The 1,065,315-nt window shown below is 40.3% G+C and overlaps 2 protein-coding genes and 3 long non-coding RNA genes across 10 annotated transcripts; 3 read left to right on the forward strand and 2 right to left on the reverse strand.

Annotated features, from left to right (window-relative positions):
- Window positions 1-26,351: 26,351 nt before the first annotated feature.
- On the forward strand, window positions 26,352-943,960 carry TENM4 (teneurin transmembrane protein 4). Of its 4 annotated transcripts, XM_085066138.1 has the most exons (36): window positions 26,352-26,418; window positions 210,513-210,600; window positions 343,958-344,117; window positions 442,241-442,383; window positions 547,638-547,735; window positions 598,680-598,968; window positions 603,377-603,646; window positions 682,580-682,789; window positions 730,480-730,732; window positions 735,662-735,760; window positions 737,838-738,073; window positions 760,261-760,431; window positions 765,172-765,386; window positions 770,666-770,876; window positions 789,195-789,296; window positions 794,389-794,583; window positions 798,781-798,981; window positions 816,267-816,452; window positions 823,077-823,103; window positions 830,109-830,255; window positions 845,078-845,294; window positions 859,301-859,420; window positions 866,518-866,779; window positions 872,463-872,730; window positions 874,753-874,896; window positions 875,898-876,147; window positions 878,623-878,643; window positions 884,897-885,129; window positions 894,058-894,212; window positions 897,280-898,157; window positions 909,155-909,327; window positions 912,825-913,060; window positions 919,308-919,604; window positions 920,824-922,438; window positions 928,217-928,359; window positions 936,273-943,960. In XM_085066138.1, exons 6-36 carry the CDS (start codon window positions 598,746-598,748, stop codon window positions 937,029-937,031), a joined length of 8,517 nt encoding a protein of 2,838 aa, XP_084922264.1. In that variant the 5' UTR covers window positions 26,352-26,418; window positions 210,513-210,600; window positions 343,958-344,117; window positions 442,241-442,383; window positions 547,638-547,735; window positions 598,680-598,745; the 3' UTR covers window positions 937,032-943,960. The 4 variants fall into 4 exon arrangements, with proteins under 4 accessions (XP_084922264.1, XP_084922284.1, XP_084922274.1 ...); XM_085066158.1 differs by lacking the exons at window positions 26,352-26,418; window positions 210,513-210,600; window positions 343,958-344,117; window positions 682,580-682,789 and adding an exon at window positions 350,975-351,876; XM_085066148.1 differs by lacking the exons at window positions 26,352-26,418; window positions 210,513-210,600; window positions 343,958-344,117; window positions 823,077-823,103; window positions 878,623-878,643 and adding an exon at window positions 350,975-351,876.
- On the reverse strand, window positions 342,858-346,581 carry LOC146445036 (uncharacterized). 2 transcript variants are annotated; one of them, XR_014853423.1, is made up of 4 exons: window positions 346,251-346,581; window positions 346,016-346,062; window positions 344,820-344,861; window positions 342,858-343,175 (listed from the first exon to the last, which is right to left on the reverse strand). It is a non-coding gene; the product is annotated as an uncharacterized LOC146445036 (long non-coding RNA). The 2 variants fall into 2 exon arrangements; XR_014853420.1 differs by having other exon boundaries at window positions 346,199-346,581.
- LOC146445037 (uncharacterized) lies at window positions 393,377-396,543 on the forward strand. Its single transcript, XR_014853418.1, has 3 exons — window positions 393,377-394,588; window positions 394,864-394,988; window positions 395,270-396,543. It is a non-coding gene; the product is annotated as an uncharacterized LOC146445037 (long non-coding RNA).
- A 5,694-nt stretch (window positions 943,961-949,654) lies between the features above and the next one.
- LOC146445038 (uncharacterized) lies at window positions 949,655-950,354 on the reverse strand. The gene is made up of 3 exons (XR_014851132.1): window positions 950,206-950,354; window positions 949,964-950,095; window positions 949,655-949,741 (listed from the first exon to the last, which is right to left on the reverse strand). It is a non-coding gene; the product is annotated as an uncharacterized LOC146445038 (long non-coding RNA).
- A 55,218-nt stretch (window positions 950,355-1,005,572) lies between these two features.
- On the forward strand, window positions 1,005,573-1,054,962 carry NARS2 (asparaginyl-tRNA synthetase 2, mitochondrial). 2 transcript variants are annotated; one of them, XM_085066264.1, is made up of 15 exons: window positions 1,005,573-1,005,793; window positions 1,008,872-1,008,981; window positions 1,009,868-1,009,988; window positions 1,010,675-1,010,815; window positions 1,012,837-1,012,914; window positions 1,014,074-1,014,154; window positions 1,021,714-1,021,814; window positions 1,035,216-1,035,348; window positions 1,041,660-1,041,758; window positions 1,042,192-1,042,229; window positions 1,043,976-1,044,042; window positions 1,045,528-1,045,665; window positions 1,046,710-1,046,807; window positions 1,048,426-1,048,452; window positions 1,054,235-1,054,962. In XM_085066264.1, exons 1-15 carry the CDS (start codon window positions 1,005,671-1,005,673, stop codon window positions 1,054,377-1,054,379), a joined length of 1,500 nt encoding a protein of 499 aa, XP_084922390.1. In that variant the 5' UTR covers window positions 1,005,573-1,005,670; the 3' UTR covers window positions 1,054,380-1,054,962. The 2 variants fall into 2 exon arrangements, with proteins under 2 accessions (XP_084922390.1, XP_084922400.1); XM_085066274.1 differs by lacking the exon at window positions 1,012,837-1,012,914 and having other exon boundaries at window positions 1,005,575-1,005,793.
- Window positions 1,054,963-1,065,315: the final 10,353 nt, after the last annotated feature.

Genomic DNA, 1,065,315 nt, shown 5'->3' on the forward strand with positions numbered 1-1,065,315 from the left:
TCTTAAGGGAACTGTCCTGAGAAATGAAGACTAAGCCACAGAGGCAAAAAACCCACCAAAAGCATTTGAATGTCAAACAACCTGAGTTAAATCTTAAACAGAAGCTTCGGGAAGGGAAGTCTCATTTTAGTATAAGCCCAGTCCAAATCTTTCTACCTGATCAGGGTCATATGGAAAGAAAAAACAACTGTCAGCAGTGAGTTTAGTGGTGGAGAGAAGTGCTATGAAACAACAGCCTGTAGCTCTTTCCAAGTCACAACATGCACAACATGGAAACTGAGTTTGTTTCTGGTGTAATTGAGCTCATCTCTCTTGTTTTCTTCTCTGTTTTCCTCTCACTCATCTGTAACACTTTTAGGTATGTATCATTTCATCTTCTACAGATCCTGAGTTGTTCTGAAAAATCTTTGTCACGCCTCTCACATACCACACCATCTACCTCAATTTTTCACCTCTTGTGCTTTTGATTGGCCACATACCCCACTCTTTTCACATTTTCCCTTTTTTCCCCTCAGTTTTCAAACTTCCAGGCTCTCATTTCTGTTAATGTTGGATTAAGCTGCATATAAATCACACATTCAGTTACTGAGTAAAGTGTTCTTTCCAGTTCCCTGTCTGGCAATGATGCAAATAGATCATTTGGGGGTCTCTGGCATTACCAAGTGCAGCTTGAGAGGTACAGATGCTGTTTTGCCTTTTGGTTTATTTTGGGCTCACTGGGATTTTCACTTAGGAAGGAACCACAGTGGCAGGCTACCTCTGAACCCCTGTGCAGAAAGCCAGGGAAGAGGTCTGGACCTTTACTTCTGTCACTGCAAGTCTGTTAGCTTTCTCCCAGGCTCTCTGCTGTGCTCCAATTAACTCTACACAAGAAAAGTCTCACCTGGAGTGAGCTACTCCTGGGCAGGGTGGACTCAAACCACACGGAATTGTTTGGTCCCAGGGCACCTATTGTTCAGCAATACAAGTTGTGATCTCAAAATACTAGTTAGGCCAGAATTTTGCTTTAGCTGTATCACTTACTCTTCTGATCCAATCTCCTGATCTCAGAAACCCTGGGTTTTGGGTCAGATATGGCTCCTTATTCTAAACTGAATAATACATGATTTTATTTCTACAAAATATGAAGATATGATCCTACTTCTTAGTGTTATAAGACACCACACCAGTTTCTTAATCAGTTTTCTTCATTCATTTATAACCAAAAAAAAAAAAAAACCACATAGGTAATTGCCTAAGCATGAATAGTATCCTTAGTGTCCTAAACAAAATATAATGTGGGTCACATCCAGAAGGTATATGTGTGTACTTCAGTAATGAAAAAAGAAATATGCAGGTGAGATGTTAGGATGTATTTCTGGTCTAGAACAAATGTGTTGTTTGTGCATCTATGTGACTTTTGAAGCATCCCAAAGGTAAGAAATTATGACACTTAAATGACAAAATTTTAATTCAAGGAGGAGGCAGAAAGATTGTAATTTGCTCTGGAATTTTTCTCTCTTTTGAATTTTGACATTATTTTTATTCATGATATATTTTTAATTATATATTTTAATAATTTTATTCATCACATATACTGTATATTCATCATATATATCATGTTCCTAATTGGTCTGACTCATACATATGAGATATCTTATGTGTATATCTTATACACATATGAGATATCTTATGTATCTGTGCATGTGCTTGTGAGAAAAGAAGAGAAAAAGACACTAGAGTTAACAGTTTTCTTTTAACAAAGTTTAGATTCCTACGTCACATACTGTGACTGTCAATTTAAGAGGATATAACAGCTGGAGAAAACAAAAAAATGGTTAAAGAAATGATAAATATTTTGTTTTTCTTGAATGCAGAGAAGAGCTATGGCCTAACTCTGTATATATATGCCAGCTTTGGAATACTATTTAGTTTTCACCTGACCCAAAGCATTATATAATTTTAATAAAATATTGGATTACTAAGTATCAAGAAAAGATTCCAAGGTTTAACCACATAGGTGTCAAAGTATCTCAGATTTCTTTTTTTAATGTTTTTGCATTAATTCCTCCTTTCCCTTATGACAGTCTAAGCCAGAAATTATTCTGTTGGAATCAGCAGAGTTAAAATTCATGTAGGACTAAGAACAACACTGGGAAAACAAATTGCACTTGAAGTTCAGGCTTGTTTATGTCTGGACTTTTCACTTTTCCTATCATAATAGAGAAATCTGAGCCTCTGAGCCAGAGTTGAATTTCCACTATGTTTCAGATGGGAAAGGAGAGCCGCACTGGGAATATTGTCCAAACCCATGATTAGTTTTTTAAAAAAACAACGCAGACAGAAAACAGATGTTAACGGCTGTGAGAGAAAAGTGATTGGCAGAGAAGAGAAACTCAAAAATTGATGCTTTAGCATAAAGTGCCTTTAAGTGGAAATAGCAATACCGCAGTGAGGGAGGGAAACTATCTTAAAATGTAAGGCATAGTTCAAGGGCAGCATTCAGGCTGTACTTCCAAGCAGGGACTTTCTGTATTTTGAGGATATTTTGCATATGCTGCACGTAGCTAATAATGTGCTGAAATGTCAGACTTGCGTTTCATCCACCTTCTTGTTACCTGCACTTGCCTTTGGATGGCGAAGGACAACATAGAATTACCATAGAAATATCTCACTTATCTTGCAAGCTATTTGTCAAACAAATTTTCCTTTAGGGAAAAAGCTGTTTTAGTGATTATTAGTTCCCTTAAAGGAGGTATCATTTCCCCTCTGAATCCTGTATTCATAGTTTAATGAAGTTACGACAGCCATTCCCATCTAAGATGCCTCACATGCCAAATTTTATCTCTGTCTCTGCAGAGATTTAACACCAGTCATTCTTTACAGGGTAGTTTTGCATTTTCCTCCAGCCCCTCCAGTGCTGAAGGATGCAGTGATTGATGTGGTGGGATAACCCCAAAAACTGCAAATCAGGAGGAAAGCAAGGAAAGATATAGCAGTGCAGCGAGGTGCGATACAAACCAGCCAAGCAGGGCTTTGCTTCTGCTGCATCATCACTGAGAAAAATGACACTGTAAATGAAATTGAGAGACCTAAAGAAAATTAATGGAATTTTGGGGTTGGAATTGTTGGGGTTTTTTACTTCTATACTAACTAGGTCTAACATTATTTGGAAGAAGCAGAAAACACTTAAGTAAAGCAACATTAATTTCTGTTTGCTGTGGTAATGAAGAATCTGGATTAGTAAAGCATGCTTAAAACTAAGCACAGCCTTAAACTGCTCTGGGTTTTGCTCCTAAACAATAGACACTGAAAGTCTGAAACAGCATACAAAACCACCTCCCTCACAGGTGCCTTCACTAGAGACAACAGCTCCACAAGCAGTCTGAAGAGGCTGTGTGGAAAACAGCACTTTTGAACATTTACCTTATATCCACACCCATTGTGCCAGAGTGGTGGAATTCTAATTTTTCTGCAGGACTGTAGCTCATTTTCTACAAAGTGCAGGAGAGGGCACAGCAATAGAGCTTGTATTTGCTATATGATCTATATTGTATATATTTTTCTGAAGGAAATTGCAAGGCTGATCTCATCCCTCTTAAATAATATGGGTAAACAAAATAAGTCTTCATAATACATTTTTAAAACAATCAAAAGAGAATGTTTGTTCCTAAATTCTGTATCAGATTCTATGAGTGATAGTTTCTATATTCTGCTCTGCAGTGCAGTGCTGGAAGCTGCTTATTTGCACTGAGAAATGGCTTTTCAGCCCTCCTTGGTAGATGGCTGCTTTGAAGAAGTGGGCAGAAGATACTGTAGGTAGTACAATATGAGTGATCTAAGAAGTGGGAGGATTCCCCCATCTTATTGATAATGGATTTGGATGAACACTTATTCCCATGGCCTGTGAATGAACCAACACTTTCCATTATTACCACAATGTCCTGAAACTTTGAAGAGTAACAGCCTGATGTACGACACAAATTAAAAATACACGAAGAAGTAGTTATTTCAATTGTACTGTTCCTGGTTGTGGCTAATTACTGGTACTCTGAGAGCTGAGAGTAAAAGAAATTAAATTTTCTGCTTGCAGTTGTAAAGCCAGTAGAATTTTGGGTAGGAGAAAAAAAAAATTATCGGTGAGTCAATTTAAGCATGAACATATGAAGATCCTCATTAAAATGGAAACAGGGGAACATAGTGCCAGAAGTATAAAACAAAACCTGTTCCACACTTTATTATTGCTTAGCATCCAGCTGATCATGCCTTCTTATCAGTGTGAATTTTCTTGCAATGTTTAGATATTTAAAATTCCATTTTGTCTAATTTTTGGGCTCACTATTGCTACACGGCAAGTTGCCAAAGTGAGTTTAAGTTTTTTTTTCCTCCATATATACACATATACACACACTGCTGTATCCTCCCACCAGTGTTGACCAGCTCCTTGTAAATATCCTGATTTATCCTGCTGCAAACTGGCCACCTGTGCTTTCCTAACCAGGGAAATCTTAATTCCAGCAGAGACCTGAAGTATGTTGAGCAGATTTAAACAAAGGACATAGTGATGGAAAGAGCTCACAGAAAGTACATAAGCTGCAAGTTCTGCTGTCACTGTGTTTACCTGAAGTTTGTTTTCACGTTTCTGTCAAATTGTTTTCTTCTGCTGTCTTTTTGGGGAAAAATTTTCATCAATTTCTGCTGCCCACTCCATTCCTGTCTCTAGCCTGGTTCCAGTGTTGCTGGTGCAGCAGTCTGGGGACACACAGTGAGCTGCATCAGGGAGCTGCTGTGGCTGCAGAGTAAGTGATGCTGAGAGCAGCAGCCATAGCACCAGAGGGAGCCCTGGCTGCTTTGAGTGCAGCTTCCTGATGGTCTATTTTGCATGTTTGCCTCCCAAGTGTATGCTCATCAATCTCCTTCACTGGCATTTTAGAGACAAATCTCTCTGTAGTTCCCTCAGACAGGACAGGATGAGGACAGCGTTTGTACGCATTTCATTGTAATTTGGGCTCTCTAAAATGGAGTATTTTGACTGAAATTTTGCCAGCTCTACACTGTTTTCTTTTAGGAATTTGTCTCATCTTTGGGTGTATGTTGAGGCAACTGATTATGTGAATGAGGTTAAATCATGGGTTTATCAGGAAACTAGTGTTGAATTATAATTGTAGTTGAACTATTGTTGCAGAACCACTATTATTTCTGATAGATATTGTAGTCCCTAAATATAAACTGTACATTGCCCTTTCTACTGCAGTGTTTGGTGGTCTGAAGCTTTAGAGCTCTTTTTTCCTTTTTAATTTTCCTAAATAACACATTTTTTAATAGAAAACTTCATGCTTTTTGCTGCTTTTTGTTGGGGAAGTCAACCAAGCAATCTTGGTTCCTTGGTCTTCACTCACATTATTTCACATTCCATTTTAGCATCATTTTCTCATGAGGAATTCAGGAATTCAGGAATTTTGGCCCCCAAACAAGAAAGGTAATGAGAAACATGAAGGTTTTTAAGGCTGAGGCTCAAAGGGATCCAGACATCAGGGAACTGGGGCAGAACAAGAAAGCTTTGACTACTCCTGCAAGTTCTTGATGGCACAACTAGAAAAGGTTTCATGCTTCTGGGTGGGGTTGGAGATGCTCAGAAGTGAGCAGGGAGCTGCTTCAGGCTGTTCAAGGAAAAATCTTGCTGCCTTTGATGTTTTGCTCTGAAAAAAGCTCAGGAAAGTTAGAGCTGAGGGCAAAGACTGTGCACAGATGGAGAAGTACACTGGCAAGTGCAAAGGTTTCATTTTCACTGTACTGGAGTGCTTAGAGTTTTCCACTTCAAAATATGTTTGAGTTTTTGTGGTGGTTTTGGTTTTTAGGTTTTTGTTTAGTTTTGGGGTGTTTTTTTTGTTTTTGTTTTTTGTTGTTGTTAGTTTGGTTTGGTTTGGGGTTTTTTTGGTCATTTCTCCAGTTTTACTTTTTATCTCAATATGCAGTGAGAAAAGGATAAAATCAGAGTGGAGAATTACATCCACTCTTTATTTAATGAAACATTCTTACTCTCATTGAAAGTGTTCCTACAATGGAATTCAAGAAGGTTTTGAACCATTTAGCCTTTCAAAAAACAAAAGTCCAAATCACAGAGCTCTTGCTTTGCTTTCCCTTTTACACTCACATCAAAAGGGAATCTGATTCTTCCTCCCTTTGCATCCTAACTGTGTGCCAGCCTTTGTAGCAGCTTCAGACTGATTACAGCATTTTCTTGCCCTTTCTGTATGGTCTTTGTCCCTTTGTCAAGTTTTGATAGTTAATTTATACCAAGCTCTTAGCTACTCTCCTAAAGAATATTTTTGATTACCTGAGCATGTGAATTATTCCCACTCTATACAGTGGATTTCAAAAGAAAAAAAAAAACAAAACAAAAAAACCCCAAAAACCCCAAACTCCAAGAATTTCAAAGCAACATTTTTTTAATGTCATTTTATTATTTGATATTTTTCTTTATTGTGGAAAGAATTAATTGTTTCTTTTTGTTTGCTTCTTCACTTTCTGGTCCTATTTTCTTGTTCATATGGCTTGTAAATAGTTTTTAGCCTATTTTTAGTACAGTGCCTAATTGTTTACTGAACATGATTGCCTCCTGTTATTGCTTCTAGATTCCAATTTTGACTGTAGAGATTGTGCTCTCTCCTTTTTGCCTTTTAACACCTCTCAGTGTTATGACAGTAGATTTTTCACTAAAAGTCAATTTTTTTTCACATTTCAACATCTCTTCCCAGTGCACTTTAACATCAAACTCTGGTCAATGAATATCTAAAATCTGATTCTGTTTTCTCCTTTCATCCTGAACTGTCTTGGTCCTTACACTTCCCATGCCCTAACTCCTCTTCTGCACATTCTCTGCCATGCACCTCACTTGGAATCACGGAAAATGCTCTAAAGAGCCCCAAGTTCTCAAAACAATATGTTGCTTGACTGTTTTAACTTACCTCAACTTCTGTTTCCATCAACTGAACCACAAGCAGTATAATATGGCTTTTTCTGAATAGACCATTAAAGTCAATTGATGAGCAAACATCGTTCATACACTGATATATTACTTAAACTATTCTCTAAAAAACAAAGGCATTTTTGCATTGCCACAATAACTATTGCTTTCCTGTAGTCCAAGGGTTGCTCCCATATCTGTATTGGAGATGTAGCATTGGTTCAAGTGACTATAACAGCTTTATTTTATTTTCTGAGAACTAGCATTGCATTAATTCATGTTTCTTTTATAGCTGTCAGGAAGAGAATATGCTATTAATCTATTGATTTAGTCGGAAAGCAATATCTTCTCTTTGATTATTAATTACTTTTGAAAAGGGAAATAAATTTTCATTATTCAGCTCCGTTACTGAAAAGCAGTTTAGAAATCATTACTCAAAATTTCCAGAGTGAAAAATTCTAATGGAAAGAAGTTCAAGCAAATTTCTGGAGAATTCTCCAATCAGAAAATTGGAGTAATACTGCAGATTAATTTTAAAAAAACATGTCTTTAGCTGGTAGGTAAATACACTTGTAAACTACATTTAGGAAGAGCACCTGCTGAGGTAGTAGAAAGGCTTGAAGGAAGGGAATGTGTGTGACAGCTACAGCAACAAGGGTCAAAAGGGCTGACCAAGATATCAAATCAGGTATCAGGTCAGCCCTGTGTCTGCTGCCAGTGACAGAGTGACCTCAGCAGGTGGGAGAAAAGAAGGAGATGGAAATATTGGTGCCAGGCTTCCTCTCTGCAAGTTGTGCATGTGGTTTGATGGAAAATAATTGCAGCTCTGTTTCATTACAATCACTAAAATCATCCCATATGTCCACTGGTGGTGGTGTATTGTCCTCTGCCTCTTGGTTTTCTGCGTTTTCCTTGCCTGTCTCTTGGGAAGAGACATCCTTTCTCCTGTGCTCAGTTTCTGATGTAGTCTGCTGTTACAGGTTTCACATGGTGGAGATCAGATAATTGTATTTTTCAACCCAGCAGACCACCTACCGAAAAATTCTCTTTGAAGGGGTCGTGCATCTTCTCCTATTTTACCTAAGATATGTGTATTAAAGGTACATTTAACCAAACTGATAGAAGTAAGCAGCAGAAGACCAAGAAGACAAAATCAAAATTAATAATTACAGCAACTTCTCCAGTTATGGCAGTTCCCCCCAGCTGTGAGACAGCTTGCTCTAATCACAGGAAGACCATGAGTCCCAATCCACACTCCAGCAGAGGGAAGGGAGCATGAACCTTACCAATCTAAGAGTGAATCTTTTGGTGTCTAATAAGTCATGAACATCAAATGAAGATTTTTCCACTGTCAGTGCATTAGGCAAACCTCTTCCATGAGGATTCCCTGAAGGGCAGCAAGGCAAGCTCACATGGCAGCAGATCGATGAGTTTTTTGGAAAACAGACCTACCACAAGATTAAATCCCCAAGAAATCAAATCTTTGTGAGCTCTGCTGTTCACAGAGACAAATCTTGAAAATACTGTATGAAAGGTGTAAAATTTAAAACTTCTCCAAGTTTGGAATGCCCTGCTGGCTGGAAGAAAAGAAAAAGACCACGGAAGAGTGAACATCTGTCTACCTCAATCTGCTGTGCTTCCTATTCTTACGGTGTATCACAGCACTGACTTTATCTCCCTCTGGGACAAATCTTTAAAGAAAGACTTTCCCACAAGAAAATAGTGAGGAAATCCCACAACCCTGGCACATACTATGAAAATGGAAGGGCTGGGAATTGACCTGGGTCTATCAAGCTCAGGTCCTACACTTTCCAAGGCAAATTCAAAATGGCATATAATAATTTTTTGGGAGAACAAAGTTGGCAACTGCATTTGGATTGGGAATTTTTTTGTTGTATGTTTTTTCCTCCTGTGTGTGTGCTTTTTATCTATATGCAGCATTTCTGTCCTTTTGTTGAAATCATTCCCAGAAACATATTTCCAGAAAATACATGAGTGATGGTGATTTATGACATGGGTGCTTTAAATTCACACTGGTAATCACCTAAAATAGAAAACATAGCATCATAGCACATAGTATGTGTACAGTTTCAGTCATTTTGTGAACAGTGTGTCATGGGATGGTCAAAAACACACAGACTTGTCTGCCAGCTTTTGGGATGTCTGCGTTGAATGCTTTCCAAATATATAATAATGAAATAGGAGAGAATATCGATTTCTGCTGAAATGAGCCTCATTTAGGGCCTTCTCCAACAGAGTCTACTCAGGTGAATAAATACAAATATGTACTAGAATGCTGTGTGTTCCCAGACTCAGAGAGTAAAAGAATGGCATCTCTATGAGACGTCATCTCTTATCAGCTGAATTCTGCAATCTGCTGTTCTGTCCTACTCTAAAGGACACAAAATTTACCTTGGTGTCAGCTGAGAGTCTCCACCATTAATCACAAAGGAGAGACAAGTTAGGGTAGCACATCTTGTGACAACATGTTGGGTCAGGTAACAAGTGACAGAGTGAGAAGAAATGACCTCAGATATTGTCATAGAAGATTTATATTATATTGAGAAAAATTTCTTCCCTGAGAGGGTGGTCAGGCATTGGAACAAGCTGCCCAGGGAAGTGGTGGTTTCACCACCCCAGGAAGTGTTCAAAAGGTGTGTGGAAATGGTACTTGGGGATGCAGTTTATTGGTGAACATGTTTAACAGTTGGACATGATGATCCTAAAGGTCTTTTTCAATAGAAATGATTCTAGGATTCTATGATCTGAGAGACAGATGATTTAATTAGGGTTTTTTTTGAGGGGAAAACAGGCTGGTAAACAGATCTATTTGCCAAGATCAGATCACAAAGTGATCAGATCTCAAGGTAATCACAACAAGTGAAAAATGTTGATGTACAGAGTCTCAAATGTGCTAGACTCTGTAATTCTAAGAAAAATAGCAAAGAAAACAGGAAAATCCTTTGGCAAACATTTGTATGCCTCACTAAGATACGGAGGAGTGAAGGGAGTAGATAAAGGAGCTGCACTGGTAAAATTGTAAGATTATACAGAAGACGCAGTACTCCTTCCTTCCTTTCCAGTCCCCTTCAGATGCTTCAAAAATGGTAGATGAACTAAGGCAAGAAAAAAAGTAGTAAAACTGACAGCAATTTCAACTGATTACCTATGCAGACAACCTAAAGTGAGACTCAATCCAAAATTGCTGCTGAGATTTTACAGTAATGAAAGAGAGTGTGCAAAAAAAGACTGAGATGATGAGAATAAAGACTTATGGCATCTCTCTGTCTCCTACCATAACCTGCCAAAGCCAAGCAATCTTCCAGGTTAAAACATACTCTATTATGATATTTGCATTGATTTTCATATTAATTCGTGATGCCACCTGGCTAATGTGCCATGGTAGTCTCCATTACCTTAATCTTTGTGCATTTAAAAAATTTGCATTTAACCATTATAATACTGTTCTGAGGTAAAGACAGTCTTATCTGACAGAGTATCCATCTGCTGAACAGAGAGTGAACTGCAGCACAAAGGAGCAGACTCCTAAATCTTCTAAGATGCTAGCACACTCATTATGCACTGAAATGGAGATCCAGTCCTAAGTTAGATGCTCTAGGTTAAGTAAAAAAATCTATCTCACTATGGGATGAGATTGACCTTGCCACACTCTAAATATCAGGTATCCAAAGTAAGCTAGTTGTCTACAGCCTCTTCTTTTTCTCTTTTCATTTATTTTATAATTTAGGATAATTCAACCATACACTGAAAAGACAAAAATATGGGCATAGTTGCTCTAAAAAGCCACATTTCCAGAGAAACTTGGAGATTTGCAGTGGGAAAAAGCTTTTATCAGTTGAGCATTCAAGGAATTTAATCCTGTCCTCCTCTCAAACAGCTTTTTTTTTTTCCTTTTCTTTTTTTTTTTGTCATCTTCTGCTACAAAGTCAGTTACTTTTAAGGAAACAGCAGGGTCAGTCCAAGTAACTATATCTCTGGGCAGCATCCAACAATTTCTCTTTTACTGGTCAATAGCATTGTTTCATTGTTTTCATTTGGCTTCGGATGATATTTTTTGTCTCTGGGATGGGTGTAGTGGTTCCTGTTCTGGTTTAATTGTAAGTGCCTCAGGTTAACACTGGTGCTGTGATAATATTTTATCACCCAAGTCTATCTGCCTTTCACATTAAACTGACATATATTTGAATTCTGTATTCTTACTTAACTTCAGCTTTTGTTCAAATGTTCAGCAGATAAACAGTTGTTCTTTTCTCTCAAATGCGGGCTTTTTTCCAATGATAAACTAAAGCAGTGTCTGCTTGTCTCCTAGTGTGGCTTTGGATTCAGCTAAACACTTCCAGGCATCTGTTATGTATCTACACTATAGACAAGTGTCTACCTGTATGCTAGGTATCTAGGTATTTATAATTTCAGTAAATGAAGAGAGAGTCATTACAACGAACAGGATAAAACTCAGGTGTCTAAGTGCGGGAATCATTATAATTTTAGATATTGAAATCATCTACCTGTCACAGGTACATGGGAGATCTCCTCCTTTCTGGAATGGCTGCTCAAGATCAGGTGGGATAGCCCAGGACATCTCCAATGCCACTGGCTGCCTAAATCACAGCACATAAATTGACTGCCAGGATATGCAGGGTGTTATCTTGTTCACTCAGTTTGGACTGAGCTTTAGGAGATGCATGCTGACTCCATAGAGTGTATTGTCTTGATCTCTGGAGAATGTGGGTTTGACACCTTTTCTTCATCTGAAACTAGATGGTCTTTAAAGTCCCTTCCAACCTATATAAATTCTACAGAAATGCTTTGTGTGAACACCTAACCTGTGACATCTGATATCTCCAGTTTCCAGAGTGGCATGAGTTCTTTTGACTTAAACAAAACCAAATAGAAATATGCAGTGTGCCTTTTTCACTACCTTAGCTGCATAAACATGCAGAAGTGCCTATTTCAACATGATAAGTTTCTATAGAATAAAAATGAAGTCTGGAAAGCCCCTGTACATTTGATTTCTAGAGGAAGCATGATCAGTAGGATGGAAAATCCCAGTCACTTGCAGCACACTTTAGAGTATGCTGTCTAAATATTTTCTAGGCAAAAAAAGACCTAAAAAATCAATACATTCTGATTCTATCCATAGGTTGTGCTATCAGCCAAGAGCAAATACTAACCTTCAGAACCATAGACAATATTTTTAAAATTTATTTGCTCCCCAGTTAGATCTCATTGACCAGTTGTTTCCTGTTGCCTTCTCTCTCACTGAAGAGATGACCTTAACAGCAGATCCTAAAATTAAGAATACAATGGGTGTAATTAAATCACAAAATCACAGAGTGGCTTGGGTTGAAAGAGACCTTAAAAATCATCTAGTTCCAGCCTCTCTGCCATGGACAGGGACACCTTCCACTAGACCAAGCTGCTCAAAGCCCTGTTCAACCTGGCCTTGAACAAAACTATGGGAGGAATATCCACAACTTCTCTAATTAAGTGACACTTCTGTAACTCTTTTATTATTTTGTTCAATCAAAACCCATTTTGGGTCCTGGAGAGAGGTGAGAGGAGTGATGAAGTGCATTAAATGCATAGCTGGAAGCCATCTGTTGAGATCACAATTTGCCAGTCCTTGTTATGTTTTCCTGTTCGCCAACTACTTCTGAAACCACTTCAGCTGATCTCAGACCCTGGGAAGGCTTATTGAGGTGGGAGATGAGCCCAGAACATGCATAGGCATATACAAAGTCCTTTTGAATAGAACAGTGAACAACAATCATGAGATTTGAGATTGGACCAGATTTTACATCAGAAACTAGAAAAGAGGGAATGCACTGACTTTCTGTGAAAGTCAGTGGAAACCATGATGCTAGCTTTAACCTACAAAGAGTCAGACAGGTCAAGAGTAGCTATAAATCATCTCTTCTTGTGTCATGACAAACTTGAAGGAAGAATTCAGGCTAGAACTTCCACAGTGTGAAAAAAACAGAACAGATTCTCTATGATTTATTTCAGCCGGATTATTTTCTTTTCTAGTCTGTACTTGTTAACTTCCTAGATACCTCTTTCACCTTTCTTTTTTCCTTTGATCTTTTAAGGCTATGGAGGCTTTGTTAATTTTTTTTTTTTTTTTTTTTTTTTATTTCAGGAGTAGATGATTATAACTCAACACAGATGCTGGTAATTTTAATCTACGGTATTTGTACGAATGTTTTCCTCCAGCTGTGCAAAAGACTCCCCAGCACTGTTAGGTAAACCCAGAGCTTGTCTCTATCAGAAATCATTTGCCCTCTTTCCATCACGGGCTCTATACAGCAGGATTGAGGAGCCCAGGAAGAGTCAGGCAGAGGACAGGACTTTAGATGAAGCCACAAAGTGACAAAGCAGTGTGACACAAAGCACAAAAAAATAGAGGAGGAGAAAATCCTCTCCCTCTATTCTGCAAAGACACACATATCCCTGCTGCAAAGTTTGCTTCTTCAAGTAAATATACTGACTTTTACATCACCTTGCCACCCCACCTGTCCCTCTTGATGTCTCTCTGCTCATATGTTCCATGCTTTCAAAATCCTATGTTGTGAGCCCTCTGAGGAGGCATCTGTTGTTGTGTCGCTTGCTCACACAGAGACTTGCACAGTGGGGCTTTAAAGCATGGCTCTAGTTTCTAGGCACTAAGAGATTAATAATAAACAATATTAAAAGCTGTAGCAGCTGCAATAAAACATGCATTTATAGGGGTTAGCTTGATGCATAGCTAACAAATCATTTAAGCTTTTAAATATATATATATAAATAAATAGCAACAATAAATAAGATGAAACTGCAGCTGGGAGAGAACTCTTATGGCTGTTAATTTTTTTTCCCCACTTATCTTCCTTCTGCATAAGGGATAAGAATAGGTTTGCATTGCAAATTCCAGGCAGTTGATCTCTTCTCAATGACAGTTTTGCTATAATTCTCCTAATTTCAAGCTCCCATTTAAAAAGGTAACAGTTAATGGCATCCAGGCCATTTTTGCAGTCATCGGCAGCTGACTCAGTTGATTCATTTCCACAGATTTAAGTTGTTCCGTGCGTAGTCAATCCCCCTGGAAAAAGGCTGCTTCCCCATATCAAATGGCTTCTGCAGGCTCCAAATCCTGATTTTAAAATAAGCATAAAAGCTAAGGTTTTTAGGGGCCATGTCATCACTCCAGCCCAGCTCTCAGGAGGGAGTTATATGCCATTTGCAAAATCTTCTCTTCAGGAGTTTTCATGATGGTTGTTACATCAGAAACACATGAATATACAAAAATAAGATCTGGGATAGCTGCTTTTTTTGAAAATCACATGTGTATTGGTCATCAAATAATTTTGAGCTAAGGAATGATAACATCCAAAGGGCTGACCTCTGATAAGTAAAAAATATAGTTGTGACTCACTAATTTGATATGATAAACCACTGGCCAATGTTACTCATAATAGTTCTCCCAATATGTTCCTTGCTATTTTTATAAGTGTTAGTCAACAGGAATTTCCTCTGCGAGAATCAAGAAATACTACTGTGTATAACATATTTACATTTTAAAGACTGTGTTCGGTCAGCCTAGTATCACTATACATCTGTTGAGTTTGTTCAAATTCCAAAAATGGCAAGCAGACATTATGAAATCAGTGTAATCCCTAAAAGAGCTGAGACTGTTTAGTCTAGAGACCAAAAGACTGAAGGAAAACAGGATAATCATCTCCAAATATGCAGAAAAGAACTTCAAAGAGAAAAGGAATGAAACATTCTCTTTGTCCTCATTGAATAAATTTAGAAGCAAAGGCTTCAACTGCATCACAGAGCTCTGTCTGAAACTGGTGGGAGAACTTTCTTACAGGAAAGCAAAACACCAGACTAAGTTCCTTAGGAGGCTGCAGTATCTTCTCCAGAGAGTTTTACAAAAAAGCCCAAAACATAGACCAGGAAGGGTTTTATGCACCTTCTCTGTAAGCTATCAAAGCATGTATTGGCATTCCTTTTTTTTTTTTTAACAGTATTTTCTACTGATCTGTACTTTTCCAGGTTTTTCCATGAACATTTTTTCCACTCTGTTTCAAACTACCAGTAGAGCTGAGAAATTTAGGATGAAATTTCTTCTGTAGAAGTACATTTTTGCTAAACTTTCTGCAGATAGATGCTTCATCTTGAGACGTCTGGTCCAGACCAAAAGTCAGTTTTTGTTTTGTAAATAACCTATTTACAGAAATTACAGCAGTTCAGCCTTTAGGTATCCTGAAAATAACCCAACAATAACCCCAAATGAGTAATGTTGAGTAAGAAGCTATATTTGTACCGAGGAGAAGAAAAATATAACCACAATTCTTATATGGCTTCTGTTGCTTCTGCTGTTGTTGCTTCACAAGACTGTTGCACTTCTGTACACTTGCTGTCTACCCTTATTTTTAAATATATAAAATTCACATGTTAGAGCTTAGAGACAAAAGTGGTAAGAAGTGTTGCAGACAGCTGGACTTTATGGTGCCCATAATATTTCTTGCTAGAATCAGAATCTTGCTGTTTGCAACAATGCCAGGCAACTTCCCCATGCTGCTGTTGTGATGCCCATGCTGACTCCTGCTGAAACTACATTGTTGGCAAATGATTTGGCTGCAAGAAGGGAAGACAACCTGACCTCTGAGAATGAAAACCCCAGGACGTTTCTGTCAAGATATTTTAGACACACGTGCAGCTCTAAGCTCTCAGAAATTTCTCCTGCTATTCTTCCTTAAATTTCAGCTTCTCAGGTCTCTGCAAATAAGGGTGGTCTCACGTGACAGCCCTTTTAAAGAAAATTTGCTTAAGTAGAATCATTTGCATTTTAAAGAAGGGTGTAGGAGGTAGCAATTAAAGAAGAAATTCTTAGTTAAATGTGTTCCTTTTCACAATGTCTTAAACACTTCTTCCTAATATCTAACTTTTGTTTTACCATTCCTCCCTCCCATTTGACTCAAAAATAAATAAACTCAGATATATTTCCTTGGCCTTATAATTGTTCAGGTTAAATTGTGAGGCTTTATATTGTGGCAAATACAACAAGAATAAAACAAAACCAAAGTTAAATTACAAGTCCGTGTCTTTATTGTTCTGTGCCTCTGCCTAGCCGTTTATTTTTCATCCCTGTTTTCTGTATTGCAATGACCTTGCTTTGGGAACTGTGTCATGCTCCTGTTGCAATCTCATGGCACTCTGACTCTGGTTGTGGCATCTAAGTAGGTAATAAACCTGAGTGGACACTGGTAAACATTTTTCTAGGAGGGAGTTTCAGGATTTTTAATTTAAATTTTCTTTTAAAATTAGCATATTCAAATGGTAACAGCTATAAGGGAAAATTAAAATTTACCCAGTACATTTAATACAAAGAAATTTTTGATAAAACATTTATGGTTTCTTGTAGTATTTGAAATTAAGATAAACCACCCCTCAAAATTAGACTTGAAAAGCACATACTGTAAGTTAAAATCACCCCAAAACAACAACCAGCTTAGCCTGTTTGGGAGTCTCAAAAGTGTCATTTAATGTGAGTTTTTTGATCTCAACGTGGGGTTATGTGGTAAGCAATACTATGAGAAGCAACCACAATGTATTTCAGGGTATGAAACTGCCAACATTGCTGAGACATTCTTAGCTGCATCCAGCTCAATATGTGTTGGATAATTCACAGGAACAAATGTTTTGCAACTCCTTCAAGTATTCAGAATTTTAAATTATGAACTATCATCAAAAAATGGACTACTTTTCTCATAATAAGAGAGTACTTTGCTTTATTCTGCAGTAAGTCATGCTTGGACTATTTGAATTCTGTTGTGTTTAACAAGATTCAGACAATTCATTTTCTCTCAAGATGATGGAATGGATACAATGCCATTTACGGTTGTAATTCTCTTTCATAATTTTGCTCTAGCAATTTTTTTTAGTAGAATGCTTATTGAAAATGGAACCATTAAATGTAATGTAAACATTTTTGAATTGAGATGTTAACATTTAAAAATTGCCTCATTTCTCTTTAATGTGTTTTGCTGTTTTTCTTGCCTAATTATCATTCTTTTCAATATTTATGTTAACATGACCTTTCTCTGACTGAACGGCTTTAACTGCTTCTCAAGTACTTATAGCATCATGATTTTTAAATTAAATTATGTTGTTGCAGAAGAGATTGCAATGCAGCCCACAGAATAGCAGGGAAAGGAACAAATTTCTCTTAGTCCCAGAATATGAAAGTAGTCACAGTGTTTATTAGTTCACCCTTCCAATCAGTGCAACTGTACCAGAGGAAGTATGACTTTGTTTCTTGTTCATGATTAGAAACATTCCAGTAAATTTAATGCTGGTCAAAATTGTCAGATTGACTAGCTGTGAAAGATTGTTTAATGTTGTAAAATGTTTATTACTTTTATTTATTATGCCTTCATCCTGCTGACAGAATTAAGGTTACACCACAGGTTCTGTTTGCCCATGGGAAAAGATCACAGGAACACAGGCAGAAAGATTTGGCTCCACATCTTGAATTTTCAGGTCAATGTTATTACTCAGCCAAAACCTACTCTTTTGAAATCTGTGAGGTCTAAGGCTACAGCATGTGCAATAATAAGCAAATGCAGAATTTTCTTGTAAACACTGTGAGATGTTTACTTTGATTTTCTGCATATCTTTCAGCCTATGTGTTCTGTTTGTCTAGAATTTAAGAGTAAAGACCAGACTATCAACTCAGTTTCACCATGAAACCTGTTATTTTATTACCCAGCTTATTACCCAAAAGCAATTTATTTGCTTTTTCAGAGCTGTGTCAAGGCTGGCCTGCTCCATTGCTTAGTGTATTCACTGTGTAAGTGTCTTTCTTTGATGTTGTATTCCTAGTTTTTTCCTCCATCCAGTTCTTCTCAATCCTTACACTGTTCTCCATTTAGAGATGACAATGAGTAAGAACATGATGATCTGAAAGATGTGAATGACACACATCAAGGGAGAAAGAGGGAACAAAATAAATCACTGAAAATAAAACCAAAAGAGATGCAGATATTTAATATTTAACTTCTTAACATTGAAAGACTTGAAGAAAATTAAAGACAAAATAAGACTGAAGGAAAATAATGGATGCTAAAAGACTGCCTAAAAATGGGACATTGAAAAAAAGCCCAAAAACAGAAATAGCTCATAAACTGTAGCAAAAGGAAAGTAAGCTGTATCTGAGTGATTAATTACCAAAATTTGGATGTACACATGTCACTCTTTAATTTCACTTGACATAGAAATGCCAAATTGAAATCAAAGAACTGGCAGCTAACAGTCAATAAGTTCATATAACTTAGTCCCCGAGCATCCCACAGAACAAAACCTAATCCAGAAGAATGCTGAGTCTTCAAGGTTTTCAGTCCTCAGGGGTTGAGCAATGGGGTATGATCTGACACTATTTTGTGCAGAGCCTGCTTCTCTGAGCTCCTCGGTGGAGTTAAGGAGGAGGGTTTTTTCCCTTGTACACAAAATGGATATAGTCTGCTTCTGATTGAATATTTTTTCTTTTTTTTGAGAAGGTAGAGACTAATAGAGGGAACTGTTTGCAAGGTCGAGCATAAGACAGAGAGGCCAGTATCTTAAGACAAGTTGCTGCAGATGCATGGTGTGCCTGGATATTCCAGAATATGAGGACAAGAAAAGTATAACATTCCTAGAATCATAAATTGTTAAGGTTGGAAAAACTTACGATCATCAAGTCCAACCACCAAACTAGCACTACCACCATGTTCAACATTAACCATATCCCAAAGTTCCCTATGCACTCTTTTTTTGAACACTTCCAGGGATGGTGGACCACGCAACCTCCCTGGGAAGGCTATTCCAAAGCCTAAAACTCTAAAACTGCTTTCCATGAAGACATTTTTTATATGTCCAATCTAAACCTCCTCTGGTACAACTTGAGACCATTTCCTCTCACCCTTTTTTTTTTTTTTTTTAACACTGAGTGAATTTTTCTTGGCCAACAAGTCTCTGACACACTTGTTTCAGTAGCACTAATGCAGTTTCTCCAACCCACCATCCTTCCTTCCTGGACTTCAGGCTTGGCCAGGAAAACTTTAACACTTGGCGTTCACAGAGGATGTTCTAAAGGTTGGCAAGACAGGAGAGTTCCACCTGGGAGGTGTTCAACTGGAGTTAAACAAGGCAGGGTCACTGCCAAGAGCTTTGGAAAAACAGCACAAAGAGAGGCGAAGGGAGAAAACAGAGAGAGAAAGAGAGAATGAAACATCGTTTTTTGGTTATTTTTTTTTTGGTGGGGAAAGATGTCAAACTGTCATGTTAGTCTCTGCTGAGGTTCTGAGCGTGAAGAGTTGCCAGGGTAACAGTTGTGCCAAGCCTCAGCACTTATGTATTTTTTCCATTGATAATTGCTAATGTGAACAAGTGCTGGCTTGCACTTTACACCTGCCTGGCTTGTAAGTCTGCTTTAATTGGATGTGCCAAGATTGAGGAAAAAGTAATCTGCCCTTTCAAGACAAGTGACAGGTAGATGAAGTGTTGCTTAGGCCTTTACTGTAACAATTTTGCTGACAAAATTACTATGAATTGTCTTCCCTCAGTGCACATATTCCGCCTTTGTTTATGGAATCGAGAGTTTAAGCTTCAAGGTTCAGTATAAGTAATTATGCCATAAAGTTTTTGGGGAATATCTTGGAGCTGCCTGGTGAAATTCTACTTTTACCCCCGGAGTTCAGAGAGTTTCATTTTATGTGCATATATGAAAAAAGTTTTTCAAAGTGATGGAGAAAAATTAGAAAAATCTCTAAAATATTACCATCAATAAATATATATGTATGTACATAAAATTGTCAAGAACAAAAACAAAAAGCTTCTAGGGGAAAACCCCAGAGATTGAATAGGGACAAGTTTTTAAAAAAAACAAACCCAGAAGTGATATGGAACTTTCGAGTAATCAGTTTTTGAATGTTCTGTTCAAGATATTCTGAAGCCTAATAGAGAACAGCAGCCTCTCAAAACTCTTTAGGAAGTAAGTTCCACTGAAAAAAATCAGGCTGAAAGCCAGGGAACCCAGGGATTGCATAATGTTTTTTCCAGGACCACCTCTTTCTTAATTATATTGTCTGCATCCATATTTTGTGCTACCCTGCAAAATTCTTACAAGGTCTAATCCACTACTAAGCTGCACAAGATTGCTCCAAAAGGTATAGAAAAGCTATTATAGGGCTTCTTTTTTTGTTCTTTTTCTTCATTTTTCTTTTTCCCTGGTCATAAGGAGATTGCAGTGTTTCTATGCTTTTTAGTTGCTTTTCAGAGCTGAGTCAAGCCTGGCCTGCTCCATTGCTTAGTGTATTCACTGTGTATAACTGTCTTTCTCTGATGTTGATTTCCTAGTGCACTTAAATGAAGTTTCCTGAAACCAATATGCCAGAGCAAATTAGTATATGAATAATACATACTGCTTATTTTAGCACCTTTCATCAGAAGACCTCAAAGAACAGCATGAAGGAGAGCAGGGAGATTGACTTACACCATTCCATGAAGGGAGAAGCAAACACACAGTGATGTTGTTCTCCTTGCCTAAAACTGCACCATCAGTAAGGGCAGAAATAGGGGAAAACCATCCTACTTGACCAAAAAAGATCCTAAAATTTAGACAGCATCAGATATATCGGTAATTCTGGTTGCACAACCTGTCTTCATTCTGAGTAGTGTCAAAGGTTTCATAGGCATCTGTTTGCTCCCGTGGGACTGATTGAGGATTAAAAGGTTGCAGTGTAAGGCAGAGCACAGCTAGTTAGTCCAACCCACCAAGCTGCTTGGCAAGATAGAGTATTAAAAGTGAAATTAGTGAAATCCCAAACCTACACCATAAAGCACTATGAACGCTAGATAGGCATTTCATGTCCAGAAACATAGTGTACTCAGAGGAATGCTATTTCTGTTAAGATATTCAGGTTAAAAGCATAAAAGAAGGAAGCTGCTGAAACTGCCCAGGAGAGCAGGGGATTTTAAACACCTTATTTAGGATTCTTTTAATCCGTGTTTTCAGTGATATTCATTTACTTATGTGATTCCCCCATGAGATAGACTCATGGGGCTAAATTCTCTCACATACTTCTGCTTGGTCACAGTGTCATAGAGATGAGAGAATTTGGAAGTACACAGAAGTAAGTGAGAGTGCCATGTGGTTACCACAGTTGATAAGCCCCAACTGTTATGAAGCATTAGCTGGATGAGCTTTTATTAGGAGCTGCTGCACATCGAAGTGTATAATTTCATGCTATGGGTTAGTAATGCTGATCAAAGTTTAGGAGTTCATCAGAGTTTACCCTATCACACTTTCCAATATCATCAGAAAGAAATTTGATTCACTTTTCAGTGAAAAAATTGACCTAGATTTTCAGCTTCACCATGGAGATGCTTATAGAAGCATCTGTAATGGAGTTTTTCCACAATGATTGTGGCTGAACTGGAGCAGCAAAAGTATTATGTAGTGGAGAGCTGCAGTGTGATAGCAAATGTTGCTCTAATGATGAAGAAAAATAAATTGTTGAAGAAAGTTTACTAAACAGGTGATTTTAATTTGTGCAACAACCAGATAAAAAGTTATGATCTTTTAAAATCTGCATTATGAGCAAAATCATACTGGATATTTTAGAGTGGTCAATTTTAATTTTATGTCATAATCTATCAGTCTTAAAACATCATAGCAAAGGTAACAGAAGAATAGATGGGCTCTGACTTTACAGCTTAGAAAGGGAAAGTTGATACCTGAAGATATATGATCCATTCAGAGTTCCAAACAGAATCAGGAGAAAAAACACTCGAAAGCTGGCCAGGAAAATGTACTTCTTGGAAGAACTGTAGCTGCCTGGGACTGATATTTGCCATTTATCCAACATCATAATGCAAAAAATGGTATCTTGGCCTGTATCAAGAATAGTGTGGCCAGCATGAGCAAGGAAGTGATAGTCTTGTTACCTTTGGCACTGTGAGGCTGTAGCTCAAATACTAGTTAAGTTTTCCTCACTTCAGAAGGGACATTGAGGTGCTGGAGTGTGTCCAGAGAAGGGCAACAAATCTGGTGAAGGGTCCAGAAAACATGTCTTATGAGGAGAAGCTCAGAGAGCTGAGTTTCTATTGCCTGGGGAAGGGGAGGCTCAGGGGGGACCCCATTGCTCTCTACATTCCCAGAAAGCAGGGTGTAGTGATGTGGAGTTCATCTCTTCTGCCATATTTTAAGTGGAAAGATGAGAGGAAATGGCCTTAAGTTGCACCAGGAGTGTTTCACACTAGTTAAAAAAAAAAAATTAACTGAAAGAGTTGTTAGGTGTTGGGATGAGGGCAGTGGTGGGGCCACTAACTCTGAAAGTGTTCCAAAGGTTTATGGATGTGGGACTTGGGGATTTGGGCTAGGGATGACTATGGTGGTGTTGGGTTTGCAGCTGGACTAGATGATCTTGGAAGATCTCTGCCAACCTTGATTCTTTCTGTGTTCAAGGCCAGGTTGGATGGGACTTCGAGCAATCTGGTTTATTGCAACATGTCTCTGCTTATGGCAGAGGATTGGAACTAGGTATTATTTAATGTTCCTTCCAACTCAAGATGTTCTATGATTCTTTGGTAAGGAGACGAGATTATACGCCTGTTGACATGTTAAGTCACAAAGTCAAGGAAGTTTATCAGCTGGGGTTGCAGCCATAGTGAGCAATATGGGGCAGATATTTACTGGCTTCTCTGCAGAGCTGGAGTTTCTGTTTTGGACCAAGAGCTCATGGCAGGCACGGTTTGTAAATTAATTACAAGATTCAATTGTTGAAAAAGTAGGGTCTGGAGTCATGGAAAAGGATCTTCAAATGAAAACTTCAGTCACACAGTATGAAACCTAACACATTTGTTTCTTCCTTTTTTTTCACGAGCATATGTTACAGGGTTCATGAGATTGGGCAGGTACTGCAGTCTATATTGAGTGATCTCCCTGTGATAGTCCTTTAATCAACCACCCTTTGATTTATTATTTGTAAAACTCGGTATAAGGTAGAGCAATTCATACATTTCCCTGTTGAAAAATTGAAGTCAAAGACATCAGCAATGTTACTTCTTAATGCCCTACAAGTTTACCTGGGTACCTGGGTGAAAGGCAAGGAATGAACAATGTCCAGTTTGCTTAGTCCATTCTCCCTGTGATTTCCCTGGTTATCACTCCTCACCACAAAACAAAAAGCCTCAGCTGGAAAAGGTGGGATCAGAAGTAGAAGCAAGGTGGCTAGAAGGATATCAGAAGCAGGGTGTAGGTGTTTGAAACTTTTCAGTGTAATTAAATTCAGCACCATAAATAACCTATTTTTCCTCCCATGAGGACAGGATTGTTCTAGCATGCTTTTAATACATATATGTATGTATGTATATGTATATATATATATATGTATATTTATATGTATAATTAATATTTCATCTCTCCTTTAACTCTGATATACTCTGTGAATAAAATGTCTTTCAAGGACTGTCTTGTTCAAGGAAGGACATTGCTACTGGTAAAACAAGTTTAAGCAGGAATATGCAAAATTGTTATATTTATTTGTTCGGGGTTTTTTTACGCTGCTGCTCTGATAGAATTCTTTTCTCATATTAATTTTCATCTTCCCCTTCTCCAAACCCAAGTCAAGAATTTGCTTTTACTCTGAATTAAAGAGCAGCATTTCCCCTCAAGTGCTCAATTGCAAGTGGCCATATAACTATTGCTAGACTTTAGAGCTTTTTACTCGTTAGCATTAAACTGGTGCCCAGCCATGTAGTCCCTGCAGTGTGAGAAGTAGCTAAGGTCAACTTTTAAGAACAAATCAAAAGAGAAAAGCACCACCAGTGTAGCAGAAATTAGAGAGAAGAAAATAGAATGGGAGCAAATAAAGAAGGAAATCCTGCTAGATTTCAGAAGTCATTATCATCCAATTTTTTCATTTATATTAGTGCAAGTTAGAGTACTTTCACTGAAACCCATGATGAAAAAAATACCCAACTTTTTTCTTTAGGTACAAACTTCAGTTACACTGGCTTAAAATAATACAGCTTTCTCTTAGCTATGCCCAACTAACTGCCAGTATGTCTCCTTGTAGCCATTCTGAATTCAAAGTCAGGCTATTTAAGCTAATACATCTTCTCCTTGATTTAAAGTTTTACATTAACCTGCAAGGCAGGGAGAGCTGAAAATCATGCAAACAATAATTCACAGAACTCAACTGATAAACTGTAACTCATTAAATCATTATAATCCTATCACATTCGTTAGCGTGGGTTTTATCCTTGCTCTTGTCTAGAATTTGTGAAAGGGCAAGTTAAAAAATACATTTTCCTGATTTCCACACTATTAATCTGAGAGAGAAGCAAACACTTGACATTGTCATGATTTATATAAGTAAAATTTTGATCAGATAAATATGCAGATTACAAGAGGGAAATAAATTAACAGTTTTTCTGTAGAAGAAAACTGTTTTTCCAGACACATTTTCTTTCTGGTTCGTCTTTTTTACATTCATCACCTTAGCTATCAAAGGCAAAGGCAGCACGTAGGCTTGCCTCTCTAAGTGTGAAGGACAATCCACAAAACTTAAGTGACAAATATTGTCCCTGTAAATTGCAGCCACTGTTTTTTTCCAGACAGTTTGCCTGGGGTTTTTTTGCTTTTTTTCACTGTCACTGCTGGGTGTCAATAGTCTGCTGCTTAAAGCTCAACAGCTGGGATACAGGAACAGAACAAGCTGGAGCCAACTATTTGCAGAAATCTGTACCTGTGAATTTATTTTGTGACTAGAGTTACTGTGGCAGTGGTGACTGAGCTTAAACTATTGAAAGGGCTTGGTCACTTTTAGATAAGCACTAAAGTAGTTGATTCACCATCTCTGGACATGTTAAAAAACCATGTTAAAAAACCATGTGGATAGGACACTTGAGGATATATATGGTTTAGTGGTGAACATGGCAGTGCTGCTAGGTCAATTGTTGGACTTTATGAACTTTGAGGTCCTGTCCATTCACACTGATCCTATGATTTCAAAGCTCAGGCAGTGGGATGGTTACATTTGAGGCCAAGACTCACATCAGATTTGAGTTCAGAGTGAACAGCATCAAAATCTTTTATTTCTACCTCAAATGACAGCAGGGTTGTGATCAGATTACCTAATATCATTTCTAGAGCTTCTTAGGAACTAAATGTTCTTATAATTTTGACTCCCCATACAGCCAAAACTAGAGGACCTGATACTGCTCTGACAATTTCAGAGAAAACAGGAAATGCTCTTCTGCTCCACAAAAGAAAAAATGGTCAGTGTGTTCAATGCAGTTAGCCAGAATATAGAAAGAAGACAAGAGCAAATGGCCTCAAGTTGTGCAAGGGGAGATTTAAATTACATATTAGAAAAATTTATTCCCTGAAAAGGCTGTCAGGCATTGGAACAGGCTGTCCAGGGAAGCAATGGAGTCTCCATCCCCAAAGATGTTTAAAAGATGTCTTGATGTAGCACTTGGGGACATGATCTAGTGGTGGGCTTGGCAGTGATGGGTTATCAGTTGGACTTCACAACCCAAAAAGCTTTTTGCAACCTAAAAGGTTCTGTTTCTATGATTCTATGAATCTGTCCTGTTCCTGTATCAAGACCATCTCCTATGGTGTTTTAAGAGTCTGTGGAAATGATATCAGAAGGGTCCTGACTTGAAGTTAAATGTTTTGGTTTTACGTTACCATTGTGTATTACCTTCTAAAATGTATATATGTATCTTTCTGTATACATGTACATGTCTGAGTGTGTGTTGAATGTTAAGTATTACAGCCTTAAGTGGATGGAGTATCTTTGCTGGCCTAGTGGGATACAGGATGGATAACAAAGGTGAACAGTGGTATTATAAGATAGATGTTTTGATGCAATTAGATATACCTGGACAAGTTTTTTCCTTTTGGATATATTTATCAGTAATTCTATGTTTAGGTGCAGGAATGGAGGGTCAGTGACCTTACTACAGATAAAAATATAATTTTTTTTTAATAGTGTAATGTATTGTGATTAAAATAAAAATGTGTATCCCATGGATAACAGCTCAGAAAATCTCCTGTACAAACCCATCATACATAAAGATGGTGACTTTCTAAAAGCTGTTCGAAGAAGCGACACAAGAAGTGCCTTCAGTTCTATTGTTTTGTCTTAGTTTAACACTCATTAAATGTTTCACAATACAATGATCTCCTCATAATAAATATAATTAAACTTCCTTTCCTTTGGCACTAAACAGGACTTCATAATTACTTTCTAATTCCATAACAATACAAGACAAACTTACTTTCTGAAATTGTATGTCTTTTTTCCAATTTCTTTTTTCTTCTTTATTTTTTTGGTAGGATGGACGCATTTCTTTTCTTGGGAAAAAAAAGATGTTCTCTGCTTCTGGGACATTGGTGAAAATCTGTAATTAAGGTAAGAGACATAACTTCAGATTTTCTACAATTTTGCAGTCTTGCAACCTCTCATGGCTTGAGTAGAGGTGACTGAAATTCTCTTTCTGTGCATCTTCTTTATTTATATTTCATTTAGAAACTCAAGTTACTTTGTTGCATTTTTAATGACATAAAGATTTCATTGTTACAGCAGCTTATTTAGCTAAACCTGTACCTGTGGGGTTTTTTGGTTTGTTGTTAGAGATGCCATCACAGATTTAAATTTTACCAGCCTGCAGGGATAGATTGCATTTCTAAAGAAAATAATTCTTTTTGTAAAGTAATTCGCCCTGCAGGAATTTTAAGGCCTGAGGATCTAAATCTGGTTTTGGAATACTCTATAGTTAGCATAAAATTTGAAAAACAGCTTTATAAGCTAAAACCCCTCACTCCCACTCAAAGAAAGTAAGATTTACGCGATTTGCAAGCTTTTCATCACTCCACCCCTAAACAACTAATTTAAGGATTGATCTCTAGGCCACATCATTTTCCATTGAGGTTCATTTTCTAGTATAGCTTGGATTAGAATAGGTAATGTTGATGTATTGAGATAAAATTACACACTTCTTTCTAGAGGGAGGGATTAACAAACAAAGTTGCAGCATTTTAAAGGAGTGGAGTACACAAACACTAACACAACCCAGTGGGAGCAGATCTGGCTATCTCTTGTAAGGGCTTTCTCAAATCCTTGCTCTAAGCAGCACTGTGAATCAAATCAAATGATTAAATCAAAGATAAACACAGGAATGATGGGAGGCCAGTTCTCAGAAACAGATGGATTTACCAACCTCTTACGCTCTGTGTGGTGGGATTACGACCAGCAGTAGGTACAGCATGGAGCTATTCTGGCAGCCTGCTCAGCCTTCTGTAAAACTCAGCACATCTATAGTTCGCAGTGCACTGGTTGGAGAAAACTGATGCAGGAGTGCTTTTTCCTTTATATCATTCACTTATTTGCTGATCAGAAAAAACTGTTGGTTTTTAAGCAATTATAGAAATGAAACTCTGTTCAGGTGTCCTAAAGAAACTTCTTAAGGATTGCAGGTACACAAAATAACAAAAAATCAGAGGTATTTACTGAACAAAATACAGATATGGAGGTATGTAAAATGTGACCAATTCTTGACAGATTATTTCTGTCATATAATAGACTTGTCTGTTTTCAAGCAAATCTTGTAGATTTAATCTTTTTACAATTGAATTAATGAGAGGTGAGTTTTGCTGGCTGTTGTTGTCTGGGATCACCTTCTCTGCATGGTGTTGACATTGTTATAACAATATCCAGTCACAACTTCAGTAAGGGTTTGGCTACAGGATAAAGCAATGATGCTTCTGTGATAGTTTGGTCAAGAAGTCTGTCATCATTATTCAGTTATAATCTATGAGGAAAATACCTATGGTTATATATGTGCAAATATGTTTATATATGAACAATACTATTGAATAGTATAGAACAACAATACTATAGAACACCCTCTATGCATTCTATGGGTTATAATCAGTATTAAAAGGGTGGTTGATTCTTGACAGAAAGTTGCAACTGATTAGTTTCTTTTTTATTTAGTTGCAAATTAAATCCTCAGTGTTGTAGTCCTATGCCCTAGTCATACCCTTTGAAGTTTCTATGACAACTGCCAAAACCATTCAGCAAAAGCCACATTTTTTCCTAAAAATACTTTTAAAAAATCAAGCACTATTTTCTGAGTTAAACCAAAACTGCAGTTTCTTTACCCACTGTCATCAAGAATGCATTTTGCTGTTATATTATGTTCATTTATTTAGTTGTGTTGGTCACATTTCATTATGTCTTGAAATGTGAGTTAGCTTGATTAATGCAAATTGACAGATTATATCCAAGATCTAACCCAAGCCTCCCAACAGTTGTTAGCAGATGCTGAGAATCTTTTGCTCTCACTCAACTTCAAAGCATATGTCTGTATTTCAGATGATGTTTCCATATTCCTGTGTGAGAAAACAAACTATCATTTCTTGCTGAAATAGAGCCACAGCTCCGAATTATCAGTTCTTAGCAGCCTGGTGATATCTGGTAATTTACTTGTAATGTGTGAAACTGGAAATGTGGTTTTGAGTGTAAATATATCAAAGCAACATTCTGACTGAATTTGAAGTTCTTTGTATAATCTTGACACCAGTTTACACCTATCAGCTTATAGGACTTGTATTACTAAAATTAAACACAAATTTATATCCACTGCTTCTAAAACATATCACTTTATGTCTTTCAAGTAGCATACCAGTAACTCCTGACTGTTTCTGTTGGCAGAAGTTTGAGTGGAAAATTGCTATTATGAAAAAGAGAGAAGGCCCATAGAGTTTGCAAACTCATATTTAGCAGGACCTACAGTGAAAAATTATGAAAAGTGCAAGAACAGAACAACATATTATTTTAATTGTGGGACAAAAGTTGGAACAATTACATTTTTGCAAAAACAATACCCTTGTTTTTAGCTGTGGGAGCTAGCGAAATATCAGAGATTTTTAAGATGTTGCTGTCAAAGAGTGGTTAGAAAGCAAACTTGTAAAATTGATGTAACCTCCAGGGTTTGAGCATAGTTCTCTGCCTGCCCAATTGAAATAGCACAGAGCAGAATCATGCAAACTTCAGCTGATTATTTTCCTAAACCCAGAACTTAAGTTAGACCTTCCTTAAGAAATAAATTGCTGTTGAATATGGAACAGAATCAGAATGATGAAACTAAAATAAGGCATGATTCCTAAAATAAAAGCAATTTCAGACTTTAAATGAAACCTTATTTTATTCTGGTAGAGACTGTTCAGAGGATTTCTGGTGATTAGAAGGCATTCAGCCATGAATGGAAGGAAGGTATTGACGCCTCAATATGTTTTATTGCCAGGCTTCTAAAGACTCTGAATCCTAACTGTAATGGTGAATGATGACACTCTCTGTGTTTTGTTAGAGGGAGGCAAGGGAAAAACAACACTGCCTTTGTCAGATGGATCCCACTCAGATGTCAGCAAATACAGTATGCATGCAAACATATAACCTGATGTTTTCTAAAATTCAAATCATGAAGTAAAGCCTAGTTGTAGCATCAAACATCCAGTCTGTTTGAGACTGTTTGATGGAAAATATCTGGAACTTTATTGGTGAAAATAAAGTCATAAACTCCTGCCTGTGAAAGGAACGTGAATCTCTTAATCCTCTTCCTTCTTTAAATAATAGCAAAAAAAAAAAAAGAAAAAAAAAATAAAGTAATAACACCAAAAATGTGCTTTCTCATTGAACAGAAGCAAATAATTTTACATGTAACTGGTGGAGAATCTCAGGATATTTTACTGAAGTATGTATCCTCCAGGTACTGTCAGAGGAACAGAAGTGTCCTCTTCTGGGAATGCATTGTTGAAATATATCTGTCACTGGATGCCATCTGGTCCTTCACAAAACAAACCATGCTGCATTTCTAGACGTTTCTATTCATAGTTCTTCCTGAGAAGGTAGCTGCTGACAGAATGGGACAATATGCAGGTGGGAAGGAAGATATTGGAAGCACAGATTATTCAAGGATAGCTTTCTCTACAGGTAATATCCTGTAGTTCTGTGAGTTACATTACCCTAAAACATAGCCTGTTTGATATTTGGAGTCCAGTGACAATAAAAGCCATGTCTTCATAATGTCGTCTGACTCAGGCAAAGTTGAATTTCAGCTTTAAAACAAGAGAACTTGCTAGAAGATGCTGGGAGTCTCCCCTGGATGCACTCCTCATGTTAGGACAAGCAACATTTGTGGTCCTTGTACCCTGTGAAATTAAGCAGATACTTTTTCAAAGCCTTTTCCAAAGGCTACTCATGATCCAAGGGGAATGGGCAGGGTATGGCATCATGGTCCTTCCCATCCTGGGCTACCATGGTGGCTGTGGATTCTGATAATGCTGTGATGACTTAGCAAAAAGGAGTTGATGCAACTGTTTTCTGTGAGAAAGTACACTTTATCTGAAACCCAGAATCTTGGGAAAAAAAATCTTATTTATTTTGGCATCCAATTATTTTAGTCATTAAAAGGGGGAATTTAATTTTCTTGGAATTAAAATGTATACAGTAATTAACAAAACATAAATAAAACAAGTTGTTTTGGCAAAAGAAGGTAGTTCATCTGAAGTTGAGGTGCTCTCAACATTCTTTCTGTAACAGTTTCATAATTTTCTACTTCTGGTCAAAATTAAGAAAAAAATATAATGAATCTCTTTGAGCAGAATTTGTTCTCCATTCAACTTCATTCAACAATAGTTTTAAAAGTTCAGATTTGCTTTTTCTGTGTTGGTCACAAGTGTGTCTCTCGCCAGTTAAGGCATCAGGGCACCCTAGAGGATGACCAGCTTTGGAAAACTGGTTTCTGAATGACTGGAAGCCAGACTTCACCCAATCATTTTGACCATGGAGCAACCCAGTCTAGTGGAAGGTATCCCTGTCCATGGCATGGGGGTTGCAAGGTCCCTTTCAGATCACACCATTCTATGATTCCATGGTTTTGTAAGAAGAAAGTGCTTTCTCTGGACTCTTTCTGAATTGACAAGATTGAGAGTTCAGGCCTTCAAAATGTTAAGATATCTGACTGTATGCCAGACAGTCATTTCAGAAAAACATTGAGGCAGACAATCCAGCCAATGCCTTTTTCAGCAATCCTTCAAGCAAAACATCGTGAGGGAGTCTAAGTTATCCCCTTGCTGAACAAGGAGGGACTAGTGAAATGCAGTGTAGGAGAAGGCAGCCAGCTTCCAAATAGGATAAGAATTGAGTCTGAAGTTTTATGACAGAGAGGTTTTATGTTTTTCTTTTTTTAGATTTTTTTAGTGCATTTTTGTCTCTATTTTTTATATCATTTGGTTGGCTGTTATCAGAAATTATGATTTCAGCTATCACAGGGCAATGAACTAGCTACAGTACTTTTACAACAAAACTAAACCAAGACATTGCCCCAGAAAACCAACATTGTTTATGAGTGATGTGACAAAACCAGAGATTGTGTCATAGCAACTAACACATCACAATTATGGATGAATGGTTTGTTTATCAGCCTCACCATAATGGGTCTACCATTATTTCTTTCACTACTAAACATCTACATTATGATTTTCTGACAGTATCTAGAGCTGGACTTTGTGAATCAGTTAGTACTTTCTAGCTTTCCACATTCCTTATACACCAGTGGCATTAGAAGTTTTATATATATATATATATATATACACACAGACATATATATAAAAACCTGCCTGAGTTATGTTAATTGGTATTTTGTAGTAGATACATCTCATGCATCAAACCATGGCATATATACAATGTCATTGTCTCCCTTGTGTTTTTTATGAATTTTCGTATAGATGAGACACATGATTTTATTATACCCTGATGTACTGTATTCTCATTTCTTCCATTGTTGCATATACAATTCAAAAGCCTTCTTAATATACTTCCCAATGGAATTTTTGTTGTGCTTTCTTTTCATAGAGTTTGTTCATGCCCTGTTTATTTCTAATGATAGCTTCAGACATGTTTTTGTACAGTTAAGTAGGTAAGGAGAATTACAGTATCAGATCAATATCTGGAACCAAATTCATTATGTGTATGTCCCCCCAAAATAAATCAAAAATAAAGAGAGAAATAGCTAAAGAAAACAGATCTTTTGCCACATTTATACTTCGTCAAGTCAATAAAGTTCATGAAATAAGGTATTTTGAGAAAGATCCTGAGTTTAGCATGTAAAATCAGCTACTTCTAGTGCCTACACATCCTATTTTCCTGACAAGAAATTGGGTATTTTTGTGATGTGGTTTTGTGATATGGTTGTTGGGCAAATAATATAAATTCTTGTGCCTGCATTCCAGCAGCATACCAATCTAACAGATATTTAATGGATATTGCTACTTCTGCTTGGCAAATGAAGCCCTGTTTGATAGAATTTCAATTTTGGTAAAAAGTTATAAAAGAATACTGAACCTCCTGCTATGAAACAGAAAGTGTTTAAAGGTGGCTAATGTTATTACCGCTGGATAGAAAATCAGGTTTCTAAACTCTTTATTTTCTTGTGTCTGTGTGATGTGACAGGAGAAGGTGATGACTGCTGTTAAAGGGAGACATCAGTTACAGTGCTGTTCATAAATGTAGTTTGTTCAGCAATAATGTCTTATCTCTCTGCTTTTTCCTTTCTTCAAAAGACAGCTTCTTCAAGACTTTCTGATTTTCAGATTTCTTTCTTCTTTAAAGTACTTACATGAGAGGGCCTATAACATTGCTCTGACAGATGGAGCATTTCAGGGGGGCTTGCTTACTCCAAAGCAAGATATTCCAAAGGGATCTTCAAGATAGTTAAAAGTACAAGCTCATCTTGAGAGTGGGCTTAAGCATTTAAAATAATGCTGTTTTTTCACTTTATTCTTATGAAAATTTTAGCTGGAAACCCTGGCTAAAATAATTAAAAATGCATGGGAGTTCCCACTGAGTTTTCTCCCTCAGATTATTTTGCATTTTCATGGAGTATTTCTATTAAAACCTAAATATGTCATTACCTTGCAAAAAGTGCACCATGAGTTAGTTCCACTGTGTATCCATGCTGATGTGTTGTACATTGGTCTACACCGGATGCTCACTGCTGCTGGAGATGTATTTAGTTTTCAAGAAAAAATCTCACAATTTGCAAATCTGAGCTTCTATTAAATAACCATTTAAATCTATTTACACAGATGAGATAATCCATTTGAGCAAGCTGGTGCTTAACTTCATAGGATTTTTTTATTCATCTAGTAAAAATATTTTTCAGGGTTTTGTAACTATATTATTTTATTTGTGAATTTCCTATACAAATACCTACTTGAAGAGTTCTCCCTTAATTTTGGCTTCTTCAGTTTTTTCAAAGAAAGTGTTAAAAAAGTGTTGCATTAGTTATAATTAACTAAGATTATGCATCACAATTACACTGTTTACTTTGTGTCCCAAAATGTGTAAATAAATTCTATTGTTATATATTATCTCTATATAATATATATAATAGAAATACTTGACAGGGAAGAATTTGGGCCAAATCACATTCTGTCAAGTGACCTCCAGGCAGTACTGGGAAGTGAGCACAGCAAAGAATGGTTCCCAGGATGCAGTTTGGGTGCAGGAGGCTGACTGGGTTTGTTGGTGATGCAGAGCACTGTTTCATGCCCAGGCTGACTCTGGGCACTTTCAGGTTGCATTCAGGTATGGATGTTCCTGGCCCTGGGGTTCCTGCTCACTGATTGCTGCTTTGGCAAATAACAGAGACCTTTGGGGTTAACCAGCACATGCCCCCAGAGCTCTGTGTTGCAACTTCTCTAATCAGCCTGTGTGCTAAGGTAGAAGCACAACATCATTACCTTCTGAACACTCTGCCTTGAATTGCTTTGTCTGCTGTTTTGGAAAGAGGACCCAGTTTAGGGTCTGCCACAGCCATGGCAAAAGCTTCCTTACTGTGATCAGAACAAGCTTTATTGCTCCACAGAAATGAAAAAAATATATATATATTGGGCCCAAAACATTGAATGAACCACTAGTTGCATGAATAAAACATGGACTTGCATTAAAACTGCTTCTTAGTTGTTCCAACATTTTACCAAGATTCTAAAGCCACCTTGTAGGTTTTATTATTTGCTCAAGGGCCAGCATGCTCTAAAGGGTTCTTTTTTCTTTTCTCTTTTCCCTTTTCTGTGTGACAACTATTATGTCTATCAAGAAAAATAGCTTAGAAGAGTTTGTTTCCTCTGTAGTACAAGCTGCTTTCCCTTCCTGATGCAGCTGTCCATCATTCCCTGTAACTGGGTAACGGGAGGTCACATGAGACTGGATGACTCTGTCACTTCCACTACTTCTCTAAAATTACTTGAGTATTATTCCTGTTGTGTATTTATTACATTTCATTAGAATATTTTTGCCTTAAGGTTTCAGTCTTCCCTCTTTTGCTTTATCAGCCCAAGTGATATGTATTTTTTATGAGCTCTGTGTTATGAGAAATAATGCATAATGTATAACGTAAAACCTTCTAGGATTCGTGTTTAACTCACTACAACTTTTGCATGATGTCTACCTATTACATGCAAATGTTATTAAACATTCTTCAGTGAAGGAAATTGGAAAACTGTACACTCCCTACTTGTTAATTTGAAAGAACTTTGTCACAAAAATAAATTTGGTGTGATGTCAAAATTTGTGTAACTAACCCATTCATAAATAACTGTGCAAATCCAGTTTAGCAACCTACTGCAAAGCAAAACCACTGCGCAATTATGCTTCAATTACAAGTTAATTACATAGATATAACAGCATCTGAATTTTACTTATACTGTCTTTTTTCAAATTATACTAATTAATCTTGCAGTTTCTAGGTTTTACCTGATGTAACAATAACTCCCATGACCTGGTTAAGCAGAATTCTTCTTTTACATTTACCTTTATGGAAATCGTACATAAAATGCTGACTTAGGATCATTCACTAGCAATCCTAAACTGAGAATTCTTTCAAGAAAATTTGTAAACAGTGCTTAACTGGAAATAAATATATATACAATATATATATATTTATTTCTAATTTTAAAATTTGGCCCTATAATTGTAAGATAGCAGATCTTGTGTTAAGAAGCTTTCTGGTGCAATATTTCAGACTTTTTCTCCTTTTTGGGTTCAAAACTAAGGTTTGTTTTCATCTTTCCTAACTTTCCTAACATTCCTAGATACCTAGGATGGATAAATTGCTTTTCCTTCTTAATTTTCTGTAGAAGGAACAGCTTGACTAGCTTAAACTGATGTGTGCCTTTAAGGGCTTGTTTTCCTGATGTCTGCTGACTTCCTAAGCTGGTGAATGACACAGCCAGGTTTCCCTCTGCATCTGCCTCTGTGTCCTTCTCCACAATAGCTATCAGCACCCATGAGTCAAGTAGTCTAACAAACAAAAGTACACAAAAAAATACAAATGTACAACGGCTGTGAAGCAGCACTGGCTTTTCAAATTCCCAGCACATACTCTCTTAAGTTTAGGATTTTAAACTGATGATATGATAACATAATTTGATATTTACTACTTTAATAAAAATACAAAACATTGGCCTTTATTTAAAAAGATGTGTCTAAACTTGTTTGGAAGCATTTTGTTTTCAGATCTATAGGCACAAGAAAAAGGGAAGCCTAATGTCCTGTTATCAGAAAGATTCATTCTTATGCTTCTTGTTATTATTCCACAAAACTGCTAAATGCTGTACATAAAACAAGCCTTGTCTAAAATATGTTTATGTTTAAAAGTGCATCAAATGATACATGTGCATATGAGCATAGCTGAACGTGAAGTAATCCTGATTAATGTGTTAAGCAGCATTTTCAGAATAAGCCTCACCTAAATGTTACCTTTATTATTATCAAAACCAGATCTTCAGTAGATATTTTAAAGTCGTGTTTTGTGCTTTGTTGTCATGGGTTTTCTTTTTATAAAAGTAGCTTAAGGTCTCTCTGTTAAAAACCTATATCTCTCAAGGGGGTCAGTGGGCAGGGTGTAAGATTTGAGAGGTTTTAAACCTGTGTGTTGCCAGGAGCATCTGAAAGTCTAATCATGACATTCTTTCATTTCATGAGTCTATTTGTTCACACATAATCAGTGATGTAATTTTAAATTATCAGATTAGGACATTCTGCCTCAGGAACAGACAGCAATTCAAAGAATTGCAGATACAGTAATACCAGCAACAAGGATCAGTGATTTCCTATTCCTCATTATGACAAAATTCAATTTAAAGTTAGCACATTTTATCATAAAAAATGAAATTAAAAAATCCTGATATGTGAGCTTCACATCCATACATCTCCTGTGCTACCAAGAAAGCAAACAAAAAAAATGGCACAAATGAGAAAACAGTAATTTTATGAAGATGGGGAAGAAAACTGTACTATGTATTTATGTTATAGCAGCACATTCATTACATTTTTTAGATATCTGTATATGCTGCTGTTTTCTCAGTGCCCATCATGTTGTTAACTAACCATGAAATAATGTCATACCAGAAGCGAATGTTTGTTCTTAAACCTTTATTCACCCATATCAATAAATCTGAGAAACAGTTTTCCTGTGGAGAATAGTACACTGAAGAATAAATGGGTTCATGTGTTAATTTTTTTCTCTCTCCTTGAGTTTCTATTTAATAGATATCTCTTTTTCTTCTAGGGTAAGCACATGGGATCTGACTAAAAATATTTTTATTTCTCTGTTCACTGGAAACGCCAATGATTATTCCCATGTGCGTTACAAACATTTGGAATAATGATATTCATTACATACACACATAAGTTTGAATTCAGGTGACTAAACTGCTGGTATAGCCTTTTAAACACATCAAAACTGTGTTTATGTTAGGACAGAAAAGGGGCTGTTTAACTGACAAAAAAATATCTCAGTATAAATTTATAATTAACAAATTTAAGCTGGTAATTAAAAGATGATGTCTAACCCTTAGAAGGGTGAGGTTCCAAAGCTGTAGTGTCATCACTGGGTGAAATTAAATCGAGTTCAATATATTTCTGAAAAACATCAGAAGTAGGTTGTGCTTTTGATAGTGGGAGGGTGAAGTCAATGAGGCAGGAGTTGTCCTCTCTATCTCAGCAAGGTCAAAAGCGACAACCCTTTGCATTAGAAGCAAGGAGCAATGATTCAGGAAAATAGCTAACAGTTTAACTCTGATTGCAAAAAATGTTGTAGTAAAAATGGTTCATGAGAAGAATGCTGGATACATCTAAATCTGCCAACTGGAGTAAATAGATTTGTGGAAGGGGAGAAAATGCTGATGGAGGAACAACAATGTGATTAGCTCAACCACACCAGGAAAGGAACAATTCAGGGAGGGAGGTTTTTGTTTCGGCTTTATCATTTTTTCTCCTCAGGTAAATTCCCTCAAGTTTCTTGTTTTGTTAGCATTTCATGTCTAACCCATGTAATATAAACCCATTACACTCTTGTCTTGTTTTCTGACGCAGAGATGATTTTAGAAACAGGTACAGGCTGATTCAAAGACCTCTGAAGGCAAAGGACAAACTTGCATTAATCTTTGGCAAAATCACCCTCCTTATGGTTACTGCTCTTGCAACATAAGATGAATAGTGCACGGACAGATATTTTCATTTAAACAGGGCTAGTTTTTAGTGAACTTGCTGCAATTTGAAGTCAAACACTCTATGTATTCTTATATCTACACATTCATGTTTCCCATATGTTTAAACAATTGAAAAGTGTAATTAGGGAATATCACTAAGCTTGCAGTTCTGATATCCTCATCTTCTGATTCAGCAAAACAGGAAGAAGTAATTGTAAAAATTGTCATTTTGTCATATCTGTCACTGCCATAGCTGCATGTTTCAGATCACAGCAAATTTGCCCATCAGTGTGCACATAGTAAATTACTTCTCTTCATAGACCATTGTGTATTTCCTGTAAGTATCCCTGGAAAACATTTCCTAGCTATAGGTTTTGAATTAATCAATCAACTTTTGTTTTTATAGCACCATTCTGGAAAATCCACTCATAGTACTTTCAGTAATAGAGATAAGAAAAACAAATCCATACTCTCCTCTTCAGTCCAAAGCATCTATCTTCCTGACTATGTTCACTTAAGATATTTCAGCTGTGGAAGTCCCAACAGCTTTATGCTTTTAAAAACTCTTTACCTACAAAACAAATAGACATAGCAAAACAATAAAATTGTGCCAGTCACAAAAGAAAATAGGAAGCAAATGAGTCGTTGATTTAACCATACAAATCATGTCTTAATTTAAGAATTTGGGAAAATTAGAAAATATTTTGAAGTCACTTCCGCAGGCTACAGTGTGGCTGCTGAAGGGCAGCTGTGGGATTATTCTGTTACTCATAGATGTCAACAATGTGGGTGTCTGCAGCTGAGCTAGGATTTTTTCAAGGTCATGAACAATAAAAGGGTTTCTTATGGCTCCAGCCAACTCACTTGTTCAGAGCTGATGACTCATGGCCTTCAAGTGTCTGTTTCTCTCAACCATTAAAGGTGTTGAGCATGATTAGCTCTGGTGCAGACATCTACAGAAACCTCACCTGTTTACTAAATGAGTTTTGGCATGAGCTATAGCCTGACAGCATAGTGAAGCTTCAGTTTAGCAGTGAAAGAGGAGAGAAATCTAGTAAGAAACCCAGCAAATCCCACATCAAACCTGCACAACAAGATGTTGGTGTCATGAGCTTGTGTTTAATAGTGGTGTGTAATGCCATTAGAGTTTTGGAAGAAAATAATGCCATGAATGATGAAGCAGATGCTGTATTTACCAATTTAGGTAATATTTTGTCATTTTTTTAGAAAAACTCAAATTTCAATACAATTATTATTCCCAAATATATAAGTAAGCTGGAAACTTGCACAAAGTCCACACAGGTGCCTAAATGCATTCAAAAACTAGTTCCACAGTGAAATAAAGCACTAAATGGATTGGATGTAAACTACATGCCAGGTTTTATCAGATGGCTCATTGACCCCTATTCCTGCAAGTCATCCAGAGAAAATTATATTAGCACTTCAGGCACATGTTGAGAGCAGAGCTAGAGCACCTGCCAAAGCACAGGTACAACTGGGCAGCTACAGAAATATGCAGGAGGAGAAAATTAAGGAGTTTCTCATATGCACAGTACTCAAAGGGAGGAACATTTTGGGGTCCAGCTTGGAGTTCAAAACCTTGAACAACTGGAGAGGAAGACTTCTTACATATAAAGTGAATTTTCTGCTTCTGTTCATCACATTGCCTTCTTGGCTGTTTTGTGAAACTTATTCCTGTCCTACGTTGTGCCTAATTTCTGTCCCAAGCACCTTGCACCTTGTTGTTTTGTGTTCACTGTATTTTATTTTGCAGACTTCCCTTGTGCCAATTCATTTGGGGGGCTCTTGATCCATCTGCCTTTCCCTCTGTGGATTAGCAAATTTACAGAGGATAATTCAGTTGCATCATTCATACATGTGCAACATACATTTTTGCAGGTAAAATAATATCCTACAGAATAAGTGTTTCTATTCTGAACGTAATTGAAAAGTGGTCTTTATTAGTGAAAAAATCAGAATTACAAGGTCACTTATCTCTTGCTGTCAGGATGCATGTATGCCTTTATTTGCACATTTGCTGACAAGCTCTTTCTTCCTCTGGCAGGCATAAAACTTACTCTTTTCATCTGTTCTCAAGGTAAATGCAAGTCCTATGCAAACAAGGGCCTGTTGAAACAGCCTTTCTCCCACACCGTGCTCTCCTGACCTGAGTTTGCTCATTCAGTAACAGTGATATTCCAGTCATGTAACTCTACCTAAAAAATTAATCATCTAGTGCTATCAGTTAAGCCACCTATGGTCTTCTAACAATACAGGGATTTTCAGACTGTGAAAGGTGCCTTCCTTCCTTTGTGAAAAGTAGCACAGACCCAAGGTGGACATGTCTCTGTAATTTTTTCTTTCCTAGGTTAGCTCGAGGGCATCAATGATAGAGCAATCAGAGATTGTGAAGTCACTGTGCTGCACACTCTCTCTCAAAACCTCGAAAACCAAAGTCTCAGCTAGTCAGGCCCAAAGAGAAGAGGGCAAGCTCCTTCCTGACCCTTGTGGAGTCTGAGCATCATAGAGCTTGCCAGTTCCAAAATCCTACCTTTTCACTTTCTCCAACACTCCCAAGAACATTGGCTTCTCTCATCATTTCCCTGTGACAATTTCTTTAACAGGAGCAACAAGTAAGAATAATGATGGGTTGGTGGCAGAGGAAGGAAAGAAGATTATAATGTGAGCAAAACTCACTCTGTTTCCAAACAAAAACTCTTTGTGTGGCTACAATAGGAACTATATTGAGGACTCCTATAAAGGCTAAAGTAATCTCTTGACTCAGGAAAATAAAATAAAGCCTTCAGAGATCAATAAACTGTAGAATTTGTTTTCAATCATTCATATGCATATTCAGAAACTCCAAGTTATGTGGAAAAACAGAGATTGCAAAGATGCCACTATTTTAGTATGTGTGCAGCAAACTACCAAATACCTGCACAGATTTAGGTGCACTCTAGTTACTCCTATCACGATGAAGAAAGAACCCATTTACTTAGGACCAAGAGTGGTGGGTTGACCTTGGCCAGGTGCCCATCAAAGCTGCTCTATGCCTCCCCTCTTCAGCTGGACAGGGAAGAAAAAATATTCTGAAAGGTTTGTGGTTAACATAAGGACAGGAAGAGATGACTCACCAATTGCCATCATGGATGAAACAGACTGGACCTTGGGGAAATTAATTTCTTGCCAATCAAATCAGAGAAGGTAATAAGAAAAACAACCAAAACAACTCCCCCCACCCATCCCATCTCCCTGGGCTCAACTTCATTTACAATTTTCTTTACCTCCTCCCCCTCAGCAATGCAGGAGGGTGGGGAATCAGAGCTGTGGCCAGTTCATCACACATTTTCTCTGATTGCCCTTCCTCATCAGGGGGCAGAATTGTCACATTATTCCCCTGCTCCAGAGTGAGGTCTCTCTCACAGGAGACATTTCTCTGCAAACTTCTCCACTGTGAGATCCTCCCCTTGGGCTACAGTTCTTCACTAACTGCTCCAACATGGGTTCCTTCTGTGGGATGCAGTACCTCAGGAACAAAAGGCTCCAGCATGGGTTTCTGACAGGCTCACAGGTCCTGCCATCAAACCTGCTTAGCATGGCTCTGGTGAAGAGAGAGCTAGAAGTACCAGGAGCCTGCTTCAGCACTGTCTTCCCAAGGGGTCACAGCCTCCTTCAGGCTGCCCCTGCTCCAACGTGGGGTCCTCCAGGGGCTGCAGTCTGATATTTGCCCTACTGTGGATCTCTGTGAGCTGCAAAGGAACAGTTTGGGTCACTATGGTCGAAACCACAGGCTGAAGGGGAATCTCTGCTCCAGTACCTGGAGAACTTCCCCCCCCTCTTTCTTCTCTGACATTCAGGTCTGCAGAACTGTTTCTCTCATATATTCTCATTCCTCTCTTTGGCTTCAGTTTTGTCCAATTTTTTACCCCATTTTCTTACCCTTCTTAAATATGTTATCTCAGAGGTGCTACCATCATTGCTATGGACTCAGCCTTAGCCAGAAATGGGTCCATCTTTGGAGCTGGATGTCATTTGCTCTGTCTCACGTGGGGGAAACTTCTAACAACTTCTCACAGAAGCCAACACCTGTAGATCCCCAGCCACCAAAACCTTGCCACACAAACTCAACAGAGCAATATAAAGGGTATGACAGCCTTATTGTGTAGCAAAATAACTTGTCATTTCAAGTACATTTTATTGACAAGAGAGAATTTTGGGTTAATTACCTGATTTCTCAAAGCTCTTAGCTATCCACTTTCCAGCCAGTCAGTATTGAACATTTGGTGATCTCTGATTTCTTACAGACTTGTTCTGCCATTTGGGTTGCTAGCCACTTACTGATGATTGCCCTGGGAATGCCCTGACTTTCAGAACAGCAGTGTGTTTCCTACTGCTTAAGGTTGTCAATAAATTTAACACATCTAGCAAGAAAAACACATCCTTGTTCATCAGACACAGGGAACAGGAGGACATCATCAGATTGCCAGTATGGGATTTAATAGGCTGGATTGCCCTGAAATGCACTGCTGTTTCATACCTCTAGCCTTGACCTCATGGAAAGCTCATCAGTGAAATGCTCCACAGTACTTCAACAGAATTTTTGAGTTTGACCAGACTTTATATTACAGAGGCAGCAAAAACTTTGCTTAGAAGCTGCATGTTAATTATTTGGCTTTGATGAAACATCAGTTCTTTGACAACTTTTTTACATATATTGTAACTACATCTCAAGGTCTTACTGTTATAGAGTCATAAGATAATTAAGGTTGGAAAAGACCCTTAAGATGGAGTTCAACCATTAACCAAGCACTGTCAAATCCACCACTAAACCATGTCCGTAAGCATCACATCTACATGTTTTTGAACACTTCCAGGGACAGTGGTTACACCACTTATCTGGGCACTTGTTCCAGTGCTTCACCATCCTTTCAGAAGATATTTCTTTTCTAATATCCAGTCTAAACCTCCCCTGTTGAAACTTGAGGCTATTTCCTGTTATCCTATTGCTTGTTACATGTGAGAAGACACTGCCCCACACCTGGTTAAAACCTGATTCCAGGTAGTTGTAGAAAGCAATAAGGTACCTCTTGAGTCAGCATTTCTCCAAAATATACACCCTCAGTTCCCTAGGGTAATCCTTACAGGTGCAGGGAATAGTCATATCTATAAAAATATATGTGTGCACACACATGATGTTGAAAATGTATGCCTTCTATTTGTCCTGCATCTTGAGGTGAGAGGAAAGACCAAGGCAAAAATCCCAATTTCCCTTGAGAACCCAGTCCTGATCTTCTCCAGGAGAAATTGCTTAGTCCTGATGCTCTCAGCTTCGTGTAGCTTCATCATACATGAGGACCTTATGCCCAAGGTTGTAGACACCTTTTCCTGCTCTTTCCCATGGGGGACTTAGCTGCCAACAAGGAATACTGTAGTCTGGTTTCTGGCAATTGAAATCAAGCCCAAAAATTGTAACTATTTAAGCCAGTTGTTGCTTAGCTTTTCTTAAGTGTTCAGTGTAGCATATAAACAATGATCAGAGAATCATTAATAAATAAAATGGATTAAATAAGAAAGAGAAGGAGGAGACTATGGAGGATAGTTAGTAAATAAACAGAAGGATAAGGAGCTTTAAACTGTTCTCAGTCTATTGGGATTCATCACTGGCTCCTCTAAGGTTGATTTACTTATCTTCAGTCTTTTCCCATTTATCTGGTTATTTTTATTACCACCAAAAAAGCCAGAAGTTCTATTTCCAGATTGTACATACTGACTTTTGAGGAGGGAGTTTAAAATTCATTACAGGCATAAAAACAAATCAAATTGACAGAATGTTCAAATATACTGTGCTGCCCAGATTTATAATTGAAAAACCCTCTGCTGCATGAAATGAGTGAAACAGAGCAGATGAACCAGCAGACAAGCAGGAGACCAGAATTAAACAAATTTGTATAAATAAATCCCACTTATTTATCAGATACCAGGAATTCATTTTCTCTGTGTTTGGCCTTTCTGTCAGATAATGTGAGCAAATATTGGTTGGGATTGGAGGGCAGAGGGCACCCAGGTTGTTTTTCTATTTTCTATTAATTTACTTTCAGGTAGATAATGGCAAAGGCCTGTGTGAAGTTTTGGGAAGAAAAGAAAGAATGAAAGGATGTGTCTAATCATGATTCATAATGCTGCAGGCTCAGTTCTCCTTTGGGATGTTCTAAATCCTCTTTTTGGGAGCGTGGTTTGCTTTTCAGGTACAGACTACCTGATGCAAAGTAGATGTCTGCCTTTGCCTAAACATCACTGTAAACACTGCCAGAGGGTTTTGGTTGGGAAAGTATTTACCTGGATATTGAACATTAGTTATATATCCAATTGTAGCACAGTTTAGCAAAACTTCTAAATACTAGCTTAGTTTTGATCACATAATTAAAGGTACATTCTTTTCTGATGAGGAGTCAAGGGTTAAGTGTTTAGTATTGCTGTCTCTTTAATATGATATCTGAAACTCTTGGACAGAGATCTTCCCAAAGTCCTAAAAATCTCTTCAATAATAAATATGAGAAAAACAGTTGAGCTGGCCAAACTGGGTGATTATCCTTGGTATTTATGTATGTCGTGGTGGCAATATTTAGGAAGAGGACTTGATTGGTAGCAGGAAGCCAGCCTTAGTGTTCAGGCAGTGGTCCATGTAATTGTGAGCCATTTCTCATTGAATTTAATACAACTTCACGCCAGCTGAAAACCAAGCAATGCCAAGCCACTATGACCAAAAGCCAATAGCTACAGCTAAGTCCCACAGTACCTGGGGAATCTTACCAGGGAATTCTACCCTGTTAGTAGCATGATTGAACTAATACCACCTTAGGATCAACCACTAAAATAAAGAAAGGAAGGTGGTTTATGGGGTTTTCTGTTTATTTTCCTCCTAAAAGTATTTTGCCCAGACATTTTTCTGGGGATCCAAATAATTTGTCATTTTTCCTTACAATACCCACCAGTTTTTAGAGCAGTGGGAGTCAAATTTTATGAGCTTGGCAACAGATTACTGGATGAGAACATCTCTGGAAGGTGGTTAAAAATATGAAAGAAATCTAATTAAAGCCTGTTTCTGAGCTCTTGCTTCTTTTACTCAGTGTAGTAAAAGCATTTGTGAGAACAACCCATGAACAGTTATGTCTGTCTGCTGAAAGATGTTATTGCATAGGCAAATTGGACATTAAAAATGTGGATAAGCCTTCAAGTTGAAAAGTTTTCTTTGTCTTTTATGAATTGATGATACACCAAGTGGTGTGCAGTGGCAACTTTTATTTGGTGGTGTTTAGCCATCAGAGGTAGCTTTGACATAAATATTTAAATGCCAGAGGTAACCGCATTTAATTTTTTTCATTTGCCCTGGTCACCTTACCAGGAAGATTACAAAAGTACCACTGCTTAGTTTACTGAGTTGCAATCATTCTATTCTGACCATTTTAGAAATAAAAATGCTACCTACCAGTGGCCAGAAGAGTCTTTTTTTTATTCCTCTTATGCAGCAGCACACGTAAGAGAAAACCTCAAGGTCAACTTGGATAAATATCCAAAAGCTCAAAGGCTTATCCAGACCTAAAGAGTCTGCAAAACAAATCAGAAGTTTTGTGATTTCTAGTGGATGCCCTCCTTAAAAATCAGAAAATGAAAGTTCAATGTACCTTACAAAATAATTTGGAACTTTTGTACATTTTTATTCTTAAATTTGGGTATAGTTTTAAAGGAGAAAATTTTCATGCCCATAAATCTTTGTAACAATCCAAAATTGAAAGCTTATACAGGAACAGAAGGTATTTTTTGCTTCTGAGTTTGGTTTCTCAAGGGATACATGCACAGTGGTAATAACCTCAGAGAGGCCTCAAAGCTTTCTGCTATTAAAGGGTTAAATTTTGTGTTATACTGAGGCAGAAATGGATGTTGAGGGTGAAAGAAGGAGGGATAAATGTTTAAACCTTTTAAAATCTGGTATTATTTTCCTACTTGTAAAAGGCTTGTTTAATAACCCAGGAAAATGCAACTTTTCCTCTGTAGATTCAGTCTCACTCAACAAATCTTAGCAGAGGATGGGACCTGAGGAAGTTCCACATTGTCATTAACTGTGAGTCCCTGGGTGCCTTTCTCTAGTTCATCTCTCTACTCAACTTTTATAAATTATCTGTTTGGGAAAATACTTAATTGCCCATCTCCCAAGAGTTCCATGAGAACTATTTAATTAGTCTGCAAGGTGTTCTTGAAACTATTCATTTATTTCATTTTATTTATATTATGTCTGATTAATAGGAGCTAGAAGTGCAAACTCTGTTCAAAGTCATTGGAATTATGCTGGGTTTTCTTCTTTCTTTCTTTTTTTTTTTTTTTTGTTTCATTTCCAGCAGGCTGGGCAAAAAGGCACACAGTGACTAAGGAGCTCAGACTTTGGATGTAGCACCTTTTAATACTTGTCAGTGTCTGCTTCAAGTCCCTAGTCAACCATTCCCATGACTAAATGACAGAACAGGTCTATTTCCCAGTTCCAGAGCTAGATGATGATGATGGTAATTTCATTATATTTTCTCCATCGCTTTCAACTTATCCTTTTAATTAAAATGTAAAGGAATGACAGATTCCCCCCTGCTCCCTCTAAGACTTTACTGAAAGTTCAACATCCCAAGTGGGACTTGAACTCACATTATCACAGAGCAAAAGTTCAAAGCACTAAAACAGGAACCATTAATGTGTCAAGCAAGTAAGATAGCACTTACTAGGATCAATTTTCCACTTAGGCAGCCTTTGCCCAATTGTGCTAACTCCCACTGAATCTATACCCACTAATGGATCAAAGCTGAGAGGCTAGGAATTCTTAAATCATTAATTCCCAAAGCTCATTAATATAATATTACAGTTGCACCCACTAGCGTTGTCAGGAGAGGTAGGTGTTTACAGGTTTGTTTTAATACAGGTGGCTTCAGGTTTTCTTGTTTTTGTGGGGGGAGGATTTTTGAGCCAGTATGAAAGCTTAGTATCTTGGTACTTCAAATTGACTTGCAGGTTGGGTAATAATTATTTATGCAATAAATTTGCATGAGTGTTCAGTGAAATGCTAAGCTACTACAGCAGTAGTAAAAACAAGGACAAGAAGGTGTGATATTCAGCAGCGAAAAGACTTTTTCTCATTGTCCTGTGTTCTGTTAGGCTACCACTGTAACTTCTGGATGAAGACAACCATCACAACTCAGTTATGAATTTGTCTTTCTACTCCCACCCAGCTAAGCAAAATCTTCAGAATGTAGGAACATGTTATAGCTTCCATTTGTTGTTTGAAAACTAATATTAACATTATAAATATTGAAGAAAATGCTCGGTGAATGGCATGAGAACAATGAAAATAATAACATTGAATTTATCAAGGTGTTTGAAAACAGTAACAATAGAAGACACCTCTCAATTGTTCTTTTCTATCTTGCCTTTCATTGTTCGGTTTTAAGAGTTGGGTCTAATGTATATTCTCTCAGTTCCTTCTCTGTAATATCCTAAGCCTTAAAATTCATTCATTGATGCAATTTAGTTGGAAGAAAATCAATGATTCAATGGAGGTACAACAGCATCATCAGCAGATTTCTAGATAAGGACTGTAAATCTCCCTGCTCCACCTATCCTCTTGAAGCACCTACCACTGACTGGAGTGATAGACTCCACAATGCTGCAGTGTTGACAGTGTATTACAGCAGAATCTTTCAGATTTTGACATTATCCAGCAGATGAATTGACCCCAAAGTGTCACGTAGAAATAAAGGTGTGCAAGCTGTACAACCTATGCATGTAGAGCCTATGCTGCACAGTAAATAAAGGTAATTTTGCTATTGATTAGGTGTTCTTTTTCTTTAAAGACTTGATTAAGAAAACCTAACAAACCACCCTTTTTTTCGGAAAGGTTTTTAGTTTTGAGACAGTAGTCCCTGTTGTGTGGAAAATCAGTGATTCCAAGCAGAAATCTATACATAAAACACATTTAGTTTTGTAATAGCTACATACTTCTAGACTGTGAAATGCACAGAATCTCAAATTGCAAAATAGCTGCCTTTCAAAAATTGGGTACTGAAGTAACCTCTGCACAAAAGCTTCTCTTTGTATATTAAAATACAAGATACACATTGTTACACACTATAAAATGAATTGCCTTGCCATGAAAAATAGGAAAAGCTTGAAAAAAAAGTGTAAGAAACTCTCTGAGCAGAACTACATTACTGAAAATGTCTTTGGGAGTAATATGGATTATAGAGCAAACATTAGGAAACCACAGTGATGTTACTCAGTCCTGCTTGGATGTACAGGGGAGACAGTATGATTTAATTATTCACATAATAGTTAAAAATACCCTGATAGGTATGAACTTGATGTTCTGTAAACAACTGACAGAATAATAGAAGTGAGGATTTGATCTGCATGCATTGCAATTTAATATCTCTCTATGCAATAATTCATAACATTCAGAGGTTAACTAAAGAGAACCTAACATCCTTCTGTTGTCAAGGTTGAGTTGATTTCTCATTATAAGCCATATTCTAACAATCCCACAAATATAATCAGTTGTAGGGGAAGCTGGTAGCAATCAGTACATTTAGGCTGCCTAATGCATTTCATTATGAGGTATTACAGTGACTGTTTTTTTCCTCTGAGAAGCAGTAAGGCCATTGTCAATTAACTGTCACATTGACATTTTTTACACGATCACAGGGGATGCCTGTGTCATTTAGTGCATTGAGACAAAGAATTTGGTTTGCAAGGGAAACTATTAAAAGCTGTTCAGTTTTTCAGCCTCAAGGTTACATTTTTGTAACCTTTCTTATTTCCCCGTAAGTAACATTTAATGCCCACCTTTCTAATATCTATTATTCTTTTCTATAAAAACGGCAGAGATTTTTTTTCCTTCAAACCCAAAAGGCTGCCTCTTTCATGACATTCTCCACTTTTCTGATACTACTCATTGTTCTCTTCTTACCTTTTGACATTTTTTCAAAACTGTGTAATAAAAAATGTCAAAGGAAATTTAAATCACAAAATCCATAAAGTTCTCTGTGAAAAGTCAAACTGAGAATCTAGTGGTGACTGTGTCAATTCACGACATTATTTTCTCTGCAACAGATGCTGAATTGACAACTGAAAAATATCAGAACTCTGTTTAAATCCTCTCTATATGCCCTGTTTGATGTTCATAGGTGATGAGCAGTATTGCAGGCAAAATACATTCAAGACAAGCCAGGATTGAGTCTTTTTCATGTCTTCATGGATGGCAGTCAGGGTTGGGCTTTTCACATGCCTCAAGAATATTTGCTCAGTTTAGGAATGGACTGAGTGAATGGTTAATTTGAAGGAAAAAGTGCACTGAAATACACCCACTGATGACTTCATAGAATCATAGAGTTGTTTGAGTTGGAAGGGACCCTATAGTTCATCTGGTTCCAGACCCCTTCCATGGGTAGAGGCTACTTCCACTAGACCAGGTTGCTCAGAGCCCCATCCAGCCTGGCCTTGAGTGCTTCCAGGGATGGGACATCCACAACTCCCCCGGGCAGCCCTCTGTTGGTGTGCCAAGCACACGAAAGCACAGACCATCTCAAGTCACTCTGGCTAGGGCATTAAACACTGCAGAACAGGACTCTTAGCTGCGTCATCGTATGCATTTAATGATCAATAAATGCTCTTAGTATGCACAGCAACATTTTTTATACCATTTTGCATTATGTGGCCTTTCTGCCTTTTATGAAAGAACTTCCACACAAAAAATGGTTCAATATTGTTATGAAGTAGAATCAGATGTTCATATAACAAAAGAACCCATATTTGTATATACATTTTAAATTTTATTCCAGTCTATCAGCAAGTATATTTTTTTCCATTTTCTGGCAGCATACTAATAAAACCAGTTTGTTTCAGATAAAGAAGCCTATCACCCTCAAGCTAGGGAGATTTTGTCTTTCTTTTTGTTTCAAGAAATGTCCTGGAGATAATCATCATAAAATTAAAGTTAGTACAGGTGTGTTTGTAGAGCAGGGGTAGCGGTGGAACCTAATTAAAAAAATATGCCTGTAGGTTTTTTATCTGTAAAATATTCCTGTAACATATACCACAAAGCTTAACAGTGTAATGATAGGAAGATGTGGAGACTGATAGGAAATTGGGTCTGAGGTTCACAGATGCTACACTGCCAAGTTTTATCATTACTCATTGCATATTTATAGGAAACTTGACCAACATCCAAGACACTTTTTCTGTATGCAAATAGAGTATAACAGTCCATATCTGAAAAGATTAATCTCTTTTGTCAGAAATTATTGTCTTAAAGTTTGATTAAGTCATTTCAGATGGAGCTTCTGAATGTCAGTGTCCCCTTTATGACACATACCTAATAAATACAAGACAATGATCACAAAGCATAACCAAGCAGGCTCAGGGTTAAATGTGTCCAATCCTTTAAAAACAGGGATTGCATCAAGATTATTCAATTTATACTTACTGTGGAAAACTAAGAAAATTAATGTAGTTTAAACCATTCAAAACATCTTTAAAAACCTCACGCTTTTTTTATTTATTGACAGCTGAAGCTGGGAAAGTCGATATCAAGGCAACTGGACACAGACTCAAATGAAAATGTCTGTCACAGTGCTTCATCCAGACTATAGATACTGCAAATGAGTCTTTTCTCATACACCCCACTGCAAACTCCAGAGCTGTGACTGGTAGCAGAGTTAGTCAAATATCAAGTTAGGCTCAGCAATGATCAGATACTGTATTGTGGTAGGAAAGCAGCTGGGGTTAAAATTAAAAACTTGCATTTGTGGGCAATTTGTTCTGTCTATGTGTGGAAGGCAAATCTTTTTTTGCAGAATCACAGAATCAGTTAAGTTGGAAAAGACCTCTGAGATCATCAAGTCCAACCTTTGACTGAACACCACCACATCAACTAGCCCATGTCACTGAGTGCCACGTCCAGTGGTTTCTTGACCACCTTCAAGGATGCTGATTCTACCACCTCCCAGATCCCTCAGGTGGTCCTCACCAGACTTGTGCTCCAGACTTTTCCCCAGCTCTGTTGCCCTTCTCTGGGCATGGTCCAGCACCTCAATGTCTTGGTTTGAGAAGCCTACAACTGGACACAAGATCCAAGGTCTGGCCTCACCAGCACTGAGCACAGGGGGACAATCCTGTCGTGGTCCTGCTGGTCACACTATTGCTGATAGGGGACAGGATGTCATTGGCCTTCTTGGCCACCTGGGTACTCTTCTGGGTCATGCTCAGCTGCTGTTCACCAGCATCCCCAGGTCCTTTTCCACTGGACAGCATTGCAGCCACTCTGCCCCCAGCCCGTGGTGCTGTTGCAATTCAAAGGCAGTACACAGCACTTTTCCTTGTTGAAACTCATCCAGGTGGCCTTGGCCCATGGATCTGTCTACAGAGCCTTCCTGCCCTCCAGCAGATCAACACTTCCATCCAGCCTGGTGATATTGGCAAACTTACCGAGGGAACACTTGATCCTCTCATCCAGATCACAAATAAAGATATTAAAAAGGATTGTTCCCAACACTGATCCCTAGGGGACAATACTAGTGACTGACACCAGCTGGATGTGGCACCATTCAACCATCATTTTCTAGGCCTGACCATCCAGCCAGTTTTTAACCCAGTGAAAAGGGCACCTGTCCAAGCTGTGGGCTGCCAACTCTTCCAGGAGGATGCTGTGGGAGACAGCATAAAAGGCTTTGCTGAAGTCCAGGCAGACAACTGCCTTTCCCTCATCCACTAGATGGGTCACCCAGTCATAAAAGATCAGGTTGGTCAGGCAGGACCTCCCTTTTCTAAACTCATGCTGGCTGGACCTGATACACCTGTTGCTGTGTGTGTGCCATGTGATCACATACAAGATGATTTTCCTTGGAAAATTTTTAAAAACATTATATTAAAGTTCATCCAAGACATATTTTTTTCTTATGATGTTATGATGCATTAAGACCTGAATCCTGCTCAAACAGGTGTCTAATATGAGACAGCACAGCTAGAAATTTGGCTATCTCAGGCTGTATATAATGAGGGAAACAAGGGGTCTCATAGTTTGTGCAGTCTGTGGTGCCCAGGAAAAGTTTCATCTCATTTATCTGCAGAGGTTTTCAGTGCAGAAACTGAAATGAAATGTCCTCAGTCCTCTATAGAGGGAAAAATAATCTCTGCAGGGCACCATTCATCTAACTTGGTGCAGATGTGCAGAGAGAGATGAACCATGAACCAAATTTTTTTGTTTCTCTCCAGAGACTAAAGAAGGACTCCTGGATAGCTAGCTTGGATGTCAAATTCTCCATTGTAAATGTCAGATTTAGATGAGATGATTTTTATCACAGTTTTCAGAAATTTTACATATAGAACTAGTTTTTTATTGCATTAATATAAAGTAACGGAATAAAAAATGTTAAGAAAAAAATTGGATTTCAGTGGGTTTCATGTTTCTTCTTTTTGTAAGGAAAGCTTTCCACAAGTGTGCATTACTAAAAGCAAATTATGGAAAACTGTTACAACTTGAGGGAATATATAAAATATTTACCATTTAGATGGCAGATATGTTTCCAACAAAATTGTTTGCATATTTCCAGCACAGTTGAAGGGGAAAGCCTAGTAGAGATCATTCTAACTTTTTTGTTTATATCACAGCACTTGAGCAACCTCCCCAGTGTCTTCCCTTTTCATTTATGTGACACCTGCTTGTAGTTTCTTGCTAAAATTTTGTCACTACAATTTGTTGTCTCAAATGTTCTTTTTATCACATTCTGCTTCTCTATCCATTTACAAACCACACCTCAAAATAGTTCTTCACTTGTTATCTCTTGTCCTTTTGCTCTTTCTTTTCAATTGCTATAATTTGGATCTCTAAGGTGTATGTTGTGACTTCGAAAAGCCTTTCAAGACATAAATTGTATGAAAAATATTCTAATACATGGAACATAATGACAGTTTTGTATAGTATTACTGTTAATAATTAACTTTTATATACTTCTGAGCTTTCTGGATTTTTTTCTAGATTGGCAGAACAGTATCAGGTTCAAGTTGTTCATTGATTACTTTTCTCATAGGAACAGAAAAAGGATCTACCAGAGACAGACAACCTCTGTTTTCTAGACATGTTTTATAGTTGAGAATTTAATACCTTTGAAGAGATGAAAAGTTGCATTTTTATGTAATCAGAAGTAATCAGTTTCTCTTGAAGGTGTTGGATACAAGAACAAAAAGGTTTGCCAAAATTCTTAGCTACTGGACAGAATAAATCCTGTGCCTTAGCTGCTTGGTGTGCTACCATTCACAGGAAGGGAGGGCAAGTGGCAATGCAAAAGCTCAAGCCAATTTTTGGGATGCTTTATGACTAAATTTAGAGATGAACACAAATCTACAGAAAGCCTAAACTAGGCACCCTCTCCCTCCTGTGTCTCTGTCTTGTTTATCTGTAAATTTAAAGTCCTCATAGTACCCTTAGGATGACATTTACATGCTATGTAAATGAATTCCCTGGAAGGGTTCCAAGACTGAGCAGACCATGCATGGTAGAAAGAAACCCCAGATGCAAAGCTGACCTGAGGCATTCAGCCCACACAGTGCATCCTAGCAAGAGTTGGAGGAAACAACTGAGGAATGGGGAATCTGAATGTAGAGAGCACTTGGAAAATCTCACTGTATTGCTGCCAGAAGCCAACTGACTCACTGAGCATTGTCTCAGCTCTCCATACACACAGTGGTTTCACATGCCTTTGAAGGATTTTGCAGAAGGTCTGAGGAGCCAGCGAAGCATGAAAGGAGAGAGCTTCTCACTTCTTCAGGGAAGAAGCCACAGCTGTGTGCCATGCAAAGTGTGCTAGCTTGGCTTATAACAGGATAGCAGGAAATACAGAAGCTCTCAAAAGGGTAGAGGAGACAACACACAGAATGTATAATGTCTTTATTGTCCATAGAGCTCATTTGTAAGGAAGAGATCAGGTACTACAATTCTAGTTCAGCTAAAATGACATTATTTTATACATCAACTTGGTGTTAGATTATTGCTTTCTGTCAGTATCTAAAGCGTAGAACTGATGTAATTTTAGTGATTGGGAGTGCTGTGCTATATCCTCCCTTAGCAAATGCAGTGGGCTTCTTTTATGCAGCTTAAAAGCTGACAGCATCAGAAAGGCCTGGTTGTGTCCTTGTTGGGAAAAGCTGCAAAACACTGATGGTGGAATGAGAGAAAATAATTTTTTTAAAATCTTTTTTTTGCTGTTGTTTTTTCTCTTAAAAAGTTCTGAGGAAAATGCATTAAACACTTGTCTTTCAATGTCCTTTACATTTGTTCTCAATCTAATTTAAGCAATTAAACAAAAGCAAAACAATTAAGGGAAGGAGGAAGAAGAGTTAAATCTGGTAATGAAAAGAAAGCAAAATATAATAATTCACAGAAGCACTAAACATGGACAGCAGAAGTTATGCCACCCTATGCAGGTTTCCCTTTCGTGGATTCTTTGCTTGGAAGGTCGAGCTTATTCAGCTCTGAGTAGAAGCATTAGAAAGGATATTTCTCTACTGCTTCATGGCTCCATGAAATTTAAAAAAATTAATATTTTTAAACGTTGCTTCATAGGTGTTGAACTCACTTGGAAATCAGCAAGATTGCTCGATACAATTTAAAGATTTGGCAGACGGTCATGCAAACATGCAGACAAGTAGACAAGAACATGTAAGCACATACATATCCCATTAGGATTGCATAAGATTCAGGATTAAAATCAGGATTAAAAAAGGCTGATGCCAAACATGTTAAATTTTTTTTGCTGATGTAATCCTGTTCCAATGACAAAGAATTAATTATTTACAGTCAGAAATGAGTATGAAAATCCATGGAAATCACAGTACAGTGAGAGCTTTCATGAGGTTCTTTTTTTCCTTTTTCTTTTTTCTTTTATTTTTTCCCTGAAAGCAAGGTTTTATGCTGAATACATGATTATAGGATATTTGAAAGAAAAGATCTGAAATGGAAGATTTGCCCTTATCTGTTGAGAAATAAAAGACATATAAAAGAACTGAAATGCCAGAGAATCAATTGGATTGAGCTCCTAGATAGTGCTGTAAGGCCTAATAGCAGGGGATTGCGAGAGACCAATGTGACAGGAAAGGCAGGAGAAAGAAATACTATATTATTAGATAAGGGAGACAGGTAAGATTAGGATTATGCATGATTTTAGTCTCCCTAATAATTACGGAGAAAATTTTGGGATACTGGCTTCTGGCATGTGGAATGACAGACACTACAAATTAATATTTTCTGAAGCAATATACCAGGGACTCTGCTAACAATAATGTATTTCTAGCCTTGGTGCTATTCCATCTCCAAGATATTAATAGGCACATATGAACTACTCAACTATTTAACTTAGTGTAAGAAATGTAAAATATGGGGCATTTCCTGAAAATTGTTACCAGAATTTCAGCAGATTCTGAATAATAAAGTGATATTTTAGGAAAGAATTACATGGGAGGGTATGTCAGTATGATTTGCTCCTGGAAGGGAAAGACACATAAATTCTTCTTAATGTGCTTTCAGTCACAGCAGAAGAGCCTTTCCACAGCCAAAATTCCTGAGTGCCTTTCGCCTTGTGTTGCATTTCTCAGTTTCTGGATCCTTTGATGCATCTCAAATGTTACAATTTTAACTTCTTACACATTTTAACTTGCTCCAGAGATGAATCTGGGTCAGCACAGGGTAAGAGCTGAGCATGAGATCAAAGAGCCAGAAAGCACCTCAGTATGCCCATGGTCCAATCCCCTAATAAAGAGAGTCATATAGAACAGGACACACAAAGCTGTGTATAATTGTTTTCTGGATGTCTCAAAGGACAATTTTTCTGTTGTACTGGTTGACCTCCATCGCAGTTGACCTCCACAATAGTAAAAAAGTTCTGGAACCAAACATGGTCATCCAAAGGAAAGACACAGAGCTGAGTCAGGGGGGAAAACCAGCTATAATGTAAATAATCCTTAACAAACTACAATGAGAACAGTATAGGAAAATGAGACTACTAAAGGGGGGAAAAAGTACCAGATCCAAGCTGAAATGAAAAATGAAAAATGAGTTCCAGAAAATGCCAATATTTTGGGGAAATTTTGAAAACTTAGTACAGGAAATGAGCCAAAAACCTGTGTAAGGGTTTCATAACAGGCTATGTACATGTACAGCCTACAGCACAACAGCCTACAGCAAGTCATTTATTTATGCCACAAACAAGTACTTCTCATCTATTCATTCTTTTCTTATTTTTTTGAAGCAGTGGGAACTTACATCATCTTATGTGTCACATGAAGACAAAAAAAAATTAAATGCTTTATCTCTGCTAATTGGTATCAAATGGTAATCTAATTGTTTGTTAGTTCTTATTTGTTAGTGTAATGTCTGATTTCTGTGAACTTTCACATCAAACTTTAAAGAGCTGATAATGCTTAATTCTATTAAGCATTTGTTTACTGTACTTCATGCTTGTTCCTCACATAGGAATATACTTTTCATCCAGCACCCTCTCCTAGAATAGAAATGTTTTCTCTTCCCAAATACACAACAGCTTGTTGTCCACCAGGGTCCCCAAGTCCTTTCCCTGCAGAGCTGCTTTCCAGCAGATCAGACCCAGCTTATGCTGCTCTGTGGGGTTATTCCTCCCCAGGTGCAGCACCCTGCATTTGCCTTTGCTGTATTTCAGAAGGTTCCTCTCTGCCCATCTCTCCAACCCGTTGAGGTCCTTCTGAAGGGCTGCTCAGCCCTCTGGGGCATCAGCCACTTCTCACTGCAGTGAACTTGCTGCAGAGGCCTCTGCCCTTTATCCAAGTCATTGATGGATAAGTTATATGATACTGGGCTCAGTATTGAACCTTGGGGGACATATCACAAAGAGAAAAATCCATTCCACCCACTTTCTAGGGCTATCTAATTGCAAAGGTGTCTAAATTTGATGCAGAAATCCTCTTTCAACATTCTAGTTTATTGTGAAATTATCCCAAGTGCTCCAAAATTCCTACTTTCTGCCTGCAGGGCTATTGCAACTTCATGTTGGGTGGGAAAATACTTTTCCAACCCCCAGTCCAATGGGGTTATTATGTGATGCATATGTGTTTTATCAGGCAGCATCTGAACAAGTCAGTTGCTCAGCCCAGAAGTGGCAGAATTGTTTTCTAGACATTACCTCACTTGTTGTGACTACTTCATACCCCACTTGTATCATGGAAGATTGCCCAGATGAGGGTTTTCCAAGAAATTGATCTGAGATCTAGTGTCAATGGTGCAGGTATTCCAGTCTTTCTTCACTCCAGTCACCCTGCCTATGCAACCATTTAGAAAAGCTACTGAGAATATCTCTACCACATTTTGGAATTCTATTGCATTTGAGCCTCTTCTGGTCATTTGAAGCCAAAATATGGTATAAAGCATGTACACACTCCTGTACACTCCTGCACTACAATACAAAAATTTCCCTTTTAAAGCACTCACAGCTATGAGTAGTCACACTTAGTAGCCCTTTGACTCCCTCAGAAAGATGTGGTTTATACACATAGCACATGGCAGCATAATATTTTATTTTTCAAGAAACGATAGGTGTAGATTTGCTTCAGAGTATCTTGCTTGAAACAAAGAAGCTGGAATTGAAGGTGGAATAAAACAGCGGAGGCTTGATGGACATAGGGGATTTTGTAAAAAGGACTGTGTCAAATGGGGGCAGTGGTTACCCTAAGGGATTATTCTAAGGTGTTGTTCCTCTGACTATTTTATCATCTGTGAATCATAAAGGATCTGAACACCACTAATCCCAAAAATAAAACTTGAAATTAATTTTAAAATCATCACATAAATATAGTTGTATGTGAAATTTGCAAAACATTGGGACTTTTTATGTTTGCTAACTCCCCTTCCTCACTCTACCGTCATTACAAAATTATATGAGTCCATTCTAACAAACAATACTAATAATTAGGGAGAAAAAGCATTGTGCAATGTACATTGCCCTTCTATCTAGTGCAATGCAGCATAATTCTCAGTGCTTGAATTCCCTTATTGCCTGTGCATGCTGGAAATAATTGTTTCCAGAAAATAGACTAGAAATTGGAAGAGGTCAAATCTTCGCTTATTGTTGAGATATCAATGTAATATTTTAGGATATTTGCACTCTATGTGCTATACATATTTACAATAAAATGCTGAGATTAGTTTAAGAAATATTCCTCTTTGCATAGGCACTCCTGCTACAATCATCATATATACAAATAAGTGCATATCTACTTTTCTTTATATCTACCTGTATCTCTATATACTTTGGTGCTTCTTTTAGGACATAGTAGCTTTCATACATTGCTTTTTCTATCTTGTTTGTCATGTTTTACATAGGTGAATGGAAAAAACCCAAATCATTGGGGTAAAACAGAAAAAGGAAAATGTAAAACAAGAAAACGTGAAAAAGTAGATGAAAAATAATGAAACCCATAGGATGACCAGCAGTATGACAGTAATGCCAGCCAGGAGTTGCACTGAAATAGCTTGAACTTGCAACAATCATGCCTCAATATTAATTGACACATACCAAAACAATGAAAAGAAATTATTCTTAAAGAAAAGTGATTCCATGACTGCAGGAAAATATAACACCCTTGCTTTGAACAAATTCCTTCCCTTGATTCTCCCCATTTCTTGTTTCTGTTTTAACATTGTCTTATTCTAAGTTTTTCAATTTAAAATAATTATTTGTTGAACTTGAAAACAGTGACATACATGCTGCATTTCAGCCAGGCTATTGAGGGCAAAGAATGTTACCTATGATAAGATGTTTGCAGTGCTGTTGAATTCTGATAGATTAACATTTACCTGTGAAAGGAATTATTTATCATGATTCACTAGTACATTTTTTTTCCCTATAGATTATTCAACAGTGCTTTGACTGGCGCAATTTTAAGTAATTTTTGTGACAATCCCTGTGATAATCCTTGTGACAGGACAGCTATTATATCTGTTAATAGAGAAGATGCTACTGACTCACCAGTGGATATATTCTCTCTTATTCAATCAAAATGGGAATAAAGAAAAACCTCCCATATTAAGTTCAAGCCTCTAAAGCCTCAGCTTACTTAACATCACTAGGGAAGTGTCCTTTTGCTTTAACAATATAAGAACACTGTACCTGCTTTTCCCGTTATGGTATACATCATTCTCAATAGCTCATTTTCAGTGTGACATCCTCATTCATATACTTCTTACTTTAGTTCCCTTAATTATTAATTTTTTTTTAAAATTATGCTCATCACAATCTCTCTGGGTGCCCATGTAAATTATTAAGAACAATGAGTAATGGATGACTGATGTAAAACTAAATTGAAAGAGACTCAGCTGCACAATACAATGCAGCCCTTGCCCAATGCCCTGCTTCTCCCCTAAGGCAAAAGCCTCAATCAAGGGTTTTGCAATGTGCCCAGAGGGTCAATGGGTTTAGTCTATACTGACCTTTACAGGGAAAACGTCAAAAAAAGCATAACTTCCAAGTAAATTGTTCTCAGCCATTGTGATGTCAAAATTCCTATATGAAATGTGGAAATAATTTCACCTATGTTTATGTTCCCAAAGCAGAGGTGTCTCCAGAGAAGGTAGGTTTCTAAGTTCCCATTATGGCAACTGCAGGTGTAGTCAGTTGACTCCAGAGAGCAGTTTCTCTCTTCATAAATTAACATGCATTTCTCAAATTGGTTGCTTAAATATGGGCCCCTGATGGTCCCTAGGCTATTCAGGCATCTAGCGAGGTAAGAGCCATGATGCTGAACTTACAGGAGACATTGCTTTCCTGGGCTTGCAGCTGGAGGTCAGATGGGACACCTCATCTCAAACAATATCTCAAATGGTGTCTTTGCCTGTGATAAGGTGACCGAATCAAGCCCCTGCTGGTAGTTCAGCTGACTTGATTTCACCTCTGACTGAAATGTAGGACAATAAATTAGGGCTTAGGAATGGCTTAAGAGATGAGTTCCACCTTTACATTTAAAACAAATGCAGTCACATTTAAACTTGTCCTGAAGTGACTGGCAGCAATAGTCCTATGCCACTGACAATATGGAAAGAAATATATTTACAACTTCTTGAAAATATATTAAATCAAAGTGGTAATGAATAGGTATCTCTCATTACTCTATTTTTAGCCTGTAATAAATATAATGCATGTAAGTTTTCCATTTTAAAATTCTGTGGTTTATGCTTGAAAATCTATTTCATATTTAAAAAATAGATATAATATTTTTCCTATGATGAATTACATACAATTCACAGCCAGTGAATTGCATTCTGCTTCTCCTGCAGTTGTTGACTTGTCAGCAGCAACCTTTAGTTGTTAATGTCTTTTAAAATTAATTTCCAGCAACATGTATCTTCATTAATTTATTGTAGTGTCCTTGGTCAAAAGCCTGAATATCAATTTTTTAATAAAAACCTGCAAATTACAGAACTAATAAGGAGTAATGTTAACTATCTTGACTTCAACATTTCTGCATAGTTTCTCTTCTTGGTGACCTTCCCTTTTCCAACAAGACCATCAGACTTCTTTCCAGAGTTCCACAAATGCATTGCACAAATCTTCTGCTTTGTTGCACTTATTACTGCAGTATTCAGTTGTTTCTAAAGAGAAAAAGCAATTGGAAGATTATTTTCATTCTGATATCTTATCACTTCTAAGAGTAGATCATCTTCTGTACAGCCACTGGCTGATGAATGGCTTCAAGCCAAGAAAAACATACATTCTGACTTTCTGTCTTTCCAGAAACCTGAGAAAATTGCAGTACTGTTACAGTCTACAGTGTCCTTACCTTTCTATCACTGCCTGAAGAGATTCATGCAAGGAGATATTCTTGTCTAGCTGTCGCTCAAAAAGACATCAGCAACAGAAATAGGTTCACGTCCTGTGGTTTGATTTTGTTCATTAATATCTTCACAAAAACTGATGCCTAAAAAGTGGCAGAGGCAGTGTCATGGATTGATAGAGTTTAGATACATGTAGATGGGAACTCCAATAATCATTTTATCTCTCCATGACTCCAGGGTAGAGTCAAACCAACATCAGCTGATACATTTCTGTCCCTCTTTTGAAAACCTAAGTGAAAGGAATTCCATTGCCATTCTTGGATATTCCAGTGTTTAATTATTCCTATCATTATAAAGATTTCTTCCTACTATCTGACCTAGATCTCCTCCACCACAGTTTACCCCACCACAACTATTGCCTCCCCAATAGGTACATAGAAATTTTTTTTTATCTCTTTCTGTGTGGAGCCTTTAAAACACTTGAAGATCATTAGCATATCTTCATAGGAATTTTCATTACATAGGCTCAACTATCTTTTGGAGACTTTCTTTCTAAGTCAAGGTTTTTATTCCTTTAACTTGGTTTTCTCTTCTGGATCCTATCTAAATGCTTTAGAATTTCCCTGGAACACAGTGCTCACAAATTGATATTGCGGAGCAGTGCAACTTTAGGACAGTTGACTGGAACTGAAAGTTGTTTCATGTCATTTAGCTATATAAATCCTGCTTATGAATTTGGTATGAAATTACTTTTTGATATGTTTGTGTCTTTGTGTGCGTAAGACAGAATATTATTGTAATTAACAGTCTTATTCTCCTGTTCCTTTTCTGGTGAGCTGCTCTCTACTCAAACTCTTTCCACTCCATATTTGGGTATGTGGTGTCCAAATTAAAAAAATTTGGTTGATGGTTGATGGTAGATGCTTGAAACCCAAAACTCTGGAAGAAGTTGAAAAACCAAAACAAAGTGATTTCCTGTAACATGTATTTGAGAGGTAAAGAAGGCAAATACTCTTACCAAACTGCATATGAATAATGAATAGGTCTTTATCTTCAATACTTTCAAAAACTTTTCCTTTTCAAAAAATGAAAGAAGTTTTATACCTTTTTTTCTTATTTGTCTGATGGATTTCTGTGACATTACCATTGTATTATGTTCTTCCAAGTTTTCCTGTGATTTTTTTTTAATATCCAACATGCATTCATAGTTATAATGTGTATAATCAATGTGATAACCAGTAGATTACAACTCCTTTCAGTGAATATTTTCTTTTGTCTTTCCTTGATTTTTAATGCACATCAAGCAAAATACATGTATAAAAAGATAGGATTTCATAGAAATACACAGCAATAAAGAAGCTCTTACATTCTCTCAGGCAAGTTCATCAGTGTTCTTTTTAAACTAATAAAAATCCATTTTAAAACAGTTCTCTCTTCTTCATGTTCCTAGAAGAAGAACTTTTAAAAAACTGTTGGCAACTATTTCAATAATATCAGAATAAAATTACTAAAACTGTAACTACTTAATGCTTGGGAATCTTAGTTTTCTCTCCCCATCATGTTTGCATATTAAACTGGGAGAAAATAAATTGCAAAAATTCTAGGAGTTTTAGAGGTCAATGTCAGTCTTCAAATTTGAGGTGGCTTAAGTGTCACAATACTCTAATGATGATACATGCAATTTTTACTGGGTGTAATTAATCTTACCATGAATGTGTAAAGCTGCCAATATTGCCTACTGAAGAACAGGTAGAGGAAGGCACTTCAAGTCTCAAGTCCACAGGCTTCAATGTTTGAGTAGTGTGTTTCAGAGAAAATTTATGTTTTGAATTGCTATTTAGAAATTATTTTGGGTTTGGTTTTTCCCCCCCATTGGAAGACCCAGCATTCCAACTCCAGCTGTATTTTTCTTTATTTTCTCTAATACCACATCTTTGTGAGAAGTTGATGACTACAGAGTTAAATAAGTAGATTTTTTACTCTAGTTTTGCTGAAAGAAATCTTAAGTCTGATATTCCTGTGTCAACAGGCAGACACAAAGAATGCAATTTCTTTTGAATTTCTTTGTTTTTCCTTTTCTTTTAATAGTGGGCATTGACAGTACCAAAGGAGAAGTAGTTAAAGATAGGCCATAAACACTTATGTAGTCTTTAGATACCATGAATGGCCAATACCAATGTGGATAAATAAAAGTAATTTGAAGGGCCTTTGGCCAGCCCTTCCAGGGAGGTGAATTATAAATACTAGTGTGGTACACCGTATGAAAGCCTTTATTTTACTGTTAATGGCTGGAATGAAATCTTACAATGTATATTTCTTCCTGGTAAATAAGTTACTTGACCTCAGCTACCATAAATGTAATTTTTAAAAAAGTAGGTTATCAACTAACCACAATTATTGAGAGGAATTTCAGAGTTAGTAAATATTACTTCTTCAAATAGCATAGTAAAAGCTGCCTTGATTAAGGGTGAAATTTGCCCCCTGAAGATCTGAAGGCATCCCATTTAAATCCTCCAAATGGAAGTGAAGTGGTGAACTTCACTCCAAGTACACATTTTAAATGTTCTTCTTTACATAAAACCTTTAGTTCATAAAATTTTATTTTTAAAATTATTAGTGATGTTCAGAGCAGCACATTTTCCATTGTGTCTAAATATTATTTTCAAGCTTATATCTCCAATGGATTTTGTTAATAAAGAAAATAATAGAGCCTCAGGAAATGGTGTTGTGACTGTAATAGACTTGGTTCAGTAAAGCTTCTGCTGTTAATTAAGAAACTTTCATCTTTGAAGTGCAGTATAAAAAAATTCTTATTAACAAAGGTATGTTAGGTCAGCAATAAAGTAGATTTCCCTTTGAACATTATATCTAATCAATCCAGAGAGAATTAACACAATTATATTTTATCAGAAACATGTAGAGGAAAGGATCAACAAGGGGGATGGAGTGTGACTTTGGTATTAATTACAAAACTGTTTTAGGAAATAATCAATCCTTTGTTAATCAGGTCAGGTATATGAAATGACAAAGAAATTATTTATCAAGCCACAAGGGTGAAAGTCATAGACAAGGGATTATAGTGATAAATCTCTGAATTGTAGAGCAATCATATGGGCTTTTCTTTGCATTTTAGGTTGTATATCTAATTGTATTCTCTTCCAAATATCCCTAATTAACTTAGAAGGGAAACATTAAATGCTATGAACCATAAGAGACACATGAATTAAACCATTTCATTTTTCAGTGTTCCAGTTAGACTCTTGGAACACATTATTATTATTTTTTCAGTCTTAATTTCTGAATGTATTTGACTTGATTAGATGGAAAGAATACGTTTAGTCTCTTCAGTTGTTCTTATAATAAATCCAAACTGCTTTATTGAAACAAAAGCCACCTGAAAACTTACTGTAAAACACATTAAAAACCCCCATTATTCTTACATAGAACACCATCATTTCTAAATTTGACAAGTTCCCTAGAACCTACTCTTCCCAAAATTCACTTCAAGTAAATTGTGAAATAGGAAATAAATCTCAATATAACTAGATCTGTGGGAATAACTAAGCAGCAAATTAGGCACCATTCCTATAGTCCAGTTACAAGAATGTCTGAGAGAGGACCTGTTTTTCTATTCTCTATTGTATTACATCATAATATTTAGCTCATAACTTCTCATGGTTATTTAAACTTCTTTGAAAAATATTCAAGAGCTGTCAGAAGCACTACTTCTTTTTCCTACTTATTTCTTCTTATTTCCTACTTATTTCATTCTCTGACTGTTGTTTTTTAGTTAATGCTTGGAACATTCATCAAAATCTCTGCATGGGTCTGAGAGGTGAAGTCCAAGAGCTAATTCATTTCTTTTTCCATTTTTTTACAGATCTTACAACTTCAAAACTGTCCACATCTTTTGAAATTTGTGTGTCATTCCTAGTCTATATGAACTGCTGCTTGTTTCACTCTCTGACATGCGGTTACTCAGTATCCAAAATTTCTATTACAGTACAGCCCAGAAACCGGACATGTTGTACTCCCTACCAAACACACATGGAGTGAGACGTTTTGTTTCATGGAGTTTGTGTCCCTCAAACAAAAAAAAACAGCAGCTATGACCCCAGTGCTTCAGGACATGTTAATGGTTGGACTCGATGATTTTAGCCATCTTTGCCAATCCTAATGAGTCTACGATTCTGTGATTCCATGGTTTTGTGGTGACTAAAGTGAGCCTGTGCATTTAATCTGTTATGCACAATGGAAATTTGTATGACCAGCCAAGCAAGAAGGAGGATGTTGACAGATGGAGAGTGTATGAAATCAAAGTTCTGTTGGTTTAGTGGGCGTGGTGGTATTTGGTTGAAAATCTGACTTGATGATCTTGAAGGCCTTTTTCAGCCTTAATAATTCTATGATTTTATGACTGTTGATCAAAGACCTTTTTCCTAGGAATCTTCAAATTAAAAATATTGCCTTCAAACCATTTGTTCTTCCCAGGTCAGTTGTTTGATCCTCGTGTTAAGATCCATCACAATGTTAATTGCCATTGGCAAGACACCTCCAAGGTTACCAGTTTTAGTGCAGCTTTTAACTACCACCTGGTGGAAGAAAAAAGATATACTATTCCTCTCCTGCGGAGAAGAAAACAAAACAAAAAACCAAAAAAAAACCCAAACAAACAAAACCAAACAAACAAAACCAACAAAAATAAAACCAAGAAAACCCCTTTTTTTCTTCTTTATTCTCTTTTGGCTGTAATTGTTCAACACTGTCCATTTTTTCATTTTTCCAGACACTACTTTCATTAATGAAATACCTTTCCATTTAAAACCTTTTCTCTCATCTCCACTCTTTCAGAGATCTATCTCTGAGATGTTACTGTCTTGCCTGTTGCAAGCATTTGCTGGATTTCTTGAATCTATCTCCAAGTGTCAGCTGCACAATGCCAATGCCAATTGGCACCCAGACAGTATTCACAGTCAAGCCAAAGTCTTAACAGCTAAACATGCTTTTCCTTTATCCAGGTTCTCCCAACATCATCTCTTACTATATTCTGACATATTGTTCATAGAAAGGAAGGCTGATTCTGAATGCTAGAAATAGCCTCTGCAAGCTATACCTGATGTTAACTGAGTACATTTCCATTATTCAAATATACCTGCCTTTTTTCTCCCTCAAGACCTTCATTCACCAAAATGTCTCCAGGCTATTTTTGTCAAGGTTTGAAAAATGGCTTAGTGTGATTTTTTTGATGCAAGTTAATACAGTGATAAGCACAGTAAAGTCTCCAGGAATAGGAAATCATTAATTTACTTCAGAAAATAAGACTTCAGTGATGAATAAGCCCATAAGGATTCTATAGTTTTAAGCAGCTTCAGTGACAGTGAATATCTAAACTGGCTAAAAGAAGACTAAAACATGTTACTAAACCTGCAATTATTTTGTACAGTTAATCAGTAAATAAACTTTAGAATGGAGGGTGCTTGGCAAGGTTGTTTGGTATTAGAGTTTGCTAAAATGGATGACCCCACAATTATAGAAGAAGACGTTTCTGAGAGGAGTGCAGAATAAAGTTTTAGGCAAAATAAGTCATTTTGGACTGTCATCACAATGTAGGCAGTATCTTAAGTCACATTCCAGTTCCATATGTATTAATAAACTGATCAAGCCCTGTTAATGGAAGTATTCATGATGAAATGATTCAAGGTACTGTGATATTTCTGGCCTGGAGTTCAGCCCACAGCTCCAGCCTCTGTTACACCAGAAGCAAGACAAAGGCAATCTTTTCCCTCATCCTTAGTGATGTTCCATTTTGCCTATTTTGCTTGAAGCAATTTTCCCAAATCTACCAATCATTTTTAAATCCTATCTCAGTTAATTTATTCATAAAACCCTATTTCAACTGAGAAGAGTTTGCTGAGGCAAATAACTGATGCAATATCCTGAATCCACTAAGAATCCAGATTAATACACTGTGAGCATGACTCTGATATTGAAAGAGATCCTTAGAAAACTGCCAAGTCCTTTTCATTATTTGAGACTTTTATTGTCAAAACCAAGATATGTGTTGAAGTGCTCTTCAGCCAGAAATTGTGAAGAGCACATTTGTAGCATTGTTTGAGGAATGGCAATGTGTGAAGCAGGGGTATTAGTGGTTTCTAGACAGGGGAAAACTTATAAATGGTCAAATGGCTACTTCTTATCACAACCTCAGGTTATCTACCAATAAGTGACTTTTTGCAAAGGTATGCAGAGATAGGAAAAAGGGGAAATGGCTTCAAACTGAAAGAGACTAGGTTTTATTAGCTATTAGGAAGGAATTATTTATGGTGAGGATGCTAAGAGAAGAGGTTGCCAAGAGAAGTAGTCCCCAGAAGTGTTCAAGACTAGGTTGGATAGGACTTTGATCAGCCAGGTTTGGTGGAATATTCCCCTGCCCATGGTAGAGGGTTGGAACCAGATGAGCTTCAAGGTCCCTTCCAGCCCAAACCATTTGAAGATCCTATGATATCCACATGACATGTTTAAGAAAGAAAATTTAAAACATCCCTTGCTAAACTGGCGTGATTCCTCAATTTTACTTTCAAGTTGCAGTTACATTTCTGGTGGAAACATATTCCTTCTGCATTTTTGGAACCAACGGTAAGAGCCATGAAATTATTTGGCTCCAGTCCCAGTTTAGGGGCCAGAGATGAAGAAGGATTTGGAAAATTTATTTCTACTCTCTCTCTCTCTCTGTGAACAAATTTATCTGATGAATGAAATAAAAGAGTTATGTAGAAAAATTTAAATTATATCATACTTTGGTAGCTGGGGTAATATTAGGCTCGTGCAATGAATAGAATTAGATTTTTTAAATTCTTCTATGAGTCTTAACATTTGAATTTTAAAACTTATATTCCATGCAGATCAGCAAGGTGGCATTTCTGTGATACTTATTTAAAAAAAGAGAAAATCAGCAGTATTTATCCTTGTTCTACAAGTCATATTATTCTGGACAGATCAAGATTCTGTGCTTAGTTATCTGAGGCCAAAACATACACCTGAAGGAGAATGATAAATCCTCCAGGATTTTCATTTACACAGAACTGGTAATCTCCTTGGTGTCAGGAGGAGATTGGAATTGCAGGTACAGGATGATGTGCACTAATACTGCTCTTCTGCACAAAAGCTCAGCCTGAATGGTCTCCTCAGGAACACTACTATCCCTTGAAACTCAAGAATGGCACAAAAATCAAAGAACTTAATGGTTCTGGCAGTTAAAAAGAGCATTAAACTCTACATAGATGTTAACACTGCTTATACATGCCATGAGTGCATTGCTCATAGGGCCTCACACACAGCAAGGCAGATTTTTTCAGTTTCCTCTTAAAAAGCATTTTATTTGTACAGGTAAAGGTCCTCCATGGAGAATGATACATCTTCCCAGCAGCCTGTTTTACAGGATGAAAAGATTAATTCATTCTTCTCTAGAAAACAAAAAATGGAAGGTAAATAACTGTGCCAGTAAATGAGAACCAGTCTGCCCAATGGGGACATTCCCTTGTGCACTATGAATTTCCCTGATGATCAATAAAATATGCAATTTACTTGGTTTGAAGATTGTCTGGAGACAGATGGCTACAGAAACCCCCTATCCAGCTTTTCTTATCCCTCTTTATTTCCCATGGTATGTCCAGAGGAGCAACATGAAAGAATTGAAATTAATCCTGACATTTGGGGTTTTTTAACACACCGTTAAAAACCACTTTAGAATATAAAACTGAGGTGGAAGCCCCCAGACTAAAAGTTAGAATTTCAGTGGTAGGTTTATTAACAAAGAGTTGTTTGGCAATTAATTAATTGCAGCAATGATATTCTGCATTGGAAATCACTCATATCTTAAACAGAGGGAATCAAAGGAACAGGAACACTGAAATGTCTTGGCCAAGATACAAAGAATAAAATGTAGTCAGGCAAACTGTAATACATAACAGATTGTGTGAACCTTGTTTCATGAATGAATCAGAACCATGACATCCTTTTGGAGATAACCTACTGGCTCTAAGATGGTGAATTTAGTCCTGTTGCTCTTCACAGCTTAATGTCAACCTTACAAAAAAGCTCCGACAATTTAAAAAATAACACGGAAATCACTTGTAAACATGAAACAGGATCCAGAGCTAACAGTGTAATGGAAAAATCCTATTTCCATTGCTGCCAGTGATATTTGGTTGAAAGTTCTTTAAGGGATCTTTGCAAAATAGTAATGTAGACTGCTGCCTTAAATAGTTCAAAATTATTTCCTCCAGAGCCAATCTAATGAGGTTAAAGTACAAAATACTCACAAAAGAAAAAGAAATCAGCATGGTTTTTGTACAAAAATGTGCAGTTTGCCTCTTCCTTGTCAACCCAAAAATGGACGTTTTGAACATGATATTATTTCATTAAGACTGCAGAGAATATGCACAAATACAACTATAGCTTTTGTTGTTGCCAGAGTTTGCCCAGGACAATTGGGCTAAAGTTTGGCTTCCTGAATCATGATTGTTGGTTAAGATTCAAGAGAAATACAAAAATTCACTTGCTTACTACGTCTCTTTTTTTTTTTTTTTGAGGCTTCCGAAAGCAGTTATTTTTACTGTTAAATGGCATGATTTTGATGTAAAATGATTCAATTTTTAGATTGTGAAACTTGGGCAATGACTGTCACCCTGACACCATTAAAATCAGATCCCAGCCAGAACAGGGGCCTTAACTTAGGTGGTTCTGTGGTCTCTTTTCTTTGTGCCTACTCACACCTAGTCCAGGAGAATTCTAGGCTGCTGGTGTACCACACTGATGGGATGGCCTGAGCCACCTCCAGAGACAGGACTGCAGCCATACACCAAATCGTTTAGCTGGCTAACTTTTCACTTTGGGTTCACCCAGAGTTCGTCACATATACACTTGTTTGAGACACACCTTAGAACATCTGCATTGTGGTGCACTGCATGGCTCACCGTGCTTATTCCATTAATATTTGCTTGGGGCCATCCCACATTTCATGCCATTCACTAACATCTCTATAATGAGAGTCTCTGGGTCTTTGAGAGAAACTCAATGACTTGCAATTTAACGAAGGAGTGACCTTGTGACCCAATGACTTTAGATACTGTGGAGTGATTAGGAAATTATTCTGAATATTAAATTTTTGCATATTCTCCATACTATAAAATTAATAGCATTCATAGCAACAGAGATAGAAAATTATCATAAATGTACATATTTAAATGACTAGTCTACATTTCATGCCTTTATAACAGTTAGTATAGAGTCAATACAGAATGAATTAGAAGCCAAGAGCAGGCAAAGCCCTGCAAGATTGCTTCCAAGACACTCTGGCACTAACGCTTTCTTCTTAATCATTATTTCACTTTTGCTGCAATGTTAATTATGCAAATTAATATATTCAGAAAGCAGGGAGTCCTTCTGCAAAACAAAGATAAGATTGAGGCTGTTTTCTTCTTTTCAGATGAGGTCTACAGCTTAAGAACAAGGTACCTTTACCATTTATACAAGGGAATTCACACCTTTTTTTTTTTTGTGTTACACTGTAAACAATTCTATCTGAATCATTAATAGCAGAGGAAAAAGAATCTTAAGACTGAATAATTGGAAAGGCTGGCAATGACAGAGAAATTGAAAGGCAAATTGAAGAGAGCGTGTACAGAAGTGGACAAAAAGGATGATGAAAGAAAATAACCTGATTTTTCATTTGGATAACTGAGAGAGGCTGTCAAACATTTTCACCTCCAGGGCTCTTTTTGAATTAGCACTGGTTTGACAGTTGCTGCTGTGAGGTGCCTCAGGATTAAAAGTGTGGAGAATAAAGATGTCATTCTGACTCCAAGAGAAGATGACATTCAGTAGATTTGTATTGGATTGCATCTTTATCACAGTAAAAAGCATGTCTCACTTGTTCTAGTAAATGTCTTGCTTGCTTTTCATTTTCCGGACACCAAAAAATGCAGACTGACAGTCTGATTAGCTCTCATAACTTCCATTAATGAGTCTTCATTCAATCACATTTTAAGGGACATTTATTCTTTAAGATCGAGGTTATAAAGGACAAGGCAATAATGTTATACCAATTATTTTCTTTTTTCAGCTGCCCCTATGAAATACAGAAATTACTATGTAATTCAGCCAAAATGAGAAAATATTTATCAGAGTCATCACTGAATGTAAATGTTGTCTCCCATGAGAGTTCCACCTGTAATTGAACCATTTGGAAAGCAGCATGGGTAGTTATATTTTCCACGTCTGTTCAATTCACATTTATAAATAAATCTGAGAATTCATTAAAACAGAAAAAAAATAGCACTGATAGATTATTTTAGGAACTACTCCTAATGCTTCACTTAAAAAAATATAAAGCAATGTCCTCCCCTGGGAAAAATGAATCAACTTGTAGGGAAATCTCTACACCAGAAGTCATCCTTTGTAAAAATATAGATATGATAACAACTGCAAAAGAATAATGCTTGAAGAGATTTTGAAAAAAAAGAAAATACTATGAATATTAGGCCAGGCTATATTTGAAAATATTAAATAACAGGATAACATATTCAGTGCTTTTTAAATGTAAAATTTTTCATATGTTCAATACTTTGCAGCTGAAAATAGCATCATCTTCAGTGGCTAGACCCTTTAGGTATCATGGCATCCTCATGTTTTCTGAGCTTCTCTCTTCCCCTCCACCACCCCATAGTTAGGATTCAATTTTAGTATGCATAAAATATTAGTAAACTAGGAGACTCTTTAAATTAGGTGTTTTAATTAAGTGGCATCTAGATGTTGGTAAATAAAGAGTCTTAAAACATGATGAATATGCAGTTCAGAGGCAGAAGTACCAACAGAATTTATATCTACTGCACTGTTAGTCTTAAAACCTACACTTAACAGTGTCCTTTCTGTGTTACCAAATTGGAATAGAAATCCAAGTAGATTAAACAAACCAGACTAAAACAACAATGACAAAAACCAACCACCCTCCCCCCACCAACCATAAAAAACACTACCCTGAACTCACGAAACTTTATGGAAGATGTGTATTTTTATTCTTTTCCCAACCTCACCGAGATAATTATTCTTCTTCATGATGCCTTTTGCAGGAAGAAATCATATTCCCTATTCAGGCTGTACTTAACCTGATGAAATGAGACAAGCATTTTAGTCTCCTTTGGTAAAAATAATCTGTTCTTTTTCTTAAACCATTCTATTTTCCCTAAATTTACTTTCTGACTTCTACTGAAAATGTGTTTCTTAATTCTACTTAAGTTCCACATTTGCCTTTTTCTTGTTGGTCTTATAGTGACATTTTTCAGACATCCTGTGATGAACCAACATCTTCTTCCTGTGCCATTTCTGAGCAAAAATCCCCTAGCTCAGCTGAGAAATTTTAATTACTTTTTCAGGACTATTTGATGTCCTAAATTTCTTACAATTCTATTCTTTTCCTCCTTTTGATCTAATAATAATAATTCTGTCATGAAATTTAGATTTTTTTTCTGCTCTGCTGTCCTTTGAATCATCAGCAAATTCTGCAAACTCACATTTAACCTCTGTATCCAAATCATTAGGAAACCTTCATAAGGCTCTTATACAGATCAGTTCTTGGGAGCCTTTCCTGTTTTCTGTCTTCTATTCTGTTTATCAAGTCCTTTGTCTACCTTTAATTTATTTTTTTACTGATCCTGTTTTTTTCCAGTTTCTGCATTAATGATCCATATGACAGTTTATGAGGTACATCACTGAAGCCTCAATTAAATCTATTGCATTTCCTTTGTTAAGAAAAACATGCATCTTGCAATGGACAGATCAGATTAAATATTTTGACATTTATTACCTTACCTATCAATTTTCTAATATTATCCGGGTATTCTACAGTTGTCATATGTTCACAAAGTCAAGGTGAAATGCAGAGTTTAATTTTAACTTCTTGGAGAGAGACAACTAGACATGGCCAAAAAACTTTCACTAAAAATATGTTAGCATGTCAAATACAGCTGAAATTAGAGTAAAGCTCCCTCTAACACTTCATTATATTGGTTTAATAATTTCATTTAGATACTTTATTATTTTAATATTTCTTCATTTACATAATATTCACCTTGAAACAAAAATATTTCAAAATTAAAGAATGTTTTTTCTCCAAAAATCAAAAAGTCAGATTATATCATTTTAAAAGTGTTTTCTCTATACAATACCATACAATACACTTTTGTCCAAGTTGATGTCATTTCAAATTTAAAAAAAAAACTGAATTGGTTTTGTCTGAATAGCACTGAATGACACAAAACTATTTGCATGGAATTTTTCCAGCCAGATCTTTAATTACCATCCTTAATTTCCCGTGCTGGAGTTATAACTTTAATTAATTTTATAAATGGAATTTTATATTAAAATTCAAATCATGCTGTGAACATGACCACATGTGGACTGGTCACCTCTGGAACCTGCAGTCTGCAGGGAGAGACAAATAATGGGGACACTACAGTCTCAGCTGTCCCTGAGCATCTCACTGACCAAGGACAACAGTTTGATGCGTGATAATAATTTTACAGAGCACAGAGCTGAGTAGAAGGATATGAATTCTGAAACGGGGGAGAGCCACAAAGAAATGTGATCCATCTGCTTTACCTTGCAACTGAGGAACAAAGCCCATAGTTGCTGTTTGCACTGAACATTTGCTTCATTTCTATGGGCATGAGAGGCCTCATTTACACACCCCTTCTACTGGAAAAACAGACTCAAATCCCAGTCTCACTGGGATGGGAAAAACCAGAAAGGGAAGAAAAAGATTCCCTCTGGTATGTATAGCTAATCTATTGCCATAACTAATTTTTCTGTGATTCTCTAAGGAAGTAAATTAGTAAAATTCCCTTCGCTTGTAATATTTAGCATTTTCCTTCCTGTGAAAACTTACCTTCAGTGAAAATCTGCTGATTTATAACAAGTTCTTCATGTTTTAAAATGCTTGATTTTTGTGAAGAACACTGATCTTTTGAAATGTAGACTTTCAGGCAACATCTTATGAAAGCAAAATAGAAGAGTTTCTGCCACTGAGACATGTTTCCTTTTATTTTCTCCTTTTACTGAGCTTTATCTACATGACATGCACAGCAAGAGTACAACACTGCTTTAGCAAATGAAGAATCTAACTCCTAGTAAATCATCTTTCTTCTTACAACTGCAGAAATCACTTCCATGACAAAGAACGTATGAGATATTGAATGATATGCCTTTATTCTCTCCCACAGTTTTATTTTATCTTTCATCTCATATAATTACATTCTTTTCTATGAGGCTTTCTCTGGCTCTGTGTACAGTAATCTCATAGTAAAAAAAAAAAAAAAGGCATATCCTCCCATAGACTGAATTTGAATGACAGCTGATCTTGACTGCAGAACAGAGTCATTAAATTTAGAATGTATTTCAGGTAGGCAAGTTTGATTAATATCAAACAAAGCCCATTTAATGCTACACCCTTTTCAGAATGGACTGGCACATATAATAATTATATGAAATGGCTTTAATTTCTAACACCTCTTCCATACCACTTTCATTTCCATAAGATTGACAGGATAAGAATACTTAATGCCCAAACAAGAAATTCAAATACTCAGAACCATCAAACTTTTAGTATTTTCTCAGCATAACTCCATAATTGAAACAAAAATTGTTTCCTACATAATTTCCTCCATTGTGTTCCTTTCAGTATGGAAAAGAACAAAACAAAAAAACCCAAAGTCTTCTTTAAAGCTGTACATTTCTTAGTCCTTCCACTGAGTTATTAGTCTAAAAGATACCAAAACCATGTATTGGAGATGCAAAACTCCATCCAGACAGAAGTATTTTAAGATGAAATTTGTTTGCATATTTCTTTTATTCATATTTATTCAACTATCTCTTGCAGTGATGAATAACAAATGCGTATATACATAACAAATCTCCATATGTCAAAGAGATGTCAACACATGGAAAAAATGTATTATTCTATGCTACACTATAAATGGCTATCTGAAACGGAGCATGTTATTTAGTTTCCCTCTTATTTAGCATTCCAAACTGTAGGCAGCATCCCTTGAGTTGACTAAGATGGCCCAGAAATGCTGCATTGTAAAAAAAGGAAGCCACACATTTTGATGATTGCTCCTGCTACTGCATGCTCAGAAACAAAGGCCTGCTTCAAAAGATTTATTATTTAAAAAAAAAAAAAACTTATGGATTTTCCAAACATTTTTTTCCAGAGGTAATTGTCACATTGCAAGTCACTAAGGGGTATTATTGACTCTCTATGCATTTAACAGTCCTTGTTCTTGTCATAAATTCTGCTGGCCTGAAGGATGCTTCTCCTGGAGTTTGGTTTCCTGTATGTTGCCTTGAAAAAATCTCTCCATCTTCTTGGTGATCTCTTTACTTGCTCAGAATACTTTCCAACATATTGGAGGTGGAGGGCAGAATAATAAAAATAGACTAAAAGGAAATGGGGCAAAATAAATTAGGGGAGTCTGGGAATGACTCTTGTTCTAGCTCAAGTGTTCCAAAACATTCTCCAGCACAACATTTTGGCTGTGTGCTGAACTAATGTCTATGCCATGCAGGACAAAAAGGGATTTTTAAACCTTTTAAGAAAGAGGAAACACCATGGACATTCCACACTTATCATCTCCCATGTTCATTCATTCTTACTTGCTAAAAGAAACAAAACTCACTTTTAACTTCCACACATTCCTCTCTGTTCTTTGGGGGATAAATAGGAGATGTTCTCACTGGCAAGTGCGAGAAAAACTGAGCTGGGTTAAACTTAATTGCTGTGACATGAATGGGTTATTTCCATCTCTGGATGTCCAGAATTATTTATTAATTGCATCCTTTTAAGGAATTATCTTCTTGATATCTGTCTGAATTAAGCTATGTGTTATGTAAGAATTCTCGACAGATGCCTAACTGTGGAGCAGAGTGTGTACTCTGGTTTAATTATATGGGAGTAAGGATATTATAAGTAATATATTAATTGGAATAAATAATGCTGCTAATACATGGAAACTTCTTGCTTTCTGCAGTGATTGATCTTACTTTGGTGTCAGGTGTCTCCTTCTCAGCATAAATTTGAAGTATACTTGCTGAAGATGTACTCTGTTCTGTGATTTAGCTGTAGTGTTCCTTGCACACCAAAGTTAGATGACATGGCTGGCTCTTGTATATGAGTACTACATGCCAAAAAGTAAGAAAAAAATAGCTGTATTTTCACTCTGGACACAAAAAATTACATTCCTGCTTGATTAAAAAAGGGGGTTGACAATCAGACGTGTCATCTCTCCCAACACTCATAAGGTTAAAGTTTGAAAGGTTGGGAAGATTAGAAAAGGACAAAGAATCCCAAGCTTCATTTTTTTCTCCATCCCTTTCTGACCTCTGATTCTTTGCAAAGCAGTACAACACTTCAGAAATTAGTAGTTGTGGAATAACATCTTATGGTCATTTTGATTGTTTTAAAATTATCTATCACTGAAAATCAAAATTAGAAATACAACCCAATATTTACTGGCATCCTAAACATAACCTTCATATTTATTCACACCATACACCTGAAGCAGTACTGATCAAGACATATTGAAATCTCTTTGGCTTCAAAATCTGAAATAAAAATTTTTTCTTTAATTAAGTATTGAAGAAATGAGATTAGAGGGGAATATCTTTATTTTTCTCATCAGATCATTTTATATAATAATCCAGCATTTCTCCTCCAACAGTTTTCAGTGTATTGGCCTCCAAAATGTTTATGTGTTTTAAAAATAACTACACAGAGATTGATTTTTCATATTCTTTTATTCACTTTCTTTACTCTTAGAAAATTCCTTCAAATTTAAACAGTTTGAAAAGATCTTTCAATCTTCAGTAGCATTCCCTCAAGATCCTCCATTTTGAGGATAAACATTCAGGTCCATGGTTTTTGCTTTTTGTTTGATACCTTTTACAGTGAAGGAATGAAAACACAGCATGGTAAAAACTTTTCCTGAAAAGCTCGTTTGTGTCAGCACATACCCAGAAAATACACTTATTTATTTTATATATTATTTATATATTTATATTTTAGTTTTAGATTTTGTTTGTTTTTTCCACCTCATCTGCTCCAAAAATGAAGTGTACATTTCTAAAACTTTTTATGGATGTATTTATTGTAACATATGTGCTGGTCTGGGACAGGCAGTTTTGATTAAAGTTGGCCCTTTTTTGGCATTGTTAAGAATTCTTCCATATTCCAATACAAATCAAGAGTTGCATTAAGCATCTCATTTCTGTCACTTGTGTTCAAGGAAAGGTATGCTGTAAAGGTTAGTGAATTTGTCCTCTTGGGTCCTGTTCCTGCCAAATGAAATCTGAATTCTGTTATGCAGTGTTTTTCACACACTTTACTTGGAAAAAAATGCTGAGCCCACAGTCTCTTTCATGAATAAACTTCATTGAACTGCATTAATTCATTAAACACACAGAAACACTGTTGGAACTAACCCTGGCGTTGAAGGGAAGAGCCCAGGTGACTTAATAAATCATCCCCTGTTCATCACCTTTGACATGTGGCAAGCTGCATTCCAGAATTGGCTTCACCTCTGTTACTGGAATTCTGAGCAGAGGTGCTGCCTCTGCCACGTTGTATATTACTTGTTCCTCATTAACAAGACCATTAAAATAAAAGAGGGAGGTAGGTTTAAATAAGAAGGAAAACTACCTTTCTTATTTCTTCTCTCATGGTCATCGCCCTGACTCAAGTGTATCTGTTTCTGCCTTCTTAACTTGTGAGAAATTATCTAGTTATTTGTAGTTGGACAGGATTTTGTGCTCATATCATCCCCTTAACAGGGATCTAGGTTTCTTCAGTGACTCTTCTTCATCTGAACAGCACACTTTTGGCTTAAAAAATCTTTGGGGCAATGGAAACAGTCTGTGTGTGTGGCAGTAATCATAAAATGGTACCTATGTCCTTATTGAGATTGAAGGTGATCTCAAGTAAAAGCTAATTGTGGGACTACTCTGGACTAATGTTATCATTCCACAATCCTGTGATTTCCAAAATGAAGCATTGGAGCTTCTTTCCATTCCATTCTCTCTTCTCTTGCCCTTTTATTTCAAATGTGCAAATTCTCCTTCCCTAGCCCATTACTTTCAGAGAAACAGGCAGGAGGGAACACCCCTGTAAATCTGCTCCCCATCCATGGTTGAGAAATTTCTGACATGTTCAGGAATTTTATTACCATATAAATCCCTTAGTTGCGTGGAAAAACAAGGTGACAAATGTATCAGCTCTTTCCAGTGCATCATGTAGAACAGCATCCCTGCAGTTAAAAACCCTACCCACAAAACAAGGTTTTTCCACGGGTCTTAAAGGATATCTCCTGGCCGAAGCTAGTCTCTGTATAACTGAGGAGTAATTTCTGAATTCATCTATGAACCTGATTGGAAGAAAATCTAAATCGGCATATTGGAGCATCATAGAATTGCTAAGGTTGGAAAAGACCTTTAGATCATCAAGTCCAACCTTCAGCTGAGCCCCACGATCATGTTCACAAACCATGTCTTCAAGTGCTGCATCCACATGCTTTTTGACTACTTCCACAGATGGTGACTCCACAGCTTCCCTGGGCAGCCTGTTCCAATGCTTTACAACCCTTTCTGTGAAGAAATTTTTCTTAATATCTAACTAGTTGGGCCCTGAGAAGCCATGAGGCCATTTCCGCTCATCCTGTCACTTTGTGCCTGAGAGGAGACGCTGAAATCCCCATCACTACAGCCTCCTTTCAGGCAGCTGTAGAAGGCAATGGGTTGGCTCCTGAGCCTCCTTTTCTCCAGGCTAAACACCCCCAGCTGCCTCAGCTGCTCCTCACCAGACTTGTGCTCCAGACATTTCCCCAGCTCCAGTGCCCTTTTCTGGACACACTCCAACACCTCAATGTCCTTGTAACAAGGGGCCCAAAAGTGAGCACAGGACTCAAGGTGCAGCCTCACCAGTGCCAAGTACAGGCAGAATGATCACTGCCCAGGGCTGTTGTGACCCAAGTGCAGGACCTGGCATTTGCCCCTGTTGAACCTCACTCAATTGCCCTTGTCCTAGCAATCCAGCCAGTCCAGATCTCTTTTTAGGGTCTTCCTGTGCTTCAGCAGATCAACATTCAGGTCCAGCTTGGTGTCACCTGTGAAGTGGCTTAGGGTGCACTTGGTCCCCTCATCCAGGTCACCCATGACGATGTTAAACAGAGCTGCCCAAACACTGAGCCACTCGAGACCAGCCAGCAATTGGAATCAGCTCCACCCACCACTACTCTCTGGGCCCAGCCATCCAACCAGTTTTTTACTTAGAAAAGAGTACATCCATCCACACTATGGGAAGTCAGTTTCTCCAGGGAAATGCTGACCAATGATGAACATACTCCTTGAAATAACTCAGCTATTATTTGCCAATGAAGAACCTAGTTACTAAAGGATAGGCCAATATTGCTATGTGAGGTTAAATAATAGGGAAATTCTGTTAAGAAACCAAGGAAGGTACAAACAAGTACATTTTTATATTTTCACTTTTATTTTTAATAATTATTTTAAATCTTCTAAAACAGGTCTAGCAAATGAAAGTGAAATGACAGAAGTTGGAAAGAAATTCAAAAGTGTGAAAATAATGATTTCCATTACATGAATCCTTTCTCTGGCCCACATTACCTTGTGGAATCTACAGATATTTTTGTCAGTGCAAAAGTGGAGAATAATGAGCACTGATGTGAGGACAGACATATGACCCAGAAAAAGAAGGAAGGGAACCTCTTAAACTTACTTTCTTATATGAAAAAATTACACTGGTGAACTAGTCACTGGGCATGAAACAGTCTCAGAAATACTGTGTACATATCAGTTGGCAACTTACTAAATTCTTATCTGTACCCACCCAGCATTATGAAGAATTTGTGTACGTGTCTTTCTCATTATATGCATCTACTCCTTGAGAAAGTCAAGGAAGGAGGGAAAGAGTTCTTAATTATGACAATTAGAGCAGAATTTCAAAATTGAAAATATTTCATTTCTATGACATGAGGTCAATAATCCTATTAGTTGTTAATGCATTTGTATTCTCCAGGCAATCACACTGGTAGCATTATACCTGCACATTCAGAGTACTGGACTAGCACTGCTTGATAAGTGCATTGAGTCTCCATTGTAATGGTGATTTACTTGTGGAATGGAATTACTTTTATTCTGTAAACAGTAGATAAAGCTCCATCCAGTTTTTACTGATGCACTGCTTTTGCATGGGGCTCCAGCTCAGCAAGAAGGGGTCATGAAGATACTTCATGGGGAGAGGGACGGAGAATAATGGACAGAGAGAATATGTCTGCTAAAAGTCAAAGTTATGCAGCAAATGCATCATTGGGAACAACTCCTGAGTTTTGCAATACTTCTGCTATCACATCTAGTGTTAAAGTGAAAATCTTTAGGTTCTTTTGTAGTTCTCTTGTGGGTTGTGTCTGGGACAATATAAGGATGTTCATTTGATGTTCATACAGTGTCCTAAAGTTTGTAAGCCTGAACACTTTGGATTTTTCCAGCTATGTTACTTTGCCCGAAAGCAAACAAAATCAAAAAATAGCCTCTAAACCATGAGCTTTTTCCTGCTCATACTCATTCTGGACTCTCTGTAAAGAGAAGACAAAAACACACCAGAGATATTTTTGCTTCTAATGGTTGAAATAGTATAGTTGGTTGTATGTCGGGGTGTATTATAGATAATTCCACTAGTTCTCCATATTTTGACTGTTTTGAGGTCCTTTGAAAAAGTATTTCCTTCATGCTTGGCTAGTGAGGCTATTATTTTCCACCAAGAAGCTGAGTTTTTGTTACTTATATTACATCAGTACACTGTAAGGGGGAGACATCAGTAGGCAAGGAAGAGGCCCATGATATCGTGATGTCTCTTCCTACATCATATCATTAGACTTGAGCTAAATATTGCTTTGAGCAAATGCTACAGATTTCATTTTTCTTTACTTATCAGAGGGCAAAGTAAAGAGTAGAAGAATAACTTCAATATAGCAACATGCTTGCAAGAAAGGATGTGTGGAGAGGAGAGGCACCATCCATTAATTTTCTTCTTAAAACATAAAAAAAATCCCACCAATATTTCCAACACTTATTCTTTCTCTGAAAGTAGAAGCATGAAAGGCTGTTTAGGGAGACTATGCAAGTCTAACCCTTAAATGCAGGTGACTTCTTCCAAAGTCATTGTATTCGGAATGTTAGAGGGTACATACCTCCATATTCCATATTCCCTTTCATAACTGTTAAAACCTTTCTGTTGTCCATGTCACTAAAAAGAAAAAAACAAAATGAAACAACACCCTCCCCTCGAACAAAAACCCAAAACCAAAGCAAAAAAACCCTCAAAACCAATAAACGAAACCAAATCAAACAAAACAAAAAAACAAAAACAAACAAACAAACACCACAAAAACCTCTGGATGGAAGGGAGGCCTGGATCTAGCAAAACTTATTCTCAGATCATGAATGCTGCTAAAGCTAAATCAGGTCAGCAGTTATTGTTTAACAAGATATGGAAAATAATCATCCCCACCTTCCTCTATCTCTCTACTTTCTGTACTCCAGGGCCTTAATCACACTCGTCACTCTTGGCTACCTCTGTTTTTGTGACATGTTTCTTGAATTTGAGAGGTCCAAGACTGAGCACCCTTCCACATGTAACTTCATCTGCCCTGGTGAGAATTACATCCACTCTGTCTCTTGGCTGTGCTCCTCATACTTTACACAAATATGGACCATGCCTTCTTCACAGTGAGAGTGCTCCTGGCTCCTGCTAAACACAGCACCCCCCCACAGTGCCCAGGTCCTTTTCAGCAGAACTCCTACTTCAGTCTGTCTGTCAACAGCTGCAATGATAAACGGTTTTATTCTGCTCATGTGCAGGACACAGCTCCTCTCCTTGCCAAACTTCATGAAGTTTCTGCTCATTCAACCTTACAGTTCATCAAAGTCCCACTAGACTAAGGCTTTTTTATTTGTTTTGTCAGTCACTCAATAGTGTAGTATTGACTTTGCTCATTTAATGTCTAATTTGTCTCGTCTAATTTGTCTGCCTAATTTCTCTAATCCTTTTTGAATCTCCTGATACTCTGTGTCTCTACAATCTCCTCTGGCACTAAGCTCCAGCATGTTATTTCTTCACTCATATTGTTTCTACTTTCAAAAAACCCCAGAAATTTTAATATTCATAGCAAAGTCTGAACCCTTCTAGGGACTGTGAGCATTTGTAATGTTACAACATATACTGCAGTTTCCTCAAAATCTATTTATCTTTGTTTTTTTCACTATGATGCAGTAGATGATTGCCATTAACATTTGAGTTCCATGGGGACATGGTTCTCCAAATATGAACTGTTCAGCTCTACTGCTTGTCTTTCGTCATTAAGTCCCTAATTCAACATAACACCTAAGCAGATCCATCAGCACGTTCATGGCATGTTTTCTTGAATAATGATGATGTATGCACTGCTGAGTTAGTATCTAAATGGAGAAAGTGCTCTTTTTTGCTTTTTTTAAAAATTTTCTCTGTGTGCACAATGAAAAAATATTGCAACACGTGCACATCTTGTGTCACTGCATGGTCAAATATCCCAACTATGGGAACACACGTCTGTTAAATACGAAAATTGAGGACAGGGAAGAGTGTCAGTGCAGCCAAATACATCCCTTCTTTGCTAGAGAGAGAGAGAGCATGAAAATCACTATGCTCTACTAGAATATAAAACACAGAATTTTTTTATTTTATTTTATTTCTTTTCAGAGGGACAGAAATTGTTCAGAGGAACCTCTACACCATGAGGAAGAGAGGATGCATTGTGTCACTTACCCAAGTTGTCAGTGAGGATGTAATTTCAAAATCAAGTGATTTACCAGGGAAGGAAAATATAAGGAGTCCGAAAACTTTCTAAAATGAGTTTTATTCTCCAGATTCTATCAGAAGTGTTTCTGTATGGTAGAAGTAGGTTTTCCATAAATACTGTCTAATCTGATTGTTTTTTTCCTTTAAGAGTGCTCATGAATTCTAATTTGATAATAGACAATGCAGGTAAAAAAAAGGCACAAATCATGACAAAGAAATTAGCTGAAGGGGAAAAGAAAGATGGGAGCCAGTGGGACATTGACTTCACTGTGGTATCCCAATATTGCCTTTTTAAATAAACCAGAAAGGGCAAATGCTTCTCATATTTGAATCCCTGACATCCTTGGAGGGTTCTGAGATGTCAGCATGGATGCAAGTGCAAAGAATGGAAGTAAAACAAACACATATTTAATTGTGTTTAATATCTAAACCTGTTCTTCTCACAGTGATAAACCACTCAGGTAAATAAAGTATCTAAAATAAAATGCGCACAGATAATTTAAAATCTGTTTTAAAATATACGTTTAAATTTCCATCAATTAATGGGACATGACAGGCCTCTGTGGGTACCTTTTCCAGTGTTTCTACCTTCCCAGAGAAAAGATATTCCCTTCTGCATTACCCTCTTTTCTTCTGAATGCTTCTGAGAAGGATCCATACACATCTTCTCTAAACACATCCACTAGGTAGCTGAAGACCACAATAAGATTTCACTTCAATTTCTCTCTTTTAGGCTGTACAAAAGCAATTCTTTCAGCGACTGATTGCTTATACATCACACATTCTTGAGCCTTGGACTATCTTCATAGATCTACTGCTGGACTTGCATCCGCCTGTGAATATCTGTGCAGAGCTGAGCACAGTACTGTACAGGTTCTCTTGCCAGTTTGGGTCAATATCAGGAAGAACACAGAGAATTAAAACCACAGTAAAATCTGTGCAAGTCCTTTTATTGAAAACAGACACATGTCATGAATATCCATGAACCATATCAGAATATATTTAAATGCATCTTTCAGTTAGCAATGTATTTAATAGATTTTTAAATTGAGACCTTGATTAGTAATTTTAATTTTTAACCACAGAAAGAGTCAGAAATTAAGCTAGTAGATCTCAGTGTTTATTAAATTTAAATGATTGAATCTTTACTTGCTTTTAACCTAAGGAAACAAAAAAGCAGGTTATAAAAATGAAGCCACCTGAAATATATTTGGTTTACATTTTCTTACTTCATTTTCTCCATGCAAAGTCAAAAGTGCATTAAAAAGTAATATTATGCTGAGCTCACAAATATGCAAACGCCTCTAGATATCTTGTCTCAATAAAGTTTATAGAATGCATTCCCAAAGGTCTGACAACAAAACAGAATAAATCGCAAGGCTCATAAAAAGATAATGCATGCCATTTTTTTGCTTACATAAACACAAACAAATGCAGCAAGAGGCAGGAGTGACTCTGAGAGGCCTCTTCCCTTCAAACTAATTTCTCTTATCATCACATACATTTGTAATGAATTATCACTACCTAAGGCAAAAATAAATAGAAGATTTTGTGAAGCACATGGACATTTGAAAAAAAAAAATCTGCATTCTTGCAAATTCTATGGGAAATAATCTTTGCTTTCTTTCCTCAGTTCAGATTTGCTGCTGAGGATCATATCCTTTGGGGACCCCACTCTACAAAAGAAAGAGAAACAAAAGTAACAGAAAAAATTGCCCAGTGTTACCATAAAGCAGAAAATCCCAGCAAAGTCCATTGTTAATTTATAAAGAAACAAAAATACATAGAATGATGTTACATATTCATAGCACAAATATCCCAGGCAAACCCTTTCCTTCATCATAAATTGAGGAAGTTGCTTTCCTCTTCTGTGAGCAGGACCTTTATTCTAAAATGAGAGATGTCAGGGTATAATCCTGGTCAAAAATGAATCTTGAAAAACACTTATATAACATTTCAGCCTCATTAGCTGAGTGACAGAGGTCTGACAGGAATTTTTAGTGTGGGGTTATAATCTACCTGGCTACAGATCTATACTTTTCATGTACAAACATTTTTAAATTGTAAATGGAGTTAATTCCTGTTGGTGGCTGATCTCAAGTGGTGTTCTCCAGGGCTCAGTATTTAGGCCAGCCTCGTTTATATCTTCATGGATGACCTGGAGGAGGGGATCAAGTACACGCTTAATATGTTTGCAGATGATACCAAGTTAGACAGGAATGTTCAGTTAATGGCTGGGTTCAATGATCTTAAGGGTCTTTCCCAAATTAAATTATCCTATTTCACAATTCTATGGAAATAACCACTTCACCTTATATACAAATATTAACTATGAATCTTTGAGACACACAGAAGTCAAAGAAATTGCCTGAGACTACAATGAATTCAATATTTTAGTCACCATTCAGAGTGGTTCCATGGTCATCATCCAAAAGTCAAACTTGCTATGCCATTATTCCTGGAGACAAAACCAAAGAGATCTAAGTTTTATTTATTTTCACTTGAGCCTCAAGTATAAATGTCATGACTACAAATCTCAGGTGAACATAATAAAAAATCTATTAATTTTTGCATACCTTAAAAATTATAATTAGCATCAAACATATCAAATTAAAACAAGTGGTTTAGGACTACTGCATGTTTGCTATTGCCTTTCCTTGAGTATAAATACTGCTGATACTTAATTTAAAATCTTTTCTCTCAATCTGTGCTAACAAATTCATAAATCAAATGTGTATCTTTGCTGTTTTTTATTATCTCATTTTTCATTTATACCGTGATTTGAGGTTCTATAGCCATAATTGGATGCCAAAAAGAGGGTCTATTTTTGGTCCATCCTTAAAGTTATAGAGCACTATATTCTAAAATTATAGAGCACACTTACATTAGCTAAGAATAAGGGGGGGAGAAAATTGTCAAAAAAGAGTGAAGAGAGAAAGTAAAAAAAATTCCATTCCATGAATCATTGTGTCACAGATTAATGTAGGCAGCACTGTCAGAACTAGTTAGACCTAGATTATATGCAAGGTTTCTCCTATCACTATTTTTCATAACTTTGCTGATATTAACTATGAATTTTCATGGCATGGACCATATCACTAGTATTTTTATATTTACTATTGTGTTTGTAGCTGTATTCATCAAGTCCTGAATTGATGGTGTGGGGTTTTTGTTATTTTGGTAGTTTTTTTTCTTAACAATATACTTCTGAGAAATAAGACTGTCTCCAGAATGCTTTTCAATATCTTGCAATATGGCTGGTGCGTTATGATTCTTCCATTCACATTGTAATAAACTGCTGCAAAAGCAAAGTCAATGTCAGCCCATTTTGCAGAGTTCCTGCCTAATAAGAATAAGTACTCTTGGACATGCAACTTCCATTATCATCAGTAATGGAACAATTACAATGTAAATCAATGTGATGTTTCAGAGTATGGATAATTTGCATATTATATGTGAGTTTAAACTTCCTGAAGGTATTTAAAATTGAACTGTAAATGAAGGGAAGGATATTTGGTATGGCAAGCTGAGGTTCTTTCAGTAGCTGGATTACAAGCAAGAAACCTTATAATTCAATTTTTAAAACCTCAAGGTATCCTATAACGAAGTGTGTCTCATACATCTATACATAAATATTGATATGACTTGCAAACATGTGTAGATGGAAAGAGATGTCTATTTTTTTCTCCTTTTTAATTCCTATCCTTCTGTATAGCAATGATGATGGTGTTCATTTAAATCTTTCCACTGACTTTGGGTTTGTGGTTCATGTTCCCTAATATTATTACCTTAGTCCTGTAGCACCAGAAATTCTCATGGGATCCCTGTTCAGTTATTAGCAGGGCCCAGGAGCCTCTGTGTTGGATGGATTCAGTTTGGAGTGACTGTGGGCTGAAAGATCTACAACCAGTAGAATAAAGTTGTCTGTACATCCTGGTTGAACTGATTTAACTCTCTCATACAGTTGAAGCCCTTCAGCCATTCAAGTGACAATTTGTTAGTATAAATGTGCCTGTACCAAAATGACCCTTCCCTTACAAAGAATGTAAGATACACCATTAGAAAGTACTTCTGTACTTCCACAAGCTTCCTGTTTTAGAGGGTGCATCAAAATTCAGGGGTTGTCACTCAAAAATCATACTCATCAAAAACTAAGTTATACTCAAACCAACTGTGTAAGAGGAGTGAGCTGAGATAAGATTTTGGTCTCTGCATAAGAAACAAAAGTTACTAATTTGGGTTGAGGCTGAACTCTGGGGACATTTAAATTGTTCCTGCAGTCCAAAATCCTGAATCTCTCTTTCTCCTAAGAATTTAGCTCCAAATAATGGATTTCCTTCACAAACCCACACAAAATCCAAGCAAGACAGACTGTCTCATGGTCACCTCTCTGCTCACAGTCTCTTCATCTTAAACATTTAAATGTTATTGTGTCTGGGGACCAAATTAATAGAGAAGGCTCAACAAGGAATGTGCAAGACAACACAATCAAGTGTTACAACATGTCTTTAGCCCAACTGCGGCATGAACACTTCCCTCAAGAGACCACACACCAAGTAATAACAAAGATCATATAATAATAGAGGAGGAAAAGCCTTGGATTCATTTCTTCAATTAATTTTATAAGACAACAGGTGGCTGTATTAGAATTCTCTAAATACTTTTCCTTCATTGTTCTCCTTTTGGGGTTTATTATTCCTGTCCCTTCCCTAAAGGACACTCAGTCCACAGCTGATGAGGAACATGGGCATCCGCTGAGGGACAGGAGCAGCCTGATTATTTTCCCTGCTCTGTGTTACAATTACTTTTCTCTTTCTAGGCTCATACACATTTAGGACCATGCCTCCCATTGACTGATTACTGGCAGGTTTGATTATAAAAATAGCACTCTGCAATTCAACTGAGTTGCAGGCAACAATGAAGGATTTGCTGGAGATATATTCTTTCTTTGCAGTCCCATTTATCAATGTACAGTTTCTCACTTGCCATTTATCATCTGCTTTTCTGTGCTTCCCTCGACATCTGGAGGATTTGTAGTCTGCTAAGTGGAGCAAGGCCTTGTCTTGAATACCTTACCATCCCTGTCTAGGCAGCATACTCCTGATTTTTCCTCAGTTTAACTTTTCTTTAAATAAACTTGACAGGTTCAATATATCCTCTCTGCAAAGAATATATTGAGAGGAGTAGTAAGCGACAGAGAACAAACTAAAAAGCTACAGCCAAAGGAAAAAATAGTGAGACAGAGAGAAATGCACCTCTAATGCATGTATGAATTTATAATAAAAAGCAGTAGTGATAATTGCATGTCTTTTAACTTGAGAGGACCATAAAGCAGTGTGATGGAGTGTACGCATGGGTGCCAGGTGGAAAGCAGGTCTTCCGTTCTGCAAGTACAATCAGGATGTAGAGATGTGGGACGTAAAGAAGCTTCTTGTTCTCATTAGTTATGAAATCTGGTGTATTTGAAAAGTCTACAGGATATCTAAATATCTCACTGCCTTACAGATGTTCCAGTACTGAGTACCTAAGGAATAAGGAGGATAGGAAAATAAAAAAGGAAATTTGTGGGGAAAAAAGCAGCAAAATAATAACAAAAGAACTCTTTCAAAGAAATTGAGTTAATGAATCAGTTATAAATTTGGAATCTCTTTGTTTTGATACTGACCTTTCAAAGTTTATTTTATTTTCATTTCCAAATGTCAAAACAGGGCATTTTGACAATTTCAAAGCACAATACATTTTCTTCAAAATTGAAATGTGGTATTTTTCACAACTGGTCCCTTTCTGCAAATGGTTTCACTTTTGAAGAAAGTTATTATTTTCAGGGTTGAGGAGGCAAAACAAAACACAAATGATTTCTGGAAGATTATGATACTCTTTACCAATAAAGCACATGCTTGACCAAATAGGGGCTGCCTGTCCAGTTCCAGAAAGGAAAAGGTCGTAGCCCATGTGAGTTTGAGCTTTATCTGGCTGCTCAGCCTAAATAGCATCTTAAGCAGGAAGGGCATGATGAGCTGGGAACTGCTCTGCCCTGTGTCCAGCACCTGGACTAGCCAAATCCCTGACCTGGCCACCAGGTGGAGGAATTATACAGAAGAAAATGTTTTCCCTCTGCAACAGCTACCGTGTGCATTGACATTTATATGAACGACTTCAGCATCTGCTGTCAACGAACCAAAAGTTGGCTGATGTCTGATGGTTTGCCTTGAACTTGAGTCATCATGGAAAGGCTGTCTGGTGCTGCTGGCTAAAGGGTTGGGATGAGACTTAGGAGTGGTGAGCTCACTCTGTGGCTGCTGCAAACTAAGATTGGTATTGGGAGAGCATCTTCGGACAGTTTCTCAGGATTTGCTGTGTTGCTGGTTCTGCATCTGAGCTCAGCAGGGTTTTCACAGTCAGGTTCATGTAGCTAAACCACACCAAGGAATGAGCTGACTCCCTATGAGGCAGTATGGTCCTCTTGTATCACAGCTCCTTCTCTATTTGTTTGGCATCTCCAGACTTCATGTGATACTTGTCACAAATGTTTTCAGGTAGCTCAGCCATTTACCATTGGAACTCATCCCCTTTGTGTAGTCCTGTGCCCAAAAAAATTCTCACACACTGGAGTATGTGAGCAGCAACATCAAGCTCATGGATGGTACCTAGGAATTACTGAGTCTTTTTGCAGTTAACAGGCTTTAACTAAAGCATCTGCCTTGCTTGTTAGCTGCTTTCTTCTCTCAATTTCCCTATAAAAGTCAAAAGCAGATAATATTTTGAGATCTCTGTCCATCACTCAGCCTCTCTATTTTGAGTTTTATGATACTGACTGTCACAGCAGTATCTGATCTGATTGCACACCAAATTAGTAAAATCCAGTGTCGCAATGGACTGTGAGGAGGAACAACATGACAGGGCAGAGTTTTAAATGGTGTCGCTAATGACAACTCCACCCAAACTGATAGAATGTGATGATTTTCACCAGCATCCAAGATTTCCATCCCCCCAAAATTAACTCCCACATCTGTTCACCCCATTATCATCTCTTCAGAGAGTTCATATACCTTCTCAATATATGCATTATGCTAAAATTTTTATATGTATTTAAAAGTACAAGGAAATTCTTTCAAAATATTCTAAGGAGGCAGAAGTACTCAATTAAAAAGCAGGAAAAACTCTAATAGCAACAGAAAAAACAGTAGTAGTTCAAGTAAAAGAATTTTTTGCCTTTATAATAACACATTTGTCAGTCTCTTAAATGGAGTTTCAATTGATGGACTGTGGATTAGTCTCAAAGCAACTGGCAAGGCTGTCTTTGAAATATTGCCACTCATGGGTTCGGATAAGAAAATTAGCAAAAGACAAATAAAATAAACATAAATAGTTTTAGTGGAAAGCTTTCTGTGAGCTGCTTCTGTCTTTCTTAATCAACTAAGAATAGGCTGTGATTACAGTAATCATTATGCAATTAATCACTATAATTACTTTTTATTGGAATAAGAGTTTAAAAAGCAACTAACATATTTTCTGTTCTTGCTTGACTGGAAGACATTAAGTGCTTGTCAAGAAGTTGCTAAAATTATGTCTTAGCAATTTTTTTTCTTTTTGTCATCTTATTATGATTTTTTTTTTAATGTAAAAGTAACAGTGCAAGTTTATGCACATTCTATACACAGAAAATATTCCCTCAAAACAGGGATGTGCAGTTCTCCAATGGTAATAGGATGCAATTCTTTGTCTACTTGGCATGCCACATGTTTCTATACAGAGTGTACTTACATATAGGTTTCTATAGTATGGTCATGATTATACATGGGCTTGCAGCAATGAAAAAATCAAACCATGAGTAAATGAACAATCTAAACCCACTTATCATTGCAAATTTGAAGTTTTGCTGTTCCTGGACTTCTCTCTTTGGGACTTGGAAAACAGCTCTTAGCATCTGAAGGATGGGCTATGTGTTTATAGCTAAGATCAGCCAGGGGACTCAGACCTCGCAAATACTTCTCACCTCAAGTTTTGATGTAATAAAAGCAAGAGTTTGCTTCACAGAGGATTACAGTTGGGAACATTTTATACATATATGCCTATTTCTGTCGTGAGGCTATAGTGGGAGGTGTAAGGGCTGAGTTGGGCTTCTATTTGGTGTTCTTCCTTTACCTCTTCTCTCTTGGGAGCTCCTCACTGTCAATCTCCTACTCTTTTCTGCCACATCTCCCTCAGTCCCCACAAATCTCTCTGGAGAGTCACCAGAAACACCATCTCATCCAGCCCAACATCCTTCCTACTCTACAATTTCCTATCTCACAGCCCAGGATATTTTCACTATTTCAAATCTGTTTAGTAAGATTTTCCTTACAGAGTCTTTGCACAGCTGTGGAGAGATACAATCCTTTCTCTCTACTTACACTGCTGTTTTACTACATCTTGGCTCTTAACTTGTCCCAGACAGCTATGTGCCCACTGAGGAAACTGCTTTGCTCTATTAAATACAGCCAGGACAATACAGTGCATACACTGAATTGTGAAATTAAGAAAACTTTCTCAAGTAGGCAACCAGCAAGCAGTGCATGGCTGAATCCACTGATAAGCAGTTTAAAACTAGACCTGCCTGGACAATGTAAAGGTTTCCAAAATGCTGAGGTGTTCTCCTAAGTCATTTTATGTAGGTTTCAACAATTATCCCTGGACCCCAAACTTCTGGGTCACATGCTGCCTTACTAGGCAAGCAAGCCATCAGGGCTAGGACTGATTTCCAACACTGATTCTACCCAATAATTTTAAAATATGGAAGAAGTAAAGATGTAGAAAGTATTTCACTCCAACACTTACTTATAAAAAATTTTATCTCAAAGTTTGGTGTAGAGCATGGATTTAGTTACTGAGAAATTACCTTATTTATAATCACTTTCACCCCACACACCTTTCAGAGATGGATCAACAGTGGCTATTTTTGTTTCCCTGGGCAGAAGGCAAAAATGTTTTTTAAAATGTTGATTATCTCCAGGGATTGGACTCTGACAATCTACTACTAACAGGCAAACTCAGTGACATGACTGTTAAATAGAAATTCCTCCCCATGCCTCACCTTTCCAAACAACTCTCTGACTGGCAGACGAAGAGAAATGCTCTTAAACAACAGCTCCTGCCAGTGTGGGACCCTGCTGGTACCTTTCAACAAATGTGTGAACCAACATAACTTGAGTTTGCCCTGCAGCAGAATTTTGCAGGCGATTGCTGGAACATTTAGGCAGCTAGGAGACTTCAACTCGGAGCAAAGATACTTGTGCAAACATCGACACATTCTTACAGAACATTTTTATTTGAACAGATTAATATTTTCTGACCTCTGGAAAATTTATGATTCTCCTAAGGCAAGTAAAAATGCTTTGTCTACACTAGGGTTTTAATAGACAAAAATTAACATGTCCTAATGGCAGAGCTTTTCTCCGTGGATGTCTGTGACACGGTGATATAAGAGCTTTGGGTAAAGATATGTCAATAACTTCTCCTTGTTTTTTCATCCATTTGTTAAGAATTTTTTGTCATAGAATCATACAATTTCTTGAGTTGAATGGGACCCAGGGGGATCATCAAGCCCAACTCCTGCACTGGACATCCCCAAGAGTCACACCATGTGCCTGAGAGCATTTTCCAAATGCTTCTGGAATTCTGTCAGGCTGGTGCTGTGACCACTGCCCTCGGGAGCTGTTCCAGTGCCCAACCACCCTCTGGGTGAAGAATCTTCTCCAAATATCCAACTTAAACCTCCTCTGACACAACTTCATGTGCTCCCTAGGGGAATACTGTTACAAAGTTCATTACTGAGGTTTGAAGAGTGCTTGTTTGTTTTGATGAGTGAAGACAGCTGAGCAATTTAGTGTCTAATTAATCATATACACTGTGGGGTTTGAGGCTATTTTGAACTCTTTGCTTGTTTCTTTTAAAATAAACATAACTTGACTTTTTCTCTTTTAATCCCAAACTAAAATAAATGTCTCTGGATGGCTACTTCTTTATCATCTGTGTTAATAAAATATTTCATGAATTCACAAAGAATTTAAATAGCTCTAAAACTAATTTTTTCAATAACATTTTTGGCTGGACATGTGGGTCAGTTTTAGCCAAGTATGATGACTAATTTCCTACTCTAGGCTTGAAGCTGTTTCCTAAGCATTTGCAAGGACACAGAGTTCCTGGGACATTTGATACGTAAAAAGAAAATGTGTCTCCATTTTGTTTTCTGCTAATTATACTGGCAAATTTTAAAATTAGTTATATTGGTAGGGGGGTATTTTTGATAGTCCTTGATATCAGTTTCCTTATCATATGCAATTTCTCTTAGAAAAAAAAATAGTAGGAAGTTTAGGTCCACTCAAATTGTCACTAAGCTTGTTCAAGTTTTATATAACATTATTATCTGAGTTTTACAATCAGGGCAGGAAGTTTTACGTCTCCACATTACTATAACTTATATTTGGGTGAACTGAGCAAAACAGCACATGCTGGTTTCACTGAAACTAACAGAAAGACTTCCTCTTGGCTGCACTAGCAACAAGGCTTTTGGCACATAGGTTTTAAAGTTTAGTGTGTCAGCACTGCGGCGCAAAAGCAACACAGATTTGCCCAGTTTGGGGTTTTATCACAGCCTGTCCCTGAGGCAGGCTCACCCCCCTCACCCCCCACTGCTGGGCACCTGCAGCCTTACAAAGGCTCACACAGAAAACAAATGAGCTTGTTCTGCTGCAATGGGAACAGTGTCCTGTTCTCAGGGCAAAGCAGGGAACACTTGTCCCCACTGCACCCCCTTAGGAAGCTCTTTGTCACCCAATGCCTCCTACTGAGGGTGGAAGCTGCTGCTGTAGTGAATTTAGAGTCAAAGATCACATTTTCCATTGAAAGTACAGCTGATATGCCTAGCCAGCAGGGAAGTGTCAGTTCTCTTTCTCTCTCTGTTTTGTGTTTCATGAGACCAAAGATTTACTACTCCAATGGAGTAAAATTTGAGAATTTATCTTCATTGTTACAAAGCAAGAATGTATTTTGCCTTTGAGCCATGTAGGTGAGCACCTGTTCCCTTTGAGTTTTGGCTTTGAACCAATGGTGAAATTCATAATACTCTCAGTCAAAAAGCATCCAGCTCCACCTGGTTTGGACATAAAACCCAGAAGCCTGTCTCAGGTTAAGCTAAACCAGATTTAATTTAAGTGTTCGAAGGCTTTTGTTTTCCTTTTGGTGAGTTTGTGTTGATCGGTAACAAAACCCAGTCCCACTAAGTTTGCATGACTTCTGGCTGCCCTAAGGGGATTTTTCAAAGGTGAAGTAATAATACTTTTCTGATCTCAAGTATGTCTTCAAAAAAAAAAAAAAAAACAAGGGAAAAAGGTTTCTGTCTCTTTTTTTCCTTCCTTTTTTTTTTGTAAATTTCTGGTGACTTAATTAATCCTTGCAAAGCACCAAAGTAAACCAAGTCCTTTAAAAATGCTTTGTGATGTGGTTCAGCCTTTGTAAGCTGAATTTAGGGACAGAATTAGCATGTCTGGAAATTACAGACACAAGTCCCTGCACACCAACAAGATAAGAGGAAATATGTGATATTGTCTTTGGCTGCAGCCTCTCCCACAAATATTCACCCTGCATTTTTGAAGGTGTTCTGTAGCATTTTCTTTCTGCTCCATTGACACCTGCTGATGAAAGGGAGCTCCGAGTGACGATCTCAGATTTCTTTAGATCAGAACAAAACTGACAGTCTTTCAGACTAGGGCAGAGCAAATACAGCTTTTCTGCCAAGCTGGGCCATGCAGAAGGATGTCTTTGACAAAAAGAACTAGGAAAAATAGAGGGAAATTAGGAAGGCCTGAGCATGGCCTGTTTGCAGTGCTATAAAGTCACTAAAACCTTGAAGGTGCCTAAAATACTTGATATTCATGCCACTATATCAAAAGGTTTGGACCTCCATTAAGTATTAAAATTTGTCATTTTAAATTGCTTTTTTTGCCAGCACTAGCAATATAGATATTGAAATTTCCTCAGAAAGTGCTTATCTCATCAAGAGTAAAATTATAGTATGTGAAATACTAATTACAGTATTGTGAAGAAAGGTGAACTTTCTGGTGACATTTTATCTATTAGTTGAATGCTAATTTTCTCCTTTCTTAAAGCACAAGATGCCACAGATTGTGGTTTCAGTTACTTTCTCATCAGAGTCAATTTTAAAAATATGTATATAAAAAAGGATTTTTCAAAATCTGCTTGAAAATCCATGATCCCACAGAAGCAGCTGAGTTTTGATCATACCTGAATCAGAGTTCGTCAGTATGCGCTGAGAAATTCTTCATGATGGCTACCCAGTGGAATAATATAAGAAATTCATCCTAGAGTTATGGAGAACCATGCTACTGGAAAAAACAGTGTTTTCTTTTGTTTTCTTTTGCTTTAATTTTTTATTCTATTTTTTTATTTTATAATTTAATTTAATTTTGTATTTTATTTTTAAATACATATTACAAAGTTCTGTTGTAAGAGAGTAGCGAATTTTTTTATTCTTATTTTGGTGGTTTACTTCTATTTTCAGGGAATGATCTGATTTAGGTGACATACAAACTTTCTTTAACCTTTGCTAAGATCAAGTACCGTCCTCCTTAGAAACGTGATTATCATTGGCTGACATCTTCATTTAAATATTTGTCTTGTTTTCTCTGTGTTCGAATAAAATCAGTTGAAAGGAAATCTACAGTACTTTTGATTTCAGAACTTTTTCTCATTTTTCATTTCTTTAGTGCAATTTTTCTTTGCTCTGTGTTTGTTCTTTGTCAAAGGCTGTCAGTCTGATCTCATGAAATGTCATACTGGGACTATAAAATATTCAATAAGTTTGTATAAGTTTTGGATATCTGAGGAAAGCCATTTCATTATGTCTCAGTTGTACACAGTTCAGTTATGATGTGCTTTGGTCAGGATGAAAATAACATTTTTTAAAAGTCTCCATAAATATTTTATCTGACAAATTTATCTTCTCTTTCCATCTAAATAATAGTATCTTCAAATAGATGAGTTTGCTTACCTTTTTTTCACTTATATTTGGAGATTTTTTTTCTTTTCTGTGCACAAAGGCAAGCCTCAAATATCCTGTGCTCACTGTGTTAAACTCCAGCTAGATGCCCAAAAGAGATTTATTAAATCAGTCCCAAGGTTTTGCTTTCATGGTTGACAGCAAAAAGGCACAATCTATTCAACCACAAATACATTTGCATGAGTGTTCATCACAATGGTTCCACTTGCAATTTTAACATTCTTTTTTGGTAAATATTTGACCACTCGTTCCACATGGAATGCAAACAGAAATGTGCAGACAGGAAAAATGAGAATAAATGCATTGGTAAACCACATCTTTTTCACACTGAAATTTTTTTTCTTTTCTTGCACATATCCTGATATTTTCAGAAAGCTTTTAGCCTCTGTTTTTAAATTACACTGTTGTCCAAAATTTTACTCGGTGGTCAGTCATTCCTGGAGTTGAGTAGGCAAATAATTTGGGTACAGATCTCCTGCTTGTGGAATTTATTTCACTGCATATTCCATGAGTGGTAGAGTTCACTTGCTTTTGATCAGAAAAGGACTGTTCGGTGTGGCTTTCAACTGGGCTAATTATCTACTGCCAAGGGACATAGTAGCACACAGAATTGGAATAAGAAACCATCCATTGATTTGGATTTTTGTCAGTGAGTGAGGATAGTTAAACCATTTATTTTAGTGGCTATAATGAGGGGTGCTTGCTTTTATCTGTCCACTTATTTCAAAGCTATGGCCAGTTATGTATGAGGAGAACACAATCAAGTAAGGAACACCTATAAAAGGCGATTTATAAGGCTTGTTCCTGCAAACCTGACATATTACTTTCTTACTGATTTCAGTGGGTGGGCTGTGCCTGTCCCAGCTACAAGACTCAACCTGTGGATAAATCAAGTGTCGTAAATCCTTTGTCTGAGGAAGAAAAGTAGGAATCATACGCTATGTGAATGAGCTGCAAGCTGCTAATCATCATTCCACTGTAGCTCATTTCCACTTTTAGCACCTATTATGTAAAAAGGGAATATACTTCACTAAAACACGAGTTTCATAGATAGGAGTGGGAGTATAAAGAGTGGTGATCATCAACCCCTCGTCTTCCCAAGGTTTTACCACACCACCATCCTCCAAGTGGCTGCACTGGCATTATGATCATGATTAGCTCCCTCTGATTGATGTCAGGCAGGTGAAGTAGATTCTTGTGCTGCAAGAGGGCCTCCTGCTAAATACAGAACCACTTCTAATAGCTCTGTAAATCAAGTGCACGAAGATAATAGTTTTTATCTACAGATCTGGAGGTTGTTTATGGCAGGTGAAGCACTCAAAAATACACATCGTCTTATTTCTCAGAGAAACATGTGGCCAACAGTTAAATACTAATGAAGTACTTTCCCAGAATCCATTTGCTGTAAAGAAATGGCTATCTCAAGCAATAAATACAGACCTTGAATTCTTCACCAGCTAAGCAGAGGGTTTTCAGAGAAGATACATATTAAAGGAACAAGGAATATTCACTGTTGTTGTAATGAATGATCACTTTGTATATGCATAAGTAAAAAAGCAATACTATTGACTCTCACATTTATGCCTTTCTGCTGAAATTTGAACCTGCAGACAACTCAGTAGGTGATGTTTTCATGCATCAGATAGGCTTTTATCCAGATATTGAACATATTACTATCACACAATTTGTCTTACTGCGACTTTGAATTGTGTCCATCTGCACATATTTAAAATGAAACATGGTCAATTGATTAAGTGGAGGAGAGATTGATTTTTAGACTAAAATTTGATGACAACAAGCAATTTGACTTTCAAAAATTTGAACCTCAGATATTCTTGACATCCCTGACATTATGAAATCCTTATTTTTGAAGTATAAACCCTTCAATGTTTACATGAGTTGTTAAAGAAAAGGTTTTCTTCGATCATGTTTTGCTTCCTTCATTTATCCTGTTTCTCTGGTCTCCTGGATGTCTTTGGGCAGTGAGATCTCACTGTGGCATGTGTGTGGCATGTAGTGACTTAGGAATGGTATTCCTCAATTTAGTGGTCCCACCAAAACACCTCAGATCAGGTACTGCTCTCTCACTGCTTCCCTCCTGCTGTGGCCATTGGAGAGGAGAATTGGAGGCAGGAAAAGGTAAAGATCATGGGTTGAGATAAGGACAATTTACTAGAAACAGCAATGAAATAAGAAAGCGAACAGTGACAGTGACACTAAAAACTGAGTGTACAGGAGAAGCAAATGATGCACAATTGCTCCAAATGCAGAACTTGGCACTGCCTGAGCCCATTCTCTGGCAAACCCTAAAGAAAATGACCCCTTGACCACTGTGTCCCTTCCACAGGGCGAGAGGTTGTATTGGATAACCACAGGCTCCTGGCACAGACCCTCGCGGCTGGTGCAAAAGTTAACCCTGGCATGGCCAGAACCACAACACATTGTTTGGAGGGATTGGTGACTGCTCTTCCAAATATGATTTTGTTTTTAAAAACCTGCCTTAGCAGGACAGTTTCCTAAAAAGGAAAAAGTCTTCCTATTTCTGTTTGCTTTCCATTCCTACTCAACACATGGAGTATTTTGGAAAATGTTGTTTTCTTTATTTTGACAATTGTCTTTGGAAAACAATTGTAAAGGAAATGAAAAACTGCTAAATATTATTTTGTGAAAAAATATTATCTGCAGAAATAAAAGATGAACTGATGTTTTCAGACATTAATATATCACCTGATGATCCTTCCTCCTTACCTGCTATCAATACTTCCAAGATGTCTCCTTTTTTCAATGAAAATTTATTTTCCGCAGATCAAGGAATTCTGAAGGCTTTTTTTTTATTGTTTCCTTAGAGATTATGAATTTTTGCTCTTACCAAAGACTTTTATTAACAGGCAAGTTCATTAAGAAACATAATTTTGTGAATATTATAGTAAGAATTATCTCTGCGTGGCACTCTAGATGCACATGTGAAAAGCTGTAAAAAACTAAAAAGCATGCATATCTATAATTGTTGTGAGTTTGTGGTAAGACCCATGTATTTTGAAAGAGAAAGTTCACTTTCAAAAGAGAGCACCTATTATCTGTCCAGTACAAAAACACCATAAAAGAAAATTCCTTGCTCAAAAAAGTGTAAAGATAATAGAATTGAAAGTACAAAGGAGAAAAGAGAGGGGCTAGACAAATAATCTTTCAAATGTTCAGATTATATTTTTATTTTTAAATGTGAATAAATGGCCAGTTTTTATAGAAATCCTCCTGTATTATGAGGGTTGTACAAGACAGTGTAAAAGTGCTTTGATCCCCAGAGAACAAATATTCAGGGCAATAGGAGAAATTTTTTCTGTCTGGGTCTCTGAAAGAGTCAGATTTCATGAAGGTTAAGTCTCTGAGGTATTAGAAAGCATTTTGTGGTCAAGTTTCCCAAAATAAGGTTTTTGTTGTCTAACTGCATTTTTCAAGGCTTCAGGTATGTTGCGTGCAGAACACACAAGGGCATGCAGTGACAGGACAAGAGGGAATGGCTTCAAACTGAAAGAGGATAGGTTTAGATTGCATATTAGGAAGAAAATCGTTATTGTGAGGGTGGTGAGGCACTGGCACGGGTTGCCCAGAGAAGCTGTGGATGCTCCATCCCTGGAAGTGTCCAAGGCCAGGTTGGATGTGGCTCTGAGAAACCTGATCTGGTGGAAGGTGTTGCTGTCCATGGGACTGGGGTTGAATCTAGATGATTTTTCAGGTCTCTTTCAAACCACACCATACCATGATTCTGTGAACATTAAGATATACACAGACTGCATTGCTGACCTAAAACCATCATCCAAAACATCCACAGGTTGTAAACATATGACAAAAGAGAAAAGCACTGTTTTGGTAGACTGTGTTTCACTGTGTAAAATCCACACAGCAACACATTGTAATTTGAGGATAACACCTGGATCACCAGCTAATGCCATGCTCGTGCAGATGAGTGCTGGCCTGAGCACTCCAGGAATGATTATTCACTCAGAGCTGCATTAGGAAAAAACTCTTGCAAGCAGGTAAATGAGATGTTTGACACCTTGGGAAAACAAGAGAGAAGTGAGAGAACCTGGCAGGATAATATTCAGTGGAGGATTTACAAAGCAACATACCACTAATTCATGAGACAAAACAATCCTGGACTGTGCAGGATTCAGGAAGCCAAGCATGTGCTCTCTCTTAGCTCTGAATAAGCAATTTAAGTGTGAGCCTAACTCTTAGCTGCAGACCCATTTACCTCAGTGGGAGTATTTGTCTTCTTAAAAGTAAGCATATGCTAAATATCTTGTACAATTGGGACATATTTACATCTTTAAGTAGGAGAAGCAGCATGGGTGATGGAGTAAGTAATTTCTGTATCTCAGGCAGAGATATACATAAAATAAAAAATATGAAGAACAAATGAGTAAGTGGTGTATTAGAGTGGTAAGTGTTTGCCTGTAAATTGTTAACAAACTTGAGCCATTAACATGAATTCACATTTCCAAAAAGGCAGTGTGGAGAGTTACTGTTAATGCATGTCATAAACATCTCTAATTATCAACAGTCATAAATGCCCTCAATGTTAAAACATCAACCCACAAAAAAAATGTACAAAATAACTCCGTGACTATGCATGTATAATTTTCTCATGTCTCACTGTTTGGGGTGATTTTCTTCCTGTGATCCCTGCTCAGCAGGTTTGTGTGTGCTTGTCCAAGTTCAGGGGTGGTGGGAGAGAGAAAAAAACACAGTGAGGAAGTTCCTTGCAACATTGCATTTCTGCCCATGCTGTGCATACACAGGGCCCATTATGGCTCCTTCTCCTGGACATACTGATGCTGCCATAACACCTCCTTCTGCCATGCCCTCTGGGGAACAAAAGGTAGAAACAAAGGAGTTTGTGAGGCCAAGGTAGCTGGGCAACAGTGAAGTTCATACAATTAGCCCAAGTCATAGAGAAGCACCTACTCAATTGATATAAAGTGTCTTCTATATGCCTCGGATCCTACTCATCCCACATGTCAAACAACCCTACTGAAAGACTTCTGACAGCACAAGAAATTGCACTTTAGCCCATCTTTCTGAGATGGACCTGTATTTTCAAGCAGCTTGTGACTTTTATGCTCTTGAAGCACCAAAGGGGCTTGCTTCATCCAGATACATTTTAAAAAATTAGGTAGTGCTCGGTCTTACTTGGGCAGCTGAAGAGAAGGATTCAGTAGCCATTTCCACTAGTCAAACTCTTCCCAGCCCTCTGCCCTCATATAAATCTGAGTTACAAGGGTTTGAACTCAGCCTCTCAAGCAGAAAGATTGAATGAGCAGAGCATGCTGAGTTTAGATAGAGGCACAAGGCAGCAGATCCCAGTAAGGACTAAATCTCTCAGCATAGTCACGTTCCTGCTCCAGTAAATTTGACCCATATTCAATTATTTATGAGCAAACAGGCTCATGCCTACAGATAATAGGAGAAAGTGAGTATAAGTGAGTCTTTGTGGACACATGTGCAGTTCATTCTCTGCATGTAGATTTTCAGTTGTAATTTAATAAGATTTTTGTGAATATTTGGCCTATCAACTTTGAAAAGTAATTTTTTATTTAAGTTTGCCTTGTTCAAATATGGTGCTGTTAGTTCTTCCTTCCACTGCATCACAGAGAAGTCACTGATAAAATTTATATTCATCAGTTTTTAGTCTTAAGGAACTGGAAGAAAAATTAAGTACATGTTGGAACATTTTCCTATACATAAGCACTGAAAATCCATCTGTTCCAATTCTTTCCCATTTCTTGAATTCTCATAGCACAAGCAATTTCTCTGTGTGCAAGCACACAACTGGACAAGGCAACCAGGAACAATGATACCAAATGTAGAGGTTTTGTGTGTACTTTATCTCTGCATCCCACAAATATTCTGTGACTAAACCATGCACAAATGCACATATGTAATTGTCTTTATTTCTTTGTGACATTTATAACGTTTTGTAACTAACACGCTAAATAGTGCAGAAAGGAAAGAATGAAAAAAAGAAGATACCAGGTAAATAACAGATTCTTTTTTTCTAGATGCTGAAGTATTAGGAATTTCTTTATTTTAAACACTTTCTCATTGACTGAATATGGAGCACAGACAGACATATAAAAAAAGAGTTGCACCAAAAAGCATTCTGAATCTACCACTTTGGTGTAGCACTCATCACCATGTTATTGGAGTGCCATGCCTGCACACATCCTCAGCAAAGGCACAAACAGGTAGTGCAAGAATTATCCTGCAGGAAAACCTTTCTACTCAAACCGTTGTCTGAGCGAATGTAAAAAAAGATGCCTTTGAGTTTCTGGGTGGTAATAGAAGTGCCAGAATCAATTATCTCTGAGAGCTCTCGGGCAGTAGGAGCAGGCATGTCTGACAAGGCAAGGGCCACTTGCCATGCCATTAATTGAGTCTGAGATATGTAACACAGACAACAGCTCCCTGTGATTGCAGGATCCACTTGTCCTCTGGTCCTTTCAGGGGCAAGCCCATTACTAGAGATGAAGAACCAGGAATTACATACCCAGATTGGATATTCCATATATACAAGGCAAGTTAGGAGTATCTTGGGTCACTTCTATTTACTAACATTGTGCTTGAACATGCACTTGGGATAGAAGATGAGAGGGAAGTGACAGGTCATGGGGTAGAGCTGCTGCAGCTGCTGTGAAATAGCAGAGATAAGTGTGATGAGCCCATTTTGAGGACTGCTGTATATAACCACCCCAAGTATGCCAAGAAAATCATCTGCTCACTGAAGAATTCGTAAACTGCTTGCTAATATCATCTGGGCAGGGGAGGGTGCCTTTGACTTCTGCTGGCTTTCCTGAGCAGAGATTTCCTTCACTAGCTCCTGACATCAGATATGGTACCCAAGAACCCTAAGAATTTCTGTCCTAACTCATACACTTCCCAGGACTTGAATTGTTGTGTTTGGTGGGTTTGGTTTTTGGTTTTGTTTGGTTTTGGGTTTTTTTAATATAAATTTCCATATTAATGAAGTCTTATGATATAACAAATTTAAACAATAGAAGGAGAAAAAATTCTATTTACTGTTATATGAATAGACTAATGAGGTCTTTTATCAAGCTTGGATCTCTTTTCCCTTCTCCTCATTTTATTAACTGATGTTCAAATAAAATGAATTTGCCTGATGACTCAGAATACTCAGATCTGACAAATTAACAGCCAAATTGTTTTGGTGCAGTATTTCAGTGATTATCAAGAGGACTGTTAGTCACTGATGAACTTGCTCAAGAAAGATGATAAACCCTCTTGTCAATCATTTCACCAACAGTTGAAGCAACATAGAAAACAATCCTGCCTCGGGCACCTCAGCACAGCTTTGGGGATGGAGAGGCTGCTTTTGTTTTGCTGTTGTACCTGATCCACCTCAGACCTGTTGAAGAAATGTGTGTAAGCACCCACATCAGTGGGACTGATCTTTTAGCATCTGGTTGTTCTGCAAAACTGTGACTTCCAAGAGTGTGAAAAAACCTTTCAATTTCTGTTGGAATCCTATGGAAATCAAAAACTGCCACCAAAATACACCTGAGGACACATTTATACCCATTGTAAATATAGATTGGTTGTTAAAGAAAATTTATTCCCTGAAAGGATTGTCAAGCACTGTAACAGGCTGTTCAGGACAGCTGTGGAGTCGCCAACCCTGGAGGTATACAAAAGATGTGTAGTTGTGGAAAATGGGGACATGGTTAAGTGGTGGCCTTGGCAGGGCTGAGTTAACAGCTGGACTCAATGATCTCAGGGATTTGTTTCAACCTAAATGATTCTCAGACTCCATGATTCTATTCTATATAAAATGAATTTAAAATAAAAAAGAAAGAGAACCTGTCCTTCATCAAGTACCAACTGTGTAAGAAACCACCCTATAGCAAACAGACACAGTACATCTCACTCCTTTGTTTCGTTGGTCACCTTCTCTCTACTACACTATAGACTACAGAGCTGAGGCAGGGAGGCACCAAAACTCGCCAAAGAGGTGGCTAAACTGAATGGAAATAGCTTTAGATCTAGAACAAGTAACAGCTGATTTTATTCAGATTTTTGGGGTTTTTTAACAACAGTGGAGAGGCGAAAAGGGTCCATCAGAAGGCTGGCACCTTGAATTCAGTACTTTTGTAAAACAGGCGGAATTAATGCCAAAAGCTTCAATTTCAGGTGCATGCTTTGGCCAATTCAAGAATGGGGAGTCTGCTTCATTCTCCTCAGACTGGATCTTATCCAATGAGGAAGGCAAAGGCCAAGGGACAGAACCCCAGTTAGACAGGGAGGGAGTTAAAGAGGGGACAATTTATCGTGCTGGTGTACTTTATCCTTGCCACTGCATGTGAGAGTAAAAAAGTTGCTCAGGGCCAACAAGTATTAGAAAGAGCTCCACTATGGTAAACACTGTTAATTCTCCCCAGATTACAGAGGTAGTGGCCAGGCTGAATTAATCTCATGACGTTAAAATTTCTACAGTGTCTCAAGTCTAAGTCATAATATCAGATTATATCGTAGCTAAACAAAGTTTCAGGCAGAAGTTGGTTTTCAGAGACTTTCCATTTTACTGCAACAAAAAAAAAATCTCTGTTATAACACAGATTATATTTTCAGAATTGGGGGAAAAAGGGAGGGGCAGGTGGTTTGACTGCTGAGTTTAATAAAGATCTTATGCATCTGCAGTAACCTTCCAAGTGACCCTTAGTTAAACTAGTTTCAAAACTACACAAAAAAATAGAGAAACACAGTGTTCTGATAACTGCTGTAGTGTTCTCTTATTACTTTTATTGTTTATTTAATGGTTAGTTACAGAAGTGAATCAAGATTACAGCTTTCAGTGCCAGATGCTTTATATGTATAAGGTTGTATGCACTGCTCTATCATCTGACATTAAATTTGAAACTGTAATTTGGCTAAACATCAAACATTTTTAGGATGAAGGTCCACAGACCCTGTGCTTAAAGAAACCTAAATCTGATTCTGTAACCCCATCCAAGCATGTCAGCTATTGCTAAAATCTTGTATAAATAAGATAATATCTAACATGTTCTCCATCTGTGTGAAACATCTATAGCCCCTTCCTGTATCCTTAATGTCTTTTCTGACTTTCCATCAAGTTTATCAGAAGATCTGGTTGTCAATTATTCTTTGCTGCTGGATATTTTTTGCTTGAGAAATCTCTTAAGGGAACTGGTGACATTATGTGATGTACAGTGTCCTGGCCTGTCCTGAAATTATTGTGTTCATTGCACAGACATTGCAGAGCTACCCTATGAAATGCTCAATTCAACATGGCTCAAAGTGCATGGTAACTTTAGTGAGTTCTACGCTCACTGAATTCCTTTCCTTTTGGAAATCAGAAATGTAAGCAGATATGCAGGATTCTTTAATGCTTTTTTTTCTGAGACTAGCACTCATACAAGGGTGTTTTATTGGGATATTTTTTATATTAGTTAGTGTATTAGGCCCCCTTTGTTGACAATTTTATTTCTACTGATGACTCTTATATCTAAAACTACAAGTTATGTGAGGTTTTATTTTTAAAAATTACCTCAACCCTCCTATTTTCTTTGCAAGTTAAGCACATTCTGAAGTGTTTCAAGAATCTTCTTGTTCTTAAATGTCAAGTCAGAGTTGAGAATGGATTTTAACTCTCTGGACAAAAAATTATCTTCATTATTTATGGCATAGAAGAGATCAGAGACATTTGAGAAATTTTGATGTACGTATGAAAAATAATGGTTCTTGGATGGACACATAAAGACTTAATGTTTGTTAAGAGTACTGTACCCTAAAAGGGAAAAAATCCCAAACCAAACTAAAATAACCCAACCAAACAAAAACAAACCACTCAGCAAACAACGCAAATCCAATGAGTTTGTTTTCCAAACTGTCAATGGAATTTAAAATATGTCAAATTAGTTTGAAAATTTCAATGTATTTACAAGTATTTTTTTCATAAATGTCTTTTCCATCTAGTTTTATAGAATTCCATTGATGAAACTCTTTGCTGAAAAGCTAAAAGTCCTTAGAGTTATTGAACATGGAAAGTTATCTTAGGGGCAGTATTATTGAAAAAAAGTCTCAGAGTGTAAGATTCAAATATACATATATATACATACACTTATTTAAAACTAGCAACTTTTGCAATACGTAGCCTAACTCTCCCTTTGATCATGAACTTCTTAGTACTGCTACTTAAGCTACAGGTACTTAAGCAAAATATTTCTATTTTTCTGAAACTGCTGTGATCATGTTGAGATACCAATCAGCTAATGAAGTCAATGAAGACATGCAAATGAATTCTGATTTAGCTCCTGGTATCTGTATCTGGTGTGTCCCATCACATTACCATTTCCTTTACCTACAGCATTAATATGATATGACAACTCTTAATATCAGCTGAGGTGACACAATGCAATATGACAACAATGTAAAAGAATACACTGCTAAAAGACTGTGTTTTACTCTTCATTTCCAAAAGGCTCTACGTGAGCTAAAATAAACCAAAGTGATGAGATGCCAGTTTGCCACAACTGCTGTGAATGCCTAGAAACAATGCTGTCTACTGTCTTACCAATTTGTTTTCAGGAAGTTGAGATTAAATGCTGCATTTCAAGAGTTACGTAACCTAATTTATGCATTAGCTTCATATAGCTCCTGTGTAACTTGAACACTTAAAATTCATTAGAAGCTTAACTTAGAGGGATTTTCTTGAGCTTGAGTGTATGGGCAAAGGTTGCTTGACTGGGGCACTTTGTTTATTCAAAGTTTCTCGATCAACAGACATCATTTCTGTTCAGCTTTTGACTGTCAGGTACAGAGTTGGTTTGCACTTTCTACCTCCATGAAAAACCTCCCTTCCATTATTTTGTCATGAAATGGGGTTACACAAGGGGATTGGTTTCCATCCCAGAGCTACAATACACTACCACATGACCTCTTGGACTTTTCTTGTTGCCCCAACTAAAACTGGTAAGCACAAAAATTAAAGTTATAATGTGCATGAATGAGGGCTGCCTGATATATATACATACTTCTGTATGTCCATCCCACTTGTTCTCTAGGGTGTTTTGGAAGAATAGGTTGTCTTTCTCAGGACAATAAGGTAGACCTCACTGAGAGCAGGAGCACCTTTAGATCTGAGCTTATTCTATTGAATTGCCTTGCAGCACAGACAGACAGACATGCATAGCCTTGCAGTGAAGCATGGGTTTAAATAACAAAGGGTTTTGAAAAACTGCTTGAGCTCGATTCGCTTAAAGTTGCAACAAAATATCTACCACACATTACAGCTCTTTGCCATGAGCTTGAAAGGATAACTGGCTCTCCTCAGGACTAATGTATGTACTGGAACAAACCTCTGTTTTTTCCGCATTATAAAATCTTTGTTTCCTCTTGGAAGCACAAGAGTTTGACCTCTCCAGTAAATAGGATTAAAGTTCTTACAACCTTGCAGGCATTTGCTAGTTCTTGCTCACAGCATCCTACTAGGAAGATAAGAAATTGCTGTTGCTTCATTTTATATCCTGGTAAAAAACTGGAGCAAAGAAAAGCCGAGGTATTTACCAAGGCTTTTGTCTATATCTCACCTAACACTGAGGACTCGGGACAGCAGGTGCTGAAGTTATGTGATTACATTGTGCTTGAAGTAATTACAGGAAAACATTCCCTTTAAAAGACCAAAAGTGCTGAAGAACTTTTCTTCTTAAATATGAATGGTTATATTAATATTTTGAATATTAATTCCATTGTATTATTTCTAAATGGGAACATATTTTATGAACTGCTAAGAAAATCTAAAGTTTAACCTTGGAGAATAAACCTCATAAATGTGTATTGTCTTTCAGTACTTTGAGCAGTGCTCAAGCTGCTAAATATTAGAAGCAGTGTTAAAATTTTTCTGCCATTGCACACTAGCAGAAAATCTCTCTTGTATTTTCTACTAGGAAATTTACAGATTTTGCTTTTTTCCTGAAAGGTTAGTTCATTTTCTGCAAATATTCATAGAAACTTGCTCTTCTGCTCTGATATTGGGAAAGCATACCCCTCACTGCTGTCTGCTAACACTGGTTCTTGATTCTGGTCTAATTCCCTTCATCAGTGAGATTATTCCCTCTTGCCATTTGCTAGAACCTGAATATGGCATCAAACACTTGATGGGAAACATGAGGTTGTGGAGCGAATATGACAGCTTATGTCCTGGTTTCTGCTGGGACAGAGTTAATCTTCACCCTAGGTAGCTGGTATGGTGCTGTAGGGTTTGGATTTAGTATGAAAAATGTGTTGATAGCACATGGATATTTTAGTTTTCACTAAGTTGTGCTAACCCCAAGTGCAGCTTCCAATGCATGGATACACAAGAAGCTGTGAGGGAGCATGAGCAGCACAGCTGACCCAGAGTGGTCAAAGGGATATTCCACACCATAGAACATCATGGTCACTATATGAACTGGGGGAAGTTGGCCAATTGCTGCTGTGGGATGACCTGGGCATTGGTCAGTGGCTGGTGAGCAATGATATTGTGCATTCCTTGTCTGTCTTGGGTTTTGGTTCTCTCTTTTGTTTTTTCCCTGTTTGTTGTTATAATCATCATTATTTTGTTGTTTCAATAATACATTGCTATTATTAGTATTTTTATTTTTTATTCAAATTTTAAACATTTCTTACCGGAATTCACACATTTTACCTATTTTTCCAATTCTCCCCATCCTCCAGGAGTGGGGTAGAGATAGTGGCTGCCATCTGGAGTTACGTAGCTGTTGTCTGAAGTTAAACCATGACAACATGAAATGAGAAATAATTCAGAATCTTCCTTTCTCTTGTGATATGGAACAGCTTTTTCTCCCTGTCAGATGCTTCACATCTGTCATAGAATATTTGATACCCCTGCATCCATCACATACTGTGTCTTAGATCAAATGCCAAGCAGTTCACATCATTTCAATTCATCACAAAGCCAAATATGTGTCTGCATTGGGACCAGGAAATATAAGCTAACAACTCCAACTAAATATAGAGAAGTCATTGACTCTTCTGTTGGTTTGTGCTCCAGGAGCAGGCAGAGGCTTCCCAAGTTTCTCCAAGTGGAAATCTTTCAAAGGAAATTTAACCCAGCTATAGAAAAATCCTGTGGTCATGTGAGGATGTTTTCACCTTTTCTTTCACTTACTGTTTCCTTTGAGTTTGATTGTAGCTCAGGTAGCTCTGGGACAAACAATAGGTTTCCTTCTAAGTTTTTCTGAAATTCCATATTGGTGGGATTCCCTGGAATGTCTGAATCTGCATTTTGGATAGGCAAGGTAGGTTTACACTATGACCACTTTTTTAAGCATTCCATACTGTTATTATTTTTGTTTGAATTCAATAGTCACTGGCAGGAGAAGATAAGAAATTAGCATCTATAGTCAGATGAAATTAGGACAATAATATTTTAAAGGGCAATAATGTTAAAGTAAAGGGTCAGAGTTTTGAAATAAGCTGGGGTACAGCAAATGCTCCATAATCTTAATGTGAAAGGAGGTTCCAATCTTCTTCTCTCCAACAAAGAGAATGGAGGATCTATGGTCCTTTGACCTTGAGGCGATTACATGGAGTTGATTGGAAGGTTTACATCACACAAAGCCAGATATTATTTATTAATAATAAATTAATAAGGAAGGAGATGGCACAATGAGCAGGGAGGGCACTTGTATTCAAACAATTTCTTTTATTTTATGTACTCTCTAAATTCCTCTGTTTCTAAACCTCACTGTTCTACTATGTTTTTCAAAGAAAGCAAAGAAATTCAGATTAGAGTACCAAAGTCTTTGTGGTGGTTTCCAAATGCTCTTTTTAAGGAAAATACATGGCAGATCTTCCTGTCTTCCTCAGGAATCTGTGTGACTTAAGGTCTTGCTATCCTGTACTTTAACACTCTTTAGTCTCAGGCATGAAGATCTGCACTTATATAGGTAATGTGGGCCTGGAGATGGGGCACTTGGATTCAGCCTGTTTAATCTGGTGAGTTTTAAATCAGTCTCAACATAAAAAAAAAAAAACAAAAAAACAGCAGTACAGAACCCTCAGAACTCAATGATTGTTAGGTGTTTTCAAGTGGTCTGAAAAATGTGAAGTATGTAAATACCAGTGTTATTACCAAAGTCTCGTGTTTATATCTCATTGTTTGTACAGCCAAAGGCTCATAGGCTTTTAAAATTGCCATTCCTGCACAAGGTCATTCTTTCAACACATCATCTAATTTTATCCATATGAAAGTTAATCATTGAAGGTAATTATCTACAGCCAACACAGAGAATGTAGCACCTCCACAGGCAATCCATCCTACACATTCCAGATATCTATTCTTGAAAGGAGCTAATTGCTTAGTACTGATGCCAGTATCTCTTCATTAAAATCATGGGAAATTTAAGCAATCTGGTTATTTAAACTGCCCACATTTTTTATAACTAAAGTTGAGCAAAATAAATGGCATTTGAGACAATTTGTCTTCCAAGGAGAGACTGAGACTTATGTGAGGTCTAGTGATTAGCAAAAGTCCTTAGCATCCTCTGTGGAATTTTCCTTGTGGAAAACCATGTCCATTTGAGCCATTGAGGGTACAAGCTTCAGAGGGAGCTTTGTCAAAAATAGCCTTCAGAACCTACAAGGAGGGAGGGACGGATTCATGCATGAATACATGGATGCTAAAGGCTTTTATAAACTGAAACAACTAATTGAGTCTGGAGCCTTTGAGGGTTTAATGGTAATAACACCCAGAAATAGCACAGTAATTTGAACACGCCAAATTTTGGAGGTTTCTTTGATGTGTGGTAGAAAGTAATTTGAATCAGCATGAGAGTCTGAATCAAACAACGTAAGCCCTACCATAACCCGCTGGGGCTGGCATTCTTCTGGCTCGATAAAAGGTTTCTCAAGGCATTAAGTAAAGTCCATGGGGGGTGGGAACATAAACACAAACAGAAGCCACTGAAATGTAAACTCCAGTTTTCCCTTCTGTCTCATCTTTCTTCCTTCTCCCCAGAATGGATTTGTCATGAGGTTCATAACATAATGTGTGTTAAAAAAAAAATATATATATATATATACATATATATATATATACACACACACACACATATATATATATGTATATATATATGCACACACATATATATGTACTGGACGTCTAGCAAAGTTTCTGGAGTGGAGCACTTGTTAAGGTAATTTTTCACCTACATATGACAAGCTTGGACACAAATATTTTACAATAGGAACAATCTCCTATCTTAACACCACTGTTTTGGTCATGTCAGTGTAACTCAGGTTCAGCATCCTCTGACAAAGCAAAGGTTGCAGCTCATCCCTGGCAGGTTGGAGCTGAGGTAGAGGGGAGTTCATCCATCCCCATGCACAGACCCGGCATGTTCATCCGGATCAACTTGTGCCATTGCCAAGAGGCATCTTTGGGGTTGTTCTTCTTCCCAGAAGTGCAGCTTTTGTCACATAAAATGTTGAGTCGTATCAGCTGCAGCTGCCACTCCACACACAAAGATGATAGCTCAAGTGGAAAGCTTTAGCTGCTGAACACAGCATCAGAACAGCTCGGCTTTAAAGCCTTGAGATTATTTAGAGCCACTGTGTTTAGAGCCTTTAGGGAAAGAATACCAGACAAGTTAGATCACTATGAAAAATGATCACTAGGGACTGCAATACATAATAAGGTATATAAATAAATGTCACACAAAACTGCCGTAGAAAAATAAAAAACAAAGCTTGCAACGTTCTTCCACATAATGGCTTTATGGAAACATTACAATATTACACAAAGCTCAGAGTACAATATGAACCCCTGTAGACTCTGAAATGTGGTAAGCTGTAGGGTACAGGAACCCACAGAGCAGCAAAAGCAAAGGTTTAATGGTATTTCAAATGTTATGACTATACAGAAGGAGAAATCTGCTATCTAATCTTTTTCAGAATTCTTTGTGCAATGCAGAATAAGCAGGAACTCTGATGCTGTCCTCTAAATCCAGCTGTGGCCAAGCAAATGCTGGTAAGGGCAGCAGTCAAGGGAAATAGTTTGCAAAGGCAGGGCTTAGGATATCATCGAGGTCTGCACAGCTCTTGTTTCTCAGTGCACTTCTTGTTGCAGTGCATCACTGGCATCTGCATAAGTTTCCATTTTGAGTGACCCTACCCTTGTGAAACAAATAAATTTTGCTTCCAAAGGCAGAAAGATTGAAAGACTTGAATGGTCAGACTCCATGACATTTGCCTTGAACTGAAAGTCACTTCACTTCCACGGGAGTTTCCTGGAAACCTAAAGGAAAAGAATTTGGTTACTAAAGTATGATAGGGTACATCTAGGTTAAAAGAAGTCACTGCAAGGTTTAGAAGGATTATAAAATTGCTCAAGCTTCTGTGGAGTGTCATCAACTGGAATTCAGACAGCACTTATGTAAGGAAAATAATTTAACTATGAATATTAACTTCTACTGGACAGGTCTGCCTACTTTGCCCTGTAACACCTGGGTTTTTCTCAGTATGAATCAGATGGGAAAATAGGAGAGGGTTTATCTCATGAAAGTGTCATGGACATGCATTTAATGTGCTAAAATTTACTTTCAACATAGTTGTCCTTTTACAGCTGACAGATAACCAAAAATATTCTTGGTTTAGCTTACATGGCCTTCTGATTTTTTTTTTTTGCTGCACATCTTTGAAAATTTAGTCTTCAATACACATATCTCAAGGCTGATGAAAGAAAATTCATACTAATGAAAACTATTCAACAAGTAGGAAAAAGAAAACAAAACAAGGAAGTTAAAACACATCTTTTAAAAAACATTTATTTAATTTCCTTGAAACAAACCTTTGTCTGTCATAAGTCATCTTATTAGCCAGCTGTTTTGTTAACTGAAATATTGATCAAGCCTGTCACACTTTCTTTGTCTGTCAGGAACAAGAGAAGGTGCTGACCCTTTCAGGAAATTGTAGTGACAGGTCTGTAATTTGATAATCACTTGTTCGGGAAAGATTTCACTTTGCTCCCTGATGTAAATTCAGGCTACTTAGTTTCCTTTGATTTTTTTTTTAAGTGTCAAGCTTAGCCTTCTGAAAACTTCAGAGTTAGACAAAGGAACATAATATGTGTTGCTTTTTCAGAATAGTCTATATAGATTTTTTTCTCTCTTTATTTGAGGTGACTGTGCTTATTGATGAGAGGCTATTTATCTTTTTTCTCCAATTTCTCATCATCTGAGAAGAATGCCTACAGAAAAATCCTGTCACATTGCTTTTTTTCAGACTGGAACTATAACTTGGTATCCATTTCCGACTGTCTTTTTTACTGTTGGATCTCAAAGGGTCATGGAATCATACAGTGGTTTGAGTTGGATGAGATAGATATTAAAGGTCATCTAGTTCAAACTTCTCTGCCATGGGCATGAACACTTTCCACCAAACCAGGCTACTCAATGAGTTTTTTAACCTGCCCTTGAACACTTCCAGGGATAAGGCATTCACATCTTATCTGGACAACATGTTTCTGTGTCTCAGCACCCTCAAAGTGAAGAATTTCTTCCCAATAGTTATTCTAAACCTTCCCTTTTCCACTTTGAGTCCAGTCCCCCTTGTCCTATCACTACATGCCTTTGTAAATAATCTTCCCATCACAAGGGGCTGGTTTTTGGAATTGGGCATTTCCCATCTTGAAGTGACAAGGCAACTGAAAAAACACTTCCCATGGGTGTTTTTAGATACCATGAGGCCCTGATTCAGGTTCCTTTTCTCAAGTACTTTAAGATAACCAAATCACCTGTTTCTTCATCTTTTCTGCCTGCACCTGGAAATTCTGGGGAATAGAGCAGTGCATCCTGCAGAGTAGAAACCTTCTCTCCCAAATTTTTGAGTAGTCAAATAACTAAGTTAGGCAATCTTTCTGTAATTATTTTGTACCATTAAATGTTCTATCCATCAGAATTTAATTGTTGTAATTAACAAAAGAAGTATTCTTCCTCTTCTCTCCATGTCACTGAAATGATCTTCTGCATGCCATTACTTGGCATCATTAACGGAATTGAAGAGTGTGTGTCTTCATTTGATGAACAAGGCTGTCACCTTCCCTGGATTTTTCTTTCTTTTTAGTATGATCAAAAGTAGTAAAATATTTTTCCCCACAGCTAAACTACAGCAGTCATGTTCAGAGGTTACACATACCTGAACAGCTACTTCTGCAACAAACTTCATTTTCCTCTCAGATGAGCTACATTTAAAGCAATTGGCTAAAAAGAGATTTGATTTTGAGGCATGTTATAATATAACACTGAAGGGGATATTAGTTTGCCATACTACTGTTTGGTGTCTGAACATGAGTAATATATGACTTCTCTTCAAGGGAAATTTTCAAAACTGTGTCAGGGAACATTTTTCCCAAATCCTGCCACATCTGTGGAGGTTCATTTTTTTACAATCCTATGTCAATCTTGAGATGCTGCTGCTTTTCACTTAGGTTGTTTAAGCCTGGAGTTCCAAGTTGGTAACTAATGAGTTGATTCTGCCTTCAGATGGATTATCTGAGACCCATTTTGCCTTCAGAGGTTAAGCACAGGGCCAAATAATTCCCTCCTAAAATAAGGTGAAATGTAAAATCCATTTTACTTGAATTCACGCCATGAAAACTTGGGTTTGTAGGCCAAGATGAGGTTTCTTCTATATGTATTCAATAGAGAGAAACTATCTAGGAAAACATCCAAACCTGAGTATTCACAATAATGAATGTGACTGGACCTGAGGATGTCTCTGTTTTCCTACTGACTATAGGCAGGGCCTGAATCGGGATCAGACATAGAATCACACATAATAAACTGACTTGGAAGGGGCCTATCAGGATCACTGAGTCCAACACCTTGCCCTGCAGAGCACCATCCCCAAGAGTCACACCATATGCCCAAGAGCATTGTCCAAATGCTTCTTGAACTCTGTCAGGCTTGGTGCTGTGACCACTGCCCTGGGGAGCTGTTCCAGTGCCCAACCACCCTCTGGGTGAAGAACCTTTTCCTAATATCAACCTAAACCTCTCCTGACACAACTTCAGGCCATACCCTCAGCTTCTGTCACTGGTCATGACAGAGAAGAGATCAGTGCCTGCCCCTGTTCCCCTCATGAGGAGTTTTTAGACTGCAATGAGGATACCCTCAGTCTCCTGGATCATGCCTAACTTTAGAGACCTAACCTTGATGGCATAAGTCCCAAACCTATTGGCAAATATTTCCTTATCCAATTCAAGGGACATCAAAACAGCATTTTTCGCATCTAGAAAGTATCTGTAATTCCATGACAACCTCCTCTGCCAGAACTGTGGATTGACATCTTGTCTGTCTGTCTGACATAAACCCCATTGCAGGAGTTTGTTATTGCCTCTGTAGTATCCTCAAAAGCAGCTTAAAACTCCTTTCATTCACACTGAAGAAAAGCAGGTGTAATTCAGTGAACCAAGAAATAACTCTTTGTGCAAGAACAGAATTATGTCTTTTTTAAAACAAGCAACAACTATGACAGGAGTATCAGGCATGTCGTGTATACATCCTCTTAAAGACAGGAAAGAAAAGGTTAAGGAGAAAAGGAAAAAGCAGAAGAAGCATGTGAGGAAGGAGTTGACCAAGAATATTACCTGCGTGTTTCAGTAACTGTTGCTTTTTAATTTCATTTTTCAGTTAGGTAAAATAGTGTTCTGGTTGTACCATTTTTGAGCTTATTGCATAAGAACATTAAGGAGTTAATGGTTTTATTAAAACATCCAAAAATATAGAGGATGCTGCTAACAGCTAGAACTGGCAAGGCTTGCTGAACTTGATATTTTTTAAGGTGATGCAATGTGATGATGTCCTGACTCATCTGTTGTAGTTACTAGACTGCTCCTATTAGTATTGCATTCACTCTTCCCCTGTGTCAGGGGAATATTTTCCTTCTCCTTTATGTTAGATAAACTTCACTTGGTTACACTTTTTGTGTAGTTTTATTCGTGGATGTGGCCCCAACAACAGATACTAATTTTGCAACCCAGGTTTTACATATGAGACACCCCTCGCATTACTACTACTTCAGCTCCTCTTAAATATTTTTTAAGTAAAAGCCCATTTTCTTCTGAGAACAGCCTGATGCCTCAATACTGTGGTTCTGAGGAGTTTTATCAACCATAGGTGGTGCTGTGCTGTAATTCTTTGATTATTTTTTTAAGTAGCTAAAAGAGGCATAGAGGCCAGCAAGAAAGAATCAGTGGTTACAGTTTTCAGAAAAAACAATAAAATAAAAATAAAAATGGATGGGATTAGTTCCAAACAAACTCAGTGGGTGTTCCACTGTACTTCTGAATTCTCAACTTCTTTTACTCTCTTTCTATTTATATATTTATAAACTTCTGTGTGTTTCTTTTCCACTACCTCTGGCTGTACTTTTCATTCTGGTACTTACTGGGCAGCCCATTTGGTGGATATCTCACAGCTTGACACCTTAATTTACTTTGTTTATGTGCAGAAAAGCATCATCATAGAAGCTTCTATTTGGATTTAACTTTATCAGTGCCTATCTTTTTGTCGACCTGTACTTATTATCCTTCACTCAATACATGCTTCTGAAGTTCCACTGGAGACAAACTTGAAATCATGAAATGGAATATTGATCCAGAATCTGGTCTGAATGTCTCCTGCTAGGAGGCCAAGGTGATTTACCAAACAAAAAGTGCAGCCACGTACCTGAGTCCTTTGACACTGGTACTTGTCTGTGTGATGTTGAGCTAGAAACGTCCTGGGAAAGCCATTTCTGAGAGGCTTTCTGTTTTGGATTAGCTGAAAGGGTCTAGAAGCATCCTGTCATATAGTACCACTTCGAAAATTACTGCAACTGGTATAAGTAAGAATTTTAAAAATAAAAATGTTCTTTTTTTTCATTACTCCCCCATCTGCAGGTTCTCTTTAGATTCGACTTTTGTCTCAAGATTAGTTCATTATTGGCCCTTAAAACCAATAATTTCTCTGTGTGTTGCAGAGAAAGAAAACCTTGCTCAATTAACGTGGTTTAAATCAAATCAGTATTAAGGAGGTATCTCAATTAATTAATGACACATCATTATCTCACAATCAGTGAACTGTACAGTCAGGATCAATTCAGCAATAACACAAACAAACCACAGCACCTGACACTTGCAAAATGCTAACAAATGCTCATATTTTTTGAGACATCCTCCTGTAACTATTCCCCAAAAGTTTTAATCACACCCATGCAGACAGAGAGTTATAGAGCTATAGAAAGATGGAATTGTTTAGGATGAAAATACCTTTAAGATTATTAAGTCAAACCATTAACCCACTAAACCATGTCCCTAAGCGCCACAGCTACATGTCTTTTAAACACCTTCATGGGTGGTGACTCCATCAGCTTCCCTGGGTTGAGTGCACACCCTTTCTCCCAGGATGTGCTAGTTACAAGCACACATCCCTCTTTGCAGAGCTGTTTTCCCCTTTTTCAAATCCTTCCTGTAGATGTGTGGGTATCATTGTGGGTACCTGCAGCAACTTTAATTCCCACCTGTGTGCATTGACATACACACACACCAGCTGCAAGGCTCTCCTTGCTGTCCCTGCACTGTGAGGTAGGAATAAAACCTGATGCCCTTACCTTTCAATTTTTTGTTGGGTTGTATGCAGCATTCTTGCAAACATCTGTGCACACTAGTTGACTCTTCCACCACTGCATGTTGCAGCACAGTGCACGTCCTTGGGAATCCTGCTAGGAGCTCAGCTAGGCTGTTTTGTGGCAGTGAGCAGCACATGATCTTTACTGATCAGTTATTTATTTTTCCATCCTTTGTTAGGTATAATCAAAGAAAATATACAGCACTTTATTAATAATTCCCTGAAACTCCCTCCAGATATCATCCTGTGAGACCTCAGTTTACAGAGAATGTCTTGATTTAATAAAAAGGAAAAAAATCTTTAAAAAAACATATTTTTTTTAACATGAGAATTTATTAATTCCTTTTTTCCTTTGCTTCCTGCTTGGCTATGTATCTTCATCCATTTTCATCTTGTAAACAAAAGAAAAGGTCCAAGCATTTTTTTTAAAGGAAGAGCTTAGTAAACACCAACTGGACTTCAGAGAAATTTTATTTTGATTTTTAAATATTCATTCTGGACATCCCTGCAAATGTCATGGACTACAATGATACTCATGTTCTTTTGGCTTAAAATAAAATGCACTGATCTGAAAAACAAAAATTATGTGATTGGTAGTCTAGTGAGCAGAGTCTATATTTTACTTCTGTTGTCTTTGTTGTGGTTACCATCATTAGAATATATGAGTGCTTAGCAGCTAGTTGATGGACAAAGTTCTCTTCCAGTTAAGATACTTTTATGTGGAGATAACTGTCACAAATTCAATTCTGTTTATTATGGAAGATTTAATCAAGCCAGGAAATCTCTTGATGCAGTTGGTCAAGAAGTAGTTCAATCCAGTGCTGATGTTTTCTGGAAGCAAAATCCACGTGTTCATCTCCATTGAAAGGATTTTATTTTCTGCCTGTTCTATAACTTATGCTTAAATAGTTAGAAATTATTCCAGCAGTTGCTGAGACACCTAGAAGGTGAATCTCTAAGGTATTTGAAGGCTTATGTATGAATTGCTTTGAAGAGCAGAGTTCACTGACAGCCAAGGGAGCAACAGATATGTTTATGGCTCATCTTGATACATGGGGGAGGTCAGTAACCAGCTGAGACTGTGCATTATTTTCTTCTATTCAGCAATATATGCAATGAAAAACAGCAGTGCAGTGCAGAGAAGAAAAATGCACATGTCACCGTAACTACACTCCTCTGTGGAAAAGTGAAGAAAAGATTCTTAGGTGCTGGAAGAATAAGAAGGTAGGATGAGTAATATGATACTTACAGGAAGGTGTGTGTTGCAACTGTAACAAAGTGTTTGTGCTACAGAAAAAGTTTTTAAAAGACATCACCTGCAGATATAAACCTGAGCAGGAGCATGTGCACAGTCTGATGTACAAGAGATCTGTTTGGAATGTCTAGAAATTGAGAAACTTCCAATAAAACAAGAGACCACTTTATGATTGAGCTGTATATATACACTGTATGGGAAAATATCAGAGAAGAACAACCAGAACAACAGGTTACAATGGTCATAAACTGGACATAGCTGTAGTTGAAATAGCAACTATGAAGAAAACCCAAATACTAGAAAAATTCTAGACCCAGACAAGTAGGGGAGAAATGACCTCTGAGCCAATTTCAAGATGTAGATTATGTTCAGAAAAGAGATATCATGAATGAAAGTGTACAAAAAACTGGATGAGTGACCAAAGAGATTTCTCTCTGTGATGAATCCCTAAATTTTTCTTCCAAATTTACACTGAATGGAAGCCAAACCTTTGATCTGATGATCTCTTGCTAGCAACTTTCTCTAAAGGAAGACATTGTGGAGGAGAGATTCATATCAGTCCCTCATGTGTGACAGCCTTCAGAGAAGAGCACTTGCTTTCCTTGTATTCTTTGGGATCTGCTGGCATCAAAAATGTATGAATTATCAGACTCACAGGTGCACACTCTCTTCCTGCCCACTTTGCATTTCCAGGCACTAGATATCAAACAAGACATGTAAAAACATAAGCAGTGGACTGGAGAAAAATATGAGGGAAGAATCTAAGGATCTGAAGTCCAACCTTTTATCTCAGTCTTCTGACAATTTTGGGTCATACTAAGATGTGCAGACTGTTAGAAACTCACAATCCCAAGTCTTCCACTTCTTTTCACATACATTTTTGTAGTGCACTCTTTTCTGTTGAGCTGGGAGTTATTTTCCTTAGTTTCAAATGTCTTTTTTAGCACTTAACTCAAGCTACTCCTCTTTTCCTCTCAGTCCTGATTCTAAGATTATGTTCCAAAATTTATATGCAATTGCCAGCCAATTACCTTTACTCGTTATAAACCTTTTTCCAACCCACTTTCCTTCATCTCTTGTTTTTATTCTCTATTGAGACAGAGATCATGTCTTTTTCATCATATCTGAAGAGAACCTCTACAAAGATAGAACACTATATAAATAATCATCCGTGAGGAATAAAAGGTGAAGTAAAATTCCCCAAAATAATTCTACATTTTAGTGCAAATTGGGGTCATCTCAGCTTTTTCAGTCACCTAGAAAAACCTATCCTGCATGGAACTTTGTGGAGAAAAAGAAGGAAAAACAGGCATAAGGTTACTTCTTTCAAACACAAAGTTTCAGATTCTGCTTATTGCTATGTTCACTGCCTTTCTTCCTTGGCAGTGTCATAGCATATTTACCTGCCTAGGTGCTTGTTTGTCTAATAGAATACCACAGTAGATCTAGGAACTTCTTTCCCCCACATTTATGTGATAAATATTTATATATGGATTAAAAATGAAATCTCTAAATCACACAAAGCATGTAGAAATAATTCTTGATCTGTTTATGCAGCCAGCCAGCATATTGCTAATAACATAATCACATTGAACAGCACCTCTGAACCTCCAAAAAGTTCAGTTTATGGAACAGAAAGCGTGCTAATAGATTGTTTTTCTCACAGATTCATTCAATATAGAACAAAGAAATACACAATGAAGAATTCCTTCTTTAGGGACTGAAGTATTCTACATATCTAGAAAATCTACTTTAGTGATCCAGCTTATAAAAAGATGGGACTTTTGTAGGTCCTGGGTTTTTTTTAGCATCTTAGGTTTTCAGTGTTTCTCTGAATTTTTATTATTGAAGAAGAATTGTATTTAACTTTTGCTTTGAGGTTTTTTTAAGTTACATCTGCTTATACCAACATTTCTCAAATATTCAGCAAAAAACTGTTTTCAGTCATGAGCCATCAGATTTACATGACTACATAGTTTTCATATAAATTGATAGGTATTATCAAGCATACCCTCTATTCTTTCCATTAGGGACAATATAATGTTGGGTTTTTTTTCCTTCTATATAAAGGATATGAATAATTTCTGAAAAATACTCCCTGTTCCAAAAATTCCAAGTTTTGGAAACCCTCATTAGGGAAAATATTTTAATTTTTCCTTGAAGTCTTCCTCCAAGCACCTCTGATACTCACACTGCAGCATCAGTTTACAGACACTATGGAAACAAGACCTAAACTATTCTGTGATGATCTATTCTACAAGAGTTGCCAGCAGAATCCAACATAGAAATCAAAGGAATATTACTGTTACTTTCCCTATTTCACATGGTATTCCTTGTTAAGAATTTAGTAGAACACAATCCTTGTGTTTATCAACAACAGTATCTAGTTTTGAACAGTTATTAAAATGTAGAATTTTCCTCAAACATATCATCTGCCACTCTAATAAAGCTATTCCAGTCTCTTGGCTGACATCTCAAAAGATATGCACAAATAAATTCAATGGAAGAATCCCAGGTTTATTATTCCTAATTTTAGGCCAAGTTTAAAGAAAAAACATGCTATTAGTTTTACTTAAAAAAGGGCCACTCAGAAAAGCTGAAAATAACTATTTTTTTCTTTTTCTTTTTTATTATTCTTATTACCATTTTTATTATTATTATTATTGATCAGAAAGAAATGCAGGGGGAGAAAAGGCACAGAGCATAACTATGGTGGTCTTAAGTTCGCTTAAAATTCTCTGCCAGGAATCCTCTGCCATTTCTCAGCTCTTCTTAAAGGACAGTGCAAACCCAATCACTCACTCCCAATGTTTCAAGACCCTGATCTCTCCAGAGCCACACAATTGCTGAGCTGTCCCAGGTTCACAGCAAGCCAAGTCAGCCCTTCAGACTCTTGAAGCTCACTGGTCTCTCCATAGACCAGTGTTTGTGAAATGTTCAGTTTAATAACAGTGACCCATCATGTGCCATTATGGCGTCTTATCCCCCAGGAAAATGCAAATACACAAGTCCCACATAGGGGGGAAGGGAGTTTGAAAGGTAGGGCTACTGAGAAATGTAACATAATTGAATACCCTTTAAAAGACAAAACTCCTTATAACATTACTTAGGCAGTAATTTTTATTCAAATAATGTCAGTAACATTATTTAAAATCCTTTTAGATAAGAACACCCACCCCCGCACTCATCTCTTCACCAACTGACACCTGTCAAGAAGGAACTGTGGGGGGAAGGACTGCTTTTTAAAAGGAATTTGAATAATGTTAATCCATTGCTCAAAAATATTTGGCAGACACTTTTCTTCCTAACATCTCTCTTCTTTGACCCACATGTGCTTATGCAATAGTCTTGAAGAAGAACCAGGAAAATATCTAATACTTCAGCTGGAGATAAAAATTTCGTTTTATTTTGAAAGAAAGAGAACTAGTGGTAAAATAATGTTAAATTATTTAACTTTTCCTGAAAAAAATAAAACTGCATGAATAATACAATACATTATAGATTGCAAAAAAACTGCATTTAGAATCACAGAATGATAGAATTGATTATATTGGGAAAGATTTTTAAGATCATCAAGTACAAGCATTAATTCAGTAATGCAAAGTCTACCACTAAGCCATACCCGTGCCATACATTCATGTCTTTGAAATCTTTGAGTACATTTGGGGATTTGAGATCAACTGTAACATACAGGCAGACATTACATGACATTCTAGACTCTGTCCTGACGTGCTACCTGTGTTGCCTAAGTTACAATGTACCTCTGTTGGTCTCAGTGTGTTTGGCAACAGCCACACCACGTTCAGCTCCTGGCTTTGTCCACAGTGGAAGCTGCCAACAGAGCAGCAGTGTGCCAGGTGTGTGGGTTTGTGATGTAGAAAAGAAGGGATTGCATTTGTACTGCTTTCCTTTCTCATTGCCCTCTTTTATGAAAATGAATATATGAGTAGCCATTTCCTATTCCATCAATCTCTGCCAGCACACTGAAGTATCAAAATTGTAATGACTCATGCAGTCTGGGAAAGATAAAGTGAACATATACTACTTTGACTTTATCACTGCTCTGTAATTCAATTGCCTATGCTTTTTTCATTCTCTTTGGTTTTGACCTTCCTGATCTCATAGAAATATAAGCTAACATTGTCCAAGTGCAGGTGTCTGAAGTTCTTTTAGTCAGAAAAGATAAGGAAGCTGCTATTCAGTACTTCTGAGTGACCAGAATGGTTTAATGTTCCAGTGATTACAATCCCTGGTGGTGAATAAAGCCTTCTGGGCTTGAATCTGTGCAAGCACTTAGAACAAGGTGGTCCCTGTCCCTTGGTAGAGAAAAAGGACAAAACTGAAGGGAAATGTTTGATAAACATTTCGACTTTGGGTCTCGACACATAAGAATTTTGTCACACAAAGGAGCTGCCACCACACAAGACTTAAGTGGGATTATCTCCTCAACTATTTCACTGTAGGATTCCCACAAAAGCAAATGAGAAGACAGGGCATATTTACAGGGAGGCTGATCTTAAGGTGCCCTATATTCCTAAGGTTGTTCCAGTGAGCAGCCCTGTTTCTGTACAGAAATTGCAAGAGGATACTAAAGATATCACTGTAGATACCAGAATCTGCTCCGCAGCCATTTGAAAGTTAGGTAAGATAAACTTCTCTCATGGACATCAGCAACTTCCTGGTAGCTCTCCAAGGATATGTACTTACACCACTACAAAGGTGCATAATTCAAGAACAATTATACTGCTGAAGGATCTGTGACATTGTACTCCAAAGCAGACATAGATATGTGCAGAACAGGAAGCTCAGAATGCTGCAAATCTTTCCATGGTGCTTGATTATGAAAGGGAAAAATGTTTAAACCGATAACAGGTAGATAGCACAGTACGAAAATTTGAACTGCTTTGTATCACTTCTCTCAAAGAGATAAAATTGATTTTGTCATCATTAATTGAAGCAAAACCCAAGGAAAAAGACTGGAAACCACTGGAGTAGGACAACCTTTTTACAGTGGAATCAATTAAATACATGCTGCTCTCTTAAAATGCACCACTTCATTTTAAGGAGCTTAAGGTATGAATAACAAGGCCATAAAATGTTAATAACTATAATAACTGTAGCTTCTATGATATTTTTTAACTGTGCGGAACTGTAATGTGACAAGTAACAATAAAAAGAACTTGCAGAAATTACTCGGGTTAGGAAAGGTTGAGAGATTTTACTGAGAAAGCTCTGCTCTTTCACCTCCTTGACCTTGACTGAATAAAGGTCCAGGCAACTGGAGTGACCAGGTAGTTTTTCAAGCCATGCCTTAGGAATAGCTATCTTATTTATTTTGTTACTGCTGTTTATGTTACTGTAATGCCTAGAGGCCTCGTCATGAGCTATTGTGCTAAGCACTGAAAAATACAGATTTAAATGACAGTCTCTGTCTCTCAGAGCTTGTATGTAAAGTGTAAGGCAAGAGAAAACAGCCTCATGCAAAGAGACAGGACAATACAAGGAAACATTTTCTTTCTTGGTCAGCCTGATAAGCACTGGCCAATTTCTTGAAGGTTTTTCTCCTTTTTCAGCAAGCTCAGTGGTAAAGGATTTGCAAGAAAGTAGAGCTTTGTGGAAGATTTTGGAAAGATCCTGTCAGACAAAGGGGCTGTCTGCTAGGAGTTCCAAAAATGTCTTTTATATTTCTGGAAGGGGTCTGAAGGAGAGAGGACAGTGAGCTGAAGATCTGAGCCTATCCAGAATGACAAAGGTCCTTTGGAGGATATATGGTAAGACCAGAGCCAAGCAAATTTGGACCCATCAGAGTCAATGAAGGGCAAAAAAAATCTTCAGATATACTACAAATGGATAGCAAGCCAAGGAGAACAGGATGTGGCATTCAAGCCAGTCCATGGAAGCTTGAAAAATGTTCAGCATTCCTTCTCTGCTCTGCTGCCTGTGAGCACATATCTGATAGGAGCGAAAGGCATCTTTGGAAACATCATCATTGCTTCAGTAAAAGTCATATAAAACACAGGAGACTCATTCTGCCTTTGAGAATTACCTGCCCAACACAAGGGAGAAGCACCTGAAAAGTTCATCCAAATTTATGTGCAAACTTTCAGGGGTTGTTGAAATTTACAGATCAATTAAGGTGAGGAGCTCGACCTGCAGGTCCCCAGGTCCAGCCTGGAGCAAGTCTGGGCCTGTGTCCCCAATAGGCACAATCTTGGTCACATGAAACAGCACATTCTGGCAGATTCAGTGTTTAGATGAACAGCGCCAATGGCCTCATGCTGTTCTCTGGCATGTGGAAAGTCCATTAGCTGGAAAAAATCTTTATGTATAGATATATACAATGTGGATGCATTCAGTATGTGGACTCAGTCTGCCTAGAAGCTGCCACTGGATCACCAGTTTCCCACTTGCCACACACACACAGAGAAACTGTGACTTCAGTCAGCTCCCAAACACTACAGTCTCTTCAGCAGTTGGCCTGTAGCCCCAGTCCCTCCTGTAGCCACGTCGTGGAATCATAGAATCATGGAATTATAGAATGGCTTGGCTTGGGAGGAACCTTCCTTTGGTTCCAACCCCATTGCCACAGGACACCTTCCACTATCCCAGGTTGCTCCAAGCCCCATCCAAGCCAGCCTTGAACACTTGCAGGGATGGGGCACCCACAGCTCCTCTGGACAAACTGTGCCAGGTCCCATCACACTCAGCAGTCACTCCCAGTTACACACACACCCCACCAGCTTATGACCACTTCACCCTACTCACCAGTTAGCCTGGCTTGGGATTTATGGGTGTTGGCACACTGCCATGTGCACTTGCATTGGTTCCTGGTGCTAAACACACAAAGCTCCAAAATCAGCAGATGTTTCTGATGTTCTGACGATGCTGTGCCTTGTTCTGCTTAGGCATGCTACAAATCAGTTCTTACATCCACCTTTGCAGAGGCAATCCTAGAAAAGCTAACCATTGATGTGTTCATTCTTCTTGTCAATGAAAACCTAAATTACCTATTGTGACAAAATTGCAATTTTTGCCTGAGAAACTGACGCAGGAGAGAGTAACTGGTGTTTGCTGCTTTTCCTCAGAAGCACCAAGGCTGCCTCTCCCTTCAGGAAAAAGAAAAAAAAGCACAGAAGGGTCTAACAATGCAATCATCTTCTCTTCAGAGAACACAAGGTGAGGAGTCAAAATACTTCTTGCACCACCAATTTTTGAAATGCTGAGTTGTTGTCACAGTTTGTGAGGCACAACTTTTCAAAGGAAGAGGGCAATGGCATTGAAAACTTCCAGAGAAAGGGCAACCACAGCTTTTTCAGGCAACCTCTGACAGTGCCTCAATACCCTGACCCTAAATTTAGTGTAGGACAGAACTTGCACCAGTCCCTCTAAATGACCTTTAGAATCATGGGAACATGAAATTTGGAAAAGTCCTCCAAGATCATTGAGTCCAATCTTTGCCCAAAGACCACAATATCAACTAAATCACAGCACTAAGTACCACGTCTAGGCATTTCTTGAACACTTAACACTTTACAGGTTTTGCAGCTTAGAGCATGGGCAGAGGTTGCCCACAGCCGTGCTACCTCACCATGGGGATTAGCCAGTATTTATTGAAAGCACTGGGACAGTATTTTTATGCAGAATACAGTCAGATAAAACTCATATCTCGACTGTTTTTGTCCATGTATCTTTCAAAGATTTTTAATCTGTCACAAATGACTGCATGCTAAATGTCTAGGCAGATAGATGAGTTACATGTCAACTCAAAGAGAAGCAATCACCTCTTTCTGTAAGAATTTGTTTGCATGGGAGATTGCAGGAAATTAATTCCAAATTAATTTTTAATGGTTTAACGAAGCAATGTAAATACACATTATTAGGAAATCAATGTGTATATGAATTAGCTTACTTAAATCACTTTACATTCATATAGTTATGTAATTTGAAAAAGTTTTCTTTTTTTTTGATGTAGAGATGAGGCCCAAGCATTTTGGAAGTGACAGATCTCTTTGGAATGATCAAAAGCCGTGCTCCAAAATATTAAGAATAGATGTGGTCAGAGACATTTCCATTGAAAATTCCAGTCTGTATGTAAACACAAAAATTCCAAAAAGTTGCTTTGGGATAAAAAATCTAAATACAGAAAAATTTCAGTTCTCAATAAAAATTTTCTCATTTGAGGCTGTAACCCCATAAAATAAAGTGTGTATTTTTTTTCCCATATATTTACATGCTAAGAATTTATACAGTAAAAGACTTTCAATTATAAAGAAAATATGGTCATTCTTAAGACTTTTCAAGCCACATAATTCATATATCAGAATAAAATTTTTTGGAAGACAAAACTCAATCTTTTTACAGTCATTCTGCCATCTCTAATGTTCCTGGGAGTACTTAAGTCAATGGCTCTGAACATTTAGGGGAGATTTCAGCACCAATTCTAAGATCTGTACCTAGATGTGTTGCAGTATTCAAGCAACATTGCCTCCAGGCTTCTGCTTTTTCTTTTATCAGTGATGTGCTAATTGCAGAACCAAGTGAAAAGGACACATTTACTTACACTGTGCTGAAATTCCCATCAGGCAAAGGATGGCTCAAGGGATATGAATCCACATCTTCCCACTCTGAATCCAGAGCTTTACTCTGGGAAAGGGAAGTTACAAAAAATCCAGCAAACTATTTACTAAATGTATTTTTGAAATCTTCATCTCAAATTTTGGTGTCGGGTGACAGCCGTAGGAGGGGCAGTTCTCACCTCTGAAAACACATGGGGAAATAAAACAAAGGGGTGAAATTGAGCTTGCAAATCTGACACCAAATGATGATGAAAAGGAAATAAGAGGACTCCTGATCCTCTTTATCATCAGACAAATCTAGCTGTTATGGTAGTCTCAAGTCAGTTGGGACACTCAAGACCCTGTAGTGTATTAAGGAACAATTCCATCTGCAAGTTAAGTTTTTGTGGAGGGAAGAATTCACATTTGAGGCAGACACTCAGAGTGCAGGTGTTTGCACCTTCCTGGTGATGGTGGGCTCATTTCACAGAACTTGGACCCTCCAAGGGTGCAATTCAACTCATCACACACATCCAGAAAAGGTCAGATCAATCACAGCAAAGAAATATCTCTCTCCAGAGACCAAAAAATGAACTTCAGTGACCAGCTAAGGTGGCAGACACACCACAGATGGATACAGATGACAGCAGTCTCAGTCTTTCATCTTCAAACACCCAAAACAAATTGTTCACTATATCTGAAGTACAATTTTATAATTTTTTTACAGAGCTTTCTATCTTCCTATAGAAATGAACACTCTGCAATTGTGGTCTGTAAAACATCTCATTAACCTCCAAGGGTAGTGATTTCTTATTCAGTAGTAATTAGGTGAGTTGATACTGTGGAAAAGTTACAGATGGACATTTAGCAGTTCTGCAGTGGGTACAAAAATTTGAACAAGGAAATGTTTCCAGTTTCTGATCAGGATGGATTTAGGACAGACCAAATAATAAGTCTCATGCTTCAGGGCCATCTATGCAAACTTTGCTTAGCACAGGCGAGCTGTTACTAAGTACCAACTAAAATTAAATCATTTGCCATTATTATTTAGTTATTAATGGCTCTGTATCCAAACTACCTCCACACTGCTGATGTCATTACTTGTTAATCCACTCATGCCACTGTTCTGCTCATAAATTAAAATACCATGCAATAGCTTGTGGTTGCACCTTGCACTATTAGCTACATAGCCTATGAGGGGTACAGACAAAAGTCTCTAAAAATACTACATGTTGAATCTGTGGGTTATATCTATAGATTATTCTTTTAAAGGATCATCTTTTGCACATGGTAAAAGTGGAAAAATCCCACTCTGATGTAACAATTATGTCATTAGGGCATATAGGGATAGGACTAGGGGGAATGACTTCAGACTGAAAGAGGGTAAATTTAGATTAGGTATTAGGAAGAAATTATTCACTGTGAGGGTGGTGAGGGGCGGGAACAGGTTGTCCAAAGATATGGCTATCACATCGCTGGAAGTGTTCAAGGCCAGGTTGGATAGCACTGTGAGCAATCTGGTCTAGTGGAAGGTGTCCCTGTCTGTGGCAAGAGGATAGGAACTAGATGATCTTTAAGGTCACTTCCAACCCAAACCATTCTATAATTCTGTAAATGGAATTTCTGTACATATGTAGGTCAACTGCACAGAACCTGTGCTGTAATTCTGCTGTAATATTAATTATTTAGCCATGCTATGTATTGAAAAAAAGGGAAAAGTTGCTACTTTACATTGGCCCATTACCAAAACCTAATTAATCATGTTGTGAAATGAAGATGAATTTTCTACAGAAAAATTCGATTTTACTTGGATTTATATATTCACAGAGAACAATTTTATAAAAAAACCTCTTTAATGGCAGCAACAAAGTCTTTAATTCAACTACCAGCACTCTATCAATTAATGGCTTATTGTTCTTCCTGCTGTCCTCAGACAGTGCAGGTGTCTTAATGCTTACCAGGCACACTCTGTAGTTGCCACCAATTTCAGAAAAGTTCTAGTCAGCCATTTAATCAATTTTCATAGGTGTAGGTTTTAATATCAATGAAGCACTCCTGTCTTCTTACTTTATTCTCTATTATGTTTCGGAAAAAAAAAAATTTTGCTTGGGACGTATTTTTTTCTGGAATTATTGAGATGTATTCCCCAGATACATTGAAAGGATTGAGAGAAAGGGGAGTGATGAGAATGAACATATTTAATTGCAGGAAAAGAAAGGCAGGAATTTTTTCTGAAATGCACAAACTCAAGAATGAATGAAGACGTCCAGCATTCTTTCTTTCAAAGAGTCTTCACTCTGAGAAGAAGAAATGCATGATGTAGCCTCAGAAATCCAATCTTATTTTTTTAAGTGAACTTTGGTGAAACTAAGCCTGAATTCACAGAACTTCACTGTTGGCATTGCCTACAGCATTTACTTTGGTAATATCATCACCAGGACTCCCTAGAGAGGAAAAATTAATTCTTAAACACACTCACTCACCTCCTGGCAGAGTGTCTCCTTCCATAAATAATATATTTCATCCATTATTTTCCAGATGTGATTATTGACAACAAAAGAAAAAGAAATCTTGTATCTTTTTGGTATCAAATACGTTCCAAAAAACTGTGTTACTTCTTGTGCTAAAGAGAGTTTTGCAGCTAGCCAAAACTGGTGCAGACTTTGAGGCATGCCTAATAAATCATTTTGCATCTTTCTCACCCATGTCCCATTGGATGGGTTTCTGCTGCTTAAACTTAGTTGTCCAGTATAGTAGAAGATTCCTGGGATACCCCATTTGGTTTTGAGTTGCTGTTCCAGAAGTTGCTCAGTCATATCTACCAGCTCCATGGGAATGTTTTGGATAACCTGGCATGTCTAAAGCATCACTTCAGTATTTAGGCAATTGAATTCTTTCCCCTCTTCCAATCCAGCTCTTTAACAGCATCCTTATCAACAAGAAAATTTATGAACTGAATGATGAGAAGTGTAAATTCACACAGGGTGGGAAGAAAAAAAGCTAAGATGTAATAATCTCAATATTTATATACAAACCATGAAGCCTGGGCAGCTTCAGCCCCTCTGTCTCCCTCCAGGCTGTTTCAGAGTTTGGAGCACACCCCATGAATATGAAAAGAAATTATATCTTTCTAATTATTCTTATACAATTCCTCCATGTGACATTAAACTGAGTGCTGTTGCTGGTGCCTTTCCTTTTGAGGAAAGGCTTGAAATTATACAAAATAAAATATGATAAGGATTTTGTACCACCATACAAGCAACTTCCAGTTCTACTTTACTTGTCACATAAAATTCACTCTCACTTTTGCTCTTGTCTGTGTCTGATTGTTCATGTGCAAAGATTCTGAGACAGGCATTTGAGATTTTTCTTGAACTTATTTGTATGCTGGGTCCACAGAAATGCAGGCTTTCAGAGCATCCTCAGTGATTTCTTTAACAGCAGGGGTCAAACCAAGGAATTCTGTCCTTGTAAGTATTATAGTACCTGCAATACCCCAAAAGTATTATCACATGCTTTGGACCTCAGACAGAGATGAAGAAAATACAGTTGTCCTCTCCCCGCATGTAATGGGCTCTATTTGGAGCATACTTGTCCCAAACAACACATAGATGTCCATAAGAAATGCATTAGGTGGCATTTTGTGGCCTCTGATGGATAGAAAATCTACCCTGATAACAACAAATTTCACAACTTCTTCTGGTTGAGGCATATCCATTGTGTTCAAATTTGGACAAACGACCAAACTGTCTCTCACAATACAGTGCTGATAGACTTTGCTCCTGTGGTAAGAGATTTCTTGGTGTAGGAGAGTCATTACTGCCAAATATCTTAGTCCAGAAAATCAAACTTCTAAAATTTTCATTTTGTTCCAGTACATGAGACAATATAGGGCACCTTAAGAAAGATTTCTAATCTTTATTTTATTTTATATGCATGCGCGCTTGTAAATTATTTGCACTTAATACTTCCATAGCACTTTCATTTTTAATGAATGCCTTGTAAAATAAACCACTGGGGTTTATACATACACCTTCTTCTCTACAAATCACTGGACTATTCAAAATATGGAGGTAGAATATACAACTGGAGAAGTCCTTCCTGCCTTACAAACTGAGAAATGAAAATACATAGAGGTGGTCACACCTCTGGACATGTTCCGCAATAGCAATTTCTAAAAATGTGTTAACACGCAGGAAAAAAACATGAAAATGACCAAGAAAGTAAAAACCAGAGGCCAAAACTCTTTTTATTCAACCATAATCAGCTGGGTAGAGCAAATACGGGGAGAGAAAATGCTGTATCCATGTTATTTGATCATGGAGAGAAGGGCAGGATTTGGTTACCTGCACTACCTGCAATAGGCATTGGGTGATATGTCAGCTGTGCAGCACATCCCAGCTGGACTCCAGCCCCTCTTCTATGGGGCTCAGGGTTCCTTGTGTCATGTCTTTCATGTAGAGAGCATCCATATGATGCATGGGAGGCATCCTTTCCCCAGCACCCTGCTGGGATTCCCTGCAGCCCAGGAAGAGAGGCAGTGAATGCTGGGATCAGCGTTCAGCATCTGTTATGTCCTTTCACTGAATGTGGTTGAGAAGCAGAAGATGAGGATGCTGCATTCCAGACTGGTGCAAGGTTATTTCTTCCAGGAGAGCAACAGAGCAGGTTGGGGCAAACCAGGAGAGAAATGGGCTGCTGCATGCACAGGGAGCCACTGGGGCAAATGCAGAACCAGGGGTCAGAATGATGAAGAGAACAAGAAGACTCTTAACCCAGAGCTTGTAGAAGGAATCTGGGAAGAAAGGGACCTCTCTATGGGACAGATCAACAGAGAGGGGATTTGTTTCAAATTCTTTTGCATTTTACTAAATTAATTCTGTGGCTTCTCTGTTTCACAGAGTTTAAGGATCACCTTTATATTCTTATAAAAGTTAAGTCTAGCTTTGTCAAGCCTCTTTGGTGTTTTTGGGGCCCTCTGTTTAAGAAGGAGGTGTTGACAGGTCCAGCTTTAAGCCTTGGCTGACTCTGGGACTCATCAAAGACACTTCCCAGACCCATAGAGAAAATTACCCCATGAAGCAGGAGGCCATAAAGCCACTATAAATATCTCCATTTGCCACACACTTTTTCTTCTCTCTGCCTCCCCTTCCTTTTCTTGTCAGCTCTTGATCTCCTTTACCTTCCTAGTGCTGCTTCTGCTGTACCCTAAGAAGTCAGGTTTTCCTGGGAATGAAGATACAAGCAATAAAGTCCCTATCATATTTATTCTATAGCCTACCTCACAGTCTTACTCCTCTCTGAGATAAGATGAATGATTACATAAAGGGAGGGGTTGTTTCCAGTGAGTCTCTCGGGAGCCACGGATATTCCTGAACCAATCTGGGGTGGTTGCTATAGAGAATCATTAACCCGTCATTACAGAATAAATAACACAAGAGTCAGGAGAAGGTCATACCAATCCTGTCTCTTTTTGTAAACTATCTTTAAAGTGTCTGGTCAATGTCACATCTCACCTGCTCACCTACACAGCCGTTTGCATTTCTGCTCTATCTGCTTATCCTGCAGTGCAGTAAATCTGCGAAGCAATGCCATCCCTATCATGCAGCTGTAGTGTTGCCCTGTACCCTACTGCCTGCCCAGACAGCTCTTCTCTGTAAGAAAAGTCTTCATTATTTCTACTGAAGGAGTTTAAATTTAAAGAAGAATAATGTTATCATTACTATTTAAATTCTTTATTACCTCCTTTTTAATACAAACAGATGGGAACTGGTTACAGAGCTAAGGCAATTTCAAGAGGATATTTAGCCACACAAAACACACATTTGCAATAAAAAATAACTTTTCTTCCATTCTTGATCACTGCAATTTCCTTTCTGATTTTCCAAGCTATTGTCCTGTTTGTGTTACAGCATTTCATAACTAATATCACTGTCAAAGTTGCAAAATGCTTGCATTTACAATTATCTCTCCTGGCAGATGTACCTGAAACAGATGCAAACTGTTCCTCAAAAGAACTAAATAACTTGGTCTTTACCCTTTATTTACACAGGGGAATTGGCTTTCACCAGCCTTTTCTGGCAAAAAGCTTATTTTATCCTTTTCTTTCAAAGGTCATATTTGTATGAAACTAAAGTAGTCCCTTAGGACAAGGAGGAACAGAAGTTCCTGCCTGTCTAAACCTGGTCATTGAATAGGAATATCAGTCCATGAAGCTGGTGTAGTCTGGAAACCTGATCAGTTTGACCAGCAAAAGGCTACATTTAATTACAACTGGACCAAGTATAGCAGTTGGGCTGGGGAGCAAAATTTCACTGCTATTTATAAAACACCCCAAATATGATGTGCAGTGTATTGTGCATCTGCCTAATGTCAAATGACCTCCACTCTATGGAAGCTTCCTTCTTTGTTGCCCTGCAGATAATTGCAGATAAACAGGTTGTACAGGGAATGGGTTTTTTGAGGTTAGAGAGAGATTTGGGAGTGGGGAGTGATAATTTGTGAGGGACTTAGACTGTTCACAAGATTCACAGTTCGAGGGAATTGATAATGGTTGGACTCAATGTTTGGTCTTTTTCAACATATATGGTTCTGTGATTCTATTCTATGAATAACCAGAGTCAAAAACCTGAAGAGGAAAACCTTTAAAATTTCCAGAGATTGATGTTTACTGCAATTCTTTTAGTTATTTTGCCATCCAACTGGAATTCTATTTCAGAAATTAATGATTTCAAAATAGTGATGGCATTTGAAATGGAGGAGCAATGTTAAAATGAACAGTATAACTTTCAGTTAATTCCGAAGTTTTTTATTGGCCTGAATGCTATTTTCAAAACAAATGCATATTACTGGGTAAGAAAGCGTGCATTTTGGTTTGGCCCAAAAAGAATACATAGTGAGTTTATATATATGCACATAAATTTTATATCTGTATAATATTTATTCATTTATTTATTTATATCTGGGAATCAAGATTTATAGTCTCTCATGTCTAGGCTGTGAGGTAATTCAAATGTCATGAGCACATGAGATGGGGGGAGGGAGTTTGGAATCCAGTTCAAGTGTGTCAGCTTTGGGAAGGCACGAGCTCCAGTCAGAACAATGCCTGGTCCTAACCTCTGGATGTACACATATCTGCAGAGCCAACTTGTTGAATCCATCACAACAATGCTTCCATTTATCCCTTTGATGGGGAATTGTCATTGAAATGGATACTTTGACTAAATAGTTATGTACAGCTGGTAACTAATGCATGGTTGTCTGTAGCAGCCTGAACAACGGTTAATGGAGCTTTATTTCTTTTCATGGAGCTCCATTGTGTTCAGCTCTATTGTCCTATATTATCTACTAGGATTATTTTAAATACTTTTGACACTTTTTGTTAAAAGAAAAACACATCTGCTAGTCCTTGAGACCTAAAGATTTCTCCTTTCCTGGACTGCTGGATGTAAGGCTGCTGCTTTTTCCATTTTGGGGTCCATCCATGAGCAGGACTGAATGTGTAACCCCATGCACCCACTGTGTGTGCAGAGATCAACACAAACAGGGAACTGGACCTTTAACAACACCTGCACAAACAGAAGCAGTGTGATGTCACATGGACTTCAATAGCATTGATGGCCCTGTCCTGTGCTTTCCTCTCCAGCTGGTCAGGCTTCAAGTTTATTCCCACTTCATATTGCCCTGCTTTTCTATTTTAGCATGCTGGCTCTTTCTCTGCTTTTGTCTCTTCACAGATAAACAATCTGCGCCTAATTGTTTCTCTCTACTGGCCCCAGTTTTGTCAAATCTGAACTTGGATATTGTATTTCTGGTGAAGTTGCTCATGTAATCTCGGCCCTAACCAGCCTTACTACTGCTGCTGTGTCTGCACTATGTGTAGCTCTGCTCCCCAGAAATTCCTGAGCACATTTGTCTGTGTATTTGTGGGTTTTGGCTGCATCTCACCTCACTCCTCCTTGAACACCCACGGAATCCATCCATCCATCCCTACAAGCTTTGGCCAGAGTCTCACAGAGTAATTAGTTACATCCCCTGATTTCTTGTCTCATGTCCAGTGGCTTTTCTCTTGCTCAACATTAGGGCAGAGCTTAATCACCTGGCTTGCATACCTTAACAACTTCTTGTCTCTAAGTTTTTATCACCCATTTTTAAGGCTCGAGCCAAACCTACCAACCTCAAAATATACCTTTCATGAGCCTGGGATGAAATCTTTATTGCTACTGCCTAACTTTGAAAGATAATTGGGAACCTTTTAGAAGAGCAGAGTGAGCAATTTTTTGCCACCATCTGGGGACAAATAATTTTCTCTGATCAGTAGAAGTAACCTTCCACATGAACCAACTCTAGTAATTGGGAATCAGATACCAAGTCCATCTGCTTAATGTGTTGATTCTTTGGTTTGACCATCTGGCACTCAGGTAGAGATGGATTAAAAGCATGATCTTTACACTAAAATTGATTCCCCTTGGGCTGAATTCCCCAGGTAACTGTAGTATCATTATTATCCCATTTCCCATGCTTTTTACTTTCAGAAACTTAACTTAGAAATTTAAATTTAAAGCTGTTTAAGTTATATTTGTGTTTGTTACACTTGTGTTTAATTTCTAACCAGAAATCAGCAGGAAGTGCTTCTTTCTGACATTCCCCACCTCTTAAAATCAATGCAAGATTGCAATGGATGATGTCAAGATATCAGGAGCTCTCCAAAAGTCAGAACTAATGGAACTAACATTTTATATTCTCTGGGCTGATTTCTTTGTAGTTGACATTACTGTATCTGTAAGGGTTCTACATATTTAACTCATTAATTCAGACATAAGGATACTACCTAATTAAGTGCACGGAATAGTCCCAGAGGGTCTTTAGAAAAATGTTTGCATTCAGGACTCCCATTTTATAAACTGCTATTCATTAAAAATAATTTAAATTAGTTTTCTTTTGGGTAAGGATAGTATTTCCAGCATCTATATTTGGCTGAGGTCAGAATCTATTTCTGGTGTTCACAAGAAAAATTGGAAAAGACAGTGCATCGGGTGAACACTGATATATTGATTTAATTTTTTAATCTCTTGGCATTACTGACATTACACAGTCCTGTGTTTTCTAAGTGCAGTCCCCTTTGCCCTTTTGCCCTCCAAAATTGGTAATGTATTTTTTAACATATTAACTAGAAGAGAAGAACCACATCATTAAAAGCAAAGTCATTTTTTCTCTATTGTGAAATGTTATGCTCTGACATTTCTGACAATTTCCTCTTCAAACGAAGTTGCAAATGCATTTCGTTGCCTGTATATGTATCAGGTTCCATGATTTTGTAATTATTGGAATCTTGCCATAAAAATAAAAGCCCATAAAACAATTAGGAAGTACACAAGCTAATAATAAATATTAGATTTTTAAATGGACTTTCATTAAATTATTCTTATCTGATTATAAATGTTCAAAGTAACTTTTTAGGAGTCAGCTTTTTCCTAGATATGGCTGTTCATGACAAAAAGAAATAAAAATGTGTCATCTTCTGTTTATTATCAAGGACTAAGTACTGCAGAGGAAGAATTTTCTGTCTCTGAAGAAAAATTTTAACATGCACAAAAATCAAAAGCCTTAAAAAGCAATAAAAAGTCCTTTGCAGACTTTTGGTAAAACAAAAGTTTAATTAAACAGTGACAAAGGTGTGGTAGGTTCTGGAGTCCTGATATTTAGTACTAAAGCATGGATATCTTGCTTACAGAGAAAGGGTTTTGATGCATCCAAGAGAATACAGATGGGAAGAGATCAAATTTGAGATTGAGAGCTGTGCAGCTTGTCCAGACTGGGATAAATCAATCTCAGTTAGCTTGTGTTTCAAGTCTAGACAAAGCCCCTGTGGAAGGCAGTAGGGGGTGAAAGAAAGCTCAGCTAGATGACCCAAAGTAGGAATGTCAGCTTTTGTACAGAATGTAGCAATAAAGATGGGTTGAAAAACAGAAAAAGAAAATACTGAAAAATTAACAGCAAGTGGCTTGTGGAAAGTCCAAATATTATTCAATTCTGCAGTGTAAACATTGGGCATTTGCAATCATCTGAATTAGCCTGAATTCAACCAGAAGTGCTGCTTATGTCCTACCTTTACCAATGAATTACAGCATATGGTGTAAATCTAGAGAAGTCCAGCTGAACTCTACGGACAGTCTGGAGTTTGAATTGATAATGAAAGATGTTTAAGAATAAAGTCAACCCAGCTTTTACCAACTCAGACACAGCCTGCACAGAGATTTTGCTGGGGAGGCTCAGCTGAGCAGATGTGTTTGAGTGGTAGATCGCTAGGCATGGGTGCTCACAAGCCTCACATGCTTCAGCAGAATTAGGACACTGTCTGTTCCTCATTGGTTTTGTTACTCTGACATGTTGTGCTTTGAAGAGCACCATCCCAGTTGTCCATGGCTCTTCAGACTTCTGCAGAGCTCAACAAACTCCTATTAGTTTGAGATCCTTTTTGCAGGAGGCAAATGTGGGGTTTCACAATGAATCCTGAAAAAAGTTTCGTTTGAGAGTAGATAACTCTCCCTCCAACCTTCAAAAACATTTCTGAGCAGAAAGGAAATAATAATGACAACCACAGACATGCCATAATAAGCAGGTTTATGTGCTTACCTGTGGCTTGGTTTCTTTTCTCTCCTATGTGTTCCCAGGTAGTAGGTCTGAGAATGGCCAGGATGGCCAGTCACAGCATCCCCATGCAGCAAAGGCTTCATCTGCAAACACGCAACCAGAATTTCTGAGGTTTTTGGAGACAAGTTGTCCAACTCATTGAACTCTTAAACACTCACCAAAAAAAAAAAAAAAAAAAAGGTCTATAAAATAAATGAGCCTTTCAGTATACATGATGGGGTAATGAACTGTCAAGATTTATCTGTGCATCTTTACAGAGAACTGTGTAACTCAGAATTTTACTATTCCCAAGGATACCATTGCCCCAAATTTGGGCCACCAAAAACTTTATGTTGTACCACACCATGCTTTCATAAAACTTTCCCTCTCAAGAGATATGATGACTTAGTTCTCCAGATCCTGTAAATCCACTCTGGCTCATTTAATTCAGTGGAACATATGAAAACTGCCTGAAACCAACACTTAAAACATGAGTGTACACTTTTAAATGCATAACAAAAATTCCCTGCATATTAATTCACTTCCCCAAGGCCTCCCTCCTAGACCAATGTTCCTAAACAGAATTCATTATTTGCCAAATATTTCACAGATCTACACAGACTAACTGTTGCGGTTCACATTTTAAGATGGATGATTATGACCATGTTTTAACTTTTAAGTATGTGTGTACTACAAGACTTGCACTTCTTCTTCCAGTAGAGAAAAAGAAGAAAAGTGCTAAGTATGTAAATGAAGAGCATTTTTTTAAAGCAGACCTCTTCCCCTTTCAATAAAAAAAATTGGACTTTTTAATAAAGATTACCATTTTAATGTAACTCCTAAAGAAAACTACTTTTTAAAAAGTAACAAAACAAGCCAACTCTTCTTAATAATCCCAACAATCCTATTCATGTTCTCAGATGAAAAAATAAAGGCTGCTAATTTTTATCACGATGTTCATTTTGTAATCAAAATTCTCACAGAGATGCTGCCATGTTTGTGAAATGTGGGCCTCATTGTATTAAGATAAAGGAGTTTCCTATTCATACCACAGATTGCTTGTCTTTTGAGATATATTTTGTAGTCCATTTAGTCCATTTCCATAGCATGAAAAGAATGGAGAATTGTAATTAAGTGCAGTAGCGTATACAACGCTATAATCATAATTGCTAGAATTATATTCACAATTTTCCTCACATGTTTTGCAGATGCATTCTCTTTTATTTACATGCCATGTAGTTCATATTCCCATTTTGTAGAAGTTGCCATCAATTTGTTGCCACGTGTTTTATGTGTCACCATGGTTGTTTTCCCTCCTCCTTTGTGGAGGAGAACAAGGGTCTGATTCACTAGAAATGTCCTATGGATTTTGTTGTTTCTCCTCTTCTCCAAGCCCCAAGGGAGACCATCCACTCTGCATCTGGTTTGTCATTTGCTCAGCTATGTACTGAATTATCCACTTAAAATACTGTATCAATTGTGCACTCAGCCCATCACCCTGAAAGTTCAAAAAGTGCGAAGTACTTTTCTCTGGGAACAAACTGTAAAATGTATTTGAGAACAGAGATTTTATTAATTGCTAGTGACATTTGTAGGCCTCCCATTGAAATTTTCCAGAGTGTTGTAAATGGCATAATTTGTACCAATTTATAATGTAAAATGAAGGTCTCCATCCGGCTTTAGTATTAGTTAGTGAGTCCTAGGTGGGACTTTTGTTGTTCATAGTTCATAATATATCAGGATTTTTTTACTTCTCTTGCAAAAATTATGGCAAATTAGAAATGATTACACACTCTGAAATATGGGCTTGGTTGTTAGTACTAGCTGCTCACCTTCTTGAAGGAGACAAAGATCAGACTTCAGCATCTGTGAAATGATGGAGGGAAGAAGTGCAATAGGCCCAGTGAAGCATCAGATGATATTGGACTTGATGGTCTTGGAGGTCTTTTCCAACAACAATTTTTTGATGTTTCTATGATTAATATCTCACACTGGCACTAGACCTAGACTAAAAATCTGGCTCTGTCATGCCTCCAGAGAACTGGAAAGTTTCCACCAGCTGGTCAAGACCTTTGGTTAGATCACAGGAAATGAAGAGAATACATAGACCTTTCTGTACTGGTTCTCTGCACTCCCTCCTTCCCACCCAGTACATCAAGTGCTCTGCATATTCTTTGCACGTTTTATTTTCCTCCTTTTTTTTTAAATATATTTGCAGACTTTCTCTGCCAAGAAATGTGACATCGTCTGGATAGCCTCTTGCATCCAGAATAAAATCTTCAAATATATCAGTGGTTACTGTTTTGAGACTTTTTTAATGCATCACGTTTACTAGTTTCTTAGTACTTAAAATATCTTGCACAAAAAATGTGACAAGTGTATCCAGTGACTGCCTTCTCCCCTGGTCCCTGCATGGCTGATGATGTAATTCCATTTTAACATCTTCTTTTTATCATCTCAAAGTCCTCTGAAAAAAAGAAATCAAAGGTTACATGTGAATCCTTTAATGGACACATACCAGTCTTATTTTCGCTTCCCCAAGGCTTTTGTTCAAAGTTAGTCAGGAGTTTAAAACATTGCACGTTTTCTTGCTCTGTTTTTCATTTAAACTTTTGACTGGAAGACATTTCCTTAGGTACACCTTTTATTCCCTTGAGAAATAATTTGTCAAATTCAGAGCAAAATAGGGGTTTTGTAGTGCTATTTTGTCCTTCAGGAATGCATTCATGTTCCATGTTTATATTCTTTATTTATAGTGGTTAAATGCATAAAATATTAACATTGAAATAAGATCCTTGAGGGACAGTGAATTGAAAGAGCAGTTTGGGATAGAGAGAGGGAAAGCATCCAAGACGAGATATTTGATTTATTTTGTTATTACAACAGCTGTAACACAGCAAACATTTTACAAGGAGCCACAGTGGGTTTGTGTTGAAGTTTGCAGAGTTCATAACAGAAGATAAGCAGACCTGGTGTTCACCAGCACTGTGTGCTTCAAACACATAACACAAAGAGAGCGTGTGGATGGGTTTCCTGGAAAAGATCCTTGTGGGATCCTGAGGTCTGAGACTTGCTTCTCTTGGTCATTTTGAGTCCAGCTATGGACATGGCTCGGTGATATGCAATTGCAGCCCAGAAAGCTGACCATCAGAAGCAGCATTACCAGCAAGACTGGGGGAGCTGCTACTGCACCTCCCCTCTGCTCTTGTGAGATCCCACCTGCAGTGCTGCATCCAACCCTGGAGCCCTTAGCACAAGAAGGATGTGGGACTGTGGAATCCTAGAGGATGGCCACAATGATGATCAGAGGACTGAAGTACCTCTCCTAGGGAGACAGGCTAAGAGATTTGAGTTCATCCTGGAGAGGGAAAGCTTCAGGAATATCTTAAAACCCCTTCCAGTATCTAAAAGGGGTTACAGGAGAGCTGGAGATGGGCTTTTGTCAAGCATATGCAGTGATTGGACAAGGGGGAATGGCTTTAACCTGAAAGAGAGTAGGTTTAGATTAGGAATTAGGAAGAAATTCTTCATTGTGAGGGTGGTGAGGCACTGAAACAGGTTGCTCAGGGAAGCAAGGCCAGGTTGGATGGAGCTCTGAAGAAGCTGGTCTAGTGGAAGTGGAAGGTGTGCCTGCCCAAGGCAGGAGGATTGTAACAAGAGGTCTTCAGTGTCCCTTCCACATCAAACCATTATATGATCAGATATTTCTATGAACTGTGCCTTCAAATCTCAGTGTCTCTTAGGACTGCATGGTAGAAAGGACAGCATGTGTTGAGATATGAACTTTGAACCAGTCAAAATAATTTGCCGTCATACAAGGAGCGGAGCTGGATGCCCGAGGCAGGATAGTGCTATTTCTTGTTTCCATATCAGCAGTCTCAGCTTCTCATTCTTTGGTCTTAGCCCTCAACTCCGTCCTCTAAAGCAGGAAAACATTTTCATGCACATTTTATAAATAACGATACTCAAGGCAAGAAATGAAATTCAGTTCCTGCCTAGAGCCTCGAGGAAATTAGAACAAAAGCCAGTTTGCAATTCTTGACTCCAAGTCTTACCCACAGGTCACCTCACCCCCCACCTTAACAGGCTAGAAACCACATGGGGGTTCTGCACTGCCAGTGCCATCCTTATGCTCCTTCCTCTGAATTTTCTGCAATGGAAACCATGATAAGGCATCCATTATAGCAGCTTGGAATTCACCCTATTTAAAAAACATTTTCTTCTGCGTCTGTGTTTGCTTTACAGATGAAACAGCAATTTATGTGTGACAATTTTCAGCATCACAATGCTGCTCCTTTAAAGGTTGAAGGTAAACTTTTCTGAAATTACCCAGGTATTTTGTGCTGCCAGTGCAAGCTTGTGTCTAATTTGCTCTGTTATCCACACAGAAAAGTCTGTCTGGCAGAAAGCCTTGTTTCTGTACAGGTTTTTGGGTTTTGTTTAGTTTGGGTTTTTTTAATTACAGAATCTGAGTGAAGCCAATCATGAGACTACACTAAATAAAAAGGTTCTTCTGCTGCATTCAGCACTCAGTCGAAACAAAGAGGAAAAAAGCTGCATTTTCTCTGTGAAAATTCACTAATCTATTTTTGTGCCATGGTACAGGACTGTAAACAAAATAATTTCATAGTATCCATTTCATTTATCAATGCTGAGAAATTTCAAAGCTAAACCTTGAAGCTTTGGTTCTGCTTCATTGATTCAACCTGTATTTTGACATGACATCAAGCAAAAAAAAAATCCACTTTTAACTGGCAGCGTGTGGAGAGGTTGTCTAATGGAGAGAGGTCTGACCTGGGCTTCAGAGGATCTGTATTCATTTTCCCTTTCACCTACAGGCTTGATGTGATTTCATCTAACAAATATACTAAAAGATAACACAAAAGTAGGAAAATACAGAGAGTTCATAGACTCAACAGAATTTGTAAGTGATACATAGATGGCTCCCAACAGACTGGCAAAACACATTTTTTAAATAAAAAAATACCCTCTCCAAGGGTGTTTAAGACTAACAGCCAGACTTAGTCTCCAATAGAAATCTTCTCATTTCATTTTCACTCTCAGACTTCATCTGGGATTAGAAAAAAATTGCCTTGTATTACTTGAAGCTTGGATTCTCACAACTGCCAGGAATTTCACTATCTGCTGGATTTTAGCAGTCTTTGGAGGTTTGGATATGCTCCACAGGAGAGGCTCAGTTCTTGGAAGCTTATCTGAAAATCACTGATTATTTGGAAACATAGTGAGCAAGACAGACCTTCATGAGATGTCTAATAATTCCTACTGGCTCTGGGCACTCTTTCATTTTTTGTGACACCAGCCCACAAGTGCATGCCAAGAAACGATCAAAACACATTCCTGAAAGTTACATGTAACTTAAAACAAGTAATTTAAAAGTTATGTGATTCTTTGAAGAGCCAAGCAGCCTGTTTGGGTGTCTCATCATTCCCTGGGCTGATGTGATGCAGCTCATCCTCTGCTGAATGGAGGGAAAATATGATCATGGTGATTCAGTGATGTGTTGGGGAAACCTAAGAGAGTTCAGAGTTAGATAAGGAGAAAAAAACCTTAAGAGAAGCATCTCTGCTCTTGCTGTTATCCCTTATTTTAGTGACAGAACTCTGAAATCCTAGAGTATGCTGAGTTGGAAGTGACCCACAAGGACCACTGAAGTCCACCTCCTGGCCCTGCACAAGACACTCCCAAGAGTCACACAGTGTGCCTGGCAGTGTTGTCCAAATTTTTCTTGAAGAGCTGAAAAGCTGCCTGCTTTTCTGTTCCTTCCTCTTTCTTTACATTATGAGGGAGTGCATTAATGGCCCTTAAGCAAAAGAACAGTTCATGATCAGCAGGTGATAGTTATAAATTTAAAAAGAGGAAATCCCAAAAGACTAAACGCTGCCCAATGGTACTATGTCTTCCTGCTATAAGGGGAAAATTAAAAATCCCACTGTCACCCTTGCCAGGGGAAACAGCAGAAATTCCTCCTGTAGTGCTGTGGGTGACAAGCTTTGTCAAGATCATGCAGAAGCTGATGAGGATGTCCTCTGGCTTCCCTGGGCTGTGGATTAAGAGTGCTAGTTAATAACAGAGGAGGACAGAGATTCAGCCTTACATGCTGTTCGTGGCATGAACCACAATGTAAGGATTAGAAAAACGCCTGTGCTTTCTCCAACCTGCTAACACTGAGCTGTGGTGTTCCTCTGCACCTACAGGGATGCTATGTTCACATCACATCCAGTAAAACCGTCATCCTAATCTACACCTAATCTAGGTGAGAAAAAAATTGCACATAGGGAAGGAAAGTTTAATGAGGAAGGCCAAGGGAGAAGGAAGTTTAACAAGGAGAAAAGGTATCCAACACAAGAGTTATACAACAACAGCAACTGCACAGAAGAAAGGTAGTAAACCCAGAAGAAAATACTTAGAAAATATTTCTACTTATTAAACCGTCTAGATTACAACTCAGAAGTTTGGTTTTTTTTAATTTCATTGGATGTAACTAAAGTTTCCAATCCTGCAGGTTGGAATCATGTAGGTTTTAATACTATGTCAAGGAATGAGATTTTGCTTTGTTTTCATATTAATGTAATTTTGAAAATCTAGTAAACTACAGGTGAAAATCCTACCTAAAATCATAATTATAATAAGATTACTACAATCAGACATGCAATAGTTAAATGCATGAGAAACCTTAAATCATCCTATTCTTTTCTCATATGCTACTCTGCACTGGAATACAGCTGGAGTTCATTAATATTTTTGAAGCATTTCAAATGACAGAAAATCCCATATGGAAATGAACAGAAAAGTTTGGCTAGATAGTGTTCAGAAAAAAAAAAAACACAAAATAAATAAAACAGAACAAAACACAAACAAAAACAAAGGCAAAAAACCCCACAACCCCACCCCCCAAAGAAAAGAAAAAAGACAGAACAACCATGCAAAACCAAACTAAAAAAGACCTACACACTGTAAAAGAACAAGAAAACAACATTCTTTATCTTTGTATTTCTGGGCCAAGTGAGATCAGGTCATTCATAAGAATACAAGAATATGATCAAATAAGATAAATAAATATGTATACAAGCACATATATTTTTATGTTTACTTAAGGGGACATAAGTAACTAAAATTCTCTGGAGAGCTTGACCTTCTGTTTGGTGATATTATTCTTTCAGTGGAGCTTGGGATGCAGAAGGGTGAGAGCATCTCTGTGACCATTTCTATGTGTATTGCAGGTAGTTCCAAAGATCATCATTGTAAGATTTAAAAGGTAGTAATTACTTTCCTTTGCTATTTAGGACATATAAACTATTTCAACAAGGGGGATTTATTTCCATGGCAGTCCCTTATGTCAGTTTCGGTGTGAGGAGACAGATGCAACAGCTCAGCCTTGTGCTAAAATCAAACTGAGGCTTGTCTCCCTCTGTTATCTCAGTGTAATGACATGATGATCCATCAAACATAAAAATAAAATAAAAAAAGAAAACTGTATTTCCTATTTCTAGGTCCACTTCATTTTCATAATTACAGGCAACCAGCTTTTCAGGTGTAAAAGAACTAAATAGTGAAGGACTTTGTTCTCTATGTACAATCCAATTTTCTAAGGATAGAGTTAAAGAATGTTACCAAAACACACTATATAAATTTTTATCAGTGTCCTCTTTACTACAGATTAATCCAAATGCATATATTTAAAAAATGCAAATGATGCCTTCATATGCAATACAGAAACCTCCCCCGAGAAAATTGTCTTTTTTGTAACATTTCTTCCCATGAGGTCAAAATGAGAAAATGGGGCATCCATGACAGATGTTTCCTGTAATGCCGAATTTTGTGTTATGAAGGCACTCAGCCTCTACAGAATAGATCTGTGACCTGAACACTTGGAAAACAGGGCTGGTCTTCTTTCAAAAGGTGTTTCTGATTAATGTTGACAGATCACTGCAGAGCTGATGATCGATTAGTTAATGTTTGTACAGTACTTTGGAGATGTAAAACTCTCTAAGTACAGAGCATTGCTGTTATTATGAGTACACTTCAAGATCCTTAGGTAACTGTTGGGAGTACAGCAGACACGATTTTAATCTATTAATAGCCCTTTATAAGTGCAGTTGTTCCAAGACTGCCAAAATATCACTATTGTAGTGTAATTCTTTCTTCTTTTCTTTTCTTTTTCCAGATAGCATGGGTGTCATGAATGTTAATAGCAAGGAACCAAAATTGCTCCTGTCATCTTCTTCCCATTTTTATACATACCGTATATGAAAGAGTCTGTTTCCTTTAAATGACAGGAGAGAATCACATCCCCCTAAGACTCCAAGCCTCTGCATAAGGTCTTTAATTTGGGATTTGAGTGCCAGATAATTAGTAGTTGAGGTAGAATCACACTGTTTTGTGAGTCCCATGGCCCAATTAGTAAATCAGATTGTAAAAGGTTACTAGAAGGGGCCTTTAATCTTACCAGCATTTTACTGTTATTGCATGAGGCAGACAGAGCATCCTGTATCAGGGACAGGAGAAAGGAGAAATTTAGTGTCATAGCAAATAATCTGCTGATGTAAATTGGTACAGCTCCTTATTTACAGCAGCTCAGAACTTGGCTCTTGGTCCTATAGACACTCTACATAGTGTCTGCAAATGGGTCTCCAGTAGCCACTAAGTGGCTACTCCTCAGTGAAGGCATGCATGTCTCCTGATGTAACGCAAAAAACAATAATCCCAAAATCAGAAATAGCAAGCTGTTCAAACAAAAGAAGTCAGTGTAAATTCAATTAAGGCCAGGGAAGACAGAGCAAGTAAACAATTAGGACAATAAAAATATATTTTTGAGTTGTTCCCTTGTATCTGCACATGCAGACATGCACAATGACACTCTCACACCATCAAATGTGTACCAGTGTTGGTAACTCCTGAGAGAGGCTTTGTCAAAGAGATGAATTCAGAGACAGGGTGGAGCTGCAGGTAAAGTCATGTATCACACAGCTGACCTAACCTTTGCTTTGTCCAACCTGCCCTGACAAAAACACTGCACCTGAAATGGAGGCAGAGGGAGCTGGAGGGATTTTCTGTCAGTCTGCACTGCTGGACAGAATGACACTGTCAGAATTGCCCAGGGTGTCACCCAGGATGGAGAGAGTGGGAGCAGTGTGGGTCAGGAGAGGGACACCTCAGCAGTGCTGTGTTCCAGTTGTGCAAGAGATGGGAGGGGAGAGGACAGGCTGGCAGGGGAGCCCAGCAGCCTTTACCCAGTGCATCACTGAATGTTGGGCAGCTACTGAATCTCAGTTCTGCTTGAGATCCTTCCCCAAAACAAAGGTAACAACTCTGCAAAATGCTGCATGAATGTGAAGTGGTGGCAATACCAATTCTGTTTACAGAAATATTTGTTCCTCTCTGTGTTACAGAAGTCTGCTATTAATCTCCAGATCTCATTTAGTTTTGCTCAGCGCTGTCCACACAATTACCAGTTCTCATTATGAAAATAATTGCTGCCTGTATCACTGTGTTTTTGTTTGATAATATATTTCATGTTCAGAAGGGCCTATTAAAATTATCTAGCCTGACCTCCCACACAAGGCAAGCATTATATTCTCACTGAGACATTCTTACAACAACTCTCACAGTGGAGCTGTTCAAAATACCAGCATATATTCACTGGCCACTGTACCAGACACAAAACAAGGGATCACCTCTTCCCTGAAGAATTTATAATTTCACTGGATCCTGCAGTGGGGGTGAGAAGGAAGAAATGTGGCCGTCCTTAAGATTATTAATAGAATATGTGGAAAGCTCAGAGAATGAATCTAACTCCCACTGTATTTATTGTTTTCCCTCCAAAGCTATCCTTTTTGTGATGAATAAAAGAAAAACTTCCTTTGTTATGGTAATTTTCCAACACCTCTTTTTTCAATTGGTGTGATTTTTAAAATAATATTAAATTTATTTCCTGAGATAGGAGTCCTCTTCCCAACCACTTTGGTCCTTAAGAACCTCTACATTGGTATTACAAGATTTCTGCCTCTGCCATGGTGTGATATTTCTTGATATTACACAGCACCCATCACTGTCACAGCCAGCAAAGCAGCCTCATGAAGATGGAAAGCCTACCATGTTAATTTTCAGAGCTGTGCTCTCAACCTGCTGCACGGGGCATTAGCCTCACAGCTCCCATTAACCCCCACAGTGTTGAGTCAAGAACCAAGTGCATAAAGGATGTCAGGCATTATGCACAGGCAGTAATCAGATTTGCTGGTCACTTAGCCCTATCTGCACTTAAAAATGTGTGTTTGGAATAAAAATATTGGATAGCAGCAAAGCTGAAATGCTTGACAGCAGGGGTTGTTTTTTCAGACCATCTAAAATACACTTTAGATGCGAACATACAGGGAAAATTGTCCCAGATTGCTAATGCAGTGTTGGAATTTAAGTAGACTTTTACCCAAGCAGACATTGGTACTGTCAGGGCAATTAAGCTTTTCAGGGTGGCTTTCCTGCATGTGTGGAGTTATTTATATGATTGTTTGCACTGTCCCCAGGCCACAGTCTCTCTTGAGCCTCCATTGTGCTGAGTACTGGATAAGTCCAAACAACCAGACAGTCCTTGCCCTGTTGAGCTTTCAGTCTGCAAAATGACATCCTAACTCCTCAGCTTGGTGTCACAGTTCAAGAAAAAGCACTCTGGCTGGAGGGGAAAGAGCTGATACTGCAGGAGTTGTTTTGCCTTCCCCCTTTCATGGAGGAACATAACACACAACAACAGCTGCCTCTTTCCTCTTCACCCCTTGCTCCTACTGTCAAATCCTTCTTGCTGCCGTGGCATCTGACAACCAAACCTTTCCTTCACCCTCACCTTGGATTTCTTTTTTCACAGAAGCACATTATTAGCAACATAAATTATGGCCTGAGAATGGTGTCACTGAGCACACAGGATTAAAATCGCATGCTTTAAAATAAAAATGTCACTCAGACAGGTGTACATAGGCAGGTCTGGGGAGTATTTTTAACAAGTATGAGATTTCTTTTAACATAGACCTTTGGAAGGGAAAAGTATTTGCAAATTCATTTCAAGTTCGATTAAGTAAGACATTTGTAAGAATATTTTTTCTAGCTGTTCCTACATTTGTTTAAAAGAAATATGTGCTGAAAAAAGAAAGATATATGGATATACTAATTAATAAATGTTACTGTAATAAAATAGAGCATTGAAACTGAATTAATGAAATATATTAAGCTTGCCCAAAACAAAGCAAAATATTAGAGAGAAAAATACAGATGGAAAATAACATTCTTTATGCTCTCCTCTCATCTTAGCTTCTTGATTTCTTTTAATAACCAAGCCTCAGAATTGTAGCAGTTATGCAGCCCTGTTTATTACTTGAATTTTAGGGCCAGCTTTATTTAAATGTCATGGGAAAAGAGTTCCAGGGAAAGGTCACTTGTATTTGAAATTGTCTAGACAGAAATTCCCAATACCAAAACAAAATTACAGAGGGGGTTAGGTCTGAGGTCAGCTTTGGGTTCCTCTTCAGCAATTCAAACACCATGGACTTGTGCATTTAGATTTTTTTTCACATTTAGATTTGCAAATGCAACAGACAGAAGGAGTTTTTTAGGTTATTTCAGGCTCACGGAGAGGTTGAAATGCTTATTTCTTATCTGGTTTTGAAAGTACTGCACATGTTATAATCAGAGCTGTGATAAAAGTGGAGGTCTCCTTCCCTTCCAACTAGCATGGCATCTCTGTTAGCCCTTTATTAGCTGTGAAGTTTACATGAAAAATTTGCATTGTCCGAGGGCCATGTGGAAACTTCAAAGCTCAAGAGACAGTACATGGGAAGCAGAAATATTTGTAAATCCCTTTTTAGGAGTGACACCACTAGTGGTTGCATGTCACTCTGCTTTCTAAGTTCCTCACCTTTCTTTTCCCAGCACTTAGATGCAAAACTCACAAACTAAACTAATCCCTTCTTAAATAGCGTAAGAAAGCTCAGTTCTAGCATTTCCTTTCATTTCTTGTGTTTCCTTGATAATCCAAAAGAGACGTGCCAGAGTTTTTGTGTGGTGAAGGGCTGACCCCAGGCAGCAGGGGTACAAATTTCCTTTTTATTAGATTTTTACTTTAATTTGCACATGCACATACTGGAATAGATCACAAAGAGGCAGGAAGAGCTTTCTGGGCTCATCTGAGGGCTCTGCCAAGCTCTGCAGGGTGTCACCTCTGGGTTGTCTCAGCAGCCCTTGTTAGATTATTTCTGCTAAGCACTTTGCAGCGTTTAGCTCTCACTTAGAGCCTGGAATTATTTGTCCCTTAGCTTGTACCTGAAGATCCAGCCTTATTTTTAAGTGCATTATTTTTCCCCAGATCTATTGTTTGCTGCTGGCACAGGCAAGTTCCAAAGGCAGCACACCAGAATGACAAAAAATTGCAGGCACTTCTTCACTGAGGTATGAATGTCGAGCATTCAGCTCTCTGCAGCTTACTCTCTTATAGTATTCCTTCAAAAAATATAAGGAACGCAAGTTTTGCTGAAGAACAGGTCTATTTTCTGTATCAGAAATATGTGTCACACCAATATTAAAGTGGAATAGCAGATCGCTTGGTTACAGCTAGTGTCCTTCAGCTTACCATCATGAAAAAAGAATTCTTGGTAGGACAGAGGGCCCCTAAGGCTGTGCAAAAGCAGTCGTAAACATTAGTCTTAGATGAGAATAGCAGAGAAATTCCAGACAAACATTCTGGCTAAGATCAGACCACACATGTATTTTCTGATAGTGCAAGAGTCTCTCTGAGAAGCTGTGATTACAAGATTACAGCTGGATATTGCTGACAGCATCTTTGGCTTTTTTTCTTCCTTCTACAATCATTGCTAAATATGAACAAAAATCTTCTCTATTGTCCATAATTTAAGGCATATGAAATGGGAATATAACACATTAAGCAAAAAACCACAATGCCTGTAAGGTTAGGAATCTCTGTTCCAGTAATGTGCCGTTTATTTGCTCCATCTACAACAACCCTCCTGCTCCAGCTCAGAAGCCTTCCTCTATTTTCCCCGTGTTTCTCAACATTTACACCGAAAAGTTCCAGCTGACCACTGAACACCCCAGTGACCTGAGTCACTGGTAGTCCATGCAATGATTCTACAGGCATGGCAGCAAAGGCTGAGGACTGACAACTCTCCATGACTGTTCTTCCTGTGGTCTAAGCTAGCCCAGGAACTGTTCAAATACCTTTGGAAAAGACCTGAACCTACCCCATGGCATTTTGGGGTTTTTTGTGGGTTTTTTGTTTTTCGTTTGTTTGGTTTTTTTTTAATACAGACTCACATGAATGTCTCATCACTTTTAACACAGGTTTCTGGGCAGTGCTAAACAAAGGAAAATTCCACTAACATGCAATTATCTTCACTGAAAAAAAAAAAAATCAAGAGCTGAAATGCTCTCTTTTGTAAGATCTTTAGAAAATTTACCTTTGTGGATTATAATAAAATGGATAGGCAATATCTTTGAAAGCTGAGTTTGCCTTTAGGGAAGAATTAGACAATCTAAAAATTCCTCTCTGAAATGTCTCTTTTGTTGAGCAATTGAAGCTGCCATAATTAAGGAGTGTTTTGTTCTGCCACAGGTTTGTTTACATTTGAGAAAATGCAATAGAACAATTAAAATTTAATAATATGGTAAACAAGATCTGAATAATTTATTCACAGCAAATAAAATGAATGTTGATAATCACTTTTTTTTGAGACTAGAAGAAAACACTGACTTCTAAGACTGTATAGAAATTTTGTTCTTATGTTTGGAACAAAATTTGATTGGATCTGTCATCAAAGAAGAAAATACAAGTATTTTTACTTAGGGACAGAAGTACTGTAAAGAATGAGCTAATTTGAAATAAGATAAACTTGAGTAGTATAGAAATTATGAAACATCAAATGCTGATTTTGAAGTACCACATGCCAACTTTTCCCTAAAAATAGATTTATATATGTGTTTTCAGTTGTGTAGTTATGCATTTCTTTATACTTTTACAATGGAAATAATAGAGAAGCTATTTTTTTGCTATTAACAGTAATGGAATCTGTACCAGTACCTTCAATAGTGCATGACCAAGATTATTATTATTATCACCATTTGTTACACCAGTACCTATAAACTCTAGATAAATAAATAGATCAGAATCACATTGTAGTTATGTATAAAGGCTTGCAAGTTAACAGAATACTTTGTTATACAGATTCTGGAAAACCTTTCTTCCCACAATATGTACTTAGGTTTTTTTCTCTGAAATAAATTGAAGTAAGTCAAATGGTGCATCTTCCATTCGGAAAATATTTTCTATCTTATAATTAGTTACTAATACAGTCAGTAAAGAAAGCATTCTTTATTTTCCTCCAAATATACTGGTTTTAAATATAGAGGAATATTCTAAATACAGAGAAAGAGTTCCATGTGATTTGCAGTTCAAATTAGTGCACTCAGAAACAATACTCATGGTTCATAGGTGGTTTGCTTAACTCTGGGTTCAGATAATTCCTGACCGAAAAACAGGAAAGAAAATATTATGGGTCATTTTTAAAATAAAATACCACCAGAGTGCCTTGCTGAAAAGCAATAGGAACAATCCTTGTCAATATTGCCTAATCCTGCCTTCAACATCCAGTAGCCCAATGCTCTAAATTTAAAGCATAGCCCTGGGTTTGAGAGGATGTCTAGTCCAAGAGAGTAGAATTACTGCTGCAACACTAGGGAATGCAACAGAAACAATGACTAAACCCATAAAATGCAGATTCAAAACCATATGTAGACCATTTGAGGTTTAATGTCTCCTGCCACTGATGGAGAATGTGAAGCAATGTAGAACCAGGTCCTGTGTCATGGCTGGACTGAAGTGAAAAGCAGCTTTCAAACAGCATAGCAGAACCCCAAGAAACTTAAAAAATAGCTCAGTGCACACAGCATCTTTTAATTGAAGGGCTCAGACTGTGTCCAATACAACCTGAATGTTGTATTATTTATTTTTGTGGATTCAAATGTAGTAATTAGAAAAACTGAGGCCAGTAACACTATTCCAAGTTAACAATAAAAACAATGTGTCTCAAATTTCAGGATTATTTTCTGTCCTTGTAACAGGCCACAATACTATGTGACATCCAGAGCAACTTACAGAGTTATTCATGTAAATATTCATGTATATAGGCAGTCTTGTTTTTTCCATGTCCTGTGTCTTTTCCTTTTCTGCCCTGTCACAGTTCTCTCATCTGGTATTAATCTGGAGAGTAAAAGAAAAAAGATAACCTTCTCATGTCTTCTGATTACCCAACTGCAAAAAGATTAATATTGAATATTTTGGTGCAATCTTTCTCTTTTTAGTCTGAAAAATGAAATCTAGAGCTTGCATCTGCAAAAACCTCCTCAGTGTGCTACTGGGGCAACGTATGGAAATGGTATGAAGGATAAAGATACCAGGGCAGATCTCAGAAAACTTGAATGAAACTCCAAGCTACTGAAAATCTGAAGTCTGCGAGTTTCCTCTGGTATGTGCTGAACCAGATCTCCACCACTGTTGCAGTAAATGAAAAGAACCTTTGACATAAAATGGCATAAATTATATATTTATGGCAAATGATACTCAACTGGTTCAATGTGTCCAGAGAAGAGTGAAAACAGAGTATTTTTTTTGCTTTGATTGGGGAAAATGGGCTAAAGATTAATTCTCCACCAGTACAAATAAAGTAGTTTGAAGACCAGATATGAAATGGGGCGAGCAAGGGGGTCTTCATTCCACCATTCCTCTGGGCATGGTGTGCACTCAGTGCAGCTAGGTAGGAAAAATATGCTGTGAGCCTGTATGTGCTTGTAGCACAGACGTGATGTTGACATGCCAGGATGGAAGAGATACTTGCTGTGGTTACCAGAAAAAATAACTTTAAAATTTGAAAACATAAATTTGGTCTTCAGGCCTAATAAAATGCATAGTAAAAAAGCATTTCTGAAGTCTCCAAAACCTTAAAGTAGCCAAGACAGTAGCTGGAATGAATGCACAGGAGTAGCCAGTTTGTGTTTCGCTGCAAAATCCGTGGCTTAACATACAGTACCAACTTTGATAATATTAGACATGTAGTGTTAACTGCCTGAGACTGCTAATGCTCATTAACTAATCTAGAGGTTTTTTATTAATTGCTGTAAAGTCTATAAATGAAAAGATCCAGTCATCCATTAAGTGTACAGCACAAATCATTTTTACCTGCAGATTGTGTCTTTTGCAAAGCAAGAAGTCATATGTACCAGTAATAAACAGCAAAAACCCAACAAAAGCTCGCTAAGAACGTAGTTGTCTTGGCAGGTTTTATTCTTCCTCATCCTTCATCACTAACTCTTGTACTTTATTCTACAAAAGTTTCCCATTTTTAGCTCTTTGTTATCAGTGAGCAAAAATGCCTTCTACAGATGAACAGATATATTTTTTTCTCCATCTGTTGAGGCATTTTCTTTGCTGTGCTCTGGAAATTTGCCAAAAGGGAAGGAGATAACACTTCTGAACACAGGATGGATGGCAGACATAAATCCGATGAAAAGATGGACTACGGCAGCTGACTGATGATTTCACAAAGGCTGTTTTGTTGATTCTCACTGAACCTGCGGTTTTCTTCTTCAATTTGTGTCAGTGAGAACAAGGATGTTCAAATCACTCAATGGAAGAAGTGCAGGGTATTTTTTAATTATGTGACTTCTGTCCTTCTTGGATATTTGGCACTCCAATTTAATGAAGCCAGACCTTACCACTACAGGTGGGAATTCACTGGGGAAGTACAAAAGTGCTACACAAGGTGTCTGCCTATACTTCCTAGCAATAGCCAATTGTAGCTTCACTTTTCACTGTTTTTAAATTACATAGTTGAAGAACAAGATATCGAGAGAAATGGTCTTTGAAAGCAGCTCAATATTTATCGGTTTTGGTGGCCTTTGAAAAAACTAAAAAACTTGCCTCATTCAGGGTCACTTGCAAGGCTGAAGTTTTTGTTCATCAATTACCTTGCTATAAGATATAGGAATATTGGAAGACATATTGATGATTTCAGCCTATGTAATATTTTTCATGGAATGTTTGGATTATCTCTTCCAAATCAGTCAGGGTGTACATCACCAAACCCAAACTGGTGACTGAGTCTTTCACCTAAAATATCCATTCCAGCAGCAAAACTCTTTTGGCCCAAGAGAGGGTTTGATATCTGCATCAGTGTTAGTTATTATGCCTCTGATTTAAAGAGCAAACACAGGTACTAATCCAGCATGATGGGATTCATTGTGTGGTGGCTACTATGGCTGGATTATGCTCTTTGATTTACTGACCTGAGGATAAATCCACCTCCTAATGCCTAGTGGGAGTCAATGGAAAGGCTCCCACTCTATCAGAGGTTTATGGATTAGGTCCCTCCCACACAATCAGAAGTAGCTCCTTCTCAGAGAAAAAGAAAAGAGAAGAAAACAAGCTCTAAAGCCAGTTAAGGATGCTCCTCACTTTTTTCTGAGGGCTGCTTTAGGCATTGTATTGAACAAGTATATACAAACAGCCTCTCAGCCTCTTGTGAATTACAATTGTTATATGCTTCTTTTGAAATAGACTTGGCTCTTTGCCCTAAATAACACAGAAGATTCTTTTTTCTTTTCTTTTTCTTTTCTTTTTTTTTTTTTTTTTTGTACGATTTTCCATTAAATTACTAGCAGAAAATTAAGTTTAAACACTGGCTTTCTTCCCTAGGGAAAAGAGTGATCTATTCTTGTCTAGGTTGGTATGTCTCAGTCAGACTTTTTTTCCTCCCATTTATATTATGTTTAAACAAGCTTCATTTTTTTTTTAATGTGCTTAGCTTGGACAAATAAATATCTCTAACCCTTACTTAGCAATTTATGAGAAGAGGACCTTCTTTTACTATCCATTTACAAGTGTTCAGTGATGCTACTTAGCCTTTTGCAGTTATCTTCGCCCTCTATGGTCCTGTTAATGTACAATATTGAAAGGACTCCCTATTGGACTTCCTACTTTACATGTGTTTTTTCAACAGAGATCATACAACCAAACAGCAGAATGACAACAGGAATACACATTAGTCTAACTAGGACAAAAACAACGATTTACCAGCACAAACTGTAAACTGAAGTCCTCTTCTAGTAGGTACATGGAGTTGCATTGACAGCCCTTTTACATTTTGTTTATGACAACACTGCAAATGTAACATTGCAACCTGAAGAAGATGGCTCCTTCTTCCTAGCAGTTCCCACTTCATTTCAGTAGCTACAGTGACTGCAGTTGTTTGACCAATGTCAAACTGGCTCCTAAGAAGGGCAAGGACAAGTATCACAGAATCACAGAACCATAGAAATAGAATGGCCAGGGGTAGAAAAAGCCTTAAAGATCATTTAGTTCTGATCCCTCTGCCATAGGCAGGGACACCTTCCAATAGACCAAGTTGTTCAGAGCTCCATCCAATCTGATCTTGAACACTTCTAAGGTTGGGGCATACACAGCTTCTCTGGGCAAGCTGTTCTGGTGCCTTACTACCCTCACAGTATCAAATTTCTTACTACCTACCTACCTACCAAACCTACCCTCTTTCAGTTTGAAGTCTTTCCCCCTTGTCCTGTAACTACATGCTCTAAATATCCCCATAACAGATGTCACATTCTCCTCCCAGATATGCCAGGAAGTTCCTATTCTGTGCAGCCTTTATTCTCCCAGCGCCATTATTGACTGCATCAGGTCTCATCCTGTTGAAGGCTGGTTTAGATGATCCCACAAGGTCATCTCCACAGACCCATATCCTTCCTTATTTTAGAGGCTGGCTATTTTTACCTGTTATACTTACATGGCCTTCAATATTCTTTATATTTTCACTATGAGCTTTGCAATATTTTCAAGTATTTCTTCCATATAAATAGCTCCAGATTATCTCCCAGAAGAAAGTGGGGATGAAAGAAGAGCAGACATGGGAATTAGAGAAATGGAACCCAAACCTTAGAAATCTACTGCTTGAAGGAAATGTATACATCAAGCAAAAGAGCAGGCATGATTTATTTTTTCTTTCTTTTCTTTTCTTTTCTTTTTTTTTTTTTGGTAGGGCCTGTGATAGAACATATACACTGTGGGAATTTGTTCAAAAATTTCTCAGTGTGGTATACCTTCAATAGGACAAAAAGCAGGTAGTTCAGTGAAAAAAACACCTAAAAAAACCCCACCAGTGTTTATACACTTTTCTCACAGTAAGTACAAGAAATTTGTAACAAATTTTGATGGTACATGTGCCCTGGGATATGTCAAGTCTCTGCTTTGCTTGTAACTCATGAACTGCTGCCTGGTCTTCGGCTTTACCTAACTTCAGATAGACGATTTAGACAAATAATCTCCTTGAAAGTGTCAAAAACACCTTTATACGAAGCAAATACATTTCTAGTTTCCCCTTCCTTCCTTCCTTCCTTCCTTCCTTCCTTCCTTCCTTCCTTCCTTCCTTCCTTCCTTCCTTCCTTCCTTCCTTCCTTCTTTCCTTCCTTCCTTCCTTCTTTCCTTCTTTCCTTCTTTCCTTCTTTCCTTCTTTCCTTCTTTCCTTCTTTCCTTCTTAATAGAACTTTGCTGGGGGGGAAAAAAACAAAACAAACCAAACCAAATGAGAAGAAACCCCTCCTGCCCCCCCACAAATCAGCTAAAATCAGGGAGGAATTGGGTCAGAAAAACAGCTTTTAGCAGTTCTTTAACACAAGAGAAAGTCTTGGTGTTATCACTTGGGGTATAAACAATCCCTTCAAGAAATTGTATTAGAATCCACAAAAATAGCCACCAGCAACAGTCTGTGTTTAAGGTTAGTTTGAGCCTTAAATATGAAAAAAAGCATATGCTAATATTAACTTAAGCTCTTTAATAACAGATTTTTCTCTCATGAGATGTGTTCTTTCAAAACATGAAGTGAATCTGCCCTTTTATGGTGGGGTTCAACCACTGGAAAAAGAAAAACAGACAGCAGGTAAAAACATCCATGAAAGCTCTTCAATAATTGCTCTTTCAACTTGATCAACCCATAATAGGCTTAAGTTTTTAATGGAAATTCTTATAAGAAATCCTTCCTTCCTTAAAAGAAGTTCTTACATAGGAAATCACTAAGCTAGTTTCTGATACTCTGATGCAGTAGTGAATTTGTTAGTGTTTTGACTCCAATTTAAAACAATCATTTTGTTTCAATCAATGTATCATCCACTCCTGATTTAGATAGATACAACAGTACAATGACCTCAGCAATCGAGAAGAAGTAAATTTAATGAGAAAATTGTTTCTGGACTGTCTAGTGGAGGAAGCAGTGTCTGATTTTCCTGGCCCCTCCAAGCACATAAGTTTCAGTCTGGCCAGGAAGAACTGATCTTGGGCAGATCTGGGAGTAGCAGTACCATAAGCTAAACTTCACTATGTAAGACTGAGGCAGTCTTCATTACTGAGGCAGTGTGCATTTATTTGAACCAAATCAAGAGTTACAAAGGGGTATGAAGATTTATTGTAGTGAGAAGTTTGCAGAGACTTGAATATGGCTGAGTCCTCAATGACACAGCAGTTGTAGTGCCATTCTGAACTGGGACGCTGTGGCTGGAGGTAGGTTAGATAACTGAGGTAGGGGAATGCATTTTATGTCACCATCCAGCCTAATTACTGGATTATCAAAGGAGTTTTCTATTAAGGATTTAAAGATGGGTTGCTTTTCAAGTCACTTCTTGCCCCAGGACTCCTGTGGTCACTCCATTCTTCAAGGTTTGGCATTTTCTTCCCAGAAGTTGCTTCTCCAAAAGTAAGACTTATCCTACCTTCTCTGCAAGCTGTAATCAGCACCAGGTCAAAGCAATTAATTCTCTTCAAAGAGTTGTAGCCGCACAGACCCATATGGCTGCTTCCCATGTGACTCTCTAAGCTAATTAAACTTGACTTTATTTTGCCCTCTTCCACTTTCCTCTACCTGAGGAATCAGTTCTCCAATGCCTCAAACTCAACACCCATGTTCAACCCCTTTGAAGCCAACTTCTTGCCACTAGGAAGTTTTCCTATGTATTCAACTTAATTCTTCCATATATTTAATTCAATTACATCGTTTTAATTGTGTGATTTTACATCTCCTTAGGCAGTAGGTTTTGGCACAGGTACAAGTTTATAGCTGAGTAGATTTAAAGGGACTTCTGTGACCATCTTAGTAGAGAAAAAGTCTATATTTATTAATGCCACATTGAGGAGCTGGGTTTAGGGCAGAGAAACCAGGGCAGTTTTCCAGGATCTTAGATGCTGGGTCAGCAGGCCAAGCTATATAGCAAAGGGAATTATCCAATCTAGAAACAACTTCTGCTAGGGGCAATCACATTTCTATTGCAGTTATTTGTATGGCTTTGAGCTGAAAGAGGGTAGATGTTCAAGGTATAATAGGAAGAAAACCTTTACTCTGAGGGTGGTGGAGCCCTGGAACAGGTTTGCCAAGAAAAGCTTTGGATGTGCCATCCTTGGTAATGTTCACTGCCAGGCTGGATGGGGCTCTGAGAAACCTGGTCTGGTGGGAAGGGGTCCCTGCCCATGGCAGGTGGGTTGAAATGAGATGGTTCTTTAGGTCCCTTCCAAAACAAAGCATTTTGTAATTCTATGAAATTTATTAAATTTGTGTTTGATATACAGTAGTTTAGAAAGCAAAGCTAGAAAAATATTTTATTCCATCCTCATGCTGCGGGATTGATCCCTATACTGTATTTTTCCTGTTCTTTGTGCATTTTAGTTTTAAATGCCATGGTGAAAGGTCACAATACAAGAGATTTTTTAGAATATGAAGTTTTCCCTTAGGTAAGTTTAACAAAAAAAAGTGACAATCCCACTCTCTGTGTGACTTCCTCCTCACATAATTTCTCAGAGTCAGTTCTTTGATGTTTACAGATTACACATTTTCTAGAATAGACTTGGGTCTAAAAAATGCAGATTTGATTCATCAGTGGATACAGGAACTTAAAAAAATTTTCAGGCAGAGAAAAGTTTTGTTTGATCTGTCACATGACCTTTTATTTCAAGCTCTGTTTACCCTTCATTAAAATCTCTCTCAAAAATGGAACTGAATTTTGGCAAGAAACATTTTTTGAACTGGAAAGTCAAAACATGTTGCTTTAGTGTTGAAAAAGTAAAGTAAAAAATATAATTTTTTTAGCTTTTTACCCTGGATGAGGTTAGGTTGTACCAGAAATGCGTAAGTAAATTTGGTCATGTTCTGATCATTCTGAATCTACATCCTTCAGCAAAAAGTATTGCCTGCCACTTCTGTGGGTAACTTTTAGGTTATAATTCACTCATATTATAATTTTAGAGGAGTTGGTAATAAATTTTGAATATAAGCCATTCCTTGAAGCACTATCCATCCTATATTCAGAAATATTTGCCACAGGAGACAGATCCAATAGGATCAATGGTTTGGTTTTGCCACTTCTCCCTATCTATTCATGCAAAGCTCCTTCTTCCCCTCTGCCACTACCCCCACACGCACAAAAAAAATCTGTAAATAAAATCATAGAATGGTTTTCATTGAAAGGGACCTTACAGATCATCCAGTTCCAAACCCCCTGCCATAGGCAGGGACACCTTCTCTCTAGATGAGGTTGCTCAGAACTCCATCCAGCCTGGCCTTGAACACTTCCAGGCAGCCACAGCTCCTCTGACCAGCATATCCATCTATTTCTTTCTGTAATAAAGACAGGGAAAAGTAAAATATACTGGTTTTATACAGGGTATGAAATAGTTAAAATTCTGAAGCCAAGATGATCATTTGAATCCCAGTATACCTCCCATTTAATCCATCTGCTGAAGAGGGATGCAATATCGTCAGTCATCAAGCAGGAGGATTTTAGCTATGCCCATAAAAATACTTGCATGAGTTCCCTTAGCTAAATGTTAATTAAAACACAGGCTTTGCAAGAAGTGGCCTGGGAACCCCAGCAGTTTTTCCCTAGCTCTGCTATGTCAGGATTCTTTGTACACGAGGTACTGAAAAAGGTTTTCTGTGCCGTAGAGCCACAGGGTAAGTTGTCTGTAGACATGACTGCCATTTTATCTGCGCCACAGAGAGCTTGTCCAAAATCTTTTCTTTCTACTTCGGGTTCCCCATGCACAAAACTTCTCTGATAGCCTCTGCCTGCTTGCCAAAGAGCACTGGCTGTGAGGCCTAATTAGGAGAAGTGTAAAGTCTTCTTGAAATCCTTGGGCAAACAATAGATAAAAATAAAATAATTGAGTTTATACACAGCAAAAATACTGTTTTAGACAACTCCACAGGGAACTTCCTGAGTAAAACTGGTTAACTATTTTCCTGAAGCTGACAAAATATGAACTGCTATGTATACTCTATATAAAGCAGCAAACCACCAAATAATCTTAAGGGAATGAATGACAGAATTATTAAGGTTGGAAAAGAGCTCCAAGATCATCAAGTCCAGCCTTTGGCCAAATACCATCACGCCCATTAAGGCATATCAAAAAGTGCCATGTCTACTTATTTTTTTAACATTTTCAGGGATGGTGACTCCACCACTTCCCTGGGGAGCAGGTTCTGAAGGTTTACCACACTTTCAGTGAAAAAAAATTTCTTAATTGGTGCCGGAAAGCATCTAACTGGAAACACTCAGTAAGTATGGTCATGTTTTGTTCATGACTTTACATGAATTTTTATTTTTTCTCTTTATCATTGGAAGAATCCAGAAAGAAGAAAATTTCCTTAGAAGTATCTGTAATAGGTTTAATTCACTTTCATTTAACGAGTTAACTAGGTGATTTCAAATCGAATGCTTTCAGGGTATGCATGTGCTAGCTGGCAGTTTTCCTCCTTTATAGTCTCCCGTATAGACAGAATTATAGAATCCATTATGTATACAGTAGGATAAAAACACTGTGAAAACAACCTTTAAGTCTAAAAGGCGGAGTATTTCCTAACCCCACCACTATTTTAAAAATTGCTTCCAAAACCTTCGAGTCACTCAAAGCCCTATTTACAAAAGTGTATCCAACCTTATTAAAAATGTACACAGTTAATTATGCCATGCATAATTTACATAACAGAATAGTGTCACCACAGCAGATCAAGCCAAATTAGTGTAAAGAAACAGTACCAAACCTTCTGGCTTAATGAGTTTTACTCATGACAAGAACAAGTGCTAAGTCTTCCTTCTGCCTTGCCCTGGTGTATATAATTGACCATAACATTGCATGGTTAATTATTTGAACATTTAATCTCAACATGAAAAAATACAGAATGCATTACCACTTTCTTTTGTCAACAGTTTTTATAATTAATATAGAGGGATTAAAATAACTGATTATAGCTTACATTGCCATAGAGCTGTTGATACAAACTGTGAGATCATTAGTTTGAGTCACACAAGTCCCTTCATATTCAACTCTGTTTTATGATTCTTAGTATGTTCTGGCAGCTCACACGTCTTTTTACACGGAGCAAAACTTCCCCTTTCCTGTTTTTAGCTAATTTGACACGTGCAGTACTTCATTTCATATCCCCATAATGTGCAAGCCGAATGTGTGTCCTGGGAGAAAAATTTTCTGTCTTAGGTTTAGGAGACTATGAGTTGAAACCTTATAGGGTTTTCTTTATTTCATATTCTGTGTGCCTGATTCCCTCTTACTATAATATGGATGGCTACATTCACAACACGTAATTATCTTTATTGCCTATAAACAGACTGTATTTGACTTGAACATTTCAGCTTTTTTTTTTGTCTGGCAAAGAAACAAAACCTATAGTAAATTAAGTCTGATTTCCATGAAGCTCTGTGTACATTTAAAGCTCAGTATGTGTTTTGTGTGAAGTCTATAATCCTTGCATAAAATGTTTAATTAACCTCTTTCAGAACATTTGTAATATGTTTCCATTGAATTCATGAGACTGTGTGGGCACACACTGCTGGCTAATTTTGCAAGAATATGTTTGCTTCCACGTCCCAAAATGTTGCGTGTAACCTAGTGGATGATCCTAGATATGTATTATGTCATTGCTAATCTTATTATTTGCATTTACACCAAAAAGATCTGTGTATTTTTTCCCTTTTTTCTATTTTTCTTCTATTTTTTTCTTCACAATTATTCAGCCTAGGGAGTTGAAGTGTCTGGTTTGCCGTTGGGGCTTTTTTTGTGCAATACAATGGTTAACAATGTAAAGCACTTGTACTGTTACCAGACTGAAAGTTTCTTCTGATTTATAGAATCATAGAGACATTTAGGTTGGAAAAGACCTCTAAAATCATTGAGTATAGCCATAAGGCTAAACTTTTAATGGCTATCCTTGCTGTGCCTCAATGGCCAGCTCACAGCCAGCATAACTTGGAAGAGCTTTTTTATGATTTTTTGACTCTATTATTCTTTGATTCTATGTTCTTGGTTCTTGACGATTCCAGAGGTAAGAGACATCATGTGTAGCTGGAGCAAAGACAAAAATGCCTTTTTCTTTCCCACCCTTGTGGATTTTTGTGCTAAGTGGAAGAACTTCCTAGAAGGATATTTATAGAGGAAAATGCCTATTTGTGTATTAAGTGTGGGTGATCAGGAAGACAAAGATTAAGCATATGAAGAGGGGAACAGACGTCATGAAGGAGTGCTGTGTTCAGGTTAAGCCATGTTGACTGGGTACAAGGAAAGTAGGGAAAGAAGTGATTCACACGGTATGACTAAAGAGAGGCTTCATAAAGCAGTGGACAATTTCCAACTGAAACACAAAACTAGGTCCATGTTTGGGCCTTTTTATAAAATTTATTGCTGCAGGGCTTCCCCGCCACCAGGAAGTCATAAACTCATAAAACTCTAAATCTTAGTGATTACCTCTACTTGTTGAAGGGGTGAGGAGACAAGTAGAGTGGAAAAGAGAAAACCAGTGCACAAACTTGTAGAAAACAGTTAGGAGAGGGAGAGAAATTATAAGAGACAGAAATTTAATTGATCAGGATCATGTATCAGCTTTTTAAGCATAATGTTTGGCCTGTATTATTCTTCTCTGGGAAGGACTTCCTTAGCCTTTGGATAAGATCTCAAACTGAGAGCATGAGGTATTGACACTGAGCTGCAAGGAAAGGTCTTTGTATTACGGATAGCTTCCAAAATAACTGACAGTGACACTGTCCTTTAGATTGGCTGCAGGATAACTCTCAGGTCAGCATTTTCAGGGGAAGATGGAGACAAGCAGTTGTGTATCTGCTTTGACCTCTCTATAAGAGAGAGAGACAAGATGTGTTGCTAAGGACTAAGGTTACCAGTAAAGTGCAATGGTGCAAAGGCACCATTGGCAGCTATTCCCAGTATGGGTTTTTCATGTCCTTTGCACAGGAGAAAGTTTAAAATGGCTGTGTGGGAAAGTAAATCTTGACAGCACGTGCCCTGGGAGGTTGTGAGTAGTGAAGAGCCTTTTGTGAATTACATTGACCTTAATGTCTCGTTTTAAGGAGATGATTATAGGTGTGACTCCAGATATGTTATCACACAGATAATGGAGTCCACTGGCTCTTACACATGGAATAGGGATAACCTATTTTATTGCTAATAGACTATTAAAAAACCATAAAAACAAGCAAAAACATTCTTATGATCGCAAACAGCTACAGAGGAAGCAGCTGACCACTGCTCAGTGGTCACCAGGGTAACAACATGCTGCTGTTTTTTACAATTTATTAAAACAGGTGAAAGAGGAGAGGAGTGGAGAGGAGAGGAGAGGAGAGGAGAGGAGAGGAGAGGAGAGGAGAGGAGAGGAGAGGAGAGGAGAGAAAAAAAAAAAGGGTTGTTATGCCAGCATTTTTTGAGACATTTCATCAAGAGCAATATTGGATGCCCTATGGGCACCTTCTTTCAATCCCGGAAGGCTCCAGGCTCACTTTATATTATTTAGTCTCCACCAATGTTCAGATTATGGGATAGTCTTTACCAGATTTTATCCTGTTATCAGGAAGTTATTTCTCATTACATTTCCTTAGCCTGCTACACACCTGTTAGTATAACTTTTTAATCTTTTTAATATATTAATATAATATATAATATCTATATAATATATAATACCTATAAATACTGATATAATACAGAGTATGTATACATGTATAGGAATTTCTTTTTTCTTAAATCCTTATAACCATGTGGACCTTCCCTGACTTCTGCTGCCATGAGCAGCAGTGGGGAGCACTGCTGCAGCACTAGCACTGGGTTTAGACCTGAGATGTTGCCTCCCTTCCCCGCGCTTGCAATCTGCCAAAGGAAATATCCTGATAATACTTGAAAAAGGCCTCGTCTGGAACCACGTGCAGATTTTTGATTGCTGGTTCTGAGTACAAGGGAAAACAGGAGAGGTTTATGCAGCTGAATGAGCAGCAGTGATAAGAGAAATTCAGGAAGAAAAATGGCTTGTTCCTGGAAAGCCAAGCAACATCTGAGGCTGAAAACAGATCACTGGTATGAGACTCTCAGTGAGCAGAGAGAAACAACTGACAATAACTACCTGGAAGCTACCTGCTGTCCCTAACTGCTATTACACTCTTCCATGTCAATTTGACACAGAATAACCTTTAGCTGCAGCAGTCTGCACAAATATGGTAGTGGCATGAAAAAGATACTGGTTGGGTGTCTGAATGGGAGCAACAGAAACAGAGCTCATTTGTGCATTTTCTGAAGCCTGGTCCAAACAGCAGTGTAATGTAAGGACTCTCTGCAACTTGATCAGGCTCTTCTTTTTGAAGAAAAATGAACAAATGGTCACAGGAGATGGATGATGTGAGCCTTCTACTGATGATACCCTCACCCCACCTATTGCTTGCTCATAAAGCCTCAGCCAAGTGCTCTGACCACAGGAATGAGCTCTTCAACCATCCGTGAGCATCTGCAGGATGGTGTTTGCCTGTGCATTTCAGCACTTCAGAGCCCAGAGCACATACTTAATATTTGGCTTGAGAGACAGAGTGCTGTTACCTTTCCTGCATTGGGGTTGACAGCTGCATCTATAAAACTGCCCAGACAACTGATTCAGTGAGGTGATTTAATCATCATCTGGGGACACAGTCAGCAGCAGGCAGGGACAATTCATGCAGAGGCCTTGAGCAACCCTTTAGAAAGACAGATGAACCCCAGAGCCTCAATGAAACTGCCTGAATCTGGTCCACCTTGGAAAACCCCTAAAAACTTTCTAACCCTTTGCTTGTGAGCTTTGAACCAGCAATTCTGTTTGGGTCGGGTGGCCCAGAGTCTTCTGAAGAAATAAGGACATTTTTCCTTCCTTCCTTCCTTCCTTCCTTCCTTCCTTCCTTCCTTCCTTCCTTCCTTCCTTCCTTCCTTCCTTCCTTCCTTCCTTCCTTCCTTCCTTCCTCCTTTCCTTTCCTTTCCTTTCCTTTCCTTTCCTTTCCTTTCCTTTCCTTTCCTTTCCTTTCCTTTCCTTTCCTTTCCTTTCCTTTCCTTTCCTTTCCTTTCCTTTCCTTTCCTTTCCTTACCTTTCCTTTCCTTTCCTTTCCTTTCCTTTCCTTTCCTTTCCTTTCCTTTCCTTTCCTTTCCTTTCCTTTCCTTTCCTTTCCTTTCCTTTCCTTTCCTTGGAAATATCTCATAGAATCATAGAAACTCTTGGGTTGGAAGGAAGCTTTAAAATCCTTTATTTTCACCCCTCCCTACCATGGGCAGCAACACCTTCCACTAGACCGGGTTGCTCAAAGCCCCATCCAACCTGGCCTTGAACAATGTCAGGGATGGAACATCCACAGCTTCTCTGGGCAACCTGTGCCATGCCTCACCAGGCTCTGAGTAAAGAATTTTTTCCTAATGTCTAATCCAAATCTACCCTTTTAGTTTAAAACTGATTTCCTTTGTCCTCTCTCATCTTTATGCACTCATGATTCTGTTATATTGCAAAGAATCATGGAGTTTTTGATGCAGGTTTTGCAGGTAGTGGCTAAAACACAAGAAACCTCATCAAATGAATATCACATAAAATGAAAAAAGAAAACTGGCAGAAAATCTATAGAAGTGACATACCAAACCCTACAAATTCAGTAAGGAATTTAGGGTTTAGTCATAAGGAAAGTGCAATGAAGGCAGGACATTAAAATTCAGTAAACTGAATATTGCAATGAGTGTCACATGAAACAGGAAACTATTATTTTGATGTGAAAATACATTTGATCTAGAGAGCACATTGGTGTTATGCTTAGTTTTTGTTTGTGATGCATCTGATCTGAATCATGTGTTATTGGTATTACAACAGTCCATCCTGACTGGACGATATGGTAGCTGGCAGCACACAGAGCTGACATTTCTTATCTAAAAGGCACTTGAGTTCACTTCATTATGTCCAGACCTCTGGTAGTTAGCAAACAAACCCTCACTCTGAGGCACCAGATGATGCTTGCATTGCTATGACTCTTCAGCTTCATTGCAGCTATCCAGAAAGCAATCCCTGTGATCTGATAAGGCTTGTGTTTTAGCACCTATTTTACCTTTGTTTCTCCTCAAAATGCAAGCAATTGAGACATTCCTCGAACCCTGGTTTTGTATCAATGATGAGCACCTAGCATTTTGATTATGGAGGTGAAAAGTGAAAGAGATGCAGGGAGGGTCCCAGAGACCACCACACTAAAGCTTAGCTGGAGAAATGAGGGGTGATAACCAAAGTCCCAGCAGGGAGCTCAGGAAGGATGCTTAGGGATCCTGCTCAGACTGCAAGCCAGAGTCAAAAGGCTTTGGAAAGTCCCAGTTGCCCAAAGCAATAATCTTAGGAGCCATAAGGAAAACCCCAAATGCAGTATTTCAAACCGAATTTGGCCTGCCTTCCCCCAAGGATGGATTACTAGTAGCTAGTCTTTACATAGCTTTTGAAATGGAAGTGCTTTTCTTCTTATAAAATGAATCATATCTGTGCCCAAACTTTCAGTTACTGACCTGCTCACACACAAGGTTGTGAGTATTGTATGGAAAATGACACTATGAAAAGCCAGTGTCCATAAAGGAGACAGAGGAGTTGTGCAATTTTATTCAAATAAAGGGAGAGAGTCCATTCAGTCCATTCAGGCATGTACCCACGGGATTTTCTCTCTCAGCGTTTCAGAGGATGCAGCCTCCTTTTATCCTGAACTCCCAGCCACATGTTGCCCTCTTCCTTTCCCAATTGCCTGAAGTACTAGGAAGGTGCAGCCTTCCTGAATTGCCTACCACATATTTCCCCTTGAACCTGTAGTTTTCCCCCAAAGTTCAGAAACTCAGGCTTGTGTGGACCCACTTGTCTGTTTCATGCTCTGTAACAAACTTGCTGCTTACCGTTAACAGTGATATTAAGACCCATTTCAAAGATGTTAACAGCCATACCCTCACCCGTGGAATTGTTTGTAAAGACATTAGCACATATCTTTCCTCTCATGATGAGACAGAGTTGAAGCAGAGAGCCTGCTTTATCTTGTCCAGCTTCCTTCTATGTATCATAATTATTTATGAATTTATTAATTTATTTATCTATATTTTTGAAAATACCCTGATGAATAGAAAGGTACATATTTGAGTTTTCTGTTGAATCATTATTTCCATCTCCCTTACAACTCTATTCAAAACCTGCATTTATTTTTCCCAATATAGCATTCCCATGTCTTGCCCATATGCCTGCCCATGGCAGTCCAGGCACCACTGCTTGTGCAGTCTGTGGTTGACCACGCAAGATATTCCTGTGCACAATAGAGGCTCTGCAAAATTATCTCAGTCTTTCCATGTTTTTTGTTCCTTGTCACTGGCTTCTGCTCACAGCTCCTCTGGTTTCATGACTGCCAAAACAGCATAGGTCCAGATTTTGGTTGCTATGTCTCTTCCTGTTCTTTAGTTCAAGTAGAAAGAGTTTTGGAAGGATTTGTTAAATACAACTTATCTTTTTTGCTCCAATGCGCATAACAGATAATCCATCAAACACCAGACATAGATTGTGTTACTGACACCCACAAGCTCATATTTCTCTATAGCCATTTTCCTTGAAAAGGAGCACAGCCACACTGAATAGAGATGTTTAATAATTTTCAATAAATGATTTCATATTCCTTCCTATGTCACAGAAGCTTTCACACATCTCACCTGGCTTGTGATTTAAAAGCACAGTCTAAGCAAACTTTAACTTTTTGACTTGGATATAAAAAATATAAGACTCATGAAAGAGCAAGGCTTGGTAGGTTATGTTTTCAGAGATCTACAATACAGGCTACAAGCATAAAACAAGGAATGGCACAGGGAAGGGAAAATACATTGAAAAATATCTTAGCACATAAAAAAGAAATAAGGAAGAAAACTCAGGAATGAAAAGCAAGCAGAGATAATGTGGTATAAGGATACACAGCCTGTGAAATACATTGCCAGAAAAATAGCTTTGAAAGCGGGGATAAAGCTGGGGCCCCGGGGTGGGGGGCATGCCTTAGCCACCATCTAAATGAGTACTGGGACAAGACTGATCTGTGTGCACACCTCCCTTCTTTTTGGATACAAAACTTCTGCTTTACGGTGTAATTTAAGCCTTAGCTGTGAGAATAAAGGGAGTTTTATAGTCAGAGACTTCTGATATTTTTTCTCAAAAGCAGCGTGTGTCCAGTATTGCCAGAGACTGCATTCTGGATATAATGAGCCACTGGTTTGACCTAGAGCAGAAATTTCTTTGTACCAAAAGTGATGTATTTATGTATGACTTCATAATTATTCCTCTTGCTCACGCTGCAGATCCTGCCTTTGTTTTGACTGTGCTTGATAAGGTATGCATACAGCCAGGCTTGTCCCAGCTAGTGGCTCCTCTCACCAGATAACAACATGAGGAATTTCAACACAGTTAGAAAAAAGAGAGTAATATTTTCAGAGAATCATAGAATCATAGAATGATTTGGGTTGAAAGGGATCTTAAAGCTCATCTAGCTCCAGCCCCACTGCCCTCCATGGGCAGGAATGCCACCCACTGGACAAGGTTTCTCAAAACCCCGTCCAACCTGGCCTTGAACACTTCCAGGGACGGGGCATCCACAGCTTCTCTGAGCAACCTGTTCCTTACCCTTACCCTCTGAATAAGGAACTTCTTTCTAACATCTAGCCTAACTCTCCCCTCTTCCAGTTCAAAACCTTTCCTCCTTGCTTTATCACTATTTTCTCATGCAAAAATCACCCTCAATCTTTTTGTATGCTCCCTTTGGTTACTGAAAGGTCACAATGAGTTCTCCCATAAATGCAGAAGTATAGCCAGTTCAAGACTCCTTTCAGACTAATATTTAGTTGTGTCTTTCACAATCTAAGTTGTTTGCCACAGAAATTAGATGGCACCTGACAAGACATCTGCTGGTTGCTATAAACTTTTCAGGACCAGAGGATCAAATCACTGGGAGGCTTGTCAAGTGTCAGCAGACAATTGATGCTTTGGCTTAGAAGTTTATTTGGTGCTGCTCCTTCATTGTAAGCAAAATGAAGAGTCTTCTGTCAACATTTCATTATTTTATTCAGTGGTTGGCTCTAAAGTAGTGCACTTACCCCCAAATGTTGATACTTTTGCACTTTAGGTGACAATTTGCTGTAAAATTATTTTTAATCTTTTTGTGGATCTTGTGGTATGTAAATACACTGTTCTGCGCCAACACTGGATTAGAGCTTAGGTCATTAACAAACAAATGCCCATGTGTTTGACTAACACTCTTTAAATTTTTGTCCCTTACCTTATTTGTCCCTCTGGAAAGTAAGAGCATTCAGTGTGTATTTGTGTTGAAAGTGTGTGCAGCACAAATGGTGTACCCCAGCATTCAAAAGTAAACTGTGGCCAGATTTCAAGAGTGTTTCTAACAGATGAGAGAGTGAAATGAGGAAAATAAAGGAAGGTTAAAAAAAGAGACATAACCATAATAAAGGCAGATAATAATCATAAATGAAATTATGATTATGATTATGATTTTATCAAAAATCTATGATAAAGAGATTTTGATATATATTTTTAAATAATTTTTTAAAAGACTACTGCAGTTTCAATGAATTTCTTATTTAAGGGAATTGGTATTTTGACAGTAATCAGGCTGGTAGAAACAGATTTTGATATATTGCTGGATATTTGAATTTAATATGATATTTCACAAATTCACAGAATCATAGAATGAATTTGAATTGGAAGGAATCTTAAAGATCATGTGTTCCCAACCTTTCTGCCATGGGCAGGGACACCATCTACTAGACCATATTAATCTAAGTCATTGCCCAAAAGCCTCTGTATTTGCCCAAAAGCCAGCATTTACCCAAAATAAATTTTTGTGCCTAACATGATGGGTGTTTACAGAACCTGCAAAATTAATAGAAGACAAGGTCCTTTTCTTGAAGGGTTTATGGTCCCTGGGTCTGCAGAGCCCAGAGCACATATTCCAGCAGCAGATAGCTTTCAACCTGTCCAGCGGAATTACCTAGGACCCCATGATGCTATCTTTAAATAGATTTTTTCATAATTTAAAGCCTGAGTTAGAGTAGCAGGTCAGATACTGTTGTGGCCCTATTAAAAAAAAAATTGAGAAAAAACCCCCAAATAATTAAAAATCAACCAATCAAACAACAACAACAAAACCCACAGCAAACCCACAAAAGTTAAAAGTTACAGAATTACCAGCTACAGCTGCCAAAACCCACTAGCAAAATAAGGTTAATCCCTGAGTTCAGAGTGACAGGTTAAATTTCAGGACAAACAAGCCCCCCCGTGTTCTTTGGCCCAAACTGCCCCCCCTGCAATGATGCTCAGAATAAACATTCCCAGCAAAGCTAAGTGCACGTTCCCTGCCTGTGCTAAGTCGGTGGAGCTGCCAGGCAGGCATGAACAGATTCAGCAGAGCCTGGAAAATGGACACCATCGTGGTGATGGCTCAGTGTCTGAACAAAGAATTTTCCATTTAAAAGTTAGCCTTTTCATATTGATTTCAGCAGATTTAAGGAATAAAGCAGGTGAGCTTGGTAGAGGAGAATGAAGGACTTTCGAATATATTCTGTTGCCAAGTCTCAGCCAAGACACCTTATTGCCTTATGCCGCTGTTTACGTGCAAAGGGCACAGGCAGTGGAAAACACAGACAGTGACAGCTTTTTTACTTGTTTTGCACCTTTTTTAAGTATCTCCACACAGCCAAGGAAACAAGTAGCAACGCTCACATACTGAATTTGTCCACTCATTTCACAGTGATTCATCTTTGAAAAAATAAGGGATTTACAAAAGGTAATTGACTCCATGTCTGCAAATGCCCACACCTCTGCTTTATGGCAAGAGAGACTGTTGACCTATTAGAGTGTGGCAATTAATGGGCCTGCAGAAAGGGGAGATTGTGCATTATAAACACACGTGCGTGCAGCAGTGTGTGGAGCTCAGGATATAAATTTGTTTCACAGTGTTCTAAAGCATCATGATGTGAAAACAGTTTACCTATCTGAAAGTTTCACCTCCATTTCTCTCACAATTTCTGTAAAATTGTTGTGATTTGACACAGGCCCCCACAACAGCTGCTCACTTGCTCTCCCCTGCCACAGCTGGGCAGAGGAGGGGGGGGGAAAAAAGAAAAAAATGTTTTAACAAAGGGGTGATGAGATGAGATAAGGACTGGGAGGAAACACTCCAAGGGCAAAACAGGCTCAGCTTAGAGTTACAAAGTGAATTCATTACTAACAGAATCAGAGGAGGATACTGAGAGGTAAAATAAAAAGAATAAAATAAAAATATAAAAATAAAATTAAAGATGCCATTCTTCCCCCCAACCCCTCCCTCCTTCCCACCAATAGTGCAGGGAAATTGGGTGGGGGGTGTTTGGTCAGTTCATCACTGAAATCTTCCTGTGCTCAGAGAAAGGAGTCCTTCCCCTGCTATGCCCTCCCTGGGGTCCCTCCCAGGGGAGACAGCTCTCTGTGAACTTTTCTGACATGGGTTGCACTCTCACGAGCAGCAGTTCTCCAAAACTCCTCCCACAGGCAGTCTTCCCAAAACTGCTATGGCGTGGGTCACTCATCCACGGGGTGCAAACCTCCATGGCCAGGTGGTTCCATCTTGGGAGCAAGGCCTCTCTCTCCACCAGGTCTCCCACTGGATCACAGCCTCCTCCAGACATCCACCCACTCTGGTGTGGGCACCATGGTCTTCACCACGGCCTGCAGAGGAAATTCAGCTCTGGCTCCTCGAGCACCTCCTCGCCCTCCTTCTCCATTGACCTTGGTGTTTCCATGTTGTTTTCCCTCACATGTTCTCATCTCCTCCTCTTCTCTGGCTAGAAACAACTGTGTGCGCATTTGTTTTGATTTCTTCTTAAATCTGTTATCACAGAGGAGTTACCACCATCTCTAATTGGCCCAGGCTTGGCCAGCAGCATGTCCATCTTCAGAGCCATCAGGGATTGGCTCTGCTGGACATGGTGAAAGCTTCCAGCAGCTTCTCACAGAAGACATCTCTGTAGCCCCCTGGTACCCAAAACCAGGCCAAGCAAAACCAACACAAGATTTCAATCTATTCCCGCGTGCAGTAAAGCTCAGCTACTTGACAGAGCGATAGGTGTGCTGGGAAGCTTTGATGATACTGAAGTTTGTCAGTGGCAGTGGATCAGAAGAGCAGCCCAGCCCCTGTTGCCTGATGTGCCCAGAGACCATTGGGCACAGAAGGTGCAGGAAATGGGGTGGCTCAGGGAGTCAGCTCACTGTTTTTTAAGCTGTCTTTGGCATGTGTTAAAGCAGCCTGGGGACTGTTTTAAACAACTCCAGTTGGGAATAAGCCAAATGCAGCAATATTCTGGCCAAGTCCCGGCACTCTCCTTTCTCCAGGGCCAGTCAGGATTGATGGTATATTAGCAGGGTTCATTGACTGCATGCCAGCAAGGGATGTTATAATGCCAAGAGAAATCTCAGCTGGTGAGATCTGAAGAACTTCCAGGCTTTAAGCATTGCTATATGAAGTTTATCTGAAAAACAAGTCCTGAAAGTGCGAGGTTCTGGATATCATTTTAAAAATGAGAAAAAGATGGCAGAAGCAAAAGAGAGCAAAGGGAAAGCACTAGGAAAGTTCAGTAATAATAAGAATTGACACTTGGAAAAAATAGAATAATTTATGTTAGAAAAGACCTCTAAGACCATTGAATCCAACTGGTAACCCAACACTTCCAAGCCCACCACTAAACTATGTCCCCAGGGAGCACATCTACATATCTTTTAAATACCTTCAGTGAGGGTGACTCAACCACTTCCCTGGGCAGCCTCTTCCAATGTCTGACAATCCTTTTGCTGAAGAAAATTTTCCCAATATCCAGTCTAAACATAACTTGAGGCCATTTCCTCTTGTGCTATCACTCGTTATTTGTGAGAAGAGACCGACACCCACTTGGCTACAGCCTCCTTTCAAGTAGAACAATAAGGTCTGCCTTGAGCCTCCTTTTTACCAGGCTAAACACCCCGGCTCCCTGAGCTACTCCTTACCAGACATGTGTTCCAGACCCTTCACCACCACAAGAGCTTGTAAAAGAGTTATGAAGCTACTTTGGAGTAGCACTGGCTAGGAAAGAAGACCAGTAAGGCCATCCAACAGCCAACCAAGGCACAGAAGAAAATACTGAACAGCTAAGCCTGCCCAGGTTCTGCAGGTCCCCATAATCTATTTGCTACTCTCTGGTGTTATGCTTAAAACTAGATCCTCTCCCTAAATCAACCTCCAACCAGATAATTTGAAGACAGAGAAGTTAATGCCTTGGAGATTGGCTTTTCCAATCTCAGGATTTAACAATGTTCTGGCAGAATGCAGAAAAGGATGTCCAGGCTCAATGGTCAGGTTCCTAATCTGCTTTGGATTTTGCAGTATGTCCACTCCTAGAAATCTCAATTCCTTCCTTGTTTCTGTTCCCATCCTTAGTCTTTTTATTGGAGAGCTATTATGTCACCCTGCCCCTGAACCAATAAATACCTGACTAGTAGCCACTCCAATGATGTTAGTGACCAGTTTATCTGTGTCTTGCCCAAATAACTATAAAGAGGAAGAAGGGGAAAGGGTATTTTGTATATGTTGCAGTCATATCCCATATCTACCTTCATCTTGTTAAGCAAATAAACTGGTTTAGTTCCTTCTCATAACAAATGTTCTCTTCTTTGCACCTGTGTCTGTCTTTAGGAAATAAAAGATTTCAGCAGCTAAATTAACCATAATCTATCTTTGCAGCTACTGCTGTACTGATAGGTTACTAATATCTGAGCACTTGTAGCCTTGGAGTAGTTGACTCTTATGCAGTATTCCTGGTTTTAATTTGGCAGATTTCATTGTTTGAACTTTTTTCTGTAGTTTAGTACATCTCTCCTTACCATGTTTATTATTACTGTTGTTGTTGTTATTATTATTATTTCAAAAGCTCACTCCTCTTAACAACCCTTGATTAATCAGGACAGAGAGATGGCACTTACAGGAGCTGGTGTTCCAGCTCTTCCTGGCACTCCAGCTCTTCCTGGCAATGCCACTACTGAACAGAGGGTAGTTGTTTTAAAAATCTGCAGCATGAAAAAGTAAGGGCTTAGAATCACTTTGGCATGTTACATCATCTAAAGGGCTTCTTCAAGGAACAGATTTTTAACGACTGTGCTAATTAACATTGCCAACTGGCATTAGAGGTAAATAATTTCATTCAATTCTGGATGAGAGGGGCCTTTTAAGACTACCTTCCAATGAAAATTATCATTATAATTGGTATTGTTTCTTATATTTTTTTGCCATTAACACACCTCTTTTCCTGACGCCAGGCAACATCTCAAATAGATGTCCATTCCTTTACCACATTCTGGTTTAATTATCACTTTCTTTCTGCCTGTGCTCAGTGGGAGTTAAACCAGGACCTGGTTGAGCCCTGGAGGATTTAGTAGCTTTGTGATAATTCACTGAATAGTTTCTGGGACCCTGGTGCAAATTGAAACCTGTGCCTCTGGGGAAAGACATCTCTGAGAGGCCATCAGGCTCCTTGGATAATGCAGGAAGCCAAACTTCAGCTTTATGTCAGAGGATTATTCTCACATTTTTGAGGTTTCATTTTCAAGTTCTGTGCTCCATTTTTTCATTTTCTTCATGTGTTGTTTGTCACTGAGTGAGACCAACTTCTAAGCTAGAAGCCAGATCTTGAGTTGGTCTGCATGTCTGACTGATACACTCTATGTTTTATTAGACCTGTCCTAATAATTCTGCACAAACCAGACCCTGAAAGGAATCACCATAACCTAAAAAATGTCCTCCTGCATGTTCCTCCTGTCCATTTTCCCTTGTAAATACATCACTAACAGTGTCTCATTAGTTTCTCCTGCAAAGGTGTTCAATAGTGTTTTAAAACTCCAAATAATCAACTTCATTGCCTATTCTTATAATGACTCAGTCTCCCAAACTTCCACTCTGAGTCAATGCAGTTCCATGTACTGGTATTTTGTAATTCTCCAGTATTTTAAATTTTTGTGCAGGAACACATATGGTCTTCTCTTCATATTTTATTCATAGATGGTAATCCGACTATAACTGGTCAGAAACTCTTAGGAATTTAGTGGGTACTGTTGTCCCTAAAAGCTCATGCACTTTCTCTGTTTGCTTGACCCATATCTGGCAGGCAATTGTGGGATTTTATGGCACAGCAGTGAACTACCCTTTCAACATATCAATGCTACGTGACAAAGTGACGCTGAGGAATACTTTAATAAATACCAGTCTTGTGGTTTTCATAATCTTTATCCCTTAATCAGAATTGTTTTTACACGTAATTGTCTGGGTCAGACAGCTTTCCTCGAAAAGATGAAACACTGGCAGTAAAATAGCTACTGCTCTGTCTTCCTAGAAATGCTGGTTGAAGGAGACCTTTGGAGGTCATTGGTTGAACTTCCCACCCAGACTGGGACCACCACCAACACCAGATCAAGTCAACTGTGACTGTAGGCAAATCTCGAAAAACTACGAGGACTGAGATTCCATATCCACCCTGGGTAACTCCTTTTTTTTTACCCACCCCTTTCAAAAAGTTGCAGACTGCTATGGAATGTCTCTTTTTTCAGACTAAACAAGCTCAGCTCTCTCAAACTCTGCTCATAAGTCACTTGCCCTGTCCAGTTATAATCTTGGCAGCTGTCTGCAGCATCCCCTCCAATTTCATCCCTTGAATTAGAGACATCCAAAACTGGACCCATTATTCCAAGTGTGGCCACACTGGTAGTAAGTAAAGGAAGATACTTGTTTCTTTTATTTTGTTGTCCTAGTGGAACAGTTTTGTTGTATCCTAAAATGCAGTGTATGCAAAGACACTGATTCATGCTCAGCCTTGTGTTCACAACCACCCATTAAGGCCTTTTTCAGCATCCTTCATTCACATCTTTTTAATTGTGCCTATTGTGATCATGCAACAGCTCAGTTATTTGACTTATTACTTGATTTTTTGGTCTTACGGAGTGAAATGTGATAACTTCTGCTTTGTTAAGGATGTTGCTTTCCTTAGCCTTCTCTTTTTTTTTTTCCTCATAATCTCAGTTCTCTTCTCGACACTCCTTTATCTGCTCTTGCATAGCATTAAACAAAGCCATCAATCTTCAGATTCAAGGATATTCATGACTTACCATCTATTAACAGACAGTCTCTTAATTGCCAGCTAGAGAAGTCTAGCCTTAGCACTTTCTTGCAATGCTTTCAAAAAGGCACCTTGGTGCTTTCCACCTGGTGCTTTGTAGGAATGGAAAGATTTTGTTGCAAAGCTCTGTGAAATTGTACAATGAATATTTCTATGTGTATATGCAACCACCTATAAAGATATAAATATTTTTAATATAGTAGCAATCTCAGATCAATTGCACCGTTAGCTCATAAAATGTCTGTGATGCCTCTTGAGGATGTCATATTAGAAATTTTGCGTAGTTCTGGGTCTCGCTCCTTGGTAGGTCCCTCTCTGTCTCTCTCCTCTTTGGTTTCTGATTTCATCCTGAGATGATAAGCACTGTAGTCAGAAACTGATTTTTTTTCTGTGTATATTTAGACATGGACTAATACAATTTAACCTGCTGCTTGAGCAGGTGTCCAGTCATTATCATCATAATAATGGTAATGACAATAATAAGCCTAAACAAGGCTAATTTTAGCAGACACCTGATCTCAGCTTTCTGAAAATTAGTGATTCAATATTCTTAATATCTAGCTTATAGTCTGTCTGGTTTTGCTTTATCACATGTAAAACAGGGATAAAGTACTTATCTACTTCCCTGTAAAGTAAATATGTTAAATGATGCTTTTATATACCATAGTGACAAATTCTTATAACTAAGAATCCAAATGAGATAGTCTTTTCACATCAAGAAATATAGGCTAGTCCTTTCCTCTGTACGTTAAGGGAGAAAACTGAACTGCTTCCAACTCTAAAGAAGCTGGCCTCAGGATGTTAAAACTTGCACCCTGCTCAGGGAAATTAAAAGAAGAAAAACCAACATAAAGCCTTCCAGACAGAAAAATGCAGATTTTTATTTATATTCTGCAAGCAATTTGTAAATGTGTGATTTCCTATCACATTTCCTTGCCTGCTTTCAGAAGAAAGTGGTTGGACTCCATTAACTTAGAGTTCTTTTCCAACCTTAATGATTCCATGATTCTATAAAAGTCATGCATTTTTTCAGTGCAAAAGTCCAACACACTGTTTTTTAAGTCACAGTCTTTAAGTAAGAACAATGTTATATCTCCTATCAATTTTTTTAATTACAAAAAGCTGTATTTTTTAAAGAATAAAATAAAAATTCCAGCTCTAAACTCTCCCCTAGCTCTGATCGATAGACTGAATCTACTTGGTAGATGAGTTGACTGAGACTGTAACGATATCCCGATTTCACTTTCATTGACATAAAGTGAAAGTGACTCCATTAGAATCAATTGAGTTACATCAGCATAAACCACCTTTAAGAGATGTAGGATTTGGGCTCAGAAAGACCTTACTTGCCACTAAATTAGAAGCTGATGAAAAATCAGGATTGCAGTCAAGGAACCCATTCTCACAGGTTATTACTTTAACAGCTGATCCACAACAGAACACTTCAGGTCTATTTCTTATCCTATTATTATGAAGTAGACATATCTAAGCACCTGCCTCCTGTGTAAAGATAATTTCTTCTCAATCACACTGTCTAAAGTCCCCATCTACTGTCTTGTTGTATACACCTGTTTCACAGATTTTCGCTCTTAAACCACAATCAAAGGACAGAAATGTTCTTTAGTCTTACACAGCAAGGAACATTTGAGAAAACAGAAGCACAATGACATGTTTTTACATGCCCAGGAAGCAAGAGGTGATGTTAAAAAGTTTTGGAAAGCTAAAAATGAGCAGTGTAAAGTGTAAAAAAGCAGTTTTAACTGCCAGTTTAACATCAGTGGCCATATTGTATGATTTACTATAATGATAAACTAGTTCAGCAGTGATATTTGAAGGTTTGAAAGGATAAAGTTATAATTTGGAAAGAACAGCTGTTAAGTTCTTGTTTCCAAACTGCCCACTGTCACCCATAGTAGGAGCTGAGGACAGGAGGGCTGGTGGCTCCTGGGGGGGGAGAAGACAGAGGCATCCTCTCTGAGCATAGCACTCTCACCAGCCAGGGCTCATCCCAACAACCTCAGCCAGTGTCAGATGCAGCCCAGTGATGTCCTGGCAACATTCCTAAGCCCTGAAAATAAGTTGTTGATACCCCAGTTGCCTGTCAGGAGCACATCTTGGACTGTACTTGACCATCCTGAGGCTGTTCTGTGCAGGGACAGGGGTCAGACTCAGTGATCCTGGTGTGTCCTTTCCAACTCAGGATACTCTATAATTCTATGAGCAATGTCCAGTTGTTGCCTGGGATAAGAAACATGCTGAGAACAGAAAAGATCATTGCATGTCCAGGTTCAAGCCTGGATGTGGTAGAACAGCTGTACACATGCAGCCATGATGTTTGCTGCCAGTCAGGTATGGGCTTAGAGTGGAGCTTGCCTAGGGGACCTTCAGCACCTGCAAGGATGGTGGCAGCTCTGTCACAGGCTCAGCTCTGGACCACTCGAATTCACCCTTTCCAGTATCAGTCCTGTCAAGGTAGTGCTCACCATGGGCAGATGGTCTTGAGGTTGGATCAGGGTAGCAAATAAAGTCCTGGCGTTGGCTCCATCTGTGAACTCATCCTGTGTGTTGCTCTATCCCAAAAGTTAGGGCATCCCTAAAAAGGGGAAGATCTTTCTGATGTCTTCTCCAACATTTGCATTGTCATGAATGACTAGTGTGAATGTGTAGCCTGAGGGCAACCAATGCCCTGGTGTATTTGAGAAGCAATGACTTTGGTATTTTAGAAAATGCAACTGCATGTGCAGTTGCAACTGCAAAGCAATGTTGGCATGCTTAATAAGCTTCTTCATTTAAAGATTATTTTTCAAATTATTATGATTATTTTGCTTTTGTAAAAAACTGGTACTATTATCTGGCTAGCCCAGAACTTGTACAGAAATAAATCTCCAAAGATCATTTTTATGATTGGCAGAAAAGCTTGAAGTGCACTAGCAGTAATTTAGCAGCACCTGTGTTAAACATTTTTCAGACAAATGAGGTATTACATGAAATACCCAGAACTGTGGGACAGAATTCTTCTTTGTTAAAAACTAAATAGTGTGCTCTTCTTTGCAGTGTATTCCTGTGTATACCTGTGGTTAAGGAGGTTGGCACCTGTTGATGTGCTCCTTCTTCCCTGCTCTAGAAAACTACATTAACTTCTTTAGGACTCCACAAGAAGCTGTAGGATCTCATCCCTAAATGCAGTATTTTCCCCTCTGAAGGCAGGGTCTGAAGTCTAACTGAAGCAGCTACACCATATTTCAAGGGAGCTCTTAAACTGCCTCCCGGTAATCACAGCAGATATTCTGCCATGTAGCCCTCTTCATCCTTCCTAAAAAGGTAATAGCCATCCACAAAAAAAATCATTTGGAGTTTTGAGGAGCTTTAAAATACTACATTCCACACTGAATCTGTATTATTTCTTCTCATATGGCTTCAAGGTTTATATGCATTTAAAACAACCTTTGTCCTTTGCAAGGAACCTATTTTTGCCAGTAATTCACTCCACTACTCTGACCTTATTTGCTGATGGCATAATTTGTCTTGCAACCCTACATAAATACACTACATCAATAACATTTTCTCAAGGCTATTTTTCCCTGAACCACACAAGAGCAAATTGGTTATTTTTCTTTTCAGCAAAGAAACAGACAACATATAACTTTCCTTGTAAGGCTCTAATGTAAAGCAGGCATGCAGACAAGGTTTGTTTTGTTTTTATTGCTATATTTAAGATGAAGACAAGGTGGTAAACTAGAGCTAAAGTTCAAGGATTTTTAAAATCTACATTTGAACGTGACCTTTTCCTTTCTTTCTCAGTTTGCACAGAGGAATAATTTCCAAAGTAGCGTGGGAAGGAACAATTAAAGTTAAATGTTAATTTTCAAAAATGAAACCCAGCTTGCTTTCCAGTTTCTGAATTGCCCCTGGAATACAATTCAGGCTCAGCCTCCTGGGGAAAGGCCTTGGAACAAACCACTGGTGTAGCAAACAAGAAGGAGAATAATAACTTGTGAAATCAGACTGGTCTTTCTAAATAATCGAGGTTTTAGGTAGCAGTTTTCTTCTTCAAAGCTGTTTTTGCTATAATTTCTTTTATTGTAGACTGTGGATTCCTACAAAAGGGTCAGGATCTGTATCCCAGGCGGCAAGAGCAGAAGACATTGGAGTCAGTGTTTCTGTATAGTAAGGGGAACCAGATGACAGTTTTCTGTGTAAAATCACCAGCTTCATCATCTTTCTTCTTCAGTGTTGAGGTCTGTACCGCAAACTACCAACTGAATGTGCCATACAGCCCTTGCCACTTTAATATTCTTGGTTTAAAAGTTCTTGGCTTAGACAGAGCTTCCTCCCAGTGTGAGCACAGGACATCAGGACCAGAGATGCTCAAATTTCACACCATTCAAGCTGAGAACATCTCTCATGCAAATCTACCATGCTCTCAGCTTGATGTGTACTTCCATGTGTGCAGCATCTGTAAGATCAAGTCATGCCTGTGATCTACTGCCTGTGGCTGAGAGACCTCAGCCTCAAGGTAGCCATAATATCTTGAGCGTACATAAGCTGTAAACTTCAGTCTTTAATAAAAGTTCAAACGATTTTTTGTGTTCACAATGAGAGGCAATATTCCAAATCACATCTGGAAGCACCAGCTATTTCTCCATATCAATAAACACCATTCATAGATTTTGGTGGGCTTTAGGGAACACTCCAGTTTTATTACAAGTTCAAACCCTAGGAGCACCATGCACCAGTTCCTACCCAAAGTGCAATAGTCAGAGCTGAAGAAAAGTGTGTGGCATCCTGTGGAACAAACATCCTGTTCTGGCTTTACAGTTTCTAAGAACAAAAACTTCATCATGGAATTTTGAAAGTGATTCCGCAGATTAATCATCTCCCTTTAATTCTCTTTTTTCTTCCTGCCGAATTTAAGTCATAGAGTCATAGAATGGTTTGGGTTGGAAGGGCCCTTAAAAATCACATTGTTCCAACCATGGGCAGGGATATCATCCACTAGAGCAGTTTGCTCAAAGCCTATCCAGCCTAGTGCTGAACGCTGCCAGGGATGAGGCATCCACAGCTTCTCTGGGCAACTTGTGCCTCATCACCCTCACACTAAAGAATTTCTCCCTAACGTCAGCTCTAAACATTCCCTCAGTCAGTTTAAAGCCATTGCTGTTGAGGAGCACACTCGGTGCAGCTATCTCGGTGAGCAGCTGAGGGGAAGGAGCCAGGAGGCCACGGACAGCCGAGCCTTGGCATCGCACAGGGACACACCAGGGCCCATCCAGGCCACAGAGCGCTCCTGACTTTCCCGCACTCGGCCTGTGAGGGGAAACAACCCGGGGAACCTTTGTCGGGGGTCGCTCCTCAGAGGCACCAGCTTGGGCTGTTTCTGTGTTACTGCACCGTGAACAAATGGCTTTACAGAGCCAGACATCGGAGAGTGCCATGGGAAATCCGGGATGGAGCTGGCCAGGAAATCTCGGGTGAGGGTGGGGTGTTGGGGGAGTCAAGCTGCGACCCTTTGGGTCACCAGAGCTGCTGCAGTGAAAGGCCTCCGTCCCAGCAGGGACAGTCCCCGGCACAGGGAGGGCAACTGCAGCACCCTGTGAATGCTCAGACCGGGAAATTTCCTTCACAATTACTTGCTCAATCCCTACGTGCCAGTCATCTTGGCTTCCCCAATGCCAGTATTGTTTTGCTGTAATGCTCTACACTGAAAAGACTTCTGTTGAATTTCTGTGGCCCACAAGGTTACTCAGAGACCATCAGTGACCGAGCAGTTTTCTCCTTGCAAAGATGCAATACCTTCCATCTGCCAGGACACCACACTGCCATCCAGGTTTTAGTTACTCCCCCTGTTCTGCTCTGAATTCTCTGCAGGTTTTTAGCATCCCTCAATGCATTAATAGCAGAAATGGATGGATTATTCCATGAACGGTTTCATTATTGTTAAATGCAGATGTATTATGATCTCACAACTCCTACTTGCTATCCCATATTTCTATCCATTATTTCTTTTTACTGCAGTGTCACTTGGGATCTCATTATTAGTTGATTATCCACCATGGCCCTATGTACTTTCCAGCATCACTATTTCCCAGGTTAGAAAACCCATATCATTATTGTAGCTTGCACTCTCTTTTCCTATATACATTGTCCTTGGCCATATTGAAATAGATACTGCTTCACTGAAACCAAAATCTAAAATTTTTCATTAGCTACTCCCACCCCTCTTCTGTCACGAAGAGATTTTTTTCAGCACTACTATAATTATCCCAGTCATTCTTAAAATTTCCAAATAACATAGAACAAGAGAGTCCTCCGATAAACTGAAAGGAAACACAGATGTTTAGATACAGTTCCATATTAGTAATGATATTTTCATATTCATAGGTAAAACAGTTTTTAATATTATGTGAATATTTTTATTGGTTTTGTAGCTTTTGTCATTTGAATTCATGAAACAGGATCTGTCATGATGTCAAATGTTTTGCAGAAATGCAATACATTACATCAACAATATTTCTCTACCATTTAAACTCATCAAAATCAACATCTAAGTATAATGACAAAATGCTTTTACTATAACACATGCTAACTAATTGCTTGTTTGGAGTTGTAGGCTTTTAATAAATTATTTATTAGTTCAGTTCTGTATCTGCTATTCACTTTCTTTGTATAGGTTTACTGCGATAGAGTATTTTTTTCTGTTTGGATTTACATCTTTCCCTTTATAAGGAAAGGGCAGTAATTAAAAAAAATTCTCCGATTCCAAGTGATATTTCATACGTAATTTCCAAACTAATTTGTCATTTATATAAAATCACTACTGTTTTTAAATAATTCTTAAAATAATTCTAAATATACTTAACCCAGGTATTCTAGCCATCCTGTGAGAAAAAGTGTTTTCTTTTGCTTATTCATTGTTTTCTCATGGAAAAAAAATTTAAAACCTAGCTGCATAAATTAACTCTGAAAAATTACTCTTAAAATGAAAATGAAACATTAAAAGAAGAGAAAACCCAAGAAAAACAAATTCTAAATTATGTAAGATTTTAATATGAGATGTTTGTATCTAGCAAAAAATTTGTTCTTTTGAAAATGTATTTTCTACATGAAAACAGTGATTACTTTCAGAATCCTAAATGCACAAATATTTCATCCATATTCATACCCCATATACCGAATCTAACTATTGTCAATGCTAGAGGAGTATCAAAAAGAGGAAAGAATGTTTATTAGAGAATTGATCACATTTTAAATAAATTTGACATTTCTATGCAATTTCACAAAAAAAAAAAAGAATAGGACATCCAGTCATGCTAGCATCTTGACCCTTTACGTCATTATGAATTCCCTGTCCAAATACTGAGATGCTCTATTCTTTCCAATAAGATCTGTTGGGAAACCAAGAATTCTATTTGTTTCCTCAGGAAGCAGGGACTGTTGATTAAACACCTCTGTTTCCCACTCAAGAAATGAGTTAAGAATTTTGGCAATTTTTTTCAAAACCAATGTTTCTCTTCAAAAGCAGTGCAGTGAGAGTGGAATTAATTAAATACAACTGCATGTAACTCCTCTAAGTGTGCCTCCATCTGAGATCATTGCCCTGGCTCCCATTTCTAGTCGATGAAGGTCCTTTCAGGGCACAACTCATCTGGTTGAGTTCAGATGTCTGTTTTAGGAGAGATAAATTGCACTTGAGCAGTGTCTGCTTTTCTCACTGAAGGGAAAGGCTGTCTGGGGTTACTGGCTTAAATGGAGCTTTATCCACTGCACATATCTCACATTAGGGAAGGTGTTGTAGCAGATGCCTGTGGCTACATGTAGTGCTATTTTTCTGGATCTCCTGAGCCTGGGAAGGTCTCTCTGGTCTATGGCAGAAGAAAGGGCAAGCTTACCTAAGGAAATCCACTAAGAGTTTAATTCAAATGGAAAAACAGTGTTTCTTGTTAATTGTCTCTAAGGGTGCCTGTGTCATAAATATATTTGTTGGGTGGGGGAGACCATGAGGATATTCATTACCCTTAAAACCCCTTTGTATTGCTCAGCTGTTGAAAGGAGATATAGTGCAAATAGAAATTGGCCTTAAGACAGAGAAGCAGCTGATTTAGACCAAGCCATCTCCCTGCAGCAAGTATTTCCTAAAGAATATTAAAAGGCAGTAATTGTGTTGTAAGGCTGTGGAAGGTTTCTCATTGCAGAAAAGTATTACAGGTGAATCAAGTGCCTGGAAGTTAAAAGTAAGCAAATTCAAAGTAGAAAGAAATAAAGTATATTTAACATGGAATTAAATTTATAATTCTAACAATTCTATGCCCAAATTGGATTTAAAGGTTATACTCCAGTATAATGAGAAGTGACTCAATGAAGATATTACTAGATTGATTTCTCTGCATGTTTATGCAGATTATAGTGGGTGACCATACAATGATGTCTTTCTTATGCAAAGTCCTATTCTTACAGAAGTCATTGACAGAAGTCCATGGTGTTCATTAGGAGAAGAATTACAGTGATAGTCTCTATTATGCTATACCTAAATACTGTGTAATATCTGGTTTCTCAGTCTCCGTGAGTTTTTAAAGAGTGCATATCATTTATAGATTGCTTATTTTCTATTTTTGAGCTAATGCTGTATGCTGATACCTGAAGAGGGTGTTAAAATGTGAATACATAGAAATTGTTAATATCACAGAAGATCAGTTGAAGGGAAAAATAGGAATTACTGAGTAGTATACACTGCTTATTGCAATCAGCATACTTACAGCATTGTATAAAATGGAACTGACTGCTTATAATCTAAACAAATTAAAGTTCATCATTTAATCTTTTGTTCGTTTACTGAATGCACCAGTTGCTGAAGCGCACACTTCTGGAATAACCTGAGACCTATGTTCATAATTAAAAAAACCAGTATAATTTCTGTGACTTTTTTGAATATCTACCATTTTGGATGAAGAGGGAATTAGGACACATTAGCATACAGCAAAGCATGTGTTTTTTTTCTGCCTGTCATGTTGATTGGTATTTGTCTTCAAACCCACATGGAGATGGCTTCACTTTTTGAAAAGAACAGAAATATTTTCCATTATATTAAAAATCATCAGGTGTCCAGAGCTGCACTAAATAGTCAGTTTTAAAAATGTCTGTGAGGAACAGATTTGGAAAAGAAAAAAGAAAAAGGAGCAAAGGATTTCTTATGTTTTTTACCTAAGTTTATATGCATACCTACATATACCTATTTATATCTATATCTGTATATATGTACTTATATATATATATATGTGTGTGTGTGCATATATATATATATATATATGTATTTGAAATTCTACCAGAAAGGAAATCTCTGAATCAAGACAGAATAACAATAAGCCCCATTCATTTTAGTAAAGGCAGCTAGTTTATTTTCATGTATGCATGGAAAGTATCTCCTCTTTAGCACAGTATTCATTATACCATTTGAACAGACTTTTCTAAGTCCTTCATTATACCATATATTTCCAGCCTTCTTCATGGAGGAGATTGGGGGGAGAAAAAAAAACCCTCCACAGCCCTCTTGTTGTGTATTTTGTTCATAATACCATTTGAACAGACTTTTTCCAAGTTGTGCACACTTATGTGTGTTTCAAGCTTTCCTACTGATGGCAAGAAAAACAGCAATTTTTACCTTGGTTTTCAAAGTAGTGGGGGGTTGTCCTTGAAATGCGGGCTCAACTCCTCTCTTTCTTTGTTTATGGATTATTGTTCCACATGGGAGCAATTTTAACAAGTCCTGATTGGACTGTAATCCAGAAAGAATTAAACCATGACTTCTACCCTGACTTTTGCAACATTAAGAAAAAGAATAGTGAACTCAAAATAGCCAATCTGTTTTTCAATTGACTGTATTTTTAACAGATTAATTCCTTTTTGTTCTGCCATGGGAAAAGTCATGCTGAAAAGCTACTGAGTTTGCGTGCTGAGAGGACTGACACAGGGTTCTCTGGTGATAACTGATGGGCAATATCAGCAAAGAGACAAAGGGGAATTATAAAATAAATAAAAAGATAAATCAGTGCAAAACCAGTTGCATGAAATCCAAGATTTTAAATGTGGGTTAATCCCACTCCTGTCAAAACATCAGAGGGTCATTGAAGGGATAATTGGAAGGGACTGTGGAAGCCACCTCCAAGCTCAGAGGGGACGAGGGCCAGCACTGGAGCAGGGCAGCCAGGGCTTTGTTTAACCATGTACTTCAGACATGAGCAAATATTCTGAGGCCCAGGATGGTATGACTGCCTTCTTTACTCTGCTCAATTACACATAGAAGCCCTTGTTACTAACATTTACCAGGTTGTGCTAAGTACTAATGCATTTTTTTAAAGCGGAGGGGAAAAAAAGGAAAAAACTCTCCCCAGTGGTCACTTCCAACCATAAAAAATCTGTGATCCTAAAAAAGAAAAAAGGAAAGAACTACTGAATTTCTAGAATTTCCAAGTAATAGGTATTCAACTCATCTGTTTTATTAATCTCTGCATTATGCTGGGGAGTGAGAAGAATTTAGATCCTATTTGGCACTCCATTAGTAATGATTATATTTTTTTGCTGCATAATGGTTTATAAACTTTATTGCTATCTAGGTGTTTTAAGTCAATGTCATCTATCCAGCTATGAAATGATGAGGTGTACTGCATAGAATCTTTTCCAAATTTGAGTTAATTACTGTGTAATAAGGATCTGAAATATGACATTTTAAGTTATTTAGAATGGTCTCAGCAATAACCAACAGTATGTTCTTTCAGAACCCACTTATTAGACTGCTTTCCCTAAAATCTAAGACATAAAGTTAAGCTCTTCTGAGATATGTGCTCGATCCAATGCAACTAATAATGGGAGATCTTAGAAGTGGTTGAAACTGTAATGGAGTGCTAAAGCGCATAATGTGAACAGAGTATTTCAGAGTTCATTTTGAGAGGAACTCCTCCTCGTAAAACCTTACATATATGCAGAACTGCTCCTATCCCTTTGCCTTTTCCCTCCAATCATAAAACTGAGACTGCACAACTTGGAATCCACTTTTACAGTTTTTAAAATATTTTAACAAGGAATAGCGGAGCTAATTGAATTTGCAATAATGGTGGGGTTTGCATGAATGCAAAAATGTTCTACTATGACTGATGAAAATCCCATTTTATTACTGATTAGTGGTCTGTGGGAATAATTTATTGATTTTCTTTTGAAACTCCTGGTATGCCCGGTGCAGAGTAGAGTGTGTGGATATTTTACCAGCAGGTCTAATTTTCTTGGTAGATGACTCAGAGAGAAATGCTAGCTGTGTGGTACAAGTCAACTGTGGAAAAATACAGTCAAAGAACATTTTAAGAACCCCAGCTGAAGCAAAAGTGGCTATCATGGGACCTGTGAAACGCACTGTGGCTATGTTTATTGATACAATTAACATCTGACTTCTAAGACAATTCAGTGAGCCACAGATACAACTTGTGCAAAAAAACCTGCTCCTTCAGTAAGTTGCAAATCCTGTGAGACCATCATTCCATCAGCCAGGGCTCCTCTTTTTAACAGCCTTCCCAGCAATCAGCTGCAAGAAACCTGAAAGATGTATTATGATGCTACATATTAATTTAACAGGTTGCTTAATAATCTGTAAATAAACAAAGTTATCAAGCTAATTAGCATTCAGGGAAAAATTATGCTGCTTGAATCTCTGAAGTTTTGAAACTGGTTAAAATTGCCTCAAAGAAAAATAAGTACATTCAAACGATTGTGAATATTGTACTAGGAGGTAGTCCAGCAATACAGAAAGTCAAAACCCAGGGTTAACTGATTAACCTAAGTCTTATGCAACAATCTTAAAAAAAACTACACAAAAAAACAACCAAACAAACAAACCAAAAAACAAACAAACAAAAAAAAAGCCAAAAGGGCTCAATTTTTCTAAATTTGTTAGGAAATCAGAGCTACAGAGAGAACTCTGGTGGATATTTTTTAAACATCTCTGGTCTCTGTCATCGATGGTTAGCACCAATGTAAGCCAGCACAGTAGTTTCTGAAAATTCCTTCAAATTCAGACATATATAGTTAGCTGCTCTTATACCCTGATAACATCTGCCTCCACTTGCTCTTCTAGATCCTTACAGGTGTAAATGCATAGAATTGCAACTGAGATGTCTGACATGTCAATATCTATGTCAGAGGGTCTTGGGTTTCTGACCCTCCCTTGTTAGCTAAGTATAATAGCACTGTTGTTATCTTCTCCAGTCTCACCAACACCTACAATTCAAAGGGTTTTGAGGCTCCAAGGTATTGGTAAGTAAGCACAGAGAATAGATAAAAAATGAATATAAACAGTGAAGTTGTTTATAAAGTACAGAGTAATCTCTAAATAGTCTATGTAAACTTTTCTTGAGAAATGCAAAATATTTTATTACACTTATGTATGACTTGTCACTTTCCGTAGCCACACAGAAACTGAGTTCGAATTTCGCACTTAACTAAAAAAAAAAGACCACTGTAATAATTTTCTGCACTAATATTTGGACATAAAATAATTGAAAAGTAGTAATTTCTTGTTTTATGCAGTTATCAGGTACTAAGAAAGGATGTACCACTGAAAGTGGGTGGTAGGCATGGTGAGAAAGCACAGGAGCAGGAAGAGCAAAGGGAACTTAGAGCTTCTGGAGAGAGGTACTCTCACTTAAGGGCTAAGAGTTTTGGAATTCCTTTCTTGCATTGAGTAGCAGTGTAATAATACTAAAAAACTGTTCGAGCAGTGCAATCTCTCTTGGATTTCTTATATGGGATATTTACTTTCTTAGTGTTGTCTGTGGGCAGACAGTGCTACCTCCATGCTCTTCATTCTGTGCTCTTGGGTGTCTCCTGGGATCTCTGCACTCCTCCTAAAGCCCCTGTGAAAGGCAATTAAAAAGCAAGCCTATTTACACTAGACTTATCTTTACTCTAAGGTGACCCACATCTCTGCTGGAAAAATGAGCAAGGTACTGAAAACTGAAAGATGTGGAAGATCATACCTCTGGAGAAAAGGGAGCCATCAATAACCTTCCCATTTATTTTCTTACTTAAACACTTTCTTACCCTCTAGACACCAGTTAGTTGCATTATGATCTGGATCATGTTCCTGCTAGGTTCTTATTTATTTTTATTAATGATGGCTTAGGATGCTCTTCTCAGTCAGGCATTCAAAACAGACTGATGAAGGAAGCTTAAGGAGTTTCATCCTGACCCTATTCTGACAAACAACTCCTTTGCTATTCCACATTCATGTATGTGTTTTAGGTCCCTGTTGGCAATCTGTGAGGGACATAACCTACAGGACTCCTGGCTTTACTTCAGAGGTGCCTTGATCAGTCCCTGGTTGTAACGTGATAATTGTTGCAGTGGTTCATCTCCCTTCCCCTTCCCCTTCCCCTTCCCCTTCCCCTTCCCCTTCCCCTTCCCCTTCCCCTTCCCCTTCCCCTTCCCCTTCCCCTTCCCTTCCCTTTTGCTATTTTATGCAAATTACATTGTCCCAAGAGTACATATTTCAGGAAGGAGGACTGCATTTGCAGAGATACACCATAGATTAAATATAATATACAGCAAAAAAAGAAAAAAAAAAAAGGTAAATTATTTCTTTTTAATACTTCACAAATTTTTCAATTCGTTGTTGTATATGTCTTCCCAAAGTGACTACACTCCTAATGTTACCTTGATTGCTTAAATCAAACTATACTCAGTAAACAGGACTAGTTCTGATGTTTCTTTCTGCCTGTCTCACACGAGGAGTCTGAAGAGATTTGTCCTGTTACCTGAAGTCAATTAAATTATATTTCTTCACAATTCCTAAGGGAAAGCAAATCTAGTGGAACTTCTCAGATTATAACTTGATTTCTGTGAGACATCCTTGGGGAGACATTCCTTGAGGTGTCTGAATTACACTGTCCAAGGCGCTCACCATGCTCCACACTGCCGATCAGATCTCACACCTTGTCAAACACCAGTGATGCCCAGAGAGATGAGAATTAACCCATCAGAACTTAGAAGTGCCATTGACAAGACTCTGACTCCTCCAGCCTGCAAGCAGATGTGAAGGGAGGGGTGAAAGCATGCAGCAAACTCTTTGCAAAGAGTTCAAGAACTCTTTTTTCATGCAACATTAACTCCCCAAAATCATATGTAAAGGCCCAGACTATTCTTTACCTTGAAATTTGTTGTCCTTCAGAGAAATCTGTATCACTTAAGAAACATCAATATAGCAAAACAAATCACCTTTCATTTAACACTTGTGCCTTCTCACCTTAGCATGATTCCCAGTCATGAAACAGACACCAGCCTTGCAGTAGTTAGAATGTTCAAGAGTATTTTGAAAAAATTAAAAAATTTAAAAGTGTGCTTTTAATAAGCCTGGACATCAAAAAGAAACACACAGATATGTTTAGGGATACAGGCAGTGGAATCTGTTTTCTGACAGACTGCCATAAGCATCAAGTGCCATCACTTCTGTTGAGCTGAGTCTCTAATTTAGGCTGCTGCTTTTGGGATTGCATCCCTCCAGAAAAGCTGTATCACAGAATTTAAAAGTAGAGGCTTATACACAGTCTGTTTTAAAGCAGTAATAGTGGATCAATCTAGGACTTCATTTCAGCATTTCAAAAACATACACACTGGCAGTGCCTAAATGGCACAGCAGAATGCAAAGCTGGTAGTAGAGCAGATGCTTCTTACCCTTCAGCTATGCTTCTTTAAATTTTATTAGAACAAAATAAGCTCAGCTAAAAATACATGTTAATATGTCTGCATTAGTTAACAGCCTGGTAGGAATTCTAATTATTACTGAGTTTATCATGGAGTACTACAGCATGCCCTTTCTTTAAATTTCTAGAGACCACTTAGGCTGCAGATTGTTAGCTGTATAAATATTTGTTGGTATTTAAGATGCATAATTCATTTGTTTCCCCCAAAAAGCTGTGTAGCCTTTTTTGAAATACTGTTCAAATGATGCTATTTTATTGAAAACTATGCCACTTAGCCAGTTAGGGTTCTTACAAGAGATGAAGAGTTGTGAATTTAGGTAGATGAAGGTAGGTGAATAGGGTATAAAAATAGGATAGATGAAGAGCTGTGAATTTGGAGAAGGTTCTGATAATCCTTTTTAAAATTATTCTTCAATATTCACTTAAGTGTTGTGACTTTATATTTTTAACCCAACTTCTTGTAAAAGACAAGACACAGGATTTGTAATTGATTAAACTGTGTAAAAGTATCAGTTGCAATGATTGTTCATCCAGAGTTTTTCCTCATAAGACACAGTGCAAGTCTTTGTATTCTCACTTTTTCCTGTGAAGGTGGTAAATGGATTCAGTGAGCTATTTTTGATCAGGATTAGATCAGGAACAAATAAATCATCCAAATTTCCAGCTAATTGACAAGGCAGGCACTCTTTGGCTTGTGTAGATCAACACATTTCACAGAAACAATATGGCTATTAGCTACTGTTGCCTTATAAATAATATTTAAATTAAAAGTCATACACAAATTAACATAACTTCAAATCACTCTTGATATCTCTTTCACCCAATACTTGAAGAGTTTTCCTTTTTATTTCAGTCTGGATTTACCATTCTGTACTCAATTTATAAAGATTAATTCAAAATACCATGCATATGTTGATTTTGATTTTATTCTAGCCCTATCACCCCTTTGACTAGCGCTACTACCCTATTCTCCTAATCATTACATTTGTTGCTGAGTTGCAATCTTCACTTAGATCTGAGTCACTGTGCCCATGCCAGAATCAGCTGGTTCTCTCATGGGGCTCTCTGTGGGTTAGCTTTCTCTCTTGTGGCTGGAAATGTGTAAGATAAAGCTTGTGGAGAGAAAAAAAATACCCGCCCCCCAAACCCCCTCAAAGCTCCCCAGGATTTGTTCATGTACAGTAGCCTGTATTGTATTTCAATATACTGCTTTGAAATAAATGTTGCCTGCCAGAAATCTGAGTCTTTATTGTAGAAATAATAGTCTAGCTCTGACTTCTTTGCTTATTTGTTATATTATCATGTGTTCACTCTCTGATCACTGCCCTCAGTGGCCCTTTCTAGCTCAAAAATTATATTTTCATGTCTTTTCCATTTTGTCTGGAAAAATATCAAATAATGACCTTTCAAAAAAAATATATTTTAGCATATGTGTCCTCTGCAAACAAAAACCTTGCAAAAGAACACAAACCAAAATGGAAAAACATTCCCCCAAACTGTGTAGAATTCTTGCTTATCAGCTCTTGGAGACTACTGAGCTTTCTTCCCTCTTGTGTGAAGTTTCACTAACTCTTTCTTGCTCCTTATCAGTAAAATATGGACCTGGTGACTTGCTCCTTTTATGATAAATCAGAAAATTCACCAAAGACAGAAATGGAATGTGACATTAAGTAGGGATGAATTACCAAAGGGAGGGAGAGAAGAAAAAATATCACCAAATATTCCTCTAATGAAACTTGTCATATCCTAATGAAAGGAGTTGAAGGAATTTCTCATTAAAAACTGTTTCCTCTATGAATGCACATGTGAACTTTTATTTGGGGGCAAAACCTTCTCTTCTGGATCCCAATTTTTATACTCAATTTTTAATTGCACTGTGTTCAGACTCCTTACTATGATTCACCATCACTTACTTGTTAGTTCTCTTATTCTCCTGTTCAGTTTTAATTCTCCCCTCACAGAAATATTTATTCACTTGACCAGTTGTTAGCTAATATTTTTGTCACATTGCTGAGCTCTTCCATTTTCCTTCCTAATTTTTCTTGTTTGGCTTTTCTTTTCCTTCTAGTCATCTGCAAAGTTCAAATTTTTCTCTGTTTAGTAGTTTAATGCACCAAGATTTTCAGAGTAGACATCTAAATTTAATAAAGATACTGGTCTGGAGTAGCTAACTGCATTTTGATTCAAATGATAAAATAATATTACAAAAAAGGAGAGGTAGGAGGGAGGATTATTTTTTGTAGCTTTGGATATCTTTAATTTATGTGAGTTTCAATGAAACAAAGTAATATTTTCTTCCCTAAATAATTTTAGATGCATTTTTAGTAAAATACTATGTGCTGGTTTATTACTATGTGGACATGATCGCCTAATTATAAATGCAAATGAAAGTTTACAACTTGGGAATCAAGTCTTCCTCAGACAGTTCTCAATGAATAGAAATTTTACATACATATTTATGGTAAAATTTTTCTCTAAGTGCTTATTCCCTTTTGTTCTATGAGAACCTGGATATAAAATCAACAGAGATGTTACATTACACTTTCTTGCCTCTTGGCATTTTCCAGTAAAATCTGAGTTGACCTTACTTTAATACAGTACAAAAGTATGTGCTTGTCAAAGAAATGTGACTACTAATAGTTTCTCTCAAATTACAGCCTATGTAGTATTTTGCCCTCATGTAAAACAGTTGTGTACTGTTTTGTGTAATATGTAGAAAAAAAAGAATTTAAGAAACTTGAATATTTTATGTATGCACATATAGATATAGATATATAAGTTCCCAGTAAGAGCCTCCAATCTGCCTTCAGAAAAGGTCAGCTGAACGATTTTTGCTTTATTTTTCTAACACACGAGCAATTTCATAGAGTGGTGAGATAACAGGGCTTCATGCATTCTGCTCTCAATAGATTGTGTTTCCCCTGATACAGCAGTGGGCTGAGTATGGTAAAGCCACTTTCAAAACTCAGGCCAGACCCTCTTTGCATTACATCATTCCACATGGGCACATCCTCTCAGGCAGCTCTGGTTTCTGGGTGTCTGCACTGCTTTCCTCAGTTGGGTGAGCATCACACATTGGGAAGATCCCAGAGGTAGTCCAACAGGAATACAGGACTGCAGGGTATTCACACAGTGAAGGCAGCTGTATTTACCAAGCCCATGGTCCAGTAAATGTGATCATTTTACCTGACAGTCTTACAAAAATTCTTTCATGCATGTCAGTGAACTGCAGAGCTCAAACCATTAAGATAGACGCAACCTGAGACAGTTGATAAAGTTGTTGGGCTGTCAATATCAGCCACATAACCACCTTGCCCTAGATGGAGGTGTGACCGGCCCTAAGAAAGTCAAAAGAAAATGTATTTTAGCTGTTGATCAGAACTTAATTTCTCTTGAAAATCCATATTAGTGCCTAAGTTATTAAGACTTATACCTTGTCCTTTCTTCATGAAATGGATTCCTAATAGGATTAATAGAAATATAAGGACTGGAATCTGGGAGAAACACACTGGAGAGGAGAATAATGCTTCCCATCTAGCCTGGAAACAAAACACAACTAAAGCCCACGCAATCAAAGAGATTTATATTCATGCATCTTCATAGTAAGCAGAATGAACCCTCAGTTAGCAGAGACTGTGATGTGATTTTGCACACTGTTCCTCAGCCAGGAATGATTTCCACAGAATAATGATTTTTCCTGTAGGTAGCAGATGGACCTTGCAATTGTGATTTTTTCCTGCTCCTCCACCACCTCCTTTATTGCCTGTTAATCCTAATGGAAGTTTCTACTCTTTGAAATCCAGCCTTAATAGCTTTGAGTTATCTATGACATGTTTACATATAGCACCTTTTTCTTAAGGTGCAGCTGCTGCTAGAAAGCAAAATATTTTTTAATAAACAAGGAAAGGAAAGAACAGGATAGATTATGCCATCCCACATACCAGTGATGTCCCTGCTTAGGTGTTGAGTAGATCACTAATCTCACACTGAATATTGCAAAAATTGAGATTTAGAAAAGATAAGCAACATGGAAAAACTCAACTAAAAAAGTAGAATTTCCTCTATAGAAAAAATACCACTGAGCACTAAAATGAAAGAAAACTAACAGCCATTTGAATGTTTAATGGGAGACCGGGTAATCAGATTGGATATCTAAAAGAAAACTTGTTTGTGAGATAAGCAGAATTCTCTTATCAAGATATTGAGCTGCATTTATTACCTACAAGAATATGAAGAAATAACAGCTAGATCAGAAGAAGAATTTGTGAAAAAAAAAAATATAGCATTGTTTTTTTAGGCTTTAAGCACTAAAATATGATTTTATAGACTGATTCAAGAAGAATTAGTCTGGAGAGATCTCTGGAGACCATTTTGTCCAATCTGCTCCTCTAAGCAGGGCCAACTTAAGCCAGATTTCTTGGAATCTTTTCCACTTGGATTTGTAATTAAGAGATAGAGATTGCACAATCTCTTCGTGCCACCTTATCCAATGTTTTATTACCTTTCTTATGAATGTTTCTCCTGATGTTTAATCAGAATTTCCCATGCTGCGTTTTGGCCTTTACCATTTTTTGTTCTGTCCTTTATTTCCATGTCTGTTTTCATCCACATTATACTCTCTGATTAGACAGTTATAAACAACAGTAAGGTCTCCCTTCACCTTTCTGTTCTCCAGATCAAGGAAATACATTTCTTGCAGTATCTCACAACCAGATCCCAACCTGTGTTATTGTATGGGATAATTCCATCTCAATTCCAGGACTGTGCATTTTCTTTGAGGTGAACATCATGAAATTCCTCTGAATCCATATCTCCAGCTTTTTGAGTATCCTCCTAAAGGCAAACCCTATCCTGAATTTGTTGAATGTTCCCCACACCAATTTGGTTTCACCCAAAACCTTGCTGAGGTGCACTCTGTCCCACTGCCCAGACCTATAGCACCAACTTTCAGCAGAGTTTTCTTCAGGACTGGTTCCTGAGAAACACCGCTAGCAATAAGCAGACTTTTGGACTTCATTCTGTTGATCACAGCTCTTTGACCCTACAACACTGATTAGTATGAGGCATTATGTATCCTTCTGTTGCATCTGGTGCTGGCCAGATCTACAGAAGTCTCTGAACACAAGAGCATTAACCAGCGACCCAGTATGACCTTCTAAGAAATACCTCTCTGTGGGTCTTTAGTTTTAGTGAAGTATTCAATAGACTTTGATCTTTGGAAAGAAATATTTCCCAATCATAGAATGTGCAGAACTATTAAAACAAGTCAAATAAAATGCTAGATAAAAAACATTCTGGTCTCCTTTGTTTATTTCAAGCTACAGTTGGTGTTTAGATTCTTCTTGCAGAATTCTGTGAAACTTATTTTCACTGGGAAGATTCAATTTCTGAGAATCTTTTTTCTTTTGTTTTTATTCAAAACACTACAACCAGTCCCTGTCACAATTAAGTTAGTGTGATTTGCTGCTCTGTCCGTGCTTGCTGTTGTACTACTGTGCTGCTAGCTCTTGACAAATCAAAGACCAGGGTATGAGCATTGCAAATCAGATTTGGAAAGTGTTTACTTCAGGGAAATTTGTACAGTTAGTATAGTATATTACGTTCTAAGCAATGATTCACTCACTGTTCTCAACACGACAGAAAATGAAACTAAGGGCAATATTTTGATATGGTACCATAAAAATACAAACCTTCTAAAGAAAAAATAATGGACTTTATCCTTTCATGTAAGAAATAAAAAGACTGGTTGGCCATTTTGTGACTCTCTCTAATAGTATATACATATACTATATATATATATACACAGCAGCAAGTAGAACATAAGCTCAAGTATTCTAGTGTCATAATGGAGCAGGTATTTCTTCCCATAGTATCTGATGCACAATCGCATCAGGTGCGATTTTTGGTATTTGGGGGTTGGTTGTGAGCTTTTTTTTTCTTTTTTTTATTCTAAGTAAGCAGATTGCTAGTATTGAAGTGAATTCAAATTTGCTCACCATCGTTGGCACGAATTCTTTTCCTGCCATAAAAGTTATGCTTCAGTTTCTTTTAGTAATATTTGTTGCTGTTTTTTATTAGCATGCCTAGGATAGTGGGAGTAGAAATTATAAAAAGTCTTAGCTGGAGTGTCAAATAAGGAAGCTTCTACATTGAGAACAGCTTTTCCAAGCTGCAGGCCAGATGGTAGCTTTGGGACTCAGAAGCTGAGAGAAGTAGCTGGAGCTGTGTCAAGAGAAATAGTTAAAAAAATAGAAGAGAAAGGAAGTAAGAGAGATTGTCAAGTCAAATCAGCACAAGTAACTATTTGTGCTACCCTTTTCATGTCTGAATGAATAGATGTATTACTCACATTATAACCTAGAAAACAAATCTAAAGAAAGGATGAGGAACAAGGCGAAAATACAGAATATTTGTGTAACCTTATACAAACATAATTCATTCTATTCACCTGTGGGATATTGTCAACCCATGATGTCATAAAACAACTTTTGAAATTTCCATCAAGTTGGAGGCAGAGATTGAAGCTGCTACCTATCCAAACCTGTGGGTTAGGTACTACATGGATACCAAAATGCCAAGACAGCAGGATGCATTGAAAAAAGCCAGTGTCTTCTGCCTGTGGACCTGGAAACCCCATACCCTGATGTGACTGCTCCAGTCTGCAATCTGCACTGTACCACCCCGACTCTGGACCAAGGCAGGGGCTGGTGTAATTCTAGCTTCATGTTTCAGAGCCATCTCAAAACATACTGAAGGATAATAACGTGCTAAAATGAAAATACCTTCCAGATTTTGGAAGTTTTCTCTTTCTTTCAGACCTGAAATTTCAACGCCACCCATAAAAGTTAACCAGGACTGCTCAGAATGAAGTTTCTTGCCCAGATGTGCGACATTAATAGTAGAGTGATAGGTTTTCTATCGTTGGCAGCAGCTAACAGGAGTCAAACTATGACTGCTGTTATTGTTCTGTGCTATCACAAAGGAAAAAGATATATTTATTCCCTCATTTTTTACAGAGAGTGCCACAAAATACTGAGATATATCCATTTTTATATATATATATATATATACACACACACACACAAAATAAAAACTTTACAGTCCAAGTCAGATCGATCCGAATCAGATGTATAGCAAACACTTTTAGTAGCAGGCATTCAGGCATTGAAAGCTAGGGGTAGCCCATAGCTGAACAACACTCAAAGTGGAATGTGTTGCTGCTGCCATGAATTGATCTCAAAACTAGTGACAACTATTTTTCATTCTTAAAACATGTTGTTGCCGGAGGAGACATTCCAGAATAACAAGTTCTACAACAATTTATGGATTGAGAGAGAAATGGAGTCTAGAGGGTTTATTGAAGTTACCTGTAGGTCTTAGCTAGTTGTTTAACACTGAGCTTCTGCCTAAGTTTGTGAGGTAAAACGGGTTTACACAGGTAAGTTTTTTATATATTTTACTTGCTTTGGATAACAAGAGAGGATAATTTACAGATTAAAGGAGTTGGATTCTTTTCATATATAGATGTGTCAAACCTTTAATATTTAGACAATATGTTTCCTATGTATAAAACCAGAAGGAGAAATTCCCTTATTAACAGAAGACTGAGTATGACTAGCTGGAAGAGAGCCACAGAATGGATTTTATGAGCAGGATTTTTAAAATTTTTTTGAGAGAGCCTAACTGCTTCCATTCTCAAAAGACAAGAACTAGTGCATTTTGGAACATTCAGAAAACAAACTGTTAGGCTTGGAAGGCAGAAAGAGAGGAAGAATTTCACAGCTGAAGAATGTAAAATCATGCCTCTCTTTTCTGAAATGTACTGTGGGCTGAGAAATTCCTTGTATACACTGACAAGGTGTTTAAAGAAAGAACTACCATTCTTGAATATTGGGTTTATGATGTGCTGGAGAGGTTGTGAAAGTCTTTAAAGAACATACTGGTATATTTGCTACCTAATAACTTCAACAAGCAGTTAATGCCTTTTGAGGAGATATAGTTAAAATTCCCAAGCAATTTATTTTATAATGGAGTTTAAGAGGTGGTTTCATCATGATCTACAAGCACTTAAGTGAGGAAAGCCATCTGATGGTAATGACTTTTTAATTTACTGGAAAGTCAGAATGAGTTTCAGTGGGTAGAAGCTGATGCTAGATAAACCCTGGCTAGAACCAAGGTTTCACATGCTAAGTAAAGCTAATTATGCATTGGAAAAGCCTTCTTGGATTCATGATGGATTCCTCACCACCCGAAATCTAAAAGTTGAGCCTGGATATCCTTTACTGGTGATTGTTCAAGCAGAAACCATAATCTTGATACAGGAATTAGTGAATGAAGTTCTTTGTTATGTGCTTGTCCAGAGATCAGAGAGTTTTTTTACTGACCCGCTCTGACTTTAAATCCACAAAGACCAGGCAAATGTTGATTTTTTTTTTTTATATTATTCGCAAACTCCACAAATGTATGCACATAATTGGATTGAAACAACAGTTTTGTGTAAGTACACCAATGTAAGACAAAGAGCATCAGACAAAAGAAGTGACACATTTCTACCCTCCTCAGCTTGCTTTCCAAAACAGGTTTCATGGTGGTTATCTGGAACACTGGAATGAGGTCTGTTCTTGCAATGACTCTCCAGACTATAACAGAGATATATAAACCTTCACAATACAGCGGATGAATGGTGGAAATAATCAACATTTATTTTCCACCCCCAATTCATATATTGCTGAGTTTATTCCTGGACGCTGGTGCAGTGAGTTAGATTGCCATGTTCCCTTTTTCCAACCGAGGCAAAAAATGTTGTGATTGGATACTGTTCTTGTTACAAAGCCAGGATCAGTAACTAGTGTTTTCTTTTTTTTTTCCCTAATGTAGCAAATCTTAAAAAAAATAAAAGAATTAAAATACTCATGAGATTGGTGTTGGAAATGCTGGAGAAATATATAGTCTCAAACTAAAGACTGAATCAATGGCATTAGAAATCAGAAGTTTTCCTTGTTTTTTATTTGAAGTGTTTGGGTGAAAGACTAAAAGAGTTGTTAGGTCATTTCTTCATATGAAAATATTCATCAGAATCCAATCTAATCTTTCTATTTAAGGATAAAATACAACATTTTTTTTAATTTTAGCTCAATTGATACATTAAAATTCTGCCCATTTAATTTTCTCACTCCTGATTTCTCTCAGAAAGCATAGAGAGTTTAGATACTTGTCAGCACATAGTAAAAAAGCAATCTTTAGGCTCATTCTCTTGATAGAGGAACTGATACATCCAACTCAGTTTTTACAGATGCTGTATAAAATTTTGAAGGACTTAACCTCTCTTAACAATCGAATGCTAATTAAGGGTATTGATTCCACTTAATGAGTTGCAAACACTTTTATAAAGGTCAGACCTGAAGTGGGTTATGTAGAAATGTATAGAACTTTCAATATTTTTATTTCATTGCTATTTAAGTATGCACCTGAAGAACATCTGATGAAATGTTAGAGAGCAATGAATAACATTAATGTTTTGCAGCTACATAAATGAGTCGGATTAGAGCTGACAAGTGTTCTGTGTTATTTGGCCACCATTTCACATTGTACATTCTCAGCTTTTCAATTTTTGTTAAAAGAGCTTGAGCTGGAGAGCCTGGGCACATTAGTGGTTTCCCTTCTCCAGCAGTAACTGCAAGCAGACTGTAGGAGGAAAGGATGAACTGAACATGCAAATTATAAAATTTCAAAATCAAAATCAAATTTGATTTTAGTATCAAACCATCTTCAGGTGAAGGGATTTCCTGAATCTCTGTAGTTTAGTTGCTATCTAGTAAATCACAAAAGATGTTTTTCCAAATGCTTTTTCAAGGACCATTTTTCTTATTTCTTGAAGGTATAACAATCTTTTGAAGAAATAATTTTATTTTGTCTTATGTAGGTTTGTATGTAAAACAACATTTCTTGAAAATATATACAATTGTGGACAGTTTAAGTGCAAAACAACAGAATGCATAAGGAGTAAAAAGAGCTCACATGTGTTTAAAAGGGTTGAACCACCAAGGTTGTGAAAAACATGGAGAGGAAAAATCTCTCTGGGAATTAAAGATGGGAAAGTACTGACTGAAAATATTTATTAGGAATCTTGACATATATGTCCTACTTAAAAGTATATCTTTTTCTGGCCCATTATGAGACCTCTCAAAAAAACTGTCAAAGATCAAGTCCCCTAAGGATCTATTCATCAGAATCATTATTAAATATGACAAGAAAAATGAATTTAATTTATTTAGCAATATATTTTTATCAAGCACTCAGTTGCAGTGAGCTCTAGCTCCTTTCTTTTCCTAAATATTATGAGAAAATTCAACTTCAGTGACATATTACTGTATGTTCAGCATGGCAGCTGATACTGGGAAATGCCTCATGTTCATTTTGGAAGTTTGGACAATAGCAGAGGTAGGGTTTTCATGTCTGATTTTAAACTTCTACTATCTGAGCTAGTTAACCAAACTCCAGTTATAATCAAAGATGAGAAACAATGGGTTTAGGGTGAAAAACATGTCATCTCAAAGAAGAGATCTAAAAGAGACAGATGTCTTGTACTGTAGCAGTGCTGTTCACTCTTCCTGACTGGAAAGGGAGCCTAGGGTGACTGGCTCAGATGCAGATGTCTAACTTAGGTGTGATGAATCTCTCTCTAGGGTTTCTCCTGTCCCTGCTTGTTAACTGTAGAAACAATCCTTCTTCAGACTGAAAACTTTGGAAATAAATCTTGTAGGAGGATAAAAATCCTCATGGCTTTAAAGTATTATAAAACTTTTGCCATTTCAAGCATTTGTGAGCAGTGATTAAAGAATCTTTGAGCTGGAAGCTGCACCACTGTATACTTTTGCACTGTTGCCCTACTCAAGTGTCTTGAGCTCTTTCTCATGTCTTGGATACAATCTCATTTTGTACTAACATTTTTTTCTTCATTTCTCACTTTCAGTGCTTGGGCTGTTAAGAAATGAAAATATGCTCAGAGACAGATGTAAAATTGCGGAGCTTTTCTCAGATCACTTCAGTTCAGTTTCCACTGTGTTCATAGGCATCCTTCTCCTTCTACTGATATTTTCAAATAGTTAAAATCAAAATCTTCGTGCTGCCATTTCTTCTAAGCTAGAATTTGGCCTCTTGGACTAATTTTAATGCAAAAATGAACCACAGATTTATCTACAGAAATATAATCCAGAAAGTAGGAACAATACTAATAATAAGCAATATTATTACAAAATGTGAGATTCTGGATTTCATTTTGTAAATATGTAGCACATAAGATAAGAAGCTTGCTTTCCTTCTCTTTGCAGCATGACTGACAGATTTCTAACTATTGTAAACCAGAAACTAGCTGCCACCAAATACATTTTATGAATGAATTGGTGGTAACTGACACTAGTGGTGCCAGTTAGCAGTACAGAAATGAATCATTCCAGCGACCAGATACATCACCACATGCAGTTTGTCAGTCTCTCTCTTTCCATCAAATCTGTATAGCATTCACAAGAATATCTGAGCTGCTGACAAGGAGCTCAAGACTTTCTGTTTAAAGGAGGGATGAATCCTGGAAAGGAATACATGATTCTTCACATTACTAGATAACAGCCTTTGAGCTGCCTTAACAAAGCTGGCTTCATGAGCATTTTACCATGTCCTGTTGAATCTCCTAGGAGAAAATCTATTTTTATATAAAGAAATAACAACAATACAGTAAAGGGATTTTGCAGAGTACAAGTGTGTTGCTCTTCACCCTTCCAAAGATCATTCTTATTTGGATATCCATGTGGATGTGTGAATGCAAGTGCTTGATTTGTAGAGCTGTCCAGTCCCCTTTTTTTTCTATAGTTTGCATCACTTATGAAACTTATGAAACTTATCATAGAACTTATTTTCCATGTGGTGTTAACTCAAGGAGCATCATCCTTAACCTGGCTTTTGCTCAGACATAGTGGTCTCTACATGTGGACTGCCTAGACAAGCAGGTGGAGCATGGTTTGACATTTCAGTGTAAGGATGCTGAAGAAGGTGCTGCAGTGATGGTTCAAGGGCTGAGTGTTGCTTGATGCAGCTCCTCTGCTGTTAAAGTGGTATTTTACAAAATAATTGCAATAACTTGGTAGGAATGGATGCTACTCTGAAAAATCAGTGAAAATGTCAGCAAGAGACCAATGTTATGCTGTCTGTATGTTTGAAGTAGACGTTTATTTGCAAGAGAATTTACTGATGATTAGTCATAAAAAGACACTCTTTGGAGGACAGTCAGAAAAACTATCAAAAGTTAGTCTTCTAATCTGGATCACTCTCTGGAGGATCCCTTCCCTGAACTGACTATAATGGAAGCCTGGGGAAATTAGTCTTAGGTTGTCCATGACTTAAGTTAGCCTTTGTGAATATCCCTCGGTGAGATATATCAAAGTAATATGTGTAAATGCCTATTATAGTCTTTAAACTGACTGCTCATTCACATCACACTTAAAGTAATACATAGGCAAAATGGATGTAAATATAAATTAGTTTTGAAGTACATAGAGTTCTAACATTCCCTTTGTCAGCCACAAAATCTGAAGAGGAATCAAAGTGCGGGTGACCTGGGTCCCTGAGGTAACTTGAATGACAATAGATAGTTATGCAGAAAAAGAGAATTCAAGGCCAGATTTTCATTTCATCACATAACTTCTTTCATGCTGTGCTACTAGTCTATCTTCCTTTTATCTATCTGCTGTGTGTGTGATATAATAGCAAAATGGATTGGACAAATTAGGAGTCTGAGAAGGTGCAGCAGAATCCTACGTGTGTATATATATATACAAACACTCATTGATTTGCCATGTAGGTATTCTACAGCCTCTTAATTTCATTTGAGATTTTGGTACAAGCCAGAATGTCACTCATTTTTACATAAACATTGCAGAAAGGAAAATGAGAACTGACATCTTCAGCAAGCAGACCTGATCTATCATGTATCAGCTTTATCTCCAATATTGCTCAAAGGTATATTAGCTCAACTTTTGTCATAGAAGAGATCCCTCCAGCTTACTGAAGGGCAGTGGCCACACATTTTGCCTTGCCCTGTCCTGCTTACAATATTGTTTCCTGATTTTTAATTGTACTTCTCTTATTAGTGACTGTAAATATCTGGAAGTGTTATACGTTGCAACAGCACCTGTAAATCCTGAGCCACCTTTATGCCTGAGATTGTTCACCCTAACCTGGATAATCATGAGGACCTTTTATGTCTTTAAAACTGACTATAAATTATAGCACCGCTGTCAAAGACAGCACAGGCAGCAAATCCAACATGCTCCTCCGAATTAAGGATCTCTGGGAAAGACTTTCACCAAATTGCAAACTCAGCATAACCAGGAATGTCACCGTACATTGAGGCAGTAGATTGATCCACAATGTCTTATTTATTTGATATGCAGCATCTTCAACATACAGTTTCTTCCACAAGGTTGTTCAGATTTTTATTTGGGGGAGGGTGGGGTTGAACAACTTTTTTGCTTTGATTTGGTTTAGTTTGATTTATTTTGGGGGGTTTATTTATTGGGGCTTTTTTCTCTGGGCTCGGGAAGGAGAAATACGGTCTGTGTATCATCAGAAAAGGCAGGTCAGTCCCTGTTCAATAAATGCTTAAAATATGAAAAAAAAGAGTGCCTTTTTAGCATGCATCATCACTGGCTCCTGGTGCAAAGGAAGTGTGTTGCTTTTCTTTGTCTTCTACGCTCAGTTTTTTATTAAATAAAGGCTTTGAAAGGTGAGGAAACCATCTCTTTTAGTTTAAGTTAATAATTGATGTGGATGTGAAAATTTGATGTTGATGCCTGAGGATGTCCTCACTATATGACATGCCTTGGCCTTCAGCAAGCTGCCTTGCCAAAAGGATAATTTCCTATTGGTCCCATCTTGTATCTGCAACTTCTGTGAGTTTACTTGATACTCTAAAATCTCTCAGTTGATTCTAAGTGTTTTTATTGAGACAAATTTGAGTCAAGCTCTCCAAGTGGGATTTAGTTTATGTTGGTCAGTCGCCTAAATTCAGTTTTCTGGTACCATTTGACTCACCTAACTGTATCCAGAATATTCTCAGAAGGCCTACAGACTTCTGGAATAGCATCTGGAAGCCAAGCAGAATATATTTGGATATCTCATATCTGCCTACGACTCGGCATCTGGATCCCTCCTCTGCTCACTGCCGTCATGTGATTCTGAATATCTATTTTACTCTCCCTGAACCAGACATTTAGGGCATGATACAGAGGTCTGAACAAGAGAGTGTTCTGCCTTTCCAGAGGTATTGCATATAAATCCAGGCCATTTACGTGGTGCTGAGTGATATAATGCAAGATCTCTGAGATGTGCCCTTTAGGAATTGACATAATCTTTACAATCTGAAGGTGAGATGCATTACCCTGTGGTGTAAGTGGCAGAGGCCATTTGTTGTGTATCTGGCAGAGGCCAGTATCCAGTGGCAACTAGGCTGAGTCTTCACTGGCAAGCCAGCTGAACTGCCTTTTAGACTCTCTGAAGTCACACATTGTTGACTTTCTAATTTAAGAAAAATCTCCACAGAATTTACATTGCCTGACTCTAAATTAACTTCCATTCAAAATCACATTTCCAAGTAGTCACTTATCATAGCAAACCATAGAATAGAACCATAGAACCATACAGAATCAGAATGGTTTGGGTTAAAAGAGACCTTGAAGGTCATGTAGTTCCAGCCTACCCACTGTGCTTCTTTTAGCAATGATATCACAATGCAGACCTATCTATCCTTCTTCCCGGTCCTGCTCTACCTTCTGTTCTTGTCCAAACAGCAAAATAAGACATCTTCAGTACTGCATTGTAAATCCTGAGAATTCAGTGCAAGATAATCAATAAACAAGTTCCACAAAACAAATTTTTAGGTTTCTTATATTGCTGCAACAATTGAAATTCATGGCAAAGCAGGATTTTATTGCTTAGTTATGACTCAAAAATCACTTTTGCCCCATCAGATTCCAGTTGGCTACACTGGTTTTTACTTTAGGCTGTTGGTACAAATCTCCACTTTCTCTGAAGGCCAGGCGTACTATTTTAGGAGGGTGGATTTGTATTCTTTTGTGAGTGATTGTCATAGATAATGGAAAATGGCAACTGGTTTTGTTCTCAGTGGGATGTGTCTGTAAGTAATTATTAAGAAAGACTAGAACTTTGTATGGCTGATTGTCTCTTCTTTTAAAACTATAAATAAAAACTGAGAGCAATTAGGGCTAAAGGACAATCTGGATGTAATTTGTGTTCAATGCCTATCACAGCAGGGCTCTAATTCAAATGGTGTTATATGCCATGATATGATATTTCCACAGTTCTCTGATTTCCAGATTTGAGCCTGAAAAAGCTCAAATGCCATAAAAAGTAGTTTCTAACAAAGTGGATTTATGGAAATATTTGAATTGCATGAATCTTTCTTTTTTTTCCAGTATGTGGCACAGGTTCCCACATGCAAGACTTTCCCAATGCTCTGGCAAACATGTTTTTGACACATCTTCATCCAAAGTACAATCCTATCTACTATAAGACTGGCCTAACTACAAAATAAATAATAAATATGAGGTCTAAGGGACAGAAGTAATGTGTTCAGAAGTTAATTCTTTTGAAAAAAAGCTTTTAGAATGGCAAGAAAAGTAGAATATAAAGAGGTAGAACACCCTTCAGCAACAGTGGAAAACTAACAAGGATTATTTATCATAAATAAAAGACATTCAAAATGCCATGGCAAAGCACAATAGCTCTAGTTGTGCAGGGACTGGGGTTACTCAATTATGCAATTCATATTGGAAACAAATGGTATCTTATAATGCTCATGACATGTTAAATACTCAGTTCTGAACTGCAAAATGCCTGAAGTTTTTTAATTAGAAATGCAGCTGTGTCAATTAGATGCAGCATATAGTACTTACACTTTCTAGTAGTACAACTGGGGAAAAAGAACCTGCAAAAATAAGATTGTGTGAAAATTAAACCATCTGATAACTTGTGTGCATGTGTGGCCTGCAATTTATCTTCAATTTAAAAGGTAGAATAAAAAACCAAAACAAACCAATCCAAAACCTTTAAGGCATTCTTTCATGTTTAACTACTCTGCTATCATTTTCTTTATTCACTCAGCATTCAGATTACTTAATACTCTTCATAGCTTGCTTAGGTAATTTTTATATAAACATATAAACCAAACAATAACATTTCAAGGTTGTTTGATCTGTTATTTTGATCCAGTAATGAAACCCTTCATTTAGATCTTTCTTCAAACTCTCACTTTCTCACCAGAAATGCAAAACACTTTCAATAGGTCATTTGGGATTGCCAAAACTTGTGTTTGCTTTGTTTGTTGTGTAAGAATTTCTGCAAACAACAGAAGCAGGTCAATTAGTACAGCTACCTCAGAGAGCTTCAGGTGTTTTAACATACAGGATAAGGTATATGCCTAATGTCCCATTTTTTCCCCATAAGGCCTGTCTCCAGTTATTGCCGTGACTCCTGTTCCTCAGTGTCACCAAGTGTGCACTCTGTGATGCTGTGTTACAGTCTAGGATTGTGTACATAAATGACAACAGCATGGAGGAGCTGCAGCCATCATCATAAAAAACCCCAAAAGACAAACAAACCAAATGATATAAAAATTATTCTGCTTAGGACTTGTCTTGACGAGTGGCACAGATGTCACATTAGACATGTCAGTCTGCTTATCCAGAGAAGGGCAGGAGAGGTGCTGAAGGGTCTGGAGTACAAGTGTTGTGAAGAGGGCTGACAGAGCTGGGGCTGTTTAGTCTGGAGTAAAGGAGGCTCAGAGGGCCTTCTCACTCTCTAGAAATACTTGAAAGAAGGCTGCAATGAAGTGGGGGTTGATGTCCCAAGTAACAAGCAATAAGAGAAGAGGAATTGGCCCCAGGTAGTGCCAGGGGAGGTTTAGATTGGATATTAAGAACATTTCTTCCCCAGAAGGGTTTATATATCATTGGCCAGATTTCTGCTTTCTTCAGATCTTCTAACTGAGTACTCTGACAGCTGTAGTGTCTCTCCAATTTTATTCCGGAAAGGGACAGCGGAAAAAAACACATATACTTATCTTCCTTACTACTGACTGGATGGTGATGCTGCTCAGATCTGCCAATGGTGATGATCTGACGCAGGGCTGCTATGCTGTCTCTAATTTATTTTGGCCATCTGCTTTTCCTCCTTCTAATTGGTGCATGTTAAGAGAGAAAATATTCTTAAAGAGCATTTAAGATGAGGATGCTCCTGGACTCGCTAAAAGCAGATTGAAATGTAATATTTGTTTTTCATTGGGCAGATCAGGCTGTATCTCAGCAACCATTTCATATTTGGCAAGACTATTCCTTTTACTTAAAGTGGTTACATGTACTAAGGTTGTTATTGGTATGAAGGATGCATTAGTAAAAGTGAGAAAAGTTCTTTTTTAGCAGGTTCTGCACGCTTGTAAAATATTTATGTTGTAGCCTGCATATACTGCAGTTTCCTTGTAAACATTGAGCCTTATGTATCTTACTAATGCTCAGGAGATGAAAAGTGTGTTCAAATAGGGACCCTGAACAGGGATTTGTGTGCTCTGATCCTTCACTCTGAAACAACAGCCTTAAGGTTTGTCCATTGACTTCTCTCATCATCTCAGGGGATACCTTGAGAAATGTGTCTGAAGTCTAATCTGCAATACTTTTCTGGCCCTAACACCATGCATTTGTTCAGGGAGAGTTAATTTTATTAAAACCTGAACTCTCACCTGAGAAAACTTCACAACCATGAAGAAGTCTGCCTTCTTGAGCCACTGCCACTTTGCAGATTGCAGGAGTGTGACACCTAAACATTGTCAAAATAAAAATAGACAATGTAATTCTTGTTTCCCCTACTCTTTCTGGCTGGGATTCATGTTTTCTAAGTTAACCAGCTGGTGATGCAGGCTGAACTGACCATCTAAACAGCCTGTGTGAACAGAGGAGCATCCACGGAGGTGACTTGATTTGCTCTCAGAGGTGCTTCATTTTACCAGGTTCAGAGGAGAGTCTAATAACTAGTTTAGACTAAGCTTTAAGGAGGTAAAACAAAGCAAAATTAATTATACTTTCATTTTCAAACAATTTTTTTTTCTAGTGAGACTGCCATTGCATTTTCAAGCATCACCAGAGAAATGTCTTCATTTAGGTAGATAAGTACAATTTAGTTTTTATCCATTTTGTATCAGGAATATGCTTTTCATAATATGGATTAATCAACCTTTTTTGATGAAGTAAAACCTACCTACCTGTCAGTATTTTGCTGTATTGTTTTCAAATGTCATTTTCCCCAATAGTAATCTTGGTAAAATGCCTTGTAATAATAGCTACACTCTCCGAGTAGATATGGTATGAAATTTCAGTAGCTTACAGTATTTCTCACTGACAGCATACTTGCATTTCTTATTTACAATATTCCTCAAAGAATTATGGTTTGTTTTGTCTTTATCATTTTACAGGACACCGGTAATAGTATATGGATTCTGTTGGAGATAGTGTATCGTACAAGTATTGGATGAAATATTTACCTAGAAAACAGCCTTGCTGGTAAGTTGTTTCTTCTTCTTCTTCTCTGTTGTGTGTATTCTTTCTTCTCTTTTGCCACATTTCAGGTCCAGCAATGTGAAGGAAGGTTTATATCCTGGTCAATTAGATATTTACTAGGAAAACAAACAAAAGAGAAAATCACAAATTAAATAATATGTTTCAAATAGTTGCAGTTCCATTTCCCTTTCCCAAATAGCTTCACTATTACTATATCATATTTCTTCCCTCCCTAAGAGAAATATTTTTAGTTTCCACTTCATGCCATTGTGTATCATGAGGCTTTGTAGGTTGTTTTATCCACAAGTACGCTCTAATCAGAAATGTCCAAAGTTCAATTTCACAGGATAATGTGAGTATCATAAATCTTCTCATAATTTTTAAATTTTTTTTATTGTTATTGTTTTTTTTATTTTTTAATTTTTGGATTGTTCTGGTTTTATTCACTGTAGGTATTGTGCTTTTGGTTTGGTTTTTATGCTAAAGAGTGTTTGTGGGGCTACAAACAGTGCAGTTTTTGTTTGTCTCTGATTAACATATGTCAGATTTTAAAGGTATTTGAATAGAGAATATCAGGAAAACCGCCCATTGAAAATACAAGTTTTGAGGTCACTAGCCAATGCCACCCAAGCATTAGTCCTAATGGTACCTCTGGTTTATTTTATGATGTTGAGAGAATAATTTCTGAAGGGGAGGAACTGTGTTTCTGTGAGGGGACACAGTAATGCATGTACAATAGTATATGAACTGAATTACTCTTCTTTACATAATTGGAGAGCTCACTAGGTAGCTGTTAATGACTAAACTCCATTAGGCCTGATAAAACCTATTTCTTCTTAAAATCTTACCAGAAATTAATATTATAAAATACAACTTTTTGTTTCTAATGGAGTTGCTTTAACTCTTGCATTTCCAATACTGTCTGCAATGCTGATTGCTACTTCCATCCATTGGGTGTAAAACCTGCACTTGAAATGCTGTTAGTGCTGGGATTTTGTATCAAAAATGTGGAAAAGAGACCAAAGGTGAAATCACCAGGTTTGAGTTGCTAGGTTGCTGTATAAAGATACATGTTCTAGAGACTGATGAAACACAAAGGACATTTTATTTGTTGTTAGCTGCAGTGACTGAAATACTTGACACTTTGAAATGCCTCGAGTTGAAAACAAATAGGTCGTCTCTGGAATAGGTCTTTATCAGGAAGAAAGAGAAATATCTGGGAAAAGTGTTAGTGCTTTATTTTCACATAGTACCTGCATATGTACCAGGAGGAGGTAATCAAAATCTCTCCTGGCAGAAGGGGGATTATTTCTACAGATAGTGCTCAAAACTTAAGTGGACAAATTCTAAAGCCGCCTCAACCTGTTGGACTTGGTTTTGAAATAAGGGCAGACTAGACATCCAGAGGTCCCTTCAAACCTAACTTATTCTAAGGTTCTGTGCAGTTAGGTGAGAAGTATGCTGAACAGAAAACTGTTTTATGATATACACACACCGAGGTACTTTACTTAATCTTCAAGGGAAATTACATGACTTAATATTCAATGGATGAGAGCGACTGAACTCTAAAGATGCTGGGGGAAGATGGGGAGCCAGAAAAAGAAGTGGGATTTCTTTAGTAAGGTTAGGATCCAACTGCGGGAGATAATTAGGTACCTAATGCCATAGATGTGCACATAATTTGTCCTGTGGTTTTAAGATTTTCTTTTAAATGCTTTTGTTTTAGAGTATGACTTGGTCTCAGAAGTCTGTGTGATCACTGACTGCTTTGATCACTGGAGGGCACAGATTTTACATGCTGAGCAAAACTTAAGCTCACTTGGGGAATCGTGACTGATTTTACAGTGGGGAACTCTGTCCAGTCTCCCTAGCAGGGGGCCATAAAACACCACAGGGGAATATGAGTGGAGAATACTACGTTTCTGTGAAAAGGAAAAATGTCATTTTGCAGCGTGGATAAAAGTACAGCCTGCAAAATGCAAAATAAACCACCTGCTCTGCTCTGTTCAGTATTGGTAAAACCTCAGGGATATCCATGATAGGACATGTAAAAAAAATCTATGGACCAGCTGGACGTAGACCTCTGAGTAGAAACAAGAATGAGTGTGAGAGGTACGAGCAAGAATGAAAAGAAAGGTGGAATTGCTTGAGTGGATTTACAGTGATGAGTTTCAAATAGGCTTTTAAAAAAAGAAATAAATGCTTTATTCCCTCCATTAAATTCATACTGGAGAGAAAAATGTTAGGAAATTAAACTGAAGTCAATTCAGAGCAGGTAGCAGCAGAGAGCTTAGGCAGATTGGGAAAATATAGTGCTGGAATACACTGCTTGGTTGTATTGTGGAGGGCTTACAGAACAGGGTGAAGAATCTTCAGTTAGATATCCATGGTCTCTTCCAGCCCGAACTTGTCTCTGAATACACTGTGCCTTAATCCAGAGTAAAAACTACCAGATGCTCTTTCTCGAGGAAAGAGTTGTGTATAAAGTGGTGGGGGCAAGGGAGGCTGTGCATAAACTCACCTCTCTGCTGTACATTATAGTGGCCAATTAATACAACCTTCACCAGGTAAAATCTGTGTTGTCTATCTCAGGAGTAAACAGCATCAACTTGAGCTTGGTGGAAACTGAATCCCTGACAGGAGACTCATTTACAGTCATCTCAAACTGCAGTCTCAATGTGTTTAAAAACAAAAAGACAATCTCTGGTTGACCTGTTTTTAAAATGGTGTGGCTTAGATACCCTACCTGAAATCAACAGTCCTTATATTCCATACATTATCATATCACATTGACAAATCTACTGATTTAGGTTGTAGTTGATGCTTTCAGCAGCAACCATTGCCATATTGGGGATCTGGAGGCTTCTAAACACACCACAAAATAGCTGTGAGGGACACACACAGCAACTGTACCACATGCATGGGTCTCATATCATTTGGGATGCACAAGAAATTAGCACTGTGGCTGGAAGTGAAATTATGATGAACTCAATAGATAATTACAAGAAGTAACAGCTCTGTTTGCAAACACTAGGAATCATAATCCTTTTAGCAAATAATCATGCTGTTTATATGCCTTACAATTAGGTGTATGAATTGGCAGATGACACACTTCTCTGTATATCTCAACTGTAAAGAAATATAAGCAGTTGTAACAGTCCTTTTCTGTGTAACTGGTAGAATCTGAACTCTTTTGAAAAGGGCTCTCTAAAACTGAGCTCCAGCTTTTCATATTTTGTGCTCTTTATCTGCACTTCACCAGCTTGTATAATACCCATTAGAACTGCGGCTGTCGAATCACCTTTTAATTTTCTGCTTCTCATGCCATAACATACTCACAAATTTGGGTGTTGACTCTTCTGCTGGATTGTTTGAATAAAAAAATCAATTTAAGATAAAAACAAGTGTTCTTTTTGTGCGCAAAAATTTCTGGCCTTAATACCCTTGATACTCATCCAGCACAGGTGCTCTACTATGTAATTATTGGAAACAGCTTGAAATAAAACACAGAAATAGGACTGGCAACCTTGAAAATATTGTCATTGCATTAGGTAAAGGCAGTTGCAAGATTGCACATGTATCATGATCCAGTCTTTCATTCTCTGATGACCAAAAATGTAGCAGTAGTACTGAAAAGGACAATAAAATTGGTAATATCTACTAAAAAACCTTTTCCTGAGTTGCAAATTATTGTAGAGTCAAGTCAGAAGTAGAGATTCACTCTACAGAAATCACAGGCAGCCACACCCAAAAGAATTCTAGGACTGAATTCATTGAGCAAAAATGTTTTTGTCATTTCCATTTACTTATGGGTTAAATAACAATAAATATTGAACAGAGAGGCTCCAGCTGCAGCTGGACTATTTTCAGTAAAGAGTTAAATACAACCCACATCAGAGTCTGGGATCTCTCTCCAATACTTGAATACTGTAAGCTGGTTCCCATTTTATAGGAGACTCCAGGTCAAGGAGAAGTAATTAATCTTGCTTTTGATGGAGAAAAACTTGTCATTTATCCCTGGGAATGTTTAAAAATGCACTTTTAATTTAGAAAAGTTACACTGATCATCACAGCTTCTTTTCTGACATATATGGACATTCTCTGTCTGTTGATGAACAGACTCTTTCTCCAGTCCCAAATCACCGATAGAAGTCAATTTTTATGTGAAAATTTGTTTGGAGTTTAACTCTTTGCAGCTCTCTGCAGAACTGCTGCATTTTTTTTTAAGATCTTTTGAGACCCCACGTTGAGTACTGCATCCAGTCCAGGGATTCCCAGCACAGGAAGGATGTTGACCTGTCGGAGCAATTCCAGAGGAGGGCCACCAAGATGATTAGATGAAAGGCTGAGAGGATTGTTCAGCCTGGAAAAGAGAAGGCTCCAGGATGACTTAGTTCTGGCCTTTCAGTACCCAAAGGGAGCCTACAAGAAAGATGGAGAAGGACTTTTTACAAAAGCATGTAGAGACAGGACAAGAGGGAATGGATTCAAAAAGAAAGAGGGCAGGTTTGGATTAGACATCTGGAAGAAATTCTTTCCTGTGAGTGTAGTGAGGCACTGGCCCAGGTTGTCCAGAGAAGCTGTGGATGCCACACCCTGGAAGTGTTCAAGGTCAGGCTGGGTGGATCTTTGAGCAACCTGGTCTAGTGGAAAGTGTCCCTGCCCATGGCAGGGGAGCTGGAACAAGATGATCTTTAAAGGCCCCTTCCAGCCCAGGCCATTCTATGGTTCTGTGATTCTAAATGGTGTTCAGGTAGATAAGGTGGCAGTATCAGTGCTGGGTTCAAAACTGGGCAGTAATATGGATCAGTAATATAGTTTCACCTTTTTTTCCAAAGAAATGATTCTTGTACCTTCTGCCTTTTACCAGCTTCCTGGTTAATCGCAAAAATCCAGATCATGAAAGAGTTTTCATTCAACTAGGAGAAAATTTGGCTTTTTTATATTTTGGTGGAAAATATTTTGCGAAGTGGCAGTGAAGTTAACTGTTCTCGGATGTATGTTATTTACTAAAATTCTGAATTTTCGTTAGTCTTGTTAGACTTGTTAGACTTGTTAGCGTAAGATCATGGGTGTATGGTACAGTTCCAGAACGCTTCCTTTTTTGAAGGTGGGTTTTAATTTGTGTTTGTGTCTTCTTCAAAAGAAATAGTTCATTCTGCAGAAAGCAATACAACCATTAACCAAATATCTTCCAATAGAGTTTGGAAAGTTACATGTAAGGTGATAGCCTGTAAATTTCTCACTTCAAAACAAAGGGGTCAGTTTTTGCCAGAGTTGCAAGAAATTGGAGCATTATTTAAAGGAGAAGTGAAATAAGACAGGTTTTGGGTGTCTGCTAAGTGTTTTGCCTGTTTCAAACCTGTGGGAAGAAAAAGTAACCGAAGGAGAAGTGGTTGTATTACACAGTGGTTCACACCCATGCAAATGTTTAGAAGAAACTCTGACTCCTCAGAATTCATGCAAGACCATGTTGATCTAAATACTACCATTGTGTGGAACATAGTCTACAGTTTGGTGATCTGAGAAGCAGAAGATTTCAGTCAATGCACATGCCTTCTCCATCTCCTCCTGGAGATTCTCTATCCAGGATGAGGGGGAGGGAACAAAACAAAACAGAAACCGACTTAAGATTAGATTTGATCCTCCCGGGAAAAGACATATATTCTAAAATGGTGGACTTAATACAGAAAGTCAGAAAAATGTGCAGAAACTAAGAAAAGAGAGTAAAGTGGATTAGTGGTGTGCTGTTTTCATGTGTTATTCCAGAAGTCTGTAGGCATTAGGTGAGATTTTAGGTTAGCTCATAAGCAAGGATGGCTCAATCTCACAAGACATGTGCTTCTGAAATTAAAAAGCCAACAACTGCATGATTGCACAGATAGCAATCTTCATTTAATAGAGATCCATGATACAAAGAGATATGTGACTTAAAATCTTCTAGGGAGCACGAAGCAATTAATAGTTGGAACTTTTTATAGCACCTTTTATCAAAGGATCTCAAAACACTTTACTGGCTTTAATTAGGCCTCACACTATGCAATATCTGCCTGGAATAGAGAAATGTTATTTTTTAATTCTGCATATAGAGGAACATGAGACACAGAGGTTAAATGACTTGACAATGATCATGTAAAAGCAAATAGTAATGATAGGAATAAATCCCAAATCTCCTGCCTTCCAGTCCCATGTTCTAGCCATTAGCCAAGTTTCTTTCCTTTGCATTAAACTGAAGGCTTTTTCTTATCTGTTCAGTAACATGTGTGATTTTGACTGCAGAATCAAAGCCCAAGCAATTAGAAAGACTTTCACCCCTTCCAAAAAGAAGAAAAAAATTGAAAAAATCAGTAAAAAGCTCTTTCTGCTCTCAGGTAGAGGAGAAACACTTACTGTTTACAGCGTTGAGAGCTGTGAAAGATATGAAAGAGCAGACTCCAGAGGTAAACACGTTGTCTTTGGAGATAATGAATAATGGTTTGTGTTTCTGCCTAAGAGGAAGAATAGGTTGGGTTGGGCATTTTTTTGCAAATAACATAAAATGTTAAGAATGAAGCCTTCAGTATACTCAGGAATTCAGCATCAGAAAAAAAATCGGTCTTAAGGCTGTGAAGGAGATAATCTCCCGGGGAAACATAATAAGGAATCATCTCACCCAGGTATAGCCCCTGAAGCTGGGAAGTGTTGCATAGGAGACACAGGAATCTCTACCCTTGCAAGCTCTTTATTGCTAGAGTTCTTGGCAAGAAGCAGGGGGAAAGAAGGTCAATATGCTTAAATTAGCAGATAATAGAGATAATTCTGTTGTGGTGTCTCTAACAGCAACTTGACTGAGGATATTGGATAGATAATATGATTTGTTTCTTGTAGTATAAGGTACATTTTGAAAAAGGTAGGAAAAGGGAAATAAGCAAAATAACTAGGCTAACACTAGGAGCCTGAATAAAATCAGTATTACTCTCACAGCAACCTAATTTAAAGAGCCTGAATTTTATATTTCTAGAATTGGTTACTTGTCAGATGCTGGTAATTGTTATTGGTATGAGAGACAGGACTCAGTTCAAGCCTTTCATAGGGAAAATCAGGTGGTTCATGAAAACTTGATTCATTTGCCTTACTAGAGACGTCTCTATGCTTATCTTTACATCAAAGCCTAGAAATGTGAATCCACTGGATTTTTCCTGGTAATTGACTCTCACTAATTTCACCATCATAAGCCACACTGAACACTAGAGCTGGCCAACCAGTGCAAATACTTTTTACCATTTTTCAGCACTGCAAGATCTTGAGAAGTTTATGTATCATGGGAAGAAATGGTCAATCAAATAATGAGTTTAGAATAAATAATGAAACACTTGCATTGTTTGAAGTGCCCACCATCCAAGTGATCCCGTGAACAATTATAGTCAGGTTATAGCAATGTTTCCCAGGCAAAACAAGCCAGCACATTCTCGTTTCAGAGGTGATACTATGAATTAATTCACAAGTGTTTGTTACCACAGGTTATTTGCCAAATGTTCTTTGGTAATAAGCTAAAATACCAAAGGTACAGGTTAGGAAATTAGAAACTGCTTGCATTGCACTTAGACAGAGGAAAAGATGGCACTGAAGTGCTTTCACTGTTCACACTTCACAAAATCTGCCACACATAGACTTGACTTTTAAATAAATAACCAGTCTTTGCAGTTCTCATCATGGATTCTAAAGAGGCAGATGCAGCCATTGCAAATGATTTTGCTCTGTGTTACATTTGTCAAAAGCTGTCAGAATGTAGTAAAAAGGTGTTTATACAGAGTAATATGCTGCTTGAACTCCTGTTTGTCTCCTCGGCTGGAGATTTTAGATTGCTGATTCGTAAGAAAGAAAGAGTTCCAAATGGGCCTGTTATTTTCTGGCATTACTAATTTATATATGGTTCATTTCTACGTATTTACATGTCTGCAAATTACAGTCAACACTCAAGCCTGAAAGAGGAAGCGAATCAGATAGGAAAAGACCAATCTGCTTCACACTGAGCTATAGTTGAGTAGTTACTACTCATCTGCTATAGTTGTGTAGTTAGATAGTAGGAGCTGTGTTCAAAACAATCATTATTTTACCCATAATTTTGCATGCCTTTAACCATGTCTAGAATAGTTTTGTATAAAAATGAAGTTTGTGTCAAGGTTGGAGAGAAAGGGGAAGATTTGAGCATATGCTAAACCAACGAGGTTTACGAAAAATTTTCATTCACACACACAAAACTTTGATTCTGCTGTCTTTTAGATTGTGTCTCTGTTCCATTCATAAAGCTTACCTGACCATAAGAAAGAAAAATCAAAACCAAATCAAGGCTTTTTGGTTCTATATAATGCAGAAATTTAAGGTGCACATTTCAAAAACCAGTATATTACAGTACTTTCATGTGTATCAGGAAATACTGCATTTATCTGGAAAACAGATTAAAAAGTTACATCCTGCTGGTGAACAGGTACATGTTGGTCCTGTTGCTGACTAAATGAATACTATAGCTAACAAAATATTGCAAGTTTAATTAACTCTAGTTTTGTGTGAATATTATTAGCTGAAAATTATTTAAGAGTACCATGAAGTAGTGGCAGGTAAACATGGAAAGAAGAAAGCAATTGTCAGGAAGAGAGTTCTTACTATTATTTTGACAAGCTGGTTTAGTTACATTCATGAATATGCTAAATAAGGAATGAACTGGTGACAGAAAATGATACCTTCAAGATCATATATGAACCAGTCTTCATTAATGTGAAAAGTCTTAAATATGTACCAATGCTGGAAACCAGTCTTTCTTATGTTTTATGGGATGAAGTATAAGAATAAAGATTCAAAAAAAATTACTAGGAGCTGAACCTGCTAACACTGAACCTGCTAAATTTTTCTCTTTTAAAATTTGGAGCACAGGGAGAAAATTGCATTTGTCTTTTGATAACCTCCAAAGACACTACTCGCCTGTCCTAATTTATCTGAGAAAACCTTGACCATAGTGCAGGGGCAGAAAGGTCTCACAAGTCCCTGAATTGCAAATTACTAGAGATTAGTAGTTAACTGGGGGATGAGTTCGAAATATTGGATGGATCTGTTCTATTTTTATACCTCCATTCTAACTGTGGTATGATGAACACTCATTCTCCACTGGAAAAATTAAGACTGTCTTCCATTTGAAACACTCACCATTCTCTTCATTTCCTTTGCCATGAATAGAAATTGGCCAAGATCATATTCTCCAAAACTTTCAATTTATAAGTAAATTTCAGAGAGAGAATGCTTTTCATTTGCATTGCTTGTCTTTCTCTGTTGTTTTCATTTTCATTGGAATAATGACAGTTTTAGTAGCAGTAGTACTAATAGAATCAGTACTAGTAGCAGCAGCAGTAGTAGTAATAGAAGTAATATTTTATTTTAATTCAGTTATTAATCAGTTCTTCTCTCAGTACATGAGTTTTCCTATCTTTACCCTTTGAATTCTCTTTCCCCTCTTTTACTGGGGTGGGGAGTGAGCAAGTGGCTGTGTGGTGTTTAGTGGCTGGCTGGGCTTAAGCCAAAACAGTTCTTTTTGACACCCAGTGTGAGTCTCAAGGATTTGATTTAATAACAAATTGACCAAAGTGTATTAGCAGGGATTTATACCTGTTAACAGTTTTGGGTCACAATATTGATTCTTCTGTTCTTGATGTTATTTTATCTGATCTGTAGGCTGTCCTTTTCTTGCTGTACATGTTAAAAGACGGTGTTGGCTTTTGCAGTTTGCCGTGCTCTGTAGTGATTAGTGATGTTTTGCTGGGAATATTTGTTATTAAAACACTGACCTTGAGTTTAATCTGGTATTTGGACCATGTACTGTAGGTACCATTTCATGGAGACAACTAACAATTATGTCTTTTCCTCATTTGTTGGGTTTTAATGGTTTTTTGGGGTTTTTTTGTGAAAGAAATACAGCAGGACATCTTTGCTACCTTCTTGTATGAATGCCACAATAACTTCTCAGTATCTGGAACAACCTTGGATAGTTAGAATGCTTCTACTGGTATTTCTCAGGAATATTGTTTTGGTTTTGCCGAAGGTTAACAAGCAATTTAGGGTAGCACAAAATGTGGGACAATATGGACCTGGAGCCTCTGGCAGAAAATGCCTGGGGAAATTGAAGGTCAGCTGGTAGGGTTTTCATCCAGGGATAAAAGGGATCTGAAGGCTGTTTGCTATTTTTCTTTTCATCACAATTTTTTATTTATTCTTATTCTTATTATTCAATTATTAAACTTTTCTTGTATCAACCCATGAGTTTTCTCACTTTTGGCCTTTGAATCCCCTTTTCCTTGTCCTGCTGCAGTGAGGAGTGAATGTGTGCAGTGCTTAGTTGCAGACAAGATGGCTGTGCCGTGCTTAGTTGCAGACCAGAGTTATACCACAAAATTCATATATACAATAAACCTCCAGAAAGACTGCAAATTAATCTTTACAAAACACATCCATGTTTTATATTTTGTCTTCTATCATTGTAATAATGTGGGCCTTTTCAATTTCCCATGTAGCTAAACTACACTACTTTGTGCAGTGATTGCATTTGAATAAATTGTTTTTAAGGTTGATAGTATTTTTTTGCCATTACTCTTGGTCCTCTGACAGAGGATGATGAATAACATTGTTAAAGGGAATTTCATGATGAACAACCTCTTCACAGTTTCTGTTATTTTTTCTTATCTTTAATGGGCGTGTTGCTGTTCATAATTTAGCTCTGTATAGGGATGGGACCTGGATACATAAACTTCATTCCTACCATCCTTTGAGAAAGAAGTGAGTATACATCTAGGGAACAAAATTAAGTGTGATCTACAGACTGGAGGGCATAGGCAGCAGGACCAAAAATGATATTGTAGATGAAGCCAATGTAACTGAACACAAGAGCCCGCCTTCAAGATGGCCACTGCTGAGTTAAAATGATTTCTCTAAAAATGTGAAACTCATACAATTCAATACAATCTTCCTCCAGCTTGGACTGTTCTAATTTCACTGGGATCATCAAAGCAAATTTTGGCAAGTTCTAATCTCTTGCAAACTCTTGCTGAATGTTCAGTTAAATCTGTCATTAGGGAATCATTAACACATAATGATTATTGTATTGTTGTGAAGAGGCATCAATTCTAGTATCAATTTAAGTTTTCACACATTCACACTCCAAAGCAGGAGCAAGCAGTTATTCAAAGGATTTATATGTACATTTCCATGCTTCTAAAATAATGGGATTTAGTTTTGCTTTATTTTTTTATGCCAAAGTCCAGAACTTTTATTAAGCCAAACGCTCAAATGCAATTATGCTCCCAGTTCCAACTGAAGGACTTGAAATCTTAGTTCCAGAGAGGGCTCTGTAGTCCCTTCAGTGGGTAGTAGATCACGTACAATTGACAGAAGTGGTGGGCTGAAAGCAATTCCATTGTAGGAAATTAGAGTTAATAAAGCTTAAAACTCCTCTATCCTTTATAGAAGTTGGACTGGACAGTTAAGGAACTACTAATGCACATCTTCCTGATGTACCTCTGCTTCATTTTTCTGCAATGAATATCAATGAAATAGAAATATGATGGGATGATAATTTCCTGAGGACTGAACAGGATGACCCCAAAGCTTTAAGAACTTCACAGTTTGCTACCAAACCTATGACATCCACATACAGTAATCGTCCCAGGTTTCTGTTAGTCTTAGTCATAATTTATTCATTTCTTATTTTCTTGAGCATGATAGAAAGATGTCTTGGGGTCTGAAACCACAGTTTCCCAAGGGAAAACATACCACACCAGTTGAGACAAGAACAGGTATGGGAAGAACAGATTTCCAGCACCTAAAAGGGGCATATAAGAAGGAAGCCCAGAGAGGGACTTTTGGCAAGGGCAAGCAGTGACAGGACAGAAGGGAATGGCTTTAAGCTGAAAGAGGGTAGATTTAGATTAGATATCAGGAAGAAATTCTTTACTGTGATGATGCTGAAGCACTGGCACTGGTTGCCCAGAGAAGTTAAGGGTTCCTCATTCTTGGAAATATTCAAGGCCAAGCTGGATACGGCTCTGAACATCCTGATCTAGTGGAAGAAATCTTTGTCCATGGCAGGGGGGATGGAACTAGACAATCTGTAAAGTCCCTTCCAAGCAAAACCATCCTGTGATTCTATGATTCTATAAAAATTGTCAAATGTTATTGGGTAAATAATTACAATATGCAGCACAGAAACCCACTAGCAATAAATTAAATCTAAAAAGTCACTTATAATGCAGTCTGTGTGAACACCTTAACCAAAAGGTAAAGCAGTCCTTTCTGGTGGTATAACTGTATGATACAGCATTTTCCTCTTTGTCATGTGTTCACTGAACATATCAGCTCATTTAGCTCAATAAAAACTCTCTGTTTATTCATTCCTTTGAAGCTTCAGTAGCACATTCAGCTGTAACATGTGTTTGAAACCCGATGAAAGTACAAGGCATTCTTGATAGAAGTAAAAGCATGATTAAAGAGGTTATACAGTAACTGTCAGTCACATTTTGTAGAGCCATTATTCTGTTTCAGACCTCTGTTTAAGAGGCCTATCTCATTACTGAAATATACATAGCTATAATTATCTGAGAAAACAAAAAAGCAGTTGTTTTGTCTTTTGACTCTAATTTGTGTGTGCGTGTGTGTGTGTATGCACATGCTTGAACACCTGTTTGTCCCTCCCTGTGTCCACTTTTCTTCCTAAGAATGTGGTTGGAACTGCTGATCTCTAGACAAACCAAACCAGTCCTAGACATGAAATAAATTCTACCAAAAACTTGTCATTAAATCAGAATTATATGACCATTTGTTGTACATTTTGGTTATTCCAGATCATGGTTGCAATAAGGAAAAAATTTAAAAATCTCAACAACTCAAGTAAATATTTCTTAAATAATGGAACAATAAAAAAAATGTGGAAAGGCTATTCAGTGTGGGTATATCCTTGAACTGCCACCCTTTGATGCGAAGCTGTACATCTGTGGATGCTGCCTTAGGAAAGGGTAAGGGTCAAACCTTAGCTACAGTGTCTGCAAAAGCTGCACACAAAATCTTGTCTATTTAAACAAAGGCTGTTAACAAGAAATCTCTATTTTAGTACCTTTTGTTGTTCAAACTGACTTGGATTCTACCAAAAGTAGGGCAGAAGGGCTGCTTTGCTCTCTCTGTAGAAGAAAACACGTCTAGAATACTGAATGTATCTATCTGCATTTCTCTGAGAGAGAGGACTGCAGAGGGAAAAGAAGTCATATTTTACATACAAATCTCATACAAATTTCAGACCTCCACAAAGAGTAGCTCAAGATGGCAACAGTCTGTAAAAGTCTTATAGCTAAGAAGTCAGAGCCACTTGCAGGGCAAAGTGAAAGGGAGAATTTCACAGTTACCCTGGTGAATAACACTCTGAGAGGAAACTTCCTTTCTCAGCAACTCAAATGTGAATTATTCAAATCACAACATAACAAATCACAGAACTGATGTTGTTGTTTTTGATGTTATTGTGAGGAGCCTCTGGAGACAGCATAATCCAACCCTCCTGCTCAGAGCAGTTTGTTCAGGGGCTGTCCATTCCAGGTTGGAATATAGCCAAGCAAGGACCCCCCACAACTTCTCTATGCAACTTGTTTCAGTGTTCAGCCATTGTCAAAATAAAAATACAGTTTTCTAGCATTTAAATGGAATTGTGTGTATTTCAGGTTCTGAAATTTCTCCTCCTTGAGTAGGAGCAAATGAGATCACAGCTTCATATTCTTTACTTCTCTCCTTGCCCCAGCCTGGTATTTTTACAGATTTCTAAGATTCCTCTGAGCCCCCCTTCATCTCCAGGCTGGAAAGTCCCAGCTTTCTCAGCCTCTCCTCATACATTGTGTTGTTCACTATCTCAGGTCTTTTGCTGGCCTTGCTCCAGTATGTCCTTGTCTCTCTTGTGCTGTGGGGCCCAGACCTGATGGGCGCTCAAGATGTGGCCTCAGCAGTGCTGAGCAGAGGGGAAGGATGACCCGTCTCGATCTGCTGGTGAGACTTCTGCTGTTGTCAAGAGACTGGAAGGGCATACAACTATCTCTCTTCAAGCTTAGCATCCTCTCTGACTACCCAGGTATTTTTCTGCAGACCTACTTTCCAGATCATTGGTCCCAGACTGCTCTGGTGCATAAGGATAATCATCTTCAGGAGCCTGATTAGACATTTCCCTCTGATGAACTTTGTGAGATTCCTGTCAGCTATTTCCCTCAGCCTGTCCAGGTCCCTCTGGATATCCTGCTATCCCTCTGGATAGCAGGACAATCCTCTGATGTAACGGAAATTCTTTAGAGTTTTGTATTACCTGGAAATTTTCTAAGGGCAAGATCTGCCTCACCCAGATCATTAATACAGATGTTGAATACTGCCAGTCATTAATACAGATGTTGAATACTGCTGGTACCCATACCTACACCTGGAACACACCAGTAGTGACCAGCCTCCAACCAGACTGTGTCTCTGACTTCAGCCCCCTGAGCCTGGCCATTCAGGGTTTTGATTCCTTCCAATGTCCACTTACTTAGACTGTACTTCATTAACTTTTCCATGAGGTTTTTAATGGGTTATGCTACCAAAAATCAAGAGAAACTCCAATCACTGTTCTCACTCACTGAGCCAATCATCATGTTGTGAAAAAATATCAATCTGGTTAAATAGGATTTCACTTTCACAAGTTGGTGTAGACCACCCCCAATACCCTTAACCTGGAAATGGAAGCCAATTACCTCAGGTATTCCTCCCTACCAACCTACGGAAGTGATCTCCTAAGTAATGGCAGTTCCTCAACTCTGGAAGCTAAGAGTATGAATTTTATGACCTAGGATATGAATACTTGATGTGGTGTGTAAAATCCTGAAAGCCACTACCCATGTTTAAATACTAGTGTCTTGCTTTGGAGGCAATGTATTTAACATCAAAGAGAAGGCAAGATCTATAAAATGAATTCAAAAACTGGCAATTATCATGATCACAGACAAGTGGAGATAATGAAACAAGTTGTGTTTCAGTTTGGACCTGAGATTGCTTCGTTTGGGGTACATCAGATAAATTATTCAGAATGTAAATCAAATGACTTTTTCTTGTTAAAAATAAATGAAAAATATACTAATATTTAGTCAATTTGGACTGAGTTTAAAAACCATTGTGATTCATGGGAGGATTTAATTTATCAAGATTTTTGTGAAGGACTGAAGAGAAACCATTGTGATTCATGGGAGGATTTAATTTATCAAGATTTTTGTGAAGGACTGAAGAGAAACCATTACTTAAAGCAGTGAAGATGAGTTTAGTGTAAGTACTAAGGTGGGTAAGTAACAGGCTGCTGGGAGAGTTATAAAAGCTGTGTTGGAAAAGGAGCTATAGACTGAGAGGAAAGATATTCATGGAGTAGGTTGTTAGGGGGGTGTTTTCATTTCATGAATAAATTGACTGCAAGACTGGTCAGCAGGCAGAATATTGTACAGGGAAATGGGATCATTTTGAGGATGGGAAAAAAGAAAAGAGAGGACAATTGATAGTAAAAATTGAGATTCAGACCTTTAGGATGTTGGAACATAAAGTCAACTTTAAACTAGATGTGTTTATCTGTAAGGGATAAGGAGACTTCTGTTTCTGCCAGTCAATCACAGGACAACCTTCAGTACAATGTGTAATATGACCATGAAAAACTTCAAATGTAATTCTATAGTCACATGAAAGAAAGTACTAACACCAACTTCATTTGAAAATAGTAACATATTTGCAACAGGTATTCCTCTTCTAGAACTTTTTCACAGTTCTCGGGACATTCATATTTAATAATTACCAATGCAATTGGAACTGAAGAAGAAATGGCTATGCAAACAATACATGAAAACATTAGTTAGATTCATGGGAACAGATCTTCCTGGAAGTTCTGCTAAGGCACATGAAGAACAGGAAGGTTAATTTGAGACAGCCAATGTAACTTCACCAGGGACAAGTCTAGCCTGACCAACCTGGTGGCATTCTGCACTGGAGTGACTGCACCAGTGGACAAGGGAAGAGCTGTGGCTGTCATCTACCTGGACTTCTGTAAAGTCTTTGACAAGGTACCACAACATTGTTCTCTCTAAATTGGAGAGAGAGGGATTTGATGGGTGGACTTCTCAGTGGATAATGAATTGGTTGGATGGTCACATCCAGAGGGTTGCGGTCAATGGCTCAACATCTATATGGAGATTAGTGACAAGTGGTGTCCCCTAGGAGTCTGTGCTGGGCCCAGTAATGTTTAATATCTCCATCACTGCTGTAGACTGTGAGATGAAGTGCACCCTCAGCAAGTTTGCAAATGACATGCAGCTGAGTTGCGTGTTCCATGTACGATATTCTGCCTGCTGACCAGTCTTGCAATCAATTTATTCATGAAATGAAAACACCCCCCTAACTACCTTCTCCATGAATATCTTTACTCTCAGTCTGTAGCTGCTTTTCCAACACAGCTTTTAAAACTCTCCCAGAAGCCTGTTACTTGCCCACCTTGGAGAAAAGACTGCTCTGGGAGTGCCTGTCAGTACTTAAAGGGTGTTTATTAGAAAAAAATGGAGACAGACTTTTTAGCAAGGCCTTGTGTGATAGTAGAAGGGGAAAAGGTTAAACTACAAAAGGGTTGGCTTAGCCTAAATGTAAGGAAGAAGTTTCTACAATGAAGGCGTTGAGGCACTGGAACAAGTTGCCCAGGGAGGTAGTAGATGTCCCATTTTTGGAAACATTCCAGGTCAGGACTGGGCTCTGAGCAATCTCAGAAGGTGGAATGTGTCCCAGCTTATTGCAGGAGGGGTTCGACTAGATGACATTTAAACATCCCTTCCAACAATACCATTCTATGATTCTGTGATATCACCAACTGTTTTATCTAAGATGTCTGAGCAATTTACAAAAGGAATTATAGAGAAGCCTAAAAGAACAGAAAAAAAATTATAATCCAGTCATTTCTTATGCTTTTGAGGAGAATTGATCAAATACTTCACTGAAGATAATGTTACTTTCAGCAGTTCCCTGAAGATTTTGGTATCCCTCTTGTAAGATGTCCTGTCAGTTCATCTAAGGAATACAGCATGACTGGATCATTCACTAAACTCACACAATAATTCTTGTGAGATAAAAATATTTACAAAGATTTTAGTAGTTGTTATCAATGTTGCTTTACTGTCTCCACGATCTCTTACAGTTTTGAGCTCTGGCTATGATTTTGGGATTCAGCAGAAGTATGGTTGACTCCCTGGGTTTTCGGGCTTCTTTTTCTACCCCTGATACATTGTGATAAGAGCTCATGGCACAACAGATACAGGAAAGAGAGGAGCTGGAGAAAAGAACTGGGGGCAGGTTATAATAATTTTTCATTAAAAAGACAGGTCTATACCTCTGATCCATGTTAAGAAAAGTCCTAACTGTCTTATGTTTGCAGTGAAAGAGATCATTCCTGAAGAGTTTATTGGTTTGTATCAGTGGACAGTCAGGCAGCAAAGCTCTGTTAGATCACGCATTAATCTCTTTGATAATGTGGCATTGTTCCCTAATGTGCAGTTATTCACCTTTTGTTCAGTCTGCTTTTAAATGTCAAGAAATGGGGTTTATATTATTCCCCTTTGGAGATTACTCCACAGATTAATAGGTCTCAGTCTCTTTCTTCATCTTCTTTTCCCACTTCTCCTCTCAATACTCAGCCATTATTTTCCATTTCTCGGTTTTATCCAATAACTCATAGCCATATCCAGTATTACACTGAATTAATTCTTACCTTTTTTTCTTTTTTTTTAAACTAAAACCTTTCAAATAGCTTCAGGCAGCTATCATTTTTGTCTCCACGTCTCTAGGCATGTTACTATTCTTAAAAACCAGTGAATAGAACAGGAATTAAAAGGAGACATTTAGTGACTACAGATCTCTGGTATTAGGTAATTTTTTTATGTTATACATGTAAACTAGTGTTGTAAACAAGAGATAGCTTATGCAAAAAGTGAGAATAGAGATAATGAATTGCTTACAAAGGTGATTTATACAGTAACAAAATGAAAAATTGTATTTTGCAAATCTTCTGCATAAAATTTGCACTCATTCCATGGAAAAGAGTTAATGACTCTCACCAATTGTGTCCTGACTTAATCAGCACACACGGCCTCAAGTGAAAACTTCCTGAACTTTTACCCCTTCTCTTACTCCCCAGTAATTATAACATTTAAATTGCTTTGCTTCAAATCTACTGTTGTCACAAATTTCTTATTCCCCTGAAAAGAAATTAAAATCATTCAGTCTTAGTACATAAAATTCAAAATTAAGCAAGCAGAAAAAACAAGCTACTACAATTCTCCCTAAAATGCAAACAGTTTCTAAATACTCTGCACACATATTGCAGTAAATCCTAACCTGCTTTTCTTTCAAATACAGAATGGGATGTATCATTGTAATCAATGGGAAAGTGTTCATTTTGCTTGTTTGGTGAGGATAAGTGTATGATATATATTATCTGATAAGAATACAATACCTACCTCTGCCTTTTGCCACTACCTCTTCTTTTTTTCTACAGAAATCCCTGCCAATACTCAGGGACTCAGGTGTTATAAACCTTTAACAGGAAGGCCATATTACAGTCTTTTTTTAAGGAAACCTAGTATTCTTGAGTTGTTTTTCTTAACAGTCTTCTGTGGAAAGATGACCAGAGGTGACAAAAGAGCAGAACCAGTGTCTATCTGTGTATATATTTATACACAAATATAGATGTGCATGTGCTTGTGCATGCATATATATACATATATATAATGTAATATAGTATGCAATTTTAAAGTCTGATTCTGTTGATTGTATAGGCTAAATCAGCCTCCTCATTAAATCAATTTCAAAGGGAAATGAATATATTTAAAGAATGAGACATGTCTAGCATTTCTCTTGATGAGCTAAATCCATTTTAAGTGTACTAAAGTCATCAGAGTTACTGTGGGGATGCAGTCATCTCGGTGTTTGCATAGGATTATGAATGTACAGGGCATTTGTTAAGTATTGTTCCAACTAATTACACTCACTACTTTTCACTTGCAAATGCTGGCATACTGAGCTGTGCTCCAGCTCTCAGAGATAATGCTGCCATTGGCTTGGACTCTGCTTCTGTGAATATATGTGCAGTAAGAGTGAAGGATGTAAGCAAAATATATTTTTAGGGACTGAAACAAGCTTTGAACACTAGATTTTGAGGAATGTATATACCAGGAGCAGCATTATCTTACCCCACCAAATTCTTATTCAAGCTCGTAGGGAGGCAAGAGCCTTTTGACCTTTATATGCTTGTCTTTTCTACTGCTTTATAGAATCATAGAAGGTTTTGTGTTGGAAGTGACCTTAAAGGTCATCCAGTTCCAACACCCCCTGCCATGGGCAGGGACACCTTCTGCTAGACCAGGTTTCTCTAAGCCCCATCCAACCTGGCCTCAAACACTGCCAGGGATGGGCCATTCACAATTTGTCTGGGCAGCCTGTGCCAGTGTCTCACCACCCTCATAGTAAAGGATTTCTTCCTAATATGCAACCTAAATATAATCTTCTTTAGTTTAAAGTGATTACCCCTTTTCCTTTCACTGCGTCCTGCACAAAAGTCCCTCTCCAGCACCCTTGTAGGCCCTTTAGGTACTGGAAGGTCCTGTTTGATGTTCCAAGAGCCTTCAGTTTTCCAGGTTGCGCAGCTCTGATTCAGTCTTTCCTCACAGGAGAGGTGTTTCATCCCTATAGTAATGTCTTTACTTCTCTTAACTTCATATTATCATGCCTGTATTTTGGTGAAGGATGAGCGATGGTCGTGGTTTGTCAGCTGTTACATGCTAGGCAGTTTATGAAAATGGGTGTGAGATCTACCAACATTTGCACGTGGATAAAAGTTCCTGGAAAAATCAAGTTTGGTTTCGTGTATTTGGTCTTGGTATCTTTTTCTTGCAAAATCACATTTAGCCTGGGAAAACTGCACAATATCCTGAACAAGGATAACACAGTAGTCAATAACTGAGACATGCTTTGCAGAAATTCTGGTACCATTTAGGAGCAATGTGCCCTAACATCTGAAGGGAGGATTCAGCGTTCAGTATAAGTAGTACTTTGTCCAGTATTGCAAAAAATCAGAAACAGTGTCTGCCTGCCTCCCTATTGAGCTTACAGTTTCAAGGTCAGAGGTATGACCGAGAGAGCAAGAAAAGCATTATGTAAATATTTTTTGTCTAGATTAGTGGATGTGGCTCCTATGTTTAAGTAGCAGTTTAAATGGTTTGTATTAGGAGAAAAAAACAAACAAACCCAAAGTAGAGACAATTCAGTCAATTGCTGATTTCATTTTTATGCAGTTTAAAAGCATTTTAGTGTGGTTACCTAGAAGAATAAGTTTTATTGTATGTCCATGCTCATACTGCCCACACCCTCAACCCCACCAGGCTAATTCCAAACCCAGTGATCAATCTAGACTGGATCTACAGAGAAAGAGAAATAGATACTGAGTCTCAAGTTTCAGTGGCTGGGTATAGAAAGGAAAGTTTAAGAGGGTTCTTATTAAAGAAAAGCTCTGGGATGACTTCAGTGAATGTGTGTTGCATGTCCAGTGTGGACATCCATCTACAAACAGCATCTGCTTCCTGCCCCAGCAGTGGCAGGGGAAGGCAGTTTTGATAAGGATGAGAAGACACCAAGGACTCTATAAGGAACTCAAACTCCATGTCCTACAATACCTGAGAGTTGCTGGGCAAACGTTCATAGGAACACATGCTACACTAGTCTTGTTGTTCTCTGAGACACTTGCATAAATCATCCCACAGGAGTTAGCACATGAGAAGAGCCCAAAATCTTCATGGCTAGGATCTGATTCTCAAAAGAAAAAAAAAAAAAAAGCAAAAGGTGATTTATCATGACAATATTCAAAGTATTAAACTGGGGAATGTAGTTAAGAGTTTCTTGAGATAGCACAACAAAAAGAAATGTCAGCTACTGAGGCTTATAGGGAATGATGCAAGGGAACTATCTTGTTCTAATCTCATTTTTATTTCACGCATGCAAATCAAAAGCTTTCTCTGATATTGTTTCTCACTGCATTTTCATTTGGAAGCTAAGGAAACATAGGGTCGATGAATAGATTCTAAAGTGAGGAAAAACTTGACTGGATCACCAGAATCAAAGAATGGAGATCATTGTGCAGTTGGCTGACAGCAATGAGCAGAGCATCCCACTGTTCAATACTGTGTCCCATACTGTTCAACACCTCCCATCAAAGACCTTGACAATTATCTAGTGTACCTTTAGCAAATTTTAAGGTGATGATGACCTTGGAGAGAGGTTAAAAGCAAATGTCAGAACTTCCAGACGGTGTGGCCTAGACAAACTTGAGGAATAATGTAACAAAGACATTATTGGATTCAGCAAGAAAAAGTGGAAAGTTCTATGCATATGGCAGAGTAGTCCTAAGCATCCGGACAGGGCGGCAAGAGTCTGACACAGTAATAGCCCCACTGAGAAGGGCTTGGTGATTGCAATGGTCTCCAAGGTGGAATATGAGACATTGAATATGTTTTCACCAGAAAATGGAAATACTGCATATTGAAAAGTATGGCCAGCAGATCTAAGTAAACTCCCATTCTCTTCCCAGCACTGCTGAGATTTCACAGAGATTGGTACTTGGTCCAACTCAAAAAGTAGTGTGGAGAGGGGTTGTGAGGTTCAGCAGCAGCCAAGGGCATGTGGCTGGTCCACAGACAACAATACTTGGTCTTATTTAGTCCAGAAAATAGAGTCAAACAAGTGAATCTAACACCTGCCAAGAGCTGCATGGAAGGGAGTTTCAGAGAAGATCGACCCAGACTCTTCCTGTAAGTGAAAGATGGCGAAACGAAGTATAATGGAATAACAGCCACACACCGTGGCTTAACAGGTTCAGATCAGATATTAGTTTAAGAAAAATTGCTTGGAAGGTAGTACAGAACTGGAACAAGTTACCCACACAGTTCTGTGAAATGTCTATCTTTGGAAGTCTTTAGGACTTTACTAGATAAAGTCACAGGGTGTGCCACGCCTAGTCACAGGGACACTGTCACTCTTGCAGGAATGTGAGCTCAGAAGTCTCCTCCAGATATCCTTTCTATTAATCTGTTGGTGTATGAATCTGAGGTCATGTTTCTCCTGTGAAGACGGTGATTCTCAGCAGAAAAATTGGCCAAGCCAATAGTTCCTGTTAAGATGAAATTTTCCTGCTTTGAAATTAGATCCTTTACATTTTTAATGCATATAAATTATGTCATATCTTTGGGTGAGGAAATGAAAGGGAATCACAAAGCTTGGTTTAAATATTTGGAAATCCTACCTGTGAATATATTGGAGCATAAAGTACCTCATCTAAGGTGCAAATTGGAAATGAAAATGGTAGAGTCTTAATTAAGGAAAGAGTAGAACAGTACTTGAAGAATAGGATCATAAGTCCTTAAAAAAAAAAAAATAGTGCACCTCTGACCTGTTCAGATTCCTTGAAAAAGTTAATAAAACAGTACATAAAGGTGACTCAGTGGACATAACTTACTTTCATACTTCCTCATAAGGAACTCTCAGAGAGAATAAATCTCCACAGGGTAGGAGCATGATCTTGCAGTGGATTAGAAATCACTTAGGTGAAATAAAACAAAATGAATGGTTGTGAAGTGAAGGATTCTTCTGTCTCAGTCATGCTGGATCAGTTTCATAAGCCCAGGTGATGTGAGAAATGCAACAAGACCGAGAGTGAAATATAAACATATAGCACTAGGCTGTCTTGAGGAGAGAATCATATGATACCCTCAAAAATATAAATGCATTAACACTCGTCATCTATACTGCAGTAGCCTCTAGTAGCCTTTACTGTTGTTACCTTGCTGAGTTAGCATTTACACAATGCAATGCAAAGAAAGTGTTTTCTACAAGTAGCTATCTCCAAAAGCAGTGGCTTCGTGTCATTAGGTGAAACTCAGCACTAGCAAACATGGTCAACATTCATTGAGATGAAAATGGAATGCCGAGGCAGGTCTAATAAAGTTAACTTTGAACTTGTCTTCAATTCTGCATTCTCCTCTGTTTTAATTTTATCTGTTCTTGTCCCTTCTGCTTTCTTCTTCTTTAGGATGTCAACATCTGCAGATTTCCCCCAGTGCTTCTCTCTTCCTTGACTTTATTTTTCAAGGTGCTAAGTAGTTCCATGGACTTCAATGTGTAAGTCCTTCTTTCTGTTTTGTTGTCATTCATCATTCCTGAAGATCAAGCACTTCTTTCTTCTGTGATCTTTTACTTCTTTATTTCTGTCATCCTGTACACAAAGACCTAAGTCACACTCAGCTTTGCTTTGATTTCATCTTTTCAGCCTTAAATACAGCTTAATAACCTGCCTGGTTCTACAGCCATTGGCTTCCTGTATAAGTAGAGAAGCCACTTGCCGAGGAATTTTAAAATTTATTTACTGCTCTTTCCTGTTTATTATAGTTGCAAGACACTTTCTCTTCACATTTCTCCTTCTCGCATCTCTCCTCTTTTCCTTTATTATGTAAAGTTTCAGAGGTCCAGGTGAACTTTAGATAACTCTTAATGCAAATGAAGTAGCAACCCAATCTTTCTGCAGAGGTTAACTACTTTGAAAAGTCAATGAAAGCTAACACATACCTCTGAAAACTTTCATTTTCACTAGGCATCTCCCTCATTTCATTTTCTGGAGAGTTTTCCATTTGTGTACTGAAGGTACACTGCTGTGAAAACCTTGCTGTAAATTTGTACCTGCACAAGCACGATAAAGACAAGGGAAAATCTGCCTGTGTTTACCTGGAGCTTTCGATTTTGCCAGTGATGGTACACACAGCTCTTTTGATGGGGAAAAAAATTGTCCTTCCAGAAAGACTAAAGGTGTAAACTTGCAATCCCAAGACCTCAGTTTGCATCCATGGCAGAAAAATGCCCATGTTACACCATTTGGCACTTTCCTCAATACCTAATTAACATGAAAAAAATAACACTGAATTATCCCTGGTTTTGAAGAATCTTATTTCAAGAGGACAGAAGGAAGTAAGGCACTTACCCTTAAATGCAGTATGGAAATTATAAATTTAAACCATCTATGAAGTAAGAGGAGTAATTTAGGCCAATTCCTGAGTAAGGTTAAGTAAAGTCACAAGCAAAGAGAGGGTGACATTTACTAATTGAAAAAAAACCTCATGGAAGTTCTATCAGGATGAATTCATTTGAGTGTTCCTTCTTCCTTTTTTTTTCTGGTAAGAGTTTTAAACATCAATAAAAATACAATTTAAGTTGTAGGGACAGTTTAAATTAAGTGAACCCAGATGAAATTGGGAATCAAATTTGGCTTCTCACAGTGAGTCTGCTTACCCAGATAGACGTTTATCCCTTTGTGCAGACAAAAAATAAATCTCTTTAGCTGATAGGTGTTTATAATGATAGCCAAGACAGGGCAGTCCTAGGTAAAAGTGTAAATTGGTTGTGGAATTTTTTATTTCATATAAGCTTCTTTTCTCCTTTTTTTTACCCCCAAAAATGAAAATACAAAGGAAGCATAAATTACGTATATCTCAGCAGAGGAACATTCAAGATAGAGAGCTTAACTTTGTCACGTGAAAAATCTTACAAATATTTTAACATTCACAGGCTGAAGAGGAAAATTTTTATATTGCTTGTAGCATTGTTGCGACAAATCAGGAAGTTAAGAAGGTTTTCTGTTTGTTCACAATCAAGGAAACTTGGTGAAAAAAATGAACAACTCTTTGTAGCAAGGTACTGCTACCTGACACCTCTTTTCAGTGTAGGATGATAGAGCTGTTTCACAAGAGACTCCCTGACTGACATTTGAGTGGGTGCAATATAAAAAAAGCCTTGCTTTTATCTTATGGGTTGCTGTGTTGTGACAGACTTTGGATGTCTTCACCTCAGAAAGTATCTGGGGAAGGAGATAGCTTGTTATGCCTCTGGCCTCAAACTCAAGTCAAGATCCAATTCTGCTGTTCAGCATGTCATTCCCACCACTTTAATCTTCAATATTCCATGGGATTTAGCTGCATAATTTTAATTTGGATTCATAAGTCTCAGTGGAAACAGAATTTATTTTTTTTTAGATTCCTGGGTCTATCAATTGTTTTAATACTTACAAACTTAACTACTCCATCTGGCAAGATGATTTGAAGTGCCCCTGATGTCATCTGAAGTGAAATTCTGGAATTCAATGAAATTTAGGAGCTACCTTGAGTTACTTTGCAAGCAGTTCTTTATTCAACAGTTTGTCTAAACATCTGATGTACAGGTAGTACAACAGTGTTCTTCAGTGTTCAACAGTGTTCTTCAGCCACTGCAAACTGAAAGCACCAAGCTTTCCAGTGATTCAGACACAAAAATTAGCAATGCTTAGTAGAACAAGTCATTACTGTCACCATCATTAGTGCCAGTAGTGGTAGAAGTGTGAGATCAAGAAAAAGAGGTTTTTCTCATACTTTTCATTATGGCTTAGGGATTTCCCTTGCAAAAAAATTCTCAGGACCTCCCAGTCAAAAAGGGAGCATTAATTTTAAATAGGTTAGAGATAAAACTGAGTTTGGACTGATGTGGGAAGAGGGACACCTTCTATTTTTGCTGTTTAATCTGTACTACAGTGCAATCAGAAATGCAATAAGTCAAATAAAAGAAGACAAGATTAAGCACAGCTTTGCATCCCAAAGAGAGGAAATACTTACCTGAGAAATGTCTGTCCTAAGGTGCTGAATCTGCACTCAGAATAGCTTGTATGTTTTACCTTGAGGAGTTACTGGATGAAATCCAGAATTTGTATATTTAGCATGTTGCCAAAAAAGTCCTTACCACAATCCAGAAACTAAAAATGCCCTTGCCTCAAGCTGTATCTCTCTCATATCTGTATGGTTCACAATCAGCTACAAAATCTTTTTTTAGACATAATGGAACACAGTAACTGGAGCCTGAAATCTCTAAGCCCCTCATCTGCCTGAAGGCCTGAAGTCAACTTTTCAAGACAGAGCGTGACCTTCATTCTCAATAGACATTTACGCAGCATCTCTCATAGCAGTGGCAATTGTTCACCGTGGCATTTACTGCAGAGCAAGTACAGAAGAGAATCTACCCCGTGCACAGAAAAAGGCCTTCACTCACATTTCCAGCCTTCCCATTTCATGGAATGGAGCACAAGCAGGGTGAACAACAGTGCTCAAATCAGTAAGGACATAACACCCACTGTTGTCGCAATTCAAACAGCCACAGGACAATCTGTTTTAAATTAGCACAAGACAGATTTATAGTAAGTCTAAAAGGCAGTGACTGACTTATGGAAACAGCCTCAAGCCAGCTTTAAGACAATCCAGGCTTCAGGGTAGCAGTGGCACCATGAAGCCTACTGTGAGTAACCATCAGAGTTGTCTTGAGCAGACTTCCCAGTCTGTGTTTTCATGGGGTCCCAACTGCTATGTCTGGAAGGTAATTCAGCAAATTAGTTCTAGCCTTTCTCAGCTAGTTATAATCTAGGCTTTCTGAGCTGCACTGCACATTAAAAAACTAAGGATTCTCCCAGAAATCCTTTAGCCAACTTAATCAAGAGAAAAGTGCAACTAAGAAACCTTTCCACCAGGTGGCAGGTAGTGTCAGACACTGGGATGATCTCAGCATCAGGCATTGTTATTTTAACATCCATTTTCAACTTGAAGAAGATTTTTGTTGTGGTTTTAAATTGTGATATCTAGATTTGAACTGAAAATGGCTTCTACAAGGGGGTATTGACCCAAGCTGGTTATGACCTTGTGGCTGTAAAAACTGACTTGTGGGTGTGACAAGAAACTTACAGCTATGAAGGAATACAGTCCTCTAGTTTAGTATTTGATCAAAATGTTCCTTTCATTACCCCTGTTTAACCCTTGTGTCTGATTCTTGCATTCTAATCAGTGTAGAGTCTGATTATTGTATGACAGCAAGAGGGTGGCTATAAGGTCATGGGGATAGCAGTGATGGTGCTTATGGATTGGAAATGGATGTTCTTTGTCAGTAGCTTGGCATTACTCTGTAAAATGAGTGTACGAGAAATTAAGAGAGATTATAAATGACTGAATTGCAATTGGCATATGAGTAAGGGTTTTGGCAACAGCAGGGGGGTGATGGGATAAAGATAACTTCTGGCAGCACTCCAGAGAAAGCTCTATGCGTGGAAACAGGCTGAAAAGCTGTGAGAGGAAAGAAAATAACCTCAGAGTCAAGGGCAAATCTTGGAATTTCCATCCCTGAAAGCAAAGTGAAGAATGACAATCACAGAGCCAGAGACAAGGGAAAGCAGTAACTCTTATTCCATACTGTGCCTCCAGGCTTTGAAGGATTCAGTAGGAAAATGTTATGGTGTAGCCAAGAGATGACAGAGCTGAGACAGGCAGATAAATGGGAAACTAAAGGATAAAAAAGTCAAGGAAGACATAGAAAAGGCTGTCATCTAAGGAAAAATGGTGGCCTATAAAAGCCAACTATGGCCAGAAGCTTGTAAGATATTTTCATGGAATTTTCAGGATATATTATCTGGAGTCTTTTCAAGAGTTCATTTGAATACCAAACTTATATCTTAATATTTCACATTTTTATGAAGGCTTAATTATGACAAAAATCTCACAATCATTATGTGTAATAGTTACCAAAATTCAGTTGGAAACTTTTTTTTTTTTTGCATATTTTACAGTTAAGCAAAAAGTTGTCATTGTCAAGACATTCCTGGCTGTAACCAGGTTCATTTATCAGACTTTAAGACAGAGAGCTATCAGTTCTGCTCAAAAGAAGAAAAGATAATTCTACATAAACATTACAAAGGATTCTTATCTTCAAAAAGCTTTGTTGCAATGATTTAATGTTTACAAACACCCGTAAAGAGAGAAACTGAGTCAGAGATAGCTCAGAGGTTAGAAAGGTATTGGTGTTTTGTGGAAAATTTAAGTCTGTAATTCTCAGTGTCTTGGACAGAGATCAGTAGATAACACCTGGTTCATGCAGAAGAAAATCCTAAAAGGATATAGAAATCCATGTAGATAGCTGGTTTGGAGCTAATAGAAGACATGCTTGCAAAAAGGATCTAATGTCTTACATGGGGGAGTGATCATGATAGCCATGTGTATAACAACAATCTTGTAATGGAGAAAAATTCTCAGGCACTGCATTTCATCTGTCCTGGGATACAACAGTTAGACTGGGATCTAAGCATGGTCTTGTTCCCCAAACTGTTTCTGGGCGTGGTTCAGGATTTATTATGCATCTGGGACCACAGGCAGGTTGCATACAGCTATTCTCTTCACAAAGGGAAGGGCTTCATAATAACATGGACTGTTATGTTCCAGTTGGGGTGTGAACCAAGGATCACTCTTGGACAGACACTGATGATTTTTGAATTCCAGCTGTGGCAGTGCAATGACAATTAGGATTAAATATCTATATATTTATATATATATATATATATATATATATATATATATATATATATATATATATAACATATATATATATTGTGTGTGTGTGTGTGTGTGTGTATATAAATTATATATATACTATAATAATAAACTAACTTTCCTCTCTTCTTGAAACTACCTAGTTTTATCAGGAGCTACTGTTGTGTATTTATGCACATCTCTCCCTTTCCTGAACAAGTCTTCCTGCTTCCCTTATGGGGGACACCTGAGAAGAGCCACCCATTTTTCCCATTTTGTTCTCCAAAGATTCTCTGCTAATTTCCATCACTAGAACCACAATAAGAGACAACTCCCTGCAGATCACCATTCAGTATCCTTTGACTTAACAAAGTGATGAACACATTTTTTTCTGTTTGTCCAGATGTAGTCTGTTGACCCTTGTTTTCCTCATCTATAAAAAGAAACATGTTCACAGCTCTAGAGTGTAATCAAAATACCTTTTTCTTTTTTTGCTATGAAATGACCCACCTTCACAACCAACTACCCAAAAAAAAAAAAAACGCGGTCATTATGGTCTTACATATTCCTTTAAGAAGCGGTTAATAAGTAGAGTACAACCTGCAAAAATCCCCTCTCCACAAAACCCCGCTCCAAATAGAGCTGCCAGAAGCTCCTGCACAGGAGTTCACACTTTTTTTCTGTCTCACACTTCCAGCTCCTCCATTCGCTCTTGCACCCAGCCTTGTCATTCTTGGTAGACCTGGTTTCTCCTCTGTCACCTGGAGCAACCACTCTGCATTCTGCTGTCTTGTAGATTCAGCAGCAGGCTTCAAATCTTTGTTTATGCCTCAGTTCTCTCTCTCCTGCTCCGCCTTGCTTATTTATGATTGAAGCGTGTGATTGTATTATTTACAGAAAGTCTGTAAAACGCTTGTGGAAACATTTTCCTGGACAGAATATCTGAACCAAATAATTGCATTCTAAGTACTTCTCAGATTCCTTGTGGGAATGGAAATAAGCATAAATAAGCAAATTACCTTATCTTCTTATTTCCTTACCTTTGTAATCTTAGACAGGAAACAACGAAGCCAAGTTATGTCTGACTGCAAAACCAAAGGTCACACACCTCTAAATATTAACCATGTTTTTGCCAGGAACATTTCTGTGGTATTGAACGAGACACTCAAACCTGATACCCAAAGTTCATAATCAAATGATACTATGATGATTTTCTGCCTCAGAGGACTGAGTCCAAACCACTGAGATGAGTGGCAACATGTCTAAGTTAAACCTTATTGGAGAAATACTGTGTGGCGGTTGTCAATAATAAGGCAGGCTATGAATTTACTCTTGAATATAGCTGTGAACCCCCCTCACACACATCATTTTAGGATCAAAATATAAAGACAGCAGTATTTACAAAAGGTCATTAGCTCCAGAGCAAAGTACCTACAGGGAAACAGAATGGAAGGGGAAATGTCAGAAGGAAAACAGCAAGGAAGTGATGAGCATGGGTCAGTTAAATGAGGAGGAAGGATAGAAATGTTACTTCAAGACACTGTGAGTAGCACAGCCTGTGAAAGTACCTCTGTGACATAACAATTCCCTGTGAGATGCACGATAACAGACTGTAATACTCTGAATCTTGCTGGCAGATGCAATACCCTGTTAGGGAGAGAATCCAGCATAAGTTGTCCATCAAATTTACTGTATCTGTGCAAGATTAAATTCTACAAGAAATGAAGGGGAATGCTAGGAGTGGGTGGTTGCAAATGTACCACTGAGCATGTAAAAGGCAGGTTCAGTCTCTGTGAATGCCACTTTCTTAATCTGTTAAAGTGACGTTGGCATGTCAGCACGTTAAAGCAGGGGCAAAGAAGCACACTTTTTATCTTCGTCTTTTTAAAAATTCAGTGGCCCTGGCACTGTCATTTCTTCCTGCAAATAAAAGCCCTCCCCAACTCATTTGCTGTTCCTTGTGTAGTGTGTGTGGCAGAGGGAGTAGCTGGCCCTTGGAAATGATAAAACCATCCTTGCCAAAAATCCCTATTGAGCTGCTGGTCAAAGTCTAATTCTTTTGTTTTCAAAAAAATTGTCAAGTGCAGCTGAGCCATTTCCTCTATAAAAATGAGTTATCTTGCAAAAGACCTCCCTTTTGTCATTATTCTCATATATAAAGTTAGATTTGTTTATAAATGAGTTTACATGATGTATATTCTACCACAACTGTCTGTATTATTTCTAGGTGCAGTTATTAATGCAGAGCATAAAAAAAAGCAGGGGTTTATTTTTGTATCACAGAGAGTTTCTTCAGGAAAAACACATAAACCTGTTCTTGCAAATTTAGCCATTTCTTATAAAGAAGCCATATTTCTAATACATCTGTTATCACTACTGAAATAAAAAAGATTTAAGTATTACTTATAATTTCCGGAGGTTGATTTTACACTGGAAATATGAATATGCAGTGTCATCTACTTGGTTAGTAATAAAGATGGCATAATTATAAGTAAATATGCTCTCCATTGTGTCCAGGAAACACAATTTTAAAAAAAACAAAAACAACAAAACAAAACCAGAAAAACAACAAAAAAACCCCAACTAATATTCTTAAAAGTGACTGCTGATTTGAACTGCTGATTTGAATGCAACTTGGTATTAAAGTTCAAGAAAAATCTCTCAAAATCCTGAATGACCTTTTTTTTATCTAAAAAATAATAATCAGATAATGCCAGGCTTTATAAAGCATGTGTTCTCACTGTGGTTGCTGAAATGAATTGCTATTAAAAATAAAAGGCACATCAGATTTCCAGCTGTACCCGTGTGTGAAACCAGTGTCTTTGTAGCTAGTCATCACACATAGAAAAATAAATACAACCACCTCCCAACCTCAAAAAATACTGAAAGGGTGAAAAGACAATGGTATTTTGTATCCAATTGTACCCAATTGTGTACCCCAAGTATCATTGCCTACTGAATACAGTATCAAAATGCATGTGTAATTTATTACTGTGATCCCCCCCATATGCACATACTAGAGATTGAGGTGGTTGAAGGTGACTTTAATCTCATTCCTTTTTGAAGGCACGACCCTGCTGGTATCCTAAAAACTTTCTGAGACTGAGGAAAGCTACAAAGTACAGTGTTGGGTGTTGGTAATTCATATTTTGTTGCATGTTATCAGTCAAATGATAGAAAAAAGGGAATTTGAGTGCTTTTATGGCTCCTCTAAACTGAACACTATGCTAGCAACATTTCTTATTATCATGATATAAGCTGGGCAATCAAATTTTTGAGCACACTTCTCTTAATCTTTTTTTTCTGGTCACGGTGAAGCATTTCTTTTACACAGATACTTTTATGTTATATAAATATCCACTTACCATCACACTGAACCAAGTTTCCCTGTCCCAAAAAGGGTCATTCTGAAGGAATTTTGTCTTAGTTATTTGCATACCTATTTGTCATTGAGGAACTGAGCCCTAAAATAACAAATAAAAGTGAGCGAATGGAACACAGGATGAAAGAGACATTAAAAAATAGTGTGTGATGCCTGCTGTACTTACAGTTCTGTGAAAATAATCTTACACACCTGCTAGTCATTTTCTACAAGTATCATCATGGAAAGATCCTAAATTTGTACAAACACCTGAATTAATAAAGCTTCATACATCAAGTGCTTGGATATCTTGATCTCATCATCAGTGTTGGTGAAGAAACGCAGGTCCCAGAAGTGAAGAAAGCTGACAAATAATAAGTTGGAGTAATATTCCTATGCCACCAGACCAAAATCTTACCTCAAAGCACAAGATCAAATAACCTAATAGCACATGGTACACTAGGATACCTTTCCACAGCTGTCAACACAACCCATTTTTGCAGACTGGGCTTTTAGCTCCAGTCACTGCTAAGTCTATTTGCCATGAGGGCATCTGTCACTCTGAAGTCCCATGGATGCCTCAGTCGTGACAAGATACTAGATTGGTGTTAATCATGAGGCAAAGGCAGCAACTGAGGGAGAAGTGGAGGCCACATCAATCATATGCATAGATAACCTGCTGAATACAAATGGATGCAAAACAACTCTTAAATTCTCCCCCATGCACTGTGTGCAGTAAAAAAAATTCCCTACCCATCTACCTGTAATGATGAGACCAAAACACCTCTCTTCAGTAGTGCATTCAGCACCTTCTGTAAGTCTTTCCACACAGTTGTATTAAGATGGACTCGTGTTATGCTTCAGTGATGTATTATTCTGCACAAATATTTCAATAAAATAAAAGCTGACACTAATAGAAATTCTGGTAGTTACTGACAAGCACCTGCAACACATCAAAAGGAGATAAAACATGAAATCAGCATGCACCTCAAATGCTTAAGAAGATATGCAAATGTCAGAAAAGCTACAATCAGAGCCATTGCAAAATCACAAGCAGCAGGATGAAAGAACAGGGTTTGTAATCTAGTCATCATGCAATGATTTTCTTCCTGCTGCAAAGCTTGCTAATTACAAATCTATCAATTATGATGCTTGAAAAGCCCTACCTCCTACTCAATGAACATTTTCAGAGGCCAAATGTCACTCTTATCTCCTAGAAGGATAAAGAAAATCTTTGTTGTAGTTTGCAAGTTTAATGCCACTCACCTTTTTTGGTATCCTTATAGGATAAGGGGGATGTGATAGGACAAAGGGTAATGTCTTCAAATTGAAAGAGGGTAGATTCAGATTAGATATTAGGAAGAAAATCTTTACTGTGAGCGTGGTGAGGAACTGGCACAGGCTGACACTGGCACTGACCAGAGATGCTGTGGCTACCCCATTCCTGGGAGTGTTCAAGGCCAGGTTGGATGGGGCTTTGAGCAACCTGGTCTAGTGGAAGGTGTCCCTGCCCATGGCTGGGGGGTTCAAACTAAATGATCTTTATTTATAAATTCCTTCCAACTCAAAGCAAAGTTCTACAATAGGGAAAAGGAGTTCCTTCAATACAGGACTTTGACCTCTGTCTGCAATTTGCACTCCCATGAGCTCTTTCCATAGATTTAATCTAGTTTCATAATCTCTCTGGGAGAACTCCTGAGCCTGGAGAGATTAATGGCAACCTCACTGCTTTAGTTCCCAGCCTGAAGTAAGGAGATGGCACACGAGGGTATTGTAAAATGAAATTTGGGCTGCACATGTACCTTAATTAACAGATGCAGAGCTCCACCGCAGAAATTGCTGCATTTAGTCTTAAGTGAAAACGTTCTTGTATATGTTGCATAGCTCATAAAGTGTTTTGGGGCTTGGGAAGTAAAAGTTAGCATGAATCAATGCATTTTTATTGTGGGATACAGCCAAAATTACATACTTCCACTCAGAGTCTGGAATAAGGGAAACATTTTGTAGGGTCATTACTTAATTCTCTTGTTAAGACTGTGTTTGCTCGCTTGTAGCATTGTATACATGGGATGCTTTGGCAAAGATGATCACTATTTTATTCCCCTTTGTCGAGAACCCCATCATCACTTGAGCATCCTTAGATCCAGCAAGCAGATGTCCTCTTCCCATGAGCTGAGCATAGAGGTTTGACAGATTATAGTAAACATCCATTCAGTATGTGCATGGGAACCTTTCTGATAGATGGATGAAGAAAATGGGTAATGCTTATTCAAAAGAGGCAGGAAACAGCAATTCTGCAAAGCACTGTTGAGACTCCTTGATTATTCCTCCAGCAAGCATACAGTTTACAGCACGATTTTACTAATGATTCTCTGTCTAATTATTGTCTGTGGTAAAATAATTTGGTTTATTTGTAACACTGAGGTCAGGAAGAATTCTCTAAACCTGCAGTCCTTCTGAGTGAACTTTATTAAAGAGGAAAAGGAAATACTTTAAAATATCTATTTAAGTAACTCAGTGTCAGCCACTTTGCATTCAAGTGTTTACTGCCTAACAATTTTTTCCTTGGCTTGACTTTACCTATGCTCTAGAATGGCCCTATAAAAGGGCTTATTGACTATGTCACGGATTTTTTTTCCTTTTTAAGTTATTTTAACTTGGCCAATGCACATTGGATTTTGCTGAGGTATAGCAAACGTAAATGCTCCCACTTCGTCTGTGATGCCCTCCCCAGTGTTTGTGCATGTGTTTTTGTGTGCGTGAGTAACACAGAGGAAAAAAGCCAAAACTGTAGTTTCTCCTTCACATACACAACACCCTTCTCCTCAGCTGTCCTCTGCTTTTGACATATTGCTGGGACAATTCCAAGGAGGCTTGTTTTCTTGTTTTGCATTTAAGTAGGATTTTCAGCCAAAGACTTCACGACACTTACACATAAGGTGTGTAAGAGTATGGTGCCTCATTTCTAACATGACAAATAAGCCAAGGTGAAACACACTAAAGTATACTTCCACAAGAAAATGTAGCAAGTCAGAGACAGAAGATGGGGATAGGAGAGTATTTTCCCCTAACTGTAATTAGGAATAGAAGAAATGTCATTTCTTACAGGGGAAGATGGATTCAAATCCTTTGATTCTTATCATTGCAGGCTTGGAGGAAGAAGGCTAATTATCTTTCCAAATTAATAAAAAACTGGTATCTGAAGTATACTCTTTCCTTGCTATGTGCTATATACTCATTTAATAACTTCTGAAGTCCTTGGCAGCTCTTTCCTAGACTTCAGTCAGATCAGGCACTTGCTATCAATGAGAGGATTTACAATTAATGTCTAGTGTGGATAAAGTAGGACATCCATAATTACTCCTTCTTGTTACAAGTCATTTGCTGTTTTAACCTTTTGATTCAAGGGTGCTGAAGAATGCAGGCTGGTCCTCAAAAATCAATCTTGACTTAGAATTTCATAATCCATTTCTACTCTGGGAAGGATGTGCCTGAAATCATATAAAGCCGTTCCAAAGGAAAATGAATATGACCCTTTCTTGCACTCCTAATTTTGCTTTTATCTAAAGCAGGGGAAATATCTTTTCTTCGGTTTTGAGTTGTAGTTTTGGGTTTTTTTCTGTAAACTATTTTTCACAAAAAGGAAAAAGGGCTGAACGTTGAAAATATCATACCTTGCTATATACCTGATAAAAGCATACAAAATTCAGTTTGCATCACACATGTAAGGATGAAGAAAAGGATCTCTAGCAGCAACACATAATTACAGGGTAGGATGTCAAATACAACTTGCCATCAAAATTACCAGCCAGCAGACCCTTGATGCCTAAACCAGAAATTAAATCAACCCCAAACAAGTTTCCTAATAAAAAACACCATTGTTTTCCCACTCTAAATCTCATTAATGGATCTTCAGTATTTTAAGTTGACTAGATACAGAATTTTCAACCTACTCATCTGATAAAAGCCAAAAGAAAAAATAGATCTTTTTGCATGACCAAAGTAAAATCTCATTTAGTTTCTCCTAATTATAATAATTTGGACAACAGCCATACTCAAGAATTTCTCTTTCCTCTGGGATACATTGGTCTCTAGTCAGCAAATGTAGAATTGAACTGCTTTGTTCTTTTTATATGTAAATCTATACTTGGAAAATCATCAGTTAATTTTAGTCTGTTTGGGTTGACATGATCTCTGTACCAAAAGCTATATTTGTACTCTAGTTTGGCTTCCCCTTGTCTATCAGAGAACAGATATACATATATATGTATATATATATATAAATGTTTCTATTTTAAATGTATATGTGTATGTTTAACTCAATACTAACTAGTTTTCTCTAGGGTTTAGAGATTCCCACCACACACAATTCATGGACAAAATACTTTTAAATGGGGATTTCATTTAGTAGCTCTCCAATCTCACCACATCAGCATTAAAACACTCCATTGTTTATAGCTGAGTCCATGTAATCAACAATCCTATTATGTTTCACTCCCTGTTAAATATAACAGATAAACCTCGCCAAATAAGGAAATTTTGAGTTGTATTGATTACAGGAGGGTCTGGATTTGGCTCAAATACACGTATGTAAATCCTGGATAAACCGTTGCAGCTAAGTCCTTTGTTCTCTGGTAGTATACAATAAACAAAAACCCTCTCCTTACCACCTCAAAATTTTGAGGTCTACCTTTAGAACTTTAGAAATAATTTAGCCACCATCCACTCTCTGAATCTCATTGTTATCATAAGTATTTCTGTGAAATCAGGCTTTTGTAATTTAATTATTTTTTTATATCAAAATCTTCACAGATTTCTATCTTTATCTTCTCTAAAGAGATTACAAAACCCCAATATAAATAGAAATGAAACAAAACACTTAGATTTTGGAACTGAACTTGATTCATTATCAGTAGTATTTATGTCCTTTTGAAAAAAGAAAACTCTCTGAGAGTTCATATCAAATGTTCATAGTGTCTCTGAGTTGCTTATCAATTCTATAGTCATTCTTCTTTCTAATACCCAAAACGCCAACACTGGGAAAGCGTTCCTGTGGGTTTTTAAATACTATTGTCTCTTGCATTTTGCCTCCCAATAGTCAACCTTTTTGAGAAATTTGGGGAAGAACTGACTGCTAAAGAGGTGACTGGTGTCATTGCAGGAAACTCTTGAGTATTTTGTGAGTCACAGCAAAAACAGAGGAAAGAGTTTGATTAGGCTGGGTAGTTATATTGGGTTTTTCATTCAATGTGTTTCAGTTTCCTCTTCAGTCTCCAACAGATCAGTTGCAGCATTCTTTGGCAAAACATATCACTTTAAAGACATAATGCTGAGAATAATGGTTGCAATGAAATGTAAGCTCAACTGATGACCACAGTTCAGATATAATGACAAACTGATATCTCAGCTGCGCATCTTCTGAACACTGACAAATCTTTTTAATCTCATGAAATCCAAGTCACCTTATAAAAATATACCCAGAATGTAGAATTCTACATGGGTTTGACATGAAGCATGTTTGACAAAACAAGCTTTCTTATGTTCTATTTCAAAACTAAAAACAGAGGGGAAGGATCGCCCACCCATGCAGATTAAAACCCTGAAAATTATTCAGTCTGCTCCTCAAACCAGAAATTTTTGAGCTGTTTAAAATCAGCCCTTGGAGATGATTGATTCAATGTAATGAAACCAAATAGTTAGATAAAATTATCAACCCCGAAAAAGTCTCTACTATGCACTTAAGGCAGCCTTTTCTAACTTTAATGTGTTTTGTTAGGTACTGCACAATGTCTTCATTACCATAAACAGAGAATTAAAAAATTGCTACTAAATAAATTCACTGGTAGAGGTAGCCAGCACCTACAGGATACAGATTTCTTGATTTCAGTATTCCAATTATATAAAAATTTACTCTAGACTAATCCTGTCACTGGAAACTGAAGGGAGATGCTACCACATAGATCACAGAATGGTTGAATTTGATAGGGACCACTAGAGGTTGTTTTGTCTGATCCTTAAAATGAAACATATTTGGGGTGTTATAGTACTCTTTCAGGAATATAAACAAGTATTTTGGTTGAATTCCATACCAAGAGTGCATAACCTTTAAATAATCCCATTTGTGATTGTTAGCTTTTGTAGCTTCCTCCTTTTTACCTTGTAACTCACAGCATCTGTCACAAAGAATTACAATATTTACATATGTGGCATGGAATTTTGTTCTGTCAATCTGAAGTAGGGTTACCTGGTCTTCTCGTAATAAAATAAAGGATAGCACACTGAAATCAGATGTAGACCCAGGCATTTGCTGCAGATAATTGATTCCCTCGTCTTCCCTTTTGAGGGGCAGCCATAGGACATCACAGAAGAGGAGACAAGGAGAGAAAAGAAAATAATATGTTTTCCTTCAGCATTTTAGTGCTCTTTGTACATTTTTTTTAAAGATGGTTCATGTATACATACTGTAATATATACATATTGAGTAGCTGGCCCATGAATAGCAGCAGTGAATAGCATTTTGTGTATTCCAGATACATGAGACAGGGAGAGATTCATTGATTGAGTCTCTGTATTTTAAGTGTTACTATATTTACTAGATAACAAATTAGAGATTTGTTAGACAGCAGGCTAAGTAGCTGTCTGTGAACCATGTATTTATTATGCATGGCTCTTTCAGAGTCATTAGAAGTTGAAAAGAAAGACTCGCTAAGATGTGAAGGGGAATTCAGCTTGGAGCTGCTTGGGGACCACAGTGATGTGTCTAAGTAACAGAGTTAATAATAGTCCCCAGGTTACAATTCTGGGTCTTAAATATGAACTTTTCAGAGATATTTGCAAGCACTAGTATTACTATATAAATGGACAGACCACAGCACAGAGAGTCTTAACAAAGTTCTCATCAGTATTTTCTACGTCAGTACTGTTGGAAAAATCAGAGAACACAGTAAATCTGATTTCCATTTCTTTTACTCACCTGCTAGATAGTACATTATATCCACTGTTTGAAACTTCCTGAATGGAATGGAACGGTGTCTAGACACAAAACTATAGACCATTTCATTTCCTTCCCTTTCCATTTTCATATAACAGGGAGTTTCATTTCCTGTCTTGAGCAATGTTGGGGTCCTGCTGGCATTGGTGATGCTCGGCTCCAAAGATGGCAGCTAGCTACAGGCATACAATGATGCTGCTACAAAGGTTAGGGAGATGTAAGAAAGGATATTGTGAGTCCTACAGTTGAAGCAATTCAAGCAAAACAACAGATCACAGTGAGCAAGAGAATATATTAGTCATGCTTTATGTCTAGCTTGTTTTGCTAACCAGAAGTCATCAAGTATCTGATTTAGTGGATCACTTGGAGGCTAGATCAGCTGGTATTACCACTGACTGAAAGTTTTATATAGATAGATCTTATTGTTGGTCTTGTCCTTCTTGTAAATTAAGTTATTGTATTTAGAAGGCGCCAGATCAAATACTTGGACTTCAGGGTCAATATCTTAGAAGAAATGATAAATTTAAGAAAAATGAGAAGATTGTGATGAATCCTTTCACTGTTCTCTGACCCACACTAATTCTAATTTAAAAAATCTTCATTACATGCCAAATTAGGAATGCTTCTATTAGCTTAGAACAAATGTCCCTCTTTCTCAGCATCCTGGCTCTGAGAGTGGCCTGGAGCAGATGCCTGGGGAAGGTATAGCAAAGCAAGCTGATACTCTCTCTAGGACACTCTGCCAGGCTCCAGCTCTTCACGGGAGATTTTATTTCCCTGTGGATGACTTTGTCAGATTTGGAAGCTAAATTTGCTGATTCAAGTGTAAAATGGGGATTTTAAAGTTAAAGGCAAATCTAGCTGTGGAATATCTATAGAAGTCTCTGGAATACTGCTGCTCCAGTAAAAGCCACCAATTTCTATTGGAATCAATTTGATTTATGTATGACTCTCTGAAGGCAGAATATGCCCCTGTCAAATTTCTCATCAATATATACAAGTAGGTGTTTTTCCAGAAAAACAACTTCTTTATTTCTCTGGGATCATAGAATCATAGAACCACTTAGGTGGGAAAAGACCTCTAAGATCATCAAGTCCAACTGTTAATTGCCAAGCCCACCAGTAAACCATACCAATCTACACATCTTTTAAATACCTCCAGGCATGGTGACTCCACTACATGCCTGGGCAGCCTCTTGTAATGTTTCTGAGTCAGGATGTCACTGGCCTTCTAGGCCACCTGGGCACACTGCTGGCTCATGTTCAGCTGTTTTCAAACTGCACTCTCAAGTCCTTTATCACCAGGCAGCTTTCCAGCCACTGAGGCCCCAGCCTGTAGCACTGCCTGAGTTTGTTGTGACCCAAGGGCAGGACTCAGCATTTGGCCTGATTGAACCTCACACCACTGGCCTTGACCCATTGATCCAGCCTGTCCAGATCCCTCTGCTGAGCCTTCCTGCCCCCCAGCAGATCAGCACTTTCACCTAACTTGGAGTCATCTGCTCCCCTTCCCCCCCACCCCGCCTCCATTTCCCCTCCTTTGGTTTAATGCACAGATATTGTTCCCTTAGTCTATGGACTACCCCTGGATAATGTCCATAAAATGACCACAAAATATCTGTTGATTTGGTTTAAGCTTTTCCGGAACACTGTTATATTAAAAACCTTTTCAGTGGCATCTGTGGGATTAATAAAATCTGTCGTCTGCAAAGATCTTGCTTTCATCACAGGTGATAAAATGTAGAGTATTTTCTATTATGCATGTATTGTATTTAGCTCAAGGTACAGAGGACATTTTTAAAATAAAGCTTAAATGAAAGAATTGCTTCAGCCGTCAATGAAATGTGCTTTTAGGGGTGAAACACAACAGCTGTTTAACATCACAAAGCAATATCATTGAATAATTTAGTTCACAAATTTGAGAAGAAAGGAATATTTATTCAAGGAAAGCTCCAGATGGAACTTGGGAAGGCAGATTGTCATTCTAAGATGGTGTTACAATTTTAACCAAAAAACCACCCCAGTAATTCCTGCAATACTTTTGCTCTTTCACAATGTTCTGCAAAACGCTAGATAGCAACAAGATTTTGCCCGTTACAAAATATATCACTATAACTCTGCCATTATAAGACTAGGCATTACTGTCTCCATTTCACAAGACTCACAATTTATATCGGAGGACGTGGGAATACAAGATTAAATACAATGGATCAGATACTTAATCTATTCAAGGCAATTTTTTTTCTGCAGCATTAGCAAGTATCAGATGTTTTCATAGCTAATACTAGGCAGTAAAAGTACCAGCAATATATAATCTGCAAATATGAAATAGACTATTAACCCAATTTAATCCTAATTCTCACCAGTTAGTTATTGACTTAAATCTAGTGTGTATCAGTTTTCTAGGATAAATCTCTCTAATGCTACTTTGAATATTTTAATAAACAGCAAAATATTGCAGGACTATGAATGTTTGCAGCCATTGAGCATATTATACATAATTTATTTATTTTTTTTTAGATATTGCTGATGACCTTGTAGATATGTGCAGCATAGGTTGATGAGAACTTCAGTAGGCAATTTCCTTGTATGCAGAATAGGATCCTAGTAGGGTATGCTTCAGTTTGATAAGTCTAAAATGGACCTTTATTGTGTCTGAAATTTGAATTGAAACATGCTCTGGAAAGTTTGATTTTATATTGGGTCATCAGTTTATGAGACCAGTTTTAGACCACTAAGAGCTTCAGCTGGTCATACGCAATTGTGCTGCTCTGACAGGAAAGTGCATCTCTTTATTTCCCAAACTTGTAGTAGTGAAGTCAATCACCAGAAAGTTATTTAAATAGAAGTCTTAAAAACCTTAAGGCATAGAAAGTTATTGTACCTTACAGATACAAGAGATGACAGTAGCAAAAGAGCTGTAAATCAGACAGAGGAAAAGAAAATTTTAGAAAAAAAAGGCATGTAAATTTTCTGAGGTAGTGACCAAAGAAATTCCCTGAAAATTTTTATAGAATTCCAAGTATATCTGGATAAGGAAAAGGAAGTGGAGAGGGAAAGAAGTTCAAAGTCCAGGAAAGATGAAACGAAAATGGAAATGTAGCCTGTCTATTTGGGAAAGTGCAGTTAAGGATATGTTACAGAAATTCTTGTGCTGTTTTGAAATCCTGACTTTTAAATCTGACTTTTGAAACTGGTCCTTACAAAATGCACTTGAGATCTTTTCTGTTATGCAGTGCTGCACCTCATTACAATGAATTGATTTGGAATCCTCTGAGTTCCTTGAGGTCCTCCCTTCTTTAACGTTGTTGTGAGATGTGTTGGGCTTTTGGGGCATTCCACTTCAACCTGTTACAAGTGCAGTTGGAACTTCTGAGGGACTTTGTAAGATCAGGGTCTTAATCTCTGCAAGATCCAAGGCATTTGTAAAACATGCTTTCAGGAGAAAGGTCCCTCAGTAAATAATAAAAGTAAAGTTAGATTTTTGAGGACAGCTAACACACAATGTTAAGTGCTGATATGACCACTTATTTTCTGCTACATTAGCAGAGAGGGCAACTTGTGACACAGATTGGTCTGACATGATACAACAGTTCCTGAAAGGTACTTCATGCCCCAAAGAGCTTACAGTCCAAGGTAAGCAGCTACCAGTGAGTACAACAGCTGGGGAAGCAGAAGGTAGCAGTGAAATCATAATCAGTGAGATAAACTGATGAGTCATAGCTCATCAGCTCATAATCCAAAATATAAGTTGTTATCTAACACTGTCACTATGAGACAATTCATAATGTATGCTCTGCATTGTGCTTAAACTCTTGCAAATATGGACAGTTTTGGGCTGTGTGGAATTTTCATCTATTCCTAAAAAAGGTCTTAAATGCTCTCTCAAGACACAACAGTGATAGGAGGAAGCTATGGTGGCCCAGACCATTTTGTCTTTAAAGGACTGCAGCTATCACTTGGCTTTATCATCAGAACAGAGCATGACACACTCTTACCAACTAATTGCAAGAGGTGATCTGATGTATTCAGCACTCTTTTGAAGTTTCTGAGAGCTCCCCCCAGAGAGATCACACCAGTTGGTTCTGGACTACTGCTAACAAGTTATAACGTGAAAAAAAAATCCATATCCCAGTAGAGGTATTATGGCTTCAGAGATAACTAGGAAAGATCAAACCAAATCCTTTCTGTAGGGAACTTAATACAGCTGCCAAGGAGGTGTATCCTGTACCACAAACTCTTAAACTGCCAAATACATGTATCATAGAATGATAGAATGGTTTGGGTTGGATGGAATCTTAAAGACCATCTAGTTCCAAGCCCCTGCCATGAGCAGGGACATCCAGACACCCAGTAGTTGGCAAAGCTGTGAAAGAGGGCCCAGAGATACTGCTTAGATGGGTGCTGAACTGTCAGAGGTGATGAGATGCCACTGGAAATGCTCCAATTCCCCAGCATTTTTGTGATATGGTAACTGCAGGAACCTGAACTGAAACTGTCTAGAAATATGGTAACTGACAGAAATACACAAAATTCTTAGGCTGTAAACATTGGCTGCTAGGAATCACTTGCTATAGTAAATGCAATTTAAAAGGTTTTGTTTTTCCAAATTGAGTTTGCTGGCATCTAAGTCAGCTATTGACTATGAAAATGTGCTTCAGAAGTGAAAAGGATGCGTCATACACTATATAAATATGAAATATTTTCAAAGGATTTTAAAAAGAATGTGAGCATACTTAAACAAACCTCATAAAAACGAAGCTGAAGAGTCAGTATTGCAGTTTTTTTTATTGGTCTCTGATAAGAGATTGGATTATGCATGGAACAAAACCACTTAGAAACTGCTATAGGAGACTGAGTTAATTTTCCAAGAAAAAGAGGTGACTCAGTTCAGAATGAAGCATATGGAGGTTATTGGTGATAACAGAATAAATATGGACGAGAATTCATAATGCTGAGAGATGGAATATCATGGAAAATGTAGAGAAAAACAAGAATACTACATGGAGTAAATGTTGCAGACCAGCACAAACTAAGAAAATGTCAGATATTTTGTAAAATGGAATGAGCTGCTTTTGCTGCTTTTCAAAAGTTTCAAGCCATTATTTCACCACCTTTGTATCTGTCTCTGGATAGCACAGTGTTAAGGAAGTGCCCTGTAAGGGAGTAGAGAGAATTGTGACATGATTTGGATCAACTACCAAATGTGAAATGGAACATTCAAAATTTTTAAGATGGATACTAATAACAGAAGCCATTCTGTTGATAGAAGCATTCTGGAATATTCAGTAGAAGAACTAGAGATGTTAGAAGGGTAAACAAGCCAAATGTGAGGGAAGGCTTGTATTCCTTGAAGGAATATAAGTCTCAGCTGTACATGTAAATAAAAATAGAAAAGATGCAATGTGTAATAGGACTAGCATAGAGCAAAATAAGTTTGGGTTGAAAATGCATCTTACTGATGTTCTTAATAAAATAACCTTTGTTGAAGAAGAGAATTGAGAAGAGCTTTAAAAGGTGTATTGCTGGGAATAGATAGGCTGTTAGCACAATAACCATTGCTTTAACAGCCTGTAACATCCCCATGCTGTGTGGAGAGCTGTCCTTACATAAAAAGGAGTTAAAAGTGGAGATTCATAGGCTTGATTGCAGTAAGAATTGCAGGACAAGGCTGAAAATCTGCACCTATCATTTTAGAGAGAGGGAAACCTGTGTCTCACTAAAAGAGTTAAATTAATATTAAAAATATTACACCTGTGTCGGAGGTGTTACCTTTAGGAGGACTCTTGGTGGTTGCTCTTAGTAAAAAAGTTTTCATGTCTGTAAATTCAGCAATCTCTATGGGACACATGCTTTCACCAAAATGACATTTGAGTTTTCTGAGGTTCTCAAGGTATTTTTCTTTAAAACATTTGATCTTAGGAAAGATTGCAGTTTATCATCCAGGGCTCCAAGGTACTTTGGCATGAGTCAGACAGAAGAACAGAAGGCATAGGCAATATATCTTCATATATTGATGGTCACCACTTCTACAACAGCCCTATAGACAAAGAGGAAACACACACAGTCCTTGAAGTACGTTATAACAGACATTCACAGATAATCTGAAAGCTTTTGGTCAGCAATCTAGCATGTATATCTACTTATCACACTGGATACCCCTTAGATTTTGACAAAAGTCCAAAATTAAAGGTTCATCAGCTATGAGGTACTGACATGATACAAAACTAAGCTGCCTATGAAAACCTCCTAAGATAATCTTCTCAGGATGAAGACATTAGCCTATTTTCTTCATTATAGAAAGTCTCAAATCCTGTGTGTCAATACCAAGAAATAAAAAAGGAGTCATTGGCCTTGTTTTATGAAAGTAAATGTGTTCTCAAGTCTTGCTAAACAGGCTGGAAACACAGGCTGTATTGTAATAAAGACCCTGACAGAGCAGAAGAAAGTGTTAATGAGAAGGAAAGGTATCCTAAATTTGCTTATAGAAGAAAGAAGTTATTCTCAACTAACTGTCAGAGGAATTGAACCCGGAAGTTCCCACACCAAAGCAGAAGACTAAAGTGTGATTCTGCCAGATGTGATGCACTTCAAAAAGTTAAGCCTCCCACTCAGACAAGTCAGCAGGCACTATTCTGTGCAGTGTGACCTGCAGGTCACCTTCTGTTGGAGCAGTCCTGTCACTGCATGGCTTCATCCTCTCAGTGTGTCCATCCTGCAGCAGGTTAGAAGCTGCTGGAGATCTGCACTAGCACCATTCACTGTGCACTGAGATGGAAAGAGCTAGGATCTAGAAACTCTGTTTTGAACTGTCTTTATCTATTTGGTGAGAGGTTGGAGGAGAGAGACAGGATGAAACCACATTTTGTTGCTTTCTAACTAAAACACCAAAAGAGTGAGGCCAGTTGGGGCTCTCAGAGTGTGACTCAGAGTAGTTCCTGAACAGAGCTCCCAATTCCTCTGCCCCATGAAGTCAGCTTTCTCCCACAGGGAAGCAGCTGTATGGGCATGTGGTGGCCAGGAACAAAGCTGCCATCTCCTGACAGCTTGATTGCCTGTGAGGAAGCATGGTGCCTCACGCATGGGCTTTGAACTGCTGGGCAGCCAGCCCATGACCTAACACCTCCCATTCCTCTTGTGATGTGTAAAGGCAACTATTACTGCAGTAATGATCCAAACAGACGATGCTGGGAGCTTTACATGAGCAGGGAAAAAATTGGATCAGGGAACAGGGCAGCAAAATCTTCCTGTGGCATTCACCTCTTATACTCCTTGCTCATTCTCTCTTTTGCTACATTTCAAGGCAAGACCTGAGTCTTGGTGTACAGAGTATCATCTCAGGAGGCAGTGCTGAGGCATAGCTGTTAAAAAGATTGAGTCCTGCAAAGATTTTCCAACATTACAGTAGTGTAGGAACTGTCAGGTATGGCCACACACAGATTGCACCGCACAAAGCTAGATCATCTTTTCTTCCCAGGCCATAGAAACTGTCTTTCCCTAATTCTCTGATTCATTTTCCAGTCTCATATCCTAAGTTTTAGTCAGCTTTTTCACCCATGGTCCCTTGCTGTTTTAATTAACTCCATTCATTTCCTTAACCAGATGAGACTTATATTTTGGACCCATAGCAAAGCTAAGCTTTTTGACCTACCACATTTTTCTTAGAAGTAAACTAGTCTTCTAGTTTTTTAAGGGTTATGGTACTAGGCAAAAATATCATTTCAACCAGTAAAATATAAAATGTCTCTAGACCACAGAGCTGAATACAGTAAATCAAACCCACAAACCACAAGGAACCTGATACATCCTTTCGATCCAAAAGGAGTAACTTTAAGATTGATGTTTCTATGCTGTCCCTGGAGCAACTATTTTCCTGGGATTTTCCTGAAAAGATTACAAAAATAGTGGGGAAACAGTAAAGTACATTTCTCAGTGTTGTAGTGTGTAATCCTTCAAGTGCTCTTGTTAGGAATTTGTTCAGCCATTACAAGTCCTTCCCACCCATGCAGGAAAAGGAAGACTCATATACAAAATGTATAAATAAAACAGAAAACAAACAAACAAAACCCAACTGAGACCCAAAACCGTTTCTATCACAAATCTGTATGTCTCCCACCATGACTAAATCAGTTCCTGTCCTCATTTTCAAAGGCAAAACAAGAGGTCTGTGGTTAGGGAGGGTAATTGGATCAGTTTCCCTAAAACAGAATTCAGAGAAAACAAGCAGATGGCTAACTCTTACACAGGGAAGTAGATTATTACTTCTTGATCCTGTGTATATGATCCATCTTCTTCCTTCTCCCACCACTGCTCAGCTCAACTTCTTCCATTTGAGCCCTTCATTTTGTGCAATGCCTGAAATTAGACTCTGCTTTAATAAGGCCATGTCTTACTGAATGAAGCATCTGGTATGTTGAGATCAGTTGAAATGCTCTTGAATATATGAGATGTTCAGATATTATCCAAATGCTCTGGAGTTCACACAGCATTATAGCTACAACGAAATGCAAAACGGATATGACAATTCACGCCTGACATTCAGCCTGGGATATCTTGGTGTCCATCTTTCAAAAGAAAATAGAGCAGCAACCCATCATCTCAATTCTGGATTCTTGCAAATGTAAAATAGCCCCCATCCTCCTTTTTTCTTTCCAAAGTTTTGGCCAGTGTTTTACATTTTGTATGCAGTTTAGTGCAGCTGCAGTAAAAGAGGTCTAATATGTTGGCTTGTCTGAATAGGGCTTGGTTATATATAACCATGGACATTGTGCTAGCAAAGGGTTTCTTGATTGCGTGAAGAATGGAGTGGCTAAAGAACAGAACGTTTAAATAATAGGTACCAAAAAATGACTCAAAAGCAATGATGAACATACCATAGCTTTTATGTGTGAGGAGGGAGTAATGTTGAGCCTGTTCTCTTTTAGGGGCTGTGATATCATGGCAAAACTATTTAGACCAGAATGAGAAATGTTTGGAAAAAAAGCTACATAATAGATGTGTGTTGTAATTCTAGAGAGAAATGAGAGGAGATATCTTTATATTGTGTTAATTCCTCTTCTAAAAGCTGCAGAAATTTTGTCATTGATCTTAGTGGAATGGAATATGATGGTGGGAAAAAGAAAGCTGTGGATTGCTTTTAAGGAGGTATTGTTTTACAGGAGCAGTGAATAAACAAGACATCCGTTATAAGGATTTTAAGTCAGTTTTTATTGTCTAGGAATAGCCAAGAATCTTAGTGCTTATAAAGGAGCTCTTCACTGCCTGAGCTTCCCTCCTTCCTGCTTGACTGCTTAACTCCATACAAGAGCCAGAACAAGACTCAGGCAGTGCTAAGCCACATTTGAAATCCCTGATTCATTTTTTTCAGTGGGTTGAGATAGTTGTGCAGAGGCCTTTTTCAGGCTTTAATGAATAGGAAATAACTTTCACTCTATTTGAAGAGAAAGGATGTTGACCTGCTTATTACATTAAAAAAACCACACAAAAATGCCATCCATATATATTTTTGCATATATATATGTACCTTATGTCCTAGTTTTGAGCCTGGAGCTTTACCTTGGTGAATTCTACTGGAATGATGTCCCTGTGTTTCAAAGTTAGGATCTAGACAAGTCTCAGTGTATCCTCATATTTCATAGATACATACTTCCCTTGCAGACATCTGGTGTGTGACTCAGCTCCAGCTTAAAACAAATATACTTGCATTACTGCTTGGAGCAGTGTGTTGCTGCTTGTGTGTGCATCAGAGGCTTCATTCAGCTCCCCATGTAGAGATCTCAGACTCTGTGTAACACCCTTTAGGGTCTAATCAGGCTTCCAGCTGTTCCTCTAGGAGACACCACTCTACTACGATGTCTGTGTCATGTCCACCAATATTTGGTGCACACTTTGGTGTACACACTAGGACATGTCAAATGGCACAAGAAAGCTTGAGCAACCTAAATCAGTTCTACATCTTCAACGAGTACAGTAAGCTTAAGTTCCTGGTACAGCAGTAAAAACCTACAGCCAAGCATCCTATTCTGGACTGAATTTTAGTCCTGAATTCTTTTTTTGTGTCCAAAGTTGTGCTTGTAGGTCAGGTCTGAATTCAAGGAGGGCACATACAAGCCCAGACATCATAGCTCTGGCTAACAGATATTATCAGGATATCACTACAGGGAAATTGAAAGTTGACAGATGCTTCTTTACTCTTTGCTCTTCAGTCAAGTGTGAGCATCACAGGCAGATGCCTGAATTCACAGAGCCAGTTACTAAGGAGTGGGAAGTTGAAGGGGCAGGACAATTATCAAGTAAAAATTATCCAGCATTTAGTAATAAATACATGACTTTCCATTCTTTTTTAAGAGACAGACATGACTTTTACCCCAAAAAAACATAAATCTTCGGGTTTCTTCCACGAATTGGAAATCTTCTGACAAGTTGTAATGCAGCTGGTGAATGTGGTTTTGGTTACAAAACTAAACAGGGTTGTTTAAGGGTTGTTTTACATGTCAGGAGCCCTTGTTTTACTTTGCAGAGGGGTTTGTGTCAGTAGGAACTTAAAATATTCCCTGTCTACTCAGTGAAGCATGTTATCCCCTCAGTTGAGCCAAAACCACTCTGGGGCTGCTCTAAGTGGGAACACAACCATGCTTCTCATTTAGTGGCAAACAAAAAAATTTTAAAAAGCCAAGTGCTTTTCAGTGGTGTGTTTTCTAAAAGCAGGATCATTTATCCATCCCAATTACCATCACATCTAGTGATGTATAGAAGTGCTTTACCATAGTACAGAAACTCAGAGGGGTAGCACAGCTGGGATGAAGCAAGGTTGTAATTTTTTGCCATGAAATCCTTTATAGGATGAAGCCATGACTTAATGTGGAAGTTGCATGAGATATTGCCTTCAGGATCCTTGCCATAAATAGGTTAAGACATTTCTATGCCCTCACACCCTTCCAGCTTCCACCTCCTCCCTTCATTGCTGCTTATCCCTCTCCCTCGCTACTCCTTCTGCTGAGAGCTGCACCAGGGGAGCCCCATAAACCACATTCCTCACATGACCCAGCCTAAAAGTAAACTTCCTCTACCCAGGACGTTTTACTGAATAAGTTTCCAGACAGGTTATGTCATCTATAAGAATGATCATATGGGATCAAACCACCTGTCCCTCTAGCCCTGCATGCTGTCTCTGGCAAAAGACAGTAGAAAACAGCTCAGGAACCTCCTGCTCAAGGAAAAATAGCACTCATTTTCCCTACCAGTACGTAAAGCACAGCTGTGGGAATGGCAAAACACAGTCTATAGATGGAAGCAGGATAATGCAGAGAGGGGGGAAAACCCACCACTCTCTGTATCACACCTTTAACTAGTTGGCCAGTTAGGACATACTTAACTCACAGAAAAGAGTTTTGTAAGCTGTTTACTACAGCTAATATTTATTCCAAGTTAGTTTTTTTATTTAAAAAAATATTTTGTTTCTAATCCTTTGGATTGTGAAAATTATAAACATCCACATATCTTTCCCTTCAGCTGGACTAGAGCCTACAGACTAAATCATATTTTCTGCAAAAATTCTAGCCAAAATTCCTGCAGATTTTTTAGCCAAATGTGTTTCCCTACTTGAAAAAATCTTTAAAACATTTATATGTGGGAATTGCATCATTCTTTGAGTCATTACAACCAATTTTCTTGAAAAATTTTAACAATTTTCAACAACCTTGACTTTGAGCACCACTTGTTTCTGCCTGTTAGAGCAGAAGTTGCAGAACAGAAACAGGAATACAGTTTTGAAGATAACTTCTCCTCAAGGTCATGGGTCAAAGAAGAAGCCAGAGCAATGTGAATGTTATTAAATCTTCTGTACTGCAAGCAGTCTTCTAAATATGTATATATATACACACAGTCTGGCTGTAACCTGAGTATATTATCATTCATTACCCACCCATTGGGGACCTTTGGGATAGTCTCAGAGAAAAGAAGAACAAGAATTGTAATAAGACTTCACGACTATGATGCCGGGAGAACAGCACAAGCCTTGCTGAAAGTGCAAATAACAATTAGCTCTTCAATCTCCAGGGAGCCAGGGGGTAAAACTGATGGAACATCTGAGAAATGCTTCCTGAAGAGATAAAATAACTCAAAAACCTTAAGGAAATTTGCAAGACTGAGATATTTATTTTGCTGGTTCTGGTTTTAGAAACTAAGAGGAAAGGTTACATTCAGATCCCTGCTTGAACATTTTATTAATTTAAGCCGCTAGCATTTTTTTTTAAAGGCAACACTGTTCAAGGTCAAAATTTTGAATCCTTGGTTTTGTCTGTTAATCCTTCCACAAACATCCTCTGTAAGGCAAACAGAAAAGGGAAGAAAATATACAACAAAGCAAATACTTTTTCAGCTTTGAAAAGTGAAGTCCTGCCATTGAAAATCAGTGACTCCACAAAAAAATATTTCTAATGTGATTTGTCAAAAACATGTAATACTTTGATTCAACACCAGCAATTATCATCTAGATAGATGCTACCTCAAAAAGTAGCTTTTAAATGCTGTTCTGAGACACACTTCAGATGCATTTCCATCTCTGCCATTGCATGAAACTCTATGTAAAAATTAACACCATTCTCTTTGCCACAATGGGAGTTCCACATACTGCAAGGAGCAATCCAGATGGAAAGGGGTCTTATTGTCTCTCCAGAGCAAGAGTTCAAAGTGTGATATCTGGAATTCATTTCCTACTGAAGGGAGCAAATTCATGGCACTGAAAATTACTGGCATGGAAAATTAAAAAGAAATGCACTTAAAAAAATCAAGACAGTAGATAATAGAAAACACTGAAAAATACATTGTTAAGAAGAGGCATGAATATAGATAAGCAGGCATCACTAACTGACACCTCAAAATCATGTAAGAATGTTATCATTTTTCTTCTGGTGATAGATACTGAACACCAGAGTAACAAGGCTCTCTTGCTCTGTTTACCCTGCATATTGCAACTAATACATTTCCTAAGCACAGGGAAGTATGCATTTGTTCAATAAAGACCATAAGTACCAGTGAGAGACATTAAGAGTTAATCTTCTGAAATGTAAAGCAGCACAGGGACAGCACCTGTTACTGAACTAGCTAACATTTTCTTTCATAGCTTTTCATCATCACGTGTTTGAAACATTTCTGTTTTCACTTGCTTTTTCCTATGCTTGGCATTTGCCTTAAGTGCTTATAGATGTAGATTTGAACAGATTGGTAGCAACAAGAGGATGATATGGTCTGCACTTAGTGTTTTCTTCCAGGCTAAGGATTTTTATCAGCAGCGTGAATTTTGAAATTTAACTTTGTGAGGTGAACTTCAGTATCATTTTGCCAGCATATTAACCAGCATTTTACAAAGTGTTTCATTATGAAACTTGAAAAATTAAAGCCATGACAGGGAGGAGATGGGAAGAAAGGAAGAGGCATAAGAACAAAGAATTATCTAGATAAATTAGTTCACCTACATCAAAGAAAAAAAATAAAATAAAAATAAAGGATGTAAAGCATATTTACTTATCATATAAGTGAAAAATTACCTACAATATCAATTTTATTTACCTGATGTCTTCCTCCATTAAAAGTCACAATAACATAGCTCAGGTAATGCAGTTATCTCCTGCTGTAAATAAAAATAAATACTCCCTTTTTCCAGTCTTGCCATGCTGGCCAGTGTTGACTATTTAAATGCTGAGTGCAGTTTTCCTGCTGTTTGGTAGAAACAAATACCTCTTAAGCACTTAGCCGTGTGTGTCAAGATTCAGTCTAGAATTGATTTCCTTACAACTATGTTATAAAATCCAGCAAATAACATTTTCTGGAAGACATGTTGACAGGTCCTTGACTAGATAGTGCTATTGAATGCCAATATAATTAGCTGGGCAGACCGCACAAATTATGCAGACTGCAATTCATTTTTGGCACTGCCCGTTTTATCAGACCTTACTAATTTTGTGCTTGTCCCTTCTGTCTTCTCAGCTGAAGGCTAATATTGCAGATACCTGGACTTACACAGCCAATAAGTCTGATTGTCATGAGGTGACATGAAGTCCATTCAGAAAAATGCCATACACAGTGCCACAGTAATTGCTACTTTTGATAAGGCCTTGCAATGATAGGACATGGGGGGATGACTTTAAGCTGAAGGAGGGAAAATTCAATTACGTGTTCGGAGGAGATTCTTTCCTGTGAGAGTGGTGAGGTGCTGGCACAGGCTGCCCAGAGAAGCTGTGGATGCCCCATCCCTGGAAGTGTTCAAAGCCAGGCTGGATGGGGCTTTGAGCTACCTGTCTAGTGGAAGGTGTCCCTGCCCACGGCAGTGGGGGTAGATCTAGATGGTCTTTAAGGTTCATTATAGCCCAAATCATTCTAGGATTCTACGAAATTATCCTAATATTTCTTTTTCCTATCAGTGTTTTCAAACTCCTGCTATTTTTGGAGGGACTGGATTATTGGTATCCACTGGTTTTGCTTTGCTGATTTTTCTCCTTATGAGTGACTCTAGCATAACAATAAGGAATATTTTTGCAGCCAGTCAAATTCCCTTCCAGATTCAGAGAAATTCAAGCAGAAGACATTTCTTAATTAAGGCGTTAATTGTGGGTTATTCAACTTGTAGAAAATAGACGAACCTGAAAGCAGCAAATATGATATCTACTGAAACAGAGAAGGTACTCATCAAGGGAAATACAGACTTGCGTAAGAGACTTGATAACTCCTGAACTTTTTTGATGTCCTATTTCAATAATTCTACACTCTAAATAATTGCTTCTACGTCCTAAATGATTACTTCTGAGGCACAAAGAGAAAAAGTATTTTGTAGCTTCAGAAACTTCGGAACTCAGAAACTTTTTCACTCAAAGGGTGTTTGGGCACTAGAAGAGGCTCCCCAGGTAAGTGGACTCCAACCCTGATGTTCAAGAGTTCAATAAGTGTTTAGATAATGCTCTCAGGCACATGGTGTGATTCTCGGGGCTGTCCTGTGCAGGGCCAGGAGTTGGACTCAATGACCCTCATGGGTCTCTTCCAACTCAGGATATTCTATGATTCTAAATATGGCTGGAATAAAACAAAGAATAAAAATAGTTTCCCTAAGAATTTTTTTTGCTATCATAAAGTGGTGGGGCTTTTTTCTGCATCATTCTGGCAATTGGGTAAAAATGTGATGCCAAAAAATCAAAATAAAAAAGGGCTACGGGAGAGATGCAGGGGAGTTGATTTATCTGGCTTACTGAAATAAGAGACAGGAGCAATATTCCTCTTATTTAATCTTGCAACCTTCCCTGTCTAATTTCTTCACCAGCCAAACCCTTTGACTTTGTTCTTTTATCTGTGGTTATCTGTATTTGCCTGGGAGGGTATTAAAGGCACAGAATGCAATTTTGGATTCTCTGTGTATTCTGTAAACCCCTAAGAACCCTAAAACCTACATGCAAGGCTTTGCTTACACAATTGTAACTACACCATTACTCAAAAATGTCGTGGTTTGACCCTGGCCCAATGCCAGACACCTAGGACAATTGTGTATGTGGGCTTCATCAAACCACTTTGCAAAGCAAAACAATTCTGTTTTCAGTTATTGTAGCCATGATGTTCTGTTAACTCCTCTGGAAATGCAGCATGGACTATAAAAAAAGAGCATTAACTTTCTTATAGAAATTTAAGCTTCCCTGTAGAAATCTTTCTTGAAATATGCAATCTTTATTAAATTCCTTTGACCAAGTTAAAATTGCACAGAAAGGACCTCAGTCATTAAGTTTTTCATGTAAAGGGGATTATTCCATCTCTTTGTCTTAAAGTCTTCTGTCTTAATTTTGTCTTAAACCCTTCTAAAGATTTCTATTTGTTCCAGTCCTATTAAATTTTAAGGGACTCTTTTCTTTTGTGACAGAATGAGCTGTACAGGCAGTTAGCTGTTCATTGTGCAAATTTTCTTCTGTGGAAATGTTGCTCAGTAGGACACCACTTTCTGAAGTCTGTTTCGTTCATTTCACACTGCTCCCCAAAAAGCCTCACATTAGTAAGGTTCAACAAGTACTTCCCGTTCTCCTCTCTTCATGGCTGATCACATCCAAATTTGCATCATTACACATTGTCTTTCTCTTATTTACACAGGAGTGAGGCACCGAACTGCAGGGTTAATGAATCCTGATTAACTTTGTCTTCACTGATTTGGAAGGAAATGTCTAATAATGGTATTTCTTTTTTTTCTCTTTTTTTTTTTACCTCTCCATGTAACTAGTATAATTGAGTAGGGGACAATTTAGACCTGATCTTTTGATATGCATTTGTAGGTCCCAAATTCTGAATAAAACCCAAAGAATGGTCATGTTACTTTCATTATGTTTTCCTGAAATATCTTTGCAGTGTTCTCAGTAAATTCTTCCACACACCTGATTTATTTTTTTAATTTTTGAGAAAACATTGCAGACTTCAAAATTTTTGGCTGCATCTGGACTAAATGGATTAGGCATGACTCTTTTTGGCCAGTAAACATCACTTTAATCAGCAACAGTGGTTATGAAATAAACCAGTTATTTAATAAAAAGGGGTGTTTGTAAGGAGGGTGAAAGCTGTGTGGGAAGATTAAATCCAGGAATGTCATCTGTGCATTTCAAAATTATTCTGATCTTGAAGCTGAATCTCTTGACAGTCCACCCAGACAATACCTATCCTCCCATGAAGATTTAACTGTGTTTACGACCCTCTGAATCTCCAGTATATATGCTTTGAGTGTTCAAAAAAATGAACTGGTGTTCATGGCAGGGGCTTGGAACTAGGTGATCCATCTTTAAGGTCTCTCCAGCCCAAACCATTCTATGATTCCATGATTCTGAATTTGCCTCCTTCATGTACCAAGGTGATTTTCCATTTAGGAAAAAAAAACAACAAACCCAAAACCAAACAAACAAAAATCCAAACTATTAAATATCTTCTTATGATATACAGTGACCTTTAGCTATAGAAAGTGTGGCACTGACCTGCAGAAAAGTTAGGTAGAAGTAAGCCTGCATGGTGTCAGAAACATGTATATTCAACTAGTTAGGAGATTGTGAAGACCAGAAATCCTGCTTTGGTTTAATTAAATCAATTTGAAACTAAGCCAGCTAGTGCAAGGCGGATGCATTTTTTTTAACCCTTGGTTGAATTGCTTTGGCAAAGGTAAGCAAAAGCCTCAAGTAAGCAAAGCAGAGGATAATGATAGTTAATTTGGTTGACATGCTTCTATATTAGAAGCTCATGCTGCCTGTACCACAATCACCCATAAAAAATAAAAATATAAGGGTAGGGCCATGACACTGGCAAACCATTTCTGTTTAGCCAGTTTTCTGTTATCCCTTTTCCTTTATGGTTTCTGCTGGAGATGTGACGCATGGGTTTTGCTGCTGGAAGGAGCAGTTAGATCACAGGCTGTGGACTCACAGCTCTGCAGCTGCATGAGCATGGCTTAACAAATTATCCCTGACTCTGAGCCACTGGCACAGTTCTGGGGCATGGTCATGGCCCAGCCTAAAACTGACGTAATGCACGGAAGCTTAAACTTCCCTGAAAGACTTTTAAGCTAAGTTCTGTTACCTTGCAATTGGGACAGATTAGGAGCAAGCACATGGGCAGTTACCTTCCAAAAATACCTCTCATCCAAGAGATAGTAGCCTATTAGGCTCCCATAACTCCTCAATGTTCCAAAGCCATAAGTCTTGCCTCCTTTATAGCTTAAGCCATAAAATTTCAACGAGTTGCTCTGGTGTTGGACCTGCAGTAATCTCTGTGGGGCAGGAAGCAGCATCTCAGCTGCAGCGCTGAGCTCGGTGTCACTGCATCCCGCACTCTAATGAGCTCATTCAGAACATCGTGATGTAAGCCAGACAGTGTCTACGAGTTAGGGGGGAGTTTTATTCTGGCATGTCAGGAAAAAGCCTGCTGTAGTCACGTTGCATGTCAGCCTCTCCTTCCTTCAGTCTGCTTTGTAGGAGTCTCTGAAAAGATGAGCTTAACTGAGACAAGTTTGGCACAGACATAATGGATCAACTTAATTTTTTTCATGAGATTCATGCAAATAAACAGCTATGTAATGGAGTGCTGCCTCAAAAATTCCCCTGCTGAGAGGAAAACTGTGCTTTTAGGTCAACTGTGTATTAGAAACTAGAAAATCCACTTGGGAGAATAAGTTGAAAATTATCTGATAGGGAAAGACTTGCATCTTATTACTTCTCAGTGAATATATGGAATCTTATCTCATGCTTGAGATAGCACAAAAATACAAGTGAAACTTCGGTAATAGTCAAACCTTCACAATATGTTTTTCCAAATTAGATTGCTTAATAAGTAGCATGCTGGCAGGTATCACATTAGGGCTTGGGGTTTTTTTGCTGTCTCTCCCTGACCTAACTTAGATGTCACAGTGGCATCAATAGCAGTGAGAGTGCAAGTCACACATACAGTGCATATTGGGAGTGGCAATGCAAAGAGTTTGAAATGCCTGCATCACTTGGACCACAGTCTTGCTGCATGAAGTCAAACAGAATTTCCAGATTTCTTGGCAAAATTTTGGTTACCAGTGATGATATCGAGCCTGAGCTGCAGCCCCACTGCATCATAGTCTTGCCTATGCCTGGCTGTTAAAGCTGAATAAGTTGTTCCCAGTCAGAGTGCCACATTTTCTCTGACTTTGCAAAGCTCCATTTCCAGAGTGCTGCCTGGTAATGAATTTGTCATTCACCACAAATGCTGGAAACAACCCCCAATAAAGCAACCAGCCTCAACAATTACAGAAACATGAAACATAAGTAGGGAGTACAGAATTTGGCTAGACAGTATCCTAGAAAAAAAGTCTGTATATGTAATGTTCTTAGAGGTGCATTATTTTTTCCCTCAGTGAAATACATATGTATTTTCACCTCTAGAAGTTTTCCAGGCCAGGTTGAATATAGCTTTGAGAAACCTGGTCTAGTGGAAGGTGTCCCTGCCCATGGCAGGTGGGATGGAATGAGCTGATCTTTTGGGTCCTTTCCAACTCAAGCTATTCCATGACTCTATGATTCCTAATGCATGTATTAATTTCAAAAGATTGATACACTGGAATTCTGTATACTTTATTAATTTTATTTTGAATAATGGAAAAATTCTTTTCTGTATTGTTTAGTGTTTTAATATTATGAGCTGGAATTACAAGTGTCTCTGCATGTGACCTCTGAAGCAGGTATGATGACTGCTATAGGAGATTTGAGCAGTTGCTTATTCTTTAGCTCTTTGCACTATTTTCAGATGCAGGGTTAAAATATGGCTGTTTGGAAGGGAAGCATATGGCTTTGAGGAGAGCTGATCCTACAGATAGGAGCATAAGGTCAGCTGGAAAGTGCTTCAAGGAGCCTTCAAAATTCAAGTTACTTTAAGTAGGTGGTTCTTATTGTATTTGTTAACCTCAAGGGGCAATTTGTTGTGGAATGCAACTGAAATCAGTAGCCTATAATAAGAAAAGTGTGTTTAACAAACAGGATGAATTTGAGAAATGGGTGGGGCTCTATATAACCTTCAGGCACCCTCCATGTGAGTGGAAGGAAGGTAAAACATCCAAGTGCACATGTAGATTTACTAGCATCGGCTTAGTCCAAATCTGTAGAGCAAAGGAAAAAACAACTTTCATGTGTTTCATGTGTCTCCAAAATGCACTAAGTGTACAACCTACTGAAGGAGTGGAGGGAAACTGCCTCGTGTACTTGGTGATTTTGATATTTTGCTCTTTAAAGCCTGTTTAAGCACCTTTCCAAATGCTGAGGAAGAATCCACCAGGCACCATTAGAATGAGAAAAACCTTCTGGGGTTGATGGTGTCAAGTTTTGCGTGTCACATCTGCTTCCAGGCCTATGGTAGTTATTTTTAGATTGATCTAGAGAAGTCCCTTCTGTAACAAATTGTTTCATTCAGTATTCACGGAAGGGTAGCAGTTGCTGCTGGCTTTCACAGCACGAAGGACAAAGTCTTGTATTTAGATGGTGATGTCAGCAGATGTGAGGTTTATAGCTTTCTTGAGATTTGCTGCCAATCTGAGTCCTGTCTATGAGAAAGTCTTTTTACTACTCGTTTTCCTTCTCCTTTTCTAACAGCCATACTGTGTCCCAGTATGTAAAAGGTCATCAAATGGGCTGAGCAAATGTATTTAAACAGAATTTTCAGTAAACTGGATACAGTTTTGAAGATGGTCTTAGTCTCTAGATCACTCTTGTCAGTGGCAATGTGCATCTGCCTCCTTCCTTGATATTTATAACAGATTTATGGCCAGTACATTAATGAGTACAATAATTATCAAGAAGACTATTAAGAAACACTGTTTCAACAAAGGAGAAATTGAGACAGCTGGAGGAGGCACATTTCTCCAAGGGTTCAGGGATATTTGAATTTCAGAGAGCAAAGGGTCTTGTCCTAAATACTGTAACAGCAAGAAAACTAGATGCTGTTGAGATTGCCTTGGCCTGGTCAGAAGATAATTCAAACAAAAGAAAACATACTTCCAAAAATATCATTTATTACATCAAAAAGCAAATCTTGCAGACACATGGTGACCTAAAGGAATGCACCTTACAGGTGCAGTTTCTGAGTCTTTGAGGTTTCCTCAACTTTCTGCTCAGTACTGTAAGCTACTGTCCACACAGGGACTTCCCATTTCATCCTGAGATGCCAAAACTTAGCTTTCCACAATAAGCAGATTTATGAAACCTACTTATACTCTCTTTCCATGAGAGGCCAGATTTGGTACATGTCACGCTTCTATCTGCACTTAAAAAATGTCCACTGCAGGGGGGTTGGAATACATCCCTGGCAGTGTTCAAAACCAGGTTGGATGGGGCTTTGAACAACCTGGTCGAGCGGAAGGTGTCCTGCCCATGAAAGGGGGGTTGAACTAGATGAAGGTCCCTTCCAACCCAAACCATTCTGAGATTTTATGACTTTATGGCACACTGGAAAGAAAATGAAGGCTCATCTTTACAGCCTTGCAACTATCAGCTGTTCTGGAATAAGCATCAGAAGTGTGGGGATCTTGAAGTCAGGTCTTTACATCATGTGGAATCAAACCTGCAGCAGGAGCAGGTCAGACTCCGACTTTTGTACTTCAAGTGACTAGATGGGTAAGGAAGGGATTTGAAGCAGTGAGAATGGGTAGCCTGTGGGCAGGTGATGGAGAAATAAGGCAGGTCAGGACATTTAAAGACTTATTTTCATTCGGTCTGGAGTTTCCCCCTGTACCACACAGATCACATCCATAACAGCGAGGGCTTAGAATTCATTTTCAATGTGCCTTTTGGAAGCTGAGTTTACTGAGTAAACTTGTCTGAACCTTTCGAGGAAGAGACAGTGGGCATACAGAAATGGAAAGGACCAGAGCTGTGAAATGAGTCACTGCCATGTCCTCAGGAAACTCTCCAGTAAGAGCTGCTCCATAACCTGGCACGCTAATGAAGCTCTTAGGTAGAAACTGAAGGGCTTTTAATGTGTTTTATAGCTGCACATGCTCGTTTCCAACAAAAATAAACTTTGCAAGTCTTTTTCCCAAAGATCATAGGATACAGAGATGACTCGTGGTTTGACTGTGTATTTACCCATTCCCCTGCCCTTTTAATTGCAGAACAAGCCTGGGCAGGCACTGAGGGGAAAGAATGATCTTCACATTCTTCATTACTCACTTGTAGCTTCACCTCCTGTGAGTTATGACTCATTTTCTTACTCCTGGGACATCTCTCATATAAACTGATCATATAATAATTCACTGGAGGGGTGAAAAATTAACTTGTCTTCTTAATACACAAGTTAAGAAAATAGGCTAATATTTCATTTCCCTAGAAGAAACCAGTGTAATAGGAGCATGCTGGTCATACTCCAGAGTAACCCAAGTGAAAATACACCTCAGCCAGACTGAGGGACTGGTGATAGAAAACTAGGCTGTTTGGTGCATGCTCATGACTTACATCAATATTTATTTTTTACCCTATTTGATTTCTTCCTCCTGTTTTTTCACCCTAGTTTTAGAAGTGACTTGGCTGTGGCTGCACTGTAAACTGAAGCCTCTTTCCAAGTATGTGTGTATGGAAAATGTAGTTGTTTGGCACTGAAAAGGTCCCACAAGAGACATCGTTTCTGCAGTGGAGACAGGTGCTCCATATTCCTTTTATTTTTCCTTTCTGTAATGTCTTGCATCATTCACCATGGGAGGGAGATATTCAATTGACCTGCTGTTGGTTTAGAATGACAAATTAATTTCATGTCAGCCTCGAAACAGCCTGTTAACAGGAATCACCTGGGACCACCTCAGCCAGCATGGAAGAGACATTTAACTCTTGACAGACAGGCAAAAGTTTATGAATCACCTTGCTGAGCTACCCGAGCCCCATGGCTCCATGCTCCACATTGTCAGGGAATACACCTGGTGACAGAACTCAGCCTTACCAAAACTTTAGATTAGCTTCTGAGCTGATATTTTCCACAAAGGGGAAATTCAAGAATGGGGCTTTATTGTGGATGCATATAGCCTTGTCTCTTCCTATTTATTATACACTCTCCCTGGCAAGATTACATACAGCAAGAAGAGTCTTGCTGCTTCACACTGAAGATTGCTGTGACAGAGGAGCACCAGTCACCAGCACAAACCCATTAAGTTTTCATTAGACCCCCTTGCCCTCTTTTTCATCTTTCTTGTCTCCTGCCTTCTCCACTGTCTTTTATATTCTCACTTACTCCTACCTGGTAACGCTTCATTGCTCTCAAGCCACTGCAAGTACCTCACTTCACCTTTGTCGTAGCAATCAGTTTGTTGTCCATTTCAAACCACTTTCACAGGCAATGACCACTGGAGGTTATGGTCTGTCACGTCAAACCCTAACTGCTGGGCTAGCTTGAAAGGTAAATGAGTGTAATAATGAGATGATGTTGGAAGAAGTTTGTGCCTTTGTTTACACATATAGAAAATACAGGTAAAAGTAGTATTTTTACAAAAAAATTAAAAGTTGCCCTGATTTTTTTTTAATAGAAGTGTAGAAATTCTTATACAAAATAAATTATCATAGAATGGTTTGGGTTGGAAGGGACCTTCAAAATCACCTCATTCCAACCCTTCGGCCATGGGCAGGGACACCTTCTACTAACACAGATTGCTCAGAGCTCCATCCAACCTGGCCTTGAACAGTTTCAGGGATGGGGCATCCACAGCTTCTCTGGGACAACCTGTGCTAGTGCCTGACAAACAAACAATTACACAACAAATTTTATACCAAACAATACAGGCTCTTCTTTCTTTCATTTAAATATATAAGTGATACGATTGACCTATAAAGCAATGTCCTGGGAGGTCCCAAAGAGCCTTCCACAGACTTTGGCCACATTGTACTGTACAGACACAACAAAAGTCATGGTGGCTGGGAAAGGTGCATAGCCATGTGTCCAACCCTTGTCCTGGGGTTTATTGTATCACAGCCATTGGATGGTGTGTGTGGTGCACACACCTCTCCTGGGTAGAGCACAACAGCTGTTTGTCAACGCACAGCAACAATAAACTGTCATCAAGGAACAAACAGGAGGAAAGCCTCAGCCAGCTCACACTGCAAGGGAAATGTAGGTCAGTGGAATATCATTACTGAAATTGCAACAAATCTGGAGCACCAGGGCTAATAAAACTCTTCCTTTGTGAGTGCTCCATCATCATTAGTGACCACAAGTTTTCATGCCACTGTGTTCTGCCTCTGTACTGAGAAGTTGCCTTTCAACACTGCAAGGGCACAGTTCAATACTGGGTTGCATCATCTGGTCCATTTCAAATTTATTTACCAAATTACAGCTTTCTTCAACCCTCTGGCTGTCTTCCATGCATGTGCTGCCCGGACCTGAGCCTTCTTAGCTGTCTGTTATCTAACAGGATCACAGCCCTGCTAGAAATGACCTATATTTGGCTTGTTCTCTAGCATTTAATTTTGAGCAGTAAAAGCTAATTTTCTTTTGTGCTGAAAGAACATATGGGTTCATTGTGAGGGAAAAGAATTGTTTGAGTGCTCTATTGAAGTTGGATATTTTTAGGTGCATGTAAGATCAAAGCTCTGATATCTCTTGGTGCAGTATTACATGTACCAATATGTAACAGCAAAAGAATCTTTTTCCAAGTCTCCATTCAGAGCATTTTCATTACATTATAAAGCTGCCTTTGACATTTTTGTGTCATATACAGCTCTTTAATGCAGCATTAGCTGATGTGAAGTGTGCCAAGCCCATTTAAGCACAGAATGTGTAGATATGAAATGAAAAAGTTTTATCGAGATAGCAAACTTCAAGGTTTCCAGAGGCTGAGCATAGGTAAACCTTATTAAAACATGATAACTGTTGGAATAGAGTTCAGACTTTTTCAAGCAGTTTTTGGTAAAACTTGTTTCTCAGAATTCTGAAATACTGGTTAAGGGTATTTCACACATTAATTTGTTCTGTCTGCTTCAAGTCCTGGCTTCAAGTCAACAGAAATGCATCCAAGCTGTCAAGTTTACATCTAGGCTTTGCCAGAGTGTGAAGTTGTTTATATCTAGAGTTCTGGAGCCAGCTGACATCTAGACACTTAGGAAAATTAATTCAAATTAATTGGAGGTGTGAACTTAGAGCATCGCAGTTCAAGCATCTTAAAACCCCATGTGGAAACTCTTATTCAGATGTAAAGAGTCCTCAGTTCTGAATATAATCTTCCTCTGAGATGAGCTATATCTAAATTCACAACTAAGATCTAGTATCATCTTTTAAAGCAGAAACTGTTGACAAGAAAATTTCACAGGTGCACCAAATAAGTGATAAACAAACTACTTCAGATTTAGGACTGGTTTGGTTGTCGTAAAGTCATAAAAAACAAGGCAGCCTTCATCCCATCAAGGAGCTTTCAGCTACTTCAAGAGAGATAAAGGTCATGTTTTATGACTCATTAATGGTCATACTCTTAATATAAAATTATCTGAAATAGCTTTGTTTTGTGTCTAACAGATCTGAAATCAATTGATTTTCAGTAACAAGTTGGGTATTTTTCCATCTAATTCGCTAAAAGATATTAAACTATAATAAGCAAATAACACTGTCATTCTTTTAGTTATTCAGTTGCAACTGCTATTTCTCTTATATCGCAGTCTAGGCTGACTAGTTTATCGCCAATTTTGTTGTTTCCTCATGTCTTAAACACCTGAAGTGGATCTTTTTCTGCTTTGAACATTTAGATTGTACAGTGAGCACACAGATAACCATTACCTTCTTGGGAAATAATTAGCTTAGCTCTTGTAAAGGGAAATTCTGTCTTACTATGTGCTGCAGTTTACCATGAAGTTGCAAGCACCTCAATGAAAAAGGATAGACTGGTCATCGTGTATACAGATTTTGAAAAAAAATGATAAAGCCTACCTTTGTTTAGTCTTTATGTCAAATAATATTAAAGAAAGTAAGTTGCTATGGGAATAAAGAAAATAATTTCTGACAAGTAAGAAAAGGATAAGTAGCAAAGGCTTATTAGTTGCTATTCAGGATGGAGAATATTCAGCACTAGGATACCCCAGGACTGCTGTCAGTTTTATTTGATATTGTCATCCTTACCCTTGAGGAAGCAGAAAACAGTGAAATATTTATGATTACAAATTATATTAAGCTCTATCAGGTAGTCAGAGTCTTTATAACCTAACAAAACTCAGCAAAGATGCTGAAAGCTAGCTGATGAGTTCCTATATAAAATGAATACAAGGCAATGAATGAATGTAGAGAAAATACTCTGAAGCACAGAAACATGATGCTGAACTTGGAAAAGACAATTACAAGGAGATGTTGGAGTCACTATGGATGTTTTCCTGAAACAATAATTTCAGCTGGTAATGAGACCCAAAAAGGTCAATAACATCGTCTCTGTCATCAGAAGAGGACAGAAGATAAGACACAGTGCATTATATCACTGCTTTATAAAACTGGTGTGAACATTGTGGATACGACATTCAGATCTCTTTTCCCTGGTGAAAGGTACCCTTCCCCAAGAAGGGTACAGTGGAAGTAGACCAGAAACAGAAAAGGGCATCTAAAATGATCAGGGAATCAAGGGGCTGCTTGAAGTCATGAAGACAGTGGGTAAAGTGAATTTAGAAGTACTGTCATTTAGCAGCACAGGAGCTGGTGGGACACCTAACCAGAGCATGAAGAAGATGGGTTTAGCATGGATACAAGCCCTTCTTGAGCTTCTGAGCAGGAAATTACAGCCACTTTCTTAATGAGTGGTCATGAAGGCATGTAACATCAGGGGAATCAAAAAGGGACTGAACAAATTGGCATGAAGTCCCTGAACAGATATGAAGCAGAAATATACCTAAATAAACCTAAATGTACTTCCCTAACACAGCCGTTGCAGGTACCTGGGGAACATAGGAGAAATGAACTGCCAGGAGTGGCCAAGCTTGTGTGCTCTCATTATTCATCACCTGTCACTCCTGAAGCTTCCTCATAAAAGGCATTTTAAAAAATTGCCATCAGAGTATTAAAAGCAGTAGGTATAATTACATGCCTGTGGAGTACCTACTTGTACAAGAGAAGATTGCTGGCTCCTTACCTGTACCAGCACACAACATGCCTAGATACCTTATGAATTGCAAGTGTGGACAATAACAAAATCTCACTCTGACACTGCCTTCTTCTTCCTACCCTGGAAATCCTCCAGTGTTGTCTTTCCTTGTATATCCTCCTCAGCACGAGATTACACTTCTCTCACTGTCCTCTAGCCTTATGAAGGTGCTTAGCAGGAGGCAAAATATAACAAAAATGTGTTTAAAAACCCCCAAACAAGAAGAGTTCTGACAGACTTGGTAATCACAACCTTCCCCTGCAAAAAAAATTTGTCCCTTTCCATTATTTCTCATTTTCCATGTGTATCCTGTTTCCATTCTTTACTAACATTTTTATCAAACTGACCAGTACAATTTTATAATCTGTTTTTTTACAATACCTCCTCTGAAAAAAAGCGTTTTTTCCTTCTCTTTTGGCTTCCTGTTTCTGTACTAGGGACTCTGTTTTGGGTGAAAAAATAATTACTCAATATAATTAATAGTTTAACAATTTCATACTTCAGTTCTTCTGGAACTCTTGGGTGAATACCATCTGGTCCTGGTGCAAAACTGTTAATTTTATTGATTTCCTCTAAAATTTTCTACTGATAGTCTAATTCAAAACAGATATTCAAATTCACCTCTTTTTAAGGAAAGTTTCTGGTGTGGTAATCTCCCTTGACATATCAATAATGATCATGGTGAAGATTTCTTTATTTCTATAGGCCAATGCTCTCTGTATGATGTTCTTATTTCTTGATCATCTCAGACTTGGAATCTCTCTGGCATGCTGGGAAAAAAAGTTTTCATTTTCATGGTTTTACCAATGTATGCTTGATTTTTTTTTCTCCCTTTGTCCTGCTGTACCATACTTTTATATTTAACTAGTTCTTTTCTGTTTCCCTTTTTTGGTAGGTTTCATTCTGCTTTCTGAGGATTATCTTTTCAGTTCAAATAGGGGTTTTCACCTTAGTTGTTTTACCACATTATCTTTGGCGTTTTGGCCTTTTTTCTTTTCTTTTTTTCTTAATCTTTGTATTCTTTTTGATAGGTTAGCCCTTTCACAACAGCCTCTACTATTCACCCCCAACCATGATGTGAGAGGACAAAAAATCCCACATCCAAAATAGTGTCTGTGGTTTGACACAGATACATATAAAAAGCTCCCAATTTCAAACAGAACTCATAGGCTGTACAGAAATTCCCTGCTGAGATTTTAAAATGTTTCTTACACTTGCCTTACTATGGAAATCATCTTCTTCCAAGGACCAAAATTAAACAGTAATAGGTTCCCTTTTTAGTTGTTTAGATATTTGATGGAGGTGCTGTTTCTATAAATACACACTGCAATTGCCTAAAATTGATTCCATTGCTCATTTAACACTAATTTTCACTGAGTGCAGGGCTTAAAATGCTAGCACATGCCGTGTTCACCTGGGTCAATTTTAAGAATAACTTGATCTGCTAGATTTTCTTCCTTTTTAATTCAGCTCTCCTGATGTAGGTTGAAACCTGTCCTTGAACATGTGTATGGCTCCCATTAATATCAATGGGAGCCATGTGTGTGCACTGAAGGACTAAATACTGAATTTACCCCCTAAGCACTTCCCCCATAATGACTGAGTGTCCTATTAAAATGTCATTCTTTAATTACCATTTTTAGCACAAACTTTTTATTTTAATATAGTCTAACTGATGCTACAACTAATTCTTTGAAGTAAGTGTCACTGCATCCAAATAGAAAATTTCATTAGTATTTACTGGTGTTTTCTGCAATCAAACTGCTTTACAAATATTTACTTACTTTTTCACATTGTATTTTTTTGGACCACAGTGTTGCAGCTAGGTGCACATTTCCCAATTTTATATTCTAATACTTGCCTGAAGCTAGTGCTCCAGAAGTATAGCAGAATACATAATTTTACATTGCCTGTAACTTTTTCCTGATTGAACTTCATTTCGCCTCTTTGTGTTTTGCAGAGCTCCGCCACAGCCACATCTGTGTTTTCATTCTGAATTGGATTCCTTCACAATCATAGACACTGCTTGCAATTAAACGCATAGAACCTGCTGCTTTAATTGAGTTCAGTCCAATTTGTCACTTCAAACTTCAGAAAAATTATGTGGAAGGAAAGATTTACTTACCAGTTTGATTGAGCTAAAGCTGATGGAAAACCTTTTGATCACTCAACCATTAAACACATTTCAGGGTTGTGCCAAGCTAATTGCTTGAGCTTGCTGAAGTTTATTTGTATTTAAAACAATCTACGTTTATATTTTCCAGGGCTGTGCAAACCATTATCTTTTCAGACGCTTGTGTTTCCTTACTGAAGAGTTTTGAGGGTCTGATTCTACTCTTAAACACCCAAGATCAAGCAAAATTCTCTCCCTTTTGGGAAAACAAGGGGGGAAATGGTGCAGTAGCAGGTGCCAACCCAAATTTGTATGTCCATCTGTTAACTGGTGCAATCAGAAAGTGACAGAGCCACAGCAATGTTTATTCATTACAGAGAACATGCTTCTGGTTCTGACAATAAATCTAAGGGTGCCTCAGCAGCTGAAGTGTAGACATGCCCTTTGGGATCCTGCTGGACCCGGGTGGAAGCATCCACTGGGAGCACAGCTGGAAATTACCAATAACAAGGCCTCCAGCTTTAGGGGGTCATGATCAGTAATGTTGCTGCCTTGTTTCTAAGAAATATAGTGGGTTTTTTTAATTCCTCTATTCCTGAATCAAACCAGGAACTGCAAATTGGTTTTGCTTTGGTCTCATTACTCGAAGTAAAGGAAAAGCCTATGTTAAATTCAAAGTGCAGGGCAAACAGTCTTCATCTTTAAGACGTCATTACAGGTCATGAAATGCCATTTTAGGGATATTTTGTTCAACAGCATAAAAAATATTCATGTTATCAGGCCAGTTCCTTCAAAGATACTCACAAAATAAGATTTTAATACTTAAACTGTGTAGAACTTGCAAGCAGATTGGATCTCTGAGCATTACAGAAATACATATGATAATCTTCCAAGCTGAGATATGGAGGTGTGAAATATATATGCAAGAGATGGAAGTGGAGGGGACAGTCATTACTATTCCTCATAATTCCATTAGATATATTTCTGAAAATAAGGACTAGAAACTACGGTCACTTACCTAAACTGCAAGGTGGAGATCCAGTCTGCTTTGTATGTAGTAGTGGGCTACAAATCTTAAGGTATTATGACAAACTCTCACTGGAATCCTTTAGAATAAGTTATCCCATTAGAAAAAATGATTTGCACATTCAGAATTTGAGAGAATCATTGGTCAAGTAACATAGGAAGTATAAATTCTGTTCTCTTCTTAATCAGGTTTGCGTGGTTTTTAGCTGATCACTGAATTTCTCTGCCATACACCCTTCTTATTCAAAGAAGGGAAATACACCGATTTATTGCTTTGGAAGTTAGTTCATAAGGTATCAACAGGTCATGGAAAGTTTCTCAGGTATAATATTTCAGGTATCTTGATATTGTATGAGGTGTTTCAGATTGGTTAAGTAAGAACTTTCCATCACAAAATTCATTTCCCCTGTAAAACTGACAGCAATGACACAGATCAGAACTCTGAAGTTCAAAAGGAGATGTGGTGTTGGCCTGCTTCACTTGAAAAGTGATTTGCTCTCTAGTAAAAATAGCCCGTCTCATTGTCTTCTTGCTTCACAGATGCTATGAAAGCACTCTGATAGATACATCAGATCTCAATAATTCAGCAACTGAACTGGCAATCCTCCCCATGACCCTTAAAAATTCAGCATAAAGATATCATGTAAAAAGAAAAATAATTCTTGACAATGACATTTCTGTGACTCCCTTCTCCTTCCTTGAAGTATGAAGGCGTTTCATTTGAATTGCAAGTAGTCACCCTTTGGCTTGAATATTCTCCAGAGCAATGCTTTCTCTTCAAGGATCATTGTAGTGGAACAGGCTGAGAGAAGCAGCACAGAAACACCCATTTTATTCAGAGTTCTTAAATTTGTTAGAAAATTTACAATAGTTTCTAGATTGACCTGCATACCCAAAGGTCTGTGCAGACATTTCCTTTAATTTGCTTTTATGTACGCAAAAGAATGAAAAAAACAAGAATGAATTTTGTATATTGTTTCAGGCTGTCATTTACACTGTGTTCTCAGTAAGGTTTCCTTTATATTATTTTAGATAGTGGTATTTATATTTATAGTCTTGATTTCCTGGGCATGATCTCTTAGGATTCACTTGACCTAGAACATACCTCTTAGAAGTGAGGTTTTGAGCATTTAACTGCTATTGCATAGGTTGAATAAATTACCCTGAGCAGAATAAAAAGACCAAATGTGAGTTCCAAAGGCAATTGTGTTTTGAACCCAGGGAAGCATCTGGTAAAGTGTTTTTAACAATCTTTGCATTTTAACTAAATAAGTAAGTGTTTACAAGGCACAAGAGAAGGAAAATAAAAATCTGGCTGCATCCCAGATTAGCAGCCAGCTCAAATTGGTGAAGACAAAATAAAAATATCTTTCAGCCTCTTATAGTATTTTTTGCATTCTTCTGAATATTTCACAGTCTCAAAACTGTCCTTGTCACAATTTCTCAACATTTTCCTCGGGTCTTGTCTGCTTGTCTTTATTTTCTCTTGTCCTTTATATAAAATATATATCAACACACTAGCAAAAAACTTGTTTTGCTACACTACTAGAGCATTTATATGCATTTACATGTCTGGCCTAGCATAATTTAGCTTTAGAATCTCCTTGGTACATCTCTGTTGCTAGCCAGTCCAGCAAGCCTGTTTTGGTGGAAGAGTTGGTATCTCATGTACTCAGAGCATATCCAGATAATTCAACGGTAAAAATGTCGATCTGTCTGCTCAATAATGCTACTCTTACCATTGTAATTATACCTTGCACTTAGGAAGGCTGCCACAAGATACTTGAGTAAAATGATAGTTCAATAGGGCAAGGGGGGAGTTACCTCAAACTGAAAGAGAGTAGGTTTAGGATACTAGGAAGAAATTAATTTCTGTGAGGGTGATGAGCTGCCTCTTGCCAGTGCGTGTTTTACTGTCATTTGAAGAATAATAGTGTGGCCTGGAGGAGGAGGGGAAAGGATGCACCACCACACTGCCCCATCCATGGAAGTGTTCAAGGCCAGGTTGGATGGGGCTTGGAGCAACCTGGTCTGGTGGAATGTGTCCCTGCCCATGGCAGGGGGGTTTGAACTAGATGGTCTTTAAGATCCCTTCCAACCCAAACCATTCTAGGTTTCTATGACTCTGTGATAAAATATCAGCTGAGCAATATGGAGACAAAGTGGTAAGACCAATGAGTTTACTGGCACGTCAGACAAGGATCATGCACTGTAGGGTTCTCTGTCTCTAAGCAGAAAGACCTTCTTATGGATGATCTTGCTTGAAGAGCAGAAACTGACATTGGGATGTGACTGGCTAATGTTTTCCAGCAGTAAATGTACCTCAAAGCTAAGTAAAATAAGTCTGTATCTACACAGCCCCTACTACATGAGTACAAAGGAGCCCATTCCTCACTGTATTTTGTTTTTATTAGGTATTATAGGTTTATTTGTGTGTCTCTGTGTGTATACGAGGAGATATTTCATTGTACACTGAAGTGGAAGGAAGAGTCCTTTGTTTGGTATTGTTGTGTTTTTATTAATGTAACGAGCCTCTCTATTGCAGAGTGCTATCTCCTGTGATATGATAGACACTTTCCTATACAAAGAAAAAGAAAATACAGGATAAGAGAGACAGACTAGAGATCTGATATGAAGAATTAGATCAGTTTTCCAGCGAATTGAACAGATACATGGGCACGTGTGTGTGAATAATTTTATGCAGGAGTGGTCATGGCTGCTTTAGCATAAGTGTCCTAGAACATGCTCTTCCTTGCTTTCAAGTTTAAGAAGAAAAAATTTAAAATTATCAGCTGTACCCATAACTGAGCCTGCACTGGTACAGTTTCCCATTTCCTGGTCTCCTTAGAGAACGAAGGCAGCTTTCACAGGAGCTTTCCTACCAGTCAGAGAAGCTCCATGACCACATCAGTAAGTGTTCATAAGTTTTTGTGGAGTCTGCACCTCAGACAGACTTCAGTGCATCCCATACATCTCTGGGTGGAGAGCAAGGACTTGAATGCAAGCTCCTAATAATTTCCTTCTTACAGTTCCTTCCATCTGCTGGAAAAGCAGTTTTAGTGACTTCTAGGCATTTTTTTCTTGGAGATTCTATGACACAGACAACTGTAACACTAGATGGAGATTTCAAGATAACAGTCTTTCAAAATAAAACCTGACACTAATCCTAAAGATAGGTTTGCAGAAAAGTAAAATCCTGACTTCCTCCCACTACTGCCTTAAAACCATTAATCTACCGTAGAACATGTAGTTCATGCTCTCCATAGTCTATACAATCTTGTCTGCTGAAAATTCACCAAATACTTAAATTACACTAGGGATGAAAGTTCCAACAGAACAGGAGATATAGAGGAAAAGAAGGTGAAGTCAGCAGTAACATCATGTGTCTTGTCTCCTTGGGATTTTGTGGGCTAGTGACATTCACATTTTGGTTCCATTAATTTTTGTGTATACATATACTAATTTATATGTTTATGCAGAGGAATTTGATGTGTATAATTATATATTAGATGAAGTAATGAAAGGCTCAATTCCTCAGCACAATTAAAGCTGCAAAGCTTTTTCATGATCCACCCAAGAACAACAGGAATAGGGTTAAACACTGGGCTACACCTGTGACTTTCTTGCAGCCATTCTGAAATGCCTGTTAACCTTGTCTGTTAATTCACATTTTAAAATTTCTGTATGGAAGTGTTTCTGAAACAGCATAATTTAGATTTTCTATTTAGCTTCCTCGGAGGGGAGGTTGACTGCTTATATTTGCTTCCCAAATTATTCTTTTTCATAAGAAGGCCGTGGGCAGTCAGAGCACATAATGGGAGTTGTGTAACGGGAGTTATGAGGGCTAAAAAGCACCTCTAAACAAATTATACCTTTAAAAACCCACAGAAAAAAAGAACCCAAACAACAAAGAAACAAAAGCCGTTAGTCTCATTAATTTCACAGCATTCCTGAAATAACTGACAGTAGCAAAGGGACCCAGCACTGATGAAGTATTGCCCTGATAAGGAGCCTAAAAGGCATGTTGCAGAGAGACATGGAAAATTAATTTATCACTTTCTTCTTTGCAAGAAGTGTGAAGCTGCACTCCTTGCACCTGTGGCTAATTACTAAAGCCCTAAATTGAGGTTACGAGGAGAAATAAGGAAAAATATGCCCAAGAGAAGAGTCTGGACTGCAGAAAAGAGAGGAGGGATGCATGGATGGATGGATGGATGGATGGGATAGATAGATAGATAGATAGATGATAGATAGATAGATAGATAGATAGATAGATAGATAGATAGATAGATAGATAGATATAGATAGATAGATAGATATAGATAGATAGATAGATGATAGATAGATAGATATAGATAGATAGCTAGATAGATGATAGATAGATAGATAGATAGATAGATAAGATACATAGATGATAGACAATGACAATTCTAGGAAAATACATGTATTGAAATCTTGGCCCTTGTGAAATGTGTCATGTTTAAATAAAAAGGTTTTGATAGTGAGGGGCTGCAGGGGTGGATTCCAGGGAAGACAGAAGCTCCCTTTTCATGTGGCTCCAAGATGGACTTGTGACCCTTCAAAGCTGAGCAAATGAGAAATGTTGGTGGTGGCCCTGGGATAACATATGGAAGAAAGGGCTAAAAATTCTATCCAGTGAGAGATGGGGATGAGAAAAACATGAAACAGCCCTGCAGATACCAAGGTCAGTGAAGGAGAGGGAGGAAGTGCTCCAGGCTCCAAAGCTGAGATTCCTCTGCTGATGCCCATGATGAAGACCAGAGTGAGGCAGCTGTGTCCCTGCAGCCCATGGAGGTCCATGGTGGAGCAGAGATCCATCTGCAGCCCATGGAGGTCCATGGTGAAACAGGCTTCTGGCAGGACCTGTGGCTTGTGGAGAGGAGCCCAGCAGGATCAAGTTTTCTTGAAGGATCATTGACCTGTGAGAGGCCAACCCACATGTGAGCTGTCTATTCCTTAAGGATGGCAGCCCATGGGAAAAAACACTCTGAAGCAGTCCTTGAAGCCAATGGGAGGAACCCACCTTGGAGAGGCTGATGCAGAACTGGCTTTGTCCTGTGGGAGGGACACTATGCTGGAGCAGGGGAACAGCATGAGGAAGGAGGACCAGCAGAGATGCAACTCCCATCCCTCCCCCTGCACTGCTAATGGAGGAAACAGTGGAAAAATCATGAGGGAAGTTGAGCCTGGGAGGAAGGGAGGAGTAGCTAGATGGGGGTTTTAGATTTGTTTTTTTGATCACCATCCTATTTTGGTATTAATTATCAAGAAATTAAATTTTTTTCCCCAACACAAGTGTTTTTTGCATGTGAAGGTATATGGTGAGAAATCTCCTTTTCTGTATCTCAACCCATGAGTTTTTACCGTATTTTCTCCCATCTCGCTGAGGAAAAGTGAGAGGGCATCATGGTGGGTTCATGGTGGTAAACCCTGATCAATCCACAACACAATGTCAATTGTGTCAGAGGCCTTGTCTTAGTGGACAGGGAAGAAACAGTATTTTGGCATAAAAGAGATAAATTGTCTCTTTCAGTTGACTCACCAGAAAAATCAGGCCGGTAGAAGGCCCCCACCACCCTACCTCTCTGAAGACAGACTCCAAGGAGACAGATCTGTGCACCCTTAGTCCCTGCTTCCCACATACACAAAGTGATCACAAAGAAGGTCTGCACTGCTGCACACCAAGACTGCGTCCTACAAGCAGACTTGCAGCTCTGGAAGGGTTATTGCTTCCTACTTTTGCCTGGAGTCTGGGTATGTTTGAAGACTTTTTTTGTAGTTCCTGCCTTGCAGCAGGTGTCATGGATAGAGCCAAGGCTGAGAGCATTCCAGAAGGATTGCACAATTTGTTGAAATTTGAATTTCACTGAAAGACCATTTTGCCCATAACCAGCAGTAGATGCTGGCTGCTGAGGGAAAAGCAAAAGGACAAGACAAGCATGGAGCTGTCTTTTCTCCAGCTACTGATGATCTGCAGCTCAGGAAATGCCAGAGCCAGAGCAGGTTCCTGTACGTCTAGGAATCATCAAGGTTCCCTTTACAGTCAACAGAAATAATTAGGCTTTTCTAAGACCTAATTATCTCACCATAAGGCAGCTATTTGAAATCAGTCAAATTAATCATTCCCTAGGAGGACTTATTTCTTTCCTGTGACTGTAAGGAGGAGAAGGTGAAAACGAGTTTGCATGTAGATGTCGGCCGTGGAGATGAGTGAAAGTTAGGGGAGATGACTCCCAGTGCTGTAGGTGTGCAGGGAGCAGGGTAAAGATAAACCTTCTTGGAATCCAAAATGTTCAAAACAGAGCAGAGCTTGCAGTATAATGATTTCCAATTGCCTCCCTACACAGGTGCAAAAAGTCAAAAAATATCTCAAAACCATCCTTGCCCTGAGCATACCAGAGAAAAACTGGTAAAAATAGGTATGTATTGTCTATGGAAAATATATAAAATATCTCTTTCAGTAAAGTAGGTGGGGAATGAATGGCAAATTGGCAGAGTACCCTGTGAAGAGTACACAACTGTGCTATTCCTTGAACTTGCATGGGGGGCATGACAGAGATCTGTGTTTCATAATTCATCTGAGACTTTGTCTGCACTCATGGCAGAGAAGAGATCAGACATCTTCAAACTCTGCTGTTCCATTAGTAGTTCCTCTGATCAGCACTAGTTTCCCTGCACTCCCTCCCTCTTTTGCTCTGTGTACTTCATGAGAATTAAAGAGCAAAATTCCCTCTTCCTTAGCTCTGAGCTGCAGGAGGGCTCACTTTCCCAACCAAAGGATGCACAGTATGGGGGTATGCTCTGCTGATCTTCTCTTTTTGAATGGCTTTTGAAAGCTGATGATGTGATTTGAGCAGAATTTCGCTCTAGGACTTTTTCAGGGTCTGCTGTCTGGTGAGTTTTGTATTTGGGTGATTTGAAAACAAATATTTGGAGCTAGGTGGCTTGTTGCAGAGAAAAATGTTGATATAAATGAGGAAAAAGAGCAATTATTTTAAAGTTTGCTTTCTCTCCTGTGGCTAATTCACCCAATTATACGCTGATGACTGTTTGCTGGGTTCAGGAAATGGGTCAATGAAAGGTTTCCTACAGGCATGAAGAAAAACTTGCACTTACTTTAGATAAAGAAAAACAAGCAAAAACCATAAAGTTCCGCCAGCAAATTGTCAACATAGGGAAGTCCAGACAGTTCAGCATTGCTGTCCTCCAGAGATCTCACTTGTAAAATAAGCCCTTGAAGTTTGAAGCTATCCTTTAATTGTGTGTTTGAAAATGCCTAAAACTCTGGATTCCCAACCCACACATGAACTTTTAGGTAGGTGCAATGTGGGAATATTTTGATAACAAATTAAGTATCTGCATTCTTGTTGGACAGTGTAAGTGGGATTCAATTAACTGAAGTGAGACTTTTGTTTGCCTTCAGCTTTGACTGGCAAAGCAAGACTAACTTGATTAGTCCAGAGGCAAATGCCATACTGGGGTGTGTGAATAGGACAAGTGGCTTTGAGTTGAATGCTTGTTCATATTTTCTTGGCTTCATTCAAACCTAAAAAATCCAAGGCAGTAAGAAAGAACAAAAAAAAGAATATTTCTCTGGCATGATTTAAAACACTTGGCGAGTTTTCAAGTGAATGCAACAATAATTCAAGCCCATAAGAGCTGAACAGAGAAGGAACTAAATGTGAAGAGGCTGAGAAACACACTCCCTCACCATGATTTCAGCTGCCACCTTTGCTCCCCTCTATACCAACTCTCACTCTGCAGTCTCAAAGGTCATTCACAAGTTTGTCTCAAATCTGTTCACCTCTGTGAAAGTTATGTGTACAGAATTAAACTCTTGTAGTTCGTTGAAGCACACCAAGGTGAAGATAATTGTAATTGTACATAATTAACTTATTTTTCCCTCTTCCTTAGTAGTTGAGATTATGGATGTTATTTCCACAGTTTGCAGTAATGAGGCCTGAACTCTCACTTTTTTTAAAAAATAAGCTATAATAAGGCAGTTACTAGATGGCTGGAAAAAAAATGTTCTAGATATCTGTGTCTCTGCAGATAATTCCACCTTGGAATGGAGGAGGGAGGTTTCTTCTCCACAACTACGCTCTGCAGGCTAGACCCAGGTAGATCCAACTTGATCACAATAAAGCATCATAGAAATGGGTAGTTCAAGCATGTGAATTTACTTAAAGTTACTGAAATCTACTGCATACACCTCAATGTGTCAAGAAGTCATAACAAAATCCCATAGCTGATGCAAAAATATAACTAAGAGAAGGAACCATTGAAGATGTTGATCTGAGTTGCATCATCATTTTGGGGTCCATCTAGAGTAGGTCTGTTGGAATAGAGCAAAGCACAGACATATTTATTGCTTCTAAGAGTAGGCACACTATGCATCAGTGTGCTTGTCTCTTGCAATTCAATCACCATTGCTATTGCAGGGTACCTGTTCCAGGGCAACAGAAGCTGTGGGAAGTGTTCCACTGAGCTCAGTGACTGGCCAGTTTAGATAGCATGGGTCCTTCCTGGTCCTCCTCAAGGTCTTTTTAGTAAAAACAAGATCATTAAACACTTTATTTGACATTTATTACTTTTAAATATTCATAAGAAATTGAATATTAAGGACACACCTCCTGCAGAATTCAGGCCTGACTGAACCTCTTGTATGCATGTGAAAGCTAAGGTAAGAGCACCAGGCAGAGTTGTGCTGTGTTTCGTGCAGATTCTTTTTGTTACTAGAAGAAATTAACTTCCTGTCTTCTGGAAGAGCTGATGGGGAAGCTGGAATTGCATCCTTCCCTAATGAGATCACCTTGTGGTATCCAGCTAGGAGATCTGTCTGACCAAAGGAGTTAGTTTAAGCACTACTAAACCCACTGCATACTTTGCTGTGTTGTTGGTGGGTATCCAATGCACAAGGGTCTTTTGGGCAGCACAGAACCTAAACCACAATATAGTCTGGAATCTGGGCATAGGAAGTTAGATAAAAAGCCTAAGGCTCCCACAGTTTATTCTGGCAAATGAATAGCTGGAATACAAATGTTGCATAAAGCCTAATTTGCCTTCCACCCATCCCCAAGGAAGCTACGCCAAATGCCATGATGAAAAGAGGATGGAATCAAGGAATCAAGATGTTGAAATTATCTCTCTGGCTTTATTGCAACATTTCCCATGTGATTGTATTCTTCTTCTCTGTTTTCTTATTATCACTCTTTTAGTGCTCTCATATTATCTAACTAATTAGGAAGTATTTTTCCTTCATTGTAAAACCAGCACTCACATGCCCAATAGCTTTTTCATTGCAATAGGTAAAAAAAAAAGAATATTTAGAAAAAAGTAAGAAATAATATCACCTTTTTTTTTCTCTGATGAGCAGTAGACTATTTAAATGAGAGGGATGATATTCTCAAAATTAGGAAATATAAGTTCTAAGCAGCGGAGAAAAGGATGTGTGCATACTAGAGTAGGGATGTAAACTGAAAACTTTTAATCCTGAAAGCTGAATCTAACAGCAGAAGTCAAAAAATATTATACTTTAGAAGTTGTTTGCCATAATCAGATTATGGGATTCTCTGTGAGATTTCAAAACCTTTTCAAAGCACTTCTGCGAATGAATTTCCAGAGAATGTTGGTAGGGTGGGTTTTACAGGCAGCTATTTTGTTTTACCACATAATTATATGTAATTTGTCTAAATATTTTTTAATTGTTTATATTCTTAACATATTGCAGTTTGCACATTCCTTTTTCAGTGTTTTCCCATTCATCCTTTAAATAGGACGGAAAAAGTCATGTCTGGGTTCCTCTCGTAGATAAACTCCTTTTACACATGATAACTTAATTCCCTTGGCTTAAAACACTTCAAGTTACAAACCATGTACATTCTTCAGGGAACACATACACACCCACGTGCAGACTATATCAGATGCAATTATTACTTTAAAATAATCCTGTAATTTTTCCTGAGCAATGACAGATTTTTATTTTTTAAAAAAAACCAACAAAACCAAACAAAACTGTTCCCAGGAAATATTTTGATAAGAGCTTTAAGTTGATTACTTTTTATATCCGGTGTCCTGTTTGGCTGATAAGCCCCCAGTCTCCATCCTTTCACATTGTTTTATCTTTCTGTGCTGAGCCCATCTACTCAATGTCATCTTACAGTTGCCAGCGTGGCAGTGGCAGCAGAGGGGGAGCAGAGAAGAAACATGAGGGTGGCACAGTCCAGCACCAAGCCAGAGATCAGGGGTCAGTCTGCCCACACAGATAACTGCTACACTCTCAGGAATTAAATTTGTTAATCTTTGGAATGCTGTTCATCTTTCATTAATCATATAAGCTATAACAGAGACTTTGATCTAAGTGCAGTGCAGCCAGAAACCTGATGCTTCTTTTGCCTCTGATCTATGAATTTGAGTTGTCAAGAGGAATGCCCTCCCCCCTTCTCTTAAACCTGTCTGCTAACAGTATCCTACTCTATTTGCAAAGAAGTGGGATGATTTCATGGCTAAGTCACTGTGCTGGTGTTTCAGCAGCCTGGATTTGGTGCACAGCCCTTGGCAATTGCTGTCTGCCACTATCAGCAGCAAGGTGATTCTGTTGATTGACAGTAGTCTATTCACTGCTGAGCTCTGCTGGACAGTATCTGAAGTGCTCTGTTTGATAGAGTCGCCTCCATCAACTTGGCTCTGACAAAAGCATGCTATTCCCAAAAGAGGATTGAGTCCTGTGCTGGGTTACATCAATTCCAAAATGCACGGCTTCCTTAGTGCACAGTTGGAATTGTTTGCTGGTCTGTATTTTGTAAATATATGATATGAAAGCGCTGTGAAATTAAATCACAGGATCTCAAACACCACTGGCACTCTAAAATACAGTCATTATACTGTTATGAATTGATGTGGGTTATTGACACAATCAAAATGCAGTTAAATTGGACAGCTAGTATAAAAGAGAAAAAAAAAAAAAAGGGAAAAAAAAAAGCAACCAAACTCATTCTGTGTTCACCTATGCCACAAAATCCCTGCAGATGCTATCTTGGTACAGCTTCACTGCCTTCTGAGCAACTCAAAACTTCTGTCAAGGGATCACACACCCTGCTCCCCAAAAAGTGGTCACAGCACCAAGCGTGACAGAGTTCAAGAAGCATTTGGACAGTGCTCTCAGGTACATGGTGTGACTCTGGGGGCTCTCCTGTGCTGGGTCAGAGCCTGGACTCGATGATCCTTGTGGGTTCCCTCCAACAGAGGATATTCTATCATTCTGTAATTCTGTGATTCCAGCCCCATCACTGATTCTGCTTTTATGAAATGTGCAGTTCATAATGCATAGGGAAGGATGAGAGGGTCAAGAAGATGAAGTGATAGGAGATGGAGAGAAGGCAGCATAGAAATTTGAGGAAGAGGAAAAGTAGTACAGAGATGTGTGACAACACCAAATGAATTGAGCTGGTGCCTTTCAACACAGATGCTGAGATGAAAATTGTCTGACACTGACTCAACTCATCAACTTCTGACCCATAGGATGCTCCACTCCTGCTTGTGCACTGTCTGCCATCTTTATGAACCTTCAGCCTTTTCTCCTGTTCCAGAGGCAGACTCCCCAGCATGAGAAAGAGTTTGCTACATGAATATACCTTTAGCACAAATTTATTGAGTCAATTATCACCACCTCCCTCTGAAGTAAAGATGAACTGTGAGATGCTACTTGCACTTTGCTAACTGAAAAACCAGACATACTCTGTAATTTGCCCAGACTCACACAATTAACAAAGAATTAAATCCTCTGTATTCCAAACCGTCCCACTTAACTGTGAGCTATTCTTATCAAAGGTTTTTGCTCCTATCTTTTCTATATAAATAGAAGTGCTGTTCCTCTAGGAAGACTGAATCTTGATATTTAATTCCATATTTTGAACTATCTTCTTTAAAGAATCACTTCTTTGACCATATTCAGCAGCTATAATAAATAGAGGCCCTTGATAGAACACTGGTTCACAGAAAATATATATATATATGCAGTCTCTTACATTTTCAAGTAATATAATCAATATTAATTGTTGTACTGTAAAGTAGGATTTATTCTTCACTGTGAATGGAATGGAATGGAATATGAGTTTCACTAAATCTTCTCTATTTCAGTACAATACAACAAAAGCCAAATTAAACTACAGCTTTGAGAATTTCTGCAGATGGTATAAAAGGAATATGTAAGAACTTAGAAAAAAAGTCTGTTTCAAAGGTGTCAAAACATAATTCAGCATGTTTAGTGTGCCCTTGTAGAATGACAGATAAAGAGAAAATATAATCAATTAATTCATGAGACAGAATTGGGATCATCAGGTTTACACTTGGCTCTGACAATGTTTCTCTGAGTGACTCCTGGTGAAACCAGTTAGTTTCCCCATGACCCAGTTTCCCAGCCATAAAACAAGGAGCAGTTGTGTGCCTACAACCCAGCAGTTGTGAAGTTCATTTCTACAAAAAGCTTGGATAAATGCAGAGGAATAAGAGTCCTTTAAGGCTGGCAGTGAGCTTTTTGCAGTTTGCCTGAATCAAGGAGAGACAAGATGATGTGAAGAACAGAGGTGTTGAAAATCCTTTTTGAGGGCTGATTCCATTCTGCTTTGTATGTTTATAGCACCTTCAAATTTGGAAGAATCTAAGGGATAAGTTGATTTTTTAAAAAAATGTCTGTAGTATATTTGTTAGTTGAGAAAAAAACTTTCCAAATGTTCAGATGTACTGACTTAGTACTTCTTTCACTGAATCAGCAGCCTAAACTCATGTGATTGGAATATGCTTATTTCTCATCTCAATTCTCTTTGGGATGCTGCCTTACAGTCTTCCTCATGTAATCATTCACCATGAAATTATTCATCTTTTATGAAGTTAAGGTAAAACCCAAGATGGGAAACTAGGAGTTGCTGTAATAAAGAAATGTGAAAAGACAAAGAAAGGGAGAGAAATGAACAAAAAAATAGAAGAAAAGCACAGAGAGAAAGATGAAAAGTAAAAAAGTTGTGATTTTGGAGGTGAAAATGATTTTGAAAAATGGGGTAATTGACAAGATATGTTTGGAATTCAATTGGATAATGATTTACCTTTTGTCTTTACACAAGGCTTTCATTGGCAACAGGGGATGACTGACTCTCAGTGGCAGCATGGTTAGTGCCAATGTTATGTCACCTTGGTTCACTTACCCCAGCCCAGAAATGTTATTCACACTTCCCCAAAAAACAGTTTAAAATTGCTGACAAATGATAATAAGTACTATGAACCAATGAAATTCATGAAATGCCACCAGTTTCCTCTTTAGAAGGACGAGGTCCTGAATAAAATAATGAAAACTATGGCTGGGAAAAAAAATCTCATAGATTGATGGGATCATAGAATGGTTTGGGTTGGAAGGCATTTAAAGACCATCTCTATTCAGTCTTCAACCCTGCCACGGGCAGAAACATCTTCCATTGGACCAGATTGCTCAAAACCCCATCCTTGAAATCTCAAATGGGAACATTTTGGAAATATAAAAGGCATCAATTTAGCTTGAGATCTGTATCATCCAGAAATCAGGGCAATGCATCTGAATATATTAATCTATTCCTTTTATTTACAGTATCTTATTAATCTCTCTTCTGTATTTACATATGCGAGAGAAAAAAATCAAACCATTTTAATTTTGGAGTATAGTAGGCATGGTTTTATTATAATTTTTGGTTTGAATCAAAAGTCTTTTTTTTCTTTCTGAATTTTCCAGTTGCCCTCTTTGCGTACCACCTAGGCAGCTCTCATGTAATTTTCAACTTCAGAAAGGGAAGAGATAGTAGTCTCTTCATGGAAATGAAAGTCAGTAAAGCTTAAATCCCTTCCTGCAGCAGCCTCCTTGTTAGACAGTGGGAAATTCACTCAGTCTCTCTCCTGGTACATTATAACATGTTAGATGATCAGAGGTGAAGCCTAGGCAGTTCCATCCAGAAAAGATTCAGGTGCCTAATACCTTGCACTGAATTTTAGTGCTGACATCCCTTTGAGCCATTCAGGAATCAAATCAAATGACAAACTATTGACACTGCACAGAGCAGAGTGGCACAGAGACACCTGACTTGGAAAACTGCATGGAATCTGAGGTTTCTTGGACTGTTTCAACACTGTGGCCCACCCACAAGAATAAGTCTATTTCATGTTATTGCAGCTAGGAATGCATCCATATGACTCATGGAGAACAGAAACTGGAATGAGGGCTACTCACCCCCACAAGGTTCTCATGTCCCTGAGTCACATCTTTACATCTGGCCATCTGAAACTTCATTATATAGCATCCTGGAGAGCCATAGAATCAGAGAATTCCTGAGCTGAAAGGGACCCACGAGGATCATTGATTTCAACTCCTGTCCTTGCACAGGACAACCCCAAAAATCACACCATGTAGTTTCTTGCTGCCTGCTGGTGTACCTTCAGCAGGGAGATGTAGCACACCCTAGTCTGTATTCAGGGCACCCTACAGATCTGTGAACTGTGTTTTCAACATGGGAAGTCATTTAACCCAAATTTCCCACTTGCTGAGCCAGGCTGAAGTTGGACATCACCCTTGCTTATCCACTTGTCCGCAGCCAAAGAAATAACTGAGGTGTTAAAGTGCTGGAGACAGTTTTGGCATCAAATTTCAGTCTCATCTTGGCCAAGGCCAGCAGTGGTATGTCCAAGAGGCAGGAATTGAAATCTTACAGCAGACTTTCTTTTTGGCTCATGCAGGCCTCTTCTGGCCCAAAGCTGTGAATTTTATTATTATGAACTGAATTATGCCTGGCATCAGTCAAGACTCTTTTTTTTCCTGTAAGACTTTTAAGATAGATAGAATCTTTGAAAAGGCAATAGCCAGAAAATAGCTCATTTAGTTGTTAGTTCTTCTTTAAAAACATGTATTATTAGTGGTACTTGGTTTTATTATGCTGTTTATTTTTTTACGTCAGTCCAATTAGTCACTGAGTGAAAATACTGAATGAAGCATAAAACCAGAGGAATTCTGCTGGAAAACAAGAGTGTATTAAATGCAGGGGGGGAAATAGAGACAAAAGTTGGTCCTTCCATGTGTTGGATACAATCCAGAATTATTGTTGGAAGGAGAATGGGTCACTTCCTTTAAGCTTAATGACACTGGAGCTAGAGAAGGGTCTGACTAAACATGGTGATGTGGCAAGCTGTGCTGTTGGAGACTGAGTGAACACAAAGCCAAAGCAAAGCTCTGGGAGGCCATCTTAGAAAAATCCAGAGATTAAGAAAATTATTGTCAGGAAAGAAGTACTGTCATTACGTTACTCTTGAAAGCTGGATCAGACAGGGAGATGGGATATGTGTTCCTCTTATATCAATGTATTTAAAGGGATTACAGTTTTGAGCTGTGGCTGAATTCAGTCTTGTCCTCTAACACAAATGTGCCGACTTGTGGAAGCTAAACTGAAATGGCAGCAGGCTTGTTATTAACTTAAATGAGTAAAAAGTTTTCATGATACTGCCCTTAAAAGAGCATGGAATATAAAGGAACACACGGTGAAGATTTGCTCTGAGCTGGGTTGGAGTGGGCAGCACTAATCTGTGTTTAAGTGCTGAGTTAGGGGCATTCACTGATCAGCTCTGTTGCATGACTCTCAGGAGGCTGAATCCGATCTCAGCTGGTTAATAGCCACCTTAAAATTGGAGTTTGGGCCACTGTAAAATGCTCTTCATTGCTTACCTCTAGCAAGACAAATGATGCTTCCTTTTCTGGATTTGCAAGTGATTTTAGATGACGAGAAGTGTCTGAGGCTGACAGAACCGAGACTTTTTGCATCAAGATTCATCTGGCAGAAGGTGAAGGCAGGCTGGACAGGAAGTGTAAAGAAAATAGGGATTATTTGGATGCACTATTTGCAAAATTAGTATACAGAATACTGCTTCTTATGACACAAAATGATGGCCTCTATGGAGTATTTTTTGGAGTGTGGTCCTATTTTACCCCATTTGTCCTCACATACTAACATGAATATACCATGTGAGATACCAGAATTCTTCAATGGATTTTATGATAAATGAAAGTATTTCTCTCTCCAGCCTCTTTTGAGAATATTTTAATATAAGTTAAATATTCCTAGGAAGAAGTATACCTTTAATTAAGTCAGGATCTGGCCATGAGTTTGAAAATTGAATTATTTTAAAATATTGGCATGCAACAGATATAATTGAAGTGTTAACATATTTACATGGGGTTGTGGGTTCTCGTGTTATTACATCTTTCAGTAAACACTCCTTATACTAGGAACCACATTTACCAAACAATTGTTTATTTTGATTTCTCAAACAAAAATAATTAATAAATGTCACCAGATTTTATCAGGGCCAAAGAGGAAAATCACCCTCTTTGGGTATCCAAGCCTGACCTGTGAATGTTGAGCCATCCAAGTTCATCAGTGTTTTGAAAATATAACCTTGTGTAATGCAAGTCAGAGTTTTAAATTCCCACTTTTTATCACTCACTAAATTGCATCCTTTGTAGGAGAGACAGAATGTAGCAAGGCTAAAGCTAAACTCTTCCACACTCTTCAAACATTGTGAGATAGAATTAAACTGAAATCAGTAGTTGGTTCATTGAACCACACGAAGACATTCAGCCTTGGGGGATTTTTTTCTTCCCTGACTGTAGCCACATGAAATTTAAGTATCTTATCTAGTCAGAGGAGATAGAGAGAGAAATGTAACTCCATACAGGACAGTATCTCAGGCTGGACAGAACTGGTTGTCTGTATGTAGCTATCTCTCTCCATTAGCCAGTTAGGATTAGATTATTTCTCTGATAAGTATTTCTAAAGACTTTGGATCTGTTGACTTGAGATGCTGCTGGGAGAATAACATAAACTACCAGGCATAAGATTTGCCTCCCCTAACTTTAGATATCTGTAGTGTAGGTAACAGTGTGTAAGCTGGTTGACTGGATCTCTCCAGAGTGAGTCGAGAAAATCAAGACAAGATTAATCTAATGCATTTCAAAAGTTTGTTTTTAAGATTAAGTGATTCTGCTTCTGGAGATGTGTTTCCTCCACAGGAAGTCAGAGAAGTACAAAAGAAGCTCATGTTGGCTAACTCAGATGAAGATATCTATACATTGTGGGTGTGTTCAGACAAATGATCCTCCTCTGTAGCAATATTTATATTCTTTAGATAACAGACTACAATAACCTCCCTCCTTTTAAATGCAGAATTTAAATAACTTGTAAACTATTTTGGTAGTTCAATAAAGCTGTTATCCCTTGTGTAAATGTATTACCACATAATTTTAAATTTGTGGTATTTGTTCAATAGATTGTAACATATCCTTGTACTTTTAACCTGTGTCTATACTGAAGTACATGTAAGTACACAGTGCCCAACACACAAGCCCAGCTGTGATTTAACATGCAAAAAATGTGAATTGTGCATGCCACCAGTTTGTAAAATGCAATTTAATCAGGGCATTATTTAGCAATGAGAAGTATTTTGAACACCTGTAGCCAGGGTCTTGGAGACATTTCTTCATTGCTTTCGTGCTGGTCTGAATGAAGAGAGAGTCGTGGTACTTGTACATGGCACAAAGTACAGAACAGGGAAACATTAGATGGTATCTTAATTCAGAATTGCTTTTTCCTGCTACTGTCCCAAGCACCAGAGGTAAATCAAATATCTAGAATATTTATATAAAATCATGTCTAGTTGTTCTGCTTGACAAAGTGGCCATGTAAACCAAGGCATTTGCTTTCGCCAGCATAACAACAGTGGAAAGCTGTTTTCAGTGTAGTCTATAGAAAACCACTTTGGGGTGAACTTCTTGCTCCACAAAAGTGATCTAACCATTGCTGAGGTCAACGAGGCCACGTTTTCACCTCCTTTATCTCTTTGCTTGTCCTTGCAAGTGGAGGACCCTAAATGAGTATGTTAATTAATGTTTGCTTAGGGCTTTGGAGAGGCTGTGCACCTCCAAAGGGCTCATTAACAGTGGCAAACAGCAGAGCTGTGTCCTCACTCCTCAGTCCCTGGCAGCACAGCTTCTCTCCCTTCTTGTCCATCAGCTGTAGTCTTTCCACCACCACCTGGGTCACCTGAGTGATTCAGCAGTAGTACTTCCATCTAATAAAATTCATTCTCCCGCGGCAGATATTAATCAAAATCCTCCTGCCATCCTTATTTCAAACTTCAAATACATTTTAATCTGGTTTTTCTTCTTAATGCAGTAGTGGGAAGAAGGGATAAGATTAAAGGGAAAACCCAAATTATGTGGAAAAGTAGCACAAGCAAATAAAATTCTGTGACAGGGGGATAATAATTATGGTAGTAAAACATATTTCTAGATGAACTTCAATTTTAAGTGTTAGACCTGGGCATTAATAGAGCCCTCTGCAGCCATGTTCCTGAATCCTGAGAGCAAGGCTGTTTGCAGGGAGTTCTCAGGAAGCCCTTGGCTGGAGCAAGGCTAGTGAGAGCTGTACAGTGTTCCAGCATTTTCCACAGCACCCCCATCTCTTCTGATACCGCAAAGGGTCTCATCGGGTATTTGAGTGAAAAGTGCTAGGACAGAGGTGACAGAGTAAAAGGGAAAGAAGGAGTGAAAGAGCTTGCCAAGCTCAAGGGAGTATATAAATGTATTTTAAAGCTCTGGAACACTCAATAATTAATCCTGCACAAAGTCTTACTTTATATCTTTTCTTTTTTTTTTTTTCCTGTAGAAAGAACAATAAAATGAAGGCTTTAGAATTCCCTTCCCACCAGTAAACTCAGTCACTAAAGCATAAAAGAGTTTGTTTTAAACCTTGACATACCTAAAGTTATCTGTCACTTATTCACATGTCATAGAATCACAGAATGGTTTGGGTTGGAGTGGGCCCCACGGACCATTTATTTCCAATTCTCTGCCATGGGCAGGGACACCTTCCACCAGACCAGGTTGCTCAAAGCCCCATCCAACCTGGCCTTGAACACCTCCAGGGATGGAGCTGCCACAGCTTTTCTGGGCAGCCTGTGCCAGTGCCTCACCACCCTCACAGGGAAGAATTCTTCCTAATATCCAACCTGAACCTGCACTCTTTCTTTTTAAAGCCATTTCCCCTTATCTTATTATTCCATGCCTTTGTCAAAAGTCCCTCTCTTGCTCTCTTGTATATCTCCTGCTTCTCTTTTGAGCCTTTTCTTAACCCATAAAAAGAGACCAACTTGCCTCCTACTTTTTGTTTTCCCTCACATTGTGCTGTGCAGGTTTTAATCAGAATTTCTGGAGCGATCCCAAACACCACTTGTCCTTGTTTCCCCGTGCAGTTCAACCTCCTGCAGGGGCTCTTGCTTTTAGCCACACATGCAGCAGGTGATATCTGTATCAGCCTTTTTTGCTGGTGAACTGCCTGGGTTGTCTTATTTTCTGTTCTCTGTTCTTGAGCTTTGTCCTCTTCATCTGACTACGAGGTGATAAGGCTGCAGGATGTGTCTTAATGCAGCTGCTCTCAAGGCAGATCCAGACAAGCCAATGTGGTTATGTGACACTGGGAAGTTTGTCAGACGTGATGCAGCAGCGAGATAGTGGCATTCAGTGTCCCTGGGCTGGCACTGGCTCCTCTTCTGTGAGTCCATGCTGGCTATCAGGAAATGCAGGCTGGGGAATTTAGTTTGTTTCATAGAGATTTGCCTCGTGCTGAAATATAGCCATGTCTTCCCAGGAAACACCTCTGAATTTGCCTTCTATGTTGTTTCTCAGTAGCGTGCTTGCACACATTTGTATCTGCAGAAAAAGTTGCTGATATTTTAATCAAAAATACAGATAAAGGAGCAGTTCTGTGGAATGTCAGCGCTCCCTCCCAAAAATAAGCTCCTCTTAACATCACTGTTTATCGTTTCCTTTACACTAGGAAAATGCCCTGAATTGGGTCCCTCTTATGTTCAGCAATGAGAATAAAACACAACTCTTGACCTGAAAAAAAGAAGATTTTTGCAGGCTGAATAACTAAAAGGCAAAAGAGGCAGAAATGAGCAGAAAAAGGAACGTTTTCAAATGTCATGTTAGATTTACAACGCTGGTATGTCTCATTCTTGCTCAGTCTTTGTTGAATCTGCCTTTCTTTTGTTTGTCCAGGGGTATATTCTATTGTGTGTACTTGGCTGATCCAGGGTTTGGATGGAAGACTGAAATCCATGGAGTTATTTTAAAACACAAATTCATGATGGTTAATGGAAAAGGAGAACTGGTCTTCAGTTATTACTCAATTTCATTCTCGAGATGGCCCTGTTGTATGGCTGTGTCAGTGTCACATTTGCAAAATAAAAGGCTCTGCATCTGAAGTGGTTTAAATATAATAATGCTCAAAGAAAATTTTATAAAGACCAAAACAAAACAAAAAACACAAACCAGAATAAAACAACGTAGATAAAATTGAGTAAGAATAAATAAAATTAAATAAATATAAAATAAATAAAATCAATACAGAACTGCCTATTATTGCTACTCAACACTCAGAGCAGGAGTTACCATTCTTCTCTTCCATCTCAAATTAGCCTGTATCAATATAGACATAATGATATTCAGTATTCCATTAGAAATACTAAAACAAAGACCTTTTTATTTTACTCACACAGCATGAATTTATACATAAAGATTGTTAATAACTGAAGAAGTTTTTTCCTTTTAGTGATATTAGCACTGAATATAATCATTAACTTCATTTTCAGGAATGGAAAAATAAGTTGAGGATAAGCTGATGCGTTGGTTCATTCAGAACTAAGCATATCATAATGGTATTTTTTATTACCTGAAATGTTACCTTAGCTGATTTTTCTGGAAGATCCTTTAGGGTAATGATCCTGGATTTTACTGGGTTTACACTCTTTCACTCACCTTCCCAACTATAAAACATCTCTAATGACTCTTAGAGGCTTTTTGTAAAGTATTTGGGTATTTAATGATGAAAAGCTCTAATAAACAAAGGGGTAATGGGAACAGAACACAGGGCTTAAATTCAAAGAATTTCAGAGAAAAAAGAACGAAAAACATTGCCATTGATTGCTTTTCAACTAGTCCTTCAGGAAATATATGCAGTGTGAAAAAATTTAAATTGCTGAGTTGAAAATTCCACCTTATTAAATATGATTATGTAAGATTCAGAGTACAGATATTTTGGAGTTTTTTGAATTGGGGTTTTTCCTCACATTGACAGCATGGTCAGCCCTGTAAAATGTGCGGCATTGGTCAAAAATTCTTCTCTACACCATATAATGATGTAATTAATGTTGCAAGTAGTATCTTGACTCCACTAAATATTCAGGACAGAAAAATAAGAAACTGACAAAAATAAGGAGAGCCGGAATAATGTGTAATGCTTGCTTTTACTAAGCTTTTCAGGGATTAGGAATTGTCATTATAGCTGTGTCTTATTCTGAGTACATTGACTGTGCTGAATAAATAATAAAATAATTAAAAAGACCAAGCACCTAAAAAATGAAGGAGAGCCGAAATAATGATGAAAGAAAAGGGGAGATTGTTTTGTAATTAAGTTATATTTATTACCTCTTGGGATTTTTGATCTTTTAGGGGTTTTCTATATGCAAAGTGAAGTGGAAATCTTTGATGTAGGACACCAAAGAATGATTTTCCTAGTCCTCTGTATTCAGCTGAGTGAATGAGCTAAATCAATGTGTGAATGTTTGTCAAATTACATTTGCACCTAAAGAGAGAGAAAGTTCATCATGTTTGAGAGAGAGAAGAGTGCAGACTCCAAAACATGATGGAAAAAGGAAGAATTATGTTCTACTCTGCTTCATACCCAGGCTTTATCACTGCACGATCTGAGTGCTTTCCAGTAGAGCATTAAGCACTATGACTAACAACTGTCACATCAAGAACTGTTCTCCCTGTCACTTATTCCATCACCACTCCCCTTGAAAAATGGGAGCTCTTGATGTGCAGGAGACAGTTTAATTTTGGTGGGTTTGGGGACAGGGTGTTGTGAGTCTTTCTTTTCCTTTCTTCCTTTCTCTTTCTTTCTTTCTTTCTTTCTTTCTTTCTTTCTTTCTTTCTTTCTTTCTTTCTTTCTTTCTTTCTTTCCTTCCTTCCTTCCTTCCTTCCTTCCTTCCTTCCTTCCTTCCTTCCTTCCTTCCTTCCTTCCTTCCTTCCTTCCTTCCTTCCTTCCTTCCTTCCCAGAGAGCTCTCTGCTTAGGATGGAAGCAGACTAAGGTCTGTAGTAGTCCTGCAGAAGTTTGTTAAATTCTCATACATTCATCAGATCCTAAAGGTAAAAGGTTTCTCTGTGGACTTTGAGGGAAAATGACAGATTTTGAGCCTGATCCAGAACTCTACAGGGCAGGGCTAACTACAGATTGCATCAGAGAAGTGTTGCAATCCTGAGTATCCTATTGGGAAGGTTGTGCATGGAATCTGGGGAGACTGCAAGGATGGGTCCAAACTTTGAGGTTCATACTCAGTCCTAAAGTCCCATACCATTGAGGAGATTTGCTGCAGAAGGAACAGACTGAGGATTTCACAATTTGGCATTGCTAAAAATAACACTGATAAAACTTGAAGGTTTGTAGATATTGATTCTGTTATACTCTGTTCTCCACAGGTGACAGTGCTGATGTTGATTTGAACTGCATTGGCATTCATGAATTTGTTCCTCATTTTAACACTCAGATAATTGGGAGCAGGACCAGGACATCTGGGTTTTAGATTTTCCCTGAAATGTGGTTGCTGGGACTTGTGTTGTTGGTTTTTAAATGAGAATGAAATATATTCAATCAGACTGTAAAAGATATAATTATAAATTCCAGTGATTTTTAACTTTCTTTTATTTCAGAATTATTAACATCTTGAGTTGGAGATATTCCCCTCTAAGAGATATCACCTGTTTGCATTTCACTTGATTTCTCTCAGTTTCCTTTTGCAGAGCTGTTAAAGCTTTTCTATAGATCCCGTTGTGGTTTGTGGATTGGTTTTGAAAATCAGTTAACTGCCTAAAATAAGGTTTGTTCAAAGATTTCACAGAAAAGGGATTCACTGTGATGATTCAATTGAAATTTTTGCTTTTTTTTTTAATTTTTAATTTGTATCTCCAAAATGATGACTTCATGTGAAGACCTAACTTTCAGATATGTATACAAGGAAATTTGAAAATATGACCCCAGTGTAGCCTTTTAATATCTTGTTGATATTTTCAGGAGAGTAATTAGTGATTTTAGAATATTCAGAGTTTTAGAATATTACAAATACTGCAGGCATCCCAGTTATATGGAGGAGGATGCAGATTCCCCTCTCCTGTTCCAAGACTGTCAGGAGGGTTTGTGAATGAGAAAGGCAGAAAGAGCAGGTGACTGTATTGGCACAGAAAGAGGCACATGTTGGAGGCAGCCAGGACCCCAGGGTATATCCTCTGGTCCTCCAACTCCTTCCAGGCTGTGTGACTTAACTCAGTATTGCTGATAGCAGGTTTAAAATGTGTTACAGTGAAGAAAGGAAAATTAATTGACATACTGAATGATGAAAACTCAAACTGAACTGGTGGAGAGAAGAGGGCTATATAGTGAGCTGGCAGAGAGTAGGCTAGAGAAGCACATAATTATTTCTCATTGGACATTTTGGTTGGAGGGGGAAAGGTGGCTACACCAGCTGGCAGCTTTTTGTGATTTAGTCCCAGCTGGTTCTTCTAGTGAGGCTCCCAAAGAGACTAGAAAGCTGGCCCTGCTCACTTGAAACTGTTGTGAGTTGGCTGATATGCTCAAAGTCAAAAGAGGCTGTTCAGAAAGCAAAATTTTGGAGGCTAACACAGGAAATTTTAATAACTTCCACGCTAAATCTCATGGCTTTGGCAGCTCAGCTTGTCAGTTCTGGAGTTCTTGAGATTGGTATTCTTCCTGCCCTGGAAAAGCTTAAATACATACTCACTGCTGCACACTGAATAAAGCCCTACAAATATTATACCATGTATAGGCTTAATAAAGTCTGTGAGTCTTTACAGAAATTCTGTCCTACACTACAACATCTTTAACAGAGGTGCCAAAAGTTCAAATGAGATAATTTATTTATATGTTTATATTGACAGAAAACTGAAGGCAGTGGGGAAGCATTTTAAATTATATTTTTCCACTATTTCAGTTGTTACACTGTCCCAGTCCATGGCAAAGGTGTTGATCCTAGATGATTTTTAAGACCCTTTCCAATCCAAACCATCCTAAGATTTTGTGATTCTGTGATTGTTTTTTATGTAGAATTTTTCTATCCATGGTTGTGTTCAGTTCTTGTGATATCAACGTGGTGAAAGCAGTGCTCATTCTCCTTTGAAAAAGTAGTAACCATGTTTCATTGCCTGTGTGGTTACCACTCAACAGGCACCTTTTCAGTTTGTCTCCTGTCACTTCCACTTCACTTTTAGTTCCCCTTAGCTCTGTCCAAGCTGCTGCAAATAAAACCATCACTATTTCTGCCTGGTACTGGCTATCCCCTTTCTTCTCCCTCCTTTATTCACCTTCATAATCATCTGCAGGATCTGGTTGCTTTGGACTGATTTGAAGCACATTGTTTGTGAGCCCACACAACCCTCCCTGGCAGCATCTCACTTCAGCTCAGGTTATTTCATGTGTGCTGTCTCTTGCATCTTGTTTCACTCATCTCAGAGCAAGCTTCAAGCATTGCATCTCCCTCTCCTCTTTCATTTGTTTGCTCTCAGGTTTGCTGCTCCTCAGAAGCAGTCATCTTCCCTTAGCAACCCTTCATAAGATACAGTTGATGTGGTGATAATTCACCAGTTCAAAAGGTGAATATATTATAATAGATATCTATTATATTGCATTATTAATAATAAGAAATAAAAACCAGAGTGTGTAATTATATATTTATATATTATAAATATTATAAATTGAAGATTAAAAAATACTAAGAATAGCAGCATAATTAAATCAAACCTGTGATCTCTCATTTCTCTTACCCTATCCTCTCCAAGAACCACTGAGCTCTGTTCCTTCATGGCAAGGCAGAACTCTGTTAGAACAATAGCAGTGGGCATGGGGGAGATGCTGCAGGAGGACAATCTAAAACACAGTGTCAAGCCCTAAGATCTGGAATTTGGAAACTGATCCATAAGGACACTCCTTTTTACATCCTAGGAAAATTCTGAGAGTGCCTTCTCACTTCAAGAGCCCAAATTCCTGTTGAATAAGAGTCATTGCTTGTCCATCTGTTTGCTTTTTTTTAATTAGTAAGACTGACAAGAAGCTGCCTGCCACATTTTTTGTTGAATTCATTCTATTTATCATGGGTTGGCTGCAAAGCAACTCCCTGCTTCAGTCAGATGGAGAGACCTGGCAGATGGGACATCTTTCAAGTCGTTTTTACATGTGTCTGTGAGTATATGTGGCCAGAATAACCTTCACTGTGTCACTTTTATTTAAACACTTTTTTTTTCCACCTTTGACTGTAATATATTGAAAATAATACAACTTAAAAATATTCTGCAAATACAAACTCATTTTCATAGCCTTGATGCCTTTTAAATATGTCATCAAAGTTTATTTTGCTAGCAATAAAACCACAAAATGTGATAATTTATGGAAGCAGCAGTGTCAGTGTATGAAATTAAGGAATACGTGGTGAATGGTATCAACAAGAGAACCGAGTCGTAGGAAACATCCCAATTTTTATTATTTGGAACCCTGTCAGGCTCTGCCCTAAGGCTCTGACACAGCAGCTGTAGCTACTCAGTAATGCTGAGAATGGCCAGTCTGCCCAGAGGCTTTCCTTTTAGATTCCTCTCTATTGGTAGATTTTTTCCTTTATGCAAGATGTTTTTTGCAGTGAAGTTTCCCACTTGACTCTACCAAGTTTTGTGTCCTTGGTGAGGAACACAGGGTGGTTTACAATTGTGATCCTTCCCCATCCTCCTTTAGTGACTGTCTAGACTTCTTTAAATTACACACAGTCCTTCTAGGCAGCTGGCAGAAGGATCCTTTGCATACCTACAAAATACATGAACGGTGTAGACATGTGCACATCTACTCACAGGGCAACAGCAGGCTTGCACATACATGTTCAATAAAAAGGAATAAACATAGTAATTACTTGTAAAATATATAGCAGGTATTGAAGCAGAACACCTTTTCCATTCAGAGCCAGCTGTAAAAAATGCAAGCCCCATTCACTTTATTTGACTGAGCAGAAAGCTGATAGGTCATCTTTTTTTTCTGAACTGCAGATGTAGGTAAAAGTCACAGATAAAGATTGTATCACCTTGAGTTGCTGGGAGGAATCTGGTTGCAACTGACCTGGAAATATCAGGGTGATTTGTCCACTGGAAAGTCAAAATCTTTTGTGCTCTTTTCACCTTGTAAAATAATACAATATTTCATTTCAATATGGTGGCTTATGGCTGAAAGAAAAAAAAGCGTTAGCATATCTCTTTATTCTTAAAAGTATTTCCAATGGATCTACTCAAAGCCTATTCACAGTATCTGAAACTCCTGTAGCAGCTTCTATATACAAAATGTCAGCCCTTTTTTTGCTATGCAGTTCTTAAAAGATATTCATCACTGTCAAATCTGGTTTAAACAAATCAAAACAAGGAAACATAAATCTAATCAAATGAATTAATGAGGATAAACTAAAGTGGATAAGGACATTTTGAATAATATACCTATTATGCCATATCAAAATAATTTATTCATACTTGGAGAGTTGTATAAGTTTTTGTCTGAACATTTTCCTTCTATCCAACAAGAAAAAATGTTCATACATTACTACTTGTAAACCTTGGTTTTGTCACAATGGATGAATGGAGCAACCAATTATTTTAACATTACTAATAATCAGATATAGGTAAAAAAAATTAAATTGTATATGTGTACACACATATATATACACACTTGTACATAGACATATACATACATAAGATAAATATTTTGGGTTTTGTCTTCCAAAAAACAGCGGAGAAAAAGAAAAAAAAGGTTTTACATGAAATGTTTCTGATAACATTGAAAACTCTATGACTGCAAATATCCAAAATTGTTGAGAGTAGCTATGTTCATTGAAGAAAATTTTAACCACTTTGACATTAAGTGAAGGACTTAGCAGGTCCTCACATCACCCATCTGTGGGGAGTCTGCAGTGGGGGAACAAGGAGCTGGGGAGACTCAGCTGGGGCAGCTGACTCCAGCTAGCTAAAGAGATGTGATAATAGGCTTCCCAGGGAAGTGATGGAGCAATCATCCCTGGAGGGACTTAAAAGACATGTAGATGTGGCACTTGGGGACACAGTTTGGTGGTGGGCTTGGCAGTGCTGGTTAACCATTGGACTCAATGATCTGAACAGTCCTTTCCAACCTAAACAATTACATGATTCTAAAACTGGATTTGTTTGGAGTATCTCAGCCTGTAAGAATGATGGTATTACAAAACTGACATAACCTTTGTGCTTTCAAAAGTTCATTCTGTAAATGTAGCTTGAGATTCACTTTCTTCAAGACTACAAAAACAAGCTGAATGTAGCACATAATTAACATATTTCTAATCACCACTTTTTAGAGACTAAAGATGAAAATTGTATTATTTGAAAATGTGTTATCTGCTACGGTTAAACAATACATTTTCAAGATTTATTAATCTTCGTCAATGTTAAATGGATGATGATTAAAAAAGTCAGCATCAACACATCAGGCAGTTTTCTGAATAGATGTGTTTTCCCAGTGTGGGCTGAATCATTAAGTATAAACTGCTCTGTATCCAAGTAGAAGAAAAAGGATGGGAACTGTAATTTTTACCGATGCAAAACACTCGTGAATGAGAATGAGAATCAGTATGATCCTCTGCTCTCACTCCCCAACAAGGCAGTGTGGAGACATGGGGCAGTCATCCACCATGTGGGGAGTGGGAGAGCTGAGCATCTCTTCCCTAAGCCTTTGTGACACGGGAGACCTCCAGCCCAGGCCCTGGGACAGGAAACTGCCACTGCACACTGACAGCAAAGGTGGGGCTGGAATGAAGCACAAGTCCCTTGGCTTTTGCCCAATGCAGAAGTCTCTCACCTACTGCAGGAGAGCCAGGGACAGACCAGGGACAGCTATTTTCTTGGATTATTAGCTGGATGTGTCTGGAGGGCTGGGGTCACAGACTTGGAGAAAATCCACAGTCTAGTGTTGGGGAATGGATGGGCTGCCAGAGCTTCAGCAGCAGGAAGGACACACTCAGAGCCTCCCTGCTGCATCCTTCAGTGACATAACTGTCCACAGGGAACCTCACGCTCCGGTAGACCTCTCCTTCAAATTTGTGTTATCCTGTAGCACAGCAGTAACCTCTGTGTTAATTCCATAACCTCTGCCTGTGTTTTGCTTTTCAAATGGGTGTGCTGTAGCTCAATCTTGAATTAAAGAGTTTAACTGATGAAGGGCTACCGTGAAATCTAGATACATTCTTTGAGGACCTATCCATGCTAATAGTTTAATCTAAATTTATCTAGTTTCTGCTCCCAAACATAGCCAGGTACAATTTGTTTGGTTTTATTTGTTCAAAAGACGTTCTTTACAACTTCCTGAAAGGAGGTTCAAGTGAGGTGGGGGTCAGTTTCTTGTTCCAATTAACAAGCAATAGGACAAGAGGAAATATCCTCAATTTGTGGCAGGGGAGGTTTAGATTGGGTATTAGGGGAAAACTTTTTCACCAACAGGTTTCTCAAGCACTGGAACAAGTCTGCCAAAGGAAGTGGTAAAGTTGCCATCCCTGGAGGTAATTTAAATGATATGTATATGTGGCACTTGGGGACATTTTAGAGGTGGGCTTGGCACTTGGCAGTGATGGTAAAGTGGGTGAACTTGGTGATCTTAAAGGTCTTTTGCAATTTAAATATTTCTATGATTCTATGAAATTAAATATCAACTTACAGTCAGAAAGCTCTTTCTTCTCTCAATGCATATAACCTATGACTATGTCAGCTCTGCATTGTCTAGCAGTTAACTAAACAGATTGGGAAACTCTGATTCCCCCTTAAAGGTATATTTCTCTACCCTAGACTATCCTTTTAAGCTAATTTCCAATATCTTTCTTAATTAATATCATTTTTGGAACTGTGATTGCTGGATACAGTCTGGGAAAAAAATCTCACAAGTTCTATCAACTTAATGACTAAGCATACAAAGATTTTATTTGCATTCTTTGTTATAGCAACTCATAGTTTTTACTATTTTTTTCCAGTTGGTTATCCACAAAGAAGCTTTAGATCTTTGTGGCCATAGCCTCTCCCTGCCTTTTAAGTATTGTTTGTATGTCTGGTTTCTATGTGCAGGACTTTGTGTTTGTCTGAATTAAAACACACTTTTTATTAAATGAATAGCTCTTAACAAAATACTTACAAGAGTCAGGATACCTGAGACCCTTCCTTTCTCGTAGTCTGCTGATTTTTATCCCTAATGAACCTGAGTGGGAGATGACTTTTAATGGTTTTTAGTAACTGCTTAAATTCATTTCACTATGTTCAAATGAATGCTAAACTTCATTTCCTCTCCCAAAGATGAGGTAATCAGGCTGTCAAGTCTACAACTTGGTTTGATGGTAGATAGCCTTGACTATTATTAATGCAAATAGTCTAATATCCCTCTGAGCTACAACCAACCTGCATGAAAAGAAACCTTCGCTGGCTATAAGGTCAGGAAAGCAAACTGAGCTGGCCTCCTCATTGTTAATTTGGAAGAAAGAAAAAAAAACAAACAAAAAGCCAACACAAAAAAGACTTGCAGCTTGCCATAAATTTCTCATTTGCACTGTTTGAATGCTGAATTTCTTTTTATTTTACGAAAGCATAAGTGTGATCTATTAAAACTCCACTCAAACTTCCTTTGAAACATATTTATATTTGAGGAAGGCTTTTTTTCACAATAAAAATATCATCCAGAAGAAACATAGTTTTATACATTCAACAAATTTAGAGGGTGATATGGTTAACAGATTTTACTACCACAGGTCTTGCCAAGGGCTGTACATTTTCTCCCTGATTATGTGATTTCCTCTTTGTTCACCACACTCCAGTCCATTCTTCCTTCTGGCCTCTCCATAGCCCATTTCTCACACTGCTGGGGCTGCTGTGAGAGCTCCCATTTTAGGCAATATAAAGCCTGTCACAAGCCATGTGCTCAATACTTTCCTGCTCTATGGAGTAGCTCTTCATGCTGGCACCTGAGTCTACAGGGATGTCAGGATTTTTTTCTCCTCAGTGCATCTAGTTTCTGCACAGCTAGTGTTTTCAGAAGCAAATCCCATCTTTGCTCACTCTGCAGTCAGTCCTTGCCCTCAGGGACAGAGTAATATACTTAGGATGATGCACCAGAGTTTCCAGAAGACCAGGACAGACACTATGTTGTCTTCTCCTACCTATTGTGGGGCAGAAGATTTCACCAGCACACACATTACATTTTTCTGGGAGTGCTTGAATAACTTTTGACTGATGCTGTGATGGATCCAGTAGGACATGTAGGCAATGCAGAGTGGGGTTCAAGACTTTGCAATTTGAGAGAGTCACACCTAGAGAAGACCACACCAGGCTTGGAGTAAAGAGGATGGTGTGTCACTGGCGTAAAGTTGGGAAAAAGTCTGTATTTTTTGGCTAACATGAAACAGAGAGAGGTCTAAAGCAGCTCTGCTAACTTGGTGTGGAGTCTGTTACCTTAGCAGACTCTTAATTGCTTAATCATTGCTCCTTGCCTGGGGACTGCTTCCATGCAAATCAAACAGATGGATGCTTTGGAATCTGTCTGGAGACAGCTACCTCTTTTTTTTTTTTCTATAAAATATTGTTTGAAGACTCTTGCAATTTATTTTTCATTTCTCGCTTACTACTTTCTCATGCCTCACTGTTTTTCTCTTCCTCATGCATTCTGCTTCACATCTGGAAAGAGCTGCTTGAATACATCACACGCATTATTCCAGCACCTCCACAAAGAACAAACGGAAGGAGAACTGCTAAAAGGGGGAGGATGCACACAACATGAGCTCAACATATTCCTATATAGTAATTAAGGCTATTAAAATGTTTCTGTATCCAACACCAACATTCCATATCATTTCTAACAGCTTCAGAGTCAGAAGATAATTTGAGGCTTTACTTACAGATGGCCAGAGAACATCAGTTTCTCAAGGCCGAAATGCCTTATTGCCATCAACATGGTTTCGCTTGCTCTCAGTGTTTTTCTGAACTGTATAAATAAGGATCAATGCTGAGAAAAGTTGTGTATCTTCAGTAGTCATTGACTCTTTTTGAACCAAGAGCCCTTAGGTCATTGCAGGATCCAGTTACTCACTGATCATTAAACTGATAACAACTGTCTCTTTATAGAATTGGTGATTTTTCTTGTAGTGCTGACCCTCCAGTCAAAAACCCCAAAACTAATAACAACCAGAAAACAAACACCAAAAAAAACCCAAAACCCAAACTAGGGAAAAATAAGGATAATTAATCTCAATGGAAAGAAATATTGAACTAGATTTGCTTCTTGTGAGTCCTCATTATTCATAATTTAAATATTTGGATAGGAGTACATAAACAATGGATAATAGGAAGACAAAAGATGAGAAATGTTGAGGCATTTTTTCACTGAACAGGTCAGAAGATTAGATACTGTGCATATTACTGTTCAATAGATATTAAATTCAATTCCATACATAAAAACCAGAATTTCCCTTAATAGACAATAAAACATAAGCCTCTAAAATGTCATCTGAAGTATATATATACATATATATATATATATATATATATACACATATATATATTTGGGATCTTATAAAAAAGTCTTCCTTCTTTTTTTCCCTGAATCCAGTAGCAGGGTGTAGCCCCTGGTAGGGCCTAGTTACAGTATGGTTTTGCTCTGAAGGTTTGATGGGGAAAGAATTGGGAAAGAGGTCTCTGGTTTTGTAAACTTCTTGCCTTGGACAGACTCAGGTCAGAGGGTTTTGACATGTGAAATAAAGATAAAAAACTGGAATCTTGGACTTCCAGAATCAACTGAAATATTTTCAAAGCTTTATCCAGGTTCATCTCCTAGGACTAGGAAATCTCAGTTTCCAGTCTAGTCAACTCCTAATACTTCTTCCATGAGAAAAGTTATTTAAAACTACAAAAAGCATATTGTCTTATATTGGATTGATCCACCCATTTTCTCTTCATCATTTACTTGTTATAAACTATGATATTTTAGAAATGCTCACTTTTATTTTCTCCCTTCTAATTCAGTATTATTTCTACACTGTGCAGTGGCTAAATATTCCTTTTCCTCCTCTTTTTTTGCACATTTTGAGCATTTGCCATTGATTAGCATATCTTTGCCCTTCATCAAGGTCCCAATGAAACATCTACAAAACTGCAAAACCTCCCATAAAAGTCACCAAGGGCCAACTTAGTGCCATAGTCATCACTTTCCCAAGCTATTCAGAAGTTGTTTCCTCACAGATCAGTTCTCCTGCTTGTTTAATCGTTTGAGCTGATGCCTCTGAAATGCCTCCAGCTCTTTGTTATGTCACCAGCACTAGGCACAAAGAAGAGTTTGTAACCACCTGGCATGGAAACATGGTGGTGATTCTTTTCATGCACTCTGGAATAAAGTCTTAATGGGGTTTTTGGAGGCTTGGGTTTTGTTTGATTTTATCCCCCTTTATATATCAATTGTAAATTTATTTTTAATGTACAGGCTAGAAATGAGCAAGTGACACAAGCACATTTTCAGCAGCTGTAACCTGCCATCTAAGGTGATGATATTTCATTCCAGTGTTAGTTGTTTCCCTTCAAATTGTCACTTGAGCTGCTGGATTAGAACTGCAGGTTGCCCTCAGCTCTCTGGTCATCATTTTGAGAACCTGGCTGAGGCATTTCACAGGGTGAAGATCACCACTTTCTGCCCTATGGTGATGCTTGTATCTGCTTGTCTGGTTTCTCATAGATATTTGACCCACTCTTTGACCTAGGTGACTAGTACAGATCATGTCTGAAATAAATACTTCATAAATTTTAAGGCCAGAAGGGAACATTATGCTCATCCAACCTGACATCCTACAAGCAAAAGGCCATGGAGTTTGACAAGTAGCTCCCATCTTCCAGTTTAGCTAAAATATGTATTTTAGAAAGTCTTGTATCACAGATTTGCAGTAGATAGGAAGTCTGCCTTATCTCCAGATAAGTTATCCCAATGACTAATTGCTCTAACTGTACCCCCAAAAAAATGAAAATTAAAAAATTATGCAGCATATCCACAGTCAATTAATCCAGCGTTAGACTCCGGCCATTAGATCTTGTTGTTACTTGATCTATTAGATTGCTATAATAAATCTTTTACCCATGTAAGCAACTGCACTTGCGAAGAAAATGACAAACTCAGAGGCTTAGATATATTGTCTACAGATGTTTGTTAAGGAACAAAAACAAGATTTAAGCTGAGGGAAAAAAAGTAAATATTAACTTGTTGATCTGTTTGTGGAAAATGCATTTTCCCCATAAGACTGTTAAAAAGATTGGATAAATTGCTCATCATAAATAATTGGAGAAGACTGACTAATGGACCAAATTGCCTCTGGCATTTCTGTCTTCCTTCTCCTTTTGGAAGATACTACTTCAGAACTTTGGGGGACTATTTTTGGTGCTTTCTTATTTCGTTGGGTTTTTTTTTGGCCCCAGAAAATTTAATTTGATTCCAGGATGACTTTCCAATGAAAGTGTTTTTATTCCGAAAAGAAATTGTGAAAGAGAAAAAGCAAACAAGTGTTAATTTCTGTTCACATGAGCTAATGTCATCAGTGATAAGTAAATTGGAATAGAAAGTAATTCATAAGTACAGCAGGGGTCTGGTTTTCCATCACTGTAGAATGTAATTAAAATGGAGCTTCCATAGATATCAATCTGGAGTAATCAGAACGTTCCATCTGTTACTGCATCCATCTTGACTGGTTCCAGAGCTGTGGGATCTAGCTTCTTCCAAGACAACTGTTTCTTGACTCCAGCAAGCTGCCCAAGCAGTGGCCATTTCAGTTCAAATGCAGGTTACACAAAAATTACCATTTACCTTGAAGTGGATTGTCAGGGAAGGCCTTTTCTGCAATAAATGGGTTGAGTTTGTGCTGAGTGTGTTTTCTCACAGTATACAGTTTTGTAGTTTGTTCTAACTCTATTAAGACCCTCGTGTTTTGGCACAGAGCAGAACTGTCAGCCTCCAAACTCCATGCCAGCATCCTGTGCACAGTCTGCCAAAAGGCAAATGATTGCTTGAAGACCAGCAAAGTGATGCAGAGGCTGATCCAATTTTGTGATTCCTTTGTGCAGGAGGGAGGATTGCTTTGGGTTCTCATTTGTAGTCACTCAAACCCATGCCTTACAGCCCTGGGTGGAAACATAAATATGTGCTCCACTAATCAGAATGGCTAATTAGTTGTGAGCCTCCATCCATTTGTGCACTGGGCAAAGAGGGCAAGAGTGAGCAGCCTGTCCTTAAGACCCCAGAACAGCACTTAAAATAGCAGGACACAAACCCATCCAGAACTCAGGGACAGGCTTGAGGATTGCTGCAGAGCCTGGTGGCACAGAAGCCATCAAAAGCATTTACAGAACATAAAAACTCAGGTCTGGTGCTGTAATAAGATTAGGTGTCTGTAGTTTAGACATACCTGCAACGAGTCATTAACAATCCTTAGATAAAGCAGCGTTAATTTGATCCCATCATGTTTGCCACCTTTCACCAGACCATGCAATTAGCATGGGATGAAGCACCTGGAAAGAATCTTTGATGAAAGCCTTATGAAAATTCTTAATGGGTGGGATTTAAACCAAATGGATTATAAGCCTTTATTAACAGCTCACCTGTAAATCCTGATAATTTTCCTTTCTGTGAGTTTCCACTGTAATATTTGCACACCCTGATTATAAATTTTGAGGAAATAGCTTATAACTGTGGTTAAAATGCAGCATTAAAGCAGTTAAACAGTTTCCTTATTAGCATTGGAACTATAGACAAAACGTATTATACTTGGCTAATAAATTTATTTTTTATGTAATGGAAATGCCATCAAAGCATAGTTAATCTGAATTGAATTAGATTATAATTGGAGCTCTTGTGCACAAGGAATGAAAATGATTCTTTATTGTTGCAAACTGACAATGCAGCATTTGTTACTCCCTTCTCACTGGCCTTCTTAGTGGCAGCTGTAATATTAGTGTGAGCATCTCGTAAGCTGTGCATGCAATATTACTGTGTCTCCAACCATGGAGCTCAGCAGAAAGGCAGAGGAAAATGGATTGCTCTGGATGCAATTCATTACACCTGAACCCCATTCACGTAGAGGTAAATGTATTTGAGAAACAGTCCTGTGCATAAGCATGCTCAGGCTTTTTTGTCCTCACTTCTGGCTGCATGTTCTAGCGTGGGTGGTGTGAATCTGGAGTTCTCAGGTCTCAGAGTATGAGTTAAAATCCTCTTTAACAATGTTAAAGAAAAAAATATCATGACAGCCAGGTGAAGTCCTTTGTGACCCTGTGACAGACTTTTTGTACCTGAAGTGAGTCTGTAAGAAAAATGGGCACAAAGGTTTTAGCAGGGCCCATTGCATTAGTACGAGGGCTAGTCTCAAGAGGGCAGATTTTAGGTTAGATAAAAGGAAGACATTTTTTACAAAGAAGGTGGTAGTGCACTGGCACAGGTTACCCAGAGTGGTGGTAGATATCCCATCCCTGGAAATGCTCAAGGTCAGGCTGGAGAAGGCAACCTGATCTAATTGAAGATTTCCCTGCTCATTGCAGAGGGGTTGGACTATTTGTATTTTAAAGGTCCCAAGGTTCTAAAGGCTGAGAGTTGAATACTGTAGCCCAGGGTTTACCCATATCCATCCACCCACTGTCTGCTCACCCAAATAGCTGGAGTGATTTCCCAAGACACTCTATGTGAAACTTACCTCTCTAGTGAACACAGCAGGATAAAGGGACCCTCATGTCAGGAGTTCTGTGTCTTTCCATTATCTGCAGGACATCAGGAAAGTATTCACACACAATTGTAATGTGCACAGATCCACTCTCACACTGCTGCACGGGTAGGTTCACTGCAGAGAGGGGATGGAGTGAGGGCAGGATGTGCAGTGCCCTGCTGACAGGGAATTTTTTGCATGTGTGGGTGGTGAGGACAGGTATGTGTGTGTGCCATCAGCCACATGGCCTGCAGTCCTGTGTGCACTCTGGTCCCTGCTTCAGGAGGGGAACTGGTGGCAGCAGTAGCAAAGCAAATAGCAAAGGGTAGATGACATCCCTCAGGCAACAAGCACTCCTTCCACAATGTCATTTAGGCACATCATCCGGCAACAATGTTAGGGTTGCTATGCCTAGTGACTCTTACCCTGTTGATAACATAACTCTTCCTCTAGTGTGGGTATGAGGTCTGGCAAAAGCGAAAAGAGCTGCAAGAGTGATTCTCTTTTTTCCTTCTTTTCTTTTTCTCTTGTTTCCCCGTGCTAAACGAAAACAAATGAGCAAAATGCACTTCACCCACTCATAAAACCAATCGGTGCTGTAAACAAAGAGAAAGCAGGATATTAATGAAGTATAACTCAGCTGAGAGCAAAGGGAGCATCCCCTGTAAGTCTGTCTGATTTGTGTCATCTATCCCAAATTTACAATGTGGTAATTTCTTGTCGCTTATAAACCATTAAAATTTGCAGCACAGTAAGCAGCTAATGTAATTTTGCCTGCAAGTGGTATAATATCTTGGATCCGCAGGGAGACCGCCGTACTCGTGTCTTATCATTGCCTTCTGTGGTAGGTAAAAGTGCCCAGTGCTACTGGGCTTAGGCCCAGTGTGAGTTAGTTGAAGTTCATTACTGACAACCTGGGGCTCAGTTCCACTTATCTGCAAGTTCTCATTTAGCTTGAATCATGACAGTATCAGAGCATCTTCCAGAAAAACACGTTAAGCAATCAGATTAGTACTCAGCACATCTGGTTTTATCTCTCTTCTCTCTTTGTCTCCCTAACAGTAGCACTGAGCAAAGAGGCACTTTGCAGAGAAAGATGACATTGCTACCAAAAAACAGAATGCATCCCAAGCCAGCCTGGGCAAATGCTATTAATGTTTCAAAGTCAAACACTGAAAAACATAGAAAACCCAAAATGAGGGTTGCCTGTGAAATGTTTATTGTCTCTTTTATTTAGTGTTCATTAAATACACAAGTTTTGTTGGTAGGGATTTTTTTTACCCCTTATTTCATGCAGCACCATAGGTGGAGAGTGATTAGCTGTTTTTATCTTTATTATTTTAATCTTTATATGTGTATATAATTATAACAAAGGTATTGTGCATGTATATATAACTTTCACCTTTTTGTGGCTATTAGACTTTCATTAGAATTTCATTTACCTATGTTCTTTTTCGAGGTGTTCAGCAATTTTTCCTATTGTCCTTGAGGAAAGTTAATTAACTGGTATTTATTTCCTTCTGTAAAGTAAGGGAGAGGCATTAGCTCCCATTTTCCCTTGCAGGACTAGTGTTTCAAAGCATAATACCATATTATAGGGTTCAGATTCATCCTTTCTACCTTTGTCAGGCCCTGTTTGGTCTTGCCATCACCAATCCCAACCCTACCAGATTCCTCTTTCAGTTTTCTGCTTTCCTTTGTTCTGGTTTGGCTTTTTCCCATTTTACATTTCAGCCTTACAGTTTTGATGGTGTCATGGGGTCAAGATCAATATAGTTCCTGACTCCAACCTGGAGTAATTGAGGATAATTATTACAACAGAAAGTCTGGCTTTACCCTGCAGATCTATTTTAGAAACACTTAGCCAATTTATCCCATGTCATGTTGGAAGCATACAAAGGAACAAAAACTGGACAATGACAGAAAAAGTAAGATTAAAACAAGGGTCAAATCCTCCTTTTCCTGCTAAGGACAAAAAAGGTTGCATGGACTTTAACTGAAGCAGAATGGACCTATGGAAAACTGTACCATGCAAATAGTATCCCCAGTTTGCTCATGTATCCACAAGCTGCACTGCTGCCCAAAGCAAGAGGATGGCTCAAAAACTTATGAAAACAAGTGCTCCACATGTCACCCTCCCATTCACAGCAGTTGTCCTGTGGCTGCATCTCTGGGCATAGGGCTTCAAACTACTCAGCTGGAAAGTCTGTGCTGACAGAGATAATTTAAATGTTCCCAAAAACCTTTAAAGCTCAATTAGGTCTCTAAAATATATTTCAAATCCTTCCTGTTTCAAATATTTGGAGTAAAAGAATCCTAAGAAAACCTGGGTGGTCACTCTGCAGCATGTGAGAAGAAGGGTGTGCTTCATGCTGTACATTTGTTTTGCTCCTCAGAGATAAATTAACACTAACAGAAAAGAAACCAATCCACTTCAACCTTAGTTTGGTCCACTAAAAAGCTAGGCATTGTTTCTGGGAATGGCTGAGCCCTAGTTTGGTCCTGGCCACAACCATAAACAGTGTCTGTGCCTGGAAGAAGCTTTGGCAGGAAGCTTCAACTTAGTGCTGGTCCTGCCCCTGGGACCTCCTGCAGCACAGAGTTTACCCATCCAATGCATCCTTCTGACAGAATATGTTTAACCTCCTGAGGGATATGGGTCAGATAGAACTGGTCATGTGGTAGCAGCCCTGCACCTGCAGTCATGTGGGGTTGCACCAAAAAGGATGTTAAAATGGAGTTGATCAGCAAGCATGAGCAAAACAAGTCTCATACATCCCTTTGATAGCTAGTGAGGGTGGGAAGGTCTCAAACCTCAAACGTCTCTGTGGCCTTCACTTCTCAGTGTCTCCATTTAACCGCCCACACACACTCATACTGTCTGTCTTGTCTAATTTAGAGTGTAAATTCTTCAGGGCAGGGACTGTCTCTCACTGTTTGTTTGCATGGTGAGGTCCTGATCCTGATTGGCAGCTCTGAGTACACTACAAATCTATTTTAATATAACCCCAAATTGTAAATTCTGTATCTCTGAGCCTTAGGGAACATGGGACTATATTCAGGGATAGCAGAAGCTCTGAAAAAATACTGAAAGGTCATTGCAGACAGTGTACTGAATATGAACTGTGAATGTGGAGCTGATGGCTAAGAGACAAGGCTAATTTTGCTCTTGGTCAAATTTGAACAGGACAATGGAGGCATCACTAATCATGTGTTATCTTACTGAGGGAAGCAGGGGCTGACCAGAGTCTCCATTTCTCATGTCTATCCCTCCAAAAAGTTGTTGAGAAAATACAAAGGATATCAGAAAGAGATGAAAATTATTTAAAGGCTGGAAACTTCACCAAACTTCAGTTGCTTAAATGAGGCATCCAAGTGAGAGTCATATTTGCCCTAGAATAGTTAAATAGATACTGAGAGGGACAGACACCTTCAGGGCATATTTACATTTGAAGTTAGCTAAACTGTCTTCTGGAGGAGCCTCCACTGATTAAACAGGGGTGCTCAGGCAAGTAGGTACAGGTAGTTGCCTGAGTTTTGTACCATCAATCTTCCCACCCCAAGAAAGAATAATTTTGACACTGAGTGTATTTAGCTCATGGAAAGAGGATAAAGAGAAGACTTGCTGACACTGTAAGCACCTACACAGGAAGACAGCTTTCAATAGGATAGGGCTCTTTCATCCCTCAGACAAAGGTATAACCATTTCCACTAACTGGAACTCAAAGCCAGACAGATTCAAACTAAAGATAAGGTGCAAATTTTAGCAGGAAGTGTAATGAACCTTGGGAATAATTTACAAGGGAGGTGTTATATTTTCATTACTTGAAGGCTCTAAATCAAGATGTGGTGTCTCTCTAAAAGGTATGCTGTATCTTAGCCATCAGTCATGAAGTTAAAGAAATTGCTAGGTGATATGTAGGTTACATTGGATGGTCATAAAAGCACTGCCTAGCAATAAAATGCACTAATCTAAACAATGATACTAAATATTCCATCATAACAAATTGTTTTTGCATATTCTGTACCAGCTCAGTGTTATTCAGTTAAAATTGCCTGCACTTTTATTGTCTGATACAAGTGGACAAAGTGCATGGCTGCCTCAGCACCCCAAAAACAGGTATATATTCATGCATCCCTACAGACTGTTTACAGCCCAATCCATCATCTCCTGAACTCGACATTTCTCAGTGGGAAGGCTATAATATTGTCCATTCATATATATATATGCATACAGACATTCATACATACATACATAAGGGATGCCTTATGGAGGTTTTTAAGAAGCACATTTAGCCTCCTGAGAATGTTTCTTCAGAATTGAGGTCCCTCTGATCTGGAGAAATCACCTGTTTCACTGAGATGCTGTAATTCATATGGATTGCACTCTCCACTCTTGATGGACCCTATGAAGGAAAATAGCTTAAAAAGGGAAAGACTAAAGGTGAGGAACATGGTTTGCTGAGCTTTTTTTAGTTGATATGGCTAAAGGAACCATAAGAATTATTTGCCATATTTTCCCCTTCTACTGTTGCAATAATAGCTGTAAATGGTTTTCATTGTCCAGTGTCATGGTTTAACCCCAGCTAGCAACCCAGCCTGACTCATCTCCTCACTCACTCCCCAGCAGTAAGATGGGGAAGAGAAGTAGAAGGGCAAAACTGGGAAAATCCATGGGTTGAGACAAAGGCAGCTTCATAGGGAAAGAAAAATCTGTGTACACAAGCAAAATCAGCCAAGGAATTCATTCCCCACTTCCAATGGGCAGATAGGTCTTCAGCCACCCCCAGAACAGCAGGGCTCCATCATATGTAAAGTGACTTGGAAAGACAAACACCATAATTCCAGATGTCCCTTCTTCCTTCCTTCCCCAGCTCCATATGCTGAGCATGGTGCCGTATGGGCTGGGATATCCCTTGGGTCATTTGGGGTCACCTGTCCTGGCTGTGTCCCCTCCCAACTCCCTGTGCCCCCCAGCCCCCAAGCTGGTGGGGTGGGGTGAGGAGCAGAAAAGGCCTCAGCTCTGTGAGCCCTGCTCAGAAACAATAAAACCATACCTGTGATATCAAGAGTTTTTCCAGCACAAATCCAAAACAGCTCCATACCAGCTATTTTGAAGTAAATTAACTCCATCCAAGGCAAAAGCAGTACACCCAGCTGCTTGCAGACAAAGCTGAAATGTCCACTGGAGTTAAGACAAGTTGGTGTTTACTCTGGAGGGAACCTGTTCTGGGTGGATTGCATGGTGTGCTGCTCAGCACTGAGGCTGTCAAATTACATTTGTGTGTGATATGAGGGACTAAACTTCATTTTGCTATGCATGCAGGACAGCTGTCAATCATACATGCCTGAAAGGTGTGCAAGGTGTTCAGATAGGAGGAAGACAGTGCCAGCTACGAAATGAGAACAAGATTTCAAGTGCCAGGATACTCTGAATATTCATTACTGCAGTTTTGGATTTGGTTTTGTTTTTTAAGAAAATTATGAATTTGAGGAAAATTGAGCAAATAATTGCTGTCTGTGACAGCTGCAATTAATGTGCTAATAAGGGAAGGTCTCTGAAGCTCTTCTTTTCCAGTAACTAAGAAATTTCAGATACTTACCCCACTGCTGCATGTTGTCGGTGATCATTCTGTAGGAAAAATAGTTATTTGAGGAGCATAAATACTCTGAAAGTGAAAAGTAAACCACAAAGAAAAGTTTCCTGGCAATGCCTATTATTAATCCAGAAGGACATTACGGGAAGGAAGTTCATGTGGTTGATTCACTAATCTGAATACCAGGAGACATGGATTTCATCATAGCTTCTTAATCATATCCTTCTCACCTTGGTGAGCCAAATCAACCTCTTGTTGCCCTCAGTTCCTGTGTATAGCACTTGTTTTCCTCTACCCTGTTCTGCCCTCTCTGTAGTCTAAGTTCAGTTGTGCTGCATATCATTGCTATGAGACTGTATATTACCCAGGCCTCTTCAATCTCAGGTGTTGCACATCACATTTATGAAAAATTATAGGAAAGAGTGCTGCCATCCATGCAAATGGAAACTTAAACTCTTCAACTAGCAGAAAATGTGCTTCAGCTTACAATCTTGGAAAGGAAAAAGCTTCTCTCCATGGAGAGAGTGAAAACAATTAGCAGTCACCATCATTTTCATCTCTATATCACAAAAGTACTTTGTGAAGGCTGATAAGTACCATTAACCCCATTTTACAGATGGGTGGGAAACAGCATCATGCAGCTGCAAAGTGAGTTGCTCAAGGCCACAGAGTAACTCAGCAGAAGTTATGCAAATAGAAAACAGGTCTCCTGATGCCAAGCCTTATTCCTTGGCCCACACAGATTCTACACAGGAGACCTGACCTAATTCCAACATCCATGAAAGTGGCATCTTCCTTTGCAACAAGCCTAAGCAGGTATATGGAACGGATGAACGATTCCGCTTCTCCAGTGCTCACCATTCTTGTGCAATAATTGCTCTGCAGACATTTTTGTGAGCTTGATGAATGTTTTATTTACATGGAAATGTCTCAGCTAACACCCACAGTAAACACAAGGCTGTAGTCAAAACGTTAGTGCATTTATTATCACATAGAGTGGGCTGAAAGATGTGCCCATGTCTGCTGTGAGCAGCTTTGTGCTATTAGCACTGTGGTGCTTCACTGTCAGAAGGGGAGACAAGCCATTCACTTTCCCCTGATGGTGGCCATGATTTAAGGGCTCCCAACCCCTGAGGCTGCTTATTTCTCTACTGTACATTTGGAACCAATTCTAAATTATGTTTGCAAGTAGGACTCTGGGGAGGATGCCCATTGGTCAGGGTGATGCACAGTAAATCAGGTATCTGGGTTTGGCAGTGATTTGAAAGTGTTGCAAATACCTGGTGTGCACGTTCCTGACACAGGCTTTGCTCTGCCAGGGACCCATTATGATCATTACAATGGTGGGCAGGGAGCTGAGAGGCTGTTTCTAGTCCTGGGTTTGCTGTCACGTTTTTATAAATCATACATGGTTGGACCCACCCTGCTTAACTTCAGGGGGTTCACTGAAGAGCCTGATTTCATAGTCTCAGGGCTCTTCTGCAATTGATGGATCCATAAGATCTCAGTCTCCCATTGGACCTGTGTGTTTATGTTGACTGACCAAAAAAAAAAAAAATCCCATTCCACTCATAGTTAATCTGCTGCTTACAGCTAATTGATTTGGTGCACTTCCAGTTTTCAATGTTTTACTTTTTGACTGAAGAGTGTAAGATTACCAGGTCTCTCTCATTAAATGTAAGGATCATCAACCAGTTTCACAAGCTGAATACTCACAAACTAGGGTCACTGGGACTATAATCTTTGGGGGACTCCTCTGTGTTTTGCATACGTTAAATGGATATAATGATGTTACACCTAAATCAGTGGAGACCAGCAGCACAAAGTGAATGCTGCCTTACTGATCTATTTGTTCTACCCCAGATTTTATAGCGTGATTCATATTAGCAACATTTTTGTAGGATACCAGTGAGGCCAATAGTAGCTTATTTAATGATGACCAATGCCACATGCTTGAGGTGACCAAAGGACACTCAAAGTGTTTAGGATTAAAGGCATAGTGATTTCTTGCATTGCAAAATGCCAGCAAGAAATGGATGCACAGAAAGCTGCTGCCAAAATACAAGTCCATGATGGATGGAAAGTGCAATGGAAATACTAAGTAAAATATTATCATTTGTTATTACTGCCACAGTGTAATGTGGCCATTTTTTATAGCTGAATATGTCATTTTTTAAAATTCTTTTGGCTCATTGCAGCTTTGAGGAAGCTATAGCTGATCTGCTGGCTGTGAATCTGTGTCTGTGTATGTACAAGTCTGTGTATGTACAAGTACAGGTACTGATTTGCATGAAAGAATGCAATGGAAGCCTTTTTATATTTAATGTAGGAGATAAAGAGGGAGGCTGCTTTGTCAGCAGTCTGAAGTCTTCTGGAATTTGGCTATTCAAGTCAATTTGTAAACATATTATCCAAGACACAAAAACCCCAAAACCATTCACAAATAAAGTATTACCTTGTCTTTTGGTAGCCTGAGGTGGGGATAAGATGTGGGGATGGTCTAACATGATTTGGAAAAATTCCCTATTAATGAGAAATCATCTATATGACTCATTTATATTCTGTCTGACTTTCATTTGTGGATTATTTTTTCCACTGACTAATACCTTTCTGTCTCACTCATTCTTATTTTAACGCTTTTAACACACCCAGTAACTGTGCTGATAATTCAGAAAATATCATCCTTTACAAAATTTTAGTGCTTAAGAATATCTTAGTACTTCAATAGCGCAATATTTGAGTAATACAGTTTACCTCAGTATCAAAATGTACCGCCCCAGACTTTGCTTACCAGTTATAAATGTGTGTGCTATGGATGCACTTAAATTTGCCAGAAACAGGAGAGTGTGTACATAAAGGGACAAAGGGGAGATGAAAAGGAAACCGCTGGGTCAATCTTCGGAACATTTTAAATGGTTATACACTAATGTAAGCTGTATGGGGAATAAGCCAGAGGAACTGGGAATCTTAATACATAATTAGAATTATGTCTTAATTGGCTTAGCAGAGGTTTGCTAGGCTAATTTATGTGACTGGAATATTGATGTGAAAAGGTGTGGCTTGTCCAGAGAGGACAGTGGAAAAGAGAGAAGGTGTGGTTTATGGATCAAGGACATATTATTGGCTCTAAGAGACAGAATTCAGTGTGGGACTTGCTGAAACCATCTTGCTAAAATAGAAAGGAAGCCAACAGAGTGATGGGATGGGCTGGTCTAAACAACCATCAAATAGGCAAGGGAGACAAATGCCTTGAATATTTCTAACCTCCTGGGTTGTTGTCTGTGGGGCACATTGACACCAAACTACAGTTGGAACAGAAATGCTGCAAGAGTAGCAAATTCCTGGGTTGCTCTGGAAGCTGCCTTTTATCTCCAAAAATTGGAATGGTTGATGAGAAAAAAAAGTGTTTGTAGGTTCTCTCCTGACCAATGGCTATGAATTAGTTGGGAAAATAAAGTAAAAAGACACAGAGAAGGGGATGAATACCCTGGTTCCTTTGAAGATAGAGATTATCAAATTATCATGTGGAAGGTGTAGGAAGGTTAATAAGAGGTTGTCTGATGCATGATCATCTTCATGCTATGAAATTTAGGAAACAATGAGAAAGGCAATGGAAGGTAGGTCAAATCAGTGGGAAATAATATAACTACAAGCACACAGAGACAAAGAAAGGACAAAATGTTATGCAAAGGATTTACATCAATATAAAAGCATATCGGGTAAGTGCATTAGTAATAAGAAGAAGAGGAAGGGAAGAGCACGAAGAAACAACCCTGCAAAACATGTTTATTTTTAACTTCAATCAGTTAATTTGTTCACCATGCGGTCCTGCAAACTGTCATACTGGCACAAGTGAGCAGTAATGCAAGGGAAAGAGGGATGGCAAAGGGAAAGGAGGAGGGGTAAGCTGCCTTAAGCAGTTTTGTCACTAAAAGAAATGTAAATGCAGGACCAATACTCAGTGGACAAAGAAAGAAGATAACTGATGATGGGGCTGAAGCATTCAATGACTTTTTGCTTTATTCTTCCCTAGAAAGATTAACTGTGATTGGATGACTAATAAAATTAATACCAGGGTTAAAAGAGTGAGAAACCAATAGTGAAACAAGGAAGGTATTGGTAAGCAATTGTTTGGATTAGTTAGATGTTTTCAAATCAGCAGATTATATCATATAATATTTAAAAAATAAATTGTTTTGGTAAGAGTTGTCTTTGATAATTTGGGGCCATGATAAAACCCCAGTATCAGCCCTCTTCCTGGACTTCTGTAAGCCTCTGAGACTTCAGCCTTTTAACAAACCTGGGCTTTAAATGAGGCTACAATAGAAGTAGATATGCTAAAAGAATTTCCTGTTTCTGAAAAGAGGTTCCACATGACAGTTGGCAGTGGTCAGTTTTTGGTCTGATTCTGTTCAGTGTTTCACATAGGACTGCAAGGATAAAATAAACACCATTTCTTAGTACTGTAGATCACACCTGACAAGGAGAGCTTGCAAACAGGCAGAAACAGTGCTGTGTTTGTAGAATTCAAAATCAGCTTTTTAGATACTCTGAAGATACTTCTGCCAATCTGTGTCTGAATAACAGCAAGTTTGGACCTAAACTTGCTACTCTATCCCAGAGCTTACTGTACCCCTCTGCTCTGGTGAGATCCCACCTGGAATGTTGCATCCAGCACTGGGGCACCCAACACCAGTGGGATATGGACCTGCTGGAGCAAGTCCAGAGGATGCCACAAAGGTGCTCAGAGGGCTGGAACACCTATGGGGATAGGCTGAGAGAGTTAAGTTGTGCAGCCTGGAGAAAAGGTTCTGGGGAGACCTTAGAGCACCTTCCAAGACTTGGAGGGCATTCATAAGAAGATGAGGACAAATGTTTTAGCGGGGCCTGCAGCAATCAGAAAAGCTGTAGTGGTTTTAATCTAAAGGAATTAGATTAGGGAAGAAATACTTTGCTGTGAAGGTGGTGAAACACCCTGGCACAGGCTGCCCAGGTAGGTGGTAGATGTCCCATCTCTGAGATCAAACATTCTATATTACACTGTATTTTCACCTGTTCATATCCAAGCCTTTTACAAAAGAGACAAGTATTACTGAGTATGGACAGAACAGAGTACCCTGCCAAACAAGCAAAACTGGATTAAAGTAGCATGCACCAAAATGCAAGTCCCTTAAATCCTCAAGTACTTGAATACACCCCTGCTTCTGCCAGGATAAAATATCTCTCAGAATAATTGCTTGTTGGATTTATCTCAGGGAGGAAAGGCTCATCTAGCACATCCTGAGTCTGCAAAACTGCCTAAAAGTGGTGTGTGTTTTCTGCTACATGCTGCTTTCAGGAGGATCCCTGAATAATGTCCAAACTATCCTTCATGAGATACTTGGCAAATATGATTCCAAACCTGACAAGAAGCCAAAAATTAAGATTTTTTTTTCTTCTTTTTTTCTTCTTTTTCCTTTTTTTTCCAACATGCTGTGCTCTGCTGCTGCGCTCTGGTGATTTGAGCCAAATGACTTGATCTGTTTTTTGATGATAAAGTTTGCCTAGCTCTCTAAGTAGCTATAGAGTGGGGGATGCTGGGAGAGGGGAGGGAGCGATTGTAAAGGTGAATAGCTCTGCATTGCACAGCAGCCAAGCCTAGTTGGAATTCACAGTCATTGAGCTAGGCAGTACGGGAGTCACCTGGCAAGTGCATTATGGCGTGGAGTCCTTTTTGTCCGAAAGCACATATGCCCCCATTCACAGCCCGTTAACAGGCAGGCGGCCACAGCCTGCCTGTCACGAAGCAGTGTGAATTCAACCTTCCTCAAGCCAACCTGGCTTGCCAACACCTATGCAAATGGCATTCCTGAAAGGCCATTGCCTCTCTGTGCCCATACACAGTCCAGCTGTCCAGCCTGAAAAAGCCAAAACTTTTTCAAGGAGAATATTTACATCTGCAAGAGTAACCACAGAGGCTCTCGCTGAGGCTAATGGAAAAGGATAAACTGTTGAAAGTGAGGGGATACCCACTGAAAGGCAATTACAGCTGGAATGGTCTATTCCTCATGTGTACACCTGTGATATCTCTGTATATTTGTGTGTGATATCTCTTATTGTGATGAAATGAGGAGGAGGAAGAGATAGATATCTATGAATCTACTTACCTGCAATAGAAGATTAGGAGCAGAAGGACCTGGCAAATTGCCAAACAATTGATCCTCAGGTGATTTCTAGCCCAGTTTTACCAAAGGCTTCCATAAAGCAAAAAAATTTTTAGTCTGAGTTAATTTGCACATATCTGAGATAGCTTTGACTCTCTAAACCATATAACTATTGGCCCTGTTTAAAGCTCTGCTTTCGACGTAGCTGTTGCAGAAGCAGAGTAACACACTGCTCCTGTGAGACTGCTGAAAATCCCAGAAGCTGGCAGCTTTCACAGAACACTGCAAGACTTCTGTTGGGTTTTTTCTGAAGTTTTGGCCTATGATTAATTGGTTTAATTTTTCTTAGTAAAGTTCAATTTCTGCTTTACAGGCACCATTAGTATTTGAGTGTCTGCTTCTGTGGTGATGGATGCCAGGTAGAGTTGGGTGGGTTTGGAAATGGTTTTCCTGTCCCTACAAAACTGTTCAGGTTTAAAAAAAATAAATTGAACTAAAGTCAAACTGAACTATCTGAAGAAGTGGAGGGAAGGGAAGAAGGGAGGGGAAAGAACATGTATGTGCTATGCCATCAGTAATTACTTGGTTCAGAAAAGCCACTTTGGACAACAGGATCCTCCTAGGTCTCCCGGAGGCATGTCTCTCTCCCTCACCTTCAGGTGCCCAAGCTCTTTGTGTGAATAAATGCATGTTTATTGGAGTAAAGTCTTCAGTGCGCAGATTTCTTACATCCCAAGTTAGATTTTAATCATGGGACTAAGGAGCTTGTCTTTTTTCTGGCCAAATGAGTATTTCATTATTTATACAGCTGCAAGAGGACCTTGCTGGTCATCAAATAGCCAGGGTTTTTTGAGTGAGTGACTTTCTGCTTCACAACCACATCGCTGCAGCCAGAAAGCTTTTTTTCACAAAAGTTTAGGCTGAAGCTGATATGTCTTTTCTGTTACTGGCACTAGTTTCAGCAAACTAATATTTTCACATGAAAGACAGAAAAGCAGATTTCATTAAAAATTGCAGGCCAGCAGTTTTGCTAAGCAGCTGGTCCCATACAAATCCATGGCCACCACAGTTTTGATAGTCAACGTGTTAAAATGTGGATTATCTGGAAGTACAATGAACATACACAGAGCTCCCATTACCCAAATCTAGCTGCCCTGAGGCACTTGAGAATTGCTGATCTAGAAAAACCTGAAGTGGATTGTATGTGGCAGGCCTCTGGCTTGGCCTAGCCATCTCTGTGAGCTAAATCCTCTTCACAGAAGAGAAGAGCATTTCCACTTTAATTGAGAAAAGTAATTTGAGATTATCACATCCCATAAATGTCTAGAATCCTCAAGTGGCAAGATGGCCGGGTAAAAATATGTTTTATTTTGAGTACATTGTTGTGCTTCAGTGATAAAATGCTAAAAATGCAGGATGGCAGAAATTTCAAGGGGAGTTTTCAGAAAGGAGAGCTGAGGGCTGCTATTCACACCAGTTCTTGTTTCTGTCCAAAACCACGTGATCTGAACTGAGTGCTCATTATTTATCTATTTATTTACTCCTCATGGGATTCTCAAAGCTTTTATTTTCACAAGAAGATTGACTTAGCACAGTTGACTGCAAAGTTTTGATTGCAGAGCCTTTGCATTGCATTAGCACCTAGAGACATCAGTTGAGATCAGGACCGTATGTGCATACGAGGCTATAGTGACAGGCAAGGCTTGTCTGATGAGCTAATGATTTATTTCAGCCAAAAATGCAAGAACATGTTTTGATACTACTTTTTAAGGTGAGGAAAGAGCAGGCCCGAGGTCACACAGAAAGCCATCATGATAGACAGAAACCAAATCAAGGTTTCTGTACTTAACTTAAGAGATAATTATTTTTTTTTCATTTCTGACTCATCCATGAGCAGAAAAACATAGATAGAAAACCACAAATTGTTAAATCCCTTCCTTTCCCTTCCCTTCCCTTCCCTTCCCTTCCCTTCCCTTCCCTTCCCTTCCCTTCCCTTCCCTTCCCTTCCCTTTAAAAACAATGTCACTTTTTTTGCTGTGTCTTTTTTCCACTGGCAAAATTACATTTGAGAAAGAACATAAAACACATACAAAATATTTGTGGCTTTATTAAAATTATCTCAGATGGTCTTAAGGCTATATTTTCTCAGGACATGTTGATAAGGAAAAAATAGCAGCCACTTAATTTGATTAAAAATAATTAGATTCAGAAGTGTAAACATGTTTCAAATCATGAGGTGTAGGAAGACCTAAGCACTCTGGTTTAAAATACCAATAGCTGTGCAAATTAGAGAGCCTTTCGTGGGGTTCATTGAGTCCTTAATCACACAAACTCCCAGGGTTTTAAGAGCCATTCAGTCTGGGAAAACAAAGCTGAGTTTGAAGAACAGAGATTTCCCTGTTAAACATCTCTAAACTCTCTTTACTTCATAAAGAGAAGGTCACCAAACCAAATCAGGAGATAGAGACTAGGGCACAAGGTTATGCCCAAGGAGTTTAAGGAATTTTAAGATAGCTGCTGTGAAGAAAATATGCAAAAAATCCAGGGAAAATCAGCTGCTACCTAGACTTTTAGAACAAGTTGAGCAAGTCCAGGCAAGGAAAGAGTCAAGGAATAAAGTTTTTGCTGCTGACATCACTGAGAGGCAGAATTCTATATTATGGCTCCTGATGTTTATTCGCTTTTCGTCCAAGTCTCAGGTCCATTGGAGATGTTTTGTGGAAGGGAGCTCTCATCTGCTTCAAGGAGAGGAAGGGGCTAACAGAATGAGGCTGAGCAAGAGGATGGATTCTGAGCTTGAGGAGAGATGGTGCAGGAGCAAACCTAGTTAAAGGAAAAAGCTGGGCATGGCCAGTATCTGTGCTGGAGGAGCCTCTAGGCAATAAAGGAATTGACCCAAGGGATATGACAGGACCTGGGGATGGGCAGCTGAGAGCACACAAGACAAATGTGTGGATCCAAGGGCTCACACGATGGGTATCAGGAGCAGTGACTTTAATCTTCAGAAGTCTAGTGAGCCTGCAAGTGATGTTTGTGTCCCTTACCCTTTCTGCCCCTCCACCCATGCAGGGATGGTTTCTCAGTTGACAGGACCTGCTGCCTGTAACAGGGATGGGTCAAGGATCCAATAAGTCAGGCCATGAAAGCTATCCCAAGAGGTTTTCCAGGGTTTGTACCTTTATTCCTAATCCTGCTTCATGGCAAAGCCACACCTTTACTAAAGACCCCATTGAGTACAGTGACTTTGAGGTTACAGGCAAAAAAATATTCCTGGACCCACCACAGACTTAGTCTAGGACCTTGAGAAGTCTCCTGATCTCTTCATGCCTCCATTGACCAAAGGTGATGTCATGAAGTAGAATTAATGAATAGATATCAATTCTCCTGAGATCCTGAGAGTACAAACTGGGTGAGAGTCTAGTTTGCACTCTCGGTTCCTGAAGCTTTATGCAGTTGCTCTGTCTATCCACCTGTTTATCACTTCCCTTACTAAAACCTGAAGTAATTTTTGAATTGTCATGTTGAACAAGAACTAGATATCGCCAAGAAAATATAGTGAGGTACTGATACATTTCATGAAAACTAATGAGAAAGTGGGAGGAAAAGACTGAAATTAATACCCTCCAAATATGGGAGCAACCCTTGGTCGGATAAGGTGTGATGGGACTTTTCTCTGCATGGTCTGACCCTGCTCAATCAGCCTATACATAGTGACCACCAGTTATCACACGGATATTTTGGGACCAGTCACAGCATGCACTGCCTGCCTTTTGCCAGCTGGTAATTGCTAGAGTTAGAAGAAAGCCTGGAGGCATGGAGGGTACCAGGGGAAAATTATTATCTACAGGATATCTGCAGGCTTTGGAAGTGGGAGCTGAGATCACAGGGGAAAAAAGAAGGCAAAAGAAAAGTATTTGGGGCTGCTGTGGTGGAGGGGGGCTATAGATAGAGCAGAAGAGAAACTCCAAGTTTTGCAGCCTTTGCCAGCTCCCCACTTGCAGAAATATGTGTTATTTTTTCTTGGAACATCTGTTTACTATTTTAAATGTCTGATTTCATTTTATTTATTTATTTATTTGTTATTCCTCTCAATTTACCAAATGACAGGAAACAAAATAGAAATGCGAAACAAATTTTTTTGTGACAACCAACATTTATTTCTGAAAACACTCATTAATAAGAAAAGCCTCAGAAAGACATTTCAAAAATGTGTGTTTAATTCAAGAGCCAAAAATACAGGAATAAAATCAGCTTAATCTTTGATACTGACATTCTACAGACAGCCTTGAAAACCTGTTCTAGGATAAATCTGAAAAACTCAATAGCTGCCTGAAATTTTTCAAGGAATCAAGCCATTGTAGTCATGGGATCAGGTACTGCTCCTGCTTTGACAAGGAAAGATTTGGGATGTCAAACATGTTGCATGCTGCAATGCATATCACATGCTCAAGTGATGTTCAGTCACTAAGGAAAGGTATTAGCCAGCAGCTTTATAACTCTTTACCTCCCTCAGTACAGTGATCAAAAAAGACCAGCACTGATACTGTCTTCAAGTAAGTCTACTGGTCTCTGGATAAGAAGCATTTGGTATGAAAGTTGAACAGCACAAGAGATGAGGCTAGATAGTGGGTAGTGGTTGGATGCAAAGGTTTAGTTTTCATGAACATAAATGGTGTTTTTGTCCAAGACCACAAGCGGAAAAGAATGTGTGTGTGTCTGGTCTTATTAATATTTTTCAATTCTTATTAGTAAATGTATGACTGAATTCTTCATGTGTATAATTATCACATGCCAGATCTGGCAGAGAGGGGATAACAAGTCAGAACTACCAAACCAACTGAGATGCTAGGAAACCTACTATGATGATCAGATATCACAGATTAAATTGAATTTGGATCATCTAAACACCTATGAAAAACTGGGTCTTCGATCCTTTGTTCACACTCCTTTGTTCATTGCCTGATTCTAAGACTATTCCTACTATCTCTCAGCTTTTTTCCTTTTTCACTCAAATTTTCCCAGGCTTTCCTGACCAAGAAAATTTCTCTAAGAATGTTACCAAAAGAACAGAGACCTTCAGAGAGGTCCTGTCTCTCGAAATTCTCTTCTTCAAACATTTTAACTTCCTCCACCTGTCCAGGAAAACACACTCACTTCTAAAATACCCAATATCCTGGTCAAGAACAGCCTCTGCCTTCGTGATCATGACTCAGTTAAGATCTACACAAGCCCTCTATTTGCATGGGCAAGTGCAAGGGCAGCTTTTTTGCACAGATATTTCCATTCAGCCGTGCCAAGCAATTCAGCACAGCCATGCCCTGGAGGGATCTACATAGGAACGTTTGTGTCATCGGGTCTTTCACATCTAAAAGCGTTTCTATGCAGGAGAAAAGCTGAGGTGCACTGTTGGACAGTCTGGAGGAGTTTCCTCTCACAGTGCTTATATGCTCTTTCTTTTGAAGAGACAGCTCCCAGGACTATCATTCTAAGAAATTTTCAACATAGTAATTAAAAGAAAAATAGGGAAAACCAGTAAATCAGCTACAAATACAATCCAATTAGGCAAATTCGACTGTTTAAAGTTGACCCATGAGTTTGTCTTGAAAATCCTGTGTGCATAGAATATATGTGTATATACATGTGCATTTGTGTACGTACGTGTGCATATCTCTGCACAAATATATAGAAGTTCTCGGGAGTTTATACAGTATTTTCATATTATCTAGTTTTATCTAGTTTTACTTTTGTATATTTAAGCTGAGTTTTTTAAGTTCATGAATCCAAAGACACTCTCAGAAGTATCTGCATATGAACTTGAGCCAAGTCCTAAGGGAGACTTGCGTGGCATTTGCACACCCTGTTGACATTTAGAACAAAAGTCAAGCCCTGAAAACATAACAAAATTATGGGTTAGCTCTCTTTTTGGTGCCTGCATAAATTAGCAAGACTGTCATCCTTGTCATTTAACACTATGGCTGCACCGGCGTAGAAATTCACATTAACAGCACTGACCCATTGGTCACTGAACCTTGAGAACAGGGAATAGATTTTGCAATGGGCTGCAGTGACTTTCCTTTAGAAATCTTAGCAGAGCTGCTGCAACTACCATGCATTATGGACTTTTCAACCAGGAATCAGTGGTAATGGAGAGATAGAAAAATGGGTGGACTCTTCTCCTGTGTAGGAGCACGTATTTGCCCTTAATTTTACTAGTGGCCCAAAACCTCTAGACCTCTACTAAATGAAGACCTCTCTAGAGGTCTAGACCTCTACTAAATGAAGAATGCAGTTTTCTAGCAACCCTAACCCTGATATAATATTTAATACGTATATTCCTGATTTTAGTGGCCAAAGAGAGTTGAGGCAAAGCCACTTGCCTTGTTAGCAGTATTTCCTTCTTTCTGGAGCTATCTAAATTCAGTATGGACTATCTGGCAAGCTTTGAAAGCATTCTAGCCTAAATAGGGGAGCCTGAGATTTTCAACATCCTTGGTTTAAAAATGTCCTTTTGAAAGGGTTTGGCTCCAGCCCCTTTAGTTGTCCAAATTATATTTATAGTCACACTTGGCATCTACCTGACACAGATCTCAAGGCAGTTTTACAAATCACTGCCCTCCTCAGTTTACAAAGAAGAAGACTTGAGTGCTCAATAGCAGACTCCTGGTCTGAAGAGTTATGCTCTGAACCACTGTGTCTCTGCAGCATTAGAAACTATATGGTTTGGAACAAACTAAACAAAGCTATCTTGATTCAGTATGAATACTACTGTGGTAGGTCTAAAGAAAAAAAAAGAAGTATAAATACAAATGCAAGCTACTGATCCTATGGTTATATCGTCGCCAAGGACATTTTAATGCTATATATAGAGAAAGTGTATATTTGGTATTAAGGGGATGAGTGTATTTTATCTTCGGTCAATGCATAAAGCTGTCTGAGTGTAATAATAACTCTCAGCTGGGTCTACCTCTGCATAGACTGCTTACAAATCACTGCAAACATTTGTACAGAGCAAGACACAAGACACTGATGAATAGAAAAAAGCTGGAGAGAGAGCCCTGTCCTTCACAGGGACACTCTGAAGAGACCCTTACTCGTATTATTATGTAAAACTAAAATCCACAGGAATGGTGAAGTAATATTTAGCTCCATAATATTTACTGTAGCTTGAGGTCTGACAGAGCTTTATAAAGCTGATGGTCAAATGCTGCAGCTCTTCTGAAAACACAGTGGGAAAACATTTTGTATTAAATATTTTAACAAAATTAGCTTTCTTTCTAGCACAGGACAGCATGGACCTATGAAAGGTTCAGAAAATATATATTATTTAACTTTTCTGGATGAGGAAAACTGAGGTTCAGCAGTGCATTGTCTAAGGGCTCAAACTTCACTGTGTCACTCTCTGTTCAGACCCCTGTGAGAGCTGCAGAAAGAGGCCATGGAGGCTGGAGCACCACTCAGACTGTGCATTAACAGTTACAGACCAGAGCAGCTCTCACTTTTTCAGTAAATCACACATGCTATCTAATTTTGTATTGCACTTTTACAAAAACACATTACATATCTTTGGGTCTGTTGTTGTTGTTGTTTCTTTTGATTTATTTATTATTTTATTTTATTTTCAACCTAGGAAAAAATAGCATCTTTGCAAACAAAATTAAGGTCAGTGTTGCCTTCCTCATCAGCTTCATGTCCCCATTCTTTTTCCAGCAGGCTGATAGACTGGCTGTAGCCTTGCCAAACCACTCTGTCCTCTGCCAAATGTGACAATCCCTGGAAAGCTCTTGGTCCAGGTCTTGGTTTGCCTCAGGTCTCTGCCTCCATCACTGTCCTTGCTCAGGCTCACCCTACTGCACGCAGTTCCTCTAAAGAGAGGGAAGAGTGTTTTCTTTTTCACTCCCTTTGCAGAGGAAGTCACCTTCAAACTGTACTCCCTTTTGGATTTTTTTTATATGTCTGGTTTTTTGCTCTGGTCAAAGGAGAGTGGCACTGATAGAGAATGCTTGAAAAGGTAGGATGGAAATTGTTTTAAAAGTCAGTTAGAGAAATTTATATTTAACATTGTATCCAGTACCATACCCTACCTGTAGGGACATTCATTGCCAGATTACCGCATACAGTTGGAGATAATCAGGAATATTATACAGAGATCAAATGCTACTGGAAATAAAGCCAGTATGCTCATTCATTTAGTTATCTTTCCTTGCTTGAAGTAAGTCAGAATTTCCTTATCAGAAGGCAAAAAGACAGAAGAAAATATTTGGCTTCCTATTCATTTAGAGAGCAGTCATTTTAATGTACATCTTAAAACATTCTGGTTACATTTTTCTCTTTCTTTTTACTTTTTCCCTTTATATTTTTCCTTTATATTTTCCTTTTTTCTTTTCCAATTCCTTCTCTTTTTTCTTTATTGTTTTCCTTTTTCCTTTCTATTTTTTTCTCCTCTTTTCTTTCTTCTTTCTTGTTTATTTATTTCTTTTTTTCATTTGTTTGGTTGTTTGTTTTCAAATGTGTATAAACAAGTGCCTATAGAGGTTGCCATTGATTTGATACAAAACTGGAAATTTAATTTTTCTCACTTCAAAGAGATTAAAATCTCAAAGGCTTGAGTGGCCACTACAGACTAACCTCAGTTCTGTAATTTCTTTACCTTCTGTGCAGTTGTACATGGGATAAATTTAGTAATTATTTTCCAATGGGAGCTAATAGCCCATATTTTCTGTTTTACACGACTGTCATGAAATTTCTCAAAATTCAAGTGTGAGGCATTGAACTGGAGGGTCAGTACTTAGAAAGATCATTATGTACTTCTCTAATTTTTCCACTTATATTTGATGACTTCTGTACAACAGCTCCTGTCTGTGTCAGAGATCTTTACGAAGAATTCTGCCTTGATGTCTAGGAATATCTTGATATACCATGGTTTTAGTCTCCCTCAGCTGTCTTTTTCCATAATCATTACAAGACCTGTCCTACTAGTTTAACCTTCTAGTCACTGTAGAAATGCTGAAATGCTAAAATGCTATAAACAGATTGGGGTGCTCAATAGCACCTATCTGATGCAAAGTTAAATGCCAATGTAGATGCACACATGTGAGATACAGAAAACTTGATTTCTTTTTACTTACACCTTCATTTGCCTGCTTATTTAACAAAAATAAGCTCCTGTTTGCAGCAAGCATCTCTGTGGACATAGATGGGGGTCATCATTGAATCTGTGAGGCACTTGCCATCCCTTTCCCCTTAAAAACAAATAAATAACTCATGAAATGATGGAGCCTCTCCATGTTTACTCACTCTCTATTTTTCTTACAAAAGAGGCATTTGTTGATTTTTTTGCTGAGGCTGGATTTACTACTAAGATTCAATATGAATCACAGATTAAACTTTGTTTCAACAATGGTGTGGCTAACGGTGAGTGAGGAGGTAGTATGGTCTACCATGCCATTGTGACTGCAGGAAAGCTAGGAGTAATACACATCCTTTACAAAATCAGTTTATCTGAGGGAAATGGTAGACAAACAAGAACATTTCTTGCACAAGACATGAACTTGACTTCTTTTTTTCATGTTCTAACGGACAATATCCTTGTAATAAATATAGTGCTTTCTTCTTGAACTTTAAATTGTGTAACATGTTTTTGTCTTCCTGTAGTGGCACTCTAATATCTTAATAGGTTAAAGTGTATTGATGGTAAAGAGCTACTAGATTGTGATTTCTCTTGTTAGAGCTCTCGTGAGAGGGTGGTGACAAGGCTGAGTAAAAGATGGCAGAGTATCAAAACCCTCTGATGCTGCTGGCCAGCCCTGGCTCTCCAGGACTTTCAGATGACCTGTACTCCTAAGGCATTCTGTGGTCTTGCAGGAGTGGTGGTCACAAAAAAGAATCCCAGAATGTTTTGGGTTGAAAGGGACCATAAAGATCACCTGGTTCCATCCCCTGGCATGGGCAGGGAACCTTCCCCTAGACCAGGTTGCTCCAAGCTCCATCCAACTTGGCCTTGTTGGGACTGGTCCAGCTGGGGCTGGCCCCACAAGGCCACTGAAGAAGGTCATTAGAATATATCTAAGGACAAATATAACCTATTAAACATTAGGAAATGTTCTGCATACACAAGAGAGAAAAAAAAAATCCATTTCCATCTGAGCTATCCATTCCTGCAGCCTATAGCTGACCTTGGCCATAAAACCACTGATGTTTACAATCTATAAATTAGGGATTAGATGGGGAGACCTATCAGTTACACAGTATCATACAAAGTACTTTAATGCCTGAAGATGATGCAAGAGGTGAACAGGAGAGACAGCTTGCAGACAGATTCTTTTTCTCCCCACTAATTCGTTCAGTCCCCCACATTCCCTTAATTTATCTTGCCCAAGCTCCAAAACAAACTCCATCAGTGCATGGTTTATATGGACACCAGTACATTAAACAGCCCCAAAGCACTCCCTAACTGGTGCTGCAGGGTGTTGGAGGTGGGGGAGGCTGTGCGTGGCTGTGCAAAGCTGTGAGCAATCAGACAGTTCATTCTTCTTTCAAGAAGTGTTACATGTCCAGGCTGTGGTATTCTGTCTCTTTTCAAAACGTGTCAGCTTAAACAATCTCTGCAGTACACGTCCCTTTCCTCTCATCCTGTTTTTTCTCGGCGCTGGAAGTGCTGCTGTGTTCCACCCCCCAGTCAGCACTGAGACTTCTGTATAAATGAAACTTACTGAAAGGATTTGTGGCCACTTCATTATCACTGCTGTGCCAGATGATAGGGGTTGGAGCACTTTTAGTACCTACAGAAATATTGTGGGATGGAGGGAGGCAGGTAACAGTGTGAGCTGCCTCCAGCAGAGGGAAGTGGTACACACAAGCTTCCCAGTGTGCTCCATCCTGCCGCTGTGCAGAGCAGACAGCAGAAATGTCAGCTCTGGTGTTTTCAGAACTGAAATTTCTCCCCCGCCCCGGCCCTGCCTCATCCTCCTTGCCAACACAAATGCCTAATTTAATCCCCTTTTGTTGCGTTGATTTTACCCTCGATTTCCCCTTGATAAAGAAAGGTGTCTCCCATCCAAAACTCAGGAACCTCCCCCCTGCAATGAGACTTACATAAGACATTGGATTTTGAATCTCAGAGTAAGTGCTGGGAAATAGAGGTGCACCTAGGGCTCCAAAAGCAGTTTTGGTTTTAAGTTCCAGAGGCTCTTTTAAACCAGGGCTGCCTTTTCTCAGAAACTTATCAGCAGATATGGCAGAGGAACTTGTCTTGGGATTGTGCAGGTGGTCCCAGTGCTGCCCACAAGTGAATCCCCACACAGTTGCACACTCAGATCCCTGCACACCAACACACAGCTGGAGGCAGTTTCCAGTCTTCTTTTGTTTGTCACACTCACATCTTTCCATCACAGAGTCCCTTTTTGGACAAACACACAGACACACACCCCTACACAAGCTGAAAAATAATGCACTCACATCTCATATGGAAGAAATCGTTTGACCACTTCTCCTTGACAGTTATTCACTTCTAAGATATATTTTACTCTTCTCTCATCTTCTATGCCTTTGGAAAGAGCAGAACCCTGCTGGAGATTAATTCATGGGGAAGATAATGTCCTTTACCTACACTTCCTTGAACTGCCTTAATAGTGTTTGCAAAGCAACCAGATGACTTTGTCTCATCCTCACCTCATCTAGAGCTGCAGGGAGGCAAGTTTTGCCTCCAGCTTTCAACCTTTTGATGCTGGGATTTTCCATGCTGAGATACAGTAGGTGGGTAACAAGAAGATCCTATTAAAGTGAAATGAAGTAGCAAAAGGATTGTCATCTGAGGAAATAAGAAACATATAGTACCTATCCATCCTTCTCTGCATTCCTTCCTGCTCACTATGAGAAAGAAAGAAGGGGAAAAAAAAGGTAGTGAAGGGGGAAGAGCAGCACAGAGCAATAGCAGCAGTGATAATGTCTTGATTTTATATGTAGAAAATTAATCACTACTGCTAAAGACACAGCTGCTTTAATTAAGAGGCTGCTGCAATATCATCGCAACAACTAGCAACCCACATGTTAGATTACAACAGGTTGAGCCAGTGCACGCTCCCCTGTGCCACACTCAGGAAAAAATAAATCAAATGTCTGTACCTGAGACTCCTTCATTTCCCACGCAGAGATCTCCTTTAATGCAGGCTTTTCATGGTACCTTTCTTTGCCAAGAAGGGGCTGACAATGGCTTATTTACCTGCTTACCTGTCCTTGAGCTCTGTGGCTTTTCTTTGAATAAATTAAGCTGGCTGTTTCAAGTGATGCTTTCAGCCTCTCGAGTCTGGATCTAATTCTCAGAAGAGTTTTTGCTTAAAACCTGTTTTTCAAGTTTTCAACCAAGTATTGACTGTCAGCAAGATGCAGCTCTCTGAAAAGACCCTGGTGCCTGTGGGTAAGGAAAAATATCCTATGTGGCTACCTTACCTGCTTTTAGGCTTCCTATAAATGTATGATAGACTAAAAGGAGAATGAGGGCTTGCTAAAACAAGCCCTTGTCTTTTTTCAGTTAATTGCTTTGCTGGTTTGCTGTTGACTCTGGGACCAGATTTTCAGCTGCTGAGAGTTTCTTTAAATCCACTGCTAGGAGATAGGTTTATTTTTTAATGCTGTAATAGCATTTTTAATATTCCTGAGTGGATATACACATTAGATTTGCTTTGTGGGACTGATTCTGTCTTACAGGAAATGATGATAAATACTTGAAAAACTCTCATCATTAGGAAGTTTGATTTTAGTCTCGAAAGCAGATGAAAATCTTTATTTCAATTTTTGGCAAAGGGAGCTTTTGTCATGTGTTTTCTATGATCTCAGCAGCAACAAAATTTCAGGGGCCAAACGCTCATTTGTATGAGCTGACTTATCTCTGAGGCAAGGAATTTTATGGTTCATCAGAAGAGCTGTCTGTTGTCATGGACATGGGGTGATTTTTTTTTCCCCTTGGGTGCCTAGGAGAAGAAATGAAAAAGAAACCAGCGAGACATAGAAAAACATGCCCAAATATGCAAAAAAGATGCCTTTTCTTTTTAATACACTGTAAAAAGTTCTAAAGATTATGTCCCAGGCATATTAAAACAGACCATGTATTATATCTGGCACACAGCTAGAGTAAAGTGTTGTTTCTCTGTTGTTTGGCTTTTTCCCTATGCATTACCACTGTATTCAAGCATACTGTGTTTTTGCACATGCATGTTCCTGTGGAGCAGTGAGAGAGGAAAGCAGAAGGATGGCAGAGAACAAAAAAACAGAGGTCCTTTTCAATGCTGGAGTTGTGATCAGGACCAGGGTTCAATACATGCCAGCAGAGTTCTCAGCAATGCTCAGGGCAGAAGTAAAGAGAAATATGCAAGTTCAGGCCCTTCTTTGGAACTATTGGCTCACTATTTACTACTGTGAGTAGCTAGAACTCATTGTAGACCATGCTGGGCTCTTCAGAGCAATTCACTTGAAAATGGTCTGCAACTAGAGATCTACATGTTTCAATCTGAATAAATTTGGGATAATTCTGTTGCAAGTCTGATGCACCTGAAATCAGAATTTGGACCCAAATAGGATAGTTGTTATTAAATTATTATTATCATCACTGCTATTATCTCTGTGTAAACAAAATACCACATACCATGACGAAAGTGCTGCTTTTATCTCTCTTTGTAATGCTCCAAATCCTGTAATCTAATTGTTACACATCCTTGCTCAAAAGAAAGGCTCAAATATTAGCTTAAGGTTGTAATAGTAATTAGCACTGCAGAAGCTTAAGCTATCTGCATAGATCACAGGGTTTGCTTACCACAGACTTTATCAGTAGGTTAGCTCGGGCACCTTATCATCTGACACTAGGAATCCTGAATTCAGCTGATTTTTAGGAGTCTGTCTGCTCTGAATGTTTGTGCTTTATCTCTTATTCTGTGGTTGAACATGCATCAAACACAGAAAGGAATGTAGGGGCTGAGGGAGCAGGGGAATGGGGGAAACCAAGTGTTCTGGCAGTGAAATGGTTCTAAATAATGCCAAGAAGTACTTGAAAGAGGAGCAACAGTGGGAGCTGTTTAACTGCTGGTAGAACCAAGCCAGAAGCAGGGCTTCATTCTCCACTGACAGACCAAGGGTAGTAACTCACACCAGAACATGGCATCTGTCAGCTGAGGTGAGCAGAGCAACTCTGCTGCCATGTACACCATGGAAATTTCAGCACCAGAGATTTGGAGACTGGATGCTCTGCCTTTGACACTGTGGTAAATTTACTGTTTGCTTTTACTGTGAGCATTTTGAATTGAACTTTTGAAATGTAATCCAGTTTGTCTTCTGGTGCCTCTGTTTATTAGCTGTGGAATGGGAATAATAAGCCTCATTCCATAAGCTGTTTTCTGCTTGTGTCCTCTTTTTTTGCTCTTTCCTTAATTTTAAACATCTGAAACAAGGGATAGGATTATAAGGACTTTTACTTTTAACAGACTGGTTGTTTTTAAGCTCTGAAGATAAAAGAGAAGGAAAGTCCTCACTCAAGAAATTAAGTTGAGCCCTGTCCTTCAAGACAGGATGAGCAACCAAGTCACTCCATTAGCATCTTAAATCATATATCACTCCCCACAAAATCACAACCCCCAACCCTTCTTTTCTTCTCCTCTTCAATAACACCATTTTCTCTTTGACCTCAGCCCTTGGCATGTCTTCTTTTCCATTTTTTGTCAATCCCTGTGCACACCTACCCTCTCCACAAAGGACTCCTCTCTTCTGCTGGCTGGCCAGGTGCATTGTGTGAAGATCCAAGAAGTCACTCACAGGTAGCTGAGCTGGCTGGTTTGCCTGTACTGACTGGCCAGCTGGCAGCCCGAGCCAAGCAATTAGCTAACGAGCTTATACTATAGCCTTTCACTCACATGAGCTGTGCTTTGTCGTTGTCTCACACTCCACTGATTTTCATAATATATGTGGGATATTTATATCTTTTCAGCTTTTACCTCTCTAGAGAATGGGTTGAAATTAGCCACCAGGTTCAGAATACATTGCTGGGCACAGGATTGACAGATGGAGAGCCAGATGGACAGACAGCACTCCTATAAAAGCCTGATTTCCTTAGGAAAAGAGGCCGTTGGGTCTAAGCACTACTAGTATGAGGTTATAGGATGGGTGGGGGGGATTATAATTCTCATTAACAGATGTCATGTGTCAGACACTCCTGCAGAGAGATGCAGAGGAAGAGTAGGTGAAATACCTTATTTTGCTTTGCAGGTGTGAGTTTAAGACCTGTTCTGCCTCAGGTAAATTCACAGCAGACTGGCATAGCTACACATTCAAAAGGGAAAGGGAAAGGAAGGCAGATTTGTCACTAGCTCCATTAGCCCTTTGTGCATTGTCATTTAAAGGCATTCATGTGGCTTTTCTTAATCCAACCCAATAGGCTCATGAAAGCTTTTCTGATAGTTTTCTCTATCCAGCCCAATAGGATAAATTAAATAGCATATTAAGATTGTATTCCCTCATCCTGAAAATGACTTGAACCCATCCTCTGACCCAGTTCCACTCTGAAAATGGCTAAATCAGGCAAGATCAAGTCTAACAGGCTACATAGTCTGTATCTGGGGATTTCAAATAAGAAAAGAGACCAGACAGTTTTAAATATACTGTTTACTGATTCCTAAAATCCACCACTTAACATCACTTTCTAAATCTGTAGTCACTAAATATGAAAATGCTACTGCAAAAATTCATAGAATCACAGAATGCCTTGGATTGGAGGGGACCTTAAAGATCACCTAGTTCCAACCTCAATTCCATGGGCAGGGTGTTCCACCTCTGGAACCCTTCTCTGGGTGTTTAGTAGTAATGGTGTGCAGTAGCAGCTCAGGTTTTGGACTGGTCCCTGTTAGACTCATGGCTGAGTAACAATCTGTAGGATCAACCACTTGTTTTATTTAGCCATTTTATTATATGGTAATTTTTGTAGCATCTTTCCTTTGTAACATCCTCTACCCCGCAGTCAGCTACCACAAGAAGTGGGGAACGTAAAGGAAGTTTTGGTGAAATGCCTTAATTGAGAGGATTATCATATGCAGAGTTGATATGATATGAGAATAAAATCTGGCTCCAGAGGTTGTGGAATTCCCACCAGGAAAGTGGTTGGAAACCTTTGGTTGAACCCAATTTCCTGCTTGAAGAACTGTTGCTCAGCAAGCAGGCTTTGAGTTGTCCTCACTCCTGTGTCCATCTGAAGTCTGGATGTTGGGTTGTGGATGCTCACAGCAACATGGGGCAGTCCTGAAATGGAGAGAGTAAAAAGTGTCAGAAAGAAATGTCAATCACTGCATTTTAGAAAGAAATTGTGTTGCTCACAATTTTATTTAAATTTGTAGGAAAGCTATGAAAACTTCTCATGCTTTTGATGCTGTGCATAATGTTATCATAGCCAAGGGTATCCAGTACAATAAAATAAGCACAGATGCTGCTGCAGCTTTTCAGAACAACTTTCACTCCACACTTTCCAGTAATACGATGCGCCTTCAAGTACTGAAAGCTTTGTAATCAATCCTTTTACTTTTCTTTCACTACAAAAGTTCCTCTTAAAAGAACACCAGATCCAATCTTCAAAAATATTTGCTGACTTCTGGAGCATGTTCTCATGCCTCTGAGTTTGAAGTTACTGTAGAAAATTTACTTATGTAGGATGGCAATCCAAATAATCTTATTTTATCTGAAAGTATATAAAGGTCGTATCAAAATTTCATTGGAGCTCTGTCCAAGGAAAAAGAAGTTGCTTGCTTATGAAATTCTCTTAGAAATGAATTTAACATCTGGTCCTGCAAATGTACATGATTGTTTCTTTGTGACCCCTTGCAATGAATAAAGTCAAGAGATGGGAGTAGAGATGTGCAGGATTAGATCCTTACTTTATGCAGTTTTTTTTTCCTCCCGCATTTCAATGATAAAAGACCAATTTCTGCCCTTGCTTAACCTCCAGCAACCCCACTGATTTCCTTGTTCATTCCAGATTGTAATGAATGACTTTACACACTGAAGCCCTTTTATTCTTTCTCTTCCAGATTGAGTGTCTCAGCCCAGACAATGGGCCCCTGCCTCCAGGAGTGTGCGACTGAAATAAATCCACTGACTTGAGCAGCCCCACTGCATTGCAACTGAGAGCCAAAGCTGGTCTCCAACACACAAACTTCCATGGAGCATAAGCCAGGGAAGAGCACACAGGTAAGCAGCATTTTTAACTCCTTAGCATGGCTTGTGTTTGTATCAGCCCTGACTCATGGTTTATACACATAGAGTATGTATTAAATATCACTGAACTTGCACTTCGTGTGTCTATTTGAGATAATTGTGGCTATTGTAGTGCTGGTGGGACTTGCAGTCTTTAATGCACTTATCCTCACAACATCTGATAAAGTGAGGAAGTATTTTTATCTGTGTATTACACAGAGGAAACTGAAGCCCAGACAATTTTTTTGCTACACCAGGGAACTGAATCTGGATTTTCCAAGCTGAAAGCTAGCACTCAGTCTGTTGGTCTGACTCGAAATAAGCAGCACAAATAGGCACAGAGAATAGAGCTTCTTGTAAATTGGGGATGCTGAACTACTTCATTGTGATACAGCAGACATGATAAATTGCGACTGTTAAATAAAGTGTTAGGGAATTGCTACGTAGCTACAGAGAGGCCACGCTGTTATTAGGGATGCAAAAGGCATATATTTCAGCTTATTCTTCCATATCCATATTGACTCTGAAGTGCAAACAATAATACAAACTAGATTTTGCCAGTAAACTAACACAATTTATCTGGAGGACAGAGCAAAAAGTGGGAGCAGAGCTCGATTCCTCCCTGCTTGTGAGTGGTGACGTGTCAGCTGATGGAGGCAGCCCAGGCAGGGGACAGGGAATGTTGATGCTACTTACTGCTCTGGTGAGGATTCAGTGAGACAGGCTCAGGGTTGAGTCCTAAAAAATTAACAAGGATTGGAAATGTATATCAGAACCAGTCATTGTACTCCCATCTGCTATATCAATACCACAAGATCACCTTTTTTCTCTCTTATCATACAATAACATGAGTACTTTTCCATCTCAGCAGTCAATGGTTGGTTCAGTGCATGAAAAGGAGATGCCAGAAGTGAAGGTACTGGGGAAGTGGGGGCTTTATTCTGCTGGCTCGGAGGTTGTTGTCTAAAAGGGAAACAAGGAGTCTCTAGACCTGTTATTTTAGTGAGACCAGGGCTCTCTGTGATTGAAATAACTGGTTTTTTGTTGCCCAACACCATCTAGCATGTGAATGGGGCTATTATTATGAATTTTGATGTTGCACAAGCGTAAATCTGGAGTGAGTCACAAAGTTAGTCTAGATAAGTAGCCTTATTGGAGAATTAAGAAATATCCCACATGTGTCTAAACCAGAAGATTTCATCAGGAAAAAGTCTTCTTCATTATGAGGTTATGGCTTGAATATGGTTGCAGATTGGCCTTCTAAGTTTTATTTGATATTGTTTGATATGCTCCAGTATTTCATTGTAATTTAATGGCAATTCCTATTCACACAGCTATTCTAAATAGGTTCTTATATGTACCCATTACCTTGGTAGCCAGGTTTCTATATCAAATCCTGAACATTTCATTATTATTAAAAATATAAAAGCCATCTATTCCATCCATTTTGTACAGTGAGGTGAACAAAATTGGATGTGAAGTCACAGTGTAGTAATAGGGTAATTATTTTTTGGAGGTTCTTCTAATATACTTATGGTCAATTGTATTGAAGATGTATTATATTACAGTTGTTCGTGGCTGTTTTATCATGTGCTGTGAATTGAGAAATATTCTATCCTACCCCTGGATTAAAAAACCCATGCTTTAAATTTTTAGAGAGGAAAATATATCTTCGAAAAGTTGTAATTTGATCCTCTGAGCAATTTATGCCATTCTTGACATGATCTACACCTTCTTGATGAAGATCTTTCTTCTTCCTAAGACACACCAGTGGAATTTCTGGAGATAAGAGAGACCTCATTCTACTTCATTAGACTGAATGAACCAGCATCTCATTTGAAGTTCACTTGTATGGTATATACAGTACGTTTATACAATCCCAGAGCACTAACTTCAAGAACAAGTGTCTTCCATGGAAGTGGCCTCCTGAAATGTTTTTCTTAGTTAAAAAAAAAAAAAAAAAAAGAAAGAAAGAAAGAAAAAGGACATATTTACATAGTTAAAATATAAATAAGGCACAGGGAAAAAGAAAATAAGAGGCTTAGGGAAAGGAGAATAGAGACCTATATGCTTACAGGACCTTCCACCTAATTGCCTATAAATAATTGTGTTGTGCATATTACCCACATCAGAGCATGGTCTATAAGCCTGCATGTCAGCTGCAGAGCTCAGCTGCTGTTTGTAAATGGTATTAACTGTGCTCTTGATTTTCCTGTGCTTAACTGTATATAGTTTTGTTTTATTGGCACTGTACTGTAAGCATATTCTGCACTATGCAAATATAAGAGCTGAGAAGCATATGGGCCGAATCCTGCAACATTCACTCAGGCAAATGTCCAATTCATTTGATGGGAGCTTTTCCTGAGTAAGCAGTAGAAGCACAATCTCAGCTCCATTGTATGCCTCGGCAGGTTTTCAGGTATGACAGCAGACACTGGGGCTTTGCAAGGAAGGAAAGGAAAGGAAAGGAAAGGAAAGGAAAGGAAAGGAAAGGAAAGGAAAGGAAAGGAAAGGAAAGGAAAGGAGGGGAAAGGACAGGAAAGGAAAGGAAAGGAAAGGAAAGGAAAGGAAAGGAAAGGAAAGGAAAGGAAGGAAAGGAAAGGAAAGGAAAGGAAAGGAAAGGAAAGGAAAGGAAAGGAAAGGAAAGGAAAGGAAAGGAAAGGAAAGGAAAGGAAAGGAAAGGAAAGGAAAGGAAAGGAAAGGAAAGGTATAGGACCCAGTAGTGTGGGTAAATGCTCAGTTCTGTTCTCCTCAAGATTTAAGGTTCACTGAGATGCTACAAAAGGCACATTCAGTATAGAATGACCCTTGCCAGCCTTTAGCATCCTGTTAAAAATCAGCTGATGAAACGAAAGACCCTTAAAAGAGGAAAGAGCCTTCAGGACAAGAGGAAAGGGCCTCAAGTTGTGCTAGGGGAGGTTTAGACTAGATATTAGAAAAAATTTCTTCACTGAAAAGTGATCATATATGGGAACAGGTTGCCCAGGGAAGGGGTTGAATCACCATCCCTGAAAGTGTTCAAAAGACTTGTGGATGTGGCACCTGGGGACATGGTTTACTGGTGGACTTGACAGTGCTGGGTTAACTGTTGGTCTTTTCCAACCTTAATGATCCTAATTCAATGCATTATAACATTTCTCCCTCCTCAATCTGGAATTTCATCTCTTGGTGCCAGTAGTAGTCTCTCTAGTCAATGCAGACAGATTTGAGCTGCAGGAGTTCATGGAGTGAGGAGAAAGAGGAGGGAAATCCTGCTTTTGATAAAGAGCACCAGTGATTTCTGCTCCACCACCTTGCTCAAGAGGTTTGTCAGAGAGACATAACTCAAAGTGGGAGCTTCAGGATTCAGCGCTGCATCCAGCTCTGGTTCAGCCCTACCATCTATCATACAGGAATGGGGTTTCACCCTTAACTGTGTAGGTGGCTAAAAGATCTGTCCCATTTCTCATCTCTGTATATTACCTGGCCCATGCTGCAGTGACAAACAATGTGTTGTGGACTTCAGGTCCAAGTCCTACAAAAGCTCACACAGGTGTTTTTCTTCATTGACTCCAATTTTGTCCACACTGCCCCTCACAGCTTGATATGTATCAGAGAAGCTGGATTTCTTCAATCTAGCTACCATGGGAACCAGTGCAGCACTGATGCTGTGGCACACATTTCAGCATGATCCCCACACGGACCCTGGTTACCCACTTGGGGCTGCTAGAGTGTGTTGATCACTGCTCTCTGCACTCTTAGTGCTAATGCCATCCCTAATAGCTATACTAACATTTGCAGTGGTACCCTTATCTTTCTTTCTACTGCAGCCATTTCTTTCAGCAGTGCCTGATCGGAAACTTAAGCTGGAGCCCTTACTCCTGTTCCTCATCCTCATCCTCACACACCTTTAAAACAAAATGGCTAATTCAAACAGAGGCTTAAAGGTCAAACACTCCAGACCTGGTTTTGCAAACAATTTTGTACATGGCGTTTCCCCTTGTATTAAAAAAAAAAAAAAAGAAAAAAAGAAAAAAAGAAAAAAAGAAAATATATTCTCATCAGGAAATGTTGCCAAAAAGGGTTTAATTACAGAAATCATTTTGCACCCTATGGAGAAAGCATGAAGAATGGCATATTTCCACATTTGAATTGCACATTCATCAAGAAAAGAGTGATTTCCCCTTAAGAATGTTCTGGAGGAGTAGAAAAGAGCATTGAACCCCGGGGTGTGTATTTTATAGTCTCTAAAAGCAAATGGTTTCACTTCCATTGATTAAAATATATGAGTTTTTCCCTCTGGATTATTCCCCTGGATGCAGAAAAAAAAAATTTAAAATCTTTAGTAGCAGCTGTCAAGCAGTGCAGCCCCTTAGGAGACATCTCCCCTAGGTAAAGTGCTCACCAAACCAACTGCTGCTGAACTTGGCCAGCAAGAAGCCTTTGACCACCAGATGTTGCTACTCTTCTTGCTTGATGAATGGGGACTTTACAAAAAGTGTTTCCATTGTTTCATTGGACCAAATATCAACATGGAAACACAAGCTGGCATTAGGACCACTAAGTGCTAGTTGGAGAGGCAGCTCCAGGACTTGCTGTCCTTGCTCTCCTGGCACACAAGGTCTAACAGGCTTGTGCATTAGTCTTGTCACTCACCTTCTTGTCCCACAGATGTGGCCTCTTTACAAACTCTTCATAAACACTGCGTGGAGGAGAACTTGACTCAATAGTCACTGTACCCAAGGGGCAAAGTGCAAAGTTGCTGGGGTGCAGGACACAGGCACAACGTGGCTGATACTTTGAATGTACATCTTCATAAAATATGCTCCAAATTGGTATGCAGCACACTTCTGTGACCACAGCAATTCACTGTGAATTGAAGCAGAAGGGGGATTTTCCTAAGCAAAGTCGCTTTTTCCCATTAAATTACTATTGTTCTTTTTTTTCCAGGAGCATTATTGTCTAGTTCAGTTAACAGAGAAAGGCCAATTACACAAACAGTGCTGGCCTGTTAAACTTGAATTTACCAGCCAGAATTCAAACAAACAACATTCTACTTCCCACCTGGGTTTACTGATTTTCTCTTAATAATGTCACTTGAGTTAAAAAAAATAAATAAATAAATAGCTGGAGCAAATGGGCAGATCAAATGAGTGTTTCAAAACTGCAGGAAAGTAACACAAACTGTAAGAGCACTATGAACAAGAAAAAGAAAAAGTTATGTGTAATTGGAAGAGAAGATGTTCCATTTCCTTTCTAAAATCAAATGCAAACTGCTCATGTGACTGATTTAGTATTGAACAAGAGAGGAAAAATTGCTTCTTGGCATTTAAATGGAAATGTTTCTTGTTCCGAAATTTTGGAAGCTTGCATACTGTATGATTTTTGAAAGGCTTATACAATTACCATTGAATTTGGATGAGGTCTATTCCTAACAATATATATATTTCTCAGTTAAACTTTTTCCTTCCTGAGACCTAAATTACCTTTGTCTAGAGTCTAGATTCCTGATGTAGAATATATTCCAGAGGTAATAAGGCCAATGCAAATAGATTTCATTTTTAATATGTATGACTGAAAAAAACAGTGAACAGCAGCAGCTATTTTGCAAAGCAGACCTTTATGTTGAGGACTCTGCTGTTTTAAGATGATGTTCTGATTTGCTGTGTGCCTTTTTAGTCTGACTTCTGGGTTTGGAATAAAACACATATCTTACCTCTTGCTTTCCACAAAGGCCTGAAATTTTAGGACAGGAGAAAAAGGCAGAGCACAGCAGACTTGCACCTGGCTGATTTAAAGGTATGCCACGAAGAGGATGATTCCCATGTAGCTCAAAGCACTGCATGAAGTACTGCAGTCCATTATGTTCAGCACTCCTCTTACAATGCAGTTTTAGGGCTGAATCCAGTGCGACTCCAAGATTTGTGATGTCAACACAAGCATGTAGAGACTGTTGCTGAAAAGTTTTGTAAGAGTAAATTTTGAGCAAGGATTTGAAAGATAAAAATGTGATCATTTGGTGAATGAGAAAATGATAGGCTGAGTGTAAATGGCAGTGAGTGATATATCCTGACAGGGATAAGTTATCGAGGACTTGCCCAAGGTCAGGCAGTGAAGCAGTAGCAGGGCCTAACACTTAGTAATACCACAACCCTTTCTTACTTCAGACCATATGGAATAGCAGCATTAAGTAGCCTTAATTTCTTGTCACTACTGTTTAAATAAAAATTTTAAAAACAGAAAAAGCCAAAACAACCCCCCCCCAAATATTTAAAAGGCAGAAACTGGTTGCATTGATCTTCCTCCTCAAGAAGAACTAACCTTAAATCTTGTCGGCCTTCTTTCTGAGAATTTGATTTTAATTATCAAACAGCACAATTATGTTAAAAAAAAATTAAAAATAGTAATAGTAACTGATAATGATAGTGATGTCATCCCCTGACACCACTGTGAATGATGCTCCCTGACCTCAAAAGAAAGACATTATGCAAGCTGCCTAACTAGAGGCATTAGGAGAAACACAGGTTTCCCCCTCCTCATGATGTGTGCTGAAACTGGAGCCCACCTGACCCCAAGAAGACAGGAAGGTTCACCAAGGCCAGGACATGAAGGAACCACCTGAGGCAGATCTCCATTCTCTTCTTGTCTTTGTCCTGATCCCCATTCCATTCTCATGCCGAAACCAATGTCATTCCAACTCCCCCCCATGCCTATTCCATGTCTATGCCCAACCCATGCCTATCGTGTACCCAAGCACATCCTCTCCTGTCCCTATTACCTTCTAATTTTTATGGCCAGACTTAATCCATCTCATATCTGTCCATGCCCATATCATGCCCATCCCCTCATCATAGCCCTGTCCATCTCCTCTCCATGTCATGACCATGCCCATCCCTTCCCCATTCCCAGGTTATATCCACACCTGCTCTATGCCCATGCTCTCCCCAATGCCTACATGCATGCCCAAATCCCCTTCCTGCCCACACCATGCCCGTGCCCTTCTCCCAATGCCCATGCCATGCCTATGTCTGTGTCCTCCCCTGATCCATGCCTATGCCAGGACTGCATCGTGCCTCTGCCTGTGTCTATTCCCATGTCATGCCAATGTCTATATTCCCCCCATGCCATGCCCGTGTCTATGTACATGCCTGCCCCATGTCTACCCTATAATCGTGTCATGACCATGCCCACGTCTATATTTTCCTGTGCCCCACGTCCACGCCATGCCCGTGTCTGTGCCCTCCCCGGCCCCACGCCTATGCCATGTCCATACCCATGCCACCCCACGCCCGTTCCCACCCCATGCCCCTTTGCATCCGCAGGCCGTGTCCGAGCTGTTCCCACGCCGCTGGGGTGGGCAGCCGCCAGCCGCATGTGCGCCTGTCATTCCAGCCGGGAGCGCCGGCTCCTGCCTCCCATTCATGTAACCTGTGTGTGTCTCTCTTTCTCTCTGTGTGTAACAGCGAGAGGGAGAGAGCGAGCGAGGCACAGAGAGAGGGAGGAGGAGGGGGGAAGCTTTAAATAAAGCCTTTGGATTGCAGCTGCTTATTTTGGGCAGTCCTACCAGGACGATTCCTGTCAGGAAAGAAGCTGGACCAGTCGTTGTTTTTTTTGTCTTTTTTTTTTTAATTTATTTTGGTTTTGATTTTTGGGGGTGGCAGCGGTGTATCTCTGAGCTGCCTGCGGAGATGAGCTCCGGTGCCTGCCTGTAGTTTCCACTTTGGGATCGCTGGACGCAGAAGTGGCATTTCGGTGGGGGGAAGCTGCAGACATGGTAAGCTTCGCTTTTTCCTCTGAAAAGTGTATTTATGCCATAGACTCTCCTCAATTTTCCCTTCCCCCTTCCCTCTTCCCACCAAACAGCCAGGCACACAGGCTGGGGCTGGGGAGAAGCTCCCTGAATCCCTGGTTTTCCCTCCCCAGCATCCATCCTTCCCTTCTGCCCAGCTCCCTGCCCTCCCCTCGCACAGTTTGCAGCAATTCGGAGGGAGGCAAAGATGCTGCGGGAAGCTCCGGGCTGGGGCGGGGGTGATCCGGCACCCCCAGGCTGCCAAAGCCTTGCTTCAGGGTATGTTTGGAGTGGATTCTCCCACCCAACCTTCCCCCTCCCCGACCCTTCCCTCTGCACCCCGAGCGGTGCGGCTGTGCTGGGGGAAGGCAGCAGTGCAGATTGGGAGGCACTGGAGCAAGGATGCAGCTTTAAGATCAATCGGTGTTATTTATGTAATAGTAAAAGCAGGGAGGAGAGGGGGGAGGAAAAAAATAGAATAAGAAAGAAGTGCGTTGGTATTTCTCAGCTCACAAGGCTCCTTTGGCTGTGTCTGAACCCCCCATACTCATGTCCTGCTGCAGGGTGGTGCGTGGTGGGAGTGTGTGTGTGTATGTTTACATTTGGATCTGTGCTAGAATCGGGGATGAGGATGGGGTCTCCCATTTTCCAGGGAAAGGTGGGTTTGCCTCCAACAAAAAGCAGAAAAAAAGAAATGCGCTTGACTGCAAGTTGAGTGACAAGTCTGTTTCTTAGGCATTAAATGTTAAAGCCCTGCTTCCAGCCATGCCCTGCCAGGATTAAAAGCTCGCCCAGATAGTGAGGTGTTGGAGAAGAGATGCTGGAGTGCCTGGAAGAAATGCAGTGGTTCATGCTCCTGCTCGTATTCTCAGCAATTTGCATTCTCAAATACAAATTTGGGTTGTTGAACCTAAAACCAGTCTGCTACCAAAGGGCATTTATTTCCTGGGAGTTGTGTTGATTGAAAATATAGGGTAAAAAATCTGGGACATTTTAATTCGAAACAAGTAGTAGTTAAGGAACGACAAATCTTTAAAAAATAATAATTAGCCCCCCCCAAACTCTTAAAGTATTCACAAGGCAGTATCTATTTACTTTCTTAGCATGACCATGCTTGGAAATTCACGATGGTTACAACCATGTAAGCACATGATTTGAAAACAAAAAAAAAAAAAAAAAGCCAAACCCAAAAACCCTATTTATGCCACTGCCTTGTTTTATGGGATACACAGTCTGAAGTACATTTTTCATACAGCCAAAACAGAGATGACTAAATGCTCATTGAATAGATAGGCAAGACCTTTCTGCATCTTGAATGCATTTACCCATGTTTTTTCCTGGAAAGTTCAAATTCTTTTATGATATAAAAATAATAAATAAAACGAGGCAAAACACCAAACTCCTGAATCGAACTAAAAATTAGTCTCTCTGCCTCAGCCCTATCTTCCTCCTTAACTTTTTGCAGTGAAACCTCACCTTGAATTTACAGCTGCATCTTTTTCTTTTCTTTCCCTGAGACAAGTCCCAGGTGAAGAAAGGGCCATAAAATGAGAAAATGAGAGCAAATCTTTGAAGTTGGAAGTTGTCTGTGTGTTTTTTATAGGTAAACTTCTGCTGTAGCCTGGCAAGTTGTTAGTGTGCTGCTCCCTGCTCTGGGGCGCCGGAGTTGGGCAGGGGAACTTGGCAGCTCCCAGCCTATCCCAATCCCATTTCTTTCTGCTTCGCTGACCCTAATAAAATTGCCTACTAGTAGGATAGCCCCTCCCCTCCCTTGGAAAGTGCTCTGCTCCCAACATGTGCACCATATGTGCCTGCAACACCCAAGGCTTAGCATATACACACCTATGCTATGGCAGCAGTCCGCTCATGCCACCCGCACTGTGGCTCTGGCAGGAGCTGGATTGGCCGTCGGGAACCCCAGGATCTCCCCTGGTAGCTGGGGGAGGCTGGGGCTGAGCCAGTGATTTGTATTTAATTTATTTCATTGGCCTCTTCAGAGCCAGGCGCCTCCCACTTAGTGCCTCTGCCTGTAGCACTTTTATAGGCTTGGGTGGAAAAAACAAGGAATATGTGTGTGTGTGTATATATATTTAGTGCGGGGGGGGAGCATAAAGGGAGGAAGACGCGTCTCTTGCACTGTTTTGCAGCGAGGCAAGACTTCACAGCAGCTCGCTCGGCTCTGCCTGTGTTCCAAGGCTGTAGGAATTCGCACATTTGTGGCCATTGCGAGCTGCCCTTCCTTGTGAAATTCCCAGCTCCCAGACTCTGCCACGCTGCTGGATCGGTCCTTGCTGGAGCGGGGTGGTTTGTGGCCGGGAGAATTCTTTGCTGCCATGATCCCTTGAGATTGCAATCCCCAAATCAGCGTGTGGCCAAAGAAAATGAGGGTCTGTGCTAGTTTGCAGCAGGTCTGGGGGCAGGGAGGGGACCGTGAGGTCACGGTGTGCAGCCAGGCATTCCCAAGGTACCTGAAAATGTAACCTGTGCTGCTCTTCCCTTGAGAGCAGGAGCACTGCTCTGCACCCATCGCCCTGGCAAGGGGTCTGCACACTCAGCTGGGGCAGGGGAGGAGAGGAGGTGCCTTTGCAGACAACCTGTTTCACTTTTTTTCCCCTTTTTCCCCCCTCAAAAAAATCATCAAGATTGGGAATTACTACCACTGCACTGAGATGCACTGTATCTTTTCAGGGACTCTGCCTCTGTGCCTTATCCTCCTTTCCCATCCATACGTGCATGAATCTATACACTTCTTCACAGGGGGGGGGTTTCAATTAATCTGTTATTTAGGTGTGTGAACTTGAGGAGAAATGTCATGTTTGGTGAAGAAAGAGGGTCTTTAATATGGAAAAATGTTCTCAGGTTGTTCTTTGGCAAGGAAAGGGGTAAAAGGCAAAACGAGATGCAGAAGTTAACTTAGTAGTTTCCTTTTCTTATTAGGAAGGGGTCCTGGTTTAGAAAGGCTTTTCTGGGGAGAAATTGTCTTCTCTTATTTTAAAGTATAGGGAAAAATTACGGAGAGATGGGGGTAAAGCTGATCATCTGGTTTTGGTTGGGGAGCAGGGAGAGATAGTCCCTCCTACCCCCCAATTTATTTTACTGCATGGATGGAAAAAAAGAGACAACTCTCTGATTTCAGTGGGTCTGGGGAAAGAGTGAGATTTGGGCTGAGAAGACTGCAGTTTTAAGCCCATGTAGCTTAATTATTTTCCTTGACTCATTTAAAATAGATGCTTTCCTTTTGTTTTGGTGAGCAGATAGTACACTGGCAAGGGAAAATGTTCTCTTTTGTTTTACAAAGTGAATTTTTTAAAAATTTGATTTTATTTGATTGGTTTCGTGGAGTGCATAATAACTAAATGTTATTTCATTCTGTCTATAACATGTACACTATTCCAATTAAGAGCCTGCTCTGATTATTTTTAACCTGGTAGTTTGCCATTTTTCTGCTCAGGAGAATAAAACATTGAGTTCTTGCACTTTAAAATAGCTGAGATGCTTAAGCAGAACTACCTTTTCCCTGGGAAAGTCATTTCCAGTTCTGTCGAGTTCCCGCTTCAATGGTTCATTTTCTGACAGAATCACATCTTTGCAAGGAGCAGAACTATGATCTTATGTAACTTGATGTTTCCAGATCAAAAGTTACAAATATTGCAGTAATACCACGAAGAGAGAGATTTGACAGGAGGAATGTTGCGTGGCATATTTATTATTAGGATTTCAAATCAAGGCAGTTTTAAAAATTTATGGAGGGGAAAAGCAGAATTAAAAAAGATGAATAAACAAAAACTTGCTAGTTTGATATCTTTAACATCACTTTTCCCTTTTATCTTACCTCTGTCGGCAGTTGAGTTTTTATTTTTTCTTTTTTTAAAGCAAACTCCTCTGTTTAAGAAATGTGTAATTGTAATTTCAAGAGGTGAAGTAGCTTGAAACTTGCCCTCTTTCGGATTTGATTCAAAGAAATGAAGCTCTGTAAATCAATGTCAATTCAGATTTAAAGACTGGCTGTTACCTGTCCTGTTACAAGGTCTATCAGCATAGCTTATGGTAACTAAAAGCTAAAATACTCTGTTTCTGCTTTGAACTGACAGATTGGTGTTGCTGGTTACTTTGACAGAGTAGCTTGCACCACTTGACAGTGAATTGGGTATTCATGGATCCTTGACCGATATGTTCCAGAGAAAAAAGTCTTATAATGTAACATTTTTTTAAGCATAAATATATATGTGTATTTCCTCTTTGTTCTAGATTAAAAGGAAAAAGAATCATGGAGAAATTTAGATCTTAGCTATCTCAACATAACATGAGGAGTAGGGCTGTAGGGTGGCTATAAGACATAGTAGTCAGGACTAAATGTAGAATTTGCATTCTTCTGTGCTGTTCCACCCTTGCTTCATTTGATAGGTAAATAATTTTGTTAGAAATGTACAATTTTTTTGCCAGCTGTTCTACATCGCTCTCCCTGGAGCATCTGTAAAGACAGGGTTGAAATGTGAATAGGAGGGCACATTTCCTTGTCTGTGCGCAGTGACAAACACTTCTTACTGAAAGTTCAAATTTCTTGGAAAGTTTGAGCCCTACACACAAAAATCCTTTTGCTTTTATACCAAATTGCTGGGAATGAAGCTGTTTGAGCTGTAGGGAGATTCAAACTTCATCGCATGCTGTCCTGCTGGGTATCAGCAGAGGTGATCTTTTGAATGTGAAGATGTCCGTGAAAGCAGGCAGATTTCTTCCAGTGTGTTGGCAGCCAGAAGGAGTAAAGCACATTATGAAATGGAATAGGGCTGATAAGTTTCCTTTTCCAAGTAAGAGTTGCTTTCTAGGATGTGACACAATCCTTGTTCTTCTATTAACTGGGGGGAAGAAGAAAGAAGAGAGGAGTTGTTGATGGTCGATTTAGGTGGAGGAGCTCACTGAACTGCATTCATCAGTTCATTAAAATGGGGATGGTTCAGTGAGATTTCGCAGATATCTCCACATTTTAGAGGAGTAGCATTTGCTGTGGTCTAGGATAACCACTGCAGTCCAGAAAGCTGCTCCACTCCTGTAATCACCACTAGGGCACTGGTGGCAGATATGAGATGTGCTACCCTGGTAGCAACAGCAAACATGAAAGCAGGAGATGTCTCACTGCCCATTGATTTAGGGTTTAGGTGATTATTCAGTTTTCTCTTTAAGCATTGAGCAGAAGCTGTATCACTTGCCTGCACATGTGTTTGCACACACTGAGCCTTCAAAGTATTCTGGAGATTGATTAGTTTTACAGTCAAAAGTTTGAACACAGAAGATTAAATCCTCTTTTACAGTTTTAGTCCAACCCTGCATCATGTGCACAATAAGGGCTCGCAGGCTTTGTTGTCTCCCCCCTCAAACTCCAATAAGTGTACGGAAAATCTTGAAATTGCTTTAAAAAATCCAGTCTAGGCCTGTTCTTTCTGGAGAAAATCTGGTCTATTAATAAAATTAATTTTGGTCTTCTATATCAGGAGTTGGCCCCAGTGAACCTTGTGGATCCCTTCCAATTTAGGATATTCTATGATTCTATGATATCATGCCGCATGGAGGATAAGAGTAGCCAGGATTCATTTCCTGCACAGGAGCATCTCCAAGTACTGTCTGTTCACCTAAGACCTGGAGGCCAGAAATTCATAAACCATCTCTTCATCTGTGTCACCTGGACTTAAATGACCCAATCTTATACATGAATTGAACTCCCAAATTTTGTAAGGGAAAGTTTTCAATATTCTGATAATTCCTTTTGAACTGCCTCTGTGTCTTTGGATGCTGAAAACCATTTCATCCTTACTTCTGTAACATAAAGGAGAATAGGAAGGGAGAGTTTGGTTAGTCAAAAAGCTTTTAGAAGTGGCTGCCAGAAGTGGTTGGAAAAACTGACAGAGCTTGAGAGACACTGGGATTTGCTTTCTGCCTGTTGATACAAACAGCATTTGGTGGTTGGGCTGTGGGCAGCACGGATCCTGTCAGTCCGGAACAAGCGAATGCTGCTATTTCTAGAAAATTACCCTTTATGCAGCTGGGTTCAAGGTGTGATCAGCTTTTTGGCACAGAGTTTTGTTCTAGAAAGCAGAGATCAGTCTCATGAGTCAACTGGCCGATGTGCTCCTGCAGACAGAGCCATGATCAGGGATTACTTACGGTGTTTCCTTATGGTGGTGCTAAAACTATGCAAAGTTCACAGAGCCTTTAATTGCTGCTGTGGATGTTTGACACTTGAGCAGATCAGACTCTGAGCTGTCAGGATGATCATCCAGAGGCTGCAACACACTCTGACACAATTATGAAATGCTGGGTTGAAGGGACTTGCCCAGCATTGCCCACAGTCTTGGGGCATCATTTGGCTGCCTGAATCCAAAACACATTTTCCCTCATTTCTCAGTGCTCTGCTGAGTCACTGCAAACCTTCCAGCACTGCAACAGGTGAGACAGGGATTGTAAACCTCCTCTTCTTCTCCTCATTCTCATTGCTTCCTCTCCTGGCTGGCTTGGATGAAACACTGTCTTGTGAATAATGACTGTTTCGTTATTCAGACACCCGATTAAGGCAACATTCATTGTGTTTTTCACTTAAATTATGAGTCTCCAACATATATTTTTAAATCATATTATTGGTCCGTTAGTCTACTTTTTGTTTCTTTTTTTTTGTTTTATTATGTCTTCCAAGAGCTAGTAGATTTGTGATATTGTCTCATTTTGGTCTCTCTATGTGTCAATGGCTTAGTTTAACAGAGCACTCTGCTCCTCTAAACAGATCCCTCAGTCCATCCCGCTCAGTCTGTTCCTCTCCTCATGTCTCTCCAGCTGCCTCATCCAGCTCCTTTTTGCAATCCCATTTTCATCCCTCTAACCCCTGCTCTCCAAGTCTCTCATCCCAACCTTATTGAGCTCCTACCAGCCCGAGATCATGTCAAGAACCAGAGAGCATCTCTGATTGCAGTTCTGATACTTGGATGCAGACCTGGCACTTCCCATAGCATAAAACACCTTGTTTAGTCATACGCAGGTAGAAATGTAAGTGAGGGAAGCTGGCAAATATGTACAAATGTGCCCCGGGGCACGTAGCAACAGTGTTTTTATCAAAGATGTCTAAACTTGGCTGAATTCACACAGATACACAAAAAATTCATTAGAAGAAAAACAGTTCTCTCCCAGGCAGATTTCTAGTCCTTCCTCTAAAGTCCTGAAAATCCCAGAGGAGGTTTTAGAGAGGAAGCAAAAGCCCTTTTTTTTGTTTTTTTTTTTTGGTGCGTAAAACAACATATTTTTCCCTAGCCTTGTTCTCAGAATCTGCTGAACTGTTTTGACTGAAATTTTCCAAAAAACTTCAGCCTGAGGCAGACAGCTGGCATGGAAATTTTCAGGCCAAACAATTTGCTTAGTATAGTTATAAGAAACTGTGTATGCTGTTTTATTATTAAAGCTGCCTCGCTCTTCCCATAATTGACAGCACTACCAACTTTGCCTTTCCCTAATAAACAGAGAACTAGAGATTGTGTTACAAACTAATTTCGTATTTGTGTGTTTTATAGATTTTTTTTTTATATTGGAATTTTATTATAAAACTGACACATGCATTTCAGCATATGTTAGCAGATGATGAAATCTCAAGCTTCCTGGAAACCAAAGTGAATACAAGTAATGAGAATCCCACAAAGTCACATCAAAGTGATACAGCATTGCAGGATTTGTAGGATGTGATTAAATCCAAAGAAATCTCAGGAGATCTTGCACTGACAGACCAATCACACAAATTCTCATGTATCCCACCCTCAGGTTCAGTGTCCTGCTGACAGGAATTCTTACTTAGTATAGCAACACTCTATTGTAACAGCAATTGTTATGGCTAATCAGAGCAAAAAAAGCCAACACAAAACAAACAAGGGAAATAAAAACAAATGGAAACTGAGAAAACTGAAAGAACAGATAATTGCATTTTGATGTGACCAGCTTTTTTCTTTTATCATCACAGGTGACTTCTCAGGCTGCAGTTTCACATCAGAGCCAACCTCAGGACCCATTGGCATGGAAGGAGAGGGGTCCTGCTCACCCCCTCTTCTCCCACCCCAATGTCCTCTCTCCCCATCTCCTGTCCTTCTGTCCTTTGATTCCTTCAGAATATGTCTGATGATTTATGCCTTTTTGACAAGGGCATGTAGTGGTAGGACAAGGGGTAATGGTTTAAGCTAAGAGAGGGCAGATTTAGATTAAATATTAGGAAGAAATTCTTTACTGTGAGAATAGTGAGGCACAGACACAGGTTGCTCAGAGAAGCTGTGGATGCTCCATTCCTGGAAGTGTTCCAGGCCAGTCTGGATGGGGCTTTGAGCAGCCTGGTCTAGTGAGAGGTGTGTCTGCACATGGCAGAGAGGGCTGGGACTGGATGACCTTTAAGGTTCCTTCCAATCCAACCCATTCTGTGATTCTACAATTTAATTTTTCAACCCAGGACAAAACAAGCTCCATCTTTTGCTTGGGGTTTTGGGTTTTTTTCAGATGACTTAGTGACTTACATCAAGTCAATTATAGCAGAAGTATTTGTCAAGAAGGGAGAAAGAAGGGAGTACAAACAGCTTTGTGGAGGTGATGAGGTTTTAGGCTAATCCCTTGACCCAGGCATTTTCTCTGGATTGCCAACTATTTACAGCAGTTTTATTGCACTGATATGAAGTCTAATTTTATTCGTGTTAAAATACTGAGTGCACTTTTCCATTACAGTCTTCTGTCTTCATGACAGTCTTTTGAACCATCCTGCTTAGGAGACCTTGAAGCAGTTGTCCTCTAACAATTTGCTGGATTCTTTTTGAACCCAGGATATAGTTGTGATTGCCACAAGAAAAAGTTTCAAAATTTAAAATCATGCAGTGAGTGAATAAGCCTTCCTGTTTTTCTGCTTTAACCTCTCAAATTGGTAATTTCATTAGATGACTCTTACTTTGTGGGTTATACAGCAGAATATATTCCTTCTACTCTTTGGTTTTGTTTTTCTATTCCAAGCTGAAAATCCCTGCCCTACTTTATCTATTCTGCAAGCCTTTCCATATTCCTGATAATCTTTGCAGCTTTCTCCTCTGTATTTATTATTTCTACTCTGTATTTTAGAGATGGGTAGACCCAAAATATATGTGCCATTAGGACAGAAATAAATGTTACCTAATAAAACATCATTGCTTATTATATTTAGTCTGGAGAAAAGGAGGCTCAGGGGGGACCTCATCGCTGAAAGGAGGGTGTAGCCTGGTGGGCACCAGTCTCTTCTCCCAAGTTGCAAGACAAGAGCAAATTGCCTCAAGTGACACCTGGAGAAGATTAGATTGGGTATTAGGAAACATTTATTCACAGAAAGGGGGGGCAGGCATCGGAACAGGCTGCCGAGGGAGTGGTGGAATCACCATGCCTGAAAGTGTTCAATAAGTGTGTGGATGTGGTGCTTAGGGACATGGTTTACTGGTGGGCCTGGCAGTGCTGGGTTAAGGATTAGGCACAATGATCTTACAGGTCTTTTCCAACATAAATGGTTCTATGATTTTTCTCCTTTCATTTTCTATTTTTTCTGGAAGGTGTCTCAAAATTTTCCCTGCACATTTAACTGGCATGAGCAGAGAGCCAGTATTTGTAGAGGGCATCCCATGGAGATTCCTCAGCCAACTTTCTGTGTGGCACCAGTTAATTTAGAGCCCACATTGTGTATGCATTGTTAGAATTGTTTTTCCCTTTATGCATTACTTTGCTTTTATTGATACTGAATTTCATCTGATGTTTTTATCACCCAGCTTGTTATTCAGTACTGTGAAAGTAGGTTGTAGTGTAATGGTTGGAGGCTTCGTGAGAGAACCAGAAAGCCCAGCAATGAAACAGGCTCTCATTTTGACTTTTATTCTTGTCCTGGGGATAATCTGAACAAAAATATAACCAACAAAATACCCTTTATATAAAGTAAGAACAACCAGCCCGCCTGTCTTGTGACATCTGACTGTGAAGTTGTCTGTTGCTCAAATGTTTTAGCTTCTCATCATCAGCATCTAACAGAGTCTTTTTTCTTACACTTCTTTCTAGCGAGTGTTTGCTCTTCCCCAAAGCAGCAAATTATGCCCTTGCTTCCTCCACACTGGAGCACCAGAATCCTGATACCAAGGGACAACTTAACGATCCTCTTCTCACAGCCTGACATGTTTCCCCTGTACCTCCATCTCCTTTCTATCCTAAAATCCTTCTTGTTCCATGATGCCCCGCAAAGACATCTGGGATTTGGAAACTTTTGCTACTCTCTTAGTTTTGCTTTTATCGCACAAGAAAGTGTGAGCAGACAAAGCCACCTGCCTGTCACTTAGAGCCCTGTTTGCTGGTGAGCATTTGGGTCTACCTGAACAGGGCTTTCTTTAGGGCTTAGCTTTTATGGTTTATTATTGTTGCTGCTGTTCACAATCTTATTTGGGATTGGAGGGATGCACAAATGACTCGTATAGAAGCTACAAACCATTGCTTGCAGCCCTGCATACACCCCATAAGCTTTAAAATGTCATCTGTTTGTGGCTTTCTGCGCCGAACGCTGCTGATCACAGGCTCTGGAGAGAAACGTTATTGTACACCTGCATCACTTTGTTTTGTATTCTTTTATACCTTCTGCATAATTAATGTTTTGTTGAATTTTATGTATTTATTTATTTTGGCTGATGTCTTCTCCAGAGATTATCAGACACAGAAGGCATATAGTTGAGAAGATGGTAACAGAGAAGAAGAGGATATCAGAAGCTGATACTAGGGAAGAAAAGTGGATCTTTTAGGGGATGAGAAAATAGGGGAGCACTAGGAAGAGGGGGACCTCTGCCAGCTCTTTCATCACCAGAGCTGGATTCCTGCAGACGGTGCTCTATTGTGCTCTGTGCACTGAAGACTCTTTGATTCTTTTTTCCCATTGTTTCTCTCCTCCCCCCTCAATTTCAGAGCGTGGAAGACTAAAAAGTCTGCAACATCTCTGCTGTGCAAGAAATACATAAATCAATAAAATCAGGATACCCAGCCCCAGCAAAGCTGCCCAATCTAATGTGTGCACATGGGGGCATATATTCTTCGTATGTCAATACTCCTGTTTGTTTCTCTCTCCTTCTCTCTGCTCAGATGAAAACACCTGGAGTTAATTTCACACAGACTATGTGGTAGCTCACCTTGCCCTCATGTTTCCTTATTAAGGAATTTCATTAAGGCCGTTTTTTTTAAATGTGCACTGCTTTGGCAGACTGGGTGTTTGGAAGTGGACACTCTCCACAACAAAGATTTTTTGGAGATAGCAAAAGCCAATCACATTCAATCTTGTTTCAATCCCCAAAGCACCACAACGCTTTAACCTAAACCAGGGCCAGATCCAAGAATCATTACTGTTAATTCAAAGGCTCCTGTTGGTTTTAATGGTCTCTGGATCAGGCTTTTTTACTCCTGCTGTGGAACAGTGCTGGCTTCCCCAGTGCAGAAGCACAAAATGGCCATGAAAATTGAAGGCTGGTTTGGAAATGGATGTCATTTCCACTGCTGGACTAATTGAGTATATGAGGCTGGGAGTGGGATAGGTTTGAGGTTTTCTTGATGTTTCCAAGTAAGTCAAAGTTCCTATAATGAAAACATGTAGAGTGGTGTTTTGTAACTATTTTTATACCTACATCAGACTTGATGTTAGTGGCTTTGAATTATTTAATGTTTTTCTTCCTCAGCTGTCATCTCCAGTGAGTTCCCATTGCAGAGCTGCAGGAGTTGTTGTGTAAGGAACAATGCAGGAGCCTGGCATTGGCTGCTGGGGAGGTTGATGTTGCCTGGTTTTGTTTTGTTTCATGTCTTTAATCCTATTTTATCCTTTTTCTTGCTGGTGAGAGGGACATCAGGCCAAGGTATTAAATCATACTGACCGGCGTGGGCTGAAAATGTACTACATGCCAGCTAAAGACAAAAATGGGGAGTTTTCTGCTTAAACCACTGAGCGCTAATGTCTGTCACATAGGAAGAGCCAACTATTTAACATTCAGTCTATTCAAAAAACATTATTATGTCCCAATGGTAATTTAAAACCACATCTGTTAGAACCATATGTGGGGAAAGTTTACCTTTATTTTTTTTTAGCCTTTTTTTTTAAGTCCCAGGTTACCCTGTTTATAGGGTTATCTTCAATGTGGGCCTCCTTCAAAATTTCAGACTGACAGCCATGAAATGCCTGTAACAAAAGAACTAAATGAATTGAACTCTTGTCTTTTTTCCTTTGTAATTAATGTGTGGGCTTTTAGTGGATATCTGTAAGTAGACATCCAGCTTTGAAAGGAAACCTATATATTGGGATCATGCCTCATGCTTCTGTTGTCTATAACCTGATATTTGTTTTTTCATCTGAGTTATTGGATATTTCACAGTTTTTTTTTTCCTTGCAGTTATTCCAGCTTTCTATTAACAATTCATGTGACCTTTGAAAACATCTCTTTTTGGCAGTGAGACCCTCTAATTTTTACTTTGTGGAATTGCCATTGGATTATTCTGTCCTTAAAAACCGAAGATATAGATTTGTTTTCAAAGCATCTCATCCTTGTTATCTGACCAGCCCTAACTGGCATAAACCTGAAATCCTTAAACCTAAGCAGTGCTAATAGCATATCTGACATGGCAAGTGGAAGTTGGCTCCATGGAACACTCAGGTCAAAATATCTGCTACAGGTCCCTCATTATGTGGTGGAGAAAGGGCTCAGTGTCACCTCTACATCGAATGCAACACACTTTGCCATGTCTTTGTGTACCTGCTCATCCCAGCTCAATGCAAGCACCTCAGTGAATTGCTTTGACAGGTGGTAATTGGGGGCAAACAGACTTCAAGCACAGAAGTTAAAGGAGCTCTTTATTCCTACTCCCTGTTACTTGCTCCCTTTTTCTTCAACTGAGAAGAGTTGAAGAAAACCCCAACAAAAATAAATTCCCAAGAGGTTAGCAAGCACTGACTCTCTCTCTGTGCTTGGTGAGGTGGTGTGGTAGGGAACATTTCTGTTATGCTGCCCCTCTTCTCTGAATTCCGGTTTTGCTTGGTGATGGCAGGAAGAGCTGTGCTTTGCTTGTGGTGGTCAGGCTGGAACACCAAATACTGATGTTCAAGCTGTGATCCCCTGTGGGTTACTAAAATTGTGTGTGTTACGTGATGAATTTAGAACTCTCCAGGCCTCAAGCTACCATTCCAAATATCCCCTCTCAGCAAACAACAAATAACTGCTCTTCTGAGATTTTTCTGTAAGTGACAAAAGCTTAGCCTTTTCTAGAATCCCACAGAAATCTCAGCCCTTCCTTGAAGTAATGGATTTTCCCATTAAGTGCCTCCACATCTCTTAGCAGCATCAAGCTTTCTACTGTTTGTCCTTCACAAATAGGCCAAGTACCTCAACAAGAAATAATCAAAAAGTAAATAGATAAGCATACAAGTACTCATAAAGCCACCATTCACGAGTTTCATCTTTCCAGTGGCATTCACAGCATGGCATATTGTGCATCCCCCTCCAGCTGTGTTTCAAGCACTGAACAATGAATTTCTCAGCTAAACAGGATCCCAAAATAGTGACCCCGATGTACAGAGCACCTGACAAACCAAGAGTTAAATACGCAGCTATAAATAGCATGCCTACTTTGATGGGAGGCATTGTATTGTAATTTTAGCACTAATTAAAGTTTGGTTGTAGGCATGAAATATCTCAGTCTTTCAGAAACATGTGTAAATATCCAAAATTAAGCTGGTTTTTGTTGTCTGAGTGTTTTGGCAGAGTTGCGCTGTTGCATATGAAGTTTTACGAGCAGCAATATAATAAAGATGGGTTTGCATGTCAATGAGCAGCATTTTTTGATTCATTTTGGGTTAATCAAGTGCTGGAGTTAAATTGGAATGTGTTAATTTGTTCTTGGTTTAAAATGAGACTCCACTGTGTCCTGCAGTGAGTTTGATGCTCAAAAGGTTTTGTGGGGTTGATTGCTTCCAGATAAATGGGAAAGTAGCTATGCTGAAAAAACCCACTTTAATTTGAATGATGTGCATGGAAAATGTGGGGGGAAAATGAAGAAAGCTACAAGAGAAACAACACATTTTTATGTTTTTGGCACAGCTCACTTCATATTCCTACTCCCTGTCCTTGTGTGATCCCCGAGCACTTGATGGATGAGAAAGATAATTGTTGATCATTTCATGAAGCTCTGCCAGTAACACATACCAAATATAATTAAACCTTCAATTTTATGCTTTTAAATACATTTTCTCACCAAATATAGCAATTAACCACTTTCTGTCAGAGCAGGAGGAGGCAAGGTGTTTTGGGTTCTATTTCCTAGCTCCACTTAGTGTGAAATGTGGGAGTTTCATTTTCAAAACAATTCCACATTCCTGTTAGTTCATTTCACCTTTGAGGTTCCATGAGAGTCATTCTGGAACTTCAGGAAAATTGCCACAAATGATGTTTTTGCTTGTTAAGCTGCTTTGCATGGTCGAGTTGGATCAATTCCAGTAATTCCTTGTCTCACTAGGTAAATCACTGCAAGATTCTTGCAGCTGGGACAATGAACAAGGCAAGTTTAATGTCATTCATCTCTAATTTTTAACCCTTTGCCTATGGTGTAGATTTCAGGCTAATTCCATGGAGAAAGTATTTTTTTAATTTCTGTTGTCAAGCTGATTAATTTTGTCCAAGGTTATTGTTCTTTTGTGTATAATACAGACAAAATATTTGATTGTGATCAACTTTGATGCAGCCATGAGGCTCAAAAGGATAGACATTTCTCTAGTAAGTGAGAATACCCAAGAAGGTATCATTTTGGGTGACAGCTCTCAAACAGATGAATCACGTTTAAGGGAAAACAAGGGAAATGGCAGATTGATATTGACTGTTAACTCCTGATGGACACTTCGAGCACAGCCTGTCCATGGCAGTCGGTCTGTGACTGTCCAGAGCCCAGTTCCACTGGGATATGCAGCACAATGCCTTTTGCTCTGTCCTTGAGCATGAGGGCATGCTCCATTAGCTGACACTTGTTTTTACAGCATATGTGCCAGACAGCTTGGGCAGGAGCTGACCAAACCCCAGTCTTGCAGGTCATGTCCCACAGGGCAAGTTAGATTATTCCCTTTTCTGTTACTCTTTCTTGGTCAATATAGAGACGTTAATTAAAGGACATACTCCCCAGGATGCCTTTTCCAGATCCTGGGTGAACTTTAAATTTGAAACATGAATATGAAACAATTCCAGATGTCCTGATGTAGTTACACTGACTAGTTACTGAGAAGACACTTTGACCAGAGTGTTTAAAGGAGGGGACATCAGACACATTCTGATCTGTGTGCAGGTCTCTTTTGTGACCCAGGACAACTCATTTGTCTTTTTGTGTCAATTTATCTGTCCATAGAAAAAGTTTTCTAAGAACTTCCTAGTTATTTCCTCTTTGCCACATCATTTTGGAGTCCTGAAAGCTCTGTCTCATTCTCCCTTCCCTTAATATATCACTGCAGTGTCCTGGCAGCATTCATTTTAGGCTACAGAAATTCAGTCCATCATTCTTTGGACAAAATTACTGAATGGGAATCACATTTAAAGTCAAACTGTGAAGTAGAAAGTTAGTTGACCTGTCTTTTGGGACATTTGGTTTTATTAGGTTCCCACATGTGTTTACTTTGATCCCTTCAATGTTATCCTAGAAGACGATTCCAGGCCAGATTGTAAAAATGTCAGTTTCTTCAAATATATGAACAAAATCCTTTCTAAATTTGTCAGATCTTTTGAATTACAAGTCCAGTGTTCTGTATGAGACAGAATTGTTGCTTTCACTTTGAAAAGATTAGCAATTTAGCTGTCAGGAGCTCACAGGATCCAGCACTGTCTGTAGCAGGCTGTGTGCAGAATAGGCGCACTCCCAAACTTACATTGTCCCAAATATCATATATAGAAATTATCTGAATTATACCAAAAGAGCTGAATCCTGTGCCTCTCTTGCAATAAGTATGTATTTCCTTTCTGCAGATCCCATATTCATCAGAGACTGATAATTTCAGAGAATGCACTTGAGCTGGAGAGTGTCTTGTCCTTACCCCATGTGCAGTCCTGCATTCATCTCTGGGGCCCTCAGCACAGGAAATTCATGAACCTACCTGTTGGAGCAGCTCCAAAGGAGGCCACAAAAATGTTCAGAGGGCTGGAGCACCTCTGCTATGATGACAGGATGAGAGAAATGGTGTTTTTCAGCCTGGAGAAGACAAGGCTTAAGGGAATCCTTATTGCAACATTTCAATACGTAAAAGGAGCTTGTAAGAAAAATGAGGACAGACTTATTAATTGGGCCTCTAGCAATAGGACAAGGAGTAATGGTTTTAAACTAAAAGAGGGTAAATTTAGATAAGGTGGAAGGAAGGAATTTTTTTACAATGAAGGTGGTGAAACACTGACACAGGTAGTCCACAGAAGTCATAGATCTCCCCATAGATCCCTCATCCCTGAAAACATTCAAAGTCAGGCTGGATGGAGCTCTGAACAACCTGTTCTAGTTGAAGATGTTCCTGCTCATTGCAGGTGAGTTGGTCTAGATGAGAGTTAAATGTCCCCTTAAATCCAAACCATTCTATGACTCTTTCTTCTTCTAGGGAAGGGGCAGGGGGGGAAGGTTAAGGGGGAAGGGGGGAAGAAAAGCAGATCTGGGGACAAAATCCCTCCAAGTTACTGCCCTTGGTGATCGAATTTTTTACTTTCTCATCTCATGCACAGTCTTAAAAGAGGAATAATGCTTCGAAACTATCTCAGATGCAACATTAGCAGAGTATTGGGTGACAACCCCATTAAATCAGTTTAGATATAGTCTCCTCATATAGGAAGTTGATAGGTGGTAACAGTATAGTTAATTTTCCTGCTTGTTTTATCAGCAATGACTCAGTGTTTTCTACCCCTGAAAACTGGGGTGGAGACAGAAAATGCCAAAGGCAGCAGACTAGTTGGCATGCAAATAGAGAAAAGAGCTGCATTCCTGGATGAAAGCAAGCTCCTTTGTCGCCTTAATTTTTCCTCATTAGTTTTACAAAAGAACCATGTAAAGAACAAAATCAAAACATACAGTTATCTTGACTGTTCGGTCAAGTACCACTTATGTCCAGGCTGCTTTCTGCCTGTCTGAATGAAGGTGTTGGGAGAAGTTCGTGACTGGGAGGTGGAGAAAGTCTCCTCGAGTCTAAAAGTTCTCTAACTTGTGACTGGTTGGAACAACAGATGTATTAAAGCCACACAAATCAGAAAACTTATAAAAGTTTCTAATAAAAGGGCCATAAAGGGTGAGTCAGATTAATAAAAAGGAAAAGATCAGATGTTCAAACTGAAACAGACAGAAACATCAGGAAAGGAAGATCCAAAATAAGCTGATGAAGCCAAAATATTTTCAAACCTTCATAACAATTATGTTAGTTTAGACATCATTCTGGGGGGCTACCCAGAGGAGAGAAAAAGAGTAGGAAAATATTTTTTAGGAAGATTAACACAGGAAACCTCCATCTTCTCTTACAAGCTGCAGTGGGAGATACTGTGACGAAGGCAGATAACAAAACTCTCTGAGGCAAGGATGCCAAAATTTTTCCCAGCATCTGTCAAGTGAACATCTATTCAGTAAGCCTGTCCAAAGCGGATGCTGATTTTCTCTTTGATAAAGGACAGTGCAGGAGCTCTGGATGGTGACTTACCTTGTGGTCTCCAAAGAGCTGCTTACTAATAGAAATTAAAGTAGCCACCATGGCCCAACTGGTATCAAATCTGTTTTCTCCTCTCCTATTAACTTGCAGTGAACATGGTGAGGTAATGTTCCTTGCCAAAACCCATCGTGCTAAGAGTCAGAAAATCCTGTGGGTTAGGTCCCTTTCTTCTTCAGATCTCCTTGGCAGGAATCTGCATTGGCCAAGGCCCAGGGAATTCTAGCTAATAAATTATCATGTTGGAGGGACTGCTTACCCTGTAGTCATGCTAATCAGGTTCTTACCAGCAAATCAGGTCAGTTTATATTCTTGACTTTAATGTAGGACAGCCACATGGGACCACGTGTTGTAGGGGTTTTTTTATTTGCAAAATTAGGCAGAGTCATAGCTTGTAAGAAAACCCCTCTTAAATTCTAGGTTTTTCTAAGTTTCTTTGAGGTAAAACTGGTATGCCAGGAACTCCCTGTCATCTCTTGTCATTGGCTCTGTATCTTGATGGTCTTAATTAGAAATTCTTTATGACTGATAAGAAGGCTAACACCTAGGTAAGAAGGTATCAGAATGACACAGATGTCCTTGGTATATATTCTTCACACCCCAACTACTCTTTGAAAAATTGCATATGATTATTAATAACTCCAAGGCATATTATTTCCAACTTGAGAAACAGGGCCTGAAAGTCAGAGATAAAGACAGAGGCATTGTGAAATTATATATTGCAGGATATTGAGTATATTTCAAAAAAGAAAAAAGAAGTCCCCAGAAATGTTTTATGGTAAAGGGTTTAATTTTTGGAATCACAACAGGACCTAGTATTGCCAAGTACTTATGATGACAGGAGAGCTGCTTTAGTAATCAAACTATGTAAGAAGAAAGCCAGGAGGTTAAAGGCCCCTCTGTGAGATGAGTAAGTGTATAATGGTTTAAGTATTCCTGTTACTTGTCTGTAGTTATCTGCAGGTGTCAGCTGACTCTTAATAACCCCAATACATTAATTCAAAATGGTTTTTATCCTTCCTAAAGTATATTGGATACAGCAACACAGATTAACAAATCCCTGTCTGTGTAAGAAGAGCTATTTCTGTCTAAAGTTTTACTCATAAAGGGAATTGTTCAGGTACAGTATGTGAGTCTCTCTCCAGAAGTTATTATTGATATTTTTACTTTCTTATGTGTCTTTTCAATTAACTTTTTACAAGATTATAGACTCCATTTCCTAGATTTATGTTGCTGCCCATGTTTATCAGTGACTTGGGATAAAAAACAGGGCCATTGCCAATAATGTGCAGGCAATGTGAAAAGTTGGGGGAGTTAGTAATGAAAGAGTAAGAGATACTGACAGAGATCTAAGTGTCTTGGTGGGCTGTGTACAGACAAGCGATCTTATCTCTAATGTAATGAAACATAAACTCTAATTTCAAAGAAAAGTAAAAGCAAAGCGTGCTTTTCATTGGGGATCCAGGCACTCCAAAACTACAAAACACTTCTCTGGCATTATAAATAAACAGGTAAAAGAGGAGCTTTCAGTTTAATTAACTCAAGTTTTCACTCAAGTGAAACTTTATTCGAGTACCTGAACAGAGAAGTCTCATGTAAGCATAGTGAAACCACCTTGCTATGTGGCATGGGTTAACTTCTGTTGAAATACTTCTTCAGTTGGGTACCAGTGGGAAAGACAAGGACGTTGATGAACTAAAGAAAATTTAGAGAAGAGATATGAGAATAATTAAAGGCTTGGTAAGACATCACACAGCGAGCAACAGGGAAAACGCCAGTTGTTCAGCTCCTCAAAGTGCAAGTTAAGGACTGATGGGATCATTTTGACTACTTGCAGAGGCAACAGAAATTTGCTGGCAGGGGGCTCTGCTGGATAGATGCAGCAAAGAGGCATCAGTAAAAAATGTCAGGAAACTGACTCTAGAAAAAGAGACCTGAAGCAAAATGCATACTACTTACTATGAAGGGAACAACCTGAGGAGGAATGTAATGATTCTCTAGATGAGGACTATATTTTGAGGATTTGTAATTTTTAGTAAATAATTTTGCTGAAGCTTGAATTACCTACACTCTGCAGTATGTGTTGCATGAAGAATCTTCCTAGTTGTCCCTCTTATCTGTATAGCTTCTGAATACACAATTCACATCTATTTTGATATTCAGGACCTCATTCTTGCAATCTCCCATGTGGATAGTGGTGATCTTTGCCCTGTGCATGTTTAGAAATAGTGACAACTACATTTCCTGAGCAGAGCTTTGATTTCCAAAACCATTCAGGGTTTTTTGTTGGTGGGGTTTTTTTGGGTTTGTTTTTTTTTTTTTTGTTTATCAAGAGCTTGCTCAGAGGTACTCACTTGTCCTAAATCTGAATAAAAGAAAACTGAACACATAAGAAAGCAGGTTTTCTTTTAATCATCTGGATTGATTGCCATTCTTCATATTTTGCACTAATCTGCATATGTACAAAATGAATGCAAATCACTTATAATTTGATAGCAGTTTACATCCCTGTATACCCCATATGTGACAAGAGATAGAGAATGTGAAGCAGCAGAAATTCAAGTGTCTGCTACTGGGTCTAGATTGAACTGGAATTTATGAATAGATAGAGAAGTGAAATAAATCTTCTAAAAATGGTGTATTCTGGAAAGAGAAAATGGTTCCTTTCTGATTTTGAGGGGTTTGAAGTGGAGAAAGCATGGATATGAATATATAGTATGTATTTAATCTGAAATTTGTTATCTGTTGCTCATCCAGAGAGATCTCAGCACAAGCAGATGGGTCCCATTATGCACCACATTTGTTTTTTTGCAGTCTCAAGCTCCCTCTTCGTTTTCTGGTTTGGCCCAGCCTGCAACTCTGCTTTCCCATCACACAGAGTTCTGTTTTCTTTTAAGAAGAACACAACAAGAAATCCATTAATCTTATTAGCAAGCAAAGAAAAAAGTAAGGGAAGGAGAAAACTGTGTTCTTTGCTTTTTTTAGTGTTACTGAAATGGAAGCTGAAACTTTGATCTGCTCCTAGCATCAGTCTACATTGCCTGTGTATGAACCTCTGAGTGTAATTCTATGACTGCATGGAAGTTGAGATATAATCACTTGGGAATGGCTGTGAACAAACATCTGAACAGGTCTGGAGGCAGAGGTGGCTGCTGGCTTCTTAAAACTACTGTGCCTTGATTGGAATTGCTCATTTATATATTCTCTCAAACTGCAACCAAAAGACAACTTAAAACCAAAATAATTTGATCCACCAACAAGTTTCACTAACTTGGATGTTTCCAAACACCTGTAAACCTGTTTAATGTGGCCTCTGGATGGAGAAAATCATAGAATGCTTTGGGTTGGAAGGGACCTTAAAGATCATGTAGTTCCAACCCTGCTGCTTTGGGCAGGGACACTTCCACTAGACCAAATTGCTCAGAGCCTCATCCAGCCTGGCCTTGAACACTTCCAGGGATGGGGCAGCTACAGCTTCTCTGGGCAACCTGTGCCAGTGCCTCACCACTCTCACAGTGAAGAATTTCTTCCTAATAGCTAAACTAAACCTACTCACTTTTAGTCTAAAGCCATTCCCCCTTGTCCTACCATTCCCTCTCCTTGTCAAAAATCCCTTTCCATCTCTCTTGTAGCTCCTTTGGGTACTAGAAAGGGCTCTAAGGTCTCCTTGGGGCCTTTTCTTCTCCAGGCTGAGCAATCCCAACTCCCTCAGCCTGTCTCCATAGAAGAGGTGTTCCAGCCCTCTGAGAATCTTTTTTTGTCCTCCTTGTTCTTGATTGGCCTTGCATTTTGCAGCTAGTTACACCAGTGTAAGATAAATCCTACAAGAAAATACTTGGGCTAAGTCACTTTATAAAGTTCTGGACTGTGTGGAGCAAGAACCCTTTTTGTACATAAGATTTATTAAAGAGCAAGCTAAATGAGAAGTTAGTTTGTGGATTGTGGCATCCATTTGTCCCTTGGTGATTTTGGCCCATGGCTTTTCATACTTCAAGGTCAAACAAAAAGAAGAGCAAATCCCAAAAGACTGAACTATAAAAAAGAAATATCCCTGTCAATTTGTATTTCCAGGTGTTCTCATTTCAGTCACTAGTTCTCATTCAGTCCCAATTAGAGCAGAGATCAGCAAAATCTTGTCTGCTGTCAGCAGTGGGGAGAAAGTGGGACAAGAACTTTGTTTTTATGGGAATGGGTGGCCTTTTTGGGAATGGGGATGGCAGGGACAAACAGCATTATGAGACCACATTATTTGGCTTCCAGAAAACTTGTTGAGCTCTACAAGCTCACAAGCATGACTACAGGTAATGGTAAGTGGTAAATGCAACAGTGTTCAAGGTCTTATTCCTTTTTTTTTAAGGGTGGTTTTTTTGGTTTTTTTTTTTTTGCAAGCCATAGATTTTACTGCAGCTTAAAACCCTTGACAACTGATTATTGAACCAGTAATTGTGACATCATAACACCTTCTCCTTGCACAAAGTCTTGCTTATCACAATTCAGGCTTTGCTTACATGGGGCCAACTTTATGTACTTACATTCTTTTAGTTTTTCTTCACTGCATTCCTGTTTTAACAGATAATTCCCTAAGAACTTAAGGAAGTGGAGAATTAATGAAGAATGATACAAAAGTTTCCTCCTTTTCTAAGGGACTTTCCCAAATTGGGACCTGAAATGCCTAATACATTGATTTTAGAAGCATCCTATTTTTTATAAAAGAGTTTCACGGGCAATTTAGAAGGGGGATGGTTAATCTGAAAAGCAATTGTTTCTCTGTGATACCTTTAGCCATATTTGCCATTGTTTTTGTCTTTGTCATTTTCTGTTGTCCCAAGAATTGATTCTTCCACATGAAATTTAGCCTATCCTCCATGTGTAAAATTTCCCATGAGTAAAACTAATAGTAAAGACTACTACACAGCATATTACCCAAGGCTGAAGTAGTTATTCTGACTGTCTATTCTTATTTAATGCTATATATCTATTTGTCTTTACCCCTGGGATGGGTTTTCATTCCCATTAGTGCAATTACAGGCTGGTATGACTCCACTGGCATCACTGGAATGATATGTTCACAATCAGTGGTTTTATCGAGTGGTGAATCCCTATACCCTGGAAATTTGGTTTTGATCCATGGACTCATCTGTGTTAAACAATGCAATATAGTCTCTCCCACAGTTATTTATGAGTCTGCTATAGCAAATGAGAAACAGGCTTCAGATTATAGGTGCTCTTTTCATTTCTCCAAGATGATTGAAAAGAGAGTTTCATCAAGGACACGTTATCAAGTCACTGACCATCACTGTTCACTGCAGTCTCTGTCCCCTGTTTACAGGCAGATTTGTGAGAAACAGAATTTCTTTGCAGAGTGGCTATGCCTCATAGAGATAGAAGACCATTTAGTGCACCTATTTATGTTTGGTTAAAGGGAATCCTTTGATTAGCTTAAAATTTGTACTAAGACTATGAGGGTTAAGGTAAGAAATATTTTGCTATATGTGGTAGGTCTGTAGGACCTACTTAAGCAGGAAAAATTATTTTATCTATCAAGCTGTTGTGTGTTGACTCCAGATAGTAGCTAACACCCCCCCAGATATTCACTCCCTCCCTCACAGTGGGATGAGGAAGAGATTCAGAATGGCAAAAGTGAGAAAACACATGGGTTGAGATAAAGACAGTTTAATAAGTAAAGCAAAAGTTGTGTATGCAAGTAAAGCAAGTCAAGGAATTCATTCACCACTTCCCATGGGCTGGCAGCCACCTCCTGGAGAGCAGGACTCCATCACATTTAATGGTGACTTGGAAATACAAACGTCATCACTCCAAACATCCCTCCTTTCTTCTTCTCCCAGCTTTTATTTCTAAGCACAGTCTCATATGGTCTGGGACATCCCTTGGGTCAGTTGGGGTCAGCTGTCCTGACTATGTCCCCTTCCAATTCCTTGTGCACCCCCAGCATCCTCACTGGTGGGGTGGGGTGAGGAGCAGAAAAATCCTTGACTCCATGTAAGCCCTGCTCAGCAACAACTAAGCACTATTTACCAACAGCATACCAATGCTGTTTTTATCACAAATTTGGAACAAACTGCTATGAAGAAAATTTACTGTATCCCAGACAGAACTATTATCAAACTCCAAGGTGAAATTAGCAGAGAAGGAAATGGAGGTTGGTGGAGGCTGTCTAAAAAGCTGGATGTTAGGTGGTGTGGACCATGATCTCTTTCATGCTTCTTAAAATGTCATTGACTTCAGAAAAATCTGATTTAAGCCCAGCAAATAAATACTGTTGCTATTTCAAAAAGTGTGTTTGTTGGGATGGCTGGTAGTTATTTGGTAGTTCAAGGCATAGAGCAGCACAGTCTTGCAGTCCATGATATTTTTAGGTTCCTAAGCCACTTTTTAGCCTTATAAATAGGAACTGAATTCTGTTGTTATTATTGTAGGTTTAATCCAGGGGTGACACTGAAATAAACAGGGGTTCACCCAGTTTGTGCCAAGCAGAGTATGTCCAAAAATGTTTGTCATATTCAGCTCACCTCCAACATCTCTCAAATATAGTGTTGGATCCTCAAAGAAAAGTGTTGGGGCTTGTAGCCTTCTTAAGGATCACTGCACATCAGAGAACTGCAAGCAGGGGCCATTGATGCAGAAGCTTGTACAATATATGTGTGTTTGTGCCCCATCAACAGCAGAAGGTCACATTTAATTTTCTCCCAGAAGAGCACCCTCTGAGCTGACACATGGAGATAAAGATACTACTCATTATAGCAGTTGTGATTTTCTACCCAAATAGCTTGTGTGGGAAGGAGATCAGCCTCCTGTCCCTTGAGTACAAACCAATCTATATGGCAGCCCCTCAGCTTGCTGAGCCAGCAGAGCAGCTCCTGTTTGCTGCCTAATTTCAGATAAGAGTTAAACATAAATAATAATAATACCAAAAAGTCTGATTATCTCGCAAAAAAAAAAGGTTTAAGTGCTGCATTTAAGCTTAGGGGGAAAAAATAACTCTAAAAAGACAAAGAGAAGGGAAAAAAACCAAAACCACATAGAACTCCAAACTACATATTTAATTCCCTGGTACTAAAATATCCAGAATTTCATTCTCTTTACATCTGAATTAAGGATGTAATATGCAAATCAGAATGTTTTGAAAATATGTGGGATGATGTTGTCTCTTTAATTATATGCTGCATTTCTATCTGAGGGACAGATCCTGAAGTGGCAGATCCTTGATCATCTTCTAAAAGAAATTACATATTTTTGTACTAACTGAGGATCTCATGTCATTAGAAATCTCCCGATTTTCCTAAATGAGTTGTGCAGTTGTCTCATGGTTTGTCATTAAGACTTCCCCAATGTCTGCTCATTAAGGGCACTTTCCCTTTGTCTGCAGGCTTGGCAATAAATAATTACCTATCAGATTCCCAGCATGAATTCTGGAAGGGTTTTGAAAGGGGAATATAGGTAGGAAGAAGAGAAGAGGGAGTAATTAAATGGGATTATTGAGGAGAAAAAAGAGAGCAGATAGAGAAAAATAGGCAAGAGAACTAAAGAAAATAAACTAGGAGAGATGCTTCCATTATCAGGGAACAAATTAGGAGAACTCTAGGATGGGAATAGTATTTCCTTTATTAGCAACAGAATCTGGGGGAGAAGAGGTAAGAAGATGGAGAGTGAAAGAGGAGGAAAAGAGACAGATTCCTGGAGGCAGTGAGGGAAACACTCACCATACAGGGAAAGTGACAGAAAGACAGCTGAGGAGAAAGATAGGGATCCAAAACCAGTGGGGGACTGAAGATTGCTCTTCAAAGAAAGTTGGTGTATTCTTGCCTCTGTTCCCTTTTAAACTGAACTGTTTTCATTTGTTTGCTTATTTTTAAATGATTTTTCAAGGTGCAGTTCTCTTTGAGTTATATATATGCTATGCTTATGATAGCAATCATCTGCTTTGTATTTGCACATTTAGTATGAATAGTTCTGTGTCTGCTTTCTTTTTCTATTTGCACATATTAAAAGTAGTGTTTAAAATGACGAATTCAATAGATTTACACTTTGGAAACTTCAGGAAATGAAAACACAATAATGCAGAATAATTCTGCTTTAATTTGTTCTCTGTAGTCTGACATCCCATGGTCTGGAATTGACAATGATGTTCATGGTATGCAGGATTAAAGAAGAAACAGTGAAACATGGAAAACGAAGAAAATCAAAGGAAGAAAGATTTAATTTGTGTGTGTGTGTGTGTATCTGTGAATGTCCCTAGCAATGGGGAAAGGAGAATTTCTGCAAACCATGATGTTTCTCAAGGATTTTTCAGCTCTTGAAAACACAAGGACTGGGGAGGAGAACATGAGTTCAAGAGATAAGAAAATTGGAAAGTGAGAAGGATCAAATCAAAACCACCTTCAGTTTATCTCTGGAGATCATGGAGAGAAGAGATGCTTCTCTAAAAGATAGAAACACTAAGTAATAGTATGGAGAAGAAAACAGCAGAAAACCATCTTTATGGTTTTCATTTTCCAAGGTAGAACAAATATATGTTGTCCTCCATTGCAAAAGAGCAGTTGAAAGATATTGTTTCCATTTGAACAGTTTCTGGTAGCAATTCCTTGACTCTGAATATATAATGTTTAGGAAAAAGAACAAGTACAGTGAGTCCAAGAAGGGGGAAAACATGCTTTTTCACTGTGATTAATATCCTGCTGTTGCTTACATATGGTCCATACTGAGTGAATGGACAAAGGTATTCAATCTGGTGGACAAAGGTACTCAACCTTGAAATCAGTATGCAAACGTAGCCTTAATTAGGTGGTTTGAAGGTCCAATTTGCCTGGAGCCTTTTTTTTTTTCCTGATTTAACTTTCCTATAAAGTCAAGGGTTAATACTAGTAGTGTCATGTATTCATTCTCCATAAATAAATTTTACCTCTGGTTTTTAACCAGAAAGCAAATAGAGGAGCCCAAAGCATGAAGGATGGGTGTCTCAACTGGCTTACTTTTTAATGGTTATAATCTCTTATTTCTGTGAAACAAAGGAAGGAAGATAACCCTTATTGGTACATGGTGCCCACAGAATATCTGAAGTCCCTTTCTGTTGCTCCTGATTAGCTCTCTTCACCGATTTCCCATGGGGAATGATGCTAAAAGCCATGTGGAAAGTACTGGGGTAGGGGGAAAAACTCCTCAGTGTCACCAGCCTGCTTGAAAGAAAAATGCATCATCTGCATGTCTGCAGGGGACAGATGGGATTTAACTGCGTCTGGTTTGTGTACACATCATGTTTATCATAAATCCTAATTCTTCCCTTCATCATTGAGCTCTGCTCACCCCAGAGACACTTACCTATTTTTAAGGGTCTCATTGTAGCTCTTTTTCTCATCTTTCTTTCCAAGCCCCATGTCCACACGTGTGGGGAGGACATCCATAACATGTTTCTCTTCTCTCTCTCTCTCTCTCTATCTCTCTCTCTGTCTCTCTCTTATTGTATGTCAGAAAAATGAGGGCTAAGGAAAGTACTTGAAAAGGAAAGGAAAAGGAAAATTAAATCCATGGTGAAAATGAAATCACACATGCATGTGTGATTCATTCAGACATATTTTTCCTCTGTCTTCATCCTCCTGTTTTTTTCATTTATAGGCAGAAAAGTTCATCCTTACAATACCCAATACTTTTCAAACAGTAAGACTGAATGTATTGCTTTCCCTTGTTAGCAGGTGTATCTTCTACAAGGCTTTTTGTCTCACTAATTTTGTTGAAATGAAAATACAACTCAGAATGTCCTTTTTTTAGGAATGAGGGTAGTTTTTGCTCTTGTGTTTTTGCACAACAGAGGACAGAATGCACAGTTATACCATTCACTCTTTAAAAAACAATAAGATAATAATATAAATAATAAAACAAAATATTAGTAACAAAATAATAAAAAGCAAGATAAAAAAGTTATAACAAAAGATAATAAAATAGAAAAGCAAAAGTTTACTGTCTCACCCATTGACTTCAGACTTTGAGCAAACCACTAGTCTGATTCTGTTTTCTTCAGAGCATCTTCTCTGCAGCACAGTGATTTAAAATAAACTACTTGCCTGAAGAATTTGATGTCACCAGAAAAAACGCACCATGTGAACGTGTCAAATAGTGAGACAGGGGAATAATAATGAAGGGCTAAAATCAGTTGCAAAAAATAATACCTTGAGCAGCTAGACCAGCAAAAAAAATAGCACCAATGACTTGGTGCCTCTTTCATCCTGAGTGATGGAAATTTATAAAGACACAATGAAACATAAAACACTCTCCCCATGGCTTCTTTTGTTTGGAGAACAATGACTTTTGGATGCAATTAAAGGCAGAGGCCTGGAAATTTTGTACTCTGCTTTCATGGGCGTGGAGTTTTGTGTCTGTGGTATACCTCCTTCTGCTTAATGAAGTATTCTTTAAAAATATTGTAAATGTGCCTTTTTCATTTTTGTTTTTAAGTAGTCAAAAAAAATTGCTATTATTACTTCCCTTCTAATCACGTGTATTACAAGGCAAAGCCTGAAAGAAGGTTGAAACATGATATAAAATGTGCTAATTTGATAATGAACAGCAATGCACAGTATGTCTTCTGTGCATTTTTCTCATATAATTCCACTTGATCCCTTAGAATATCAAGTGCCAAATGAAGCAGCTGAGCTAACTTTAATCCCCCTCTCTCCTTTCCTCGTGATATTTCTCTTTTGGTCTTCTCAGAAATTTTAGCTGTGGCTGGTTTTGATTCTGCAACAGCAAAAGTTTCCTAGTGTCAGGTGAGGATCAGAACAGCAGTAGTGGCTGCATGCACTGTCCAGCCCATTACAAGGAATTTTGGGCCCTGGAGCTTTCAATGGTGTTTGAGAAAATCATGTAGACTATGTACCCCAGGAGGCAACATTTCCACTTTATTCAACTTCACAAGTATGAGATGAAAGTAGCTGTCAAGAGGGGTACTGAAATTCAGTGTCTCCAGCAAATCACCCCTGTACATCTTAGAAGCAGAGAATACTCTGTCCTGCTTTTTCTGTCACTATCTGGCTTCCGGCAATCTGTCAGCACTATCCACATTTGGGCAAAATTTGGAGTCTGTAGAATAACTAAAACTCTATAGTCACCAGCTGCAATGAAGTGTAAGTGGAGGCAATCACAGGAAACATTTTTCTCCACTGCTTTTAAGGCTCTGTGTTCCTTTCCAGGTTACTTGCATCCCTAGAAGGATTAGCATGGAAGAGTCTCCAAAAATGCAGGTGGTGCCAAGGCTTTATCTTGTGGAGACATCTTGAAATAAAAGGTATCAAAAATATGGTAAACATAGGCCTTAGTGTGGTACATTCTTCTAAGGGCATCTTCTATCTTAGTATGAGAGCTACTTGATCATAGTACAAATATCACTGATACCTCCAGTTTCTGGCCACTTGTCCCTGAATGCACAGTGGCAATTCCTTCTCACATCAGTTCGGAGCATGACCTTAAATTCAGTGGAAAAGCACATCCCTTAGACCAGACTCTTCATCTCATCATACTGCATAGCCAAGCAGGTAAAGTCTTGCAGTCTGGTGGTAAGAATGTGAATGCCACACTGTATTTCCCTGTGGTCCCATGTGTTTATAATACATTATTGGGATTTTGTCAGCAAATGTGTGGGAATTGTTTTAGCATGTATAATAGGTACCCTTATCTTCTCTGGAAAAATTCCTGATGTCATGTAAGACTACACAAAATGTAGAGTTACTTGGAAAGGTGATAAGTTCTTCATTGTTAGAGTTACAGAAGTATGACACTAATTCTTCATCCAAGAATATTCCTCAAAATCATTGTCAGGGCACTGTGGATCTTGGAAAGTTCAAATCAGCTGCACAGAACTCAGGCATGTGAACTATGGATGTTTTATTCAAGCCTGTCAATAGGTTCCTTTAAAAGTTCACTAGCTGTCTCTGTGAGGGCAATCTTTCTAATACATGCATTATAACTGACCAATGGCAAATAAAAGAAGAGTCAAGATACAGAAGGATTTGTGGTGTGGTCAGAGGAGGTGGCAGCAAAGAGTGGGAAGTACTCCCTTTTGTTTCCAGTTGCATTTCTTAATTGTATAGCAAAGCAACTGTAATGAAAAGTCTTGCAAAACAGGCTTGGCATCAAATTTAATGACTGAGTTTCCATTCCAAGGAATGAAACTTCAGGACATCACTAAACTGCTGAATATACATCACAGTCACTGCAAAAAAAGTATCATAGCAATGTTATTTTGTACAGCTGCTACCATTTGGTGATGTGTGTGAGCTGTACTTTCTCCCTAAATATCAAACATACTACAGTTTGTTAAAATCTTGGCCTCAGCAGAATCAGACCAAAGCTCCCTTTACCCTCAGGAATGCCTACAAATGTTTCCCAAGAAGCAGCAAAACTTGATAAGGACTCAAATGCAAACACTGAAAAAGCAATCAGAATGTGGCCCCAGTGCAAAGTGAACAATAATTTTTGTCTGTTATCAAACAAAAGTTTACACCTCTAGTAATTATGTCTTCTGCTAAAGCAAGTACTTGTCAAACTTCATTACCACCCATCTAAATATTTCAACTCATATTCTTGTTCATCTGGCAGCTTCTCCTATTACCCACTTCACATAAAAAGAAGACTAATGACAGGCCTGAAGACACAAGAGCCAGTGTGCATCAATGTAGTATATATGCTCTTAATGATTAGAAGGATGACAACAAAGAAATTTTATCTGCATAAGATAGTCCCATTAAAACAGATGTGTAAAGTATTCTAATTTGGTTCAAAACCAAATATAAACCAAAATTATTTGTGTAGGGTAGAAAGGAAAGCAGCGAATGACATTCTGCCAAGTCTATGCTTCCATGGTTATTCAAAAGGTAGAAGCAAGGGGAAAACATGGTCTAATCCAGCCCATTTTTCACCTTACACTTTATTCTTTATCCTAGAAAGAGCAGATTCACAGATTATAATTCTAATTAGTCTGACATCCTTCCCCATAGTTTGTTTCTTTGTTGCATCTTGTTTATTTTCCAAAATTTCATTTTAAATGCCAAATATTTTGGCCTGTGTCTAGATTGCCCTAGATATTGGAAACTACAGCTTTTCACTTTGCTTTTTTAGCTCTTGGGTCTCCCAGATTGCTTTATCTAAAATGTTTCTGCTGAAGGTTTCCTATAATTAGAGGATCATGTATGTTGGAAGGGACCTCAGGAGGTCTCCAGCCCAAGCTCCTGCTCACAGCTGGGTCAACACTGCACTGAGAACAGATTATTTAGGGCTTCCTCCAGATGGGCCATCAGAATCTCAAAGGGTGGAGGTCCCACAATTTATTTGGGTTTAAATATCTCATACTGGATTTTTTTCCCTTTAATCCAGATGGATCTTTCCCTGTCATGCATCACAACTTGGCTCTGTCTTCTTAACAAACTTGCTCAGAAGTGCTTTAAGGCAGCTATGAAATCCCTGCTGAGTATCTGGGCTGAACAAACCCATCTCTCTCAGCTTTTCCTTGTACATCATGTGCTCCAACTTCCTCCAACCTCCTGATCACCTTGGTGGCCTATGCTGGACTCCCTGAAGTTTGTCAACAGCCTTCTTTTGTTGGAGGCCCAGCTGGACGCAGTATTCCAGATGTAGCTGGATGAGCGCCGAGAAATGGGAAAAAAAGTACTTCTGAAATATTCATTTTCACCTTATTCCAATAACTTCTTTTTTCCCCTGGCTTGAAATATGGTTGGGTTTTGTTGGGCTTTGTTTGTTTTTTTTTTTTTAGATAATAGCTCTCCAAACATGTAGTAGACATTTGCCCCACAATGCATATTTGCTGTTATTTACCTTATTTGCTTTTCTCTGATTCCTCTTGACATTATTTTTCTTCCTTTTTGGATTTTGCCTTTTCTTCCCCCCTTTGTCAGAGATTTTCTTCTGGAGTTTGTTTTTGGCTTTTTTTTGTTGTTGTTGTTTTGGGGTTTTTTGTTTGGTTGGTTTTTTGGTTTGTTTGGGGGTTTTTTGTTTGTTTTTGTGGGGGCTTTTGGTTTTGTTTCTTTGGGGTTTTTTTGCTTGTTTGTTTTGTTTGGTTTGGTTTGGGTTTTTGGGGTTTTTTCCCAGGGCTTTTCTGTATCAACCTTTGTAACTCTAAACCAGCCAACTTTGAAGTAGTTACAGGAAGTGTTAAACATGAGCCATCCTCTGCATTCCCACAATCTTGTTTATTTCTGAGTATTTACCCTCTAAGTTTAAATATCCTCAGCATTCTCCAACAAGCAACATCCAATTCAAAACATCCTCAATATGTTGAGAATATAAACTTGTATTTTCCTCTTCATACCCCTGGATCTCAAATAGTACCTTGTGGAAAGAGTTTCATGTGGAGCTGGCTATGGAAAATGTCAAATTTCTTGATGAAAACAGGAGGCTGTCCAGTTAAGGAGAGAATTCCAGCTTTCTACTCAGCAGAAGGCTTGGGGATTTCAGTTCCTAAGCAGACGTGAGGGTTTGAAGTACTATGATTTCTCCCCACCAAAACACTGCTGAAGCAGGCAGGAAAGTAATTAGGCCTAGCATGCTTTAATTACTTTTCCCATTTTTTAATTTTTTTAAACTTCAGGGGTGCTGGCAACCTATGTAATAAAAGGAAGTATCATTTTCAGCAGCAGATCTTCTTCCACGTATCTCCTCACGATTTGCAGATGAGGAGGTAACCAAATACGTGCTGGGATACTGCTCATTATTTTGTTCTTGGCTAAATTAAACATATAACGTATTTCCAAAGTTTAGATTAACGTGATTGAGAATGGCCTCAGGGTCAGAAGAACATCCCAGTAAGCAACAAGTTTCTTGTATCTGTTATCATCTTTTTAGATTGATTTTTAGAATTGAAGCTTCCTAGTGAATGGGACATTTGCAGATAAGGGATACTTTCGAGTTTTGACCTGTCTTCTCCATGATTTGTTTGATTTTAGCTCAACAGGAGTCAGTGGGAAGACATTGGGTGGCAAAATGGCAAAACTCAATGCTGAGTTTGGATTTATGTATTCCGAACTTTACTTCTGTACGTCAGCTCTGAGAGAAGGAGGCTGAAGACATTTGCAGTGGTTACTTTCTGGTCATGAAATCATGGTCAATATCTATTATTTTAGTACTGGATCTAAGATTGTTAATTGCCTTTGGGTTCAATGAAGGACAGAGCCCAGAAGGAGTCTGTTTACCCATTCATTATTCTATCACCATATGTTCTCAAATTCTGTCTCTTTGCTTTCCCATTTGGAAAACAATGATAAAAACCTTGCCAATTCTTGAGATCTGCAGCTGAAAATCTCTGAATATTGGTTTGATTTTGCCTATCACATCCTGCTGCCAAGGGAATGATCTAAGAAGAGAGGCAGCACCTTTGCGTATGCTCTGAACATGCTTTGCTTGAAAAGATTCCCAGTTGCTGGTAGTTCATCCCTCTGCCATTTTGTCTCATCTTCCACCATCTTGTCTCACAAAAGGCAATATTAGGAAAGAGAGCACTGGAGAGAAGTATAGACAGGGAAAGAAAAAAAGGTTAATTAACGAGTTAGAGAAGTGAGTAGATGTTTTTGTTGCCTTTTCTCTTTCAAAGTAGGGCACTTGTTGAGCTGTGAAGCTTAACAAGGAGCAAACAGGGGAAAAAAACAACAGCTCTGTTCCTTTGTACTGTTTTTTTCAGTATTCTGCTTGAAATTCGAGTGGCTGCTGTAAAGAAGCACTTCACTCTGTTCTTCCCTATTTCTTTGTGCCCCTGTTTGTCATCATCAGGGGAAGGGAGAATAAAGACTGAAAGAAAAGATGAAGAGCAATTGGAGATCACGGGGATGAAACCTTCAGACTGCACCTGCAAGACCAGATTGTGAATGCTGGTTTCATCTTCCTCACCAGTTTGGGATAACAAAACACATACACAGAGTACAGTTATGTGCCTACAAACCCTTTGATTAAGTTTCTAGTATTTTCTAGCTTGAAAAGTGGTTCTTCCCCTTCCTTCCTGCTGTTTCAGCAGCTTTGGTTGTAAGTGACCAAAATTGCTGCCAGCGTGCCTGTATTTCACTTTTTCTAAAAAAATTGTCGGTGAAGAACTTCCTGATACATCCTAAAGAAAGGAACTTGGCAGGGATTACAGAAAAATGAGAGAAAGAAATGAAAAAATTGGTGAAGACATGTTCTGGAAAAAAGGGCTTGCAAAGCCTTTTATTGATAGAAAGGGCAATAAACACCTTGAGGCTCAGGCATATGTGGGAACAGGGGCTGTGCTTTCATTTCTCCCAGGCCTTCTTCCCCTCCACCTCTTCAGATTCTCACATACACATTTTCAATTTTTCCTGTGGCTGCAGGAGGATAACACACAGCTGAATTTTCAGTATCTGAACATAGTGCTTGTTCCTTGCAGAAGCCAAAGAAATTCTTTTTCACCTCCATTATATCGTATTAGGGAAAGAGACTCAGTCACTACCAATATTAATGCCACACAAAAGCATCTGGGAACCTGTGAAGTAAAGAAATACAAGATCCCCCCACAAAAAGCAGGTGTATGTCAGCACAAATTACTTTTTTTAGCAAATGCTTCACCAAGAAAGAAGGATCCTCCTAACAAACTGTATTAATTTCATTCCTCCTCTGTAATCGCACTCTCTTTTTGTAGTCTGTCTCTAGCCTTTCAACCGGACAGGTTAGATAATAGTTCAGATTGTTACAAAATTGTCTGTTTTCTTTGCAAACTGTTTCTCCCACTTGTTTTCCCAAAGTTTTCATTCTGCTGAGTTATTGACAAAACATCTAACTCATCCCACATTCTTCTGTAAACGTGGAGAGTGTGTGTAGTAAATTATTTGGCACACTTCTGTTTTCAAGCTGTCCCTCTATGAAGTACCTTTATTTTCTGGTTAATAGACACCTATTGAAAGACTGTGTTATGTTCTGTGTTTAAAACTATAAAATCATTTGGGTTGGAAAAGACCTCTAAGATCATCCAGTCCAGCAATAAACCTAACACCAAATATGTCATCCCACCACTAAACCATGTCCCAAAGCACCACATCTATGTGTCTTTTAAACCTCTCCAAGGCTGGTGAATCAATCACTTCCCTGGGCAGCCCCTGTCAGTATATTAGTATTTAGCTCTGCTCCATTAATAAGCAAACAAACAAACCCCAACAAAACAGTTTAGCCCCACTCTTCAGATATTCTGTGTCAGATTCCAGTTGCAATCTAGTCTGTAGTAGAGAGAGGCTGTATGTTGAAGGCCCTTGGACTGAGTATATTAAAGACAGAGCTATGAGACTCAAGGGCCCTCTTGTCTTTCCCCACCACTTTTACATCACTGAATTTCACTGGTTTCTGTGAAACTGTTCACAATTTATGTCACTTAATTGAGAAAAGGATGAGGCAAGTCATTTAGAGTGCTGCACAAAGGTAGAGGCTTCAATGAAAAGTCCTGAATAGTAAAATAAGGTATAGATAGATAGTTCTGGAAGGATAGTATATAGGCAGATATCATTATGCTTCCTTAAAACTAATAAAAGCCTGATACTTCTGGTAAAATATGCAAATAATCATCTCCTTCTGAGAAAAGCTTAGTTAAGAGAAATGATCCCACCTTAGCTCCTTGGTCAGATCATCTGGTGGCCCCTGAAGTTCTTTTGATAAGGACATGATTCAGAGAGACACACCTGCCTGTGCATTTCCACAGCAATTTCAGCAGAACTGCTAAGTAGCTCAAATGCTTTGCTGGCTAGAGCAAGATAAATCAAACCATCAGGTGAGGGATTCTGCTAAATCTAAATGTTCAGGACTGCATAAGATTTTGAGGAGATTAAAAAAAAGAAAAAAGATATTGCTGCAGCTCAGTTTGAAACTGGATTTAGCCTTGCATTTGGTGGAGTTAATTTTTAGTTTTCTTCGGTGTTAACACAAGGACAGAAAATCTTGCTGACTGTGTCCCATGTAGCCCAGTCTTAAACCATAGACATAAGTGGCAATAAAAGATGTTTAGTGGGATGGTGTGAGTGAGGGAACTATAATAGTCTCAAGCTTGCTGATATCTGTATACGGCCTAGATAGTATGTTACACTGAATCCAAAAATATGAGAGCACTCCTCAAGCCTTGAAAAAGGCTTAAAATTTCCATGTGATTTAAGTATAATTTCTACTTTAAAGATGATTTATACAGACTAATTGATTTGTCCAGCAGGGACAACACAACCCAGGTGACCACCTCTGTTTTCCTGTACTTTAAGGACACTACATATGTTGATATGTTGCAATTAGATTAGATGATATGCAAAATAGACCCCTTTACAATGTTCTTCAGCTATGCTAGCATCTTTATGCTGCCATGCCAAACTGTCAGGGTTACTTATTTCACAGTCACCAAAAGAATCAAACAAAAAAAAAAAAAAGGATTTGCACTGACACAGTTTAAATATTCAAAATAAATCATGAGTTTCTGTCATGTGGAAACAAAAAACTAATGATACACTGAAAGGCTACATTTCCATAACTCTTACTTGCATCTACATATTCCCATTTGAAAGTCAATGGGAAGCGAGTGGCTAAGTGCTGTGTGACTCTGAGGAAACACAAAGGCAGCCTGCCTCCTCCTTGGCAGCCACAGCTCTGTCCTCCCGCTGAGGAATCACCTATGTGATTTGCATCTGATTTCCTTGCTAACCTGCAAGGGAACTGGAGCCAAGCAGGAGGAGATGCACCAACAGGACCTGAATACTTAGCAGCATGAGAAGGAGGAGTAATTGATTCCCGTTCTGGGCATGCTGGAGTAGCTCCTTTTTGCATAGTCAGGAGGGAAATGGAGTTGAGTTAAGCTAATATATTCATCAGCTGTTGGCTTCTTCAGAGGAGATTTTTAACCCTTTAAATATCTTAGAATCATACAATCACACAAAGTTTAGTTTGGAAAAAACCTCTAAGACCATCAAGTCCAAACATTAACCTGGCACTGCCAAGTCCACCACTACACCATATCCTAAAGTGCCACATCCACCCATCTTTTAAATATCTCCAGGGATGGTGACTCCACCATTTCTCTGGACAGCCTGTTCCAGTGCTTGACAACCCTTTTGATGAAGAATTTTTTCCTAATAATTATGATCTAATATTGAGGAGCTTCAGGTCAACCCTTACCATATGGAAATATATTTTTCCATCTATATCAGGTTGACCAAAAGTATACCTCAACAGTGGGATGATAGTAGGGATTATAGTAGGTGGTTAAATAACATGGCTGCTTGAATGCATTTCTAGTGCATATAGCTGGCTTGGTGCCACTGGAATTCCTTCAACTCTGTAAGTCATGAACAAGAAGGTGACCAAATATTCAATGCATAGATAAACAAACTAATGCCAGAATTTGGTTCTACTCTCTGCAATATCATTTCAAGTAATGTCAAGCTGGTTCTTTGAACGTGCGCTCTCAACTTATTTATTCTTTCATTCATTAAAGGAAAATCAGTTTCTAACTGTGCATGCTTTGTCCTAATTTCTGTAGTACCATTTGATTAAGAAAAAAACCAAAAGTGTATAAAGCTTATTTCAGTTCTTTTGAAAGCTCTGTACAGCAAGGTAGAAATATACATTAAATTCCTGCTGTTGCAGGAAAGTCTAACCAGACACAGACTTTCCCAATCACTATTGCTGCCAAGGACCACACTCTAGTCTTACAGTCTATCTGCTTGTACCAGGAAAAAGCAGAAAAATAGGAGTTACCAAAATCTGTGCCCTGCACAAATAAAAGGGGAAAAAAATGGTTTAGGCTTCTTTTTTCAGAAATTAGGTTCATGTAATCTCACTGTTCTTATATGGGTCATGTGGCACACTCATGGACATGGTTTACTGGTGGACTTGGCAGTGTGGGGTTAATGGTTGGAACTCGATGATCTGAGAAATCTTTTCCAACCCAAATGATTCAATGATTCTCTTTCTCTTTTTATCAACGCCCTGCTACCACTTCTCAGTCAAATAATAGTCCCAAATGTTGTTTGAGTTGCAGTGAAGGTGACTCTCCAGACAACCTGAGCCAGAGGGGCTCAGAAAGAGCTCACCGCTTACTTGCAAGAGAGAAGTGTGGAATCTCAGGAGAGTGCTGAAAGTGTGACTGCAGCTGGAATCTGCTTGTTTCTAGACACAGCAATAACTGATAACAAGACACAGCCCCATGGAAAAATGGATGTCTATCAATTTCTATTGAAATCAGCTTTCCTGGCCTTAATGCTGCTGTGGACCTCGTGGCATATATACACATAAGCCATCGGGTTTGTTAAAGCTGTGGTTTGAACTTCAGTGAAACACAAACATCTGATTACTTCCCAGGGTGTTCTGAGTGATGAGAAATTAATTTTTGGTAAATGTTGTGCAATCCCAGGAGTTTCACAGATGGGAAACCTTATCATTCATAATGTAGGGTCCCCTGACACAGAAAACTGTTCTGCCATTCTTCATCCATTTGCTAATTCAGCACCATTACAATTTCAAAATCAACATGAATTTATAAAATAACTTGAGTGACAATCAAGACTGCTATGGACCTTCAGGTTAACAATTAGGGAGCTATTAGTAATGTGGATTTAGTCATTAAAGTTGCTTGTGGTTAGTGTTGGTTTTGTTGGGGGTTTTCTATGTTTTAATTCAGCAGATGTAAAATCAACAAGTGTTTAGCCATGAAAAAGGGAATTTGAGGTTCCTGCTTGAAAATATAGCATAGTGGCTTCTGGTCTTACTGACTGATTAAGCTCAGCTGCTGGAGGAGGCTGGATTATCACGTCACAGGGCTGACTCTTCTTAGGCTCCTTGAAGGGCCACAAAAGATTAAAAGAAAGCTGAGTAGAGGGCAATTTCACTGCATTTAAAACAGTCTGCTTTATTCATTATTCAAGTGGCTTGTGTTGTCCGTGAAATTTTCAAGTAGTGATTTTCTGAGGAAAAAAATCATTCCTTTTAGCTTTTCTATCTTATTTTTCATTTTAACCTTCTATCCTTATTTCCCTTGATTTTAAAGCATAAATACATGCTTCCTTGCTTCTTTGGGAGTGAAGTGTGCCTTACTCTGAAACACTTCTTTAGTACATTTACAAGTAATCAGATTTACCCTTAAGCTTCTACTGCTGAAAGGATCCCTGTCCATGGCAGAGAGGTTGCAAATAGGTGAACTTTAAGGCCCCTTCCAATCTGAACCATTCTGTGATTCTGATTTTATTAATTTTCTTTTATGATTGTAGCTCACTGCTGGTGAACAAGGGATGCTAAGAAATCAAGGATGTTTGCCTTGAGCAGCAAGGACAATATAAATTGCAGCCTCAGGATCTGGGTTGGCATAGGTTGGTGGCCTTTGTGGCAAGCAATTCATTATTAATTAAAGAGGTATTGTCAGTGAAGGTGCTGTGCTGCATGCAGACCCTGCCATGGGACAGGAGATTACCCAGCACCAGTGAGAAAGATGTTGGGAGGTTCTTTCCCTTGTGCACACATGGAGTTCTGTAAGATTTGTCATTGCATGAACACCATTCACGTAAGGGTTTGGCGACAAAGGGAAGGCTTTTCCTTTTGGTGTGTGTTCAGAGCACCAGACAATTCCTCTTTCTGATTATTGCATCCTGAGGCTCAGTGGAGAAGGTGCACAGTGAACTACAAGCATCTCTCCATCTCTGGGCTCCCTTTGAACTCTGACAGCTCATTTCACTTCTCCCTGGACTGGCAGCAGGCAGTAAGAAGAGGCTGACTTCTCCCATCACCTTTCTCTTTGATGAATTTCCTTCAGCCTTGAAAGACATCACCTTTGCGTGAAATGACCAGTGAAATCGTGGAAATATATTTCCATGCTCAGCCCTCATTAGAGTCCAGCAGCTCATCTGTGCATTTAATGAAATTAAATTTCAGCTTAAAATTCATAAGCAAAAGGAAATTTTTGGATGAAAAGCTACAGGAACACCAGTGATTCAGAAATCCATGACCTTCTATGGACTTTATGTAAGGAAAAGGCAAAGGTGGTTGCCTGTTGTGTGGATTTGAGGTGCATGGAGGTGGAGATGTTTGTGGAAGGCTTCAGGAGGGAGGTTTCCCATGAGCCCTGATGCCTCCACATCCTCTGTATAGAAGGAAAACTGGGAGAGTAGAAATTCCCAGCATAGCTGGGCACTGCAAACTGATAGCATTTCCAAAGTCGGCGATCACTCATCCTGCTCAAAATCAGTACTAACTCACACATCACTGCCAAAATCTCAGGGAAAGATGGTGAGATAATGATCAAATGGGAAGGAACACCATGAGGTCTGTAAGGAACAGAGACTTGCTGAAAGCTTTGATTGGGCTGTTGGGCCCACTTCAGAAATAATCCATAGACACATGATTAAATGGGTGCTGGAATCCCAGGAATATCTTTAAGACCTTAAAGATGCCCCAGTATTGAGAGATTTCCTTTGAACTCAGGATGATAATTTCTTTCTTGCCAAATCCGGACCCAGGCACTTTCTTGCATGCCAGTCTAAAGCAGCAAGGGCAAATGCCACCATTTGTACTTTCCTATCAGAAGTCAGACATTTAAGGGAGAATATTTACTAAGGAAAACGAAAATATTAAGTAGACTCTAAGGTGCTTCATAAACCTGCCTTGATTTGTGTCACTCATACATTTTCTGGTTTTGCAAATCTCAGGAAACACGTGGTGGTGCTTATACCCCTCCCAGCCTCAGGCTGCAGGTCTAATGAGGGAGGTTTTATTTACTTCCCCCACTTTTCTTGATATATGCGACCTGGTATAGTAGAAAATATAACTTTGTCTATCGTAATGCTTTATTTAACATTTGATTATAAGAAGCTTTTTTTTTTTTTTAATTTAGAATATTTCCATCTTTGCACTGACAGGCACAGGGTGTTATCATCAATGACTTCAGACAGTCCAGGAACCATGGATCTAAAGAGTAGCACTATTTACCCTAAGAATATATGTCAACCCTCAACCCATAATCTCCACAGAGGTTCTGTCAAACTCATGAGATGGCTTCCAGACAATGAAATGAAGGAGAAAAATATTGCAGAGGGCCATTATTTTATTTCATATTTTATTTTTTATCTATTTATATGATACCTGATATATATAACAGAATATATATTATATATTATATATATATTATATTATATTATATTATATTATATTATATTATATTATATTATATATTATACTGAACACACATGCAGATAGGTCATTATTCCAGCTGTTTTTGAAGGAGTACAGCCAACTAAAATTACACTGCAAGCAAGTATTTTTGAAACCTAACTGTAACAATGCCAGTTTAAACGTTTACTTTTTTTGCTTTTGAGTGAACTTGGAAAAGAAAGATGAAAAAACAAGTGGAGAACCTTTTCTTTGTGCTTCACATTCAACTTATTTTTCAGATTTTTAGAACTGTGAAATCTGGCTTTCCAGGCAAGGACTGCTTAAATAACATCTGTGTACATTTTCATGTGAACTTTTGTTCTTTTTCTATTTGAATAATTTATTAATATTACTAAATATGTCAATAAAGGTTTATTGAAACTGAAATTTTCCATTTAGCAGTAGGGTAGAACTACACAGAACAGACTGCGTCTAACAATGTCTCCGCTTTCCTCTTTCCCATTTCATAGGGTGCCCCATTACAGGAAATTGAAATGAAATTTTGTTATGTATAATTTCTTTCAGTGTAGGCATGTTGTAAGATACAAGCAGAAATATGTTCTTTGCTATCTAATTCCCCAGATCTTGTTTACAAGATGGAAACAAAATAATTAGGTGATGAGTCTATCTGTAATCTTTGAAGGGAGAAAATAGAAAAGGTATAAAATCTCTCAGCAATTCTGTGGTTTGGAAAAAAACCCAACAATAATCACACACAAACAACTCTAAAGCTAAATTCCTTTTAAATCTTTAAAGACATCCTGAGCAGCATTTCAAGACTACAGCCAGAAATGCTGCAGACCAAATCTTCATTGGGCTTCTCTTCATAAAACTTGAGATTGAATACAATTCCCTGAGAAGCTCTGGAGACAAGGGCAAAGCAATTCAACAGCAGCACATACATTTTTAGAAGCTTTTTACAGCCCTGGCCATTCCGACCTGTGCAATGGTTTCGCTGTTGTTTAGGGTAGAGGAGGATTCTTTTTTATTTTTCCTGCTTCACATAGTTGTTTATGCGACATGCTCTTTTCCTCTGTTCTGAATAATCTTGTTCAAAAGGATTTCCTTTGCCCTGCAGAAACTAGGTGGCTGTGAAGGAAAAAAGCTTGACAAAACCCAGTACAGCCCCTTCCACAGTCAGTCAAGTGAGTACTGCCGGCTCACACACTGCAGATGAGTCCATACGACTCTTTTGAGGACACAGAAATACTTCTTGCTATTATTTCTCCTAGACTTCTTCCAGGTCAGATTCCAGCCAATGGCAGAGTCTCCAAGATTAGCTCCTGTGTGCATGGATAATGGAAGACGTTTCCTGTTCTCAACGCTTTGTGACCTAATAGAGGAAAATGGCAGAGGGGTTGAATGACCTGGCAGAGGCTCCCCTGGACATCAGTGGCAGAGCATGAAATTAATTCTGCACCTCAAGGCCCAGGTGCTCAGCACCTTTCCTGCTATCTCTGGTGATGGTTACTGCAAGGGGTTGACAATTCTCATTGGACTAGCCCAGCTCTTCCTAAAATTCCAGCTACACACTGTGGCCTGAGACTTGCCATAACCACTCTGCCTTGCTTGACTGATCTTTACCACTTCAGGATAAACATCTACCAGTAGGTGCAAGTGCCCAGAGGCAGGAACCTGTTGTTTTGTGTGGTTGGACTTTCAAGTAGTCTGCATTCTTTGGGGTACTGTGGCTGAGGCTTTGAGAGATGCCTGTGGCGATTAGTCATCCAGATGCCATTGAAAGTCAATGAGAACTGGGTGAAATCCTGAGAATGGGTGAGCAGCCAAATGCTACCATATGGTCATAAGCTTTTCCTCAGTCTAGCACAGCGATCAGTATAAAATGGCAGCGAAGTGAGGCTTCAGACTGTGAATAGCAATTGAGATAAGGATAATAAGTACAAAAACAAGTGCCTTGCTGCCTTGCTCTAACTGACATGTAGCAGACACTAAGACATTAGCAGGGTAATTCACTCCTGAAAGTTGTGTGTTAACTGTACAATGCAGCATGAGAATTTCCTGCTTAATTTTTTTCCTTGCTTTTGTGGCAGTAACAAGAAAGACCAAGGTGGCCATATAAGAACATGGATTGTGCTTCATCTTTTCTCTTCTTGGGATCAAGAACCAAATCAAAGCAGAACAGCTAGTTTCTTTCAGTTTCTCCTTTTCTCCTTGGGTAAAAAAATCTGCTTTCCATTCAGATGATCCTAGCATTAATTCTATAATACATGCAAAAACATGGAAAAAGAAAACATATGAAATGTTCAAGGCCAGGTTGGATGGGACAAAATGGTCTAGCGAGTGGCATTAGTACCAAGGCAGGGGGGTTGGAACTGGATGAACTTTAAGGTACCTTCCACCCCAAGCCTTTTTATGATTCTATGGGAAGAAAAAAAAATAGGTAACTTGTGCATTTTCCGTGTCTAAAACATAATTTTTCCTGCCTTGTTTATTCAGAGAGCACTTTGGAAAAACCCAGATGGGTTTAAGATGAAGAAGGACTACAGGAGATCTTCTCCCTGCACATATGTCCCACAGCAGGGGAGGGATGCTTCAGTGCTCCATAAACACCTTGCTTTTGTCTTGCACTGTTCCTGTGAGGAGTTGCATCATGCCTTGTAAAAGTGACACCACTGGAATTGTGTTGTGCAAGAACAAGAGAAAACAGAAACACAACCCCAAGCTTTAACTGCACATGTCTGACAGCAGCTTATTAAACTCAGAGCAGTCATCAGAAAAGTGAGAGCAAGCACAGCGATGAAAAAAAAGGGTTGTTTCTCACAGCATGAAGGAAAAATGTTTTCTGCTAAGTGAAAGAAAGCAAAGCAGGAAAAGCAATTTCTGGGTTGGGGAAGGTTCTTTTTTATGCATCTCCAGTTTGTGATGTCAGTTATTAATGTGGTCTCTACAATTTAAATCTCCATCAAGCTCATCAGCCCAAATATTTGCACATGCTAATTTGTTCAACTGAGGCCTCTTGCTCTGTCATATTCCTGTGAATCGTGTTTTCTGTTGGCTCATTCTTTGGGACAGCTTGCCTCCTTTTGGATTTGTTATTAAAAGATAATATTGACTTAGTTTCCTTTACACTGAGCAGCAACCTTTCCTCCGAAAGCCTGCCTTGGCTTGTGCCTGGGTGCGTGTGTGTATGTCTGTATGTGAGACAAGCTGCTCTCAAAGACTCATTTCCTGCTGCTCTTAATGACAGGAATAATTAACATCATCTTCCCAGGAATACTCAATGTCCTGCGTCCCACTGGCTTGTCCTGTCTGCCAAGATTTCAGCCTAGACTGGAGCATCTGCATGAGCTTTGGGACCTCAATTTGCTTTATTTTGTCTTCCTCATCCCACGTTCTGCTGGATGCCACCAAGGGTAACTCAGTGCTAAACCTCATTGCACCACAGACCCTCAACAGGGTAAACAGCATAAACCCCCATGAATCTAGCAAGCCTCTGCCTGCAAGGGTGTGCCTCTGTACCCACCTGCTCCCAGAAACCAGGGGTCTGGGGAAGGCTGAGCCTTGATTGCACTCAGCTCTCATCCTGAAAAATCCCTCACTGGCTGCCAGAAGTGCTGCTGGCTGCTCACTGTCCTTCACAGATCCAATGCTGAGTGTTGCTGCTCTGAACTGTACAAGGCAGCTCTACAAGGGCAGCACCCGAGAACTGAGCAGCAGGAACTTTCCCTGCCCTTCTCCCATCATCTGCCTACCTGGGCAAGTCAGGGAAGGTCATGCCTTAGCTGAGGATCAGCAGTGTCTGCTGCTGCTGTCTGTGCTGAGCTCCCACCCTCCCAGACCTCGAAGGCTGTAAATCTGAAGACTGATGAGTAATGACTTTTCTGGGGTTTTTTTCCATTTCTACCCTTGTGCTGATGCACTTAGCACTCGTACTCTCTCGCTCACTGAGATTTCTTTGTGTTGTGGAAAGTATTGTAGAGGAAAGTTTCAGGATTGCCTCTCCCTCTGGAACTGTGTTGATGGAGGGCAAGCTTTCCCTCTGTATAAAATACAGGCACACACTGCATACTCCTCTCTACTAGTTCCTGTTGTTGCTGCCTCATGCTTGGCAATGGGACCAGCAAAACCCAGATAGGGGCAGGCAGGGATGTTGGGAGCTTGAGGGATGATAAGAAAATTCCTATTTACCTTTGTTTTAAATTTCTTCACTTGCTTTGCTAATGACTTTAGATAACGTAATCTTTGTTGTGAATTTCCATGATCTGTTGTTATATTTAATACTTTTTAAAACTACATTTCAACTACTTTGAGCCAAATTATTTTCAATTCTATTTCTTATTGCCTCCCGCTTATATATGGGAAAGTAAAGTGAAATTGTCATCAAGACAATAGTATGTGGAACTCTTTTTCTTTAATGTAGGTATGAAGAGGTGGGATTTTTTTTCTTTTTTTTTTTCCTCTAATCTACTTCTGAGACACTGAGGAAAGCACTTAGTTATTTTAGAGAGTAGTCTCAGCATTCACATAACCACACAGAGAACTTCAGTTGTCTGATAGGCTCAGCCCTCCCTTCACACCCTCCGTTCTTTTGGGGAAACCAATTGTGTTGTGTGTTGACTTAAAAAACAATTCAAAGGAATTGCACAACTTTATTTACTTATCAAAGCGATGCAATGAAGTTCACACTCCCTTCTCCTCCAAAGCACAAATCCTGAAATTAAGTTGCTTAGTCTGTGTAGGAGTGAATTTCATTAGGCAACACAGCACAGAAATTCCTTAAAAACAATCAGACCCATCCACTTCAACTATCCACTAAAACCCAAAAATTCAGTCAGGGAGCTCAGAGAGATCATATTTATATCTTTCTCTGAGGTACTGCAATATGCTTCCCAATTTGTAGACATCATCCTCATTCTTCAGCTCTTTTTCCCCCACTTCCAGACTCTGGGAAACCAGCCCACAGGACAAGAGTACAATCACTGTGCTTCAGTGGATGCAGAAAATAAATAACGTGTCTCCTGCACCCATTACTTATCCTTGCTGTGTGTTTTTAGCCTACCTCCTATAAAAAGAAGAAGCTAATTTATAATCATGTTGTTTGTCAGAAGTGTTTGTTCACATCTGTCTGTCGGCAAGTTTTATAAATCAATTAGCCCCAGACAGACACACTCTGTAGCTTTCTGTGTTCCCACAGATGTCACTTTCTCATCAGCAGAAATAACAGTAGCCTTCGCCGGCTCCTAATTTGGGTGCAAGTGAAAAACAATTAAGTATGTCTTCTGCACATGTGTATTAGAATTGTTCCAGTTACCTGGCAACCAACCAAAAAACTATGCTGGAGAGCCAAACACCTGAGTACAATACTGTAGCCATTTGCATACATGTGCATATGTAAGCCTGTAAAGATATATGTGTAGTTATTTTAGTATTAAAGAGTAAGGACTTGGGGATTTTCTTAAAATAACTGAGTTAGTTTATTACCATTTCTGCAAGTGTGAACTTAGGAGTAAGGTGGAGGAAAATAAAGCTGTGTCTGAGATGGGGAGGGATTTTGGGAAGCCACAGTGGTATGCTGCAGTCAAGGGGATTTATGGGAAGTGTTATAGAGGCAGGTAAAGTTTACAAGCACTGCACAGGACATAATTGCACTCAGCTGGTGCTTTACCAGCCTACTAACTCCTCTAGTTTGGTGGAAGACTCATAGCAATATATTCCATTATTGCTCAGTACATACTGTCTCAAATCCACATAGGAAAAATCCCTCATAGAATAGCCTGGAAGGGACCCACAAGGATCATTAAATCCAACTCCTGGCCCTGCACAGGACAGCCCCAAGAATCACACCATGTGCCTGAGAGCATTGTCCAAATGCTTCCTGAACTCTTGAACCCCAGGCTTGGTGTTGTGACCTCTCCCCTGATGAGCCTGTTCCAGTGGCCAGCTACTCTTTGGGTGGAGAAACTTTTCCTAACATCTAACTTAACTCACCCTAACACTGATCTCTCTTTGGTTGCAAAGCACTTGCTATTAAAAGCTTAGGCTGGTCAGTCCTTCAGCTTCACCATCTTCTACTGGACACAGCAGAACAGCAGTGAACAATGTACTGACAGAGCTCTCCATCCATGCCAAGCATACAGGGAAGATGACTGGATTAAAATACTGTTTTTCTTGAATGTGGACAAGTGTGTGATTTGAGAAAATGGCAAAGAGTGGGATGTGTGATGAGGAGGAGGATGGACAGAAGGTGAGAGGAGGTATGGAGAGGTGTGGTGGTGGGGGAGGCAGAGACCCATGGGGACATGAAGAGAGGATAGGCTGGCCACCAGTAGATTTGCACCTTCCATTTCTGCAACTCTATTCTGCAACCCAGACAGGGTTAGGGAAGAGGAAATGGAAACAGTGCGGGGTGGGCACAGGAAGAGATCACCAGACCAGGCAATACAACCGGGCTGTGAACCTTGGGCAACTCCAGCATGTTGTGTGATCCAACAAAACTGATGTAGTGGACATTTCCATGCACTGTTTTCTCTGGTTTTGTAAACATTCTATTTCCTTACCTTCACTTTACTTTCTTTCCTATAGAACAGTGGAGGGGTTAATCTTTAATACTTTCCAGTAATAAAACTGTTTTAATTAGCATTAGTTTGGAATGACAAGACTACAAGTAATTAAGTTACACTGGGATCTAGTTGGAATGAAATTGATACCAGGGGATAGCATAAACATAAATCAGCATTTAAATAAACTGAAATCAGATTGCTGTAATTAGAAGAAAAATCCATTGGCACCAAGATATAAAAGTAACAGATACAGATTTAATAAACATAGTGAAGGAGAGTGAGAGAGCCTGGAAAAATGTAAATTGTTCCTTCCCACATATCCGCTGTAAAAAAAAAAAAAAAAGGAAAAGAAAAGAAAAGAAGATAAGAGATCACTGTTTGGTTAGTATTAAGGAAATACAATTACATTGGCATGGGAGAGAAGTTAGAGAAGATTATGAGTGTCTGTACAGAATGCCATTAACATTAACCTGATGCATTGCAAGTGAGTTCTAGTTATAAAAGTAATTACTGGCTACCAAACCAATCTGGAATCTGCAATCAAAGGACAAAGAGAGAGGAATGAGTCGAGGAGAAAGTGATTACTTCTCCAAAGTTAAGACTGGCATGTGCAGTCAGGAGCCAGCAGCAGCCTGATGCACTTTTTTCATGCTACGGAAAGAGCAAGCCAGCATATGCCTACCAACTCTTCCTGGCTCTCTTAGGCTGCTTACCACCATAGGACTTGACATTTTTGTATGATTAAAAATGATTCATTAGCCTTTTGGATTAAGGGAATAATGTATCTTCTTTAAATGCTATGGCAATTAAGATATACTAGATGAAGTGCCCTATTTTTTTTTTTTTTTTTGCAAGACAATAATCTCTTTTCAGGCAAGATAAAGGATTTGGAGGAATTGATGTAGGAAGAAAGAGGAAGAAAGGCTCTGTTGGGACGTCTCAGGTAAGAAAACCTTACCAGAGCTGGGAGTAATTCACCAAGGGTACTCGGGCAGACCACGGTGACAGTCACAACATAGTAAACTTTGCTTTATGCTCTGGGTCCTCAGCTCTTCTCCAGAGAGGTCTTACCTTTGATGGCAGGGTCACCCACGATGAAGTTGTAAAGGCCAGTGTGGATCAATGCGGACAGGGAATACAAGCACAACATTATTTATGCACTACGCAACAGAAAGTGTCAGGCGAGCATTATAGAGAGAGAAAAAGATGTGGCTGTGTTTAGAGCTCTGCTGACTGATGTGAAAGTTTGCTCAAGGCTGAACTTTCTCTCTGGGGTATTTTTAGTCTGTGCAGATGGCCTGCACACAACATGGAAACTCAACCCACCCCACCCATTTCAGAATTGCTGGTCGTACCTGGTGGATATGAAACCAGATTGAGAGAGTTGGGTTTGTTCAGCCTGATGAAGAGAAGGCTCCAGGAAGACCTGGATTATCATCCAGTACCTTAAGGGGATGCAAGAGAGCTGGAGAGGGACTTCTGAACAAGGGCATGAAGTAGGGGGGGAAGACTGCAAACTCACAGAGTGCAAGATGACATTTGATATTAGGAACAAATTCTTTCCTGTGAGGAGGATGAGACACTGGCACAGGTTGCCCAAAGAAGTTGTGGCTGCCCCATCCCTGGCAATATTCAAGGCCAGGAATATGTCCCTCCCCATGGGCAAGGAGGCTGGAACTACATCGTTTCTAAGGTCCCTTCCAACCAAAATATAGTTCTATGCTATAGGAAATCCATGTGTCATAGGACTGAAGTATTAGAGAACTTTAAGATCCACCCCACCTGTGCTGATGCATAGGTTTGTCAAGTCTAATATCTACCATATGTATTAGACTTAATGTTAACCTGTGGGTGGGTTGTCCAAAGTACACAAGGAATGGTAGGGGCATCCCAGCAAGATTTGTTAGAAAGAGAAGGTGTCTGTCTCTACATTGTTGAGGTTAAGATGAAGATATTTACTTAAATGGATGTGAAAGCATGAGTGCATGCTCCTATTCTGGGCCAATACTAGCCCTGTATTTATTATATTTAATACAGTATAAAGTTAAAGAAGTAGGTGAAATTTCAGACCTGATTTAAGAACCTGAAGCAAAGTGTGAGTCACTTAAGTAGCAAGGTACATGTTTGTTGAGTGTCATGACTCGATGGCAAAATGGAGTGAGAAAGACAGATATCAGATTTTTAAAACTGAGGACAAAGAAGACAAAAATTGTAAAAAAGAGTAAATAAGGTCCTTGGCCGTGGCACACTGACATTTCCTTTGGCTTACTCAAATGTGAAAAATGGTGAAATTAGTGGATTTTTACAAAAGTGATCCCTGCTCATCCCATTCTAGTTACGGAGAGTTCTGCCATTAACTTAATGGGACTGAGGTTCCACTTCCTGTATTTAATCACTGGAAATATGTTTTTATTGAGTAGTAGCAGAGCACTATTACACCACATATTAGATGTTACTTGCACACATCAAAGCTGTTCCTTCCGCAATGATCCCATTACTTGGCCTAGGATAATTAGCATTAATAACAGTCTTGTCATTTGCAGGGAAAGAATCAGGATCAACTGAAAAAATTAACAGGATAACTTTTTGACCTAAGTCAAGCAGGCACTGTTTGACCTTACTTGACCTCCCATTCACCTCAGACTAAAGGAGTGCTTTTTATATACACCTCCCAGTTTAGTATCAGAGCATCAGGCCTAAATTGCTCCCTGCAGGTCAGTAGAGCTTTCTAGACATGTTTGTACCTCTGAATAGTAGGGCACAAAAGAGTGGTTTGATGAGGGTCTGCCACTTGTTTTTAAAATGACAACCCATGGAGCCATCAGCTGGAAAATGTTAAGTGGGATGGGGAACTGGTTATGATGACTGTCATCTTGCACCTGCACTACTCTGCCTGGAACCTGTTTTACAGATGTTGCTGACTATAAATGTATCATGTACCTCTGCAGTGCCTTCAACCCTATGGGTGAAACTCAGCAGCTTTATTGGCAGAACCCTGCCTCATTACATGAGAAATCTAGGGACAGAATGAGAAATTCTACCAAGTGACAAAACAGGGAGAACTTATTGAAGTCAGCTGTAACTGTCAAGTCTAACATGAAAACAGGACAACTAAATGAATAATTTGCTTTCACCTGGAGTACAGCCTCCAGGTCTGGAGTCCTCAGCACAAGAAGGACATGGAACTGTTAAAGCAGGTTTAAGGAGGCTACAAAGACGATCAGAGGGTTGGAGTAACTCTTCTGTGAAGACAGGTTAAGAGAATTGGGGTTGTTCAGCCTGGAGAAGAATCCAGGGAAACCTTAGAACACCTATCAGTGCCTAAAGGGGTTACAAGGGAGCTGGAGAGGAACTTTTGACAAGGGCATGTAGGGATAGGACAGGAGGTAATGGCTTTAAACTGAAAAAGAGCATGTTTAGATTAGGGATTAGGAAGAAATTATTTACTGTGAGGGTGGTGAGATACTGGCCCAGAGAAGCCGTGGATGTCCCGTCCCTGTAAGTGTTCAAGGCCAGGTTGGAGTGGGATACCAGATCTAATAGGTATTCCTGTCCATGGTGGGGAGGTCAAAACTAGATGATCTTTAATGTCCTTATCAACCCAAACTGTTGCTTATTTACAATATGAAAAAGTCTCCATCAGAAGGACCAAAAATTATGTAAGATGATAGGTTTTCAATTTTTTGCTTCGCCTTTTGTTTCTGACTCAATCGACGTGATCCAAGGCATAAAGTCTTGTGTATTTCTCACAGCATCTCTGCTCTTATACAAATGCTTTCTTGATCAACCATTGTTTTCTTGGAGATTTTCACAGAATCATGTCTTGCAATGATAAAGCTGCAAAATGGATAGAGTCATCTTTGCTGTGTTTTTCTAGCATGGAAAAATCACATGGAAGTTTTCTGCTAGGCTACTCCTTCACGAAAGCATCAGACAGACATTTGCTGCAGCACTGCCATCTCGTCTGGACAGAGCTTCTATCTTCCTCCTTGTGTCAGGCGTTAGTAGCATAATTTTATCACTCTTTAGAAGGAAAAGTTGAAGGGAAGAGGCAAGAAGCCAGATTTCATAGCAGAAGTCCCTAAAAAGCTGGGGACCCAGATTCTTGCTGATGCTGCTTTTTTCACAGTTATCAACTCCCCATTCACCATGTGTCTCTTGCTGTTCATTTTTTAAAAAATTCATATATTTGGTCTATCAAAAATATAGAACAAAGCTACCTCCTGAAATCACTTACATTGACAAAGTGTCAGCAATCCTGAAATAGTGTTTTCATCCCCTACTGTGCCAAACAACAGAGTATGTCTAAATACACTGGCAGATCCTGAAGTACACTTTGATGGATAGCAAGGACTTGTTGCATGGAAAAAATAATTTTTTGCTAAAATTGAGACGTACTCATATGAGAGTGTCCTGCCTTACAATACATAAATCTACAAGTTATCAGCAGATCATAACTTTTGAGCAATACTAAAATTAGGCAAGTGATCTTGTTTGTCACTGTGGCACAGACCATAATTCTAAGCAACGTGAAATATGCATCAAAACCTGCCTGTGGAGCACTGGTTTATACATAAAATATTGCAAAAGAAGGTGATCATTAAACTTCAAGTTCAGACAAAGTTTCTGCCAAGTTTTGGGTTTAGACCACAAAACAGTGCAGGAATCTAGTCTGAAGGGCAGATAGGATAAAACTCTTCACAGAAGGAATAACATCAGCGAGACACTTATAGTAAAGCAAGTTGGCAGTTCAATGAGAACTGAAGGCAGTACTGGAGAACAGTAGATGGGATTTGCAATGTTAGATGAAAGCGAAGTGTTTGTGCTTTTGCAGAACCTCCAGTTTGCTTTCTTCTTACTCCAGTTTCTTCAGTGAGGTGGACATATCTTCCTCATTTCTCATTCTCCCCTCTCAACCTGAGGAATGACTGCCCCATCCAAGTCGGGTGAAATAAACAATGTTTCTCATTGCATTGCATCCCACGTCTTTAGACAATTCTGTATGTGTTGTGGAATGAGCAAGAGGACCTCCAAGTATCTCTTGTGTCTCACAGATATACTGCAAACAACAGCATTACAAAAATATGCAGTTGTTGATGTCAACAGGGTGATGTGGTAATTTCTGAGTGGGAGGTTTTTCTTCATGGTGCTGTCTATTCTGAGTTTTGCCACTCCTGCATGATCTTGGTGAAGTCACTTCACTTGAGCATGACCCAGCCAGTCAATATTTAATATGGTGCTAAACATACTCAAAGCCTTTTTAAGGTCCCTGACATTCACGGAGGACAAGTACAACAGGCAAGCTGGGTATTACTCAGCTGTGGCCTTACGGTTTCTTATCTCAGGATGATGTATCCATGAACTGTGCTATTGCTCCTGTTTGCTTGCTGTAAACGGGACTGGTACTGGGGTTCAGCCCCTGGAATCTTCCTGGGGGTGGCAGAGTATTATCCTCTGTCACAGGGTTTGCTGGAGGATTACCATGGCTTTTGGACAAATCCACGACAAGGACACACCATTCTCTCTCCTTCCTCTTGTCTTGACAAATGCATGAGTTTAACCACAGAGCACAATTCTTTCCTGCACCTTGCAGATGTGTGTGTCCCAATCCAGCAATGTGTCCTAAGCTGTGAACGCAGGGGGAGGGTGGGGGAGGATGGATTCGAATATGCACAGTGATTACACACAAACGAGGTAAATTCTGGTGATCAAAATGATAATTCACTTCTACTCGCTATCAAAGAGCAAGGAGGAAAGCAGAAAAGCAGAGGAAAGTGAAGAATCACAGAATGCAAGACAGGTAGTCACCACCACCGACTCGTGGCGTCCCATGAAGTGACCTTCCCTCCCACCCGTCAGGCGCACAGCTCTGTCGCACGCCCCGCGCTCCTGGCCCCTATTGCCACGCTTTACAGCAGTGACTCAGCGCTTTCGCTCCCGCCTGGGCACCATGGCAACCGCACGTGTGCCAGGCAGGCCTCGAGGTGTTGGGCACGTGTGACACAGGGAGGGACCATGGTGGCACATGCACCATCCGTGAGCGTCGCAGCTCCTTACCGCGAGTCCACACAGATCCTATCAACGGAGCCAGGCCGAGGTGAAACGAGTCACTCTTCACAGTTCTGTACAGCACGGAGAGAAGTCCACGCCTCAGTAAGAGAATGGCCAAGCAAGCGCAGGAGGAGAAGGGCCACGCACAAGAAAACAGGTTCAGTCTCTGCTGGAGAGATGGTAGGGGCCAGGGAGAGAGGGAAAAGGGACTCCGCGCCTTTTGGGAAATCGGATTAAGATTGGATTTAAATGTTAGGCTGTTGAAGGAAGCAGTCTGATTTGGGGAGGAGGAAGAGATTCTGGGAGGGATGGAGGGCAGGAATGAGTAAGAGTTAAGAAATGATCTGTCAGAAAAGCCATTTCAGTTAAGCCACAGAATTCCTTTGCCAGGCTGGAAAAATACAAAACCTGGCCTTGCTCTGTTCTTGTAAATCTCTGGCCGTGGAGGTTCTAGTGGGGGATGAAGTGTTGTGAAGGGCTGGCTCAGAGTTGAGTCGGTTTCTCCAGTGGATTTTTATGTCCATTAATGGGAAATTGAAAGATTATTTCTTTCAGATTTTGGTTTTCTGGCCTCTTCTCTTGGAATTGTTTATAAAACCCAGCACTGCCTTCATGTCCCTCAGCAAATCCCACCATCAGGTGGATCTGGCTCCGTGCCCAGCTCTCAAGAAGTAAATCTCCCCAGTCAGACCTGCTGAGGAGCTCTTGGTTTCTTTTTTGTATGTTGTTGTTTGCTTGTTGATCCGTGCTGTGGGACAGAGCACAATTAAATGAAGAAAAATGAAAACATGGTGCTATGCCAGACAGTTTTGCTGCTGTCTTGCTGATTATGAAAGATGAGTGTGTTTCTGGGCAAATAGACAAGAATGGATAATGCTGTGTCCTTGATGTACTCTACCTCAGGCAGCATCTTCGTAGCTGTGGTCCTTCCTCAGGACTTGTGAGAAGAGTGGCAGCACTGATGTAAACAGAAACTGCCCTTGTCCCGGGGCTTGTTTCTTGTACAGCTTTCACGGCCTAAAGTGCATGACTGTTTGGTAATCCTAGACAGGCATTATTTTGAGATACATTATTTTATACTGACAGGATAAGGAATAATGAGTTTAAGCAGAAAGAGGGTAGGTTCAGATTAGATACTGGGAAGAAATTCCCCACTGTGAGGGTGGTGAGGCACTGGCACAGGTTCCCCATGGAGGTTGCGACTGCCTCATCCCTGGAAGTGTTCAAGGTCAGGCTGGATGGGGACCTGAGCAGCCTGGTCTAGTGGAAGGTGTCCTTGCCCATGGCAAGAGGGTTGGAATGAAATGATCTTTAAGATCCCTTCCAATACCAACCATCCTGTGGTTCTATGGTGCATCTGTATAGGATGTAAATCTAGCCTGTGTTGAATGAAAAAAGCTGCTGTTACTTTGTACACAAACTTTCTTGTCATAAACCTGCCCATCTTTTACTCAGCCTGAAGTTTGTTGTTCCCTCAGCAAACACAGAAGCTCTTACATAGCATCTTAGTGCTGTTATTATCCATTACTGTTTGCAGTCACTTAAAATTTATTCCCACACCTTTCCTTCTTCAAGGCCTCTGTTTTCTTCCTCTCTCCTCCTCACTCCTATTTCTACCCTTACATCTGTCTCTCGTTTTCCCACCATGTAAATTCAGAGGCTCAACTACCACTTTTTATTTCCCAAATGCTGCCACTAATACACCTTCTGAGATCACTTCATTCAGCAGCTGTCTTCACTGGAAGTTTATTCTTCTACCTCCTTGTTCTTCCACAGCTACATTATATCCCTAATTTTCCATTTTGAGCCCACCACCCATGCACCCATAGAACTATGTACCTGTGTTCTGACCTCCTGCTTGCCTGGGCTTCTGTTCCCTGCTGCCCTGAAACAAATATCACTTAATTTTCATCCTGTCTTTGACTCTCATCTTCTTTTGGATGGTTCATTAAGGATGATGACCACAAGTTAATAAATATTTAGTGTAGTTATTTCTGACTTAATCATTGCAATGTCCTCCTGACATCATTCAAGACAGAGGACTCCCATGCTGAAGCAAGGTTCTGGCAGATCTGCCCTTCCAGAAATATTTGATGCAATGCTCAGCACCTTATTATTACAGGGGAGACCTTTTACAGACCAGACTGGAAGGACTGTTTGGACATGATAATATCTCATGGGGGTTGAATGTGGCCTCTGGGCTGCCCATTGACAAAATGCCATACAGCAGCCATATGCACTGGGTGCAGCGTGCAAAGATCTTGGATGTAGAGTATTGTCGTATTTAGAACTAGATCTGCTGGACACCATGGTAGGATCTCCAGTTTTTTATTGGGAGATCAAGTCCTTCCCATGCTTGAAATACAAGAATTCCTTTGCTGCAATGGTTAAAAAACATTAGGTGTCTGGATAGGGTTATTGCTTCTGCCATTTTTTTAATACCTCTATACTGTTTTATTAATTTTAACATAACATTTGAAAGCTGACATTTCCTTCTAGAAGCCTAAATTATTTAACCCAGAGAATTATATAGCTCCGAACTCATTTCCTGTGTTCTCAGAGATAGATAATTGAGGATGGTCATATGATATCAAGGTGAGCCCATATTATGCTGGTAGTGAATTTGGAATAGGACCTTGGATACTTGTCTGAGAACATTCTCTCAACCCAGAATATCTTTCCAGTTCTTGAAACCCAGAAGAGCCCAGCTTCAACAGCAAACTACATCCTGCATGTAATTGTCAGCCCAAGGGGTGAATTCAGCCAGATGTTCCTCGTACTTTTGGCTGTTCATCTCTGTGCTGGTTTGGGGCCTCACCAGATTAAGAGCCCATCCTTGTACTCCTCCCAGAATGTTAACCTGATACTTTCATAGAGGCAGGTTGTTTACCTAGACTCAGAATAGAGTGTTCATTTTTCTTCTTTGTCAAGATGGTAATTTTTTATTAATTTTGCTTCTCAATCTTGGTGTTTCATTGTGCCCTATGACCTGAAAGGTTTTTAGCACCAGAAAGCTATAGAAATTACTTTATCCTAAATTATGTTAGAGAAGAACTTATAAATTCCATTTCTAGCTATGGATTTAGTCTGAAATGAAGCAAACACTGGTGGAGGATGATGTGTCGAGCAGCTTTCTCGTGCATACTGAAGACAACACTTGCAAGTGTAGTCAGCCATGAGCAAGGTGCTGCAAACATCCAGCACGTGCTGGGCCTAAGTCTGCTGGAAATAAACGTGGAGCAGGCAGCATTCCTTCTTACACAAGGAGGGATAGAGATGGATTTCCTTCGTCCTGGGGGGATTAAATGCCCAGTTGAGTTGACTCGATAACGTGGAGTGAACAGGGTCAAAACAACGACTTCAGCTTTCAAGTGATGGGTTTGTCTGCATCGACGTGAACAAATTCCCCATTGTATTCACCACAAACAGGCTTTTCTTCCCATATCAGTCTGCAAGAGCTTTTTTTTCGGAGGGGTTTTTTACCTACCATAGAACAAACATATTTGTTGTCAACACTGCAAAAAATCCCCCCACTTTCCTTACATCTGAGTTCCCATGTGTCTCTCTTACACTATCCCAGGGCATTAATAGACTGTAGGATCTTGTTCCAGGCCTTTATCTGGTTTTCATTTCAGTAGTCCTTTTTGAGACTACTCCTATACAGCAACTTACCCGTGTATCTGTCTGACCTTCTGCACCAAAAGCCACTCTGTCTTTTAAGCACTGAAATAGATTTTTCTTCTTTCATCAGCCTGGCAGGCAAAGCCCCAGAATTTGCCCCTAGCCCCACCCCTGTGGAGTTTATATCAACATTGCCAGAAATGGATGTTGAGGCAATGGCTTTCCAGGTCTCAGCAGTGATATTATCAGACCATTAACCTGAAGAAGCTGTATCTCTCTACCTGTGTATTTTGACACCTCTGAGGTACTTTGCACTCTCTTGCGGCAGACAACTTCTTCTTTGTAGCAGTACTTCCACATTTGCCTTTTAGGTTGTATAAAGCTTATCTGCTTCTCCCGTGCATGTATTTTGTATATTCCTTTTTTCTCTTTTTTTTTCCCCTCAAAGTCATTATTTCACTTGGTGTAAATGCAGGCAGTGAACTGCAATGAAATTTACAGGAGCCAGCTCCCCAGCTCCTGTTTGGAGAGCTGTTAACCATTTGCTATTCTTGGGAAACAATTAAGTATTTCAGGTAAAATGCAATAGCATAACACTTAGGGCAAACCATGCATTTAACAGAATGCATTCCTAGTAATGGCTGAATTTTAATAGGACTAAGAAAAAAACATTTCTTCACGTGTCTGGGCATTTTAATTGCTGTTTGTACGTAGGTGAGAATATTGTCCCTGTGTGTGAGACACTGCATGCAGCTGATTTCCTGTGTGTCTCCAGCTTAACCACTGGAGTCTGTTACATACAGACAGGCTGAGAGAGTTGAGGCTGTTGAGACTGGAAAAAAGAAGGCTTCACAGAGACTTTATACCACATTCCAGTATTTAGAGGGGCTGCAGGAGAGCTGAAGAGGGTCCTTTGACATGGGCATGGAGTGACAGAAAAAGGGATAACAGTTTTAAACTTAAGGAGGGTAGGTTTAGATTAGGTATTACAAAGAAATTCTTTACTGGAAGGGTGGTGAGGCACTGGCAAAGGCTGCCCAGTGAAGCTATGGATGTCCCATCTCTGGAAGTGTTCAAGGACGGGTTGGATGGGGCATTGAGCAACCTGAGTCTGGTGGAAAGTGCCCCTGCACATGGGCTGGAACTAGATTATCTTTAATGTCCCTCCCGCCCCAAACCACCCTATGATTCTATGATATTTGAGTCTAATATGTATTGAGTTTAACATATTTTTCCAAATGGGCCGAATTTTTTAGAGTTAAAAGTGACCCACATTAAACAGCTTTTAAGAGCTGTGTGGCTAGGTGTTTAGTTTAGTTTTGGGTTTTGTTTTTTTTTTGTTTGTTTGTTTTAATAGCTTAAACAGGAATATTTTAATTCTTGCTCACAAACCAAGTCATTTAAAATCATTTAAACCTTACTCACTGCAATAAGATCAGAGAGCTTACTATCCATATTTAATTAGTGTGACATGCTTTCTTCGTTCAGTGGATAGGATGAGTTGGGATATAGCTGTCTTGAGTAGTAATAATCTGAATTACATGCTGCTGAGACACCATAGTAGTCACAACACACAAGAAAGTGATTTAGAGTAGTTGCTGTGTAAGGACTTTGGCCTCAGTTTTACACATTGAGAAGGACATTAAACTCTCCTCTGTACTGGACAATGGAGGCTCATCAGTGGACAGCTTATGTCTGGGTGGGCATTTGTGCAGTGTGGAGCTGGAGGGTTCCCCATGGGCCGCTGGATCACAGAAGTGTTACCACATGGTGAGGAGGTGTCTTCTTTCACTTCCTGCTGGATGAATGCAAATCCCTCATCGCTAGAGGCACAAGACACAGGAGTGTCTCTGGATATATGATGTTAGATCTGAAAGGTGACTCTGCTGTTTGATCTCAGCAGGTACATGGTCGATCTGGAAACACAGACTCCCTACTTAGACAGGCAGCACTCATCATCTGATGATCAAAAGAGGAGAGCTGCTCATTCACCAAGTTAAATTGCAGAGAGCTGCAGAATTATTACAGAAGGGTATCTTGCTGCAATCTAGCATCTTTCATTACTGATGCAATGCTGTGCAGAAAACATAGCAGCACATATCAGGATCAGAGGATCATAGAATCTTGAGGGTTGGAAAAGACTTCTAAGATCACCACGTCCAACTGTTAACCCAGCACTGCCAAGTCTACCACTAAACCATATTTTACACCTTCATGCTTCTCATGTTTCCACCAGTTCTGTGAGCAGCCCGTTCCAATGCTTGACCACGAGTTCAGTGATAAGAACTTTTCTCGCATCCAGTGTCTCTCCCATTGGTATCATTCTATAACTTCATTCCTATAACCCTTATGTTATAGGACATCTCTTGCAATTGCAAGGACACAAGGTAGGATCATACTCATCACCACTAGCTGATGAACACAACTAAACCAGCTGCTGAGCTGTTTGCTTTAGCAATTATTCTTTTTCCCTGCCAGTGCTTAAACTTTATGGGGTTGCAATACTTCATATACCCTAAAGCTAGGCACTTTCTTTTTAATGTCACTAAATGTTTAAAAACATGTTGATTAAATTCACAAAGGTTGTGTTTCCTAACCATGGAGGAACTATCTTGTTCTTTAAATCAGGCAGAATTTGCTTATATGAAATCAGCTACAACTGCTACAATTCTGGCATATGACTTCTGTTACACAAATAATTCTTCAAAACCAGAAAGACATATTTTCTCCTATATCCAGTTGCAGGTACAGGTTAGAGCAGTCTGTGATTTTTTTAACCATATGCCCATTCATTGTGACATTCACATTGGGCAGCTGAAAGCAGCATTTTCCAGCCACCCCCTGCTCTGAATTTATGAGCTATATCAGCCAGGCTGCTGCTTGAACATCTGGGAGGGTGGGATTACAGCTTTCTGTAGCATTTCATTGTGGCTCAAGTGCAGCATCTGAAATAGAATCCAAACCCTTGGATTCTGAGAAAGTGTGAAGGTCTCTCTGTATTGATCTCAAATATGAGGTGTGGTCTGGTTCTCAAATGGCTTTTGGAAGTGTTTTGAATATTGTTGATGTGATGCTAATGGCAAAACTCCCTAGAAGAACATCTGTGATAGCCACTTCGTAGCACCTTTAGAATTTCTGATACAATTAAACTGGACTGCTAAAACACAATTCTATGTAAAAAGTGCATTTTTGTGGGTCAACTGGGAAAATCCTCAAGATAAATTTTACTCCTTACTGAATACTGCAGCAGTCCAGATGTTTTTTCTCAGACAGATGTTGCTTTGCCCAACAACAGTCATCGTCACTCCTGAGCTACTATTCTGTGTGTACACAATGTCTGTTCCTGCAGCTGCAGAAGCTGCAAGTCAGTGATTTTTTTTCTCTTATTTTTTGTCATTTATACCTCCTGCACAGTTAAAATAAACAATTGGTTTCCTATTTAAGAAGAACAGCAGTTAAGTGATGAGATTTGTTTAAAAACTCCTGGAGGATGGAATTCTGAGACAACAAATGCTCCTTATTTCATTTTATCAGAGATCTGAGTTGTACAGCATAACTACATGCTGTAGCCCACGGCTGTGTTCTTGTGGTTTGACCCCAGGACACACATGCACACAAATCCCTTCTCTTGGCTTCATTTGCTGTTAGCTGACTCTGGTATTGAACAGGACCATGAAAATATCCAGACTGTGTCTCAGTCACAGTCTGTCTCAGCCTCTGGCAAGCTGAAGAACCTCTGTGTACCTAATTGTTCCTAATGGGCAACCTTACCTATGCTTTTGCATCCTTAAAATTTGTGCTTTTCACATCTTTTTGTCATAGAAAGTTCTGCTGTTTGTTAATCTGCACTTTATATGCAAGGATTGGACAGACTGGGACTTTATTCAATGACAAAATAATACTTTTATTTCTCTATTCTCTGTTTATTCCTTAATTTCCTGATGTTCTTTGGCTTTTGCAAAGTGAGTAGCCGCAGGCTCGTAGAAATAATCATTAAAACCCTAAGGCATTTTTTACAAGTTCAATGCCATTCTTGAAGAACATGAAGAGGAGTTCTTCACAGGACAATTCATATCCTGATTTGATTTGCCCTCTTGAGGGGTAATTTTTTTCCATAGATTCTTGTCCACAAAGGGTCTGAGGTGGGCATTTCACTGGGTGCCTTGGGTTAATATGGGATGAATCTGCATCTACACAGTGTAGTCAGACTGAATTTTTTAAATCAGTGAGGTGTAATGCTTAAATGTAATGGCTTGGGACATACATGCAGTTGCACAAAATGATCTTGCATTCTCTTCTGGCTTTAAATGATGAGTATATGTGATTACCAGAGTCATTTTTAGACTATGTGTTCAGACCCTGCTTCTGAAAGTGTAGGCTGATATCTAAACCAGCTAACATCAGTGAAAAGAGCAGTGCCTGAATCAGTGCCAGTCAAAACATATACTCAGTAGCCACCCTTGGATAACAAAGACTGTTTCTCAGAGGATAAAACTAAAGGGACTGAAAACACTATCAAGAATCTGACGGCCTCCCCTGTCAAGTCAATACATGACTTGTGGGTGTCCTTGAAGGGGTATAAAATTTTCATCCAAAAAAGTTACAGGAATGGTTTACAAATCTACTGCTCCAGCTGCTAGAAGGAAATAAATTAAAGATACAGGGAACTTACAAACATAAAGTTCCATGCCAAGAAATATTTTTCACACCTGTCTCATACTTCTAAGATTAAAGATGCAGAGCTGTGCTGAGTTGTTGTCATGAAGGGGATCAATCCCCAAGAGCAGAAAGCTTTCTCTCTAACAAGTATTTAAAGGAATGTTATGATTTTGGCTAAGGTAACATTGTTACATAATAACACAGTACTGTTAGGAAAATATAAGGAATGTAAATACTTCCTTTTTCTTATTAGACTTATACTTATGTAAAACTTTAATGATTACATCCAATTAACAAAGACTATTTTCAGTAAATACAAAAAAAAATCCTTGAGGAACATTTATATAGAAATGACATGTAACTCTTCAGTTTCTAATTCAGTTATACACCCATTTTCCAATCAATAGAGTGACAAGTTCTTTATTATTAGGGTATCTTTAGTCTCCTTTTAAATAGCAGAAATATTCCCTACAATATTTATCTAAACAATAATTGTGAAAATTTTATTCTGTAGAAAATAAGTATCCATGTAAAGAAGCCACAAGAACAGAGTGGTAGAATCTAGGATATCACTCCAACATTTTTAAGTCCTCTTTCATAAGATGTATGTTTTTATCTGTGGCTCAATTCTTTTAGATACTTGAGTTAATGAATGATTCTTTTTCTCAGATCCTCTTTGATCTTCACGTCTGTTTCCAAGAGCTAGAAGTCAATGAGAAGGGTTAGCTGTCATACAAAAAGGAGAACAAAATGGATTTGGTCTTTCATTGAACACACCCAGTGCTGTTTTGCAATGAAAGATTAACAGCTTAATAAAACATTTAAATATATTAGGAGAATGAAAATGGTTGCTATGTAATGATACTTTAGGCAAGGAGTTGAAATGACTGATTCTATACAAACGTGAGCAAAATAGGAAATTACAATTAAACCTCAACTATATATATAACGCATTAAAAAGTGAAAGCTTAAAAAAAAGTATGAAATACATAGTTTTTTTGTAAGAACCTTAAATTCATAGAAATTACAAAAGAATAAAAGCCCATGAGGAATCCATAGTATCCACTTGAGCTCCAGGAAACCTTCTAATAACAAATTTCCAGGAGTGGGAAGCTCAAGCATTGACTTGTATAAATCTTCTTAGTGGCCTCTTAGGTGCCTCAAATATTTCAAATCTTCTAACACTCCATTGAGCAGGGAAGATTGCCTGACTCCCTCTTGGAAGCCAGTAGATTATCATTCTCTTAACCATTAGCATTAATTAATCCAGGCAATAAAACACTACAAACATCTTAGCAGACCAGCTCTCTCCTGGCATGCAACAACTAATTTACACTGAACCAGTGTGGCTTGATTCCAAGCCTGAGCCACAAATTCTTGTCTTTTGTAAACATTAAGTATCATTCATCATACTAGTGAAGCAGCCTTTTCCTACTATTTATTTATAGCTATACATATATGTATACACATAAGTGTATGTGTACATAAACATATACAAAAGCACATAGATTCAAAGAGGGGTTTGGAATTCTGCTTTGAAGATAGCCATTTGGGGCTGTGATTTCCAACAAACTGTTTAACAGTTTTTTAAGTGTATTTCTTTGAGCAGCTTCTGATCAAATACTTTCTCATTAAGGACTGATACAGCACATTTTTGGTCACCTTTTAAATTTTTTCCAGTCCTCTTCCAGATCCATAATGCCTTGTACCTTTCCAAGAACTAGAGCTGTGTGATCACAGTTCACAGTCAGAAATGGAATACTGCATCAGCTGTAAATACGATGTAGATAAAATCCTTTCTGTTCAGTGAGCAGCTTGTGCTCCAGAATTGTGTTCAGTGACGTGCCAATATGTGTGCCACCTTTGGCCTTTTAAGTCAGAAATAGATCTTCATCTTGCAGTGGCTCTGAGAAATAAACTGATGAGTCTTCTAGATCAGTTGCATCACACAACAGTCAGGTTTTCAGCCTTGTTTGCAAATCCTTTGCCAAAACCCATTTCTGATTCTTGTAGGAATATTTCATCAATTCGCACTTACTCACTTATAATAATATTTGACATAAAAGGTCAGCTCCCAGACATTACTCTTTTTCTTTTGTGCTCATTCATTTGCTTCTTCAATGACAGATATTCCCGAGACTATGCATTGGAATTATGGAAATGGCCAGGGGAGAATATACCATCCTTTTAATAGTGGCCATCTTGGACTAGTAAAAGAGTGCAGCCAGCTCACTGTAAGAACAGAAAATTTCCTCAGGAACAATTGTAAGCTTTTTCTTTATTGTAGGTATTTACAGCTCATTGTTAAGAAGAAAACTAAGATTACTTTTGTTTATGCACAAAATAAGACTGTCAAAGCTAGTTTCATGGATACTAAAGGCTAAAAAATACGAGCTTGTGTCACCACCATATGAGCTGCATTTCTCTCTGGAGTTACCTGGACCTCTGCACTTCTCATTCAGATGTTTCATGTAAGTGCTTACAATCCATGGTGAGCCTGTGACTTGTCTGTCTTGTCCCAGCATGCAGAAAATAAACAGATCAGGGGATCATCACAGGGTTGCTGAAGTGCTTAAAAGAGCAACATCCTGATCCCCGGACCATCTTTGACATGTGATTTGCTCCGCAGAAGTTCATTAGGAGATGAGGGGAGCTCGTCACTCACAGACTCAGCTCCCACAGAAAGTAACACAGATGCACATTGTGTTTTGGTAATGTGAGTAGGTGGGACAGTCCTGATTACCAGTCTTTCTTAGAGTCTTCAAGGTTGAAAAAGACTTCTGAGATCATCAAGTCCAGCCTTTGACTGAATACCACCATGTCCATGAAACCATCTTGCAAAGTGCCACATCTGCTCCTTCTTAACACTTCCAGAGATGGTGACTCCACCTCTTCCCTGAGGAGCCTCTTCCAATGCTTAGCCACTTTTTCAATCAAGAAATTTTTCATAATATCCAGAAAGAGCCTCCCCTGGCACAACTTGAGGCCTTTCTCCTTTTCCTATTGCTGGTTGCCTGGGAGAGGAGACTGACCCCACCAGACTACAACTGCCTTTCAGGCTGTTGTAGACAGTGATAAAGTCTCTTCTGAGCCTCATTTTCTCCAGACCAGACACCCCCAGCTCACGAGCTTTATTGCCCTTCACAGACACTGTTGACTTCAGAAAAATGAAAGTTGGATGATACACTTCTCCCAGCTAATCTGCATTTTTTTATTTACCCTTCTATTCGTGGTGTTTTGCTATTTCAACATTTTAAGGTCCACTATGCAGCCTGCTTTTCCTCTTTTTTCCCTCCAGTTTGAGCAGTAAAGCACAGTGAGGAAAACCTGCTTTGCAGACACTGTATTCTGTAGGTGATTAAACAGCTTTAATGCACACTGCACCTTTCCTGCTTCTCCTTTTACTTGTCACAAATTGTGAATTTATCACTACTACCTGCAACTAAGGAGAGTCATCAAATGGAAACAAATTACAAGCTTTTTTCTGCACCAGACGGGTTTCAGGTTTCCTGAGGGCACTGAGTGTTTGTTTGTTCCCCAGAAAGAATGAGATAGTTAATTCCCCAGCATTTCTTGCTGGTCTTTTACATCAGCTTCTTTGATAAATCATTTGGGACATCACATAATCAAGTGTTGCCATAAAACATTTATACAGATCTATAAACTAGATTACATTGTGTGGGAAATCATTAACCTCCTCTGCTTGAATTGTGCTGTTTGTACTAAAAAGGTGCACATAAGCATACATACAGAACACTAGCTTTCACATTTATCCTTTGGCTCAAGAGTTAAACCCACTCAATAGCATCATCAAAGACAACATCTGGAAAGAAACACCTGGTGATTCCAAATTCCCTCATGGTTTTGCTGGTGGTAGTGGGCTTTTAATCTCATTTTTCTCTGCCAAGCCCTTGTCTTTTCTCTGTGACAGGGGTAGAGTGGTTCTGAATAATTAAAATACTGTGCATTACTGTTTGGCAACTAGTTTGATATTCCCAGGCCTTCCAGCACTGGCATAGTTAGGGCATGTACTCAATAATTTTCCCTCTACAGTAGATGTTAAAACTCATCTCACAAATGAGAATATGAAGACTATATCCAAGAAGTAAATTAAACAGTGTCTGGGAACAGTCCTAGGCACTACAAAACAGGAATTTCTGCTGTTGCACAGTTAGAAGTATCTGTGGTATGGTGTTTGCCTGTGTCAACTGGTGCTGTCCCAAGTAATACTGCAGTCTGGATCAGGAACTAGAAAAAAATCCAGAGCTCATTCCCACCAGTCTCTTTTTATGCATCTGTGTTGTTTTGGAGACTAAGAAAGGTTGCTGGCTTAGACACTCACTGCTCTGTGCCAGTTGGCCTCAGTGCTTGTGGATGGTTTTTGTGTGTTTAAATTACCTCTGTAGGTGAAGCTGAATTTAGCTCAGCCCCTGTGAGAACATCATCCTTGAGATGAGTCTCCACAGGTGTGATAAGCTCAGATGTCACCTTTCTCCATCAGCACAGGCAGGGCAAACCCTTGGACATATCTGCCCAGCCTCATAGCATAGTTAACATCGCACAAGGGAACAAACAGGGGGTAGATTCAACCCTATTTTCCACCTGTTTTTCATCATTGTTTCTGGTGCAAGACTCTGCAGTCTGTTCCATCTAATTTATTTGATAAATAATGTCTCCATCCTTTGGTTTTGCACTACTATTGATAACTGTAACAATTTCTCCATCATACCAATGCAAAGTCATGACTGCTGGAAAACTACAGTTGCACGGGTGTTATAAATGTGTAGTGCACACTCTCAAAAAAATCCTTCCAACAGAACATGAAGTTTGCTCAGAACACAGACGTGGCCTCTACCCCTCACTTCACTGACTTCAGTAAATCAAATAACAGCAAAATAAAATCAGTTACACAGAAAAATCAATCAACCATCAAAACCACAAATCAAAGCAAGAGCAAAAATGGAAAACTCTCCCTTCTAAAACCTAAGAATTATTACCAAAGAGAAAAGCCATGGCAGCACCAAGAAGTCACAGAACTTTTCTATTGCTCTTTGTTGCTCATGAAATATTATATGGTTTGGTTCTTTTTCAGATTCTGTGGTGATGGAGAATAGTACAATGTTTTAAAGAAAGACAGATTATTGCTATGTTGAATCAAACCATTAATATTGATGATCTTCATGACTAATTTCATGTACTTGTTTGAAAACTTTACAAACATTCACCACCCTGTGGAAGATACAGCTGGTTCCCTCGTTTAATAGCAGGGAAACAGGGAGAAAGACTGTGTGCCTTGCTCTTTGTCTTAAGATTAGAGGGGAAGGGGCTGTCTCCCAGTTCTGCGTGCTGAAAGGCACTGGTTGAGCTTCTTGATAGACATGATAACAGTGTAGCAGAGCACCCCTTTTGATGTCACATCTGCATGGAAATACTGGCCCACAGAAAGTGAAACATGCTGTTGTTTATATAATAAAATATTTCACAGGTATGACATATGGGTAAGTGCAGAGCAAGGCTGACAATTTATATCCACGAGTGGAATATAAAGGTAGGATTGTACATTCATAACCGTAAACAACTGCTACTGGAATTGTGTTTCCAAGTAGATTGGTTGTTTATCCCCATTCCTATGCAACTTGCATTGGGAAAACATCATTTTTTCTCCTGTAACCAGTCCCTCTGCAGCACCTAACACAGAAAGCTCTCCAAGTATCATTTTTCCATAGATATTTTAATAGAGATCTGAAATTTAAATAAAAACCTGTCAGCTATTTGTTTGAGTTGTCATGTCTTAATAAAAAAGGAAAAGACAAAAGTCAGTTGTTCCTTCACAGAGAATTCCTGGGCCACTGTTGACAAAATGTCATCAGCACCATTATATGCTCCCCTAGGTTGTATGGCTTTTGTGGAACTGGGAAATCATTAATCTGAACATTCAGTTCCTTTTTACTCCTGAATATTTTCTGCTTTTAAAAAGTAGGATTTTTGGTCTGCTTTTCTGATTTCATGCTTATGGCAGGACATAGACCAGGTGGGGGAACTAAACATTTGTATGAGCTGGTTTCAGAAGCACAGTAGTTGATATCCTGGTGGAAATCCTGTCTTACAAAAGGAAGAATCAGATTTCCTTCTGTTTAATTTTTGAATTGTAACTGTGGCAATTATGATAAAAGTTTAGTTGTTCTAGATTGTCTTTTTAACCAATGAACCAGAAGCACCTTATCTATCACTAAGTTATTTCCATTCCACAAAAGGATTATACTTTTAATTTAGCAGATCCATTAAGTGTTCAAAGTCACGGTGAGAGGAATCTGTCCGCCAAAATCTTCCAATGCAAAGCTTTAGCTGGAGGTTTAGTTACTCATTTTGGTGAATCCTGTGGAACTACCTGGAAAGGTCTTCAAATGTGCAGAAAGCCTCTGGAGGATATTAACCTCATCGCTGAGATGGAAGAGCTCCACAGCTTGCAAGTTTACGATGATGTTCCTGCTCAGCTGATGTAGACTGTGCAGGCTGGAACATTTTCAGGGGATAGAACAAAATGTTTGCATGCCAACATATACAGAATCATAGAATCACTAAGGTTGGAAAAGACTGCAGAGATCATTGAATCTAACTGGTAATCCAGCACTGTTAAGTCCACCACTAAACCATCCCCCTCTGACGTAAGTAAATCTTCTCTACAGGGTCGTAAAGCATTATGGAACTCCTCACTTGGAAGATGTTTGGTCATTTCCACTAGGATGCTGGCACCACTCTTTTCCTGGGATTTCTCAATGCAAATTTCTCCCCTCATGCTTGACTGAAATAGGCTATTCCTCATTCTGCTCAAAGAACCAATTTTCCCAGTAAGGATGCCTTCACTGTTCTATCCCTTTTACACATAGGCATTTGCTGTTCAGGGCATATGGGAAGCAGTGGATGAGAACCCATGATGCCACCATCCTTCCAGTCTTTCAAGGGTGATTATATGGTCCACAGGGCATAATGCTCTTGCTGTTTTCAGTTTCTCTCCAGTGTCTGACTTGTCAGCAGGGTAAATAGTCACCTTTCTTCATAAATAAGTAGTGGCTTTGTATCAGACTTTGGTCCAGCCACAGACTAGTAAAGCTCTAAATAGCAGTGGAACAAAACAGCTGCAGGAATGTAAGAAGTTCGTGCAATTTCTTCTGGTTAGGTTTCACTTTGACGTTGTTTACCCATCCTTAAGAGCAAACAGGGAAGGTCCATTATTTGATCCAACCTGACTCTCAAACAGAGATCTCATTATAATGGCTTTCAACAGCACAGTTGTGCTTTCAGGCTTTGAGAGGTGGAGCAGCTCTTCATTATTAACAAAATGTGGTGGGAGAGAAAGAAGTGGATCCTCATTTCTCTGACAGCTGAACCCCATTTTTCACGAATGTACGTATCAGGATTCTCATTGGATTTAACGAAGAGGGAGGGTACCTGGCACTGTAGTAAGCCAGTGAAATCCACAGTCACAAACACCACCAATGTTTCCCTGGTACTGCCTTAATTTTGTAATCAATCATGTATAAATGGTCCCCTCACAGACAAAATCTTTCTTTCTTTTCTACTCTTTTTTTTCTTTTCCTCCATTCCTAATTCACCTTTGCAGATGAGACTGGGGTCTTTGGGAATAGAATCTCATTTGAATTCTGAAACCAACTTTTAAGACTAACTCAGTACATCTAGTGAGACAACATCTGATCTGTCCAATCTCTAATCGATTTAACAGGGGTAAGGGCATGGGCAGGCAGAACTTAGGATTTTCCTTCTTATTTCCACAGAGCCCTTCTGGGTATTTCAAAAAGCTGCTAAAGTTCACGTTCCAGGACAAGGTAAAATGTCTTTGAGGCATCGAGTAGCACACATTTAATGAAGATAGAAAGCCAATCACTTAACATCAGATGAGGAACAGCAATTTCCTTCACTCTGGCACTTTGTGTATTGAACAAAATTGCATGAGAGCTTTGAGCACTAGGAGAGCTGTCAAGCGGCCGTTTGTCTGGGAGCTGGAGCAGTCCCCTTGGAAACAGCTTAAACCCTTTAAATGAAAGCATTACAAAATGTACATCTGTGTGTAATATATTGGCCAAAGCCTCAACTGTCAGGGGCCAGGCAACACAGTGTTGATATATATTTTTGCCTGATAGTAATTTTCAAGCTTTCACATGTAAACAAAGCCTCCTTTAAGAATGTAGAGTACTTGGCTGCTCAGTCAGCAAGCATCATAGAAAATGTTTGTCTTAAAACTAGTTCAGCTGGGTTATCTGACCATACAACATTTATCTCAAAATTTTTGATACTGCCTGAGCCTCTCTATTGCAAATACATTGAGACTTCTTGTTATATAAGGCAAAATGAGAAATTTGACAGTCACTACATTGTGGCAAGAATTACAGGTTTGGGGGGGGACCATGCTAATAAACATACTTGTTGCCATATGTCATCACCTATATATAATATTATTCCAAATTCAGAACTTAGTTATTATACCATCATAAGTGATCTGTGAATGTGAACTCTGAGGAAATGTTTGTTTTACTCAAATGTTTGTATTTTTAGTAAAGTAATATATTTACTCTTTTTTTTTCTGCAAATGAAAAAGAATGAAAATGGCTTTAAAAAAGAAGCCAGATGAATGAATACATGGGTGGTACATATTATAAAATGCATTCCCTGGAAAGCCAGTTGGTCGCATGTTCTTACACTGCTGAGAATGTGGGTCAGGTATTCTGAAATCAGCTCAGTTTTAACACATAAAACTGCTTTAAGTGAGAGGAAAATCAAGCCTGCTTTTTCCTAGTCCTCTGTCTCTCACTGAGATTTCCTTGATCCTCTCCCTGCTCATCTTCTCCTCCAAAGCCTGCTTGCAACTTATATTCCCAGCAGCCACTTTCTTTAATGAAAAGTAATGCTGAGCACTGAGCAGATTCCACTTCAGCTTTGACACTGCGAAGTGGATTTAAACTGTCTGACAGAGCTGGGAACTAGAGCTGATTGGGCATTTTGGCAGTTTAAAATTATTGCTTTTCTTTATTTTTTTTTTCTTTTTGCCTTTGGTATCTGACTTTTTTTTCTCCTCACTACTTCCATCTATTACTTTCAGTCTCCACAGTATGCCATATCCTCTTGATTCTGTCACCAGCTTCCCTGAGGTGTATTCAGTAACAGATATTCTTGGTCTTCAGCACTAAGAGCCTCTCCATGCCCTCCGCGGAGTTCATCCCATCAAGCATGTATTAAGCCAGAGATTCTAAATCAACAAATCACAAGATCAACTTCAACCTTCATTATATGGTTTAGTTGGTGTAGTGGTATTTGTTGAAAGTTGGACATCTTGGAGGTCTTTTCCAGCCCTAATGGTTCTATCACTCTATTTACAAATGAGAAAACTAGCCTAGATGTGGCTTCTTAGACAGGGTACAATGGAGAGCTCATCTTCTGCTCTAAGCACAAGGACATGTTCCCCATTCATATTGAACTCAATATGAATGGGGAATTGAACTCAATTGAAATATTATAGGAAAAAATAAGTTCCTGAACGAAAATCCCATTCTATCTCTCTTCTCCCAAAATAACAATAGGAAATTCATATAAGAAGGTAACAGTTGTGATCTCCATCATGAAATTTTGAGTGTTCTTGTGACTAAAAATCCAACCCTTCTCTCATTATCCAGGAAGGCTTTCCTATGTTTTTTTTTTTCTATGATCAGAGAGGAAAGTGATGCTGAATTTGGGGGAGAATACAATGAGGATTGGTCCAAAAGTTCACAGAAGGACAGAGGTGGTGTACTGCTCTTTTCCAAGAAGTTTTGTGATGATAGATGGGATTGTGGTTGCTGTTTTGAAGATATTACTCATGCTGTGACAGTGATCCATTGTGATCAAAATAAACCCACAGCAGCAAAATAAACAAGCATAAGACAGTCCAATTGTAAGTAAGTGTGAGGGAAAATAGTGGTTATATGACAACTGGGTAGATTTTAGAAGTTGAAAATTGGGAAAGACTCCAGCCCATGATTTAAAAGACAGCTATTACATGGAATGGGAGTTTATAGATCAGCAGAACAAGCTATCAATTCTCAATAAAATACTAGGAGTAGTTTAATGAGATCAACCTCCTGGAAAGTGTGGTGGGCCAAGTTCAGAGGGGCACTTGGAACAGAGTCCTGGCTCCAAGCCACACCTGGAAAGTATGGTTATTTGCTGGCTAGAAAGGAATTGTTTTCATTCCCCTTTCCCCTCAATTCCTCCTCCAGCGTTAAATTTTCATCGAATTATAGAATATTTTGGGTTGGACAGGACCTTAAAGATCATCTAGTTCCAACCCCCTGCTGTGAGCAGGGACACCTTCCACTAGACCAGGTTGTTCCAAGCCCAATCCAGTCTGGCCTTGAACACTTCCAGGGATAGGACATCCACAGCATCTGTGGGCTATGATTCTCAGTTATTCTCCTTTCCCTGCAAGTAATCTAACCACTTCAGTCTCCCCCAAGTAGATACCCCAGCCTCCTGGACAGTGTTCAGGCTGACAGTCATTGTAGCATTAAGGCTTTCTTCTCTTAGAGAAAAAAAGAGGCGACAGTGCAATGCCACCAGAAGTAAAAATAAAAATTGCTGCAAAACAGCAATAAAACACAGGGTTTACAGACTGAGCTGCTTCTTTAGTAACTTTAGACATCTGCAGATTACTTATCTAGCTGGTTGTGCATGTTTGAGACAACCTCATGGAGAAATATCCTTTGAAAGCAGTTAATCACAGCATCTCTATCTCTGACTGAAGACCTCCCTAGGTCACAATGAATTGGAGTCTGGGAGAATATTCAGCAGACATGGCTCTCAATATGCTTATTTGTTCTTGCAGAGTTTTCCTAGAAGTCTGTGTTGGTCACTTGAGTTGATGAGTCACTGGTCCATCCCAGTATAGTCATTCCCAGAGGAATCATCTAGACATCTTGGTATCATTAATAGTGAGAAAGAAAAACACTTTCTGGAGATGGTTCTCAATGCTCAAGTATAGAAGCAGCCCAGTGACTAACAGCTCAAGAAAATCTATCTCTGAGAAAGTTATGTCTGTTCCTGTCAAGTAAAAGAGGTGTTAAGTGAAGGACCTCTTGAGATGTTGGGTGCTGGTAGCTGACGAAGGACTGGAGTAAAAGGGATTAGGGATGAGTTTCTGAGAGCTGTGATCATTTCACTTGTAAAGTCTTTTTAACATCAGGTTTTCCAGAGCTGTAAGTTTGTAAGTTTCCAAGTAAGTGATTGGGTTCTTTTAGATCCTGCCACAATTGAATGGGGGGGAAAAATGGTAATAGAATATAGTAGAAGATGAAGAGTGTGAGCATTACTAGAAAATACAACATTTCTTTATTATTTGCATTGTAGCAAATAATTGTAGCAATAACATTGCATTGCAGGGATGACAAGGCCCAGTTAGGGTTAGACCTCACTTGAAGAGATTTAAGACTCTGCATGAGGCTCAAGAGAAAGTGAAATTGCTGAGGTGATCCAAAAAAGTTTACAAAGGAAGTCAGTGGCAAAGCTGGGAAAACAGATTTTGCCTCCCAGGCCACTGCTTACGGCAAGAGACCGTTGTGCTATCAACAAAGACTGTGATTTATTCTTTCTGTGCAGGACCATTTATTATTGAACAGCTGTTGTCAGTCCATTTAGTCTACTTGAAAAAAATATGAAGAAAGATCTGTTCTTCCCTGAGAAATGGTTTACAGTTTTCTGGATATGACTACTTTAACTTCCTATACTTTTTCCTTTTCTAATTTCACCCCATCATATATAATTCTCCACCTTCAGCATCCCTAAATAATCCCTACATGAACTACTGTTCAGTAACCTAAAAAGACAGTAAAGTGTGCCTTGACATCCTAACCAAGATAGTAAATATTTAATATAATGCACTCTATGAGAAGCAAAGTGCAATTAAATGAAAAGTCAGATAAAATGAGTTTAAATGCAATAAATACCAGTTACTATTCAGTGCCGAGAAGTTGCATGTGTATTTGTTTCCTCTCAGTTAGCACTATTGGCAGCCTACTTTTTTGTGGTTTTGAAATGGCAACAGACACCCACTTGCAAGCCTGCTTCATCATGTCTCCTAAAATAATTATTGATATTATTGGCTTTATTGTTTGGCATCCCATTTTTTTTCAACTGCAAAAATCTGTGTTGCTGGATTAATTTTTTTTTCTTTCCCATTTTTGGTTTGCCTGAAGAAAAACCATAGAAAATTTGCAATAAATATTGAAAAATTGCTCATTTTTATAAAATAGAGTCAGAAAACAAAATGCAGATTTGATCCAATACTACTTCTAGTCTGCAAGGTGGAAGAATTCAAAGAGAAGAAAAAACTGTTCTTATGCTTTCATTTCCACTTTGAACTGGATATAGTATTCTTTCGTTATTGTCCCATACTTTTGTGTTCTCACCAAATTATGTGCTCCCTCCAGAACTACCTATGCTTTTCCACCTCCTTTAGGGAAAATTAATTATTTTTTGCCTACTCATCATCTAAAAGCTGAGAAACCATTGCTTGGAAGAAGATTTTTTTTTAATAGCGTATAGAGAGGCAACGCTTGTTAAGATCCAAATTAATCCAAGTTAAGGATGGCTTCAAAGCTTCCTAGAACAGCTCATGAAGATTACTGCAGGCTTCTAGTCTTCAGTCTTCTATAATTTTTGCTAATCTTGTCTATTCAAGATCAATTATATTTAGATTTTGTACTTGAAGGAAAAATATTGTCTACAGATACATTCATTTTTTAACCGGAATCTACAAATAGTGAGCATGTCTTTTTGTCTGATAAAAGAATGCAAATAGAATCATAGAACTGTGGAATAGTTTGTGTTAAAAGGGATCTGAAAGATCATCTTGTTCCAACTGCCCTGCCATGGGCAGGGATACCTTCCACTAAAACAGCCCTGTGCAACCTGGCCTTGAACACTTCCAGGAATGGAAAGGACTTAGTTAGTCCTTTCCAGAATGGAAAGCACTACTTAGTTTAATTATTCTAATTTTAAAAGCACTCCCATCCAAAATATACAATTAATGCTGAGATTCTGGGATTTTCTCTCACTCAGGATACTTTGAACTCTTAGTTTCCTACCAAGTGGTCATTTGCAGTAGTAAAATCATTGTTCCTAAGATACTATCAGTATTTATACTGTTAATTAATCCAAGGAGATATGCTGACCTGCATCTGGATGCCATGGTCTGTCATTGAAATTGCTTCGTAGTTACAATTAAATACACAAAAGAGACATTGCTGCTTTCTCTTAGTTCTGTACCCTTCATTTTGAAAGTCATTCTACCATAGACTTATACAGTGGCCTATATCAGGGTTTTTTTCAAACATGACAAGGTATCTCACAGACAGGATTTTTCCAGCATTTCTGAATGTGATATGTTTCAAAGGATAATTTTTTTGTCTGATTATCTTACTCTTGAAATGATGCATTCATTGACAGATATTAAACCCCTTATACTGCAGACTGGTACATAATAAACTTGAAGCATAATAAAGAGTTACTTTGAGGAGGTATATACAGGAATAGGGTTTTGCTTTCATCCATATTGGAATTGCAAGGACAGCTATACAATAAAGATTACCACCGAAATCAATAGGAACATGGTGAAAGAGGAGGGAATAAACCTGCTGAATAAGGCATTGTTACTGCACAGTCATTGTTCATTTTAGCACCACATATTAATAAGTTATTTGTTGCTATCACTGCAACAAACAACTGGTTTTGTTTTCTACAAAAACATTTCAGGTGTTAAAAAGATACGCAGCTTACGTAGTAAACATGAAGTTTTGAGACTAGTGAGAAAATAGGATCCCACTGGCTTATAAAACTACTTAAGGCATTGTATTTGATTCATTCTAAAAAGTGTGGAAAATGGGAATGGATAACAGAAGACCCCTTCTAGGAACAGAAGAAAAAAATTGTTTAACGTGCTATTCCAATAAATTCCCTGGAGGATTAGGTCGAGGAGAGTAATTAAGGTTTCAGATCTTCATGGAATGTTCCATGTTGTTAAACAAACAGTAAAATTCATAGTTATTCCGGTAATAAAACTTAAAGATATTTCCCTTGTTGAAATAAACTTAATGTACAGTATCATATAGGGGGCAAGTATCTTCATATTTGGTAGGCTTAAGAGGATTCAGGGACTATGTCATGGCAGAGCTTGAGAAGGCAGGTTACAATCAGAATTTCACCTTCAACTCCTCAGTTTGTACTAGATTAATTAAGTTAAAAATTGGTGGAACTGCTTGGCTGTGGGAGTTACAGTTGTGGTAAAATATCCAAACTTTTGCTAGTGGAGTGATGCAAGAAACACCTGAAGACTCTTGTGCATGCCATTGAGAGAATGGCAAATAAGTTTTTAAGGCAGTAAATATATGAGAGGAGTGATTTGTTTTTTGTGCTGCTTCATTTATTTTTTTATATTACCACTATGCACTGAAATAATGAGTATCATGTTTGTAATGGCGCTGAGATACAATTTGATAATGAACAGCAGAAAGTGGAATACTTCAGATTAAATTACAAAGGATGAAAGACATCAGTAGGCATCTGTTGCCGGCCTTGAAATGAAAAAAAAAGAAAGTCCTTAGAGCAGTTATTCAAAAACTGGATAAAGGATACAGTACTCGAGTACTACTTTAACTGCCTAGAAATCTGCTGGATAAAACTTACTGTTAAACATGGATCATCAAAAATGCTCCTAAGTTACACAGATGAAAAAATTTATGATGTGGAAAAACAAGAACTAAATCTAAAGAAGCTTTTACGCTTTTATATTTTAATAGATAGAAAAAAATGAAAGAGTAAATCATGAAGCCAGTCAAAGATGTCTACAATGATCTGCAGGTGCCTGTTGCTGTTTACATATCTACAGCCAAGTCTACTGTATTCACCCTGTGTCCATTGAAATGAAACAAATATTTCCAGAGTGTAGCTTGTGGAACTTGGTTTTGATGCATATTTCAAGATGAGATTAGTTGTAATCTGAACATGTCCATTTTTTATTTCCATTGACTGTGGAAGAGCTTAGACTGGTTCAAGAGTGAATTGTCTACAATTAGTAGGATGGTTGCATTTTTCTTTCTGGATAACAAGCAAGGATAAGAGAGAGCTCCAGGGCTGCCTTTTGGCACTGTACAGTCAATCAACTGACAAAAAAAAATGAGTGTCCCAGCAGAGAACACAGGTGTAGCACCCAATAGAATCAGTGCAAGACATAAAAGGATAAAGGGACTGAAATACTCTGATCAAATTCTATCCAAATCTTAATAAAGATCTTCCAGCTTCTGCCTCAAAATAACAAACTATGTTTAATTATTAGGAAGTAGTGCAAGGAGAATGGGACGTGGCATAAATATGTGCTTGAAGTCAGAGAATGAGATCTGACCTAGAAAAATGTAGGCTAATAAATCTGAGAGGGAAATAATCTAAAGCACAGTTATTAAGTCAGACAAAGATACCTGGAAAGCAGAAATGTCAAAGGAGACCTTGGGGTTTTAGCAGACAGCAAATGATATATCTGCATGCTGCAGTGCTAGAGGATGACAAAAAGGGATGTTGTGATTTTGGTCTGGACGTGCAGAGTCGTGATTCCTTTGTCCATAGGGAGCTGATTTTCTAGCTATAGAGCAGTGATGAGATTGCACCTTGAATATAGTGATGGATGTTGACAAATTGAAGGGAATTCCGAGAACAGCAGCAAAAATCATTAAGGGGCTGAACAACCTGACTTGGTAGGAAACAGAAAGTCAGACTCTCAGAGGATAAAGGGAAAAAATTGTTTCTCTTACCCCAAGGTGACAAAGACAGGCATGATGGGATTATGTTAAACAAAAGAAAACTTGAGCTGTAAAGCAAAAAGTAATTGCTGCTGCAGTGTGACTTACAGAATTTTTTCAAGTATATGGTGGAAGACATTTACTCTAATAGAAGGAGACATCAGCAGAAAAAGTTAATCAGAACTTAATTTGTTCTGGCATTTGTACAAATACCTTTTTAAAATTAAAATTAAATTTAATTAAATACAGTAACCTGTGTTTTCGGGTTGCGCATTTTGTGCATCTGATGACCTGAGGTGTCACTGGTTTATTGCTGGTTGTATTACACATATAATTATGACTTTGCATGGAGTTATTTTTCTAAACTTCTCTGGGGAATAAACATTAGCATTCACACCTTGTGATTTTCTACCACCTTCTACTGGTGGTTCAACACAGAGGTTTTTGAATTGAGTTCAGCCTTTTAGCTGATGGGCTACATGTATACACTGCTCTGTTCAGCAGAGTAAGTTAATGTTTATCCAGCCATTGTATACAGGCTTTATCACTGGTACCCTGTTACATTGCTGATAATGCAGTGGTGATACAGTCTTTCAAAAAAAAGATTGTTTTAATATTCATAATGCTTTATGAATACCAGAACTCGTAGTGCAGGCCAGGTTGAATGGAGCTTTGAGGAACCTGGTCTAGTGGAAGGTAGTGGAAGGTGGCAGGGGGGTTGGAACTAGATGATCTTTATGGTCACTTCCAACCCAAACCATTCTAGGACTTCATGATTTCTTAAGATCAAGATCAGGGTAGAAATTGCTGATTTACACTGCTTTCCTGTGTGGGTCTTTCAGACACCAAACTTCCTTAAATACACAATGAGAAATGTATACAACATGCCTAAGCTGGATATCACAAGAGCGTGGTTTGAACAAACCCCTCAGCCTTTACAGAATAAAACAGCATCAATGTTAAAAATTGGAAGGAAGCAGTGAGCTATTTGCATTGAAAAGAAATTGTCATCTCTGTCACTTGATCAGAGCTCAAATGCCTTTCTAATGCATAATGTATTTCTGATTGTGTAGGGATGTGTAGCATACAGTACTTAAAGACTACTTGCCAAGAGATTTCAGTAAAAAAATAATTTAGTCAATTAACAACCGAAAATTCTAAATCACTGAGTCATTTTTAAACCTTGTTTGAGTAGGAGACTTCCATCAGATGCTCTGTAGAAGAGAGGAAATTGCAGTGGCAAGGGTACGGATTAGTAAGCCTTTTCTAGCCATAATACCAAGTATCTTGTGATGAGACTTTTTCACCACATTCCATTCACGTTGGACTCCCTTCACAACTAGAGTGTATGGTAGATAATAGAGGAATCTCATTTCTTTTACTATTTAGCTATGAAAAATTAATGGCAATTAACTTAAAATTAGTTGACAGGAAATAGAACATTAATGCTATTAGAACCTTAAACTATGGAATATTCATTCGCTTTTTTGTCTCATAATCTGATAATCTGCTTTAATATTTATGGATAATGATAGTTATTATTTTCTCATTATTTTCACTGCCTCCGTCTTTCTCCTTGTCAACTGAATCAGTTTCTTAAAGAATAAATAAACTCACTTCTGTAAGCATTTCTCAAATGTGTGTTTGAGAGAATCATCAGGTTAATGTGTGCCACATCATAAATTTTAGATGTGAGCATATCAGGAATTTCTTTACCCCACTACCATATGCAGGGCTAGAATCAGATCTGATGTGGAAGGGAAGAAGGCAAAGGATGAGGATTTGCTCCATGATTGCTCTTGCAGTCACACAAGCAGTAACTAGGGTGCACTGGAAAATGCTCTGAAATGCTTGCCAGCTTCCTACACCTTGTAGGAAATCTGCTTCTTTACAAAGAGATCTCATAGGGAAAGGATTTCGATTCACAGACTCATGGCATAAGCTGAGTTGGAAGGGGCCCACAGGGATCATCAAGTGCAACTCCTGGCCCTGCACTGCACCATCCCCAGGAGTCAAACCACGTGCCTGAGAGCATTGTCCAAACACTCCTTGACCTCTCTCAGGCTTGGTGCTATGACCAGTTCCCGGGGGAGCTTGTTCCAGTGCCCAGCCACCCTCTGGGTGAAGAACCTTCTCCTAATATCCAACCTACATCTCCAAAAACACAACTTCAATCAATTCTCTCAGGTCCTGTCACTGGTCACCAGAGAGAAGAGATCAGTATCTGCCCCTCCTCTTCCCCTCACAAGGAATTTACAGACTGCAGTGAGTCAAATTCATCAAGATCTATCAGTCTTCATGTAAATCTGGTCTGTAGTTTCCATTGTACTGTCATTATTTACTGGAGGATTTACTGGAGGAAAAGGTGTTTCTGAAATTCGTTAGCTTATATTTTAACTGAAAATCTTCTACTTATTCTAAGAGAGGGAACAACAGGCCATGCATAAAATGTGCTAAGGGGTTCTGCAGCCAAGCTGACTCGGACAAATTTAGTGGACCTCTTTCATTAGCTGTGAAGGTCATATCCCATTGACTTCTGTGGCACTGCACCAACATAATTCAAAGCACAATTTGTTCCAGTAAAGTTGGATTTGATCTCCTGTTGCAGTCATTCTGGCTTTTAAACCACTTAGTAGTGTGAAGGAGTGTCAAAGTTTTGCTGGTGTGATTGCTTGTGATTTAAGATTCTTTGTGCATTTACTTTCTGGTTCATAAATGACTATTCAAGGAAGGCAACAGAGGAAAGGTTCTTTGATTTCATTCATTTGATTATGGCTTGATTCCATGCCATGGTAATTTCTAAAGAAATGTTCTCACACATTCTACATGTCTCAAAATATTTAACTTAAAAACATTTCCTCCATTTTGCAGTTTGAAAAGCATTTTGCACTCAGTGGTCTTGGAGGTCTTTTTCCACCTGAATGATTCTATGAATCTATATCTCCCTCTGGGTACTGGTTAGACTTAACTCCAAAGCTGTAATTTGCATGTGAGACAAACATCTTCAGGTGGAATACAGGAGCAATATGGCTTTTCAAAGATTTGGCCCACTTGATTTAATTTTACATAACTCTAGCTAAACTGCAGTTTGTTCTACAAAAGGAGAGAAGATAGTTCTTTCACCTGAAAAGGCCAGGTTATGCAGCTGGATTGGTTCTTCTGACAAGAAGAAGGGCAGTTTGGTGCTCTGGTTTCCTATCTCCCAGGGCATATCTCTGTCCCATGTCTCTTTACTGTAGAATTGTAGAAATGCCAGCAACTTATGTACTCATAGTCAAATGCCATATGGGACTTCCTAACATTAACTGAAAAGCTAATTAATAGTTTGGGGGTTTTTGTGACACATTAATTCATCTGAATTGTCTTTTCTAGTCACTGCTGAAGAACTATAAGTCTTGAGGTATACTAATAGCCTAAAAAAATCTAGTAGCTGTGAGTTTGAAACACTTTGTTGTTATGCAGTGCCAGAAAAGCAGCGCTGCCTGTTGTATTCAGATACAGACAGATTGAATTCTTGTAGCTGAACCAGTATCACGTGGTTTGGTCCCCTAGTTGAAGAGGTACACCAGCTCCTTTTTTTGTTGTCATCGGTGCAACATTATCCTCCAGGAGGTTTTGTTTTATTGCTGGCCTATTCCCCAGATGACTGTTTTCAAGTGGAAGGGGAGGTAAATCTGACAAGAAAGCAATAATTCATAGAGAAAATGACAGCGATAATGAAGTGCTGCAGTGGCGGAAAGATTTCACCAGCAGAAATGTGCAGCCTGGCTCACCTGCTGGAAGTTCATTGTCTTCAGTGTCTCCTCCAGACTTAACTTTGGCCCAATGCATTTTCTTAAGCATAAGAACACTTTGCTATTTCAAAGCTCTCACTTCTTGGTAACACTGACCCGAATCTAAATAATTGTGAGACAAGTTGTAATATCTAATGACCCAAGTTCTGTAATATGGAGTGTGCTGCCTGGTGAATTGCATTGTGTATTGCTGATTGCATGAGTTGGTCATTTGGCAAATGCACAGAAAAATGAGAAGAACACTTCCGTAACAAGGACCAAGGTCTTAAAAAAACTTGATTTTCCCTGTCAGGTCATTCACTCTAAGGAAAGAGGTAGAGGGCAATAATTCCTCCATGAAACCAGGTAACAACCTTTTAATAAGCGTCATTAAGTCTTTAGGTTGAAATAAGAGGCTATCTACCCTTTTATCCCATATTATATTGCCCAAATTCCTCTTTGCCATCCTCACTGTGGTTAGATGAAAGCCCCCTGTTTTCATATCGATCACTAAAAGCACTTTCCTCTCGTACCAGTTCACTGCATCACTTCTAAATGCAGTCCATCTGATCTCTTTTACTTTGGCTGCTGCTCATTCAGGGCTACAAAAACTTTAGTTTCAGGCAGGTCTTGGAACCTAATGATCATATTTCTTACCTCATTCCAAGGGATAACATTAGGATCTTTGTTTAGGTGGGATTTAGAATAAAAATAAAGCTCATTTTGCTTTCCCATGCATGCCCACACACGTGCACACCCATATGTATATACACCACTCTTTCTCCACAAGGGTTATTTGAACCCAGAACAGTAGACATTTGTGTATGTTTGTGCTTATTTCTGTTCAGTAACACTCTTTCCAAATGCTAGCTGCTGGGGAAGTGTAACTTCACCAAAATGTTAACCCATGTACAACCTGAGCTTTGCAGGGCTGGGGGTTGAATGGTTCTTGGAGTTATTCTTTCTCACTAGCAAAGTAGCTTCTTTTTGACAAGGAAATTATTCAGGCAATGAAGTTTTTGGCTTAGGAGTTCTGAAGAATTTACTTCTAAACAGCTGTTAGCTTTTGTTGCACTGTTTCCCTTCAGTAACTTGCGTGTGGCTGTAGATCTTCTTTCCACTTGAAATTTTTGTATGCATGGAATTTTACAAGCATGAGACTCAGTGGAGCACTTCCATGTCTGTTTTCTCGTCTTCCCTTTTATCGCTGCCAGACCAGCAGAAAAAAATCCATATTCTAGCTTGAAGGAAAACCATCCACAATGATAAGAACCAGCCTCACATGCCAGATAGATTGGAGAATCAGGCTAACATTTTAGGGGACTGTTCCTGCACTAAAGTGAAATGACAAGCATGGACACACATAGCAGGCTGGATTTTATGAACACACATCAGCATGGTATGTGCTGTGTTCAAAGCAGTCTGAAAGTTGCAAGGTAAAAAACCAAAAATTCGTAAACAAACACACAGAGAAATTGTTTTTTAAATAATATGACCTTTCTGAAGTGCAAGCCTTGCCAGTTGTAAGCAGTGATTTTCCCCGTCTTGTTTACATTAATATTCTCCACTTTAGTGCTCCTCAGCTTCATTTTATGGTGACACAGGCAACACTTTCCTCTGTTCCTTGTGGGCCAGCAAATTTTTATATTCGCCTGATGCTTTGGATTACCTTGTCAGTAAATGAGAACACTAACTCCTGGCCAGGCTTCACCCTCCCTTCCCTTCCTGCAGGATTTAATTGATCGGTTTTATCATATGCAGCTTTACCTTATGCAACAACATGAAATAGCATATGGTTTTCATCCCAGAAAGATAATTAACCCCCAGGTGATTTCAGTCAAATGGCAAGAAAAAAAAATATGGTGGGGTTGTTTTTGGAAGGGACAAGGAAAGCAGGAAGCAGGGAAATGATGTCACCTCTGGTAGCTTTTTGAACTTTGAGCCCTGAAATCTCAGTTTTGATGAATGCACTCAATCCACTCATTATGAGAAAACTGAATCATGTCTCAGGGTCTCCTGATCATGAAACTGATGCCCTAGGGCATCAGTGTGCACCCTGCTTCCTACACCAGCAAGCCCAGTTTCTTGTTCAGCAAAGAACTCTTACTGACAGATCACAGAAGCACCACCTTCTCCCAAAAAGGGTTTGCGTTGAGAGATAGCATTGTTCCTGCTTCCCTTCCTTTCTCTAGGGAGACTAACTCCATGGTATTCCATTGGACCTTCAGGATAAATTGTTTCAGTTGGCTTCCTCTTCCCCATAGGCAAGTTAAAAACTAGTTTTTATGTTTGTTCCCTCTACTTTATGCCTTTCTTTCTGTGACATTGCATCTGTGCTATGCTGGCTGATATATGATAGAGAGAAGGGCTGTTACATTTGTACATCAAATCCTATATCCGTAGTTTGCCCTGCACAGTCAGAAAATATTTGCAGGCTTTACATCTGATAAAGGTCATCTTCTGAAAAGCAGAGGTGCAGAAGAATCTTCCTGAGTCTGAAGACAGATTAGCTGCAATGATCTTTGCTATGGTTCATTTCTTTTGTAGAAGGGAGAAGATCCACATATTTGGGACAGGTTTGCCATTGCCTAACAAGAACTGTGAATCATGTCAGTACATTGTAGCTGCAGCATGGGAAACTTTGAGCTGGGAGCTGGGGTACTGGAAAAATTTCAGGGAGGAGGATATAAGCAATAAATGAATAGTGTGACACAAACACCTAAATGCTTCCTCCTTAGTCTGCCACCAAATTCAGGAAGGAAAGATACAGAAAAACACCACATTTTGCTTTAACAAGTTCAAATGGGGGACAGAACTCCAGGTATGTCACTTGTCAAGCAGAGAGCAGAACTGATCCAAATTTGACGAGTCTAACATACTGAGCTCAACAATTTTGACTTCCTCTTCCCAAAAGCCCTCAGTCAGGCTTACAATCCAAGTGTTTATGCAGCACTGAATCATCAGCAGCTACCCCTCTTCTGCAAAATGGTCCCCACCAAATGCCATGGAATGGCAGATCCTGTGGTCCTGGAGACCCATGCTGAAATGAGACCTACTTGGTAACACATCCTCTCTTTAAGCCACTACTTCAGTCAACATCCTACATTCTCATTACTCCCACTTATTTTCACCAGCTCTCCTGCTGGAAGGGATAATTCCTCCTGCTAGAGGCTGGGGATGGACAATTTTGTATCATTCAGTTCTCCAGCTACCAAAAAGTCACAGAGACAAGGTGGTAGACTTTCTCCTACACCAGGTGATTTCCCTGACATCTCTTTGTAAGAGCATTCCACACCCATTTGCCAGATTTATTTCCATCTTGGAAACTAAACACTTTTGAATGAGTGAATCCTGGCAAACATTTCAAGCACCTGCCTTGCTTCTGGCTGAATGCTGAGCAATGCTACGGTTGGGCTGTTGCACGATGTCTTTCAGGCTCTGAGATCTTGGATCTGTTGAGATGGTTCTCCTGCAGCTCCATGGGATGCTCCTTTTGTCACCAACCATCTGCCAGTTCCCTTGGCTATGCAGGTATAAAGCATGCATGCCAGCCTGACTGGTGGCAGCGCTGAAAATTCCCCAGTACTGTGTGCAAACAAAACACTCTGTTCCAAGTGTGGAGAAAATATTGTATCATTCTCAGAAAAAGCTCCCGAACCCCCTTGGGGAGAAAGAAAAAAAATAATTCTCTTTCTTGTCTAGATCAAAAGGTGACAAAAGGATGAGGGAAATGTCATTTATCATAGGATATGTGAGCTATATGAAGAGAGGTGTTGATAACATCAAAATCTGTGTGTATCAAGTGCAGGCAAGGTAGCAGCACAGGACCATGAGGTAGAAATTGTGTTGGCAGGATGGACTTGACCCAGAGGGTCCTTTTTGAGTCCCATGAAATACTACATTGTTACTTTTGAGGTCTTCCTTCCATGAAATGGGTCACAGAACAATTTATTGGCAACTCAGGTAGAAGTGGGTGAAAGCCACTCTTGAAAGAAGTACTTCGCTTCTACTACTTGTAACGTGTGATCAATATTCCAGTAAAATTATCAAAGCTTTACTTTCTCCATCCTGATGAAGAGTTATTGGACTGTATCATTGCATCTTTACTAACTGTGGTGACAAAGGTGACACACAAAATCATTACTTAAGTATGCCTGGAATCATACAAAATATTTGCATAGCAGCTGTGCCAAATAGGGTCAAGTAGTTGATGTGCCAAATAGGGTCAAGTTCCCTTAACTGCAGGGAATTCTACGGGTACCATACCAAACAGTGGCCACTGGTTACTTTTTCACATGCTTATCTGTATGCAGAAAAATTGGCACCAGTGGCTCCTAAGATTAGATTCCTCTTTGCATGGTGAAACAGCTGGAATCAGTAGCCAGTTATGAGTATTTTGGCTTTTGTGTGATTATATGGAAGAGCCAGGAACAGGAACCTGAGAATACACTTCTGTGGCTTCATCTCATGGACTCAGAACTACAGAATGTCACAGAGGCTGGAAGGGACCTTGTAGATCATCTAGTCCAGCACACACTGCTCAAAGAAGTGCCAGCCACAAGAGCCCAGGAATGTGTCCAATGAGGTTTTGAATATTTCCAAGGATGGAGTCTCCTCAGCCTTTCTGGAGAAACGTTTCCGATATTCAAGCACTGTCCCCTAGTGCAGATGTTTACAGGTTTAATGTGTTTTCGTTTCTCTCTTGTTGATTCTCTAATATGGAAGACATCTATGTGTAGAATAATAATGTTTAGTCAGTAGACCAAAAAGGTCTCTTTGCAAGGCTTGGTAGCCTGTCAGGTTACCAAGCCTGAGTCAGGGAAGTATTCATAAATAATTGAGCTTTCTCAGATGAAGGAGGGTGACCCTTGGCCTTAGTATTATTTATCTTATTTAATAAAGGATGTTCTGGGGGTACATTCAGGATCAAGAAGAGTTTTGTTAATGCTGAAGGACGGTACTGGTATCGTAGCCAATTAATGTGCCTGTTCCTTCTGATGATAAATGGGTCTGTCGTCTGTTCATCTGGCATTGAGCCTCCAGCCTTACATAATCATTTGTGGATATACCCAAGGGTTTTGATAGTTAACATTTCAGCTTTTACAGGTCATCAGAATTTTTCAAGATAGACAGATTTGGTAAATAGTAGTCTGCAGCAGAAAACTGGAGGTGAAAGCAAAACAATATTCAGAGGATGATAAAGTCTGTAAAGTGGGCCAAAACTTGTCTGAGGAAGAATCTTTTCAGTTCTATTTCAAATAAAGTTCAGGGAGAAGAGAAGAGAAAAATGTGAGAAAAGAGAAATGCATCAAAGGAACTCTGGTGAATCCAGGCTGGCTTAACCTTCATGGGTTAATAGATCATTTGAAACTGCTGTTTTCAGTGGCTCTGAAATTGCAGGAAGTGGTCTGAGGCCAAGAGGGAATAATGACTCCAGGAGACATAATTTCTAGGGAGGAACTGAGGTCCTGCAATTCTGCTTTGGAGGAAACACAAGCCACAGAATGAAATTCCTTGCAGTTTCAAGGTTAGCAGAGAAGCTGATGGCTGGAAGACAGAAATCTGAGGAGGGAAGTAGAAAATACAAAATTATCTCTGTGTGTTTATATGAGCACAATATTGTGCCACGTCACCAAGCCCTTTGTCCTTTAGCCAAGAATCTGAGCTGAAAATCCCTTTTGCAAGGTCCTTCCAAGATGCACTACAGCTCTCTGTTCTCAGTATTCATGTTGATTAATAATTTCATGTTAGTTCAATATGGAAATGTTGGGATCTGGATTTTGAAATGTTTTAGCGGTCATTGTCCTCAGATAGATAATAGATAGGCAGAAGAGGGAGGGAGGGAAGGAGGGAGGGAGGAAGATGGTCTGCTCATCTTGATGTTTCACCAGCTGAGAAGACAGTGATGGCCATGCACTTGTACCACTCTTGTCACTGGTTCTGATGGTTTTCTGTCTATAGACTCATATCTGAGAATCACAGACAAAGAGAAAAGCACATCTTTATGGACCGATCCCACCAAAGCAGCAGAGGCACAGGAGTTAGTTCTAGTCTAAATTTAATCAGCCAGTCTCCCTGGAGTCAGTGGAGAGAGGCACCTTCACAGGGCAATTCAGAGAAGGAATCTGACTGCAAGGGCAGCATTAACCTTTATGACTGTTCTGCTTTTGCCAAGAGTCAATGGGATCAATTCATAGCTGAATGGAGAAGACTTATGCTGGCTAAGAAACAGTCCCAGTATCAATAAAACTACCACAGTGTGTTCTCTGTATCACAAAACTGCCATATGTCTCCACTTATGGGGATTGGGCATGGGGACTGTGGAAGGAATTGCTTTTCTGGGCAGGTTAATGTAACAAAAAGTGAACCGCTCTGCAGCCATTAATCTCCCTAAAGCCCATAGTCTCAGTCCTCCTGTGCTGTGCTCTGTGCTATGCTTCATTATGGAGTCTTTAAACACCTCAGCTAAAGAGAGAGAAAGTAATTTAAAAAGAAAACACAGCTTTGACTCCTTTGGTTGGATTTTTGGAGAAGTAAGGTGCCTTTTGGGTTAAACTTCTTAGATTTTTCTAATTTTGTTTATATCTTATTACAAAGGCCAAGTGCTATTGAGTAGACACACAAAAAGAATGTTCAATATTAGAGTCTTTAATAAATCAAGATAAATTAAGGTATTCAGAACTGTGAATTTGAAGTATCAGAGCATTTTTTTCCTTTTATTTTTCATCCAAATCCAGAATTCCTACTATCAATTTAGTAATAAAATCTGATGGTCGTGCTCTTATTTTTAATAACAATCTAACTTACAGTACTTTAGGAACTACAGCTTCAAGAAGAAAACATAAATGAATACTCATAGTATAAAAAACACTTTTATTTAATACCTTGGAGGTTTGGGGGAGGGTTATTTGGGCCTGTTTTATCATCAAGAGGTATCCAATAACAATTTTCTTTATTTTAATTACGTCTGGAATATACTGCTCATTGTAAACAAAGCATGTAGTTACTTAACATGCAGATTTTAGCTCAGGGATTTGAAGCAGTCTGCTGGGCTAGGACACATGTTCTGTATTTCCATTCATTTGCTCACAGAAGTTTGTCAGGGCTCCCGAGATACCTTTGAATAATCTCAGCTTTGTGTTGTGATTTTTCTTTTCTTTATTGAAATAATATTATAAATACATTTGTGCAGCTCTTGGTGGAGAAAAGATTTACTGTTTCTAATAGTTGCTCCGCTGCTGTAAATCAACGTAGTGCCACTTACATCAGCCAAGCTACTATTTACCCCAGCTGAACGTCTCCTCCTTCAGTTCCAACATTAACTCAGTTAAAAATAGTAGTTTTATATTTAATCCTCTGTTTCCTGAAGTGGCAGTAGGTGGGCCAGCTTGTAACATGATCAACATTTACGGCATTATCTCTACTGGAACACATTTATGCCAGCTCCTAACAATCAGAAAATAATGGCTTCTTGGAATTCCCATTGCTTTAATTACTACAAAAAGGCAATATTAATTAAAGAATAAAAAATTTGAGCTCTGATATAGCATGCATACATGTCTATAAGTAGCATACAGCACAAAATTCTTGGCATCTTGTTGTGCAACCCATTCCCTGAAGCAGTACTTGTGTAAAGGGGTGATGTGCTGGTGTTATATATGGTGTGTGGCAATAGTGAGGTGGAGAATCACAGAGTCCTGTTGCCAATGCATAACTTGTGATTTAGTGCAAAGTTTAGTTTTATAGTAAGCCCAGCAACATTTGAGATGCCCAGAACCATTTTTGATGCCCAAGCTTAAGAGACTGGCAGAGAAGATGCAGGATTTGCAGGAAACCCATGTCTTTCTGGACAGCAGCTGGAGGACAATCAGAATAACTGGGGCATCTCTAGCAGCACTGGACAGTTTTATGTGAACAGCTGAGCTGGGCTGCATCTTACATCTGCAGTCACAATTTTTCAAGCTATTTTTTGATAACACTGAGGGGCATGCTAATTGTGACCTATCAGAAACTGTTGGCCCTTAGCAAGATCATACCCTGGCTCATTTTCTCTGCTGTGCCACACATTATATTAGTGAATGTTGTCACTAAACTGAGTGGCATTACCCAGTGTGTCTCATGGTAAATATAGATTCAAGTACCTCTGAAACTGATAGTTGTCTTCAAGTCCCCATTATATATAGAGCTGCTAAAAAAAGTGCCCAGGACATTACTAAGTTAAAGTGTCTGAACAATATGCAGTATGGGACTGTGATGGGAATTTTGTTGGTGTATGTTGAAACAATTGGACTTATCCAGGTGTCAGACACAGTAGTGTCTCTCCTAAATTTCTTCCAAAAAACCAATATAAGTCTGTAAAAGCAATAATATTTTAGTGATATTTAAAAATAAGTAAATATGCTTTATTACCAGCATTAAGCATAAAATATAGAGAAGGAAAAAAAATGTAGTTAGAAGGTTTGTCCCATGAAAAACATATTTTCTGTTTGTTCAGGATTAAATGTGTGTGCATGCTAACTTAGGTCCAATTTCATTCCATTCAGCTTAAAGAACTTCATATTCTATGAATTTCTTATCCAGCCTTTGAGACCACATCTAAAGTGTGAAGCCACCAGTGGGTAGTGGCACACTATGTATATCTTGGGTAGGAATAAGCCTGGACCATGTTATAACTCTGTTCCTGGGGAAATCAAAGCATGGGAAGGCAGTGTGGACATGGCTGTCCTGTAGTTATGGAGGTAGATATCCATTTGTCCACATCAATGCACACATTAAAGACAGGTACCAATTATTGTCTGATGTGATGGTAGTCTGGCTTCTGATGTAGGTACTCTGGTAGATAGAGGGAAACTGGGTCTTGGAACTTTGGAGGGATCCCACATGTACAATGCTGACAGCTGCCATGCAAACAACCTTTACAAATCCATGCCAGTCTTGTCTGACGCTCAACGCCTGGCTCCTTTTCTGTAGTGAGAATGGCTGGACCATTGCAGTGGCGCACTGATTTTTGTGGATGGTGAACACAGAAAGGGAATTGAGAAGAGGCCACCCGAGTTATTCTGACACATGACTTCAGTGCTTTCTATTCTTAGAAAGATGAGGATCTGAAATATGTAAGTACACTATCATTGCTTTTCAGATTTATTTGTAAAGATGAGTCAAAGAAGTAAAACTCTTAATCTATCATGGGTGTGGTATTTAGACATCTATAATTTTCTTTTCATGTGTGTTTATATTTAAATGGAGTTGATAAATCAAGATTTTCCTCATGATATTTTAAGCACCATTATTTGTCTCCATCCTTGGTTTTTTTTTAAGAAATGAAAAGAGCAAAAACCATGAAATTATATTTGCAGTGTCATTTTAAATTTATTGTCTAATAAATAGTGATCACTTGGAAAATCCAATTTTTTTCTGTGTTGTTAACAAGAGGTTTAACCAAAGTGACTGAATCAAAATGAGAAATGATGCCAGGTTCCTAAAGCTTGAATAAATTACATTGTCAGTGTGAATGCGCTGGTCTGGAAGTTCATTTGAAGTATCAGATATAACCTAAATATAATTTCATGGCAGCTTGTATACTACTTAGTATAATTTATTCCTTGACACAGAACCTCCATTCCCTGTGTTTTACCAGCATTTCCAGCTCACCTAATACCTACCAACATTCAGCATTTACTCCTGCACACTCCCAGTATAAGCAAAGATAACACTTCCTTTTTTTTTCCAACCAAATAAACTGTGTATTGACTTCCACCTTTATCTAGACTGCCACCAACACTTTGGCTGAATGAGAGCAACCAAAATGTCATGTAGATCTACTACTTCTGACTTATCTAGTGATGCTGCTTAAGATGCCTTTTAGAACTGTATTATGCCCCATTAAAAAAAAAATTGTGTGCAACAGTTAATAAGTAGAACTTGTCAGCCGCAGAATGCTGTACCTCAGTTTTACAAATGAATTTTTTATCCCAAAATATTTCAAAGAGAGCGAAAGAAATTTGAAATGTTCTTACAGTTCTACATACAAGACTTTAACTAGCCATAGACAAACATGTAGAAACACAATTGAGTTTATTTCTGCAACTTGAAACCAGGAACACTGTACTTCAAAGTACAGAAACCAATCAACAGGGTCTGTAATGGGACTTGTAAGGTTGAGGCTGAGTCCTGGTTTTGACATTGAGTCCTGGTTTCCAGACATTTCTGGTTTTGAAATCCATCACAGGAGAATGTATTTACTTAGACAGGTCTCAAAATATAGCTTTATGTCTCAAGAGTGTACTGATGCTCCTTTGGTTTTATGCAATAAGCATATGCTTATATATATACGTGTTTTTCCCCCACTCCAGGTTATAAAACATTTTTCAGATTATTGTAATGAGACTACCCTGGATTCTTGCAGCTTTGGGCAAGTTCTTGAAAATACACGTTGTACCAGTGGCAGGCAGATTGTTCTTGATATGTCTGAATTAAAGCAAATTTATTTTAAGGAATATTTAGATTTCTGACTGTAGCTGACTGCTTTGGTAGAGATTGCTGTAACAACAGTGCCATTAAATCAAGGCTCTTGTCCATCTGGAGATTCTCAGAGATATTGCAATAAGAGGAACTACAGCCTAGGCATCTTCACTGTATTAGAGGGAGAAAACAAGGTTTTTCAGGACAGATAAAAGGTGGTGAGGCAATAGTAGAGCTCTGGGATTGCCCTTCAGAAAAGAAAATAAATAAAAAGCTTCTGAATGGAAAAGTGAAACTTCTAGACATTTTTGCAGCTATGCAGATATGTAAAGTATGCTGATGCTGCCATGAAGTGTTTGCATATCTCCAGATAGGAACTTTTGTATGATAATTTGTTCAGCAACTATCAAAATATCTAATTCCTGAAAAAAAAAGCCCTCATAAGTGTCAGGACTTTCTCAAAAGGAGGAATAAAAACTTGATTGCCACAAATTGTATATTTTAAAAAACGTATCAATGTAACCTAGACTTTTTGGCAGCTATGGAAACAAGCCAAGATTATATTAAAAAGTGGCATTGTGCTAGGGGTAACCATGCCCTGTCAGATGTATTGCATATACCCTGCTGTGTGCATGGATATTTATGGATATGCCTATACAACATATCAAATCAAGGGGAAAAAAAGAACTTACGGGAAGGTGTGCTAATGCCTGGTTGTCCATAGCTAAAAGATACAGTATGAATGCATTGTCCTGGCAAATGAAAGTGAAGGACATAAATGAAAGGTTATTCCTATAGTAACTCAGTAGTTCAAGGACATTTATCAGTACGACATATCTGCTGGAAAAGAGCGCATGGGGGAGTCATTCATCTTAGTTCCCTGTGGTTGCTATCTGCTTGGAAATCGCATCCATTGCTACCTGTATTGGGAGCCCTGACAGCTGGGGACAGTTCGAGTTATTTGAGCCATGCAGCTCTCCACATGGCACCAGGATGGGGATTTACATTTGAAATTGGAATTGGTTTATAACCTTGCAGAAATGCACAAGAGTAATACATGGATCTTATCAGTATGTCTGGCCAGTTTTGAGTTCCTGCAGAAATGTTGCCACATAAGGATCTCCTCTGAGGTACTCAGATATCAGTGTGATTAGCCTGGCAGACAGACCTCTGTATTGGGAAAGCAAGGTCAGTGCTCCTGGGACAATTGGAGACATAAAGATTCAATAATAATACCTTATTATTCTATCAAATGATATCTGCAGAGCACTTTAAAATCATTATGTGAAGGACAAAGGATGCTGTATATACAGAGGGGTAAAGGCTGACATTTCTACAGTGCATGTAATTAACAGAATTCCATGCAAGTCTGGCCTTTGGAAGAAAAATAGTCTTTAGTTGTACACTGGGCATGTTGGGCTTCCATAATAAACACACAGGGAACCACTGTAAGGCATCTACAGAATCAAGGCTGTTTTGCTGGTGTCATGTCCTCAAAGACCCTGAGGTTCAGAGACCTGTTACTAAAAGTTAGGGGGATCATGGATACAAGAAATTGCTGCAGTAGTTGATAATTTTTATTTCTGGTGCTTCTCAAGCTCTTGGACATTTTGACTTAGCTGAATTTTGGTGAGAAGATAGAATATGTCTAAGTAGGAATATCTTCCTGAGCCAGTTTATGGGAAGTGTTGGAGTTCCTCTTGTTAAAGAGTGGTCAAAGGAGCACTAATTAGCATGGGTTTTGTTGGGTTTTGCTAAGAAATTGGCATTTTCTTCTGACACTTCTGACAGTCCTTCAAGTTACCCAGACTGCAAATTACCACGCTACAAAATAAAGCACTTATTGCTCCACGTCAGGGTTCATCTCTGTTGTTATTCAAAAGGGACACAGGAGATGATCAGAAATGGTCACCCAACCATGACCTTATTTCTCACATTGTACCCCACATGGCTTTTTCTCTCTGTGATTACATTTCAGTTTTGAATCCTGCTCTGCAGTCAAAAGTTAAGGGCAATGGTGTGGCTTAGTGTGGAGAACACAGGGCTGAGCTGTGGTAAAATAATCTTACATCCACCCTGGATTTGCAAGGGTTTGATAGATTGGATCAGTCTATCCCACCCATTTATACAATGAAATTAATGAAATTGCCCTACATTCATAAAGGACATTGAGATAAAGAGAATAAAAATACATCTTAGCAGATGCATGGTTTTATTAATTTTTTTTCCCTTAATGATGCACTCTTTCCATAAAATGGCCCAGGATAGGAATAGGTGATATATTAAGACCCTTGAAGCCTCCACTATGTAATTTCCAGTGCCCTGGAATATAGAAGTACACTACCTGTTTCATTAGACATGGTTCTTTTCTGTAATGAATGGTTGTCATTTCTGCATGATAATTTATTAGGATTTAGGAAAGACACAGAATGCCAGAAAACTGGCAGATAAAGCTAATTTTGTTTTTAGAAATGGGACAAGAGAAAACATATTTCCTGATGTGCACAGTAATTTTTACCTCAGAGATAAACCTGTTGGGAGAACTACAGTATGTGAAGTGAGGCACAGAGCTCTCTAGAAACCAAAAACATTTTAAGAAATTGAATATTTATAAAGTAATTTAAAGACTGACACTGTGGTAGCCTCATGTTTGAAGTCACTTCAGTGACTTAAGTCTGTGAGAGAAAAAATTGTATAATAGGTGCAAAGTGGTTAAAAAAGGAAAAAGGGCAAACAAATTTTTTGAAGATTTTCCACATTAAGGCATTCAGATGTTTGAGCAGGTTGATCAGGAAAGTTGGGTAATGTCTACCCGTGGTGACTTTCAGATAATGGCACAAGTTCTTGAACCACTAATATATCTTGACCTGCTTTTGAGATGTCAGTTTGACTACAGATCTGCATCGGTGATAATCAAACCTGAATTATTTTGTGATTCTAGGAGGGAAGGATATCAAAGGCGAAAGTTCATATTAAAATCTGGAAAGATCATCTTTATCATTATCCAAAGGCATTTCTATAGCTTTGGATGTCTTAGTGGGGCAGGGTGTTTTTCTGTTTATTTGCTTCCAAGAGTGAAGGACAAGGCCACCTTCTCTGACAGCCTTTTGAACCAGTCAGAACAGGTCAGCTGAATTTGCTGACTGTCATATTTATCTTCAACTAAACATAAGCTGAAGCTCCCTTTTCCAAGTAATCACTTTTATAGTGGGGATTTAGCACTGTCTTTTCTGCGCTAGATACACCCATGTAAAGTAGTGGGACGAGATTCCTGGCTGGAGACTTTCCCACCTTGCAAGTTCCCTTCATATGTAATGTCATTTCACTTGCTGTACATGAACAGTAAAGGAAATGTTATCAGTCACTTCAGAATATCCCTGTTAAGGAGGAGGTTAATGCTTCTGGGTTTTCAAGTGAGGCTGTTCATAACAGCAATATGAGGGACACCACAGACAAATCCAAACTGCCTGAAAAGTCAAGATACGGGCCAAATGGCTTCTTCCATTTTTTAATTTTCTTCCCCAAAACCACTGTGATTTGCTTCAACATAAAGCAAGACTACCAGCAAACAGATAGGTCATACAGACAATTTACATATTCTGGAATTCTCCTACCATCTGCTCCCAGCTTTTTCATCTCCACTCAGTTCCATCCTTTTATCCTTTCTTCCTTTTCCTACCTGTGACATGAGTGGGGCAAGCACATTTTTCTGGTTATCTCATTTCTGCACTAAAACAAGGCAGGATTGTAGGTAGGAAATTGCCAGCGTGTGTATCAGGACTGAGATTTGCAAAGAAGGCTCCGTAATATCCATTGTATCTATTCTGTGCTCACAGGTAACACCACATTAGACCAGAATTGCAATTTCAGGCTCTTTAACCCTCACAACAATAGGATTCCTAAACTGTGCATTCTTCTCAGGTTTTGCTGAAACTGGATCCAGATAGTCAAACTGGTCTTCTTTTGGCCCCTGGTCTGTTGCACCTGTATTTTCCCCCCTGTTTCTGGATGTCTGCCACTTTTGATGGTTCCAGCTGCTGTGGCTGTGTGGGGTGCCCCTTGAAAGGTTTTCTACTGCCTCTCCCAACCCACATCCGCTGCAGGAGTCCCAATTCACCATATTTTAGTAAAACGTCCACAAACATGGTGTGAGGAGTGTTTGTGGCAAAGGATTGTCCAAGCCACAATCTTCTGCTGTGTCAATTTCCATTGCACTTTGGTGGCCTTCTGCTGATAGAGGAGATTTGAAGTTTCATGCCATTAGAATAGTTAAGGAGGTTTCCACAGGGAGAAGATTTATTGCGGAGCTTGGAAAATAGATCTTTAACGCAGTTTTTGAGTACTGTTTTTCACTACCTGTGTGACTGGATAGCACAGTCCTCAGTGCATCAGCAGGTAAAGCAATTACATATTTTAAGCTGGTTCTTAAAAACGCACCCAGCCCCATAAAAATATCTTTATTCTTTGCATGTAACAAGGATGCAAGACCTTTTCACCTGCTTCTTATCTTCCTATTGCAGATAGGGCAGGTGGGAAGGAGGCCTTCTGCCACGAGAAGGTGAACTCTGAATTTGGTACGTGAGCTGCAGGACAGAAACAGTTAATTCCTCTGAATGCATTCTTTTCAGTAGAGGTGGCTTTTGCAAACAGAATTTAATGAAATCTAGTGTCCTTTTCATAAAATATTTGAGGGAAATCTTGTACAATAGCACTTGTCAATCAATCCTGTGCTATTGTTGCTTTTTTCTCCCCTTTTTCCTCCCCTTTTTCACCTTTTTTTTTTTAAATTGACATCTGTCTGGAAGGATACAAACAAATCACAAGTTGGTAACATAACTAGGATATTGTGGAACTGTTCTCTTTCAATCTTTGAATTTCTGTGCTGATAAAGATAAACAAATTGCAAAGTCTATATTAATAGGTGCAAGGGGCAAGAACATGAGGAAAGCTTCAAAAAGCATATGCAAAAAAGATCCTTGAGTATATTGAGAGGATGTTTTTTGAAATCACATTTACCCTATTACTAATAAGTTTTAAAAATAGATGCAAGATACTGCAAACTGTAAAATCACCAGACAAGTAATTTGCCTTTTCTCTACAATACGTCAGGCTCAAAATAAGGAGATATTTAACTTTGGCACATTTGATGTTCCCTTTTTGTTAAATGGTGATGATATTTCTAGCAGCTCCCAATGTTTTAGCAGAAATGTTTAGTGTTTTAGTTATATGTGCAATACTTTTCAAAAATCAAGCTTAAAACATGTATAAAAGTCTGCAGTAATATTTCCTACTGACTTTGCCATTCATTTCCATTTCACTGTAGAGTGAAATATTAAGCTATTTCACATTTGCTGGTGCTCATGTAATCAGTTGTACTGCAGTTATCTAGGATCTCCTATACTTCACACCCCATTCCTGCAAGTGTTCAAGGCCATGTTGAACAATCTGTTGGAATCTATCCCTGCCCGTGGCAGGGGTGTTGGAACTAGATGGTCTTTAAGGTCCCCCCCCAACCTGTATCATTCTGTGATTCTAGGGTTTATCATACTCAAGGAAGGGGTGTGAGTTAACCTCACACTCCTTCACACTCAGCTTTAGCTGCTATTTCAAACCATTGGTGCTCAACTTAAAAGGCGTTCATAAAGATCCAGCTTAAGTACCTTGTGCAGGTTGTGTAACAGTAGGTGAAAGTATGTGTAGGTCAAAGGATTGCTGAGCATCTTTAGCAGAAGAATTATGCACAGAGAAACAATTTTCTTTCCAACCTGTGCAACAGTATCTTCGATGAGGGCATTTTCTATCAATAGTCATATGAGGTAGAAGGACTCATTTGAAATTCAAACATTATAGCCCACCAGATTAATAAACCAACATTTGTGAAATAATAATAACTGCCTGAATGTGTTTTTTTAACTCAGGAGATTGGACCATGCTATTGAACAGGTGTCTTTTTTCAGGATCTGGTGGTGATATATGGCACACTGTTTGCTGGGATATTGACGTACAGGGAGCCAGACAGACGGATGAGTTCAGCACACATAAAGCCTGCCTTTTTCTATTGTAGTGCAGAGGTTGTGTAACAGAGCATGGACAGATACTTTGTTGGGAGGTTCTTACGTTCTGAGATTTGTGTTCTCTATTCTCTTTGCTCATGAGTGGAGATGTGAATAAATATGAAGTCTTTAGAGGGTCTTTGAAAACATACATGAATCAAGAACACAGAAAGACTTAAAATTTCATCAGGTCTAAGTATCAGCAAGGATAGTTAACTAGACATCATAAGCTCTGTTTAACCAAGACAGCAGGAATTTCTAAGGGAAGAAATCTGGTTTGAGTCAAACTTTGCAACAAAATATTAAAAAATGCTATTGGGTTTTAGAGTAAAATACAGTACACTTTTTTTTTCCCTAGTAGTCACTCACATGTTCAACTTTTCAATGCCAGCATGGAATTGAGTGTGTGTTCTCTGTGTTTATAGTGACCCTGTCAATTTCTGCTGATTTTCAGACTGTATAGTGAAATAAATGGACTGTTCTTTCATGGTTTGAATAGGAGAAGTCTAGGTGAGACCAAGGTTAGTGCATTTTGGCTGAGGGCTTCTCTGCCCTCCATAGGTGTGGTGCTTCCATTGTACAACTGTAAGTAAAGACAGTAATGCAAATTAGGGTGATTAGGACCATAAAGGTCCTTTTAAGCCTGACTTAAAAGGCTGTTTGATAGGACAGACTAAAACTGCACAGGACAGCCCCAAGAATCATTCCATGTACCTGATAACATTGTCCAAATGCTTCTTGAACTCTGGAAGGCTTAGTGATGTGACCACTTCCCTGGGGACCTCAGTATCTAAGTCCTGATTTCACAGGTTGGTCTTACTTTCATTTAAGTGGAAAAGCTCATTTATAGCAGGTTTGCCCTAATGCATCAGTAGGTTATTTATGAATATAATCTCATGTCTAGTCTTTCTGACATTCGTTAAAAATTTTGTTCAGTTTAGTTTTTCCTTTGTTGTTACAAAACATCTGTCCTAGAACTTGAATGTTAAAGAATTTGGAATCACTGTATTCACTGGGTTAGAGCACAAGGCATCTAGCTGCAGGAGTGCTCCACTTTTCCTTCATCTGCAAAATGGTTGGTTACAAAACAAGCACCAATAATTTTACTGGATGTATTGTAGAGAAGGAATTTAGCTTTAAAAAGACAAGTAAAATTAAACTTACAGCTCTGGGAAGAATGCCAATCTTTAGTATTAATAATTAATTCCATTGTTTTAAATTCACTTATAATTACATAAGTTGATTTTTCTTTATTGCTAATTAACAAATATTTAATTACTTAAGCAATTCACTAATGTTCTTGATGACAAAATATTTAAAAGAGGATGCAGTGTAGAGAATGGTTTTAAGGGATTTTGAAGGGTTTTTTTCACATTGTAACTTAATGCCAACCAGCACTTACAATCTGGAAAAATCCTTTGTTTGTAGAGAAGCTGTGTCTTGAAAAATAACGAAAGGTTAATTATTGTATCTATCCCAACCATAGTAAGTCATATATTAAATTAAAAGCCTGTATAAAATCCCCACAACTCCAAGTGACCTGGACAATTAGATCAGTAACCTAATTTAATGGTTTCATAATTTCAAAGATTTTTGAGGTCGCAGAAACCATTAGCTCTTCCACCTTGACCTCCCATTTAATGAAGGTGATGGAATTTCATTCATTCCCAGCTGGAGCCTAACAATTTCCATGGACAACTCTTATCTTCTGAAGATGCACTGAGCACATTAAGAGACTGAGATCCCACAACACAACTGTCCTTTAGTTGTTAAAGTGAATTCACTATTAATGGCTAATTCACGCTTTTTCCTAGTGTGAATGTGTTTAGGTTTACTTTTCAATCCTTGATTTGTGCCTTTCACTACAAAATAGAGTGTACTTTGGTGTCTGTTTTCACCTCTTGGATTTATTTGTGCACCCAAAGTTTTTCTCTCCATGTCTTTTCCAGTACTTTCATTTTTCTTTGCATTTTGTTTACTTTGTACAGGGGAAGTTAATTGATCAGTTCCTCTGTTGATTTCAGGCTACTTGTATTATCTGTCAAATGCCTGGCAAATTCTGAGGACTTAATTGTTTTCAACTTTTTTCTTTATTCTAACATGGGAAAATAATTTCAGTTTCTCCCACCACTGCTCTTTTCTTTACTAAGAGCTGCTATTTAATTTTGAATTCCTGGACAATATCTCTATAAATTAAAACAAGACCCTTCATTGTCACACAGTCCCAAACAAAAGCCTGTCAGTTAAAACAAATATATATATTTATGGGTCACCTGCTCTGCTCCTATAACTGCTGATAACAAGCAGATGGGCAGGAGCTTACTTAAGCCAACTTTTACCTTCAGTCCAAGTGTTTCCCATTATTGTGTAGCTACTGATCCTATGTGAAAAGAATTCTTTTCTGGTATTTCTGTGTTAGAACCACAAGAGCCATGATTTAATAGACATGCATATAGCACATTATATGTTACAGGCGTCTTTTCAAAGATTTCAAAGCCACATCTTGACAGCTTCATTTTTTTTAAAAGGTGCCTTTAATAACCATTTCTTGCTGACTTAAGAAATGAGGGAAGAAAGTGGGAAGAAAGTGTAACTTCAAAGTGTTGGCAAAACAATATGAATTATACAAATGTAGTTGTAAAGTTGTTTCCAGTTACAGTAGTAGTAACTCGACACTGATAGCTGGTTTCCTCTTTTGCAAGTGTTTCCAATTTAAAACGCATCTTTTGGAGTTGTTCCACAGTCTGTTCCTATTCTAGAACAAACCAGTTCATTCAACTGTGTTTTCCAAAAATATTGGAAGCAAAACAAGAAACAATACAAGTAAATACTAATGAGTATAGTAAGTAGTTAAGATACTTCCAGTTCTTTCAGTTAAAGTCCTGAAAGGCATAATTAACACAACTGGAATTATAGAGATTTATAAAAATTAAAATCTGAACATCAGGATTCATGTGTCTCTCAATACAGGGTTGATAAATCTACCAGCAACTTTTACATATATATTGTTATATGCAGAGATGATGTTTTTGCCTGCTATGCAGTATGGCAAAGTAAAAGAAAGTAATGAACAATATTAATATTTAAGTAGTTAATCATACATTATTAATAGCATTTTAAGTGGCATTAATTAAGACCCTTGCATACCTTTTTCTATCACTTTTCTGTGTTGCTGATCAGACTAATCATGTAACCTTACTGTACCGTTGTCCTTTGACCAGATGCATAATTATTGTTAATTATTATTCTTACTGCTGGTGCTGGGACCACTAGCCTTCCCCTTCAGCACTGCTTTCACTGTTGCAAATTTTGAACTAATGCAGATCAACCCATGGACCCCTGTAGGTTTTTGTCTTTTATTCTCTTTTTTCTCTATTAGTCTTAATTTTTCCCCCCTTGTACCTTTTGCTGCTGTTGATCTTTTCTTCTTCTTATCTTCCGACAGCAAGGGTGGATTTACAACACTGGGAAGGGAAGATTTTTAGTGATGAGGACACTAGAGACCAGGCACAGATTATCTGCAGTGATTGTGGAGTTTCCATCATTCTGAGAGCAAGTTAAACAAACATCTGTCAGGCATGACCTCCCTGTAGTTAAGCCTGCCTCAGGGCAAGGGGGTGAACTAGATGACCTCTAGACATCTCTTATGACCCTAGGTTTCTGTGAAGGGAGTAAAGCAGGTTGGGATCGCCTTCTTTCATGATTACACCCTGATCTGTCCCATGTTCACATACCTTGCAGTGCTGTAGAAGTCCAGGGAGCATCCTGACCTTGCCTGCAATACTGTACATACCTGTCTGTAGATGTGTGCTGTAACATAAATACACAGGACTGTACACTTGTAGGTGTGATGCTCAGGGACATGGTTTGGTGGTGGGCTTGGCAGGGCTGGGTTAATGGTTGGATCCAGTGATCTGAGAAGTCTTTTCCAAACCTAAATGATTCTATGATTCTGTAAGTTTTCCCCTTCACTCCTGGAAGTATGTTGATAAAAAGAGGACCTAACAATGATTTTAAGTGATCTTCTGAGATCACTTTGCAACATGTTCATTTGTCCTCTTGGTCATCTGCAGTAGAATTCATAAAGATAAATTATTTGCTGGCAGTCAAAGTAGAAACACACTGATATCTTTGCAGTGCTGTAAAGATTTAAAAAGATGGGTTCCTGCTAATGATGAAAGTTGTGCATAATCCTATGCTCAGAAAAGGATTATATGCTCTAACAAGGCCCATTTGTTAATGTTTTTGGGCTAGGAAATACTTTGTGTATTGAAACCAGTTCCCTTCCTTTTTCCAACAGCAACATCTGACCCTGTTGCACAACCTGAGAATTTGTGTGTTCCTCATCTGTACACATTCTGTGATTGGTCATAGCCTGACAAGTAATGCACATAAAATCGCCACAGGTTCACTGTTGCAAAGTGACTTTTCCTTTGCTCCCCCCTTTCCCTGCTTTCATCCCCTGCGGTACAGGAAACCATAGTGAAGAGACCAAAGAACAGGTAAAGCTCAACCCAGCATCTCCATCCCCCGTCTCACAACAGAGGCAGGTGTTGCATTATGCAGGGGAAGTGTGTTCTTCAGTAATATTATCCTGGGAATTATCTTAGAGAGATTGACCTGTGAATAATAGCCAAGCCTCAGGGTTAGCCTCGCAGTAATTATCTGCTAGACATTTTCGCTAGCCGTATCCTTTCAGGTCAAGAGGCAAGCATGAGGACTCACATCCATACTTCATGGCAAATTATTATTCAATTACAGTGACTTTTGAACCTCACCAAATGTAAATTGAATTGTCCTTTAAGATGTTTATTTGTAAAGAAAAATTCCAGGGAATTTAAAATGCACAATATATACACAGCCAAGATAAAGGCTGTGTCTTTATAGCAATTTAAGCTATTCTGTGTCAGGCATTCTTCAGCAAGCCAGCTCATGACAAAGAAGTCACCCCAGTACAAGCATTTTTGTGCACAGAGAGGATACATTAGGAGCACAAGACAGTCATGATGTGGCAACTCATGAGCTGTATTAGCTTGGCTCTGTCCTAAGATGCACTCCCAGGCTGGAGCTCATCCCAGCTGGAGGGAGCTAACAGTAGCAGACCAATAGTCAGAGGATTTGTGTGTGGCTAGATCATGTGAAGGTGTATTCAATAACCTGAGCTGAGTGACAAATAAATCCTGCCCTATGCATGTTCACAGTCAGTGTCTCCTTGTATATCTCTGACCTACCCTCAATTTTTGCCAAATATTGCTTGGTTAAATCCTAGTTGTGAGTCAGCTGTTGGAGCCAGAGTTCTGATGTGGTGGGGTATCATAGCTCAGTAAGCTGGAAAAGTGCATACAAAGCTCAGGGAAAGAGGTTAGATGTTGCAGTAACAGTACAAGCCCCATAGTAGCTCTTTATCTGTGAGAGAAAACATTTTGCCTTTATAATGCACAGGCAATCGAGAACAGCACTTGGCTAACAGCTTTTGGATAATATAAATTCCTCTATTCTATCAAGGTCATCAGCATGAAAAACTATTGAAATGAATTCTTAAATGGACATAATCCACTTCAAATCATGACTTGGAGGTATCTCTCTTAATCTGACTTATTGCAGGAATGCCTTAGACCATGGAGAGGGAATTAATTTGAAAATGCGCTTGACTTGTTGTTAGTTATTGATATTCTGTGTTTGATTTTGATTTTGCATGGGGCTTAGCTTTCATGGGGAAAAATCAATAAAATCTGTTTCAGTTTTGTTTATAGTTTGTTTCTCCCTCTGGCTGCCCAGACAGTGGTGGTTACATATCAGGGTCTATTCTAGGACATGAGTATCTATAAACAAGAGAGTTTAATTTGATTTTTTTTTTTTATCCTGGGTTTTATAAAGGTTTTGTTTGAGATAGTATGAAAGAGGCTTCTTAACAAAATACGAGTTTATTTTGGAAAGGAAGATGACAGAAACACGGGTTGGATTAGGTACATCTGATCAAATGTAAATATTCACAGCTGAGACAGTCATCACAGATTTTTTTTTTATTTAGTAGAGAGAAACAAGCTTGAAAAGGTTGAAAGATTTTTCATTTCAAAAGACACACCTAAAATAAAAACACATAATATATGCCTGAAATTATCTGCTTCTCTCCAAGGAACAAAAAGCAGCCCAGGGTGACAAGTTTGGACAGAGACTGGAGATGATTGAAATTATAGGATTTTCCTTCCTATCTGCATGGGATCTCTCTCTGTCACTCTTGCTGAAATTGCTCCACTGTGGAGGAAAGACACAGTTCCTCGAATGAAAAATCAGAGCTAGAGATTAGTCTCCTAACAACTCAGCTACATGGTGGTGATCCCATTCTTGCTGGTAGCTGGGCTGCCTGGTGCTCTTGTCTACAAAGGGGGAAAACTTCAACAAGGAGGAAGGAGAGCATTCCCTTCGAAATGGCCTTTAAACTGGTTCTAAGGTCAGTCAATAGGGAAGGGGTAAGGTCCTGTGTTAGCAGAAACCCTTTCTCATCTCTTCTCACCTCAGCAAGTTTTGAACCTAAATCTATTCCTTTTGTGAAAGTTTAGGTCAGTGTATTTCTGCATAAAAGAATAAGGAACAGTGCAAGGTACCTTTGTCCATGTCTTGGAAGAACAAAGAGAGAGTTATGGAAGGGTTATGGATACTCAGGTTGAGAAGGGCTGGCCAACCTAGGAACCTCAAGTTGAGATAAACTGAATTGTTGCAGTTTTTAAGCCATGAATGTGGGCAGTCAAAGGGACATGCTCTCTTTAGTGCCATCCTCTGCTCTCTTTTTGGAGACAGCTGTGACTAAATTTTATGCATGTTCTCGACAGGTAGCAAATGAAAAACAAAAATACATATTTAGTAGACTTCTAGATGCGACACAGGGGTCCTTGCTGTAGTGGAAAATCCACAAGAGAGGTCACAGTAAGTACAGCTTGAAAATAACCATAGAGGGGAAGTGTAAGAAGCCAGCTCTTACTGTAAGTTCATCCTTTCTCTGCCAGATAGAACAAATTTGAGCTGAGTATGTGTGAGCCTTAGCTCCTTGCTGATCATATGCCCTGACCTTATGGTTAATGGCCATACAAACACATAGTATTTTGGATTAGTTTGCTTGTTTGTTGTATAGTGAGGTGTGACATCCATATATTTTAACAGCACTCTCCCCCAGAGAAGAAAAAATGAAAACTAGAAAAATACTGACATAAAATATTTCAGTGGCTTGTTAGAAACTGTTGATTTAAGCCTGTGGCCTAAAGAAATAAAAATGCAAGGGAACCAAGGAAACATCCAATCTCCACAAAGAAAAACATGATATATCTGTCCAAGCAAAATGTTTCAGTTAAACCCATTCTGTGGTTTGTTTTTTTGTTGGTTTTTTTTCTCTTTCCCATTCAGCTTTGCAGCTGCTTTTCTAGTGAAAGGGAAAACAGTAAGCAAGCTCACTCAAGTCAGTCCAAGCTATAATTTCTCCTTTTTGATTTTTTGGGATTCAACCTGGGAATCCAAAAAGGAAACAAAGCCAGCGTCTTGCAAAACCCCTTCAGCTGCATAAACCAATAGCTGCAGTATGCATTACTGATAATCATAGTGGGTGATACATTTATTTCACAATGAAATATGCTATTACTTTATTTTAGACTTGAGGCAAAGTTTATCCTCATGACGAACTTATGCTGGTTGGAGTGACCTCATGAATGAGGTCTTCTGTATGGGAATGCTACCCTGAAAATATATAGAGAAAACTGGAAAATCAAAAGACAATGATGACAGCAATGACAAAAAGCCAGCAGAACAGCAGTCAATAAGGTGTTGGCTAGGGAATAAAGTTTGATTATTAAATTCAACTAGGTGTAATGCCATATCTTCTTACACATGGATCAGGAGAATGCTTAGTGCAGCAGAGTTGAAGTAGCAATAATACTAATTTCCATAGGGAATTTTAAATTCTACTATAGTATAAATATTTTGTCTTAATAATAATTATAAAAAAAGTAGCCATCACACACATATCCTGGCTAGATTAGATTTTAATCTAATGCCCATTGGAGTGATGTAGAATTGAGCTTTTGAATCAACATTTACCATTGTGTTTCAAAAGACAATTAAAAATAGTTTTTCCTTTCAAAGAAAATTAAATATTTATATTTTTTAGCCTTTAGGTAACTTGATTGTTCGTTTGAGTTTCTGTGCCTTAATTGATAAAAAATAAAAAAATCTATTCTGACTAGTTCAATGAGGAAAAAAGTAAATGACAGGTTAAACCTTACAAAGTAGTATGCAAAAGTTAAGAAGGGAGGAAGCAGGCATGACAGCTCAGAGGCTGAAAAAAACCTCATTGTAATCTTCACTGGTTAAAAAAAATCAAATTTTTGTAATTCTTTAGCTATGTTATCAGATCAGGCTTTTAGTAATTCTCACTGAAGGTAGATGATCTATAGGTATTTATTGTATTCATGAAAGCTGTGCAAGTATTGGCAGAATTCAGAGCCTGGAGTGGAGAGTTCCATGCGAGGGTTGCTGAGCCAGAGCCCCCGTTGACTTACAAATCCAGTCTGCAGAAATATGTGCAAGCCAGCACCTGTGCTAGGCAACTGCGCTATGTACATCAACACATGTCAAAACCAGGCCTCTCATTAGTTCTCACCTCGGGCTGTGTTGGATACACAGGAAATGCATGTCCAAAAGTTGGACATGACTCACAAGGAAACAGGTGAAAAACCTGATGCTGTCACTGCCAAGCCAAGCAGCAACTTTATTCTGCCTGACATTTCTTGTGACTGGACTCAAACCCCTTTTGCCCTCTGCAGCAGAGCAAAGACAACTCCTCCAGCCCACCATGTCATTACAGCCAACCTTGCAGCAAAATAAGAAAAGATTGCATGGATTTGTCAGCTAACAGGCTGGCATCTGTTTCTGTTTCTCTGCTGGCAAGCTTTTTGCCTTTTGGCCTTTGCTGTGCACAGGAGGGAAGGAACTCTGCATCCTTAGGGCAGGACCCTGAGTTGAGCATCAGGCGATGGAAGGACTGCTTTTCTTGGTCAGGTCTTTCCACTCCCATGACTTGTTTGACACCCAGCAGTCACTGATTACTCAAAGGCTCTGACAAGTTAAATATTTGACCTTAGTCTGATGTCTAAATTACTCTTTAATTGCTTTATTTGTAAGCCAAGAAGCTGTATACCTCTTCCACATTTGCAATGAGTAGCCAATTAGAGAAGATACGAGGTTTTGCAGGCAGCAGTTTATCGAGATGACTGTGCTGAGATCCATAACTGCTATACAAGTAAACAATTCTTCTTCCATTGATACCAAGACTGGTGAAGCTGATGCAAACCAGCTGGGCCTGGTCTTACAGTTTATTTAACAGTAAACTATCTAAAAATATTGATTTGCACTGTCTGTGCTTCTGCTCTCTGCCTCTGACCCATGGCCTCCTCTTGTGTAAACACACATTCTTTGGTTGGTGAGAGACGTAATGATGGTCTGGTTCCATAAGCTGAAATCAGGTTTGTTTAAAAAGCCTCTCCAAGGACACTTCACCCACTGATGGTCCTTATTAATCTGACACTAATAACAACATTGTGACCTGCATGGCAATGTGGAAGTACTGACCCAAAAAAGCACAGGCTCAAGCAACACTAAGATCATTTTAACATGTTACCATTTACACACCAAAAGATTCTAAAGTTTAAACTGCAATATAGAAAAACTTCTTTGATGCCATGAAGTGGCTGGCTCAGTACAGAAGACCAGCTAGCACTTGGCTTGGCCATGCTCTGTCTCCTGCGGGGGCATTTCTGTGGCAAAGTGCAAAGGATGTTGGTTGAATTTTGAGGGGCATGTTCCTCTTCATCTAAAAATTCAGGAGCTGAGTGCCCCGGTGGAATGACTGACCCTTTAGTGCCTGTTACCCAGTCCTGCCAAGAAACACAGGTCAGGACAGGATAACCGAGTGCCATGTGGGGAAGAGCACTCATGTATGTCCTCAGGTACAGATATTTGGGAACATTTAGGAAATACTTATTTGCTGCAAAGATGAATCTTGGTCTTGGTGGGAGTGTGCAATGGACAAAGGTAGGAACTGGGGGCACTCATTGCTGCTGGTGGTAGTAAGGGAAGAGAAAGGTCCATAGTCACAGAAGGGCAACTTGTACGCTCAGATGAGCCTTTTCCAGCTAATTCTGTCAAAAACTTCATTTTTCTTTCTAGTAAAAAAACGTCACTTGCTTTTATTGGACAAGGCCATAGGGCCGTTACTGGATGGGTGAGGACCAGACTGTGATGTGATTATCTCTTACCCTTCAGCCTGGCATCTCTGTAGAAGGGATGTCAATCATTTCAGTCCCACTAGTTGCATTTCAAACCAGGCTGTACTTGCAGAATAATCAGTTCCTCAGATTGTGTTGACAAAGGACTGTATATAAGCCTCCTGTTGGAGCTGGTTGTCACAGGCTGCATGCCTCCTTCTACCTGTGAACCTGAACCTGCAGTGAGTTGTCAGAGGCACTCTGCACTTTTTTATCAAAGTACATAGAGCCTAACACATTGGGTAGGAGTCACTGCACCAACCCAGGCACTTAAAGAGATGCATCTTAAGACGGATGAAATTAGTTTAATACATTAGAATAGGCTGCCCAGGTAAGTGGTGGAATCATCACACCTGGAAGTATTCAAAAGGCATGTGGATGTGACACTTGGGGATAAAGTTTAGTGGTGGACTTGGCAGTGCTGGCCTAGAGAGTGGACTTGATGACCTTAGAGATCTTTTCCAATCTTAGCCATTCCACAATTCTATTTCCCCTCCGTGACACGTTCTAATAAGTTGCCTTCTGGAAATACCTGCTTCTGCTGGGTTCAAAGAAAAGCCAAGGGAGACTTCCCTATACACAGAGGTCCAATGTAAATTGATCAGCAGCCTATTGAAAAAAACAATATGAGTATATATTGTATTGTATTCATACCTTTCTTTTAAAGTCACGTGTTCAGAGTTTAATGCCCAAACCAATTGTATCTTTCTAGAAAGATCAGATGGATTGGAAGACAAGTGAAAGGAATATGTAAAATTTTTGGCATTGAAGCAAGTTGAAGGGAAACTTCCACTGAGACACATTTTTGGGTATTAGGAAAGCAGTGAAATTCTGCAACTTTGGATGCAAGTATACAGGTGGTTTCATATGTGAATTTTAAGCCGACCAGTGAAAAGCAGAGCTAAAATTCTTGTAGCTTGCTGCAGAGACACTGAGATCCTTGTCACTTATTAAAGTTTTATTTTGTTCCCCCACGAACAAGGCAATTAATTATTTAGAAAACCAATCAATCAGGGGTTAGATGTACTAATCAAACACATTTCAGCTGCTAAGTATTGCTCACTTAAGACATTGATCAGCTGTAGGATGCTCTGTAGACCATTTAGATGAGTATTTTCTGACAATGTGCTTTAAACCCCCTTGAGGTCAAATCTTTGACACCGTCTGCTGGACCATGTGGAAGGTTGAATGCCAGACTGTCTGACAGACTGTAATTATTTTCTGTCCTGTTGCCCTTTCTGCAGTCATTAGGGGATCAGATTTCTGAGAAAGCCAGAAAAGTTCCTTGTACTGCAAGCAGCTAATAGCCTGAAAATGAGCCTCTTTTGTTATGTTGATGATTTGCCACTGGATGTTGTTTGAAGCCCAGGATCGATTATTTAAGGCTAACTCCACTGGTATCAGGTATTCTTGGTGTTCTGCAGCTCTGTGCTTTCTTGCCATTTCCCTTATGCTGAAAGACGTGTGGTCTGTATTGAAGTGCACTTAGTCTGCTGGTGGTACCTGCAGCTGCTCTGGTAAGGACAGATGCCAACGGGGAGCCCCACAGGAGTGCTGATCCAGGACTCTCCTGCTAGATGCTGAATGAGCATGAGGAAGTCTAGATTTTCTGCCTTTCAGGACAATGCCCCGACTGTTCGCAGAAGTAGCTAAGCGAAATTAAGACGACATTTCCCAATAAATAATTGAAGAATGAGACACATTGTTTGCAGTCCTAACATGACTGCAAATTTAGGCTACTGCCTAGCAAGTTACTATACGAATTCCCCTTACACTGACCCCTGTGGTAATTGGAATTTCAATTATTCATTTTCAATTACAAGCATAGCATGATGATCACAAATGTCATTAAGTATTAAATTACATCTAATGATGGATGGATGGATGGAAGGATAGATAGATGCCTCTCCAGATCCTTTCTTTATTTTAATGTCGGTAAAACAAGCTCATGGTTTTTACGGAAGATCTTTTTAAAATACTAAAAGGATGGTAAAGTGCCATTTTATTTGCAGCAGATAAAACCTTGTTAATGCACCTTACCTGAGCTCAGCGTTAAGTTTTCATCATCTGTGTCATTAAGACGAGTGGTCCCCAGTGTGTGTGTACACAAAGGCTGGTGCTGTGGCCCGCAGTGAATGGCAAGGCAGAGGGAGGCCATTTGCATCCTGCCTTATTAGAAATGATATCCTGGTGCTCATAATTGGGATCTTAGTTTAGGAGCCTGTTCAGTGTGTTTCCATCGTGTGTTTGCATGTACAGCCAGCTTAGTCACACACTGTATTTTAGCAGCCTGGAATCACAGAGTCACAGAGTGGCTGGGGTTGGAAGGGACATTAAACATAATCTAGTTTTCACCCCCACTGGCATGGGCAAGGACACCTTCAACTAGATCAGGTTACTCCAAGCCCCACCCAACCTGATCTTGAACACTTTCAGGGATGGGGCAGCCAGAACTTTTCTGGGTAACCTGTGACCACACCTCACCACCCTCATGGTAAAGAATTTCTTCCAGATATCTGATCTTAATCTCTCTTCATTTAAAGCCATTCCCCCTTGTCCTGTCATTCCATGCCCTTGTCAAAAGTCCCTCTCCAGTTCTCTTGTAGCCCACTTAGGAACTGGAAAGAGCTGTGAGATCTTCCTGAAGCCTTCTCTTCTCCAAGCTGAACAACTTCATCTCAGCCTGTCTTTGTCACAGGAGAGGGGTTCCATCCCTCTAATCATCTTTGTGGCCTCCTCTGAACTCTCTCCTACCGCTTGATGGAAGTCTTGTTGGGGAAATTATCAGGATGAGGCAGTGGCAGAAATATACTTGACCTGTGTCAGATGATGTGTTTTCACTTGTATTAACCTCCATGGGGAATTTTTATGTCCATGAGCAAGAAGGAGATTGAGGATGGGGCTTTTAGGCCAGGTTTGGCCCTGAACCAGCTCTAAAGCTGCAGGATAAGGTGGGAGGCAGAAAAACACAAGAGTGCTCTTGCTTTGAAGCACATGCAAAGGGACACTTGCCTCCTGCTTTAGCTATATTTTGCTGTTCTGCTTGTGGTATTCAGTCCACCACAGCAGGAAAAATCTGCAAAAAGACTGAGCAGATAAGAGAGCTCAGAACTGCCCACAGGAGAGCCAGGATGCTGGTTGCAGCAAGGAAGATTTCATGCTGGCTCTGAGGTAAATGGGGACACGAAACACTGGCTTTTGGGGTCACTGAGGCCAGTGAGCTGTGGAATCACTGAGGAGAGGCTTGCTGCTGAAATCCAAGCTAGCTTAGCTTTCACAGGAGGCAATGGGTGTTGACAGTGCTAAGAAAGAAGCATTGTCAATTGAATTAGACCTACAAAAATTTCTATTTTACATTCTTGGCATTTTTTTAAAGTAGTGCAGGAATCCCACGTTAGGAAATCCTGTTTCCACACTATTGCAATGAACTGCCGAACAGTCAGGCAGCCAGTCTAAAATAAGAGCCTTGAACTATTGATTTTAACATGTGCATGGATGCCAAACTTCTGATATTACATTTCTTGTGCCTTACTTTCCCTATTTCCGAAACTAATAATGATAAAATTTATTCAAGTGCTGTTGCAATACTTAATTATCCCATAACAGCAAGGTACTTTCAAAATTATGTCTGGACATAAATAATGTCTATAAACTGGTTGGTGTTCCTGTCACAATTATCTTTTATGCAAAACAGACATGAGACTCATAATTTTAAAATAGGTTGCTCACAGCTTCATGTTGGCAGAGCCATTGGCAGAGTCAAGAGGGAACCTAGAGCTTTTTCTTAAGTATCTCTTTTCTACCAGGCCTTAGTTTTTCATTGTCCTATGGGAATGAGATGATTCTTACCAAGTCTACATATGTAGAATTTACAACTTCTAGAGTTAACCCATGACCTTTGTGCAGGGGTATCTTTTTTCATGAACAGCACTCTTTCTACTGTCCAGGTTGGTTTTTTCCCATTTCCACTGGCATCTTAATCTTTTTCCCTTTCTCTTTTTTCACATATATATCTATACATGCCATGACTTGGAAGCAGTCTTTTGCCAGTTACGCGTAACCCCACTTGGTTATCAGTCCTTCAGACTGTCTTCCTCAGGTTTTATTTATATACTTACCCACTGTCTCCTTTTTCATCCTGCCTTTCCAAAATCCTTCCTGCAGTGCCTGTAGCAGCAGTCGGAGAATCAGCCACTACTGTGACCACGGGTTACTCTTGCAAGGCACAGAATCTGCAGATCAGCCAGAGTGTCATGAAACTGATTAAAGTTGCAGGGCCCCAGTCAGGTTTGTGTTGCTGTCAGCATGTCCCAGGAACTGCTACCTTGCAGATTTTGCAGATGTGATCTCATCTGAGCTGATGAATAACTCTTCAGGGACAGTTCTTTTTATCATTTTTCCCCCCTTCCCCCTCCACTTCTTGCTAAGGTGATAAAACACTTTAAAGGGTCACCCTCTTCTTATGCAAAAACATACCTTCTTCTGACCTCAAAGAATCACAGAATGGTTTGGATTGCAAGAGACCTTTAAAGGTCACCCAGTTCCGAGGCCCCTGCCATGGTCAGGGGCACCTTCCCCTCTACTGCATTGCCAGGGTTCCATCCAGCTTGGCCTTCAATATGAGGGATGGGATATCTACAGTTTCTCTGGTCAACCTGTGTCCGTGCCTCACCACCCTTAGAGTAAAGAATTTCATCTTGGTATCTAATCTAAAGCTCTCCTCTTCTAGTTTAAAACCATTTCCCTTTGTCCCATCACTCCACGCCCAAGTCAAAATTCCCTCTCCAGCCTTCTTGGAGTCCACTTAGGCTTTGGAAGGAGCTCTGAGGTCTCTCTAGAATCTTCCCCAGACTGAACAAACCCAACTCTCTCAGCTTGTCTTTATAGAAGAGGTGCTCCAGCCCTGTGATCAGCTTTATCAGCTTTATCAGCTTTCCTCTGACCTTGCTCCAACAGGTCTGTGTCCTTCCTGTGCTGAGCTGGGTGCAGTACTCTTGATGGGGTCTCACCAGAGTGGAGTAGAGGGGCAACATATACCAATAGTCATGCTAGGATGCATTATTTCTACAGCTCTGCTGCCACTTGGTTTCACAGTTGTGTTTTCAACCAAGGCTGGACTTCAGTGCTCTTAAACAACCTTAATCTGAGAAAGCTGCTAGCAATTTTTTCCAAAATTTCCTGATATATTACCTGACTGTTGAGTGCCTGCAAACTTGCACTTCCAGTAAAAGGGGGAGGGGGGGAAAAAGGTGCATTCTGCTTGCACAAAATTGACTGGAAATTTCTCTAATAATAGATCAATGGTAGTCACAAAGGCAAGAAAACAACATTTTAAATGTTGTGAAATAATGGTATAGTTTTGCATGTGTTCAGTATTGACTTCAGAGAGATGCATCACAAGTAGTAGAGAAATTATGAAATTGGCTCTAGTTGAGGAGACAATTTTTATGTAAGAGGAAGAAAACTGAAACAGTAAATTCAGACAGAAAAGACGTATGATTAGTTAAATTTATGTAGAAAATGTTTTGTACTTTGTACACGGTTTTCATTCGACCTGTCAGGAACCCAGTTTTAAAAACAAGACAAGAAGTTACCCAGTGAGAGTGTGTGCCAGTAAATATAAGCTGGATAAATACTTCTTTAAAAAAAAACAAAACTACATACAATATAGCAATTACTCTCGGGATCTCAGGGAGGGGTGGAAAAGCATGTAGAGGTAAAATATGACAAAGAGGCAGTTAAAATACAGAAATTTCTGTGGAGACCATGTCATCTACTCTAAAATAGACAGAATTGTGTGGTTCTACTGGAAAAAAAGCTGGCCCTGATGAGGATTGGATGGAAGCAGAATGGAATTGTTAAGACAGCAAGTGAAACCCAACAGCGAAGCCTAGTTCTCATTTTGCATGCTGAAGGTGAAATGTTACCATACCCACAAGATCCCCCCATGTGTGCACCAAGCCCAGGGCGCCCTGCAGACATCTTGTGCTGTGTCTCCTCCTTCCAGTTGGAGAGCAATGAAGGAAAGCTTCAGGGAATTACAAGAGAGCCCAAAAACAAGAGCCAGAGAGACAGCCAATATGATACGGAGGTTACGAAGTTCAGCATCTGCTGTTCATTGAAGTGCAAATTGACAAGGGCTTGGCTTCCACATGCAGGCAACAATGCCCAGGTAAACTTTTAGACAAGGAGGTCTTTTTGGTCTTGCAAACTAAGGCATAACACAATTCATTGACTGGAAAACAAGGTTAAACAAATTCAACCTTGAAGGAAAGTGCAGTTCTCTGTCAGTGAGGGTAATTAAGCATTGCAACACCTTACCAGGAGAGGTGGCAGCCTCATCATCATTCTGGTTCTTTAAAACAAGATAAGGTATCTTTCAAAAGGCTTAATCCACCTCTTGGGATTAGCTGTTTTGTCTGTGTGTTGGGAAGGCATGGAGAGAGATCTCTCTGGCCTTATAGCCTGTGCATCTCTGAATCATTTTGCAGATGATGAGTTGAGGCACCAAGGATGAAATTCATTCACTCTGCTGCAGAGTGATATGACTACACCTAACTACTGCTCAAATCCCCAAACTAGATGCACTCATGGGGTGTAGGCAGTCTGCTCAGCACTTACCACAGGAGATGTTCAAATCCCAAGTGTCTGCCCTGTCCCTGGCGGCTGCGTGAAAGGCAGATTCCAGAGGGCTATATGTTTCTCCTTAATATGCAAAATAAGCTGAGCAATAAACAGAAGTTGTTCAAACAGTGCTTTATATGAGATTTTTTGGTTTTCCTGCTCATGAAGCTGTGGCCACTAAGGGAGAAGTCACAGTCTGGGATGGTTTGGCTCCCAAACTTACTGACTCGGTGCATATGCAATGCATCCTTCTGCCCATCTTTCTGGACAAGTCCCTCTCACATGGCTTTCTTTTTCAAAAAATGTGATTCAACTTGCTTAACTTTGAAGTCTTCATCTCAGCTGAACACCTTGGTCTATATTTAGGCTTGGTGTTAAGGAAGAGGCACTATTAATGGAGGCATTGTGCACAACTATTGCAGATCTGATGAATTATGCCCCAGCAGTGCCTCTTGTTTCTTCAAAGGTTAAAGAGGGAATCTGAAGTGTGAGCTTGGTGGTTTTAATTTGGTCATGTGAAGCTATCAATTGTATCTCAACACCTCTGGAAATTTAACCTTTACTTCATGTTTGGTTAGCTAGTTATTATAGATTAACAATAATAATCAACCGTGACCCACATTATTTATTCATTCTCCTGCTATGCTGCCTGCAACTAATTCCTGTCTGGAACATGAAGCATTTGGATGCTTGAGATTCTCTGAACCAAATACTTTGGTTTGGCTTTTTAGAAGAGTCTTAGAGAGAGGTACAACTGTGCCAAAAATAAGTATTAATCTTGTCTGTCTCTGTATTTTGCATCATGTGGCGTTGTTTGCATCCACTTATTTCCAGAGCTTTAAAGGGAATCTGTCATTCATTGTTACCAATTAGCTGCCTTTACAATATGACCTGGAAACTGTTTTCCCGACAACTTGGTGTTATTAATAACATGCATTACAGCTGGGGCGTGCCAGCAGTTCAGGAGTCACAGAGCAGCATGACAGTTTAATTTGGTACCTTGATGAGATTTCTGCCTGCAAAGTTGCACAGAATATAAAAGACTCTGCCAGTACAACATTGGTGGGAACACTTTAAGGGATTTCCAGACTGTCTTTACTTATTTGAAAGCATTTCCATTCAGTGATTTGAAAAAGCATGTATTGTAGCTTAGAAAACTGGAAAGGACAATTCTGACCACCCTAATTATTAGTAACATTATTAAAGGTTTTCAGTTACTACACAGATTTTCATTGACCAGTCAAAACAATTCCGTCAAGACAAGTAAGAACCATTATTTCTTGTAGTTAAATGCCATGCATCCCAGCACTGATGGAGTCCTCTCCATGAAGTTGTAGATTTATAGGCATGTCTTCAGATTATCAAGTCTGGTATGCAGGGCTGAAGGGCTGGTGAGCCATACCAAAGCACTGGCTAAAGTGCATCACTGGAGCAAAAGATGTTTCAAATACTATAAGTCGCTTTATACAACACGTCCTAAATTTGGCAGATAAATCACAGGTTTGCTCTTGCCACTCCAGACTGTCTGTTGCTCTGGTGCCAGTCCACATTAATCTGACAGCAATCAGTGGCTGTGCTGTGGGGAGCCTTGTGGCTGGGATCTTTACTGTGGTTGTACTCTGGGTCTGCAGTCCCACTGTGATGAAGATTGAGCAAGGCAGAAAGCAAAGCTCTGCTTTATCTTAGTCATTTGGCAACTTTCTATAGCTACACAGAAAAAAAAAAAAAAGGTACACAAATCTCCAAACACTGGTGTTTGCTTAATGAAATATCATTTCAATCCAGTTAATGACAAATTGAAAGAATGTCTGTCCTGAACCATTTATGAAGAAGCTGGGAAAAGCTGGACCTTCTCCAGATTTTTGTTTAACCATTCACTAGAGAATATAATTCAACAGTGTGTCTGTGTCTGTGCAAGTCTGCAAGAAACTCTGGAAGACTGTAAGTGGTTCGCACTTTATTGCAATCTATGTCAAATTGGAAAACTTACTCAGCTCCAGACTTTTCATAAGCTTTCGGAGATAGAGGTGCCCACTCCATACATCCAGGTTATTAAATGTATCACTACTAGGTAGAGGAGCAGGAATACATTTATGCAATGACTACCGTCTCTGAATGCTACCTAGATATTTCCTATAGCATAACAAGGTAGCCAAGCAACCTAAGTGCTTACAAATATGTTAGGGAAAATACTGACGGTAAAGTGTCATCATGTATCAGTATAGAAAGTTTTCTGAAAGTTTGCAGCTTACAGTACATCAGAGTTAACACAGGAAATGAGTGAACAAATGAGTCAATGGGCAGATGAGATCTCCTTTTCCCTCTCTTTTCTGAATGAAAGTAAGTACTGTACTTATTTTCCAGCTGAGAAGTGAAATTAAATTGTCTGGGTACTTGATGGCCTACTGTTTTTAGAAAGCTATTAAGATGCTGCTATCAAGTGGAGGACAGCTTTCTTGACCCTCTTTAGCTGGCTTATCTAGTGGCCACCTGATGACTTCATCACTGCTCAGAAGGCCTATCTCCAGTGGTGACCACGTTTAACTGTGTCTTCCTCTAAGTGGCAATTTAGCAAGCGAAGCAACACACTGAACTGACTCCTCAATCAGGCAAGGGGGACCTTAGGGAGGAAGGGAACATTCTGTGCCATTTATCTTGTCTCTAAGGACAGCAGTGCTATAACAGCTTTCCTGTTACTTCAGCTCACAACTTTTTTGCTGGGACTGTGAATTAGAGGCACTCGTGCTAAAAAGTCTGTCTGGGATTGTAAAAATAGGCAGAAATGTCCAACTCTTTCTTTTAGAGGTTCTGTAGTTAAATCATGGGTTTGTGTAACGTTGGCTCTTCCTGAAATGTCTAGCTCCTCTCTCATCATTCTTAGCTGATCCCTGCAATTTGATAGTGGACAAAACTTGATTTTGCTCATGAGGTCAGTCGCTTGGGCATGTTAATGCCACGTCCAGCTCACTTTGCTTGTCACTTTATTAGCCTTCATTCAAGAGAAACCCTACTGTTTTGTTGTTTTTCTTGTTTTTCTTTTTTTTTGACTGAGAGAGAATGGACCTTAGACATTAATAACAGAGCAGATTTAATGTTCAAAGCCTTTTTTTTTTCCATCGCGTAATTGGCAACAGCTTTTTAACCTTAGCTCGCTCCAAGATCCCTGTGGTCTGAGCCTCCACACATCCACGTTAACCTTCTGTTAGGGGTAGTGTTTTCCATTAAGGTGTTTGAGTAAAGCAAGGCAGGCAGGTGGGCACAGGGGCTCAGACAGCACCTTACTTTTTTGGGTCAGCAGCCCAGATACTCAGGTGTTGTATGAGGGCTCTGCTCTCACAAAAACCTGGTATCTAGAGATAGCTGTTTATTTAGTCACAAATGGATCCCTGCAAAGGCAGTGACTATTTTGGCATCTCCCTGTGCAGCTTAGTCAGGCAGAGGTTAAATCTGATGCTTCAGAGGTGTTTAAGGTAAAGTCTTGTGTTTCCAATAACTAACCAGCAAACAAGACCTGAATTTGCTCTCCTGGATTTCCAGTACTTCTTGACAGATGTATTTTCTCTCTTCTTTCTTTTATTTTACTCCCTGGTCTTTAGTTAACAGTGTTTAAAGGGCATAAAGTTTCACTTAAAGGGGAATGGTGGCAGATAGCAATCATTCATCAAAAACAAACCCTTTCAGAGGCAGAGGGAAGCAGAAAAGACAAATGGCAAAAAGACCCTCTAGGCAAATTTCTGGTTAAATACTTCTGGGGGCCCAAGTTCAGACACTTGCTCCAGGAGCAAGCAGCCTTTCTCACATCCTGGCTTTCAGTTGCTCACAAGCCACATAGGTGCCTGAATTTGTGACCACGAAACAGATGAATGATTGTCTGCTCCGTCCAGCTCTGAACCTTTCACTCAGAATTTCTGAACCGTTCTTTGCAAAGAGCAAAGCTGCCCATCAGACAATGTCAGCAAATGAACCAAAAGGAGAACTGGTTTCACTCTGAAGTGAACCTATTGTGTGGGCACTTTTGAGTGTGGTGACAGCAGCTTAAGATGCTCCTTTATTTTTCTTTTGCAGATTGTTCTTTTTAGAAAGCTAACCCCGAATCAGATTATTTTTTATGATCTAAGAAAAGGCTATGGCAACTGTTTATCTTTCTATGTTTATATAAGTTCTCTAATCACTCATCCATTCAAAAGCAAAAGAGACTTCTTATAGTATTCTGAGAAAGACCCTCTACTTGTAAATCAGCATATCACCACTGAATTTCAATTAATTTCACCCTTGGCAAAGTAGACTGCAAGGGATCTAGCTAGCTGAGTGATCTGGCCTTTTGGTTTAGTGGATTGTAATGTGCAAACTTACAGGAAATAAAGGAATGGATGTAATTATAGGGCTTTACTCTGTGATAACATAGCTGTATATTTTATTTGAGCTCACCAAGTGTGTTGCTCCACAGTACAAATTCTTCTTTCTTACTTTCCCTCTTTCCCCTTTTTTGATAGAAGTCATTACCGATCGAACTTAAAGAAAGTAATGAAAATTAAGAAAAAAAAATTCTTTCCCTGTAATGTTCTATGAATGCAGCCTTTAGAGCAGAAGTATTATTCAAACTTAGATGACTGGCTTGCATTGACATGAGTTGCTATCACTGGAGAAATATTCTTCAAATGGTTGGCTGCAAAAGAAAACAATCAGCTTGTTGAAATCATGCCTCCTTGTTGTTGCACAAAATCTAACCATGAGCAGCTTTAATTACTCAGAAGTAAAGTGGTGAGTCTTCTTAATATAGCACTCAGGTTCATTCTCCAGTCTTGCTTGTATTTCCATGGATGAATTGATTATGAAGAAGTCTGTGGGTTATGCAACTGATTAAAAAAGAAATAGTAAGGGGAAAAATACTGAGAAAAATTATTTTAAAAAGTCTTGGTCCTATTTGTCAGGAATGCATGCAAGGATGCAATGTGTTTGCAGGACACACTGACTTTAGATTATTGACATTAAATTGGGAGGAGTTTATCTTTCAGGAGGTGAGTGCCGTTTGCCCTCTGTCATTGTCCTTATACCTGCTGTCCTGCTTACCCAATCCAAGCACCTGTGTGAGAGATCATGGCTATTCACTGAGGTTTCCACTGAAAGGAAAGATCCTGTGGACTCTCTGATATGATGTGGCACTCACCCTTGTTCAAACCCTACCCCAGAATTCTGTTGTGTCCAGAAACAACTTTTCTCTCATTTCTCCTTTGCAGAAATTAGGTCAAGGTGAAAAATGTAACATTATAACTAAAGCCAAATTGCCATTCCACGCCATATAATACCCACACATCCATAGGTGCATTAGTCATACTCTACTTCTAAAAATTAATAGCAATAATGGTAACAACAACAATAATAATGTGCAAGTGAGTTGATCACATTGAGCTGAAAACTGAGTAGTTTCCATGGCAGTTAATTGTGTTTTGTATGGCTCATCATTCAAACAGTCTCAAGTTCAATGTGGGGAGAACAACAAGAAAAAAAACCAAAAAGAAACAATGCTTTAAGACAGTGTATACTGAGAGGATCTCAGAACTGGTCCTTCATCACCCCTGACCACAAAGGCAGAAGTCCAGCTGCAGTTGTCAATACCAGAGTCATTTTCTAATAAATTCAGAAATGTGTCAGTAGTTGGAAGTAGCTCCTGTGCCACATACCCACCTCACTGGGGTCAGCCTGCAACCCAACATTCCAACCCAATTGCAGTATAGCAGAAATTTCACCATGACTTACGAGAAATCAAGATTTTTCCCTGATCTTTTGCGTCCAGTCCTGGATTTGGCCAGGAGGCTGGTCTCTGCTGGCCACAAACGTGCCACATCCAGGATTAACTTGCTGAGGTCAGGATGCCTATGAGCAATTCCCAGGAATATTTTCTCCACCTAAATATAATTTTCCAGCAGTCTGGAGTCTGCTATTACTGTATTAGGGAAGTTCTATTTCCTGAGTACATCCACCTTGCTATCTTCTTGAAAAATAGGTAGAGTATAGCAAACCATTTAATCAGTTTCAAGTCTCTTTTAGAACTCCATGTCCACTCTCTTTTTCCCCGGAAGTCTCCTAGGCCTTTCCTTGCTAACTCTTCTCCATTACTTCATTTACATTCAGGCCCACAATTTATAATTTTCTTCTTTCTTGTTTTCTTTTTTTTGGTCAGATGCCCAAAGACCTTTTCACTGGTTTTGCTCCCTTGCAAGTGCTGCCAGGGCCAAGAGAAAGAAAAGCACAAGCAGGAAGACTAGGGCAGAAACTTGGAATCTGGGAATTTCAGATCAATTTCTTGCTCCATACTTTTCCACTGTAACTTTAAACAGATCCTTGTCTTTCTCACCACCTCTGTTTTACTCATTCAAAGTAAGAAATCCCAGTGACTGCTCTGTACACAAGTTCAGAAGCAGCTAGCATATCTAGGAGCAGGAAAGAGAGAAAATGAGAGATGTTTACATGCCATCACATTTGATAAGGTAAATCATGCTTTTGCTGCTGCTGTAGGATAAAATGGGATGCATTTCTGTTTTGTAATGAATAATCAAAGCCATTTCACTTGGAGTTTCTAACTCTTGAAGCAGTGTCACAGCGGATTTTTAATGACCCAGAGAGGAGGAAAAGGGCCAGAAGTGCAGGTTGGAAGCACAACCTTATTGTCTGTTTTGTTTCAGACTCCTTAAATTCTTCCCCCACCTTTTTTTTTTTCTTTTTCTTATTTTAAGCCTTTGTTCTCTGCCTTTCAACAGATAGTTCTGTTGTATGGTTTTAAATAACTTTACAGGCTGTTTTTACTAACACACACACACACTACATTCTGCAGAGTGAATGGCAACACTGAAATCAAGAACCATGCTTCTCCAACCCCAAACAAAGGCACTGCTACTTCTCGGCAGCGCCAGGATTTGACCTGGGGGTCCTCTGGAGCAGGGACTACAAAAGATTAACATTTCAGTCTGCTGAGCCCACCAGTGCAGTCTTGCCTTATCTCATAAGCTCTGCCAGAGGAATGAATTACCCTAGTTCATTAAGACTCGTTTTGAATTGTGGTGAGAGGTCACCACATAAGTCACCTCCAGTCTATTTTGCGAATAATATGGATTATGATAAAAGCTGGCTGGGAGGTTGAAGCCCAAGGATTTTGTTTTCTTTATCCTTCAAGGTGGGTACAATACAGGGTGGGGAAACCCTGATCTGGACATTTCCTAGCACTGCATAGTAGATTATAGAAAAGTCCTTTTTGTTCTTTTTTTTTTTTAACCCATGAATGGGTGACCTCTTGATCTCTCTGACCCCTTTATTTTTGCCGTGAAAGAACTAAAACTAGCTGTGCCCATACAAAACCTTCTTTCACTCCCATTTTCTCATGATTAAATTCCCTGCTGTGTTTTTGTTTAAGTGCTCTGATGCTGCCCTTTGGAATTGGGCAGATGTTTGACTCTTTGAAATGGTGCTTTTTTTTTTTTTTCTTTTTTCAATTTATTAGTGGGCTGCAGTAAAGGCATGTTTGTCCACATCAGGAATAAATGAGAAAAGTTTCTATTGGTGGCATTCATGTCTCATCATCTAAAAGTACTTTGCAAGTGACACACTGGGATACAGTAATTGATAATTTGCATCAAAACTTACCTTGATGCACAGAATGCTGTACAAAATAAAACAAAGGCTGCCTCCATGTTGAGTAGGTGACTGGGAATACATTAATTACGGTTGTGGACCTCTTCAAACCTAACCATGTCAATCGTAGGTAATGGAGGGTAAGGTTGAAGGCAGATGGCATATGATCTACTTTAATAACTTATGTAAAAATAAGTGGGAGCCAGTCATTGGGGAAAAGATGTGAAAATAATGTTGAAGAAAATGGATGTGCTTCAATTATCAGTTAGTGCTGTACATGCATAATCCCACTAGCTTTGTGGGAGTTGTGTTAATTCATTAATGCTGAAAGCATGGTCTTTAGGAGAGGGAAGGGAAACTTGGATAATGTTGAGACCTGGTATTGGAAACACAGTTTTATCAGGATTCAACTAAATCCAGATTCTCTTTACCCAACCCTTTGTCATGCCTCTGTAGACTGGTTATTAAAGATGAGCATTTATATGACATTTGCAACTAATTGAGATCAAGGCATCATTTTGCTACTTGCTATATAAATAAGCTGAATTTTGTCCCAAAGGAAAGATAAACTCGAGATTTACCAGAAGTCAGTAATACACCAACTGAGTTAATGATTCAAAGTTCAAATATTGCAGTGCTGGACTTAGATTTGCTCTAAAAAGATGTATGAATTGAATTCCACTGGATCAGGGCAAAACTTCCTGCATTTTTCACTGAAGCAAACCAAGCCCCACAGCATCCCTTTCTTGGCATTATTGCAGAGGTGCTCTGCATCACACTACTGAACGTAACATCCAGGTGCAGCTCCTGGCTGGATTTAGGGGTCCAGGGTGTATATTGCTCTTCCCAGTCTTTCTCATCCCTGTGAGCAATCCAAGTACATAACTTTAGGTAATGACTATTGCCCCATCTACTTCCAATTCAGTGCCATCCAATACAAACCAAATAAAGCTGGCAGAAATAACATACAATATATTAAATAGAGTTGTACTGGCAACCGACTTGCACTAAAGGCCACTCCCCATGGGGGCAGTCTGGTTTAATTAGCGACTTGAAAATGTGTCTAAGGTTTCAAGCACAATTTTTTTCACCTTTATTTAAAAAATAAATTCCACCAGAGGACTGATCTTGTTCTGATCCATCACGAAGGTGCTTAGGATAGGTTTCAAAATTCAAATATAGTCCAAATATTTTAACCAAGGAAAGTGAGATTTCACATTAAAAAAAGCCTCTCAAGCCCCAGTCTTGGAATGTCTTGCAGTCAGGCTCATCTTCCCCTGAGATGCCATTAGTGTAGGCAAAGTGAAGCACAAGGAGAGTTCAGATTTCAGTGGACAAGGCACAGACAGCTCCTGTTCACCTTACACCTGGAAAATAATTTCAGTGAAATGTCGCTGTAGGTGATCTGTAATCTTCTTCTGTAATTAAACAGACCTGTAATCTCCTTCTTCCTTCCCATACTTCTCAAGAAAAAAGATCATTGTCCTTTCCCCAGCCCTGGCTTACAGAACGATGGATATGAGGAAAGGAAAGTGAGAGATTTAAAAATGTGTCATCTTTATCCTGGGAATTGCTGTGCTGAAGTAAATTATTGCCTAGCAGTGAATTATCATTTTTGTGAGATCTTAAAAACCAACAGCTGTGAAATTGACTTCTAACAGATTTTAATTGAGATGGACCAAAACTTAAAATACCAGAAATAAAAAGTCTGGATGCTGTATTGGGTCTGGCTGTGATGGAGTTACTTTTCCCCCTAGCAGCCCTTAGAGTTCTGTGCCTTGGTAGCGAGAAAGGTATTGATAACATGCCAGTGCTTTGACTACTGCTGGGCTGTGCTCTGCAGCATCCAGGCTGTCTCTCCAATATTCCCCCCTCACCAGTAGGCTGCAGGTGAGGGGAGTCTTGGGAGGGGACACAGCTGACCCAAAATGACCAAAGAGATATTCCATATCCCATGAGCTCTGCTCAAAAATAAAAGCTAAGGTAAAGGAGGAGGAAGAGGGGACAAAGTCTCTGTCTTTCTTTTAAGCCTCTTTAAGTACTGAAAGGCCACTGTAAGGTCTCTCCCAGAGCATGTTCTTCTCCTGAAGAGAGTTGGCTAGACAGCCTAAATTCTCTCAAACTGTCTTCATAAGAAAGTTGCTCCATCCCTCAGATATTTCTGTGACCCTCTTCTGCACCTGGTCTAACAGGCCCATGGCTTTCTTGCACTGGAGGCCCCAGAGTTCACAGGACAAAAAGATCAAAACACAGACTATTTCCCAAAATCAAAACCTTGTCCTGCTAGAAAAAAGTTACAGAGATGTTATGAAGAGTCATCATCATTTATGATGAGCTATGTTAGCTAGCTATGGTCTTTCAGAGCCTTGGAGGGGACCACTGATGATGGTGGACATCACTGGGACTTTGGCAGCTGATGTGATCCCAGCAGGAGATTATTATAGCTCTGCCTCTTTGTAGGGAGAATTATTTTCAAACCCAAGAGGGTTAAAGGATGAATTATCTTCATTAACATCCCGAGTAAAGCTCTTTTTTGGTGACAAGATTGTGGATATAAAACCGTACTTTTTCTCTGAAATCTGTAATATTTTAGAGCATGGAGTTAATCTTAGCCAAGTTATTAGGACACCTGTATGGTACTTACTGAGTGCAAGTATGAAATAAGAATGATCAAAGCAGGGTAGTAAGTACATCAGGTTAGTGACACAATGTGACTTTTTTAAGAAAATATATTCCAATTACTTTGTTTACTATTGTCTCTTCAGAAGACTTAGTTTTAAAAATCAGGTTTTCCTAAAGTTCAAAGGTTTTTATTTTCTTTTCATTCTCTTTTTCAACACTACTGCAAATCCCACATTAACTCAGAGGTGTGCAAAGCTGATTGTGCACGAAGACACCTTGTTGGATGACATTGTTTAGGAGTTAGTTATCAAATTGAACCTAAGTTTAGATGGCATCCTCCATGGAGCTGTAGGCTTCTGTACAATCACTTCAGGTTTGTCATTGCATTCAGACTGAGCTGGCCATTCTTACTGCCAAAACAGCTCCCCCAGGGATCGAGATGGCTACTGCCACTCTGTGAGACACTTTCTGGTTTGGTCTCATAATCAGAACAAATGATGAGAGCATAATAGAACACAGACAGCAATTCAGAAATTACGAGCAATCTATTAATCTTTGGGGGCTAATATCACAAAGTAAGGAGTGTAACACTACTCCCAATTTAATTGAAAACTCTCTGCATAAAGGACAATTAATGAGAAATGAACAATTTTGTGTTTCAGGAGACATGAAGTGATGGAACCTCAGGGTACATCAAAGATTTAAGCATTGTATTTGACTCTCTCCTGTGACAGGTGTGAAATTACTTAGTCAAAAAGACATGTGCAAATGTCTTATACTCTGTGGTGCTGTTCTGGCAAACAGGCCAGACTTTGCCCACTTCTTGCTCTCTTTCTCACACCTCCTCAGCATACACTGATGTCAGTGGAAAAACAGCAAGGTTGTTAAAACCATTGGAACTGATGCCATGAAGAAATCTGTGTTTTGCAAGTTGATTATTCGAGCTAACGATGTCATTGCTGTTTTGTTACAACTCACCAGGTTTAATGGGCTGCATCTCATACCAAAAGGGGCATATTTCACCTCCTTTATAAAAGTACCTTGGAAGAAATAGAGCACAACAATGATTGGCCGGAGAAAGTTTTTCTGGTTTTTAGTGATTTGATTGCAGGTCTGTATGCAGGACCTCTTGAGATTTCATTTCTCCTTCTCTCAATTACTACATTTGTTCTCAGTGTATGTAACCATAGTATGGGGCTCATAGGAGCTAGTTCTACCAGAACAAGGTGGTGTTGGGATTTATTATTTAGGTTTGATTGCCACATAGAGTTTGGCACATCTCATGAATTTAAGTGTCAATAAAATTACTGGTTTGGGGTCAAATTTTGGCTCTTTCTGACTTCTGTAAAAATGTTTCCTTTGATTCCACGTGATCAATAACAGAATGCATTGGCCTGGAGACTTTATAGAAATAAACAATTTAATTGAGCATAATGTTTCCTTGTTAACACTTCGTTCAAGGACAGAATAAGCTCTTATGAAAAACAAAGGCAATTTCTATTCATTTCCTCTTGGTGTACTGTTCTAGAGGAGGTCAAGCAATCTGTTTGGACGTAATATGCTCTCACTTGAGATATTTCTGATTCAAGGTGAGGAAAGATGAAAAGCTGTAAGTGCAGGTTATTTTGAATAATATCTGTTTTGCAGCACTTGCTGCTTTTTGTTCTTTACAAAGAGATTTCTTTGGAAAAGGGAAAAAAGACAACTGAATAAAATAACCCTTAACATACAATAAAAGGGGTTTAGATTGTTGTGAATTTTATTGATTGTGTTACATGTTTGTTTGCCACAGATTTTGGAGAGGTACTTGTATTTCAGTACTCCACTTTCATCGCACTGGCCTTGGTTTACTATCTCAGATCTGTATATCTGTAAGTATGCATGGGAGGAATTTCATTAAAGTATGATAAGCTGGAAGATGAGTATGAAGGAGAGAGTGAGATTATCAGAATGAGGGGAATGTAGAAATGTGTGAAATGTTTTTCAGTTTGGGAAAAATGCATTGCTTATCATCTTCCTGAAAATCTGCAGTTGCACAGCAATCAAGGCAGTATGCAGTTTTTGGCTGCCATGTAATATTGACAGAGGCACCTGTAATATCACAGTGAGAATGCTCATTTGGGTAAACCACAGAATCCTAGAATGGTTTGGGCTGGAAGGAACCACAAAGACCATCTTGTTCCAACCCCCCTGTCATAGACAGGGGCGCCTTTGCCAGAACAGGTTGCTCAAAGCCCCATTCATCCTGGCCTTGAACACCTCCAGGGATAAGGCAGCCACAACTTCTCTGGGTAACCTGTGACAGTGCCTCATGGCCCTCACAGTGAAGAATTTCTTCCTAATATCTAATGAAAACCCGCTCTAAAGCTGCTGTCTGCAAATTTAAAACCATTAGTCCCTGTCCTGTCCCTCCATGTCCTTGTCAAAAGTCCCTCTCCAGCTTTCTTGTAGCCCCTTTAGGTACTGGAAGGTGCTGCATGGTCTCAGATATGCTGTGCCTGAGCTGTTTCACTGCTTCATCTTAATACAAGCATGCACATGACCTGGCAAGTGCCATATCAAAATAAATAAAGATATAAAAAAGATTTGGGCAGGATTTATCTGCACATTCAAGCAGATGAATTTTAGTGTCTTGTGAATCGAATTGTGAGCTAGATGGCAAAGTTCCTTTTAAACTTGATCTATTCAATGCAGACAATGAAACCTAGAGAGCTATTTATCTGACCCTGAGACAGACACCTGCATTTGACCAGCCAAATGGCTTTCTAGACTCCACTGACTGTGCTGATTAGGTCTCCTCTGACTGTAATTGAAGTGTAGAAAGACACCTGCCTCTCCTGTGGAGGTCTAATTTCAGGTGTCTGAATCTGGCCCTTTATCCACCCTTCCTCTACCAGACCTGAAATAAAAGCTACACACTTCAGAAGAAAACAAAATGATTTATACTTCACCATAGGTCCTGCTAGTTTTTTTTTAACTTCACCTCATGGCCAGTGTCCCACTAAAATCATGAAGATTGGTGATTTTTAACACTATTCTAGTTGTTGTTTATCTGAAAATTTACCTTCCATGCTGTTAACCTTTCCTTACTGCCTTTGCTCACATTCAGATTACCTGAGATGTACCAGGCTTCTCTACAGCATCAGCAGATTTGGTAATAGGATTAGGGTACAAGCTGAAACTGGTCCAGCTATTAGCAGCTAAAATATGTGATCAGATTTTGATTGCTGCCAGTGATTGCCATAGCTCTTCCAGTGGCAGCGTTACAACAGACCCAAACATTTTGCTTCACTTTTTTGTTTATTTGTGTGCATTTGTGCACATATATATTTGCTGTCATCGTTATCCAGGTTTTTACATGGTGGGCAGAACAGAATGTGAACCATTAGGCTGTTTTTTGAAACCTTATCTCTTTCTCCTATACTTTTTACTTGCACTCTCAAACCCTATCTACAACTTACTATGTTCAGCAAAAATGTTACTGTCTGTTGCTTCTGCAGTGCATCTGTTCTCTACATCATTAATCCTAGATTTGCACAGGAAGACAATTGACATTTTTCTTATGGTAGGATAGGGTTACTAAAAGACAAGAAACATGGAAATGATGCAGACAACAGGGTTTTAGAAAGCTGTTACTTTTAAACCGGCGTAGAGTTGTTATTTGCATTTCTTGCTTGACAGCTGCAGTCGGGAGCTTTCTAAAATGTAACTGCTAATACAGACTGCATATTGTTTTACCATTCTGCAAGTCTGTGTACAGATTGGATGATTTCTTATGTTTGGGTGGGAAGGATATGCCAGACAACAAAAAAAGTATCTATTGGGCTGACCTAGGCTCATCCTGATAGCACCTTAGAAAGCCATGGGTTGGAAAGGACCTTAAAGATCATCCCAAATTCATTTCACTTGTCTTGAACCACTTTAAACACGATTACAGGTGTTTGGGTAGTGGTTAAAAGAATTTAATATTACCATGTTGTACTCATGATCTGTGTATTCACAGATCCCCATGTAAAAACATAGTTAAAAACTAGGTAATCAAATGAACTGAAACTAAGAAGCTGTTGATTAGTGCCTTTCTGCCCGCCCAGTGCAGTGCAACAAACTTGGGAAATGACACGTAAGACTTAATAACAGATATTGAGCTCCTTTTCTCCTGGCAAACAAGCAGATGGATGTTCTTGCAGCCAGTCTTTAAACATTTCCAAATGCAAAATGGGAGTTTGCATCCCAAAAGATACAGGAATGCTTTATCTTCTTAGCATGATTACTTGTTTTCAGCAAACCGAGCAGTTGGATGGAGACAGGAAATTTAGAAGAGCTGTCTTGGAATGAGTCCATTTTAAGAGCTATTCCAGAGAGTAAGCCCCTTCTCCATGCATATACAGGTTTTTCTGAATGCTATATATATTAGATAGTCATCTACTGAGTATTAATATCAACAAATGTGTCTTATGTGCTTAAAAAGGGGGTGGAAATGCTCACATGAGCTGCATGATGCTGTGGGTTGAAGCTTGTTGTAGTCTGTTGTTGTCTGTACTGGGTGCTACTGAGTTGTCCGCATAGCTTGCAGCAGGATTCAGGTTATTTGCATGTACTCCTTAACAAAGTTGAGTCTGCTAGCTCCAAGTAAGCTCTCATTACCTCAAATGGATTTTTAGTCATCAAGAGCCTTCCCCTTTTAGGAATCATAACATATAAAAGTTAGCCAGATGCGATGCACTCTTGGCTGTGAATATTGGTGTATAAAGCTTTTAGCTGTAACCTGATTCACATCTGCTCTCAGCACTTAAGTTGATGAAAAGTGACAAGCCTGAACCACTGCCACTGACCCAGGATCTTTCTTTCTTTTTGTTAAGTAAATGGCAAAAAAATCATACTCATTATTGATAACAATCTGTAATTTCCCAACCCTTTGCAGCATTATGCAAACCATTTTCTGTGTGTTTCTAAGCACAAAGTACTGACTCCAAGGGTCACAGTCCAGTTAGTCAATAAAAAGCACCAGGACTTGTTATGAGAATGCATGCCAGTTCAGAGAAAGTCATATTTGTTCTCTCCTGGCAGCCTAAAAAAGCCAAAAAATGACCCCTAACCTTCTGCTCAGGCTTGAGATGGTTAGTTGTATAATTTACTAACTGATCTTTGAATAAGTTTGGATTACTTGAAATGTGCACACAAACAGCCTTCCAACTGCACAGTTAGAAATCTTGCATTGAAATCTGTGCATTCTGCAGCCAGAGCATGTGCTCAGCATTCAGGGATGTGCCAGTTGGACGTGCTGCAGTGTAGCACCATTTAAACCCCACAGAGAGGGGATAAACACAAACATATTCCTCTGCACTGGGAAGCTACAAGATCCTTCTTGCTTTTGCACTTCTCTTAGTGTTTTTTCTCTTGAGCTTCTCTTGATTTTGGAAAAAATTCTTATTCTCCATTCCAAAGGGATGAGTACCCATCACTGTGTGTTACCGTGTGCCTCCTGGTGTTCTCTGCAAGTAGAAGAAACAACCCCTTTACTGCCATTTGGGAGGCACAAAGCTTCCAAATACACTTTGGTGCCAGTTCCACTCACAGGTGGAACAGGCAGTAATTCTCTGCATTATGGAATGCTGTGATGTGTGCTCCTGGGGCCTGCATTTCCAAGCCAAGCAGCAAGCGGTGTTACCACATAGCCTGTGGCCAAACCCATGCTAATAGGCTCAGTATTAGCAGGATATAAGAGCTCAGACTTGTAACCTTGTTAACACAGTCACACTTTTTGACCTGGAGCTGAGCTGAGTCTTGTAGACACAGCAGTGTCATATCTGCTCACGAGATATTGCCCAGATCTATAAACACTATGTAATTGAGTGACTGCAAGGTGAAAAAGAATCTCCTGTTATCTGCATCCTCACTTTCCCACATATGTGCAAAAATTAAAGAGAACATGCTACTGGAGAATATCAAGGAGCAATTTCCAAAGGTAATCCCTTCAACCATCCTGACTCTGAAAGTGAAAAGCACAGGATGCTTCAAGGGAAACCCAAACTAACCAGCTACCATGATTTACATAGCTATCAGAGGTCATATTAGATTAGATTAGATTAGATTATTAGATATTAAGAAGAAATTCTTTACTGTGAAGGTGGTGAGACATTGGCACACAGTGCCCAGAGATGCTGTGGCTGCCCCATCCCTGGAAGTGCTCAAAGCTGGGCTGGATGGGGCTCTGAGCTACCTGGTATAGCAGAAAATGTCCCTTCCCATGGGGGAGTTGGAACTAGATGATCTTTAAAGTCCCTCCCAACCCAAGCCCTTCTATGATCCCGTGAAATTCACTGTCACTGTCAGTTCTGATAGAGACTGAATACGCTACTGGGACTGAGTTCAGTTGAAATTATTGAAAATCAATATTGAAGACAAAGATTTTCAAGCCACTTGGGGTATTTGAGGACCTTTTTAATTCTTTTTAGACGATCAGACTTCAGAGTATGGTGGTGTTTTGTTAGCAACCAGTTTCATTTAAGTCAACAAAATTTACCAACATTTTTAACATACTCTGTTTGAAGTCTTTCAGACTCCTGCAGCAGTGAGTTCCACTAGGGATTCAAGGCTCCTGGATTCAAATGATATTTGAGATGAGTACTGGAAATTATTCTGATGCTCTTTGCTTTGCTGCTAGGTTTTATCTTTCTAATACCCCTACTGAATAAAGCTAACAGGATGGGAAAACTAGGACTGTTTTTTATAGAGTCTGTGACATACGTTACCATTAGCAAGGCAGTGTTTAACCAGTGCCATGTGGGTGTGCATCCAGCTCTCTGTAAGCATAAACAGCAAATAAATATGAATAAAGGGGGGGGGGGAGGAAATCTTTGTGAACCCACTTATATGCCATAACTGAATGACATTCTGTATGAGTTAAAGATAAAAAGGCAAACTTTCCTAACACATACATAACTTTCTATTCTAACTAAATGTACCCTGAGCAGTTGAATCTACTGACAAGGCACCTATTTTGGATAAACCATTTTATCATCAATATTTTGCTGTATTCCTCTCCTAATAACCCTAATATTTCCATTTCTTAAATACATCCCCATGCTCCAAGTGTTTTGCGCCATTTTAAATAGCATACTCATCTCCAAGATGCTGACATCTCCCAAAGTCTCCATGCTCTTTAGATACTTTCTTTGTCATCATGTAACTGTATTCTGTGTGTTTACCTTCGGAAGTCCTTCCTCATTAGTGAATCCTTCTACATTCCTGTGAACAAAGTGCTATGACAGTGACCACATTTAATGAACCCCTGCTGTTTTGTCATATCTTAGGCTTCATGAGACTTGTGGCTATGAATGCAGCAATAGTCCCAGAAAGCTGTGCTCCTCATGATCTTGTGTGGATCATCAGAGCAGGACTGAAAATGGACAATGAAACTTTTGACAAATGCGGTCTTGGGAGAAGAGACTTCCTTCTTGCAGGAAATCTTTGGAGTTTTTCTTCCCTTACTCATTCAGACATCAAGGATGAATGAATTCCTGCCTTAGCTTGAACCAGTTATTCAATGACCCAGAAGACAAAGATGCACAACCAGTAAACTATTGTACTCATAGTATAAAAAATGTTTGCACTTTAGTCTTAGGCAAGGAGCATTTTCAGGGTAATCCCAACAGGTTTGTCATTCCAATTAAAAAATAATGGCAACTTTCATAAATATTCGGGTTTTCCAAAGAATCCTTTTATTATTGCTATTATTTCCTAAATTTTTTTCTAAGAGGCAGAGGTTTCCATTTTGATTTGCCCTGCATCCTGCAGTTCTCAGTCTTCTGCACAGACAGCACCAGAGAAGCTGTGAATGGAACAGAATATCTGCAATAGAAAGGCACACTGCAGAAAATGAGGTGGGGAGAAGAGGTGTGCAGTGAAAACACATTTCACAAGAAAGAATATTGCATCAAACCCAAAAATAACATAAAGAGTTTTATTTCCCTACCTCTTTGAGTGAGTTGTTAGTGTTTTTCCATACATCTCTTACACTCAGACTGTATAGGAGCAAAGGTCTCAAAGTGCTTTATATATAAATAAGGAATAGTAGTCCATTTTATATGATGGGAAAGAGGTGATGGTTAGGTAAAATAATTAGGTAGGTGACTGGCAGAGAGTACACAGCTGAGCTCAGCATAAAACCTTTTTCTCCAACACTTGGAATATATTTATGGACTATGTAAAGGTGGTTTGAGAAAAGGAATAAAACCCTGGTCCTTTTCATAAAATATGTTTGCATTTTTTTTCTTCACTATCACTGCATTTGTGGTGGGCAAAATGTTGACTTTGTAATGGTGAATGCTCTCATGAGTTTGTGTGATATTTGAGACTGAATTGTTTTCTCTTAGTGGCTCTACCAGGAAAGAGCCACTAAGCCAGGAAAGAGAAGTTGTGATTTTTGTCATGAAAGTAGGACAAAAAATATCCAACTTTTTGCTCTATTTAAAATAAAAGCCCTGAAAAATCTGGGTTTCATGATGACTTGCCCACAGGACTTTCAAATCAGAGGTACAGAAAGCATTGCTAAATATATAAGGTTAGAAAAGGTGGGTTCTGGTTGTTTCTATCTGCCTTCGGATAAGCCTTTGGACTCAGTCTTTGGATCAGTCATAGTGGTTTATTATACATTTCTTTCTCCAAGCAGCCATGCTGATTGCTCCCAAGCACTGTAGCCTGCCCATTAAATGGTTCCTTTTGCTTCTTGTGTCTATAAATACTTGATGCTCCCTGGCTAAATGAAGCCTGTGACTATATGGCAAATGTCATTCCCCTGCAAGTGCAGAATTCAGAATTATTTGGCTTTGCTGCATTAGTGCCAGTCTTACATCACTGTAACAAGCAAGCACCAAGTCCATAGTAAGCCCCATGGCAAGATATTGGCAAGAGCAACAGTACTTTTGCAATGTAATCCAGCTTTTAGATCTAAGTCAGTAATAGCTTTCTTTCTCTTCATGCACAATTGCATGGGTCTTCATCGTCATTTACATTTATAATTTAAACATTTATGTGTAAACCTTCCTGTGTGATGACAATTGATTTTTAAAGGGAAGTAAGGTCCCATGAGGGAGAAAATCAAGGTGCTTGGGGTGAATAGGATAGTGCTAGAGATGTCACAGGAGATCTCCTCATATGAGATTGCAGGTAGCACTAGAAAACAGAGCTCCAGATAACCCATTATTGGTTGAAGATAGGAAACAAATCTCTAATGTTATTGTTTTTTCCATAGTAAGTGGATAAAACATTTTTACATAGTAAGTGTAATGTAGGACAAAGATGAATTTTGAAACAGGACCTTCTTTTCAGAGGAATGATTTCAGTGTTGGTAGTGTTAGCAATCTTATTCCTAGTCAAACCTTATTTGGGATTCTTCAACTTTTGGAGTCAGATTATCAGACAAAGATCTCACCTTTCATTTAAAAAGGAAAAGATTCTCACACTTTCCAGTCCAAAGGAACTAGCTTGAAAGCATGTCCTAATTTTGCAATGAATTGTTAAGATCCAGGAGGAAAACGCCTTTTCTTTGCTTCACCCCCCACACCTTTTAAATGAAACTACTATTGGCACATAAATATGTATGGACTTAAGAAGACTGTGATGTTTAAGAAAAGAAAACATTTTTTTGGCCAATAATTGGGGTTAGGGGATATGTCAGCCCCACTGGATGGCAACGTCACCACAAATGGTCTCTTCATCTGCTCCTTGGGTTTTCTCACCCTATATTCTCAGCTTTCCTGTCCATTTTTCTAAGATTACATCAGCTTGTCCTTAATGCATAACAACAAAGTATGGCCTGCTAGATTTCAAACTGGCAGCCTTGCTTCTTTGCTGCCTGTTTAGCAAGTTACTTCCCTTCTCTCCTGTTTTGTTTCTTCACCTGTAAAATGGCCTCCTTCCTAAAGCATTTTTGGGTTCCACAGGTTGCTGAAAAAGCTGAACCTTAAAAGTGAAGCTGACATGTTAGCCAGGGAGGGCAGCCACTTTGGCAAGGAAAGAAGGGGGAGCAGGGAGTTCTGATATATAACATAAGAAAAACAGGGCGAGCAACAAGCTAAGGAAAAAGGGAAATTAAAAGCAAAGAAAGTGGATCAGTGTGGAGGCTTTTGGAGGATAGTAGCTAAGTAACAGAGGAACCTGCCTTGGTCAGCTCTGAGGCTACAGAGGAATCAAAGTATCATAAGTCTGAAAGGGATTCAAAAAACCCCAGGGCAGGATCAGCTGTGTCTCTGTCATTTCTGGTGCATGTTTCTGTAATTTGTTTTGAGGACTTCCTTTGATGAAGACTCCACAACCTTCCTAGACCATTTATCTCTGTGTTTACCTTACCCTTAGGAAGTTCTTCTCACGGAAATAGTCATGTAGGGAGAAAATGAATGTCATTTAGGACTGAAGGAATTTAGACATTCTAGTGCCCTGAATATTGACATATGATAGGTCAGGGAGCAGAGTCAACATATACCAGCCTTAAAAATGGACTTTTAGGAAAAAAAAATCCTGTCTTTCTCTTTTCTTTTCTTTTCTTTTCTTTTCTTTTCTTTTCTTTTCTTTTCTTTTCTTTTCTTTTCTTTTCTTTTCTTTTCTTTTTTTTCTTTTCTTTTTCTTTCCTCTCCTCTCCTCTCCTCTTCTCTCCTCTCCTCTCCTCTCCTCTCCTCTCCTCTCCTCTCCTCTCCTCTCCTCTCCTCTCCTCTCCTTCCTTCCTTCCTTCTCTCCCTCCCTCCCTCCCTCCCTCTCTGGACTTTGTGAGGACTTTATAAGAAAAGAAGGGCAAGAAGCTGTTATAGTACTTTTTACTTTTATGATAATTATGCAGGACTGAACAAAACCCTCAAGAATAGTCATGTTCCAAGGAGACCAATTCATCTATCCCGCTCATATATCCCTTTGTTTTTCCAGCCACTGAATTGTGATGATTAAAGGCACCAATACAAAACAAATGCCATTCACACCAGCATCTACTGCCGAGCAATCTCACCTGCACTCACTGTGGCTTTTAAAGTACTGCATGCTTCATGCTAGCAGGCTCTAACCACAAAGGACCAGTAAAAAAGCTCTTTCTGTCCGACATGAATTAGGACGCTCAGTTAAAAATTCATAGGAAGATTACATAAAACCATATGCTGCCTTTATTTTTCCCCTTTTGCATTAAAAATGTACAGCTGCTCTGCATTAGACATTCCATTAGCCTGTGAGTCTCACAATCTGGACTTTGTAGTTAATGATGGGGGGAGGACTGAGATGGGAGAAGGGGAAGAATGAAAGTGGTTTAGGCACAATAGTCAAGGCTTCCTTAAAAAAGATAGCATATGGGGTGGAAAGAGAGTTTAAGTGGGAGTATAAGGCTTGCTGAAGAGGAACTACATAAAAGAAGAGACCTGTTTTCAGAATTATTGGCTTGGTCTCATAACCCCTGAGCAGCATCAGCAATAATTAAAATGATATAACCTGTTTCCTGTGGTCATTTGGGAAGAAAATAAAAAATCTATATTCCAAATGGAGTCAGGAAATGTTTAGACTCCTCTAACAGTGTTAAGTCGCAGAGAGTTTTATGGCCACTCCATTTCTTCTGCAAGAGAACCTTTAATTTAGTTGGAAGTCTTGAAGGGTCCAGGTTTATTATTAGATAATTGACCGTGTTGGTCAGTTAATTGCCTGGGATTGAATATATGGCCACTTAATGTACTAACAAAGTGAATCATTTAGCAATAATCTTTCTATACATTGTAATGAGATGCATTCTGAAGAGCCTTCTTGATGATGTTGCGTCAGTAAGTGTCCTAGAAGGCTCTATAGGGAAGCTTGTAGAGATGCTGCTGGGTCTAGGTGTGCACAGCGTGATGATGGCAGGCTCAACAGCAAGTGAGCAAGCTGCAGAATAGTCCACTTACACAAACCAAGCCTGAGTCTGTCTTTGCTCATGGGGCAGAAGCAAAGAGAAAGAAAAACGGCGGGTCTTATTTATATAGTGAACTCAGCTATGTGTATTCAGTAATTCCAGCTGGCATGTGCCATCTCCATACAAAAAAATCCAAAACCAAACACATCCGGAAATCCAAACAGCATTTAAAATATCTTCAGCAGACAAAGAAAAAAGTATTTTGTTCATCATTTATGAATTCTGAAGGGGTTGTTTCGTTTCCAACCTAGGCATATTTCAACCGTTTTATTTATTTATTTATTTAATATTAAATACAATAATGAGATACAGCACCAGAGTCTGTTCTCTCCCTATATGGCTGGTCCCCAAAGAGTCATCTTGGATTTTCTGCATATGTTTATTTTTTTCTTGGTCTTACCCAGTTTTAAAAATCATAAACATTGCACCTTCTTGGATTGATGATGGTTCTTCATACTTACACAAGATGAGAAAACCGAACAAATAATTTTTGGAGGGTTGAGTCACAAATAAAATTTTAATACAAGGCATAGTGAAATGTGTGATGCAGTCACCATTGTTAAGCTGCATATTTAATTAACCGTTGCCTGAATGCAGGTACTAAGCAACAAGAACACAGGAGCACATTAAAGTGTCTTAATTAAATTATGTGCAGTATGGTCATATTTAATTGTGCACAGAACATGCTTTCTCCTTGCTTTTATTCCTCCCATGTCTTTTGTTTCTACATCATCAAGTAGATGGAGTACATTCAAGGTACACTTTATTCACAAGAAAGTAAGGAGGTTTTCCACACATTTTTTGGGGGATTGTCATGATTGGGCACTTGCCAAATGCCAGATACCCATGACAGCCTCTCATTCGGTCTCCCCTGCCACAGCTGGGCACAGGAGAGAAAAGAAATTAACAAAGGGGTCATGAGTTGAGGTAAGGACCAGAAGGAAACACTCCGAGGGCAAAACAGGCTCATCTTAGGGTTACAAAGTGAATTTATTACTAACAAAATGAGAGGAGGATAATGAGAAGTAAAATAAGCCCTTAAAGATGCCATTCTTCCCCCCAGCCCCTCCCTCCTTTTCACCAACAGTGCAGGGAAATTGGGTGTGGGGGGTTTGGTCAGTTCATCACTGAAATCTTCCTGTGCTCAGAGAAAGGAGTCCTTCCCCTGCTATGCCCTCCCTGGGGTCCCTCCCACAGGAGACAGCTCTCTGTGAACTTTTCTGACATGGGTTGCACTCTCACGAGCAGCAGTTCTCCAAAACTGCTGCAGTGGGAGCTCCTCCCACAGGCAGACAGTCCTTCCAAAACAGCTATGGCGTGGGTCACTCATCCACGGGGTGCAAACCTCCAAGGCCAGGTGGTTCCATCTTGGGAGCAAGGCCTCTCTCTCCACCAGGTCTCTCACTGGATCACAGCCTCCTCCAGGCATCCACCCGCTCTGGTGTGGGCACCATGGTCTTCACCACGGCCTGCAGAGGAAATTCAGCTCTGGCTCCTCAAGCACCTCCTCGCCCTCCTTCCCCACTGACCTTGGTGTTTCCATGTTGTTTTCCCCTCACACGTTCTCATCTCCTCCTCTTCTCTGGCTAGAAACAACGGTGTGCACATTTGTTTTGATTTCTTCTTAAATCTGTTATCACAGAGGAGTTACCACCATCTCTAATTGGCCCAGGCTTGGCCAGCAGCATGTCCATCTTCAGAGCCATTGGCTCTGCTGAACATGGTGAAAGCTTCCAGCAACTTCTCACAGAAGCCATCTCTGTAGCCCCCTGCTACCCAAAACCAGGCCAAGAAAAACCAGCACAGGGATGAATGAAATTTCTTCTGGTACTTTGTTTCTTTAAGCATGATGCAGGATGAGCATCTGAGATAAGGAGAATCACAGTGAATAGCAGGAATGAATCCTCAGTTCAGACCGTACTGTCGTGAAATTTAAACAGCATATCATACATCCAACACAGCTCTCTGCATTGTCTTTTTGGTCTAGGAAATAATTTTATATGTGAATGTATGTAATGCCTATGAATTTGTGGCTGATGAGCAGTTCTTTTGGAATATTACATAGACTGATTGGTTTCTAATAGTTTAAGCAAGTATGTTTTTTTTTAATTAGAAGTGCTGGAATCAACCACTGAAATAAACACTGTGGATAAAACAAATATCAATAAAGCAGATATTTCAAAGTTTGCCCTAATAAAAGAGCAGAATGAAATGAACCAATTTGGAAAGCTGAAGCCTTGGTTACAACCCAGAGCAGATGTCATGGCCAGACATAATCTCTGCTCTCATAGGGAGCACAGCTGATTTGCTGCAAAACCTACAGCTACAAGAGCTGTGAAAATGGACTTGTTTCCACAGGTTTTAAGGAAGCATCTTGACTGTTGTGCCTCGGGAACACAGCTTTATGTGACTGTGAATCACCTTGAGCAAGTTGCTGTGTGCCAGAGAAACGCAGCACAGCCACAGTTCTCCAGGTCAGTGCACTGAGTGGGAGAAATGCTGATGTGAATTTTGGATAAACTGAACTGAGGCACTGCAGTAGTGCCAAGCTTGAACTTGGCCACAGTCTTAAAACTCAGTCTGATGCAGCTGGATTTGGTAATACTATTTTTAGCCAGATTTTCCCTTTATGCTACAGGGAACCCTTTGCTTTGCTGCCAAAGATGGTTCCTCCTAGAGGGAATATCATAACCTACACCTCAGCCTTGCCTTTGTAGTAGCATCTTAGTCCCTTTGTAGTGACAGAAAAGATTTAAAAAAATTAAATTCATTCTTCACTGCAAATGCCACTTTGAATGCTGATCAGAGGGCTTCTTAGCAGCCCTTCCAGCAGAATGGTCTCAGAAATATGGTGTTTTAGCCCTTCCCTGTGTTAACTCAGATTTAGGTTCTCTCCAGCTAACCTGTCCCATGCTGGAGCTTGGCTTGGCTCAAGATCTTGCCAGAAATTTTGGAGTGCTGGAAGTGGGAAAGAGGATGGCATGGTGAGCCATGGATGCCTGCAGTAAAAGTACTGGGACAGTAATGGAAGTATGTGAGGTGGTATCAGATCAACATCATTCTCATTGCATGAGATTTCACATTCTCCTGAACTTCTCCACATACAGACTGTCTCAGGCTGGGGTTTTGGGGAGTTATGCTGCCCTTTTAAACTCTTCAAGCAGAGAAGATGCAAAGAAATAATTATTGAATGGGGAATTTCACCCGTAGAGGCCTCAGTCTCTGTCATGGCCTCAAGATGTCAAAATGGGCATGCTTAACAAAGTTTAAAGAAATGTAACATTGTACCAATGCTTCAAAAAGGGTAAGTGGAGCAACCCAGGTAATTACAGTCTTGTCAGATTGACATTGATCCCAAGCAAAATAGTGGCACGGCTGACGCAGCTCTCAAATAGTAAAGACATAGAGGAGGATAATCCAATTAATGCCAATCAATGTAGTTTTCTGAAAAAACTATATTTCTTGTCAAATAATCCTGATGTCTTTTTTTATGAGATTACGAGTCTGATGTAGAAAGGTGCTAGTTTTGATGTAATAGACCTCTTTAACACTTGGCTTTGTGCTGCATGGCACGTTGATTAGGAAACCAGGACCATACGAGCTCAAACCAGAACTTACTAAAATGATAAAACCTGGATGAATATTAGGTGTTAAAATGTGTTTGTGAATGGGAATATCGAGCTGGGCTGTTTCCAGTGGGCCAAGCACATATGATTTGCTGAGTTTCAGCTGTTTGAGAATTCTAGGAGCAACATGGAAGAAGATGTATGCATTACTGATAAAGTTTTCAGATGTCACATTTTGAAGGAGTGATAAATCATGAATAGGACTGATCAGTGATACAGAACAATCTGGATTGCTTGATAGCAGGGTGAGACAAAAGTAAAGTCAAATGTGTGGGAACAAAGGCCACAGATTGATTCTGTTTTTAGAGTCAGTGATTCAGAGATATGATGGGGTCCTGGTTTCTCATTCACTGAACATTGATGCCAAAAATATGTGACATAGGTTTTGGGGACCTTGAGTAAAATTAACTGTATAACCTTTGTGATTTGTGCTAATGAGTCTGCTATCAGAATATTGCATGTGGCTTTTACAGGAATGTTAAAAAACTGGGGATGATTCAGGCAAAATTCCCAAGAACGATTAAGCAATTGAGAATCATGCACATAATGGAAGATTTCAGAATGCCATAAATACAGTTTGAGTTAAAGAAGCAGAAAGAGGCTTGATTACATTCTTACATATACTTTTGCAGAAAATAAACATTGCAAATGGCTCTTCAATCTGTTGAAATGAGCTGAGAGGATCTTGATGCAGCCTGAACGTAGACAACCTCAGGCTTGAAATTAGGCACCAGTTTCTCAAGGGTTGTATTTAATCCTGCAAATAACTGGGGATTTTAGAATCAAGATAGGATATGCTCTTAAAAGATAAGATCTAGTTCAAATCTATGCAGGAATGAATAATGGTGATTTTGAAATCTTTGAGTATCAGTGTATAGCAACTGTGTGTATTCCTGTCAGAGTCTGTGGCAAAGTGTGGATTAGCTTCATGGGTGAAAGATCCATGTCCTCCTTATGTTAGCTCATCCACTCCTCACACTGAGATCTCTTCTGTGACCACCTATGCAGTAACCCATCTCTGCCTCCTTTTTACTGGGGAAAAAAAGGATCTGTTAAAGATGAATAGGTCTCTGAAAAAGCTCATTTTCCAGGAAGACTGGGACATATAAAGCATTAAATAGAAGCACTGTTGGATGCTTTTTTGCTCTGGGCAAGTGCCTTGCCTTTGGCTCCTGGAACTTCATTCTAGCCTCTAGTGGCTATCCCTTTGGACCCTCTCTTGTTCCCTCCTTTGTGGCCCAACTTCCATCACATTTGAGCTGAACTCCCAGTTTCTGACTGTACCATATAGAAAAGCAGTAGAATAAGAAGTGATCAGAGCTAGAGTCCTTTGCCCATGTTTAACAGTGTTTCCTTAGCTGTCCACCAAAGACTGCTCTTCAGAGGACACAGAGACAGAAAACCCTAACTCCTCATGGTGATGTCTACACCTAAATTATTGGTTAAATATACACATGGCCCTACTAATAGTGAGAGCTGTTTTGGAGAAGGTTGCAGCTCATGTCATATCCCTAAACCTTGGTAGATACTGGGATTTAGCAGACAGGCTTTAAACCTTGTATCTAGAGGAAAACAATCACTTGGCTACTGGGAAAGTGCCTCAGAATGAGTTACACTGAGTATTTTTCTGTAAGAGCATTCTTTGCTTCTCACCCTTGGTATTTCTCTTTCTAGGAACATCTGCCCATATGTATGAATCTGGGTTCAGTAATAATATTTAGCTCTCATGACATCAAGAGTTGCACACTTAATCTCCAAAGCACTTTCTGAGCATTAATTAATTAGGTCTCTCCTTCCTGACATGTGGTAAGGATTTGTGATCATCGCCTTCTCACTTAGAAGGCACAGAAAATTTGTGATTTGTCAAGGGTCTCCTCAGTAACCAGTGTCAGAGCCGCAATTAATGTTGTGGCTCCTAGTTCACTGTCCTTTGCTCTGATCCTTTAATATCTCAATAATGTCATTCAGGAAAAGGGGTTTAGAAGAAACAAGCATCAAGGTAATTTGCTGGTGATAAGAAAGTGAAGCCAAGCTCTCTGTAGTCTACTGTGCATTTTGCCATCTCACATTATCACTGGCTCTATTTGCCTGGTTCATGTATCCCCAAAAATATGCCTGGGCGTTGTCTGAGAGGGGTTGTTATTATGGACCAAACCCGAACCAGACAGAGCATTGAAATTAAAAAATGTGGTCAGTCACACTCAAATTCTCCAGCCCAAAACTCATCCTGTTTAAACTGATGGAATAGTTGTAGATTTTGTATCTGAGTTGACTGTTTATTAACCTGAGGAATATTTTAGGCCCCTTGTGATTTCATACCATAAGAAAACAAGAGTCATGATACTAAATGTGCTGGATGGTGAATATAAGAAAGGATGTGCTTTTCTTTTTTTTTCTTTTTTTTTCTTTTTTTTTTTTGCCAGCATTTGCACTTACAAACCGCATTGTCCCTCCTTGGTGCCACAGTGCTTGCCCCTGTTATGACTTTGAGGCTGGATAGCAGCACTGTGCATGATAGTATCAAAGCCCAGGGACAGGTCTGGTAATTTGAGACTCATTTTCCTTCATCTGTGAACAAGAGCAGACTATTATCAGCTTGATCCAGGGCTGTCTGTGTGCACCATGCTGCACATCAGCACCAGGAGGGGATTCCATGTGGATATTTCTCTTAATTTCTGGTTTGAATATCACAAGCACTTGCTTTGGGTGCTGGTCACCCTTGAAAAGAGCAAAGCTGCCTTTGCTAATACTGATCCCAGGGGTCTTTGCTAAGCAAGAAGGTCATGACTCAGATTTCCTTTTAGGCTATCTTTCTGCAGACAGGGAAGTCTGGGAAAGGGAGTGGAACATTTCTAATTCTGGTCCTTTTGTCTCTTTCCTGTTGCTAGAGATGATACAGCAGATTCAGTGACCTTTTTAATGAAAGAGAAGCTGAGGCTAATAGCCAGTGATGTGGGCTGATGGAGCCTGCTTTCTTCTTCCCCACAAAGGTGGATGTGCACAGCTGTCCCACTGACTCCACCACATCTCTTTATCTTTACCAAGCTGCACAAAACGAGGTGGTTCAATAGCTCAACACTGAGCTCTTGCTGCTGTTATCAATGCTTTTATCCCCAAGTTTCAAGCTCCCGTCCCTCCCATACTGCTGCTAAATGTCCTTGGTAGCAGAGCCTGGTCTGTAGGGCCAAGGAGAAGTGGCAGCATCATGCAGCTGGTGAAAAGCTCATTGTGTGTCCAGACAGTTTCACCAGCTCTTTGTAGCCTTTGAGATGGGTTGTTGTTCTTAAATCTGCTTGTATGCAGGAGCTTACAAACCGGGTGAAAGTGAAACAAGAAGTTGATAACTCTTCTGTTGTTGCAGAGGTCTAAAGGTCATTATCTAGACTGAAGGCTTGACTTTTGTGCTCTAAGACACAGGATGTTGTTTCTTCTGGACCAGTAAGAGATCTTTATGCTTTCTTGGCCTACTACCCAAATGAGGGATGTATGATAGATGTAACTAAGCCCCTGGACCTGGACTGAGACCATCAATCCATATCTCAGGCAGCAGAGAGTGGGAAGTAACTGATAAAAACTTCTCGTTACAGTGATCCTGGAATGGATTTGACCTTCGCGTCACCTTATAAACCCCAGACTATCATGGTTCCCTCCTGCAGTTATTCTAATGAGCTGAAAAAATGGTTTTGAACATACTTTCAGAGTGTTGTTGAGACATAAATACACTCTAAGTGAAGACTACATAATGTTTTCCTGTTTATGCATTAAATATAATGGAGCAGTAAGCCAGTGACCGAGAGGTGAAAGCCTGTGCATTCCATGTTGCCAATTTTTACACATGCAAAATGTAAGCATATAACTTAATTCCAGTGCAATTACAGAGCTTCATTGTGATTCCTCTAGTCTGTTTTTCAGTGATTTAGATTCTAAGCACTCCCTGTTCAGGTTGGTGGTCTGCCACAAAACAGCGATCCCTACTCCTTGCTATTGCTGGGATCTTCTTGCTCTATAATCACTGGTGAACAGTCATTCCCACCCCTGTGTCCTAGCTGAGAGGATGTAATCAGCCTGCCCTGGTGGTTGGACATTCCAGAGATGTTTCTGCAGACCCAGATCACACATACTGTGATTGAGGCCAGATTCCTGGAGTTTGCAGTTCTGGGTCCTTGAGCTACTCTTACAGGCATCAGTCATCAGTTTTAAAGGCCAGGTGGAAATCCATCAGTGGCTTGGTTTTATTTGGATCAGGGACTAAAGGAAAGCAGAAACTGAGCTGCAGTATTTTATCCTACCATTGTCCAGGCAGGAATGTCTGTTCATGGCTGTAAAGCGCACATGCAGTAAGCCAAGTGCTTCCTGAACAACTTGGACTTGCAAAGCGCTCATTGAATAGCTTCCCATGTGAGTCTTGTGTGTTCCTGGGATTTACTGCAAGAATTAGGAGTATGGCATTTGCAGCCTGAAATTATGGAGCATGTGTAAGTCTGGCATTTCCAGAGGGAAATACTTGCTTTCCATGCCAGCACCACAGAGCTGATATGTTCAAGTAAAGTGGAATTGTCTGTAATTTCCAGACCTGAGACAGGCAACTGGATCCCACATCTGTCTGGGGCTGACAGACATCAGAAACCTAGGAGAAATGTAAAAATCCTTCAACTTTTTTCCAGAAAAAACCCAACCTACTCCCAACAGACCTTATCTCCAGCAGAGACAGCATCTAGAAGGCCATGGCCTTTACTTGGCTTGCAATCAGCAACATGTTTTTGCTGTGACCCTGGGAATAGGAGGCCATGCAGCTTTCTTAAAAGTCACTGGTCTTTGCTTTTCATTCTCCAGCAAACTGGTCCAACTGCACACCAGGAAACATAGACTTGGTGGTACTGTAAGTAAAACTCTGCTGTAGGCTTTGGATGGAGACAAATTTGACTTCAGGGCTTAGGAAAGAGCATCACAGATGGACCTGGGGGTGGGTTCACTGGACTAACTGAGAACTAGGTCACCTTGCAGGGAGGCAAGATAACAGATTTAACACACCAGTGTTTAAACACCAGCCTGTTTCCTTATGACAAATAGCTTCTGTTCTTGAGCTGCAGTAGTAGAACCAAGTTAATATTTTTGCTAAAGACTACCTATTCAAGAAAAAAAAAAAAACCAAAAACCTGTGGTTTCATAGGTAGTTCAAACCATGCCATATCTCCAGGATAAATATTGCATTTATTTATTTGAATTCCATTGCATTTCCAACCTCTTGGAACCCTTTCTTCCTTGAAAGATTGAAGGATAATAGAAGAGGTAAGGAAGTAGATCTCTCATGAATTAACTACTAGTTTCCTCTGTGTGGGTTTGCAAGGGGTACTCCATAATCACAGAGCCCCTTGGGCAACATTTTGTTGAGGTTGATGAAGCATTAGCATGGGTACCTCAGCGAAAATGACGGCTTCTAGGTATTCACATTTTGGTTTTATATGGTCCAAGCACTGTTGCTGTAAACAGCATTACTTTAGTTGCTGTTAATAAAACACTCTAATGTAATCATTACTTACCTGTTCCATGTCCTCCCAGCAGCAGGTCTGGGTAGACATGTCTACACAATTAGAATTAATGCAAACCACTTAAAACTTGAATGCCTAGTTTATTTTCGAATGGGAAGGTCAGCATCATTATCCTTGGTGGATTCAATTACCAAATCCTGCATAATCACAGACCATGCTTCCTGTCTGCTAATCATGACTTGCTCTGCATACATTATGTGCAAATATAACCAAAACAAGAGATGGCATTTCCATATGTTTTGTGACTGTAATTACTTCTTACAGGTTGTATTTAACTTTCTTAGTATAATGTAAAATCCTTTTATTGGCTTTGTTTTTTAAAAAAACACAAAAGAATAATAAAAAACAGTGGCAAGCAGAAATAGGAAAGCATCTGTATGCAATTAATCCTTCTGCTTCATTTAGACCCCACAGAATCTGTGAACGTAAGTCACAGCAGTAGAACAAAGTTGTTAGAGACATTGCATTTGGAAACGCCTCTCATGAAAAACAGCATGTGTAATTAGTGGCTTTGGAATCACTTTGTTGGGTTTGGTTTAGTTTTGCTTAAGGAAGAGAATTCTAATAAACTTGTACTCAGCATTTTTTTGTTATTAAAGCATTCACTGCTACTGTAAACAACTAACCTAATGACAAGAACAGAGAGAACTAATCCATAATAAAAAATACAGTTAACTAATTAAATGTAAACATCCTCTAATGAGAGAATTCGCACCATTGTATGGTAAGCTTGATCTGTAACCAGTGTGAAATCAACAGGTGTCTTTCCTGGAGCTCAGTTACTTTTGAGTCAGAGTTGTTAAATATGTGCCTTATCGGTGCTATATTTAGTGCTTTGGAAGATTAGAAACTGGTAAATTTTTATATTCTTGAAAATATCATTTTCCCTATGCTTTGGGGAACGTTTGGTGTCAGTGTGTATGTCCATGCCCACATGTGCACAGGTACATTTTGTTGAGCTTGGGACTGTGAAGTATAGCAGTTTGCTTCATTTTCTGCTGTAGATTTTGTTCCTCTGACATCTTCAGGGCATGTGAACATCCTCCCTTGTGTAACACTGTGGTAATATGCCATCTGGACAGAAAATATAATGTATTAATGTGAGGGGACAGAAGATCTCTAGTTTCTACCTTGTCATGACAGGTATTGTGAAGCTGCTATCACACCTGATTCTGTTCTTCAATGATATGTGGAATTCTTACCACCCCACAACTCCTGTGTTTGACTGGCATGGACAGGTGCTGCATCACCACAGTCCAGTGGTCCTCTCTCCCCAAAAAGTCCCTGTTATGTGAGCACTTCTTTGAAGGCACTCAATAAATGGGTCTATCTGTGGGTGATGCAGCACTTCTAGCCTGGTCCCAGCACAGCCACTGCCACCACAGCAGTCCCCACATGCCATCCAGCACATGAGGGCAAATGGTTTTTGAACTTCCCACAAGTACATTCACTGTCATGAATGCATAGCAGCCAAACATGGGAAGATGGGTGGGCTGAGAAAAAGGCTGTGCTCAGGGTTGCTCTTCTGATTGTAGGGCAAGAAGCCCTGGTGTAAGGACTGAAATGCTGAACCAGAGAGCTTGGAAACACTCTTATGGAGTTGCATCATGGAAGAGCAAGGAAGTGGGGTGATTAACTGTAGGCAATTCAGCTGTATGTGTGAAAACAACTTCAAGAATTCCTATAAATTTATTTAGATTTGTTTACCTTTTAGAATGCTTTGTAAGCTTCTGTTCTGAGGCAAAAAAAGTTCAACCCCACTAAAAGAACAGAAACTTCTCAAATGAAAAAGACATGGAATGTTTTCCTAGAAGTACTTTAAATGTTTAAGTATTTGAATGTACTTTCGGTTTGATTAAATTCTCTCTCTGCAGTTATCTAAATATTTTTATTTGTCCTTTCCTGGGATGAGGTTGTGAGTAGAACATAACAATGATTGGATCTCTTTTGGCAAGAGAATTCCGCTAGAGGGGAATTGAGTATGTTTTAAATGTACAAATAAGGGGTAGAGGGTAACAAGTCACAATTAGCATAATTAAATGAATATCAAAATGACATTTTATAGAACTTCACTCCTGCATGTAATCAATATTTGAGCTATTTTGAGAGCTGAATGTAGGGAAAACTTAGAAATCAATGTGGAACAGACTGGACCTGATTCTGGCTTTGCTTTATCTCAGATTTAGACCAATATAATTGGATATAATTGGATTTTGGTGGTGCCCTTTCTCATTGCGTTAGGGCAATTTAGATGAGAATCCAACTCACTAGCTATGGATTTTGCATATTGGAGAGTGGGACCATGTTTAGTAACAAGCAACAGATCATGTTCCTTTTTCATTTAAACAGGAATTGTGTGGAACTCCCACCAGGTAGTACCACTACAGTGTGCTAAGACTTTTCTTGAAACTGAGTTTCCAATATGTCAATAACTTTACAAGCTTGCAGTAAAAGACCCCCTAAAGCTTTGCAGTCTAAATAACTCCTTGCCTCAAAGAGTTTCAGTGAAGAGCTTTGACAGCTCTTGGGAGAGACTTTCTAGGGTGGGATTTACCTCCTCCAGCTTCAGACATTCCAATGTAATTTTCTGCATGTGAGCTCCTCAACTAAACTCCTGCATTCAATGGAGGGGCAAAATAGACAATCTTCAGGTGCGATTTCTCTGACCTGTTTTAGATGTCTACCTTGGGATGGGATGGAATTCCACCCCAGAAGCACCTTTCTTTGCTCTAAAATGGATATCAAAGGATCAGATCAGACATGAAATTGTACTTTGTAGATGTCTAAAGATAGGAGAGATTAATTTTGTCAAAACCCACAAAGCTTGTAGTCTTCAGAACATTGCAACAGAAATGAGATGGATAATGTCCTTTAAAACCTAGACTTTAAAATGGTCAGAAACCCACTTTAGGAGGATGGTGTGAGTTCCTGTAGCAAATGAAAAAAGGAATAGAGCTTTTCTGCTCTGTTGATGCTGAGCTGTGAATTTTACAGGCTGGAGTAATATTGAATCACAGAATGCTTTGGTTTGGAAGGGACATTAAAGATCATCCAGTTCCAACCCCTCTGCCATGGTCAGGGATGCCTTCCACTAGACAAGCTTGCTCAGAGCCCCATCCAGCCTGGCCTTCAACACTACCAGGGATGGTGCATCCACAGCTTCTCTGAGCAGCCTGTGTCAATGCCTAATCACCTTCACAGGCAAGAGTTTCATTCTAATATCTAATCTAAATCTCTCCTCTTTTGGTTTAAAGCCATTCCCCTTGTCCCATCACCACATGCCCTTGTTAAAAGTCCCTCTCCAGCTCTCTTGGAGCCCACTTAAGTGCTGGAAGGCGCTCTAAGGTCTCCCTGAAGCCTTCTCTTCTCTAGGCTGAACACTTGCAACTTTCTCAGACTGTCTTCATAGAAGATGTGCTTCAATCTTCTGAGCATCTTCCTGGTTTCCTCTGGACTAGTTCTAACAGGTCCATGTCCTTCTTGTGTTGGGAACCCCAGAGCTGGACACAGCACTCCTGGATGAGTCTCACCACAGTGGAGTAGGGGGGGACAATCATCCCCGTTGACTGCCAGCTAGTCCTTTTTTTACTTTCACAGTGATTCCTGATGGGGCCACCTAATTCAGTCATGACTGAGGAGCCACTGTATCAAATCCAGTGACAAACAGATGTTGGTACAGTGCCTCAAGAAGGTGAAAAATTCTGTGCAGTTGCTCCATGGTGAGATCAGCAAAGCCCTCTTTCTTCTGGTGTCACTCTGCTCCCTCCGGCCCTTGGTGCTCAGTGTGGTGTTGGGAATCCATCTGGCCTTACTCATCTCTCTTTCACAGTGGGGCCAGCCTGTTTCTTCTCAGCAGGGTGTTACTCTTGATCCTACTCTGTTGTGAAAGGCAGGCAGGATGGAGCTTGCTTACAACATAATGTGTTTTTCTACTGGTAAGCAGAAGTCTAAAGAGAAGGAGATTGTTGTAGGGAGGTCAGATCACACAACTTCCTGCAGTGGCATACAAAAGGAGTAATTCATCTGCTTTTACAGAGCAGTTAATGAATTAATTACAATTTGTATTTTGGATTATAATTAATACTGGATATAAAGTTCTAGCACATGTAAATTCAAGAATCAGTATTTCTGTGAAGATTTTAGGTACTTACCTGCTACCCATGCTTCATTAAGGACACTTCTAGGTAGTGACTAAGCTTCACCTCCAGGTATTCTGGTTGTGAATAGTTTATTGACATGTCTCTTCACCACAGAAATCTCTTGAGGTACTAACCCTCCATTTCCATATTTCTCTTTGCAAGCTGGCTCAGATCTGTGACCCTTCTCTTTAAATAAAAATTTGCACATAATTTTCTTTTAATATACACAATTTAGTGAAATGCTGAATATTGATATGTAACTACAAAACAATCTGGTGACCAGGTCATGCTGAAAATTCAGAGGTAATTTCTAACCCTCTACCAACTTTACATTCCAGCAAGAACATGTATTTAAATATACTCCACCAGTCTTATGTGCTAAAGAACTACCTTAAGTGGCCCTTGCCACCTAAATTAGGAAGATTGTTTCTGCATGCATTAATTGGCCTGTGGGATTTAGTTGTTTCTCTGACATTAAAATCGGAGGCCCTTATGATTAATTTTAAGCCACACAGAGCACAGAGGAATCATTCTAGCAAAATGCACTGGTACCAGAGCATCTATGCAGTCCACTCGTAACCTCTTTTATGCCAGGCAGGAGCTGATGGTCTCAGTGCTGATCACACACATGATCAGAAACATTCAAGAGGTTGGGTTTTGAAGTGTTCTGAGAGAGTGTGTATTTGTCAGCAGTGTCCACAAACATTGTGCTTGGATATTTGCTTCTGCTTCCCTAGGGAGGAAAGGTACTACCACCTAGATAAACCTGCTGTCAAAAACCTGAGGACGGACCTTTTAGAAGGGCCTGGAGGTAGGGGTAATGGTCTGAAATTAAAAGAGGGTATATATATAGGTTAGATATAAGTAAGAATATTACTGCAGTGAGGATAGTGAAACACTGGCACAGATTGCCCAGAGAGGTGCCCCATACCTGGAAATATTCAAAGCCAGGTTGGATGGGGCTTTGAGCAACTTTATCTAGGTGAAGATGTCCCTGGTCATTGCAGGGCAGTTAGACTAGGTGAGCTTTAAAGATCCCTTCCAACCCAAACCATTCTATAATTTTATGGAAATGCATCAGGTTTCCTCTCAAGACTTTGCTTCTGCCATTACTTGGGATAGTATGAGTGGGTTTTTACCAATTTTTTCTGACAATAAATTCCAGAGTTTAAGCTGTTTTCTTGACATACATTCCTGGGATGAGCAGAACAGAAACATGGGTTAGTTTTGCTTCATTTGGTTTTTGACTTGTATACAACATTCTTATTTTTGTAATTGAGCTATCTTTGCTGGTTCTGCTCCTCTCACGACACTACAGGGAAGCTGCTGCATTCTCTTAACATTAATTTGCTTGTACAAGGCAAAAAAAGCAAAAATATTCCCTTTTTTTAATGCAAATTGTGCTGTCTTTCTGGTCTGCACCAATAGGAAAGCATTTGCAAATGTTCCTGTCTTGGTTACTGAAAACAGCCTCCCCATATGTTTTCCTGATTAAGAAATTCAGTCCACCAAATGGCAGAGTTTGCTCAGCTGGAGTTTACTGTTTGGTTGGGATTAATAAGCAGTTCTCCTCTTCCCATACATCTTCCTGTTTAGCATAAAAGAAAACAAATTACTTCAGGGCTTTCCTTGTGTTATTTGTACTTACACAAAAAGTATATTCTGGGAGCTTTTACAGTGTGTGTGCCTCCTCAAAATGCTGCACAAGGCTGTCTCCATCAGCCACTGGTGCCTAACAAGGTCTGTGCCTGGGCAGTGTGAGAGCCAGCTGGTTAAGCTGTGAATGCTGAGGGAGAGAGAAATAACTGACTGATCTGGGTTACACAAACTCTTGGGGGGATTTACTGGTAGATTTTCTTTAACAAAGACAAGAAGCAGCAAATTTAGTGCTTGGATTGATTGCTCAGGTAGCTGAAAATCTCTGAGGAGAGGACAAACACTGCCCAGGCCAAGCAAAGCCATCATTTCTCATGCTGTCTTATATGTGTGCCTGTTTCTTTTTTAACTTTTCCCATATGGCAGAGACTCCAAAATCCAAAATCTGTTTTTCTGACTCTATTCAACTTTGAAAATGTCACTGAGTTTGACAAAAGGGTCACACAAGTTTCTAAAAGAGCAATAAGAGCTAGAGTTTTTAGAAGAGCCAGATCTTTTCAGTGCTGATGCCTGCATTTGGACTTTAAAAGATCTTATATCTCTCCCAAATCCAGCCTAAACTCAGCAGGCATGGGGTGCCTGACACTATAACAGGCCTCGTGTCAGGTTATGAACTTCCCAAAACTCTGTCTTTTGGGACCACTGATCTTACCCAGTCCACCAGCTGGCAGTGGCACATGATGACAATTTTGAGAGGTGATGGTTAGGTGGCACATTGATAGGTATTTCTGATTTTTTCTTCCACTACTTTATACTAAAGTTCTTCCTTTTCAATTTTGTGCATTGATGATTTTTTTTTTCTGAGTAGCTTTGACATGTTATTACATACATGTGTGTAGATACATATGCAAATATATAAGCCATATTTTTCTGTTGGGGCCCACATGTTGCAGATGCTGCTCCTTTATAATTCCTTACTTTTTTCTGCTGGTGAAGTTTCTGAAAATATCTTTGCGTCAGACAAAACTTTCTGATGTTTACTTCTGCTCTCTGGAGTTTTTTACCTCCAGGCTGGAAAGCAAATTTTTTCCAGGCTCTTTCTCACATGTGGAAGAGTAAGGAGAGGAAATAGTGTTCTGTTGCCTAAATAATCTGGATTTTTTGCATTTTGTTTAGTTTTCTAAACAGACTACCGAGACTTGGCTAAACGTTTGATTAAGTGTGGGCTTTGAGATGAGAACTGAGCCCTGAATCCTTACAGCAAAATAGATGGGTAACACATAAGCAGAGGCTGACCTAAAAGAGCTTTATCTTCCTGACATCCAAATACCTTTGCACTTTAAAAGATTTATTTTAGGATCTGAATTTTTCAGTGGAATACAGCCTATGGCTGTCTAGCCATGTTTACTGGGGATTTATTGTGGTACAAGAGACAACAATCTGTCTGTAAACCCTTGCAAAGGGTAAATTTCACTGCATGTGGAGATATCTTTTCCCGAAAGCCCCTTTAATTGACCCAAATAATTCATAACAGCATCTTTGGGAAGCATCTGTTTCCAAATGTGCCTGTTGAATGAAATGTTACAAAGGGCTTATTTAACAGAGCTTACAAAGAGCTGTACTGGGTGAGGGCAGAAGTTGCCATTCGTGGTACCCAATCTGTGTCCCACAGAGATGTGGGGCGAGATGGACACATGGCACAATTCCCCTGGGGCACCTCCCACCTCCCAGCAGTCTGCTGTTCTGGGATTACTTGAGCCAGAGGTGGAATCTTTGTGTTTAACAGCCCTTGATGGATTTCTCAGCAGCTGTCTGCTCCTACCTTTGGCATGTATTTATGCAAAAGAACAGCCACAGAAAGCAATTTTAGTGTCTCATTACACACCAGCCAGGAGAAACAGAAAATAGGTCTCAACCACCAAAGTTAGAATGTTTCCAGACTTTTCCATTTCCAGTTCCCATTATAATTCTAGCATTTAACCAACCGCTTTAGAGCACTCGTAGTCTTTGCCAAACAGCCATACAAAGTTACCAGGTTTCCTTCTTTTGTCTTGAGAAACACGTTTTGTTGTGCCTCTTTATCGAAGGTAGTGTTACATGGGTGTTTCCTAGTATCAGCTGCTTTCAGGAATTTCTATTGTACAATCAAAGGATAATTTCCCTCTAAGAGTTACGCTGGCCTTTGAAAGGCTATAGTATTTCCTTTTTCATCTGTCTGTAGCCTGTGGCATTCTTCAGGGGGAGGAAAAGCAGCAGCAGCAGCGGAGCCTGGTAAACTCTGATATATGGGCTGTTTGGCAGACAGCGTGGGTTTCATGCTGTTCCCCATATACACAAGTGAGCAGCAAAACCCTGCTGATGCACTGGTGAATGACCTGGAACTGTCTTGTGAAGGATATTTTGATACAGGGCACAAGTGAACAGTAGGAATGTTTTCAATGTAGTGCAATACAATCCTTAAACTAGTGCCCTGGATAACTATATGAATTGCTGTTTCTCTTTCATTGAGGCAAACCATCTCTTTTGGACAGAAGCTCCCCCTGCTCCAAAACCACCAGCAATTTTTCTTCTCTCAGATTTTCTAATTGTGTAACACAGATTAATTAAACTTAAGTGTGTAATAACCCAGTTGCCTTTGGCATTATAGCCACTGAAAAAATTCTTGTCCTCATGTTTTTGCTTCGTTTGCAGAGTCTGATCTTACAGTCACTCAAACAATCCTGATTTAAAGAAACAACACTTTTAAACCCGCATCATTTGATACACTTATTTAAATTTCAGTGATGGAGATGGTGATATTGCCCCAAGTCAGTGAATGGAGAGTAGTGGGGATCCAGCAGGACTGAGTGCCTGGGAGTATGAAATTGTGCACTAACTTTTCTGCCAAATACAAAGTGTTTGTTGTAGGATGACAAATTTGGATTAAATATTTTCAGTTTTGATTTAGCTTGGATTTTCCTGCTTCAAGCCTTAGCATGTGCCTAAAATCTTATTCATTTTCTCCAAGCTAATCTCTTGGGCTAATAAGAGATAAAATCTCTCCCCAAAATGTTGCCTCTTTTAAAGCATATTTTCACTTGAGTTCAGTGTTTGTTGTTTTTCTTGTAACAAGTAGAAAAACCTGAAGGCAAGATGGCTGTGAACTAATCAAGAGTGCAGTCCTAAGAGCCAGTACTGAGCACCATTAGCACTAGATGGAGATTAAATTGTGGAAATCTAAACTGAGGTTGCTTTAGAAGTGTAAGATCTTCAGTTCCTGGTGTTAGAAGTGACTAACTCGAGGCAGACTCGAATCCTGTTTCATGGCAATGAATGCTTTGCATTATCAACCCTCTTTGGAAACATCTCAGCTGGAGAGTCTAAACCCTGAGGCCCTATAAACAACCAAACACTCTTGCAAATCTTGGATTTCCTTTGGATCCTTCCTCATGACAGCTTTTTCCTTTCTGCTCTATTCTATACCACAGATGCATCTTCTCCCTATTTCTATTTGCCTTCAGGGTAAACACTGTCTTTTATCTGGGTTTGTATGGTAGGCACCAATAATGCTGTTTAGAGTCTCTAGACACTACTGGAATGAGTACAAATGAAATCAGGAACTACAGACTTACAAAACAAAACCATTTCAAGAATGAAACAAATTGTGGAAAGCCAGAGATTTTTAAAATCACCTGTAAATGCATAAATAAGTGCATTTCCAAGGTCTTTAGAGTACTGTTTACTTTTCTAGTTAGAATCTCTGCTGCTGTTTCTTCACAGGACTATTTTTTCCTGCCCTGGAGTTATAGAAATAGAAGTTGAAAGACCTGCATAAAACCCCCAGCATTTATGTGTTCTGCTTAATTTGTACATGTTCTTATAGCAGTGCAGCAAGCACCTCCTTGCTTTCTTCCTCTGCTGACAGTCATGCTTAGGAAAGATGTTACCCCTTAGTACAATTACAGCTGCACCACAGTCCTACCTGAGAAACCTTTAGAAGTCATCCTTCACTGGATTGCCTGGCCAATCAGGCCTAGGGGGAGGTTTCTGACTGACCAATCTGGGTGACCTCTGAAAAGTCTATATATATGTTGGATTCAAAATAACAAAGCGCTTTTTCTATGCCATGCTGAGAATCCGGGATCTCTTCTCTGCTAGAGGCTCAACAGCGACATATCTGCTGCCTTTGTAGAAGTCCATCAGCATTATCTGAGCTTTCCACCTTGGAACAAGAGCTGTGATGTAAAATCCTTGAGACATTCACCATCATCTGGCAGATGGAAACCAAGCAGGATAGCATATAAGTGACTAAAATCCACCTGCGTGTCTTACCTGGGACCCTAGGAGCATTAGTGATACAATTAATAGGTAATAATCATGTCATGGGAGTATTGATAGGGTACTTTTTTTGTGTTTTCACACAGCTTTTTGGCAGATCCACCATATGTATCATAGCACTTGCTTCTTTCCCCACACAAAGTTACAGTCTCTAGAGCAATCTTTTTTGTTTATAGTAGTGATTGCACTTGGATAGGTGATTCCAGACATTTAGACTTGCCCAAGGGGCATGAGGTCTCCAAGAAAGTGTCCTTGTCTTCTCTGTTTGACTAAACAGCTATGATTTTTGCCTAAATTACTTGCTCTGTGTGAGGTCTGACAAGAGAATGGAGCACTGTGTGATGCTCTGTAAGGAGAGATGACCCAAGCGAAAGTCTCAGAGGCAAATATCTCTAAGCATTGGGAGGTATTCCATGTGGGATCTGTATTTTGCATGAATACAGGGTAGTCTCTGCAGCAATTCAAACTTGGACAAAGGACCACCAGTATTACAGCCCTCAGGCTCACAAGGGGTGGTTTGTGGAGAAAAAAAAACCAAAACAAAAGCCAAGTTTTTGGGGTTTGCGTTTGGTTGTTTTGGTTTTGTTTGGTTTGGTTTTTGGGGGGGTTTTTTGTTTGTTTTTTGGGGTTTTTTTGGTTTTTGGGGTTTTTTTTGGTTTTTTTTTGCTGGTTGGGTTGGCAATTTTTGTTTGTTTCATGTGTTGGTTTTCTAAAAAAGGCTTGAGAATGGACAGGGAAGGTGAAGGCAATAAGGATGAATGCAAAGTGGATCCTACCATCAGAGCAGCTGCATAGCAGAAGATACTGTTTCCAGCTCTGCTCCCAGCTCAGCAGCCACTGAGAACATTGATTCAATTTGCAGTGGAAAATGATGCAATTGTTTTACTAGTTCCACAAAGATAAATGTCTGTACTTCATCAGAACAAGCACATAAATGAGAAGCAGCTCTATAATCTATCCTTCTTGATGACACTGGCACTGAGCACATTTGGCTCTAAAATTATCAGCTTAGCTATGCTGGCAAGTCTCTTGCTTGAACAGAAACAACTTTGAAAAGGAAAGTTTAATAAGCCAGTGGAAAGTTTCACATTCTTCTTCCTTCTCCCCCCATTCATTCTAAATCAAATACATATTTTACTCCACTTGGTTTTCTGGAGCATGTTACATTTCTGTAGGTTAAGGATGAGCACTGTCAGCCTCCTCAGGGCCAAACACATCTGCATGAGTTGGCTTTCAGCTGGTCTTTGGTCATGAGGCAGTTCCAGATGTCATTCCCCCGGTTCACAGTGTGATGTGCACTTTCTGCACAAGATGTGGCTTTGTTGGCTTTTTTTTTCTTTCTGCTTCTTGTTTGCCATAGGCCAGAGTGGTTTAGGAAGCTGAAGTTGGTTTATAAAAGTGATATGTCTAAGTACATGACATAAAGAGGAGTGGACATTAATATTATTCATGCATCAATACTTGGTGAGACTTTGTCATCAAATAAAAGCAGTCAGTATCTTATCTTTGCAAAATGAGGACACTTTCAGCAGGATGACTACCAAGCTTCTTTGTATGGTCCAAAACCCCCACTAAGGTAAGGCTGTGGCAGAGAAACAGATCCAAGGAAATCAGAGCTTGCAGGAAAATTTTTGAGCAAGTACTTCTCTTGTGCTTTGAGAAATGTGTATCTTGAAGAGGATACCTTATCAGCAGAAAGTTAGATGACTGCAGAGCAGCAAAGGAAAAAGAAGGGCAGGACAGGTCTTACTTCTGAAAGTAGAACCAGGCACAGCTTTTGGAGGTCTGCAGTCCCTATTGCTCCCCAGATAAGTGCCAATTTCTCATGCTCAGCATGTCTTCTTTGTAATTTGTGTGTATACTGAATGACAACAGATTTTATCAAACTAGGCTTGCAGGAGAAACAGAGACTATATTTTACTTTCTTATTGCTGCCACTTTTATTCAAGTCTTCAGACTATTGCTGTGTCTCTGGCTGCGTGGGCAGCTGCCTTGCTTCTCTGACACACTGTGTCTTTTGCAGAAGAGAGCTAGTGTTAAAATAAGAACCAATATCTCTGCTAGGTACATACATGTAGCAATTAGGGCACCAAAATGGGTTCACTGTGCTTTGAGACAGAACTCATCAAACTGTACTTGTGAAAATGTTGGTAAACTGATTATTTAGAACAGCAGTGGTATGTTTAAAGATAGCTAATAATGCACTGAAGTAGAATTTATCCATTAAACAATTTGATTTGGTCAGGAATGAATATGGTGGTGATAGGTGAGGCAGTGGGAGCAAGGAGGGATTACTCACAAAGCAAGCTTCCTTAGGGAGATGCACAAGGGCAGACTCTGGGGAGACTTCTCTGGGTGATACCATCAGGTCTGCACAATGCAGAAATCCCTTCACATGCCAGATGTCTGCTTTGTCACTAATCTTAGCAGAAAAGTCAAGGACTTTGTGAAAAATGGTGCTTCCCTGAAGCTATGTTTTGAAGCATTCAGCTCCCCTTGACTTCTGAATCAATCGCACATCAGTGCCTAAATAGAAACACACTGACCATCATTTTCAAAGTCACTGATTTCCAGTGTGAACTCATCACAAGGCTTTCAAAGGAGTTAAAGAGCAGAGGGAATTTTTTGGCCTGTATTTGTTGGTGTGTATAGCATGTATATTCGAGCTTAAGGGGTATCAAGTTTGTTTTAAAATCTGGGTCCAAGTGGGTGCACTCCATTAGGATGGAATTTTCAAAAAATTTTTAAAAAAGAAAAAAGAAAAAAGACTAGGAACTGGTCAGCTGAACTGTGTGAGGACCTGCAAAAATGTCTCCAGTGATGGAGTTTTAAATGCAGAAAATGCTGGTGAAGCTCCAGCCAGCAGTGCCTCCATCCTCATCCATCCTGTAGATAAGCAGAGGCCATCCTTCCCCGAGCCTTTCACACTCCAGTCCTTCACTTGATTTTTCTTGCATTTGGGATGAAGGACAGGCTGTCATTTCCTATCCCTTCAGATGCCATCTTGCACAGCATGGCCTGCAGGCAGCGCAGTGGTGTGGGTGCCAACCACCAAAAACACACCAGGAGAAATGGATGGGGAGAGTAGAGAGGACAGCATAAAGGGTAAATCTCAGTGGAGCAGTTAACTATTGGGGCCATGGTGGCAAAATTGTGTAAGCCCCAATAGCTACTTATTAAATGAATACAGAATATTCTCTTCTTTTATAAGATGGGATGGAGGTCTTTTTACTCCAGAGATCTGGAAGAAGCCTGTCTTGACCTTAACTGACAGCATCTGGATTTGTTTTGACTGTATTGATGAATAAGACAACAGCAACGTGATGGTGTGGAGAGCCCTGGGGAATATTTATAAGGCACATTAGTATGGCAATGCAAACTAAAACAGCTATTGACAAGCATGAAGTTCAGAAGCTGTGATTTTGCCTGTAGCCATGATTGCTCCCCCCTGCCTTGAAAACCCTTGTCAAGACTGATCATTACAACATAAGGAGGCAAGAACAAGGTGCCATTTCCATGAAGCAAACGCGGAGGTACAGGGAAGGACAGAAAAGGGCTTGGTAACCTTAATGCTAATTCATTGGGGATGAATGCAGCAAGGAAGAGAGAATTTATGTCTGGATCCCTTCTCATGGAAGAGATAAGGAAAAATGTCTCCTTGATTTTTGGTAATCCATCACATCTAGGAAGTATCAGTTGAATTTAATAGGATGTTACTTGCTTTCTGTGCTGTGACTTTTCTAGTTTATACTAAAGGATTTTCTGGAGTAAATAGAGAGTAAGAACTCATTTATATAATCTTATATGATGTTTTTAAAAGTCCAGTATTATGGATTCTTTATTAAACTAGTGGTCAGCATAATTTCCATAGAAACCAAATCATTCTTCGGTAGAGTTTCAATATGGGAATATTAGACTGTTAATCAAGACAAAAATATTATCATTGGTCCTTTTGTTTAGGACTCTTTTGTGAGACATACAACAGTCACACACCCTGCTAAAAAATAGTACAGGGCACAAAGCTAAAGGAAGAGAATTGAGTAGGTTTTGTTTCTAGATTTGAGGATCTCAAATGTTTCTTTCTTAAATAAGGGTTAACATTTAACTTTTCTATTCCTGTTTCCTCTGTAAAATGAGAATAAGACTCAAGCACACCACAAGGATATATTCTCGGTCACATTTAATTACTTCTTCAGTGATTCATATGAAATTTTATTTTGTTGAAGCAGAAACCCCTTAGTGAGAACCACCATAGCACATTAGAGTAAATCTTTATTTGTGTCTTACAAAGTGTGCAAGTTAGCAAGTGAGTGCATATGCCTAAAAGAGTCCCTCTGCTCTGCAAAATGTAGAGTGTCAATTGTTTTGGCAAGCATGACTGACTTTTAGTTGTTTAGGGTAATTCCCTACTGGCTGTTTGTATATTTTCTCTGGTGTTTTTTTTAAGAAAGAGGATCTCATATTATAAAGAACAAGACTGAGGATAATGCACTTGAATTCACCACGAAGTTCCCTGTGTAACTGGCTAAATCACTTAATCTGCATTTTTTGCCTATACTAAAAAAAAAAAAAAAAAGTAAATTTTTTGTAATCCTTAGTCACAGTGACATAATTTCCGTGTTAGAAAGTTATTAACTCCAAAGCAACAGAAATTAGGTATGTCCTTCACCTTACATATTGAATTTCACTCAGCCTTCTGGCTTTTCAGATTTCAGTTACCAACTACAGTCTTCAATGTGACAACCATCAGAGCATAAAGATGTTCATGCTTGTTAGTAACATCTTTTCACATTAATGAAAGGAAAAGTAAATTGAAGCTCATTGTGCCAGATAATTTTCTCATTTTGTGATCTCACCCCCTCATTTTTACCCTTCTTCTTCCTGTGTTTATTTAATCTCTTCTCAGATCCAGACAGCACATACTGTTTGCAGAATATTTTCTTGAAATATTTGCATGTCCAGAATATAGAGTAAGAAAACCTTGATTCCAGATTGCTCTTTCTGGCAGCTACTGGAAGATGTGAAATAAAAAATAACAACAAATAAATCTTAAAATCTGAAAAAAATGAGCGAGGATGACTTTTAAAACTTCATACCAGAAAACACTATCCAAAAATGGAGGAAAAAAGTTTAGAAAAGGAAATTAATCTTACCAAATTATAAATCCTCATAGAATTTTGACTGCTCTCTAACAAAAATATGATGTATTTGAGGGCCAGCTTTGTCATTCTTACAATATAGTATGAGTCTTTTACTATACCTGAACATCTCATGTATCAACCCTACCTATCTGATAGTATGAGACAGTTTTTAAGAGAATTTATCCTCCTACTCCAGAAAATAATATATTATGAAATATACACACACTATGCACAATGGTTTCATTAATCCTCTAGAAGACAACAAATATCCCAGTGTGCCCGTTTTTCTGGAATTTTGTTTGGCAGGAACCAGATCTATTTTTACTCCATATTCAAGCACTGTCTGGGCATAGCGGCCATAAATTCATGTCTTTTTGAGTCAAATTCCCTTTGGCTTCAGTAGGAACTTATCGGGCCACAAGTGAGGAAGGATTAACAAAGGATTTGTCAGAGATTAGTAATAGATCAGCCTATGTTGACTAGAGGTTTTGAAAGGTTTAAGTTAGCAAGAATGGGGGAGGATGGTGAAGAGTGACACTGAGAACATGGGCAGCATGCTGTCTGAGCATATCCACAGTAGCAGACAGTGTAATCTCATTTGCTGCATTAACTAACATGGGGAAAGTTGCTGAGAGATATATCTGAGAAGAGGAACAGGAAAACAAAACAGTGTTACAAATGGATTCCACTGAAATTACAGAGATGCTTTCTCCCACATAGAAGCACATCTCTGAGGTATGGACTCATAGACAGACACATTGTCCCCAGAAGAGTCCTCAGCCTAAGGCAGGTTAAGAGATGGAAGAGAGCAGACATATAAAGGTTGTCTCAAAGTCTAATAAACAGTGAGAGTGAACAGCAGCTCTCTGCATCGTAGACTTGAACAAGTTAAAGGACTCATAGTCAAGAAAGCCAGAACAGCCAGAACAGCCACACCACTAGCATCTATTTCATCAAAAGGACTGCATCATTACCCCGAGCAGTGCCCTTTCTGAGTTGCAACATATTAAGTATTTGTGTGGTTGGGAATTTCTCAATCAATGCCAAAATATGATATATTGGTCACTCTACTGGAACATTTGGCAAGTCTATAACTATTGTCACAGTTCTATGAGTTTAAACAATTTTAGTCTGAATTTAATGAGCTTCTGCTTTCAGACAGTAAATTTTGCTGTCTCTTCCTTTGATAGTTTCTCTCTCTGTTAGCAGACGTATTTCACTTGGTACCATGGGGTTTTTTTTTGTGATACAAGTTAACCCTGTAATGAAGGAGCAGTCCTTTGAAGTTGGAAGTGAAACAGGAGCTCTTTATCAAGGACTCTTCCATGCTCACCTTCTTTTCTTTGATTTGATTCTGAGAAATTTGTTGATCTGAGAGTGTCTGAGAACATGACAAAGAATAAGGCCTTCTTTAGCCTCTTGGGTGCAGTTTCTTCAGTAATTTGGATGGCCTTACCTGCTGCTTCCTGAGAGAATCAATGGGTCCAGATTCTTTCAAACTATCTTGCAGTTAAGTTTCTGTACCTGGTGTTCATTTTGGCTAAGGCATTCAGTGGACATAGCTAATAAATATTTATCATGCTGGATGTCAGTTTGGGTCCAAGTGTTAGGTAAAAAATACAGATCTCAAAATGTGATGATGGAAAATGCAGAAGATGGAGTTTCTTCAGCAGTGGTCCAGACCTTAATCCTATTTTTTTCTTTCCTTACTCAAGTTCTTTCAGCTAAGTTGAATTCTATTAAAGTACCTTCAGTTTAGTACACTGCCTTGGGGACTATTGATACAAACATGCCAAACAGTCCTCTCTGTCATCTTGTGGTTCTTTAGATGGTGAAAGCTTGTGGACTCTGCCCAAATGAAAATACAGAGATTGATTTAGTGCATTTGGACACCTAGAAGAATTTGCCTTTCCTAGAGGTGATTTACATTTACATTTGTTTCTCTTCTCAGAGCTATGGAACATGTTTGACAGCCTTTATGTGAACCCCCTAAGAAATTGTTTGGTTTGGCTATTATGATGCTTAATCCTTCCCACATTGGGAGTCTGTGAATTCTTTACTAGAGGGTATATGTTCAAGTTTTTTGTATTCTGTCAGGATAATGCAAGCTGACATGTAAGCAGGGACATGATAAATCTAGACTTGAGGTCTTTTTCATGGTAGGTGAAGAATGAGCTAGAACTGTTTTTGTGGAGAGGAGTAAATCTCAGCAGTAATTTGTTCAAGCAAAGCATCAGACAGCATTGCAGTCATGTGGCTGCCATGAAAAACAGTATAAAAGGGGCATGTGCTTAATAACTCCTACACTATAGCTCTTCAAAAATGTACCTGTGGTTCAGTGGTCTAAGGATATGGGTTTCTAGAAAATGAAAAGGCTTAGGGCTTGCATTTCCTAAAATTGGGCCTAATTTCGGTGTTTAAGGGGAATTCAGACAATCCAGAGATATGCAAGTAAGGTCTTAGGGCAAAATCCCAACAAAAGGGTATTATCAAAGTTTCATTCAGCCATATGCTCAGAATTAGTTTCTTGTACGCTTGATAATTTTAAGAAAGTTGCCATGAAGCTTCACTCTCTCTTTGCTCCATTGCAGTAACCCCTTCCCTGCCATATAATTTCCCTGTCTTCTCTGCCTGCTCTAGAAATTTTTCTTTAGTGTTGTTTGGCTGTAAAACATCTCTTTCCCATTCTCCTTCACCCACCTTTCATGTCTTTTGACAGCTCTCTTTCACATCATCTTATGTTCATACCTCTTGTGGTGTTCAAAGCCTATGTCCTCCTCCCTCAAATACCTCAAATATCTGTCCTTCTCCAACCTCTCCCTGAAAACCCACTTCTGTCACTGTGCCCACAAGAAATGGATTGAGATCAGCCATGAGATGGCAAATAGGACCTGCTGATATTTCTGAAGCTGAAGTGACTGGCATGCAGAGATTTAGCTCAGATAAACCCCTGCTTTTGTGACTGTGACCTTCTCCACAAGGCTCCCTTGTATTATCTGCCTGAAAAAGTCATGATTCTGTTTTCCTATGCATAAAAAGTCTCTGAAACTGAGCCACAGACTGCTTTTAATTTTTCAACTCTGAGAGAAAAAACTTACTTTATCCCATCAGAATGTGTCCCTGTGAATATTTGAAGCTGAAACATTTCAGCTCTGTGCCTTTACTTCTCCTTCTGGCTGCAACACCAAATGAACAACTTTGCTATATATGAGGTATATATATAGTAGTATGCTGTCATGCATTGTATCAGTCTCAAAAGCCACAGATTTTTTCCCTTTTTTTATTTCCTTTTCTGTGTACCACTTTCCTGACCACAGTGCTTGCAGAGCCACACTCTGGAGACTGCACCATCTATTGTGTTTCCACAACACCAAAAGTGGAGCTCCCATTGATGTCATGGGAGTTGGGTATGGGATTCCAACTGAGCATGCACAGGTGGAGAGATAAGAAGGCACCTGATAAGAGTTCACATGCCTGATAAGAGTTCTGCAGCATAGGCAGGAGAGCAGCATTTTCACCTTAATTAGCAGTCACCTTTTTTGTGGCTCAATGAAGGATGCTCCATTTTAATAGAACATTATCACAGGCACCTAGGAACTGCCTGAAGTCCCTCAGAAAATGGCACTGATACCATCTTTAAAGTATGCATCTTCCCTCTGCTGTGAATTTTAAATAAAGCACTCAGCAAGCAAGGGAATATTGAAAAACACAATGATCAAACACAGTCCTTGGTGATAATCTCCAGCAAACTAGTTCAGTGGTGAGCAAGAAACCAAGAAGAATCTTTGGAAAGGATTTACTTTTTTAGTACGTGCCTTAAAAATAAATTGCAATATTTCAGTTTGTATGACAGAAATGTGGAGGTTTTTCGAAAGGCAGTGGTGATAACAATAGGCTTATTAATACTAAAACCCGAGCTATATAATTATAATAAAACCGTTGAGTCTCATTTCTTTTATATAGATGGCAGTATGCAAATAGGGAGCCATCCACCTTGATAGCTGCAGAAGCTATGAAATCCTTATTTGAAGAATTTCAATCCATTTTTCCTATAGCATTCAGTGCTCAGAGTCAGAAAAGAAGCTTCCCCCCTCCTCCCCTCTTCTTTCTCAATATAACAATGCATTTTAAACTGCTCAAAAATTGCAAATCTATTTCACAGTTTCACAGAGAGAAAATGGCTTGAGGGAACCATTTGCTTTTTTATGCCTGGAACATCAAAATAAAATACCAAATGGGAAAATGAATTCTGTTGTATAAAGGATGGGAGCAAGTCAGAAAGGGCTTTGTGGTAGAGGGTGAGTTGTCTCAGGAGTAGGATTTCAGAGCCTAGCAAGGGACCTCAGAGGTAGGCTTAGACACATTGAGACTGCCTGAGCATGGCAGGAGACCTTACAGGAACCCACAGCTCTTTGTTCCCTGTTCATTTAGGGACATGTCCTTCGTGGTCCCCGTCACAAGAGAGAGGAAGGCTATGTGGGATTTTAGGGATCTCAGTGATTTAAAAATCAGTAGATTTTTGTGGTATCTGTGCTTGTAAAATAGAGGATCCTAGACAAATCCATTCTCTTTATGGCTTTGTTACTCCTTTGTGGTTTTCTGTGTGTGATGATCTCTGCTTTAAGCAACGAACCATCAAGAAATGCTAAACTTTGTTGAGAACTTTAAGGGGTTTATTGCTCCAATTAAAAAGTAGCTAATAAGCTTTTCTCTAAGTGCCTTCAGTGAAAATCAGGGTATGTTTAGATGTCTCAAGAATGGGTACATTCTCAGAAAAGTGGAAATGAAATCAAAGTGGAAATTAATTTCAGGATTAATGAAAAGTTTGACAAAGCATTCACTGTTGGCCTGTTAATCATGCATTAACCAGTGGGGAAGGCTCAGAGCTTGGCTGCATCTGTTAATTCAACTGCTGTACATTGGGCAGGATCTGTTCTTGTATTCTCTTGCTTAGCCAGAGGCTTCTTCAGTGAAATTTTGAGTGCTGTTATTCTCCAAGGTACAGCACACGTAGTTCAACACTCTAATTTTGAGCTTCAACCTGTAGAGTGACCTTGGGCAAAGTACTTTGTCTTTCTGCTTTTCCTTGCTCTTCTGTGCAGGTTGCAGGAGAACTTGGGGATTGTGGTGAAGAGCACTACATAACACTGAGTGTCACGGACAACATGTAAATGTCCTCTTCTGTGAGAGCTGCAGAGAGTTGTTCAAAGGCTTACAGCATTTTCTTAGTGATCTTCACCTCTTGATAGCCAAAGCCATTGTGGACAAGGGAAAGAAGTGTTCCCACTGAGGCACAGCACCTCTGAACCTGCAGGGATTTTTGCTACACTTTTTAAGGTCTTGAAATGTCTTTCCCTGGGTGCATGATTTATTCTAAGGGACAAGGTTGATTTACTTTATCATAAGTTCATGATGCTTTGGGAATGGAAGAGAGAATTCTAAAACTGAAATCTGAATGGTGACTGCAATGAAAGGGAATTGGTTATATACAACCTCAAGTAGTTCTGGAAAGCTGTGACTGTATTATTTCTGTGTGGCTCCTCATCTAACAGGTAAAGAAATTACACTTGTCCCTGAAAGAAATTTAGAGACATCCATAGGGCTTGTTTTTCCTGTGAGGGCATACACCTGGTCTACACAGAGAGATTTTCTGGTTTAGCTGTACCTGCAGCCCTGGTTCATGAAGACTTATGTTTATACTGGCAAGAGATTTTGACTATTCATTTAGCATTAACTCCCTGAATGCTGTTTTCTTATGCTAGTGACAAAAGGGGTTTGAGGTGTTTTAACCAGGTCATGGCAACAGGTCCTGGTGGCATAGATGAATAACATCCAAGCATGCTCTGTATATTCACATAAATACATATTTCCATTTGAGCATATTTCTGTATATTGACAACTGCTTGTACGTGCAGCATTATATATAAAATTTCTATGTATTTCATTCTATATGTGTGAATACATATTTATATAAATCTATGCCAACTTTCATTAGAGAATTACATACCCAGTGTTCAGTGCCATCCATTGCCATTAGAACTCCCCACTCAATATCTATATTTTATTAAAAATTCCGGTTAGAAATAAAATGCCTTTTTCACTCATGCAACCAGAAATGTCCTTCAGATGTGCTTGAATTTAGGCCACTAGATCTTCAAAAGCACCAGACAGGAGCAGCATGTCCCAGAACAAAACGATTGTCACAGTTTGGTTCCCCTAAACAGAACAGACCTTCTCACACTACGTAGCTACAGAAGGTGAAAGACACATGAAAACAGACAAATTGTAACTGTTTCCCTGCTGCAAAAGACATCTTGTCTAAAGAATTGTTTCTTCCCTTAAGGAAAAAATTAAAAACAAACAAACAAACAAAGCCAAACAAACAACCCGCCCCATCAAACAACAAAAAATCCCCTAAAAACCACAAACAAACAAACAAAACCAACCAATCGACCAAACGAAAATTAAAAAAAAACCCAACCAACCCTACCAAGAGATACATTTCAGTTAAACAGGTGTTGGTTTTAGAAGCTGCATAATGTAATGTCATTTAAGCTTCCTGTGAGTTATTTTTTGGACTACAAGTGAACAGGACAAAAAATACCTGGAAGTCTATGAGTGGTCTTCTTTTTTTCCCAGTGAGCTCCAGCTCTCATAAGAAAGCCCAAATTAGGTTTAGTGACTCCTCTTCTTAATGATCTATTGAGGAGCCTATCTTCAGAAACCCTGACTTAGTTTGCAATTTGTTAATACAAAAACACATTGATGCTTGAAAAGATTGAGGTAAGTATGTGCAGTAGATAACACAAACGTGGCTCTGGTTTGGATTCTGCAGGTATAAGTTTATTTTTGTAATTTGGGGCTGCAGAAGTCAGAAGTCTGCAGGAGTCAGAAGTAATCATTCCAACTGATGGATTGAACCTGAATTCTTAGAAAACTCAAAGAGTTCTGGCAGAAATGCTACTAAATGCTCTGTTTTGAGTTCAGGAATTTCTGAGTTTGAAAGAGAAGGGACTAGGAAGAGAAACAGATAAAGGGAGATGGGTCATTTTCAAGGGGGAAGAGATCAAGGGAGAAAGAGGTTAAGTTTCAGGACTGTGGTATCTGATTTGATTGGAAAAGAGGAAATCACGAAGATATTGCTCATACATATTTTACTCCAGATACATGAGGAAAAAGGGAAATAAAAGAATTGCACTGCAATGTGAAAACTGGCTCCACATTGCCAGTGGGTGACTGACCTTGAAAGCTGCTACTGCATGGTAAAGGGGCTCAATATTGATTATTGCATTCAAGGCGACAGGATGTTTTTCATTTTGGTATCAGGATTTCAAATAGCTGCAGTTCTTCACAAGCATTTAGGAGTACCTAATGCAAAGAAAACAGATATGATGGAGTTAAATAAAAGATCACAGCCCACTTCTAGATAATTTTTTTTTCCTCCTTTGCATACAGGCATTCCTGTGCAGACCTTCTAAACTACATTCTGATGTTCAAGTTGAGTGGTCTCCCAGAAGTGAATTTTTACATTCACATGCATTTTACAGATATATTTTCACTGTTTCACAGGAGACATAACTGTTATTTATAATTTCATGGTCTAGTTCAAAACTGAGCCTGGCTGAAGGCATTTTTTTAAAGCCGCCAGCTTGCTGTGGTGAAATTTGGCTTAGTAATAGAAAATTAGTATAACAAAACTTACTAGTCTGGGATTCATCATATATTCAGCATCCCAAATGAGTTACCAGGTAAGAGTCAGTCTTAGTTCATTATTTAGTTAAAGCAACCAAAGAGGAATGAGGAAAAAAAAATGGGTCCATCTATCTACTGCAATTTACCATTTTTAAATGTAGATTTTGCTAAATCTTCCCATTCCCTTTACCTTTCTGCCCTCCAAAAGAAAACACAGTTGCCTTAGGAAGATATCATGTATCAAATTTACAAAATAAACCAGAGCCAAATTTCCTGTGAGGTACGGCTGGGGAAACTCTATTGAAAATCTGATACCATCACAACTTTAAAGTCTGTATCCAAAACATACACACTAAAGCAGGTGAGGATTACAGTGCAAATGAGGAATCACAGGTGGGACATCCTTCATCGAGGCAGCAACGGAGCATAAAGCCAAGGCTTCATCTGTTCTTGGATTTCTTAAATTGAGTAATGCCACTGGCTAATGTTCCTACACTGGTTGTACCTTTCTCTAAGCTAGAAGGGAGCAGTACAAAAATTCCCAGCTGTATTTTGTCTTCTCAGCCTACTCTGGTGCTTCTCCTTCCCTGCTTAAACCTCTGCATGTATAGAGGAGCAGCCAGCAGACTGCTGATACCAGCAGTGCTGCCTTAAAGGCTGTCTCATCCCACAGAGGTGAATATCAAACTCCACAAGCGGGATGTAACAGGAATACATATGTGAACACATCTCTGCTTGCTCTGAGCAGGTACACGCTGTTCCGCTCATTATCCCTGCTAACCAGGCTGGCTTCTGCAGCTAGTCCTGCCTCTCTGAAACGTCAAATGTGTAGGAGCAGCAGTGCCAGCAGCCCAGGTACCGTCTTTGTCACTACTCCTGCCGCAGTCTGGAAGAAATTCCTTCTTAAAGAAAGCACACACAAGTCTTATGAGACTCTCTGAGTCTGCAGAGATGGGAGAAACAGGAAGAGACCTGTCTGGATGAACTGCAGCAGTTCTGGGTTGCAACCTCTGGGCTCTCTGCTCTGCTTGGCTCTTGACCTGGCTCTGGCTAAATCACTTGAGGCCCTAGTGCATGGATTTTCTCTTGCTGCTCTTAACGCTCACATCAGGCACATCAAAGGTCCACCTCATCTCCTGTCTGTCTCTGACAGTAGCCACGTGTCAGCACTTAGGGAGGTGTTTGAGAACAGGGCACAAATGCCGTGGTGTTTCCCAAATAGTCTTCCAGTCCTTTGCCTGGTCAGATTATAAATTCTTTGGGGTAGAGATAATCTTACCCTGTCCTTCTGTAACAGGATCCCAGTCAATTTTGAGGCCAGTTAGTGCTTGTATTATGTAGAAAAAAATTAATTAGTGGCCTGTGACTGGCAATTGGAGCTGGGTTCACAGCAACATGTTTGTTGCTGCTGCTTTCAGATGGGCTGGGAGAGTCATTCCCATGCTCTGAACAGTTTACTGCTCCATCCCCATCCTAGGGATTAACAGACACTGCTAGCAAGGACCCACTGAGGGACTAAAAATGTTACAGATGATAAGTGTATAACAGGAAAGTCAATTATCAGCCAGTAGATCCTGGTGTTACCTTCCAAGCCACTGAATTATAGCCTGCCACTTGCCTTTTGCAGGTCACCTTTCACAGTGTTACAGACCCACATTAAAATGACTTGTGACTAACAACAGAGCAGGGCTTAGTGCCTCTTTATCACTCTGCAGTGAAAGGAAGGTCTACTCTTTAATATTGCAGAAAAACCTTTGCGGCTGAGACTTCAGACTGGCTACAGAAGATTTGCATCACTAAAAAGAATTGCTTGGTTTATGTTTTGACACAATTCAGCTCACTGTTTGCATTATTCACAAGCCTGACAAAATCTATTTTTTATAAAGATATTTTGTTCAGTTTCTTTTGTTTTTGTTTTACAGCCACTATGTGAAATGCTTGCACTGGTCTGTTACCTGTTTGGACTACCTTTTGCAGTATAAATGCTGTTATTAAAACATCCAAAGAACTAGGGATTTCTAAAATGCATTTTAAAAAGTAGGTCAGTGGTGCAGCTTCCATAGAATATACATTTTAAAAAAGGCAAAGAAAAAATAAATATGACCACAAAAAAGGAAGACACTGAGAACCGCATGCTCAGGGAAATTTCCCTTGGAAGTAGATGGCTTGTTTGGGCTTTTACAGCTGTGTTTATGCTGTTAAAAAAAGAGAGAAAAGAGTTCTACAGACTTAATTATCACTTAAAAGACAAGTATCTATAGCCTAAAGGACAAAAACAAGAAGCTCACATCCTCATTCCAACCTTCTCCAGAGCTGATTTGTTTTGGTGAGATCCAGCAGGAATGGTCAAAACCAAAACTATGGAACATCAACAGCCAAACAATGTCAGCAACTGGGGAGTCAGCTGGAGCTCAGCCCCTGCTCCCTGAGTAAAAATGTAGTGTAAAAGTGTAGATGTCTCCTATGACACCTGGGACAAGACCTCAAATAGGGAGAGTCTGGGGCATGATCCACCGTAGAATCTCAGAATTATTTAGATTGGAAAAGACCTTTAAGATCATCAAGTCCATCCATTTACGTAGCACTGCAAAGTCCACCACTAAACCATGTTCCCAAGTGCCACATTTGCATGTCTTTAAAATACTTTCAGGGATGGTGACTCCACCACTTCCCTGGGCACCCTGCTCCAGTGCTTTACAACAGTTTTGGTCAAAATATTTTTCCTAATATTCAATCTAAACTTCCCCTGGTGCAACAGGAGGCCATTTCCTCTTGTCCTATCACTTGTTGTCTGGGAGAAGAGGCCAAGCTCCACCTGTCTAAAATGTCCTTTCAGGTAGTTGTAGTTAGTACTACATCAACAGAAGAGTGAGGTCTCCCTGAGCCTCCTTTTCTCCAGACTAAACACTCCCAGCTTCTTCAGCTGCTTCTTATCAGACTTATGATCCAGACTTTTCATCAGCTCTGTTGCCCTTTTCTGGATTCACTCCAGCGCCTCAATATCTTTCTTGTAGCAAGGGATCCAAAACTCAACATGGGATTCAAGTTGCAGCCTCACCAGTGATGAGTATGGGGGACAAAGTCAGGTGCAAGTCATCATCCCCACTGACTCAGTGGAATTGTGCTGACATTCACCAAGTGTGAAAGCATCACTCAGTTTAGTGCACAGCCTTTGGCAAGGGCTGCACACCATGAGTCAGTTACAGCAGCCCTGAAGAAGCCAAGAAGTACTACAAAGTGCTCCTCTCTGAGTCACACTTTCCTCTGTGCCTGACTCTTTTCTTCAGCTAAAGCTGTGTTGTTTGTTAATAATCCACATCTCGTGTTCCACATGCACACACCAAGAAGTGTTGAAGGAGAGCTCAGGCGCTGCTCAGGCATGCTCCCCTCAACTTGAAGCAAGTAGGAACGAAGCAGTGCAGCTGTGAAATAAGATTTGGATTCACCTAAGATTCCAAAAAATAGAGGGCAGAAATATTGTGTCAAGCAGAGCTAAAGCAGACATATAAGCAACTGCTCAATGGAAGAAAAACAAAACAAATGCTTATACTTCAGGTCAATTAAAATACCTCAATTGTTTTAGAGTTTTTAATTTTTTTTTAAAATAATACTACAAATAAGGTAGAGCAAATTTGTAATCTAAGACTTTTGTTGCAAGGAAAGCTTGAAATAATTTTTTTTATAAAGAATACCCAACTTATAGACGTGGCAACCATATACCACCAGCTTTGGTTGCTGCTTTTTTATTTATCAGTTGTAAAGTTAAGGATCACAACTGAAACTGATTTTTTGAAGAAAATTGACCAAGTTGTAATGATTTGGCAAATCTACAAAAATTTATAAAGAGCAATGATTTTTGATCTGCTGAGGAACTGAAAATTGCTTCATTGTACGAACAGAGTATTTCATCTATCACATGTACATTAAAACATTGAATTAATTTTGAGACAGTGGGTGATTTTGACTCACAGAAAACATTATCCAGGCCTTTTTCATAGAATTCACTGTCCTGCTGCTCAGTGTTAGCACAGAGTTGCTCAAGTTACTCAGATTGTTGTATGATACATTACCACAAATTTTAATTTGCAAAGATCTTCAGGATTTTCTGAAAGCAAAGGTCCTTCAGTGATGGAAAACATTAGTATCATTGCATTCACAAAACTAAAATTGTGTTCTTAAACTGCTTAATGGTGTTGTTTTAATCCACTGGAGGTATTACTCTTGTTCCTCAACTAAGTATCAAATTAAGAATGTTCCCCTTGTCTTTTTTTTTTTCCCCTGGAGTACAGTTATTGTTTTATATCATCTTGGCAGAATAGAAAGAAAAGAAAACAAAAAAACCACAGTGCCAATCCAAATCAATTGCATGTTACACCCTTTACAGGCTGCCTTTAAATCAGATCAATGTTGGCAGTAGATTATTTAGGAAGTACTTTCTGGACCTACTGGCCAGGGGCATTAAATTTTAAAATCTTATCAGTGGCTATGTATCATGAATCATGAAGGAAGTGTATCCATAACAGAACTGAATGCATGTATGTCATCTGTCTACGATCTGGAGGTATTTTATTTATGTGCCTGCTCTTAAATGTCTAATTGATAAGTCCCTAGTGATCAAGATTACTGTAACTCACGTCCAGCATGTAATTTATAGAGTAATCCTGTCCTTCTTGATAGAGTTCCCAACCTATGAAGGTATCTTCCCCTCCTACCAGCTTGGTATGCAAAATTTTGGTCTGGGAAATGTGGCTCTCCTGTTCTCATTATAATGCTCCATTGGCAGGAACTGCCTTCTGATGTGGGGAAAAAAAGGTCATTATTAACAATTAAGCTTATTAACAATGGATTGGTAGTGAATTTAATCAATGTGATGGTCTTCCCTTCCTTCCATTTTGCCAAACAAAATGCCAGCATGAAGTGGACCCTCCAGTTACAAGTAAGCAGTGGATGGAGACCATCCCTTCCTTAGCCCTGGAAGACACATCCAGCTCTGACCATCCCTGAAGTAAATGGTCAGAATGTTTTATGACTCAATGAGGAAAGGACTTTAAAATTAGTCCAAAGCCATTCTTGCTGTGTGCCATTTTTCTCTTCATCTTATATAAGAAAAATATCTCTCTAGACTTCAGGAGGAACAAATGGATCTATTCTGACTGCGTCTTCATTTCCTCAAAGCAGCATATTTGCAACAATTTGCCTCCAAGCCTAATCAGATTTGATGACAAGACTAGCTCTGGTTAATGCCCAAGCTTCCCACCTGGGGTACTGCATTGTGTTCTGGGGTCCCCAGCATAAGACAGAGATGGACCATGAAAATGCTCAGAGGGCTGAAGCACCTCTGCTATGGACACAGCCTGAGAGCTGGGGGTGTTCAGCCTGGAGAAGGCTCCAGGGAGACCTCAGAGCACCTTCCAGTGACTAAAAAGGCCGCAGGAGAGCTGGACAGGGACTACTGGCAAGGACATAGAGTGACAGGACAAGGAGTAATGGCACTTTCAGATTACATACTGGGAAGCAACTCTTTCCTGTGAGGGTGGTGAAGCACTGGCACAGGTTGCCCAAAGTTGTGGCTGCCCCATTCCTGGGCAGGTTGGATGCAGCTCTGAGCAACCTGGTCTAGTGGAATGTGTCTGTGCCCATGGCAGGAGGCTTGGAATTAGATGGTTCACAAGGGTATGGAAACAGACAGTTATTTCTGCTTCTGTATCTCTTATACTCAAGAGAGGGAGGAACATCGTTTGTCACAGCCTGATGAAGGAAGGTGAGTGTGGCTTCCACTCAGGAATGACAGAAATTTGAAGAGGGCTTTCAGCCACTTGAGGAATAGAAGTGGATCCAGTCATGTAGAACAGTGAGTTAAGGACCTAAGAAAGCAAAGAGGGCAGAGAACTGTATTCTGATATGAGCAAAGTCTGCCAAGGGCTGCAGTCTGTTCTGCTATGGAGATGACATGACAAAATAGGAACAGGAGTTGTGCTTTAATTTCTTGTAAAATTAAATCTTGTAAAAAGTTGGGCCATCTTTAGGAAAATCCCATGGAAAAGCCAGGAGAAGGGTTAGACTGAGTCCTTTTCCATTTTCCTGGCTGTTTTCTGAGGCTGTCAATTTTCACTTCTGCAACACAGCCCAAATGTCACATCCATCATACCTGTCCATCTGCCCGGCAAGTTGGCCAAAGACAGAAAAACAGTGTCAAATAACCTCCGCTGTTTTTCCAGTCCTAACAGAGTCATTCTTTTGTGTAATGTGCAAAATAAACAGTCTAAATTACTATTTACCATCTTTTTATATGGGTCATATGGCAGCTCCACTCTCCCTAGAAAGCACTCCTTAGTAAGTGGAGAGCCCTCATAATGATGAAAAATAAAGAAGTCTTTTCCAATGCATTGTGGAGAATCAGGAGGGTTGACTTGCCTTCAGTCATTTATTATCATAACTCATTGCAGCGCTCAAGTGGGTCAGCTAATGTTATCACTGAGCATTTTGATGGGGAGAAGAGTTAGTGCTGGCTTTGTGTCCCAAAGGCTTTTAGGAGACAAAAGCAAATCAGCTAAAGAAATAAAATAATATGCTGATGAAATTTATTTTTTTTTTAGCTGAGGGTCACTAGATCTGGCAGATATTGTGAGGGCTTTGTTTTTTCTTTTTCTTGAGCACTACAGTGAATTTTGCTTGGAGGAAGCCAAGTGAATCCAGGTCAACTTGATTAGACCAAATGAAATAGGCTTTGGGTATGATGGAAGAGAAATTCGCCCCAGTCCTTAGTTGCAAAGAGCACAAACTCTCACAAGCTTGTGCAGGTTAAAGCCTGAAGAGTAAGGCTGCAGCAACTTCCAAGTTATTTAAATACCCCACATTATTTACAGTTATTTTGATTTCTGTTTCTGTGATAGAATTCTGAATCCTTCACTGGAATCACTCAATATTCACAGCAGCATAACAAGGATCTATAGCCTGTCGTGTTTGCAGCATGACAGGATGTAAAACACTATTGCCTGTCCAGATCAAACAAGGTCAGATTATTAAAATACAAATCAATCTGTTATTGTTTAATGTGCTGCTCACTGTGACTCACATACATGACTGACCAAAAGAGGCACATAATGTTGTGTTCAAGTCATTTTAGGTAAAGATGGCTCATCAGGGATGAGATGGTTAAGGGGTCTGCACATTTTTGGGAGAATGGCAAAAAAAAAAATGTGGTTGACCTTCCTGGGAAAAACTAAAGTCAAAAATATAATGAGGTAATGAGGTATTTATTAAAAATACTCCTTCCCACTTTCATAGGTCTGCTCATATGACAGATGACAGCCAGCTAATCCTCCTATGCACTTTACAAAGTGGTTATGTAAGTAAGTGCTGTCCCCGTTTTGTAGGTGGGGAAAGGAAGGCAGGAAAAAAGCCCCAATCATCCTCATAGCAAGAGAGGGAATTCATGCAAGAACTGGAGTCTGCAGGAATTTCACTTTTCCCTTTGCATTACTCTTACATGTACACAATGTTCCCTTAGTGGTGACTTCTGAGCTCTGTTTTTGTCTCATTCTTTCTTCTCTCTGTCTTAAGTGACCTGATTTTATCTTTTTTAATGTGAAGAGAGGCTCAGCAGCATCTCTTGTTTGTGTGCACACAGAGGCTTAGAGAAGCACTTCAAATGTCTGTTGTTGTAACCCTTTCCTGGCCGTAATGCCCCCTTCTAAAAAATGCCCAGCTCTGTTTTCCTGGCAAATCATCAAAGGGGTCTGTGAGAAAGGGAAAACACCAAGTTTGGCAAGCTGATCATGTGTAAGCTCATCCCATACCCAGGGCTTTTTTAAAGGCTTGGAAGGTCTGCAATTTCTCAAAAATTAACTCCATAAGTTCAAGAAAAATCATAGTATCTTTTTCTATCACATCTACAATCAGCCTGTTTCCTCTCTCCCCCTTCATGTGATTATTTCACTCTGAAGATGATTTTCGTGATCAAAATCCTGCTGCTCACTGCTCCTTGTAACAAGATGTAAACACCATGCTGGCATCTTTAAAGGTTTTGGGAGTCTTTCTTCTGCAAGTGTGAGGAATGAGGGAGAGCAAAGGAGGCTGTTACACACTGCTGTCCTAGTGCAAATGAGGAATTCTCACCCAGCCCGCATGCATTTGATTCTCCATCACATCTTCCAGAGAGGGCTTGTACTTTGTGCAGGGATTCGCTTACCTGTTTACATAAGGCTTCACCACCTTTTTAGATGCCACCTTCACATATGGAATCATCCAGCTTGATGAACTGTGAGCTCAAAGGAGTTTTCTAGGCATAACAAACCTTATCAACCAGCCCATTTTTGCCACACACCTTCACAAATCTGCTTTGGTTTTACCGAGTCCTATCAAAGACTCTGGTTTAGCTTAGGAACCTGTTTGGAGAGGCATCATGTACAGGAAAGGTGTCAGATACACGTTCCCTGCCAAAGTGCTTTTGAACTTATCTGTCCTGCGTAGCTAATGGGATAGTGCTCTGCGTTGCTTCACTTTTATAGATAAAGACTGGCTCTGTTTACTTAGAACAAGCATATGAGGTGCTTGGGAAGTTGCCATGAGTCCCACCAAGCCTGGGAGTCAAGCGACTCCCAGGTGGCTGCACTTGGAGCTGGATATGAAAAAAGTTCTGAGCAAAACCTGCCTCCCCAGCCTTCAAAAAAAGTGCAGAAACCTCATTTTTCCCCCATGCATGTTAGTTTGGTGTTGAAAGAGAAACATGAAACAGGTAGCTTGGGGTTGCTTTATCTTAATCAAGGATTTGGATGGATCTTCAAACACCCCAGTTCTTGGAAGTGCCTTTCTGCAGCTTGATCTAATGCTTGCAATGAAATTTAGTAGAGCTGGTGCCCCAGTGCTGCAAATGTGGAAGCTAACACTGTCACGCAGGTGTAGAACTGGTATTAGAGCAGAATTCAGTAAGCTTTATATGAGGCATTACACAAATCCCTATTTAACAGGTTACAGTTTTGGATTTTCAGTCTGCAAATAAGAAAAATTTTTAAGACCTGACATCTAGACCTAAGAGATTCTTTTCTGATGCTTGCTGTTTAAAGACTCTATCTGCTCCCCTTGCTGCCAGACAGAGAGGGAAAACAGCTCTATGCTGTTCACATGTTTTCATCCTGCCTCTGCTGCGTTTTGTTCTCCAAGGACTAATTGCCAGTGTGATCCAAGCAAGAAAAGGAAACTTTCTGCAAACTCTGCTGTCTCATCACAAACTAGCCTTGGGGTGAAACTGTAGCCTGGAATAGACTGAAGAGCAGCTCAGGTACCTGACACAGGCATTCACTGAGATATGAGATGCCAAAAAGTATTTCAAAAGGTGGACATGAGATGGGCAACAAGCTGTGGGATACCCCAGGAGATCTCAAACAGAACTAGAAGTCCCTACTTAGGCAAGTGAGTAACTCTTTTGGAGTTTTGCTGTTGAACTCATAAAAGATAAGATATTTTTTTTTCTCTGGATGTGGATCCTATAAATATGTGGCATAAAGTATAAATATATGGCATAAAATCTGACTTTTAGATAGAAGCAAATTTATTTTATACTCTTTATAGTTTTGGAATAATTTTCTCGTCCTCAGCCACTGTGGGAAAGGCAGGGTGAGGTCTGAGCGCATGGAGGGATGGTTTTATGAAGCTGATGGAGGGTGTTGAATTAATACCCTCAGTCTCCCCAGACTGCTGTCTGGCACCTCATTCATCTGAAGACCTCTGAGCGTATAAGGTCTTTGATAAACAAAGGGGGTCTGTCTTGTGCCTCTGGGTTTCCAGTGGCTTATTAAAGATTGGATTGTTTAATGTTATCCTTTAACAGAGAGATATTTCTGTGGATAGGGAGACTCCTGTGTCACTGGAAAGGAAAGAACAAGGCTTTCATGTTCCTTGTTTAAACCATTAAGCAGTGATGTTTTGCTGTTTGACATGCCATTGCTTCTTGCGCTTTCTAAGCAGTCCCATTCCTTCATTCCTTGTGGTTAATTATTGCTCTCATTCTCTTTCCGGCACGTTTTCTGCTCTGTTACTGGATCCATAGGGGAAATGTGACTGAGGGAAATAAGCACAGGACCAAGGAGCAGAGAATTAACTGTCCCCATGGGAAGCTTGAGTTACTAGCTGCCACACATGCACATTTTCATTGCTAACAGTGAAGGAAAAGTTGACAAAGAGCTTGTCACCAAGAGCAGAATACAGAAGAGCAGGAAGACTTTCTGCAAGTCATTTGTATTGCCTACATATGACGGCCCAGTGCATGCAGTTCACATTCAATTATTACTTTTTATTATTCATTATTTGCATTGCAGTAACATCCACAGGTACCAGCTAGGATTGCAGTAGCATTGTGAGAGATTCTACTCCAGCACAGACTGGAAGTTTTTAGCAGCATAACTATGTCATCTGAGAATATAAATATTCTACTAAAATAACTGTGCTGCTACAAACCATAGTATTGCATCACAACAGACCTGCCTTTCACTTCTGCAGCTTATTCCCCTTCCCACACAGAAAAGATATTATGCAGGTGTAGACATTTTGCTGTTGTTTTGAGTATTTATATGTGAGTACAGCCACAACAGTTTGATGCTGCTGTAGTTTCAGGCAACATCAGTCCACAGCTAAATGCATGTAAGACAGACCCTGTCCCAGAAGGCATCACATCTCAATAGGCAAGTGGGAAAGGAATAGGAGGCATAAATGAGTCAGAATTCTGTTGAATGGTGGCAATGGACAAGATGCAGGTATCATCCCTGAATATGGACTGGCATCTGCCTGCTACAGTAGGAGACTAAGTACTCTTCACACTAATTCCATGTCAGTGTCAATGCATCTCTACTGAAGCTGTTGAAGAGTGGGTGTAATTCTAACTGTACCCCAGCTGTCTAAAGGTCTGGTTTGTTGTTTGCAACTCTGGGGAGTAAATGTGCCAGGGGCTTTTCAAAGAGTAGCTGGCTGGAATCTTAATTTTGCAGCCTGAAAGAACACTTCTGATCCACTTTGTAGAGTGTCTTGGGCATCGTCTTCCCAATCACTAAATAAAACAGCAATGACAAGGAATTCAGGTCCTGTTACAGTTTGATGTAGCTTCTGCCACATTTGGCAAGTTGGCTTAGACTTGTGACCAGAGATGTTCAAACAATTGTGAGAATAAATGCACCTGCAGAATATTTTTAAAGGCTAAGTGTGGCAAATACTAGAGCAGACAACTTCTGATGATTGTCCAGATTTTAATGCAATGGTTCTGAGACTGGCTGCTGGGCAGCTGGGGAGCTTGTTGCTCCTACAACTGGGAAGGCAACTTTTTTGTAGAGCAGATTTTTACTCAAGACTGATAGCACAGTCTGTGCAGCATGTAGGCTTTATTAATGCTTTATGTATCCACAAAGCTTTGTGTTTGAGATAAATTCTGTTAGTATCTATGTTCTCAGAATACTCTTTTAGGTTGGCACCAATGGTGTAGCACTCATTTTTAGTAGATGTAGAAACAGAAAAAGACCGAACAAAGCAAAAATCCTATCAATTCTCAGCAAAGATGCTAAGCTGGAACAGCAACCTCTAAATGTTGCAGAATTTTTAAGATGTTTTGTTCAAGTACAGTTATGAAAGCAGCAAATGCCAATTAATAAAATTTTGGTGGCTATGTGGAATATTTTTATAGATCTATCTGTTTTAAACACCCTGTCTGTACATAAAGATGCATCAAAGTATATGAATTGTCATGTTTTACACTTCTTCCATAGTGATCTCCATAGTCCTAATCAATACACTCTGTAGATTTCAGAAGCTCTTTGATCCAAATTGTAGCCTAAAGTAGAGATATACATGTCAGAGCTAAAGTGATGTGTTGCCTTTGTAGCTGGCAGTGAGTGACAAGTACAAGTGAGAAAATTTCTTCTATGGATTTAAAGCTGGGATAGCAATGGTTTGAACTGCTAAGGCATGGCATGGCTAAACTGCTGCTCTGGTGAGATACTTGCATGTGGTGTTTTAAAATATGTCAAGTATGCATGATGAAGGCATGTTGAGTTTAAGCAGTTAAAGGACCAAAGAAAGGCAAATCATCAGTGGGAGAACAATTGTATTGATGTCACAAAAATAAACAAATGATTTCAAAAAGAACTGGGATCACAAACTTCAAGCTGAACTGCTGGAATACTAGAAACTTGGGATGCAAATATGCCAGTGTTGCTCAGTCTTGTAGCTTGGGAAAGAAAAAGTTGTTCAGAAACATCTCATAAGCGTCAGATTCATCACAGAAGTGTCCCTGGTCATGGGAAAAAGAAAGAAGTGCTGGAACAACTGCTCATGATTAGTAGATGGTCAACAGCATTCTGTATCAGCTGAACTGGAATGTCAGAATAGGCCTGGAAAACTGTGAGCTAATGTCCCTGGAAATATTAACATACAGAGGTCATTCCACATAGACAGGACACAAATCCATGTATCCTGCTTCCCAGTTAGTGCTGTCCTTAGGCAAGACTGACTAACTGCCTCCCTGATTTTCAACAAAGTGGACAATTACTGGGCTATTCATGCCATCTGTTAGTTAAGTATTAATTTTAAATGTTACTTTGTCTGGAAACTTCTGCATTAACCACCAGAGGATTTAGGTTCCTGAATTTAGGTGCTTTGTTTTGCTTTTAATTAGGTACCTAAAATATTCTGAAGTGTTTTATATGGATTCTCACTTACTGTGTTTGTTGTGGTCACCTTCTGCATATGGTCCTCTAGCCAGGAAAAAGTTGCCTGAAATCTCCACTTACTACACATTAAATTGCTGTGTTATGGTGTGAATAGCTTCTAGTCTGCTTGCAAAGGTTCTTAGTGTTTCTTACTGGTGCTCTGATAACCATCAGATAGATAGATAGATTACATATATATATATATGTATATCTTATCTTCATCGTGGCTTCCCATTTACTTCCCTAAGTACTGTGGCCTCTTGTGGTACCACAAGCAGTTGTCTATCTCTCTTTTTCAGAATATATGATATGACAGTGTCAGTAGGACAGCACAAAACTTTTTACCCAATCTAAATCCTTTCAAAGGATCTGTATCCTCAACTCCTTTAAAACAGGAAGGAGAAGAAAAGGATTGGAGATGGGCCCCTGGTGTGTTGAGAACACAGTAACCAATTACTTTACGAAATTTACCTGTGTTTGGCATCATCTATTGAGTCTGCACTTTGCACAGCTGAGTTTTGAACTGATGTCTACTGACTGGTCTGCCTGTAATCACTGGATGTAAGAGCCCAAACCTTGTTTCAAGTACCAGGGTGCTAGATCAAAGAACTTCTTACTTCCAAGTTAGTTTTAAAGTTAGCAGTAATTATGCTGTCTTTCTCTTTTGTGGATAGTGTGGGCTGTACCACAGGTCAGAGCTTATTTTCCTTGCATGCTGATTTAACTCAGAAGGTTTCTGCTGGATTAAGTGAGGTACAATGCATAGGGGAGGAGAGGTCCTGTATTTGTAACTGCTGTGGCTAAGAAATATTTCCGTATTTCAGACTCATTTGAGGGCTGCTTAATTTCCAAAATAAGCTTCTCTGATTCTCCATGCATAATCTGCATACTCTACAGGCAGACAGGGATCAGCTATTCACTCCACAGCCTGAAATGCCTCAGGCTCTTGTCTCTGCTTATATCCATTAGAGGTAAACCAAGGCTGATTATAGGGAACACTGTACTTCTGATCATGTCAATGAGCATAGCTAGCAAGTGTTCTGGGGGCAGATTCTCATCTCATTTGCATTGGTGCAAATCAAGAGTAATTGAGTTATTCCAGATTCAGAGCAGGCGAACTGCCTTAATAGGATTTTCTGTCTCAATAAAGATATTATTGAATTCAGCCAGTGACTCTGTTTTGACACTGTTTTCCTTTGATTTTATGCTGATATACAGTGTTTAGCATTGGTTCAGAGCAAAATCTACATTGTGTAGACAAGGACACCTGGGAAAGGTGTACATTTGAGTTGCAGTTCTGGGACCACTTATTTGCTGAACAGGGTGTTCAGCAGATACTCCTAAAAGAGGCTATTTCCAGCAAATCACATACCTGCTTTTGGCCTCAGTCAAACCCAAGCTCTGAGGAAACCAGTAGCCTCCTGTGCCATGATCACTCACTGGAGAAAGGCATCCAATGCAGCAGAATGACATTAAGCTGAGAGATAAAAGGCACTCATTTAAAAAAAAAAAAGAAAAAGAAAAAAAAAGAGTGGCTTGAAAGATGATTTAAAAATGGAAAATTCTTCACCTGACCCTTTAAGACAACATAAGCCTCTTTTTGTTTCCTGCCTATTTCAGCCTGTTCCTGGTCAAGAACGCCACAGCTAATAATTGTGTCAGAAAACCTTCCTGTCTGAAAATGATCTCTTCCTAATGGATAGATGATTCCATATGGTTTCATATGTCATAGATGGAGAGAGAACATATTGGACGACTGGCCACAGCTGGCAATTCGTGTTAGTGCCATATGGATAAATGAGCGAGCTCTCCTGCATTGTGTATTTCAAGTAAACCATTTATCTAAACAGGTGCTGACCCACTGGGAATGTATTTTTATGGTCAAGCTTGCAGCATGCAGCGACACGAGCCGCTCTGTTCACCCCTCCTGTGTCTGCAGTGCAAACCCATGACTTTTATGTATCATTTGTCTCTGTTCTGCATAACTCCAATGTCCATAAAAGCACACCTGGGCAGACTCTTCTTAAATGAGACCTGAATCTGGCTCACTGAACTGTGTGGAACAGTCTCCTAAATCCTCTTTGGGAATCAGTCTGTGATATTCACTTCTAATAGATATTGCTATATCATATGCAGGGGACTAAAATCACTCCATTTATGAGGCTATATAAATAAAGAATCAGACTTTCCACCTCCTTGAGCTACTGTTCTCTATCCCTGATTCCAGATGAAATTTTTACACTCCTTTCCATGACATAATTGCCTCTTTGTCTAAACATGTTTCATTTTGGAATTCCTTTTGCTTACATTCCTAATATGTGCGGTTCAAGGTACTCGCTGACTGATTTATGCTGGGCTTGTGTGGCTCCCTTGGAAATGGAGCAGAACACATTCCATCCACCTGCGTAATAAAACCAGCTGGTGCAGGGTGGAAACACTCAGACTGCAGCAGAAACAAAATTCACCTAAGTTTTGACTCAGTTATCTGTCTCTCTATCAACTCTTCTGATTGTCTGTGGTATTAAAATCATGCCTAGGGAGCAAGCCCTTATGAAAAAAAGTCTCCAATTATATTGTTTATTCTAAATTTCTGTGTCACTGCCAGCACTAAATACTGAAGTGAAGGAAAATGCTTTGTCTGCGTTTCTGAACAAGTATTTTGATAGGAGCACAGCCATTTTAATATGGCCCTAATATTCAGAAAGTTTTAATATCAGTTTAACTCTCTGGGCTCCTTCTGGAATCACTGGATCACAGAATGGTTTGGGCTGGAAGGGACCTTTAAAGGTCATCTAGTTCTACCCCCCTGCGATGGGCAAGGACACCTTCCACCAGACCAGGCTGGTCAGAGCCTTGTCATTCTGACCTTGTGTGTTTCCAGGGGTGGGACTTTCACCACCTGTGTGGGCAACCTGTGCCAGTGTCTTACCTCACTGTAAAAACCTCTTTCTACCTACTCTATATTTACTGTCTTTTAATTTAGATCCATTACCCTTTGTCCTATCACTGCAGGCCTTACTAAAGTCTGTCTCCATCTTTCATATAAGCCCCCTTTAAGTACTGAAAGGATGCAGTAAGGTTTGTTCTTTGCCTCTTTCCATCAGCTTTACAAGCAGTGTAACTCTTGTGTTTATCACAGGAGGTAACATTTAATATGAAAGTAAATTTAGTCAGTTTAGTGGTAAATCAATCTTCAGTCCAAATCTCAGATAAGTAATTTCATTAATGAGATTTGATCTTGATTGCCCATTCACAGTTGTAACAACCATACAGTGGGCAAAGAGGCAAAGAGCTAGTTTGAGTAGGAAAATCAGGAATTCTGCTGTGGTTGGAGGAACAAGCCTTACAGTCACCCTGTACTTTTCCCTGCTCAGCAGTTTCACATCACTAATGGTTCACTTGTGGCTCCTTGAGAAGTGAGAAAACAGAATAAACCTCAACCTGACACTGCTTCTTATCTCCCATCATCTGCTCTGCTGTACCCACATCTAAGGTGCCTGTTCCCTTGCGTTAGTTCATTTGTGCTCATCTATTCCAAAGAGGAGTTAAGCTTTCATAGCGTAACAGTAATAAGGCAGCTTAAATAGCAAGTTCTCAGCTGTGTTTAGTGCACACTGTGCTGTGGGAGATTAAAAAGAAAATCAGAAAGTGTGTGACGGAGATTAAGATGGTTCTGAATTGCTGCGTAGAAGACTGAGTCCCCTTTGTGCCTCTTATCTGCTGTTTGAAGTACCGTTACTTCAGCTCAGTGTTAGGGGGGGAATGAAACAAAATTCTTCCTGAGAGGATGTGAGAAGCCATTTCAAAAGACGGTGCCTCTCCAGTAAATAAAGCACAAATGTTTCAGGTCAGCACTGAAATGGTGGATGAGATGGAGTTTCACCCGAAAGAAAACTTGTTCAACCAGGAGGCTTTCAAATCTCCTGGCTGAGATAAAGAAGATCAAAGTGTTTAAACACGTTGATCCACTACTAAGGAAAATTTAGTGCTGGCAACAGACAGCAGCTGCAGTGTAGCTGGCATGTCTAAACTCACAGCAGGGGACTAATTGCTCCTATGGATATAGGTTTGCTTTACAAAACCAGGTCTGAAGGATCGTTGTTCTCATTTAGAATGATGGAGATCTACTGATAAGAAGTAAAATACCAATCTACACTATGCAGCAGCAGGAAGGATGTAGTCCCGGGAGCTGAGCAAGAGGGATGCATAAGGATCCTCTGCTTTTATTCAACTTCTATTGTGCAGGGAAAAATCCCATCAATTTACTCAAGGTGCTTGCATTAGCTTGCCACCCTCCTTGATAATTAAACAAGGAAGAGTAGCTCAAGTCAAAACTTAATGTCAGTTGTACAATATACTGTCCTGAGAGGTAGCCTGGGTAGGGGGGCTATGGCTGTGAGAGAATTCCAGATTTTCTACAGGAGAAGAAATTTTTTTTACAGACGTTATCAACTGGGCAGGGATGGGATGATAGTAAGGCTGATGATAAAAAATAATTCAGTGCACCATTTCTGAATTCAGTGATGTTTTCCTAATACAAACAAAACAGTAAAGATATTTGTGACAAGTCAGATGGAAGGGCTGTTATGGCATCTCATTAAACAGGTTCCTTCTTGCTGTCCCAGCACATGACAGAAGTTGTTTCTGGCAGAGTTAGGTACTGAATGGGATTTTTGCATTCGAGTGTGAATATTGTGAGGTTTGAATTCTTCTGAATCCCCATTTTTTATTTATTCTAAGGGAAATTGAGGAAAAGGCTGCAATTCTGAACTGTAGCATTTTTCTTATAAAATATCATCATGGGTACTCTGTAAAAAATAAAGGCAGATCAGCTGCCCCAGTCTTTCCAGTTGAGAAGGAGAGACATCTTGGCTCTGAGAGGAAATAAAATGCCCCTGTGCTGAGTCACTGCAGTACAGTACAATATACCAATCTAGCTCCAGCTGTTCAGCCCTCATATGCTGTTTGTAGTTCTTTTGATAACAGAAAATTTCACTGCATGCATATATGTGTGTGTGTGTGTGTGTGTGTGTATGTATATATATGTAAATACATTTTTGTGTGTGTATGTCCAGACACATAAATAAAAGTGTATGCTTTGACCTTTTTTAATACCACCTCATTCTTGGGATTTTCCAAATTATTCACCCTGGTTTTTCAGAATAGGCAAAGCAGGGAGAGAAGGGCATTCAGAGGCCACAGACCTCTCCTGTCATCACAAATGAAAACCTTTTCATAGCTCTAACCTTGATTGCTCCCTTGCAGTGGGGACCCTCGTTAAAGCCATTCAAATGTCAGTATGCTGCCTGAATGCAGGAGGTAAATTCTTCCCTGGTTTCCAGAGAGGGCATCACAGCATGCCTACATTTGCCTCATCATGAGGGCCAGCAGGATGGACTACCAAGCATTCAGCAGTGGGGTAGACATAACATGTCTGCAGAGGTAGGATACAGCTAGGAATATATTCTCTGATGGATTAAAGATTTGATTCATTTGGGATGTTCCAGGACATCCAACCTGGCCTTTCTTTGCTGATTGGAAAGGTGCACATCTTTCTTAAGTGTCCTGTCAGACCCACCATCCCAGAAGATGCCTGACAGAGGTGGTGACATCTCTCAGGGTCAGAAGCACCCATGGTTAGACCTCCTAAAGATAAACCCCTGCCCATTCCTCTTTGGGCCTGTTGTGTCTTGGGGTGTGATCCCATTGAGCTGGAGGCACAGGAGAGGGAATCAGAAGTCCCTACATGATCCACCTTGAGTGTATCTTTCTTGACACCCTCCCCAGCAGGGTGACACCCTGGGAAATGAGGAGACAATGGTGAGGAGCACATCCTCCCAACACAGAAGCACTCAGATTCAGCAGTGTCCTTGCTCTCTGTTTGCATAGTACTGTTACTATTAATGCAACAACCAGTTGATTTACACCAGTAAATCAATTACAGATTAAGGAATGGGTTCAGAAGAATATTTCAGGATCCCAAGTAGTGTGGAATTATCTAACCAAGTCTACATGTTGATCCATTCCAGCAGCTACATAATTTTTTACTTTCTGAGAAAACAGCTTTTAAAAATATGTTCTAAGATTTTTTAATAACCGTTTTGTGTACCGTTAATTTGCTGCAATGGTTATAGTGGGAACTTTCACTTTGTACATCTTGTTAATCATTGATGTCTGGCATTTTGTATTCTACTCTTAAGAAACTTGCCAACAAAGATGTTTCAGTGGAGTTTTTGTGGAGAAAGTGCTATCAGTGGCAAGCAAAATAAAAACATTGCAAGAAAGTCTCAACACTCCTCAGCATTTCCAAGCCAGAATGTGTCAAAGTTCAGATGTACAAATAACTTACAAAATGACCAGATTGGATCTGTAAGGTGAGATGCAGGAGTATTCATAGTTTGCAAGAAACGTGGAGTCCATATAGCTTAGTCCACAATTTCCAGCCTTTATTAGGGTCAAGTTTCTCATCCTTGAGCTCAATAGCTGTGCTCCTCTAAACTTCTCAATGTCAGCTTACCTACCCACTGGCAAAAAAGCAGGGGCAGCAATTACCCATCCTTTCAGAGCTTTGTAAGGATTTTGGATTATAGATCAGCAATGGATAAAGGGAAAGACTATTCCTTCCATTTAACAGCTTTAACGAAAAGTGTATTGGTGGTCAAATTATGTTTTATAGCTGGTCAAGGCTGTGCTGAAATACCTGAAGCCTCTACAGCATCAACCAACAATTATAAAAACATCTGTTGTGAGCTGGGAAGCATACTGTGATACTTTTCTAGGCAATACAGAAACTCTCTCTTTTACAATGACATTTTAAATATGCAGTTCAAATAGGCCAGAAGAAATGTTTTTACTTGCGAAATGAACCCAACAGAAAAAATATTTTTCCCACAGATAAAAGAGTAGATGAAAAAATGATTCAGAAGCCAAAGAAGACTTTCCTTTTTTCACAGTAGATCAGGAAAATATTTAGTTTGGAAATATTATTGCACAAAAGGCATATTTTAATGCTTTGAATTTTGCTATATGGATTATGAGCATGTCAAAGCAAATTTTGCAGTAAGATCCAAAGAAAGCTTTCACATGTGCAAGAATTGATGGCTTTCTAAAAAGTTTTGCAAGCCTTGGTCAGATGGGTATTGAATCACAAAATGTTGTGATTTGAAAGGAACCATGCAGATCATCTAGTCTCAGCCCCGCTGCCATGGGCAGGGATGCCTTCCCCTAGATCAGGTTGCTCAAAGCCCCAACCAACCTGGCTTGGAGCACTTCCAGGAAGGAGGAAACTACAACTTCTCTGGACAGCCTTTTCCAGTGCCTCTCTATCCTCATAGTAGTATGCGTGTGTTAATTTTAAACTCTGCAAATATAGGGCCCATTTCTCTGAGAGAGCGAAGTTGCTGCATTTTGATACAATTTCTTTGTCTACCTGAAATCTAAGTCCAGTGAGTGAAATTTCCACAACAGAAGCAACTCAATTCAGGTTGTAAATTTTCAGGATGATGGAAATACCCTGTTCCTTTGTTTCAGTTGGCCAAAACTGGATATTTTGTCCTTGAGTTCTTCTGGCGTGATAAAATAATTTGTTTACCAAATTTATTATTGTGGTCAACTGCAATATTTTGAACAGTGTCATCACTGAAATTCTGCTTAGCCTTTGTCAGTGCACCATTAAAACTGATGACTGGTGGAGTGGTTATTCGTTTGCACTGAGAAAACATAGCTTGGGGTGAGACTCACTGACTGGTAACTCCTGCAACTAAAACTGGACATCTAACTTAGTCTAGGCTGATAGCTCTTTAATTTCTGCTATGCCAATGTCTGAAGTTAGTTGAGATAAATCTGTGATGACCAAAGCATATGCAAGAAAATGAGACTTAGATATGGCACAGTTAAAAGTAGAACATGAAAGCTAATTTTTTGCATAAAGCATATCTGGTGATCTTGCCACAAGTGAGAAAGAAGAGCTTGGTACACAAAGGGCACGAGACTGCAATTCATTGATGAACATTAAAATGTAATTCTGTCAAAACCCAACAGGACGCATTCTACATCCTTTACTTGTGCTACCATTTCCTAGAAATCCAATTTTTTTATTTGAAATTACTACACACAGAGAAAATTATCTTAATTCTGAGATGCCTCCACTGTGCAACCTTTTTTTAACCTACTCTATAAGCTACTTCAAAAACAGCTTCACCCTTCTTAAAGAAAAAATAACCAAAAAAACCCCAACCAAACAAAGCCAGAAAAACATAAGAGACAAAATACAGTGAAATTGTCCTTACAGCAGAACTGGAACAGACTGGGATGTGCAAAACACTCACTCCACTGGGCACCATTCTGGCTGATGAAGTAAAAAATTGCCCACTTCCCTGGGCAGCTTGTTCTAGTGCCTGACAGCTCTTTCAGTGAAGAGATTTTCCCTAATATTCAATCTAAACCTCCCCTGGCGCAATTTGAGGCCATTTCCTCTGGTGCTGTTGCTTTTTACCTGGGAGAAGAGCCCAATCTACACCTCGCTACAGCCTCCTTTCAGGGAGTTGTGCAGACTGAGGAGGTTGTGGTGGTGGTTGGGCTTCAGTCACATCAAAGCAAAATGTCATCTTACAGAAAGGTGTCCTTTAGCTCTGCATAACCCGAACAGATTCTCTTCTGTTTTCATTTGCTGCCTTTTGGAACATGCCTATGATCTCCAAATACATCAGCCATGCCTTTCTGTTCTCCATGGGGGAACAAAATAATGATATGTTGTCCTGTGAGCAGGGCTTCATTTGGGAGGATGATTTTCCTCTCATTTCTGCTCGCGCTGTCTCTGCTTCCTGCCTCACTCCACTTCTCTGCCGTGTCAGACAGCAAACCCCCAATCATCACTTACAGCACAGGATGATCATGGAAGAGGAGCTGGAGAGAATGTGCAGCACAGACACAATCAGAAGCAGCAGCAAACAGTATATCTAGGCATATATGAATTTAATCCTGATCCTAAGTGTCTCCAGCTCATTAGACAGTCCCCATTCAGCCACAGCCCTCTGAGGGAACACTTGTTGAAACTCTGCTGTCCCCAGTGAGACTTAAACTTGTGCTTAATGGTCAATATCTGCAAAAAGCATTATTTGGAGTTGGAACATGTTTACTACATGAAAATGCATAGCTGCTTTTTGGGATCTTCCAGTCAGGCCTAGAGATGGGGACTAAAGTATTCTTAGCCAGAAGTGCAAGTTAGTGTGAATGTCCTTGGTGAGGGCAACAACCAGTTGATTTGTCCATGATCTTTCCTCACCCTCCCACGGGCAGCCAGGCAGCCAGGCCATCTACAACCATTTCTAGTGTCTTTGAGGTTGGCACTAATTGCCACCTCAGGAAAGGCACTTTCCTGCAAGGTGGGCACTGTCATTAGGAACTCAGCTGATACCACACTAATTCAGGGACATCTCACCTACTGTGAGTTAATCAAAGCAGAACACTAGATAGGAAAAGCACTCTTTCCAGCACTGAACACCACTTACACCTCTCACTTGCTTTTTGAATATATGATAAAACAAATCTGAAAACCCCCTAAGCAAGCAAACTCCAAAGCAATCCAACCATCAAAAGTCTGGATTAAAGAGCACAGGTGGCAAGAAATTTTTCTTTCCTTGTGTGTGGTCCCTGATGCAGATGCCTTGTTTTCACAACAATTATAATGAAAGCATTTTTATTTTTGGATGCTCTTTAGGGTACAATGTAATACATCAAAATAAATCATTGCATTGTATGCCTGTTACAAATGAAAGCTGATGCACCAAATGTCAGGGTTGCTTGCTTTGATGAATCAATGAATATTGACAGTTTTGCTAACTGTGGAAGAAAGAAATGGCAGTGAAGGAAAAATGTTGGCTTGATACAAATATATAAATATATAAATGAAATTTCAATAAGGTTTATTTAGTGATGATATTGTTTCAAGTAAGACAAAATCTGTCCTTGTGCTTTAGTAGAGAACCTCTGTACCCTTTCCCCTCCCATATTTTCACTTCTTAAATGAATTCAACAATCATCATCTTTGAAAGGGCATTCATTTCAACTTTTGTGGAGAAAACTTGTGATCAGACCAAAAATATTTGCTTCAAGGCTGCTCTCCTTCCTGTGAGACAGGAAGTATCTCTGTGATAAATTAACTGTGGGTGAATGCTAAGTCTTTAATGAGAAAAAACATGCTCGGTTGGATTCAACCTTTCATGTGAAAGCTGTTTGGGACCTTACTGAACAGAATGTGTTAATCAAGAGAAAAGCATAATTACTGTCTTGTCAATGGACACAAATGAAAAAGCCTGGTGAAAATGAGGTTGAAGTGAACTCAAAAAAAACCCACAAAAAAAGAGTTTTTCTGTGCTGTTTTCTGAGAGCTTGCTTTACACTGCACAGTGATTTATGACAATTGGAATCTCACTATTTCTGCAATTAATATTACTGGATGCTTCCTATTCAGAGGAATGTTAATCATAATAATGCAAATGGAAGTATTATTGCAGCTATGCTTCAGAGTTTGTATTTCATATTGAGCCAAAGGTTCAGTACTCAGCATCCTTCTCAGTGGAGCATTCATGTTGTATGGATAGATGGATGTGCACAAAAGGTAAAATAACTGAACTAATATAAACCAGAATAATATTTCTGGCATATAGCTTCCCATTTTGCTGTAAGGATTGGACTTTTAGGTTTTTAAACCAATGATAAATTATTGCAATGCACTGCTAATTGCACATTACAGAAGCGGTGTAGAGTATAAATTGCATTGGTGATGGACTTAGATTAAGTTTCTTATGCTTATTTTTAGCAAGTCAAAGGCAATTCATTTCCAACTGGGCCGTGTTTAAAAGTTTGGAGTGAAAAAAACTGTGTAATTATTTCCTAATAGGAGGAGAATATTGGTGACAATATTTTATCCTACATATCTTTTTGCACTAAATGTATTAATGGGAAAGGAAGAAGCAAGAACACATATTAATTTGGACATGTGTTTAAAAAATATAATGAGTATTTATAAATTTTGCTCCTGCAAATATTTTCTAAATTGTCTTCTTCATATTGTTACCTCCCTCTGCGCTCCCTTGGATCATTTCTTAGCCTGTGATTAGTTTCTTTATGATTGCTGATGCTTCTGGAAATATTTGGTCTCTTTCTTTTTTCATTGTTTTTCTTCCCTTTTTTTTTCCCCCTTTTTAATGGGGGTGGTAGGGTGTTGCTTGTTTGTTTTTTCCCCACGAGTTTTGATTTATGAAGAGGGTGGGAGGGAAGAGGGGATAATAGTAATGTTTAAAAAATCCTGCTGGCTTTTATTAAAAACCACATAAACTTGAAGTTCTTGAGAATATTTCAGAGCTCGTTCAGAAACATCAATTAATATTTCAGAAAATAAATAACCCACGTAAATAAGTCCATGCTACAAACGCCTTTTTGCTGTAGCAGGAAGGTGTTTTTAATTTTCATCCAAAATGAATGTAACTACCATATTAAAACTGTTTATCAGGAGGTGACAGTGGAGGATGCTGTGCATGTAGTCAGGGGGATCCTACTTTTTGGGGAATGTAGAGCAGTGACTGGAGCTGAGAAGTCCATCACATCACATAATTACCTTCTTGATAGGAAAGAGTTCTTAGGTGGGGAACACATTTCAGACTTCGCAGATCTGAATTCAAATCCAGTATAAACATCCTGTATAACATCAAGGAAAACATTTTAGTCCAGAACTTCAGAAATATTTCAAAACCCAGCTGAGTGAGAAGGAGGTGAAATAACTTTCAGGACCAGATCCAACAGATACAGCTATCAGTCTTATTCTATACCCTGTGGTCTGGATTAAGCAGTTATGTGTTCTGAGTACCTGAGTCTCACTTTTTCTAAATCACTTTACATTATTTGGGCTCATTCTTTCAAAATGGCATTGAGGTCATGATATAAATATAGATGTACTGACATTTAGGGGTTTGGGTTGTTTTATTCGGGTTGGGTTGGGATTGGTTGGTTGGTTGGTTGGTTGGCTGGTTGGGTTATTTTGTTTAAGAGATGAAATCACTTTGATGGTGCATTTGATCATCTCAGAGATACAAAGGCAGGTATCTCACAGTAACTTCTAGAAGACAGGTGTAAATGCAAGAACAACCTTAAACCCTCTTTTTCTAATCATGACTGCTAAAGGAACAGAGCAGACCACCTCCTTATATTTCTGTGGAGGAGGTTATTCTCCAGAGTGGGAATAATAACATTTCCCTGCCTTGACAAACACTTTAAAAATACATATATTGAAAATCAGGAGGAGTATAGGTGTTATGGTGATGGGGGACCCAAAGTCTACCAGAGTCCCAAGAGAAGAGAAAGAACAATTTATACTCACTTCCTCCTCATTTCCAGATCTTACAGAAAAGCATTCTGGTGAGTGAAGGCCTCTTCTGCTTTTGTTTTCTGTCTATTTGAAGTGAGCATCAGCAAGAGAGGAGACTCACAAAATTAATTCAGATTGGCTTAGATAAGAACCCTGTGATGTTGATTAAAAACCATCCACAGGGCCATTAGCAAAGTGAGATAATAAATGAAAATGTGTTGAATCACATGAGTTCTCTAGTGGGGGAACATCAGGGAGCAGTCTTGAGTCCAGTCTTCTTTAAATATCTTCATTCATTAGCCAAAAGACAGGAAAAGAGTACATGTTAATTAAAATCACAAATGATCCAAATTGGGAGGCACTGCATAAATCAGCAAAGATAGGCTAGAAACCTTAGGCAGGAAATGACAAAATGAGATGCAGCTTTGAAAAATGCATGTGGAGGAGAGATAATCTGTACGAGGACACAATCAGCAGCAAGGAGGGTTCTTCAAGAAGCAGAATTAATGGGAGGAAGACAAAGGATGTGGACCATGGAGTAAAGGGCAATGTAGCAGAGCAGCTATTTAAAGGTGGCCTTTGCACCTTTTCAGTAGACAGCTTGGACTCAAAATTAATTTGCGATTGGCAAGATTGAAAGGTTAATGTACTTTTGGACCATATATGCAGAAACAAGTTGCCAAGGAAAGATGTGGAATCCCACTTCCCTAAGAGCATGCCACCACATCATTCAGTGTTCTAGTTTTTTTTTTCCAATTCTGCAAGCCCTTGTGCACCAGAATGCATGTAAAATAGATGCATATCAAACAAAATGGGTAGCCTGGGAAAGATGATGGATCTGGTAGATATGGCTCTCAGGGAAACTACACACACCTTGTTGCTGTGTTCTCTCCTCCATCTCCCCAGTCTCTATGGGATTTTGTCTCCCTGAGACAAGGAAGGAGCTAAGAGAGGGGACTTGAGACTAATTAGCTAATGAGAGGCAGCAGAGGAGCCCTGGTGCTGTTAAACTCTGTCTTTGAACCTCCTACTTATGGTGTGACAGGTTTGTCACACATGCATCATTTCTTTTAAACTGGGGCTCTTCAATGCTACACACAACTCAGATAGGACATAATTTACTGATGTGAGTGGAAACAGCAACAGGCATCTCTGTAAGATCTGTCATTTCACTCTAACAAAGGAAGAAGACTTAAGGAAGGAGGTATTTGGTGCAATCACATAAATAAAAAAAAAACTTCCTTCACCTTCTGAAGCCTGCAAAAATCACAGAACAGGAAAGGAACAACTGCTGAGTTAACTAGAAACCCTTAACCTACAATAGAGGAATTGATGAATTACTCTTTTGGCAAAGGAATTGATGTTTGCACAGTTGGTCAAGGACAGCGATTTCATTCTGAATGCTATACTGAAAACCTTGTTTGTATTACCAAATGCATTTATTTCCAGGAGGTGACTAAGCATACCCTAGTAATGCTGATGTGATATTACAGCAGGAACCACATATGCACACATGACTGTTTAAGGTACCCTATCTAATGGTTAGTAGTTCTTTTTAATTCCCTTTTTTATAGCAAATAAGTTAAAAATCACTGAACAAAAGGCTGATTTTTTTTTTAATGTCTCTGTATTTTTCAGGTAGACTGAGAACAATGCATGTCTAGGCTAAAACAGTATCCTACAAGAAGCATTTGATGGATTGTTCTTAGATATTTCTAGGAAGGCAACTACAAAAAGTAAGTGTTAATTCCAGCATGTGGAATTTTTAAATTATGTTTTGTTGTTTAAAATGAAATTGTGATAGTTGTAATGTTTCTTGAGCAGATTTTTCTAACTGGAGTCATGAGGAATTTCTCTAATTTCTCTAGAATGTGTCTGTTATTGACTCGTATCTATTTTTATTAGCTGACAAGGATAATTTGCATCACAGTCCCAGTTATGGATGCATTTTTGCTGTGCCAGGAACTCTAGAAACATAGACATTCTCTGCATGAAATGACATACATCTTAGTGGAAATCAAGATCTGTGCATAGTGACAGGCAGAGGAGACTCTGGAGGTAATAAGAAAGTGTTGGTCAGTATGACAGGCAATGCTAATAGCACACCTGCAGCCCAGTCCTTGTCAGGGATTTTTAGATAATGCTACAGAGAAAGAAAGGCAGTAACAAGGTAATTGAATATATGTTTATGGAGAGCAACATGGAAGAAAATACAAAAGCACTCATTTGAAAATCCAGTGCATGGACTGTGGAAAAATTACTGCGTGGGTTGATTGGATGCAGGCAGCCTAGTTTTGATAGAAATGGGGGAGAGAAATCAATGCTATATCTGCAAAAAATGGTCTTTGTATCCAGGAAATATCATAAGGGCAAATTTACATCTGTGCTGTAAGTGAGAGAAAGGGATTCTGCAGAAATTAATATGTTCAATGAGAAGGTCTGAGATAAGAGATTTAGGTAGATGGGTAGAGAGCAAGGAAAGGCATTATCTGAAGTATGATACATAGAACATTCTTGGAATGTGTGTTTGGCTCCAGTGTGACTGGGAAGTGGCATCTGGGAGAGGAGTATGAATTGAAGATGATATCAAGGTTAGAGGCATGTGACAGGATGGTGGCATTGTCCACAGTGATCAAGCAGGAAGGTTGCTTGGAGACATTGCTGGGACATCTCAAATGGAAGGAAAGCAAAGCTGGGGCTGTTCAGTACACAGAAAATTACAAGGAAATGGTAGAGAAGCAGAAGCTTGAATCAAAGCATCATGGAATAGCTGAGGTTGGCAGGGACCACTGGAGATTGTCTAGTCACCTTTCTAATAAAACCCACTTTCTTAGAGAAGGTTGCTGAGGGATGATCTTTAATCGTTTTTCACCTGGAAGTGAAGGGCTGCGACATCTATGGCTCCTGCACTGTAAAGAAGCAGGAAGTGCTCACCTCAGCCTGGAAAGTCTTGACATGAGTGATGAATGGAGAGAAAGAAATATCTGTCAATGCTAAAGCTACAAGTACAGTAGGAGGAGTTCTAAAAGTCAAAGCCATGAATATAAAGTGATATTTAAATTGATGCAGAATTATGTGTACTTGCAAGACAGAATGAAAGTGATTAGTGAACACCAGCACTACACAGATACTGGCAGTCCCTAAAGCATGATAGTTCTGCCGATGAGTTATGTCCTGGACTTCATTCTGTATTCCTCAGAGAGAAACCACTTACTCCTGTAAGGAATTAAATTGCTTTTTTTCCATAATCTTAAACTCATAGGAAGGTTTGGATTGGAAGGAACCATAAATATAATTTAATTCCAACCCCACTGCCATCGGCAGGGACATATTAGGGGTGGTGTGAGCTGAAATGTTGTGTCTGTAGGAGGAGTTCAGAAAGTTAAACCCTGAGAAAGATCTCACTGCAAGATAAAGACTACTCATAAAAAAACCCAAAGAGAAAGAAAAAGAGGAAAAGAGAGAGAAAGAGAAGAAAGTAAAAGAAAAACAAAAAGAAAAAGTGTTTTCAAAGTCAAGGTTTCATAGTAAGTGGTAACAGTAGAATGAGGTGACAGAAAACTGAAAGAAGTAAGGAAAAGGAGAGGAAATCTATAAAATAAAACTTCCCAAATGGCTGGGAGTCGCTGCACATGACAAGCTTTCTTTATTAAGAGATGGGAATTTCAGAGGACCTGTCCAAATAGCTTTTTACTGAAGGTGAATTCTTACTTGTCAATGTAATCTGAAGACTCTTCTTTGTTACAAAATGGTACTTATTTCAAAATGTAATCAGTTTTTCACAACCATGATGCATTTGATAACCTTTTTGCTACCAGAAGATCTGAGTAGTGACAAAAGGTCAAAGAGTCAATAATAGAGTTCATAACAGTTCTTTTCTGCAGAATCACAGGCTTTTTCCCCAGTTATGTCCAGCTGGGCAGTGGAGCCAGTCATGCCAGCTGTGAGGCAATCACATTTCCCCCTCAAGTGGTTGGTCCAGAGCTGCTTCCCAGGTATGCCATGCTGGCTGGTCCAATACGGTCTGTGAAGTCTTAGAATTATAGAATGTTTGGGGTAGGAAAGGATCTCAAAGATCATCTAGTGCCAACACCCCTGCCATGAGCAGGGACACTTTTCACTAGACCAGATGTCTCTGTGCTCCATCCAATCTGGACTTGAATTCTTCCAGCAATGGAGTAGCCACAGCTTCTCTGGGCAACCTGTGGCAGTGCCCCACCACCTGCACAAGAAATATTCTTTTCCTAATATCCAATTTAAACCTGACCTCTGTCACTCTGAAGCCATTCTCCCTTGTCCTGTCCCTCCATGCCATTGTCAAAAGTCCCTCTCCAGCTCTCTTGTAGCCCCTTTGGGTACTGGAAAGGGCTCTAAGGTCTCCCTGAAGACTTCTCTTGTCCAGGCTGAGCAACCCCAACTCCATCAGTGTGTCTCCACAGGAGAAGTGCTCCAGTCCTCTAAACACCTTTTCGGCTCTCTTCAATGCACACAGAAAATGAATATGAACAGTACAAATAATAGAGTCTGTTATCTTACTGTCTCATTAAAAGTAACAACATGCCTCAGGGTATAGAGAGTATTTCTCAGGAGCAGCCAACATTGATCTGGAAACAGTATGATTTTTTTTTTTTGGAGCTGCTGTCCATTTACAGCTCTCAGTGGAAACTGGCTCATTGCTGATCAGACTGCTTTTACTCAGGTGAGGAAAGATGACATTAGGTAGCTGGCATTTGGTCCCCAGCTTGAAAACACTGACTGCTGTTGTTGGCTGTCATGCCGTTCTGCTGCAGCCTGTGCACTCTTTTCCTTTCTATTTTCCTGTTAGCACCGTAAGGCAACTCTTATATATTTGGGGACTTTTGCAAGCATTTTATATGAATAAAGTTTTGGGAATAAGTTTTTGTAGAAATTGCCTTTTCCTCAATAAATTAGAAGCTGCTAGATAATATGTATGTCTTTTCAAATTTCCTTAAGTCCCCTGTCTTCTTAGCCTTGATCAACCTGTCACCAGAACTGCATGGCACATCTTCTTGTTTACACTACAAATCCAAGATAAGCATCTTTAGCAACTGTGTATTTATACAGCATCTAACACCTTGGGCTCATGATACACTCAAAGCCTCCAGGTGCTATAACTATAGAAATGTTACATAATGCTAGGGATCTTCTCATTCTTCCCACAAGGCATCTTGTTTCAAGCCACAGTATAGAGAGACATCCTTCTAAAAGGTTCTATTTATTCAAATCAATGTCATGCAGTGTTAATTAAGCATTAATTGATACTTATTTCCTATTCTCTGAGGTGCCAGATCATCATTTTATTTGAATAACCCTTGAAGTTTGGCTCAAGATACCGGAGGTATGATAGAATAGCTTTGTCTTGGAGACTACTAGATTCATTATTTATTAAGTTAGTTATGTATTCACTTGCTTATTTATTTTTGCTGCCAAGTGCATGAGTTTCCATAATCTTTTCCCTTCCCATTATTTAAGAGAGGAGGAACTGGAAAACTACAAGAAGGCTGTTAATAGCAGCTTGGCTGTGGAGTGTGCAGCAGGTGGGGGTGGCTGTAGAAACCAGAATGAACTCATAAGTTTATTACAAGAACTGTTTGTGCATTGTCTGTCAATCGTTTTCTGCCTGATCAGATTTGTGGGTGAATTGCAGATGTATTTCTTGGACACATCAGATTTTTCTTTTCTTTTGCTTTGCCGCAGAAAGCTATTTCCAGCCCAATTTTTTTCCTCCTGTTGTGACATGCAGGAGATGCGATCTCACACCCTCCAAAGAGCTGAAACACAACAGCAGTGCAATAACAAAGATCCCATCATTACATTGTTTGGAAAAAGAGGTAACTTCATAGCAGTGGAACCGCCTTTAGCTGCAGATGTGGTGTATCTCAGAGAAATCTTCCCCTAGGGATACTTATTGCTCATCTCCTTGTAGGTTTAACAAATACACCAAAATATCGTGGCATCTTCCTTCTGAAAGCCACGTGCTATGTGGAGAACATTAATGACATAGGCTTAACCCACAGCCTGCACAGTGCAACAGCTTCTATTCATACCCCCCACCTCCAGGAACAGGCTGAGCCATCCAGATGCTCTGGCACAGTTTTGCTGCTTTTATGATCTTACAGAGTTTCACTCAGGATTTCTTTATGTATCTCTGGATGATCTCACAATGCACTTTATAGACCCATCTAACAGTGCCATGCATGAGACCAACACATGTGTGTGGTGCACTCACAGCCTGTGACTCTGAGCAGCACAGAACAGTGGCAGTTATGCATTCTCAGTTCTCTCTGCATCCCTGCATATCTTCCCCTTGCAGCAGATGTGTAGCTCCTATAAGCATTGTAGCATATAGAGCAATACTGTAGCATATAGAGCACATATAGATGTGCCATGGCCAAAGCTCCTTGACACCCCTTACTTTGCAGCCCTGATTGAGCAGCACAGCCCGTGGTGACACATGCCACTCCTGGGCACTGTGTGCAAGCCTTTGTGTGTCAGCCACAGCCATGGTACAGAGAGCTGACTTACTGTGGGCTCAAGTGGCAACTCTGCATCTGGGAATTTTCATCCCAGTTTTCATTGAATCTTAAAATCATAGACTAACAGAATGGTTTGGTTGGAAGGGACCATGAAGACCATCTAGTTCCAGCCCTGTGCCATGGGCAGGGACACCTTCCACTAGACCAAGTGGCTCAAAGCCCCATCCAACCTGGCCTAGAACAACTCCAAGGATGGAGGAGCCACATCTTCTCTAGACAGCCTTTCAGCTGGCCTCTGCCACCCTAATAGTGAAGAATTTCTTCCTGATGTCTAATCTCACCCTGCCCTCTGTCAGTTTGAACCATTTCCCCTTGTCCTGTCCCTCCACATCCTTGTTAAAATTCATTTTCCAACTCTCTTGTAGCCCCTCTACATACTGGAAGATGCTTTTGTTCACTTATGTTGGCTGAGGTAAACTCACTTGGTTCATGGTAAAGCTTTCAAATGCTCTGGCTGTCCCCAGCTAGGCTTGTTTTAATTTACTGAGTCTAATTAGACATTGACTTATAGGGTGAGGTGACAGTGGGGTGAGGGAGCAAAATTTGCTTTAGGGCACATAAGCATAGTTTCCATTTTGCAGGAGAGCATAAAATGTTTCTGTATGAAAAAGCAGAGCTTTTTCATCCCATTTTAAGGCTAATTTTGCCACTGTGTCTGACTATCCTCAACTCTGCTGCTGGGGAAGTTTGTATTTTGTGTGCTTTCTCACTGGGGTTAAGAAACCCCTGCATGTCATCAGGCAAAATGAACTAGAAGGTGAGTTAGGGGCATTCATTTCTCATGCAACAGGATAATCCAAGCAACAAAAGTATGGAAAAATAATGAAAGTGAGTTATAGCATCTGTCTTCACCTGGTGCAAGAAAGCACCCTTGAGTACTGTTGCTGGAAATTGTTCAGCATGTGTTTAGCTCCTATGAGGAGTCCTATTAAGCCCTAACTTGAAGGACAGGTTTAAATACAGAAGACAATTTAAAATATACTTCAAGAGGTGAGATTCTTCCCCGATTCCCTTTTGTAAAAACAAAATAGTGTTACCAATGATAATAATGGACAGCCTCGGTTTGGTAAGTTTTATCTGCTTAAGAAGTGAAGCAGTCTCTTTTTTTGCTGTATTGCTAAATTTTTTAATAATTTAATTTTTTGTGCTGTATGCCGAGCAGACATGACTCTTACCTGGTCTTGTCAAAGAAGTAAGTTCTTTATTTTATCACATTTAATCTGTTAGCAGGGGTGGATCAGTCTGACTAAGATGAAACTACTATCCTGAACATGCATAGTGCTAAGTAATATTAGCAATAAATATAAATAATATCTATATAGATAACTCTTGCAATGTTAGTATTTTGTCAGCATATTTACCTAATGTGGCTTTGTTGGTAAAGATAACTACATTGGGTTTTAATAGAGATGTCAGCACCTCTGAATTACAGGCCAGCTCAGAAAAGACAAGTTGCATGTGGCCATGTTCACAAGAACCTTCCACATCTAGGTGGACCAACAAATACAAGAGTCTATGAGAACAGCAGCCCAAGTACAGAGAATCTAAAGGCTGGATAAATGTTTTTCTGAGCTGGACATCTGGCTCAAGGAGGATTGTTCATCTCTGCATGATGAAAACAATTTGTTTTCTCCAAGGATTGCTAAATGCAAGGTACTTCTGGGGAGGGGAAGGTGGATGCATGCCTAAGGCATGCACTCAGACCTATGGAGCATTCAGTCCTTTTGGGAAAATAAAAATTAGCTTGACCAACCGCATGCAGAATTGCTGTCCTGTTTGAGGCCAACGCACAATTCATCTGCAGTACTCTTTTTTTGCTGTCTGTGCCAGGGAACAGGCACTTTTAAGTGTAATTATCAGGAATTAAGGAGTAATTATTCTGGCTGTCCCATCGGGGACAAAGCAGAAGAGGATCCCCAAGGAGTTTCTTCAACAGGCAAATGCAGAATATGCTGTTTATGTTTACAGGATCTTAATTCACCCATTTTAAACTGTGTGTATAAATGATGCAGCTGTGCTGGGCAGTGCTCAGCTGCAGAATTTGTTCCAAGGGCTGTTCCCAGTTAGACTCAGCCACACCCCAAAGGATGTTGGTAAAATATCCTTACTGTGCATAAAATGTGCTCTGCAGTCACAGATGATGGACTTGATGAGATAAAAGGAATTTTTAGCACTTCTCCTGCACACTTCCTTACAAAGAAGACCATCCTTGACCCTCAGTGCCTGAGGACTGAGTTCCAAGCTTCCATTTATCAGAACAGTGTTTTTGAGTTTCTCTTTATTTTCTTAATTCTATTGAGGGTGGTTTTTTGCATTTTAATGGTGTGACATTTGCCAGGGAAAACATTTGCAGCAATAAATCTCATCAAAATCTCCACCAAAATCTCATCTATTGCTTGACATTAATTTCAATCCTTTCCACTGCAGCTGTCTCCCTGCAGGTTTCATCTTTATGCTGGAAGACAGGGATTTGCTCATCCTGCTCCTCTGCTCTCAGAGCAGCCTCTGGGTATTACATGACCGTAGGGCACAGGGGAAATTTTTGTGTTTTTGCAGTTAAATGCAGTGGCATAGTTTTCTTGCTGTTCCTACTTGTTTGATCCTCTTTAACCAATTCTTTACCATTCCTTGGTGATCTGTAAACACACCCAACTAGCAGAAGTTCCAGCTAATCTGGGAATAAATCCACTGGCAGAACAGTTTTCCCTGTTTTTAATTGCCCTGCTTATGTAGAAAGTCTACAGCAGCCACCTCTGTTCCACTGGCTCTTGGAGAGGGACATTGTCTGTCTCCCTCACACTGCACTGGCCAGCCATGAAAAGCAAAAACCATGTGTGCCATGACAAAAGCAAACAGCACATGTGCACTGGCATGGTTTTCTCTTTGGACAGGAGAATTGTGTAGCTGCAGCATTGAGCTCCCCAGGGAAGAAAGCAGATCTGCTGTAGGGGGTCAGAGAGCTGATGGCATCCTAAAAACCATCCTCCCAGGCATTATTCTGTTCATTTGTTTGGGAAATTAAAACAATTTGCAAGTGCATGCAATGAGTCCAAAACTGAGACTCTTAAAAATGTTAACATTGAGATTTGATGACTAGACCTTGGGGCAGCAGAAAAGCACCTCTGGGGCACCTCTAAGAGAATTCTGCTTTCTGCCTGGACATACTGAATTCTTCTTCAACAAAATATGAGAACTGGACCTGCTACACGCTGAAAATGGAGCAGAATATCCCAAAGAAAAATAAAAGAAGAAAAATAAGTCAGCTTGTTTGTTTCCTTGCTCAGTATTTTAAAGCCTGTAGTTGTCATCCTGGGGGAAAACTGAGGGAATCAACGGGACACGAATTGCTTTGTGATGGCATGACTTGCTGAAGCGATGAAATGCATGACGTTTCCTGACACATGCATATTCTTAGTAGCTGCTGATGAGACAGGATGAGTGGTAGTGCAAATGTTTGCTTATTTGGGGATAGCTTCTGATATGGAAGGTATGCAGAGCTATCTTCTTAAGTCTGTCACAGCCAGGCACATATGTAACTGGGAACAGCGGTGGGTGTTCATTCTCCAAGGACACCTCGAAGACTGTGTCCAAAAAACCCACGAATCGTGTTTCTGGAACCCTTTCCAAGTCATGATCATCTTGGAGTGCTGACCATCCATGTCAGTGTTGCAGGAACTCGTGTGTAGGCTGTAGCTTTGCAACATTCAGAGGCAGGATATGGCTTCAGGAGTTGACTCTGAGCTCCAGTTTGAAAAGCGGTCTTTTGTTTTTCCCTGAGATGCTTCTCCACAGTCATGCCAGAGGAATTGTCAATTTTGTGGCTTTCTGAGACAGCTTGGACTTTCTGGGAAGACACCTGTGTCTATTTTTCCTCTTCTTCTTTGGCCATCTCCTTTATTTTTCCAGGCTTGCCTCCAAATTCTATGAGTGCATTTTGCATCTTAGGTCAGTTACTCCCTGGTGAAAATAAATGTATTTAGAAAATCATCTGAAAATCCAGATCAAATATTAAAAAAAACCCCACTGCCCTTCAGCTTACCAAAGCCTAGACCACTTGTGTCTCCTTTATTTTTTTTATGACCTTTACAAAAATTTTCATGAGAAAAGGTGGCTGCTCTCAGACTAGCAATGCTTCTCCTATCTGTGTCTCTCTGTTGCTGGAGGATGCTCATATCAAAAGAGAGATAATTGTGCTTTAATTGGGTTCTGCTTGTTCAAAGAAGGAGGAGGCAAAGGATGCTTTTTGGTTCCCATGGCCCTGTAGATAAGTTTCCATATAATGCCAATTAAGAGCAAAATAAGGAGTATGCAAAACAGATGACAACTGTTCTCACCAGGAATCATTCTTTTGTGACCAAACCAATGGGGCCTTCAACCAAGGGTGCGCTTTTGGCTGCTAGAGTTTCCCTGGATTTTTTAATTGCATTTTGCATAAGCTTTGCTGATGAATGGCTCAAGTCTAGAAAAGTTTAAGATGGCCGTGACAGGGGGAGGCTTCCAGATGTATAGATATATGTGAGCATGTGTTTACATTTGCCAAAAGCAGAAAGGAAAGTCAAATTAAGTTATATTTTTCCCCTATGAGTTATTTTTATTTTGTTTTTATTTCAAAGGGACCTATTGTGTCTAGGGAGAGGTCAAGGGTTTTTTTCCTTCTCTTTTTATGCATTTTTTTTCTTTCTCCTTGTTTGTTAGTTTTAAGGGTAATTATTCACCAGGGCCTTTTCAACTGTCAAATGCAACAAAAGGTAATCCTGCCTCTTCTCTTCCCTGCCCCCACACTCGCCTTTTCCTCCAACAAAAGCAGCTTTTGTTGGGGGTGGTCATCATTTCACAAGGATCCTTCTTCATCCCATAAGTTAGGAATGCTCTTCTGCTTTATATCAAGGTGACCTCTTAAAATGCTGAGAGACTCAGGAGGCTGCAGCTGATGCTCTGCCCTGGGTGATGCTGCCCATCAACACTTGCCAGCTTGACAAATAGACGCTTTAAGCACTTCCTTTTTCCTTCAAGCAGGATTTCTAACCTACCACAAGAACCAGTTATCAATTTATCTACAATTCACAACCCAGCATTAATTGTTCTCCATCTAAAGGGTCATCCTGAAAAACTGACTTGGGTTTGCAGCTGCATTTGACTGGGATGAGTCCTTTCTTTTTTCTTCATTGCTTTCAGCTCCTTGCTGTTGAGGAAGCACATAGGGAAAAGAGCACTGCTCAATGCCAATGTATTTTGCAGAAAAAATTATGGTCCTTATAAACAGATCAATATATGCCAATCTCCAGCTTCATATAAATATTTGCTTAGATAGTAAATTGATCTTGTCCTTGATTTGCCATAATTTAAGTCTATGAAGCTATAATCAAGACTCCTTGATAATAAAAAGAACCCATCAGCAATTATACTCATTCACTTCCCCATATTCAAGGCTATTTCAGTATTTCACTGATAAACTCCTGTTTTCAATCAAATTTGCAACATAAAAATCAACACTGCACACCAGTTAATGATCTTGGAGTGCTTCGTGTGTGGCATTTTGAAGTTATATCAGTGTGAATACAGAAGTGATTTCTGAGGGACGTCTTTCTGAGGTGGAAAAAGATTTTGCTAAAACTATACCTAAAGCCTTCTGTCAAAACTCAAACTGAGTATCATTCATGTGGATTTAAATGTATTTTTATATTTCTGAAAGTTTCCAGTAAACAAATTTCTTGGAAACAGGAACATCTAGGGATACCTAGCATATAGGAATGTTTCTGTCATGTACTTCTTGCACCTTGATCACTTAGCAATTTTTTATGAAACTATGGTTTCATAGTGTGGTATGTCATCACTCTGTTCATGCCATCAGTGGTAGTGTGAGTTACATCAGAGAGCTTTTGCACTAAATGCTGGACTTCTTATACCCAAATATTTTTGTTCTGTGTGGAGGAAATGGACAGAAAAATGTGTCTGTTAAGAAACGTTATTTCTGTTTTGCAAGTGGGGAGTGTGGTCTGAGGAAGATTTGTACTCTCACAGTGTCACAGAGGAAGCATTTTAAGGAAATTAATTGAAGCATGCCAGGGTTTGTTCTGTTCCACATTGCAACAGTTTGGACTCCTTCCTCTCAGCAGGTGTGTATGTACATGTAGATATGATAAGGACCCAAAGGAGGGCATATTTTAGTAACCAGTAATGGGAACAAGCTTGTAGGTAGGTGCTGGTAAGGGTACTAGATGGCAACTGTCATGGTTTATGCTTACTGAAGGAAAGGCCTAAAGTCCCTTCACTTTGTCAGGAACTGTGTTCCTGACCATAAGACAATGTTCTGTGTCCTCATGGTTTTTCAAGGTTGACTGTATCCTAGCCGAAAACTTTATCCATCTCCAAAACTCTGTCTCCAAAACTTTGCCTGGGCTAGACTTGGCTTCACTGTGGCATATCCTAGAATTGGAAACATCTATCCTCATCCATTAAACCATCCTGAGAGTGCTATACAAATAGATGTGTTAAGTGATCCTCTGAGTCCCTCCTGATTCCTTGTTTATCACGTATGGTTGCACCAATTATTAAAATGGACTTCTATTGGGAGTGATGGACAACGCTTGCTGAAGAAAATCACTCTTTAAGTGAAGAACTATGTGTGCACATAAAAGCTTTGGGTAGGTCAGAATATTACTTACATAATGAACAAGCGTATAATTAAGCCAAAGGATAGCCTTCACACTTCCATCCCTTTTAAAGATTGCTTGGGATATTTATAACCAAATTAATTCTGGTTTGATTCCTCATTTGAAATTCTTTCAAACTCCACTACACACTTACAGTCTTTGCTAATTCAGAAAAATATCTGCTTAGGACTTCCTTTTCCTCTCTAAACTGGCATTAGCATCCTATATGGATGAGATGCATATTGTATAGTGCAGAGTGCACCTGTGCTCACTGCACTTCCACCACTGTAGTTTGTATTTCCTAAGGAGCCTGGAGCATCCAAAAATATTAGCAACCCAAATGCATTGTGCTTCCCTAGAGGAAGACAAATAGAATTAGACCTATTTTCCAGATAAGAAAATTGAGGTCATTTTCCAGCTGATTTCTGAAGGTAAGCACCTAAGCCACTGCTTTCAGCTGCAAAATTATCTAAGCACTGACAGCCTATAGTGCTGGCTCTTTACCTTTGCTTTTGGTAGCCAAATATTCAGCTCCTACCATCCCTTCCTCTGTCCCCTATGCCAACTGTCACAGCATTTCAGTTTTAATTGTCAGGACAGCAGAGGCCCCTGTTAATCATCAAAATGTGGTGGATGCACAGCACCTTCTGAAGCCATTTAACACCTGTCTTTGCACATAAGTTGAAGGCGACTTTTTTCTAGCTTGTCACCCAAATTTGCTGCAGACAAATAAGCTCTGAGCAGAAAAATAAGATCTGCAGAGGGATCTGGAAGCATTCGACTGCTTGGTCTCCAAAAGGCCTTGCAAACTGTTTTGTTGATAAAGTGAACAAATTGCTATTTATGGACTGGACTCTAAATCAAAGAAAACACATGGGAAAACACCTAATAAGCAGCACTCGTTATCAGATTATCAATGGCTCCATATTCTCATGTTCTGTTTCTTTTATCAGTCCCTCCAATAGCTGGAGCCAACAATAATGATATATGGAGTTATCCTTTGGGATTAATTGCCACGTCCTTATGGCTGATCATTAAAAACAAAAATAAAAGTCTCTGACCATGTATTTCCACAGGAAAAGCAAATGAAAGAATTTTGATGTTAGTTTCTATGCCAGCATGCTGAATGCAGTCCAGAGTTGCTGCCCATGGGAAAAACAAGAAATTTTGCCCAGCAATTTACAACTGGGGATATCTTTACTGGTGCTGTAGAGACGTGTGTGTGTCACATCACATCAGCACAGCCGTCCTGCCCTGTGCGTGCCTGAACCCACTTCCTCTCGCTTGAGGGTCATCTCCCAGCAGCTGTGCTGGCTGCAGAGATTAGAAACTCAGCTGCACAATAGCAGGTGGAAGGCTTTATTTTGTACTGATGTTGAAAAAATTATACATAATGAAGGCAGTTCCTTTCTGTGTTGCTGCCGACATGGTCAGCAGTTGTCAGGGTAGAAAGGTGGAAGTGATGAAGGATTGTCATCCCTTGCATGAATGGTGGTGTCTTCTTTCTTACAGCAGCTGCATAGCCCTTGGGAACTGAACAAGAGAAGAGAGATGTGTTCATAAGTGTGGATGTAACACGTAGGAGAGCAATGCAAGAGCAGTCCCTTCCAGCTAAACTCTCCTGTTTCTTTTTCTTTTTCTCATAGAAATTCTATCACCATCTTTTCATGGGTTTTCACTAACCCCTTTCTGATTATAAGAAACAGTGAATTTCCATTTTTCACAATACAGTAAAATAATAAATAAATGAGCTACAGCCTGGGATGACCCTGCTTATCCCTAGTTCAGGCAGCATTCACCTCACTTGAAAAAAGACTCTAAGTGCCTTTTTTAAACTTTGTAAAGAAAAAGAATTTTAAGTGTCCAGTTCCTCTTGCCTTCATTGAACAAATAAAACAGGATGGCTAAATTGAATACCAAAGTGTAACTTTTTATATTCTGTGCATTACTGGAGTCTAGAAAACTAGCAAGGGGCAACTGTCTTGTGAGATTAACCCTATTTCCTATATCCCCTGGATAGTCACCTCCAGAGGAGGTTCATAGATCTTAATGAGGAAACCACCCTCAGGAGCTGCCATTCTGTCTGCACCCATTACTGGAAGAAAATCCGTATCGTTTTACCTAGACACATCAGCCAGGCTGGGTGAGGTGAAGCTGAACCTCACATTGCCCAAAGGCAGTGTAGGTGTGAATGCTGCCTTGGTGTCTTCATAGAAGCATTTATGTCAGAAAAGACCCTTAAGATCATTGATTCCTACTGTTCTTTGCTTTCCTCAAGACAAAGTCCACCACCTTACTCCGTGCAGCCAGCACTGCAGGAATGCCATCTCTTAGTTACCATATGGAAAAATCATTTAAAATTAACCTCAAGGCTTCTTGATGAGTGTTGTATGCTGACTGATTGAAAAAAAAAACCTAGACTAGATGGCTAATGGGTATATTAATCAAAACAGGACACACAACTCGAGAACATTAAGATAAAGGCGCTCTTTCAAATACAGAGAAGGAGAGGTCAGGGTTGACTTGTTGTTCTTTCATGCTCAGTGACTTCTAGGGGGTGTCATGCAAAGGGTGGAGAATTGGTGTAACTCTGCATAGATTACCTTCAAAAGGAGACTACAATAAAATGAAAAGCACTAAAAATACCAGAATATGATGATATTAAAACAGATAAAAAAGCTTGGAAAGCTTTTCAAAGTGTGTTCTATAAAGACATAGAGGAATTAAACTTGGTTTTGAAATCTTGTATTTCATACCTATGTATGTTCATTCCAGGGAAACACATTATCTGGTGATGTTAAACTGAATATGTTTTTTTCAGTTTAATAAACTAATATACTGGCGTGTTGATCTTCCATGATGTTGAATAACTTGTGAGCTTGCTGAGTACTTAAAAGATCAATCAAAATTTTGGGACCTGAGAAGTTAAGCAGATTTAAAAAAAAACAAAAATAAAAAAAACCACTTGGCGATTCATAGAAGTTGAATTTTCCATGCCTTATTTTTTAGCTCTAAACAGTGCAGACATCTGCATTTTGGCTAGTTACCCTGGACTATATCTACTGTTGATGAAGGGAAACAGCCTTCTGCTGAGCTCCTTAGCTGAAGTATTTTATATGTGTGCATTAGGATAAGATGAATTGCACCTGTAAATACCATGAAGATAGTGGTACCACAGACATTTTAATGAGGGTGGAAAATTTGCCCCCTTTTCATTGTTTGAACTGAGGTCTGATGTTATCATGTCACACAGATTTGCAGACTCTGTTACCTACTTTTGCCATGTTGATTATGCATCTTCTAACCCAAATAAATACAAGTGTCCATCTTTGATGTCCAATTACACTGAAGAGTAAAGCTTGTGCTTTTGTTCTTTATCTCAGCATTTTTCTTTCACCCTGCAGGAGGCTCAATACTAATAATCAGTCCTGTTCTCCATGAATTTAAGCCACAATAACCCCTACCCAAGTGTGTGGGAGTTCAGGTCATTCTTTGCTTCCCATGAATGGGCTGCGGGGAAGGAGAGATCTCAAGGAGTTGGAGAGTTTGAGGGACTCACATTTTGATGGTCTGAATAAGAATTACTGAGAATATTACAGTAAACAACCTATTTCCTGAGGAGGTGGGAGAAATTTTCCCTGAATAGTTGCCACTTACAAACTATTTTCCTCTCCACAAGATTTAAAAAGAGGCATTTTTAAATAACACAGCACACCTCCTCTTCAGTTGGGAAGCTGAGACGCAGTGTGGGTAAGTGGTTTTTGAGAAAGCATTTCCCTGAATCGGTCTTGAAGCTGCAGATAGTACTGAAAAAGAATCTACCTCCCAGTAACAAAATTGCTCTTTTTCTGGTGACTCTTGTGACCAGTCACAAAACCAACACACATTAGGATTTCAAAAAGCTGTGTGTTAAAAAAAATACACAACTAGCTAAGCTTCTGTAATTCCTTGCAAGCAGTTAAGATTGGATGTGAATTTAAATACCTAATTCAGGATGTTAGACAGAAAGATGGATGTCAGAGTGGCTGTGATGATCTGAACTGTGTAGCGTTACGGGTTCATGCTTAAAGATTGAGCTGAATGTTGCCTTCTGGGGACTGAATTCCAGCTTAAGGATCCCTCTCTCCCACAAGTTTCAGTGTGGATATGGTGGCTAGTCCTTCACACCTTGTTAAGAAGTGATTTAGGAAGAGGATTCCTCCATGAATTTTACTATGGACGCCATACATCTCCTCTGTAGCAACAGAGAAGAGAATTTGTGTCTGTGCCATCCCTGGAAGTGTTCCGGGCTAGGCTGGATAGGACTTGGAGCAAGCTGGTCTAGTAGAAGGTATCCCTGCTCCTGGCAGCAGCATTGGAACTAGATGATCTCTATGGTCTCTTCCAACCCAAACCATCCTATTGTTCTATGGCAGCAGAAAAGGTGACAGACAAGACATGATCCCAAGGGTCACATCCAAACTCTATACTCTTGATCTAATATGCTACAACAATGTCCAGTCATGTTGTTTAATCCTTACATATATGTATATGGAGTAATGTCTTAAAAATAGACACACTCACACCAAAAAACACAAACCTTTTTGGCATTTATACAGATAAGGCCAATTTTATTGGCAAATATTTTACTTGGCACCAATTCAGCATGTACTAATAGCATAATAATTTTGGCAGACACACCAATGAAAAATGTTACTGAACCAGACCCAATTATGTGTGTAAAATGTAAACAGTTGTGTCTGCTGGGGATAACTGCAGTATGTTGTCAAACCATGACTGTGAATTACATATGGTAGATTGGTCTAAATTTGTTTTTGACAAATGACCGTCTGATGAGGTTGTTTCAGGGCCACACGACAGATGAAAGGACATTATCAGCAGAGTGAAATACCAGCATGGCTTTTGTTCCACCTCCTGGGCCACCTTTCCAAAGTTTGGCAGCTCTGGTGGAAGTTTCAGACTGGTTTTCTGCTTTTTGCATTCAGTAGACCCTCCACAGTGTCCTCACACTGAAGTTATGATGATTTAATTCTCAATAATTATTTCTTGTTCTCTTGTTCTCTCTCGCTTGATATTAGATATCAGTGGACTGGCTATTTAGGTTATTTCTTACTCTGGAAAAATTCCTGTGGCACTGGCAGAAACTGAAGTTTTACACTGAAGCTTTGAAAGCACAACAAAGCCCTTTCTTACCTCTTTTATGTACCCATTTTGCTAAGCTGGATATACATATGCTGTCGAAGCTACCATTCAGCTCTTGTAAATGAAAAGCAGCTCTGGAACTGCCTTAAAGTGCTTTCAGGAAGAATTTACGTTAAGCTTGGGCTGCAATTAAAGAATGGCCATGCCGAAGGCTGAGTGGGTGGGCATTGGAAAAAGGGGAAAATAAGGAAGCTTTTCAGAGCATAGCTGTGAGGAGCCCCCTCCAGCTCAGCACCTGGTGAAACCATCGAGCATGCCCTCCCACCAGCTTAAATTAGAGTAACAGTGCCACGCAGCAGGCTCCTGCTAAAAGCAGGCAGAGAGGGAGAAGCCTTTAAAAGAGCCCTTTCTGGTGCATTCAGGTAGAAGAGTGTAAAGTAAATAATGAAGCTGAAGGGCAGCACACAAGAGCATGACTTTGCATTCCTTTCGTGCTCGCTGCCACATAGCTCAAGGAGAGCACAGAAGATGAACTGCTGAAGGATGCCGAGCGCTCTGCTCTGGCTTTGCTGAAAGCCAGCATCAGCAGGGAAAGGAAGTTTGAGTCATTTGGAGCATAGCCTGCCACCAATCTCTGCCCTTATCAGACTATTGCAGGGAGCCTATAAACATGCACACTTTAGTAAATGGCATGTTATAAATACGGGTGAGTAACAGCATTGCAGTGGAAGAGCAAACAGGCTGTTATTTATCACCACCTTTCTATGATCAGCATATTCTTGTAGAAGTAGGTAGTTATTAGGAGAGGTTATTGACAACACTTTGTCAGGCTTCATATGAGTAAGCTTAATTTTTAAATAACAATGGCTTACTTATTCAGTCATTCTGAAAATTACATTTTCACCAAAAATTCCCCAGCTTTGGAAGTCAATTTACATCCTTAGCTCTACAGCAGCATTGTATAAATTGTTTTTTCAGGTGTCCACTGACATAAATAGAGAAAACAAAGGAGAGTTATTGGTATGATTAGCTGGAAAATGCGGGTTTGGTATTGATTCAATTAGATTTTTATTTGTGTATAGTTATACACATTGTAAAATACATCCATAATAAGGAATGAAAATTGAATGTGTAGTAATTATATGGCACTGAAAATAAGGAAATGGCTCACTTTCTGTTGAGTTCAATGATTTTGAGCCAGATGATATAAGAGAAAATAAAGTTGTGGGTGTGAATAAGCATGGTTTAACTTTTTGAGTGTTACTGATAGAGAATTAATCCTGTTAGGGTATGATTAAATTTCAGGCAGAGATTCATTAGGGAAGATAGGACAGAGACCAAAATTCTTCAAACGTAGGAAGTTGTTTATTTATTGAGGACTTTGGTGCAATTTTCCTACTCCTCCATGAATTGATGTATAATAACTTCCATTGTGTTTTAAATAAACATCTTCATTGCCTTGATGCACTTTCTCTTCTGAATGTTGCCAATGGAAAGTGAAAAGTAATCCTACTATGGGATTTTGCTGAAGTCACACTGTTTGCCCTTGTGTCCCGAATATTTACTACAGTAGGAAAAAAACAAAGCCCAAATGATAAGTGTATTTGTCAGAAATTTTCTCTGTTTGCCTCTTGGGAACAAATGGGAACTCTCTCTTCATCCTCAGTGCTCAGTCAGTGTATGGAGCAAGAAACTGGGTAGTGTTTACATCTGAAAAATAGGTCTTAACAGGAATTCTTCCAAGGAGGGATGGAGAATTGCCTTGAATATTGCCCAATCTGTATGCAGATTTAGCACCCAAAGCAGGAATATTTCAGAATCACTCTCAGTGGGATTTCAATGAAGAAGAAAGACCAAGTCCATTTGCAGTTACCATCCTGTCATTTAGCGTTTTGCACAACTTTGCATCTTCTTTGTCCTTCAAAATTTATTACTTTAATTTCTCTTTCCCAAAAGACAATTCCCATCTATTTCTGTTTGCCCGAACATCCTTTTCAGTAGTGACTTACTCTGAATTTAGATATCCATTTCCATTGGGCAGACACTTTTCTTCCCTGGTACTTGCATATGTTTATATGGAGCTATAGGTTCATGAGGAGACATGAATAATAGATTTCTAAAGGACAAGAAAACGCTCAAAATGGAGATTAGAAACCTTGAGAGAGCTGTTTTAACACCAGAATATAAATCAGATGTATTTCAGTTTAACACATATAAGGAATTTATACTGGTTTTGTTTTAAATTGTTGTGTAGAACTAGCTGGCTAGTTGCTTTAATATGAAAAATAATGTTTATCTATGTATAGGTAGGTATAAAATACACAGATTAAAAGGAGGCAAATTCAGCGAAGAAAGATACTGGAAGTAATATGCATTACTCCTTCCTTGACAGACAACCTAGTTCATTTTTCTGGGCTGCATACATGATGCAGAGATCATTATAGTGCTTGTTATTTTCTGGCATATGGTGGGAGAAAACTAAAATTGTAAAAACTTATAAATTGCATTGCTTTCCTCCTCTGCGTCAAGGCAAATTCTGGTGGTTATAACCTGCTCACCTGAGCCATTGAAATGTGGAACAGGGGCAAAGTCCATCAGGGATTTGCAAATATGTGAGAAATGTCGGATTGCACCTGATAGCACAGTGCAGACATCAATAGACTGATCATCAGTAGGAATGATTTACAATAAGGCTGAATCCTGCTCCTTTGAAGAAGCTGATATGGTTGGGCTAGGCCTGCAGCCACACTGTTACCCTATGCCTACTATACTGCCTTCTATTTCAAAAGATCTGTAAAAATTTTTCATACAAGCTGCTTACATGTTGTTGATTGACCATCCTTAGGGGGTGAGCAGTTTTACAAATAAAAAATATATAGTCAGAGAGAGAAGTTTTTACCAAACATAGGGAAAAATATTTTTAACAGAAGAATGCTGATGGCTTGTTAAAGTTCACAAAAAACCCTAAAATCAAAAAAAATGTAGTGAAACTTTAATCCTTACCTGGGAAAAGAATAAAAACACATATCCAAGAAGCTGCATGCAAGCAAGGTTGTATCAGAAAGATGGAAAGGTGACTCAGGAAACAGAGACCTGCCAATACCTTCACCCATCATACACAAATTTCAGCTCTTCTAATTATGAATTTTTTAAAACCTAAGCCTGACTTTAGCTGTCTGTTTCATGACAAGATTATTCATCTGCTGCAAGTTCTTGTTCCACTCTAAACAAAATCTGGAGTCTGAGCATACCTCAAATATAAACACACAACTTCTTGATGTGTAAATCTGGGGATCTGGGACCCACTACCTGGAGATGAGGTGCACTTAGAAATTGTAGTAATTTTCTGACTTATTTATGCTTGGAATTGCACTTTAGAAATATTCTTACATCAGTATTTGGTGACCTGCTGTAGGATGAGGTATTCCCCAACATCCTTTCTGTCTCCTTCAGCTATTACTGGGACCTATGAGGTCTTCAAGAGCAATTTTGCAGCACGGTTCCCTGCTGAAGTCACTGGGAATATTTACTAAAAAAGCCTGGCAAATACGCATTGCAGTAGCACCAAAGCCTGGTTGTGCTCAGCACTGTGCAGACTTATAGTTAGATACATATCTCACCTTAAAGAATATGTTAAAATAAATAGGAAAAGATTTGGCTTTCTGTGAAGTAGAAAGTAGACAGTAGCACCCCAGGGAGAAAAGCTCAGAGCTCCCTGGTAACATCCTATCCTTAAGTTTGCGGTCATTAACTCAATTAACTATCGCTCATTAACTGGATTAACTGATTGACAGGAGAGTGTGTCTTTGACAGAGCAGGCTGATGTGCTAGGAACACCAGGAATCTCCCAGGTTAATGAAAAAATTTTCCGTGGGTGAAATTAGCCGGAATGACAAAGCTTTTCTGGAAGAAAATGGCGGGTGGTCCATTGAGGAATTTTCCCAAGATATTTCCCACCCTTACAGGGGATTTACAACACTGGCCATGCCCTTAGTTTGCCCTGCTTTTTATTGGTGGCCCAGTGTAGATTTTACCTCTTGCGGTTATAGGTACTGAAGGTCTTTCCATTGTTGCGCTGTCTAGAGGAGTGATTTACGGCTTGTGCTTGGGGTGTGTGAGTGGAGGTTGTGTGGGCAAGGGCTTGGCTTTGTTGCTGAATAACTCAGTGTTTGCATTAGGAGCCTTCCTGCCAAATCAGGCATTTTCAGGGTGGGTTTGCCATGTCTGATGTGGGCTACACCAATCCCTGGGGGAAAGACAGATCCATCAGAGTGTCTTAATTTAGGTTGGTCTTAGAATTTGATATAATTGCCTGTGACTGTAGGAGCCTGGACATGAAGGCATTCCCTTCTGGTACTCAGGGAGATAATGATGACCTATGAATGGTGCTGTAGCTCTTTTTTACCCATTTCTTTCTCTGTTTGCTAAAGAATAAAACAATAGAGTGTGGAGTTTCAGCTCTCTCGTGAGCTTAACCAATTACTGTTTTCCTTCAAGCTATATAAATTGTGTGCATTTAATATTTAGTTATCTCCAGACTGTTTACACTAATTTTCATTTATACAATGCATCTAGTAACAGAGGTAGAGTGCATTTCTTTATTTCTCTTTTGAATGAAAGCCTTGAGGGAAGCCTGCAGTTTTTGATCATGCTCCACTTTGATGTAAGCAAATGTTTAAGTTACGCTCTGGCAGAATGTCTGAGATTCATGTTCATGAATGATGCAGGATTTGTCCTCCTTCCTTAGTGGCTCTATATATAGCCACAACTGTTTTTATTTTCCATGGAGTCATGAGAGAGAAGGTGAGAAGGAAGCAACCACAAGTCCTTTGTCTAAGCACAGCTAAGTTTGTTCTAATGTTTTGCTGTGTTTTATATTCTTCTATGCTACATTTCATCCCTCTGTGCATAGAATGGATGAAGGCCTTTTTCCAGCCCTGGCCTCCAAGGACCCAAATCTCTACTGCTCTGTGCTCCACAGGATCACATACTCTGCAGTGTTGTGGCTGCAAAGAGCCACCAGAGGAGAACAATTAACCTATTTCTGTGTTCACAGAATCAAAGAATGCGTCAGGTTTGAAGGGACCTCAGTGGGCCATCTGGTCCAAACCCTGCTCAGATGAGGCCATCCCAGAGCACCTTGCACAGGATTGTGTCCAGACAGTTCTTGAATATCCCCAGTGAGGAACATTCCACAACCTCTCTGGCCAATGTGTTCCAATGCTTGGTCACCTGTACAGTAAAGAAGTTCTTCCTCATGTTCAGGTGGCATTTCTTGTGCATCAATTTCTGCCTCTTGTCTTATTACTTGGCACCACTGAGAAGAGCCTGGCTCCATCCTTCTGACACCCCCATTCACATACTTAAATGCATTAGTGAGGTCCCCTCCAATTTGTCTCTGTTTGAGGCTAAACAGGCAAAATTTTCTCAGTCTTTACTCCCAAGAGAGGTGCTCCAGTCCCTTAATCATCTTCATAGTCCTCTGCTGGACCTGCTCCAGGATCTCCATGTCTCTCTTGGGTTGAGGAGCCCAGAACTGGACACAACACTCCAGGTGAGTCCTCACCAGGATAGAGTGGAGGGGAGGATCATCTCACTTGACCTCCTGGCAATGCTTTTCCTAATGCACCCCAGAACGCCATTGGCCCTCTTGGCCACTGCTGGCTTATGGACATCTTCCATTTGCCTCACAATGGGAATGAAAACTATCTCTGCCTGGCAAAAACCATGAAATACTGTAGGATGCTGATAGGGAATTAGTGCAAATGCACCTGAGTACTTTTTCAAATAAAATCCCTGCTTTTCCATAACTTTCTGTGATACAAGACTACTATAAATGTCAGTGCTGATGGTACATTGAACCCTAGGAGTCTGAGATCTGACCAGGAAGTACCTTTAGAAAGGGTGATAAATAATGACAAAAAGGACTGTGCTCAGTTCACACTCAACAGTGAATTCCCCTAATCAAAGCAGAAGAAGGTGGAATTGGATATGTTCACAACACACTTTTTCTTTAGGATGAGAGCAGTAAAAAGTAGACTTGGAACACAGACGGTGCTTTTAGGGACACAATAGCAAGCTCCAAGAAAATGTGATAATCAGAGGCTTAGTTAAAAACAAATTACTCAGAAATGCAAGTTAGAGAAGAACCCAACTATTAATTTTTATGTTACAGAAAAAAAGTTTAGCAAAATCTACAGAGTTTGCTTTGACAGGATTTTAGAATCATAGAATTCTAGGATGGTTTGGCTTGGAAGGGGCTGTAAAGACCATCTAGTTCCAACCCGACCTGCCATGGGCAGGGACCCTTTCCACTAGACCAAGCGGCTCAAAGCCCTATCCAGCTTGGCCTTGAACACTTCCAGGATGCTGTCCTTTTCTCCTTCTTGATTCTGTGAGGGAGCAGATCTGTGCCTGGAGTTCATAAGTGGGTTTGTTTTCCAACTGCTTTTTATTTCACCATTTTCCCTGCTTTTTTCTTTGGGAATCTGAGTTTCACTAAGGGTGGTGCTCAGATCACACTCTGTGGCCAAGGAAACAGTATCTCAGATGGATGGAGAGAGTCTCAGCATGTCACAAAGCTAGATGTTTCATGGCCAATTTTAGAGAAGGCTCAGTGAGATCCAGCTGCTAAAAAGATATTTCACGGTGTCCCATTCTGGAAGTTTTCTCCACTAAAAGGAACGACATGTTTCCGGAGCACATTACATTCTAGCTCTTCCTTTTGTTAGCTGTGTTTTAGTACTCTGCATGGTAGTTTGACACTTGAAGTTTCACAGGTATGATATATCTAAATAGAAACTTAGAGTCTGAATTACTGTTTCCTAAACTTTTAAAAGTTGCCTTTCACCAAGTGGGGTAGAAGTGTCAATCTGCTGGAGGGCAGAAAAGCTCTGCAGAGGAATCTGGACAGGCTGGGTTCATGGGCCTAGACCACTGATATGAGGTCTGAAAAGACCAAGTTCCAGGTCCTGCACTTGGATCACAATAACCCCAGGCAGCATCACAGGCTTGGGGCAGAGTGGCTGGAAAGTGGCTCAGAGGAAAAGAACCTGGAGATGCTTGTCAACACTGTCATGTGCTCAGGTGGCCAAGTAGGCCAATGGAATCTTGGCCTGTATCAGCAATAGTGTGGCCAGAAGGACCAGGGAAGAGATTGTCCCCCTCAGTGCCATGGTCTATTGACATGGTGGTATTTGATCATAGGGACTCAATGATCTCAGAGGTCTTTTCCAGCCTAATTGATTCTCTGATTCTGTGATTCATTAAAATGGAACCTCTGTTACAACTTTTTGTGACTTATTCCCGACTCTAATCTCTCTGGATTGTTTCCCTAGGTGTTTTTTTTGTTTGTTTGTTTGTTTGTTTTTGTTTTTTTTTTAATTATTATGATTTTTTTTAATATTCTTACCTTTCTTTTTATGCTGTTCTTCAAACTTGGAAAAGTTCTTGTCCACTTCGTTTTTGCTAGTTGGATGTAGTTTAAACAGACTATTTCCATTCCCATAAGCAGAAGTTACAATGTCATTTATATAACATGCACTATTAAATATTAGCAAATGCTGCTTTTTTATGTTACCCATTTGCTATTGACTTGCCCAAGGTCAAACATCAGAGCAGTGGCAGAGTGCAATAGGTCACTTACCTGGGCGTCCCTGTCTCTGAATCTCTTTCCCAAAGCTCTGGCTGGAAAAGCTAGGTAAGATAATAAGAGAATGTATAAAAGCACACAGTGAGTGTAGGGTCAGGGAAAGGATTTAAGTAGGGCCTTTTTTAGGAAGAACTGATAACAGACAACTACAGTAAGGAAAGAATAGAGGCAGGGCTTAAGAGGGACCAAGAAACAGAGCTTAGGTTTCAAAAGGGAGTTGTTACTTTACAAAAGGCTGATGTTGTTGATGATAGTGAATTGCTTCTTTATTTCAAGAAATACCACAAAGTTAGGGGACTTGGTATTTAGGATGCTGTTCAGTGAGCAAGCCCAATGGACAGCACAAAGATCAGACCCTTGTTTCCCATTCCTTCTTTTCCCTTCCCAAAGGCAGTACTGATGAATGCTGATCAAGAAATAATAGAGAGCAGAAGCCAAAAGGCACAGGCTTTCCAGCAAGCCTTTGAGTCTTGACCACCTCTGAGATTTGTCTTGCCACGTTGCAGTTTAGTGAGAGTCAACAGCTGTGTTTTTTCCTCCCCTTGCCCTTGTAAAAAAATAAAATACAATAAGAAAAATGAGCAAAAGGAAGAAACCATGTGGAGAGAGAAAGAGAGAATATTACATGGGCACTAGAGATATCAAGGCTGTCTACATCTGTGAAACAGTGTTCTCTAAGCCTCGTGATTGTAGCTGCAGCATCATGAGTGTACTCAACAGGGTTCTACTTGAGTTTCAGTTAATATAATTTTAGAAGCACTTTAAAGTGCTGAAACCCATTGGAAATAATTCTGAAGTAACCCAGTGATTTTTCTTCCACCAGCTTCCACTTAAAAATAATATACACAAATATCCTATAATAGGAGGCCAGATCCTGTTTCCATTTACACGTGTGGAATGAATGCCACATGATTCCATCACTAAATAGCACTAAAATATTCAAGAATGTCACTCAAAGAACTAAATAGCAAAAGAAGGGGTTTTTTTATTTTTTCTCATACATATTTTGATTTTTTAACTTAGTGTTTTATTGCAGTAAACTGCAATGATGAAAGCAACATGAATACCAGATGAAATTATTTAAGTTCAAAGCCTTCCCAAAGAAGCAAAATGTTGCTGCATAAACACAGGTCAAGTGCAAAGGGGACTGAGGGTGCTTAGTGTACTTTGTTTTCCAAATAGACTCCTAAGAAATCACCAATCTCTTAACTGTTCTGTTCATTTCTGTGTCTTGGCAATAATAACTGCTGGTAATACAATACAGACGTGTGATGATAGTTTGTTAATGTTTTGAAGAAGGCATAGGGAGTTAGGGTTTAATATTGTATCAAATTTTGCAAGACTCATGTAACATGTGCTTATCTTTCATTTACTTCACATTAGCTGAATAAATTGCCACTCTCTACAGTTTAATCAACTGCTATGGATCACACTATCAAGCTAGAAATAAATGAATGTGGATTAATGAAATAGTCAAGGAACATGTCCAAACACTCAGCTGGTGATTTCTTTTTTTACTGTTTTTTTTTCTATATTGTTGAAAGAGCAGTGCTTTACTATTGCACTTCCACCATAACATATTATCAAATCATTTTTGCCACTTTATCTCTCCTGTGTTCATTTATTTCTGTAAAATTAAGTGAAAAGCTGCAAAACAGGAATCATGGGCATTGGCTTTCCATTTGCATTTGCAGTCACCAGCTACATGGCTTTGGTCTTCTCCTCACCCTTCCTCCCTGAATAGCTCCCTCCCAGCCCTTCCAATGACCAGAACCATCTCAAAAACACAATGAAACTAGTATGATCATGAAGTTGGCCTTTGTTGTCCTCTCTTTTTAAAGGTTAAAGGGAAAGCTCTCTTACATCTTCAGATGCCTTCCAAGCCTTCTCAGTAGCACACTGGTGAGATTGTCAAGGGGTGCCTTTTGCTGTTCCCACAAATCAGCTCATGTGAGATTTCCATTTTCCATACCTCAACTTTGTGTACACAGCATGCTTTCTATGTGCAAACTCCATCTGTAGCATCATTACTTAACTGGAAATGGTTGCGAATCTTTCTAGTGATTCATGTGAATCTAAGGAATTATGTTTTCAGTTCATGTGGAAGAGGTATATACATCTGATGCTGAGCTGGGCTTGTCTGTGACTGTCTCCAGTCTGCCATGAGAGCTTTCATGCAGTTACAGAACCACTTTGAATATTGGATTCTGCATCCTTCTCCAGGAGACACAATATATACTAATGACAATTTTAAATAATATCTTAGTATACAGAAAATCGTTACCAGATATGAGCAATTGATTGCATCCCATTCTGGCCAAGCGTATGTAATAAAAGCACAAAACAGAATATGAGGATCTGATTTTCGATACTGTGTCTGTTTTACTCATACCATCAGTGGAAGGATTGTTAGCGTAGATGTAGTCCAGAGATGCCTAGAGATGAAACACTTCAAAAGATAGATGATAAACAAGAGAAATTTTCCCCTTTTTTGAGTAAATTACATCTTGTGGTTATCTGGATAACTTACCATGGAATCACAGAATTGTCTGAGTTGGAATGGGCAGTAAACATCATCTAGTTCCAACTGTCCTGCCATGAGCAGGGACACCTTCCACTAGACCAGGCTGCTCAAAGCCCCATCCAACCTGGCCTTGAACACTCCCAGGGATGGGACATCCACAACATCTCTGGGAAACCTGTTTGAGTGCTTCATCTCCCTCCTGGGAAAGAATTTCATTCTAACATCTAATCTAAACCTACCATCTTTCAGTCTGAAGGCATTCCCTCTTGTCCTATCACTGCATGCCCTGTTAAAAGTCCCTCTCCAGCTCCCTTGTAGCCCCTTTAGGTACTGGAAGGGGCTCCAAGGTCTTCCTGAAGCCTTCTCTTCTCCAGGCTGAGCAACCCCAACTCACTCAGCCTGTCATTGCAAGAGATGTAGTTCTGCCCTCTGATCATCTTCATGGCCCAAAGTTGTCTCAGAGATGGGTTTATTTTAAAGACAGCACTTGCAGTTGGGCAACACTGAAATCCATATGAAGATAGAGTCCACAGAGTATCAGCTGAAGAATAAAACTACCTTAATTTTTCTTGACCAAAGATGGTAAAAAAAATAAGTAAAATTACCAATCAAGAGTAAATGTCTTCTCTTGCTAGGCTGGGAATAGCGTTGCAACACATTTACACTCCCATAAATGAGATCAAATTTGGCCCTTCTTAATTAATCTGGGTCATGGTGAGACTTCACAGTTCTTTACTCTGGAAAGCTTGAAATAACTTCAAAGAACATATTTTAATTGACAAATGTATTCACTGCCAGAGAGGGGTATAACAAGAAAAGGGGATTAACCCCCAGCTGCGCTCTAGAGGAAATTCAAGGCACAGATGTACTGTACATCAGATAAAGTCTGCGTTACTGCTCACAAATGTGGTATTTCATTGTCTCCACTAATGCTAAGCAGTGCACATCTGTCAATTAAATGCCTCTCCATTCTGGTGTCCTCTCTGCAGCGGTAGGTCTGTTCACCCTGACTCCCTGTTAGTATTGAATTAGTGCAGTTAGAGTTGCACATCTTCAGAGTCAGCAGAGTATTTGCTTCCTCCCTCAGGGTACTACAAAGCTGGAACAAGCTGACAGTTTCCAGATCTTCAATATGTGTGTGCCTCACAAAAGCAAGAACACTGGAATATTTTGAGGCTTAGTGATGTTACTCAGTGGCCCTGACTCTTCTCTCCATCAAAGCTGCCACGAGAAGCATCTCCTGCCCTGCGTCAAACATCCAACCCAACTGCCCTCCTGGGCTGCCTTCCAACAGCTGTTGCGATAAGTTAAGGATTACTAAGGGCCCATTACATACTGCTGGGAATTACTGTTGAGTCAGAAATCTAGACCACACTCCATCCAAGTAACAAGCAGATGTTTGGGTCGGGGAGAGACTTGTACAGCAGTTCTGCAGTTTCAGAGGTTTTCCTGACAGAGGAAACCTCCCAATGCTGAGGTTATGAATTTGGACTTACTGTGGGTCAGTGAAGCTTTCTGGTTGTATGGAGGGTATCTCAGCATTGTGATAGGGGTATGGATCTCTGCTAATTGGAAACAGCTTGTTTTCTTTTTCCATTAAAATTCTGGGTGGTGCCAAAGTGGTTAAGAGCTTGGTCCACATCTCCCTGGCTTGGGCTATGAGAAACAGAGACAGGCTTTTGCATTGGTACAGATTTTTCTGGCTCTACTGTGAATTATACAGTATAATAAACCTAAGAAGTGGAAGAGAATCTACCAGGGCATTCCATCCCAATCCAACCTAAGACTGCTCATTTTTATACAACACTGTTTGTATAGTGCTTAGGGAGTCACAGAATCACAGAATGGGTCAGGTTGGGAGGGAGCTCCGGGTGGGTCACCTGGTTCAACGTCCCTGGTCAAGCAGGGTCATCCTATAGCACGTGGCATAGGAGTGCACCTGGATGGTTCTTGAATATCTCCAGTGAGGGAGACTCCACAAGCTCTCTGGGAAACTAGTGTGAGGTCATCCACACAGTAAAGTTCTTTCTCGTGTTCAGGTCGCTCCAGGTTTGAATGTTAAGCTGTTTTATAATTATTATTATTATTATGTTATTATTTATTTTACTTGACTTCCCCAAGGGATCTGATTATTAGAAAAATATTTCAATATGTTAATCAGAAATGTTCTTCTTCTTAATCAAATTTCATCTGAATTAAATAATAGCCCTGATATCCATTCTTTTTTTTTTTTTGGTTTTGTTTTGAGCTTGAATCCTTCAAATTCCTCTGGATTTTTATAACCCATTTGTTTTTTACTGCTTGCCAATTTGCATGCATTTATTGCAGATGTTTAATACACCAGTTCTTACTTACTCTCTTTAAGCTTTACATAAGTATATCCACATGGATATACTTTTGGTAACCACCTAGGGATATGTGACACGCTTCAAGCCTGCTCTTAGCAGTCAAGTAGGGAGAGACAAACACTTCCCTGCTGCAGGAGGTAGCAAACTGTAAAAAGTTAGTGATGACACCAATCTATGAATTAAATAAAAGGGTCACTCTATCTTCCCCATCTGTCCTCCTAGGAGCACTTTAAATCAAATGTAGAAAGCAACAGCACCACTCCTATGATTGTTCATGTTCTGTAGCTTGACTGTGATGTAGGAATAAACCCCATCACATTTTATTTTTAAAATGTTTGGGAGTAGCAAAGCAGCTGGGACATCTGCTGAGATCAGCTTGACCTTGGTATTTTCTCCCCTTCAGCCTCAAGGGACTGGAAGGGACCTTAAGGATCATCTAGCTCCAACCACCCTGCCCAGGGATGGGGCCACAACTTCATGCCCTTCCACAAGCAATAGCACTAGAATTATTGAGGTGTGATTGTCCTTGGGAGAGAGAAGGATGCGGAATAATTCATGGAGAAAAAAGAATAATGATGGCCTAATCTCTGCACTACGGAGCACATATACAGAAATGAACAGCCCTTGCTTCTGCTCTGCTGATAAAATTACCTCCTGTTTTACATGTATGGAAGGTAAAAGTGGAATTTCAGACAGTCCTTTGCAGGTATTGAGCTAGAGACGTAATGAGACCATTTTAATTGTATTAGTAAAAGTGCCTGGATTTATATGCCCCGCTCTGGGATCATTGGGACTCAATTGAACTGGACTAGGTCCAACATGTGCTGATTTGGGACAAGGCAACAAACTTTTCTGGATGGATTAAGCTAACTTTGCCTTACCTTGGACCTTCTAATGCACCATGACAAACCCTGGCAGTCTCCTTCACTTGCTTCTTCTATTCCCACAACAAATTATGGAATATGTGCACCCTCCTCCTGACATTAAGCTAACATATAAAAACTAGGTTTTGCTGCTGCTTTACTGGTTTAAGGCAATAAAAAAATATCTGTCATATTTCTGGTACAATTAAGATACCAGTATTACATGAGTTCCCTGCTATCATTCTGGCATGCATTTCAGTGGCTCAGGTCATAATCTAAGGGAAGTTTGAGGAACATCACACTGAAGCAGGCATAGCTGATTATCTTAACTGCACGGTCTTTTGCAGACTCTTCTTCAAGGTACTATTTTTTATGTCCAGCAATGACTCACAGGGCAGTGACACAAACAGCATGGGCTACATGGACCTTCTACTCCACACCAATCCCCCTCTCTGTTTCATGGCCAGTATCCCCAGCCAAGCGTGACAGAATGCATCTGACCCATTTATCACCCAGCTCACAAGTGGTTATCAGGGCTTGCCAGCCTCAAGCTGCTAGAGCCTTTAAGAAACAAATGCTCCAGGTGCACAGACTCAGTTGTACTGTGTGTTTCTTCCACCATAGCAGTCTCTTCCTGATTTGGGCAACCTTTACTGCCTCTTTCAGCTCCTACATCAAATTTTTCTCCTCTTTACATTTCAGATCCCAGAGCACACTTGATTTTTTTAAGCTCCTATGCATGTTCAAGTTCTGTTTGCACCTTTCATAGTACAAGAAGCCGATTCTCTTGATTTGGGGGGGGAAAGCTCCATGTTCTCTGTAAGGAGATTGCACCCATTGAAGGTTTCTTCTTAACTTCCCCTGGTTAGTGTGTGTCATCTTCTCTGTGCCTGCCAAATGAACAGGCTTCACCAGCATTTGCACAACCTTCTCTCCCCAGATGATAAAAACATGTTTCCTGCTTAGACTTGAGCCCTGCAAGCAGGACCTTCAGACATTTTCCTGGGACCACAATGTTCTCCCCAAGCAAACCATGAAACATGACCACACCTAGAAGATCCCCACAACCCAGTCACCACGTGCAGGTGCCTCTCTGAGACAAGGTTTGTCTTTGGGTGGTCTTTCAAGCTGATCTGATCTGAAACAGCAACAGTTCCTTCCGTCTGTGAATCAGGCTGCTTCTGCGTTCAGAAGTTGCCCAGTCCTCTGCTGTCGAACTGGTGTCTTTCTAGAGAAGTAAAACATATGTCTGGCAGTTTCTGTCCTGAATCTACATATTAAATGAGGCCTGAAAAGCAATACAGATAAAAGAAACGTTTGACAATCCAGCTCTGTTTTATTTAAAAGACAGTTAAAGAAAATGGCTTAATGGACAAATTTAGAAGGAGCACGTGAAGTCACCACTGAAATATCCACTTCTGAGCTGATTGAAGCATCTGCATACTTGAATACACTTAACTAGGAAGGAAAAATGCCAAGCCAAGGCAAGGGAGGAAAAGAGGAAATTTAGCTGTTAAGCCTGCAAGCTTGGGGTGAAAACAGGCTATCCAGTGGGTAAGGCTTACTGCGCAGTGAGAGAAAAGCCTAAACATCTCAAAGTTTAAACTGCAGGAGCTAGGCTTGGTCTGGACTGTTCAGATCCTGTTCAGTCCCTGGTTCTGCTGCCAGCTGAGGCATCCATGGTTTTACCACATGGGTTTGTCCCTAAGTTTTCTTCCTCTTTACCTCTGCTTCTCCAGCTGCAACTGGAGTTTGGCTTTACGACACAGCATCTGTGATCATTTCATTGACTTTTTTAATGAGTAAGATCATTTTATCCTTTACACAGACAGCTCAACAAGTAAGCCTCTATTACTAATGAGTGCTAAGTCCTTTAATTATTCTACCTTCCTGTTTACCTTGGTGTGATACCCACATCTGAGAACCGCAAAATGATTGAAAACAAATGAAAATGCATAAGCAGAAAGGGCTTCGTTAGAAAACAAGCCAGTCCTTTTTATCATGATGGGTAGGCAGGAGTGTGGGTCATTGCTAAGAACAGTACCACTGAGCTGCCTGCACTTCAACCAGGGCCAGGGCACTTGACCTGCCTTGGCCACGCTTTCTATCATCTTGTGAGTCGTAATTAATTCATGTGATGTATGGCACTTTGCAGGTGTCAAGCAAAGTCACAGCCCTGGCCTTTGGGGAGACTCCACCTCTATGTCAGCCATCCTGAAGATAAACAGCAACATAAATGCTGTTGGGGTAGGTGGCCTTGGTCTGGTTAGGGCTCCACTAAGTATTTTTCACAGAAAAATGTGAAAGAACCCGGGCTTTGATTCATTTTATGGTATGCCACTACAATACTAGCTTACACAGTTTTCATTCAAAAAGTCATAGAAGCATGGAATGGTTTAGGTTGGAGGAATCTTTTAAAGGCCATCTAGTCCAACTGCCCTACCGTGGGGTATCTTCAACTCGATAAGGTTGATCAGAGCCCCATCCAACCTGTTTAATATTTTAAAGGATGAGGCGTCTGCCACCTCTCTGGGCAACCTGTGCCAGTGTCTCACTACCCTCATTTTAAAAGACTTCTTACATATATTTAGTCTGAATTGACCCTCTTTTAGTCTAAAACCATTCCCCCTTTTCCTAGCTCAACAAAACCTGCTAGGAAGTTTGTCCCTTGTGTAATGTGTCATTCGTAATGTTGGGCATTCAGCTTGGAGGCAGGCTTTCAGATTCAGGCCACCAAGGTGCTCTGAACCATCATGGCTCTGCCTTTCTGTCCTGTGGCTCTGAGAGAAAGCTTTTGTTTCCTTACTTCTTTTGTCTTGTTTTTGTTCTGAGAAGACTCATGTCTGACCAGTGCTCGCAATGAGGCCAATTCTCCAAATATGGCAGGATTAAAGTCGTCTGTCTCCTGCTGAATTCCATGAGTTCGTGGGCTTCCAAATCAATTGTTCATAATGTACCTTATTAAGGTGAACACTTGAAAGGAGAGAGGGGAGAAAAGAGAGAGAGAGCGAGAGAGAAGACATCTGTTTCAGAGCAAAATGAAATCATAGCTGCAGGCAGGCATGGGAGAGATCAAGGGATGCTTTTAAAATATTAACAAAATTGCAAAACAATCCCTAGGGGTGCTTTAGGAATATTTGATTTGACAACAATGCAGTTGCAATTCGTTCTTCGCCAAGAGCTGGGAGAGAGACCATTCATGTCCAGTAATCCCCTCGCAAATGGCATCTTTCTTTCTTAAACACCCCTTCATTATTGTTCACATTGTTTGGTGATTTGCAGAGTTTCATGTAATAGCTCGAAATCAGAGATTAGAGTCAGGAGGGTAAACTAGCAGCATTTCCTCTCTGGCTGGTGTTGCCTCACTCCCAGACAACCTGTTCTAAATGGTATCTTCTCCATCAATGGGTTTCTAGTGAAAGATCAGTTTCATTTAACTTGCCTTTTTTCCTCTTAAAAAAAAGAGAGAGGGAGAAAGAAAATTAAATTGAATGCTGAGAAAGTTGCACTGCTCAACAATCTTGGGAGGAAGGTGAGGGAGCAGTATCTTCCTTAAAAAAACAAACCCAAGGTCCCAATTATTGTTACATTTGAGCCTGCCAGCTGTGAGAATTACCAACATACAGCTCTTTCAAGCTCTGGAATGCACATAAGGTAATGCTAGAGTGGGTTTAAGAACAGGACATCACTCATTTCTAGGCTTGAATAATTAACTTATAAGAAGAAGATTTTCTTCTACAAAAGAATCTGAAAACTACTGTAAATGTGGAGGTACCTACTTCCTTACAGTTTGACAAGCTGCAGTTTTGGCTCTGCTTATGCTAGTAAATTAAACAATACCAAGGGGGTGTTGTTTATATTGTTGAATAGCAGCTAAACAGAAATTAATAGAGGTTCCTAATAGTGTTTTGACCTGGGCAATCTCTGAGCACGGCTAAGGCATCAGCATAGGCCAGGAGCCAGTCCCAAACTGCAGAAGACTATGCCACCCTGTTTTGGATCCTAGGAGGGTTTTTTATATAGATGAAGGCTTCTCGATGCCAGTTGGCCTCAGTTCTAGAGAATAGTCCCAGACTTTACAGTTATTTACTGTAATAAAATATTTAATTTACTAGTGTTGTTATCTCTTTGTGTCTTGGATTTCAGTTGAGCTGAGTTCCCAGATTAGATTGGTGAAAAATCTGGTTGAGGACCAATACATTATTAGCATTCCTGTTCAGCAATAAATGTAACCATCAAGGCCATTTACAGCTTTTGCTCCTGTTTGCTTGTTTATTTGCTTGAGGGTTTGGGGACTTTTTAAGTTTAGATATATTTGTTTCCAAACTTAAAAATTACTGAGACCATTTCTTTTTTCTTAGTGAAATAGTTTAATTTCACCCCTAGCCTATATAAAACTGTGGGCCAACAGGAAATCTTCTATAGTACTTATACTGGTCTATAATAAACACAGGGCAGAAAAAGGGTGGGAGGTGTCAGCTAAGGCAGGGACAGTGAGAGGCTGGTTAATAATATTGACATAATTAATGCACTGCTTAAGCATTTTCCCTGGAGTGTTTCTCCTCCTGCAGTCCCATGGGAGAAAGCCTTGGGCTCAAGGTAGGGATCTCAACCACAGTGTCTGCCCCTTTCCTACCGTATTTACTTTTTTCCCCAAATTCTGGAGTCAGATACATGATCTGCACCTTCCCTCCTCCTTCCCCCATGGAACAGCTGCCCTCTCTGACACAGATAAGCTAATTTGAGCTGAAAAGCATGAAGTAAGAAAGCCACAGGCATGTTTGCCTTAGGCCAGGATCTTGACAGTGTCTGTCTGTGATCCTATCGCCCCTTCCCTGTACGTTTCTGCTGAGCCCTTGTGTTGAGAGCAGCTCTGCACAGCAGCATAAAATCAGGAGCTTAAAATATTCTCAAGCCCAGCTGCTCTCCTGCCTTTGTCACAGCAGAGACAGGGGAATGGAAGGTGGAAGTAGGCTCATGCTTCCATCCTTGTGCCAACCCAGTTTATGCAAAATTAATAAATTGATATATATAATGTTGGGCTTTAAACTAATGAGGCTCCAGGTTAGGCACATTTATTTATTTATTGCTGCTGCCCTTATAAGACCATTAACCCCTAGAAGAAAAGGTGATGTGGAAAACCAGTCTGGAAGGGAAATACTCCATGTCACCACACGTCCAGCCAGATCACCTCTTTTCAAACCCTGGGCTCTGTTTTCAGCATCAATCATATCATGTGCTTTCAGAGCTGCAATTACCTGGTCCTCAGCAGGGCAAGATGTCTTGGTTCAACTTCTTGCTCTTGATTTACCATCTGAGGAAGAGCCAAAGCAGGCACTGACTGATATTAGAGTTGGCTGCAGAGCATAGCCCCAAGACCACCTGCTCCCACTATGAGTCGTGTCCTTCCACCATCTCTTCTGCATGTGACTTCAACATGTTCCTCACCAGCCTTCCTCAGAGACAACTACTAAAGAAACAGTCCTCTCCAAATCCAGGCCATGGAACCTCTGCTTGTTTCTATTAAGCCCATAATTATACAGAGAACATTGTTTGACTCATTTGCTCTAGTCCAAGCCAACACATAGGCAATAAACAATGCCAGGGTAGGAGGTAAAACACATGTGAATAAGCTTTCCACTTGCAGCTCCTTGCTTTGATGCTGTACTCATCCCCCCTTACACACATCCTTCCCTGAGTTACAATTTGTAGCCTAACACAAGTTCAGCTATGGGCTTCCCCACCATATTCCTGGACAAACTGTGAGGGAGGAAAAACGCACTTAAGATCCTCCAGTCTGGCAAAAATCTTCATACCCTCTGTCCAGATGTTGCAATATCTGGGTATGCAGAGCAGACAGGAGTTGTGGTGCAATCTTGAACAGGACAACAGGATGACACAGATGTGGGACCTGCCTTACCCAAAACACAGCATTATTGTCTTTCATAAATTCTCCCTTTGGCCAGTAGCAGATTTTGGCTGCCCTACACCAAATCCCACCATGCAGCAGTGGGAACCAGACTGGATCCCTGGATCCCTGGTCTGCAAAAAAACCCCACTTTTGGTTTATTTTCGTTTCTGCAAGCATTTTATACCAGATGAGGGTCACAGAGATGCTTCTATTATCTCAAGGAAGGAGACATGCATGGGTAAAAATGACTAGCCAGGGTAAGATAGGGAAGTGGTCTCTGCTTTATTTTTTTTTGTCTGTGCGAACATTCCTGTCTTGGAAGATTGTGAGATGCACAAGCCTTGTGGTGCCCAGGACCACTCCAAAGCAGTAACAGGAAAAGAAATTAAAATCTAGTTTCCCGTTACCAGGAAGAGGGGAAAAACATATTTGAGAGAGGAAGGTCATAGAGATGGGAGGAAAAAAATTATCTTGATTAGATTTGTCCCCTGACTAGAGCCAAATCAACCGAGCTGCAGATTTGGCCTTTTATAAGATTGTCATCACCATCACCTTCTAGTGGGAGGTGTCCCTGACCATGGCAGGATGGCAAGAACTAGATAATCTTTAAGGTCCCTTCCAGCCCAAACCATTCTATGAGTCTATGATATCTAAGTGTCTTAACATTATCCCTTCAGTGAGGAAATAGTTGAAAGTTCTTCAGTTTATGTCACAGCACCATGTCCTCAGTTTGAGACAGAGCAGCTGAAGCTACTGAGTCCACCCTCAGGTGGGGAAAGAAGCCAAGGAGCATGGATCATCCTCTATATTTCCCTAAGAGCAAACCAGATTTTTTAAAGAATCACATATTTCACCTCCTTTCACTTTTAATTACTGTTTGCAGGGTGCAACTCCCAGCAGCAGGACCTTGTGTCCGTGCCTGCATAGAGGGGCAAGGGTCACATTTACAAAGCCAGATGCTCCAAGAAAGCTGCCACTGGTGTCAGCAGGACTGAAATATTTCCATCTGCACTAATGGCCACTGAGTGAGCCGCGAAGAGCCTGGTGTGTGCTCCCCACCTTTTTAGCTTCATTGTGGATGTTTGTCTCCAGCCTGCTGTGCCTATCAAGGATGGGGAGAGGCATTTTCTCTTTCATTTCCATTCCTATTAATACAGTTGTATTTTGTGAGGTGTTTGTTTACATGAGCCTTCTCAGTTCTCTCCTCTCAGGGGAGCCATTAATTTATCTGCTTTGCTTTTCATCAACGGGAGTTGACAGAGGGAGTTATGGGTTAACTACTCTGTTTAGAGCGAGTGGCAGGTGCTGGTATCACTCAAACTTAATGAAAATATAAATATCTCTTTACCTACCCAAGAAATCAGCTTAAAAACCCCAGTGTTTAGGTTCAACCTGTTTGTAAGCCTAATGACCCAACTCGGCACTGAACGTGTTTATTGACAGCTTGAAGGCTGGACTGCTCCAGATCCCAGCTATATGTAATTATGGAAAGAAAATTTTTAAAATGCCTTAATTATAAAAGGCACTATGCTTATTATGCCAGAAAAGAACCTAATTTTGGAGAAAAACCTGCTCCATCAAACCCCAGCCCCCTCAAGGGTCCTCAGGGGCAAATCAGAGTCTCCCAAGGTCACAGGTTACATCTGAAAAGAGTGCCAATGTGCATTAAATGTTTCTTCATAGTTTCATTTTGGCTCACCCTGAGAAGGAGATTTTCAAAAGACTCCAATTTCTTAATTTCATTCCTTTTCATGCTCAGCGCTGACACTTTTGGAGACTGAAATATGATGCAGTGCAGCCCATACCATAAAAGTGAACGTTAAAAGGTTTTGTACAGAGAGCTGAGCTTATAAAGCCCCATTTTACTCCTAGAGTGAAATGAATGGAAAATACTTCCATGTAATTTAATGGACTTTGGATCAGATGCACAGTTCACAGAAGCCATGGTGGTGTAAAACTCAATGCCAGTCAGGAGATGACACAACAGATTCACTCCTCGTTGGTCAGAAATGTAGGAGAAAAATAGTGATGTGTGGAATATCTTAAGATATAGCTTATACACAGCATGATTTACAAAGCAAAAAGCTACAAAGCAGTAAGAAAGATTTTTTTTTTTAAATATTCATTTGCCCTACATGTGATACCAACAATTGCTACTGAAATAAAAGGAAAGGGGAAAAAAAGGAAGAAAAGGAAAGAGAAAGAAGAAAGAAAAATATGCTGGCTGGATTTGGCTGGTTTGCTTACATAAGTTTTCAAGTCTTTTTGGAAACAGTGTGGTAAAGATATGGCAGAGACAATAAAGTCTCAACAGAAATTCCAATTAAGGTCAGAGAAACTTAGGTCTGTAAGCAAGGATGAGGAATAGATGAGCTGTGGACATGGATCAAAGGGTTTCAGCAAAGCAACTTCCATGAAGCAGCAGCTCTCTTGTCAAGAAATGGAGCAATACCATCTCTGAGTCACAAAATGTGCACTTGCCCATGGACGGTAGGGGCTAGAGCTGGAAAAGATGTACTAGAATGTTTATTAGAAACCCCCAGTTCTACTGCTTGAAAACTGGTTAGAAATACAGATTTTTTTAGGTCAGGCATGTTATTGCATGCATGACCTAAAGTGGAAACAACTCCATCTGCCACCTTAGATGATAGAGAAGAGTATTCCAAGCTGTTTTCCTTCCCACCCCAGTGTATTGCTTCTTGCCTGAGCCTTGCATCTAATTGTGAAACACCCATATAAAACCAGATTGGTATTAATCTAGCTCAATTAAAGTCGGGGTAGGCTACAAAAATAAAAAGGTAAGGATTTGGCAGATAAGGGCTCTTTTTCTTTCAATTTCCAGACGATTTCCCTGATCTGCCTATGGTGTGGTTTATGAACAGCTGCATCAGTATCCCCAGGGAGGCAGGAAGCAGCAGGGTGGCTGAGCCCTAGCAGGAGGGAACATCTCAAGCAGGGTTTGTCATCAGAAACATTGAAACGTGGAACCATTCCTCTACTGAGGTTGACATTTTCAAGCACAGGAGCCTGAACTTTGGTGAAAACAAACTTATGTTTAAAGGATTCTTGGCAATTGGATTTCCTGCAGATTTCTGCATCCAACAGATGCAAGCATTGATCCAGCTTCACTTGGGCAATGATATGTACAATGAGACATTTGGCTTCAGGAGCTTATAACTGAGGATGTTGCTGTCTCCTCTGTCTCCATCTGTACTGCTTCCTTTACAGACATAATTGCTAATAAATTAACATTTGTATACTGCCTTGAAATTCATGAGCTTAAATATAGGTTTTTATTAGCTCATATCCTGGCAAAATATTTCTTTCATACAAATTACTTTTTGTAATTGAATTATCCCTTGCGATTTTTAAAACTTATGAAGTGGTTGGACCTCTGCTATTTATCATTCTTCTCTGCAAGAGTTTGCCAAGGTAGGAAGGAAATTGGTAGAAAATTTATTGCAAAAAAGTAGATAAGCATTTTACTTTAGGGTTCTTTTATGTCCGTGATTCCAACGAGCCTGATAATCTTTGCAAATCATTAGCATGTTATAGCCCAGAATTCATCCTGAAACTGTATGATCTCACCTCATAAGTTTCTTGTTAGACTCCTAGTCTCAGACATCTTCCTAATAGTGATATGTCTCATAAATTATTTATTGAAATGACATGCTTAAAAGCATCAAAAAAGACCTTTTACTTGGCTGTGAAACAGCTGAGAATGGTTGTATCTGTTTTTCATAAAATGGGCCCAAAAGGTTAAATGCCTTGTCCAGGATCACACAATAAATTAGTGGCATAAGAGAAACCAGTTCTGTTTCCCAGAGTCTTGCTTCTCAGCAGTAGACATAACTATCTCTTCATTTCAGGAACTATTGCATGGCCCAAAATGAAGATGGCTTACTTGTGACTGAAATCCATGGCCTTAATCTCTTAAATTCTCTATTCTTTTGATATTGGTAGAGCTGGTGACCTTGGTGCTTTTGGTTGGCTTTGTTTTGTTTTTTTCCTGTTCTGGAATATTGGCTTTCCAGGGATAGACAGTTACCCGTGACTTCAAATTAACTACTCACAATTCAGAGACAGCTACGGAGTAAGACTCCATGTATTTTCCCAAATGTGATCTGGTAGGTCTCAGCCAAATGATGGAGCCTGTTACTGAGCTTTGCTTTATTGTCTTTTACTTCCCAAGGCGTATAAAAGATTGTGTTTGTTGCATCTACTTGAAACAAATAGTAATAATTAACATTTATGTAGCACTTTCTGCTTTTTAAGCACTGTGCAAACACTAATTACGCTTGGTTTAGTATAAACTAATGTAATCCCACTCTGTTTTGCAATCTATTTGCATCTTTTGTTGACTGAGAGCTAGTTCAATTACTTCTAATCTTTGGTCTAGCTAGTCATTAAAGGTATGACTAAGAAGATCCATTTACATCTTCAATTGCTTTCTTCCCCTCCCTGGCTCTTTCATTTGTGGCTTTTTCCTTGTCTTGCCACAAAGTCTTTTTGCTGAATATTCTTTAAACTGAATTCCTTAGTATGGCAGCCAAGCTTTTCTTCAGCAAAAGAGTGAGCCTTTCCACTCATTTTGTTAAATGTTATAAAAATTTGTTCTTATAAGAAAGATTTAATAAGTCGTTCTGTTTTGCCACAGAAAGTAAAATACAAAATGTTTTATTATGGCAAACCAGGAGATTCATCACTTAGTCATTAAAGTAGTGATCTTAATACCAACAATGCATAATTTATTTTCCAGTTTGGACTTGGATAAACCACATAATCTCTTACCTAGCATTTTAGCTACTGAAAGATTATTTGCTTTCATGAATACTGGTACAGAGTCCAAGAACTACAATAAACAGGCTTCTGATGTGCAAAGAGGAGCTGGGTTTGTGTAGCCCGTGCCACTGACTTCCTGCATCATTTGGTCAAGTTGCCTCCTTTCTACCAGTAACATGGGAGAGATGAAAACATACTTCCTTGAAGGCTAAACTAGAGGGAAATCTGAGGTTTTGCCATTTAATGCTTAATATTTTTACCTGAGCTACAAGTATCACTTATCATTACCTTATTAAGATCCCTTCTGAACTTACCTTTCAGTCAAGTGGCATTTGTACGTCTGGAAAGAGTGTATTTATGTCTGTTTTGGAAGGTCATTGAATCATAGAATCATTGGAGGGTTTGGGTTGGAAGGGACTGTAAAGATGACCTAGTGAGCAGGGACACCTTCACCTAGAACAGGTTGCTCAAAGTCCCTTCCAGCCAGGGTTTGAACACTTCCAGGGATGGGGCATCCACAACTTCTCTGGAAAACCTGTGCCAGTGCCTCACCAGCCTCACAGTGAAGAATTTATTCCTAATATCTAATCTAACCCTGCTCTCTGTCAGTTTGAAGTCATTTGTCTTGTCCTATCACTGCATTCCCTTGTCAAAAGACTCTCTCCAGCTCTCCTGTAATCCCTTCAGGCACTGGAAGGTGCTGTAAGTTCTCCCTTGAGCCTTTACTTTTCCATATCCCTGTACATGCAGTGCTAAGCTGCAGCCCAGCAATCAAGTGTAAGTCCTCTTGCATGTGCTTAAAATCTCTTCTTAGAGGTGATACCCCTCCTTGTTATTCCAGTGAAGGAGCCCTTTGTTTCAGAAAAAAAACCCAAACCAAACGTCCTATTTCTAATTTACTATTTTTACCTCTCTATTTTTTTCCCCATAGGCATTTTACCTAAGAAAAATACATTTCCTACTGCATAAGCTTATTGTGTCATTAAAACTGAAGCTCTGGACACAGTAGGGGTAACACTGATTAATCAATCCTTAGCATCTCTCAATGCACTCTGATTATCTTACAGAGAAGTCCTGAAACAAATCAATTCATGGGTCTTGCAGTCTTTTTTACAGATAATTAATATTTTAATAAATTTAGTTTGAAGTTTGACCCTCTAGGGAGTTCTATCAGAACAAGAAAACAGGTTGGCCTCTCTCCCTGCTGAAGGAAGGCAAGAAGAGATTAGTCCATACCACAGCATCTGTGACAAGAGCAGGGACATTTTTACACATGATACTGTAGTAAGACAAGGACAGATTGGCCTTGTGACTAATCCTGCAGGAGTTTGGTGTGTTAGTTACTTGAATTCAAGTAACTTGATAAGATAGTTGCCTGTGCCTGCAGAAGAGGGATGATAATACTTTTTCCCTATGCTGTATGTACTGCCTGATTAGGTGAGAGCTTCCCTCTGCTGCAGGAAGTTTTTCATCTTGTTGTTCTGCAGAGTATCTATATAAATAGTGTTAATAAATAGGAACATACAAAATAAATCTGTCCCTGGCAATGATTTTGGAGTATAATTCTGAATATATTCCTCCAAATTCAGTTGAGCCTGTGGCATTCCCTGCTATTCAATGGCAGTAATGAAATCCAGTGCAGGCACAAACCACTATCTATTGTTTTTACAGTAAAGCCAATGAGAAAAAGGAGGAAAAATTTAGATCTTGCAGGTTTTATGCTATGGTTCTCCTTCAGTTCGAGCTGTCACCCTATGAGCTGCTCAGACCCCAGGCTGGATCTGAAAGGTGTAGAATAGAAGATCTGTGAACTCTGTTTCAAACAGGAGATGCACACCAATGTGATACTTTTACTGAGGGATGTGGATACAGGGTGGTGGCTGCAGGGAGAAAGGGCAGACATGCTTTCTTTCCTAAGAATCCCAGCCTCCATTCAGCTCTTTTCTGGGGCACCAGAAATAATGTGTAATAGCAAAAAGATGCATCTGAGTGTGGGTATGAGTTCAAGGCCTCTTATGGAAAAGGCTGAGGGCTCATCAATATTCCCATGAAAGACAAGACTGTAAAGTGTGACTTCAAATGAGACAAGTACTTTTTCACACCAATCACAATCACACTGGGGGACTGCACACAGGATGTTGCAAAAGCCAAAAGTATTTCAGAGTCAAATGGGATTAGGCAAACTCTCAGAGGACAGGTTCATGAGTGAATGTCAAACCCAGTGGTCCTGCAAAGCAATTTGCTGAATCGGATGGAGGGGAAGGAACAATTTTGGTCATTAAATCACTTCACAGCCACTCACTGTCCCCTTCTTCTCTTCCAAATTGACTGCATCCAGTCCATACAAAGGTAATAAAGATGGATAGTTCCCTTGTTCAATTAATTGACAGACAAGCAGGGATACAGAAGTAGTATATCTAAGCATGGGGATTCACTTACCTAATTCTGGAATGAAGAGATTGAATGGCACGAGGTGTGCAAGTGATTCTTGCTACATTTTTGTGTGGGTCACCATTTCATTGCAAAGGCTTCCTGTAGGCCACAACCGAACACTGAGAATTGGACACAAAGCCTAGCCAGGAGTGGGTACAAAGATTAACACCCTGAAGTGAGCCCTGTACCAGCCTTTTCTTATGGTCTAAGAGACGAGACACTGGCACAGGGTAGGGTGCCCAGGGGAATTGTAGATGCCTGTCCCTGGAAGTGTTCAAGGGCAGGTTGGAAAGGGTTTTGAGCAACCTGGTCTGGTGCAAGGTGTTCCTGCCCATGGCAGGAAATTGTAACTAGGTGATCTTTAAGGTCCCTTCTAAAGCAAAGCCACCTTCCTTGTTGTCACAGAATCTGTTCTACAGTTCTATGACTCGAAATTATCAAATAAATTTTTTGTTGATAAAAAAAGCCCAAACAAACAAACAGAAAATCCAAACAAAAAACCCCAAAACCCAGGCTATGTTTTTCTTTATTGCAAGAAAAAGGAAAAATTCTCCCAAACAGATTGAGAAAAGCTTTGCTGAGGATTTTCTCCTAGGATGCTTGAGACACATTCAAAACTTCATCCTGTCTGACTCAGATTGGGGACATAAATTGTAGCTTCCTGTATCCCAGGTAAGAGTCCAAATTAGCAAAAGGTGGGTGACGGAGAAAGAATGGGAATGCTTTCAGTGACTACCTGCATTTTATGACACCAGTTCTTTGTCACACTGAGATTGGGTGATAAGTGGGCTGGTTTCACATGGGGTTTGGATGTGTGGCACATCATACACCCAAACCTTTAGTCTGACATAGACAGTCAGGAATATTTGCAGGCTGAACATAAAACAGTATACATGGTCAGGCTGTCTCTTTTAGCATTTATTACTTAAATGCCTTTGTGTGCTGTCTATTAAATTGAAGTTCTGAAGAAACCCACTTCATCTGAGGATAGTTAATAGACTCATAATGACAATTTCAGTATAAAACTAAGGTTGTTTCCAAAGTAATTTCCATTTTGGCATAAGCCAGAGTAGGGTTCTGATGACTGCAACTGCAAACTGCTTATACTTGTCAAAAATTATTCAAAAGAATTTTTAACTTTAACTTTTAAATTGGGCCCTAAGCCCCAAAATCTTCTGGCAGCACAGGTTAATGGCTCTAGCCCATGACAGAAGACTTCAAGGGTTGCAAAACAGAAATAATTGAGATAATTGCATTCCAGCCTCCTTCATGTTTTTCCACCACTACTGTTTCAAGCTTTCCTGGGCCTCCAGCTTATTGCAGTTTTAGATTTATTAATGAAAAGGTCACAAACCACATCTTTTGGACAAGGCATTACCAACTGCCTAGCAATTCTCTTACCAGTAGAAGAAAGGTTTAGTGGTTGAGACCAGAAAAGGGAGGTTTTGTTACTTTCTTTGAGTATTGGGTTGAAGCCAAGCAGTATTAATTCAACTCCTCATTCTTCTCTCTTGTGCCTGCTTCTTTCCTAAGCCTTTGCCAAAAATGTGAGAGGATGTTATACCTATAACTTAATTTATTTCCTACAAAGACCTCATGGGATTTGAACCTCTGTTATAAATCTGAAGCTTAAAGTTTAATAAAAAACACAGGAGTCCTTTATGTTATAGAAGAATCACCCAGAAACCTGGTGAATGGTATCACACTGTTTAAGCCACAGTAGTGTATTTGCTAAGGTCAGATCATTGCTGCCTCAGATCACCAGGCAATACAAATTTGATTTGAATAACCCCTGAGTATATGCCTAAGTATTTGCTGAATGCATCAGAACATTCACTACTACATTTATGCCAGGTTTGTGCTTTAGATGAGGTGGAATGGGAGGAAATATGGCAGAAAACTCTTGACAAATGAAAATGAGCAAATAAGATTTCCCAGGTTCGACATTTTGTGTAAAGAAGGCCAGGTTTTTTCAAGGTCAGGCTGCATGGGACTCTAAACAACCTGAACTAGTGTGTGGCATCCCTGCTTATGGCAGCAGGGTTGGAACTGGATGATCTTTAAAATTCCCTCCAACCCAAGCCTTTGCATGAGTCTGTGAAATCAGAATATGAAGCCTTGAGCCAGGCACTTGCATCCTCAATTCACAGAGAACTGCATTCTTTCAAATATGATGTAAAATACCAGGTGGTGACTTAATTTGGTGTAGGATATTAATAACTACTGACACAAAGTCATTTAAACATCTGAACTCACAACTTCTTTGGTTGCAGCTTAGGATCCTGAGTTGGAGCTAATATCCCAAATAACGTTGCTGGTCTGTATCTGTTGCTGTGTTTAAGAAGATTAATATACAACAAGGTGAAAATCCGTCTCTCTTCTGATTCTTGAGTGAGGTTTACATCATTCATCATGGGATTTCACTGGTCAGGCACAACTGCAATTGTCCATGTTCCACAGACATTCTGACTGAAGGACACTATCAAACATAAAAGAGCATCTTGTCCATAATACCTGAGCTGCTATTCTCCAACAAAGATTTCAGACAGGCATTGGCCACAATTTTTTTAAGTATTTTACCATGCTTATGTGAGTTGGTTCCCAAAAAACTCCAGGGGTCAATGTCAGGCTCAGCCTTGGAGATCAAGTTGCTGCCCTCAGTTGTTTTGTTTTCTTCTTGTACCACCTTAAGCAATTCACTTTGACTTCCCATGGCTCATCTTTTCCTCTATAAAGTGAAGGAAGGGATACTTGCTCACTGCTTACCAGCATTAGGTCTTGGTTAACGATTCAATTAGTGGAGCCCAAGGGAGGGAATATATAATGAAGCGTGCTGCACAGCATCCTATGTCTGTGCTCATTCTACCAAGGGCAGAAGCAATAAAAAATAGGGAAAAATATTGCCCTAAGCAGTGAAATGAGAAGATCAAGTTCAAGAAGACAAAAAGTGTGCCCCACCAAGGAAGATGATGCCATTTCTGCACAGGCAGTTTTGCAGAGGAAAGCAAGTGACTGTGAGCAGTAGTCCTTTTGCTTCCTTTGACACAAAGGTGGAGGTGGCATCAACCCCCTCAGAGCTCATGCTCACGTTTTCTTGCAGACAAGACACTCTTCCAGGTTTCTCATCACCCTGTTGCCATAAGTATATGGGAAGTACATAAAGCTGTCTCTACTGTTTAAACCCTCACATTTTGACAGAAAATTGGATGATATGACACGCTGCCTCCCAGAACAGGCGCTGTCTATCACCTTGCTGCTAATCTCTGTGATTAGTGACCTGCAATGTAAGTCAGCTATCAAAGACCACCTGTCCTTTTTGCTGTAAGTGCCTCCTAGCATATCGCTTTGTGGTGTCACACTCCCTTGTCTGGTTTTTGATTGATGCAAGTTTGTCTTTTGAGCAGTGACTCAGAAAATAAATCATCCCCCTTGCCATTCATTGAGTGCGATTCTGCAGCACAAAGCCGGTGTGGTTAATCAAAGCTCCAAAGAGCAACAAAAACCAACAGAACTGAGAATGAGGAGGAGAGATATAAAGGATAAAACATCATAAAAAGGATTATTTGGGAGCCAACCAAAGCAAAAGCAAAATAAAAAGAGCTACAAATAAACATTGCATTTTCTGCACTACTGCACCAGAACCAGAAAGCTGATTTTTTTGTTCCACTCATTGACACATATGCAAGGATGTGAAAAGAGTCCCCCACTTCTGAAAAATATAACTATTTGAAGGAGTCTGATTTTATAGACTTTTATTTGTAAGTATCCCTTTCTGGGGTCAGTGGGATTTTTCTGAGTAGAATAAGTTAAGCGAGAAGGATGCTTCTGTTGTGAATTGTACTCCAGAGCAGTTTGTGGTCCAGCTGGGATTGCATACACAGAGGGCTGCCAAAAACAAGAATGGCTATTGCAACTAACTGGCCTTAAATTTAAAAAAAAAAAAAAAAAAAGAAAGAAAAGGAGAAATTTGGTATGGTATGCAGACAGCAGTATGATGAAAGAATTAAACAGAGCTAGAAACACTATGTTATATGATGAGAAAGCTCTTTCCAAATATAAATGATTAAGAGCGGGAGGGGTTTGTGCCTTTATTGAGGGAAAAGGAACACAGGGATGGAAACATGCTATGAGAACGCCTGCTTTTTTACATCCGGCCCAGCAAGCTTTTATGGAAGCTTTTAAAATTATGAGGAGCAATCATGAGCTAAAGATGGAAAGAAACTGGTGGTTGAGTATGTAACTGAGACGAGTGTGATTCTTTGTATTCGTCATGTGCCAGAGAAGTCAGGAAAAATGTGAGGTGTTGATGGCCCTGATGAAATTGTAGTAGAAGTGTAATCTAGACACAAGGAGTAGCAGATAAAAAATAATAATCTATGATGGAAAAACTATGAGGAAAATTCTCTGACAACAGAACTCCATTGAAAATAAGGTATCTGTCTGGGAATTGGGCCATAAAACTGAGATGACAAGAACTGCATGTCCATGGAGAGGTGCTGGAAACTTACTTAAGTCAGGTAAATGCAACAGTTTGGTCTTAAAAAATAATTTTTAAAAAAGTCTTCATTATGTTTTATGGAGGTAACCTTTCTATTGGGAAAGTCAAGCCAAGTTGTGAAGGAGAGAGAAATAAAAAGTTGAGAAGAGTTAAATTTATAAAGACAAGAATGAGTTGGGAATAGAAGCACTGTTACAGAGGAATGTGCATATGGATGGTGAAAATTTACAGGGCTATTTTTGATGAACTGTAGGAGAATTTTCAGTTTTTCAGCACCTTTCCTTACAAAAAGAAAACCCTTCATCTGGTGGGAATTCAGTCAATTTCCTCATGGTTTTTTGTCATTTCCTAAGTTGCAAGGTTACTAATGGTAATTACAGACCCTGTTTGTACCTTGTGGCTCTAGCAGTGCAGAAAGGTTTTCTTGGCAAATGTGCCTCTCCCACTGGAGGGTTTGTAAATGACCAGCCCTCAGCAGGAATTGCTACAATGCTCAGGAGCAGATAGAAGCCACCTTTCCTCATTTCTTTCTTAGAGAGTAACCACTTCTCGCCCACATTTTGCTCTCTCCATCCCCCATAACAATAAACCACAATTTCAGTGTTCATTATAGCAGCTCTCAATACAGGGCTTTTGTGAAGGAGCCTGTTTTAAGGTGTTTTATTCAAAAGTATAACAAACCTTCTGCTTCTAAGGTTTTCAAACAGAGATGCTATAAAGGAGATGAACTGATTCCATAACAAGTGCAAAAAAAAGTCACAATTTTTCAAGCCAAAAAAGGCTTTTTTTTTTTAAAGGGGAGTTGACAGTGCACTGAAAGGCAATCAGATGCTCTAGTCCTTTAATCTCTTTCCAGTGTGAAAGCACCAATATGTTTGATTCAATGCAAAAAAAAAAAAAAAATCTACCAATAATTGGTAGATCTCTTATGTGCTTGCATTGGTCCTTAGCACAACACAATCTCCTTCACTATTGCTTTTACATTCAGGCCTCAGTTTTTTACCCTTACTCTGCAGTACATTTAATGTGTGTCAGTTTTGACTGGTGAGTAATCCCATTTGCATTCACTGTATTGCATTTACAGGAATGAATTAAAGTCAGTGAGTTCCGTGGGTTTAAAAAGATGTTTAAAATCAAAGCAGTGCTCAAATCTCTGTGGATGACTTAGGTAAAACTCGGTATAAGACACTTCTTCTTTCCTCTGTCCCTGTCCTCCCTTAGTGTTTAATAACTTCTATGCATTTTGCTGATAAACAGAAAGTATGAACTTGGTCTGCCGCCATCTCTGGAATAGACTGGGAGAGAATGGATTTTTTTTTTAATAGTAGTGTCTTAATTTCCAGGAAGAATGCTACCCACACCATACAAGGTGTTGAAACTGGCATCTGTCATTGCAAAGTTGGCTTTGGAGGTTAAAGGGACAAAACCCAGTGAGCAGTTTTAACACAATCAGAATTGCAGAAATAAGTGTGTCATGGTTTAACCCCATGAGAGTCCCAAGAGTGTAACCCTGCTCTTCTGTGCCCAGCTGCCAGTTTATCTCACAGCCCTTCTGCAGCTCTTGCTTCCTCCTGCAGTCTCTCTTCAACTCCAACATTTTTTTAGTTGAACTTGTGCCAGACAGCTTGTCAAGTAAGGAATTAATAATAAAATGTTGTCTTCAGGCTTCAGCACTAGTATTATGATTTGTAGGTTATCAGAACCTGTGCTATGAGTCTTCCATCCTTCATACACTCATTTTTGAAACCTACAAATGCTACATTACACCACATCCTTTTAAACCAACCTACAAAGCTTACAGTACATCCATCCTCAACTACTGCACCATAGCTGTGTGAGGGCAGGTGTAGGTTAGGTATTAGGAAGAAGTACTTGACTGTGAAGGTGGTGAGGCACTGGTACAGGCTGCACAGAAAAGCTGTGGATGCCCCATCCCTGGAATTGTTCAAGGACAGGTTGGATGGGGCTTTGAGCAATCTGGTCTAATGGAAGGTGTCCCTGCCCATGGCAGGGGATTGGAACTGGATGGTCTTCAAGGTCCGTTTCAAACCAAACCATTCTAGGATTCTGTGATTCTCTGAAATCCAAGGCACAGCATCTGAAGCAAGGCTAGGGTCTGAGTCATGGACGAGTAAGATTTCATTTCAAAGTTTAGCCTTTCAATAAAGAAATGCCAACAGACTGTGATTCAGTCTTTGCCATACATTTCCCTATGTGTTTGCTATGAAAAAGACCAAGAACTGCTAGGTGCTTCCTGAACCTCTTACATTCTGTTTTTAAATGCTGATGGTAAACAGCAATATCCTGGGGTGGCATTTAGACTCAACTTCTGTTCTTTAGTGGTCAGGAGGACTCGGTTTCTAAAAAGTTCAGCCCATAATTGCAGATTTATCGTGTTTGGTTTTTGGGTTTTATCATTATTTTTCCTCATAAATTAGTTTAGATATTACAAACCATAGTTTACCATCTTGATGCAAGTCATTGCCTTTTCTTTTTCTGTGACTTCATTTACTAAACTTGAAGTAAAAATATAATTTATTAATTGACAAAAATACTTCTAATACATGTTTTATTTCTAATACCCTTTTTCTCTGTGTGCAGATATATATGCTTGCATAGCAGTGCATATATACATTGTTTTTTCCCCAGAAATAAATCCCAGGCCATGTTGTTACATGAAGCAGAACACTATCATTTATTTACGCTTTCTCAGCTCTGCTTAAGTTCTAATATATTTCCAGCTGAGTAAAGATGAGCCCTCTGAAAAGGAAGACATTTTTATGTAATTTCCATCCATATCTCATGCCTTCATTTTTCCTTCCTCCCTCTCCCTTCCCACTTACCTTCTTATACCGTCTCAGTCTTTTGTTCATACGTTCTAACTTCATGATCTATCAGAACACTTTTAAAATGACAGGACAGCATTTTTCCAAAGTCCTCTGGTTGCCCAGACAGAGACATTTCAGCATTACCTGATTTCCCCAAGATTAGGTGACTGATGAATGCATACCTCCTGGAGGTGTCTGAATCACTTCCCATGGAAAGAAGACACACAATATCGCAATCAGTTTCAAATTCCCAAGTGCGTGCCCAGTTCAGACAGATGCAGGTTGCTGCGTGTATGTGTCCTGTTAGCAGTGGCAATTATTAAATGAGTCACACATAATTGAGACTTCCTTTTTATTGGTAATTGTTCTAAGTGGGCTTTTCTGCAATCCATTAAGTAACATCCCTTTTCTTCAGTGCAAGAATGTATAAAGAAGGCGAATTAGCTGTTGAGTGCCCAAAGGCATGAATTTTTTTTATTCTCCCTTTCAGGTTATTCCAATCTGACCACCACACAGACGTCATAATTTTAATGTTGAATACTCAGACAAGGGTGCCATGGATGTAAAAGAAAGGAAACCGTATCGATCTCTGACTCGGCGCCGCGACACTGAGCGCCGCTACACCAGCTCTTCAGCCGAGAGTGAGGACAGCAAGGCACCCCAGAAGTCCTACAGCTCCAGCGAGACCCTGAAAGCTTATGATCAAGACTCCAGGCTGACCTACAGTAACAGGGTCAAAGACATGGTGCACCAGGAGGCTGATGAATTCTGCCGAGCAGGTGGGTACTTTTCAGCAGATGCTGCTGTAAGCAGTGTGAGGGGATCAGCTGAGAGCTGGAGATGGGTGGGAGGCTACCTGTGAAGGACTCTGAGGCCAAAAGCAAGATATAAGAGAGAGATTTACAGAGAGCAGCAGGGATCATCTTCATTGTATTGAACAGACGTGTGCAGCCCAATGTCCTCAAGTGGCATAGCAATACCCTGTGCTCATTAGCACTTACTAAGACACGCTTTCTATGTCCTAATCCTTCTGTCTCCACTTTGCCACTTCCCACCATGAGACCAGAGCCCCTGTGCACATGTCACACAGCACTGAGGTGGCATGGAAAGTTCCTCCCTGCTCAGGAGACCTTTCACTGTGTCATATGTCTGCCCTGTCATGAAGGAAGTCAGTGAGGATGCTGAGACAGAAGACAACGAGGGGAGAGTGTCTCTGCCCACACTCCATCTGGTCTACAGCAAAACCCAAGAACCCTTGGGAAGAAAGGAGGCAACTGAGCTCCAGAAGGGATGAACCCTCATGGCCTGTAGGCTTTAGGTTTGCCTTGCTCCAATATTAGAGGAGTAAGGAACCACTTCAGGACTTACAGCAGCACTTTTAGTGAATCTGAGTCACAGTATCTGTGAAGATATGGCATTTCAAGAGTCACCACAGATCCTACAGTTTCTATCAGAGATTCCAGATATTCTCCTATTTATTGCTACCCTGAAGTCAGTGCAGTTACATTTTCACTGCTGCTGTTGCCTACATGAGGTAGATTTCTGGCCCCTGCTATAAGCCTCATCTTCATTTTTCTGTAGAGATATAGCTCAGAAACCAACCAGGACTTCACATAAATTGTTTTTAGAAGTCCATCAAGAGAAGCATAAAATGGCAAAGTGAGTCAAATAGAGTAGGCAACATTCCAGAAAATGAATATAAACTAGCCGACCCAGAGTACTCTGAGCACATCCCCTGCAATTTAGAGAAGCTGATTCCCCAAATGGAATGCATATAATTGCACTCATTTAATTTGGGGGCTGCTTCATTTCACTCCTCAAACATCATGCACCTGGGGTTTTGTGCAAGACTCATCTTCAAGGCACACACAAGCAAAATAATTTGCACAAGTATCTTAGTGCACATGGCTTTGGTGTTTGAGTTTCAGGATAGTTGCCACAGGCAATAATCAACAAAAGGGCCAATAGTTGTTTTAAGTAATAATACTGTGGCATCATAAAAGCAGTTTCCCTCTTAGCAACCCTGAAGTACTTCATCCCCTCTAAGGAATCTATGACATAAAGAAAAGGAAACTTTTTAGGTCATTGCATTTGCACACTTCATATAATATATTCACCGTGCAGGATAGATGTGAATTAGTCCAGGTCAGTGGTTTTCAACTTGGAGGTCCATGAGGCCATGCAGGTCCACAGACTTCTCCTAAGAAGCCCACAAAAGATTACTTTTCTTGAAAAGCCAGTCTATTGATAGGGAGTATAAACTTTCTATACACAAGTTCATACTTCCCTAGGAAAATTTTGGAGTGTCCTGAGAAATAGTAAAAATGGCTGGTCTAAGTAGCTGAAATAATTGAGAAGCTAAGATTAACCATGTCAGAGCACCAGTTCTGCTTCTGATATAACACTCACAGGTGGCTCAATTTAAAGCTTTCTCCCAGTTCATCCTGAGGGTCTCAAAACTGGTGTGAAGAGTGTTACCAATAATCCCAGACTTTCTGTGCCACATTTTCCACTGGCAGTAAGCCATGAATGGACTTCACTTTGTGATGCTGCTTGGCTTCATGCCAACTGAAACCAAGCCTTATTAGCCTGCTTGACATCAACAAGGCAAAGTGAATTTCTCTCCTGCATTGGTTTGGAAGGCAGAGGAGGGAAACATTTCAAATTGACCAAATAAATTCAGTAAATAAACAAGTCAGCATTTAAATGGTTTTAGCTAGAGTGAGTGTCAGCAAATGTGCAAGTCAGCACAGGAGAAAATAGACCAGATCTGAATTAAAAAGTCTTGGATATTTATTATCTTCCTTTTATTGACTTGAGTTCTTCCAGCTTAAAAGGCAACAGTGAGCGTAGAATATGAAAATCAATGCATCTGCTGCTGTTTATTGCAAATAAATTTGATTTTCAGTTAATTGTAGCAGTCATTTTTCATAATTTATGAGCTGCTGTTACTGGAGAACATCAGTCATGCTGTACATTGATGTGCTTGGTGATGCTGAGGGTGGCTTGTTTCAGGGGAAGGTGGAACTCACCATCAGTGACTCAAACATGCAAGCAAAACCAAAAGATGTTTTTCAGTAAAAACTCATGGCCTTACACATAAGTCGAAACTAGAAGAGAACAGCAAGGTGTCTGGAGAGATACAGCTTCCTAGTGTCTGTAACTCAGGTCAAGTTTATTTGCTACATCATGCCATGAGACTGTAGAGGACAGTCTCTCAAACCACTTTGCAGTCATGTAAATGGATTGCTTTGCTGCGAGTTTGCATTGGGCTTCGCAAGCACTGGACAGAGGTGTGAGCCCCAAGCAACCTTTTCTGTCCACTCTGTCTGAAAGCTTTAATCTTGTTTGGTCAATTAAAAAGGTGTGAAGTTCATGAATCCTTTATGGAGTTTGAATGTTGTCAGATGCAGAACCATACCCAGCTGAACCAGAGTTATTTTCTCCTGCCATCCACAGTTCCTTCTCTGAGCTATACATGAAAATGCTGTCCTGTCCCGTTATTCACCTTGCATTTAAATGTCTCCTCTCTGTTCACTATGAGCTGTAAAGTCAACTGAATGAAAAAATGTAGTAAAACAGCATCTACTTTTGGCCAGCTGTCATCTGATGCATGTGTGCTCTAATGCAAGAGAACTTCCCCAAGCAGCAGGGTTCAAGGACAAGCTAGGGTGTTTCCACAAGTGCGAAACCATACTCTGGAAAGTAAAAATCTATTTCTACTGTATACACATTTTCCACCATATAATATTTAACATCAACAATTAGAAACGTGAGAAGAACTGCACAGTTGTGGGGTCTTGAGAAAGGAGAAAATGATAATCCAGTTTGGGATACAGCCTTGAGATCCAGACTTGATGAACAGATTTCAATGATGAGTAAATATGAACTTCAGTGTTCGAAGGACGGTTTGAACACTGAAATTTCCTGGAGATTGTGCATTCAGATTTATCTTGTTGAAATATGCTTGAGCTGCAAACGCTGCTCAGTTCCTTAATCCATCCAAGGCTCAGCATAACAGAAGCAGGGGTGCATTGAACTATATAAATGCATTGTGCAGCCAAAGGCACTCAAGGGTGGCCAAAATATTTTCAAGATATTCAAGGTTGAAAAATAAATGCATGCATTAATAAATAAATGTGGATTAGAATTGCTTTCCCCAGCCTCTGTGGAACTTTCCAAACAAAGTGTGCTAATATTTGAAGCCTCATTCACATCAATTCAGTCTGATTTTGAAGCTCTGCAGGTAACTAGACATGAAGTCAAGAGTCACTTTTCAGGTCATATTTTTAGTCAGCTAAACAATTGCATCTATTTGCAGCCAAATAACCTCTGCTGTGACTCTATCAGAATGAATAGCTAAACTGAGTCAAGGTGTGAGTGGTCACCAAGGGGAAAGTCAAATCACCAAAGGAAATTTAAATCCCCAGTATGTAATTTCAGAGATTTCAATGAGCAGAACTCAATCAAATTGCCTATTGTACGGAAGTTGTCAGGTGTATGGTAGGACTTTTGATCATTGCACGCCTCATTTTGCTTTTCTCACAGGAAGATTACTTTTTGCCTCTCCTAAAGAATTTCACCATTTCTACATCCATTTTTGCTTTTAGATTTGATTATTTCACTGAACATGCCCTGAGTTTTTGTTAGGTTCCAGAAGAAGGAGTCCAGCCACTTTTGAGTCTTGGCATACCTGAAAAGAGGTTTTTGTGAGGCAGGGGGGGCCATGACTTCTCCCAAGTAACAAGCAGTAGGACAACAGGAAATGGCCTCAAGTGACACCAGGGGAGGTTGAGATTGGATATTAGGAAAAATTTCTTCACTGAAAGAGTGGTCAAGAATAGGAACAGGCTGCCTACAGAAGTGGAGGGATCACAATGTCTGGCAGTATTAAACAAAAAGTGTAGGTGAGGTGCTTAGAGACATTGTCTAGTGGTGGACTTGGAAGTGCTGAGTAATGGTTGGACTCAATGATCTCAAAACCTCAATGATTCCATCTTTTTGTGGTCTCTTGGACCCACATTGAGCAAGACCACAAAAGAGAGGTATCTTTGCTAAGGTGTTCCTGTGTATTACTGTGCTGCTGCTGTGCCCCACATGAAGGTAAAGGATGAACACTTCTGCTCTTGACTCGTGCTAGATGGCACCGTGCCCTATTAATAACCAGGCTGATGTGTTTTCTCACAGGAGCCAACTTCTCTTTGCGAGAGCTGGGACTTGAGGATGTGACACCCACGCACGGGACTCTGTACCGCACCGACATCGGGCTGCCTCACTGCGGCTACTCCATCAGCGCCGGCTCGGATGCCGACACGGAAGCAGACGTGGTCATGTCCCCTGAGCACCCTGTGAGGCTCTGGGGACGCAACACCAAGTCGGGACGCAGCTCCTGCCTGTCCAGCCGGGCCAACTCCAACCTCACCCTCACCGACACGGAGCACGAGAATACCGAAACCGGTAAGTGGTGACAGCGCGTGCAGTGTCAGCCTTGAGCTCTATCAGCAATGACTCTTCCTACTCCTCCACCTTAATCTTCCTCAGGTTTTGTGTTGGTTTTTTTATCAGACTCCATGAAAACACTCTTCTAACAGCCCCGTGTCGTGGCCTTTTGTGCTGTCCTACAGAGTGTTTGTTAATGAACTGCTGGAGAAGCTCCTACTTATTTATCACTGCAACAGAAATCATTAAATAGCTGTAATACTCTCCCTGTTTTTTGCAGCAACCTTTCAGAGGGAAGGCATTTAAATCTCCCCTCCCCTGGCCGATGCTACTGTTATCTTTGCTACAGATTTTCCAGGCAGATAATTTGCTTCTTTTCCTTGCTGATTCCTGGACAGGGGCCGTTTCATTTATGTAAATTGGCTGACTGCTCTCTGAAGGGAAATGATGACGAAATATTTTTAGAAGCCTTTTTCTTTGTGCGAAATAAAAGCTGAAGGTCAGAGATTTTTTATCTCTGTAACTTTGTGTCCCCAGCTGCGGGGATTCCTGCATGCCTTTTGTAGGTCTGCGAACCTTTTGGTCAGCAGTTCTGCCAAGCAGTGTAGGAGAAGGAGAGGGATTTTGATTCAATTGCAACTTGACCCAGGAGTTCATCCAGTCCTATATGCCTTTGCACCTTTAATTCAATTATAGCACAGCCTGCTTCTTAATATAGCTGCTGCGTACAAGTCATTGGGCACTTGTGCTCGGCTCAGAAAGCTCATGTGAAATGACTGTATCACTTGTTCTTTTCATGCTTTTTGCCACGGTATTATAGTGACAAATGATGATAAGTTTTCCTCTGGAAGCCATGACATGGTGAGACATACACCACCCACATGATTTTATGTTTAACTCCAACACAATTACAGTTAAAGCTTATTAAGTTTCTGCTCGGAGATAATGATATATTAGGCAGAGTTCAAAGATAAATGGCCTTCTGTTCAAAGGATGTACAGAAGAATTCTTTTAAATTATCTTTACCATACTTTTGTAAGATTCTTAGTGTAGTGTCTTCCAAGCAGACACACAGTGCCAGGTTATATTATTTTGTTCTGATCCTTGTGTTTTGATGAAAAATCAGAGGGATCATCAAGGTCAACTAAAGTTTTGCACACTCACATGAAATTGCTAGAAAACAGCCAAAAGTAAACACCTTGCGCTTTCATCCCATTCTCCTCTCTCCAGAGCTCTCTTTTGTGCTTTCCATAGTGGTGTGTGAGCAGCTGCAATCCTATCCCATACATTTTTTCTTTCCATGCCTACTAAGAAAAACAAAATATAGAATTTTAGTATTTTCTTTTTTCCTTTGGTCTTTTAAGAGAGAAGAATTGTATTATCTGCTGGAGTATTTTTCCCAGCTTTCTGTAATGTTATCTCTACACCTGAAAATGTAACTTTGTACCTACAGATCACTTACAAATAAAATTATATTAGGAACAACAGATTAGCAACTTCACATGCCTTGAAAGGCTTTACTGAAAAGAATCTCAGAGGCAGTAATTCTTACATCAAGGTGGATTCTTCTTTCCTTCAATTCCTCTTTCTTTAAGTTTAATGACACACTAACCATTTGTTGAACCATCACTTCATAGCAACCAGAAAAAGGGAAACGAGAGGTGGAGAACATAGAGTGCTGTATAAATGTACTAGTTTCTTTGGGGCCTAGGCATTTGTAGTCTTAGATGCTGGGTGTTTTGAATGAGAAAGGCTGTATCATACTCAAAAAAAAAAAAGGGCTGTGTAAAAAAAAAAGAACAGAGAAAGAGTCACTTTAAAAAAGAGACTGCCATTGAATTTGTGTTCTAAACATATCCAAACAAATGTTGCAAGGTAGGAAGAAAAGAAGGTTAGGAAAAAGTCTTATATGTATGGAAAATTTGAACATTTTCTTTCTGTAATTGCTTGGCACAGATTAAGGTGTGAGAAACCTTTGTGCACAAGCCCCTCACAGCCTGAGACCTGTTGTAGGAGTAAATGAAGTCTGAGATCCTCTCAGAAGCTTTGTCTAGCAAACACAAAGGTTTTGTTCTGTGTTTCCTCCCTCTGCACATAAGCAGTGCTTCTCTGGGCTGCTAGCTATCACACAGGCTATTTTGAGAAAACAGATTTATAGGAGAAACATTTTCAAGAAGACATGAAATTTTGCTAATGGCAACGTAAAGTAACATAATGCTATGACTCAGTTTACAGGATACCTTTATGAGTCAATATTAATTGTTGACAGTATTGATAGAAGCTATAGCCTTTAGCCGAAGTCAATATGGACTTTATGAACCTGCCATCAATAGAAGAGTTTATGGGGCCCATTAAACCAACTTTTCCAATGAAGGTCAAAGTCAGCAATTTTTCTGTTGCTCATTATTTATCCAAAATAAATAATCAGAATTTACTTCTGATGTTTGTAAATGCAAAGCTGTCGAAGCATGATTCTGCCAAGACATTTATTGTGTTCCTAGAAAAGGAGAGGCATGGCTGCCCTGAAAAGCAGGTTTGTTTTTATTTCAGGAACAGTGATGCCTTGAAGGAACTGATATGCTGGTCAGAAAATGCAGTCACAATCCACCCCCATCATTAAGGAAACCTATGAATTGCTCTGGTTCCATGGCATATTGCAGTCCATAAATCATTTGCACAAGTAGCTGGCATGGAAAGCTATGCGTAGCTTTATCTAAACTGTTTCCAGGCTTTCATAGAATCCCAGAATGGTTTGGGTTGGAAGCAACCTTAAAGATCACCTAGTTCCAAGCCCCTGCCATGAGCAGGGACAGCTTCCACTAGAAGGTTGAATGCTTCCAGGAGGCTGAATGCTTTTGCTAGGTTAAGAGTTTGTTTTCATCAGAGTTGAATTACAACTCTGGCATTGCCCCGAGCTCAGACCCTGCACACTCAAACAGCCACAATGGCTTCCCCTCCAGTGGACAGTGCATTTCCCTTCACCTGGATAGTCACTTTGCAGAGTGAGGGGACAGAGGTGCAGCTCAAGTTGCTACACCTTGTCTGGGGACAATGCAGTCATTCTGTGCTGCTGATGTAGCAGGCATTTTATATGGCTCAAGGGGTTTTCTGCAGTATGATCATGATCTGAACTGGAACTGTGAACTCCCATTAACAGTTCAGAACCAAGCACGGAGGGAGTCTGGTTCCTGGAAGTCTAACGATGATGTTAAGAGAACATCTTTCCTATGGTACATTGCACTGTTTCTCAGCAAGTCTGATTCAAGCAAAAGAAGTTCCTGAAGTGGTCATTTGGATCAAAGCCTGGAGTTTCCTGGCGGTACCTTAGCTAACCCTGAACAGGACTTGTACTGAGCCAGCAATAGTTTACCATAGAGAAGAGCACATTGAAGAAGAACAAGGTAATAGTCTTCCAGAAATTGGCTTATTTTGCAGCAATTCAGTCACATACAAAAAAAAAATCACCAAAAAACTTCTAATCATAAGAACATCATCATAAAAATACAGTACCACAGGATAATTTATACTGAAAGGCATTGCTGAAAATCTCTGGTCCCTCTCATGATTAAAGCAGGGCTAAGTTGGAGGTCAGATCAGGTCACTCAGGGCTTTATTCAGTTACAATTTGAGTATCTATCAGGATGGAAAGGCCACAGCCTCTATATCCCGGTTCCAGTGCTGACCACGCTTGCTGAGAATAACTCTTCTCCTAAGAGGTGGTATGGATTGCCACTGCGACTCGTGTCCATTGCTCCCACTGAGCATCTCCAACAACAGTCTGACTCCATCTTCTGAACATCACTTCACCCATACAAAAAACATTTAAAAGACAGCGTCTAGAGTCTCCTCTCCTCATAAACAGTTTGAAGGCAGTTTGGCACTGGAGGAGATTGGAGGAGTCTGAAGAGCTCCAGTGCTAAAAGCTTTTAAGTGTAAACTGGACAAACAGCTGCTGAGAAAGGTCTAGACTAGATGCTGACTCAGTCAGAGCAGCTTTCCATGCTGCCTCTCAAGCATCCCTCTTTCTCCAGGTTCAGTGCTGCAGCATTGCTGTGCCTTCTTCCTCTGGGGCTGTGCAGGACTGTTCAGGCTGTTTTGTACTGCCTAGGGGACTCCTAACATATGTGGAGATGGACAGTGTTTGTGTGTAAACACCCATGAAATAGGCTGTGAATGTTTCCTTTGGGTCCATAATGGAGATCTTAACACAGATCCACCTGAAGTGTTATGAGTCATGCTGGTAATCCCTGGAGAGATTTGAATTTGAGAGATGGGCAGAAAATGGGTAGATATTCCAATACAAAATCCCTTCCTACAAAAAAACGCCAAAACCAAGCAAACAAACAAACAAAAAAAACAACCACGGCCAACAAAACCAAACCACTTTTTCCTCTACCATCAGTGTGATAATGAGCTTACTGTTTTACTCAGTACAGTCATTACAGGATTACATAGACCTGGGTCAATGGCATTTTTAAAATTTGTGAAAGTGGAGTTGCAGCCCTTAAAAAAAACAAATAAATAGTCAAACAGTACAGCTTAACTTTCAACTACTCCAAAGAAGCTGTGACAAAATAAGGATTCACTTTAGTTTAATCTGGGCTCAATGTTTGTATTGCACCAAGACAAGTAGTTGGTTAAATATGAGAAGGAACAAGGGAGAGAGGAAGCAGTTTTTTTCATTAGCAGGACAAGTCAGCAATGATTAATGCTGTGAGGAGTGCAGTGATGTTTCTTTCTGTCATCATCTCTTCTTTGCAAGAATGGGGGCATTATCAAAGGGCCAGAAGGATCTCACAGACAGGATGATCAACATCAGATGGCCCAAGACAGTTCAACTGAGCTGAACACGTTCAACTGTGATCTATTTATGTAAAGAAATTCTTGTGGCAGAAATGTTGCTGAAGTGTGACTTCAGAACACTGAGACATTAGTAGACATGAACTAAAACTCCAGATCTAACCACGCTGGAAGCCAAAATTCAAGCTGAAGGATCTCTTCTGTCAAATTGTCAATTTTCATCTTCACAATTCAGAACCATGTAGAAAACATCCTGCAAAAACTTCTGCATGCTTTCCATGTTTGCGAAAGGGTTGAAAATGATACTTCTGGACTCAAATCACCCATTTAATGATGAAGTGGATGCAGGTATGATCACCCCAACACTTCCACCACACATCTGTTGAACATCTCTGTTTAGGAAGAATAATTTCATCTCAGGGTTCATTTATGTTTAGCTTCACCTCTCAAAGGACCAGTCAGTGCCAAGAGTGATATGGTAACTATAGTAATACAGACACTTATTGCTGAAAAGATGAAGAGCACCAATTCATTTTGGACCCATATTCTACAAAGAGGAATAATTTCCCCGACTGTCCCATCCCTGAAATTGTTCATGGCCAGCCTGGATGCATCTATGAGCATCCAGGTGAGCATCTGGTCTAGTAGATGGTGTGCCTGTCTTCCTAGGGCAATCCAGGGGGTTGGAGCTAGATGCCTTTAAGGTTCCTTCCAACCCAACCATTCTGTGAATTTTTTCCTTTAGTCATTACTGTTCTGGGATGCATTTAAATGAACTTTAAAAGTGTCAAGCAAACCTCAAACAAGCTCAATAGCCAAGCATGGTCTCCAAACCTTACCAACTTGACCAGAAAGCTAGTGGATATGTTGCAGTTAACTTTTGCTTTCTCATCAAATGAATTACCTTTCTGGAAAATTCTCAGAGGCTTTTGTAAAACTGAAGCATAGAGGCAATCAGGAGCTTTAAAGCTCACATCATAGTTCTGCCTGCTCTACTATTCCAGGTTCAATTTTGAGCCATTTTAATTGACATAATACATGATTTATAGAGCATTTCTTGCAGTAACCACCATGTTTGCTGCTTCCACTGCTTAAGCCATTACTGTTGCTGGAAAGAGTCCTTTAGAAACTGCATGGGGTATTAGGACTCAATAATACTGAATGCTTATAGAACATATTAAAAACACAGGGGTACAGTATAGCAGGAAATAATTAAAGACGAGTACTTCAAACAAGGAACACCAAAGAAATGATATGATTTATTTCTCCAGAATAGTTAAGGAATCTAACTGATGCTTTCATTTATTCTCTGGTGATTGATACAGAACTCACCAAAGCCTTTGAAGGTTCCTGTTGCCATCAGCAGTGTTACACTAGGTCCTAGGTGCATGGTGGTAACTGTCTGATTTTTTGAAATGCTTGAGTGGTATAAATCCCAATACTTTTGGTTAAATATACTACAATATGCTAGTTTTCTCTGCTAGTTTTCTGATATCCATTTTGGCTTCTTATTAAATCAGAAAGCTGTCCCAATGATCAAGCCACATTTCATCAGCTTTTTCAAAATATTTTCTCCTTAGAGCTGTTTTACAACCGCTAAGAGAGCTTCAGGCAAACAGTAATTATTTCTGTGTGTTTTCCTTGCTCCCTTTGGTTGTTGAGAGCTCTTCTCCTAATGTTGTCTATATTTTCTACCAGGTGCCTTGCAAGATTCTCCTAAATAGCTCTGACCCTCTGCAGAAGAAGGATTTTTACTCCATTTTCTTTACATTCACCTTCTTATTTTCCAAATCATGTTGACCCAAATCATTGGCCCAAAGTACAGTTCAATAAATCAGTGCAATTAGCAATGCCAGAATTACTGTATAATCTCAGAATTACAAATTATTTGTTATTACCCTGGTTGATAATTCATGGTGACTTTTCTTTTTATTGCCATGTTTTGCTGACTAATTTCCTTTCAGGCTTCATCCACTCTATTGTTAATATTGTTACCGTGGTTGCAGCAACATCATCTCTTTCTTTTCTCCTTTGAATTAAACAGTGTATTATAAAGTACTTCCAGTAAATGAGTGTGTGCTTCAGACATGCTTCTTCTGCAAACCATATAGGCAAAAATGTGATACTCAGATTCTGGAGAATTCAGAAAGGAATTTTTTTTTTTAAACCAAACATTTTTCAGAATAAATAATATTTTTAAAAGAATGTACTATGAGCTATACTTTATTACGTTTCCCTTATGACTTTTTAGTAATAGAAAACAAGAATAAATTAGAATTACCCAGACAAGATCAGACATCTGCTGGATGTCATCTTTCACTTGTCTCCCATCAGTTGTAACCTTAATATTAACAAGATGTTTCAGCCTGAAATAAAGATTAACCAGAGCCCTTACCACTAAAGATCCAAAGTTAGTGAAGAACTACATAGAGTAGCAATGCATCCAGAAGGGAATTTTCACTAATACCCTTCTTTATTTCAGCTTCTCAAAACTCTCACACTGCGCCTTTCCAGGTAGGATTTGCAAAGAAAAACCCCTTTTAATGGTATGTGGATATTGTTGTGATATTACATTTTTCTGAAGTCACCTGATAGAGATATTCAGAGATTAGGTGATCACTTGAAATGTGAAGGTCAGGGGAAGAAATGTGCCTTCAGGCTCTCCAACCGTAAAGATACTAATATTCTTATGAAGAATATTAGTCCCTAAAAAGGAGACTTTTAACTGCATGACCATCAAATCCTACATTTTCCACTGAAAAATGGCTCCCTTGAAGGCTGTTACATCTTCCTTACTGGTGATCCAGCTTTCTAATCACTGACATTCTTGATGATGGATTCCTCATATTTTCTGTCCTCTTATCTTTTTTGTCCTTTTTAGATATTAGTCCTGTGATACTTCTTGAAAGTGAATAGGTGACCTCACTTCTTCACAAGAGTCTCAGAGAAAGTTTTACCTGGATGGGACAGTGAATTGATGGGGTTTAGGACAACAGATCCTTACCTCCCTCCACATTCAACCAACTCCCTGCCCACTGGGTGTAAAACAGCCTCTCAAAATGAGGATGTCACTGTCTCTCAGGCAGGATTCAACTCACTTGAGAGCAAGTTGTCCCTTTGGTTGCACCACAGAGGGAACCAGCAGCATCTCTTCTCCCCGTTTAGGAGGTGAAGGCACCTGAGAATAATCTGAGTTTAATACTTCACATGCAGCATTAGTGGTCAGTGTCTTGATTTTGTTTCACCATGAAAGAACTCCCACTGATTTCTTGGCTAATTTATCTCATTGCTGGCCTCTTTGACCCTAGAGGAAAAGAAGCCTTTTCTTTTTTTTCTTTTTTTTTTTTATTATTATTTTTATTCCTGTATGCTGTGTCCCATAGAGAATGTACTTTCTGTAATCTGCATCTGAAAGGATGCTGACATTAAAGTCCTTCACCATGTTATTCTGCTGTAATGAACTGCAGTTCAATATAGGTTAGTGTGTAGGTTTCACATTGTTATTATTATTGTGATGATGGTGAAGACATGAGGCAGTGAAAAAAGCTCCAAACTCTAAAAACTCATTATTAGCCTAGATATTGGGGGAGAGGGCATGTAGAAACAGCATTAACAGGTAAGAATTTACTGTTCTTTGCAATTATACCATTAATTTTTGTCCTTTCTTTTGCCACTTTAAACTGCCTTGTCATTGAGGTTCTTTTTAAGGAAAATAATTGCATTTATTAATATTGCAGGCAAGCTTCCAAGTATTCTGGAAGCAAATATGTGCATTTTTTACACTGTTTCCGAGTGCCATAAATAATTTCTTTTAGTGTGATACACCCCAAGGGGAATAAACCTGTGTTCAGCAGCATGAAACCTATTACTCTTTTGATAGCAGTACTTTGCTTCCAGCCTGGTTTTGGGGTGGGATTTGTGTGTCATTGCAATGGGGAATGGCTAATGCTACAGACTGAGGATCATGGTCAGGACACTGAGGACCATTAGACCTGGCATAGCACTGGACATCTGTGCTGGAGTCAGGCTGGACCTGCATCTCAGTGGTCATTTGGAACAGGATTTTGCTTTTAGGGCCAGAGATTAATTCTGTTCTAGGAAAATGATTGATCCATTCTGGGATAGATGAAAGAGAAGCAGCATGGAGAAAAGCAAAGAATTAGAGGAGACAGTAAATATCCAATCAACAAGGATGGGGTGATGGCTGAGAACTCAGAGTGGTTGGATATCTACCTCTGTGGTCCACAGGCTCCTGATTCCAGAGTTAACCAGCTGGTTAAGCATGGAACAAGGAGCCAAAGCTTGTTTCACCTATTTTTTTTCCTTCATCCTCAATGTCTAGGGGTTACATTGAGCATGGACAGGACATATCCATTCACCATCCCAGCCTTTCAAAGACATACAGCACTATTCCCTGGAGAGTGGAAGAAATTGGGAAGAAAGCCTGATGCACTTGGCTTTCTACACCCACTATTCCCTCTTCAGGTTTTCTTCCCAACTGGGCATTTCCAGATGCTCATGTCAATATTTCTGAATTCCCATTTGGGCCTCTGGATCTGCTTCTGAGTTCAGCACACAGTGTTAGTCCACATCTGGTTCAGTCTCCTACAATGCCCCTTGAGGTATCTGGCTTTGTTTCTTTCCATGAAGATGTGTCTCCATCTATAAGCAGAACAAAGTGAGAGGAAAGAGCACGTTATTTTTGGTTTAACCATGCCCAGAGGTGCACACTGAGCTCCAAATAAAGGAAAGTATGGCTTCTGCCATGAGACTTTATTCATTAAAATCTCATTGTTTTATTTCTCAGAGGATTTTGATTAACTTTTAGCAACTTTATTCAATCAAGGGCAGTGATTGAAAATGCATTACTGCCCTAATTCTGCAAAGTTTTTGCTGTTACTTTGGACTGCCCCTAAAAGCTTTAATTATATGCTCCAGGGCAGGTTGCTGTTTAGTTTTCTCCATCGCAGCAAAGATCTTATTGAATCACATATATAAAAAGAAAACAATAATTCCTAGCTTTTTACACAAGCAGATAGTGAGTGACAAGACAAGGCGGAATGGTTTTAAACTAACAGACAGGAGATATAGATTAGATGATATGTAGAAATTCTTTACTGTGGGGACACTGAGGCACTGCCACAGGTTGCCCAGGGAAGTTCTGGATGACCCATCCTGGGAAGTGCTCAAGGCAAGGTTAAATGGGGTTCTGAAAAACTTGATCCAGTAGAAAGTGTCCCTGCCCATGGCAGGGGGCTGGAACTCAATGATCTTTAATGTCCCTTCCAACTGAAATCACTCTGTGATTCTATGGTTACATTTGAGGGGACAGCTTGTTTAAGAGGTTGCCACCCTGAGTACCCATCCCCATGCCCTTTCAGGGTTTCTCCATCCCCATGGTCATGATAATGCAATTGCTCACAGAGTCCAGCTCTGCCTTATCCTCCAAAACCATGTGTTTTACAGCCTTTCCTCAAGGGTGCCGGCACACACAGCTCTGATTTCAGTTTCCACTCAGCTCCCATGCCACAGAGAAATCAGTTCGATGCTGGGTAGAGCAGTAGAAATCCCACCCAACAGAAAATCGTCCTGATTTGGGTCAAATAAGGGCCAGTGACTGAGACTGGCATAACAAAAATACCTGGGAGCTATTTAAACCATCATTGCCAGCAAGGAAGGAGCATTGCCAAGCTCTCTTGGAAACACACCCCTGCTCCAATTCCGAGCAATGGTCACTGTCTTTGTTCTCATTTTCTGTGTAAGTTTTATTTTCTTCTCCAATCTCCAGCATGTTCAAGTACTTTTTATTACCTTTAGCTTGGGAGGAGGGGTGAAATTATGACCAAATTTCAGTTTCCATTTAAATGCAGTTTTGACGTGAATTTCAAATAAATGTGAAACAACAAAAAAATACTAAATAGCCAGTAATCATCTACTGAATAAGAAATCTGTTGTTCACCATTTTCTCTTCATAAAAAAGTAGGAATCTGAATAAATGCATGCTAAACTATATAATTGCTGAAATAAATATGTATAGATATAGGATACTTTTTGATTTAGCATAAAGAAGCAGCAAATTATACCAATCAGTGAGAATCAACCAGTTTTAAAAGAAAATAACTGAAAAGCACACATGCAAAACAAGATTAAACCGGATTATTTAAATCAAGATTCTCTGCTTCCTGGTTTAAACCATGATTACAATTTGAATCAAGCCGCCCTGCCACAAATAGTTTAGAGACAATGATTTCTCCCACTTATATAATGTGCAGATTTTATAGCTGAGGGAGAGACATGTTGCTTGTATGGAACATTTGTGTACTGAGCCTTCATATCCAACCACTTTCTTAGTTTGGTTCACGTTTGGTTTAGGTGTTTGAAGGAGACAAATGGTAATCCTCATCATAAAGAGTGGAAATCTGGAATCCCACAAAAAAATTCAAGATTCTTTTCCTTTGGGAGTTTACTTCTTTTTTAGAATGGAAATTAAGACTCCACTGCAACCTCAGAACTAGGCTAGGATGCTGACTCCCCAGTAACACAGACACTGGAAAAGCAGGTGTAACCCCGAATTAGAGTATGAAGGGAAATGTCTCCCTCTCTCTGCTTTGGATAATTACATTCCACTTAATAAAATTCCCTTTGCTCCTGTAGTTGGATGGGATGTTTCTCCTTCATTAATTGCTCTGGCTTGCTGCTGTGCTCCACCAAGCAGCTGTAATGTTCCACCCCAGACGTGTCTGCAGTTCAGTGATGGGTGAAATGATTAAGGCTTGCAAGGCACTTGATCATTTGGAATGAAAGGTGCAACATAAACATACCCCATTAGTTTTATTAGTGCTCAACAAAGCAAACTTTACCTGTAGCTAGTTCTACTCCTCCTTGGCATTTAATACAAGGTGCTCTCTCTGGAACATGTGTAATTTGCTGGATGCATTCTTCAACTGTCCTTCAAGGAGTCTGTTTCCCAGACTGGTGATTTGCCCCATCATATATTGAGGGACTGCCATGAAATGAGTGCTGTGTTTGTAGAAGATTGAAGAAGTGTTAATCCTGGCTCACTTCTCAGGAAAAAAAGGTAATGACCTTGGATATTACAGATGTTTACTCCTGGCATCAGGAAAGTCAAAATTTTGGCATGGGATCAGTCTACAGAGGAGACTAAGGAAAGGGCTTAGAGGAATGCCAGCTGATGGAGCTGTAGAGAAGCCTGTTAGAAGTTTGATTGATAAAGATGGTTTGGTTGGTAAAGGTTCACTTAAGCATTTATGCAAATAGAATATAGATGAATGTATTTGTAAATTATGTGCCTAAACCAGACTTGCTGTGACACACAGCAGCAGGGGGAATGTGCTCTCCTTGTCCCCTGTCAGGCCACAGTGTCCCTCAACTCCACCTGAATATTTTTGGCTGTTGACTGTCCATCAAGTGTGGCTCCCTCTGAGAGGAGTCCTTGCCATTCCATCTGCATAGGACCGCTTCCACTGATATGCTGGCTACTCTCAAATCAGGACAAATTTGTTTTCTTTGTTCACTTTCCTTCTGTGAATGGAGAAAGCAGAAATCAGAGATCAGCTCACAAAAACTCCATGGGTCCTAAGGCTGAATGGGATATTTTCATAGCTCCCTTCAATGGGGGTCATGTGTGTGAGCTGTCAGGCCTTGTGATTTGTGTGAATTGAAGCAGAAACTTAGAGAAACATCAGTGGACAGTCTTATCCCTTCAGTGCAAATGGATAAACCCCCTCATGATTTGGTCAAAAATTGTCAAAGTTTTGACAGGAGACAAAAAGAGATATTGCCATGTTAATTGTTAGATTGCTGGATAAAGAACTTCTGGGGCTAAAAGGTTGAATATTGAGGCTGCACATTCTGGAAGCCAGTATGATGCTTCTCAGCATTTTAATGGCTATCTAGAGGAAAACTTGAACAGAAGACTTTAGACTAACTTCTCTCTGTAAGCTGCATGACTAAGGAGAAGATCGATTCCCAAAGAAATATGTTTGAAGGTCACAGGGACCTTCCTAAGGACATATTTTACCACCTTAGAACAGAAGATTTTTTAAAGACTCTTTAGAAAGAGTCACAGTCTGGACTCTGAAGCAAATGCAACTCCAAATCATTTTTATCTCAGTCATTGGCACCATCATTTTGCATTGTGTGCTTCAGATTATGGTTAGTCCCACATAAGCATAAAAAGTAAGAAAAGATATTCAGGAAGAGTTCCCAAAAACACCCTAGAGCTGAACATCTATTATTGCCCCTGAACAGTACTCCAGTAGATTCATTTCCCCATAGACAGTGACGAAGGGAGTCCTTAACCTTCTTTTAGTTCTTTTATTCTGGAGTTTCTCACTGTAAGTAATGTTTTCCAAACCTTTAATGCTCTCACAAGCCATGCACTGTTTATCAATGTCCTCCCTGAATTGGATTTGGTTAATTCATTCTTGGCTTTGTCTAAAATTCTTGCCAATACATTTGCATCCTTCAAGAGAAGAATGTCCAGACCAGATTAGAGATGGGGAAAGGTCAATACTCTTTTTCCCCAGCAGGCACAGAGAGCAGATAGATCCTGCAGAGGAATCACTCGGATGCTTTCCTGGAGAAACTACTAAAAAAACGTCTCCCAGAGCTGCTTCATAGATTGATGTCTTATCAATGGTGGCATGTGGGGGTTGAGAGGATAGGAGGGACAGATGGTCCATAAGGTTCCTTTGAGATACAGCCAGACTCAAAGAAGAAAAAGGAAGATTGGTGAATTTCTGGAAGAGCTTATTTCCTCCTTGGACTTGAACAGGGTGTTGAAATTCATCCAACAGACTCTGTAAAGCCTTTTGGATTCTAAGAAGATGACATAGATCTACAGCCTCACTATTGCCTGTTCAGCTGTAAAACAAGGCTGTAAGGAAGGAGGGAGACAATACGGTTTGCTTCCTTCCTGTTTGTACCAGCTCCTCTCCAATTCCTAATGTACTAATTCAATGTACATTCCAAATGGAGAATTATATTGAAATGACTAATCAAAATAATTTTCCAAGAATAAGTATATTAATACATTTTCAAGTCTAGATAAGCCTACAAGTAGCATTCCAGACTAGGATGAAAAAAAACCCAGATTCTTTACTTGCATGTTTTTGGAAATATGCAGACATACCTTCCCTTGCAAAAATGCTGTCTGAAAACTGGTTACTGAGTCTGGTTTCTAATATTTTAAAGTAAGAGTGTTATAAATTACAGGGAATTCAGAAGGTCACTAGCAGAGAGTATTTTGAAAATATCACTGTGCTAGGAAAGTTGGTATGAGAAGAGCAGGAGTTAGGAGTTGTTGAGGTTCTATGTGTCCCTGCAGGGAGCTGGGAAGCAGGCAGTGATTCCCTTTATCATAACACATCATTAAATCTCTGAGATGCCACTCAAAAGCATTGAGATCCCAGCCCACTTGGGCAAGAGAGAAAAACAGAAGAGCTGGTTTTGTCCATCTGTTGAAGACATGACCTTGCCCCGGGGTCATTTTTCCTGTAAGGATTGTGTGAAAGGTTTCTGAGGTGGGTTCTTGCAGCGTCTGTTTCACACAGCTTCAGGGGGAAAAAAAATCAGTTGCATGACTCAGACTCATCCAGCTCCTTCTCAGCATTTACTATTTCTTCCACTCAGATTTTGCATTCAGCATTCTCACTCAAACAACTCCATTTCCTCCCTCCCTTTCTTCACCTTTATTTCTTCCTGATGAGCAATTCAAACAGCAAACTGTTCCTCTCCTTCATTCCCATCAGTGACTCCATTCAAAGTCCTGCCCATGTTCTTATTTTCTTGGCAGAGCTATATTCAGTGGATGCATTTGTTTCTTTAGCTAAAGAACAAAAATATCTGCAAGCAAGCTCATTTCCCTCCCAAACTGCTTAGGAAAGTAGTGCTGGGAAGGGGGGCAAAGTGCTTTGTCAAGTGTTAGAGGAACAAGAGAGACATCTTCTCCCCCCTGACATCCCTCTTTTATTATCATTTGGAATACTCTGTTAGTCTCTCACTTCCTTGGGGACTTGAAACATCTTGAAAAGATCTTTCATGCAGGCAGATAACAAACTCACTGCAGAGCTGCATCAGAAAAGGAAAAATTACTTGCTAGTAATGATGTTTATCACAATCCTTCCTCCTTTCCCAATCCTACAAAGGAAGCTATCTTTCATAGAAAGGCCAAGTCTTGTCCCTTTTTTTTTTTCTCTTGGCAAACTACCCATTGTGAAAATTCAGTGCATGTAAGCTTGGCTGAAGGAAGTTTTACACAAAAAGTGGGTGGAAGGAGATGACAGTGTGGGCTGATATGATTTATTTGAGATAGACCTGATCTGATAATACACAACATGAAAAAAGCCACTTTGCTTCCCCTTAATAAAGTGGAGTGAGGGCTGTTCCTGTGGCTGAGCAACATCAGTAAAGCCTGGGCCAGATGTTGGGAAACTCACACTCCCACTGGACTGAACTCATCAGCCGAGTCTGCTTGGCTTTTCATCACACTAGGACAGGAAAACACAGCTATGTGGCACTGTGGGTCATTGCTTTGAAGGAGACTTTGATTTCATCTACTCTGCAGGGATGTTAAAAACCTCAGAGTGCTTTAATGGAAAGGGTGACCCAGGTTTTTGTGCTAAGGTGTCTTTCTCATCAGCATTGTATAGTTAGCACTGAAACAACTGCCTACCATCCTCAGCACTACGGGCATCCACATCCTAGACTAATAACTCTCTGTTGCTCAAAGTTAAGAGAAGTAAACCTCATGAAGCTGCTGTAAAATGACAATGTACAAGCCTGCAAACTGATGATGTGCAAGCCTGCAAAGTGTGTGCATAAGCAGCTGCAAGGCAAGGTGGTTCCTTGGGATATATTTCCATTCGTGTTAATTATATCTCCTTGATGTTGCATTCTCTGTCATCAGCAAGGCTGGAACTAGACTCCAGGACTCTGACACCCAGTCCCCTGAGTCTACTCGAAATGTTACTGAGATCTTCAAGCAATAGGAATTGATCTACCACTACTGAGTTCAGCCCTCTGAAACACTCAAGAAATTATGGTATACACCTCTAGCACGGCCATTCTGCCAAATTTATGGGACTAAAAAAAATGGTTTCTGGCCTAAGGACATGGTATTATTAATTAAATTCAGGAGAAAATTATCTGTATATCAATTGTCTTTTTCACAAAGGCAAGAAGAAAAAGTACTCCAAAATGGCTATTAATTGCTTAATGCTTAATGCCCAATTGCTTAATGCCCATGCAGTAATATTTCACTTAATGTCTCATTCTATTCTGATTGAAATATCAAGGTCGGTCAAGTTTAAGAGGTTGAAGACCTTGTCAACATGGTGAGGATAAAATGCAGTTTTGTTTAGGTATAGAATCATAGAACAGTTTGGGTTGGAAAAGCCCTCTAAGGTCATTGAGTCCAATCATTAATGCAGCACTGCCAAGCCCATCACCTAAACATAGTGCCACATCTACACATCTTTTAAATCACTCCAGGGATGGTGACTCCATCACTGACTACCCTGGGCAGCCTGTTCCAATGCCTGACAACCCTGCTGGTCAAGAAGCTTTTCCTAGTATCCAATCTAAACCCCCCTGGTGCCACTTGAGACTGTTTCCTGGTGTCCTATCTCTTGCTACATGGAAGAACAGACTGGCTCCAACCTGGCTACAAACTCCTTTCAGGCAGTTGTAGAGAGCAATATGTGAGGTATATACATGCGAAAACAATCTAACCAGGTGCAGAGAGCAGATTTCTGGAGGATCACAGTTCAGTCATCAGTGTCCTCATGTCTTGATTTTTTAATAAACATCTGTAAGAAGGTGTAAAGAAGGAACAGGTACACAACTGAGGTACCAATTTGAAAAGGTCAACTTTTCTGTTTTTAACAGAGAGCTTCCCTTTTCAAGAGAAAGATGTTTCTGCTAGAAATGTACATAAATATATGACTTTTTAATAAGGGCATGTAGCTCATTACCCTCTGCAAATTAACCATATCTAATCATATATTTCCTCAAAAATAAAATAGCACATTGCATCTGTTAGTCTTCATTCAAATACAAACCAAATATTCATGAGTACTGTAGTATAAACTGTTCCATCTGTTTCCATGAATATATAGTCACGCTGGTCACCCCCCCACACACAACAGAAGGGTCTTTTGCTCTTGGCATCTGTCTTCATTGTAGAACTGTTTTCAACTGGAAGTAGTTGAGCTGGAGTAAGAGTTGTACTACTGTAAAATAACTCATATCCTGGTGCCCATGCTGCCATGGTCATCATGTGTGCACGACTTCAGAATTACAAGGGGAAAATCTTTTGGGTTTTATCTCTGCCACAGAATTGATCTTCACCCTAAATTCATGAAGAAACGGTTCAAGAAATGTCTGCTCTTTCCGGGGATACAGAGGGAATTGTGGGAAGGTGTCAGATGACAGGCTTTACTTGAGAGGCACAGATGGACAATGGCAGAAGTTGGTCTGTAATGCTGCTCTGGGTTTCATCCCCTATATACTTCTGAACAGATCACTTCAAATTTATTGCATTGCCGTGTTTGAAACAAGTGGTTTGGTGTGTGACCAAGAGCAGATTTACAAGCAAATCTGTAGCTACAGTGCAGGTTAGTGTTGTGACAAAGGCAAGTTCCTATTTTTAGAAAACATGAATTTGCCATTCAGCATGTGGCAAGGTCACCACCATTCTCACTTTCTCATGCTCTTTCCCTCTGGCCTGCACATCTCAGCCACTCACAGCCACATCAGTACAGGATGCTAACAGGCAATGGCTCTCTAACATTCACTTCCTACTAATGAAACACAAACCAGACCAACATAGCCAATTCCTCTGCTGGAAGAGGAAATCACAGTCCACGGACACCACCGTGTCTATACTGGGACCTGCATAGACAGTATAGCTGGTACAGCCTCAGCGCTGAAAAAGCCAACCTTCTTCCTCATGCAGTTGCTTGCCACTGTCACAGTTTCAGCTGAATTCACCTTCTTGCTCATCAGGCTTCAGGATCTGTCTCCTAGCACAGCAACTTGCATTTTTGGGAATGAGAAAATCAAAGATCTGCTTGGGGCTTCGGTCCTGGGCTCGAGAGCTGTTTCATTCAGTGCTCATGAGATGACTCTGGTGTCACCAGAGCCATTCAGCAGAATAACAGACACAGGTAATGCCCAGACCACTTAGTTTTGCTTTTAAGATCTCAGATAATGTCCTGGTAGGACACCGTGCTATGTCGTTTGTGTGTGTGTGTGTGTGTTTTGGCCTAGTTCCCAGAGGTGTCCCAAGTTCAGCTGTGCTAAGCAAAGCAGATACATTCAGACTTTCTAGCTACTTCTCTGAGTTAACAATTTACCCTCCAAAATCACAACTCTTTTGTTCCGGTTACCATCTTCTTTTACACTTCCAGTAACATGCCTACTGCAGTTGCCACATTTGCAACTTCTTTCTGGGCAAACAGGATCCTTCCTCTTATGACTCGGGCTTGGTTTGCTGACAATACATCACAGCAGTCAGAGAAATGGCAACTTCATGAAACAGAGCCAGATTCCGAAGCTGTGTTCTGACAGATGCCCTCAGTCATCATGAGACCACAAAAATCATGTTCTGCAACAGAAGCAATGGTGGGCACATCCTGGGGACTGGTGACCAGCCTGGGAAGGTGGGGGGCTGATGCAGAAAGGTGCTGTGGCAGAGATCTGTCCCAGCTGGCCACTGGTGCCAGTGCTGTCATTTTAATTATCTGTGTGTATATATACACTTACATAATACACACTGTACCTCTTTATCAGCAGGATGGATTCACTAAATATATGTCAACTGAAATTACTTTAGAAAGAGCCTCAGCACTCAGCTTTCCACCTGTTTCTCTACAACAGCTGCCCAGACTCTGCAAAACACATCAGATGAAAGGCACTGTAGAGCTACAGCACGATACTATTATTACATCTAACAGATGAGCAATCAGATCTGAACTGACCGGGGACTGAGCATATGAGGCAAGAGGAGAATCCTTTGGGGAGAGAGTTACCATGAAAGTAATACAATTCAGTATTTGTACCAGTGACTCTGAAATTCAACAGCAGTCAACCTAGTACTAGCATCCTTTTAAATATCATCTTTCATTTCTTAGCAAACAGCAATATCCTATAACAGCATTAGGGCAGGAAAAGGAGGGGAGCTGCACAGCAACCAACACACATGCAGGAGGCAAAATGGGCAGGCAGCAGCAGCATGGAAAGCAAAGCATTGGTGAATTTGTGGGTGTTCTGGAAAACAAAGTACAGGGACATATTTGATTCCCTGAAGTGAATTTTAAGGAAAGGGCAAGAAACAGAGACCACCAGTGAGATGGCTGGGGGGAGCAGCATTCAGACAGAGGTCACAGCCCTGTTGATACCACAAGCCCATGATGCTGTTTTCATTCCTGGGGCCCAGCAATCTAAAAGACAGTCTAGCAATATGCAGGGAATAAATCCAACTGGGTCAACTATCTGAGTATCTGTGCAGTGGGCATTTGTTTCATCTTCAGGAGAAATTAAAAAAAAAAAAAAAAAAAGAAGAAGAAGAAGAAGAAGAAAGAATGAAACCTGCTTTGACCATAAAGACAGCTTTAGGGGAAAGACAGTGTAAAAATAAATTAAAACAGCTATCCAAGGATTTGTAAAGCTTTGAATTGGCAGTGGGAAGACAATGAAGTTATCTTCTAAAAAATTATTTTACTTTATAAAATTATCTTTTTAAAATTCACGAAGAGCAGCAGGCTATCAATGAGCCTTATGTTGCACTGCACTGATTTCCTGGACAAGCTCAATATCAATAACACAAAATCTGGGAGTAAACCAATAAATGTGGATGGCAGCTGACCTTAAGTGCAACCTTCACGCTGCCTTTTTGGCAAAAAGGAAAAGCAAGGAAGATGATAATGAAAGTTCTAGTTTTAGCTGATATTAATATGCACAGACACCAGACTCTTCCTGATAGATTTTCATTTCATGAGCAAATTGGATGAGACTTAGAAGATCACAGGGTGAAATGCTGGGTTTGAGAATCAGGTGTCTCACACCTTAATAACCCTTTGCTATGATGGAAGTATGCCATGAATAAAAGTGTTTTAAGGTAGTGGACTTGGCATCAGGAGACTCAAATTCTCCTCTTGCTTTAGTCACTTCTTGTGCCAGCTTATTCAAATCTCTTTTTCTCTCTGGACTTTCATTTTCTTTGCAGCAATACTGACTATAACACTTTTCTCCCCCCCTTCCCTCCTCCCACCCATATTCTGTTGAACACGTTCAAGAAAGAAGAATTTAAACTGCAACAAAAAAAAAATTGGCAATTTGGATGGCTGTAGCACAGGGAAGCTTGGGTTACTGCAAAGTCTGTCTGGGTTTCATTTCTCACAGGAAAGGCTGGAGGAGGAGGGCAGGGAAACGGTACAATTGCAGACTCTAAATATATCAGCCAGGTAAATACTAGGGAGGGAGCAGAGGTCTTTAAGCTAAAAGATTATGTTGGCACAAGAACAGATGATTACAAATATGCCAAAAATATATTTAGACAGGAAACTAAAAATTTTCTAACTGTTTAGAGAATGCGTTCTGGAATTCCTTCCAGATTAGAAGATTAGAAAAGAAAATAACTAATTTTTAGACAATCCTGAGCAGGCTGGCATGGGACAATGCCTCTTATATTTGAGGGATAGTGTTGGTGACCTTGAACATCCCCCTTAATCCCATGTTCATCTTTCATTTCTGTGTCATCCAATGCCTGCAGTGTCCCATATAATGTGGCAGAGAGAGCTGTGTCAGACAGGTCACTTCTAAATACCAGTAGCCCCTGTTTTGTTGCTTTGCCTGTTCACAGGGCTGAGAGCCACAGCAATGGGAAGGATCAAAGACAAGCCATATTTGAAGTCTTGCTTCCCATGCAGGAGAGCAGAGGGCTTTTTTAATTGCAAACTATTCCAGACAGAAACGATATCTCTGCACTTACCACAGGAACACAGGGATAAGGGAAATTTGAAAGTAGCTTGAAATTAATCTACCCAAGTACTGTTATGCTTTCAGTTTGTGTATTTTTGCCTCCTGCAAATTCAAGCCATTGAATGAAAAGTCAGAGCCCTGCTGGGCAAAGTGCTGCTTATTTCACATTAAGGAACAATCCTTGTCCTAAAGGAATTGCAAGACTTGCCAGAGAAAGAGGTTATTGTCCCCACCTCACACATAGGGAAATGCAACAGGGGCTTCATTAGGGCTTTATATTTCTAAAAATGGACTCAGCTTGAGCCCCTACAGGCTCGATCTTACTTTCAGCTCCTCTGAAAACAAGAGCAATTGAGGATGAAGCCTGACACCACAAGTGCTAATTTTTTTTTTTTTTTAGAAAACACGCTGCCATTCTATTTCTTACACTTTTGACTCTTGGACCAAACTACCACCCTTGATGTGATCTGTTTCTTCTTGTGTTTAGTGGTTGTTGAAACCACTTTCAACCTACTCCAGTATCAAAGCAAGTAAGGGATTCCAATGTGCCTCCGTGAGGCAGAGCCGCCTGGCCATGCACAACTACCTAAAAGGAGGCTGTAGTGAGAGGCAGATTGGTCTCTTCTCCCAGGCAGCAAGTGATAGGACAGGAATGACATCAATTTGTGCCATGGGAGATTGAGATTGGGTATTAGGCAAAATTTCTCCCCCAAAAGGATTCCAGTTGTTAAACACTGGAACAGGCTGCCAAGGGAAGTGGTGGAATCACTGTCCTGGAAGTGTTTGAAAGGTGTGGAGACATGGCACTTAAGATGAGATTTAGTGGAGGACTTGGCAGTGCTGAGTTAATGGTTGCATTTGATGATCCTAGAGGTCTTTTTCAACCAAAATAATTTTTGTGATTTTATGTACTTTTAAGAACTGAGGCAATAACATGGCCTTCAGTTTTCCTATTTAATAAGCCTTTAAACTAAACACTATTGTATTTTTTCTCTATTACTTCAAGCTATCTGCTCTCTACGTTCTTGCCTTATCCCTTCATCCTTGATGCTCCCTGTTTAACAGAATTGTCATCACCCCTAATGACCATTTTGTTCAGCAGTGATGGCTTAGTGTTTTTACCTTGCATTTGCCCTCAAAACTTTTAACATGGGATAAGAGAGCAAAACAATTGAAACATAATATTCTGCTACATGATGATAATTTTCCTTCATTGGTGAAGATTAGGAAATGGCATTATTGTAAAGATCCAATTACCTTTTTTATGAGCATTGTATATTTGGAAAGTAATAAAACAGAGTTATAAAACTCAGATGATTAGGAATCTCAAAGATGCTCTTCATTTTAAGAGGGGGGTGTTGAATATTCTTTTAATTGCATCTAAGCACAGCCCAACCAATGATTAGTTACTTTCAAAGCAATAAACATTACCTGGGAAGCAATAAAAGGAAATGCAGGAAAGTTATGTGATGGATGATTCCCAGAAGACATAAGGCAAGAGAAGGGAATGTGGTTTAGTGGTTAGAATAACAGCCGAGGAGTCAGGACTCCTGCCGTCTCTCCCAAGCTGGGAAGCTGACTTACTAGATGATCTGGAGTTCATTTTATTTTATTCATTGTTAAATTTGGTCTAATAATACCCAAACAATCAATGTGAAGCTATATATGCAAGTGTTTGTCAAGGCTTTGAAAGGTAGAATGAAAGAAGGTGTTATAAATACAAAGTAAGAGTGGCTGAAAAACAAGGAAGGTATTTTGTTGAAGTCAGACTCTGTAAATGCTAGCAGAAGAGAAAATGGACTAAAAGAAGTTCCTGTCATATATAGAGGTCAGAGATCAGCTCCTTATTTTTATCAGGGAAAGGACAAATATCTTTGATTTCAGTTCTTTGAGAATTTAGTGAAATTTCATCTTATTTCCATAGTAATTTCCATAGTGCCAGCTTTGACCCTACAGCCTAAACCTGTTTAATGCAATCCCATTGCCCTCCACACCCTAGAAATACTGATTTCTCTGCTAAAATGATTGATCAGGGTGCAGGCAGAATAAGCAAACAGAAAGCACAAAAGAGGGATATGCACCAGTTCCTGAGACAGAGCAAGCTTCCAGAGCATCCTAGAAAGCCAAAATCAGAACAAGAACCACCCATGGTTCATGACAGTCCACAAATTGCACTGCAATGATTTTCAGGTTCCAGTTAGAACAATCAAAAAGGAAAACTCAAGAAAGAAAAAAAAATCTGATGTTTTTCCACTCCTTTGAAAATTACTCTGTTACCTTATCCTTCAAGGCTAAGAGGCAATGTGACACAGTGGTTGTCACGTCATCAGTCTCCTCCATTCCTAGAACTGTTGGAAGCCCTGATGAGCAAAAACAAGGAAATGAGAATTTAGACAAATTAATTGAGTGATAAAGATAAATCTATTGAGAAATTTGAAAGAGAGCAAGATGTAGAAGCAGCCAGACACTAGTCCATCCTTTATGCTGGATTTTCATGTTCTTGTCAAATTTCAAGTCTGTTTTTGCCAACAACACTAGGAAAATGTGGCCTCTGGCTGCCCTTTTTGAGCACATGGAGGCTGTTTAAAAGTGCAGAACTGAGTTTCTGAGTCCCCCCAAGAATACATATCCAAAAAGAGGTATGTCTTATCATTTGCTGAACACAAAAAAAAAGGGCTTTAGGGGACTGGTTACTTTTTCAGCTATACAAGTCCCTATGCAAACCTGGAAAAAACTCTATTTTTAGAGTCTTTGGAACTGATTGTCCTCATTTCCTCTGCCGTAGCTAGGTTTTGGGTGCGTATCAGCCTTGGTAAGCATTATTTTTACTTTGCATTACTCATTGCACCAATACCAGAACTCACTCAGGGTATGAAAAACATGATCTGCTTCAGATAGAACTTTTTCCCCCAAGTTCCAGGCTGTGGTCTTCAGGGACAAACACTGTCCATAAACTAATTAGATCATTTCCTTCCACTGATACGAACAACCTGCCAGAAAATGAGATTGCATGCATGCTTGGGTTTCTGGTTTTTCTTTTTCTGTGCCAAAATATTTCTCTTCCTTAATTACTAAGAATTTTGACCGTGTTTGTGCCAGATTTATACAATCTCTTTGTATGTAGCTCCCTGACACTGCCAGTGTTTTATTCTGTAATGCTGATGCAGCTTTCTGAGTTCTTGATATATTGGTGTCTGTATGTGCTTTGGGATCTAATGCTTGTACAACAGCAGGAGGAAAGTTCTGTTTGAGGACCCTGAGACATTGTTTGAGATCATCTGGGTTTGTCCTTTTACTGTCATCATGTTTTATAAGTATTCACACCATGTAAAGCACTTCAGTAGTTTTAATGCAAAACAGAGAAAACATCCTGGAGCTGCCTGTCCTTCTCCAGTGAGGCTGAGGACCACTGCTCATCCCTTCTCTGCTTCAGTGAAGTGTCTCTAGTTAGATGGCATGAATCTGGAACAAAAACCTGTTGATGTCATTGGATATAACCAAGAGCTTAAAATTATGCATGCCTGAAGCCCTCTGCAAGATCAGGACCTCAAAGCATAATGCTAAAAGGTGCCAAAAATCTTTATGGTTCATTTAATCATCAAGAGCATAGGATATTCAGCATTTTGCCAAGCTGGCCTCTCCAACTGTGTTATATTGGGTATGATTGCTTTTAGTTCACTCATGTTTATGCCCTGTTCAATTTGATTTGAATGGAAACCAAGCCTCCAAAGGGACTCTGCTGAGAGCTCCACTACCTGTCTAGTTCTGTCTGTAAATGTGGCAAAATAATATTTTAGCTGAATTTTTAAAAGACAGAATCACAATGGTTCCTATTGAAACATTGGTTTTCCATGTGGGGCATTGATGGCACAAAACTTGAAGCGAAAGGAAGTACAGAAAATCAGGGAAAAGTCATTTGAATAAAGATAATGAGAAACTTAGGAACAGAGTGGAGGGGAGAGAAGAAAGCATATAGTCTGATGGTTTGCTCATTACAGTCAATGACAAAAAATCCTGTTGATTTTAATAGCACATGATCAGGCTTCCCATGTGTAAAGTCAACAATGAATAGGAAGCAGCCTTGTTTCTGAAGGATTCTTCTGGTGCTACCAGCTGGAACCTGAAAAAAACCATATAGGAGCAAACTTCATTACCCTGTACTTTAATTTATTTTATTTAATTTAATTTAATTAATACTGCGTATTAATAAAAATCAGGTTCAGAGCTGGTATAAAAAGTTCACTTTGATATAGGAACATTATTTTACAATTTTAGCTCACTTTGCACCAATATAAATGATTTCTCATGTTGCAAAAAAGCAGAGAATCAAGTCTGAATGTTTTTTATTTTTATGTCAACAGCTCTTGGGATACCTCATATCTTGCCAAATTAGACGAGGATCTGGCTCAAATAGCACAGATTATGGGGGAGAAAAGGGAGGATTCATAAACTCAGTCTTGTTTTGCAGACCTGGGGTGTTATGGAAGGAAAAGTCATGTGTCTGATTTGCAGTCATTCAGCTCCCATGAGGTTAAATTACCTTTTGTTGAAATAAGATGAAAACACCCCATTTGAATTATTTGCCTCCATAGCCATAGACACTGTGAATTAGTCCAGATTCCGTCTGCATTCTTAAACCTCTGAGCAATTGCTGGCAAGCCCCATCTGAGTGCTGGGGTTGCAACTAAACATTTCCACAAACATCTGCTAGGTTTGCCTGATAATCACCTTTTCTGGGTTTTTTTTGGTGTGCATGAGGTTTTTAGAGTCAGAAATCTATTTTTAAAGCTTCAGAACAGTAGGATTCAAGCCATGGCACTGTCTATAGGAGATGGTATCTCATTGCTTAATTGCAAGGAGCATTTGAGTCTTGGACACCATCCCGGTTCATAATGCTGTTAAGTTGATAGGGGAGCTGTAAACTAGGCTTATTATATCCACATTCTGGTATCCTCTGCCTCTGACATTCCTAGAGACAGCTCGTGAACAAACAATGCTGGATATTTCTTGTGTTCTTCAGTGAAGTCCAGGTGACAATAGATGAAATAAGCTAAATGAGAATGTAGATGACATTTCCCTGTGTCATTTCTGTGTTTGTTTATTTCCTTTCTACTGAAAACACATTGTTCTTGACTTTTTGTTCTAATCTCGAAGATTGCTTGTTCTAGACACTTTGTCCAACTCCAGAAGTAGCTGCATAGGTAACAAATTGTCCCTTAGATGCTCCTATGTCACTTTAAAGTGGCTCTTTCAAAGCATTCAATCATATGTGGAGGGATTTAATGACCCTGCCTTCAACCTGCTCAGGCTCCAGCATTAGTCAGTAAATGACAAGGAATGTAAAAAATTTGCTTCTGCAAAAGATGTAAAATATTGTTGGATTCATTTGGTTAATGTAAATAATTTTCCTGTGTCTGCATGAATGTTATTCCTGTGAGAAATCATAAACAGAAGAGAGATTATTGCCAGTATGTGGCATAGGGTCTGTCTACTCTCAAGATCATCGAGCAATAATGGTTATTATGAACAAGGTTATGAATTTTTATACACACACATACAGGCAAATATTCAAAATCCTTCAAAAAGCTTGAATATTTCTAAGTCATCAGAGGCTCTTCCCTCATTATTTAGAGTTTTCTGGACTGTTAATTTTAATTTTCTCATTCATTCTGTTTAAATTGTTCATTATCTCACTGCCAGAGTAAGTTGAAGCTTGATGAAAGCACACTCTATGAAGTTGTCTAACATCTGAAGCTTTGAAAAGTTTAAGGCACTTCCAAAACTACTAAGAATTACATTTTCTAAGTTATTTGACATGGCCAAGAAACTCACACCCCTCCCCATCCAAATATCATTGTAAGGATGATGAAGAAATACAGAGCAAACATGCCTTCAGGTCTGTACTGGTTTCACAGAGTTAGTAAATGCTGTGTTTCAAGTGTCCTGGCATTTGCATAACTCTATGCACCATGACAGATAAGAACAGTGAAGTAGAATTTATTTGTGGCCTTTTTTCATTATTACAGGGGAAAATGATTTTCCTACATCATTTAAAATGGATTTTTTTCTTTTTCATTACAAAACTCGCCTCATCTAGAACATATTGAAAATTCATCATATTAGCATATGTAAACTGGTACGTCTGCCAGGCATTTTTCAGTTGTGCTGGAGCAAGGTCCAGGCAAGAACTGAAGCTGGTTTCACACCCCAAGACAAGAAAAGCAAAGCAGCATTATTTTAAGTAAAAAAATATCACAGTTTCAGCAAGATCAGTGTTTTCTGCTGAGCATATTTAGGTTGTGTCTGAAGGAGAGCAGAAACACACCGCTCGTTCCCACCTCTCTGCTGATGGTGCAGAGCTGAGTCACCTCTGAAAACCCAGGCTCACACACACCCAAACCTCCCTCCTTGCCTCAAGACACACTTTGCTCCACTTCCAGTTGCCAGTTTCCCCAGCCTACATTAATCCTGCCAGCCCTTCAGGCAGGGAAATCCTACATTGTTGTCCCCGCTCCAAAATCCTTTCACTTCCTTTCAGAAGACTGCAAGGTGCCTCTAGTTTTAGTCCCGTTGTTCCTCATTACCCTACTGTTCAACAACCCTTCTTGTGCAGTATCTTTCCTTCTCCCTACGTGCAAAGAGGAGTTTAGATCCCCTAATGGCCTTTCCCAGGAAGTGAGGGGATTTATATCTAGCTAGGTCATGAAAGACGCATCAGGAATTCTCAGTTGTTTCCTTGCTTTGCTCCTGCATCATGGCATGACCTTGTAAAAATCACTTGCGTCCAGATCTGGATGTACTGAAGCTGCACACAGTGTGGGTGAGGGGCTGTAGAGCTGCTCCCACCACACCTGACCCACATGGCAATAGAAAGAGGACAAGACTAAAGCAAAAGCAGTTCTTAAATTTCTCCTTTTGCAGCAGTTTTCTCCCTGTGCATCTCCCCAGGGCTGGTACAAGAAGCCACATATGAACAACACCAAAATGCTTTAAAATGGGCTTGCCCATGCTAATTGATGTGGCTGTTAGTGGTCCTTGCACAGAGGTATTTCCCTGTTCTGACTCTTTGATCAGTAATTTTCAGAGGGGAAAAAAGGGGAAAATGCAATTCAGAGGAGAGAAGATAAATGACCTAGTTTTCTTTGTGCTCACACACACTGAGGCAGGCTGGGCAATGGGCGTGTGAGGCAGGTCCTCGTGGCAAACTATGGCAGAAGGATTGCAGCAGGACAGTGGAGGGACTGAACACTGAAGCCTTATAGAAGCTGTGGGACTCCAGGAAAATGTGGAAGGAGAAAGCAACACAGATCATGTCTCACGTTGTTCAGGCCAATTAGTGCTGGGATGGCTCCAGTATGGAAGGAGAATTGGTACATCAACAGATTTCTAAAATCTCAGAAAAAAAATTAAAATCAACATATTTAGGCCTTTTCTTTTTCTTATTACACAGACATCAACTAGTTAGTTACTGTTAATTAAGAAATGATCCCAGTGAAAGCTGCTGCCTAATAAATCATTCATTAACAGGCCATTTCAGTGGGGCTGTTGTTTCCAAGCGCTGTATTTAGCTGTTTGAAACAACCTTCCCATACTTAACAGGGATGAAGCAGTTATGACTTGGCCATTACCTGATGGTTAATGATGCAGAGCTCTGTGAGCTGGGCTGGGAAGTGATGGTTGTGCTCATAATTTTTTTGCAGATCTGGATGGTTCCAAAGGAGTGTTAGGGGATTTGTGGGGTTACTATGGTGACTGGTGCCCAATAAAATCATAAATGGATGATGGATATGTGTTGCAAACACAGACATATAGACCTTGCTTATCTCTATACTTTTAATGCTCAGAATATTTTGATATCACTAGACTATCAATTAGGACGAGATTACTTCTTGTGCTGCTCCCCAGATCAACAGCCCTTGAAATGTAAATAGCTGAATGTTTTTCACTGCACAGTTACCCTGAACTGCTATTGGTTTTTTTCCACTCTACTTCTTGTTTATTAGGGGTTTAGAAAAGGCAACGCACTGCTTTGATTACAAATTTGCTGGACCTTCCTTACATTTTTTTCTTTACTCTTCCAATTGCATTTTTGTTTTCTTGTTCAAAAGTCAGAAGCTGCATACAGAGATGCTGGTTCAATGTTTTCAGCCTGTGGGATAGAGAGATCCTCTCCACTCTCATTGCAGAGAGACAGTGTATCATTTTCTGCCCTAAGAATGGTGATGTGAATTTAAATGCCAATCCCTAATTTTCTTGTGCATTAATTCCATTTCAAATTTGAATCCCCATTTCAGCTGACATGGGAAGCTATTCCATGGATGCAGCATTTCCAGTCTACAAATAACTGTTTCAGAATGTTATACCAAGCAGATTATGAGTATATGGGATGGATGCATATGGATAACCCACCTGTAGTCTGTAAATAATTCAAATGTTAATTGTTGTGTTTGGCACTTCAGTGATGGCTTTTCCTTCAGTAACACCTCAAGCCCTCAAGCAATTATCAGGATCCTGCTGTGCTGAGTCTGATAAACTCAGTTAGAAAGGGCAATCCACAGCCCAGAGAATTTGCTCTCTAGTTACACAATTCAGACTTCCAAGAAAATATCATTAAACAAACCAAAAAGTAGCAAGATTCTTTTATTCCTGTTCATCACATCAATTAACCATGATCCACTTCTGCTGATTAAAAGATTTACATTCAGTACATTGCTGGGCTGACAGAGAAATGCCTAATGTATTGCAGCACAGAGATAAAGCTCCAAAAATTCCCAAATCATTAAAAATGTTGTGGCAAATAAGGATTCTGCCTTTCCGGATGCTCTAGCTCACAGCATTTCTGGAAACAGGGAAGATCAGTCCAGGTCATATAAGGACCCAAGAAGCTCACTTCAGCCTAGCTGCTGGTTTTAGGGTGGGGTTTTTTGTTTGTCTTTAGTCATCGATGTGATTAAACACCTTATAAAAGTTAGTGTCTACACTTATCTGTGCAAGGGGAAAGAATACATGGTCTTAAAATGAAAACCCAGGACTAGTGAAATTTGTTTCTTGTTCTTCCTGAAACAGGTGGGATTGTTCACCCTGGAGGAGAGAAGGCTCCAGGGAGTCCTTAGAACACCTTCCAGTACTTCCAGTAATTCCTGTCTTTTTACATGGGCAGATAGTGATAGGAAAGGGGGAATGGCTTTAAATTAGAGGAGGAGAGATTTAGATTATATGCTAGAAATAAATTCTTTACTCAATGTGCAGTGAGGCACTGGCACAGCTTTTCCAGAGCAGTTGTGGATGCCCTGTCCCTGAAGGTGGTCAAGACCAGGCTGGATGGGGCTTGGAGAAACCTGGTCTAGTGGAAGGTGTCCGTGCCCATTGCAGGGGGGTTGGAACTGGTTGATCTTTAAGGTCCCTTCCAACCCAAACCATTCTGTGATTCTGCCAATAATTCCACAATTGTCCCTCACTGAAGCCTGTTAGCAGCACTGCCTTGGTTCTCTCTGTGCTTTGCAAGGTCTGTGTGCAGTCGCTTGCCTCCTGCAGGAGATGATGCACAAGCACAATTATCCTGACAAAACTCATCAGATTCCATGGGGATGAGTTCTTAGAGATCCTTCTTCGTTAGGGCTTTTTCTTCTCTTTCAGTCAAGTCTAACATGAAGGTGAAATAGCCACCGCTGTCCTTCACCATATTTTCTTTGTTTACTCATCAGCCTTTCAAGGTCCTTGAAAAACACTGCTGGAATGTGCTTTCCTTTGTTTGGTGTGTGTGTGGCTCAGGAGCTCTTCTCATGTAACATTCCATGAGGCCAGATTTCCTGGCTGTATTCTGGGATTTCTGACTAAAACATGTGGGTCTCTCAGAGCATTTTACACTCTCTTCTAGCCTCACAAAACACATGCAGAGGTGCTTCCTTTTGTTAGCACCACTGTTACTACTGAATAATATCTTCATATTTATATTTATTTTATATATATGTATATATGTGTGTATGTATTTATGTTTATAAAAATCTGTACTACTCTCCCATCAGCTTTACCCTGTAATACCACAGCCTTTCTCTACAACAGTGAATAATTTATATCTTGCTGTGGGGTGTGGGGTTTTTTCCATGCTGGACTGCACCACGGTGTTTTCTTAACTCATGAGTGGTTTGCCACTCAAAAAACGACTTAAAAGCACAGCACCATTACAAAGAGAGGATCAAAGCCTTATCCCAGCATCCCGGTTGCTTTGTCCTTTTCAAAACACTTGAAAACAGAGACAATATGCTGTGTGTGATTTGATCCTACCTACTCTGGGGCTTTGTGTACTTTTCTTGTTCACATATCATATTTCAATGATACCAGCCTAGCATTTTATTTATAAAGCTATTCAATCACCTTTCTTTAAAAGGTGCATTTTAATAGGTGCCAGCATCAGACCAGCTGAGCCCAGGCAATCCTGTTGATGCCAACAAGTGCAGAAACAAAAAATAGATCTTATTTTAAATATATATTAAATATATAAATATTTATCACCTAATTAATGTATTTATGTATTACAGTATATCTATATGTTATATCAATGTAAAACACAATATATATGTATTTAATATATGAATATATTAAATCTTAAAAGTTCTGTATGAACATTAAGGGAAGCCTTTTCATCATGCTCAGAGAACCAGTGTAGGGTCTTTGGGTCACTACATCTCCCCTGTTTCCACATGGAAGATACGTGGGAGGTTTGGCACAGAGAACTTGCTTTCCTTAACAATGTGCAGACTTTTACAAACCATATGTTGCTAACTTTTCTGAGTCAGAAGAATTAATTTATATTTCACTTAGAAATATTTATTACACTTCCTAAATTACCTCAGAATCTCAGAATCTGTAGATCAATTCTCGTGTATATATATACATACAGGCACATGCATATATATATATGTGTGTGTGTGTATATACACACACACACAATTGAGAGTGTCTCATGGTTGAAAGGTTGCAGCAAGTTGCAGGGGAGGGCAGAAACATATAACACAAAGTGATTTAAAATATATCATCTTCTCTTCAGACCAGGAAAACCACAATAGGGAGAATTTCCCACCAATTTCTATTCTGCCTGGTATTTTGTGCCACCTTCTTGTGGAGGGTTTCTTGTTTATTCCTTCCTTCTCCTCTCCCACATCCTTGGCCTTTTTATCCTTACCAGCTGAAATTCAGAGTTCAGCACCTGTGAACTGAGCAAGAAATCAAGTACTCAGCAGCACAGAGATGGATACCAGTACTGTGAGCCCATGGCTTTTTCTTTGTTTTTACAGAATCATGATCAAGAGGATATTTCCATTTTGGTTCCCATTTAAATGGAAATCTGCTCTGTCAACATCAAAATCAGGCTTTAAATGGATGTTTGTCATTCATGCTTGATTGTTGCAACAGCAGAAAAGTGGGGGAAAAGCAAGAAATCGTCCCTTAGTCGCTGGGTGTTTAATAGCTCCGTGGAACTCAACAACCCATCCTGTAGCTGAAACCCCTGTTAGGGGTAGCAGTTCCCAAATTCTGTGAACAGTGCACTCTGAGCAGTCACTATGTAGCAGAGAATTTAAGGTAAAAGTAATCTTAGTGAAATTCCCATTTAAGGGTGGAAAGGGGAAAAAGGTGACTTCTAACATCATCAGGTTCAACCACTAACGCAGCCCAGCCAAGCCCACCAGAAAACCACGTCCTCAAGTGCCACGTCTACATGTCTTTTAAATATCTCCAGGGATGGTGACTCCACCACTTTCCTGGGCAGCTGATTGCAAAGTTTGACAACCCTATTCTGGAAGAGATTTCTTCTCATCTCCAATCTAAACCTCCCCTGGTACAACTTGAGGACATTTCCCCTTGTCCTATGGTGAGAAGAGGCCAACCCTCACCTGGCTACAGCCTCCTTTCAGGCAGTTGTAGACAGTGATTAGGTCCTCCTAAATCATCTTTTCTCCAGGCTAAACACCCCCAGCTCCCTCAGCTGCTCCTCATCAGACCTGTGCAACAGACCCTTCCCCAGCTCTGTTGCCTTACTCTGGACTCACTCCAGCACCTCAATGTCTTTCTTGTAGTGAGGGGCCCAAAACTGAACACAGGATTCAAATTGCAGCCTCCCAAGTGCCCAGTACAGGGGGAATACCAAGGACAGAACAGGTGGCCACATCCTCATCTGATGCTGGTCTCTGTGGCTACACTTCTAATGAGTCAAGAACAGTTTGTGCCACTGAAAAATCTGGTCATATGTCTGAAGAATAATTTGGCCACTCAAAAGAAAAGGCACATCACATCATTTTTGTTCTGTGCTTTGTTTCCAAGAGCCATTGCCAGCTGACCAGAGGGAGGTGACAAGAGCTACTGAGGTCATTTGTCTCCCTGCTCCCTAGACAGCACATATGGCATCTTAAGGAGCTCAGCCCTTGGCTCTTGGGTAAGACAAACTGCAGGCTCCCTCTACAGAAGAAAACTTGAAGCATTACAGAAAAATGGACAAAATAGTCCGATTAACCATGCAGGAGAAAACATGTATACTTCTCTCAGTCTTCACTGTATGATGTAACTGCCATCCTACAATGCACTTTCCTGGCGTGTCAGATTACATCATGTAGTAGATGTAGCTTTATGTTAAATTATGCACTGCAAAGGAAGAGGATCAGAGCACTGAAGATAGCAGTAGGCATTATTGGCTTTACTTTATTGCCTATTGTATAGATTGGAAATAGCTTAGAAGCTCATAACTCCTCAAACAGAGGAAACTTTGCCACCCACAGGTTGAAAATTCTGGTGAGAATCTTGCTTTCATTTCACAAACAAGTGGTTAGAATATCTGTTGTCTGCATTGCCAAAGATTAGTATGCAGAGATCTTGAATAACCTGTAAAAAACAATGAAATTCACTTTGGAGTAATAAAACTTGAACACAATGAGAATACAGATTTCTTCTTTCCCTTTACCTTTAGTTTTTGAGCTTGCCAAACATGTATTTTATGGCTTTCTTCTGTAAACCAGTTAAAAACCCCTAAGAAGTCAGGCAACTGAGGGAAGTGCCAAAATTTTAAGAAATCTGCCCAGACCAAGATTTTTAGCACAACTGCAAAGTTTACAGCACTGCCTCATCTCATGCAAAGAGAGTTGGTCTGGAGCAGGAAGAGAGTGACAGGGACATAGAGGGTGGGATGCATTAGCTGCCAAAAATTACTCCTCTGTGTTACTGCTGGTAAATATCAACATCGTGCTACTTATAAGGCATCCAGCAGAAGCAGAGAAATTATTCCTATTAATTCTGGAACATTAGGAAAATTATGGGAGGGGAAGGGAGCAAGTCTTTTGCCTACTCTAAATGTATGAGCTAAAGCCAGTGTTGGATATGAAAGACTGAATATTTTAAAAGTTCTGATTATTTCAGTGGGAACAAAAACATGTATTTGTTTGTACATATGCAAGCACACACACTTTTTTTTTTTAAGTACCTGATTGGAAAAGGTATTGATTTACATCAAGTGGAGAATTGGCTCCATGTCTATGATCACACATGCTCAGCTCTCCTCTGTGGGAGAATGTCTGCATCCCAGTTGGACTTTTCAATGGTATTTCATATTTGAAATATTATTATATATCTCATAATATTATAAATATATATAATATATATAATATTATAATATATAATATATATATAATATATATAATATATACATAATATATATAATCTGAACATTAGTGGAGCCAAAGTGACCAGTCCAGTATCATTTTCTTGTTCTTACATACCAGGGCCAAATCCTGCTTCTTTCTGAGTCCAAGAGGCTCAGAGCAGGACCCTGCTTGGGAATGCTGTGCTTCTGCTGTGCAGCTCACACTGCCAGGGCATCACACAGTATTTATATTTACAGCTAAAGACAGATACGCAATTGTGCCTTGACATATACATGCAAAGCTTTCTGTTTCTGTTAGTTTTGAAGCTCACTGTTTGGATCATGTTCTATTATTACAAAAAGTTAAGTCTTGCAGACAAGGTATTTACTCGCTCCTTGACAGTGTACATTAGCAGTTCAGGCACTGCAGGTAGCTCACAGCTCAAGGAATTGCAAAACCTTGAAAAGAAGACAACCCCACTGCCAAGCACAGAGCCAAACTGCTGATGCTTTGTTTCTTATGATCAGAAAATTTGCTTATCCATTTGATTTGACTCTGTGCAGATTTCGTGAACAATGAAGAGAAGCAAATTGCATGCATGGGCTTTGGTAAATTCCCAGCTTCACCATTACTACTCTATCTGTTTGCTGCAAGACATTTTATTCCTTGGCCAATCTCAAACCAAGGCTGCAGAGAGGGGATAAAGGATAATAATAGAGCTTAATTCTTGGAGTTTTCAGGAACTTATCTCTCCTGTACTTGTTTGGTGGGTTAGCTTTTGCCTAGGAAAAGACACTGCTTTTCCCATTCTTTCAAGGTGAAATAAATCACAGAATCATAGAATCAAAGAAGGGTTTGTGTTGGAAAGCACCTTAATGATCATCTTATTCTAGTGCTACTGCCTGGGGCAGGGGTGCTCATTAGACCAGGTTGCTCAAAGCCCCAGCCAACCTGGCCTTGAACATTTCCAGAAATGGGATCCATGGTTTCTCTGGGCAACCTGTGCCAGTGCCTCACATCCTCTCAACTAAAAGATTCTTTCCAGTATCTAATCTAAACTTACCCTCTGTCAGTTTAGCCATTCCCCTGACCTGTCACTACGTGCACTTGTAAAAATTTCCTCTGCAGCTTTCCTGTAGGACCCCTTCAGGTACTGCAATATCGATCACATCCATATGGTTCCTGACCCAGACTGCAATGCACAGGAATAACCCAAGTGTCTGGTAATGATGAGCTGTGCATTAAGCCAGAACATAAAAACAAAACAACAAAAACCCCACCAGAAACTCTGCTCTACAGCTGAGACTTAGAGGCTCACGCTGTTTTTGCCATTTAATTTGCCACAGGATAATTAGAGCCTCCTACGACGATTTCCACTTTGCAGAGAGGGAGATGCAGACCCTTCAACACAGTTTCCCTCCATGCATAAAGCATTTCTCTTCTGCAGCTCTTTTTTTGCCAGCATGGGGTGCAGGGGCTGGCAATTGACCACAACAGATTGAGAGAGCATTTTTACATATGAATATAACAGTGTTTATGCCTTTTATTTTTCCATGTGAGATAAGCTTATTGGTTTTGTTAGTGCATTAGAAAAATACATTAAGTATGTTTGAAGTGGCTGGAGAAGGAAGAGTTTGTATTGTTTGTGGCCCTATAAGATTTCATACCCAGTGCAGTGAGGGCTTATTTTCTCCCATGGACTTCTGTAGGTTTTGAAATTAGCCCTGTGTGGGGCTAATTTTTCTGTGGGGTTATGACACCTCCCTGGAGTGAAAGTAAGCATATTTTACCATTCTGTGACATGTTTCAAAGATTGCTCTTTTTCCCTTGGGAATTTGTCTCTTTACTCTGGTGAATGGCAGCTTTAATTTAAAAAAAAAATTCCTTCTATACAATGAAGGACATACATACACCTGACCACCTAGACATGAATATAGACATGGACCAAAATAATGCCACTACCTTCTATGCCTCTGCATGTAGAAGCATCTTGTTGCAAGAAGGGTTAATTTTTGTAACCTACTTTGGCTTGGACACACGCAAGAGATGGCTAAACTGAAATCTGTGCATGCAATATGCTGAAGGATCCTTGCTCTTAGCTTGTGGTTATTTTACTCTTTCCAATCCTATTTAATATATTACATCAAATACTCATATTCGTTTCTGTTTCCTTAATGAACTGACTAACATTATTATTTTCAAAGAAAGCCCTTAGATTTCATGAGCCCTACGGCTCTCTTCTCTAGTACTATTATACAATTTATATTGGACTTGATTTGCCCATCTCATGTTTGCCCATCTCATGCTTGCAATTACACTACAAAATCTAAATTACATTATCCAACCTTGCAGCCACTGCACATCTCACCTTGTATATTACAAAAAGCTAATCCTTCCTGGTGACTCTCAATTTCTCTATGAATGCAAATGAAAACTAGTTTAAAAAAATCACATTTAAATCCCAAAAGATACGTGAAGATGCTGCTTACATTTTTCTGTCAGACAAACCTCTCCATGTTTCTGTAGCTTCCAATAATTCTCAAATATTCCACATTTACAAAGTGGAATAATCTGTCTGTGTGTGTGTTTGCGTTAAGAGGTATGGCAATACAGAAAGTGTTACAGAGTTTTTAAGTCTGTGCCAGTAACGGATTAAACCCAGGTTTTATACTTAAATCTGAGGATTAGCTTTCCTTGTAAAACTTGGCACAGACATCTTATGACTTCTCAAAGACATGTTTTGGCCTAGTCATGACATTTCCAAATTCTGACTCTGGCCAGATGTCGATAAAAGATTCTAGGACTCCAGGTTCCCTACAGACAAACTCAGTGGAGAAACCTGCACTATATTAGACACTGAGAAAGGAGCTTTTCTTTCACATATTTCTTTGAAAGGAACTTTCTAGAAGGAGAAACAATTCCAGGCTATTTAATTTAACAGAGACAGCCTGTGGATCTGATCTGAATCTAGCAGTAAAGAGAATAGAGCACTTTCAGAATCATAGAATTATTTTGGTTAGGAAAGACCTCTAAGATCATTGAGTCCAACCATTAATCCAGCACTGTCAAGCCCACCACTAAACCATGTCCCTAAGTGCCATATCTACATCCTCTCCAGGGACAGTGGTTCCACAGCTTCTCTGATCAGCCTGCTCCAGTGCTTGACAAATCTGTACAATAGCGTACCTTGAGTTATCCCAGATGTATTGAGCAGGGAGGGATTCATACTCTTGGTCACCCATGTGAGGATTCAAACACAATCACTAGCAGTGCTGCTCAGCCTTTTTAAGCCATTAAAGCAGTAAGAGTGAGACAAAACCATGACAAGACTAGGCTGGTAATGTGTCAGGCATGGCAAGGAGATGCAAAGGTGTGGGACACCTCTTGGTGAGCTGTGCATGGCTTCAGGTCTGCTTTGGGGTGGCCAAGCTGACTGTGCCAGCTGAGGCACGAGAAGCCAAGGTAGGCCAGTCAACAGCAGTATGGACTAGGATATAGGCATCCCTCAGAGCAGCCTAACAGAGACAGGCCAGTCACAGTGGGGTGTCAGCTGGAATAGATCATAGAACCATGGAACAGTTTGGGTTGGAAGGCACCTTAAAGATCATCCAGTTCCAACCCCCCTGCCATGACACCTTCCTCTAGACCAGGTTTCTCAAAGTCTCATCCAGCCCAGTCTTGAACACTCATGGGTTGGGACATCCACAGCTTCTCTGGGCAACCTGTGCCAGTGCCTGACCATCCTCACAGGAAGAATTTCTTCCTAATACGTAATTTGACTGTACCCTCTGCCAGTTTAAAGCCATTCCCCCTTGTTTCATCACTACACACACCTGTTAAAAGTCCCTCTTCGGCTCTCTTGTCGCAAGTTTAGATTTACTCAATATAGTTCTGCTTAGGAGTCCAGACATCTGAAATTCTGGATGCTTCCTCTGTGTCCCAAGGTAGGAACTGCAAGCTGTCTATATCTCTGCCAAGCTCAAGTAACGTGGACACCCATCGAGCTATCCAAATACCAGTATTTAACACCTCTGCCTCACCTGCTTACCCTCTTCTTCCAGTTCTGTTTTTATAGCTAGAATTTACAGTTTCACCCTGCAGCACCCACAAAAGTGCACAAACACATGAGAAGGAATCACTTTCACCGCCTCAGTACCAACTCCAGTAAATGGAGAAGACAACTGTCTTTCCTCCCCCCGGCTGCTCATCTCCTACAAGGGAAAGAAAAGACAACACATAAAAAGAGACTGAAAAAGAAAGTCACATGAATCAACACAAATAGGAGCATCTCACACAAAGAACAGACTCAACCAGCTGGGCAAGGGACCTGGTGGGAGTGACATACCCACCACGCTGCCAATTACAATGGAACCTGGCTGCATTGTGATGGAAAAGACACTTTTTTTCTTCTTCTTTATAGCTACTTTGGTAATAGACAATTTATCTTAATAACAGTGGGAAAGAAAATACTCATGTGGAAGTGGTGTGTAGCAACTAACAGTGAAGTAGGCAGAAAGAAATGCAGAAAAGAAACTGTTGTGACCACCATCACTCATGTGTACCATACAGTATTTTCCTTAACAATAAGAAGGGGGGGCTTTTTTATCTTCCTTTATGCTTGCCCTCCCAGGGTTTAATGCTACTGCCTGGGCACCTAAGGCAGAAATTCAGGTGGCTGAATCTCACCCACAATTTTTGCACCTCCATTTGCAGCACCATGACAGCACCTCCAAAGGCAGCAGCACCCAGTAGACCATTTCCATGTCTTGATCTGCCATTCTTCTGGTGATTTCTATGTGCTGTTTTGCTCTGCAGTGGGATTCTCAGGTATATTCTGGCCTTAGAGAGTATTTTCATTATTTGACCTGCCTAATCAGAACCAGTTTGCAAACTCCATTTTTATTAACTTGGGGAAAAAAAAAAAAAGAGAGACGTTTCAGACAAAGCTGATGGTAAACAGATGCTATTCAGCTAATAGTGGTGGGTTCTCTGGGTACTCAAACACAGGGATGGGTCTGAAGAGAACAAAACCTTCCCAGCACTTGTTTTAATGAGTAGGCTTTCTTGCATTTGATCATCTGTTTTCTCAGAGGAGAATGTTAAGAAGGCTTGTGATTAGCCAGAGGCAATTCACTACCCAATATAACACAGACGTGGGGGAGTGAACTGCTGATGCTCCATGTCACACACAGTCCCCTTCCCCCTCCCTCCCCATCCTCAGCTACTGTTGCAGCTGAAGCCAAGCCACTGGATGTACAACCTGGAATCATACGATCAAAATAATTGCAAAACAATAACTTCTGTAGCTAAGCAAACCCAGGCAGCTTGCAGAGACTGTCAATCTCCACACTTACAAGCCACAATCTATTTTCACCACCGTAGGCTGCCAGGTTAATTAAATGGGACTCCTCATGGTGTCAGGAAGGAAGTCAAGCAGCAAGTGTTTGTAGAAACAGGCTTTAAAGAGAACAGCATATAAAAAAGGGAAAAGAAATTCCCAGGAACACATGCTTCTGTACATTTGCTGGGAGATGTAATATGCTTTGGCTGCTGCATAGGGTCCCTCCCTAAGTGGTGTCCTAGTTAGCCCTGGTGCAGTAGTGCCTCTGTTCCTCAGTCCTAGGGATATTGGGATGAATCCTCAGCTCAAAGTATTTTGTCATCAATGCTACTCTCTAACAAAAAGCCAGGTCCAGAGAGCTACTGAACACCTCCAGCATCTGTGTTTTTCAGAATAAGCCCTGAAAGTCTTCTTTTTTCTTCTATTTTTTTTTTTACAGCTAGTGAGATAATGTTCCTGTGTTTCCTTTTCTTTTATGACTCATAAAACTCACTCTCCCTTTAATGTAGAAGCAGCAGCATCCCTCTTCTTTGTGCTGAAAAAATGCACGATTACCACAATTAAGACAGTCATATAACATCTGACTGCTTTATTTTTCACATTATGGTGAGAATGCTGCAGGGGTTTCCTAGACTTGATAGCAGGACTAGAAAAATGACCGTTTTCAGGAGTTCCCATTTCCTTATCCAGTATCTCCTCACCTTGACTGCTTTAGGGACTTAGAGCACTAAAGTCTCAAAGTCACACTAGTAGTCATTTATTACTATAAATCACATCAATTTTGTTAACTGTTCAGTGCAACTGTTAGCACTTATCCGGCTTGTGTCATCCATGGATGATACTCCCTCCAAATTAAGGCAAATTCATCCTTCCTTGAGTGTTTTTCACACCAGACTCCTGTGGTTAGAAAAAGGCTATGAATACAAGGTTATATAGGTTATATTTCAATTCACATCACCTGTTTTGCATATGTAACCCACAGAACTATGTAAAAGGGCTGTGGATCACCTGTGGCATCACTGAAGTCTCCCCATAAGTTCAGAATGGCAATAGGGAGAGGCACCAGCTAGATTGTCAGACCAGGGGATAAGCAGTAGGAGTGTCTCTTGAGGTGGAAGATAAATCTGCTGGCTGAATTGAGCAGATCAAGTGTGAATGAGCCTAAACCACTTCTGTTCTTCTTTAATACAGAATACTTCTGGTGAATTTACTGATTCCTGGATAGACAGCTTTGCACTGCAGCGCTGAACGTAATTTAATAAAACATGATTCCCGCAAAATCCCATAATGGTCACTTGTCTATTCAGTAAAAAATTCTGAGGACACATCTTAAACAGCCATCTTGATTCTTAGCACGTTTTAGGTAGATTCCTTGTGTCCTTCCATAAATTCCATCTCTGAATTCCCTAGAACAATCTCTTTTCTATATTATTATTTAGACTATTTGTCTGGTTATGAATCTCCACTCTTTCCATTTATGTGCAGAACTACTTTTTATTACTAAACAGACTGTAAACAAAATCAATCCTTTCTTCTCATATGGAAAAATAAAGAATTTAATGTAAAAAGCTGAATTATCTTTAGGTTTCTAAGAAGTCTTATGCAATTTAGAAGAGAAAAAGACCTAATTCTCTGCCATGTTTTATGTGAGTTCAGAGTTATTCCTGTGAAACCCTTTGGCATAATTCCTGTTCACCCATTTTACACTTTCCATAAGAGCTATAAGACTGTATATGTGCAAGAAAGAAAACCTTGGCTGTTTTTAATGCTTCATTCCTTTCAAAATAAGTATAGAGCTCAGCAAAAATTACTATCAGACCCCAAGTATCAATGACCATTCTTTATGCTAATCTTTCCATTTCCTGCTATTACCAGTTTCAGGGTCAACAGCTAAAAAAAATAATACTGAACTATTGTAAAATCATCTGTCATTTTATTTTCTCCCCCCAGTCTCTTAAAGAGTGTCTGCAATGAATTACCTCCGTGTCTGAAATGAATTACTACTCCATCCCACACAAACACACCATCATTACCTGCCCCAAGCAAGGTCTGGAACTATATTGCTCTTGTATGTTAAACAATAGTCAAGCAATGGTGAGGTGCAATTGATTATGTGAAACGTTAGAAAGCTTTAGTAAATCAGCTTCTCTGAAGTCATCTGGGCTTTAGGTGTAGCTGGTTTTGGTTTAAAAGGTTATTACACTTTCTTTCTTTCTCTTTCTTTCTTTCTTTTTTCTTTCTTTCTTTCTTTCTTTCTTTCTTTCTTTCTCTCTCTCTCTCTTTTTGTCTCTCTCTCTTTCTCTCTTTTTTCTTCTCTACTCTTTCTCTTACATTTTTCTTTCATTTTCTTTTACTTGTTCTTTTGTTTTCCTTCCTTCCTTCCTTCCTTCCTTCCTTCCTTCCTTCCTTCCTTCCTTCCTTCCTTCCTTCCTTCCTTCCTTCCTTCCTTCCTTCCTTCCTTCCTTCCTTCCTTCCTTCCTTCCTTCCTTCCTTCCCTCCCTCCCTCCCTCCCTCCCTCCCTCCCTCCATTACTCCCTCCATTACTCCCTTCTTTTTTTTCTCTGTGATTATCTTGATGCTGACAATACAGAAAGTAAATTGTCCAAATCTTTGAGAACCATGCCCTGTCATTCCCAAGACCCTACTGCCTCACCAAATCCCAACTCACACTATAGACAGAGATAAACTTTTCATCTTGAAGGCCGGATTGGTGCTTTGCTCTGATCTCTTTTACTGGAAACAGCTGCTTCATTCTTCAGATGCTTAGAAGTGTTCATCTCATTTTCAGTCTCAAATTATTCACACCACTTTATACTACTTCAGTTGCTTTTCTCTCTGGCTGCTGCTTGAAATATTGCATATTGCCTGTCTGCATTTGTTTTCCTGTATTAGGCAAGACAAATCAGCTTAACAGGTAGTTCTCCTCATTTGGCTTTTGTTTGTTTGTTTAGGAATGCCCTGTTGTAATTTAATTTTATTTCTTCAGGGGCAAATGTTCCTAAATCAGAAGCCACCCATCGCTGTTTGTCATTCAGGTAACACCACACTAATGAAACTGTAATCTAGAGGTAGTGCTCCCCACTACATTGCAATTAAAATCCCCCTAAAACACTAATTGCAATTAGAATACCACTTTCCTATAACAACAGGCAGCCTATTAATTGTTAAGACAGAGTTTGGAAGGAAGACAAACCAGCACATCTCTTCAGTTTTTAACACAAAACTGGCTAAAGTTTGTGTTCAGATTTATGTCCCATTTCAAACCAAACTTCAATCCAACCAGACTCCCAGCACCCTTATACAAGGCATAAACAACATCCATACATTTCCATTTTTTAATCAAAACCCATGTATACTGACATCAGTGCAATTAAATTCTACAGACATAGTGTCTGTACTCTTTACAAAGATCAGTGGAAATGGAATTACTGTGAGATTCACTTTTAATGCCATGGTGCCCAGGCACTTGTTTCTCCCTGTTTCGACTCTTGGTTTCATTACTCTGCTCAGGTGTTGCTTCTATTTAAAGGGATCAAGTTAGTTTGAGGAGAAAATATGATGGAGCACAGGATAAATGAGAACAATCTCTTGTAGAGCTGCTGCATGATGCACATAAATCGTGCCAAGGAGAGGGGAAGGCTGAACTGTGCTGGTGCTACTACCAGTCTGGTATCAGGCAAGAAATGCATGGAAATGAAGGGCAAATGCATGGCAGGGCTGTGGCTCATACTGCAGCACCTTTCTGGATGGCACAAATGAGAAAGTCAGTGGAGCTGCTGCATTGTATCACTATAATGGGGGTCAGGATCCAAAGCAGCAGCACTGTATCTATTATTGGCAAATCACAGATACACACAAAGGAATAATCAGGCAGCGCTTTGCCCTGCAGATCTCTTACTGGTTTTTGTGCATATTGGGATCAAAGGGCAGAACCTCCTCTTCATGTGGTGTGCTGGGAAATGTGTTGGGTTAGAGATTTGGGTCTGATGTGCACTGAGATCTCTTAAGACAGATTTCAAAAGCCTGTATAATGAGCACTGCAGGTATGGGGAATAAAAAGATTTGTAGGGTGGTCCCAAACACTCTAGTTGCATGTCTAGTGCAGATCAAAAAATTGCTTGCAGCTTTGTTGTTTGTGGCATCTGTCATTTCTGAATAGCTGAAATGCAAATATGTGGAGATCCTGCCTAAAACACAGATCCGTAACTATTTTGAATGCTGAAAATTTTTTCATAGGTTTTGTCCTCAGCCCACACCTGCAAGGAAAAGAGGTCATGGAATCATAGAATCCCAGAATGGTTTGGGTTAGAATGAACCTTAAAGATCAACCAATTCCAAACCCTCTGCCACAGGCAGGGACACTTTCCATTAGACCATATTGTTCCAAGCCCCGTCCAATCTGGCCTTGAACACTTCCACAGATATGGCATTCAGAACTTCTCTGGACAACCTGTACCAGTGCCTTAGCACCTTCACAGTAAAGAATTTATTCCTAAAATCTTAATCTAAACTTCCCCTCTATCAGTTTAAAGTCATTCCCCCTTGTCCTATCACTAGCGTTCACCATCTCCATATCTAAAACCTACTGTCCAGTGAAATGAGGGGACTTGCCAGTGTTTTGAACAGAAAAGGGTAAAAACTTGCTGCTTTCGAGGCATTGCTCAAAGGAAAAATACAAAGAATGCCTGAAACATCCTAAGACAGTCAGCTATCCGGCATCCATCCACTCATCTATGCTATGCAGAGGAGGAAATTACACAGGCAGCGTTGAAAACACAAAATGTTCCTGTTAAAAGGGAGAAGCTCATTTCTGAGTTTAACTGCTGTGCTGTGTGCATAACAGAGCTGAGCAGGGACAAGACTGGTTGGGCATGCTAGGAATAACATACAGATCTTTTCCATCGTTAGCTGGGAACAATAATTATGCTTTAAGAACAAAAGCCTGAAACAAAGGCTGAGCAGTGCAGGGGTTTTGCAGGGGTTTATCATATTGAGTATCTTCACTGGTGTACATCTAAGCCAGGGGAAAACCTTTTATACAGCTGTGGTTGAGCCCTCACTTTATAACTGAACTTTAGATTTCATCAGTGATTTATCAATGATAAATCGAGTGTCTCACAAAAAGTTCTGTTAAACCACTAAGCACTAGGAATTGCATCAGATCAGCAAACACGAACAAGAAGCAGAGTCTGTCCACGGAGCGGTGAATTGCTTGGCAAGGGCTCAATGGCTTGGGGTGATTCCAGTGTTTTTAACAGCAGAGGAGCAGTGATGCTCCCAGCTTCCAGTCTGCACTCCCCATGTATGCTCAGCACCTTACCCTTTCTGATCAGCCCAACAGTGCTTCAGTGCCCTTCACCCAGCTACAAAATCTGCCTTCATTATTTACTGTTGGCAAGAGAAAAACAATTCTCTGTAAAATAGCCAGTGGGGAGTGGGAATTTTTATGGCTGACTGCAGAATTTTTTTAATGCTCTTTATCATCCCTGTTTATTGTCACCTCTTCACACCACTCTGGAGTCTGTCTGTTTGTCTCTCTGTTTACATTAGGTATATTAATTGTGTGCTGAATAAATGTGCATTTACCAAGGGGTGAGTCACAAACCATCTTCTTTGGCTGGCGTTTAGGGTGATCTGGCCCCTATCCAAAACATCCGTCCTGGCCCATTTACAGCATTGTGTGGCTGGCATTCAGATGCTCTGCAGGGCCCTTAATGCTGTTGGCCATGGCTCTCAGCAGCTCTCATCTCAATAATGCAGCCGAGCAGTGAGTCAAGAGGCCGCCGACACGGTCTGTGCCTATCATGAGGTTTTTGGAGGACGTGGGCACACAGTCAAACCTCACTGAATTGCTGTGCTTTGATGAGTTACAGCTGTGCAGCTGGGCCAGCGTGTTCTGAGCTCCCTCTCCGCAAAATAGAAGAATTTAGCATAAGGAAAGAATAGCAAAGGAATATTTTCCATCTCACAGTTAGGAACGTGCCTCAGGACAGGAGCAGATTTACCAGGGATGTGGAGATCACAAGTGCATTTCTGTGCTTCTCAGCATCAGCCAGCATGCAATGCACCTCTGCACCATACACCATTATTCCCTCCAGATGCATGGGACCTGCACCACCCTGCTGGGGTACAGCAGCACAGCTGATGGCATGCTGTTAATTCACCTGCATTTCTCTGTGTGTCCTTTCCTAGAGAGTGAGTCCTACCGTCACTCTGGATTCATTCCCCATAGGAGCAACGTTTTCTTTACATCATTAGGGCTGCTGTTTCTCAGAGGGACTCTAGTCCTCATTCTCTCAAACTTCGGACAGATGCTCAGGAGGGGAACAGGATGGTTCAGGAAGTCCTTGAGAAGGACAAAGGAGGATTTGCACTTAGCAAAAGCAAAATTTGGGGATAAAAGGAGGAGTATCTCAGAAAAGGTGATTGGAAGCTTCTTTCAAGCTCAGCAAATCACTCTTACTGGAGCAAAGGGCTGCAGTTGCTCCAATGGCAGTTCTACAGATACTGAGTCTGGGGCACCCTCACTAAATCTACTTAAGAATACCATAAGGTGGTGGTACTTCCAATTGTTTTGTTCAACAGCAAAACCCTCAGAGCTGTCTGGTGTTTCTGACTTAATCAATAAAGGCCATTAGAAGCTCACTTTTCTGCTAATACTACTCTGAGTACATCTTGTTGGGAGGTTTTTTTTATGACATTAAACGACACAGTGCATTGATTTCTCATGAGAGATACAGCTTAGGGTTTTTGTCATCCCATCACATAACACAATTTCCTTGCTACATTTCTAACTGCTGGAACTTAATATTCACTGTCAATAAAATACCTTACTAAGTTTTAAATTCTTTTTTAAAGAGAAGTGAAAGAAAATGTCTTTAAAATATTTATATAGATATAGATTTAGCTGGTATGAGAATGTCTAGTCACCTTATTTATATATGCACATATGTATATACATACATATATATTTATATAGCAAATACCAACATCATTCAACTATTGTTCTTTAAAGGAAGTGGGGCCTAAAGCTTCTCCTGAAAAGCATCCAACAGATATTTCTGGAGTGAAGTTCTCTGACTGAATATATATTGCATACAGTAAAGTAGGGTACCTTTAAAATCTTTGTCCTTCCCCAGCAAGTTGGGCAGCATTTCTGAGAGGATAAGTGCAGACCTCAAGACTCGAACAAACTTTGCCAACAAAGCTCTGGGATCTGAAGTTGAGCTGGCAGGTTCTTAACATCTGTTCCTATTGCAGGGTTAACAAACTAGGCCAAAAACCAATGCAATATCCTTAGGCCATCCTGAACTCAATTTACTTCAAAGTCATGGAATGGTGAAGTGATTGATGCAGGAAGGGACCTCTGCAAATCACCTGGTCCAAGCCCCTTGCTCAAGCTGGACCAACTAGAGCCAGTTGCCCAGGACTGTGACCAGATGACTTTTTAATATCTCCAAGGATGGAGACTCCATAAACTGTTTGGCAAATATGTGCCAGCACTTAGTCAACCTCCCAGTAATAAAAAGGTTTCCTTTTTAGCAGTTTCTACAGCCTATTGTCAGTCTGCTGAGCCCTGCAGCTCCTCACCCACTTGCAAACAGCATCAGAGTTTAATTTGAATGCCAAAGAAGACTATAAAGAAAGCATTATGTTAAAGATTCTCAGGTCTCTTAGAGAAGGATTCATCTCAGGCAGTTTTAGTCAGGCAGAAAACTGAGCTGTTAGTTCCAAGCTGGTCCTCTGAGCAGTCCTGGTAAGCAGCAGAAAGAGACCAGTATCTCTAGAGGGTGATGAATGCCACCAAAACAAGTGCCTCAGGGAACAACTTGCACTTCAGAGGTGCTACAATATTTCTGTTCTCATCATTAGAGAAAGTCCCCTTCTGCTGAAACAAGACTGCTGAAATCAAGTGCATTGGATGCCTCTCCTGGCCCAGAGGTACTCATTCCCTGGCTGCTGCTGGGAACAGCTCTGGTGCTGGGCACAGAAAGGGAAGACACTAACTCAGACTTAGGCACTAGAGGGCTGAGCATCTTCTGCTTGCTTCTTAAAAAGAAGCTGGGATCTCTGGATGATGGGCCAGTGAACAGTTTGCTAAAATGGAAAATAATGTTTTAACAGTGTTAGATTACAAAGAAGCCACATATACTACATGCACACGATGGAGGAGATGTAAACATGCTTTTTCTCTCTGCTAGTCTTGTCCAGGTGCTTTGAACTTGATGCAACAGCAGATAAAAAAACAGTTGATTGTATTTAACATGGACTTCAAAAAAAGGTCTTTAACAGAAGGCACTACGGAAAAGTTATATATTTGGCCTACATTTAATACACCCTTTTCTGACTTGGAAAAGCAGTGAAGACGGAAGGGGCAACACTGGCAGATGACATAAAAGCAGTAACAGGGCCAGAAGAGTCTAGGGATGAAATCCAGGGCCACCTGCCAAAGCAGAGCAACAACTGAACCACTGTCTGGGAAAACACAGATGAGAAAAATCAGAGGTGAGAACACCTTGGAGGGTTCAGCACATTGATAGATTCTGAAGGGTTTTAGGGGAGAATTGTTAGGTCCCTATGAGCAACAGTTCAAGAAATTTATGCACTCAGTGCAGCACTGTGTTTATGAAAATATATACATTGCTAGAATATTCAAATTGGATTTTAGGAATAACATCAAACAGCCTAATGTCCTATGGCTATGGTGGCAGGAGCGTAGTAAGAATGCAGTGACTAGTTCAGGGAATTTCAAATCAGACCTTCAGAAATGAGATTTCAGTGCCAAAGTCACCGTAGTTTTTAAATTAAATAGAACATAATAATGGAGAAGGAAAGAACAGATCTAAATACACAGCTCATTTTATATTTAGAGAAATAGATAGATTTCAGAGTGGAAGAAGTCTTGCGCAGCACAGAAAATATTAGCAAGAATGCAAATATGAGAGAGAAGAACAGTTACTTTAAAGAAAAGGTGAAGAAAAAGGTGTTTCATGGAAGTTTATTACATCCTGAGTACCACAGAGATGGTAAATTGGCAGCCTTATTTACTCCCACTCATAAAATCAAAACAAGAGCCATCCAGTGCAACTGAAGGGCAGTAAGTTTTGACATGATAAAAGGTATACTTCTAAAGATAATTTAGCCTGTAAAATTCATTGCAACACGGTACTGTTAAGTTAAACTTAACCAAATTTGAAAAAGGAATAGATATTTATATTAATAGCAAACATAACCAGGGTCATGGTAGACAGGAGCTAATAGAAATCCATCAGACTCTAAGCAAAAAAAGCTTCATGTTCTGCCAGAAGTTAGGATAAGCCTTCTTCTATGGGAAAGTTGCTCCATAATTGGTCATGAAAGGTTTCTTACATTTTCCTGTGATTTACCAAAACATATAGTATTAGTCACTGTTGGAGAAAGACTACTGGATTATATGGACCATTGATCTGACCCAGCATGGCAATTTTTATGGTCCTGTGAGCAAAATCCAATGGATTTGCAAGGAAACCTTACAGAATAACAGCTTCAGTTTGAATTTTTGTTACTGCTACAGAGGCCACAGAAAGAGCAACTAAATTCCTGGCAATGACATATCTCTGCAGGCAGGCATGGTAGCAATACAGGTATCTAATGCTTTTATGCCAATTTCTAGGGATTATACAGCAGTAATCTTTCCCATTAACACTTTCTCTCGTTCTGTGTTGAGGATCCCATAATCTTCTCTTTCCCTCCACCCTCTCAAAGTGTACCAAAACAAAAAATAAATACTGTGTGCATGGACTAAAACTTGTTAACAGAGATTAATTATCAAATCACAGACCTAATGCTTATTAATTAGCACAACTTTTCAAGTCAGCCTCTCTGCTTGCTTGCTCCTTCCTTCCTCCCTCCCTTCCTCCCTTCCTCCCTTCCTCCCTTCCTTCCCTTCCTTCCCTTCCTTCCCTTCCTTTCTCACATTGCGTTCCACTTCTAATTGATTATCTGCTGCAAGGTAATGCAGGTCTCTGTCACTTCCAGGTCTCCACCTTGCACTGCTGGTCAGTGACTATTCATGGGGTGTGAGATGAGAGATTTATTAACCCATTTTCTTTCCATCTCAAGGAGACAGAGACACTTGTTTGACAGAACGGCATTTCTGAATGCATCTTCACAAAACACAATAGCCAGCAGCTTATAATTTTTCATCAGTTTCTAAACCAAGCAAAACCGAGTTCCATGCTATATTCTTGGCACATGGGCAATCAAGCAGTGTGGTGAAAATTCCTCTAGGGGTGGTGTATGCTTGCCTTTTGTTAACCAAGCAGTGCCTACCAACTTTGAGAACAACGTTTTCTATCAGCAATTATGATGGGCCAGATCCAACTTAATTAGAAACATGTGGGCACACACTGGGCATCAAGAAAGAATCAAGGAAGCTTCTGGAAAGCTGCATGAATGAAGGAGGATGGATTTGGCCCCAGACACACAGACAGGCTGACAGAGCCGGGTCAAACCATGACCACTGTGAGCCCAGCAACATTAAGCAGGAAATTCATGTGAACTGGAGCTTGAGCCCTCTTTCACTTTCCACATAAGCACAGTCACAACGTGTTTATAATGAAACTTGGTAGAGATTCCTTCAAATTATAAGTACTAGAGGTGAAGTTAATCCAGTCAATATATTGCTTGCAGCATTTCATTTTTTCAAAGTACCAGCTTTCCTTTTGCAGGATCTCATAAAAACAAAACAATATGTTGCTCTCTTATAGATAACCTACGAGCAGCAGCTGGTGAAGTAGTCCCAGTGTCCAGAGCTACATTATATCTTTGATGTCTGGTTCTGCAGCACAAATATTTCTGCAGAGCAAGACATAATGAAAGTTTATGAGCTTGTTAAGGAACTGACTATTACAAAGAACCATGCTCATTTTGACTCTATTAGAAACACAAGAAAAATAATTTGTCACTTTCCTGTGACTAGAGGGATCTCAGGGAGAATCTCAGATAAGACATCAATGCTGTTGGTGATTACTCAGCCTTTTTTCATTACAGTTTATAAAGCCCTGAATAAGAAACCCGTTTATACTGGCATTCCAATCCTGCAAATGCAACTTTACAAGACCCAGCTGTGGGAAGGACATTTATTTCCACTTTAGAGATGAGGCAAGTGAATCATGGGTGATGAGTGACTTTCACAAGTTCAGAGTAAAGGGGTTTTGGCACACTGTGGATGACAACATAACAATACCAATAATAACTCTAGTAAATAGAAAGCCTGGATTCCCCTACTGGGCCATAGCTTAGAGATTTCTCCTATTCTTTCTCAGCTGTTTCTATTTGGTTTCTGTTTATTTTCCTGAACTGAGCATAATGTAGGTGAAAAAAAAATCTTCTTTCCTTGGAATCTAAAAGCTTTTTGGAAGTGTACAGCTATTGAATGATGTTCCTATCCGGCTGATATTTAATACACTTTTTCTGCTGTAACTGAGAACACAGTCATGCTGAAGGATAAATTCCAGCGATGACATTGCAAAAGTTTGAGTGTTTTCTCCATTATGTGTCTTTACAGCAGAGATAACCTTTTGCTTATTGAAATATAATTGCATAGGGAGATAGTTGTTTTAAAAAAGAATTAACAATACTAGCAAACATTTTGCAGGAACTTTCCATAACAATCTGGTTTTATGTCAGCTTCTCTAGAGCAGAGCATCTTTTTTACTATCATATTAATTGAAAATCGAAAATGGAACAACAGGAGATCTTTGCTTTTCTTATAGCACATTCCTGGAATTATCTCCAGTACAGAAACTCCATTTAAATGTCAGTGATTTCTTTGTCAGCAATTATCTCACATCAATATTAGGATTCTCTCACACTCCCCTCACTCCATATATTGATATAGGAAGATATTGATATAACTGTGGTAACTATGTATCAACAGATGTGGTGTTGTGTATTGATAGATATTCAGAATTATCATAATACAGGCAGGATGTGCCACTGCAATTAGTTGTTTTTGACCAATCTTCTCCTCAGCATATTATTAAATTAATTGAAGTATTAATGTATTATTACGCAGAAACAGTGGTATAAACTTGTTTTACTTTACTACATTGGGGAGCAGATCATGGCCCTCCATGTTTCTCTTTTCCAACAGCACCCACAAGGTCTACTTCTGAGTTCCCCAAAGAGATCCAGTCCTGGGGTCTGACCTTCTGAAGACTCTTCCTTTCATGGAGAGACCCTTCAATTTCTAGCATGAGCCCTCTGTCATCATTTTTCTCTGGGCGCCCCTTCAGTCAAGGTTCCAGCCACCATCCTCCTCATGAACTGCTCCCCTTGCACTGTGCCCTGCCTGCTCTGCTTACTGCTGTGCTGCCAGTCCCAGTCTACCAGCAATTCCTCCTCTTCCTCCAGTGAGGAGCTTTAGCAGAGATCTCTCTGCTGACAGCAGCAATGCTGCCTATGAGTTCTGTTTGCTAGAAGAGATCCTAAGGGATAGGTAACAGTTAAATGATTTTTTTTTTTTTAATGATTTAGAGCTGACCTATTTCAGTAATGCAGGGAATATCCCTATTCCACAGAGAGCATCTCTGCTGCAACAAGCAACCAGTGAACCAGAAACTCTTTACTGTGCAGGAGGTGAGGCACTGGTACAGGTTGCTCAGAGAAGCTGTGGATGCCCCATTCCTGGTAGTGTTCAAGTGCAGATTGGATGGGGCTTTGAGCAACCTGGTCTATGGAAGAGGTTCCTGCCCATGGCAGGGGGCTGGAACTGAGTGGCCTTTAAGGTCCCTTCCAACCCAAACCGTTCTGTGATTCTCTGATGCAGAAACAGAATACAGGGAGAGCTCGGCCATGCCTTGGCAAAGCCCCTTTTGCTGCCAAAGCCATACAGTGCAGCTTCACCTTCAGGCTGTTCACATGGGGCATCAGTCACCATGAGTAAGAGGATTCTTACATGGCCACTGTTCATTCTGCTCACTGAGGGTATTTGACAGGGATAGGTCCCAATCCTTTACTGGTAGTGGCTTCCTCTCCTGGTCTAACATTATTCAGGATTGGAGATTAGCTGTCAGTAGGCTGTTCTGGGAGTTTGTTTTCCTTTGAGTCAGGCATCACTAATCAGACCTAGCACTTCCTCCCAGGCTTTATTAAACAGAAATCTCTAATCCAGAAAACATTTCCAATTTTAAGACTAATTAAGTGTCATAATGTCAGCTAAGGTAAATAAAGCACAAAAGGAAAGAAATAAGCTCTGGGAGTGGAATATGCTTTATTGAACACACAGCTGGTACTCCAACCATGGCTGTCACTCAGGAAGACATCATCCAGTAAACCTGATCAAAAAATCCCCACTGAACTGATAAGGCAGAGCAACTCTTCAGGTGGCTTTGCTGTCGCTTGAAAACCAGCTTGCAAGCCTGTGGGCTGACACTAGTGCTGGAAGGCAGTGAGGGTTTGAAGCTCACAGATGCAGTCTTCTTGAGACTTCAGAAGGATCAAGATCAGATCCTGAGAGCTCTCTGCTGCTCCCTTGTTTTCCCTTGCAAAGGAAAAGTAGTCTCTTCAGGCATATTTCTTCACTTTTTAAGAGGTTTGCAAAAAATTCAGGCATAGTGAGTGATTTCCATCCCAGATATGGCTGTGTCATTTCAGTCACTGCAGAGCTGGAGTTTTAAAACTCTGCCAGTACAAGAGTTGTAGTGTGGATAAACATTGTGTTTATTAAATTTCTTTCTCTTTTGTCTACCTGTTTGGTCTTAAAAAGAGATATGAAAAAAAACTTGCAGGAAGTAAATAGATTGAGAAATGTTATGGAGTCATTCTTAGTTAAAGAAACTACAGCTATAAGTGTCTTCAATCTGGCTTTTTCTGCCTTTCCTCATCTTAAAAATATCTTATGTGGTACTATAAATAATGAGCAGAAGGGAAAGTGATGCTTCATGCAGGAGGGGAAAAGCAGCAGTTTAATCATGTTCAAACACAACTCTGGAGGATGAATGAATGTTCCTCCATGCATTTCCAGGCTTGAACAGGATAGACTGAGTCTGTGGGGATTTGTGTTTCAGACCTTGGTGTCAGTATGCATTACTGTGGGCTTTGAAAGATGCTCTTAAAATGTTTCTAAATAACCAAATGGAGCAACCCTCTCCAGCGTGATAATCTGTGCTGTTACTACTGCAACTCCAGCAGCAGGGAAAGAGGGAAGGCAGCAGAACTCCCTCCCAGCTGTGCCCCAGAAATCCTTTGCTATAATAAGCAATTAAGATCAGGTTTAATCTTTCGGAGTATCAGGAAGGTAGATGATGGTGTAACATCTGCACGTGGTTTAGATGTGCAGTGCCTGTACTTTTTGTATCCAAAAAAGAGGGACAACTGCTTTTGAAGTCAGTAGCCAAAACAAATAGCATTAAGGTATTGGGTAGGATTTCTCTGTGCCTGGATAAGCCACTGGAAAGGGTCCCTGACACAGATCAGTAGCTAAAGAATGTGCTCAGGCTTTGCTTAAACAACACAGGAAGACGGGTTCACTTTTTTCCTGTAATGAACATGAAGCATTTGGCATGTGGCACTGGATTCTGCTGCTGTTGTGCAAAAGGCACAGCCCTTGGATGAAAAAAATCACAAAGATGCAGCATGAGGTATGGTGTAAACTATAATAAACTCTTCAGAAATCTCCATTTTTGCCTGCCTGCCTGCCTGCCTTTTAGTGACTGCATTTAAACTAGTGTTCTAGGGCCCTTTTATGCAAAAAGGCCTTATTCCTGGCATGGCTCTTGAAAAATTCATGGCTGGTACAATTCCATGCCCTTATGACATGACAGTAACATCCATTTGTATCAGTTTGGCACCATGTAAGTAGGTCGCACAATTACGATGAAGTTAAAATTAATTTTGCCTTTCTTGAAACGGTAATGGAACAGTTACCAACTGATTAAGGAAAACATTAGCAAGTACCATTTTAATTGATTTGAATGCATGTGTGTTTTGTATTGGTTTAGTTTGAGGGCATTTTTAAACAAATAGCACTGTCATTGTGAGCCTTAATTAGATAATAAATTAATAGATAAATGGATTAGAAAGTTCAGTATGGCTTTCACAATTGCTGCTAGTGGCATAAAAATGAGGTGCTTGGTATTAGCAATGCTAATAAATGGCCTAAGGAATGCACTTGGGAAGAATGATGATGTGGCAGCTGAGTGACATGTGAGGACCGTGGTCTTTCCTTTGCCCACACCTATTTTGGAAAACAAAGGTGCTCCTGTGCTTTCTCAGGAAAGATAACAGTGGTGCTGATCTGGAAGGGTAAATATGTCAGTTCCCTCAGTGCACCTCAAAGCCTGCAGATTTAATGTGGGATTCATGAAAAATTCACTAAGCACACAGGACATCTTCCAGGGCTTAGGTTGCACAGCGATCAGCTCAGAGATCTGATGAGGAAAAAGGCTCAGTATGTGCCAAGTATATTCAGTAATGGGAAAAATGCCTAACAGGGAGGGAAGTCTGGATCAGTTGGGCTGGATACAGAGTTCATGAGAATCATTAGGATCTTTCTGAAAAAGAGTGATTTGGTGGATGTTGTGCTGCTTATTTAATTCCATGAGGCAGTAAATCAAGCCATATGGCTCTTGGTGCTGTTCAAAGAGGTAGTGACAGTAACTCAGATAACAGACACTGAGTGCTGCAGGTTGGAAAGTGATGCAAATAATCACTGGCATGAGTCTAGGCAGAGTGCCAAATACCTGAAATTAGAAAGTTGGAAGACCACTTTGGTATGGATTGAATGTTTTGCAGCTTGCCTGAAGACATGGGGTAACTTGGATTTTTTATTTTTGGGTTGATTGTCCCTCAGATATAACTGCCTACTTCAGGGGTGGCATTAGCCTGCAGCACGTGGTCACCATAATTAGAGCAAGTTTGCAGAAAGGGTTTGAAGCCTGAATTATATTAAAGTCACTTTTAGATTCTCAACAGAGTAACAAAGAACAGCAACTTTCTGTACTGGATGGCCAGTGTGGCAAAAATGTGAATATTACTGAAATATCTTTAGCACATAGAAAAAAATACTTGGAAATACTTTATGCCTGTTTTTTAATACTTTTGATGTAATCTCTTCTGCTAGTCACATGAAGCTTGACTTTTTATGCAGATGATTTTCAAGGCAAAATGAACTTCTTCAGCAATCAGATCAACCTTTGATAGAAATTAACTCTGGTGACAAACATCTTTTGTTATACATTTCAGGAGCATTCAGATAGATGCTTTCTTTTGTGATAATATTTAAGTAATTTGTGTAGAGCATTCTGTTGCTTTTGTTAATGAGAATTACAGTTCCATCTCACTAAAGGCCATCTTGATAATCAGTGAGTAGTGTTTTATCCCCTCAGCTACATTACTTTTCTTATCAGTCTACGTAGACTGTAAATCTGCATTCAAAAAATACTGCAAGTACTGTACAGCATATTGTATGATCTCTAGACCTTATCACTTGAGTAATTTAAAGCCTATCAGAGTAAAGTATATGATAGTATATGAGGATAGTGTCACCCCTGATCTTAGGTAGGAAGAGGTAAACAAGATACAAATGGTCTTTTTCACCTCTAGTTTTCAATGCTGGAGACATGTCATCTGTTAGGTTTTTTAGCAAGTTTCTAATTAGTATATTTTTAGAGGACTCCCATCCAAAGAAAATCTAAAGATGTTCAGAGATAGCAAATGCTTTACACTAGGTTGCTGCATAAGCTCACATAACCCCAGTTCTTTGCCAGCCCCTTGCACATCTGTTGTAAACCTTACAGTCCTACAGCCATGTACAGTAGTGCTGAGGCCAACCATGAAACCACAGGAAAAGAGTCCATGACTGAACTGCTTCTGATGGGCTTGGTGCATGGGCAGACAAGCCTGGGTCTTATTGCAAAGGCTACATCACTGTATTTATAGACACATTTATCCTGAGATTGTCAGAACAACAGGGAGAGTTCTCAGAACCCACTAGAAAAGCCAGTCTTCTTAGGAAGCAGTGCAGTTTTAAGCCAGGCTGAAAAGGAAAGAGAGCAGAGTCAGCAGGAAGAATGCAGCTGCCATTACACCATCAGGATCTGGAGAAATGTGGAAATCATAGAATCATAGAATGGATTGCCTTGGAAGGAACGTTTAAGCTCATCTAGTCCAACTTGACCAGGTTGCTTGTAGCCTCATCTAACCCAATCTTGAATGTTTCCAGAAATGGGGCATCCACCACCTCTCTGGGCAACCTATACCAGTGTTTTACCATCCTCAGTGTTAAAAATTTCTGTGTTATGGTTTTGGATTTTTAAAATTTTTTTTCTGTTTCAAGTGTGTTACTGGGATGGTCACTCATTTAGGCCAAGTCTCCATCATTGTACTTCTGCTCCTCTCTTGCACCTTCACTTCTGAGAGTGCTGCACTGCTGCCCGGCAAGGAGCCTGTGGCTTCCCTTTCTGCAGGCTGCCAGCAAACTTTTACATAAAGCAATTGAGATGGAAGAAAGCAGACTTGTCAAAAAGGAGAAAAGCTGAGTAGAACTTTGATCAGAGGTTAGTCCCCAGAATCAAAATGACAGCAAGCTTCATGGGCGTTTTAAAAGGCAACAGAAACAACACTGGACCTCTTGGGAATAAATTGCTAGCATTGTTTCACATGCAGCAATGGCTCTTGTGACTTCTGCTGAAATTTATCTTAGTTGGGCAAGTATGTTGCCTTGAAATGCCATAAGGAATATGTTGGGATAGCCATTGTTCTTTTGTCATGTTTCAGACCTGAGTTGTCTTGCCGGCTGTGTAAATCAGCACACATAATATAGCCACATATTGAGCTTATGAGTGCCACACATGGCCACAAGCTGAAATTTCTTAGAAACTGTCTTCACATACTTCTGCAATTCCTTTCTCCCTCCTCTCTATCCCTGATTCCAGAAGGATGACTTGCAGCAATTTCCTGTTCTTGTAAGATCTCACCTTTTTTTTCTACATACCTTGCTTTCTACCACTAAAAATCATGTCCTGGGGGAAGGATCTGCACTTTGCATTTGACTGGTAAAACAGCCAATTTTGTTTAGCAGATTTTTGTTTGGTGTGAATCCCTGCATTGTACCTTACCTGTTTCAAACACTGTGGAAAGAAAATGTTTCCCTTCTGGAAAGGAATATTTGTTTGGCCTTGCTGACAGTTTAATGCATGCTGGTGTTCAAAACCTATTAAAAAGAAAAAATAAAAGAGGGAAGGGAAGGGGAAACAAACAACAAACCAAAACCCTTTCTTGTTATTTAAATCTCTGCTCATGCTTTGCAGTTTAATATTCTTTCTACAAGAGATTGACTCAGGAGCCTAAATCAAGCTGATTGTACAATATACATATTAAAATCTACATTTGGGTCAGAGAAGTCTGTGTTCACTTTGAAACACAGGACAGAGCACTGAAGTAGAATAATCATGGTTCACCCTGTAGGTTTTTTCCATTCCTAATGCCTCCGACTCTGTGAACCATCGACTAAGTATTCATGTTTGGGCCGTTCACACAGTTGTTGCTCTTTCAGGGCTTCCCTCTTTGCTGCAGGCATCAACAACATTGTCCAATTCACTGATCTTAAAACACTTTTTGTGCTTCAGGACTTGGCTTACACTTAAGTTCACATATTCCCACTGTGCCAATAGACCAGTGTCCCCAGCACTGCCATTTCTCTGCAAGAACCTGCTCCCTCAATGGGCCACCACCATGTGTTCTGATAGGTTTCGCTGAAGATTAAAACATCATGCTCTGTTACATGATTGAATTGGAAAACCCTCAGTGTTGGGAATAAATTGGTTTGAGATATCTGAATTGGAGACGATATAAATTTTGGATGCTTTGGGTGCATATGTTCACAGCCCTGTGAACTGTTTGGTACATAAGTTAGAAAGAGAAACTTCAGAAGTGAGTGTTCCCTTCAAGAAAGTGGGAATCTTTTTTGCTCCATATTTATAATAAAAAAGCCAAACAAATGTTTAAGAAAGCAATAGTTAAACTTGTGCCTAAACCTGGACAAGTAGTTAAGTTTCCAGCACTCTTTATCCATGTCTGTTACAATGCTTACTGGGAATCTGCACTCACTGAACCAGAACTATTTAAACATCTTCCTGCAAACATCCCATTCCCTTATTTAACCCTAATAGCAGATCTCACCTATTCTGCAAATAAACACAGGTCTCAGTTCTCTAAGGGAACCTTTACACCTAATGAATACATTTACCGTGTGCACGTTTGGCTCAGGTTGGAATATGCTGGGTTTTGGAACAGAAGCAGGATAGGTGTTTTCTGTGCAGCAAACACAGGTCTGGGAACTGGTGCTGAGCTGACAGCTCTGAAAGCTGATGATTTCCCTTAATACACAAAACAGGACAGGTTATGATGAGATAGCGATGGACTAGGAGGCACCATTTTAATCTTTTGGGTCCTGTGGAGAGGTGATAATTTCTGGTCATCCTCCGTAGACACAGACCTGCAGATGGGGATCAGGATGGAGTTCAACATCCTACCAGGCTGTTATCTTTCCCATCACATTTTTTTCACATTCAGTTGTCCCAATCAGCCAACCAAACCTCCTAGGAACAACAATATGGGCACACAGGACCCCCAACTCCCCAAAAGAGCCCTGGGAATGTGGGTGTCCTGCCCTGCATGACTCACACTGTGTCTTTCCAGAAGGATTAGTTGCTGTATTATTTTGAAAAATGAGGCAAAGCAGGGTGATGGCATGGGCTTTTTCGAATTGAGATGTGGGTAGAAAGGGAAAAGATAAACTTGTAGCTCTTACGGATTAACTTCTGGTTTCTAAGAATAACATAGATAAGGCAGTCTCAATTAGATGGAGCTTAAAATCACATATAACGAATCTGAGACGGAAGAGATTGCTGTATCTGAAAGAGAAGTCGCCACTGTTCTTTAGATAAGCTCCCAGATTTCCAGATGAGAAAAAATAAATACTGCAAAAAATAGGGTTTCCCTACTTAACCTTCCCAGCCAAACCCAAATTGCCTACCATAAAAAAAAAAAGGCAGCCCAAACACAGGGATGGTTTCACCACAAATCCTTCTACTAATTCTCCTATGTGTTTTTTAAAAAAAAAAAAACTATGTTAAAAGGTGGCCCTTCTCCTTACATTTGAAACAGCTTTGGAAGGGTTTCCTCTTTTTTTTAACTAAAGTTTCAACCAAAAATTTGCAAGTAAGGCAACCTGTGATAACATAAACAGGCAGAGATGTCTCACCCCAAACAGTCTGCACAAAAACTATGTCTGCTTTTTATCTGTCATGAAAGTAGTTTATTTTTATAAATGCTAGAATTCACCCGCAAAAATAAAGCAGGGCAGCATTTCATCATGACTCTGTTTCCTCAAAGGTATTTCCTACAAGGTGTTGGATTCACTTTCTATATGATAAGCAGCTATGGCTGTGTAATTACCAGTGAGCAGGTAGCAGTTCTGAAGGTCACACTGACAGACTGCCTGTCCCTTGCACAGCTGCTTCTGTTTAACATCTCCAATAAAGGGAGGGAGACATTTGATTTTCATCAAGGTTTTAAGAAACACCATATCTACAGAGGCCGGACATTTTCCTTCACACTTCATCAGGAAACTTTTCGAGATGGAAATGCAGGACTGAGCAGTTTATCACATAGATGACCTGATTTTGGCAAGCCATGGAGAGGTCACAGGCTTCCCACTGCCACTACAGAAGAAGCCTTTTATCCTCAAATACAGCAGAAGTCAGCTAGTATACATTTTCTGGGCTATATTTTGAGTCAGCTGTAGGGTTTTTTATTCTTTTGTAGTTCTTACTACAAGTTTAAGACAAGAGTGTAGATGTTTGTGGAGGGACGGCTCATTTCTTTTTCTTTTTTTTTTTTTTTTTTTAATTTAAACTGCTTCTTTATAAAGGTCACTCAAGTCCAGAGTAAAAGAGGATTAATTACTAACAGCCATAATTTAGAGACAAATTACCCTCTTGATATTTTGGCTGTCCAGGATACACCATGTAAAAGCCATCTGTCTGACAGAATGACAGAGGTGACTGCAACCTACAGTTGTGTTGAGCATTGCTGTGCTTCATGTCCCCTGAAGAGTGATGAGGAGTTTAATATATTAATAAGAAAGGGTATAAAAATAATGCCATACTTCTACACAACTTTTCTCATCCAAAGAAGCCAGGTTGTTTTTCTCTTAATCCATGTGGTCAAAGAGTTATTCTACAGGGATACACATTGATTTCAGTGGAGTTGTTCACAGAATAAATGTACCTCTGCATGAAAACAGTCAACAGGAATGGAGATACTTTGGTTTCCAGCCCCCTCTTTTCCTGGGTCTCATTAAATAATGTCTCATGCTATTAGTAATTCAATTAAAATCAATAAGAATAGCCCATGTGGAAAATGACCTTTGGTAATCAGCTCTGTCAAGGCATGATACACATTTTGCTCAGATGCTCACACTTGTCAGTGCTGGACTTCAAACTCAGAATTGCAGAAATGTGCCTCCCTCCCAAGCCCTTACCTAGCAAAGTACATAGGTACCTTGAAAGATTGAATCACAGCCTGGTTTGTACTTCTCTAGAGACCTGACAAACCTGAGGGCTTGTATGTGTCATGCAGCAGTGCCTCAGGGTTTTGTGATGGCTCTAGTCTGTGCTGGCAAGTCTCTTTAGTCTTTGGAAATCCTAAGGAAGCTTTTTAAGGTCAGGGACACACCATGGAAAGGTGGCTGTGAGGAAGCAACTCATTTGTATCTATGCAAATTTTTCATTTCCAGAGCTGGCGTGTCTGAAGCCAGCTGTGCATGTCATCTCCTAAGAGTCTCACAGACAATTTCTAAGCCTACTCCATCAATCTTACATTGTAGCTACACATTTTGTCATGTGGCTTATAAATATATATGGATTTCCTATAGTGGACTTTTCCACCTAAAAGTCTTTCTATAAAGACCATGTTTTTTTGTAACAGTGTTATGAGATAATATCTCTCTTCAGAGGTCAATCCTAAACATACTCATTTCACTTTATTATTCATAGTGGCTTCTCCTTGATTTCTGGTAAGTTCAGACTCTGAGAGAACCTCAGATGCTCACTGTACTATTGCCCCTCTCTCCTGAGACCCCACCTGCAGTGCTGCATCCAGCTCTGGGCCCCTCAATATAAGAAGTGTGTGGACCTGTTGGAGCAGTTCCAGAGGAGGCCAGGAAATTGCTCAGAGGGTTGGACCACCTGTGCTGTGGAGACAGGCTGAGAGAGTTGTGGTTGTTCAGCCTGGAGAAGAGAAGGCTTCAGGAGACCTTAGGGTACCTTCCAGTGCCTAAAATGCATTCAAAATAATTGGAGAGTGACTTGTGACTTTTGACAAGGACAGGGAGTGACAGGACAAGGGGTAATGGCTTAAACTGACAGAGGGCAGCTTTAGACAACACATTAGGAAGCAATTCCTCACTGTGAGGGTGCTGAGGCACTGGCACAGGTTGCCCAGAGAAGTTGTGGATGTCCCATCACAACTGGGAAGTGCTCAAGGCCAGGTTGGATGGGTCCCTGAGCAACCTGATCTAGTGGAAGGTGTCCCTGCACATGGAGGGGTGATGGAACTAGATAATCTCCAAGGTCCCTTCCAACCCAAATCACTCTATGATTTTATGATTCTGTTCCCAAGTTGCAATCTTTTAAGAAAGAATTAAAATAGCTGTTGAAAGACTTCATACAAGTCTTTTATGAAAAGGGAAAATAATGGGAAAAAGTTGTCAGACAGGAAGAGTTTGGGTATACAAAACACCTGGGTAGACATTAATCAATGTGGTGTCTTCTTTAACACTTTCCATGCTTTCATTTGGGAATAATATACAATTCTGCTTGCTATTGCAAGACACTTAATTAGCATCCATAGATTTCTAAATAGGATTTTACTGAGTAGCTGATAAGCTGGTATTACTAGTGTTCATTTCACTATAGTTCTAGTCCCCTTTGAGATGAAGGCAGGTTTTATTAAAACAGACCTTTCACAAAACACATCTATTCATTGCAGATTTCTATTAAACACCAAGGCATGAGGGGCAGATTGGTTTAATTTACTTTCTTTTCAGTATTGATGCCACTTTTTAAAATAATACTAAAGTTTCTTAACTTTATAGATAGAACCCCATGGTGGGATTCAAGGGAAGTGGTATGCTCTTATCTGACACACCGGAAGATTTTGGCCTGGTAGCTTTATTGCTCATCTGTTTTTCTCCTCTAAGAAGCAAACTTGCTTCTGTCAATCAGTTTGTCAGATATATTGTGCTGCTGGACAGATTTGGAAATTGAGTTTTGATTTTTAGTTTCTTCCAGTGATTCCTAAGGCCTCGGTGAACAGGTGGTAGAAGAAGATGCTCTTATTCAGAAACTGTTCTAATCAGTTCTAGAGATTTGCATAATGCAACAGGCATTTTCAAAAAAAAACCTCAGCCTCAAGGGCATGTGCATATCACTTGCCAGAGATCTGAAGGGAGCAATTCCTGCCTACGCAGCAATGTGCAATTTGCTGGATGTATCATTGCTGTATGAATTTTAGCACTGGCCATGGTGAAAAAGACTGCTGAATTAATGAACAAATGAGATTGGGAAAATGGAATGGTTTGAAAAGCACTGTTTCAAAAACTATAAGCCCAGTTCCATCAGTCCAGTTTTCCATTACATGGTTTAACAACCACCTTTTACCATTGGGAAGGATAAAATGGGAAGTGTAAAGAAGACATTCATTAATCCATCTCTTGGCTGACTCCACAGCTTCCCAGCAACAGCAAGTAAGAAAGAAGAATGGATCATAAAACTTCTCCTGTTCCTCCAACTGACCTTTGCCCACAACAAAAGCAGACATTGAATTCTGTTTACTTAAAAAAAATAAGAAAGAATTTTCACAATGGCTGGCCATGGAATTTTGAAATTATTTTAAATATACCTATTTCTCGAGGAAATGCAGAAGTTAATGACTTAAAGAACTGTTTTCACAGTTAAGGAAAATCCATGCTTGTTTGAGTTTTATGCTAGCATTTGTGTATAATCAGACACAACTGCTTTCTCTACATAAAATGTTACCCCTTCCATTTTCCACCTAGCATTAACAAAAGCAGCAGACATGCCTGTTGCTGTGGAGATTTTGAGCCACAGACCAGTCTCAGTTCTTCTACCTGACTTAACTCACAAGTTACAGCAACTGAAGGGCTTTTTCTCATGAAACATTTTCTGAACATACATATGTTTTATTGAGTAAACCAGATGCAAAGTCATTTGCACAGCTATGCCTTCTCATCCTGTGGGCCTAATGGCCAAGTTCATCACCATTATTTCATCAGTTCTCTTTCTGTATATCTTATTTTGCAATGCCATACAAAACACGCACATCTTTTTGTCTCTTCCCCATACCCTGTAAGCTTTCTCTATTAGCTCCTGGTGGTCTTCCCCACTCTGCTCACAACAGATTTAACTTCTAGTGACACTGTGCAATTTGTGTTTTCAGACTTCAGTTCCTCATTTGTTCAAAGCAGTACAAATGGCCTTTTCTCCTGTTGCCTGTTTAGGTGCTCATGTGGAAGGCATCAGTGATAAGGTACAGCAAAGCTCAGAAATTAAATCTACATACAAAGTATAGACCTGTCTGTAAATGGACACATTCAGATTGCTGACCTTTTCTTTTTATTTTTGCTTCTTGGAACCTGTGTTAGATTTGCTTATGTTTTAAACAATAGGTTTATTTGATGTAGTTCACATCACGTTTTCACATCTTTGTATTACTGTATATCAGGGCTCCCCACCAAAACTAGAACGATGTGGAGAAATCTGTTTGATGCTCTACTACCAGAAGAGCTTTAAATTATTATGTTACCAATACAGTTATAAAACCCATGTTGTAGGAGAAAGCTATTTCTCAAAATAAGCCAGCAAACATCTGTATGCCATTTCAGACCTTGAAATATCAGCCTAGTGGCATATTTTTGTAGGTGTGATAATCTGACAAGTTAGTCAAGAAAACGCTTACAGGCACAGGTAGAATCTTTTATTAGAAGTGATATACTTGGAAAAAGTAGACAAGCTTTCTTTAAACCTGAAACAGAAACAGCAGACTTTGCAGCTAAGTGCAATTTAAAAGAAATTGCTAAGAATTTGTAACAGAGCTTGTATGAGTGTATATATATACTTTTTTGCAGGGTGAATGGCACAGAATAATGGTGATCTGAACCCTTTTGTCTGTGCATGTGCATATGTGTGTGACAGAGAGAGAGAACTTGTAATATTCACAGCAGAATGACCATTTTGATTCTGAAGTAGCTTTATTGCTCCCTGTTTCCAGAGACTCTTCTTTCATTGACTGGAAGGCAGAAATGCTCAAATAGCACCAGGTGCTGGTTAAGCTACCTTCAGGGACACACATAATAAAAGTCACGAGCATCTAACAAAAAGGAAATGTCATGCCTTTTCACATTTATCTTTGCATCAGCCTCAGCATATAAGAAAACATAAAGGGAAAAGAAAAGATAAAAGAGAAAAATCAGAAGACAGCACAGTTATTGTGGATCAGCAGACAGATCCAAGCAGAAATGCCTTTGAAATAGCCTTAGATAAGGAATGCCTTCAGGAACCTTCAGATGCAGAACAGTTTGTCAACAGCACCTTTACCTGTCCATGGCTAGAATCCCAAACATAAATGAGTATAAACTGAGCTATGACAGGAAGCAATGAGATTTTGTTTTTCTTAAAGCATCTCCAAATGTGTGTTGTTTTCCCCTGAGCATGTGGTGGGTTAGTTTATGCCCAAAGGCAGAGGGAGAGACAGTATCTTTCCTTAGACAAGAACACTAAAAATACAAATCATCCTTTCTGTACAAAGTGTTCAGGTAACTCTTGGTAGTTTAGGATACATTTGGAAATTATTTATGTTTATGATTATGTCTGTTAACAATTTCAGGCATTCCTCTTAGGCATACCTTTGTTTGTTTGATTATAGAAATGAACACACCAAAATCCACTTACTGTCTTCACCATGAGCTCTGGGTTCTCTGTACCTACAAAAAAATCAACTCCAAAGTAACAAAAAAAAACCATGATGTGCTCTGTGTCAGGGCCTCTTACTTGATGACTTCAACAATTCAGTTTAAGAAAGGAAAGGCGAATTCTGGTTCTTTCCTCTAAGGACTAGGGTCTACAAATTGTGGCTTTTATGCATACTTAATCACACATAATTTGGGAGTCTAAGAAACCTAGTGAGATTTGGGAAACCTGGTCCCAAACAGTTTGGGAAAAATCCAGTCTATATGCTATATGCCATCCAAATTTTGCTTTTTCTACTTTGTGTGTGAAAGTGAAAGAAGGTAGATGGCTTTGAAGATAAGCAGAGGAAATTCTAATCAACCTATCATATGGAATCCCGTTTCACCTAGACTAGGCACAGGAAACTTGATTTTCTCCTATGGGTTTTCCTACATGAATTTCTTTAAGTCTTCCAGTGCAACAAATAGGAAACATTTGAGTGTCAGTCTTTCAGGCCATCTTCTGACATTGAGTATGTGATAATCACACTGACCTCCTCTAAAATAATTTAGGAATTGGAGCCTTTCCCCAAGAAGTGGGAAGCCTTGATTCTAGCCTCCACTCAGTTTGAGTGGTGTTAGCTACTTTTTGAATTTTGAGAATTTAAGGGGGCTCTTTATCTCAGCAAGGTTGTGCAACAGATAGGTTTCTCTCTCCGTGTTTCTCTCTCTTTTTAATGTTAAAAGTCAGGGAACCAGCAGGTTAAGTAGCAAGACACTTAGTGAGCTCAGTAGCCTACAGAACTAGGCAGCCCCTAGATGTCATCAAGTTTGCTGACCATCTGGGACTTCAGGAATCTCTCCAGAATCATTTACATTCGTTTTGCTGTCACCTTTGATTTTTACACTTTATGAACCCAAGGCAACTGATCTATATATATATGAGATATATATTTGATTTTTTATGTATATATATATATAAAATCAAAATGTCATGCATTTTGAAAAACTTTTTCTACTTTTAGACTTTTGAAGTTTTGTTTTTTTTCATATTTGTTCTTGTGTTTGGTTTTTTTTTCTGTAAATGAAAAGCATCACTTGAAAAATTGTTCAAGAAAAAAAGGAGCCTCTTTTCTGTGCATGAAAGTGCTGCTCAACCAAACTTTTAAAACAGTATGAGGAAAACATAGCTCATATAAATGCATGCACAGATAGCCAAAAGGTAAAAATTAGGACAAAACTGAAGCCAGAGTGGCACATAAAGGGTGGTGGAACTGCTGTAATGTCTGCAGAAGTGCCTCAAGCGCTGTTTAGTCAGAGGTTTTCCACTCATAGGCATTTGGCCGACACACATGTGGACTGATGAAAGGCAGCTGGGTCTGCACGCTGCTTGCAGATCAGGGTCTTTAGTTCAAAAAGAATCATAAGAAAGAAAATAGCTGTATAAACTATTGAATAGTGTATAGAAGGTCAAGCCTGACAAAGAGGTCAGGCAGGTAATCATCAAAATTAGAGATAAAAGAGACCATGATGGTACTTATTCTGCTCACCAGCCTCGTGAGGAGTGTTCAGTGCAGTGTAACAGAAGCACATCTGAGAGTGGGCGTTGTTAAATCCAAAACTCTGGACCAGGCTGGCCAGACGAATTGATTGGGAATTTTAAATTAGGCTTGTTATAGCAGGGATTCTATGCTATAGTAAATAGCCATCTCAGAGATGGACAAAATAACCAGTAAGGGCTGTTTGTCACCCAGAACATAAGGATTCTCTTCTCCCATGAGCATTTTACCATGATTAAAACCATTACACTTAAAAAAAGAAAATCAGGGGATATTTCATCACAAGCATGCAAAGCTACCTGTTACACGTTAATTTTGGGGCAAATAGATTGAGGAAAATAATTACCAATGATTGGGAATACACATAGCAGATAGTGTTTCAACAGTCAGGGAAAAATAAGGTCTCTTAGCCATCTTGCTTCCTTGCCTGGATTTGGTTACTCTGCAGTATCAGAAAGAGTTTTCCCCCTACACCATTGGGTGTAATTTTCTGTTTTATAGGAGCACTGCACGGCTGCAATTAGCCAGTGATGGGGAAGGGAGAAGTAAATGAGGTGGACCAGTAGTCTGTTCTGTTCTGTTCTGGCAAAAGCAGCAGCACATTTCCACGTGGGCTCAGGTGCCTTATTTCTAGGCACTGAGTTATTTTCTAATAGTCCCCTCATCTTTTTAAAAGAGCTTTTTTCTTGAATATGAATTAATTCCTTTAACTATCAATTCCTTTAACTATCACTCTGAAAAACAGACAGAGGATGGGAGGAATAAGAGATAGAGAGACCTAGTGAATGAGACACATTCAGTGAATAAGGCTAGGTATGCTTTTTTCTGTATTTAGCTTTACTGCTTCTAGCCCACCCTTCTTTGAAATACTGGAATTTTTAAGTAATTCTGATGTGCCTGCAATGTGTTTTGAATTATCATTACCGTCCCTCTATCCAGAAAATCTGTCATTTGGCTCCAATCTTTTTATAGCCACTTGAAAATTTTCATCTTTTTCACTGAGCAGGGAACTGAGCAAAAGTCAAAGTGAAGTTTCTTATAGGGAAAAAGTTAGTAAAGCAATGACTGAGGTATTTAAATTGCAGATTTAAAGATATTAATCGATGCTTTGGAGAAAAAAAATAACAGTAGCACCAATGGTGTCTCAGATTTTCTGAGGTTTTGCTATTGTATTGCAAGTTGTTTTGTTGTCTGCTGAAAGACGTAAATCATTTAAGAGGAAAAAGGATTAGTCCCATATTTTCGGACTTGAAATGTCACTCAAGCTGAAAAAAATTCTTGATCCATTTCTTTTCTTCTTGTGAGTGGCTGTTAGTTTACTTTCTGATGTTGTTCTAAGACTCAAACAAATGTAAAGCAAATCACAACTTTTGGTTGAATACCTTTTTTCCCTAGCTCAACATTATAATATTCCTGCATTACCTTCTTGGGCAATACCATTAAATGGCAATCTTTCCCAGGAGAGAAAAGCATCCCCTACAGATGCACAGCCTTGGCTACAGATACATTTGCCTCAGCAAAAATTCAGAAAGTTTTATGGGAAAACAAAGCTGAAGTGCAAGTTTATAAGATGAAGGAATAGAGCAGTGAGGGGTACACATCTTCCTAGCAGCATTTTCAGTAAGTGTGCGATCTGCACTTGGACCTCCCTAGAAACGCAGCACTTGTCCTGCCTGCAGATTGTAGGGAAGGGATGCTCTCAGCCTCTCCCTGCCTACAGAACATTGTGAACTGCTCTCCTCCACAGTAATTACAGCTACTTGAGCACAAACAACTTCCCTACTCTTACAGCTCGCATTGCAAGAACACCTAATGGCTAAACACAAGATCAAAGTCCTGCAGCTTTGCGTGCTTCACATGCACACAAGGAGGAGGAGCCCATGTCTTGAAAAGCCTGCGGAATAAATAGATAAAACTGATTGAAATTACTGGAAGATGCAGGATAGGTCTGGTTGTGCCAGGCAAAGGGTGTGTGCAAGATTCCAATGCATTCCTGGGGGAGCATGAGGTGGATGCCAAATGAGAGTCTGACACATAAGGATCAGATCAGACAGGTTTGAAGAGTTCTTCCCCAGGTCACAGAGTGGGCATTCACTCACAAATTCCAGAGTAAGCTGGAATTGCACCCACTATCACCACAGATGTGGAGGTGCTGCAGGCTGCACATGGTAGCACAGCACTGAGCAGAAGGGTTAGCAGGGGTTCAGCCCTTGAGCACAGCACCATGCTCTGCTGCTGCTGTCTGCAGCACACAGACCAAGTCTCAGCACCGTTCTGGTGCAGTCATCCTGCTTCCCCTTCTACAGCAGCTTCACACTTTCTGCTGTCTTCAAGTCCAGAGCCCCAGGGCTAGCTCACAGACAGTGTGATAGAAAATAACCTTTCTTCTTAATCAGATCCCTTTAAAAGTTGGTCTAAGAAGAGCCTTTTAGCACAAATTGCCTTGATCTCTTTCTCAGCTGCAGAAAGAAAATGATTTTCTGAACCGTGACTCTTAGATGTTGCAGGGAGGCTGTTTGCTTTCTTTGAAATCATGCACTGCAAAAAAGTCCTCCCAAAAATAAGGGAGCTTGGCTAGAATATAAGAAATAACAGTGACTGGAAAAAAGACTCCCATACAATTTTAAGGATGCAAGCATACAGCCCTTGTGGGGATAAAGACTGGCACTGGGAGGAAACTGCCCCAGTAAGTGTAAGAGGCTGAGCAAGTTAATTAGTTGCATCCAGTGCAGCAATCCAAAGTCAAAAGTAATTTTAACAATAATCAAAACAGATACAATCTCTTCATTCAGGCAACATTCCTGTCACCCCAAATTTCCTCCCCAGAACACTCATGCATAGACAGGTAGGGTCTCACTGCAGTATACCTTTATTACCCCTATGCCAGACTCCTGAGACCTGCAGCTATGTTTTCTTTGGACTGTACTTACTCCAAAAAGTAAGTACTATTTTTTTTCCCAAGAGAAGCATAAAATATCCTTGCATCAGAGTTCTCCTTCACTGAAACTTTTATCTCCAGCTGCCTGTGTGTTCAGCCTCCAATTCCATTGTTACTGTACAGCCCCTTTGTCTATGAGCTCGGGAGGGAAGTGTCAAGTCTGCACATATGATGGGACAATTATGGATTAGGTATTATGGAGCAACCCAAACTGTCACTGCCAAAAGTATCTCAGTGAGATTGCCTTACCTTCAAGCAGGTTCTAGACATTAAGCCCAGGGCTCATGACACTTTCATTTATGCATGGAGAAGGATCACCCAAGGCTCCCTGTATAGTCAATGAAGAGAAATGAGACATTCCAACTCAAACTGGAGACAGAAAACGTGGCCTCTGGAAGATAAAGGCTCTATTTCCCCTGACTGCAGGGAGACACTGTAGTGACTATGCTGCACAATGTCGCATTATCCCAATCAAGTCTTGGCTTTCTCTTAACAACTGCAACCTTCATTCCTTTCAAGAGATGTTTATTTCTGATTGTCTAGTTAACAGGTGGAAATGCACATTTTCTTCCTTAACAGCATAGTTTTCCTCTTTACATATGTGATCTTTACATCACATTTGTGGTGTTAGAACCCATCTCCAGTGGCCAGGACAGTTGCAAAGTGTATCACTGATCGTGAGCTGAACCTGTGGGTTTTTTGGTGCTTTAGCTGTAGGTGAATTTGTTTTGCTGCCTGGTAGGTGGGCTCTGACATCATGTGATTTTGGTTCGTTTCTAGCGCTCCATAATTTTGTCTCCTCTGGCATTACTTAAAAGTTAATTTTAGAAAATTACTGCCAACCACCCTGCAAGACATTTGTGTACATTTTATTTGCTGGGGCAGGTGAAAAAGCCTTGCAGTGGCCCATGTATAATAACTCTTTCCTGCTGGGGTAACGGGAGCATGAAAAAGTTCTTTGCCTTGACCAAGCCCATCAGGAAGAGTTCTGCAAGGCTAGTGTAAACCATTTTGTTAGCACTAAGCTTAGAGAAAGCGATTTCTAAAAAGCCTACAGTTTGGTGATCAAATACAGGAAAATGGACCTTTTAGGAGATTTGCATGTAATCATTTGCAGAGAACTTCATACTTTATATTGGGTGTTTGGATCAGATAGAGCATTAGTGTCAGACTGAGAGAGGCCACTTCACGGGCAGCTCATCAGACTGCCTACTGATTATATTATTCTTTTACAAGTTGGGTTTGAGTAAAGCTGCAGAAGCTTTTGTAATGCTGATCCATAATTAGGGGCTCACATTTTCCTTAAAACTTTAGATGATGTGAATTACTTGCATAAATATTTCTCAAGGCATGATATAAATATTCTGTGGTGATTAGGATTGTTTATACTGCCTCTATCAGAAGAAAGTCTTTCTTTCTTGATCCTTCTCTGATTTTGAAAAAGATACAAGAAATCTCCCACATACTTGGAAATTACATTACCTGTTTGTGCTTTTAAATAGCAGCACGATTTGAGCCTTGGAGACGGATGTTGTAGAAAACCGTGTAGCTAACTTACACAATCTGTTTCTACTGTTGTGCCTACAAATGAGCAAGCTGAGTATCCGGCTCAGGCAATTGCCCGTGTAATTTTCTGAAAATCTGCCGTATTATTTTCTTCTGTTGGCAAAAATTTATAAGTGCGGCTGTGCTGCTCCAGAGCACCCCAAGCCCTGGAGGAACTGCACTTTGGAAGGGAACAATTTTCTCCCTGCTCCTCTCCATCTTGCTAAATGGGTAATTGTTTTCTGCTGTTTTGGGTCAGGTTAGTAACCTCAGGAGCTGGGGGAAAGGAGAGCTGAGGTCTGCATTGCTTCTTGTCCCTTTTTACCTTCTGCTTCATTTGGGGAATATTTGCATAAGATCCAAATGCTTCCTCCATGATCTGTGCTGGGACAGAGGCAGGTAACAGGCATTCAGCTGGGATGCTTTTATATATCCCAGCATTTCCTTCCTCACACAGCTGCTGCCAGTCTAGAGGTTTGCCACCCAGAGGAGGGTCTACCCAAGGTCTGCTCTGTACAAAGAATGTTTCCAAGACCCTGCTGACAGTGACTGTGTGGATTTCCACAGTAGAAAATGCACTATCCTGGTAAATGGCTAAAGAAAATCATTGCCTATCTTCACAGTATAGCAGAGGGAAAAAACAGAATTTAGAATAGTAGCACAAATCACCCGCGAGGCAGGTGAAGTCCATGTAACATGTGTTCTTCATACTCCACTTCAGCCCAGGTGAATTTATTCATTGCTTCTTAACCTCACATGGCCCTTTTTTCCCCAATATGCCAGTCTTCATACAGGGCATGTGATTATTTCTCATTTTCTAGGCACAGCTACTCATTTCTTAATTTCAGTGACATGGCAGCTGCCCAGGTTTTTCTTGTTAAGATGATATTCATTTGTCCCCTTTGTTTCATTCATTTTCCCCTCTGGCTTTAAAGCTATAAATCAAATACACAAAATTAAATTAAGTAAAATAAACATAAGTGCAGGTGGAAATTCAGGAAATATAAATAACTAAGAGTGGTTTTCCAAGACTGCTTTTTTAATCAATTCTAAACACAAGATATATATTGCCTGTTGAACTAAGAATGTTTTGACCACCTATTGTTAAAGAGCAGCAATAAATCTGTGCAACAATTCCTTACTCCTATGATTCACTGACACATTTTGCCAGACAGCTAGTTCAGCTTGCTCTTTTTCTAGAGGTGTATTATGCTGTCCACTGAACAGGCTTCATATGCTGCCATGAGAAAGGCATGAATGCTGTCTGTCCCTTAGGAAAATTCCTTCTTTCTCCATCTCTGAAGGAGTGAGGCTCCTGGATGCTAAACCAGTATTCTAGCATGTGATAATCAGGGCTCATCTTCATATACATTCCCCACCACCTTGAAAAGCAAAATGGCAGATATTCTCCCACTCCCTTCCTCAATTCAGCAGGATCTCTGATGCCCTGAAATGCTAGTGGAGCAAATCACTGCCTTTTATATTCTGCAGGGAGCCAAACACTGCTGTGCAGGCAGGGTGCTGTCCTTTCCACTTTGTCCCCTGTGTCAGCAATCCAGGGATGTCCTGGCACCCACCCTGTTTGCCGTTTTGCAAGGATGGCTCTCACACAGTATCTCAGCCCTGCAGGGCTGCTTCATGCTTGTGGGGTTTTAATCAATCAGACATGCTATGAGATGAAATTGCCTGAATTTTAGACTTAATTAGTAATTTATTTCCTTTATCAGACAGAGGTACCTAAGAGTTGTTTAGGCTTAGAATGGTTTTCTCCAGCCCAAGACTAGCTACAAATTAATATTGATCAATAAGATTTCATGTCAATGTCAGTACAAATCACACAAAACTCCTGTGTAAAGTGAGGGGAAGACATAAAAAGAAGTTCATCTGTTTACACTGTCTTTCCTTTGACAGGATAATAAAGCCAGCCAGCACACTACAGAATACACTCTGCTATCATTTACACAGCCTTCCTGTGAACCCACAAAGCAAAGCTTCGTTTTAAAGGCCAGAGCTATACCGTGATGTCTTTTGTTTGTAGTGGTGCTTAACATCATTGCTGCACCAGTTCTAACCTTGGTTAGAAACTTTCCTATTTTAAGGTGGTACAAAGGCATTGTCAGTGATATGACTTAATGCAAATGTTCTTACATGAGAACTATTGCAGTTGTTGTACTGAGGTAATTGCAATACAGTACTTCTACCCATGCCTGTTGTTCCTTTATGGTGGGAATTCTGCTAATTTAAAATATTTTGAGTGTGACAAAAAGCCTTTTGGACTGTTTCAGTGGCTAGGGATACAACGTACAAGTACAGGAAATGAAAGAATTTTGCATCAAATCATTACACACCGCTGTGCTTCAGTTTCCTTATCTGACAGAAGTCTGCTACCCAGAATGGTTTGGGTTATGGGAGATCTTAGAGATCATCTCATTCCACAGCCCCTGCCCTGGGCAGGGACACCTTCCACTAGAACAGATTGTTCAACACTGTCCAGCCTGGCCTTGAACACTTCCAGGGATGGGGCATCCACAGCTTCCCTGGGCAACCTGTGCCGGTGCCTCACCACCCTCACAGGGAAAAACTCCTTCCTAGTATCTAATCTAAATCTCTCCTCTTCTAGTTTAAGACTCTTCCCTCTTATCCTATCACTATCTGCTTGTGTAAAAAGTCACTCTCCCTCTTTTTTACAAGTTTCCTTTAGGTACTGGAAGGTTGCTAGAAGATCTCCCCAGAATCTTCTTTTCTCCCTGCTTAACAACTCCAACTCTCTCAGCCTGTCTTCACAGCTCAAGTGTTCCAGCCCTCTGACCATTGTATCAGCCAATCTGATAACAGATCCCAACAGATCTGATAACAGCATTTCAAAGTTTACATACCCAGTGCTTGTAAAGCCCTTAAGGTTCTTGGATGAAGCTTGATAGAAGAAGTTACTAGGTGAAAAAAGCTGATACTACTTATTTATTGATCAGAGATAATACCATTCTGGGTATATTGAACACTATTAAATCCTGTTGCCTTGTCATTTCAGCTCTGTGAGAAGTCAGCCTTTGTATATATCCAGTCTTTTTCACCTCTTTTGGGACAAATTATAAACATATGAGTATAATCCACTGAATATAGTCCATGAAACAATTTACTGACCTTCTTTAGAAGTATCTCTGTGAATGTTCTGTATTTCTGGCAGCCCTTCCATTCACACTAGCATGAATACACCCGTTTTAAATCAGCTCTTGATCTCTGAATGCCAAATCCTGTGAGAGATAAAGTAATTCTGAAATATTACAGCCAAATGTGCAGCGTAAAATGAAGGCGTGTTTATTGTTTGTCTTCCTTTCCCCCAACTATTCAGGGTCTGCTCTGCTTGTCTCTTCCCTAAATTTAAAGCAGTTGCCTGAACATTGCAGAGTTCCTCAGTTAAGTTGGGAAACAGATTCTTTGTACTAACCTATTTCCAAAGTTTGTGTTTCCTAAGTACTTTCATAAATCTACCAGAGACTGCAACATCTCTTCCCCTGATTTTTTTTTTTCAATTTTAATCTGAAATACTGGCACATGGATAAAATAGAAGGTTCTGTTCTGTTTTCCTCTGAATATGTGCAAGTATCACATCATTCATACAGAGACATTCAACGACTATTATTCCTGCCTCAAGTCCAAAGAACATAATTTTAACTGTTCACTGCAAGCGGATATATAAGATTGTTACAAATTGATGCCAAGGGGCCCATTCTTGGAATCCGTTTTGTTTTTCGTTGAGTTAGCTTCCAAATTGCAAGACTGTGCATAATGAATGTGTTATCTAGTCCTTCTGTTTTGTATTTTTGAAGGAGAAACAGCACATACCACAAAGAAACTTGTCCTACTTGCTCAGGTTCCATGGCAACCCAGTATTGCTGCAAATTCATTTTGCTCTAATCAATTAGAAATTTTGCTCTGGCAGCTAGAAGGAAAGTTTACAGGCCAAATCCTGCTTGTTTTACTTGGACCTGCAGTTGCAGTAAATTCAATGAGATACTTCTTTCTCTGAGAATGAAACAAACTTGTAGCTTTCGTCTCTCTCTTGGTTTAATTTTCGTGAAAAGGTCAGATTTAATTCTTGGTTTTCTGTCCAAGCAGGAAAAAAAGGAGGCAATTCTCTTAAAGGATCCACAATTTAACACATGCTTGCCTTACAGCCTTTTTGACTTGTTGAAAAGGAAGGTATCACTTTGCTTCCTAAGCATTTTAATTGGATGTTGTCAGCAGAGCTGCCTAGTGCACACCTTCCATCCAGCAGCTGGCAAAATCTCCTGTTGCATCCACCCTGTCATAGATGCCCAAAATGCAATTTTCCAGGGAGCACGGTGGTATGTGCCAGTGCCCTTCACAGCAGCGCAGCCCTCAGTAACGTGGTTAGTGTGCACAATTCCTAGGGAATCTTCCCTTTTAAAGGTCAGCTCATGCACTGCTGGAAGTGCATGTAATGACCGTGAAAGCCCACGGGATCTTCTCATGGGTGCTCTGCAATGGTGTCGTTGATTAAAATCCAAAGTTGCCATTAAAAAGGTTTCAGGTATGTTTTTATTTATATTTCTTTTCCTTTTATCCTTGCCAAAACTGCAATACTGGGAGATGGGGAGAGCTCATACCAAAAAAAATCCCCACCAACTTGCAACCATGTGGAAATGGCAGAAACTTTCTGATGTGGACTGACAAAAGCACTGACATTTTGCTTTTAGGGTTAAAATTCCAAATTCAGCTCATTCTATTCATGCTCTTTATGTCCAGACTACAGAATTCATGTATGGTTATGCCAAGCATGCTGTCTGAACAAAACACAGGGAGAGCTTTAGGGTAAATCTACTTTGATTTACCACACTTTTTTTTCATCAGGTAGTCCCACCATTAACCTCCCTTTTATGCATTTATCACTGGTGTTTGTGTAAAATGAATCAAAGGCTTGAAATATTTTTTTAATCTAGATTGTCCTTCTCAATGGCTGGCAAAATGTGTCCTCTCCTAACAAAGCACACTGAAAAACTGTATGGGTCTATAAGAAGACATTGATTTAACACTTCCTTTCCATTTCAGTCATCAACATACTAGAATTCAGCCTCTGACTACAGAGGGTTAGAAATAAATGTTTTGTAATGAACGCATAGTAAATCACACTCCTAATTTAAACTTTGTTACATGTCAGGGCTCATCAAATCGCTATTGCCACAAAGAGGATGATGCAGAGTAGATTTTGCTTCTTCCAAAGCAGATCAGAATTAGAGCTGAATCTCAGTTTTTATGTCAGGGACTGCGACAAGGAAAGCAGTGTTCATCCCCTTGCACATGCTCCTTTTTCTTCTGTCTCTCTCCAGCTCCTACCAGTAGTTAGCACAATGGGAAGGTTACAGCCTTGGCACCATAAAAAGGGTCAGGGAGTGTGAAGTGGGCTGCAGATTTCTTAAAAGCTGCATTCCTAAAGGAGGAACTTCTGTGTCTGGAGGGTTCTCAGAAAGAAGGAGACCCAGACAACTCCACTGCTGATCATAACAAAACACACAGGGCTCACAATTTCGGCTCTTGGTCTGCATTCTGCACAGGCTGCTGTTCAACAACACGAGGGAGTGTAGGCTCTCGACCAAAGCTGGCTTTTCTCCTTTGGGTGACAAGTGTCACTAAGCACAAGAACAGTTCATTATTCCCTTGGATCCCAGGGTTTGCCTCTGATACCACAATTTCTGCTCTGATTATAATTTGCAATTTATAATTTGCAATTGGCATACACCAAGGAGGTGACATTCCAGGGCTTACAATGAGAAAAACTGATGACCAAGAAGGTGGAAGGAAACAGCAGAACCAGCTTTGGGGGATTTAAATGTTAAACCCACTTTATTGTTTGTGATTTGTGTCCTTTTCTACAGTGTTCATGTTGTGTTTAGTAAGAAATACTGTACAGCTATGTTGTGAGCTATGCTATGTTCAAAATGTAGGTTTTTAGAAACAGATTATTTTTTAAGTTTGCTGGTTTTCTTGTGCTGACTGTTCTTTTATTTTGATGGATTTTGCATGATAACATTTCAGTATTTGGGCAAATGTGGGAGATTAATCATTACGACTTTCAGATCAAATGTAGCAAGGGGAAAAGCTCATGTTTAAATGCATTGTCCTGTATTATATGTCTGTGTTCATATTCCCCCGGTTTTTATTGATGTACTGCACATATCTGACCTCCACATTTGCCTGATAGTTCTTTCACCACTCTAGGGCTTCTGACATCCCAGTTTTGTTTAAAAATCTGATTGGAATGAGATCCTGATAACCATTAATTGCTTACAGTATGTATTTCCAATTGGATCTTCTTAACCTACACGTACCTGCACCAATTTCCTTAAAGTCAGTAGAAGCTCTTCCTCAGTCAGGCACAGCTCTATGTAAAATATAATCTTAGAACCCGATTTGCTGCCTTTATCATCATTTAATCAACGAAATGACGCCGTTCTGAGCTGTGCTTCTGCCCTGTATCAGTGTGGTGACTTGTGGAGGAGCTTCTACCCCACAGAGCGATGTCCGGACCTCTCCTCCACCTCCAGCCTGCACGGTGGAGCCTTACGCTGTTTGCTGCATAAACTAGAGGGAAGGGAATTGTTAAACCAATCCCCAAAAGGACTTTACACTTTTCATGTGGAATCTGAAATCATTCAACTCACAATACGTCGGGCAAAGCTTTCGAAACCTTTAGTACGACGCAGCCCGGCGGCGTCAATGCGTGCGGCTCGGTGACAGTGAGCGCCCATGGCGTGGGACAAAGCGCGTCTCGCACCGGCAGCTCTCGTCAATTTCAAAATCTTAAAAAAAAACCCCACAAACAAACAAAAAACCGGAGGGGTGTGAGTTGTAAAGGATGGCTGCGAGGTGGATAGGAGTTTTACAGGACAGCGCCAGCCCGAGGGGCAGCAGGCAGTGGGGTCAGATACGTGCAGCCGGCCGCCCCTCAGGCGGCGCGCTGGGGGGGCGGCCTCCCCTCGTGCCCCGGCTCGACTTGTATTGTCTCTCTGTCCGTGTTTTTGCCGTGGTTTTTTTGTTCATTTTATTTCTTTCTGTGTTTTTTCCCCCTCCCTTCTCTGTGTGTGTGTGTCTGTGGCCCGCAGGTCCCCCCCTGCCCTGTTCGTCCGCCTCCTCCACCCCCCGCTCGCAGTCCCCCTCCCCTCTCCCCTCGCCGCCGGCCAATGAGGGCCCGGGGCGGTCGCTGGGCGACGGCGCGGCCCGGGCGGCCGCGGGCTCGGACTCTGAGGAAGAGTTTGTCCCTCAGTCATTCTTAGTTCAAAGTGGCTCTGGAAACCTCTGTGTCGCCGCCAAAGGTGAGTGACTCTCTCGCTCTCTCTCGCTTCGTTCTGCCGACTGTGTGGTGCCCGTCTTGACAGCTGTGCGCGGGGTGTAGGTTGGCTGGGGAGCGCGTGTGCTCGTTGGGTTGGTTCGGGGCGGTTCATTTAAAAGCGGGTGGAGCGGGAGGGCAGCAGCTCCGTGCGGTGCCGAGCGCGCTGCGGGGTGCGGCGGTGCGGGGTGCTCGGGCAGCGCTCACCAACTTGGCGGGAGCTGAAGGATGGAGCTCGCTCCCTTCTGCGGGAGCTGGCATTTTGGGGTGGTTTGGCTTCTTTATTTTATTAGCTCCTAGCCGAAAGACTGGCCGGAGAGCCTCCCCTTTCTCTGTGGAAGCGGCAAGGTGCTGCCTGGGGGCTGGCGGGGTCGGAACCTGTCAGGAGCTTGGGGAGGAAAGGGAGCGATGAAAATGCAGAGTTCCTTCCATAGTTGTGACAGTGGCATCAGCACCATGCCAGAGGAGGCTGTCTGTGTCCAGTCTCCCTCTGGGGCGCTGAGAGATGCCCTCAGGGTAAGTATTTGAGGCACAGCAGCGCAGCCACATCCTGCCGGGATGCTCTGAGACTCCCCGATGAGGGTGCTCAGCACCGCCGGACGGTCCGCGATGCTTAAACAAATTACAAGGAGAGGAATGAAATTCACAGGTCTCTGCTGCAAAGACAGTGAGTCATAAATGGAGAGGTAACGCTCATTGGCAAAGAAATGTGAAATTTCATCAAGCGCAGTGTAACCTGACGAAGTGCAGATTACAGCAGTGGAATAGCACTGGCCACTCAGGCCGCTGCCATCCGGCTTGAGTGATAATTGCTCACAGGTCTGATTTATGATGAAGGGGAAGGCATTCAAAGATATCTTGAAAGAGAGAAAGAAAGGTGAGAGAGAGGTTTACTGCAGCTGGCAACAGCTTAACTGCATTTATGTTAAGCTTCTAAGAAGGTTTCCTAGTATGCTGTTATCTCCAAGTAAGGAGAGAAAGTTTGACATTTAATTTGTCTGCCCTCCCCCTTTCCCAGCTTCTCTCTTCTTTTGTTGCGTTTGTTATGGTAAAAACAAACTTTCCCTTCAAGGTTTTTCAAAGGAGAAGGTTATCTCCTCTGAATTGTCATCCTAAGGGGAGTAGGGGGAAATACAGTGTTGTATTCATTCAGGAAACTGATTAAAATTCATATCCTCTGTTCAGCTTCCCCCTTCCCCTCCCACCCTATAACACACACACACACACACATCTGACTGCTTGCAGTCACAGAACATGGAAATCTGAAATAATGCTGATGACCCTCGTGTTGGAAATAAAACTAAACTCACACTCCGCCTCATGTTTTCCACATCTTAATATATGTACTTTCTCTTTGCTTACTTAGGAAATACGTATGTACATACATGCACACCCTCCAGGTAAAATGAGGGAAGATAGAGTAAGCGAGATTAAAGAGCTTAATCTCTTATTTTACTAATTAGCTGAAAAACAAAAAAAGCATTGTTCAGAGTCCACAGTGGGTTGACCACATTATTGTATTATCGATGTGCTGGTGGGTTAGTTAGACTTCAGGCTTTTCAGCTGCCTGCTTATTTATCCTCTTTTTTTTTTTTTCCTCAGTGCTTTTTACATTGGCTTGTAGACATACTACATTCCCTAAGGCCTTCTTTGTGTGCAGGATTCAGTAGGTTGGTAATAAATATGTCCCACACAAAGACAGGGCGTCTGGGGTCTCATTTGCCTGCTTATTCTAGTTGTTCAGTAATCAGAAGTGCAGGTAATGCCAGGACACTGCTGACCTGCTAGGATCAGCTCAGCATCGCTCTGCTATCAAGAGGAAAACAAAAGTGACTTATTTTGCCACCTATCAACCCATAATCTGAGAGTTCACATGAATGAGAAGTACAGACCATACAAGCCCATCATGTCTAAAACCCAGAGACTCTTCTGACCTCTGTAAATAGATTTAATTGCTTCAGTTCTTTAACGTTCTGTTTCTATGAGGCTTAGTCAGCTTAAACTTTAAATGACAAAGGCAGGTCTTTATGTTCCTTAAATGGTGAAAATTAGTAAAAGCTTATTTTGGTTAGGACTAAGTTTAATACATTTAGAGCACTCGTTCTTGGAGAATAGTAGCTGTCTCAACAGCAGGACAGCCTGAGAATGCTGTCCAAAGGATTTGTGTTGCACTTTTTAATTGATTGTGGCTAGGTTTTCCTACCACAGCTGTGTAAACTCAGCCTTAGAAAAGTCCATCCAAAGTAAGTAACACCCAGGGAGCAGCACTGCTGTTACAAATCCCCATGTAAATTGCAAATATAATGCACATGGAACTTAAGAAACATGCTACTTTTTGAAGATACAGTAGGCTGTTCTTTATCTAAGTTCTTTTCATTCTAGAAAGGTAATATTGTCTGTAATATTATTTTTACAATTCCAGAAAAATGTCCAACTAAACTTTCAAATGCAGGCTGGAACCAAGTAGTATGTACATAAATATGTGGGCATCTTCTAGGGCTTTTAGTTTTGTATTAGATGCATTACAAGCCATTGTTTGATTTTCTTTATTTCTAAGTACAGTATTTCTTTATTTCTAAGTACAATGTTCTAAGTACAACATTGAAAGGCCAAATTTTTATTGCACCTATAATGTCAGCAGGTACATAATTTTAAGGAAAAAGAGACTTTTCAGACTTGGACCTTTTCATTTTTCTTTTTATATATGTCAAGTCCAGAAGGCTTTTTACTTTACCTAAAATGACCCCAAAGTAACTAAGGTGTGAATGTCTCCATTTCATAGAATCCTAGAATGCTTTGGATTGGAAGGGACCTTAATCATCACCTAGTTCCAGCCTGCCCTGCCGTGGGCAGGGACATCTTCCACTATCCCAGGTTGCTCCAAGCCTCATCCAACCTGGCCTTGAACACTTCCAGGGAAGGGGGCATTCACGGCTTCTCTGGGCAACCTGTTTCAGAGCTTTATAATTCTAATAACAAGTAATTTTTTCCTTATATGAAAATTAAATCTGTGTTATTTCAGTTAAAAACCATTATCCCTTGTCCTATGACTACAGGCCCTTGTAAAAAGTCTCTCTCCACCTTCCTTGTAATCCCCATTTAGGCATCGAAAGGTCAAACACCTTCCCTTCTGCAGACTAAACAGTCCTGTCTCTCTAAAACATCTCAGGATGTTTCCGTTCAGAAACCTTAAAATTTCCTGATTTGAGGATTTCAGCACTACTTGAAAAGTAAGCTGAATTGGATGGAATCTTGGTGGACATTGAGAAACACTAATTAGTTTTTCAGGTTTCTTATGTATACTGGTGTGTAGGTATATACAGATATGATTCAAGAGAAGCCAGAACTGTCTGAAGGCATCCAGCCTTTAACCTGCTTGTTTTAAGAAACTGACAACTGCTGTGCTGGGTCAGAACATGCAGTCTGTGATAAGGGTATGGGAGAAGAAGCACAAGCAAGTGGAGCTGTAGGGGAGGATATTGACCAGCCCTGAGACGTTGAGCATTAGCCAAGGAGGCTGTAGGTGTGGGTGATGAGCTAGTCAGGGGTAGCTTTCTTCCATTTGAATCAGTAAATACCATGAGAAATGCATGTAAAAAAACCCAGTGTCTTTAGGGAAGGAGTGATCAGGAGGAGCACATCAGCCTGACCCTTGCTGCCCACTTCCCTCAGCATTCACAGCTGTGGCACTGAGGACATTAGCAGGCACATCTCTACCCAGCACAGGTCTGAGGGAGGAAAATGGCTGTTGTACAGAGTGACAAAGAACAGATTTGGAAAGATATATGAAGTCTGTGGAAAGCTGACATCCACGTTCCTTTGGGAACACGGTGCTGCCTCATAGTCAAAGCCAAAATGTGTGACTTCTTCCAGCTCTTCCATCAGTGAGCAGGCATTCCATATGAAGTGTGCTTTTGTTCTTTGGTGGGGTCTGGTATGTTTCCCTAAGTTGATTGTATCAGGCACACAGGAAGGCTGGATGTAGTCACTTGAAGCAGCCTCTGCAGGTGGGAGCCACAAAACCCCAAATCACCTCTGGTTTAGAGCATTTTAGTATTCTCAAACACAATTTCTGAGACCAGGGCATGGATTTCATTTAATTCTAGCAGAAGCAAGGCAATACCTGGTCCTAGAAATTACTTTACTTTGGTGACATTGGAGGTAACATCTACTAAAATCTCTTTAGAAAGGAAATAATGCAGTTTGGAGTCTTATCACCCTCTTCTGAATATACGTATCCCAGTTCTTTAGTTTCTCCCTCAGATACATCCCAATTGCAAAAACTGGTTGTTCACCACTGCTTAACCAGTTTTGCACCTTTTCTACCACTAAGGGCATTTATTCACAGAAGAAGCAGCAGTGGAGGGTTGTGTTTCCAGTCACCAAAAGTGACATTGCTGCTGAAGAGAGAGGGAGAGGAGGAAGGCAGACATGATTCCCAGTATTATTACACTTGGAATTCCAAGAAGAGGGTTAAAAGTTGTGTAAGGCATGGATGATACAGCCCTTACTTCAGCACAGGTTGCATTGGCAGTGGACAAGGGGGGAAAACCATATTGAGTACATACCTAAATATTCTGAGGTTACATCCTGGGAGATGAATCCTATTTCTTTATGATCCGTGATTTCATTGGAAAATAGACCACAGCAGGATCAGTTTGCCCCCAGAAGCCACACCATACTGCTTCTTCATAGTGGGATCTGCATGAATGAGCTGCTTGACCAACAAAATCCGTTGTCACAGAGTTAATGAAGATTCTTGTATTGCTTTTGCCACTTTTTCTTGTTCACAGTGCTGGACAATTTGAGGCAGTAAGTTCCCCTAAGGTCTTCATTTTCATTTCTAACAAAATTGGACCAATCTAGATGTCCTGATTTGTAACCTATTTTCCTTTAAGTTTTTTTTAATCTTTTAAAAATGCAGCCTTGAGCTGTTAATCACTGTTTGCAATTTACCTCCCTTTTCTATCCCTCAATAAGGAGGAATTCCCCTTTTTTAGTCAATGATTTGGCCCAGGTTTATGAAGATAAATCCTTCATAAAAAGGCTGCTGTGGACTCCTTTAGCCTTATCTGGTTTTTGTCAAATAGTTTGATTTTGTACAAATGGTACATATCTGGCAATTTACAGTGAGTAACTGACCAGATCATCTGCCACTGCTGCTGCTGCTGTGGCTGGATTTCCTCAGGATCGAAAAGGAAGTCATCTTCTCAAAACACAGGGCACTTTCTGCTGAAAGTTTTTAATCTGTCTGTCCGTGCTCAGTGTTTATTTCTTCTGTATCCTTGATGTGGTTGGTGCTGCAGAGTGTGCCACACAGCGACTGCTGTTTGCAGACACATTCAGCAGCTGAAAGGCTGGGTGCAGCAGCAATCAGCCTGCTTTGCATCAGGCAGCACTCGTCTGATCTTCAGGCCCGAATTCAGACACAGGAGTTCTCCTGTAGGAGTCCTGCTCAGGCACAGGGTTAGGTGTTTACAGCACCGGGGTGGAAAGTACAGAGAGATCAAACTGCAGCAGGGAGGCCAAAAGACACTGAATATTAAAGGATTTTGAAGAAAGAATAGTATCATGTAAGGCGTCTTAGAAGTGGAGAATTTTCAGGGATCTGACTGAGGAAAGCAAAAGAGCCTTTGATAATGTAATCTGAATAATTGATATTTTTCTCATCTAAAAACTAACAATAAATTCCAATTAATTTCAGTTTTCTTTCATGGAAGGCTTTCATTTTTCTTTCCAAAAAAGCTTGTGAACAGAGGATCTGTTCTCTTGCTGTGTTTTGTCCTTGCACAGTGCTTTCTATTGCTTCTTTTTTACTACTCAAGCAAATGTGTTAAGTAAGAATAGCAATTAATCTCTGCATCCTTTATCAGAGATTTGCAGAGTCCATTAGCAGTCAGTGTTACTCATAATGGTAATTCATAATTACAGAAGGGAAACAGGAATTGGAAGATATAGCCAATCAATTTCCAAGTGTCTTTTAAAAAGTTTAAAATATTCTTTCTGTTATTGCATTTCCTATTAAAACTTTTTTAATGTCATCAGCCTCGTCTCCCTCCCCCAACACTGCAGAAATTCAGGAAAAAGCATCCTAAGGAGAGGAAAGGTTTAAAAGATGTTTAGTTTAGCAGTGCTTTTAAAAATAATCTCTAGGAAAAGAATATTTTTTTAGAACAGTAGTGATGATTAGGTAAGGTGCTTGGAAAAAAGCATTTTGAAAACCAGTTTCACATAATTTTTCAATGAATTTACCCTTCAGTTTGGGAACATGTTCCGAATTTGGCCTGAGAAACTGTGGCTGAAATTCCTTTCTTTTAATTTTAGTCAGAAAACTAAACAAGAAGCTTATTAACCATAAGCTTTCAATTTAGATAGAGACATTTCAAGCTACCAGGGTTTAATTAATCCTGAGGAGATTCCTCTTTTTCCTCTGACTGTGGATAGAGCTGCGTCTGACTAAGAGTCCCCAGAAGCCTGAGAAGCTAGTGTGGAGATGGCATTTTAGCTTGATTTTCACAGTTGACATCTACTGGAGCTCACTGAAATCTTCCAAAAATTCACTGATGTATTTGAAAATTTGTCCTCACATCATTCCTTTGAATTTATCTCTGATGTAAATACGACAAAAAGGTTCAGGTTTTGAGTTTCCAAGCATCAGCCATTGCCTCTGAGACCCTGAAAATCAAGTAAGAAGCTGTAAACCGGCAGCTGTGAGGAGGATCAGATCATGAATTATTCCCGTTCTTATTCACTGAGCAGTGGAGCTGTCCTGTTGAGTTTTTGTTCCTCCTGTTTCACTCTTCCTTCTAGGAGCAAAGACCACAGAGATGTCAGTGTGTGAGCTGCAGATCTTTCAGAGGACATGAGGCTCTAGAAGTGCCCACTTACCTTGCTGTCCCTTAATCTCTTGCCTCGTGAATTCACTTTGCATCCTGAGAATGTTTGTTTAACCTGGCAGTTGTTTGGCTTCAGGATGAGCCAAAGGTGAGAAGCAAATCATTTGCTATAGGACTTGATTCTTATCGCTGGTATCGGTGGGAGGCATTTGTATTAGATTCCTAGCATAACCAGGGTCAAATCCTGCCCCAGCTCAAATCCTTTTGGCTCAAACAGAGAGACATTTGGTCAGGAGAGGATAATATGAATACACAGAGAGGCAGGTCGGGGGCTTTTTGGAGTTTTTTTTGCAAGGAGTAAATATCTCAGAAAGAATAAAGCGAAGTTATGATTGTCACATTCAGTGAAGGGCAGCAGTGAAACAAGTCACTTTTCCAGGCCAGGGAACACACTGAATCAGTTAAAGCAGATTTATAGCTTTTTAGCTGTGATAAAACTGTATCAGTGTGTATATGAATTTACATAGGAGTAGAGGGTTTTTTTTTCTTTCTTTTAATGCAAGCCACATTGGAAAGTGTGCACAAAGGAGCCCCACTCTGAGGAAAGACAACTGGAACAAATTATATGCATTCAGACTTGTTAAATGGAATTGGCAGCAGAAATATTCCTGGTAACCTGAGCATTACGGCAGCATTGGTATAGTTAAGGTTATGTCAGCATTTCCATTAGAAACCCCTTCTTTCAGGGGTTTATATCTGCAGAAAAAAATTCACTGTGGGTTGAAATTTGACAAGCTGTGCAAGGTCTCATCTGAGATGGGGTTTTTTTTTACCTTTTTACAAAATTGGGGAGAAAAAACTGAAGAGTCAAGCTACAAGAGCACAAACAAAAATAGCAGCATTCTGGCTTTGGTCTTTTTCGATGTTAAAAAAAACCTGTTTCTTTCTTTATAGTGTAACTATCAAATGTACAACAAAATCTTGCTCTGAAGAAGGAATTAATCATTACGCTATTAAAGGAAATGAAACATTAATTTATGGCCCATTAGATGCTTTCTCACTGCAGGACTGCCAGTGTTTTGGTCTACCTCAGGTTATACTGAGAGATTTGTGACTAACATGAAACAAAGCCCCCAAAGCGGTAGATTCTGTGTGGAAAAATGGTTTCTGGGCAGCTTTAGAAGAGCAAAACATTGAAGGCATAGTTGTCCAGACATTGGAGTGAGTACTAGGAATTCAGAATTCTGGTTTCTGCCACAGGCTTCTCAGATATAAAACTTAACCTCAGTTTTCTGAGTTGTAAATGAGAGATATAGTAAGCCTTAGGATTCAGTATCTTTCAGAACCATTTCCTCATCTGTATGATATTACTGGAGCTAGACATGGTTTACACTATGATGAACAAGTAGACAAAAAGGGACCTGTGGCTCCAAACTTGCAGACATCAGATTTCAGAGAGTAAGCTAATATTTTTTTCTAAATCTTTTCAGATTTCTGGGTGCACAACATTGAACTTTTTGTTGCTGGATTTGTATAATCTTTGAGCTGAGGCATGTATGGCTGAAGGTCTGTGTATGTTCTCAGTTCCTGCAGTGCCTTCTACATTTTGAAAAGTCATAGCTGATGTTCATCAGAACTTTTTCCATTCACCAGATAAAAGCTGCTGTGGAAGTGCAAAGTATTATAAAATGCAGGAAGGAAGTCTGAAGCTCATGTACTCATGGCTGTGTTGTGTTATTACTGTGAAATGGATCTCTCAGTTGGGAATGAGCTCAAACTCTGGGAAGGCTTGTTCCATTAGCTGTTTGCAAGCCATATGTCTCCATTTTTAAATGAGAACCTGGGGGCTTTGAACTTTATTTGTAAGCTGAAATTTGCTGGTCACTGTGAATTGGTGATTAATTTGTAAGGGAGAAGATGCCAGAAGTCTCACTCTGACCTGTGTGTTCTTTCAAACTAAACATCCAATAACTGCATAGCCTCAGAAGATGTATCCCCCCACTTCCTCCTCTATCGTTTCTGTGCTTTGCATTATTCACTGTGTTTATTGTAACACACTATTAATCTTAACCACAGCTTTCAAACCATCATGTGACCCCAACAAATTCTTTAGCCAAAGCAATGATAGCTTTAGGTATTCTGGGTGGAAGCTTTTGAGGCTCTGAGTGGAAGGGAAAGGATCAGGTTAAAAAAAGGTTTGAGGCAGTAATTCAGAGGAAAAAGTTTTCTGTGGATCCAGCTTGATTTTTCTGAAAAATGATGTTTGAAATATGACATGAGAGGATCATGCAGCTTCTTGCTGTGTGTGTAGGAACCATGGTGTATCCTTTGAAGTTGCTTCCAATGTGCGCCTGGGTGCAAAGCAGTAGGGTGTTTTGTTCAAGGGAGGGCAGTCCTTAACCATGTGTCTTAATAGCAGGACCAAGCCCTTGGTGCCCATGCTTGCAGTTATGGCACAAAAAAAACCTTTGGTATAAGGAGCTTTATATGAAAGACTGTCACAGATCTTTAAGAGTCAATTGGGTTAAGCCTTTGAGGACTACAAGCCCCAGTGTACACACCCCACGTGAGAATTAATTTTTATGGTAGTTTGGAAAGCATCAGAATTTGAAAGGTTAAAAGTTTTGTTTGTTTTTAAATCCTGCCATGTGAATTGAGAGAAAAGCCCCCCAAAGAGGTGGAATAGCTGGTATAGTGCTCAATTGGCATTAGCTCAAAATCTACGACCGCAAGGTCAATATTTTGTAGTAAGTAGTGCCTGGAAATTGGAGTCAATTTGGAGTCAACACCAGTCAAAAAACTGGTGACTGATGACAGGTGGTGACCTTGGCCAAGTGACCTAAATGCTGGTGCTTGACTCTTACAGGAATAAAATGGGGGATAGTCATCACTGTTTGTTCCTTAGAAACTTTTGAGATTTCTGGATTCTTCATTTCAGATTGAAAATGAAAAATACTGTTGTGCTCCCACTCTATTCAGCTGATAAATCCACAGTGTCTCAGGGCTTTACTGCTGGCTTTTAATGTGTGCTCTGTCTCTGGAGGTAAGGGATGGTGATGCTGCAAAGTTTCGGCAGTCTTTTTTGTAACACATCTTCAAGGTCTGCCCTCACTTTTGCCAGCGAAGATTTAATAGATTTTTTTTCTCTTTTCATGTAATAATTAGGTCTGTTAATGGCAGCCTGGTACTTTAGGCCTTTTCCATATAAAGCAGAGAAAGTGTAGCAAAAAGACAAAATGGTTCAAATCATAATATTGTATGACAGAAGCCGATAAAATTCAAATGTAGTGTATTGTATTTCTGTTTACAAGACGTCAGCTAGTACTGACACGTCAAAGTAGTGTGAAAACATGCAGCCATTCACCAAACACAAGCAACAGTGGTGGGCCAAAAGACCAGTGAGTGACTCCAGGTTACTTCATAGTATCAGAGAATCATTAAGGCTGGAAAAGACTCTTAAGGTCATTGATTCCAACCATTAACCCCGCACTATCATGTTCTCCACTAAGCCGTGTCCCAGGTACTACATGCAGGTAACTTCTGAACACTTCCAGGGATGGTGATTCCAGAATATTTGGCAGAGACCTCATATCTTAATCTACTACTTTCTACCACTAAAATGCAAATGCATTTGGAAAACAATTGCTAAAAGAATGATGGTTGATGTATTTCTCCCCTGCTCACATGCCATTTAAAATTCTAAAACAAAGCTGCTGAGACCCCAGTCTGCCCTTTTGTTCATCAAGGATCTCAAACACCAAGAAGCCTTGTTAGTAAGAGTGGTCGAAATAAGAAGGCTGGACTGGCCCTCATTAATTACCTTCTAATCATCCCTATTCTTTCACTTCTTAAGACATCAGCATTACTCAGAAATTAACCCTACAAAATTTAGCAAGCGTGTTTGAGATGCCTTTCAGCATAACCTAAGAATTGCTATTCTCACCTCTTGTTTTTATTACCTTTCCTAACTGAAGATGCCCTGGCAAGGCAGTAAATTCATAGAAATCATAAAATTCCTGGAGATGGAAGGGCTTCATCACTGCAGGGAATTTTTACCTGTTGTCGTAAAATGTATTGGTCCTTTCTGAAGGATATGAGCTTTTTCTGTTGTGTTAAATTTCTCTAGGTTTTGAGGGTATTTCTAGATGTCCTGCCAATTTAGTCATTTAAACCTGGTGTCTTTCATGTTCTTTCAGTCTAAATAAGACTCCTTTTGTAGAGATAAAAATGGGCCTCTCAGAATTATTGGGGTTAAGCAGGTTATAATTCCAGCATTTTGGACACCTCAGGATATTAGGTGTTTGGTAAGTACAGTGTGCTGCAAATAGGAAAAAGCATTCTTAAACCATAAGAGGCCATATTTCTTTCAGCATTTGGGAGGGAAGGGGTGCTGTGGTGGCCAGGCCAGTAAGATGAGAGCCTGTGTCATCATATGCACTATTCAAAATCAGCCAGCCATGACGGCTCAGGAATTGGACTCTGGGTTCTCCCACATGAGGGGAGAATTGAGCTTTGTGACCTGCTTCAGAAAAATTAAAGTAGCGACACATGGCTCATTAGCATGACAGCTCTGGGAGTGGGCATGGGGTGTAATAAAGTGCTGCAGGACCTTGGAGTGCTCCGGCAGGAAAGCTGGCAAGTGTAAAATCGATGCTTTTGATACATTAGGTGGTAATGGAAGAAGCACAGCACAGAAGTGGTATGATCGGATGATTTAGTTAGAGCCATAAATCTAGTGGCAGTATCGTGGCAACGTGATAGGACACAGCATTTCATAAGGAGCACAGCATAAAGATTCATGCATTAGTCAAGTCTGGGGTTGAAGCACATGTGGGTGGGAGTTGCATTACTGATATAAATGATAGAGTGGTTCATCCTTGCAAACACACTGGGTAAAACAAGGGCACTTTGTAGTAAATGAGCACTTTAGACCAAGGTGCCAATATTTGCATTCTGTATGGATATTTCTGGTGTAAAATTATTCTGGTGAAATAGAAATCAGCATGGATTACTCCAGGTTAAAACTAATACTTTCACACTGGCCCCTTTCTTGCCTTGCCCTGCCCAGGCAAGTGTGGAGATTTTGTAAAAATTCTCCAGTCACATTTCAGCAGTAAAACTACTGCCACTTGATGGTTGCTTGTGCTATATTTTAATGTAAATCATCTCTTTTCCTTGCTGCTCAGTTTACATAAATCCTGCCCAAATCAGCTTGAACAACTTCTTTCCCTAAAAGTGAATGGCTACATGGAATGAAAACAAGGATGTACATTTTACCTCAACTTAGGTATCTTGTTTTAAAATCAGTCTTCCTCTTAAATTGCCATCATTTTTGCGGCCCTTCTTAGTGTTGCAGTCAGTTTTTCTACACCTCTCTAATAGTGAGAGGCAACTGAGCTTGGTATAGCTTCACATATGCAGTGAGTACCCAAAGACAGGTCAGGTAAAACCAGACAGGAGTGGCATTGCTTCCTGCCATTAACATATGCTGGATTAGGAAAAATATCATTAGGACTCGTATAGAGGAGCACAGCATGTCAGAGGAGATAAAGCAGATTTGAGTGCTTTTGTAGCAATGAGTTACAGAAACCTTTACTGTTGCTGCCTGTAACTTTTCTGATACACCAATGAAACTTGAAAGAAGAGGTCGTCTGAAAGGGTAATAGCTTCCAGCCAAAATGTGCTTCAATCTACCAGACCACCCATCCTTTCTTTATCAATGAGGTCAAAATAATAGCAGTACTTGACACTTTTACACAGATGGGTAAAATCTATTGTGTCACCAGTAGATATTTCCAGAAACCTAACCCATGTAACTATATATTGTGCCTTTCCCATGTATATCTCTAAACAATTAGGAAACAGTAGGTCTCCTGGTACCTCCTTGAATCAGATAACTGTGATTATCTCCATTTTACAGAGGTCATAATTGACTAGCCCGAGGTCACCCAGGCATTCTGCGATACGACCACAGCAGGATTTACATCCCTTTACTCTCCCATTTCTTTAACAACCAGTACACCCTGTCTTCTGCCAAAAGCTACACAGAGACATCTAACACAACTGGAATGAGAACGAAATGATTTTTAAGCATGGTGGTGGAAATTCTAGAGGCACCTTAACTACCTGTTTGAAAATTAAGTCCCAGCTGTTAGTCACTTGAATTTCTGAATAGAGAATTTAGGCTTCTGCTGAATACTGTGGTAGCTTCAATTTAAACAGTTTGCTTTGTCTTCCATTTCTTCTCTGTAAAAACTCTTGAGCAGTTTATATCAGTGTCAGTTCACGCCAGAAGTTCCTCCAATCCATCTTGGGATAAAACACAAACAGTTCTCATCTGATTGAACTGTGGGTTGGTAGCTGTCACGTGGAAAGCTGACTAAAGCCCTTTAATTTATGAAATGTTACATAGTCCTCAAGAGATTGCCTAAATATTTTACTGCATGTCACTTTTTGTTGGAAACCAGAACCCATATTTGCTGTGCCATCCATTAAGTAGAACTTCTTGAAGTTACTTCTGCTTCTGAATGGGGGTTTGTATGTGCTAACTTTTATCTGAGAACTTCAAAGATGTCTCAGGGTTCTTGCATCTTTTTCACTATTTGTCTCCATCTTGGCTTAGCATAATATTTATGTGCAGCATTTAGAGGTGGTCTTGAAGCTTGAATTTATTTATTTTTTTCAAATTGTTCTTTGCAGGGCACTAGAATGAATATTTAAGATTCTTTCAAAGAATGTGGGCAACTTTCATCTTCTGAGATGCTGAGAGAGTAGGATGTAGCATTGTAATATGCTATCATGATTGATAAGTTATTGTGTACTAGTGGTAATGGTAATGTTTCAAATTTTACAGAATTAATTTCCCTGCAAGGGTTTCAGCACAGTAGCCACGGAAAGCTTATTTCATAAAAACCAAGAAGCAGAAGGAAAGAGAAAGGCTCTTTACAGATTGGCATAAGTGACTTGCATGGCAGAAGGATAATCCCTGAACACACCTGTGCAGCAGAAACACAACGTGTGGATTGGTTTTGTACTTAATCTGTCACTCTGGCATCCCCGCTGTGAGCTGCCCAAGTGGTTTTTGCTCCCCAGCTCAAGTGTCACTGCGGCTTCAACAGCAGCCGTGTGAGCGTGGTGGGTTTGGACAGCGAACAATGCATGTTTGTTTGTTCACTTTGAGGCTGCTGTCTGAGGTGGAATTTTAATGGCGTGAGAAATGAGAGGAGGAAAGAGAAAGCAATAACCTGAGCACTAAAACACAGCACTCAATACAATTTCTCAACCTTTGCATTCACATCTCCTGCCCTTCTCATAAGCACCATCCCTTATCCCAGAAAAGTGGAATTCTTCTGTTAGTGTTATCCTGCCAGAGAGCAGAGCATAAGGGGAATCTAAAGTGCCTAGTCCTGCACTTACAATCCTTCCAGCTTGGTTTTGCACTTGCTGAACCAGTTTCTCTTGTATTACATGTTTTCTTGTGTTTTCCATTTTGCACTGTGAGAGTCGAAAGTCTTGCACTGGGCATGTCTATAAAAAGAGTTTTGTAATTTCAGGAAAATTCTTCTTGACTCTCAGAGTGCTCCATACAAAAGGAGGGAAGTGAGAAACAGAGAAAAGATGATAATGATCTGTCTGTGATCTCTGCCACTGCTGTGCATTTTGGAGGAAATGGCACACTTGGATGAAGTTATTTGTTGCAAAGGCCAAACTTCTGGCAGAAAAAAAGAACACTAAATTCCAACCTGCAAACATTAAAGAGAGAAGGAAGAAGAGTGTAGAAAAAGACTTGAAAGCATGGAAGAAAGCTTTGTTTCAAATATATTTGAGTTTCAGATTGCCTTGGTGTACTTCCTGCAGCGTTAGAGTGCTGTAAATTGGAAGCGCTCAGGTTGGAAAGAGGTCTGAAGCACTGATTTCTGAGCCCAAACAGAGTTGTGCTTACTGCCAGACTGGTTTATTCAGCTTGCTGGATGGGAGCCAAAGGAACTGACCGCCCTGTGAGCTGAAACCAGTGCCAGCCAGCCAAAGAATAACATTGCTTTGACTGAAATGGCAACTGTTTGTTTGTTCTTCCAGCAAAAGGGGAAAGAAAAAGCAGCTTTTAGTGCTGGTGGTGACAGAAAAGGTTAAAAATCGAAGAGGAAAAAAAAAATTACTGTGAAAGAGGATGAAAAGTTAGGGGCAAATTTTTTTCCTTGCTTACACTTCTCTGCTAGCTTGGTCCTCACTTGTTTGAAATTAAAAAAAAAAAAAGTCTTGCTCTTCATTAGTTTTAACATGCAGATTTTTTCCTTTCTTCCGCTAAAATATGGTAATTTTTATTATATGATAAATTGCCCTTACTGGTAGTGGTCATGAAGTACCAAAGGCACTATGCTGTGACAGTGGAGGCACTGTCACAGCAGCATGTGGTAGTTGTGGAGGTTACAAGGGATAGTTTTCCATGTGTTAACAGGAGAATGCTTCTCTGAGTAAATCAGCAATTGAATGAGACTTAGGGCTCAATCTCAATGACTTTAGCAGGAGTTTAAGGTAAGCTCGGTTATTTTCAGGTCTTTTTATTAAGTGCCTTGTGGAAAGGCTGGCTTTGCTCCTGATGATGCTGTGGGCTGTGACATTGTGAGTTTGGGATGGTTCCCTTCTTGGTCTCAGTCCACAGTGTACAGCAGCTCCCCAAAATGCTGTATTGCAGAGCCACTTGAGTGCTGAAACTGCCTGGGCTGGATGACTTGCTTGCTGCTGCCACTTCACACACACTGTTTGAGTTGGTCTTCTGGTTTATTTATCCTGAGAGTTTTCATACTATTTGGATGCTAAAAGCTGGCCCTGTTGCACACGAGAGGCAGTGGCAGAGAGCTGGCAGAGCCGTGCAGTGGGAATCGCTGCCTGCTGGATTGTAGCTGGTCTGAGGTCAGGCTGGCAGCACCCAGCAAGCTCAGCTGGAACCAAGTTACTGTCTGCTCCCTGTTTGTGCCACACTCATCCTCAGGCAGCATCCCCCTTGTCTTTTTCTGGTTGCCATGCAACGGTCAAAACTGCTTTATTTCCCACCAGCCTGTTAATGTTTCTGGTAAAACAAACAGTACCAGTTAGGAGATACTACTGGTGATATTGGTAGCACTTTTTTTTCTGAATGTGTCAGGGCAAATCCTGCATTTGTTTTTGCTGCCTCTAGAGATGTTTGGCATTTATTTTGGTATGCCAGCCCCTTGAATTTTCCAATTCCCCATTAACTTCAGTCCTACTAGAAGAAGAGTAAAATAAAATTTCTAGTGCTCTTTATTTTATTTTAAAAGGTTTGAGTATGGGACAGGTGCATAGAAACAAACCAAAGAGGAAAAAAATCCAAAATACGCTATTAAAATAGATTTTAATAATATTTTAATAATAAAAACTACTTAAATATTACCAAAATTAGTTACTTTTTTAAATTTCAGGAATTTTTAAGAAATTATGTCCATCACATGTGTTTTTGGGATCTGCCCCTTTTTGAGAAAGTTTACGCAACTCTTTTGGGTTGGGTAGACAAAGTAAGGGACAAGACCTGGTGAAGGCAGGTCCGTTGTTCTCATTATTTGAATGAAGCATGCAAAGAGGAACATGGAAGATGGTATTTTTCATTTCCCAGATACTGTTGGAGAGGAGGATCTTCTGATGCAGATATTTTGAAACTCAGTGGTGGTTTCAGAAATGAGAGATGCTGTAGAGAAGCATGAAAGGAGACTGAGTCATCCTCTGGTTCCTTTTTGTCTTTAATGGCCCTGGAAGATCTCATCTTCCCTTTGCATTCCAGGACTATCACCTGGGTGCAGTCCAAGTTGTCTGGTCCTTCCAGCCTCCCCATACTGTCAGCTTTCCTTGTGTCTCCCAGAGGGACTTTGGGCATACTGCCACCATGTGTGACACTCCAAGGTTAAATTCAAGTCACAAGTGGCCTGTTGGGAGGAGGTGTGGTTTGTCACACTTACTCCCTGGCAAGCATGAACAGGGGCTCCTGCAATGCCATGAGCACCACTTCACACTCCACTAAGGGTTAAATAGTATTTCTGTGCGGTGATGAACTCCAGCACGATTCAGCTTTACTCCAGGTGAGCGGAAGGACAAAGATTTGGCCCATTGAATTTACACTGCTCCTTGTCAGCGATGTGCCAGAAGGAGAGATTCCTCCTTGCAGCAGATGTGCTCTGCTTTGGAATTGCCATTCTGGGTATTTAGCAGGGAGGCAGAATGACAGGCTAAGCACCAGCATTGCTAATACCTCAAATAAATGTTTTTCTGATTAATTAAAATAAATTGGCATAACAAGAAACACAGTGTGCGTCCTCAAAAGTGCAAAGTTGTTTTCTAATGCAGCTTCCTGTTAGAGCAAGTACTTTAATTATCTCTGTTTGTGCTTGAAACCAAATTTGGATTTTGTTTTTTCTTAGAAATCAGGATTGCTTGATTCCCTTTGCTGCTTAAAAGGCAGCAGTGTGAAAGGCTTTTTTCTTAAGCTATGAAATGTGTTTTCCCTATGCACACAGGCTGTTCCCTTCTGCCTCCCTTGGGAGTGACCTATGCACGGCTCTAGGTAAAGAACTTAAATCTCTGTTTGTACAGAATCACTCTCTTGGTTTGCATTATTTTATTATTTAAACATAATAAGCTTCAGTAGTTCATGAACAGTGCATTGAAAGACAAAGAGTTGTGACAGAAGAAAAAGGAGTGGGTTTTCCTGATTGAATATAGAGCCTATAAAAAGAATGAAGGGGCTGGACATGTCAGTCATAAAGTAATCCCATCACTATCAGTAGGAATGGGAAAAATTGTGTTCTTATAGTACTTACTATAGGTGTTGGCCAAGTCCTTACACAATACAAGACATTAATACAGAAATATATTTCTTCATATTTCTAGATTTCAGATCAGGATAAAAATTAATTTGCTAATTGGTTTTTTTTGTGTGCAGTGTTAACCAAATTGCTAAATGCTGCCTCCTTCACCATAAGCAACCCTGTTTATGTATTTGAGTTACACCAGGCTGTCGTAATAAACTAGTCATGTATTGTATTGTTTGATGCTATCAGGTTTTGGACTGGATCCATCCTTGAATTGGAAACTTCCTAGGAACTCTTGCGGATCTTGCTTGAATTGTTGCTGGTACTTCCTGAATGATCAGTTTTCGTTAGCAGTCGGTGCTGGACCGAGTGTTCTCTTTTACTGAGACACAACCCAAAACCTTGACCACTTCTTTGTGGTTCCTTCAAGATCTCTTGTCATCTTTGGACTACATGGATATCGACTTCTCTGTTCTAATTACATTCTAATTTCAGTAATTTTACTCCACCCTTCCAGATTTTCGCTGTCTTTGCAATTGGTTCAAGTCATCTCTTCCGCCCCCCCATCCCCCCCCCCCCCCCCAATTTGTATTCTAAACTTTTGGTTCACTGTTCAGTGGAGTGAAACACAGTGGACTGGGTTACCCAGGAGATGAGACCAGGAAGCCAGGTGGTCCTTTTAATCTTGCAGTGCTGTATCTTAGGCATCTGCGATGGATTTTGCTGCAGAGGCACTCGAATGCTGGTGATGTGTCTCCAGTGTCTCTTTACCTACTGCATAACAGGGTGGGGAGGAGCAATTAATTCCACTGGCACAAAACATTCTATTATCATCATCTGTAACCCAATGCAAAGCACTATTATCTTAATGGTTGAAAAGCACCTGGCCAGTATGTGACAGTCGCTGCCTTTCACGTAGCCTCAAAAAACAGTGCCACTGCAGCTAAGCTGCCTTTAAAATCTTTGCAGATTTGCAGTAGAAGTTAGTTGTTGTACTGTGTATTGAAAGAAAAAATGCCAGAATAGGAAAGTTTCTGTTTTATAAAAGATTTTTTTCTAATGCTCTTGATTATGCATCCCAGCTGTCCTTATTTTGCAAGTCCAATGATTTGAGTTTTTGTAAAAACGTTTGTTTATTGGTTTTTTCCTTCTCCCTGCCTCATACACACACCAGGAATTCTTTTTGTATGATAGCTCAGCTTTTATTTCCAGCAAAATAAAAGAAAACAAACCACAGCTAATTGGCTCTTTGTTCTCAATTTTTTGACAAGTGACAAACACTGAGATCAGATTGTAGTGCATATCCTGCAGCGGTCATATGGAGCCTGAGTTAGGGAATCACAAATTCTCCATAATAGACTCCCACTTGCCATCACACTGCCTATGTTTGGGGTATTTGTGTTTATACATGCTGTGTCCCAAATGCTTCCTCTCACAGTTAAAGGGGTAAACTATGGCCTCCCAATATGATGTGAAAAATATCATTCAGCATTTAGACTTAGCTCCTATTTTATGACTTTTTTTCTTTGCTTTATGACATAGCTTATGAGACATGAAGCGTTTGGACATTGTTGCTCGGAAATAGTGAGGGTTTGGGTAGTACTTCTAAGGCTGAACTCAGCCCAGAACATCCCCCAGTATTATGACCTGCTGTATAGGACTACATCAGCATTTTTCCAGTGCTTGCTGTTCTAGAGGATCTGTTCTAATCAAGTTTATGTCAAAAGTGGAGTTCCTGTTACCTTCATTAAGAATGGACAAGGCCCAAACTTTGGGTAATCAGAGAAGGAAGACATTTCATCCTCTATAAATTAGGGCAGTTATTGCTATAAATTGCCTCTGTCCAGCCATACCTTGTAAAAGTCAGTGGACATTTTGCTGCTGGGGAGAACATTGCATCTGATAGACCATGTAATTAAGAAGTTATGCATTTCATTCTGTTCTCCTTTGTGGAGGACAATATGCCCCAGCTATGTTGTTAAAGTAGTGGAAGCTCCAGTGCAATCAGAGGTGAAATTCCACAAGGGTTTACTTGAAGTCGTGCCCCACCATGTTATCTACTTCATTATTTATTTATCTTTACCGTTAATAGTCATCAGCAAAATGTAGTTGTACTAAGATAGCATAATTTTCTTCTTTTAATTTACAAATGACCAGTTTTCTGCCAGTGGGCAGTTTATATAACCATGCAAATGAACAAGAGTGGATCATGCGAATTTAATTTAGAGATCCTTCCCCCTCCACCCCAGAACTGAAGCCAGCACCGGCTATTCCATAAAAAAACATGATGATTGTTTTAAATAATCATTTTGTCTTCCTCCATAATTCTCTCTTTCTTGCATCCTAGTGTGTGTCTGTAAGCAGAGGGGAACCTCTGAAGACTGAATGGCACTTCCTGGGCACAGCCAACACTGGCTTTGCCAGCACGTTCACTTGCATATCTGTTAGTTTAGGTGAGTACCAGGGAAAGGAAGAGGAGGCTGGCATTTCTTTTGTCAGTTCTGAGCAAACATCATGCTGTAATTTGAGACTGCAGCTTCTCTCAGGGGTTTTCTCCACCTCCACATTTGCTGCTTGAAGCCACTACTTTAGTGTCAGAAACCTCTCAGAACGACCCAGGGACCAACGAGGCCTTAACTGGGTGCTTTTTCTTTCAAGGGAGAGCTGATGGGGCATGTGAGAAGTTCTCCCTCCCCGTTCTACCTACTGTGTTCTCTCTAAACTATAGAGACTGTAAATTTTCATTTGCTGAAGAAATAGCAGGCATGGCCTGCTGGTATGTAGTTGGCAAGTGGGAAGCAAAAAGTTTTCCTGGGTTATTAAATATTAACATTTAATTTTCAGTGTTCAGAAATTTATTCCTTTATTTCTGGTAGGATTTAGTATAGAGTCAGCAGTCCTGTGTTCAGACAATTACAGTCTGAGATAAGGAGGGACAAGGTTTCTGGTCAGCTTACTGTGCCTGTAGAGGAATGGGACTCTCAGGAAGTTTTAGCAGCACTGGGAATTTCAGTGGTGGGAATGTCTGTACCAGAAGAAAGCTGTCTTCATAGTGCCTTTACTTCTGCAGCTTAGCACCCAGAAAAAAAATCTGAAGTCCTCCTTGGACACCCCGAGTGACAGTTAGTGCTTATGTCCTTATTTTCTGTCATCCATTGAACATCAAGAGGAATATGGTCATTGAAATTGGAAGACCTATTGGCTGGCCAGGGTGTCTCCATTAGCAGAGCTGTTTTGGTCTTTGCAGATCATCAGCCAGGTGATCTGACTGTGTCCTTTGCTTCAGTACTTGTAGGTCAGATTGGGCTGTTGAGGCTGGTAGACTGCGTTTGAGCTGGCATTGCTCCAGCCTGAGCAGTAATTCCATATCAGTAATCACTAGGAGATTTGATTATCAGGGATTTATTGATACACACACAGTGGCCTTGTGTGTGAATTGTCCTGTTGCTTTTAAAGGACACTAGAGGACAAGGTGAGATTTATTTCCAAACATAAAAATGCAGGAATATTCCCAGGGGATTTATAAAGAGTGCCTAGCAGGCAAGCAGCCTCACTCTCCTGACACTTAAAGAGAGGTACCTCGCTGCTACAGGCACTTTTGTACGTTTGCTAAAGGTGTGCTCTTCAGAAGTGCCCAAGTGATGTATGAACCTAAGTCACAGTAACTTTTGGGAACACTTAAACTCTAAAATGCATGAAGTACTTTTGAAAATGAAGCCTCACTTGGGCCTGAGGCTTTCTAGAAAATGCACCTCTGATGCTTTCAAAGGTATTGACCTCATCATTTCCCTCGTTCACTTTCACACACCTAAATATCCTTGTAGACTCAGCCCCATGCCCCATCAAACCTTGTATTTTACCACAGTGACAGTAAGTAGCTTCAACCCTTTGTACTCACAAACTACAAGGCACTGCTTTAAAGCAAATAAAGAAGAATGAGGAGCTGTGTCCCTCCAAGTGTAGCTTATGCCACAAATCACAGTCATAGGGGAGCTGATCATTTTGGGCTCTTTCTGTCCATTCTGTAACACTGACTGTGTGCCTTTGAGAGGGAGGATTGGCACACAGGAGAGGTTTGCTTGAGTGAAGTGAAATTCAAAATTACATTAGGTGTTTGCCTAAGAAGCAGCAGATGAGGCCCTGCAGATTCTCAATTCCTCCTTGCTACACTGTAAAATGAAACTATAACCATTAGTTATTCTTCTACTGGTGACAAGCCAATGCAGGAAGGAATGACCCTTTAATGATTCTTTCTGACTTTTTAAGCATTTGAATGTATTGCTTCTTTGGTTCTATCCAAGGTTCTAGTCATAATATGAAAATGCCTTTTCTTCTCTTGAAAGTTTGAAATATTTTTGGTATTGCACCAATGACATTTTCAAAGGCATTTTAGCCCTCCTTCACAGATTTTGCATTAATTTATCAAGCCATTTGAGGTAATGTGGTGAGAGCTTAATTTAAAGTCACTGAAAGTGGCAAGGGAATTAGCAAATGAATTTGGAAACAAGACCTCAACTCTGAAACTCTTAGCTGATGTGCTGAGCTAGTGGGCCTTCCTCTGAAGGAATATCCCTGTTTGCATAGCTTACATTGCAAAATATAAATTAGGGCACTAAAGGATTTGAATGGTTTAAATACAGATTTGCATTTACCCAAATGATTGCAATATAGTTTTTGCCATCACAAGGCTAATTTTAATTAGACTTGGAAATGGAGACTTCTCAGCAAAATAGGTGGGCCTTTGTTTTTTCAGTGTTGTGACTATTAGTGGCACATTTTGCTTTAAGTTAATGTATGAAAAAAGCTAGCATTTTCCAGGTTGTGAACTTTGGACACCAATGAGAATAATTCTGCCAAACAAAAATCTATTGCTGTTCAGATTCCTTGCATGGCTGTATTCATGCAAATGTTCCTCACAGTCCAACATGAAGTGGTGTATTATAGACCATTATAACACAGCCATCCTTTTTTCTGAGTTTCAAATCATTAGCATAGGTCCAACAGTATAGAGGACCAATTTCCATGATAAAGAAAGTCCTCTCCCATTTAATCACTTACCACCAAATGAACCATTTAATGCCACATTCAGACATACTGTTTGAGGATTTCCCAAGGCTCCCCTTGATCCACTTACACTGCCTTATCTGCCTTTTGTCTCTTGTTAACCTGCTTGCTTTTTATAAGGGGGAGGGGGGGAGAGAGAAAAATCAAATCCATTGCAAGAGGTCTGCAGCTGTTAACTTATTTTTTCCCCCCTTCAAAAGTTGCTTGAGATTTCTTGGAGCTTCTTCTTAGCAGTGCCTAATCACTGTAGTTTAACAGATTCTGTAATTACCTGCCTCACATGAAAATGGCTTGATTGCTGCCTCTTTGTCCAATCTAGTTCAACTTTAAATGACAGCTGAATTTGTTCTAGATGAATAGCTTGTGCAGTGGGAGCCTGGCGGGGTGGTTTTGATTTATTTGCAGCCTTAAAAGCTTCTAAAACAAGAGCAAAACATAGTTCTAAATTCACAGAAGAGTGGAGGAGCAAGGCTTCTGTGTTTATATACTGAGGACCAGCCCCTCTAACCTTTGCTTTGAGTAGAGCATGTATGGCACTCATTTGGGAGTATGTGGGTAGGTAAATGCTATTCCAGGAGAACAAAAAAATGTGGAATGTGCTTCAGAAGGTGCACAGAAACTACCAACACTTTGAGTAATGATTCCACATTCTGACAAATTTGGAATGTGGTAACAGTGTTGGATAAGCCAGGAAATTGAGCATTTTACTCCAATTTTATTTAACTTAGCCTCAGCTGTGCCTAAACAGTGTTGTCTGTATTCAAAGAGCCACAGTTGCCATCAGGATGCTCGAGCAGCACTCTGCAGTGGTTCCAGTCTGGCTGTGTCTGTACTTGTAGCTGAAGCCTTGGAGTCTTGGAACTTGGAGTCTGGGTATCAAGGAACAACCTGAACCCATGCAAGTAAATCTGCTAGCCTGGAAAGCAGCATGGCTGTGTGTGCACAGGCCATTGGGTCTGGCTGCTGGATTCTGATATTTCTTAAACCTTGTGTGGCCAAAGCTGTGGCAGAAAATGCAGGTGGTGGTGTCCAGCCCACTCACTGGAGCACAGTGCCCATGGGTGTGCAAGGCCCAGACATCAGGTTGGTTAATGCTGGGCTGGGTGATGGGTTTGTAATGTGTGCTCCTTTCTGTGATACTGAAAGAATAGAAAATGCTGTTGTGAATGCACAAGTGAGCAGAACGTTGTTTTCGCCACTGTGTATTAAGTGTAAGGTAGGAATGGTACAGCAGAGAAAAAACATTCAGGAGAGAAAGATGAACTATTGGTCCCTTCAGTTCCATTGCAGGATTGCTTCCTGCAGTCCAATTTTTTTATACTTGCTACTCTTCTGTTTTTAATGTTCAGAACAATGACGTTTCCTTTAAACATAATGTGGAGTTAGGTAACATTAAAAACACATCCAAAGATGCAGAAAAACGACAGTCCATGCTTATAAAGTAATGCATAAAATAATATTTGTTTAAACACTGTGCTCCCTAGGACAGCCTCATTTCCTAAGGGTCTCAAGAGGAGAGCAATCATACAGTATAATCTTGTTAATTTAATATACGTCAGTGCAATGCAAACAATAAATACAGAACATTCAGACTAGAAATTGCAATAACTATATTAAGCAATCATAATTTCAGTTCATTATGCACTGACAAGCTTCTTAAGATAAAGATATACTATTTTCTTTAATTCAAACAATATGTCACATTTTTAGTAATAATAATATTTAGCAATCACGTAGCATGATTCATCTTCAAAGTACTTAAAAAATAATAATGTTTTAATCCCAGAGACGTGGATAGGTAAATATTATTAGCCTGCTGCACAGATGGAGAGATTTATATGGGTTAAATAGCTTGTCTTGGACTACAAGGATAGTCACAGTCAGTGGTGGGATGAGGACTCATGTTGCTGTTTTATGTTTAGAACTTTTTTGTCTGCTAAATTGCTTGAGGGGTCTCTGGAGACAGCCAGCCCCTTCCTTGATGTGTCCCCAAACTCTATACATTTCTGAAGCTGTCCCCATTCTTCACTGTTGTTTTTGGTTGGCTTTTTTTTCAGCTGAGTAGGCCTGTATATCTTCCTTTTTATGCAAAGATAAGTCTTCCTGGAAGGCCAATTATTCCTTGACTTTACATTAAAGTAGCTGTTTAGATAAGAGGAGAGATAATTCCCCTGATTAGTATCTTTGGATTTATTTTTCTTATAACCTTGTAAGAAAATCTAGCCAGATCCCTGTCTCTCTTTTTCTCTCTCTCTCTCTCTCCCCCCTGCATGTCTTGAGATACAAATTCAGGATTAACGTTTCTCTTCATCTTTCCTTTATCAAATGTTTATTCAAGCAAAGGAAACAAAGAGGCATGGTTGTAAGCTCCAGGACACCTACTGAACCTTAGACCTACTCCTGCAGACTTTCAGAAATGATTATGTGGGAGATTATTCTTTATTTGGAGCTCTCACTGAGTGAATTTTACTTTCTTAATAGCCACACATCCAGTTTTCAGACACTGCCGAGAATAAAAAATGTAGTAAAATGAGCTGCCTCTTGGTATTCCCAGGAATCCTTTTGACAAAAGGATTAGTCCAAATGCTATAATGGATTTACATGGTAAGAAGGTGGACTGCTCAAGGACCAAAGTTTTCTAAAATTCAAGCAGAGCTGGTGCCAGTATTGCAGTTTTGAAATCTGTATGAAAAAGGAATGCTGCATTTAATACATTTACAGGACTTTTGATCTGTATTTACTGTGTAGCTATTGAGTAAGCACTGAATCAGAAGTATGAAAATTACATTTGAGGTCAAGAAGTGCTATTAAAAACACCTCCTGAGCAGGCTTTATATATTTTTTATGTTTTTACAATCACAATCCTTTTTTCTGTTTGTTTGGTTGGTTTTTTTTTTGTTTTTTGTTTGGGGTTGTTTTTGTTTTTGTTGTTGTTTGGTTGTTTGTTGTTTTTTTTGACACAGAAGTGCCTGATTTTTGGAACTGATCAGCATCCTCTCAAAATTTCCTCAAAAATTTCGACATGAGCTGACTTGTCCTGTACTTCACTATGGAAGACCCAGCCTGTGAGAGGCTCAGTCATGTATTTAAAGTGCGGTTGTATGTGTATTTGTGGTCTGGGGCCACTGAAAATTTAGTGAAGATTGTAAATATTTCCTCTGAAAGCAAACTGGATAGGTGGCAGTCTTAAAAATGTTTAGATGGCACTCCTCTTGTTCTAGTTATTCATGAGCATTAAGAGAGTTACATCAAAAATACTAAATAAGAATGGAGGTTTTGTTTGATGGCTGTAGAGCTTTGAAAGCCTGCTTCAGATGCCCTGTGCAGCAAGGCTTTTTCTCTCTATTCATCCTTGTGTTGGCATTGAGAGCTGTTGGGGACAATTAAAGAAATATTACCTCTAGCCTGTGGAACTGGACATTTATATATGGGTTGAAAGACAGCAGAATTAGGGGACTGTGAAATACTGAATCTAGGAGTGGTTGTTAGCAATAGAACAGGATAGAGGAACATTGTTGTCTGGCATATGACAGAAAGATGGTACATAAGGTAAAGTTGATGAAATACAGCTTAGGAATAAGACTGTGATTTACAGCAATGTCTATACTATTATTTGAAGTGTTCCCTTCAAAACAAGTTATTTATCTTCCAAAAGTGTGGGAATCAGGCAATGCAGATGTCAGAGCTGATGGGTGCCTGCGGTTACACGTGCACAGCTTTCACGAACTCTTCAGTGCCTCTGACCATATGCACCATCTGGGTTTTCCAGTGTGTGCTTCTTTGCTCTGCTCATGTTCCTCTTCTGTTTTCTTCTAGCCTTCTTTTGTTTGGACTCCTCAACCTACAGTGAATTTAATTTGCTTGCTCAGAGCCCTGTGGCTGATACAGTTTTAACACTGGCTCTTCATTAACCCTTCCATTGTATTTTCTTTGCTTACTTTTCAAGCCCCAAAGTATAGCTCAGACCCTTGTCCTTTGCCTTGTTCCCTTTAAGCCTTCTAGTCTGCCAGTAATGGCACCTGCAATGCCACCTTCCCCTGCAGGTGCTCCCACTTTTGGGATGGCTGAAGGGTACCCACCCAGCTTTGCGTTGTTTACTAACCCGCCTCCTTCACATCCTTGCTGGAAGAACATTTTGTCCATCTGTGCCCAGGAAGCTAACTTACCCTCTGGTCCAAGTAAAAACCTAATGAACACCAAGTTCATGGACTGGAAGTTGTGTCTGTAGTCAAAGGCACAAGGTGATTCAGGTCATTTTATAACACCACCTAATAGTGTTCAGGTCACATGAATAAGTTGATCTTCCCATTAGCTGGCTGAGACAGGACTGTGCTGGCAATAGAGCTGCTACTGGTGTAGGTGCTGTGACATGGGAATGAGCAGGTGTGATCCCCTCCAGCAGGGAGTGGTTTTGTGGATACACAGCGTGGGTCTAACTCACATCTGAATTACACCAGCACAAGTCTGCTGAACTTAACAGATTTATTCTACACTAAGTGAACTGCAGATCAGATTCTATCTCATACAGAACTCATTATACCATCAAGTTCTCTTCTGGTCAGACCCAGTAATAACTATGCAAGTTGCTATACAATATGGTGCAGCATGTGAAATAGCTTTGCAGTGGAAATTGCTGTGATAACATACGATTAGTCTGGGCATTGACACTGACTAGCAAAAGGACGCTGAAACAAAATCCAAACTCTGTAGGAAGGGAGACATTTAACATCTCCAAGAAGTACCTTGCAGCAGCACTTGTCAAATTCCTTTTCAGCTGTAGTTTCCCCTGTGCGTGCATGCTGTACTAGTTTACGAAAAACTGTTGCACAAAAACCTACCTTTTAAAGTGTCTTTCACTGGATGCTGAAAATAATTCTGTCATTGTCATCAGAGACTTGGAGTGCTGAATCAAAAATATATTAAAATATTTACTGCCATAGAGATAATTTTCTACAATCTAAAATTGCTGATATAGGTAGGAGTCCTCATTATTGAAACTTGTTGAACCTTGATACATTCTCAAACACTTTGTCATAGTTTAAATGGAAATCTAAATTTTCTTCTCAGTTATTCCTGTGCAAACAGGTACCTCCCACAGAGACAGGAGTAGGATTTCAAGGTTGTGAGAGCAGCTTCAGCTGCTATCACCAGCTAGTGGAAGAAAAGGTGAAGAAGATAAGAGGGAAGAGATGTCATCTCAAGGCTTCTGCAGACTCTGTTCTGTCTTGGGATGCCTCAGTAGAATAATTAACCAAATTGCTTTCACATACATTTCTGTAGACCCAGTAAAATCAACAAATTGTCTTTACATCAATTTAGCTTCAGATGCTTCATGGTGTCAGGTGGTGATACCTGAGGTTTAGACAAGTCAGTTTACCTCTGATTGTCTGGGCTGTGTCAGGTTTGTAAAGTTAAACTTGCAAACTGGGCATTCTTCGTGTGAAACTATAAAACACGGTGTTACTTCCTACCTAAACACTGATGCAAATATTCTAAAATATCAGTTTAAAGCAATACTATGAAAGCATTTCCAATTCCAAGAGAACAGAAGCATGTGGAATAGTGTATAGGGCAACACGTTTTCATTTTCTTGACTGTGTATCTGCACTTCTGTTTTCTACACCAAATGCATCTGACTTTGGGGAAAAATTAAATACTTCCACTGGTGCTTGTGATACAAAGTCTTGGCATATCCATGCTCTCATTATGTAAAGGTTCTTGCATTTTCTCAGATAGGAATCTTCACAGAAAGAGCTGGTAATTACACTTGTCATCCTCTCACTTAGCTACAGCTGCAAAGATATAATACAGCAGCAGGCTCATGTTTAAAATGACATTGACTCAACTGTAAGTCCCAAAGGTCGCCATCATTAAAATCTAGGGCATGAGTTTTACACATGTCACTAAGATCATGCAGATGAAGAAAATAATCTACAGGGAAAGAGATTTCAGAAGCCTGTAATTCTACTAGCTTTTAAAGCACTGGTTATGTAATGCCTAAGCTAGTGGAGCTGTGGAAAATAAAAGTATATGAAAAAAAAAGCAAAAAATTATGTATGAGGTCAGTCAAGGCAAATAACACTTGTGTTGTAAGGTCAAGACTGCCCCCAGTCTTCAGTGCCTGTTTTCCTTCATCCACCAGGACAATATTGAGCATTACTATTCCCGTGATAATGAAATACACATAAGAGGGAGCTGGCATAAGTAGTTGTTCAGCTTCTCTCCATCACACTTGTATGTCATGACAGTCAAGCAAAGTCCCCAGCGACTAGAAAAAGGGAAATATCACACCTGTTTTAAAAAGGGTAAAAATAGGACCTTGGGAACCATCAACCAGTCAGATATTTCTGTGTCTGATAAGATCATGGATCATATCCTCCTGGAAGCTATGTCAAGGCATGTGGATGACAGGGAGGTGATCAGAGACAGCCACATGGCTTTGCAAAGGGCAAATCACACCTGACTGATCTGGTGTCCTGTGGTGCAGTGATTGTGGTGGTGGAGAAGGGAAGAGCGGTTGATGTAATGTATCTTGTCTTCTTTAAATCCTTTGACTTAAAGGTTCCCACATGGCATCTCTGTTGCTCAGTTGGACAGCTGTGGGTTTGACTCAGGTGCCCACCAAGCCACTCTGTCACTTCCCTTCTTGACAGGACAGGGGGAGAAAATACAATGAAAAGTTCATGGGTCGAGATGAGGACAAGGAAATCACTCAGCATTTACAGTCTCAGGGAACACAGACTCAGCTTGAGTAAATTAATTTATTTTATTGCCAATTTAGCAGAGTAGGATAAAGAAACCCAAGAACAAATATAAAACTACATTGAACGATTCTGTGATAGCACTGAAATCAAAAGTCCTGGAAGAAGTGTTTATCCAGGCAATGACTGGCTCCCACCAGCCTGAGTGCAATGTATGCACTTCTCCAAGTGTACAAAGGATTCCGCACATTTAGGCATCCTGGAGTTACAGTCATTTGTTTCCTTGGCATATATTGATTCCTGTGCTATGTATTGACGATCAGATCTCTTTCTTGTCATTTTATATATGTTCTGTGCAATATCCAGGTAAGCTTTTGTTGTGTCTCTCCACCCCTGTCCCTCCAAATCCTTCAGCATGCTGCCAGCACTTCCAATTCTGCCTGTTTTGTGTTCAGGTTTCAGTTTGATGACCCTTTGAATCAGCTTTAAATCCATACTGGACTATTCATTGTAGTGTCCTTGTTTTTCATGGAACTTTTGATTGTGTGTGCATCTGCATTATAACTGAATGAGAAAATCTGAAGTTTTCAAATTTTAATGTATTAGTAGAAGCTTTTCCGTGAGAAAATATGCACTGTAGCTGTCTGTGCAAAGAATAGAGCCAGGAATTAAGTATTTAGTCACTGTTTACAAAATGGCAAGGGTGGCACAGAATCATCTGTGCCCACCTGGAGAGAGGGCATGAAGAGGAGGGGGATAGAAAACAAAAGATGGAGTGTTAAGTGCTAAAATAGCATGTAAATGATGAAGCAGATAATCTGACAAATGGTCCAGAAGTTTTTTTTAAGAAATTTTCCTTAATTTTATCAGCTTGACTTCACAACAACCAGATCAGACAGAAGTCCCAGGTTGGTGGATGCGATACAATCTTGTACGAGTAGAGGGAGAGGTTGACTGTTCAGAAGAACCTGATAGAAATTTTGGCGCTGATTTAATTATGATCAGATTTGGGTGTAATATGTTACCATGGCAATTGTTTCCTGATTACTGAGTTCTCACAGGGATGGTACAAGCGAAAAACAAACAAAAAAATCAGCAGTAATGTTAGATCTTTTGTACCATAACTCCAAATGACTGCATCTGATCCAGAAATGATTGGGAGATATTCTATGACCCATAGCATATGAGTTTCATTTAGATGATCCTCATAGTCCTGGCAGCAAAACTGGAGGGTCTGTAAGGGGAAAAGGGGGAGACAGATAAGAAGACTGTGACTAAGAATGGAATAATTTATGATTTAGTGAACTAGATTCTGATCTAACTAATTCCCTGGCTTCAGTGGAATTTAGGTTGGATTTACATTGGTGTAAACAGGATCATATCTGATCCAGATCTGGATCACTGAACCTTATATAGCCACAAGAAATTTATCTGGCATTTCCTGTAATGTGTGGTATGTTATACCACCGTAGTATTTGCTAAGTCACATCACTTGAAGCTTAGCCTGTTTTAAAAGGGCAGTTAATAAGGAAAGAGGATTTTTTTTTAATGTCATGTTTGATGTCTTTCTTTCAAGATAACGTCCAACCTCCATCACATTGCTGTTTCATTCTAATTTAAATCATTAGATTTAGGGGAGGACAAGGTAATCCATCCTGAAGAAAAAAATAATCAATGCAAGTAGGTGTAATTAGTAGTACTTCCCTCTGGTAAGTCAATGGTGTAGAAAGAGCTAAAAAAACACTGCAGACTACATTTATTCTTCCTAATGTATTGTGATTCCCTCACAGCTTTCATAGTGAAGTTGTTTAGATCTCCTCTAGGACGGATATGTCTTTTTTTTCTAGTTAAACAGACTGACAAGCTCTAATATGCCATGAATAATTTTATCTATGAAGAAAGATTAAGACACACAGACTCATGTGGGCAGCAAGAGTTTTAATTTTCTTATTTGTTGAAAACCAAAATAAGCTTTTGATGAAGTGCTTACTTTACACTTCATGTTTGTACTGAGTTTATTAAATATATTTATAGGTGTAAATCCTTGGGGATATTCTGTCTCAATCTGAACTTGCTTCCAGTCCCTGGGAGGCTAGGTACAAAGATTTGTGAGCTATATGTGTTGTTGATTGCTCCTTTGCATTCATTCTCATTTGCCAAGAGAGTCCTCTTTTCTTGACAAGTTTAGTAACATAAATTAGAAAAAGGAAATAGTATGCCAAAAGATGAGAGCATGACTACTCCATGTGTTTAAATTTCTCCACCAGTCGGGTTATTTGTTTCATAAACCTGAGCTAGTGGGAATACACATAGCATAAATCAGCATTTGAAATGAAAAATAAAGAAGTAAACCCTACAACTTTTCTGGATGTTGGTGTAGAAGCAGATGCTTGACCAATAATATCTTACACAGTTTGGCACAGATTTTACCTGATGGTTTTGTGTACTCTTACTGGTTTAGAACACTTTATGCAGGATGCCTGGCAGTTTTGGGGTGCTCTACCCACTTCATTTCCCTCCCCCTTTACGTCTTGCTGGAATCTTCCTTCCAGTTTTATCTTAACTTGTCCAGCCTAGAGTGTTGCCTCTATAAATTGTATCAGAGCAGTATCTGGGCAGCTCTTCAGAAATGCCCAGGGTCATGTGCTTAGGGAAAAGCATGAGAATGTGGTGTGTACATGTATTGAGAAGCCTTCACAGCTCCAAGAATAAAAAACAACATAAGTGGCCCCCACCCTGGGATTTTTCTGTATAAAGAAGCAAAATTCTCCTTGCTGCTGATCAAAGGTCTCTGTGGCTCAAGCTGTGTTGTGTTAGATCTGTGAGGAATCACATTGGCATAACTCTGAGTCTGGCTCAGAACTAAACCACAGTTGCTTCTGGTGCTGAGATCTGAGCAGTAGATATCAGCGTACCTCACACCAGACCCCAGCTGTCCTGGCACTGACTCCTTGGAGTCCATCTCTTGTCCAGGTGAGTGTATTTGGCACCAGAGCAGTCAGGCAGCCTGTACACTTGCAGAACACCACTTAGAGCACTCTGTGTTTCTGTGTCGGAAATGCACAGCAGATGAAAGCTTATGAAAGGCTGTTCAGATCACTACTGAGCTTGAGTCTTTGCTAATTTTCCAGCAGAAAACCACTCTCTTCACTTCATTGTGCCAGGTGCCGAGTTTCTGGACAACCTTCCACAGCTCAAACAGCTGCCCTCCTCTGCGGATCAGCTGTTTGAGCCACAATGCTGTTCCTTGCCAACCAGAGCCTTCCTTTTGCTTTCATACCTGTTCATTTGGCATTCTTCATGGATACAAACCCTTTTGGAATCAGCAGAGTATTTATCAGCAACTCCAAGTCAGCTAAGAGGTAGAAATACTGCCAGTACTTGTTCAGGGATCGCTGCTTGATAGGCTAGAGATAGTGGTCTCCAAGGAAGGATGTTTCTGGAGAGGAAGTTGTCAAGTTTCTCTTAATCTGTTTGGGTACAAGTGTTATTAATCTGCCATCCTTCAGTTCTGAATAGCTAATTACAAGTGGTGTGCTGCAAACTTGTAATAAATGGAAATTTTCAGAATCTGTTGATTCCCAATGGATTAGGAAGTGTAGAGTTACTGAAAACTTTGAAGACTAGTATGCATATGGAGGATACAGCCCTCCATGCAGTTTTGATGACTCACAGTGTGTCATCCAAATATTTGACACCTTTCATCATTATGAGGAGGCCACTCACTGAACAAGTCCCTTATCATAAGCTGGGTGCTGTCTTTCTGTGGATTATCTTAAAAAGATCTTAAGTCCTTTAGAGGGAGAAAAAAATGAAGGTTCTTTCTGCACCAAAGGGCATTTGGATGATGTCTCATTTTACTGGAGCTTTTGTATATTAGCTTATACTGTTTCCTAAAAAAAGCGGAACTTCCTTCCAGATCTAGAGATGTTTGTCACTACTTTCATTTTCTCACCATGAATCATAGTATCATAGGATGGTTTGGGTTTGTAGTGACCTTAAAGATTATCGAGCTCCAACCTCCCTGATGTGGTCAGGAACACCTTCCACTGGACCAGAATGCTCTTGAACTCTATGAGATAATATCTTGAACTCTTCAAGGTGGAGGTGGCGTTTTACATAAAGAAGATCATGTATTGTCTGCATATGTGTGACTAAGGAAAAGCTTTTTGTCAGGCTTTTTAAAGATTGTTTTGCAATTCATGATACAATCTGTATTTGTTGTCCCACCCCCCCCATGCAATCACCTTCATTTTTTATGATTTTCTAAGAAAATAAGGCCTAAATAACTGTATTGCCTGTCTGCCTGACTCCCTGTACCTGTATCTTTTAGCTGTTGACCAGTTTTGGTTGCTTGATGGGGAGCAGGAGTCTCAAAGATACCAAATTCCTACAAGTTTTGTGGAAATTGACACCTTTGTGAAATTAAAAAAAAAAAAAAAAAGATAATTCCATCAATCCCCATTCTTTTTGTCAGCAGTCAGCAGGGCAGCCAAAACATACAAATTCCTAGATGGAAGCAGGATGGAAAAATGAAATCCTTACGGTCATGTGTGCTTAGTCACAAGTCTTTGTGCTCAACTTTGTTTTAGTTACTTCAGGGTTCATTATTTTAATGTACAAATTGAGCACTGTTCCTTTCATCATTCAATACCTTTAATTATAGCCATAATCATCTGAATATGGAGTCCTGTTATCAGATGCTCTTAACTAATTAATGCTGTAAATTACTGTAAAAATCCAGGATGAAAGTTGCTATGCAATAAAAATTGTTATTTATGTTTCTGGTTCCCAGTGTACACCAGATAGATTATTTTAAAAGCATCATGTGCCAAATAGGGAGACTATCACTTTACTCCTCCAATAAACACTGTGCAATTACACAGAAGCTTTGGGGGTTTCTAACTGTCAGCATTACTGCTGTGAATTTAAAGAAATGAAGAGGATAAATTCCCTGCTGCTCAGACTTTTTCTGTAAGGTCAGGCCATCTCTTGTCCCTGAAGATCTCAACAGAGTTGGTTGGGTCTGTGAGTTCACTTCAGGGAGCAAAGCCTGTCCTTTGTCTATGAGTCTTCCAGCAGATACAGACTGGACTGGGTAGGAGAGGGGTGCAGGGAAATGTCAGCATCTACATCCAACCCTCCTGGTTTATATGGCTTATGAGATCTGGTTTTAAGGACAGCCTGGCAGGGCTTGTGAAGTTCAGATTTGACTGATGGGGGAAGATCAGGGATGGTCCAGATGAAAGTTGATAGTTTAAAAGAAAAGCTGTAGAAGAGATGAAGACAATCTGGTCCATCAGTGGTGCTTCTTCAAGGCTAATCTTTCCCTGCCTTGCGCTTGCTTTTCTTTTCTGGCTTCATTTGTAATTTTTCTGGCTTTTTTCTGGCTGCAGTTGCATTTCCCTCACTCATTGTATCCACAAACCCTGCTCATTTGTTTTTCTCCAGTGAGGCATCAAATTCTGATTAATCTCAATGCATCTCCAGCGTCTAAAATTTTCCTTAGGAGCCAAATACTGCCCAAACTCTGCACAAAACTGCTGCTGACATCAAGAGTTACATTGCAGATCAAGGCAAGTATTGACAATACAGGAGTTTTGCTGCAGATCAAGGGCAGTGGATCTCTGTGGGAGTTTCTGCACATTTCTTTCCAAATGGCTACATTGGCAGGGAAGTAGGGTGCTGGATTCATAACAGCAGACACAGATCTGTCCCTGTCATGGTTTGATCACTGAAACTGAAAAATAAAGAAAGCCCTGCCTGGTTTTCACTATTAAAGTTATTATCCTCAAGTATTAAGGTATTTTTTTTTCAGAAAATGAGTTGTAAAATTCCAGCCTTACTAAACTCTTCTAGAGTTTTGTAGTTGTCAGTGGAGTCAGGGTTTCATCCCTCATGCAGCATCTGTCTTGTTATTTGGCAGGCATGGTAGCCATCCAGTGATGAGTTAAATGATTCCTTCCTGTAGTTTTGATTTCAATGTGGTAAATAAGTGAAGTGCTTTAGCTTAAAAGTGAGCAATCCAAAGTTCTGTGCATAAACAAATACAGTGAAATTTAAGCCCAAAAGTTTAAAATATCCAGTCATTATTAATTTAAATTGTGTTATTAAGTAATTTTACTGCTGCTTCAGAAACGTATTTTTGAAAGAAATTCCCTCACAGTAGACTGAACAGGATGTGTTCTGTTAGCATTTGTAAAACCCTGCAGCCAGTTATTCATCCCACTGTTTAATTTACAACTTGTGGTTTGTGATGGGTCCATTCCAAACTCTACATCATTCATCTAGAGGGTTGAGGAGGCTCTGGGACTATGAAGGGAACCGAAATAAACCCTCTTTATCACATGTAATTCATACGTTACAGAATAAAATAAATCTTAATTACCATCTCTTTAATTAAACCAAAAAATTTTGTCACCCTCATGGAGTTGTGCCAGTTGGTCCTGGTGGCAAACTGAACTAGCTTTAACAAGATTGTCCCTAAAAAACCAAGGCATTATTTTAGTACAGTGGCATTCTGAACTCGATTTGTTCTGTTTAAAAATAGATAGGAGGGGTTTAAATTTTATAGCAAGTGTTTACAGCATGAAGCCAGTATAAATTGTTTTGCTCAGAGAAAAACTAGCAATGTTTAAAACAAAGTTTCATATATAGTTGAAATGTATATTGTCAGGATGCTTGAAAGTCATAAAAATTCCCCTTTCTACATAGAACAGTTGTTCTAGTTCTCTGACAGTGCATATATGAAATTAGTGTTTTGATCACACCAAAGCCCTCGATAATAGATGTGTGCATGTGTGCACTGTCTTTATAAGCCACTGATCTTCATTTCTGAGCCACGCCGTGCTCACGTTTGTTGAACAATGTTATAAGAAAATGATTATTTTATTTTGACATTTTTCCTAAGAAGCTTTCCTAAACAGCTTCAGAGAATGTCAAGAGCACTTACAGGAAGTAATGAAAAGAACCTTAGAAAACTCATCTTTTGTGATAATCTGCGCTTTAAAGTCGCGCGCTTCATGCCAAAGTGTTATCTGTGTGCACTGTCACTCTCTTGGACTGCCACATGCTAAGGGAATCTTCAGCTAATATTGGACTTCAGTCAGTGCTAGCACTCTGTATTTCCAAAGTACATTATTAAACTACCTAAACACCTGGCTTCAGGGATCTGCGCTAATATCACTAATTTGGGGCTTTCTTTTAAAAAGTTCATGGTGAATTTTACAAGGTCACAGATACCCCTGAGTGGTAGAAACAGGAGCTCATACCTTACTTCTCTTAGGGCACCTGAAAATCTCTCTCTTGGCATATGTAGAGATACCTGTAATAAGCCAGTGACAGTTTCACACGTGGGCAGTTTGCAGGCTTGTGTCGATGAAGAATGACTTGCAGAAATAGATCTGCCTCTCTCAAACCTTTTCTGTCTTGTGCATGTGACGATAACTGCTGTATAGCCTGGTACCCTGGCTGTTCTCTGTTTCTGCTGCACTGAAAAAACTACAATAAGATCTAGGATAATAAATAATAATTTTGATACTTTTTTTATATTTGCAGAAAAGCTAGAGCAGTCTTTTTGTTCTGGCAGAAGCCTTTTCATTTATTCATTTTAAATTAGCCTATTTTCCAAGATGAAAGTTGAAGGGCAGCAATCATCATTTAAATGTATGATGCCAGTAAAGGCAATAGCTCCTGAAAGGGAAACAAGAAAGTTAAGAGGAGGAATTAAGAAAATATCAAAATCTTTTGACTATAACATGTTTTTTGTGTCTCTGTAACACAGTATACATTTGTACACATTCAGCTAGTTGTAACAAGGCAGAGAGATATACAAAGGTACATTCAGAACAATAGGGTGAAAAATTAACATAATAACATGTATAAATGTCTTTATGATCTATTAATATATAGGTGTAGTGTATTTATAGTTTTGTTGATATCTTTTAAGTGCTACAGGTTTATAACATAGATAAGTAAAAAAAAAAAGAAAGTGATAAATGAGACTCATCATGAATATTTCCTCTCAGATGTGTGTTGCCAAATGGCCTGTATCATTTAGTACAGAGATTTTTAGGGGTGGAGGCATTATCAATAGTCAGAGAAACATACACACTGGATAAGCTACATCACCATTCCATCATGGTGCTTTTGTGAACAGAGTGCAGCATTGCTGAGGGGTGTCTTGACAGATTCATAGTTTTGATTTTCTTTTAGTGGCCTCTTCAAGTGTTAATAAAAATATAAAAGTTTTATGTCTGTTTCAGAATTATTTGGAGTGCAGCTGTCTGCCATAGTGCTTCCAAGAATGTCAAATAGAACCTGAAGGGAAAGGTCATGGAGCCCAGCTCTCAGAAATCAGATTCCTGTGCCAAAGGGAATACGGTTTTCCACCTGTGCAGAGAAATTTTGCACTCAACTGCACCCATGGTTTTCACCAAAGGGAGTCAGTTAGCTTTGTGTGTGCTGAGGACGGGGCAGGGGATGTAGGTTTTAATCACTGTGACAGACATCATGTCAGCCACATGTCTGATGGAGTTGTCACCAGTTTATGTTGTGCTTTGGAGGTGCTTAGCAGAAATGGGTTTGTTAAAACTTTAAACGCAGGAAAAAATTAAAGGAAGGATGGGGGCAAGGAGTGGGTAACAAAGGAAAAACTTGAGTACTAGTTCTGTACTGTGCAGTGCCTCTGTTTGGTGGCATCTTGGGGGCAGCATGCACAGAAGTTGATCCAAAGTCATGAAAAAAACCTCTATTTGCCAGCAAAGACTTGAATTAGTTTATTTTGGTTGCTGCCAACATGAAATCTCCCCATTTCTTTCTCTAGAGTAAATATTTAAAATCATTAGTGCTTGTTGGCATTGTGTGATGGACCACATCATGTCACATTCCATAAGCACTTTGCTGTGAAATAATGGAATTGTGTGTTTCCAGAGACTTACTCATTCACAAGCCTGGGTCAGCTATAAATGAAAAAGAAAGGGAGAAAACCCTACCTCAGATGTTTGTGCCATGCAACTCCCTGGTGGCTCAGGGAGGTACATGCCCTTGGATGTTGGAATCCAGACCCAAAGCTTGCAAGTTAACATTGAATACAGCAAATTTTTAAAATGTTTTTGCAGGATATTGATATTTTGCTCTGACCACTAAATGCACATATCTGGTCCTGACACATGCTCAAAGTGCACAGAACTTCTGTACTTCATATTTGCAAAAGGATGGGCTCTGGATTATCATGGTTAACAACATTGTAAAAATATATATAAACCAGACGATTTCCTCAGCTGCTATAAATAGTCAGCTTTGCTGATAGAGCTGGGGATCTGTCAGTCCTGTCTGTTTGTGTGCAGCTAAGTCACAACAGTGCTGCAGTTTAGGTAAGATTTTTGAAGGGCGTAAGCAAAATAGAGACTGTTTGTTCATTTTATTTTTAGGGAGAAACAGACAAAGATCAGGTCTGTATTTCAAAGCCTTTTCTAATATGAAAAAGCAAAAAGCCAACAATATTTGAAAGCTATGCTGGCAAAATCCCAAGTTTATTTGCTATTACAGCAGCCAGAGGCACCTTTTGTTGCTGTACTTTAGTTTTAGGAGCTGCTTTACACAAACAATTCAGAAATCTGCCTGTGTGACTATACAGCTATTCATGTCTGGTTTGGACAAAGGTGAACTGTGTAGTTATCTGTTTCATGTATATATATTTCTCTCCATATGTTACTGTATGAAGGGATCACAAAATAGACACAGGAGAGAGTGTGTGTGCAGGGAAACGAGCAAAACTCTCTCTGTATCAAGGAGCTCCTTGGGGCCTCAAATCAATAAACTGCAGACATCAGAGAAAGGCACTACTTTTCTTTCAAGAGGAACAATCTTAGGTGTAATAACAGTTGTGTTTCTTAAATGTGCAGTGGAAGGGGGCAGCAAATCAGAATTTTTTCCATTTCTCCAGGCCTTTTATGCATGAGGAATGGCACCCAGGTGCTTTTGCCAGCTCTGCAAGTTGCATGCTTTGGACGGGAAACTTGTAATCATCTAAGTGGCATAGCCATTGGCTAAACCACAGCTCTTGGGATACCATGGATGACTACAGATGAGTTTGGGGGTTCATATAGCGTGCTTTGCAGTATAGAAAACATAGGGAATTGAATACACCTTTCTGATACTTCAAAAAAGGCAGACAGCTTCAGAAGTACTGACTTCCTACATCACTTACAGGTTCCCAGTTCTTCAGGCGGTAGGTTTTGAAGTTTTAGACACCCATATTTAGAAACATTCGATGAGTGTGACTTGTAGCAACTCAAAATCAGGGCACGGATGCACCATCCTTTGCTCAAGGCCAGTGGATTTTCTTGCCTCACCTTAAGGTGCTGTACCCTGTTAAGATGCAGTGGAGGTGGGTTATCCTCAGTCATTTAGCTGTAAGGGAGCTTACAGGAGCTATCAGTGCTGTCAAAATGGCATAGCAAAGTCATTTGAGCATCCTCCTGAAAATTAGGAGAGTAGCAATTATAGGTTTCCAAACATGAGAACCCAGACCTAAGGGGCTGAGGGCACAGTGTGGTTGACTGCACCCTCTAACTAGAGTGGTGATGCTCACAGTCAGTTTTTATGTTTGTGGCATTTCTGAGAGGAAAGGAGCTCTAATGAGGCATTGTTTATTTGTTTGTTTATATGCCTAGACCAGAAAAGCCAGCAGTTCAGCAGCTTCAAACTTCAAAGGCTACTATTGCCTCCAGTGTGTGGTACCAGGGTAGTTAAAGATCTTCCTTTTCTGTAAGTCCAGCAGAAAATTCAGAGTCTCCAGGGCTGCAGGAAAATTTGCAGAGTTGGGCACTTAGAAGCTACTTTCCTACATTTCCCATAAATTATTTTATAACTTAAATATGTTATTTAAATTTACATTCTGCCAGATACTCTGGCTTTTTACCACTTTGCTGTGTGCTAAAGACAATGATTCTTCATAAACTGTCGGAAGCTAAACAGTAATTCTCTGCCTTGATTTTATTAGATTGTGACTCCCTTTTATTGAATAATGAACACCATGAGTTAAAAGTCTGTATATCATCCTTTGATGGTGACCTGGACCTTTTTAAAGCCATTGCTTGTAGGGCATTCAATTCAATCAGATGCATACTGATGAAAAAACAACCACCCAGAGCTCTTGCTGACTATGTACAGGCAAAGCTTGACAGCCCAGCATCAAACAAAAAATTGATTTCAAACCCAGAAGTCAATATCTTGCTTTTTCAAAGGCACTTTGGCACCTGAAAGATTGCATGTAACATACACATTTGATGAACCCAATGCAGAGGAAATGGCTTGTTTGGACTTGATATGGTGCACCTATGGTTTTCTATAAACAGTAAAGCCAATGTAGTGTTGATCTGTGCAGCTGGAGGGGAGCTTCAACTCATTTTACACGTGCAGAGATTGCATCTAAGTGGGCCTGATCTTTGACATAATTGATCCAAACAAATGAAGTTTTTGAAGTACAGGTATGACCTGGTAATGTTTCAGAATGAAGTATTACTAGTTTATATATTCTTGTCAGTCAGTAACAAGGTGCCATTTTACCTGCTGCCTGCTTTTGAGGTCCCCCATTTCCACTTGCTACTTTTTATGGTTAGTTTGTGAAACGAAGAGTGATTGTCTCTTTTACACATTGTATACTGCTGGAAGTCAGGTTTACATTTTGATAGTTACAGAGTCTTTCTGCATTAGTCCCAATATGTGTAGCTTTACTAGCAGTATCTAAAATAGCTATGGACAGTGTCTGGAGACATTCACAGAGACACTTAGTCTTGTAATGAAAATACACTACAGGTTTTATTTTCTGTAGCTTTTTTTTTTTGGTGTTCACTCATTATAGCACTTGCTGATGCAAATTTCATTATAGCACTTGCTGATGCAAATTCCATGTCCAAGTTGCACACTTGGATACGCAAAACTATTTACATCTGTATAGCTGATGTTCTTCTAGTAAGTAGTTTCCAGTGTTTGTGGATTTTTCTTAACAAAAGACTGCACCAAATTTGCAATACAATGCATGGGAAGGCTCTTCTTTAGGCTTTAGTCATCCATAGTTGGTTGCGTGTGTGTGTATATGGCATTATGAAGTATGGGTGAGATACAAGGCTGTGAAGATTACAACTCAAGGATTGCAACTTAAAAAGAATGAACCAGAATACTCTTTAGAGCCAGGACATGGAAACTGAGGATTCTAACTGCATGATGAGGACTGTGCTTTTCTCTGGTGAGAGTCCTTAATGGAACAGCAGCTCCCTATTAATCTGTTGCTTAAAATAAAATAGAGAAAAAAAATCAAGGTAGCTTTCCTATTGTTGTTGTTGTTACTTTATGGAGATTATACATCAGCACTTTGCTTTCCTTTTATGTTTCAGTGTCAGTTTGTGTCTTAGAGTTTTGGAAACTGGAGGCACAAGATGTTGCTACAGGAAAAGATGTATTTCACAGAATGTTTTAAACACTCCACTTGATAGTAGGAGAAGCTAGTCTTAAATTCTGTGGATATACTTCTTAAGGAGAGATTCAGTCACTCAAGTTGTAATGCTGATTCTAGTTTTTAAGTGTTAGTGAGGGAATACAGTCATCTCTGCTCAGATAAATCATATGACTACTGAGTGACCTATTTCACTCCATCTCTTACCACCCTCCTGAGTGGTGGCTTCCTTACTGGTCTGTCCCATGGAGACAGTGACTATTGTCAGACATCCCTTGAAGGCAGGAATTCTCCTGTAGGTTGCAGACTGTTAGTGCCAGCCCTGGGATGGACCTGCTTGGTATAAAAGAGGTGCCACCTTTACACATTGCTTGGGCTCAGTCTAGATGTTGCACGTTTAGCTGGCTTTTCTCCAAATAGTAGAAAAACTGGATTCATCCTAGCTGTTATCAAAAACCACTGAGGTACCCTCCAAGCAGGCAGCTCCTCCCACTTTGATTTTCTTCCTAATATTTTTCCATTATCTGCCAAACTGTTGGTAAAATATTCTGCTTACTTTTCATTTTGCAGATGCCATCGTTGGTGTGTCATGTGTCTGATAGGGAACCTGTTTCTGGCAAGCAGTCTCACTTTTAGTAGCAAACTCCCCATGCCCCCTACAAAGTGAGGGAAAAGACCCAGTTAAGTCTTTCCTAGTCCACCTGACCTTAAGTGGCTCATCAGATTAAGGAGGGAAGCACCCCAGCTCCCATACACAGTGGCACCCAACAAGGCAGGGAGCCCTGTGGAGGTGATTTCAGCTGGCTGGTGCAAGTGCTGTGAGTGTACATCTGCAGGAGATGGAAGTGAGTCCTGTAGCTGAAACAAGTCTCCTTGCTGCTCTGTCAGTTGAATGCAGAGTTCATTGTTTCCAAATAGGTTGTTTCCTCTGCAAGGAGTGGCAGGATGGGGGCTGGGGGTGTGTTTCTTTGTGAGTGGGTACAAGCACGATTGCCTGAAGTCACACTGCTGAGTTTGTCATCACAGCTACTGTGGAGCTGAAGTTCAAGGGAGCACCGAGTGATTCATTCCACCTGGCACTATATACAGTGAGTAAAGAGAAATATTTCCTGTACCTAATCCAGACACCAGTTAGGCATCAGTCTGTCTGAATGTGAGCAGATGTACAAGTGACAAATGTGTGGAGGAACAGGAAAAGCTGGGAAAAAAATGAGAATGTATTTTTCACTCAGAGGTTAGCACATTTGCCCTGAATACAATCCCAAAACCTAATGAATCAGAAAGTGTAATTGTTACATAGACTAATTTCAAAACAGTACTACTCATTAAAGATTAAGGGAGAGAAAAGGAACATGAGGTTCAGACCTTTTATTGAAATTTTGTCATATTAGCTCCTCTCATTGGTATTTTTTTTATGGTTCACATTTATTCAGCTCTTCATTCACAGCATTCTGTCAAGGCTCACTAATATGTATCAAGTACAAGCTTCATTAACTGTATTATCTTCCAGCTCTGCTTTATCTGTGGTTACCAAGCCAATGCTTGTCAATGACATTTTAATGGTAAAAAACAATTTTAAAAAATCCACAAAAAACCAACACAAAAGCAACTTGATTTTGGTGGTTTTTGCATTCAGATTTCCAAAGTTTCCTTACATTTGAATACATGTTAGATATACTTTGGATACCCGTTAGAGAAAATGAGGCTTATGGGGTCCTCTTTAAGTTTTGGGCTATTTAGACTTCCACGGTTGCCAGCCTATCTTCCAGAAATGTTGGACTTTATTTCTGGGATGCTCTTTCATTGGCACCTGGTATCTAAGCCTGGGACTGATGTCTAAGACTCCTTTGCTGTTGACAGGTCTCATCTGCTCTCCCTTCAAGGCAAAAATCAACCCTTGAACTGTGTTGCTTGACTCTGAGAACCATTATGAGAACTGTAGAACTCTGAGAACTATAAATTTGGGTGGGTGGGGGAGAAGTGTTTTACAAGGTGTTTGTTTTATTCCTCAGTGTTTTGTTAGCTCAGCTGATCCCTCTGAGTAGTATATGTCAGGTTTTTCATGCCAACAACAAAGTAGAGTGGGAATGATAAAGTCCATGTCGTTTTAGAAACCAAAGAGGAAAACTGCAAGAAGGAAAATGTTGAAAATTATCTCTTTTGGAGTAAAGATAACTTACACATAGTCACATTTAGCCATCTTATACTAGGTTAAGTAAGGTCTTGTGGAATCTTGTACAGTCTGCTCACCGGCCATGATGTCCTGTTCCTCTGTAAAGTCTTCTGAATTCCTGTGGTGCTGTTGCCCAGTAAAGGCTTGCTGGTAGATGTAGAGAGCTGTATCGGACTTCCCCTGTATCTCACCTGCATGGTTGGACCTGTAAAAATTCAGTGCTGTTACAGTGTTCCTGTATAACAGACAGCAGATGATCTGAGCATGTTCCCATTATAAAAGATCTGTGCACATACAGGATTGTAAGAGAGCCATTGCAGCCAGCATTAAGTTCTCCTTCCTGTGGGGAAATATAACCACACAGTTTCTATCACTCAAACATTGTGGGTCTAGTTAATAATCATAGAATCACAGGTTTGGGTTGGAAGGAACCCTAACGACCCTTTAGTTCCAACCCCCTGCCATGGGCAGGGACACCTTTTACTAGACCAGGTTGCTCCAAGCCCCATCCAGCCTGTCCTTGAACACTTCCAGCAGTGGGGCATCTGCAGCTTCTCCAAGCATATTCAAATAAAGGAACAGTTGAAATTTTAGGAAATAATTTATTTTGTGGGCTTTCATGATCCTTTGCAAATCCCATAGGAGCTGTGGTCACAGCAGAGGGTAAGAACCTTGACAGTTTTTTGCATCAAAAAAATCCTGCACAACTGCAGTAATTTTCAGTAGGAAAATTTCCTAGCTTGAACTGTTGTGTATACCTTATTTCTAATGTTCCTTAACTTGAGAAAAAGACAATAAAGAAAAAAAAAAGGGGGGGATCATAAGGCAAGGGAAATCAAGGGAAATAATTACTATTTCTAGTCAAGATGTATTAAATTCAGTAATGCTGAAACATGACATAAGTGTTCAGAATTTGTATATGAATGAAATAAAAAACATTTTGGAAGGAAAACCTACCTAAATGTCAGAAAAAAAGAAATAAAAGCTATAAAATCCTGTGAAAAATCACATAGACTGGAGGAAGATAGATGTGGTGTCTTTACTTAGCAAAGAAATCACGGAGGATATGAAAATAGAGAATGAAAATAACACATTTTTACTTGATTCGAAAGCATTATCCATAATAGCATCTGCAATGTGTCTGTAATAATATGGTGTAAATTGGAATTTACATAACAGATCTTTGAAAACAGTCTCTGACTCACAATGTGAAACTGGTGCCTCCAGAAGGAAAAGTCAGCCAATAGCAGGAGAACTTCACAGAAGGCCTGTTGCGTATTCCAGGATCCACCTGTTTAGCCCCTTTGTAGATTGCACAGAGTATTCATCTCAGGCATGAGCTGTACTGAAAACTTGAATAGCTGGTCTTGGAAACTTCTGGTATGTTGCCCTGGAATAGACAAGTCATTTTCTCTGGGCTGAATTAAGTTCTTACTAATGCGGATAGATTGATGGCCCTAGAAGTTGGAAACCCTCTATTTGAGTTCATCTCCCTCAGCTAGGATTTAATAAAATGTTCCTATCTTGATTCCTGTCTGTTGAGTAGGAAAAGAGTCATTAATATAACTAAGCCAGGAGCAGGTTTCTTCCACTGTTGTTTTTATTATCTCAGTGGTCGAGACTTCAATTAAACAGCAGTCCCCATTAATATCAAGTCCAAGAATGTTTGGACACTTCAATTCATTTGGTGCTGCAAGGCTGAGGTCAGAGCTGGTTTAGTTCTGATATTTTTTGTCTGTACAGTCCATGCTCATTGCTCTTCCCTTTAATTTGCTGGTTGATGTGCAAGTCAGAGGACAGTATTATTGGCATTATTAATTTTGGTTGAGCTTTGCTAAGTTGGATTTCTGAATAGCTCCTTAGATTCCCATGAAAAGTCTGTCTTAATGTAGATGACCAGTATTGACCTCTTTTTTTGAGCTTGTTGTTTTCTGTTGTACTGACATAAAATAGGGAGACCACTAGGTATGTGTCTGACCTTTCTGGGGGTTTAGGGTAGAACGGATTGGGACCCTAAAACCCCTCAGTTCTCCCTATGGAATATATAACCCTGATTCTGTGTCTAACCTAACAAAGCCAGAGGTAAATATACATTCAATCAGAATAATGGCACCCTTGTAATTATCACCTATTTTTTTGCTAGACCACCTCAAGCACCCTAAGATTCTGGTATAATCAGCCATAGTTAATGATGAGGAGGGACAGGATGGCTATGTCTCACACATCTCCATATTTTATCTAATGTGTTTAACTATCTAAAAAGCTACAGAGATACTGTGAATGGTTTTTCTGTTCCTCTCCTAAATCCAAGTCCTAATCCAAATTTCAAAAAATAGCATCAAGTATCTGATACCATTCCTTGTAATTTGTGACTACATACAGTTTGTTCAGTTCTGAGGTCTCTAATTAGAGTGTAAATGGGTGTTAATTTTTCATGATACAGAAATCTGGTATTAGATTGGTGGGATAGACATTCTTTTCAGATAAGGCATCACAAAGGTATTGTGTATTAGAGAATCACAGAATGGGTGGGGTCGGAAAGGACCACTGTGGGTCATCTGGTCTGACGTTCCTGCTCCAGCAGGGTCCATCCTAGAGCACATTGCGCAGGATTGTACCCAGACAGTTCTGGAATATCTCCAGTGAGGGACACTCCACAGCCTCTCTGGGCAACCTGTTCCAGTGCACAGTATGATTGACTTTTGAGCATGAACCCACTAAAAGCAGAGAGGTATATGTTTTCTGTATTTCATATGCAGTGTGCTGAACGATCAATCTCCCTCCAGTTCCATCAAATACTTCAATTTTCTTCATTTCCAAAAAACATGAAAAAAATGCTTTATGCTTAGCTGAAAAAGTAAACATACAGATATAATCAGCACTTATTTCTTCTTTCCTAGTTGTTTGTCTTCCTCAATCTACCTTCCTCAGTCTCTTGGCTAAGAAATACTTAGAGTTTTACGCAAAGTAGCCATATCACTGATCTTTACGTCTTTCTTTACCATATGTTGTTTCATTTTCCTGACACCTCAGTTTTTATGCCACATGCATTTTTAACTCAGTTTGAGTACATTTCTAATGGTACAAACTATTGGATTTTGTTAAATTGTATAACCCTGACACGCTTTTCTGGCTTTCCCTAAACCCAGCCTATGATTAAATGTGTTCTCAGTCTTCTTGCTGATTTAACTATTGAAAGTTCTTGGGCAAAACAGGCAGAACAAACTTCTCTGTGAGCTGTATATCCATCATAAAATGGCTCTAATGTGTTATCTTTCCAGACTGGTTGTATTTTTCATGCTTTATCACAAGCCAGTGCCACAGATAGATTGCGGTTTGCAGCCTGCAGTTGTTCATCGGAGTTAACCTGGCTGTCAGGACAGCCTTTCTGCAGTGCTTTAAACTTTCAAAACTTTTGTGCATGAGACTGAACTATTTTTCTAGCTGGCTCAGGGATCAATGCTGTGTTGTTAGAACATATGGAACAAGGCTGTGTCACCCTTTTGAGTTTCATTTAGAATATGTGGCACCCCAGCCTTCATACTTTTTAGTAGTGTCTGCACATAAATGAACACAGTATGGAACTACTCGAATCATGAACCTTAAAAGTATTTTACTTATGTTTCAGATCATCCTCCAAATCTTCAAAATCATTCAAGACTTCGAACTCCACCACCTCCAATATCACATGCTCACACCCCAAATCAGCATCACGCAGCCTCCATCAACTCCCTGAACAGAGGGAACTTCACACCACGCAGCAACCCCAGCCCAGCTCCTACAGACCACTCTCTTTCTGGAGAACAACCAGCTACTACTCAAGAGCCAGCCCATGCTCAGGACAACTGGTTACTCAACAGTAACATCCCACTGGAGACAAGGTAGGTCACTCTCTGTAGTACTTACAATGTTCTGACTGTGCGTGCTAAGGATATTATGGAAAATACACACATCTGCATAACTAGCCACCTAGTTTGTGAACTGGTGTTTGACTTACGCATTTTGTGTTGTATTTATCATTCCTTGTGTCTTTTTGTTTGGACTAGGAGAAGAGGAAATTGCTCTTCTTTCATAAACCAAAATATTGTCTTTAACAGCTGCTCATAAGGTTATTTTCCTCATTTGAAATTGGAATCAGGATCATAGATTAAAATGTTCTTGGTTTTCTTTCTTTTATTTTCCTTTAATGTTTTTTCTTCCTATGTGGTAGGATAAATCAATATCCTATTTAAAAGACTGAAATCAGTCAGTATATTGAAAAGATTTAGCCTTGTAGCTGTGCTTCATCAAGCAGGTACTTTCATAGTACATCATTCAGGAAAAGTTGATCTCGTTTCACCTAATGAGAAGTGGTCAGCTGCTGCCTTTTCCAACATTGCTCCAGCAAGCATGAAACATTGGTTAGCAGGGCATCAGTTAGTTAATGGTGTTTCTATTTAGCTTTGAAATTCTTTTCCACCTATGCAATGCATGAAGGGTGTGGCCATGGTGCACCAAGTTGTTCTAGTCCATAGCTTTGTTCAGGTTCTGTGTAGGTTCTGGAAAAGAGAGCTCTCATACTCACTCAGCCTCAGTCTTCCCACTGGATGGTGAGTGCATCTACTTGAGATCCCACTTGCTTTCTCTAGAGGTTTTGCTTCACCGTTTCCTTTGCTACTGAGCAACAGCTGGGGATGCTGGAGTCATTAGCGCTCATACATGGTGTCTTTTTCAGTCTGGAGGGAAGTCTTCCAAGCCTAAAACACAGTGCACTTGCTCAACTGTCTTTGTTCCTTCATTTGTCTAACCTTCTCTAATCAAAAAGATTTTAGACAGCAAAAGACATACAGTAACTGAAAACTGAGACAGGGCCAAAATTTTCACATCACTGCCTGTGGGAATCTCATTGAGAGCAGCGATAGCTGTAGCTGTATCCTGGGACAAATTGTATCCAGTTTTGCCAACTTCTGCTAAGAGAATGGTTTTTTTCAAAACGAGCACATCTGTCAGTCTTTTTGAAAACGGGCTATATCTGCTGGCCCTCTGAAAGTTCCAAAACAACCTCAATATCACATTTTATGGCATTTAAAGATAATTAATTTCTCTGTTACTGCTTGATTAAAAAGACTCAACTAAGAAGCTGGATCCAAGAGATTAAGACAATATTACAAGCAAGTAATGCAAGTGTGATTTGGCAACAGTTTCAGTAATTATATTGTGTTAGTAATTCTCAAGCACAAATACCCAAGCATTGAGTTTTATGTGATATTTCTTATTAAAATTACATTAAAAAATACTTAGGCCCCACTCCTGCAGCCCTTTTGTGATAATCCTCTATGATTCTGAAGGAAGCCGTGTGCCTTTTCCTAGCCAGATTGGGAATTCTTTGAAGAAGAGATAATGTACCCTTTTAGTAGTGCAAAACCTTAAAGGCTGTCCTCATTTCTTCTCTGTGAAATCATTGTGGATGAAAATTTTTCAAGATCTGAAGCAGACTGCTCTTGTTGCAGGTTGGATTGGTCACATTATTGCTGTTAATCAGAGTGGAAGTTGGAGGTCTACCTGCATGAAGAGCTATTTCTGCATCATTTGATGATTTCACTAGATTCACAGATCAGTCACATTTGTACTTGGTCCTCAGTCTAACAATTTTATTAATTTGGTAGAAAACAGGTCATCTTTAGACTGATGGTGAGGCTTTTGACACGCTGGTAGAAATGGCGTGATTTTGCTCAGTGTTCCTTTTGACAACAAGCACGTTGGAAAAAAATGTGTCATTTTGTGCCAACAGCAAATGAGCACTACTGATTGTTCCTTCACTTATACAACATCAAGAAAATAAAATGTGTTACAATGATGTCATAAAGAGAGAAGGCTGAGCTTCACAGATGATCAGAATATCTGTGACTCAGATCAGATCAGAATAATCTCCACTCTGACAGTCAGCTCTTCTGGCATGCACAGGTCTTCCATTTCCTTCAGTGGGAATTCTGTAGATGTAAAAGACCAAACTTCAGAGCTGTTTAGCAGACTTGGAAGCCCAATTCAGCCTCTTCCATGAAACTGATCTTCCCTATCTTCCCCACTGGAAAGATTTCTAGACCCAAAAAAAAGGCCATCACCTAAGAGAATAAAATGTCCAATATGTAGAAATATAAATCCTGTCCAGGAAACATTAATCCAAGAATAAAGGCTTTTGAAGTTAGGAGATTATACTAATCTCACGTCGAAAATAGAATTGTATTTCTGTTGGGTTTTTTTTAATCCCATATTAGTCAACAGAGAGAGAAAACACAAGAAAAAGCTGCATCCTTTAAATGAGGATTTTCACAGGCTGTGAAATGTGCCTACAGTTACAGAATTTAACCAGAGTTTGAAGTGGCTTGATTTTGACTGCCCTGGACTCCAGGCAGTTTTCAGAACTGGGAACTCAGAATGGTTTGTCGCTGCCTGGAAATTTCCAAACTGTAATGCAAAGGCAAGCAGAAATGTGTAGCACAAATATACAACTGCCAGGGTAAACATATCTGAGAATTTTGTATGTTACAAGAGGAAGAGCCCCTCCTCTTCTCTCCCTCCTTTTCATTAGTTTCCCTTTACTCCCTTTTCTCTGTTTCTCCTTTCTCCTCTTTCTTTTCCTGTCTGCTCCCTTTTTTGTTGCTTTAAAAGCCATGTATTATCAAGGTTGTGATGGGAAGATCTTTGCTCAGCAGACACTCCTGACAGGTAAGTCAGTTCCCCCCATATTTATTCCTTAGTCTTCTTTCTTCTGTGGCCTCCTTTCTGTTCCTTTGCATTTGACCTTGTGGGAGCAAATGAATGCCAACTAGATGGACGTTAAGTTGACAAACCAACAGTTTTCAGAAGACTTCCATTCCCAGGAAATTTCATGTGGTAATCATGTAAGGCCAGATTTCTGCCACCACAACTCTTACTGAGAAGGGAGAGTGTTTTGTGAGTAGCCAGCGATTTACAGGTGATCTCCAAGGGAGCAGACTCTGTCCAGCCTTCCGTGAGGAGGACAGTCACTCATCAATCCCTCTGGTGACCCAGCGACCTCTCTGTTACAAATGCATACATTATGGGATTATATAACCCTCCCTTCTTCTGTTTTATTGACAATCCACAACTGAAATTCATGGAACCAATCTGACATGGATTTTAACTACTGATGAACTTTTACTGATTGGTGTGTTGCTAGATGCCTTGCCTCTTACCCATTAAATGCTCAGTGCATGCACATATGTTGCTTTTTTTTTGCATTGAACTCAACATCCAATCTTTCCTGCATTCCCAGGGAATGTGAGGAAGCCGCAAACACTTGGGGATGGATTGATGTCTCAAGTGCTATGACACACAGCTCATGCATGTTGATCCACTTTACTCCAAAGCTATGAATAGGAGTCACTTCACTTTCATTCAGATCAAGGAGTAGATCTGTTCTGTCAAAGCAGCCCAGAGGCCTCCATAAGCAGGGAGTTGAGCTAAACAAGTGCTGGCATTAGCAGCAGGAAGAGGAGGAAATAGAAATGAAAATTAAGTTTGAGAACATTATAGAAGAAACAGTATTAAGGTTTGTATAATGTGAAAGGGCTGGTTTCTCTTGGTTTAGCATGTTACCTGAATCCAGTTTATTTGACAGGAATTCTTGTTTGAGTTCATGTTGCTTATACCCTCTAAGCTCTTAATCCTGCATAAGTGATAAAGTGTCACAATGCTGTTGTTTCTTCTGCTAGTTTTTGCCAGGGGATTTATTCATATTCAGGCTTAGATTCAGTTTTGATGCTGAAAAGAGACATGGGCAAAATTAGGACTGTATTTTGTTTTAAAAAGCATGGGAAGAATGTTCTTTTGCCAGGTCTTGAGAAACAAGCCTGAAGGTGAGAAAGACACAGTTTGTTCCCAGCTGTTACTCTGACTTAATTCTTTATGTTCCTGCTATTCTCCTCAAAAAGTGCAAAACAGTTTAGTGTTTATAGGTCAAAATGTAACTCACAAAAGAACAGACCAGGAGGGCAGATACTGCAAAATGCCACTACTGTGTGCAGGGTCAGTCCCCAGCATTTGCATGTTCAGGCCCTAAGTATCTTGCTCATTGCCTGTATTATCCAGATTATAGCAAATACTCTGGTCTTGGAATTTGGGTTACAGCTTAAGCTGTTTCTAGCTTCTATCTGCTTATCACCGAGAGACTTTCATTTGGAATATTCATATTGAGCAGAATTTACATTTTGAAAATATGCATTTTACTCTAAATAGTGAGTTATTACTCCACAAAGGAAAACAAATTAATCAAATTGAAAACGAAAAAATTCTCAAATCCAAAACTGAAACTAAAGCAAAGGAGTGGCAGATTTTTGCTGGAAATCCGTAAGGAAGTTAGAGGCAAATGTGCTACCAAGGTATGGGCCACAGTGGGCTATAGATACTGTGATGTGCCTTTTCAGAGTAACAGTAACACGGATGCAGGAGTATAACCAGATTACAGCTGGGCTGGATAGAAATCTAGTCCTGTGGTTCCAGCAGTTCAGAAGGTTTCATATGTCCCTGGCAGTAAATAATGTGCAATGATCAAAGACATCAACTTTTTCTATACATGCACAGGGGTGTGTGTGCTTATATGCGTGTATATGCATATATATAATGTATATATAAAGAAGAGAACATTTTTAAAAGCTATATATGTATATGTGTAGCATCTTATACATATAAATATATGGTCCATCATTCTAATTCCATGCACAACTGCACTATAACCATTGTGATTTATAAGATCACACTTCATATATGCATGACTCACTGGCTTCATTCATGTTTCCATATGTATGTAGAAACATAGCAAAGCAGACATTCCTAGAGACATTGCAGGACAACCTCATTGAGATGGACATTCTCACCTCCTCCCGACATGACGGTGCTTACAATGATGGGTATGTGACACTTACGTGGTCTTCCTGTTTACTGTACAGTCATTATGATCCTTGCATGAAAGCATTTGGTCATATCAGTGATGTTTAAGGGCAACACCATTGCTGACCTCTTCCAGTATGGCTTAAAAAAATTACTTTCTGGGGCTTGGAGCATTGTGTTCTGTACATATTAATAGCAAACTCATTAATATGCTAGTAAACCGCTGCATGCCATTGGCTTTTTTACCCCCTTGTTGTTTTGAAAATAATTTCATTAGTAAGAAGTACCTACAGCAATTTTGAGTCCCAAATTAACGAAAATTAATTTAATTTTCATAAAAATCTGAAATTTTTATTGTGCTGACAGGCTGATACTTCATTGTTAACTGATGACTCCCACATACCTTATCTGACAAGTGTCTGCTAGTGGTGTAAGTAAGCCAAGCCTTGGAGTTTGACTTAACCACACATTCTGGCATCTTTATGCAAATTTTGATCACTTAACTTTTAAGTTATAATTGGCTTTTACCTTGATACTTAGTGCCAAAACTGTTGAATCTTGTGGTGGCAGCTCCTAATTTGGTAGCCATCATTCACACAAGAGCCTATTGGTGTACTTGAACACTGCAGGTACCTCTTTGCTCAGAACAGATACATCTCTGTCTAAATAAATACTTTTCAAAACTCAGGATAGTATCTGACTTACTTAATTTTTTATTTTTAATGTAGAGCATTAGTAGAAATAAAGGCTCTTTCTCTAATGCTCAGCAGTCATGCTTAGAGTATCAATAAAACCATGGCTGCACTACTACAAACAGCCATTTTGCATAATTATGTGTTATATTTTACTGCACGAATTGGTGGCTTTTCTGCACTGTGATGTTTCTGCATGTGACATTTCCCCCAGTGACTGCACAAGTAACTTCATGGGAAAAACAGAGTCACCTCTTCATCTGGTGTTAGCCACTGGCTTGACTGACTCCCATGAATCCATGCTGATTGCATTTACTCTGGCTGCAAATCTGGCCCCATAAACCATGGTCGACTGTGCAAAGGGCACTGGGGCTGTTTCTCAGTCCTCACAAGCTGCATTATTGTTTTACATCAGCATGGTGATAGATTAGTCCAATCCATTTCCCAGGTTTCATTCCCAGAATCTGAATGCCATATATGTCATGATGTCCCACTAAAATCAGGTTTTTCATTTAAGATTCCTGCAGACAGAAGTCCCTTTGGGACATTTCATGTCAGGAGCTCATGGACCTCAGTGTTTTCTTTTTGTGCTAACTTCCATGAGTCTCACCCAAGGTGCTCATAGGCTGGCTCTCAGGCTGTGCTTGTCATAATGGGCAAAATATGGTGCCTCCCAAGGTGTCACTGGACAGGAAATGCTGTTGCCTTTGACAGTAATTCACACTTTTTTAAAGGTAGGCTTCAATCCAAGGTGGTCTGGACTGCTTTCTGGAAGCAGGTGCCTCCCCCCATTAATGATACACAGGACATTGATGCTTTTGGCTAAGCCATTGTCCGACACTTAAATTTGCTGGGTGGGGGCAGTGTGAATATTCCCCTCTGTGACAATTTGGGTGCTATGGAATGGCTTAAGCTCACTTGCCCCATCTCCATTCACCGATGCCACACAAAAAACGCTCTCATGCAGTGATCAATAAATTGATAAACGCCCTCCCTTCTTTAATCCGACCTCCGCTCCTCTTCAGCCTCCATAGGGCATTTCTGTGGGAGTGCAGGCAGGCTCTCAGTCCTGCCCGTGCCACCAGTCTGTCATAGCTGTGCTTGGGGTATTCATCTCACTCTAATGCCAGCTCTTCCACAGGGGGGACTCCTGCCCTTGAAGAGTTCTCTGTGGCATTGTTGGCACTGTGATTTTTTGTTTGGTTTTGTTTTTTTTTTCACTCTGTGTGACTTGCCTTTGATTTTTATTCTTCTCTTTTGTGCATGCCGTCCATGTCCGTAGCAAGCCAGCATTGTGTGGAGCTGCTTTCCTCGTCCTGGCAGCAGTTGCCATTCTCCCACCCCGTGTCTCCCTCAGCAGCGATTTGTGTGAGGAGTCACTTGCTGTTGGTCTTTCTTCCCTCAGGCACTTCCTGTTCAAACCTGGAGGCACTTCTCCCCTTTTTTGTACAACGTCGCCGGGATATCCCCTGACGTCCAGCACTGTGTACTCACCTCCCCCTAGGCCCCTTCCCAGAAGTACCTTTTCTAGGCCTGCCTTTAACCTGAAGAAACCCTATAAGTACTGTAACTGGAAATGTGCTGCTCTGAGTGCCATTGTCATCTCAGTCACGCTGGTGATCCTGCTGGCCTATTTCATAGGTAAGCTTGTTGCTGTTTGTTTTTCTTCTTTTTATTTCATTTCTCTACAAACCCTCCCGTAGTGCTAATGTTTAAGAAACAGAGGGTCAAGACTGTGGTACAAAGTGACGGGGAAATAAGGCATCTGTTGACTTGTTTGTGTTGCAATGTTATGGTAGGGAGCTTAACACCTGTCATAAAGCCAGAAGGGCTTAGTAAAACATGAGTCATATGAGGGAGTTGTACTCCCTTCAATGTCATGGTCTGTTTACATTCTGCAGAGGAAAGTGTACCTGGAGTGAGACAAAGCCACCAGGTTTCCTCTGAGCTTCCCTTTAAAACAGGTGGTAAAGTCCATGTCCCAATGCCAGTCACACCGAGGTCTGTCAGCGTTGACTTTGATGGGGCAGAGTCAGGGTCAGAACCAAGATCCTGGTACACAAAAATGTGGTTTAATTCTATTGTTTGGTGACAAATCCATTTCAGTGACATTTAACGAGTTATATTGAAGTTTACAGGGTGACCAGGAGAATGGAGAAGGACTGGGTTTGGATTATGGTTCAGCAGAGCCTTTTTAGAGTAGGGAGTGCTGGTGAAATTTGCTTCTTGGGTGGAAAAGCAGTTGAGTTTTCTTGGACTCTGCATGATCTGAATTTTTTTTGGTTTATGAGGCTTGTCAATGTTCATTGCAAAAAAGTGTTCTTAGTGTATGCTGCAAAAGTAATTGAACTGCTAGAAGTGCAAATTGTGTTTTTAAGCCTGTAAAGTTGGACTGTTACCATTACTTTTTCTTCAGTTCTGTTTGATATGTGTGTTATAAATGTATTTTAAAAGTCCATTCCTAGACTTCTATGTTAAACTGTCAGTGGTGCAAACTCCAGTTGTCAGACACTTTTAGATGTGATCATGGGTAAAAAAGCCCATTTCTCACAGCACAAATGAATCTGTTTGATTTTGCTGTGACTTCCTGTACACTAATGATCTATAAAAGGTTGTGGTTAGAATTACAAATCTCAGTCTGGATCGAAAGATTTTGCTTTCATTTCACATGAATATAATTAGCACCACCACAAAGGATTGCTTTTACTGTGTTCCTTTTATATACACTTCTTTAATGACTGATACTTTTCCACTTCTGCCTTGCATCATACTCTGGTCACTTTTATGTCTCCTGTTAGAGGAACAGGAGTGATTAATTAACCAACATTAAATCAGCAGCAGTTTGATGAAATGTGCAGTCAGTTGTCATCATTTGCTATGTACGTTTGGACTCGCCTTTCTCATTTGTCTGGTATTCTCCTTATACCCTGAACATGGTTCCTTTGGACATTATCTCAGTGTGTCAGAGGAGAATCACTTCAGTTCAGCACAGCGGTGGCTGTTCATTCTGGAGGAGGAGGTGTGTGCTAGCTGATAGATGGAGAGGAGTTTGGTTTGCCACTTGGTATTCTCGAGCTCAGAACCCTGTCTCAGAGTTCACAAAGATCACATGCTTGCTTAAAACCACAGTTAATGTTGTTAAAAGGAAGGTCCATTGAGTGCCCTCCCATCCTTTTTATTCTCTCCTTTCAGGTGAATTCACTTACATTTGCCAGATACTGTGGATGGCTGGCAAGGTGCCAGAAATGCTGAGCAGGTTGAACCACTGTAATTATGGGTCATAATTACTAATTTCTAAAGGAACTATCAATTATTAAAAATCAAATCCAATGGTTCAGTTCAGCATAAACATATTTAGCAGAGATTGTCTCTACCAGACCCAGTGTTCTAATCAGCGAGCAAAAAAGGCAGGTATTTAATTAGATTTTGATGAAAAATTGTGTTTAATTTCAAGTATAATCAATTATTAATTACTGTAATGAGTGACTCTGGCGGGGTTTACTAATTAACTCATTTAAAAATTATGAATAACCTTTTCATTTGTAATTATTTTTTACATCCTGTCAAGTTGTGGATGAGAATTGTATCACCTAACCCAAAAGAAAAGAAACGAATCAGGGAGTCAAAATGTTTGTACTTTCACTAAGTTAAACTGAGACATTTTGCATTTTGATATAAGCTGTGCAGGAACTTGTTTGTTGTTCTAAGTAACCTGGTCTGTTTGCAAACAAATTTCTGTTTTTCCTCCATTTTTGGGGTGTTTTTCCTCCCTGTGTTTGCACAGTTGCATTTTCTTACAAATACCTTTCCTCATGTAAGCAGTACCTTGCTCTTTTCAGTGCCATGGGGACAATCTGGGTGGTAAGGTAGAATTCAGTCATGAGTATGAGGTCTAATCTGTAGAACAGTTCATGAGTGTTGCGAGCTTGTCTGCTTTCCATCTGCTCTTGTTAGTTAAAACAACCACAGAAGTTATCTTTTTAATGACCGTTTTCATCCTCCAGAGCAAACTGAGGTCATTGGAAAGGCTCCCATTCAAGTGAATGGACTTCGGGTTAGGTCCCATGGCAGTAGCTTGGCATTTAATCTGTTTTTTGTACACTGCTCAGTTAGTGGAAATACTTCAGAGTGGTATCTAGGCCTTCAGGATGTTCCTCACATCATCAGGCACATCACAGCCCTCTGTTTGAATATTAAAAACTGCCCGTTGCAAACCTTACCTGCCTGCAGATGTGTGGAGCTAAAGCCATACAGAAGAGATTCTACCATGGACAGTACTTTTTGTGTGACAGACACTCAGACACAGCTGTGATGAGCACCCATCTGAGGCAGGCAGAGCTGCTTGGAAACAACAAGGCATTGGGCATTCCTGAAGTTCTTTGCTGAAGCCGGTTCATTCTTGAAATTCACCTGGAGAACTTGCTAAATCATTTGTTTGAGGCCAAAAGGCAAAGTTTCTGTTATTTTATGTAAGTGTTTATGGCATTTACCAGTCTGAGGTTCATTGATCTTGCTGGCCTGTTTCAAAAAGAGGCGAGGAGACATAAATAGATGTCCATGGAAGCTGAATGGCTGCTATCATGTGTCAACACTGTGATCAAGCTGAAGGTTTTACAGGGCTGAGTCACTGGTCTGGAGAGATAATGACAAACAAAATATAACAGAGTGTATTATACACCAGAAGCTGGTTTTCATTTGAATTAACCAGCTTTTGATTGACTTTTTGCCCCCTTTTCAAATGTTCAGGCATACACTAAGGCAGTGGTGACAATGCCTGTCAGTGTTTTGCACACACACAGCTTATGCAAATCCCCTGAGCTCCACAGAAGCTTGTCTCTTGGGGTGAGAACACCACGGAGAAAAGCAGGGGTACATAAGGGTGCAACATTAAAATGACGGAACCATTGAAATCAAAGGCCTTTTTGAGCAGCTCAGAACTGCCCTGCAAATTTGGTATTCCAGGAGTTCATGAAGAGACATGATTTTAAATTCCCCATTTTAAGAATTTCCATTCAATAGACAGCTAAACAAGAAAAAATTTTAAGGCTTTTGCGGGGATTTGATGGGGTCTGCATACCATTGAGTTCTGCCTTGAAGGGCTAATTTCTAGCAAGATTCTTATGGTAGAGGTAATCCCTCGAGGTGTGTTGCTATCCTAATACTTTCCCAGCAGTTTCTGTACCTTGGAGGTGCCAGACCTGCTAGCAGAGTATTGTAAAGAGTCTCTAACATTGCTGTACTGTTTGGGAGGAAGTTCAGAAACAGAAAAGACCTGTTTGATTGTCCAGATCTCCATGCCCAGCAGCTGTTTGGCCAGATCTGGTGGAACAGTTTCTAAATTAATTAGTGGTGGAGAATGGTTTCTGACTGTTTAAACAGAAGGTATTATCCTCTGCCTGATGTAGATTCCAGACTAGATGGAAGTACAATTTGATGTTGTTAGGCACTTGCAATTTTCCTATACTTAAGCATGTGCTGCGGTTGCATTGCATGAACAGCAAGAAAGATGGGCATTTGATTTAGATTATAGTTAGGGCTGGAAAACATATTATGGATCCAAAACAGTCATTCCTTTTTATTGGAGTCAGAGCTCTCTACTTTTCAGCTCTGTGTTCATTTGAAATCCGTACAGATGCAGCTTCACTTAAAGAACAGTGTTGCTTGCTGCAGGCAAAGTGCTTTGACAGTAAAAGTGTGTGAGGACTGTGATGTGTTTATAAAGTGTCTTTCTTTTTATTGTCTAAGAATCACCCTGAAAGTTAACTTTAGCTCAGTTTGTCCATGATTCTTTGATGCTGTGGAGCAAACCCAATTTAAGGCAGCTCTCCAAAGCTGCTTAGAAATCAAATTAGTTAGCAACAGCTGTATAGTATACCAATTACCATGGTGTTTACATGGTAAGAGATCAATAGGAAAAGTTGCTAATGCTTAATTATTAAACTTGATCCATATCTATTAATCATACATTTATACCTTGATATTAAGTTTTTTATTAATTTTAAAATATAAAACGATTTATTACCCTGCCAACAGGCTTCTTTCACTTTCTGCTTTAATATTTCTTTTCTGATCCCAGATTAAGTTCTATTTTGCTACTGTTTACATTTGTTCTTTTGATTTACAAGGATTGTAAATCAAAATCTTTGAATGTTTTCTATTTCCATCTTGTCTTTGATAAAAAGCAGAAATGGGAGCTAAACAATCTGTTCTAGCAAAGCCTTTATGTTATGAAGTCAATCTGTTACCTAAAGCAGAGCTTTGAGGTACTTTCTTGGCTCTTTCACATCTTCACAAAATCATTGGGGTCTGCTCACTCAGTAGCTATGGGTGTCTGCTCAGTAACTGGGCAAACTCATTTACCTAATTTCACCCTTAATAAAAATGTTAGGTCCAGTTTAAAAGGTGCTTTAGTACTATATTTTCTGTATTATAAATGTTTGCGATACAGCATTTCAGGACAATAATCATAACCCACACTGCCATTTTTATCACTTATAGTAGAACTTGAATATGTGGGGTTTTGTTTTTCTGTTAAAGCTGGCTCTTACTACACCAAATGAATTACAAGCATTAGTGGGGCTAGAGGTTAGTGTCACTCCCTCACTAAGCAGGACACTTTAAATGACATCTAGCTCTTCCTTTCTTACACCTAACATTTGGGAAATACAGGCCTTATTCTTCTTGTGCACATGCTACTCTTTAACTACAGCAACTCCATTTCCTTCAGCACTGTTTCAAATGCAGAGTCAGTGGCATTGGGCCCAGTGTCTGCAACAGGAGCTGGACAAACCCAGGAAAAACCATATATTTTTATAAATTCCTGGTTCTGGAGATTGACCTGACTAAAGACAGAATATAAACCCTTCAGTCCAGTTTTGAATGATCTTTTGTGTTGTTGAGCCCCAGATTTTGCCCCTGTAAATTTTCTCAGGAAGGCTAAGGCATGAAAATTGTTTCAACCTCATGGAGCAATGCCATCAACTTGAACTTCAGTCTGACTACTCAAAAGTGCACGGAGTTGCAGAAATCTTTTTGCCTTTTTTGTTCTGTAGCAGAGAGATGGGAAGATCACAGAATTCTGTGTTCACCTCAGTCACACTTCACTGTGTTAGAGAACCAGTGAGGGCAGCTGCTGTGTGTAAAGTTTACAAGAGGCTGGTGAGTAGCAGTGAGCTCAGGAAAGCTGCCTCCAGGAATCTGGCAAAAGAAACTTTCCCTGGCCAGATCCACAATGAAAAAGTGACTCAAATGTTTCAGCCCTACCTCCCTCTCCACATCCATTCACACATGGAGAGTAATTATCAGAGAAATAAGACACAAAATTAAATCAATGGCCTTAAGCTGAAAGGGAGTAGGCTTAGATAGATACTGGGAAGAAATTCTTCACTGTGAGACTGGTGAGGCACTGGCACAGTTTGCCAGAGAAGTTGTGGCTGCCCCATCCCTGGAAGAGATCAAGGTCAGGTTGGATGGGGCTTTGAGCAGCCTGGTCTAGTGGAAGGTGTCCCTGCCCATGACAGGGTGGTTGGAGCTAGATGACCTTTTTTTAAGGGTCCCTTCCAACCCAAAGAAGTCTAGTATTCTATGTAAATTAAATCCACAGTGGGTTACATTCAGTCTTACATTTCTCCCTGTTTTGTTGTCTTTTGCTGCAGCTTTTAGTGCATGGTTGTATGAATTATAACTTAGATCTTTTATTTTCTATCACCTGCAAAGTCAGCAAGAGCTCTTTGTGTTATTAGGTGATTGTGTGCATCTTTTTTTTTGTTTTGAATTTTCCAGTGTGTGTTTGGATAGCAGCTGCTCTTAGCTTTATAATTTAGAGCAGAGGAAGCACAAGTGATTTATCCACAGCTTTAAAATAAAGGTGATAAAGGTACAAGATGCCACTTTAAAGTTATTATTGTGAAGATCGATTCATTCAGGTGGGTGTTAAAAAACTTGCCATAGAAACTCCATTAAAGAACATTCACTGTTTAAATCTAAATAAGACCTGTAACCTGACATTAAAAGTGTTGCGATTAGGGAAATAACACCGTGATGGATATGCTTTTGAAAGAATCACAGAATCACTTAGGTTGGAAAAGACCTCTAAGATCATTGCATCCAACCTTTGATGGAGCATGACAATGTCAAATAAACTGTAGCATAAAGTGCCATGCCAGGTTCTTTCTTGAGCACCTCCAGACATGGTGACTCCACCACCTCCCTGGGCAGTCTATTCCAATGCTTAACAACACTTCCCATGAAGAAATTCTTGCTTTTATCTAACCTGAACCTCCCCTGGCACAGCTTGAGACTCTGTCCTCTTGTTCTGTCACTTGTTGCCTGGGCAAAGAGACCAACCCCCGCCTAGCTACAGCCTCCTTTCAGGTGGTTGTAAAGAGCAGTAAGGTCCCCATCTGAGTCTCCTTTCCTCCAAGATGAACACCCCCAGCTCCCTCAGCCACTCCTCACAGGACTTGTCCTCCAGACCCTTCACCAACTTTGTTTCCCTTTTTGGAATGAAGGAGAGACACTGCTGGAAGAAAATATTTTTGGAAAAGTAGGGCAGAAGATACTGCAAACCTCATAATTTTGCCCAGTCTGTGGAAACTGAGAAGTACTAAAATGTAGGTATTCCATGTGATGACAATATGTTCTGAACTTAACAGTAAAATTTCTGCTTTGAGAAGTGGTTATTACTTCTTTGGAGTCTACAGGGATAAATATCCTGGTCAAGTGTACATCTTTTGTCAGCCAATTCAGTGTTCAGTGGAGGCAGGAAGAAGCCTGAGGATTCCCATGATTTTCATTTAAAATGCTTTCCTCAATTTTCAATGTTAAAAATCCACAAATACTATCCCATCATATAGGCTGACCTCTTTGGACATTAAAGCCAAGCAAACTCCAGCTGCTTACTCTACTTTTTACATAGGTAACTCACATGCCTACTTCAGTTGGCTTTTTCCAAGCTTTCCTGTGTAAGGATCTCTTTAGGTCTTTCTGGTCTATAAAAGTTACATTAGGATATTGTTATACAGCATATTCTTGTGCTTACTCCTTAAGTCATTTGCACTCTCTGCTTTCCAGTTGCCAGTGTCGCATTTCATGGACACAATTTGCAATCCATTATCCAAAGTGTATAGGCTAGCCATTGACACTTTTTATTTGAATCATTCAAATTTAGTTACTGTCCTGCTCTTCTTTTTTTCTGTTCTGTCCTTATCACTGTATTTCTCACTTGAAGTGTTTGAGTCATCTACGTGTTTAGTGATCTATGATTTTATATTTACTTACATGACACTGATATAACTGTTGAATAATTTCAGGCCAGCTATCAGTTGTTGAACTTCACAAGAAATTGTAACAAATTATGGTTATTCATCAGCAATGGTAATTTTAACGTCTTTCAGGTTTTATATATATATTTGTATACACAGCTCTTTAGCATTGGAAAATGCTTGTTTCTTTAATCATATAAAATTAAATCAAATGTCTTACTAAATTGTAATCCTGTCAAAGAATGAGTAACTGTTTCTTATGATCTGTTTTTCAGAAAAGCAATATGGTTGGCTTGAAATAGCATACCTTCACTTTCTTTATTCTTTATCAGTTCAATTCTGTGTTACATTTTCCATTATTTTGTCTGTAATAGATGTCAGACTACATAAACGAAGTGACTTGCATCCTATCCTTTTCCCTTCTTAAATATTTGTGTGGCATTAACCCTATTTTAATTCCTTGCTAGCTGGTTCAGTATTAGTGAGTTAGATTCTTCCTTCTTCTTTACTGGCTACAAGTTAAATGAGCCTGTAGATTTAAAAATGTTTGTCCATGAATAGATGTAGTTCAATATAATTATAATATTATAATATTAATGGACTGAAAAAACCCATATTTCCTGTGAAATAATTGCATTATTGTAGGTTTTTTTTTTTAACTAGAGCAAAAATTCTTGCTGAACACTTTAGTCTTTACTACATTATTAACAATTTCCCTATCTCCATCAATATTGCTGGTTATTTTGCTAGGTTTCAGTACACTTAACAGAAATGTACACTTAAAACAAAATGTTCTGTTGTTCTTTGGGGTTTTTTTCAATCCATGTATTTTTTTCTTCATGTCCTCAGCTTCTTTTTGCCTCTCTGCAAGGCTTTAGATTTATATAGATTACTCTCTGTTTCCCTATTGTTCTGGGCTTTTATATATTACTTTTTCTATTTCTGCTTATTGTTTTATTTTGACACTGATTGAGGAGGTCCTTTTGTCGAAGTCTGATCCTCTTTCATCATTGTGGAATCATTGGAAGAATGACTTCCATTCAGAAGTAGACCACCAATATAACTGATTATTTAACCAGTAGAAAGCAGGTTGCAGCTGTGTATCCAGAGGGCTCCATCTGATCTGGGAGTCTGCATCAGTATGCCATGAAACCACACATCAGTTGGCCCTTTAGATGCCTGATCCTTCTGTAAAATTAAGAATCTTTAATACAAGGAGAGATTAATGTAATTCCATCTGGTTTTATTAAATGGTAAGATATGGGTTCTCAGCCCATACACTTTCATCAGTTGCTTTTAGTGAGGTTTTATAGTCGCTGTAAGCCCCCAGAAAAGAAAATAACAGCAGGCTGACTCCAGTAGTGCTGGCCTTGTCTTTATGACAGTGGCACAAATGTGCTGCTGTAATCTTTATTTCATGACTTAGATTGACCTTTGCACACAGATGCTGAAAAAGAACCAGTTTTACAGATCTTTATATATCTCAGGGAAGGAGTTCTCCTAGAGTCCATGTTTTTATTTCATACTAATTAGTGTGAAATAACATAATTTAATTGCAGTTAAGTGGAGACAGAAAGAATTGTTTCCTGTAATGGGCTTTTTTCCAATGTTTTTAAATACCATACTTTTTTGTGGGTAAGTCGTCATAGAGTAATGTCAATTAGGGATGTCACTGACAGTGAAAAATGCTCCTCGTTTATAGTTTAGTGTTCCTCTCCCATCCTTTTCTAGCACAAATTAGAAGATGGTTTCAAAGCCTCCTTTGCAGCCAGGTCATACATTTGTGTTGAATGTGTGCAGCGATGCATTCTCTGAGATATTTACCTGTCGTTAAAGTTGAGCTATGTAGTAGATAGACATCTTTATAGGGTGAAGTGTTGCTGTTAAGTATACTGCCCAGGTAACATCCTAAGATGACCTGTAAAGTAATGAAGAAAAAGTCCAATCCACTCTTTCCCTGTTTGTCAAGTTTTCAAACCACTGTTTGTGCTGAAACTTAAAAGCTCCGAAAGGACCACTTACATACTTGCCTTTGAGCTAGTGGGATCTGGTGCTCTATTGATAGGGGTTGTTGAACCTTTGTGTTTCAGTGCAAACCTATAAACTCTCCCACCATCACCAGCTATTCCTATCTTACTCTCTATTTGATTTATCATTCCTTAACTTCCAAGCCTGTCCCTAGTGCAGTCAGAAGCTTTTGCCTAGAAAGATGGTGAGAACAGCATATATTGGTTGTTTTCAAATATGGTAGCATGTGATACAGCAGCAGCATCCCACCTTGCTTGCCTAGTACAACTGCAGCATCACTTTGTTGTGCTAAGAGACTCTTTAAAAAGCAAAGCAGAACCAGGCAGTTAGCAGCAGTGATGGCTATGCTTACCCTAAGTATTTCAAAAGAAAATCTAATTGGACTATCAATGAAGCGGAATCTCTTTTAATTGTGGCAGAAATTAACAATGAAATCAAGCATCCAAAGATTTTCCTGAGGCTTTTGGTTAAAAAAAAATCCTTCAGTCTAAGGATAATGATATTGTAAACAGCATTAATCCTGGTGGTTAGTAACTATTCATTTATTTTACTATACCTTCTCCAGTCCGACTGCATCATGGGCTATTCCATGTTGTGGAACGTGCACATGGGACCAGTCTGGTAACCTAGCTGGTCCAGAATGGTTACATTCCTCTACTTTTAAACTCTTACGGTATTCAGACCCAAACTATCTATTGAGAATGATCTCTGGTCCTTGCTAATTGAACAGTGCACAGGAATGCAACAGGTAGTGGCTGACCAGAGCCAACATCACGGTAGGGTTTCTTCTAACAAATAAATGTTACATGCCATCAAGTTACACTGCTTGGTACTGTTTAATGCACTACTATCAACTTAGTCTTTGGGGATGGAGGGGCAATGCAGTGTGTTGTGTCCTGAGCAAACACTTTGATACATTTGTGTTTAATCATGAAACAAAATCATCATGGCCCAAGTTATCACAAGGGAATATTTGGGCCTCTCACTGCAAGAAGGACATTGAGGTGCTGGAGGGTCTCCAGAGAAAAATAACAGAGCTGATAAAGGGTCTGAAGCACAAGTCTGATGATGAGCAGCTGAGGGAGCTGGGGATGTTTAGCCTGGAGAAAAAGAGGCTCAGGGAGGACCTTATCGCTCTTCACAACTCCCTGAAAGGAGGCTGTAGCCAGGTGGGGGTCAGCCTCTCTTGTCCCAGGCAGCCAGTGGCAAGACTGGAGGAAATGACCTTAAGTTGCACCAGGGGAGGTTTAGATTGAACATTAGGAAAGGTTTCTTCATTGAGAGGGTTGCCAAGCATTGGAACAGGCTGCCCATGGTGAAATCACCATGCTTGGAAGTGTGTGTGGATGTGGCAGATGGACACATGGTTTAGTGGTGTATATGTCAGTGCTGAGTTAGTGGTTGGACTTGGTGGTCTTAGAGGTCATTTCCAACTTAATGATTCTGTGATTCTATGCCCTAACTAGACTTGTGAGAGTAGGCATCTGGATCCGCCTGCTGATGTGGTCACTCATTTGGGCAAAATTCAGCTATTGGATCTACTGTTGTTTTCTATTTATATTGCAGAAGTACTGAGCTAATGGAGAACTGTGACAATTTTTTTTATTAGGGAGAACAAGCAATGATATTTAATTTATCACATCCCTGACCCACCCAGAACTGGCTACCAGAAAACTAGAAAATCTGAGTTCACACATGCTCAGTAGGGACCTAGTTAGAGGGCAGTAGCAAAATTGTCTGTGCTGAGTGTATTCTTTCCCTTTCCAACCCCCTCCTACTGCTACCAACCAGACTGCACATATGGCATCCCTAGAAAGCAATTGAACATTTTACAGTGCTGGAGTTGGCAGGGTTGAGTGGCAATTTCTGTGCAATTGTTCTGCTCAGCATTGGGCCAGTGGAATAAAATAGCCTGTGATGAGGGAATTAAAGGATATTACAGAGTACATATGCATACAGGGGCTGATGTAAAATCACACAAGCAATCTTAATTCTCTTCTTTGCTCATTTTTGAGTGGTTGACTAGGCAAACTTCAATGGTTTTAGCAAATGCTTTTTTTAGGTAAAATTAAATATAAAGATGGCTGTGAGTCTTTCTAGGAGAACACTGTGGGTTGCACTTGCTAGCACTTGCCTTAATCTATGTGCTGGATTTAGTTCTAAGTCCAAGGGAACAAATCATCAGGTTGTGTTGAGTTTTGTTATTGAGGGAACTTTTCACACTGTTCTGAACCATTCACCTAGATTTATAAGTACTGTGCTGGATTTTGCTCATAGTCTCTGGACAGAAAAAAAAAAAAGTGTTGTTAATTGTGCTGTGTTACCCACTTTATCAGCTTTCTCCGACTTTGCATTTGTATCCATTTGCCAGGTTTTTGTACAGGAAGAAAAAAGGGATTTTTTTTCTCCCCTCTCCAAATTTAAACAATGTTTGTTTTTCTAGTATATGTAAAGAAAAATTAGAAGATAAATTAAAACATTCTTAGCCTGCTTTAAGCATACCTGTGCTTTTGTCATCCAAAGCAGCTAAAACAAAAAGATGCTTCTGAATATATGTGCAGTTCAATTTTTTTCATATCTCTTCCAACAGTTTCGAGGCTGATAGGATTCTGCATTCGAACTCAGTTTTGACAATGCTGATGAGCACTCTGGCCCAGATCTACAAAATGTGTAAATTTGTACTGAACTTGAAACACCTCCATCATCCTCTTGAAGTCACTAGATTTACTCAGGCTAAGTAAAGCTGAAGTTAAACCTGTGCTTTGGACATCAAGGGATTCGGAGATTGTCATTTTGTTAATTTTTCTTGTATCAACTAGCACAGCCCAACTGGGGCTCTGGTGCTTTGAGAATGTCGATAGTGACTAATAACACTAATGCAGTTTTCAGCTGATTTTAGGATTAAAATACAAGCAGTGCTCTCAAAGACATTTATTTGTGTTACTGTAATAAAATCATGTTCGTGTTCAGAAGGACAGATGAGCTCACACATCAAATTCTACAGCAATATTTAGATCTTGATGCTTAAACTGGGATATTGTATTTAAACTCTGATTCCACCTCTGTTGTGCTGCAGTGTTAGAGGAAGAGAGATATATTTTGTGACTTTTGCGCAGCAAACTGTGTTTTTTTAGACTTCAGGCAACCTATTTTTGGAAGGCAGCTTTTCTGACAGTTACCTAGTTGGGATAACAAGGAAGGAAGCATGTGAGAGCTTGTTGATTTACGTATGTAAATTATACCATTTCTAGTTAGTGCCTCACAGTTTATATGTGTGTAATAAAAGGGCATTTGTAAAATCATGCTGTCCACAACAGGCTAGCCCAGAATTTTAGTAAATGCAAAGCAGAGTAAGAGGCCCTCTGGTAGAGCTGCCTGTCCTCATTTCTCTAATTGAAGTGAGTACCCCAGTGGGAAAACCATTTTTTCTAACATTATAAACACAAATTAAAACTCCATTTAGAGGTATAGTGGGACCATCTTATAATTGACTTTGATCTTGAAGAAATATCTCAGTAATATTTATAGTAATATAGTCTCTGCCAGAAAGGGTATCTAGAAGAGAAAATATTATTTTACTGAGAAAGGCCTGGGCACGTGTAACACCAATTTTACCAGATCTGTGAGGGCTGAAATAAGTTTCTTTGGTGCAGTGGGCTGCCTAGTAGCAGCCAAGTGCTGCTGAGGTCCATCTTTCAACTTCCTATTCTATTTGAAATTGGTGTAGATGGTAAAGGAAATTACCAAAGGTATTTAAATAAGACAGCTCCTCTGATAAGCCATGCCACTTTTATGTCTATTTTTTTCTATAGGCTAAGACTTAAAAAAATCCTTTGAATATGCATAAAAATATTTAAATACACCTATTTAAAATTGCATTGTCCCTTTCCTGCAAGAAATTACAAGCTACTGTAGCACTGGAGGGGCCAATGATCATCTATTAATGGTTTGAATGGACAGGCAATCATTTGAAAGACTTTGATCCTCAGGGGTAATTAGGAAGGCATTGAATAGGAAGTGCTGACTCTTTGCATTGAACAAACACTGAGTTTAACTGCTTCATTTTATAACATGCCTTTCTAGTCACTTCCTTGAAGGTTTCAAAGAAATGTGGTGCTTCAGCTGGAGGCCTTTCTTCTTCCTTATTAAGAACAATTGGGAGCTAAATTGAAATATAGAGTGCTTTCCTAAGAAGAAGTTAATGCTATTTGGTAGACCATCTGCTTCTATCTTGGAAATCATTGATACAGCTCTTCTTCAGTCAGGAGGGGTCAAAGAATAACTAGTTAGTGTCAAATCAAAGCAAATAAAATGCGTTTGCAGGCAGGATTTCAGGTAATTAGCACAGTTCTTTATTTTCTCAAGAGGCAGTTCCCACCTTGGTGGCAAAATTTTAAGAGGTAGGAAGCTCTCTGTCATTTGTATTCCTCCTTTGCATGTGGTGATTTTGATTGAGAGAAGGAGAAGATGTGAATTGTCTCCAAAAGAACTGCTCTAGTACTTGCATAGTTTGAATGTGAAGCAATAGTCAGGCAGCAGGTAGGGTCCCAGGAATTGCTGGATGTATCCCATAGAATGTGTCTGTACTGAGCTGGCTGTGAAAGCACCTGCATCATACTTTAGGACATTTGAGGTGCTAAAAAGAGTCCCACAAACAAACACAATGCAGATATCTCTCTGTTGTACCATCAAAGTCCTTCCTCCTGATCCCTTAACTCTGAGATGGGTGGATACAGATTGTCCAGTTCTTAGATGAAGTAATTGCATCCCAGCCCAGCAAAGTATCTTCAACCCCAGCATGTGAAGGAGGCTCGAAAACCCTTTTCTCTCATTGAAGGTGGATCATTGAGTAGTTAGGAAGGGAGGCAAATGGGGAATTTACAATAGTGAGCATTACCCTAAATGTCCCTCCTGGTGCCTTCTTTATTTTTCTTAACTATTGTCTTGTGTCAAATAAATCAACAGGCAAGAAGCAGAGCCATGGGACCTCCCAGCCACAGGCTGAGAGCCTTCACTTAAACAACATGTAATCAAGCTGCCTTTTGGGCCTCATTCCTTTGTGACCTGTTAATTTTACATTTCTAACTGCACAGCAGCTCTAATCCATGTGGGTTGTGGAGAGCCTGGTGTGCAGGATTCTCTGTTCCCATATGACTGCAGTCCTGTCCTGGTGTGCAAATTCATATTCATTTGGGAAAAGATGATTTATGAAGTCAGGTTTTCCATTTCCTGAGTGAGAGTTTTAAGCCACAGAAGGAAAGCATTTATGTGTAGGAAATAATTTCAGACACTAGGAGTGACACAGAGTGCTGTAGATTTTTTGGTCACAAGATAACTGCCAAAGTCCATGCAAGAAGTGGCCTTGCAGGAATCCCTCTCTCCTTGCCCCATGGTGACTGACTGAGTGACCTGGGTATGTATGTATAAATGATGTGAATTCATGATATTACAAACCACTGGGATCTTCAGTCAGGATACTGGATCTCAGTTCCAGACCTGTGAACCTGTTCTTTGGGTATTAAATCACTACAACATTCAGAGGGTCCCCATGCTCTTAGATGAGCAACACCTTGGATCTGTCTGGTCCAGGACTTGACCATACAAACAAGGAGAGCAGATAGCATTTACTGCATCCAGCTTTTTGCCCTCTTCCTACACCAGCAGGGCCATAGAGCCACTTCAGCCTTTGACTCTCGTGTGTTCTGCCATGCTGGTACACAGAAGCCTTGGCCAGCAATGAAACAGAACAGCAGTGTAAGAGAAAAACAGTTTGATTTATTCTTTTTCATGTTTGTTTTACTGTTTCCATTCTCCTTAATCGTGTATGCCTCTCCCTTGATTTATTGTAGATTGACAAACCAGTGATTATTTCATGCTGAAAGGCTCCTTTTCATAACATTGAATGTCACAAAAATATGGTTAATTCTGCAACAGTCAATTCTGCCACTTGTACAGAAATGGTATGATTTCAGTGTAGAGACAGTTATCCAGATAATTACAGTCAAGTTTCTTCCAGAGACAGAAGTGAAAGCAATACATACTTAAGTCAAAATTAACCTTGAGTAATTCAGTGGTGAGATTCAGCTTTTTCTCAATTAGGAAAAAAAAGCAAAGCTCAGGTATCATTTTAGAGAGCATATTATTGTAAGGCTGACTAAACATGAAGGTTAAAGAGGAATATGTAACCACCATGTATCTTCCACTTGTTTCTACACAAAGAGGGGGAGCAAAGAAACAAGCTATAAAAATGTCTTCTCAACCAGTGACTAAGCTTCAGCTGTTTTTCCTGTTCGAAATCCCTTTTACTCTTTTTGTTTAGCTTTTCTTTGCTCTATCCTAACCTTTTTTTTCCTCAGTTTCTCTCATTCTGTATTTTTGTAACCTTCCTCCCCTTTCTCATTTTTATTCTTGTCCCTTCTGGCATCAGTTCTTCTCATCTGTTCCTTCTCACATGCTGTTTTTCCATTTTCGCCTTTTCCCCATACTGCACCGGGAGGCTTTGGAAAACCCCTCTCCCTCCAAGGAGTGGCTTTTTGTCTTGTGTTGGCTTTGGCTTAGCTGTCAGCAGTGCAGCAAGGTGCTTATAGAAACCAACATAGTGCAGCCAAACTTCTCCAGATAGAGCCCAGTGCCAGTGCAGCCCAGCTGGGGAGGGTGGAGTGGCTGTGCAGAGAAGCTTGGCTTTTCCAAAGCTTGTGCCCTCCCCTGTGTAATTTAAGCAAATGTACTGACATCCCTACATAAATATGGATTCCAGCCCTGTACTATGCTTAGTGCGAAACAACTGGCTAGGTTTTTCAAATGAGAAACCCAAAAGAGTTTCTGTCTTGCCTGCATGCCCTTTACCCCCTGCTCTTGCTGTAAGTCCAGCCTCAGGTGGAGATCATTAATGTGTTTGTTAAGCTTCTATTCTAAAAAATTATTTTTTCATTGTTCGGGGCAAGATCAGTTGTTAGCTGGAAAACAGTTGTTATTTTATTCATTCCTTAGTTTCTGTAGGAGCTTTGCCTGGGCAAGGAATCACCAGGCCATCTGTGGTACCTGCAGAACTTAGCCCTGAGAGGGCAGGGGAGAAGGAACAGCAGAGCCTGTGAGCTGCTGTGAGAATGCTTTTAACAAACACTATGGAAGCAGCTGGTGGCTTCAGCTGCAGCCTTAATTCCAAACATCGTAATTGATTGGTTTGGTTATTTATTACACTTAGCTTGCTGCTTTGGGCAAAGCAACAAGCTAATAAAGGGCCAGCAGTTTGTTTTTCAATTTTTTGCTGACTGGCGTGGTTTCTGGGGGTCTCATATGCTTCAGTAAGCATGTCTTGTCTTTTCTTCTCACTGTGATCTATCACAATCATCTGCCTCTCTCTGCTAACTCCTTCGCTCCATCAACCTGTCCTAAGAGATGTCCATTTTGTTGACCATGTGAATTATTATCTTTGTTTGTCCTTTTTCATTCTAAGTGCTGTACCACTTCCTTTGTTCACTGTTCTGCTGAGTAAGTTGTTTTGACTTTAGTGTTTTGCTGTCTCATAAGCAAGTGGCAATAATACAAAGATACTCAAAAGCCTCAGTTTCTTCAAAAGAAACTTGGGAAGAATGTCCCTCTTTATTTGGCTTAACAGCGTCTGCTGATGCTGATTATGGTGTCCACAAGTAGCTATGGAGTAGGAATAATGCAATGTAGGAAGAGATAATGTGTTAAAATTAAAAGAATCATGATCCTGAATACTTGGTTCCACCAATATGAACTTTGATTTATTTGCTTGATTAAATAAATCAGCTGATGCTAAACTGTTTGCAAATTTTCTTTGCTAAAGTGAATCTGAGTCCAGCAAATGAACAGCCATATCACACTGGCAAGTTTGAAATGCTAAGCTCAGCAAGGTAATCAAACCCTGAAGGGACTGGAGTTTGATGGCCATTTTTTTTCCACCAGTAAGGCAGGCACAGGTGGCTTAAGTCTGAGGATAAAGTGATTTACTCTGCCACAGAAAATTCTGTTACTCATTCAGCAAGTTTCAGGGCACATTTTGCTAGCACTTAGCTACAGTGGAAAGGTTGTGCAAGTCAAAGCTTTAAAGTCAAAACATGAGTGTAGTGGGCCAGAGGCCCCAGATGCCTTTATATCATCTAAGTTGTTGGTACTGAAACAGCCCAGAGAGCATGCAGGGTTCCCCATAAGTATTGTTTTCATTCCAAGAGAAGGCAGACAAAGGAGTTTTATTCTCCATGGGAAATATAACCAAAGTTTCTGCAAAGAGCCTGTCATGGCGTTTTCAAGGCAGTGAAAGCTACATGGTATTTTAGAAAAGTGTACAATTTAATGATTGTTAATTGCAGAGTGCTCTTTTAATACGCGGGGAGCCTTCAGTATCTGAAAATCTATTGGGCACCATGTTGGAGAGGGAGAGGGAGAAGGACATGGGGGCTTTTAGGAAGGCATTTACTCTGTGTCAATGACAAATCTAGCTGAGCAGGGGGTGAAAAAAAAAAAAAGCCAGAGAAAATGTCCACAGTGGATTCCATTGACCCAGAGACTAAGAACACCAAGAATCTCAAACTATTTTTACAGCTTACTTTGCTTTTAGGAACATTAACACTTCAAAAGTTATGATTGTGCCTCCCATCTGTGGTTCCAGGGCTTTTCCCTGATTGTGGTTCTTTGTTGTTTTTTTTTTCCTGTGAGAAAGAACTTTCCATCAACTTGGCACAGAACAAGGTTGATTTTTGCCATTCCTAAAATTTTTAAACAAAACTGTGTGCAAGAACAGCTTTACACATCCCGTTGAGATGTAAAGACCCCAAACATCCACTGCTGTTACTACTTACTTTTTAGCACCAGTGTGGCATTTAGAGGGAGCAAGAGGAGAAATGAATCTGCCACCAGCTTGCCAATCAGATACTACTGGTGTTTGGAAGATAGTAATGAAATCACTTAATCACGTGATGTCCTCATAACATACCTGCTACCAGGGTGTGTTTCCAAAGTAAATCATTCTTTTTGTTCTTGTTTCAGGTTGACTTTCGGGGTTATTGCCTACCTGTAGCATAAATTGCATTATATCTGTTTGCAATATGAGTGGGAATATTTATAGGCTTTTATTTTGTGCTTAGAAACATCAAATCAGAAATCCTGAATAGAGCACTAGCTCTGAGCTTTTACACTCTGTTTCCTGAATTTTTTAAAGCCACTTGCTAATCAAGATGCTATTCAAATAATTCTGTTTTTCAGAGTTCTGCACTTTTGTATGCATGGTGTGCATAGATCTCATTCTCATGGCTTATCATTGGAAACCTTCTTGCAGCCTTTCAATACTTCAGAAAGAGGCTTATCAAAAGGATGTAGAGAGACTTTTTAAGGGAGTCTATAGTGACAGGACAAGGCGTAATGGTGTTAAATGAAAAGAGAATAGATTTAGATTAGCTATAATGTAATTTTTATTATCATAAGTTTTATTTTTAGGCTGATGAGGCACGAGCACAGGTTGCCCAGAGAAGCTGTGGATTCCCCAGCCCTGGCAGTGTTCAAGCCCAGGTTGGATGGGGCTTGGAGCAACCTGGTCTAGTGGAAGGCATCCCTGTCCATGGCAGGGGGGTTGAAAGCAGAAGATCTTTAAGGTCCCTTACAGCCCAAATCATTCTGTGCTTCATGTGATGATGGGATCAATGTACGCATGAAGCTTTTTGGTTTAGACAAAATCTATTAACCAAGGACGACAAAAGTTAATATATTAACACAAGCCTTTTAGCTTTGTGTGAAAGCACATTATCTATGTCAGAAATAATTGTGTCATGTTTTCTGTTTTGGGACATTGCAAGACACTTTTCAAACATTGAGAATTGAATGATGACATGAAATGGTTGATTCATTTGCTCAAGTGGACGGATAATATGCAAAAAAGCTGTAGCACTTCCAGGCTGCCAGTTCTGTCATTACACTGAAGCAAGATGATCACTTCTTAAGACATTTCCTCTAAGGTACTTTAAATGAATTTACTGCCTAGAATAAACGTCCATAGTTTTCCCATCACATCCAGAACAATGTTGAGTTTTTCACCTTCATTTGCTTGCAGTAAATAATGATCTACAGTAACAAATTCATCCTAAGGAGAGGAGAAGCAGCAATGTCCTTCTGGGCAAACAATGACCTTGCAATGTGTTTATAAAAGTCTGTGTGGAAGTTAGGCTGTGATGTCCAAAGGACAGAGCAAGTGAAATGGTGTTGTGGAGAAAGCAAACCACTGGCTCAGTTCCTCTCTAAACCAGGAATGTCCAGTGTAAGCTCATGCAGGTCATTGTAACCTGAAGACGTCTGATAGATGGAGCTGGGGTTAAGCACTTAGGGTCACCAGAACTTAGGCCTGACTGCTGTCTAGGATTGCCCAAGTTTGGAGGAGTGAAGAGGAGTTTTCATTCTGCTTGGAACTACAAACATGCCATGTTAAACGTGGGAACTTGCATGCTCAGAGCATCAAAGCCCTTGAGCTCTGTAACAGCTCTGCAGCCCCTGGGTAATGCTCTGGTCCTTGGAGAGGTCCAGCCTGGATGGAATTACCAGATAGGATCCAGTACTGAGCTTAGAACAAGGCTACTGGCAGAGAGCTGCATGAAATGCCTCTTAGAGCTTGTTACCCTGTAAGCATAGAGTAAGTTAAGTGAATTAACACACAATTACATTTTAATGGCCAAACAAGTGAATGGAGTTAGTCCTTTAATCTGCTGTAGTGCTCCTTTCCCTTTCTGTGTGGTAGAAAAAAGCAGATTCCTACCTGATGAGGTTTTATGAGGTTAATAGCTATGAAGTGCTGAGACATTCTGATGAGGAGGACTGTATAAACACAGAGATATTATGCAAGCATAGCAATGCCAAATGCTTGATGCAAATTCCTTGTTCATCTGATTTCCTCTCTTCCCTTGCACAGTTTCTCTGATGAGTAAATATACCTCTTTCAGATGAAAATACTTCTCCCTCTGCCTAAAGTACCCTGGTTAAATTACCAGTAGTGTTGGTAACATTCCTTCTTGGTATATGTACCTGTATAAAAACGAGTGTTGAGCAGGTCCTCAGGAGACTTTCCTTGCTGTGTGGGAGTTTAAGGAGCATATTTTCTTCTTTAATGGATAAGACTGTTAACAAACACAGTCCCCATTTACATGGTATAGAAAGAATTTTGCTCTCATGTTTTGTGATGTAGTTGTGCAAAGACAATCTTGTTTATGTTAGTAAATGATAGGTGACCTAATTGAGACTGAAGTGGAAAAAATCACATATTTTGCTAAATTGCCTAAACATGCTGTCTTCAGAGAGCTACTCAAATTACTTTTCAGTGTTCTTGAAAAGACTGTTTCTGATGCACAGGTTTAAATAAACTAACCACTTGTCCCTAAGAGTGGTTGCCAATCTCAGGTATATCTTTGTGAATAAAAAGAGAATTACAGGTCATGGAAATGCTCTGTTTCTTTACTGGGTTTGTTTATACTAAATGGCTGTGATGTTAGTGCCATTGTAAAGTTTCTTGGGGAAATTACAGTGTAAAATATCAAGGCTTTCCCTTAAAAAAGAAATGTCATTTCAAATGTAGCAAATATCAGATCATTTAGCTGTGTAGAGCCTGAAGCTAAGCTGGATACTGATTGAGTATGAAATGTTTATGTTTGGGATGGAAGAACTGATATGGGAAGCCACAATCCACATTATTTTGCTTTATATTTGCAAGGGGCAAGTATTAGTTGTATAAGCATATGATTTCCATACTCCTCATACACGTGTTTGCTTTTTAAGTAGTCTGTCGTGTTCCTTATCTTCACTTGTCTTTATGTAATGCCTTGAAATAGATTCACGTGTGCACTGGATGACTTTGCATGGCCCAGAAACCTACAGAGAGCTTTGCCCTGATATCACACAAATCTAAATGATGCTGCTTGTTTTCAATTCTCAAGGATTTGTCTTTGATCTATATAGAAGAAGCCAGTTTGTACGAAGGAATGCTCAGCCATCATTGCTCACATTTGTGACACAGAGCACAAAGGCATGTGTGCAAGATGGATCTTAAATTGCCTCAGTTTTCACTTGGTCTTAATCAGGAAAAACTGTCAGAGATGTCTATAAGGGCTTCTGTGTACAATTGGTGGGTAAAAAAAAAGAACCTATACAATACACTGTGAATATGGCTAAACGAAGTGCAGTTCCCTGGGATTTATTGGTATGCTGAGAAATAATACTCCTTGTATTTCTGTGTTCACCGCATTGTCACCCCAGCCTGGGGAGCTTTTTGAAACACTGTGCCTGGTTATCCTGTCATGCAGACCATGCGTCAGGAGTGGATTGGTACAGGTGATCTAAATTGAGTTTAAGTGGGTGGAAAGACCTAGAGAGCTGGTATGGTAGAAGCAGCAGGGGCTGTCTAATTGCATTAATCCCATTCTTGTCCTAAAGCAATGACAACTAATAAGGCACTGGAGCGAGGGTTTAGAAAGTGCCCCTGTAGTTCTGAAACTCTCCCAAACAGAAAAAGATGACTTTTCTCATTGCTCACCACAGCCATGCACCTGTTTGGCCTAAACTGGCACCTGCAGCCGATGGAAGGGCAGATGTATGAGATCACGGAAGACACAGCCAGCAGTTGGCCAGTGCCAACGGACGTCTCCTTATATCCTTCGGGGGGCACAGGGTTAGAGTTACCTGACAGGAAAGGCAAAGGAGCCAGTGAAGGTATGGTTGGTGTGTGTCCATGTTGTGAGTCTTCTGTCTGCCTCTTAACTCCAGCCGTCCAATCTCATGTTCCATTACCCTCAGTGCTGCCATCAGCAGGTGCTTTTCCAGTCTTTCACGTCTAGAACTAGTAGTCGTCAGTCCTGTTTCCATATGTTTCTAAGTTTCATACCCCTCTGATGTCCACTAATGCAATAAAACTGTGTGAAACCCTCCCCACACATTCAAGGCATTCTCACAGACTACAGAAGCATGAAAACCCTGCCTTAAGTGGCTGTTTTCATGGGAAAACATTGTCTCTTGAAAATTAAATGATTCTTGGAGCACTGGATCAAGCTGCCTCTACAGCACCACAAAAAGGTTTGCGTTTGACTACTTGTTGCCACTCCGCAAATGTTTTGAGGACCAGAATATTTACTGAGAACTATTACACTGTGAGTTTTGGCACTGCAGATTTTGGCCATAGCTTTGCAAAAGTAGCCAGATAAAAGGCCTAGGCCCCACAAAGCAGTACAGTGTTGACAGAAATTAGAAGCACCTTATGGATCCTCAATTCAGCAGCACCTTATCTTGCAGCTTTACATCTTTGTGTGTTTTTTTTAAGAGGCACCACTGCTAAGAGTACTTGTAAGCTCTGCCAAATCTTATCCCTCCCCAGATATAGCTGGAGAAATAAGAAATGCAAATTTTCAGAAAGCTTTTTTTCTTTGCTTGTTTGTCAAGCTTCTCTAAATAAAATTAAACTATTACAGTAAAATTGAAGTAATTGACTACTTTTGGTAGTTATTTTGATGGAAGAAGTTCTGTGGCAGATAAGATGTGTGCTACTGTTTTGGCAACTCACTGAACTCAAAAGTTTCCAGAGAGTTCCCTAGGCTTTGGCTGACAGCCTGTGTTTACATGTTTAATTTAAATTAATTGTAGTGGGTTTTTTTCTGTAAGAGCTTATCTGTCATTATTAGTCTAAATAAAGGCCATAATTATGTGTGTTCCTTAAAACAGTGTATTTACTGGTAAGTGATGGCTGCCGTCAAGTTGCTACAAGGAAAAATCAGCTAAGCAGGTTATTCTCAGCAAACCTTACTAGACAGTACAGCAAACTGCAGACAGCCCTGCTGTTGTACTCAAAAATACTTCATGACAGATCCTTTTTTTCTTTCCCTCTGACTTGCCATATGTTTCATTTTTGAATCATCTAGCTTTGATGTGTCCACTTCCTTTTAAAAGTTAAAGTGAAAATAAATGGATGTATCCAAAACTGCCGTGCAAGTGAAAGACCTGCACTTGATTTTATTTTAGCCACGTTTACAGTGACATGAGTAGAAGTTTTGATTGCTGCTCTGTTAAAAGAGAAATCTGGGAAATAGCCTAGTTCTGTCATTAGAAGACCCCTCAAGTTAGTGCTTAGTATAGATCTGAGGGATCTGTAGGCTTTAGAGGAAAATACCATGTCCTGACTAAAAACCACATCAGGACATCTTTGGTGCAGGAGTAACACTGTCCAGCCTTCAAATGCAGCTCTCCCCCATCAAGTAACTATGTAACTAATTCTGGACTAGCAGTGTTGCAGGGATTCTGTTCTAAACCAGAATGTATGTGACTGAAATTTATTTTTAAAAGAATTGAAATATATTTTAATGTCTTCCGGATCAGAATGAAATAGGCTGGAATGTGTTAGGAGCATCCTTAGAGCTGATCTGGATGAATCATTACCAGTGTCTTGCCAACTCTCAGGAACAGTCATTTCTTCTCATCTGTGGCTGTGCTCCAGGACAGCATTTACCTCTGTTCAAGCCCAACCATGTTTACCAAAGCTTAACCACTTTGGTAACTGACTGACTGTGGTTGAAGTCAGAGCTGTGTGTGTTCTTAAGTGTTTTGATTGGTCAGGGAACAGTCCTGTCAGAAATACAGAGAGATTCAGCAAGGTCTGAAATTAAATAGTTCATTTTGATATCCAGAGAAATTAGGAACAGTTGCTACAGCAACTAAAAAGTTCAAGGTAGTGTGCAGAAAGAGCAGAGTAATTGACAGCCCAATTAAGAATTCAGACCTGAAGTTAATTTTAAGGAGTCAGATATTCTGATTAAAAGCCAATTTCTGATTAGAAGCTGAAATGGCTTTTTTATTGTACTTTCTTTCTGAAGTATCCAGTCCATAGGGCCTAATCCTACTGTAGGGTAAAACTGATGAAACAGAGAGGGATTTCAGGGACTGAATTCAGGCTGGTGAAGAGAGCCTCTCCTTGGACTTCTGTATCAAGACTAGCTTCAACCCCTGGCAACGTGATATAACAGCTCTTAGGATATCTCCTTCTCATACATACAGCTGTCCACCAAGAGAAGACATAAACTTTGTAATTGTGTGTCGAAAAAATTATTTCTGTGAGACTGTCTTTTGCAGTCACAGAAGCATTTTCATTTGCATGAGCAAGCACTGCTCTCTCTCTACAGAATACATACTGTGCTCATTTTCTCTAGGCTCTCTCTTGCATAGCAACATCTGTCATATTAAATTCTCACCTTCCCTGTTTCACTCTGATGTACAATCTTTATTAATGAACAATCATGGGGCATATCAAATACTTAAAGTTTTCATTTGAATATCTAAGAATCTATAAAACATGTCAGTAATAATCAGAAAAAATATATCCTTCATTTGAACTATAACATGTGATGTCTTTAGCTCTTCTTTAATAGAATCCTCAATCTTTTCATCTTACAATTGTGCAATAAAAAACTTTGCATGAAGACATGGGAACTGTTTCCTTTTATCCTGACAGTGTGAAAAGAAAATTTTAGTATGCCGAATAAATACTATCAATCCAGTTGATAAAGTAATTCCCTTCAGAATCTAGCTGGTTGATTTTCATTGTGCAATTGTACTCTATTAGCACAGAAGAATTCAGAAAGAATGCCCATTAGCTAAGCTGCTTCTGATTATCTCCTTTAATATGTACTTTGACTAAAAAAGGATAAAAAGTCAGCAGATTTCCCCCCTGTATTTATTTGAGAGTGATGAGCAAAGATAAATGGAGATCTTATAAAATTGACAGTAGCTTTTCTTGTGTGAACATATAGCCTTTGCGTATACACCTTTTGTGCTGGTATGCATAAAACTTCTGCCTCAGGATAGCACATGCCATCAAGTCCTGTTTCAGCAGTGTCCTTAAGCAGTTGCTGATTTTAAATTAGGAGTTAGTTATTACTGGAACCAAAAGTGTTGCTAGGAAAAGTTCTCCATCCTTAATATGCATATCATTTTTATATTGATTTTCAGAGAAAACTAACAATTTACATCTGTTTCTCATGGAGAGTTTGTGTTGGGATGGTATATGGAGAAATTTAAGGCAATACTGTATTTAACATTATATAATATTAAAGGAAGTGTTGTCATTTGAAACAATAAAATGAAATGTTTTACCAGTCACATGTTCAATGAGGCAAGTAAATTCTGAGACTATTTGATGTGAATTCATGATAGATGAGGTTTTTTTCCCATTCCACAAATGTACGTACTAGAAGAAAAAAATTCGTAACGTGATTTTCCTACAAAAGAATGTATGTACCCAGAAGTTTCCTTCTGATTTTGTTAGAATTGTTTGCTCTGTGAAATACAGACTAGTGTGTGCTGTAGAGGCACGGAGATAAGAGAACAAATTTATTTGAATTTCCAGAATTAATAATTGGTCCTTGTTGGTGACATGTTGCTCTGCTTACTAAAGCCACAGTCTTTCAGGTGACACTACTGCATACTTTCCAATTAGAAGTGCCCTTAAGAAAGGCTGTTTGCTAAGCAGTTGCCTTCTTCATCATCCCTGTGGCCACTGGCTGGAAAGGGAACATTCTGGCATTTGATTTTTCATTCTGCCCCTCATTGCCTGGTCTTCCTTTGGGTCCAGATTTTTTCAAGCAGCCACCTGCTTTGAGAGTTGTGAGTGTATGAATTCCTCAGGTGTGTTTTCTAGGGGTGCCAAGCTCCTTGCTGACCCCCTTGGCCATTACAGCATGTACTGATTCCACTTGAATACCTAGGCTCTCCAGCCTAGTAGTTTTAGAAACAGATGCCTCCATTTGTCTGCTGAAAGCAAATGGATAATAATAGCACACTTTACAGATTATATTGAAACCCAATTAAAACCTCTCATGTTTCTTAATACATATTACTCAAGTGCAGGGTATGATCTCCTTTGTTTTCTTTAGCTTTTTTTTTCTTTAGCTTTTTTTTTGACTGTTCAACATATTTCAAATACCGTTACCACTGTCAAGAATTAATTTAATAGAGAAACATTTTCCTTTCCCCACTTAGGCATCGTTCATGCTGCTGTTCTCCACACCACCATTCCACTCTGTGGCACATCTGTCTCACTTTTGCTACACTTCTCTCTTCTAATTTAATGATGACTTCTCCATTCCTATATTTATATTCATTTAGGATCTAATGTCAGATGATTTATTCTTATCTTTGGACTGTAATTACACACTCTCTGATGTTACAGTTTAAACAAAAGGCCATTTTTCTCCAGGTTGCTCATGTTTTCAAACAAAACAGTTACTGAAACCAGAAATAATCCTGCCAGTTTTCCTCCCATAATCATATGGATTGGCTAGACAAAGTACTCTGAAGACTTCAGAACACTAATAGACTGTTTCTCAAGATCAGTGTCAGAGATACCAGTATGACTGGATTACTTTCAGGATCTAAGACTAATTCAAGAATTTTGTTCCTGTGTTTTGGCAGGAAAGCCCAGTAGTTTCTTTCCAGACGACAGTTTTATAGACTCCGGAGAAATTGATGTAGGCAGACGAGCCACACAGAAGATCCCTCCTGGTACCTTTTGGAGATCTCAGGTGTTCATCGACCACCCAGTGCATCTGAAATTCAATGTGTCTTTAGGAAAGGCTGCTCTGGTTGGCATCTATGGCAGAAAAGGACTCCCACCATCACACACACAGGTAATGAGGTCTTATTTCAATTTTAAAATGTTGTCTTAAACTGAGGTTTGTATGATGTATTGTTTTATCTCCTCTATCTCTTTCAAGAATTTGTTGCATGCTTGCAAGATGCCAAAGGTCATTTAACCAGAGAAAGACAATCAAGAGACAATTGCAAAATTTACACAAATCGATCTGGTGGGCTGTAGGCAGGGGCAGAGCAGGCAGTTGCCTAAGGCAGCAAATTACCAGAGGAGGAGAACGGTTTTGTGTTCAACAAGGCAAGTAAATTCTGGTGGTCAGTGAGAGTACCAGCTGGTTGCTCCCAAGCAGCAGAAGATACCACCTTCTGCATCCAGTGCTTTGCCCAAAGGCAACCACACTCAAACTGCATCCAAAGGAAACTTCTCTTAAGTAGTTCCATGCATGTCAGGTCTGTCTCTCTTTCAGCCACTGCCTTTCTTGTCTCATGGTAAGAGCAGTGAGAGCCCAGTTGGTCACCCTTAGGGGAGCAAGATTCACTTCTGTCTTCCATGCTGAAATGCCATGAGCCAACCCTTCACATGATGTGTGCTGACTGTCAGCTTAGACTTATATACGAATTACTTCGTCAGGGACAAGTAATTAGTATATAAGCAAAGAAAATCAAGGTTTTACAGAAAGCCACCAACTTAGGCAGAAATCAAGATACAGTTATTATTCTGTAGGACTAAAATGAAAACAGCTTTTCTTAACACACCTTGACAAAAATCATGTAAAAAAATCACTTTCTGGGAAAAGCTCTGAAAAACCATTTCTTTAAGTAAGGATTTTATGCATTATTTTCTCTCTGTTTCAGCTTCTAAGGTGCTCTTACCCAGATTAATTAATACATTAGGGCATAACACACTGGCAATGCAAAGTATCTTACTCCCACTTGCATCAGCAAGTTAGCAAAGAATTAGCAGGTTTATCTTGAATTAGCAGGTTTATGGTAGTGTATCTTGCCCTTGCCCTCCACTGTTAGCTGAAATTATTAGCGATTTATATAAATACCCTGCTTTTATTTCATTTTTGAGCAAACAAATATGTTTATTACAATCTCTCTGGATAATATGCTGTGTTGAACGTATTAACACACCTCCAGCTTATTTCTGTGAGAGGTGTCATAAATCTGCACTTCTTCTGCCTACTCCTCTGTAGAATTAAAATATGTCAGTAGGATCAGCACATCATAATTCAGTGCCACAGTAATGCTGTTACTGCCCTTTTTTTAATCAGTCTCCTTTCACAGGGAGATACATTTATAACTTAAAAATCCTGTGTTAGTTGAATAAAAACTCAAGTCATGATTGCATAATACTAACTGTAGATCAGACGTCTGTGTTCATTTTACTTGTTTGTTATCATTCTTAAATTTTGTTATGGAACAGAAGTTATTACATGGATAGTTTCAATTGTTTAAATAAAAAATATAAAATTTAAAACAGAAATCTCACTTTTTCCACGGAGTACAGTCACTGAAGAGCAGCATGGGTTTCCCACAAGGTCACAAGTCCTGCCAGCAACCTGCTCTAGTGGGGGCTCCATTTTCCATAGGGCCACAGGTCCTGCCAGGAGGCTGCTCCAGCACAGGCTTTGGACAGGGTCACAGCCTTTCTTGTGTGCATCCACTTGCTCCTGCATGGCTCTCCTCCACAGGCTTCCTGGAGGTGCATCTCTGCTCCCTTTGGGGCTCCATGGGCTGCAGGGGCACAGCTGCCCTCACCATGGTCTGCACCATGGGCTGCAGGGCAATCTCACCTGGAGCACTTGGAGCACCTCCCACCCCTCCTTCTGCGCTGACCTTGCTGGCTGCATAATTGGTCCACTCATATTTTATCACTCCCCTCTTCTCTGGCTGCAGTTACTTCTGTGCAATATTTTTTTTTTCCTTCTTAAATTTGGTATCACAGAGGTGACAATTGCTGCCATCACTGATGGGCTCAGCCTTGGCCAGCTGCAGGTCTGTCTTGGTTGGCTTTGGCTCTGTCAGACACAGGGAAAACTTCCAGCATCTTCTCAAAGAAGCCACCCCTGTAGGTCCAACTACCAAAACCTGGCCATGCAAACCCAGTAAAATGTTCAAAGTCATATCTATCCATACTAAAATAACAAACTGTTCCAAATTCTCTTTGGGAAACTTTCTCTGGCTATGGTGATTGTTTTCTATTTAAGGTTGCTAGCAGCTGTGGTCGCTAATAAGTAGGGAGAAAATGTAAACTCCAAATTTTTGTAGTCTTAGAAATGGATCATGCAGAAGCCCAAAATAATTTACTATTAACAATAGGCATTTCTTCTCATTCTTCTCAACAAATCATAATAAGTTAAACAATTTTGTTATGGTCTATTAGATTTAATCTTCCTATATCAAATACTTTTTTAAACTCATTTTAACCTAGGCCAAATTTTAATAAATCATAAATTTTAGGGATAGGCCATCACATCTTGCAGAGGGCATTTTTCCATTTGTACATTTTGAATTGATTAACATGGTATTTTATCTTTGATTTCATTGCTGGCAGTATCTAATAGCCTATTAAAAATCTTTGAACGTATTAAAATGCTATAAAGCACAATCCATTTGTGGCTCAATTAATATTTACAACTAGTAACTAGTAGCTTGGCAAAGTCATCAACATCTGCAGCAGCATCTTGCAAATATTTATAAAAAAAAACTTTTTGCTTTTGGCAGGAAGCCCCAAGTAAGCATAACCCACTGGAGTGGAACAACAGCAGCTCACTGTACCTGAGTGCCTTGAAATTGTTTTCATCTCAGTGAGCTCTAAGTAACTACATCTAGTATACAGTAGGAAGTGGATGCTTGTAAACACAATCCACAGGACATTTCTGAGATGTCCCCTCTATGGTGAGGCAGGTTGCATCCTAGGAGTGTCTCTTCACTTGCAATCCAGTTATTCTAGAAAACTAATTCAAGCTGCCATGGAGATGTCAGCACTTGGTGAGGTGAGGTGAGAACTTTACCTCTTCATGGTTTCTTCAGTTATATTTTAAAAATCAAGTCAACCTGTTCCAACATGCTCCAGAATAAACATGAAAATACTTAGGTTTTCCTCTTACTGGTTTTACCTTCTTCAGTTTACCTGTTCCTTACTCAGACTCAAGCTCTGTTGAGGCATTCCCAGCACCCAGACACTACTGTGATGTCCTCTGTCACTGTCCTTCTCAGCTGTGTCAGGCATGGTCACACTGAGACCTGATGAGGCATCAGCCCAGGCAGTAGCTCATGCTCAGAATGGCTACAAACACCTGGGTCACAAAGTGTCATTCAAACCAACCACTCACCAGTATCCTCTTAAATCATTCTGTTGTTTTCATGGAATCATAGAATATGTTGAGTTGGAAGTGACCCATGAGGATCATTGAGTCCAACTCCTGGCCTTGTGCAGGAGACCCCAAGAATCACACCATGTAGCTTGAGAGCATTGTCCAAACACTTCTATGGCCATTTCCCTGGGGTGCCTGTTCCAATGTTCAGCCACCCTCTGAGTGAAAAACCTTGTCATTATATCCAGCCTAAACCTCCCCTGACTCAGCTTCATGCTGTTTCCCCGTGTCCTGTCACTGTCACCACAGAGATCAGTGCCTGCCCCTCTGCTTGCCCTCATGCACCCAGGGCACTCTGTTTCAGTTGAAACAGAAATGTACATTTTTAATTACACATGCTTAGAATTTCTATTTTTAGATATTAGACTGTATGCTTTTATAATTTATGTTTACATCATAATTTTTTCAAAACAAAAACACTCTCTCTCTAGCAAAGCTTACTTGGACAGACACCCAAAAAGAATGACCTTTTCAGGAGTGCATACTTCCACATACTCAAAAAGACACTTCAGCACCAAATTTGAGATCTGTGTACTAAAATACAGCCAAAAGAAAATAAAAATTAAACAAGGTTCAAAACTAATTTCCTGCAAATAAATAATTAAAAATACTTTATTCATCTAGGGACAGATTCTGTCATTTCATATGTGAGCTGTGTCATATATAGTTTATTGCTTAAAATGTTTTGGAAATAAACACTTCTTTTTTTAACTTAGTAGCTCAACTTGTTTTAACTTTCCTGCATGGGAAAGAACATGTCATCAAGTCCTTATCTTGGTTGACTTTGAAGACCATACCAGACAACTTAATAGCAAGCACCCAAATTTTGCTACAATAAAGTGAAAAGGATTAGTGGCCTAGATATTGTTGCCACAGTCAGCTAACACTCAGCAGCCATTCTGTGCAGCAACATTTAGGGTTCAGAAATAAGTTGTGGTGTTTCTTTCTGCCTGTTTTTCTTCTTCCTGCAAAAAAAAAAAAAAAAATTACAAGCTTGTTTGACCAGCTGGATGAGAGAGCCAAAACCTAGTAAAATCAAGGAATAGAAAAGCTGAATAGTGCCTCAGCTGCTGGATTCTGCTTGTGAGGTGTCCTGGTCATCTTAACACATGATAAAAGTCAGATTAGATATGGTTCACTTAACATTTGTGATGTCTGCTAACCTTGTATCTGCCTCATCCCATTAATATAATACCAGACAAAATACAATTATTGTGGAAAATCAGAGGAAGGTTATTTAAATAGGGAACTAAAGGTAGTTGCCACACTAGTATTAAAAGCAAAGCAGTTGTTCAGTTGAAGTTACCCTTGCAAAAAGTAAATGCATACTTTTGAGGAAAATACCTAGAGCCACTCCTTAAATGGCACTTTTCTACATTATTTATTTCTTTCCCATCTTCATTTTCTATGATCTTTTAATCCCTTTTGCTATTGCTTTAAGATAAAACCTTTGTTGTCTAAGCAAAATACTTCTGCAAAACCTCTACTAGAGTTCACTTTAAAATATATCTTACTTTTCCCTTGGTGACCACTAGCAATTCTGGCAAACAACCCAGTTGGGCTAGATATATTTTTCTGTCTTATTTTCCATATTAGCCAAGACACAATGAAGATAACAAATAAGCTGCTTAGTGTCATATTTACAGTGCAGTTGAGGCATGGTCTCATGCTTCCCTGCCTATGTTTTTACAGAATAGGAACACCTCAGTAGGGCTGATACGCTGCAAGTCACCTTCTAAACAAAGATAATTTCATGATTCATATAATTATTCATATCCTAGCTATTTCCAAAATGGTTACTTGCAGGTAGTCCAGGAAAATACTTGTGTTACCAGAGAAAATCCTGTTGATGATGCTTCTGTAGACCCAGAGTAAGAGACTAGGCTTGTGGATTCCTGATATATACAGAAACATCACTGCCTCTTATGTTTCAGTTTGACTTTGTCGAGCTCCTTGATGGAAGACGTCTGCTGACACAGGAGGCGAGAAGCTTGGAAGGACCTCAGCGGCAGCACAGAGCTTTTGTGCCCTTGGCCAGCCATGAGACAGGATTTATCCAGTATTTGGATTCAGGAATATGGCATTTGGCCTTCTACAATGATGGCAAGGAATCGGAAGTGGTTTCTTTTCTTACTACTGCTATTGGTAAGGATTTCCTCTATTATTCCTAAACTTCTAAATATGCCTTGAGGCTAGGTATTAAAGCACATACTCAAATTGCACAATGGCTTGGTGTGGTTTTGGAGAGAAGGCTTGGGGGGGATTGTATTTAGCAACATGCTGAATACTGTTAGACCCTAAATGTTGAGTAAGTATTTTGTAGGCCTTTTAAGTAACTATAACCATAACGAGGTTGTGCCCAGTGCCAGACATGGATTACAAGCTGGAATACCCTTGCTTTCTTTTCTTACTTTGATTTGCCTTTAATTAGTTGGCTTTTGTTTGTTTTGTTTGATTTTTTTGGTTGTTTGAGTGGCTTTTTTCTGGAATTGAGAATGATTGAAAAAGAGACAGCAGCACCATGCCACAGTTCTGTGTGGCAGACAGTCCTGCCATTGAACACCATCCAGATCACTCAAGCTGGAGTTCAGGCAGAGTATTGAGGTTAAAACTCCAATAAAGAGCACTGTAAGACTTGGTAGTAGCAACCACAGTAACAGGAATCTCTGTTTCTCCTTGCTAACAGAATGAAGCTGAGGTTGCCTAAGAACAAATTAACTAAATAGGTCTTTCAACTTCTCTGGCAGTAAAATGCCCTGTCAGTTCAGCTCACAGGCATGGATTTGTCACTGTCCAAGGAGGAAAGGATGTTGCCAGTGGGTGCCTGACAGCACACTGAGTACTCTTCTTCCACCCTTTAAATATCAAAATCTGTTTCTGATTCAATAATATTTAATTTTATATTTGATTGACCTGCTGAAACTGTTCCTATACCTAAATTCATTTGGTTGTAATTTAAAGATTACTCCATAAAACTAGCAGTCAGGTTTCTTCTAGCCACAGTGTTTAGTGGACTTTTTTCCTTTGCAGAAAAAAGCAGACTCATTCCAAAGCTGCCATTAATCCCTCTCCCCACAGAGGCATTGGTGTTGAGTCTCAGCTGTCTGCAGTAGTTACCTAAGAACCATGGGCTGTAATTTGTCTTGGCAGGTTAATTAAAAAGTTTAGGTCTTATTAAAGCAAAGTCATTAACATCCCAATATTCCATTTTAGCAGTAAAGTTTATCTAATGCAGAAGTGGAAACTGCTGTAATACTCTGTGTTAAATTTAAAACCTGGAAATGTGATGTTCTGTCTTGTTTGCAGCTGAGCAGCACTGGAATTAGTTGTATATTAGCTTATGAAATTGAAGTCTTACTCTATTGAATGTGGATTTACTTCCATTTAGTTCCTTTTAGTAATTTGATTTTTTACTCACAACAACCACAGAAGCTTAAGATATTCTTCAGAAGGCAGCTTTTTTTCCTTGTTTAAGAATGTCTTCAGTTCAAAATTTCCCACCATAGGAAGAAAATCAGTAAGGCTCTAACAGCAGAAAACACGTTTAAAGCTCTGTCACTACTTGTTCTTGTTTTCAAAGTGATGCTTAAGTGTTCTAGCCAGACATTTCTCTTGGCCTCATTGCACTAATATAGGGAAAAACAAGAAGAAAAAAAACAAAAAAGCATTCTTAATTTGCCTTTGAACAGCCAGGGAGTGGTGTGAGTGGGAAACATGTCAGACTGTCATCAAGGCAATCCTGTTTTTTTCTTTATGCTCTGCTGTACCTTCATGACTGCATGATAAGTAGAACAGTCCACAGTATGGAGCCCATGATATATTCAATATCTGCTGACATTGAATCATTCTGTGTTTCAGTACAAGGAAGTTTTCTTTTGCTACATGGGTGGGAATGACTTTATCCACTGGCAGCTGCATATCAACACAAAGCTGTAGTGTAAAAAAACCTGCTTAAGTACAAGCTATGCATTTTGAAACAGACTTAAGTAAAATTTTTAGGTAGGAAAATGTGTCTTCTTGGCTATAATTCGTCTGGAAAAGTGCAGCATTTGTATAAGTACCATAAAAAACCCTGTAATAGCCGTAACAGGCCGATACCTTTCTTCTCAATCTAGATTTCAACAGCTTGTTCAATTATAAAAAACAGTCAGGTGTGTGGTGTAAATATACTCTAACGCTTCAGAGCCTTCTTGTGTATTCATGAAGTCTGGCAAGACATGGTTGCTAGATTGTAAGTATATAAATACTGTGGTACTGTAGTGTTATTTTTTTCACTGCCCAAGTAAAGAGGGTAAGGCAATCTGACAGTGCTTGTGAACCAGTGTGTAAAGTTGCAACACCAAACAAATAAATCAAATCACCCGTGATGGGAGCCTTAGATCTGTCTGTGTGGGGTGAGGAACCTTCAAAGGAGTTGTGTTGACTGTCAGAGGCAAGCTGGCATTTAATTTGATTTCTGTGGCAAGACCACCTAAAAAATCTCCCTTTATAATTCCACTAACATAGGGCTTACAGTAAGAGTGGGTTTGAAAAGTATAGCTGTGATGCAGGAAGAAGTAGGATCCAGTGATCTGAGAAGAGGACCAGCAGCCTGGAACTCCTGAATTCTGATTGATGTGCTAATTCTGCCCCAGCCTAGGCTCATGCTTCAGCTACTTACTGTGTAAAACTGAGGAGAGTGACATTTCCCCAGAGATGCTGTGAGGGTGATAGAACTGCTGGGAAAATGAATGAAGCATTAATTAATAATCACAGATAGTAGTAAAAAGCACAAAATTGATAATGGTGATCATAATGATAAGTTCATAAAGCCAAACTGTGCAGTCATTGCCTCAGGCAAACATCCCCTGTGAGCGAGGACTCACCAAAATAAATGGCCAGAGCTTTTACTTCAGCAATAAACATGTTGGATGGAAAGGGTGCTGATTTTCCAAGTCTTATCTGCTATGTTTCAACAGACTGAGCTGTTCAGAGCCAGCAAATCATTGCAGGCTCTGTATGACAGTATCAACTGCAATTACTGTGCAGTGCTTGCCTGGAATGATTTGGCTTCCATTATTCTAGTAAAAACTGGAGAAAAATAGAAAAAAGCATCTGTATTCCCAGTTTGATAACACACAGTTAATTTCATAAATTGTGAGGCTGTCCATCATGCAGCTTTGGAATGTGATAAAGCTATTACTATATCCACTCAGGAACATTAGCACGGGTTTTGAGGGCAGGAGATGGCAACTTAGCCTGTTTTCTGAAAGGATGTGGAGTCATCATCCCAGAAGAGTTAGGTGGTGTCAAAATGTGTGCCTGTTACATGCCATTGAATCTAAACCTGGCGAGAATACAGCCTTGTAATGCCTGTCAGAGCTTATACTACCGAATAATACAGGCAGTTCAGGTGGAGGGAAAAAGATTATTCTGGAAAAGTTTTCAGCTTTTAATAGCGTTTTTATATCCCATTCTTCTGAATTACAATTCATTACATTATAAAGGAATGGACAATCAAGGTCTCTCCATAATAAATTAACCTTTTTAGAAATTACTTTGGTAACACTTTCCGAAATTCCTAATAGAAACACTTCTTTGAGAAGTATCTTTTGGATTCACAATCTGCCACTATCTGACTGATAGTGGTAATTTATTTTGAGCAATCATGTCTAAGTGAAGCAAAATAGTAGGCTGAGGAATAAGCTGGAATCAGCACATCTGATACAGAGATTTTGGCCAAAAGTCTCCTCAATAGAAGCAAGAAACATCCAAGATCCTGAAAACAGCATCTATGGAGTCAAAGTGTGTTCCAGCAAACTGTTACTGCTGAGTTCAGGCAGGATCAGCTGTGCAGGGCCACTGAGAAATCAAAAGGAAAAGCAAAATCAGTTGTCTGTGAGAGGAGAGCATTGCTGTTTACCAGCATGGCACCCAGCAAGGGACAGGAAACACATGTAGAGCACCCAGGATAGGATGCAGCATTTCATCTCACTCCTATCTTCTGCCTGAGACAAGGCTAAAGTTTAGGAAAGGACCATTCCTTCTGCCCTCTCTACCATCTGTAAAAATACCCTACTGTTACTAGTTTCCTCCATTGAAGTGCAAGAGGAGCTCCAGTGCTATTTAGAAGGGGCTGCCAGCACATACAGCACTTGGCAATATCCACCAAGAAGCACATGCCCTTCCTGCAATAGCCCAGAATGTCACCTACCCCATGCAGTCCCTAGGACAGCAGTTCACACAGCAGAGGAACACTTCACAGTAGGATTGAGCTTACAGAGGAGAAATTGCAGGGCACAGAGACAAGCATGGGACTGGGGACCCTCCTTGTGTGAGAGGTGACAAGAATGACTTCCTTAGCACTGTGTGAAAGTGCCTTTGTGTTCAGCTTGTTCTTAGCAAGGGGGAAAGGATGAGTCTGAGTAGCTCATATTTGCTTCCCTTTCTTTTGCTGTTTATGTGTACGCTAACTTAAACTCTAGCAATTTCCACTTCAGAGAGGATACAGAATCGTGATCCACTTAGAGTCTCAAAGCCATTCATGTTATTTGCACTTGCTTTGCTAATGTCTGGCAAAATCTAAATTGGTTTCATGTAAATATTGAGGAGTCAGGATCTGTGGAGAGTAACATGGAGTGTGATCTGTGATCTGTTCTGGCTTGCACTTTCCTTTTAGCTCCTTAATGCCTCTGTTACTTGAATTAAAAGTCCCCCATGTACTATTAGATCTTCAGGACTCTAACTGAGGAAAAGTAGTTTTAATGTCCCAAATACCCTTTTCTGAACTTCTCCTTAAGCAAAAGAGACTGAAAGTTCAGCAAGTACTTTGCTGAATCCGAACTCCTCAACTGTTAATGAGACTCCAGCTGCTTCGTGGAAGCACTCAGTTCTCCCCTATTACATGAGTGTGGTCATCTTAACCCTTCTGTTTCAGAGAGAGATCTGGAGCACTTCCACCTTGTGGTAACCCTGTGTGGATAAGTAGTTAGAAACCCATTCCTTCCCACACTCACAACTCTTCTTTTGCTCTGCACAGAAAAAGGAATATAGCAGCATATGAGAACTGTGCCAGGAAGGAAAATCACTTAATTTTTGATGTTATTGATCTCTCTCCTACAAAATAACAGTAGAGCTTTGCATGCTCTGCAGATAGTTTTTGACTTTGGCTCTGTGTGCCCCCCTACAAGTCTTTGCTTGGCAGAAACTCTGTCAGATGGTCGGTGCTTTTTTTGATTACTCTTTTGTTGCTGCCACCCCTTTTTTTGATGCTTTTTTTCCTACTTTCAGCTCTTACTTAGTTTCTCTGAGTAAGGCAAAGCTCATAGGTCGCAGTCAGGTAGTATTTAGAAAATATACAGTCACTCAATTCATGTAGAAGGCAAAAAATGCATTTATGAGTCCCTGCCAGGCTGTGTTACGTTTTTCTTTCTTTGTGTATTTGATCTCATGAATGACATTCTGTTGACAGGTCTGCTTGACTGAAAATACTTATCCTCAGAGTAGGTTCAGGTTATGGTGCAGCACTGCAAAGTGTCTTCCACTAAATGTCCAGCTGGCCACAGAGTGTGAGGTCCTCTGTGAGAATTGAACTAGTCCATACAGAAGGATGGCAAGAAGACTGGAGATTGCCCTCTCCATCCTAGCCAAATCCAGCCCAGTCTGATAGCTACGGTATCACAAGGAAAGACAGAAATGGGGGGTGAACTCCCTCTGCCTGAGCTTTGTGAGCTGCAAGAATTCCCCACTCCAAGCAGGTGTAGTAGTGTGCTTGGTGAGATTTCACTTGCATCCCACCCATGTGTAAGTCTAGTCTGTTCTCTTTATAGGGCTTAATAAAAAGCAAGCATGGGCTGAGCCTGGATCTGGAAATGGAAAGAGGGCTGTGCAGAGGTGAAACTTTCTTTGCACTCTTCATATCCAGAGTTTGTTTGCTATTCTCCATAAAACAGTGATGATGGTTTGGGATGGATAGTGACACAGCCCTTAAAACTTTAGCACCTGGAAGTCAACAGCAGCTTTATCAGTGCTCCCTTAATCTTTTCACATTTTTCCTCAAAGCTGACGAACAGCCTCATTTCACAGTGAAGTGAGCCAAGAGGGTGAGCATGTTCCAGTGTTGGAGTTTATCTGTCTGCCTTTTCAGACAACTCCTAACAGATCAAACATTCCTCCTGGTTCTTAAATCCCTTTCAGCTTCAGTCAGTAATGTTTGTACGTGATCCTATGGTACACTGCTCTCTAAATGTTAACTGCAGCTTTCTGCCTGCTGCTGCTTTGATCTACAGTGCTTCCAAGAAACAGGAAGTCAGACCAATTGTTTCAAATCTAGATGTTACTTGTAATGACCTTTTTTTCTCTCTGCAAGTGTCTGAAAGAATTCTTCCATAATAACCCTGCTTCCCAAGTCATAATGGCAGGCAAAATTATTATTTCAGGATTTTTCTATTGAAGATGTAAGGCATCTCAAATAAAGAGGAAATTAGGGACACGTCTCAAACATAATTAAATAATAAGAAGCCTGTAAAGGTCAGATGCTTGGCTGTGAAAACTTCCACGGCTGCTCTTTTTGTATAGAGTGTATCTCTTCATTCATGATCTGTGAATAAAAGCTAGCAGTAGAAAATTAAAATGTGTAAAGCTAGCTTAGTTTTAAAGCAGAGATGCAATAATGTATTTAATGTTAGATTTAAACCTTTCTTTTTTTAAAAATTTTGATTTCTATATGTACACTCCTCTTTCAATAGGTCTTACAATTACAAGTGATTATTTGGGTGGGAAAAATAGAAAAACAAACAGATACTTTCATTTGTATTGTTGTACAAAAGAAGTTAGGCCATGCTTCTAAAGACCACTTGGATGCCAGTAAGTATTCGTATCAGTAGAAGTCAGACATCTGAATGTCTTTAATGTTCCAGGTTTTGTCTGGTTTTGATCATGCTTTAAAGTGGTAGAAAAACGAAGGTAGATTTGTCTTTTTGAAAAGCTTTGCCTACATCTGTACTTACATGGACTGGTAGCATTGAACTTGCATGTCTGTGTCCTGTGTGCTGGCAGGCAAGTTCTCTTGATCTGACAGAGCTCATACAACAGGTTTATTTATTGGGGTAATTACTTTACTTTTAGGTTCAAGGAAAGGTTTATTTAATACTGAAGTTAAAGCCTTTCTTTCTTTCTTTCTTTCTTTCTTTCTTTCTTTCTTTCTTTCTTTCTTTCTTTCTTTCTTTCTTTCTTTCTTTCTTTCTTTCTTTTCTTTCTCTCTCTCTCTCTCTTTTTCTCTTTCTCTCTTTCCTTCCTTCCTTCCTTCCTTCCTTCCTTCCTTCCTTCCTTCCTTCCTTCCTTCCTTCCTTCCTTCCTTCCTTCCTTCCTTCCTTCCTTCCTTCCTTCCTTCCTGTTATTTCTTTCTTTCTGTTATTTCTGTCTCTGTGTTTTTCTGTTCACTCGTTTTCAGAACAGCAAAATTCTGCCTTAATAACACGGCATGTAAGTGCTGTCTGAGGGGTTCTGGAAAAATGTGTAAAAAGGTGCATATGGTTTTCGTTTTTACACTTTTGTATATAGCTCTTTCCACATAGCCCAGACTGCAGGCTAATGTAAGCACAGCTTGTTTCATTCCTGTGTCGTATTACTGAGCTGCTAGAACAGCTTTGTGCACACTTTTCTTTCCATGAATGCTCCCCTGCTAAAGCACAGAAATAAGGTTGTGGGAGTTACTTGTCTGCTTTGGCAAGCAAAAGGAGAACCCTTTCTCCACTAGAACAACAGGCCCTTTAAAGCCTCGGTTTTCCAAAGGCTGTATTAACGTGTACATACTTGCATGCAAGACCACGAAAGAACAGAAGCCAACAACATCAGCACCTCAGGAGTCACTGGACCAATCTTCATTTTGCATGGGGGCTGAGCAGAAGAGAAGGACATAGTCTGTACAGTCCCTCCTGGCATATGTTGACTTTTTAAATGGTAGCAACTGATCTGTGTATTAGATGTGTGACCACTTTCTTTTGCTGAGTGTTACAACAGTTTCAGAAAAAGTTCCATAGATTGGCTTAAACTGATTCCTAGACACCTTGCCAGTGGCTCTGAGAAGGAATAAGATTTGACCACTTTTGTGCAGCAAGTCTGCAAGAGGCCGGAACACAGCAATAAGTTCTGCTTTTTGCCTGGCCCTGATCAAAGACCACCAGGAGTTCAATGCAGCTGCCTGAGCACAGGACTCTGGTGGCACCTGAGATGCCCTAGGGAACTGAGAGCATCTCTACAGGGGGGCAAGGCTGACACAGAACCTAGAGGGGACTCAGGCTCTTCTGTAGCAGTGCTTGGAGACCAGGCAGCCTACTTGAGAGCATGTCCTTAGCACCAGGCACTTACCTAACTGAACCTCAGATATCAGGCATTCCAGCCAGTGCATCCTTAGTTATCAGGCTGAAGACTTGGTGTAAAATGAAATTTAATCTCAAGTACACCCAAAATTATAACATTTGCCAAGGTTTCGTGGCATTTGTTTGACCAAATGAGGTTACATTTGTAGTTCTCTGTGTGTGTATGCAAGAATGGTTTGCTTTTTACCCCCTGTAATACACCAACTTAAAACATCATCTAAAATGAAACTCAAGGCCAGCTTCAGCCTTGCCCTGAGCTATGACAGCAGAAATTGTAATGTACTGAACATCAAGTAACTTTCCTCTTGCTAGTGCAGCTCCAGAAGTTGAACCCTGAAGGCTGAATAATTGTTGTTTCCTGTATCAGTTTGTAACAATTTATGAAAGTGGGAAGGAACAAAAAAAATTCTTTGCAATCCCTTGGGCAAATAGGGGATATGAGAGTTTCATCTACTGGAGTGAAATTCAGGTTTAAAAATATTCCAACTGCAAAAATAAGGGAATCTAGGAAGAAAATAACTGTTCACAATATGTCTTTCTAGATCTCCACAGCCATGTCATAGTTATGTTACAGGTGTGGTTTAAAGTCTTAGTGTGCTTGGAAGCTGCATTGTAGAAGGAAAAAGAAGAAGGCTTCAGTCCAACAGCTCTCTTTGTTTAAAATCTTTCAGTAAATTTTTTTCCCATCTAACTTCTAACCTGTGATCACATTTCAAGTGATTTGGAACAGAGGGTGTTTTTAGCATTGCTCATATCGTAAGGGAAGAAAAGTGTTCCCTGTTTAGTCCTATGAAGAGCAGAAATACATTAGCAGGATTTCCTAAAAGTTGGTGAAGTCAAGGGAGATTTTGCCATCAAGTTAAATGGTCATATACATAGACCAGTGCCTGAGTGCTTTTGAAATCCCATTACACTTTATGCTTTCAACCATCTGAGAACTTCAGATTATAAGGCATTCTGCACTGGAAAGATTTCTTCTTAATAAGGAAGCAGTAAGAGAAAGGAATGAATCAGGGAGATAAAGATAAAGCTCTCTCTCAAAGGGCAACCCAAATTCAGACCAAATGTGGCAAAGGCTTCTGAAATGATCAGGCTTGTTCTCTTCTTTATTTACTCCCCAAACTATTCCCACTTGGTCCCTCTTTCTGTAGAACAGAAGTTTAAAAATAGGACAAAAAGACTGATTTTTTAGTATTTCCAGCTGGGCCTGGAGTCAAATATGCTTGAAATAGTGTGAGAAAGACTGATATGATTGTGGGGAGAGCCATTTGAGTACCTGGATAGAAGTCTCAAACCAGGCCTAAAAGCAAAAGTACAGACAGCTCAAGGGGAAATGTGCTCACATGATGTACTGTGAAATTTGGCAAAATCAGCAGCTCTTGATTTCAATAAGCAGCCCAACTGCCCTGAGCACCAAACCTTCTGTGCTTCACCATCACCTTGTAAAATGGTCCAGCCAGTAGAGTCACTGCTGGCAGGAGTGGGTGTTTGTTGTCAGTACCCTGATGGAGATGGGGGTGTATCTGCCCTTGCAAATTGCTTCTCTTAAATGTTCTTACAGAAAAAGAAAAGGCAGAATAACATGCAGTTCGATATTGTGGTTACTTTCCTTCTCTCTCACTTTCCAGATTCAGGAGCGATTTAAAGAGCTGTTTAGAGAGCTGCCTGCCTGTTGCCCTTTTCCTAATTTAGCATCCTTATACCTGTATGTGAAGATTAGAGTTCCACTGGGATGTGAGAGCAAAACAGGGTTATATGCATGGGTCCTTAATTAAAACAGACCTCCCAGCCTTAGGAAAAAGAAAAAAAAATCAAAATCTGGCACAACATCAAGTGGCATTAGCAGTATCAGCATCACACTAGGTGCCCTACAGAAGAGGAAACTGTGAAAGAGCACTCAAAAATAATGACTGAGTTTCCATGATGCTGTCAAGACTTTCCCATCCCAGGCTGCCAGGTGTGGATTACTTGAGCTAGAAGTATAAAAGCCGTATAAAACACAAATGAAGCAGAAAAATTGAAATCTCAGCAGGTGATGATGTACTATAAGAAGGAATCAGTCCTTTAAAGCTTCATCTGGGGAAGGAAGGGGAGGAGCAAGAGAATACCAGACCCAGCATTTCCACATTTCCTTTGTTTCCAGGGCATTTTTTTCCCCTTAGGTTTTTTCTTTTTTTTTTTTTTCTTTTGGCTCATAGTGTCAAATCTGATGCTTGAAGACATTTGAAACCTGTTTTATCCCCTCTCACCTCCATGTCTGCCTTGGCATTGTTATCACAATTACAAGGGCAGGTGACAGTTCTCTAGGCTTAGAATCCAACCTCTCCTGCAGTGAAATTCAATCAAGGAGCATCATTTCTTTGGAAAATAAACAAGACTGCAAGCTCTGCAACTGGGAAGTAAATTAAATGTGTTCACAGAGCTTCAGAATCCTCTTTGCCTTTCATGTTATACTGCCTGACTTCCTATTAAAATTATTGCTAACGTAGTCAGGGCAGTGACAAGAAGCATTTTTGTGAAAGAGATGTTATTGCAATGAGCTTGTAGGTGTCAGTTTTATCCTGGACAAGCAGATCTAGGAAAAGAATATGTGGCTTGTTAAGGTTGCTCTAGTGCAGCAGCAAAGAGTATGTTGAAATATTGGGGTGTCCCTGCACTCTCCCAAGCAAAGTAATTCATTGTACAGTGAGAGAAATGCTGGGCACTCCTCATGGAGTTTGCACTGATGTGGCTGACAGAGGATTTCAAGGTCAGATATGAACCATGGAATCTACCTGTTTGCTGCCCTGCTCCCTGTGCCCTCTCTCCTTCCCAGGAAAACATTTTCTTTAGCCAGGGGAACATAACTAGGCAGAAAATAGAACAGTGGACAGTTAGGAACAATAAATTTCTGTGTGACAATAAATATATGTATTTATTTGATACAGAAGACAATTCTATTCTCATTTTTTACTGCCTTTTCTAATTTACTTGCTATTTTAAAATTAATGCATTTTTGTATGCAAGAGTCAACATTTATAAGGAAAGGGTAAAACCTTTTATTGTACCAATTAGAATGTATGCAGTATCTTCCTGGGCTGGTAGATGAGTAGCTGTGGCAATTTATTTTAGGCTGAGCAGCTACATATATCTTCTCACCAGCCCCAAACAAAAGATTTTGAGGCCATTTCTTGTGTAGAGATGGAGTAAACTGCTAGTTAAAGGGCCAGGCAGGATACTTTAAAAAAAATAGCTCTTTTTTTCGCATATCATTTCTAATACAAAATATTCTCATTGGTACAAATTTTTTATACTCCTTGAACCTTCACTCCAGAAACTTACATTAGCATTGATTCGTTAAGGTCTAATTGTCCTACTGCAGTGCTATTCCTACATGTTTCTGACGCCAAACACTGCCAGGTCCGGAATAACTTTTTGAGGTTATCAAATGAAACAGTTACATTTGAATTCATACAGCCACACCACACTGAATGGCATGTAATCAGTTCTTAGAAAGCAGTCCTGGTGCTTATTAACTCCCAAAAAGCTACTGCCTTCAGTTGCCAGCTAGATAACTATTTTTTCTTTGCCAATAGATAGTTGCCTCAAAATGCCTAGGGAATGATGATGCTTGGTGGCAAGTGTAGGCTATAAAATATTTATCTTAACACACAACTGTGTTACTGCAGCCTCTAATAGGATTTGGTGTCAGGCAAACATCTGCCTTGGCCTCTGGCCCAAAGATTGGGAAACAAGCTATTAAGTTGAAAGTTGCATAGTAAATAAATAAGGCGGAAATACTGTTAAAGTAGCTGTACTGCTGACCAGCAAACATGGTGAGTGTGTAAAATAGAAATCCATCAAGACTCTAGCAATTTGTCTCCCTTCTTAATATGTTTATTTTGTTGCATCTGGATAAAGGTAATTCATGTCAGTAATTGTGAGCTGGGCTGACAGATCTTTATAGAGTTCACCACAGTAGAATTGGCTTTCATGGGGCTTTTTGTCAGCAGCAAAGTGGTCCCCTGAGCAGACCATTAGCCTGGGAGCTTTGTTGCTGTCACATGAGTCAGTTCATAATACAAAGCAAATGCTGTGTTGTATTTGTCCATGCCTCAGATTAACAGCCTAAAAAAAAAAGGGAATGGTAACAATTAGCAATTTCATATTGAGCTCAGTAATATCCGTAAATGAAAGATAGAGCAGTGTGAAGTCTTATTGTGGGTATGGGCTGGATCATGCCAGTTTATGGCTGCTCTCAGAGTAAAGGGTGATTGCAGTGGGAAAACTATCAAGGGGGTAAAGGTTTCAGCCAAGTTTCCCTCAAAATCTGCCAACTGTGAGTTTGCTTGTAGTGAAAAACATCCCCTGAAATAAATGGCAAAAATGGAGAATCAATGTTATTTTATGCAATATGTTGAATTACAGCTGCTGAGGATACTCAGGGATTTTTTTTTCTTTTTTTCTTTACTTTGATAATTAAAGCTCATGAGCAGAAAGGACCTTAAAGAGTACTTCAGAAGAGGAGTTTTGCTCTTGGAGAAGTCTATGCTTTCACACTTAATGAATGTTTTCCATTTTTCATTTTTATGAATCCAGAAACACTTTTGTACCTCCTTCTCCTGACGGAGGTAGGCTGTCCTAGTGTAGGGAGTACCTGCTGTGTCAGACTGGGCATTTCTGTGAAGTCTATGCTTTCACACTTAATGAATGTTTTCCATTTTTCATTTTTATGAATCCAGAAACACTTTTGTACCTCCTTCTCCTGACAGAGGTAGGCTCTCCTAGCGTAGGGAGTACCTGCTGTGTCAGACTGGGCATTTCTGTACCATTCCCCTAAATGAGACACTGTGGATCTGAAGACCAAGTGTCTCACTATGTCATTCAGACTTTCTCTCAGAGGAGATCTGGAGGTTTACAATATTTATTGAGGAGATGATGAGGATGATGAGGATATTTGTAATGGAGATTTGTGAAGATGCTCAGAGGGCTGGAGCACCTCTCCTGTGGCAACAGGCTGAGGGAGTTGGGGTTGCTCAGCCTGGAGAAGGCTTCAAGGAACCCTTAGAGCACCTTCCAGTACGTAAAGAGGCTACAAGAGAGCTGGAGAGGGATATTTTACAAGGGCATGGAGTGATAGGACAAGGAGGAATAGCTTTAAACTGACAAGTGGGTAGGTTTAGATTAAATATTAGGAAGAAATTCCTCACTGTGTGGGTGATGAGGCACTGGCACAGATTGCCCAGAGAAGCTGTGGCTGACTCATCCTTGGAGGTGTTTAAGGCCAGTTTGGATGGGGTGTGGAGCAACTTGGTCTAGTGGAAGGTGTCTCTTCTCAGGGGAACTGGAACTGGATAGACTTAAAGACTCTTCCAACCCAAACCATCCTGCGATTCTGTGTTTCCGTAAAATGACTTGTTTTTTCAGTTGCTAATTAGACTGTGAAGCTGGCAGAACATTTAATTTCATAGGCAAGCTTCTGCATTCCCTATTAGAAACTACCGCCTCAAGTTTTGTGGGTCTGTCCCTCATATGAGTTGTTTGCTTTCAGAAGATTCACTCCTGCTGCCATTGGTGGTTGAAAGGTGACATGGAAGCTGTGTTTGCAGTGCTCTTTTTGGACACGATAGCAAAACCAGATGAAGGCATCATGCATCATCCATTGGCTGGCCCTCCAGTTGTTAATCTCTGCTCTTACTGGCTGGTGTCAGTCAGATCTCTTTGGGGATTTGGAAGGCAAGAGAAAACTGTGGGAATCAGACTGGAGACAGAGAACATATATATCTCTTTCTAAAAAGAATTGTTCACGGTCTCACAGTGAACTTTAACAGTTAAATAAAACAAAAACATTGTCATGATTCTCTAAAGCAGTTCCCATGGTACTATTCATAAAACACCATATGGAATTTTGTATATATTGGAAAATATTCTTCTAATTATGTGAACAGCTTACAGAATACACTATATAATGGAGACTAGAAGCCAATTGCAACTGCAGTGACCTGTTTTTTCGTACTGACTGATAGTTTGTCACCTCTGTAGCAATGGTGACTGCGAATATACTCAAAACAGAGAGTTGCTTTGTGTCGCTGACTTAGGGGCTCCCTGAATGTTAAAGTTGTGTCTCTTGTATCATCTAAGCCCCATATGATAATCATGTGGCTAAGCCCTAGCTTCTGAAAATGTCTGCTCAGTTCTTCATTCTTTCTAGGGTTCTCCCATCACGACTCCCTAATTTCTGATGCCAAGTCAGCCGCCTCCTCCTGTTCAGCTTAAATGTAGGTGTTAGAGCAGTGTGCCTGAATGCATGTGCATGTGTACATGACAGAAGGGCCAGAAAACTGACTCAGGTGCCCAACTGGCACAGTCTGTAACCACTGAAACAAAATTCAGTCCTAGTCTGAAAACGGAGTTTTTTTATGAGAAGCCTTGAGTGAGTATAACTTGCTAATGCCTGCAATCTTCAAAGTAAAAAGAAATTCCAGTTTGTGATTCTGCCTAAGTATATAAGTAGGAGCATGCTCAGTGTTGCACACACAGCTTGCAGACTTGCAGCACAAGCCTCAGTCTCAGCCTTGTTTGTGCTCATTAGCTCTGGAGTTCCTGAAGGAAAAAAAAAAAGAAGTGGGTTCATTTAACACTTCCTTTATGGAAATACTTTGGAGTTGTTTGGGAGTAGCCTTGAGACAAAGATGCACTGCATGAGCCTTCATCGCCTGTTAGAATTGATTCTCAGTAGTGGAGAACTTTTGGGAGTGTGTGAAGACCTTAATTGCCCTGAATCACCAGGAAAGTTTGCATCCTTAACTGCTAAAAAACAGCAAGTGGCACAAGTCACAGGGGGAGTAGAGTTTCTTTTCACTTCATCTCATCTCCATCAGGTCGGTTATTCCAGGGCAAACAGAGGTAGTGTAAAATGAGAATACATTAGAAATGTTACTTTTGGCTGTATTAGAAAAACAAGGCACATCAGAGAAAGCAATGAAACAGGATGAAAGGATTTTTAAGGGCCTGTTCTATTATTAATGTTATAGGGTATTCAGGCCACACATAAGAGCTACTGAGGTGCTTCACTGAGGAGGGTAAAATGGGTTTCATGCACCTGTTTTCTAACTCCTTTTGAGTTAGCCACTATGTGGTATGAAGCAGTTTGGCCATGCTTGCAAAGAAGAGTTTGGGAAATCAAGGACTGAGGAGAGAGTTACAGATGAAGTGATATGTGTGCATATCACTTCCATTTTCCAAAGAAAAATGCCAGATCTGCATAGGAACCAGAAAACAGATGTGATTTTTTTTTAGTGTGGTAGTGTCAGTCACTGTCAGCAAGGGATCTGACCAGTTCTAGGTGCCCATGCTGAACTAGTCAGAGGAGGAAAGAATGCACCACCAGAGTAAAGGTTGCTACATGGATTCACCCAGAGATTCTGGAAAGGTTGGTTACCTAAGCACAGGTATGCTCCATTTCTGTGGTCACTCTGAACTTCTAAATCCCTTTATACATAGTCATTATAGTGGACAGAATAATTCAGTTTAACCTGCAGTGGACATCAAATTGGTGTAGAGTCTTGCCTGTCTTGCCCTAGGCATCACAGATGCCCCAGCTGAACCCCCATATAACTGCAAAATATTGTTTCCAGTGACAAAGATTGCCATTGTCACACTTTGGAACAGCTGCTGTACCTGATGTTATGTTACTTTTTAGAAACTTTCTAGATATTTCTATGATTTTTTTTACAATTTTGTTTAAATATTATGTTACATAAATGTACCAAGAAAGTTATAGTCCTTTAAAGCAAAAGCATTGAAGGGAAAAAGCTTTTAAAAATACTTTTTACTATTTCTAAAGGTGTTGTCTTGACATTGGGAATCTGTCCTGCATCAAGCCCTGACACAGTTATTCCCTTTGACTTCAAGGTTCACACATGCTACGTCTCTGCAGTGTTGCTCCAGCTTGCAGCCCCTGACTAGCATGGTAGTGAGGTGCTGAGGTGTCATGGGATAACTGCACTGATGCTGGATAGCATGGCCCTTCTCTTCCCTTCTCTTCCACTGCCTTCTTCTTCAGGCAGTGGAAAAAAACCACTCTAGATTTTTTTCTGCTGCATTCTTTTTTTTTGCCACCTTTTGAGCTTAACCACCTCATTGAAGGGTCTGACAAGTGCCAGAACCAGCACAAGAAGAGAGGGAGCTTAGAGTTGTTCCTAGGATGAGAAGATTAGAGGTAAAAGACTGACCCTTTCAGCAACAGGAGCTGTTAAATCTCCTCACCCATCTCATTATCTTGTTCCACCATACCCACACTCTGTATGTTCTTCATGTGTGTAAGTATGTGCACAAATAACTTCTTTTTCCTGAATTTCTGCATATATCTTGAAGAAAAGAAAAATACATGTATTGTAAAACAAGCATAGAAAAAAAGAGGCATCAAGTGATTTTTTTGTTTGTTTGTTTTCAGTAGTAACAATAAACCATCACAAAGTTCTAATGATCATATTCACATGGGCTAATATCAACTTTTCATTTACAGGATAGATTTGTATTAATACCTGCTATGAAGTGAGAGATGAATACCTAAATATCAGTATAAATGCACAAGGCCTGAGTAATTATTTCTTTATTCTAGGAAGCATGGCTGCTGTTTGATTGGAATAAAGATGGCAGCTCAAGCCTAAAGGGTTGACAACATGCTATGACTGTATTTCCATACACCATCAAGGAATACCTGCTTAACTACTGAGTGTTACCTTCTTTGCTGCATGGAGCTGTCTTATTATGAGACGTTCAAAGCCAAGACTTAAAACATAAATGCTTTTAACTGGTTTTATTATTTAAAATTGCTTTAGCCCTTTATGAATTATTAAATTGCACCACATCCCTTAAAATGTCCATCAGAAATATCTCCTTTATGGGGAACACCCATCCAGAAGCAGGCTTCCTTTCATTTGTGATTAGAAACTAACATGCACATCTCTGCTGCAGCTCATTCTCTTCATTTGAACTGATTGGGAGTTTACAAATATCTTTGCTACCACACGGTCCCATGAAGTACATCTGTGAAAATGCAGTTATTATTCACAGGGCTGTGATTTTCACCCTACTGCATGTGTGCTGCCAGTGCCCCTCCTGTATAACCAAATCTAGTTTTCCTCTGATATGCACCTCCCTTGGGGAAAATGTAAAATAGCAGCATAGAATGAACCATGATATTTATTATGTATTTGAAAGCCCCACTCACATTTACTCAGTCTTCACTCACAGCTTAGTGTAAGAAAATAATATTATTTTCATTTCCTTTTTGATGTGTTTACCAGCTTGTGTTGTTCTTTTATGAAAGATATTTTTTGTCCTGATATTCTGAACTCTCCTTAAAAGAGAAATGCTAGTTAACATTTTGCTTACCTGTTAACTTTCCCTGAAAAATTAATAGCTGGTGTTTTTGCCAAAGTCAGGGAATTCAATATGATAACTAGAAGCAGAAGAAAATGTGGAACAGACCTATTCCTGTTCCACCAAATAGAATATTAGCCCCAGCACTCTGAGCTTTTAATTATGTAAATTATATAGTGTATAATGTAAGGGTATAATGTAAGGTATTATGTTCAATATGATATTGCAGAGGAGAAGGAATTTGGTTAGAAGTATTCCTTGAACAGGATGAACCAAGGGTCTGTGTTCAGTAAGTTCATAGGGCAATATATCTGTCATCACTCAGCTCTGTTTGGCACAAATAAATGCCCCAAGGTCACTTGATCAAGTCAACAAAACTGGACCAAGGGTGTGTGTTCTGCCATGAGAATGGTGTGTATTGCATCTCTCCAATAAATTGAAAGAGGAAAAATGGTTGTAAAAATGCACAGGAAGAAAAGACATTTGGAAGTTCTCGGGTACTGAGTGAATGCCAAACCTGGTGGGTGCTGAGCTTCTGGTATTTAATCCCAGGATTTGCAGTTGAACCATCGGTTGGTGTAAATGGATGAGCCTGGTTTAGTGGAGCTCACACTAATGCTTTCACCCTGCGTGCAGCAATCGCTTTGAAGTTTCATCTGTCCTGCCCATCCAGAGCCCTCCTAAACTCAGAAGTGTTTTCTTGCCTAAAGAAGTGCCTGAATTCTCTTTTGTTTTCCAGAATCAGTGGATAACTGTCCCAGTAATTGCTATGGGAATGGAGACTGCGTGTCTGGGACTTGCCATTGCTTCCTTGGCTTTCTGGGCCCTGACTGTGGCAGAGGTAAGAATTTATGCTTGATTACTGTTCCCCTCTTCCTTTCAGTTAACATCTTTCTTCCCAAAATTATATTCCTGATGGTGCCTTTTGCAAAGTACTCTTCACCCAGAGTGGGGATGATGCAGTAGGATGGAAACAAGTGGATCTGTGAATTTGTTAGCTACAAATTTGCTACAATTTTGCTCAGCAGCTGAGGGATCTGCGGGTGTTTACCCTGGAAAAAAGGAGGCTCAGGGGAGATATTTCTGCTCTCTACAGCTACCTGAAAGGAGGGTGTAGCCAGGTAGGGATCAGTCTCTCCTCACAAGTAAAAACCGACAGGACAAGAGGAAACATCCTCCAGTTGTGCCAGGGGAGGTTTAGATTGGATATTGGGAAAAATTTCTTCAGCAAAGGGTTTGTCAGGCTGCTCCAGGAAGTGGTGGAATCACCATCTCTGGGAGTGTAGGTGTGGCATTTAGGGTCATGGCAGTGGTCTGGCAGTGCTGGGTTAAGAGTTGGGCTCAGTAATCTTGGAGGACTTTCCCAATCTTCATAACACTATGATTCTGTACTAATCATGACTGCTTTGCCCCTTAGCAACAACACAACTCCTTGGGCTGCTTATGGGCAGGCAAAATGTCATGTTGGAAATTTTCTGGAGAACTGACTTTATAGAACATGACTTATAAATGTGGCATTATGGTTTGTGTAGCAGAGCACTTTTATTGTGGTGTGGCATGACACTATAATGACACTTCCTTTTAAGATGCTGATTTTACAAAAAGTACCTTGCAAGACTGCCTGAGCCTGGCTTTGGGGAGTAGGGCAGGGTTGGAGTAGGGCTAGTATTGGAATAATGGCAGAAAGACCTGGTTACTCTGGCCAAAAGTAAAAACACTGGGAGGACTGGGAAGGAGACTTACCCCAGTAAACAGTATAATATGTTCTTCTGCTCAAGTGATAAGTATTTCTAGTGAATGGCTTTGGAAGGGTTTTCTTTGGCCTGAGTTTTTTAGGTTATTTAAACATTTAAAAAGCAAACTGAAATACTTTTAGTAAAAACACATTTCAAACCAAGATATCAAAACCTTGCATGTGGGAAATGACAGGATACTGTGCATCAACCTTTTCAAGACCTTTTTTGGCTCAAAAAGTCCAACAAACTAAGTACAGATTTATAAATCAGGGGAAGGAGGTGGAATAAAATGTTAGTGCCCACACAAGGAGCTTCGGTAAGGCTGTAGGTCAGGCCTTCACCCCAGCTCATTGCTGCTTTGGAAAGCAGGCTGGCGCCTTCCCAAGAGAGAGCTAAACTCTGTCCAACCCCAGCCCTCTCCCCCTGCAGCTGAGCTGGGTCACATCCCAGCAGCCGAGCCAGGAGACAGAGATAAGGAGCCGCGCAGCCCCGGGCAGGCGGGAGCTCCCTGCAGAGGCAGCGCGGCCAGCCCGGCTGAACCCGGCGGGGTTTCAGAGTTCACAGCCCAGCAAGATGGATGTGGCAATCTGCATCCCTCAGAGCTGCTATGTCAAACTTCTTGCTGACTCAGGTTACACTTGGTTTGCATTTCCTTACACTTGGTTTGCATTTCCAAGCTCCTTTTCAAATCCCTGGAGCTGGAGACAAAAGGAGTTTTTTCCATGTCCCATAGCATATTCCAACTCACACCTCCTAACTTTCAGCAGGGGCAGAAGTTCAGGGCTTGTTGCCTGCCCCAGGCTCCCTGTAGAGTCTGTGGAGAAGAACAACTTTCTTCACTGTGAGTCAGAATATGTAAACTGTTCTGAATCCACATTCAGAGGACCTCACCTCCTCTCGTGGGCTATAACCTGAATTTTCTCAGCCTTTTTTTACAGTGGAGCTATGTGAGTCTCTACCATTTCACCAGAGGACATGCTCTGGCTGCTATGAACACCTTTTATTCAACTCTGTCTTTTTGTTCAGAATCATCTGGGTTCAGATCACAGGTTGCTCTCTGCCTTTAGGAAGACAGAATAATACCTGGAGTGCCAAAATTATGTTTGTGTATGCATTTCCATTCACTGGGCTTGTTAAATAGATCATGTTTCCATAAGCATGAGATCCAAGGATCACAGCATTGACTTCCTGCTGGTTTTCAGGGCCATCCAAGATTCTTCTTTTGACCTACAAATCTCTCAAAGGGCAGTAAGTGTAAGGCTGTTACAGGATCCCTCTGCAGCCATTCATGGTCCCTGTATGGAGCAGTAATCCTTAAATAAGCAGGTTCCTGCCCACATGGAGAATTCTAAGTAATGGATTTCCTGGGTGTTCCTTAGTTGCAATTCAGCCTTGTAATTCACCATCCAAATGAATGGGAAACTCTGGAGCAGGCAGCCTTTCTCCTTTTAATAATGGTTAATTATTAATGTGTTATTAACCAATTATTTTAAACAAGATAAATGAGGTGTATTTCATTGGCTTTTTGAAGGTTTTCTTAGACATGGGAAGTGGTGTTTTCAAATTCTGTATAAAGTAAACAAACAAACAAATGATCTTACTCTCCGATGCTAAACTTCACGAGAAACGGAGTAGGCATTTGGGTTGTTGTTATCATTACCACACTAGAGAATTACTATAATTTTTCCATCATAGACATTGTTGGAATCCGAATGATCAAATAATAATTATATATCTTTATATATGGAATAGAGTTGCAAAAGTAACGGGGAAAAAAATCAGAAACCTCTTTTGTCTTTATTCATTGTTGCATGCTACAAAGGAAGTCTTGTTCTTGCCATTGCCTTGACATTTGCAGCAGGGCTTTCTAGGTGATGCTGAAGGTGTTTTCCACAGAGGGCTCTGCAGTGTGTCAGTCTCATTGCACATGGCCAGTAATTTATCTGATCTTTTACTGAATGATCAGCTGTCTTGTCAGGAAACATGTAAGTCTTTCTCAGCAGCCTCTCAGTGGTTAAAGGCAATTATTCTTTCTTCTTGTTGAAAAGAGCTGCAGACTATCCCCTGCCAGTGCCTTGAAAGAACAATGTCCATTACTGAGTCTTGAAATTTGAGATGGGAGGGGCAGAAAATTCCATCATTTTAGTTGAAAAGTGAAATTACAGTGTGAGTGTGCTGTGAACCATGTACACAACACAGCGTATCTTAAACAATTTATGTCTGATATTGTTTAGGTAGATATCATCTTGCAAATGATGCACTTGCCATGCAGCACTGAAATGTGCTTTCTTTAAAGTGAACAGAGCGCTCCTTAGTAATATCAGTTGCCAACTTTCTTTATTTTCTAAGCCTCTTTTATCTTGGTCAGGCAAATATAGTTCACTGCATATCAAACTGGCTTAACAATCAGAGCTGGCAATGCTTTGTATTTTATTGAGGCTGCTGTAGTTCTGTAACACTCAAACTGACTTGACTATAAGAACATGTGGAAACAACTCATGATGTGTTTTGTGAGATTACCATCTGAAAAGATGGGAAGAGAAGGAGAGGAAAGCTTTCCTTAACCATGTTAATACCTCTTCCCACACATAATCAAAGTCAGGAACAAAGCAGAAGAGGATTCATCACATGCCTAATGCAGTTGAATTAAGCAGCTGAACGGAATATTCATTTCACATTTGTCCTGCATAAAATTCTTCATAAATTGCGTTTCTGAGGGGCAGATGAGATAGCCAGCTGCTCTCACCTAAGGCTGATGTGCAACAGTGAACAAGAGCAGTCTGTGTTGAATATATATCCTTGCAGCTGAATTTCAGCAAAATGAAATGGAAGAGAACAAGTCTTGAGCAAGAAGTTTCAAGGTAGATTGAATAGGAAAAGGCAATTGCTTCTGAGGGACTGAAATCAGCATCTTCCCTGGGAAAATTTAAGCAGAGGACAAAAGGAGCATAATGTGGCTGGTGTAGAGAATGGAATAAGGCTGAAAGGAGCTGTAGAAAGCTTGGAGAGCAGTGATTACAAAAGCTGTGGTCATGGAGGCTGAAGTCTGGTCCTTGATGCCCTCTGCTTCCTTGGGGAACCTCTTCAGAATCCTTCAGTTCATCCCATCCCACTCCGCCTGGCAGTTTCCAAATTTAGCTCTGAGAATGCTTAATCCTGGGATCTGTCATGTCACAGCTTGAGCTTGTCATCTTCCTCTTCTTCCCTTTATCACAGGGAAGAAATCCTGTATCTGGGTGGCCTTGAGAGTCAGCTGACTTTGCTGGAAACAAGGACAATTAAAAGTCCTTTATAAATCCTTTCTAAATGATACAAATTTCTGAGGACAGATTTACACAGCTTTTATTACAGGGAGCTTGGAGACAGTAGAGGCCAATTTTGCATTGTGGCTGGTGATGAATTGAGTCCAGCAGAGGTGATAACCAAAAATGGGGGCTGGACATTTGGTTAGAACTGTAGAATTGTTAAAGTTGGAAAAGACATCTAAAACTCTTTTTGTTGAGTTCAGCTATTAACCCAGCACTGCCAAGTGCACCACTAAGCCATGTCCCCATATGCCACATCCACACCTCTTTTAAATTCCACTAGGGCTGGTGACTGAGTCACTTCCCTGTGCAGCCTGTTCCAGTGCTTGACAACCCTTTCAGGGAAGAAAGTTGGTAGCTGATGGTATGGTATGACATGAGCTAAATCAGGGAAATAGTCTCAATGCTGTATTCTGTGCTCTGAGCAAAGCAACTGAAACCCATAAAGCTGGGAGTTAACCCAGAGAAAAACAGGAGAGTGATTTGTGTGCCACTGAGGTCCACAGCAGAGGTAGTGTCAAGGAAAGTCTGGCAGCAGGTCAGGGATAGTGATAAGCAGTCTGAAATCAGTGATGTTGCTGAAAGAGCACATCGGTACATTGAAAAATCAGAATACAAGAAAATTATGAGTTAACTTAGTGAAAAAGGGTATCAGAGACACAAAGCAAGAAGATAGTCCAACTCAAGGGCACTGTTTGTTTTAAACACTCATAGGAGAATAGTTAACAGCTGGGTGTCATCGATATAAAAGATTTGGTTTTGGCAAAACAAACAGCAACATACCCCATTGAAGACTGTGTATGAAGAATGCAAATCACATGCTGGGCTCTTGTGCTCCTTTTTGCAGTGATTTTGTATTTGTTTTAATGTTATTTTTGTTGTCTGTCTGTAGCATCCTGCCCAGTGCTGTGCAGTGGAAACGGGCAGTACATGAAAGGAAGGTGCTTGTGCCATAGTGGCTGGAAGGGAGCAGAGTGTGATGTCCCAACAAACCAGTGCATTGATGTGTCCTGCAATAACCACGGCACGTGCATCATGGGGACCTGTATCTGCAACCCAGGCTACAAAGGCGAGAGCTGTGAAGAAGGTATTTGCAAGATGCATTCAATTAGCCTTTTGCTTTGATTGTTGTTCTGTAATTACATGGATGGAGGCAATTCAGAATTGGACTGGCACTTAAACAGAGCAGTAATAGGCACTGTAGAGTTACAATAGATGGATACAACATAAAAATGATATGTTGTCATAACTCGTCGTTAGCTATCATATTTGTTCAATAATTGGATGAAAAGCCATCAAATGCCTCAGATAGAAGAATCTAGTTGAAAGACCAGAACATCTAATCATATGTTCGAATGTTCTTATTAAAGCATCGTTTCCATTTACACATCTAAACGTATAATTACTTTTACAGTGCTTTCTTCTCTGCTGTGCCATGCCAAGCAATTTCAGCTGCGTACATACACAAAATGGTGGCGTGTGAGAGAAAGTCCCTGATCCTTGTCAGCTTTAAAAGCTTAGAAATGCTCAGGACATGAATTAAATTGTGCTTCAAAGTCAGATATTATTTTAATGGCTCTTCCATAGGTTTTTTCTCACATTAGCCTCCAAACATTTTTCATTTACATTTAGATTTATGGCTCAGAAATATGGTACCTTTTAGTGCTTATCTTTAATCTTTTTGTGTAGGAACTCACCTGCCAACATAAACCTTTATCTTCCTGAGTCTGTGATTGCTTCTTACTGCTAAATGAAAAAGTGGGCAGTTTTCTAAGTGTGTAAATCATTCAGAGAGTTATAAAAATATATCCAAAAAAGTGTTATTTAAAGAATAATGTTCAACACTTTTGAAAACTATTCTCAGAATTCTATGCAGGTGACCTGATAAATAATTGTTAAGTTATGCTTCCACAAGTACATATGTGAGGACTCTTCACCACCTGATAGAATAAAGACACCACTTGATACATTTAAGAATGACAACAGCTTGAATTTATTTATGGTTGTCTTCATGTATGGAGGATAAAGATTTATCTGAAATGGCTTTATTTTATAGACAATGAAAATAGGCTGAATTGCATTCAGACATTGAAATGGCATCTAATCTAGCAATTCTTTTGATGTGTTAAACGTATTGGAGTGGGACATCTCTGATGTAGCACAGCATCAGTGTCAGTAAATGTTAGAGATGAAGACAGTATCAGCTTGTATAACAATAAGCCATCTCTTGAGAAAGCTTCATTTTGGCTTAAAGCACAATTCAGTGAAGCCGTGGGGCATGCAAAACCCAAAGATTGTGACTACTGAAGTATCTTTAAAGCATCTCTGTAGACCTCCTATTTACTAGATCATATCTTTACTGGATAAACAGAAATGAAAAGATCCTGATTTTGCCTCCAGCCAGAAGTGTTTAATGTGTGTAAATCAGAGTGAGATTTGCCCTTTTTCTAACAGGAACCGTTTTTTCCCTGGTCACGTTTAAAGCCAAAAAGTCAGGCACTGCTCAGTTGTTTTATGTTATCACTGTAGTGGGGACAGTGTCAGTCCCACTAGGTCAAAACTTGAAAAAGGAGGAAGAACAAAGAGAACATGGGTTTTTTATGGGCTGCTTAGTATTTTTCCACGCATGCATGTTTTTGATGTTCAATATTTGTATTGTGTTGTGAGGGGGGAAATAATGCAGAAATACGCCATGTGGGAAATCTTGAGGACATATATAAATATATATATTTAGATCTAGTAAAAAAAGTTGATTTATATTATTTTTTTAAATTGCTTTTACTCTTTAATTTCTCTTTTAAGAAGGGCCATCTGGTATTGATTACTTTTTATTATTTCTCAGTTCTCGTAGCTTCACTGCTTGGTCCATGTTTATAATGGGTTTTCATTCCAGGGTTTCTTCTGTCTTTTCTTTTTCCCCCGTAGAAGTTCAGCAATGTTTATAAAACATCAGCCAACAATCCTACATTAGCTTTTCTTTTCTCCTTCCTTAGTTTATTGGCCCATATTTTATAAGGCATGGCCTAAGCCAGCGAGACATTACAGGGAGGGGAGCAAATTTAAGCAGTGAAAAATGAGAAGTTACTCTTTGGGCACCGAATAAGCCTAATAACTTGTGTGACCAATGAAGCATGAAGCATATTGGGGAAAAGTGTAGAAGAGGCACTAACCTTGCTTGCTGCATGATTTATCTCCTAGGCAAAGATTCTGCACAAGGCTGAACTATAAACAGGGCATTTTCCAACCAAGAATTTGACCATTTGGGACATTTTCCAACCAACAACACAGACACACGCTTTTTTTTTTCTTTTCCAGGTGTACTAGATTTTGTCAGCTCTGCCCTCTTGGTCAGCTCCCATCTCTGCTTCTTCCAGAGCTGAGCAGCTAAATTTGTCAAGCAGAACTCCCTAAAAATATACCATTGTACTCCAAATCCACTAAGCAATTGATTAAGAAGAAAGCAGAAGCCTGTAATCCTGTCCCAGGGCCCTTCCGATGGTGCAGAAAGCCTAAAGAGATACAGCTAGTGAGGCTGAGATTAAAGTAGCCATTGTGTGTGACATTTTCTGAAAGGGCTCATTTCAACATGAAAAATGGCCTTGGGATTATGATAAATGGGGGGTTCTGACATGCACATTCCCCTCCTATAATCGTCTGTGTTAGAGCTGAGATAGCAGATTGTCTGCCTCCTGTGATGGAGGCCCCTGCAAAACTCACCTTTTTCCCAGCTGACCTTCAGAGGGGATGATTAATTGCCTGGAGGTAGCCTCTTGTCAGTTAGCCTGTGATCTTTGTTCTCTGTGTTCAAACCATCTGCTGAGAACGGACAAGGCTGCTCCTCCATCCCTTAGTCCTTTTCTTACTTATTACTGCTGAGAAAGAGCAGGGCCAGGGCTTCAAGGGTCTCATGCTAAAATTGGCACCCTCGCTCCCAGCTTGCTAACAGTGAAGGAGATTTATGGACTCATCCTTTCCAGCCTCTTAAAATTTTTGAGGATTGTTCCAGCTATGAGCAGAGCTCCAGGAATCAAACAAAAAAGAAAATTCTCTCTCATGCCTTGGGATAGTAATAACTGAGCCATTACTTGTCAGACTGAGAAGGGTTTGAGAATCCAGGGAATTATCAGAGCAGCTGTTGTGTTTCCTTTTAAGGTTTCTGGATCTTAAGCAGGTCAGTGGAATTCCTATTAGCTTTTACAGGAATAAAAACTGAACCACAAACCTGCCGTGTGTGCAGTGGCCATGTTCTGCTCTGCTGTATTAGAGCCAGGAGCTGGACAGCTTTTCCTGTGCTGCTTAGCCTGACTGACACTTGTCACCAATCCCCAGGGAACTGCCACACACTGTTTCAAAAGACAGGAAGAGTTTCTCTAGGCTCGCCTATCAGCTTTTATCTATAAATAGACGATCGACTCCTCCAGTCGGTTTTTCTGGGTCTGGTGCATTTCATATTTTTCGATTGCTGGGTGAAATTCCCCTGTGGGCAGAGCAGCTGACAGTTGCCTACAAAACACATAACTCAGGAATCAGGCAGGGAGTACACTTGGCCTTTTGGTGTACATTGCTGTACCCCTAACTGAATGGTGTCTGATCTTGTTAGGAAAGTGCCTCTTTTGGGGGAGAAACTAAAGCCCAAACATTTAAAAAAGAGCATTAATTGATCAAAACTAAAACCAGAAGAACACCATTAGAAAAAATGTGTGATTTTGTTTTAATCCTTACTCCAGAAAAACTGTCTACAGTTATATTTTAATGTGAAATCTCTGTAAGTCTCCATGAAACCTGTATAGATTTAAGCACATTCTTCAATTTAAGCATGTATTTTGCTGAATAAGAATGTCAGATTCTGTTGAATCTTTATGCAAAATTCTCTCTCAGAAAACTAGGGCTCAGCTTTGAATTCATTAGTAATAGTAATTTAGGTTATTCTAATAGAATAAATGAAGACACAATATGTGGACAAGAGAATATTATTCTTATTCTGTTCTTAATTGATATTAGCCTGTTCTTACCAGAAAGATCACTTACTACTGCAGACCTACATAAAAGAATGGATTTCATCACTAGATTTTTCTCTGTTTTTCACGTAGGTGTTTCAGGTCTCACTGCCTTTTACAGACACTGAGTTCTTGCATAAAACACCTGTTTTGTTCACAGCAGGGATTTTTGGTTGAAACCTTGAGGTACTGTATAAAAACATTTGTGTAGATGGCAGTCTGATAGCTTTTTTCCTGAAATTCCCATTTGTTTTCCCTGTCTGCTTCCTCTTCCTTCTCCCATGTAGTGGACTGCATGGATCCTACCTGCTCAGGACGAGGCGTGTGCGTCCGAGGAGAATGTCACTGTTCGGTTGGCTGGGGAGGAACAAACTGTGAGACCCCAAGGGCCACTTGTCTGGATCAGTGCTCTGGCCACGGGACATTTCTGCCTGATACTGGACTCTGCAGCTGCGATCCCAACTGGACTGGCCACGACTGCTCAATCGGTAATGTCAGCACTGACTCACTGTTGGTCTTTGGTTAAACTTTGTGAAATACTCAGACTTAGATCTGCAGGAAAAGTGCTGCAGAGGTGTTCCAGTGAAGCACACTTGGGGCATGATTGGAAGCAGGAATTCCATAGCTCAACTACATAAATAATTCTACTTCCATTGCTGAGCATGGTAGTATCTATTATCTAACATAATAGATAACCCCATTAAAGCCACCTAGGCTTGCTATTGTGTATTATGTGGCTGTAAATGTAATTGGTGGTCTACATATAACTTCTTGTTCTGGTGATAGTTCTTGATGAACCCCAGTAGCCACCAAAGGCTCTGTTTTGATTTTAAGGCGGTGACTAAGTAATCTTCAGGTGGATGTAAACAAGAAGGAAGAGTTGGTGATGTCAGGTCTCCTTTCCCTTCTGATTTCAAAGCCCATGCCTTTCTAGGCTCTGCTAGGGGAGGATGAATGCCTCATGAGGTTCGTATTAAAAGACTGTCCTCTACCAACTAAAAAATAAATTTACTGAGTAAAAGTATTTATTAGTACAAGCAGCTACCAAGAAGACACATTTTTATGGGCAGTTTTGTGTAGAGGTTTGGAACAGTGACCTTCCTTCATTCCTCCTCTGAATGAGCATCTTGCTCAAGATCTCCATTAGGTATATGAAAGGAAGGCTAAAGAAAAACTGTTCAGAAACCTTTTATTCCAAATGCAATTAGTTTTTGGAGCCACACTGAGAAATACTGGAATATATTAAATAGTCAAAAAGTATGGAGCATCAGTCCTTTAGCTTTTCTCCTGTATTGTGTGCTCACAAAAAAAGAGACCCCAGCAATAACAGTTTCTATACCTTACACGGCTGGGGTGGAACTAGGCCATAAATCCAGGGCAGCTCAGTATGGGCAACGAAATGAAAGGAATTTTCAGCAAAGCAACCCCCCAAAAAAAAGCTATTAGGAGAGTGGATATAGTAGAAAAATTATATAAACAGCATTTTCACTGAGGAATTGCTATCATGAGTAAAGAAAATCAGGTTAACTGTTTGCAAGTATTTTAAGAGAGTAATTTCCAAGGATGAGGCAAACTGAATAAACCGGTGCTAAGAACATAAAAAGAAAACCTTTTTGACAGTCATCATTTAGGCTGGATGTTAGAAGCTTTTCATAAAGTAAAATTGACTGGACTGAGGAATAAGCAGAAGAGGAGCCCTGCTCTCCTTGCCTGGGGCTGAAACTAGGTTGATCAAAACTTTTGCAGAGGTAGGTAGGGAAGCTATCATGCATTGAAAGGAAGATAAATTTGGTGCCAGGCTTTTTCTTTCCCTGTATTAACTTCTTCAGTTCCATACTCTGTGGGTTTATTTTTAAAACCACCATAAGGGGAAAGGGAGTCATGTATTTGTAGTGATTCTGTCACATAGTTCATAATTGAGTCATTATTCTGAGTTTGTATGGAGGTTTGGGGATTGCAGGGATGGATTTGGAAAAAATGTTTATTTCTATGTGCAAACAGAATTCACTTTCCCTTTGTTAACCTGCAGGGTCATGTACAGATGATTTATAAGCTTTCCTTATACTGCTTTTATAAATCCATCTAGTGCAAACTTTCTTTGGCAGCATGAAGTTATTTGAGACAAACTTGAGCATCATTCCAAGACCTTTTTCTTCACCAAGCTGCTTGTAACATTCGGGTTATTGTGCCTCACAGCTAAAATCACAGCTAAGGTGATTTGTTAACTTCCATTTCCAACCCAGACCTTTCCATTGAATTGATGACTTGATTTGAAAGACAGATTTACTCACAGGATGTGTGCTACTCTTCTTGCATCATTAAAGTAGAGTGAGCAAGCATGCTACTCCATGTAGTAACATGCTGCCCAGCCCACTGGGGGGGAAGTTCTGGAGAAGGGACTAAAGGGGACAGATTTTTATTGTCCTATAAAACAGGACCAAACAGAACAGATGAGTGACTAAGGGAAAGAGCTAATTCATTGCAGAAATCACCCTTCAGCTCAGCAAAGCATTTAGGACTGTGTTTAGTCCCAGTGAAATCTACAGAACTGTGCCCATGTGGGCTTGTGCCAAGGACAGCCTTTTTCATAAACCACATGGAGAGGCATATCCTGGAAATAACATAATCATCTGAAAACCTAGAATATGAGGAGGCACAATGGATTTTCCAGCTCTCAACACCTTGAAATCAAGAATAGTACCTACCTGCAGTGCTGTATTCTGTGTTCATTTAGGAGGTTATCAGGCAATATGGAATCAGTAGGTGAAATCTGTGGATTGTCATATGTAGAAAGTAAAACTAGACCCTCTTTGAACCTTAGACTGTGTCTTTCAGCTAAGTAGGTAGATTTTACCTGCCTTTAGTGGTAATCTTAGAGAACACAGATTACTGGAGAAAATCCTTACTTCTCACAAAACAATAATATAACAGAGATTTCTGTTTCCTGTTTATATTATCTTTTTTCATTCCGCCTAGCCTTCATATACAAGCTGTGCAATTCAATCTCTTGTGAGAGATTCCCATTCTGAACTGCATTGCAGAAAGAAGTAATTCTATGTTTTGGAGTTTTTTTCCTTGTTGTGTCTGCCCACAGCCAGTATATCTTGGGATAGGGCTGCTGCCATACTACCTCAGAACTTTCACTGAGGGAAAATGCTTCTCAAACATATTTCACCATTTCATGCAAGAGACGGTTCTGTAGGATCACTTTTCCTTCAATATACACTGTTTCTTTGGCTGATTCCCAAATACTATAAAGTGTATCTTAGAGAAAGGTACAGAAATAATTCCAGAGATAACTTGTACTGAGCAATAAAAGTGATATTTTGATTTCTCCGTGGGATAATTAAATATTTTCCCTTTTTCATCTTAGTACTGTTTCACAAGCAAATACAAAAAGGTCCTTATAACGCAGCTCAACTAAAAAGTCCAAAGCAACGCTTGGTACAAGAAATGTAATTAGGGAACCACTGATCCTACCCCTGTTCCTCCAGGGTCTGCCATCACAGATCCTCTGTATCCTAGGCTTTTGGTGGGCTATCTCCCTTCACCTCTTAATGAGCCCTATCTGGCAACTAATGAAGCCATTATGGGGCACCTCTCTCATTGTCCAAGTGTAGTGGGAAGAAGGAAATGGCCTGTGCTGCAGTGCAAAACAGAACTTACTGTGTGATACAGTCTCACTCCTGACCTATTTAAACTGGACCAGCTATTTCTGGCTAATCATGAGGCAGCACACCACCTACCATATGACATATTTGCTGACTGCAGTGAAATGAATAGGTGAGTCATGTCATCTGCACTGGGGTAATGCACCATTTACCAGAGGGATCTCACTGATGCATCAGTATAATCCCAGGCCCATCAAAACAGTATTAGGCTTGGATGCAAAATCATTATTAAAGGAGTTAAGTTATCTGGTGTTGTCCTTCACTCTCCTCAAATTTAAAGCAGTGATTTTCACACTGTTCTGTCTTTGATAGTTGACATCTTGACATGCACAGTATTCATTCAAATCACTGGAAAGTTGAATGTACAAAGCAGCAATAGAAATTATGTTCTCTCTGTCTTAAGTGTTCTGACTTTTTCTGGGCAGTTGACAGTGGTTGTAGATTGACCTGCATGCAGATAAGGATTCTTTCTCCATCACTCATTCGTAATGACTCACTTTATGCACGGTTGACATCCAGGCAGTACTTCAGACCCTTAAGAATACACTGGAGAAGAGCAGTTATAGGATAGTACTTTGTGGTTTAGGATAGTCCTAAATTGCCAGTGGAGATATAAAATCGTGTGCTCTACATTAAAGCACAAGAGTTAGAAACTGGAAGCTTGGACTCAGTAAGGAAGTAAGAAGTTACGATATTTTACATCACATTTTGAAAAGACTGAGAGATCATGCCTGGCCAGACACTGAGGCTGAGCTTGCATGACCATACCTCATGAAATCTAGTGCTTAGGTCCTATTATAGCTGCTCTCATCACTTCTGCTGCTAACATGGTTTTCTGAGGATATGGCATTTGACGTTATGACTGCCCTTTTGTCCCCAGTGTGGCAGGGAGGAAATTTTGCTTCCCAGTGACTTATTGACAAACTTTGTAATGAAGATCTGTGATCACAAAGATATTTAGGCATTTAAAATTTGCCTTAAGCAAATACAGATTGTCAAGCTTTACTACAGTATAGGGGAGTACTATATATGGCAGGTATGCCTAGATAAACCTGACCTCCAGGCACAGTGGGGAAATAGTGTGGGTAGCCATGGGGCTAGCAGGAGGCCAGGTATTTACCCACCCTTCATGACTTTACTTATTTTCAGTAGGTTGAGAAGTTGGATTTAAAATAAGACTAGCATGGTGTGTGTATCCATGGCTCTGGTTGCAGGGAAGCCATAATCTTATAAATGATTGCACAGTGCATTGAAGTCAGTGGAAAAGCTCCTGTTTACTTTGCAGCACTATGGATCAATTGAAGACTATTCACCAACAAAGATGCGATTTAAGATCCTGTATCAGTTAATGGTAATGACTGAATTTTTTAGGATCAGTTTAGTTGTATAACAATGGTGAAAGTCAGGTAGCACCTGACAGACTTGCCTACCACCAAGTTGTACAGTTCATTGAAACAGGCATCTTTTCTCTATTCCAATTAATAGATAAAGAGACCAAGAAGAATGAACTTCTAAAGAGTTAAGCTGAAGCAAATGCAGCTTTACATTCCAGTGTCCTTTTCTCACCAGGAGTTGTGCAGGAGACTATTGCACACACACACACACATAGAGGCTCACAGAAATAGTTCTCATATATCTTGTCAGACAATGTCATATCCCACTGGTCAACCAGCACCAGGGTTAACACAACATGTGTGATAAAATTTGATTTCCTTGGGCTTACTGGTGTCAACTTTTGAAAAAAAAAATCTCGTGTTAAATTCATGCCATGGCCAAGGCCACCAAGACAAAAATCCATCCTTAGAAAATGTTCATATAATTCTTTCTTTAAACAGTCATTTTCTTCAGGAATAAAAATGTCTCTGTAAAAGATGGATATTATATCAGCTCTCATGTGGTACAGCCTTCTACCGTACTACGGACCAGGACCCCTTTTATTGTCTAAGAAGTTTCTGATTTGTCTTTTTCTTGTCTTTAAAACATGTGAGGAAGAACAAGAGAACTAAACCTCAGGCTGCAACACCTGAAATTGATAAACATCTTAATCACTTAAGAAAATGTTATGGGCACAGCTATGTAATCAAAGGCTACCTTGAATGCTCTTCCTCCTGCTTGTTACTTGTTCATCTCACTACCCTGGCAGAGTTGTGAAAAACATCAGTCTGGAGCAATTGAAATTTTGGTAGCACAGTTGTCCTCAAAGCTGGTCTTCAGAAGATACCATCAAAATCTGTTCTGGCTCAATACCTAAATTGCAGACTCATCCCTGGAAGCCTTAATTTGATCCTTTAATGATCATTGAAGGCCAGGAAATGTTTTGTACTAGCAGGAATTTCATCCTCCGCCTTGCAGAAGCATAACATGCTGATTTCTGAATTTGTGATCTCTGTTTTGAGTGAAGTAACTTTTCTTTCCAAGGGAAAAGTATGTGCAGCCCAGTGCTGTTACACTAGGCTCTCACAGGCTCTGCCTGGCAGAGATCTGCTTTGTAGATTGTGAAGAAATTAGTGAATCTAGAGAATCAACAGTGTTAATAAGAGCTATCATCGTGAAAAATACGAATTTTTTATGTAGTTGAGTTTGTGAGTACAGATTTTAGCCTACCCATTGCCAAGATGAACTTATCCTTTAAAGTCTTCTAAGCTTTTTATTAAAAATGCAATAAAAGACTAAAATCTGCCCAAACCTTTGAAATAAAAGTATTCAGGGAGGCTTTCATTTGAATATCCTTTTACTCCCTTTCCTTTTGTTTATTAAAAATGTGTATAAGGAGACCCTGATGTGGTGGAAAAAAGATAGTAGTTGAAATGGGCTGTAGTTATTTTTGTAGGGAGTCCAATTCTTCAAAAGTCCAAGTGTCTTTGTGCTCAGCAGATGAAAAGGATATAATAAAGGGAGGGAGAGAACTCCCACTAAGATAAAAAATACAATTTATCTTTCAAATATGGATTCCAATTTTAAATCTGATAGCTGAGAAATTGTTTTAGGACATTTCCCTAGCCAACCAGAGATCCATCAAACTTCTGTCAGGTCTGGGATGTCTTTAGGATCTTACTTCTAACCACTTCTCTGTTTGCAGCAGTCCATGCAGTCTTTGTCAGGCACAATGACGAAGGGAAGGTTGAAGGAACTGAAAACTTGTGTTCTAGCTGTCATTTCAGACTTGGCCAAAACCAGTGGAAGCAATGATATCATCAGTCTGTCTCTGACCATTAGATCACAATGTATTTGGTCTGATTAGGTCATGTCTCCAGCTGAGAATAGTGTGTGTCCAGTTGTGTAACAAGCAGTCCATGGTTCTCACTGACCTTAGGCATTCTGTGATGAGCAAAGCTTCTCTCTCACATCACCAGTAATCAGTGAAAATTTATGGACCCCTACAAAGGGAAATAGGAAGACTATTCCATCCCCTGTTTGTTTTCTACAATGATTAGGGCTAATTCCCAGCATGCCACTTTTAGTTCAACATTCTTCCCTATCTCCAAATGTGACCTCAGCAGTACACCATGAGCTCAAAAGTTCTGTTTTGTTTGGATCAATCATGCTTTGTGTTGTGGACTTTTCTGACTGAAAACAGTAGTGTTGTCCTGAAGTCAGTGGGGTTCATGTTAATGTAGCTAATTTGAAAACTTTCACAACACCACAACAAGATAATAAATTCCATGTTTAAAACAGGCTACTGTTAAAATACCATGTTTTGAGGATGACTGCTGCATGATGTTTGCTTGTATCACTGAGAACTTACCATTTGTATCACTGAGTCTCAGATGACCAAATTCTGCCTTTTTCTCTGACTTTGCCTTTGAAAGGAGGAGCCCCTTAATTTTTGAATCTAGACCTCTTCTGCTGACAGTTCCTACTTTTAACCGGGGTACTGCTGCAACATCAGCAGGGTGGATACTTGTGTGCAGTCAGTCTCTGCCATGACCTACCTTCATTATGCTGGATAAAGGCTGTCCTCACTGATGTGGCTCAGCAAGGATGGTCATTCATAGGTTCCATGTCACGACTTCTCCACGTGCTGTCCACTCAATTCCATGCTGTTGTTGGTGGATAGCTCCTGTGACTGTGACCTTACGCTCCAACCCAATTGGAGCTCATCACAGTCAGAGTTCCTGCAAAGGTTTATTGGATGCTTTCAGCTTCATCAAATCCTATTTGAGACACTGAACTAGGTTGTACAGAGAAGTTACGGGTGCCTCATCCCTGAAGGTGTTCAAGGCCAGGATGGATGGAGCTTTGAGCAACCTGTTCTACTGTAAGGTGTGCCTCCCCATGGCAAGGGGTTGGAACAAGATGGTCTTTAATGTCCCTTCCAACCCAGACCATTTGACGATTCTATGTTTCATTCCAAGTTAATATGTCCAAGGTTAAATAATAAGGAAAATAGCCTGTGAGTCAGTAAAACAGAATAACATCAAAACTAAGCAAGAAGAAAAAATATAAGACCAGTGATTGTCATATAGTGGATTGGTGTCTTCTGAAGGCCAGAAATCCATGATTTAATTAGCTGTCTGAAGTGGATGCCCTAGAATTAATATAGTCTCTCTACCCCCTTCCAAATTGCAAGATGTTCATACCCCAAAAACTATCATCACAATTTTCACTAATGAGCACTTTCTAATGATCTTGACAGATGAAAGTTTGAAAGTGCTTTGGAGAGAGCTCTGCTGTTTTTCAGTAAAGGTGATTCCTCCAGATCAGTGTTGAGGCATATGGACAGCATAGCAGTAACAAACCTTCTGGAACAGCTACTGCTGCTTCCCATTTGTGACGACAGACGGACATCTAACTTCTGGATATGTCAGCCCTGCATGTTTCATACATGTTCTGTGTCTCCTTTTGAAGAAAAGGAATAACAATAAAATTTCTAAGTTCTTCAGCAAAATGTTGTCTGAAGAAAAAGGAAACCATGTTGGGACTGAGCTCTGAGTAAGGGAATCCCAGGCAAATCTAGCTTGTGATGACTTCAGCACACACATTTGTAAACGATCTGTTGAATTTCTTTTAGGAAAAACCAAAATGTGCAGAATTGGAAAATAAATCAGTTCTTTCTATGCATGAGCAAAAGGCTTTTTTGCTGTCAAATTATCTCTTCCTTATGGAAACAGAGAGGAAATTAAAAATAGCCCAGAGAAGAATCCTTCTTAGGAACTTCATTTAATGCTTTAGGAATTGTTTCTTTTCTGGGAAGCTTTAACACACATCCCAGAAAGCACAGAGATTCAATTAAGCATCAAAGACAAAAATATAATCCTGCACTTTGGGATATTTATTTTTATTCAACAAATCTCAGCTCCAAGACTGAAGCCTGATAATACCTGGCATTTCAAGTCCTGCTATTCAACAACAAAGACAGTTTAAAATAAAGTTCATAATAAATAAATGGAAGATTGACGTGAGTACAAAAGTAAATCACAGCCATAGAGGAGATGCTTTAGACACGATGTAATGGTCAGTCCCTGGCATTTAAGGCAAGGATAAAAATAGAGTATAAGTACTGAAGAAACTAGAAGTTGATAAAAAGCACCACACCAGTTCAGTGGCATATCCTCTCACAAAGTTATGGCTTTCCAGACAGGAACTAGAAGACCTTTATGCAAATACGAAGCAAGCTGAAATTGCACTTAGAAGTGAGATTTTTTTTTTTAAAAGACATCCCAACTGTACCAATGTAGATTGTGCAACTGGGCAGATTGGGTAAGAGCTGTGATCCATTTGCACCAGGCTCACTAATGACTGCTCTTGTTCTCACTGTTGCTATTTCTCAAAAGAATTCCCAAGAACCCCATTGTGCTCAATCCTGTATGCTTACAGAGTTAGAGGCTCAGTCTTTGAGGACAGACATACATCAGTTTAGTACCATACCAAACTCCTTCATTACTCATTTTGGAGGTGGATGGTGGGTTCTGAGGCAGTTACGGACACATCTCGTGGGTCTGCTCAGCACCAGGTGAGGAGCTATTCTGTGGATTATTCATTTCCAAATTAGGCATTTCAGACATGCCATGGTTCCTGATTTGAACCTCCAGAGAGAAATGAGACACAGAAGGGGGTTTACAGAAGCTTTTCAAATAAGCACAAAGCTGTTTATGCAAGCAAAGAACTAAATGCCAGGAGAAAAATGGGGGGAAAAGGTGAAGGAGGGTTAATACTTTATGTCTAGTTGAGGGCCAGAGATGGGTCCTTTCTTTTATTGGGGATTTCCAGCAACTCTTCTCTTAGATACAGCTCAACCACTTGGAATGAAAACTCTCTCCTCTTCTGTTCTGAATGTGTTTCATATCTCCTTTGTGCATACCCAGTTTTTCCTGCAAGTGCGAAGTTGCAGAGTTGAACCCTCTGCGCATGTCTTGAAGAGCTGTACTCAGTCCTCCTTCTGCAGAACTGGCAAGAATCAGCATTCAGGCCAACTCAGGTGTCTGGGTCAGGTTTGCTCTCTAATGCAGGATATGCATTCCCCAGTGCAGATAGGCATTCCTGGATGCTCCTCAGGGCTTTGTGTTCAACAGGTGAAAATTCATGTGTCCCAAGTCACATTTCGAAGCCATTGCTGAAGGTCAGTGTTCTTTCTGATAAGGGATGATTGCAAAGCTGATAGATTCATTTTCAGTCTCTAGAGAGCATCCTTTAATCTTGATTTCCTCATCCATGGAAAGAAAATAAATAGCTGTTACCTTTCAGTTATACTCAGTTTACTGAGCTGTGTAAAATACATTGAGGCCCTTGAGTGGAGTCGAGAGTCATCTCAGTACCAAAAGTTTAATTGCACTTATAAAAGCACAGGTTTTCTATGTACAGACATAAGTAATTATTATTATTTGTACAATACTAATATTTGCATATTTGATATATGCTTTTAAAATAGATAAACAGATGATTTGTTTAAAGGCATTAAATTATGCAGACTTTGCTTTCAGGACATGATCTCTGAAGGTAAAAACATGTCCCTCAGTTAATGACACAGACAGAATTTTTGCAATCATTCCCTGTTTGCTACTGAACGAAGATGGTTTTCAGAGGATTTCATGCTACAGATTTGCTATTGGCAATGACAGAAAATCCAGACCTCTCCTTTCAGGCTTTTTCTTGCCTCCTTAGTTTGATCCTTTCCTTATACCATTTGTAAAAAGAATGGTTTTAAAAGCTAATGTGCTTTATGTCTTCTTCAGTAGCAGCACAGGAGTTCATGTCACTACAGAGTTATCAAATCACAGGAATGAGAGTTTCATAACACTGCAAAATGTGTTTCATTATGAAGAATGTCTTTAGCACTTGACTGCTGTCTAAATCATGCTGATCACGCACCTTCTGTTTTTTTCACCTATATCTTTATATTTGTTGCTTTTCCCAGATATTCCCCATAATTTGCCTTCTAAAGCAGGTTGTGAAAACAAGGCTTAACTCCTCACCAAACTCAACCTTTTAGCTCCATGCAGTGCCTCTCTCCTGTGCTTCTTTTCTGGAAAAATCTGTCTGAGGCTGGAAATGGCCTCAAATGAGCCAACTTGATAGGGGAACATCCCAGTTAAGGCATATTTTTAATTATTAAATTTTCTATTAATATATTGAAGGTCAGTGGAACTGACCCAGTTTTCAGGGAGCTCTGAGCAATTTCACCTGATCTTATATTTTAGCACTAAATCCATATTTATTAAAGGATTTAGCAGACAGGTCAGAAGCAGCTAAATCTCTGATTCTGCATCACATGAATGCTAAAGAAAAATTTTCATCTGCAGTGCTCTTCTCTAAGATGGAAAGCTTTAAACTGTTGTCAAGATAATTTGAGGATTTGTGGGGGGATAGGGGTAAACATGTGAAAATGGATTTGCTAGAAATGAAGCACAAATTAACATAATTATCCCCTTCCCAACTCCAGTCTTTCATGTAATGTGAAAATAATATGAAATTCTGGATGATGCCATTTCCTGTGTTGGAGGCTTCTGTCTGTTCCATCAATTAAAAAGGGCAATGAACAAAGCACTACACTGGTGGGTTAGTGTTTGATAAGTTTCTTTTTCCACTTTTCTTCTGAAATATCAAAGGCAACATAGCAGACTTTTTATTCTTAAAGGGACAGATTTATGTCAGTTTTTAGCAGGATATGCAAAAAAATATATAAAGAAGCAGGTACAAGTTTTTTATTTGTGTAATTGCTTTAGTATTCTAACTTCTGAAGTGCTGTTAATGGACTGTGACCTCATTATACCTGGCACAGTGCAAATGCAGAACAAAAGGATAATCTTGGCCTCAGATAGTTGAGATTCTTAAATTTGTAAGTGAACAACAACAGAGAGAGACATGCTGGTGGAAATAGAATAAAATTACAGTACAGTTTTTGTCTACACAAAAAGTTAAGAGAGAGAAGTTAAGGCACATCAGCAGCCACTGTCAAGATTTTGGGTAGGATTCAAGATGGATTAGAATTTTTAAGAGAGCCTTGAGGAATTCTGAGGCAGCCTTAACGACCAGAAGGAAATCCCTCTCCCAGTTGTGAGGAGATAATGAGAGAAAAAAAAGAAAAATCATTTGTGTAAAAACTATCCAGCAGACAGATGAGTCTGGGCTCATAGAGTCACAAAACAGTTTGAGTTGGAAGGGTCTTTAAAGGTCCTCTCATTCCAGCCGCCCTGCCATGGGCAGGAACAACTTCCACTAGACCAGGTTGCTCTGAGCACCAGTAATGGGCTGGTTCCTGGTGGGGAGGAGGAGTGATGAAACAGAGCCAGGTCCTGGAACTGAAGAGGAGTATTTTTTTATTATTTTCATTAACAATAACCAGAATCCTGTTAGAATGTCATTATCCTTTTCTAAGAATAATGTTTATGATAACCTAAGACCTGTGGGTGAACCACCCAAAGCTCAACAGTGCCCTTGAGCACTGTCTGCTCCAGAAGTTCTGCGTGAAAGAGGTTTCAAGTGAATCATCCTCTGGAACTGTCTTTCCTCCTTGACCCACACAGGGCAATTAGACTCAGTTCAGTTCTTCAGGTAAGATTGACATAACATGAGGTGAGATTCAGGCAGTGCAAAACATCACTCCAAGACAACAACATGACAAAACCCCAGATGGGAACATTGAAATGAACTTGATTCCTTAGAAAAAAGTCTGCATCCATGAATTAATTAACATCCATCAGTGCCCTCTGGTAAGTACAAGCATCAGGGAGCAAAATACAGGGTATTACTCAAAGTCCAGGTGTTTCTCTCAGAGGTACTTGGCTTGATTGTACTTTTTGAGGATGTTAAGCCTCGTATTTGCTCTTAGAATTGGGCACCAGATTTACTCAGAGGATCCCCTCCTTTCAAGGAACTACAAACAGCTTTGAGAGCTGCACTGTGAGATGAAGTAAAACACTGTGCACCTTTAGGAAAGGATAAGGAGTGGCTAAGCTGTTCATACAAACAGTGGATGAGATTAAAGATGAAAGGAAATATTTAGTCACCTTTTGGGAACAGCTGGTGTGAAAATATTTAACAGGCAGGTCTTTTATGCACAAGCACAGCGTTCTAACTAAGCTTAAATGGGCAGGAGCAATATAGTGCAGCTGGCCAGTCTGTGAATACTGTAATAGGAGAATTAAAAGCTTTCTTTTTCATTTGCATATGCAGCTCAGATGGTAGCTAATCATGTTCTCTAATTTTAACAACAGAATTGGGAAATGTACCAAAAAATGCAGCTTGTAATAAGAACAGAGGTGACAAATTCTGTCCCTGGGACTGAATGACAAAGAAACGATTCACCTGCCCTTTTCTGTAGAACAGCCTTAGCTGTCTTATTCTGTACAAAAAGACATGTATTTAAGTGGAAGCTTAATCTGAAATCCATTTTGATCATTTTTTTGAGTGCCACCAGAAAAGTAAAAGCTACTCTGACTGTTTAATCACCCATTAGGAACCTGTGAGCATTGAAGAGGGCTGTGTTATAAAGGGCCAGGGCATATAGCAGGTTGTGTGTTGCAAGGCTATTTAAATTGTAGGGTACCCATCTATCTTTAAACTGGCAGCTAAATGGAAGATTTAGTTTTGAAAGTTCCTGGCTCCTGGTTCCCTGTCAGAAATAATTAAACTACATTTTAGGGAGACTGTCGTAAGTAGTTTGCTTCACAAGTGTTTTTCACAGCTGAGAGTTTATATTACAGCTCTTGGGGCCACAGAATCCAAAGCATCTTGTATATCCATTATAGATGAATTACACATTCATAACCTGGAACCTGCATGCTTTTCTGTGCATGGGTGGTGGTTTGGCTGGGGTCTCAGCTGGGTGGGAGATGAAACCCAAAATGTTTCCGGCATCCACATTCTGGGTTAGCCTAAGATCTGTTTGTTTTATGTCATGCAGTGGATATCCCTGGCCTGTGTGTGCAATACTGTTCCTTGGCAGCATGTTGTCTGAGAAATATTTCAGTCAAGATGTAAATGTCCCAGGAGGTTTTCCATCCTTTTTCATAGGACTGACTACACAGAGACTCTGCTTTTCAGAACGTGATTTTTTTTCTCTCATCACCATTTTTGAATGAACTCCATTATCCTAGTCTGACATCTTTAAATAATTCCAGGAAGGCTCCTGGCTGTCACTATTCCTATTATCTCTGGGGTTTTTTCCCTCCACCACCAATCTGTAGACATCTGACATTTCCATTTTACCTGTAGCACACAAGACTGCATGTTGGGGCATCAAGGAGGTCATGTGCCTGTCTCAGAGTTCACATTTGCCTGTGGATCCATCACTTTCCTTCTTTATGCCTTGGTTGCTTTATCTGAAAGGTTCTGTACCTGAGTCAGGGAAACCCTCAGTATCCATATAGGCTTGGGGATGAGGGATTGAGATCAGGCCTGAGGAGAAGGACTTGGGGGTGGATGAAAAGCTGAGCATGACCTGGCAATGCACTCTACAGCCCAGGAAAGTCATTCTGCCCTGGGCTGCAGCCAAAGCAGTGTGGCCAGCAGGACAAGGGAGGGGATTCTGCCCCTCTGCTCTTGTGAGACCCCACCTGGAGTGCTGCATCCAACTCTGGGGACTCAGTTGTGGGGGTTCCCAATACAAGAAGGATGTGGACCTGTTTGAGCAAGTCTAGAGGAGGCCCCAAAAATAATCAGAGGACTGAGGCACCTCTGCTATAGGGACAGACTCAGAGAGCTGGGGTTGTTCAACCTAGGGAACAGAAAGCTCTGGGGATACTTTATTGTGGCCTTTTTACTGCTTAAAAGGGGCTTATCAGAAAGATGGGGACAGATTTTAATAGAGCCTGTAGTGATAAGACAAGGGATAATTGTTTTAAACTAAAAGAGGGTAGTTTTAGACTAGATATAAGGAAGAATTCTTTTACAAAGAGGAAGAAGATGATATAATGAAGGTGTGAAGTGACCAAGCTGGCATATTCTGGATTGCTTGGTAAACTGGGAGCAAGAAAAATTACATGTTTTTGATATTCTGAGATCAAAGTTCATCGCTTATGAAGAAAGAATGAAAATCAATAACCAGAGAAGGGATTGCAGTCCAGCACTTCAGTCGCCCTGTAGTAAAAGAGTGCTGGGAAGCACCAGAGGCTACAATAATTTTATGGAGTATGGGCTTAAATACTAGTACTCTCAGACTTTGTACTTTCACAAGGTATTTCTTCTCAGCTTGCTGAAAGTTTAGCTGCATAAATCTAGCTTTGGATTTTTTTTTTGTCTGCTGTTTCCTTTATCCTCCCCCAGACTTTGTTCATCAGGGCAGCCAAGGAGAGCCAAATTTACTTACAGTATTTTTTTTTTAGTGTAGCTTTACTGCTATATTAACCAACTTGCAGGTCCTTTGTGTTCATGCATCACCCTGACCAGCCCACTCTCCATGGCAGTGCTGTCTGGCAGTTGGGGAGAAAAGGAAAAAGCACGTCTGGGCTCCAGCCCGTCAGCAAGTCAATAATTGCCCATCCCTTATGTTCCTGTGGGGTACTGTAGTATGATACTACCTCCCTCGCATCTAGGAGCTGTGAAAATCTCTGTCTCGATGCCAGATGCAAAGTAAAATCTTCTGACAGCATCTCGAGCCCTTCCTCAGCCATGTCTTTATTGTCTGATAGCGTAATTTCTGCTTACTTCCAATAAATTTCACATTAGATTCTGTTACATCTCAGCAGCAAGAGGTGTGTGCACATGCTCTGTTTAAGTACCCAAGATACCCAAATACTTTCTCAAGTTGGACTCTAAATGATACTGACAAGTTCCTGAGTGTCTTAAGCCCATTTGAACTCCATAGTTCTTTCACTAGGAGACTTAAGCATATAGGAGTAAGTGTTAGAGGGGATTTGGAGACATCCATGATGCTGCAGTAAAAGGAGTTTTACTGGAAACAGTTCCACCACACTGAGCTTGTTGGGAAGCAGGACCTAGATACTGTTCTCATGTTGCATTTGGAAAATGAGGTGTCTTCTAGACATGTAAGGCATTACTGTTGTTACTGTCATGATTAGCATTGTCCAAAGAACTCTCTGATCCTCAGAGGCCAGAGCCCATTTCATCATAAGGGGCTGAAGACCTTGCAGCTCTCTGCTGTGGTGCACAACTTTCCTCCTGGAGCTGAAGCGGATGTTCAAGCCCTGTATCAGGAGCATATCAAAAGTCCCTGAACAGCCCAAGTGTCCTCTAAATGGGGCATTAATTAGCAAAAGACTAAAGGCAACTTAAGTATGGCTGAATTTCAGTCAGGTGTGATGTTAATGCAGGCTGAGTTCTTTTGAATATTTTATATGCAGCCGGTGACACAGAGCAAAAATGTGCACTGCAGAGTACCCTAGTACTCTCTCTGCTTCCAGCCCAGCCCTGCTCAGCATTTCTTCTGTTCAGATCTCCATGTCCCCAAAAGGAACTGTGTCCTTACCCTGTAAAATGTATAAAATGGCTTAGTGAAGCAGAAGGCGTGAGGCCAAAACATTTGGGAATTTAGAAGTACCAGGCAGAAGTCAGAGAAAAGACCTTATAGGCTGAAATACTGTGAATTGCCTCTCCTTCAGATGAGGAGGGGAGGGTGTAGTCAGGGTTTATGAGAGATGGAAAGTAGTAGCCAAGGAATGAATCTGAAGAAGAAGAAATAGATTCATCTCATCTGCAGTGCAACACTGCATCAGTATTTGGGCTTTTTTTTTTCCCTTGAAATCAATCCTGTATGGCAGTGGTGGTAACAGGCACTGTAACACCTGACTCATGAGTATCGCTTCTCTACCAAGTCTTTTTCCAGACAAATACAGTGTAGATAAAAACACCTCTCCCAAATTCATGCCAAGGCTATGCCAGGTTTTAGACAAAAATCTAGTGCTAGGCAAAAATATTATGCTTATCTGTGTCCTCAGGCCTACTGGGACTCAGGGAGGGTGGGAAGGCCAGCATCCCTGAAAAAGCAAGGTCCTTTAGCTCTTCTGTTTTTGGAGGTAAGTACCAAAATATCCAGCTGTAACTGTGCTTCCATTAACTCTGATATCAAAGACTTGGAGCAAGCACCATCCTATCAGTTCCAGTGCATGTGACTCACAAAAAGTATGGTTGTACCTCTGAATGCCTGAGAGGGGATTTTTAATGGGCTGGTAGGAAAACAGGGACATAGCAGATGTTCAGATTTGGTAGAAATAGAAATATCGTTTCTTAATTTTAAAGAGAGATGGAGGATTTTAATGAATCCCACCCCAGAACTGTGGTATAAGAAGTCATGAATAGGCTTTGTCAGCACTTAACTTCAGCATCAGTAGTTTATCAGTGCATTGTTTCCACACTTAACCAGATTTTAATTAAATGTGACTTTTGTTCTGCTTATTGGAAGAGCCTTCCCCTTTGGATCTGCACATCACAGAAGCTTGAGGAGTGCAAGAGAATTAGAAAGCAAATTAGGAGGATCAATCACAGCAGACCCTTACAATCCACGTCCATCTTTTTTTTGTAATATACTTATTAGATTCTCATTGTCAGGAAGGATTAGTGTTATGAGCTCTAGGAATTCCTTTCATTGCCCCGTAAGGCGAGGTAGTGAAGTGTGTCTGCTTTCCTTAACAATAACGCTCTGCATTTTCCCCCTCTCCCTTCTCTCCACCCATATCCCCTCCTCTCTCTTGTCTCCTCTCCCACAGAGATTTGTGCAGCGGACTGCGGAGGACATGGCATTTGTGTCGGAGGCACCTGCCGCTGCGAGGAGGGCTGGATGGGCACAGCCTGTGATCAGCGAGCGTGTCACCCACGCTGCAATGAGCACGGGACATGCCGCGACGGCAAGTGTGAATGCAGCCCGGGCTGGAACGGAGAGCACTGCACTATTGGTAGGGAGAAAGAAAACCTGACTCCTTTTCAAAGAATAATTGATGAGCAGGGAGGAGAAAAGGCGCATGCTTAATTGAATATGTGTGACTTAGTGTAGCATGAGCACCTTTGTTCTTGGATTTCAAATTCTGACATCGTACATTTTCATGTGAGAACAAGACAAAATGTCCTTTCATTTGTTGGTAAAATGGCTATATATATATTTTTATTATCAGTCATGAAGTACACCTATGTGGTGTTTGACAAGCCTTTAAATGTCAGCTAGAAGCTTTTTTTAAAAACATCCCACTTTACCTCTTCTGAGAGGTCTTTCTGTGGCCTCCAAGACTCCTCTACTATGGTGACAGCATTTTTAGAAACATGCATCTGATTTTAAGTTTTCTTTCCTTTTATTTGCTAGCTTGCCAGTATAAAATAGGAAACTGCAGTCAGATGATTTCTGGCTGGTATTTAACTCTGTCTTGCTTATCCCTTGTCTGTTTTGCCATCTATCTAACCATTTACTTTCCCTCTCTCTTTGGTTCTGTATTCCTTGTGCACCTGGCACTACTCATGAGCTCTCTCTGTCATGTCTCTTATTGTTGTTATTATTAATAAGAAGCCAACAATATGCCTAAATCATGCCAAGAGGTTCAGTTCTCGCATTAAACAATTTGCAGCATCATTAATGAACTGCCTTGGCTTCACCTTTCTCCTTCATCTCACTTAACTACTTAATGCATTTTCCCTTCTTCCTTTTTTCTGACTGTCATGCATTCAGTCTCTTCAGTTCCCCTTCCGTAGTCATGCTATAAAATCAGTAACCTTAAACTCCCCAGATACCTTTTATTGTATATTAATAGAAAACTAAGTTAGTGAATCCAGTTCTGTTCTGAGTAATGCCTATATGGACCTGAAAAAATTCAGTTGACATTAGAAGAATTGTTCAGAGTGAAAATTCTCTTCCAGTCATTTTATTTTAATCAGCTTTTTTAAAGACAAGAAAATTTACTTCTGTGTTGCTTTCATTATGTCATGATAACTAAAAATCACAGTACATCAGGACTAACCACTAGCAATACCTGGGCAAATATCAGCATAGTTATTGTGTGGATTAGCAGCTTAGCTATGTGAGACATCACTTCCTTTGCTTGAGCACCAGCTGCATTTGCACACACAAAGACAGGAAATGAAGCCTGATCTCAATATTTTAATTTCAGCATTAGGATAACAGCACAAACCATATCTGTGGCTCAATTCGACTTATCATTTATTTATGTTAATGTTACCCTATCACATTATGGTCTCCACATGCATCCCCCTAATGAAAAATATCTAGCTTTTAAAACTTCCTCTGTGTCATTAGACATTGCATTCTGCTTTCTTGTCGATGTCCTTAGCAGCTTTCATTTCTTTTCCTGAGAAAGGGATTGAAAAAAACACCTTTCTGAAATGAGTTTAAAATGAAAAGAGAGCAGTCCTGTGTTAATTGAAATTCTCTGTTTCTATGATATTATTTTATAGGCTTTTATTCAAGCAATTAGACTTGGAAAGCAACACAGATTCATGAAAGGGTTTAAAAAAAAAGTTCAGCAAAAGGCCCCAAATCCAGGGGACAGTTTTATATGGAACTTATTTATGCAGGGGAAAAAAAAAAGCCTGATTCATACCCTTAGTGTCATTTTATTAGTTCTGCTGTAAAACCAAAATGTCATTAGTTCAGTATATGATAATTCACCACACAGTTGATATGCCCAGACTGTTTTCGAACAGCAAGCTTTTATCTTTCATGGTAATTAAATTTATTTGTAGTATTCCTCACTCTGTGTATAAATGTTATCATGGGGAAGGCCAGCACTGCAATGCAGTCAGCATTGAGATTTTACTGGTGCACACTCTCATTTCGCGTGCTACTACCTTCCTGTTGCAGCACTGCCTTGGCTTAGGAATCATTCTTTGATACTGAGAGTGCTGAAGCAATTCTGTTTCTTTTCACTTTCCCCCCTCCTCATCTTCTTGCGTGGTGATTTAGCAACAAATTTGTACATAAGCTTCTGCCTCTGAAGCCATAAACACTATTTCCTACATAATATTTCATTGATGAATGTGTAGAATGTAAAGGAGATTTGGCAAAGTTGTAAATATCCAGGAAAATTGAATAGCTTTAGCAAAAGTAATAAGCTAGTTATGTTGGCACAAATGAAAGGACATTGACTTGGAATTACATTAAGTATGTGGAAAGCATTCCCCTTGTCCTTGTGTAATTTCCCTGCATGGCAAATTGTTCTGTTGATAGTAATTCCGTATATGTCTCTGTCATGGCCCGGTTTGCTTTAGCACTGACGAGCATAAAACCCCATTGCTGAAGTGATGCTTTACCAGAATTGCCATGTGTGCAGGTAACACAGTACAAACGGATGGTACAAGTAAGGGACATGTCTTCCATTTCCTGTCGAGCATGTGTGAGAGTAAGACATCCTTTTGTTTTGTAGGTCATAGGAGGCTCTTTGTTATGGTGTTCAAGGAACTCTGATCCCAGTGGATTAATTTTGTTTGCTCCTACAAAGAGTTGTGTCACTGAATGTACTATCTTGATTGCTCACATTCAGAGATTTCATTAGAGTAACCCCAGTTAATTCCCAGCTAGGAAATGGATGCAGAAGCTTGCATTCATCATCCCAATTCAGCAAACTGGGTGCAGGAGATTAGAGCAGGAAGTTGATTATCTAACTGCAGGAATCCTGAAACCCAGCAGAAGGGTTGGGTTGATTTCTGAAAGGAACAAAACACACCATGACAACAGCGTCAATGCCAGACTCCTGTGACGGGTTGTCCAGCATGTTCCAAATTCACCCCTAGTTAGAAACATTGCAGGAATTCAAGTTTCTTCTATTCTGGCCCAAACTACATCCAGGGAGCATGGTGGGTTTTAGGAGCATTGAGTTTAAAGATGAAATAAACCCTCTTACTATGGGCTCTGAAAGGCCAAATTACAGCTCAGCTCTGTAGTAGGCTGCTCTAAGGGTTTGCCTCGCAGGAAGCAGCACAGAAAATTTCCTGGGTTTAATAAAGAATCACAGAATTGTTTGGACTTCAAAGATCATCTAGTTCCAGCTCCACTAACAGGAATAGGGAACCTTTCGCTAGACCAGGTTGCTCCAAGCCCCATTCAATGTTGCCTTGAACACTTCCAGGGATGGGGCATCCACAGTTTCTTTGGGCAGCCTGTGGCAGCGCCCCAGCACCCTTATAGTAAAAAATTTCTTGCTAATACCCAATCTGAAACTTTCTTCCTTCAGCTTAAGGCAATTCTCCCTTTCCTTCTGGTTATAAGCACTTGTGAAAACTCCTCCAGCCTTCTTTTAAGCCCCCTTTAGAATTCCAGAAATTTGCCAGGGCACTAACAGCCTGGCCCCAGATTTGTTAGAGCTGATGAAATAGGCTGGCTAGTGCCCAAGGTGCTCTGCATCCCAAGCCGGAGATGCAAAGGGAGACTTCACTCTGCCTACGTGGGCATTGCACTGAGGTGGTCTCTGATCTGTGAACCTCTCTGTAGGACATTTTACTACCAACAGCCTTTAATTCTGTGATTAATACAGGGTTATTTAGAAAAATAATGGCAGACGGGGCTTCCCTGCATGGTGGAGTTGGGATATTCACTATCCTTGAACAGCTTGGACATACAAACAAAGCCATCTCTGGAAATTTAGTTGCTGCAACTGAATACTCCAGAGGCTCTGGAGCGCTGAGAGACCAGCAGTTAGCTCTCCAAACACTCCACAGCCAACCTAGCAGGATTTCAAAGCACCTCAGTGCCTAATTCCTGTTGATCTCCACAAAAGCTACATGTTACACTCCTTTAGGAAATCTGGTCCTGGCACACACAGGTGATGTATGCAATAACAATGCCCAGACAGACAGGCAGACAGCCTGCCTGTGGCACCATCAGCCAGGAGTTTGTTTTACATAGCAAAACTCTGATTTTTGGGAAATCTGTCCCTTTAAGTTTGCCTTTCATCAGTCTTCTTGCATAAATAATCACACATGTTCTGAATAGCTGAGGTTGCAATCAGTGCCCCTCTGTTTCTGCTGGAGCAGATGGAATCCAGACAAGGCACATTACAGGTGGATCCTGGCCTCTTTTCCCTAGCTTTCTAACACATCACTTGAGCCATTTGAATCCATGAAGCAACTCAGTCCACGCATGGCCCCAGACAAAAATAAGCCTGGTGATGTCTGGGGAAGGTTCTTGCTATCTTGTAGATGTTGTGCTAAGGGATTTTGTTTAGTGATGAACCTGAAAGTACTGTGTTAGTGGTTGCACTTGATGATCTTAGAGGTCTTTCCCAACCCTAATGATTCTGTGATTCTACCCTCTGCCCAATAGTCAATGCTCAAGTGTATTCACAGCAGAAGCTGAGCTGTGTTTGACCCTCTGGCACTCACCCTGCCTGGTTGAGATGGGTACCTTTGAGCAAGAGAGGACCATGGTTATAGCAGTCAGTGGAAAATACACACTTGCTGCTTTGTTCTGACATGATCTTGAATCAATCTGAAGGTAATCTGGCCTTAAGTAGTTTGGCAGCATATTTGTCAGCAAATATTAAGCACAGATGAACTTCAAAGACACTGTTTTCCCTGACCCTGTAGCATAAACTTCTTATGCCATCCCTGGTTCAGCAATGGATGTTTACTTTCTTCTCTCCTTTACATTTGTGTGATCTCAGTTTAACTCCAGTGATTTCACTGAGGCTCTGTCCACTTAACCTCATAGGAAAGAAAGGGAGAAAGAATATTTGAAAAATAAAGAAGGAGAGTGTGGTGGGAATCAAGGCCTTCTCAAGGACCTGCCTGCAGCATCTCTCACTTCTCTCTTCCTTCCCTCCCTCTCTGTGACCCAAGAAAAGTACTCACATTGTCACTTCCATTGTGTTTCAGACAAAGCAAACCAAGTTAGCTCAGGCTGGTGAAACGAGGGGACTTTCACACTGGAAAATGGTCACATGAGCTCCTCCCACAGCAGTTCTAAATTGGCTTCCAGGAGTACAGTGGTGACGTGGAGCTGAGTGTGGCAGTGCCTTTAAGTGCAGAGGACACCTTAGAAAAGTAGCTTTTCTTCTGAATGCCTACATAATTTCTCAGCATGTGCCACATGTCCACAGGGTTTCCACTAGAATGTCTGTAGGGAATAAGAAGTTATTTCAATGCCAGAAGAGTAGCCTATATGGGTTTAGAAAAGAAAGATTCCTGCTACCATGGAATACTCCCACAGGAAGCCCCATTGTTTTTCAAATTACAAGAAAACATTGTTTCATAGCTGCCAACGTGGTTGTCATTGGCAGCTGCCTCCATTGCCATCAGCTGCACAGTGACTGCCTGAGTTAACAGGTTGGGCTGCTGTGGATGTCAAAATCCGAGACATTCCTAGGCTTCAGCCACCATCCAAGCAGATGGTGGTGCTGTGCTTCCTGCATCACTCCCACCACATCAGTGTGATTAACTCACCTCCTTGCCAAGCCTCATAGCTGCCCCACACCAGGTGAGCTCTCCCAGCCCTCTCCACTTACTGGCAATAGTTCCTAGATAGATCCATTACATTCACAGGATGGAAAAATCATTCCTGCAAGGGCCATGACTTCCCAGGTGGACAGTCTGCCTGAACAAACCTGAAACAAAAACTTTTTCAAAAAGTGCCAGGACACAACTGAGACAGAGATCACAGAGGGGCAGGCAAGAGAACAAGGCAAATAATGTTTAAGTAGGTATTGCAAGAGAGAAATGCAAGACTCAGAGCCTCTTTTTTATTAATAAAGACCAGCTGGTGTTAGGACAGAGAGTGCCGCCTGCTGGCATGCACCGGGGCTCTCCGATGCAGGACATGTCTTTGCCACCAACTTTCTGCTTGACACCAGAAAATCAGTAAGAAGCTGGTTTTCCAAATTACTGTGCCTTGGGAACTGGGTACATGATTTCACCCATGACATCTATAACTTTCTTTTTTGCTTTTTCTTTAGCCTTCCTTGAAATGAATATATTAATACTTGCCGATCTGGTAGAGCTGCCATGAGGTTAATTTAATATTTTTAAAGTAATTTGATCTGGGGCTAGAAAATGCTGTAGAAATGCAGTGTATTACTATTAGAAAGATCCAGGGAAAAGCCTCTCCCAGTCTGGTAAGGTCACAGAACTGTGCCTCTTTGTGTGGAAAAATATAAAACAATCAGGTAAGGTGGAGGACTTTCAAATTACTCTGCTTTCCTGATTAAATGCAAAGAAGTCAGTAAAGTGGAGGGAGACTTGCAAATGAGCAGAGCATTGCAATATCCTGATATATATATATACATATACATATATACCTATATATATATATGAACACATAAATATATATATAGAACTTTCCTGGTTTTCTTCTTGATCTTAATGAGCAAAGATGACTGGATGCCTTAACACAGCCTTCTCGAGCCATTTGACTGAGGAGCACTGTGCTCCACCCTTCGTCCTTTTTTCTCTCCTCATAATCAAGGTTTTTTTTTTCATATCACAGCGAACTCTCCTTTGCCTTTCTAGCACCTGCACAGTCTCGTAGTAAGCCGCAATGCACTTATTCAATCCTACCTTAAATGTCCTGTCTTTTATCTCCCAAGCTCACTATCTGGATAAGGTAGTGAAAGGTATGCTCTTCCTTCCTATTTTTCCTATTGTCTTTGTGTTTCTTTTTAAAAAATGCACCGTGAACATGCTGTGTTGAGGTTGCATCTCTTCCTCATTGTCACCAAAGTGGTCCCTAATGTCTGGAAGGGTGAACTTTCCAGTCATTTAGGTAGGAAATACCTCTGTAAGTGCTGTGACCCTGTGTTAACATCGTATCAGTGTTCCTATCCACTCCCTTGTCCCTGCCCTCCCCTCCCAATCATCTCTCATCCTCACCCTTCCCGCTCAGGTAAGGCAAGTCAGGAGAACACAAGTGTCTGTGAATACAGCAGGAGCCCTGTACAGTGATGTGTTTTAATTAAATGTCTATGGTCCATTTTGTAACACAGGTGAGTGCACTTTCTGTGTGGAGTCTTCATGTTTTTGATCCACAACTGCCAAGTCTTACATGGGAACTTTAACTAATGATATTTTTTTTTCCTAATACATAGAATGTTATGACCCCAAAACCTCTGGTTGCATAAATCTGCAAACTCTGTAGAAATTAGTGATTCTGCATTAATGTACACTATAACAAAATTCAACCTTATGCTCCTGTTTATAAGTGTAAAGCAAGTCTAGGATCCAGGTCTTTCTTCAACAAAGAAGAAAAGGAATTGAACTGTTGCAGAACAGAGAACATCTGCTGTCTTAAAAAAATCATTTATTAATCAGAAATATGAACTAAATTACTTCAGGACTTTTTAATAGAAACAGGCAGTTCCACAAGGCACCTAGCTTTTGAAAATTATTGAAATAGCATGCATATGGTTAAATACAACAATCTGACAATAAATATGATTGAATTGGACTTAAATATCTTTCTACATGGCTGATTTGACACTAACAGCAACACAGTGTTGACACCATGCAGGCATCATATGTTTGCTGGTTAAACAACCCAAAAAATCAGGTTGAACAAATCAATTTTTTTCTGTGGTATTATCCTTCCTTTCAGATTTTGAGCAATCAAAAATAACAGCTGTGAGAGGCTGATGATGAAGAGCAGATATGCTGAAATATTGACCCTGTGAACAAAAATGAAGTCTTTGCTATATGTATTTGCTTGTGTGGTGTGACAAGAAACACGGTTGCCCTACTGACTTCACTTACTTCTCTGGATGAATTTACAATTTTATGTTTTTCTAGTTTTTGCATTGAGGATTAAAGGCAGATTCAGGTACAATTTGAAGTAGGAAAAATCTTTGAACAGGCAAATATTAATGATGAGGAAATGTCCACAGTTTAAAGACTTCTATCTTCAGTGTAATGCAGCACCTGGTAGCTGTCCTTGGACGCCTCTTTATAGATCAGTGGATTGTTCAGTGGTAGTTAGTTTTCTCTTATTGCTTGGCACCAGAAAAAACACCATGCTTGACTTTAAATGAATCAGGAGGAAATAGTACATTGTCTTTTCTAGATCAGGGAAAGAGGATCATTTATTGTGCCCTTATGAAGCAATCATGGTGGCATCCTCAGAGGAAGATACAGGCCATCACTAGGGAATGCAATGAGAACCTACTAGTAATGTTCCACATCTCAGTGTTTTGCATTTCAAAACTCCAGGACTCCTCCTTTTCATCTCAGTATGTATTGGAGAAGGTTGCATCAAAAACTAGCAAATAAGCATTGAGGGCATTGAAAAGATGAAAAATCAACCTGCAGAGCCTGGCAAGGAACCTTCAGCACTGATTTGCCCATTCAGTGGCCCTATTTTTTTAACTAAGTCTTTTGTAGCTGTCATTTTTCCTCTAGGTACCTTTTTGACTCACCTTTATGCCCAGTAATAAAGACACATTCTATTTAGTGAATATTTCAGCCAGGAACAGGTTAAGCAACATACTGAGAATAAAATATTGTCTCTTGCTATGCATGGCCTCTTTTGGAAAGATTAGCAATAGCTGAAACATTAAAAGTACATGGTTTTTTACTTGGCTAACTGCATGGTGTGCATTTTTCAAAACTAAATTACTCATGCCCTTTTGGCTTTCTTAATTATTAACATCTTTCTGGTTGAAATCCCTTCCCAGTAATCCTCTGTTGTCAAGGGTGAGCCTGATTTACTGCTGAATCTTTCCTACAGCTTTACAATAAACCAGTAAGTCAGAGAAGATGTAGAATTGTTTCTAAATTGGAGGGCAGGTTTCAATAGCAAACATCAGCATAATTAAACTAAGAAGCTCTAACTAGACTCTGAGTAGAGTATTCTAAACTAAGGCCTAATTGACACTGGTAATGCTTAAAATGAGAAGAGGTGCCTATTATTTTAATAATAATTAAAAGAGGTGCTGATTTTAGAGAGAGCTTCTTCATCCAGAATGTCATTGGATCTGATGGTACATCAATGTAATTAATTTCTATTGCTGAATATCAATTCTTACACTTCAAAAATTATTATTAACCATATTAACACTGTAGTGATGCACATATAAACAGCTAGTTTGAAATTGAAAGTCGCTGAACATTATTTGAATTCAGGAGTGGCTGCAAGGCATCTTCTTTGGGCTGCCCCTGAAGCATGAGAGCAAGTGAGAACCCAAGGTCTGGTCAAAGCCAGTTCCCTCCTTTGTACAGTTACAAGTATAGGAACTCTGATAAGTAACTTCTTAACCTTCCTATTACAGGGTGCATCCAGTTAAGGATTTCTGGATTCCCATCATCTCAGAATATCGTGGTGGTAGTTTCAGAGTTGAGTTGGTTTGGGGACACTTTCCCAAGCTTTAGTAATTTGCAGGGATCAGCTGATGGTTTGCTCCTCGCCTTTAGTCCTAGAGAAGCTTCTGCAGGTCTCTTAGTGGTTGTTGTTCTCTCAGGCTTCAGACATTTGTATCTTCACATGGTGCATTCAGCCGTGTCCCACTTGTCCCTGAGCTCAGCTGCTGTCTGTGGGACTTGCTAAGAATGTCCATCAGTGCTTTCTTACTGACGGTGAAGTAAAGGTAATAAATAGCCTTTTCTTCAAAGTCCAATTTCAAGTGGCAGTGAGGTTCACCTTGAAGAAAAGTACCAGTAAATTTTGCTTATAATTGGACTGATTAGAGAAGGCTTTAACTGTACAGATCTTTAAGATCACATTATTTTACCAACAATCTTTAAAATTGCAAGACAACTTCTGGTGACAGTCTCATTTGACTCTGGTACTCTTTAGTTGTCTGTTTCAAAATTAGCCCACTTTTTATATTGCTTCCCTGGTCTGTTCTCTCACTTGCATGGCAGACCTGACATCTTTGTGAGTGCCCTCCAGAATCTTTCAGCAGCGCTTTCATGTGCTCAAGTTTGAAACTCACATAAAGAGTTTCCTCCCTCTTTTCCAAAAAAGCCTTATTCATGTATTTAATTCTCTTAGTCACCCAAGTACAGTTAACACCACAAACAGGAATAATGGATCATAAGTGACTTCTAGCTATGAGAAATCAGAGCTGCAAGATTATGGTGGTGTAAATCTCTGAGGATTAAGCCATCCTGCTGTGTTGACATTCAGAAGCACTTCGGAAACAAGATGATCTCTTTGCTTTATTCCCCAGCATGGGGGAAAGGAGAGCATAAAGTTTATTTTGTATCGTCTTTTCATCAAGTGCTTTGAAGTGCACTGTTTGTGGAATAAGGAATATTGTACCATCCTATCTCTGTAGTGTAAGTCATGGTCAAGGCTCTGTGCAGTGAACCAGTTAAGAAGTGGTCGTACTTACAGGTCCATTCTCCCGGATATATTGGCTTACACATCTCTGTTGTCTTCTAACTTTCTGAAGGTCTGAGGCCCCTGACAGCTGCTGTTTAATTTTTTTCCTATTAATGTTTACTTTCTCATTACATCTTACAAATATCTGCTTTCCTACCAAACCATGACACTGCAGAGGTTCAGTTTAATCCACATAGTGCTGAAACTTTGATGAACCTTGTAATGTGATGGTAAACATCTGAAAACTTTATGCTCCTGTACCTGTGAAGAAACATTTATGTCATTAGGACACAGTTCTTTCTGGCTCCTTGGAAGAGCTTTGTCTACTAGGAAACAGAAATCACTTTCTCCTTAGTGGGAAGGGACAAACTTTCTAGACTTAAAAGATGCCAAAACAGTGGAGTATGAAATTACAGGTGGGAGTTACCCTACTTTTGTTATCTACAGATGCATATTTCTCATCTGGTCACCCTGGATACCGTTAGTACTCAAAAATAGGAATAGATATTTTAGGAAGGCATATTCTCATGAGATACTTGTTCTCTTCTATTGCTCCTGTCTGACTCTTTTCCTCTGCTTGTCCACTTTCTGAAATGTTTGGCCTACTTTCTCTGGGTCCAGATCAAGAAGAGTCAGAGAAAAACGTGAAAGTCCATTCAAATAGTTTCAAGCACATTTCATACAGACGATGAATTGCACACAAAATTCAAAGACATAGGGTGGAAAGGGGTCTCCTCAGTTAGAGTCCAGTCTTTTGCTGGCAAGGGCAACCGCACTGTGTAAAACTTCATATAAATTTACCAAGCTGTATGGATAACTGAGGAATCTTCTCATTAATACTCTCATAGGGAGGCTGCTCCAGAACTTCATTCCTTTGATCCTGGCAAATGAATTTTTTTCCTTTCTAATTTCCAGCCAGAATTTATTCATACTTGGTTTGTGTCCATTTGTTCTTGTGCCAGCATTATTCTCTTTACCTTAAATAGCTTTTAAGAAGTTTTCCCTTCTCAGTGTTTATCTGTTTCATGAACTTGTGGGGAAAAAAATCCTAGTCTTTTCTGCCACTGTTTTGCTAGGAGAGACGAATCAAGTTCTTCTCATTTCCTCAGATGCTGAGAGTGTGTCTTCCAAACTATATAATCTGGTTTTTGCCACTGCAAATTCCCTTTTTCCTAAGCCTGGGAGAGTAAAGCACATGCAGTTCAGTATGAGCTCCTAGTTTTTACAGTTACATAGTTTTTCCTTACACCTGCTGGACACTCCTCTCATGAGGTATTTGAAGATCATGGTTTCTTCAACTTCTCATCATTTAAGTCTTTCTTGGTTCTCACTGCACTCCTGTCCAGCTCAACACTACAGCACCTTTGCAAGCGGTTTCCTGCCCAGTCTCTGCAATTGTAGGATAGAAGAGACCTTTTAGCAAGGGTTATAAGGAGTCCAAGGAGTGAAAACAAGAGATGTGCTCAGTGGTGATGCACCAGCCAAGCTCTAATGGAGCCATACAGTATACACATAAAGCAGGATTTCCACAGAGGTTTTTCTTCTAGACAAATTTAAGCAATAGCACAGGTTGCCCAGAGAAGTGGTGGATGTCCCATCCTGAAGGCAGGATATTAAAATGGAGAATTTCAAGCAGGCTTGCCTATAAATAGCTTTTCTGTGGTGTATAAATACCACAATACACACTCAACAGCATGCTCACACATACACCCTCATCCCAGAATACAAATTTTAAAAGACTGAAATGCAACAAATATGTTTGTAAATTAAAAATGTATTAAAGATCCTTTTAAAGGACTTCTCCTTACCATCTTTGTTCCTTTTTCCATTTGGTCCCTATAAATCAGTCACTTGTTAAACAAACAGTCCTGGAAAATATTTTTTTTCTCTTCACTGGGAAAAGTTCTGTGAACTGAAAACCTTTCCTGTGAAATGGTTTTTTGTTTTAAAGGTATTTCTAAGCTCCATTTCCCCAGTGCAGGACACACTATGGCATGGGATGCTCTAGATGGGGTCCCAGCACTGCCCTGGGGAAACCCTCAACACATCATGCGGTCAAACAGGTGTCGAGACAAACACACCTCTTCACTCTCCTGCAGTACAGGATAGGTCAGTGTCATTCACATAGGTTCACAAACCTGTCTTGCAAAGCTGAGGGCCTGAAAAAAACTCAGACTATGTGACAAGATTGCACAACACACTTAGAGAAAGTATTAAAACAGGGCTCAGAAAGACTGAATTGTGTCCCTGGTATAATCAGTCCTGCTGACTGACCTTCACAGTCACTTCGGCCCCTTGTACTTCAGTTTCCTAAGCTGTTAAGTGTCTCTTACATTTCTGACAGCTTCTTGGTAAAGATTTTTGAGTTCTGCAGGTAAAAAGCCCCCAGAAGAGTATAAGCTAAGCAGCCTCCCTCACACCACTGCTTACTGTGGAAATTACACTGCTATTTTCTTGAGGGCGTGGGGGGGGGGGAAGTACAAAAATCTCAGCAGGAGGTCATCAGATGAGAAAATCAATCCCTAGTGGAGCAGACTGGGAGGTTGGTGTTCATCTTCCCTAGCAAAATCATAGCACCTATAAAATGCCTGCCTCTGTGCTAGGCTCTCTCTAGTCACTGGAGAGAAATAGGTGTTTCCAGAGCACACTTGGGCTCATGACGATGAGCACCAAACCCACATGAGGAGACATCTGCTGACTACAGAAAGTTGAAAGTGTCTGATATATAGATTAATTTGAACCGGATGAGATGAATCCCACCCAAAATTACTACAGTAAAGAAACTGTATGTCTTCCAGATATTTTCTGCCTTTCCCTTTCCAGCTGGTTTTGAATGCTTACCAGTCTGAGATCTCAGTATTACTGAAATCCAGCTGCTTTATCCCGCTGGGTGTTGGGAACTTTGACACCAAATGCAATTTAGGTAACTCCAAATGCAATTTAGGTAACCCCAAATACATAGCTGACATAGCAAATGTTTTGAGAGGCTCGGAGGGCAATGTGGTACCTTGCTTTTACAACCAATGAAGCAGGAATATCTCAGTGCCTTCCTGAAACTCACCATTCCCTCAGTGCAGTGAGTGAGGTTATACTGGGAGAGCCTCCTGGGAGAGCCAGAAGCAGCTGCCTGTCGAGTGGTCACCACCATCCTGACACTAAAATGGGTTCATTCCAAGTGAGAAGACACCAAGTGGGAGTGGAGAAATAAACTGAAGGCAAAGGGGAAAAGCTGTTTAATGAGGCCTTTTCCAGGCTGCGTTGCCTTGTGTTTGGAGTGCATTTGAACGTGTGTCTGTTTTCCTTGCAGAGGGATGCCCTGGCTTGTGCAACGGCAATGGCAGATGCACTCTGGACATGAACGGCTGGCACTGCGTCTGCCAGCTGGGTTGGAGAGGAGCAGGCTGTGACACTTCCATGGAGACGGCATGCGGCGATGGGAAAGACAACGATGGAGGTAGGACACGAGCACATGTGATATGTCAGGCTTCACAGAGCCCATAAGCCTCTCACAGTGAGCAGTCATCTGGGCTTGATTCTGCAGGGCAGATTGTTTTTTGACAGCTGGTAGAGAACAGACAGTGAGATCTGCCAGGCTGACTCAGCCAGAGTGGATTGGAATTCAAATTAAATGGGTTTGGAGCTGGGGTGCCAGGGCTGAAGAGGGACGTTTGTTTATCTCCAAATCAAGTCCATGTAGCAGAGAGCAGGCAGAGGCTGTGCACCTGTCCATTCCCTCCACCCCAGCTGAGTGGCTAGCAGGGACACGATGGGACCACCTCAGACAGCGAACATCCCTGACTGTTCAAACTTTGCCCTCACTGCCTGAGGCTTTCATAGAGGCTCTGCAGTCAGTCACTACTGACTTGGGATGGATATTTTGCAGAAACTTAGGGGCTTGGGTGACTGATCCCCATGCCCACAAGCTATCCAATCCCTCTCAAACCATGTTTTATTGATTACTGTTCCATATGTAATGATGTCAGGCATGTGCATAATAGCTCTGTGTAATGCAAACTTAATATTCAGAGTTATCTCATTACAAAGGAAACCGTGGTGCAGTGTGAAGGTTTGAATTAGAGAGCAGGAGATGAGATATTAAATTTAAGGCATAAGGGAGACTGCATAATTTGTTTTGTTGTCACTCAGCAAAAGGCTTTGTAAACCACAAGTCTGGGCCAGGACCCAGACTGTGAAGTGGAGACTGCATTTTGCAAGCCTCAGTTTTATCATATTCACAAGAACAGTACAGTTTAAAAAAAAAAAAAATAGCCAAGCCAAGACTGTGATTATCTGCTTCACAGCAACTGGGATTCTGATTGAATATTTAAAATACTTCTGCACATCTGGCATGGCAAATGGACCAAATTATCCCTTTAGAAAAGATGGAAACATTGGAGAACCATACAAAGAGTACACACTATAAAACAAAGATGGCTTTTTACCTCATATGGAACTGAATATCACTGTACTCATCTTTCCTATTTACAGCTGACACTGAGCAGCAATAAAGTTCATCACATCAGATGTGTAAAAGTATGGTAAATAGACCCAAGGATAGTCCTAGTTTCCATGGAAAAAAATAACCAGCAAAAATCCTGTGAAGTTTTTAGAAAGAGAGAGAGGGAAAGAGTAATCCAGCGTAACATACGATGGTTGATGACAACTGTATGATATCACAAAGAGCGTGACCAGACTCTGAGCATCTCTTCACATCTCCTGGTTCAAGGATTAACCTCATTACCTGGGTTACCCTCACCTTGAAACGAGCTGCCTTGCAAGCCTGCAGGACAGCAGATGTAGACAGAGAGACAAAAGGCATTGACAGGTTTACAAGTTAGTGTACATCAACTGCTAACTTGCATTTGGTGAACTTGCGTGGAGCAGTGGTGTGCACAGCAAGAACAGAGCAACTGATAGGTTGTAACTTATTGCCTTGTGACAGCTTATTCATGTGTCAAAGCCCACAAATGAGTGTTGACTTTACTCTTGGTATACTCAAAAAAAAAAAAAAAAGCATCTACATGGTGTGCATTACACATTACAGATAATCTGTCATACACTATGCCTTTGATTTGGCTGTGTTACTGCTAAGGGCTCTCCCCAGCTGTGAAGTGAAATAGTGGAATACATTTAGCTTATTAACTTCCCTTTTATACCTTTTAATGGATTATTTTTAATTGCGAGCTCAAGTCTAGAATTTCAACCCCTGAGATGTAGGAGCTTCAGCAGTGATGAGGTTCTTCTGCTTTGAAACTTTAGTCTTTTTTATGGCACAAGGATTCAAGGTACAAGGTACAAGGACTCATGAAGACAGGCTGATACTCTGCCTGTTTGCTAGATGTTATGCTGATTTCTACAGCACATGAAGATGTTTGTAGAATACCATAGCATAATTTAGGTTGGACGGGACCTCCAGCAGTTTTCAGTTCAACCTCCCTGCTCAAGGCAATACAGATTACATCAGGTTGCTCAAGGCTGTGTCCAGTCAACTCTTGAACACCTCCAAGGATGGAAATTCCAGCTCTGGACAACCTGCTCTCGTATATGATCATCCTTATTGTAAATGCTTTTCTCCTTATATCTAATCATAATTTCCCACGTGCCAAATTAATGTTTCTTGCCTTTTGTCCAACACTGTCTGGGACATCCAAGAGTACCCCAGCTGACTTCTGGCTTCCCCTTCACAATAACTTGGGTGTCTGGTAGAGCAGATACATATTTCATGTGTGACAGTTCCTTTTGGATTTCTCAGATATGCAAAGGCAACTCAAATCACATTAGGCATCAGTGTTGAGCAGAACTGTGCCCATTTAACACAGACATTATACCTTGGGAAGCTGCTGTGCTTTGAAGAGCACTGAAGAGATGCATGCCTGAAGTCTCTCCAAAAACATGTAGTATGTGGAAGAGCACTATGGTTTCTCCCCCTTTGGGGATTCTATCACATACAGTGGAGTGATGCATGCTCAGGGCTAAAGAAAGGTGGTTTACTTTGGTTCACCAGAAAGGATCCAAATGTGAAATTTGCACATGAATATTGGCAATGGAGGTGGAAGTCCTTTCATGAAGCTTTAGAAGTCAAACTGACCTAGTCAAAATGAATACCATCAGTGGTGAGAAAGAGGTTAGTGGGGCTGTTCACAGTACGGGGGGTTTCACTCTGCCTGAGCTCATTGGAAAGCTGGTTCCTGCACTGTGGTGTCGAGTGTCTGCTAATCAAAATCTCTGCAGCCGGAAATTCCTCAGGATAATAGGAGCTGAAGTCAGAAACTTTTTCATCAGCTCCCAGCCTAATCATACCCTGAGGGAGACGGGTGCTAAATTACAGGGTGTGTTTGGCTCTTAAATCTGGAGGCTGTTCAGATAAACAATAACAAGCTGAGCAGGAGTCACTCAGAGAGAGACTTGGTGAAATGTAATCTTTGTTCAGACCAGTAAAAAGTTGTCTCTGAGAGCAGTCCCCTCTCCACACAGAAGTGTCATTTGTCAAAGCTAGCACTTAGGTTTCACACCCAGGTCCACTGTGTTTACACTTATAAACACCAAGCCCATCAACTTGAAAGAAGCTGTAGTGAGTAACCAAGAGCAGGTGATCATCAAGTATCAGTTAAGGAAAAACAGTGCAATGACAGAGCTGCAATGATCTGGGTAAAAGGCCAAGATTTTGTACATTTAACCTAAAAGGCCACAACAAATGGGATGTGTTTCTTTAAAACAAGATGAGAAAAGTGGTTCTTGCCTCGCTTCAGCAGAAAGTAACCTCTCTAATTCATGACTGCAGACACTCACTACCTAAGAGTAGGTGTGACAGGTAGTACCTACATGTCTCACCCCACACTGAATGCTTTGTCATATTTGAAGAATAAGAAGTTTGAAAGTCTAAAAAATCAAGGAAATTATCTTCTGTGACAAATCCTAAAAGTAGAGTTAATGGCATTTGACAATACCTTGAGAAGAGGCTGATATTCCATATGCTAAATATGGGTTCTTTTGCATTGGTAGACTCCTCTGTTAGAACAGAATGTACAGGAAAAATGGAGAGGAAGAGGATATTCTTAACTAATCTCATGAATATGCTATTGAGCAGCAAAGCTGTGTTATCCATCCTTGTTCTGGAGAAATCATCTAACTGCTGAGAGCCAGAGCTGTCCAGTTCTCCATTTCAATGTCTTCACATGAAGACAAGATCACACTGAGGTGACATCATGAGAGGGACTACATATGTTGAACTAAATTGCTCGTTTAGTCTAAAACTTCAGTACAGTAACTTCATTTGAGGACCTTTGTTGTTGTTTGGGGCTTTTCCAGAGTAGCCAAGTTTTCCAGGTAGAGTAAAGTTTGGCTTTCCAGGAATTGGAACTGACCCATCCTTTATTTCCTGCTTTGAACAATTCCAGGTCCTGAACAGCTGCTGAACGCTTGTCGAACATGAATCTACTTTACTTGTGAAAGTCAAGAGTCTTTCTCATATGAAAAATACATCTGGAATGACAATGTTCACAATATTATCTAAACCTTCCTATTCATTAGAGGTTTCTGTTCGGTTTTCTACTGTTCTCCACTGCCTCTTCCCAATTTCAGCACTTCCAAAGGCTTGTGTTAGTGATTACTGCATGATAGCTATAGATAGATAGATAGATAGATAGATAGATAGATAGATAGATAGATAGATGATGATAGATGATAGATAGATAGATGATAGATAGATAGATAGATAGATAGATAGATAGATAGATAGATAGATATAGATAGATAGATAGATACGCTTCCCAGTCAAATAAGGCTGGCCTGTCCTGACATATATTGCAAACCATTACATAAAAGTATAGAAACTTCATTTTTCATAGCTGTCATCTGGTCAACAATCTTCCTTTGGGAGTGAGGAAAATAAACCATCCTGTTTTCTTTTTCTGCAAGAATTGTATTAGTGAAGCTCTTTCCCCTAAGTTTATGTCTCACTTAGCCTAGCACAAAGAGAGAGTTCCAATGTACCCATGGCCCCATTTTGCCTCTGCAAGTTCAGTCCGTGCTCCACCAGATGCTTCCCAAAAGCTAGCAGGTGGAGCAATTTGCATACTTTCTTCCCCTCTATCTTCCTGAAGCAGAACAACTAAAGGTTGCCTTAGTCTTCCAGCCCTGGAGCAGTGAGCAGGTCAGAGCCACCAAGCCCCTGCACACAGGATTTTTGCTTTTTTTTGCAGCCCTGAGTCTTAGTTATTGCTGCCCCTAGAAACCAACTCCCTCTTCAGGGACAGTGTAATTCAGGAATGGGTTCTGTGAGGCAAATCAGTGCTGTTTGTTTAACTGTACTATAGCCCATTGGCAACTTCTCAGTGTCTTGCCCCATTCAAGGATCAGGTGGTGCTTGTAGTAAGGTGGAGACTTACATAATGCTTTGGAACAGCAGCATTTCAAATCTTTGGCAAGAGAAATTTTGGCACAGTACGCTGGCTTTCTTTACACCCATGTGTTCACTGTCTGTCCACCACATGCCAAAGAGTGTTAGAGAGCTGGCAGGAGTCTGCACTGATCTTTGCAGTGCTTAGGCTTACACCTGAAGGTAGTCTCAGGGTTGCAAAGGGAATGGTGAAGAATCCAGGAGAACCCCAGAACGCAAACCTGCATCTTTGCAAATGTTCGAGGTGCAGACAAGATGGTGGAGTGCTTTCTGATACTTTCTCTTTTTGCCTTCATGCCACAAGGCTTTTATAACATAAGAAGATTGTCTCCTGGGTATGAAGTGTGAGCTGTCTGCATCCTCAAAACCATAAAAAATTATGCAATAATGTGCTGGCTGCATTTGTGGAGGGAAGTGTTGAGATATGAATGCACCTGGGAAAAGAGCCATCATAAATTAGCACTTACCATCACAGATAGATCCAGTCAAACAACAGGGTCATCTTGGAGGAACCACAAAGCACTGCTAAAAAGATGAGAAAGTCTGCTGTGTCTGAAAGATTGTCTAGCTGGTATAATTTGTTAAAGGTCACCCAGCTTCTCTTCCTCTGTTTCATGGTGACTGTTAATTGACTTCTTCTCCAATAAAATGATCAGTTCACATTTTCAGGTTTCAGCTCTTTGCTGATTTTGTGTCACCTGCCCCTGGTTGTTAGCAGCAGGGCTGGCAGGAGGGTGGTGTGAACCCAGGCATTCCAGCACCCAGGAGTAGATGTTGATTGTGCCATTGGAGAGGATGATGTGTTGTGAACTGGGGATCTAGCGGTGCCTTGTCTTGACACTTTCGGAGAGCTCCTGGTACTTTCAAGTAGTCCTTAATGAAATGTGTTTGATTAGTAGAGTCACAAAGAAGCAATGGAAGTTGTCTCTGTGTTGAAGGAAACCTACCATTGTATGCCAAAATGAGGGAGCTAACTTATGGGAAGGAAGCACTGCTGGTACATAAGGTATAACAGAAGATGACGTGAACCAGCTTCAGAAAAAAACAGATTGGACACTTATTTCGCAAAGCATTTCTGCACCTGAAAAGGTGCTTAAACAGAATTTGAGCACCAGTGTGTAAAGCAGAAATTCAGGAAAGCTCTATCAGATGTGCCTTTTTGAGGCAAACTGTTGCAACCTTTGTGGGCCAGAAAGGCCCCTTAAAATCCTAACGTTCTGCACCAACTGTGCTCAACATGCATAGAGAGCATGACCACTTTCCTCTTGACCAGGATTTGAGAAGCATGCCAATATCTGAGTTATCTGAGACCACTTTCCAAGCTGTTCTCAGATGATTGCTTAAATTGGCTTGGATTCAGTCAGAATATGTTAGGGTGAACTTTTCAGCAGTAGCTTAACACTTGCAGCACTTGCCAGGAAAGTGAGAGACCTTAGTGACAAGGATATCTCAGCTGCTGAGGGTGTGAAACCACTGTTCTCACAAAAAAATTTGCTAAGCTCTGAGTCCCTTTTGTTCAGAGTAATCACTTTTGAGAGGTGCTTTGGCTCCTGAAGGAGTAGTTTCAGGTTCAGGTACACTATTGCATGATGACTGATCAGGTTAAGCAACTTGTATTTCCTGCCCTGTCTAAATGCTAGTCAGAGAATCACAGAATGTCCTGAGTTGGAGGGAGCTCACAAGAGTCATTGAGTCCCAACTCTTGGCCCTGCACAGGGCAGCCCCAACTCTGTCGGGCTTGGTGCTGTGACCACTTCCCTGAGGAGCCTGTCCCAGTGCCCAACCTTGCTCTGGGTGAAGAACCTTCTTCTAGTATCCAACCTAAACCTGCCCCAACTCAGTTTCAGACCATTTCCTCAAGTCCTGTCACTGGTCACGACAGAGGAAAGATTGGTGTCTGCCCTTCCCTTCAAGAGGAAGCTTCAAACTGCAAACTCACCTTACTCTCCTCCAGGCTGAAAAAGCCAAATGACCTCAGCCATATCTCATATGGCTTCCCATCCAGAGCCTTTACATTTTTCATAGCCCTCCTTTGGATACTCTCTAATGGCTTCAGTGCCTTTTTTATATTGTGGCACCCAAAGCTGCCCCCAGCACTCGAGGTGAGGCTGCCCCAGTGCAGAGCAGAGCAGGACAATCCCCTCCCTTGCCCAGATGTGATGCTGTGCCTGATGCCTCCAGAACACAGTTAGTCTCTCCTAAGCTGGGAAAGGCCCTCACATGCCTTGCTCAGCTTCATGAAATTCCGTCAAATCCTAGGCTGTCTGGTTTCTGTGCTGCTTTGCTGGCTGTGCAGTGCATAAATCTCTTTGTTAAAAATCTGCCTGGAGAAAGGAAGAAGCCCATGAAGCCAGCTGTATCAACTGTATTCTCCAGAGCAGTGATGAGCTGGGGGATGCTGTGAACTTGTAGATTCTAAACACATTATTATAACTCTGGTTTATGCCAGATAGTAGTGATTATCATGTGTTTTCTGTCATTTCCTCCTTTCACTTCCCTTCTTTTCCTATTCAGATGGTTTTTTTAAACAGGAATGTAGCTCTGGATTATGATGAACATTTTGCAGAGTATTTCTGTAGTAACTACAGAGCTTGCAGAGGCTCTGCACAAGAGCCCAAGGAGTTCTGTAATTTAAATACATGATTGCTATTACATATGACTGTGTTATTTCAAACTTGCAAACAAGTGTTGAGCACTTAAGAAAGATGTGAGGGTAATTCTTTTTCCAGGCAGCCAGCAATCTAATTTAGAGCCAGGATATAACCAATGAGAACCTTGTTCAGATGAAATAAAAACAGAGCAGGTGGGAAACAAGGAGCAAAAAGAATATGAATAGCTAGCATGGTCACAGAAGGTTGACAGTCACATTGCCATTGTTCCTTACAGTTGTTTCCCTTTGACTCCTTACAGAGAAACCAAAAACTGCAACTCTTGTTGAATAAGTAAGATTGCTCTCTGCAAAACACTTGAGTAAAACCCATTTATTCCCCAAATCCAGTTCAAATAAATTGAGTGTCAGTCCTCAACTCAGAGCAGAACATCATTATTTCTGTAAACCTTTATCAGCACAAATATGAACAATAACATGTTTGTGCAAAAGTACTGAGCCATTACTTTAGAACCTTCCTCTAAACCAGAGTTTAGACTAGAACTGAAAGGGTAAAAACTTATTAACTCAAGGGTAAGACTAAGACTTTGTTATCTTTACCTTTGAGCATTTACATTTAAAACCTTTCTCATCCTAACTCTCCCAGTAATTCATCCAAAAGCATCACAGGGCAAGACAGTGTCCCCACAAAAAGTCATAGTGCTCGCTGATGAATGGCACAGAAAGGAAAGTGAAAGACAAGAACTGGATGAGATGAGTGACACAATTATTTGTATAATCAGTGCATTTTATGCTTTTGTTACCAGTGGAAATACTCCCATGGGAGACAATGAGGTTTTATTGTTATTTTTACTTCCTAGTTTTACTTTGCCTAGTACAGTTTTCACAGAGGCTCTTCCCACTCCAGTCAGTGACAAAAAGTGTCATGGTCTTTAGCAGGAGCAATCCTTGAGTTTGTCATTTATGCTCTCCCAGATTTACCCTAATCAGGCACCTTAAGCTCACCTCTCTCTGCCTGCCTGTCTGGCTGGGGCTCCTGATGTGCATCATGGTTCACAGAATGCTCTCTGTGTACAAACAGGTCCATCCCTGCCCATGGCCTGCCTGTTCCAGCCTGACACTTGACATGCAGCACCTGTCAGAGTCTGCTTAAACACATAATAACACCTCTGGCTGCAGGTTATTTGCATTCTGTTGGTGATGTTAGCATGACGGATTTTTGTTGCAGCATCCATAACTCTGTAGAAATGCTCAATTATTCAGTCTCAGCCAGCCAAGACACTGCCCATTAAATCAGCCAACACAATTGTAGGGCCATGAAAAGTCACAGCTAATTTGAAATTTTATTAGCTCTCAGCTGATCTTGTTTACTGCAGCAGCAGTGTCTCAGAATCAGCCCTTTGCTTCTGTACAAAGCTCGAATCTTTGACACCTTTTTTGTGGTGCATGGCAGTGAGTGAGGAACTTGGAAGCTGTCTGCACAGGACTAAGAGGAGGAATGAGACTGCTGTGGGATTTGTGAGCTCTTTGCAGCCAGCAAGTGCAGCAACAACTCAGGGAATGTGGGGACAGTAGGTAGCTCCATTGCTGCTGAAAAGGAATTATTTTGCAGGAATGTCAAAATTTCTGGTTGGTTTGGGTGGACGTATTTTTTTGCTTGCGTCATATGGACAAACATCATAAAGGGCATGATTTTGAGAAAGTGATGAGTCACAAGCAGTGTTGTAAGGCCAAGTAGTTTTAGCTTCTCTTAAATTTGGCATCCAGGTGACTATTTGTGGAAAGCAGTTATGATATGGAGTATCTCATGAAATTCCTGAGCGAGGTCAGTATTTCCATCTGTTGTCATTATCTAGTGTAGCTGTCTCCGTAGTTACAGTGAGTGTTTAGTCAGCTAATACCAGGCGTTTTCCAGCTGGTATTATGCAAATGCTATACTTGTTAGGCCAAGATCCTTCTTCAAGAAGGCACAGATACCTTTGGCGTTCAGCCCCTTCTGTGAAACAATGCTCCCGTGGAGAAAAATACATTGCAGATACAAAACTTAAATGAGAATTGTAGTTATTTCATTGGGCTGTGCTGACACTTCAGAGCCCTTTGGGACTGGAACAGATGTTTTGTGAACAGAAAATAAAAAGACAGTCTCTGCTCCCAGGGAGTTTACAGTCTAAAGCAGTATTTTGAAGAGTTTGCTAATGGGATTGCTGGATTTGAAATATTTAAAAGAGTCAGAACATCATTCTGAAAAAAATATTGCATCTCCACCCACAAGATACGAGCTAGATGTGCCATCCTGAAGTGAAGCTCACTGTCTAATGATATACAGAGTGCAGGTTATCTGATAAAAATGGTCTTGGTCCCCTAAAATATAATGTTGGCTGAATAAATTAGAGCTGCTTTATCCTCAGTGGCAGAAAAGGAAGGGTTTCTGCTGAGCCCAGTTCATTCTCCTTCATGTCCCTCTCGGAAGGGAATGATACAGGGCTCACAAGATGACCTGCAGAGATGCCATCCAGTCTGATTTATTCTATGATTACATGAGTGCTAGTGAAAGATGCAAACCATTGAGCACATTATTTACCAGATGTGACAATGTCTTGCCAATGGCTCCCTTGTCACAACAACAGTGGTTTGATTCACCCCATGGTGACTTTAAGATTGAAAAAGGTATTTATTTCATGGCTTCATGCAAAGGAGGTGGGACAAAAGAGTTTGGGTTTGGTTTTAGCAGGACTCCCAAAAGGACACGGACATGTATATAGGATGCATAAAAGGTCTCAAAGATGTAAAAATTCCTATTGCATGGAAATAAGAAGGAACATTAGAGATGTCTTAAAATCTGGCTTAGTGACACAAATTAATTAGTGACTCTGAATTAATTTGTTAATTGGAAGGCATCCATGATAGAAGCTGTTTTGAAGGGATCCCTTGGAACTGGTTTTTGTACGCAACCCTACTCAGCATTTTCGTAATTGTCTTAGAATGTAGTTTAAGTGTCTCCTGATAAAATTCTCAGGTCACCTAAAGCTCAATATAGTGGTAAATAATGTACCCAGATAATTTTGATACAGAGTGATCTGACTCACATTGTTGCAAGGTCACAATCAAACAAAATGTATCTTAATGCAGCAAAATGCAAAATAGCCCTGGGAACAAAGAAAGGGTTTTATACTGGAGGGTTGAGAGATTCTAGAGAAGCAATGACTCAGAACAGGATTTTGAGGTCCCTAGAGGTAATTGTGTCAACAGGAGTTCTCAGTGCAAGGCTCTTGTTCCTTCACCTCTGTGAACCTTAGAAGTACAGAAGCCCAAAAACTCAGAAGCAGTCTCTTTTCTGCGCCCAATTTTGCTGGCATAATGTTGTGTCCAGTCTTGGTGTCCACACATAACAGATGTGAAATTACTGGAGAGAGATCAAAGGATGTCATACACCAAAGAAAATGCAGTGGCTGGGAAATAAACCTTACAATGGGAAGTTTGATCTTCCTCAGCTGTTCAGAGAAAAGATGTGGAATGGATTGTTGCTCTGTGTGGAGGTACTTGCACATGGAAATGACATCAGGGCATGCAGGGCAGAGCTATTGGTAACTTCATGGACAAAGACCAAACAATACCCAGTCGTGGGATTCTGGAGTTAGTCAAATCCAACCTTGAAATAAGATGCAGTTTCCTAGCAGTAATAAGCATTTCAGAAGCTTACTGGAGGAAGTGGTTGACTCACTATAATCAGCTGTCTTTGATATGTGAGATATTTTTCTAAAACATGGGCTTTAATCCAGTTCTGGGTGGGAAAAAACTAAACAGCCTGTGGATATAAGAGGTCAGACAAGCTGATCACAGTAGCCCCTTTGACCTTAAAGCATATGAATTGCCATAATCCCCCTATGCAAGACTTCAAACTTTTCAGAGATACTTCAGCAATGCATTTGTTCTCTCCTCTGAAGTGCCATGATTATATTACAGTTACTTGTAAGTGAGGGAACTGTCAGTTTTTAAAACCAAGAGCTGTATAAATGTGTCCATAACTAGGAACTTACTGTGCAGCCTACCTGCGCTCAGGGAGCTACTGGAGGTAGAAATCCATATGCAGGTCATGGGTCTCTGTGACTTTGCTGCTGCAAAACTTGGGGTGCACAGGGCCTTGATCCCATGCTCACCTCCCTTACCTGTCTCTGAAAAATATGCAGTGATTTCTAATGAAAATTCATCTTTATGCTTTATAAATTTCTAAGGTGTTTTGTATTACAACTTCATATTGTTCTGTGAAATCGTATCTTGCTATATTATCCTTTGCTGATGGTGCTGGCTTCCCACATTCGTTTTTGTTGAATTGAACAGTTAAAGTCTGAGGGTTTTTTTGCTCTGATTTTATTTTTGATTAATCCATGCAGCTCCCTGAACACCTTGCTCTTCATGGGTCAGGAGCTTCTTGCAAATGTCACTTTATCCTCACTCTTCTGATGGATCCAGTGAGAGACATCAGGGCATGAGAGGTCATAGCTGTGTACAGTGTCATTATATCTCATTACAATTCACTGTGGGGCACCACTTGGATGACTTTTGGACCATATAATAAAAAACCCAAGAAAACAGTATTCACATGGAGACATCACTGCTTATGATCTGGCTTGTAGCTTAACTCTTGCTGTTCTACATGACTCAGACAAAAACAGCTATTACATTTCCTAAAGAATGCTAAAGAAATGCTTTGTCCTGAAACTGCTCTTGGTATTAGATGCAGTTGAGCAGCTAAATGCCATTTCAGCTCTTGGGGATCTTAAAGAATTTAGGATGTCAGTGACAAACCACTATTGTGTAGCTATTCTCAACTTACTCCATACAGGCCCAAAACACATTAGTTGAAAGACTTATCTGCAGATGAGTCCTTATCCTTCTCACCTGTTCGAAACATTGTCCTCTGCATCTATACTTCAAATGTTTATCAACAGTTTCCGGCAAAGACAACATTTCTTTGCTGTCTTGCAGCTTTGGGTCCCAAAACACATTTCTGATGCCTGGAAAAAAGACAGGTTAATGAAGAGGTATGGTACAGCTGGTTTGCCATCCTCTCAGCCGAGTGTCTGTAGCTTTAGAAAAATTTTTTAGGAGAAAAAGACAACATTTTATCTTGCTTGAAACTATGGTCAATATAGCAACAAGGCTAGTTTGTTGTTTCTTTTTCTTTTCTTTTTTTTTTTGTTTTTTTTTGTTTTTTAATAGGTAGCTTTGGCTAAGCCTATTACATCTAAGCAGGTCTGTGTTTTGTGAATGATCTCTCAAACTCCATCTGAGATTTGACCTTCCAGAATCCTACTGATCTAATCATCTGCAGCAAGTAATTTTTTTAATGGGCAAAGAAACTAATTAGTTCTTTTTCATTATCACTAGTCATCAAGAGAAAGGCCAATGGGTAGGTTTAGTGCCCAAGACGAAAACTTTTTGTGGCAATTTTTCAAGGAGTTATAAAGATATTAGAACAGACAGAGGTAAGGGTAACAGATGGGATTTTCCAAAGCACTTTTGCTGGCCTAACAGTGCTCCCATTATTGTTAACATCAAGTGCAGAGCACTTGTGAAAATGACCCTGTGTGTGTGTGTGTGTGTGTGTGTGTGTGTGTACACATGTACATGGAGCAGGTACTCATTGTCTTTGACCTGCTTGGAGACAGGAAGCTCTGGGAACCCTGATCAGCCTTGTTGTTCAGCTGTGTATGAACAACCACATGAAATGATGTTGTCAGTGATATTTTAAACGCTAAAATATTCCAAGATTGGAACAGGTATAACTCAACAGAATCCAAGTCAAGGATATGTGAGCCATCTTAAGTACCAGAAGAGTAAAAGACGAGAGTCCATCCTATTTATATTGCAGTAAATACAAAGTAATGCCAATAACATTAGTGAAAGGACTTCTACTACATACTGGTAAAACTGGGACAAAACTGAAGTGCACGAACAGTAATAATGACAAACTCTTGTTTTAATTTACTGTTTCTTTGAGATAAAAAATCATTTATCCTGAAACCTAAAGATTTCATCCCACTTTGGGAGGGGACTACCTCTCAGGACAGTGTTGCTCTCCAGGCACATTCATTTCTTGCCTCACTGCTGAAGTCATTAGTAGGATGTTTGCTATAAAGGTGGTTTCTCTGATATATGGAGCTCCCAGCAACTACACAGAGACCAACCACTCATTTCACATAGGTCTGTGAACAGCCATCACATGGTAGTAATTTTCATTCACTGTCAAACTGTCTTGCTCGAACTGATGAGTTGGAAGTGAAGGGCTCCATATCCCATTACCCCAGAACAAAAACATCCAGTTCCCTTATCTGATTTAAAGATCTGTCTCTACTACATGCTAACAACTTTTATTGCTAAATGTGATGCTTCATCAAACCCCTTTTGAGCTTTTTTTGTATTTCCTTTCCTGTCACTGCTTTTTACTGTGCTGTTTGCAATGAGCAGTGGCATCTCAAAATGAATGGGGGATGTTGCTATGGCAGTGGGAGGGGAAGTGGTACTGTCTGTGCATTTGATGGCTTGACAGATATGCAAACCCTCATTTTACTGGAGTACGTTCAGCAAGCTTTTTCATGTGTGCCCACTGCTGTTGTTATTGTTATTGTTACTGTTGTTATTAATTTAACGGTGCTGAAAGTGCAAGGTTTATATCCCAAGAGTTTGAGGTCATCTGTTACTCTGTGTCAGTATGCAATAAATGTGACAAAGGTCAAAATAGATCAAACCTTCCCAGCAAAATCTCCTTTGCTTTCTATTCTGTTTTACTTGTATACATGTATAGATGTCTCTGCAGCCACGGTAGATACCATGGCTTTATCCACTGTTTAGTTCTGCTGAAAGTGAACCTGATAGCTTTGATGTGATGAATGTGTCTGTGATTTGCACAAGGAACAGGAGCAGGGTACAGAGATTGTGTATACTGGCAATAAAGCCCACAACCTTTTGGGTCTCTGGAGTTATCCAAGTCATTGAATTATGGAATGGCACATCTCAGAATTAATCTCAAATATGTGTTTTTGAGGGCCCAATCTAATATATGAGTTTTCATATATTACATACTACTGCATATTTATGTTACATGTTAATGTGTATTTTAGGTTCTTTATTATGACTTTAAGTGAACATGCCTTACTCTACATGAAAATCCACATTTCTCTATTGTATGCATCAGAAAGAGTTCTTGCACCCTGAAGTCTGCAGCACTCCATGTTACCATTGCCCTAAAATGTTCCTTCCCATTCTGTAGATGGCCTGGTGGATTGCATGGACCCAGACTGCTGCTTGCAGCCACTGTGCCACGTTAACGCGCTGTGCCTGGGCTCCCCGGACCCCCTGGATATCATCCAGGAGACACAAGCTCCTGTCTCCCAGCAGAGCTTGCATTCCTTCTATGATCGCATCAAGTTCCTGATTGGCAAGGACAGCACTCACGTCATCCCAGGGGACAATCCTTTTGAAGGCGGGTAAGTGAATTTTTTGAGGTTGATTCAGTAAGTGGTAAAGCATAAGCCACTTGGCTGTTTTAGGATATTGAAGGGCAGCAAGGTGCACAATATGGTAATTGTTTAAGTGGAGTAGACACCTGAAGAATTTTGTGGCTGATGTAGTTCTGCTGACTATCTCTTCATCTACACTTTCCTGCCAGCCAGTAAGGCCAGATGCTTCTCTCCCAGCTCATATGAGCAGTTGCATCTTTCCTCACTTTCCTTATTTCAAGGAATGAAAGGCATCCATTCAGCTCTTGTAGTTCAAGTGACTGACACTGCTCACAAGTATCTCCTAAACAGCAGTGATAGGTCTTCCTGTGATAGAGACAAAAGAGAAGGAAACAAGAATGCTATTTGCAATCCACAGTGTGACTGTTCGAGGCCTCAAAAGAAGTGAGGAAAATCTTACCCTCTAAGGAGGGCTGTTAGAGTTATTTGCAATGTAGGCAATCAGGTTGTATATAGATTGGTTTTAAAACCAAGACATGCTTTGTCACTGCAATCATCATCAAGAAACAGGAACTGGGAAAGAAAACTTAGGCAGTTCACTTCTGTGACTGCATCTCAGCAATTTGTTTTAAGTATATTCCTGGCTGTCAGGGCAGGTCATCCCTGGAAAATCATTGCCTGTAGCCAGGTAACTGGGCTGTCAAATTCTTAGATCATTCAGTGTCTGCCGTGAATGTTGCCTTTCAGAAGTAGTGACCCTGGTCCTGGAGGTGGCTCTCAACATTTAGGTTTGAACTCTGTTGATCTTCATCCAGTCATGAACTGCTAACTTTTAGCTTTCCCATACACAACAGTTAATTGGTTGGCACTGAAAATACACAACCCTCATGTTTGTGTGGGTATTTATTTCAGCACTTGAATCTCAGCTGGCATCTCAGGCCCCTCTAGATCTGACCTAAAGCTTTTCATGAAGGGACATTGCCAGCATCTCTTGGGTACCACCTCCCATACATACATTTTTGGTAGTCTACAGGCTGACCTTAGACATGGGGCACGCCACTGTCAGGGAATTGGCCTGATGTGGTAGTTTCCCTAATATTTTTTGTTTCCAAGATCTTCAGGGTCCAAGAAATCTGACAACTGTGATCCAGATTATAACCAAGCACTTACTATGTTGCTAATTGTTGTCCTTCATCGGCATTCTGAAGATCACGGGTACTGGATACTGGACTAGTTGTTGTGGTTTGTTGCTGTAAAATTATGCTTCAGAATATAAAATAGACTATGCTCACAACTTCACTTTTCTGATGTCTTTAGGGTAGCAATTCCTCAGCATTTCCACAGAGGACTCTGGTACAAGGTCCATATGTATCCTTTCTGATAGGCAGAGAGTTTTGGAACACATCTCTGTTTAGTGAAATTTCCATACAACTAATGAACTGTAGGGATCTTCATACATGTGTGATAAAAAAACAAATTAAAATTGCTGTTTCTCTTTAAGGGCTGCTTGCATTCAACAGCACACAGAGCTGGGGAAAGATAGTGGGAATTTCTAATTTATCCAGTGAATTTGTTTCTGAGAGTGCCAACAGAGGACCAACAGAAAGAATGTGTCCTTTAGGGTCACATAAATTCCTGCAGGAGTTACATGTGTTTCATAGGTCTGATGGCAGATCTCTGTGTAGGAAGGTATTACTAACCATCTGTAGATGTCCTGCTAAGGAAAGATTCAGAATTCAAAAGAAGGACCTGCTAGCAGAAATGTTTGTTTGGTATGTAGGTTACTGGAGTGAGGGAATGCAAAGATTCAGATCAATAGGAAGGGTTTTAATGACTGATTTCATTAAATTCAGTGGAACTAATAAAACTTGTTCTATTTAAGTTAGCATGAAGAATTATGCAGATGTAGTGATGATTTATGAGGTTGCTATTCTCAGATTATCAACATGGGGTGTGTGCCACTAAATATGGTCTACAGATATGTCACCTCAAGCTGTGATTGTATTGCATCTCTAGAGTTAACTATCTTGATTCACAAGGGTGATTGCAAGTGATGTTGAAGAATCTCAACAGAAGGTATATTTTCCTCTAAGAGAGCACATGGTCCAGGCTCATCAGAGTGTTGGGTTGTTGAAAATGCCATTACTCTTTTGGGATCTTAAAAGACATCACATCTTCCTGTTAGTTCTTAAAGATTCTATAGATCAACCATTGCAAGGGTTTTCTGCTTACTTGGCCTGTCTTTGTAGTTTCAATTGCCCATTTCACCACCTGGAAAGCTGGACCTTTGAACAGCTCCTTTGGTCACCCTGGAAATGAGAGTGTTCAGCAGTGGTCAGTGTCTGATACGTGCAGAAGCCTGGCCTGGGACCCAGTTAGTCTGGGCAAACGGGACTGCCTATATTTACATGTGTGGATGTGCCCTTTATTCAGTCGCATTGTGGCTCAAACTCCACCAGTTGCTTTTACAACAGACAGGTGATAATATTCCTCTTATCCCTGGAGCTGCTCAGCGTCTCCATGAAAATCACAGCAGCAGCTGGAGGCAAGATGAACTGTTTTCATCACTCCTTCCAGCTGCTCGTTTAAAAGTCCATCCAACGGGAGGCAGTTATTCCTATGGAGAGCTCCAGCATCCTGCCTTAGGACAACCCTCCCCCATTGCTGCTGGGGTGATTCATGAAGTCATCTCCTTCCTGGCATAGATCAGGACTGTAGATTGCTGGGCATGGAACTTCCTACATCATTCTGTGTCATCCTCACGAGGTAAGGCTGGAGTTGGATCCATATCATTTGCTGTGAGCAGTCCCTCATGAGCAGAGAATACAGAGGTAGTCTGTGTCCTGTGTGTCTGGTATCCTGCACAGGCACCAATGACACAGGCACGCTCAGCATTCAGATCAGGAACTACAGCCTGCTCCTCTGAGTTTCACTAGGTCATGACTGACTGATTATCACCCTGTGGGAACCTGGCCACATTTGCATCCCTGTATGGCCTGTGCAGAAGTGACAGCAGTGTGAAGGAGATGACTGAATATCTCTGCAATATACTTCCTGAACTTCAAAACCACAGCTTAGCCACTCTTCAGAGAGAACAGCAGTGCAGATCACCTAATGGATACAAATAAATGAATGTCTCGTGACAGCTAGCCTTTGAGTGAATTTATTATTAAATTACACTCTAGCTTTTTAAGAACAAGCTGAGCTGACAAGCTCTCTCACCAGTGCAGAAGAAAAAGAAAGACAGTGATAAATTACCCTGATGGATAAAGGCAAAGACCTTGTCTCTTCCCAAATACCAGCAATTATATATTATTCATGTTTGGGAAGGAAAAATAATCATTGCCCATATTGAAATGAGTGTTGATGATGATAAAGCAAGTAGCTAAATTAAATTCTGAATGCACAGAATGTCTTTTCACGTCATTTTGATGAACAGATAACAAGTATTCCTCTACTACTTGGTCGTTCTTGTATTGATTTTGAAACCACTTACTCTTGCTGTTTGCTTTGTTGTTTTTAAGCCATTCTAAGTTGTCCATCACCATAAGGAGTAGCACAAGAATCAGTGGTGTCAAGTAGTCAAGGAGTTGACTGTAAAGTAGGACACCTTATATGTTTGTTCTCTTTTGAGGGACCATGCCAGACAATGGCAAGAACAGGCTAAAGTCCTGATCCACAGAGTCTTTTATGGTAAATGTTGGCATAGGTTAAAGTACCTCAGAAAACCATGTGCAGAATTGGCACTTTTGTAAAGAAAATTTGAAATCAATTGATTTTGAAGTGAGTGTGTTCTATATCCCTTTTTTTTGAGACAGATTGTGTATATCTACTTGCTGCCAGTAGTATCAACATGTTCTCATTACTTGGGCAGTTAGAAATAGCCATCTGAGTTACATGAAACATCACAGAGCAGCATCTGGTAGCAGCTGCAAGAGTAGTCCCTGATTGCCCTCAGGTCAGTAGTCTACATACAAAAAGTTGGTTAGTTTTCATGGTTTAAAATTCTGATCAGAATTAACTTTGCATATTTTTTCCCACTACTGAGTGACAAGTTATCTGTAAACAAGTCACACAAACTTCCTGTGTCCCCTCTGTGTCCCAGGCACTACAATATACCATAATACTGATCCAGGTGGAGAGGGTTACACAGCACAGTTAGGAGCTCAGAGAGACAGGTATGCTGTAAATGCCTGTGAATAAATAAATAAATGGAGTTTATTGTCAGAGAGTTAAACTGCATTGTTGCCAAGCCTCATCAAAACCAAAATTGTGAATATTTATCATGGCCAAAGAAGAGCTAAGGAAACGGGTGTATCAAAATGTTTTTTCAGAATGTTTTGGTAGTCCATCTGGTCAGTCCTAAGTGATATCAAAGAATATTGCTATGTTTTCTTAGTGTCCTTGAGGGAGTTTTCCCAGAGAAGCTGTGGCTGTCCTATCCCTGGAAGTGTTCAAGGCCAGGTTGGATAGGGCTTTGGGCAACCTGGTCTAGTGGAAGGTGTCCCTGCCCATCACAGAAGGCTTGGACTAAATGGTCTTTAATGTCCCTTCTAACACAAATATGATTTTATTAATATGGTCAAAGCATCTTCTCTTTTCCTTTCACACATTTCTTCCCATTCCTGGAGGACTGTGGATTCACCCCAGCAGATCTTTCTGAGATTTCTTCCCAAGGAAACCAAAATGCTCTGTATTGTTCCCTCAAGAAAAGTGTAGCTTTGATACAGCAACATAAAAAACACTTACTTAGTTGAAGACAAAGTTAGAGGTCAAGAAACCTGAACTTAGCAGGTGTGGCTTTATACTGATGATTTCTCCTGAGCTGGCTAGTCCAGCCCATGGCTGTGGCCCAACTCCAGGCAGATGAGGTTCCCTTGGGCAGCAGGAAATGCTCTGGGTGAGATGTATCCACTGAATGCAGACACCTGGAAGATAAGCAGGAGCCTAGGGAGCACAGCAGCTCTGTGGGTTAGGACAACTTGGAATGCTGCAAAGTTTAAAATCATGTCACAGAGATTAGACAGCATCCAGTGTTCTGAGGATGAGCGCTTGTGGCACAGCATGGTACCTACATTGATGGAAACAAGGTCATTTTTTCCCCTATTTTAAACCAGGCTAACACAGCAAGTCTTCAAAGCCTCTTCTTCCCAACATCTTCCAAAGGTATCACTCTTCCTTTGATGCTTTCTGTTTAAATGAATTCTTTATTAGGTACAAGTCATAACTTTTTTGAATTACAGAATAACAAGGAATTTTTAAAAACTTACTGGGTTTTATTTTGGTAATTAATCCCTTCAAGAGGGATAAAGAGCAAAGCATACATTTAAAAATTCCCTTTCCTATGTACAGGGCTTATATTTTTTTTTCAATGTTTACCTTTTTCTTTTGATTTTGAGTTTAGCATGACATTATTCCCATATAGTAAATTAATGCAATATATGCAGCTACTTACTTCAACTTTGTGGAATTTGTACCCGCAGGACTTAATGAAAGCAAAGTTCCTGTCCATATTTATGTTCTTTTCCATAACACAGGTAGTGTAATCGTGATGTAATTATATTCCTCTTTCATAACTGTCAGTAAATGGAACTTGGTTGCACTCAGTGATCTTTGAGGTGTTTTCCAACCTTAATCATTCAGTAATTCTGTAAGTCCTGTGTACTGCCATTAGAGAAACTGGGGTGCAGCTTTGAAAAAATATCTGAAAAACATTAAATATTTATTACCAAGCACAAACTCCTGAATAGGATCTTCCCAGTGTGATTTGGGCATGTTTCCAGGGTCCAGCAAGGCAGCTGATAGAAATGCTACACCATCATGTACCTGGAATTAAAAGGTCTCAGGTGATATCTGTGTCCCAAGGAGCTCTTGGAGTGTGCAGAAAACAAATCTCAAGCCTTCAAAACTCACAAGCGTGAAAGAAAACCTCCTAATGAGCTAAGTAGCTCTCAGATAACAGAGGTGCTGACATGCACTTTTGGATTTAGGAGTCTAAACTATGGTGTAGGTGCTGATACATTCTCTTGGATCTGCCTGCAGATATTTGATTAATATTTATTCAATACTTAAGGTACTTTCCTCTGAAAAAAAGACTTCTTATAAGGAAGAGTCTGTCCTTTGAGTGTGACATTTATTTACTAAAATGATTAAAACCTCCTATATAAAAAAGCAGTTTTATAATCCCAAACATAAAATCTTACATATTTTATTGGACATTTTTTTCCTAATTCCATTGGATCATTACTAATCTATCAGTTTATATGTAGTTAAAGAACTTTCCCTATGATCATCATAAAGATAGATCATTTTATAATTAGCATGGAAATAATGTACTTTTCCTTCTCTTCTGCTCAGTTTTGTTTTCATGGTGCCTCAGATTCAGTGAAAGGAAGTGCTTTTATTCCTGTTCTGCAGAGCTGAATATGTGGCCAGAGCTTACAAAATAAATACCAGATGTAAAATACTGTAATAATACAGAACTGCTAAGTTCTGCAGACATTTTTAGTGAAGACTTGACATGAATACATTATTCATCTCTGAAAGTTATTGCGGCATAAAGTCTTTACCTCTCATAGAAATAATAGTTTAAAAATGACTTCTGAAAAATCATTAAATAAGCATTATTCAATATTTGGTGGAAAAACTATCTTGTACCTTATGTACTACTGGACACTTGACTGGGATTGTACAGACATAGAAAAGTATGAGTATGATTGTGTTTCTTTGTTATCTTATGCAAAGCAAGAGAATGTTTCTTTGGTTGTACTGGAGAAAAGGAGAGAACATCAACTCCTAAAGCATTAGTCAACCACACTGTGAGTAAAAGGATTCTTCACTGAAACTTTGCAGTAAAGCACAGCCCAACTTTATTATGTGTTGCATTTCCTATAAAACTCTGTTCTAAAATACTTTCATTTAAACAGTTGGAGGCAGTTTTACAATTTCACAGACGTCATCAGCATCTTTTCCTCTGCTTAGTAGCCTTCCCATATCCCTTACCCTCCCACCTTACCATTATAGCTCAGCTGAGAAATCTTGAGATGTAAAAATAGTGAGTCAATGAGGCATAGAGATACAAGATGCTTTGGATGGCAGGAGTGGCATCTCTTTCCAACAGTGGCCCGATTGCTTGGTGAATCAGAGAGGAAGATTGTACTGTCGTAAAGAAAAAGGACACACATTGAGAAAGTGAATAACTTTCAATTCCTGGGAGAAGTTTCCAAAGCAATAAGGGCCTGAGACTGTGAGGAATGGAGCCAACAGGGAATTCTTGTGACAGCAATGATCATGGGTTTTCTAGAAGTGGTAGGTGGTCCTCAAAAGATAATACATTTTGTTACCAAACTGTCATGCAATAAAGACACCTCCTTTTCCTTTTGGAGGAGCTACAACCAGCAGTCACTGATACTTCTGAAAAAAGGTGATGCTCAAGGAGATGTTTAAGAACCATCAGTTTATAAGTCTTCACAGAGCAGAATGGAGTGAGGTGCATGCAGTGGGAAGCATGAACAATAAAACCAAGTGCTTGCACGTGTACTGAAAATAACAGACGAAGAAGGCCCACCAGTGTGAGATTGTCAAGTTAGACCAGATCTAAAAAGGCAGCAAGAATAAAATCTGCATCTAGAGATGTTACTATAAATATTGATTAATAAGCATGTTCTTCTTTGACTTCAAATACCAATTTCATTAGCCACATTTGTAAAAGTATCTGAGCTTTATGTGGCTTTTTCCCCTGTCCTTCTTCAAACAATTAAAGGAATGGGTTTTCACTGGAGCTTTTCATTCACTTGGCTTTACTGTGTCTTTTGTGGAATATCTAAATACTGTAGAAGGCTTCTTGCAGAAGGTTAACAGCTAAGGACCATGCCCCCATAATCATCAGCATCTCCTGATCCTTCAGAGGTGGAACCTTATAATTACCTTCACTGAGGAGGTTAAACAAACTGGGCAGGTGCAGTTTCTTGCTGCGAACAGCTTAGAATTGACTTCCTTTTACTGGTTCTATTCAGAGCTCTTAAAAACTTTGCTCTTCATGACCCATTCTCCTTCTCCAGGGTCCCTGTTCCATCAGCTGCTCACAAAGCACAATGGCAGGATCTGTTGCCAGCCATGTCAGTCAGTGCCACTTAGCAGGTCCCCATTTGGAATATGGTCAAACCTTAATGTGTTTAGTCCCTTTGTCACATTGACATCGGTGTTCTGGTGCTTCCCTTAGTGCAAACTCCTTGGATAAGCCTAATCAGTTAGAATGATAGAATGGTTTGGGTTAAAAGGGACCTTTAAATGCCATCTAGCCCCTGCCTTAAGTAGTGTCATCTTCAACTCTATTGGGTTGCTCAAAGCCCCGTCCAGATTGACCTTGAATGTCTCCAGGGGTGGGGCAGCCATGACCTCTCCTCACAGCCTGGGTCAGTGTTTTACCATCCTTATCATAAACTATTTCTCCCTTAAATCTAGTGTGAATCTACCCTCTTTCAGTTTAGAGCCATTATTCCATGTCCTATTGCACTAGGACCTGCTAAATCCAGCAGGATTGTATCTCAGCTGCACAACATGTGCCAAACCCTTTCAGAAACTCACTTGTGCTATCCATGGTAGTGTGGGGGTCATTCTGGGTGACTGCTCTTCAATTTTTGTTTCCTATATAAATGTGCCTTTTTTCTTTTTAACAAGGGGACCTTCAGAAGTATCATGTGCATTCTTTTTCCTAACCTTAATTCATTAATTCAGATGGCAGCTAAGAGCAGTACATAGGTTTTGACTTTAAGCTTTTCCTACAACTAAACAGAACTACAAAAGCCAGACAGATTGACTCAGTTCAAGGAAAGACTATCAGGGGGTTTTTCTCTACAGTTAAGAGGCAAGTGGGCAGGACTGTTTTTACAGACAGCTTTTGAGGGAAATGCTGCCACAAGCAATGAACTTGAACGTCTCTGTGTTCTGATCTTTCCTCTTCTTCTTTTGTCCTTCATCTGCCAGCTCAGGCATTTTCTCTGAGTCTGTGTGTTTGATCATGATGCCCTTAGCTTTTACCTGGCATTCTACCAAGTGTTATATCTATCCTGGTACTAGACTGCCCTGAGGTTGTTTAACAGTAGACAGGTGCATTCAACCCAAAATGGGCAAGGTACCTTTTGCTTTATCCTCTCTTACTCTCAAGCAAAAAGGCCACAGCAGGTGAAGCCAAGAGATTGTAGCAAATGGCTGTACTTCTAGGCACTTACCAGCCTGAGCATATCTCAGATGAACTGCTATTAGAATGTAAAAATCCCTGTACAAGGGATTATCAGATTACTACAATTATTCTTCTTATGTCTATGTAAGGAGGGGATTGTTATTTTGCAGGTGGAGTAAAAAGACATAGACCAGGTGACATGACTAGTGTCACACAGAAAGACTGTAGCAGAGAAAGAAATAGATTTGAGATCATCTAATTTCATTAATAACATTCTTCCCAATGAACTATAACTTTCTAGATTTTTTTTCTGTGGAGCTCTGTTGAAGTTTTATTCCAAGCAGAAGGATAAATCCTCTATATATGTGTGTATACTTATATATACCAATAAAATATGAAAGTGGTAAGTTCAAAGAGATTTATAATGTCAAATTAAAATATTTATTATTAATAACTTGGCTGAGGATGGCTAAGCAATCAGGATAACCATTTTCACACATCTGAAACCTTTAAATGACAAGGCCCAATGAGTTATGTTAGAAGTATTTTGAGAAGCAACAGAAATTAATCAGAGTGAGATTTCCCATGGCCCCTATCCTCAGTCAAGGAAAGAGTATACATTTCTTGCAGAAAAAGTGGGATTTAGATGCATTGAATTTTCTTCTTCCAGTGAAAAATGCTTAGCAGAAGAGTATTTTTCTCTTATTTCCAAATGCCAAGCACTGTGTCACCAGAAAACATCTGTGAGTAAAGTGTATATTGGAAGGACCAATGTCTAAGTTGTGAGACACTGGATCAGAGTTAGTATTAAAGGCAAATCTTTATTGTGCTCCCATAAGGTGAAATGGCTTTTGTGGAATTTACTTTTCTGGCTTCTGTTCTAAGGCTGGTTTTGTCTGCTTGAATTTTGTTGACAGTCTGTCAAACTTTATTTATATCTGAGCAATAGGAACATAAAGGCATCAGTGCACCCCTGTCTGTTTTGCCACTATGGTCCAGATCTGACCAGAAAGACTTAATTTAATTTTCTTGGGAATAAAGGATGAATTCACAAAGCAGCAGTGCAAAATTGTCTGATACACCATCTGGCATTGTAGATAGCATTTTGACAATTATTTGGTCTTTCAGGCGAGCTTTTATGGACAAATTAATTTTTTTTTAAAGGAAAAGTCTAATTAAAGAAGAGGAAAAATGGAGATTGCTTCTCCTTGTAAACCAAGAGGCCATACAGCCTCATGTAATGTAGTGAGGGAAACAAAACAAAACAAACAAACAAAAGCAAACCAAAAACCAGAGGCAATAGGTGGAATCTATTAATAGCTTCATGGAAAGATGAGGCTCAGGCTATGAGAAATTGAATTTTGTTCAGCTGCAGAAAACACTCTGAACTAGCAGGCCTGGACTGATGGAATAAATCTCTTCTATTAGCATGAGAGATAATTTTATGTAAATGCATTTGGAGACCTTCTAGCAGAGCTGAGCATCTTAGCTGTACCACTTAACTTCTTTGTAGGGTAATTGCATTTAGACCAAGGTCAACTGAAGGAAATAGCTGACTAAATTAGCATTAACCAGGTTCCTGGGGGGCTTGGGGCATTGTAGACACTCGATCTTGCCTCCAGAAAGGACATGTTGACACTAGAGAACCCAGCTGCTTCCAATGCACTGTGTGAACTGTTTTATTCAAGTGGGGCAAATATTATCACCCAGGGAAGGAGAAGATTTGAGACTCATCAGGGACAGTCTGGGCTTGAGTTTTCCTCCGGTTTCCATCCCTCTCTCTTTTAAATGGATTCAGATTCATGCATATTGCTCCAGCTTCTTTTTATCACTGTGGTTTGGGAATGCTGTCCCTTTAGTGGCAACATCTTTCCTTACAGCATGGAAATAAAGCAATGGTAATAGTCCTCAGGAGGATGGTGGATGCAGCTGGGCTTGCTGACAAGCTGCTTCTCTGAGAGGAGACAGTCTCTGAGTCCATCAGCACGTAGGTGTGCTAGCGGAGCTGGCTGAGTGCAGGGAAGCATGGCCAGGATGGGAACTGAGCCTCTTTCCAAAGGTGGGGCATCAAAAGCATTTGCTACAGCTGCCAAGGTGAGAGGAAGCTCTTTGTTTGTCCACATTGTGCTGGTGCTTGTTGTAGAAACAGTTGTCAGTGATATGTAGTGGAGCAGATGATTGTGGATATAAAGCACATCCCTCAGGCCAATGTGCTTGCAGTGTTACTTAGAACTTTGCAACTGCCTGGACATGAGTGTAGGGCAGCAAGAGAGACATCTGCAACATGTATTTTTTCCTTTACTTGCTTTGAACTCTTGGAAGAAAAAAAAGAACAGGTGGAAGTGTTCTTCTTATGTCCACAGAAATGTATGGTCTTGTCTCTATGATTTGAAAACATTTGGAGTTGCAGTGTTTACTTGAATAGCTGATATAGAACACCAAGTCCTTCATACTCAGGCCTTAGTATCCATGAAAGAGTTTGCAGTGATTCCTTGTCTTTCACAAAATGTGCAGTCCATTTGATGAGAAGCTGAGAGAAGGTAACTTCAAACCTTTCCTCTGGTGTCTATGAAGAATGGAAAAGAAGATGGGGCAGAGTGGAGAGGATCATGGAAAAATCTGGGAAGAGAAGACCTAGGTTCTGCTCTTGGCTCAGAGATGTGGTTGGACACATTGACTTTGTGCAAAAATTGCACTGCAGATGGAGACCTGTCGATTCAATGGGGTTATTCCAGGCATTTACATTTTTCCAAGCATATTCCATGGCATCGTGATCCTTTCGAGTTACGCTGTACCTGTGTGTTAGAGAGTGATATGCATAATACTGTACTGGATTATTATTTTCCATTTGTTTCATATGGAAAGCTGAGTTAGAGCCTCAATGGGAGAAGTAATAGAAGTATTAAGGATATTATTCCCCACATTAGCACTATCTCTGAAAATGTTCAAGGCCAGGTTGGATGGGGCTCTGGGTAAACCAGTCTAGTGGAAGGTATCCCTGCCCATGGCAGGCAGGTTGGAATTAGATGATCTTTAATGTCCCTTCCAACCCAAGCCATTCTAGGTTTGTAGGATTATTACCTCCAAACTTGGTCCAAGTCTTTTCCTACATGACTCCTAAGAAGTCAGTGATGATACACCAGAGAAAAATCAGTGACATAAAAGTAATTTCCAGTATCTCATTTTCCTATGACCTATTCCAAAATTATATATGAATCTAGTCACATCTTAGATTGCAGATGCATTTTGGCATCGCTGCAGTAATTTTTGATAAAATTGGAGCTCTCCATTTTAATCAGTAGGAATTTTGTTTAAGACTCCCTGGCAAATGGTCTCTTTGCTGTACTGTGGAATATAAAAATTGTGCAGCCTTTATTAAATAGAAATTATACTTTACCTCCTTGCATTATACAATCTCAGATTTTTAGGTAGACTGTAAGAAAATAACTGGATCTTTCCCTAATGATCTGTGTATGAAATCATCTTTACAAAACATTGCAGAAATTATCCTTTGCCTCAGTGAACCAGCAAAGCACCATTGCTCCATTGAAGTGCAGCTGGGATGATTTACTCTAGCTGAGATCTGGTTATGCACCTGGAGAAACATTGGCTTTCAATCTCTGCTTTCCAGCAAGACAGCAGTTAGGGAAATTATTCATTGGGTCACGTTAGCACACTGACACCACAATTTGCTGTTGCTGCTCAGAAAAATAGTTACCTTCAGCCAAAAATTGGGTTCAGACACTCACGCAGACATATGATGTTTTGTCTTTACAGGAAGCTCCTAAGGTAGCAATGTAGTAATGACTTAGAAGTCTGGAAACAGACTTTGGAATAAGAACCGAGAAAATTTGTCTTTGGCTTTACTGCAGGTTTTCTGGCTGACCTTGGACAACTGAAAATCATTCTATGTTTTATTTCCTCTCTCTGTAAAATACCAATCTGGCTGGATTAATCAGTGTTTGTAAAGATCCTTGAAATCCTTAGATAAAAGATCTTATTGCAGAGTAGTTGGAATAGATGTAGCCTATAAAATGGTGCAATCTACCAAACTTGGGAAGAAAAAGAAGGGAAGAAAAAGCCCATCCTATTAGTGTGCTCAGCTCCCCAGGCAGATGGTAAGGAAGCTCTCTGAACCTGGCAAATTACCTACTGTGGTTTTCCCAAATGGGAAAGAAATGAGCTGCCAAGCCTTGGTCAGGGTTTTCTGTGGCTTTTATGCCTTAAATGTGTCCATGCACTGCATGGTAGGTTTCTGTTCGCTGTGATTTTAAAATGCACCTTGCTTTTAATTAGGGCAGTATTGTTCAGACACTATTAGAAAAGGATACTAGAAAAAGATTCTTCACCCAGAGGGTGGTTGGGCACTGGAACAGGCTGCTGAAGCAGTGTTATGGCACCAAGCCTGCCAGAGTTCAAGAACTGTTTGGACAGCACTTTCAGGAATGTGGTGTGATTTTGGGGCTGTCCTGTGCACTGGCAGGAGCTGGGCTTGATGATCCTTGTGGGTCCCTTCCAACTCAGGAGCTTCTGTGATTCTGTGAAATTCCAGTGTGATGTTGTGAATCCTACAGACGTTTATAGTTAATGAAGTATGTGCTGCAGCAGTTGCTTTTATAGAGTAGGGTAATTGTAAACCTCACTTTGAGTATCAAAGGTTTTTACACAATGCCTGAGAAAGCGTTCAAAGGCAGCATCCCACCATCAAAACACACAGCATGGCCTCCAGCTTGACAGGATATAAAGGCCTTAGCTTTCTAATCCATAGGAATTCCCAGCCACACGAACAGAGGAAAAAACTCCATTTGTCAGAAAGACTTACTGTTTCTTATCTTTTTGCTCATTCTTGCAGACACGCGTGCGTGATTCGAGGCCAGGTGATGACAGCAGATGGGACCCCTCTAGTTGGAGTGAACATCAGCTTTGTCAACAACCCTCTGTTTGGATACACAATCAGCAGACAGGATGGCAGGTAGGATGTCTGCATGGGATTTACAGTGTTCAAGCAGCAGTAACAGCATTATTGCCATGAACACTAAAGAGAAACTCCTTCCAAGAGCACATTTATTACGGATGCCTTTTGAAGATGTTGATGCATTATTGTTGGTTGTTATGGCGTTACACCTATCTGGTGATTGGTCACCAGTGCTGCTCCTCATTGTTCAGTTCCTGGGCCAGTCTTGTTCAGTGTATTTATCAACAACCTGGATGCAAGAGTTGAATGCACCAGTAGCAAGATTGCTGATGATACCAAACTGGGAGGTGCTGTTGATTCTCCTGAGGAGCAAGAGACCTTGCAGAGGGATCTAGGTAGTTTGAACCATTGGGCTGTGATGAATGGGATGAAATTTAAAAAGTCAAAATGCTGGATTTTCTGCACCTAGAACAGCATAACGCCAGGCACAAGTACTTACTGGGAGAGGAGTGGCTGGAGAACAGCCCTGCAGACAGGGATTTGGGAGTGCTGGCCAGCAGCAGCTGAAATGAAGCTGTTGGACCAGTGTGTCTTGGCAGCCAAGAGGGCAAACCCCATCCTGTAGTGCATCAAACACAGCATGACCAGCAGTCAAAAAGAGGATTGTCCTGCTGTATCCAGGGTTGATGCAGCCTTGCCCAGAACACTGTGTGCAGTTCTGGGCCCCATGATGTAAGAAAGATGTTCAGGTCCCTTAATGTGTCCAGAGGAGGGCAAGAAAGTGGTGACAGAAACAGAAGGAATACCCTGTGAGGAGCATCTGAAGACTCTGAGTTTCTCCAGTTTGGAGAAAAGGAGACTTGAGGGGTGACCTCATTGCTTCCTACAGCTTCCTGGGGAGGGGGTGTGGAGAGGGAAGTGCTGAGATACCATCTCCCTGGTATCCACTGACAGGACTCATAGGAATGGTTCAAAACTGCACTGAGGAGGTTTAGACTGGACACGAAGAAACATTTATTCAATGAGACGGTCCTTAAACACTGGAACAGCCTTCCAGTTAAGGAAACTTCCCTGTCCAGCCATCCAGTAGCCACTCTGGCAGTCACAGTCACGCCACCTGAGTTGGGCCTGAAGCCCCTTTGCAGCTACATCCAACACTCACACACAGTCACACCTTACCCACTAGACCCCAGGTTTCCCATAGCAGAGCCTCAGATGTGCAGGTCCCTAAAACAATTTAATCTTGGGTCAATAACAAAGTAACAGCCCAAGCTGGTGCCCTCAAGGAGGGACTTCAGACAAAGGAAACCTTGGGTTTTTATCCCTTCACAGTCTAAGCCCAGGAAAGTGTGGAGCTGTCAGCTCCTGTGTGTCTCCATGTGGTCACTGGGCAGTTCCCTGCCTCATGCCTCAGGCTTTGGTTTGGCCTCCTGCCCCTCCCAGAGCTCAGCCTGCAGCTCACACTGCAGTTGCACACCAAGCTACCTGCACCAAGTGTAACCTCAGCATTCCTGCAGAGGCTTGGTGCCCCAAACCTGTCAGTGTTAGAGGCATTTGGACAATGCCCTTAATAATATGGTTTGATTTGATCAGCCCTGAATTGGTCAGGCTGCTAGACTTGATGATCCTTGTACTTCCCTAGCAAATGAATAGTCTATTCTATTCTATTCTATTCTATCCTATCCTATCCTATCCTATCCTATCCTTATTATTTATTATTATTGACTTTGTAATATCACCTCGAATCTTTAGCCAGCAATTTGATAATGCACTGCCTGTGCATGTAAAAAAAAGATGTCTCCTGCTCCCAGCAGCTCTGTCTTGCTAATTCATGTTGAAATGATTAGGAAGAGGTCATTAAGATTACGGTTGTGTTAGAGGCAAAATCTGAGCAATCATGTTCAACCAACACAAAAGCATTGCGAATTGGGAATGTCTTTCATCTTATCTTTTGTTTGTCAGTGCTAATTGGCTCTCTTTCTTTTAAGAACAAAAACGTAACATAAGGGGTTACGTTTGTGTAGAGCTGCACATGCTCTATGTATTGACTACTAGCCACTAGCACTTGGGAGAGGATTTGTGGACTTTAGCACCTCTCCATTCCACAACTTTCATTTAAGTTGGCCAGAGAAACAGAATTGTAATGAAAGAGAGGAACATGTGCTGGCAACATGTGCTTGATGCTGTTCACACTCAGGGGTGTTTGCACCTACTGAAACACTGATGGGGACTCCGAGGCTTTCCGAGTGATGCTCCAGCTCTTTGACGACATGAATATAAAATGCAGACAATAAAGAGGCATTCCAGGAAAACTAGTGGTCTCTGTCATAAAAAGACACTTCTGGAGCTGGTGTCTTCTCATTGCCAGAAGCTTAGGCTTTACTGCAAAAAGGAAGAAATTTGAACATTTGTGCTTAAGAGTATCTCTGTCAACCTTACTGAACCTACTTGGTGGGAAAGTAGGATCCAAACCACACTCTCATGGTCAGTTTGCTGTGTATGCACCAGCTCAAAGTCTGTGTCCAGCAGACCAGATCAATATGCCTAAAAATTTATTGGACAATAATGCCTGTCATAACCTTTTTTTCTGTCTGTTTCTTTGTATATATACAACACCCAACTACTGTGTCATGTTCAACTATTTCTTTCTAGCTCTTGGGTGGTGAAAGGCAAACCCCTCCCCCCCCACTACAAATCTGCTTCTACTAGCAGTTCAAGGTGGGGATGCTCCTTCCATGCTGTGCCCTTCCCAAGGTCCAGCTGAGCAGGAGACCCAGGGCAAAAAGCAATGCAGCCAGAGCATCAGTATGCTCCACCAGGCTTCAGTGGACCCCTGGCTCCTTGGCATGGCTGCCAGCCTCCCAAAGTTAAATTAGTTTCAAGGAGCTCAGGGCTGCAGTTTGCTGACTCAGGCCCCAGCAGATACTCAGCTCCAAGTGATAAAAATGACAGAGATCAGCTGTCTTGGAGCAAGGAATCTGTGACCAAGTGGGATTCATCCTAAAGCTGTGATTTCTGTCAGCAGCTGGTGGGGGTCAGTGTAATCCCAGACTCTGTGGTGTCAGCTCTTCTGATTTCACTTTCTTCACCTTCTTCTCAAATCAGTCTGCTTCTACAGAAACCTCATGCACATCTGGTTCACAACCAACATCAAACAAATTGTCCAGTTGCAGTGCTGAGCTTCCAGAGTAATAAAAATACTTTCCAACTTGGCTAAGTTCAGGCATTCAGGCATTTTCTCAGATGAACGGGCACATCAGTGCATCTGTGTACTCCATAGGTACTCTATGGACAAGTGAAACCTCTTGTCCATAAATGGACAGGTTAAAGAACACCAAAATCCATAGAACCATGGAATGGTTTGGGTTGGAAGGGACCTTAAAGATCATCTAGTTCCTATTCCCCTGCCATGAGCAGGGACACCCCCCGCTAGACCAGCTTGCTCAGAGCCCCATGAAATCTGTCCTTGACTTCCTCAGTGGTCTATAAATTATCTTGAACTATTTAAGACCATTCAAATTAAAATTTGTCAGGGCAGAAAATGTTGTCAGACATGCCTAATTTCTAATCCCAGCCCCACTGCTGATTTAGTAGGTACCATTACATGCATCTCTTGACCTTCCCAGGCCAGCAAAGCAGCCTGTAAAAGGGAGTTAGCATTTCCTTGCATTCCTTACTGATTTTTACAGTATTTGTTTAATACTATTTGTAAAGCACTTTCAAAATCACATAAAGAATTCATGCTATTCCAGTTTCTATTATCTTTTTCATGGGTTTGAGTAATTTTTTTTAATAGAACATGACATCTCATCAGCTCTTGTACAGTAGAGTTTTCACGTGATTATGTCAATTTTGTTTTAAGAAATTGATGCTCTTAGGCAAGAAGCAGCTATTCCTGACCTACAGCAGCAGGCTGCATGCATTCCCAGTCCAGAGCAATGCACAGTCAAACAGGGTCATCTCTCCCATCTTCAGTGTCGTTCTGGTCTGGAGAATAAATGGGAGCAGGCATGCAAGAAGTTACCTTGTTCCAGAGGTCATGAGATAACTGCATAAAACTCAGCAGGTTTATTATTTGGCATATTCACCATATGAATATCTATTCTTGAAAACGTGCACTGAGTTGCCTTAAATTGATTTAGTAAATCAGTTTACTGATGGCAGGGAAATAACTGGGGTTTTAAAGTAAGGGAATTTAAAGATACAATTGCATCAGTTTAGCTAGATTGGTTCCTAAGCTGATTTTGTTGCTCCAGGTTTGGGGTTTTTTGGGTCATGATCCAGTTTCAAAATAAGTAAGTAAAATTTCAGTTTTAGAATTACAGTGAACTAAATTTTTCACCCCTGTAAGAGGGGGTTCACTTTATTCCAGGTCTCTCCTATTACATTGCTCAGATACAGCCTGAAATAATGAAACTCTGGTCATGTTTAAGTCACATTACTTAGACTGAACAAAACTTTTATAACTTCAAGGCTTGCATGTGTTTTTAGCCTAATTGTTGCAGCAGATACTTTGTTCATATAACAAGGCATGAACATAAAATGACAAATCTCAAACTCCTCTGTTGTATTCATTTCTCCGTAAAGCAAAGTTAAGAGACAGTTCAAAGTATCAGTACTGGATTATAAACCATATTTTTAAATTAAGCTTTAAATTTGATTAAAATGGTAGTTTAGAGAAGCTGCAAGTCCTCAGTATCCCTGAATTGTAGGAACAGTGTTAATAAAACAGCACAAAAGTCTCCAGACTTTTTTGCACATCACATTTAGCCGGTTTGGCATGACTTTCTCAGAAGTACCAAATACATGAACTTTCAGAGAAAAGAGGTGAGAAAGGGTTACACTTTCCTGTGGGGAGTTTTATTTTTTAAGCCTGCTTGGGATAAATAGATAATTCCATCCTTCAGCTTGTCTCTCCAGAGTCTTTAGAGAAAAACAACAATACAACTGTACAACAAGTGTGATTTTTTCAGAGTGATAAAAAATACATCAGAGATCAGCAGCAGAAACAGAAATAAAATTATCTCATTCCTTGAATCCCAAGACAGTTTTCCTCCTGTTAAATTTAATTTCACTAAGGGAAACTGGGAGGAAGGTTTTTTCAGTTTGGGTTTTCTGTTTGGTTTTGGGTTCACCTTTTGTTCAGTTCATCAAGGTAATTTGAAAGCTGAACTCTGGGAAAACCAGCTCATGAGCAACACTGCTTGTTAAAAAATACTGCATGGTTCTGTTTTCACAGCTGCTGGAGCCTGACATGGAGGGGGTGCTTTCCCTTCTGCATCCTGTTTTGGGGATGCAGGAGGATTCAGAATGTTCCCCCCCAGCAGATTCCCATCCCTGATCCAGTGATGGGGCTTAGTGAAGCCACAGGGATGAGATGGAGGTGTTTATGAATAAAACCTCTTCCAATTTGCCTAAAAACTTGTTGAGCATCATTTGTAATGTTTATTTCTTTCCTCCTGTTGGTCCGTTCAGTGCCCAGATCCATGCAGAGCATGCGTCTCCCTCCCAGCTGAAGGACTTGCCAAATGCTAATTAACTGTTAAAAACATTCACATCAGAGTACAAACCTTGTGCAGCTTTTCTGGCAGGGACCAGGAAGTTACTCCTAAAGCTGCTACAAGCCAAGCTCCATAGGTCTGGGAACGTGATGCCCCAGCTCAAGTGGTAAAATAAACATGGCTTTGGCTTTTTGAAGTGCTTTGCACTTCCTCTCATGGACTCAATTCAACATTCTGCAATGAATAACCTTCTTTTCATAATCATATTTGCTAAATGGCACCTCAGTCCATCAGTCATGAAATAAAAAAGGCTCCCCCAAAAAATGGCTTGAAAAATACTTTTTTTTTTTAGAAATAGTTCATTACCATTGTTGCTTCTCTGGGATTTTTGCACCCACAGAAAGCCTCACCATTAATTTTTAAAAACAATTTAAAATACTTTTTTCACCTTCTTTCTTCCCATGTATTTACAAGGTTCATCAAGTCTGGCTTTGGGCAATCAGAGTGTTTCAGATCCCAATTCTCATGCAGAGAAGCACTTATGCTCACAGCTCTTTAAGCACATGAGCAGCTCTGTTGAAGCCAGTGAGCCTGACCACATGCATAAACTCTGAGTGGGAGTGTCATACAGCAGTACCAAGCATGAAAGTGAGAAGCAGGAATGAGAAAACTTTCTTTGCCTGAAGCACGTTTGGCATTGCAGCCGAAGAGATAGCGAGAAAAACACAAAGGAGCAAAAACAAGAGGTCTTCAATTTCTGTTGAAATCCCGTCTGTTCTTAACTTAATGCCTCTTTTTTGGGTCTATACATAGTAGATATATACCATGGTACTTGATAAAATCTCCATCTGTGACAAGATGTAAAGTTTAAATACAAAACTAAGAAAAACACCAGAACCTTTTCCCGACATCTTTACATACAGAGGAGGAATATTTTCCTTATCAAGGTAGCATTTCTTCACTCAGCTTTGGAAGGCTGTTTGCTATCCAACCCTAGCACAGGCAGAAAAGCCACTTGGCTGGAGGTAGCTTAGGGTGAAGTCAGAGACCACAGGCAGTGACTCATCTGTCCTGCTCTAAATGCTTTAGACTCAAAAAAGATCATGTGCTGAGTGCTGTGGCACACAGACAGCCTGCATAGTATGTATTTCTAGTAGACTAGGCTCAGTCCATGACTGGGCTCTACGTATTCCCTGGGTTGCATTAGGCATTAGTCAGGTTAGAGGTGATGCAATATATATGGGAATGTGTCAGAGAAACCACTTTCCAAGTAGTTTATTTCATCATGTGAATTGATCCAATCTGTGTGTTTGCTTGGATAATAAATACTTTTTAAAAAGTAAGAAAATGAGTATGTATGGTCATAATACATTGGTGTTAGAAAAGCACCAACAAAGATAAACATGTTTCAAAAAAGGGATGGGTATGATTTCAATGTGCATGAGAACAACATGCAAAGAAGCTGAGCTTGGACTTCTGCCTCTGACACTTGCTGTTACTCAGGTAAAGCCTCTTTGGGCTGCAGATTCCAGGTTCATGAAATGTGACTGATGATATTTCTTGCAGTTATTTTTCTGGGGTCCTTGCTAGGGAGTTGTTACAAACAGATAGGGTAGTGCTTGCACTAACTCTGTATTCCATCTCTTAAAACAGCTTTGATCTTGTTACCATTGGTGGAATCTCCATTATCCTGCACTTTGAGCGGGCTCCCTTCATCACCCAGGAGCACACGCTGTGGTTGCCGTGGGATCGCTTCTTCGTGATGGAAACCATAGTCATGCGGCACGAAGAGAATGAGATCCCAAGCTGTGACCTCAGTAACTTCGCCCGGCCCAACCCTGTGGTCTCCCCATCTCCACTCACTGCTTTTGCAACTTCCTGCTCAGAGAAAGGTCCTATTGTTCCTGAAATCCAGGTATGAGCTGTCTGAGCCGAGGGGCAATAACTCATAGAATTGTAGAATGGTTTGGGTTGGAATGGAACTTAATGGATTGTGTGTCCCTACCATAGGCAGGGACAACTTCCATTCAACTGGATTGAATTCCATCCCAACCTGGCCTTAAATTGGGATTGGGGCATCCACAATTTCTTTGGGCAGCCTCTGCCAGTGCGTGATCACCCCCATCTCCTTTCTGTGCTTCTTTTAACAGCTTTGAGCAACACAAATGCAGCTGTCCTCTTTCTTTCCTAATAAGAAGCATTCCCTGTTTGTTGCACCATTTTCCAGATATTTGCCAGGAGCTCTCACTCTCAGGCACTCACTTTACCAGATTTCTTTCCCCTTATCCCTGAGAGATGGAGGCAAAGCACTTGTGACTGACAGCACATGGGCTGGGACCCTTGTGTGACCCACAACAAGCAAGGGGTCAACCCTTTGGTATTCAACATGCCCAGCACCAGGCTGATGCACTTCCTCTGCTCTAATGCCTGTCTTCTGTGCAGGATCAAATTCCACCCACTGGGAACTATGAGCCTTGGTGGTGGAGTGGTGGAGTGAACTTCCTCATGGTTGGAAGTCAAACCCCCACACTACACAGCTGCTGAGGCGTGCAGTCAGCCAGCAGATGGCTGAGAAGGCACCAGCCTGCAGAGCACCTCAGTTTTGTTGCATTTCATGACATTTGGAATAGATGAGCAGAGTGAGAGGGTTACCTTTAATTTCTCATCCCCATTATCCCTTTTTTTTTGAGGAAGTGTGAGTCAGATGAAGATGCTTAACAATCTGCTGTGGCTTTAAAGTGTTTTTTCAAATGGAAAGTTGTGTTTTAAACTGAATAGTCCAAAGAACCAAATTATCAATTTTCCTTAAAAACACTCATTCTGTTGAAACATGTGGATGTAGCAGCGTTCAGCTTTTACTATCTTGGACATGCTATTCCCTGGATTTTAGATGCCAGCATTCAGTATGTCCTGTGTATTGCTTTTAGGGACAATAATCTGCCAAGGTGGAAATAATAACAAGTGTAGAGACAAATTGTGTGCTTCCGACGTGACTCCACTGGGGTTGCAGTACCATTAATGAGGAAAGAAGTAACTTTGCATCTTCTAATTTTAATAAACCAGGTGCTAAACCCAGCAACAAATAAAGCTAGTGGTCTCTTTACCTTTCCCTGTGGACCAAGTCTTATGATCCTTTCTCACACTAATTTTCAATTACAGTCACCATGTTTGTCCCAGCATAATAACTAATTAAGTGCCATATCTTGTAAAGTCCATCATGTTGTAAATTCTTGGTTCAGAATCTTGGTTTCCACATCTTTCTATTAAACCAACAGACACCATGAACGATAATGGTCAGCACTGCCTGGGAAAGAAGCAAATAACTGATACAGTGCAACTGTGATCATAACCTCAGTCATTTTCTGGTACCACAAATACCTTTCACTAGACCAGATTGCTCAGAGCCCCATCCAACCTGACTTTGGATGTTTCCAGGAATGGGGCATCTCTCTGGGCAATCTGTGTCAGTGTTTTACCACCCTCATTATAGATACTTAGTGCCATTTGAACTGTCCTGCTTGGCCTCCAACTGCCAATCCAGAATGATCCCCCTGTCAGTGTCCTGCATGTATCTGCCAAATCCTTGCACATGGCAGATCACTTGGACATCCCAAATCACACTAAACACCTGTAGTTAGGGAATCTCATACCTAGGAAGGATTAATTTTGAGATTATGACACCTAAATATGGGGTTCATGCGCAATGGTCTGGTTATGTGCCAAATGTCGGAGCTCCCATTAAAGCTGACGGAAATCTAATCAGTACCATCAGTGGAGTCCGCACATCACTTAAGCTGACCACTCTGAAGCTTTCTGATTCTCATTGATGGTATCAGTTAGATTCCACTGACTAAAATTGATGTTTACATGCCTACCTCACATGAGCATATTCAAAAGTTGACATCTGGATTTAGATGCCTTAAACTGGAATTGAATCCCACTCTTTAAGTTTACATGGCAACACCAACCTTCTAAAGAGTCTGTCTCTATTTGCTGTTAGCTGTAGGAAGACCAAAAAGAGCAGTTCAGAGGAGACACCTAACTGAGGTTCTGAAGTTAAGGTGAATCCCATACATGATGAACACAGTGCTTTGTCTGTGTGCCATATGTTTGAGCTAAAACCTGTAAATCAATATGCCACCTCAAATACTGATAGCTGAAGGTTAGCAGAGTTTGTGGTGCAGGAGTTTACAAGAGAATCTGATTTGTGGCAGAGTCCTGACTGTACTTCAGTTCAGAAATGGACTACTTTTCATTTCTATACTGGATGTACATACAATAAAAAATAACCTAGCTGTCAGTTCCTGCAGCTGCATTTTATAATACACAGTTCTCAGTAGGGAAATGTTAAATATAAAAGGTGTGAGCACATAGCTGGGAGGAGGTGACAGGCAGATAGCAGGGCCGGGAAAGAGATTTTGACAAGTGGATAGATAAGAACCTCATGAGCTCCAACAAATAAATGCAGAAATAAATGCAGTACTCCCTACCCGGATGCATTCAAAAAACCCAGTAGTGCATTTTTAATGTTTGATTCAGGTGCCAACAGACAGATTTGGGGCCCTTCAGAATGCCCTGAAGTGTCCCTTCAGGCCTCCAGCTGTAACTTCAGAAAGGTGAAGATGTCAAAAAGGTCCATGTCAGAGTTGTCATGCCCTTGCAGAAGTTTTGGATACCATAGAATGTTTCAAAAGCACTAGATGTCTGTGTTAAGGCCTCTAAATCGTACTCTAAAAGCTTTTCCTTCTTAAAATTCCCTCTGAGCATCTTACTTAAAAAAAAAAAAAAAAAGACATTGACTGTTCCTTGCCTGTCTGCTGGCAGAGTGAAGAGTAGCTGTAAGAGACATGTGGACATGTGTAACCCAACACACAGAAACAAGATTTCCTACCTTGTCTCATGCAAAGAGTAGAAAAATTGCTACTGAGACAAGAACAGATCGACACCACAGAGCCAAGGGAACATGGCAGTGAAAATTGCTGCACTGTGTAAATCCCCAGTAAGCCTGAAGAAGCATCTCTTCTGCCTGCCCAGCCTCATGGCTGGACCTCTTTAAAAGAGCAGATTATATTGCTTAGTGTGGGATAAACTCTTAAGAGTCTTTCACAAGACCTGCAGTCACAGCATATGAGTGTGTCTGGGCCAAACAGCAATTATCAAATAGAAATAAGGCCACAATTCAGCTCTTGTTACTTTTAGCACATTCAGACTATTTTAAAGCTTGTTTTCCCCCTCTTCTCCTACTAATATCCTACTGAATTATACACCCCCCTACCAGTGCCCTGTTTTGATGCTAGTTTGTCACCACTTACAAACTGCAAATATATTTTGAGTCATCTGAATCAGTATTTGAACCCTCTCTTCAAGCAGACACCTTTAAACACAGCCCCTTGTGCTGCTCAGTACTTTGGCACTCTTGGGCTGACCTTTCCTTTGGAATGGCAGACAGCAGAGATAGGTCATGACAGAGAAATAATTACTTCTAACAGGGATTTGAAACAGACTTTCCAAATAGCATCTCCGTGACAATTATTTCTGCCTGTTTTTATCCTAATGGGGTTATGTATGAAAACAGATTTGATACAAGGGACCAACTTTACTGCAATTTGGCTCAGCTTGTGTCTGCTCCCCATCCAGCTTGTTGCTGATCTCATAAAATATATTTTTAAAATCCCGGGTTTTCCCAGTTCCATCATATTTCAGCCTCTTAAGCGCTGAGATATGTAAATTTAAAAGACTGCATTAGAGAAGGTAAATATTTATGAGCACAGCGGAACGGGGCTTTAACTGCTGGATATATCTGTTTTTCAAATGCTGCAACACTCAGAGCCTTTTAGTTACCACTTGAAAAAGTGTTGAGCCTTGGATAACATCTCAGAAAAGGTGTTTGCAGGGGGCAGATGACAAGATTTGTCATTATTGATAACGCTAACTGGAAAACCTGTAAGAGTTGAACAACTTACTATGTTAGGGAAGTTTGCTGCACCCACATTGAAGGAGTTGGGTATAGGAGTGACATAACTTGGAAGGCACGAGGATCATAGAGTCCTAGAATCTCCTGAGTGGGAAGAGACCCACAAGGATCATTGAGTCCAGCTCCTGGCCCTGCACAGGATGTCCCAGGAATCATGCCATGATAGATGTGATCCCTTCCTGATGCGTGGCTCTCTTGACCCACCTGCTTTCAAGCTTCCCCACCCTTAATATTCAGAAAGATGGTTATTGCTAGGGAAGTGTTTTCCATGCTCATTTAGGGTGTAGCACACGGAAGAACTTCGGAAGTGGCACAGGGGAGAACTGTGCCAGCTGTGACCTTTTAACACATCCCATTAGCAGACCAAGCTTTCCAGTTCACTTATAAGCTTCTACCTTAGTTTTTCAATCTTCACCAGAGGTTGCTGACTTGTGCTGAAAATGTCCAAGTTGGGTGCTTACCTAAGTGTGAAGTTTTCTTGAAACTGACAAGTTTTTTCTCCTAAGATTTTGTTTTCAGCATTTTGCATTGAAAGATCAGCATGGTGTCAGGGATGTACTTTCCAGAAACTATTCAAGCATTTCTCCAGGGAAAAAAAAAAAAAAAAGACATTTTAAGATCTGGTGATACTTTAGCAAGTAAATTAGCTGAAAATCCCATCTTTATCCAGACTTCTCTGTTCTCAAATCAGAACATGGGCAGAAAAAGCTTTCCCTGATGTTTCTTCAGTCTTTTTTTAAATTTTGTACTGTAATGGATACCTGTGAGATAACTATCCCAGTCAGTCAGAAATACCCACACTCATGGCTGGAGGAGAAAGTGAAGCAACTCACTTTGAAAACAGAGGAGTTTGGAAAAGAAAAAGAAGGAAGAATGCAAGGGAGGGGAAAGGTAGTAGATCAGGCCAAGAGCTTTATCACTCAGAAGGAAAGGAATTTTAAGCAAGCACCAGAATAAGTAGGAACAAATATGAGATCAGAAAATAAGGGTGAGGACACAGATAAAAAAATGTCTAGAGGTAGATGGTAGATCAGATAGAGAGGGTCAGAGGTGAGGTAGGAGAGGAGCAGTTTCAAAGAAGGAGAGGTGGATAAGTCAGAGGAGGGAGGATGGAATCAGTATTGACTAATGTCTTGGAGAGAATTGCATATTATGATCAGGGCCAGGAAACACCCTTAAGGATACAAGCCAAGTGTGGCATGATATTTTACTGGGAATAGGAAGCCAGGAGACAAAAATTAGGGGCCTCTAAAACCTATGAGGATAAAAGAGAGAAAATGGAAGCTAAACTGATGGCTGTAATTATCTGAGATCCCAGCCTCTTTTCTCCATGGGTCCTGGAACTCCTTTTAAGAGTGAGTTCCTTTGTAAACAGTGACTTAATGTGATACTTTGTTCCCCTCTCCTCCCATGTAACAGAGATGGAGAAAGGGGGAGACATTCCTGGCTTCCAGAAATAACCCTCTAAGTTACGTGTATGATTTCATACTTGATGCCTACTAGGTGCCTTTTTAGGCATGTCTGCCAGAGCTTTTATACAGGTGTGTTTGATAAATTACAGCTTCACTGCCTTTTCCTGTCTGCTGGCTGCTGATTTAACACCTCGTGGATTGCTTTTCCACAGGCTCTACAAGAGGAGATCAACGTTTCCGGCAGTAAAATAAAAGTGAGTTACCTGAGCAGTCGCACAGCTGGCTACAAATCGGTGCTGCGGATCAGCATGACCCACCCCACCATCCCCTTCAACCTCATGAAAGTGCACCTCATGGTGGCTGTTGAGGGTCGCCTCTTCAGAAAGTGGTTCGCAGCAGCTCCAGACCTGTCCTACTATTTCATCTGGGATAAGACAGATGTCTACAGCCAGAAGGTGTATGGGCTCTCAGAAGCCTTTGGTAAGTGACCCCAGGGTTTGTGTCTCCTTTTGGAAGCAGCTAAGTGGCAATGGCAAACCTTGTCCTAGATCAGTGTGGTCTGACTGCAGACACAAGAAATTGTCCCTGCAGATTTGCTCTGCAGGTGGATCACAGAATGGTTTGGGTTGAAAGTGACCTTAAAGACCATTTAGTTCCAATGCCTGTGCAGGGTTGTCACCCATTGGATCAGGTTGCCCAGAGGCCCATCCAACCTGGCCTTGAACACTTTCAAGGACAGAGTATGAATACTTATCCGTTCTCTGGCTCATGGCCCAGCACATTCATCCTGTTCTGCTCCCATCATATTCATAAAGATGGAATTAACTGGGACAAGAAGCATTTGGCTGCCTCTCACCTATAGCCAAAAACTGTCAGCACTGCTTTGAAAGGAATCCCTAGAACCTAGCCATGATTGCCACCACTCCTTGTGCCTGACCTTCAGGATTGGTCTAATCTTAGTTTCCCCTTCATTACCCATTCAAGAATGCCATGCCATACTGGGTGTTTAGTGAGCAGAGGTAATGCAGTTCTGCAGTGATTGCTTCCCATCTGTCAACACCCAGTGGACATTCAGTTACAGGTCTTTGACTGAGTCTAGACTAGACCTTTCAGGCTGCCATGAAATGGTATCAGCAAAATGGGAGAGATCCCAAATTAGCAAGTACAGCTCCTGTTGACAGAAGGATGGTTCACTGATGCCTCACAGCTCAAGTGAGGATAAGTCTCTTTAGAGGAGTTGCAGGATGGCCTGGTTTTCCAGAAGGAAGAATAGGTGCCTTCCTCCTGTCACTCAGGCTCAGCTGCCTTGAGCAGGCTGGGTGATACACTCTGCTGAGCCTTACCCAGCTTGGAGTCCACACTGAGAAATGTGTCCTGGTAGCATATCCTGAAGGACTCTGCTTGCATGCTCTTTAAGATTCTAGATCAGCATTGGGTCCTGGAGTGCTCCACGAAACAGCTCTGCAGCTCCAGAGTACCCAAGCAGGTCTGAGAGCATCAGCACTCATGCCTTCAATGATTCCCACTTCCAGAACAGTGAAAAATATTGAGTTTTCATATCCTAACTTACATCTTCCTCTGATACAATCTGATTCTGCAAAAGGCTATGTTTGATAGGGAATCCTGAGTTCTCTCAATGCTCAGCACTTTTCAAAGAGGCTGGGAAACTTGTAAGATCAGACTTTTTTTCTGTCTAGTTAAAAAAAAAAAAAAAAGATCTATGTAATTGCTTTTCATTTGTGTGGAACTTGCAGTTCTGCTCTGCTTCAGCTGTAAAGATTAGAAGAAGAAAAGTAGACCAATGAAACTGGTCCTGCTTCTTCTGAGAAAATTGTAAAGGAGTCATTATTCTGTCAAAAACATGATTTTACTTCTGCTGACATAATTTTATTCTTAAGTCAGTCCAGCGTGCTCAGTGGAGTTACTCCTGAAAGGGTCTGATTAGACATCACAGCAAGCAAACATTTGACATTAAGAATGACCACAAGTCAACCTGGCTGAGACTGCTGCCTCTGAGGAATTCACTGCCCCATGCATGAATTGTGCAAATCTTTACCTTCCAAGAAAGATCAAGACCAAGTTCAAGTCCCTGGCATGCACTCTTCTATCAAAGAAAGTAGATAGAAGTAAAATTCTCCCATTTGAGAGTCCAGCAGTGGTTTACATGCTCAAATCATAGAATATCCTGAGTTGGAAGGGACCCCCAAGATCAAGTCTCAATCCAAATATCCATTGTTTTAAAATACATATTTAAAAGAGTGTCTTTTAAATTTTTGACACATTTGCCCAACACCTACAACTTCATCGACCTTTTTAAATGCAGAACAGACTTTTAAGAGAAAAAGTATTCGGACTGTGCATTATGATGATGACATTTTCAAATAAATTAGCAATTTTCTGTAGAAATGCTCTTACCCCTGCTAAATTGAGACTCAGTGTGTGCTAGCACTGCATTTCTGGGTTACTTATCTGGGGAGTCTTTTGTTTGTCTCTTGTTCACAGTTTCAGTTGGTTATGAGTATGAATCCTGTCCAGACTTAATCCTGTGGGAGAAGAGGACAGCTGTGCTTCAGGGTTATGAAATTGATGCTTCCAAACTTGGAGGATGGTCCCTGGACAAACACCATGCCCTCAACATACAAAGTGGTAGGTTGTCTGTGACATGTAACAGGACTAATGCAGCATTACAAGACCCAGTTGCTCCTTATCACTAAGAATTCAAGAAAAGGAAAGGAAAGGAACCTGACCAACATATGTGCTCTCTCATGTATTTTACTAATAACTTATTTCTAGTAACCTACATTTAGAAACACTTTGGTGTGCAAAATGTAAAAGAAGCTGGCCCTCATGAAGTAGTTGCATGTCAGCCTGTGTAACTTTGTAGTGTTGTAAAAGAAGGGTATTAACAAAGAAAATATTCCTAAAATAACAAAAGGGAGCCTATTCAGATTGGAGCTGTCACTAAGCATAAATCCACCCAGAGGCATCCTCCAATGTGCCAAGTGTACTTGCAAAACAAGAGGACTTCACAGGTCCTAAGGGAGAATGGAAGGTCCCAGAGTCCTTGAAGACTGCTGAGGACTGCAGCAGGGAGGTTTAAAATCTGAGCAGAACATGTTCAAAGGTGGAAACATTGTGTCCCTCTGGATAATAGTAGTAGTATGGGACCAAGCATCTAATTCAGCCTGCTTTGCTGCTGAGAGCGCTACACTTAGAGGGAAAGTAAGCAGAGCTCCTCTAAAACTTTGCAGATTGAACATTTCCCTATGGAATGTCCCATGGTCTTCCTGTCCCTTATTTGTCCATGAGCTATGTAATTTCTTTTTATTTTTGCCTGGTAGACTTCAAATTACAGGGCAAGGAGAAACAGAAAGGGCAGGTAAAAATTCATGAGATGCTGAAAAGTGTATTTCATTCAGAGGTAAAGAGTGTCTTGTTCTCCCTACATATTTTCCTTCTGCAGGAAATGTAATGGGTCTAAAAAATACTTATTTTTGCTATCACAAAACAATACTATGAAAAATTATAAACCTCCTTGCTACTTGACAAATTCCCCAGCTGGCATTCAGCATTACCAGTTTGTGCTGCCTGTAGTCTCATTTTCCCTGTATCCCTTTAACTTCCTTAATACTGTTCTCTCTCTCTAGGCATCTTGCATAAAGGAAACGGGGAAAACCAGTTCATTTCCCAGCAGCCGCCTGTAATTGGGAGCATTATGGGCAATGGCCGCAGACGTAGCATTTCTTGTCCAAGCTGCAATGGTCTGGCAGATGGGAACAAACTCCTGGCTCCTGTTGCCCTAACATGTGGGTCTGATGGAAGTCTTTATGTTGGAGATTTCAACTACATCCGAAGGATCTTCCCCTCTGGCAATGTCACCAACATCCTGGAGTTGAGGTACTCTGTGCTGAATGTGCCTGTTAGAATAATGCTCTTAAGTTCTGCAAAAAATCCTATGTACCCAAAAGAAAAATGAGCAAAACTCTTAAAAAAAAAAAAAAAAAGCAAACAACACAGCAAAACAGAGAAAAAGCTGTCTGGATCTGCCTCTTCTGCAACTCTGCTGACTTTGATTTACACCAGAGAAACACAGGCCTAGCAAGTTCTTCCAGAACTGAATCACACGCCAAAAATATTGACACATTTCTGTGCTGCTAAATCAAGCTGTGCTGATGTCTGCTTTTTCCTGTAGTCAGAAACCAGTGGGAATGCTTAAAATTAACAAGCAGCCTCTGAGATAACCTAAACTTGGAAGGACACAGCACTGATGATGATATGTAGAGGTTAATCAGGACTGATAATCATTCATAATTTAGACAGGATGGTCACTCTAGGCAGTCACAGAGTGGGGTTTTCTAGTTGTTTTTTGGGGGACAACTGTATCAGCCCCCTTCAGTTCCCAGCTGAACAGCAGTGTCAGGCTGAACATACAGATGGAGCATCTGAAAGTAAGTGGAGAGTTTTCTTTTAACCACAAATAACAAAGGAAAAAGAAACACCAGGAGAAATAACGAGGAAGGGACAGGAACATCCATTAGAAACAATGAAGCAGAGGGAAAAGTATGATTTGTCACAAGTTCTGAGAAAATGGAATAAATTGTGACCGAACCAAATTTCAAATTGACCTCACTGGGGATATTTTTTCTATCTAAAATTTCCACAACAAGTACAGTTATCCATTCAAAGCAATGGGGCCTGGTTCTGGGCTTTGCATTGCCAGACAAGTCTCACTCCAGGACAGTCAGGTAGAGTTAAAGGAATATTCCTGATTGAATCTTCTCTGTTTGACAGGCCTGAGCTCAGGTCCTGAGAAGTCAGTATGAGGATAGCCAGATAGGAAAGTCCAGCATTCCCACTTACATCTCAAGATCTGGCCTGAAAATGAGAATCTTCTAGAAAGTAACACCCTCCCTCCTCTACTCAGATTTAGTATCCCCTGCTGCGGAGGACAAACATAATACTGCATCTGTGAGAGGACTGCAGCAAAATTTGTGCAAGATCCCCTTAGTCCTTTGTGCACAAACATGCCACAGTCATTAGACCTTGCCAAAGGTCTTACTTGGCACTCAGAACCATCATTGTAGATCATGGTGTATGGAAAAAAAAATCCGAACAGCCGCCAGAAGGCTGGCACTTAGAGAATAGCTGCCTTGGTATGTGCACCTCAGGGTCACCTTTTAAGTAAAGGAGCAAGAACCTCATTCTTGCTATTCTGTTTCATGATACATGAGAACATAATATGGCTCATGTTTGTAAGGTGGGAAGCTGGGATAAACCTTCAGACCTGGTCCTCGTTAGAGTGTAATATCCTTCCAGTGCCAGAAAGTTATTTTAATGACCAAAGGTGAGATTTCCAGAAGAGCCTAGGTGAGCCCAAATCCCATTGCAACAGAGTAGGATTAATATCTCATTCCCAGAAGTACAATTTAAAAAACCCAATCCCTGTTTCATTGTCAGTGGAAATACCAGACCCATCAGAGGTTTTGCAAAGTATTTCCTCATTGGGGAAGAGAAAATTGGAAGCCTTGACAGAGTAGCCTTGCAGGCTGTTGCATAGAGCCACAGAGTTAAATTTACTCCAGAGTTAAATCTGCTGCAACGATTGCTGCTTCATCTGTGCAAACACTCAGGTTACTGGATCTAATAAACATTTCTTCACTCTGGTGTGCTATAAAGTAAGTGGGTTCAGATGTCGGCTGGCTAAAAGCTGTGGAGGAAAGCCATTGCTTTTGGACTAAATGGAGTTTGCTTGTGTCTTCTCAAATCAGCATCTCCTTTGAGATTAACACCCTCACTGTTTGGCTCTGAGGTTTGTTTGCAGGGGTGGCTCTGGAGTGTAGTGTTCTGGAAAGCAAATGCATTGTGGGTCGCAGAGAGCTGCAGCTGGGTGTGTAACTTAGACCTGTGAAAAATGTCCAGCTCGGCATAATTTCAGTCCTCTGGGCTGGAGTTCACAAGGTTACAGCAATGAGCTGCCACCCATAACTGTGCAACTCCTAAGTTACCTTCGGAAATCACAAGGTGTTGCTTTGACTGAGGGTGAAAAAAACTAAAGATATCTGCATCTACATCTATTTAGCTCAGCGCTGCGCTGAATGATAAAATCTGCCTGGTCCTATCTCTTGTGTAAGTGAATAGCTCCAAGCAGGTGAGATCACACTTCCTTTGTGATATGCAGCAGTACATAAGTGAGCTCACTGCCGAGTAATATCCAGTATAAAATACATCAGTGTCATTCCAGCTAAGTCTTTATTTATTATTGCATTGTATGATACAGTTACTGTCAAGTTTTCAATCTGCTAATAATGCATCGAACTGAGCTGCTAACACCTCATTCTTTCTTCTATTCCCTGCTTTCCTGTCTTCTGTCAGAAATAAAGATTTCAGACATAGGTAAGCCAACCAGTGGAGAATTCTTATGCTGCTCCCTGTCTTGTTGCATGTTGTTACACAGTGAGCCACAAGTGCCATTTCCAGATGATTCAATAGCAAATGAAGCTGGCGTGATTAAAACTGGCATAGGCAATCAGTCATCAGAACTGGGAGCCATTAATCACAACGTGAGCCATGCAAGCTTCTGCATGAGCTGTTATGGCTGGAGACAGGGGAAGCACAGGCAGGAAAAGCAGGGTAACAGGAGGAGGAGGGGGGAAGAAAAATGGGTGGGAATGAACCAAGAAAGTAGAATGGGAACAGCATCTGGATACAGATCACTGGAACAGCTAGGATGGAAAAATAATTCTCTTACAGTGAAAAGCCTTCCTTTTGAGTTTGGGGGGTTTAACAGGCATAATGAAGATCCTGATGTTCCCCAGCATCACCCACGCAGGGAAGTTAGTTTTTGTAACTTTTTTTAGTCAGAGCTTTCATACAGAGCTTTGACACGTGAAAGTCTGTCAGGCTCAGATAGGAGGTAGTGCAACTCAGAACCTTAGCTGGGAAATGCAATAAAAGAGTAATGACAAGAAAACAAGATGAAAGAGAGACTCCTAAATTGGAGCTTTGTCACTAAGAATATTTGTCACTTGGGTTCACTGGAGTTTCAGTGGGTTTGATCCAATCAGTTGCATTCCAGAAGATGTCAACTTCCTGTCACTGCCTGTATTTGCAAGGACTTCTCTGACTCTGACAAGTTTCCCGTCCTTCTCCCTGGTTGCTTTTCTAAATCAGAAGCTTAGACTGTGTGGAGTTGGGATTTTTTGTGTGTACGTGTTTAGTTTTCTTTTGCATTTGGGATTGGGGATTATTCTTGCTACATGCTTTTCATTTACTGTTTCTTTGATTTCATAGAGGCTGTGCTAAACCAGAAATGTTCCTTGTATCTGCATGCCTGGAAATGAAATGGAGTAGAAACTGATTTTTATCCTATTGCCAGAACAATAACAAAGGGCTGAGCTTCAGAGTATAAATTTCGGAGTATAATGGACTGGCCCAAAGCATCTATTAGCTGGGCTGGGAGGTTGGCACCCAAGACCTTTTCATTGACTGTCCTCATCAAGCTGAGTTCCAGTCCCCCAGCTCCTCTTTCACATCATTTGAAGGCAATAGAAAAACTCATTTCTCTTTGGAACAGCCAGGTTGGATTCTTAATGCCCAAGAAATACACAGTCACTAAAGGGCATTTGCTTTGACAGTGAAGGGCAGCAGCCAAATACCTGTTATGAGAAGAGGTTTTGTGTACGAAAGCAGTAACTGAAGGAAGATCTGTGGACTGGCCACAACTGCTGCAGATTGGCAAGCAAAGTTGGCAGAGCTTTAGAGTTTAGGCAATTCCTAAAAACTACAAAATTAAGTGAAAGAAATCCAAGACATGCCTGCTTTAGTGCAGCCCAAAGGGGATCAGGGAGGGAGGAAGCATGTGAGGAGCTCCAGATCAAATACTCTAATCTGTGACTACATTGAGGGAGTCACCCATCTGTTAGTGCCTGTTCTGTGACATTTGCTCTAATACTTCTTGCTATGAAGTCTCTTTGCTCCTGACCCTCAGGGTAGTGAGTGGGTGTAGTCTCAACTAAAACTCCAGTGCTTTAAACTCCAGAAGGTCATAAGCTTGACACCAGTGACCAGCAACAGTGCAAAGGGTGAGATCCACAGGACTGAATCTTAGTGGTTTGGAAAAGCTGAAATCCATATCTAAAGCTGCCTCAGTTCAGGGGAAAGGATTCCTCCCCAAAATGTAATTGGTGAGCTTGATCTCCAGAGGTTCTGGAGCTGCCCTCTAAGAGGCTTGGCTTTACAGCTCTGTGTGCCTAGCCAAGGTGTAACTGCAACAGCCTAAATGGGGGATGTTAGCTAAGCCAAAAAGCATCACCACATCATGATGCCTTCTCTGCAGAAACATGGAGGGGACTGAGGCATTTCTGTGTAACAAATACGCAAAAAGTGGCCGCACTTATATTTATTCTTCCTTCCTTGTTTCCATTCATGCTGTAGAGAGGCAAGTCTACAATAAGTGGCAAAGAGAGGTATCTCACAAAACAGCCCTGCAATCAGATAAAAAGCACTTTGCAGTCTCTGGCTTGGCTTATGGCATTATTATAGAGTTTTATTGTCCAGCATGTCACGCTAGAAGAGCTGTGGGCATCACACACAAACTGCAAACACTGAAAGGCCGAGTGTAAATTCAGCTCACTGCACTGTGTGACCTCCTTAGGTATTAATCTATTGAGTGGCACCGAGGGGAAAAAGACCAGTACCTCACACAAGCTGCAATTAAATCCTCTGGTTTTGAGCTGCAGGGTGCTTAGCATGGAGCCATGGAAACGCAGCCCCACTGAACAAAAACCTCCTGGCTGCAGGAATTTGGTACTTCTTTAGTTGCCAGAAATGTATATGGCCAGCAAGGCTCAGAGGGGAAGTGGATAGCTGGTGTAGAAAATGTTAGAGGTGATTTTGTGTCCTTAAAAGGAGACATCAGATCCAGAGAAGCCCCAGGGGTTTATCCAGGTCAGTGGTAGTGGGTAACTAATTTGGGTGGTGTGACTGCTCCTGTCTGTTGACCACAGTGGGAGCCAGAGCAGTACAGTTACCAATAACAGAAGTTGTCCCTTGAGGAGGTGGTAGATGCCCTTGCATTTGAGAAACTAAGATACAGTTCATATTGTAAGATAAGTGTTTTTAAAATAGTCAGACAAATCCTACCCCAAAAGATGATATTTTTCTCCACTGCTTGTAAAGGGAGTTAAAGCAGCCAGCTCTGATTTGAGCATCCACCTTGTAATCATCTAAAGCTTGGTGATATGAATCCCTTGGCATTTTACAGAAGCCAATAAAAAGGTGCAGTCTGCCATTTTGTAGGTAGCCTGTTGAAAACAGGGACCATCTCCCTTTTCTCATCTCTGTTCCTTAGAGACTGGCTTCCCACTCTGGAGAAGGAGGTTCCTTCCTAAACATGGGAACTCCTCCAAAATATGGGCTCTGGGTCCAAAGGGATAACACCATCCTTTGTTCAGAGTCTGTTCATTTATCATAGTACAACTGAAGCGATCCGCAAGCATCATGCCTCTGCCTGCTCACCCGACTTTTTATCCCATTTCTTCCCTATGCCTGTGTGTAAGGAAACATGCAAAGCATAAAGACTTTAAAATGGAATTTGAATCTCTTAACACACCTGCAGAGCTCCCTAAATAGTACTGGCACTATCCTGTCCAAACAGTGAGAATATTGAAAGGAAAGGGAGAAGGCAGATATATGGGGGAGACTATTCTCACCCTCAGACAACTGGGATCACTGTCGACTTGTAAGATTTCCCTGTGCTTTCACAGCACATCACTGTCACAAGCATACAAGGAAGCAGTATCACCTCTATTTCACTTTGGCTTGCAGAACTATTTCCATCCAGAACTGTTCTCATTCCCAGTGACTACATCATGCCCACTAAATACCCATCAAAGTGTCAGTTCTTGGCTAGGGACCATCCCATCCCTGCAACTTCAATGCAACGCTCAGGTTTCTTCTAGAAAACTGTAATAGCTCAGGGAACGTCCTGAATGGGAAATCAGCTCTTCCTCCAGTCATTTACTAGTGGCAGTGTCCATGTGGGGGATAAATATTCTAAGACTACAAATAGGATAACTGATTAAGTCTTTTGAATAGTAATGTGTCCTGTCTTTTGTTTTGGACTGCTATCTAACTGAGAAACAACAGAGGATGAAAGTCTTCTCTGCTTCACCCCAGGCAGATTTATTTTAGTTGCTGTTCAGCCCAGTCCAATTTACCACTTGGATTTGCCTATTGATTGTGGCTTTAAATAAAAAGTGAAGCCCCAATGTTCCTGGCTCCAGTGCTCATGCACTATCACAAATAAAGGGAAGCAGTTTGGGAGATTTTACATGACCAGTGCCTGTTTATTTAAGCATCTTTCACCCTAAAGGATCTCAAAGTGATAAAAAAAGCTCCAGCGTATAACACTGTGCAATTCATCCAGGGCAGAACATGATACCATGATATCATCCCTCTACAGTGTTCAAAACAGTTGGCAGAGGCCAGGGGGCTAAATTCCAGCTTGACCATTTTTAACAGATTGTTTCAATGTCTGTTCTATACAAGAGCTGGGAATAGAAAATAGTTTTAAGAGCTCTCATTTTTACAGAAGACTGTGGTGAATAAAAGAATAATCCACTAGAGTGAGGCTGTGAAATCCAAAAATAAATCACAACAATAGTGCTGGGAGAGGGGAGCAGGAACTTCTCTCTGTCCCCATTTTTCTCCATCTCTGGGTAAGACATTTGCCTTTGCCCATCTGCAAATAGGCTGCTGTAAGACTCGGGAAAAGTTATCTGTGCTGGCCAGGAAAAAATGGTAGAGAATTTCAAAGTGCCAGTAAAACTGTCCTACTCTTGTCCACCTCCCATGCAAAACAGAGATTATGAACAGCTCAAAAGCTGACTGACATTCAGCAGGGCTTTGTTAGGACAGTCAGCAGAAAATGCAAGGCCCTGATCAAAATGGATGACAGATTCCCACAGGGAACTTTTTCCACCAGGGTTGAAGCCACTTGCTTAGTGTGAGTGACATGCAGGTAAATGAAATAATACCCTCCCAGCCTGCTGTCATTGGGAAGGAACACAGATGGAGACTGAACTGTCAGGCTGGAGCTGTCTTGAAGGTCAGAGCATTTTATTTAGCAAGAATCAGTGTCATTTTTGGAGATGAAATCTGTTCAGACTTTAATAGGATAAATCACAAGGGATATTCCAGAATAAATCAGAAAGGTGCTTTTCCCCCACCCCCACAGTATTAAGTAATTTGAATGAAGAACCAATTTACTGCTTTTTAAAGAAGAGAATAACTCAGTAATTTTTCTGTCTGAAGAGGGGGTAATTTTCCTAACATAAAGGTTGAGAGGAATTTTCTTGTTATGAGGAATGGAGTCAACTGTGATCGACACTCTAGCCAGCTTCTCCTGGAACAATTCCATTAAGTGCAAAATTGTGAACTGTGGCCTAGATTTTTATTATGAATTCTTTGGACTTGATGAGTTTGGACAGCTTGAAGGTGTTCTGGAGAAAAGTAGATTCTTTTCATACTTGTTCTAATTACTACTTAACCTTTCTTAGAAGAAAAAACTGTGTTCAGGAGCAGGTGTTAAGAGTCTAATCTGTTGGTTTCAGGCTTAGAAGAGATGGAGCACAACACACACTAGTAGTTAACAATTTTAATGAAAGATGTTAATAACTTTAGTATCTATATTAAAATACAGGTAAAATCCTTGCAAGACAATTGTTTAAATTTTGTCTAAACCCATCTGTTTGTTTTTTCCTGGTCAGTCCGATTGGATGCTTTCCATAAAGTGGTTTCTAGTTTATTAATTTCTTCAGTCTTGGGCTCATTTAATGTTGCAGTCATGGAGCTAAAAATAATATCATTCTGTCTGCTCATCCCATTTTCTCAGCCGCCCTTTCTTGTGTTCAAGGAAATAGTAAGCAGGGGGTGTTTAACAGGGGACTGATGTTCAGGTTCCTCAGCATAACACCAGTTCATGCTTTACTTGGGGCAAAATGTGCCACTCAGCGAATTTTTTTTTCTTTCATCATTGAGATGAATTCAGTGGCAGAATTCCCTTAGTCTCCCTGAGGGCAGGACAGGACTTTAGAGTCTTTGCTGGAGTCAGCAAGAGCACCAGATGAGCCTTGATGCAGTGATCTTGCAGAATATATCTTCAAGCACTTTATACAGGGAGTCTCCTTTTGGAGTTTGTATTAAAGTGTTGGGAGGGCAGATTTTTTTTTTTCCATTATTATTTGTTTTATTTCCCTACCATCCTGTGTTTTCCCTTCACTTCCTGGCACTGCACGAACACCAGTTTCAGGACTATGTCTATAACAACTAAATTAAGTGAACACAGGCACTGGAATTCAACCTGTAGTAGTTCCTGGCATGATTTTGGCTCAGACCAGAGAGCCCTTTCCTTTGGTTGCTTCCCTCCATGCCAGAGAGCACGCCAGGCACAGCGATTGCTAACAGATACAGCTCTGGATCCTGTGCTGTAACACACCATGTACTAACCTTGTCCACTACAGCACTCCTTCACTTTCCCAGTCTTTCTGCCCTGTGCGTTTTTATTCTCTAAAGTGCTTGCATTGCCTGTTGACTTAAGGAAACACACCATCCAAAAAATTAATAATGTCATACCCTTGTTTTTCAGCCACAGCCCAGCTCATAAGTATTACTTGACCACAGATCCGATCACCGGCTCCATCTACCTCTCTGACACCAACAGCCGACGTATCTATAAAATCAAGTCAACCACATCAGTGAAAGACATTGTGAAGAACTCGGAGGTCTTGGCTGGAACTGGGGATCAGTGCCTCCCATTCGATGATACTCGCTGCGGAGATGGAGGCAAAGGCACTGATGCCACCCTTACAAATCCCAGGGGTGAGACTGCTTCTTCTCCACTGGCTTTTTTACAGGGCCTTTTTGAAAGCAGCTTGTTTAGTCACACTGGAGATTGCTCTCCTCTCCAGTTCTGAAACACATCCTAAGGGCTTGCTTCTGGAAATAAGTGAGTATATCTCACCCTCAGCCAGTCCTGTCCTGGTTCTTCAAATTGATGTGACTGGGAGGAATGCCAAACCAGAGGGGTTCAGTGATGAGCCCATCTCCAGAGGGCAGTGGAATAAATCCACCCATCACTTCTATACCCATTGAGCCACAATTCCTCCTTACCAATAGTGCTTGGTCTCTCCCAGTGTGGGCAGGATTCACTAACATTCAGTCCACTAAGGCTTTCTTGGCATTAAAAATAAAAGGCTCTATAAGCATATATATATATATATATGCAGCAAAACTAGCACACAGCTCAGAGATATACAAATGGTGGTTTAGACATTAACATTATATATCACAGCTTCCAGCTTAAATCCTGTAGGGGGGTGGACACTAACTTTGATATGGGAATGGTCTAATTCAGCTCAGTTTCACCTGCGTCCAACATACTGAAATGTGATAAAAGCACAGTTGAATCAGAATAAAAGCATCACACAGCCTTCATGGCTGTGAACTAAATTGTTCAAAACAGGTTTAGCCAAACATATGCAGTCCTGTGTGTAGCCAAGACTTCAGTCTGGCAGTCTTAAGGTAACGAGCTCTGCAGATGGAGGATGTCGCTCCTCCCAGCTGTCCACAGCTCCTCGGGAAAAAAACCAAAACCACAGGGGATAGAGATGAGGTGGACGGTACTGTTTGTACACACATTTTTGACTGTCTTTGTGAAGAGGGCTGAGAATGGCACCCATGCAGGAATATTTTTTGAGATGTGGCATTTTTGCCTGTTAAATGTCTTCTTTTGCCCAGCTGTTCAGACTGCAAGGATTTTTTGTAGGTTCTTGGCTGCGACATCAGTGTGCTGCAGGTTTTCCTTTTCATTGTATCAGGGAGTAGTAGCTCCCTCCTTTCTCACCACACCAAAGGCAAAGCCTATTCTAGCCTCTTTGTAAAGCAACCCCTCCGCAAGGCCTGGGGATCCTTTAACAACTGCTCCTGCCCAAGGCAGGAGGTTTGGACTAGATGACTTTCAAAGGCCTCTTCCAACCCAAACCATTCTATGATTTTATGGAGAGTTACTTCACTAAGAGCAGACAAGATTCCCAAAGAAATTGCAGCCGTCCAAAGCTAGATGGGGCTTTGAGCAACCTGTTCTAGAGGAAGTTGTGCCAGTCCATGGCAAGGGTTTGGAGCTAGATGATCTTTAAGGTCCCCTACAACCCAAACCCTTTAATGATTCTGTTACTCTCAGGAAGTTATTTTTCATTACATAGAGATGACGTTGTTATTGAATCCAAGAAACCCTAACTGATTTAGTGACCTTTTGTGTCAGGTCTTGCTGTGATGTTTTTCTGTTACGTCAGCTAGTTGTTTCCTGTCAAGGTTGCAGAAAAATATTCTTTGGGAGACCTTTTTTTTTTGCCAAAAAGCATCAAAAGCCAAACTTCTACTATTGTAATATTCGAAGAGAGCAGCATGGTTTCCAAGTATTCCAGAATCCCATGAGCTGACCATTATATTGGGCTAAATTATTGCCACAGCTACTTGTGGTCAGTTTGCAGTGTAGAATTTGTCTCACTGAAATGAGAAGGCTGACTGAAAAGAAAATTAAGTGACTTGGGCAGAGAGATTCAGTCAGTCCAGCAGATGAATCATGAGATCAGGGAATCCAGAAATCTGTAATCCAATTTTCTTCACCTCTTTGAAGTTCAATCAGTGCAAAAAAAAATACCCCACCACTTCTGTTGATCCTCTGTTCTCCCTTCTACAAGATAAGAGGAATATTACTCATTTCCATTCATGGGTGAATGTTACAAGGTTTAGATGACTTATGTTTCTGCTTCGCTATAGCAAACAGCTCTGGAGTTCAAAGTTTTCAGCACTGAAATCCTTCTTGTTGGCAACGGAAGCTCTCAGGAGGCCATTCTTCCATCTCAATCATATAACAGCAAAATTCATGCATTCATTCCTCTTAGCTCCAAAATTTCACAAAACAGAAGTAAATTGAGGGTGAAAGAGGAAATGACATGAAGTAAAATGACAAGAAAATAATAATCTGGGAAGCCCACACTGCCAGAAGAAAGCTCCTAAACAGTGTTCCCTGATCTGATTCTAGTGTGACTTTGCAAATTCTGCTGAGGCAAAGGCTGTGGCAGGTGTGACTCACTCCCCATTCCCCTCCATAAATGATGAACAGTGAAAACTCATGCTGACAATGTAATGTCACTATTGTTTATACCTTCACAGTGGTTCATCCTAGCAGAAAAATCCAGCAAATGCTCTTCCCTCAAGTATTTCATAATAGTTCAAAATAAAATTGATTTATTGTATAAGTAACCAGTAGATCTCAAGTGACCCTCTGCTTCCATGTCTTGGCAGGCGAATAAACACTCATAAGTGAATGGTCAGAGGAAATTAGAAAACGATTCTGTAGCTATAGAGATATCAGCTGGCCAGGGAAGGACTTGGAAAGTCAGTTTTTTAAGTATCATTGCTCTTCACAGGACTCCACTTTTTAAGGCTAAAGCTATTTTTTTTCTCCTGAACATAATTGCTTCATGCGAAGTAGGATTTCTGTATTTTAAGGACATCTTTGGACTTTTTAAAAAATCATAAGGAATAAAAGTCTTGCCTTTCATGATGTTTTAATCAGCTGATATTTGCAGCCTGCTGGAAGATAATGAGGGAATACCTTCCTGCCAGATGAAAACCAGCAATTCATTAGGTCTGGAGAATCAGTCATCAGCTATCAACATAAGCCTTTGCATACACCTTTAGACTTTTGGACCAGTCAAGCATCTGGTCTAAGCAGATTTTTTTGGATCTCTTCTCAGTAGAAAGAAACTAGTACCCTGAAGGTTGTTCATTCTGTGACAGGCATGTGTTCAAGGTGGGATGAACCACATTCTGGAAGTGCTGGTGTTCTCCTGGATCTGACAGCCTGAAGAATGAGGTCCTCACTGCAGCAAACACTGTTCAGAATGGTTCTCCCCATTCGGAGCAGCAGTCTTTTCCCCATTGTTTTGATCACTTCCTCCAGTTCTTATCTCAGCTCCCATGGGTTCAGAGAGGATAATTTCAAATTACAGAATGCTTTGTGTTGGAAGGGACTTTCAAGGACCATCTGCTTCCAACCCCACTGCCCTGGGTGGGGACACCTTCCACCAGACCAGGTGGCTCAGAGCCCCACCCAACCTGGCCTTGAGCACTTCCAGGGCATGCAGCAGACACAGCCTCTCTGGGCAACCTGTGCCAGTGTCTCAGCACCCTCACAGGAAAGGATTTCTTTCTAATACATGATCTAAATCCACCCTGTCTTAGTTCAGAACCATTATCCCTTATACTGCCAATACATTACTCTGAAGTACCTTTGGGGCAGAGATTCTTGTCTCACTCCCCCTTTAGAGGATCAGTTCAGAAAAGACATTAGGAGGGGTAAAACCCTTTGGAAGTTTGACACTTTACCTATCTTTGGCTTGTCTGTTAAGGTAGGCTACACAAACAAGGACAGATAGATCCACAGATGAAATAGGGGTGGCAGTGGTTTGGTCAGGGTATTTATCATTGCTATTAAGAGCCAGTCTGATCTGTCCAATTCATTTGCCACAAAGTGTTGCAAAGCTTTCAGATGCTAATGAATTTCAATATATCCTTGCAAATTAAAGTGTTACCAGTTCCTAATTATCATCTGCTAATAATGATCCTCTTCTACAAGCAATCTAAAGAAAAATGTAAAACTCTGGCTTGTCAGAGCGTTTCTTTTCATCTGAGTACTCACCACTGGTTCTTCTGGGGAAAATGTTGTGGCAGAGAAATTACCAAGGAGCCTGCAATTAAGAGAGATTGCAGTGACAAGTCTGACACAATAGGAAGAAGGTTTCAGAAGGTACATGGGGAGGGAGGGGGCATCTCATTCATTTAGCACCATAACACCAATGAAAAATGAAGTAATTAATTTGGGGACAGATTGCTTCTTTCACTGTGTCCTGCTGAATGTGTAAACAAAATCTCAGTTGTTCACTAAGTGTTGAAGAGTTTGACAGAATTAAATGCAGAAACTCAACCCTCCACAATCTGTTAACATTTTTATTGTCAGATAATAATAGGATCATTTCAGGGAAGACCAGAGGCTGACTGAAAAAATATCTTGTCCCTTACTATGGCCAGATAAGACATTTTGGGACAGGGGCAATGTGGTCTTCCTGTGCTAACACTACAGATGCTTGTCATCAGCATTTAGGGAACTTTCTGAAGAGGTTGCACCAGACCTGTGCTTATATACCATCATCAGTTGGCTTAGAAACCTTCCTGAACACCTAGTTTTGATCTTCCAGGCACCCTGTGCTAATAATTTCCACAATTTCTTTAGCCAGTTCATGAAAAAGAAGGATCCTTTTGAGACCAAACCACTGTTTTCTGTTCTTTTCTCTGTGTCTTTCGTAATTCTTTGCTGTAGTTCCCTTCTTGACCACTGCATAGCACAAAGCTGATCTTTGCAGAAAACTTTTCACAGGAATTCCAAAATCTTTTTCCTGTGTGCCCTTTTTTCAGATTGTCATTGTGTATGGGTAGTTAGGCTTTCTCCTTCCCCTGTGAATTCCTCTGTACTTATTGACATTAATTTTCGTCTGCCATTTCATCGCTCAATCATTCAGCATCCAGTCAGACAAGAAAGGTCCAAATCTGGATTTCTTTAAGCACCTTTTTTTTTCAGTTAAAAGGGTTTTTTCCTCCTTTTTCTTTTCCTAACTAGAGCTACATGCTCAACACAATCACTCTCAGTGGTTTGTCTTCTAGAGCAAACTCACTATATCCCGGTAGCTATTTGCAGCATAACGTTGTGCTGTCACCTCTTCATGCTACAAGGTCCTGACATTTCAAGCAAATGTCATCACGTCACAACTTTCTATCAGCACAGCTCACTGGTGTGATGCACATGGTGCTACAAGTCCTTGTTTTGTAAGAGATCTCTGCTTATGCAAGGGGAGCCAGCATGATTTCATAACGTATGTATTTCATATCTCAGAACTCGAGGTTTGGATCTGCAACACTACCTGGGTAGTGGCAGCAGCTGTTTCCTCTCAGTAACTGTGAGGCTGAACTTCAAGCTGTATGCTGAAAGGTTTTAATTCCCTTATGTTCCTATGGAAACATGAGAGGAGCCTTCCGCCAAAGCAAGCCAAGGCCTTGGGCTTAACACGCATAACATGTGAATTACCCACTTCTGTGCCTGTTTGCAGGAGCCAGCTCCCAGCACTGGAACTGTGCCTGTATCAGACAGGAAACAGAAAGGTCCAATCTAACCTCTAAAATCTGCTGCAAAGAATCCATGGGATGCTTCATTCCCTTTTCACAGAAGTCATCCATCCAAAGACGCTTGTCTTTGGGACAGCAGGGCTTTTCTCTAGAATTAGTTTTGCTTCCAAGATAATCAGCTAAAGTCAGGAAGGGATTGGAGCAGTTGCCACGTAAGGAATGTGTGCAAGTGGGAATAGGGAGCTTTGACAGACTGCAAACTCTGCTGCCCTACAGAACGTCTGAGGAAATGTGAGGCAATTGAGATTGCTTAGCCTTCGTGAAAGAGGGATAAGCAGAGAAGTGCTCAGTGATAAGACCACATACACATACCGTTGCCCTGGAGCAGGGTGATAAGTGGTAACTTTGCTACCCCACCTCAGCTTACTGGAGTTTTCGAGCTCGTTGTCTAAGCTGGAATGCAAAATAAAGTTGTGCCCTATCAGCTGATCAAAGCTGGCTCGAGAGCCAAAGTGCAACCAGGTTATTATTACTGTAACTGGTAATCAGAGCAGCCATCAAACCCCAGCACTGCACACAGCGAGCCACTGTCAGCCTACACTGCTGATAAGTCCAATCCAATACATATGGAACTAGCTAGGGGAGAAAATTCTGCCTCATTTAAAATCACATTATCCAGCCTGCCACCCTTCACTGGCTTTTGGCTTGTCACACAGACTAATGGACAGGCACCCAGAAAAATACTTGTTGTGAACCAAGGAATGGGTAAGAGACTCTCGTGTTTGACAAAAGCCAATTAAGATCAAGTAAACCTTCCATCATGCCTCTTCCAACAAAAGCACATCTACCATATTGCTTAAAGAGCTTAGTTGTGTACCTGGTTTTAAAGAAAAGAACTTGACACTCAGCAGGTAAGATAATTAAGAAGAGCAGAGAACTTCAACAGCAGATGCCAGTGAGAGCTGACATGTGCCAGCCTCCTGGATGACTCACTGAAGAGGGCATAGTGCTGATAAATCTCATGGCAGGTGAAGATAGCTTCCAGGAAGCCATGGATGCCAGTGAGATACTGATGCTTGTCCCATCTGATCCTTCTTCAAGTATTTGACGAAGTGCTAAAATACAAATGATGCATTTATGTTGTATAGTGAGAATAAATGGCCACCACTACTGTGGCTTCTCCCATAGCATTCATCAAATCATAGAATGGTTTGGATTGGAAGGGACCATAAAGACCATCTAGTCTAGACCCACCTTGGAGGGAACACCTTCCACTAGACCAGGTTGCTCAAAGCCTATCCAACCTGTCCTTGAATACTTCAGGGGTGGGCAGCCACAATTTCTTTGGGAGACCTTTGCCAATGCCTCACCACCCTCAGTAAATTCAGATGTGCAACAATTACCTTGTGCTCCTCTTTGAGGCTCTTTTTTCTTGGTCCTGCAAAGATGGGTCCTGTCTTGGCACGAATTGAACACATGTATTAAAGTGTAGGGCTAGAAGCAATCTTTCAGGTCATTTAGTCCTGTCATCCATTATCTCAGCAATCCTGCTATATAATCCCTTCCAAAATTAATGAACTTCATCTTGAAAGCAGCAAGTAATTTTTTCCTCACTGCCCTGGGGGCTATTCTGAAACCACACTGCTCTGATGGTCAAATATCCGATCCAGGTCAAAGTGATGCCCTTCAGACAGAGAGATGCTGTGAAGAAGTAACGAAAATGCTGTTTTTACCTCCTGGCAATAACACACAGCTCCCATTCAGCTCAGTGATCTGAAACACCAGTTCGGTGACTCCTAATTGACTTTGAATCAACAGGTTGCAACCATGTTTGAATCCCTTCCTTTACCTCAGCTCGGTGGAGAAATTTGTTCTTTCTCTCAAACAATGACTTAGTCCTGAGGTTTTTCTGCCAGGCCAGATTATCTTCTGTGGATTTCCTTATAATCAAATACGGTATGTTTTTCCACATATCACCTACGTCCGTGGCTTCCAGCCCATGCAATAGTTACAGTGCTGGCTGAAGGCCATGATTTTAGTTGCCAAAGCAATCAGATGATTAGTCTCTGCTCTGTGAAAATCTAGAATTTTTGATCTGTGAACTGCTGCATCTGCACTTCACAGCAGAGCTCACAGTGGATGGAGACCGAGGGTAAGTGTTTCAAACAAGGGGATCTGGCTGCAAAACAGCGTTTTGGAGGAACACAAGATCTGATCACTCCTCAAACAGTCTCAAAGCTTTATATCTGAAACAGATTTTCCATCATTTCTGTCACCAAGATGACAGCCAAAGAAATATCTTAGTGAGGATTCAAGTTCACTAATGTGATCTGCCTACAATACAAATGTTTTCTTTAGAGATATTTGTTGTAGTCTCCTTTTATAGTCAAATAGGAGGAAGAGGTATTTCTAGCCAGATTGGTATAATCTCTTGGGGATATGTGCTTTAGGGCCGTACAAATTGCACTCTACAAGTAGATTTCTCTCTTCTCTTCAGATACTTGCTTAGATGCACAAAGTATGCACAAAGCAAGCTTCAGATACTTGCTTAGATGCACAGTGCAGATAACTGCTTTTTGCCAAGTGATTGTTACCCTGTGAGCAAAAGAAACCAAACAGGAAGACCCTAATATTCATATATTTCAAGCAGAGTTTCCACTTTCATGGAAAAAGATGCTACAGGCCTCTACATTCTTTTTCTCTTTCTTTACAATCTTTCAGTGTCTTTAAGACACTCAAATATTATGCTGAGTGACATTCTGCCTCTGTAGGGTAGATGAGATGGATGACTTTATTAATATCTGTGGAGTTATTTTAATTTATACTAGCACAAAGGAGAGGTGAATATGCACTAAGAAGTCCACTGATGGAAGATGCAGAGGGTAGCTAGCCTAGGATAAAGAGGATTAAAGGAGGTTGTGCTAACATAACAAATGCTTGAGAAATTATGCTTAGGGGGAGGTGAAATGGCACACATCTGCAGGGGAAGAAATGAGAATCAGCAGCCTGTAAATGCTGTCAGCAGACCTCAAATCCACTGACAGGAGTATGTCTACAAAGGAGGTTTGGACAATGAAATTAATCACTAGCAGAGTTCAGAAACAGGTGAAACACTGTATATTAACCAGATTATCCTAGGGAAAACCCTTTCTCATTTATCCATCTGGAATCTGATTGAACTGATGGATCTTTCACAGCCTTTTTCATCACCATTTTTGAAAGATTCATCAGTGTAACATTTTTATGTGCCTGGCTTACCATTCATACCATGAGCAATAAAACCAGGTTTCTGAACATGCAAGACACGCAGTTATTAGGAAACCTTTTCATTTCAGCAGTTCATGGAGTGCCATGCCCTTTTCCAGGAGCAAGCAGGGATTTCTGAATTGCGTTGTGTGCCATTTGAAAGTGCCTTCCATGGAGTGGTGCCAGTTCAAAGCTCTTGATAACCAGGACTCCCACATGCCCAACTGTCCTCTCATCCCCTTTGAATGCCATAAAACATACTGCTCCTCGTGTCAGGCTGCCATCACTTTCTGACTGTCTTTCTTTGTTCCTCCCCAGGCATCACCGTGGACAAGTTTGGGCTGATTTACTTTGTGGATGGCACCATGATCAGGAGGATTGATCAGAATGGGATCATCTCAACTGTCTTGGGTTCCAATGACTTGACATCTGCTCGGCCTCTCAGCTGTGACTCTGTTATGGACATTTCCCAGGTAAGACAGTGGTTTGGTTTTGTTTCTACAGAACGCAAGCCTATGCCTTCACCCTGTCCGCATGTCTGTGTGCTTCCCCAGCAGCTCTGACAAAGATGTGTGGGCTCAAGGAGGGTTGCATACATAGCTTTCTACATAGCTTAGTATAGGTTTCTACATAGCTTATGGTATAAAAATTACCAAAGTGTAAAAGAAATACCCTATAAAGACAGAAGGAAAACCCTGACTTCCCTAACTCATAGATTTCTGGGGGTAAGATTTTTAAAGATGTCTCAGCCACAGAAGTTACTTCTTTCAGAGCTCCCAATCAGTGGGAAGGCACAGATTCCTGGGAAGGCAGGTTTTGTTAGGCTCATTTCTCACTATATGCCATGGACTATGTGCCATGCTCCATTATAACATCTTAGCTAATCATAGGTTTTTTTCTTTTCTTCCCCTCATCCTAATTTGGCCCAGCACAATTTTAGACCTGAATCAAATTAACATAGGAAATATTGATTGGAGGATATGGTGCCAAAATTAGCAACAGCAGGAAAACAAGAATCTTGAATTGCATCAGATTGCAAATTGGTTGCAGCTACCATCATGCTGGGCTTTTAAGTCCTGCTGCTTCAAGGTGGAGAGAAAAAAGAAGGAAAGAGAGAAAAATAAATCTCATTTTGATGATTGCTTTACTGCTAGATGGTGCAGAAGAGAAATCTGTGACAGCCCAGCACTCAATTTTGTGTGGCACTGGCCAACTTGTCAAATTGTGCCAGTTTAGGATAGTGTCCTTTGAAACCCTTGTGCCACTTGTTGTTTGCCTGGCTGCAGGAATATTGTCCTCTCCTATGAAAATATAGATCTTAGCTGGAGGGCTAAGTACTGTTATTCAGCCACAATAGATGTCAATGGGGTTTCCTTTTGGTAACTACCCAGATAATTTCCATGCTCCCATATGGAATCTGTTCTTGTTTTTTCCCTCTAATTTGAAAAGATTATTCTTGCTTCCTTGCAACTGGCTCCCACAGTCTGTAATTTATGAACAAGCTGAAATTATGAGTTTAAAAGTTGTTCTGCTTTCTATAGAGGAGAAATTTTGATGGTTAAAGGCCACCTTTTGTAGTATGTTTCTCATCTTACAGGCATAGTTTCTTCTTTATGTGAATTTCAGGGGCAGTTAGCATAAAACCTTTGTGTAATCAGGCTTTCAAAATTATTTACTTCCAGGTTATATAGCTCCTGTGTAAACCAATGTCATGTTCAAACACTTCTGTGATGAGCATGTATCGGCTGAAGAGTCCTCTTTTTCCTTTTTGGAACAGTTTTCAGACTAACCTGTACTGGGACTGGCAGATTAAGCACTCCTGTTCTGGAGAAACACACTGAAGACAAGCTTAATTAAAAAATAAAAACCAGCTTGGGAAGCAGCTTTTCATCATTTACAGTGGATAGAAGGGTCTTTTCTGTCAGGTCCCTGAGGCTCCTTGGGACATGAGGACATGAAATATTTAGCTGCCACTGTTGACAAGGAATGGTTTTTAAGAAATTGAAAATTCCCTTGTCAGTTCAGAATAAACTCAGCTCTTGATGCTAACTGAAGACTGCAGAGCTTAAAGACCACTGGAAGGGATGGAGGCATGAATTATTAAAGAGAAAACCACAGGCTATAATGTTTACTACAAGAAGGGTTAAAATAGGCCAGGAGCTGAGAAAAGGAAGGAGATTTTGCAAACAGAGAACCAGAATAGACAGAGCTCAGCATAGTGCTTAGCCATGAAAATAAGCTTCACGCACCCATGCATTAGAGGACACAATGAACTAAACACCTTACATGTGATCTCTTAAAAAAATGCTGAAAATGCATATAGAAGCATTAAAATAAAGCATGGCTGTAGCAGAGATGTTCAACTGCAGGCCTTAAAAATGGGAATTTCCTGTGTTCCTCTAGATCTTACCTGGTCTCTTCTTATTCATATTTTTAAATAAAATCACAGTGAAAGATGGTTTGCTGGACCTGAGCCTGCTGGCATCCACTCTTCCTCCTTCCAATAAGGGTACAAAATGCTCCTCTACATTTAGTCACATCAGACAAATGAGAAGAAACAGCAGTTGAAATGGATGGTGGGAAAAGAAGGTTCAAAACAACAAAACTATCCTGGAACTGATTGGTTCCCATCAGCACAAGACTGATTTTTTTTTTATATAAACCTGAAACAAAATAAAATAGTCCAAAACATGCACAACTTTGAGTTCTTTACAAAAAAAAAAAAAAAAAGAAAGATGTCCTGAATTCTGTTGGAAAACATTTCTTAGGTTTGGCAACTAAAGGAGTAGACTCACTTGAAAAGAGTGTATTGTAGAAGTGGAGCTAGAAATAAAGTCCTAGTACTCACTCACTGTTTTAGTGGATTATCAGTGTGGAACTGGGATGTGTCACTCCTGAACCCATTATTCCATTATGCTGAAACAAAATGTGAAAAACACCGTGAAGACACAAGTTTTTTACTCCATGAATTGAAATTCCCTGAATTTCTTGTGAATTGCTATTCTGCATTTTTGCAGCAAAAAGCAGAAAATCAAAGGTTATAACTTAGATATTCACACATGCTGGCACAGCTGCCAGTTTTATGTCTATCCCTCCTTGTCATTTACCCAGAAGAGTTCAGACACTTGTGTGAAAAGTCCTTTTGTAAAAGAACCATTGTTTTGTGTGTCTGATTTCATAGCACTCCACACAGCAAAATTTGCAGTCCTAGGTCTCTGCTGTGATGTCCAGCTTCCATCAAATCAGGAAGCAAGGAGAGGAAAAATCATAGAATGGTTTGCCTGTGTCCATCATCCCACCACAGTTCCAGTGCAGAGTGTGGGTGTCCCCATGTGTCTGCCTCACATGACCAGGAGCCAAGGCCCCCTGCTCACACCAGCTTATGTCCTCTATGGCCATCCTATCAAGCAGTAATGATTAGCTGTGTTTCTCTCTACCCACTGTTGATTGATTGCATCCTCGTTGTGATTGATTTGTAGAAATCATACAGTAGAAGAATGTCTTGCAATAAAAATCCCCTTGCGTTCTTTTACCATGAAGGTTCGTCTCGAGTGGCCCACGGATCTGGCCGTGAATCCCATGGACAATTCTCTCTACGTCCTCGACAACAACGTGGTGCTGCAGATCTCTGAGAACCACCAGGTGCGCATTGTGGCGGGGAGGCCCATGCACTGCCAGGTGCCGGGCATGGATCACTTTCTCCTCAGCAAGGTGGCAATCCACGCCACGCTGGAGTCTGCCACCGCCCTGGCCGTGTCCCACAACGGGGTGCTGTACATCGCCGAGACCGACGAGAAGAAGATCAACCGCATCCGGCAGGTCACCACCAACGGGGAGATCTCGCTGGTGGCCGGCGCCCCGAGCAGCTGCGACTGCAAGAACGATGCCAACTGCGACTGCTTCTCGGGGGATGACGGCTATGCCGAGGACGCCAAGCTCAACGCGCCGTCCTCCCTCGCTGTGTGTGCTGATGGGGAGCTCTACGTGGCTGATCTTGGGAATATCCGAATCCGCTTCATTCGGAAAAACAAACCCTTCCTCAACACGCAAAATCTGTATGAGCTGTCCTCGCCCATAGACCAGGAACTCTACTTGTTTGACACCAGTGGGAAGCACCTTTATACTCAGAGCCTTACCACTGGAGATTATCTTTACAATTTTACTTATTCTGGAGATGGAGATATAACCCTGATCACTGACAATAATGGCAACTTAGTCAATATCCGAAGAGATTCCACTGGGATGCCCCTCTGGCTGGTGGTGCCCGATGGCCAAGTCTACTGGGTGACGATTGGTACCAACAGTGCGCTCAAGAGTGTAACAACACAGGGCCATGAAGTAGCCATGATGACCTACCACGGCAATTCTGGTCTCCTTGCCACTAAAAGCAATGAAAATGGTTGGACAACATTTTATGAGTAAGTACATTATGAATATTGGGCTGGTGACTTCATTCTGTGTTCTCTGAACCGTGCAAAGTTGGTAGAATTTAATTCCCTGATCAGAATTATCGTCCAAATAAAATGGCCAGAACAGAGAATATTAGATTTCATACAAACACTAGATACTGGCAGTAAGTGCATTAGAGCTTGAATAAGCTCCCTCTACCAAGTCAAGAGTTAGACAGAATTTCTGCTGAGTTTTTCTAAGTAATTTGGACAGCTGGTTCTCCTTAACTGTAGTCAGGACTGGAGATTCAGGGTGCATGTCAGAGAATTTTTCTTGGCTTTGAAAGCCTTGGAAGTGTGAAAGTTCCATCAGAGCCTCTTTTTTCACAGCTTTTCACCTACTTCTATGCTGCAGTGTCTTTTTTGTGCATGTTTGAAATGTCTGATGTAGAATGACAATTGGCAATGACTAATTGGAGCTTGCTCTGGAAACAATTCTGTAATTAATGGACTGCTCGATTCCTATTGTTGCAATTTGCCTCACTAAGCTTTAAAGTCATCCTGGAACTGTTTAAGACTATCCCTGCCCCAAAGAATTTTTTGAGCAGAGAGAAGACAGGATGCATTGAAAAACCCAGAGATGGCAGTATCTTGAATATTTTTACTTCTTTTCTGCACTACTGTTAGCAAGTCCCTGCTATAAATATTGTGAAGACAATACATTTCTGATATAAAAAAGGAAAAAAGATAGCTGAATGAAGAGCATCTAGAAGGATTCATCCTGCTGTTGAGAACCCTTTCCCCTTCCTCTTCCTTAGTTTCATTTTCATTTACAAGTGCAACCTCTTTGAAATGCTCCTCTAAGCACATAATTTCCCGTATGGTTTGAATGGTTACATGGAAGTGTTCAGCTACCATAATAACAGACCCATTGTAAGAATCCAATTTGGCTAGAATAGACAGTTCCCAAGATGACAAAGAACAAGGTTTTTAAAAAGAAGAGATTCAGGAAGGGAAAGCTGGCTAAACCCACATATCTGTGTGTCAATACATGGTTGCTTTGGTTCTCTCTTTAAAATGTTCCAGGCCCAGTTTCAAATTTCTTTGTTTAATACTCACTGCTCCTGCTCTTGCCTTAAAAAGAACTGATGGAAACCCTGTGATGAATCTTTTGAAATGTTATTAGCATTTCATCAACGTTCTGCTTGCAATTACTGTAGCAATATTCCTCAGTGAATCCAAGTTAATACTCTTCCATCTCTTACATTGAATTTGCTTGAGGAAGGCTTAAGGAGGAAAAAGAGGGTGTTTTTCTCCATAGGAGTAGAAGTCAGCTATATTGTCAGGACCATTGTGCTAAATCAAGGAGGTACTTTCTTTTTGCAAAGAACTCGATAGTTCCTGTGCTTGAAAACAGATGCAGCCACAGACAGTGACACAAACTAAACATTACAGCTAATAATGGTCAGATTTATACCTCAAACATAATCTTTTATTTTAAAGTGTGACTGAAAATATAAAGGAGATAAAACGAGACTGAAGCTCAAAACCAGCTTGCTCTGTGGATATATTTATAACAGTGATCCATTATTTCTTGCTGTCCAACAAAAGCAGAGCATTTGCGAAAGTCATCATTCTGGTCCTTTTATGCACTTCAGAAGAGTCATAAGAAAGCTTTTTAGAGCTAAATGGAAGACAGTATTCTCCAGTGGTTGGACTGTGGAAATCTTGACTAGAGGAAGTCAGCACTGTATGATAGCACAGCATCACTGAAAATAGAATTGGGAATGTGCCTTCAGAGATACCTCATCCAAGCATGTGATCAGTTATCTCTAACTGTTCCTGACAGTTTCTGATGCAACTTTATAAAACTACAGGGTAGAAGTCTATATATATGAACTAGTTACCTCAGCCTCCCTTTACAGGCAGGTGGACAGAAGCAGGCCCTTTCAAGGTGAGTTTTTTATGAGTTATGTCAGGTATTTGCTTTAGATGAGATGAGTTGTATTCTGAAAGTTTGTCTCTGCAAAGGTAGTGCAGAATGATGAGTTCAGATACAGGTGTTTACATTGCAGATGTCTGCAATTTGGTCAAATGGATCCTATCAGTCATCTGAGTTATTTATAAATATTGTTAGGGATAACAGTGTATTTACCTATATTATTGTTACTGTTAGAAAGCTATTTTTGTATGGTCAGCCTAAATCTTCCATGCTTGGAGACTGTATTTCTTTATGCCATCCTACCCTTTCTTACCCTATCCTGTCCTTTTTATCCTATCCTGTCCTATCCTATCCTATCCTATCCTATCCTGTCCTGTCCTGTCCTGTCCACTGGGGACTTGGAAAGCAGATCAGTGAATTAGCAGGGATTGATTCTGTTCAGGTTTTGCACGTGCAACCAGGGAAAGAATATAAAATCAGATTGATAAAATGAGAATATTGAATATTAAGAAAGAAGGGTCAGATATTTAAATTCCTCAGTAAAGCAGGTTTCATTTAAACAAAATGTGTTCTTGTACAGTCTAATGCCAGGGTACACATGTCAGTGGGCTGAGCCTTGACTCTCAGAGTTGTGGCATCAAGTCATTCAGTGTGAGCCTCACATAATTCCATGGCAAATCTGTCTAACTTGTTGCTTGGATGGACAAACCAAATGAATAAATTTGCTCATCACACTCTACTTGTAACAGGTAGTAGGGAGCTGAATTTTTCCCTGTACAGCATGAATGTGACTAATACTGTCAGTTCCAATGCTTGCAGTTTATGAAGGACAGTGGAAATTGAAGGCTGGGCAGAAAAACTCTACAAAAATCCGTTCATGGGGAGAACTAGAAAGACTTGATCTGTTTATCTCAACGTGAATGAGACTGGGAAGTGTCTAGATTACAACATGTAAGCCAAAGCTCTCACCTACAGAGGGACTCTCAATCTAGCAGAGAAAGGCTTGAGAAGGGTCAGGGGATGGAAAGCAAAGCTAGAGATGTTCAAGTTGACAAGAAGGTGTGATTTTGTAAGGCTGAGGTGACCTAACTGGTAGAGTAACCAACGATGGAAACAGTATATTCTCTATTTCTTGGTATCTTAGATCAGGACTTTGATGCCTTTCTTAAAATATAACCTCACCAGGCAGAGGATTTGCATGACTCAAACACAAGTTGCAGGAATGCGTGCAGGATGAAGTCTAAATTCCTTGATATCAAAGAAGCTGAAGAAGATGGTGTAAACCAAATCAAGTCAATATTCACCACCCTCATGTTATTAGTTTCTCTGTCAGAACATCAGAAAATGAACATTGGGAAAGTTTAGGTGATTTAGAGAATTCCTGTGAACATGAGTGGCTGGAAGAAGCTCTGAGTAGTTTTCAGTCCTGGCTGAGGAGAGAGGTGAAGTTCATATTTCTGTTTTGCTTATGGCCAAAGAAATAAAGGCATCAAATATGACTCTGAGGAAAAGCTTCATGTTTCTCACAGCACTTAATAGTTGTTTATGGGCCAGGGCAAGGTGCTTAAAAGGTTAAGAGTAAAGTAAATCCAGCAGGCAAGTTTATACTGGACCAGTGGCGCCATGAAGAACATCCTCAAAAGATTTACCTTCACCTGACTGTCTACAAAGAACCATAAATCAGAAACCAAACACGACAGAGCAATGGTGTTGTGAGAGCGGCATCACTGCATGTGTTCATCATGGAATCACAGTATCATAGTACAACTTGGGCTGGAAGGGACCTTAAAGACCATCTTAGCTCCAGCCAACATAGCCAGCATCTCTGGTTCTCCTCCAGCTGCTGTTCTTACCAGGCCATTTCTTAGCCTTTACCATGAAGCTGCAAAGAGCTGTGACACATGGGCACATTGGTGTGATTCTGGAAGGGAGGGAAGGAGTCAGGATACATTGATGCACTACTGGATGTCTGTCTCCAGGGCACACCAGGGAATCCAGGTCCTCCAAGGCTTCATGCTGGACTGGCACATTGTCCCTTCATTTCTGTTGGGAAAGAAAGAAGACTGGTGCTGGCTCCAGGCAGTGGCAGACTCACTCACAGCACTTACAGCTCTTCCTTTCACACATCCTACACCCAAGCTTGCTCTAACAATCCTGTTATATCAGTTTTAGCTCTGAGTAAGGCTCAGTGAATAATGGTGTGCAGTTTCTCTTTTTGTTTGAGAGTGAAACTTAGCTCCCTACAGTAATTAGCCTGTCCCCAAAGGCCTCTCTATGACTATTTTGAGGGTTTTAGCATTATATAGACCTTTCCTGCTGCTGCAATGGGCTTGACATTAGCTGTCATTTAATGCAGTGCAGCTCAGCTTGTCCAGTAACTGGATTAAAGACTTTTCTTCGCATTGAACTGGTGACAGTGACAGTGATAATCAGCAGCAAAGGAAGTTGATCTGGAAACTCAGCCAGGGAAACGACTTCTTATTCGACTCTTGCAGTCAAAGACAAAGAATGCTGTGTGACTACTTGCTGCTTTGTTGTTGCTGCTTTTCAACTTGACCTGAAAAAAATTGCTACCAGCCTTTACAGAGTTTCATAGCAGTTGCTGTTTGTCTGTTTCAGTATCCGGAAATTCTTATTAATGGATTTGTTTAAATCAAGAATACGGCAATTATCTTGATTAGCTCACTGAGATGTTATCACTGTACATTAATTCAATTTCCCTCTGAGCCAAAGTCAAACTTTCTATGCATTATTTAGCCCAGATGAGGCTCTTTTGCTTAGGTCCTTTGTGTGTCCAATTAGTTTTGAAGGTCACCTCCTCCCATACTGACTCAAATGCTTACACATTGCTCCAGCCAAGCCCAGAAATTCAAAACCTTTCCACAGACTCCCCAAGAAGTGGCTCACAGCTGCCTGGAGGGCAAAGGGTCTCATGGAGCCAGATCTTCAGATGAGTGGTAAGGGGAGCTCTGACCCCTAGCACTGGAGCCTATTTCACAGAGACCCAAAACCTGCCAAACCTCACACACTGTAATGGGTGCAAGGTAGGAGCCAGCTGGACTGAGCATGCAGGAGGACCTTGAATGGCTTCCCAGTGACCCCCAGGGCTCAGCAGAGATCCCAGCCCAGATCCCCACCCAGCACCAGTAGGTTTTGGTGCCAAAGCCAATGCCCTGGTCTGTGTGACTGAATTATCAGGTCATACACAGAGTTCTACAGGATTTGATTTAGTATCATTCAAATTAGGGTCTGTTCTACTCCTGAAGCAGAACTGGAGTATGAAAAACACCTTTGGCTTTTGTCCTTCTTTTTTACCAAGATTTCTTGGTTCTACTTGTTCCACAGTTTCTACATGATAAAATGGTGAGATTCTCATCATTGTTCCTCTGACAAAGTTGCAGTGAAACTCCAGTAAGTGCCATCATAAAATAGCAGTTCTCCAGTACCCTCACTAAGTTGTGAGGTCACGTTTTGAGCCATTGCCCTGCCCTGAAATGAATGCCTGATAGAAAAGTTTAGTTGAGAACCAAGGGAATTACGAGTATCATAAAAGGTGGAAAGAAATCTTCCTCTTTTTTGGGCAGTCAGAAAACTCAGCAGACTGTGACTACAACCTGGCTTTTGGTCATTAGGGAGAGGACTTGCCTTCATGCATTTTTGAGTATTATCAGTTTGTCTGTTATGGATTTATTTTTAATGTTGTGTTTAATGTTGTTTGAAAAATTGGGATGAGGCAAGCTTGTTAAGAGGCACTGGGTGCACGTTGTTATAATCATATGCAAAATATAGTTTGCAAGGTCCATTTAGACACTTTGGCACTAAATGCAATATTATTGTAGTGAATTTTTTCTGATCTGTTTGACTAGTAGTTTTAAAAGGCTGATGAAATGTGAAGAAGCTCAAATGAGGAAATGCGGAGACTCAGGCAAGAAATTGATTTCTGAATAGATGGTACTTAGGATGCTCTTTAATTCCCAAGGTCCAGGCCTCTACACAATAGTAATGTGATAAATGAAAGCTTTGAATGTTTACAAGCCAACAATTAGACCTCATAAGCACCAAATACCATTTTAATTCTGTGCATTGAACCTTAGCTAAATACGTTTCCAATTGGGAATGGATGGCAACGGCTTCCTTTGCTGGCCTAATAATTGCCACTGTAATTGTGAGTGCTGAGGCTTTGAAGCAGGTTTGAATGGGAGGCAGCAGCTGTGTTAGCAGGTGATGGATTCATTGCTCCGAGTGGCTGCTGTGTGCACTCCCATGCTTCAGTATTTCCTTAATGCTGGGGCTTTCAGAGCATTTGGAGAACACAGAAGTCTTAAGCTGTGATGAAAACTGGCCCTCCCCTAAATCCCGATGCTGTGGAAACAGGCTAGGCAGCTTAGCTGCAAAATGAGGTGACTGGGAGAGATTTATGTTACTGCAAATACCAGGACACACCTGCAGCTACATGAGAGCCAGTCACTTGGCCTTCCTCTCCAAGCTGAGATGTGCCCTGTTAGGGCCTTTATAGGGCTGAAAGCAGAGGTGAAGGGAACTGACTCATTTAACTCATTAAGCATATTATTTGTTTGGGATGAGCAAGTCTTCACATCCCTGGGAGACTGTGGGTATGTGATAGATGATATCAGGTATGTGTTGTGTGAGCTAAATTGGAGAAAATGGGGAATATGCTCCAATTCTGAGTAAAAACAGAAAAGAGAGAAGGAGCTGCTTTGCCCAGAGGAAAAAGCTGTGTGTGTCCACACTAAGGGGCTTCCCACACCTCTGTTTGCATTGCCACCACAGTGCTAAAAGAAGCTTTTGTCTGGACAGGAGCATTTTACGCTTCATCTGCCACCAATTAAAAATAATAATAAAAATGGGAATTGTCTAATTGTCCTACCTTCTCGCTTTTCTCCCTCCTGGCTGCTGCAAATCAATGATCTGTCACCCCCAAAGCCAGTCCTTGGCAGGTCCCTGTCTTGCTGCTGGGCAGAGAGAGGTGCAGCAGCTCCTGCATATGCAGAAAACACAGATGGTCCTAGTTCCTTCTGAAGGAGGTTAATGGGGTGACTAAGGACGTGCCAAAAGTCTAATGTACTTGTGCAGACATCTTAAACCAGTTCCAGAAGACCATTCCAGACTCTTCTGGCCCAAAAGGAGCCTTACTTCTCAGGATCCAAAGTCCCAAATGGAAGTCCTTGCTCTTGATGAAGTACTGTGAGTTTTGTACAGCTGTAAAAATGTAACTGTGTAAATTAAGTGTGTTGTACTTAGTCATTCTGACTTTACAAGAAAAACGTGTGCACAGAGGTTCAGGCGCTGTCGTACTCTTTCATGGTTTTTTTTTTTCCTGCCATTTTAACCTAATTTGCTTAAGCAGGTTACTGGCAGATTTCTCCAGTTGCATATTTGCAAATACTATGTATTTGCCCAGCAGAGCTTGGGAACCATTTGTGAGGGTGCTAGGAGCTTGAGGTCCAAGAATACTATAAAAATATTATTGAAAAGGTACTACATAAATACTGTATAAAATAATACTTATTTTACACTAGATAATATTATATAAAAAGGCACCACTTGCCTTTGAATAAGGGCATGCAGCATTAAGACAAGGGGAAATGGCTTTAAACTGAAAGAGGGTAGGTTTCAGCTTAGATGATAGGAAGAAATTCTTTACCATGAGGGTGGTGAGGCACAGTAACACGTTGTCCAGAGAAGATGTGAATGTCCCATCCCTGGAAGTGTTCAAGGCCAGGCTGGATGGGGCTCTGAGCAACCTGGTCTGGTGGAAGGTGTCCTGGCCCATGGTGAGGTGGGTGAAACAAGATGATCTGTAAGGTCCCTTTCACCCCAAGCCATTCAGTATTTCTGTGATTTGATGAATATAAGGAGCTGGCTGTCTGCTGCTGCTTGGGACTGTTGAACTGAGTATCCATGGGGTTTTGAGGCTTTCTTTGGAGCACATCAGTAGGGCTTGCATGGAGTACAGGTTTTGCGCTGACTCTCAGCATTTTTCTGAGTGCCATTCAATTAGGATAAAAAGCTATGACTCACAGGACATTGACTCAGCATTTACCACATGAACAAGCTCTCTGCCTGCATCCTGGCTTTTGCACTTCTTATTTCCCTGCTTCCTTCCCTGCAGACCTGCTTCCTTTCGTACTTCTGTTACACCAAACTCACCCCTTAGACTTCAGTGCAGCACATCTAGATTTGTGACAGTTTTTTTGGAGGCACATGAGGCTTACTTTTAGGAGCAGCTCATTTTTTAAATGTGAATGAAGCAATTAAAATAAATCCCTCACAGCTACTGTCCACCAAGTCAGTGGTGCCAAATTCAGATTCACTTTACGGAAATTTCGGAACATTTGCAAACTTGATTCTACCCTTTCAGTTCAGCCTGGTTTATATGTATAGGACTATTGATGTTGTGGTGGAAGGTATTTGGGGTGTTAGACAACACACCTTCATTGATACAATGTTTGCTCTGCTCAAGGGAGAGACTAAATCATGTCCCTTGTGTCCTGTCTCAGCAGATGGGATAAAGATACTGCCCGTGATGTTTTCTGTTTAAGATTCACATGCTGATCTAGGAGGAGACGTGCAGGTGACTGGAGACAGTACAAGCAAAACATATTTGTCTCAGTGCAAACAGGGCAGCCACAAATCTGGAGTAAATTGTTTGGTACTGGGAGCACTTTAGTTCTGGCTCTTGCACAGAGATGCAGCTCAAATCCAGGCTGTGTGTTGCTAGCTGCTTGGAAAAGCTTTAACTGATCTCTGCCAAACTCCTGCAATGCAGTCCTGTTTTCATGCTTTTCTTGTTTTGGTTTTTTTTCTTCTTTCTTTTCCATTTTACAAGTGGCTGATTGATTGCCAGGATCTTGGAGGGAAAGGGCAAGGCTTGGATAATCCTATGACTGATAGGCTGACTGTGGAGGGCAGATGCTTTCTTCTATCTTACTACCTCCCCTTCTGCCCAGTGGGCAAGAAAAGTCTCACATGATGGTGCCTCCAAACCTGAGGGCTGGGGAGATTTGCAATGAGGTCACCCACTTAGTCGCTATAAGCTAAATATTAAACTTGGGCAAAAATCATCTTTTCAACCAGCCCTTCCTCACATTAAATCACTGCCACTCTATTGTCAAAAGTGAAGTCCCAGCACTGTTCAAATCTGGAAAAATGAAAGTGGAAGAGGAGATAAATATTTTTTCTGTATAGTGCAGAGCCAGTCCAGTAACTGCTCGTGGGTCTCTCATGGGTTGCAGTTCAAGAGTACTTTCCTTCTTTCCTTTCCTTCCCCTTCCCCTTCCCCTTCCCCTTCCCCTTCCCCTTCCCCTCTCTTTTTTTTTTTTTTTTCTTTTTTGTGTGTGTTTTGTTATTAGGTGGGGTGTATTTTCTTATTCCCCAGCTCAGAGCAGTCCCAAAGAGAAGCATCAAGAACTCCTCAACCATCTGCTCCCTCCCAGGTCTGATCATCTGTATCCATATCCCCTCTAAGATATTTCTCTAACTTATTCTTAAAAGAGTTGAGCAGTGGGGCTTCCAGTGCTCCATCTGTTCCTCTTGGAGCAACCATGGGCCTTGAAAATGTTTTACAACTTCTAACCTGAATTTTCATTGTTTCCATTTACTTTCTGTCACATCTTCAGTAGACAGGATAAGCAATCTATATTATAATCCTCTTCAGAACACCTGTTGTTAGGGTGTGCATCTTCCCACTACCTCCTTCCCCCTTTTCTGAATGACCTCTTTTATTTTGTCTTTGCCTCTTACGTGTTTTCTAAGCTTGTTATCCTTCATGTATCATTTATGTTACTTTGTCATTCTGAGGAGTGGTGCCCTTTACTGGACACTGCACTCCATCAAAGGCTCACCACTGGATAGCACAGGGGAGCAAGACTTCTCTGCACGCCCATCATTTACTTTTCATCCCCAAATTATATGTTTTCATAATGGGATGTACTTTGCTTTCATAGAAATCATTCTTAAAAGAGTTGTGGGCACGACTTGAAAAAAGTCAAATATTTATCACTGATTAATTTGCTGGAATTTTTCTGTTTCTCCCTAACTATTTAAATATCCCTTTGCTGAAGGTCCATCTCATCAGAAGGTCCAACAGCCCTCCAGAGATCAGCCAGCAGAGCTTCCTATTGCTCTCCAACTACAGTAAACTCACTGCAAACATCCCTTGCCAACTTTCTGTGGGTTGTGAACCTTTTTGTAACGCTACAAATGGGAGGCACAGTGGTATGTTTGCTCTCTTAACTCAGGAGGCCTCTAGACACAAGTGTCTGCTTCTCTTTTTATCAAAAATCCTTTCCCCAGCTTGTTAACTGCTGTGGGACCTGTGTGTATAAAGCTTATTTCACCTGGGCCATGGTACATAGGGTGTCCACATCACAGAAACCTTCCCAGATGGTGCTTATGTTGATTCCTCATTGGAAAAGCCAAGGACACAGTAGGGGTGAAAAGTGGTCTGCTTTTTTACACTTTTAAAGCAGTCCTGCCAGATGGCCCTAGGAACAGTAAAAGGTAGACATAGGGGATTCAGCTGTGCTCAGGACTCTACACCATGTTCACAAAGGACATTTCTCTACCTGATGTGGCCAATCTCAAAGGTCCTTGCTGCTAACTTAGCATTTAGCTTTTAAAATAAGACAGGGGAAAAAATAAAATAACTTGCTGAGCTGAGGGCACAACCAGACAAAACAGTTGGTGGCCTTCAGAAACTCCTAGTTCTGCTGGACAGGATGCACATGCCGGTGCTTTTCTGTAAGTCAGAGCATAGTGAATAAGAAATAAAGTTACTCTTGTAAACAAGAAGCATAATGCAGGTGAGAAGTACTGGAAATAGATCATTAAAATACCGGCTAATATGTATTTAGTCATTTTTCTATTCTTTGCTTCATTTTCTTCAGCTAAAAGCTGTGATTTTCTTCTCATGAGGCCAAAAAAAGCCAAGACAGTCTGACAGAGTGACAGTGTGTTTTTTTCTGGGAAAAATCTGGATGACAACCTGAAGAATTGGTCTCTGCTTTATTGGATGGTTCTTCCTCTGTTGATGCTGTTGGCTTCACTCCATCCTCTCTTTCAGATACGACAGCTTTGGCCGCCTGACCAACGTGACCTTCCCTACTGGCCAAGTGAGCAGCTTCCGCAGCGATACCGACAGCTCCGTACACGTCCAGGTGGAAACCTCCAGCAAGGATGATGTTACAATAACAACCAATCTGTCAGCATCAGGGGCCTTCTACACCCTGCTCCAAGGTGAGTTGGGCCACCATCCCTTTCCTGACCAAGTTGCACACAATGGATTATCCACCAGGAAACAGGCATCGTCTTGATAATCCCAGCACCAAAAATCACCTGCATTGTCAGTGCCCCAGAGCTGGCTCCATGCTGGTACAGACACACACTCACACCTACTTAGCCACATTCCCCAGCACAGTGGTTGCTCTGCAGCTGTTTTTCTGCTCCATTCCCAGGCAGTCCCCTTGCCGTGCAGGTTCATGCAGTACAGTCCTTCGTCATCATTACCATTATTGTTGTAACTAAAAGGGTTGCATAAATCAAGCCACACTTCCAGCCAACCCCTTTGCTTCAGTCTCTTAATGGCTTCTGACTTAACAGTTCTCTCCTCCTGGAACAGGCTTCCAGCTGGTTGCTGGAGATCTGATTCTTTGTTCACTGGCTTTTCAAACATTCACAAGGAAGCATCCAGAAAATTGACCATCCCTGTCCCCAAAAGCGTTTGAGCTAAGGGGTGGTGTGGAGAAGCACAAAGGAGAAAGGAGAAGTGGACAGCTGGGGCAGGACTGGTGGGACCAGTTTGTGGCTGTAGGAAATTAACACAGTTCTGCTTGTGGTAGGAAGGTGGGAAACAGAGGGCTGATTAGGTGGAGCAAAAGGAGATGAAGTGGGAAATAAAAGAGGAATAAATAGCAGGGGAGCACTGACATGGTGGTAGTGGCAGAACCTGTACTGCACAAACAATGCCAGCCTGGGTCTCTGGGTTCTGAAAGCTGAAGCCTCATTAGAATCAGGATGAGCTATCACCCCTGTTCTCTGGGGCTTGGGGAAAAGGAAGGGACTTTCAGACACTGCTTTCTTTACTCCCCAGATCTCATTCACCATGTCTGTGCTTGATGACAACTGGGTGTCAAGCATCTTTTCCCCTTGTGAGGAACAAACTGCTCCAAGTGAGAGAAGCACATCACAGAGTTACATTTGTTCCCACATCTCTGGGACACACACTTTCTTCCCCCTCCCTATAACAGCATCAGTGTTTCCTAAAAGAAAGTGCCTGCTATGCCTGAAACACTTCTTTTCCTCCTGGAGAGGGCAACTGAAAGGGTCCCAGCCCCCTCAAGCTGTCCCCATATTCCTGGAGGGAAACACCATTACTTTCTTATTCTTTACTTGAGCCTGCAAGACAGATTCAACCTACCCCACCCTATCCCATTCACTCACATTAAGACGTGTGACAACTGCACAGACATGAGGTTGGCTTCACCTCAAGAGCCTAATTAAGCAATAGAGCCCACTGTTGGGGGCCCTTTAATGACAAAATTGACTGTGGTGTGATTTATACACTCAGCGCTGAAGGCACAGTTACATAATGGTGCCACAGTCAATTTTGTCATTGTCCTGCCCTCCAGCCCAGGGACATTCTGGCCATTAGGACATGAGAATTACAAACAGCTTAACCATATTCAGAAGTATAAAATAATGAAACTGTTTGGATCTGAAGAAACTCAATTAAAACAAAGATCTGGATAACGTTGTTGAAGAGGTGGCTTAGTGAACCAAATTCTTGGTGAGCCTTTCAGGAAACCTGGATCACACTGTGAACAGGTGAGATATGAAAAGGCATTTTCAGAAGATTGCAAATTCCTATAAGATGGATTTAGGAACTTCTGCAACAGGCACATCAACAGTCCAGTGGGATTTTGTCTTCTGGACTAATGACAAAGTGACCATTTGTTCAATGCCAAAGTAGGGCAGGAGTGCCCTAGAGCCTAAGCAGCCTAAAATACAGCATCCAAGGGCCCATGGATTTCATGAAGCCCTTGAGAAATGCCTTCCAGAGCCAGGGAAGAATCTTCTCTTGGGAAAATGTTGAAAGTAGAGGATTTACGTTCTCCACACTGTACCATAGTAGTGGTGACAATAACCCTTCTGTGGTGCTTATGTAACACGAAGGGAATATCACATGTCCAATTATTTTCATGTAAACCTTCAAGATTTCCTCTTCTTCCTGGTGAAGAATAAAAGAGGGAGGAATATATTCACTGTTCAGGGATATTTCACTGATTTGATTTAAAGCACATCTCCTGGCACTTTAGCATCAAACCAAGCATCTGAGAAAGTGTGACAGCCAACTGATTGGCCCTTCCCTCCATTTGCAGACTCAAGCATGGGGAGGGTTTGATTTGGCTGGAGTCTGTGTCAGAGACCATCAACTTACACACTCAGTGGTAGAGCTAAAATACTTGGATCTGCATTGTGGATCACTGCTGTATGTTTTTGGCAAAATCCTGTGCCCCAGCAACTTCAGACTATCATTACTCTGTAAAGTTGAGTGGTGGTTCTTCTGAGGTCTCTGTGGCAGAACTCCAGCTGGGTACCACAGGAGCAGGATGAGACCCACATAGAAAAGGACCAGTTGGTGTCACATTTCCTTCCCTAGCTATACCAAACTGTGCTCTTTGCTGATCTATTTCATGGGGGCAAGAAATGATAATTTCACTGTGATCTTGTTTCCTGCTGAGCTATGGCAGAGCAAGTAGTGAACAAAACCCAGCTTGCCCCAGAAAGGTCCCATATTAATGGGAATATTCAATGGGTGTTTTTATTCACAGTTAAGAGTTTATGGCAGCCTGAGAGACAGAAACGGTAATATTTTTCAGCTTTTGAGGAACTTCAAATAAGGCAGTGTTTGTATAATATATTTTTAAAGCCATTCTGCACTAAGTCTCATGCTTTCTTATTCTTCATGAGCTGCTCTCTGCAGAGATAAATGCCAGCTGGAGATTCAAAGGATGGGCTGTCAGCCTGTCTGATTCCTGAAGGATGTGCAAGAGAGATTGCTCTTCTGTTCAGCTCCTGAATTCCCAAATACTGGCCTCAAAATCTGATCTTTCAAGAGCTAGTGGAGGCCAGATGTATGGAGACGTGTGGGAGCTTAATGCCTCTGCTTTCTCTCCAAACATGAGGGCTTGAGTTGCCTTCTGAAAGCTTTCTCAAGGGAAAGGATTTGGCTGTTGTTTGGGGAACTGGTTAGCATTAACTTGCTGTGCAATTTCCTGTCGCTTGTGAGACAGTGAATGAGCTGAAGAAAGTAGGTGGCCCCACTTTTTCATACACTGTTGTGAAATTAGGATCTTTAGGATATAAAAGCATGGAAAGTTTTCAATGAGAATGATTTAAAACAAATATCTCAGCACACAGTTTTTTAGCCTAGAGGAAGAGGTTTGAACCTGAGTCCTTTGGTAAGATACTACACATTTTTCTCACTTTTTTAACCTGTGTAAGACTTTCTGCAAGAGTCTGAGGTGCAGAGCCCCATCAGAATAAAAAAGCAATTGTCCATATTTACTTTCCCTGATGAAATTAATGTTTTGCTCCTGGTGAGTGGGACAGGTGAGTAACATAGTGCATTTAGTGACAACCATCTGAAATGCTGGTAGAGCAGGGTGAGGGAGCAAATGAAGAGCTGGAGCTGTATCATCAAAGATCAGCAAAGATCTCTTTTCTGTCTTCAGACCAAGTCCGAAACAGCTACTACATTGGTGCTGATGGCTCCCTCAGGCTGATGCTCGCCAACGGCATGGAGGTGGCCCTGCAGACAGAGCCACATCTGCTGGCTGGCACTGTCAACCCCACGGTGGGCAAGAGGAATGTCACCCTGCCCATCGACAATGGCCTCAACCTCGTGGAGTGGAGGCAGAGGAAGGAGCAAGCCAGAGGGCAGGTCACTGTCTTTGGACGTCGGCTGAGGGTAAGTGAGAACCATGAGCCTCCACTTCCCATCTCATCAGTCCCTAGTCTCATGGCAGAAAGGGATGGGGATGATTTGTATTGTCTGCAATAGGGATGAAGCTGCAGGACAGAGAACTGATTGTTCACCCTCAGGGACATAACCTCTATGACTGGAGTATATCCTTATGTCTCCTTATGTGCTGATGTTCCCTTAGCCATCAAAGGTACTTCTAATCTCGCTGCAAGTCCTCTGCATCACTGGGAATGCATGACCTCCCATCAGACACTGCAGGCAGTTTAAGCAAGCAAGGGACAGTCACAACTATAAAATACCACACCAGTTAGTGTAGGTGTTTTCTACCTATGCTGCTAGCAGTGATAGAGCAGAGCACTGAAAGCCTTCTAAGCATATCAGGACAGGCTGAGGGAGCTGGGGTTGTTCAGCCTGAAGAAAAGGAAGCTCCAGGGAGACCTTAGAGCACCTTCTATTACCTAAAAGGGCTCCAAGAGAGCTGGAGAGAGGCTTAGGACAAGGACATGGAGTCATAGGGCAAGGGGCAATGACTTCAAACTGGAAAAGAGAGGGTTTGGATTAGATTTGGGAAGAAATTCTTTGCAGTGAGGGTGGTGACACAGGCGACCCAGGGATGTTGTGGATGTCCCATCCCTGGAAGTGTTCAAGGCCAGGTTGGATGGGGCTCTGAGCAACCTGCTCTAGTAGAAGGTGTTCCTGCCCATGGCAGGGGGGTTGGAACTAGGTGATCTGTAAGGTCTCTTCCAACCCAAACCATTCAGTGATTCTATGAATACTGTTCATTGGGAAATCTCAGAAAAAACTCTGGATTCCTGAAATTGCTAATGTGGTGAACCTGTTGAAGAGCTGGGCTCTCAAGGCATTGCACCACAATTGCTGTTGTTCCCTGAAGTGTTGCAAGCAGCTCCAGCCTGACAGTACTCTCCCTCCAGGAGTGCCCAGACCTTTCTGTGCTTGAGACTGATGTGTTTTGAAAACATTGTTCCACACAATGCACCTCATACTTGTCAGGGTTGTTTAAAGATCTTGCCCGATAAACTGTAATTCATCTGCTAACTGCTGGCAAAGCTGGGAACTTGTAATAGCAAGTCCTGTGCACTCACCCTGTACCTTGCTAGTCTCAGAGTCACAGGCTGATGAGCATTTCCCGGGAAGCTGCTCAGCACCTGGCAAATTCAGACCCTCTGAGAAAAATGCTTAGTGCTGTGTAATGCCACTAAGCAAAAGGATTTCAGCTATTTATTCTCACTTTAACTTAGCAGTAAATATCAGTGCTCTGGTTTCAGGATATATGTTTCCCAGTCCTTGCTCTTCACCTCTCCCTACTCCCCGCTGCATGACCCCTGCCACCTTGGTGTGATTTCTCTCATCTCTCCTTGCTCACACTTGTCAAATATTTCTCTTCACTCTCTCCACCCCAGCCTCTATTCTTTTCCCCCTGTGTCCATAGCCTCATATTTTGTAACCAGGAAAAAGGAAAGCATACTGCAGTGAAGCACTGAAGCTGCTCTTCCAGTGTGAACTGCTGTGTATGTGCAGATCAGTTGTCATCACCCTTTTTGTTTGGTTTGTCTTGGGTTACTTTATTTTATTTTATTTTATTTTATTTTATTTTATTTTATTTTATTTATTTTATTTTATTTTATTTTAAAAACTGATGAAATTATCCAGCAGGTCTTTTTCTGAAAGGGCAGGGCATTCTGAAATCTGCAGCTGTGTCACAGCTATTTGATGATCAAAGCAGCTTCCACTCATTTAGCCGCAGCTCAACTGCCTGTGTCAGTTTTGTCTTCCAAAATTTTTGCAGTAGATTCAAATACAGAATGTGTCTGTGTTTTGTATTGTACTACAGTTGGAAAAACACTTGCAAAATGAATTTTCAGGGTGGTTGCTGGTATCCCTATAAATCTGCCATCATTTATTCACATTTTGAGCCTATCAGGGCCCTTCTAGTGAAGCAGAAGTGCATCTTACATGGTCGAAGGACTCAGTTATGGCTCTGTTCAGGGATTCAAAGCAGTTGAGGGTGTACAAGACATTTTAAGCTGTGTGTCTGTGCACACATGGCAGCATCTGCACCCCTAATACGAGAGCCTGCAAGGTGCTAATTGCCTCCCTGGGGACTGTGCAGCATTTAACATATTCTCTGCGTGATACTCCCCTCTTCCCTCACACCAATAATTGCTTTTTTCTCTGGCAGGAGAGAAACTTAGGAAAGTTAAGTTCAACATGGTTTGTTCATTTTGGGAAATGTTACCATTTTGTGCTATATGTGACTAGGTTAATACTTTCCCTCTCCCCTCACCCCTCTGCTCACATGAGACAGCAGCAAAGACGTGTTGCTCCATGAGGAAAGAGCATCCTAAAGAGGCTTCAGCATCATTCCATGAAGCTTTTGAAGTGAGGACAACAGGATCTGGACACTGTAAAGGATCCTTTTTGCTGTCTTCACAAGAATCTACTTTGTATGAGCTTTGCCTCTTCTTCCCATGGTTGCACGGTGTGCTTGGGGACTGGCAACCTGTTGCCATGAGCTCAGCCAGCTCCCAGCACTGTGAGGCTATTTTCATAGCTGCCTCCTTGACCCTCCCTAGGAAATAATACAATGCACATTTCTTTATTGCATGGATAAGGCGCACAGCAGGGACTTCTGCATGGATGAAGGGAAAGGGGCCAGCCCTGATACCTTTTTTTCCAATCCCACCAATGCTGACCTGGCTTTGGACTCAGCCAGGCAGCTGTAAAGCAGCACAAATATGTTAAAGCAGCCCCTTTCCCTCTTGCTATGCTACACATGCCTTGAAAAGTTGTGATGCTTTATTCACCCATTTGCAGTGAGAGCATTAAGTAAACCCTGCTTCAATGAGCAGCACTCCTTCCCTTTTTTTTTTTAATTAAACAAACTTGAGTTTTGCAATAAAGAAGGATGTAAAATAATCTCTGATAGTGGGGCAAATAGGACAGCAAAGAGACAGAGCTGCTGGATCAGTTCTTTTATTTATTTAACCATGGTAACTCCTGTCATAAGTCACTGTTTTTCCCCAGACCTTGGCAGTATGTTAATGGTGGCATCAAGACCTACTGTCCCAGATAATCCCCAGAACCAACATGACTAGAGAGGTATATGTTGCTAACCATTCTTGGTGTGCTGACTAATAGAGATGGTCCAGGATGATCTCCACAATTTCTGCAAGACATTGAGGTCTGGATATGGCCACTCCAACAGTTTTAGCAATGCATTGGGGATGTTCCTTTGTAGGCAGCTGTTTATCACATGGATGTTGTTGGCTCCTGGAGTTCTCACTGCGAAAGTATTTTTTGCCCTCTTCTGCTGAAGGCTGCCAGGGTGTTTTCATGAGAATTCTACCCCTTTTTGTGCTCTTGTGTTCCCAGGGAGATTAATGCATGTTGTTTAATTATCATTTAAGCTAAAGGAGTCCTAAACAAAGCATTGGAGAAATCAGAGATGGTGGTATGTTTATTCCCTTTCTTCTGCAGAGGAAGCTATGGGATTGAATAAAGCACTGTGGAACGTGAGTTTGGGGTTAAATTTAGTCTCTCACACGTTTTAGAGTGGATGTCAATTCCACTGTGAGCTGTGGATTTAAATTTACCCTGTCTTGATCCTGTGCTGATCACAAGCCTTGTCAAACACTCTGAGGGGCAAAACCTTTTTGCAGGAGGTTTTCAGACTGCATTCCAGGATAAGGTCTGGAATGGAGGATGGCACCTTATTTAGCTGCTCACCATAAAACACAGTTATTGGACTGCAGCCTGCAGCCCTGACAGTTCTTCTGCAGAAAATTCACTTCTATACAAAGCATGCCCTTGAAAAAGATTCAGACCCTGTTCAGAGGCTACTGGCAAGGTAGAGTTCACTTTGCCCATAACCTTGAGGGGTGACTTTTGGCACTGCAGCACTTCTCAGATAAAAGAGACAGTACACCAAGACAGCAGAAGAAAACAAATCATTAAAAAATGAAATACCAGAGAAGAGAGAGACTGGTTCCAACTAGTCTCACAGACATTGCTTGCCAGAGCATAGGGAGGGTGGAACAATTTATGGCACCAGTCAAGGGATACAGACTGAGTTTAAGAGCCATCCAGAGACCTGCTCTTTGGTCCTTCCAGCCCAGTGAATGGCACTGCTGCTAACATACTTCTCAGGAAGACCTCATTCAGCCTGGATTTTTGTCCCAGTCCTGGAAGAGCTCTTTCCAGCCTTCTTGGCAAAGACATGAAGCAGAAGCTGCAGCTGCCAGGATGGAGCTGCTCTGTAAATAAATGGGAGGCAGAGGTGCTATTCCTTTCGTCTTTGCTTTATTTTTTTTTCCCAAGGAGTTGCCACTCCTGTTTCTCTCTGTGTAGCAGCAAACATCTAGAAGATACCAAATTGCTCTTAGTTACACATGTGCATCTGCACTTAGAGTTTTGATACCTTTTTAATTATTTTCCAGCTTCCCTGTTACAGTGGCTGATTTCTTCTCTCCCATTGCACATTAACACTCTATTTCACACATATTTAATTAGAGCATTGTCTACCTTTTTACAAAGTTTCTTCCTTCAAGTCATGCCCACGTTTTACCATTGTTATTCATAAATTGAAAATCGTTGTTACACTTTCCTCCTCTCTTACAGCATTCTCACACGTACATCATGGCAACAATTCCTTCTCTTCCCAGCTCCTGAGATACCTTCTTTTGAATTCTGGCTTTCTGGTGTACCCATTCTCTAGGCTTCAGAAGAGATGTCTGCCCATGCAAGACAAAAGCACTGCAGTGATTCAGCCTTTCCCTCTCCTGTTCTCCCAGGGCTGAGGAACCTCTTCTCTAGGGTTGATTCAACCCTATCATTTCTCTTGCTGTTTAGCTCTCAGATATTCCCACATCCCTAAAAATACAGTACGAACTCAATCACACATCCTTGGCCATTGAGCAATAGCCAAGCTCAAAGCTGGAGCAGGGCTGAGAACAGTGCTCAGGTCACAGAATTAGGGAATCAGATACCATCCAAGTTAAAAAAGACCTCTAAGATCATCAAGTCTAACCAGGCAAAGTCCAAGTACAATCAAAATAAGCACCACCACCATATTCATCACTAACCCATGTCCTCAAGTGCCGTATTCACATGTTTTTGAACACTTCCAGTCTGGCTTGTCAGTGTTACCCAGAGCAGGATAGGGCAGTGTTTTTAACTTGATCTGAAAGCATCATAGCAAGCAGCACACTCTGGTTTACTGACTGTTGCTGAAGGGCTACACAGGGCACTGAAAACCAAGTCAGCTCTTTGGAGTTTGAGATTCATCCAAGAGGAGTGTACACCCTTCTGGAAAAGAGAGGTTCACTAGCTGAAAGAGATTTGGAAGTAGTTGGATGGAGAAATAGCTATCTTCACTGGCAAGCTCACACTGGGAATACTGGTTTTCCTCCTTGCTTTCAAACCAATACTTTGCTGCTGTGGTGATGTGGCTTTGTAAGTCTCCTTGCACACGTGGCTAAACATGAGTTGTATTATCAGCTCCTTTTTGTATTGCTGTGCACTGCAGTCCCTGAGTCAAAATGTATTCCTGCACTTACCTTTGAAGTAGATACCTTTGATCTTTGGAAATGCAGAGGCACTGGAGGTAAGCAGAGTATAATTATGCCAATCTGAATAACCCCAGGACAATGAAGTTAAAGCTCCAGCTCTCGCAGGAAGTTCCTGCTCTGTGTAACATTACCGTGGTTAAGGCCTCCATATTTCTCAGGGGAAAAGGTTAACCTCCAATGCCTGCAGTATATCCAATAAACTCAGAGAAAAATGCTGATTTCTGCTATGTTGGCACAACATCCATCTCTTTTCTACAAGTGTTTTTTGATATGCATGAAAGCAAAATACTCTGTATTCTAGGTTTGATAAGCAGAGTATCTTGCAAATACTCCTTGCAACAAGCTGTCATTCTGTGTTCTGTAGGTCACATCTGCCCCTAGCAGTCCTAAACCTAGATTTGGTTACAACAATATTCCTTCACTGTGATGGTGTTTCAAAAGTACCATTCTTCTGCCTCTCTCTCCCCTGAAGTCAATAAAAGCAATGTTAAGACAACTCATTGCTTTAAAAATTGCATCTTTCCAGAGGCAGTGAACAGCTGGATACTCTCCAGTGTGGTATAAAGAGGTGTTTGGTGAAACAAGATTAGTCTTTCTAACTTAAAGTGTTTCCAGCTTCCTAATTCTCAATCTTTTTCATGCAGGTTCACAACAGAAACCTTCTGTCCCTTGACTTTGATCGTGTGACAAGGACTGAGAAAATCTATGATGACCACCGCAAGTTCACACTCCGCATCCTCTACGACCAGGCAGGGAGGCCCAGTCTCTGGTCACCTAGCAGCAGACTGAACGGGGTCAATGTCACCTACTCCCCAGGAGGACACATTGCAGGGATTCAGAGGGGCACGATGTCAGAAAGGATGGAGTATGATCAGTCTGGCAGAATTACATCCAGAATCTTTGCTGATGGTAAATCATGGAGCTACACCTACTTGGAGAAGGTAAGAATGCTCTTACCACTCAGAGATGATAGAGATTATATATTTCAGGCACGTGGGCTTTACTCCTTTGACATCAGTACAGCTGCACTCCTTCACATCAGATAATTGCTGGTCCTTGTGGTCCAGTACTTCTCTTCTGTCCCACTAAGGTGCACACAGTGGCTTTGGTGCCAGACCACCACAGAGCAGCTGAAAATTCTCTGTGATGTTTTTTCCCAGTCATGCTGAGAGCATGTGAACTGTGAAGCTTTGGCAGCTGATTTTTTAAGCACAATCTTCCTTTATTGAGTTAACTGCAATATAAAATATATTCTGGTAAAGTCAGTATAGTGAACAGTAGGATTTTCCAGTAGGATTTTCCATGTGCAAACAACACATACAGTCTGACATTCCACCTTCTTCGAGTGGCCCATTCCTGCTAACAGAAATACATGTAATTAATAAGTGAGGCATGAATCCAGCCACACTGCTGTAGCACACTTCAGAGTGTTTCCTGGAGCCTTCAGAAACACTTCACAGTGTTTCCTGCACACTGTAGATTGGCATGGGACTTATGTTTTCTGGGTATTAACATTCAGCATTACACTGCCCAGTGATCCATAGATCCATATGCTGTATACGTGGGGCTTGAAATTTTTATTTCTGGTTTTTGTATAGTGCCTCTCCCTCAAACAGTTTAAGGAAATTGTAGTACCATATCTTTCAAAAAGGAAAAAGTACTGACTTATTCCTTGTATTATACAATCTATGTCGATTGTTTGTTATTAAAAAAAAATTTTAAAAAAAATCCCAGAACAAATAAGCATGCAGAGAGAAGTTTGGATGAAAAGGATAATAGAAGATGGGGTTACACAATGAATTAATTCAGCACTGGAAGGTGTTGGGGGATACTTTTTCTAGGGTTGTTTAAGTAGCTCTACCAATTTTATTTAGTTAGTTTTCAGGGGTTATTGGCGCAGAGAATTTGGTAAGACAGCTACAGGGTACTGATTTGAAAAACTGAGCATTCTGTACTTGCTCTTTCCACTGACCCACTCCTGTGTGGGGATACTTAATGTGCCATAGGCAACTCCTTACTTGTAACTGTTGAGTTCTATGGGTGCAGAGATTTGTCTCACTTGCCCTGCTCTTTGGATTGAGGAATCTTACACGTTTTGTGAGAGTATAATTTTGCTCAAAAACCAGGGATGTAATCTACACTTTTCTTCTTTCCATCCAGTCCATGGTGCTGCTCCTTCACAGCCAGAGACAGTACATCTTTGAGTTTGACAAGAATGACCGGTTGTCATCGGTGACCATGCCCAACGTTGCCCGTCAGACTTTGGAAACCATCCGTTCCATCGGTTACTACAGGAACATTTACCGGCCACCAGAAGGCAATGCCTCAGTAATTCAGGATTTCACAGAGGATGAGCAGCTCCTCCACACTCTGTACCTGGGCACAGGGAGACGTGTCATCTACAAGTATGGGAAGTTGTCCAAGTTAGCCGAGATGCTCTACGACACCACAAAGATCAGTTTCACTTACGACGAAACTGCGGGCATGCTGAAGACCATAAACTTGCAGAATGAAGGGTTCACCTGCACAATCAGGTACAGGCAGATAGGACCTCTCATTGACCGACAGATTTTCCGCTTCACCGAGGAGGGCATGGTGAATGCACGCTTTGACTATAACTATGACAACAGCTTCCGGGTGACCAGCATGCAAGCGGTCATCAACGAGACACCTCTGCCCATTGATCTCTACAGGTACGATGACGTGTCGGGCAAAACTGAGCAATTCGGAAAATTTGGGGTAATTTACTACGATATCAACCAGATTATCACCACTGCTGTCATGACCCACACTAAACATTTTGATGCCTATGGCAGGATGAAGGAGGTCCAGTACGAGATATTCCGGTCTCTCATGTACTGGATGACTGTGCAGTATGACAACATGGGGAGAGTAGTTAAAAAAGAGCTGAAGGTTGGACCTTACGCAAACACAACTCGTTATTCCTATGAATATGATGCTGATGGCCAGTTGCAGACAGTGTCCATCAATGACAAACCTCTCTGGCGTTACAGCTATGACCTAAATGGAAACCTCCATCTGTTGAGTCCAGGGAATAGTGCCCGCCTTACACCACTCAGGTATGACCTCAGGGACAGGATTACTAGACTGGGGGATGTGCAGTACAAAATGGATGAAGATGGCTTCCTGAAGCAGAGGGGTAATGATATTTTTGAGTACAACTCAGCTGGCCTGCTCATCAAAGCCTACAATAAAGCGAGTGGGTGGAGCGTGAAGTACCGCTATGATGGCCTAGGAAGGAGAGTCTCCAGCAAAACCAGCCATGGCCATCACTTGCAGTTCTTCTACGCAGATCTGACCAACCCAACCAAGGTCACCCATTTGTACAACCACTCGAGCTCCGAGATCACCTCCCTCTACTATGACCTCCAAGGCCACCTCTTTGCGATGGAGCTCAGCAGCGGCGATGAATTCTACATAGCCTGTGATAACATTGGCACTCCTCTGGCTGTCTTCAGTGGGACTGGCTTAATGATCAAGCAGATACTGTACACAGCATATGGGGAGATCTATATGGACACCAATCCCAACTTCCAGATCATCATTGGCTACCATGGAGGACTGTATGACCCCCTCACGAAACTTGTCCACATGGGGCGGAGAGACTACGATGTGCTAGCGGGTCGGTGGACAAGTCCGGACCATGATATGTGGAAGCATCTGAGTAGCAATAACATAATGCCTTTCAACCTGTATATGTTCAAAAACAACAACCCCATTAGCAATTCTCAGGATATCAAATGTTACATGACAGGTAAGGCATTTAAAGTAATTAACATTGTCACAGGCTTGCCATCAGTGAATAGGTGTCAGGTCTAAGGCCCACACCACAGCTGCTCAGTCACTCCTCCCAGGTGGGATGGGGGAGAGAACTGAAAAAGTGAGAAAACCCATGGTTTGAGATAAAGACAGTTTAATAGGAAAAGCAAAAGCTGCTTGTGCAAGAAAAGTAAAACCAGGAATTCATTCACCACTTCCCTTTGGCAGGCACCCATACCCAGGACAGCAAGGCTTCATCCCCCAAAACAGTGCCTTGGGAAGACAAACACCATCACTCTGAACGTCGCCTCCTTCCTTCTTCCTCTACAGCTTTACATGCTGAACATGACACACTATGGTCTGGGATATCCCATGGGTCAGTCAGGGTCAGCTGTCCTGGCTGTGTCCCCTCCCAACTCCCTGTGCACTCCCAGCCCCCTGTCTGGTACGGTGGGTGAGAAGCAGAAGAGGCCTTGGCTCTGTGTGAGTGAGCACTGCTCAGCAATAGTGAAACCATCCCTTTGTTATGAACATTGTTTCCAGCACTAATCCAAGCACAGCCCTGTACCAGCTACTGTAAATAAATTTGTCCTTGCCAAAACCAGTACAATAGGTAATTCCTCCCTCAGTGTCCTGATCATCAAGAGGTTTTCCATTCTTTTATATAACGGACGTAAGTTTTAGTTTGCTAGTTGACCCCTGTGTCCAGGGCATGTTTAATTCATTAGCATAGATGGAAATTGTAGTTCCCAAACCTGTTTCCTTTTCTCTTCTTTGGTGTTTGTTCTTTTTATTTTGCTTCCAGTTTTTTGTCCCCTCAGATATCCCAAGTTTAGCTACCAATTAATGTTCTGATAACCTTTCTCTTTGTAGAGGGGCAGCTCTGTTTACACAGTTTTGCCTAGAGATTATTTGCAACTAACCAAATGACATACAGATTTGTTTTAGCAGAAAGGCAAAGCAACTTAAACCTTTCATTATAGTCAGCCGTTTCGGAGCGTCTGCATGTCTACTACACTACTTGCTATGTAGTTCAAAGTTAATCTGCCCCACAGAATTAACGGTTTCTACAAAAAGTCGATAAAATAAGGTGCTTTAGACTTAAAGGCCAGATTTTGGGGCACACCTACCCCAAAGCTTGACACAATCTCTGAACCGCATCCCCTGGAATTTTGTGAAATGGCAGTAATATGAGCTCTGTGCATGGGTCATTTTTACAGAAAAACATTTTGTATGTTAAATGTCCTTCCTATATTCGTAGAATCATTGAATTATTTAGGTTGGACAAGTCCTTTAAGACAATAAAGTCCAGCTATTAACCCAGCACTGCCATGTCCACCACTAAACCATGTTTTCAAGTACCTAATCTGCATGTCTTTTAAATCCCTTCAGGGATAGTGTCTCCACCACTGCCCTGGGTAGCCTTTCCAGGGCTTGACAACCCTTTTTGTGAGGAAATTTTTCCTAACATCCAATCTAAACCTTCCCTGGCACTACTTGAGGTTCTTTTCTCTTGGCCTATTGCTTGTTACCAGGGAGAAGAGGCTGACCCCTACCATACTGCAACCTTATGTTGTAGAGGAAGCTGTAGAGAGCAGTAAGGTCACCTCTGAACCTCCTTTTCTCCAGGCTAAACATCCCCAGCTCCCTCAGCTGCTCCTCATCAGACTTGTGCTCCAGACCCTTCACCAGCTCAGCTGCCCTTCTCTGGACACACTCCAGCACCTCAATGTCCTTCTTGTAGTCAGGGGCCCAGAACTGAACACAGGATTTGAATTGAAGCCTCACAAGTGCCAAGTAGAGGGGCAGGATCACTTCCCTTGTCCTCCTAGCCACACTCTTGCTGATACAGTCCAGGATGCCGTTGGCCTTCTTGGCCACCTGGGCACACTTGCATGTGTGCTGCCTGTACTGAGATAGCAGCTGGAAGGACCTCACTAGCACACAGTCCCTCTAGCATTGGTGTGCTGCTCCCAGGGATATCTCTAGTCAGCTTTGTTTTATCCCTTTCTCTATTCAAGTCTAGTTTCATACTAGGTTCATACTGTGTGCAACAGTGAGTGTTTGAGAAGACTGTTTCGGTGGGACTCTTTTCTAGGTACTTCCCATTGAAAAACCAAGTGCCACAATCACAAATCAAATGTACATACTTCTTAAGGAGATAGAAGTAATTTCTAAATGCTCCTGCTGCATCTATCCCAACCTTCCCGTATTCAACAATAATTGCATTCCCCCAAGTTATGAGATCTGCTTAATAGCAAATAAATGTTACAGGGTAAAAATCTTGGGTTTTCTATTCTGCTTGTTTTTCTAGCTATTAGGATTCGTGCTTTCAGGTTCTTCTGCAATAATCATAAGGATTAGATTATGGAGATTTTAATGAAAAATTGTTTTCTCCAGAGCTGTGAAGATGATGCCACGAGGGAAGTAAAATATGTCAAAAGATGCAGGCTAAGATCCTGTGTGTTGCTCTCACTGTGATAATTAAGGCTGGCAGGGAATACCTTAGGATAACTTTTCCTATCAGAAAATGCTCATTTGTCAAAATTGAATTTGTTTATGGGGGAGGGTTGAGCTTGAGAGATTTTTCAGCAGAAGTGTAAACAGCTCTCAAAATTGTCTAAATGACAAGTTCCAAAATGGCCTAAAAGAAAAATTCTTTTTGGCTTTTCAAGTTAACTGTAAACTAATGATTGAAAACTGGAAAAGAAAAATAAGGGAGTCAAAATCAAAATGGAGTTTGATTTGGAAGTTCATTTGAAGTTTTTGGTTTGAACTGATCTACTTTTTGAACTGTTGGTTTGTGACATATTAGCAGATTTTTGTTTTCCTACTCAAGTTAAGACAGGACAAAATATTTTTTCTAGCCCTGTGTTAGAACAGGTGCATAGCTTCCTACACAGCTCTGACAATAAAATCAAGATGTCCAAATCTGATACACTAGTATTTTATATGCACCAAATAATTTTTCCATGGTCTTGAAAGTTCTATTTTTAGTTTTTCAAGAATACAGAGCCCAAATACATTTCTCCTTTCTCAGTGCATGGAAGAAGCAAGCCATGCTATGGGATGAGTGCTGTGACTCAAGGCTGTTGCACAAGCACTTCATTCTGCTCATATTTTAAGGCTCCTCATGGGCAGGACCCATGATAAGACTGCCCTTGTCATCACAACCAAATCTGCCCTGATTTGGGCACAGGGAATCATTTTCTGTCCCTCCATTCCCACGCTGGGACCTGATTGTACTAAGGGCAGCTCAGTGCCCAGGACATGGGTGACCAACACATGCTTTGGTCCACAATGATGAGGTCTCAGGGCTTATGGATACAAATTGAAGGTATGTGGAGGGGAGAGCAGGAGAAGCAGGTATTTATGTTTTGAGAGGCCCATTGTTAAGCATGAATATTTTAGTGATTGTACACTTCATGGCACAGAGTTTTGCTGCCAGCTTCAGCAATCCTGATGGATTGAACTGACATTTCCATTACATGTGTCTGCATTAAGCACTCTTTTTCTTTGCCCTCAAATGAATTTACTGTGAAATGTGTTGGCAGGGTTACTGTAGCTGAAAAAAACCTCTGTGATGTGAAATGTACTTTTCTGTCAAAAAAGTTGTCACTGCCTTCTGGCAAATTAGTATTTTCCCCTCTGTTTTCTCAGTTCCACACCTTCCTCCCATGGTTTTGAGTTGTTTGTTTGGGGTTGGGTTGTTTTTTTTTTTTTTGTTCTGGGTATTCCAACACCTCTTCCCAAAAAGAACAAACTCAGGTTTGCAAATGTTTTGGAAATCAGTTTTCTGAGAAGTATTAAAAAAACCTGGTTTGGATATTTTCAGACTTATCACATGTTTTTCAGCAGTTCAGCATCCATGCTCTCTATTCTAACATTTTTGAAGTGCTTGGGAAATTATTCCTGCACCAATTCTGACCTTCACTGTTTTACTTTGTTCTCCTGACCACCTGGTCCACAATATGTACATCAAAGTTCTTCATTTGAGATAAGGAGGATTTGGAAGCAGGCTGGCTTAGCACTAAGCAACAAAATAATCAAATGAGCCTTTTCATTTCTTCTGTACTCCCCCCAACCTCTCTGTTTCAAAGACACTCCAAAAACAATCTGTACATTGAGTGAACAGAAGTGTTTTTATTACAGAAATCCTCTCTCTTCCACATGGATTGTGGCAAGGGCTTTTTGGACATCTGCCCAATCGCAACATTTTGGCCTGTAGGAAAACAAGCAACAGATAGTGTGTTTGTTTGGCTCCTGATTCTCCAGTCATCTGGAACGGCGTTATTTGCCACTTGCATCCATAATTTCTTTTCCAACCAGTTCTTCAAAACATTCATTTAGACTCGTGGGAATAGAGAAAAATATATTTGAAGATGCATATTTGATTATTTAAATTTTTTTCCGTCTTCAGATTGTTTCAACAATGCTTATTGAGTTTAGCAAAATGAAAATCAAGCCTCTGCACTTCCAGCTTGAAGCAGAGCAATCACCAACACAATTCCAGTTACGTCCAAACACTTAAGCCTCCTGGGAGCTGATATTAGTTAAACTTTACCTTCATACCTTTCTTTTCCTTGCAATTGGTATTTGTGTGTCAAAGGCACACTGTATTGCTCAGGGACTGTAGCAGGTGTGTCCTCTGGAGCTCAGTGAAGGCAAACAATGTGAGCTCATCAAATCCTCTGAAGTTAAGGGGGAAGTGATGCTAATCCCAGGCAGATCTCGGAGTTACCCAACTTCATAATTATTTCCTCCAGCAGATTAAATTTCAGTTGCTATTCCTAATAGCTGTGCAATCAAAAATCAAGGAAGGCTTTGTAATCTACTGGCAAGTAAATGCAGGAATGATGTCCCAAATGGCTGGTTCTCCATCATACTGCCTTTAGTGCCAGTGGTACCTCTTTGGTATGAGACAATAATTTACCACTACTAGCCAGCAGTTTCATCACCATCCACGGACTCTTTTTGAGGGGTTTGTAAAGTAGTACCCAAGCAAAGTATCTGTCTTGTATCTGTACACTTATTTTCACTGTAATGTATCTTACAGCTAGTATGGGGGCTGACTGTAAATGTCTCTGTAAAAGATTATGTGACTTTACACTGGTTTAATACTGAAACTGCAGCTTCTTCTAAAAGATGCCAGGAAACTCTGGAATGAGGTGGAAATGCCATAAAAAAAGCAGTGGATGTGTCCAGAGCCTCTTCCATGAGCACCTGCTAAATGCCTGCGCTGTGCATCCTGGATGTCCTGGCATTATGGCTCACATAGCTCTAAATTCAGTCTTCAGCCTGCAGGCCCTTTGAGAGTCCTCAAGGAGAGAAGTATTGTGGCTGAGGTGATCCAAGCTGACTGTAGGACTGGATAACACTTCCTGTTTGTCTAGAGCGTCTCAGCCTCCCCATGGACTGTTCCTGCACTTCTGCACGCCTTCGAGCAGAAGTTTCTGCTGATGGCTTCTGCTGATGAAGGGCAGGCATGAAGTTGGCTTTGATTCGGGCTGTTTGCTCACTGCCAACATTTCTGTTTCAGAGCTGGGAAAGTGCAGAATTTGGCTCTGGTGGGAAGTGGAAAGCCCAGATTTTGGCACATGGCTCTCTCAAGGACCATAAAGATCTGTGCTCTTCACGTGAAGCGGACACTCATCATTTTGTCCGTTCTGCTACAGTGCCAGCGACCATGGGGTCCTCCTCTGAGCCCTCTCCTGGGCAATCCTTCCTGCTTAAGAGATCAGATCATCTTATTTATGTTTCTCTTCCTTTCCAGATGTCAACAGTTGGCTGCTCACCTTTGGGTTCCAGCTACACAATGTCATCCCCGGCTACCCCAAGCCAGACATGGATGCCATGGAGCCATCCTATGAGCTAATCCACACACAGATGAAAACCCAGGAATGGGACAACAGCAAGGTGATCCGTGTAACTCCATACTGTATCTCATGCCCTTGTCAGCAATCTGTCCATTTGCAATGTTGATTGAAAAATCTCTGTCAGCATGTTGCGAGATTAAGAGCGAGCCAGACCCCATTCCAGTATTGAAATCTGACAGAATAATCACATCATAAGTTCCCTACTGCCATCGCCCTTTTTCCTGTGATATTTTGTGGTGGTTGCTCAATGAAGCTGTGTTACTGTTTCTTTTGCCCACAAGGGGCACTGTTATCACATACTGCAGGCTGAATTCAAGGCCTTTGCACTCAGGATTCTTAGAAATTTAAAAAAAAAAAAAAAAAAAAGCAAATCGTGAAACAGAATAAGTTTAAAAATATGGTTTTTTTAATTCTAAAAACTTATTCAATTTCTTTTAAAATGTCTTAAACAAGAAATCCTAGTACTTCCATAGGAAACTGTTCTGCATTGCCAAGAATCTCATCAGAAAGAAATTTTAGGTGATATTAAACTTTCATTTAACCACACTGGGTTTAATCCTATGTAATTGTAACCTGTTTTAAGAACAGGCCTGCGTCCCAAGCCATTTTGGTAGATGCTAGTGCAAAATTCAGTGATAAAATTGGCAAGAAAAAAGGTTTTGCAGCCCAATAATTTCCCCATCTTCCTGTTGGGAATTACTCGGCTGAAATACAGGGGCAGCACTGTTAAAGGTTAGAACACAGGGTCAGGATTTGAGAGCCCTGGGTTAACTCTCAGCCCTACTGCTTATCAGTGTATGACCTTGAAAAAGTAATTTACCTCTCAGGATTCTCTTTCATCTTGTGGCCTGATTGTGTTCTGGGGTTGCTTTCATCTGTTTAGTGCAAATCCTCTTTAGTCTGAACTCCCACTTGCTATTGCTGTGTGTTCAAACATTGCAAGAGCAGTGAGGCACCAACATGCTTGGGGAGATCAGGACATGCTGTCAACATTTCTGTTAATAAAACGATAACAGTAGGCAATGGAATTGAATCAGTCTGCTCTCCTAGCCTCTTTATCTATAACTTCACTGAAATCTTGATGTTCTGCAGCAGATTCTTGAGGTACACATCTTAAACCAGGAGGTCACATTTCCTGATCCACAAAGGTATCACTGAGAGGTATGAACAAATTACTGTAGGTTGATAATAGTCGTGTATCAGTCCGTCACTGGCACTCAGCCTCACAGCCATGGTGAGGACAAGTTAAAATGCACCAGCTTCAACAAGAAATTTATATGAAGTGTCACTTAATAATATAGGAGGAGGAACTAAAAAAACCTCTGAATTTGCTACCATGACTGAGTAGATGCTTAAAAACTACTGTAGTACAGTAACCCAGTTGTGTTTTGGAGCTCAGAGACTCCCTTTTTGTTTCTTGTTTCCTTGGGGATTAAACAATAAAATGCTAACAGAAGTTATTTCTGTAATGAGAGAGAGCCTCAGGATTTTTCCTGCTCTCTGATGTGATGCAGTCTCCCTAGGCAAAGCTGTACAGGAGTGGTCAAACAGGGAAGGCTCATTCAGAGACTGCACAGGAGACCCATCTCTTCATGGGTATGTGCAGTAGATAATAACTCCCGCAGAACCACCACTGAAATTGTTTTTGGTAGTGTTATTATATTTTCATCATTAATTCATTATTTGTTCATTAATATTATTATTTGACTTATTGAATACCCGAATAACTTGAATGACAGCTTGAGATGAAGACTGACCTTTGCTCATACAGGCAGATGAACTGGAAATAAAATCAAGGAGAGCCCTCCTTTCCATCCGCCCATTTTAGGTGAATCTGCCTCAATGAGCAATAAGAAGAAAAGCAAATCTCCATGTCCCTCACAGGTTTTTAAAGCCAGAAGCTGCAGTGAGGGCTGTGCAGGGACCTGCTCGTTAAAGGAGGGCTTTATACAGCTGTCATGCTTCCAGATGAGTCACTTTGCACTCAGATGTTGAAAGTGGAATTTAACCATTGCAGGCTGTTTCATATTCTTCCCCTGGGTTATGACAGCAACAAAACATGAGCATTTTTATTTCAGTCTACAGTTGCAGGATCATGCTGTGATAGCAAGTGGCTCTTAAATGCTACAGAGCAGGATTCCCTTCCTTTCTGTCACACCCAGCATATTGTAGGCACATATTTGCATATACCAAATTCATTCACATATGATACCTGAACACATGATCCATTTTCTCCCACGCCTGTCCATGCATCCAACACTGATGGTTCACATAAAGTTCTGTTATTCCCAACCCTTCCAGGCATCAATACACTCTCCCAGACACAGTCCAGCCCTCCTTCCCATTGGTTATCTCTGTATTTATTGATGAAGCATGTGGAAGAAAATACAGACTTTTGAAAACTTCACATAGGAAATTACAAAATTAAACCAAGGTGAATGGAATACAGGAAACATTTTCAGATAACAAGACTGATCGAACTGTAAAATGGTCTTGCAGAGCATACAGAGTGAGCACTATTTCTTTTGTCATTTAAAAGTAGCCTGGACAAGGCATTGATCACTGAATTATGTGCCACAACTTTATCATCTCCATGTCTTCTGATCCCTAGTTTCCCTGGGTCACATACCTCCTTGTGACAGATCAAAGTGTATTTGTGCTTTTCCATTGGCATTGCTGATCAAAGCTGTGGCCCAGCAGATTGAGTCTGTTCTTTTATCAGAGAGAAACGACTATCAGGAGCACAGCAGCAAAGCAACTAACTCCAATAAATGGCTGCTTCGTCTCTCTTCAGAGTGCATAACCAGAGGGCTCTAGCATCTCCTTCCAAAACATTTTTGGTATTCGCCTTGCAGGTCTGGAAGATGGGAGAGATAATTCTGACTTTGAGCATCCAGCACCTCAAAAACAGCCAGCATGTCGTAAACCTTGCACTAACCCCCTGAAGCTCTGAAGTGACATTTAAAATCCAATACTCTGTTGTGCAGCACTTCCTCCCCCCTCCTCCCCACCACTGTGAGGCTGTCACTAAATTGTTTGTTGAACAAGTTCAGTGTTATTGGCCACTGGGGGACTCTGGGTGACCTCTGGCATATTGTGGAACTGCTGCACCTGAATCCAATTTCTCTTCTGGTTTTTTGTCATTGTTTTTTCTTTTCTTTTTTTTCCCCCTTCCCTTTTGTCTTGTTGAGCTGTCAGGTAATTGTTAGAGCCAGAACAACTCTATTTCCAGGGAGGGGTGTTTTGGAGTCAGCACTTGTATCATTATCTACATCCTGTTATTAACTACCCTTCTCTTCATCCCATGGGTACAGTCTTCAGGAAGGGTCCTTTTTTCTGCAGTACCTGTTACAGGCTTTGCTGAAAGAGTAGTTTTTGGCATCCCCTCTGGAGCAGCATTTTGGAGGCAAGGGCTGCTCTGGGATGCTCAGCCAGGAAGTGAGCTATAGGGCTGTGCTTTCTGGCAGAGCTTCTTCCAAGGACAATCTGTTTGAGGGACTGGCTCTGCCAGTGTTCATCATTCAGGGAGGGCATCCTAACATTGCAGGTGCTTTGGCCTGAGCTTGGACTGTCACACTGTCTGCATGCCTGTCCATCAGCCCCTAGTTACATTTTACAAATGCAGTGGTCAGTTTTCAAAGGAACTAATGCAGGGAAACGAGTTGAAGTCTCAAAGACATTATGCTCTTGAGGCTTTATGAAAATAGATGAGCAATATGTGAAAAGTGATGAGCGAGAGAAGGAGGCAAATCCTCTTACTTTTCCACATGAAATCTGCTTAATGAACTCAACCTGGTTATCCCCCTACAGCTGTGTACAGTGCTGGGGTGGAGGAGACGCCTCTCCTCTAAGCCCCTGAGCTAGTGCTCCTGTTTGGCTCATTCCCAGCCTGGCAGCATCCAGAGTACAGGCCTTGCTGGCCATGGCTCACCTCTGCAGCCTCATCCATCACCTCTCAGCCAACCTGCCTGCAGTGCAGCTGTGCTGATGGACACATCCAAAGGGGGATTGTCTCCAGGTGATGGCCACGTGGACTATAGGAAGGAGACTGATGGCTGAACAATGGCTTTGTTAACAGAGAGCTGCAGGGTAAATAAAAAGGGGCTTACGAAAAAGAGGGAGAGCAACTTTTTACACTGTACAATAGTGATAGGTCAAGGGAGAACAGTTTTAAATTAAAAGAGTAGAGATATAGATTAGATGTTAGGAAGAAGAAATTCTATTCCCAGGGAGCAGTGAGGCACCAGAACAGGTTGCCCAGACAAGATGTGGATATGCCATCCCTGAGATTGTTCAAGGTCAGGTTGGATGAGGCTTTGGGCAGCCTGGTCTAGTGGGTGGCATCCCTGCCCATGGTGGGGGGGGTTAGAACAAGATCATCTTTTAAGTCCCTTACAGACCTAGCTTTTCTATGATTCTATGATAAATAAGAAGGAGTTAAAAATGCTTTAATATTTCAGAGAAATTGTAACTTCCAAACCTTTTGGAAGAAGTAGCTTTCTGCGCTGTAAGCCATATGGCAGCAAGAGAAACACCTATCTGTCTATAATGGCACAAGGATAGAAAGAAACTTGGAAACATGTTCACGTATTTCACATCTTGGATCCTTGATGGGAAATTAAAGCTTTCAGTCTCACACTGGAAGGCGGTATTTAAAAACAACAGATGATAGGATCTGGTGATGGTATTTCAAATCCTCAAGAGGTGCCGGCAAAATGCAAGAGGCTATTCAGAGATCCCGGTAATGTGCCGCTCTCCTGAGCTTTGCAGCAGAGAACAAATGATGAAGGTCGTTCTCTTCTCTCCAAAGGGTTGTTACCAGATAAAGTGAAATGTCACCTAAGGACATCTGATTAAAAAAGACTGTGAGGAAAAACAAACCCAGCATATTTGTCACTCACATCGAGCAACAAATATTGAAATAAAATAGCAGTGAATTCCCTTCTTTCTTCAGTAAAACTGGTTTATAGATGCCTTGGTTTACAGTTACTAGAAGCAGCAGTATTTTTTAGAGAATAGCACATGCCACTACAGCTTTGGATGGAAATTTTCTGTTTCTTTTCCTTGCCAGTTTACTGAAATGAGTTCTAAGATTAAACAGAAATGGTAATTTCAAAGTCAGGGATACAGTGCCTCTTTGAACTACATATAATCTGTTTGCCTCCACCCTCTTTATATTCACAGCACAGCATACAAGCTTGAATTTGTTTGAATTTGTTGGTTGGGGTTTGCTTGAATTTGTTGGTTGGGGTTTCTTTTCTGTTGGATGTGTTTGCTTTTCCTTTTAAAAGAGTGCTGTTCCCAAATACACTCTTCTATCACAGAAATGCACTCAAAAAGTAATTTCGAAGTCATCCTGGGCTTGTTTTCAAGGTAACAGAGAGGCATTTAGTTATTGACATGGTTGATACATAAGTTTGAGCAACCTGGCGTAGTGGAAGGTGTCCCTGCCTGTGGCAGAAGGTTTGGAACTAGATGATCTTTAAGTCCCTTCCAGCTCAAACTATTCTGTGTTTCTAAGTGATGGTGAATCACAGAAAGGTTTGGGTTGGAAGGAACCTTAAAATATTCAGCATTACACCTTTGCACGTCTCACTTCCTACTTGCCTGTGTGAAAAAAAGATGGAGAGAACCCAGAAGTAACCAGTCCTCAATAGAAAACCCTTTGGTTGTGCTTTTGCTCTTGACTAAAACACCTAAAGGTAGGTCTCTGCTTGTGAATTTGGTATCCAGTGGTGTCCAGATCCACTGGTTTGTTGGGGCAGCCTAATTTGGAGGCACTCATAGAGGATCTTTATCTAATAATTTGCTCAGAATTGAAAACATACCTGCAGCTCATCAAGAATAAGGTGATGAAGACAAAATTGAAGTGGAACAGGGGCAACTTCTGTGCCCAATACTGCCTGACCTCCCCAAACTCCCTTCCCCAAGGTGATAATCAGTAGATGGTGCAATTAATTCCAGGAGCTCTTTATCCCTCAACTGCTGGTAAACAAGGTGATGTATATATAGATGGTGATACCTAGGTGATCACAGGACATGGCAGTGTGGCGCAGGAGACCTGATTTACATCCTTGAGTGAGCAGAGAATCAGTGTGAGTGCTGAGAGATGCCTTTTCCCATCACTTGATAAATATTACTGAGGCAAGTTGGAAGGGCAGCATGACATACAAAGTGGTAAAGGGACCACCTAGAGTTCACCTCTGTGAGATACACCTGAGAAGAGGAACTCTCCATTTAAAGCTCTTTGAAGAGGAAATAGCTAATAATCAAGGCTGTGCAGTGTGCAATTGCTTAGAACAATGAGTGTTTCATGGAGCCTAGAAGCCTAATTGCTCCATGTCCATCATCGCTGACATCTACATTAATTACGTCCATTTTTTTGCATAATTAGAGCACTTGTGCAATTGGCAAAGAAGCTGGGCTCGGCTCCCTATCAGTCTGTTAATTATATTGCTCTGTGAGGGGTGTGTGAGATGCCCCACAGGCAGGTTGGAGAAAACCAGAAAGAGCTCCTTTTTCATAGGAGATTGGTTCCTGCTCCACCTGCTATGCTGTCAGTCAAAAAGGGAAAAGGAGAAGGTACACCAGCCTGTTCAGCATTTTGAGTAAAAGTAATTTCTGGGAATTTTAATGTTTTACAACCCTAAATGTGCTTTTGAAGTTGTGTTGTTCTATTTCCGTATAGTTTTCTCTTTTGTCAGTCAAAACTGCTCATAACTTCTGAGTTGCAATGCTCAATCCTTTATTTTGTTTTTTTTAATACTTTATGACTCTTCCCGGCAAATGGCCACCATGGAAATGAGGGTTTATTTCACTTCCCTCACCATATTACAAGTCTTGTTTGAGAGGTCCACGCTGAAATGCCTGCATCACCTGAATTGTCTTCTTGCACCCAGGATGTGAGCCCTTGGCTTGTGGACAGTTTAAGGCAATATCCTTCATGGATTTTAAATTTCCTCAAAATAATTGGAGTGGAGCAAACTTTTCTTTGCAGCCTATTTTTAATCCTGGGTGTCATTACATTATTGAACTGAGCCGCTGGTAGTGCCAGGAGAGTTTTGTCACAGAATCCTGTTGCTTTTGTGAAATTTGAGCAAATAATTGTTCGTGAACAGGAGTCTGTAAGAAGCCAGCGCTGCCATGAATTGATGAGAGCATTTCCAGAGCATTTTGCAGTAATGATGAGCTGCTGACTTGCTGGATGCTTCCTCCATTATACACTAACAGCAAAAGTGACTTTGTATTACACCCGACTGCAAATGATCTGGGCTGTTGTTTCTCAGCAGTTTTTCCTTCAATATAAGCCAAAACTTGAGCATCAGGTGCAGTTGGCCTTAACTCAGGGAGCCTGGCAAATTGTAGAGGGTTTGCAGGAAATAGGTTTTGGATTTAATGCCTTCCTTGAGTTTTGAACAACCTGCTTTGGCCAGGCTGAAATGGAATACAGAGTGGTTATGGCCACTTTGAGGGTCATACAGGTCATGCAGGGCCTTTGAAGGCAGCACAAGGAGTTACAAAGTGGAGTTAAAATAGAAGAAACTTTTAACAATACTTCCACACTTCTCAGAAAATCTGAAAGCATTTGGTGAAGCATCATGGTCACAAGATGAATTGTTTCTCATACGCAGAAGAGCACTGAAACATAACCTAATTATGTGTCCAAACTCAACCCTCACACCACTGAGGCAAAAAATCCTTTTCTACCTCCACATCATTCTGTCTCTGAGATTAAATACAGTTCAGTTCACAGAAACAATGAGTCTTAGGGGGACAACACATCTCTTCCATGACAAAGAATTAAAATTCTGAAAAAATGTGATAAGGGGAAAAAAAATGGGCCTCCTCATTACATGTTTCCAGTATGTTCTACTGGTCTCCAGCATCCTAATAATGCCTTTGGGTCATCAGGTTTCTCTTTCTAATGTTTCTCTTCTTTCTCTCCCTGCTCAGTCCATTTTGGGGGTCCAGTGTGAAGTGCAGAAGCAGCTGAAGGCCTTTGTCACTCTGGAGCGCTTCGAACAGATCTACAGCTCCAGCATCGCCGGGTGCCGGCACGTCAAGAAGAACAAGAACTTTGCTGCTGGAGGCTCCATCTTCGGCAAGGGCGTCAAGTTTGCCATGAAGGACGGGCGGGTGGCCACCGACATCATCAGCGTGGCCAACGAGGACGGGCGGAGGATTGCAGCCATCCTGAACAACGCCCACTACCTGGAGAACTTGCACTTCACCATCGACGGCGTGGACACGCACTATTTCATCAAGCAGGGGCCGTCTGAGGGCGACCTGTCCATCCTGGGCCTCAGCGGCGGGCGGCGGACCCTGGAGAACGGCGTGAACGTGACAGTGTCCCAGATCAACACAGTGCTGGGCGGGAGGACTAGACGCTACACAGACATCCAGCTCCAGTTCGGCGCGCTGTGTCTAAACACGCGCTACGGGACCACCCTGGACGAGGAGAAGGCACGCGTCCTGGAGCTGGCCCGACAGCGCGCCGTCAGCCAAGCCTGGGCCCGGGAACAGCAGAGACTGCGGGATGGGGAGGAGGGTATTCGCTCGTGGACAGAAGGGGAGAAGCAGCAAGTGCTGAACACGGGCCGGGTACAGGGCTACGATGGCTATTTTGTGATCTCAGTGGAGCAGTACCCCGAACTCTCAGACAGCGCCAACAACATCCACTTCATGAGACAGAGCGAAATGGGCAGAAGGTGACAGAGAGGGTCAATGCGGTGACTTCTTGCCAAAGACAGCTACTCTTTTGTGGCCACTTACCTGACTGTGTTGTACTCAATCCTTTTTCTAAACTGAACAAGGTGGGGGGGAGGAAAATAGAAAGAGAAGGAATAATACGGTTGCACTGTAACTCATGCAACATACTTTTTTCCCTCTTTAATTTGGCCTTCACACGTTTTTTGCAATGAACAGAAGGTATATTTTGCCGTAGTGTGATCACAGTGAAATTTACTGTCTCTTGTCCTTTTTTTTTTTTCCTTTTGGTTCTTTTCTCCCCCTCTTTGTGAGGAATTCGAAGTGGGGAGTCGTCAACGTACGTCCTTAGGTGTAAGTGCAAAATGGGTGTCTGTGCTAACTTGTGTCATCCTAACCCTTTCTGATTTGGGGCAGGGACATAGCCTTCCACCTGGAACAGGGGGAGCCTGCAGCACACCAGAGAGCTCTTCCCAGAAAGAAAGGAGATGGAAGACAACGCTGATTCTGGTACTCTGAAAGTGACCGTCTGAATCATGTGCCTCAAAAGAGACCTTACAAGTAGTTTTCACGTTTCACTTGGGACATAAAGTGTTTCTTTGGGGGCTCCTGCTGAGCAGAAGTAGATTATAGAGGCAAAGGAGCTGATTATATTACCTTGCAAGATGATTCTCTTCCTTCCTGAACTGGAATAAAAAAAGAAAAAAAAAAAAATCAGTCTTTTTTCATTATGAGAGTAGATACTTTTTGGGTTTTTTTGTGTGTGCACAAATCCTGGTTTTAGTTAAATAACCTATCAAAGCCAAGAAAAGGGACTCTTGCTCTATTGAGAAAAGCTAAAATAAATCCTCTCTGATACATAGAGCTGTTCTATAGGTGGATTTAATGCACCCATGTTGTACATTTGCTGATGGCATAACTTCATTAAATGTATAGTGTTTCAGTACATGAGGCTACGTGTTTAACAGTCCACTGTGCTGTATCTGATAAAACCAGTTAATTTTTAGGAAGCTGATTTGAATTTAAAAGTAGTTATAGTATCCCAGTGACATACCACTGAAAATTAGAGCCAAACCCTGCTTTTTCTGATTCTGGAGCTTGTATTTATTGGCTGGGAAATGCAGTTTGGAGTAGCATGCTGGCAAGTCGTTTATGACTATGGCAGATAAATGTCTCCTGGGGACTTTGGCAGCGGGGATTTTAAAATGTTTAATAAGTAGCAACAGCTTGTGCGTGGTGGGACAAGAAGGAGAATATTGAAATCAACCCTCTTACTGTTTCTTACATGAGCTCGAATTTAACAGAGAGCCCAGTTGACTGTTAGCAGCAACGAGGGGGAGGTTGAATGGAAATGCCCACTACAGAGAGGACCAAGTGCTTTAATAAGAAACTGCTGACAAAGTTGCTCGGCATGCTAATGTAATTTGTATTCACATAACCTCTGTGCTCTGGTATTTGCAAGAGTCCTTGAAATTCAAGGGAGCAAGGAGATGAGCTCAGCATCCTCTTCCCTGCCTGGAACAGTCCTGTGCTGTTCCTGCAGGCAGAAGTGTTACCCCACCTCTCAGTGGAGCTCTGGCTGGAGGTGGCCAACCATGGTCCCAAATAGGTGTCTCTATCCCACTGACACCTTCATGTACCCTGACTCTAAGAGCTCTCTTTTGTCTCTCTGGGAACAGCTCAGTCCTGGCTTTTATTTTTTTTTACTCCATCCACTTTGGCTTTTCCCAGTTCTGCAGAGAGATAACCTGAGACGTGCAAGTCCATGCCAAGGCTATTTCCTTACTCGGAGTCCTATGGTGCAGCTGTGTCCTCAGAGGCAGCTCTTCTGCACTCATGCCACCACCACTGCCATCCTGCAGCACAGACTGATGCTCCTCTGCAGGACCTCTCCCCCAGGTACAGCGGGGGTGTGTGTTGGCCACGCAGTCCTCGAGCAGTGAAACATTGGCAGCCCCGGTGCTCTCACGGTTTCTCCGTACATGCTGGCTGCCAGCTCCGTCTGCCTTGCCTGTCTGTTCCCGGGTGCTTGCCAGGAGGAAGGTGATGGGATGGAAATTCCCCTAACAGACTGTTCCTCCTCCAGTTCTGAATCCCTAATACCTTGGCTGCGTGGCCATGGCCAACGGTATGGGTTTGATTTTTCTGTTCATCTCTCCTGCTCGCAGCAAGGGTGATGATGTTGGTGCTGTGTCCCAGCACTGTACTCTGAACCATCCCATGAAGCACAACACCTTTATTACTTTGGCAGGAGTGAACCACAGGCATCTGGAAAGGGTATCCAGTTCTGGCAGAGCCAGGTGGGAGAAGATGTGTTGGCCAGACCAGCTCCAGGCTTTGGCAAGGGAGCAGTGGCTTTGGCAGCTGCCTGCCAGAGATGGTTAAAAGGCCGTGGCATTGCCACCTGTGTGGATGGTGTGAAGCTCTTGGTAAGCCTCAGCTGCCCTGAGGATGCACCGGTGGGGGATAGGTTAGCCAAACCAGCAGTAGCCACCACTCGAAGGAAGCAGCACCTTCTTCCCAGTGCTATCCAGCTCCCTGCTTCCTCCTCTCCAAGTCACACCAGGGACAAATCCCTCTCACAACCTCAAACTTGTGATGGCTGTGGGTGTCTGAAACAGCATGAATGGAGCAAAAAGAGACCTGCAGAAAGCTGGGTCAAAAGGTATGAACCCCGGGAAAAGACCTGCAGGGCAGAGAGAGCTCAATGTGCCTCCCGTTTGCACTGCCCCGCTCTGAGCAGCTCTGAAGAGAAGTGGTGCTTCTGTATCCATCCCTGCCCATGTGTCACAGTGCTAAGAGGAGGAGTGCAAGAGTAAATGGGCCATGTTTCCACAGAGCCAAGAAAAGGGATTTGAGTGTAAAATATTCCTACTGGAACCCTGCCAGCCTGAGGCAGCACCTCTACAGCCTTATGCAGACTCTTCAGGTTATTACATGAGCTAATGACTTGGAGGAGTTCATCCAATTTTTCAAGAGTCTCCCAGTCCCACTGTGCATGTCCAGCATACCCAGAGCCAGGAGCCATCCTGCTCTGTGCCACGGCCAAGGCAAGCCCCTTGGGTTGCATTTCTCAGCATCCTCAAGCAGGACTGGGATGTGACTGTGCCTCTCTGCTTGCCAGGTCCATGATGGTCTTCTCCTGGGCCTGCACCCGGCGTGGGAACTATGGACATTTTGTCAAAAAGGGGAAAAAATATATATGTGAAAGTATATATATGTATATGTTGCTCCTGTCTATCAAAACAAAAACTTAAAAGAGATGGCTGTCTAATGCTGGGGAAAAGGCTGTCTAAAGATAGCAACTACATTCCTGAATCCTCAGCCTCTGTGAAAGTTTTCCACTTCAACTAGATGGCAAAACAAGAACATTTTCAGTCCTGAAGCCCTAAATTTACCCCTGCATTAGTGAAAAAGGCTTTTTCTACAGGATCCCAAGTGCATTTCCATGGAATGGGCTGTGAACACAAAGAGTTGTGCCCTCATCAAAGATCTGCACTCTGCTACTCACAAGCATTTCCACTCTACTGATGGCCCCACAGGCCTTTCCCAGCCTTTTTGTTGTCCCTTTTGCCTCCCCATGGGGCCATGCTGGCTGCCTGACCCTTCTTTGCTTGTGGGCAGGAGTGTAGTAATTCATTGCTTCCATAAGATTGGAAGGCCCTGGGAGCAAATCCCACAGCACTAAGCCCCTACCATAGGATAGGGGCAGCCATGCCCAGCCCCCCCAGCCATGGGCAGGAACAGTTCCCATTAGATCAGGTTGGTCAAAGCCCCATCCAACCTGGCCTTGAGCACTTCAAAAGATGGAACATCCACAGCTTCTCTGGGCAACCTGTGCCAGTGCCTCACTGCCCTCACAGAGAAGAATTTCTTCCTAATACCTAATATGCCCTCTCTCAGTTTGAAGCCATTCCCCCTTGTCCTATCACCCCATGCCTTTGTCCAAAGTCCCTCTCCAGCTCTCTTGGAGCCCCTTTAGCACTGGAAGGTCTCTAAGGACTCCCCAGAGTCTTCTCCAGACTGAACACTCCTAGCTGTCTCAGTCTGTCTCCATAGCAGAGGTGCTCCAGCCTTCTGAGCATCTTCATGGCCTCCTCATGTCCTACATGACAGCTCATCTTTGTCCTGTTGGGAGCCCCAGAACTGGATGCAGCACTCCAGATGGGATCTGGTAGGGGCAGAGCAGAGGGGCAGAATCCTTCCCCTTGCCCTGCTGTCCATGCTGCTGGTGATGCAGTCAGGACACATTTGGCTTTCTGAGCTGTGAGCTCACACTGATGGGTCATGTTGCGCTTCTCACCCAACAGCACCCCCAAATCTTTCCCCCTAGGGCTGCACTCCATCCATTCTCTGCCCAGCCTGTTTTTGTGCTTGGGATTAACCAGGCCCAACTGCAGGACCTTGCTGAACTTCATGAGGTTCACACTCAGGCCCACCACTCAGGCTTGTCAAGGTCCATCTGGATGGCATCCCTTCCCTCCAGCGTGTCTTCCACTGTGCCAGATCCTGTTTCAGAGGCCTGTTCAAAGGCAAGGCAGATCACCTGGGGAAAATGTCACTGTGCTTTAAGTCTCATGTGCTTTAAGGCTTGATTTTGAGAAGTCTTTTTTCTTTTACTCCCAAAAAGAGGACTCGCCCTTCACCAAAAGGAGTTTTCCATCAAAATATAAAGGTATAACTTCACTTATTTCAACTCTGGTCTTGTCTCCAGTCCAAAGGGTGGTGAGAAGGACCAAATCTCACAGCTCAGAGGAGAAAATCCAGTAGTCTGGAGCAGGGATTGCATCTGTCAGTGAGAGCAGTGAGGAGCAACAGTTCAAGTCTTCAGTATCTGGAGCTGACTCTGAAATATGCTCAATTTTTGAGGGGAAAACAGTGATGAAACCTACTTGGTGTAGCATCCAAACATGAGCAGTGCCATAAGGACTGTGTGGCCGAAAAACATCCTGTGTGCTCAGCCCAAGGGGAGAGGAGCAAGACTAATTAGGCGTCATGAGACATGCCACGTTCGTTTCCTCTGAGATCCTTATTTTATTTTATTTTTTTCCCTTTCAACTGAAGATTGGCACTTGGAAAAATCATTAAGCAGCAATGACCGGAGGGAATCATGCAGCTCATCATATCTTTGTCATCACAGCTATTGATCAGAGCCACAGTGAAAATGGGCCAACAACGCTAAACAACACCAGGCGAGAGCCGATGAGATGAAGGTCATTAAGAGCCCAGTGCTTGATTCAGGTTTAGAAGACACAGATGACTGGGAGCAGAGTCCCTGAGACACCATTTGGCCATAACTTAGAAACAGTGAGGGATTTCTGTAATATATCTGTAGTTGCTTTATTGAGCGTAGGGACCGGCATGAGATTCTGCTCAGTCTATTATACAGACAGTGTAACCAGAATAAATCAAAATTGTTAAAAAAAAAAAATCTAATAAAGTACTTTTTCAGCTGTGACTTGTAAGTGTCACCGTGATGGATGGCAGCGCAATCCATTATGCAAAGACAAGGCTCTTAACATGAAATTTTAGAATTCAATTTTACGATTTACAGAGAGGGCCCCCCTCGTATTTACGGCACAGCAGTCTGTTTTGATTCAATCTCTGCGTAATTGAAACCAGGGCCAGGGATCATGGTTAGTCCTGTGGCTGCTTTTTAAAAGGGGAGGAGAAATAATTGCCTATAACATTAATAATGGAGCCAGGGAGATCGCTTTGCTTGTTAAATCTTACTTTATCTCCTCGCCCTGGTGGCACTGCCAAACCTGGTGAATATGGACACTGTGCCTCCCTGCCAGGGATGTGTTTGATGGGATAAAATCTGGCTGCCATGTGGCCAGCAGCATCCTCCATCCCACGGTGGGCATGGCCTGGGGCATTTTTGCTCCTGTTGTTGCAGTCCTCCACAGGACAAGCGAGTTTTTCAGTACCTCTTTTTATTATAATCCCTCTTTTTATTATGATCACTAAGTAGTCCCCCGTTACACCAAAGAGTTTTCATGAGTTTTGTAAAAATAAATAAAAAAAAAACTCACAGCTTTCTTGTGTTTGGTTTTTTTAGTTTTTGGGGGTTTTCATTTGTTTTGGGGCTGCGTTTTTTTTAATCTCTAGAATATATTTAAATATAATTACTTGCGACTATAGAGCAAACTTCAAACAGACCCCACAGGGACACGCAGGGCCCTGTCCAGGACCCCCCTTCTGGCTCCTGGATGAAGGGCCACTGCATGTCCTGGGGGCCATTTCCTGTGGCAGCTTTCCATCCTCTGCCACCCCAACCAAAAACATCCAGCCCACCCAAGGGAAACCCTTTGTGTTTCTTTCCTGCTCTCCTTTCATTACCATAAAACGTTGTGTTCTTGACCAAGTGTTACATAGCTCAGCTGTTAACTCCCATTCCAGAGGTCAGTGCTTTCTGGGGAGCGTAGAAAACCACAAATGAAAATTAACTAAAAATATATATACACATATATATAATTTTTTTCCTTAGAGATGGAAACTGTTCGAGCAAACAATAAATCTTTCAAAAAAGAAAATTAAAGTGTTTGGACAGTTTGCAGATGTTATTGAAATAACCAAGCAAAGAATCACACTTTTCTATTAAAAAGAAAAATGTTTATTTTGTGAGAGGACTTCTAATGCAGCTCCAGCTGAGAAGAGGACTTTGTATCAAAGCTGCATCTGTAAGCCCAGCACTGAAGACTCTTGTCATTACCCTGTGTAATAATTTTCCTGAAGTCTGGAACTAATTTTTTGAGAAATTTTTTTTCTCGATACTTTGTGTTTCTAATACTGTATTCTTGATTATGTAAATACAACCAGGCTGTAAATAAGTGCAGATGTAGATACCTTCTAGGAAAAAAAAAAAAAAAAAGCAGACAGAAATGACCATGTGTAGCCTTCAGTGACAAATAAAAGAATATTTTGTGTTTAAATAGAGCGTTCGGGTTTTTTTCTGAGAACATGTTGACTTTCTTCACCCCAGCTGTTTGGTCCTTACATGGAAGATGGACCTGGCAAAAGAGGGGACCAAAATATCCCCCCACTCCTAGATGTGTGTTGAGGGAAATTCTTGTGTGGTCCTTGGGGACAGCCTGATGGGAAGATGAAACAAGACTGGGTAGCAATCACTGGAGGAGGAGCAGGGAGTTGCTATCCAGGTTTACTGCCTGAGCAGGCTCTGCTCTCCAAAACCAGGAGAAACTGGGTCTTTTAGAATAACAGCAGAGTCCAGCATTGCTGTGTGGATCCGATGACACCAAGTCCCCTCTTTGCTGTCCCTGTGCTATGCCAAGCAGGATGGACTCCTTCAGCCTCATGGCACAAAGTCTACTTTCCAGCTGCTGGATAGTTTCAGTTTTTCCATCCATGGCATGCTTGGCCTCCTTACCTTCACCAGGACAGTTTCACTTACATTGTGCACCAGGCAGGGTCTTGCTGCTATGCTCAGAGAGTTTTGTCTCCAAGGAAGGCAATGGCCCCTTCTTTCTTGCCCAAGAAAGTGGCTATTGAGATAATTACCCAGCAACCTTGATGTCCTCCCCTGAGCCCCTGTTTTCCCGTGGGTCAGGTCTGTAGCCTTTTCTCCAAGTCAGGTGCATTAGTTTGCACCAGGCTGTTACTTTTCCCAGGCTGTGCTTAGCCAGGGAATTCAGATCACCCTGCCACAGTGACCTGCCAGCCCCAGTACCTGCCATCCATCTCTCCCTGTGCCACCTGCAGTTTATCATCAGAAGAGACCCTGCCTTAGATCACTGATAATTGTATTAAAATGCACTGGACCAAGGACTAATCCCCGAGGGTAGCCAAGGAAACAGCAACATCTTAAGTTGTCGGCAAACCAGGTTTGTCTCTGCCTCATGTGGTCGTGCCAGATAAGAGCAATGTTTTAATGAAAATATTATGGGTAGTAAATCAAGTGCTTTTGGGAGAGCCACCCTGCCATGCCAGTCCGATAGGCCAGGGCAGACTTATCACATCATGTCTTTAATAGGGGCCTTAGCCTGAGGACTCTGGCTTATCTTTCAGAACACTACAAGGAGATTCTCCTTGCTTTTAAGGTGGAAGCACAGAAAAAAAATCTGTCCTGCATTCCCACAGGAAGCAACTAAAGCCTCAGCCATGGACCACATCTCGTATATAGTTTAAAAGTACTAAAACCAAAGAATGGTAAGAAATGAAACACAGGTAGAGCACAAGTGACCCTTCAAAGGTGTAAGTCCAAGGCAGAGAAAAGTTGAGCTGCTGCTGAGAGCAGGGATAGAGGCTCTTCTGCAAAGAGTGATTTGATTTTAAAAAATTATCTGGTTGTTAATTTATCGCTTTGAAACAACTGAGCTTGGCCTTTGTCAAATTATGACAGTTCTGGTTTGAAACAGTCATTTTTAGGTGATGATCATTTGCAGAAAATTTTCCAGGTCACAGGAGCTCCTCTGCAGCCTGCTGAAATGACAGTCCAGGCAAGGGAACCTCATGAATTATTGTGAGTTGGATGTTTTAAACACATTTCTTGGGTTCTGTCTAAAAAAACTGCTCCAACCACCAACCCACTACATAAGCCACAAGCTCCAACACCTCCTTCTCCTCCAGCACAGTGTTTGCAAAACCACAAGCCTCCCCAAGCCCAGCCAGCACATCCTAGTCAGGATTGACTCAGAGAAGGATGGGAAGGAATATAGGAACAGCATCAGCACCGCATCCTTACCGTTAGCAGCACAGCATGTTTGGGCCTAAAACCAGCTAATCTCCCACTCTCTGAATTAAATGAAACAGAACCACAGGCAAAACATGGCTCTGAGTTTTGAACTCAACCTGCTGCATTACTCAGTCTGCTTGAGCATCTCCAAGTTTCTCTCGCAAGACACAGAGTGGAGTTTTTTTACCCAAAGCTCAGAAAACATTTTTTTACCCCAGGGTTTCTCAGGCAGGAGTCAGTGGGCAGATCATAAGAGCAAGTTTGTTCAGCAAAGCCAGCAACACCAGTTGGATGCTTCAAGCCAGCAGGACCATGCGATGGCTTTGATTTCTGCCTGCAAGAGCAGGAGATGAGAGGAGTCTGTTAAGTCATTGCTAGGCTGTAATTTTCCAGCCAGAAGACACTCGTGTCCTCCAGGAGTTTTACACAACCAGACCTCAGTGTAGAATCACAGAATCTTTTAGGCTGGAAAAGCCCTCTGAGATCATTGAGTCCAACCATTAACCCAGCATTGCCAAGCCCACCACTAAACCATGTTCTCAAGTGCCCTACCTTCACATCTTTTGAATCCTTTCAGGGATGGTGACTCCACCCCTTCTCTGGGCAGCTGTTTTCATTGCCTCACAAGCCTCTTGAAGAATTTTTGGTGAACTGCCTTGCAGCAGGGACAGTTTTGGGCCATTGCAGGAGTGCTGTTTGTACTCCTCAGGCTCTGGTGGGGGCTGAGGAAGAGAAGCCATGAGCCACCAGCAGCAACAAGCAGAGAAATTTCCAGAAACAAAGTGGATAAGGACGAGCACAAAAAAAATCCAGCTTTGTACTGGACACATGTGGAAAGTCACCCAGTGGATCTCAGCATTCCTGGGTTTTGGTCCAGGAGCCTGAAAGGGCAGCTGTAAGAGTGTTCTGTCTGTGGTTTTAGGCATATTCTGCCCTCAATCCAGGGCCCTCTCCTGTTCATTCCTGCCTCTTCTGTACCTTCTTGCTTGGGTCAGCTCTGCTTTGGGGCAAATAGTTGGGGCAAGAGGATGCTGTGCATGGCATTGCTCTGTCTCTCCTGCAGACCATCCCCTGTGCTCCCTTGCCTCTGGATGTCATTTCAGAAAATCCCACCTCCAGCATGTGATAGGGCAGCACCAAGGGAGGTCTCCTGCACACCCATGGCTTTGGGCAGCTCAGGGTTTCACAGCTACACAGCACAGTAGCCCATCAAGGTGTGCTGCTCACAGCCCACAGCTGAAAGGAAGCTGTATATTCAGCTGTATTTCACATCTGTACTCATGGAAATAAGTGTTCCTTTTTCAGAGGAGCAGCCTCAAGATGGATTTTCTTGTATTTATGTGCATTTAAGAGACTCTTCCCTCCCTTCCTGCTCTTCCACCCCGCTGTCACCAAGACACACTCCCATGCCTGCTCTCCTCCCTGCAGGTGCACTTTGAGCCAGCAAAGCACCCTGTGATTGCTCCGTGCCCTACATCCCCAGGTCTTGTCATCTGGCAGCTTTTCTAAACACGGCTTTCTTCCTCTCAGCAATTCTGGGGGGACCTTGAGAAATGACTGCAGCAAACATGCCCTGGCACTTCAAAGTTGGAGGGCTGACGACTCTTGAAGTGCACTTTTCTACTCATCTTTTTTTTTTTCTTCCCTATATTCCCCTCACATGTCTAACACCATCTGTGCTGGCAAAAGCTCTGGTTCTGGCCTTGAACCTGTGCAAGATAAGGTAAGATATGTCAGAGTCCTACGTGAAAGAATAAATGTCTTGCCTGTTGCATGTGGCAAATAAGAGAAATAGATGCATGACATCCTCCCACTAAATTCTAAAGAAATCAGCAGTGAAGCTGCTGACATGTGAAGCTGAGTTACCTCACCATGCTTTGAGAAGGATCCACCTCAGAGTGCAGAGTCCTGGGCTAAGCCTATACCACAAGTGTGGTGACTGCAGAGGTGTTTTTACCGGTTTCCTAGCTACCCAACTTCTTTACCAGCTTCCTAGCTACTCCATCATTTTACCCACAACACCGGAGCTTCCTATCTACTCCACTTTTTTACCTGGGTAAAAAAAGGTAGATATGACGCAGGTACAAAAGTCAGGTAGATGGGGCTCCCTGTATTCTACAATAGGTTTGAATTATCCACACCACCTGTAAAACAAGAAACATCACCTCTAACATAAAAACCCATCACTAGCCCAAGTCTTGTAGCACCTACTTCTGCTCAGAAATCAATATTCATCTTGGTATCCAGTACTTATCTGGCTCATTGTCCCCCACCTCTACCAACACCTGGCAGTGCTAAGCACTCTGCATCTTCAAAATGAGACAAAAAGCCAAACGAAGTAAACGTAGAGCAGAACATCAAGCCATCCCTTGGGTGCCAGATGCCTACCTGCCTCTTATCTGTGCTCCTCTGGCCCCCTCCGTTCATGTCAGGTTTACATTCTATTCCTCTGCCTCTGAAAAAGAATTATTTGTCAAAGTCACCCAGACACATGGGGAAAGCTTAACCCTTCCAAAATTCTCATTTCTCAAAGCAAAATGCCTAGGATCCAACAACAGCGTGCGTTAACACAAATGACTAACAAACTGCAAGATGCTGCTGTATTGCTCCCACCATCTGCCCCAAACCCTGCATGGACCAGCCATGGTTACTCTGTCTCAGGTGTGGCTCGGGTGCCTAAGCAAAGTGACAGATTACTTGTCAAGTCTTCTCTCTACCTATCCCCCAGTCTATTCCACAGGGCAGACCAGTTCCAGGCTAAACACAGACACAAACAACACATTATGCTACAAACAGTGTGAAGCATGAAAGATTAGGAAAAAAAGCTCTCGGCAAGAAGAAAGATGGCAAAGATTGAGACGACGCCAAAACAGATGAAGAATGGTACAGCAATGGTAGATGGAGGAGGCTCTAAGGAGTGAAAGAAAAGACTGTAACAGAGCAACCTGTTACAAGAACTGTCAGTCACAATGATCAAGATGGCTGTGAGACAATGCTAAGTTCAGAATGCTGCACGTATCCTTACAAGCCCTAAGACATTACAACTCACATCTGGAAAGGAGGGATGGCAATACAGCCAGGAACAAGACCTCAAAAGACACTTGACTCCATGCTTCTAGTATGCAATTCCAAGACACGGCCAAGACAACTGGTAAAAGAGCAAATCACACCGGCATTGAGCCGGGAAGTGCAAATATTTGAGAACCCAGAGATGACAACTGATGCTTGCAATAAAGCCCTTAAGGGTAAAAGGCAGAGACAATTGATCTGAGACAGCACAAAGACACAGTAGACAACAAAAGACGCTAGACAATGTGAGACAGACTGGAGCTGCTCTGCACTGTGCACCCTATGGTTGCAATCAAAGTAGAGCTGCTGCCTCTGGCTGTACTAAGAGGTCCCTTAGAGAATATCTCTTTCCCCATGTTAATTTTTAGATCTCTCACAGGAATTTCCAGCCTGCTATCCTGATATCTTCCCATCTCTCAGTCGTAGGCCACGGTGGCTAGCACAGATCTTTCCCATGAGAACTTTCTCCTGTGTTTTATAAACAAAGATAAAGTTTGGATGTTATTGAAACAGTGTCTCGAGATTTGGACAGTTCGGTCCTGGCCTAGGGGGAGGTTTCTGACTGACCAATCTGGGTGACCTCTGAAAAGTCTATATAAATTAGAATCAAAATAATAAAGCTCTCTTTTCTTGCCACACTAAAAACCCAAGTCTTTTTCTCTGCTAGCGGCTCAACAGCGACAGGCCGCAACTTATCTTTTGGATGACCAGCAACGGGAATCTACATTGGATGCAAAATGAGTCAACCTTGGCCCTCTCGGAAGGCCCCGTGATGGCCAGTTAGCTTCTTAGTCAGCTATGAGAAAGAAAACCAAAGTCAGTGCACAAGTTTAGTGGCATGTGGGACAAATCCCCACGATTTGGCTACTTGCCATCTCATAAGTGCACTCAGGCCCTTAAGTCTCCAGCTTCATCCCCACTTGAAGGCTGTGGCTGTCATTATGATGGACACCTGGGTTAGACAGAATTATGAGCTGTTTCTTTGAGGAGGGAATGTATTTGTGCTCCTTAGGACACATAAATGCACCTGCTGCTCTTGGGGAAAAGTCTTGGGGGGACCATCAATGGACACTATTTCCCACTGTACTGCCTTCAACCCCTCACCCCACCCCCCTGTAATTCCTTGCCTAGTACCTGCTCACACTCCCTCTCCCAGTAATGATCCTCATCTTACTTACTGGAAGGCTCAGCTTTGGATGGCATCTTTGACAAGAGGCAGGTCCCTTTTATGACATGATGAATCTGCTGAAAAAATTTCAAGTATCACACTTAACACAATCAGGAATTTCAGGAAGTTCTAATACTCCTTAAAAAAGAAAACCATAATTAAAACACAAGTTTTATTAAACTACAAAATACAAAAGCACCTTACCAACTCTGAACACGTAACCCAAAATCATGAATTTAAATATTTACTGTGTTCAATGCTATCTTCCTCACTGTGTCTTTGAAGCCTCTCTTGCTTTAGATATCAAAAGCACCTGCTGACAAAAAGCTGAGATGAGCTGAAAGAGCCCCTTCATTGAAATGAGAGGACAGCTCTGACCCCAGTGAATCCCAGGGAGAAAATAAGCCCCTTGGGCAAAGGCTGGGGTTAATATACCCCTGGCTGGGCCTGCCTCTTGTTCCCAGTATGCCCGAGAAAAGGGAGAAGGCAAATACCACTGGGTATAAAAGCCCTCAGAGGAGATGTAGCTCTTTGGCTCCTCTGACTTACATTTATGGTGAGTAAAGGGCATGACAGAGAAGAAAACTCTTCAGGGAAACAACTGCACCTTATTTTTTAATACAGCTACATCAAGCAAAAGGGCAGAAATCAGATAAGGAACAAAACTTTGTGTTTTGGCAGCATAACTAGATATGTTGAATAACTTCTTGTTGCCAATTATTCCTTGGTGATTGCTAAGTGGTATTCCACATGTGACTAAGGTGGGAAAGACTAGTGATGATATGAATGGTCAACTCACTGGGACTCGTGACTTTTTTTGGGATCTCTAATCTCTAATTTGGTGATTCTTTGGGTTTTGGGGGTTTTGTGGTTTTTTGGTTTTGTATTTTTTTGCTGTTGTTGGTTGGCTTGGGTTTTTTGGTTTTTGTTTGGGCTTGGTTTTGTGGGGGTTTTTTTGGTTTTGTTTTGTTTTTTGGGTTTTTTTTTCCCTAAGGCTTGCAGGAGAAGAAAGAGGCTGGACCAGGCGACCTCCCATGTCTACGCTGATGAGCTGAATTTCAGCCTCTTGTTTTCAGTCCTTTCCTGGTGCATTTACTGCTCTGCTGAAAAAAGGAGAAAGGAGGTCAGGAAGAACTGTAAGGGAAAGTCTGGACTGCGTTTTGGCTGAACAATGGTAAAAAGCTCACACAAAACCTTTAACTCTGTGCAGAATTATTTGGACATGTTTTAAAAAATTTTATTTTACCACAAGTCAATCTTTGTAAAGAAAAGGCTGTTATAGAATGAGGATTTCTTTAAATGTCACTTAAATATGTAAAAACACTTACTTCCATCAAACCATAAAGGAAAAAAGTCATGTTTTGATATTCCCAAAGTTTTCCTGGAAATTCTTACTGAATCTATTCAAACACAACTCAAAGTCACAGAGCTTTCTGCTTGCCCTACATGTCACTCTGACAAACGTGTTCTTGCTCCAGACCCCGTGGTTGTTACCTGTCAGCTTCAGCCTCTCACCTGCAGCAGGAGGCTGGCAGAGGGCTCTGGCCACCTCTGGGGACAGCTCAGCTCTGGAAATCTGGTTTACCACTGTGCAGGATCCAGCCACAGCTGCAGAGAAAACAGGAATTGCCCCACCCCAGCTAGGAACCTCTCTCCAGCAATGCACTCTATACAAATTACTTGTAGGGACATAAAAACCTCCCACAACATTTATTCTCAGTGTTTGTGAGGGGGATAAAATAGGAGGTTCAGAATAATCATTTCCCTTCTAACATCTTCATCTCTTAAAAGAAAATCTTGAGATGTTTGTCAGCCTAACTTATGATATTTGCTATGCCAATGGATCAAACTTCCCTGATAATAAAAAAGAAATAAAATCAAAGTATATGAAGGCTCTGGATAAGTCTCCCCTTTTGAAAATAATTTAAATCCAAAAAATAATATAGCTGAAGCCTGCAGAAGATGTCCAGTACTCCAATTATTGGAGATAAATTCTGCATAGACTGTATATTTTTTTTAAATATGAGTTTATTTTGACATGATCTCTGCCTTTTCAGCTGTTGGAAAGGAGGAAAAAATATCATTCCCAAGGCCATTCAAGATAAGCCATAGTTTCCTATCTCTTTTGACTGAAAATACCAATGAAACTTCTTCCAGTTATTCCCCATCTTCCTCTGGTCTCTTCTTATTAGTCTTATCATTTTAGTGCCTCCTTTGATATATAATCCCTTTATGTTGTGCAATGATAAATCAAAATAAAGTGCACCACTGAGTGATTTTATTGTTATTAAAAGGTCAGCGGTAAGAGGGTTGCATCCCATCGCATATCCTAGAGAATTAATGGGAGGTGCATTAAAAAAAAGGAGGCACAGCGCTTCTTGAATATGTTTAAAAGCTACAACATCCCTACAGCTGGGCTTTGTGATGGATTCTGGAACATGGAGTGGTCCAGGCTGCAAGAAGAACATTCCTGTCCTTTGGAGGAGGCTGCAAATGTCATCCTAGTAACAAGGTCTGCTCATGAAGAAGGTGATGTTTCCCCACGACCTTCCAAGTGATCCATGACACACAACCAGAGCCTCCATTATCCCCACCACAGCTCACTGCTGCCCTGTCCTGCTGTCTTGGCAGCCAGAGGATGCTGAGGATACCTCGGGAATGGTTGTTTTGGGACATTAAAACCTTCTTCAGAAGGCTTATCACCCCCTCTCTGACACAGCAATGACATCTGAAGGATGCAGTTATTTGGCATTTCTTAAGGACCTGTCAATAAGCTTTTCCCTAAAGTGTATTTAAAATACATCACTGTGCCTTTTCCCACCACTTGCATGAATGCAACAGCCTGATCCTGCAAGAGCTTAGCAGGATGCCCAGAAGAACATCTCCCCCAGAGCATCAGATCTCATTCCTCTCTGTATTTCAGGAGCAGCAATCTGAGTGCTGCCAGGTCAGGGCAGAAGGTGACCAGCAGCAGCTGAAGATAAATAAAGGGAAGGTAAGAAAATGCACAAGAGGCAGCACTGAAGGAAATATGGAAAATGTATGGTTCCTGACTACCTAAGGAAAAAAAATTGATTAAACACTCCCTCACAGTGGGGACTGACCAAAAAAAGGTTGGATCTCCCACCCCAGTATTTGGAACGTCCTCATTTTAGAAAAGAAAAAAAAAAGAAAAAAGGAAGAATAATTAATTTGCTCATTAATTAAGTTGCTCACGAATGTACATTTTCAGTTTTTTACCCAGGTCATTCACTCACCAGGGTCATTAAAAAAAAAAAAAATTTCTTCTCAGTTTGGATGGAAGAACTCACTAGAAATCAATAACCAGAGGCAAACACAGACAGAAGGAACTGCTAAAGGACAGGCAGCAACAGGCAAGTCCAAATGCCCAAATCCCTGAGTGCACTGGGGAGCGTGGCACAGACTCAGACCTCCTATCCTACCAATCTGGGCAGCAAGAGGGAATTGACCACCCTTGCCTCTCCCCTTGCTCTACCTGATTTCTGGAGCAAACCAGCTGCCAGATGTGCAACACCCAGCAGATCTCCTGCCCTGGAGCAGCCCAGTTTTCAGTGACTTTTCCTCATTCTCCAGCCGTGGTGCACAGAGCTTCAGGAGCTCAGTGTGTGCAGAGAGGTCCGTGCTGGCCTCCATGGATGCCATGTGAAGCAAAGCAAGCAGAGGCAGAAGCAATGAGCAGGGAGGTGGCAGATGTTGTGTCCCCACCGGCCGCGTGTCAGCAAAGCGCACGAGCTGTTTGCGCGATGCAAACACATCGCGTGGTGTTTGCTCAAAAATGGCTTGGGTGAGCTATTAACACTTCATTAATACGTGATGAAAGGCAAATTTAGAGAGCTCCCCAAAGTGACTGAGAACTCCGAGGGGCCCGTAAATGAAATGATAATGTAATGTAAATAAGGCTGCAGAATACAAAGATTGGGGAATTAGCGTGTGATCTAACAAAAGCAGATGGATATTGCCAGAAATGCATTCCCCATCTTCCCTGCACCTTCCCCAGTCCTGTGCAAGACAGGTGATACTGCAAGATCATAAATTGCAAGAACAAAATTTTCCATCTCCAGGAAAAAAACAAAAAAAAAAAAAGGAGGAGCTGAAATAGAAAAAATACAGGTTTAAATAGATTGAATTCTCTCACGTTTGCCTTTAGTACATTTATTTCCTTTCCTCTTCTCCCCACCTCCACCCTGCCCTGCTCCCTGGCTTTTTCTGTAAGAAAAGCAGGGAAAGAAAATACACCAGGATGCAGAGGATATAGTCATAGCATTTCAAAAATTGGATTTGGTGTATTTCTTTGGACTATTTTGAAACAGCATCGGTCCTTATCTCACTAAATGCTTTACAGCTGTGCCACCTGAAATCCCTAGAGGAGTGCCTGTGTTGCTCATTAACTCACTCAGACAGAATTAGCTTGGGTGATACTGTCTGACTTTGGCCAATGACACCAAACACATTTTAGGCAGAGAGTGGAGAGTGAGGAGAGAAGTCCATTAACATTAATGTGTTTCTAACCATTGAAGAGGCCATTAGTGTTTGTGCTTATTTTTAGTATATTCAAAAAGGACTGAGTGAATCCACTCTTAGTGCCATAATAAGTCTCTGCCATTTTTAGGTATTTATTTTGTGTCAGGATTTTGTCCCAGCCTTGAGGTCACTGTGCCACCAGCCATCCAGGAGAAAAGACAGACTTTCATGCACACTCGAAGCCAAAGCTGTCAGTGATCCTTTTCAGACCTGTCACATCCAGTAGATGCAGCTTCTCCTCCAACACAAGTGATCAGAAGTGTCCATCCTGTCCACCATTAGGCTCTAAAGTGTTGCCATCCATCCCACTAATTGTGAAACTCTCCCATTACAGTCAATCCAGAGCAACAGGGCTGTGATCCATCTCATCCTAAGACAGATGGCTGCATTAGGGCAGCTGCCTAACGCTCCAGAATTCCCTGTTTCTCTTCACAGGCTATGGAGGAGGTGAAGCTGAGCTCAGATGGTGGCTGCTGTTGGCTGCTATGGTCTCTCCCTCACCAACACCTCCTTGGCCACGTGCACTTATCCCACCCAAGGGAACAGACTGGGAATATGGCCTCAGAAGATGCCTGCATGGAAGGAAAAGCTTGAAACATTCTTCAGCAGTAAATCTATTCCCTAAAAGCAGTTTTTCAGTGAGTAGCTGGGAGAGATTTTCTTGGAGGCTCTGTGAGGAGTCAAGGAAGCATGGAAAGTTACGTGTCTTTGGGGGGAAAAGAAATTCCTGGCTTTCCAAGGGGATATTAATGACTAGCAGATGGTTAAGAGACTAGAGAAAAACAGATAGTTCAAGGATGCCATAAAATAGAAGGACTGCTACATCAGGCTACGCACTGTACTAAAACATGAGGTATTCCTCCTTTTGTGAATGGAATTCACCAGCACTGATCTGCTCAGGCCAAGACAAGCAGGTTTATTTCCCTGCCCCAGCCAAGCCCCTGGCTGCTGCTCATGTGAGCCTTCACTGATCAGGTCAGTGGGCCCATTTCTCCCACCACCACGCTCCTGGAGGCAATTTTTCACAGAAATGCAATGTGAAGTATGTTTTTCATCACTTCTGGCCCTTTACACTCTCATTCCACGTCCCTCTGTGTGTTGGCTAATGTGAGAACGGTAGATCCCGCCTGTTTCCAAAGCTGGGATGAAAGTCTGGGGAATTTTTCATATTTCCATGAGCCAGTTTGGTTAGCCTTATATTGCTATTGGCACATGGATCAACGCTCATCAATAGCCACACGCATAGCATTTGCCACAGCTTCTCTGGGTGGCAGGTCCTAACAACAACAGCCTGCTACTTATTAAGTCAAATACATCCAGTTCCATGTCAATTGACAGATGTCTGGTTATCTGGCACAAAAACAGGAATTGAATTCCCACGGATGCACAATTGTATTGAAATACATGTTATTCAAAAATCTAGTTACCTTCACAAAAATGCAAACGTCTACTTCTTCCATGATGAACAGCAGCTCTTCGCATCCTCAGCTGAATTAAAGTAATTTATTTCCTTGTCTCTGAGGGGAAAGGAGAAAAGGAAAAGGTCCAGAATCATGTCCAAAGCTTAGCAAGGCCAATTGCTGACTAGCAAACATCTGTCCTGTACCCATGCAAACCCCACCAGGGAAGTGCAGCCCCCAAGTTTTGGAAAGGAGGACAGCAGCGCTGCTGGATCACCGGCTGGAAGTGATCCATGCTGTGCACATGGCTTGGATGCAGAGAGCTGCAGGAATGCCACTGCAGTTTAACGCCAACCAGCGGCTCGTGTTCTCATCCATTTTCTCTGCACACACTGCAGGGTTTATAAATCTCCACTTTGCATCCAGAATATTCCTGGAAAACAGATTGCTTATGACAAGTATTTCTTTTTTATTTTTTTTTTTTTTAAATATAGGGTTGGGTTTTTTTTTTTTAATACAACACACTTCCATTGTGTTATATATTGCAGAAGACAAATTTCCCAGCTGGTAATTTCCAATCATTTATAACACTGTCGTGAGAGTCCATATTTTTATATCATACCATATATCTGAAATACATTGGAAAATATAAAATTATATGAAACTGATAATAAATACATCTCAACAGACAGACACGCATGAGAAAAATTCCTGATTTTCTTCTCAGCCACATTATGTCTTTATCTATTCTCCACGTATCACTCTCCAAGGCTTTTGCTGGGAGTTTACCACTAGGAAAGCAGCAAAAGTGAACAGCCTGTGCTGAACAGCATCCATTTAATTGCAGAAGCTGTTCTGTCTTTGGCTCAGAAAATCTCAGGCTTTCTTCACGTAACAAGTCATAAAAAAACCATCTCTATGTCCATTACTGGACACTGTCCGTGGCAGAGCAACAGATGCAGCCAGCCCTGGTTAGAGGGACAGCAGGTGACAGAAGTGGAGCACCAGACAGCACTGGCAGCTGGGGTGAATTAACTATGGCCTCGCAGATAGGATTGGTGACCCACTGGTGAGCCTGCAGTCAAAGTTATGCATCTTCTGCAGGCAGTCTTGCTCTGGAAATCTGGCATCATTAGATGCCCATACCTACCAGCTCTTAAAAACCCATTGCAAGCAGAACTGGCTACACAAGAGGGCTCACCAGTGAGGAATGTGCTTACAGAGAGGAAAGGGAGAGGTGTCTTGCTGAAAGCTGTTTATAGCACACCTAGGTGCCAAGTCATGGAGCATCCATCTCTCTCATGATCCCCCAGTGCCTCACTGACCATGAGGAATACACCCTCAAGGTAAGGGAGGTCATAATATTCTCATGGGAAACTGAAACACTGAGAGATCAACTAACTGACCAAGCTCATATAGGAAATCTGTGTCAGAGCATGTCAACTGAACAGCAAATTGTTGCAGTTCCACACTGGATATAAAACCTTCCCCCCTAAAAATAGGAGGGGAGATTAGGACCCCTCCTGACCTCCCTGGAACAAGCAGCACAGTCCCAGGATGTCAGTGCATCTTTAGTTCAAAGGGGCACTTGACCACAGCAGGAATAGTTTGGATATAGAAGAGGATGGCTCCATCCACCACACACCAAAGTGATCCTCACCATTGTTCCAGGATGTTTTCCACTTTGTGAAATGGCCACAGTCAGGCACTGCCAACAGAAGAGCAGCACAGAAATGTGCCCCAGCAATTGGACTCCGTAGAAACTGAACTTGGGGGGGTTCCTCCACTGCCAGTCAGGACACTGCCACCCAGGTTTCCTCAGGCCAAGCTTTGCTCTTAACCATGTTGTTCACATTGGAAAAGGCATCAGGACAGCTGGAAACAGCAGGAAGCTGTGTGACACATCACAGAGTCAAGCAGCTGCCCAGGACCAGTGGCACTGCATTCACAGCAGCACACACTGGTGTCACCATGGTGTAGCAGCTGCTGACCAACATCCAGCCCTTATCTCTTCCACCTGCTGCCCCCACAGCCCCGAAAAAATTGTTCTATCTGTGCTTCCTTTCACCCAAATTTTTTTCTTTCTTTCCTTTTTTTTTTTTTTTTTTGGGATGCTGCAAAGCATTCACAGCAGGCATCGCCAGTCTCTGCTTGGGGTGGGAAGTATTTCCAGATGCTCTTGGAAGCACCTTTGATTCACAGCATGCTTTTTATTACAGTTAAACAGGGAGAAAAGCATCTCCCTACCATGAGTGTTTTCATGGGATGGAAAAACTATTCAGACTCCAGGGCGGGGAGAAAATCTACCAGAGTTCACTGTTTTCTTGGATTTTATCCTGTTTCAGATGCTCAAATTCCACTTCCATCAGTTGTCACTGCCTATTCCTCTCCTGTTACTATAAGGAAAAAAAAAAATTAAGTATGAAGCCCCAAAGAGACACTGTTGTGTGTGGCTTGTTTTAATTCCACCCTGAAAGACCCAAAACAGAAGGTGGGAGGTTTTGTAATCATGGATTATGCATTTAGTGACAAACTATTTTGACAAAGAGAAGAGGGTGACAAGATCTTCTAGTCACTGGAAAGTTTTAGAGGTCTTCATGTGAGCAACCTGACATGTGTCAACAGGACCACAGCACAGCCTTTAGATGTTAGAGAACCCCAGCAGGTCAGGTGCCCAAAGTGAGTTTTCCAAATAAGTTCAGAAAATCATGGCTACAGTTCTGGTGCTTTATTTGACTTGACTGTGAAGAGTCCTTTCAAACTGTGTAAGTAAATATTTCATGTTAAGAAGGTGAGAGTCTAGGGACGCAGAAGCCATTGGGAGGCTTTTCTGAAGCAGCCAAATTCTGCTCCCATTTTCTGGAACTGGCTCAGGGCTCAGGGAGGGTTTCCAGCAGCCCTGGGCAGCTGCAGGAGCAGGAGGTGCCATTAGACCCCCACAGCATGCATGGGTCACCACACCCCATTAGCAGCATGTGGTCACATTGAGGAATACAGGGCCAGGTTTCCCTCTAAATGGCTTTCTAATTTACAGGTCAAACTCTTCTGCACAGCAATCCAAGATAATTTAGGAAAGGTTGCATAGGTGGTTTGCCCTTTTTTGGTACAGCAGACACCACACAAGTCAGGACCTGCACTGGAAGGTGCCATTGGCACCTCCAGGATTAATCACAGTGGCCTGAATTTGCTGAGTTCCTTGTAGCCCCAATGTGCCAGAGCCACAGGTGGCATGAACTTGTTTAAGGAGCATCAGCCTGGGACCAGTGAGGTTCAGAGGAGACAGCATGGTTGCAAGATTCTTAATCCCCACTCTGTGATGTGTCAGGATTTTCCTCCAGCTCCTGCCTCTGCAGTCACACTGTCAAGTGGGCATGATAACTTGATGTTTGGACAAAAATAATAGTTTCCTAATCGTGGAGCAGAATTAAACACACCATGAAGATGTGGGCAAAAGGTTTTAAGCCACATGCACATAAAGTACTGCTTGTGAATTCCAAGCCAGACTACACGGCTGGAGATGGCAGCGTCACAGCTGCTTCCATGAAAACCCAGTGCTGTAGCTGCTCATTGCCTGGAAAAAGGCCTCCACATACCCTTTCTACTAAGTGCATTAACCCACAAAGTTCACCCACTGTCTTTCCCTGCACAGGCATCTCATGAGCACCCACGGGAATTTGGAGGCTAGCTCATCATAACTTCCCATACAGCTTCGATTCCAACCACTAGGGATTTTCCAAAAAATGCCATCATGAATCATGTGCTTTTACTGTAATGCAGTTAAGAAGGAAAGTGTGTTCCTATAAGACATTATTGTTTGCAACTAAAGCACACATTATGGTTGTAATTAGTGCACCAAGAAAAAATCTGGTCTATGACAAGAGCAGGTGATCATGGTAATAATACCTGCACAGATGCAGTCCCTGGACCATAGCCCAGTCTCAACTCCACTGGTAATAAACCAAGGCAACTTAATGAATTTGATTGAATTTGTTCTATGTAACAGAAAAAAAATTGCCCCACTGGATATTTTTAAACATATGTGCATGTGTATGTTCATTTTAGATGGCTTGATAAATCCACAGCTATCTGGATTTGGAAGTAATCTTACCCTGTCTGTAGCCAACATGCTGGAAAAATTACTCTATGGGCAGAAAGAGTAATTCTTCTTAGCTGTAAATCAAAGCTTTTCAGGAGGGAAAGAGGCATCATGGAATTTTTTTGATTCCTCTTCCCAGAAAGTCTTACATGCAAGGCCACATGAAAAGATATTTTTAAATGAAAACTGAAAATAGTTTCAGAAAATAAGACAGCAGAAAGCACATGGCGCTTGGGTTGATGCTAAGGCAATATAGGCTGAAGGAGAATATTACCAGCTGTGATTCATCTGATGCAAGAGACTTTGCTTTCAAAAATAAAGCTGCACGGTGGAAGGGTCAAAATTGTACCTGGGATTTAGGATTATGTTATCTGCTGTTCTGCAACATGGTGGCACAGAGAAAAGTCTCACTGATAGTGCTGATAGTGGGAATTGGAGACTGAGGATTAAGCAGCGGCACAGATAGCAACCAGCTTTCTTCTGTTAGCCTTTCATACATTGCAAAAAAATGGAAAAGGATTCCTGCCCACGCCAGGCAGACATAAACTCTGTGCCCTGTTGATGAGGCGCTGGGCAGGAGACAGATAACTACCGAAAAAGTTGCATTATTATTTAAACCAGGGGTGAAGGAATGTCTGAGAGCTTCTCAGAGGAGTGTGGTTTGGAGGAAAGTTTCCAAAAGCCAGGAAGTACAGACGTGAAGAGGAAGCCACAACCCTCTCAGCCCAGGCTGTCCAAGAGGACTCTCTCAAGCCAAGGGCACTCTTCAGCAGCTCTTGAGAGCTAGGGTTTGCAGTTGTGCTGGAGACGTGGTTGTGTAAACAGACTTCTGCCTTTTGGTATTCCCTCCTCCAGCTGCTCACTCCTACCCTCCTTCTGGGACAGTGGAGCTGCTCAGCATCTGAGCGCTCAACCAAGGGCTGCTGATAGCCCAGAGTCTCGTGGCAAAGCCAAATATGTGGCATTTGCTCCAGTTTAGGAACTGGCCCTCCAACATTTCTGTGCGTGCACTGCAATCTCCCTTATGCACCAGAGCCCTTAGATATAAACAGAGGATCCCTCTGAGAATCCACAGGCTTGAAATCTGCTGTGAATCAGATTGTTTTCCAGGCGTTTGTCCATGGAGCAGAGGGCGTGCAGAGGAAAGGCCCCACTCCGCATTTTGGCACCATTCAGCCCAAATGGCTCTCTCTAACTCAGGAGATATGCAGACCAGACAAGCAATGGAAGGAATTTTGCAAGGAAACAGTATTAAAAATTTCAAAATTCACTTAACCTTGCACAACCAGTAAAGAAAGTGCTGGAAGCCAGCTGTAAAAAAGCATTACCCTGCTTTGAATTTGAGGGTTTGGACAGGTGACCCCCAGAGGTGCCTTCCAACCTCAACTACTCTATGAACGAGGGTTAGAACAATGCTTTGAATTTTCTAAGGCTCCTTTCACCCATAAACCAACTTCACACTTCTTTCCAAATGCTAAGCTGCACCACACCCCATCAAGACCATTTTTGTGCATTTTAAGAGCTTAAGGCTCTGCTGGGTTGAAAAAAACAGATCCAAACCTCACAAGTGAGTGGCACAGACCCAACAGAAGAGCCCAGCTTTGCAACACCCAAACCAATGCCATAACCTAGCTTATTAGAGGCTGCTCCCTCCCCAGCTGCATTCCCAGGCACAACTGTGCACTCCTTGCTCGCTAGGATTTGCTCTTCCCACAGCCAGACGAGAAATCCCAGCCAGACCCCGTGATGGGAGACAGATGCGGAGCCACTCCCAACATCCTGCTCTGCCTCACGCACTGTCTACCACATCACCACCTAAATTGGTTCCAGCATCATCCTCGCTGCTGATGAGGTGCAAAGCAGACGAAAGGCAGCCAGATCTTGCTGTGCCAGCTGGAAGAGGTGAGCTTTGGTATACAGCAACAGCCTTCTTGACTCAAACGGGCGCCATCAGTCAGATCTGGTGCCAGAAGTTCAAAATACCTCTTTACAACACAGAAATCATTTGGGCCTTGAATTTATCCTCAGTGCTGCATAACATTACCCACTAACGTTACAGAAGTAGAGAGGAATGTCCAGGTTGAGCAAGAAATTGCTTGAAGATATGCCAACACATCCCAGAGTAACTGGGCAAGAAAGCTGATGTCCATCCACCCTGTTTGCTGCATTCCAGCTCTAAATTCATCCCCCATTTACTTGCTGTGCTGCACCAGGGCCAACAGGAAGGTGTGTTTTGGTCATCAGGGCCAAAAAAATTATGAGATTGGGTCATAAATTGAAAAAGTCAAGTGGAAGAAAGAATGCTGGGGGCTCTCCTTGTCAGGAATGGCAACAGGAGGTACATTGGGATCAGTGTGATTTGGAGCACAGGGCTGGCACTGGCTCTTGGACTGGTGGTGGGATGGCACAGAAGCAGCCTGTAGAGGTCTGCTCTGAGGGAAGCACATCACATGAAGGGAGGAGATAGGAAGCAGGGATGGGAGACAGCAGGGAATTTGACTGGCAGATTTTAGCTGTTTGCAACAGGACTGAAGTGCAGAAAAGAAGCTGGGCCTGGGCCAGGGCTCTCTGCAGCTTTTGGTCCCTGAGGAAAATGTGGCTGACAACACCCCCCCAGTTAAACTGTGCAACAGGGTACTGTTAGATTAAGGATTGGATTCAATGACCTTAGGGATTTTTTCCAACCTTAATGATGCTGTGATTCTGTCACTGAATTTCCTAATTCTTTTGGCACTGAACTGCAGCAAGAGGAAGCTGAGCTGCAGGGAAACACCATGGGCCAGCAATGCTCAGCCCCAGCAGGATTCAGAGGTGGCTCAGAGCAGTGGTGGACTCTGCAGATCCAGCCCTGGGCTCAGGATCATATGGGAGAGCATCTCTCACACTGAGATCAGCCAACAGGAATTTGCAGGCACAAAGTGCAGCAGCTGCACTGGACCAGACAACTGGATGAAGTTGGATGAGGTTTTCCAAAAGAGCTCACAGGACATGATTCCAGTGCTGTTCATAAGGAGTTGGCCACTGGTCTGTAGGCTGGATTTCTGTTCCTGTCCAGGCCCATGCTGTCATGTGTCTTCTCCAAACTATTCACTGTACATCATCTGCTCAAACATCAGCTCCTCCAGCTGCTGCACCTCTGGATCCAGCTGTGCTGGGTGGAAGTGTGCAAGCCTTCCAAAATGGGGCTTGGCTGACCAAGGCTGTGCAGAGGCAGAAAGGGATTTACAGCTAGTGAAGTGCACATGTCAGTTCTGGTGTGATCAGGAAGGGGACAATAGTGTGAGTGGCTTTGGAGCACTGCACTGAGAGCCAGCATGGACCTCTGGACTGTTTCTCCTGTGCCATCCTCGTGGCCAGGCACCCAGTGCTGCACCAAAAACCACGGAGTTGTACCTCTGGCTTAGCTGCATGCCAGTGCAGAACAAAACAAATAGCCACGTGCCTACTTATTTATTGTGTTATCTGATTTCCTGAACACCTCCCCTCCCTCTCCCAAGCAATATTGCAAGGCACAAATTATCCACCATCCACTGACAGCTATTGATTCACGGTGCTATCAACAAACCAGAATGACACATATGTCTTATTCAATGAGCAAACATTCACCCATAATAGCATTGGCAGCAAAGAAGACCCAGATAAATTTTGTGAATAACAAAAATTCATGGGTACTAGAGAATTAATAAGAGTTCTAAAGTACATAGAGTACATAAAGTACTAAATAAGACATCTAGACTCTTTCCATACATACTTAAGCTGAATTACTGAGGAACAAGGTATTTTCTCTGTAAATTACTTGCTGTTCTAATTCATGGATAAAGAAAAAAAGAAATCCACTGCTTGAGAGCAATAATGGACCAATCCTTTCCTCTGACATGTCCCCAGATAAAGTCCTCCAGAGCATCAGGAGAGCAGTTCTGCTGCTAAGCAACAGGCAGATGCCCAGACAGCCGATGATTTCACCAAGTAGATGAGTGCCAAAGATAAAACATGGGCAAAAGCAGTAGTAGATTTCTTCTCCCCACTTTTTTCTACCCCCAGTAACTTCACTCAGATTTGACAGTCAGCAGTTATTGTTTCAGGGTTCATTCACATCTCCAGGAGAATGGAAACAGAAATCCAGTGTATTCAGTCTCGTGCCAGTAACACCTAGACCTAAGGAGAGCTTCTTCACTTGCCAGGAATGAGACGTGTCATTGCACTCCAAGATCCAAAATTAGAGGGCAGCTTTGGACAGCTTGCTTGGAGCTGTTATGCTCCAAGGAAGCATCTAAGTCTTCATGTTGGGTTAGATTTTCCTTCCCTTGCCAGGTGATTTCTCCTGCACTCAGACAGCCCCGTGTGTGAAGGCAGAATGAGCTGTGGTGAGACAGCAACCAAGCAAGTTGGCAGTGAGTGTGAATTCCCACATGCCCTGTGTGTCCCTGCACAGCCAGCTCTCAGGCCAAGCCAGAAGGCTTTAATCCAGGAGATAAAGCATGGCCATATAAGTCCACATACACATGAATTGCATGACTGAATTTTCTTAAAGCAGCTTTAATCCAGGGCTTTTCCTCTCCATAGTGCAGAAGTGCAACTTTGTGAAGCGTGGTACAAAATCAATATTCACCCAGAGCTGTATCACAGAAAACTCACACTCCATGAATATAAAATGTCTGTGAGCAGTTTAAACATTCCCAGAGTATCAAACTGGGTATAGGGCTAAGCAACCAGAGCTTCCTTCAGTACTTTAAGAAAATGGGATCTTTCCAGACTCTTTTGGGAAGTGAAGGTGAAAGCTTGGAGATATCTTAGTGTAATTCAGAGAAAGGCCCACTCTCTGGGAAACCAGCTCCAATAAATGGGCAATCTAGGGATTTAAACTGAATCTGATTCCTTCATGACATCTCAAGCCATATCTCCCCACTTCCTCTGCTGCTTGGCGTGAAGACTCATTGCAATGCAAAAGAACTCCATTTTTCTGAGGTCAGCAAATACTTTTTAACAACTTTAGAATCCACTTGAAACACAAAACCCAGCTTTTTCTGTTTTCTTCAAGTTAGACAAATTTTGTTTTGCATGATGGCTTAAACAAATGCTCAAGTACAGTATAAAATAAATGCTACACATGATCCTTCATTATCTTGTTGACCAAAGAGTTTGGCTTTACCTTAGTAGAGCCCTCCTAATCATGGAAATTGTACAGATACATTTCTGTTGGACAGTATGGACATGAGAGAAAAGATGGAGACCTTCTAAAGGCCTCAACCACAATTGCTGTTGAAATAGCAAACCAGGCAATGTCATTTCATGCTGCTTTTCAGTCTTGTGCTATGCCCAACACAAGGTTGGTTCAATGACTGTCATCACTTGAAGAGAAGGAAATACATCACAGATTTTTGATCATGTGGCCTTCATTTGTATGAGGTGAAAGTCCATTATCATACATAAAACATCTTATCAAGAAGCTGAAATCATTTTGTCTTGATCTCAGAGCTCCTACACTCAACAAGGAAACAGGAAACTGTTTCCACCTGTAAACTGTCCACCTGTAAACTATTAAAGGGGCACAACACAACCATAAAACACCTCCTGAATCAGGACAGAAATTGTTCCCTAACCATGGGGCTCTCCACAATCCCAACTTTGCATCTTCTTCCTTTGCTCAAGAAAGAAGTGTCAGTTCTTCAGCATGAAGGCATTGGGATAATGCCCTCATCTTGGACTGTGATAAGTCACATAAAAGGCCTGAAGAAACAGTTAATGAAGTTTTGGCATACCTGAAGTCACAGCTGATAGCGAGAAGATTCAAATTTTGTCATTTAAAGAATCTGACAGGAAGGCCATTAGGTCTTCTGAATGATTCAAGTTTCAGATCTCAAACAACTCAAATCTATACCGAGCTTCCTGCCTGACAGCACAGGTTTGGAAAAAGTGTCACTTGCTGGTGAAATTTCTCTTTTTTCAACGTTATTAGCATGAATGAGCAGCAATCCGTAGGACTACTCAGATTGTTGATATCTTTGCTTTCAGCAGTAATTTCTTCTTTCTCTGAAAAAAACATTGTACTTGATCCTCTCTGCTCAAGGTTTCTGGCTAGGAATACTTCCTCCACAGTACATGGGATATTTTCTTTCTATTAAGTCTCTGTTTCACCTAATTTAAAATATTACTGAGATTTTCTAACTGGGATTTGCAAAACTTCTTAATGAACATGCCCTGGATTCTCTCCTCCTATTTAGCTGCTTAGCTCCTACAGTCTGTATTTTTTATTTTCCTGGAGGGAAGTTTGATGTAATCTCTGCCAAGCTTTCATGGCTCTTCAGAAAGTGGCACTGAATGCCTTGAAATGCCCAGAATCTCCCTTGTAAGCTTATACCATTAAGTCCATCCCCTAAAAGCAAGTGGGACATGGTAAAATCTAATTATGCAAAAGCTTGCTGTCCTGAGCTAAAATTTTGCCTGAATGTGGGACTTGATTGAGTAAATGGTCAGTCAGCCTGGAAAAATGCCCCTCCATTTCTGAACCAGCAATTTCACCACGACCTTGTCTCGGACACTCTGCAGTCACCCGGAGGAACAAAGCTTTGGAGGATGTCACATTCTTTGGAGAATAAACTTTGGAGTTTATTTTCACTGCAAGAGGCAGAGGGGAGGCAGTGATCTAATTGCCAACTTTGGAAATTAAGGAAAAGCTTGAAATTCCTTGTAAAAAACCGCTGCACATTGGTAAGACATGGCAATGCAGAAGTGTGTGATGTGAATGCTGGCGTTGCTTTCCCTGGAAGGATAATAAACATATGGACCATATTACTGGGGAGATCTAAGGATGGAAAAAAAAATAGAAAAAAAAGGTAAGAACGAGATCAAGTGGGAATAGGTGAAAAACCCCCAAATGGTGGGACACCAGCAGTTCTCCCTTTCTCCCTTCTCCAGGGAGAGGTTACACAGCCATCCATAAATGTTTTGCTCAGCCTTTTAAAGGCATTTCGAAGCTTTTCTGCCCAGCTTGAATTTTAAGCACGATTTGCAACAGTACTTCCCCCACATGCATCTAAGGGAAAAAAATCTCTTGCCAGTGGATTTTGTGCCTAGTGTCAGATGAAAAGAGCAGCTCTTTGCAGGCTGAGGCTGGAGCTGTCCAGAAGAAGATCTGAAGACCAGGTTAGACCCCGCTGGCTCCGACTTAGCATTGAAAATTTGGCTCAAGAGATGAAAGGGTAGCCAACTCTTCAGATGTTTGCTTCACAGACGAGAGCACCATCCAACACAACACACAGGGTTACAGATGGCTCTCCTGGGAACTAAGCAATCAAGAAAAGCTCATTCTGGATCAAGACACCCAGGAATTTGGAGAGCAGGGAAGTGAGGAAAAGTAGCTGGTGGAGAAACATTTTCCAAGGAGCCTGGATCGACAGCAGAGTCTGGCAGGGAAATTCTGAGACCCTCTACTACACAATTTAACTCACGAGGGATCCCCTGAGAGAAGAAGAACCGAGACCAGCGTCATGGGATGCACGCAAAACACATCTCTCCAGCAGCAGCAGTGCCTGCTGGGGGACAGAGCCCGTGCTGCTGCAGCTTGGCTCTTCTCCAGAAAGCAGCTGGCCAATTCAGAGCCTGCTAACAGCCTGCTGACATGGGAATAAGAAACTAATGAGGCCTTAACTCCTGTATGACTGCAGGCCAGGGTTTGGCGCAGAGCATAGCTTGGAGCCTGGCCAGGCTACGCGGGAAATCACCGCCCACGTTCCGAGGAGGAGGAGGAGGAGGGTGGCAGTGACTGTGTGCCATGGTGACACTGCTCTGTTTAACAGGGCCCCATCACCAGTTCCATGCGTGGGGCACCAGCATCACCACCTTTTTACTGTGCCTGCTTTAAAGCTGCTAGCCCAGTAGCGGCATTTCCTGTGTTTGCTCTTCATTTCTTTCTGGTTTTGTCGATTGACAGCATGGCAATGAAGCAGCAGTGATCTGGGGTTTGAAAGAGGCAGAGGAAAAGCAGTTACCATAGAGAGACCAGAAAATTCCAACTTTTGCACAGAAAGCAAAGCAAAAGGTCGGATTTTGCTCATGAAGCAGCTCTTGGGTTTTTCTGCTGAGTGCAAAGAAAGAGCTGGTGCAGTGTGACTGTTATGTGCTGTATCTTTACCATCAATCACATTTTAATGAGAGTAAATTGAAATTCCAGGCACACATTAATAATGAATGGATGAATTAACTCTGAGGAACCATCTGATGATGCTTTCACTGGGCTGTGATGTCTATAGGCTAACATCACATTAGGTTACTTTCTGTACATTTATGGGGAAAACTGCGAACTAAAACCTCTGCTCCAAGGCCCAGATCTGCAGAGGGACTTATGTGTCTGCATTTCAATTTAACTGGAATTTTGGAAGTCACAAAATATGGTGACTCACCTAAGCCACACATACTTGCCCAGGCACTTCAGCATTCACAGGCACCAGAGTCATTGGAACACGCTTCCCAGGGCAGTGGTGGAGTCACCATCCCTGGAGGTATTCAAAGACAGGTAAATGTGGCATTTAGGGACATGGTCTTGGCATTGTTGGGTTAATGGTTGACTTGGTCATCACAGAGTCTTTTCCAGCCTAACAATTCTATGATTTTATGATTGCCGTAAGTGTTCCTTCAGTGCCTCAGTTTTCACCAGCAATTTTCACCAGAGATATGCTGTCCCTTGGGTCATGCTGCTCAGATTGTAGGTATTGGATTTGCAATAGCATCACAAAACTTTCGCCTGAAATCTCAAAAAGGCCTGTTATGGCCCAGGTGGGGAGGGAATTCCCAACTCCAACCCCAGAACATATGCTCTGTCACCTTTGCAAGACAGACAGATGCCTTTAGTTTTCACTCAGGTAGCAGAAGAATTTGATTTTCAAAGAAAGCAGCCCAGGGGCTCTAATATCTCCTTTCTGTTGTGAATGATGCCAGGCTCCAGTAAGTCAGAGCAGACATCAGGAGGTTGTTGTCAGGATAAGCATCAGAAATCCCCTAAAACCCATAAACTGCATTCCCTGGAAGTGCAACCCACCATTAACATCACTTAAAATTCCAGTTTATCAAACCTTGGCTTCTCACTCTGGAGATTTCCAGCTCATTTCTCACTGTGGCAGCCAAAAGAGTGGCTGCTATTGCTGATAAAATCAGTTTGGCTGGATCTGCAAGTATCACAGAATAGGATGTTTACTCCATTTGGTCAGGGGATGCTTGTCCATGTGAGGATTTTAGAAACATCTTCCTTTGCAAATCTCAGGACACATTTCCTCTTTAAGTGCTGGGATCATCCAGTGCAGAGTTATTAAAGAGGTCTCTTCCACAGAAAATAAAAGATTATATAAAATCTTGGAGATGGATGGCTTTGGTGGACTTGAGTCATACTTTAGTTCCTAAAGAGCTGCTTTGCCAAGGCAAGCAAAAATCATCTGCTACACCCAAGTAGTTTACTTGAATTCACCACTCCTTTCTCCCCAAGTCTGTTGTCAACATCAAGAAATTAATGTCATTGGGGGCTGAGGTGGGAATAGGTTCTGATCTTTCTCACAGCAGTGTTGGACCTGCATGTCTCCACCAGCCCCAGGCAGCACTGCAGTGCAGTTCCTCTCTCTCCTCTCACTCCATCACAACATAACCTCTTCATGCTTCATTGCCTGGGAGGCTTTACAGAGGGGTCTCTGTGCTCTGCCACTGCTCCTCACTGCGGTGCTCTGTGGAGCCAAGGCCCTTCCCCTGTGTGCTCACCCTCTCCCCTCTCAGCAAGATGCTCTCAGGAGACATCCCCACCTGCCAGATGTACTCCTGGTCATCCAAGCCGCCAAACCCTCACATCCACCCTTTAGAGCAGCTCCAAAACCAGAGGCACATAACACCCAATTTCTTACACCATGCTGCCGACGCTCTTCAACACTCTCCAGTTTCATGGGCAAAACCTTCCTTCTACTGAACAGGCCAGTCACTGCTGGTTCAGACACATGGGTCAGAAACAGCTCATTCCTCTGACTCACAGCACAGCTGGAACAAGAAGAGACCAGAGTGCTTCTCCATCTTCTTTTCCCTTTATCATTAGCTTCCCTTTTGGGTCACTTCACCCCCACCCTAATATCCTCAATCCCTTCCTCCACACCGTGTTATTTTTTTTTCCCAGCAGCCTGTCGACATGCCTCCTGAACTTATTTATAGCATGGCTTCAGCCACCTCACATGTTAACTTATTCCATATGTTTATTCTCCTTTGTGTGAAAAGGGGCTCTGCCAGCCCTCCTTTATCCCTGTGGCCTTTTATTTTCAGGTGGTGGCCCCAGCTGCTCAGCCCCTCACATGAGACCTGGTTTTTTGCTCCAGTGAACAAAAGAGCATCTCAGAAAGGGTCCAGGATGATGACAGACATGCCAAACAAAGCCTTAACAAAGATAGATACCCAGCAGAAGGCTGGCACATCCTCCACAAGATGTATAGCCAGTTTTATACCCCAATGGGATGAAAGTGGGCTAGGTCAGCTGTATCCAGAGGGATTGAGACTGGGAAGCAGCTCTCACTGAGGATTTCTCCTTGGATTTTCCTTCACTGAATCCCCGGCTTGTTTGTAAATTCTGTTCTTAACTTTCTTCATCCTCTGTTGGTTCATCCCCGTGGCTACTATGATCCAACCTTCTAAACTTCTTTGAAGCCACTGTTATTTCTGGTGTCCCACAGCTGGCCAGTGCCCCCAGCACACTTTCTCCCACCCCAAACCCCAGGGACCAGCTTACCAAAAGCAGCCAGGTTTGGGTGGCACATCCTGCAGCTGCAGCTCCAAGTGCCTGAACATTCATATCCATCCAAAGTGAAACATGAACAATGTCCAGGCACCACCACCCAAATGACTGAAGGCAAGTTATGCAATAAAATAAACCATTATTTTAAGGAAGAAATTTTCTATGATGAGGATGATAAAACACTGGCCCCAAGGTCACCAAGAGATGTGAACACATCCCTGGAAGTGTTCAACACTAGGCTGTATAGGGCTTTGAGCAACCTGACCTAGTGGCAGGTGTCCCTGCTCATTGCAGGATAGCTGGGCTAGTTGACCTTTAAAGATCTTTTCCAACCCAAACCATTCTGTGATTCACCCATCTCCCCATTTCACTAAACTTACTAACAGAGATGGTTACCAAACTTCTCATGTTTACTCCTCAGAGCTGGGGTGGCAGTGTGGCACTGTGTGTGCAATTTGCACACAGGGCCCATAAAAAAGCCACTGTAGTGGCACATCTGCCCTTCCCACCTTGTCTGCACACTCAGCTGCAGCCAGCCAGAGCTCTGCTCTGCAGAGCAGCCCCCAATGTGTCATAAATGTGTGGAATAATGGCTTTCCTGGGGGACCATCGGTGATTGCAGCTGGTGGTGAGAGCCCAAGGGGCAACATCAGAGACACAAGAGGTCCATGTTCAGCATCAGGGCAGCTTTGGAGCTGCTAAAAGCAAGCTAAAACATCAATAGATCTCTCCTTATTGACTCAATTTCTTTCTTTCTTAGCAGATTTTCCGGCCCTCTTCATGGGACACTCTGGTTTTCCTCCTCCTGACTTACAAGGAATATGTTGGTGGAACTCCTTGGCATTTGCATTCCTCATGCCCTTAAGCCAGCCTGTTTTAAACCCCACATCTCACAGCCAGATTCTCCTCCCCTGACTGCTCCAGCAGCTGCTCTCTCCTTTTTTACTGTGACAGCTTTTGATCCTTTCAATGGACAACAGTGAAACACCCTGTGTTTTTTCAGCCTCATAGCATCCCTTCCCCATCGATTGCAGAGGCCTTGAGAGCACACTGTGACCAATACCCTGTTTCTCTCATTTTCCAAAAGGAAAATGTTTTCAACAGTGAACTCCATAACCCTGGTGGTTCTTACATAAAATGAATTGACATACAACTCCCCCACACAAAAAAAAAAAAAAAAAAAAAACAGCAAAAATAATTTATAAAAGTAATTTTTGACCACCAGAAAGCATCAAAACAGGCTCATGTTCCCCCTGCTTTCTTCTTTGCTCCTTTTTTTCAGGTCGGCTTTAGACAGGAAAAAAACTCAGGCTGACAGTGATATCTCCAAGGCAATTCAAGGGTCTCCCCTAGGAAGCAGCAGAAGTCTCATTATTTTATATTCTCCCGGACAGAATACTAAATTTGGGGAAAAGCCTGCCCCAGCCATAGCAATAAGAAAAGAAACTTCCCAAATTGCTCTCCAGAGCCCTTGGATTCCTGTTTCATTACCTCGGCATGAGCAGTCCCAGGTGTCTTTTTTTAATCCCTGTTGATCAACAGGGGCAAGGCTCGGCACGTCTCTGGCCAAAGGCTTATTCAATATTATGAGCAAGCTTTAATATGAGCACGGGGAAGGGAAAAATACACACTCTGCAAATTCACTTCACCTTTTCTGTTGTAAAACATGCTGGATTTTAATGATTTCTATGTACCAGGAACCGCAGATTAGCTTTAAACCTTTAGTTGTAATTTTGTTTGGGTTTTTTTTTTTTTCCACTGTGCAACAACAACCAAAAAAAACCCACCCCCAACCCTGTTCAAGTCAGAATGTAGTCAAGATTTGCAAAGTCTCATTTTTCTGGGAAACTGCTGTGCCGGCAAGGGTAGAAAGAGATCGTTCAGCTACAAAGAGGTGGTGGTGGGGAATCAGATCCAAATATACCTGCAGATAAATATTTTATGCCCTCTCCGAATAGCTGGGTGGGATCAGACGAGCACGGGAGCCGTGCGCTGTGCGAGGCTGCCACCTCCTGGAGTGCCCTCCTGACGCCAGGGCATCCACCAGAGATTGTGCTGGGTTTGCTGTTTTAACCCAGAAATAATCACCTCGCAGGGAACAGGTACTGATGCCACTGTCTGCAGCTTTTATGGGGAGTGGAGAGGTTTTCTAAGGAGTTGGTTTGGAGTTTAAAGGTTCAGGTGTAGAGCGGAGAGGGTGGATGTGCCTGTTAGCACCTGAAGAAGCAATATAGGGAACTGGGGAATGCAGCATTTTGGGAAAGTCACACGTTTCCCCATTTATTGCTGCTTCTGCTCTTTTATTTCAACGTTTCTTCCCGTTATGGCTCCACCAGCCCACAGTCAGTGACATCTGCTCTGTACCTTCTACTGGTGCCTCCAATGGCACTGCAGAGGTGGATATGGATATTGAGAGTCCAGCAGATTTTGCTGGGTGAGCAGCGGTCTGTGAGAGGGGAGAGATGAGAGAGCTGCACCACTACCTGCTGTGATGCAGCTCATGGCATCTTCTTCATCTACATGGATCAGAATATCTCTGTGCTGGAGTAAGGATTGATTGCAGCCACTGTTTATGGGGATGGGACAGTCTGGGTGATCTTGCCATCATCTAACGCAATGGACAAGCTTTGGGTGTGGGATGGTGGTGTTACCCTTGGCAGAGGGCAGGCTGGATGCTGATATGTTTTACAACCATAAAGGCATGGGTTTAGTGCAGGAAAAGAGTGCCCTGCTCTGCACATGGATAAATATTAAAGGGGAGTGGAAGCAACCCAAGTTCAAGAGCAGAAGAGGAAGGTTTAGCCAAGCAGACTCTCTTGCATATGTCACAGGCACGCTGCCTTACCACACATTGGAGAGGAAGGTGGCAATAGCCCATGACTGGAGGTCAATAGCAAACAGATCCCTTAATGTAAAGACAGAAAAACTCATAGGCCCCAAGTGTCCTAAGAAAGTGGGGAAAAGCCTGAGTTGCTCACTTGTAGGCTGTTGTCTGCTGCCAGACTCTTGGTCAGGCAGAACCTGAATGGGATGCTGCAAGGAGTCAATCTTGAAGTGTAGCATGAAATGCCCCCCATATCCTGCAAAGACATTTCTGCCTCCTTCCAAGGAGTTTTACTTACCAGGAGCAAAGCCCCATAATCACTGTGAAACTGCTAGCAGCTCTTTGGGTTCCAGAGAGAGGAATTAAAAACAAATTAGAGGTAATGAACTCTTAAATTGCTTCTGAATCCACTCCATGGCTGAGACTTTTGGTAGATTTGGATAATCAAACCAAGCAGGGCCAGGGCATGCACAAGGGTGACATGGAGTTTAAGAATACTTTCAAGCTCCCCATCTTTATTAGATGTGATATGTGATATGTGATATATGTAAATATTAGATGTTATGCCACTGCCCCTTCTTATTGAAAACAGTGGTAAGAAACTCAGTGAAAGCCAAAGCCAAGAGCCTGACTCATCCTGAAGACAGGCTGTTTCCCCCATGTGAACTGTGTTGGTGCAGCATTAATTGACTTCTGCTGTTAGTTATTTCTTCTGGTCTTCTAGAATAGCTATGTATAGTTATTCTTCTATTTTTATTTACTCCAGACCTAAATGCTTGCAGAGGATCTGCAGAAAGAGAGAAAGGACCATGGGAGCTAAGGGGCTCTCAGTACTCTCCATCCTTTTCTGCACTGTAATGCAATGTTGGTTGTCAAGGCTTACAAGAATGAATTATAGGAATTATGACTGATTTTCAGAGGGTGTAAATGTGCTGCACACTCTCATAGCGTGGATGGGGCTGCATTTGGCGGTTCAGATGAACATCAGCATGGACACCCTGCACCAAAACACCATGAATTCAGTCCTGAATGTCAAAGACAAGGTGGTGAGGGACATCTTGCTGTTAACAGATGGCTGAAGCTTATCTGTATAAATTCATTTACTAATCAAAATCAACGGTTTATGTGTTTTGGAAGGTGAAAGCAGCAGAAGTCAGTATTTAGAAGCAGGACAGGATGAACCCTAAGCCACTTAGCACAAACTTGTTTGCAATGTCCTACTAATCCCCTCCTATCCTGTCTTCATTACCCTCGTGTACACTGCACCTGTGCAACTGATAACACAGCAGTATTTGGGAAGCAGATTACAGACAGCCCCCCTTCCCCACCAAGGGACCCCATCCAGCACTGTTCTAAAGCAGGTTTTGTATCTCATTGGAAGTTTTTTCTCCCCTAAACTTTTAGGGGAATAAAGCAAGCCAACCCCCCCAGAAATGTGCTCTTTGCCAGCATCTCCAGCAGTCACCTCTGCTCACAGTCTGGAATGTCCTGTCCTCAGCCAAGTCCAGTCCTCATGCACAGAAGTCATCAGCTTTTCTAGGTCATCCCTAAAGGCAGCTCTTCTGGACATTCCTATGAATGGATTTACCCTCCTGAAAATCATGCCACAAGCAGAGAAGCTAGGACAGGGCTTGCAGCAGGGATGAGATGCTTCATGTCTTAAGTTTTCCTACAGATACTCCCCAAAGCATGTTCTCCTCAGTGTTTAAGAGGTCTTTGAATGATGCCCTCAATAACATGCTTAACTTGGTCAGCCTTTAGTGGTCAGACAGATGGACTTAGAGGATTCTTGTTGGTGTCTTCCAATTGAAATATTCTATTTTATCGTGTGTCACCCTGCAGCAGTCAGGAATGCCTGGGGAATACAGTTCCAAGGTTGTGCCCATAAATGCCTTGTGAAGCCCATGGCCATCTTGATCCAAATCTTGCCACACACCTGTTAAATTCAGACACGTCTCTGTGCAGGGTCAGAGCCCCAGGGCTAGTAAAGGGGAACAATGATCCCACATCGCTCCTTGTTCTTCTGGTCCCATTTGCCCAGCTGAGGTGGGAACAAAGATTTCTAACAGTTTCTTATATGAAAAGTAGGGCTGCAGCATCCTGTTACAATCTCACCAGTATTCTTTTTTTCACTAAGAAAAACTGTGATTTTAAGCCTTGCTTCTAATGGAGAATCAGTAACAGACATAAAACCATGTTTCTTCCTTTTGCATGGCAAATAACCTGGGGAAAACAGCACTTGACTCAAGCCCCTCCTACCTGCCTTGTCAAGCATTCAGACCTGATTTAAAATATCTTGTTACCACAAAGAGGAGCAACATGAATTGGTTATCAGACTACTTGTCTCCCAGGAACATCTTGAGGCATTGTTGGGCCAAATGCTGCACCACACCTTGCTCCAGACAGGTGTAACTCAATTCCTGCTGCAGCCCATGAGGTTTAGGTTGCCATCTCAAGGAAAAATGCAGGTAAGACTGCCACTTAAGCAATGCCAGGGTAAGGAAAAGCAGATTACCTCCAGGAGTTAATCTTCCTACTTCCTATTTTCCTCTATGAAAATTAATCTTTCTACTCACTAGAAATGGGGCACCAGGGGTCTATGCTCCCCACAGTCTGGGTAAAAGCTTTGTGCATCCCATCCTCTGGCAGGAGTATGGCACTTTCCCTAGGCAGGCCAGGATTAATATAAAGTGGTTAACTTAACTAGCAACATATGTCTGCCTCTTTTTTCCCACTGCCATTTAATCTCTCTTATCCACTGACCATGCAAGCCTCCTGTAATCACTGCAGAGTAATTATGTGATTATTCCAGCCCTCTAAATTACAGCTGCAGCTTGGACCCCAGCAATTGCGGGTGATGCAGCAAGGCTGACTTTCTCAACTGTTAGTTAATTACAATTAGACAGAATAGAAAAAAAACCAACCCCCAAAAATGTATCACACAATAATAAAAACAAACCACACAATAATAAAAACTAACCTACGCAATAATAATAATAATAAAACAACCTGCCAGAAAATGCAACTTCTGCTGAGACTTTTCACCCCAATCTTTCTCATCACAAGGAAGGTTAGAGTGGGAGCCATTAATAAGATGGCAATTTATGTTAATTTATCAGCACCTAAGCCCAAGAGCCATAATAAAACTAGCTAAAAGGAACTTTATGATAAACAAAGGCAATTATGTTGTTGCTGTTATTACAGTGGCATTTCAAATCCTGTTTTGCTGGGTTTTATTGTCAAATCGGCTTGGGCAAAGTCTGGTCTCTTGGAAGGTGTTCCTGCCTGTGGTAGTGCAGTTGGAATGAGATGGTCTTTAAGGTCCCTTCTAACACAAAGAACTCTGTGACCCTCCTTTGAAATGAGGGTTCTACAAAAGAAGAGATGAAATGTAACAGGATCAAGTTGCAGTCCCTCTCCTTGCTTTTATGACCCTTTCCTGAGTATGACTTTCCTCCAGTGTCAAGGTGTTTTCAATGGCATTAAACTGAGATTTTTCTTCAAGGCAGGGATGGCAACACAGATGTCAAGGCAACAGGAGGTGCAGAAGGAAGAGAATGTCCCCCAAAAGTTGCAGGCCTTTTTATTGTTTTTGCATTTTTTCACAGCATTTGGAATTTCTGATAAGAATTCCCGGAGTGTAAGTGGCTTTCCAACTGGTTAAAAAATAATAAAACATAATAAATCTGAGGGGATTTTTTAATTGTTTCACTGATTGTGGCTTGAGTGAGAAATATCCATGAGTGTTCTTTCTGAATCTGGCAAGTTTCAGTCAAATTCAGCTGAAGTGTCCCAAGCTTCTCTTCCCCTTCATGCTGACATTCCCAGCCTGGGGAAAAGAAGTAGGACAGAAAGCTGGAAAGGGGAAGGAAGGAAGGAAGGAAGGAAGGAAGGAAGGAAGGAAGGAAGGAAGGAAGGAAGGAAGGAAGGAAGGAAGGAAGGAAGGAAGGAAGGAAGGAAAGGAAGGAAAGGAAGGAAGGAAGGAAGGAAGGAAGGAAGGAAGGAAGGAAGGAAGGAAGGAAGGAAGGAAGGAAGGAAGGAAGGAAGGAAGGAAGGAAGGAAGGAAGGAAGGAAGGAAGGAAGGAAGGAAGGAAGGAAGGAAGGAAGGAAGGAAGGAAGGAAGGAAGGAAGGAAGGAAGGAAGGGGGAAGAGGCCAAGAAGCATGTTAAAAGTCTACAGGTGAGCTCTATCAGAAGAGGGAAAGATTAATTTTTAAATCCATGATGATCTAAACCCCACTGAAATGAGTGGAGAAACACCTGAGGAGCACAGAATATGTCTTGACTCTGATGCAGAACCACACACTACTGTACCTGGGTTGAGCTGTGCCCACAGTGCATGTAAATCCTCCAGGGGTGTAAATCCTCAAGACCTGCAGGATTTGATCCTGCATTTCTGTCTGGTCTCCACTTTCCTCCTTTCCATTCAAGCTCATCCCTCTGTGCTGCAGCATAACTTGAATGCAGCTCTTCCATCACACTTAAATTTATCTACCAGGGAACATCACACTGTCCAGCTGCTCCTGGCTTTTTTCAGGGCTCACAAAGGGACAGTGAACTGGAAGTGTGACCCAATCTGTAACTGTAATAGATGCCAATGGCAAATTCAGAGTCATGTTGGGGACTGAATTACTGTAAGAGGCCATTTTAAAAAATAAATCTTGTTGGGTAAAATGCCTCACGGTGGTAACAAGCAGAGCCCTGAAGAATGGCAAACAAGTTTATATGTACAAATACCCATGGGCCACTGAGATTTTTCCCACAGTGCCTCGAAGAGACTTTTTTTGCAATGTGACATCACAGGGTGATAAAAATAAAAGGAAGAGCAAAAAAACCCAAAACTGGTGATGAATTGCAAAATAAACTGGTTTTCCAGCAAACCAATAAAAGGAGAAGAATATACTTCATCTCCAGAGGGAAGATGGAGAATGGCAAAGATGCACTTTACAACCCATTCTGCTGGTGGAGTCTAGGGGTCTGCTGACATTAATTTTACACATTCCCTTCTCTTCCCTCAAAAGAAAATCGAGCAAACCACTACGATTTAAGAAATGATAGCCCGGCAGACTTGCACTGCAGGCAACCTTCATCAAACATTAGCCTCTTGGCTGCACTGCAGAGCAGTCAGTTTTCAGTCTGGTTTAGAAGATCCTTATTTTTTCACTTGCTGTTTATGATCAGAATATTTCATCTATTTTCACAAAGACCTTCAGTAAAACTCCCTATGCAACTGAAAATAGCAGGAGTTTCCCAGTCATATTTGGGAAATGGTCATTAAAGTTCAGAAGGACTTTGCTACTGGCATCATTTTTTTAAAGAGATTAGAATTGATTTTGTTAAACCACACTTCAAAAAAATAAGGGAGGAAAAGCTTCAGCTATTCTTCTCATCTGGCTTTGTTTGCTCTGTACTAATTTGTGAAGTGTTTATGTCTGAATTCATGTGAAGGAGAAGCAACCGCAGCAGTTAATAATTTCATGTATATACCACATTCAGGCTACAGAGTTCAAGGACCTGAGGAAACACAGCAACATCAATGAACCAGCCAGCCAAAGATAACATGAATCACTGGTAGAAATGGTAATGAAAAGCACATCTTCTGGTTTGCCAAGACTCCTGTGAGCCATTGGCACTGCCTCCACTGGAGGTTACAGCCAAAGGAAAGTCTTATATATTCATGAGATGAGCAAGTGGTTCAAAAATGCTCCTGGCCTTATAACAGGATGAGAAGGGTGTAAAAAACCACCAAACACCTTTAATGGATTACCTACACCGGGGAATTAAGCATTCTCAGGACCGTTGCCAAGTCCTGCTTGCATTTACAGTCTGGGATGCTGCTGTGTCCCTCTTACAGCTGTGACACAGCTGTGGTAGTATTCTTCCAAGCTGTGGGCAGCCCAGCTTCTGCTCTGCCTCAGTCCAAATCTGGATGCCCCCGAGGCTATTCCAGACACCTGTATTTTGGATGTTTTGTAGCTGTGGGTAGTCTCACTTCTCCTGATTTTACCTGGTGAAAAAAATGGCTGCAACAGCCGGAACACAAGAAGCCAGGAGTTACGAGGAGTACAGAATCATGTCAAGAGGGATGAGCTGGTTGGGGTCTTGGCTGTAAAGACAACCCTATGCAAAAGAGAAATATTTGCTGAAGCAGAGCCCAGAGCTCCTTCTCTCATTGGGAATTCCCTCAGTGCAGGACTACAGAATAATCAACATTTTTGCTCAGGACACATGATATGATGCCCCTCATCAACCAGTCTCAGTGAGACACGCTGAGACCACTAAACCTGAAACAATGGATGATGACAGCCACAAATCCAAATGCAAAACCTGCTGCAAGAGGAATCAAATGAGTCTCTCTCCTTCTGGAGAGGTGCTCCAAGCACCACAGGGTGGAGGTAGGGATCCTCTGCTCCTTCAGCCCTGCTCAGAGTGGAGTAAAACCAGCACAAGCCAGATATACAAGGTCCACATCATCAGTCAGCCTCAGTTCACACACATTACCCATAATACTGGGAAGCTTTAGGCCAGGGACAGATTTGGGGTGTTAGGGAAGCTTAAGCAGCAAAAATTAAGTTTGTGAAGAATATAGCTACCTGCAGAAAGAGAAGCAGGACAGGAGGAGGATCTCCATTCTTGATCCAGTACCTGCAGGGCAGTTATGTCCTTCAGTGAACATAGCCTGTGGTATTTAAAGCACCTCCAGAGACTACCATCTCCACCTAAATGACTTGTTTATCAGGCCCAAGCACTGCTGCCCTTGTCTTAAGGGCAGGGCCAAGGATGCAGTTGGAGGCTCCATTACCTTTTTGTGCTTAGCTCACACTGTTGTGTTTAAAAGATTAATGAGACATATATTCTCAATCAAGAAGCTATTTCAGAAGCTGTTACTTCCCATCGGCTGTGCAGTTCAGCTAGGACCATCATCTGCCCTTCTTTTGGCTGGGAGTTTCAGAAAACCATTTTATGGATATTTATTTCCCAAAGTAGCATTTGCACATTGAGGGACTGAATATTGATGGTGCTGAGGCCGAGTAACAAACGCAGATCTAACAGTGCATGGAGTGACCTGAATTGTCCAGCAGTAATTTGGGGTAGGAAGGTGCAGAGATGAGTATACTTGGGCTTTTTCCTTGAATAATGTGTGTGGTTTTGCATTTGAAGAACACATTGTCCTGGGGTGGAAAACAAGGAGGTGAGTAACACCTGAGCATCTTACCACCTGTGACTGTAGGGAAGCGAAGATCCACAGATGGTGGATCTTGGAGAGGCTGAGCTCACCCAGCTGAGCATAAGAGGTCTTCTCCCACTTAACAAAATATTGCCCTATTTCAAGAATTCATAGTTTCTGTCTTGTGGGCCTCATCTTGTCCATACCATTCCACCATGTTACGTCTGGCTCCAACACAAATTCCTGGGAAGATTTCTAGTCCCCATGTAGCTCCACATCAAGCCATGGCAGAAATATGTGCAAGGGGGCACCACGAGAGCAGCCTATTTCTGTCCTCTGACTGTAAATGTAAGCTAAAAAAACTGGCAACTTCAACTTGAGACACTCAAAGTCTGGTTACATGCCTTGCAAACAGAGGACAAGAAGACAGTGGCTGTGTCCTGCTCTGTGACCAGCCTGGGATGCTCAAAGGGAAAGGTTTTGGCCATGGTTTTGATGGAGGAAGAATCAAGACACTGGCTCAGCCTCCCATCAGGAAGGCAGCCTGAGCTGAACATGTAGTAGAAAAGTCAAGTTATAGTGATGACATTTAACTGACTCCAGGAGCTGCCGGTTCCTTTTTGGGCATCTCTGGTCAGTATCACCGTGTTTCTTGTTCTGGAAATCAATATCCTCATAACACAACTCCCTGTTTTTCAACCGTAAATTAACTCACATTGCAATTTGTATTGCGGCACTTAGAAAAAAAATACACATTCAGCTCCACTTTAACTGTTTTAACAGCACTCAGTAGGTCTCTCAGGAGCTCCCAGAAGCACTGTGTGTGCTGGCTGCTCTTCTAAGAGGCCCATCCATCTCTGTCCCTCTGCTCATTCTTTTACAGCTCTGCAATGTTCTCATTTTTTCCTTTACTTTTAGGGCTATTTTGACAGGTTTCATAACCCTATTCCCCTTACTCAGGATAGCTTGAAAGTGCACTTCTGATTCTTCCACAAATCTTCCTCAGGAGTTTGTATCTTTCTGATCCTCTGTGGTACCAATGTGTACCAAGAGTTGCATGATCTTGAATCCCTGCGTTCTACTCACCAGATTTCGGGGTCCACTGTGCACACATCTACCTTTGCTGATATCCTCCACAAGGTTTTCTGCATGGCTTTAGTCAGAGAGAAGCTCAAACCCATGAGCAACTACAAATTGTTTGAAGTCTTGTCTATTGAACCAGCAGGTTGCTTTTGCTTTTAATTATTGCAAGGATCCTACATCTGGCAAATATCAGACAAACACGACTGATGATGGATTTGTTGCTAGTTTTTCCACTAAAGCAATTAGTGTTAGGATGAGTAAGCTGAAGCTGAGAAATAGTTACTCTTGTGTCATGTACGTGTGGTCCATGGCTTCAAGAAGTCCTGATTTATTAGCACAAGTTTTTGTTTCATTGCAGTTTTCAGCATGTTTCACACATTTCAAGATCTTCTCTGTGTCCACTTTGCATTCTTTACCCTGAATAGCTCTTTTTATACCCTTCTTTAGCCTCTTCAAGGTACATCCACTTATCCTTCCTGTATTTTTCTGAAGCATTTCAAATAATACAGCACCTCTGAAGCCAATGTGGTTGTCTTCAGCTAACTTGCCATGAATTGCCACAGCTCTTCAGTTGGAACTGGAAGCATTTGTTACATGTGTGATTCCCTGGCCGGTGCAAAATCACAACCATGGTGGCTTCCAGTGATGTGTCACACTCAGCTGCAGCTTCTGTAAATTAATTCCATTTTGGTTTTGAATCTGGATAATCCTTTTTGGTCAAACATGCATGTATTATACTGTTCCCTGTATCACTTTCAAGTACATCCTCATGAAATACTCTCAGGAGTATATCTGCTATCAATAGTGGTTTTCTTGGTTTATTCTCTACTTCAAATCCTACAGCTGACATTGGAACTGCAATCTCTATTACAGGAGTGGTATCAGTCAGTCCCTTTAGAACCGTGCATGTACAGTAATCAGAATCAGCTTTTTGCCCCAAACTTTGAATCAATACATAAAATTTCTCACCAAAAGCCTCAGTACCAGACACTCTTGCACAACTAAATTCAAGTTCTGTAAGTCCAATACATAATTTTTCACCAAATTCCAATTCATGTAAGAAATGCCTTATCAGGGCAGACCAAAGGTCTGACTGGACCATACCCTTTTTAACTGCAAAATTTTGGCACCAGCTGTATCCTGTGGCAAGCACTTCAGCACTTCACCACCTTGCTGTGGAAAGAAATAAAGCCTTGTATATCTTGGGAACATGGCTCCTTTTAATTTAATTTTAAACAGCAAAATACTCCCACCACTCCAATGTAACAATTCTTGCATTGGAAACCACAATTAGCTATTCCCTCTTTAGCTTCTCCTTGTCACTCATGATTTTATAGACTCCTGTCTCCTCAGTTGTTCATACAGAAACCATCTTTCATTATCTTTGCTGTTCTCCTCTCCTTTTCTGTTTCTTTTTTTGAGACAAGGGAAGCAGAATTGCACAAGATCTTTGTGAGGGTTTTGTACAACAGCACGATGGTGTCTTCTGGTTTGATCTGTATTGTTTCCAACAGTTCCTAAGATGCAATTCAGGGGTTTTTTGACAGCTCTTGTGCATGGAGGTGGTGATTTGTCTAGAAATTTTTATTACCATCTCAGCTGTGAGAGGTGACAGTCAGCTCAGAGCCTCTCTGTATGGGTAGAATTAGGACTGGGGTTTTCTCTGAGTGCATCACTTTACAATCCTACACTTTTACAGCACTTTTGTACCACACAAGCCAGAGAGACCTCGAGACACAAATGAGACGCAGTGCAAGAGGAGCTGCAGAAACTCCTCTGCTCTCCAGCCATGAGCTATGCAATGGCAGACTGTAATAAGAAAATCCTTTCCTGGTAACACTGATGCTCAGGTGAATCTGCCACCACTGGAATCTGGAGGAAGAGGCTGACATTCCGTAGCAGTCCGATGTTTTTCCTTTGAGAAAACCTGTTGTGTGAGATTAGGGCCTGCAAGGTAAAGTCTTGGCAGCTGCAAACAGAGATCTACCCATGGGCATCATCAAATGTCTCCTGTTGTTTGTGTCTTCTGTACCTCCCATTTGCTTCTTTTGCAGCCCAGTGCAGTCTGTATTTTAGTCCTTTCTCTAATGCCCCTTTTTCTCTTAGCTATAACCTATATTTACTTCCTGATGTTTTCCACCACCTTGTGGCAAATCACTGCTCAGGGCTTTTTTAGCCTTTGCAGCAGGAAGACTTTAAATTCCAGATAACCATTAATTTATTTCTTAAGCATTCCATTGAAATTTCAGATAAATAGATCTGTAGTGTTACTTATCTTATTGAAATGAATCTTTTTTTAATATCTAATAAACAATATGTTCTTTATCATTATATACTACATAAAAGTTTTGGCTATTGAATTCTTTACTTCCCAATAGTGACAAATACACTCCACACATACAATAGTGCTGCATACTAAAGTGCCTGCATATGTTTTATCTTTATAAATACTGATGAAATAGGTAGGAAAATTACAGACTTGAAAATAAAAAGCATCAATATTGTTGACTTGCAAAAAAAAAGAAAGGTTACATCCTCTCATATTGTCTTGTAGACAGAGAAGAAAATCTTCATCATTCAGGAGGAGGGCTGGGGGAAAAGGCATTGTTTTATATATTCACTATAATTCAGTGTAACAAAGCACTGTGAAGTACCAGTAGTAAAGTCTAAAAACTGTGGAAATAATTCTTATTAATACTATGTGATTTGATATATATTGATATCATTGGGTATATTTATTAGTAAAAGGTAGAAGTGCAGTAGCAATAATATAATACTTACTTTAAAAATGTCCAAGTTTTATTCTGAGGGCTATATTTCACATAAAGTGCATTTTCTGTATTTCTTCAAATTTTTAAGTTTTCCATATTAGACCCCAGAAGGAAAAAAGAAAAAGGCAGGCAGGGGAGAAACTGCAAAAGTCAGGGGTGTTTTTACAGGTTTTCCCACCTCTACTGGCAACGCAGAGCAGAGCTGGGACATCAAGCCAGGCTCCTGGGCTTGTTGAGTCCTGGCTTTGTAAGGACAAATTGACTCATGAAAGTTTTGCTGGTTTTATGTGTAGAATGCCAGTTTGGCTTTTCCCAGCTTGGGTTTGCCTTCAACCGAGCTTGATCATGAGTACCCAGATGAGGGCATCTCATGGAGCTTCCACCAGCACAGCAGAGATATCTCCTCTGAGCATAGAAGCAAATCCAGACGAGCCAAGATGTGCAGCATTCCAAGATGGGTAAGGCAGTGCTTAGAAGTAACATCACCTGCAGTTTGGCACTGGTTTCAGAGCCCAGCAGTGGTCAGCAGAGGGCTGAAGCATGCACTGTGCCTTCACACAGACAGAAAAGACTTGCTGACTCAAAATGGTGACCAGCAGACTGGTAACTAATACTGTACAAAAAAACCCCACTCGTCTCCATGCAATAAAAAGGTATTTAAAGCAGTTTTACTTTTACAGCGCAGTTAATTTATCATCTTGAGCCAAGTGTGCAAAGTTTCATAGCAAGTCAGCAAATTTAACCTTATTTGAAGCAATTTCTCAGAATAATTTACCAAGCTGACTGATGTTTGGTTGCGTATCCTTTAGGCCTCCATTATTTTTTTATTAACACATCTTAAGTTAAATATATAATTCATTACAGCTAAAACTATGGCTCTTTGTAACTGGTTTATTGTAAATCAAATTTAAATGTCATACATCCTTAGATTGTTTCAAAAAAGGATTGGAAAAGCTTTTAATTATTTTTACACTTTCTTAATACTCATTTAATAAGTATTCCCTCCACTCTCCAAGGTGCAGCATATCTTGATATTCTTCTACCAAGATTAACTGTCTTTCAGGAAAATATGCCATGGTCGACTCAAGGGTTTGGGCTCAGAAGAGGAGCAATGGGGTGGAATTCCCCAGTCTGTTGTACAGCTGCCCACATCTAATACAGCTGGTCCTTTTGGCCTTCAAATCTACAAAGGTAAAATTACCCCTTCTGTCTCCCCTTTCTCCAAACCAGTAGTTAAAAGATGGCAATCCACATGAGTTAAGTCTTGTACTTTAATTACTAGTCTTGTGTTTACATAGGAACCAAGTAGTTCAAAGTTGAATGTGCAGTAATTAAAGTATTTCCAGATGTGTTCAGTGATCCTGCCCTGTTTTTACAGCCTCCAGCTGTCATATATTTTCGTTCAGTGGCCGTATTAGACACGAAAGTGAACAATTTTATTTTAAACTGTGTTTTTGAACAAGAAATATTCCCGGATGTCGGAGATGGTGTGACTAGTATCTTGATAATGAAATCTCTGATCCAGCAAAACACTTCAAGATGATCCTAACTTTCAATATTTGACTTACTCCCTATTGACCAAAATCTCTGAAAACACAACAAACAGAGCAAAGAATTCCAGAGATAATGTGAACCACATTGTGGAATTACAAATGGGTGGAAAAAACCTTTTCCACTAAAATCTGCTGAAGAAAATGTTCTAATTTTCCTTTTAAGATTGTGCTGGTTTCTCCTTTTTTCCCTAGCAGGCTATATAATATGATTATTTATCATGGTTATGTTTTACATCACTGAGTGAATACTGAGGATCCTTGAGTTCCAAACTTGCTTTGCAGATAAAACAGAAATAATGGCATTATCAACACACACAGAAAATGTTTTTAGCACCAGGAAAAAAAACAACCCGAAGTGCAAAGTGAAAATCTAATCTCTACCTTGGCAATGCCTGCGTGCTCCTGCCCATCCCAGCAGGAAAATTACCAATGGAGCTAGCGGCAAAGATGATAGAAGAGGTTTCTCATGCAGAGAGATGTGCTGTAAGCAAGGCAGCACAGCTGTAAAATTGTTAGGATGAATAAATTTGTGCACAAGGCAAAAAAACCCATCCTACAAACTCTAAAAAGCTTAGCGGCTGCTAACAACTTGACAAACCTTCTTCTTTTCCTGATTGGTTTTGATAGGTCCTAATTAAAATGCTATCTGGCAACTTTCCGTGAAATCAGAAAAGCTTAAAAGAGTCATCTCTCATGTTTTCAGGCTCTGAGCTGTTCCCCTCCACACCAACCAACCCCACCCACTCAGCAGATTAAATATAACAGTTCAGACAAGATGAAATGCAGTGCTCCTACAGTTTTATTTGATTTATTAAAAGGAGAGAAATAACCAAGTGGGAGGATATGCTGGTTTTGGCTTGGGTAGAGTTAATTTTCTTCACAGTGGCTGGTACGAGGCTGTGTTTTGGATTTGTGCTGGAAACAATGTTGATAACACAGAGATGGTTTCACCATTGCTGAGCAATGCTCAGAGCCAAGGCCTTTGCTGCTCCTCACTGACGCCACCAGAGAGGGGGCTGGGGGTGCACAGGGAGTTGGGAGGGGACACAGCCAGGACAGCTGACCCTGACTGACCCGAGGGATATCCCAGACCACAGGGTGTCATGCTTGGGAAGGAAGGAGGCAATGGGGGACAGTGATGGCATTTGTCTTCCCAAGTCACCATAATGTGGGATGTAGCCCAGCTTTCCTGGGGATGGCTGAAGACTTGCCTGCCCATGGGAAGTGGTGAACGATTCCTTGTTTTGCTCTGTTTGCATGCACAGATTTTGCTTTCCCTATGCTTTTACTTTATCTCAATCCATGAATTTTCTCACTTTCACCCTTCCAATTCTCTCTCCCATCCCACCTGAGGGGAATGAACGAGCAGCTGACTGGGGCTGAGTTCCTGGCTAGGTTAAACCATGACAGAGGAAAATAGGTCAAACATTTTAGATCCTTATGAAAATCCAAAAGCATTGCTCTTGATTTTCAACATTACTTTCAAATTGCTGCTGTGTGTTTTCAAAAACACATTAAGGTACAGGAGGGGGCTGGAGTGAGGAGGGAAGCCTGGGTCACCTAATGATGCTGATGAGTGGAGGAAAAAGCAAAAAGATGACTGTTCAATTGCCAAGTCAGCATTCCACAGCCCAAAGACACAGTAAAGGTGCCACACTCTTGGATAAGAGATGGGACAGGACACTGAGGCATTTCTAGCATCAGCCATGCTCACACCTACGAACCAAAACTCTGGCCATCTCAGGCTCCTCCAAGAAGTTGTGTAAAATATTTTTCCACAAGGAACATTTTCTCTGAGATACTAGAAGGGGAAGTAGGGAACTACTGAACAAGAAAGTTATCTCACCTCTCATCTGCTTCTCTGGTTTCTGTGAGCCTCAGCCCCATCTATCTGATGAATCACCATATCCTTAATTCTACTTTTCTCCATAAAAATGTCCAGCTGTCTCATAACCTTCTCTTTGGTCTTTGCTTCAGTGCCCTTATTGGTTTTGTTGCTCCACCTCTTATGGCATGCAGGCCCTTGAAGGAGTACATCCTTTTTATTCCAAATAAAATTGGAATTTCATTGCTGCTTTCAGTGCTGGGATGTCGTGCAGGTAATATTGTCCTCCAGCTGACTACTGGTGGAAAATAGGTGGGGCTGACAAACACAGTTCCTGTGTAAGCAGATACTCTGTGTAATCTGTGTAAGCAGATTGTCCCTGTTGGATCATGTTCACACTTTGGAAAAGGAACAATAACATATGGTGGTCAGACACTGCAAAAGCCAGATGTTCATTCATACCAAATCAGCTAATTAGTCACCAGTGACATCACAAGCAGCTGTGCAACACAGTGGTGGTTCAGCCTTGTCCTTTAATCAGTCACCTGTGACCTGGCCATCCACCTGATTTTTCACCCAGCGAAGAATACACCCATCCAAGCTCTGCAGTGTGTCCATCACTGGCCACTTTCTGTTCCAAATAAAGACTTGTGAAGCTTTTTCCCCTGTGCTCCTGTGTGCCAGGGCCAATTACGCACAAAGTGTCCTTGTCTCTCTCCTCAGTAGGCAAAGGACACAATTTAATATGCTCTGGATGGCCTGTACTGTCCCAGGCACTCATGGTTTCATGCCTACAATGGCTAGAGTCACCACAGCAGGTGAATTCATGCGTCCTCATCTGGTCATGAGTACAAAACACGTATGGACTGGCTATAACCTGCATGGTCTCTAAAACATTATTGCAATAACTGCCAGAATAAACTTCTCCATGATTTTACCGGGCACAGAAGAGAGACTGTTATCGCCAGGTTCTTCCTTCTTGAAAATAGGTCACCTTCCAGTGGTCTGGGACCTGCCCAGCCTCCCACAAAACAGTTCAGGCAGGCACTGTTCATGTTAATGGTCATGTTAATCAAGTAGGTGAAGAGAACATAAAACTTGGGGTCTTTAACGCAGATCTACACTTTACCCCTGGCTCTGTTTGGCTACCAGTCTGTCACCTCTCTCCTCAGCAATGGTCAGCCAGATGCTCTTTCCATGAGTCAGGGAGAGCCATGACTCTTTGCCTTGAAGAGAGGATGGAGAAGCAATCTGAGCACAGGGAATCCTGACAACTCCCCCACTCGCAGCACCAAGAGAGAGCATTTGCAGGAGCTCTTGACTAGTGATCCTGCTGTGTGTGGTGTATACGTGACTTCAGGAAGGTCACCAGAAGTAAACACAAAAATTATATCCTGCAAAAAGGTGTTAGAAAGTCCCCTGACATCTTTTTTTGCCTGGATTCAAGCTGGTCCTCCCAGCTCTGGATCCCTGGTCAGATTCTTTAGCACAGCTCTTTCATCTCAGTCTCCTCTTCAGGCATAAGACTCTGTGTTCAGGCTCCACACCTTCTCCCTGGCTCCCATCCCACTAAGCCTATCAGCTCTCACTTTCGCTCTTTAGAGGACCCAATGATCAGCAAGTGAGAGAAAAAACACAAACATCTGGCATGGGACTTTTTTAATCGTGTCATGTCACTTTTGGAAAGAACAAGAGATCTACAGTCTTCATTAACTGAAATCTTTTGAGGATGCTGTGCTCCTGGGCCAGACCTTCTTGGCATTTTAGAGGTCAACCAGCACCTGTGACTTCAGATTAGCTTATTTGCATATGACAAAGGATGAACTTATCTTCTGAGCCCTAAATCTTCTCACAAGTTCATTTTCTCCATGTATCACATCAGGAAGCAGATCTCTTCCTCCCATGTTGAGTAGGGGAGCAAAATGTCCTCATTTTGTGGTGATCCCACATTCAACAGCATAAGAAAAATAACTTAGGCTACATTAGCTCTGGTGAGACAATGCTTTTGCAAGAGCAAAATCCTGTGATGAGGGAAAACAAACTCAGTACAGCCTGTCAAACAACAAAACTGAACCTCCTTTGAAATACAGCAGGTTAAACTGATTTCTCAAAATAATGATGTTCTTCACCATATGAAAACCATTTTAATTCAAGAGACAGCTCTTTCACCAAGTGTATTCTTGTGTTTATTCAACTGGATTCATGGGCATGTGGGCATACCTTTCCCATAAATTTCATTTTGACCCACCCTTATATGTGCCTACAAAGAAATCTCAGTCAATATTATGTTTATTCATGAGGACATCTCACAGAGATTATCTTCACTTCCTTGGGAACAATGTGAAATAAAACCTTTGTCCTTTGTAATTTAGTACATGAACATAAAGCAAATTACAAATTAGATGGGCTAAACACATAGATCCATCCAGCTGCAAAGAGTAATAGCTCCTGCTGCCATTCACAGCCCAAGGAAGATAATTTTCTGCCGTATCACTCAGCTGGTGCAAGGGCCATACATGGTTTTATCCACAATTTCTCAGTGATGATCTCTCAGGGACATGGCAGAACCATTCTTTGATCAGGGCACTGGCAGGCTGACATTACTGCAATCTTGCAGTGAATGGGGTGTAAGTATAAAATCAATAGATAGCAGAAAATGGAGACTCTGCTCCCAAGCTGAATTTCTAAATGGAAAATACAATGCCATTATTTAGTCAGCATAGAAAATGGGGTTCATAACTTGGCACACATACATTCAGACTGGCCACACAAATGTCCTTCTAAGAAATGTGCTACAAACTCAGAATTATGAACTCGACTCAGACGTTCATGGCTGATGTGCTTTGAGCTTTATTATGCAGAAGGCGGGACTACATAATCATAGCGGTGTCTTTAAAATCTATAAATACAGAGCTTGCCTTGTGATTAAATCATCACACACCTCCATGAGGAAAGGGAGTTATTGTCTCCCCTTTATGGAGTGGGAAATTAGGCACAGCTTTACACCAGTCATAATTATCATCTCCACCTATGGGTTCATAATGGCTCACTGTGTGGAAAAACTCCGCTGTGCAAGTCATTCGTGAAAAAGACCATGACTCATTTTTAACCTATCCCCATGACAAAATAGCCCAAAACGTGTTGTTGTAGACATGCCCTTTCAGATGTCAGCAGGAAGGATGGAAGGACAAATGCAGTCCCAGTGTGTTTCTAGGGGGCTGGAGAAAGCAAGAGGGTGGTTCTGCCTGGGGACCCTCCATTGTGCTTGGAAAGATGCAGGAGATGTGCTCTCCCCTGAGCTGGGCCAACCCTAGGAAGGGCAGGTTGCTCCTGGGCTATAAGCCTTGCAGGCCTTCAGCCCAAGGCATGCTGAGAGGAGCGGTCTGAACACAAGGAGCTGCCTCTCATCACAAGTGTGAATTGCAAAGGGATTTTGTGCTTCACACAGTCACTTCTAAAGAGGGGAAGGCTAGCTCTATAATTTGTATTTCATATGCCAGGCCTCTGCAGAGACTCTGGATTCTCATCAGAAATGCCTCATAGAAAGAAGGCCTGCAGGGAAGGGCTATTTTACTTGCTTTTGAATTTTAATAGCAGACTATTTTGTACTGTTACCAGGCGCCTTGAAAGCATCTGGATTCTCTGGGGAAAAAGATCCCCAGGAGACATGTTCCATTTGTTTCTTGTGCAATGCTCTGTGGGGGGATGGTGTTCTATAAACTTCAACATGCTCTAATCCAGGACTGACCAAAAGTAACTGGGTTTCACTTTACCCATGTTAAATGACATTAGGGACTGCAGTCCATTTATTGTGGGACATGCACAATGAACAGAGTGCTATGGCAAAAAAGAGTAATGATTGCTATGGGACAAGAAGTTTGGGATAGCTGGGCAGAGGCCTCAAGTTTCTGTGTTAGATTTGTGATGGAGAGGACTCCAGGCAGGAAGAGATGTAGGAAATTACAGTACGAAGGGCTCTGGGCAGGAGATATCAGGCATTCCCTAACTCTCCCCAAGCCAGCCCCCTGGGCTTCTTCCATCATCAGTGCAGGCAGTGGTGACATGTTCACCCCATCACTCAGCCACACCAAACGCTGCACTGCATCTTTTCCACCACAGCCACCACAGCATCCTCTCCCCTACAGCCCAGGGTGGCCTTTCCCCAGCCTTCAGGCAATCTGTCCACCCTTTTCACCCATCACACCCGAACAAGTGACCTGTCCCAGGGATTTCTCCCTTAGTGTGTGCCACAGAATGACAGCTCTTGTGTTGGAACATCGCCCCAGGGAGTGAGACAGCTGCTGAGCTTGTGAAGTTACAATTTCCTTTTCCTACAGACACCTGCAAAGCAGAAAAAGGCATCAGTTTTTGTATGATCAGGAGTACAAATAAGGAATATTAACACTGTAGACAAACTCTGCACTCCAATACTGACACCAGGAACTCCAGCAAACTGGCTTAGAAAAGGGTAAGCCTGAATCTTTAGCAATTGCAAAGCTTTTTTGTCTCAACTAAACAGCCTTATCTAATTAATCCTCATCTTCCCCATGGAAGATGGGGCAAAAAATTATGGACCAGGAAATAGAAACAAAAAGGTTAACTATAATGTCTCAATCCACCTGGAAAATTGTAATCAAATTCAGCACTACACCTCTGTACCACTTGACTCCAGGCCAGTTCCTAATCCAACCTCAGCTGCAAGACTTTTGCCTGGTGGTGCAGGAAAAACTGCACTGCTTCTGGGATTATGTGAGTTTTGCTAGCTAGAGGACTGCAGCCTCCAGGGTTGTCTAAGCACCTTTTGCCAAAACTGAATTGTAGAGTGGCTTATGCAGTTTTGCTTGATTTACTTGTTCCTTTGATGTGCAAGGATTTAGTGACATGCTTAGCAATACGGTAGCATGAGACACGTTGCATAAAATCAAATCACTGCTGGGGCAGATGCTTCCAGATTTAAAAGCTCAATTGGTACCACAGACACGTAGCTGACTAACTGCAGGCTGTTTCTCCTGAGGCTCAGCCTGTGGGGGTTTTCAGGACCCCTTTTAGTCCCAAAATTGCAGTAACAAGGCTTGGAAGTCGTCCTTTGAACCTCAAGGTGAATGTTTTAGGTCAGTAGTAGCTGATCTGTAACATTCAGTCTGTACCAGTGTCTCTAAAGGGCTGCTTTCAGCTCTGATTCATCAGTAAGTGCCACCCCTTAGCCCTCCCTTCTCCACCCTGCCAGCTGTGGACATGGCCAGGATGACCTAGATACTTGTCACCTCCAGGCTGGATTTTACCTTGATTCACAGTTTTTAAAACAGGACATGAAACAGATGGACAGATCCTAGCTGGTTTACAAAGGAACTGCTTCATGCTCTGGGACATGTCAGGGAATGTTCAAGGTCCTCTGCTAGTGATGGGCATGCTCCCAAACACAGCTAGACTCTCCCTGTGACCCATCAGCCACCATCCGAGCCTGGGGACAGGGCAGGTCCCCAACCTGCGGATGAAGCATGTGACATCAGGGAAAAGGTGTAATCAGTGGACTTCAGTGGGAATGAGGTATTTGCATGGTTGTTAATGAATATTCCACCTACAGCTGCAAAAGCTCAAATAACTTTCTCAGACTGCCCATGCCTTCCCTCTCCCCTCCCCTCCCAGTTACAATGAACTGGGAAGCATCATTCCCTAAAAAGCTCCATCCACTAGGAACAATTAGAGCATGACACCAAAGAAATATCCTCTTCTGTCCTTCATCCAGCTGTGGGGTGGAGGCCAAGTGATCAGAAATGAAGATGCTAGCTTTTTTAGTTTTTCCATCACAATGAACTACAACAGATCCCCAGGGCTGTGATCCTGCATGGTTCAAGCCAATAGGAGCAGAGGGCCCAGGACTGCTTAGGAAGGGCTACCAGCATCTGCAGGTTATCACTGCCCTTGAGATTATAAATTACACTGCAGGTAAAACAAAGGCAACAACCACAACCTCTATAAGAAACAACGAGTAAGCCTCTAGTCACTGACAAGAAGCTTGAGATACATTTTCTAGTTTTGCAATATCTGAAAGATTCAAATGGTCTCAGTATCTCCTCTGCTCTCGTTTTGACAAGAACAAAATCCTGGACTGTGCCCAAGAGCTGCAGGCACTGAAGATTGCTGTCGGGGATGTAGGTTTGAGAACTTTGTAATGAAAATCCTCCTTGTGAAATACTGTCCCAGAATCTCCTATGAAACTATGAATAAATCAACTAGAATGTCTCCAAAAGTGTCCTGGCATTTCCTAAGAACATAGATCATACCTTCCCCACAGAATACCTTTGTACAGATCAGAGACCTGGTTCAGTTAATCATCAGACAAGGTCCATGTGCTCCTGCAGAGCTCTCTGCTAGACCACAGCCTGAATCAGCCTCCTTCACAGCACCCCAGGTACAGAAATCACCCATTTGGCTGACTTGTGTCAAAAATCCATACCTTTTCTTTCTTGTTATCTGGTAAAGGTACTCCTGGTAACACAATAATTTCTAATTAAGCAGTTTTTTTTAAACCACCCATTTCAGCCTTTACCTAACTATCTCACTTATCTGACCCATATTCCGCCAAGAAGTAATTACTGTGCATGCTAAAATCCATCCATCCATGTGTTTATCCATCCTGTCTAAAGTATTGATGCTGATATTTAGGTGCTAATTTCCAATTATCACAGAAATCCTCCCTCCAGGAACCACCTATCTCTTGGGAGCTCAGCTCTCTGTCTGACAGTGTTGTATAGAAGCAAGTTGTTGGAATGTGCTCAGGCTACTTATATCTGTGAGGGCTCCAGCTGGATTAAATAAGGTGGATTTGGAGAGTACAAGCCAAGTATAAAACAAAAGGCATCAAATAAATGTGAGGGAAAAAAACCCTTAAAAATAGGATGGGGATGATGGAGGTGATGAAGCAGAAAAATGTACTCAAAAAGCTGAAGATTTGACTTAAATATAGTATTTGCACATAATCTGGCAGATAGATAAGTAGATAAAGAGTTATTAAAAGTCATCAGGATGCTTTGGGGCACCCAGCCATGAACTGCCTGGTGCAGAAGTGGTGCCTGCCCTGGATTCAGAGCAGTCCTTGGTGTGTTGTTCTGAGAGCTCTACTGTCATCTAGTGACAAAAGGGAAGAAGTAGCCGAAAAAGAAGGAAAATAGAGGTGAAAGAAATGCCAGTGCAAGTTGTGCCTTGGAAGAAGAAAACTGGGTATTTTGAACACCTGAAGCTCACTATCAGCCGTGAGGTCTCACCTGTACATGCAGAGCAAGCAGACATACTTTTACAATCTCCCCCTTGCGTTCCAGGGTGGATCTAACTCCTCAAGGATCATCTGCAGCCAACAAAGCTCTAATGGGTCCATCCAACCACAGAGGCTTCACCATCCAACGGTGCCATCACAATTACTCCTGTGGGCATGCACCTAGGCTATTTGAGATGTCTGCTTTGGGATGGGGCATCTTGCTCCCTAGAGGAGCTTATTTGTCTCCTACAGCTATGAAGGGATTTGGAACATCTTCAATTAAGAAACCTGCATGACAGCACTCTAGAGACAGGCAGGATGACTGCTGTCCCTTAACTGGAACGTGACACTCACCTGGAGAACAGGTCAGAACTTCTCCTGAAACCTTGCTGTTCCTATACTCATTTTTGTTGATTTTGCAGGGGAAGAACTCCACCAAGCTGGCCCAAAAAGTAACTGACCATGCCCTGGTCTCTTCCTTCATGCATAGCGATGAGCTTCTCCAGCCTTTTGGAAAAATGTGTTGCATGGGAACATGTCCCCTGTAGGGATGTGCTGGAGGCAGCAAAGACTGTCACTGGCAGCTGAGAGAGGCTGACGGCAGGAGAAACTATCCGGAGTGAAATGAGGCACGAGAAAAACAAGAGCTGATGGTGCATACACAGAAAGAGACATCAGAAGGTCAGAGTTCAAACCCCATGTGTGACCTTGACCTTTTGTGTGATTTGGAGCAGGCTGTTTCACCAGTGCAGCCCAGTAAAACAACAGGATACTGGTTTCCCGTGGGAACACTCCAAAGGCATTAAAGTTTGGTGGTACAGAACACCACAGTGATGCTGAGCACAATAGCCTGCAGACACTCCAATTTGAAAGAAAATTCGCATCTCACCAACACAGAGCTCATTTGCTCTCTCTGCTTTTTAAATATTATGGATTTACAGTAGTTAGAAAACCTTAGTTTTTCTCTTTTAAGCAGGGCTGAAGCAGCTGAACCTGAATTTTGCCTTTGTTTGCCTTTCCCCCACAGTATTTTCCAGCTGTGTTACAAAAGTGTGCATGAAACACAACCAACGCTGTCCCGCTCTGCTGGTAGCAAGTCCTCTGTTCCTTCTGTATCTCTATGAATCACTCCATTACATTCACAGACCTACCAAAGGTTATTTCAAAGATTTCCTTTTAAATCCTGAAAAAAAAATTAAGCACAATCAATCATTCCTCATGACAGCTTCTTTGTCCATGAGCTATTTTCATTTATTAGAAACCATTTCTTTAAAGGCCACAGTGCGTGGGAGAGGATAGGTTTAAAAAAAAAAAAAAGGCATTTCTTGATCCTAACACCAAAACATGGTGTATTTTTCTTTTTTTCCTTTTACAGTCACATATTTGAGCCCCAGCCATGCCTTGAAGAAGGCAGGAGCATTACAGATGCTCAGCATTTAGGGCACCACGCTCAGGGCAAAGACCTAGCTTTCACAGAGGGCAATATTTCACTCACATGATCAGCAAGCGAAGCTTGCCAACAAGCCCTGAAATGATTGAGAAATGCCTTTCTGTGCCAGATGAGGTCCCAATGTGAGCTCTGAAAGGATGAGCTCATGCCAGGAGCTTAAATCTCAGGGGTTTAAGCATGAAGCTCCTTGAGACCAGGCAATGTTGGAGGTCATATTTGGCATCAGGAGGGACACAGGTTCATGCATCCAAATTAATTCCTCCTGCTGCCCCATACAGTAGCAGAAAATCAGCTGCCATTTCTGTCTTTTCAGGCAAGGTGGGATATTTCTGAGCAGGATTAAGGGCATTTTTGCTGTACCACTGGTAGAAGGAAGAGGAGGATGAGGGCAGGGCCAAGGTCTCAGCTTGCCCTACTCTTTACCCTCCTCCACAGCACAGAGCCACTACACCTCTTCACTCAGAAGGTGTTTTCTTACTGCCAAAGGGATGCTGAAAGAGTTGGCAATGCACATCACTTTGGAAGGTGCTGCAGGGCCCCCCAGCCCCAAGTGGTTGATATCTGCATGGAGAAGCAGAAAGACATAATACATGGAAGCAAAAACAAAGGCAACATGTCCCAGCACCATATGGTACAGACAGCTCACCTCAGGTAAATATGCCATGGATGAATAATAAAAAGCACCCCGTTTGCTTGAAGCAAAGGCTGTCATGGAAACCCTGGCAGTGAGTGGCATCATTGAGGGGATTCAGTTAGAAGTGACAGAAGAAAAGTCTAAGTTTCTTGGGAAGCATCAGAATTCAGAGATCAAACACACCTAGCAAGGCTGAAGTCTGGGCTCAGGAACTCCTCAGCAGGTTGCGCCCATCCAGCCAGGATGTGCTGATGTCTTTCAGTGCCTTTCCTGCAAACTGGAGTGGATTTTCCCGTTAGACTTGTTGAAAGGATGTAAGCCCTGCAGGACAGTAAACATCTGTGTATTAGCACATAGGCTACCATGGAAGAGATTCTTTGTGAAAAAGTGGTTGTTGTGGATATCCAAAATGCAGAACCTGAAGAAAAAGAGGTGGAAGGGCTCTGTGTGCCCTCCCTCCAAAATGTGGTCTAGAAGGTCATGGCCAGCGATATGCCCTCTCCAGACCAGCATCCTTCAGTGCTGAAGGCTCCATGCTTTCCATTTGATCTGAATTAATACTAATCACCTTCTTCCAAAGCTGGATTTATCCTTTCCTTATTGAAAGATCACAAATCAGGATGCTCATTTTGCTCTGTCAGCTCACAGACATGCAAGCACCCTCCTCCTGGCAGTCATTGATGAGGTTTATGTCTTAATTGGCATCCCCCAAACCACTCCAGCATGAGGGCAGACAACCTGATAAATGTAAGAAACTGCCCTTCCTCCAGTGCCTTTTTCACTATGCTTCCCCTTCCAGGCAGCCCGAGCTGTTTTATCACTTTCTCCAAAGGAAAGCACTGCCGAGTCCCCAAACCTCACAGCAGCAGGGCTCTGTAGATAAGGCAGAGAAAATATTTCACTCGCAAGGAAACTGTGCTCATCTTGCACTAACGTCCCTGTCCTCTGGAATCCAAGGCAATAATTACAGCAATTTGTAGATAATTATTTGTTAATTAAAAACAGGCTTGCTGAGTACAGTTACCAATTTCCTCTGCTGGCTGCATAGGGCTGCACAAGGAGACACTGGGGGATTGTTGGTCTCATAAAATCATTTGCTTGTTCTGTTCAGAAAAAAAAGTCCCCAGTGGGTCATCTCCCCCCTCTCCCCATATCCTGGCAGGTCTGATTCATTCTCCTAAGACATTCCCTGTATAGATTTGTGCCTGACTTTCACTCTGTGATTTCCAAGGAAGGTGACTGCCGCATTCCCCCACTGCAGCCTGTTTTCTTCAGCTAATTTAATGACCCTCTGCTCACACAGACTTGTTTCCAGACACTTTTAAATGACTAGTTCCTAAAGGAATCGTGACCCCAGCTGAGGTCATGGGCCTGAAAGAAGCTCACCTCCATCCCATGTTTATATGAGTAGTAATAAATAGTGTGGAGATGCACTTAGAGCTGGGAACAAACTGAAGCTGCTGGTTTAAATAGTGCTGTTGGGGCAATTATTCTGCCCTTGATTGGGCACTCTGGGGTTCATGCATAGTTTTCAGGCCAGCTGTGAGAAGAAGCAATGACAGGGTTTCAGATGTCTCCCACTAAATACTGCATCCACCATGAGTGTGTCTTAGGATGATGGCCCTCACAATTTTGAGGATTTTCAATCTTCAGAGTCCTCTGTTTCTGCTGTGGAGAACACTGTCTCCTGGGCCCATCACATCCACCAGCCTGCTCCAAGTTCTCCCACAGCTCCAGAACCAGGAGAATTATTTAGCTGTGGAAGCAAGAAAGTCACATTGCTCCTGATCTGTTTCTGGATTGAGCTGGCTCTGGGCACTCATTTCAGATGTCCCTTCTTCCGTGGCACTGAGGAAACAACTCATGGAGATCTGAGAGCTGGCTCTGTGGGTTGCACACAAAAATAGTACCTGCAGCACTAGCATAAACTTTCATGGAAAGCTAACTCCATGGGGAAGTATGATGAGAAGTGAAAGCAAGAAGCATCCTCCTCCTCCTCCCTGGAGGAGCAGCTTGGAGCCATAGTGACAAGGATGGGACAGGAATAACACAGCCATTTTGTCATCATGTTCCCAGAAGCAGATCGTTTCCATCTCCCTTAGCAAAACAGCAGCATCAGTGAGAACAAACCAGGGATAATAGGGAGGGGAAACAAATTAGGCTGTCAATATCCTCTTCACGGAAATAATCTCAAGGTTGTTAGTCACACAGGGCTGCTTCGCCCCTCCAATTTTCTCCTGTACGTGGGCTTTCGTGTTCTTCTCATCACCTGAGCAGCTCAGTGCCTGCACCATGTGCAGAGGAATCACAATTAAGCAAAGTGGCTGGATGTCATGATATATGGGACTACGTCTCTGCTCCAGCAGCACAGAAAGCTAACGAAGAGCTGAGATTAAACACTGGGTTAATTAGTACGTTTAATTAGTTCACAGTTATTAAATCCTTTCAGACCTTTAGATAAATCGTTCAAAGCACAAAACATTCCTTAGAAATGCTACTGTGTACTCCCCCCTTCTCTCTTCAGGTAGGTGCAGGGCTGGGAAGCTGTAGCCTTCCTCTTGCTGCTCAATGCAGGAGTAGAGTCTCCATCCAAGCCTCAGTGGCCCAGCATCAGTCCCTTAGCCTGCCAGGAATCTGCAAGTCTGCCAATTTGCAAAACCACAGCTCTTCTGAGAGGGGATGATGCAGTGCCCTGCTGACATGGAGAACAGTCAGTAGGAAAGGAATAGCATTGGAAAAAAAGCAGGCAGCAACAGTTTCTCTTAACTCCGACACACACACACAGATTGAGTGGTTTGCTGTGGACTTAAGTCACCCAGCAGTGTGTCCCTCTCCATGTCAACTTCCTCTGTGGCTACAGGAGACAAGCAGGGCAGCCCTGCAGGAAGAAAGAGCAGGAATGGGTGGAGGAACTTCTCACGCAGCCTTTGGAGCATTGCCAGGCACTGTGCCAGTTGGGCTGAGGGACAGGAAAGGCTCCTCCAGGCTCTGCTAGCAGACTCCCATGTTCACCACGCTGAATGATTACCCTTTGATTTCCATTTTCATCTCAACAATCCATGCTAATCCACTGAAGAGAGCTGCTAAGATCCATGGGGTCAGCTGACCTTCACAGAGTCCACGGCAGCACTAGCAGAGGCTGTTCTTGTAAAGGATTTATTTATGGCAGAGGAATCCAGTTTTTGAGATCACCTTGGAGACCTACCCAAAGCATTTATCACTTGGATAATGCAGGGCTCCAAACAACACAGGTAAAATGAGCTCAGACTCTGGGCAGGTTGGATACCTATGGAGTAAAATCTGTATGCTGTTTTCATCATAGTTCTCTGGGAAACTGATGTTCAGGTGTAACATCAGGGGGTTTTGCCATTTTTAGGGGGTTTTGGCATTTTTAGCACCAAGCCTTTTTTTCCCTAGTTCTTAACAGCTGTGGTGGTGGGCAGGGAATTCAGGTTCTCCTGATGCTGGAGACTATACCATAGGCTGAGAATTAATAGGGGCAAAGGGCTACATTAGATATGTCTTGCTTAAGGGATTTTGCTAAGGAAAAAATTAACAGCACAGGATCAAGCTGAGGGATATTCCTCATTGCACCAGGAAAGACATGCCTGAACAATGACCCAGTACTTGTTTGTGATTCTAATAATTACAAATTATTAGAAAGCAGAAAGCAAAGGCTGGGATAAGATGCTGTTACTCTGCAAACCTACATTTTGAGAACAAGAATGCAGCTTTATGGAAGATAACATTTCTCTTTTTCTCTCTGTGCAGTTTCAAAAGAAAGGTATTTAATCCTTCTAAAAATAAGTGTGAATGTATTTGCTTTCAGAGACTAAAAAATTCTGGCTGCATCAAAGCAATGTGGAGACATTTGGGAATGAAATAGCTAATTTGATACTCATAAGAAACCATAGCCTAGGACTCTGTCTCAGAAAACTGGGCTGACCTTTTAGCAGCTGATGATGGTTCAAAAACGACTTCTCATCAGTGAAAGTCCAATCTAACATCAGTTAAAATAAATTAAAAGCTATCACTGGCTTCTGTGGATATTGGATTAGACCATATAAAACCCACTTGAATGCTGGGAACCCGAGGAAATTATCATGGTAAATCTAAATTCTAGTGAAGCCTTACAGCCTTTAAAATATCTCTCTGCAGCCCCATTAAGAATGGGTTTCTACTTAGCTCATGAATAATTCACCTTTTTTTTCTTCTGATAATACCACCACGAATTAAGCTCTGCCCAAAGCCCAACATTCCAGCCACTTTTTTGTTCACAGCAGATCCAGAGCATGTTTCTGTTGGAAGAGCAGTCCAGAGAGCAAAGGCCTGGGCATAGACACTGCTTCCCTTCAAAACCTCTCATTTCCTGCTATCCCCACAGAGCTAGGAACAGCTCTTCCCAACACTTTTTCATCTTCTCATTTCCAATCACTTACCAGTCGCTATATTGGATGGTCACACCATGGTGATGGTGTGACTTCCCAAATGAACAGAATCTGAAAAGATGAACCTCTCTTTTGGAGCTGGTCCTCGTACACAACTTTGTCCATCTCCTCCTGCTCATTTTTGAAGCACTAAATCTTCATTTCAGAAGGATAAAACCTTGTTGCAGAACAAACCAGCTAGCTGGGATAGCCCCACAGCTCTGTTTCCATGGGAGAAATTTTCGCTGAAAGAGAGATGAAGAGTGCTGGCCAGTCCTCCTCAGAAATCACTCCTAGCAACAGGACAAATGGATATCATACAGATTACTTCTTCAAACCATTTGTCATTGCATCCTTTGTTCCAGATGCACTGCCTTCAACATGACCTCACATTACACATCTCCCAGCCACATCCACCTTCAATCCTCTTTCTTTCTTCCTTCAGTGAAGGACCACCTTAGAAGACAAACGCTGCTTCTACCAGAAACATCTACTGGGAAGATTTCATGTCTCCTAAATCCAGCTGGAACAACAGAAGAACCATTATTTCTCACCATCCTTTAATCCTCTCTCTCTGCAGACACTCTGACAATCAGCATCCTGCTTCCCAGCCCAGACTGACATTCTTTGATCCACAAAGAGCACCAGTGCTCTCTGGAGAGCTTTTAGAAGGGCTCTGCTCTGCATGGAAAGAACCAAAGTCTACATTCAGACATTGGCATGTCTTTGCTAACACCTGAAGCATCTCCAAAACACGCAGTTCATGTACCAGAGAGGAACAGTGCTGCAAGACAGCTCCAGCACTGCATCAACCCAAATGGACCTGCTCAAAGAACCTGAGATCTGGGGTCATCCCTGGGGCTGTGGTTCATGGTTCTGATGTTGCCAAGCTGCTGGCCAGTGAGGACAGCATTCAGCAGTCAAAAGCAGATGGGCAGCTATAGGAAATGAGGCCCACAGCCCTGAGATTATGCTGTGAGATGTGTGGGCAAGGAATTTCCATGAGCTATGCCATGATGTGTGGCTAAGGCATTCCTGCGGACATGAAGACTGAGGGGGTGATAGTTTATCAGGCGAAGGCTGGGTGACCCTCATCACTGCAAGAAGTGGAAGAGGGAGTGATGCTAAGGTGTCATGGTTCTGTTCCACCCTTGTGCAAAACCCACAGCCTTTGTGATTTCTCTCCATTAATCCTGATAGCCCTCATTTACAGATACAGTGACTGCCCCACCACATAGCACAGCAGGAATGGAAGATTTGACTATGGGCTCACCTCCTCTTCTCCCAGAAGCATAGTGGTACTGTTTGGTCTTTGAAAAAAAGGATACTCAGCTGGATGGGAAAAGTTCAAGTCCAGCCCAAAAAAATGTGAGGCCAGACCTTCCTGTGTTATGCCTTTCCCTTCAATTACCCACAGGTGGTCCTGGAGCAGATGGGTCTGAGGGGAAGGACCTTACCCCTTTCCTGGTGTGTTTAGACACTGTCACTGGTGCTGCCCTCCAACCCTTCCTTAAATTAATTGTTTATCTGGCCTGGAGAGGGTTTTATGAGTCAAGTAACCCTGGAAAAAATATTCTGGGTAGTATGGCAGAACAGGAGGAAAAACCTATAGCTGAGAGCAGTAGTAAATGCACCATCTGTGACCAGGCACAGAGAACACAAAACATGTGCTGAGCAGTCATCACACACACGTTTAATTCTCACATTAAGCCAGGAGTTCCCTGAACAACAGGGACCCAATTTCCTACCAGTTTACATCCTGTATCTCTGCCTGACACTGCAGCAGTACCAGCTCCTTCCTGCACTGTGATTCTCTAAGAAACCACATCACAGCAGTGTGCCAACATACAGCAACGCTCAGTGCTGGCCTTTACAGGATGGGATGGTGATTTGCATTAAAATAAAACTAATTTTGCAGTGGCACAGAGGACAGATACTGGACAAGCTGTCCTCATTGCCTGAGGATGTGCTTCTATCCCTCTCTCTACCTACCCTCCCTGTGCCCCACCCCTGAGGTCTCCTGTTCTACCTCTCAATGTCTTTTTAATCCACCTGGTTATGTCCATTCCCCTGCTCTGCAGCTCTAATTCCTCGGGATGGCATTTCAAGGCAGGTCAGAGCTCAGGTCAAGACTGAGAGCCAGGAGTGGAGACATCAGCTTACTGGGAGCAAAAGCAGAGGTGAAGGGAGGCCCTGGCAAGCAGCATAGGACTTTGAGGACAAGAAGCTTTTCATGCACAGATAAAAAGAATCACATGGGAAAGTCGAAACCAGGCGTCTACAAAGATTTCCTCTCTTTCCCGCGAGCCCAGCTTGTTTCTTTTAAATGCGGTCTCGCTGGCCAGCAATTCCTTTCTTATCTGGGACTTTACAGCGAGGTAGGGATTTATCCCCCTATAAGTAGTGTTACTACCAAAGCTGCCCCCCATCACCTCCTGGCCCTGGGGCATCCCACTGCTGCTGTCTGTGTCACCCCCAGTGCTCCAATGATCAAAGCACAGCAATGAGGCAACCTCTGACCACAAGCACAGCAGGCATGTTCAGCTGCTGCCTTCCTGCAGTGACACTGCAAAACAGGGACAGGCATGAACCAACCAAGCAGAGCAGCAAAGACTGGGCTGCATAGGGAAGAAGCACTGACTTTACACATTTCATAGAATCACAGAATGTTTTAGGTTTGGGATGGGACATTTAAATATGATCTCATTTCAGTGTTCCTGCCATGGGTCCCTTCCATTAGACCAGGCTGCTCCAAGACCCATCCAACCTGGCCTTGAACAATTCTGAGGCTGGGGCAGCCACAGCTTCTCTGTGCCAGTGCCCCACTACCCTCCCAATAGAGGATTTCTTCCTCATTTGCAACCTAAATCTTCACTCTTTCATTTTAAGCCATTGTCCCTTATCTTTGCACTAAAGGCTTCTCTGTCCTTCTTATAAGCCCCCTTTAGGTTTGGAAAGGCTGCAGCAAGGAAGAAGCCTTCTTTTCTCCACGCTGAGCAGCCCCATCTGTCTCAGCCTGTCTCCATGGCCAAGGTGCTCCAGCTTTCTGACCACCTTGGTGGCCTCCTCTGTACTCACTCCAACAGGTCCATGTGTTTCCAGCACTGAGAACCCCAGAGCTGGATGCTCCAGGTGGGGTCTCACAAGAACGTGAGGGCAGATTCCCCTCCCTTGCCCTGCTGGCCCCACTGCTTTGGATGGAGCTCGGGATGCAACAAGCTTTCTGGACTGCAAGTGCGCATTGCTGGGTCATGTCCAGTTTTTAGCCCAGCTCATTCCCTGCAGGGCTGATGGCTGCTCCTCACCTGCCTCCCACAGGAGCTGGAAGGACAGCGCGACACGAGCCTGGAAAAGGGACACGAGAAAGGGTTTATTGCTCAGCAAGACCTGCAGAGCAGAGCCGAGTCCTGCGTCCCTTATCAGGAAAAGCGAGGAATGTCGAGGGGCTGTGGTCGCCGAGAGAAGCCCGGGGGGACGGGAGAGCGGCTGAAGGTCCCCGAGAACCACAGCACGCCATCCCCAGACCGCGCTGCCGCTGAAGTGGTCCCAGAGAGCAGCAGGATCCCTCACCCCCGCCACGGGGATCCTTTGTCTCCCAACACAGGACTCCTCTCTCAGCTACAGAGGATCCTTTCCCCCACTCGCGAGGATCCCATCCCCACGTGTTCCCGTGGCAGCCGAGAGGCCACACCACGAACTACATTTCCCAGAGGCGCTTGCGCCCGGGCGGCGGAAGAGGCGGGCTAAGCCCCCGTTCTGTTCCGATTGGCTGGCCGGGGGCAGTCCGAGCGGCTATTGGCTGAGCGGGCTGTCACGTGGGGCGGCGGGAGGTGCACCGATTCACGTGGGCCCGGGCGGGAGCGGGCCGGGAGCCGGGAGCGGGGGCCGGGCTCGGGCAGGGGCTCCGGGGGAGCTGACCCGCCTGGCTGCGGCATGCTGGGCGCCCGGGGCGGCTGGCAGGCCCTCCGCCGCTGCGCCTCCCTGCCGCGGGCCGTGCGGCTGCGGGTGCGCGAGGCGCTGGGGGCGCGGGAGCCGGCGGACGCGGTCAGAGTGCAGGTGTGTGCCCGGGGTGTGCCCGGCGGTGGCCCGGCGATGGCCCGGCCCGGAGCCTGAGCCGAGGGGAGGCTCCGGAGGGGCGCGGCCCACGCCCGTGCTTCAGGGAGGGAAGTGTGGGAGCCCTGCCGAGGTGGGGCTCAGCTCCCACATCTGTGCGGTCGTGCAGAGCCTGTCCGTGTGCTCTCTCGCTGGGCGCGCTCGGTTCGCTGCTGTCGCAGCCAGCGGAGCTTTGGAGTCACCCGGCACGAGCAGCGCAGCGTTGTCACTGCGATGGGCTGTACCGAATGTGCTTTATTAACCTGTTCTGTTCCGGAGAGCGAGCCACCGCCTCTGTGCTGTTGTCTTTAAAGCTGTTTCATAGGACGTGTGCAAGGTGCATCCCGGTTTAGAGCAGTGTCCATAGAACCATCGGTAACACCTCCGCTGACCTTAGTGTTCGGTTCCTGTTGTGAACCAAGGGAGACTGGAATTAATGGGCTTTTCAGCTATGCAGCGCTTTCCTTTGGCATAGGATTGTGTGTTTTGTGGTGTTTCCACCTGGCAGAGCAGTGGCTGCACACACACAGTCCCTGTTTGAGTGCAGGGCTGTGCTGCTGTCAGTATTTCTGGGTGAATAGGATTAGGACTGGGCTACTCGGTAACAGTTTTAAACAAAACTAAGAGAGGTTACATTTGGATTTCTAAGAAAGAATTTTCTCACTGCGAAGGTGGTAAAACACTGGCACAGGTTTCCCAGAGAAGCTGTAGCTGTCTCATCCCTGGAAGTGTTCAAGGCCAGGTTGGGGCTTGGAGCCACCTGGTCTAATGGAAGCTGTCCCTGCCCATGGTTCCAGGATTAGAGCTGGATGACCTTTAATGTCCCTTCCAAATCAAGTCTTTCTATGATTCTGCTGACCCAAAAAGCAGTTTGTAACACACAGGCATTCCTGCTCACCCATAGGTGAAGCCTAATAGGTAGGAAGAACCTCATCCAGTATAGGTTCTTTTCATATGTGGTTTGATGAATAACACAATCTGGAGTAAACTGATGCTAAAATTTGCAATACTGCTATTCCTTCCCCTTCCCTGTCCTCTAGACCCTTGCTGCCCTGCTCTTCCCCTGTGCTGGCAAAATGTGGGGGTTTTGTGTTAAACTTGGCTAGGGATCTGGTCTGGCTTAAATCTAGAGTTATGGCCAAGTTGTTGGTGGAATGTGCATTCTAGTGAGAGTCAGGATTGTCCCTTTTACTGCACATTCATTCTGATAAGGTGTGAAGTGGTCAAAACATTGCTGCCAGAGCCTCTGCTGCTCCAATACAAGCCTGTGGGTATGCTCTTGCTTCCTATTGCAGGATGTCCTGTCCTTATTTAATAGATCCCACAGCAGCTTGATGGGGTGGCAAAAAAAGCCTTTGTGAATGTTTCTTTGTTCATTTTTTTTTTTTGTGTGCTTTGTTAAGAAGCATTTGTGGGGAAGGAAACCAAGAAAAATCTCAGCCCTTACATGTTAAGTGTGCATCCAGTGTATCTTACATGGTGTGTTCTGGAGATTTGCTGGAATACTGGGGATAAACACAACTGCTTCAGGCATGTTACTGTATGAAGCACCTTTTGCTTTTAACATACACATAAGAGGATGCCAGATAATCTTGTTTCATGCATTGGTTCTTCCTTCAGGTGGAACACTGCAGAGGTGGTTTACCCGGTCTGACTCACTAGGTTCATGTCTTGAAAATCTTCTGTGCTTCTTACATGGCACATGGAAAGCATAGTATGCTGAGTAATGCTTTGCCTCTGTTTGTAGTCATTCTTACATCTATAGCATGCTTTACTTCTGTTGCTGTTTAATTCTTGGTTTGTTCTGTCTAGGTGACAGAAGTGGATGGATTTGCATTGGTTTGTCTGGTATAAAATCCCTAAGGCTTCTGCCCAGTTTGAAGTCATTTGGACTATTTAGGCCCTTCTGGTTAAGGAATAGGTGAAACTGGTTGGAAAAGAGGCAGTTTGGTTGTTTAATCAGCACTGGTTTGGTTGTTCTCTACAGTGTTGTTAGATGATAAGCTGGAAGGTCCCAGCAGATAATTTTGCTTTTAATGCCAGCTTGTTTCAACTCTGGTGAGCTGGGTAGCAACTTTGGAAGTTATAATTTGGATGTTATTACTATTGCTTACTGCCTTGGTACTGACTTAACATTTCCCTTTAAAAAAAAAAAATTACAGGTGAGTAAAAAACTCATATTAAGACATTAGCCTGAGCTGTACACGGTCTGCTGTTCTACTGTTTTGTTGTTACAAAGAATTTGGGTATTATTAGCTTAATTATTTTTGTGAAACTGGACAAAGTATTTCAAAATATCTTTCTTAATATTTTTTTTTTCCCATAGGTGCAGTGAAACAGTCTTAATTTTGAGGTGTAAGGCAAAACATCCAAGGCAGTAATTTTTACTTTTGTTTTGCATGAATATGCAGTTTTTCACATGAATCTATTGGCTGCATCATTGTTTTAGCAGTCCAGCAGTTTAGGGCATGTAAACAGCTAGTGAACAGATTTGAAGATTTGAGAGACTGGAACCTTTCTACAGGGATACAGCAACAAAATTGACACTAAATGCCATCAGAATGGTCTTGAGTGCATTGTAATGAAGAATGGTGCATTAATGATCTCTCCTGTTTTAGTAAGAGTTTGGAAGGGACATCCAAACTCTTGTTTGGAAGGGACATTATTAGTACACTAATAAGAATGTGTACTTTGCCAAAACACATCTTCAGAGCACTTCGTTGCTTTCTGTATTCTCAGCTCCCCAAAGATGCAGGTACATCTTACTAATCCTTGCTGTACTCAGGAAGAGACCCTGCCCCCGAAGGATGACACTGCCTAAGCATTTGTTTCTCTCTGCTTTGAAGTCAGAAGAAAAACTAACACAGATTTTTTCTCTTTTATTTTTTACTATTATTATATTTTTGCCCGTAAAGGAGCAGTTACTTTGATTTCAGTAAGGAGCTGAAATAGGCCTGGAGTGTCCAGCTCAGCTGGAAGAAGAGCATGACTGCACAGTGCTCCTGCCAAGAAATAACAAATCTCTTTTTCTTTTACCTCTAGGGCTGGGTCCGCTCTGTCCGATCCCAGAAGGAAGTTTTGTTCCTGCACATAAACGATGGGAGTTCTCTGGAAAGCCTCCAGGTGGTTGCTGATCCCAGCCTGGAAAAGAGGTTGGTCCATTTGAAATAGCTAGAGAAATATGTGTTGAGCAGTGCCTGGAGGGGTCTGCTCAGGCCTCCTTTCCTATGCCAGGAAAGCAGCCTCTGGTGCCACCAGCCTCTGGTGCCACCAGCCTCTGGTGCCTGACCACAGGAAAGGCACTACTGCAGTTTGTGGTCTCTGGATGCACTTTTAGGAGGGAGAGTGTCAGACTGCTCCATCTGCACTTAGCTGAGGCATTCTGGATCTGTTGATTCATCCTATGAGATTAATTTGGACCTAGTTTTCTTAGTACTTGTGACTGTGTAGGCATTCTTCTCTGCTGTTGGAATTGCTTGGAAATCGCACAAGGTAGCCAGAGATAACTGTCCCCCTGGAGGGGACAGCTCTGGAGGGTGCTATTGCTCTTCTATAACAACTGGAGGGCTGGCAAGGTAGGCATAACCCCTGGATAGGCATGTATATTCTATTATAATAAAATAATTTGCTTGTTTTACAGTTTAATTTTGTTTGTTACTCTCAGTTGTTTGTTGGACAAGGGTTGGGAGTTTTGGGATGATCCAGAAACCTTCTGTGTGTAACTTGATTTTTTAAAAGATTTTTAAAATAATTTTTTACTATAAACCATGTTTGTCCCAGAGCCCCTTCTGATAAAAACCTGATGCTTTTCCCCTCACTTGTCCAACATTCCTGCCTTGTCCTAAATTCCTCTATAGCTTTGTGAATCTCTTCACATTCCCACCTCTGCATTTAATAATTTTTCATTTCATCAGTTAAGCCCTGTGCCTACAGCATCTCGTGTGATCTTAAGTGATCCAGCGAAATTAACTAGAATCTCTCATCTGAATGTAGTTGTATCAGCACCTAGTTAAGCTGGCTTTTTTCTTGGTGTCTTAGAGACCTGACTTTTGGAAGCGCAGTGGAAGTGCAAGGGAAGCTGGTCAAAAGTCCTCACAAGATGCAAAACATGGAGCTGCAAGCTGAAACTATCCATGTGGTGGGACCTTGTGATATTTGGGTATGTCACTGCAGCAGGAGGGGTAGGACTGCTGGAAATAAAATTTTAAAGGTACAAGTATCCAGCAAAGCGTGCTTGAAACTGTATTTCCTTTAAGTCTGAGTGGTCCTGCAGACTCTTGATTTGTCAGCGGTGTCTGTAGGGTACATCAAAGGCGAAACATAGGATCACCAGGAAAGCAAATTTCTGGGGCAGAGCCATTTCTCCATGGAAAATGTGCACAGGCTGACAGTTAAGAGTTTGCCTTAGTCCTAGCCTGAAGCACTTACCTGTGCAGGGGGCTTACCTGGTAAGTGTCTTGGATCTGAATTGGTGAAACAGTGGAACTGGAAGGACGCTCCTGGCTGTGCAGCTGGAAGAACCATATCTGCCACAGGCACATTCAGAGACAGCTTGCTTTTGCAAGCAGTGAGGTGAACAGATGGTTTCAGAGGGGCTCAACATCCAAAAAGTGGAGCATTTTAAAGTGCTAATACCTCTTCTTGTGTTCATGCCTCTTGCTCTGCTGTAACCATGAATTAGAACATTCACAAAATAACCAGAAAAGATAGGCAAAAGCATAGCGTTCTTCTGTGCTCTGTAGTGGTGCTTGAGTTTTATTAGGCAAAGATGGCATTCCATGAATAACAATAAAACTTTGACTCCCAAGTTCTCATCCTCTTGTTTGATTTCCATGCTGTTTTCAGTCGTTTCCCCTGAAGATGAAGGAGAGGCACCCTCTGGAGTATGTCCGACAGTTCCCTCACCTGCGATGCAGGAGCAACGCCCTGGGCTCCCTCCTGCGAATCCGCAGTGAAGCCACTGCAGGCATCCACTCCTTCTTCCAGGTAGTCCCTTCCGTGCCAAGCCTCACGTGTAGAACTCTCCACCCATGCTAGCTTCATGGGAACAGGTTAGGAGGGAAGGAATGTGACATCTTGCCTGCAGGGTATGGATTTTGGACACAGGGGTTTTCTTTCCAGGCCTGGGCCTGGCTGGGCCTTGGCCAGACTGTTGCTTGTGATCAGGTTAGTGCATCTGTGGCCTGGCAGAGTCTTTCCGCCCATTTCCTGTTACTTATCCCTTTCACTGAGTTGCAGTGTAATTGCCTGCCAGTGTGTGGTCTGTGGAGCACAACAGAATATGGACTTGTTTAACTCATCCTCTGCAGTGACCTTGCAGTCCTTGGACATAAACCTCCTCCCACACGGAAAAATCCACAATACGGGAACACAAACTGACCCAGAGCTTCATGTTACTCTCAGTTCTTGCCTTTCCCTTATTGCAGTATAAATCTGTGTGGATGCTGTTAGTTGAGATTAGGAGACTCCTGATGCATTTCAAACTGATGGATGGGAACAACATGTGTTTTCTGAATGTGTCACTTAAGCTGTGGGCACAGCACAGGCTTTGTGCACAGGCTGGGGGGCAGTAATTGGAATTGATTTGAAGCCAGATGTCACATAGACACCATGCAATTCTTTGTGTAGTAGATAAAGAAAGGTAACAAGTCCTCTAGTACACCTGAGCCCTCTTTAAAGCTTTTCCTGGGAATAAAGATGTTTTAGTTTAGATGAGCTAGCTTTAGTTTGAGTAGAACGATGTCTAGAGCACTCTGATGACGAGTTCATATGTAGCAGTTAGCGTGACCCAAGGAACAGGTTAGAAATCTTGAGATGAATTTCTGGTCCCAAGTTTGCTGGTGTTTGTTTCCTGCAGTGGCAAAGAAGGCTTGCTTGCTCAAGAATTGTCTGTGTTGAATTGCATGGTAGTTTGATGACTTTAGCGGGTTTTGTTGGGGTGGTTTCCTGTGTTTGGCTGAGGGTTTTTTTGGTTGCTTTTTTTTTTTTTTTAATTTATTTTAAGAGCCTAATAGATATCCTGTGTCAGCTAAAGCTGCTGATTTCAGGAGGGTGCCTGCTCCAAAGAGAGAAGTCAGCGCCGTTGGGAGCCAGTCTGTGCTGGTATCGAGCCACTAGATGGCATTGCCTACAACGATTTGTGCTTCCAAGCCTGGACACGGAAGGCAGCAGAGATACAAAACCCATCTTATTCAGGCTTTGATTCTCCAAATCTACTCCTGCTCAGGCTCTGACAGACCTTCCTGTTTACAATGCTCAAGAGCAGAGCTGTACTAAGAAATAGAATGTATCATCAATTTAGCAGCAGCAGCTACACTAAAGTTATTTTCAATGGAATGAGGTTCAAGGAATAAGATTTGGTCCCAGACCTGATATTTATGAATGCTTATATGAGAACTCTCATAGCATCAGGAATGTCTGTGGCTTGCTCCATTTCTAATAGAATAAAGTCTTCTAAAATTGCCACCTGCATCCGAAGAATATTGCAATTTCCAGTTTGACAATGTCAGAACATACCATGGCTAGAAAGCATAATTGAAGCATTTTCACTCTGCAAAGCTGTAAGGAGATTAATGGTGGAAGAAAAGAAGTGGAGCTTTTTGTATACACACTCAAAATTATCAAGATTCCCTGTAACTTTAAAAACCTCTCTTTTTTAGCCTGTTCATTTCCAGGAATGAATGACTAATGCAAAGTGCCTTTGGTTTCCATGTTGAAAGCTAAAATGTCCTCTTTAAGTCTTCTCCTGAGTATTGTGGTCCATATAAGATAGGAACATTGTTCCTATGCAAAGTAAGATAGTTGCATTGTGACTGGCAACTTCCACTTTGCACATTAAGTTCCAGGTTTGTGAGAGCCAGTAATGCAACTTGAATTATTTTAGGAGCTTTTATAAGGGGAATTATCCAAGAGGTTTTTAGGGGATTCTCTCATTTCAGATCTGTGCAGTTTGTATTCCTTTCCAAAGCATGTAAGGAGTCTTCTGTATGACATATGCTTCTTTACAGCAACTGGTACCTCTTTATGAAGAATCCAGGCAATTTTCCAAAATCTCATGTAGAGCTGGGAGACGATGTAACCAGCAGGTCTGTTTATGCAGGATCAGATATTGGGTCAGAGACCTGCCTTTTGTATTGGTAAACTGAAACTTCCTTCTCCAGGCAAAGCAAGTAGTTGCAGATCCAAAACTCCCATCTGTGCAGTAACTGGATCCCAGTGAGGAGCCAGGGTCTTTGTACCTGTAACCAAGGTAGCCTAGAGCTAAATGCAGAGACTTTGCTCCCTCTTGGTTGTGTTATTGGACTCCCACAAAATGCATTGCATGTCCATATGAGCTTTTTGTTCCAGGCTAATTTTAGTTTGATTCTCAGAGTGGGCAGTAAATACTACTCCTGTCTTCCTAGCCCTTTAACTAGCTGGTGATAAGGACCAGGACCTCTCGTGGCTGACTGAATTGTATTACTCTGGTAAAAGCTGTGAAGCTAAGATGTATCCATCCACTGAATATTGGGTCACAGCTGTTTTAAAAGCCTATGGCTGCACTGCAGAGAAATATAGAGAACAGTGGCCCTTTCTTCATTCAGCCTTCCTGGTTTCAGAGGCCTCTGCTGGATTTATTTATTACACCTAAACGTGTAATTCTGCAGGTACCAAGAACATGACCAAGCCAGGGTGTACCCTGTCTCTTAAAATCAGTTTGACTTAGTATCTCAGAAGATGCAAAGTAGGACTGACAGTTTAATGGTGGTTGGATGTTTTTAAGGTGTCTCTTTCATCCAGTCTGTGATTTGTCATCCAACACATTTGATCACTTCTCTTAATGTAGAACACTAAGAGTGTCCTTTGCTTAACCATTGCCTTCCAAAAAGCTGAAAGAAACAAAGTGTTGAGGTCATAGAGGTGAATTTGATTGAAACTGCCCAAAAATATAAAAATGCTGGAGGAAGTGAGAAGAAAAGGGAATGGTGTGGAACCAGGCCATTGCAAAAAATCCCATAGTAATGACATAAATCTCATTTGGTTATGAAACCTGGAGGAAAATGCACAGGTAGTAAACACTGATTTGTAAATCATGCTAGCATTTAGTTTGTCATTTGTCCCTGCAAGGCAGAAGCTGCCTAAAAGACTGTATGTGCTGTCCTGGTTGGGATCTAATGGCCAAGTTATATGTGCTGCTTGATGTCATCCTTGAGAGTGGTATTTGATATCTTTAGATGATTAACTTTGGTGTTCTGTCTGTTCCAGGATAATGGATACGTGCATATTCATACCCCCATAATTACATCCAATGACTGTGAAGGTGCTGGGGAACTCTTTCAAATTGAGGTAAATTGTGTTGCATAAAGTTTGTTTCGATTTTTTTTTTCCCCTCAAAGCAGTTCTTGAGTTATTGAAGGTTAGAGGAAATGTTTATCTTTATAAACCCTTTTCTTTTATGTACTTCTATGATTGGTTTTTTAAATAGCAATCCTTTGCTTCAACTAATAATTGAGTAAACAGATGCATTACCTTTATTTTATTGCTATTTTGTGCATTAATCAGCACCTTCTGTACTGATGAGGTTGTTTTATCCCTGGTGCTCTGCAAAAATTTATGAAAAACAGCAGAGGGAGGTGGAACATCTTGGTAAACAGAATGATGTGATCATAAGAGCCCAACAGATGGGATGGGTCATTCCAGACAGACTACTACTCTCAAATGTTTCTTTGCTTTGAAATAGAGAATATAATTCACCAGGAGATAATCCTTAAGAAAAGAGTCAGCAATACCTGAAACTCCTTTTCACCTGTGTGTATATACAGGTTCCTCCCTACAAGCTACTCCTGTTCTATGTCAGAATTCTCCCTCAATACTTTCAAACCTCCCCATAACCACCCCAAATTACTGCCACAGTCTGTCATTATAAGAAGTACTTCACATCATGGGTCAGAACATCCTGTGAAACTGAAACACAGCCATAATCACTAAGATCTTCCCCACAGATTTCTCATGATTCCTGACCCCACATTCATGAATCATACGGAATTCCATCTGCGTTTTATACTTCTATATTTGAAATTCACTCTTCTGTCTCAAACAACGGCATCCATTGCCACTTAGGGTTATTGGCTCCAGCTTTGCTGGTGATTCATCTGTAAGCAAAAGAAAAATTGTTGAGGTAGCACTTACTTGCTGTGGGATCGTGTCTTCCACTCTGCACAGCCTCATGACAAAAAAGGCTTCTGTCTACTCATTCTGCAGGATCTACCTGAATCTACCAATGATTCCTTTCCAGACCAGTACATGTGGCTCAGCTTTTTGCTTGCCGGGACAATAGGGTTGATTAGCTAAACTAAATTGTTCCTGTTTAATTGAGATGCCTTAATGCTACCCAAGGTTCATTCCAGGCTGTTGCATGCAAATTAAGATGTGAAAACAAGTGACACTTAATGATGGAAACATTATGCAGTTTGCAGCTGTACAGTGTATTTCGTCTTTGGTACAAATTGTATCCACTTGAAAGCTGTAGAGGATGCAGGACTACAGCGTAGGTGGCTGGTAGTGACAGAAGCCCTGATGCAAATGTTGAATGAGGTGCTAAACTGTGAGCCTGAAACTTGTATAAACTGGATCTTATCTAAATGCATGGTTCAGGGCAAATACTCTGCTCTTCTCTAGTGGGATTGCTGAGGTGCAAATAATACCTGTCTTGGAGAAATACTGCTACAACTGTGCTTGAAAGGTGTGCTGTAAGTGCCAAGTCAGACCCTGTTAAATGGCCTGTGCCACAAAGGAAGGGCTTCACAAACCCACTTGCTGCTGGGAAGGGGGAAGTTCTGCCTGATTTCCTCTTTCTTCTTTGGGTACCACTTCATTGTCAGGCCTAATTTAGGACTTAGTTCTGTTTCTGCAAAGCCCTGTGCAGAATTGGTCTGGCTAGCGGAGATCTAAGACCACCTGCTATCCTGCTGGGACCACTTCACTCCACTGGAGCAGTGACACTGTTTTTTGACAGTGAAAATGTGGGGAAGATTAAGCCTGCCTTGGGCTGTGCATGCGAGGCTGTCAGACACAAACTAAGAGTGACAGAAGGGTGTCATGCATAATAATGAGGGTGTGGTATTTGCAGCAAAGCCCAGAATCTTCATGTGCTTTTAACCAAACCAACTATCAAGACATTCCTGTCTGCTGTATTCAGTCACTTTTTAAACTAGCCTTTAATTCAGTGTGTGAACAGGCCAAGGGAGAAAATAAATTCCTGCTCCTCTTACATTTGAGCAGGAGCCAAGAATTCTGGTGATGGGAATTGACGAAAGCAACCTTCAAATTAGATTCTTCAATTTCAAAAAGTATTCAAATCCCATTCCTTAAGTTTTAAGACCTATCATCTAGTTGCAACCAGAACATGAATTGGTGTCTTATTGTTCCCGAATTTGTAGTAGTTATGTCTACTACTAACAGGTTGGGTTTTTTCTGCCTTTTGGGGTTTTTTTTAGCTCCCTTGAGCAGTTGGTAAAACTAATAATCTCACCAGTTTAGCTGACCTGCTGCAGGTGGTGTAAGTTGAAAACTTTAGTTGAATAGTCTTTAGGACCCAAGTAGAAGCTGCTTTTGCATCCACTGTGAACTATTGCCTTTAAATAGCTGTTTTCTCTGACTGGCACAATTTTAATCCTCTGACTAATGTCTGATGGCTGCTCAGGCCCATGCATTCTTTGGAAATGATGGAAAGTGAAGAGAGTGGGAATATGTTTTTACATGTGACTTGAAGAAATGGGGAAAAATGTATCTGAAGTTAGAATGAAAAGGCTTTTTGAAATATGGTCTTTGATTGCTAAATCTCTTAATCCTGTAGGATTTGTGTTTGTTTATATGTTCAGCTTCCTCATTATCTTTGTTTGGTTTTGGGTGTACTGGTTAGTCTGTACATAGCTTTGGCTGGGATGCTCTCATTCTAGGGCTTGGGATGGGGGAGAGTCCACTTCCTCTCTGCTGGGCAAATCAGTTCAACTAAGCATTTTTAAAATGAAGTACCATAATGGTGAAAAGAGTGCAGTAAGCAGAGGATGTTTTAAAAAATAAATAATTCATAAGATGGTAACAACTCCAGAGAAAACTTCTCCACCTGAAGGGTGTGCCTTTGTGGAGAAACTGCCAGAAGTGTGAAAACAACTAGGCAGACCTTAACCCACATGGAGAGCATCAGCAACACCAGGTTGTGAATTTTTGCACTGTTGACAGTGTTTTCCTTTGGTGGAAGCATGTAGGGAGAGAGCATCTTGTTTGTGCTTCTTTCTTTAAAGCAAATTTACTGAAAATACTAGAAGAGCTTTTACTGTTCAAAACAGTGTTTTAGTATCATCCAAACCAGGACAAGGTAATTCTTGACATAGGAAAAATGCAGATCAGCAGGGGTAGATAGCCTTCTGATTTTATTTGAATCTGAAAATTACTCTGTAATAATTCCTCTATAGCAGCAGTTGCAGCACCTCCACCTCAGCACTGATTCTTTCCTTGCTTTTTTGTCCTTTGAAGTTTAAAATTCTTAGCAGCTTTGTATGTTGCAAGAAACTTTACCCAGTCCCCTTCTAGGGCAGCATCCTCAGAAATCTGCCTTACTTTTGTCCTTGTGACCCAGCTGCATGCCTGTTCCCTGCTATTTTCAGTAGCCTCCCACTCTGTCTGCAGTGTTGAAGGCTCCCTGCTTTCTGATTCTCTTGCTGTCTTTTCCACTTTGCTCCCTGGAAAATTCTTTGTATGGCTGCCCTCAGCTGCTGTGGAGAAGGTGGAGGCTGCTCTGTGCTGTGTAAGAGCCTGTCTGGCCCAGGACACTCCAGCTGGTTCAATGTGGGTCTCCACAGCCACTTCCCCTGTTGCCCAGCTGCAGCCTTTTAAGAGAACTCAGCATGCAGTGAGTTCCACACTGCAACAGCTGTATCAGGCATTCACAGATCTTTAAAGTAGATCTCACATGCAGCTTTTATTGCCTGTGGCCTTATTCCTTCTTGGGACCACTGTTTACATGTAAGGAGTGCTGCACTCTACCTGTCAGCTCCAGCAGAGGTGAAATGTGCTCTGTATGGGGTTTGTCTCTTCCCCCCCCACACACACCTCATGGCACCTGGATGGTGTTTGGCTGACCCCAGAGTCTGGATCAGGCCATTTCATTATTTGAAAGGATATTTAACTGTAAACCTGAAGAACCATCCAGGTATATTTCTTTTCTAAAGTGCATCTGGAGATTGTACAGTGTTGGGTTTTTGGGGTTTTTTCCCCCTCTCTCACAGGAGTGAATGTCAAAGTTTTTAGGTTCCTGAAGGTGCAAGTTTATGGCTGTGCCACCAGAAATATGTACCTGCTGCTGAAGATGCAGAAACTTACTCCTACCATCCCTTTGGCACTACTGAAAAATATCGTTGTCAGCAGCAAAGACAGCTGGGATCTGCTGGGAAGAATCACAGTTAAATGCAGCAGTATTAGTGTCTGTCAGGTGTTTTCCCTTTTAGAGATGTATGAAAGTCTGGGAGGCAGCCAGTCCCTGGGAGACTGGGACTTTGGAGATGTGCTCAGCAGGGATCAGGGTAAGCTGGACCTGAGCTGAGGGAGGGCTTGCTTTTTCATGTTCTAGCTCTCCCAGTTTCTGCTTGTTTCTACCTGATTCATATCCGCCTGTCCAGTCCATATTTATGAGATGTTATGCATTCCAGTGCATATTTATGAGATGTTTGTCTCAGCAGAACCAGCTGCTATTGCTCAGTGCAAGTCCAGCTGATCAGAACTAGGACTGGAATTGCAAGAAGGACTTATTTCTTGGAAATTAGGAATTGTGCAGGGGTTGTCTAAAAAGGAAGATCCCATCATGTTTATAATGCAGTGTCACAGAGGGCAAATCTGGATTAAAAACGTGTTGCTGGGAAGCTGCAGCAGTTTGGTGGTGTGGGCCTGGACTAGAGATACAGCAATGATTTCTATGAGCTTTTCAAGTCTCTGATCCCTTCGTGCTTTTGACTTGCGCAGGGTGTAAGACAGAATCAAACAGTTTGTACTCTCCTGAAGCTAATTGCCTCAAGGAGAAGTTAATACAAGACTGACATCAAAGAGAATAATTTTAAATTAAATCATTAGACATTTGAGGAGATGGAGAACAAAACAGGTATTAAATCCAGTTGTTCTTGTATTTAGAATGAGAATAAAAAAGCCTTTGATGTCAAATACTAGTATGTTTATAGGACGTTTACTCTGAGACACCCAGATATTTCATACAGACTCCCCCTCCCTCTTCTGCCATTGTCATTTGGGTAGTTTTCAGCTCTGGAATGAAGAGCTCTTAAAAGAAAACCCATAATTCTCCTCCTAATCTTTTATCAAGTCTGTGTTTTGGGGATGGGAAGTGGGAGAAGCATCCATCTGTTTGAAATAACATCACCACAATGTTGTTGCTTTGTTTTGCTAGTCATGGACATGAAAACCAGTCTCACCCAGTGTCAGAAGTGAAGAGATTGTGTCTCCTACCATTTATTTTTCTTGTGGCTATAGTTGCATATAATAAAGAAGCCAGCTTGATCTAAAAGGCTGAGCATGAATCTGGGGCACAGATTGAGTACATTGGCTGGCTTGTGCTTGAATGTCTAAAGTGGAGGAAGCACCTCCCGTGGATTAGCTGATATTTGTACCTGTGAAATGTGCAGCTGCTAATTATGGAATCTGCCCTTACTGAATGGGTCCCTTCTGGAAAAAAAAGGGAGGCATTTAATTTTTCCTGCATAGAAAAGTTCTCTGCATGAGCTGTGTTGCGTCTCACAACACCCATTGTATTGAGTATTGTGCCTCAGGATGAGGGAGAGCAAGTGGGCAGCTGTGGAGAGGCAAGGTGATTGCATGGTGATGGGGCAGTAAAATCCCGTCTAAATATTGCTGTGTTTACTCTTCACCTTCTGTCAGAAGCCATCCAGGAGCTGCTCACAGTGCAGAGATACATCTCAGTGACCTTTCAAACAGGCTGCAGGTTTTCAGAAGGCCAGTTGAGATGTAGATTGTCTCACTTTCTCCAGACACTTACCGTGTGTTTCTGTTTTCCCTCTGTCTCTCCGAGATCACATCAGATTTGGAGAATGAAAAATGACACAAAGTCATTATAAATAAAACAACACCCAGCTCCTGGAGACAGCTGTATCCTGTTTGTGGATTTGGGGGAAATGTTGAGATTTTGTGGCTATTTCTTGTTCTTTTCTTGCTTCCAATTTGTCCCTTTCTCCTTGTTTAGAAGTTGCATCCTACAAGGTTAGGTGGGATTTTTCACTGAGGAAACAAGGAATGTAGCTGAACTAAGCTTGCAGGGAAGCAGAAACCAGTGGTACATGGCTCTTCTCTTTAGTGTTCTGGCTGTGGTTCTGTGGGATGTGAATGTTTGATGTTTATTAATATCCTTAGTGTTTTTGAGCAAATGCTCTGGGTTTATTTGATGAAAACAATAGGGGCCTGCTTCTGCATCCTTGGAGTTTGGTGTTTGGTTTTTTTAGAACCACAAAACCTCTGAAGCAAAGGAAGCAGTCCTGGGGTTACAGCCACAAATTGTCATATTTTCATTGATCTCCGTGGAACAAGGCAAGCTTGCTCTTTTCTTTAGTGTGATGCTGTGAGGAGATAAAACTGCCTTGTGATCTGAGGTTTTTGGAAGTCACTGTTTTATCTTTGTGATGAGCAGCAGAGCTTTTTGAGAACAAAAGCAACACCTTCAAACTTATTAAGAAAAATGGCAGGTTGTAGGCTATCAAAGGCTGGCGAACAAGGCTCCCTGTGACAGGGCAAGTTGGGGTGGCTGGAGGCAATGGCATACTTAGCTGAGCTAGCAACACTTAGCATAACTCCTAGGAACTACACTTTGAAAAGTGGATATTTCGAACTTATTTCAGAATAAGGTCTTTGTTAGGAAGTGAATGTAGATCAGCCAGACTCAGATTAGCTTTGAAGTTCCGTTCTGTTTTTCTCCTGAACTTTTGGCTCCTCCAAAGCTTAGAGATGACATTGAAATATACAGGATGTTGAAACAAAATCTAATTTATCTTCATGTTTCTTTAAAAGTCACAGAGCTGTGACCTCCAGAGATTGTCTAATCCATCTCACTGTGCTCAAACAGGGTCAGCTGGAGCAAGTTGCCCAGTACTCTGCTGCTGAGTTTTTTGTATCTCCCCAGATGGAGACTTTACAGCCTCTCTGGACAACCTGTTCTAGTACTTGACACCCTCAGTAAATATTAAAGGTTATTCTTGTTTTCAGTTGAATTTTTGTGTGTCTTTTAAAAAATCAGTGCCCATTGTCTCTTGGGACTTTTTTTTTCTTTTGAGGTTTTTCATAATGGAACACTGAACTTGCTAAATTTTCCATTACTTGTAGATTTTTATGCTTAAAATATCTGATGACCTGGAAAAACTATGCAAAAGCTGAAATGAAACAATTTCTTTTTCAGTGCCTATATAATATGCATGCTGTGGTGTCTCCAACTTAATATTGTTTCAGTTGTGATATTTTTGAAGACTGAATAACAAGTCTTAAGAGGATATTGCATTCTCTTTTTTTTATTACTGTTTGTCTTTTTCCAATGGAAACAAATTCATTTCCCCATGAAAAGAAAATAACACTGGTGTTAAAAGTTTTTTTCTGGAAGTCAGTGGGACTGACACAGAAAGCACTCCTCCATTTTCTCATCAGGCTTGAAATTGAATTTTGAGGGCAATGCTGTATGAAGCTTCAACTACAAATGATAGAGATTCTTCCCTTCCTCCTCTCTGTTCATCTTGGTAGGAAAGTGAAAATCAATGCTTTGAAAAGAGGGAAAATAAGATGGGTTCTGTGCTTTTTATTTAAACACCAATAATCTGACTTGTTGCTCATTTTTTTACTTACAGACATCAAGCGAGGCGAAGGAATCTGCAGAGAAGACCCATTTCTTCAATGTGCCTGCCTTCCTGACAGTTTCTGGCCAGCTCCATTTGGAAGTAATGGCAGGGTGAGCAAAATGAGTAGTTGTTGTCTCTGTGTATGGGATATTCCCAACTGGTAATTTTGCCCTGTTGGTATCCATTAGATATCTGCCATTTGTATCTGCCAGAAATGGAGTGAGTGGCTGTGGCTGGATGATGGGGGGTGAGAGGCCAGCCTAGACAAAGGGCTGGAGTGCCTCTTGTGTGGACACAGGCTGAGAGAGCTGGGGTTGTTCAGCCTGGAGAAGAGAAGGCTCTGGGGAGACCTTAGAGCACCTCCCAGTGCCTAAAAGGAGAGCTGAGGAGGGACTTTGGACAGGGGCATGGAGTGACAGGACAAGGAGGGATGGCTTCAGATTGAAAGAGGAGAGGTTTAAATTAGATATTAGGAAGAAATTCTTTACTTGAGGGTGGTGAGACACTGGGACAGGTTTCTCAGAGAAGCTGTGAATGCCCCATCCCTGGATTTGTTCAAGGCCAGGTTGGATGGGGCTTTGCACAAGCTGGGATAGTGGAAGGTGTCCCTGCCCAAGGCAGGGGGATTGGAACAACGTTGTCTTTGGGGTCACTTCTGACCCAAACCATTCAATGATTCTATGCTCTGGAGGGTCTCACAGCATCTACAGAGTTAATGCTGTGTGATGTATCACCACAGTGCTTTTGCATGTAGAAGAGCTTCATTTATTTTTGAAGACTGAAGGGACTCAATACCACTTGAGCTGCAAGCCTCAGAAACTTGGTGTACTTAAATAAAGTAAAAATAAAAGGAGCAGGTTCCCAGAACAGCTATGCTCCATTATGAATAAACGCAGCTTATCTAAATTTAGATGGCCCTGGATTCATTTAAAATGCCTGTAAGAGCAACACACTACTGTAAAATAGGAATGTGAAGCTGTAATATACTGCATGCTGAAGAACATTGATTTTTTTTTTTTTTTTTGTTTATCCATCCTTAGAGAGCAAGGTGCATCTGAATGATATCAATGCAAAAAGTATTTACCAGACAGATCTTGCATCTGCCCAGTTTAGCTTTCTGCCCTATTTTAGAGCAGGCTGTGTACTATTTAAGGGGTGCAGACTGATGTAATAGAGTGAGATTGTACTTCAGATTGACCATTAGAATCCATATTCTTTCTCTGGGCTTATTTAAATTGTGGAATTATGTTTTTCAGTAAAGGTCACAATGCATGATAGTCAGTTGATTCGAACACATACAAATGTATGTCATCCCATCTTCTAGGGACCAAAAATAACCCCCTCTCCAGTTAAACTAACCTCTTCCTCACTGACTTTCCTCTGCTAATATCTGAGATGATGCCAGTCTTTGGCTGCCAAGTGACCTGTGCTTTGGCCACAGCAGACAGGGCGCCACATGAGAAACATCCTGTCTGTCAAGAACATCTAGCTTGAGTATGTCAGCGTATCACAGACATCAAGCTGGTCTGAGAAGAGACTGTGGCTCTCAGGGAAAACAAGCCAGGCAGAAAAGAGATTTCTGAAAAAATAGCTATGTTTTGATTTATATGCAAAAATTGCCCTTTGAACAATTTCACCGCAGCTATTTACCAGCAGCCAATTAAACTGTGCAACAGTGATTACATAAAAAACCCCAGCACTGATTCTCAGCATTGCATATGAGGCATGGACAGTAAATACTACAAGAAATACAAGTCAGAAGTCCCATATGAAAAGGCCCATCTTTCAAGTTCACATTTTTTTAAAGCTGGGATTTTATCCCTCCCATTTTCAGGAGGTTTCCACTGGACAGTAACCAATCACTTGAAAAGTGTTTTTAACATCTCTGTAAGTTCATGATGAGCCTCCTTGGCAGGTGGCAAACAATGGCAGTGCTATCTACCTGAGATCTGGTCTCTGACAGGCTGTACCAGCTGGCTAGCAGTGATTTGGCTGAAGTACCAGGTCTGGGGAGAATCCACATTGCAAGTGCTCAGTAAAATGTGCCTTCAGATAAGGGGGTTTGGGCTTATTTCACTCCAGCTGCTCAATGTACTAATTTAGTTAATTTACTGGGAAAATTCAGTGTCAATGAAGACCAAACCCTCTTTGAGAAACCCTGTTTCTCAAGAGAGAAAACTCTTTGACAGACTTGTCACTCACCCTTAACAGTCTTAGAGTAGTAAAAAGTGAGTCTTCCGTCTCCAAAATGGAAATATTCTGGTCTTCCCAATAAAAAAAGCAGGAAAAACAGTGAAGATTTATCTGGTTTGGATTTGATTCCATGAAATTTACCCTTTGTTCTAGCTAGACTAAATTCTTCATGTCCATAAAACAATCTGTTCTTGAAAAATCACGTTTAGCTTAAATATAACGTTGGCATGTTGCAATCGTAAGGCTCTCAAGAACACTTTGTCCCTGAGAATTTATGGGAGGAGACCAAGATAGAAATGCAGAGAAGAATCTTCCCCATCCAGTCTTGGCCCATATTCTGTTGTGACTTGTAGGACTTGGGAGACAGAAACAGATCCTGAAGAAGTCCATTAGAAACCAGAGGGGGAGCAGGATAGGTATGAGAAGTAGGAATAGGTATGGTAGGAATTTGTCCATGGGGGTGTATGTAGTAGGGAGCAGAAGATCAAGTAGGCAGTCAGGTGGTTTTGGGGTTAGCTTTTAGCTTTACAGAACTCATGAGCAACCTCCAGGCTGTGGTTGAAAAAGGCTGGAAAGGGGAGGTATGAAGACTTACCAGATGAGCCTGGAATCAAATCTTTCATGTTTTTGCTGAGAGTTCATGTGCTATCACCTGAGTGCCCATGCCTGTGTGCTGTCCAGGGCTCTGTTTCATGGCAGGGTTGCTTGGGGTGCTATTTCTGATCACAGGAGAGAACAGCGAGCCATTTATAGCTCCTGAGTTTTTTTCTTTGAGGAAAAGTGGGGAGAGAGATGTTCCTGTGTTTATTGACTGTCTGCAGTGCTGTGTGTGCTTGTTATTGAAAGCAAGGTCAGGGGAGTTCATCTTGTCTCTTGGAGTGACACAAACGGCCTACTTGGCACAACTTCTCATTTCATTGTGCCTCATCTTAGCAGTGACGGCATCTAGGTTGTCTGCTCAGTGTGTCTGAATCATTGTCAGCTGCTGTAAATCTATGGGCTTTTTAAGGCCTCCAGAAAAGTCTTTATTCAGTAATACAGCTCTCCCCTTCAGTCTCCTCAGGGTTCGGTGAGTCAGTAACCAGTGTGTGTGGTGAAAGTGTAGGACTGTCTGTGCCCTGATATCTGCTTTTAAATGTCATTGGTTTGCTGTGAAGTCCATGTGGTATTTCCTTGCCCCCCGATCCTCTGGTGAGGACAAAGGCCCCTTTGGGGACCTGAACTGTGCTGTGGAGAGTCTGTGACAGCTGAAGATGATTCAGAGGCATACTGGAAAAAGCCAAAGCCAAGTGTCAAAAAGTACAGCTCGCTGGTTGCAGTTACATTTTGTCTTCTGCTTTCCCACAGGCTGTGCCTGCTCCTATATTTTCAGGATTTTCAGGATATTTTCAGGATATTTTCACTGATATAGTTTATATCAGTGTTTTTACCTTGTGCCAAATTTCATCACAGGCACTGTCTGTTCTGCCTTTTGCATCATGAGCTTGAATAGAATTGCTTTTTCTGAAAGTTCTGGGAGTTATCCCCTCCCTATATGGCAGAATAAGTTATCTCCTCATTCCTTGCCCTCCTTAGCCCTGTTTCTTTTATCAGGCCTTCACTGGGTTTCTCTTCTTTTGTTCATCTCACATTCTCTTGAAGTTTCCTGGAAATAGGTAAAAGGCTGAGGGGCAATCTAGTAGCCTGTTAGGACCTTCAAGGAGGTTTTCTGGAAGACACTCTTTGCAGTGGTGAATGACAGGAGAACAAGAGGGGATAGGGAGAAGTTGAAACAAGAGAAGTTCTCAGTGGACGTTATCGGGGAAAAAAAATCATGAACAAATCAGTCAAGCAATGGAAAACATTGATCAGAGAAACTTTGTGCTCTTCATCAGGGATGCAGCTAGGTGGAGCCTTGAGCTGCTCTGGCCTTCTTGCTGACCCTGCTTTGAACAGAAGACTGGGCCAATGACCTCCTGAGGTCCCTTCCAACCCAAGTAATTTTCTTCTAAGTTTTTTCTTGCCTTTGTTCTCATTGTCCTCTCCACCTATCTCATGCATAATACCATCTTGGTGAATTATCTCTCTAGCTCAATTTCAGTTCAGCATCCCCAGGACTTGTGTTTTCCTGCTAACTTGAAATCTCAGCCCTTCATACTGACTTCTGCCTGCTAACACCTAATTATCAAACTTGGTTTAGTTGCAGTATAATTACTCCCCCTCTACTCAAGCACATCCCCCTGATTTCTAAACCATCATGTATTCTGCTGCTCTTCTGCCTAATCCAGATATTTTCTGCAATCCTGCAATTGGTTTTGCAGGTTGCAGAGAGGGCCTAAAAAAACATGTCAGTCATCCAGACCATTTTGGCTGTATCTGCCTGAGTTTGTAGAGAGCTGAACTCAGTGAATTTCCTGTTGTCTGCAGAAGGTACTGAAGTCACACTGATTTCACTTTTAAAATGCCAGTACTTTGGTGTTTTTTCAAAGCATTGAGGATGGAGAATGAGAGAGAGAGCTGTCATTTTAGTGTTCAAGAAAATACTGCAGAGCTCAAAAAAGATGTGTTTGAGGCTGCCTTCCATAAAAGAGGCTTCATTCTCAGCAGTCTGGCAACACACGCTCTTAAAATTTGATTCCAAAACGACTTGCTAATGATGAAACAGATTGCATTGTCTTTAAACAAATATTTGCTCTACACTGTACAATTTTAAATACTTCTGAATGCAGCTGCAGGAATGATGTCCAGTTGTATAACATTCCTGTTGCTAAGAAGTAACAAAAATAAATGTAATTATTTATCTTGGTTGTCTGAAAAAAATTTCTGACATTTCTTGCACAACATTTATTTGAGTCTGACTCATAATGCAGACTCTTATAATTAGTGCACTAACTTCCATTAATTAGGCTGACACTTAATTGGATCTATAAAAAGCAACCATGACATGTCTGGTTTTAATCAATTACCGCATGCTTCAGTCTGGTTCATGACTGCTGCGGTGATTGTTAGTGACTTTGTATTACTGGGAGGCCAAATACATGAACTCTGTAGGTACAACAGTGAGTCTAGAGTTGGTTGGCTGGTTGGAGCTTTACAGTCCACATGGATATCCTGTTGGTCCTTTTTTTCCTCTCCACTTTTTTGGGAGGGGGAGGCAGGTAATCTGCTTGCAAGCATGGTGAGTGTGTGCTCAGGATAGCTGCAGTTCAGCCATGTTCTGGGATCCTCAGATGGAGGGCTGAATGCAATCCCAGCAGTCTTGGACGATGTGCTCTTTGTGTGATCTCCTTGCCGTAAAAATCAAATGCAGGTAGTAAGAGAAGAACAGGTTTTATGCTCATCTGGTGAAAAGGTGTCCTCAGCTGAAATTCTTGGTCCTCATTTTACAAGCAAGCTAAGCTAAACTAGTATGTTTCTGTCTTGAATCCAGGGCACAGTCCCTTCAGCTTCTCAGAATACCCCATCATCCCTGTTCCAATCAGTGGTAGGAGAACGCAGCAGCCATGCAGGGTCTTGCAGCTCCACTTCATCTGTGTGCCCAGACAACACTGTGAGAGCTGCAGGGGTTTAAGCAGCTGTGGCTTTGTGAGTGACAATAGGGCTGTTACAACCCTCTGCCCACATGTTCCTGTGCCACAGTAGCCACATTCATGGTGACTTCTGCAAACTTGTTTTACTTTATGATTGAGGCAAGCAAGAAGCCTGCGGGCAGCTCAGCTGACCGTCAGTGGCAAACCGACGCCGTGGCAAACTTGATAGCTTATGAGAGCATGAACCTGCCGTGTGTCCAGGCTGCAGCTCCTGCTTCTCAGGGAGTCCCTATGCCTCAGGAAGCGGCTCCAGGATGAGATGTGAAGTCAGGCAGCTTCATCCCGATTTGCTCCCACAGCTTTCCTTAAAATAGCTGCACAAATCCATTAGCGCATGCCCTGAAATTCTTCAATTTGCTGTCATTGTCCTGAAGTAGAATAGAATATAGATATGTGTTGTCGTCAGCTGGAACATGTTGTATTTCATATAGATTTTAGTAATCTTTTTTATACAGTTGATTAATTTGAGATTAGGTAGAATTTGTAGAATTTGAGGCTTTGGAGGTTTTAAATAGTTACACCCAGACTTTGGAATGTGGCCTGGACCGTGACTCCTTTTGTTCAGTAATGCACCCATTGATGCTTTTTCTTGTTGTGATTGATACTTGCAGAGTTCATAAAACCAGCATTCATCTGAAAAATAAAAAAGTTAAAATTAAATATCTTCCTCATGGCTGTTATAAAGCAGTTTCTAGAGAACATTGGTTTTTTCCACTTTGAAAGGATAAAGATTTAACCCAGCTGTTCCCCCCCAACATGTTGGTAATGTATTTTTATTGCTTAGAGTAGGAGTCAATGGGACGATTAAGTTTGAAAAACATCTTGGCTACCTGTTTTATTTAAATCTTTGAAACATTTTGTATCACTCCTTTGCAGAATATCTCTGTTAGCTAGAGCATGGGAAATGGTTCTTTGAATAAATGCTCAACCACTCCGGTGGCTTTCATCAACCCAGCTTGAGTTTTCATTGCTAATCGGTCATTTTATTGACTTTAATTAGAAACAATAATATCAAAACTAGGACAAAGCAAGACTCCACTGAGAATAAAGTACAACACTGCTGCATAAAAGGGTGGAGGACTCAGGCTGATGAGGTCTTTGAGCCTGGAGCAGACGACTTATATGGCTCTGAGTAATTCTTACGTCCTTTGTCTCACTTTTCCCCTATTCTCCTGCCATCTGTAGACTAACAATCCAGTGTCTAGCTCTGCTGCGAGGTTTAATAAACAAACTTCTGGATGCTTTGCCAGATAATTAGGGTATATGGGTCACTTTGTTGTTAATTATTCAAGTGTGCCTGGTTCATATTCAAGCAGAGGGGGATGACCTGGGAAGGATCCTTGTCCCATCTTCTGTTTTGTGCTGCTGAAGCTGGAGCAGAGGCTGTGGCAAGGGGAGAGCAGGTCCTGGAGCATGGCAGGAGGGTGCTGTGCACATGCAACCTCGCAGACATAGTGCATCCCTGCCCTTTGGAGGTTGCAGCGAGAGAAACTGCTGCATTGCTTCAGTCTGACTGGCTGCAGGGGGAAGTTGGCACTTCCCAGTCCCTGTCTGGGAACTTAGACAGCTTTCTTTTTTTTTTTTTTAAATTTATGTAGTTATTTTTGGCTGCTTACAAAAGGAAGTACAGTCCCATCTCATCACAGCATGAGCTGAAACCTCAGCACTCAGCACACCAGCTCTGCTGCCCAGGCCTGAGCCTCACATATTGCTACAACAGTCCTTGTCAAGATGCAGCTTTTCTCATCTGTGTTAGCCCAGAGGGCAGGCAGAAATGGCATGTCTAGGAGGAGTCTTTTAAAACTCCTTTTTCTGGGTAAAATTCAGTCCCTTCTGCTGCCTTTTTAACAGAAATGTGCATTATTATGGGGCAAAATCTAAATCACCAAGCAATAGTAATGGGAGTATTATTTTTACACTGGGGTTAAAATGCAGGTATTTCTGTCCAACTCAGACAGGTATTTTTCAACAGTCTGTCCAGCTCAAGGATATAAAATATTCTACTTCTTCTCCAAAATATGCTGGGCACCTGCACATTGCTAGCATCATTGGGAGCTCTGCGCCTCCAGATCCTCCAAAAACTAGACCCAGGAGACGTTGGGTTGATGTTTTGAATGGTTATCTCTATGTGTGTGGTTTTCTGAATGGGGCCAGAACATTTTTCAGCATACAAATTTCAGCATCCCTGAACAATCCCAGTCATGTTCAGGTCAAGCACTGCAGCCAAATGGTGTCTCCTGGCAGCTGAGCAAAGTCACCTGCTTATTTCAGTGGAGCAGGCAGGTCCTCCCTGCTCAAAATGAATATTGTCATGCCAGAGCAGAGTGGAATTAAATCAGATGGCTCACTTTATTAACTTCTTCTCTTCCTGAGGGAAAGGACAATAGGTAGATAAAGCTAAACTCCTGGGTTTTAGGGTCACCTTCACCTTGCTGTTCTCTCCTTCTCTGCTCATATCATGTGTTTTGTATTTGGGTTAGAAGTTACTGTTTCTAGATTTTTCTTGCAATCTAGATTTTTTTTTTGGTGTATGGCAGGGAGGGTTTGGTGGATTATAGTGCAGGGGAACATACTGTGTTGAAGGGTCGCATGCTGTTTTCATTTAGCACGGCCAAAGGTGAGATTTGGCACAAGTCACTTTTCAGTTTAACTCATCCCTGCAGACCTTGCCAGAGTAATCAATATACTTGTGTTTACGTAGACATACATTGTATTTTGTGGTGACACTGAGGGCACCATGAAAATGATTGCCTCTGCCATGTTGGCAATGTATTTTTATGGCTTACAGTCGGAATCCCTGGGATGATTAAGTTTTGAAAAACATCTTTGCTCCCTGTGTGTACTGGTGTGGTTTAGTACTTAGCCCTGAGTCACAGGAACCAGCTTCTGCCTCCAGCTGTGTCACTACTGTGTGGTGTGACCTTGGCATTGGCTGTAAGCTGACTGTGCAGGGATTGCATCTTCTTGATTAATAGCCTTGTTCAGAGTTATATTCCCTTGGTTCAACCGCACAAATAAGTCTTTATTACCTCGGTAGCAGCGTGGAGTCCTGGCTCGGAAAAGGAGCACAATCCATTCCTGGCTTGGGAACCATCAGCACAATTAATTCTATTTGGATTGCACCGTAAAAGTTGCCAGTAAGGCAGAGACACTGAGGCCTACAAACATTGCATGAGTTTTAATTAAAAGAATGATTTGAAGCAGCTTTGGGCATGGATACTTATTACTTCTCTATTGGTTTCTATCACTTCCTCTTTAATGAAATGTCAACGAACTCAAACGAAATGAGCTTTCATTCTGCGTGGCAGAAAGCTCCCAAAGGTGGCTGCTTCTGGAGGCTGTTTTAGTAGTGTGTGAAATGAAGGTGAAAGGGGGGATGTTCCCCCTTTGTGGCTGTTCATAGGGTGGAGAACACAAGTGTGGCCTGTGCAGCAGTGAGCCTCCACCATCCATGCAGAGGATGCTGTGCCCAGCAACACCTCCAGGTACTGCTCTGGTGTCCAGAGGGACTCCTGAGAGCCTGTAGCTAAAAGTGGCTGCAGCAAGCAAGCTCAGCGTTTTGGGATGGGACTCTGGCTTTTGATACATTTCAGTGTGTCGGAAGGAGTGCCGTGGGTATTCTCTTGGCCTCCACATTCACATTACGCTCTCAGATTTTCCCAGAGAACTGGGCAGAGTGAAATACAGTCACAGAAAGGGAGCAATTAATTAAGCAGCTCTGTGCCTTCTTGTAGTGTCGACCCCGGCAGTGACTGTGAACTGCATAAATGCACTCGGGCTTGCTGTCCAGAGCTCTGATCTAGGCAAGGCTGACTGCAAAGGGACTCGTTTCAAAGCCTCTCTTGTGTTCTTTGGTAGCACGTACAAGGACAGTGTTGCAGACATTACTGCTCTGCCTGTAATGGCTAAGAAAAAAGGCTCAACAGATTAGTGAGCTTTTTTTTCCTCTCCTGTTTGTGTGCTTTTGTTGGAGATGAGGAATTAGCACTACTGATTTTTTGTTAAAGACTCTTGAGTGCCCACAGCCCGAACTGACCTAGGCACTTTTGGAGACTTAGCCAGAATTTTCAAGTTATTTTTAAATGCTGGAAGTCTTGCAGAGGTCTGGGAATGTTAAATGATTGATTATTTGCATCACAGAGAATAGGAGTTACAGCCCTAGACTGAGGCTTCATTGTGCTAGGTGCTGAATGCACTCAGAACAAAATGACTGGGTTTGCTCTCAGTACCATGAAATCGGAGCAGAATCAACTCTCATCCCTGTTTTCTGATATATCTGTACATGCTCAGTGTGATACAGCACTGTATCAAATCACAGATATGTTTTTTACAGCAGATGAAATACAAATAAAGGCTGGATTTGTATAGCAGGCATTTGCTTAATATCTTGAATGGCAGGGCACAGTAAACAGTATATAAATGCCTGGATGGAAAATAATCGTTCACACACAGCTGATAACAGTGACTGTATGTATTTTTAGCTGTGTTTCTCTGTTATGTCCAAGCCTCTGGTCAGTGCTACATTGCTGTTACCAGATGACTTGCATTTACTGTGCTCCTTTGATCGCTTTGCCAGCATGACATCTGGCTGGTTTCCCTTTGCCAGGGTCCCAGGATCCTGGTGAAGTTCTCACAGTTACTTGTATCTGTCTTTTCCCTTTACAGTTAGCCTGAGAAATGAATGATTCCTTCCCTCCCTGCAGATGGGGGTTTATTTGATGGGGAGGGGGGTTGCAGTGGGGGTGGTGGTGTTTTTTCCCTTCTTTCAAGGGTCAGGCAAATTCAGCCCAACACTGATGTTAGGTTCTACAGGCCAACACAAAGTTCTTACACTTACTGTTTATGAGCACCTTGGGATAGTCTATAGAGTTGCAGTGCTAATGGTTTGTTTTGTAAACACAGGGGGTTCTCTGTGTACAAGTGCCTAGAGCTGAGGACAGGCATAAATTGGTTCTTGTGGGAGTTGTTCTGCACTTGCCCTCTCCAAAAGCTCTGTCTTGGGCACACAGAGGCTTTATTCTTGCAGTACAAAGTTGATCTCTGACTATGAAGCATTTGACCGTGGTTGACATCTTGGAGCAATAAGAGGATGGGGGTTTTTAACTATTTTTGGTTGCTTTTAGGTATCGTGCAGTCAACAAGCCCCTTGAAAGTCAAGTAACTAGTCTTCATGCTTGGGCTGCTGTTCAGTAGGAAATAAGTGCAGTTCAAAGGGCACTTAGTAGCCTGCATTGCTGGAGACTGTCCTTCTGCTGTGGCAACCTACAGTAACTCAAGTGTCAGTACCTGTGCCTGAGCAGCTGCTGAGAAATGTTTCTCCCTGAAGCCAGACTGTTGCTCTGTGGGACAGGATCTCCTGCAAGCCAGCTATTGGCACACTTCAGTTTTCAGTGTTACTTTGAGGCCTTCATGTCAGTGAGAGATTAGAGAGCTGCACACCAAACCGAGCAGACCTGAGTGGGTACTTCAGCAATTGCAAGCTTTTCAAAATATTTTCATCTTGTGTCTGATCCTGGCTCAGTCACAAACTAAACTTGTGACTAAACTTTTTTTTTTAGAAAAAAAATCTTTTTTTTAACTGAAGGACCTCAATTCAAAATATTTTAGCAAAAGCCTGAAACGTGGGGTCAGGTAGAACAAGAACCTGCATCTAACTCCTGTTTCCCATTGCAGGCCAGCCTCTGCAACCTGGCAAACAAAAGTTTTTGACCAGTTCTGCCTTAAACATGAAACAATTTTGATTGCATGACTCATTGTTTCATATTTGTTGTTTGTATTGCTATAGCAGTTGAGGCTCTTAAACTTTGGATCCAAGACCTTGTCATGCCAGGTGCTTTTAGGAGCATGGGAAAAAAACAAACCAAAAAGGCCATGTGAGAAAGAACGTGAATTTCTGTATAACCCAAGACAACAGGTGGCTACAGATGGGATCACAAGGAACTGATGATATAATAATGAATGACCTGTGCAATGAGTAATAGTATTGGTACATCATTTATGTAAACATTGCTGAGGTTTTATAGATGCTACAGCAAAGGGCAGTTTGAAGGAGGATGACAGAGTGACAGAAGTTTACAGTACTTAACTCAGCAAGTAAGGAAGGCAGCAGAAGGAAAAGTGGCATGCTGAAAATTATGCTTGAAGAAAGATGCTTCCTGCAAAATCTGGTTAGCTGGTTGCAGATGCTGTGGTCGTATATGAGAGAGTGCAGGTACAGGAGCAAAGTGGAGACAGAAAGTGTGTTTTTGGGAGGAGGGAAAGCAGAGCCATGGGGAAAAGAAACCTACAGGCAGGCTATGTATTCGACCTGAAACTTTCTTCTGTTGTGTTTACTACTGCCAACTCAAGGAAAAAGAAAGTGCTCTTTCTTTGGATTGTAACCTTTAACCAGCATGTGACATGAGGGAACAGATGAGTGAAGCAGAATGTGTGTGTTCCTTTATTTGCAGCACAGATGTCTCCATAAGGGGCAAAGGAAAAATGCTGCTTTTTGTAGTGTTGTTTATTTAAACTTCAGTTTAACAAAATTAGCCTGTTCAGAAACTTCAGTGAACATCCTTTTAAAGTTGAAAGCTTGCAGAACAAGATGCAAGTCAAATGCCAGCCCCAGCAATTAGCACGCATCCTTTCACGAGTGTCAGACTGTGCTTAATCTCTACTGATCGGGTTCTTTTTCTCCTACACGCTGTCTGCAGCTAAAAATAACATCAAATTAAAGATGTACCAAAGATAGCAGCTGCCCAGTTCATGGTTTTTCTGAAGCAGCTTGCTCTTTTCCCCAGTCATGGTTTTCTTCCCATGCAGCGTGAGAGGAAACACAGCTGTCATGGCATCTGTTTGGGAAGCTCTCACTGGCTTGAGGGTGTCCAGGAGTCCAAGTGTTCATAGACCACAGTGTAAAAGGTATTGCTTGGAGTGCAGCTTCCCACATAAAATTGAAACTTTTTAAAGGTGTGTTGGTGTTTGATAGGAAGGTTTCTCATGAAGGAAGTGGAAATGCAGCATGACACAACTGCAGTAAAAGAAAGGATGTATTTAAATAGACTCCTCAGAAGGTGGCTGGAGAACTGGCTTCATGATAGGAAATGCACTGGTTGCTTCAGTATCAAACACTATCCCAGACGTGTTCTCTGCAGCAGAGACCCCTTTCAGCTGAACCACTTTTAGCTGTGTGGAAGAGCCCAGTTCTTTATCTCCATGGCTCTCTGAGCAATGAGCTTCTGTCTTACCACTAGAGGGGGGCTGCAAGCCACACACCTCCCATCCTGCCGGGCTTCACTGACCACCCTGCAGTGCCAACCAGCCCAGCAACTCCAGCAGCAAGGCCCACTCTGCTGTTGAGCACTGGCATCTCACAGCACCCATGAAGGTCAGGGCATTGCAGCCAAAGAAATGTAAAGGCACATGGATGAGGAGAGCATGACTGGTACGATAACTGGGTGCTTCTCTGGTTATCCCGTTCTGTGGAATGTTGGGTTTTATTCCCACACAGGTACAAAAAATGTCCTGAGCATGACTTGTGTTCAGAGAAAGCTGAGGTGTGCAACCTCCCTGAGTCACAAAGAGATGTGAATAACCCATCTCTGAGCCTGGATGAAGGAACTTAACAGCAACATATTAAGCAGTCCCATTGAACTGGTTGAAGATGAACTGGTTGTTTCCAGATGCTGGAAGAAAAGTGAGGGCTTTAGGTGTAACAGACTCAGTAATGTGCTGGACCTGACCTACCTGTTTCTTGCTGCCTTGCAGGGCTTTTACTCATGTGTTCACCTTTGGCCCAACATTCCGAGCGGAAAACTCACAGAGTCGCCGGCACCTGGCCGAGTTCTACATGGTGGAGGCTGAGCTGTCCTTCACTGAAAGCCTTCAGGACATCATGCAGGTGGGCACTCTAGATGTCTGTGCAAGACTGGTACCAGAGTTTCTTCCTCCTCCCTGAGCTGTGCTCCCTGCCCTCAGCGGAGGTCACAGCTCCTCTCACCCTGTGTGAGCCAAGTAGAGGTTGCATAGGTATTTCCCAGGGGAAAGGGTTTGCTCAGCAGAGATGAGGCGTTAGAGGGAGTTTGGAAGGAAAGATAGAGATGCACACAGCCCTCTGAATGGGAAGCTCCACGGTTGCTGTATTGCCAGGGGGTGTGTAAATGTGCTTGACTAGTGCTAATGAAAGTGGCTCTCTCCTTTCAAAATCGTCAGCACCTTTCCACTGAATGAGCTGTCTTTATGCAGTGTGTCCCTTGGTGTGTTCTTTAAAAGCCTCCTTAAAATCTACATTGAAATCTGAAGTAGAAGCAACAGTTTCTGGCATACACTGTTCACTGTGTCTTTAGCAGGAGACTGGAGGAAATCCTTAGTCAGCTGCCTTTTGATTTTTCAGGATTGACCTCTCAGATACAGTTTAACCACATGATGGATGCTAATGCACCTTACTAGTCTCAGCATAAGCCAGCTTATACCCAGTAGGAGTTGTGAGTAAACATCCACACACACTCTCATTTATCAGATAAGCTCTGGGGAAAGCAGTTGGAGAAATACCCTTATAAAGAAGAATACCTGAGGCACTGGCTACAGATTTATAAAATATAAATCACATACAGGTGGTGGTTTCTTCAGCATGGGTCATATACAGTACTGAGTCAGCATGGCCTGAGAGCAGAGCTGAGGTGCTCTGTATGCTGCTTCTGTATCTGGGATGTCTGGACAGCCTTGGGCTGTGTGGACTGACCCATTCAGAGTCTGTGCTCCATCATTAATAGCATCCTGCTCTTTCTTTTCTCTCTCCTTTTCTCCACAACAGCTTTGTGCATTCTTAGAGCACAGCCCTTTGTGTATGTACACATCTTAATTCCTGAGCCCCTGTTTTTCTAGGTAATCAGGAGCCAGTGGAAATCTTCACTGCTTTTACCTAAGCAGGGTCTTCTGTTAAGTGGTGTTTGAGCCCTTCAACACAGAGTCAACGTATCTTATGCGGAGAACCCTAATTTCTTGGCTTTTGAAATATAGGCAGCCAGTTCAGACAATTCAGAGAATTAGATTTGAGAACTCTTCTGGAATATGTAGGGCTTTTATTTGTAGGGAAAGGAGGAACCTCTCCCCTCAACTTTGCCTTTGTTGTTGCTAAGTATTGTGTGAAGTCTCAATTTGTGCTCTCTTTTACATCTTCCCTCTGTCCCAAAGTCTTTGACAAGCACTGTTCCCTTTAACAGAGAGTCTTCTAGCAGCCATCATTTTGCATTCCTCATAGTGAGTTTATATTGCAACAGGCTTAATTTTGTGGTATTCTTACTGACAGAAGTGGAATTCCCATTTTGTTTATTTTTTAATCGTTGGGCAAGCTCTTTAAAAAAACAAAAAGGAAAAAAAACCCACAAAAAACCAAAACAAAACCAAAAAAAAACAACCAAACAAACAAAAAAAAACCAGTAGAAAACCCTGCCAGTTACTCTAAAGCCTAAGTTCCTTTCCTGGTGTAACTGACCTAAATTCGGTGTTCTCTCATGTATCTGCCCATCAGGCATTTTGTCTGTTGTCATCTGCAAGTTCTTTATTCAGTGCAAAACACCCAGTTGAGAGCCCCTTGGCCAGGGTTAGCATCTGAACTTTGTCCTCACATAAGGAGCTGGATTGTTTGAAATTTATTTTTAAAATTTCTGTTCAACATTTGGACTAAGTACCTCTCACTTGAGCAAGCTAGTGTGCTGGGAATGCTCAGCTTCTTCAGGGACATCTTGAAGTATTTGATTATATGCCATTAAAGAGCCTTGCTGCAAAGATATGCATGTTTACCATTCACTGATGAGGCTTGAGATCTTTCTCTCAGCCAAAGCTCCAAAAGCAACATAGCTTTCCTTATGAACTAAATGGAAAAAAGAAGATTTAATAACCAAGTTACATGTATTTGGGAACAAAGGGCCTGAAATCCTAGAGCAGCCTTTTTCCCTCACTGTAATTGCACAGAGTAATGCTCAGTTATTCCTAAATTAGTAGCATAGTTCTTGTGAAGTCTCATGTGTCTTAATCATGCAATCTAAATTTCTGTTCTGTGCCAAAATGTGTTTCAGTGCTACAAAGAGCCTTCAACTCTCACAATACTGGTTTCACAATACTTTCTGTGGAAAGTCCCGTGTGCTCAGTGCAGTACTTTACACTGCATGGCTGGGTGATAGTATTTCTGCTTTAGTGTTCAGGGTGCATGGAAGGGTATCTAAGGAGGGACCTCTGTAGCTTCTTTCCATAAGTCAAGCTAAGAAGTTAGACCAGGTTGCCCTGAGGCACTTCCTCCAAAATGGATGAGAATAAGAAGGGTTTAGAAAAAGGTCAGGTAGACAGTGGAAGAGCTCCAATTGTGGAACTATCTGGACTCACTAGAGATGTCAGCCCTCCACTGCCTGAATTGGAGGTCCAAGTTCTCCAGTTTCATTTGTCCTCTGAGGTGTCTGTTATCACTCTCTCCCTCTCTCTTCAATGCTGTGCCATGTAGTTGTATTTGAAGGCCATTATCTTCTGGTTTTCATTCCACTGTCTCAGCAGCGCAGTAGATTTAAAGGATCCCACTTCACTCATGACAGTAATGGAGTCTCAAAGAGGCCATATGATACAGTCATTATTGAATTTCATCAAAAGTACATACAAAGCCATGCTAAAAAAGACACTGTTTAGGCTGTAAAGTTAGGAAATGCCAGAAGGAGTTTTCCTGAGGGCATTTTCAGGAGTTTATGCATAGTGTTAGTCTTCCTTAACAAGATCACGTCCTAGCACCACTGTCTCTTTAAGGGATGGAGAATATATCTCTTTAAGATGAAGAAAGCAATTTAACAGTCAGTATTTGAGCTCTGTCTTGAGGACAGAAGTATTGTCTTCTGCTGGTTTTGTACTTCATCAAAATTAATTTGCTGTCATTACAGCCTAGTGACATGGAGCGTTATTACCTCCATTTTACAGAGGGGAATTCAGGCATGAAATGAAATCAGTAGCACCAATTTTGGGTGTCAGCTTTAGAGAGCTTGGATCTAAAACATGTATGTGATTTGTTTTCCAGACTAGTTTTCACTCAGCATTCTGTCTTCAGTGCCAAGGCTGAGGCACTTGGGCAAGGCTGACTGCAGTTTTGAGGGAACAAATGCTGGTAATCACATGGGAAAGGTTTGTTCTAAGTGTCTTGCACAACACTTTAGGGACATTAGGGTAACTGCAGTACTGTAGGTTCCTTGTCTGAAGTGGCATCCAGCTGCCATAGCTGAGGCTTGTTCTCTTCCCTAACTTTTATCAGCATTAAACTTCAATGGCCAGTGAAGCTGTGGTCTGGCAGACAAGTCTCCCTCCTTGCACAGCAACAGCGTCTCTCCAGAGAGGGGCCTGAGCTGTTGGTTGTGTCACTGAGAGAGGAGGTTTTATGACCAAGATCAGATGTGAATCCTCCCCTTTGTGTGTGTGTGTGTGAGCAAGCATGGAGGCAACAGATAGTGGTCCACTGGTGAGTGTTTCATATGTGAATAGCCTGTGATCTACACTGCATCCATATGCATGCCCCAGGAAAATACAGAAATAAAAATCCGACTGACACGTCATTCGATTTTTCTTATGTAATCCTTTATATGTAATAGAGATGGTGATTTGAACCTTTCTTGGAGTGTACAGCACCTTCAATTGCTGCTGCTGACTTTTACTGCTGTTTTATTGATGATTTCCTCTGTTTGAACTCTGGTCATAATTTTATTTGGGAAGAGGATAAGTTGTAGTATCAAAAGATCCAGGGTAAAATTAAGCAATACCCTTGGGAGCTGTTTCTAATCAAAATGGAACTGTTAACCATTAAATAACAGATCAACACTGGGGAAGGCCAAGGTTGATACTGCTGAAGTATCAAAAGATAAAGGCTAAAAGGCTTGAGGGAAGGGAGAAGAATTTAACCTCTGTCCTCCTGGCCTGCCCTCCTACCAGTACAGTTTCCACATTGCTGCTGTGAAACAATCACATTACTGGGCTTTTGGGGCATCAGAAGTCCCACCTCTGATATGAGCTACTTGCTGTGATTCCAATGCTTTTTCCCTGTTTAAGATTCCTGTCAAACATGTTTCTTTCAGAATACGTTCAAACCAATCACTTCACCTTTATCTCAAACTCACGTGTTCCCTTAAACCAGCAAGCCAATGATTACACTTCTCCACTCATTTTTCCTATAGCCTGCTTTGCAGTCCTTCATTATACTGTCTGCTTAAAGACATAAATTCTCAGTTTGAGAGATTTTTTTTTCCTCCTTTTCTTTTTTTCTGTCTACTGTTTGTGCCTACTACATGTTTGGCATAAATAAGAGCAGCGAGGAGGCCAGTGTATGACCCACGTGTCTGTCTTTTTTGCCAGGACAAAACCTCAGTCTCAAACCTGGAAATATTTCTCAGATTGTTTTTCCCATACCACCCACATCTTTTTTCCACAAGAGGAAGCTGCTTATGTTGAATGCTGTGGGAACCTAATTGTTACTTTATCGCACAGTGAGGAAAAAAGTGCTAATTAAACAACATGCTTTTCTGAAACCAGATGATACTTTCATTTTCTAGAAAGAGGAAGCCTAATGTAAAATCCCTTCGTCTCTGCCTGGTGAAACCAGATGAATTGCCAAGAAGTTTTCTAATTTCATTTGCATAAGCCTTTTTCTAGCTACTTTGAAGAAAGTTCAAAGCTGACTGTTTGGTTATTTGCCACTCAGCAGCAGGAATGCTGGCTTTTCATTTCCTCTGTGTTTGAATACCAGGAGGGGTAAAACTGTTCATCTGCATATGATAATGCTGTTCCCTTATTTGCATCTTCCCTTTTTAAAAGGAAGGCTCAGGTTGATGCAGGAGTCTTGAGTCTGAGTTTAGCTCTAGAGGAGTCCAGATGGACTAGCAGTTCATTTAACTAGCAGTTGCCAGCTTCACTGGGCTGGTGGGATGCAGAGGTTGTTCACCAGCACAGAGCAGTGTTTCAGCAGCTTGGGACAGGTGTGAAGAATGTTCTTCTTAACATAAGTTTGAACAACGTGCCTCACATCTCATCTTGGCTGTGTCAGTGGCCCAGCTGTGTTGTTTCTGGGCCTTGTAAGATCTTACCGTGTAAGATCTGGTTCCTCGTAAGGCATAGACCTACTGCTTCTTCTTGAGATCTACTGACTGAACAACAGGTTCATCTTTTCACAATCACAGGCTCTTTGAGGTACTTTTTGTTAGGAAAAACCTTGTGCTATCCCAGGCTGAGGTGACATGCAGCCCCAGCTGCATGGCTCTGTTCTTACAAAGGAGATGAGAATAGAAGGGTGATTTTGAAGAAGAGTTGTGATGATCATCAGTTGATACCACAGGTGTCAACTACCTGCTTTGTGCTGGTGTAAGACTACAAGGAGTCATGGGAACTCTTGGTCTGCACAATAGCAAGTGTCTTGGATGGTCTGTTTTGCTTAACCAAAAGAGAAAATTACCTTTAAACCAGGCTGATGAAAATGCAGCAGCATCCCATGTGGGGGGTTTTAATGGCATTTTAATTTCTTAATGAGTGAAGCCCATTTTACTGGATAAGTATATCCAAATTGGATGATAATGTCATTTAGTTAATCGACATTAGTTTAGGGAAATGGAACCACATCTTTTTAGTTTCTCAAACATCCCTGCATTGATGTGTCCTCTGCTTTAGCTCTTTACTCATCTGTGTGTGTGTTCACTTTGCTCTTACTGCACAGAGTCTCTCTAGCTGAGATCTGTTTGATGGCCTAGCTCTACACATGTTAATTCTCTTTCCTTTAGTTTTGCCTTTTCTAACAACAAAGCATAAATCCAGAATTGTTCCTTACAGGACAGATATCTCGCTGAGAATTAATCTGAGACTGGACCCACAAATGGTTGTAACGTGTGTCTATGGCTGGCCAGGGCTGCTGCTTGAGTATTTTAGCAGTGATTTTTTTCACTGGAGATACCTGACTGAAGATATTGAGGCCATCAGCAGACACTGAAGCCCTAAACCCATTGCAAAAATAAAGGTTCCAGTCCTCTTCAGCTACTAAACAAGCCTGCTAATTAGGAGCATTAGCAAGCTTGTTCTCTCTTATGCAGTCTGGCCATGCAGAAGGACAGAAGCTCCTTTGGCTGATGTGTACCTTGTTTCATTTATAGTCTGGGACACCTAAGCAATGTTCATGTTTTTATGTACTCCTTTTTTCTCTATTAGGTTATGGAAGATCTTTTCAAGACAGTGACAAGCACTGTGCTCTCCAAATGTCCTCGTGATGTTGAGCTTTTTCATAAATACATAGCTCCTGCACAGAAGGTAATGCATGTGACAGGAAAGAACTGCAATCCTGTTTGGCGTTTTGGGGGCTCTTGGCTATAGGAAGGCTTAATTAATTTTTTTAAATTTTTTTTTCTTGTCCTCTGTTAAGAAACTGTAAAAAGCTAAATGTCAGACTGAGCTTAAGTGATTGTTCAGGCCAACAGAGAAAGGACACACAACTTGCTGCAGCTGAGAGCAAGTGTGGTAGAATTGTAGTTGTCATTTCATCTGCCAGCCTCTGAATAATTGCAGCTTCAATAATTGGGTACCCTTTTAGCACTGAGTGGCCAGAAGTGGATTTTGACCCATATCTAGATCAAAATGATTCTGTCGTACACATTAAAATACAGAGGGAGGTCACTTTCATGAGTTTGCCCCTGAACCCTTAAGGGTAGCTTTACATGTTTATGTTTTTCTTGTTTTGACCAAGGGCAGGTTGGAACAAATACTGAAGCACAAATTTATGATGTAAGTACTATTTCAAAATGATCTGGTAGAGGGCTTTTGGGGAAAGAGTTCCTATTTTGTATATGTTCTTTTTCTTTCACAACTCAGTGTTTTCTGGGTTAGCATAATGTCTCCAAAGAGCATGAGTTGCAGTTCCCTTTTACTGTTTGTCAGTTATAGCCTTTCACCTCTGCATGACACTGACATCTCAATCTGCTGGCCTTTGGCTTTTTCTGCCCTGGACAAGATCCTCAAGTGTATTCTCCTTCCAGCATGTACCTGCACCGTGGTTGCTCACAGTGTGGCTTGGTTTTGGCTTTGATGCTCTGCTTTCATTCACACTTCCACTCCAGTTGCTCTCTTTTTATGAAAGTATTTTCTGATGTTTAAAAAACCCAATTGGTTTTCTATTCCCAATTGCTTGTGTTAACTCCTGTTTCCAGTTCTCTTTGTGCTAAAGAACTGAAGGATTTGGGTTTCCCTCACTGGCTCCCACTAGTACCACCTTCTCCCTACTCCTGCTTGTCTCTTCAAGCAGTGGAGCTCTGCATTTATCCCACAGAACACTGTGGGGCTGCTCAGCCCAGCCCTGGCTGTCTTGTTAAGCAGCCACACAGGATCCACCCTGTGCCTCTGCCTGCATGAGTACCATGGGAGACCTCAGTGAAGTTACCATCTCCCCATTTCAGTCCTCTCTTTGGACCTAACTGATGTTCCTGAAAGGACAGAGTTGCACTCAGCTTCTCTCATGCTCTAAGGAAAAAGAGAGAGTCAGACCATCTCTTTCTCCCTTGCTATCTCTTTCCATCAGCTGCTGACAGATCTGGGGCATTCCTGGCTTACACACGTTGGTTACATGTGTTGAACATGTGCCAGTGATATACCTCATTTGGGCTGTGGCCTCACATAACCCAGACATGTGGAACAATATATTCCTTCTTAAGGTATTTCCTCCTGAAGCCTTCGCTGTTTTAGTGAAACATTGTAACTGGCTGTAAAGAGCTTGTGGTCCTTAGGGAATTTGGTTTTAATTGGACTTAGCCAGTGATACAAAGATTAAATTATTGTGATCATGTTATTCTTTTTTCTCTCTGTCCACAACATTTTGCTTGGTATGTCAAAAACTTGGCTGCCCCATTATCTTCCATGGAGTCTTGATTTCCAGTTACCAAACCTGAAGCATTGTTCGCTACACTTTTTCTGTTTGCTTTGCCATGATGCTGTTCTTTTGTGCTGGTGGAAATTGGTGGAGAATCTCCTCTCAAATCTGCCAGAGAACTCGAGAAACATTGCTGCACATAAATCTCGTGGTTTCTGCAAAGTGAAGTGGAAACATTTGAGCTACAAGCCCTTTGCACCCTGGGCTGTTATTTTTGCCTAACACACCCTGAACTAGAGCTATGTTGTTGTAGCTATGCTGATGAGGACATATTGTTTTCTTTTTAAAAAATCCACAAATTTCTCTGAAGCAATTCTCTGTAGAGCTCACTTCTGATTGAAATGCAATATTGCAATAATGCAGAAGTGTTGAGAGCTTAGCACTTCCTGCCCTGCATGCAGCTGAAGCACAGGAAAACATAGGATTCTTGCCATATAAAATGCTTTTTGGTTTCTGTCCAGAGAAGCATTGCTGGGAAGTCTGACATTACACACAAGTTGGCATGGTGGTGGGGAAATGCCTCCTTAATTTTCCAGCATGGCACTTAGCCAAAAAACTTTGTTATTCCTTTCATAGTTATCTTAAAGACTTTTTTCTTCCTCTTGCAGAATTTCCTACAGTGAAGCAGTGGAAATTTTGAAGCAAGCTCCTCAAACTTTCACTTTCAAGCCAGAGGTAGGTCATTGCCAGCTGGTTGTCCCTGTGCAGCCTGAATTTTGTAGAATCTCCTTTCTCTGTCTGATACCACAATGGTTGTTACTTTGCACAGGTTATCTGCCTCCTGGGGTGTTTGCTGGGTTGTAAACTAGGTGTTACTTTTGCCCTTTGGGGTTGAAATGTGAGCAATACAAGGAGTGAGATCTGTAGCAGAAGAACATGTAACACTTGCAGGGAAGGAAGTTATGAGATTGCAGTTCAAGGACCAAGGCTTAGCAAAGGCACTTCTCTTTCCTGTATGGGAGTACTGCTGAGAGTGTTGCAGATTCAGTAGCAATCATCTAAGAGTTGCTGTAATAGTCCTCAAAAAAAGGAAAGATAAGAGGACAGCACTGCAAGTTTGACAAGGATTAATAAGACAATACCATGTCAAAATACCATGTAATCTAGATGTAGGTAAAGGGAATCCCTTGTCTTTCCAAAGCATAGATGTTGACTGGGAAAAAGAGTAATAAGCTATCCTTTCTAATGCTGCTAGGTTATGGTTTTCTAAAAATCTTATTTTGCCCTATTTCAAACACACACCTACTCCAGTATGGGACAGCATTTATGGTGGTGCTCATCTCACACATAAGTTGTCTAATCATTATGTCATTATGATACTTTGAGGAAAATAACCCTCTGGCTGAAACCACCTTCATAGCCAGTTGGGTAACCATCTCATCTCTGTGTGCAAGTGGGTGTAGAACCTCAGATCTTGTATCTGTACTACCTGGATCTGAGACAGCAAACTTGGGATATTTTCATATGAAGAGATTCTGGGGAAAGGTCTCTTCTCCTGTTCCCATTCCATTCCCCTGATATTCTTTGCACATCCTATAAACAGACTGGGAGTCTCAAGTCAAAAGCCACAGTATTTATAACATCCCTGAAAAAAAGGAAAAGTGAAGAGCATTGCAAATGTCCAAGGTTTCTGATAACAAAGAATTGGTTAATAGGATGCTGGGTTTTCTTAAGTGAGAATTAATGTAGCATGTAACAGGACACAGCAGGGAAGAGAGCATCGGCCTAGGAAAGCTGTTTCCTATACACCAAAGGTAATTCTGAAATAAGGCTGCCTTGCTGGGTTGAGTAAGCTGGCTTTGGGTCAGTGCTGTTTTCCCTTTAGATATGCAGAGTGTGGGTTGGGGTTTTTGGTTGGGGGTTTTGCTTGTTTGGGGTTTTTTCTAATTTGATACCAGATGCTTGGGCTTGATGCAGGGATGATCTGGCCCTGTTCTGTGTAGTTAAACCATATTATTTTCCATGTTTTGCTCTGCCTTAAAACCCGTGAAACTGCCTACTTAGCCAATTGTCCCAGTGACCTGTATGAGAAGTTGCTTTGCTTGGTTTCATGTTATTCAAAGCAGCACATCTCTCTGTGTACAGGGATTTTGCTGGGTCTCTTGCCATGGCCAAGAGGCACCAAAGCAGATTCCCAGGCCCCTTTTGCTGTCTTTACAGTGGGGCTGTGACCTCCAAACAGAACATGAGAAGTACCTGGTGAAGCACTGTGGTGAGGTTCCTGTGTTTGTGATTAACTACCCATACGACCTCAAACCTTTCTACATGCGGGACAATGAAGATGGACCTCAACACACAGTGAGTCCATGGGTCACACCTCCACCACTGTTTTGGCTAGGCACATGTCTTGGCCTACTGATAGATGTCATCTGCTGGGCCTCAAGTTTAAGATAAGATGTGATTCTGTCCAGTTGTTTCCCCATTGTAGAAAAAATACCCAAAGCAGGAACAACAGGCAGAGGAAGATTCAGAAATTGAGACAGTGTTAACTTTTTGCTTAATTCCCTTAAGACAAGTTTGCCATAGTTTATTTTGTCCTGGTAAACCTTTGTACTATTAGATGAAATGCTTAGAATTGGATGGCTCCAAGCAGTGTGTGATTCTCTTGTCATCCAAATGTATGGGCACAAGAAGTAAGTTCTTTATCAAGTCTCGTGCTTTGAAATTGTGATTTCACAACTGAACTGAGATAACCTGAAGCATTGCTTCTGCCAAAAAGAGCAACTACCCCACCATGTACCACTGTGTCTTCAGTGGCTTTAATTCTAACAACATTTCAGCTGTGGGATAAGAAAAATAACCCTAGAAGACAAACCAGGGAAGACAGACAGCCCATACCTAACAGCTGAAGTGGTAACACTTGGATCCTAACACTTGAATCCAGCACGAGTGCCGTTGCTACCATATCCTGGCTCAAGGAATGGGTGTACATCAGGCTTAACACAAGCTACAGCATCAGAGCAGGGAATCAGGGCTTCAGAAAACTTGCCCATGTGTCTTTGCTGTCTTATGAGCTGCTGTTGGGTTCTTTATAACCCCACACAGGTTGTCACCTGAGAAACTTGGTGAGATTCAGTTCAAACCATTGAAATAGATGTCCTCAGTCTGGGACATCACTGCTGTCATTTAGGTTTTCTGTAGATTACTGATGTTTATCCTTGCAAAATTTCCTCCCAGACTTCTCCTGTCAACAGGAGACTTTCCAAGTATGTGCAAATCCTTTCCTAAGCACCCTGGACTCTGAAAAATTTACAGTAGGTTTTTACAACACTGTCAGCTGTACTACTGCTAATCACTGTGGGGCTGTGTGGCATGACTTCACTTAATTTTCTTTCTTTGAAGGTTGCAGCTGTTGATCTCCTTGTACCAGGAGTAGGGGAGTTGTGTGGAGGCAGCTTGAGAGAGGAGCGACTGCCCTTCCTCGAATCACGCTTAGAGAGGTATGGAAAATCCACAGATGCCAGGAGACTAGCCTGACCAGGAGAGCAGCTCTCAGTGGTTGGCAAGACAGAGGACTGGAAGGGCATCAAATGTATTTAAAAGAAGTCTATTTTTGTCTTTGTGATACCTATTTATCTGAGTCGGGGACGTAAACTGGCGAAGAAGTTCTTGTGGTTCTGTTGTAGGTATGCAAATGGCCTCTCTGTTTTAGCTCCTCAGAGGAGAAAAGTTTACTTTATGCTAAGAGGCCAGGGCAACAGAATGCCTCAGCTCTGCTGTAACTGGCTGGAGCAGGGTCTGCTGTGGCATACTTCATCCTTGAGCCTTTTCTTCACAGTTTTTGTGGCTGAAAGTGGATTGTGAAGGTGGAAGTTGTCACGTATACAGAACTTAGATATATTTGTCATCACGTTATGTAACTGAGGAATTGCAGTTTTGGTCAGCAGCTTTGCTAGTTGTGATGCAGCTGGCCTTGGTGACTGGCCTGACTTCAGAAAATATGGTCCTTTGCTAATAGCTTCATGGGAAGCTTCACTGGAACTGCCCAAGACCTATACTGTGTCATGTGGGCTCTTCTTTCCCTGCTGCCTTAGTCTGCATTTTGTTACTTTTGAGTAATTTCAGTCTAAATCCAATGTCAGAGTATCAAAGCTGCTGTTTAATTAACACTAATTGACATATACATAGGGTAATTCTAAATAGAAAGTTATTTTCTGCATCCTATCTGATTGTTCAAAAAATGTTGTAAAATCAGAGAATGATTTAGGTTGGAAGGTACCTTAAAGACCTTCTGGTTCCAACCCCACTGCCATGGACAGGGACACCTCCCATTAGATCAGGTTGTGCAGAGTCCCATCCAGCACTTGAACACTTCTGTTTGAACCAGTTGTACACTTGTGCAAAACAGTGTTGGAGGAGGATTAATCCCAGAGTAACACCATTTGCACATTGGGAATTAATTTGTTGCTTAAATCAGCCACATGCTCACATAGATATAACTAGTCAGTGGAGAAGAGCACAATCCATTTCAGCATAATAAATCCAAAAGGCATGGGGCGATTAAAATCACCAGAACATTAATTCTCAGTTTTTAGTGTAGGATGATGGTATTCCCTGTGCTTCCTGATGCTCACCCTGTGAGCTCTCTGAAACAGGCATGCTTCAACTGATATAAAGTGCAGTGTTGCCTGCTGCACTTTTTCTGTCAAAATTTTTTTGCCAGTATATGAGCCCAGTCCTCAGGAGGAGGAGGGTCCATGTGGAGTTTGAAGCCAGACTTTCTTGTTTGTCAGGAAAGCCATGGAAAGCATTTCAAGCTACAAAAGGGGTGTGTCTTCAGTAAGTCACACCTCCTTTCACATGTTTTTCTCAATTTTGAGTCCTCAGGATCTGATTTTGTTGAGCCCAAATACTTTGTTTAGGCCTTCAAATTCTATTTCCTGCAAAACCAGCATAACTTTAGAGAGAAAAAACAGGATTCTTGTCTCCGTATGCACGCTCCATACAATAGGTCACTAGACTTTCCCTTTTCTTGTAGCATCCTCTTCCAGGCAAGTGTTGCGTGCACAGATCAACTCTGTTCCTTTACTTACAAAGGGTTTTCTTTTTGTTTCACAGGTTAGGACTCACAGATACCTATCAATGGTAAGATGCTACCTTGCTCTGTGAGCTCTATTTCTTCTTTTGAGATTAGTTAAGCAACTGGGTTTCTTTTTTGGTTTTTTTTTTTTTTTTTTGGTTCTTGAGGGAGCATTTCTTGGCCCTGTTGCCCTGCCATCACTGCCAATCTAAATGAAATAGCCAGTTCATTTAAGTAAAGTTTAATTTAATGCTACTTAGTTTATGCTTTCAATTTGTCCACTCATGGCACAGGTCATTCCTCTCAGGATTGCATGAGGTGGATTAATTTACAACCCATAATGATTTTTGATATTAAATCATTAGGCTGCATTGGAAGTCGAGTGGATTCTGACCACCATGCACGAGATAAACAGGTTACAGAACCACAAGCAATTTGTGACCTTTAACAGCTCTGTGAATAACTCCCTTTACAATTGACAGGGCAATTGGGTTGAAAAATCTTCCCTAACAAAGCAGTTAAAGCAATTAAAACTGTCTTCCTAAGGAGACAGATCAACCTTTGAATTAACAGTTTAACCTATTAAAACGACAGAAGGTTCTTAGTGTTCCTCTTGACAAGTGTTTCTTGGTATGTACTTCATCATAGCTACTGGGAGAGTGCTAGTGCAGAGAATTTAAAACTTAGAAGAGTATATTCAAATATTTTGCAGTATTTGGATTGATCATTAGGAAGGCTGCCTTGAAAAAAAGCAAAGTATAGGTTCTTCACTCTCCTCTTCCCACAATATGAAATCACTGAGGAACAGCCCAGTGTATGGCAGATCTTTACATCATCCATGTGCAAACAGGGTGAATTTAATTTCTTCCTTTGTTGTTGTATTTGTGGGCCAGAATGCACTATATCCCTTTATCTGAGGGAAGGATTGTCCTGAATGAGGGTGATAAAGTTGTGGGGTTAGATGCTGAGATACAACCTGAGGAAGTCTGGTGTTCAGTAGCAAAACCTTCCAGCACTACTGAGACAGCACAGCCCTGCCTCATGCTTCCCACAAAAGATTAAGACATTGCCTGTCACCTGTTTGCATTCTTACGTGATATTCAGCAATCACATTCTGGAAACTCTTCCTGCTGTAGTCTTGTTCTGGAGACTCTTTCCTCCTTTATTCCCTCTGCTCCATCACAGACAGTGTAACTTCCTGAAGAAGATTGAATCTGTTGTTACCCCCTGCCACAGCAGGGTCTGGTGTCCCAGGAAGGTGCAGGATAGTAGTAATTCTGGATGCTTCTGGACTGCAGTCCAAAATCTGCCAAAATACAGGTAGGTGGTTTGCCAGCATCCATCTTTCCAGTGGAGGGGGTAGGAGAGACTAAAATTAATCTCCTCCAATTTAGTGATTGAATTGAGTCTCCAAAGCTGGCTCACAAACTCTTGGAAGAACAGTTGAGTCATTCCTTTTTAAATATAATATTTGCTGACTTTTGAATGTGATCCTTTTTAAAGTCCTTTAACCATTGCCATATCTCTGATTCTACCTGTTTTCTTCCCCCCACTAGGCAAGAGAATATTGTGGGGTCTGACTGTTTCTATGAGTTTCAGGATTGCCTTGCTTGTGGGAGAGTCATAGGGCAGAGGCAACTGATGATTTGAAATACTGTTCTGCTTCTTGTCATTCCTACTTTTCAGGAAGTCTTTCAAAAAAGTAGATAAAGTGACGTGGTCAAACTCCAGGAAGCTTCTTCAGTTCACTACATCTTTCCTATTGTGCAGGTTTCTGTCCATATAGAGTATGAGTTGGAGTAGTATTTGGCTTGATTTTGTAGCTATTTTATCTTATTTTTACACTTTTTCATTTGAGTTGTAGATAAAAAATAGCTTAGAACTGTAGATGATGATCTTGGCTAAACTGAGAGCTCTGTGGAAATGAGGTGGGGAAGCTGAGTGATGACAGTACCCTGGGAATTCATTTGATTTGTCTGTGATCAGGGAGTATTAAGTATATTGCCTTGAAAACAGGGGGCTTGATCCTGTTTGCAGTCTCCAGGTGCCATCTTAAAAATAACAAGCAGGTACTGTGACATGAGCAATGTGTTCCCACAACCAGCAGCATGAGCAGCATTTCAGACAGTCTTCCTACGTGTAAGGCACCCTTTCCTCACTCTGATTATCACCATGTGCATCAGTGGAGAAGATTGTCTCATACTGAGCCTGTTACAGTCCAGGTAGCTGTTTGATCTTCTGGTGTAACAGTGGTAAAGTTACACAGAAAGTACACAGTAGCAGAGCAGGTGTTGTCTGCTTTTTTCAAGTGGATGTTACTGTGTTGTTTTGGCCCTGCTCCTGCCCTGGATGAGGAAGATTGAGCTGTTCTGGACTCTTTTAATTTCTGATATTCTTTGAAGCCTGAGTGTCAAGAGTGTTCTGTTGGGTCCTTGTGTGGCAGGGTAAAAAGGAGGAGTTGGGCTTAGGGAAAAGTAGCACAGGTGAACCACTTGCAGCCCATGGGCAGTGACTACATGCACTTCATCCTTCAACATTCTTCAGAGCCCAGTGAAAACAGGTAGCCCATCGCTGTCCTTGGCAGCCACCTGGTCCTATTACTCCTCTTTTGGGAAGAAACCAGTGCTGTGCTGGGCCAGATGGAGGCAGGAAGAAATTCAGGGAGTTTTTTTCTTAGGACCCCCTGCCTCCCCAGTATAATATTCAGTTTCATGGACTATAATATCTTTATTCTTTCAGCCTTACTTTTTTCAAACTGGCCACAGAAGCTTTAGTATAGCACAGGGATTTCATAAAAGACTGAGATTATATTTGTTTTGAAAAGTGGCTGAAAGAACACATTCTGTTTAGGAATGGTCACTAGGAGAGCACAGCTCTTCACAGTGCCTTGCTGCACAACACAGGGAGCTCATAATGATGATAAAAGAATATAGATCTTTAAAAGGATGAACAGAAATGCTCTTCTAACATGGCATATAACAAGCTCCTGGAATTCATTGCTGGGAGACGTTGCTGCAGCACACACTTAAGTAAGATTCAAATCTCTGAAGGCCTATCAGTCCTCAGGTCCAGAACAGGAACACCAGGGTTAGCTGGGGTCAGAGAAACTTAGTTCCCCTGTGGAATAATGCTGCACAGTCCCTCAGTTGCCAATGGAGTGCTCAGCTCTCCTCTTAAGTATGAGCTACTAGCAAAAACAGCTAGACTAGTTCACAACTCTTTTTGAGGTGAGAAACATCCAATGTCTGTAGACTATTGAATGAAGGAAAACCTCAGGGAGCATTTTCCAGCCTAAAGGGATTTTTCTCTTCATCTGCAGGCAGTTACTTTTTCTTTCATCTGTGAAGAATGGAAAATTTCTCAATTCTTCTGCTTCTTCTTAGCACAGTCATCAGAAAGGATTCACAGTCTTGATCCTCAGCACATTTAATTCAATGGACTTTTTCCATTAACTTTGATGGGTTTTGTTTCGCTCCTTTTGCCAAAATGGCTTCTCAAAGTGCTTTGAGATCTACAGATCAAAGTCCTGGATAAGCAAGGGTAGAATTTATTATTATTGTTCATCTGGAAGAAGAAGAGTTATTTCATCTTCTTACAATGACTTTATAAACCCTGTTGCCAGCCAAAAGGGAGAGAGGATGCTGGGCTTAGTCTCCACTGCCTTTGCACAGGCTGATGTGCTTAGAGACATCATCAGAAATATTTGTTCTGTTACTTGTATTTCTAGTTGCAGCTAAAGCACTTACCAGCTGGTTTGCCAGTTCTGCTCAGAACTCCTGAGCTGGGTCAGACTGATCTGCCACAACCAGCACCCATATCCCTCACATTTATGAGGTCTTTCCTATTTCCCAGATCACCCTCAGCATCAGGTCTGCCTATCACGTTCCTTGCAAAGCCTTGCAAAGCTGTGCAGCAGAGCTCCCCAGGAGCAGTTCCAGGGTATTTGCAGAGACACAAGTTCTTAATGCCATCTGTGTGAAGTGCACAGAGATGAAGACCACCCTGCTGTTGCACATCCTATGTGTTCATATCGCAAGCGTAATCCTCATCACAAGGTGTGGGCTGCATACACCGAGCCTTAGTGAGCCAAGCTAACCCTGTAGCACAGAGAGAAAAGCACGTGGGTCCCAATCATCAGAAAACTTGTCCCACTCCTGAACCTGCTCTTCAACTTACCCTATAGGCACAACTGCACTTAGTGTGTCAGTGCTACTAGGAAGAAGTAAGCTCTGCTTCTCTTTTTGCTATTTGGGCAGTGGAGGGGAGGGGAAAACCACTGGGGAAGAAAAAACCTGAATGTTGGATTGAGGGTAATAAATGGTTTTCCAAATTTTAACTACTGTTGATGAGCTGTAACGAAATAATATCTCATGGTATGAAAGGCATACTGTCAAACTGTATGAGTACCAGGACAGTCTTGCAGCTGTAGAATTTGTGGGAGAGTACTTTTATTTTGCAAGTAAGGGTGATCATGGCATTTCTTTGTCTTCAGTGTGTTAAAATACAGTCTTCAAGCCAAGAAAGTTCTGATGTCCGAGCAAGTACATTCAAATATGCGTAATGTATATTTTACACACATATATACACGCACACACAAATATACTATTTCCATGCAGTTCATTAAAAGTATATCGTATTTGGGAAGCCATTTATTGTAATCAATCCAATCCTAATTTCTTTCACAGTGTTTTTCTCCCCTCTGCTTCACTGCATAAGTAGTAAAACATATGCATTTATATTTAAGTGCACTTGATTTTTTTTTTTAACTGGGATGATGAAATATTCATACACCAAGATTAGAAGCAAGTAATACATCTGGAGTCACTCAATTCCCCTACTAGTGCTTTCATATAAAGAAGAATAACTTTGTGCCCTCAGCAAGCTCAGAAGTGGCCCCATAAATCAATAGAAGCACTGAGATGTTTTTCACTTCTATTAAAATAAAACCATTGGTGACAATTTATAGCTGCAAATACAGTATCATATCAGCCACAGTCCAGCTGGGAAATGGGTAACTGTAGAAGAACCATCATAATCTTGTTGACACCCATACACTTGGAGTATCTGCTTCCAAACGTTTTCTGAGTTTTCTGTGCACAACAGGTGCTGTTCTGTGAAATAAAATGTCTTGTTCCAGATCTCATTTTTAGAGAAGATACGTTCAAGTTTTTTTGCTGGCGTACTATGGAAATAATTAATCAGTCTGTAAGAGTGATTGGGGAAAAAGTAGAAAAAGCAATCATAATTACCTTAAAAGAAAAAAAAGAGCCATGAAGGAATGTTGAGCAGACAGACAGCAACACCTATTAAGGCTTCTGAAGAAATTACTGGAAATGAAATTACTTAGGCTGTTGAAAAGCAAACAGAAAATGAAAGAACTTGCAGGGTAGATTTCCACACCAGCATGGCAAGGGCTAGAAAAGCCCAAGCAGACAGCTTCATCTCCAATAATTGAACTGTTCTGTGATTCTGTAGGAACCTGGGTTTGTGCCTCTGCTAGGAATATTTTAGGTGCTAAAACTACAAAAGTGTTTTCAGTATGAGCTGAGCTATTACATTAAAGCTGTTCTTTGTACCCAAATAAGTTCTTGCTCCTAAACAAAACACACTGTAGTGTCCTGGCTAAGCATAGCTATGCTGGTTTAAATGGGTTTAAACTTGGGGTTTCTGCTAATACAATTCTGCTTCTTCACACCCCTGACCAGCACCAGCTGCATTGGCAGAAATCACAGTAGTTAGGATCAAAGGGAAGTAATTATGATGAAGAGCAAAACCCTAGATAAAAAGCTTGCTCTAATGACATCAGCATAACCGTGCTGCAAATGTAACTGTCTGTTTAAATTACAGGTATCTAGACCTCCGAAAATTCGGATCAGTTCCTCATGGAGGCTTCGGAATGGGGTTTGAACGCTACCTGCAGTACATCTTGGGAGTTGACAATATCAAAGATGTTATTCCTTTCCCCAGGTTTTCTCACTCCTGTCTCCTGTAGCTCAGCAGTTGACTCACATGGTGAAAACTGCTGGTGTAACTATGTGTATATAACACACCAGGATATGACTGTGAGTGTGTTTTAATGGGAAATCAAGATAATTTTTATATCAATGAAGCTCTTGGTCAATTTAATACTGGGTTATTGAAAATAATATATGTCCTAGTGAGATTATGGAAGGACACTGGCAGTTAATTTTATAGCAGCTTGTGTCTTCAGTGCACTTCAGGAATATTAATAAATCCCACTTAACTAAAGGGTTACGATTCTCATGAGACTAGTACAAGCCATGAAAGTACTGAACAAGTGTTGTTGGAAGGTAGCAAGGGGTTTTATGTGAAATATTAAAAAGAAAGTGTGACCCAAAATATTGTCATGGCTGTGATGCACTTGCTGTTACAAAATGGCTATTGTAAAGCATGATTCTCCCCACTCCAAGTTAAAAGCAAATATTGTTTACCTTGCAAAAATCAGCCAAACCTAGCAAGGAACAATGCCATATTGGAACTGCTGGAGTGAGTTTGGTGAATGATGTTTGATTTTGTGAATCATCAATAAAGATGTACACTGGGTTGTTTTATAACTCTGTATGGTTTCTTCTTCTGTTACAGAACTGTAGCTCTCTGCATCAGAGAGTTTCCTTCAGTGTCTTTGGTAGAGGTTTCATTTTCTTTATAACCAAATCAGTTGCACAACTTCTGCAGAAGGTATCTGTTTTCTGTCTCCCAGAGAGCGCACATTCATAGCAGACAGAGATGTTCAATTAGATGAGAGTTCATTCATCCGTCTCTCCAGAGCCAACTTGCAGTTCATGGTGGGGTTTTGTTGCTTTGTTCTTCTGTTGTTGTTATTCAGAAAATTTCTCATGTGCTTGTCAGTCCAAGCAGTTTTGTCTATATTGTGAAATAACCAACACATGCTCCCAAGCATTGCTATGTATTAAGTAATTGCTTATCACTATAGGATCTGAACTCCTTGGCAGCCTTTAATGGGTTTATGCTCTCAGCTTCTCTGCCAGGTAAAGAAATATTCATTTCTGTTTTGAAGACACTGTTATGGGAAGACCAAGTGACTTGCCTAAGGCAACTAGAAACCAGTGATTTATTTGGGACTCAAACTGAGGGTTTCCAGCATCCTTCTTCCCTTTCAAATTATCTCAATCCAGCAAATGGTCATTTGCGTAGTGCTTGCTAGCCTGAAGCCCACTAAGGCTGGAGTATAAACAATATATATAAAGACAAAAAGCAAGGTAGTGGCCTTATTGCTGATGAACCCTGTGTAAATTGGCACACTGCTGGCTGCAGGACAGCCCTGAGAACTTCTTTTCCAAGCAGATAGAAGAGGCTGAAAAACAGTAATCAACTAGCATTGCACTGGTTATAGTGCAGTCACAGTTCTCTCTGATAAGGCTGCGTAGTGCTGCACCTGCAGTATCTAAAAATACCTGTTCATGTCCTGTGGCACCTGCCATGTCTCAGTGTGCACCTTGCCTGGGGGTTTTACCTGTTATGATCATGAAAGCAACATCACCATGAGGTCATTACTTTGGGGGGTTTCTTGCATGCACTGAAATATCTGCATATCAAGACTTTCTCATGTCTCCTTCATCCGCTTGATTAGGCAGGTGTTAATTGTGCGTTTGCTGGTTTGCATTTCCCAGTACGGCCCTGAGTTGGCAAGTCTGGTTCCACAAAACGGTTCAAGCACCTGCCTTCCCTTTGAAACCCCTGAGAAGTTCCTACATCAGACACCCAAGCATCTTCCTGTGTTTGGACCACCTCTCCTTTAATATGTTGTCTTAAGTGTTATTGCCAGCCTTTATGTTTTGGAATTACTTCTCTCTGCAGAAAGAGTAGAGCTGCTAAACAGCCCTATCCATAGCATGTTCCCGAAATAACTTGGAATAAGCAGGTGTCCTTATTGAGATCCTTAGTCACTGATTCTGTCACAGTCACTGTAAATGAGAGTGCCTGAACTGGAAGCCCATCTTCTGAGAACAGAGCAGGGGGATGGCAGAACATCTGTCCACTCTGCTGTCCATCCCCAACAGCAAATCTGGGCTGCTGGTGTTGATTTTGGCATCAGTGGGAGGTTGTTGATCCCGCTGTGAGATGCCAGACCTGATGGGCAAGGTGGGGCTAAACGGTGACAGGTGAAAAACAAGATGTAAAAAAGAAGACAATGGAAGGTGCCAAGAAGTTCTAGGTTAATGTGCATGAGTCACAGGGAAGGACACAACTGCTTCAAACAGGTTTGCAGAATGGCTGTCAGGGTGACGCTGCAAGAACAAAGAACTGGTCTAATCCACCTTTCATTCTTTGCCCTTTTCAGAGGTTGTTGCAGGACTGAAGGTAAAGGTTGAACCTTTGATTTGTAGATAGGCAGATGAAGGTAAAAAAGAAGAAACAAGGATGCACTGTGAGTGGGTTTTTGTGTGTTTCCAGTTAGGTGTCCATGAGGAGCAGTCTCCCCAGTCTTCTGCATGTCCTGGTTCATTCAAAAGTGCTTGATGAGCTGGGTATCCACTGAGCTGAGGGGATATTGCCCGTGGGTCTGAAAGCTCATCAGAAAACTACCCTCGGTAATTTGGCAGATGAAATGGGAGCTGAGCAGGGTTGTCCCAGCAGAGGTAACCAGATGGCTCAGAAGGGGAAGGAAGGGTTGTCTGGTCTTGGTAACAGCTTTCAACATGTGCTGGTTTTGCTAGTGGTGAGAGAGAGAAGAGGCTGAGGCCCTGTGCATTATGATACTGCTTAGGGTTAATACTGAGATTGGCATTCTTGTGAGAAACTTGATTTTATGGGTAGCCAGCAAGGGTGGGAACCACTGTTTCCCTCCAGGCTGGCATTGTTCACCTCGTTCTATGTATATATAACATGGACTGGTATTGCCAAGGAATGTGACATGTTTTTTCTGGGATTTCCATGTGGAATGTCATGTATTTCCTTTGAATCTCCCTTTCTAGAATGAAACGGAAGTTACTCTGGAGGACAGGGAGTTCATTTCTCTTGGACATGTAGGCAGGCAAGTACACTAAGATTTTCTTAATTTAAGCAGCTTTCCTTGCTACACCTTCTCTTAGAGTCTGCACCGCAACAGTGCCTGAAGTCAGATAAAAACTCTGACGCTTGTTCAAATAAAAAGCTCTTATTTTTTGCACACAGGAATCATCTCTTACGCTGACCATGCAGTGGAGTAGCTGACACTGGAGGGGTTCTTAGTGCCCTAATCAGTCAGCTCTCAAGCCCAGGTGACCTGCACTGTCTCTGCTAGCATAATTTTGGTACTTCTTGAAGTTTCAGTTCCTCAGCAGCCTGTGCTTGCCTCTTTTCAAGTTTATCCTCACTTTGAGCTTCAGAGGAAGGAATGAGTGTCATTGATTACTGTGCGTCGGTAGCTTTGCAACATTAGAACAGTGATGGGAGATAAAAGAGCTACAGCATAAACTTTGCATAACCAAATGACAGCCTCTCAGAAGAGTGTTTAGAGGAAAACTTCTGTTTTTTCACTTCAAGAATATCAGATAATCCCTTCACTTAATTTTTTAATATGTAAGATCAAAGTATCCCAAAGTACTCTATTTTTAATTGAAAAAAATAATACCTAACTAACACCATGTTTCAGCCTTCTCATTTTAAATCCACAGAAAAGCAAATGCACACTCTGAAGCCAGGAGTAGAGATTGCAGTTCTCTGCTTTATGATTTATGTTGTGATACTGTGGCAGCGTTCAGATCCTGGACTGTTGTACTACCTTCTATACAAGCAGAGACAAAAAGATACATCGCTAGGCCAACTGTTTAAAAGTCAATAGACCAGCACAGGGATTTTAGCCAAATTACCTGCATTCAGGCCCCAAGACCTGAGGGAAAAGCAGCAAGGTGCCCAGCTCAGCAGTTCTCTCTCTGGTTTATTTGGTAGTAGTTGTAATTTATAAAGCATCACCTTTTTGAGGCAACGCCAAGACTTTGATGGGAAACGTAATGTACAGTTTTGCTTGCTGGACTAATATTGATTGTTTTGGGAATAGCTTGTAGATGTGTTTTTCTTCAGGGGGTGAAGGGGACTAATTTGCCAAGAAACACTTTTGTCATTGTTTCCAATAAATGTGTGTATAGAGATAAATGTGGCTTTGCTGTTGCTGAAACCAGTAACAGCTATCACAACCATCGTTTTGGCCTTTACCCCAAACTTAGAGAGAGCTGAGAGATGGGTCCAAAGGAGAAATAAGAAAGACTTTGTATAAAGATTGACAGAGTTCTAATTTCCTCAGATCTAACCAAAGCTGCCGAAGCCACAAAAATGGTGGTCCCGGGGGTGAATTTATTGTTTTGCCTTACTGTTTGTTGCAGAGCCATGACCTTCAGAAGGGTTGTAAAGTTTTATTTTACGATCCTGCTGATAAAGAGACATATGTAATTTACTATACAGGTTCTTACAGACTTGGCTAACAACAAGTTTGACCCAGAGTTCAAAGAAATTATGGCTCCTGTTGTTTTATGGCTGCTGTGCTGCAGTGTCTGCTGCACAAGGTGTACGGAAAAGATGCTGTAAAGGGAGAGCTTTCACATAAAGGGCGAGAGAGGGACAAGACTGTGTGGCCATTTAAAAGTCATGTACCAGCTACACCAGAAATTGTAGGCTCCATTGTGAGTGAAATACGGATGAAATTACTTTGGAACCCATGTTGCTCTTAATACTGACACTATTTTACTGCAGGAAATTGAGGCACAGAGCAATTAGTCTGCTTGCCCAAGGTTATGGGAGATGTGTGGCAAAAGCATGGAACTGACCCAAATCAACCAAATCCCTGCCTGGCGCCTGCCCACGAGACTTCCCTCTGTTTGCCTTTGGGTGCACTGCCACACCAGAAACAAGGCAGGATGTTTGCAACTGATCTGGTTTCAAACGCATTTTTGGCATTTCTAAGATCCTAGACTGTGCTTCAGTGATTTTTATCTATCCCTGTGTGTCCTGGGGCCTTTCAGAGATAGTAATCCTGCTGTTTATTTTTATTACTCTTACAATTGATTTTTTTTCTGAATAATTTGAGGCAGCCAACAGAGTAGATTTTTAATTTTCTCTGCAAGGCTTGATCTTGCTCTTTGCTCTTCATTTGTATCTGTATATCTTAGTGTCTTCAGCAGGTTAATGTACTGATGCTTACACTGAAAGAATGGAGTTCAGAGTTTTCCAAAGTCTCTAACCATACAGGTTGCTGGCAAAATGTATGCAGACTGCTCAGAAAAATATCAGTGTGGTCTGTGAGGAAGCCTTGATAAATCATGTAAACATTTAGGTTTCAGTATGGTACTCAGCAACTCAAAGGCTGCCTGACCTCTCAGTGTCGGTGCTGCCAGGGCTGTTCACACAGCTGGGATGCTCCAAGTCAGTGACAGATGCAGGGACTTGCCAGAGGCTGTGGAGGGAAGCAAGAGTCAGGATCAGGGTTTGAGTTCCAGGCTCCCCTGTCAGAGTTGAGAACAGATTTGTCCCATTTCTGCACAAAGTTACAGAAACTCAGTGCTCAACCGCTGGCCAGTTTGCAGCTCCAGGAGATGCAGCTGTGAGCACTCGCCTGCTGCAGAGATTTTGCCATCACTGTAACTGGGGAGGTCTTTTGGCAGGTTGGAGTCACATGATGGCATCTCTGTGAAGCACTTGAAATGACCTCTGCGGCTGTTTAGTGTAAATAAATCACTGTGTGCTCTCAGGCTGGCCCGGCAGGGTGTACATGGTGTCACAGCTGCTGAGATGGGGCTCTGCACAGCAGCTGCAGTGCTGGGAAAGGTGTGCAAAGGTGCCTCTCTGTAAACATGCATGGGTGGTGCTTTTCCATACCACCCTACTCAGCTGAACTTTGCCACCCGCAAAACTCGAATAATCATACAAATCAAATCCAAGAGCCTGGTTTATAAAGTGGCTTCAAACAGTCTTTCAAGTTCCATTATTATTAATGGTAATAATAAATTATTACTGTTCATGGTGATTTAGGAAGCATAAGGTTCAAGTATTTAACAAATTTCATGGGCCTATTTGTTAATGAACTTGATGGATGACTTGCCAGGCAGGATTATATTGCCATGTCCTTGGAGTACTTGCTCAAACACGGTGTTTTTAGCACTGTGTTACTCCAGTCCCTAATTGAGATCCAATACCATCTGCAACAGTGCTGCCATGGATAAAAGGAAGAAAGTTTGTGCTAAACCCTCTGAGATAAAACATTATGAAGTGTTCATTTCCCAGATCATTAGAAACTTAAAATAGCCATCTGGCCAAAACCAGAGATGCATATGCCTGCAACTACAGCTTAACAGCATTCAGCTGGGAGGGTGGCTGCTGTGTAGCATTTGGGACTGACAACTGCAGAGCAGCTTTTGCTCTGATCTCAGCAAAGTCTCTTCACCCTTTAGACTTCTAGGAGATGTCTGTTTAAAATGCAGTTGACATCTCAACCGGGAATATAATACACTCTAGTTGGGCTAAAATGCTTTGAAACCACAAGGGCGTATCACCTCCACATGCTGCTCCAGTGATTATTTTCACTGTTAAAAAAGTGCTGTATTTCAGTCTTTGTTTGCCTGGCCTCAGCATCTGTCAGGAGGGTATCAGTGTGTCTTAACTCTCAGCATTTGAGGGGCGTTATGAAAGACAACAGGCTCTTGAATTTTCAAAATTTGACCTAAAGCATGATGGCTTCCACATTCTTCTTCCATGACCTAACACTGGTAGCAACTGGGGGCATCTTAAAATAAGGTCTTTATGCTGCTGGCTTTTTTATATTTACCAGATGCCCCTCTCTCACCTATAGATTACCTGCAGTAGAGCTACAGGTCTGCTATAAACACGGCATTTTGTATATTCCTTGTTCCCAGATGGTGGTGTACAGTGGAAAATAGGACCTGGGGGAGTCCATCCTCATCAGCCACTCACTCCTGCTCATGGTCTCTGCTTCCCTACTTGTATAGTTAGAATAATAAGATTTATAATTCTAAAAGTTCACATGTATAGTAGGTCTGTGTTCCAGTAGTTTTAGCTCTAAGTTGTGCATGGTTAGCAATTGTAAACAAATGGAGGGATACATATTCTAAGTAATTTACACTTTGTAGAAGAGGCCTGGACATAATACAACAGCAATGACTTCCTTCTTCTAATAGAATTTTTAGTTCATTATATTGGCTGTACAGGGCAAGCTCATATCCTGGAGGGGTGTCACTGGAAGGAGGAGTAGGGGAAAAGCATCTGTTTTTATTCTGGCTTCTGTTTTGGCCAGCAGATATAATGGCACATGACCGTTGAGCCAACAGTAATCCAGTTACAAAAGTCTTCAGAGTTACTGCACCAACCAAATTAAACTTGATTATATCCAATTATGCTGAAAAGCCAGACAACAGCTCTTAGCTTGGGGTGAAGTAACTTCTTGCAGTCGCATGTGGGGAGGCCTTGCAGGGTGTCAGGAGGATAATTGCTCATTTGCTCTACCACAGAGCACCATCTGCTCTTGAAGTAATGCCTAAGGATGTGAGAGTACACCGGGGTCGGGGAAGCAGGCAGGGGAGCCCAGTGAAGATTTCTCCCTGCCTGTTTTATTATCATTTGTTTTATGGTTGCTTGCCCTGGGTCCAGCTGCGGTCAAAGCCCCATTGTGCCAAATAGTGTCCATAGAGGGAGTCCTTCCCATACCGAGCTGCTGGTCTCATTGGGGAAAAACAAGGATGAAGTGGCCTTTATGCTTATGTCAGAATAGTGTCTGTGTCTGGAGCATTGCCTGCTGCACTTTCCACCAAGCAGTTGTATAATGGTTTTCTGTTTTGAGGAGGTGAGAAAAAAAATGGGAAAACTCCCAGTTTCCTTCTCTTCTGTGTTAAAAATAGCATAAGTAGAGGGGGAGGGGAAGGTAAAGGTAAAGGGTAGGTAAAGCTGCCAAAAACGTGTCTGGATCTAGCAGGAGAGTTTGCATGAAGAACTCATCCATCCTAGAAGGAATCAGTAGGTGCAAAGAAACTCTGCCTGCATCCGGAACTGAGAAACACATCACTAGTGTTCTGTCCCAGCTCAGCTCCAGGCAAAGTTATTTCTAACTGTCTAGTTTGGTGAGAGAAGTAGGATAGGGCTTCAGTGTGGACTGAACAGGAATAGGAAAACATATTTCATTATCTTCACGTGTGAGTATTGGAAGTGTCCTCCAGCTGCATCCACAGACACTGTCCAGCTCAACACCCCAGACCCCACCCTGTGCTGCCCAGGGGTCTGTGTCCATTCTGGGTGGGATATGCTGGTTTTGGCCAGGATCTCCAACAGAAAAAGGGCAAAGCAGGACCATGAAATCCAAGGGAGGCTGTGTGACTTGAACACTGCTGACCTGCAAGTCATCTCCTCCCTTTTCTCTGTTTCAAGCCTGTATTTAGGCGTCAGAGCTCTGATGCCCCTGCCTTTGCCAAAGCACTGTACTGAAGATGCTTCAAACTGTCTCATTATCTGATCAAAGCACCTTGTGCTACTATTCCCTCTGCTCATGGAAAGCAGCCAGTGCTGCTGGAGCTGCTGTCTGTCACACGAAGGAAAGGACTGTCTTGCAGTTTGGCTTAAATTGCGGTCGTTCTGGGGGGCTTGCTGTGCTCTTCTATGGGGGCTGGAAAGCTTGAAAGGACTCGAGTTCATGAAAGACGTGATTTTTTTTTTAACCTTGAAAATTCTTCATGAAATCAAAAAGCTGCTCCCATCCTGCTCTGCTGCAGGAACTGTTGCGTGAAGATAAAGTCAGGTCCTATTGTTGTGGAGCTGGATCTCAGGAGACTGAGCATTTGCTCAGAATTAAAAGCAGGCAAGGAGCACCAAGCAGCACAGCAGATTTTCAAGTCTTTTTCCCCCCTGCCTCCCCCTCACCCCAGCCTGTTTCGGTTTATATTAACCTCAGCATAGGGCATTTCCAAGGGATTTGTGCCTGGCTAGGGTAAGTAGCCCGAAGCATTTCAGCCAGCTGGTCCCTAATCCACAGGAAATGCCCTGTGTCTCCATCCATCCCGACTGCTTGCACCAGCGACTGGGAGCGAGGAGGGGAATTGCTCCGCCTGCAGCTTTCCCGTCTGCCAGCAGATGGCACAGCTTATTTGAATACATTTGGAACAGGAAGGCGTAGCGGTGGACATTGTGGTTTCTTTCTTAGAAGTTCTGATTTTTCATAGATTTCGGTTTCAGACATGAACAAGAAACCACACGGAAGGTTACGATTAAAAACCCCAGAGGTTTCTGCAGGAGAAAGTGTCACTTTGTCATGCACTCCAGCATGCTAAAGACAGTACAAGGGCTTTTTCTTAGAAAAATGTTTTTCCCTCAGCCTTACCCTTATTCAAGGAATATTATTTCTTACATGGCATCTCTTAATTTCTCCCTTGCTATGCCTGCTAATTCTGCTGTTCCTCCTTCAGTTCCTCCTGCTGGCAGAGATGGATTCTCAATGGCTTCACATAACTCCCTCGTCAGGTTTTTCCAACACAGGGATGTGGTTTTCACACAGTTTTCCGCCAAGGCTGCTGGCTGTTAGCTCACACTCCAGAGATTTACACAGTCAGCTGGGGCCAGCCTGAGTTCATTCTCCACTGCCGGTTGGAGGAACAGCTTGAAGTTGGTAAAACTGTTACGAACGTGCAAGCGCTGCCAAATCAGAGCAGCGCTCATGACAGACATCATCTTTAACTCCCAGGGGCAATGAGGATAGTATTTGTGTATCTTCCTGGCCAGAAGCTTTAAGGAGGGCCAGCATTATAAGGCATTGTAATGTTACATGCATTGGATCATATGTAATCTGGCAGCCTGATGCCAGAATTAACTCACTGTTCCCACTCTGTGTACAGCCACAGTGGAATTGGGGAGGCACGTTCACGTGCAGCATCTTTGTTTGAAGCATTCTTCTGCACAGAGCTAATATTACAGTTGGACTCGATGATCTTGGAGGCATTTACCAGCTCTAATGATTCTATGATTCTATGTCACATCAGAGACAACAGCATATTTAAATGTACAGAAAATGCAACCCATTTTCCATCCAAAAGTCTCAGCAATCTGACATACATGTGTCAGGGATACTTCATGTTTTGGACACTGTTCAGATGTATCTTGTGATATAACCTAGTCAGTAAATGTGATCCAGAATAGGGGATGAGCAGACAGAAGGAATAGTACAGCAAGGGAGCAGGGTAATAAAGCAAGGGCTGTCACAGAACATGTAGAATAATTCATTTCAATTCACACAATGATAATTATGGAGCATTTCTTTAAACATCTATCACCCAAATGAAGTGTTCCAACTCCGTGTGGTGGAAGTTGTTAACATAAAAATGCAGACAGCATTCTCTGCAACTGGTATTCAAGCTGATACCACTTTGCACTGGTGTCAGTATGAGTGAATTCCTAACCTGTGAATCATTAACATACGCCATGGAATAGTTTTGCACGATACCTGTGTATTAATCATGCTCATCTGTTCTTGACTGAGTCTTTCTAAATCCCCAGTAGCTCACCTGCCTTCCTGAAATTTCGGTGTGTTTTGGGAAGATGTCTCAAGTGCAGGTCACCAGGACACAGTTTTCTCTACGAATGCACAAAGTGCCTCTAATCCAGGAGAGTTCGCGGGTGAGACTCTCATGCAGTGTAAATTGATATGGCTCCAGTGCAATGAAAAAAGCAATGCTGGCTGAAGCCAGCACAGAGCTGGTCTCTCCATCCTCCCCTGCTCTCAGCCCCATCACACACACTGTGTTGGCAGAGATGGGCAAGCTGATCTGACCATAGCCTCTCTGTGCAGAGATTCCCCAGCACTGGAATAGGATCGAGCCCTTCCTTTGGGTGGTATGAAGGTAGAAAAATCTTCCTATTTAGCCTTTGCATTTCACTGCCAGAAAAACAAAGCTTTTGAGAAAATTCATTACTAACAAATG

Source organism: Lichenostomus cassidix, chromosome 1 (genome assembly GCF_008360975.1).
Source record: "Lichenostomus cassidix isolate B80296 chromosome 1, HeHo_3.0, whole genome shotgun sequence".
Taxonomy (NCBI): Eukaryota; Metazoa; Chordata; class Aves; order Passeriformes; family Meliphagidae; genus Lichenostomus; species Lichenostomus cassidix.

Bases quoted from the DNA above. Each gene is read 5' to 3' on its own strand.
- TENM4 (XM_085066138.1), top strand. From the start codon at position 598,746: ATGGATGTAAAAGAAAGGAAACCGTATCGATCTCTGACTCGGCGCCGC. The intron at 682,790-730,479 runs GTGAGTGACTCT...CTTATGTTTCAG, and splicing joins CCTCTGTGTCGCCGCCAAAG to ATCATCCTCCAAATCTTCAA. The intron at 885,130-894,057 runs GTGAGACTGCTT...GTTCCTCCCCAG, and splicing joins CACCCTTACAAATCCCAGGG to GCATCACCGTGGACAAGTTT.
- NARS2 (XM_085066264.1), top strand. From the start codon at position 1,005,671: ATGCTGGGCGCCCGGGGCGGCTGGCAGGCCCTCCGCCGCTGCGCCTCC. The intron at 1,005,794-1,008,871 runs GTGTGTGCCCGG...TTTTACCTCTAG, and splicing joins CGGACGCGGTCAGAGTGCAG to GGCTGGGTCCGCTCTGTCCG. The intron at 1,042,230-1,043,975 runs GTAAGTACTATT...TTCCTCTTGCAG, and splicing joins CTGAAGCACAAATTTATGAT to AATTTCCTACAGTGAAGCAG.